At 42.9% G+C, this 1,153,433-nt stretch overlaps 1 protein-coding gene across 1 annotated transcript; it reads left to right on the top strand.

The window, feature by feature from the left end:
- Nucleotides 1-580,583: 580,583 nt before the first annotated feature.
- LOC126285257 (uncharacterized) lies at nucleotides 580,584-1,135,060 on the top strand (the record flags this gene model as incomplete). The annotated part of the gene is made up of 5 exons (XM_049984551.1): nucleotides 580,584-580,599; nucleotides 580,632-580,834; nucleotides 999,069-999,204; nucleotides 1,129,505-1,129,638; nucleotides 1,134,944-1,135,060. Coding segments are annotated over 5 exons (606 nt in total), but the record flags the coding sequence as incomplete, so codon positions are not given.
- Between the last annotated feature and the right edge of the window lie 18,373 nt (nucleotides 1,135,061-1,153,433).

Raw genomic sequence — 1,153,433 nt, 5'->3', positions numbered from 1 at the left:
TAACAGTGTGCGAGGTGCCGGGGCTATCAGTGTATTTAACACTAAATTCTTCTATAATCTTCATTTGGAAACGATGCTCTAAGCCTCCCCTTTTCTAACTCCGACTTTTGCTGTTTCACATAGATTAAGAAGAAACGCGAACTGACTGTAATAGAACCTGCGAGAGGAGTAGAAAATAGTTAGGCACCTGCAATAATTTAATTTCATAGAAAATAAGTAGACAAAGGAAAGTTTCAATATTGTAGTGAGGAATGAAAGGGTTGCTCTATCGATTAACATAATAAAAGCTCTGTCCAAAATAACAAATTGATTTATTATGACTAAACCCAAAATAATAAACAAAACACATGAAACATTTACAATAAATCAAATTGGATACTCAAATAAATTCTGTGAAGGTGAAGTTGTCCATAAACAAGATTCTGACATTTATGACTAAGTGGTATGTGGAGCCAATTCCTCGCAACTCAAATCTTAAGAGAAACACCCAGCCAACCCAACATTAATTGCTGCTACAGTAGTGAGAACTCAATGAACACCCAAGACAGAACAAAGTTAGAAAAGACGAACAGGCACGCTCTGCTGAGCTCTGATTATCACCTAGCCAGCTTCCCTAATCTGCAGGTGTTGCAGAAATACATTACCAAGCTGTCTTCTTGACTGCAAAGACATGATCTGGCGTTACAGAGGCGATGGCTGGTTGGTTCGACGTCCCGTCGTGGTGATGATAATGTCGCGAGTATAGCCCGAAACAAATTATCGTTGTCTGGTTGTTCCACATTAAAGGCTTTCTAGCAACACAAATGCGCCTCTGAGGGAGACGAAGAAGGCTCGCCACACAATCACTGACGGTACAGTGATTGGTTTTAACAAGCGAAGTCACACAGTGACTCCGATACAGTCAACTTTAGCCAAAACTGCACAAGACAGGCAACATAGGCCGCTTGTTCGCAGAACGCTCGATTGCCAACAGTACTCGGGAAGTTATGTTGAATTCGAAACTTCAGCAACTACGTCAAACAGTTACAATTAAATATATTAGATAGCCAACGGAAGGCAGGCTGTCCAGAGCAGCGAGAGCTCAGTCTTGAAAAGTACTCCGGCCGAAAGGCGAGGGCCGACTCTCTCAAGAGCACCCGTACAAGCCGATAACAGAACATTCCCGCCCCCACGACCGTGGCCGTGGTTAAACGTTCCAATCAGCAACTCGGTGATGAGATACGCTGCGTGGGAAGTCCACGTGTGAAGGAATAGCAGCTTTTCACTGCGTGCAATTAGAGAGGAAAATCGAGTTACTCAGAGTAAGATAGAGATATGACAGGGGGCTCATGATACCTATCAAGTGTAGCTTACAGAACCACTGTTGTTATCGACCCTAGAATCATACAGGCTGTTGTCTCTTTTGGTTGGTGTAGCTCAGTGTCGGTTAGAGCGAGGGAGCACTTCGAATTCTGCTGCTATTAACCGAATACACTGTTCGTTTTGTAATATATTTTTACGAGCTTCAAACAGGAGCGACTTCCGTAATGGAAAGGAACTGTAATTGCTGTGTACAGATGCGGGCTGCATTGGTGACCCTTCGCTCACAGCTCCAGGCTGTGTTGGCTTCCGTCAGACAGCTTGAGGCTGCTGCCAAGGGGGATCACTATGGGGGCGTGGGGGCGGAAATGAGGAAGCAAGAGACATCGAGCATGTCCCACGTGCCCCCTAATCGAACCACTGTTGTGACCACCCCAGGTACTGCCTGCACGCAGTAGGAGAGCATTTCAAAGTCTGGCAGGCAGCGAAAGACTTTCCGAGCGCCCGATCATAGGGCCTCCATGGCTCGTTTGACGAACAGGTTTAGGGCGTTATCTGTGGCTAACGAAATCTCTCAGCCGGATGCAATAGTTCACCCCATTTCAGAGGAGACTTCTCATCCCGCAAGGTATGGACATACACAGTAGGTGGGTTTGATGATTGTTGGGAGCATAATGGGGCCCATTAAGAACATGGCTGCAAAGGATGGGAATGAAGCCTGTGTTCACTCCGTGTGCTTACCGGGGAAGTCATTCTTGTTGTGAAAAGGGTGCTCCGGCCGCGGTGGTCTAGCGGTTCTAGGCGCTCAGTCCAGAGCCGCACGACTGCTACAGTCGCAGGTTCGAATCCTGCCTTGGGCATGGATGTGTGTGATGTCCTTGGGTTAGTTAGGTTTAAGTAGTTTTACGTTCTAGGGGACTTACGACCTAAGCAGTTGAGTGCCATAGTGCTGAGAGCCATTTTAACTTTTTGAAAAGGGTGCTTCCAGATGCCTGAAGAGTACAGGGTGCAGCCAGCTTCAGGTGGTGGCTCATCTTAGTAGAGTCTCTCTGGATCTGGGCAGCTAGCGAAAATGGTAAAGACTGCTAGTCTTGCTTGCGAGATTGAGGTGGAGCCCACTATCTGCAGCATCATGGACAGAACCGACTGTGGTTCTTTGGTGCACAGCCGAGTAGAGGGTGTGGATCAGAGGCTCAAAAAGGCGGTACTGTGACCGTGTAGGCAGCAGATTCCTTGACTTGCGCCATCAGGTGGTTGGTTTCCGGGTTCTGCTTAATAGGTCATGAGTCCTCTATACATAGGAAGCAGCTACACGGGTAGCGGGGACTGTGTCGAGGGGAGTGGGTCGTTTTTTAGGTTACAGGGTCTCAGGAAACCACAGGAAGGGCGTCCATCTAATATAGGGAAGGTCAAACACAGTAAGTTGTTTGTAGGAACGATCGGTATTGTAGTTGTAAATTGTCGTAGCTGAGTTGGGAAGGAACCAGAGCACCAAGCCCTAATAGAAAGCACTGAAGCTAAAATAGTTATAGGTACAGAGAGCTGGGTAAAACCGGAAATAAGTTCAGCCGAAATTTTTTCAAACGGTCTAACACTGTTCAGAAAGTATAGATTTAATATAGTTGGTGGTGGAGTATTTATTGGTGTCAGAAGTAGTTTACTTTGTAGTGAAACTGAAGCAGATAGTTCATGCGAAATAGTATGGGTAGAGGTTATACTTGACAATCGGACTAAACTATTAAATGGATCGTTTTACCGCCCTACCCCCCAATCAGAAGATATAGTTGCTGAACAGAAAACTTGAGTCTCATTTCAAATTATAGTCGGTGGTGACTTCTATCTGCCCTAGACATGCTGGAAATATTATACGTTTAAAGCCGGCGGCTGGCATAAAACGTCATCCGAAACTGTACTCAATGCTTTCTCATAAAATTATCTTGGCCGGCCGCGGTGGTCTAGCTGTTCTAGGCGCTCCGTCAGGAACCGCGCGACTGCTGCGGTGGGAGGTTTGAATCCTGCCTCGGGCATGGATGTGTATGATGTCCTTAGGTTAGTTAGGTTTAAGTAGTTCTAAGTTCTAGGGGACTTATGACCATAGATGTTGAGTCCCATAGCGCTCAGAGGCGTTTGAACCATTCATTTGAAAATTATCTTGAACAATTAGTTCATGAGCCCACTCGAAGCGTAAATGGTTGAGAAAGCGTACTTGACCTCTTAGCAACAAATAATCCTGGAGAAACAGGGAGAATCGTGACGAATACAGGTATTAGCGACCACAAGGCTGTTGCTGCTAGGATGAATACCGCAATACTTACAACCATCAAAAAGAAACACGAAGTATATCTATTCAGAAAAGCAAATAAAAGTGCTCGGACCCTCATTTTCAGAGACAGTCTTCACTCCTTACGACTGATCATGTAAGCCTAGAAAAGATGTCGAATAATTTCAAAGAGATGGCATCGACGGAAATTGAGAGATATGTGCCAAATAAATTAATAAGTGGTGGTACTGATCCCCCATATTACACAAAACGTGTCAGATCTCTATACCAGAAGAAACGAAAAAAGCATGCCAAATTTAAAAGAACGCAATATCCCCAAGGCTGGCAAAGTTTTGCAGAAGTTCGAAATGTAGCACACTTCAATGCGAGATGCTTTTAATAATTTCCACAACGAAACTCTCTCTCTGAATCTGGCAATAAACCAAAAGAAATTCTGGTCATACACAATGATACCAGCGTCAACACGCAATCAATACTTTCACTGGGCGATAACAACCGTGAAGTCACTGATGACAGTGCCACTAAAACAGCGTTATTAAACACGGTTCTTGGAAACTCCTTCACCAAAGAAAACGAGGAAATTATACTTGAATTCCAGTCAAGAACAACTGCCAAGACGAGAAACATAGAAGCAAATGTCCTCGGTGTAGCAAAGCAGCTTAAATCGCTTAATAAAGGCAAGTCCTCCGGTCCAGATTGTACACCAGTCAGGTTCTTTTCCGAGTAGGCTGATACAATAGCTCCATATTTATCAATTATATACAACCACTCGTTTACAGAAAGATACGTACATAAAAGCTGGAAAATTGTCCAAGTCGCACCAAAGCCCAACAAGGTAAGTAGGAGTAATCCGCTGAATTACAGGTCCATATAAATATGAATTACAGGTCCATATAAATAACGTCGATTTGCACTGGGGCTCTGGAACATATTTTGTTGTTATCGTGGTCATCAGTCCAGAGACTGGTTTGATGCTGCCCTCCATACTACTCTATGCTGTGCAAGCCTCTTCCTCTTCAGTACCTACTTCAACCTACATCTCTGAATCTGTTTAGTCTATTCATCTATTGGTCTCCCTCTACGATTTTTACCCTCCACGCTGCCCTCCAGTACTAAGTTAGTGATCCCTTGATGCCTCAGAACATGTCCTATCCACCGATCCCTTTGTCTAGCCAAGTTGTACCACAAATTCCTCTGCTCCACAATTCTATTCGGTAGCTCCTCATTAGTTACGTGATCTACCAATTTAATCTTCAGCATTCTTCTGTAGCACCACATTTCGAAAGCTTCCATTCTCCTCTTCTCTAAACTATTTATCGTCAACGTTTCACGTGCATACATGGCTACACTCCATATAAATATTTTTAGAAAAGACTTCCTGACATTTGAATCTATAACTGATGATAACAAATTTCTGTTCGGCAGAAACGCTTTCTTTGCCATTTTACGTCCTCTCTGCTTCGCCCATCATCAATTATTTTGCTCTCCAAACAGAAACATTCATCTACTACTTTAAGTGTCTCATTTCCTAACCTAATTGGCTCATTAACACCTAATTTAATCAGTCTACATTCCACTATCCTCGTTTTGCTTTTGTTTGGGTTCATCTTGTATCCTCCTTTCAAGACACTGACAATTCCGTTCAACTGCTCTTCCTGGTACTTTGCTGTCTGTCACAGAATTACAATGTCATCATCAAATCTCAAAGTTTTTATTTGTTCTCCAAGGGTTTTAGTTCCTACTTCAAATATTTCTTTTGTTTCCTTTACTGCTTGCTCAATATACAGATTGAATAACATCAGGGTTAGGTTACAAACCTGTCTCACTCCCTTCCCAACCACTGCTTCTCTTTCATGCCCCTCGACTTTTATAGCGGTCGTCTGGTTTCTGTAGAAATTGTAAATAGACTTCCGCTCCCTGTATTTGACACTTCCACCTTCATAATTTGAATGACAATATTCCAGTCAACAACGTCAAAAGCTTTCTCTAAGTCTACACTTAGAAGGTGCAACAGATCTACTGAAGATACTGCTTACACCACGCTTGTCCGCCCTATTCTGGAGTATTGCTGGGAAGTGTAGGATCCGCGTCAGGTGGGACTGACGGATGACATGGAAAAAGTTCAAAGAAGGGCAGCTCGTTTTGTATTATCGCAACACAGGGGAGATAGTGCTATAGACGTGAAAAGCGACTTGGAGTGGCAATCATTAAAACAAGGACGTTTTTCGTTGCGACGTACCCTTCTCATGAAATTTCAATCACCAGTTCTCTCCTCCGATTGCGAAAAAATTTTGTTGGCGCCCACCTACCTAGGGAGAAATGATCATCCCGATAAAATATGAGAAATCAGGTCTCGCACAGAAAAATTTAAATGCTCGTTTTTCCTCCGCACCGTTTGAGAGTGGAACGCTAGAGAGACAGCCTGAAGGTGGTTCATTGAGCCCTCTGCCAGGCACTTTACTGTGAATATCAGAGTAATCACGTATGCATAGGCGTAGACGTAGATTCCTGAATGAGATTTTCAATCTACAGCGGAGTGTGCGCTGATATGAAACTTCCTGGCACATTAAAACTGTGTGCCCGACCGAGACTCGAACTCGGGATCTTTGCATTTCGCGCGCAAGTGATCTACCATCTGAGCTACCGAAGCACGACTCACGCCCGGTCCTCACAGCTTTACTTTTGCCAGTACCTCGTCTGCTACCTTTCAAACCTTTCAAACTTTACAGAAGCTCTCGTGCCAGACTTTCAGAACTAGCACTCCTAAAAGAAAGGATACTACGGAGACATGGGTTAGCCACAGCCTGGGGGATGTTTCTAGAATGAGATTATCACTCTGCAGCGGAGTGTGCGCTGATATGAAACTTCCTGGCAGATTAAAACTGTGTGCGCGACCGAGACTCGAACTCGGGACCTTTGCCTTTCGCGGGCAAGTGCTCTACCATCTGAGCTACCGAAGCACGACTTACGGCCCGTCCTCACAGCTTTACGTCTACCAGTATCTTGTCTCCTACCTTCCAAACTTTGCAGAAGTTTCACATCAGCGCACACTACGCTGCAGAGTGAAAATCTCATTCTGAGAACATCCCCCAGGCTGTGGCTAAGCCATGTCTCCGCAGTATCCTTTCTTTCAGGAGTGCTAGTTCTCCAAGATTCGCAGGAGAGCTTCTGTAAAGTTTGGAAGGTAGGAGACGAGATACTGGCAGAAGTAAAGCTGTATGGACCGGGCGTGAGTCGTGCTTCGGTAGCTCATATGGTAGAATCTCGGTCGGGCAGACAGTTTTAATCTGCCAGGAAGTTTCGTAGACGTAGATGTTAGGCGAACGTTGCTACTTATTGGCCTTAGTGGCAGGCGCTTGATTCATGCACCCATGCTGTCTGATGTTCATCGATAACGAAGATTGGAATTTCCACGCCAGTACCGCAACTGACATTCACTTTGCGGTGGCAGATGGCCTTTTCAGATGAATCACGTTTTTTGCCGCATCGTAGAGAAAGCTAACACATTTCAACAATCGTCGGAAGACTACAGGCAGCAAGTAAGAGCGTTTGGTGTGAAGAATCGTTTCATGGTACTCCGTAAGTGTTTTCGTCGTCTTGGAAATCACTGTGGATGAAAGCCAGTAATCTTCTATCCTGCAGGACCGAGTCAAACCCTACACGCAATTTGTTTATCCTCGAGATCATGGCATCTACCAGCAGGACAATGCAACTTGTGACGCAGCTCGCAGTGTACGTATGTGGTTCCAAGAGCACCTGGATGAATTTACGGTACTCCGTTGACCACCAGACTTCCCAGGTTCAAACTCAGTCGAGAGTATGTGGGACTACCTCTATCGGACTGCTCGCTCCATGGAGTCTCAACCTAGAAACCTAGCGCAGCTGATTGAGGCATTAGAGTCGGCATGCCTTCACATCCCTGACGTCACCTTCCAGATCACCACTGAGTCTGTTCCTGCACATCTGGAGGCGGTACGCGCGGCAAAATGTGTTTTTTCATGCTTTTGACGAGTGGTCACACTAATGTGACAGTAAAGTATAGAATGGCAAGGCAAAGATTTTGAAAGCAAATTTCTCGCTGTAAGACGTTACCAATGCCATATAGAGTCTCCCAACGTGCTATAGTTGTTACGAGCAGCATATTAAAATTGAAAAATTTGGAAAAAGTAAGCTATTTAGGTAAGACCGGAAAAAAATCCCGAAACCATATGCATCTGACCCTACCGGATATGTAGACGCAAAGAAAATAAATAAGGTTCTGACCCTAAGGAATATACACTCCTGGAAATTGAAATAAGAACACCGTGAATTCATTGTCCTAGGAAGGGGAAACTTTATTGACACATTCCTGGGGTCAGATACATCACATGATCAAACTGACAGAACCACAGGCACATAGACACAGGCAACAGAGCATGCACAATGTCGGCACTAGTACAGTGTATATCCACTTTTCGCAGCAATGCAGGCTGCTATTCTCCCATCGAGACGATCGTAGAGATGCTGGATTAGTCCTGTGGAACGGCTTGCCATGCCATTTCCACCTGGCGCCTCAGTTGGACCAGCGTTGGTGCTGGACGTGCAGACCGCGTGAGACCACGCTTCATCCAGTCCCAAACATGCTCAATGGGGGTCAGATCCGGAGATCTTGCTGCCCAGGGTAGTTGACTTACACCTTCTAGAGCACGTTGGGTGGCACGGGATACATGCGGACGTGCATTGTCCTGTTGGAACAGAAAGTTCCCTTGCCGGTCTAGGAATGGTAGAACGATGGGTTCGATGACGGTTTGGATGTACCGTGCACTATTCGGTGTCCCCTCGACGATCACCAGAGGTGTACGGCCAGTGTAGGAGATCACACTCCACTCCATGATGCCGGGTGTTGGCCCTGTGTGCCTCGGTCGTATGCAGTCCTGATTGTGGCGCTCACCTGCACGGCGCCAAACACGCATACGACCATCATTGGCACCAAGGTAGAAGCGACTCTCATCGCTGAAGACGACACGTCTCCATTTGTCCCTCCATTCACGCCTGTCGCGACATCACTGGAAGCGGGCTGCACGATGTTGAGGCGTGAGCGGAAGACGGCCTAACTGTGTGCGGGATCGTAGCCCAGCTTCATGGAGACGGTTGCGAATGGTCCTCGCCGATACCCCAGGAGCAACAGTGTCCCTAATTTGCTGGGAAGTGGCGGTGCGGTCCCCTACGGCACTGCGTAGGATCCTACGGTCTTGGCGTGCATCCGTGCGTCCTGCGGTCCGGTCCAAGGTCGACGGGCACGTGCACCTTCCGCCGACCACTGGCGACAACATCGATGTACTGTGGAGACCTCACGCCCCACGTGTTGAGCAATTCGGCGGTACGTCCACCCGGCCTCCCACGTGCCCACTACACGCCCTCGCTCCAAGTCCGTCAACTGCCCATACGGTTCACGTCCACGCTGTCGCGGCATGCTACCAGTGTTAAAGCCTGCGATGGAGCTCCGTATGCCACGGCAAACTGGCTGACACTGACGGCGGCGGTGCACAAATGCTGCGCAGCTAGCGCCATTCGACGGCCAATATCGCGGTTCCTAGTGTGTCCGCTGTGCCGTGCGTGTGATCATTGCTTGTACAGCCCTCTCGCAGTGTCCGGAGCAAGTATGGTGGTCCTACACACATATTCCACAAAGACCTTGTTTTCCAGATCTAACACTGTCGAAACTAAATCAAACAGGTATCATTTGCAACAGCAGGTTCAGCAAACATTTATATCTCTTAAAACTTCCCTGAATTTTACCCTGTTTAATCTCTTCAAACAAAGCCCTTTGCGCTCTCTAGCCATGACGTGGTATGCTAATCCATGATATTAGTAATATCTTCCCTTACAGCAGGTTAATCATTGAAAGATGCTCAACCAGTGGTCAGTTGTCAGATTTAAATTAGTTTCCAAAATTGATAGCGAAAAGCAAGGATAAACTTCTTTCTCGTACTGGTTCGTGCAAGCAAAATATCACTCATGAACTATCACCCAGTAGTGACTGTGTCTATCCCAGGCAGTGTGCCAGAAAGCAGTCTCTTCCTTGGAAGTAAAAAAAGCGAAGCAACGCGCTACCCTCGAAGCAAACCAAAACCCAATCCGCCAAGGAGCTTGGCACAGATCTCCTACACCATCCGCTTGCTTAATGCTATCCCTTAGTATGAGCCTCACCGTGAGCTAATCTGTGCGTCACCGCCTACTGTCTTTGACCAGTCCCCGAAAATACACGATTACACACTAAGGCGCGAAGGAGAATTTATACTGCAGCACGCCAGGTTTTAACTCCTGACTGGACGCTCTCGGAAACACTTTTCGTTGGTTATTCAATCTTTCTCTCATGGTTACTTTTCTCTTGGCAGTCTCCTACTGGAGATCCCAATGAGGAACCGATCTGGAATCTTATGCCAAAGCAAATCTCACTTTGACGGTATTCAATTACAGGTCACATGTCCTTTGGTCATACATTAAGCGGCTTTAATGCAGCGGTTCCATTTCTTTCTGTACCCTGAATATATTAATCATTGCTGATCCGTCCTTCATCTAAGGGAAGTTTCCCGTCGCCAATTCATGAGGATAACCTCATACTCTCTCCGCTCATTCACGCTCTTTGGCAACTCTTTTAGCAGAACAACACACTTGGCAGTCTTTAAAAAAATCAAAAATTTAGCAGTGAGTACTCTCGGAAATAGGACCTAGGATGTTTTGATTACCAGTCAACGTAATTTTCACCTTACATTTACTTTATTGGGGTTGTATTATCAAAAATTGAAATTAATAAAAGTAACAGCTATTCTGCTACTTCTGTTCAGTAATTGTTAAGAAAAAATTTTAATTTTCTTCTTCTGTATTATTCTCTTCTTGTAGATATTTTTGTTTAAGCCCATTCTTTGTTTGTGTAACTCTTTCAGATCTATCAAGCAACCATTTTCTTTTTTGTGAACTTTAGGTTTTACATGATTAGTCAGTAGTTAAATTATATCCACCTGCCCCACTTGGTGTTCTTCATCTGGAAAAACATTTAACTATTCTTCAGAGTCTTAGTACTGCATTTTATTGGTGAAAATGAAATGTATTATTTTCTAGTTCGCTTCCTTAGACCCCATTTATAAAGTATAAAAATAGGTACTTTCTAATTATTTCCAACATCTTAAAATTGCATCCCAAAAGGAAGTATTAAGTCGGAATCTTAAACTGACATCTTGATCTGACATCTTCCCCTTGATTTCCCCTTGATAGGTCAGCGGTGCACTAGACAAAGGAAGCAGTTACTGGGGTAGCAGAGTATTTGTGGAGTGCAAAATGTGTTTTTTCATGCTTTTGACGAGTGGTCACACTAATGTGACAGTAAAGTATAGAATGGCAAGGCAAAGATTTTGAAAGCAAATTTCTCGCTGTAAGACGTTACCAAACCCATATAGGGTCTCCCAACGTGCTATAGTTGTTACGAGCAGCATATTAAAATTGAAAAATTTGGAAAAAGCAAGCTATTTAGGTAAGACCGGAAAAAAATCCCGAAACCATATGTTGTTGACAGTTTCAGACGGAATATTACGCTAGTTTGGAGTTAACTACGGGAAAGGGATGCAATATGAGACGTATGGATATATCTGAGAAACGAAATAGGGAAGCCAACAGCGGTTAATAAAAGTAAGAAGAAAATATACACTTCTGGAAATGGAAAAAAGAACACATTGACACCGGTATGTCAGACCCACCATAGTTGCTCCGGACACTGCGAGAGGGCTGTACAAGCAATGATCACACGCACGGCACAGCGGACACACCAGGAACCGCGGTGTTGGCCGTAGAATGGCGCTAGCTGCGCAGCATTTGTGCACCGCCGCCGTCAGTGTCAGCCAGTTTGCCGTGGCATACGGAGCTCCATCGCAGTCTTTAACACTGGTACCATGCCGCGACAGCGTGGACGTGAACCGTATGTGCAGTTGACGGACTTTGAGCGAGGGCGTATAGTGGGCATGCGGGAGGCCGGGTGGACGTACCGCCGAATTGCTCAACACGTGGGGCGTGAGGTCTCCACAGTACATCGATGTTGTCGCCAGTGGTCGGCGGAAGGTGCGCGTGCCCGTCGACCTGGGACCGGACCGCAGCGACGTACGGATGCACGCCAAGACCGTAGGATCCTACGCAGTGCCGTAGGGGACCGCACCGCCACTTCCCAGCAAATTAGGGACACTGTTGCTCCTGGGGTATCGGCGAGGACCATTCGCAACCGTCTCCATGAAGCTGGGCTACGGTCCCGCACACCGTTAGGCCGTCTTCCGCTCACGCCCCAACATCGTGCAGCCCGCCTCCAGTGGTGTCGCGACAGGCGTGAATGGATGGACGAATGGAGACGTGTCGTCTTCAGCGATGAGAGTCGCTTCTGCCTTGGTGCCAATGATGGTCGTATGCGTGTTTGCCGCCGTGCAGGTGAGCGCCACAATCAGGACTGCATACGACCGAGGCACACAGGGCCAACACCCGGCATCATGGTGTGGGGAGCGATCTCCTACACTGGTCGTACACCTCTGGTGATCGTCGAGGGGACACTGAATAGTGCACGGTACATCCAAACCGTCATCGAACCCTCGTTCTACCATTCCTAGACCAGCAAGGGAATTTGCTGTTCCAACAGGACAATGCACGTCCGCATGTATCCCGTGCCACCCAACGTGCTCTAGAAGGTGTAAGTCCACTACCCTGGCCAGCAAGATCTCCGGATCTGTCCCCCATTGAGCATGTTTGGGACTGGATGAAGCGTCGTCTCACGCGGTCTGCACGTCCAGCACGAACGCTGGTCCAACTGAGGCGCCAGGTGGAAATGGCATGGCAAGCCGTTCCACAGGACTACATCCAGCATCCCTACGATCGTCTCCATGGGAGAATAGCAGCCTGCATTGCTGCGAAAGGTGGATATACACTGTACTAGTGCCGACATTGTGCATGCTCTGTTGCCTGTGTCTATGTGCTTGTGGTTCTGTCAGTGTGATCATGTGATGTATCTGACCCCAGGAATGTGTCAATAAAGTTTCCCCTTCCTGGGACAATCAATTCACGGTGTTCTTATTTCAATTTCCAGGAGTGTGTAAACATTCCAAATGTAGCAGACTAACTTTAAATGCGAACACTTTATGTTAAGTTTAACCGTGACTGTTATTGACATTAAATGAAAACAACACGTTTACTGTTACCAGTCACCGTTTTGTTTATTTCCACGACGCGTTTCATAGGTTTAAACCTCCATCATCGGGTGGAGATAGTAGAATGAAATTTCTGTGTGTGTTGTGTTACGATTTTTTGGAGGAACTTGTGGCAGTGTCTAGTGGAGAAACAAGACTGTATTTCAGAAGATCGTTTTGGGTTTCTTCTGGCAATAATTAAACTAATATCTAACGGTAAACACAAAATAAAACTACACATCCCTGAAACTCCTGAAACATACAATAACCAAATAAAACAAACTGAATCAATCTTAAATGACAAAAATGACAATATTTACAACAGTATCATCTCTGTTTTCAGCAACTGCCTACATCATTAAAATACACACACACACACACCCACACACCCATACACACACAGATTTATGGGCACACACCTTTATAGCTACCATAAATACTGACAACTGCCAAAAGTACAAGAGATTGACCTCATTTACAGATAATTCATCACGCCAACAGCTTGTACCCCTCTTCGGCTTGGGACAATATATACATCAACTACTGGCAGAAATTCTATATCTATCTGCTTATTTTAAAGCCAACAGCTTTTACCCCTTGTCACCTCGAAACTATATGTAAATCAACTACTCGCAGAAATCTAGAATTTAATCATAAGACCCCTTGCCATGTAAATTTTTCTCTCATACAATTACTCTTTCCACCTTCTCTCTCTCTCTCTCTCTCTCTCTCTCTCTCTCTCTCTCTCTCTCTCTCTCTCTCTCTTCCTTCTCTTCTGCCTCCAGCCTGCCACATCAGTCTATTAATCCCAATCAAATATTGTCATTTATGTAGAATTTTACTGCTGTAGCCAATAATATTATTGTACTCAAAGTCTCTAACATTCCTAATAACTGTCATTAACAAGTATGAAGTTTAAGGCATTTTAACGTTTCATCTGATTGTATAAACTAGTATGAAGTTTAAGCTGTTTTAACTTGTCAAAATCGGATTTATGTGCCAACTGAAGTACACACACATGTATTCGACTCCTCAAAACAAACACCACGAAATCCTTTAAATAACTATTCTGTAATAATGTTGTTACGATGTGTATTCGTTGCACTTTGCGATTATGTCTTCTCTTCTGCTATACGAACATTACACCCAGCAGATTCCAGACGCCATATTTGTATACAAATGTGACAGTATACATGTGATGTGTTACGACAGCGAAAGGAACCTGTGACCACTGGAGGTACTGTATTTTATTTATTTTATGTTTACCGTTAAATATCAGTTTAATTTTTGTCAGAAGAAACCCAAAACCATGTTCTGAAATAGTTTCTTTTTTCTCCACTAGACAGTGCCGCAAGTTCCTCCAAAAATCGTAACACAACACACACAGAAATGTCATACTAACTAATGTAAATCCATCCGATGATGGAGGCTTAAACCTTTGAAACGCGTCGTGAAAATAAATAAAACTGTGACTGGTAACAGTAAACGTGTTGTTTTCATTTAATGTAGCAGACTAAACTGAGTACAGAAATAAAAAATCTGTTGACTAGCCAAATTCCTAAGAACAAAGGCTCTAGGTCGGAAACGAGGCTTTAGAAGCATGTATAACTAGGTAAAAAATGAATAGCGCTTACAGGAAAGTTAGTGAAGCCTTTAGAGGAAAGGGCAGCAGCTGTATGACTATTAATTGCTCAGATGCAACCCGTTACTAAGCAGAGAGGGCAAAGCTGGAAGATGGAAGGAATAAATAGAAATTCTGTATAAAGGAAATAAACTTGTGGACAATATTGCACGAAAAGTGGAAACAGGTGAAGCAGCCTCAGATTTCAGGAAGGATCTAATAATGGCAGTTCCAAAAAGACATGAGCTGCCACCTGTGAGTCCTAAGGAATCATCTTTTGAAGGTCATGGTTACCATATGTTGAAACAAATTCCTTACAAAAAATTGAGAAACGAGTAGATGCCGATCCTGGTGAACGTAACCTTAGGTTAGGTTCCGAAGATATACTCGAGGCAAGATTGACCCTACATCCTATTTCAGAAGGTAGGATGAAGAGAGGCAGACGTACATACCTAGGATATGCAGATGCAGGGAAAGCTTTTGACAATATTGATTTGGCTATATTGTTTTTAAATTTTGAAGGCAGCATGGATAAAATATAGGGAGTGAAAGAATATTTAGAACTTGTACAGAACCACACATCTATGATAAGAGTCGAAGGACATCAGAGGAAAGCAGTAGCTGAAAAAGGAGTGAGAAGTGGCTGCAGTCCACCACCACTGTTATTAATTCCGCATACTGGGCAAGCAGTAAGGAAAACCAAGGAGTAATTAGGAAAAGGCATCAAAGTTCAGGGAGAAGATATAACTACTCTGAGGTTTGCTGATGACATTGCAATACTGTCAGAGACGGGAAAAATGTTAGAATGGCCGTTAAATGGAATGCGTAGTATCTACAAAAGAGATTATAAGATGAACACCAACACAAAGTAAAACAAATGTAATGGAATACCGTCTTATTAAATCAAGTGGTGTTCAGGGATCTAACTATTTAAGTTAGAAAATTTGTGCAACAAAATAACTATGATGGCTGAGTATTCAGTGGAGGCTAGCAACAGAGATAAAAGCTTTTGTGAAAAGGGCGTTTGTTAAAATCAAACATCATTATGCGTGCTAGCAAATCTTTCCTGAAAATATTAGTATGGAGTGTGGTCTTTAACAGAAGTGGAGCGTGGGCTAATGACAGTTCGGATATGAGAAGAGATTTTAAAAATTTGGCTCTATAAAAAAAAGTTTGAAGATTACCGAGTACATAGAATAACAAATTAGGACTTAGAATTGAAGAAAATAAGAAATCCATTGCCCTACTTTACTAAAAGGAAGGTAAAATCTATAGAACATCTCCTGATGCATCAGGAATGGTCAATTTAGAAACAGAAGGCAACGTTGACTACAAATTATAGAGGGAGAATAGCCACTGAATATGCTACGCAACTTCAAATGAATGCAAAGTACGGCATGTATGCTGAGGGGAAAGTCTTGTAAAGGACAGGCTCGTAGAGTGAGTTGCACCGCACCAGTCTTCGGACTGTAGATAACGACTTCAAAACAACCGCCTATAACGCGTTTATTGGTAAAAATGACAGTAAATGATAATAATCACTACCTTTGTTTGACTGACTCATTGTTTCTTTTATATTTTGCACATACTTTTACTCTGTGTCATACGAGACTTTGAGAAGCTTCATTTCAGAACTATGTTAATACGATGTTTTGTAATTTCCTTACTTTTTTTTATAAAAACAGTCGGTTTCATTTTCAGTGCCCTTTTCAACTTGCCACGTCCTTCTTGTTTGTTTCCATATACGAGAACGTGTATTGAACGGAAATCTTCATCACAGTTACTGCTACTAATTACGTCGTGTTTCATATATCGTACGCTGTAATGAGTTAGTTATGTTAGCCTCAGAAATAATACACTCTAGAGCAGTTCCTGGCAGGAAATACAAAGCCAAGTGACATAGAGAGGCAACCAACTTGTCTCGAATGCGGAGTAGTTGTGTATTAATATTGAAGTAGTGTGGTTCGGGCTTGCACCTGGAGCTGAGTTGCAATAGAACTTTACTTATAGCACCTATGAGTCCTTAAAACGTTACTACTCGCGGTGTATTCAGCCGTGGAGTCGTTCTTTGTTGCAGAATTTTTGACCTAGAGATAAAGGGAAACGAATTAAATTTCTTGCTTATACGACGTTGTCGCAGCGTAATAACACACAGAATGAAAATAAATGTTTGTAACGCAACAGAAAGAGCTACATGTGTCTAAGCAACTGCCCTACTGGGCTCGATACTGGTGAAAAGAAGTAACCGAGCAGAAGAAAATTATTCTCCGAAACTTTCTATGTATTGCTGTCGCAATAAATAATCAGTGAGTGGAATTCATATTTTCTCCTCTGAGAGCACGTTTCCTAAGCTTGCTTACAATATAATACTAGTTTAAAAATTGTATCGTTCCCGATGATTTATTGCCTGAACCATTTAATTTACGATATTCAGGATGGACATACTGTATTTCAAACTATGTCATGTTTTTCAAATGGTTCAAATGGCTCTGATCACTAGGGGACTTAACATCTATGGTCATCAGTCCCCTAGAACTTAGAACTAATTAAACCTAACTAACCTAAGGACATCACACAACACCGAGTCATCACGAGGTGTCATGTTTTTCATCTACCTAGAAGTAATCAGAGTTTCACTACAACCATGTCTAAATATTGCACTGTTAGACTGCAGAAAACTCTTTCCGCCCGAAACGGCCTCGGAAGGCCCTACGCTCCCGACCGGCCATCGTGTCATCCTCAAACCACAGGCGTCACTTGATGCCGATATAAAGGGACATGTGGACAGCACACCCCTCTCATGGCTGTATGTTAGTTTACGAGACAGGAGCCGTTACTTCTCAATCAAGTAGCTCCTCAGTTTGCCTCTCAAGGGCGGAGTGCACCCTCCGTGCCAACAGCTCTCGGCCGACAGGATGGTCACCCATCCAAGTGCTAGCCCAGTGCGACAGCGCTTAACTTCGGTTATCTGACGGGAGCCGGTGTTATCACTGCGGCAAGGCAGTTAGCATTAGACGGCAGAACTCGTGTACCATTCAAAAATATGAGGTGTTACGTATTGCTCGGTTAACATTCGACACATGTTAGTACTCTCTTCGCTGTTGTCTCGTAAGGAATATCATAGATGATTAATTTTAAATAGTCAACAGTAATGTTTGTGTGGTAATTCACGGTATCGGCCCCATCGCGGGAACAGAAATCTGTGCTGATATCTAAAAGATGGAGAGGGATGTAGCAATTACATACAGATACAAGCACTTACCCTAATTCATAGCTTCGCCCTGAAGTGACGCTGTTTAGCCCACCTGATCTACTATAAAGGAAGAGACGCGGATAAGGAGCGCTGCTTTTAGGCACAGGAAATTGAAAACAGTGACTTTGTTGCTGGAAACAGATGGTTCTGCCGTATCTAAACAATGTTTGACTCTATTTGACCCAGCTTCTTCGTTTGAAAGTTTTTGTCTTTAAGCACTGAAAATTCTTCACGTAGTGAAACTGTACATTTCTTTAGTCATTCGTATTTACTATTTGTGGCGAAGGCTTCTGATGCGAGTGAAGTTTTTCTTTGGCTTGTGCAAGAGTGGACTTGTAATCAAACTTTGCTTTATCAAACTAAAATTTACAATGAAATAGAGATAATAATACAGGAAACCATTCACTCAACCTCCTCCATTATTTAACTTCAGATAACAAATGAAATAACAAACAACAAAACAATTGCTGGCACAACACTAAAAAAATTATCTCGTCTCCAAATCTCCAAACTGCACAATACTAATATACAGTAAAAACTTATGCTAAGTGTTGTGGTTGGCAGGAGAGCCAAGCGTATGGTTATAGGAGGCCGAAATACACGCGTCTCAGCTCACGCAGGCTGGAGTGAAGTCTGGAACATGACAAGGGAATTAGAATTGAGAAAAACGGACGTAGCTGGTGGAATACGTAACTTTAATCCATTAATGGAGAACGTCGCTTTTTATGGTACATGATTCACAATATCAATAGTATAGATACTGGCGCCTTGCTAGGTCGTAACAAATAACGTAGCTGAACGCTATGCTAACTATCGTCTCGGCAAATGAGAGCGTAGAAGTCAGTGAACCATCGCTAGCAAAGTCGGCTGTACAACTGGGGCGAGTGCTAGGAAGTCTCTCTAGACCTGCCGTGTGGCGGCGCTCGGTCTGCAATGACTGATAGTGGCGACAGGCGGGTCCGACGTATACTACCGGACCGCGGCCGATTTAAAGGCTACCACCTAGCACGTGTGGTGTCTGGCGGTGACACTACACTAAGACACAGCCATGCATTAAACAAGTAAAGCAATATTACTTCTACATGAAAACGACATTTACCAAAGGATACTAAAATAAAATAGCAACAGCGGAATGTCTCCCTACAATGTTGTACAGTTCGTTGCTACCAATACGTCCACTGTACGCCAAACGGACATCAGGCATGACAGCATCTACACGGCTATATTACATACTAGAGAATCTATGAGGAACATAGCAAAATATACAGTGACTTACCGCTTGAAACACAGTTATCCCACAGTGGTTTCGCTGTGTTTTCAAGTACACAATTATAATGGTGTACACGGCAATATGGAATTATCGTGGAAATATATTTGCATGTAGCTGCGGCACGATCAAATTTCTCTCGTGTCGTTTCCTTGCTTCTCCACAAGAACTCTTATAGATGGCCAACTTCACCGATCCCTGTGCACACTGCAACACCGTTTTTTGATCGGTCAAAACAGTGCTACACATACTAAATCACACCAAAAGCACGTATCTACGCTATGGTCTGCATTGCCACAAGTGGAAATCTCCTCCAACATTCTTCACTGTCAACTTGCTGCCATCTTCTTCTGAAAGCCAGAAGGGAGACACCGTCTGCTGCCACATCTTAAAGATGTCCGTATTACTGTCGGCCGTGCACCGCGCTGGTTTCACTGCTTTGTTGCTAGTACCTCGCTGTATTCAACTCCACGGAACTCTGCCTCCCAAAGTTATTTTTTCCTTTGTGACTGTCCACAAACTACAGCCTGCTGTCTCGCCTCCTGACACCAGACAGAAAGGCTTTCACCATGGTTCCTGTGCTCTTCCAGCGACCTCTTGCATAGCCGGCAACCCCAACAGAACTCGAAAAAGCGCCTTCAGTGGCTGGACGTCCTAATATACCGCAGTACACTGCGCAGGCTTCCTTACTGAAACTCTTCTTTACTCGTGCGATATGACAGGGAGTGGACATACTGGAATACAAATGTACACAAGAAAAACATCCAGAACGGTAACAGAGAAAACTTCACAACATACCATCCACGTAAACTATACATTCTTTCGGTTTTATATCGGCTTAAGCAGAATATATGTGACCTACATGTCAGATCCCTTAATCGGGCAGGTAGGTTAGAAAATTTAAAAAGGGAAATGGATAGGTTAAAGTTAGATATAGTGGGAATTAGTGAAGTTCGGTGGCAGGAGGAACAAGACTTCTGGTCAGGTGACTACAGGGTTATAAACACAAAATCAAATAGGGGTAATGCAGGAGTAGGTTTAATAATGAATAGGAAAATAGGAATGCGGGTAAGCTACTACAAACAGCATAGTGAACGCATTATTGTGGCCAAGATAGATACGAAGCCCACACCTACTACAGTAGTACAAGTTTATATGCCAACTAGCTCTGCAGATGATGAAGAAATTGAAGAAATGTACGATGAAATAAAAGAAATTATTCAGATAGTGAAGGGAGACGAAAATTTAATAGTAATGGGTGACTGGAATTCGAGTGTAGGAAAAGGGAGAGAAGGAAATATAGTAGGTGAATATGGATTGGGGCTAAGAAATGAAAGAGGAAGCCGCCTAGTAGAATTTTGCACAGAGCACAACTTAATCATAGCTAACACTTGGTTTAAGAATCATAAAAGAAGGTTGTATACGTGGAAGAACCCTGGAGATACTAAAAGGTATCAGATAGATTATATAATGGTAAGACAGAGATTTAGGAACCAGGTTTTAAGTTGTAGGACATTTCCAGGGGCAGATGTGGACTCTGACCACAATCTATTGGTTATGACCTGTAGATTAAAACTGAAGAAACTGCAAAAATGTGGGAAATTAAGGAGATGGGATCTGGATAAACTGAAAGAAACAGAGGTTATACAGAGTTTCAGAGAGAGCATAAGGGAACAATTGACAGGAATAGGGGAAAGAAATACAGTAGAAGAAGAATGGGTAGCTCTGAGGGATGTAGTAGTGAAGGCAGCAGAGGATAAAGTAGGTACAAAGACGAGGGCTGCTAGAAATCCTTGGGTAACAGAAGAAATATTGAATTTAATTCATGAAAAGAGAAAATATAAAAATGCAGTAAATGAAGCAGGCAAAAAGGAATACAAACGTCTCAAAAATGAGATCGACAGGAAGTGCAAAAAGGCTAAACAGGGATGGCTAGAGGACAAATGTAAGGATGTAGAAGCTTATCTCACTAGGGGAAAGATAGATACTGCCTACAGGAAAATTAAAGAGACCTTTGGAGAGAAGAGAACCACGTGTATGAACATCAAGAGCTCAGATGGCAGCCCAGTTCTAAGCAAAGAAGGGAAAGCAGAAAGGTGGAAGGAGTATATAGAAGGTTTATACAAGGGCGATGTACTTGAGGACAACATTATGGAAATAGAAGAGGATGTAGATGAAGACGAAATGGGAGATACGATACTGCGTGAAGAGTTTGACAGAGCACTGAAAGACCTGAGTCGAAACAAGGCCCCCGGAGTAGACAACATTCCATTAGAACTACTGACGGCCTTGGGAGAGCCAGTCATGACAAAACTCTACCAGCTGGTGAGCAAGATGTATGAGACAGGCGAAATGCCCTCAGACTTCAAGAAGAATGTAATAATTCCAATCCCAAAGAAAGCAGGTGCTGACAGATGTGAAAATTACCGAACTATCAGTTTAATAAGCCACGGCTGCAAAATACTAACGCGAATTCTTTGCAGACGAATGCAAAAACTGGTAGATGCAGACCTCGGGGAGGATCAGTTTGGATTCCGTCGAAATGTTGGAACACGTGAGGCAATACTGACCTTACGACTTATCTTAGAAGAAAGATTAAGAAAGGGCAAACCTACGTTTCTAGCATTTGTAGACTTAGAGAAAGCTTTTGACAATGTTGACTGGAACACTCTTTTTCAAATTCTAAAGGTGGCAGGGGTAAAATACAGGGAGCGAAAGGCTATTTATAATTTGTACAGAAACCAGATGGCAGTAATAAGAGTCGAGGGGCATGAAAGGGAAGCAGTGGTTGGGAAAGGAGTGAGACAGGGTTGTAGCCTCTCCCCGATGTTATTCAATCTGTATATTGAGCAAGCAGTAAAGGAAACAAAAGAAAAATTTGGAGTAGGTATTAAAATTCATGGAGACGAAGTAAACACTTTGAGGTTCGCCGATGACATTGTAATTCTGTCAGAGACGGCAAAGGACTTGGAAGAGCAGTTGAACGGAATGGACAGTGTCTTGAAAGGAGGATATAAGATTAACATTAACAAAAGCAAAACGAGGATAATGGAATGTAGTCAAATTAAATCGGGTGATGCTGAGGGAATTAGATTAGGAAATGAGACACTTAAAGTAGTAAAGGAGTTTTGCTATTTAGGAAGTAAAATAACTGATGATGGTCGAAGTAGAGAGGATATAAAATGTAGACTGGCAATGGCAAGGAAAGCGTTTCTGAAGAAGAGAAATTTGTTAACATCGAATATAGATTTATGTATCAGGAAGTCGTTTCTGAAAGTATTTGTTTGGAGTGTAGCCATGTATGGAAGTGAAACATGGACGATAACTAGTTTGGACAAGAAGAGAATAGAAGCTTTCGAAATGTGGTGCTACAGAAGAATACTGAAGATAAGGTGGATAGATCACGTAACTAATGAGGAGGTATTGAATAGGATTGGGGAGAAGAGAAGTTTGTGGCACAACTTGACTAGAAGAAGGGATCGGTTGGTAGGACATGTTTTGAGGCATCAAGGGATCACAAATTTAGCATTGGAGGGCAGCGTGGAGGGTAAAAATCGTAGAGGGAGACCGAGAGATGAGTACACTAAGCAGATTCAGAAGGATGTAGGTTGCAGTAGGTACTGGGAGATGAAGCAGCTTGCACAGGATAGAGTAGCATGGAGAGCTGCATCAAACCAGTCTCAGGACTGAAGACAACAACAACAACAACAACAACATTCCCTTGCCCTATCTATATCTTTAATTAAGAGCCTGTTCAAATGTCACGAAACGAACAGTCTGACAGGACTCCTTAAAGCATGGCAAAGGCTAACTCAATAACTTCATTTCCCCCATGCTCACTTTTCAAAAATTCTGCAGATATATTTGGTAACCCATCTTAAATACTCTAGTGCGTCTTACGCAGTTAAAAAAATCGTGGTGACAACTCGTGGGACCCTAAGACATTTCTACTTGTCCTACGCTACTTATGAGACATTCTGCCGAGCCACAGTTCTTCAATAGACCGTGTTTTTGCTAGAGAGCAATTCGTATTACATCTACATAAATACTCCGCAATCCACCATACGGTGCGTGGCGGAGAGTACCTCGTATCACAACTAGCATCTTCTCTCCCTGTTCCACTCCCAAGCAGAACGAGGGAAAAATGGCTGCCTATATGCCGCTGTACGAGGCCTAATCTCTCTTACCTTATCTTTGTGGTGTTTCCGGCAATAAAATTGGCGGCAGTAAAATTTTACTGCAGTCAGCCTCAAATGCTGGTTCTCTAAATTTCCTCAGTAGAGATGCACGAAAAGAACGCCTCCTTTCTTCTAGAGACTCCCACCCGAGTTCCTGAAGCATTTATGTATTACTCGCGTGTAGATCAAACCTACCAGTAACAAATCTAGCAGCCCGCCTCTGAATTGTTTCTATGTCCTCTCTCAATCCGACATGATAGGGATCCCAAACGATGGAGCACTTCTCAAGAATAGGTCGTATTTGTGTTTTATAAGTGGTCTCCTTTACAGATGAACCACATCTTCCCAAAATTCTACCAATGAACCGAAGACGACTATCCGCCTTCCCCACAACTGACATTACATGCTTGTCCCACTTCATACTGCTCTGCAATGTTACGCCCAAATATTTAATCGACGTGACTGTGTCAAGCGCTACACTTCTGATGAAGCATTCAAACATTACAGGATTCTTTTTCCTATTCATCTGCATTAATTTACATTTATCTATATTCAGAGTTAGTTGCCAGTCTGTACACCAATCTCAAATCCTGTCCAAGTCATCGTGTATTCTCCTACAGTCATTCAACGACGACACCTTCCCGTACACCACAGCATCATCAGCGAAAAGCTGCACATTGCTATCCACCCTCTCCAAAATATCATTTATGTAGATAGAAAACAACAGCGGACCTACCACACTTTCCTGCGGCACTCCAGATGATACCCTCACCTCCGATGAACACTCACCATCGAGGACAACGTACTGCGTTCTATTACTTAAGATGTAATTGTATTACTTACAATCATCGGGCCAACCAGCACATCCTCGTGTTTTGTGCTTCGTCGTACTGAAAGCATACATAAGTCATTCAAGAGTGTCATTTCAGTGGGTATAATGTAAACGTGGTAATCAATTCAAGTGGTCCGCAAACTGTGGTAATCCACAAAGAACCTGTCAGGATAGTATGGCGAACTGGTAGAACGTCTAATTTCTAAATTGGAACGGAAATCCGTAGGCTTCATTCCATCCAACAGGTCCGGTAATTCTTCTTTAGTCTCACTGAGGATAACGGCGTCGTTAGCGAATCTCACAAATGATATCGTTTCACCTGTAATTTTAATACCGCTCGTGAATGTTCTTTCATTTGCGCCATTGCTTCTTTAGTATATAGATTGAACGGTAGGAGCTACACAATGTATCCTGTTCGACAGCCTTCTAAATTTGAGCACTTCATTTTGGGTATTCCAGTGTTATTTTTCTCTCTTGGTTCTTATTCGTTAGTTTGTTGTATATTATCCATCTTTCCCTATAGCCTACTCCTGCTTTCCTCAGAATTTCGAAAATCTTCTACCTTTTCACACTATCTAACGCTTTTTCTGGTTAGAAAAACCGTATTAAAATGTCTTGATTTTTCTTAAGTCTTGCTTTCCTTATCAAGTGCAATTGCAGAACGGCCTCTCCGCTTCATTTACCTTTCCCGCATCCCAAATGATATCCACCTAACAGATAGTTCGTTTTCTTATCCGTTATTCTGTATATTATTCTCGTCACCACCTTGGATACTTTTTACTGTGGGCTAGTTCTCACACTTATTTATCTCTGGGTTTTGGGGGATTTTATAGCTGATGTATTGCGAGAGCCTAATGAAATGTCTCCAGGCTCATAGATACTACATACCAACTGAAATAGCCGTTTGTTTGTCACTACCCTCAATATTAACCGACCGAGGTGGCGAAGTGGTTAGCAAACTGGACTCGCATTCGGGAGGACGACGGTTCAATCCAGCGTCCGGCCATCCTAATTCAGGTTTTCCGTGATTTCCCTAATTCGATTCAGGCAGATGCCGCTATGTTTCCTTTGACAGGGCACGACCAACTTCCTTCCCCATTCAACCCTAATCCGATGAGATGGATGACCTCCCTGTTAGGTCTCTTCCTTCAAATCAACTCAACTTACCCTCAATATTTTTAGAAACTGCAATGGAATGATATCGATGTCTTCGGCCTTATTCCATTAAAAGGCTGAGTTGTGTTAAACTGATACTCTAATACTGGATCCCAGTCTCTTCCATATCGAATCACATTTATACTTCTCTCACCTTATCAGGCACGTCTTCCCCCTTATAGAACCCTTTGCTGTATTCTTCTTATCTATCCGCTCCGTCCTGTTCGTTGAGCACTGATATTACCATTACGCTCTTGCTTTTTAATTTCACCTGACTGTTTTCACTTATGTGTATGCTAAATTATTCCTCGCGACGACCATTTCCTTTACTGTTTCTTCACATTTTTCCTGCACTCATTTCGCCCTAATTTACCTGCACTTGCCATCTCAAAAATGGTTCAAATGGCTCTGAGCACTATGGGACTTAACATCTATGGTCATCAGTCCCCTAGAAATTAGAACTACTTAAACCTAACTAATCTAAGGATATTACATAACACCCAGCCATCACGAGGCAGAGAATATCCCTGACCTCGCTGGGAATCGAACCCGGGAACCCGTGCGTGGGAAGCGAGAACGCTACCGCACGACCACGAGATGCGGGCACTTGCCATCGATTTTATTTCTAAGTGACTAGTATCGTAATGTTCCCGTCATTTGCTCAATATTTACAGCCTTCTTTAGTTTCCTTCTACTTACATTTCCGTGTCGCATTCCTGTATTGCCGTTTTTTGAGGTGTCTAATTCTCTTAACACGCCACGGTTCACACGGCTCCACCCCGTCGGAGGTTCGAGCCCACCCTCTAGTATGGGTGTGTGTGTTGTCCTTAGCGTAAGTTAGTTTAATTTAGATTAAGTAGTGTGTGAGCCTAGGGACCCATAACCTCAACAGATTGGTCCCATAAGGGTTCACCACCAAACGTTTCTTCTAATGAACTGCTTCCTGTGGTATTTATTATCGGAATATTTGCAAACTCAGAGAGCCTCAAACATCACATCATCATCCAGTACTCCGGTACCATACTTTTTTCCACGCTGATTCTTCCGGGTTCTTCCGGATTCTTCCGGATTATTCTCGTTAACTTCAGGCGACGCTTCATCGTTACAAAATTTTTATCTCAGTCTTCATCTGCTCTTCTGTGTGTCCTACAATTTATAATCTTAGCGTATGCCCGAACATTATCTAATACACCTGCAATCTTCCTGTGCCTCTTTGTCTTTTACAAGGATACCTTTTAACCACACTCAAACTTCTGACATTTCACTCTCCGACTTATGATATGTTCTAAGTTAAACATTTAAAATTAGCTTACTATTTGAAATATATTATATATATATTATATTTGAAATATATTATAATAAGACAACCGTTAATGTAAAATCGCATCTGACCCTACCGGATATGTAGACGCAAAGAAGATAAATAAGGTTCTGACCCTAAGGAATATACACTCCTGGAAATTGAAATAAGAACACCGTGAATTCATTGTCCTAGGAAGGGGAAACTTTATTGACACATTCCTGGGGTCAGATACATCACATGATCAAACTGACAGAACCACAGGCACATAGACACAGGCAATAGAGCATGCACAATGTCGGCACTAGTACAGTGTATATCCACTTTTCGCAGCAATGCAGGCTGCTATTCTCCCATGGAGAAGATCGTAGAGATGCTGGATTAGTCCTGTGGAACGGCTTGCCATGCCATTTCCACCTGGCGCCTCAGTTGGACCAGCGTTCGTGCTGTACGTGCAGACCGCGTGAGACGACGCTTCATCCAGTCCCAAACATGCTCAATGGGGGACAGATCCGGAGATCTTGCTGGCCAGGGTAGTTGACTTACACCTTCTAGAGCACGTTGGGTGGCACGGGATACATGCGGACGTGCATTGTCCTGTTGGAACAGCAAGTTCCCTTGCCGGTCTAGGAATGGTAGAACGATGGGTTCGATGACGGTTTGGATGTGCCGTGCACTATTCAGTGTCCCCTCGACGATCACCAGAGGTGTACGGCCAGTGTAGGAGATCGCTCCCCACACCATGATGCCGGGTGTTGGCCCTGTGTGCCTCGGTCGTATGCAGTCCTGATTGTGGCGCTCACCTGCACGGCGCCAAACACGCATACGATCATCATTGGCACCAAGGTAGAAGCGACTCTCATCGCTGAAGACGACACGTCTCCATTTGTCCCTCCATTCACGCCTGTCGCGACATCACTGGAGGCGGGCTGCACGATGTTGAGGCGTGAGCGGAAGACGGCCTAACGGTGTGCGGGATCGTAGCCCAGCTTCATGGAGACGGTTGCGAATGGTCCTCGCCGATACCCCAGGAGCAACAGTGTCCCTAATTTGCTGGGAAGTGGCGGTGCGGTCCCCTACGGCACTGCGTAGGATCCTACAGTCTTGGCGTGCATCCGTGCGTCGCTGCGGTCCGGTCCAAGGTCGACGGGCACATGCACCTTCCGCCGACCACTGGCGACAATATCGATGTACTGTGGAGACCTCACGCCCCACGTGTTAAGCAATTCGGCGGTACGTCCACCCGGCCTCCCGCGTGCCCACTATACGCCCTCGCTCAAAGTCCGTCAACTGCACATACGGTTCACGTCCACGCTGTCGTGGCATGCTACCAGTGTTAAAGACTGCGATGGAGATCCGTATGCCACGGCAAACTGGCTGACACTGACGGCGGCGGTGCACAAATGCTGCGCAGCTAGCACCATTCGATGGCCAACACCGCGGTTCCTGGTGTGTCCGCTGTGCCGTGCGTGTGATCATTGCTTGTACAGCCCTCTCGCAGTGTCCGGAGCAAGTATGGTGGTCCTACACACATATTCCACAAAGGCCTTATTTTCCAGACCTAACACTGTCGAAACTAAATCAAACAGGTATCATTTCCAACAGCAGGTTCAGCAAACATTTATATCTCTTAAAACTTCCCTGAATTTTACCCTGTTTAATCTCTTCAAACAATGCCCTTTGAGCTCTCTAGCTATGACGTGGTATGCTAATCCATGATATTACTAATATCTTCCCTTACAGCACGTTAATCATTGAAAGATGCTCAACCAGTGGCCAGTTGTCAGATTTAAATTAGTTTCCAAAATTGATAGCGAAAAGCAAGGATAAACTTCTTTCTCGTACTGGTTCGTGCAAGCAAAATATCACTCATGAACTATCACCCAGTGGTGACTGTGTCTATCCCAGGCAGTGTGCCAGAAAGCAGTCTCTTCCTTGGAAGTAAAAACAGCGAAGCAACGCGCTACCCTCGAAGCCACCAAAACCCAATCCGCCAAGGAGCTTGGCACAGATCTCCTACACCATCCGCTTGCTTAATGCTATCCCTTAGTATGAGTCTTACCGTGAGCTAATCTCTGCGTCACCGCCTACTGTCTTTGACCAGTCCCCGAAAATACACGATTACACACTAAGGCGCGAAGGAGAATTTATACTGCAGCACGCCAGGTTTTAACTCCTGACTGGACGCTCTCGGAAACACTTTTCGTTGGTTATTCAATCTTTCTCTCATCGTTACTTTTCTCTTGGCGGTCTCCTACTGGAGATCCCAATGAGGAACCGATCTGGAATCTTATGCCAAAGCAAATCTCACTTTGACGGTATTCAATTACAGGTCACATGTCCTTTCGTCATACATTAAGCGCCTTTAATGCAGCGGTTCCATTTCTTTCTGTACCCCGAATATATTAATCATTGCTGATCCGTCCTTCATCTAAGGGAAGTTTCCCGTCGCAAATTCATGAGGATAACCTGATACTCTCTCCGCTCATTCACGCTCTTTGGCAACGCCTTTGGCGGAACAACACACTTGGCAGTCTTTAAAAAAATCAAAAATTTAGCAGTGAATACTCTCGGAAATAGGACCTAGGATATTTTGATTACCACTCAACGTCATTTTCACCTTACATTTACTTTATTGGGGTTGTATTATCAAAGATTGAAATTAATAAAAGTAACAGCTATTCTGCTACTTCTGTTCAGTAATTGTTAAGAAAAATTTTAATTTTCTTCTTCTGTACTATTCTCTTCTTGTAGATATTTTTGTTTAAGCCCTTTCTTTGTTTGTGTAACTCTTTCAGATCTATCAAGCAACCATTTTCTTTTTTGTGAACTTTAGGTTTTACATGACTAGTCAGTAGTTAAATTATATCCACCCGCCCGACTTGGTGTTCTTCATCTGGAAAAACATTTAACTTTTCTTCAGAGTCTTAGTACTGCATTTTATTGATGAAAATGAAATCTATTATTTTCTAGTTCGCTTCTTTAGACCCCATTTATAAAGTATAAAAATAGGTACTTTCTAATTATTTCCAACATCTTAAAATTGCATCCCAAACGGAAGTATTAAGTCGGAATCTTAAACTGACATCTTGATCTGACATCTTCCCCTTGATTTCCCCTTGATAGGTCAGCGGTGCACTAGACAAAGGAAGCAGTTACTGGGGTAGCAGAGTATCTGTGGAGTGCACATGAGAGATTTTTAGGTTAGGCAGTAGTTTGAGGTACTCTGATGAATACTCGCCAGATGACTCACAGCAAGGGAAGTCAAGAACAAAAACACTTCGACAGTCACAACTTCATCAGCAAACTGTAAAAGTATTCGAAATAAAGTACCCGAATTTACACGCCTCCAGGGAAGTTGTCGCGCTCAAATTCTTGGGATCGAGAGCTGGTTGAAACCCGAAGTGGATAGCTCTGAGATATTTATTCAATCGAGGAAAGTATATCGCAAAGACACAGGCCTTAGGATGGGGAGAGTCCATTGCAGATTACAAAAATATTGTTTCTATTGAGGTCGAAGTTGGTTGTGATAGTGAAGTCTTCTGATTGCGTTTAACAGGTGTAGGTGAAAGCAAGTTAAGTTTTGGGTGTTTTTACTGCCACCCGATTCTGCTGTAACAGTTAGTCATTCAAAGAAAATCAATAGCGGGTAAATACCCAGATCATTCAAAACTAGTTAGAGGCGATTTTAACTTGCCGAGTATAGACCGGGAATTGTATGGATTCATTGCGGGGGTTAGGACAGTTATGCGAAATGCTTCTGAACACGTTTTCTGAAAATTTTCTTGGTACGGATAGCTCGGAAGCCCACACGCAATGGAAATATCTTACACCTTGTAGCCGCAAACAGGCCAGACCTTACCGACTATGTCAGTATAGAAATGGGGGTTAGCGATCATGACGAATTATAGCAACTGTGATTACTAAAGTTAATAAATCGGTCAGGAAGGCTAGAAGAGTGTTTCTGCTAGATAGAGCTGATAAGCAGTTAGTAACATGTTACTTGGACAGTTATTTGGCATCACTATGTCACTATAGAAATGGGGGCTAGCCATCATGACGTAATCATAGCAACTGTGATTAAGAAAGTTAATAAATCGGTCAAGAAGGCTAGTAGAGTGTTTCTGCCAGACAGAGCTCATAAGCAGTTAGTAACATGTTACTTCGACAGTTAATTGGCATCACTTAGTACCAGTAAGATGGATGTAGAGGAATTATGCGCAAAGTTTCAGCAGATTGTAAATCGTGGTCTGTAGAGTGACGTAACCAGTAAGTGGATAAAGGGTGGAAAATACCCACCATGGTTTAATAACGAAATTCGTAAGATGCCTAAGAAAAAAAGGTTCTAGGTACAAAAAGGGGACGATCAAACGACGACAAGCGAAGGAAGATTAGTAGAGATTTGTGCGTCTGTGAAAAGATCCATGAGCGAAGCATACAACAACTATCACCGTCAGTCCTTAGCAAAAGATCTAGCAGAGGAGCTGAGAAAATTCTGGTCGTATGTAAAACCGCTAAACGGGTCTATGTCGTCCATTCCGTCACTTGTTGACTAGTCTGGTGTGGTACTTGGAGATAGCAAAACGAAAGATGAAGTTCTAAATTTCACGCTCAAGATATTGCTCACGCAGGAGAACCGTACAAACACACTGTCTTCTCCAGAATGAAATTTTCACTCTGCAGTGGAGTGTGCGCTGATATCAAACTACCTGGCAGATTAAAACTTCGAGTCTCAGTCCGGCACACAGTTTTAATCTGCCAAGAAGTTTCACACTGTCGTCTGATCATCGAACAGACTTTCGTATGGACGACTTAGAAATAAGCATACCTGGCGTAGAGAGACAGCTGAAAGATTTGAAATCACCAGGCATGGATGGAATCCCAGTTCGATTTTAAAAAGAGTACCCTACAGGATTAGCCCTTAACCTAGCTTGCATTTATTGTGTATCTCTCGCCTAGCACAAAGTCCCAAGCAACTGGAAAAATCGCAGGTAACTTCAGTATGTAAGAAAGGTAAAAAGAACTGACCCACAAATTACTGACCAATATCCCTGACTTTTGTTTACTGCATAATCCTTGAACATATTCTCAGTTCGAATATAAGAAACTTTCCTGAGGTTAAGACGCTTATGTCCACGAATCAACACGAGTTTAGAAACCATCGGTCGTGAGACATTCAGCTTGCCCTTTTCTTACATGGTATACTGAGAACTATGGATGAAGGACAACCGGCAGATTCGATTTTTCTGGATTTCCTGGAAGTATTTGACACGGTGCCCCATTGTACGCTGTTAACGACCATAGGAGCGTATGACATAAAGTCACAGATCTGTGAGTGGCTCGAAAATTTCTAAAATGATAGAACCCAATATGTGGTCCTCGATGGCGAGTTTTCAACAGAGACAAGGTTATTGTCAAGAGTTCCCCATCGATGTGTGATAGGACTGCTGTTGTTCTATACATATGATTTGGCGGAAAGGGTAGGCAGCAGTCTGCGATTATTTGCTGACGATGACGTGGTGTACGATAAAGTGTGGAAGTTGAGTGAGTGTAGGAAGATACAAGACGACTTAGACAAAAGTTTCAGTTGATGTGATGAATGACAGCTAGCCTTAAACGTGGAAAAAATGTTCGTTAATGTGGATGGCAGGAAGAACAAAACTTTGATGTTCGAATACAGTGTTACTTGTGTCCTTCGTGACACAGTCAAGTCGTTTCAATATTTGTGCGTAACTTTGCAAAGCGGTATGAGGAGGAACGAACACATGAAAGTTGTAGTAGGGAAGACAAATGGTCGACTTCGAGCAATTGGGAGAATTCTTGGAAAGAGTGGTTCACCTGTAAAGGAGAACGCATATAGGACGCTGGTGAGATCCATTTCTGAGTACTGCTCGAGTATTTTGGATTCGTACTTGGTCGGGTTGAAGGAAGATGTCGAAACAATTCAGGGGTGGGCTGCTTGATTTGTTACCGGTAGGTTCGAACAACACGTAAGTGTTACGGAGATGTTTCGGAAACTCAAATGGTAATACATGGAGGGAAGTCGACGTTCTTTTCGAGAAACACTATTGAGAAAGTTTAAGAACAGGCATTTGAAGATGACTTCACAACTGTTTTTATGCCATCAAGAAACATCACGCGTCAGGACCACGAAGATACGAGAAATCAGAGCTCATACGGAGGCGTACAGACAGTCGTTTTCCCCTCTCTCTACTTGCGAGTAGAGCAAAAGGGGAACAGAGGATCTCAGAGTGTTAAACTGCTATCTTAAAGTGACATCTATAACTCAGTAATTAGAAGAATTAAAAACTACTTGAAACTAGGTAAATGGAAGTAAAGTGGGGATGCTATATAACGTATATGAGGTTGCTGAAACTATTTATGAAAATAATTTAAGGTAGACGTTAGCAAACGTAACAGATATGTTAAAAGATGGCTAAATATGATCTTCTTAAGTGGCAAATTGTAAACTGCTTTTCATAATATACAACGGTTAGATTGACACTATGAATGATGTATAGATGAAATTGAGTTCTCTTAATACTAAAGTATGTAAGATTTTTAGTTTCCGTTTTTTTCGAGCCAACTCGTCAGTGTATGATTTTATTAGAGTATTTTACGTTACATGAAATATCATTGATTTCATCTTAAACGTACATGTAATTTCTAAATTCTAGTCTTCTGCTGGTTGCTTCTTGAGTTTTTCTTTTTTTCTCCGGTCATGCCTGCTGTGTCATTTTGCACTTCCAGCTCAACGTTCTTTTAAGAGTTCTGTATCACATTTTGCCTGCTTCACGTTTTGCGCTTTTATATTTCGTACTTATCGTAATTAAATTCAGTGCCTCATGGATTACTGAAAGGTGTATAATGCGATATGTCTCTCTGCTCAGCAGTTCCTCTGCTTTATTCATTATACCATCCCCTAGTCATCGATTTCTATAGTCTTCCTTTCCGTTGTTTCCATCCATAATTGCCTCAAACACTCATTGAAACTCCCTTTAAAAGCTATGCTTCTTTTATATTATCTTTGTTTCATCTTTTTATGTTGTCACTTTTCTAGAAGCTCTTCAGTTTTTATTTGAATTTCATGACCAATAAAGTGTGGTTAAAGCTACTCTCTACTGCTGGAAATGCTTTCCAGTTTAAAGCTGGTTTCGGAATCTTTATTATTGCCATTATATAATCTGTCTGGTAACTTCCTTTGTCTCCAGGTCTCCTCCACATATTCAGTCTGCTTTCACGACTCTTAAACCAAGTATCAGCAATGATAAAATTATGTTCCGGGTACAGTTCTACGAGGCTACTTCCTGCAACATTCCTTTTCCATGTTGGTTCCTACTTTTTTCGTTTCTTCCTTTAGATTCCGTAGAGTTACAGTTCACCATTAGAATTAGGTTTCCTTTCCCTTGTATATGGGAAAATCTTTTTATTTATCTCACGGTATATTCTACAGTTACTCCGTTATCTGCGGGACTTATGGGTGTGTACACTTTGGTGGAAGAACAAAGGAGGGTAAACATGAGCGTATGGCATTTTTGTTCTACAGTCCCGTTTTGGGGAATTTGTACACCTGCTGCAAGCCCTTTTGCAATTCTCCTAATTTGACACAGCTTCGGTGACTTTCTCGTCGATGAGGATAAGATGACTATGAAGACAACACACAAACACCCAGACCCGAGCGGAGGAAATCCCTGGCTTCTCGTGACCGAGGGTCAGCCACTCTGACGAAGAGACCACGAGATGCTGACACACGACAAATAAGGAAGCAGGAAAATACTTTGAGAGTCAGAGCTTATCCGTAGCAGTCTTGACAACAGTATTTGGACTAAGAGCTCTGTTTCGTTAGATTTCTGATGATGTAATATGTCCATCAAATATTGCTGGGAGATGATAGCCTTAACAATGTGTGCCATTGTTACCTTGTATATACTCTTCTGGTGGTAGCTTCGCAGATATCGACATTCTGATCTCAGATTCGTGGCATCCAGCCTTCTACGAAATGCACAAGGGCCGCGCTTCTTTCTTATCTCTTGCCGGTGCCTGTAATACACTACTTGCCATTAAAATTGCTACACCACGAAGATAACGTGCTACAGACGCACAATTTGACCGACAGGAAGAAGATGCTGTGGAATGCAAATGATTAGCTTTTCAGAGCATTCATTCAAGGTTGGCGCCGGTGGCGACACCTACAACGTGCTGACGTGAGGAAAGTTTATTACCCATTTCTCATACACAAAAAGCAGTTGCCGGCATTGCCTAGTGAATCGTTGTTGTGATGCCTCGTGTAAGGAGGAGAAATGCGTACCATCACGTTTCCGACTTCGGTAAAGGTCGGATTGTACCCTATCGCGATTGCGGTTTATCGTATCACGACGTTGCTGCTCGGGTTAGTCGAGATCCAATGACTGTTATCAGAATATGGAATCGGTGGGTTCAGGAGGGTAATACGGAACGCCGTGCTGGATCCCAACGGCCTCGTATCACAAGTAGTCGAGATGACAGACATCCTATCCACATGGCTGTAACGGATCGTGCAGCCACATCTTGATCCCTGAGTCAACACATGGGGACGTTTGCAAGACTACAACCATCTGCACGAACGGTTCGACGACGTTTGCAGCAGCATGGACTATCAGCTCGGAGACCATGGCTGCGGTTACCCTTGACGCTGCATCACAGACAGGAGCTCCTGCGATGGTGCACTCAATGACGAACCTGGGTGCACGAATGGCAAAATGTAATTTTTTCGGATGAATGCAGGTTCTTTTTACAGCATCATGATGGTCGCATTCGTGTTTGGCGACATCGCGTTGAACGCACATTGGAAGCTTGTGTTCATCATGGCCATACTGGCCTGTCACCGGGCGTGATGGTATGGGGTGCCATTAGTTACACGTCTCGATCACCTTTCGTTCACATTGACGGCACAGTGGCACAGACGGCACAGTGGACGTTACATTTAAGATGTGGCTCTACCCTTCATTCGATCCCTGCGAAACCATAGATTTCAGCAGGATAATGCACGACCGCATGTTGCCGGTCCTGTACGGGCCTTTCTGGATACAGATGATGTTCGACTGCTGCCCTGACCAGCGCATTCTCCAGCTCTCACCAATTGAAAACATCTGGTCAATGGTGGCCGAGCAACTGGCTCTTCGCAATACGCCAGTCACTGCTCTTGATGAACTGTGGTATCGTGTTGAATCTGCATGGGCAGCTATACCTGTACACGCCATCCAAGCTCTGTTTGACTTAATGCCCAGGCGTATCAAGGCCGTTATTACGGCCAGATGTGGTTGTTCTGGGTACTGATTTCTCAGAATCTATGCACCCAAATTGAGTGAATATGGTATAACAGGTCCGTTCTAGTATAATATATTTGTCCAATGAATATCCGTTTATGATTTGCATTTCTTCTTGGTGCAAAAATTTTAATGGCTAGTAGTGTAGATTTCCTTAGAGTTGTCAAAGCAAAACACCCTCGAGAGTGGTGTCCTATGAGCAGCCGATCAGTACTTGTCTTCCGCTGGCAGTCGTCCCACAGTACAGATATTTCAGCGTTGTTAATGCTACTTCCCTATCAGTACTTTCAGTATACGCACGGCTCGTCAGAAGGCAGCCACTTAGTTTTAAAATAAGAAAAAGGAATGAAAAGCTGTTGTAACTTATGTCTGAATATATTTCATGGTAAAGTATGATTCTAGCTAAATTATTTAAACTTCTTACAAATAAAAGTCAAATTTTGTTCACTAACTCTTGTACAGAGTTTGTGGGGCAAGAAGGAGCACAACTCGCACATAATCCACTACTCTTACGTCTTGAACTTGAATATTTTTCTTCGCAGTACATGCTCTAACAGTCTCCATTGTTATCGTCAAAAAGGGCTCCCTAGGGTTGGGTTTCATGTTCCCCGTATTCTTCCTTTTACTGCCGTACTTCTCTTCGTCTGCTTTCTCCTTTTTTACTTTCTTTTTCGCCTCTTTTCGATTATGCCGCTTCTCCCTCACCCTTATGAGGACTTGCCGTAACCATCGATGCGAACGCCTTATTTCGGAAACTGGTGCTACATTTACCACCCACACAAAGTGATCAGAAGCCAAGCACTTTTCCTGCATCCACGTCAATGCACGAAAGCTGTATACCCTCTAGTAGCATGGTAGAAATCTTAATTAAGAAAGTAAGCTTATGGAGTCAAGATACGACTATTTCAATAGCAGTTAATTAAAAAGACGTAAGACACATTTCCTCTCCTCAATAAATACAGAAACCTACCACTTACCTTACGTCGGGATAACTAAGAAAAACAAAAATTACTATACACTGAGCAGTGGCACAGCAAACAGGTTACACATCATGGGATGACTGGTCCCTCCAGGGAGAATAAATAAAGCATTTCCAGCGCCAATCCAGTACAAAGCCCTCAGAAACCCAGTGGTCACATTACCATCCGGGGGCGCTTTGTCCGGCTCTCCTCTACATACCGACGACTTTCGTAAGGCTATGCAATTCCGAGCTGTTGCCCACTAAACGAAAAGGAGAATACGCAGTACCAGATCAGGTTAGTGATTGGCTGTAAGTCTATAATGCAAAAAGGACACACAATATTATTCTCAGCAGAGGATAGTCTTCACTTATAAATACCACTTTGAGTTTACGCAAAGTAAGTGTTATGGGATGCTCATTGTTCACAATATACGAGTAAAGTGATAGAACCAAAACGTTGTGACCACTACCCGTCGTAATTCTGAAAGCCGTTGTGGATTTGCAGACGCGTAACGTTGACTGGAAAGTACAGAGGACTCAGCTTGTTAAGAATGTCTGAGGACAATAACATCACCGGTGTCCTACAAGTTTTAACTATTACAGGTTATTATTCATAATAGCCATTAATGTTTGTGACAGAAATGCCACTGGGTAATGCCTGTACAATTTGAGTTATGCTCTATGAGTTAACACGCTTACGATATTGTAGCTGCGCAGACGACGAACAATGTAGTTGGCAACAATGCTGAGCTGCTGCTGCTGTTGCCACTGCTGGTTGAGAACCACAAGCCATCTCCAGAGGCACAGATAATTATGGGACAGACAACAGACGTGCAGCTTTCTGTGCCTGTTCGTTCCTGCCGTTCTTACAACACTTGCTAATTAACAAAGTAGGTGCGCCTGTGGAGGTACGGTCATAACGACACACCACCTCTGTCTGTGGGAGCGCCCAACAAACACTTTCACACTCTTTCATGACTCAAGCTGCTCTGGCTCCTCTCTGCTCGGAGCGCGGCAGAGATAAACAACGGTACAACGGCACATCGGCACAGCTACTGCTATTTCGTCGTTGCTGTTCTCTTCCCTATTACCCAGCATTTTACAATATTTACATTATAATTACAGTCACCTACATACAGTCAGTAATAAATACTCTATACCATCCATTACATATTTAATGTATTATCTGTAATAAAGCTTAGGGATTCAGAATTAGCAGTAAGGATATTAAACGACGAAAATTTTGGATGGTACAGAGGGTATTTTATGTGCATTTTCGATGTTACAAGTCGTTTCGATATTCGCTTCTTCTTCGAGTCCCTAACGTTATTTATGCAGCCATCTCACCTCAGCTTCCCTGCATGTCTTATTTAATAAGTTTCTAAGTGACTTATAATTCTGTATTCCGGAATTTACTTGAACTTTTTTGTATTTTCTTCTTTCGTCAATCAACTGAAGTATTTTTTTCTGCTCCTGAAATTCTGTTCGCAGTTACCTTCCTTGTATCTGTCTTCCTAGTTACAATGAATGCATATTTCAGATACATCCGTTCTCTTCAACTGAACTGCCTATAAAACTATCCATTATCTCAGTTTCTATAGCCTCAGAGAACTGCAGTTCTTCGTTCATTGGTAGTTTTCTTTGTGCACTGATTCTTCCTGGACAGTCTCTTAAACTTCAGTGTACTCTCCATAATTACTTAATTACCGTCTGAGTCTGTATCTACCCCTTACAATCCAGTAACTGCTTTCGGAATATCTGCCAGATCATGACATAATCTAGCTGGAATATTCCTGTAGCTTTCGGCTTTCTCTAAATATACCTCTTCCTCTGGTGGATCCTGGAGACACGAAGCTCTGTTACTAGCTGAAATTTATTGTAGAATAGGTTCCTTTCGGAGTATGCTGATGTACAAACGTTCTCTCTACGACGTCACACCAATATTCAAGAAAGGTAGTAGGAGTAATCCAGTAAATTGCAAGCCCATATCGTTTACGTCGATATGCAGCAGGATTTTAGAACATATATTGTGTTCTAACGTAATGAATTACCACGAAGAAAACGGTCTATTGACACACAGTCAACATGGGTTTAGAAAACGTCGTTCTTGTGAAACACAACTAGCTCTTTATTCACATGAGTGCTATTGACAAGGGCTTTCAGATCGATTCAGTATTTCTGGACTTCCGGAAGGCTTTTCACGCTGTACCACAGAAGCGGCTCATAGTGACATTGCGTGGTTATGGAATATCGTCTCAGTTATCTGACTGGATCTGTGATTTCTTGTCAGAGAGGTGACAGTTCGTAGTAATTGACGGAAAGTCATCGAGTAAAACAGAAGTGATTTCCGGCGTTCCCCAAAGTAGTGTTATAGGCCCTTTGCTGTTCCTTATCTAAATACACGATTTGGGAGACAATCTGAGCAGCCGTCTTCGGTTGTTTGCAGATGACGCTATCGTTAATCCACTTATAAAGTTATCAGAAGATCAAAACAAACTGCAAAACGATTTAGAAGATATTTCTAAATGGTACCACAAGGGGCCGTTGACCCTAAATAACGAAAATTGCAATAGCATCCACATGAGTGTTAAAAAGAACGCGTTAAACGTCGTTACATGACAAATCAGTCTAATCTAAAAGCCGTAAATTCAACTAAATACCTATGAATTACAATAACGAACAAATTAAATTGGAAGTAACACGCAGAAAATGTTGTGGGGAAGGCTAACCAACGACTGCTTTTTGTTGGCAGGACACTTAGAAAATGTAACAGACCTACTAAGGAGTCTGGCTATACTACGCTTGTCCGTCCTCTTTTAGAATACTGTTGCGCGGTGTGGGATTCTTACCAGGTAGGACTGACTGAGTACATCGAAAAAGTTCCAAGAAAGGCAGCACTTTTTGTATTATCGCGAAATATGGGAGAGAGTGTCACAGAAATGATACAGGATTTGGGATGAACATCATTAAAAGAAAGCCGTTTTTCGTAGCGACGGAATCTTCTCACGAAATTCGAATCACCAACTTTCTCCTCCGAATGCGAAAATATTTGGTTGACACCGACTTACATAGGGTGGAACGATCACAAAGATAAAATAAGAGAAATCAGAACTCGTACGAAAAGGTGTAGGTGTTCATTCTTCCCGCGCGCTATACGAGATTGGCATAATAGAGATGTGTGAAGATGGTTTGATGAATCCTCTGCCAGGCACTTAATTGTGATTTGCAGGGTATCCATGTAAATGTAGATGTAGATGTACTCCTTCTCCGCTCTCATTCCTACTACCATGCCCACGTTCTACCGTAATCCCATCTTCTGCTCCTTTTCCTACAACAGCATTGCGATCTCCCATGATTATTTGACTTTTCTCTCATTTTACGAACTGAATTACAACGTTTCAGTATTCTCAAAAACTTCCTTTACCTATTCATTTTCCGCTAGAGACGTCGCCATGTATGCCGCTATTATTGTCGTGGGCTTTGGTTTGCTGTCAGTTCAGTTGAGAGTAAACCTTTCCATGAACTGTTCACATTAAAACACTCTCTGCTCTGCCTTAATATTCATATCGAATTCTACTCCAAGTATACTGTTTTCTGATGCTGTTAGTATTACCCTATATTTGTCTGGCCAAAAAGCCTTGTCTTACTTCCATTTCACTTAACTGACACCCATTGTATTTAGATTGAACTTTCGCATTACGCTTTTCAGGTTTTCTAGATTCCTTACCACGTTCAAACTTCTGACATTCCACGCGCCGACTCTTACAACGCTACGCTTTCGTTGGTTATTCACTCTTTTTTCCTGTGGTAATCTCGCCCTTGGCAATACCCTACCGCAGATTCGAGTGGAGGGCTAGACAGAATACGCTCATCAGCTAAAACATTATGACAACACACGTAATAGCCGTTGTGTCCACCTTCGCACGGATAAAGCGGCGAGGTGTCGCGGCTTGGAATCAGTGAGGCATCAGTAGGTCGCTGGAGCCAGTTGGTATAGCATCTTCACCCGCAAGCCAGCTGATTCCCGAAGTTCCTCGGAAGGGAGCACGCTCAATCGCATCCTAGATGTGTTTGATAGCGGTCAGATCTGGCGAGCTGGGGGACCAGCACATCAATTGAAAATCGCCACAATGTTCCTCGAACCACTGGATCACACTCCTGGCCTTCTGGCATGGCACATTATCCTGTTGCAAAATTCCACTGCATGATTGTCAAGAATGGTTGCACGTGTCTGCAACCAGCCTACGGTACGCCTTGGCCGTCATGGTGCCTTGCACGAGTTCCATGGGTGTCCATGTGAACGTTCCCCAGAGAATAAAGGAACGCCCGCCAGCTCGTCTCCAGCCCACATTACGGGTGTCAAGAAGCTGTTCCCCTGGAAGACGATGGATTCTCTCCTTCCCATCAGCACAATGAAGAAGGTATTGGGATTCATCAAACAATGCAACGCTGTGTCACTACACCAACGTCCTGTTCTGATGGTAACGTTCCCATAGGATGATGTCACCGTGTTACCATTGGCATATACTTGGGTCGTTCGCCGCGGAGGCCCGTCGTTAGAAGTGTTCGGTGCACTGTGTGTTCACATATACTTGTACGCTGCCAAGCATTAAAGTCTGATGTCAGTTCCGCCACAGTTCGCCGCCTGTCATGCTTTACCACTCCTTTCAGCCTACGAGGTGTGGCCAACTAACATGGTTTCACCTAGGTTTCGCCACTTCTTAAAGACACTAACCACAGCACTCCTCGAACACCCGGAAAGCAGTGCAGCCTCCGAAAATGCTCGTGCCGAACCTCTGGGCCATCACAATCTGCCCTCAGTAAAACGCAGATGGATCGCACGCCTGCTCCATTCTACACACGGACAGCACGCTCAGTGATGCTACATTGCTCGGCAGGTTACGCTGCTATCGCCTGGATGGTTTGTATCGAAAGTAGGTCGGTATTCATAATGCTCTGGCTGATCAGTGTATTTTGCCAATGGAGAGACCATTATGACACTTTTCAGTTACTGGCCGCATTGACTTTGGATACGTCTCTGATGCAGTAATTTCCATTGCTTTTTGCATCTCCATGCCGTTGACCATTGCTGATTCTTCCGCCTTTTAGGGGCAGTTTCCCACCCCAAGACTACGCAGAGTACGGTGCAGCGAGCAAATGTGGACACGTTTGCAGAAGTGTTAGTGGTGACTGTGTGTTGAAACTGGCTCAGAGAATACATATTGACGACGTTATGTGGCGTAGAAAATTAGGGCGACTGCAGGCTTTTGAAACACAACAGATCGTATCAGGGGCCTTTCGTGTGTCTCAAAGTGCGACCTCAAGATTATGGCAACGATTCCCGCAGACACGAAATGTTTCCAGGCGCTACAGTGCGGGACGTCCACAGTATACAACACCACAAGAAGACCAATATCTCACTATTAATGCTCGCATACGGCCATGGAGTACTGCAGGTAGCCTTGCTCGGGACCTTGCAGCAACCACAGGAACAGTTGTCTCCAGACACACAGTTGTCTCCAGACACACAGTCTACAAACGACTGAAAAGACAAGGTTTATTCGCCCAGAGACCTGCAAGGTGCATTCCACTGACCCCTGGCGACAGGAGAGCCCGTGAAGCCTGGTGTCAAGAACACAGTACATGGTCATTGGAACAGTGGTCCCAGGTTATGTTCACGGACGGGTCCAGGTATAGTCTGAACAATGATTCTCGCCGGTTTTTCATCTGGCATCAATCAGGAACCAGATACTAGCCCCTTAATGTCCTTGAAAGGGATCTGCATGGAGGTCGTGGTTTCATGGTATGGGATTGGATTATGATTGGTGCACGTACTGCCCCTGCACGTCTTAAAACAGAAGATACGAGGCGAATGGAGTGACCTGCCTGTTCTCCAGACCGAAACCCCATCGAGAACGTCTGGGATGTTCCCGGTTGACGTATCGCTGCACGTCTTCAAACCCCTACGACGCTTCAGGAGTTCTGACAGGCACTGGTCCAAGAATGGAAGGCTACACCCCAGCAGCTGCTCGACCACCTGATCCAGAGTATGCCAACCCGTTGTGCTGCCTGTGTACGTGTGCATGGTGATCATATCCCATATTGATGTCGGAGTACATGGGCAGGAAGCAGTGGCGTTTTGTAGCACGTGTGTTTCGGGACGGTTTTCTCAACTCATCACCAATACCGTGGACTTACCTGTCTGTGTTGTGTGTGTTCCCTATGTGCCTACGCTATTAGCGCCAGTTTTGTTTAGTGCCACGTTGTGTGGCACCTCATTCTGCAATTATCCTTAATTTATGAGCTTGAGTATATACGAAAACTTTCCATGTTAAGTATGGATGGAGGAAGATGGACATGTTTCTCAATTTTGAGATGTTCTGCAAAAGTTGACTGGTATGAATTATCACCGTCATTGTTGAGCAAGTGCTCAGGAAATCGGGTCTTAAATACACTCTTTGTGTGTCCTACATGAAAGCTCGGACATACATTGCGCTGTATTTTATATACCGGGTAACTGAAGAATTTGTCAGTAGAGGTTTCCCTTTACGTGTAATGACCAACTTGGTGGCGTTGTTGGTCGTGAAGGATACAGTGATGTCATAATTTTTAAGCAGATTAGCTATACGATATAAAGTATCACGTAAAAATGGGATTATAGTGTATTTATTAACAGTAAGGCCATTTTTATACCCTTTTCTGTTTTATTTTTATAAAGTTTCTGTGCAAAGCTAGCTTGATACCGTTTTTCACCGCTATATACTTTAGTTATTAAGTTCTGCGGCAATAGCAGAAGGTGTTACTGGTATGTCAATAGTACGGTCGATCATAGCTTGAAAGAACTCTAGTTCTTGCTGAAATGGTGACAAGAGGAGGCATGGGTGTCCTGTAAATTTCGAAGTTCAGTTTACGATCTACTAAACGATGACAGCTCGGAGAAACATTATCGGACGTTCGGAATAGTGCCAACCTCACAGTTAGGTAAAAGAACAAGGGCTGATAAACGGGGACACTGTTGCATTATCAGGCTGAAGTCCCATTGTACACGGTCCTGAATACGATATTCTACCTTCATATTTAACGTTGGGGTGAGAAAGCTGGCTGGTCTGTGTATAAGAAGACAGGGAGACAAAAGGGAGGAAAACGGCTTATTACAACTGTTTTCGTATCGTTAAAGGATTCACATCTGGAGTTAAGTTTTCCTAGCAGCCTCATTAGCTGGCATCTGGTACCCACTGTGCGGTGAAGAAGTTCCCTGCTTGCGCCTAGGGCCGCGGTGGCTGCTGTACGTGTTTTATTAACGCGTTCATTAAACTTGTGCCAAATTTATTCATTATGTGCTCATCGCTCAGGCTCGTGTAATTAAAAATAAACCGCGTTCTACAATAACAGCTCGCGCTCCAGAATTCCGGAGAACGTGCGAGATTAATTTTAAACCAGTGACATGCTGGGGGGTGGTGGATTATAAGATCTTCTCACTGCTGCCCAAAGAGAAATGAGAGTAACTTAGAAATCTGTATGACTGAAAGAGTGGGCGGTCTCGCTCCGTTCTGGAATGTTCTAAATTCAGATCAAAAAAGCGTCAATTTCCATTCTTAGCTTGAAACCTTGTTTTGGTATGTTCATTGATGACTCCCGTTAATACCAGCTTTCAGTACGATTCTAAGATTTCGATTATGAGGGAGATCAGAAATAGCATCAGCTTCTTTTACTCCTTTAACAATATTCGAAAGTTTATACTGTGCTACGGACAAACTATCTCAAACTTTATTGCTACTAAGGAAGAAAAAAATCATTAAATGGTTGAAACGATAATGTTGGTTGACAGTTGAGAAATGAATAGAAGGCTTTTCTAGAATACATCAAATAATCGTCAAGAATTTTTAAGTTTCTAGTGTGCGCTAGATTCAGAGCTATTCTATGACTATAGGTCTTGTTGTAATTTGCATAATTATATTAGCGCCCACAAATAAAGAAGGAAATAAGATAAATTCTAGTTGTAGATCTCCATTAGTTAATCTTAAGAATGTGACTTTTATCAGTGGCTGGTAATATGACTGTCGAATTCATGATCTTGTGGAATTTACTGTTTTACTCTCATTAAGTCGGTCCCTGCGCTTCCCAGTGAAAAACACAGTCCACGTGAAAAGAGTTGCTTCTCCTAAGCAATGTAACAATGAGGATGGTGTAAGATATCTGTCCAAATGAACGAGGGCTAACACAATCTTACTTTCCGTTGCTCATTACTGTAAAGGAAACACAGGAATAGGAGAACGTCTGACGATTATAAAGAACCTCTTATAGCTAACCTTGAATTCCATACTGACTACATCCTATAGTTGCCATTAAGAATACAAAAAGATCAGAGTCTAACAGTACACTTTAGGTCAATAAACAATGGAAAAGTTCAAAAGTTAATGATTATGACAATTACCATTGTAATAGTGGTTCCTATATTACAATAGTGAGATCTATATTTCTCCTCTGACAATATATGAATGACCTTCCTATATAAGCGTTACAATTACATCGAAAGCGTGTTGTTCTCGCTAAGTTAGTAATACAGTCGCTCATATGCTACTCTGTGTTTGTTATTTAGAGTATTGTCCTACTCTCCGTAAGTACTAGGTCATAATTCGAAACTACACCCACATATTATTATACTTTGTAGTTAAGTAAACTCTCCCATTTATTTATTTCTGGCGATAATGTAACTCAGAAACACATTATCCTTTCTCCTGTCTTTCTTGCATATAATTCGATCTACTCTTCTTTCTTTTCAATGAATTTTTGGGTAAAGCTAGTTGAAACGTGAAGCAGAATTTTTAAAAAAAAACTCTTTCTCTCTTTCTGCATCATTTATTTCCTCCATATCAAATCTCCCTCTAATCCACTCTCTTTCACTTGCATTATACACCACATTTATCTTGTTATTGTAGCAATAGAAAAGGAATTGTTCAGTCACATATCTTAAGCAGGTGTTAATGCACTTGGCTGAGTGGAATCCATGCTGAATGCAACGTGTATTTGGGGGGCAAGTCGTCCATAGAGAGTTCGTGTGATGGCAGTCCTGGTCACAGAGGTTGAGGTGGTGTGCTGCTGGACCCACAATCGGGTGAAGCCAAATAATTGGATTCAGCTATTCCAGTGTTTTTGTTTGCAGATTTCACCTAATATTGTGTGTTTTCTTTGAACAGACGACGACAGTCATCTATCACATACTGAGCTCACCTACAAAACAAAGTAACAAAGATTGGAACAAATTATCAGGGCAGAACACAGTGACAGCACTACAATGATAGGATTCCTCCCTGGGGAATTTAGGAATTAATATTTCTCTATGGGTTTTCGGCATACTGTCACTAAAATAAATTTTAAGAGCGTATGGCATCGTTGGTCGGGAGGCCCCATTCGGGGAAGTTCGGCTGCCAAATGCCAGTCTTATTTCAGTCGACGCCACATAGGGCGAATTGCGCGCCGGTGATGAGGATGACATGATGTTGAGGACAACACAAAAACCAGTCCCCGAACGGAGAGAATATCGAAACCGGCCTGAAATCGAACCCGGCCCCCTTGCATGGGAGGCGAACACGTAACCACCAAGCGAAGCAGGCGGACCACTGTCACTTCCTTGTCTAACTAATTCACATGTCTAGCACATGCAAACAGCACATAATGTCTAGGAGTCTTGTAACAAATAGCGCGCACCTGTCTCAGACTAATACGTGATTAATAAAAGTGAAGACGTTATGCAGAAAACTGCAGCAGTTTCGATGATTCATATCATTTGATAAAGAAACATAGAGATGGAGTAGCCTGTTGTTGTTGTTGTGGTCTTCAGTCCTAAACCTGGTTTGATGCAGCTCTCCAGGCTACTCTGTCCTGTGCAAGATTCTTCATCTCCCAGTACCTACAGTAACCTACATTCTTCTAAATCTGCTTAGTGTATTCATTTCTTGGTCGTCCTCTACGATTTTTACCCTCCATGCTGCCCTGCAGTATTACATTGGTGATCACTTGATGCCTCAGAATATGTACTACCAACCGATCCCTTCTTCAAGTCAAGTTATGCCACAAATTTCTCTTCTCTCCAATCCTGTTCAATACCTCCTCTATAGCTATGTGATCTACCCATCGAATCTGCAGCATTCTTCTGTAGCACCACATTTCTAAAACTTCTATTCTCTTCTTGTCCAAAATATTTATCGTCCATGTTTCACTTCCATACATGGCTACACTCCATGCAATTACATTCACAAACGACTTCCTGACACTTAAATCTATACTCGATGTTAACAAATTTCTCTTCTTCAGAAACGCTTTCCTTGCCATTGCCAGTCTACATTTTATATCCTCTTTACTACGACCATCTTCATTTATTTTTCTCCCCAAATAGCAAAACTGCTATACTACATGAAGTGTCTCATTTCCTAATCAAATTCCCTGAACTTCACCCGACCTACTTCGACTACATTCCATTATCCTCGTTTTACTTTTGTTGATTTTCATCTTATACCCTCCTTTCAAGACACTGTCCATTCCGTTCGACTGATCTTCCAAGTCCTTTGCTGTCTCTGACAGAATTACAATGTCATCGGCGAAACTTAATATTTTTTTCTTCTCCATGGATTTTAATTCCTACTCCGAACTTTTCCGTTGTTTCCTTTACTGCTTGCTCAATATACAGATTGAATAGCATCGGGTAGTGGCTACAGCTCTGTCTCACTCCCTTCCCAACCAATCATGTCACTCGACTCTTATAACTGCCATCTGGTTTCTGTAAAAATTATAAACAGCCTTTCGCTCCCTGAATTTTACCCCTGCCACCTTCAGAATTTGAAAGAGAGTATTCCAGTCAACATTGTCAAAAGCTTTCTCTAAGTCTACAAAGAGTTTTGTCAGGACTGGCTCTCCCAAGGCTGTCAGTAGTTCTAATGGAATGTTGTCTATTCCCGGGGCCTTGTTTCGACTAAGGCCTTTCAGTGCTCTGTCAAACTCTTAACGCCGTATCATATCTCCCACTTCATCTTCATCTACATCCTCTTGTATTTCCATAATATTGTCCTCAAGAACATCGCCCCTGTATAGACCCTCTATATACTCCTTCCACCTTTCTTCTCTCCCTTCTTTGCTTAGAACTGGGTTTCCATCTGAGCTCTTTATGTTCATGCAAGTGGTTCTCTGTTCTCCAAAGGTCTCTAATTTTCCTGTAGGCAGTATCTATATTACCCCTCGTGAGATAAGCGTCTACATCCTTACATTTGTCTTGTAGCCATCCTTGCTTAGCCATTTTGGACTTCCTGTAGATCACATTTTTGAGACGATTGTATTCCTTTTTGCCTGCTTCATTTACTGCATTTTTGTATTTTCTCCTTTCGTCAGTTAAATTCAGTAGCCTAAACATAACAAATTCGGTAAAAATGAAAAAGTTATTAAAGGGACGTTGTGTTAGATGACAAGGTTAACATCAATGTTTTTTTTTCGGATGTAGAGGATTTGTTTTGGTAACAGAAGTTCCATTCCCGTAGTTTGAATCTGCCATTTATTTACATCAATTTTTTTCGTGAGTAGTTTTGGATAGCAGACCCAGTCTCAAACGCTCATTCACGTATACAGATAATCTGTCAAACTGGGATATGGCATCGTTATTAAATTTCACTGCCGTTCCTATGAGAGTTTAGCATAGCCTTACAGTGTCGAATAACGATCCCAAATTTTAGCTCGTTAGCTTAGCTGTATACATGAAATGAGAGTTTCAGAACAGGACTATTACCGAAAACCAGTAGCGAGAAAATTTAATGTAAATAAATTTAATAAAAATAGCTGTGATTAGCGAACTTTGTTATCACAACAAGTACTTTATCATCCAGGGGACCGCCTTTGGATTTCATCGTGTAAAACAACGGAAAGAATCATGGAGTAGCCTAGGAGATATTAAACAAATTACAATAAAACTTTGAACAAGAATTTTCAAGGCTCGGCCTCACTCCTTGGAAACAAGGACAATTTGGACCAGCTAAATGCAGTGGACAGCATCAGTAGAACACCTTTACGTATAAACAAAACTATGATGAAAATAATGAAGCTAGCAGATATGAGTCCGCACTTTCGACGCCGTACCTGATTAGGATGCGAGAGTGTATTACGCTACATACAAATCAACGTTACACGGAATGGACAAATATAAAGATGATACTAGTTGACTCCTGCAAGAAGCTCTGTTTTACAAAAAGAAAAATTCTTATCAAGTACACGTGGTCGCTCAGCAGAAGTAGTCAATACTCAGGAATTATAACAGGAATGACGATTCGAACCAAAAAGTATAGTACACGTATGTTCCTAGATGTGTACCGTACGAGTATGAGCGCTTGTTCATCATCTCTGCTGTGCAACACACCACTTCTATTGAACAAGTGCTCATAGTTCATAAGGTATGTATTTTAGAGCCCGTGTTGTTGTACCTTTTTTCTTGTTTTGGTCAACACTAGCTTCTCCCAAAATATGTAAAGCAAAGTGCTTGAGGTAGAGGAGATTTGTTTCGTAGTATCGAAGATGAAAAGTGCCCATAGCTCTTAAGTTTCGCATTTGAGAGCGCAAGTTTGCTAGATTTTCTAGATTCGAATGTTCATTCCTATTATAACCTTGAATACTGATCCTTTCTTCTGTCTACGTACAGTTGACGAAAAAGCTGTAGATTTTCGTGTGACGTGTAACATTGTATATCCTTGAAATGAGGACCATGAAACAATTAGGGAAGATGAATCTGAGGTGCAACAGGAAAAATGAAGATAGATTAATGACGCAGAGACGAAGAAAAATTAAGAGATTTGAATAACTATAAGGGAGATAATGTCTCAGTGTATTACAAAAATTACAAAAAGATAGGTTTCTACAAGTCCTGTACAAGAGTAACGAATATTTCAAAAAGTGGAAGCCACGTTAACGGCCAAAGAAAAAAAATAAATCGTAGGGTTAGCCCATTACGTCTATAAACCTCTTTAACCTCATGCATGCATTATATCGCTTCTAAAATTCTCGTACCCTTAGAACACATTTTCGTCATTTTCTTTGACGTAATCTTGTATAATACACGAGAAAACTGCAGTGGGCAGAGAAATTGCTATTCAGACGCGAGGGTAATTCAGCCTTGGCAGGACTGCCACTCCATTTAGCTCAGAGCGCGGAATAAACCAGATGAAAAGGAGCTTGCAGCATCAAGCAGGGAGGGTTCGCAAAGGAACCAAGTCGGGAGTGCAGAATTTCTTTCCGTCCTAAATTGAATGCACAGATGGAGTTCCATTTCATGCAGATGCTTTCTGCTGAAAGCGTTCTCCTGAAATGGAAATGACATTAGTGAGCTCTCCGCAGGTCATCAGGAAGTATTCGATTGCAGTTCGCAAGATATGACGTCACGTAATGGCCTCTAAAGTAACGCAGCGAAGACCAAATCTCATATTTAGACTACTGTAGTTTTGCTCTCTTAGAACATGCACGTGAGCCCTTCACCGATGCCTCAGCGGAAACGAATCAGAATATTTTATACTTCGAAAAATGTTTTCCTCATTACGGTACTGCCAAAGTATATACTTCAAAATTTTGGAAATGCTGAAGTAAATGCATTTTAACATTAGAGTTGCGACAGTTTGATTTAGTATTTACACATGGTACCTTGCTCATGTGAATGGACAGACAATCAAGTCTGCAATATGCTACACAGGTCATCGTCAGTTCCGTCGTACCATGCACTGGAGTTACAGATTACATTTCATCGATGTACTATATTTCAGTAGATAGAGACAGTCTGTTACTTAATGTGAGATTTTCCATCAGCATACCTTTTGCTACTATTGAGTCATAGATTAAGGCAGAATTCCATCTGAACAAAAGTTTACTTTTGGTACTAACTGTATATTCTCTCACCATTATTTTGGCTTTATTTTAGAAGCTACGCTTTCTGGCTCAGAATCAGGATTCAGGCCGCTGAGGTCACAAACAACTTTATACCCACGTGTACATCTACATACGTGGGTCGCTCAGTTAGAAATGCCTCAGATTTTTTTAAAAAAAGCCGTTAATATACATAGACAAACGTCCTTGTTGGTGCTTCACATTTGATGTTTGTTCTTTGCGCCGCGAAGTTTCGAATCGTTCTGGCAGATGGCAGAGCCGTAGTACGGCGTCAAAATACGACTCACGTTACAAGCAGGGTGCTGTTATGGAATTCTTGTGTGCAGAAAAAGAAACCGTGGTGAACATCCGTAAATGTTTATGTGCAGTGTGTGACGATGCTGCAGTTGATAGGAGTACAGCTGGGCGATGGGTAAAGAAAATTACAGCATTAGGAAATGGAAAACAGTGCTCCATGATCAGCCACACTCCGGACGTTCTGTCACAGCCACTGCTCAAGACAGGTGGAATCGTGCGGGTGCGTTTATTCGTGCCGACCGGCGCATCACAACTCGATAATTGGCTCTACAGTTGTCTGACAGCATTAGAAGTGCGTCTGCAATGATCGAGACTCTCGGTTATTCAAAGGGGCTCACGATGGGCTCCACAAAAGCTCACAGTGAATCACAAAGTTCAAAGAAAGGTAATTTCATGTGAATTTCTGGAGCATTTTGAGACTGACAGGGAGGTCTTTCTATCATGGTATCAAGTGGATATAAGCTGATACACAGCATCTCTTAGCCAGTATCAGCCGAGTATTAGCGACTGTGTCTGAAATATCAGCAGTAACTCTAGATTACATGAATGTGTCAGCAGTCGTTTCCTAGAACAGCCAGACTGAGTATTCTACAAGAGGTCGCAGTTATCGTTCACTTTATTCAGGACACGTTCCAGACTAGACAGTAGAGTACAAGTGAAGATTAAACGACTGTCACGCAATATTCTCATTATAAAGTAATTTTCCACGTCTTTTCATATATTTTTATAAATTGATGCTAATCTGTATTGCAATATAATTTTTCTTAGCTTTTGATAACCCTCTGAGGCCCTGTCAGGAGTCTGTCTTGTTGTTGTGAGCCACCGCGCGGGATTCGCCGAGAGGTCTGAGGGGCTACAGCCGTGGACTGAGCGGCTGGTCCCGGCGGAGGTTCGAGTCCTCCCTTGGACATGGGTGTGCGTATTTGTCTTTAGGATAATTTAGGTTAAGTAGTGTGTAAGCTTAGCGACTGATGACCTTAGCAGTTGTCCCATAAGATTTCACACACATTTGAACATTTTTGTTGTTGTGAGCCGCTTTATAACAAAATCACTTTCACGAGGTAGAGGGTTCTCTTCCTGCCATGTATTTATGTTTGACACAAAGTGCAGTATTTGGTAAATACAACAATGCAGTACATTCATCTACATCTACATGGATACTCTTCAAATTATACTTAAATGCCTGGCAAAGGGTTCACCGAACCATCTTCACAATAGTAGTCTATTATTACACTCCCGAACAGCGCGCGGAAAAAACGAACACCGATATATATCTGTCCGAGCTCTGGTTTCCCTTATAACCATCGTTTCTCCCTATGTAGGTCGGCGTCAACAAAGGAATTTCCCGTTCGGAGGAGAAAGTTGGTGATTGAAATTTCGTGAGAAGATTTCACCGCAAAGAACAACGCCATTATTTTAATGGTGTCCACCGGAAATGCTGTATCATGTCCGTGACACTCTCTCCCCTATTTCTCGATGTACTCCGTTAATCGTATGTGGTAAAGACCCCAGGCTGCGCAGCAGTACTCCAAAAGACGACGGGCAAACGTAGTGTAGGCAGCCTCTTAAGTAGATCTGTTACATTTTCTAAGTTTTCTGACAACAAAACGCAGTCTTTGGTTTGCCTTCCCTTTTTATTATTTAGGGTCAATTGCCAATTTTCGTACCATTCAGATATCTTTTATGAATCGTTTTTCAGTTTGTTTTCATTTTCGGATGAGTTCACTAGACGATGAACGATAGCATCATCTGCAAACAATATACGACGGCTGCTCTGATTGTCTCCTAAATCTTTTATACAGGTAAAGAACAGTAGAGGGCCTATAACACTACACTGGGGACGCCAGAGATCACTTATCTTTTACTTGATGACTTTCCGTCAATTGCTACTATCTGTGACCTCTCTGACGAGAAATCGCGAATCCAGTCGCATAACTGAGATGATATTCCATAAACACGCAATTTCACTACAAGCCGCTTTTGCAGATGTGTCCAAAGCCTTTTGAGGATTTAGAAATACTGAATCAATCTGACATCACCTCTCAGTAGCAATCAATGCTTCTTTTATGTAAAGAACTATTTGTGTTTCATAAGAACGTTGTTTTCTCTAAATTCATGTTGACTGTATATCAATAATCCGTTGTCGTCGAGGTAATTCATAATGTTGGAACACAACCTATGTTAAAAAATCGTGCTGCATTTCGACTTTAATGATATGCCTTGTAATTTAGAGGATTACTCCTACTACCTTTCTGGCATATATTTGTGTGACCTGTACAACTTTCCAGTCTCTGGGTACGTATCTTTCGTCGCGCAAGCGGTTGTGTGTGATTATTAAGCATGGAGCTATTGCATCAGCATAATCTGAAAGGAAATTAATTGGTATACAATCTGGATCGGTTGAAAAGCTTTTCTTACGTGATTTAAGTTGCTTCATAGCTCCGAGGATACCTACTTCTAAGTTACTCACGTTAACAACTGTTCTTGATTAGAATTCTGGAATATTTACTTCGTCTTCTTTTGTGAAGGCATTTCGGAAGACTGTTTAGTAAGTCTACTTTGGCAGCACTGTATTCGATTTTATCTCCATTTCTATCTCGCAGAGAAGGCAATGATTGTGCCATCTCATAAGCATACTTTATTTACGACCAGAATCTCTTTGGACTATCTGTCAGGTTTCGAGACAAAGTTACGTTGTGGAAACATCTCGGTGTCCGCGTTAATTTTCGACCTTGTGTAAAACATCGCAGGTCTTGAAGATTTTGCGTTCTTTCAGATTTGGCACTCTTTTGTCGCTGTTTCTGCAACAGTGTTCTGACCTGTTTTGTGTACCAAGGAGAATCAGCTCTGTCGTCTGTTAATTTATTTTGTATAAATCTCTAAATTGCTGTCGATACTATTTCTTTGAATTCAAGCCACATCCGGTCTATACTTACATTGTTGATTTGGAAGTAGTGGAGATTGTCTCTCAGAACGCGTCAAGTGAATTTTTATTAGCTTTTTTGAATAGATATATTTTTCGTTTATTTTCTTGACGATTTGGGGATTACAGTATTCAGTCTCGCTACGATAACCCTGAGTTCACTAATGCCTATATGAGTTTTGATACTCGTTAATAGCTCAGGATTATTTGTTGCTACGAGGAAAAGTGTGTTGTTACAAACGTTTACTACTCGCTTGGGCTCATGAACTAACTGCTCGAAATAATTTTCAGAGATTGCATTTAGCAAAATTTCGGACGATGTTTTATGCGTATCTCCGAATTTAAACATGATATTCTGCCAACATTTCGACTTGAAAATAAAGTCACTATCAACTATAATTCTATGAATCGCATACGTGTTTGAAATTAAACTCGTGTTATCTTTGAACCTATCACAATTTGTATCATCTTAATTGGCAGGTCGACAAAAGGACCCAGTGCTTTCTTTCTGTCCACACTAACTCACAGGAACTATCTACTTCAATTTCGCTACAAAACAGCCACAGCCAATTATGTTTAGCCTGTCCTCTCGGAACCCCGTTAGGTTCGTCGCAAAACTTTCGGCTGAAATTACTTCCGGCGTCAGCCACCTTTCAATGCCTATAACGATTTGAGTATCAGTGCTTTCTATCAGCGCCTGGAACTGTGGTACTTTCCCAACACAGCTACGACAATTTGCAACTGTTATACCGATGTTTCCTGCATCTATGTTCTTCCTGTGTTCGGCATGGACCCTTTGAGTCTGAAAATTTTTTTGTGTTTTCCCAAGACCCTCTAGCCTAAAAAACCGCCCAGTCCATGCCACACAGCCCCTGGTACCAATGTAGCCAACTGCGTCGTGTTGTGGACTCTTGACGTATTCAGCGGAACCCGAAACCCTACCACCGTTTAGCGCAAGTCGAGAAATCTGCAACGTACACCGTCGCAGAACCCTCTAAGCCTATGATTAAGACCCTCCACTGGGCCCTGTACCAGAGGTCCGGAATCGGTTCTGTCGGCTATGCTGCTGACGGTGAGCTCTGCTTTCATTTCGCTAGCAAGACTGGCAACCTTTGCCACTTCTCTTAGCCGCTTGAAAGCAGAGACATGTTTCACTTCTTCCTGTAACTAACTTATGTAGTACCAGTCTTACCACGCTTAGGCAAGCGGACGAGTACGTCAGACGGTGTTTCGCTGTCAGCGTAACCTTGTATTCTGTAGTGGAATGAAGCACAGAAAATGCAGCTTGGTCCTTGAAGGTTGGAAGTGAAGAGTGTCCGGTAGAACGAGACCAGTAAGACAAAAGTAGCGTAGAATATGTAAGACACCCCTTAAACAGGCCACAGGAACTAAAATGTGATAGATACAGCGGAAAACAACACAGTTAAAGTTCATCAAGTTTTACTCCATTAGGAATGTTAATAATGAGTCAACCAGGCTATAGCGAACAAAGAATTAAAAGTAATATGTTCGAAACATGACAGACAGTGAGAATCATCTCAGACAATAGGAATTTTAGAACACCTCGAAATTTACCAGAATGATCATAAACTCATTTTTCATTGAACTCGTGAATAGCTTCACCTGTGTAATTAGCCTTGTTGCTGTCCATGCACTCCTGTCACTTGTTTCATTTTATCATTATTGTTGCTCATCCTCGTTCTATCTACCATCAGGTATCTTCTGCTATTCACCGTTCTCTCCATAGTATTTGCCTGTAAAGAATATCTTCTGATCGCACGTCGAAGTCAGTTGTGTTTCTTCTTCCTATTTACCTTTAAAAATTCTCTCTTCCCCCACACTTGTCATCACCTCCTTATTTCTCACTTTATCCATCCATTTTATCCCTTTCATCCTCCTCCAAATCCACATCTCAAATGCTTCAGTTCTTTTTTCTCCCTCTTTTCTCAGTGTCTATGTCTCGGCTCTGTAAAATCTCAGGCCCTGTGCATGCACCCATATGCAAACTACCCCTTCTTATTTAATGCCTTCTTAGCAGTAGCTATATACGTTTTCACCTTCTTATTACATTTCATGTCGCCTGTAACTCTGCTTCCCGCATATTTGAAAGATCTAACTTGTTCTCTACGTTCCTGTCCAGACTGTATAGTTGTTCTTACTTTCCTTCCACTTATCAGTATACATTTCGTCGTTTTCTTATTAATTCGCATTCGGAATTCCTCCCTGGCGTTAGTTAACTCTTTTAACATTACAGTCATAGTTTCTTCGCTCTCCGCCAATAACACCTTATCATCTGCAAAACGATTAAATTCTATGCCCCTACCACCAACCAGTACTACTTTTGTTTCAAACATTTCTGAATAATCTGCTTCAAATAGATGGTACGCAGTACGAGGGGAGACAGAAGCCTTGTCTTAGTCCCGTCCTAACAGTGCTTTCCTTTGTCACCTCATTCCCAATCTGTACTCCTAGTTCCTGATGCGGATGTGGGTTATTAGTCAGCCTTCTGTCCCGCCAGTCGACATCATTCTGCTTTAGAATGCTGAAAGGTGCCAGAAAAACTTGAGTTTAGTTTCAGATACAAACCAAACTCATACGCTATAGATACATTTGATGGTGGCTTCAATTTACCCTCGGTGTGTTGACGAAAACACATCTTTAAATTCGGAGATACGCGTAAAACACTATCTGAAATTGTGCTAAACCCATTTTCTGAAAATTATTTCGAGCAGTTAGTTCATGAGCCTACTCGAACAGTAAATGATTATGAAAACACACAAGACATCTTAGCAACAAATAATGATGAGTAAACAAAGGGTATCAAAACGGTTACAGGGATAAGTGAACACAGGGTTGTCCTAGTGACACTGAATAGCGTCACTCTCAAATCCTCCAAAAATAAACGAAAACTATAGCTAATCAAAAAATCTTATAAAAATTCGCTTGACGCCTTCCTGAGAGATAAACGTGGCTAGAATTCAAAGAAATTCGTGAACAATTGCGACACTTATACCAAATAAACGAACAAACGGCGGAGCTGATCCTCCTTGGTACACGAAAAAGGTCAGAAAATTGTTGCAGAAACAACGAAAAATCATGCCAAAATGAAACGAACTTATAATCCCAAGACTGGCGAAGTTCGAAATTCAGCGCGGACAAGAGTATGAGGTGCTTATAAGTGTTTCCACAACGAAACTTTGTTTCGAAACATATCAGAAAATCCAAAGAGACTCTGGTCGTATCTAAAGCACGCTATCGGCAAGACACATTCAGTTCGTTCTCTGCACGATAGCGATGGGAATACTGTCCACGATAATGCAACCAATACAGGGTTACTAAACACACCCTTCCGAATGACTGCACCAAACAAGACGAAGTAAATATTCCAGAATGCGAATCAAGAACAGCTGCCAACATGGGCAGTAAAGCAACTTAAATCACTTAATGAAAGCATGTGTTCGGATCCACACTGTATACGAATTAGGTCCTATTCAGAGTTTGTTGATGTAATAGCTCCGCACTTAACAATCATATACAATTGCTCTCTCGACAAAAGACTCGCCCCTCCGAGAACAGACGCTACAGTTTCCTCCTTCTGTCCTCGACGCCGTACCGAAATGAGTCTTCTCCGTCGCCTGTGTAAAATCAAGACACCCACAGGTCTCGAAACCTAACACCTTTTGTGTTGAAAACACAACAGTTGGTCGAGGGAAGTTGATAGAAAGGAAATCAAAAGAAGGTTGACGCAAGGTATGGAAGTAGTGTAAGCTAAGAGTTCACGTAGTTGCCACGTGAATACTCCAAAGAAGGATGTCCACTCATTGTGTGGTATGAAAAATTCATGACATGCATTGTGTCTCCTGAAATATATACACACGAGATTTTGGAGAAGAACAGAATGCGAATATGTGACTTTTTGCCATATAGTTAAAACACGAAACATTTTTATGCACGGCGATAAATAAGTAGCTATATTTTCTTTAATGTGGTACTGTAAGAATGTAATAGCCACTGACAGCGAACATAGAATTTTCTAGTATGAAAACACACTTGAAATTTCTTCATTTATGTTGTTGCAAACCGACGCAGTGAGCTTTTCCACAAGCTAATGACATGTGGTAGCCAACTGCCTGTTTAATGTCACCCTGTTTTAGGTTTTCGTTACAATAGCTATTGTACAGTGTCTGTCTACAAGAAAAACGTAGACATTTCTCATCATAACTGATGACGCTTCTTCAAACAGAAACTGGTTAACAATTCAGACAAAAATAAATTTACAGCAGTTTTGTCAGAATCGAAATAATAGTGAATGAGTGGAATTTAAACACAACAAAGGATTTCCGTCCTGCACTTCAACGATCAAGAAATATGAAAATAATTGACAATAAGTAGGGTACCCTGAATGAGATTTTCACTCTGCAGCGGAGTGTGCGCTGATATGAAACTTCCTGGCAGATTAAAACTGTGTGCCCGACCGAGACTCGAACTCGGGGTCTTTGCCTTTCGCGGGCAAGTGCTCTACCACCTGAGCTACCGAAGCACGACTCACGCCCGGTACTCACAGCTTTACTTCGAGTCTCGGTCGGGCACACAGTTTTAATCTGCCAGGAAGTTTCATATCAGCGCACACTCCGCTGCAGAGTGAAAATCTCATTCTGGAAACATCCCCTAGGCTGTGGCTAAGCCATGTCTCCGCAGTATCCTTTCTTTCAGGAGTGCTAGTTCTGCATGGTTCGCAGAAGAGCTTCTGTAAAGTTTGGAAGGTAGGAGACGGATACTGGCAGAAGTAAAGCTGTGAGTACCGGCCGTGAGTCGTGCTTCGGTAGCTCAGGTGGTAGAGCACTTGCCCGCGAAAGGCAAAGGTCCCGAGTTCGAGTCTCGGTCGGGCACACAGTTTTAATCTGCCAGGAAGTTTCAAGTAGGGTATCCTAGTCGTGTTCCTAACTCATTCAGAGTCATGTGATGAACTACTTCACTTAAAACATTTTTTTGGATGTGTACAATCCATTTTCATCTTGATGGACATTACTAAAACCATGTTTTAACGAATATAACTACTCTCCTTTTTGTCTCAATAAGTGAGACAGTATATTTTCCAGCTCTGAAGCTGTGATCACTTTGATGACTTGTAGAATCCTGTCAACTACTCGTCAAGGAGAAAAGACATTACCAATAACTTGTTATCAATAACCAACGGATATTTGAGGTGGTCCTCGGGCCGCAGAAGATTGTTAAAATTGCCGCGCTCTATGTAACGGACCACATTTCCTTGAAAAAGTGGGGCGACCTCCTCCGAATAGAAAACGGTCCTGTGAAGTACCGGAGGGAGCGTAGAAGTTAACGAGGCGGACCGCGCCAAGTGTGAAGGCGATGCTTCGATCGTACGGTATGTTTGTCACGTCCGTCGCTTCCATGCCATCTTGGAGGAAGATGGGCGTTCCTCCTGCGCCATCACCAGATGGTAGGCTGTAGGTGCGTAGCCATAAAGTTCTAAACACAGCTCTGTACGGCCCTCCTGGAGACGGGAAATATCCAGGTCTGCCGCTCTGATCACGTCGTGTAACATGCGAATCTTGGCAGTGGAGTAGACACGATGAACCTTGACTGTTCCAACACGGCAGGAATGTGACATATCACGTGGTGGAGGCAATGCAGGGGTGCAGGCCCACGTTGAGGTCGTACACCACACAGCCATCTGGACGCAAGACGTATATTAATCTGACAGGCAGGGACTTCTGGGTTCAGTGTCAGCTGTGGGCACCAGAGGACTTATCGACATGTGCTGTGCATAATCTGCCTCCATGTCGTCTGCCCAATCACCAAGAGAGGATTGGGACGTCAGTGGTGGCTGCACACTTTCACATGAGCCCACATTCAGGGAGTCGACCAGATGCATCTCGTTTTCAAGGCCACAAGCATTGGGCGATTGTTCCATATCGTCAGATGCCTTCTGGTGAATGAGGCAGCTGGAATCCGTAGCGACTGTAGACACTGCAACAGAGACGTTGTCTTCCGCCAGTCTCACATCCCTGTCCCGTTCTTCGGCTGACAGTCGTCTCTTCTTGTGCAGCGTGGGTGATTTTTGCTTGCGGGTCCGAGACTCGACATCTAGTGGAGGGAAGTGCTCGACACGCTTATCGGAATCCCTTTGGCCGATCCCTACAGTCATGGCGGCCGGATGCCCCCGACGACGCTAATGGCGTAACCTGCGGGAACCTCTGCACCGTTTGACTGCGGTGGCGTCGTCGTCGCCGTCAGTGCCGACTCTCCAACGGAAGTCTCAGCAACTTGAGATGATTTCAGGTTTTGAACATGTGTCACATCATGTTGTGCGATAGGTGATCTTGGATCGTTGGGTATGTTTAATGCGGGGCATCTTAACACGTTCGAACATGGCCTTCGTGGCCGCATCCCGAGTGGGTCCTCGGTTGGCCATCATATATAACAATTGCGTGGCAGGCACCAACGAAAACTTATGATCGAACGTGTTTCTTAAGTTCTAATCGCACTTGCCGTACCCCGTTATATTCAGGATACGTTTCGAATGTTTTTCATTTCTCCTCTGTGTGGCTCAAAACTGTGGCGTATGGCCGCAGCGCGTCAACGACGAGGTTGGAGGGAACATATAATGGCAGTTCAAAGATGCGCACGGAACGCGCTCACAGACCAGCGTGGACGGCTGCTACCATGCTCACATTGCCGCCAGCGTGACAGATACGGAAGCCGTTTGTAGACTGTTGTAGCAGTCTGCCAGAGGCCTGTTCATCAATCAGTTTGTGGTAAACTGTGCTGGATACAACAGGCGAATGGATGCCTATCAATTATTGCGGTTCTACGTGCATGACGCCTCGAAGGAAGCGTTCTATTTCATGCGCCTTCGGTCTCGTGTACGTTAGTTTGATTTTGGCTCTGTCGATACGATAACGCCATGGCGGGTCGGTACCGGTTCTATAATACAACGACGCACGACCGTGCTGAGCCCGTCCGCACGGTACCACGTCTGAAACTAAACTGCGCTGGACAGCGAAGTGACTTGTCATCTAGACTACTAGCTCCCACTGCAATCCCATGCTTAGCATTGACATTCACCGACTAATATCACATGTACAGATTGATGCATTATTACACATTGATTGAATGTTGGAGCAATTGGCAGTACACAGTTGCGTTATGTTCATCAAAAAATTAGCAAAGTAGCGCCAACTACTACAGTAATGAAAGAGTATCGCTCCAGTCGTTTCAGTAGTATATGTTGTGATAAGGAAAAACCATTTCCTTTGAGCGAAAACTGCGGATTCTTTGATTGGTTGGGAGAAGGCTGCTCAAATTAGAACATATGCAACATGCGTTCACTTTATTACATAAACGAATAAAATATTTGCTTAAATGTGGTACATTTCTCTGCCACACGGCTCGTGAATAAGTTACAACTGTCACTGACTAGCAAGGCATCGCCTTATCCACTTATTAACAACTGTTCTCTTGCGGCACCAAATATATCATTACGGAAGTGCAAATGGACCTGTGTGTTGCTGTAATGCAGCCGCTTCCTATGTTTTAGACGCTACGTGACGTGTGAAGTTGTATTCACAGATTTCATTCAATACACATCATGTATTTTATCAACTCGAGTCCTCGGCAATACTGACCTTACGACTTATCTTAGAAGAAAGATTAAGAAAAGGCAAACCTACGTTTCTAGCCTTCACTTAAATCTTCAGGGCTGATAGGCCGTGGTCGAAGTATAAAACTCTCTCCTGACGTTTCGTCTCCGACTGCGGGAGACATCCTCGGAGGTAAAGCCGTTTTACCTCCGAGGATGTCTCCCGCAGTCGGAGACGAAACGTCAGGACATAGTTTTATACTTCGGCCACGGCCTATCAGTCCGGAAGGTTTAAGTGAAGACAATACCGGCCGTGAAAGCTTACATTGTATGATATACGTTTCTAGCATTTGTAGACTTGGAGAAAGCTTTGACAATGTTGACTGGAATACTCTCTTTCAAATTCTGAAGGTGGCTGGGGTAAAATACAGGGAGCGAAAGGCTATTTACAATTTGTACAGAAATCAGATGGTAGTCATAAGAGTCGAGGGGCATGAAAGGGAAGCAGTGGTTGGGAAACGAGTGAGACAGGGTTGTAGCCTCACCCCGATGTTAATCAATCTGTATATTGAACAAGCAGTAAAGGAAACAAAAGAAAAAATCGGAGTAGGTATTAAAATTCATGGAGAAGAAGTAAAAACTTTGAGGTACACGGATGACATTGTAATTCTGTCAGAGACAGCAAAGGACCTGGAAGAGTAATTGAACGGAATGGACAGTGTCTTGAAAGGAGGATATAAGATGAACATCAACAAAAGCTAAACGAGGATAATGGAATGTAGTCAAATTAAATCGGTTGATGCTGAGTGAATTAGATTAGGAAATGAGACACTTCAAGTAGTAAAGGAGTTTTGCTATTTAGGGAGAAAAATAACTGATGATGGTCGAAGAAGAGAGGATATAAAATAAAGACTGACAATGGCAAGGAAAGCGTTTCTGAAAAAGAGAAATTTGTTAACAACGAGTATAGATTTAAGTGTCAGGAAGTCATTTCTGAAAGGATTTGTATGGAGTGTAGCGATGTATGGAAGTGAATCATGGCCGATAAATAGTTTGGACAAGAAGAGAATAGAAGCTTTCGAAATGTGGTGCTACAGAAGAATGCTGAATATTGGATGGGTAGATCACATAACTAATGAGGATGTATTGAATCGGATTGGGGAGAAGAGAAGTTTGTGGCACAACTTGACCAGAAGAAGGGATCGGTTGGTAGGACATGTCCTGAGGCATCAAGGGATCACAAATTTAGCGTTGGAGGGAAGCGTGGAGTGTAATAATCGTTGAGGGAGACCAAGAGACGAGTACACTAAGCAGATTCAGAAGGATGTAGGTTGCAGTAGGTACTGGCAGATGAAGAAGCTTGCACAGGACAGAGTAGCATAGAGAGCTGTATCAAACCAGTCCCAGGACTGAAGACAACAACAAAAACATTCGGCATACACGTATTCGACGAAATATCTCACGCTTTTCAATTGCAGAGATAAGTAGGAGCACTTCAGGCAAACCCACATTTATAGTAGCTGTACATTTAGACAAAGCTTATGAGATTGTGAATTACAATTAGATGGTTAAAGGCGATGCTCTGCGTTTTGGTTTTAAAGGGCCAATCGGGACGGACCAACCACAGTGTCATTACCTACTAATCGCGTCATCGAATGATGTTCGGAATGAGACTGTGATCAGCACAGTGCTCTCCCTGTCGTTGTCGAGTTTCTTGACTTCGGAACCACCACTAATCGGCCGAGTAGCTCATCAATCGGCCTCACGAGGTCGAATATATCTCTTACCAGTGAATTTAGTGAACAGAGACAATAAATAAAATCTGCGAGATTTGATGGCATAGATACGTGTGTATCACAGATAGCTGAGGGGCTTGGAAAATCAGCTGATGGAACGAACGTAGAATGCAAAATGTCTTACAATATGAATACCAAATAAAAGGAGGGAAATAAAAAAAGCATTGTGGAATCAACTCAGGATCTGCAAAGTGAATCATACTGGGAAATAAAAAACTAATAGTAAATGCTTCCAGCTATTTGGGCAGCAAAGTAACTGGCAGCGACCGATCTGAAGCGGATGTGAAATGCTGTCTGCAAAATAGAACGAAAAGCTTACCTGAAATAGACATGTTAAAATAGCTTTTACGTATGGTGAGAAGAAATTTCTAGAGGTATTTGATTGGAGCGCACTCACGTATGAAAGTGGAGCGCCGGTGATAAGCACGTCATACAAGAAGAGAACCGAAGCATTTCGAACATAGTGCTACAGAAGAACCCTAAAGATTAAATGAAAACACTGGATAACTAATACGAGATCCTGAAACGAAATGAAAGTTATCCTACAAATTGATAAGACAAATATGCTCGATGAACTAGTTATCAGTTTGAGAACAGATGGGAATGCGGGTTTTAAAAACTGTATACGGAGGACAAATATAAACTTTACATATGAGGTTGCTATAATATCTATGCTGAGAGAAATATGGAGAGCTGCACCAAAAGAGTGTTCGGACTGCATACCACGACACAGTGGCGTACACGGATGCGTAAAACGTGACAGCTAAAAGATTGTAACATTTTGACTAAGCATTGTGCAAGTTCAGTTACAAGAATTGTTGCATTTCATGCATGTAATTATCTAGTGAAAAGGGTAAATTCTACTCACATCATAGCACTATGACTGTGTACGATAGTGGTATCACGAGAAAACCAAGGAATCGCCCGCGCCAGCCACAAGGGGCGAAAAATTCTGAAGATGACTAACATTAGCTGAATCTGGTAAATAAACAAATATTATTGAGATCTCGACTGCTGATTTTAACCTAAATGTAGAGCTACTTAACCGAACAGTAACGGCTCCACGATATGGAAAGTCGGTGGCAGGGCGGTGTGCAGCTTACGTACTCCCATCCCCCTCCACACTCACTCACACACACACACACACACACACACACACCGAATTTCGATGACGTCGCAACCCAGACTACGACACGGTGGCCGGTAGACACCCCATTGCCCTTTACGGCCTTACTAGGAGCTCGTGTTGAGCGTTAAGTTAGAGTGTTGTGGGTACTAACCCTGATGTGTGGGCAAATGAAGGCTTGGAACAACTGTTATTTTCTATTTGGAGTCTTACCATAAGTCAAATAGTACGCGTAACTCACTACATTTATAAACACAGACGGCAGACACGCTATGCTGACGTATGTTTATCTGTGTGACTTTTCGACCACTAACGGAAATCCTTAACAATATTACTTTGAGGTTTATAACTGAAACAGCAACCAGTCACAATTCTGTTTGAAACGGGTTTATTTGAATGCTAATTTAGAGATATGTAACAACCAACCACTCTTTTATAAATTATTATTTATGGCAATACGCGATTTGGGCTTTCACCCATCGACAGCTGGCGTAATACATTTGCAGTCTTCAGTTGTACATTGTTAAAACAACGACAGCAATTTGGATGCTATAACTCGCCAGTGCAAATTAACTGTTTTTCTTTTATATAGTATTCTTCTCGTGTTCTATATTTATTGGTTGAAGGTACTTATTTCTTTCTCTGCTTCTCGTTGCCCCGATGTTCGCCTATATAATTGTTGAAAGAACTTTTTCCACTTGTATTTTGCGCAGAAACAGCGCAGAATGTACCATGTTTCCGATTGACATCTTTGTTTACATCGTAAAATTACATGCATAGTCCGATGGCAATGTTTGGCGGTTCGAGTAACGATGCATCACTGAGCTGTGCCCACCTGACCTCGGAATGTAATTCGGGTTTGGAGAATGGGAACGTGGGAAGTCTGTGTGTGTGTTATATAAATGTTTGCCTTTATTGTTCATGTGTGTTATTGCCCCACACAGATGTCACTATTGTGAGTCGCGGTTGTAAGGTAAGTAGGCAGTACTTTGTAATTCTAGGATCCTTATAACCGAAATCTAGCAAGGAAGTAAAGTGGCTCTAATATACAGGGAGGAGACACTTCATTGATACCACTGCTACTTTCTTATTTATGCGCACCTTCCACCCATTGTCGTCAATAACAAGCATTCCCACGTCTCTAAAATACTATGTGTGTATAATACATTCAACCGCCACATTCATGTGTTTTATCCTTTTGGTGGACACGTCCCAGTCAGCAGCTGATCAGGCAATGTCTCTGACTCTCTTGCGGCGAAACGGATTCGACTCCGGGTACAGCCAGGGACTTACGCTCGGTCGCAGACCTGGATCCAGAGTGACTCTCTGTCGCGATGACAAATTAGGAGCTACTTGAATTTTATGTATAATACAACATAAGTGGCTTCAGACTGTAAGTAGGTTGTTTAGGTTTTTGTATTGGTAACGCCACGTAGCACTCTGTATGAAACTCTCTGGCTGTGCTGTGTGCAGTCTGTGGCTGGTTGGCATTGTTGAATACTCGCCGTTGTAGCGTTGGGTAGTTGGTTGTTAACAGCGCGAAGCGTTGCGCAGTTGGAGGTGAGCCGCCAGCAGTGCTGAATGTTGGGAGAGAGATGGAGGAATTTTGAGAGCGGATCTGGACGTGTGTCCATAAGAGATAGTAGATTTATAATACTCGGTATCATGAACTGATATATATATATATATATATATATATATATATATATATATATATATATATATATATATATATATATTATGACTTTTGAACACTATTAAAGTAAATACATTGTTTGTTCTTTACCAAAATCTTTCATTTGCTAACTATGCCTATTAGTAGTTAGTGCCCTCAGTAGTTTGAATCTTTTATTTAGCTGGCAGTAGTGGCGCTCGCTCTATTGCAGTAGTTCGAGTAACGAAGATTTTTGTGAGGTAAGTGATTTGTGAAAATTATAGGTTAATGTTAGTCACGGCCATTCTTTTGTAGGGATTATTGATAGACAGACTGCGTTGCGCTGAAAATATTGTGTGTCAATTTAGTGATGATCAGAATAAGTAAAGAGCAAAATGTCGTAGTACGTTCAAATAACGTAAGGGGTTAACCAGCGCAGAAATTCAATAATTTTTCTAAGGGGACGTTTCATGTGTCGACCCTTGGCCGAGGATACCTGACTCGAATCTTCTGATTTTTTCTTGTAGTTTGTGTAATTAGTGTAGCTATTGTTTATTGCTAGTGCGTAATTATAGAGAAAATTTTCTTTGTAATTGTAGTTTGTCATTGTTGTACAGTAAAATAGTTGTGGCATGTATGTAGATTTGCACCAAGTATTTCGCAGCTGCGCTCGCAGTTAACTAGATATTATTTTCAGTGCTATGTTAATGTGTTCTCTTATTTTTGCTCTTCAAATTGTGTTTTTCTGTGTTGTCGTGTGAAATATTGTGACAATAATGGCGTGTGAAAAACGTAATACTAGGCTCCAAAGTAAACTGATAAATGACAGTGAAGACGAAAGCAGTGTGTTAGCGGCCCCATGGAATGAATTAACTAATGTTCAAAGTAGTAATTTGGTAATTGTGCATAGGGAAATGGAGCGGGCAGCAAATAATAGCGTAGACAGTGAAACAAATAGTGAACAGGGAAGCATTATTGATCGATCCGTCGGCAACAGCTCGCCTCAGGAATCAGTAATGACAGGACACAATCTTGCAAATACTGTAGATTCAGGTTTTGCGTCCTCGTCGTTTTCTCAAATAAGTCAAAACACATTTTCTGCTCTTCAAAATGCGAATATTGCCGGTTCAAATGCACTGGCGAATAGCACTGCGGAACATGTTTCAGACACAGTGCATTATTATTACAATTAATGCAACAAATGGGACAAAAGCTTCAAAAGTTAGACATAATCGAAGAAAATCTTCAAAAGTTAGAAACAATGAAACAAAATCAGAGACAAACACAGCAAAAGTTACACACAATGGAACAAAATCTTCAAACGTTAGACACCACGTTTGAACAAACACGTGATGATTTAACTACTGAGTTACACAACATCGTATCGAAATGTCAAAAAGTCTATTATGACCGTAAAAACACAAATTTGTGAACATTTTCAACCTATTTTTTCGTGGCATGAAAATGCATTACAGAATCACGAAGGAGCAATAAAAGAAAATCACGAGACCTTGCGGGCTAAAATTGAGTCAGTTGCATCTACCGATTCGGTTACGCTACTTGCAAAAACTCAGGAAAACTTAAAGGACACAGTAGATAATCGGAAAATTGTTTCAGAAAGACACATGGAGGAAAGTAGTTCATTATCAGAGAAAGTAGTCGAACTCTCGGATCAACTAAATAATTTATCTACGAACGTAGATGATAATCTGAATGTCACAAGACCAGTAGTTTTTAATGATACAGAAGAGTACGAACAAATTAAGGAAATTCAAACCAAATCAGAATCAAATTAATACGCAACACCAAAGAGAAATCCGGGAAATACAAGATCAGCTGACACAGGTAAGACAAGAATTACATATTTCAGAGGACACTCGCGCTCCAGTACGGGAAGAGGGACTTAGAAATACGGAAGAGCCACAAAATTATAACACAGGGCACTTCGGAAATTATGAAAGAAATTGGCAAGGTACACCGAATTTTGAGATGGAACCGCGGAAACGCAGTAACAATGACCAATATGCGACTCGCCGACATTATGATTTTGACTATAAACTGTTTATTACGACACGTAAATTCAAAACATTTCATAATTCCGGCAACGACATTCATCCACAAGCGTGCCTTCATCAATTCTCTCATTGTTTTCCTCCCATCAGGTCATTAGAGCACAGATTAGAATTTATGTGTGGCTATTTAGAGAATGAACCAGCTGTAAGAAAGCAATCGGTCATTCACGATTGTCACACTGAAGGAGAATTTTATCATGCCTTCCTCTCAGCATATTTGTCTCAAGGTATACAAGACCGAGTACAACATAGCATCATAATGATGAAACATTTCGAACAATCTGAATTTTCCAATCTTGTGAAGTATTTTGAAGACATGTTGCACGAGAATCAGTACGTGTTAAACCCATACAGCCCCTCAGAACTCATCAGCATTTGCTTCATCAAATTGCCTGAACATTTACGACATATTTTTTTGGGGAGGGCGTTGCAAATACGATATTGAAGCTTTTCGGGGACTGTTACAAGAACTGGAAATTGACACTGACAATCGCCGACCGCGAGAACAGGAGCACAACAATTACAGATCACATCCGTCACAATTCCGCGATGGAAGTAGTAATAAGACGACACGACAAGGCTATTCTTACAATGTAAATCGTGACCAAAACTGACACCAACCGTATGACAACCGTTGGCAGAGTAGTAATAATTACAGGGAAAGATCATTTCTCCGCAGTGATGACTATCACAGAGACAGTCAGATAAACATACAATATGGGAACCAAAATAATTATCATCAAGGGAGACAGAATAACGTCAGACGCAATGGTCCACCGCGCAATTAAGACTCCGGGAGAAATTCTCCCCCACATGACCGACAAAAAAGAAACTATGTAAACTACCGACAAAACGACAGACCTGAATTTCATCACAACTGGCGTGATTCAAACAGGGCAGGGCCCTCTCGACAAGTGGAATTTGTAGAAGTTAGGTCTCCAAATCCCAATAACGACGCGCGTCAACAAAGAGACAGACTGTGACTCGCACCGCGGGCAGCCAATTTAGTGATGATCAGAATAAGTAAAGAGCAAAATGTCGGAGTACGTTCAGATAACGTAAGGGGTTAACCAGAACAGAAATTCAATAATTTTTCTAAGGGGACGTTTCTAGACTTTGGAAAGCTGACAACGACTGAGAAAATAATGCGACGAACTCATCTAATGAACATATTATTTTAGAGATTCCGCAGCCGCGGTGCACAAAATCTTCCGCACTGTCTGCTAAAACACTCTTATTAGAAGAACACGACCGGTTTCACGCCTGTGGAGATACATCTTCAGTTAATAGGCTTCTTTATTTCTTTAAACAATTACGGCGCGACAAAGTGAATGTTACAAGTCAAGTTAAGTTGTTCATCGCGCACTGTTTGTTTAATTTTGACGAAGAACGATGGGACTTGGCTCTTAGCACTTACTTTGCCACGCCAAATTGTTTAAGGGGGGTATGACGTCAAACGGTCCGACTTGGAGTAGGAGAGGCATCACAGGACATGTTTATTTCCAGTGTCTATACTTTTACAAATAAATCTATCAAAATTTGTCAGAATCACCAGGAAGGATTCTGGATTCACACCCATAGCAGTGGAAGTACGAAAACATAACAAAATAAATTTTTTTTACGTGCGAAATTTCAATATTTTTTTCACTTATCAATGGCTGCATTTGTTGCTATAGGTACACATTTCTTCATAAGTTAGATGGATTCTTCGAGGAATTTTGCACAGCATACATACCGTACTCACAGGTGTATGAAACTGTAGAATTTATTTAATTTATGAAAAATCTACTGAACTGTTATATTTTAAACAACATGTTTAGGAAGTAACACAAATTTTATAGTTAATTAGCTTAATTTTTACCACAGGTTTTAATAGATTTGGAAAATTCTAGAGTTTCATACACCTTTAAGTGTGGTTTGTATGCTGTGCAAAATTCACCGCAGAATCTCACTAACTTATGAAGAAAAGTGTACCTACAGCAACTTAGTGCTGCCATTAGTAAGGGAAAAAAAGGAAATTTCACATGTTAAAAAAACATATTTCCTGTGTTTTCAAACTTCCACTGCTAAGAGTGTGAATTCTCAATCCTTCCTGGTCATGCTGACAAAGTTTTATGAATTTATTTGTAAAAGTATAGACAGTGGAAATTAAAATGTCCTGTGGTGCCTCACCTGCTCCTAGTCGGTCCGTTTGACGTCCTACCCCCCTTAAAGAGATAACGCAATCGTGCCACTTTAAGATGCGTCTCCACTGATGGGAAACCGGTCGTGACTTTACAATAAAAAAAATATTTTAACAGCCAGTGCGGAAGATTTTTTCATCATCTAAGTAAACATACTGGCAGAGAGTGACATGGCGGCGCTACCCCATAATGCTGTCCTCTGGGCATTATTCACAGGACGTTATCCTTCAGTTTCAGTGGTGGGGGCACATCAGTGGTCGATTACTTTTACATGAATAGGCTAACGCGTTGAAATAAAACAGTCCCTGTCACTGTGTGAAGATGCTATACGCCGTCAGGTGTCCTCGAAGCGGCCACGGATCGTAGCCGTGTGTGGAGCAGCTGCCTCGCAGCACGGCCACTGGCCTCTTGCCAGACCTCGGCGCCTGCAAGTTCCGCCCGGTTCGGCTGTGTACTTTATCTTGCGGTGAACAACAAAGCAAATAAAACATCGTCGAAAATCGATACAGTGGGTCAAGGGAGGAACTGTACGCTCTAAGTTCTTTCCTCAGAAACCTTTCCAGTGTGCGGCAGGGTGATAGAGCGAGGCTCTAGAGTATACACACTCCCGTTGGTCTGTTCATAAGCCGAGCTTCAATACAGACTGCGGCGTCATGGCGGTATAGCACAAAAATGATTGGACATCACAGTGACAGATATTAATCAGTACATAGAGTAACTACTTCAATAGACATTCATAAAAGTTCATCAGGCATGCAAGGTTTAACAAATGAGTTCTCCAAATAATCAGAAAACTCAGAAGTGACGTTAAGTGGACACGAATCCGAGACAACTGATTTCTAAAATTTACATTGCAGTATACTCTCACAATTGTCTTTATAATGATTACCGGTTTCGTTCACATTCTGCACAGCTTCTGATCCTTTGAAGTTGCATAGCATCCCCTTAGTTTTACGTGTTGCAGATAGGCTCCGTAAGTCAGTAATGAGATCAGTGACTTACATTGCCTGCGCACAGAACATGAAACAGAAAATTTTGGAAATTTGTGGTAAGGACTATGGGAGCAAACTGCTGGGGTCATCGGTCCATAGGTTTACACACTAATTAAAGCAACTCACGCTAAGGACATCACAAACACCGATGCCCGAGTGAGGACCTCCGACGGGTGTGTGTGTGTGTGGGGGGGGGGGGGGGGGGGGCGGTTGAGCCGCACAAACCATGACAAGAAGCCCTAGACCGCATGGCTACCTCGCGCGGCATGAAATTGACGGGCTGATTTGCAACTACATTGAATCTGGAGATTTTTAAAATTTGAATGAAGCTGGTAATCATAACACAAACACGACAAAAGAGAGCAGTAAAGAATAGCAGAATTTTAAGCAGTAAATGAACTAGAAACATCTGTATGACTAAAAACGTTCATTTACATAATTCAAGTAGTCACAAACGTGAGCCAAACTAACGCACGCCGAGATATACGTGTAATAGAGGACAATCAGACGCTCCCATCCTATTCTATGCTCTCAAGAGTTTCTCAAATCATTTGACATAAATCCTGGAGAGATTGCTATAACAGCTATCCTTCGAATTAACTATACAAAAATATTCACCTGGCTTCATGTTCTAATGTAACTAAGTTGCTAAACGAAAAAGTATTCTGATTTCATTTCCCGACAGTGGAAAGAAAACGCTTATCTGCCCTTCGTGTGAATATTTTCTACTAATTAACTGTCTTTAATACCTCCGATTTGTTTTTTCTGTTATCCACATGTGTGTCACCTGCCAAGTCACATATTATGCACCAGCTATACTAGTACGGGGACAAGGAGCCACCCTAATATAGCTCGCACGGTAGCTCAGTGCGTTCGGTCACAGGATTAGCTGCCCTCTGTAATAAAAACAAAACTGAGAGAATGGATGAATGATAAACTTCAACGGGTGTCATGGGACATTCTCCCGCAACAAACGCAGAGAATAATACCGAACAAAATAATATTAAAAAAAACAGATGTGCCTGTTAACACGACCGCTTCTGGGACGAAGAAATATGCGGCTGCTTGATCGAGTCTGCCTGGCGGATTAACGACGACTGTTTGGTGTGCCGGCCAGCCTGGACACGTTTTTAGGTTATACCAGGCTGGTTCCCATTTTCCGCGTGCATACGCTCTAGACAATTTAAGCACTTTCCCAAACTTACACACATATTTTATTCTATATGTAGACACACTGCATCTGTCCTGCGTGGAGTGGGGTTAAATAGGAGGCTAATACACTTCCATTTCTTATCTTCCTACACTTATTTAGCTGTCATTATTATTCTTTCAACAGGTACTACCAGCAAATCAGTTACGTCACCTTTCAAGCAGTTAAGTACTTTTTTTAATACCCGGAAGGGTCAACTCCGCTTCTGTGTTCTCTGTGATTGAGTTATAGGTGTTCTATTGTAACGTTTTTTGGTGTGGTTTCTGCAGAAAAATGGTTTTAAATGTCTTATGCAGGAGGAAGCAGCTATGCAACACGCGCCAATTTAATATGACTACATATGTGGACTGCAGCCTCTCTTCCGATTGAGTTCGTGTGTTTGCGGGCGGGCGCGTGTGTGTTTGTACGCGTGCAAACATTCAGAGACACAATTCATTTATGTTTTGACAATGAAAAATTCTTTGCACATAGATGTCCATGTGGTCCCACGTTATATTTACTTTTATTGTGTTGATATTTCTCGTAGCCCATTTCACTTTGCCAAATAGTATGACTGAAGAACCATTAAGAGTCTATTCATGGTAGCTTCCATATCACAGGGATCTCACATATAAGGTGTGGAACTTCATCTAATGACATACGTGTCAGATCAAACATATTTAGGATCGAACACATTCTAGTATATCCAAGTCGAAATACAGAGTAGTTTAGAGTGATAATTGTGGACTTTAACCAAAGATTTAAAACGTGTTTGGAAAAATTTACATGTAAATCTTACCTCTGGAGACTTTTACAGAAAACACTAAAACAGTGCATAGGCAATACTGACATAAAATAATGTGTTCAATAAACTACAGCTATTTGCCAACCCTAAAAGGAAAAATAAATCATAGAGATGGTGCGAAAATTAAGATAACAGATCCTGATAAACATTGAAATGCCAATGAAGCCAAAAAATTTTCATTACTTCAACAATTATCATTAATGTTCAGGAATTCGTCCCCTCCTCTAACCCCTTCTACTGTCTCTCATTCCTGTCCCTGTATTTCTGTGTCTGTGTGTGTGTGTGTGTGTGTGTGTGTGTGTGTGCGTGCGTGCATGTATTGTGTGAGTTGTCTTCGTATGTGCCAGTAAAATATTTGTTATTAAAATAAAAAAGAACGTTTAATACACCACGTATTGAAATCGGACAGAAAAATGTAAAATAATTTCTCCTAAGCCCATTCAGATTTCAGAAAGTCCTGAAAATTTTTAGTTGTGAACTTTCAATAGCTTCTAAAATAACTGCATGCAACAGATAATAGTAACGAGGTGATCTGTTCATGTGCTAGTTACATAAGGCATGTGCATCATGTTTTTCGTTTGTAAGTGTGTTCGTAAGACTATAAGTATGTACACAGTTAGGAATCTGTAAGGAGCTGCAAGAAATACTTTATACTTTTTAGCCCGTTTTAAAAACGTGGTATAGGAAAAATTAATTTAATTTGAATTATTACTCTATGCATTTTAGTATTGTGTATGTTAAACCTTTCGATCTATTTAAAACATTCTGATGAGACTACGATAATGAAGTGTAGTATGTTCTAGGTTTATTTCAGTTTCTCTTTACCTGAGTCGAACAGTATATTGCTTCATCGCTCTTATATCTAATGAACTTTCGTGAAGGTAAAAAAGTTGAAGACATTCTGCTTAACACGGCGGCATATCAGCAACCGTTCTTCCTGTAAACTATTCGCGACTGGAACTGGAAAAGGGTGAAATAGTAATGATAACACAGTACTCTCCGTCACACACCACAAAAAAGCCAATCCATATCGCATTGTGATCAAGTTCTGAGCTACGTTAAAAGCTTCAAGTTTAAATGGTTCAAATGGCTCTGAGCACTATGGGACTTAACTTCTAAGGTCATCAGTCCCATAGAACGTAGAACTACTTAAACCTAACTAACTTAAGGACATCACACACATCCATGCCCGAGGCAGGATTCGAACCTGCGACCGTAGCGATCGCGCGGTTCCAGACTGTAGCACCTAGAACCGCTCGGCCACCACGGCGGGCTATAAGTATCAAGTCTTTAGCCCATCGGGAAGATAGTTTAAAATTAGTAGCAACGAATGTACCAAACAGATAAACTGGTAGGAATTCTAATAAAAATGTTTTAAAATATTTGCGTGTATCCATATCCACAGTAACACTCATTGAAGAAACCAGCCGTTAGTAAAGAAAAAGAAACTAGCGTGCTCCATTTTAATTAATTTTGTGTCATTAATGAGTAACTGTGACCATCAGTCGCCAATGGTATGTCGTAGCTCACTACTAATGGATGGTCTTGGTGACAGGAAGGCACTGCAGTATGATCGTTCTTTATCTGATTCTATCGCCTTGTAACGCTCTTGCTGTATCATGTGAAGTTCATTTGAGTCCATCATGGTGGAAACAGTAGAATGGATGGTGTTAGAATATCCAGACCATAGTAATTCCTCTATTCATTTCTAATTCTCAAACTCTGTCGGCAGTCCTGCACTATAACCCTTGAGCGAGGTACAAATTTATAAAACGAATATCACGGGAACTCTTTTAAAATTGATAAAAAATTCTCTTCCCGGTGCAGACATTAATGGCCACATTTCCGAACCTGTTAATAATATTAACACTCACCACTTTACCACACAACATTCCCAAATTGCTACAGTATTTTACAGGACATTAGCACATACATTCAGCATACTAAACGAATTAAGAAGATACAGATTAACGAGTATTTGGCCGTGTTATATGATTAGTCTTCCCCGCTGGTGTGACTGATATTGCGAGTGAGTAACTCGTTTCGTTTAAGCGACGTAGAGTTACTCCCACTAATTAATTGCAACGAGCGCATATGTTGTATGCCGGCCACTTTGTTTCAATGGACTGGTCGGGATTTCGCTGGCTGGGCTATTCTCTGTAATAGAAGCTCGTAAATTATGGTCGCAGTTACTTGTCAGTAGAACGCAGATGCAATTAATTGTGGTATACTCGTTGGATGACGCAGGTCACCCAGAATTGGTACACATGTCAGCTGTCGACGAAAGGACTGAAAAATTCTGCTATGTATTTGTGTTACAGTTAAATGCGAACAGCGAAACAGTATTGCGACCTCATAATCATTCGGCAGAATGGAATGTACAGTGACGCCGAATGTTGTGATAACTGAATTTTAGCGGACATTTGTTTCATAACGTTCTATTTAGTAGCAGTTGCTGCAACAACTCTCTATCTCTTTTCTTTTACTTTCGTTTTCCGACTGTTTTGTTGTGGTCCACCACAGCTTCGGCTCCTGTGTTAACTTCCACATCACGATTATTATGGGTTGAACAATCTACCTCTTCTCCCATAGTTTGTGCACTTTAAGGCTGCCTTTGCTATCACGCAACTTGTTCTCTGATGTCTTTACACGTGAACTATCCTTCTTTCCCTTCTTCTGCTCAGTGATTTCCACGTATTCGTCTCTTCGTCGATTCTCATTTTGGACCTTATCAGTCCATTTTTCTGTCCACAGTACTACATCTTAATACGATTCAATTCTCTTTACTTTAGATTTACGTGATTCACCTCCATTCAGTTTCGTGCTCGAGACGTGTGTTATAGGAAATGTAATTCTAAAATTAAAATCTGTCTGTCTCTATTTGACTGTGGCGAGGAGTACTCACTTCTGATCTGATAGCCTACTTATTGTATCCTTCTGACTTCGTTCGTAGTGAATTAATTTAAACCCAAGGTAGGAGATTTCTTCGCTTCATACCCATATTTCGTTTAAGAGAGAGAGAAGAGAAGGTGGTAGAGTTAAGTAAAAATGTGGTCCAACTAAAACATTCATATTTCTTTACGTACTACACGGATATGTAATAAAAATGGGGGTTCCAATTTAAAAATTCGCAGTTGATTTCCGTTTTACCTATGGCAGCGCCATCTAGCGGACCAACTATACCGCCATATGGTTTCCCCCTTCAAGCTAAACAAGTTTCGTTCTTTGTAGTTTTTTCGTTTGACGCTTATTTCGTGAGACATTTGACCAGGTACGATCAGTGGACCACCCTGTATACCGCTCAATAAAGACGAACATGGATAGATTGTCGACCAAGGCCTTATTAACGCTTTCAGTAAATCCGATAGTTAGCGGATGGTAGGCAGTCGTTATGTCATGAGTAAATTTGCACGGTTTGTCTCTGTCACAAGATTCGATTGAAAAACTTTCCCTCGATCCGTAACTAACTACCTTGGGTAACCGTGTTCTAATACAATGTCTTTCAAGATGAATTTAGCAACCTCGGATACTTCCGTTGTTTTCACGGCTTTTGTAATGGCGTAGCGTGGCTCTGAGCACTATGGGACTCAACTGCTGTGGTCATTAGTCCCCTAGAACTTAGAACTACTTAAACCTAACTAACCTAAGGACATCACACACATCCATGCCCGAGGCAGGATTCGAACCTGCGACCGTAGCAGTCGCACGGTTCCGGACTGCACGCCTAGAACCGCGAGACCACCGCGGCCGGCAATGGCGTAGCGTGTCAGATAATCAGTGCAAACAATAATCCATCTATTGCCACTAGCAGACGTTGGAAATCGTCTGAGGGGGTCAATCCCAACACGCTGGAAAGGCGTTTGAGCTGCTGGAATTGGTATGAGTGGGCCTGGTGGTTTCTGAGGAACTGCATTTCTCCTCTGGCGCTCACTACAGCGCAGTACATTGTGACGGACACTCCTAAATAAACCTGGTCAGAAAAATCTCGTGCGGATGTTATCGTATGTCTTAATAAATCCTAAATGTCCAGCTTCAGGTGTGTCATGGAATTTCTGTAGAACATCTAAGAGCATGTGTGTAGGAATCACTGGTAGCCACCTCTTCCCAAAGTTTTTCTTGCAAAGTAATCCATTAACTACCTTAAATTGTCTTTTCACCTCCTCTCACACATTTAAGGCTAGCATAATTTCAGATATCTTGGCCGCCTCCTTCTGCTCAGCGATGACATCCTGGAGTGCAGCGAGACAGTCACTATCTTCATTAAAGTATTGATGGTCTTGCACAGGGCTTCTTGAGACACAGTCGGCATCTTGGCGTTTTCTTCCACTTTTGTACACTATGGTAATGTCTTACTATTGAAGATGTAGTATCCACCTGGCGAGTCGTCCTGTTGGATCCTTAAGACCTGTGCCGGTCGGAGTGGCCTAGCGGTTCTAGGCGCTACATTCTGGAACCGCGCGACACTACGGTTGCAGGTTCGAATCCCGCCTCGGGCATGGATGTATGTGATGTCCTTGGGTTAGTTAGGTTTAAGTCGTTCTACGTTCTAGGGGACTGAAGACCTCAGATATTAAGTCCTATAGTGCTCAGAGCAATTTGAACCATTTGATCCTTAAGACCTGTCAACCAACAAAGTGAATGATGGTCTGTAACTAGTGTGAATGGCCTTCCATAAGGATACTGTCAAAATTTCCACATGGCCCAGATTACAACAGGACATTCTCTTTCTGTAGTTCAGTAGTTTCACTCTGCTTTTGTAAGTGTCCTAGAACCATAGGCTACAACCTTCCCTTTTCCATCCGAAATCTGCACCAGTACACCACTTATCCAATACCCACTGGGATCTGTGTGTAGTTCTGTTGGAGCTCTCTCATCATACAGACCAAGTACAGGGTCAGTCGTCAGAGCTTTTCGTAGCACATAGAAAGTCTCTTGCCGCCCACCATAGCAAGATAAATTTAGCATCAGCTTTTAACAACCCTTTAAGTGATCTGGCTTTGATACAAAAGTCTTTCATAAACCGACAGTATTACGAACATAATCCGAGGAAGCTTCTCACATGTCTAAGACTCTTAGGAATAGAAAATTCCGTTATAGATCTCATCTTTTCTGTGTCTGGCCGCACACCTTCGTTTGACACAACGTGTCCAAGTATTTTGATTTCTTTTGCTCCATAGAGACACTTTCTTGGATTAAGTCTCAGTCCGGCACTCAGTTTTTTTATATGTTCATCAAATGTCTCTGAGAACACTATAAAGTCCTCTAAATAACAAAGACAAATCGTCCGCTTAAGGTAACGTAGAAGTTTATCCATCATCCGTTCAAAAGTAAATGGTGCATCACACAAAGCAAACGGCATTACCTTAAACTCATACAGGCCCTCAGGGGTGATGAATGCAGTTTTCTCACGCTCAACCTCATCTACTTCGATTTCCCAGTATCCCGAGTATATGTCCATGGTTGAGAAAATCTTAGACCCCTTAGGACAATCTAGTGGAAGAGGGTAAACGTCCTTTTTAGTTATCTTATTGAGCTTCCTGTAATCAACACAAAAGCGACGAGTGCAAGCCTTCTTCCTGTCTTCTTGTCTAGCTTGAAGGGGGAAACCAGATGGCGCTATGGTTGGCTCCCTAGATGACGTTGCCATAGGTCAAACGGATATCACCTGCGTTTTTTAAAATAGGAACCCCAATTTTTATTAGATATTCCTGTAACACGTAAAGAAATTGAATGTTTTAGTTGGACCACTTTTTTCGCTTTGTGACTGATGGCGCTGTAATAATCCCAAACATATGGCTCACAATTTTAGACGAACAGATGGTAACAGGTAGGTTTTTTAAATTAAAATACAGACGTAGGTACGTTTGAACATTTTATTTCGGTTGCTCCAAAGCGATACATGTACCTTTGTGAACTTATCATTTCTGAGAACGCATGCTGTTACAGCGAGATTACCTGTAAATACCACATTTGTGCTATAAATGCTCAAAATGATGTCCATCAACCTCAGTTCATTTGGCAATACGTGTAATGACATTCCTCTCAAGAGCTAGTAGTTCGCCTTCCGCAATGTTCACACATGCATTGACAATGCGCTGACGCATGTTGTCAGGCGTTGTCGGTGGATCAAGATAGCAAATATTCTATAACTTTCCCCACAGAAAGAAGTCCGGGGACATCAGATCCGGTGAACGTGCGGGCCATGGTGTGGTGCTTCAACGAGCAATCCACCTGTCATGTAATATGCTATTCAATACCGCTTCAACCGCACCCGAGCTATGTGCCGGACATCCATCATGTTGGAAGTACATCGCCATTCTGTCATGCAGGGAAACATCTTGTAGTAACATCTGTAGAACATTACGTAAGAAATCAGCATACATTGCACCACTTAGATTGCCATCGATAAAATGGGGGCCAATTATCCTTCGTCCCATAATGCCGCACCATACATTAACCAACGACAGTCGCTGATGTTCCACTTGTCGCAGCCATCGTGGATTTTCCGTTGCATAATAGTGCATATTATGCCGTTTTACATTACCGCAATTGGTGAATGACATTTAGTGGCTAAATAGAACGCGTGCAAAAAATCTGTCATCCTCCCGTAATTTCTCTTTTGCTCAGTGGCAGAACTGTACACGACGTTCAATGTCGTCGTCATGCAATTCCTGGTGCATAGAAATATGGTACGGGTGCAATCGGTGTTGATGTAGCATTCTCAACACCCACGTTTTTGAGATTCCCGATTCTACCGCAGTTTGTGTGCTACTGATGTGCGGATTAGCAGCGACAGAAGCTAAAACATCTACTTGTGCATCATTGTTTGTAGCAGGTCGTGGTTAACTTTTCACATGTGTTTGAACACTTCCTGTTTCCTTTAATAACCTAACTATCCGTCGAAAGGTCCGCACACTTGGGTGTTGTCGTCCAGGATACCGAGCAGGATAGATAGCACACACCCACTCGGCATTTTGATCACAATAGCCATACATAAGCAAGATATCGACCTTCTCCACAGTTGGTAAACGGTCCATTTTAACACGGGTAATGTATCACGAAGAAAATACCTTCCGCACTGGTGGAAAGTTACGTGATACCACGTACTTATACCTTTGTGACTATTAAAGCAAAATCTATTACAAAGCGAAAAAAGTGGTCCAACTAAAACATTCATATTTCTTTACGTACTACTCGAATATGTAATAAAAAATGGTTGGTCCTATTTAAAAAATGCAGTTGATATCCGTTTGACTATGGTAGCTCCATCTTGCTAGCCAACCATAGCGCCATCTGGTTTATATCTTCAAGCTAGACGCGTTTCGGCCTTTCTAGTTTATTCGTTTGATGCTTATTTTGTGAGATATTTGGCCCGGTCACTTTCAATGGACCACCCTGTATACAGCTGCAGAACATTCCACTGCAATGATGTTTGATATTCGTGGATACTTCTAGAATGTACTCGAACCGAATATAGAAATTAAAACTGTACAAACCCGGTGAGGTTTGAACTCACGACCCTCCGTGTAACATTTCAGTATCACCACGGTGCTACTCAGCTTCTACTGCGACAATATTATCAGTCCACCTGATTTTCAATATTCTTCTGTAGCACCACATCTCAGATGCTTGTATTATTTGCGTTCCGTTTTTCCCACGTTCAGAGTTTCAGTACAATAGAATTCTGTGCTTCGAACAGAATTTCTCAGTAATTTTTTCCTCTGACTATGATCTGTGTTTGATCCTGCCACATTCCTCTTGACCAGGAACGCGTTTTCTGGCAGTGCTATTCTGCTTTTTATGTCTTCCTTGCTCCGTCCGTCATAGGTCATTTTGCTGCATCTTTAACAGAATTCTACAACTTCGTATACTTCGTGATTGCCAGTTGCGACGTTAAGTCTCACGCTGTTCTCATTTATGCTACTTCGCAGTACTTAGTTTTCTTTTCGATTTACTCACAAACCATATTTTTTAGTCATCAGACTGATCATTTCTATCATCAGATTCTGTAATTATTTCTCATTTTCACTGAGTATAGCAATGTCATCGGAGAGTCCTGTCGCTCATATCCTCTCACCTTGAATTTTGATCCACTCTTCAACTATTCTTTTATTTCCGTCATTGATGCTTCGATGCGCGGATTGAACCGTAGGGGCGAAAGAGTACATCCCTAACTCATACCTTTTTCATTCTAGCACTTCGTTCTTGCTCTTCCAGTCTTATTTTTTCTTTCTTGGTGCCTGTACATATTCTATATCTTCCGTCTTTGGCTATAGCTTTCCCCTATTTTTTTAGAATTACGAATATTTTGCCCCATTTTACACCGTAGAACGCAAATTTCGAATATTTTGCCCCATTTTACACCGTAGAACGCAAATCCTTATGAACATGTCTTGATATTCCCTCAGTTTTCGTGCCAATGTCAGCTGCAACTACTCAGCTACCTTTCTTGTGCCTTCACCTTCTGTAAAGCCAAACTGATCGTTATTCAACACATCCCCAGTCTTCATTTCCATTCTAACCTACATTATTTTTTTCAGAATGGGCTGTCAAGCAGATTATGTGATAATTCTCGCCCCTTTCGGTAATTGCAATCTTTGGAATTATGTGTATGCTGTTTTTGCCGATGGTCTGGTGGTATATGGCGAGTATCATACATTTTACACATAAACGTGTATAGTTGTTTTGTTGCCATTTCACATAATGGTTTCAGAAGATCCGATGGAATCTTACCTATCTCTTGTGCCTTACTTAATCCCAATTCTTCCAAAGTTTTTTACATTTTGATTATCATACCCCCTATTTCTTCCCTATTGTCTCCTGGTTCAAAACTCTAGTGAAACATGTATCCGAATCAACGGACTTACCAACCCAGTCAAAATAAGAAGCAGGACTCAGATGCTACATCAAAGGCCATCCACCAATAAGCGGCAATCCCGTTGCTGCTACCAAGCTTTCGCCGCTATGGGAAAACCAAAAGGAAAAGATCGGTTTACTTCTCCCGGAACCATCTTGAATGTTTACGGTCTACCTCCTTGCCTAGGGACGCCAGATGAAAGTTGATGTCGTCAAGTCCTGAATGAAAATTGCACTACGGGTAACTGGGGAGGGGAGCTTGAGAGCGCTACCTAGAGAGCGTGTCCTTCCTGTGCGATACTAGGCAAGGGGCTGTAGGGCTCACACGCTGATGTGAGGATCCCTGCAGTCTATATCTTTTATTTTAAATGAATTCCTTTAACTTGACTTCTTTGTGATTTTTAAGGTATGTTAAAAATTGATGACAATTGATTACGTATTTATTTTAAATATTATCATTCGATTTTACAGCGATTGTAGGAATTGTTCTAGTTTACAGATATTACAATTTTACAACTTATAGCTCGGGTATATTATATACCAATCTGCACGCACTTTTCTACGGGTAAGACGGGATTGCGTTGAACAAATGTATACCACCGAAGTCTCCCAATATTTTTCATAGGACATCCACTACGTGAGGAGGATAACGGGCAAACTGGGGACCAGATATATTAACACAGGGGGTCAAATTTCCGAAATTGAACGAGAACATTCATTTCCTTACACAATCAGAGGGTGGAAATTAAAGAATTAGTACAAATATTCAAATACCTCTCTTCCATGCTTGAAAATTGAGACAGACGCACTGAGGGCACGTCTTCTCACGTACCCGTCTTCTGTAACACTCCACGAATATGGCGGGCACCACGAGTTCTTCCTGAGCCCCGGAGGAGGGGGTGGTGGAACCACTTGGCCGTGACCAACCTCTCCACCCCAGATCCGGTGACACTGGAAAGTCTTTGACTTTTACCTGCCTGTTCTGCCTCTCTGATCCCCTACCCAGGAGTAAGTTTGGCGCTACTATACTACAGAACTACTTCCCAACAAAGATTTGGCCACGCTTCACGGAAAAGTGTGAGGAGGATTAGGAAAGTTCATGTGCAGATTCACATTCACGTACAAGAAATGCATAATACACGACACATATAAATACGTATTATAAAGCCTGGCACATTTCTTTCCACCCGTCCAGAAGGGTTCTGTTGCACCCGCGGCCGGCGGCGTCGTGTAATAAAATTGGCTGCGGAGACGCCTCTGTTTCTATTTCCCGGTGAGAGCGAGCAGCGAAACCTGCTGCTTATAGAGCGGAAACTACTGTACCGTTTCAAGCTTTTCAGATCACCAATCACATGGTAGTAATTCAAGCTACACTCCTGGAAATTGAAATAAGAACACCGTGAATTCATTGTCCCAGGAAGGGGAAACTTTATTGACACATTCCTGGGGTCAGATACATCACATGATCACACTGACAGAACCACAGGCACATAGACACAGGCAACAGAGCATGCACAATGTCGGCACTAGTACAGTGTATATCCACCTTTCGCAGCAATGCAGGCTGCTATTCTCCCATGGAGACGATCGTAGAGATGCTGGATGTAGTTCTGTGGAACGGCTTGCCATGCCATTTCCACCTGGCGCCTCAGTTGGACCAGCGTTCTTGCTGGACGTGCAGACCGCGTGAGACGACGCTTCATCCAGTCCCAAACATGCTCAATGGGGGACAGATCCGGAGATCTTGCTGGCCAGGGTAGTTGACTTACACCTTCTAGAGCACGTTGGGTGGCACGGGATACATGCGGACGTGCATTGCTGCATTGTCCTGTTGGAACGGCAAGTTCCCTTGCCGGTCTAGGAATGGTAGAACGATTGCTTCGATGACGGTTTGGATGTACCGTGCTCTATTCAGTGTCCCCTCGACGATCACCAGAGGTGTACGGCCAGTGTAGGAGATGCAGTCCTGATTGTGGCGCTCACCTGCACGGCGCCAAACACGCATACGACCATCATTGGCACCAAGGCAGAAGCGACTCTCATCGCTGAAGACGACACGTCTCCATTCGTCCCTCCATTCACGCCTGTCGCAACACCACTGGAGGCGGGCTGCACGATGTTGGGGCGTGAGCGGAAAATGGGACTGTAGCCCAGCTTCATGGAGACGGTTGCGAATGGTCCTCGCCGATACCCCAGGAGCAACAGTGTCCCTAATTTGCTGGGAAGTGGCGGTGCGGTCCCCTACGGCACTGCGTAGGATCCTACGGTCTTGGCGGGCATCCGTGCGTCGCTGCGGTCCGGTCCCAGGTCGACGGGCACGTGCACCTTCCGCCGACCACTGGCGACAACATCGATGTACTGTGGAGACCTCACGCCCCACGTGTTGAGCAATTCGGCGGTACGTCCACCCGGCCTCCCGCATGCCCACTATACGCCCTCGCTCAAAGTCCGTCAACTGCACATACGGTTCACGTCCACGCTGTCGCGGCATGCTACCAGTGTTAAAGACTGCGATGGAGCTCCGTATGCCACGGCAAACTGGCTGACACTGACTGCGGCGGTGCACAAATGCTGCGCAGCTAGCGCCATTCGACGGCCAACACCGCAGTTCCTGGTGTGTCCGCTGTGCCGTGCGTGTGATCATTGCTTGTACAGCCCTCTCGCAGTGTCCGGAGCAAGTATGGTGGGTCTGACACACCGGTGTCAATGTGTTCTTTTTTCCATTTCCAGGAGTGTATGTGATTTTTTGTCACACGTTCTAAAGACTTTTTTTTTTTTGCGTACGAGTTCCCAAACTCAGAGATGGCGACAGTATGTCTACAGATCGTCACATCCCAGCGGAAAGTTTGTTCACACCACCCTGTTGGTACGCGTTACGTCTAGTGAGTTACACTGGGGGAGCGGCGGTGCAGCTGCGTTGTATTACAGTCGCGGAGTGCCAGTTTATTGTAACGCTGCCTGGCGCCTTGTTGGCGGCATCACGGCCGTCTGAAACTCGGTGCACAATAGCCCCATACTTCCTCTCCCTGCCTCGCTGCAAGTGCGCTGTCTGGTCTAAAAGCAAGCCCCACCCTGTCCCCATCGCCATCCCGGTGGGAGTCGGCATTCTCCCTCGAGTGCCCGCTCGCGCCCAATGATCTCTTGTCCGTCTCAGCACACAATTATTACGGCTTGCAGAAAATCAAATTAGAATGCAATATGTACAGAGAGTTAGTATTTTCACGTCAGTCACTGTCGTATCGTTAGTTTACGTTCCAGGTGCTATTATCGAACCTAATTGTCATTGGCATGCCAATTCGTTCCAACATCTCATAAATGAATGAGATGTGATTATCCAGAATAGCTAGCCACCTTTCAATAACCATTTGACAAACACTCGTCTTCAACACGTAGAGGTTCTCTCCTTACATGCTGTGTAGTACAATGTTTCAAGGCACTGGGTCTATTGATAAGAGACTAAGCCTCTAGCAGCTACTTAACTTAGCCACATTCATTAGCCGGCCGCGGTGGCCGAGCGGTTCTGGGCCCTTTAGTCCGGAACCCCGCGCCTGCTACAGTCGCAGGTTCGAATCCTGCCTCGGACTTGGATGTGTGTGATATCCTCAGGTTAGTTAGGTTTAAGTAGTTTCTAAGTCTAGGCGACTGATGACGTCAGATGTTAATTCCCATAATGCTTACAGCCATTTCAAACATAGCTACATACATTAGTTTATCTTTTATATATGAAGTTACGTTAAACAATTTCTTTGTTTTACGTAGGGAGGTTTCCTTATCTTAGTTTATTGATTGTCAAGGCGGAACCATGATATTTATACTGCATGAACCCAACTCGCACGTTATAGCACTTCTGTTAGAAGTTTCCAAAGTACATTTCAACCCTTAACTCACGCATAATATTGTAGAAACCTAATCCAGAAGGACGTACAGTTAGACTTCAAATAACACAGTCACAGATTGTGTTAGGTGCAGCCTAGAAGATCTTCTTCATTAGCTGCAATAAACTTCTGTATTAGGCACAGGAACAGCATTGAATACCCGTACACAGGTAACATTTTTCATTTTACGGTATACACGAATACTATGGCATTAAGTCATATTGTGAACTTTCAGTCTAAACGGAGTGGTATTTATCTGAAAGACAAGATATTTCGAAGCTGTGTAAATGGTTCTGTGGCAGATCTTCAGAGGAACAGAGAGGAGTTTTGGAATTTTATGTACTATTTTTTCTCGTAACAAGTTTAATCAGCAACACTATCCGAAAGTAACCAAAGACTTTACTTATGTTACTTATGTAGGCTTAGGTTCTACAATGCGCAATCATTTCGCACAAATAATTTTTACAGTTTAGTGATAGAAACACTCCTGATATTAAATCGCTTACTGGTTGTCCCAGTTTCACTCTCGTACACTTTATATAGCAATTAAGAATAACCAAGACAGCACCAAAGCTAGCAGTGGATGTGTTCCACACTCTGTCTCTTTAGGCCTCTCAGTGCTAGTTTCACCTTCCTTATCTTATGTGTAAGTCAAAAATCTTCAGTGGTTTCATGTGATGTGGAAATTCTTTCGATTGGTAAAAGGCAGATCATGTGACAAAGTCTGATTCACGGCGGATATATTTATTGTTTTTGTTTATACCATACACTATACAGAGGTTACAAATTGTTAAATAATGAAATTGCAAGAAGAAAAAAGAATTTATTTTTGTAAACTTATGCATTACTAGCGATTCCCCCGTTTGTGTATAAAAGAACCACACTTACCAACGTTTCTCCAAAACTGTTAGTGAGTTTTTATCAGCTGTTACATGGCCTCCGGTTACATTCATTGAGGGGCTGAGATAGAAGTTGTACAAGTGCTTGGAGAAGCCACCTGAATGATGACTACCAAAGTTAAATGTCTGTTCTTTAATAATGTGAGTTACTATCGAAACATCAGATTTTTTTCTATTGGTCAGTTATTTTGCTTATTGTTCTAGGTACAGTTGGATACATAGTGCCCTTGCATTATTTTTCATATTATGTTAGAAATACCAGTTGTGTCTTACTTTTTTTAGATTAAAACAGGAGCAAGTGTATTAACGCCCGCATCTCGTGGTCGTGCGGTACCGTTCTCGCTTCCCACGCCCGGGTTCCCGGGTTCGATTCCCGGCGGGGTCAGGGATTTTCTCTGCCTCGTTAGGGCTGGGTGTTGTGTGATGTCCGTAGGTTAGTTAGGTGTAAGTAGTTCTAAGTTCTAGGGGACTAATGACCATAGATGTTAAATCCCATAGTGCTCAGAGCCATTTGAACCATTTTTTGTATGAACGTTTTATTTACAACGGCATAAAAAATGGTTCAAATGGCTGTGACAACAATGGGACTTACAAGATCAGAGAGAAACTACTGAACCACAAAAAGAGAATGTCCTGATGTGATCTGGGCCATGTGGAAATTTTGACAGTGTTTCTGTGGAAGGCCATTCACACTAGTTACAGATCATCATTCACTTTGTTGGTTGACAGGTCTTAAGGTTCCAATGGTTCAAATGGCCCTGAGCACTCTGGGACTTAATATCTGAGGTCTTCAGTCCCCTAGACCTTAGAACTACTTAAACCTAACTAACCTAAGGACAGCACACACACATCCATGCCCGAGGCAGGATTCGAACCTGTGACCGTAACGGTCGCGCGGTTCTAGACTGATGTGCCTAGAACTGCTCGGCCATTCCGGCAGCCCTACAACGATATATTACAAAGATTTTTGGTGCAACACACCAGATATAAGTAGTACAGTACACATATTCATTATGAAACAAGGATCTATTTAACTGAAAAGAACTTAATATAACTAGCTTAAAAACAATAGTTAAATAGCAAATTAACTGAAACACAAAAATTAAAATGTTTTGGTGTTGATCCAACATATACAAGAGGTTATTCATAATCACTTTCTCTACGTTCCTTATAGTCAGTCTCAGTGGATTATAATCATTTCTTTTTGTAGTATTTTCTGAACAACGTCCTTCTTGGGTAACACTCGTGATGCTGTGCTGTTGTGTTGTGTTGTGTTTTCTCTGTCTTCCTCGTCCTCTTGTTCAAACACATTCTCTTCTTCCTCCACTCCCTGTTCTTACGTCAATGGTAACTGCCTTTGGGAATGGGACACGTTCCCATATATCTCGTGGTGAAGTGGAAGGATGTAATGCTCCACTTCCTGATGATATTGCCCTTTCTCAAATTTCATTTCTAGCTCATCTTGATGCACACGACGCAGAAGAGGTATTGCTGGGTGACCAATACCGTGGCTCCGAAAACCGTCTTCTCAAGATCATGGTTTAGAGAATACTTGAATAGTGTTATTGAAGGATGTTCATTGTTGAGTCTTATCCATCAGGTATTCCGTCTCTGAGATATATTTCCTTCTGTGTCTTTGGCAACTTTATTGGTTGCTGTGACATCCACGGCTTTAACTGGGAGAAAGTTTTCTGTTCGCATTTCTGCAACGCAAAATTTTCAGCTGACCTGCTTCAGTGCTTCCATCCTGTCTTGAATGAGAAATACATATTTGAAGAGCTTTCTTACCTTTTCAAGGAGACCAAACTCTTTATCACATTCAGTATATATATGAACAGGTTTAAGGACCTTATGATCTGTTGTGCCAATGTAGAGATTTGCCTCCAGGTGTACAAGCAGTATTTCAAAAGATGGCCTATTTAAATATGCGTTAAATATTACTGTATGTACTTTTCAAAGCACACACATTTTAAAACGTTCACTCGTCAGCCTTCATGAAATAGACCAGTAATGCTTCGTCTGTCTTATATTTCACTTGTATTAATTATAGCTTAAATGTATCTCACGGATTCGCTTAGAGCTTAAACTTTATAATCGTAAGTGCATCAATATGCAAGACTTGCACGTCTTCCACTCAGAAGGTATCCACACGTCATGGTTCAAGATGTTGGATTGTAAAATGTCACTTGTACCATTTGTATTCTCAGCCCCTCAACTGTTATATAAACCAATACTAATTGAAACTACTTTATCTCTTTTAATAAAACAACAGTTTACAAAACAATATACAAATACTTAGAAGACATTTGTAAACAATATCTGAATTTTACTTTTACAAAACTTGGGATGATTATATGTGCACATAACTGTAAAAGTGCCATCCCTGAAAGCATTTTAACATAGTGGTGAGGAATACTAGTAATTTCACGTAGTTGACCCTTGTCACTCAGCTACAAAGTTACTGCATTTGTAGCTTAGACATGAGCAATGGTTCAGTTATACTCTTAAAGGTAGCGACAAACATATATTCAAACGGTGCTTCGCACCAGTAATCCCATTCCCAGAACGCAAGATCCACTGATGCGTTACAAACAGCATGTATTACTCTAGAGGGAAATCCAATCGAAAAGCCATTTGAACATGGTTTTCTATACACTATCATCTCGTTTGTTACATCAACGTTCCGTGTGGTAAACTTTGTTGAAACATGGTAACTGTTCGCCGATTCATCACGATAAAGTCTAAAAGCAAGGGTTTTTCGCAATAGAAATATTCCTGTTTCGGTACCAATTAGATTGTCTGCTGAACTGACAAGGGGCACGAAAGAATGTCGTTACTTCCATAAAATATTCGCTGTCGTAAGCACAACTGGCGTAGCTCAGGTTATTTCAGAGTAATTATAATTTTTATGGGAATGTAGCCACGGTACAACAAGCACTGCGGTTTCATCTGCGTGTAGGGCAGCAGAGATAGAGAACGCCGTTACGTAAAGAAGTAGCCGAAGAGTAATAGAATGCAGCGTTGCGTGACACATCTAGGAAATGTGAGAGTAAAATTTTTTTATGGTCAAACTGCCGTTGTTTCTCAGTCACGCTTAAGTGTCGCCAGCCACCATCTGGGATGCGTAAACATTTCAACACAGTTACAGGGCTGGGAAGAGGGCCACCTTTACACACTCAAGAAAGACGGCGAGCAACCGGTTACAACATTACAGACTTAACCACCTTCGTTACTCTGATAACATTACATGAGAGACAATGGGGCTAGTGGTAGCGTCTCTGATTAGTAATTAAAACGTCCTCGGTCCCAGATTCGAACCCCACCAACACTTACTTCAGTTAGATTACATCTTGATCAGGCAGAGATACTGATATCATTTATTGAATTTTAAAGCATACCCAGCCGCAGATATAGACAGAGATCTACATTTGGGCAACGATGAAGAGTAGGGTGTAGTTTAAGAGATTAGTCAGGAAGAAGCAATGAGCAAGGAATTGTGGAACGGACATAATAAGGAATCAATAGATACGCTTGAAGTTCTCCGAGGCTATACATTTGGCGATAAAGAATAAAGAATAGGCAGCTGAGATGAAGAGGAATGAACATCTCTAAAGAATACAATCACAGAAGCTGGAGAGAGAAACTGAGCGTACAAGGAAGGTAACTGCGAAGAAACCACTTGTAAGCGAAGAAATATTTCAGTTGATTGGAGAAACAAGGAAGAACAAAAATGATCAAAAAAGTTACCTAGAAACAAAATAAATAGGAGTGCAGGGAAACCACGGTGAAATGTCTACTTGAAAATGTGAAAAAATCGAAAAATAAGTGATCCTCGTAACGACAGACTCAGCATACAGAAAAAACAAAACAATCTTCGGTGAACTTAAAATCAATGGCGGTAAATTAAGAGCGCAGTTTGCATTCTGCTGTTAAATGCCTAAGAGACAGCGGATAGGTGTAAAGAGTTCACTGAAATTCTCTATGAGTGGATGCATTTTCCTCTTGACGTCGCATAAGAAGAAGCAAGACTCGACACCTAACAAATTCTGGTTCCTGTATTAGAAACAGAATTTAAAAAATCTTTGGATGATTGAGGTAAAAAGAGTCAGAAAGGGTAGATAACATTCCATGAGAGTTTCTGAAATCAAGTGACAGCAGAACATTTATTCACAGTGACCTATAGACTTTGGGAGATTGGCGAAATTCTATCATAATTTCGGAAATAAGTCGTCCACATAATTCCGAAGAAAGCAAGAACCGACAAGTGTGGGAATTATTGCACAATCAACTTAGAAGCTTACACATCAAAGCTGCTGACAAGAATAATAAACAGAAGAAAGAAAAAAAAACTGAGAACCTGTTACATGACGATCAGTTTGGCTTTAGGAAAGGTAAAGGCAACACATAGGCAGTTCTGAGGTTAGGGATGATAATGGAAGCAAGACTGAAGAAAAATGATAACATATTCACTGGATTCCCCGACCTGGGAAAACCGTTCCCCGGTGTAAAATTGTGAAGATGTTCGAAATTTTAAGAATAATAGGGGTAAGCTCTAGGGAAATAGGGGTAGTATAAAATATGTACAAGAACTAAGAGCGACCGATAAGAGTGGAACTCCAAGAGCTAAATGGAGGGATTAAACAGTGTTTGAGACAGGGATGTAGTTTTTCGCTCCTGCTGTTCAGTCTATACATCGAAGAGCTATGACGGAAATGAGAGACAAGTTGAAATTTCAAGGTAAAAGTATACCAATTTTAAGATTCGCTGGTGTAAGTGGAAAAGAATTATAGGGTTTGTAGAATGGACTACACAGTTTTACCACTACAGAATATGGATTGAGAGTAAATCGAAGAAGGACGAAAGTAATGAGAAGTAGCAGAAATGAGAAGAACGAGACACTTAACATCAAAATTGGTGATCGCTAAGTAGATGAAGTTAAGAAAATCTGCTACCGTGCCGAATGGAGAAAGCTGGACATAAAAAGTAGACTGGCATTTGCATAAAAGGCATTCCTGGCCAAGAGAAATACAGCTGTTAATTTGATGAAGAAATTTCTGAGAATGTATGTTTGGAGCAAGTCATTGTACTTCAGTGAGAAGTGGATTGTGGGAGAATCTGAACAGAAGATAATCGAAGCCTTTGACGTGTGGTGCTAGAAAAGAATGTTGTATATCTAGTGGACTGATTAAGTAAGGAAAGACTAGTTTCTCCGCAGAATCTGTGAAGAGAGGAATATATGGAAAACACTGACAAGTAGAAGGAACAGCATTACAGGATACTTGTTAAGACAACAGGGAACAAATGACATCACAGGAGGGGGAGCTGTAGAGGGCAAAACTGCGAGGAAGAGAGAGACTGGGATACATCTAGCAAATAACTGACGACATAGGTTAGCACAGAAGAGGAATTTCGAAATTTGTGGTAAGGTCTTGTGGGACCACACTGCTGAGGTCATCGGTCCCTAAGCTTACACACTACTTAATCTAACTTAAGCGAACTTAAGCTAAGGACAACACACACAACTATACTCGAGGGAATACTCGGACATCCGAAGGAGGCAGCCGCGTAAACCGTGGCAAGGCTCCCAAGACCGCGCGTCGACCCCGCGCGGCAAGCTCTAGGTAAAATATCTCGATATCTCGAGTCCCATACTTCTTTTTACTTAAAATGCTTTCTTTTAATTACAATTAATAAATTATAATCGTGGATAACGGTACATCGATAATTTTGCTGACACTTAGCTTAAACAAAATTCAGTTACGATATCGTAATTCTCTGAACAACGAAATCGTTTATATTAAATACGATAACTTTATGATTAATTTTTATTCCTACATTTTTCAAGTGATATTTTGTTTTTGTGTGCTTTTAGCCTTTCCACCACCTTTCAACCTGCTTAAAACAGTGTATTGGAAAGGCAATTTTCATTTGATCAAAAATCGCTGGTTTGTGACTGACTTGCAATGTAACCTGGCTGAACGGAAATCGGCTGTCAACAGACAGTCAACAAGACAAATAAATGCTTCCCGAAATATTGCGGCAATTTTAGTACATTCAGAAACTGGTATTAGTCTTGACCACCGTATTTATTACATTTTATACTTCCTTATGCGTTCGTGCCTTTCGCCAGTCTCAAGGGCTCTACAAGGGAAACATATGAAAGAGTATCAGTGAACTAAGATTAGTACAGTTTTATAAAACTTACATAGTAACAACGGAAGAAACAAGCAGTTAGTGAAAAACATTGAGGGCGATATAACTAATCAAAATATCTATGAGACATTCTTAGGCGAAGCGAAACTGAATATGTCAAACTTGGATACAAAGTATCCGGTTCACACCTCCAGTGCCTGTTTCATCTTACAACCCTTAACGACGTATGGTGTGCTACGCGATATAGCTATGATGTTACTGACAATTACAATGGTTGCTGTGTGATGTCCTTGGATTAGTTAGGTTGAAGTAGTTCTAAGTTCTAGGGGACTGATGACCATAGATGTTAAGTCCCATAGTGCTCAGATTCATTTGAACCATTTTTCGACAATTACAAACTCTGTCAGTTCAAATCTCTGTAATTCTATGTGGTTCACATATTATCTTCATGTGAAGTATTTTATATGACGAGAGCAATTTGCTCTTGAATCTATTCATCTGTTACTAGATGTACTGGATTTTCTGATGAAGACACCCACAGTCGGTATCTAAAAGAGGTTACAGCAAGATCTTGCAATAGCCGGTTGGCTGTATTATACAGATCATAATACAGACCAGATACTTTGTATGAGTGTTTGACAAATTCAGTTTCGCTCTACTTGCGAATATGCCATAGATATTTTGATCGAGTTCGGCCTCTCTTCGATTTTTAAGAAGTGCATTTCACATATTTCGGCGGGGTTTTTCCACTGAGCACCTGCTTCTTATATTTCTACGAAGTACTTTTTTAATTTTTATTTTTTTTATATGTGCCAGTATTTTTCCACTGATAAGCTTTCATGTATTTCTCTTGCAGAGCCTCTGAGAATAGGATAAGACCAAAACGCGTAAGGCAATACAAAATATACAGTGGTCAGGACTAATAACAATTTTTGAGTCCATCAGTCAGTAACTTAAAATTACGTTTAACTTTAATTAGAGTCATAAGATACGATGGAATCCTGACGTACGTCTCTTTTGACGTCATGAGAATGTCATCACAAGCCAGAACATTAGGACCACAAGTCTAAACTGCAAGGAAACACTTCTCATATGGGCAGTTGTTGACACTCTTGCCACTGAGGAGACGAGCGTAGCTGGCGGGAGTTCAGCTAACCACTAATGTCCGTATGTTTCCAAGATGGTGTTTTCTCGGTTTTTCCCAGTGAGAACGTGACAACACCGATTCACTAAGCCACGGATCTATTTCTATGGGACGATCTCGTGTTATTTTTATTGTCTTAAAGTATGTTAAAAGAGAATTACTCGAAAGTCTTTTTTCGTTATTTATAAAGATAACCTCAGTCAACATAATTATTAAATAGTGGATCTTCAGCGTTGGCCGACAAGTGCCTACAACACAAGTGTCTCTAAGGGAGCTGTGAAATCTACATTGTTAATGAGGCTCTCATTCATGCTAGTTATGCTACAGCTACTATCATACGCAAAACTATCCGAACGATCTGAACTGCGTTTCGCCTGATTCGCATGCAGCTCACAAAACGTAATTGTCTTGCATGTCCTCTGACCGCTTTTCGACACTGTTGCTTGACTATAGAAAATGGTTACCACCAGTAAACATTTGAAAACGCTGCTCTGTATGATAATTAACTTCAGGTATACACGTAAATCAGTACCACGATATCACACACAACAGGGAACACGTGAGGCAGTATTTAACGGTTGTAAATTCAAATTTATTACAATAAATGGCATTCCTGAACTACTGCCACTCTCATTAGCATCTGACATCAATAACGGACGCAAATACGACAGGTGGATTAGTCCCTAATGCCTACTCAAAACTAAGTGCTCTTGCAAATATCTGGACTGCCAGATCTATATGATTACCTGCAGTATTCTTGCTCTCCGGAAGATTTACCAACCACATTGAAGTAACTACGGCACAAAATCTCATTGACCCACCGTGATAGTAAAAGACATAGAACAACGAGCACAAGAAAACTGAAGTTTAAAAGAACTGTGAACGTAGTTGTTTACAGACACTCCATTAAATAGGAGTACACAACTTCAGTTCCACAAAAATATAGGTCACATTACTGCAATAAAATACATCATGGACCTATTAACTAGTCATCAATGTTAAACAAACGCATAAGCAATCTTCTATCCTAACTTATATTGCTAATGATTTACGTATTATGTACCAATCTTTACTTATTTTCGTGTTGGCCATTTGGTGGGTGTAATATGGACGATCTGAAGCATGTTCTGAAGCATGTTACACACCAGTATTTTGTAACAACTGGTGGCTGTAGCAACTATGTGAAACGCGCACATCGAGACCTCTATGTCGCTTCAGTGGTAAATAACGGCATCCGTCAAGCAGTATTTTAACTGACACTACGATCTAAGAGGACGAGGCATTACGTGGCAGGCATTTCTAAATGCCGACCTACAAGCAAGTGCGTATTATGCATCCAGGAGCTGCTGCAGTCCTGAAATCCTACTCTGCTGGTTGGCGCACAACGATATGAACACGCCCACTCCGTGGGAACTACACTGCTGGCCATTAAAATTGCTACACCAAGAAGAAATGCAGATGATAAACAGGTATTCGTTGGACAAATATATTATACTGGAACTGAAATGTGATAACATTTTCACGCAGTTTGGCTGCATAGATCCTGAGAAATCAGTACCCAGACCAACCACCACTGGCCGTAATAACGGCCTTGATACGCCTGGGCATTGAATCAAACAGAGCTTGGATGGCGTGTACAGGTTCAGCTGCCCATGCAGCTTCAACACTTTACCACAGTTAATGAAGAGTAGTGACTGGCGTATTATGACGAGCCAATTGCTCGGCCACCATTGACCAGACGTTTTCAGTTGGCGAGAGATCTGGAGAATGTGGTGACTAGGGCAGCAGTCGAACATTTTCTGCATCCAGAAAGGCCCGTACAGGACCTGCAACATGTGGTCGTGCATTATCCTGTTGAAATGCAGGGTTTCGCAGGGATCGAATGAAGGGTAGAGCCACGGGTCGTAACACATCTGAAATATAACGTCCACTGTTCAAAGAGTCGTCAATGCGAACAAAAGGTGACCAAGACGTGTAAGCAGTGGCACCCCATACCATCACGCCAGTATGGCGATGACGAATACATGCTTCCAGTTTCCGTTCACTGCGATGTCGCCAAACACGGATGCGACCATGATGATACTGTAAAGAGAACCTTGATTCCTCCGAAAAATGATGTTTTGCCATTCGTGCGCCCAGGTTCGTCGTTGAGTACACCATCGCAGGCGCTCCTGTCTGTGTTGCGGCTTCAAGGGTAACTGCAGCCATGGTCTACGAGCTGAAAGTCCACGCTGCTCCAAACGTCGTCGAACTGTTCGTGCAGATGGTTGTTGTCTTGCAAACGTCCCCATCCGTTGACTCAGGGAACGAGACGTGGCTGTACGATCCGTTACAGCCATGAGGATAAGATGCCTGTCATCTCGACTGCTAGTGATACGAGGCCGTTGGGATGCAACACGGCGTTCCGTATTACCCTCCTGAACGCACCGACTCCATATTCTGCTAACAGTCATTGTATCTCGACCAACGCGAGCAGCAATGTCGCGATACGATGAACCGCAATCGCGATAGGCTACAATCCGACCTCTAACAAAGTCGGAAACGTGATGGTACGCGTTTCTCCTCCTTACATGAGGAATCACAAGAACGTTTCACCAAGCAACGCCGGTCAACTGCTGCTTGTGTATGAGAAATCGGTTGGAAACTATACTCTTGTCAGCACGTTGTAGGTGTCGTCACCAGTGCCAACCTTGTGTGAATGCTCTGAAAAGCTAATCATTTCCATATCACAGCATCTTCTTCCTGTCGGTTAAATTTTGCGTCTGCGGCACGTCATCTTCGTGGTGTAGCAATTATAATGACCCGTAGTGTGTTAGCTTCGCTTAACCACCAGCTTCGCTGCCATGTGATCTACGTGCTTGCGATAAATCCCCACAGATGCCTATCGTATTCTCACAACAGATTATGATTGGTTATCTATTTTATATATATTTTTATCACAGACTTACGTAATGCTGTTAATGACAGTCACTTTACATAAGGTGGATATTTCTTTATTTCTTACTAGCGTCCGTCTAACGATTCTTTATATACCTTATTGTAAGAACATACCGTATTGTATGCCTGCCTGGCTATCGCTCATGTAATTCGCTGTTCAGGGGACGGAGCATTATGTAGTTAAGCAACAGCTGCATAGCTCTCCTTAGCAGTTGACTTTCATGAGGTTCGTAATACCTGCTCCGTTATTTGCCACCGACTACCAAGTTCTTTAATTATTTTTTATATACGATGTGTTTTATATGTTATTACAATGTTAAAAAAATGGCTCTAAGCACTATGGGACTTAACATCTGAATTCATCAGACCCCTAGACTTAGAACTACTGAAACTTAACCAACCTAAGGACAATACACACATCCATGCCCGAGGCAGGATTCGAACCTGCGACCGTAGCAGCCGCGTTGTTGCGGACTGAAGCGCCTAGAACCGCTCGACCACAGCGGCTGGCTATTGTTCTCAGATATCCCTCTAAGTCCAATCTATGTTCATATTTCAGAATAGCGTGTGAAGATGCTCTGTAACTGGTCGAAACCGGTAACCAAAAAAATTTATGGTTCTACCGGTCGCGACTGTTTATATTCATTTTATACTACTAAGAAAAAACACTGGTCTCTGCGAGAATTGTCCTCAATGATTATTACTCCTTGATGATGCTCCTGAATATTCTGGATAACCTATAGACTAAAATTGAAATAAAATACTAACAGCTTTAAACAGGAAGGCCATACATTTCATTTCCTCTAATATTAACGTATGTTATATCTGTCAAATTTCGCACATTTCATTACAGATTTCGTATTTCAGGTATCTCTCAGTCGGCGAAATGCTTCCCCTCGGTGAAGAGCAAGTTTTCCTCTTGGCTTGATAGCCTGCTCAAGAAACTCAATGGCTGAGGAAACGTTTTCCTTCCTGCTGTGATTATCATTGGGACTTGGAAACAATATAGATTAAATCTGGCCACCCTCTGATGGGCGATATACTTCCTAGAATTACATGGATTTATCTTGCTAAATTCCCTTCATATCGTCCACGTATCTCAAATATTCTCAAGCATTTTGACATACGGTGTGTCATTTTACGATCAAATGTATATTTTTAGTCCAGGGTGGTCGATTCACGCAGAAACTACAGCTAATTTCATCTTCATTGTGATTTATCTCTGCTAATTATCACTACACCTATAAGAGAGAGGTGAATATTACAGTAGAATGAAATTTTCCCTCTACAGCGGAGTGTGCGCTGATATGAAACTTCCTGGTGGATTAAATCTGCGTGCCGGATCCAGACTCAAACTCGGGATCTTTGCCTTTCTCGGGCAAGTGCTCTACCAACTGAGCTACCCAAGCACGACTCACGACTCGTCCTCACAGCTCTAATTCCGCCAGTACCTCGTCTCCTACCTTCCAAACTTCACAGAAGCTCCCCTGCGAACCTTGCAGAAGAAGCACTCCTGGAAGTAAGGATACTGCTGGAATCAGAGCTGTGAGGACTAGTCGTGAGTCGTGCTTGGGTAGCTCAGTTGGTAGAGCATTTGCCCGCGAAAGGCATAGGTCCCGAGTTGGAGTCTCGGTCCGGCACATAGTTTTCATCCTCCAGGAAGTTTCAAAGCTACAGTAGATCGCTAACCAAGTGGGAACCACGTCGCCCGCGAGTGACAAAGTTATGGTAGTTATAGGCTCCAATATAATGGGAGGTCAACATTTTAACACTCATATGGCAGAGCTACAACAATTAGGCTTGCTAAATGTATCAAATTATTCACGTTAAAATCACCCTGCATGACTCGAGAAAGCCGTTATTCGACTTCAATTCTTCAATAACACTGAACCTGTCCAGGGCACAGACTTTCCAGCTTCCTACCTTCCCCCTTCTATTAAACCCAATCTGCAAAAATCTGTGCATCAATTTCCTTTCTCTTGGTAAATTTTGACCGCAATGGTAGATTACAGGGGAGGCCTCAACGTGTGGATTACAGATTTACTTCAAACTTATGTACACCTGCGACTATGGGTCGGAAGTTGGAGTACATGGTGGTGAGATTGTTGTGACACCGCTCTCCTGCTGTACTCGGTGGTATTAACGTTAATTGGAAAACAAAGCAAAAGAACAGATAAAAGTGGTTAGCATTCGACATTTGTAAGAGGAACGTGTATGAGCAACGGTTCGGATCCTGCTCAATCTTAATTTTTAATCTATACTATAGGAAGAAAAAGAAAATCTCAGCGAGCTGCGTTTTTCCTTAGAAAGCGTGGACATTCATTATAAATGCGAGAAAACTGCAGTCATTAGATGTAGTCCTGACGTTTCAATTCATGTTTCTCATGTCTGTATGACAAATACCATCCTGCGACATATGATGTCGGGAAAACATCCGATGAGTAATTTTACACAGTCTTGCGTTCTGGCGCATTGTGACTTACTAATTGACTGAACAACGTATGTCCCATAATTATTTGTCGAGGTTTGACTTGGGCTCTACAAGCCTGTCCCTCGTCCTTCAAAATTTAATTGAAAACAGTAAATAGTCAAATAACATGAAATTCGCTACACCTTCATGAAAATACGCGTGGATTTTTTTCATTATATTATCACTCAAAATGTCATATTAATTAAATAATGTGACGAGTGACGAAAAAAAATTTTTTTCCGAATGAAATTTTCACTCTGCAGCGGAGTGTCCACTGTTCGTGGCAGATTGAAGCTCTGTTACGGACTGAGACTCGAACGTGCGACCTTTGCCTTTTGCCGGCAAGTGCTCTAGCAGTTAGAGCTCTTTCCCGCGAAAAACAAAGGTCGCACGTTCGAGTCTCAGGATAGAGCACTTGCCCGCGAAAGGCAAAGCTCCCGTGTGAGCAGGACTCGAAGTGACACCATGTCCACCAACCTCATGCAGAGCGCGAATGCAACCACTTTTATCTCATTTTCTTCGCTATTGTTCGTTGCATTTGTTCGGGATGACGTCCCACGACACTCGTTCAACTTCGTCGGAGGTCCGGTCACTGAGGGTTTTTTTTTTTTTTGTTATAAAAGGCAGCTAACTTTCTGACCGAACACGCTGAGCTACCGTGCCGGAAAACCACTTGATCACATCTTGCTACTGCCAGCCCTTCACACATGTACCTCAGTTACATAACAGACACCTAAAATTCCTCTTGCTATTTTCTCGGCACTGTCAGAGTACTGCACCTTACTACCTGCCCATTACGTTGTTTTAATGGCCTACTAAAGGTGTGCAAAGTTTGAATTAAATTTGTGACTCCAACGTCGCGGCCTCCTCTTGTCAGTACTCCTCTCGGCACATGGTGCATAAACACTAGTTACAACGTTGTTCTTACTGCAAGTATTCCACGCTGAAGACGAAATTACAATATTAATTAACCTAATGTTTGTCAGTGTGGGCGTATAAACGTCCGCCGTAGATCACAGGCTGAAGGCGCGATGCGTCGCCGTCACTTCGGCTGACGTGGACTAGCGTCAAGCGACCGCAGGCCGGGGAAGGACCAGTTGTTCCGATCAGGGCAGGCAGACACGTGCTCTTCACGGAAACGTTTACCCGGAGTATTGCTGTTACTAGTGGGTTAAGAATGAAATAATATACACTACTGGCCATTACAATTGCTACACCACGAAGATGACGTGCTACAGACGCAAAATTTAACCGACAGGAAGACGATGCTGTGATGTGCAAACGATTAGCTTTTCAGAGCATTATCACAAAGTTGGCACCGGTGGCGACACGTACAGCGTGCTGACATGAAGAAAGTTTCCCACCGATTTCTCATACACAAACAGCAGTTGACCGGCGTTGCCTGGTGAAATGTTGTTTTCATGCCTCGTGTAAGTAGGAGAAATGCCTACCACCATGTTTCCGACTTTAGTAAAGGTCGGGTTGCAGTGTATTTCGATTGCTGTTTATCGTATCGCGACATTGTTGCTCGCGTTGGTCGAGATCCAATGACTGTTAGCAGAATATGGAATCAGTGGGTTCAGGAGGGTAATACGGAACGCCGTGCTGGATCCCAAGGTCTCGTATCACTAGCAGTCGTCATGACAGGCATCTTATCCGCATGGCTGTAACGGATTGTGCAGCCTCGTCTGGATCCCTGAGTCAACAGAGGGTATGTTCGCAAGACAACAACCATCTGCACGAACAGTTCGACGACGGTTTTAGCAGCATGGACTATCATCTCGGAGGCCATGGATGTGGTTACCCTTGACGCTGCATCACAGACAGAAGTGCCTGTGATGGTCTACTCAAAAACACGAATGGCAAAACGTCATATTTCGGATGAATCCAGGTTCTGTTTACAGCATCATGATGGTCCCATCTGCCAACATCGCGGTGAACGGACATTGGAAGCGTGTATTCGTCAGCGCCATACTGGCGTATCACCCGGCGTGATGGTATGGGGTGCCATTGGTTACACGTCTCTGTCACATCTTGTTCCCATTGACGGCACTTTGAACAGTGGACGTTACATTTCAGACGTGTTACGACTCGTTGATCTACCCTTCATTAGATCCTTGCGAAACCCTACATTTCAGCAGGATAATGCACGACCGCATGTTGCACGTACTGTACGGGCCTTTGTGGATTCAGAAAATGTTCGACTGCTGCCCTGGACACCACTTTCTCCAGATCTCTCACCAATTGAAAACATTGGCTTGTCACAATACGCCAGTCACTGCTCTTGAACTGTGGTATCGTGTAGAAGCTACTTGAGCAGTTGTACCTGTACACCCCATCCAAGCTCTGTTTGCCTCAATGCCAAGGTGTATCAAATGGTTCAAATGGCTCTGAGCACTATGGGACTTAACATCTGTGGTCATGAGTCCCCTAGAACTTAGAACTACTTAAACCTAACTAACCTAAGGACATCACACACATCCATGCCCGAGGCAGGATTCGAACCTGCGACCGTAGCAGTCTCGCGGTTCCGGACTGCGCGCCTAGAACCACTAGACCACCGCGGCCGGCGCCAAGGTGTATCAAGGTCCTTATTACGGCCAGATGTGGTTGTTCTGGGTACTGATTTCTCTGGATCTATGCAACCAATTTGCGTGAAAATGTTATCACATGTCAGTTCTAGTATAATATATTTTTTCAATGAATACCCGTTTATGATCTGCATTTCTTCTTGGTGTACCAATTTTAATGGCCAGTAGTACTCAACAGGTACTGCACATCGGCGAATTGTGTTTTACTACATTACGAAAGCATTTGGTTCGACATCTCAGATTTTCTTTTGAACTGCACGACGTGTACCGTTTACGTAGAACGAACAATCCCTGTGGTAAATTACGCGTCATAGTGTTGGTAGTTAGTGTGGGTGGACATTATGTGGCCATATTTCAATGACAAAATGAAGCTGAATGTACGCACTGGGTAACTAAGCCGGGTGGTTAATTACGATTCGATCCAACAAGAACTGAGTGTATTGATCCGACAGTAATCTACTCCCGGGAGTCGAAGCCAGAATTCTCATCCGTTGTGACGCAACCGGATGCCTGGTTAGTATCCGTAAAGTCAGGTTTCTATTCCCACATCATGCGAGAGTTTTAATATTCGCTGTTAGGTCGTATTTACTCCTGATTACGCCAAATGAAGAACATATAATTCCACCGTAGTTCCAGACTGTCATTAAACGTGATGTCCCTTCACTACCGCTTACGTCTTAGGTTGGGTCATGACAGAGGTTTAAGTGGCAGCATGTAGGAACTTTCGTACACTACTGCTATCATTTTAATTAAAGAACCGAACACCATGTAAGTTAGCAGGGCACTTATTCTATCTTTTATATCAGCTTGAGATGTTGAATACATTTGTTCTGGTTTCACGGATTTTTATCCCTTCGTGGCGACATAGTGCCATCAATTCGTTGTTTGCTCAAGGTTCTAAACCTCTCAAGCTCTCCACGTAAGGCGCGTGTCAGTTTTTGAATCCTGGCTCGGCACAAAAATTTGCATAGTATCCTTTTGAGACTTTAGCATGAGCACATCTAAATGTTGACGAATTTTTATTTTTATCTTTAGCGCCTCTTTATTGAATGTGAAGAGGTATGTGACGGTTTCTGCTCCCGGAGAGAGACAGATCTTTTTAAATCAGTGAAAAAAACAGTCTTGATCGCGATGGTTATTATATTAAATATCCGGTGTCGGTCTAGTCTTGGGCCATCTTCAGACAGCACCATCAACTGAAGTTGACGATGTGTAGGACAGACAGTTGACCTCAATCGCTGGACGTTTCATCGTCTGAGGTGAAGCATCTTCAAGTGCAGCTGATGGAGGCGTCTGAAAATGGCCTATGACTAGACCGAACCAGGTCAATTTAATAAAATAACCATAGTGATGTACACTGTTCTATCACTGATTTTATAAAGCTTACAAGATCTCATTTTCCAAAAAATCTTACGAAAAATTTTGAACGGTTCTTCTCGTCACATCATTTCAAGTTCAAACTTGCCACTCCTAGTTACTGGTGAAAAGGAATTCGATAGTTGATGTGTCTTCTTGTGTGGTCAGATACGATATGTGCGGAGCTCGATTCCCAGTGTTCACACTGTACTCTTTGTCACGTGAGTTCTAGTTTAAGAATGCTCACATATCGCTTCTGGAGAAAGTAAAACTATAGTCAATGTCTATTCGTGCCTAGAAAATAACGGCGACTGCTCCCGGGCTCGAATCAAGGAAAGACGGAAATTATTAATTTTCTCGTCTCTGCAGTTTCAAACATCTCGCAACTGGTGAGAAAGGTAGACTTCTAGAATTGAACTGTCGTTACGTAACAGTCGGACAAGGTACTGGCTTCGAATCCCCATCGAACACTTACATTACACCACGTCAAGTTCATTTAGGAATGAAGCCATATTTGACATATTTCTTGGTTAATTAACAAGGACAACCGCTTCCGGGCAGTTGTCCAGACACAGTTCAAAATTTTCGTCATGCAATCTAAAGTTCAGATTTGCTAACTGATACTGGTTAAAAATGTGGTATATTATGGTTAGCCAGCAATGACGACTGGTACTGTCAAGTCTAACGAAAAGTGAAAAACTTAAATTTTTAATGCAATGACTGTACCAAAACGTGATTAGAGGAATTACAAGGCAGTTACATTATGTTGGCTGCATGAAAATCAGCCGAAAAACAGTTCAGGCAGTTCGGATATTTTTCAGCTCAGTAGTACGTCTCAAGTAGCGTAGTTACACGATAGCTCCTCATACACACTTGGGGTGATAGATTTCGTTAAGGCACTAGATAAAGACTCAGATCCTTCCGTACATGCGCGGTTCGTTCTGGAGAGAGTTAGATGAAAGTGCAGGAACGCGTGTTCGTAGGTCCACAGACATTGCTTGCACTTACTGCCACAGACCCAGCGAGTTGTGCTCAAAGACTTCATGTAAACAATAAAATTACTATTATTACGATAATCAGACATCTACACTGTTATTTAAATGGTTTTTATTTTAGAGATCATGCACGATGAGCTCTTTTTCGCATATTGCCATCATCAGGTGCTCTGAAAATACATACGTAAGCGATGGTTTCAATACTATACCTATGATCAGATAAGTAATAATACATCGTTAGGTGTTTTAATTTTACATGTAACACCGTTGTGCCACGTTTGTCTTGTTTCGAATTATTAGTTTCTCGTTAGAATTACGGTGAAGATGTATATTTGCTTTAAGCTGGGTTTTGATGTATGCCATTTTTATCTTGGCAGCTTGGATGTTAGCGATTCAGCAATATTACATGTTTACACACTTATCATCACAAGTAAGTGATGTGTGGAACTTCGGTTGTTTTTCATTGTTGTTAATGGGTTTGGTTTTAATTGTATTTTTGTCTGAAACTTGATTTAGTTATATTTGAGATTTTTATGTTATATGTTTATCTTTTGGTAATAACTTTGTTATTGTCTATAATTTATGATATTATCTTGGTATTATGTTTTTGCTTTGTACTCTACATGTTGTCATCACTGTTACTATGTGAATATGATATTTAGAGTCTCTGACTTTTTACTTTATCCGTTTTCTTGATTCATAATGTGAACCAAGTATTTTTGTGCTTTACATCGGTTTGTTAATTCCATAAATTAGTGAGGTTGCTGTATGCAAGTGAATATATCTCTTTTTCTTCAAGGATGTTCATGAATGCTCCATTTTGCATAATATGAAAGATTCCTAGTGCCTCGTATATGGGTTTTACGTCGCGTTTTTCTGTTTGCAGATGTTGCAAAAATGTGGATAAGTGTTTTTCAATTTCTCTCCTGTTGTCGTTTCTACCGGTTTTATCTATGTAGAATTTGTGGCAAGTGTTACATAACGTTTTATAAACGCTGGGATGGTTGTGTATGGGAATTTTAGAGCTGCCTTTATGCATTTTCTGTTTAAGGCTGTCTATGTTTTATATCCAAGGTTAATGTCATTTTTGTTGAATAATTTGTTACTTTTGTTTGAAATCTTTCCTCTAAAAGTTGTGATTACATGCGTTGTTTTCTTCTTTCTTGTTTTGTATACGTTAAGTGTTATTTCATTATGTGTGTTGGGTCTTTCTGGTTGTTTTTTATCTTGGTATAATTGTGTTGAATTAGGGGTCCTAACCTCTTTCCTGGGCTATGTATTTAAGACTTTTATTTAACGCTAAATTGGTTTGTCTTCTAGTCTCAAATTTATTAATCTGTTAAGCACTATGTGGAAGAAAGCGCGTTTGTGGGCTTTTGGATAATAGGACTGTCGACTGATAATACAATCTGTTGTGGAGGGCTTTCTGTAAATTTAGAAGCAACGTTTGTTGTTTGTTTGTTGTTAGTGCTCTTAATAGTTAGATCGAGAATGCTAATTTTTTGTTACTTTCGAACTCTGTGGAAAATATCATTTCGGGGTGTAACTGAATCAACTCTGTATGAATTTCGTTTTCATAAGTAAGGTTCCGTTCTGGAAGCATTAAAGTGCACATTAGTAAAGTTTTTGATGAGAAAAAAATAAAACTCATCTTGGCCTATGCCAACATCAAGATTTCAGCAGAAACGATGTTGGTAACTCGCCTGAGACTACATTGAGGAAAACTGTGGGTCCAACGAGAAATTAACTGTAATCTATATTATAAAGAACATCTAAATCAAGATATGTATGTCGCTCTCCTAAAATTATTAACAGTAAGGCTCCATTAACTTTTGACTCCATGTCACACCTCATCAAGAGGCATGTGCATAACATCAGAATCCAGTTCAGACCCATACTCAAAAATAACATCAAGCGCATCATGGAAAAACAATACCCCATTGTCAAAACTAGCTTCACAATATCTCCTTACAATTTTCAAAGAAGGAAATCCGTTAACATGACTGAAATTACTTTCATTGACCAGTAGCAGAAATTACAGGGAACAGGATTAAAGGATACTATCGAACCTAGATTCAGCAATACTGTATATAAGCAAGTAACACCATTTGCAGAAGTAGCACTAGATTTAGCAAACTTACCTATAAAACAAAAGAATCAAATTAATACAAAATAGCGATCACAACAGATAGAGAGCTCAAAACCAAAAACAAATTACAATAACTATTGAGATCACAAAACACTATGTGAAGTAAATGAAAAATTAACGAATAACAATGCTCTTGCAACTAAATCAGATATCGGTATTAGCCTAGCTATCATAAGCAAAAATGTCTATATATCTTAGAACACCAAAGCTCTGTGGACACCCTAAGAGACACAAACAATTTTTCAATGTACACCTGTAGTAGGCACTGTTAACAGCCCCACATACTACATAAGCATGCACAGTTTGTATCTTTCCACATTACTAAAGTATACAGAAACAAACGAACAAAGAAAGCACAAAGATTGCTTCGAAATTTACAGATAGCCTACCACAATGGACTGCAATGTCAATCCACAGTCATGTCGTCCAAAATCCCACAAACTCGTATTCTTCCACACAATGCTTAACAGATTAATAAATTTGACACTAGAACACACTTCAGACTGAAATAAAAATCTTAGAATACATAGCTCATCAAAGCGATTATGACCTCTAATTTAACACAATTATACTACGATTAAAAAACAGAATGGACCAATATACATAAAGATATAACAGTAAACACACACTCAACCAGAAATAAGAAAACAACATATATAATAACAACCTATTGAGGAAACTTTAAAAAAACTAACAAATAATTCAATAAAACCGACATCACCTTTGTGTATAGAACATACACAGCCTCAAACAGAAATACATAAAGGCAGCTCGAATATTCCCATACACATCCATCGCGGCATTTAATACATGCCATGTATTCTACAAAGGACAACCGGTAGAAACTACAAAAGTAGATATAAACAGCATACCAGAGAAAGTGAAAATCACTTATTCACATTTTTTCAACATCTGCAAACAGAAAAATACGATGTGAAACCTATAAACCAAGCACTCGAAATCCTCCATATAACCCAAAAGGGAGCTTCCATGAACATCCTTGAGGAAACAGAGATAAAGTCACTTGCATACAGCAACCTAACGAATTTTGTGAGGGAAGAAACCGACCTAAATTACAGAAACACCGTAAGAACATTATCAATCAACAAAACGGGTAAATTAATAAATCACAACTACTAAACATCACATAATAGTAACAGTGATAACAACATGAACATAATACAAAGACATAACACCAAGACGACATCGTAAATCATAGACCGTAACAACACTATTACAAAAAGTAAAAGTATAACATAAAAATCTCAAATATGACTAAAACAAGTATTAGACAAAAATTAATTAAAACCAAACACATAATAATAATCGAAAACAACCGAATTTACACACACCATTTATATATTATGGTAACTTTGTCAACATGTAATGTCGCTGGTCCACTGTCATCCAAGCTTTCAAGAGAAAAATACCGTGCACCAAAACCAACTATAATCAAAAATACATCTCCAGCGTAATTCTAACGAGAAAATAATAATTCTGGAATCAGACTGGACATGGCAGCAACGGTATTACATGTAAGGTAAAAACGATGTATTATAACTTATCTGATTATAGTTACACACCATTATATTATAACCATCGCTTACTTATGTATTTTCAGACCATCTGATTGTGGCAGTATGCCGACATAGGCTCAACGTGAAGGATTGATAAAATAAAAACCATTTTAAGAGCAATGTAGCTGGCTGATATTCCTAATAATCATGTAATTAGAAGGGATATTTTTCATTGCGGGTCCCAAAGAAGAAATGAAAGCATGGCTTCCACTAACATACAGTTCCTGAGAATCTTTGTACAACCAATGATGAACAACATGTTCCAATACGACAATTTATCGTTCAGAATGACGTTCCTAATGTTCATACCAACACACCTCACATTCAGAAGTTACGCTCCAAGCATCTTAGACGTATTTTCTATGGGTTTTTATCGTGAAATAATACAATTACTGTCTGTATTTCGTATCTCTAGTAATATATGGGTGGCAGATGTCGCTCACCTCAAGAATGATATGTAACAGAGAACAGTGATCCACCATTTACCGTTTGTCTCAGAAAGAGTGCCGAATATCAGTATATTCAAAAAAAGGTGTTATTGTTTTATAAAGGGACGTTGCATGTGAAACGTTTGTCAACTGTTTGAGCGTATCCGTCAAGTGAAGGTGTTGAACACACAGGAACTGAGTTTACTAAAGAGAATTTGTTGAAGCAAGATCAGAAGTAGTCGATGGAATCATTGTTGTTACACTGCACAACACATGCTCGGAGTACAAAGTTCTCGTGTCTCTCAAAGATGCGGCGCATTATTTGTTACCGTTCACAGTAACTCGACGTTCATCGTTTCATTGACTTCTTGGGAAATGAATTTACCAAATTGCTCTTTCTGCCTCGAAATGCCGATTAAAACAACGCAAATAGAGTGTCCTTGACTTTTTTCCTGGAAGGAGACGCATTGTGACTTCTATACTTAAGACTTCCACTTGATTTCAGTGATAAAGTGAGCACTCCACCATTATCGTCTGTGAAAGATGCGTCACAGGACGTGTCGCCGTTGTTAGAGAATGCACTGAAGTATCACGAGTTTGTTGGCTGAATGAGCCGAAGTAATTTATCTGTGACTATGGTATACGTTCCAACTGTAACTAGGCAATTTGGTTAAATTGCACGATGCGAAGAGACGAGCGGAAAAGTACAATATCCGTGCGTCGTGTAGTACAATCTGTGCCTCTTCTGCTTCTGATGGGTTTCATCCTGTTCCAATGCTAAAAATATTGTTATTTGGCGCTGAGTAACAGAATGAGGAAAGTACCTAATTAATAATTTTTATGTGCCAAGCATACATGTCGGGGCATTAATAAATACAGAATCTTTAGATGGTAATGTCTACTTTGACATCGTAAGCATCCAGTGACGTTGTGCAATGGTTGATAAACTGTTTCCGCACGTCACTTCCCCTCAAGGGCAGTATGGTTACAAAAAACGAAAATAAAGATTAATGTTTCTCCAATTATCGCCCATTCCCCGTTCGTTCTCCAGCGGCCCTTAAGTCCACTAATCGCAGATTTTTTAATCAAGCATTTATATACTTAATAGACAGTAGGTTTGGAGCAGCATCTCGGTAGTGCTATGATTTCCAGGAAAATCAGTTCTGCCTGTGTTGAAGAATCAGTTCGGGTATTAACTTACAGTGATTTTCGAACATCATGCTGTCAGGCAGGAAAATTATGCCCTCTGCAACACAAATCAATTGCAAGTTTTTACATTTACACAGAAAATCACTTGATAAAGTACTCGTGGTCTACTTAACAATGACGTGCAATCATTTGGAAAAAGTTGCAAATAATCCAGCCGTCTGATTCAATGAATACTCTCTTCACTATTAAAAAGCCTTGCATGACTTAAAGCGATTACTGCATTTCTTTTACACTGTTTTAACTACTTGCGTGCAAAGTAAAGCTATGGGCATAAGCAAAGAATAACACACGTAGTGCAGAAAATAAATCGGAGGCCTCACGAAATTTGGCCATAACGGCCATAACCTCCTGTCTTACACATTCCTGTCACGAACTGAACCATATGTGAAAGAAACTGTTCTCAGAAGTCATTTTGCTTAATTTAGGCCATGAAATGTGATTATTTAGATACAAAAGAACCGTTTTACTTCTAAAGTTATGTAAAGTAGCCACCTCAGAGTTTGGTAGCGTACTCCTAAAGTATACAAATAAAAGAAAATCACGTAAATAATTTCCTATATAATCATGAAACATGCAGTACTTTGGTACAGTTAGAAATGAACACAAGAAAAAACTCGCACCTGATCGTGTACATGTAGTAGAATGACGTCCTACTGAATGGAAACAAAGTTTATGTAGCTGACACTTGTCTAACTCAAAGTTCCTGCCTATAGCGTATCTTGTCCCAATAGCGGATGAGCAGCCTTGCTATGATTGGTCGACACTCGGAGTCAAATTGTGAACGCCACAATTTTCAAAAATACTATACGTGTATTCATCCATACAACCCTCGTGAAGATATTATAAAACGTACACAATAACATCTACAATGAAATAAAAGATACAGATGGAAGTAAAAACAATAGTACTAATAAGGGAATCGACAATGATATCACAGACTATAGTGCACTTCACTAAAAATAGTTTTTATTTTAAACGAAGTAAATATTAAGGAACGTTCATCACAAAAGGGAGAGAAATTAAAGCTGAAACTATTTGAAGTGCTTTGAGGCACGTTCAAGAAAGAACGTTTTGCATTCCAACTTGTCTTTTCGTTATCCGATGCGTTGTGACGTCAACTGCGGCTCGTAGATGTGCGGCGTAATTGAAGTCGCTCATTTAGTCGTAAGCCTGCAACGAATACATATTCTTCCTCGTTATTAGATTCCCTACGTGATAATACTATCTTCCATCAAATTTCTTTGGCCACAGTCCCGTCGGACGTAATGGTTTTTGTATGGATCCAGTACCGCACGTGCGCGGCCGTCACTAACGCCGCTTCCACACACGCTTTGTCATCGTCCCATATAGAATTTCAAAACAGTTTAAAATGGACCTTGACTCACCAATCGCAAAATTACAGTCCGTCTGCTTTTAGCGACAACGTTCGTGATTTCACAGTTCTGAAGAAAACAGTCCAACACGAAATATTCAGTTTGAAAGTCTCCAAGCTGACAGCTTATGTTTTAATCCGACCGCCAGTTAACTGTATTGTAAACAACATAAATATTTCAAAGATTATCAGTTTGTGCAACACAGTTACAGTCCGTTTCTCAAGATGACAGTCACTGTCCACTGTTACGTACATAGTCATGGCCGTTCATAATACTCAACGCAGTTTACAGCATTCACACTGTGTAACAGTTTGTTTCATAACGTCCACCCACCCCGAAACTTAATTTAAATATTGGCCAATATTTAGAACCCGTCTATAAACGTTCGTGTGTTTCCGTCAGTCACAATTATACAACGAAAATTCGCGAACTCCATGCCACTCCACACTCACTGATGATTGACACTGTTTGACTGCCACAATCGATATCGATATCGCATAACAGTCACATTTCCCAGTGTAGAACAAGACAAAAAGTATTACAATGATACACGCAGAGAATAAAGGAAGCAAATGAGAAACAAGAGGAAAAAGTTCACCCATCATAGTCAGTAATATCTTCACCGTGTCAATAATATTTGGTGAAATGGATTAACAAAGAAAATCTTAATTGCGTTTAGATTTATATCTAAGAGAAGTTGGTTTTAGTTCATATTAATAAAGCTGAACAAGTAGGGAAGTACAAAAAACTAGAAGCGTGTGCTACCCACTGAGGCAGGGTCCCAAATTTTATAACTCAAAAATATTTTAGGAAACTCTTTCATTTATTTATTACAGCTAATAGACGTAATATGTATTAAAAATTACGTTTTAAAAAGCGAGAAAACTGAATGTGAAGCAATTTGTCTTTTATCTTCTCTCTCTACTTGACACTGTGCGCAATTTTTTCAAGCAGTCTATAGGTAGGTGGAGAGGTGATACAAAAAATTTAAAGCTCCATCTACTGGCGAATTGAGAAAGTTGATGAACTCTAAAAGTACTATAGAACATCGCTAATGTGAACCGATTGTGAATTTGGGATTAGAGAAAAAAAGGAGCAAATTAAAAAATCTGATTATTCAATTCACGGCCGAATGGGAACATTAAGAGAGAGATATTAAATTTTGATCGTTACACGAAGCACACAACATTTAAATCTCCTTTTCTATAAGATAAGCTAACATGGTACCTATATAATTATACACCCATTAACTACAAGAATGCCGTTTTGAGAATTATGAAATATGAAATAATTGCCACCAATTATTGACACAGGAAAGAAACGTCTTCCATTTGCCACCAGAGAGTCAATATTGTCGACACATGAAGTGCATGGCTCAGGGATATATTCATAGAAGAATTAAAGGGAGAAATAGCAGTTCACACAGATGTCATGAAATCTTCAGCGTGAATCTTCAGTAAGGAAATAATATACAAGGAGAAGTGTATGATTTCCTTTTAATTATTTTCAAGGGACTTTTTTGATCTGTTAATAACGGTAAAAACTGACTGCGAATCAACAATCTCCTGCCTGCTGTGTTTTACCGCAAATTTCTTTTTAGAGCACACTTTAAAAACTTTCACTGGCAATAATCTAGAGCAATAGGATAAATATTTCTTAATTGCATTGAGTCTAATACATAACATGAGCAATTTCCTCCATCGATAAACCAGAGTGAATTAGGTCAGAGCAAATATCGTCACCAGAGGTCATTCTAAATAAGAAGCAGCGAAACAGCTGCTTCACGAACACTATAAAATCTAATGAAAGACTATAAAGCATAAACCGAATGTAAAACACGTGTTAATCAAGATTTAATTTACAATCATCTTCATCGTTGTTACTCCTTTAAACTACACATGGGTTTATCTCGTCGACTATGGTCAGCGGAGCAGAGGTCTAACTGACGTTTTCCCTTGAAAACGGTTCACGTTTACGTTACATCCTAAACAATCTTTATAGAAGACTTCAGTTTTCAAATTAATTAACTTTTAACTTGACAAACAGAGGTGTAAGGAATGGCGAACTGCGAACAATATTATCCTTCATAGAACGTTATTGCAATGGTAGTGCTTGAGTTGTTAAACCCTTTTTGTTGTTGCATGAAATGAATATCAAATAAATTTATTGTGCAGTCTTTCATGTGAGAAATTTGGATAGAATCTACGGCCAGCAAACTAAAGAACGAGCAGTTGTCGTTCATTATAACAGCACCAGTGTCCCATCTTTAAACAATCGGCTGGAATAAACTGGTCATCCAAATTCGTATTTCACCCCACTAAATATAGATCGTCAAGCTTCGAGTAACTGTAGGCTAACTGTACTTAACATGATAAGAGAAGGGATTCATAGCACTTCTTGAGTAGTGTGGAAATTTGATATGGGTCATTGTATTTCATACACTAAAGTCACTAAGTACTGTAACGAATAATGTTGCACATCTTGCAGATTTGTTTTTATAATCTCACATTTGCCATAACTGTAGTCTTAGCCAAACGTCCAAGCACACTGTGGACAACGAAGAAAAGAGTAACTTATCTCGAATCGTACAACTAAAACCGTTCAAATTCTCTCTCTTACATTCAGCGTATTTAACGTTGCAGCCGAGTGAGAAACAAATGTACACTAGTTACTCTCCAGTAACTTTCGCACCAGGCCGCTTTTCTGTAGATTCATTTAGAAGCGTATCATTATGGAAAGTTAACTGTCAGAGCATTATGACAATGAGGTACTACTGTTGACATTTAATGTTAGCTAACCTTTTTTTTTTAATTATTACTTCCATTTGACTTTCGTTACGTATCCACTGATTAGTCACCACCTTAATATAAGCCTCATTATAACACGTTTTCATTGCATATTGTTGTACAAATGAATTACACTCATCCTTTCAGAAAGTAACACAGAATTAATTATTTTGGAAGACGTATATTATTAATAATAATACGAACTTGGTCCTACATTTTCAGAATTACACAGGTCGCCTTTGACGTTTTTAGTTCCATCAGGTTATATAATTATTTTGCCTCAGAGGTATATTTCACTGACAAACCTAGTGCTGTGTAACTATTGGGTGCGCACTATATATCACAGTGCCTAATGAAATGTAACACTTTCTTCATATTGCTGCTGTGGCTGTTTCACTTAAGTCCTTAAAAATTTTATTCAATTTCAGACGACAGATGATACATGTAAAGTACTATACAGTAATATCTACATTTAAGAAATTCCGTGTATATCGGTCTGTTTCGGAATACTTATATGAATAGTCTCCTGAATCGGAGCAAATACTGTTCATCCATGAGTAGTGCTATTTACGGATGCTGTGCTGACGTTTATTACTATTAACGGAGAGACTTACCTTTCAAGTAACATTAGAGAGAGATACTCCTGCGTAGCTTGCTTGCTTCGAAGAAACTTCAAAAATTACTTTACACATTATCACCCCAGGTCAAGGAGCTTTTACTGAATTGTGAACTAAATTTCAGCGTGACTGACGAACATGACCGCCACCGAGTATCCCTAAAAAACGATCCTTATGTTCTAGCATTCGTTCAGTTCCTCGAACATAGGAATCCATTCTTTCACCACGGAACCATTCGAGAATAGCTGTGTGAACCATTTAGACGTTTGCATTGGCCCACGGACTTAAATTTTGGAGTTTGTTTAGGACTGCGGCCTTATTACACTCCCACAATGCAAGGTACCTGTTTTCTGCACAGCAGCAGAAATATGTCTGCAGCAAACAAGGAACATGTACTCTCTTCTGAAAATACACCACTTTTTATGTGTAATGGTCTTAGGTGTGAACTCCCTAAGTAAAATCGGTCTCGCTGTGATCACGTTTGATTTGCATGGGGACATTGTTAAGTACGCTGACCTACTCGTCGCGTTTGTAAATTTAATTTCTTAACTCTATTCTTGTATTTAATCTTGCTCGAAGACGCCAAAAATAATATAATTGATATACAGATGCATTTACAGATTTTCAGATCTAGTCTGACGAGGCTGGCTCTGGTAATCTGCCGTGCTCTTGTAGTAGCACAGTCTAGGCATTTACCTAAAGTATTTTACCAGGACTACGGGAAATCTAGATCAGGCCGGCAGGATGAAAATTGAAATCTCCGCTCTCTCACATATAGGGACAGTGGATTTAGTATAACGCTACCTTATTCGGTTAATATCTGTGTACAATACTGATTGTCTGTGGAAACCATCATGATCCGTTTCTACTTGTTATGCGTTGTGGTGTTAGAGTCATTTTCTAATTAGTGTTAGTAATATCCACACTGATACTTGATTTACCGCATACAGGTATATCAGTTGATGGTCTCACGATCTTCTGTTGATTGTGCAGAAGAGCAAGTGCATCAACTTGTCCTTCACGCAGGTACCATCATGAAGGAAATGGATAAACACAAATAGTTCGTTGCAGTATGTACTGATATCGAAAGGCATTTGACCCATTACCATCCTTGTACTCCCAGTTAAGACCAGAAAGTATGAAAACTCTGTACTAGCCTCGACTCCAATATATAGTAGGTGGACAAAAATATGGGAACATTAAAACACAATACTTTACCACTCCCGGTACAGTGCTGGAAAGCTGATGACATTTAAAACAGCTTCCGGTCGTTTGTGAATGGATAAGTACAGTTCCTCTATAGTTTTGAAGCGAATATTATGCTGTTAAAACTGCCCTGCGGATTAGTGTCTAGGTCCGGTGTGCCGGCCAGCCTGTGGATGGTTTGTAAGGCGGTTTTCGATCTGTCTCGGCGAATACGGGCTGATTCCCCTTATTCTGCCTCAGTTACACTGTGCCGGCGATTACTGTCTCCACGTACGTGTACCATAATTACTCTACCACGCAAACATTTGGGGTACACTCGTCTAGTATGAGACGATCCTGGGAGGAGGTCATCTGGGGCCGAAAACACCCTCACCCTGGGTTCGGTGTGGGGAGGCGGTGTTGTTGGTGGACTGCTCTGGCCTGTTGTGGGGTTGTGAAACACTGAGGGCTACGTAGGGACGAAACATCTCTGTCGTTTCTAGGTCCCTACTTCAATACAAACAATATTCACATTCTGCGAAATAGTAGTACCTTGAAGTAATGATAATGGAAGACAATGGTGATCACGCGCTCTTGTCTCCAAAGCAGAGCACAAAGTTTCAGTAATATTGAGATCGGGTGACTGTATTGGTCAGAGGAGGTGCAAAAATTCATCCTCATGCCTACAAATCCACTAAAGCACGATGCTGGCGTGTGACCAGGTACCCTGTCGTCTTCGAACACAGCATCACCATTGGGGAACAGACATTATACCATGGAATAGATCAGATAGTCCCAGACATCACATAATTTAAGGTGGCTATGTGACCTTGCAGAGGAACTGTGGGGTCAATGGAATGCCACGGTATGGTTGGCCAAATCACCACTGAACCCCCCGTTGTGTTTCACCCTTGGAACGGAAACCACGCCATAGTGATCCGATAAATTGGGTATCTTCTATCTCACCATAGTCCTTTTTTTTGGCCTCGGCACAACGTTTTTCTGCTACGGGCATTTATACACTGATGAGTAGTTTTCTAATATCAGGTCGCCTCCCTGTTTATGGAGAACCCTTCTTGTTCTTTAGGTGCTGACAGGCTTCGCGAGTGCGACGTTCAGTTCCTCAGTGACTGATATTTTTCCTCACAGTCCTCTTCAACGACCGTGTGTGCGATCACTCAACACATATTTTCGTCCCCATTGCAGCTTGGCGGGTGTTCGCCTCCCGCTTTTCCCCTATGCCGTATAAATCTTCGATACGCTTCCTCTTGAGACTGCAATCACTTCGGCACCTTTGGTTTCGGAAGCAGCTACCATACGAAAACCAAACATTTGCTCACGTTAGAAGTCACTTAACCCCGACCTAATGTACTCTCAATGGCACGGAACGCTGGTGAGACCACGTCTGACATGGTGCAGTCTGTAAACAAAGGAAGTGATTCAAAACAGTAAACCAAAGACCAATGGTAAGTGCAGTAAAATGTTTGAGTAAGCAAAATACGTGAGACTACTCATCATAGCTAGACACTGAAGTGTCTAACATTCCGTACAGGCATCATCACACAAAAATTAATTCACATGCTGCAAGGTGGCAACCTATATGGGCTATGTACTGGGAGTGTAATTGCCACTTTGCATTTATTATTTAATAATTAATTACGGCAGTAATGTAAAATAGCAGTACGGATGTGAACAAATTTGCCGGCCGGGGTGGCCGAGCGCTTCTAGGCGCTACAGTGTCGAACCGCACTACCGCTACGGTCGCAGGTTTGAATCCTGCCTCGTCCATGGATGTGTGTAATGTCCTTAGTTAGGTTATATATATATATATAAATTCACGACATACGTCTTTACAAATTTCATTTTTCTGGCGGACACACGTCCTAATCGTCCGCTTATAGTAACTTCTCAGAACTCTAGCATCTCTCTCCCCACATCTACCACTGCCGGCGGCTCACCTCCAACTGCCCAACACTACACTAGCTAATGTACCAACAATTCCAACCAGCCCCAGACTGCACACAGCACAGTCAGTGATTTTCGTACAGAGCGCTACGTGGCGCTACCAGCATAAAAACCTAAACAGCCTAATTACAAGGTGGCATTACCGGGAGAACAGTATTAGGCAAGAAAATGTCTCCCCAAAGTGAATAACGCAGGGAGACGCTCTCTCCACCTCGGCCGTGTCGACCTGGGCTCAGAAAAGCGTCGCGGGCGATATTGCCAGCAAGGAATGACTCTCCGCGAATTCCCAGCTCAATATTTTTTTTGGTGTGGACAGAAGAGTGGTATGTGTCTGTCTAGTCGCTAGAGCCAAAGGAGCGTCTGGAAACTTTTTCACAGGCGACCGTGATTGGACAGATCGACATGACGTATGCGATGCTTTCCACGCACTCAGAGTTGAGTGGAAGTAGCGCTCATCAGCAAAAAATGTGTCGAAATGTAGCGATTGGACAGACACAGCAACGGAGCGGCATGTCGCTCAAGGTTTTTGGTAAAAGTGAGATACTTGTATTTCAGCGTCTGTCCGATAACGACGCAATACTCTTTACCGGGCGATACAGAGTGATTGCAAAGTAACTGTGTGCCTTATACGGAGATCCGGATAATTTCATGGGATTGCGTCGGGTACACGCGCCTCTGTGTTTGCAGTGACATCGCACGTGATTCGCATAACAACACGACGAGCACAGATGGCTGGGACCCTGATGTGGAGCGGAACAGCAGAATAGGTAATACACACAGCTGTGTCCGTAGCACGATCAGCCACGCAGTTCATAGAAGCTGAAAGGGTGGCCATTGACCTAAAAAGCATCGCATCACATTATCACATTATTTCTGTTATTTGATACAGATGGAAACATGACGTAGAATCATGCGCTCTCATTCAGTTAAGGACAAGTGCTAATCCGCATCGCTAGGTTTTATACTTGTCCAAGAAGCTACTCCCACTGGGTGTAAAATGAATATGCGCAACGGAAAATAATAAACGCTAAAACGAAGATTTGGCGTTGTCTGACTACCGCCTGAAGCATATCTTAGAATCTCTAATTTCTTTGAATTAAAATCTAAACATAAATGAAATATTAAGGTAACTAATCCTACTAAATGATAAACGTTGTTCCTGCTTATATATTTGTTGTAGATTAAAAAAACCTTTATATTACAGAGTTTACATTTCCTGAGTAAAATTACTGATCAATTGCCCAACTCTGCCCGTTATTATGAGTGCGCGGTCTAATATCAATAACGCGAAATGACTGACACCTTCTACATACCAATCATTAGGAGACACTACTCTTTCAAAGATGATCTACGGTGGTGTAGAACCTCAGTGGAAATCAACTTACGTTGTCACAGCTGTTTAGCTTTTATAGCCCTAATAAGCGGAAGCAATTTGTGATATCACCGTATGTACTGCGTCCGGTGCGTCGAGGTGATGGTTCTCGTACTCGTCTGCGACGATGGAAGAACTCCAGCCACAAATAAACTCTTTCAAACACTGGGACGACAGAAGGCGGTCCTCTGACTAATATACTCTAATACTGTCTTCTCCTCTCTGTGTTGTGCAGACGAGAAACCGAACTCCCAACTACAAAGACGGAGTTCAGATAACGTCTCAACCCAAGAATAGGCTGAGAAAGTGCTCTCAATTACCGAATGCTGCGTACCCAACGACGACTTCCACCCCGGAGGTGAAGTCCAGAATAGTATAGGTTCGCAACAGTACAGTTTCTAACTGTTCTAACTATAATCTCTACCGCCGGCTACAGTGGCCGAGCGGTTCTAGGCGCTTCAGTTCGGAACCGCGATGCTGCTACGGTCGCAGGTTTGAATCCCGCCTCGGGCACGGATGTGTGTATGATGTCCTTAGGTTAGTTAGGTTTATGTAGTTCTAAGTGTAGGGGACTGATGAACTCAGATGTTAACTCCTGTAGTGCTTAGAGCCATTTGAACAATTTTTTCTACTGACAGCGAAGACAAGTCCGTCTGTACCAACAAAACCTGATATCGAGCGACCGTCACGCAATGGCGCTCACAACGGAAGATTTATCCTCTCCACCGCTGGCTTCCCAGCAAGACTCGGCTCCTCACCGTCGTAATTCCGAAGGCGAATCATATTCCCGAAACCACGGAATATTCTCTTTCTCTACAGATTCTTCCGAAAGCCGACCAACCATATTTTAGTCTTTTGTCATGCACAGTGGAAAGTTTGCGAGGAAAAACTTACACTCGTACAATGGTACGCTTCTGAGTAAAAATTCTCGCAAATAACCCAGCCTGAAGTGGTTTCCGAGGTGCCGCTTATTCGTTCCCCTCAACCGCGTCCAAAATTTTCAGCGTTCGGAGGTATTATCCGGTTATCCTTCCAGCGCCTACCACAATAGTGGTTGGCCGTCACCCTATTGTACTCCAGAGCTCAGGTGCCACGACATCCGTCAAGCTACAAGTGTTTAGGCCGGACCAACACCTGTGTGGGCCTTCCACCCAGAGCTTGAGTTCTACCTGCCGCTTCGTGTCCACTGGCGTTCGAGCCTCTACTAGTATAGGCAATCATTCATTACGCCGTTTTTATAATAAAGCCACCCCGTCACCTTTCCTGCAATAAGCGTTAACAGTTATTTACAAGACGAAAGTGACAATGTTAATCTCCTTTATATATTCATATATACGATGTACAACCTGTCACGTGATACCTAATTGTGTTTCTAGATCACGGCAAAGTATGTGGATGAATTCTTGTAAGATGCGAAATTGTAGCCTCCTTACAATTGTGGATGCTTGCTTCACTCCCATCTCCTTATTAAGTTAGTAATCTGTCCATATTCAATAGGCACCACCTCGTTAATGCGATTTATGAGCATACGCAAATACTCAAATGGAAAAATTTTGATTATCTCTCCTGATATTTCAGGCTACCTAGATTGACATAAAAACCCTATCCTACAACCTAGTCAAAAATTTTGGTGGGGTTAACTTGATGTTAATAATATACATCCTTCACTACTTTCTATGAGGTAAGCGATCCCATCCAATCCGATTCTTCAACAGAGGCCTGTATTGCTTAGTCTGATGTCATTTAGCGTACAAGAATCGAACTGGGGAAATTTATAATACAGTTCAGAGTGCAGCAAACTGTTCATTTGCGTATCGCCTCACGGTAGCAAAGGAAACTCGGAGGTTGCTTCCCAACACTTCTGAAATATGACCCTTAGAGTGAATATTTTTGTAAGTCACTTTTATTTATGGATTATTAACTAAGACACTATTCACATCGTGACATGTTGTGATGTGCACAAAGATGAGAAAGGATGCATCACATTTCAAGGCCAGTACAAAGTGTATGAAACGGTCCTATATAACCCTAACACTCCTCAGGTTTGCATTCATGTTAAGACATTGTGAGTGCACGTCGCTTGCTGCAATCTCATCATTGTGCTACAAGTTGCTAGTCCAAAGCGCCCATATCGAATGCACAAAACAAGTGCATAAATCAGGTTTTTCGATGTGGTGACAGGGTTTTGTGTTTAAACTGCAAGTGATAAATACGCCCTTAGCCCATGAATAGCCGGCACCATTTACAACAGCCGTGCGTCATCTAAGATACTTCTGTCCACCCCAGTTTCAAAGATGTACCAGTCGAGCAGGCAATCACGTAATGTCAGTTCCACTCTGTGTTGACAAGTGCCTTATGCGTGTTCCTCGACCGCGCCCTTAGCAAAGATCTTCGCGTTACAGCGGCTTTCTTGCAAGCTACAATCACAGTCGGTGACATGTGTCTGTATATTACATACCTTATCTCCACTAATACCTGTAAAGATCTGTAGCTTTTGTATAGAATCATTCGTTCAAAATTCCTCGCATTCAATATTTTTGTCTTGCGGAGACCACCTTCTGGGAACCTGCTGCACCAGCTATGCTTAATAGAGTCAACAGTGCTCAACATGACTGTGGAAACTAAACTGTCACAGCTGGTTTGAAAAATAGGTCAGTTATTCTAAATTAAGGGAGGTAGGACGTCAAACGGACCGACTTGGAGCAGGAGAGTCACCACAGGACATTTTAATTTCTACTGTCTATACTTTTACAAATAAATTCATAAAACTTTGTCAGCAAGACCAGGAAGAATTGAGGACTCACACTCACCACAGTGGAAGTTCAAAAAACGTAGCAAAACACCTTTTTTTTACATGTGAAATTTCATCATTTTTTTCACTTATTACTGGCTGCATTTAATGTTATAGGTACACTTTTGTTCCTAACTAAGAGAGATTCTTTGATGAATTTTTCATAGCATACAAACAGTAGTTAAATGTGTATGAAACTCTGTAATTTTCCAAATCTATTAAAAAACTGTGGAAAAAATTGAGATAATTAACTATAAAACATGAGTTTTCTCTAAACATGATGTTTAAAATGTAACAGTTCTTTCATTTTTTCATAAATAAAATAACTTGTAGAGTTTCATACACCTGTAACTATGGTTTGTATGCTGTGCAAAATCCATCGATGAATCTCTCTTACTTAGGAAGAAAAGTGTACCTATAGCAACAAATGCAGCCAGTAGTAAGTGAAAAAATGATGAAATTTCGCATCTAAAAATGTTTTTTTACGTTTTTGAGCTTCCACTGCTATGAGTATGAATCCTGTATTCTTCCTGGTCATGCTGATAACGTTTTTTAGAATTTATTTGTAAAAGTATGGACAGTGGAAATTAAAATGTCATGTGGTGCCTCTCTTGTTCCAAGTCGGCCCGTTTGACGTCCTACCCCCCTTACGAGGCTGCTTAAAAACAAAACAAAACCGAAAAACTGAACGTTCTCACTTGGGTAATCACAATTTTCACAGTAAATCCTCGAAAATTCTGCTTAGAACGTCTATGCTGGACATTATCAAAGAAACTAAATACAGACATGCTAGAAAACACAAGGCATGTTACTATAGCATGAAGAATTCCTGCAGCCGGCTCTTCACGGGTGTTGTACTCTCAAGGACTCCTCGTTGATTGGCAACCGTATTACTAAGTGTATTCAGTACCTAACGAACATTTAAATTTTTTTGCTATTATTTAATTTATTCGTTCACGTCAATGCTCTCCTCGTCTTCGTACTCCACATTGGAAGTTAAACGCTTACCTCAGCGCTCTTCCAATCCTCGAAACACTAGGGGATAGCTTTTGGCTCTCTCAGCGATGCTTTTTTTAACCTTGTCTAGGCTTGTAAATCGACGGCCCTTCAGAGCTTTCTTAAGTTTTGGGAATAAACGAGTCATATGGAGCCATGTCTGGCGAATATGCAGGCCGGGGCATCATCACAATATTGTTTTTGGCCAAACATTCACGGATGGGAAGCGTAATCTGGATTCATAGCGTGGTGCGAAAGCTATGAGTCGATACACACAAATGTGGGCATTTTTCCATGTTTCTCGTTGGTCACTTTCTAGTGAGTCCGTCTACGCGGTACAAATTTTGCGAGTCATTTCATACTAACTTCCAGGTGAGCTCAGAACTGAGTGACATGCAATATTAACTCACTTTCTCGTCTGGTGTATGGCGGAGGGTACTTTGTGTACCACTACTATTTCCCCCTTTTCCTGTTCCAGTCGCGAATGGCTCGTGGGATGAACGATTGCTGGTAACCATCCGTATCGGCTCCAGTCTCTCAGATTTTTACCTTAATGTTTTTTTTTTTTTTTGCAATATAAACATATGAGGAGGCGATATGACGCTTGAGTCGGGTGCAGGGAAACTGAAATGAATCACATGCCTGTTGTAACTTTATAAAAATGTTCGACAAACTGAAAAATTAGACACACATGAGCCTAAAAGATAGAAAATAGTTATTTAAATACAAATTAGTTTCTAGTGTACCATGTTTAAATGGTAGTAAAAGGTATAAAATAATGTCTCCTAGCCTCATACCGATTCCTAGCGTCATACAGATAGTCTTGAATTTTTTAAATTTCTTAATAGGTGTGGAAATACTTGTAAGATTTAAAACCATAAAACATGAGCCGCGAGCAATACCGAATTGATATATGAATAATTCACGTAATTACCACTCAACTAAGGACTAACTTATGCATGAATGTCTCATCTCCTTACTGTTATCTATTGCTTGTGCCCCAAGTTTTTCGTTTTAAATCTTACAAGGCTTTCCATAGCTATTAAAAATTCACAACCACAAAACCTTCAGGACTATTTTTATGAAGTTAGCAATCCTGTTATGGTGGCAGAAACTATTTTATACGTTTCAGTTCTATTTATAAACGTTATATATTGAAAATTTTTATTTAAATAATTATATCGGAACAGCGTCACACATAGTGAATGAAATCAATAATTTGAGCTCTTTATTGATATTTCGACCTTGAGGCAACGAATCTGGGAAACCCAATGAGTATAACCTTCTCATTTCATCGCACTAGTCAAGGTTTTTGCAGTCTTTATGATCCAAAATGCTTCCACTCCAACGACTGAACCTTGGTTCCGATGTCATGTTCTGAACAACTTCATTCCTTGCTATATTCGTTGGAAATTCATTTTTGAACATATTCTGTAGTCATTGGTTTCGTACGCGAAACAGTTCCATGGTACGAACCTATTGATATGTCAGTGCCATCAAAGAATTCTCTGCCTGTGATTCGGCGTCATCGTGGTCTTTTCCTTCACTTTTCTGAGATGTCTTCGGTCAGTGATGTGCGAACACAACGTTCGCCACCATCGACCTCAAGACCGCCTTCTGATTACTTGTACCACACGTAAACACTACTTTCAGTCATATCACACTCAACGAAAGCATTACTTAACATTTCTAAAACCTTGTTGAATTTACTCGGTTCTTCCAGCAAAATTTTACAAAAATTCTTTGATTCATTTTTATTACAATAATTGCCTACACTACCAAAGCATGAGTAAACCTTTTTACAGCTCCCAAGAGAATACTTAAGCGTCACGGGTTTCTCTTTACCTATGAGTATCAACACAACATTGAAAACATCGCACTAATGGGACTAATACAAGCGTTGAAATTCCAGACTCCTGTTACTTTTTTAAAATATCTTGTCTGGCTGCAGCAGCACAGCCATGTAATTCCAACGTATTGTTTCTGGCAAACTTTGTTATATTTTACGACAACTTGCATGACGTGATCTTATGGTTTGTATGTGCTCTGTATAATGCGAAAAGAAGACTACAACTTACATAGATAAATCAGGTGATTTTAGAAGTGGAAGAGGCGTAACTAAACATTTAAAGATATTGCTTTATCGTATCTTTATACTACTGTAGATGGGCTACTGGATGAATTAATTCGATTCTCTCTGTTGACGACACATATGCATTGCTATTTTATCTCACTTTGGCGTGACCTTCTACGAGCTTCAAGTGCCATGTGTAGAAGCAACCATAATACTTGTTACCCTCCGATCCTGTACGCCCTGAACCCTGAAATTGCCAATAAAATTAGCACCAGTGTAATGACACATTCCGACGCAGAGAGGTAAAACACTGTAACGTCTGCGCCAAAGATTAAATTGAGAGGAATGTACAATATAATCTCTGTAATGATCATATAGGACTCTCTTTTGTTTCATAATACAAGAAGGAGTTAAGATACAATTTCGATTGTTACCTTGTAGGGGATGGACGTAATTTTTAGTGTGTGCTGAAAGGCAGCCATCTTGTTACTATTTATGGTTTATGCGACGAGCAGAGCAAGTCTTATTGTCTTGTGAATAAAAAAATTATGAAAATTTCTAAGTTTTACGTGAATTATTTAAAGCGACGTAGCATTGTATTCCTTTGTTTCCACCCTCTTCGTGAAGGAAACCGATGCCGACTTAAAAAGATACACACGGTCAACAAAGAGAAGAACATCGATGGCTACTAATGAATTAATATTGTGGCAGAAGGACTAATTCTACGTCTAAGGTGAGAACTCTGCTTAAATCAATAATGACGTAGAATTCAAAAATGTTATTAATCGGGACGGTAAATTATATTACAGACAAATTTCACGCAGCACTGAATTCGTCCGCATTTAAGCCGGTCAATACAGTCCGTACAAAAGCCTTTCAAAAATTGTAAAGTTAAAGTTCCATATTCATAATTTCTTTCTGTTTTCAAAAAATCAATAAATTTAATGTTTTTCATTTATTTCGTCACACTAATTAAACATTTAAAGATATTGCTTTATCGTACCTTTATATCACTGTAGAGGGTTTACTGGATGAATTAATTCTCTTCTCACTGTTGACAACACATATGCATTGCTATTTCATCTCACTTCGGCCTGACCTTCTATGAGCTTCAAATACAATGTGTAGAAGCAACCATAATACTTCTTACATTCGGATCATGTGCTTCCTGAACCATGAAATTGCCAATAAAATTAAGACCAGCTATAGCAGCGTCAGCATGGAATTTCACAACGCGATTCTATCAGACTTACAGAGAATTACGTATATAACGCTTCACTGTTGTAAATAAAGGATATGAATTGTAGAAGCTTTGGGAAACGTTCGTAGGTTCAAACTACGTACTGCAACCTCAATGTGGCGTATGATGACCCTAAACAGAAACACAACGTGGACTTAACAGTGTTGTGTGGTTACGTTGCTGGAGGTTCCTGTAAGCTCCGTCTACACTGCCAGTTACCTTTATTCCTCTCGGTAAACAGTTGGGAGAAACGACAATGAGCTGCATCATGGCTATCAGAGTATTCAAACTACGAGTTCAGGATATAATATATGTATTGTTTCTTTTCTAAAATATTCACTGTCGTAGCTACCCGCATGTGGGCGAGCGAAGTCATGTTGAATTAAACTACCGCATCGGGAATTTTAACTAGGCCGGAATCTTAACGGCGCCCTTACTTCCAATGACTGCAGCGTTAATAATACAGCTATAAAATTAGTGTGCTAATAAACTTCATAAGAAGTTTGGCTGTACGATGAATTTCCTTGCTCTAAAAATAAAATTCCCTAAGTCTAATATGGGCAGTAAAGCACCATGGAAACCTATATATTAATCGTGTAACCTAACGAGAACAACATATTAAAGCTCCCAACAATATAACCATGGCGATGGCACCCAAAGGATAGGCATGATAGTGATAAAGAACTGCGTCTCGATATCCGCAAAAACTTTCTCAATTTTTATTGTTGTGGTGTTTTCAGTTCGATTCATTCTAACTATAAGTACTACAATAGCCATGAAGGCACTTGTTTTCACGAACCTGCTTTAGGGATGAACGACAGTTCGTGTTCACGGACGAGGACTTAACCGTAAATTTGGAGCGAGATACTAGAAGAAATGGTTTGCTTCGATCCACGAATCTAGCTATTATGATTCAGTGGTGCATCAGTATCTACATCTACATGAATAACGTGCCAATCACACTTAAGTGCCTGGCAGAGGATTTATCGAACCACCTTCTCAATAATTCTCTGTTGTTACCTCTCGAACAGAGCGGAAAATTTGAAGACCTATATCCTCCCCTGCGAGCTCTAATTCCCCTACTTTTATTACAATGATCGTTTCTCCCTATGTAGGTTGGCGTCAACAAAATATTTTCGCATTCGGAGGAGAAAGTTGTTGATTGAAATTTCATGAGAAGATCCCACCGCAACGAGAGAAGCCTTTATTTTTATGACGTCCACCCCAAATTGTGTGTCATGTCCGTGACACTCTGTCCCCTATTTCTCGACAATATAAAACGTTCTGCGCGTCGGTGAACTTTCTCGATCTACTCCGTTAATCCTATCTGGTGGGGATCTCACATCGCACAGTAATCCTCCAAAAGAGGACGGACAGCCGTAGTTAGGCTGTCCCCTTAGTAGCTGTCTTGTATCTTCTAAGTGTTCTGCCAATAATACACAGTCTTTGTTTCGCCTTCCCCCCAACATTTTCTGTATGCTCTCTCCCGTTTAAGTTGTTCGTTATTGTAATTTTTAGGTATTCAACTGCATTTATGGCCTTTCGATCTGATTGCAAGTGGAAACAAAAGCAAAAACTTTGTTTCATTAACTTTTTCGCTAAATAGATTTAAAAACATGTGATGCTTTAGTTGAGAAACTCTTGCAGAAAACGACACAATATAATGATAAATTTGTAGCATTCTTGCTTTTAACTGATAATGGGAGAGGCGAGTTGCCTCTTTTCCCCCTGCTTCCCTACCTCACTAAGCTGGCGCCAGGATATGATTGCAGGAAACTATTTCCAGGAAGTGTAAATAACCTCGAAAGAGCTCCCGAAGAGCATTAAACTGAATAAGGTTTTCAGAAAATTTGATTTTATCTTTCATCTCTTTGTTCTGCGTTTGTGGCATAGAAAATATAATCCAAAATTTTAGGCATGACTGGAGCTGTGACAGGGACTTCAATTTATGTAGAAAGTAGAAAATAGGGGTTTTAATTAACGCCATAACGAATATTTCGGCAGAGTTATCTTGACGGTTATTTGTCTTGTGAGTACAAGCTTTCTCGTTCGCTGAGGACAGGGTAACTTGTGATGGATCACAAAAATTTACACTCACTTTGCAGAATACTTCCAGTTTACATGTGTGGCACGGTCTGCCCAAAGTCCACCACGGCAGTTATCCATCATCCCCTGTCTGTCCTCCTTGACAAGAGACTCTGCTGTCCTCATGTTCAAGTAACAGAGGTCAACTAAGACAGAAGTGACATCCTTGTACAGCTAAATTTTCTCCACCCCTATACCAACATCTACGTCTCTCCAGAGCCGTTACAGTGTTGAGAGAGAAATCCAAGCAACAGATCAAGTCAGAAGAGTTAGTCTGTAATATTTAAGTTCAGCATAGTTTGTGTGTAGTTAAATCCTGTGAGGAAAAACAGATTGTTGGCTCTCAGTTAATGCCTTTCAGTAACACTTAAATTTAGTTTACTGGTAATAACTGAGCATCTCTGAAACAAACGATAACGTATAAACATGTTCACCCAATGTGCGCTGAGGCAAATTACTTCACGAAAGATCTCTGTGATACCCTATTTCATAGCAGACAAATGTGTAGATACTTGAATTTCGTATGACCTTCCATATTCAGTGTCACAAAATGCAAATTTTGTCTTCCTCGGAGACGATAGAGGTATTGACATAAAAACAGTAGCCATGATCTCACTGAGAAATCAAGTAATGAAATGTTTGTAAGTATCAATGGATGGTTCACAGCAAATTGATTGTCACTGAATTTTGAGAAGACCCGGTACACACAGTTTAGTACCTCACAAAGAATACCTGGCCCTATAAGTATAATGTGTTCGAACAATGAAATTAAAACTGTAGACAGTGTCACATTTTTAGGGCTACAAATTGAACACAACCTAAATTGGGAAACTCACACTCTAGACTTAATGAAACACCTTAGTTCAGCTACATTTGCAGTACGCATGATACAAGAAAGAGGTGCTTTAAAAATCAATATGTTAGTATATTCGGCCTACTTCCATTCACTTATGAGTTATGGAATAATTTTTTGGCGAAACTCCTCTCACAAAAGGAACATTTTAAAAATTCAGAAACGAGTCATTAGAATTATATCTGTTGTCAGTCCTAGATCATCAGGCAGAGACCTCTTTAAGAAACTTGGTATTCTGACTACTACTATTTAGTACATACACACATTGACGTCGTTGTCATTTCCAACATGTCTCTTTTTACACAGAATAGTACAAAATATGATTATAATTCCAGAACCAAATCAATCTGCATAAGGACTATAAAAGCTTAACATTAGTACAAAAATGAGTCAAATACATGAGTACTCATATATTCAATAACTTACCAGAGCATATCAAAGGTTTTGTAAGTGATAAATATCGGTATCAGAGTGAATTAAAGAACTTCCTGTTGGCCAGCACCTTCTACTCTATCAATGAATATATTCAGAAGAATTATAGCTCATAACTCTGCCTGCATTAGAATGAGTAAAAAAGTATCTAAAAAAAGAAACTCTGAACTCTTCCCACATTCCAGAGACTCTTCTCCAAGGGATCCATGGAAAACGATAAATATAATGTAATGTAATATCTTTACTTTCAACTTGTTCAGTGCCAATTAACTGATAAGTTTATCTACTATTCTTACTTTACACTGTCGGACTGGAGTTATTTAAGCTATTTCCAAAATATTTCTGCTCAGTAACAGTAACAATGTTTTGTTGCGAGATTTTCAAATGGTTCAAATGGCTCTGAGCACTATGGGACTTAACATCTATGGTCATCAGTCCCCTAGAACTTAAAACTACTTAAACCTAAGTAACCTAAGGACATCATACAACACCCAGTCATCACGAGGCAGAGAAAATCCCTGACCCCGCCGGGAATCGAGCCCGGGAACCCGGGCGCGGGAAGCGAGAACGCTACCGCACGACCACGAGCTGCGGACTGCGAGTTTTTTGTGTAATATTATACCTTATTCTCTGTCGTGGCGTAATGAAGTTCAGGCGTACGTTTACTTATTATTTTATTACTATCTGACAACCTGACATTGCCCAGGCGTTCGTTTTAAAAATTTTCTGTTACATACGGAAACAAAAAGTGAAATGCGTTTGTAGTAAAGTGTGTCTACATGAAAGTCATTTCCATGTTTTTGTGAAAATGCCTTTGAAATTATGAAGCAGCAGAACAAAGAAATTCGCAAAATGTACAAATTTCTAAGTAAAATACACAGATTAAAAAACATGATCCTGGACAGTTCCTGTACACTGGGCGCTGCTGCTTCATGTGTCTATACCAGGGTCTTGTATACGTCGCTATGGCAACGCCTCTTTATAACTCTAGAGACAGCAATTGTTTTCACGTACAGTCATTTGCGCTTCGCAGTTGTAATCTGTCAGAAATGTTGCCACATGTCAGACCATTCCTTAAGGAGAGTCGACTGTAGGGGGGTCTTAGTGGTAAAGAATAAATGTACTAAAGCTTCATGCATGATCCGGCATCTTTTCACGCATGTCAGCGTTTATAACACCATATCTCCGGATCTATAATTTTGGAGGTACATTCAACGTCGTACGCAAATGCTGCCTGCGAAATATGTTCAGAATAAAATTAGTAGCAAAGGAATACAAATCTAAACGCCATGCATGATGCAGCTTTTTTTCCACGTATGTCACTGTTTGTCACTGTCTGTATAATGTTTTAGACTTGGCATCGTGGTTTCAATTACCTGATATTCAAAAAATTGGTTTCCGTGCACCAGTCCAAGGTAACCATACGTACAGTTACTGTACGTTACACAAGTATTTTCAGTGTAACTACGCATTTTTTACAGACGTTTCAGCCCTGAAAATAACAATGGAACGCCAAGTGTGCTTCAGCAGTGCAGATAAGCGAGTCGCGTTTAATTTGTTCTGTTATAGAACAACTTACAGATGAAGATAAGATAGTGTCACTATATTATAGGGTCCATTGTGCCTTGTACGAAGCACAGTACAATAATTGAAATTCGGTCATTGACAAATGCATCTTCACTTATAAATTCGATCGCTAGTACCATTTCTGTGTTTTGTACTGTTACAGAAAAACCTAATCTTTATGTATTTTGATAAACACTATAGACAACTGTGAAAATATTGCACAAAATGTGACACAAATATGGACTTTCCTCATTGCCAAGTGAGAGGAACTAAAAATAAAAATGCAAATTGGCTGTTTCGTTGTAATGGCCGGCAAAATAGTAAAGTGTAATTGGCTGGAAAAATACAGTGCTATGACATGGCAAAAGCAGTACATTAATTTCCTGGATTAATAACTCTGTGATAGACTAATTAGTATGGCTTAAGACTCAGTTGAGAAAAGGTATAATACTGGGTTTTGATTGAGAGATTTAAATGTGTTTATTGGCCTAGTAACTCTCTGATTAGCAGTGGTTTGAAAGGGAGTTACAAATATAATCGGTCGCAAAAATACTGGACTGAGTTTCGGAGACGTATAAATGGCTGGATTTTCTCCAAAGTTCTCTGACAGGCCAAAAAAGAAGAAGAAAAATTTGCTTGCTCATTAAAATACCAAATTCTCTTTGGGAAATCTAAATATGAGTTTGTGTTTGTTGAAGTTCTCCTGTTGCCCAAGAAGTGTAAATTAAGATTCTTAAAAGCTCTCTGTTTGGTCTATGGCCAAGAACGTGGGTGTAGATTAGGAAGGGGGGAGGTTATTATGACATCATACTAAATGAGGTGGGTCACGTGGGTGAAGGGCATGATGAAGACTTGGTACAATACATAATTTTTCCGAAGCCAATGCAACTCTGTTGAGTATTATAATGATGATTAAAAATGTATTCTGAAGGTAAAAGAATCACGTTATCGAATATTCCGGTGGTGATTACTGAGGAGGATGTCGTCATCAGGAAATTAAAGTGCGAGTTGCATCAAACTACTTGTCGTAACTATGACTCTAAAATATTTAGAGCCTTTATTATGTTTACTGAGGTACTGACGATGGACTGTAGCTTACACAATTTCGTTAGTACACACTACGATTTACCACAGCCGAAGTAGCGAAAGCACACTAATGCGGCAGTGTACTAATCTTCACTAATGTATTAAAACTTTATGTAATAAAAACAATGCAGTTCGCATACAAGAATTTTATTTTAAAGCCGGTGACTGGTTTCGATCAGTGTTTGATCGTCTTGAGACCGTTGCTTTGTGAACTGAGTAAGATGAGATGATATAATGATAATATAATTAGCAGAGGAAACACCAGTGTTTACTGCTGGAGGTGGTGCCTCAGAGAATGAACCGCTCTAGAATGGCGTGAAGAAAAACAGCTGTATGGCGTGCAGTTGCCGTCTCACAAATAGCGACAGCTCGGCGTACTGTCTGCAGCATTATGCCATTGACAGCCAGTGGCCGTGAAATATGAATAAGATCAGCATAAATGCTACAGTAGAATGAAATATTTGGATCACCTTCGCATTCAATTAGCAAGAAACACAGACCTTTTTAAATAAATTATTAAAGGACTTGTTACCGAATAATAATAAAGTTATAACCATTGACATTAGAAATAGAAATGAGATGTCCTCTTTGGGGTCTTACGCGTAATATAAGTGGAGCAAAGATGGCACGAAGAAGCGCCAACAGTAACCATAGTAACGTCATGACAATCGCTGCTTTCCGATTGCAAGCCATAGATAGGAGAGTATTGGTCTACATTTTTTAATCAGAACACGACGCAGCTGAAACTTCCTGGCAGATTAAAACTGTGTGCCCGACCGAGACTCGAACTCGGGACCTTTGCCTTTCGCGGGCAAGTGATCTACCAACTGAGCTACCGAATCACAACTCACGCCCGGTACTCACAGCTTTACTTCTGTCAGTATCCGTCTCCTGCCTTCCAAACTTCACAGAAGCTCTCCTGCGAACCTTGCAGAACTATCACTCCTGAAAGAAAGGATACTGCGGAGACATGGCTTAGCCACAGCCTCGGGGATGTTTCCAGAATGAGATTTTCACTCTGCAGCGGAGTGTGCGCTGATATGAAACTTCCTGGCAGATTAAAACTGTGTGCTACCGAAGCACGACTCACGCCCGGTACTCACAGCTTTACTTCTGCCAGTATCCGTCTCCTACCTTCCAAACTTCACAGAAGCTCTCCTGCGAACCTTGCAGAACTATCACTCCTGAAAGAAAGGATACTGCGGAGACATGGCTTAGCCACAGCCTCGGGGATGTTTCCAGAATGAGATTTTCACTCTGCAGCGGAGTGTGCGCTGATATGAAACTTCCTGGCAGATTAAAACTGTGTGCTACCGAAGCACGACTCACGCCCGGTACTCACAGCTTTACTTCTGCCAGTATCCGTCTCCTACCTTCCAAACTTCACAGAAGCTCTCCTGCCAACCTTGCAGAACTAGCACTCCTGAAAGAAAGGATACTGCGGAGACATGGCTTAGCCACAGCCAGGGGGATGTTTCTGTGAAGTTTGGAAGGTAGGAGACGGATACTGGCAGAAGTAAAGCTGTGAATACCGGGCGTGAGTCGTGCTTCGGTAGCTCAGTTGGTAGAGCACTTGCCCGCGAAAGGCAAAGGTCCCGACTTCGAGTCTCGGTCGGGCACAGAGTTTTAATCTGCCAGGAAGTTTCATATCAGCGCACACTCCGCTGCAGAGTGAAAATCTCATTCTGACAACGCAGCTATTTGTAGCACAGGTAATAGATACATTAGATGCAATACGACATCACCATTATTGACAGAAAGTAAAAGAACCCCATAATTATAATAATAAGTCATCGAAGGTGGTCAGAGCTCTCGCTATTCTTTGGACGGCAGCCGGACGTCACGCAGCTAATATTCTTCACGCCGTCCTAGAGCGGTTCATGCTCCCCCGCCCACCCCACCTTCTCCAGAGGTCGGCATGAGTATTTCGTTCGCTGTATATAACGATATTTTATCATTTTCTGTAGTATCTCTTTTCTAACGTGTCCTCTAATTACTTGCAAGTTACTCCGTTTAAGCAGTAACGGTGTGAAGATGATAAAACGCTGATGGAGACCATTCACGGTTTTTTTTAAATAAAATTATTGTATACGGCCTAGACTCTTTAATAGTAACGTAAAGCCTTAATACTATTTTATGACTGCTGTTATTTCCGACGACTACGTTTCAAAAAATTTCACTAACGCAATGTACACCAATAATGTTCTGGGACCCCAGTGGCATCAAATGTTTAAAACAGCATGCACTTTCAAACAAGCCATTGTCGTTTATGACTGGAAGTACGCCATTATATAAACCAGCAGCCAGCTATGACGACGCCGGTGCCTTCGATATTGCCACAGTTGTTGCCTCTACGGTTCTTGCTCGCACTTAGATCTCGCGACTGACATGTTGGTGCCGATATCGTGTTACGCCTGGGAGTGTGAGGTGGTGTCGAATAACAGGGATCCGAAAAAAATGTGCTACTGACATAAAATACCCGTTTCGTTCTTAGCAGCTAGCTGGGGATGTGAATGAAGTGACACATAAAGTCAACGAAATTAATCAAAATTTAAAACCATTATGTCCAATTTATATCAGGTATAGATAATTTGTGTAATGATGGAAATACATAATTGAAGGCTGCTGTAAATTTGTGATACCAGAAGATAATCGTAGCATCAAAACCGCTAGTTAATAAAGATTTATTTTATCTACAGCTCTTTGTAGGTCTGATACACTTATTTTCTAAAATAAACTAATGTACTTACATATAGAAAAAAAGAAAGTGAAGAAATAACTACATTTCCTTCTTTTACCAATATAATATAACAAAAGGTTATTTGAATGACCGAGCAACGGCGGATAGACATGCATTTGATCTTCGTATCACACAGATCGACTGAGTGATTCATCACTAGAAATCGCGAAGTACACTACTGGCCATTAAATATGCTACACCATGAAGATGACGTGCTGCAGACGCGAAATTTAACCAATAGGAAGAAGATGCTGTGATATGCAAATGATTAGCTTTACAGAGCATTCACACAAGGTTGGCGGCTTTGGCGGCACCTACAACGTGCTGACATGAGGAAAGTTTATGACTTTGATAAAGGTCGAATTGTAGCGTATCGCGATTGCGGTTTATTGTATCACGGCATTGCTGCTCGCTTTGGTCGAGATCCAATGACTGTTAGCAGAATATGGAATCGGTGGGTTCTGGAAGGTAATATGGAACGCCGTGCTGGATCCCAACGGCCTCGTATCACTAGCAGTCCAGATGACAGGCATCTCATTCGCTCTGCTGTAACGGTTCGTGCAGCCCCGTCTCGATCCCTGAGTCAACATACGGGGACGTTTGCAAGACAATAACCATCTGCACGAACAGTTGGGCGAAGTTTGAGGCAACATGGACTATCAGCTCAGAGACCGTGGCGGCGGTTACCCTTGACGCTGCATCACAGACAGGATGGTGTACTCAACGACGAACCTGGGTACACGAATGGCAAAACTTAATTTTTTCGGATGAATCCAGGTTCTGTTTACAGCATCATGATGGTGGCATCTGTGCTTGGCGTTATCGCGGTGAACGCACATTGGAAGCGTGTATTCGTCATCGCCATACTGGCGCATCATCCTGCGTGATGGTATTGGGTGCCATTGGTTTGTACGTCTCGGTCACCTCGGCCACCTTTTGTTCGCATTGACGACACTTTGAACAGTGGGCGTTACATTTCAGACGTGTTACGAGCCGCGGCTCTACCCTTCATTCTATCCCTACGAAGCCCTACATTTCAGCGGGATAATGCACGACCGCATGTTGCAGGTACTGTGCGAGCATTTCTGGATACAGATAATGTTCGACTGTTGCCCTGGCCAGCACTTTCTCCAGATCGGTTACCAATAGAAAATGTCTGGTCAATGGTGGCCGAGCAACTTGCTCATCACAACATGCCAGTCACTATTCTTGATCAATTGCGGTATCGTGTTGAATCTGCTCTGTTTGACTCAATGCCCAGGCGTATCAAGACCGTTATTATGGCCAGAGGTGGTTGTTCTGTGGACTGATTTCTCAGGATCTATGCACCCACACTGCGTGAAAATGTAATCATATATAAGTTTTAGTATAATACATTCGTCCAGAGTATACCCGTTTATCATCTGCATTTCTTCTTGGAATAGAAATTTTAATGGCCAGTGGTGTATTTTTAAAACCATGTGAAGAACTAACATAATTGTATTCTTTTGCCAGTATAATATAACAATAGGTTATTTGAGTGTCCGAGCAACAGCGCATAGCCATGTATTTGATCTTGATATCACACTGACAGACTTAGTGTTTCATCAGTAGAAATCGCGAGGTATGTGGGATGACAGAACCTAGGCTCCTGTTTTATACTGAGTAACAACGAAAGTCAGTGGGATTTAATTTCGCGAGTAGATGAAATGAGAACATATTAGCTAATTTTGCACATCAGATTGCATCATAAGTTCCAAATCATCTACCCGGTACCAATCCATACAGCCCTGTATTCAAATACAAATGAAGTGACAATGTTTTGCACATGATTTCGAGGTAGCGAGGTGTGTACGTTACGGTGGCAGCGATGCAGTTATAGGGGTCGCATTTAGTGTTTGTATCGCTAATTACAGGAAATATCCCTTTGAAAGCGCGGGACAGAGACGGTGAGCGGAGCACGCCGCAATTGCCCGCATCGCCGGCAAAGTTGCCACTGTGGCGCGTCTCCCGCTAACCGCGACCGATTTGTTGGCGAGTTTGTCCCTGACGCCGCCATGGCGGCGGCACTTCGTTTGTCGACCACAAAGCACCCTGCGCGCCCCCACTAACTGGGAGCACTGTACGTTTGCCGTTCAGCTGGGGGGGAGCCGAGGGAGGGGAAGCGGGACGGCAACTCTCAACTGCGATCGACAATCGGTGCTCAGCCCTCGGCGAGTCGTTAGTGGCCCCTGGAGAGCGCACGGTCCACGGCAATCGACTGGAGGCAGACGTCTAGGCGGGTCCTAAGGACCTGGGAGGTGCGCCCTACGCACCATCGCCTTTCAACTCGCTGCCCGACGAGAAGACTGGAGGCTATGGCAGTGGACGCAGGGGCTGCAAATTTTGAGCGGTTCTTCGATCACTTCCATGAAGTACCTTCCAGTTTCCCATTATATTTTAATAGGCTAATTTACTTCCAGAAATACGTCACCCAGTATCACACTAACTTGATCATCTAGTCCGCCCCCGGTAGCTGAGTGGTCAGCGCGACAAACTGTCAGTCCTCAGGGGTCGGGTTCGATTCTCGGCTGGGTCGCAGATTTTCTCCGCTCAGGGACTGGGTATTGTGTTGTCTTAATCATGATCATTTCATCCCCATCGACGCCCAAGTCGCCGAAGTGGCGTCAAATTGGAAGACATGCACCAGGCGAGCGGTCAACCCGACGGGAGGCCCTCGTCACACGCCATTATTATTATTCACTATTTAGACAGCTGTGCCACTACAGCAGAGTAACTAAATATCACTCTCCGAAATCCCTTCAACCGAGAAGACGAAGTACACACATCAAACAAAGTTTTGCATCCCATTGGTTCAGAGAGTTCTGGAACCTGTACAGAAAATTGGAATACAGATCAACATAAACATCATTTCCGCCATTTTTATTGCTCACGAAAACCAGACATTGCATGTCTTATCGCAATACTGCGAAATCTTCAGAGCCGGTGGTCCAGATTGCTGTACATGCCGGCATATGTAGTACCCGGTAGCACGTCCTCTCGCATTGATCCATGCCTGTATTTCTCATGGCATACTACCGACAAGTTCATCAAGGCAGTGTTGGTCCAAATTGTCCCAATCCTCAACGGCGATTTGGCATAGATCCCTCAGAGGAGTTGGTGGGTCACGTCGTCCATAAACACCTCTTTTCAATTTATATACTAAGATGGTATCTGTTCTTTCGGACATGTGCCCTTAGCTGCTTACAGGCGTCGACATACGTCAACGGGGACAGATGAAAATGTGTGCCCCGACCAGGACTAGAACGCGGGATCTCCTGCCTACATGGCAGACGCTCTATCCATCTGAACCACCGAGGACACAGAGGATAGCGCGACTGCAGGGATTTATCTCTGGCACGCCTCCCGCGAAACCCACATTCTCGACGTATTGTCCCGCACTACATTCGTAGTGCCCCCGCCCACTATACTCATCACTCGCGGCGCGTTGCCGATTCCCGTAAGAGTTCGGGCACTGTTTGTGCATTCGCACAGAAGAAGAAGATGGGTGTTCATTTCAATGTAATTTCATTCTAACCAGCTGCATGGTCACCGATATTATTTGTTCTTTCGGACATGACCGAAAGAACAGATACAATCTTTATATATATATATATATATATATATATATATATATATATATATATATATATATATATAGTTAAGGCTCACCGGCCACTTGACCATCTTCTTCTGTGCGAATGCACAAACAGTGCCAGAACTCTTACAGGAATCGGCAATGGGTCGTGACTAATGAGTATAAGGGCGGCGGCACTACGAATGTAGTGCGGGACAATACGTTGAGAGTGTGGATTTCGCGGGAGACGTGCGAGAGATAAGTCCCTGCAGCCGCTCTGTCCTCTGTGTCCTCGGTGGCTCACATGGATAGATTGTCTGCCATGTAACCAGGAGTCCCCTTTGACGTATGTCATCGCCTGTAAGCAGCTGAGGGTGTTCATTTCAGTGTAATTTCCTTTCAATTTATCCCTGTTATTTTCGATAGGGTTCATGTATGCAGATCATGCTAGCTATTCTAGTCGAGGGACGACATTATCCTGAAGGAAGTCACTCACAAGATGTGCATGATGAGTGTGCGAACTGTTGTCCATGAAGACGAATGCCTCGCCAATATGCTGCTGATACGGTTGCGCAACCGGTCGCAGGAAGGCTTTCACGTATCGTACAGCCATCCACGAGCACCAGAGGTGTACATCGACCCCCATATAATGACCACCTCCCCCCAAAACAATCGGGGAACCTTCACGTTGCTGCACTCGCTGAACAGTGTACCTGAGGCGTTCAGAATGACCAGGTTGCCTCCAGACATGTCTCCATCGATTGCCTGGTTGAAGGCATATGCGACACTCATTGCTGAAGAGAACGTGATGTCAATCCTGAGCGGCCCATTCGGCATGTTGTTGGGCCCATCTGTACCCCGCTCAATGGTGTCGAGGTTGTCAAGCTTGACCTCGTCATGGACGTCGGAAGTGAAGTTGCGCATCGTGCAGGCTATTCTACGCAGTTGAGTACTAACACGACGTCCTGTGGCTGCACGAAAAACATATTCAACATGGTGGCGCTGCTGTCAGACTTCCTCCAGCCGTAATCCGTAGGTAGCGGTCATCCACTGCAGTACATCTACATCTACATCCATACTCCGCAAGCCACCTGACGGTGTGTGGCGGAGTAGTAGCCCTTGGGCGGCCTGAGGGAGTAGTAGCCCTTGGGCGGCCTGAGGGAGGCATGTCATCCACAGTTCCTGTCTCTCTGTGTCTCCTCCATGTCCGAAGAATATCGCTTTGGTTCATTCCGAGACACCTAGACACTTCGCTTCTCGAGAGCCCTTCTTGGCACTAAGTAACAATGCCGATCGAACCGCGGCATTGACCGTCTAGGCATGGTAAAAAAACAAACAACACGAGCCGTGTACCTCCTTCCTGGAACTGATCAGCTTTCGGACCCCCTCCGGCTGATAGGCGTTAATCATGCATGGTTGTTCACATCGTTCGGTGGGTCTAGTTAAACCTCTGAACAGACAATGGGACTGTGTCTGTGAAACAATATACAAAATCAACGTCTGTCTACAGAGGTTCTGGGAACCGGCGTGATGCAAAACGTTTTTTGATGTGCGTATATATTCGAGAATACGAGTCAGGAACAACTGGCAACATCAGCAACTTAGGAGCAGATGTCCTGGGTGTAGTGAAGCACTAAAAGTTACTTAATCATTGCAGGGCCTCCGGTCCAATACATATACCACTCAGGTCTGTATTACAACATTCTAATGAACTAGCTCATACTTAGCAGTCGTATAGAATCGCTCGCTCGTCAAAACATTCGTATGTAAGGGCTGAAAAGTTGCACAAGACGCACCAATACCTAAGAAAGGAAATAGGAGTAATCCGCTGAGCTACAGACACATATAACTTATGTCGAACTGTAATATAATTTCAGAATACACACTACGTTCAAAAACTATGAATTACTTCAAGAAAACGATGTTTTTACAAAGAATCAACGTAGATTCAGAAACTTTCGTTCTTGTGGAACGCAGCTACCTCTATATTATCACTGAGTAATGAGTGCTATTGATAGGGGAAATAAAACTGATTTCATATTTTTTAATTTTCAGGAGACTTTTAAGACACTGTTCCTTGCAAGCGACTACTAGTTGTATTTCATGCCTATGGAATATCATCTCAGTTGTAGGATTGGATTTGTGATTTCCTGTCAAAAAGTTCCCAGTTTGTGGCAATTGATGAAAAGTTATCGAGTAAAAGAGAAGTATAAAGGGCGTTCAAAAAGTAACGAGCCGGAGGCATAATTACAGAAACCAGTAGCTGAATGTTAGATGTATTGACCTTGGCTGTTGAGGCACTTGTCCCACCGTGGCACAAGGCGGTGAATGACTGTCTCATAAAATTCTCGGGGCAGCGATGTTAACCAGTTCCGCACGTACAGCTGGACGTCATCGTCTGAGGTGAATCGTTTGCCCCTAAGAACCTTTTTAAGAGGGCCAAAAATGGCGTAATCACTGGGAGAGAGGTCCGAAGTGTATGGAGGATGGCTGAGAACCTCTTATTTGAATTTCTGCAGGAGCGCGCGACTATGTTGGCCGTATGAGGTTTTACATTGGCATTGAGGAGAATGGCCCCATGCATGAGACTGGGCGTTCTGATTTGTTACTTGGCGAAGGGCGGTCAAGATTTGCGAGTAGCGCTGATCATTCACTGTTGGCCCGTGGTGCAGGAAGTGAATCAGAAGGGGTCCATCTTGGTCAAAGAAAGAGGTCAGCGTAACCTTTCCAATTCACCTCGGACGACGACGTCCAGCTGTACGTGCGGAACTGGTTAACATCGCAGCTCCAGGAATTTCATGAGACAGCCATTCACCGCCTTGTGTGACAGAAGGACAAGGGTCAATACTTTAAACATACAAGTACTGGTTTCTGTAATTATGCCTCCCTCTCGTTTCTTTTTGATCGCCGTTCAGGTGTTTCCCGAAGAAGTATTATACGCCTTCAACTGTTCCTAATCTGCACAAACGATTTAGGAGACAATCTAAGCAGGTCTCTTAGATTGTTTATAGATAATGCTGTGATTTGTCGTTTTCTAAAGATATCAGAAGATCAAAACCAACTGCCAAATCAAGTACGCAAGATATCTGTATGATGCGGAAAGTGGCAACTGACTCTGCATAATGGAAACTGTTAAGTATGCCACATGATTACCGAAATAAACCTGCTAATCACAAAAATCTAAAGGCCTTAAATTCAACTGAATACTTAGGAACGATAATTAAGAATAACTAATTCTTGCTTTTGGAGAGTGCGAAAGGGGGAGTGGTCCCGAACACATTGCCGAACTGGAGGTAAGAAGGCATTTGGAGTTTGCAAGGAGAAGAAACACTTGTTATAAATATATTATTCTTACTGTCTGCTTGTGATCGACTGTTGTTAGAAGCCAGGGTGCTATAGCACACTGTACAGCTTGTCAAGCTGAAATGAATGAAGATGAAACTAGGTGCAGAAGCGCTGATAATGGTGAGTCCACCGGACACAAGACTTTCATTATCAGTTGCCGACCTGCCGTTTGCACAGTGGAGGAATTCCAGCTACAGTTAAACAGCGTGTGCACTTTTTCTCTGACCGTGAAATTTTTGGACAGCACAAAATATATCATAAAGGTGTTGTCGCGGGTATATCGCCACAAACAGCGCTGTACAATTAGGGCAGCAATTGCCGGAGTCACGCGCTGCCCAAAATGTTCGCACCATTGGACCACTAGCGATGGAGCCAGCTATGACACATATGCCCGCTACCTTCACGCCACTTTGGCATGTTGCTTGCAGCTTCCAGCGCATCTACACTTTTGCCACCACCAATCAGATCATTGCCCAGTAAATGCATTACAACTCACTCTAGAAAGTTTACTGCCAGTTCCGTTTGTCAACCGTGATATAAATTCGTGACAACTAACCTCAGGACCTTCTCACTGATAAAAAGTAAATAGTTATTTTTTGATATAATAGTAATTGCAATTTCTAGTACCATGGTGAAAGGCACATACCAGGATCACTCCAAAAGAAGTACACACTATTTTTGCAAAAATGCAGTTTTCATTCTGCATGTGTGAAAGTTTTAAAGTGTGGAGATACATCCTTCCTGCTTGTTTTAAAACTTAGTTTAACCTGTTCCCGTGAGTGGCACCGTCACAGCATGTCTTCAAGATGGCTGCTACACTTGACGTTCGTCAGAAGCCCCGTACCGTTATAGAATTCCTGTGCTATGAAAACGAGACAGTTGGAAACATCCACAAGAGGTTGAAAAAATGTATGGAGATGCTGCTGCTGATCGCAGTGCAGGTACCCGGTGGGCAATCGGGTTACGTGACGAAAGCGGGAACGGCAATATTGAGGATTGTCCTCGCAGCGGCACGCCTCGCACTGCACACATTCCGGACAATGTGCAGAGAGTTACCGAATTGGTGACAGCTGACAGAAGCATCAAAGTGAATGAATTGTCACGCTACGTTGGCATAGGGGAAGTAAGTGTCTGCAGAATACTGAAATAGTTGGCGTTAAAAAGATTGGTGCAAGGTGGGTTCCCAGGATGTTCACAGTGGCTCACAAATAAACAAGAAAAACGGTATGCAGCGAACTTTCGGAACAGTACGAGAATGGCGGAGACGAATTTCTTGAAAGCATTGTGACAGATTGTAAGTAGGCTGTTTAGGTTTTTTTATTGGTAACGCCGCCGCCACGTAGCGCTCTGTGTGAAAATCACTGGCTGTGCCGTGTGCAGTCTGTGGCTGGTTTGCATTGTTGTCTGCCATTGTAGTGTTGGGTAGCAGCAGCTGGATGCTTACAGCGCGTAGCGTTGCGCACTTGGAGGTGAGGCGCCAGCAGTGGTGGACGTGGGGAGAGAGATGGCGGAGTTTTGAAATTTGTAAGACTGGATGTCATGAACTGCTATATATATTATGACTTTTGATAGTATTAAGGTAAATACATTGTTTGTTCTCTATTAAAATCTTTCATTTGCTAACTATCCCTATCAGTAGTTAGTGCCTTCCGTAGTTTGAATCTTTTATTTAGCTGGCAGTAGTGGCGCTCGCTGTATTGCAGTAGTTCCAGTAACCAAGATTTTTGTGAGGTAAGCGATTTGTGAAACGTATAGATTAATGTTAGTCAGGGCCATTTTTTTTAGGGATTTTTGAAAGTCAGATTGCGTTGCGCTAAAAATATTGTGTGTCAGTTTAAGCACAGTCCTGTATAATTTTTCTAAGGGGACGTTTCAACGTGAAGAAACATAGTTCCATCATTTTTCACCAGAGACGAAGAGGCTATCAATGGAGAGGCATCATGCAAATCCAGCCAAGTCGAACCGCCATAAATTCTGATGCATATGTGACGACACTGAAGAAACTTCGAGAACGACTGAGTCGTGTTCGACCACATCGGCAAAAGCAGGATGTTTTGCTGTTGCACGACAATGCACGGCCACATGTCAGTCAAAAAACCATGGAAGCGATTACAAAACTCGGATGGACATCTCTTTGGGAAACTGAAAGACTCTCTTCGTGGAGCAAGGTTTGAAGATGATGACTCCCTTGTGCTCGCTGCCAAACAGTGGTTACAACAAGGTGGTTCTGAATTTTACCGTGCGGGTGCACAGGCGCTGGTTCCAAGATGGCGTAAGGCAGTTGAGAGGGATTGAAATTATGTGGAGAAATGAAAATATAGTTCATGAAGGTTGTATCTACACAATGAAAAACTTTCAAACATGGACAATAAAAGATAGATTTTAAAAATAGTTTGCATTTTTTGGAGTAACCCCTGCATGTAAAAAAATGAATTTTTTTTCTAGTCTTTATTCAACCTTGCACTTTGCGCACAAGAGCAGAATAATACAGCGTCCAGGTACCTAAATGCCAATCTGAATAGCCACCTTTTTTACCGCTAGCAGCTGCAACAAGTGCAGGACGAGAGCCAATGAGGTTCTGGGAAGTACGGACAGGGATGTGGAGCCAAACTGACTCCAGTTCCGTCGCCCGCAACGCCAAGTCTCTCGATTCATGACACATGACGCGAACAGACCGATCAAGGTAGTCCCAAAGATTCTCGATTGGATTTAAATCCAAGGAGTTTGGTGGTCAGGTGAATACTGTAAACCCGTCCTCGGTCTCCTCAAACCACACAGGCTGTAAGGTGACCCTTCTGTTTGAGCCACATTATATTTTGTTATTTTCCAGTTTTACGATTTTGTGTTGCGTCTGCATGTACGATCTAGCACTCAGTGAGTAAAACCGTACTGCACAGATTTCAATCCCCATGCTGGCTGAAGGAGCCGGTGTATCATATGGTGTTGCCAGTGGACGGTGGTGTGCGGGGGCACCGGCCTGTGTGGCCGCACGGTTCTAGGCGCTTCAGTCTGGAACCGCGCGACCGCTACGGTCGCAGATTCGAATCCTGCCTCGGGCATGGATATGTGTGATATCCGTAGGTTACGCTTCCCGCGCCCGGGTTCCCGTGTTCGATTACCGGCGGGGTCAGGGATTTTCCCTGCCTCGTGATGACTGGGTGTTGTGTGATGTCCTTAGGTTAGTTAGGTTTAAGTAGTTCTAAGTTCTAGGGGACTGATGACCATAGATGTTAAGTTCGATAGTGCTCAGAGCTATTTGAACCTTTTTTTAATTTTTATTTTTGTGAGGTGCCGTGGCCAGAAAATAGAACGCCCTTTACGTCAGCAGCGTGGTACGAAGGAAAAGCACAGTTATTCTGGCGCGAATCAAGTAATTTTACTTAATAAATATTTGCTAATAGAAGTCACTTTTTTCCAGTACAGATAACAGAAGAAACCAACATGTCGTAATTGCTTTCTTAAAACTATATTGCAACGCCAGGAATCGATCATCTGAATGATTAAATCAATAATATTTTAACCAACGAAAATGTACGAACGGCTACCAGATGCCACAAGTGTAAGCACGTGGTATAGGTTGCATGCCACAGTAGTTAGTCGTCGAGAGGAAGCCTTCAGATCTGCTTCTGTTGTCAAACCAAGCTCTTTAGGAAATTGTTACTTTCAAGTTAATCGTTATTAATTGTATCGATATTAACAGCTTATGTTTAGTAAACAAATACATCATAAAGGGAACGTTCTTTAGCGTTATCCCGAATAATATACCTTCCCACTTCATCAGTTAGAAACGTAGGAAGTAGAATTGTACTTTGTATGGAAACTGACGGGGCCGATACTGCTTCTGTTAGGAACATAAGCTTCGAGACCTTCTCGCAAAACAGGTAGAACTAATCCTACACGACGACTCATTAAGGTAGTCCAAGGACGAATTGTCAAGTTGCGCAAAACTTGGGTGGAAAAGTAGGGCCATTCATACTGTGTGCCTCTCATACCATCGTCTACGGACTCGCTGGCTAAAATGAGACATTTGTGGAGGTTTAGTGCAAGTGATGGGGTCTTGCACTGCACACTGCGACCTGTGTGACACATTGCGTTGCAAGTTGCTGGTACATGGCACCATGCCGAAGAAAAACAAATTGCTTGTAGGGAACACATGGTCCTCAATGATAATACGTACTTGTGTTGAACCATTGTGCCTTCCAGAATGACGAGATCAGCCAGAGAACGCCACAAAAACAATCGCCAGACCATAGCACACCTTCCTACAGTCTCGACCCTTCTGGCGACGAGGCTCGATTGTTTTCAGATGTTCCACGCTGCACACGCTAAAGGCTATCTGTCCTGTGGACCGTAAAACGTGACTTATCTGACATGCCTGCTGAGGAGGCAACGTTCACCGACTGGCCATCGAAAACACACCGTTGGCAGCCCTTTGGTTCATCATGACGGACAGTTACTCCACAGTTGCACGTCTATTAGCTCTCACACATCTCCGAAGAAACTAATCGTTTTGGAAATACGTACACCGTTGGCCCGATTGCCAATGGTTTTTCCCTTTTGGACCTCAGACAAATCGCTAGTTTTCCCCATTTCGACAAAGATTGTAGTTTTTGACGCGTCCCTCCTGATATGTATTACATTCTCTTCAGTGATCGTGCTACCATCCGCCGTCTGCAGGTGGTTTCTGCACGTTGGCGTCGAACATACACTATGTGATCAAAAGTATCCGGACACTTGGCTCAAATTGATTTACAAGTTCGTGGCGCCCTCCATCGGTAATTCTGAAATTCAGTATGGTGTTCGCCGACACTTAGCCTTGAGGACAGCTTCCACTCTCGCTGGCATACGTTCCATCAGGTACTGGAAGGTTTCTTGGGGAATGGCAGCGCATTCTTCACTGAGTGCTGCACTGGTTAGAGGTATCGATGCTGCTCGGTGAGGCCAGGCACGAAGTCGGTGTTCCAAAACATCCCACAGGTGTTCTACAGGATTCAGGGCAGGCCTCTGTGCAGGCCAATGCATTACAGGGATGTATGGTCGTGTAACCACTCCGGAACAGGCCGTGCATTATGAACACGTGCTCGATCTTGTTGAAAGGCTCAATCGCCATTCCCGAATTGCTCTTCAACAGTGGGAATCAGGAAGGTTCTTAAAACATCAATGTAGACCAATGCTGTGTTAGTGTCACGCAAAACAAGGTGTGGAAGCACCCTCCATGAAAAACATGACTACACCATAACACCACCGCCTCCAAATTTTACTGTTGGCACTACACGTAATGGCAGATGACGTTCACCGGGAATTCGCCATACCCGCAACCTGCCATCGGATCGCCACATTGTGTACCGTGATCCGTCACTCCACACAACTTTTTTCCACTGTTCAATCATCCAATGTTTACGCTCCTTGCACTAAACGAGGCGTCGTTTGGAATTTACCGGCGTGATGTGTGGCTTATGAGCAGACGCTCGAGCGTGAAATCAACGTTTTCTCACCTCCCGCTTAACTTTCATAGTACTTACAGTGGATCACAATGCAGTTTGGAATTCCTGTGTGAGGGTATGGATAGATGTCTGCGTGTTACACATTGCGACTCTGTTCAGTTTCCGGCGGTCTCTGTCAGTCAACAGACGAAGTCGGCCCGTATGCTTTTGTGATGTACGTGTCCCTTCAGGTTTCTGCTTCACTGTCACATCGGAAACAGTGGATATAGGGATGTTTAGGACAGTAGAAATCTCGCGTGCCGACGTACGACACAAATGACTCCAAACCACCTGACCACGGTCTAAGGCAGTGATTTTCGCTGATCGGCCCGTTCTGCTCTCTCATGATGTCTAATGACTGCTGAGGTCGCTGGTATGGAGTACCTGGCAGTAGGTGGCAGCTCAATGCACCTAATATGAAAAACGTATATATATGAGGGTGCCGGGATACGTTTGATCACATAGTGTAGATGGTGGTCAAATTAACGTAACTGGACGGTGTTTATAGTAATTATGATATGGTATGAAATTCAACCTCCACTACTTCTATGAGAACAGATACCAGTGATTAGGTTTGAAAATGAAATAGCCCGCTTGGAAAGAGATTATCTGCTACAAGGAATGGGCTACATATTTGCCGTGGATTATGCCTCATTGATTAACAGAGAAGTTACAAAAGTGGTGATGGGTAGGTAGAACTTGAACATCGATTAGCTTAACACATAAATTGGGAACAACAGAATAGTAGGAGCGAACAGATTTTCTTATGTAGGTACTTTCACAAGGTACGTTTCATAAGATCTCTCCTGTTTTCCCTGCATAGGTGATCAACGGTGTACATCAGAGCGTTCTGCTGAGTTGCTGCCTCTATTTTATGCACAATATTTCGATGAACGACTCAGCTTTTTTCTTCATGTCTGGTTCAATTCTCTGTCTCTTTGTGGTCCAGGCAGGCAATACACACAGCAGCAAATCTCGCAACACCTAAAGAAGTCAGCTCCCTCGATCGTCGAAACACTGTGCATACAATGGAAGCAGCAATTCGGAAGAACAACTTTGACGTCCCATGCTCAGACCATTGGGCATTCTCAGAAGAGAGAACGTTTTTCCAGATTCCCAGCAGACACAGTTCTGCTACGGTATGGGTCACAGGTGCAGCGCAGTTTGCGAATGAAGTGGTGTGGCAAGTCAAAACTTACTCTAAAGTTGAAGTACGTGGGACAGTATTAAACGTATGGGCAAAACCTTTAAGCTGCACACACATTCACTGTGAAGATCTGGCAGTGAAGGGACCGAATTCTGTGTAGTAGAATGGTACAGACAATTTGACTAATGTCGCTCATGGATGGTCCTGATCGGGATGTGTACATCTGGTGTAATATAACTGTCTCATATCGCTCAGAGAATTGGCTTCGGCTCTGTTACGATTTGCCTCGGCCAGCCGCGGTGGTCTCGCGGTTAAGGCGCTCAGTCCGGAACCGCGCGACTGCTACGGTCGCAGGTTCGAATCCTGCCTGGGGCATGGATGTGTGTGATGTCCTTAAGTTAGTTAGGTTTAAGTAGTTCTACGTTCTAGGGGACTGATGACCATAGATGTTAAGTCCCATAGTGCTCAGAGCCATTTGAACCATTTCACTCGGTATTTTTTGGTGGGAGTGGAAAGTTCTTCGATATCCCGCAGGTAGGCTAGGTGCTTCATAGTTCACCGTTGGGTCTGCAGAAGGCTTTCACGGTATGTCAAAAGAAGGGAACGCCAGTCGTCTGGGTAGCGACCAGTTTCATGTGGAAGTTTCTGTTTTATGAACAGTTATCGTGGTCCGTTCCCAGAGCATTTCCCAGTGCAGGATTGAGAATGACTTTTACTTTTCTGCATGTACACTACTGGTCATTAAAACTGCTTCACCAAGAAGAAATGTAGACGATAAAAGGGTATTCATTGGGCAAATGTATTATACTACGTGCATAGATCCTGAGAAATCCATACCCGGAACAATCACCTCTGCCCGTAATAACGGCCTTGATACGCCTGAGCATTGAGTCAAACAGAGCTTGGACGGCCTGTAGAGGTACAGCTGCCAATGCAGCTTCAATACGACACCACAGTTCATCAAGAGTAGTTACTGGCGTATTGCGACGAGCCAGTTGCTCGGTCACCATGGACCAGACGATTTCAATTGGTGAGAGATCTAGAGAATGTGCTGGCTAGGGTAGCAGTCGAATATTTTTTGTATCCAGAAATGCCCGTACAGGACCTGCACATGGCGATGACAAATACATGCTTCCAATGTGCGTTCACCGCCATGTCGCCAATCACGGATGCGACCATCATGATGCTGTAAACAGAACCTGGATTCATCCGAAAAAAAGGTTTTGCCGTTCGTGCACCCAGGTTCGTCGTTGAATACACCACAGCAGGCGCTCCTGTCTATGACGCAGCGTGAAGGGTAACCGCAGCCATGGTCTCCGAGTTGATAGCCCATGCTGCTGCAAACGTTGTCGAACTGTTTGTGCAGATGGTTGTTGACTTCCAATAGTCCCCATCTGTTGACTCAGGGATCGAGACGAAACTGCATGTTCCACTACAGCCATGCGGATAAGATGTCTGTCATCTCGATTGCTAGTGATACGAGGCCACTGGGATCCAACATGGCGTTCCGTATCACCCTCCTGAACCCACTTTTCCATATTCTGCTAACAGTCATTGGATCTCTACCAATGCGAGCAGCAATGTCGCGATACGATAAACCGCAATCGCGATAGGCTACAATCCGACTTTGATAAAAGTCGGAAAACGTGATGGTACGCGTTTCTCCTCCTTACACGATGCATCACAACAACGTTTCACCAGGCAACGCCGGTCAACCGCTGTTTGTGTATGAGAAATCGGTTGGAAACTTTCCTTACGTCAGAACATTGTATATGTCGCCACCGACGCCAACCTTGTGTGAATGCTCTGAAAAGCTAATCATTTGCATATCACAGCATCTTTTTCCCGTCTGTTAAATTTCACGTCTGTAGCACGTCATCTTAGTGGTGTAGAAGTTTTAATGTCCAGTAGTTTCTAAACATTCATGGTGGTGTCTGATTGTTCTATATCGTGTCTCCCTACCACTTTCGCGCAACGGCGCTCTGAGCGTGTTTTTTAGGGAATTGTCTAGTTTGAACCTGGGACCTGTTGCTGGTAAGGAGACGCCAGGACACACATGGCATGTAGAATTCAGAAGAGTTCGGTGAGACTAGCGATGATATAACCAAATACTAAATGATCTCAGCTTCAGCTCCACTGCACTCCCTGTAAAAGAATCTTAATACTAACTAAATTTAGTGGAAGGGGTTCAAGGCTTCCCTATTTTTAGTTAGCAGGTAAAATAACGTCGAAAAAACAGTTAAGTTTACCATTGGAAATTTTATTGTACTCACAAATATTGTTTATAAATTGCACTATTGATAAAAGGAAGTGTTTTAATACAGGATGGTAAAAACCAACAGCGTCCAACAAAAATATGAACGAATATTCCCTGAATGGGTTTCCAAGTTCTACAATGGATCGAAGGATGACATATGCCATATCACATGTATAATCTAGGTTTAATTTAAGTTTCACAAAAGAGAAAACTATCAAAATGGTCTACAGTGACCCTCAATTATCTTTAATTACTTATATAACTGGTCGTAAATTACAGTGGCTGATGTGTCTTCTCAATAACTATATAACGGAAAAATTATAGCGTTTCAGATTTTTACTTCAAGAGGCAAATGTGAACACCATGAGCTTTAATTGACGATCAACACTAGTATTACGCAAAAAAAGGGGGTGTAACATATGAGACTTCTGCAGTTCTGAGTGAAGCCTTATGCGCTCAAAAATGCGGCATCGCGTGCGTTCATTACCTTTTCGGTGTTCGTCGGGGCGGCAGCGGCCGGCGCCGCTCCGTCCAGCTCGCCCTCTCGGAACCAACTCTCCTCTAACTTCTCTTTACTACAGTTTACCGAAGTTGGTTTTAAAAAACTATCTGGCTGTGTTTTGATCTGACCAATCAGGGTCTCAATGTTAACCTTAAACTCCTCCTACAAAAATTCTGTCTATCCAATGAGAAACGTAATACTTTTCGTGGTGGGGCAATGTTTTTAAAGTTTGCAACGTAACAGGGACGCGAAAAAGTCTCACGTTAAAACCTGCGGCTGGTGTGGTCCTTTTAGCGTTATCGTGAGATCTATACTGTTCTTCTGGAGGGCTCTATCTTTTAACATGGGCTGGGGGGTGTTCCTTGACGTACCTGGGAGGCGAAAAAGTCTCACGCTAAAACTTGCGGGTGGTAGTGGCCCTTTTGGTGTTATCGTAAGATCTATACTGTTTTTCTAAAGGGCTCTAGCTTTTAACATGGGCTGGGCTGTGGTCCTTGACGTAACAGAGACGCGAAAAGTCTCACGCTGAAACGTGCGGGTGGTGTGCCCTAGTGGTTAGCTGGCGACGTGGGTGTCTATTCCGTCCCTGATCGTAGGGCCTTCTAGCTTAACACGGTTCTGCTCTCAGCTTCTGTTCTCGTTTCTCCCCTCGGATCTGCGTCGGTCTCACGGTGGGAAGGTACGACATGCATTTAGGCATTCTTGTGTTAGTCTGTGGTATTCCATTTGCTCACTCGTTACTCGTATTACTTTGGTTAATTTAATGTCACGATTTATTCGGAGCTATGTGACATACTAATGGATTTGCTAAACATGTCAGGCTGTTCATGGAAAGTGTTGGATTTGCCTGACACCTTACAAGTTTACATTAACCGCCGTTACCACGGCAAGAGGGCGTTTGTTGCTTTCCTTCCTAAAATTATGGGCTGTCCAGCAAACTATCGCCTGAACTGACGTTAATGGCCTTTGGGGAGAAATAGTTGGAACCAACACCCATATATCGAATTATAATATACACTTAAGTGAGGCGTCAGTCGGAAGTCTCGGTTGCATACCTCTGATGTACCGTTTACAGTGTGGCAGTGGACTTCCTTTCTCTGCTGCAAGTCTTGCTCGGGAATCGGGTTATTTGGATGAAGAGAACTTGGTTTCAGGGCAATCAATTGGCTCTGAGCACTATGGGACTTAACATCTGCGGTCATCAGTCCCCTAGAACTTACAACTACTTAAACCTAACTAAGCTAAGGACATCACACACATCCATGCCTGAGGCAGGATTCGAACCTGTGACCTTAGTCAGGGCAATCGCTCACCGGCTGTCCCCCCCTCCCCCCCCCGACAGCACTTAGGCCCACTAGCTGTACTCTAAGAGATGTAAATTTCACTCAGCATTTACCGTAATCCATTTCATGAGCAGTTCTTATGTCACTAACTTTAACATGAATGTTGTATGTACAAATCGTCGCATTTGATACTATGAGCTGGAAATATGTGGAAGTACTATCGCTCTTCTTCCTGTGTCTTACAGCTGTGTGCAAGACCCACAGTGGCTAAGTTCTAGATTCAACAAGAGGTGTAGAGGCGATAATGAATTCCTTACGGTTTAATGTTTTATAGTGAGACTGATTGTTAAGCATAATTTCGAACAAAAAATTGGTTCAAACGGCTGTGAGCACTATGGGACTTAACAGCTGTGGTCATCAGTCGCCTAGAACTACTTAAACCTAACTAACGTAAGGACATCACACACATCCATGTCCTTAATTTTCATTATTGTTTGTGGCGATAGTCCTGCACAGCTTGTGCCACTTATGACTAATTTTGAATCCTCATTGCGGAATACAAAACCACACACGCAACTGCTTAAGTTAAATGGCACCATCTTTTTCACAGGCTGACAGAACGTCTGCGAGGAAAGGGATTTTTGAACGATGAGGACGTTTGACACCGATTCTCGAATGACTCAACACAAATAGTGTCATGTATCTGTATCACTGCGAAGTACAGCCAGTATTCATTAAATAGTACTTGGCCTGCTGTAATGAAGTTTAATTTACTGTCTGGAGTCCCATCGTATCTAGTAAGCATTACACTAGCCGCGCGGTCTAGGTAGTCTTGTCACGGTCCGCGAAGCTCCCACCATCGGAAGTTCTAGCCCTCCCTCGGTCAAGGGTGTGCGTGTGTTGTCCTTAGCGTAAGTTACTTTAAGTTAGATTAAGTAGTGCGTAAGCTTAGGGACCGAAGATCTCAGCAGTTTTGTCCCATAAGACCTTACCGCAAATTTCCATCACACTGAATGGCCGAAGCAAGTGGAGTTTTAGAAGGAGAATGGCCCAAGCGAAGGAAGATGTTTTATATTAAAAATGCTCAAAGTTTTGTTACATATTGTTGTTGCGTACTGAGTAAGAAGTTGTTGAAAGGTTATATTTTGGAGCACATAATTTTGGAACGGGGAACATCGGAAATCGGGAGAAGAGGAAAATGTAAGTACTTTTGATATCGTGCCATCGGAGAATCTTGAGAACTTTGTGGACAAATAAAAGACGAAATGAAAAGGAATTAAAATGTAGTAGATGAAGACTGAAGATAATAGAAAACATATAACAGAAGAAGGGACATGCTAGCAAGACTTAGCTTCGCCATTTAGGAATGTTTAAGCTGACGCTGGAAGTAGGTGAAGAGAGGAAAATAGTAGAAGTAGATGGATAACAGAGCATGTTGACTATAACAGGTGAAACTAACAGGCTCTTACTATTAGTAATTATAAACTGTGTGCGACAATACCTCTGGCTAATGACGTGAAAACAAGTACTTTTAAACTTTACTACGGAGTCTGACCTAAAGTCTCCATCGCTACACACCTTTTAAACACGAACGTAATTGTGCCAATTACTTTCGATGTATGTAATATCAATCAAATTAAACTGCATCAGACTATTATTAAATGAGGTTTGTACATGAAGAATAGTTATCACTAATCCTTATAATGATTTTCTCATGAAAAAAAATACACAATGACTAACTGTTGCGTAAAGAAAACTGTGCCCTTTTATAAAACGCATCCACCGAATTTATATGAAATTTTATAAACGAAAACTGTTTCTAACATTCTCTTCTAGGCTCCTTTAGGCCCCACAATTATTTCTTAACTTAGCAACGGATAACGCGGTTCTGGTCTCTCTCTGCACTGCAAAAATGATGAGTTATAATGAGTGACTGCGGGGCCGGCTGCCTTCTATTTAATTAATATGCTGTAGCAGATGGCCTTTTTGTCCTCTTTCAAAAGTACCACTGCTGACGCAATGGTACAAGGCATGACTGTGCAATTCTTTACCAAACATATTTTTCATTTAAATTGTGAAGATGAATTTCAGTGAAATGTTTCGTAAATATGTAAGACGATATTTTGCAGTTAGACTGAAACCGTTCAGCAACACAGAACGAACACGAATTAACGTGCACTATTACCTTTTATCAATATTTTCGTCCTCGGCATTTCAAACTCCATACTGAATATTTTTAACAGACACCTTTTTTTATAACATAAAATCTTAATCTTTTAGATTCCGAAGGATATACCTATAAGGTAATCTTGGTGGGGGAAACTATGTAGAATCTGAACACATGACTGATAATTTTCTCTGAATATCAACAGGTAGATACTGTCAAACACAACGAAGTTTGTACACAAGAATAATTACTAAACTAGTACCTTCGGCAAAATAAAGTCAATGAAAACTACCTATTTCATCAAACGAGCCGTCTCACGTTCCAAATCATCCTCTATCCTTTATTACGCATCATGGAACCTCTCAAAACAGTGGACAGTTACTTCCGTTTTATTCACTCATCCGAGCTCTACTGTATAATGCAACAACCTCTTCTAGACAGAGAATAATTATCACTTATGTCTTCGGCATGTAACGATATTTGAAGTAGTAAACATTCCGCATTATTGTGATTTCTCTTGACATTTAAATCTTTTACAACCATTCCTCCCAAAATAGATAGCTTTAGCTATGTAGCAGGTTAGGGTTTCGTGACACTAGTTATTTAGCGTCAGTGACAGAGGGGAACTAAGGTCATTATTTTGTCAGTGATGGCGGAAGGGAAATCGACACTTAGTGGACTGTGGGATGGGGTCTTTCCTTGGCTCAGTGCGTGAGGTTTGAGTGAAACATTGGTGGTTCCACTGACAGTCATTTATTGACATATTGCTATTGTTGTGGTCTTCACTACTAAGACTCGTTTGATGCAGCTCTCCATGCTACTCTATCCTGTGCAAGCTTCTTCATCGCCTAGTACCTACTGCAGCCTACATCCTTCTGAATCTGCTTAATGTATTCATCTCTTGGCCTCCCTCTACGATTTTTGCCCCTCCACGCTGCCCTCCAGTACTAAATTGGTGATCCCTTGATCCCTCAGAACATTTCCTACCAACCGATCCCTTCTTCTAGTCAAGTTGTGCCCTAAACTCCTCTTCTCCTCAATTCTATTCAATACCCTCTCATTAGTTTTGTGATCTACCCGCCTAATCCTCAGCATTCTTCTGTAGGGCCACATTTCGAAAGCTTCTATTCCCTTCTTGTCGAAATTATTTATCGTCCCTGTTTCAGTTTTATACATGGCTACAATTTATACAAATACTTTCGGAAACGACTTCTTGACACTTAAATCAATACTCGATGTTAACGAATTTCTCTTCTTGAGAAACGCTCGTGTTGTTTTTGTTGATGTTCATCTTATATCCTCCTTTCAAGACACTGCCCACACCGTTCAACTGCTCTTCTAAGTCCTTTGCTGTCTCTGACAGAATTACAATGTCATAGGCGAACCTCAATATTTTTGTTCCTACTCCATGGGTTTTAATACCTATTCCGAAATTTTGTTTCCTTTACTGCTTGCTCATTATACAGACTGAATAGCATCGGGGAGAGGCTACAATCATGTCTCACTCTATTCTCCACCACTGCTTCCCTCTCATGCCCCTCGACTCTTAGAACTGCCATCTGGTTTCTGTACAAAATGTAAATAGCCTTTCGCTCTCTGTATTTTACCCCTGAAACCTTCAGAATTTGAAAGAGAGTTTTCCAGACAATATTGTCAAAAGCTTTCTCTATGTCTCCAAATGCTAGAAACGTAGGTTTGCCTTTCCCTCATCTTTCTTCTAAGATAAGTTATAATACGTTATGTTTCAAGTCGCTCAATTCCTCGCGACAGCGCTGCGGCGATGTATCGTAGGTGCAGATTCCAATGACCGGTGATGGAGTGACGGCTCGTTTTGCAGCGGAGCGCTACGCGGCGTATTCGTACACGCAGCCCACTTCGGTGCCGGCACCGTCTGCTGCTTGTGAACTCTCTCGTTGTGTTATTAATTAGCGGCTACGGCGTGGCGCGGAGTGCTCCGTCCCGGAATCGAACAAGCGACCCTCAGTTCCGGTCTCTTTTAGCAGAGTTCATCAACCTCTACTTTCACAGTTGACCCATTTAGTGAGGCCACAGTCCCTTCATCCTCACCAGCCACCTGAGTAGGTACGACACGAACATCTTTCTGGTAACATTGAAACCTGGCGGTAGTCAAGGGAAGGCAGGGTTCCGTTACGATTGCGGACGGGACCGTAATCAGTTACTGTTGGTTGCCTTTTACAGTTACGTACATTTATTTTTAAAACAGTAATTCCAGACTCAACAATAAATAATAAAATAACACACATCTTTACTGAAGGAATAAACAACTGTATAAATAATATTGTTTTCAGTGAGTTACAATTTAGCTAATCACCATGAAATACCGATACAGAAAAAGTTCAAAAAAACAAGCCACTGATCACGTCTGAAGGCCTTACACGCCAAGTATGGCAATCAATTAGCAATGTTTAACAACTCGCTGCGATTTCAGTTTACCGCTATTGAAGTACTAAAAAAGTAAGTGGCCACAAGCACAGCAGTAGGTATCAGACACCAGAAATGGCTAAAATACACTCCTGTAAATGGAAAAAACAACACATTGACACCGGTGTGTCAGACCCACCATACTTGCTCCGGACACTGCGAGAGGGCTGTACAAGCAATGATCACACGCACTGCAAAGCGGACACACCAGGAACCGCGGTGTTGGCCGTCGAATGGCGCTAGCGGCGCAGCATTTGTGCACCGCCGCCGTCAGTGTCAGCCAGTTTGCCGTGGCATACGGAGCTCCATCGCAGTCTTTAACACTGGTAGCATGCCGCGACAGCGTGGACGTGAACCGTATGTGCAGTTGACGGACATTGAGCGAGGGCGTATAGTGGGCATGCGGGAGGCCGGGTGGACGTCCTGCCGAATTGCTCAACACGTGGGGCGTGAGGTCTCCACAGTACATCGATGTTGTCGCCAGTGGTCGGCGGAAGGTGCACGTGCCCGTCGACCTGGGACCGGACCGCAGCGACGCACGGATGCACGACAAGACCGTAGGATCCTACGCAGTGCCGTAGGGGACCGCACCGCCACTTCCCAGCAAATTAGGGACACTGTTGCTCCTGGGGAATCGGCGAGGACCATTCGCAACCGTCTCCATGAAGCTGGGCTACGGTCCCGCACACCGTTAGGCCGTCTTCCGCTCACGCCCCAACATCGTGCAGCCCGCCTCCAGTGGTGTCGCGACAGGCGTGAATGGAGGGACGAATGGAGACGTGTCGTCTTCAGCGATGAGATTCGCTTCTGCCTTGGTGCCAATGATGGTCGTATGCGTGTTTGGCACCGTGCAGGTGAGCGCCACAATCAGGACTGCATACGACCGAGGCACACAGGGCCAACACCCGGCATCATGGTGTGGGGAGCGATCTCCTACACTGGCCGTACACCTCTGGTGATCGTCGAGGGGACACTGAATAGTGCACGGTACATCCAAACCGTCATCGACCCCATCGTTCTACCAGTCCTAGACCGGCAAGGGAACTTGCTGTTCCAACAGGACAATGCACGTCCGCATGTATCCCATGCCACCCAACGTGCTCTAGAAGGTGTAAGTCAACTACCCTGGCAAGCAAGACCTCCGAATCTGTCCCCCATTGAGCATGTTTGGGACTGGATGAAGCGTCGTCCAGCACGAACGCTGGTCCAACTGAGGCGCCAGGTGGAAATGGCATGGCAAGCCGTTCCACAGGACTACATCCAGCATCTCTACGATCATCTCCATGGGAGAATAGCAGCCTGCATTGGTGCGAAAGGTGGATATATACTGTACAAGTGCCGACATTGTGCATGCTCTGTTGCCTGTGTCTATGTGCCTGTGGTTCTGTCAGTGTGATCATGTGATGTATCTGACCCCAGGAATGTGTCAATTAAAGTTTCCTCTTCCTGGGACAATGAATTCACGGTTTTCTTATTTCAATTTCCAGGAGTGTACAAATATGGAGAGGCTGGTTCCGTCGGAGGTTTGAGTCCTCCCTCGGGCATGGGCGTGTGTGTTGTCCTTAGGATAATTTAGGTTAAGTAGTGTGTAGCTTAGGGACTGATAACCTTAGCAGTTAAGTCTCATAAGATTTCACACACATTTGAACATTTTTGAACATATATCGAATTATTTTTTTCAAAACAAATGAACACAATCAAGGTCCAATGCCTTACAATCCAGGAACGATATTAAAAAAAAAAAGAGGTAGGCACGTGCTGTAAAACAGCAAATACAAGAAAAAGGTTAGTTAAAATAAACAAGCAACTGACCACGAAACGGGTGAAATAAGGTGAGGGTAACCTTGTAACACAACCCTTATACTGCTATATTTATTCCAGAAGGCTACTGGAACTATTAACTAGACATTCATAACCTTTAGTGTAGCATTACCAGGCATGGTAATAAATAATGCAATAATAAAACACAAGGATCAGTCACAGACGGTTCTCTAGGAATCAACCTCTAAGATGGTCCGTCAACAAACACTTTCGCGAGCTATGAGACAGGCAGCCAAGAGTTGCATTCACTTCACAAGATGGTAACTCAGACTAATGGCAGTCTGACGAATGAATAATGATTATCTTGTTGAATCTACGTGACGTCCGGTAAACCAAATGCAATGATGCAACAATACGCCAAAGATGGAACCGGAGGTCTGCACTACGTCCCCAGAATACTGTGAATAGAGCGCCCACAATATGAAAGCAACCACCACCAGATTTCCGTCCAATACCACAATGTCAAAAATCTGAACAAACAGGTCACAGTACACGGCACCAGACATACTAACAGTAACTAAAACCCCACTCGGTTTGCGTGCGAGGCAGAAGCTAAAAGTAACCAACCAGAATCAGCTACCACACGTCATTGCGGAAGAAATCGCCAAGCCAGCCAAAACCAAGTACCAAACTAGTGACATCAAATTCATTAGGCACACAAACGCACACTGAACTCTCACTCTGACAACTCCATCGACGGTTGGCAGAATGAAACAAATCTCTTCACTACTTTATTAATTCACAGTTGAGTAACCACACCGTCTAATCACTTAGTCAAGTGCGTTTAACGCACTTGGGTTTTCAAGTACTAGGCGGTAAGCAGATCCACCAAACTGCACATGACGGCGCGATGATTATCTTTCACAACATCATCTACGTACTACATGGCCTAGGCAGGTGACTGACTCCGCCTTACTTGGTTTGAAGTGCACTCATTATTACTTTCAGCCATAATGGCTAAGTTTGTGAACCGTGACTGTGTGGGATAATTATTTATTTCAAGTTTCTGCTACCACTCACTTTTTATTTTATGCTTAATCTAACGTAATGCAACGCGTTTCGAACATGTTCTGTTCATCTTCAGGCGTTTATACATACATACATACATACATATGTTGTTGTTGTTGTCTTCAGTCCTGAGACTGGTTTGATGCAGCTCTCCATGCTACTCTATCCTGTGCAAGCTGCTTCATCTCCCAGTACCTACTGCAACCTACATCCTTCTGAATCTGCTTAGTGTACTCATCTCTCGGTCTCCCTCTACGATTTTTACCCTCCACACTGCCCTCCAATGCTAAATTTGTGATCTCTTTATGCCTCAAAACATGTCCTACCAACCGATCCCTTCTTCTAGTCAAGTTGTGCCACAAACTTCTCTTCTCCCCAATTCTATTCAATACCTCCTCATTAGTTGCGTGATCATCCCATTTAATCTTTCCACATTTCGAAAGACTCTATTCTCTTTTTGTCCAAACTAGTTATCGTCCATGTTTCACTTCCATACATGGCTACACTCCAAACAAATATTTTCAGAAACGACTTCCTGATACATAAATCTATATTCGATGTTAACAAATTTCTCTTCTTCAGAAACGCTTTCCTTGCCATTGCCAGTCTACATTTTATATCCTCTCTACTTCGACCATCATCAGTTATTTTACTTCCTAAATAGCAAAACTCCTTTACTACTTTAATTGTCTCATTTCCTATTCTAATCCCCTCAGCATCACCCGATTTAATTTGACTGCATTCCATTATCCTCGTTTTGCTTTTGTTGATGTTCATCTTATATCCTCCTTTCAAGACACTGTCCATTCCGTTCAACTGCTCTTCCAAGTCCTTTGCTGTCTCGGACAGAATTACAATGTCATCGGGGAAGCTTAAAGTTTCTGTTTCTTCTCGATGGATTTTAATACCTATTCCGAAGTTTCCTTTTCTTTCCTTTACTGCTTGCTCAATATACAGATTGAATAACATCGGGGAGAGGCTACAACCCGGTCTCACTCCTTTCCCAACCACTGCTTCCCTTTCATGCCCCTCGACTCTTATGACTGCCATCTGGTTTCTGTACAAATTGTAAATAGCCTTTCGCTCCCTGTATTTTACCCCTGCCACCTTTAGAATTTGAAAAATAGTATTCCAGTCGACATTGTCAAAAGCTTTCTCTAAGTCTACAAATGCTAAAAACGTAGGTTTGCCTTTTCTTAATCTTTCTTCTAAGATAAGTCGTAAGGTCAGTATTGCCTCACGTGTTCCAACATTTCGACGGAATCCAAACTGATCCTCCCCGAGGTCCGCATCTACCGGTTTTTCCATTCGTCTGTAAAGAATTCGCGTTAGTATTTTGCAGCTGTGACTTATTAAACTGATAGTTCGGTAATTTTCACATCTGTCAGCACCTGCTTTCTTTGGGATTGGAATTATTATATTCTTCTTGAAGTCTGAGGGTATTTCGCCTGTCTCATACATCTTGCTCACCAGCTGGTAGAGTTTTGTCATGACTGGCTCTCCCAAGGCCGTCAGTAGTTCTAATGGAATGTTGTCGACTCCGGGGGCCTTGTTTCGACTCAGGTCTTTCAGTGCTCTGTCAAACTCTTCACGCAGTATCGTATCTCCCATTTCGTCTTCATCTACATCCTCTTCCATTTCCATAATATTGTCCTCAAGTACATCGCCCTTGTATAAACCTTCTATATACTCCTTCCACCTTTCTGCCTTCCCTTCTTTGCTTAGAACTGGGTTGCCATCTGAGCTCTTGATATTCATACACGTGGTTCTCTTCTCTCCAAAGGTCTCTTTAATTTTCCTGTAGGCAGTATCTATCTTACCCCTACTGAGATAAGCTTCTACATCCTTACATTTGTCCTCTAGCCATCCCTGTTTAGCCATTCTGCACTTCCTGTCGATCTCATTTTTGAGACGTTTGTATTTCTTTTTGCCTGCTTCATTTACTGCATTTTTATATTTTCTCCTTTCAACAATTAAATTCAATATTTCTTCTGTTACCCAAGGATTTCTAGCAGCCCTCGTCTTTTTACCTACTTTATACTCTGCTGCCTTCACTACTTCATCCCTCAGAGCTACCCATTCTTCTTCTACTGTATTTCTTTCCCCTATTCCTGTCAATTGTTCCCTTATGCTCTCCCTGAAACTCTGTACAACCTCTGGTTCTCTCAGTTTATCCAGGTCTCATCTCCTTAATTTCCCACATTTTTGCAGTTTCTTCAGTTTTAATCTACAGGTCATAACCAATAGATTGTGGTCAGAGTCCACATCTGCCCCTGGAAATGTCTTACAACTTAAAACCTGGTTCCTAAATCTCTGTCTTACCATTATATATCTATCTGATACCTTTTAGTATCTCCAGGGTTCTTCCACGTATACAACCTTCTTTCATGATTCTTAAACATACATATATACATAGAGAAATGTTACTTAAAAATAAACAGTCTTAAACTAGATCAATCTAGAACACTTTGTCCATTGCTTTTTTTTACTGTAGTTGCTGGTGTGACATTTGGGGGGAAGGAGGGGGGCAGTGTACGGCTAGAAATCGAAATCTTCTGCTGGTTTCCTTCTTTGTGGTTGACTATGTATATCGCAGTAATTTCATCTACTTGTTGCTTCAGTGGTATCACTGGTGTAATGGCGGAGCTGTTGATTGACATTGCAGTGTTGCACATTATATTGTGTCACTGATTGCCAACGTAATTCACTGCACAAATTGCTTCGATGTTATACACACGGACTGTAGCATGTGAGTCTGTATAGATTATCGAGGTTTTGTATCAATATTCTTGGTACTGACAGATTTGTAGCCAATTATTTACATTGACATATCTTGAATCTATTGAGTTAGAACTGGCTTAAGACTTTTGAAGAATTTTGAGTTTCTGAATTCCGTTATTTCATTAAGAATGTTATCTCCATGCTTTGTGTTATGTATGAAAATTTTCATTTTTTCCATGATATCCATTCTTTTACTTTTTCCTATTTTGTGTAAAATTTCGAGGTTGTCTTCGATTTTCAAAGAGTGGCCTGTGTCTTTAATGTGAGTTGCTACTGCTAATTTGTTACATTTATCAAGCCTGTAGCAGTCTAAGTGTTCTTTGACTCGGGTTATGAAATTTCTGCATATTTGGCTGATATAATATTTATTTCAGTTGCTACAGGTTATTTTGTAAATCCAGATGCATCAAGACTTGTATCTGGCGGCTTTATATTGCGAATAAGCTTCCTACTTAGGTTGTTGGTGATGCTGAAGCTGATTTTTACTTCTGTGTTTTTGAATCGTCTTGCTAATTTGTCATATATTATTCCAAGATATGGCATATTTACATATTTGACTGCTGGGACACTGTCAGTTGTGAGTGTAGTTTGATGTTGTTTGTTCCGTTTGTCTTTATCTGTTGTGACATGGTATTAATTAGAGATTGGCCACATCCATTGTATCCATTGTTTATTGCAGTGTATGTTATGGTTTCTTTTTCATGTTCGAGTTCTGTATGTTGAAGTGGAAATTTGTGTGCTGTTTTGTGGGAGGAGAGATGTGTTGAGGGGTTTCGTATACTGGTGTCAGTGCCAGTAGGTTTTTTGTAAACATTGAAAGCTACCTTTTGCTTCTGTTTTGATATTTTTATGTCAAGAAAAGGTATGGTGTTGTCTTCTTCCTGTTCAAAGGTGAATTGGAAATTTTTATGTAGGCTATTGAATTTCTTAAAAAGGTTCGTCACTTTATCCTCTGTACTATCAAATAGGATGAGGGTGTCATCTATATATCTCATATAGAATTTAACTTTTCTTGTGATGTTATGATTTAGTGTTAGAATTTTATTTTCTATATACTTGATAAATATTTCAGCTAATAGGCCACTGAGAGGGCTCTCCATTGCTAGTCCTTGGTCCTGCTTGTAAACTTTATTGTTTATCTGTCGAAGTTCTGACTGCTGCTGGGCAAACTCAACTGGTCATTGGCCTCCTTGTTCAACTGCTGCCGCTTCCGAATATAGTGGATGAAAGTGTCAAAGTCTCTAAAATGTTCACTTAACCTTTAATAAGTTTTTAAGTATTTTCCCGTCGGCTCTCAACCATAAATATTATACGCAAACCACACAAACCACATGATTGTTATACATAGTAACAGGACACCCTATAGATGTTAGAGTATAAAATGTGATCTCAGGGGCAAATTAGTCCAACTATTGGCGACTTTTGAAAAATAAAGCACATAAAGAAACAGTGCATGCCCGCCCGCATGTTCTCGTGCACTAGAGCGCCGCTTCCAGGACCCGATGAGTCGCTACGGCACGGATCAAATCGGCCAGGGTGTTAACGACAACGGACTATGTACTGACCAGGGTGAATGTCGTTCAGGCGGTTTCCCACATTCGGTTAGGTGAATATTGGGCTGGTACCCATGCCCCGTGGCAAAAAGACGATTCGCAAAAATTCCGAAAAACGTTCTAACGCATCCACTAAGGGATAATGTGGAGGATAAAGAGGAAAGAAGGAACCGAAGAAATGGCGCATAACACGCTTGTAGAAAAGAAAAGACCAAAAATGTGGGGTAAGGTATCCAATCGAAGGAAATAATCATTTGAAATAAAGCGAAATCTGGGTACAGACGTATGATTAAAATCAATAATGAATAACACGGGAAAATAGGAGTAAGAGATTATCCAGACGTTCTTAGTTATATTTATTTTCAGTTTTTATTATTGTAGAAAGAGAATCAAATAATTTATTGAAAACGTCATCAAGTCACTGTTTTCATTGTTCGTCGGCAAATTTATCCTTACAGGTAGCTCCGTCTGAGAAGGCCGCGCTAAAAATCGCGCTTTTTTGACGGGCGGGGAGGGGGGGGGGGGGGGCGGTTGTCTTCATGGTCTGTTCCTATTTGAGCTTGGAACAAGGGCTGAAAATTGTTTTGTTTTGTTTCATTCGCACCAACGCTAATTTGTATAGCCGTTCGTACGTGTGTCTTACTGTAGTTACGTTACAGTATATTAAGCAAGATCAAAATGACGATCCAGAGCTTTCGCCCGGGCGAATTGCCCACATCGATTGAGTGCTTTCGCAAAAGATGTAAAATCGGCTCAAATTAATGCTCTGCTAATCGTACCATTCTTGTATGCAGCTTTCGTATTTTACGTGCAGAAACACATTTCTCCTGAAGAAAGCCAATTCTCTACTTTAGGGCTGCAAAAATTGGATTGAAATTTGCTCTAAGGTGGATAAACGGATAAACTCAAAACGACCTTTTTATCCAATAATCATTACCCATTGTCGAGATACGATGGTTCAAGTTCGAACTAAATGTGGCACATTAAATTCTTTCGTACGTGAATCCAATGCGCGGAAGCTATACAAAGTACTTCTTTTAAATAAAAAATGTTTTTTTCCGATAAAACTAAAAATTCACTTTCAAAAATCTAGCTTCTCTCGGATTCTGCGCGCATAAAATGTATTTTTTTGGGAGCTTTATTACGCGCACCATTTATATGTTTCACATTTGTGCGAGTCGGTCGAATTTTTATAAGAAGGTGTACAAAGAGAAATCATTAATGGCAGTCCTGTTGTTTAGCGAAAGCTTTATCCGTTGCCACGATATAAGCAATAGGGCTTGAAAGACATTAAGAGAAACCTATACCAGATCAGTCGTCGCCTGAGACAACTAATATCTACCTAGGGTGTCAAGCTATGGGGGTGTAATGACAAAATTATGGAGAGTAAAAGCTCGGAACCAGAGTGAAAAATGCTCCTATCATAGCACAAAGAAAGTCGAATATATCCTCGGAATGAGCACTTTTTTCCGAGTTGATGCTGTTTTCCCGGCGCAGTAAGCTTCTTAGCTATAAGCTGTTGGCACACCTGCATATTATAGGCTACAGTCTCTGATCCTACGCCCAAACTCCAGCTGATTCGCCAGCCATAGTAGACAATACATTATATCATATGCCTGAAGAGTATATATGTAATAGATATGGAAGTTTTTCTGGAAGGAGGAGGGGTGGAACATCTGGAGATGGATTTGTTCCTGAGGGGGATGACATCATGTACTGCTTTATTTGTGACGGTGGGCTCAAGTACTACGTACCGGTACATCTGGCGAGAAAAAAACAAAACGGAACCGCAGAATTTGAGACGCGATTCGACAGAAATTTAGGGGCAAAAGATGTTGGGACACTTTCAGTTGAACAAAGGAGATGCGATTAAAGAGCTTCGTATGGTTCTGACGATTGTAAGAACTTCGGTGGAAACTATGAAAACAAAGGCAAGGATCCCGCCAATTAGCTTCCGTTGTCAATCACCATCAGAATACTTCCATTGTAATCTACTGAATATGAATCTGATCATTACCGATGACAGAGCCCCTCTGGTAACAAAAACTGTTTCTCCACCATTTTTTATGAAGTGGAATGGCCCCTCACTGACTCTTTTTCGCCCTTCAAAGTTGGCCAGTTATATAAACTGTGAGTTAAAACACTGAAGTATTTTCTCTTATTCAGTATATTTTAGTTCAAATTTACGTGTGTTCACCTAACTAACTTTGTTTTTGTAATAAATAGTAAATTAATGTTTAACGTAATTAATAAGACATGTAATTGAAGACTGAAATTACAATGAAATGAACAGCCTTAACTGCTTACAGGTGTTGACATACGTCAACGGGGACAGATGAAAATGTGTGAACCGGCCGGGACTCGAACCCGGCATCTCCTGCTTACATGGTTCAAATGGCTTTGAGCACTATGGGACTTAACTTCTGAGGTCATCAGTCCCCTAGAACGTAGAACTACTTAAACCTAACTAACCCAAGGACATCACACACATCCATGCCCAAGGAGGGATTGGAACCTTATTTTGTTCCTTTAATCTGATCGGGGCGGTTGTCGTAAGACACCCTTTTAAGTTCGTTTTTGATCTATTAACTCAGTTTTTTATTACAGAGGGCTAGCTAACCCGCTGACCGAACACGCTGAGCTACCGTGCCGGCTGTCTATCTGTGCCACCGAGGACACAGAGAATAGCGCGACTGCAGGGATTTATCTCTGACACGCCTCCCGTGAAACCCACATTCTCAACGTATTGTCCCGCACTACATTCGTAGTGCCCCCGTCCATTATACTCATTACTCGCTGCACGTTGCCGATTCCCGTAAGAGTTCGGGCTCTGTTTGTGAATTCGCACAGAAGAAGAAGATGGTCAAGTGGCCGGTGACCCAGAACTATATATTTACTACGATGGTATCTGTTCTTTCGGGCATGTCCTGTAAGCAGCTCAGGGGGGGTTCATTTCATAGTAATTTCATTCTAATGAACTGATTGGTCCGAAAGAACAGATACCATCTTAGTAAATTATTGACGACTGTTGATGCACAAACGAATTTTATTTTTTTACCGGAACAAATGTTGCATTCACAATTTTAAAATGCTCAGAAAAGCCTTAAAACAATGATTTAAGCAGACTAAATTTAAAGGAAAAGAACCCTAAGCTCAGAATACCAGAGCCTTTTCTTTTACAAATCAAGCACTGACATCATGTATCATGTTACTTTACTTGAGACGATGCGATATGTTCCACGATATGTGTACTAATACCAACAAGCAAAAAATTGCGTATATGTCAAGATGTTTTGATTTAAGTGTCTTTGAAGCTTCCAGATACGTCGAAAAACCAGTTTGCTTCTTTTGCATCTCTAACTCCGTATAGGACACAGTCGCCTTTTTTGTGATGTGATACGAGCGTTTTCTGTTCTGATATGTACTAAACTTGGCAATATCTCCTCATGGCAAGAAAGACACTGCCTTTGCATATTCCACCTTAACCCAAACCTTCCGCAGCAGTTTCTAATCCTTGACTCTCATGCAGCCGAGTGCTGCACCTTGTGTTTCTTTTCTTCATGCCGAAAGAGAGATCGGTAACGCGACCGCTCGGCTACGAAGATCGTGTACCGAGGCGTGAAATTGGACTCCTGAGGAGGTGGAGGCCGTGTCACTTTGCATTGCCCTCTGAAACGTGCTCTCTGCGTTCCAAGCGTCCAGGGCGAGAGGGCAGACCCCATAAATTTCCATCTGGGATCCTCCCGCAAACCCTCACGTTCCGCTGTTGACACGCCATTGACGGCTCTGCATGATGACATTCTTGATTGATGACCAATATGAAGGGAATGCGCCCCGCGCTGTCAATACCGGCCCGTGCACGCTGAAGTCATCATACGTGTGTGTGTGTGTGTGTGTGTGTGTGTGTGTGTGTGTGTGTGTGTTGTGTGTTTCGTGCATTTGTGTGTGTGTGTGTGTGTGTGTGTGTGTGTGTGTGTGTGTGTGGGTGGGTGTGTGTTCGTGTGCGCATATGCGTAGCCGTTTTCGTGTGTTTACGGCATGGGACTGCATATCATTTAGTGTGGCAGATTCTGGTTTTCTTTTTTTATTGTGTGTTACCTGTTGTTATAGTGAGTGACAAGTGCGCCAATTCTACAGAACTGTGGAGAGAAATCATTACGGCGGTATACAAAGAGAAGAACAAAACCCACAGTATACGTAGTTTACGAAACAGATATGAATCACTACTGTGTAAAGACTGTTTAATTTGTAGTTTACAAAAGAATTGTTTGATGGTTGGTTGGTCTTCAGTCCCGTCGGATTAGGGAAGGATGGGTAAGGAAGCCAGCCGTGCACTTTCAAACGCACCATCCCGGCATTTGCCTGAAGAGATTTAGAGAAACTACGGGAAGAATTAATTACAATGGCCGAACGCGGGTTTGAATCGTCGTTCTCCCGCAAGCGAGGCCAGTGTGCTAACCACTGCGCCATCTCGCTCGGTCAGAATTCTATCATATGTAAGTCTAACTCTTAAAGGCTTGTCAAAAACTCGGCTGATAACCTTGTAATGATGTAGCAAGGGTGGTCGTGCTGAGAAATAATAGTTAAGAGACAAATTCGATAACACTGCGCCATTTCCGAGTTGTTTAGCATTCAAGTTAACCGATTCAAGCAGCTTCACGCATGGAAGTGCGGTTATGGACTGACATCTGTGGATCGGTGAGTCACCACCTGTTAAAATGCACATCATCATTTAAAATGCTCCTTTTTGGGAAGTGATAAATTTACGCTATGTAGCCAAAAGCTACGCTTGTTCGGTCTGATGAAATCAAACGAAGGACACGTTTGGCAACACCGCCTCTGTCAGCCTGCCTGAATTTGCACGAGTAACGACGTGATTGGCTAACTTCGGTGCTAAATAAATTCAGAATTGCGCAACAAATGGAATATTTCTAGTAACATTTATTTCTCAGCACAATCTTCCTTGCGACACCCTTACAAGCTTTTCCGACTGTTTCTGACTACCCTCTATGCCTGCTAATATCATTCTACCTTTCCAGATAATTTCGTCCCCATCCAAGGACATACACAAGATTCTGTGCATCATTTAGAAAGAGCTTCTAATTATTATGCAAATACGTCGTGCAAATGGATACAAAAATGTTGACATCATCGAAATGTGTGAAAAAATTACATATGGAAAACGTACTCGATCAGGGCACCAGAATAATAGAAGAAATGAAACGTTGACATTTAGTGGTTCGCAGATTTCTTACAGTTTTGAAAAAGCTAATGTGATTATGGGCTTTCACATCAGAATCTGGGAAATAGGTGACGCCGCAAAGTTTGCAAACAGACGCGACAACTGCAACTACTCATGCGTGTATAAAATACGGTGCAGTGCTTGTGATAAGTTTCATACAGATCAGACTAGAAGGAAATACATGATGAGGTTCATGGAACACTTCTAAGACGGGAACGGTAATGCACTGGCGACACACTGAAATCTCATAAGCAGTATAGGTAAAAGCGTGAAAATATTGCAGACAAGCCTAAATTAACATGGCTTAAACTTACTTGAAGACCTAGAAATTTTTACCCATATAAAAAGAACTTGACGAACAATTCTGAAATTGCTTCAAATCTACATCTACATCCATACTCCGCAAGCCACCTGACGGTGTGTGGCGGAGGGTACCCTGAGTACCTCTATCGGTTCTCCCTTCCAGTCCAGTCTCGTATTGTACGTGGAAAGAAGGATTGTCTGTATGCTTCTGTGTGGGCTCTAATCTCTCTGATTTTATCCTCATGGTCTCTTCGCGAGATATACGTAGGAGGGAGCAATATACTGCTTGACTCTTCGGTGAAGGTATGTTCTCGAAACTTTAACAAAAGCCCGTACCGAGCTACTGAGCGTCTCTCCTGCAGAGTCTTCCACTGGAGTTTATCTATCATCTCCGTAACGCTTTCGCAATTACTAAATAATCCTGTAACGAAGCGCGCTGCTCTCCGTTGGATCTTCTCTATCTCTTGCATCAACCCTACCTGGTGCGGATCCCACACTGCTGAGCAGTATTCAAGCATTGGGCGAACAAGCGTACTGTAACCTACTTCCTTTGTTGTCGGATTGCATTTCCTTAGGATTTTTCCAATGAATCTCAGTCTGGCATCTGCTTTACCGACGATCAACTTTATATGATCATTCCATTTCAAATCGCTCCTAATGCGTACTCCCAGATAATTTATGGAATTAACTGCTTCCAGTTGCTGATCTGCTGTTTTGCAGCTAAATGATAAGCGATCTATCTTTCTATGTATTCGCATCACATTACACTTGTCTACATTGAGATTCAATTGCCATTCCGTGCACCATGCGTCAATTCGCTGCAGATCTTCCTGCATTTCAGTACAATTTTCCATTGTTGCAACCTCTCGATACACCACAGCATCATCTGCAAAAAACCTCAGTGAACTTCCGATGTCATCCACCAAGTCATTTATGTATATTGTGAATAGCAACGGTTCTATGACACTCCCCTGCGGCACACCTGAAATCACTCTTACTTCGGAAGACTTCTCTCCATTGAGAATGACATGCTGCGTTCTGTTATCTAGGAACTCCTCAATCCAATCACACAATTGATCTGATAGTCCGTATGCTCTTACTTTGTTCATTAAACGACTGTGGGGAACTGTGTCAAACCCCTTGCGGAAATCAAGAAACACGGCATTCACCTGTGAACCCGTGTCTAAGGCCCTCTGAGTCTCGTGGACGAATAGCGCGAGCTGGGTTTCACACGACCGTCTTTTTCGAAACCCATGCTGATTCCTACAGAGTAGATTTCTAGTCTCCAGAAAAGACATTATACTCGAACATAATACGTGTTCCAAAATTCTACAACTGATCGACGTTAGAGATATAGGTCTATAGTTCTGCACATCTGTTCGACGTCCCTTCTTGAAAACGGGGATGACCTGTGCTCTTTTCCAATCCTTTGGAACGCTTCGCTCTTCTAGAGACCTACGGTACACCGCTGCAAGAAGGGGGGCAAGTTCCTTCGCGTACTCTGTGTAAAATCGAACTGGTATCCCATCGGGACCAGCGGCCTTTCCTCTTTTGAGCGATTTTAATTGTTTCTCTATCCCTCTGTCGTCTACTTCGATATCTACCATATTGTCAACTGTGCGACAATCTAGAGAGGGAAGCACAGTGCAGTCTTCCTCTGTGAAACAGCTTTGGAAGAAGACATTTAGTATTTCGGCCTTTAGTCTGTCATTCTCTGTTTCAGTACCATTTTGGTCACAGAGTGTCTGGACATTTTGTTTTGATCCCCCTACCGCTTTGACATAGGACCAAAATTTCAAACGATTTTCTGCCAAGTCAGTACATAGAACTTTACTTTCGAATTCATTGAAAGCCTCTCGCATGGTCCTCCTCACTCTACATTTCGCTTCGCGTAATTTTTGTTTGTCTGCAAGGCTTTGGCTATGTTTATGTTTGCTGTGAAGTTCCCTTTGCTTCCGCAGCAGTTTTCTAACTCGGTTGTTGTACCACGGTGGCTCTTTCCCATCTCTTACGATCTTGCTTGGCACATACTCATCTAACGCATATTATACCATGGTTTTGAACTTTGTCCACTGATCCTCAACACTATCTGCACTTGAGACAAAACTTTTGTGTTGAGCCTTCAGGTACTCTGTAATCTGCCTTTTGTCTCTTTTGCTAAACAGAAAAATCTTCCTACCTTTTTTAATATTTCTATTTACGGCTGAAATCATCGATGCAGTAACCGCTTTATGATCGCTGATTCCCTGTTCTGCATTAACTTATTCAAATAGTTCGGGTCTGTTTGTCACCAGAAGGTCTAATATGTTATCCCCACGAGTCGGTTTTCTGTTTAACTGCTCAAGGTAGTTTTCAGATAAAGCACTTAAAAATATTTCACTGGCTCTAAGCACTATAGGAATTAACATCTGAGGTCATCAATCCCCTTGACTTAGAACTACTTAAACCTAACTAACCTAAGGCCAGCACACACATCCATGCCCGAGGTAGGATTCGAACTTCAGACTGTAGCAGCTGCCCGGTTCCGGACTGAAGCGCCTAGAACCCTTCGGCCACAGCGGCTGGCGAACAATTGTTATTCAACAGTGTGATTTTAAATCTAAATGCTTTTTTTCATATTGTTCAAGAACTGCTGTTAATGGGCTACACATCACCTCACATCTGTCGGGTTGGCGTAGCTCCCACGGGTGCGCCTTACATAATATTCTAATTTAATAACTAGCCTGTTTTATCCTCTTTAATGTTCTGCACGTTCACAGATTTTAATGTGTTGTTTAACAACATTTTGGGTAACAAGAATCAGCTTTTTGTTTACCAGTCGCTCGTAATTAAAGCATAAAGTATTGCTTTCATAATTGCGACACCATAATTATGTAAAACGTATTTTTAAAACTTAAGTTCATGCTACAGTTATACAGACATTAGAATGCACTGTGTTTAATGAATACTTGTTGTTAGTTTGAGGAATTCTACATGGACTCATTGACGTCACCTGACTAGATATTTTACTAGCATAGAAATATAATCAGTAATTTTTGACACCATTTCTCGTGGAGATTATGAGGTGTCTTGAGAAAATATATTAAAACTGAGTTAAAAACACTCTTGACAGCAGTAAAATATTTAACGTCAATGGTTTTGGTTAAAATGTGACATCCTTCAGAACATATTATACTGCAACATAAAAACTAAATGAATTTGGAGGGAAATGTGATAATAATAATAATAAAATAAAAAACATATTAATTTTATGACAGTTATCAAAAAGAAATTATACCAATAGTGTTTGGTGGTAGCAGTGAGTGGAGCAGTTATCGTGCATCTAGGAATGTCAACAGCTGAAGGGTATAACGGAGTTGTTACTTACGGGCGAGATGCTCCAATCGCCGTATACCACATTACTTCAGCAACAGCTAGTCACGTGTTCAAGAAATAAAACTGTTATCACCATAACAGACACACAGAACAATTACATTAAAGTTAACGACAGATGCAGAAGTGGCTACCTGCAATACATAGAATAGCTGCCATAAAACGTGTTTGCCGCGCGGAGTGGCCACGCGGTTTGAGGCGCCATGTCACTGACTGCCAGGCCACTCCCGTCGGAGGTTCGAGTCCTCCCTCGGCCATGGGTGTTCTTCTTAGCATAAGTTAGTTTAAGTAGTGTGTAAGTCTAGGGATCGATGACCTCAGCAGTCTGGTCCCTTACAAATAATAAAAAAAACATCTCGTCCAAATGTAAAAAAAATACATACAAGAGAGGTAATCTGTCATAAATGGCTATGAGGATATATACTGCCATCTGTGGAGAGTTTTAGAAAACTCGTAGATGGCATGTTAGCAAAGACAGAGCTTGAATGACGCCGAGGGTTCCTATCGAGACGGTGTGCGAGTATCGATAAGCACCATCCATCAGAAGACGCTTTCAGAACTCCGACTGCAGCTGGCGTTAATATGTACTGGCATACAGGTAGGGATGTAAAGGTGCACGTCAGATACTGCTGGATGCTAGTCGATCGTGCTGCCAGCAAAAGTAGAGCTTCACTGACGCCGGTAATTACCACGGATGGGTCGCAGATATATCGATATGCACATTTCAACAGAAGACGAATTCAAAACCACGAGAACGACTAACTGTTAAGAAGTACTGGCATACAGGTAAAAAAGCGGCAGAAGTGCCTGCTGGTTAATACAGATGAATGTGACAACATTCAGTGCATTCAGTTTTGCATGAATACTTAGTTGTGAAGAACATATGTTTCCGTGGATGCCACACAGACTGAATCTGTAAAACAACATCACCTCATTTGGTGTTGGGAAATTTTCAAGCATACCGAGTAAGAAAATGCATCGTAAAAGGAGACGAAACTAGCATATGTGATTAGTATCCGAGGTGCTCAACGGAAATGACCACGTCCTTCTTTGGATCCGCTGGATGATATCTTAAATCCACAAATTTGAAAGTTCGAAGACCAATTAAAGCGGAACGGTATCCAAAAATTTGTATGCCGCAAGTCACCAAGTAAATTAGGAAAGGCCGCCAAAAACTTCCTTCATGTATGTCTTTGAGATAAAAATCACATGGTGGAAAAATTGTTAAATGCGAAAGTATAAAAAAGTGCATAATATGAAATATGAATATTTTCAAAAATAGTAATGCAATATGCACAGAATACGTTTTCTTTCATAGTTGTTGTGAAAACTCGAACCATTACGTTACTGACTTGTAGAGTTTTATCGTGATCGCACGGGAACTGCATTTCACTCTCTGATTATTCTACATCTTAGTGCATGTAACACGTCAACAGTTCTATATCGCGCACAGTTTTTAACATACAGCGGTACTTGCCGTAATGGGTGAAGCTCAGTGGACAGCTATTATTGTATAACGCGCGGATGCAGAAATACCAAAGATGTTCCACGTTAAATTAACATCATAACTGTAGCATTCTATATGGAGCCTCACAATAAATTCGTATTTGTGTTCCGGTAAATGGATTTGGCTATTGGCGTTGTCCAAAACATGTCCCTTTTCATAAATAACTGAAGCAACAAAGCACCTGAGATGGAATAGTTTGCTAAATTTATTAACAACACTGCTGGGACACCACGAATAATATTCCAGTGTAGATAGCACGGTAGAGACTACATAAGTCAAATAACGGGAAGTCCCCTATTAGCGCATCGAGAGTAGGAAAAATAAATAGCTGTCGGTATGCACCATACCATGTCTTGTCTTAATATCGTGCTCGGTAAGCTAAATCCAGGAAACGGGCAACTGAAATGTTAACAATCCTCTTCTAATACCGGTTTCCTAAATTTACTAAGCGGAGTTTAACGAAAATAACACCGCTCATCAAATGATTCTCATTTCAGTTCGTTGAACATCTCTGTTATACTCTTGTGCTGGTATTATTGATTTCTTGTTCCCTGATTACGATATATGATTTCACTGTCGCTTGATAGAAGCTTGAAACGCTGGAGCGGTACTCTGAAATTGTTGCCGTTGCCGTTCTTTTTGCAGATGGCCCGGCAGTTTACCATATTACTTGCAGAAAAATCTAAAAATTCATTTCTTTTTTCGCTGTTCTGGCTTGATGTAACCGTCGTATTTCAAATATGTTAATTGCGTAGCCTCTGCAAAGTGAGCAGAAATTTTTCACTAATTTTACAATCAATTAGTGTAGGGTACTATCTCTCTGTTACAGAGAATAGCACGTCTGGTGTTAAAGACAGATGAGACTAGCTAGTTGGAAGTCTGTTTATAGTGACAAACAGAAACATTAGGTGCAGTGAGTCCAAAAATTAATCTGAAAAGAAATAATATAGACAAAGGCAACAGGGATGGTATGCGTTGAATAAAACACTAATCTTCACTCGGACCACCAGATTGATAGATCATACAATGTGATTTATCGGCAGGGAAGCTGTCAAAGCAGACATCTACAAAAAGGCAAAAAAATTAATAAGTTTATGTATATTGAGTACAATTAATAACAGAGGAACATAAACTTCGAAGGCTATAGATTGTTCTGTGGCGCTTAGTTCTATGCAAATGGTAGCGATGTTCTTGACTGTAGAAAAAACTGCCCTAAATGCTGATTTAGAAGTACATGCACAGGAAACTCAAAAACAGTTCAAAAAACTTGTAAGGATGTTGAGGAATAGGTTTTGCTGAGAAATGTCTCTTAAGCGAAAAATTCGATACTTGGCGCCGTTTCTGAGGTAGTTAACACTGAAGTTAGCCAATCAGACCGTCGCGCACGCAGATTCGAACGGCTCACGATGTATAATTGGTGTTAGTTTTTTTCAGTGCTTAGATGATACCGCTTGCGAATACTCAGCCTTTGGCTCTGGTTTTACCACCATCCACGTCCAATTTCTGTGTCGCTCTCTCATTCGATTCTAGCAAACAAAACGAGGAACACGTTTGGCAACATCTTCTCCGGCGGGCAGCTCGAATTTCCCAGCGCAAAGACCTGACTTCAATGACGTATCAAAGTCTTTTCTGGGCAATTGTTTCTCAGCACAACCTACCCCGCAGCACCCGTAGAAGAAAAAAATGTTGCTGATTACCGCATTAGCAAAGTTTAGTAGAATCTTACTATTTCGCTGTACCGTTTTTAACTACTGTCTTCCACAGTAATGTTCCTTATATAGATGCGCAGGGCGTGATTGTCGAAGATGGACTAAAACTAATAGCAAGAAAATACCTTGTTCAAACTGAGCCAACACAGAGTGACTTTAACCTTTCTAATATCACATTGGAAAGCCACACATACATTGTGGGCAGGAAGGACAAAGTGTCTTGTGCTGTAACATTGGATATATTCTATGACCATTTACTGAAAAAACTACTCCAACAACCCGAATTCCAAAGACATTTTAAGTCACCTAGCTGCAAACAGACCCCATCTTTCCGAGAATGTCCGAGAAGACAGAGAGATATGCGGTCAAAATGTTACTACACGAACGATGGTCTTCAAGATAGCTAGGAGAGTATATGTATTTAGTGAAACTGATAGTCACTATCAGCTTACGGCTGACTCAGAATATCTAGTTCCGAGATGGTAAACAAAACACTATTGGTGTTAAACCTGAAACATATAATGAACAATAATATAAATAAATACATAACAATTAAAGTAATAAGAGACAGGAACATAAATCTTGACTGAAATATACAGTTTGGAGAACGTTGCGCAGTCGGAGACCATAACTCTCTCGCTGCATAAATGACTACAGGGAAACGGATGCAGAAAATAAACATCAACTACTGCATGCATGTGAATCCTACAGTAACTTTCAAAACAATATCTGGCGAAATATGTGATAGTAAATTCCGGGAAGTTCAGGTCTTATGTAAAGACAATGAAGACATTATAATCTTCCATTCAATCTCGCATAGCTTCAGCTAGTGCTCAAACTGCAAACAGCAAACTGGAATCACAAATATTAAACCAATTATTTAATTATGTAACATAGCATGATATTATTTCCTTACCATCGTTCAACCGAATCACAGCTACATAAACGAATGGTATTGGAAAAATATTCATCACCACTTAAAGACAATAAGCCTTGAAAGATTTGCAGTACATTTTTGTTGAATACACTATGGAATTATCCCCCCCCCCCTCCCCGCAAAGCCCGTTCAGAGGGAGTCAAGATGTAGTAAAATGAATTATTAAAAGACTGAAACTTGGAAACAACTATGTTCGCTATAATATATTTGATACAAATATAAATCTCAGGGTTGATCTGATTGGCTATAGAGGCGACCCGGTAATTGGGCATGTAGTATCGCACCTCGGAACAAAGTGTTTGCAACAGGTGCCAGCTCGGCGCAACTCGAACACATGGGTTTCTGCGTGGCAATGTGTGGCCAGACGGCAGCTTTCGTTTTCTGTTTGGTGTAGGTTTTAACTTAACTCATTTGTTCGTCAGCGCCGGCTGACGTAATCCCCGCATGCAGAGCGCCCGGCGGCGGGCACGTTCTCTCTGTATTTGCACCCGAGGCGGCTATTACCCGCAGTAACTCTCATCGCACGAGCACTTTCGTCGTAATACTCGGAGACCGGGGTTAGACAAGTAAGTGCAGGTGGGTACTTTTAGACCTATGTACAGGATCGCAACAATTCGTCCACTGAAGAGGGAGAGAAAATTTATATAACAGAGCTGCAATATGATGTCAAGAAGAAGATACGAGGCCACGCTGAATAATATGTGTTGTCTGCAAAATTCTGACTAGGTCTCTGAGGAAACAGTCATTGATTGGAAGGAATTTGACTTTATTACCTCAATATTACGCGTTTAGGACATTGCCATCACCAGATATTTGTATAAAAGAAGGCAAAGTAACATGTAAAGCAGACTGGTGAAAGTTTGCTGGTTGCCATACTAAGACAACTAATTGTCTGCACCAAACGGCTTCTTTGATTTCGATTCGATTGGATTGATTTGGGGGAAGCGAGCAAACAGTGAGGTTGTAGGTCTAATCGGATTGGGGAAGGATGAGGAAGGAAGTCGGCCGTGCTCTGTCAAAGGAACCATCCCAGCATTTACCTGAAGCTACTTAGGGAACTCACGGAAAACCTGAATCAGGATGGCTGGGGGTGTGATTGATTGGATTGGATTGTTTTGGGGGAAGAGACCAAACAGCGAGGTCATCGGTCTCACCGGATTAGGGAAGGACTGGGAAGGATGTCGGTCCTGCCCTTTCAAAGGAACCAACCCGGCGTCTGCCTGAAGCGATTTACGGAAATCCTAAATCAGGATTGCCGGACGCGGGATTGAACCCTATTACGAGTCCAGTGTGCTAACCACTGCGCCACCTCTCTCGGTCAGACGGCATTGATGCGGTGGGTGTGTCGCTATGTAGCGACAAAGTGTAAACTACATTCGCTTCACGAATAAATAATAAACACACATAACTAAAGATAAATTGTAGAGGGCGCATGTAGGTCCCTCGAACCTGCAGTGCTATTCTCGGCGAGGTGCACGCTACGTAGTGGCGCGGTGTGTGATCCCGGACGCTGTTGCAGTCGCCGGGGGCTTGGCGGTAAACCGTGCAGTTGATCTGTTGATAAAACACCTGCCGGAGGTAATCAGGGGCCGTGCCGTGACCGCGAAGCATATCCACGCATCTGGTGGCTGACTATCCAGGGGCCCTGCACTGCATTAGTACACTGAGGTGACAAAAGTAATGAGATAGCGATATGCACGTATACAAATGGCGCTGGTACCACGTACACGAGGTGTAAAACGGCAGTGCATTGGCGGAGTAGTCGTTTGCACTCAGGTGATTCATCTGTAAAGTTTTCCGACGTCTGTGTGTTCTGTGTGGTAACACTGCAATACCACTGCCTCAAGTAATCGCAGAAATCAACGTTAGGCGTACGACGAGTGTATCCGATAGTACTGTGCTACGTAATGTGGCGGTAATGAGCTTATGGCAGACGACGACCGAGGCGAGTACCTTTACTAACAGCACGACATTGCCTGCAGCGTCTCTCCGCGGCCTGCTCAGATGACTACCGAGTTCAGTTGATAAGAGCTGATGGCAGGGTTCGAGTGTGGCGCTGATTCCACCAAGCCGTGGACCCAAGTTGGCAACAAGACACTGTGCAAGCTGTTGGTGGCGGCTGTGTTTACATGGAATGTACTGGATCCTCTGGTCCAGCTGAACCAATCTCAACCGTAAAATTACTACTGGTTCACCAAAAGTTATTAATCTCAATCAATACACAAAATGTAAAGTGGATGTAGGTGTCAAGGAATAACTGGTGAAATTACACACAATTTTCAATAACACTCTTTATTCAAATTTGACGCAAGACTTCAGGATGTTTTTGTTTAAAGAAGACCAACAATCATTTAACAAATAAGTCACAATTGACGATAGGAAAGTACTTCTAAATTATTATAAAAAATTTCACGCCAGTAAAACGCAAGTACAGGTAAGCAATATAACGTATACAAAGCGACGCTGTACAATATTTCACGCTTAGCTGAATTACAGGTGAATTTCAATCCACTCACTAAGTGGCGGAGAATATAACTTGTCTGCAACGTGTAAAGACAATCCTGTTTACAAAAGTTCTCAAAATAGAAAAACCAAAATGCATCAGTCATGCACACGCGGGGTAGGGGGGGGGGGGGGTACACTCACAGTTAAAGACATTAACATTTCCAAAATATACATAAAAACAAATTATACGAATTTCTGCCAGTTAACATACGCCAAACACACACGCTTGCCAGGTAGCTTGCGAACTTTTACAACATTCTCCTTTCAAGATAACATTTTCTACCAGTAATGAAATGGCAAACTTTTGCATGGCAAGAAAACACACTAACAACCAACTACCTGTATAAAACACAGAAGCACGTTGAGTAAAAGCCTTAAAAGGTACTGAATTGGAAAAACACACGACAGTTTTTGCTGACTAGAAACAATATAAAAAAATCCACTACGCGCGTACATTAACGACCTTGCTTGCTTGTAGCCAAATATACATAAACACAAATTTACGTAAGTTACAGCTTCGAGATGAGCTGGAATTCGTTATGCTACTGACTAGTTCTTACCACGAGGCAAAAGGAATTTTTCTTCTTTCTCAGAGTACCTTTTACACGTGAGTCTAACAATACTAGTTACGGCAGGCGACAGAATGGATCAGGTCTTAGTGCCTTGCATTTTAAACAGTACTGTCATTGGTGCCTTAGACGTTCACAGACATGCAGAGGCTAACAGTGGAATAAACCCGTAGGTAAGCTGGAGGGGAAAGAATCAATCGGAACCACAGGTTTACTCTGACTCCCCCCCCCCCCCCCTTTCGTCCTCAAAACGGGACAAACGCAACACGCTTTCTAATATTACCACCTTTCCGCGGCTGGGCAGTCAAGAACGAAAGGCGGGAAACACCCCAAAATTACGGATGGTATAATTAAGAAGAAGAAGTAAATTGAATTCAATTAAACTTTGTAAAATCTGTTACAATCAAAACCCAACTCTTGGTGCGTTACGACTACCAGGACTGAACCAACGCAGCACCTCCAAATGCTCTGCCGAGACGCCCGCTGCCACCCGTTTCAACGGACGCAGGAAGGCGCGCCGATTTTCAGAACCTCCTCGTCGGTCGACAGCTTACGGTCAAAGTGCAGATTAGACCCCTTGCAGACCCAGGCTCAGGAAGATTCCTTTCGTGACGAACAGTTAACGCCCCATATCACGGAGCCGCTGCTCGCGTCGCTTACGCTGATGACGCAGTCTTCGTTCTGTCTCTTCAGCACCGGCAGAGAAGTCGTTTCTTGATGCCCCGACTGTCAACTCCCTACGAGAGCCCATACAGCCACTTCTTAACCCATGCGAACAGCCCACTTTTCCCCTTTGCCGCTAGAGGGAGACACCGAAGCCTTCAATTGCGACAAAGGCGCCACCACCGGAAAACGGCGGGCGACTGCTTCACGCTACAGGCTGAGGCGCGCTTTTGAAAGCTAACTTCACCACGGCTCACAATCATTGAGTGAAAATGGTTATCTTCGCTATTTGGAGACCATTTGCAACCATTCATGGGCAATATTGGGCTACTTGGAGACCATTTGCAACCATTCATGGCTTTCATGTACATGAAACACTATGTAATGTCACCTGGCCACAGCTGTTCGCGATTAGTTTGAAGAAAATTCTGAATAATGCGAGTGACTCGTGTAGGCACCCATATCGCTCCACATAAACCTCATCGAACATTTATGGGACCAATCGAGAGGTCAGTTCGTGCACATATCCTGCAGTGGTAAGGATTTCATAGTTGTGGATAGCTATTGAAGCACCATGGCTGAGTATTTGCGCAGGGAATTTGCCACCTCCAAAATGAAGTCCGACAGGATATTAGGAGGTATTCCGTAAGTTTTGTCACCTCAGTGTAGGATAGTGATCTGCGAATCTTATCTTCGATATCCTTTCGCCTTGGTAATTAACGTCATTGTTATACCTTCCCGTTGGTTCCATCACTGCTTTCACGACTCTTGGATTGAACACTAGAGGCATTTTTCACACAATTTCGAACGTCCTGCCTCCTGTTTGGACTGTCGAACGCTTTTTACAGGTCCACAAATCCTATGAGTGTTTCTTGATTTTTATGCATATTTGCCTGAATGGTCGATTTCTTTCACATTGACTGGCTGCATGAATCTCTTAGCTGTGGCTTCTTTGCAATTTTATTCCTCATTTCTTTCGCTTCTTTCCCTACGTTACTGAATTCTCCGTCATATCAGCGCTGGCAAGGCGAGCGAAATTCGCATATACAACCATGGACCGAATGGTGTTGACTGACATCATTGCTAAGTCTTCGTGTACAATGAAAATTTTCGATCTTGTGGCGGATGGCTTATAACCCGAGAACATATCTCCCATTCTTTTTCTTCTTGTTGCCGTTGATCCCTGTGCTGGCTGTGGTCTTCACAGCGAATCGTTTTATATGTTTCTCCGCATTCCTGAGTCAGTACAGCGGCCTCACAACGTCAGTGTCGCTTCTTTATGGTTAATAAGGTAGTGAGGCTTGATCCAGTGTATTTTATTCATATTTTAAGGATTCAGATCTTTGTAGATAATTTCAGTGTCTCCTTTAGCGATCTGCGACTGCAGTCGAACAATGTGCCTTCTCGCATACGTTTTTCTCTGCTTGCTATCTCCACAGGTCGCCAAAGCAGACACTTAGTTGTGTGAAGATCATCTTCAAAGATTGGAATCGGTTAGCGCTAATAAATTATTGTGAGATCAAGACTGATCAGTTTATTAATATGGGAATGCGTGTGGTTGGTTCAAGTCTCTACAAGCGTTTGTGACTTAGCGGCATTCATCTTTCTGCGACCACAAGGGGCAAACTCATTCTGAGCATGTAATACACTTCGATTGGGGCATCATGCCTAACTCGCACACTGATTCCAGATTAAACCTCCTCTCATCAACATCATCAATTGTCACTATGGGAGAAGAGCGCAAAAAAGGGGTAAAAATGGTTCAAATGGCTCTGAGCACTATGGGACTTAACATCTGAGGTCATCAGTCCCCTAGAACTTAGAACTACTTAAACCTAAATAACCTAAGGACATCACACACATATGTGACCGAGGTAGGATTCGAACCTGCGACCGTAGCGATCGCACGGTTCCAAACTGAAGCGTCTAGAACCGCTCGGCCATACCGGCCGGCAAAAAGAGGTGAAAGATTCTAAAAGTTCCGACAAATACTGTTACAATCCGACTGTTGCAGAAGCTTACGCCACATTCTAAGATCAAACATTGTAACATTCTTGGAGTTTTCTCGAGTAATCACAAACGATTTTACTTGTGTGAAACGCAGCTTCCTTTAAACGTGCTAGACTCCTTTCAAACAGCAGACGCAGTTAAGCAGGTTCATTCCATTTTTTCAGGTTTCCGAAGGTCATTAACACTGTACCGATCGACTATTAACCAATATACGAGGGCGTATTGAAGAGTAAAATGCCTCCGAATTTTTATGTGAAAATTCTGAAGCCTTTTAAAATAAAACGAACGTTATCAATGTTCTATGTCTTCATTCATCATGACTACATGTTTCCAGCTCTCCGTCGCCAGAGGTCTCCGAACAGTAAGGTGTAACATGGCAGGATGTTATGTAACTATGTCGGTGCGTGAAAAACGGCGTTCTATAATCGAGATCCGAATTTGAATAGTTCGTCCACAAGTGGATCATCCCGTCTGTCACCATAACAATGCCAAACTGCACTCGAGCGCTGCAACCCTGCTCTAGAGGTTTATTGTCATCCATCGCAGGCCGCGGTGGCCGTGCGGTTGTAGGCGCTTCAGTCCGGAACCGCGAGACTGCTACGGTCGCAGGTTCGAATCCTGCCTCGGGCATGGATGGGTATGATGTCCTTAGGTTAGTTAGGTTTAAGTAGTTCTAAGTTCTAGGGGACTGATGACCTCAGATGTTAAGTCCCATAGTGGTTAGAGCCATTTGAACCATTGTCATCCATCAGTCTCCTTACAGTCCCGACTTGGTTCCATTCCATTCTACAGTAACGGTGTGAAATAAATTGACCTCTAGTTGAGAGAACTGTATTTATCGCAGGGCCGGCCGCGGTGGTCTCGCGGTTCTAGGCGCGCAGTCCGGAACCGCGCGACTGCTACGGTCGCAGGTTCGAATCCTGCCTCGGGCATGGATGTGTGTGATGTCCTTAGGTTAGTTAGGTTTAAGTAGTTCTAAGTTCTAGGGGACTAATGACCACAGCAGTTGAGTCCCATAGTGCTCAGAGCCATTTGAACCATTTCATCGCAGGGATGGCTACGTTGAAAATTAAATATGTAGAAGTAAAGATTAAAAATGCTGTATGTTGCCAAGTTTGTTTAAGGTTTTAAGAGTTTTCTCATATATCATTCAGAGGCTTTGCTCTTGAGCACGCCCTTGTACAATTTCACAGAGCACTTTTGAAGTCGTCTGATCGGCTCGATTAACTGGCATAAAATTTCAGCTTCAGGTAATGAGAACTCTCTTTGAATGTGATTAACTGTAAGTTAACTTCTGCGCGCAAGACGAAGTAATATGTAGCATTAGTCTAGATGCATTTTTATGAACAACGTGGGCACAACCGACCATATTCTTTAAATCTTTGGTCGTAATTGTAGGAGTGATTTGAAATGGGAGGATCCTGTAAAATCAATATTGGGGTAGGATGGCACATTTGTTGTAAGAGTTCTGTAAAAGTGCACTGGGTGTCTGACTCAAGAAACTACAGTATGTCTACCGTTTATCAAGTGGACATGACAATTAACGTCGATCAAATTTGTCGGTATAACCCACACGAAAGTGTAACGCAACTGCTCGGGGAACGTCAACGGCAATCCTTGTGAGAAAAACGATGTGGGTATGACGAAAAAAGTACGGTTGAATTCAGTTACTCTTTTTTCTAAAATTCCTCAAGACATCAGAAAAAGAGGTAAAGTTTATTCCGTTGCACCCAGGAAATTTGACAGATGAATTACTATGCTTTGATAATGCCTAGAGACACTAACGCCATTCATGTTTACAAGTAAACTCTGTTAAGAACTGTTTACCCGAAGGATGCGAAGACGAAAATACTGGATAAAGAAACCGAGGTTAGGTTATTGTGGACGTAGCACAAGATCGAACAGGGCAAGGAAGGAGGAGAAAAACAGCCATGAAGAATTAGAAGGAATCATTCTACCACTCGTTTTAACGAGAATCTCTGACTGGGACTGAAAACACCGTTCTCCGAAATGCGAATTCAGTTACTCGTAACTGTTTACAGTTGTTTTTAAGACCAATATCCAGATATGAAAAGTGTCATCAACTAACAGAATGATCAGTTCACCTTTACAACAAATTCACTCAATAATATTTTTTAAATTTTAAATAAATATATCTGAAATTGATCAAGAGAAATATAGGTAATAAATTTTTCTATCTCAACTTCTTTTCGTTGGAAACTGTAATGGACAGAATATCAGCATTTCATATTACATTGCATTGAGTTGTGCGAAATGAAATTACGGCCGGCCGCGGTGGCCGAGCGGTTCTAGGTGCTTCCGTCCGGAACCGCCGCGCGACTGCTACGGCCGCAGGTTAGAATCCTGCCTCGATCATGGATGTGGTTGATGTGCTTAGCTTAGTCAGGTTTAAGTAGTTTTAAGTTCTAGGGGACTGATGACCTCAGATGTTAAGTCACATAGTGCTAAGAGCCATTTTGATTTGAAATTACTAAATCTCTAATAAAACAATATAATTTAATGACCTGCAACGGAGTTGCGAAGCGTATACACGCCTCGTTTAATACATTTATTTAAAGAGTAAACGGACTAAGATTATATGTACAGAAAATTAATACTTTGCTAGGTATAATACACGTGGCTGATATGTACGTTTCACATAACTGAGATCGATCTTTTTGTTTCAGGTCAGTACAGCCTTTTTGTCGCCAACTGCTGTGTTATCGAGTGCCTTCTGGCGTCGTACAACCAAAGCAGGTAATAAAATATTGTTTGTACACAGCTAACAGTCTAAGGTGGTCTAGTCCTTCAACTAAATATTTTTGTCAACTCGTCTTGAAAGTATGGTTACAAATCCGGCAAAAGCATCAACTTAAACACACTTTTTTTCTGTTAGACTAAGTTCAAATGTACAACGCATTATTTTGTGGACGTGTCATAACTGTATTCCATTACACGGAGGTGAGAGACACAGAAGACTAAATATTTAACAGACATAATTTTACAGCGTTAGATGAGAAATTAAGTACATTATGTGATCAAAAGTATCCGGACACCTAGCTTAAAATGACATACAAGTTCGTGGCGCCATATATCGGTAATTCTGGAATTGAAAATGTTGTTGGAAAACCCTTAATCTTGATGACAGCTTCCACTCTCGAAGGCATACGTTCGATCAGGTGCTGCAAGGTTTCTTGGGGAATGGCAGCCCATTCTTCACGTAATGGTGGACTCAGGAGAGATATCGATGTCAGCCGGTGAAGCCTGGCATGAATTCGGTCTTGGGAAACATCCCTGAGGTGTTTTACAGGATTCAGGTCAGGAGTCTGTGCAGGTCAGTCCATTACATGGATGATATTGTCGTGTAACCACTCCGAAACCGGCTGTTCATTATGAACACGTGCTCGATCGTGTTGAAAGATGCAATCGCCATCCCCAAACTGCTCTTCAACAGTGGGAGGCAAGAAGGTGCTTAAAACATCAATGTAGGCCTGTGCTGTGATAGTGTCACGTAAAACAACAAGAGAGGTAAGCCCACTCCATGAAAAACACGACCACATCATAACGCCTCCGAATTTTACTGTTGGCACTACACACGCTTGCAGATGACGTTCACTGTGCATTCGCCATACCTATACCCTGCAACCGATCACCAGATGGTGTATCGTGATTCGTCACTCCACACAAAATTTATCCACTCTTCAGTCGTCCATTGTTTACGCTCTTTAAACTTTTTCCGCTATTCAGTCGTCCAATCTTTACGCTCCTTAAACCAAGCAAGGCGTCGTTTGGCATTTAAAGGTGTGATGTGTGGCGTATGAACAGCCGCTCGAACACGAAATCCAAGTTTTCTCACCTTCCACCTAACTGTCATAGTACTTGCAGTGGGTCCTGATTCAGTTTTTAATTTCTGTGTGATGGTCTGGATAGGTGTCTGCCTGTTACACACTACGACCCTCTCCAACTGTCAGCAGTCTCTGTCAGTCAACAGACGAGGTCGGCCTGTACGCTTTTGTGCTGTATGTGTCCCTTCACGTTTCCACTTCACTAGCAAATTCGAAACAGTGGACCTACAGATGTTTATGAGTGTGGAAATATCACTTACAGACGTGTGACACAAGTTACACCCAATCACAACTACGTTCAAAGTCCGTGAGTTCCGCGGAGCGCCCCATTCTGCTCTCTCACTATGTTTAAGGACTACTGATGTCGCTGGTATGGGGAACCTGACAGTAGGTGGTGGCACAATTGATTTAATATGAGAAACGTATGCTTTTGGGTTTGTCCGGTAGCTTCTGATCACATAGTCTACTTCAGGGGCAGTTCTAGTTTACCGCTCATGTTACCACGAAAAGCACAATTATTCACGAAATTTAGAAGTATATAATGAATTATAATCCCAAAAGATAATTAGTCTTGTATGAACTGCACAACTTAAACTTGCTGCCCATTACAAACTACGTAGATTCTACGCTGTTATCATACATTGGGTAGGTTCATAAATTCGTACCGTTTTCCGGTAACTTTAATGCACACAACAGATACACCGAATAGAGACTCGATTCGGAAGCTGTGGAAATCACATGGTTTTGAGACGAAGAATACGTCGAGCCATGATCGAGTGCACTTTCACGTATACAGAAAGTCTCTTGGAGGTTGTTCGGTAGAGAGATGAATAAGTGAAAAGTCTGTGTGCGGGACTTCCCAACCCAACTCTCTTGTAGTGTTTTCTGTCAGTTAGAGTGCGGGGGGGTGTTATCATGGAGTAGCATCTCTCACGGAGTCTTCCGAGCCGTCGTTGGGAACTGCGTCTTCAAGACGTCTCAGTTGTTGACAATAAACGTCAGCAGTGACCGTTACACCTCTGGGAAGTAATAGGTAGTACGTGAGACCGTCGCTATTCCATCAGATGCTTAACATTAACTTTAGCGGATGCGCACAAGTCTTTGTACGTAGAGTTGCAGTTTCGTTTGGGTTCGACTGTTCCTTTCTTTCATGGCGTGGATCGTTGTGGATTAATGCGTCTAAACGATCTTCATTCGAAGCCCGAGGGTCTTTCTAGACACGGAGACCCACTAATGTCAAAACAGTCCTCCTTGAAAGGAGGAACGCATTTCCTTGCCTCGGTCTACCCAATGGCATGACTCTCATACACGACCCAAAAGTTTCAGTATCCGTTGCTGTCATCCTTCCACTGAAATAGCAGAAGAATATATCGGAAATGTGCCTTCTCCACTTGGAACACCAGTTTAAAGCGTCCACATCTCCACTCACTATCTCCGAATGACAAAATTACAACGTGTAAACTGCAACAGCGTCAGTGAACTACAAATAAAAAATGACGATCGATTAACAAAACCCTAGCAACAGCAATACCAACATACGAAACAAAACCATTACGAACTTACGCAACAACCTAATACATAGTTTTCCTATCATTAACAATCTGAACTACAAAAAACGTATCCTGATCTGACACACTACTAAGGGTTAACACGAAACTCTTCGGCTAATGGAGAAGAATTGCAAGAAACTAACCCCAGAATACTATTTTCGTGAAATACTATTAAGCTATAATAATAAAAAATGTAAATGTAGTGTGACTAGGGACTCCCTTCGGGTAGACCGTTTGTAGGATGCAAGTCTTTCGATCTGACTTGCGCATCGACGCTATAATAATTATTCCTGCAGGTTAATTGCGTACAACTGAAGTCTACGTGCAGTGTATAATCTGGCAAAAAAAACTGTTAGCACACATTTTCGGGGATGTGTCCGATATCGTCCACAGTTTTATTTATTTCACCATTGGAATGAGCGTCTTCGTAGTTGAGCATCTTATACATGATTTTACGAATTCTTGGTGTTCTGTTGCTCAGAACTGCAGGATTGGCAGAACTTTAAATTACTACTCGTCTTCAGATGCGAACGAACTCCATAATTTATTTGTTTGTCACAACAGGTGCTGTACGCAAATCATCATCATCGAATGCAGGAAATATATCCACTGGTGTTTAAGGATAGTGGACTAAGGAGAAATTTCTCCAAAAGTTGTATTAAATGTCGGTTCACTTTAAGTCTCCTTTTTCTGAGGCGCCAAAAAATCTGGTATTGCGGTGCAGAGCACAAACGATATTCAATCATCTTGTGCATTATGAAATTCCATACAAAATGCAACGCATATATGGCACACAAGAAACTCATGGAGAATTTTCTTTTGCATTGATTCCAGATAAATGTATTTGGATCAACTGCTTTCAACAGTAAAGAATCAAGTGCCATTTAAACCTTGATCACGATTGTGTAAAAATATTACTTATAATTTAATACTGCAGTGTGCAGGGTGATTAACAACTATTTCTGTTGCTTGCCTCTTAAACATCTGTTGTCGAAACTGAGAACGCAATCCAAACGACGAAGAAATGTAGTTTTTAGCCTTTTCAGTGCGAATCGCTTCTTACCGATGCCTTCCCGAGGACAGTAATTGATAAATAAGCGGTAAAACACGTCGGTTTCATCGATGTTGAAGACATGTTTAGCAGTATATAGTCAAGTATTCACAATTACCAGCAGGCTGAAGTCGGTAAAACGTAGTCCAAATGGTTCAAATGGCTCTAAGCATTATGGAACTTAACATCTGAGGTTATCAGTCTCCTAAACTTAGAACTACTTAAACCTAACTAACCTAATGACATCAGACACATCCATGCCCGACGCAGGATTTGAACCTACGACCGTAGCAGCAGCACAGTTCCGGATTAAAACGCCTAGAACCGCTCGGCCACCGCGGCAAGGCATTGCGGAATACCAGAGCGGCTGGCGGTAAAACGTAGTACACAGTACATGTATAATATTTAACATTACGCCGTTCCTTTATTGAAACACTGTAAGCGGTTTAGATTTGCAGAAAAGTCGATGCCGATTGGTTTTTTCGAGTTCACCAGCGCTGTCGTTACATTAAGATGCTGATGAGCGAGCATTCTGACTCCTAGGTTGTTTGAAGCAAACAAGTATCACAGAATTTGTGTTTAGCCATTCTTGTAGATTTCTCTCTGACTCGAAAGTACTGTGCCCGAATGTTGCTTCAATTTGATCTCTTATTTAATTATTATTGTCAGTGTAGGTTTACTGATACGCGAATCTTTGTACATGGTGGTCAGAAACAGTCTGGAAAGTTTGTGAGGATTTGGCAGCGTAGGCTCTGCTCAGAAATAACCCGTAACAAAAGCGTCGATATGCTGCACCGTGCCCGTATGAATTAGCGCTGAAGTTAGCCAGTCAGCCTGTCGCAGAGAAATGCAAATTGCCCGCCAGAGGCCGTGTCGCCAAACCTGTGCCTCTTTACGCCTCAGAAACGCAACTCCAACTCTCCAGCACCCTTACAAGTTTTTCAGACTGTTTCTAACCACGCTGCATACTTTCGTTGTTAGCTTCCATTTTTTATCTACTGCTGCAAGCAGCTCAACTATTCATTTCACCAAAATAGAGGTTTGTGTTCGTCCCCATTTTTCTGTCATTATGCGAAAGAAATATTTGCAGTACCAGTATCTAAAACAATACACAGGGCTACTTGGACTCAAAAGTCACTGTTTTCGTTACATAATATCTGTTGCTCAACTTATTTTGTGCAAGAAAATCATCTAGATCGAATTTAAATTTTTTCTTTATTTAATGGTAAGTTTCTGCTGCTGTCACCAGACATCTGCAGTTATGCTTAGAGGGACATAAACAGCGTGACACGTGTGCTGGGCAACAACTAGGTGCCACAGACGGAAAATTAAAAAGTTCAAAAATATTTTTAAAAATAGTCACAAAAATCTTAGTTGGAAAAATGTTAGCTAAATTTTTGAAAAGAAAGATTCACTAAAGAGCTCAGAGATTGATTTTAAAACTACTTTAACATTTTAATTTTCCATCTTTTAACACTTGCAGTATAGCAAACGGATGCCCTCTTTGTGTTCCTCTAATTCTAACTAGAGATATCTGTTGACATCAGCAGCTGAACCGACGTAATAGATAAAGAAAAAATCATTGGTGTTCTACATTGTTTTATTCACAAAATATGCGCATAGATCGCAGGCTCCTACAGGAGATTCATTTCCTTTATGAATATGTTACTCAGCTGCTAATGGACATTAAAATCGAAATGGGATGGTGATGCACCGTGTTAAAACCAGGTCTTCTTGGGTTCCAGAGGAAGTGCAGTCACCAACGACTCTGACAGTACATCTCGAACGAATGTCAGGCAATTAATCAACTATAGACAAATAATGGCTCGTTAGCTGAATTATAGAAGTTGCTAAAGAATCGTTGCTTATTCTTTGAGGCGGGTTTTCATCACTTCTAATAGAGCTATTGCTGGAGTGAGAATACCATCTCTGCCGAAAGAGTCCACTCTCGTGAAGAATACAGACTGTGGAAAGTTTAGCGCTACATTTCGGAAATGGAAAGCCTACTGATAACATTGAGCTTTCCGTTGAAAGTAACTTAAACTCATTCCTTCCAAACGTTTTTATAACAGATATAACTACCGTTCCACTCGTACTTCCCAAATCGTCTTCTAGAATCCGTTTTTAAGTTTTTATTGATTAATCGTCCGTGGCACATTTCAACAATATTATCTAATAGTATACTGTGCGAACGTCGAGAGTTCCGAGCATATCTGTGTGCATTCAACTAATCTACTCTTGTACGTTTCTACTCGCGGTAACATATTGGTTCTAATAAGAGTGACACCAGTTTCAAAACTTTTGCCTGTGCATGCACTCGACCTTCAAGGGACTCCAACACATTAAATGAATATCGGCAAGTTGTTATAAAAACAAATGATTCAAATTCGACGACCAGCTATGAACTGTAAACATTGGTATCATCACCGTACACGTGCTTAAGGTTGTCCCGAAGTCTGCGACAAACAGAGGAGGAACCCTATAGGGCAAGAACATGCAACATTTTGAAGCTACAGCGAAGCTGGCGCTCCAAACAACTGGTTACAGTAACAGGAAATGGAATCATATAAACTGAGAAATTGCAATTTTTAATTCTGTTCCTTGCATATTTCCCACTAATTAAACGGGGTGGTGATTTTTTCCAATAGGAACAGGAAAATTTAAACTGATATCGCACATCCTACCAATGTTAACATATAATAATAAAAGCTGCGTACAATATAGCATATACGGTTCACAGTAGCCGAGTCCTGTTCATAAAATCGAAAATCGTTTAACATCAATGAACTGTGACCTTATGTGTGAAGTTCAAAACAAACTGATAACGAGCAATCCGCGAGTTTGACATTTCCTTTGTGATGCACTGCTTCGTCTGTTGTAAGTTGTGTGTGTTTCTTTGCAGATTTCAGACGCATTTTATTATATACAAAACTAGGTATGATTTTGACGTTCTTTATTAGCTAGGATTTATTGTTATAAATCTGGTGGCTTTGTACTTGCGTCTGTGTGTATCATATTTACTTGTTCTGCTTCCCATGTTCCAAAATGTATTCTTTTTATCTATCCAACAGGTCCACCATGTTACACTTACTTCTCATTTCAGTGTATATCTTAATGTGCAGCTAGCACTTACCCATTACATTTAGCACAAATCCCAATTACTGTTCAATTGCTGCTACCATTGCTGTATGTGCTTTTTTTTCCTTCCCTGACAATTACCAATCGTAGTTTACTTCCCTCAGTCCCCTTTCAATGCAAAAATAAAGACCGGTGGTACAATGAAACTGTCTTATACATTTCCTAGTTTTGAAATCTTATACAAATTTGGTAATACAGAGTACTGTAATTCGCTCTCAATACAGGGAGTGTTATCGATACACACTGCCCAAAAAAAGTCGAAAAAGACTGAGTAGTACTCGCGAACAAGGCTTCTGTACAAACTTAATTATCTACGTAGGAAGTTGATCCAACCTGGTAATCCAGAATCACAACGATTTTCGCCTGTTACCGATATCGATACTGAAAACATTTGGTCCTATGATTCCAATACATTATCAAAATCTCTTTATCAATTTCTTAGACAGGCCCGGACATACAAAAAGAAGCGAGCACAGGACTTCAGTTTATACTCATAAAGAGAGAAGATTTATTAAAAGCTTTTTTTTAAAATACTGAAACATGTCTCTAGTCTTACATTTTATGTTGGCTAGTATTAAATTACATTACTTGAACTGCGAATCCTTGATCCTTGCCAAATTTTATGATTCTAGGATAATGGAAAGACTCTATAGATTTTGATAAGTGACTTGCGATTGTCAATATACGTCACGTAAATGACCGAATATTTTGATTGCACTGAGTTAGAAGCTCAGATTTTTTACACCGCCAACAGACTATCGACTTCAGTATATGACAAATCTGAACTTCTATTCCAGCTTGAAAAGGGTCTTAAATGCCTGGCCCTTTACTTGTACTGTGAAACCTTGCGTCTTTCCAACTTTTATGATTCTAAGACATCAATAAGTTCCCTACATGTTTTGATTAGCCAGTTTTTGAGTATGAAAATATGTGACATAAATGGCCGTATCTTTTAATTTCTTTGAGTTAGAAGCTTACAAATTTTACACCGCCAAGGGACCATAGTGCTTCGTATGTGAAATACATTTCATCGTCATACGCCAAACCATTGCAGAAAGCAAAATGACCTATACAGACGGACAGACAAACAGGCAGACGGATAAAAAAGTCACCAAAAATATGTTTTCATGTTATGTAATCACAAATTAATAATTTTCGGATTTTTTTCAGTTGCTTTTACTGTGAAACTTTGCTTCTTGCAAAAGTTCATGATTCTGGGTTAATGAGAAGCACCTTTTAGGTTCTAAAATGATTTAAGTGGCTTAGAAGCTTAAAATTCATACAGCTTTAAGGGACCATGGAGCTTGATACTTAAAATAAATGTGAACTTCCTACGTCTACCAGTTCCTAAGAAAACTGCTTCTTGACAGTCGGGAGAGAGACTAACATGTAGACAGATGGGACGAAGGCAGTAAAGCGAACCTATCAGGCTTCCGTTTTTACTAATTAACGGACGGAACCCTAAAAACACGTTTTATTTCATCCCTATTATAAAACACCTTTTAATATTTATAACATTACAATAAGGTCCAAAATACGACCTCATTTGCACTTTGAATGTGCTTCTACGTTGCATGTAAACAATGTGTTTATACGAGCGATCCGCTGCAGTAGAGAAGTTGCCGAGAAAACGGTAGTAATTACGTGACTCATTGTCGCAAATGGCTCTGCGAAAGGCAGTTGTTTCTTATGGAAAGTAGGCAGATTACAAAACGTGTGCCTTTTCCACGTGGCTCATTCATCGCGCCGCTTGAAACATTCATTTCCGAGAGTCTGTCCTGCATGTACAAACAGAACTTACAATCACCCACCGCCTATACAGGGTGAGTCACCCAACATTACCGCTGGATATATTTCGTAAACCACATCAAATACTGACGAACCGATTCCACACACCGAACGTGAGGAGAGGGGCTAGTGTAATTGGTTAACACAAACCATAAAAAAACATAGAAGTATGTTTTTTTAAAACAAACCTACGTTTTTTTTTAAATGGAACCCCGTTAGTTTTGTTAGCACATCTGAACATATAAACAAATACGTATTCAGTGTCGTTTGTTGCATTGTAAAACGTTAAATCCATCCGGAGATTTTGTAACCTGAAGTTGACGCTTGAGTACCACTTCTCCGCTGTTCGATCGTGTGTATCGGTGAGCACCGAATTACGTATGGATCCAAATGGGACGGTGATGGACCGTAGGTGCAGAAGAGGCTGGAACAGCACATTACGTCCACATGCTAACACCTTTTTATTGGTCTTTTTCACTGACGCACATGTACATTACCATGAGGGGTGAGGTACACGTACACACGTGGTTTCCGTTTTCAATTACGGAGTGGAATAGTGTGTGTCCCGACATGTCAGGCCAATAGATGTTCAATGTGGTGGCCATCATTTGCTGCGCACAATTGCAATCTCTGGCGTAATGAATGTCGTACGCGCCGCAGTACATCTGGTGTAATGTCGCCGCAGGCTGCCACAATACGTTGTTTCATATCAAAATGGTTCAAATGACTCTCAGCACTATGGGACTTAACAGCTACGGTCATCAGTCCCCTAGAACTTTGAAATACTTAAACCTAACTAACCTAAGGACATCACACAACTCCCAGTCATCACGAGGCAGAGAATGTTTCATATCTTCTGGGGTTGTAGGCACATCACGGTACACATTCTCCTTTACCGTACCCCACAGAAAGAAGTCCAGAGGTGTAAGATCAGGAGAACGGGCTGGCCAATTTATGCGTCCTCCACGTCCTATGAAACGCCCGTTGGACATCCTGTCAAGGGTCAGCCTAGTGTTAATTGCGGAATGTGCAGGTGCACCATCATGCTGATATCACATACGTCGACGCGTTTCGAGTGGGACACACTCTATTCCACTTCGTAATTGAAAACGGAAACCATGTGTGTACGTTCACCTTACCCCCCTCATGGTAATGTAAATGTGCGTCAGTGAAGAAGACCAATAAAAATGTGTTAGCATGTGGACTTACTGTGCTGTTCCAGTCTCTTCTGTACTTAAGGTCCATCACCGTTCCCTATGGATCCCTACGTAATTCGGTGCTCTCCGATACACACGATGGAACAGCAGAAGAGTGGTACTCAAGCGTCAACTTTAGGTTACAATATCTCCGGATGTAATTAACATTTTACAATGCAACAAACGGCACTGATTACGTATTTGTTTATATGTTCAGATGTGCTAACAAGACTAACGGGGTTCCATTTAAAAAAAAAACGTAGGTTTGTGTTGAAAAACATACTTCCATGCAATTTTATTGTTTGTATTAACTAGCTACACTAGCCCCTCTCCTCACGTTCGGTCTGTGGAATCAGTTCGTCAGTATTTGATGTGGTTTACGAAATATATCCAGCGGTAACGTTAGGTGACTCACCCTGTATAACCCCGACCCTAAGGGTTTTCCCGGGTTCGATTCCCGGCGGGGTCAGGGATTTTCTCTGCCTCGTGATGACTGGGTGTTGTGTGATGTCCTTAGGTTAGTTAGGTTTAAGTAGTTCTAAGTTCTAGGGGACTGATGACCATAGATTTTAAGTCCCATAATGCTCAGAGCCATTTGAACCTAAAGGTTTGGAGCAATCTGTATACGCACCTTGTCCAGAAGTGAATGCGGTCGGAACTTTATTTACGGAGGGAAAATGAATCACTTCTAGGACTTTGTATCTCGTAGTTAATAATTTCAGATATTTACGGTTATGTCATCTGCGCGTCATCTTGCTACAATAACTACCTGCATTGTAGGTATCACGCTACACTAAAGTTAGTGGCCAAACGTCACGGGAAGATTTGGCCCTTCGGAACATGTGACGTGCATATTATGTCCGAATTTTGCATTTGGGTCGAGTGTAGACTTCATAAGCGAGCAGTCTGTGACAGGCGAATGTGCAGTGAAAATGGCAGCACTTCTCGAGTTAATCGTCTTTCGGCGTTGAACATTAACCTGTGCCAGATGCACCTAGGAGATCTCCAAGAATTCGCGTTTGCGGCGAGAACAGTCTTCAATGGATCTTCAGTGTCGCAGAAAAATGTTACCGTACCCGTAAACAGTCGCATTTGAGCCCGACAAGTGTGATGAACCGGTGCCTCGCTCCCTTTGTTGATCCATACGGGACGGTCGGAAATTTACTGTGAGTCACATTGCCCTCCGATTTGAGCATGGAGCTTCAGGAACTCTGTACGATGGCAGGTGCACCACGTGTGCTTCAGAGGCGGCGGAGCCCTAAGCAGTTATCATCTCATCCAATGCCTTCTCCTGACCTGCTGGTGTAACAGGAAACGTTTGTCAACCCAAAATATTTTACAGAAGCTGAACAACTACATTCATTCTACGAAGCCTCTAAGTTCAAGAACTGTAATAGCCGCTAAACACGCACAACAGATACACCATTTGATCAAAAGTATCCGGACACCTCCAAAAGGAGCATTGTGCTGCCACCTACTGTCGAGTTCTCCATTTCAGTGACCTCAGTAGCCATTAGACATCGTGAGAGAGCAGAATGGGGTGCTCCGCGGAATTCAGGGATTTCGAACGTCATGAGGTGATTGGGTGTTACTTGTTTCATACGTATGTTCTCGGTATTTCCACACTCATAATCATCCGTACGTGCACTGTTTTTGATGTGACATTGAAGTGGAAACGTGAAGGGACACGTGCAGCACAAAAGCGTACAGGCCGACCTCGTCTGTTGACTGACAGAGACCGACGACAGTTGAAGAGGTCGTAATGTGTAATAGGCAGACATCTATCCAGACTGTCACACAGGAATTCCAAACGGGACCAGGATCCACTGAAGGTACTATGACAGTTAGGCGGGAGGTGAGAAAATTAGGATTTCATGGTGTAGCGGCTGCTCATAATACACACATCGTGCCAGTAAATGCCAAACGAGGCCTCGCTCGATGTAAGGAGGGAAAACATTGGACGATTGAATAGTTGGAAAACGTTGTGTGGGGTGACGAATCACGGTACACAGTGTGGCGATTCGATGGCAGAGTGGGGAAGTGGTGACTGCCCACTGATCGTCATCTGCCAGTGTGTGTAGTGCCAACAGTAAAATTCGGAGACGGTGGTGTTATGTCGTGGTCGTGTTTTTCATGGATGGTGCTTGCATAACTTGTTTTGTGTGGCACTATCACAACACAGGCCTAGATTTATGTTTTAAGCACCTTCCTGCTTCCCACATTTGCAGAGCCATTCGGGAATGGTGACTGTATCTTTCAACATGATCGAGCACCCGTTGATAATCCACGGCCTGCGGTGGAGTGGAAAATCCCTGTAATGGACGAGCCTGTTCAGAGTCCTGGCCTGAATTCTTTAGAAAACCTATGTGATGTGTTGGAACGCCGACTTCTTGCCAGGCCTCACCGACCGACGTCGATACTTCTCCCCAGTGCAGCACTCTGAGGAGAATTTGCCAAGAAACCTTCCATCACCTGATTGAACGTATGCCTGCGAGATTGGAAGCTGTTACCAAGGCTAAGAGAGGCCCAGCACCATATTTAATTCCAGAATTACCGACGCAGTGCAACACGAACTTTCTGCCAGGAATCGGGATACTTTTGATCACAAAGGGTATAACAGTGACCGCATAGGATCTCACAAAAATATTCATTATTTCTAGGATTTCACTTTATCATCCAGTTGATATTATCCTAGTCCTGTTGTTACACTGAAGTATCAAAGAAACTTGTATAGACATGCGTATTCAAATACAAAAGTGTATCATCAGGCAGAATACGGGGTAGCAGTTGGCAAAGTATCTATAGGGCAAGCGGCGTCTGGTGCAGTTGTTAGATCGGTTACCGCTCCTGCACTGGCAGAATATGAAGATTTAAGTGAGTTTGAACGTAGTGTTATAGTCGGCGCACAAGCGGTGGGACACAGCATCTCCGAGGTAGCGATGAGTGAATGTGAATGTCGTGTGACTAGGGCCTGCCGTCGGGTAGACCGTTCACCGGATCAAGTCTTTCGATTTGGCGTCACTTCGGCTACTTGCGCGTCGATGGGCGTCGAATCATGATGATTAGGACGACACAACACCGAGTCCCTGAGTGGAGAAAAATCTCCGACCCAGCCGGGAATCTAACCCGGGCCCTTAGGATTTATATTCTGTCGCGCCGACCACTCAGCTACCGGGGGTGGACGAGGTAGCGATGAAGTGTAGATTTTCCCGTACGAGCATTTCACGGGAGTCACGTGAATATCAGGAATCCGGTAAATCTTCAAATACCAGACGTTGCTGTATCCTGAAAAAGTTCCCGCAAGAACAGGACCAACGACGACGGAAGAGAATCGATCAACTTGACAGAAGTGAAACCCTTCCGCAAATTGTTGCAGATTTCTATGCCGACCAACAAACAAGTGTCAGCGTGAGAACAATTCAACGAAACATCGTCGATATCGGCTTTCAGAGCCGAAGGCAACTCGTGTGCCCTTGCTGACTGCACGACGCAAAGCTTTCGCCTCGCCTGGGCCCATGAACATCGACATTGGACTATTGATGATTGGAAACATATGACCTGGTCGGACAAGTCTTGTTTGAAATTGCGGAATGACGTGTACGGTATGGAGACAACCTCATGAATCTATGGACCCTGCATGTCAGCAGGGAACTGTTCAAGCTGGTGGAGGCTTTGTAATGATTTGGAGCGTTTGCAGTTGGAATAATATGGGGCACTGATATGTCTAGATACGACTCTGACAGGTGACACGTACGTAAGTATCGTGTCTGATCACCTGCATCCATTGTGCATTCCGTTAGACTCAGAAAATATCAGCAGAACATTGCGGTGCGTCACCGCACACTCTCTGAACTGCAAGACAGTAGCTCCAGGAGCACTTTTCTGAGTTTAAAGCACGTAACTAATGTGGAGGTATTGAATAGGATTGGGGAGAAGAGAAGTTTGTGGCACAACTTGACTAGAAGAAGGGATCGGTTGGTAGGACATGTTTTGAGGCATCAAGGGATCACAAATTTAGCATTGGAGGGCAGCGTGGAGGGTAAAAATCGTAGAGGGAGACCGAGAGATGAGTACACTAAGCAGATTCAGAAGGATGTAGGTTGTAGTAGGTACTGGGAGATGAAGAAGCTTGCACAGGATAGAGTAGCATGGAGAGCTGCATCAAACCAGTCTCAGGACTGAAGACAACAACAACAACAACAAGCACTTTCGCTGGCAACCAAACTCGCTAGACATGAAAGTTGTGCTTATGTGTGATGCGTTGCAACGTGCTGTTCAAAAGAGATAAGAGATCTCCAACCCCTCGTACTCTTACGGACTCATGGACACCCCTGCAGGATTCATGGTGTCAGTTCACTCCAGCACTACTACAGACATGAGTCGAGTCCATTCCCTGTCGTGTTGCGGTAATTCTGCGTGCTCGTGGGGGCTGTTCACGATACTAGGCAGGTGTACGAGATTCTTGGGCTCTTCAGTGTAGTAAAGTAAATAACGAGAGTAAATTGATAGATTTCGGTAGAGTCGTTCATATTGAGAATTTTTTTTTCACAAATCTTGGCCTCATATTGACATGCAGCAATCTGTAATAGTTGCACTTACTGTAAATATTTTATTCCCTACATAAAAAATGCTCAAAAAATGGTTCAATGGCTCTGAGCACTATGCGACTTAACTTCTGAGGTCATCAGTCGCCTAGAACTTAGAACTAATTAAACCTAACTAATCTAAGGACATCACACACATCCATGCCCGAGGCAGGATTCGAACCTGCTACCGTAACGGTCTCTCGATTCCAGACTGTAGCGCCTAGAATCGCACGGCCACTCCGGGCGGCCATAAAAAATGTACTTTGAGTATATGAAATAGGTAGATTCATGCATAAGCTGTACTTTTTAAAATCTTTATTGCCCAGTATTTAATTTACAGTCTACTGATAACAGTAGTGTATATAGAAACATTCTACTTATACATATATGCTAAGATCGCCTTTCACTAAAAACAAGTGCACTTCATAATTCGACTGCACTAATAACCAATTGTTTTCGGATGGATTCATTTCAAAACCCTGATTCCTGACTTCAATACAGGAAATGTTGAGGATCAGTGGACAAAGTTCAAAACCATCGTACAATATGCGTTAGATGAGTATGTGCCGAACAAGATCGTAAGAGTTGAAAAAGAGCTACAGTGGTACAACAAACGAGTTAGAAAACTGCTGCGGAAGCAAAGGGAACTTCACAGCAAACATAAACATAGCCAAAGCCTTGCAGACAAAACAAGAATTATGCGAAGAGAAATGTAGTGTGAGGAGGGCTATGCGAGAGGCGTTCAATGAATTCGAAAGTAAAGTTCTATGTACTGACTTGGCAGAAAATCCTAAGAAATTTTAGTCTGATGTCAAAGCGGTTAGTGGATCAAAACAAAATGTCCAGACACTCTGTGACGAAAATGGTAGTGAAACAGAGGATGACAGACTAAAGGCCGAAATACTAAATGTCTTTTTCCAAAGCTGTTTGACAGAGGAAGACTGCACTGTAGTTCCTTCTCTAGATTGCACAGATGACAAAATGGTAGATATCGAAATAGACGACAGAGGGATAGAGAAACAATTAAAATCACTCAAAAGATGAAAGGCCGCTGGTCCCGATGGGATACCAGTTCGATTTTACACGGAGTACGCAAAGAAACTTGCCCACCTTCTTGCAGCGGTGTACCGTAGGTCTCCAGAAGAGCGAAGCGTTCCAAAGGATTGGAAAAGGGCACAGGTCATCCCCGTTTTCAAGAAGGGACGTCGAACAGATGTGCGGAACTATAGACCTATATCTCTAACGTCGATCAGTTGTAGAATTTTGGAACACGTATTATGTTCGAGTAAAATGTCTGTTGTGGAGACTAGAAATCTACTCTGCAGGAATAAGAATGGGTCTCGAAAAAGACGGTCGTGTGAAACCCAGCTCGCGCTATTCGTCCACGAGATTCAGAGGGCCATAGACACGGGTTCCCAGGTAGATGCCGTGTCTCTTGACTTCCGCAAGGCGCTCGATACAGTTCCCCACAGTCGTTTAACTAACAAAATAAGAGCATATGGATTATCAGACCAATTGTGTGATTGGATTAAAGAGTTCCTAGATAACAGAACGTAGCATGTCATTCTCAATGGACAGAAGTCTTCCGAAGTAAGAGTGATTTCTGGTGTGCCGCAGGACCGTTGCTATTCACAATATACATAAATGGCCTTGTGGATTACATCGGAATTTCACTGAGGCATTTTGCAGATTATGCAGTGGTGTATCGAGAGGTTGTAACAATGGAGAATTGTACTGAAATGCAGGAGGATCTGCAGCGAATTGACGCATGGTGCAGGGAATGGCAATTGAATCTCAATGTAGACAAGTGTAATGTGCTGCGAATACATAGAAAGATAGTTATCATTTAGCTACAAAATAGCAAGTCAGAAACTGGAAGCAGTTAATTCCATAAATTATCTGGGAGGACGCATTAGGGGTGATTTAAAATGAAATTATCGTACAAAGTTGATCGTCGGTAAAGCACATGCCAGTTTGAGATTCATTGGAAGAATCCTAATGAAATGCAATCCGAAAACAAAGGAAATAGGTTACAGTACGCTTGTTCGCCCACTGCTTGAATACTGCTCAGCACTATGGGATCCGTACCCGATAGGGTTGATAGAAGAGATAGAGAAGATCCAACGGAGAGCAGCGAGCTTCGTTACAGGATCATTTAATAATCTTGAAAGCGTTACGGAGATGATAGATACACTCCAGTGGAAGACTCTGCAGGAGAGACGCTCAGTAGCTCGGTACGGGCTTTTGTTAAAGTATCGAGAACATACCTTTACTGAAGAGTCAAGCTGTATATTACTCCCTCCTACGTATATCTCGCGAAGAGACCATGAGGATAAAATCAGAGAGATTAGAGCCCACACAGAAGCATACCGACAATCCTTCTTTCCACGAACAATACGAGACTGGAATAGAAGGGAGAACCGATAGAGGTACTCAGGGTACCCTCCGCCACACACCGTCGGGTGGCTTGCGGAGTATGGATGTAGATGTAGATGTACAAATAGAGAATGTCTTGTCTTTTCTGAAAACCGTGCAATTTAGTAGTTATTTAAATTAATAATTATCTCTTTGTAGTATATTAAACTCTTAAAATGTAATTTCTTCACTATTTCCGTGTTATTTTTAACCTTGTGGATCTAAATTTTCTGATTACTTTAAGAGGAAATGCGGTCATAATGATCAACCTACGAGTTGGGCATGATTTTTAGCTTTGTTAGCTGCAATTGATCCATAATATCCGAAATCATAGAGTGCTTTATCATATTAGCTGCCTATTTGCCTTACTTTTCCATTCCATTTGGACAAAAGGATTGTACCTGTGTAATCAATAATCTGACAGAAACCAGAGAGACTATTGTGAGTGGAAACTAATTACTTCGTATAATTGCTGTTTTCAAGAAAGAACTCACTTTGCTTCCATGAGCAACTAAAGTGATCCCAAAACAGTTTTCACATAGTTAGTCATTTTACCCTCACCAAGACCCGTGAACTATTCCACAATGGATATCCTAGGCAGTTGACGGTAACCTGAATGTAAAAGCATTTACCGGAAACCAACAGTCCACCCCAGTTCCATCATTCTGGTCTCCTTATTGAAATTATGTGTTCAGTTATTGCTTTCGGATAATTCAAATATTCTGCATCGTAGATCCTCAAGTGTCTTGCTGAAAAATTTTGTCTTCAGCTATACAAGATACTCGTAAATATTCTTTTCCTATTTTGAGGTAAAAGTGATTAAAGCCTCCTGATACCCTCTTGTTATCAGCAACATTCAGAGTTTTCTTCGAAATTCTCCTCTTCCACGTATTCCTCAGACGTCGATTGTTGGCTGCAGCAGAACTGAAAGCCATGTGCACCGCCAGTGGCTTTATTGCTCCCTGCATCTCACATGGATCCCACAATTGACTGTCTCCTTTTCCTTTATATGGGCATACACTCAGTGTATGGAAATCAAAATAAATTCGTATTATTTAATAATTATTATTATAATATTCATTAATTATTATATTAGTAATTGACTGTTGATATTAACATTGTTCACTATGTTGCGTATTGTATTAAAGTAAATTCAATATTTTTTTAATAAATAACAGTAAAAACGTAAGAAGAACATTTTAATTCTTAATTTAATTTATACTGAGCACTGGCTGACCGCTCTCGACGCCTCGACTTGTTCCACAAAAGTTGGTGTTAGTTGGCAACAATCTCCGATGAAGCAATTGCTGACATGGAAATTTTTCGCTTTGCAACCACCCTTTGAACACAGTTGTTGTATAAAAACCTAATTTGTGGTGTAAGTTTGTAATACTTTCTCGAAATTTCTCCTCGTGGACAATACGCGAGATGTATGTGGGGATGGGGGAAGTAAATGTTGTGTGACTCCTCCTGAAAAGTGCTGTGCCGAAATTTCAGTGTTTAATCTCTCAGTGATGGACAACGCCTCTCTTATAACGTAATGCAGTGGAGTTTGTTTAGCATCTCCGTAACGCTCTATCGCCAGCTAAACGATCCCGTGAAGAAACGCGCCGCTCTTTGTTGGATCTGCCCTATTTCCTCTATGAGTCCTACCTGACAGAGATCCCAGGTAGATTAATAATACTCAAGAATCGGGCCAACAAGCGCCTTATAAGCCACTTCTTTCGTGGATGAGTTACATTCCCTTAAGATTCTTCCAACGAATATCAGTCTGGTGTCTGTTTTTCCATATTTTTTATATGGTCATTCAACTTATTGTTCTCTGGATAGTTACGCCTAGATAGTTTACGGCAGACGCTGTCTCCAGTTGTTTGTCATCAATAGTGTAGCTGTACAGTAGTGTATTTCCTTCCTTATATATGCTCAGTTTGTTACACTTATTTACTTTCAGGGTCGTTCAGCAAATTCTTACTATTTTCTTGCTACTTTGGTATAAACAAGTGCATCATCTGCAAGGGCATCCGACGCTTTCTACTAGATCATTTATATATATATTGTGAACAGCAACGGTCCTATCACACTTCCCTGTGATACTCCTGGTTTTACTTTTGCATCTGTCAATTTAGTTCGGTTAAGAACGACGTGTTGAGTTCTGTTTGCAAGAAATCCTTGAATCCAAATGCATCTATAATGTTGATTATAATATAGAGTACTTCTGTGATGTGTGAGGTGGAAGGACACAGATAATGATGGTGTCGTACGCCGTTTTGTTTCTTGAGCTCCAGTCATGATTTGTGTTACTATTATTTACAACAGAATTTTTATGTCAATGGTTTTGAGCTGGTTCTATTTCTGGATTGTACACTCACAGAAAATAAATTGCAATATCAAAAAAGTTAACATAGAGTAATGAAATTTTGGGAATACATTTGTCCAGATAATATATTTACATGATTAACATTGCAAGATCACAATGTACACGTGAGATAGTCCACTTTAAATGGGAAACTCTGGTACATTAATAACCGGTGTAACCGCTAAAATGTTGAATGAAATCGTGCAAGTGTGTATATATTGTCTTGCATAAGTGACATATGTAGTTTATGAATTGGTGTTCCATGCCTGTTGCACTCGGTCCGGCAATACAAGGACAAATGCTGTTCGTGCATGACGCTGGTGTTATCAACCGATGATGTGCAAGATGTCCTCGATTGGAGACAAGTCTGGGGATCGAGCACACCAAGGCAACATGTCGATATCTGTAGAGCATGTTACGTTACAACAGCGACATGTGGACGAGCGTTATCTTGTTGGAAAACACCCTGTACTCTGTTTATAGATGGCAGCCCAACAAATCTAATCAACCGCTGATGTACTAATTTGCAGTCAGGGTGTGTGGTATAACTACGAGTGTGCTCCTACTGACACGAAATCGCATCTCAGAAAACACAACAGCTCCACATCTTGCTTTCAAATGAACTCTCGCTTGACACCACCGAAGTCACAAATTGATGTGATCTGAGGTCAGTGGAATTCACGCTAAAGGGTGTAACATTCCGTTGTGTCACTATAGTGAAAACTGCTGCTCAGATTGCTGCTGCAGATGCAGTACGATGCTCCAGAGCCACAGGCTGAAGACGATGCTCTTCCCTCTCGGTAGAGCCACATGGCCGTTTGGAGCCGGGTCTCCTTGCTACTGGACATATTCGTGACCACCGCTGCCAACAATCACGTACGGTGGCTACATTCCAGCCAAATCTCTCTGCACTATCAAAGAACGAACATCAGTCTTCTCATAGAGCTGTTACACGACCTCATTAAAACTCAGTGAAGTGTTGATAATGGTGTCTTTGGCGCCTTGAAACGCATTCTTGACTAACGTGAACTTATCACGTCCAAACGCAAAGAGAACTATCGGTCATGATTGTTACACAATGTGTTTAAATCATATGATTCCTCATACTTTTGCGTATGTCGTTCAACTTCATCTTGGCTTTCTGATTTTTATTTCCATGAGTGTCTTTTCGTACCAATTGCAGTTTTCCACTCTTAAGCCAGAACCCTATGGTCATTGCCCACCATGACCTTGGATGCCGCCTGGGGACGTAGTGGGCATGTGACATGGTAACAGAAGTGCAGACACGGATAGTGGATCACCCTAGCGAAGATATGGGCTATAAATGGGAAAAAGTGTTGAGATAAGCGGCTCTGACAAAGGGCAGATTAATATTACACAAAGCCTGAAAACGTGTATCTCGAAAACAGCGAAGCAGGTTTAATGTTCACGTGCCACTATCGTGAGAATTTACGGAAGAAATAGGACAGTAAAACTACCACAAGATGCTAAATGGTTGGACTTGTAGGGCTCTTCACAGGACGTCGGGTTCGGAGGTTTGTCTGCTGTGGAAATTAGGATAAATTATGATCTGTAGTATTTCTGCCGAAAGAGCAGAATGCTGGTGCATGCGCAACTGTTTCAAAGCATATAGTTTAGCATACATTGTTGAACATGGGGCTCCGCAGCAGCCCCCCCCCCCCTTATGTGTTCACATATCGCTCGCATCTCGTGGTCGTGCGGTGGCGTTCTCGCTTCCCACGCCCGGGTTACCGTGTTCGATTCCCGGCGGGATTAGTGATTTTCTCTGCCTCGTGATGGCTGGGTGTTGTGTGATGTCCTTAGGTTAGTGAGGTTTAAGTAGTTCTAAGTTCTAGGGGACTGATGACCATAGATGTTAGGTCCCATAGTGCTCAGAGCCATTTTTTTTGTTCACATATCAACACAACGAAATTGTCAGATACGATTAGCCGGCCGGAGTGGCCGAGAGGGTCTAGGCGTTACAGTCTGGAACCGTGCGACCGCTACGCTCGCAAGCTCGTATCCTGCCTCGGGTATGGGTGTGTGTGATGTCCTTAGGTTAGTTAAGTTTAAGTAGTTCTAAATCCTACGGGACTGATGACCTCAGAAGTTAAGTCCCAAGTGCTCAGAGCCTTTTTTGGACAGATACGATTGCAGTGGGCATGGGACCATCGGGATACTACCGTTGATCGATGGAAACTTGTCGGTTCTTTAGGCGAATCACAGTATTTGCTACACTATGTTCATGGTGAACTCCATTAACCCCGTTCTGACGCTCCATTCCTTTTGCACTTTCGTCAGACATCAGCAAAAACACACTTTGAGTGCGTTAGCGTCGTTAGAACAAATTGGTGGGGCTAGGAGAGGACGCTTATTCTACGACAGAGCACGGCGGTGTTTGGCTGTAAAATTCGTTTAATTTCTCTTTTGTTGTCAAAGAAGCACACGGGTTTACATAGGCTGTGGCATGATAATTTCAAGACAGTTGTTAAGATAACGTATTGCGTCCTGATTAGCAAAAACAACAATGAAGACAACAATATCAACTTTAAACAGAAGGTTCTCTACAAAATATTTCTTACTTCCAGACAGTGTGGACCCATCTGAGGACGTCAATATTACGACAAATCATCCGATTCTGGTTCTAAGCTTAGTACCATTTAGGATGACAATCAAGTCTACGGCGGATGGTTGGTTTTTGTGACAAGATGAGCAAAAGATTACTGAAGGCTGCTCAGGTTCATAGTGGATGTAAGCTGACAGTTTTACTTCTTCGCCAGTGGCATTTACCTTGAGCTGCGACTTGCTATCAGTTTCACCGCTGCTCTCACCCTCTAAAAACAGTATAAAAAGCTAACCAAATTCTTTACTGATTTTATCAGCTGAAACAGTCTTATGTTTCTCATTAGGCGGGAAAACATGCACTTGTCGGTAATCTGGAAAATATGGCGATATACAGATGCATAGATGGAGCAGCATGTATACTTCAATGCCCTCTCAGTACTCGCAAGAACAATTAACTACGTGGCTGTTTCGTTTCTCTGCTATCAGAGCTCAAAGACACTTCACATAATTTCCACCTGAATGTCAGCCAAGGTGAATGCAGTGTTCACACAAAATTCCTATTTACGTGTTCGTACAGAGCGTGATGCGCCCTGTTCTGCACTTGAAGCTGGTTCAGAGGAGAGTCCCTGAAATTTTCGGTGTTGTCTTTCTAAACAAACTATCCGCCACTTGTGCCATTTCGTGCTTCACGTCATGGCTTTTTCAGACAAATGGGAGCGTTCCTTTCCTCTTGTGGAAACTACCCCAGCCAGTCACAAAGGGCCTACCTTTAAACTGCGACGAAATATCGCCTCTTTTACTCCATCTGAGTTTATTTCAGCCAATCAGATATTTTGTGACTGCTCCTGACGCCTAAAAGTTACACGCGTACATCACAAGCATACCACAGGCTTTCAACATGATCAACTGCGTCTCTGGCTTGTTTGTATCCACATGGAAGTTCCGCAACACACTTTTCGAAGGAATTTCTCCATCGCAGGCAGTGCCGGGACGCTACCTGCTCCACTCGCCGTATCTCCCGGCGCATTCGTTGTCTCTCTCACTGCGGATCACCACCCCTGTTAGAAGCCTATCGTTATATGTGGGCTGTGTCAGTGCAACTCGCGTCTGCCACCAAAAGAACCCATTTCTACTAGCAGCTTTTACCACCTTTTGCTCACTGACACGCAGGATTTGGGTTTGGTGTGTTAATAACGTCGAATCGAGAATCATCCCTTTGCATTGTATACTGTACATTCTAATAGGAAAATGTGCTCACTATCCCGGAAATATGTCGGATGACATATCCATATACTTGTTACGATACATGAAAAAGTCTCACTTAAGGTGCGAAATTAACATTCATTCAAGCTGCCACCTTACACCGTCATTGAGATGAGCGGTGGCTCGAAACGTGCAGCACATGACAGATGGAAACTGGTGGGAGCAGTATCATGCTATGGGAAAAATTCACCTACTCATGTGTGGGACCTACGGCAGTAATTGAAGACACTCTGACAACATCGAACAACCCGCATCCTTTCATGTTTAATGTCTTCCCCGAAAGCGATGTCCTCCTTCAGCAGTATAATTCTCGGTGTTTCGAATCCAGAACCGTGCATCAACAGTCCAACTGATGTTGATGTCTCGGCGACCAAATTCGCCTCGTGTAAATCCTATGGAAACCATTTTGGTCGCTATAGGGTGCCATCACTGTGTACGGAAATCAGCACCCCGTTGTTTATGCGAATTACACGATGAACCAACAAGCTATTAAGGAAGTGGTCATAATGTTTTGACTCATCAGCGTGTGTGGAACAGGAACTTGTGAATGCAAAGAATGGTTTTGCATGAGGGGCGAGTGTATCCATTTATCAGTTGTCCATACACGCTGGTATCTAGACTAGGCAGTGTCTTTGAAACGGAGATGGGAGAAAACTCGTATGCATACGATATTTTGTGAGGACAGACATGATTTTACGTCTGGATGTCATGTGAGATTTGTTAGGTGTGGTCGGAGACTGCATGAAATCCAACTTTATTTCTTAGTACCCCACTTAAAAGTGTTAAGGAAAAGCATCACAGGGCTACGTTTCCTTAATGTTCTTCTCTAGTCATTTCTCTGTGAGAGACTGGATGTTGCTTAAATTGTGTATTTTTGAACAGCAAACTCGTTTGTAGTTCATGTACTTTCCTCCACTGGTTGGTGAGAGTATTAGCATCAGTGCCCACATACTAAACTTCTTCATTAAAAGATCAGAGGAATGTGTGCAAATTAATTTCAGCATCATCGGTGATTTTGTCTCACTATCTGATACCAGCCACCAGCTTAATCCTGTAAAAGGCTCTGAGGGGCTTATGAGGGGCGATCTAAAAGTTTCCGTTTGTGGGCGTTGCCGCAGCAAACTTTCTAAGCAGAGCGACTCCGATGAGGGTCTACAAGCACCGACACGTAGGCAAGGAACTGATGTGGCATTCGCGTCTTCCCGACGTACGTGCGGTAAATGTGAAAACTTTAACTATGCCGACGTGATTACCACACACGTCTTATCAAGACTAAACCACTGTTATTCTTTTCTTGGCTGCCGAAGGACGAACACCGGTATACATCTAGAGGAAAACGAAAATGTGTAGGCATTGATGGCGAAACGTCCGGAAAAGCTTCCAGAAGGAGTGCTGCAGCTTCACGTCAACGATCGTACCCGTATTGCAAATGTGGTAACGGTGAAGTTTCTCTGAACTCAAATGGGAGACACCCGAGAATCCCCATGCGATTATGATGCCTTCGGTACCTCAAAAAACGCCTTAAAGTGTCGACTACTCTTGTCGGTCAAGGATGTGCAGCAGGCAGTTACGGACTTCTTCACGAGGCAGGACACGATGTTTCCTCAGACGGGTACCTTCAGCCTGGTGCGTCGGTCGGATGATGCTTCAAAGCTCCCAGTGACTATGCCTGTTTGGTATACCGATTCTGGACTGCACTGCCTTTTTGATAGCCCCTTACATTTCGCAATTCTCTGTATGTAAGTATCTCGCGCAGCAGATGATAACTGTTTCCTTTTCTTGTTATTTTCAGCTTTTTAAGGGTACGTCCAGTGAACTGAAAGAACGTGCAGTACAAACCCCTATTTGTGAAGCAGGGCTGCAGCTCAGTTGAGGCCTGTGAGGACAAACAGGTGATGATGGTGCTGTCGCAGTAATACGCATGAATACTTTCTCAGTTGTTCATTTCCGTAGCTTTTGACGTGCAGATTGCACAAACACAAAAAGAGTTAGCTACCAAACCATTTCTTTCAACCTGTGAGCTCCTGCAAGAATTAATCGAAGCATTAAGTAACTAGGCAGATGCCTTTCACTTGCCAGTTCCTTCCTGGGTTTTAAGTTAATTCAGAATTTTAAACACATTACTTACACGGGGTTAACCAAGATACTCTGTTAACAGGATGCTGGAAAGTACACCTCTAAATTTCAATACAAATAGTGAGTTTCCTTTAATTTACGTCCATGGTCACAAACTTCTTGATAGGAGATTACCGGTTTCGGTTTTTAATGACCATTATCAGATCTGTTTTATAAAAATAAAATCCTGATGTACTGCAGCCAAAGTTCATTTTTATGAAACAGATCTGATGATGGCCATTAAAGACCGAAATCGGTAATCTGTTATCAAAACGTTTGTGAGCATAGACGTAAATTAAAGGAAACTTATTGCATATATGCCGGCCGGAGTGGCCGAGCGGTTCTAGGCACTACAGTCTGGAACCGCACGACCGCTACGGTCGCAGGTTCAAATCCTGCAACGGGCATTGATGTGTGTGATGTCCTTACGTTAGTTAGGTTTAAGTAGTTATAAGTTCTAGGGGACTGATGACCTCAGACGTTAAGGTTCAAAATGGTTCAAATGGCTCTAACCACTGTGCGACCTAACTGCTGAGGTCAGAACTTAGAATTAATTAAACGTAACGAACCTAAGGACATCACACACATCCAAGCCCTAGGCAGGATTCGAACCATGAGCGTCGCGGTCGCTTGGTTCCAGACTGTAGCGCCTAGAACCGCACGGCCACTCCGGCCGGCCTCAGAAGTTAGGTCCATAGTGCTCAGAGCCATTTGAACCATTTATTACATATACGGCTCACTGTTTTTTCATGATGATGTCGCAGCTCGTCAAACAAGTTTTGAGTATTTTAGCGAGTACCTTACCAAGCATAGGAAACAGTGATACAGAATGACATGCTTCATAAAAGGTAGATTCAAAAGGCATTAAGGGCTGGGAGTCTCTCAAAAGAGATGTTCAATTTCATTTTTGCAACTTCTTTCAATCTGACGCCAGCTCGGGAAGTTGCACGCTTTTAACCTACCCCAGGCAATGACACATGGGAGACTGGTCCTACAGTTTGACGTGGAAACTGAACCACATGTCTTCACATCACTGAGAGAGGAAGGCTAGCATGTATGGACACTGAAAAGTTGTAGTGTCACATCTTAGGGTCCCCAGGCTCCCAAGTTGTCACTAGATCGGTCTGAGACAGCTATGCGTGCACACCGCTGTTGTAGTGCGCTACGCTCACTGGGCCGAAGAGAGCTTGGGAAGAAGTTCTGTGCTGTGGCCGCAGCGAGGAGCAAATTGTCGTGTAAATTTTAATTTTAATTTTAATAAGTAACTTCGCGATGCGGCAGCGGCGAGTGCTGTACGGTTCCAGTACAGCACTCGTGGCTGCCGCATTGCGGTCGCGAAATGGGGCCGAAGACATTCCAGATAAGTTTTATGGTTTGATGATAATTTATGGATTTGTAGTTTTATCTTGACGATGTCCACTATGGAAGAGACTGTAGTTGGTGTTATTGTGAGGAAGGTTGGGTTATCCCGACCGAAACCTAGGTGAATTCTAGGCAAACGGTCCAACTGAGGGTGTTAATTATCAAAATTAAATTTAATACACTACCAGCTATTAAACTTGCAACACCAAGAAGAAATTCAGAAGGTAAACGGGTATTCATTGGACAAATATATTACACTACAATTGACACGTGATTACATTTTCACACAAATTGGGTGCATAGATCATGAGAAATCAATACCCAGAACTACCACCTCTCGCCGTAATAGCGGCCTTCATACGCCTGGGCATTGAGTCAAACAGAGCTTGGGTGGTGTGTACAGGTACAGCTGTCCATGCAGCTTCAACACGACACCACAGTTCATCAAGAGTAGTGACTGGCGTATTGCGATGAGCAAGTTGCTCGGTCACCACTAACCAGACTTTTTCAATTCGTGAGAGATCTGGAGAACGTGCTGGCCAGGGAAGCACTCGAACATTTTCTGTACCGATAAAGGCCCGTACAGGACCTGCAATACGCCGCCGTGCATTATCCTGCTGAAATGTAGGGTTTCGCAGAGATCGAATGTAGGGTGGAGCCACGGGTTGAAATATATCTGGAATCCACTGTTCAAATCCCGTCAATGCGAACAAGAGGTGACCGTGACCTATAACCAATGGCATCCCGTACCATCACACCGGGGGATACGCCAGTATGGCGATCACGAATACACGCTTCCAATGTGCCTTCACCGCGATGTCGCCAAACACGGACGCGACCATCATGATGCTGTAAACAAAGCCTGGATTCATCCGAAAAAAATTACGTTTTGCCATTCGAGCACGCACAGTTCGTCATTGAGTTCACCATCGTGGGCGCTCATGTCTGAGATGCAGCGTCAAGGGTAACCGCAGCCGTGGTCTCCGAGCTGATAGTCCATGCTGCTGCAAACGTCGTCGAACAGTTCGTGCAGATGGTTGTTGTCTAGCAAACCTCCTTATCTGTTGACTCAGGTATCGAGACGTGAGTGCAGGATCCGTTACAGCAATGCGGATAAGATTCCTGTCATTTCGACTGATAGTGATACGAGGCCGTTGGGATCCAGCACAGCGTTCCGTTTTACCCTCCTAACCCACTGATTGCATATTCTGCTAACAGTCATGGGATCTCGACCAACGCGAGCAGCAGTGTCGCGATTCGATAGACCCCAATCGTGATAGCCTACAATCCGACTTTTATCAAAGTCGGAAACGTGATGGTACGCATTTCTCCTCCTTCACAACAACGTTTCACAAGACGACGCCGGTCAACTGCTGTTTGTGTATGAGAAATCGGTTGTCAACTTTCCTCATTTCAGCACGTTGTAGGTGTCACCAAAGGCTCCAGCTTTGTGTAAATGCTTTCAAAAGCGGATGATTTGCATATCACAGCATCTTCTTCCTGTCGGTTAAATTTCGCGTCTGTAGCACGTCATCTTCGTGGTGTAGCAATTTAATGGCCAGTAATGTATTTACACATTTCCTGAGAGGGCCGCGAAATTTTGAAGATATTTAAATCGTCGTGTGTTGTTTTCACAACGCAATCAGACTGTCACTTTCTTCGCGCCACAGCGTTGAAAAAGGACTATGCAGAAGAAACCTGCTGCTACAATTGGGCCATCGGTCTTCAGACTCACTGACTCTTCCAACCAGGCAAAGAAGAATCTCGAACATAAGTCGGAGCCTGTCTCCCCTTTGCACGTCAAGTGCAGAGGCGGGTGGGAGCGCTGTTCGACTTAATGACGAGCTGCGGCTAGAACGAGGTGGTCCACGGGTCTGTCGATTCAGACTCTACGTTCTGAGCCCTGTGGCCGCCCATATCGTCGACGCGCCACCGGTGCGTGACATGGCTTCCCCCTGAAGAATGAAGGTGACCAAAGCGCTCCTAACGGGCTGCCGTGGTCCTGGGAGGAGGCCGCTGTCCGAGAAGGTCTCCTGCAAGCCGGTAACGCGGCCGCAAGGTTGCGCAACCGGACAAACCAAACGAGACCGCCGCTCTATGCCGTGACTGTGCAACGGCCTACGGCGGGGGCTACACCTTCCTGTCGAGGAAGCTGCTAGGCTTGGCTAGCAGGGCAGAAGCTGTACAGGATGGACGTATGGGCAGGTGGTGGGCGTTATGGAACGATTAGGATTATTTTTAGAGGAAAACCATTTAGTGGCGAACGCACGTTGAAAGGGGTTACATTGGCGTAGGGAGGTGAGGGTGAGCCAGAGCTTAGAGTTTGGCGAAACACTGTTCGCGAAGCTACCGAAAGTTGTTGTCAGCCCAAACTAAGTCTACAGTGCCGCAGCACCGGGAGAAGCAGGAGATGTTCAACGCTACAGGGTGCGCATCCGACTCGCGGGTGAGCAAGAATACGAGAGAGCGAGCCCGGCGACGGGCGGCCGGGTACGTGGCTTCTTCCGCCCTGATTGGTCTGGACCGAGCAAAACGTGCGGGCGGCATGCAACTTTCTAGAGCGTTGCCTGCTAAGCGACGCCTCGGGCGGAGTTACCTCGTAAGCACATTGTAAGAGGTACATGATCAAGGAATTTGTTGCTGACGCACTCGAGAAAATTTAATTTCGATGGATTGCTCACGCGCTGCCTGCGATATGTAGGGTATAAGAGAACCTTAGACCGGAGAGCAGTGTTGTCAGCAATAGGAACTGTGTAGCAGCAGGAGTAGAAGTAGCTAGCAGTCTGGTGTGTGAAGTTGGCTGGGCCGGTCGTGTGGAGCGATGGCGGAGCCTGAGCGTTGTAGTATAAGGTAAAATCAGCGTCGCGCATATCTAGTATTGTTGTATAAAGTCCCATGTAAATGTTTTGAAAAAAAAATCTGTCAATAATAATCTTTCTCATAAAAAGTAACTTTTGACAATCATTCATCTCAAATTAAAGAATTCACAAATTTCTCCAATCCATGGTCATCCCGATTATTGTAAAGAAAATTCAGTTGTTTCTTTTCATACATGACAAATCTATCGGCCAGCATTGCACTGGGCTGTGCCAGAAAAACTTCATATAGGAGCAGATATATATGCATTATCCGGTGATTAGACTGAGGGAAGAATTTTCAGTTTATTCAGTATGATCTTTCAGGGCCATGACGCAGCACTGCTGACGTCCAAAATTTACCAGTTTAAATTCACAGTCAATTATTGAAAGGTCATAAATGAGTCACACATTTTTATTATTGAGATATATATTAGTCACATTTTATTATTGATAGGTTACGCAATTTTTCTGTTGCTAGGTTATACTGAATGCGAAGGACAATGACTTTTTTTTTTTTTTTTTTTACTGTTGAGATGTTTATGAATTTTTCTGTTGGGAGGTTATGTAACCTGCCCCTCACTTATCGACCTTAATGGCAGTGAAAAATTAAACCGCGTGTACCTAATGGCAATTTGGAAAAAGCAATCGTCACCGAAGTTAATCTGTAGGTAAAGAGGGAGGAAAGGGAAAAAATGCAAATGAAACTGTTGGAAATTAATTCTGAAAAGGGGTAAAGTTAATCAATAAAGTAAATGTGCGGTCGTTACGTTAACAATTAATTAGCGGTAACTAGATATTTGAGATGTTGGGAAAATTACGGTCGCCAGTTCTATGGACAATTACTATAGTAACTGAAAAACAAAGATTATTGCACATACAATTAGCACTAAAAGCGTGACAACTGAATGTTGACATGTGTTGTGTGAAAAATTGAAATTTTGTCAGAAGTAATAAATTTCGCTACACTCTGACTTAATGTAGCAAAAGACTTAATAAAAGCGGAAAGTTGAAAGCTAATTTAGTGACTGAAATTAATAGTGAGATTTGTTTCTGAAGCACTACGAAATTCAGTAAAACACGGTTATTCTTCGGCTACCTCAACAATCATTTCAAAAACTACTGGAATCTGCGCAATTAAGAAATAAGAGATTTAACTTTGAACTTGAATTAAATGATTCTTAACATTTAACAATAGTAAAATTTAGTATGTAGCAAGCTGAGCTGCAGTCACAGGTAAGCTAAAACACGGTAACAAAACTCCCACTCTTAATTTTTGCTTGTGTAATCTAAATATTGTAGCCAGCTACGAATAACTTAACTGAACTTTGAAATTAAAGCACTGAAATCGAATGATATCACGAGATTAGCACCATACAAAATTGCGGAAAAGGAAGGGACCCTGCTTGGTAATGCCTTTGGGACAATGAGCAACAAAGGTTCATGCTACATTGCTGTAATTTAGTGAGAAAATTTTAACAGTTTGGAAAGCTGAGGTCTGCCATACAGTTCTGAAACATTATGTGGTTCCAGTCTTCCATGTTGGTTAATTGAAGGTTTGAAGCCGTCGTTCGAGCAGGTGGCGACAGTCACTCATTGTCGGCCGTCGCTGTTGCAGAAATGGGATGTTGGCGCCCCTTCTTCTCGACACGGTCTCCAGCCGAAACGGGCTCTTGAAGTGTGCCCGCTAACGCTTCCCGTCTGCGACACCGTGTCATAAACTATCATAGCAAGTCGAGCGCAATTACATGCTGTCAAACGCTGAAAGCGCGGCAACTCGCGGGAGCGTCACACAACACACCTGCTCCATTGCCCTCCTCCAGCCAGACCCTCCTCTGCCCGCGCTCCACGGTGCAGAGTTAACACCACCAAAGATCCTAAACACTTTGGTTCTCCACACGACCTATCGATGTATTCGTTCGATAGCAGGACCCAGCGTGTAAATACAAATAATATTCACAAAACAAACCAATTATACATGGACATAAATGCATAAATATACAAATAGGAAAACAATTACTACTTACAAAGACCCAGAAATGTCATATCTTCAGTTAACAAAATAAGGAAAAAATTTATTGTGCAATAGATGGAAATAGGAGTATATGCATTTCCAGCGTTACAGTTACACTGAATGTGAATATCATTTATATTATTTTATTTAGTGAGGAGGTTACAACATAAGAGAGGCTCGTGGCAAAGGTGACCTTCCTCGGTGCTGAGTTCCTGTTACTAGACTGTGGGACGAAAAAAATTTACAGGCAGTTAACACTGCCGGCCGTGGCTTGGCCGCAATAGAAAAATGAAGTTGCCGTTCGAAAGTTCATATAATAAATTAAAATCCCCGATTGTGTGGCTCATCCTTTACAAAGCTGTCCAGTCCGGCATGGTCCCTCAGTCCAGTGCCAGGGCGAGGGCCACGTCGCCATGTACTGGTGTACCGCGGCGCTGTGGGTCAAGTGCTCTGCAGAGCGCGACAGCCGCGCCTGGGCCCGAGGCACAGTAGTGCCGCCGGGGTCTGGCGGACCAGGCGGTGCGGATGGCCGGCATTTTGAAGCCACAGCCGCGGCCGCTTATACGCAGCGGAGAAGACGACAGCGACGACGACGTTCACAGACCAGCCCACTCAGCTGAGGGTCAGCGCAGAAGCAGCTCTCGCCGCCAGCCGCTGGGACGGCCGCCCAAAGGGGGACGGGCGTGATGTGGCTGCCGCCGCTCAGAACACTGGCGCTGACTTCCGCACCGCAATGGAGGAAGCCACGGCGTCACTCAAAGCCATCATGGCGTCAGAGGGAGACACCGTCGCAGCTAAAAATGGCTCTGGGCACTATGGGACTTAACATCTGAAGTCATCAGTCCCCTAAAGTTGTTGTTGTTGTGGTCTTCACTCCTGAGACTGGTTTCATGCAGCTCTCCATTCTACTCTAACCTGTGCAATGTTCTTCATCTCCCAGTACCTCCTGCAGCCCAGATCCTTCTCAATCTGCTTAGTATATTCATCACTTGGTCTCCCTGTACGATTTTTACCTTCCACGCTGTCCTCTAGTACTAAATTGGTGATCCCGTGATGCCTCAGAACATGTCCTACTAACCGGTCCATTCTTCTAGTCAAGTAGTGCCACAAACTCCTCTTCTCCTTAATTCTACAGGGTGTCACAAAAAGGTACGGCCAAACTTTCAGGAAATATTCCTCACACACAAAGAAAGAAAATATGTTATGTGGAAACGCTTAATTTCCATGTTAGAGCTCATTTTATTACTTCTCTTCAAATCACATTAATCATGGCATGGAAACACACAGTAACACCACATACCAGCGTGACTTCAAACACTTTGTTACAGGAAATGTTCAAAATGTCCTCCGTTAGCGAGGATACATGCATCCACCCTCCATCGCATGGAACCCCTGATGCGCTGATGCAACTCTGGAGAATGGCGTATTGTATCACAGCCGTCCACAATACGAGCACGAAGAGTCTCTACATTTGGTACCGCGGTTGCGTAGACATGAGCTTCCAAATGCCCCCATAAATGAAAGTCAAGAGGGTTGAGGTCAGGAGAGCGTGCAGGCCATGGAATTGGTCCGCCTCTACCAATCCATCGGTCACCGAATCTGTTGTTGAGAAGCGTACGAACACTTCGACTGAAATGTGCAGGAGCTCCATCGTGCATGAACCACATGTTGTGTCGTACTTGTACAGGCACATGTTATAGCAGCAAAGCTAGAGTATCCCGTATGAAATCATGGCGGTGAATCAAGGAACTACAGTACATACTGCCCAAACTAAAATGAGACACATGTCCACATAACATCTTTTCTTTATTTGTGTTTGAGGAATGTTTCCTGAACGTTTGGCCTACCTTTTTGTAACACTCTATATTCAATATCTCCTCATTAGATAGGTGATCTACCCACCTGATCTACAAAATTCTTCTGTAGCACCACAATTCGAAAGCTCCTATTCCCTTCTTGTCTAAACTATTTATCGTCCATTTTTCACTTCCATACATGACTACACTTCATACAAATACTTTTAGAAACGACTTCCTGACACTTAAATCTATACTCGATGTTAACAAATTTCTCTTTTTCAGCACCGCTTTAGTTGCCATTGCCAGCCTACATTTTATATCTTCTCTACTTCGACCATCTCCAGTTATTTTGCTCCCCAAATAGTAAAACTCCTTTACTACTTTAAGTGTCTCACTTCCTAATCTAATTCCCTCAGCATCACCCGACTTAATTCGACTACATTCCATTATCCGCGTTTCGCTTTTGTTGATGGTCATCTTATATCCTTCTTTCAAGACACTATCTATTCCGTTCAACTCCTCTTCCAAGTCCTTTGCTGTCTGTGACAGAATTACGATGTCATCGGCGAACCTCAAAGTTTTTATTTCTTCTCCATGGACTTTAATACCTACTCCGAATTTTTCTTTTGTTTCCTTCACTGCTTGCTCAATATACAGATTGAATAACATCGGGGATAGACTACAGCCCTGTCTCACTCCCTTCCCAACCACTGCTTCCCTTTCATGTCCCTCGTCTTTTGTAACTGCCATCTGGTTTCTGTACAACTTGTAAATAGCCTTTCGCTCCCTGTATTTTACCCCTGCCACCTTCAGAATTGGAAAGAGAGTATTCCAGTCAACATTGTCAAAAGCTTTCTCTAAGTCTACAAATGCTAGAAACGTAGGTTTGCCCTTCCTTAATCTAGCTTCTAAGATAAGTCGTAGGGTCAGTATTGCCTCACGTGCTCCAACATTTCTACGGAATCCAAACTGATCTTCCCCGAGGTCGGCTTCTACTAGTTTCTCCATTCGTCTGTAACGAACTCGCGTTAGTATTTTACAGCTGTGACTTATTAAACTGATAGTTCGGTAATTTTCACATCTGTCAATACCTGCTTTCTTTGGGATTGGAATTATTATATCCTTCTTGAGGTCTGCGGGTATTTCGCCTGTCTCATACATCTTGATCACCAGATGGTACAGTTTTGACATAACTGGCTCTCCCAAGGCCGCCAGTACTTCTAATGCAATGTTGTCTGCTCCCGGTGCCTTGTTTAGACTTAGGTCTATCAGTGCTGTCTCAAACTCTTCCCTAGACATAGCACCACTTAAACCTAACTAACCTAAGGACATTACAAACATCCACGGCCGAGCCAGCATTCGAACCTGCGACCGTAACAGCAGCGCGGTTCCGGACTGAAACGCCTAGAACCGCTCGGCCACAGCGGCCGGCTGTCGCAGCTGTCCTTGCTGCAGGGAAGGACGACTCCTTGAGGCAAGTGCGTGCTGTCCTGGCCCGAGGTCCTCGATCAGCAGAAGGTATGCAAACTCCGGCGAACGCTCCTACACCCACGCAGAAGAGCGTAAGGTTGTCTGCCACTGCGACCGTCCCACCAGTGAAACAGGAGAAGGGCACCAGGAAGACACCCACAGTCCAACGGTAACGGCAGCGAAATACCCCGGGGTGACCAGGGCAGAGCAGGAAGGAGACAAGATGGCAGCTTACATCGCATAGTGTCCTCTCCGACGAATCAGTGGTGCAGTCCGCCGAGCAAACAGAGCTGCTCCAGCAGCAGGTGCGTAAAAACTGCGCCACGCATTAAGTAGGAGATGCCGACCAACAGCGAGATCAATTATTCAAAAACAGCGTTAATCTCATTTATTATTCACAAGCTGCGACATCGTCGCGAAAAAACAGTGGCCCGTATATGTAATAAGTTTCCTTTAATTTACGTCTATGGTCACAAACCGTTGGTAAGATTACCGGTTTCGGTCTTTAATGACCATCATCAGATCTGTTTTATAAAAACAAAGTCTTAATGTAACGCATTTGACTATGCCACTATGGCTGCATTACATTAGGAATTTGTTTTTATGAAACAGATCTGATGATGGTCATTAAAGACAGAAACCGGTAATCTGCTATCAAACTGTTTGTGACCAGCCATAGTGGCATCGTGAAATGCATCATATGAAGACTTTGTTTTTATGAAACAGATCTGATGATGGTCGTTAAAGACAGAAACCGGTAATCTGTTATCAAACAGTTTGTGGCCATAGAAGTAAATTAAAGGAAACTTATTGCATTTATTATTATTATACCTCCAACTGGTTTCAACCCGACGTGGGGTCATCTTCTGGACGTTTACACCATTTGTCGACTGCTGGTGGTGTCACTCCTGCCGTTATCACATAACGGCCGGTGCGATAGGATGACCCCTACGCCGGGTTGAAACCGGTTGGCGATATAATAATAATAATAAACCCGATTATGACTATTCAAAAAGATTTTGGGCTTGCAGCCGGACGTCGTTAGCTTCTATCCACGATATTTTGACTGGACAACTGCCAGCCATCCTCAGGTGAGCCATCGAAGACTGACGAAGATGCCCTCCGTTCCGCAATATATAGCGTGCAGCGAGTATTCCTCGTATACGTCAAAATCATATTGACAGACGAACCACACCGCCCGCCAGCAGCGACCTCGCTTGTGGAACTGCAGAGCTCAGCTGTCTTCAGCGTTGTGAATTGCCGCAGCCATCGGAGCACTCTGACGTCTTCGTCTGGTGCAGATCTTAGAGATGACGGGGTTCAACGCATTATCTAACTGGTAGCCATTGTCACGGTTGATAAGATTGTCTGTCATGCGATTAAGAATGTTTTTGAATAATTGATTAATCATACTAATCGCTGCTTCATCTCCACAACCATGTCGTCCAAAAATCAACAGCGACATGTCGCCGTTTAACTTTAGCCTGATGATGCTGCGTCAAATCACCAACGACACGGCGCAGAAGAGGGCCCAAGGCAATGAGTGTGCCCTGCGCAGCCGCAGCGGACTCCTCTCGCCATTACGACCTTTGTCTCCGATGAGGTATTGATGCATGATGCCCACTACTAACAAAATATACCCTTGCAAGACCTGTCGCAGGCAGCAAGGAATCCGCTACTGCTCTTACTGAGCGACCCTACTACAGCAGAGGTTTTTCTCCGTTGACTCTTACCATGACAATATTTTACCTCTGCTCTTCAAACCTCTACCCTTCGATCAATTTTCGACTCAGTCTATGTGCAGACGAGCACGTATTAATGGATATCCTTAAACAGACGCACGCAAAAATCGCAGTTTGCACTTGCTACGAGAACTCTGATGTTCAGATGTGTTTGAAATCTTATGGGACTTAACTCAAAATGGCTCTGAGCACTATGGGACTTAACATCTGAGGTCATCAATCCCCTAGAACATAGAACTACTTAAACCTAAGTAACCTAGGATATCACACACATCCATGCCCGAGGCAGGATTCGAACCTGCTACCGTAGCGCGATTCCAGACTGAAGCGCCTAGAACCGCTCGGCCACTCCTGCGGGCGGGACTTAACTTCTAAGGTCATCAGTCCCTAAGCTTACACACTACTTAACCTAAATTATCCTAAGGACAAACACACACAGCTATGCCAGAGGGAGGACTCGAACCTCCGCCGAGACCAGCTGCACTGTCCATGACTGCAGCGCCCTGAAACCCCTCGGCTAATCCCGCGCGGCTACGAGAACTCATTTAGTGAACGCTAAGCCTTATGCAGAGATGGCACTAGGTCTTTTGTGTGGGCGTAGAGGGGCTCCACCTCAAAAAGAAGAAAGAAAAGCCCGACAACATGATTCACAATTCTGTTCGAACAGAAAGTGGTGTTAAGTTGGCGCCTCACGTCCCACGCAGATAGGTCTGCACGCCGACGGAGCGGCGTCAGGTCGCGGAGCTGAGGTGAGTGCGGCATGAGGGTGGGACGTGTCTGCAGAAACTCCGGCAGCCTGCGACAGGCGCAGCCTAGGCATATGCTAATTGGCTGTCTGGCTGACGGGGGGACGTGCCTCCGCCGAGACCGAAGACAAGCCGGAGAACATCAAAGCGCCCGGCAGTCACCGGGCTGTGCCGGCGGCGGTCTACTCAGCCGACTCTGTCAGAAGCAAACAGTAATTTCCGCCACCAGGCACCTGCCGCGATGAAACCGACGCCACCGCTGTTCTCACTCGACGTACAGCTAGATCACAGCGGAGAGGGAACAGGTGGGTGGATTTCACCTTCGGATAAAGTTTCGGCCTGATATCGAAATGTAGTGTCTCCAGGACGTCCAAGAGAGCCCGAACATCGATAATGGTGGGTGGATAGTGTGAAGTAGCTCAGCAGTTACATGGTTACGTGGTTCCACGCACTACAGCCTTTCATCATTTCGTTTCTCGTGCAGTAAACGATAGATAGGAGGCTGTACGGCGTACGTGGTATTTCGAACATTCTGCGTGCTGTCTGTCTGTTCTAAGTCGTGTCTCCCTACCACTTTCGCACAACGACGCTCTGAGCATTTTTTGTAGGGAATTGACTAGTTTGAACCTGGGACCTGTTGCTGGTAAGGAGACGCCACACGTGTAGAGTTCAGAAGAGTTCAGTGAGACTAGCGATGATATAATCAAATACTTAATGATTTCAGCGTCAGCTCCACTGCACTCCCTGTAAGAGAATCTTAATACTAACTAAATTTAGTGGAAGGGGTTCAAGGCTTTCCTATTATTAGTTAGCTGGTAAAATAGCGTCGAAAAAGAAGTTAAGTTTACCACTGGAATTTTTATTCTACTCACGAAACATTGTTTATAAATTGCACTGTTGGTAAAAGGAAATATTTTAATACAGGATGATAAAAACCAACTGCGTTCAACAAAAATGTGAACGAATATTCCCTGAATGGGTTTCCAAGTTCTATATTGGAATGACCTATGCCATATCACATCTATAATCTAGGTTTAAGCTAAGTTTCATTAAAAAAGAGGAAACTATCGAAATGGTCTACAGTGACCCTCAATGATCTTTAATTACTTATTTAACTTGTCGTAAATTACAGTGTCTGACGTGGCTTCTCAGTACTCTTGTAACAGAAAAAACATTGCGTTCCCGTAGCAAATGTGAATACCATAAGCTTCAATTGACGATTGACACTAGTACTACGCAAAAAGTGGGTGTAACAGATGAGACTTCTGCAGTTCTGAGTGAAGCCTTATGCACTCAAAAATGCGGCATTGCGTGCGTTCATTACCTTGTCGGTGGTTTGGCAGCGTCAGGGGACGGCGGGCGGCGCTGCTCCACACACCTCGCCGTCTCGGAAGCAACGCTTTCTAACCTCTCCTAACTGCAATTTACCGAAGTTGGTTTAAGAAAAGCTATCTGGCTGTGTTTACAACTGACCTATCAGGGTCTCAGTGTTACCCTTAAGCTCCGCCTACCAAAATTCTGTCTATCCAATGAGAAACTTTTCGTGGTGGGGCAATGTTTTTAATGTTTGCAACGTAACAGAGACGCGTGTAGTCTCACGCTGAAACTTTCAGCTGGTGTGGCCCTTTTAGTGCTACCGTAAGATCTAAACTGTTCTTCTGGAGGGCTCTATATTTAACATGGGCTGGGGTAAGGTCTTGGCGGTCGGCTGGCGACGTGGGTGTCCGTCCCTTATCGTAGGGCCTCCTAGCCTACATGACTCTGCTCTCAGCTTCTGTTCTTGTTTCTCCCTTCGGAACTGTGTCTGTTAGTCTATGGTATTCCATTTGCTCACTCATTGATCGTATTACTTTCCTTAATTTAATGTCAGGATTTATCGGATGTATGTGACATACTGCCGGATTTGCTATCATGTCAGGGTTTTCATGGAAGGTGCTGGATTTGCCTGACTCCTTACATATTCCATAATTCGTATCACATACGTCATAGGGCCGTAAAATAGGGATGATTAAAACCGCCTGGTTAAAACCAATACCGGTTCTTTAATTTTGAATAACTGGTATTTTTCGATATTTGTTTGATGTTCGTTACAAAAAGTACTTCTATTGTTTACTAACAAACAGGTTAAAAAAGGAAATATCAATCAGCCACAGCAGTAGCGGTAATTTGTTTCCTTTTTTAAATAACCGTGTTTTAAAGACCAAGTAATTTTCATTCGTAAAATTTTCATTGTTGTGAAATATTGCGGTATAACAAAGCGTGGGGAAAAAGCGATTAGTGCTATCTTAATAGCATTGCCGACAGGAAAGATCAACAAACACATAGAACTGGTGCAGCATCGACGAGGTAAAATGTACCTGTTACCACATGGCGTATATTCCTCTTACAAGAATTTTATGTCTTACAGATAAAACTCTTAATAAACACCAGAACCGCGCACAATGCAGAACCATGTTTCAAAATCTAGCGCTATTTCAGGGATGTCATTGCAATAACTTCTGCAACAAACATATAGGTTTTAGATTTTTATAGATCCTTCGATGTAGTAAAACATGAATATCTTCTACAGAAGTTAAAGAAAATAGGTTTCAACGATAGGGTCATACAGTTGATAAACAACATAGCAACTGGAATAATTGCAAGAATAGCGGTGATCTGTCAACAGTCCAGGCCGATACAAATACAACGAGGTGTTCCTCAAGGAAGTCCTCTGTCCATTTCGCTCTTCGCCATTTCACTGAAATCTTTCCTCCGACAAGTCCATGCTAAATTAAAATACTTATCATCAGGAAATAATATAGTTATAAAAGCCTATGCTGACGATATAGTTGTCATTATAGGGAATAATGAAGAGGTAACCATTCTAGTAACAGTGATTGATACGTACTGTAGAGCATCTAGAGCCAATGCGAAAAAAAGTAAGATGTTAAATCTCAGAGGTTTTGATAATATCAGCGTCGAGTGGGAAAAATTAATAACACAACATAAAACACTTGGGATCACCCTGACAACATGCCCCTCGAAAATGACGACTTCAAAGTGGAAAGTTGCAACAGATAAAATGCAAGGAGCCATTATAAAAAATTTAGCTCGATATATGAAACAAGTTCAAATGAGAAAGTGTATCAACTCATGCATCCATGTTAAAGCTGATTATACTGCCGACCTGTTTCCAATACCGAGAATGACAGCGAGGAGAAAAAAGTAAAAAATCACAAACATTTTGTGGAAAACTGAAGTGTTCAGTGTACCTGCTAAAGTACCCACTTTAGACCCTGAAAGTGGTGGACTAGGATTAACTGACATAACAGATAAAACATCCTCTGCACTTTTTGTCATAAGGCAAGTTAATTTAATAAGAGACTAGCGAGAAAGCATAACCAGCCAACATTTGGAGATCATTAAACCTCGAAGCCTGCTTCTCCCGATTGACGTGCAGAGTATCAATAGTCATTTATAGCATGTGAGGGTTCTATGTTAAGTTCAGTTACGTATGTGCCGAAATCAGATAGTCACAGCAGTTACCATCAAGAGCCATATTGCGGGAACGAAAGAAAAGCGAAGGAAGGAACAAATTAGAACGATAGTTTCCGACCATTTATTGGACTGAGATTTGGAAAACATTAGTTCTAATGTGGTCTCGTCTAATAAAATAAACGTCATCGTAGAAGACACTTAACAACATAGTGAGCACTAATCAAAGACCGTACGCAATCGGACTCTGTGAAACAACTTTATGTCAAAAAGGCCATGTAGTTGGTAATTCATAGATACACTTGCAGTGGTCACATGAACAGTTGGAAGTAGATACCGAGAGCCCAAAGCTCTGATTACAAGTACATCCCCTGAGAATATATCGTTAATTATGTCATTAACAAACTAGTATCCGACACGACCATAGAGTTGGGTACACGTGCTGTGAGAATACCACAATATTAGAAGGTATTCGAATCAGAAGAACACTGTGCTGACAGAGATTTATTGTAGACACCTTAAGGATATATAAATTTATACTGTAAATTTTTGGTATGTTCTTTTTCTACTTCAGAAAGTAGTTTTTGAAATTTTATAAGCTAGTGTACAAAAGTTATGTGATAGTCATATTGTGTGTCTAATAGCGTCAAAACACAAAATATTAAAGCTGCATTATTGGTTGTAGTATAAATATGAAATTTGATAGTGTTCATGGAAATTTCGTTACCGATTGGTTAAAACCATAAGATTGTATCTGATATAATGTAATATTCAATGGCTGGCCAATTGCTGTGTTCATTTTTGCACTGTGATGTGTACGTCAGTTTTTCAGTGAAAGATCTGTTATATAGGTATGGCCACTTCAGATAATTAACATTCCATTAATGGCCAGAAAGTGTAGTTGGAACGATAGTCAGCTTTATAACATCTCTTTTCCGCAATTCTCAAGTACGAGGGTCAGTCAAAAAGTAATGCCTCCTATTTTTTTTCTACGTTTAATTGTCAGGAAATTTAAATGCAATTACATAGGTTGAAAACCACAACATTGAGGATCATTTTGTCATTTTTCAATGTAATCTCCGCCCATCTCTACAGTTTTGGTCCATCTTTGAACAAGGGCATGTATCCCAGCACGGAGAAAATCACAGCTCTGCTTCCTAAGCCATTGACGCACGGATGTTTTGACGGCCTCCTCATCTTCAAAATGAATCCCACGATGAGCTTCTTTTAGTGGCCCGAACAGATGGAAGTCTGATGGTGCCAGGTCAGGGCTGTATGGGGGATGAGGCAAAACTTCCCATCCAATTTTGACAATCTCGTCAGAGGTGTGACGACTGGTGTGTGGTCTTGCATTGTCGTGCAAAAGAAGAACATCTGCCATTGATTTTGTTGGGCGAACTCGCTGAAGACGTGCTTTAAGTTTTTTGAGGGTTGTGACGTATTGAACAGAATTTATTGTGCATCCCTGCTCCAAAAAATCAACCAGAATCACACCCTCTGTATCCCAGAAAACTGTTGCCATAACTTTCCCTGCCGATCGCACAGTTTTGAATTTTTTCTTCCTCGGCGAGCTTGTGTGACGCCACTCCATTGACTGCCTCTTTGATTCGGGTTCAAAAAAATGCACCCGTGTTTCGTCCCCGGTCACAATTTTTTCAGAAACTCATCTCCCTCCAAACGGAAGCGCTGCAAGTGTTGGGAGGCTATTGTTTTCCTTGCCTCTTCATTCTGATCGGTTAACATTCTTGGAACCCACCGTGCACAAACTTTTGAGTACCCCAATTGTTTAATAATCGTGATCACACTGCCGTTACTAAGAGAAATAATGCGACACACTTCATCTGCAGTCACCCGACGGTCACCACGAATGATGTCATCAACTTGCTGAATGTTGTGTGGAGTCACTGCACTCACCGGCCTGCCGCTCCGCTTTTCGTCAGTCAACGGTGTTTGCCCTTCAGCTTCCTTACAACGACAAACCCATCGTCTAACAGTGCTGACATCCACTGTCACAACACCATACACCTTCTTCAGTCTTTCATGAATGCGTATGGGCGTTTCACCTTCTGCATTCAAGAATTCAATCACACAACGCTGTCTTAAACGAACATCGATGTCGGCCATCTTACAAACTTCTGCTGTGCTGCCACCTGTTGACACAGAAAGTTACTACTGCAGTGGATTGCAGAAGGTTTGAGGAATGGCGCCAAATTCAAATTTTTCACTTAACTTAATTTTTTTCAGTAGAAAAAAAATGGGAGGCATTACCTTTTGACCGACCCTCGTATTTAAGAGATTGTCTAATATGATTATTTAATTGTTGTTATGTGCGACTGGCACAAAAAAATTGTATAGCGACCTCTCGCGCTAAGCTGGAAATCCGGGTTCGTTTCCCGCTGCAACACAAATTTTCGCCGACGTCATTCAATTTTACAACGGATGACGTCCTTATTCGCAACTGCAAATACATTTCATGTATTGGGTATCTAAGGTCAGTTGCTGTGGTCTCCGGCCGTAAACTCCGTGTAATTTTTCTTTGAACTCACCAGTTATGAGGACAAACTGGTAGCAGCTGATTCACCTAATCAAAAGTGTTTTGTTTTCGACAAGAAATTACCGTTCCCTCCAAATGTTAAATTCTTCTCCTTCATTATGAAAAACCTATAATATTTATTTGCGTTGTTGTTAATAAAACTCTTGGTCTCTGTCTGCTGAGGAACTCATTTACTCTGGTTTGTGCTATTCATGGCCATATCACTACATATTGCAGGTTTTATATGTGATCATAGAGATCCACAATATACCACCCATAGCAAATCTACAGGTTATTTCACCTGTCTTTTAGCTTAGAGCTGCATGAACAAGTAACGGGATCTCTGTTATGTTGTTTTGTTTATGGAAACCGTCTGGCAAAGCTGATGTGACTCATTGATTGTTATAATGTCTGTCTTTATGTTGTGGCTGTTTCATCGTAATACAATGTCGTTCAGACACTGTAACTGACGATTACAGCTGTGGTAATCATTAGGAAATGGATTCGTATCCTGCGACTATTCGTTGACGTCAGCTGTTTAAGACGCAAACGAAAATTCGTTCCGTACTAACGCGGATATCCCGCTTACCGGAAACAATCGCTTCAGCCATTTCGACCATCCGAACACGTCAATAAAGGTGGTCACATTGCATAAACCCAGACATTGTAACCATCGATGATGTTTCAGAAAAGCATGTTGACAGGGCAAACAGATGTGTGACTTCTTATCTAGGAGATTTAAGATGCCGCTTGAGCTTCATATAATTTTTATTATTATATCACAAACGGTTTCGTGGCACTGAAAATCACATTCTCAGGAGTCATATAAGCCATAAAACATAAGAATTTCGGAGCATGGAACCGGATTTCCGTATTCAGATCATGCAATCGCAGTAAACAGTTTTAAGTGCCATGAAACATGTTGTTATCTGATGACAATGAGATAAAATACAATTAAAACGGTGTCTTAATCCCCATGAGCGACGATGGTGTATCCACGTTTCGATGGGCTAAAATGGCGATATAATATTTGTCTCGTCGTGCATTGTGAGAACTTAAGGGTTGTTCAAAATGGCTGTGAGCGCCATGGGACTTAACATCTGAGGTCACCAGTTCCCGAGAACTTAGAACTACTTACACCAAACCAATCTAAGGACATCACACACACCCATACCCCAAGCAAGATTCGAACTTGCGACCGTAGTGGTCACGAGGTTCCAGAATGAAGCACCTAGAACCGTTCGGCCACAGCGGCCGCAGGACTCGTCACTGATGATCCAACAAGCAACAGAGTCCAGCCCACACAAGATCCCATACACTACCACGACTAGGTGTCGTGCACGTATCTTCATTTGGCGCTGTGTCTCTGAGTGCGAGTGGCTGTCTCGCTGCCACCGGTTTCCAATATTGCGGTGGTAGAGATCGCTCGTAGTACAGAGTCACTGGAGTTGTGGCTCAGCAGACGTGTTCCATTGGGTCCGCCAGATACTGCACGACCCCCAGCGGCACTGCACGGAAACCTGCGGGTCCTTTGTCAACCTTCTTATACTGTAGTGTGGTATTGGTACATAATACCACACTAACACTGCTGTACTGTGTACGATTTACTTACATAGGCATTGATTTGCAGTGGGTTGGTAAAATAAAGTTATTTGTTGTTGTGGTCTTCAGTTCTGAGTCTGGTTTCATGCAGCTCTCCAAGCTACTCTATCCTGTGCAAGCTTCATCTCCCAGTACTTACTGCAACCTACATCCTTCTGAATCTGCTTAGTGTATTCCTCTCTTGGTCTCCCTCTACAATTTTTACCCTCCGCGCTGCCCTCCAATGCTAAATTTGTGATTCCTTAAGGCCTCAGAACATGTCCTACCAACCGATCCCTACTTCTTGTCAAGTTGTACCACAAACTACTCTTCCCCCCCAATTCTGTTAGATACCTCCTAATTAGTTATCTGATATACCCAACTAGTCTTCAGCATTCTTCTGTAGCACCATATTTCGAAAGCTTCTATTATCGTCTTGTCCAAACCATTTATCGTCCAATTTTGACTTCCGTACATGGCTACACTCCACATAAATACTTTCAGAAAAGACTTCCTGGCACTTAAATCTATACTCGATGTTAACAAATTTCTCTTCTTCAGAAACGCTTTCCTTGCCATTGGCAGTCTACGTTTCATATCTTCTCTACTTCGACCATCATCAGTTATTTTGCTCTCCACATAGCAGGTCTCCTTTCCTACATTAAGTGTCTCATTTCCTAATCTAATTCCCTCAGCATCACCCAACACAATTCGACTACATTCCATTATCCTCGTTTTTCTTTTGTTGATGCTCATTTTATATCCACCTTTCAAGACACTGTTCATTCCGCTCAAATGCTCTTCCAAGTCCTTTGCTGTCTCGGACAGAATTACAATGTCATCGGGGAAGCTTAAAGTTTCTGTTTCATCTCGATGGATTTTAATACCTATTCCGAAGTTTCCTTTTCTTTCCTTTACTGCTTGCTCAATATACAGATTGAATAACATCGGGGAGAGGCTACGACCCTGTCTCACTCCTTTCCCAACCACTGCTTCCCTTTCATGCCCCTCCGCTCTTATGACTGCCATCTGGTTTCTGTACAAATTGTAAATAGCCTTTCGCTCCCTGTATTTTACCCCTGCCACCTTCAGAATTTGAAAGAGAGTATTCCAGTCAACATTGTCAAAAGCTTTCTCCAAGTCTACAAATGCTAGAAACGTAGGTTTGCCCTTCCTTAATCTAGCTTCTAAGATAAGTAGTAGGGTCAGTTTTGCCTCACGTGTTCCAACATTTCTGCGGAATCCAAACTGATCTTCCCTCAGGTCGGCTTCTACTAGTATTTCCATTTGTCTGTTAAGAATTCGCGTTAGTATTTTGCAGCTGTGATTTATTAAACTGATAGTTCGGTAATTTTCACATCTGTCAACACCTGCTTTCTTTGGGATTGGAATTATTATATCCTTCTTGAGGTCTGAGGGTATTTCGCCTGTCTCATACATCTTGATCACCAGATGGTACAGTTTTGTCAGGACTGGCTCTCCCAAGGCCGTCAGTAGTTCCAATGGAATGTTGTCTTCTCCTGGGGCCTTGTTTCGACTCAGGTCTTTCAGTGCTCTGTCAAACTCTTCACGCAGTATCGTGTCTCCCATTTCATCTTCATCTACATCCTCTTCCATTTTCATAATATTGTTCTCAAGTACATCGCTCTTGTATGTACCCTCTATATACTCCTTCCACCTTTCTGCTTTCCCTTCAATGCTTAGTACTGGGTTACCATCTGGGCTCTTAATATTCATACAAGTGGTCCTCTTTTCTCCAAAGGTCTCTTTAATTTTCCTGTAGGCAGTATATATCTTACCCCTAGTGAGATAAGCGTCTACATCCTTACATATGTCCTCCAGCCATCCCTGCTTAGCCATTTTGCACTTCCTGTCGATCTCATTTTTGAAACGTTTGTGTTCGTTTTTGCCTGCTCATTTACTCCATTTTTATATTTTCTCCTTTCATCAATTAAATCCAATATTTCTTCTGTTACGCTAGGATTTCTACTAGCCCTCGTCTTTTTACTTACTTGACCATCTGCTGCCTTCACTATTTCATCCCTGAAAGCTACCCATTCTTCTTCTTTTGTATTTCTTTCCCCCATTCCTGTCAATTTCTCCCTTATGCTCTCCTTGAAACTCCGTACAACCTCTGCTTCCTTTAGTTTATCCAGGTCCCATCTCCTTAAATTCCCACCTTTTTGCAGATTCTTCAGTTTTAATCTATAGATCATAACCCATAGATTGTAGTCAGAGTCCACATCTGCCCCTGAAAATGTCTTACAATTTAAAACCTGGTTCCTAAATCTCTGTCGTACCATTATATAATCTATCTGAAACCTGTCAGTATCTACAGACTTCTTCCATGTATACGGCCTTCTTTTATGATTCTTGAACCAAGTGTTAGCTATGATTAAGTTGTGCTCTGTGCAAAATTCTACCAGGCGGCTTCCTCTTTCATTTCTATGCCCCAGTACATATTCACCTACTACGTTTCCTTCTCTCCCTTTTCCTACTACCGAATTCCAGTCACCCACGACTATGAAATTTGCGTCACCCTTCACTATCTGAATAATTTCTTTTATTTGATCATACATTTCTTCAATTTCTTCGTCGTCTGCAGAGCTAGTTGGCATATAAACTTGTACTATTGTAGTAGGTGTGGGCTTCGTGTCTATCTTGGCCACAATAATGCGTTCACTATGTTGTTTGTAGTAGCTTCCCGCATTCCTATTTTCCTATTCATTATTAAACCTACTCCTGCATTACCCCTATTTGATTTTGTGTTTATAACCCTGTAGTCACCTGACCACAAGTCTTGTTCCTCCTGCCACCGATCTTCACTAATTCCCACTATATCTAACTTTAACCTATCCATTTCCCTTTTTAAGTTTTCTAACCTACCTGCCCGATTAAGGGATCTGACATTCCACGTTCCGATCTGTAGAACGCCAGTTTTCTTTCTCCTGATAACGACATCCTCTTGAGTAGTCCCCGCCCGGAGATCCGAATGGGGGACTATTTTACTTCCGGAATATTTTACCCAAGAGGACGCCATTATCATTTAATTATACAGTAAAGCTGCATGCCCTCGGGAAAAATTACGGCTGTAGTTTCCCCTTGCTCTCAGCCGTTCGCATTACCAGCACAGCAAAGCCGTTTTGGTTATTGTTACAAGGCCAGATCAGTCAATCATCCAGACTGTTGCACCTGCAACTACTGAAAAGGCTGCTGCCTCTCTTCAGGAACCACACATTTGTCTGGCCTCTCAACAGATACCCCTCCGTTGTGGTTGCACCTACGGTACGGCTATCTGTATCGCTGAGGCACGCAAGCCTCCCCACCAACGGCAAGGTCCATGGTTCATGGGGGGGGGGGGGGGGGGGTTTGTATATCTAAGATTGTACAATGCGGTGAAGCTATCGTCATGTGCTGAAGACCATTGGCCAGTGCAAGGTTTCTGTATTTGCTTCTTGTGAAATTGCCGCACTATTCTGATCTTTTTCCACCAATCCCGTATTACAACATCAGCACTAAGATATCTGTGAAACATTTCCTACTTCACATCATTTGATGTCGGCAATGGAGCTACACAACTATCAACAAGCTAACTGCTAATAACTACTGCCTTTAGCTGGCATGGTGGTAGTGCAGAAACAGGACCTTCACAATACGTTTCCAGCATTTACCTCCGCCTTCCTGTCCTCTGATTCGGTTCGTTTGTGTCTCTAGCGAGACTGTAGATACGATATGGCCACCTCCATTGTTTATGATGCTTTTCGTATGCCGTCATCATACTTTGTGTCACCATTCGGCCCAACTAGTACTTGATCTCATCAGCTGTTGGACGCTGTACCTGATGTACGGATCGTGCAATGACAATACACATCACGCAGCAAAATGTTTAAAGCTCTGTCTCGTCTTTGAAGTGTTTCAGAAACATCAACGAATGCTCTGTCCCTCTACTAATATTGAGCTACACATCACAAAGTTCTCAGTATATTAGATTATATTAGATTGATTATTCATTCCATAGACCCATAAAAGAGGGAATACTCCTGGGTGTGGAACATGTCAGATAAACATATGACAAAAATGTAATTAGAAAAACTTGAGTTCCATTAATTTTAATGATCCTCAATAAATAAACAGTAAAATTATGTATATGAATTAAATTTAAACGTCTAATATTTACAGGTTTAATACATCTGCTTTCATTAAATCCATCATACAGACATTTGCTACTTTCTGGTCTGTTACAACCAAGTATTGTCAAAAATTAAAGTATAATAAATTTTCATTAAAATGGTCTTCTGCACTAGTTGAGAAACTCATGGCTGGAATAGAAGGAGTTGGCCACAAAAATTATTTTAAATTATGTTTAAATTGTGCCTTGTCTGAAACTATACTCTAAATGGTTGCTGGCAACTTATTGAAAATTTGCATTGCTGAATACTGGACTCCTTTCTGGGCAAGAGTAAGTGATTTTAAATCTTTACGTATATTGTTTTTTTTCCTAGTATTGATACTGTGTACTAACCAGTAAGTTGGAAAAAGAGATGTATTAATTACAATGAAGTTCATTAAGGAATAAATTTACTGAGAATCTGTGGTTAATATGCCCAATTATTTGAATAGGTTTCGAGATGGTGTTCTTGGATTTACACTACTCATTACTCTTATTATACTCTTTTGTACTTTAAACATATTTTTCTGTTTGTGGAGTTATCCCAAAATATGATACCATATGACATAATGGAGTGAAATAAGCAAAATATGCCTGTCTTTTATATTTATATCTCCTGTATTTTACATCATTCGCATTTGCAAACACAGACTTGTTTAAGCGCTTTAGCAGTTCGTTAGTATGTTGCTACCAACTGAATTTATTATCAAGTTGTAATTCCAAGAATTTTACACTCTCAACTTCTCCTGTTCCCATATCAACATATTTTATACACACACCAGAAAGAAATCTCTTGGAAGTTCTGAAATGCATATAGTTGGTCTTTTCAAAGTTTAATGACAGTGAATTGGCTATGAACAACTTATTAATGTCAGTAAAAATTTGATTAGCTGCCCTTTCTAAAATTATATTTGATTTATTATTTATGGCAATGTTTCTATGATCTGCAAATCAGGCAAACTTGGCATCTGTTACTGTAACAGATGACAGGTCATTAATATACACGAGAAACAGTAGTGGACCTAGTATGGAAGCTTGGAGAACACCACATGTAATTTCTTCCCAGTCAGATGTTGTCTGATTGCCTACTGCTGTAGTGTTACGTAATGACACCCTTTGTTTTCTATTAGCAAGATATCACTGTAACCATATGCTGAATCAAAGCTGTGAGTTGTAGTGTGTACGTTTCTGATGCAAGTCCGAAGCAGATGACTGGCAATCGCGAATCTCATTTTGCATTCTGTCCGAAGGTAATTGCCAATTGCCGATTAATTCCAGTAATAATGTCCTCTGACGAAGTTACCTGCAGTGGCAACAGCTTCGCCATCATCAGTATCTCGCATCGGTAGTCCAAGCAAAATCTATAGCCGCTGTGGAGTGTTGCGCAGAACCGCCGGGCTGTAAAAATGCAGTCCAAGGAGACAGTTAACTGAGTGTTTTATTTCATTACCACTTCCCAAAGAAAGTAATCTAACTTTCGATTAACCCTAGACCAACGATCCAGTCTCACTGATTGACAATCGTAGTACGTCTGTACCGCACTGTTATACACTCCTGGTAATGGAAAAAAGAACACATTGACACCGGTGTGTCAGACCCACCATACTTGCTCCGGACAATGCGAGAGGGCTGTACAAGCAATGATCACACGCACGGCACAGCGGACACACCAGGAACTGCGGTGTTGGCCGTCGAATGGCGCTAGCTGCGCAGCATTTGTGCACCGCCGCCGTCAGTGTCAGTCAGTTTGCCGTGGCATACGGAGCTCCATCGCAGTCTTTAACACTGGTAGCATGCCGCGACAGCGTGGACGTGAACCGTATGTGCAGTTGACGGACTTTGAGCGAGGGCGTATAGTGGGCATGCTGGAGGCCGGGTGGAAGTACCGCCGAATTGCTCAACACGTGGGGCGTGAGGTCTCCACAGTACATCGATGTTGTCGCCAGTGGTCGACGGAAGGTGCTCGTGCCCGTCGACCTGGGACCGGACCGCAGCGACGCACGGATGCACGCCAAGACCGTAGGATCCTACGCAGTGCCGTAGGGGACCGCACCGCCACTTCCCAGCAAATTAGGGACACTGTTGCTCCTGGGGTATCGGCGAGGACCATTCGCAACCGTCTCCACGAAGCTAGGCTACGGTCCCGCACACCGTTAGGCCGTCTTCCGCTCACGACCCAACATCGTGCAGCCCGCCTCCAGTGGTGTCGCGACAGGCGTGAATGGAGGGACGAATGGAGACGTGTCGTCTTCAGCGATGAGAGTCGCTTCTGCCTTGGTGCATATGATGGTCGTATGCGTGTTTGGCGCCGTGCAGGTGAGCGCCACAATCAGGACTGCATACGACCGAGGCACACAGGGCCAACACCCGGCATCATGGTGTGGGGAGCGATCTCCTACACTGGCCGTACACCTCTGGTGATCGTCGAGGGGACACTGAATAGTGCACGATACATCCAAACCGTCATCGAACCCATCGTTCTACCATTCCTAGACCGGCAAGTGAACTTGCTGTTCCAACAGGACAATGCACGTCGGCATGTATCCCGTGCCACCCAACGTGCTCTAGAAGGTGTAAGTCAACTTCCCTGGCCAGCAAGATCTCCGGATCTGTCCCCCATTGAGCATGTTTGGGACTGGATGAAGCGTCGTCTCACGTGGTCTGCACGTCCAGCACGAACGCTGGTGCAACTGAGGCGCCAGGTGGAAATGGCATGGCAAGCCGTTCCACAGGACTACATCCAGCATCTCTACGATCGTCTCCATGGGAGAATAGCAGCCTGCATTGCTGCGAAAGGTGGATATACACTGTACTAGTGCCGACATTGTGCATGCTCTGTTGCCTGTGTCTATGTGCCTGTGGTTCTGTCAGTGTGATCATGTGATGTATCTGACCCCAGGAATGTGTCAATAAAGTTTCTCCTTCCTGGGACAATGAATTCACGGTGTTCTTATTTCAATTTCCAGGAGTGTATTTTAGTGTCGGAACAATAACTTGGTACAGCGTTGATGCTCAACCGCATACATACTGGCTTCAAGCGGAACGAAAAATGCTATTCACAGACAAAACGAAGTTAAAACATACAAGAAAAATAAAACACAATGTTTTCGTTTAGAGCAGTGGTCGCCAAACTGTGGACGGCGTGCCGCATTAGGCGCGAATGAAGCATTCGTCTCACCATTGCCCTTAGCCATATTTTATAATAATATTCATCTACTAAATAACAGCCGAATACTGAATGTTCAACCGACAACAGTGATTCTTAAGAGCGTGTATTTCCTGCTCGGTAGCAAACAAAAATGCTTACAGATACTGCTGTAATTTAGTACAGGGTGTTTCAAAAATGACCGGTATATTAGAAACGGCAATAAAAAGTAAACGAGCAGCGACAGAAATACACCGTTTGTTGCAATATGCTTGGGACAACAGTACATTTTCAGGCCGACAAACTTTCGAAATTACAGTAGTTACAATTTTCAACAACAGATGGCGCTGCAAGTGATGTGAAGGATATAGAAGACAACGCAGTCTGTGGGTGCTCAATTCTTTACGTCGTCGTTCTGCTGTTAGCTTGTGCTGTTCACAACGTGCAAGTGTGCTGTGGATAACATGGTTTATTCCTTAGAACAGAGGATTTTTCAGGTGTTGGAATTGCACCGCCTAGAACACAGTGTTGTTGCAACTAGACGAAGTTTTCAACGGAGGTTTAATGTAACCAAAGGACCGAAAAGCGATACAATAAAGGATCTGTTTGAAATATTTCAACAAACTGGGAACGTGACGGATGAACGTGCTGGAAAGGTAGGGCGACCGCGTACGGCAACCACAGAGGGCAACGTGCAGCTAGTGCAGCAGGTGATCCAACAGCGGCCTCGGGTTCCCGTTCGCCGTGTTGCAGCTGCGGTCCAAATGACGCCAACGTCCACGTATCGTCTCATGCGCCAGAGTTTACACCTCTATCCATACAAAATTCAAACGCGGCAACCCCTCAGCGCCGCTACCATTGCTGCACGAGAGACATTCGCTAACGATATAGTGCACATGATTGATGACGGCGATATGCATGTGTGCAGCATTTGGTTTACTGACGAAACTTATTTTTACCTGGACGGCTTCGTCAATAAACAGAACTGGCGCATATGGGGAACCGAAAAGCCCCATGTTGCAGTCCCATCGTCCCTGCAACCTCAAAAAGTACTGGTCTGGGCCGCCATTTCTTCCAAAGGAATCATTGGCCCATTTTTCAGATCCGAAACGATTACTGCATCACGCTATCTGGACATTCTTCGTGAATTTGTGGCGGTACAAACTGCCTTAGTCGACACTGCGAACACCTCATGGTTTATGCAAGATGATGCCCGGCCACATCGCACGGCCGACGTCTTTAATTTCCTGAATGAATATTTCGATGATCGTGCGATTGCTTTGGGCTATCCGAAACATATAGGAGGCGGCGTGGATTGGCCTCCCTATTCGCCAGACATGAACCCCTGTGACTTCTTTCTGTGGGGACACTTGAAAGACCAGGTGTACCGCCAGAATCCAGAAACAATTGAACAGCTGAAGCAGTACATCTCATCTGCATGTGAAGTCATTCCGCCAGACACGTTGTCAAAGGTTTCAGGTAATTTCATTCAGAGACTAGGCCATATTATTGGTACGCATGGTGGATATGTGGAAAATATCGTACTATAGACTTTCCCAGACCGCAGCGCCATGTGTTGTTGACAATTGTAACTACTGTAATTTCGAAAGTTTGTCTGCCTGAAAATGTACTGTTGTCCCAAGCATATTGCAACATACGGTGTATTTCTATCGCTGCTCGTTTAGTTTGTATTGCCGCTAGAAATATACCGGTCATTTTTGAAACACCCTGTATGTGCCTCATTTTATTTGGGGTTGTTGAATTCGGACGTGAGCTAAGTAAAATTAGCCGCTTACCTAACGGGCAGAGGAGTATGTCGCACGGCCACTGTAGGGTTAACAGTAGAGACATGGGGAACGTTTATTGTTTGTCTGTGACTACCGCCATCTCACGAGCCTGCGCGACTCTGACCGATCACTTGTAATTTCGTCTCGAAAATAGCATGAATTCCTGAATGTGCATTACAAAGACGATGATCTTCAAATGCGATACATAGGAAAACTAAATTAAATGGAGGCTGTTCCAATACACAGCAACGAGCATAACGAAAATGCCAGTGAAAGTAGTAGTGTCTCATATTGCGTAATGCATTTAAACGTAGGTGTAAGTGCTGTTATCGATTAGTTAATCTTTCGCTAATATAGGCAACACATTTCGTCAAGAAATTTCAATGCTGCAGCTCAGGTATTTCTGACGGTTGGCAGCGATATGAAACGGACAATAGTCGAGGCGAGCTGTTCCGAATAGTGCCGACTTTTAGCTATGAGTATTTGGGGGCCAGCGGTCAATTTATCGACTCCTCACCGTCGCTAGTCTATTATGGTCTCATAAGATGACGTTTATGTAGGTCTCCAACAATTGATAAGATTAATATGTATGAGGACGAGGTGCCACGCAGCAACGTCAAGTGTGAGATCTTGAGCAAAATAGTTTCACGTCCACTGAAGCTGAGATTTCATACGTCTGTAAATAAAGTATTTCTGAATTGCTGTTCTCATATACAACAATTTCTGCAGAAAATTCTTAACTGCGTCACCTACAATATTTTCACCTAGAGTACAGTTAACTCTGTTACGTTTGTCCCCCTATAAAGACTACGGTGTACGCTGAGATGACAAAAGTTATGGGATGTACTTTCTAATACCGTGTCAGAGCTCCTTTTTTACCGCTGTAGTGCAGCAAATAGACGTGGCCTAGACTGAACAAGTCGTTGGAAATTCACTGCAACATTAATGTGCCTTTAAGTCCTCCATAATTACGAAAGTGCTGCCGGTGCAGCATTTTGTACTCCAATTGACTTCGCAATGAAGTGGCAAGTAGCAGAACATAACCATTTCCAGTGAATGATCGGTTCAGCTGGGCTACAGGCCATTCCATGTGAAAGAAGCCCACAGCAGTATGGAGTCATCACCAGGATGCACAGTACTTTGTTGACACCCTAGGTCCATGGGTTAGTGATGTTTTGGTCACACTGGAGCCCTACCATCATCTCTCACCAACTGAAACGGTATTCATTGGTCAGGCCACATTGTTCTAGTCAGTGTTGACTGGAATACTCTCCTTCAAATTCTAAAGGTGCCAGGGGTAAAATACAAGGAGCGAAAGGCTATTTACTATGTGTACAGAAACCAGATGGCAGTTATAAGAGTCGAGGGACATGAAAGGGAGGGAGTGGTTGGGAAGGGAGTGGGAAAGGATTGTAGCCTCTTCCCCGTTGTTATTCAATATATATATTGAGCAAGCAGTAAATGAAACAAAAGAAAAATTCGGAGTAGGTATTAATATCCATGGAGAAGAAATAAAATCTTTGAGGTTCGCCGATGACATTGTAATCGTGTCAGAGACAGCAAAGGACTTGGAAGAGCAGTTGAACAGAATGGATTGTGTCTTGAAGAGAGGATACAAGATGAACATCAACAAAAGCAAAACGACGATAATGGAATGTAGTCGAATTAAGTCGGGTGATTCTGAGGGAATTAGATTAGGAAATGAGACACTTAAAGTAGTAAATGAGTTTTGCTATTTGGGGAGCAAAATAACTGATAATGGTGGAAGTAGAGAGGATATAAAATGTTGAGTGGCAATGGCAAGGAAAGCGTTTATGAAGAGGAGAAATTTGTTAACATCGAGTATAGATTTAAGTGTCAGGAAGTCGTTTCTGAAAGTATTTGTAATGAGTGTTGCCATGTACGGAAGTGAAACATGGACGATAAATAGTTCGGAGAAGAAGAGAATGGAAGCTTTCGAAATGTGGTGTTACAGAAGAATTCTGAAGATTAGATGGGTAGATCACGTAACTAATGAGGAGGTATTGAGTAGAATAGGGGAGAAGAGGATTTTGTGGCACAACTTGACAAGAAGAAGGGACCGGTTGGTAGGGTATGTTCGGAGGTATCGAGGGATCACAAATTTAGCATTGGAGGGCAGCGTGGAGGGTAAAAATCATAGAGGGAGACCAAAGGATGAGTACACTAAGCAGATTCATAAGGATGTAGATTGCAGTAAGTAGTAGGAGATGAAGAAACTTGCACAGGATAGAGTAGCATGGAGAGCTGCAGCAAACCAGTCTCAGGACTGAAGAGCACAACAGGAACATCAGGGTCGAAACTGATCACAAGCGAATGATGGTCGCTGCAGGCGATGTCGTGCTATTAACAAGGCACTCGCGACCGTCGTCTGCTGCCATAATCCATTAATACCAAATTTCACCGCTCTGTGTTGACGGATACGTCCGTCGTTGGTCTCAAATTGATCTCTGCGGTTATTTCACGCAGTGTTGCTTGTCTGCAGGCACTGTCAATTCTACGCGAACGGTGCCTCTCCCAGTCGTTACGTGAATGCCGTCGGTCACTGCGTTGTCCGTGGTGAGAGGTAATGCCCGAAATATGGTATCCTCGGCACACTCTTAACACTGTGAATCTTGGAATATTGAATTTCCTAACGATTTTCGAAATGGAATGTCTCATCTATGTAGCTCGAAACTACCATTCCGCGTTCTAAGTCTGTTAATTTCCATCGTGTGGCCATAATCACGTCGGAACACTTTTCACGGGAACAACCTGAGCACAAATGACAGTTCTGACAATGCAATGCCCTTTCGTACCCTTGTGTCTGTGATACTACCACCATCTGTATTTGTGCATATCGATATCCTCAATGTATACAAATGGGTTACTATTTCATAAAGAATATAATCTGAGTGCACATTTCGCACCAGAATTAACAGTAGTGGAGAAAAAACCGGAGTGTTGAGAAGTTACAATGTGCAACGCAGATTATTGTTGACGTTAGTTATTGCTTGTAAGCAGTGACGAAAGGTAAATCAAATCTGGAATGAAACAATATGTGGCATGAAACCAGTCAAATGACTGAAAACTGTAAACGTACCACTGGATGTTCTGTGTATACATTATCTGATAGCACGCAGCTTAGGTCTGCTACGAACCTATGCATTGCTACTTATTCTCTGTAACTCAGATTGCGTTCCGGAATTGTAGTCCAGCAGAGATATTCTGTTAAGTAAAGGTAGTTAGAGCGGATGATCAAAGGACAGTTTAAACTGCAGCTATGTCATCCAGGAAGCAGCGGAATTTACGTATTGGTCTAGCAGTCAGTCGAGGGCTCACATGTCACTCACACAACGAAGCGGTTTATCGAAGGGCTTGCAGAGGCTAAAGGCAGGGCGCAGGGAAACGGTTGTGTGTAATCACTCACGGGTAGAAATGGAGCGAGAGTGAGAGAGCAAGAGAGAGAGAGAGAGAGAGAGAGAGAGAGAGAGAGAGAGAGAGAAAAGGGTCTCCATTATGCCTGCACTGGTAATTCTCCGTACAGTGATCCACCTTCCTCTCGTATCTTGCTGGCTGTATGTCGGCTTTGGAGTCAGGTCTCCTATCATATTTTCTGAAACGGTTGAAGTTATAGTCACTTTTCATTGAGACCTTCTCTTTGATGATAAAAACAAGAGGAGTGGTTATTGGAGGTTCTAAGTGTCAAAACTCACACGCTTCATGATTACAAAAAAATAAATAAAACAACATTATCCTCATCCACATACAAATTACTTGTAAGCAAAAACTTGCGGAGGTATTCTGACACCACAGTATTACGCTGCTCGCTTCTTCACTTCAGAAAATAAGGAGACAAACTAGAAAACAAATAATTCATTAAGACTATATTCCGTATCAATGAAGTAATTGGTTCTAAGCACCAATAATAAAATTTTGTTTCAGATGCAATTAATACGGATTCACTAAGTTTTATCTGTGAAGAAAGGCTGTAGTATTACAATACTTTTCCTGTATTCTAATTTTGCTACTTGAAAATACACTACTGGCCACTAAAATTGCTACACAACGAAGATGACGTGCTACAGATGAGAAATTCAACCGAGAGGAAAAAATGCTGTGATATGCAGATGATTAGCTTTCCAGAGCATTCACACAAGTTTGGCGCCGGTGGCGAGACCTACAACGTGCTGACATGAGGAGAGTTTCCAACCGATTTATCAAACACAAACAACAGTTGATCGGCGTTGCCTGGTGAAGCGTTGTTCTGATGCCTCGTGTAAGGAGGAGAAATGCGTACCATCACGTTTCCGGCTTTGATTAACGTCGGTTTGTAGCCTATCGCGATTGCGGTTTATCGTATCGCGACATTGCTGCTCGCGTTGGTCGAGATCAAATGACTGTTAGTAGAATATGGAATCAGTAGCTTCAGGAGGGTAGTATGGAACGCCGTCTTGGATCAAAACGGCCTCGTATCACTAGCAGCAGAGATGACAGGCATCCTACCCGCATGGCTGTAACGGATCGTGCAGCCAAGTCTCGATCCCTAAGTCAACACATGGGACCGTATGCAAGACAACAACCAACCATCTGCACGAACAGTTCGACGACGTATGCAGCAGCATAGACTATCAGCTCGGAGACCATGATGGCTGCGGTTACCCTTGACGCTGCATCACAGACAGGAGCGCCGGCGATGGTGTACTCACCGACGAACCTGGGTGCACGAATGGCAAAACGTTATGTTTTCAGAAGAATCCAGGTTCTGTTTACAGCATCATGACGGTCGCATCCGTGTTTGGCGACATCGTGATGAACGCACATTTGAAGCGTGTACTCGTCATCGCCATACTGGCGTATCACGCGGCGTGATGGTATGGGCTGCCATTGGTTTCACGTCTCGATCACCTCTTGTTCACATTGACGGCACTTTGAACAGTGGACGTTACATTTCAGATGTGTTACGACCCGTGGCTCTACCCTTCATTCGATCCCTGCGAAACTCTTCATTTCAGCAGGATAATGCACAACCGCATGTTGCAGGTCCTTGTATGGGCCTTTCTGGATACGGAAAATGTTCGACTGCTGCCCTGGCCAGCACATTCTCCAGATCTCTCACCAATTGAAAATGCCTGGTCATTGGTGGCCGAGCAACTGGCTCGTCACAATACTCCAGTCACTAATCTTGCTGAACTGTGGTATCGTGTTGAAGCTGCATGGGCAGCTGTACCTGTACACGCCATCCAAGCTCTGTTTGTCTCAATGCCCAGGCGTATCAAAGACGTTATTACGGCCAAAGGTGGCGGTTCTGGGTACTGATTTCTCAGGATCTATGCACTCAGACTGCGTGACAATGAAATCACATGTCAGTTCTAGTATAATATATCTGTCCAATGAATGGCCGGCCGCGGTGGTCTCGTGGTTCTAGGCGCGCAGTCCGGAACCGTGCGACTGCTACGGTCGCAGGTTCGAATCCTGCCTCGGGCATGGATGTGTGTGATGTCGTTAGGTTAGTTAGGTTTATGTAGTTCTACGTTCTAGGGGACTAATGACCACAGTAGTTGAGTCCCATAGTGCTCAGAGCCGTTTTTTTTTTTTTTTTTTGTCCAATGAATACCCGTTTATCATCTGGATTTCTTCTTGGTGTAGCAATTTTAATGGCCTGTAGGGTAATAAAAGTAATTTAAAGAAGAGATCAGTAAGTGTTGACTGTTTCGCCCATATCTCCTTTCATGGTATGTTGCAGAATTTACTGCAGATGTCCTTGTGCTGCTGGCAGAGAGACAGCACCATTGTCAGTAGGTCTTTACGTCCACATATGTTAAATATGTCTCATCTGTCAGATGAAGTAACACGTGGTACATATAGAACCATGATCTTTCTTCTTCTGAAGATACCGCCACTTTATCCGTTCTTCCGTTTGAGAGTAAGAATAGCTATTTGAGATGAATAAGTACGAGACAGGTTGATCATATGGGATTTGGATATGTCGCCTGAATCGGCAACAGTGTTTCAGAATCATATTTAAAATTACAGATGACAGTTGTGTGTGCTGGAATTACATGTGAGGGGTTCATAGTTTCTCGAATTTTGTCGTCGTGGTCCATTCTCGAGATGTATGTGGGAGGAAATAATGTGTTATCCAACTATTCCCGGGAAGTGCTTTTTCGAAATTTCAATAGCTAATCTCTCCGTGATGGACGACGCCTGGCTTCCCCCCTGCGGGTCCGGTGGTTAGAATAGGCCCGAGGTATTCCTGCCTGTCGTAAGAGGCGACTAAAAGGAGTCCCTCCCCCTCAAGGGGGTAGTTAGCGCCTGCGTCCGGAGACGGACGGTTTCACGATCTATATTTGGGTTCATTTTGGTTTCTCACTTCTTCTGGTTTCTTCCTTCCTTTGGTTGGTTCCTTTCTTTGTTCTTCTCCATCTCGCTGTCTTACCTACTCTTCTCCTTGCCTTCTTCTCCTTGCCTTCTTCTCCTTGCCTTCTTTTCCTTGCCTTCTTCTCCTCCTCTGGTCTCCGCTTCGGCGTTTGAGACAGTATGTCTTTCCCTCTCTCCTTTCTTTTTCCTCTTCTTCCTTCCTCCCTGTGCGTGCCTGAAGGCCGACCCACGCGTTCGCACGCGTAGCCGGTGACGGGGTAACGCGTAATTCCCCGCCCTGGGTAGATAAGTAAGGCACGCACGTGCCCCCTGGTAGAGGCCAGGCCCAGGGAGGGGTGATTGCCTGAGCTGACACCTTCCGACCATGCCGATTGGTCCCTCCGTCCGTTTCTCGGGAGGTGTGACCTGAGGTGTGAACAATCACCTAAGGCGGGAGTGCCCTCTGAGAGGGTTCCCACAAGGAAGGAGCGCGCCATCGGAGACGCTGGCAATCATGGGGGATTCCTCCGCAATGGATTTCTCTTCTTCTTCTCTCTCGACTTCTGCCCACAAACGGAAACTTGACCAGCCACCAGTGACAAAAGTACTACCGCCTGCCCCACAGTTCCTCGTAGTTTCTCGATCTGAGGACGGAAAGGATTTTTCCTCTGTCAACCCTTTCGTTATCCAGAAGGGCGTAGATGCCATAGCCGGATCTGTCAAGTCTTGTACCACGTTGCGTAATGGTACCTTGTTACTAGAAACTGAGAGAGCCTTTCAGGCACAAAAACTGCTTCGGGCCACACTCCTGTACACGTTCCCTGTCCGGGTGGAGGCTCACCACACTTTGAATTCGTCTCGTAGAGTGGTCTATACTAGATCACTCGACGGATTGACTGACGAGGAGATTCAGTCTTTCCTCGCTGAGCAGGGCGTGACGGCTGTCCATAGGGTCATGAAAAAGGTCAACAATGACCTTGTACCGACCCGGACACTTTTCTTGACCTTTGACAGTGTTCAGCTGCCGTCACGCATCAAGGCGGGCTACGAGGTTATCTCTGTTCGCCCCTATGTCCCGACACCTAACCGCTGCTACCAGTGTCAGCGTTTCAATCACACTCGCCATTCTTGTTCCAATGCGGCTACATGTGTGACTTGTGGCAGGGCTGCCCATGAGGGTGACTGTCCACCTCCGTCTCCTTGTTGTGTGAACTGTCGCCGTGACCATGCAGCATCCTCCCGCGACTGTCCCGTCTACAAGGAAGAACGCTGTATGCAAGAAATTCGGGTTAAAGAGAAAGTCTCCACCTCGGCTGCTCGCAAGCTATTCGCTAGCAGGAAGCCCACGCTACTCCCAGCGGGGAAGTACAGTACTGTCCTCGCCTCTCCTCGGACTACCAGGGAGGTGGCAACGCAGACATGCGATCGGACCTTCAGCACTACGGTCGTCCATCCGGCCAGTGCTAAGATCGCCCGGTCGACGTCTCCTCTTCCTCCCGTCGCCCCTCCGACACAAGCACTTTTATCAGCTTCTGCCAGGACGAAGACCCAGAAGTCAGAAGCACGGGCCTTCAAGAAAGAACCGTCTCGTGCAGACCTTCTGCGTACCTCGGACCTTCAGCCATCAACCAATCCTTCCACAAAACGACCTTCCAAGAAGGCTCATAGGAAGCACAGTTCTCCTTCCCCGCCACGGCGCATTTCTCCTCCTGCGCCCCCCCAGCGGTTGCCGCCCCAGGCCGTCATCCGTTTCGCGTATCCGAACATCTGGCCGTTCACCAGCGGAGGAAGCTCCCCCTTCTGGCCATCTTCACAAGATGGCCGATGAACCTCTAGAACAAATGGACGATGACTGTCCGCCTCCTGCTAGCGGCGGCAGTGCTCGCTCGAAGCTGGGCCCTCAGCGGCCTTCTCGATGACCCCTTCTTGCACCTTCTTCTTCTCACGATGGCACTTATTTATTGGAATATTCGCAGCATTCGTTCCAACCGATAGGACTTGAAATTGCTGCTCCGCTCGCACCGTCCTCGCGTCGTAGCCCTCCAGGAAACGAAGCTACGCCCATGTGATCAAATTGCCTTAGCACACTACACCTCTGAGCGTTTTGACTTACCCCCTGTGGCAGGTGTTCCGGCTCATGGAGGGGTTATGTTGCTGGTCCGGGATGATATCTACTATGATCCCATCACATTGCACATCGGCCTGCAGGCAGTTGCCGTCCGCATTACTCTCCCCAATTTTACATTTTCCATCTGTACCGTTTACACTCCATCGTCGTCTGCCGTTACCAGGGCAGACATGCTGCAAATTATTGCTCAGCTCCCTACACCATTTTTGTTAACTGGAGACTTCAATGCTCACCATCCTCTTTGGGGCTCTCCAGCATCCTATCCGAGGGGCTCCCTGTTAGCAGACGTTTCCAACCAGCTCAATCTTATCTGCCTCAATACTGGCGCCCCTACTTTCCTTTCACCTCTCACAGCTATTCCAATTTAGACCTCTCTGTATGTACTACCCAACTTGCACGCCGGTTTGAGTGGTATGCGCTCTCTGATACATATTCGAGCGACCACTTCCCGTGTGTTATCCATCTCCTGCATCATACCCCCTCTCCGTGCTCAACTAGTTGGAACATCTCCAAAGAAGACTGGGGGCTCTTCACTTCCAGGGCGACCTTTCAGGATCAAACCTTCACAAGCTGCGATAGTCAGGCCGCACACCTCACGGAAGTCATTCTCACTGCTGCTGAATATTCCATCCCTCACACTACTTCTTCTCCACGCCGCGTACCGGTCCCCTGGTGGACCGCAGCATGTAGAGACGCCTTACGTGCTCGTCGACGTGCTTTACGCACCTTTAAACGCCACCCTACAGTGGCGAATTGTATCACTTACAAACGATTACATGCGCAGTGTCGTCGTATTTTTAAAGAAAGCAAGAAAGCCATATGGGCTGCTTTCACAAGCACCTTCAACAGTTTTACTCCTTCTTCTGTTGTATGGGGTAGTCTGCGCCGGCTATCTGGCACTAAGGTCCACTCACCTTTTTTCGGCTTGACGGTCGCGAATGACGTCCTTGTGGTCCCTGAGGATGTCTCCAATGCCTTCGGCCGCTTTTTCGCAGAGGTTTCGAGCTCCACTCATTACCCCCCTGCCTTCCTCCCCCGAAAGCAGGCAGAGGAGGCTCGGCCACCTAATTTCCACTCCTCGAATTGTGAAAACTACAGTGCCCCATTCACCGTGCGGGAACTCGAAAATGCACTTGCCTGGTCACGGTCCTCCACTCCGCGACCTGATTCTATTCATATTCAGATGCTGAAGAACCTTTCTCCTGCGGGTAAAGGTTTCCTTCTTCGTACTTACCATCGCATCTGGATTGAGGGACATGTTCCCGCATGCTGGCGCGAGTCTATTGTTCTACCGATTCCTAAACCGGGGAAGGACAAGCACTTGCCTTCCAGTTATCGACCCATCTCTCTTACCAGCTGTGTCTGTAAGGTGATGGAGCGAATGGTTAACTCTCGGTTGGTTTGGCTGCTCGAATCTCGACGCCTACTTACCAATGTACAATGTGGATTTCGTAGGCGCCGCTCTGCTGTTGACCATCTGCTTACCCTGTCGACCTTCATTATGAATAACTTCTTGCGGAAGCGGCCGACCGCGGCTGTGTTCTTTGATTTGGAGAAGGCTTACGACACCTGTTGGAGGGCGGGAATTCTCCGCACCATGCATACATGGGGCTTTCGCGGTCGCCTCCCTTTTTTTATTCGTTACTTTTTAATGGATCGACAGTTCAGGGTACGTGTGGGTTCTGTCCTGTCAGACATCTTTCGCCAGGAAAATGGGGTGCCACAGGGCTCCGTTTTGAGCGTCGCTCTCTTCGCCATAGAGATCAATCCAATAATGGATTGCCTCCCATATGATGTATCAGGCTCCCTTTTCGTGGACGATTTTACCATCTATTGCAGCGCGCAGCGTACATGTTTCCTGGAGCGCTCTCTTCAGCGTTCTCTTGACCGTCTTTACTCCTGGAGTAATGGCTTCCGTTTTTCTGCCGAGAAAACGGTCTGTATTAACTTCTGGCGCTACAAAGAGTTTCTCCCACCGTCCTTACGACTCGGCTCCGTTGCTCTCCCATTCGTGAAGACAACAAAATTTTTAGGTCTTACATTTGACAGGAAACTTAGTTGGTCTCCACATGTGTCATATTTGGCTGCCCGTTGTACCCGTTCTCTAAATGTCCTCCGTGTTCTCAGTGGCACGTCGTGGGGAGTGGATCGAACCTACTTCGCCTATATCCGTCGATCGTCCGCTCCAAGCTGGATTATGGGTGCTTTGTATACTCCTCTGCACAGCCGTCCATCTTAGGCCGCCTCAACTCCATACAACATCGGGGTTTACGGCTTGCGATCGGAGCGTTTTATACTGGTCCCATCGAGAGTCTTCATACTGAAGCCGGTGAATTGACACTCACCTACCGGCGCGATATGCTGCTTTGTCGTTACGCCTGTCGGCTTCTGTCAATGCCCGACCACCCATCGTATCATTCCTTTTTTGACGACTCTCTTGACCGTCAATATGGGTTGTATGCCTCTGCCCTGCTACCCCCTGGAGTTCGCTTTCGTCTTCTCCTTCAACACCTTGATTGTTCGCTCCCTGCAACCTTTAGAGTGGGCGAGAGCCACACGCCACCTTGGCTCCAGGCTCAGGTTCGCTTTCACCTTGACCTCCGCTCGTTCCCAAAGGAGGTTAGCCCCGGTTCAGTATACCACTCCCGTTTAGTCGAACTTCGTTCGAAGTTCATTAATATGACATCCATTTATACGGATGGCTCTAAGACCAATGACGGGGTCGGGTGTTCTTTTATTGTCGGTGCACAAAGTTTCAAATACCGGCTACATGGCCATTGTTCGGTCTTCACAGCTGAGCTCTTTGCCCTCTATCAGGCTGTTCTTTACGTCTGCCGCCACCGACATTATGCTTATGTCATCTGCTCCGATTCTCTGAGCGCCATCCAGAGCCTCAGTGATCCGTATCCGGTTCACCCTTTCGTGCACCGGATCCAACGCTCTCTTCAGCAGCTGGTGGACGACGGATCTCCAGTTAGCTTTATGTGGGTTCCTGGCCATGTCGGTATCCCTGGGAACGAAGCTGCAGATGCCGCGGCCAAGGCTGCGGTCCTCCAGCCTCGGACGGCTTCTTGTTGTGTCCCTTCATCAGATTGTAGTACGGTCATTTGTCGGCGCATTTTATCGCTGTGGCATGCCGATTGGGCTGCACTTAGGGACAACAAGCTTCGGGCCTTGAAACCTCTTCCCGCAGCTTGGACGTCCTCCTCACGTCCTTCTCGGCGGGAGGAGGTCGTCGTTTTGGCCCGGCTACGAATTGGACACTGCCAGTTCAGCCATCGCCATCTGCTGACGGCTGCGCAGGCGCCGTTCTGTCCATGTGGGCAATTGCTGACGTTCCGCCACATTTTAACGCCCTGTCCGGATTTTACTACGCTGCGTCTTGATCTTGGCCTGCCATGTATTCTGGAAGCCATTTTAGCGGATGACCCAGGAGCTGCTGCTCGCGTTCTTCGTTTTATCAACTTGACACTCCTGTCTAAAGACGTTTGATTATGCTGTAGTTTTTTAATCCTATGTCTGTTAATACCTCTTTTATAGTGTTGTCCCTTTTAGTTGCTGTTTTAACCTTGTGCCTCGCGGTGCATTCCTAAATTAGTCGGGGCGCTAATAACCGTTGTAGTTGTGCGCCCTAAAACCACAAAAAAAGACACCTGGTATGTAAAGTCTTCCACTTGAGTTTGTTGAGCATCTCTGCAACGCCTCGAGCCGACCGAACGATCCCGTGACGAACCGCGCCGCTCTTCGTTGGATCTTCCATATCTCTTCTATCAGTTCTACCTAGTAAGCATCCCAGATAGGTGAACAGAACTCAAGAATCGATCAGACTAGCAGATTGAATGCCACTTCCTTCGGGATGAGTTACGTTTTCTTAAGATTCTTGAAATGGTTCGAATGGCTATAAGCACTATGGGACTTAACATCTGAGATCATCAGTCCCCTAAACTAAGAACTACATAAATGTAACTAACCTAAGGACATCACACACATCCATGCCCGAGGCAGGATTCGAACCTGTGACCGTAGCAGCAGCGCGGTTCCGGACTGAAGCGCCTAAACCCGCTCGGTCACAGCGACCGGCTACAGATTCTTGCAATGAATCTCAATCTGCCATAAGGATTTCCCAATACGGAGACGGAAAAAGAAGACGCAATTCCAAGAAGTAGGTGTGCCTCATAAGCGAAAGGTGTAACACTGTTTCTACATCTGAAAGATAACGGGTATTCATATTTCGAGCCAGTTGCGTAACAATAGCGCTAGTAGCGCCATAGTGAGAACGAAAATCTGGTTTGCTTTGAGTACACGCTATAATGGCCGTGAGAGGTAGTTACGTTTGAGATTGGACATCGTGAATTGATGGTAGTCAAGAAAGCCCTTAAAGCGACAAAGACACCATTATCAACAAAATGGCTCTGAGCACTATGGGACTCAACTGCTGTGGTCATCAGTCCCCTAGAACTGAGAACTAATTAAACCTATCTAATGTAAGGACATCACACACATCCATGACCGAGGCAGGATTCGAACCTGCGACCGTAGCAGGATTGCGGGTCTGGACTGAAACGCCTAAACCCGCTCGGCCACAGCGGCCGGCTACAGATTCTTGCAATGAATCTCAATCTGCCATGAGGATTTCCCAATACGGGGACGGAAAAAGAAGACGCAGTACCAAGAAGTAGGTGTGCCTCATAAGCGAAAGGTGTAAGACTGTTTCTACATCTGAAAGATAACGGTTATTCATATTTCGAGCCAGTTGCGTAACAATAGCGCTAGTAGCGCCATAGTGAGGATGAAAATCTGGTTTGCTTTGAGCACACGCTATAATGGCCATGAGAGGTAGTTACGTTTGAGATTGGACATCGTGAGTTGATGTTAGTCAAGAAAGCCCTTAAAGCAACAAAGACACCATTGTCAACAAAATGGCACTGAGCACTATGGGACTCAACTGCTGTGGTCATCAATCCCCTAGAACTGAGAACTAATTAAACCTAACTAATCTAAGGACATCACACACATCCATGCCCGAGGCAGGATTCGAACCTGTGACCGTAGCAGCAGCGCGGTTCCGGACTGAAGCGCCTAAACCCGCTCGGTCACAGCGACCGGCTACAGATTCTTGCAATGAATCTCAATCTGCCATAAGGATTTCCCAATACGGAGACGGAAAAAGAAGACGCAGTACCAAGAAGTAGGTGTGCCTCATAAGCGAAAGGTGTAAGACTGTTTCTACATCTGAAAGATAACGGTTATTCACATTTCGAGCCAGTTGCGTAACAATAGCGCTAGTAGCGCCATAGTGAGGATGAAAATCTGGTTTGCTTTGAGTACACGCAATAATGGCCGTGAGAGGTAGTTACGTTTGAGATTGGACATCGTGAATTGATGGTAGTCAAGAAAGCCCTTAAAGCGACAAAGACACCATTATCAACAAAATGACTCTGAGCACTATGGGACTCAACTGCTGTGGTCATCAGTCCCCCAGAACTGAGAACTAATTAAACCTATCTAATGTAAGGACATCACACACATCTATGCCCGATGCAGGATTCGAACCTGCGACCGTAGCAGCAGCGCGGCTCCGGACTTGAGCGCCTAGAACCGCACGACCACAACGGCCGGCCCATTATCAACACCTCACTGAGTTAGAACGAGGTTGTGTAATAGGCAATTGGCTATGTTGGTGCCAATGAATAGTCAAATTGTTGTAATCCCTCCCTTAAGTGAATTTTATTGCTAGCATTAGGAAAAACATTAAATTTCTTACTGCGAGAAAATGTTTGTAATCAAAACCATCGTTCTTCCGAACTGATGAGTTTTTCCTCACAGGGTAACTCTCATTCCAGTCTTCGTATCCTGCGAAGATGTCACGTTCACGAGAGAAGTGATCAGCATTTCTAAAATTAGTGGATTCATTGTGATATCCAATGCGCGACCGATCCTTTCTTCGATATTGTCAAGTTGTTTCCGTGTCTTTGTCACGTCAGGTTTATTTTGCTGATTAATCCTCATCTGCCATTTTTTAAAACGTTGCAAGAACTGAAACTCTTCGCTATCAGTGAACGGAACCAGCTGAGTATCGTCTGATCTTTTGTCTAAACCACTGTTCATTTCCGTTGCTCTCTCGGATAATTCTTCGACACGTTTTGAAACTGTCATCAACTGATTTTGCCTCTTTGAAACTTCAGTATTATTCTGTAACTTTTAGTTATTGCACAATGTCCATACTCAATAAACTCATTTGTGGCCACAAAAGGATACGAATATTACTCTCAGTGTATACATACACAAATCTGACAAAATCCCGCCAGTGCGCAAGGAACAAACTACTACGTGTATAAAAAAGGCAGATTGCCAAAAATGCTCAGGTAATACCAAAGTCTCCTCCGGCGCTACTGGCACGCTCAAGGCAGGCTGCGTCCGATCCCTTCCGACTCTCCTCAATCACTATTCGCTCTCTACTAATCGCGATAATAATATCTCAGACTCAGTGTGGTGTCACCGCCAGACACCACACTTGCTAGGTGGTAGCCTTTAAATCGGTCGCGGTCCGTTAGTATACGTCGGACCCGCGTGTCGCTACTATCAGTGATTGCAGAGCGAGCGTCGCCACACGGCAGGTCTAGTCTAGAGAGACTCCCTAGCACTCGCCCCAGTTGTACACCCGACTTTGCTAGCGATGGTTCACTGTCTATATACGCTCTCATTTTGAAGAGACGACAGTTTAGCATAGCCTTCAGCTACGTCATTTGCTACGATCTAGCAAGACGCCATATTCAGTTACTACGTATTCTGAACAGATAATATTGTGAATCATGTACCGTCAAGAGTGACGTTCATCATTAATGGATTAAAGTTAAGTATCAAACTAATTACGTCCGCTTTCTGAATTCTAATTACTTGTCATGTTCCGGACCTCACGTCAGTATAGTCCTTCCCTCCTGAGACCAGCCTGCGTGAGCTGGAACGCGTGCATTTCGGCCTCAACTAGTAACACGGTGTTGGCTCTTCTGCCAACGCAACACTCAGAGTTTGTGTATCAACACCACAGCAGAATCATTGGTCAACCTTGCAAAGAAGTATTGACGTCCAACATTTAATGTGCAATATCTACAATGACAAGTTGGAAAAGTGTGAACTGTATACATAGTGCGAAGTGCTGTGATTGCAAAGGACGTAAGGCCGAGACAAACTGAAGAAGCAATAATGGAACTAAAGGAAAAGTCCAAGGGAGGAATTACAATTCAGGCTGAAAGGCTGAATAAATCGAAAAAAAGATCGAAAGAAGCTTAGGTTGTAACGTCCCTTCGGAAGTGAGGCCATCAGAGACGGCGCATAACCTCGCACAGTAAAAGGTTGGGGAAGGGCATCGTCCGTGCCCTTTTCGAAGGAACTCTACCGGCAGTTACCTGGAGTGACAGAGGGAAATAACCGGACACTCAAATCTCGATGGCCGGAAGGGGATTCGAACCGTCGTCTTCCCGAAAGTGAGTTCAGTGAGCTAACTGCTGCGTCGCATCTCTCTGGAGAAATAACCGAGGAGCTGATGAATGGGACGAACAGTGCAACGAACACATGCATTGAGGTTACAAAAGTCGTGGGATACGTGTAATATCGCGTTGGACTTCGTTTTGTCCGGCGTACTCCAGGAACTCGACGTGGCCTTGAAGTCCCCAGCAGAAATACTGAGTAATGCTGCCTCTGTAGCCGTCTATAAACGCGAAAGTCTTGCAGTTGCAGGATTTTGCGCACTGATTACGTCCCATAAATGTTCGATGGGATTCATATCAGGCGGTACGCGTGGCCAAACTACACGCTCGAATTGGCCAGAATGTTCTTCAAACCATCCGCTAACATTTGTGGCCTGCCGACATGGTGGGTTGCCATCCATATGAGTTCCATCGTTGTTTTCAAACGCGTGTTCCATGAATGGCAGAAAATTGTCTCCAAGTAGCCTAAAATAACCATTTGGGGTCATTGATCGGTTACGTTGGCCCACAAAATCCAGTCCATGTCATTTAAACACACACCACACTACGTTAGAGCCACCACCAGCACCCACAGCCCTCTATTGACGATTTACGTCCACGGTTTCTTGGTATCTCTGCCACACTCGAAACCTACCATCAGTTCTCACCAACTGAAATCTGGATTTATTGATCAGGCCACGGTTTTTAGCCATCTAGGGCCCAACGGATAGAAGGTGTCATATGTCAGACAGGGTCAGTTTCTGCCATACAATTAATGCAAATTTCGCCTATCTGTCCTAATAGATGCGTTTTTCGTACGTCGCACATTGGTTTGTGCGGTTATATCACGCAGAGCTGCGTGTCTCCTAGAACTGAGAACTCTGCTCAAACGCCGCTGCTATCGGTCGTTAATTTAAGCTCGTCCACCACTGCGTTGTCTGTGGTGAGCGTTAATGGTGCATATCTCTATCCCATGACTTTTGTCGCGTCAGGTATTATGGACTGAGAGTAAACAGTAGAAGGACAGGAGTAAAGAGAACTGGCTGGAAAGAGTTCATCGATACGTTTTAACCTCAAAATTTGCGAATATGGAGTAAACAAATGAAGAATTTTTCCCACCTTCGAAGAAACGTAACACATGAGGAACGGAGCAAGAAAGGGATAAAAAACAGACTAGTTCAGACGAACAGGGCATTGCTAGCCAAAAGAAGTCAATTACGGCTTCATTTTTAACAAGATTTACTAATAATTTTCGTTTGGAGCACATGCTTGGTTGGGAATGCTTCGTGGAGAGTGGGAAAACCGGACAAGCAAAGAATCAAAATGTTTGAGATGTGGTGCTTTAAGTGGGTATCAAAAATTGGGTAAACTTATTAGATAATAGACGAGGGGGTTTCAAGCAGCATCGGCGAAGAGAGATATGTGGCATCACGTATCAGTACCACCACACAGGCGTCATAGCAATGAAATTTCAGATTTTCGTCAGAAGCCTATAGCGGTCACTTGGGATCAAGCTGACTCACTTTTGCGTGCACGTTGGGCAACGCCTCAAGACGCTGTGGACTGTAAGCGTCCACTCCCGCCACATTATACACAGATCAAAGAAATTTTGCATCACTTCGGTTCCGAGAGTTCCGGAACCTGTACAGATAACTGGAATAGAGATCAACATAAACATCATTCCCGCCCTTTTTATTGCTCATGAAAACCACACACAGCATATTGTACCACCACACAGCGAGACCTTCAGAGGTGGTAGTGCAGATTGCTGTAGACACCGGTAACTATAATTCCCAGCAGCACGTCCTATTGCACTGATGCATGCCTGTATTCGTCGTGGCACACTGTCCACAAGTTCATCAAGGTACTGCTGGTCCAGGTTGTGCCACTCCTCGACGGCGATCCGGTGCAGATCCCTCGGAGTGATTGGAGGGTCACGTCTTCCATAAACAGCCCTTTCCAACCTATCCCAGGCTGGCCACCCAAGTCAAGCGATGTCGTTATCCTGAAGGAAGTCATTGACAAGATGTGCAGGATGGAGGCGTGAACTGTCGTCGCAAATATGCTACCGACAAGGTTGCGCTATCGGTCGGAGGATTGCATACACGTATCGTACAGCCGTTACGGCGCTTTCCATGACCATCAACGGCGTACCTCGGCCCCATATAAAGCCACCCCAAAACAGCAGGGAACCTCCACCTTGCTTCATTCGCTGGACAGTATGTCCAAGACGTTCAGCCTGACAGGGTAGGCTCCAAACTCGTTTCCGTCGATTGCCTGGTTGAAGGCATATGCGACACTCATCGCTCAAGAGAACATGATGCCAATGCCGAGCTGTCCATTCGGCATGTTGTTGGGCCCATCTGTACCGCACTGCATGGCGTCATGGCGCCTTCCATGACCACCAGCGGCGTACGTAGTCCACGTAATGCCACCCCAAAACAGCAGGGAACTTTCACCTCGCTGCACACACTGGACAGTATGTCTAAGCCGTTCAACTTGACTGGGTTGCCTCCAAACAGGTCTCCGACGACTGTCTGGTTGAAGGCATATGCGACACTCATCGGTGAAGAGAACGCGATGCCAATCCAGAGCGGTCCATTCGTCATGTTGTTGGGTCCACCTGTACTGCGTTGCATGGTGTCGTGGTTGCAAATGTGGACCTCGCCATGGACGTCGGGAGTGAAGTTGCGCATCATGCAGCCTATTGCGCACAGTTTTAGTCGTAACACGATGTCCTTTGTCTGCACGAAAACCATTATTCAATGTGGTGGTGTTGCTGTCAGGGTTCCTCCGAGCCATAATTCGTAGGTAGCGGTCATCCACTGCAATAGTATCCCTTTGGCTCCCTGAGAAAGGCTGCTCATGCATGGTTTTTTACATCTTTGGTTGGGTTTAGTGACATCTCTGAACAGTCAAAGCTACTGTGTCTGTGATATAATATCCACAGTCAACGTTTGTCTTCAGGAGTTCTGGGAACCGGGGTGATGCAAAACTTTGTAGGACGGTCGGCAGCAGCCACCTGCCCCACTCTGACTTGGAGCTCCTTCGCTACGACGTCGTTCGTTCTTGGTACAGCGAGCCTGTATCTTGTGATGACCTCATCCCACAGGAAAAATAATTGTCAAAATTTTAATTGTGAAGTCATCCAAAATTGTATTTGGAAAACCACACTCTTTGTTATACTTCTCAGTTGGTTACGATCCCACTTTGTTTATGAACTGAAACTCTAGTATTCACGAGAAACTGCTCTGAAATTAACCTGAACCGACAAAATTATGTATATATTCTTTGAAACTTCAAAGACATCTTAGACAATATCTGAAAGGAATTACAGAAAGTGAGAAAATTTCGTAAATCACACACAATACTACTGTTAACAATCGCATGAACACTGGGGGGGGGGGGGGGGGGGGTTTTCACCATAACCAGTGTCTCTAAATACTACGACTCGTAGCAATACAGTTCCAAAAACTTTTATTATTGGGTAAACAGTTCCTACGTAATTTTCGCGCGAAGCCATATTTCGCGACAAAATACTCTTATTAGTCACTGTCATATATCTAGTCTCATAACAATTCATAGAACTACATAAAATAACTACAATAATTTTGACATGCAAGGAGAATTAGTTCTAATGAGAGGAAGAATTTTACATTTACTGGTGTTTCAACAAAGACTACCAGGAAACTTTTAATTGATTGATTGTAATTTTATTTTCGTTGGCAGAAAGCAAACACAATCTAAACAAAGAATTTATTTAAATAGAGTCGGTAGTTCTTACACTTTTAAGAGAGAATGAAAGTTTCTCGGTCAGAAGATAGCGTTCGGCGAAATCTCTTAACTTTTCGTTGCATACGAAGCGTTGCGCTATGCAGCACGATGTCGGCGGGTTACGATGATGAGAGCAAGACACAGGCAGTTCCCCTGGTTGATCTTCCTCGGCGAAACTCAAATAAAGTTCCGGTGCAGCTGTATCATAACCCCGTGGTGATTAACAAACAACAAGACGCCAGTATACGACCGTTGTTGATATGTCCTCTCTTTCAAAGTACATGACGTAGACATCTCTCGTTTTTACACTTTATGCACTGTCCGTGACGCTATCGTCCATAATTACACAGTTCGTCACATTCATATAGTCTTAGCCACAAATACACAGTTCATAGTATTGTTCCTGTGTGTGAAGCACACCGTAAACAATTTCCACTCTGTTCTCGCATTTCAAACTTATACAACGTCACCGAGAGTCATTCATATTGCACAGTTAATTGAAGTCTTCACTTTCACGGCTTGATAGAATGTCATATACAACAGTTCCACCACCCAAAACCAATACCAGCAAATTTCATTCATATAAAAGCACAGTTCGTGTCCGCCACAACAAAGTAATGTTAGCGGCACTTTCACAGTCCGGTTTATTAGCTCTTGAAGTTCGCTGACGATGGCATTACATACCGCAGTGGTAAAGAGAATTAACAATCTGATAGTTCGGTTTCACTGTCCATACAATTACGTATGCTTTTCATAAAACACAGTACTGTTTTTCCGCGCACGCTTCACAGACACACCATCCACCATCCCCTCGACTACACAACAGCCTTTCGACTATCGATATCACTATTGCTGACCCCTGTCTGTGGATGTTATATCGTTATCGTAAATTACATAAATCTTTATAAATGTTATTGACTGCATTTTTCACAATTAATAATATTCCAAAAGAAAACTTTACAAACTTTTCCACGGGTACAAAGCAAGAAACATTTTTATCCATAAGCAAACGAAATAATTACAATTACATCTTTACATTTAGAATTGCCCATATGAACAAAAGAAAAAGAATATAAATCTAAAGAAAATCACGAAAAAGGGATTTATATGCGTAATTAGCAATGCCTTCACAATCTCCTCCATGTCCGAACAACATCGCTTTGGTTCCCTCCGAGACGCCTGGATACTTCCCTTGTTGACAAGTCTTCCTGGCACAGTATAACAATGCAGACGCGATCGAACCGCGGTATTGACCGTCTAAGCATTGTTGTACTACAGATAACACGAGCCGTGTAGCTCCTTCCCGATGGAGTGATTGGAACTATTCGGCTGCTCATGCACGGTGCTTTACATCTTTGGTTGGGTTTAGTGACATCTCTGAACAGTCGAATTAACAGTGTCTGTCATACAATATCCACAGTCAACGTCTGTCTTCAGGAGTTCTGGGAACCGGGGTGATGAAAAACTTTTTATTGGTGTGTGTAGGTCGGGAAGTGGCAACAAAACGTCTATTCATGTTGGTGTGTAAATATATGAGTCTGGCGACATACCATCTGATTTTCGGAAAAGCATCATCCACACAATTCCGAAGATGGCAAGAGCTGACAAGTGCGAGAATTATCGCACAATCAGCTTAACAGCTCATGCATCGAAGCTGCTTACAATAATAATATACAGAAGAATGGAAAAGAAAATTGATAATGCGCTAGGTGACGATCAGTTTGGCTTTAGGAAAAGTAAAGGCACGAGAGAGGCAATTCTGACGTTACGGCTAATAATGGAAGCAAGGCTGAAGAAAAATTAAGACACGTTCATAGGATTTGTCGATCTGGAAAAAGCGTTCGACAATATAAAATGGTGCAAGCTGTTCGAGATTCTGAAAAAAGTAGGTGTAAGCTATAGGGAGAGGCGGGTCATATACAATATGTACAACAACCAAGAGGGAATAATAAGAGTGGACGATCAAGAACAAAGTGCTCGTATTAAGAAGGGAGTAAGACAAGGCTGTAGCCTTTCGCCCCTACTCTTCAATCTGTACATCGAGGAAGCAATGATGGAAATATAAGAATGGTTCAGGAGTGGAATTAAAATACAAGGTGAAAGGATATCAATGATACGATTCGCTGATGACATTGCTATCCTGAGTGAAAGTGAAGAAGAATTAAATGATCTGCTGAACGGAATGAACAGTCTAATGAGTACACAGTATGGTTTGAGAATAAATCGCAGAAAGTCGAAGAGAATGAGAAGTAGTAGAAATGAGAACAGCGAGAAACTTAACACCAGGATTGATGGTCACGAAGTCAATGAAGTTAAGGAATTCTGCTAGCTAGGCAGTAAAATAACCAATGACGGACGGAGCAAGGAGGACATCAAAAGCAGACTCGCTGTGGCAAAAAAAGGCATTTCTGACCAAGAGAAGTCTACTAATATCAAATACCGGCCTTAATTTGAGGAAGAAATTTCTGAGAATGTACGTCTGGAGTACAGCATTGTATGGCAGTGAAACATGGATTGTGGGAAAACCGGAACAGAAGAGAATCGAAGCATTTGAGATGTGGTGCTATAGACGAATGTTGAAAATTAGGTGGACTGATAAGGTAAGGAATGAGGTGGTTCTACGCAGGATCGGAGAGGAAAGGAATATGTGGAAAACACTTGTAAGGAGAAGGGACAGGATGATAGGACATCTGCGAAGACATGAGGGAATGACTTCCATGGTACTAGAGGGAGCTGTAGAGGGCAAAAACTGTAGAGGAAGACAGAGATAGGAATACGTCAAGCAAATAATTGAGGACGTAGGTTGCAAGTGCTACTCTGAGATGAAGAGGTTGGGAAAAGGTCGGCCGGCACCAGCCACACGCCCCACTCTCGCTTAGAGCCCCTTCGACATCGTCGACATCGTTCGTGCTTGGTACAGCGAACTTGTATCTTGTGGACATTGAGAACTGGACTCTATTTCTTGCGGCATTATTTGTAGTGAGTCTTTGTACACTTGGAGAAACTCAAGTAGATCTACATCTACATCTACATCCATACTCCGCCAGTCACCTGACGGTGTGTGGCGGAGGGCACCCTGAGCACCTCTATCGGTTCTCCCTTCTATTCCAGTCTCGTATTGTTCTTGGAAAGAAGATCTTCTGTTTAGTATGTTCACTTGGTCGCTAATCCCTTCGACTCCTGTCTAGTTCTCCTAGGATAGTTGTTGCACCTCCCTGTTGCTCATCTCTCTTTATCGTTGTGTATGAAGTCGTTCCACATGGCATAAGTGAAAAACATTGACAACAAGGAAGGACAGTTTCATATCACACAGTTAAGGCTGTTAACAAGTCATAAGATAACGTCCAGGATGATAGAGGGAGCAATACTGAGTGAAAACTATAGCAGAAGACGGAGATTCGAAGGTAACCAGCAAGTCACTGAAGATGTTAGATGGAGTTGTGGCTAAGAGATGAAGAGGATGATGTATATCTACGTCTACATCTACATACATATTCCTTAAGACACCGTACTGTGCGCGTCGGAAGGTTCCTTGTACCACTGGTATTCATTTCCCTTCCTGCTCCACTCGCAAACGGAGGGAAAGAAAAATGGCTACCTCTATGCATCCATAAGAATCCTAATTTCTGTTACCCTTGTGGTCCTTGCACGAAATGCACGTGGGCGGTAGTAGAATCGATCTACAGTCAGCTTCAGATGCCCGTTCTCTAAATTTTCCTTCATGTTTTCGCATTTGAAATTACAAATCATCTTCGTGCTCACGAGTTCATCGAATCTACTGGTACCAAATATAGCAGCCCGCCTCTGAACTGCTTCGATGTAGTTTTTTAATCCGACCTCTTGGTGATTCAAAACGTTCGAGCAGTGTTCAAGCCCGGGTTGTATCATTTAATGTCGGTTTGCAACGTTATGTCTAGATATCTAATGGATTTGGAAGGGCCAAGCTGCAACAGAGAAATTCGTACAAGCCACAAGAAGTCAAGCAGATCAAAGATGACACAAAGAAACCCCTAACTGATGTAACTTTCGCAGATCTGTTCAATCTCACATGGAAATTCAAAAGTACGTTACCCTGTTAAAGTTTCTAATATCGGGCCCAACACATGTATAAACTTCAGTGGCTGAAAAAAATATAATTTTCCTGCCATTCTATGTACCATGAAATCATAGCAATGGAAATTACAACAAGATACATCATGCTTCAGAATTTACCAAAGAAGAAAATAAAATATAGTGCTAATAAAATAGAAATTAGTCATTAATTATTGTTAGAATCTCTTATACAGTAAACAATAAATGAATGACAGAAACGTAATTACAGACGATTCTTCTGAAGTATTAGAGTACAGACACGAAAAAATTATTTACTCTAAACCAAATATATCATATAGTTAAATTTATATTCAAACTCGATAGAAATTGTTATATCGTTCCGAAAGAATTTTACACCTACGCATACCGAAATGCGGGAAAATAATAGATACCTCGTATGCTTAACTTATGTAAAAGTAATTGTATATCAGCGTTTAATAATGCTGAAAGAAGCCCAGATCAGCGACATGCATAGGCTTAAACAGCAGCTTCGCATTTTTAAAGACTGAATTTACAAGAATGTTTGCTAGACACAATTATTTTCGCAGTTTACTATGAGAAAATATCCATTCTGTTGGTGCTTTCGGGTAATCTGATCGCTAATGTCTCAGGCTGCGTAATTTTTGTTACGTCATTAAACTGCGCTGTGCTTCCAGTTTTGGAGGACGAGATGAGTTCGAAATACGCCGGCTAAAACGGCAATGGAAAAATACAGACATCAACACCCACGTTAGCATCGCTAATCCTTCGTAGATGGAATTACAAAATCTCGGAAACACAGTTCATTCGGTTGCGCTCGGCTGTTTAAAATTTAAGAGGATTTTACTCCGCGCTGGTACCGATTTTCACTGCTTCAGTGCTGTTACTGTAAAATTACTTTAGCCCCTTTCCAATAACTACATAAGAATCATGTTACGTACTGTTGGTATAAATGGGCACATGCAATATAGTACCGTTTTCGCATACAGCAGTTCAGTGCTGTCATGTTCGCCTACTTCTTTTGCACATGTCTGCAAGAGTTTGGTTCTTGTTTTCTTAAGCCTCCAGCAGTTGAGGTATATTTCAAACTACAGCTCTTCGCATTTCAGAATGAAAGCTTTATAACAGATTGTGAGAAAAGCATGCCTGCAGAAACAATTCAAGGCTGCCAGTCAGTCTAAACAGCTCTATAAATAACTTATTGGGTAGGATTACCGGCTTCGTACAGTGAGTTGATATGAGACTCTGTAGTAGCCGGAATAAAAGGATACAATTTCAGGTACATGAGACAATTTTTTTATGCAAAGCATGTTATTGTTGTTGTAAAAAAGTATTGTAACAATTTACAAGACTTCTTTATAAACAATTTTTGTCATTTTTCTGTCCAGGGTACATGTGAAAAAAAATTTCGAATTTATACTCCTAGCTACGTATAGTTCACCGTGACAGAAGGAGGAGTCTTTGAGGTTGACGCCGAAATATTGAAAAGTTTGTCCTTGTGCTTTGTTAATTGTAAAACTGTAGGCTAATTTGATTTGAAGTTGCAGTCTTTCAAATTGGGTTGGCGGTTCTGTAGAGATCAGTGGTATTCAAGGGATGTGTGTCTTTTGTACTTTCTAGTCACGAGTTCCGCTTTGATGATGCTGCTCGATAGCTGTTTGACGATTATCCTTGTTCCATTGCATATGTTTGATGAGTTAAGATTTCTGGATAGTATGATCGGAGATCCAGTTTTAAGTCGAAGGCAGTGTAATGGCACTCCTGGTACGTGCAAGGAGTATAGAAATTCACACTTCCTTCAACATTAACATCGAGTCGGTCGATCTGTATATTCTCCCTCCACCAGGAATTTTATTATGAATCTTACAGTTGATACCGTCGATAATACTATATTTAGTTACCAAAATTGCCCTTTCTGATACCCATCCAAGATTGGTATCATTGTGAACAATTTTTGGATTAATTTCGACGAAGAGTTCCTTTTCAGTAGTGTCTATGTTGCAAAAATCATTGTTGAGTTTAATGTAGCCGCTCGTCGTGTCAGTGGGATTTGTGCCTTCGCCTGTTTGTAAAAGTTCTACATCTACATCCATACTCCGCAAGCCACCTGACGGTGTGTGGCGGAGAGTACTTTGAGTACCGCTATAGGTTTTCCCTTCTACCCCAGACTTGTATTGTTCGTGGATAGAAAGATTGTCGGTATGCCTCTGTGTGGGCTCTAATCTCTCTGATTTTATCCTCATAGTCTCTTCGGCAGATATACGTAGGAGGGAGCAATATACAGCTTGACTCCTCGGTGAACGTATGTTCTCGAAACTTCAACAAAAGCACGTACCGAGCTACTGAGCGCCTCTCCTGCAGAGTCTTCCGCTGGAATTTGTCTATCATCTCCGTAAAGCTTTCGCGATTACTAAATGATCCTGTAGCGAAGCGCGCTGCTCTCCGTTGCATCTCCTCTATCTCTTCTATCTACCCTATCTGGCACGTATTCCACACCGTGAGCAGTATTCAAGCAGTGGGCGAACAAGTGTACTGTAACCTACTTCCTTTGTTTTCGGATTGCATTTCCTTAGGATTCTTCAAATAAATCTCAGTCTGGCATCTGCTTTAACGACGATCAACTCTATATGATCATTCCATTTTAAATCACTCCTAATGGCAACTCCCTAGTTGCTGACCTGCTTTATTGTAGCTAAATGGTAAAGGATCTTTCTTTCTATGTATTCGCAGCACATTACACTAGTCTACATTGAGATTCAATTGCCATTCCATGCACCATGCGTCAATTCGTTGCAGATCCTCCTGCATTTCAGTAAAATTTGCCATTGTTACAACCTCTCGATATACTACAGCATCATCCGCAAAAAGTCTCAGTGAACTTACGATGTTATCCACAAGGTCATTTATGCATATTGTGAATGGCAACGGTCCTACGACACTCCCCTGCGGCACATCTGAAATCACTCTTACTTCGGAAGACTTCTCTGCATTGCGTTCTGTTATCTAGGAACTCTTCAATTCAATCACACAATTGATCTGATAGTCCGTATGCTCTTACTTTGTTCATTAAACGACTGTGTGGGGGACTGTATCGAACGCCTTGCGGAAGTCAAGAAACACGGCGTCTATCTGGGAACCCGTGCGTATGGCCCTCTTAGCCTCGTGGACGAATAGCGCGAGCTGGGTTTCACAAGTTCTTGAGCGAAATGCGCTGTTGGCAGGTCTTTCGATAATTCAACTCTCATATATTTATTAGTCGCAGTACTTGTATGTGTGGCCAGAGACATGATTCTTTTGAAGCATGTGTTGATCTCGTGTTCTGGTGTTTACTTGGGAATAGCTGGAAGTAATTGTCGAAAATCTCTGAGAGCATGAGTAGAGCTCCTCCCACCACTTCATAGTTTCCTCGGAAGTCTTGCAATGTTCTACTCTGGATTCCAGTGATATTTGATGTGTCATTGTGCTTTAGTCGCAAAAGTTAATTTTAGCTTGCTTTAGAAGTACACTCCGTCCAGATGCTCTTGAAATTTTACATACCGGGAATGTGTTCTTCGGCTGTATTCAACTGTAGCAGTAGGGCGGAATGAGCAGTTCGTCCTCCTTTTATAAATGTGGCTGCAAAACCAAACGATGCCAGTCAAAATGTGATATGTTCTTTAGTACGTATCTCCGCCAGCAATATATTTATTAGGAACGTTTTCCCGGTGCCACATCGTGCCTCCAAGTAACTAATTTCATCCCTGTTGTTGAGTACCATAGGTGTTTAGGATTCGGTCGGTGTCATGTTGTTAGAATTATGACGAATAAGTCTCTCATTTGTTCACTGAGGACGTGATTGAGTCTTCTTGTAATGTTATCTGCCAGTGGTTATCGTCTTACAGTCTTCCTAAGCGTTGTAATGGTATCTGTACGTCAAGGATAGGTAACCGTCAACAGTTTTGAGCTCTGAGATCAGATTAGATTAGATCTGATTAGATTTGATCAGATCAGATTAGTTTTTCGTTCCATAGATCTCTGCTGAGGAGATGCTCGTGGATGTGGTACATGTCATTTTTTTTAAAAAAACTGAAATAACAATACTAATAGTATGAATATATACTATACATCATTTGTTTCTATTACAAAAATTCGTCAATGGAGTAGGAGTTGACCACTACTAAGTCTTTCAGGCTCCTTTTAAACTGATCTTTATTTGTAACTAAATTTTTTATGTTTGCTGGCAAATTATTAAAGATGAGTGTTCCTGAGTAGTGGACCCCTTTTTGAACTAAAGTAAGTGCTTTTAAGTCCTTGTGCAGATCATTTTTGTTCCTGGTATTGTATGTATGAACTGAGCTGTTTGTTGGAAAAAGAGATGTATTATTTAGGACAAATTTCATTAAGGAGTAAATATACTGAGGAACTTGTTGTTCCCCCTACTTCGTGTAGCATCATCCGGAGATTGAAGCATTCGGCGTCGTTCGGACATACGGTGTATACTCGGCTTAATGCGCCATTTTTTATGATTCCTGGATTATCTTCTACTGGAAATCCTTGCTTTCGTCTTTGAAAGATTTTTCGTGTTGTGCTCCAAGTATTATACGTAGGGACATCGACATGAAGTAATTTTTTTGCCAATGGATTAGTGTGGCTCAGTTGGTAAAAACCTTTTAATGTCGTGTTCTGAGGTGGTCCGCTTGTAATTTTTCTGGCGGTGTCTGTTTTGAAGTAAACTCTCCGTCCATTCTTCTAATGTACTGCTAGATGCTGCCGATACATTGGGTTCATGAAGATCTCGTAGTTTTTGTTTTGTTTTTCGCTTCCTTTTGCTATTTGGAATACTGCCGCCTTTGCTCACATACTTACAGACGTATTTGATGGATTTCACTGAATTGCTTCGAACATTTTGGAATGTCAGTATTTTATATGCTGCTAGCCATTGGTTATCCATTTCCAGTTCTTTGCTGCCTTGTATTTGTATTTCTGCTGTGAAGCCACCGTTTTTGGAAGATTGTCTTCTGTAACCATCAACTGCGGTTTGTGTAATCCAAGTATGGTTTTGGGTATTTATTTGTACATTCTCCATCACTCATATATGGCAAGTTGGGGTTTAATGGCCGGTATGGTCCATGAATCGTGCTTTTCGCTACTATGTCGTGCAGTTACGGATCTTCTTTTGGATTGGAAAATTCAACTTGGGTGATTTTCTCGTTATCCATGGGATGAATTGTGTCGAGTAGCAATATTAGATTGTATGAGTCAGGTGTCATCATTTCTGCCATTCGGTTGTGTACATCCAGCAGCTAACTGTTCCAAAGATGTAATATTTTGTAATGACTTCAATAAATATTGTTAATATTTGTTGGTAAGCTCGGGCTATTATGTCGTAGGAATGGGGGATAGTCCGTATCTTAGTTGCTCCTTGATTTCTAAGCATGTTATGAACAGGTCTGGTCGTCCATATGTTTTTATGTAGTTCACGGCATCATGAGTGTATTTGTGCATGTGTCTCGTACTCTCTATGTATGGTGAAGGTAAGATTACCACTGTTCCACTCTCGTCAATGTTGCCGTCATTTATGATTGCGTCTCGGCGGTGGATGTACTATTCCGTGAGTAGTTCCTTCTGATTCAGTCTATCACGGTATAAGCCGGCCGCGGTGGTCTCGCGGTTAAGGCGCTCAGTCCGGAACCGAGAGACTGCTACGGTCGCAGGTTCGAATCCTGCCTCGGGCATGGATGTGTGTGATGTCCTTAGGTTAGTTAGGTTTAAGTAGTTCTAAGTTCTAGGGGACTGATGACCACAGATGTTAAGTTCCATAGTGCTCAGAGCCATTTGAACCATTTATCACGGTATAAGTGTATGTAAGTGTGTGTGGCCACTTATCACGGGACAGTTATATATATTTTTATTTTTGTAATTATATTTTTTATTATTTTGGTTGGGTGGTTTTAAATATTGTGGGCTAGCATGAGACTTTTAATTAACTTACACCGCGATAACAGTCGTACGGACATCGGCTGTCCCGAAGTACGCACGAATTAATATTTTTTAAACACAACGCGCTTCTCACCGCCTTCTAATAAATAGTTCGCGTGAGCGCTGCTATTTAGAAAATTTGCGTATTCTTATGCAAACTGTAATTATTAATATGGGTCTCAGGGGCTACTGGTTATTGACGTACCAAACTACACAAGGATTAAGTGAGATATTGCCGAATGTAATGATTTTCAATATTTCTTGTACATTATTTGCAAGGCAAAACTGGAGAGAATCTCGTCTGCCGTTAGGCGGCCAAAATGAAACATACTGTAATAATTCAGTGCTGCGAATTTTAGTATATGAAATTTATCACTTACGCTTTTTAACTTTGAAACTAATGAAAGATAAAAATAGAGAAGTATCTCGCATTTACATTTAATATTATGACATGAAATTTTAATTAAATAATACAATCAGCGTAAATCTTGCTAGGGGAGATGAGCTCCCTGCACTACGAAGTTCTGCAAAAATTTTCTTAATTATAATTCAAGTTTTCGATCATGAGGGGTGACGACTAAGTCAGTAATACACACTTTCTAATAACAATTCCTATTATATTTTTTCAAAAATACAGATAAAACTTACGTTAATTATCAGACAGCAATACAATGGCGGCCTACTGCTAGACGAAACAGAACAGGAGAGCGGGTTCAATCAAAGCATTGTGTCTGATCTACATGGCCCATGTAACACAGAGATCATACCGAAAAAACTGTGTTCTGTTAATTACATCCATATTTGTGGTTTGATAACTATAACTTACGTTCTTTCCTATTTGTTACACATCGCGGAGAGGTACTTAGTCTTTAGATAATAGCAAAGCTAAAACTTCTTTCCCCTTTCTCCAAATGTCCATTTATGTGACGTACCGTCACAAGTATTAAGAAAACCATCCGTTCGGCTTCTATCCCTCAGCAATTTAGAATAAACACGGAATGTTGATAATGTGACTGTATGTTTCTTTGTGTCCCATCGTTTAGCGGTAAGCATAGAACTGCTCAAAAGTTACTTTTTTGATTGTTTCTATGCTCGTTTCAGGTTGGATTTGTATCACATTAAAGTTATATCAGTCTCCCCCTTGCAGAAATGTTGATGGACACTGGAGGGCATCATATGAACGGTGTGTCTCTGCAATGCGTTGTACTCTTTCTCTTCTTCGTTGTACAATTATGTCACCGCTTGTGTTTTCATTGTCCACAATTATTAACACGACTACGTCTATCTGAGGTGCATTAAATCAAAGTTCGTTTTCTCCAGGTGATATTTTATCGGCTCGAATTATAATTTTATAGTCAACAGAAATCATTCAGTCTAGAACGGTTGTGAATATGTTAATCAGTTGATTATAGTTCTGTAAGTTACTCTGCTCATCTTGGACTACTTCTCGTGTCAGTCCACTGATGTTTGTACATCAGTGATCAGTTTCTGGTTCCTCATTTTCAATTAAATACACTTGCAAAAATTTATGGTCTTCGTTGGGTAGTGGAAGTAAAATCCCATGTTGTGACAGATTTATCCTTGGATGGCAAAAACATAGTCGATCTCATCACCGTTACTGTTGATAAAAGTGACAACGAATGAAGTCATTTGGAAGTAGGCGTTGTACGCTTTTGTGTTTTGAAAACAAGTGTCTTCATTTTGGAGTTTCCCTGGACATGGAATATAAAAATTCCGGTGGATCTGCTTCCAGTGGTGGTGATCGAAATTTTCCATTTATGCACCAGAATCCTCACTTTTCTCTACTGAATTTTACGTCTAGGAAAACTGGCAGCTGTGTCCCTTTTTCCGATAACGACTTCATTGTGTTCGTTATATTCTTTCGTCGGTTCGTAGTGAAATGCTTCGTTTGATTGGTTTTATTATTTACTTGCCATCGTCCGCGCTTCTCCTCGGCTGATATTTTCATGGCTAATTCTCGTTCGTTGGAAAATTAAACGTGCTGTGCGCTCTTCGTCTGTTTCGTTTCCTCGCAGTACTTTTTGTTTTCACCGTTTAGCTGCATAACTGGCAATGTATCCTCCTGTTTTATATTTGGGCATTGTCTAAAACATAAATTACATCAACTCTTTATGAACAAAATACACTAAGTTCTCTTCATACGTTTTCACACTTAATGTTCGATTTATATACTTTGATTACTTACGCATCACTGTTTCTATTTATTCACTGTACTACTTTTTCGGTTTCACCCTTCGTCACTGATAAGAAAGACGTTCAAACCCACGACGGGTCTTGGTTTGCTTACCCCTACCAATGAGTAGCCAGTGACGAATTCTGGAACGTAGCAAAAAGGCTTTTAATGGCCTAAAATATTCCAAAACATTCCACAACATTCGAGAATATTCTAGAATGTTCTACAGTGATTTGGGATATTCTGGGATGTTCTGGACAAGGTTCGGTTGATAGGATACATTCCGAGACATCAACGGATAACCCATTTGTTATTGGAGGAAAGTGTATGTGTGAATGGGGGGGGGGGGGGGCTTATAGTACAGGAAGACCAAGAGATGGATACAGTAAGCAGATCCAGAACGATGAAGGTTGCAGTAGTTAGTCGGAGATGAAGAGAGCTGCGCAGGATAGCATGGAGATCAGCATCAAACCAGTCTTCTGAGTGAAGACCAGTACAAGACCACAGCAGCACTGCTTCCTTAAGAACAAATTGTATTCATCGTGATTATTCAGCAAGAAACTAGGCTGCGTCAGAAGCGCAACGTGAAAGCACGCATGCTCGACAGAAGATTCTCATGTGTGATCAAAAGCTCCCGGACACGTGGGCGAAAATGACTTACACGTTCGTGACGTCTTCAATCGGTAATGCTGGAATTCAATATGGTGTTGGCCCACCCTTAACCTTGATTAGCCTTGATAACACCTCCCACTCCCGCAAGCATACTTTCAATCAAGTGCTGGAAGGTTTCTTGGGGGATGGCAGACCATTTTTCACTGAGTGCTACAAAATGATTTAAATGGCTCTGAGTACTATGGGAGTTAACATCTGAGGTCATCAATCACCTAGAACGTAGAACTACTTAAACCTAACTAACCTAAAGACATCACACACATCCATGCCCGAGGCAGGATTCGAACCTGCGACCGTAGCGGTCGCGCGGCTCCAGACTGAAGCGGCTAGAACCGCTCGGCCACTCCGGCCTGTGGACTGCTACATCGAGGAGAGATATCGATGCCAGTCGGTGAGACCTGCCACTAAGTCGACGCTCCAAAACATCCCAAAAGTGTTTTATAGGACTCAGTTCATGACTCTGTGCAGGGCAGTCCATTACAGGTATGTTATTGTCGTGTTATTACTCCGTCACCTGCCGTGAATTATGAACACGCGCTCGATAGTGTTGAAAGATGCAGTCGCCATCCCCGAATTGCTCTTCCACAGTGGGAAGCAAGAAGGTGCTTAAAACATCGTTGTAGCCCTGTGCTATGATAGTGCCACGTAAACAACAAGAGGTGCAAGCCCCCTTCATGAAAAACATGACCACACCATAACACCACCACCTCCGAATTTTACTGTTGGCACTACACACGCTGGCAGATAAAGGTAACCGGGCATTCGCCATACCCACAGCCTGCCATCGCATCGCCACATTGTGTACAGTGATTCATCACTCCACACATCGTTTTACCGCTGTTCAATCGTCCAATGATTACGCTCCGTACCCCAAGCGCGGCGTCGTTTGGCATTTACCGGCATGATGTGTGGTTTATGAGCAGCCTCTCGACTATAAAATCCAAGTTTTTGAACCTCTCGCCTAACTGTCATAGTAATTGCAGTGGATCCTGATGCAGTTTGGAATTCCTGTGTGATGGTCGGGATAAATGTCTGCCTATTACACATTACGACCCTCTTCAACTGTCTGCGGTCTCTATCAGTCAACAGACGAGGTCGGCCTGTACGCTTTTGTGTTTTACGTGCCCTTCCCATTTCCACTTCACTTTAAAATCGGAAACAGGGGACCTAGGGATGTTTAGGAGTGTAGGAATCTCGTTTACAGACGTATGATACAAGTGACACCCAATCACTTGACCACATTTGAAGTATTGGAGTTCCGTGGAACGCCCCATTCGGCTCTCTCACGATGTCTAATGACTACTGAGGTCGCTGATATGGAGTACCTCGTAGTCTGTGGCGGCACAATGCACCTAAAATGAAAAAAAGTATTATTTTGAGGGCGTCCGGGTACTTTTGACAACATTGGGTATATTCATACACTTTTCATAAAATATTCACCATTTTCGAACCAAAGTTGAGAAAATTGGCCCGTGCCACACAAGAGAAAGGAAACTGGAACGTTATCAGGAGCACGAGGTAAAATTTGGAAATTTGTGGTAAGGTCTTATGGGACCTAACTGCTGAGGTTATCGGTTACTAAGCTTACACTCTGCTTAATCTAACTTAAATTAACTTACGCTAAGGACGACACACACACCCAGACCCGAGGGAGGAGTCGAACCTCCGACGGGGGGGGGGGAGCCGCACGGACCCTGACAAGACGCCTTAGACCTAGCGGCTACCCCCCGCGGTGGAGCACGATGCATTAAGTGTATCGTGTCTCGTAAAGAACAAGTTCTGCTTCATGTGAATCTATTGAAATGATAGAAAATAAATACTCGCAAGAAGTCCATAAAGCATCTCACACATTACTTTTAAGTTATAGGAAGCTCTTCACTCGAAAAACCTGAGTCTTCGAAAACCGCGGTCTAAGTGCGTACAGAAGCAGCACCATATACGCACCGCCAACACTGCAACACCGCTGCGACACAACTCGTCAGCTGCCCGGCAGCTACTGTTCGAAATCCAGTCTGCCTTGCCTCCAAGCACCAAGAGCGGAAAACTTGGAAGGCGACAAATGAACAGTCCACAGCACGAATCTAAGGGAGCGCTATGCTTCTCCTCCGACCAGGAACCAGGAGAGACGACACGTGATCGTACGTTCTCAAAATCTGCCATCCGTTTAACGTGTAAAATGCTGAACGAAATCGTCCCTGTCGTACGGTCTGGGAGAGCCACTGGCGAGAACCTCCGGCACGAAACCCCTTCCAGATAACGCGCCCCCACCCCTCAGAATGAAGCCTAGAAATAGTTTTGAAATCTGAGCTGCGTTCCCATGCCTCTGCCACAAAGCGACACCAACAAGTCCCCACCAGAATTGGAAATGGATAGGCGGTGCTGATGCGGACGCTGAATAAAATTATTTCTTGTAACTCACTGGATGCAAGGCGACTCGTTTATTGACGCCTTTAGATTACAGTCATCAACAGATAATCTGAAAATGTTACGAAAAACAGAGGAGTAGAACGATGAATATGGCCCAAACCAATACGTTAGCAGAGTACATGAGATACACGAATCAGTGCAGGAAGAAGAACTTCATACAGACAGTGCGTGGCCTGGGCATGTAACATATCGTCACTGAATTGTGAAAGATGTGAGACAGTATCGAAGATAACGTAGCGCCCAAGAAGTAGCGCTAGTTGTGAGTAGTAACAAAGTAAAGAAAAACTATACAGGGTTTTACAAAAAGGTACGGCCAAACATTGAGGAAACATTCCTCACACACAAGTAAAGAAAATATGTTATGTGGACATGTGACCGGAAATGCTTAATTTCCATGTTAGCGCTCATTTTAGTTTCGTCAGTATGTACTGTACTTCCTCGATTCACCGTCAGTTGGACAAATTGAAGGAAGGTAATGTTGACTTCGGTGTTTGCGTTGACATGACACTCATTGCTCTACAGTACTAGCATCAAGCACATCAGTACGTAGCATTAACAGGTTAGTGTTCATCACGAACGTGGTTTTGCAGTCAGTGCATTGTTTACAAATGCGGAGTTGGCAGATGCCCATTTGATGTAAGGATTAGCACGGGGCAATAGCCGTGGCGCGGTACGTTTGTATCGAGACAGATTTCCAGAACGAAGGTGGCCCGGCAGGAAGACGTTCGAAGCAATTGATCGGCGTCTTAAGGAGCACGGAACATTCCAGCCTATGACTCTCGACTGGGGAAGACCTAGAACGACGAGGACACTTGCAATGGACGAGGCAATTCTTCGCGCAGTTGACGATAACCCTAATGTCAGCGTCAGATAAGTTGCTGGTGTACAAGGTAACGTTGACCACGTCTCTGGATGGAGAGTGCTACGGGAGAACCAGTTGTTTCCGTACCATGTATAGCGTGTGCAGGCACTATCAGCAGCTGATTAGCCTCCACGCGTACACTTCTGCGAATGCTTCATCCAACAATGTGTCAATCCTTATTTCAGTGAAAATGAGTCTTCATTCCAACGTGATCAAATTGTAAATTTTCACAATCAACATGTGTGGGCTGAAGAGAATCCGCCCGCAATTGTACAATCACGTCATCACAGTTTTGCTGTGAACGTTTGGGCAGGCATTGATGGTGATGTCTTGATTGGGCCCCATGTTCTTCCACCTACGCTCAGTGGAGCACGTTATCATGATTTGATACGGGATACTCTACCTGTGGCGCTAGAACATGTGCCTTTACAAGTACGGCACAAAACGTGGTTCATGCGCGATGGAGCTCCTGCACATTTCAGTCGAAGTGTTCGTACGCTTCTCAACCACAGCTTCGGTGACCGATGGATTGGTAAAGGCGGACCAATTCCGTGGCGTCCACGCTCTCCTGACCTCAACCCTCTTGACTTTCATTTATGGGGTCATTTGAAAGCTCTCGTCTACGCAAACCCGGTACCAAATGTAGAGACTCTTCGTGCTCGTATTGTGGATAGCTGTGATACAATATGCCATTCTCCAGGGCTGCATCAGCGCATTAGGGATTCCGTGCGACGGAGGGTGGATGCATGTATCCTCGCTGACGGAGGACATTTTGAACATTTCCTGTAACAAAGTGTTTAAAGTCACGCTGGTACGTTGTGTTGCTGTGTGTTTCCATTCCATGATTAATGTGATTTTAAGAGAAGTAATAGAATGAGCTCTAACATGGAAAGTAAGCGTTTCTGGACACATGCCCACAACATATTTTCTTTCTTTGTCTGTGATGAATTTTTCCTGAATGTTTGGCCGTACCTTTTTGTAACACCCTCTATATATAATCTTCTTAATGAGGTTACATGTTTAGTTTTACTGTGACTGAATACTCCATTCTGAACGTAACTTAGATGGTATAACATTTTGGATAATGTGTATACCGCTAATGTATTTGTTTGTATCTTATCCATCTTCATCGTGCTACACTTGCGTTTTCCTTTCGCTTTTTCTTTCTCTTTCTGTTTATGAACATAATCGAAAGGCGTCAGTAAAGGGGCCTCCTCATATCCAGTGGCACACAAATGTTTTATTCAGCGTCCATATCAGCACTGTTTACCCATTTTAATTCATAAAATGGACGCATATCTCTTGCGTGACAATATGAAACACCCTGCACTCACCAGCATTCGCCCACATGTATACATTTGTAGTTACTCCCGATTTCATTTACCACAGCGATCACCCAGTTTTAGTGACAAGTGGTGGCAGTTTCATAAGGTACTGAATTATATTTTGTACACAGATATGATAAAAATGAGAAGTAGAATTCATGTAGAAAGTCCTGCAGTTAATGTCTTCAATTCTGCAGAAGAATTTCACTTGTTATTTAATTTGTTCGAAGCATATGACCAAGTGTTTGAACTCTCTCTATGCTGACGATGTCACTGCCGAAAATGAATCTGTATGTTCCGTGGTGTTTGTGTGTGTGTTTTGTCATTCCCTCCGTACTAACTGTACAGGGTATAAATAGGACTGCACACTTCCATGTGTGCACAAATAACGTATAGCAGTCGGAGGCAACAGGAAATCCTATTTACCCAGCCCACACGAGAGCAAAACTCGCAAGTCAAACGGATCAACAGCCGGCCTGTTTTTGGCAGCCGGCAGATGAAACTCCGTTCTTCGCGTCAGCATTGCAAAACCTCACGCGTAAACTGGCCGGCCCCTAATCATAACCTCCCTGTTTCGCCACAGAAAGTGGCTCTTCGCGCGGTGTTGGCAGTCCTGGACAACGAGCTGTCGCCGGGCCTGAGTCCGACAACTTGACAATCGCTTTGTCAGCAGAGGGGGGCGGGCCTTTCACCACCCCCATTCGCTCAGCGGCAGAACCACCAGCACCACCACCCCGGACCCTAACTCTGAGTTATTCATCCCTGCATTAATTGAAAAGAATTATAAAAAAATAGGGTAAACGAGCACAAAGCAAATGTTTCACTCGAATTACGCGGTTGCATCGGCTTTCGGGCGCGCTGCTGCGTCAGTGACAAAGGAAAAAAAAAATGCGCCTGATAAAAAAAAAAAAGACAGGCCTGGTGATATTTGTTTTCATTAAGCGGTGAACCATGATGTGGCCCACGAAGCAAATCTGTATGCCCGAAAAATTGTTAGTGGCAAATAACATGCGGATTATCTCGGAGCTCGCATGCAGAGAGGCGGTTTTGTTTGCAGACGCGTGTCCTGCAAACCTTTTTCACATTTAACACTAGTAATCGGTGGATAATTTTTCGGTAATGGTGGAACGATTAGGAAGTTCGATTTTCGTTTCATTTTCGTTTATGAATAAAACTTAACAATGAAAATAATTCGCAATGGTGACAGCTGTAGCATGGAGTATCAAGGAACGCAAAAACCAAATGCGAATATAAATATAACATCGTCGCACACCCTCCACTGTTCTTTCTAGCTGATGCCGACAACGAATAGATAACTAAATTGAAGAAATACTATGTCCACCCAATTTTTGTACAGGTTTATTTCTATCAAGTGTGGTTTTCATTCATCTGCAAACTCCGCAACACATTTATATCTCCGTCCGAAAAACATTTCTACCAACTGGTTTTTGAACGCTGCAGGTTCCGTGTGCAATACAGCTACTAATGAACTGACACTCCCTGGAACTGTCTACTTACATTTAGTTAATAGTTAGCAGCACTTACTTTTGCATGTCGTATATAAATCCTTTATATATCCTTCATTATGACCGATATTTTTTCATTGTATTAACGGTGCTCAAGCAGCAAGAAACGTACATCACACGATAAAAATGCATCAACTCCTGATGGGACACTGGGACGTATTTATCATCGGTAGGGTGCAAGCGGGGAAAGTTTTAAAACATGAACTTTCTCAACAGCTTGAAACTATCAGCCGCGTGAGGACAGCAGTAGGAGATTTGTTATTCCCTATCATAAGGCTACTATCTGAGCCTTGCATGTGATTTCTTGCTCATGGCAGTCACATGATGCCACATTACTCTAACATGATATATTCTCATGCACTAAAATGATTGACCTGATGCATTTTACTGTCCCATGAGCGATAGAGAGCTTCTGTTTCAGACGATATGTTATTTCTGGGCTAAATTTAGCCTACTGACCATCTTATAACATACAGACGTACAAGAACAATAATTCTTTCCATAAAGTAATTTTTATATTGTAGTAACATTGAGATTCTCTCGCGGTGACAACGGTAGCGTTCTCGCTTCCCGCGCCCAGGTTCCTGGGTTCTATTCCCGGCGGGGTCAGGGATTTTCTCGGCCTCGTGATGACTGGGTGTTGTGTGCTGTCCTTATGTTAATTAGGTTTAAGTAGTTCTACGTTCTAGGGGACTGATGACCACAGATGTTACGTCCCATAGTGCTCAGAGCCATTTGAACCATGTTGAACCACGGTGACAACAGATGTTCGCAGTTTCTAATTTTCACTACGTGTGTTTCTTTCCGTAGTCTACGTGCAGTAGAGCTAAGAATCAGATACCGCTAGCCAGATAACGACCTCAACCCTGCGATATGTGATCGTGGAAAACATCTCCGTGAAGACTTGGACGTAAACGATAGCTGTTTTCGGATTACTGTCTTGTAAGAGATTGTTAATCTGCACAAGACAGTCAAGATATCGACTCTCCTACAGTACGGCCATTAGCGGTTTTGGCGGAGGGTATCCATTCCCTGTTATCTAAGTTTTGTGGAGTATAGATCGAAGATACTTAAGGTACCCATAGTTTTATAAGTATATGATATGCTACAGCGCTATTTTACTGGAGCTATCAAATAATTTGCAGGCCAGAAACTATGTACAACTCTTTATGTTCTTCAACCATCGAGAAAACGTTCTCCTCTTGATCCTATCGAAAATATCGCTTGGAGAGTGGATATGTAGCTAGAATACCTTAGGGGGCAACACAGCACTGTTTCAAAACCTAAGTTTCTAACCGTCTTGGTAACAGATTTAAGGGCTCTAATACGTCCCTGAATTTCATGACTGTGTGTCTTCCATTTTGGTTATAACAGCAACCCTCTTGTAACAGCTGGTAGCTTCAACTTGCTACTTCTTTCCATCATAGTTAAGTGCTCGAAACATCCACTATGTGGCAGATAAAACGTCGTATCGTTATCCCATAGGTGGTAGCTTTTCAATAAGAAATAGGACAAACGTAGTTAAATGTATCACACTGAATCCTTCCCACGTCTTCGTTTCGTCGCCTCGCTTCCAACTACTCATCTCCCATTCCACTGCATGTTGTTCTCCTAGTCGATTCCCCATTAAATTTGATCTTCTGTACAGCTGCTCCATCCAACAATCTGCTAGTAAAATTTTGACGTCAAATGATCCTGACAGAACTACACTATAACTGCAGCACTTGGTCCTGTATCGTATAAATTTGTTGGAATAAATACTGCCTAGGGACTGAGAACTATTAAACACACAAACTATAACTGTAATTTCATATATGATTTATAAATTACAGACTGTTTTTTTCTCTGAACCTTTATTTTTATCATGTAAGTGATGAAGAAGGGTACAGAATATTTCCGGGACTCAAGCGCTCACGCATTCCAGCAGCATTCATTGCTCAGTGCAATAACAGACCTCGAATGGATCGTCTAAAATGGATCGATCATACCCGTAAGTAGGTGGCTTAGGCCTTCCCATGATTTGACGAATGCAAAGATTGAGGAGTGATACTAAACTTGAGAGTGAAACGATATGAGTGATACGATTTGCAGGTGACTCTGCTGTCCTCAGTAAAAGCGAGAAAGAATTTTGTGACCTGCAGATTGAAATAGACTAATGAGTGCAGAAGACAGACTCAGAGGAAATCACACAGAAGCAAAATTAACTGGAGTACCAGAAATGAGATTAGTGAGAAACTTTTGATCAGACTTGGGGTAACACCGTATTCGAAGTGATGGAATTCTGCTACATTGGAGATGGTTTCACAAATGTCGGACGAAACAGTATACGAAGCACAATATCACAGTCAAAGAGAGCAATTCTTAATGAAAGGTCCACTAGTATCAAACACTTCCCTTATTATTGTGGTTGTTGTGATCTTCAGTTCAGAGCCTGGTTTGATGCAGCTCTCCATGCTACGCAATCCTGTGCAAACTTCTCCATCTCCGAGCAACTACTCCAACCTACATCCTTCTGAATCTGCTTAGTGTATTTATCTCTTGGTCTCCCTCTACGATTTTTACCCTCCACGATTCCCCCCGTCACTATATTGCTGATCTCTTGATACCGCAGAAAGTGTCCTACTAACCGATCCCTTCTTCTAGTTAAGTTGTGCCACAAACTCCTCTTCTCCCCGATTCTATTCAGTATCTGCTCATTAGTTACGTGATCAACCCATCTAACCTCCAGCATTCTTCAGTAGCACCACATTTCGAAAGCTTGTATTCTCTTCTTGTCTAAACTATTTATCGTCCATGTTTCACAACCATAAATGGCTACACTCCATACAATACTTCTACAAAAGAGTTCCTGATACTTAAATCTATACTCGATGTTAACAAATTTATCTTCTACAGAAATGCTTTTCTTGCCATTGCTAGTCTACATTTTATATCTTCTCCGACAATCATCAGTTATTTTGGTCCTCAAATAGCAGAACTCCTCTACTACTTTAAGTGCCTCATTTCCTAATCTAATTCTTTAGCATCACCGGATTTAATTAGACTACATTCCATTATCCTCGTTTTGCTTTTGTTGATGTTCATCTTATATCCGCGTTTCAAGACTGTCCAATCTGTTCAACTGCTCTTCCAGGTCCTGTGCAGTGTCTTCGGCGAGCCTCAAAGTTTGTATTTCTTCTCCATGGATTTTAATTCCTACTCCAAATTTTTCTTTTGTTTCCTTTACTGCTTGCTCATTATACAGATTGAATAACATCAGGGATAGGCTACAACCCTGTCTTACCCCCTTCCCAACCAATGCTTCCTTTTCAGGCCCCTAGGTTCTTATAACTGTCTTCTGGTTCTTGTACTAATTGTAAGTAGCCTTACCGCTGCCACCTTCAGAATTTGAAAGACAATAATCCAGTCTACCTTGTCAAAAGCTTTGTCTACGTCTGCAAGTTCTGGAAACGTAGGTTTGCCTTTCCTTAACGTATCTTCTAAGGCAAGTCGTAGGGTCAGTATTTCCTCACGTGTTCCAACATTTCTACGAAATCAGAACTGATCTTCCCGAAGGTCGGCTTCTACCAGTTTTTCCATTCGTCTGTAAAGATTCGTGTAAGTATTTTGCAGCCATGACTTATTAAGCTGATAGTTCGGTAATTATCACAGCTGTCAACACCTGCTTTCTTTGGGACTGGAGTTATTATATTCTCCTTGTAGTCTGAGGTTATTTCCCCTGTGTCATACATCTTGCTCACCATATGGTAAAGTTTTATCATAGCTGGCTCTCCCAAGGCTATGAGTAGTCCTAATGGAATGTTGTCTACTCCCTGGGCCTTGTTTCGACTTGGCGTTTCAGTGATCTGTCAAACTCTTCACGCAGTATCATATCTCCCATTTCATCTTTATCTACGTCCTCTTCAATTTCCATAAAGTTGCCCTCAAGTATATCGCCCTTGTATAGACCCACGATATACTCCTCCCACCTTTCTGCTTTTCCTTCTTCGCTTAGAACTGGTTTTCCATCTGAGCTCTTGATATTAACACAAGTGGTTCTCTTTTCTCCATAGGGCTCTTCAGTTTTCGAGTAGGCATTATCTATCCTACCCCCTAGTGATATATGCCTCCACATCACTACATTTATTCTCGAGCCATTCCTGCTTAGCCATTTTGCACTTCCTGTCGATCTCATTTTTGAGACGTTTGTATTCCTTTTTGCCTGCTTCATTTACCGCATTTTTATATGTTCTCCTTTCATCAATTAAATTCAATGTCTCTTTCGTTACCCAAGGATTTCTACTAGCCCTCGGCTTTTTATCTGCTTGATCCTTTGCTGCCTTCACAACTTCATCTCTCAAAGCTACCCATTCTTCTTCTCCCGTATTTCTTTCCCTTGTTCCTGTCAATTGTTCCCTAATTCTCTCTCTGAAACACTCTACAACCTATGGTTCTTTCAATTTACCCACATCCCATCTTCTTAAATTCCCACTGTATAGAATGAAAAATAAACGACATTCACCTCAAATAACTCTTCGTTATCTGACGCTGTTGCCACTGGGACTAATAACGACGAGGGCGAATGAAACGATGATAAAGCGTTTCCGCAAACCCATTAACTGCTTAGATACAAAACTTCCTGGCCCATTAAAACTGTGTGCCGGACCGAGACTCAAACTCGGCACCTTTGCCTTTCGCGGGCAAGTGCTATACCAATTGAGCCACCCAATCACGACTCACAACTCCTCATCATAGCTTTACTTCTGCTAGTATATATCTCCTGCGAACATTGCAGATCTAACACTCCTGAAAGAAAGGATATTGCGGATACATGGCTTCGCCACAGCCTGGGGTATGTTTCCAGAATGAGATGTGGTACAGTCACCGACTTTGTTTATTTATCAGAAACTACAGTAGTTTAGTACCGTCATAGCAGAATAGCAAGAAGGAATATCAGTGACGTCATTTATTAGTCTAGCTTTAAGTTGAGGAGAAAAAATACATTGAATATGGTGATCTACGTCAGTTTTTGTCCGTTTGAATGGCGCAACAGATAGACATTTGTTCCAGGGTATCTTGCAACGGCGAGACAAGCGATACATAATGCTTATTTTATTCAAAGACAATAATTAAGCTGAAGTCGTCGCTATTTATGACGGTCCTCTAGACACTACAGAAGGTGGTACGCGGTTCTTAATAGGGTGTGTATCACGGCTTTCGATATGGCGTGCCCTGGAAGCTGCTACCACCATGCTGGCCAAAAAGGGTGGTAAGGAGCTCTTGTGCTAGAATGTTCCTTTCCTTAACCTTTACCGGTTGATAACTGCCGGATGGTCCTTTGTGCGTGTGTACGTGCTGCGTTGCATCTCGCCAAAGCATCTCACAAGTGCTCGGTAGGAATTAAGTCGAGGGGACAGGCAAGCCACTCCATTCGCCGAGTATCGTCTCGTTCCAGGAGTTCCCATATCTGGCGTTGTTCGATACAGTCGCGCTATCTAATATACAGGGTGTCCCATTCATCTCGACCACACTAAACAACTGTTTGTCCAGCTGAAAATTACAAAATGTTTCAAGCAAATGATCTTTAGTCTTAAGGGGACATCAATCAGCGTGATTGCCTTCGTTGCAGCTTTGTTTTTAACAGATATATGAAGAACGGCATGACTTTTTTAAATGGCACCCTGTATTTTTATTCGGTAATTCATTTCCCCTCCTAAAGGCCGATTCAAAAGTGTATCATAGTGTACCAATCACTGAAATACAACGTTATTAATTAGATAGCACAACACTGACGTTGACGCTCCCAGCGCATAGTGAAGGTACTCGGGGAATGGAACACATCCACGTGCTGACAAATGTAAACATAAGTAGAATGTACACCCGTCATTCCCTCAACCATTGTCAGTTGAAGAGTTGTGTGAGTAGAATGTACATCAACTAAGAGAAGGTAGTCTAGAAATGCTACTCAACCGTGGGGAATGTAAGTTAGCACAACAGTAATCGCAATACTATTTTCTTATGTAAGGGTACATTTGGTACAGTAGTTTCGTCCTTTTAAATACTTTTGTGTAGAGTAGGCATACAGTAAACGCTGTCCTTCCTTCAAACTGCATCGACATAACGTTTCTTTTATTGTTGTTGTTGTTGTTGTTGAATGTAGGCGAAATGCTATGCAGGCAGCGGAACTGTAGAGAGAGTGATGTACTGACAAGAACCCACCTTCCCGACTGATGTTTTCTCGTCTTGTTGCGGCGCTTCAGGAAACGGGAAGTTTCAACCCGCAACAACGCAATCGTCGTAGCACTCGCATAGGCGAAGCTGCCGAAGTTGCTGTTCTCGCTTCCGTTCAATGAATCCACATGTGAGCATACGACAGCTTGAACAAGAGATTCGCATTCCTAAAACCAGAGTACATCGTATTCTTGTGCGTCACCAGTTCCATCCTTACCATGCACACCTACATCAAGAATTACATGGAATCGATTTCCAGGATCGTGCAAGTTCCGTCAGTGGCCACAGCAGAAAATCCTCGCCTACCCGAACTTCTTCTCCAGTGTTCTATTTACTGATGAATCTTCCTTCTCAAACATAGGACAGATAAATACTAGGAACTTGTATTTTTGTCCAGCGACAACCCATGATGGCTTAGACAGGTGGAACATCAGTGTCAATACAGACTTAACGTCTGGTGTGGAATGCTGGGTACTACAATTATTGGCCCTTATTTCATCAATGGTAGTCTAAACGGCACAGCATATGCCAACTTCTTCAGACCAATTCTTCTACTCTTCTGGATGAAGTGCCGCTAACAATCAGAATGCTTATGTGGTATCAACGCGATGGATGTCCAGCACATATTGCCTTGCGTGCACGTCGTTTTCTGAACCTAAGGTATCCTGCCAGATGGATTGGTCGAGGAGGAACAGTTACTTGGTCTGCTGGGTCTTCTGATTTAATTCCTCTGGACTTTTTTCTTTGTTGTCTAACGCGATATTCCAACAACTCCAGAGGAAATGGATGAACGTATTGTGCTTGCTTGAAAGTCTCTTCAGTAGACAACACTGGAAGCAGTAACTAATTCTTTCATTGAAGGAGTGCACCAGTGTATCGGTGTCCAGCGTCACCAATATGGGCACCTCAGAATGATATACTCCTGGGCAATGGTACAGGAGGGTCGAAGCCAATTTGGTGCTATGTTTTTACTTGGTTTTGATTTGTTTTCTGACAACTCCAGCAAGTGGACGAGTTTGTGACCCCAGGCTCAAATTCAGCGTTGTATTATGTAATTAATAACGTTTTGTTTCAGTGAATGGTACACTGCGACACATTTTTGAATAGGTCTTTAGGAAAGGAAATGATTTACAGAATAAAAAATACAGGGTGCCATTTAAAAAAGTCATACTGCTGTTCATATCTTTGTAACAAACAAAGCTACAACGAATGGAATCACGCTGATTGATGTCTCCTTGACGACGAAAGAACATTTGCTTGAAACATTTTATAATTCGCATCTGGACCAAGTTATTTGTGATGGGCAAGTTAAATGTGACACCCTGTATAAGAATGAAGTCAGGGTTGAGTGTACGCCTGAAAAGGAGCTCGTGGAGAAGTACTATACCGTCGCAAGTCGACCAGTGAATGTCCCATGTTCAAAGATTGGGAGATCACTGGGTCAATGAAACATTTTGCCTCCTCACGATCACGTCTGACCTTTTTTCTGGTTTCATTAAGTGTTCCCACCTCTCGGCATATGAAGGTACATCCAGGATCACTACTCAGATGTAATATGTTCCCACTCCTCGTTGGTTCAGTCCACCACTCAAACGGTGCCGCCGATTGGTGGATATCAGCGGAAGAAGACGTACTGGTCGCTGGACAAAGAGAGCAGCCCCATGTACTTGCCGTACCACCATGGAGCGTGCGACTGCGTGTCTTGCAGTCCTGTTAAATGTGATTATAATTGCACTCGTGCTTTATGATCGATGCCTTCTTCTCTGTTGTCCAAAGTAGTGGTCATCTACTGCTTTAGCTGACAGTGATAGACAACCTCCTATCCTTCGGCCAACAGTGGGTATGATTCAGACCGCTCCCCATCCACAAGAAACCATGCTGTGAGCAATACCGAATTCCAAGGCTACACTCGTTACGCTCAGTTCGTGTTCCAATTTACGATGTTTCTTTCCCGTGTGAAGTCATCAAGAGGCTGTACTCGGACCGAGCTGCAACGGAGAACAACACCACGGTGTACTGCATATGTTCGCTGATTGACAAACACTGTCTTTTTTCCGACTCTTCAGCTGTCTCGTATAGTGGGTCCAGCTCATTGCGCCAGTCAGGCAGAAATCATACCACGTGACGTCCAGCTTTCAATGCGCGACTGGGATTCTTCTATCAACAAGGTCCCGCACTCCCACTCATTTACAACCTGTAATTAATATTTTGCGGTAACGTCTCGTTCTTAAGTTACGCAAATTTATGTACAACTGACACCAGAGACGAACTGGCAGTTTGTTACATACCTACGTTTATTTGCCTCATTTACCCGAAATGTATAAGCAGTGTGCTTAGTCAAACATTCAATATGTTTAGACTATTTAAAATATGAAATCTGCTTAATTAATATCCTCATGGAGATAACTGTTTTGCTGATTAAGACGGAGATTCCAGGATGAAATTTTCACTTTTCAGCGGACTGTGCACTGATATAAATCTTCCTGTCAGATTAAAACTGTGTGCTGGATGTAGATTCGAATTCGGGACCTTTACCTTTCTCGGGCGAGTGCTCTGCCAGCTGAGTTACCCAAGCATGTCTCACGACCCGTCCTGACAGCTTTATTTCCTCCAGTAGAGTGGAGAGTTTCTGTGAAATTTGGAAGGTAGGAGACGAGGAATTGGCTGAAGTAAAGCTGTGAGGATGGGTCGCGAGTCGTGCTTGGGTAACTCAGTTGGGAGAGCACTTGCCTGCAAATGGGAAAGGTCACGATTTCGAGTCTCGCCGCGGCACACAGTTTTAATCTGCCACCAAGTTTCAAGATGGTGCCGGTCTCAGTGAGTATTTATTGATCGAGGCTTTCTGTATTTGGAGGTCAAGGCGAAACTTCTCTTTACAGCTCTCAGGCGGAGGGATACAAGTTGGAGAGAAAAATGTAGCGCAGTTTTCTGCGAACCTCCTCTGCTCTCCAGTGATCTCTGTCTAAACCGGATATCGAACTCAATCTGTCTAAGAATTCGGGTTAAATACCCTCATACATTGTATCTTACCCAGCTGCAATATGGGGTCACGAAGTGATACAAAATACAAAAGAAAATAATTTAAAATTTTGCAATCCCATGTACCAACTGTGTCGCATGTTACAGATTTCTGGAGAAGAACAAGATCAACTGTTTCAAGGCTAGTGTTAAAATCGGTGATCCAGATAGGGACGGGCTTACCAGAAAATTAGATCCTGCATTATTTAACATCCGCTATACTCGTACATTCCGTTGTCGTACAAAATAACTAAATAAGATGAAGCGCAAACAAATTAATTAAGGACTATATTAGCCAAACCTTTAAATGTGTGTATTTCCCAAATTACAGAGTTGCAAAAAATGTTGAATAAGCTGTAATTCCTGTACAAGGCCGCGTCATTGTGAAACTGTAGTTAGTTGCGCTGATGAGGACTGCAATAGTGTCGGTCGAAACGTCAGTATTTGTGTTGCCTTAGTGTTTCAAAATGATGTGGCCTAATTGCCCTAATTGGTTTTACTCACACTGAGACTGGACATGGAACCTTACGAATATTATTAGTTGGTTGGTTGGCTGATTTGTGGGAAGGGACCAATCAGCGAGATCATCGGTCCCATTGGATTAGGGAAGGATGGGGAACGTAGACGGCCGTACCCTTCCAAAGGAACCATCCCGGCATTTGGCTGAAGCGATTTAGGGAAATCACATAACACCTAAATCAGGATGGCTGGACGCGGGTTTGAACCGATGACCCCCCGAATGCGAGTCCAGTGATATTATTAGTAAAGCAAGTACTTATTAAGTGGAAACTGCTATTAAAATGAACAGAGGGACCTAGATCTGAATCTAAAACAAATACAATATTAAATAATTGTCTACTAGCTCCCACGTTGCTACTTGATGTAAAAGAGACATGTACTAAATGCCAAAATGATTAGACAGGGATAATTAAAAATCCAAAGATTCAGGAAAATTCAGGAAAATTACCTGCACTTACTAGTGTTTCATGTGGGCCCTTTCAACAACACAGATAGATGTACGAGTGCAAGGTGACCGATACTGCTGCAAACACCGTGCTTGTCAGTTTCCTTAGAGTATACAAAGGCAACGAAATATTTCCGCACCAATAAATTTTCTGTTAACATTTGGAGGAACAAACCTACCAGAGAAATAGTAAAATTCGTGATATAAGGAATTATTCTTGCTATGTACTTAGTTACTATACTGGTCACACAATACGAGGTCAGTCTAACGCCTCTCTAGTCTTCGTCTACATCTACATCGTTACTCTGCAATTCACACTTATGTGCCTGGCAGAGGGTTCAAAGAACCATTTTCGTAATACTTCTCTACCATTCCACTCTCGAATGGCGAATAAGAAAAACCGTTCGAGGTCGGATTTCTCTTGTTTTTATGATGATCTCTTCTCCCTACGTAGGTGGGTGTCAAGAAAATATTTTCGCATTCGAAAGAGAAAGTTGGTGCTTGAAATTCGTAAATAGATCTCGCCGCAAAGAAGACCACCTTTGTTTCAGTGACTGCCACCCCAACTAGCGTATCATATCAGTGATACTCTCACCCCTATTGCGCGATATCACGAAACGAGTTGCACTTCTTTGCACTTGTTCGATGTCCTCCGTCAATCCTAACTGGTAAGGATCCCACACCGTGCAGCAGTATTCCAGCTGAGGACGGACAAGTATAATGTAGGCTGTCTCTTTAGTGGGTTTGTCGCATCTTCTAAGTGTTTTCCCAACAAAGCACAGTCTTTGTTTCGCCTTCTCCACATTATTATCTATGTGGTCTTTCCAATTTAAGTTTCTCGTAATTGTAATTCCTAGGTGTTTAGTCGAATTGACAGTCCTTAGCCTCTCCCACCTTCTTCCATGCACATAGTTCTCTCCAGTTATTCTCATCCTTCTTATACCCTTAGTAATCGCGTCAACCCATCTCAGCAGTTCTCATTGATTTGTTACTTCTGATGTCTTGTTCCGCAACCTACCTTGGGAGCTGGCCATTTCGATGTACTGCGTACTCATACAACCTCAGTTCGCTTTCTTTCATCACTGCCACAATGTCCTAGTGTTAAGACGTGCTGTGCCATTTCTTAATGATAAAATTGAGTTAAATAATGAAAGTGATTTTGAAGCAGAGCGATTTCGTCTTTTGTGATACCATGGGTCCCAGCTCCTGAAATTCTGAAAACATATTACAATCATTTTAATTGTCTGTAGAGAATTTAGATGGAGGGGATGATCTTCACGGCTACGCTGTTCAACAATGGAGGTGCGTAAATGCGTTCAACTTTTTAGTTTCGTGGCTGCTATCGTCAATTTCAGTATATTTTCCGTGAAATTCAGAACTTGCATTCTTTCTTTCGTTTAATTTCGAAGTCCGCGCGTTTACATTCTAAGATGAATAAATGCATTTAACTGTAATTCTTTTTATACAGGCCACGAGGGATGATTGCACTCAAAATGTAAGTGCCTCTATCCCGTTCGTATATTCGCATACATTTGAATTTGAATTTGTACAAGCGTAACTATATTTAAGACTCATTTCCTACACAGTATTAACGCTTTTTTTACCACTAATTCGCGAATGTACGTGTCGTGTTACTTGATGTAGTCTGTCGGCCGTATTCTTTAATAACATTACTTGTAATATTCAGTAGCCTAGTTTCCAAAATTGATCTTTGCCTGTGTTGCAGCTGCGCTTCACGCGAAATATTCTTCAAGCGACATCCACAATAAGTTTTATTTCAAACTTTCGACGACCGACTGAATAAAGATTTTCTAACAATAACAATAGCGAAACATAATAATATAAGAGGACTCGTTACAATTCGTTACTTCTAATCATGGATAACTCAGTGGCCGACGGCCTTCACTCAGCGATCGGTAGCGGTGGCCCTTTTTCTAGAATTTTCAGTGCTAAATAACAAGCAACAATGAGTGAAATAACCGCAGTATTTAATGTCAGACTTACTACAGACGTTTTCGTCAAGAAAATTGGCGTTAAAGGGCTACGGCAGCAAGCGAATGACGAGAGTACCTTTGCTTAAGTACGACATGGCCTGTAGCGCCTCTCCTGGGCTCTTCGCCATATCGGTTGAAAACTAGACTAACCGTGGCCTGCTCAGGTGAGTCCCAATGTCAGTTGGTAAGAATTGATAGTAGGGTTCAGTGTGGAGCCGACCCAAAGAAGCCATGGACCGAAGTTGTTAACAAGACTGTGCAAGCTGTGGGTTGTGATTACATGGAATGGACTGATTCCCCTGATCCTACTGAATCCCTCATTTACTGGTATTTGCAGTGTTTCATGGGCTTTACGTTTCCAAACGGCGATACACATGTCACAGGGTCCAGTTATTCAAGATTCTTTTGCAGAACCGTCTGGACACTTCGAGCGAGTGACTTGGTCACCCAGATTGCCAGAAATTAATCCTACCGCACATTTACGTGACACAATCGAGAGGCCAGTTCGTACACAGAATCTTGCACTGGCAGTAGTTTGGCAATTATGAACGGCTAAAGATACAGCGTGGCTCCATATTTCTGCAGTGGACTTACAGCGACTTGTTGAGACCATGCCATAATGAGGTGCACCACTACAACGGGCAAAAGAAGGCCAGATACGATAATAGGAGGTCTCCCTTTTCTTCCATTAATTCCCATTAAATTCAGCGGGGGCCACACACACGACTGACTTGTCAAGGGTGTTATCTCTACGAGGGTCACTCCAAAAGAAATGCACACTATTTTTTTAAAAAAAATCCGTCTTTCCAGAGTGAGATGTTCACTCTACAGCGGAGTGTGCGCTGATATGAAACTTCCTGGCAGATTAAAACTGTGTGCCCGACCGAGACTCGAACTCGCTCGGGCACACAGTTTTAATCTGCCAGGGAGTTTCAAATACACCTTTTATTGTACATGTTTGAAAGTTTTACAGTGTGTAGATACATACTTTAGGAACAATATTTTCATTTCTCCACATAATATCCATCCTTCTCAACTGCTTAACGCCATCTTGGAACCAGCGCCTGTATACCCGCACGGTAAAATTCTGGACCAACCTGTTGGAGCCACTGTTTGGCTGGAGCTCGCGGACACGGAATTTAGCGGCAGTCAGTAGCGAGCCAGTGGGTGTGTTGGATCTTCCATCGAGCTACGAACCCCATTGAAGGTGTCTCCCGCAGTCGGAGACGAAACGTTGGGAATTGATACAGAATTCATCAACCGACTACGGCATAACAGCCCGGATAATTATAATGGACATGATATCTGCACATTGTCTGGAGTATGCAGTACGAGGTCTGTCGCTGCGAGGACAATCGTCAATATTGCCGTGCCCGTTTTCATCAGGTAACCTGCTTGCCCACCGACTAACTGTACTGCGATCGACAGCAGGATCTCCATACACCTTTTTCAATCTCTTGTGGATGTTTCCCACTGTCTCGTTTTCGCAGCACAGGAATTCTATGACAGCTCGTTGCTTCTGACTAACGTCAAGTGTACGAGCCATCTTGAGGACTTGCTGTTAGGGCGCCACTCACGGGAAGAAGTTGAACATAGTTTGAAAACAAGCGGGAAGGATGTATCTGCGCACTGTAAAGCTTTTACCCATGGAGAATGAACACTGTATTTTTACAAAAATTGTGTGCATTTCATTTGGAGTGACTCTCGTAACTTGTTTCCGTTCTGCACACTTTATCATACTACATCTGGCCGCTATCGACAGGGGATCTCAAGTTGATTCCGTATTTCTAGATTTCCGGCAAGCTTTTGACACCGTTCCTCACAAGCGACTTCTAATCAAGCTGCGGGCCTATGGGGTATCGCCTCAGTTGTGCGACTGGATTTGTGATTCTCCGCAGGAAGGTCGCAGTTCGTAGTAATAGACGCCAAATCATCGAGTAAAACTGAAGTGATATCAGGTGTTCCCCAGGGAAGCGTCCTGGGACCTCTACTGTTCCTGATCTATATAAATGACCTGGGTGACAATCTGAGCAGTTCTCTTAGACTGTTCGCAGATGATGCTGTAATCTACCGTCTAGTAAGGTCATCCGAAGACCAGTATCAGCTGCAAAGCGATTTAGAAAAGATTGCTATATGGTGTGCTTGGTGGCAGTTGACGGTAAATAACGAAAAGTGGGAGGTGATCCACATGAGTTCCAAAAGAAATCCGTTGGAATTCGGTTACTCGATAAATTGTACAATTCTCAAGGCTGTCAATTCAACTAAGTACCTGGGTGTTAACATTACGAACAACTTCAATTGGAAAGACCACATAGATAATATTGTAGGTAAGGCGAGCCAAAGGTTGGGTTTGATTGGCAGGACACTTAGAAGATGCAACAAGTCCACTAAAGTGACAGCTTACACTACACTCGTTCGTCCTCTTAGAATATTGCTGCGCGGTGTGGGATCCTTACGAGGTGGGATTGACGGAGGACATCGAAAGGGTGCAAAAAAGGGCAGCTCGTTTTGTGTTATCACGTAATAGGGCAGAGAGTGTGGCAGATGTGATACCCGAGTTGGGATGGAAGTCATTAAAGCAAAGACGTTTTTCGTCGCGGCGAGATCTATTTACGAGATTTCAGTCACCAACTTAAATTCCGAATGCAAAAATATTTTGTTGAGCCCAACCTACATAGGTAGGAATTATCATCAGAATAAAATAAGAGAAATCAGAGCTCGAACAGAAAGGTTTAGGTGTTCGTTATTCCCGCGCGCTGTTCCGGAGTCGAATGGTAAGGAGATAGTACGATTGTGGTTCTATGAACCCTCTGCCAAGCACTTAAATGTGAATTGCAGAGTAATCAAATGGTTCCAATGGCTCTTAGTACTATGCGACTTAACTTCTGAGGTCATCAGTCGCCTAGAACATAGAACTAATTAAACCTCACTAACCGAAGGACGTCACACATATCCATGCCCCAGACAGGATTCGAACCTGCGACCGGCAGAGTAATCATGTAGATGTAGATCTGTGTAGGAGTGGAGCGATCTGTGTATCGAGAGGGTTCACCCCATACGTATGAAACTACTGCTGTTTACCCACAGTAGAGCCTTGCACAGCACGCCGAAAGGTCGCCGATGAGTCCGCGTCCCATCCCAGCGACGTCGCTGTCAGCTGAAACTCGACTTAGCCCTGTGTGACACCACCTTGCCGAGCTGCAGACAGCACGGCGAAATCCGCGCCCCGGATGCAGGAGGCTGCGACTCGAGACAGTTAATGAGCTCCGTCCCAGCCAACTTGCCCCCTCATTAGCGGGGCTGAGCGACCACAACATGTCTGGTCCGCACCGCTGAGTAGGGTCGCAGTGGCGGCAGCGGAGGACGCGTCTTCCGGAGACGGGCCACCGGCTGGCCTGCCCCTCGCAGGCCGGTAATTAATTCCCCCGGCACATCAGCAGGACCTTCCTTTCCGATCTCCCGCCTCAAATTAGAGCCGTTTCTCGTGCTCACTACAGATCGGCAAACTGAAACACGTAACTGTTTCGAAACAAATGAAACAGTACAATGTAATGTTTCGAAACAGTGAAACACTTTTCTCTGCCTCGTGATGGCTGGGTGTTTTGTAATCTAATAAAGCTACACATTTTATCGTCTCGAATGTCTACTGTATAAGTATGTCCATATAAACATAAATGAGGTGCGCGAGCGCTAATCATATCGCAGAAAGCATGGAACTATCACTTAGGCGTCTTGGCAGTTTCGTATTTCCTGAAGCAAATGCTCTGCTTTCGTGTCGTGTGACTTCCATACTTTTCAATTGGCTGAGGACAGCCATAGCTGAAGACAGAAGAACCACCACCAATGGAACTGGAGGTGGGAGCAAACTGCAGATACAACGGATATGCTACTGCGATTCCTGCCCCCATCTCGTGGTCGTGCGGTAGCGTTTTCGCTTCCCACGCCCGGGTTCGATTCCCGGCGGGGTCAGGGATTTTCTCTGCCTCGCGATGGCTGGGTGTTGTGTGATGTCCTTAGGTTAGTTAGGTGTAAGTAGTTTTAAGTTCTAGGGGACTGATCACCATAGATGTTGAGTCCCATAGTGCTCAGAGCCATTTGAACCATTTTTGAAGCTACTGCGATTTCCACATTCCGTCAGTATGGGTAATGTACCCATCTTGCTAATTTCCATGCACACAAAGGGAATCATTGTGGATTTTAGTCACAGCGACTATAGACTCACAAATAATTCCAAATAATTCGAATAAATTACAAAATATAAGAGAAAAAAATTTGTCTTTCAAGGTGTTTCGAACCGTTACTATAAATACACCATGCTTCCCAGCCCTTCCCGTTCACTATTACACTATCAGTGATATCTCAGACAGATTGTTTGCAATTATACCTACATCAAATTTATGTATATGTCTAATAACTGTCACTCTACATCTTTTTTTTTATTCAAAATGTTGTAGGCTTACTTGTGTTTCTTAATATGATCACTGTACATGACCAGAAAAACGTATGTTATAAAAAAAACTCTAATTTACCTGAATGATTTTCACATATTTATAATTTTGAATGTGAATAGTATAAGTTGTCTTATTGTTTGGTTAGTGTTTATAAAGCAGATGTTACGCCATTTCGGAATAGGACAGTCAGATAGAAACGAATCTTTATTTTCGGAAATCTTAAGCTTCATGCTATTGCTTGTAAAAAAGATTCGACACCCTTGAATGTGTTTCAGTACCTGTTCCGAGCCCGAACCTCGTCCGACACAGAGCGGAATGAAACATCACTGTTTCGATACAATTAGTCCGTTCCAACCACAGGTGGACTGAAACAGCCTTATTTTGAAACAACTGTGTTTGGCTCGAGATCGAATCTGGTCCGGTTATCCGAGACAGGGGCGGAATGAAACACCACTGGCTCGAAACGGTGAACCACAGCCGTTACGAAACACTGAAACAGTTCTACGTATCGATACACTGTATCGAAACATAGAAACAGTGGCCACGTCTACTGCTCACCCATGGTTTCTGATAACCCGCACAGGTACCTCCACCCTGCAGACGCCTGCTCACCCTCCTACAGAGCAGGCATTCTTCCCTCTGCGCGTGCCACAAGTGCGACCGCCGTGTAAGCTGCCTTGTCCTAGGTCGCCCTGCCGCCATGACCTGCGGACACAGAGCGGATTACTCGCCACTGGAATCCACCCTCAGTGCACGGCTCCCGCGGGGCCGCTCCGTAATCCCGTGTTCTCGCCGTCCTGGCTCGCCGGTAAAATACTTGCTAAGTGTTTCCTTTGGGGGCAATATACTGAACATCAAAGGCATAGCTGCCGCCGTGGTTAAGCCCCGCTTTCCTCCAGAAGACGCCAGGCGGGCGAGGTCAGGAGAAGCTCTTTTCGAGATTAGTTACGTTCTTGCGACCCTGTTCGTCACAAAGTATTTGCAACAGGAGAGACCGATACGAACGCTATAACCTTACCAACCTCGAGCAACCTATCAAAATTCAGAACATCCAATCCAGGTGACATAAAAGTTTTCTGGGTAGAGGAAATGTGCCTAATATGAGACACACTTTTGTAAACCCATTTTAAAGACCTAAAAGCAAGTGCCATTGCATTTTTTATGATGGTAATAAGATTTTGCATTATTTAACTCTATCATACAATTATCGTATTTGCAGTAATAAACAATCTTTCAGAGTAGTTATTAAATCTTCACAAACAAGGCATTTCGTAGAAATGAGATCAAGGTTTCATAATATGAGACAGTAATAATAACTTGCTTTAATTATTTTATTACATAATAATGACATATGAATATACAACTTCTACATGTTCATTCATTTCTGTTATCCTTCACTCATTTCACACAACTTATGTTTTTGTATTTACGACATCCGGGGCAAACAAAATTGCCTTCTGTGACACCACAATCTTCATGAGCCCAGCGATAGCATTTCGTGCACTGTGCCCATTTCTCCTCGTGTTTTCCCTCATAAAAGCGCCCAGTACGGAACAGACATCGTCATCACTCCTGTCTGAATCCCCAGTGTCATCAAGATGGACATCGGATGGCGAGTCACTAGACGATTCTTCTGCTTTAGGTCTACGATTCAAAGTTTTCCACTCTTCTCCCCAAATAACTTTCTCGCTGTTTTATTAGCTTCAGTCTCTGCTTTCTTCTTTGTAGATTCTTGAAGTTGCTTCACATAAGGAGTTGAAGTTAGTAACGCAGCAGAGCACGAACGCTGTGTTTGACCTATTTGACTAACTTCAGGTGGTCTTGCGATGTGTGGGAGAGGTCTGATGTCTGCTGGGCTGACAGCTTGACCATGACCATCAGTAGTTTCATTTTCGTTTTTGGCACCTCTTTCTTGAAGAGCGTTAGCATGGCGATGAATTGAAAATTCATGTTCCCTACAGATGTTTCTGTTGCATGGGATGAGACCTGTTTTTCTGAAGGCATCCACAGGAGCTTCCATTGTTGCTGCTCGGTTGTAAGCTGCTCCAAATAACTTGGCTATTAATAATGGTGTAATAACACGACCTGGGTTACTTGCCAACCACGTTTCTATCTCTTGGGCATGATACGTTTTCAAAGATCCCATAAATCCGACGTCAAGTGGCTGCATTTTATGCGTTAAGTTATGTGGCAAAAATACAATATACACATTGTTTTCACGTGCTTTATCTAACACGTCGAGATTCTTTGTGGGGAATAATGCCCATCAAGAATCGAAATGAGAGGGTCATTTGAAGATGGCTTTACGTGACTCACAAAATGACCAAACCACTGACGAAAAATTGTGAGTTTGTATCCAGCCACTTGGATGACAAGCTGATGTTGATCCTGCAAGTGCACCATCCATCAAGTTCCAGGAAACATTCCAATTTCGTCATAATTGGCTGCTTGGCCAACACACAGGCTTCGCTGAATTTTATTTCTTTACCGCAGTGTTGCTGGTGTTCTGCAACAAACAATCTATGAAGTGCATCGAGTTCTTCACCTAAGAGTCCGTCTTCCCAACTAGACGTCTTAGTTTCCAGGCTTGTTTGCTTCCTTAAGTGACCAATGAAACTAACAACCTTTTTGAAATTATTACGTAATGGCATGCTCAGTGTACACTAACAACAAAATATAAAGGACACTGCATAGCCAGAATGCACCATTAGACCCAGAGGAAGGCCGCTGTAATCGTGGCAGTAGCAGTTTTTACATAATGACGCGGTACCATACCCAGAAAACTTTTTTGTCGACTGACTCTGGCCGCGGAAGCCTACGCAATTATATCCTATCCTGGATTGCGATCTTGTGCTACAAGTTTGAAATACGTTATGCCGCTTACTTTAACGTTGCATGATGAAGTATGTATTTTTATCGTATAGGAACGACCGTGGCTGACTTATCTGTTCAAATTAAATTCATTTCGAGACAGTTTTATGCTTTTAGATACCCCGTTTTGACCCCTGTTGCTCACAGGTATGTGACAATAGTGACAATGCATGTCAGTGCCGTGAAGAATATTGATCTGAAGGTGAAAATGCTAATCGACTTTTCAGCGTTTATTCCAATCTTCTATTGTTCCATCTTGAGCCGTGGTAGAATTTGCTGTTTTGAAGAGCGCGCTAGAGCGCGAAGTGTAATGCAGTCGCCTTCCATTTCTGGCAGTGGCGCTGGCGCCGGTGTGGCAATCGCAGCTTTGGTGTCACCGTCTGTGATGGGGTGGAGGGTTAGGGGGGAGGGGAGGGAAGCTGCCCGCTCAAGCGCATTTAAGCGGCGCTATGAGCTCTGCAAAGGTCCCCCTCGCCAAATACTGTAAGTCCCTCCAGATCCTTGAGCGTCATGCACTCCGCCTCGCCTTCCGTATACGTCTCCCGTCCCACACGCGGATCCCCTGTGACCTCATTCCTTTCCCCAATCTGCTCCTATTACTCGGACATATCCGCATACTCTACACCTCCCGCCGCCTTGATCCCCCTCACCCCCTGCTTTCCTCCTCTCCTCTTCTCTCCCATCCCCACCCCCTGCCACGTCTTCACTGATGTGTCCCCCCTACCCTCCATCCTTACACCCTTTATCTTCTTTCCGAAGGTGGCTTCCATCAACTTCCCCTCCCAGGTGATGCCCTCTCTCCCTCCATTTATCCCTATCAACTCTGATCTCTGATCCCCCCCCTCCTTTCCTCTGTCCTTTTCCTAGGCTCCCTCTCCCCCCCACTTCCATCTTATTTTTCCCCATCTACCCTTTTTTGGCGCCCTTTCTTTCCCCTGAGTCTTTTGCATTTCCCTCCTCTGCCTTCTCCCATTCCCTCTCGCGTCTGCCCTGCCCCTCTCCTCCCTCATGAGTCCTCTCCCTCCTTTAGTTCCCCCCACTTTCGTTTTTTCCTCTCCTCACTCCTTGTTTTCGCCCTCATCCAGCCCCCCCCCCCCCCCCCCACACACACACATCTGCCCTTGGCTAGGGAGTGTCATCTTTGTGCCGAGATTTTCGTGCAGTGATTTACAGTGAGTGTTTTACAGTGAGCGGTATGATTTGTGTGTCTTTTGGGAAGTGTTGCGAACGGCCATCATACCGTCGCTGCGTGTGGTTTTTTTTTTTTTTCTCTCTTGCAAACAGAAACGAGACTGTCGCCATGTTTTTTTAATTGTGTGTCCAATATGATACTTGTCTGATTCCTGTGTATTTTATTAACATTGCCAACCCCTTTGCTTTATGTTTTAACTTTCCACAATTTAAGTCACCATTTTATCGCCTGTTTTTCTTGCTTCTTTTCTTCTTACGTTTTTGAAAAGTCTGTAGGCTGTAGAGCAGCGTACTAAGCTGCTGCCAGCCCGCCCCCTTCAGGGGGAATTGAAATTCAATAACGAAAAAAAAAGCTCGGCAAAGGCTCAGTCCGTTAGTCTCGGCGAGTCTGGTCAGTTGGTCAGCCAGCTCGGTGTGGGGCAGTATGTGTCTGTCTGTCGTCTGGAGTGCTAGTATGTGTTAGGCCGCCAGTCTGTTCCAGTTTGTTTAGGCAATGGGCATTGGCGGTTGGATCGATCGGTTGGTCGGTCGCCCACTGGGACACGAGATGAGTTGTCCGTCTTGAGTGTCGGCGCATGTGAGGTCGCCACGTCGGTCCAGTGGGCTGCGCCATAAAGCGAGGGGTAGTAGCTTTGCGGCCGACACGAGAGCAACAGGACTCAACCCACGACATCGGTCTGACCGTCACCAGCTGCGACGCCATGAGACTGGAGATCGGCGCGCCTTTCTGCGTCCGTTGAAGCGGTTTGCAGCGGACGGTTTGGGAGAGCGTTTTGGGCGTGCTGCACCAGGTCTTCGCCAGACATCGCAGTTTATTAAAAGTTAAGTGATTCGTGATATGTTGTTTCATTTACTTGTTAAATTCTACTCGCGTTCTTGGTCAGTCTCTCGTCCCCAACTTGCTCGTCGGTCTCTCGTCCGCAATTGTTAGGCAGTTGGTGTCTGTCTGTCTGTTTGTCTGACCGTCGACCTGCTGTACGTTAATAGCTGTCTCTGTCATGTTTGTCGGATTCGGTGTTAACGAATTTATTCCTTGAAGTGTGACGGCCGAATTCCTGAAATATGTTTTTATCTTGCCTATCATCTTGAGAGGCGGTATAAGTGTAATGTAGAGCAAGTTTGTATATTTTATGTAAGACTGCATTTCATGGGTTTTTATTTAAATGGTAATTTTAGTATATAAAGTTGCCACCCTTCCACCGCAATAGTTTTCTTTTAAAAACTAGTTGCACTTTCAGTGGTAAGTGATTTTATTTTAATGTGTTTTGTACCATTTCCATCCCTCCCACGTCTTGCATAGTTTGTGTTTGTGTCAGTTGTTAAAAATGTTCGTGTAAAGGAATCTAGTGTGTTGCAGATTTGCACCAGTGTAGTGCAAATGGTTCAAATGGCTCTGAGCACTATGCCACTTAACTGCTGACGTCATCAGTCCCCTAGAACGCAGAACTACTTAACCTAACTAACCTAAGGTCATCACACACATCCATGCCCGTGGCAGGATTAGAACTTGCGACCGTAGCGGTCTCGCGGCTCCAGACTGTATCGCCTAGAACCGCTCGGCTACTCGGGCCGGCGCACCATTGTTGTCTTTCAGAGACTGTTGTGAGCGGTCGTGACTACGGCCGTGTTAAAAGAGAACGGCAAGCTTCTCAGCCCGAAAGCTCATACTGTCCAAGAAAAAAAAAGTTATTTCAGTCTCTGAATAAATTGTAACTTGATATTTAAAGGGTGCTCACTGATTAGACTTTTTAAATTTGTTTTTTCTTTTTATAAATGAAAGGGTTTTAGGAATAAGAATAAAATTTCCATTTGTTGGAATTTAATTTGTTTTCATCAGTTACCCACTGGCAACTACTTCCACGCTCACGTAGTGTGATTAAGTGTGTCAATGTTCTTGATGCATCATTAGTAAATAAAGTAAATTCTTTAAGACACAATTTTGAAAGTAAATCCACAGTTCACATCTCCTCCCTCCCCGTTTTATGTCTGTCATCTCCTCTTATTCTCCTTCTCTCTTTATCACGCCTGACGCAATGGGAAGTTACTGAGACTTTCCTCCACAGGACTAGAGCACAGTGCGACCCGAGTCCCGATGCGACGTACTGAGGTGCCGAGATTGAGACAGCTCGGTCGTTCACTATGCCACCGGGAGTTACCGGGGCGTAGCCTAGGCGCATGCCTTGCTTGGCTTTCTTTTGCCATAGGAACGCCTCGTTCGCGACTGCTGTACAATGTTTCCTAGTGCCGGTCGGTATGCTGACGAAGTCGTACGCCGTACCGGTCTCGAGTCATTGTTTATAGTTTTTGATTCGTCAGAATCTTTCTTGACTGTGTTGTACTCCTTACAGGCCGCGGTGGTCTCGCGGTTCTAGGCGCTCAGTCCGGAACCGCGCGACTGCTACGGTCCCAGGTTCGAATCCTGCCTCGGGCATGGATGTGTGTGATGTCCTTAGGTTAGTTAGGTTTAAGTAGTTCTAAGTTCTAGTGGTCTGATGACCACAGATGTTAAGTCCCATAGTGCTCAGAGCCATTTCAACCATTTTTTTTGTGTTGTACTCCTTTGAGAGGAAGGTTCCTTCAATGTTTTGTCTAATACCTGGCTGCAACAATTCGCGTTTCCCAGTAGTTGAAACGGAAATAGGTTCATTTTCTGTAGTGTGTATGTTTGCTTGTTTCCTCTTCATTCTCGTTCACCTAAACGTGATATTTCGATGCGTATAGAGTTGTGCTCAATTCTCTTTATTATGCTTATTACCATATTTTTAAAGTAATGGAACCCGTATTTAATGGAATGTGATCTATGTGACTTACACTCTGACACTGTCGATCAATTCTGCATTCTAATGGCAACTGATTTATTGCAAGATCAACATTTCTTTTTTACGTATCTTGTGGCTAAATTTTCGTCTTACTTGCTCGTTTCACTGAATTGCGGATGTAAAATTAGTCGGATTTCGTGCTGTTTCGAGCATATGTAACTTCGCACCAGAGTATGACTTCAACAGATGTATACTCCGAATTCCCAACACAAACTGTGGTATAACATTTCCAGTGTTGAGAAGGCTGAATGGGCAACTTCCGAAAACGAATATAAAAAAAAAATTCTATTGAAGATTTGAATAGAGTAACTGAAAATTTTAAGCGAAACGTATTAGCATCAACATTTATTTTGTATAACATCATAAACAGTTAATTACACCTATGAATAGGAATCATAGGTGCTGTGTCTCGCTTGACTGAGTCGAAGGTAGCGGAGTGCATTGCGCAGGTTGCCATGTGTAAGTAATGATGCTCCTGCGACAAGTACAGAGCAGATCCTTTGTCCAACTCAGCGTGTCAGATGGGCCATCAAGAAGGCAAACATGACTGCAGGCAATCGCCAGTCTCTGGTTTACCTCTGGTGGCTGTGTGTGAGGCAGGTCGCTGCCTTCGCGGAACTATTCGTCCAGTCATAGAAGAAAGATTACTCCAATCCACGACTTATCGTAGACTCACTAGAACCTCGTTTCCTATTTCCACATAAAATTCTCTTTCCCCGTTTCGTTATTCACGTAGAACCAGGGCTTCTGTTAGGTCATGATTGGCTTACCTCCCAACGATCCCTGCCATTCTAAGAAGAGAATGTCTCCCCCCTCCTTTCTACTTTAGTTCTTCAGTTTTCCTCTCCGGTTTCGTAACTCAGGCGTCGTGGGATCATCTCATGTTCCGTAAGGACAAAACCGAGAATTTCTTCCTGTAATTTCCAGTCACTAGTTTAATGAATTGTATTGTTGAATGCTTGTTAATCTTTCATGTCGCACAGTGCTATTTACTTGTAACTTTTTTAATGCGTGACTCAGCGAATATTGTGTGCGAGAGAAGCCGGTGTGAGAAAGGTGACCTCTTCTTGAATTCCGCTATGGCCAATAATGCCTGGGCACTCTAGCGAATGCCAATGCAAGCCTCTGCAGGGCTTTTCTTGTGGTACTAATTATACTACCCACAGCATGCACCACATTACTGTTTTTCCCCCTCTAAAAAAATTGCACATTAATTCATTGTTAAGCACTTCATCTTCCTGAAATAATACATCGATGCCTAGGCCATCACCACCATACATATTCCTCGCAGCAACCTTATCTGCTGATACACCATTTAAATCACTACATAAATTCACCCCAGAAACCTTACTTTCCTCCGTCGATAAATTAACTTTACGTGAAGCATATACAGCTTTATTCTCCGCCGTTAAATTACAAAAATTGCTGCTACATTCTCGTACCATTTCGGGACTTCCAGACTTGCTACATTCCGCTGTGATCGGACAAAAATCAGCACACAATGTCATTTCTACACACTGTTCATCAAGATTAACTCCCGATCCTACTCTACATACATTCTAACACTCATACTTTGACAAACGTTTTAGATCCACAAATTCATCAATAAATTCCGTTTCGCCTTTATTAGTGACTACTAAAGCGTAAATTCCTTCCTCCGTCGTATCAACACCAGTAGCTTTTACAGCATTACATAAATAACCATGGTTCTGTTCCTTTAAACAGAAATCATCTACCTCTGCCGATACATTTTTAACTTCAACTGCTGGCGAGACCACTGCTAAGCCACCCTTAGTAACATAAATGTTTTCCGCCGAAACACAATCACCCTCACTTGTAGCTGGCGAGACCAAAGCTACGCCGCCTTCACAGACATAGACGCGTTTCGTTGACTCACAAATACTTCCTACTAAAACACCTTACTTACTGCAGTTGCTACTATTTGCTAATCCCTCCTCAGATGTCTCCACGCAGTTTGCTTTCACAAAATTCATCTCCTCTTCAACTACTCTTTGAACCACTGAATCTTCCCATTCATCACCATTCACACACTTCATTACACATTCATAACTTACATCATGCCCCACAAATTGATTCCCATTACTATTTCTTAAATCTTTCAGAAATATATGCGTCCGCCGTTCGCGCCTGCTATTATTGAGTCACCTACGCAGCCTTTCTCTTTAACATACCCCATATTACATGTTTGTTGCCTTTCTTCAAACCTATCAACATTTCTACCATTGCCATTATCTCAAGTCCTCTTCATCGCCTGTTCAGATCGCCATCCTCGGACCTGAGATGTGGCTAACATGTTTCGCGACCGGTTGTTACTCGATTGCACTTCGCGCCAATTTCCCCCGCCAAATCTGCGTTCTTTACTTGGTCCCATTCACGGAAGTTATCTGTCCCGTTCGTTCTCCGACCATTCTGCACATTTCAGTTTAAGTTTCCCTGGTAGTTCCTTTTATTTCTCTCACAATTATTATTTTGGTGACGATTATTTGGAGCCCCATTTTGATAAATAACATCCGGTTTGCTCTGAGGTGTGAACTTCAAAGCCCTCTCTAATTTCTCTACAAATTCGTCTGTGGAATCAGATGGGCTATAGACAAATCCCATTTAAAATTTTGAGGTAATCGCCTTTTTAACGTCGTGATTTCCGTTAAAACCCCCAACCGATGTCTCATATTCATAAGATTGCCAAGTTCGCGCTTGCAAAAATCTCTCATCGTCCCATTACCGTAGCTGTGACTCGGCCCGCTTAAAAATTCATTTTAGATCCGCGTGTGTTCTGCCTCGCTCCAAAATGTATTCGGAAAACAATTTTCTAACTCATCGTGCGATTAACACGAATTACATTAAACATTTGCCCAAGACTGTGGGTGTCCTTCCAAACACCGTTTAACGTATTCTATTTCTGCATCGTCCGACATGGCATGAACAAAAGCATCCCTAAACGCAGCCAACAAATTTTATGTGTGATATCTTCCGTCATCTGCGTAACATTGCACAGATCCAGTATTTGCCCACGGGATGTTTATAACCGGTGTGGCCTGTTGGGAGGCTAACGAATTTAAATCACTTTTTACCTGTTGCATTTGTTTCTTAAATTCATTTTTACTATTAACACTGGAGTCTATTCCGTCTTTAATTTTGCCCACTTCCTTCTCCACCTCACCTACGCGATTGGCAATGTCACTAATTGTTAAGTTTCTGTTGCTTTTATTGGCATCTTCTTCCTTTATACAGTCGCTTACCTTGCCCCCAAGTCCCGTCTGTATCTTATCCATTTTGTCCTCAAGATCTTTTTACACTGATTCAATTTTAGATTTACTATTACAACTTCGTCTGTAATTTTCCCTATATCCACTTTGACACACTTTAATTTATAATCAATTGCTTTATCAAGGTTATCCATAATTTTTTCAACTGCCTCTTTCATAGCGGAACCTATGTCAGTTGGTATTGTACCCATATCAGTCCAGGTTGTATCCGTAACTGTTTGCAATGTGCCCATACCTGTCCGCAATGTGCCCATGTCTGTTCGAATTGTACTGATATTATTTGCTAACGTATTCATATTATTTCCTCCCCCACAATCATTCCCATTGCCTGAATTCGTACTAGTTACACTTTCGTGCTCTGATTTCGCACTAACTGGGTCACTTCGGTTTTCAGAATTACACATACTACGTGACTGCTTTGTATTCGCGAGATCTATAATTGGATATTTAACTTCAGAATTAAACACTACCGTGCAATTTGGGATGGCATGTATCCGATCTGAGATGGTTTCCTCTGTCTTGGTGATGCCGTCGGAAGTGGAAGTCGACAGTGAGGACTGGCCCGGAGTACTCGAAGACGTTGCCGTCGCAATGCTGTTGATCTGCGTCCGCCACTGGGGAAGTCGTCTGATGTAACTATAGCTGCTGCCGGTTACCGCGTGTTCCAGCCTTCTCCGATTCTACTGTCCGCTAAACGCGCTACGCGCTACCGTTCCCTGCACTCAGCTTAATTAGACTATGAGCCCCCACGCAAATTGCCTTTAACGTGATAGATTAGGATCTCTATCGATAGCATGTGTTACTTGTGAAAATTACTGCGTAATTTCACTTACTCCAGAAACCTACTTGTCGTGAGAAAACGATCTCTTTTGTGAGAGGTTCAGTCTACAGAAATCTCTGCTGGTTTTCCAATGGTATTTTGCACTTCGCATAGTACACTGAATAACATAGAGCATAAAAATTACCACTTTGCGGGATCCAGATCACGGACGAGAAACCTCCAGTTGGCGGATTACAAAAAAGTGTGGCCCTCAACTACATACCCCCATACTCAGAGTTGAAACATTAAAGATTTTGGCTGGTTTCGTTGTCTAGGGGGTGGGATACGTAGTTGCCGTATTGCATGCCTAATACTGCTGAGTCTACAGTATACAATATGAATAGACTCATGAAGTGAATGGTCGAAGGTTCCTATCACTTGGCAGTTGCGAATTTCGAATGTAACAAAGAAAATTATAGATGAAAGATTGTAATTAAATAAAATCTGCAGGTCCTATTTCAATGACTTTAAATGATGATTACGTTAGGAGAAGTACTTTTAAGAATGCCGGTTATTTCGGCACAACACTTATTCGTGTCGATGGTCCAGCAATTAAATAAAATATAAGTTGAAAAACAGAGAAACAACAGATTCCTCGCCGGCCAGTGTGGCCGTGTGGTTCTAGGCGCTTCAGTCTGGAACCGCGTGACCGCTACGGTCGCAGGTTCAAATCCTGCCTCGGACATGGATGTGTGTGATGTTCTTAGGTTAGTTAGGTTTAAGTAGTTCTACGTTCTAGGGGACTGGTGACCACAGATGTTAAGTCTCATAGTGCTCAGAGCATTTTGAACCAATGGATTCCTACTTCACGTAATTAGTTATGAACTACAACATAGCTCGTTGGATATTCACTTCCCTACGCATGCTACGTCGTCACTGCAGAAGCCACGGAAATCTCATATGTACACAAGTCGGCACTACGAACTATTTCTATCTCCCGCGACCACGCGCAAACAGCTCAACACTCTCCAAGTATTCCCTGCGACCGTACGTCGCATTTTCCCATCCAGCACTACCTTGCGTTCTGTGCGACCCGAAGCTCCTCCCCCACTTCCATAAAGTCTCTCCATTGTCTTCGGTAGTTTCCTACCGTAGTAATGTGCGCTGTGATTGGCTGGAGCGCTCCCGCCATCTCTCCGAGGCAACGCACACTCATAAACATATTGAAACACATGCGAAATGCTCGTTTTACATTTACATAACATAAAATTAAGTAAATTTTGCTACAGCTGGACCATAAACGCGCTCCAACATACATTATTAAATACATGTGTTGCTGTTGTTGTCTTCAGTCCTGGGACTGGTTTGTTGCAGCTCTCCATGTTACTGTGTCCTGTGCAAGCTTCTTCATCTCCCAGTACCTACTGCAACCTACATCCTTCTGAATCTGCTTAGTGTATTCATCTCTTGGTCTCCCTCTACGATTTTTACCCTCCACGCTGCTCTACAATGCTAAATTTGTGATCCCTTGATGTCTCAGGATATGTCCTACCAACCGATCCCTTTTCTAGTAAAGTTGTGCCACAAACTTCTCTTCTCCCCAATCCTATTCAATACCTCCTCATTAGTTACGTGATTTATCCACCTTATCTTCAGCATTCTTCTGTAGCACCACATTTCGAAAGATTCTATTCTCTTCTTGTCCAAACTAGTTATCGTCAGTGTTTCACTTCCATACATGGCTACACTCCATACAAATACTTTCAGAAACGACTTCCTAAACATAAATCTATATTCGATGTTAACAAATTTCTCTTCTTCAGAAACGCTTTCCTTGCCATTGCCAGTCTACATTTTATATCCTCTCTACTTCGACCATCATCAGTTATTTTACTTCCTAAATAGCAAAATTCCTTTACTACTTTAAGTGTCTCATTTCCTAATCTAATTCCCTCAGCATCACCCGACATAATTTGACTACATTCCATTATCCTCGTTTTGCTTTTGTTGATAATCATCTTATATCCTCCTTTCAAGACACTGTCCATTCCGTTCAACTGCTCTTCCAAGTCCTTTGCCGTCTCTGACAGAATTACAATGTCATCGGCGAACCTCAAAGTTTTTACTTCTTCTCCATGGACTTTAATACCTACTCCGAATTTTTCTTTTGTTTCCTTTACTGCTTACTCAATATACAGACTAAATAGCATCGGGGAGAGGCTACAACCCTGTCTCACTCCTTTCCCAACCACTGCTTCCCTTTCATGCCCCACGACTCTTATGACTGCCATCTGGTTTCTGTACAAATTGTAAATAGCCTTTCGCTCCCTGTATTTTACCCCTGCCACCTTCAAAATTTGAAGGAGAGTATTCCAGTCAACATTGTCAAAAGCTTTCTCTAAGTCTACAAATGCTAGAAACGTAGGTTTGCCTTTTCTTAATCTTTCTTCTAAGGTAAGTCGTAAGGTCAGTATTGCCTCACGTGTTCCAACATTTATACGGAATCCAAACTGATCCTCCCCGAGGTCAGCATCTACCAGTTTTTCCATTCGTCTGTAAAGAATTCGCGTTAGTATTTTGCAGCTGTGACTTATGAAACTGATTGTTCGGTACGCCAGAGGTTAGTTTAACGTCTGCAGACGTCTCTCCATTGAGAACAAGATGCTGTGTTCTGTTTGCTAAAAGCTCTTCAATCCAGCTACACAGATGGTCTGATATTCCGAAGGCTCTTACTGTGTTTATCAGGCGACAGTGCGGAACTGTATCGAACGCCTTCCGGAAGTCAAGGAAAATGGCATCTACCTGGGAGCCTGTATTTAATATTTTCTGGATCTCATGAACAAATAAAGCGATTTGGACCACACGATCGCTGCTTCCGGAATCCATGTTGATTTCTACAGATTTTGGGTTTCCATGATACGCCAGCAAAAAACATGTTCTAAAATTCTACAACAGATCGATGTCAGAGATATAGATCTATAGTTTTGCGCATCTGCTCGCGACCCTTCTTGAAGACTGTGACTACCTGTGCTCTTTTCCAATCATTCCGTTCCTCTAGAGACTTGCAGTACACGGCTGTCAGAAGGGGGGGCAATTTCTTTCGCGTACTCTGTGTAGAATCGAATTGGTATCCCGTCAGGTCCAGTGGACTTTCCTCTGTTAAGTGATTTCAGTTGCTTTTCTACTGGCCCTTACCTAACTGGCAGTCAGCGATAATGGTAATATTCTGTGAACAGTTTAACATGTTCGTGGCTGTAACTGATAACAAGGAATCATACTATAACTTCGCAATAGCGATGTTAGTGAAACGGTAACAACAGCACAGCAAACGGATTTTGAACTGATATTCTATTAATACGAAATTACACTGTAATTATATACCATGCGCTTGACAGCCTAATTAGGCAGTCGGTATCAAGATGTATGGCAAAGTGGAGATAAACGGCACCTAAGGAAACTAAACTCACTTGATACCCTAACTAATCTTTTGTAACACAGTTACTCTCAATATTATACAGCAACGTGCCCTAGCAAACAACAGTTGACCTTTATGCCTAGCATAGAATGGCAAATAAATGCAGAAGTACACGCTATCTCACAATAATATTTACTGTTGGCAAAAAGTGCAATGCAGTATAATGAACAAATGCAAGAGGGCATATGAACCTATTGGGAAAGTGTGATTGGCAATATCATGATCTACTATTACTTTCATTATCTATAAAAAAAGTCCATGATTTGAAATACTGGGCATCAGAAATTTTCACATGAAATTACTCTGTACCAGTGGACATTTTAGTTATTATTTATAAAGAAAGTTTTGGAGAAGATTAAATGACTGAACTGAGTTCTACACTTTCTCAGAAGGAGCTTTACATTCATTTATCACATAAGTTAAGTAACTTATGGGGTCCCTTAGACTGGTTTGGTTTGAAGAACGGTAATCAGTTGTAAATAGTAACAAACAAAATTGAGAAAATGGCAAGTACCTTTTGGAACAGCTTTAAGTATAATGAATAATGCAAAATTAGTTCAGCAGTTAACAAGGGGACCGAGCAACTACTCTCATTGAACCGAAACTGTAAATAACTACATAACTTGAAAAACTTCTTTTAAACGACATATACAAAGAATCAAACAATTACAAGTTTACAGATTTGTTCAAAGTGAAATAACACTGCTGTCTTCGTATAACTTTTATTTACAGACAGCTATAAGTACTTCGTACTTTTGTTGTTCATTGTTGTAATAGCAGCTTCTTAATTAATTAAAATCTTTCTTTATGAACACTCTTTCGGAAACTTTAAGATGAGAGACTATGTGGAGTAAATCATTTACTACTGTACAGAAAACTAACAAAACTTCATACTCCACGTAGTTAATAAAAGCTACAAAAGTTTTAGTGCAAAAATTGTCAATTTAATAATTCAGAATCAACTCACTTGGGATGGCCCCTATCTAGAAATATTACTGGGGAAAATCTTGGGTGTGCACACATCAGTTAGAAATTCCACAAAGAGTTATTATACAATCCTTAATAACGGTTCTTCTGAAGGTGGAGGCGCTTATGGTAAAATGCAGTGGCTATAAAGCTGGCCGTAAAGCCTGGTTCATGATGTTAGCCACGCCCTTGGTATAACTGTTCTTGGCATCTTAAATTTAACCAAATAGGGCCAATAATGGTACTGTAGTCGATAGGTCACATATCATCCGAGGCTGATTTACATGCTCGAAAGCTCTTTTTGCCTCAGTTTATACATCCAAATTGACCACAATAGCTAAGACCAAAGCTACCGCTGACTACTCAGTATCAGAGTCAGTACTCGAATTGACGCTCGCCGCAAGGGAATCATTCGCCCTTTCCCGTTCCGCCAAACTACTTCCGTAGCGGCGGGGCTTTGCTTCAGGTCTCACATTTAGCTTCCCTACTTATGGCCAGCGATATATACACAGGTTTGATAAATTACTAAATTCACAGAGAATTACATATAAAACCAGAGATAAAGCTACAATTTATTTTCTTAAAACGCCAAAATAATTAACATGATTCTTACATACTCACACAACCAAAGATCTCGAATATGCAGATACACTTGTGCAATGTCAGCAGATAACTTACACGGAATGTACTAAATCTATCGGTTATTTGTGTTACACATTCCTTTATCGTATTACTTATTTCGATTTTAAAACAAAATTTTAAATGTTAAACTAACCGAATGTACAGCCAGTATGGATATTTCTCCTCGAAATTACTGATAGAATGCCTCTGCACTGCTGCTGATCACGTGTCTAGATTCACTGTATGGCGAAGTTATCGCACTAAGCAACCTTTTGTACCCTTTGTCATCCGGGATTTAAAATTTATCCCCGACATCGGCTACAGCAGGACACACATTGTCCACTCTTCTTCAGTTTCACCCAAAGACCTCAATCGGTTGACTAATATATACAAAAAAGATGTTGTATCAGTGCAGTGGAAACTGTGATGCAGTTCAAATCGAATAAAAGGAACATAAAATACTTTACGATCATCAAATGAGGCGGCCGTTTTGGTCTCCTAAACTAAGTAAATAACTAGGTTTATTTATCTGATAACTCAAGTGATATCTCTGTTCATTTTCAGTGGAAACGTTTTTTTAATGCACGTAGGTGCCTTACTTAACATGAAATATTATTGCTTGCTAAGTGTTCACATAACACTTTCGAAATTAAAATTAATTTCTGTAATAACTGTGAGTTACGAGGCTGGAATATAAAATATGGTCTCTAGAAGTGATATTCCCCTTGTGACGTTATATATTTTCTAATATCTTCCGCTATACAATTTAAAGTTGTTTTTCAAGGTTGAGACTATATTTTCTTTGCACACTAATATTTATAAAGCGAAGGAAAGAAATACGATCTGGTCCTAACGTTCCGTCGACGAAGATGCAAGTAGGAATGAACCACGTGCTCGGTGAGGCTCTTTTTCAATGGACCATCCTGGCATTTGCCGTAACCGAACTTCGGAAACCACGGAAATGGTAAATTTGCCGAATGTAAATTTCAACTGCACCTCTGCCATTTCCGAATGCACTGTGTTGTAGCTCGGCCAACTCGCTCGGTTCTTACTAAAGGGCTTGAAATCACAATTGCATCTCTCGTGATTACTGTAATGATAAGCAGATTTTACGAATTCCTAACAACAGCATGCTATCTGAAAGCGGTGCTGCTTGGTAACGCAGTGTTAAATAGTCGACACTCGATCTATGCTCCAGCAGGCCTGTCACACTCGCAGTGTGAGCCAATCAGAACCGCCCTGCGTCGATTACGACCAGTAAACACAGTGCCCTCGGAGCGTTTGATCCGACCTGCCGGTCCAATCGGGTGGTAGCTACTGCTGCCGCTCGGGGCTAATACCATGGCGGCTACTTTAGCGCAGCCTATCCTCCTGTCTCGCCGGTACGCTGAGTTAATGACGGTGGCGGTGTACTCGCGCCGTACATTCCCAGATCAACAGCAGTATTCCTGTTTCCACAACAACTATACAAATTACTGGTTCCCACGGTTAACAAACATTGATTACACAATCTCCACAGTTCTAAACACGTACTGTGAAAAACACGCTGCTTCTAAGCATTGTCTGACGTTTACCTGTCACATCTGCTGATATACACAAAATGAATTCCCATTTCGTAATTATTATGTGGCGTGCTTCTACACATATGTGTCGACATTTCTTTGGAGCTTTTGTGTATACGGAGCGACAGTTAAGTCTCTTTGTAGCTGACTCATGTTGTAGACAGCTGAACGTAACGACAGTTTGCTGGAAGAGAGTCACGTTGTTTTTAACGAGACGATTTTATCATGTGTAATTTATGCAGTAATTGAATCCAACTTGATTTCTACATTTTATGTGTTTTACAAATTCATTAGAAATGGTTAATGCCGGCAGTGGACAGTTTTGCGTAAATAAATTTTAAGATCGCTAACGTTACACAACTTTGCCGGCTGAAACTGATGAGGTAATTACGATAAAACTTCTGCCTGTAAAAACCAACTCGAAACTACATTATATTCCAGTCATACCATACGTGTTAGATTTATGTCTTGCGTTTTTTGTTGGAGTCCTCTGGCTACAATGTTTAGTCTGCTCTTCAGTTACGATAAATTTAGGTAGCTTTGGTTAGTTACTTAGTTCTTCGAACAGTCCACGCGTATACTGCCGGTTCATAGTGCCCAACGGGCAGAACATTTCGGCGATCAGACATGTCGCCATCGTCAGGTGCGCTGACGACTTGAGCTCCTGAGGGCGGGCGGCCGATTTAAATCCCCTCCCTCCAGGGAATATCTAATCAACCGAAATTGCGGCTACAATCTCAGTAAGGCTTGGGACCCGACACTGAATGTAGTTAAGAAGACCCTCAGCAACAAGTAGGAACTGGCGACCAGGGCGGACGTAGCAAGCACATCGACGCTACGACAGATTCCGACGTCGACGTCTTCGCCACCGCAAGCGCGCGGGCGCTGACTGCGAAGAGAGCGGCCAGTGGAGGGAGGGGATTTAAATCGGCCCCCCGCCTTCAGGAGCTCAGGTCGTCAGCGCACCTGACGATGGCGACATGTCTGATGGCCGAAATATTGTGCCCGTTGGGCACTATGAACCGGCAGTATACCCGTGGACTGTTCGAGCAACAAATACGCCGGGAGAAACTGAAGAATCACAGTTAGTTAGTTACATGTTCCGTATATAATTTGAATGACTGTTTTATTGAAATAATGTAGAACGAAGCAGATTACAGGATATATTTACGTGATTAGTGTTCACATTAATGAAACATGATTATTGTTGTGACTTCTGAAATTTTCCCGGCGTATTTGTTCTTCTAATAATTTCCGGGTATGCAGCCGGATCCCGTCGACATTCTGCCACGATATTTCGGCCCAGAGACGTCCGGCCATCATCAGGTGAGTACACAACTACTGAAGAGCCCAGGTGCAGTCGCGGTATTTATACCGATTCTCGCGCACGTGTTGACATGCGCGGCATAGCCGAGTTGTACGTGCTGCCCTCGGTGGTGAAAGTAAAAGATCATCTAGTCATTGAGTATCGAATGAAGCTGTCTATTCCGCTGTGAATGTATAATTCACGACAAGAACTGTCCATAAACGATGTACAGAACATGAAAGATACACCCGTCTGCGGCAACCGTCAAAATCGGCAGTAGCAGAGCACTGTATTTCATTGGGACATTCAATGGAATACAATGGAACAAAAATTTTAGCTCCGGTTTCCGGATTTTGGGATTCCGTAATCAAGGAATCAGTGGAAATACGTCTTGCCGATAATCTTATAAATCGTGACAACGGCTTTCAACTGGATAAAACTTGGAATCCTGTTATTAAAATTATACATTCACAGCGGAATAGACAGCGTCATTCGATACTCAATGACTAGATGATCTTTTACTTTCACCACCGAGGGCAGCACTTACAACTCGGCTATGCCGCGCATGTCAACACGTGCGCGAGAATCGGCATAAATACCGCGACTGCACCTGGGCTCTTCAGTAGTTGTGTACTCACCTGATGATGGCCGGACGTCTCTGGGCCGAAATATCGTGGCAGAATGTCGACGGGATCCGGCTGCATATCCGGAAATTATTAGAAAAATGATTATTGTTATATTCTGGCCGTCAGTTTTTACGTGGAAATTCGTCAACGGAATTGAATTACTTAAACCGCGTGCTATCATAGAGCATACCTTGACCAACACGACCTACAAAGTAAAGTTCTATGGGGAACTATCAGAGGCTTTGAAAGTCGCACAGGTGTCCGACAACGCGATGGCCTCTCACCTCTCGTTTTCCATCTAATGTTAAATAATACTCCCAGCTAGGTTGGATACGCCCACATACGGCACGCGATCTCCACACGATGTGCTTACTTCATCGATTTCTTAGCCACTGGTGCCCCCAATACTTATCTTCTCACATTAAACACCTATCATCATTCCACAATCGCAACACCAGATCGGATACGTCTATCATCTTGGCTGTACCTTTACATAACACAAAATCTTTCTCCGTGTCATTCTCCATCTCAGCCATACGACTATGGAACGCGCTCCCCTGTGATCTGCGTCTTATCCAGAACTACTCAACATTCAAGAGGGAACTCAAAGCTTACATATTAGGGACGGTATAACCACCATTCTTGTGCCCCTCCCATCTCTTTCTTTCTCCTCTCCATCACAGCTTCGAATTTCACCGTTCTATTTCTCTTCCTCTAACCTATCTACCTCTTATATATCTCTTTCACCCCTTTCTATCGTCTTATGTCTGTGCTCGATGAGAATAACTCACAAGCTGCAAGAACATAACGAGAGAATTCCCAACTAACAATGGGACTGACATTCAGAAAAGAAAAGTATGTTTACTTTCATATACATAGTCATTATTATTATTATTATTACTATTATTATTATTATTATTACAATTATTATTATTGATTGTTATAATTATTTTTTATTGTTATAATTATCATTATACTACTGATATAATATCTATTTTTTTTCTTTAACATCAATACTGCATAATAGGCTATATGTCCTTAATGTTAAGTAGAAACTGTAACTCGTTCAACCTGAGTATGCCTGGTTAGGTGTAAGAGAGGGCCTGAAGGCCCTAATCTTGCCAGGTAAAATAAATGCATAAATAAATAAATAAATAAGGTAATAAAAATGTGAAATATTACAGCGGGGGATAACAGTAGGAAACCTACAGATTAAATGTCTTGCTTTTGCAGACGATTTGGCGATTGTCACGAAGGTATAAACGAAACTGAAGAAGCTATTCCAAAACTACACGAAGTTGCTTCCAAAACTGGACTACAGATATCTTACGAAAGGCAAAGTTTATGAGCAAAAAGAAACTCTCATATCTGAACACAGAGCACGGCACGATTTAAAACGGCATACTTCAAGTAACTCGGTGAAACACTACAAATGAGCGGACGTAACAGAGACTCAAACGAAGAAAGAAAAAATAAACTCGACAAGACATACAAATTGGTGTGGAATCATTATTAACAAGAAGTCTAGCTCACAAAAAGCCAAATTAAGCAACTACGACACGGTGGTACTCCCCGAGGCATTATATGCAGCAGAGACCACACTAATCCTAGGGCATGCACGTATCAGACAACTAGAAAAAGTGGAGGGGAAAATACTTACGAAAATATTTGGCACAACTAACAACAATGGAATACAAGTCAAGAAACCTACAGAGGAACTATACAAACATGCAGATACAATCACAGAAAAGATTAGTAAACGGAGACTACAATTCTACGGACACTCATACAGAATGACATCACACAGACTGACCAAACAGACTTTTGACTGGGTAACCATTAGAAACAACAAATGAGTGGCAGAGGTAAAAAATGACCTGAACCAACTCAACATCATAGCAGACACAATATACGACAGAACCAAATTCAGAAATATCATTAAGAAAAGTAAATTACATGAGATACACTGTGACAAATGAACAGGCGTAAAATGGACCGAAGAACGCGAACAAGATCACAGCCGGAAGATGAAAGAAATATGGGCAACTAAAAAGGCAACGAAGATGAAGCCGAAGACACGAAGCCGACAAGAAGGATGGACAGAGGACCGGAAACAGAAACACAGCGAGCGAATGAGGGACGTCTGGGCAGCAAGGAAGGCAGCAAAAGGAATTGGCCATGTAGTTTAGTCTAACTGCGATCTTTAAGGGCAAAACATTAATAATTATAATAATAATAATAATAATAATAATAATAATATGTCTAGTTCTATATATATTAATTTCTACTGCGCCTGGCAATAAGAAAATATGAAGTGGGGACGATTTACTTAAACAGAGCAAACATTCATGTTATCTGTAAAGAATTAAATTTTACAGTTTCTGTCTCAAGTCAGCCACACGGTTTTAATATAGAAGAACGACTGAATCGAACGTAGTGTAATGACTGCCCTTGAAAACCATTTTATTTTTCTCACCAAACGAAGCGTAGCCCCTCCGCCAATACTAGTATGGTGACAACCACAAAGTATTCCACTGTCACCTCTGTAATACGGTTAGAAATCAAATGCTGGTCTGCGATGTAGTCCGTGCGTCTGGGCATGACCACCCATTAATAAGGTCCCATCTAGGAGATAATTGACAGAAAGTGACTAAAGGGTAGCTTTTTGAGGACAATATTGGAGAAGGTGCCATGGAAAACCGCCATTGGAAGAAAACTTCTGCGATAGCCTGGGAGGAGGCGGTGGACTACGGTTATTGGAGGATTTTTCTCAGTAGCGATAGTTCATGCATGAAGCTTGATACGTCAGTGGAGAGACGTCACCGTTGTAACAGGATTACGACAGAATCTCCTGAGGCAGCAGAACAGTCAGCGTACTTGTAACATACTAAGTCGTCATCTGCGTGGCCAATTTGACTATAAAATTGGCGGCTCGTTGTATGGAGATGAGTGGTTTTTTTTGTGTGTTGTGTGTTCGACTTCCCTGTTTAAGCTTTCTGGTTGGTTTTATGACTTCAGCTGGCGGTACCAGCCAGATCTGCAGTAATTCAGTGGTTCGCTCTATTTAAGCCTTCCATAAATAAATAATTGTCTCTAAAAAAAAAGAAGAAAACGGTACTGGAATACGGAATAATATTACAAATGACATTACTTTCAGCTGGCCATCTGAAATCTGTGACAGACGTTGGAATCTACGGAAGACACAGGGGTTGCGGCAGAATATTGTCAATGGTTCGACACTAGAAATGAAAGAGTGTATGATTATAGTGAATGGTAGACGAAATAGCTGTCCAGTGTCTCAACACTGTAAGGTGGATATGTTACAAACTAGGATTTCTTGCGCGGATGATACCAACAGATTCCGTTTGTTTCCACATGAAGCTAAAAGCGCCAAGTTCAAATGACAACATTACACTTACTAGTCACCATAAGCTCATTAAATCCGTAAACTGTATTCCTTTCGTAACATCAACAGTTTTGTTGTAACGTGTGATTTGGCGCCTGTCTGTATGGGTTATAAGCGTATCCGACAACCACGTCTTGTTGATTTCAATTTTCAGAATCACAGAGGATATCCCTGGAGGCAGAAGTGTAGGATCCACCCAAATTCTTAAAAATATCTGCTTCTGTCCCTATCTGGCCCCTCTCCTTCAGAGGTGGCACCACGTACAAGTAAATAAAATTTAGCTCGTAATCTGTTCAGTGGGATATCTGTGGCATGAATAGACTGAAAAAAAAAAAGCAAAGACATGTTGAAAGCATCGGATTCCACTTCAGGTGGAAGGTATATTTAAATGAAGTGTTTTACACGAGCTATTTCATTATCTGAGTCAAATACTCGCGGAAAACTAGTCTACTATAGCACCTCTGGTGACGTATTCCCGTACTGAGTCTCGTCTGTCAGAAGAGGTCTATTCGTTTACACATGAGCACCAAAATAACAAACGTTGTGCGAGCGATTTGCCGTGAGGGACAGTTCTGTTTTCATAGAGATTCGATATGTGTTAACAGATTGGAGGGCGAAGCAACGAAATACTTCAGTACGTCCAAGGCAAAATTAGTTTTTGACGTTCTCGACAGTGATTATGTGGTAAATTGTCCAGATTTCTGAGGACAGGAAGAACAGGAAAAGTGTTGTCCAACCATTTCCAAACATTTTAATTTATTTTCTGGGGAATATATCTAAAAAAAAAGTTTAGAACGCAGTAACTACAGGCGGTAAACAAAACTGCGGCAACACAAAAAATCATAATCCATTATCACACCTAATACGATGTAGGAAGTCTTTAGCCATTCAAAAAAGGTTTTAGTCGTCGCGTAATGAATAAATACAGGTTCTGTGTGGTTTCCTTGAGAATTTTACAAAATTCTTCTTCAAAATAGCGGCAAGTTTGAAAGTGGTTAATTTTAAGTATGAAAACTCGTAATTATTATTATTGGCCTGGTGAAAGACGTGCGGTAATGTGTAAAGCTCTACTCTGACAGCATTATCGTTATCTACACTGTTCTTTAAAAATTGAAAGGCAATCAAGTGAAACTGTATTGTCGTTACCACAAATTTGACATGTACCTGTACAAGTTGTATTACGAGAACCCTCATTCCGACACGTGGTATTCAAACATTTTCTGGAACCTCCTACTATCGGACATGTCAGTATTCTGATAGAGAACAAAAGACAAAAATTAATTATACTTCCTATCAATCATAAAAAATCAGCTATCTATTATCTGTGTGAGAATTTTAAATCATTTTCTAATGTCTCCTAACAAATATCCTCCAATCTTCTTGAACGCAACAGACAACTTAACTCGACTAGTCGCTGCAACTGAGTGACCAGCTATCTGCTACAATAATTGAAAAGACATAATACGATTTACCCAGGGTGCAATGCATGGTTACAACTACTGATGTAATTACTCATGTGTTTTGTTTTATATATAAACTGAATCATCATGGGGGGTTTGATCAAGAGGCCTTGAGCGGTGCAAAAAACTAAAGAAACCAATAAAAACTTTTAATTAACTATATTCTGACAATGAAGATTCACAGAATGACAAAGTTTACTGAGACCTTTCTTTCCCTTGAACAGTTTGAAAACGTCAACTGTTCCGCAATGACTACAGTCAATAATCAGGTTTCTGTCACAAGAATGATACGAATATTACTCTCAGTTTATGCATACACAATTATGACAAAATCCATCCATTGCGCAAGCAAGCAACAACTGTGTTCAGCAAAAACACAAATTACCAAAAATCCTCGATTAATACCAAAATATCCTGCGGCGTTACTTGCACGGGTAAGTCAGGATGCGACCTCTCGTAACGTGCAGCTTCTCTCTACTTCAGGCTTCATCTGATTACTCTCAACAATTTTCCTCACTACCACCCGCGCAATATCTCAGACGCACAGTTTGTGTATGGACGCCATAGCAGAATCAGTGGCCAGCTTTCCAAAAAATATGAACGCCCAACTTTCAAGTTCAGATAACGACAATTGCAGCTGAGAGTTATCACGCACATTTTCCCTAAAATAGACGGCAAAGGTTAAATACTATTGAGATCTGGTGACTGTCGTGACTCCTGAAAATGTGACAATTCGTCATCGTGCTCACAAAACGAGCGCTGGACCATGAGAGCATCCTGTACTGTACACCGGTACAGCATCTGTACCGGTGTACATGTATCTTCAGAAATTTCTACACCGAATTAGCCTGGTCGCCGCTCTAACCCCTGACGGCTGGATGGCCCTTTCGACAAACCCTGGGTGCGCTTTGCCTAAATTCAGGTGATAGAGCTGCCGCTACGATGAACTCCCGTGGAAGTTTCAGACAGGTACATTTGTGAAGTGCCCAACAAAGGCGCGTGGCTGGGACTGACTGCAGCCGAACTGTGGGGGGAGGGGGAGGGACGGTAGGAGGTCTTAAAGGCAACCATTGCCATTTTATTCATGCATAAGTTGATGTAGCATTCCCACGTGATCACCCCACAGCAAGGCACCAAACAGGAAGGCTGCAAAATCATAAGTATGCTGCGTTGAATAACTTTCAGATTTCGTCGGATTGTTCTGAACGCCCCAAGTGGTTCCAAGCTGTACACGAGAGCAAAACCTGAGGTCACGCAGCAATCCAAAGAGATGCAGTCGCGTTCAGTTCAAATGGCTCTGAGCACTATACGACTTAACTTCTGAGATCATCAGTTCCCTAGAACTTAGAACTACTTAAACCTAACCATCCTAAGGACATCACACACATCCATGTCCGAGGCAGGATTCGAACCTGCGACCGTAGGGGTCGCGCGGTTCCAAACTGTAGGGCCTAGAACCGCTCGGCCACCCCGGCCGATCGCGTTCAGTGGTGATGCAGGTCCACTAAGTCCTTAAAAAACAACTGAAACGTCCGAGTGTAAGCAAAGTCAAAGTTTGTCAAGACATCTTCCTATTGTTTATCGCACTGGGAACTTTCGTTTCCGACTGTGAAATGTGACAGAATAACGGCCCAGGGAAAGGGATGGTTTGATTGATACTCTCTATTCCACACTTTGTTAGCCCTTCATGGAGGTTCTGCACGGTGATATGTCTGAAATGTTTTCCTGGGCCACGCGTAACAAACACTGCGTGATTTCAAAGATGAGTCTCGGTTTTCTGACCTCCAGTGTAGAGACGGCAAAAGAAAGGATTAAATGTGGGTACGAGAGGCTCTAAGGATCTCCTGACCGTATAACACGTCGACGGTGGTGTTGTGCCATTTGGGGGGATATTTGGTGCCAATGTGATATAATTGACCCGTCCACGACACATGACGGTCTTTCTGGCCTTTTTTTCCTGCCTTCTTTTAAGTGTCACCGATCTCGTGGGTGAGGTTTCAGGGCGCCACTCCTTTGCATCTATTCAGAGGAATGTTGTAGGCATCTTTGAGCCCAGTTACAAACAAATGCGTCGCAATGGGATACAGTTATAGGATTTCAAAACGTGATACTGTAATTTTGTCGCACAACGTATATACGTTCTTATTTATACAATGTGTTGCGTTTTTCTCTGCTCAGGTACTCTGAAACGTAAATCGTATGTCCTTCATGATATTTCGTCTACCTTGTTGTAATGCATACGTGCATTCCCTTCACGTGTTTAGGCCGAATATTACGAACATCTATGCGATCCTTAATCCTCAGAAGCAGGTAGGCTGCTTGTACATCTGACAATTATGCGTCAGCATGGAGCATTAGTGACGAAATCATAGGAGGCAGTGTTTTGCAACCATAGTATGAACAAGATCCGACTACTCGGGAGTAGGGTCTTACAATCTGAGACAGTGTTCCCAGACAAACTTATATATGCAGGAGACGACTGAAGTGTCCTTATTGGCTGAGGGAGAAAGGTGGGTTATCTCCTGTCCGTCAAGAAGACAGGGCGAGTCAGTAGCGAGTCGCCACTCAAAACGCACGGTCGAGTAACCGGGGGTGGCTCCAAAAGAATGGTTACGAGTAAATATTCCAGCTGTTAAACAAGATATAAAGCGAAGGCTAGTTATCAGTGAACGCCACGTGTCGTGAGCAATTCATATCACAAGTTGAGGTGAGAAATGTGTTAATGTGTTGTAACGGCGTAGCCAAGAGCCTCCATATTGTAAATTCTGTGACGTGTGCTTCAAAGTATTTCCTTCAGTAAAACAAGTATAGTACTGCACGACGAGGGACTACCGAAGCAGCAAGACACCAGGTTAGTGATACAGAAACCAGGCAAATAAGGCAGAGTTGCTTCCTTCTCGCTACTATGCCACAGAGGGCATTGTATTGTGGGTGAAAAATATAAGGCAACATTCACAGTGTGTCGGGAAAAAAAGTAAACACAAAGATAAAGCTCAATAAAAGAAAAAATTTTAAGGTCCATCACTATAACGGGAATGAGCTAGGCGAGAGTGGATCAACTAACTTCCCATGTTAGCATACGACTCCGCAGCCCGCTGATCTGGATGTGTAGTCTGCAGTGTGCTCAAGATTTTAGAACTCCGCTCCAGGGACGGACAACTCATGACTGCACAAAGTGCTATTCGGCCGGCTGCTGTGACCGGGCGGTTCTAGGTGCTTCAGTCCGGAACCGCGCGCCTGCTAAGGTCGCAGGTTCGAATCCTGCCTCGGGCATGGAGGTGTGTGATCTCCTTAAGGTAGCTAGGTTTAAGTAATTTCTAAGTGTAGGGGTCTAATGACCTCGGATGATAAGTCCCATAGCGCTCAGATCCATTTGAACCATCTGAAAGAGCTCTTCCCGTGCCGCAGCCGCCACTGTAAATTTTGTAAAACGAAGAGATCGCAGAACGGTTGCTGAATCAACACTCTTTTATTGTACGCTCGACCGGTTTCGTAACATCTAAAGTTGCGTCATCTGATATAAAAATTAAAATCACTTAAGGGGGAGGAAGTCAAACGGGCCGACTTGCAGCAGCGGAGTCACCTCGAGACATTTTAACTTCTACTGTCTATACTTTTACAAGAAAATTCATAAAACTTTGTCACCATGACCAGGAACGATTGAGGATTCACCTTCATCGCAGTGGAAGTTCAAAAACGTAGCAAAATACCTTTTCTTACATGAGAAATTTCATAATTATTTCACCTATTACTGGCTGCATTTCTTGCTATAGGTACACTTTTCTTCTTAAGTAAGAGAGATTCTTCGATGAATTTTTCATAGCATACAAACAGTAGTTACAGGTGGATGAAACTCTAGAATTTTCCAAATCTATTAAAAAAACTCTGGAAAAATTGAGATAATTCACTACAAAACTTGGGTTTCTTTTCTAATTATGAAGTTTAAAATCTAACAGTTCATTAATTTTTTCAAAAATGGTTCAAATGGCTCTGTGCGCTGTGGGACTTTATATCTTAGGTCATCAGTCCCCTAGAACTTAGAACTACTTAAACCTAACTAACCTAAGAACATCACACGCATCCATGCCCGAGGCAGGATTCGAACCTGCGGCTGTAGCAGTCCCGCGGTTCCGGACTGCAGCGCCTAGAACCGCACGGCCACAGCGGCCGGCTTCATTTTCTCATAAACTAAATAAATTATAGAGTTTCATACACCTGAATCTATGGTTTGTATGCTGTGTAAAAGTCATCGCAGAATCTCTCTTACATAGAAAGAAAAGTGTACCTATAGCAACAAATGCAGCCAGTAATAAGTGAAATAATGATGAAATTTGACATGTAAGCAAAGATTGTTTTATTACGTTTTTTAGCATCCACTGATATGTGTAGGAATCCTGAATCCTTCCTGGTCATGCTGTTATGAATTTATTTCTAAAAGTATAGACAGTGGAAATTAAAATGTACTGTGGTGCTTCTCCTGCTCCAAGTCGACCCGTTTGACGTCCTATCCCCTCCTTCCCCCAACCCCCTTCACCATCTGAGGTCATTCTGACTGCAATGTTTGTTCAGTGACAACATTATCTCAGACAATTAAGTGATTTTGTTTTTTACACCAGATGACGGAACTTTAAGAATTGTTGCGAAACCGGTCGAGTAAACAATAAAAGAGTGTTGAATCAGCAATTGTTTCGCGATCTCTTCATTTTACAAAGCACTGATCTTACCTATCCTTTGCAGCTATTTTACACGAAAGAAAGTGACGCGCATCCACAACGAATAATCGATTGTGACCAAAATGTCGCCCGTGTAAAACGGGCTTTACCTCGTAACAGTGCGTCCCTTGGTTCCATGGGAACAGTTCGAATAAAGGAGAAATGGAAATTAAAAGGTGAGCAGTGACAAATGGATCTCTCTCCACCAGGTGGTACCATTGGCACGCATCCAAAGGCTCCAGCAGGCCTCTGGCGCTGGTGCGATGGTGGCGGCTTGGGCGACTTACGGCGGCCTCCGCGTGAGCTGGCGTCGCCGGAGGCGCGTCGCGACGGCGATGGAGGGACTCGGGGCGTCGAAAAAGCGGACCACTTCCGCCGCAAAACCCCCGACAGCCCGCCGCATCTGAGGTCCTTACATAATTCGTGTCGGCGGCCGACGAGGCTCGGCTCGGCTCCGGATGAATAATTCCCTGCTCCGGTCTACTTGTTCTGCTCCTGCTCTTCCTCTTCCTCTTACTCCACCCATCCATCCCACAGTCGCACTCCTGCCCTTTTTCCTACTTGAAACTGCTTCGCCCTCCTCCTCCTCCCTTGCAAAAGGAGACGCCGTCTCCACGCCGTCACCCAATTTACGTTTAAATAAGACGATGCGGCAGTGTCCGCAAATTACGTTCCCTCGTAAAGTACGGCTCTCTTCAGCAGCGGTAACCAACACTAAACGCTAATCCGCCAGGAGCTTAATCGCGTTTTCTTCTTATTTGTTTGTCGAAAGGTCTCGGAGTAAGGATGTGCCATATTAAAATACCTCTGTTGATTATGTCATTTTAATTATTCGGCTCGAAAAGCTAAACAAAATTTCTTTGCTTATCGTATGACTGACGGGTGTTTACCTACCGACATTGACCTTCACAACCGATTAACTGGCATTCTAAATACTGACTCTTTTATTTAGTCTGAATTGTCGATGAAACATCTAAGAGTCATCGTTCACTGTGGCTTGTTTCCCATTCATCAGCTTCAGTGCACTGAAGCACGTAGATTAATCACAATAAAGGAAGAAGAAGCAGAAAACAGGGGAGGAGCCGGCCAGGGTGGCAGAGCGGTTCTAGGCGCTACAGTCTGGAACCGCGCGACCGCTACGGACGCAGGTTCGAACCCTGCCACGGATATGGGTGTGTGTGATGTCCTTAGGTTAGTTAGGTTTAAGTACTAAGTTCTAGGGGACTGATGACCTCAGACGTTAAGTGCCATAGAGCTCAGAGCCATTTGAACGATTTCTTCTCTTGTGCTCGCTGAACGATAGCACTGTCACTCAACACGTCATGATCTGGCTCTGTGCTGTCCTCGTCAACCCGTTCAGAAACGTTGTGTCCTGCCTAGTTGTCAAAGTGCGGTGCCTAGGAAACAACATGTCAAGCAAATCGGATTATTGAGTTTTATTACAGAAAGTAAATGACAGTACTTAACTTTGAGACGTACAAAGATGAGTCGTGAGCAGTTGGCGACGTGCAATATAATCGATGTCCAATACAAGTGAAATAATACAGTGGATTCTCCTATCCAGGTCGCTAGTCTTGACGCTTCTGTAGAACCGGTAGGGCTGGCTGCTGTAGAACTGGGCCGCGACCAGTGGGTGTGGCCCTTATGTTTTCTTCGTATAGAGGGGGCTGCCGCCCCACCGTCGTTCTGGAGAAGGGTTATTTCGGACCGGCGTGACGACGCTTAACCTTACGCCGTAACAAGAAATATTTTCTTTGCAAATGGTTTCACACCCTGGAGTACTTCTCAAAACAGTAACGAATTTTGTAAATGAGCACTTGTCTTCTTCACCGGAACACTGGTTTTATCGGTTTTAGGATTAATGTTTTCTTACGCCTCTCACACTTCATGAATTGCTTGTATCACAGTCAATTGATTCAAAAATATTTGAAGATTGCGGCTATCATTTTTGTAGCAGATTTCCTCTATAACTTTTCTTTATGGCAGTAATGACACCCTGATCCATTGACTGAGTGAAGGCTGTCACACGAGGAGGTAAATATTTGACAAATATCAACCCCTCATCGGATTCGACAAAAAGTTCATTCGGATGCGATGGCTTATTGCCCAGTAACAATACAACCCTTGCAGGAAGACCATTCCACGTTAAATATTCTCTCTGCGGCATAAAGCAATGACGTAATCGTGTTTCAAATACTGTTCGATGGATGTTGAAAATTTTGCATATCTTTTCCTCTAAGACTGCATGGATTTTTAGCCTTACCTACCATACTAACCTTACGTGATCCCATACCATTAGCGCGACACAGCACAGTTATCTATTTCTTAACTGATTTATTCCCAGACCCACTACGCTCCATCTCGAAAGCTGAAGTCAGTTAGTAGTCACTTCCAAAACAGCCCGGTTTCCAAATGGTTCAAATAGCTCTGAGCACTATGGGACTTAAATTCTGAGGTCATCAGTCGTCTAGAACTTAGAACTACTTAAACCTAACTAACCGAAGGACATCACACACATCCATGCCCGAGGCAGGATTCCAACCTGCGACCGTAGCAGTCGCGTGGGTACAGACTGTAGCGCCTAGAACCGCTCGGCCACCTGTTCCGGCGACCGGTTTTCTTCGCGTTTTCTGTTTGCTCCAGCTTTAAATTTTCTCGTGCAGTAAGCTCCAGGAAATCACTACAAAATTCATAAGCAGCCTTATTATTTACACCTACTTTTCTTCTTGGACAGCAATCTCCCCGATAGCCTGGCAGTATTTAAATATTGTTCCCCAGGAGGAAGATGCAGTAAAATTTTCTTTAATCCAAAACGTTCTGAGGCAAAACTGGGCCTGTTTGACGCAATTGGGCCAGATAATTGTGAGCCCTTTGCTCTTTTCTGCTCATACCATCGCAAAATGATTCTATCCACTTCAGCGTAAGTGCATATTTTCAAAGCCTTGCGCTTTGACAAACCATTAGATGAGTCAGAATTGCTAGCAGATTGAATCATATTGTCCTTTTTCCGAATATCATGGCTCGTAGTTTCACCCACATTGTAAACGAGTGTCAGATCCTGCTTATCAATACTGCCTTCTTCGAGTTTGTGAATAATTCCAGTTTCTGCTGCATCGTACGCATAACAAGATATCGCTTTTCAGGCATTATCCGTTACTAACAGAAAACAAATGATTACAGTATTCACCGTAACAATACGGTCCAGTGTTAGGAGTGTTCGAACAGCACATTAATTACCAAACTCATGTTGTGAAGTGACATTATCGTTCACCGGTGACCACTCTCACAAAAATAAACATTTTCAGCAGCTTGAAAAAAACCAGTTGGGGGGGGGGGGGGGGGGGGGTAGGCTTCTAGACAGCCGATGATACATGCCAGAGCTCGCCTCAGTTTCGGACCTCATCTTCAGTAGTCAGCACATCGGAACAGTGTTAAATGAAGTCTTGGGTTAATTTTGAACGTTGTACGTAAAGATACACTTGCTTTTAAGCCAATGTCAGTTATAAATATTCTACCTCCTCCTTTGGCAAAGAACTATCTCAAGTCATTCTTTTAATTGATTCATATAACAAAGTGAACTAATATTTCATCTGTTGTAGCTAAAACTAAACCACCTCCTAGAGCATTCAAGTAACACACAGTTGTGGCAAAGATTTTTTTTTCTGGTCACAAAAGTGAACACATCTTTGAACTCACTCGTTCCATATAATATCGATGAAAAGTTATTCTGAAATAATTCTTCTAGATAACTCCTTGTATTCCACAGACGAATTTTTATTCAATAGTTGACAGCTTATAAAAACTAGATCTTAAGTATAGGTGGTTAACACGACTGAAGAATGAATTGTTGATTATTAAAAATGTGAAATATGTATGCATATCCTGTTTCCGAAGTTCCATTTCATCCTGGTAAAAATGTCGTGCAACGAACTTATGGAAAGTAAACTAAATAACAGGCAAACGAATTCGTTGGAAATTTAGCATAAACAGCTAAATCCTACGTTGACAGCTAAATCAGTGTAACGCACAGATGATGACTCACGTTAACGCAAGCCAGGAATTTTAACATGTATACCCCAACATAGCCTAAGATTGGACACTATATAGAGGATAGTGTACGAATCATCCTGTGAATTCTGTATGGATACTCGGACTATCTTCAGAGTAACAAGATTACGCAGGAAACCAAATCAATAGAGTCCTGAGATGCCACGTCAAATAAATAGAAGACATCAACTAGCTCACATGAATTAAAGAAGATACAAACTATTCGATTGTTGTACAAAGAAACGACCTGTATAACTAAGAACATATCCTGATGCAAAGAACTCTCAGGCCAAATTGAGCGTCTGCTAGCTTACGATGATTGTAGTTCTGATAGCTGATTTTGTGCTAGGTAAGGCTACAGTGAATACGTTTTTATTTTATTTATTTATGTATCAAGTTCCGCTGTGTCATGCGAGTCGAAGCTACAATGTCAAGGAATGGCTCAGTACACAATTTAAAGAACACTTACTGGAAAGTATATGAAAATAGTTAAAGAATTAGCAAAGCAAGAGAAAAACATGTGAGGCAGTATACAAACATTAATATATTACAGAGAAATGTCCTGAACTACCGCGAGGAAGTCCTGTATAGAATGTAGAGTTTCAGAGAAAAAATTTGCAACTTAGATTTGAATACTTTGGTTTATCACTGCATTATTGGAGTTGTGCTATACGTCAGTCGATGTTGAGACTTGCTGAATTGTGAAGACCTTTCTGTATAACGCTTAACGAAATGTTTCAGCAAGAATTATTAATTACCATACAGTCTCACTATTTAATAGACAATTACAAGACAATAAATTCATTTGAACAAACGAATAACTACATTTATCAACTGTGCAAACAGCATCAGGCCCAGTGTTTGCCTATCATGACAAAGCCCTTTCAAGCAGTCAAACTTTTCACACAAATTTCGTTAAGGAACAGATCAGGTCGTGGAAAATACGTTGGTGTCGCTGGGATTGAGCTTACGTTCAAGAACACCTCCGTGAGCAGGTAGGCTATCACACTTATAAAAAAGGTTATTTAAGCGCAGTTTAGAAAGAATCAGATTCAGTAAATCATAAGGGAAAATAATATATAAAAGGCGAACTAATTCTTTCCATTTGAGTGCGCTGTTGGAGCGTACACTGATCAGTGAAAATACCGGGTGATCAAAAAGTCAGTATAAATTTGAAAACTGAACAAATCACGGAATAATGTAGATAGAGAGGTACAAATTGACACACATGCTTGGAATGACACGCGGTTATACTAGAACGAAAAAGATACAAAAGTTCACAAAAATGTCCGACAGATAGCGCTTCATGTGATCAGAATAGCGATAATTAGCATAACAAGGTAAGACAAAGCAAAGATGATGTTCTTTACAGGAAATGCTCAATATGTCCACCATCATTCCTCAGCAATATCTGTATTCGAGGAATAATGCTGTGAACAGCACTATAAAGCATGTCCGGAGTTACGGTGAGGCACTGGCGTCGGATGTTGTTTTTCAGCATCCCAAGAGATGTCGGTCGATTACGATACACTTTCGACTTCAGGTAACCCCAAAGCCAATAATCTCACGGACTGAGGTCTGGGGACCTGGGAGGCCAAGCATGACGAAAGTGGCAGCTGAGCACACGATCATCACCAAACGACGCGCGCAAGAAATATTTCGCGCGTCTAGCAATTTTTTTGGTTCTAATAAAACCCCATGCCATTCCAAGCATGTGTGTTAATTTCTACCTCTTTATCTACATTTTTCCGTGGTTTATTAAGTTTTCAATTTTATACTGACTTTTTGATCACCCGATATTATGACCACCGACCTAACATCGATATGAGCCCAAAATATACCCATCCAGACGATAGCTGCGTCCCCTGGCGAAAAATGACTGCTAGTCAGACACGTGCATGGTGCATGTACTAACAGCGAGATGCTGTCCGTGTGTAGAATGGGAAAGGCACACGATTCGAATTTGACCGAGGGCAGATTGTGATGGCCCGGAGGCTCTAAACGAGCATTTTGGAAACTGCTGAACTTGTCTGGTGTTCGCGGAGTGCTGTGATGAATATCTGCAACACGTGGCGAAACCATGGTGAAACCAGGTCCAGACATCAAGGGGTTGGTTGGCCACACCTCGTCGGATGGGTAGACTGGCAAAGCAGTACAAGGGTACAAGGGTATCTTAACTCACAGTGCACCGAACATTCCTAACGATGGGCCTCCGCTGCCGGCGGCCCAGGCGTGTGTCAATGGTAACAGCACGACATCGGCAATTACGGCTGAAATGGGCACTTGACCAACGGCGCTGGACATTGGCACAGTTGCAGACGGTTGTATAGTCTGATGAACCCCGATATCTTCTTCATCACGTCGCTGGGATATCGTGAACACGTCGTCTTCCAGGGGAATGGTTCCTTGACACCTGTGCTCCGGGAAGGAGACAACCTGGCGGCGGCTGAATTATGTTCTGGGGAACGTCAGAGTGTGCATCATCGTGTCCAGTGGAGCTCGTGCACGCATCATGATGGCCAAGGAGTATCGTACTCTGGTTCCAGACCACTTACACCTCTTTCTAACTAAACTCTTTCTACGGATTATTACGTTAAGATTAGCGTCGCCAAGGACTCTAACTATGCAACTAATCAAATGTTTGGCGGAGTCGGAAAATAAATTAATTTGATTAAAGTCCAAAATCTCATAAAAATGTATACCTCGTAATATCGCTCATGGGGGATGCGATGTAATTAACAGTATTGCCCGAGCACTGTTGACGAGAATCAAACATTTAAAATAAAATAGAAAATGCATCAGCACTGTGCATAATATCACCTCCCAGCAACACACCTGAAAGTAAGACTTATTCTAAAGCATTTGTTTTAAAATAAAATAGGAAACTAATCACTGAACCTGTGCGTAAGGAAACGAGTTTGATGTGCGAACGGGAAAGCTACGAGGTGAGTGGCTTAGGTGCACAAAAGTAACCTCGGAACACAAGAGAAAATTGTAGATAAAATCATCTATTCCTAAGACATGGATGTGAGAAATGTACACAGTTTCTGATAACATTAATTCCTAAAACATTAATGAAAAGCATCGATACATTCACATAATCTACACCTAAAATCATTGGTGTGAAGCATTCATACAACTGCTGTTGCCTGATAACTGATCGCAATAACTCTTGAAACGGTACACGTTTCGCAGTACACCCGCGTGGTTTGTGGAGACGATAGTTCTAGGTATCGTGGCCAAGTTGCAACAATATCACATCACACAATCATGAACGGTTAACATCCTTTAAAACAAACATGATATCGGACAGTCAGTGATGACGGAAGCGCAACAAACTCTAATGTTCAACCACGTGGTTGGCTCCCCACGGACGAAAGATACATAAAGCAAGGAAAATTTACGAGAAGGCAAAGCTATTGATATTTAGGAAAATAAAAGCTTATACAGGCACAGCTGAAGGCGAGTGCTCACTTCTTGTCGACACCTTTGTGTGGCGCTCTTCCGGCGGATCCAAGTCTGCTGTAGAAATTTTCTAAAATATAAGTCTGCCAAAGTTTGCTGCGCCAAGGCAAAGCAGTCTTTCAGAGCTGAAAAGCGAGGCCAAAAGCTAATAGTTCTCCTCTCGTCAAGTAAGGACGCGCCACGCGGTCAGTCTAACTCACCTTTCTTCGACTGGAGCACAGCTGTGCACACTTCCCGTACCGGCGGCAGACTGCCTCCCTTTTTCATCTCAAGCCTCTTCCACGCTCCGCGTGGCCCGGAAAACCCAAAGATGCTATTTACGCCACCAACCTAATGCAGGTGGATTTCTCACAAGTAGCACAAACCTCTTTGTCTACTTGACTACTAGCAGAGTTGCCTATTCTGTGCAACAGCTGCTCAATCTGTATGACTATCGCAGACTTTCTGCAGCAGACTACGCCACCGTCTACCAACGGACGCACAACCACATTCATTCAATCACACCACTATGGCAGTTATGAGGAAAGAGAAACAAAGAAAAGAAAACACGGTGACGAGTTCCAGTATGTGCTGCCCCCCCCCCCCCCCCCTCCCTCCCCACCTGCTCACCAGAATTGAACCCGATCGAACACAGCAGGGGTCTGATTGAACGCGGCGTAAGAGCTCATTGGCCCAATCCTCGCAATTTACTGGGATAAACTTGTGTGTGCAAATGTTGTGCAAACTCCGTCCAACGACCTATCAAGGCCTCATTGGTGCGATGCGATGGCGCGTCGGCGCAGTTGTACGCGACAGATGTGAACATATCAGCTATTACGTTCGGGCTCATTAGTGTCTATGCAACGCAGCACGACTCTTGCGCGGCTATACAAGCACCTACATGTAGACAAGGGATTACTGTGACAGTTGTGTCTCTTCGACATACGTGCGAAAAATACGGAAACATGATCTATGGTGACCTTATTGACAAGTGGCACCAACCTGCAGCAAAGTGCTGTAATTCTTTTCTTGGCTGCCAAGGGACAAGCAACGGTAGACATCCATCGGAGAATAAAAATTGTTTATGTGACAGCAAGTCTGTGGAAAGTGACCACTGTGGTAAGGCATACTGATGCTTCATGACAATTTACCTAACTCCCCTGTGTATATGATCGTCTATTGCAGATGTTTGCTGGCCTGTAGCCCCTAGAGATTAGTTTTTGCGTTAATTTGGGCGTTCAATATTACAGTTGTATATCATACAATGAAACAAAAGAAAAATTCGAACTAGGTATTAAAATTCATGGAGAAGAAATAGAAACATTGAGGTTCTCCGATGACATTGAAATTCTGTCAGAGACAGCAAAGGACTTGGAAGAGCAGTTGAACGGAATGGACAGTGTCTTGAAAGGAGGACATAAGATGAACATCAACAAAGGCAAAACGAGGGTAATGGAATGTAGTCGAATTTAGTCGGGTGATGCTGAGGGAATTAGATTAGGAAATGAGACACTTCAAGTAGTAAAGGAATTTTGCTATTTGGGGAGCAAAATAACTGATTATGGTCGAAGAAGAGAGGATATAAAATATAGATTGGCAATGGCAAGGAAAGCGTTTCTGAAGAAGAGAAATGTGTTAACATCGAGTATAGATTTAAGTGTCAGGAAGTCGTTTCTGAATGTATTTGTATGGAGTGTAGCCATGTGTGGAAGTGAAACATGGACGATAAATAGTTTGGACAAGAAGAGAATAGAAGGTTTCAAAATGTGGTGCTACAGAAGAACGCTGAAGGTTCGATGGGAAGATCACATAACTAATGATGAGGTACTGAATACAATTGGGGGAAGAGGAGTTTGTGGCACAACTTGACAAGAAGAAGGGACCGGTGGGTAGGTCATGTTCTGAGGCATGAAGGGATCACAAATTTAGCTTTGGAGGGCAGCGTGGAGGGTAAAAATCGTAGAGGGAGGTCGAGAGATGAGTACACTAAGCTGATTCAGAAGGATGTAGGTTGCAGTAAATACTGGGAGATGAAGAAGCTTGCACAGGATAAAGTAGCATGGAGAGCTGCATCAAACCAGTCTCAGGACGGAAGACAACAACAACAACAACAACATATCATACCGGCCATGAGTCCTTGCATAAGGGAGCATCAAAAAGTATGCGTTCGAAGACAGTACTGTCCAGAATCGGTATGCGAGTCAGCCAAAATTGCAGTGAACGCTGTGGCACTCATCCCACATGATAAAACACCACGTCCTACTGACTGAAGAAATCTGTAACTGCCTGCTACACGTGTTGGTCCGACAGGATTCGTCGACCAAGCATAACCTTTATTTAAAGACTGAGGGCGTGATAATTACTTGAGTGTTTCCCACGTCAGTAGGCGTAACGTCTGCGTTACATTTGCGATCTGCAATTATTGTATCATTCTTGAAGCCTGAGGGCATTTCTACGAACTCATGTATCTTGCGTACCAGACGGAACGGTTTTTTAATGGCTGTTTATCCAAAGAATTTCAATAACTCTGAGGGAAAGTCGTCCACTAGAGGCGCCTTACTTATACAGAGGTCCTACAGTACCTATTAAATTCTTCTGAGTTATTGCTCCCCATCTCATCTTTATTTACATCTTTCTTCTTTTTCTTGATGTCTTTGAGTTCGTTTCCTGTGAACAGCCGTTATACATGCCCCAACCACATCTCAGCCGACATCTCCTTAGTACTAGCTTGCCATTTGAGCTCTTTGTATGGAGACATTTCCTTATCTGCATACGTCTCTTTAATTTTCCTACAGGCGACATCCGGTTTCTACAACGCGCACATTCTTCTCCGGCTTTGCATTTGTCATCTAGGCATTCCTGATTTGCCACTTTTCATTTTCTCTGTGTCACATACTTTTGGTGTCTGTATTCAAAGTAGCTCGCTAATTTGCTATATTTTTATGTTTTCTAATTTTGCCAATTATATCCAGTTGTTATTGAAGTGAAAATAACAGCTTTCTCAAATAAGTCAAAGGGAGGGCAACAGAAAACTCAGCAAAAAAAAAAAAAACTTCATCTACAGGACACAAGTGGCTCATCGGGATCATCCGACCTCCGTGTCATCCTCAGAGGAGGATGCGGGTAAGAGGGACGTGTGGTTAACACTCCGCCCTCCCGGTCGTTATAATGGTATTCTTCACCGAAGCCGCTGCTATTCGGTCGAGTAGCTCAACAATTGGCATCACGAGGCTGAGTGCACCCCGAGAAATGGCTACAGCTCATGGCGGCTCGGATGGTCATCTATCCAAGCACCGACCAAGCCCGACAGCGCTTAACTTCGGTGATCTCATGGGAACCGGTGTAACCACTGCGCCAAGGCCGTTGCCACGAAACCTCAGCCAGGAAAATATTTGTTACAGATTGAAATGGCATCTGGTAATTGTTCATAAATTAAATGTAATAGTAATAAGGGGCAAAGAGACGATGCTAGAGGATGTGAAACAAGTTCTAAAACTATATTAAGTAACATTTATATCGTTTTCTAGTTTGCCGACTATGTTAAACGAAAGTTGAAACAGCCGAATTGAGTCACAAACTCTGTATTCAGAATAATAACTTAAGCTTTTCTAACAGAATTATGAACTAAACGAGAATCACCTAATTGGGAGTTGACACCAGAAAAGAATAGCCTAATATACCAAACTAACGTTCTATGAAACAACCACCACGAGTGACGCTGTACTGTAAAATTCTTTCATTTACATTCAGCTGTTGTTGATATGCAGTGTTTAACTCTTCGCTATGTAGCTCTTCCCGAAATGTGAATTTTTCAACGTGCCGTAGTCGCATTTCCTACTTTTCAACAGAATAATGCACTACCGCATGTTTCAGGTCCGGTACGGGCCTTTCTGGATACAGAAAATGTTTGACTGCTGCCCTGGCCAGCACATTCTCCAGATATCTCACCAATTGGAAACATATGGTCAATGGTGGCTGTGCAACTGGCTCGTCACAATACGCCAGTCACTACTCGTGATGAACTGTGGTATTGTGTTGAAACTGCATGGGCACCTGTACCTGTACACGCCATCTCTGCTCTGTTTGACTCAATGCCCAGGTGTATCAAAGCCGTTACTACGGCCAGAGGTGGTTGTCGTGGGTACGGATTTCTCAGGATCTATGCACCCAAATGGCTTGAAAATGTAATCAGATGTCAGTTTGTGTATAATATATTTGTCCAATTAATACCAGTTTATCGCCTGAATTTCTTATTGGTGTAGCAATTTTAATGGCCAGTAGTGTAGTTCAGCATATGGGACAGTAATCGTCCGTATTGGGGACTCAGTGAGTGGACTAAAGACAGGTTTTGGAGAACGCACAATTGGTCTCATAAATGGGAGAACATGCAAAATATGCTTTGTCGGAAATTGAAAAAAACAGTGCTTAAATTTCATTGCGTGTACGGTTGTCACAGGACGCCGAAAGTGTGTCACACAGCGTGCGTATGCGCTGTTGCTGTGGGGGGGGGGGGGGGTGGCCTGCTAGTTCAGCGGTCGGCTGTTGCCAGCAGCCACAAGTCGCGCGGTACAGTGTGACGTAAAGGCTCCCACTCCCAATGCTTCCCAGCTCTGTTGCGTGGCGCAGAGCCGCAGCCACCCAGCCTTACAGCGCGGCATAGCAGTTCCATTACCGACAAAATTAACGTAGTATTTCTATGACTGGTGTGTCTTGTCGCTTGAAGTAGTGGCTTAGTGACAGTGTAGCGAGCAGCCCAGTAACCCCGTATCGGGCACGTAAATTAAGTGAAGAAAGCATCGGTCCGATGAAGACAATAGGGCGAGGTCCGACGGTGTGGGGTAGCTCGCAAGTAGGTGCTCTGTCAACCGATCGGACATGGACTCCACAACTGAAGATTACAAATCGATGTCCCCCAATCAAGAACTGCGGGTCATAGGCCATATAATCTCTCTATTAGAAGCAGAAGTGAAGAATTTTTCGACGAGGATATTCACGACTTTAAGACGTAAACGTTTCCCCCTGGCTTTCCAGGTGACAGCAGTCGAAGCAAAGTGTGAATTATTACAGGAGGAGAGAGGCATCACAACTAGCCAGAATGCTGCAAACAGGTATCTGAAAGAACAGTTAGATGTATTAAAAGTGGGAAATAATGAACTGAGCACTCACAATATCGAGCTGCAAGAACAAGTTACAGAAATCAGCACAAAGGTGACCGAGCAAGCGGAAAATCAAACCCAGACACTGGCATACGCAGCAGCCATGTTATTTTCACCCGAAACAAAAGAGGCAAAGCGTATCGTCGTGGGTAAATGTACAACATTATTTATTAAATTACGAGCCAATCAAGATGCAACATCAAGGTGAACCCCAGAAAAGAGGACCTGTACATCAGATAAATTTGTACAATACAAAATGCAGTTATCGTAGATACTGCTACTGAAGATAACTGCAGAAAAATTATGGAAAAAAACGAAGGAGCTGGGCACCTTCGTATGTGAATGTCCCAGAAAACAAAAGCCTCTAATTTTAGTCCACAGAGTTCCTGACACAGGGACTGACAAAGAATTTTTGGAGAGTGAGATTTTCACTATGCAGAGGAGTGCACGCGCGCTGATATGAAACTTCCTGGCAGATTATAACTGTGTGCCCGACAGGGACTCTAACTCGGGACCTTTGCCTTTCGCAGCAAAGTCTGCAAGGTAGGAGACGAGATACTGGCAGACGTAAAGCTGTGAGGACCGGGCATGAGTCGTGCTTCGGTAGCTCAGATGGTAGAGCACTTGCCCGCGAAAGGCAAAGGTCCCGAGTTCGAGTCTCGGTCGAGCACACAGTTTTAATCTGCCAGGAAGTTTCAATTTTTGCAGTGTCTCTATGAACAGAACTGAAGCAATGAAAGGTTTAGAGAAAAGTTCGAGCAAGACTGGAAAATTTGCTTCAAAACAGTTTCTAAAGAGCGTGGCTACAATCACCATGTTCCTGAAGTGACATCAAAATTTTATTGGTACCTCACCAAAAACCAAAAGGTCTGCATTGATATTTTAACTGAATTATGTGATTATGTGGTGTGATTATGGTAACTAAACCAAAATACGTATACGCAAAAAGGCTGCATGCACCAAATGTGGCCAAGCCGGCCACAAAAAGCCTAAATGCAAGACGAGGGAATTAGTAGCATGTAAACCATGTAGAAATAGGAAAAGGCAATGTAATACGAGGGTTATTCGGAAAGTAAGGAACGATTGGCGGCGAAATGGAAAATACAGTGAAAATCTGATTGGCATAAATGCGTTGAGTACTGTGACTGGTACGCCCGACGATCGCATCATGTCACTTTTTTCAGTTCTGAGCTCACAGTGAGAACGTAAAGATGGCTAAAAATTGGCGTCTCCCGCCAAGTATTAGGGCCTGGCGAAAGATTTCGCCTCAAAATATACAATCCAAATAACATAAGTGTCATGCGGTTCGTTCTACACGACAATTCCTGGCCGCACTCTGCAGGGATAATGAAAATGCTCCTGCAGGGTTTTCGATGGGAAGAGTTTCATCATCCACAATACAGCCCGCAACAGGCTACCCATGAGGTTCGTCTCTGCTCAAATGAACCGCTGATGATGAAGACAATATTTTGACACTGACAACGAACTGAAATCCAGAGTAGGAAATTGTCGAAACGCACTGTTGGTTGTCTTCTATAAACAGGGAAATGAAAAGGTGGTACAACCGTACGACAGATGTCTGAGCGGCGACAGTGTAGAGAAGTATCTGGAAGTTCACTGAGGCTTTTTGCAGATGATGCTGTGGGGTATCGAGAGGTTGCATCAATGGAAAATTGTACTGAAATGCAAGAGGATCTGCAGCGAATTGACGCATGGTGCACGGAATGGCAATTGAATCTCAATGTAGACAAGTGTAATGTGATGCGAATACATAGAAAGATAGGTCCCTTATCATTTAGCTACAAAATAGCAGGTCAGCAACTGGAAGCAGTTAATTACATAATTTATCTGGGAGTACGCATTAGGAGTGATTTAAAATGGAATGATCATATAAAGTTGATCGTCAGTAAAGCAGACGCCAGACTGAAATTCATTGGAAGAATCCTAAGGAAATGCAATCCGACAACAAAGGAAGTAGGTTACAGTGAGCTTGTTCGCCCACTGCTTGAATACTGCTCAGCAGTGTGAGATCCGCACCAGATAGGGTTGATAGAAGAGATAGACAAGATCCAACGGAGAGCAGCGCGCATCGTTACAGGATCATTTAGTAATCGCGAAAGCGTTACAGAGATGATGGATAAACTCCAGTGGACGACTCTGCAGGAGAGACGCTCAGTAGCTCGGTACGGGCTTTTGTTAAAGTTTCGAGAACATACCTTCACCGAAGAGTCAAGCAGTATGTTGCTCCTACGTATATCTCGCGAAGAGACCATGAGGATAAAATCAGAGAGATTAGAGCCCACACAGAAGCATCCTTCTTTCCACGTACAATACGAAACTGGAATAGAAGGGAGAACCGATAGAGGTACTCAGGGTACCATCCGCCACAAACCGTCAGGTGGCTTGCGGAGTATGGATGTAGATGTACACTCCTGGAAATGGAAAAAAGAACACATTGACACCGGTGTGTCAGACCCACCATACTTGCTCCGGACACTGCGAGAGGGCTGTACAAGCAATGATCACACGCACGGCACAGCGGACACACCAGAAACCGCGGTGTTGGCCGTCGATTGGCGCTAGCTGCGCAGCATGTGTGCACCGCCGCCGTCAGTGTCAGTCAGTTTGCCGTGGCATACGGAGCTCCATCGCAGTCTTTAACACTGGTAGCATGCCGCGACAGCGTGGACGTGAACCGTATGTGCAGTTGACGGACTTTGAATGAGGGCGTATAGTGGGCATGCGGGAGGCCGGGTGGACGTACCGCCGAATTGCTCAACACGTGGGGCGTGAGGTCTCCACAGTACATCGATGTCGTCGCCAGTGGTCGGCGGAAGGTGCACGTGCCCGTCGACCTGGGACCGGACCGCAGCGACGGATGCACGCCAAGACCGTAGGATCCTACGCAGTGCCGTAGGGGACCGCACCGCCACTTCCCAGCAAATTAGGTACACTGTTGCTCCTGGGGTATCCGCGAGGACCATTCGCAACGGTCTCCATGAAGCTGGGCTACGGTCCCGCACACCGTTAGGCCGTCTTCCGCTGACGCCCCAACATCGTGCAGCCCGCCTCCAGTGGTGTCGCGACAGGCGTGAATGGAGGGACGAATGGAGACGTGTCGTCTTCAGCGATGGGAGTCGCTTCTGCCTTGGTGCCAATGATGGTCGTATGCGTGTTTGGCGCCGTGCAGGTGAGCGCCACAATCAGGACTGCATACGACCGAGGCACACAGGGCCAACACCTGGCATCATGGTGTGGGGAGCGATCTCCTACACTGGCCAAACACCTCTGGTGATCATCGAGGGGACACTGAATAGTGCACGGTACATCCAAACCGTCATCGAACCCATCGTTCTACCGTTCCTATACCGGCAAGGGAACTTGCTGTTCCAACAGGACAATGCACGTCCGCATGTATCCTGTGCCACCCAACGTGCTCTAGAAGGTGTAAGTCAACTGCCCTGGCCAGCAAGATCTCCGGATATGTCCCCCATTGAGCATGTTTGGGACTGGAAGAAGTGTCGTCTCACGCGGTCTGCACGTCCAGCACGAACGCTGGTCCAACTGAGGCGCCAGGTGGAAATGGCATTGCAAGCCATTCCACAGGACTACATCCAGCATCTCTATGATCGTCTCCATGGGAGAATAGCAGCCTGCATTGCTGCGAAAGGCGGATATACACTGTACTAGTGCCGACATTGTGCATGCTCTGTTGCCTGTGTCTATGTGCCTATGTTTCTGTCAGTGTGATTATGTGATGTATCTGACCCCAGGAATGTGTCAATAAAGTTTCCCCTTGCTGGGACAATGACTTCACGGGGTTCTTATTTCAATTTCCTGGAGTGTAGATGTAGAAGGTGTAGCTAACTTTTCGAATAGTCCTCTTTAATCAAAAGGAGGAGAGTGCCAGACATACAGACACTTAGTAGACAGACTCAAGACAGTACCGATTATGAGAGTTAATCAATATAGAGTGAATGATATTGAGAATAATAATATAGATTACACTACTGCAAGAAAGCACAAAGCACCGACCACCAGAAGCAGAAATTTCCGGTGTGCCATCCGGTGACGCCGACAGTTGGACCTACCACCGCACAACACATGCAGTTACGATCATATACCCGTACTGCTACGGTCAACAATACTAACCGAGAGTTAAACAAATGCAATGGAGTACATTCACGACATGACCTTAGGTTGATTTATACATAACGAGGTAGCAAAACTAATAAAGAAACATGTTCTACTGGGTTAGCTGTAAGCCTTCGTAAATCAAGAATGGAGGAATTAGAGGACATAGCGCACTGAACCTATGCCCATTAATCTAAGCACATGACTACTTATCTGTTTTAAATCTTTTATGAAAGATAATTTTTGTATTAGTACATGACACAGAGGCTGAGACAGAAGCCGGCAGAAAATCCACTTGAAAGATTTACTTTATTGCAAACAAGATTGAAACTCTGAACCGGGAAATAAAATCTGACTAATGTCCGTTTACATTGAGTTTTTATTAAGCAGAAACACTATTAAAACAGTCTGTACTGAAGTTAGTGATTTGGCCTGATACATCGAATGTGAAACATTAGTTGCAGGAAACTTTAATAAACATACAGCGAGAGCAATTCATGGCTCAAGGCCTTGAAATCGTGTTGTTAGAAAATGTTGTTAAAGTTGTAGTTTTACGGTTAACAGTTAAAATATCAAAGCTTAACATCGATAACTACAAATTTAGAATTACTGTCAGTTTAGTACGTTTCTCAATAAAGTTCATTCACAGGTCACAGTATATACTGTAAATAACTGTGTTCAGGGGACTTTCAAGTCACTCGAACAGGTGGACACATTTAACAAGGTGTATTCACACAAATTCGCAGAAACCCTAGTCTTCACTCTGTTACAATAGATAATCTAAACAGAGGATATAGCTGGTCTTTTGATGTCGACGAGTCGATACTGTATGCCGTTTGTCGGTGTTCACAATCACTGTGCAACTTTGTACAACATACAAGTCGTCCGCATACGCGCCTTGCAACCAGGCTCATTATATGCAACGATTATTCCAGATAGCCGCACACATTACATAGCGTCCATCCGAGCTGAGCGTCGTTTGTAGCGAGCAGCGTACAGCTCCAACTCGTCTGCTCAATGACGTCTTCCAGTATCACTCATTGTGTTGACCCGTTACACAATGATGCCATCTGTTTCCCAGCAGTCTCGGTAACGTTGAGCGCGCTTCCACACAGCGGGAGTGGCAGAAACCTAAGTTGTCTTTCAAAATTATAATTCTGAGATTCATAAAAGTCGAGCTCAACCAGCGTGACGTACCAAAGATATTTTATCCGTAATCTCTTTGCATTCTTCAAATTCCCAATTTACTTCGAAAAACGATAGAGTAATATTATGCAGACCTGGTAAGTCTTCATTACATTTATTCAAAATAGTGTAACAAAAGGATACTTGAAAACATGCTGCAAACCGTATTCATTGGGTGTGTCTAGACGTGTTCTTACTTTACTATACGATAAGTGTAGCTGCAATGAAATGAATACCCCTAGCTGCATAGACGTTGATATAAGTCAACGGGAACAGTTAAAAATTTATGCCCTGACCGGAACTCGAACCCAGGATCTCCTGCTTACAGGGCAGACTCTCCATCCTTCTTCTTTTTTTAATCTCATTTTGTTCTATATTGTTAGTTGATTTTGTTCGTGGTGGACGTCCGATGACATTCGTTCAAGTTGTTGATCCGTTCGCTCAGGGTTTTTTTTTTTTTTTTTTTTTTTTTTTTTTTTTTTTTTACAGAGAGTAGCTGAACCCTCTGTCGAAACACACTGAGCTATCGTGCTGGCAGATCCATCTGAGCCACCGTTGACTCGATAAATAGTACTGTTCTCAAGGCTGTCAATTCAACTAAGTACCTGGGTGTTAAAATTACGAACAACTTCAGTTGGAAAGACCACATAGATAATATTGTGGGGAAGGCGAGCCACAGGTTGCGTTTCATTGGCAGGACACTTAGAAGATGCAACAAGTCCACTAAAGAGACAGCTTACACTACACTCGTTCGTCCTCTGTTAGAATATTGCTGCGCGGTGCGGGATCCTTACCAGGTGGGATTGACGGAGGACCTCGAAAGGCTGCAAAAAAGGGCAGCTCGTTTTGTATTATCATGTAGTAGGGTAGAGAGTGTGGCAGATATGATACGCGAATTGGGATGGAAGTCATTACAGGAAAGACTTTTTTCGTCGCGGCGAGACCTTTTTACGAAATTTCAGTCACCAACTTTCTCTCCCGAATGCGAAAATATTTTGTTGAGCCCAACCTATATAGGTAAGAATGATCATCAAAATAAAATAAGAGAAATCAGAGGTCGAACAGAAAGGTTTAGGTGTTCGTTTTTCCCGCGCGCTGTTAGGGAGTGGAATAGTAGAGAGATAGTATGATTGTTGGTTCGATGAACCCTCTGCCAAGCAGTTAAATGTGAATTGCAGAGTCATGTAGATGTAGATGTAGATGTAGACACACAGGATAGTGCGACTGAAGTGACTTATCTCTGGCGCGCCTCCCGTGAGACCCACATTCCCAACTTATTGTCCCACACTATATTCATAGTGCCCCTGCCCATTATAATCATTACTCGCGCCTTTTTGTTGATTCCCATAAGAGTTCGGGCGCTGTTTTTGCATCCGCACAGAAGAAGGTGGTCAAAAATGTTCGGTGAACGGTGTGCTTCGAAACACTTGTGCATGCACCAGCGTAGTGCGCTTTCGGCAGAGATGTCTCACATCACCATCTATCCTGCTTTACAGAGCAGACAAGCCACTGAACCCACGTTCTTCAAAGAGTCGTGGACTCCCAAACATCGAGATACTCGTTAAAAGGCACTCCGTCAAAAGGTAGAGTCCTATGACAAAGTCGCTCATCAATGGATTTCCCCATTTGTAGCCCATATCTTCGCTAAGGTGACCTCACTTTCGCGTCTGCTCCGCTTACACGGTTTCGTTAATGCTTCACGTTCTAACGCCATTAGGTGGCATCCAACATCGTGGTGGGCAGTAGTAATAATGCTTTGGCTTAGCAGTGTATGTAACATATAAAGGGGAAAAGTTGTTACCACAAGACTCTAAAAAGTCTTCATCAATTTACTTCAGGTTTTTACATGATTCTCTTGTGAACATTCGAACGGATATAGGCTAAATTTATTTCAATGTATACAATACATACATTTATATTTAATATGGAAAGAGGCAACGTTGTTAGCAAAAGTCTCGATACAATCTGTACCGATTTTCTTAAAATTTTTCACAATACTCGAATAAATAGTCAGATCGACATTGAAAATAGTTTTTTAATCGCCTATATGCAGGTATCTATTACAACTGACTGCGAGGAACAAAATGCTGTTCTGTGAACAAGTGTGGTTTCGTTTCTTTTCTTGTATTTTCAACTAAGATATCAGCCGGCCGTGGTGGTCTAGAGGTTCTAGGCGCTCAGTCGGAAACAGCGCGATTGCTACGGTAGCAAGTTCGAATCCTGCCTCGGGGATGGATGTTTGTGATGTCCTTAGGTTAGTTAGATTTAAGTAGTTCTACGTTCTAGGGGACTAATGACCACAGCTGTTAAGTCCCATAGTGCTCAGAGCCATTTGAACCAACTAATATATCAGGGCAAGTAAACAATTAGACGAAGTGTTTCTCACATATACATTATTCCGCCCTTGTATATAATTTGAACAAAAATTGTATACAAACAACTTGCTGTATTGGCCTCTGCCCAGCCGTTGGCTTTACAAAAGATAGAAACGTTCTACACTCCTGCAAATGGAAAAAAGAACACATTGACACCGGTGTGTCAGACCCACCATACCTGCTCCGGACACTGCGAGAGGGCTGTACAAGCAATGATCACACGCAAGGCACAGCGGACACACCAGGAACCGCGGTGTTGGCCGTCGAATGGCGCTAGCTGCGCAGCATTTGTGCACTGCCGCCGTCAGTGTCAGTCAGTTTGCCGTGGCATACGGAGCTCCATCGCAGTCTTTAACACTGGTAGCATGCCGCGACAGCGTGGACGTGAACCGTATGTGCAGTTGACGGACTTTGAGCGAGGGCGTATAGTGGGCATGCGGGAGGCCGGGTGGACGTACCGCCGAATTGCTCAACACGTGGGGCGTGAGGTCTCCACAGTACATCGATGTTGTCGCCAGTGGTCGGCGGAAGGTGCACGTGCCCGTCGACCTGGGACCGGACCGCAGCGACGCACGGATGCACGCCAGGACCGTAGGATACTACGCAGTGCCGTAGGGGACCGCACCGCCACTTCCCAGCAAATTAGGGACACTCTTGCTCCTGGGGTATCGGCGAGGACCATTCGCAAACGTCTCCATGAAGCTGGGCTACGGTCCCGCACACCGTTAGGCCGTCTTCCGCTCACGCCCCAACATCGCGCAGCCCGCCTCCATGGTGTGGCGACAGGCGTGAATGGAGGGACGAATGGAGACGTGTCGTCTTCAGCGATGGGAGTCGCTTCTGCCTTGGTGCCAATGATGGTCGTATGCGTGTTTGGCGCCGTGCAGGTGAGCGTCACAATCAGGACTGCATACGACCGAGGCACACAGGGCCAACACCCGGCATCATGGTGTGGGGAGCGATCTCCTACACTGGCCGTACACCTCTGGTGATCGTCGAGGGGACACTGAATAGTGCACGGTACATCCAAACCGTCATCGAACCCATCGTTCTACCATTCCTAGACCGGCAAGGGAACTTGCTGTTCCAGCAAGACAATGCACGTCCGCATGTATCCCGTGCCACCCAACGTGCTCTAGAAGGTGTAAGTCAACTACCCTGGCCAGCAAGATCTCCGGATCTGTCCCCCATTGAGCATGTCTGGGACTGGATGAAGCGTCGTCTCACGTGGTCTGCACGTCCAGCACGAACGCTGGTCCAACTGAGGCGCCAGGTGGAAATGGCATGGCAAGCCGTTCCACAGGACTACATCCAGCATGTCTACGATCGTCTCCATGGGAGAATAGCAGCCTGCATTGCTGCGAAAGGCGGATATACACTGTACTAGTGCCGACATTGTGCATGCTCTGTTGCCTGTGTCTATGTGCCTGTGGTTCTGTCAGTGTGATCATGTGATGTATCTGACCCCAGGAATGTGTCAATAAAGTTTCCCCTTCCTGGGACAATGAATTCACGGGGTTCTTATTTCAATTTCCAGGAGTGTATTTATGGCTTATCGGCTTGTTATTAGAATACTACTACGCGTCCGAAACTTCGTAAACGTACGCATTCACAGACTATATGTATGCGGAACACTACGAGGGTAATCCCAAATGTAAGGTCTCCCATTTTTTTGATAAGTACATAGACCTGTTTATGTCTACAATGGTTTACATCAGTTTACAGCTTGAACATTTTGCTACTTTTCGACATAATCACCATTTCTGTCGATGCATTTTTGTAGACGCTGTGGCAGTTTTTGTATGCCCATAGCATTACAGCTCACCGCCATGCTGTTCAGAAAGTTATGAACCTCTTCTTTCACCTCGTCGTCGGAGCTGAATCGCTTTCCGGCCAAATGTTCTTTTAACCTTCGGAACTGGCCGCCATGTCAGGACTATAAGGTGGATGGGTGATTATGTTCCACTGAAACTGTTGCAGGAGAGCAACGGTTTGGCGAACGATGTGTAGGCGAGCGTTGTCATGGAGAATGTGTACGCCCTTACTCAACATTCCTATTCTCCGGTTATGGATTGCCCATTTGAGTTTTCTCAGAGTCTCACAGTACCTGTGAGCTTTAATTGTGGACCCAGCGGTTCAGCTCCGACAACGAGGTGAAAGAAGAGGTTCATAACTTTTTAAACAGCAAGGCGGCGAGCTGGTATGACATGAGCATACAAAAACTACCGCAGCGTCTACAAAACTGCATCGACAGAAATTGTGATTATGTCGAAAAGTAGCTAAATGTTAAAACTGTAAACAGATGTAAACCATTGTAGAAATAAACTGGTCTATGTACGTTTAAGAAAATAGGAGACCTTACTTTTGGGATTACCCTCGTATTACTGAAGCTGCTGTACTCACAGATCACACATACATCATACACTACGTACCAATGATCCCTACCTAATTAGCTATCAACAATTCTCTTTATGCGAGTTTAATGCCACATGAAGGTTTCGTTTCTCAGTAACAATAAAAAGGTTAAAGGTCAGAAAGAGGGGCAAGAGAGCATAAGAGGTGGTCGGGGAGGGGGGGGGGGGAGGAAATTAACGTAGAGAGCGTAGAGGAGAAGATAGACAGACAGAGAGGGAAGGAGTAGGAGGGCAGAAAAAAGGAGGGAGGAAGGATTTTAAGATGTGTTTCCAATACCCACATATACTTAGCAATTGCGAAGCATTGCCGATTTCACTAGTATAGGTATAAGTGCTGAGAATATTGTGAAAAAGAAGCACTTCCTCTCTCCTGGCTTTACAGTAACTCACGTACACAAAACTCGGAGTTTTCGGACATGAGACAGAGCAGGAGAATTTGCAGCCTGTTATTTACCTAGTAAGAAGTCTTCGGTATAGCTCTAATAAAGAAAATAAAGATGCGTATTTACATAAAAGTATTTGATTGGGAAGACTTCCCTGTGACGGTCCTATTGTGCATTGACTTTCATGGGCGGCCGCAGTGGTGTAGCGGTTCTAGGCGCTCAGTCCGGAACCGCGCGACTGCTACGGTCGCGAGTTCGAATCCTGCCTCGGGCATGGATATGTCTGATGTCCTTAGGTTAGTTAGGTTTAAGTAGTTCTAAGTTCTAGGGGACTGATGACCACAGATGTTAAGTCCCATAGTGCTCAGAGCCATTTTTTGACTTTCATGCGGGACGTTACCTTCCAGTTATATTTCGTGTCATATAGAAGCGAAAGACAATCTTGGTAGTTATACTCGTACCGATAATTTTATGATGAATCAGTCACAGTTCCTGTTTTGTATGGTACTGCTTGTATGGGTTCTGTGAAATTGGATGGGACTTCGATAGCAGCAGTGGACATAGAGGTTTCACTTGAAATAGCCTTGTTAAAGACGGCCTCTTTATAAGTGAATAAAACAATAGTAAATAGTCAGTCTGACCTCAGGGATGATTCGTCAAAGACACGTTTGCGTAACGCAAAGGAAATACGCTTCGTATCAGGAATGATCTGCCACTGATTATTGTGAGCTAGCAATGTTACCTTCTCACGGAGCATAATAACGAACAGTTGCTGGACGGATGTTGTTACGTTTCGTATTCGGAAATAGATTCTTAGCTAATCCATACAGTAAGTATGACATGAATGAGGATTATCATTGAACCAACAGTTATTCTTACCTTAGACATTAATACAAAGTCTCATGGTCACTCAATACTACGATCTTGAAAAGCCATACTTCATTTAATGAAACTGATGAAATCTACGAAACGGAAATAAAGATGTGCCATCTTCTGGTAATTTAGTAATGATTATCGAATTCTAAGAATAGTAAAACTTTACACAGAACAAAGAGATTAACGTTATATGATTCGTGTTAATGTACCCTAAGCAAAATCTTACGAAGAACTGCTCCATAATGAAAATTTGAAAAATAAAGCACACTCAAACCTTTTTCGTGGTGCAAATACCGTCATATTAAAGACGACCAAGAATCGGAAACAAAATGTAAGCAGAAGGAATCAGCCCCACATTCATTATGACTTATTTGATGGCATTGCCTAAGCAACCACACTGTTCCAACATAGCTCGTGAAACAAACTTCACGTAGTATTCGGGAGACGTCATATAGACAAAGTTAAGTACGATTATCAGTACTACTGCATGAATATAAATAATAAGATGCTTTTAGTTATCGCTCTCCATCTCTCTCAGTGTAATTTAAAGCAGCCTCGTTCAAAAGCACACCAAATCATGCACTAGCAAAACGCTCCAGAACAACTCGAGTGGAACAGCCCTGAAGCAGGACGCTTTGTTTTCCTGCGAAACCGGCAAGCCAGTTGTGGATACTGCGCCCCGGCTGCTCGTTGCCCAAAACCTCTCTGGCCTCAAAGGCCTGAGGCAGAGAAGCTAGTGTGGCCGACGCAGCAGTGAATATGAAGTTGTCGATCAAAGGGCACAGACGTAAGGGCAAAAAATTTGCCGGCGATTAATAAACAGAATATGTGGCACATTATGACAGACACTTTTCATGCTGCATTAGGGAAAACTCTTGTCAATGGTCATGTAATAGACACTAGTATCTACTCGTCTGCCTCAGTGACTGATATCTCAAAATATTGGCTTTTTTCCCCTCTCAAATTCATGCAGGATAAAATACCAGGGAACCCGCTGGTGTCTGAGAAGGAAGGCTTACATTATCGGGATGCACATTCAAACAGATGGTAACACACTTAAGATAAGAAACGTCTGAGCATGCGGCTATTGTAAGTCTAGCACCATAATAATGATACAAAATGGCCATTTCGGTACCTCGGTAACAGCTCTTGGTGCGAATTGCTTTGAAGTGATTGCCCTATGAGCAATGAAACAAGAACTGAGCATACTGTACATCAGAGCGGCAAATATGTAGAAATTATTTATTACAATAAAAAGAAATATTTCCTTAAATCCTGACCTTAATATGAGGAATGCGTTAACGTAAATGAGCATTTTGGGGTCAAGCATAGATAGGAGTCATTTCAGTAAGAAAGCAACTCTAAACATTCAAAATGTGAAACTTCGTATCAGTGTTAAAAAAGGATGAAGTGCGTGGAAAGTAACCTCTCGCGGTTCATTCTAGAAGAAAACAATTTCTTTTCAAGTTATAATATTTTATCGAATCATGTGGCAGAGCTAACGTATAACATGAAATAAGAAAACGAGTCTTCGAATTAGTTCTTTTCCTTTTGTAAGTACATCGTTCACTAAGCGAATACAGTTGTACATGTTCATTAAGCGACAATTCCAAATAACATTGTGCGGGCCGTATTTTTAATCATAGATTGTGTATGTGTATGTACGCTGAGAACACGAAACATCAACTCACAAAGACAACAGTAAACCGTATCAGTTATTCGTCTGTGACGTGACGTATTCATCTAAATAATGCAGATTCTCGGTCGCAAGACACAACACTTTACTGTCGTACAGAAATTTCTTGTATTCTGTAGACTGTTAGCCAAAGACTCAACATTAAGAACACATGAGTAGTTCGTTACAGATGCATTCACTTAATTTGTTAACCCAATTACACTACTGGCCATTAAAATTGCTACACCAAGAAGAAAACCAGATGATAAACAGGTATTCATTGGAGAAATATATTATACTAGGACTGACATGTGATTACATTTTCACGCAATTTGTGTGCATAGATCCTGAGAAAACAGTACCCCGAACAACCACCTCTGGCTGTAATAAAGGCCTTGATACGCCTGGGCATTGAGTCAAACAGAGCTTGCATGGCGTGTACAGGAACAGCTGCAAATATAGCTTCAACCCGATACCACAGTTCATCAAGAGTAGTAACGGGCGTATTTTGACGAGCCAGTTGCTCAGCCACCATTGACCAGACGTTGCTGGCCAGGGCACCAGTCGAACTTTTTCTGTATCCAGAAAGGCCCGTACAGGACCTGCAACAAGCGGTCGTTCATTATCCTGCAGAAATGTATTGTTTCGCAGGTATCGAATGAAGGGTAGAGCCACGGGTCGTAACACATCTGAAATGTAACGTAAAATGTTGAAAATGCCGTCAGTGGGAAAATGAGGTGTTCGAGACGTGCAACCAATGGCACCCCATACAATCATGCCGGGTGATACGCCAGTATGGCGATGACGAATACACGCTTCCAATGTGCGTTCACCGCGATGTCGCCAAACACGGATGCGACCATCACGATGCTGTAAAAGGAACCTGGATTCATCCGAAAAAATGACGTTTTGCTATTCGTGCTTCCAGGTTCGTCGTTAAGTACAGCATCGCAGGCGCTCCTGTCAGTGATCCAGCGTCAAGGGTAACCGCAGCCATGGTCTCCGAGCTGATAGTTCATGCTGCTGCAAACGTAGTCGAACTGTTCGTTCAAACTGTTGTTGTCTTGCAAACGTCCCCATCTGTTGACTCAGGGATCAAGACGTGGCCTCACGATCCCTTACAGCCATGCGGGTAAGATGCTTTTCATCTCGACAGCTAGTGATACGAGGCCGTTGGGATCCAGCACGGTGTCCGGAATACCCTACTGAACCCACCGATTCCATTTTCTGCTAACAGTCATTGGATCTCTACCAACGCGAGCAACAATGCCGCGATACGATAAACCGCAATAGCAATAGGCTACAATCCGCCGTTTACCAAAGTCGGAAACGCGATGGTACGCATTTTGTCCTCCTTACACGAGGCATCAGAGCAGCGTTTCACCAGGCAACGCCGGTCAGCTGCTGTTTGTGTATGAGAAATCGGTTGGAAACTTTTGTCATGTCAGCACGTTGTAGGTGACGCCACCGGCGCCAGTCTAGTGTGAATGCTCTTAAAAGCTAATAATTTATAATTTTCATATCATAGCATCTTCTTCCTGTCGTTTAAATTTCGCGTTTGTGGCACGTCATCTTCGCTATGTAGCTATTTTAATGGCCAGTAGTGTAAATGCGAAAGCTGAGTGCAATTTTAAATTTGTGCCTTCAGGGGTATAAGCAAATACGTAGATGGGCTTTGGAAGTAAATATGTGTGTTGTAAGTACCTTCCTCTCTGTATACTGCACTCTAATATTTGTAGACGTAAGAGGAATCGTGCCACCACCTGTGACTGGTATGTTTAATCTACGTTAATACATGTCATTTTTAATGCTATTAATGACTTGTTATATAAATGACATACCTGTTACAGCCTTTAAAATTGGCAGTTATAATTTTAATTTATAATTTTCCTCTGGCTTATTAAAATTATTTTGATAGTTGGATGTGTTTTTTAGACTTGTATGTGTGAACACCCGAAAAAGCGGCGGATATTTGCCTCAGTTTAGTAATATTAGTGTTATTCGTATTTCATGGGTTTACATAAGTCTTCATGAGGTAGTTTAGGAAAAGCTCATGTCGGTAGGGCTTTGACTCACTCAAAAAGAAATGGTACGTCTTGCTTTTCAATCTTAGAATGCATCTCGCCTTAGGAATTACGTTAACTGTTCACAACAAACATTCCATTTTATGAATGACGGTGGCATTATAAACAACTCAATATTTGAAGACAGTGGTATAATGGAAGTCACCATGTTGTCAGTTGAATCTGTTAATTTTTCTTATTGTATGACACTGTAACACACTGTTTTTCCACATTTCTGAAGATGTCGAGTTTGTCGAGTGAAACATATAAAGATAAGGAAAAAGTTAAATTCTACTTGTGGCGGGTCTATAATTTTCGCATACAATTGAGATTACTCCATATTCCACTCTCAACAGCTATCTGGGATGAGACCAAGATCAAATAAATGCTACCAGGAACTTGAACGTCTGAATTTAAAGCGGAAATATGGACGTGTTTCTCTGACTCAACAAACGCCACAGTACTCGCCAGGAAATTTGTTTATTACAGGTAACTGACAAAAATGACCCATGTCTGTAATTTTGTACATATTACTGGAAAATGTCGTAAATGGGGTTTGCGTAGATCAGAAGGGATTTGTACGTTGGCTGGGAAAACTGATCGTCTAACTTATGCTCTATTTTCTTTTCCATTCTTTTGTGGATTATTCCTGTCAGCATTTTGGATGCACGAACTGTTAAGGTGACACCGTGATATGTTTCGTACTCATGTGCCCACTCATCTTCAGGAATGTCGGTACTGTATTTTTCTAAATGATGGTACGTCTACAGATTTTCAACTTAAATGACGTATTTCAGGAGGTGGTACCTCACAGATCGTAAGTATTTGGAAAATATCCTGATCAGCACATCGAGGAGCTGACAACAGCAGTGACAACTGTTACAAATTTACGGTCTTATTACCTTATATCAGTGATTTCACATTCGCACAATATCATACTGTAAGTGCTTGTAAGAACTTGATGATGGAGGTGTCGTCCGAAACTGGTTGTTAAATAAGCAATTTCATCAACAGGTCACGGCGATAATCATGACAATTTCCAAACTGAATAGTGGTTTGCGTATCACTTCCCCCAATGATTTTAGATATTCCGAATGAATTTAAATTTTGATGGTAGTTCATCAAAATCTCCATAAAACTCCTAATACTAATGCATCACCAATGACTTACACATCGACTTTTATTTCATCTTCTAACACGTCAGACTGTGTAGTGAACGTAAATGTGGTCCGTAGTCGACTATAACGTGATATTTATTTAATCGTGCGATTGGCCAATGTCGAGTGCTTGTCATTGCTCTTGTAAAACCAACGTCAAAAATTCCTCACACCCTCTGAGGCTTTCATTGCATTCAGTCCACCTATCCGCTCTCTCGCCTGCGTAACACAGTTGAGCCCTCTTGCACTCTTACTGTTGTAGCCTGTGCTTTTAATTTCTCTCAATATGATTTTGTATAGGTTGATTCCTCTTTCCGACAGTATTTTTTCCGTTTCTTAGTATTTCTCCTGTTGCCATTTCGCCTTAGTTTATTTGCATTATCCATATACGAGTATATCATTCCTAAGAGTCTTTAACTTCTGTATTTGTTTATTGCCCTGGGCGTTTTTGTACTTACACCTGTCGTTGATCAGTTGAAGAACTACTTCTATCCAAGGTTTCTTCACAATTACGTTCCCGGTACCTATATTTGCCTATTCAACATCTGTGATTGTCCTTTTTAGATATGGCCATTCCTCTTCAGTTGAACTGTCCAGTGTGATAGTCACTATCGCAGTATCCACAGATTTTCAAACGCCCTCCTCACTCGTCGGGATAGCCCTATCCCATATCTTTCCTGGTTGAATATGCAGAACGAATCCCTCAAACTCCACATTACATTTCATTGGTGCTAAATTCTTACCTCAGTTTATATCTGTTCCTGGGTACGACTTAAAATGAATGTCTGATATCGGGATTTCTGTCCCGCCATGATATCTTCCAGATACAATATTCCCTGGTCTCCTGGTCTTCCTCAAGCGTTTCTTCTCCTTTCGTGCTTTCTTAACAGCGTGTTTCCCATTAGTAACTTAAATTTATTGCAGAACTCAGCTAGCCTCACTCTTGTCTAATTGCTACTACCGAGCTAATGTTCTCCTGGTCATTAACGGCAATCTGCTTTGGATACACTGACTCGTACTGTCAATCAGTTTGTGGTCTTACTCTAAATAATTTACAAGAGGCGTAACACGGCCGAGAACAAACGTTTTTTCATTACGTTCTTAAAACCTTTCCATAATATGTAGGTATGACATGTCGTCTTATCATGTTTCAAACTTAATATGCAATGACAAACTTTGGACTAGATTGCAAAACCCATATACGTGTACAGATTTGGTCACAACTGATTGGTTGTTGACTTCGTGATCTACGTCGAGCTTTGTCTACAGTTATGACACTGGCTGAGTAATTTTCCAACGTGCGCATTAGAATCATAATTTGCCAAACTTCAATTAAGGAATTGCAAGGACACAAATGGTACGATTGTTTCAGCTATTGGAACTGCACTTCAGTAATCTGAGACTCCTGGCCGTGTAAGAATGTGGATGGTTTGTCCCAGTGCAGCTGCTCGTTTCTGTGTGTTTGACGTAAAAAAAGGTGAAAAGAGAATGTTCTGTACTGATAAGAACAGCAAAGCACGGTATCAAGAATGTTTCATAACAGATCTTTTTGTTTTGCCCTCATTTGACTGCCGTACTGCCAGCTCACATATTGTACAGTGGCCACTTCTGTTTGTGGCACATAGTCGCAACAGTTGTTCAAAGTTTCATTGTCACACGTCCACACCCCGTACGTAAGGAAGTACGATAGTAATCTGAAGACACTGACATCACAGTAGTGTCTTCATGCTTTTCCCCACATTATTCGGCTGACGAAATATGGTTTACTTTGCGTGTATCGACGACTGACAGGCTTGCACAGAATGGTTTAAGTCCTCTTGCTCTCCGCACTCAATATGACTAGTCCAACTTAAAGTTGTATGTAGATGTGCTTTAAATTGCCCGAGACTGAATTTGATATCTGTCACTGTCACGTTACAGATTCGTGCCACGGTTACTTTAGTATACGAGTGAAATGCAGATATGTATGGTAACACTACAGTACATTGATGTCCTCATGTGGCACTAGATATTTTCCATTCCTAATTCCAAGGTAACTTAGGCTTGGATTATGGAACCTGCTTGTGGGACCATATCTTACTACTGAATACCATTTCATAATCATGTTAACCAATTCATTCCCTTCAATGCTGTAGTGATATAAAAATTAATTAATTGTTCCTCTTTTGTGTGTACATCAGATGCAGGATCACATTAAGGATTATATTATACGCCAAAGGGTTGTGTTCGATGGTATTTCAATACTATGAGTGTTGAGTGAGGACGTGACACTGTATTAGGAAGTATACTTCAGTGTCGTTGAAATTACATTTCTTCTAGCGACTTTTCTCTACGTTTCCAAATACCAAAAATGTATCATTATTTTTAACAGCTTAACTACAGGGCTAATTGTAAAGAGCGTATTTAATCGTGTTTTCAGCAGCTCGTAACATGAGTCCATCAAAACATTTCCTTCACAAACATTATCTATATTATATATTACATAAATATGCGTTGCTGAACAGCAGTTCACAGCATATGGTGATAATAAAGGTGACTGGGTGTAGCAAACACAGTGAATTGTTCTAACCGCGCCACTGTCACTAAAAACTCCGAAAAGAAACTTTAGCATCCTTAGAAAGTATTTTGGTAGCTTTAGGACTCACAAGACTCATATCACAACCAGTGTTAACCTACAAGGTGACAAAATTAAAGTTTTATAGAGTGGTTTGATCACGATCACGACAGACGTTAAATTTAAACTCGGACTTGCCTCAGATGGCTTAGAAGCAAATAGATTTTTATGGCTTCAGATCCAAAATCAGCATTATAGTTGGTCATACTTACAGGGATAGGAATTTTCTGTACATCACTAATGGCTGAATGTACATTGTACAAAAATCCGTTCATAGGTAACCACTAATGCCAACATGGCAAATGTTTTTCAGAAAGAGATACACGTCGACAAAATAGAGTAACACTTTGAATCAGTGTAACCCTGTGACATCACATCTCGTATGTTAAACTCCTTGTTAAGGAATGGGAATCACTTTCTGAAAAGTAAATGTCGTTTTCGCCTTCTTACGTTAAGTTTATCATTAATAATGAGATTTCGTATCTGTAGACAGAAACTGTGGCGGCGACTGGATGAGCTTACAAAACAGGTTGTTTTATAATCAGTAAATATTTAGCAATGAACTGCAATGAATTTAGTTCTCGCTTACGGAGAACTGCAGTCTCGATAAGTAACAACTTTCGTTCTTCATTGAGTTCTTGAAAAGCGTACCTCAATCGGTAAAAACAGAATCTTTATAGCATCATTTTGGTGTCCTTTCGTCTATCAAAATGTTAAAATACATTTCCTCAGGTGCGAGTAAATGTATCAAGTTGAAATCTACGCTGCATACTAAAGTATGCGATCCTGTGTCGATGTAAGAACTTGAAACTTCTAAGTCAGTAGAGTCAGAAGACATTGCCATTTATGTCACATATTTTGAAACTCTCCAACTCAATCATCAGAAACTATAGGATACTTCCCATTGACCTGGAATCATGAAATTTGCAAGAAGCAAGGTTTCATTATAAACTAAAGGAAAAAATCCTAAAATAGTTAATTTGTAATTATATCACACGGAAAGAAAGAAGTTGTCATATGTTACCCGACTGCTTGTCTATCCCTCCATCTGTTAAGAAGCCTTTTTGTCTGGAGCAGATAGACGCATCACGTAGAAACTTACGTCTTTACTAAGGACTAAGTTCCCTTGTCGCTAGAATAAATGCAATCAAAAGATACGGCAATTTATGTCACATATTTTCATACGTGAAAACTCACTCATCAAAACCTCTATAACGTACTCTCCATCAGCCTAAGATCGTAACATTAGGCAAAATAAAAGCTTTCACAGTACAAGTAAAGGGAAAAAAATTGAAAATTATCGATATGTGATTACCCAGACGAAGAAAAATAACTGCTGTTTATTAGCCGGTTGTCTGTCTGTCCGTGTGTTAAGGCAGCGTTTTATGGGAAACTGATAGATATATCAAGCTGAAATTTATGTGAAGTAACAATGTATATGGTGCCTATATGGTGCCTGTGCTGTGCAAAAAGAAATAAAAGAGAGAGAGAGAGAGAGAGAGAGAGAGAGAGAGAGAGAGAGAGAGAGAGAGAGAGAGAGATATATATATATGTTTCAAGGAGATGCAAGCAAAAGATACGGACTTCCAAGCGATACTCGAAAACTCACTCATTGAAGAATATAGGGTACTAACTACTATATACAAATGAATGCATGTAGTCGCAAGTGCAACAATGGTGAGGCTAAAGGAAGGTATGCATTGTTAAGTTGATGGTATTAAAGGCAGAAAGAAAAAACTGTGTGCACTAATTATGAGTGAATAAAAAGCTCCTGACGACTTTGACGTTTGAAGGAAGAGTTTCACGGGATCATGAGCGGCGACGAACTACAACCAGGAGTTTTTAGCTTTATTAAGACTTCTTGTGAAGGCGCAGAATCTGATTTACTGTTAATCGCTCACAAAGCCATTCGAATACACGAACGGTTCACAGATTGCACCCATTCATCAGGCTTTCAGAATTAAGAGACCTGATAAGCGATTCGACGTTGAAAATAAAAGCAGTGCAGCCAAGGATTAGAATTTCGTATCTAAATCACCAAAAGCTAATTCCGTTAATTCCGAATGATAATAACGCGTAAAAAAGTCATATGCAGGTACAGAGCCCCTAAGGAAAAGTGGGGATATAGTCTCCATTGAAACAAAAATTATTGTTTTGGCACAGTCGTAGTAAGTAATCTAAAAACAGCTATAGCTAAGATTGCTTAGTTTCTTAACTTTATCGAAGTACATCAGTTTAAGTATAAAACAATGCTACAGAGCAGAGTTTTATCCCCAATGGTTGAAGAACTGTGCACCTGAGAATAGAAGCTGAGTTTAAATATACGTAAGTGAAAATAAAAGCCACTTAAACTATGTGTTACATCCTGCCAGGAAATTAAAATAACAAAAGTGTTTTTAAACAATAATTCCTTCAATAGAATTTTAGTTTCTTGGATTAACGGTCTCCATAAATACTGTTTTCAGTGTCTCCTCTCCAGTAGATGCAGCATGATCCAAGGCAGAGCACTCAAGAAACCTATACCAAAATTCATCGTCTTTATTTACTTCTCCGCAGATGCAAACATAACTCATTAGCTTCCTTATTACGTATACGTAGTGATTTCATGTCGCCAGTATACAGGGAGTCGCAATCATCGTCATTTTCGTTACCACAACTGCTGTTAACATCGGTTACCTCGGATGACTCTGGTATTTCTTCATTCATAACTCTGGTTTTTCTTACATTTGTTTTGTGGCCGCTCATTAAAGCAAGCCCGTACAGCATTATCGTTCTCGTTCTTCTATGAACTTTCTTGTTTCTTTCTATTCCCTACTTCCTTCTGGTATGTTGGCGATTTTTATTTTGAGATCGTCTAATCACAGCTCCAGGAAATCTAAGTTTTGTACCATACATGTTTTATCTTATCTTTATTCTAATGAATTCATCGTCAGTGGCTTGTAGTTTCTACATATTTTTGTTTAAATTATTTAGTTTACATTTAGGACGTTTTATACATAGGTTATAAACAGTTGTGGCACTTTAGTGTGTGTGTGTGTGTGTGTGTGTGTGCGTGTGTGATATATATATATATATATATATAGTGCGAGAGAGAGATAGTGAGAGATATATGTAGTGAGAGAGAGAGAGAGAGATAGCGAGAGAGAGAGAGATAGTGAGAGAGAGAGAGAGAGAGAGAGAGAGAGAGAGAGAGAGAGAGAGAGAGATAGTGAGAGAGAGGGACGGAGAGAGAGTATGTATTTGCTTTACTATGGTTGCACATACAAGCTGAATGATTTTTATCTTATCAATTTTATCTTATCATTTCTTTTATTACGTTTAGCAGATATCCTGTAATGAAACGTGTTGGCTCGTTTATTACATGTTTGCTCTTAGTAATGGCTTTCTGGAATGGTAGTTTTCCTGCATCTCTGGAGTCAACAGCGCGAAAAGAGTGGCACTCATGAATTTCAAGGTGTATTACTTTCCTGACAGTTCTTTACTTTGCGTTTCTTGAGGTGAAGAGGATAAGTTTGTGGCTGTTAAGATCTGATACCCTCCAACTGGAAATCGAACTTACACTTTAGCCATTAAAAGCTAGCCTCAGTCCAGCCAAACACCGAATATCACACGTGTAAGTGTCACGATTTTCGTCGTATTGGGGTACGCGGCACACGGTATGTAAAGTGTTGACTTCCACTTCAGCCATTGTTGTGAAGAATATATTCATGGTCTAGCAGTAACGTCATGCAGTGCGAACGCTGAGCCACGACATCAAACATACTGTTTTCCTTTCTTTTTTAAGCTACATTCCTTCTATCTGCTATGAGCATCAGTCAGACAGACGGTCAGAGCCATTTCCGTTCATTTTCTGATGAGCCAGTTGTACACAAATTATGCGGAAACATGTTTGTTAAAGTGATCGTGGGTGTCTGTCATGGTAAGATTAATTTCAGCGCCAGCAGCCAGCGTCCTCCCAAGTGACCCTGAGATATTGAAAATATTGACACTGGACTGGGATTAGAGCTCCAATTCCAGTTTTTCTCTTAATTTAAACTCTTAGCGATGATGCGGTAAGTGGGCTGTTTAGGTTTTTATGTTGGTAACGCCACGTAGCGCTCTGTATGAAAATCAATGACTGTGCGGTGTGCAGTCTGTGGCTGGTTGGCATTGTCGGAATATTCGCTACTGTAATTTTGGGCAGTTGTATGTGAACAGTGCATAGCGTTTTTCAGTTGGAGGTGAGCCACTAGCAGTGGTGGATGTGAGGAGAGAGATGCCTGTGTTTTGAGAGCGGGCGATCTGGACGTGTGTGCGTCATAAAAAAGAAATTTGAAAGACTGGATGTCATTAATTATGACTTCTGAACACTATTAAGGTAAATACATTGTTTGTTCTGTATCAAAATCTCTATGTAAGTAGGCTCTTTAGGTTTTTATGTTGGTAACGCGACGTAGCTCTCTGTATGAAAATCACTGACTGTGCTGTGTGCAGTCTGTGGCTGGTTGGCATTGTTGGAATAGTCCCTGTTGTAGTGTTGGGCAGTTGCATGTGAACAACTCCTGTTTGGCCTTACCAACATAAAAACCCAAACAGCCTACTTACAATACGGTCTCATGCTTTCCCTCCCGATGCCAAACTCCTCCAGGTCTGTACTAATGGCGCGATTCCAATTACCAGTGAAAGGCGTTTGATATTTGACACCTCTTCACATGGAGTCAACAACCACGATATGTGTGGTGTTGGAGTCCCGGGCAGCACAGGACTATTCGTTGCGTTACCTCTAGCCATACATGTGCATTAAATCGGCCGCGGTCCGTTAGTATACGTCGGACCCGCGTGTCGCCACTTTTAGTGATGGCAGACCGAGCGCCGCCACACGGCAGGTCTAGTCTAGAGAGACTCCCTAGCACTCGCCCCAATTGTACAGCCGACTTTGCTAGCGATGGTTCACTGTCTACATACGCTCTCATTTGCCGAGACGACAATTTAGCATAGCCTTCAGCTACGTCATTTGCTACGACCTGGCAAGGCGCCATATTCAGTTACTTCAAGAATGTATTCTGAAGAGATAAGATGGTGAATCACATACCGTCAAGAGCGACGTTCATCATTAATGGATTAAAGTTAAGTATGTGATTAATTACGTCCGCTTTCTGAATTTTAATTCCTTGTCGTGTTCCAGACCTCACGTCAGTATAGTTCTTCCCTCCTCACGCCAGCCTGCGTGAGCTAAAACGCGTGCATTTGGGCCCTCTCTAGTAACACGGTGTTGGAGCTTCAGCCAACCCAACACCTTTCGTGGTTATTTCACAGGGACAATGTTCCAGCGCAATCTCAAGCGCCGGCACGTCGCTCAAGAACATCAGAGCAGAAAGGTTTGTGAGACGAATTCAGCCAGTGGTATGTTGACCGACCTCTCTCTAGGACGACGACAAGACAGTAGCGCCATTTACACGAAGAGGACATAAGCGCCGCGCCGCGTGGCCGCAGCCCAGTTGAAGGCTAGCGGTTCTACAAACATTACAGCAATGACATGAAGGGTAGGGTTTCACTTCTATTAGGCTTTGTCTACCCTTATTTTCTGACTGTCGTTATTTTCTTGCGACACACCACTGTAAATGAAGTATTGTCATTTGTCTTACTGTAATAAAACTTCATTAATACGATTTGCTTGAATTGTTGTCTAAGGATCCTAGAATTAGGTTTCATAGGCACTCTTATTAGAAGAGTGGGCAGGACACAACAGGCAATATCAGTTCCATGACGTACCCCGTACAGTGTTAAACGTATTGTCATTTGAAACTTCCTGACAGTTTAAAACTGTGTGCCGGACCGAGACTCGGGACCTTTGCCTTTCAAGGGTAAGTGCTCTGCTGGCATAATTGAAGCTATGAGGACGGGTCGAGAGTCGTGTTTGGGTAGCTCAGTTGGCAGAGCACGTGCCCGCGAAAGGCAAAAGGTCCCGAGTTCGAGTATCTGTCCGGCATACAGTTTTAATCTGTCAGGAAGTTTCATATCAGCGCACACTCTGCTGCAGAGTGAAAATCTCATTCTGGCATTGTCATTCGTTTCCACGTTCGGACTTCCGGCCTTGTAAAATTACGCTGGTGAACACATCGATATTTTACGTCTCTTTATGGCTTAGTCGATTCTCGATTAGTTACGCAGTGGGTTCAAATTCGAATCACGAACAACAACTCGTAATGTCATTTAGGAGTGTGATAACACTTCTGCAGTGTCGTTGTAATGAATCTAATTTACAAGCGTTACCTACTGTCTCATATGTAATAACATTTTTTCCAATATTTATTCACTGACGGCATTGATTTACATCTGGACTGACAGTCTTAAGGAGCAATGTTGTCTGACAGTGTCTGGCCCTTTTTTTTTACACTCACCTCTTTAGATGACTGCCTTTTCCGTGTGGTTTACAGCAATTCGCAGAGGGTTTAGAAGACCTGTGACACGGCTATGCTATGTTGGTTGCATACAGACAGGCGGGACTTACATATCGAAATTCAGGGATGGATATGTGAAAACAGCTGAAGTGGAGGCACCGGTTATGCGCTTAGCAATGTATAGAGGCGTACGCTTGATAAAGAATGCGCAGAGTAGAAAACTTCTCGTAGTTTATCAACCATTGCGAGGGATGACGCTGCAAAGTGACGCTGGATAGAGAGCGCAAACATAATCTATGCACACAGAGAAAGCCAACCTCTGTACACACCGTTTCCGTGAACAATCCAGTCAATCAGATGGCGTGCTTTGGACATCGGCAGCACTGCCAGTTTCACGACAGTCAGGTTTAGTCCCTCACGGTGGCTATTTGGGCAGTCATCAAAAGCACGGGAATTTATGCGAATCTGACGCGTCAAGTAAAGTGAGAACTTTTTATCCAAGGGCTCAGTCGCAAAAAAACCTTACAGCTTTACAGAAAATAAAGTTGTAAATTTGTTATACAGTCCAATGAATGAGTTCCTCTTTTTATCAAATATGACGACATGACATGGAAAGATTTGGAGATATTTTCGGTAAAATAGAGTTTCCAAAACTAATTTTCCTATGTGTCTGAAATGTAATTAATTATTCAAAATGACAGTCACAATCGCATTATTTATTTTGCGGCCAACCGGTTTCAACCCGTGATGGGGTCATCTTCAGGGTAATTTACACCATTTGGTCGCTCGCTGAATTGGTCACCCTGCCTGTGCACGGTTGGTAACTATGAAAAAATGTCTGAAAAGTGAAGTTTGCAGTCACTGTGTTGCGAGGCTTAAATGAGTCATAGATATTTAGTGTTACAATTATTGAAAAATGGTTGAAATGGCTCTGAGTACTATGGGACGTAACATCTATGGTCATCAGTCCCCTAGAACTTAGAACTACTTACATCTAACTAACCTAAGGTCATCACACAACACCCAGCCATCACGAGGCAGAGAAAATCCCTGGCCTCGCAGGGAATAGAACTTGAGAACCCGGGCGCAGGAAGCGAGAACGCTACCGCACCACCACGAGAAGCGGGCTACAAGTATTGAACTTTGCTGAGAGCAGTCGAGAGACAGCCCAGGAATTACCAGGAGAGACCCGGAGGCTGGCGTGTATCAGGGGACATAATCGATTGGATGGCGTAATTACAACCGTAAAGTTAATGAAAAGGACGAGGAGCCAAATGAATTAGTCATTGATGTATTAAGGAATATCTTTCTGCGGAAGGTAATAAAAGACGAAGTACTAACGAAAGGTAGATATTCGAAAGTCGTAGTTGGAACATGAATACCTAAACTGAAGGGCAGTTAATAGCGCAGATGAGACTTTCATCCAGCTAGAAAGTGAAACAGCTGAAGAGGACGATTATAATAATTATGATGATAGTGATGATTTTTCAAAGTTATAATCTTTAGAGATCGCCCTTTACAGTAATTGTCAACTGGGTACTGTAAACGAGAACAATATTAGCGCTGTGTTTCTCCTCTGCCTCCGGTGGAAGTTTAGTGACGTAACCTCTTTGTTTATGTTCCAGTATTCAGTCGGCTCATGGAAGGCAGCCGCAATTGTTTCTTGCCCGTGGGGTGCTAACTATAGTGGCGAGTCACGCGAGCAGATAGGCCGCGCACGGCACGGCACGCCACAACACGTCTGCAAACGGCAGCCGCCCATCAGCGCAAATAACGCGCCTTGCGCAACCGCCCTAGCGCGGCCCGTCCAACGGCTTGACAACGCTCCTACTCGTCTACCTGCTGCAGACTACCGCTTGTGACGTATCGACAGATCTACTAATTTCTGTTGTACGAGTAATACGAGTCGTGAAAAACACATTTCCCCATCTTGCACCGTTGTGTGAATTTAGTTCTCCCAATTGCCGTAACTTCTGGATAAGGCGTTTATTCCATGTCTCTCGTCTTGGTTAGTGCTGTCTCCTAGTATTTCACCAGTCACTTCCGCGTTTTTGTATCTCTACGTAAAGACTAATCTCAGGAACCTCTGTAAGGATCTGGGTTCGATTTTCACTTATAGCCAGAACGATTCACGAGTATGAATTGTGTATACACGATTTTAAAAAAAAATGTCGCATTGTAACGTTGTTACAACAAATATGCGTATGTTCGTCTGTGAAAATAGACTCGATACCCAAACAGTGCTATCGGTTAACGGAATCTAAGCTGCAAACACTGTGTGAACGTTGTATGAGTGTCAGTTTCACTTTCATTTATGCCCTCAGCAGATCGTTACATGAAAAACTTATATCTGACTGCGTATTTGAATATGAAAAACTGCAGGGAACAATTGAACCTGTAACAATGAATACCTAAGCTTTCTGACTGCGTTTTTGAACAAGTATTTACAAGTTATATAGAATATGACTTGCGCAATTGAATTTACTTGCTTAGAGTACATGAGATGCTGTGGTGTGTGCCGGCAATTGTGGCCGAGCGGTTCTAGGCGCTTCACTCTACGGTTGCCGGTTCGAATCCTGCCTCGTGCATGGATGTTTGTGTTGTCGTTAGTTTAGTTAGGCTCAAGTAGTTTTCAGTTCCAGGGGACTTATGACCTCAAAACTTAAGTCCCATAGTGGTTAGAACCATTTTTTGACACTACTACTTCCACTCTGGCAGATAGACCTAGTCTCACATCAATGCTTAGAATCGCACTCCCATATTTGGCCACAGATTCTTACTATCGATATCTGAGTGCTTACACAATGCGAAGAATAGCGTTAAGTTGGGTATGTTGTTTTCAATGTAATGGAGAGCTCTGACACACTCCTTACGACATAGAAGAACGAAACTAGCAGAATAGTTAACAAAGCGTGGATCGTGAATTTTGTTATGTCCCAGCTCTGATGTTACACAAAAACTATTTAATTGGTTACAACTGATTATCTTCTTAAATAACCAATTATGGATCAGGGAGGTAAAGGCTAATCCTAGTTACACTACTGGCCAGTAAATAGCTACACCGAGAAGAAATGCAGATGATAAACGGGTTTTCATTGGACAAATATAGAATACTAGAACTGACATGTGACTACATGTTCACACAATTTGGGTGCATAGATCCTGAGAAATCAGTACCCAGAACAACCACCTCTGGCAGCAATAACGGCCTTAATACGTCTGGGCATTGAGTCAAACAGAGCTTGGATGGCGTGTATAGGTACAGCTGCCCATGCAGTTTCAACACGATACCACAGTTCATCAAGAGTAGTGACTGGCGTATTGTAACCAGTCCGTTGCGCGGCCACCATCGACCAACCGTTTTCAATAGGTGAGAGATCTGTAGAATGTGCTGGCCAGGGCAGCAGTCAACATTTTCTGTTATCCAGAAAGGCCCGTACAGGGTGCGACCATCACGATGCTGTAAACATAACCTGGATTCATCCGAAAAAATGACGTTTTGCCATTAGTGCACCCAGCTTCGTCGTTGAGTACACCATCGCCGGCGCTCCTGTCTGTGTTGCAGTGTCAAGGGTAACAGGAGCCATGCTGCTGCAAACGTCGTCGAACTGTTCATGCAGATGGTTGTTGTCTTGCAAACGTCCCCATCTATTGACTCAGGGATCGAGACGTGGCTGCACGATCCGTTACAGCCATGTACAGCCTTGCAGATAAGATGCCTGTCATCTCGACTGCTAGTGATAAGAGGCCGTTGGGATCCATCACGGCACTCCGTATTAGCCTCCTGAACCCACCGATTCAATATTCTGCTAACAGTCATTGGATCCCGAGCAACGCGAGCAGCAATGTCGTTGATACGAAAAACGGCAATCGTGATAGGCTACAATCCGACCTTTATCAGAATTGGAAACATGATGGTACGCATTTCTCCTCCTTACACGAGGCAGCACAATAGCGTTTCACCAGGCAACGCCGGTCAATTGCTGTTTTTGTATGAAATATCGGTTGGAAATTTTCCTCATGTGACTTTGTAGGTGTCGCCACCGGCGCCAAACTTGTGTGAATGCTCTGAAAAGCTAATCATTTGCGTATCACAGAATCCTCTTACTGACGGTTATATTTCACGTCTGTAGCACGTCATCTTCGTGGTGTAGCAATTTTAACGGCCAGTCGTGTAAATAAGAACAGTAGATGCTATCAAAATTTTGATTGCAAAAACCAAGGAAACTGCAATATACGATCTGTATAAGTACAACATTGAGTTATTCTTACTGGTTATACTAAGTTTAAGATTGAGTTTAAGATCGGCATAACACCTAACGTCTATGTAAAATATACGTCCCTAACAGGAACACTTCAATGGTTGATTCTGTCTAGCCTCTTTGTTAGTAAAAACCTTCGCCTCCACTGGCGCTCACAACACAGAGCTCGGAGAACAATCTCATGGAACTGAAAACATGTACCGTTACGGTTCCCTGTCTCTCAAGCTGTTGAATGTCTGTTACCATAATTATTCAGGTGGAGAGCCATGTCGGCATGGAGACGAAGTATCGTGTGCAGATGCGAATTTAACTACACTTGGAATGTGTGGTTTCGTTTGCAAAATCCTACATTCAAAGCTACTCAAGTACAGAGCCCATTCACGACTCAAGGTAATCTGGTTGCACACTTGCCAAGAGCAGACACTTGACTGAAGTGAGCTCTTTAGGGTGCCTATAACCCCATGGAGAAGCACAGATTCTTTGCTCGCAGTGAAACAAAACGATTCTGCTTCAAGTGGCACAGTCGGCACTTTCTCAGAGTAAGTTTGAGACTCATCTCTGGACGCTTTGCGAGCAATGTCCAGTACAAATAAAATGCTCTCCGGCGATATGTATCGGCTAAACACCCGTCGGAGAGTCTTCAACGGCTTATGTGTCGGTATCTCGGTTCACTAATGTCGACTCTAGTCTCAGCCGATGAAGGCCTTTGTTACAATATAATTTTCTCCCAATATTTCTGACTCTAAACCGTTGCTCAACCCCAACCAGTTCGAAAAAAAATTCTAGAAGCTTTTTGAACAATTTAAAGCGACATCTGCCCAAAGGGCTTAGCCATTCACAGGGCATCCTGGAAACAGCGGCAGGAATGTGCTACGTGTTCTGTGTGGTACGAATTCTTAACCATTTACTCTCAGGCGCCTGTTTGACGATAGATGACACATTCGGATAGCTCAGAATGCAGGCGATTCTTATTAGATGGCTTTTTAGAGTCTCCTTTCCATTTTCGCCCATGCTCCTAACAAAGGCAGATGGCGCTTGCTGGGCTGATCCACAGGATGTCTTTGCCGCAGGCTGTCAAAATTCTGACCTCCGGCCGCTGAGAAAACACTTCCAGCTTGCCCGCGACCTGCCGGAGTCGACCACTTCCTCTAGTTTCCTTGCAGTACTAGCCAGCGCAACAATTAATTCTGTAAATCATGCATTACTACATTTGTCATTGCGAAGCTACCCACTATCAACCAGTGTGATTATGAATCGGATAATCCCACGTAATGTTCGATACCAAATGATATAAATATATTAATATCATCAACCAAATTAATTACGTTAACCGATGACGTAGGGAGACAAAATACCACCTCGATACATCAGAAACCGGTAGCTCTAGAGATGAGGGCGGTTGAACATATGAAGCCCGGATTTTATTTACAGATTATATGGGATTTGTAGGAGGCGGCATACTAATTACTACAATATGCACGTGTGGTCAGATGGAAACCACTGAGCGGTCATCACTATTCATTTATAGACAGGACTTGTCACCAACATCACACTTTAACAAATAGATTAACAAAGGCTGAGTTTTATAGATTTTTGTGCGATGAATTACCAACGCTATTTCAGAACGTTGTCTTCCGGAAAGAGAATGATTGTGGTTTGTTAATGATGGAGCAGTACTACATTTACTATGGATCATGCGACAGCAACTCACTGTTGCGTCCAATAGGCGAGGGACTGCTCGAAGCATTCTAGCATCATTGCCTGCCTGTCCAAGAGTCCAGAATCCATTGCAGTTGCGGCGACAGTAACATTCAAGGGTGTTTTTGTATGCCTAACCAACTGACAATGTGCAAATGTTACATGGGAATGTGACCAATACATGTGATGCAATCCGATTGGAGCTCGGTGAATCACATAGACTGCGTGATTCACTACAACGAAAGCCTGAAGGGTGTGTCAGGACAAGTGGTATCCGCATGCAGCACTGTCTATAGTGTCAGTTTCTACGCAACAGACAGAGGGCAGTGAGGAGCAGAGTGGCCCATATCTCAACAGGAATTGGTTTCTGAGACTACACTACTGGGCATTAAAATTGCTACACCACGTAGAAATTCAGATGATAAACGGGTATTCATTGGACAAATATATTATACTAGAACAGACATGTGATTACATTTTCATGCAATTTTGTTGCATAGATCATCAGAGATCAACACCCAGAACAACCACCTCTAGCCGTAATAGCGGCCTTGATATGCCTGGGCATTGAGTCAAACTGAAATGGGATGGCGTCTACAGGTACAGCTGCCCATGCAGCTTCAACACGATACCACAGTCCATCAAGAGTAGTGACTGGCGTATTGTGACGATCCAGTTGTTAGGCCACCATTGACCAGACGTTTTAATTGGTGAGAGATCAGGAGAATGTGCTGGCCAGGGCAGCAATCGAACATTTTCTGTATCCATAAAGGCCCGTACAGGACCTGCAACATGCGGTCGTGCATTATCCTGCTGAAATGTAGGGTTTCGCAGGGATCGAATGAAGGGTAGAGCCATGGGTCGTAACACATCTGAAATGTAACTTCCACTGTGCCGTCAATGCGAACAAGAGGTGATCGAGACGTGCAACCAATGGCACTACATACCATCACATTGGGTGATAACGCCAGTATGGCGATGACGAATACACGCTTCCAATGTGCGTTCACCGCGATGTCGCCAAACACGGATGCGACCAAATGGTTCAAATGGCTCTGAGCACTAAGGAACTTAACATCTGAGGTCATCAGTACACCAGAACTCGGAACTATTTAAACCTAACTAAGCTAAGGACATCACACACATCCATGCCAGAGGCAGGATTCGAACCTGCGGCGGTAGCGGTTGCGCGGTTCCCGACTGAAGCTCCTAGAACCAATCGGCTACAACGGCCGGCGCGGATGCGACTATCACGATGCTGTAAACACAACTTGGTTTTATCCGAAAAAATGGCGTTTTGCCATTCGTGCTCCCAGTTTCGTCGTTGAGTACACCATCGCAGGCGCTGTCTGTGATGCAGCGTCAAGGGTAACCGCAGCCATAATTTCTGCTGATAGTCCATGCTGCTGCAAACGTCGTCGAACTGTTCGTGGAGATGGTTGTTGTCTTGCAAAACGTCCCCATCTGTTTACTCAGAGCTCGAGACGTGGCTGCACGATCCGTTACAGCCATGCGGATAAGATGCCTGTCATCTCGACTTCTAGTGATACGAGGCCGTTGGGATCCAGTACGGCGTTCCGTATTACTCTCCTGAACGCACCGATTTCATATTCTGCCAACAGTCACTGGATATCTACCAACGCGAGCAGTAAAGTCGCGAAACGATAAACCGCAATCGCGACAGGCTACAATCCGATCTTTATCAAAGTCGGAAACTTGATGGTACGCTTTTCTCCCCCTCACAAGAGGCATCACAACAACGTTTTACCCGTCGAATCCGGTCAACTGGTGTTTGGTATAGGAATCGGTTGGAAACTTTCCTCCAAACTTGTGTGAATGCTCTGAAAAGCTGATCATACGCATATCACAGCATCTTCTTCCTGTTGGTTAAATTTTGGCGTCTGTTGCAAGTCATCTTCGTGGTGTAGCAATTTTAATGGCCAGAAGTGTATTACTGTAGGTTTCACGAATTCCTTTAGAAATAGGGGACACTTTTAAAAACACCACATATAATTTGTAATTACTTCGCTGAAATTGGATAAACATTGTGAAATTAAAGCCGCATGGAACGTCTTCTGTCTGTATGTGCAGGCTTGTCTCAGGAACTAGAGTTGGGTTTCCAATATACCTTACACTAATAGATGGACTAATTCCCGAAGAAGGCTTGTAGAGATAAATTATAGCAATGATGTGTGTCGAATAAACGTATGGTTCCTCTCCCATATTCAGTTGACATTTGGAATGGCATGTCGTGGCAACGATGAGGTGTACGAATTAGTCAACTACCCTAGCGCGATATCTGGCGGCTAACAGCGTACTGGATCAGGTGCATAGGATAAAAGCGATAATGTGGACCTTCCTTAATGATTATTGATTTATGACTTTTCTCAAGCGACAGAGCTTACAGCCGTGTACTTTCAAGCATGTGGAAATTTAGTTTCCGTGGATTTTGACGGATTATTGACTTTATTGGAGACAGCCTGAATTTGGCCCTCAGCCGACCACACGTGCTATACTTGCTCACTGGAAACTTTTGATAGAAGTATTGTTTGACACCAGCAACAGCCTTGCCGCAGTGGATACACCGGTTCCCGTGAGATCAGCTAAGTTAAGCGTTGTCGGGCGTGGCCAGCATCTGGATGGGTGACCATCGAGGCTGTTATGAGCTGTTGCCATTTTTCGGGGTACACTCAGCCTCGTGATGCCAATTAAAGAGCTACTCGACCGAATAGTACCGGCTCTGGTGAAAGAAAATCATTCGACCGGGAGAGCGGTTTGCTGACCACACGCCCCTCCTATCCGCATCCTCACCTGAGGATGACACGGCGGTCGGATGGCCTCGATGGGCCACTTGCGGCCTGAAGACGGCGTGCTTAATTTTGTATTTTTTATTTTACTGTTTGACATAAATGCGAATACAATGGCTTCTTATATATTTGTAAGTAGGCTGTTTTGGTTTTTATGTTGGTAACGCCACATAGCGCTCTATATGAAAATCACTGACTATACTACGTGAAGGCTGTGGTTGGTTTGCATTGTTGCAGTATATGCTATTGCAGTGTTGGGCAGTTGGCTGTTAACAGCGTGTAGCGTTGCGCAGTTGGAGGTGAGCCGCCAGCAGTGGTGGATGTGGGGAGAGAAGTGGAGTTTTGAGAGCGGATGACCTGGACGTTTGTCCATCGGAGACAGTAAATCTGTGAGACTGCACGGCATGAACTGCTGTATATATAATGACTTTTGAACACTATTAATGTAAATACATTATTTGTTCTCTATCAAAATCTTTCATTTGCTAACTATGCTTATCAGTAGTTAGTGCCTTCAGTAGTTATAAACTTTTATTTAGCTAGCAGTATTGGCGCTCACTGTATTACAGTAGTTCTCATAACAAAGACTTTTGTGAGGGAAGTGATTCATGAAAGGTATAGGTTATTGTTAGTCAGGGCCATTCTTTTGTAGGGATTATTGAAAGTCAGATTGCGTTGCGCTAAAACGTTTGTGAGTTTAGTGTTGATCAGAATAGGTAAAGAGCGAAATGTCTGAGTACGTTCAGTTCTGCTCAGCTGTTTGAAAATCAAATAATGTAAGAGGTTTATCAGCACAGTAATTTATTAATTTTTCTAAGGGGACGTGTCATATACGTCGGAAATTTCGTTTTGTTATCGATTTCTGTACATCTGTTCCACTTTATATGATGGTTCTTCAGGGTGTTTCCGCAAGAGTGGTCGAGATTGTAACAGGACATAGAGAATGCTCCACTGAAGTATTTGAGGTAGGGAATGTGGCGTCGGAGAAGCCAGCTTAAGGAGATATGGATGTAAACTGGTGTACCACTTTGTCCAGCATTACTATTTTGCAACTTATTTACAAGTAGCATGCGTACAGGTTTAAACATACTGTGCTGTTTATTTACATGTACATTTTTTATTCACTGCAAGGAAACAAGGAAGACTAGACTGCTTACTAGGAAGATTGAATAGCTACCTGTACTTGAGGTTCGTGTGAAGAGTTCTACCTGAGTTGCTGGAGAACGTAACCTTTAGCTGCTCGTGAGAGGATGTGGATACAGTATGTCGGTGCACCGCCTCAATTAAGTGCGGATGTCCGCGACCGTCTCAATACTGTATGTCCTAAACGGTAAACTGGAAGGGGAGGTCCTGTTCAGTGGCCTCTAAGGTCACCTTACCTGAACCCCTTTGATTATTTCCTGTAGGGTTATCTAAAGTCTCTTGTCTATGACATTCCAGTGGGTAGGGGGGTGGAATTAGTTTCCAGAGTATTAGCTGTGGTTCGAAACACATCAGGGACATTTCCCAGGGTGCCTCAGTATCTTGTTCGCCGATGCCATGCTTGCATTGAGTGATGGCCGTCATTTTCAGCACACATTTTGGAAGATATAGTACAAATGGTACGTCCAGTGTGTCAGTTAACTGTAACTACTGTAAGTAAAAATAATATAATAATGTGATTTTATTCCTCTTATCTCTTTATGCTGGCTTTTCAGACCTCATGTTTCTTACCCCAGCTTGTTCAGTGGAGCATCCTCGATGTCCTGTTAAATTTTTGCGCACCACATGACTGAATGAATTTTCAAGTTCGTTGACATTTTTAACCGGGAGATAAGAGATGGGTTCTATTTTCTTATTTATTTTCGGTATAGAAAATCTTAGAAGGCAATATCGTACATTAGTTCTTCTATACGTAGATAAATTACTAGTTTCGGCTAACGATCTAGCTGTCTTCAGACAATAATTCATACTTCATTCGTGTTGGTGCCATTGTGATTCCACAGACCGTTAAAATCTTTCTTAAAATTACATTTCCCATACAAGACATAGTTATAAACAACTTTTCATCGTTCGTGGCCAGTGTAATTGTACGTGGTCATAAACAAAGGGGCTATGCCGGGATAAACGTAGTACCTGATTTACATCACCTCGTAACAGACTTTCTAGCTTCGAAGCACGTTCAATGCCTGACAGTCCACGCCCCGAGTCGTAAACTGCTACCGTTATTCCGCTACTGCATCGTTTTGTCGCTTCCCTTCTAGCTTTCAGCCTCTGCAGATCCGAACTGGGGACTAATGCGGAATCTTTGGTTAATTCACGTTCACCCTAATACCTTTTCAGTCACAGGCGACATGTCCTGTGGATAAATACAATGTGTCTGTAATGCAGTGGTTTCCATTGCCTTCTGCATGCTTATGCCTTCGATCATTGTTCATTCTTTCATCTTTTAGAGGCAGTTTCTCAAAACAAGGGCAAGAGGGTTGTCTGAAACTCTGTCCGCTTCTCCGCCTTCTATGGCAAAGCCGTTGGCAAACGATGGTGACTTCTTATGCCGGACGTTTTAGCGTGCCATTGCTAGTGACTTTCATTTACTATTTAATCTGTTTCTTGGTTCGAACACGACACATAGAACCATTTGCTTAATAGTCAAAGACGCTACTCTTAGACCTCGGAACCATGTGGTCCGTTGAGAACTAAATAGAGTTAATTTGACGTGTTGAGCCAGATCCGTTGTTTGAACGTAATTTATTTGATGCGAACAGGACGTGAATATGAGATGCATGAGCAAAATCCATAAAAGGCTAAATAATTAGGAATGATCAATGGCACGAGGATGTGGAAGACAGTGAAATCCACTTTGTGAAAGACAAATAATATGCACCCACTGAACGTGTGACCTATAACTGAAAAAGAGTCATGATGATCTCTCCAGTGACAAAAGATTCGAGGTTTACCCCCATTCAGATCTCTTGGAGGGGATTGCCAAGAGGGTGTTTAATACTGAATGTACACAGAAGGATAACGTCCCAAGAGTCGGGGCGTGAAATGTCAGAAGTTTGAGAGAGGTAGGGAAACTATAAGATCTGAGAAGGTAAGTGCTAAGGGTCATTCTGGATATGTGTAGGGGGAGGGAGGGAGGGAAGTGAGATGAAAAGATGACAAGAAGGTAAGATGAATATAGGGCAATATCAACGTCAGCAATAAATGGTAATATGTGGGTATTATTCTTTATGAATAGAAAGGTAGCGCAGAGAATGAGTTACTGTGAACAGTTCAGTGACACGGATGTTCTCATCAGAATCGGCAGCAAAGCAACACCAAAAACAATAACTCAGGTATACATGCCGAAGTGGGAATAAGGTGAAGAGATTGAAAAATTTTATCAGGATATTGAACGGGAAGATGAATATCTAATAGGTTTGGGGGACTGGAATGAGGTTGTAGGAGAAGGAATAGAAGACAGTATTAAGGGAGAATATGGGTTTCGTAGTAGGAATGAGGGAGTAGAATCATCAGTTGGGCTCTACAGTAAATTTCAGTCTGTAACTCTGTTCAAGAATCACAAGAAGAGGAGGTATACTTGAGAAAGTTCGGGAGATACGATAAGATTCAAGTTAGAGTACATCGTGGTCAGGCAGTGATTTCGAAATCAGATATTAGATTGTGAGGCGTACCTGGACTCAGATCATAGTTTAGTAATGATAGAGAGTATGCTGAAGTTCAAGAGACTAGTCAGGAAGAATGAATGTGCAAAGAAGTGAGCTGTGGAATACTAAGAATGAAAGATACGCTTGAAGTTCTGTGAGGCAATAGATACTACGATAATGAATAACTTAGTAGACCGTTCAGTTTAAGAGGAATGGGCATCTCTGAGAAGGGAAATCACGGAAGTAGGAAAGGAAAGCATATGTACAAGGATTGTAATTACGAAAAAACCTTGGATAACAGAAGAAATACTTGAGCTGATCTACGAATGAAAGAAACAAAAAAATGTTCAGTTAAATTGTGAAATATAGAAATACAAGTCACTATGGAATGAAATTACAATGAAGTGAACACCCTTAGCTGCTTACAGGCGTTGACATTCGTCAACGGGGACAGATGAAAATGTGTGCCCCGACCGGGACTCGAATCGGGGATCTCCTGCTTACATGACAGACGCTCTATCTATCTTTTTGTCCGGTACCGTGAATCGAACCCGGTCCTGCTGGGTGTGAGCCAGCTATCCCAAATACTTTTTTTTTATTCACCAAAAACAGTAACAAAATTGGCTACAATGAAATGACATAAATAAGGTGACAGATAACTGCAGTCATAAATTGCAGCATTCAAAAAATTAGTCTTCAGCAATAGCACAATTTAGCACCTTCACTGTCACCTTCAAGTGAAGGCAGATGGGCAGCACATTTTCTTATTCTGGAGCATGAGGTTCCTCATCATCATTTCCCAGACCCAAACTAATCATTCAGCAAACACTTGATGTGTGTTCCTTCCAGGGTAAATTACGTCGACAGAAGAGCAGTCCCGAAAAGCGACATCGAAAAACATTTCACTGCCTTGTTATTTTTGTCAGTTCCAGCCTTCTAAACGCATCCATAGGGAGTTAAAGATCTTCCTTTATATCAGACACCAGATGTTTGTCGCCCTATTCTTGTATCTGCTGTACTAGTGATTTATTTTTCATGTGTGACTTGCAGGTCGTGGTCGGAAACGTGACCCAACCCATTCCCTCTCTACTAGGAATCCAGTTCCTAACCTATACCCATTGAATAAGCGTTATACAGTATAAAATGCTACAAGGGGTTCGAAAGTCTGAGGGAAATAGGCGTAAGGTATAGGGAAACAAGGGTAATACACAATATGCAAGACAATCAAGAGGCAACAATACGAGTGGATTACCAAAAATGAAGAGCCCGGATTAAAACTGTTGTATAACAGGGAAGTAGCCTTTAGCATCTACTGTTCAATTTCTATTCCGAGAAACAAATAAAAGAAATAATCAACAATGGAATTAAAATTTAAGGTGAGAGAATATCAGTGATTAGATTCGCTAATGACATTACTATCCCAGTGAAAGTGAAGAAGAGTTGCAGTATCTCTTGAACAGAATGAACAGTCTAATGACTTCATATTATGGATTGAGAGCAAATATGAGAAAGACGAAAGTAATGAGAAGTAGCAGAAATGAGAACAATGAGCTACAACACGTCAAAATTGAGGATCGCGAAACAGACGAAGTTAAAGAATTCTGCTACCTAGGTGGGAAAATAACTGATAACGGACGGAGCAAGGGGGATATATAAAGCAGGGTTCAAGCTATCTCCTTATGATGTTTCGTCAAAATTGGTTCAGTGGATTAAAAATAAAACTAAACGCCATGAATGATGCTGCACATTTCAAGGATCTGCGTTTTAACGTCTTCTTCTGGAACTAAATTGCTTCGAAATTTTACCCGTTGTTATTCTAGTATATAACAATGTGAGGAACTAGGAAGTTTCAGCTGTGTCCATGGTAAAAATTGTAATCTGATGTGCACCTGCATAAAGCTTCTGCACAGGGTCGTAAAAATGTAATGTCCTACAGTGTTTACCGTTTATGATGTCCCCCTCCGTCTCCTAGTTATACGTCATACCCCGGCAAGAACAGTGATATGAATCACAAATGCTATACTTGAGAAAACTCGACTTAAAAGATTAAATTCTATAAAAGTAATACTGAAATACAGTGTAAGACCAGAGAAGATCCTTCCTTTGGTTAGTATAAGGTACCTTTAAATTTCGTGTAAGTAGTATGGCAGTAAATTCCATTACATTTTTAGTGCACAATAGAGCACTTTAGGCGTATTTTTCAGTGGCAAATCTAAAAATAGCAATTTTCGACTAAAGCAGTCTTCTTGTGGAGATGCGATAAAATCTCTCTTTCACATGATTTACTGTGTACGGATATACGTTTTGCCATTGTCTACCAGAAAGGGAAGAGCTGTCCATTTACATTCTCACCCATTGTACGGGCTCATTTAGCTAAATTCGAACGATCTGCAGGGAACGATCAATAAGAGCGTATGTAGCAAATAAGGTCATACGAACGTATGGCCGCAAAAGCGTTCAAGGAGAGGTACACACATCAAGGGGAGGTGCACACACTTGAAAGTGGATATAAAGTGTCTTTTACAGTGACCCTGACATCAGGATCGGGCAGATGGCCCATCAGCATGTATAACGCAGACTGCCGTGCAGAATATTTTTCACGACGGCTGTCATTATCCGTGTTACTTACAACAAAAGCAGGTGACTTGTCTGTCGCTGGTCCGCTTCACAGGCGACTGGGATACCACTCATCCAGTCCATTCACAGATGACGTTAACATCGCGAGGGATGGTTTCGACTACGTTCACAACGGCCACCTATGGGTTACAGATGATGATGATGATGATGATGATGATGATGATGTTTGGTTTGTGGGGCCCTCAACGGCGCGGTCATCAGCACCCGTACCAGGTCGCAATTTTTACACAGTCCAATGTAGCCACGGTCACGACTAATGATGATGATGATCATGGAGTATTGAGGAAAACACAAACACTCAGTCCCCGGGCATGGAAAATTTCCAACCCTGGGCGGGAACCCAAACCGGGACCCCGTGCTCCAGAGGCAGCAATACTAGGCACTAGACCACGAGCTGTGGACGAGGCCTAGGCAAAAACTCTATGCTATTGCGTCAGCGCACTGCCAACATCAATTCAGTCTTATTTGTGGGTGAAAATTATTGGCGACAGCCTCGCGAGACCAGCCACCTTTCCAGAATACCTCACAAGGGAAGCATAATTGCAAGTGACCCTGCCTCATCTTCTGGAAGTCGTACGTCTGGTGATACGAAGGGTGAAGTAGCTGTTACATGAAACTTCGAGGTAGATTAAAGCTGTTTCCCTGACCGAGACTCGAACTCGGGACCTTCTCCTTCGCGGGCAAGTGTTCTACCGACTAAGCCACTCAAGCGCGACTCACGCCCCGTCCTCTCAGCTTTACTTCTGCCAGTACCTAGCCTCTTGCTTCCCCGCCTTTCGGCACATAGCTGTAATCTGCCAGGAACATTTATATCAGCTCACATTCCGCTGCAGAGTGAAAATCTCATTCTAGCTACTACATGTTAATGTTCCAGCTCACTACCCCAATCAGTGTGGAGATAAAACAATAGTACAGACAAGGCATCCCTACTTGCCATGATTGTTCTCATGCGTGATTAGTCAGGATTAAGTAGTTCTAAGTTGTATGGGACTAATGATCACATATTTTAAGTCCCATAGTGCTCAGAGCCATTTGAACCATTTTTGATTACTTTTCACGCAATTTGGGTGCATAGTTCCTGAGAAATCAGTACCCAGAACCACCACTTCTGGCCGTAATAACGGCCTTGATACGCCTGGGCATTGAGTCAAATGGATGGCGTGTACAGGTACAGCTGTACATGCAGCTCCAACACGATACCACAGTTCATTAAGGGTTGTGACTGGAGTATTGTGACGAGCCAGTTGCTCGGCCACCTTTCGCCAGACGTTTTCAGTTGTTGAGATATCTGGAGCATGTGCGTGCCAGGGCAGCAGTAGAACATTTTCTGTATCGAAAAAAGCCCGTACAGGACCTACTACTAGCGGTCGTGCATTATCCTGCTGAAATGTAGGTTTCCGCAGGGATCGAATGAAGGATAGAGCCACAGGTCCTAACACATCGTGGTGTAGCAATTTTAATGGCCAGTAGTGTATAATAACTCAGTAGAACATCTTGAGCTTTTCAATTAGAGATGTTGCTCTGTTGCGAATTTTGACTCAACAACATCGACACCCTACAGCCGCACGTACACAACTTATCACTGCCTGTTTAAAACGGACAAGTGAAATTCCCTTTTGTTATTTACTATTGTCAGTTCAAAATGGTTCAAATGGCTCTGAGCACTATGGGACTTAACTTCTGTGGTCATCAGTCCCCTAGAACTTAGAACTATTTAATTCCAACTAACCTAAGGGCTTCACACACATCCATGCCCGAGGCAGGATTCGAACCTGCGACCGTAGCAATCCCGCGGTTCCGGACTGCGCGCCTAGAACGGCGAGACCACCGCGGCCAGCTATTGTTAGTTCACAGGGCATAGAATCACTGTCGTAAATTTTGGGTGGACCGCGTACTGCTAGAATTTGTACTGTTTCAAATATGAGTTGGTTATGCCACACGGTTTTCATCCTAGTCTACAGCAATTATTCTTTATGCTTATGTAAGTTGTAAAGACATGAACATGAAGGTTCCAGTGACATTCACAGTACACCTTTGGTTTCATTCGGCCGAAGCAGGTAATAAGAAACGATCCGGACAGTTTTCTCATAAAATGTTAATCTGTTGGATGATCCTGTTACCCCCACATCTCTCTTGCTTACTCGTAAACAACTCTGCGGCCATCATAGCGGGAAGCACTGTGGCTCTGTCGGCGCAGTACGTCATTTCACACATTCGTATACATGCCACGCGACACTCGAGAGAATAGTGTTGTTTGCCAATGAGGTCATCGCCACCGGCACGGCGAATGCGCAGCTTCTAGTTCCCGCCGGGGCTATTTCATTTCCCGTGCTATGCGGGCGTAGCTCCCATACAGGGTGGACCGCACAAACAGCCAGCGCCGACGCGACTACCGAATCGGCCTGTAATTACGTCAGGTCGCGCGTTGGCGCCAGCAGCCAATGTTCGTTGCAAACGCGCCACCCTCGCTGCATCCATTCGTCGCTGCAGTTCGTACCCATCTGCGAGCACTGTTGGACAATATCAGGCGTAACTCTCGCACCAGCGGAGCTGAAACAGCACGCGGCGGCACGCACGGTTGTCTGTAATCGGCTGTAGTCCGGGATCTGTTCCTGGTATTGTGGGCGTGGTGCTAGGTACAGCGTGGGAACTGCAGCGGCATTTGATATTACGTGTCACTCCTTCAGTTATACTCATTGCTTTTTCTTTTCCATTCTTTTTTTTTTTTTAAGTCGGTTCGCGTAACATTTGCGGCTATATGAACCAACTGACATTCTGCCAACTTCATTCCGGCTCATTAACTTGTTTTCTGAATACACTTTAAAATATCACTTGTAGTATTTCTTTATATTCGATTAATTACTCTGATACAAATTCTACTTTTGAATGACGTTTAATAATTTTCTATCTTCATACTCGCAGAATCCATGCGCAAAGTAGTTTCATACAATACCTATGCCATGAGCGCATAATTATTCTTTGTAGTACTCTCTCTGGTGGCCGTGAGAAAAAAGCTTTCCGAGATTGTCTTCGTACCGATTACCTTCAGCATTGTTTGAAGAATTGTAATCTGAATATTGAGATTTATGACAAAAGATAACTGATACGAAATTGTATGATTAAAAGGGGAAATATATATATATATATATATATATATATATATATATATATATATATATATATATATATATATATATGAAGGTGTGTAACATTTTAAATTACTTGACATTCGAGAATTAATTATATTCATCGATATATTGCGTAGTTGTTAGTCAGAAGGGAACTTCCGAAAGACTGGATACGAACCTGCATTTAATAATCCAAGAGCTCCATTACTTTTTCGAAAGGTTCAACTTCACCAAAGCCAAATATCCGCTTGAGATGAGGTTTCCCGACTGACTATACAGCGCTCCCAAAAATATGAGGCATTTTATTTGTACAGATTAGCAGAGTGCCGCAAAGCACGAGCCTCCACAGAAGACTAATCATCGCCTGATATCATTCTCACAAGTAAAATTTCTGAATCATTTTGAGTGACTCAGTTATGACTTTGTCACCTATAATGAATGATTGATTGCTCGAACGAAGTGAGAACTACATAACTACATAATTACATAGATAGGAGGAAAAATTACACACTAAGAAGGAGCTGAACGTCATTAGCACTCAGACAGAACAACTAAGTGACATGCGTATTAACTGGAAAGTTGCTGTTGGACTCTTGATTTCATTATGAACAACAGCTGTAGCTCCCTTCCAGTTCAGCTAAGTGCTTGTATGTGCAGTAATAACTTCGGTTATATCTGTGTTCACGAAAGGAAAAATTTGTGTTAAAATGGACATTTTAACTAAGAAGCGGGCAGAAATAGCTGAACTAAGAAGCGGGCAGAAATAGCTGCTCTTCCTCAAATATGTCTGACTATAAGAGACAACGGCGCAGATGTTAATGTGGGAAAATCTAGTGTTTCAAGACATATTAGAATATGTATTAATACTGTCCCTTTGTCTCCAAAGGGAAAAGGCAGATTTGAACGAAAACGAAAGACCAATCCTGTAACTGGCAAACGTTTGCATAGAAACAGCAGGCATCATCTTGCCTTTCAGAGAAATGTATTGGCATCTTATGTGCGGAAGCCAAGAAAGCCAATAAAGAAGCATTATTAACACCAGCCATGAAGGAAAACGGTTTGGTATGGGCCAAAATATATAAGCCATGGACGTCCATTGACTGGAAATATGTAACTTTCAATAATATGTCAAATTTTATTGTTCAAAGATACAGAGGAAGGGTTGTCAGGCGAATCACACAAGAGGCCCTAAAAACTGAGCATCTCTTAAAGACTGTGAACTAACCTCCCAGAACAATGTTTGTCACACACCAAGTGCCTCTGGGCACTTACTTCGGTTGACTGTACAATGAATTCAACTAGACACATGGAAATCCTTAGGCGCAGGGTTGCACCATTCCTAGAGACCTTTTTAGATGGTGGAGGAACATTTCAACATGATGCCGCCCACGGTCATACTTGTGAGACAGTCAAGACGTTCATGGAAGAAAACAACATTAATGTCTTTTAGTGCCCTGGTAATTTATCCTCACTTAAATCCCATGCACAATATTTGTGGAGTACTGTGGCAAGGCGTCTTGGTAAAATGGACTGGTCAACAAAAGAAACGTGGTAAAAGTGTGGTTTCATGACGAAGAACTACGACACATTTGCTCTAAGTTGGTCTAATCTATGCCACAACGTGTTCAGGTGCTCATTAAGCAAAATATTCAGTAAGATACAAATTGCATCACACATATTGTTACAAAAGAGCACAGTTTAATCGTCTTGTTGCAGTTTGTTTGCACACTGCTGTAACTAACTGCGTCTGGGAGAATTACAGGCGGTGGGCAGAAATTTGGCAACACCACCAACACAACACATTAGTATGCCTGATACTATGTGGAAAACATGTTAGCTTTCAAAACCTAATCCAGTCATCTCGAAATCGATTAATGCAGATCCTGTACGAAAACTGGCACCATTATTTTGTAAAATAGTAGCGAGTTCAGGAAACAATGATGGTGGATAACGATCACGCACCCTTCTCGCCAAAGTAGACCACATAGGCTCAATAATATTTGGAAAAGGTGACTTTGGTGCTCTGTGGAGATGCGAAAATTGATCATCAAAAAGCCTAGGGCGCTGCGAGCTGTGGAAATAGGAACATAGTATCCCTATTGGCGAGCAATCATTATACCATGGTATGGACCTGAAGAGCCAATATGGTTCACGTAAGCTTTGACAGCAATACGACCTTGAAGAGAAACCAGGAGGGCCTCGGAATACAACGAAATGGCTTGGTCACCATGTTTCAGTCTTGGGACATAAACTCGACGGAAAGTTGGAGACAATGATAAACAAGACTCAATCGGTCACATTACATTTTTCATTACTCCATAGTACAGGTGTTACAGCTTCGGCACGACATTCTCCTGTTAGGAGCATTAGTCGTTTTGGAAGTCTAGCTCCCCCCATGAATTTCCAACCGCTGAAGCTCCATTGGTGTTGTTTTGGTGCTGATTTATTTATTTATTTATTTATAGTTTGGAATAAACGCTTTGATATGTGTGACACATTTGACATTTAATTTGCTCCACATTAGAAATTTAGAAAACAAATACGTAAAGTCTCTATAAGTCAATCTTTATACAGAAGGTTATGGGGCCTCTGCTGTTGAATGAAAACAACTTCAGCAATCTGAATTTCCAGTTATTTTATTTGAGCCAGTTTCAGTTTAGTCGGTTAGTGATGATCGAAGGGATCGCTTCTTTAAGTAGAAAACTGAGGACACCAGTCACTGAATACTGGCTCCTAATTTGACTGGACTAGATGTGGGAATCTTCCTAAATGCTGGCCAGGGTGCCTGAAGATGACGTGATGTAGCGCTGAAAATGGTTGCTCAAGTAAAATAACTGGAAAATTAGGAGGCGATGGTGGTTTTATTCAAAATTTTACAAAATATTCTAATTACAAAAGATATAAGAAATATGTAGTAAAAGGAACAGCGCCATGTGTAATACATTGTACTGTAAAATAACCAGTAAAAACTAGGTTGTGCGAAGAGACAATAAATGGAGCAGTGACATGTACACGACGATGACCAGTTGAATCAACAGTACCGGCAGAAATAAAAACAACTTTAAAAAGTGAAAATAATACAAACAAAAAACAGAAATGGAATTAACAGTAAATTAACACTAATGAAGTTGACTGGATTAAGGGAAAAGCGCAGCTTGCATAATCGGTATACGTTCTAAGAAAAAAGGCAAAACTACACACCACGAAGAAATTATTCGAATATAACAAAAATCGGGAGATGTGGTTTACATGTACGGAGAAATAAAAGGTTGCAGTTTCAGAAAAACTGGATGATTTTGTTGTAGAGAAAAAACATTAACATTGGACAAGTCAATAACGAGTTGGTCTCTCTCTGGTCCTTATGCTAGCATTTATTCGGCGTGTCATTGATTGACCGAGTTGGATGTCCTACTAGGGGGTGTAGTAACATATTGTCAAATTGGCATATTAGATCGTCAAAAACCCGACCTGGTCGCAGGACACGATATTCCTCAGGGGTTATCCAACAACACTGTTTTATCAGTGCCAATCCGAATAAACGCTGGCATAAGGGCCAGGGGGGGACTAACGCGTCACTGACTTACTCAAGTTGTGAATCTCTTTCTCTTAAATAGATCATAAATTTTTTCTGAAAGTGTAATGATTTGTTTGTCAGTAAATGTGCATCATAGATGCAGATTTGCATTAACCGAAACGATGGACAAAGATAGAGATGTCTTCTGACGTTTATTCAAACATGAGGAAATGTGATGGTGTAGAGACATGTGTAGTCGGGAGTGACAACCATTACACAGGTCTCTGCCACACCTACATCGCAGTTTCCACCTATACTCACTATGTCTTCATTACCTGACTGTTATTCATCTATATTTACGATGCAATATATCCTGGTTGTCATTTCGTCCATTAGTCTGTGCAATGTGGTACACAGTCGTTTGAAACAAAAATGAATAAATTCGCCAGTTTGACAATGGACAGGACTTCTCGAAACATTTGCAGGTTTTTCAAATATAATATAGTGAACCATAAATTCAGCATTCTGCATACGCTTCGCAAATGATCTGGTGTACCAGTCACCTGTTCTTGTGGATTACGAGTGCAGCACTTGGAACTTTTAACGAGACAGTATTTCCTTTGTCGGGGCAGAAACCCCACCCTCCACTTCGATGTCATTTTCGTTCCGAGAGAAACGAACCGATGCGATATGCTCACCGGCGAACGACCAGCGAACGAACGAAGGAACGAACCAACCGCCGACTTCTGGAAACTTTGCAAATAAAGCGGACGGTTCTCCGGAAAAGTTGTGGAGTTTTCTTACTTCCGCCAGTGAGACCTTCCGCCTCGGCGAAAAGTCTCAGGAAAGCAAACCTTTTTCGAAATCAACTCTGTCTCTTCTGGAAATGTCAGTGCACCTGAAAACTTTTCCACGCACTGGTCAATTCTTGTGAGTACTTGTTCCTTCTCATTTGATTTAGGAATCCCTGTATCAAGAAGTATTACAGACAGACGATCTATTTTATCAACTGATAACTGACAACGAAAGCGAACGGTAGGTGGTACTAAGTGGCCATTGCATTAAACTAGTAACTCCTTATTTACCGTGATTTCTAATTACTCACTTCCTTCCTGTTAAAACATGCTCTACGCATGCTAGTGCTCTGGAACATAAACAGCTTAATATTACATGTAAGATAATGACCAATATAATTTTGTCTCGAAGTGTTGCGAAATCTAACACAGCCTAAATACATTATTCCTATCTTCTAGATTTTTCTTCCTTTAGCTATCACTCTCTCTCTCACACACACTGTTTTTTCAATAAGAAAGGCCACATGACTGAAGTCCTTGTTCAGGTGTTTTGTTATTTCAAGACAGTAATTTATGCCACCCAAAACTTACTGGTTCAATCCCGCGTCCGGCCATCCTAATTTAGGTTTTCCGTGATTCCCCTAAATCGCTCCTAGCAAATGCCGGGATGGTTCCTTCGAAAGGGCACGGCCGACTTCCTTCCCCGTCCTTCCCTAATCCGATGAGACCGATGACCTCGCTGTCTGGTCTTCCCCAAACAACCAACCAACCAACCAACCAAAACTTACTAAACTTGTAGTTGTGTCGAATTGGACCAAAAAACCATGATTCTCTATCGTTTTAACCAACTTCTCCTTTAATATTTTCTGTTGATAATTATCAAAGTAATGCAGGATATCGGTGTGTTAACTTTTTCCGCACCTACCTGTAGTTCCAAAAAGTCTCTCATCATTCATACAGTTAATTCACATATTGTCAAAACTGTTTATTATAGTTTACGGTATTGAATTCATCGAACAGTCAACAATTATTTAGATTTTTAATAACTCTCCTTAACGATTCTGCCTTTTGTTCTTCTCCCTACGGTTTGTAAAGTGCATATAACTGAATTTATTCAGACAATCATAGCGGATAACTCTTAGATCAATTCAAACACTAAAGGAACAGTATACACCATTCAGGAATTCTTACTTTTTAGCTATGAGAGAAACTATTAAACTTACTCTGTATTTTCCACGATAAGAAAGTCCGTACGGCTTCTTATCTTTTTTTTCGCAAACTTAGCAATTTAAGCTATCACAAGTTTTGTTAATAGTAAAGACTACTTTAAACCTAGGGAACTATGGAACCAGACGATACAGAACTTGTTGATCATACTTCAAAATATCCAACTATACAATTTTAGTATCCAAGACATTACGTAGAAGACGTATCACAAATCCCCTGTTTGTTGAACACTGGTAGTTGACAAGGCTGGCACGACTCCTGGTCTGGTATCACGTGGGAAGTCGCGGACACAGCTACTTTCTGTGAGACCTGCACGTCAATCCAGTCAACATCCACGCAGCGATTCCACAACTGGCCAATGCCTCAGCACCAATGGGAGTGTGGCCATGTCGACTTGGCCGCCCCATTTCTGTGTCTTATCGTCACAGTACCATTTTCCAAGTGTGCTCATTTAGTTCGAATATCAGATACCATAGCAAGAGATACAATGAAAGCACCGGAGAAAATAGTCGCGTTTGTAATAGTTTTAAGCAATGATGCTCAACATTCGTCTAGTACAAATCAGTTCCAGTGTCCTGATTTAAAAATCCACACATATTATAATTATCTCTCTCTCTCCTCCAAAACCACTGGATCGCTTTCACATATTCGTTATGGTCTGGGAAGGATCACTGCGGGGATACGATTCGCAAGCTTCCCACTGTTGTGAAAGTGATAATGTCGAGAGAGAAGGAAGGAGGAGGAGATTCTCCTGGTATGCGGGTACATACAGATAAGAAGAAGAGGGGCAAATAAACATAAAGAGGAAAGAGGAGATAGCAGAGAAGGCATCGAGGAAGAGGTGGTGAGGGGAATGAAGGCATAGGCAGAGGAGAGGGGAGGAGGAAATAAACATAGAGGGGGGAGTAGGAAATGCACAGAGAAATCTAGGAGGAGGAGATTGGAGTAGAAAGGGAAAATAGAAGATGAACAGAAAAAGGGAAGATCAGGAGATGAAATGCGGTGGGGGAGAAAGGTCGAGCTGGGAGGACGAGACAGAGAGAGACGGTTGAACGTTACACGAACTAAGAGAATGGGTATGAGAGACGGAGTGATAGATGATAGATTTAAATAGGGCAACAAAGGGTGCACAGCTAGTAATGGGATACACACTACTGGCCATTAAAATGGCTGCACCACAAAGATCATGTGGTACGGACGCGAAATTTATCCGACAGCAAAAAGATGCTGTGATATGAAAATGAGTAGCTTTTCAGAGCATTCACACAAGGTTGGCGCCGTTGGCGACACCTACAACGTGCTCACATAAGGAAAATTTCCAACCGATTTCTCATCCACAAACAGCAGTTGACCGGCGTTGCCTGGTGAAACGTTGTTGTGATGCCTCGTGTAAGGAGGAGAAATGCGTATCATCAGGTTTCCGACTTTCATAAAGGTCGAACTATTGCCTATCGCGATTTCGGTTTATCATATCACGACAATGCTGCTCGCGTTGGTCGAGATCCCATGACTGTGAGCAGAATATGGAATCGGTGGGTTCAGAGGGTAATACGGAACGCCGTGCTGGATCTCAACAGCCTCGTATCACTAGCAGTCGAGATGACAGGCATCTTATCAGCATGGCTGTAAAGGATTGTGCAACCACGTGTCGATCCCTTAGTCAACAGATGGGGACGTTTGCAAGACAATAACCATCTGCACGAACAGCTACATGACATTTGTAGTACCATGGATATCAGCTCTGGGACCATGGCTGCGGTTACCCTTGACGCTGCATCACAGACAGGAGTGACGGCGATGGTGCCCTCAACGACGAACCTGGGTGCACGAATGGCAAAACGTCATTTTTTCGGATGAATCCAGGTTCTGTTTACAGCATCATGATGGTCGCATCCGTGTTTGGCCAAATCGCGGTGAACGCACATTGGAAGTGTGTATTCGTCATCGCCATGCTGGCGAATCAACCGGCGTGAAGGTATTGGGTGTCATTGGTTACACGTCTCGGTCACCTCTTGTTCGCATTGACGGCACTTTGAACAGTGGACGTTACATTTCAGATGTTTTACGGCCCGTGGCTCTACCCTTCTTTCGATCCCTGCGAAACCCTACATTTCAGCAGGATAATGCACGACCGCATGTTGTAGGTCCTATAGGAGTCTTTCTGGTTACAGAAAATGTTCGACTGCTGCCCTTGCCAGCACATACTCAAGATCTCTCACCAATTGAACACGTCTGGTCAATGGTGGCCGAGCAACTGGCTCGTCACAATACGCTAGTCACTACTCTTGAAGAACTGAGGTATCGTGTTGAAGCTGCATGGGCAGCTGTACCTGTACATGCCATCCAAGCTCTGTTTGACTCAATGCCCAGGCGTATCAAGGCCGTTATTACGGCCTGCGGTTGTTGGTATGGGTAGTGATTTCTCAGGATCTATGCACCCAAATTGCCTGAAAATTTAATCAGATGTCTGTTCTAGAATAATATATCTGTCCAATGAATACCCGTCTATCATCTGCATTTCTTCTTGGTGTAGCAGTTTTAATAGCCACTAGTGTATTAATAACTCTGGGAGAGAAAATGTTTGGGAAGCGCTGTGATACATAATGCAGTCTCGAACCCTGCATTGTGTTGTCAATGTGAAGGACAACCTTTACACTAAGTAAGTTTCAGAAACAAAGGTTTAACGTGTAGCCAAAGACGTCATTATAGTAAAGCTCGTGTTAGGCAAGAAATCTACAGCATGTGTAATTTAAAAGTTTTATAATCACATTGAAAAAATAATTAGAAAAATAAACAGAAAACGTAATTTCGGACGGTCTATTAGAAAACTGAGGCACCATCTTCCCGAACTCGAGCGTAGTGTCTTACTCAGTCCTCCACCTCTCTGTATAGGTGCCGTCCATCGTCCACGACAATCCGTGCAGCGTATTTCAGCAGAATAATGCAAGAGCTGTGTGAAATTCTGCATTGATTAACGTCAGTTAACGCTACTTGTCCGGGCTCCATTCACCAGATTTTTCAATCGTCGAATATATCTGCTCTGGAAAATGATTGGTTTGGGCAGTTATTTGCTACCAGCGTTGACGAACCAATCTTGATGCTTTGTGAATGGAAATCACGTGGAGAGAGGTACTCCTGGTACGCTGGTACGTCAAATCCTCTTTGGTTCCTCACCATGACGCCTTGTTGAGTCTACTGTCATCGAGTGGGGCCTTGCGTTAAACTGAATTTTCGGTGTCAGAGATTTTATATCGTTCTGTAACCCCAACAATTTCTATATCGTCATGTATCTACTTCTTAGTGATAAGTAATAACTTGATTTACTTAGGAGAATTTTGCACACCTCAGGGAGCTTTATTATTTATCGCAAAGCTGTATTCTGAACCTAATGGAATTTTTGCTTAGAGTTTCACCCATATGTCCAAAACTCAGTGTTGAGATGCGTTTCGGATGACTAACTTTCATATTGCACCGTACCTACGTAATTATTTCCACTACACCATAATACTCGTATATGGCGTCAAAATGACACAAGAGAGGCTAAATATCACTTTGCAGAATGTTTAATTTCGTAATTTATGAAGGTCCTTTCACAATTTAATTTGGTTTTAGCTTGTCAAAGGTTTAAAATTAGGCTTAAATATACAGCTAGACACTGAAGCGTTAAGTCAGGTGTTGAAGAAGTCCATTCAAGACCTGAAATTCGCTGATTATGTAAACGTATATCACGTAAGGAGTTACGTGACCTGTTTTATCTACTGCATTCAGAACGCCACTTAAATGAGCAAACTACGCATTGGCATGTACTCTCCGCCTTTTACAGATTTACGCACTGGTACGCCTTCTCTATCTGTTTCAAACCCATCTCACGCTGGAACCATTTTCTTTTTAATTCTGTTTCTTATCAATTAATTCAGTCTCGTCATGCATTTAGGTGAAGTACACCTGTACTTCAGATTTATATGATGAAATCCTAGCTTTCCCTTATAATGTGTACGTTTTGTCCCAGGTGGGTTTGCTTTCTTCTTCGTAATTCTTTAGTGTTTTATTAGGGTTCCCAATTCTCGTTTTTAGTTCTTCAAATCTCTTTGAGCTGTTCTTTTCTTTTCGTGCTCCTATATTTGGAGCAGTGTAAATACACTGAAGCGCCAAAGAAACTTGTACAGGCACGCGTATTCAAATACAAAGGTATGCAAACAGGCGCTGCGGTCAGCAACACCTAAATAAAATGAAAAGTGTCTGGCGCAGTTGTTAGATCCGTTACTGCTGCTACAGCGCTAGGTTATCACGATTTAAGTGAGTTGGAACGTGGTGCTATAGTCGGCGTACGAGCGGTAGCATCTCCGAGGTAGCGATCAAGTGGGGGTTTCCCCGTACGTCCATTTCAGGAATGCACCATGAATATCAGGAATACGGCAAAACATCAGATCTCCGACATCGCTGCTGCCGGAAAAATATCCTGCAAGAACAGGACCCACGACGACTGAAGAGAATTGTTCAACTTGACAGAAGGGCAACCCTTCCACAAATTGCCTCTGATTACAGTGCTGGGTCATCAGCAAGTGTCAGCGTGCGAAGAAGTACCCTTGATGACTGCACGACACAAAGCTTTATGCCTCGTCTGGAATCGTGAACACCAACATTGGTCTGTTGATGACTGGAAACATGTTGCCTCTTCGTACGAGTACCTTTTCAAATTGTATCGTGCAGATGGACATGTACGGGTATGGAGACAAGGTAATGAATCCATAGACCCGGCGTGTCAGAAGGGGACTGTTCAACCTGGAGAAGGCTCTGTAATGGTGTGGGGAGTGTGTAGTTGGAGTGATATGAGACCCCTGATACGTCTAGATATGACTCAGAGGTGATAAGCACGTTAGCCTCCTTTCTGATCACTTGCATCCATTCATGTCTATCGTCCATTCCGACGGACTTGGGCAGTTTAAACACTTCCTCTGACCACCAAACCCCCCAGGCATGAACATTACTGAGCGTAGCTGGGAGGCCTTGCAACGTGTTGTTCAGAAGAAATCTCAACCCCGTCGGACTGTTACGGATTCATCGACAGCCCTGCGGGATTGATGGTTCCATTTGCCGCCACAACTACTCCCTACAGTGGCCGAATCCATGCCGTGTTGCTGGTCGGAGTGGCCGAGTGGTTTAGTCGCTTCGGTCTGGAACCGCGAGACCGCTACGGTCGCAGGTTCGAATCCTGCCTCGGGCATGTCTGTCTGTGGTGTCCTTAGGTTCGTTAGGTTTAATTAGTTCTAAGTCATAGGGGACTGATGACCACAGCTGTTAAGTCCCATAGTGCTCAGAGCCATTTTTGAACCAAGTCGTGTTGCGCCACTTCTGCGTGCTCACGGAGTTCCTTCACGATAGTGAGCACGTGTAACAATTTATTTGGTTCTTCAGTGTCTTAAAAACATGTAATACTATAGGGTTACCTGACATACCTTTCCATTGTGTGGAATGAAGCCAAAGCGTGAAATGCTACATTAACTGCCAGAAGAAGTAAATAATATAATCGATTATATGCTCTACCTTTGGACGTAGACGCACATGCAGATTTGTACTATTATACATGTATTTTATGATACGTATGTATGTATTGAACCGGGGACCTAGAAACGATGGACAGGCTTAGACCCGCCGGAGCCCTCAGTGATTCACAACCCCATAACAGGCCATAGCAGTCCACTAACCCTACCTCCGCTCCACACATCGAACCCAGAGTTACTGTGCAATTCAGCCCCATTGCCCTCCCCCCACCCCCTCCCTTCCTCCCGGGGACGTCTCGTTCCAGACGAATGTAACCCCAGATGTTTACATGGTAGAGTAATGATGGTGTACGCGTATATGGAGACTGTGTTTGCTTAGCACTCGCCGACACAATGTAACTGAGGCGGAATAACCAGCCCACATTCGTCGAGTAAAACGGTGAGGAACGGAAAAAACCCACCGTAGTTCGACAACAAAGTTAGGAAATTACTGCAAGAGCAAAGAGAGCTTCACTGCACGTTTAAACGCAGCCAAAACCTCTCAGACAAACAGAAGCTAAACGATGTCAAAGTTAGCGTAGGGAGGGATATGCGCCAAGCTTTCAGTGAATTCGAAAGTAAAATTCTATGTACCGACTTGACAGGAAACCGAGATGTGGCTCAAATTCAAAAATATAGTAGCAACAGCAATTTAGAGATTCATACCTCATAAATTCGTAAGAGATGGAAATGATCCCCCATGGTACACAAAACAGGTCCGAGCGCTGTTGCAGAGGCAACGGAAAAAGCATGCGAAGTTCAGAAGAACGCGATATCCCGAAGATTAGACAAAATTTACAGACGCGCAAAATGCCTTTAATAGGTTCCACAACGAAACATTGTCTCGAAATCTGGTAGAAAAGACGAAGAAATTCGGATCAGTAAGTGGGTCGAAACAGCATATCTAGACACTCCGGGATGATGATGGCATTGAAACAGCGGATGACACGACTAAAGCTGAAATACTAGACACCTTTTTGCAAAGCTGTTTCACAGAAGAAGACCGCAGTGCAGTTCCTTCTCCAAATCCTCGCACAAACGAAAAAATGGCTGACATCGATATAAGTGTCCAAGGAATAGAAAAGCAACTGGAATCACTCAACAGAGGAAAGTCCACTGGACCTCACGGCCATGCAGCTCGTTAGAATGAAATTATGTCCGAAACAACAGATACCATAAGGGAATCGGCAACGCAGCCCTCATCTCGTGGTCGTGCGGTAGCATTCTCGCTTCCCTCGCCCGGGTTCCCGGGTTCGATTCCCGGCGGGGTCAGGGATTTTCTCTGCCTCGTGATGGCTGGGTGTTGTATGACGTCCTTAGGTTAGTTAGCTTTAAGCAGTTCTGAGTTCTAGGGGACTTACGACCATAGATGTTAAGTCCCATAGTGCTCAGAGCCATTTGAACCATTTTGTTTTTTCGGCAACGCGCCCGCAGCGACTAATGAGTATAATCAGTGGCGGCACTACGAATGCATTGCGGGACAATACGTTGAGAATGGGGGTTTCGCGGGAGGCGTGCCAGAGATAAATCCCTGCAGTCGCCCTATCCTCTGTGCCCTCGGTGGCTCAGATGGATAGAGCGTCTGCCATGTAAGCAAGAGATCCCGGGTTCGAGTCCCCGTCGGGGCACACATTTTCGACATGTCCCCGTTGACGTATGTCAACGCCTGTAAGCAGCTAACGGTGTTCATTTCATTGTAATTTCATTCTAACGAGCTACATGGTCACCGATGGTATCTGTTCTTTCGGACATGTCCGAAAAGACAGATACCATCTTAGTGTATATAACTGATTTAAAATTTCATCTTGTTCCGTGTCCCTCACTAATTCAGTTTCTCGTTTCTGTTCCTCATGATGTCATGTAGTCTTATCTTCGTTACTGAGATTTCCAATCCCGCAGCTCTGTCACAACCAATTTATGTCAGCGAGAGACATAAAGTGCGAGGCGTGCCCGTTGCTGAACGCCCTGGAGATCGTCGGGTCTTCCCACGACTGTGTTTCCATTGCAAGGGCACTGGGACTCCCCATTCATTTCCATCGCGCCTAATCGTCGCATCTCGGCGAACCGGACGCAATTATCTGGGCCGCGCCGTCGGCCCCTGGGTGGAAATTAAAACGGCGGGATCGCCGGTGGAGGAGGAAGCTCGCAGAGTTACTATCGAGGGCGCCCCACGGCTGTTCCGCGGCACGAACACCTTCTGACTACCTCCCTCCCTCCCTCCACCCTTAACTCACCCTATTCGCACCAGTAATCTCGGAGGCCATAACTCTCCGCCAGCTTGGCGGGCTCTTAACCGCAGCTCTGCTATTTATGAGGTTATTACCTCTGGCCCTTTTCCTCGCCTTCCGAGAGTCCTACGACACCATTTACTCTCTGTGTACAATAACGCCACGCACTGGAGCTAGTATATGACACGCATGCCACCTCTCGTATCCGCTTGCGTACGCGTGTGTGTGTGTGTGTGTTTGTAGTCGTCGTAAAAATTCGTCGAATAAAGCGTACACAATGCTCGCTCCATAAGCTGCTCTGGACAGCTTTATTACGAAGTCTTCGAAGTCCTCACCTGGAAGCCAATGTCCCAACAAACCCATAGTACTTAACTACACATACAAACTCACACTCACACTCACACTCACACAAACACAAACACGTAAAATGTAAGACACATTTTATACGAGAAAGATAATAGGAGTAATCCACAAATTTACAAGTCCATATCATTAACGTCGATATGCAGAGGGATTTTAGATCATATATTGTGTTTGAACATTGTGAACTACCTCGAAGGAAACGGACTGTTGACACACACTCAGCACGGATTTAGAAGGCATCGTTTTTGTGAAACACAACTATCTCTTTAGTCGCACGAAGTAGTGAGTGCCATTGACAAGGGATTTCAAACTGATTCCGTATTTCTGGACTTCCTAAAGGAGTTATGTGACTTGATGTACGATTTCCGGTCAGAGAGGTCACCGTACGTAGTTACTGACGGAAAGTCATCGAGTAAAACAGAAGTAATTTCTAAAGTTCCTCAAGATAGTGTTATAGGCTCTTTGCTGCTTACTATCAATATAAGCGATTTGGGAGACGATCTATGCAGCCTTCGTTGGTTGCTTGCAGATGACGCTGTCATTTATCAGACTATTAAAATCATCAGAAGATCAAGACAAATTGAAAAAAAAAGATTTATAAAAGGTATCTGCATGGTGCGAAAATTGGCAATTGACCCTAATTAACGAAAAGCGTAAGGTCATCCTCATGAGTGCTAAAAGGAATCCGTTAAACTTCGGTTGCACGATAAATCAGTCCAATCTAAAGGCCGTATGTTCCGCTAAATACCCATGAATTGCAATTACGAGCAACTTAAATTGGAAAGAACACGTAGAAAGTGTTGAGGAAGGCTAACCAAAAGCTCCGTTTTATTGGTAGGACACTTAGATAATGTAACAAATCTAGTAAAGAAACTGGGTACACTGCATTTGTCCGTACTCCTTTAGAATTCTACTGCTCGATGTGGGATCGTTAGCAGATACGATTGACGGAGTACATCGAAAAGGTGAAAAGAAGGGCACGACGTTTTATATTATCATGGAACAGTTGAGAAAGTGTGACTGAAATGATACCCGATTTGTGGTGGACATCATTAAACAAAGGCGTTGTTCGTTGCGGCGGAGTCTTCTCACGAAATTTCAATAGCCAGCTTTCTCCTCCGTATGCGAAAATATTTCGTTGACGCCAACGTACCTAAAGAGAAACGATCACCACAATGAAGTAAGGGGAATCAAAACTCGTACGGAAAGATATAGATGTTGGTTTCTTCCGCGCGTTATACGAGTTTGGAATAATAGAGAATTCTAAAGGTGAACCCTCCGCGAGGCACTTAAAAGTGGTTTGCAGAGTATTCATGTGGATGTACATGTACATGTAGATGTAGATTTCGTGAACGGTTTCACACATTGAAAGGGAGATATTTAAGCGTCGAGGGGCACGTATTATTTCATTTGGTTAATGTTTTTAGCGCTGGTATCAACGGAGACACTGAGGTAAGTAGGCTACGTTGATGTAAATAAAATCGTACACCTTTGTAGCTGCATTCTATAGCTCATGAGAAGACAATTAGAGTGATATAGCGTTTGTTAGCATAGACGTTGAAATTTGCACTAAAAAAATTCTCGAAGTGTCCTAAAACTTGAGAGCATGGTGTGCCGGATACGGCATTAGTGATATAAACACCGCCAAGCACAACTCTAAATGAAATTACAATTAAGTTATTACCATTAGCTTGATATATATCAACGGGGAGAGTTGGAAAAAGCGTGCCCTGACCGGGGCTAGAACCCGGGATCTCCTGCTAACATGGCACACGCTTTATCCATCTGAGCCACCGAGGGCACAGAGAATAGCGCGACTGCAGGGATTTATCCCCGACATGCTCCCCGTGAGACCAGCGTTCTCAACTTAGAGGCCGCACACTACATTCGTAGTGTCCCTGCCATCATACCCATTACTCGACGTAGACAATCCACCAAGTCCCGTAAGAGTTCAGGCAAATCGTATGCATCCGCACTGAAGGAGGTCATAAGCCGGTTAGCCTTAACGATATGAAGATGGCATCTGTTCTTTCGGACCTTTCTGCACTGCATGCCGTTTATTTACGCCTCAACATTCTTTGCGTGTGGACATAAACACCATTGAGGAGAAGCTGCGTATGTTACTTTTATATGATGACTGTAAAAGAATGCCGCAAAACAGTACAGTGGTATAGGGCTATCTATCCGGATCGCCTAAGTCGGACGCGCCAGGTAATAGCATTATTAAGACACTAGGTCGGACAGGTTGCTTGAACGTCAAAAAGAGGATATAAACAAGACTGCCAAAAATGGTTCAAATGGCTCTGAGCACTATGGGACTTAACATCTATGGTCATCAGTCCCCTAGAACTTAGAACTACTTAAACCTAATTAACCTAAAGACATCACACAACACCCAGCCATCACAAGGCAGAGAAAATCCCCGCCGGGAATCGAACCAGGGAATCCGGGCGTGGGAAGCGAGAACGCTACAGCACGACCACGAGATGCGGGCTAAACAAGACTGCTACTGACAGAGAATATGAAGGAGCTGTTCTGGCTACGACGCTTATGAATCCGCACAGTGGTAAAATACACGTTGTCAAGGTCTGGAATCGGCCACACGAGTGTCATTCGTATCCTGCATCGACAGAATTTCCATGCCCATCACCTGTCACTACATCAGGCACACGACAACCGTGATTGCCAACATCGTACAGAATTTTTTCGGTTTGCCCTTCAGCAACTGTGAGACGACCGTACGTTTTCCCAACGCGTGGTCTTTAGCAATGAAGCAACGTTTACTAGCCACGCTAATGTAAATTTCCATAACATGCACTGCTCGGCAGTTGAGTAAACAAATCTAGGAACAAAAGTCATATCACAAAAGCAATAGCAATGGAGATGATTACGTAGGCTTTCCCGGCGTTATAAGTCTTGAAAGTCTCTTCGGGTTTGCTGCCGGATCCTAAAATCAACTTGACTCGATATTTCGGAGATCCAACTGGTCGCCATCTTCAAGAGAATGCTGCTTCTGCTGATGAGTCCCGCTAAGAACTGTCGGACGCACAAATAGCGCATGAGCTATTCGGTAGTGACATGCGGCACGCTGTGTTGAATGTTGAAAGTTATCAGAATAAAAATCTATTAAATTTGCGTACAGGAGGGTAACAAATCATTAAAAAATTGCGACTTTCGGGAGATTTCTCCAAGACATCAACTGGACAGATGCTTGCAATACTTCTGACTCAAATGGGAAATACAAAACATTCCTTGATAAAGTTACTTCCGCTTTTGAAAATTGCTTTCCCCTTAAGGTACCTTAAATCAAACAGAAGTCAAAAAATAAACCATGAATTACACAAGGTATAAAGATATCACGTGGGACAAAAGAAGACTGTATCTACTATCTAGAAACAGCTGTGATGTTAGCATTGTAATGCATTACAAAGAATACTGCAGAATATTGAAGCAAATAATCCAGCTATAAAAGCCCCCTTCCTTATGACAAAAAGGTAATTACTTCAGGCAACAAAATAAAAACTGCATGGGATATAGTAGAGATAGAGACACGTGGCGCGAAACAGGAAGTGGAACAGATAGCTCTAAAAACAAGAGAGATATTGGAAATAAGAGCACGTAATGTTGCAAACTTCTTAAACAAGTACTTTTCTTTGTTTACTGACAGCTGGGGATTATCAGTGTCGATGGACAGTGCAGTTGAGTATCTAAGACCAGTCTTACAAAAAATTACAGTAAAATGGAAATGACACTCTCTCCAAAAGAAATAGCACCCATCATAAAATCATTAAAATCTAACTATTCTAGTAGATATGATAACATATAAACTGAAGTTAATGAAAAGGTGCTCATGCGAGTTGAGTTCTGTGTTATTTCTGTAATCAGTCTCTTATCAGCAAAAAATTTCCATACTGGCTAAAATATGCTGAACTAAAGCCTCTTTACATGAAAGGGGATAAAGAGATACCATCAAACTATCGACCAATTTCACTTTTGCGTGGTTTATCACAAATATTTGAGAAGGTAGTGTTCAAAAGTCTCCTTAACCATCTGACTGCATATAACATATTTTCCAAGCCACAGTTTGGATTTGGTAAGGGTTCTGATACAGAGAAAGTTATTTACACTTACAGTAAGAACATACTTAATTCATTAGATAATAAGTTAAAGGCCACTGGCATTTTCTGTGGCCTGTCAAAACCCTTTGACTGTGTGAACCACAGCATTCTCTTAAGTAAACTAGAATATTATGGTGTCACCGACAATGCTGCGAAATGGTTTGAGTTTTACCTACCTTACAGAAAACAAAGGGTGTGGTTGCAAAAGCTGTGCAGTTAGCAGTAAGTCTTCATCTGATGGGGAATGTTCCTCAAGGTTCAATCTTGAGTTTGTTGTTTTTTCTTGTGTAAATTAATGACCTCTCGTCTGTTGCATTGCCAGATGATAAGACTGTTTTGTTTGGAGATGACACAAACGCTGCAATAAGTAGCAAGTCAAGTACAGATTTAGAAATAGCTGCTAATCAAATTTTCACTGACATTAATAATTGGTTTAAAGCTAATTCACTGTCATTAACCTTTTAAAAGGCACGCTGTAAACAGATCAGAACCTGTAAGAGATTAGTTTTCAACATTTGTATAATGTATGAAGACAAGCAGATCAAAGAGGCTGACATTGTTAAATTTCTGGTATTATAACTCAGTAATATATTCAGTTAGGAAGACAATTTCACAGAATTGCTGAGGCGCCTAAACATGTCTGTATTTGCAGTTGGAATGATGTCAGATTTACGGGTTATAAATACAAAGAAACTTGCTTCTATTATTTCACGCAGGGTCATACTCTGGGGTAGATCACCAAATCGCGCAAAAGGTTTTAGCGTGCAAAAGCGTGTCATAAGAACATTTGTGGTGTTAACTCAAGAGACCTTGTACTCTAACCACACTTCTCAGTATATTTATTCCTTAATGAAATTTGTTGCGAGTAACATACCTCTACTTCCAACCAGTAGCTCAATTCATATTATAATACTAGCAATAAGAACAATCCACATAAAGACCTAAAATCACTTACCTTGGTCCAAAAAGGGGTCTAATATTCATGAACACTAATTTTCAATTCATTGACAGCAACCGTTAAAAGCTTGGTTGCAAATAAAGTTTTGTTTATACAGCGTTTGAAAGACTTTTTGATAGGCAACTCGTTGTACTCTACAGATGAATATCTCCGTTAAAAATATCTGTTAGATTACAGTTTTCACAGCACTTGGTCAGGACAGTCAGGATTAGGTATTTTGTTTGTGTTAAATTTATTAAGTGAATAACACTGTTTAATTCTAACAGTCTATTAATTCTGTAAATATCAGAACTTCTAGTTTACTATAATGTGATCACCAATTTTGGCATTCCCCTGACAGATGAAGAGGATAGTAAGTATTATATTTTAATGTTTTATGTTTTTTGTGTTATACTTTCTGACATGTTCCACACCCACGAGAAATACCTCAGTTTTGCGTCTATGGCACGAAAACTTAATGTAAATCTTAACTGAAAGAAAATTCACACTCGTTTCTTCAGGTACAACATCATCGGCTGTGGGCCTCGAGTGTATGAAGCGGCATCGTAGGATTGCTGAGACCTTACTCCATTCAGGCTTTCTAAATTGACATTCGTATTCGTACCCAGACTATCTGACGAACATTCTGCCGGTTCTGCTAGAACAGGTACCACTGGATTCCGACATTGTGTGTGGCTGCATCATGATGGCTGTCCAGCTCATTCGTCCCGTGTTGCGCGGCAAACACTGGATGAGAACTTTCCTGGACGAAATTCTGTTTTCAGGTGGTCTGCGAGGTCCCCTAATTTGACTCCTCTTGAAGTCTTGGGAAGCACTCAGGGATGTTGTCTGTGACGAAGCTCAAACTGCGCCAGACGGTACGTGCATGCTCTACCGTTTCATTCTCTATAATTCCATCTGATCATCTTCCATTGTAACGACAACGCAAATGGTCCCTCCAGTACGTGGTCAATAGTTTGGACACGTGTTTAAGAAAAGGGTAAAGTACTTTTCTTGGCTGACAAATTTATGTCGTGTTATTTGGGTGGTTACCAAATTATTGCTAGTAAATTATTTGCTTGTTGTACGTGTGTTCGAAGTTGCTTTGCAGTGTCAAATAAGACGACAGCGTGTATTGAACGCAGCCGGTAACAGTGTCATTACGCGCTTATATTTAGCATGAAATGAAGTTTCGTTAAGAAGAATATCTATTTTGCGATGTAGAAGCGGTCACTTCAGTATTTTTCGTATAGTGTTCAGTTCAAATAATGTAACCCATTTGATGTAATTTAGAGCAGTGTAGATAGAGACAGTTGTCCGACAGCAGGTACGTTACCTCTACGAATTACACGTAAACGTACAGTAACAGATAGGTCAAATCTTCCTTCTAACATTTAGATATTTAATGCAGTACTTGTTTCTTGCAGCGGGTAAGACTTCTTTGTTTCTGAATAACGAACTGTTGATTTCTCGGTTTCAGCTAACGTAAATCTGGGAGAATACAAAAACGTGGAGTAGTTTTCGTATAGGCTTTGTTATCCCCTACATATTAGCCTATGTCATATTTCCATATGCAGTATTCGTAGGTGAATCTGTATCTAGGTCGTAAGTTGGTTCAGGGGGGAATAAAGGCTTATTCTGGTAGCGTAGGCCTGCCATACGGTATGCAACTACGTAGCCTGGTCCGAAACGCCTGCGTGGCAATGTTTGCACCGAAAATGCCGTTTCCGGCCACAATGCTCTCATATTCTAGGACATCAATCGAAATGCTGTTCACTGTAATTGTCTCAAGTTCTTACTTCACTACCTCAGTGCTGAAATAATTAACCAAACAAAAACGTACGTGTCTCTCGTCGTTCTAACATGTGCCGAGAAGCGCGTTACGATACATGTAACCGTTCACGAAATAAAAGGAATTTACGTCTTACATGACTCATGCTGTACATAGAGCCTTTAACAAAAATGTACAGCGCAAAGTGCAGAACACATTCCCACACGCTAAAGGAGAAATTATGCTCCATAAACGGCCTGAAAACGCTTTGCTTCCATGTTACAATTCATTTTCTCCAACTCATTAATCAATTGATAATACATACGAACAGAACGCACGATTGTCGCACATGCAACTTTGTCTTATAAGATATCTTCAATATGCACTCAGTGGGCATTGATGCATGTATCGCCGGCCACGGTGGTCTAGCGGTTCTAGGCGCTCAGTCCGGAACCGCGCGACTGCTACGGTCGCAGGTTCGAATCCTGCCTCGGGCATGGATGTGTGTGATGTCCTTAGGTTAGTTCGGTTTAAGTAGTTCTACGTTCTAGGGGACTGATAACCACAGATGTTAAGTCCCATAGTGCTCAGTGCCATTTGAACCATTTTTGATGCATACATCAACACCCCGTCGTAGAAAGTATCGGGCGCACTGATGTTCGTTACTAGTAGACAAATAACATGGGTCTCGAAGCGCTTTGTTTTCATTATATAACTCATTTTCTCCTACTCATTAATCATGGGAAACACAGACGTACAGAACGCACCAGCATAACATATGCAACTCTTTCTTGCAACAGTTGTTCAGTACGTCCTCTTAAGTTTTGATATGTGCATCAACCCGGAGCCGTAGTGAACCTAGAATGCGCTGATGTGTCACTGCAGTATTACGTATGGTTTTGCAGCCTTCCGAAATACGAACACTCTGAACACCTTGTACTGATCTTCCATACCCAAGAGCTTTCAAATGCCCCCACAAAAACGGCCAGGGGATTTAAGTCTGGATAGCGTGGACGTGAGGCAACGGTCCATCTCTACCTATTCATCTCTCACCAATCTGTTATTTAGAAACCGACCGACATTAACACTAAAGTGAGGAGGTGTTCCACTGTGCATGAAGTACATGTTTCGTAGCACAGCTTAAGGTACAGGTCAGGCAGAACATTCTCTGCGAGATTATTATTATCGTTCGTTGAGTCTGAGTGGGCGAAAGAGAGGTTCGACTAAACAGCCACCAGCAGTGCCAGCCCACACGTTGACAGAAATTTTTTGTTAATAACCTCCTTCAACAGCTGTGTAATGACTGATGTCTGCTCATACATGCCGATTATGAAAATTTACAATCTGATCTCGTTGAAACGGCGCCTCATGTGTGAACAACTTGGTTGCACTAAGGGTTGACATTATGTTGAATAAACCATTCGCATAAGAGCATTCGTGCAGGGAAATCAATGCTGCACACGCTGTAAGTGATATGGACACAGCAGGTCCTCGTGTAACACTCGCCGGACAGTCATGTGGTCCACATTCAGTGTGGCGGCTACATGTCTTATACTGACACAAGGGACGTCGTCGAATGGATGAACAATTGCCGCCTCCTGTTGCGGTGTCCTCCACCAGTAGCGAGTATCAAACTTAAATGCCACATGTTCCCTAAGTCGAAAATCAATGCCTACAAACGTTTTCCTGGCGGGACACATTCATCCTGGAAATCACTCAGGGTACAAAACCTGCGCGCAAGCGCCATTGTCGTCAGCTAATCTATATATCAAGTGGCCATCTACCGTCTCTGCATTATTATATACTGATATTGCACAGGCAATGTCTGTGCTTACCTGTACATAGAAATCTATGTGCTTGTAACCGTCGTACTGATCGCTGGAATAGTTCATGTTACCTGTAAACAAGCTATGATGTACGCCTCATGGCAATAGAGACGCGTTAAACTAAACACTGGCGGTGCACAACGTAACCAGATATCAACAAGGGTGCATGCTCCCCTTGATGGTGTCAAATGTATACGGACGCATCACAGTAAGTGGCTTAGATGTTCGTGGCGCCCTCCATCGGTAATGCTGGAATTCAGCATGGTGTTGGCCCACCCTTAGACTTGATAACAGCTTCCACTGTCGCAGGCATACGTTCACACAGGTGCTGGAAGGTTTCTTGGGGAATGGCAGCTCAGTCTTCTCGGAGTGCTGCCCTGAGAAGAGGTATCGATGTCGAACGGTGAGCGTTGGCTCTAAGTCGGCATTTCAAAACATCCCAAAGGTGTTCTGTAGGATTCAGGTCAGGATTCCGTAGAGGCCAGTCTATTACAGTGATGTTAGTGTCGTGTAACCACTCCGCCACATGCCGTGCATTATGAACAGTTGCTATATTATTTTGAAAAATGCAATCGCCATCCCCGTATTGCTCTTCAACAGTGGGATACAAGAAGGTTCTTAAAACATAAATGTAGGCCTATGCTGTGATAGTACCACGCAAAACAACAGGAGGTGCAAGCCCCCTCCATGAGAAACGCCGCCACCGCCTCCGAATTTTACTGCTGACACTACACACGCTGGCAGATGACTTTCACTGGGCATTCGCCATACCCACCCCCTGCCATAGGATCTCCACATTGTGTACCGTGATTCACCACTCCACACAACGTTTTTACAATGTTCAGTCGTCAAATGTTCACTCTCCTTGCACCAAGTGAGGCGTCGTTTGGTATTTACCGGCGTGATGTGTAGCTTATGAGCAGCCGCTCGTTGCAATTTGGAATTCCTTTGTGATGGTCTGGATATACGTTTGCCTATTACACATTACGACACTTTTCAACAATCGGCAGTCTCTGTCTGTCAACAGACGAAGTCGACCTGTACCCTTTTGTGCTGTACGTGTCCCTTAACGTTTCCACATCACTATCAAATCTGAAACCGTGGACCGACCTGTACCCTTTTGTGCTGTACATGTCTCTTCACGTTTCCACTTCACTAGCAGATCGGAAACAGTGGACCTAGGGATGATTAGGAGGGTGGAAATATCGCGTACAGACGTAAGACACAAGTGACACCCGATTATCTGACCACGTTCGAAGTCCGTGAGTTCCGCGGAGCGCCCCATTCTGCTTTCTGACGATGTCTAATGACCACTGAGGGCGCTGATACGGAGTACCTGATAGCAGGTGGCACAGCAAAATGCAACTAATATGAAAAACGTATGTTTTTGTGAGTGTCCGGATACTCTTGGTCACATAGTGTACGTTCACATGTATCTGAACCGCATTTTTAGTCACTCGGCAAAGCGATAATTCCAAATAATATTGACAGAAAAACTGGAGAAGTTGCAACTGAGTCTTTACACTGTCCTCGTAAGAAGTAAGGTTAGTTCATTGGTGTATGAATTAACATGGTGGCATCGTTTTCGGCTGAAGAGAGGCGCACTAAGCTGCTGTCCACCGACCCCCTTCGGGGGAATCGAAACTCAATAAAGGAAAAAAAAGATCGCCGTTTTCGCAAAGTGTGAAATCAATCATTCAACAGCTTTCATTACCAGAAACATTAGCAGTTATGTAATGTGAATTATATTGGTAGTAATTAGCAGCAGTATAAAAGTTTAATAATCCTCTTGATTTTCCAAACACAAGTTTCCATTTTGAATTACTGGCTGCTCTTTGTACTCCTCCACATTCAAAATGACTCTTAAAGAACTCGCAGCTTAGAAGTGCCATAATTGATAACATAAGTGTGCAAAACGAGTATTGGTGCAGTGTGTCATTGAAGACATTATGTGATTTGAAAGCTATTATAAATAAATTTGAACTTCATTTTGAGTGAGCAATGAAAATTTCGTTCTCACCTTTCGTAAACCATCCCATAGCCAAATATTTTCTGCTGTGTGCTTAGGGATAAAGATTTGCTAGAGTGTGATATCGATACGTCCATCCCTCCCACCTTGAAACGTTGGTTGTGATGACAGACTGACCTGTGGCATAGCCCAAGGTCTAGGTAAGGTTGGAAGGTAGCGTGTTTTAAAGTTGATGATGTGCATGTGAAAACAGTGCAAAGTACTGATGTTACAGTAAAACTTTGCATTGGGAAGAGTATTAGTGCAAGATTTGAAGATATAGACAGAAGTTTAAATGCGTATTGTACAGTTCGAAACAAAATTTTTTGTTAATGAAGTTGATGAACATTTGGTAAAAGTTACATATTAGACACCACAATGCATTTTTAGTAATTTATGTGGGGTATATATGAGTGATACGCATCAATATCAGAGCCTTATACATTATCTGTTTTCTGAAATTACCCTGCTGTCTTAGCTTTTGTGATGAAAACTGTCTTTCAATATGTCACGAAAATTCCACCCTGTGCTGTAGGTCAACATTTTAGCACAACCTCTATTCCGCATTCAAAATCGTTGGTTGCACCAGTTCTAACCGATTATAAGAATTTTGTCAGAGCAAATTAGCTTCTTGATTGGTATCTTCGACAATAAGTATGTAATACATACATATTGTGAGACAGAGAGCTCTTAGAATGAAGTATGAATATCGCCAACAAATGGCATAAGCCGTCTAATGATAACTGCTCTTTTTAGTTCCTTGATGCTACTTCTAGTTGCGAGCTGTCACGGAAATCGCATTTAGACTCGATAGGGTGTCGGAAAGAGAAACAGTAGTACGAACGTAGGCCATCAGACGGCACACGGTGTTGAATTTTAACTGAGCATTTTGGTTGCTACTTCCGAGTAGCTACACTCGGTAGCATGACACAAGGTTCACAGAAAAAAAGTACGAAATTCAACCAACAAGTGGCACACCGCGTTGAACGTTAAATGGTACTTGCGACCCCTAGTAGTGGCTGAAATCACAGCCAGAGCCTCTAAAGGATCTTATTGCGACATATGTGACTTTTCAATCACTGTGATCTGTAACAAATATGTGATTTCTTGAAACTTCCTGGCAGATTAAAACTGTGTGCCGGACCGAGACTCGAACTCGGGACTTTTGCCTTTCGCGGGCAAGTGCTCTACCATCTGAGCTACCGAAGCACGACTCATGTCCGGTCCTCACAGCTTAACTTCTGCCAGTATCTCGTCTCTTACCTTCCAAACTTTGCCGCGAAAGGCAAAGGTCTCGAGTTCGAGTCTCGGTCCGGCACACATTTTTAATCTGCCAGGAAGTTTCATACCAGCGCACACTCCGCTGCAGAGTGAAAATCTCATTCTGGAGACATCCCGCAGGCTGTTGCTAAGCCATGTCTCCGCAGTATCCTTCCTTTCAGGAGTGCTAGTTCTGCAAGGTTCGCAGGAGAGCTTCTGTTAAGTTTGGAAGGTAGAAGACGAGGTACTGGCAGAAGTAAAGCTGTGAGGACGGGTCGTGAGTCGTGTTTGGGTAGCTCGGTTGGTAGAGCACTTGACCGCGAAAGGCAAAGGTCCCGCGTTCGAGACTCGGTCCGGCACACAGTTTTCATCTACCAGGAAGTTTCATATTAGCGCTCATTCCGCTGCGAGTGAAAATCTCGTTCTGGAGACGTGATTTCTTGCTCAGTCGTAACTGGCGTTGTCAATCTAGGTGGCAGCATGTATGGCACAGGTGTGTGTGTGTGTGTGTGTGTGTGTGTGTGTGTGTGTGTGTGTGTGTGTGTAAGGTATTTACATACTACCAAAATATAGAAAAGTTGTTTATTGCTTATGTGTGGTGTGCGCACAGTAAGACCTTCAGTACACACACCATCAAATTATTTGACTTGTCGCTCTAACGAAGTAGGCGAGTGTCAGCAATATGTCTTGTGGTCTTATCGTGGCGTGTTTATCTTCTGCCGTTAGGTCTGACGATAGAAATGCCACTTGCACGCTTAGAGTAGCACATTGACGGTGACCAACTTGAAACAGAACTTGATTAATTTTCACACACATTTATTAAAATAATAACAAGCATAAAATTACTTAACTTGGTTCTGGATGCTATTTACAATTGACAATCTGAAGTTCCTTTGGTATTGGTACGTTAATCCTATTCTCACATATATCTCTGATACTTGACAAAAGTGTCTATACATTTATCTTCATGGCTATGTACAAGAGTATGGCAATCTTATTAGGGCCAGACTGAAACTTGATTCTATACTTGTACAGACAAATGTAGAACTCGTACAGACTGGAACAGAATATTGCAGACTGGTACCGACTGGTACAGGCAAATGCATGCTGACTAATCGGAGGTCTGTACACTGGTTATACTACCTAGCGCGTTCAGGTATCACTGCGCGAGTGTGATCCGCGAGGTTCTACGTTAGCAGCAATCTCATTGGCTGCGTCACATATTAATACACGGATCGGCGGAAGCAGAATTTGGTCCGTCTCTATAGCAGAGCCATCTCGTAGTGCGAAGACGGAAGAGCGCTGCGCCTGAGCTTTTGTGCTTAGCCGGGCGCGCTCTAGTGGGAAAGTTGTGTACGCGCTGACTACGTGGAACTATGTACACAACATGTTGTCAAAATAATCCTTCTGTTGCTGCACTCTTTGTATGGTAACTGTTAGGCTCCGCATCGCCTGCCAATATTACCTGCTTCTGGAACTAGCGTGAAGTTTGCGCACGCGGAGCGAAAGCCGGTGATTTATGCGCTGTGGCTAGTTGCAGGTGGACGGGGCTGCGGCAGCGGCTCCACGTGAAGAGGCTGGTCTGGTCTGGTGTGGCGTGGCCGTGGTGCGGTCTGGCCCGGTGGTAGCTCGCCCGGCAGGCGTCGCTCCGTAATCAATCAGGCGCCCTCGCGCTGCCGCGGCGCGATGATTTATTGGTCGCCGAGGCGCCTCCAGACCGCCCACCTCGTGCATTACGCTCGCCGCCGGAACTTTACGCAGGCCGAGAATACGCATTTGTTTCGTGCCGCCATCTCATTGATCTCTGCCAGGATTCCACGATGCCTGCTGCTGATCTATTCCGTAACAAAGTTTGCACAAGCAGCAAAAGTTTAGATTACGTATAGCATGACTGAACACTTCCCTTACGTACCTGCTGCCAAACCCTACCTGCTAGTAAGATTTGTATCTTCGTTTTCGCAGGAAGACATTCTCTTGTCAGAATGTACTGAATGTGATGTGCACGGAAAGAAAAAGTGTGAAACGTGTTCAGCCATCATCCAATGGCTATTGATTACGACAGACACCTTTGACCACTCGCACTGTTTCATAAGACTACTTCATCAAATGATAAGAAACTTCTAAACTACTGGCCATTAAAATTGCTACACCAAGAAGAAATGGAGACTATAAACGGGTCTTCATTGGACAAATATATTATACTACAACTGATATGTATTTCCATTTCACGCAATTTGGGTGCATAGATCCTTAAAATCAGTACTCAGAACAACCACCTCTGGCCGTAGTAACAGCCCTGGGCATTGAGTCAAACAGAGCTTGGATGGCGTGTACAGGTACGGCTGCCCATGCAGCTTCAACACGATACCACAGTTCATCAAGAGTAGTGACTGGCGTATTGTGAAGAGACAGTTGCTCGGCCACCATTGACCAGACGTTTTCAATTCGTGAGTGATCTGGAGAACGTGCTGGTCAGGGCAGCAGTCGAACATTTTCTGTGTCCAGAAAGGTCCGCACAGGACCTGCAATATGTGGTCGTTTATTTATTTATTTATTTATTTTTTGTCATCAGTCTACTGACTGGTTTGATGCGGCCCGCCATGAATTCCTTTCCCGTGCTAACCTCTTCATCTCAGAGTAACACTTGCTACCTACGTCCTCAATTATTTGCTTGACGTATTCCAATCTCTGTCTTCCTCTACAGTTTTTGACCTCTACAGCCCCCTCTAGTACCATGGGAGTCATTCCCTCATGTCTTAGCAGATGTCCTATCATCCTGTCCCTTCTCCTTATCAGTGTTTTCCACATATTCCTATCCTCTCCGATTCTGCGTAGAACCTCCTCATTCCTTACCTTATCAGTCCACCTAATTGTCAACATTCGTCTATAGCACCACATCTCAAAGTCTTCGATTCTCTTCTGTTCCGGTTTTCCCACAGTCCATATTTCACTACCATACAATGCTGTACTCCAGACGTACATCCTCAGAAATTTCTTCCTCAAATTAAGGCCGGTATTTGACATTAGTAGACTTCTCTTGGCCAGAAATGCCTTTTTCGCCATAGCGAGTCTGCTTTTGATGTCGTTTATTATCCTGCTGAAATGTAGGGTTTCGCAGGGATCGAATGACGGGTAGAGCCACAGGTCGTAACACATATGAAATGTAACGTCCACTGCTCAAAGTGCCGTCAGTGCGAACAACAGGTGACGGAGACATGTAATCAATAGCACCCCATACCATCTCGCCTGGTGATACGCCAGTACAGCAATGACAAATACACGCTTCCAATGTGCGTTCACCGCTATGTCGCCAAACACGGATGCGACCTTCATGATGCTGTAAACAGAACCTCGATTCATGCGAAAAAATTACGTTTTGCCATTCGTGCACCCAGGTTCGTCATTCGGTACAGCATCGCAGGCGCTCCTCTCTGTGATGCAGCGTCGAGGGTAACCGCAGCCATCGTCTCCGAGCTGATAGCCCATGCAGCTGCAAACGTCGTCGAACTATTCATGCAGATTGTTGTTGTCTTGCAAACGTCCCCATCTGTGGACTCAGGGATGGGGAATTGGCTACACAATCCGTTGCAGCCATGTTGATAAGATGCCTGTCATCTCGACTGCTACTGATACGAGGCCGTTGGGATCCAGCACGGCGTTCCGTATTACCCTCCTAAACCCACCGATTCCATATTCTGCTAACAGTCGTTGGATCTCGACCAACGCGAGCAGCAATGTCGCGATACGATATACCGCAATCGTGGTATGCTACAACGCGATGTTTATCAAAGTCGGAAACGTGATGGTACGCATATCTTCTCCTTACACGAGGCATCACAACAACGTTTCACAAGGCAACGCCTGTCAACTGCTGTTTGTGCACAAGAAATCGGTTGGAAACTGTCATCATGTCAGCACGTTGTAAGTGTCGCCACCGGCGCCAACCTTGTGTGAATGCAATAAGAAGCTAACCATACGCATATCACAACATCTTCTTCCTGTCGGTTAAATTTCGCGTCTGTAGCACGTCATCTTCGTAGTGTAACAAATTTAATGGCCTGTAGTGTATATTGCTTGATAGCGAGACAAAAATTTAGTGTCAATTGATTCTGTCAGCGAGATTTCAACGCAACGTTCTCCAATACCAATGCTTTAAGGTATCTCCAGTTGCAAGCATCATGCTCCAGTTATGAATATTTTGTCTCCTACGTGTGTCACCCTAAGAGCAACCTGAAATACACTAACGGAAACAATAATTAAGATATATAAATGAAATTCAAGGAATAGAGACGTGTAGGTAACAAATTTAAGTGATTAGCATTGCATGATCACAGGTCAAAGCTAGCGCGGCTTTGGGGGTTGGTGTTAATTTGATGGAAGAGACTAAACAGTGAGGTCATCGGTCCCATCGGATTAGGGAAGAATGGGGAAGGAAGTGGGCAGGGCCGTTTCAAAGGAACCATCCCGGTATCTGCATGACGCGATTTAGGGAAATCACGGAAAACCAAAAATCAGGATAGCCGGAAACAGGACTGAACCGTCGACCTTACCAATGCGGGTCCAATGTGATACCCACTGCGCTACCACGCTCGGTAAGCGCGAGGTTCAAGTGGGTCATAGCACTATGGGACTTAACATCTGAGGTCATCACTCTCCTAGACTTAGAACTACTTATAACTAACCTACCGAAGGATATCACACACATCCATGCCCGAGACAGGATTCGAACCTGCGACACTAGCAGCAGCGCACTTCCGGAGTGAAGCTTATAGAACCGCTTGGCCACAGAAGCGCGAGATAATGTGAAATGCTGGTACTTTAGTAACCGGTATAACTGCCAGAATGTTGAATGCAAACATGCAGACTTGCATGCATTGTCTTCCACGGCGGCCCGATGTCAGTTTGTGGGATAGGGTTCCATGCCTGTTGCATTTGATCGGTCCCTATAGGGACCGTTAATGTTGGCTGTTGATGACGCTGACTTTGTCGTTAGATGATGTCCCATATGGAGACAGATCTGATGATTGGGCAGGTCAAGACGACATGTCGACGCTGCGTAGAGCGTGATGAGCTACATCAGCAGTACGCGGACGATCGTTATCATGTTGGAAAACACCCCCTGGAGTGCTGTTAAGGAATGGCAGCACAACAGGTCCAGTCACCAGGATGACGTACAGATTTGCAGTCGGTTTGCATGGGACCCAGTATGTCTAGCACACAGACAGCTGGGTTGCACGCCCTCAAGTGGCCTACTTATAACAAACACCGTCTTCACTGGCATCGAGGCAGGACCTGCTTTCATCAGAAAATACGACAGGGCTCCACGTCGCCCTCCAATGTTCACTTAAGACCAGTGAAGTCGCGAGTGGCGATGGTTTGTCAGTGGAATGCACGCTACATGATTTCTGACTCGGAACTGTTCTTGAACTAACCGATTTTTAACAGTCCCCTGTGCCCCTGTCGTGCCAACTGTTGCTCAAACTGCTGCAGGAGGTGCAGTCGATGCACAAGAGCCATACGCCGAATACGATGGTCTTCCCTGTCGGTGGTACCACATGGCTGTCCAAAGCCCGGTCTTCTTGTGCTCGTACATTCTCGTAACCATCGCTGCCATCAGTGATGTACAGTGCCTAAATTCCTGCCAAGTCTTTCTGCAACATCGCGGTTCAAATGGTTCTGAGCACTATGGGACTTAACTTCTGACTTCATCAGTCCCCTAGAAGTTAGAACTACTTAAACCTAACTAACCTTACGACATCACACACCTCCATGCCCGAGGCAGGATTCGAACCTGCGACCGTAGAGGTCGCGCGGTTCCAGACTGTAGCTCCTAGGACCGCTCGGCCACAACGGCCGGCCAACATCGCGGAAGTAACCCTTAGCTTCTAATCGACCTATTACAATTACGCGATCTCGTTAAAAATCAGTGAGGTGCTGGTAATGGCGTCTTTGCCGCCTTCAAGGCATTATTGTCTCACATTAAACTCCAATACCATGGGAACTAACGCTCAGGACCATTAGAGCGTGCATTTAAAGCAAACCTGATTTGCATCCTCATAGGTGTGTACTTAGCGCTAGTCTTACGCTACTGGCTCTAAGTTTGACTAATCCTTCAGATGAACAAAAACGAATATTAACTTCAGTTTATATCGCACAACATTTTCTTGGTGTTGCGATCTTTTTTCTGTCACCTCATAAATGGGTAGAGTGAAAATGCATTTCTTACGAAAGCAGGACGGCTGCAGTTTTTCCACGATTTCATCCGTTTTCACTCTCAGCATAGCAATATTATGTTGGCAAATGTTACGAAGCTACGTCTGTGCGTAATCTAGACCACTGATAAGGCTGTTGTCCCTCTTCAGGAATAACATTAGCTACAGACGTCGTTTAGAAATAGTTGCCTCTATGGAACAGCTATCAGTATCCAGAATGAGATTTTCACTCTGCAGCGAAGTCTGCGCTGATATGAAACTTCCTGGCAGATTAAGACTGTGTGCCGGACCGAGACTCGAACTCGGGACCTTTGCCTTTCGCGGACAAGTGCTCTACCAACTGATGTACCCAAGCACGACTCACGCACTGTCCTCACAGCTTTACTTCTGCCAGTACTTCGTCTTCTACCTTCCAAACTTAACAGAAGCTCTCCTGCGAACCTTGCAGAACTAGAACTCCTGAAAGAAAGGTTATTGCGGAGACATGGCTTAGACACAGCCTGGGGGATGTTTCCTGAATGATATTTTCACTCTGCAGTGGGGTGTGCGCAAGGTTCGCAGGAGAGCTTCTGTTAAGTTTGGAAGGTAGGAGACGAGGTACTGGCAGAAGTAAAGCTGTGAGGACGGGGCGTGAGTTGTGCTTGGGTAGCTCAGTAGGTAGAGCACTTGCCCGCGAAACGTAAAGGTCCCGAGTTCGAGTCTCGGTCCGGCACACAGTTTTAATCTGCCAGGAAGTTTCAGTTATCAGTATCTGTGAGGCTCCTCATCGAGGGAGACCCGTGTATCCTGAGTGGAAGCAACGGATAAAGTTACTGAAATAAGTTGTCCGCTCAAGTCCAGATGTACATTTATAGATTGGCCATAAAGTGAGTAGTGTTCATCCTTTTACCATATTACTCAAGGAAAATACAAAGTAGGAATGAGACCCATTGCCTTTTGCCATAAAAGAAAATATAAGAGGGAGACCTTGTGCCGGTATACCGTTCCTTTATCCACATTTGTCTGCTACTGCTTTAGTTGCATGACCTGCTGCTGTTTAATTTATCACTCTATATGTTGGGTCACGGCTGCAACTCACAGGCGACCAATGTCTTTGGGGTCCCGGATGACACCTCTTTTCCTGAAGTTGGTCGCGTAACGGTATCTCCCCATGGGTGGATATGCAGCTTGAGAGAGCGTACGTCTGTCAGATATTTGGCAGACCACACCACGTATGGTGGGAGCTACCTGGGCCTTATTCTGCCGCTACAATCCATCATCCCTAACTAAGCAGCTCATTTGACATTTATCACTAATCACGTTGCCCTCACAAGGTGTTGACTGGATTGCTCTGCGTTTGCTGATGCCGCGTCCGCTGGCTGAAGCTATGCTATCGACGACTAGGTGTGAATTACTGCCACTACGACCTGTAATCTGTGCCAACTCTTCTCGTGCTATTGTGGATATTTCTGCAAATAATGTGGTTAAGGTACACCTTGGAGTAGGATTGACGCTTGCATATTCGTACTCAAAGGAAGTGGCAGTGCAAATGTGTAACTGAAATGCTATTTCAGGTTCGCCGTGATGTGTTTAGGCTGCATTACTTTCTGTATTAGATAGATAATGTCTTATTATCAACGGCTTAGCAGTGTAGTTATCAAGGTTTGTCGACTCGTATTCGGCAGGTACTTTGTTGAAACTGGTATATGGTTTTCATCCGTTTCTAGTTTCAATTGTTTATCGTTGCATTTGACTTCCGCACAAGGCTTCACTACATACGAAAACGTTTAGAGAAGACATTGTAGCGCTTAAAATGAGAGTAGAGGTTAACTACCCCTTACTCCTTAGCAATGTTTTCCTTTGTACTAGTAGTCTACCTTTTATATTCTCTCAACTTCGGCCCTCATCAGTTATTTTGTGCGCAAGTAGCAAAACAGATCTACTACTTTTAAGGCCTCATTTTCTAACTTAATTCTCTTAGCATTGTAATTCGACTACATTCCGTTACCCTCTACTTACTTTTGTTGACATTTATTTTACAACCCCTCTTCAGTACACATTCAATTCCGTTCTGCTGATCTTCCAAGTCCTTTGCAATCATTGGAGAATATCAAGTTTTTATTTCTTCTGCCTGAGCTCCAGTTTCGTTCCTGAATATCGCCTTAGCTTTCTTTGTCGCTTGCTCGCTGTACAGACAGACTATCATTGAGAGGCTGCAGCAGTGTCACTTCCTTTTGAACCACGTCGACTCTCACAACTGCAGTCCCACGTCTGAACAAGTTGTACGTAACGTTTCCTTCACTGTATTTTATCCCTGCGATAAACCTAGGTGTACCTCACACGTTCCTATATTTCACCAGAGCCCAAACTGATGGTCCCGAGGTCGCCTTCACCATTCCTCCAATCTCATGTAAGTAATTAGTGTATATATTTGGCAAACCTGACTTATTAAATTGACGGCTCGGTAGTATTCATACTTGTCAGCACCGGCCTGGACTAATTTCGATTTAATTTATATAACTGCGACACAATGTAAGAACTCTATTCTATCCGTGGAATGTACGAGGGTAATCCCAAAATTAACGTCTCCTATTTTTTTTATAAGTACATAGACCTGTTTATTTCTACAATGGTATACATCAGTTTACAGCTTGAACATTTAGCTCTTTTTTGACATAAGAACCATTTCTGTCGATGTATTTTTATAGACGCTGTGTCGGGTTTTGGATGCCCAAGTCATACCAGCTCGCCGCCATGCTGTTCAGAAAGTTACGAACCTCTTCTTTGACTTCGTCGTCGGAGCTGAATCGCTTTCCGGTCGACGGTTCTTTTAACCTAGGCAACCGGTGATAGTCACTGGGCGCCAAGTCAGGACTATAGGGTGGGTGGATTATTATGTTCCACTGAAACTGTCGCAGGAAAGCAACGGTCTGCCGAGCAATGTGTGGGCGAGCGTTGTCATGGAGAATGTGTACGCCCGTATTCGTAACAGTGTAACCAACTGCCACACAACCAGAGTTCAGTACTTATAAAAAAATAGGAGACCAGGCTTCTGGGATTACCCTGGTAATAGGTTTGTGTGTGTGTGTCTGTGTGTCTGTGTGTGTGTCTGTGTGTGTGTGTGTGTGTGTGTCTGTGCATGGTTCTGTGGGTGAGTGGATGTGGTGTGTATGTGTGGGGGATTAGGTTAGACATGTGTTTTGTTTTTTATAACGCAGTGTGGTTATAATCATACTGTCGCTGTTTCAGAGGGCCATCATAAGAAAGCAAGTGAACGTAGGACAAAAAAACTTGTGTGGAAATATTTGTATGGATAAGCGGAAGCGAAACAACCAATAACCAATTGTAAGAAACACATTTTAATTTTCACTTGAGACGGTAAAATTTGTGAATGGCTTGCCATATTTACGTCGAAGAGTATAAAACTTGCCCAATGTGACTATCATCTACCTCCGTGGCAGCTTGAAACTACACTAGATCGACCATCTGACAATTTTTCCACCAGTTTTATAACTGTGTACCGTGGAATGTTCAGCTGTCGTGATATAGTACGTGTGTAACCTCCCCCTCACTTATCGACCTTAAACCGTGTGTACCTAATGGAAATTTGGGAAAAGCAATCGTCACCGAAGTTAATTTGTCGCTAAAGAGGGAGGAAAGGGTTACATCTAAATGAAACGAAAAATGCAAATTAAATTGGTGGAAATTAATTTTGAAAAGGCTAAAATTAATAAAGAAAGTAAATGTGCGGTCGTTACGTTAAAAATTAATAGGCGTTAATTAAATATTTGAGATTTGGGGAGAATCACGGTCGCCAGTCCTATGGACAACTACTATAATAACTGAAAATGAAAGATTAATGCACATATAATTAGCACTAAAAGCGTGACAGCTGAAGGTTGACACATGTTGTGTGAAAACTGAATGTTTGTTAGAAGTAATAAATTTCGCTACACTCTAAATTAATAGAGCAAAAGAATTAATAAAACCGGAAAATTGAAAGTTAACTTAGTGACTAAAATTATTTGTTTCTGAAGTACTACGAAATTCAAGAAAATAAGGTTAGTCTTGGGCTACCTCAACAATCATTTCGAAAGCTACTTGAACCTATGCAATTTAGAAATAAGGGATTTAACTTTGAACTTGAATTAAATGATTCTGAACAATTTACAATAGTAAAATTTAGCACTTACCAAGCAGAGCTGCAGCCACAGGTAAGCTAAAATAAGGTAACAAAACTCGCACTTTTAATTTGTGCTTGTGTAATCTAAATACTGTAGCCAGCTATGAATACTTTAACTGAACTTTGAAATTAAAGCAGTGAAATGGAATGATATTACTTTAATGCTGGCGTTTGAATTTCAATGATACTCTGGTTCATTCCGGAAAAGGAAGGGACCCTGCTTGGTAATGAAATTGGGACAATGATCAACCAAGGTTCATGCTACGTTGCTGTAATTTTGAAACAGTTTGAAAAGCTGAGGTCTGCCGTACAGTTATAAACATTCATGTGCTTCCAGTCTTCCTTGTTGGTTGGTTGAATGTTTGAAGTCGTCGATCGGGGAGGTGGCGACAGTCACTCATCGTCGGCCGTCGCTGTGGCAGAAGCTGGATGTTGGCGTACCTTCTTCTCGACACGATCACCAGGCGAAACGGGCTCTTGATGTGCGCCAGCTAATGCTTCCCGTCTTCGAAACCAACTTCCGAATCACGTTCATCAACCCCAGGCGGAAAGAGGAGCCCTCCGTATCACTTTAATACGTCAATACTCGCGAAGAGCTATACTGAGTACTATTGTTACTGTTTTGATAAAACAAGTTTAAGAGTACTGTCCTCCTCAACTTTTTCGGACCCATGTCGAGTGTCTGTAACTGCAATTCATACTGATGCTTGTATTTCAACCCTACGTAGCCGTACCAGTAGCGGATCCAAACGGCAAGTCAAGACAGAAACACTCTTAAAAGCACAAATCCTGCAGCGCACAGTCTGAACATCATTCTTCTAAAGTTGGTTACCTATGGGCTAAATACTTCTCTCTCTAAAGTAGCTCAGGTAGCTGAAGATCCATTATAACCACTGATTATAATTTGTACTATGTCATGCGTCCCGTGCTAGCTGAATGGATCATGTCTGAATGGATCATGTCACAAATAAGAGACATGCGCTCCGCCTTTAGGCCACGAGTGGCATAATGGTACCATCCGATCGCCGTGTCATCCTTGGTGGAAGATGCGGATTGGAGGGGCATGGGGTCAGCACACCGCTCTCCCAGTCGTAAGATGGTATTCTTGACCAAAGCCGCTACTATTCGGTGGAGCAGCTCCTCAATTGGCATCACTAGGCTGAGTGTACCCCGAAACATGGCAACAGCGCACGGCGGCCTGGATGGTCACCCACCCAAGTGCCGTCAACGCCCAACAGCACTTGACTTCGGTGATCTCACGGGAAAAGGTATGTCCACAGCAGCAAGGCAGTTAAATAAGACATATGGGCATTTTATAATCTCCTGGTTTAATCGAAATAATGGAAAGATCTTAATTATTTCTTGATTGTGTTTTGACAGGCTAATATAAGTTAACTATCTGTGGAGAAAACGAGAAAAAATGATTGTCGTGCATTCTGTTTTCATTCCAGCAGGTGGCCCTCATTATTTCTGCTTAATTACGATTGCAACACTCAGATATAAAGATTTAATGCTGAATGACTATGATTAAAAATAATTAAATAACAATATAAAGCTAGAACAAAAGTATCATTAGGGGTTATGCAAGTTTCCTGCTCGTTCCACTTTGCGTGTACCTGGATTGCTGTAGACTATATCCTACACGATATCAGCTAGTTAATAAAATAATTATCAGAATTAAGGAGCTTTACATCAAGAATTTCGTATTACTACGACTGGTATCGCGGAACTCGATGTTTACCCACTAATAAACAGTAATGGGAGCGGAATATGCCTCCTGCTACAAGGCAACTGCTGCCGCGTGGTCTGATGGCTTAAAGGGAAGGGAATGGCCAGATGAAACAGCAGAGGCGCGCTAGAAATGTGCCGCATGCAGCACTGCTCCCCTCTGCAATTCAGTAACTGAACGCTGCGCCAGCACGGCAACTGACTGTAGGCGAGGTTATTTGCGTCGGTCGACGCAGCTCTCGGACAACTCATGGTGCAGCGGGTGCCATTACGAGATGCGTAATAATACAGAATGCAGCCATCCCTAGATAGAGGGCATTTCACGACAAGTCACGGAGCGTGCCTGCTGGAGGACTTCTGCTTTAAACACCACTGTACATTAAAATTGCTACACCAAGAAGAAATGCAGATGATAAACTGGTATTCATTGGACAAATATATTATACAAGAACTGACATGTGATTACATTTTGACATAATTTGGGTGCATAGATTCTGAGAAATCAGTTCCCAGAACAACAACCTGTGACCGTAGTAATGGCCTTGATACGCCTGGGCATTGAGTCAAACAGAGCTTGGATGCCGTGAAGAGCCACAGCTGCCCATGCAACTTCAACACGATACCACTTTTCATCAAGAGTAGTGACTGGCGTATTGTGACGAGCCACTTGCTCGGCCACCATTGACCAGACGTTTTCAGTTGGTGAGAGATCTGGAGAATGTGCTGTCCATGGCAGCAGTCGAACATTTTCTGTATCCAGAAAGGCGCGTACAGGACATGCAAGATGCGGTCGTGCATTATCCTGCTGAAATATAGGGTTTCGCACGGATCGAATGAAGGGTACAACCACCAGTCTTAACATATCTGAAATGTTACGCCAACTGTTCAAAGTGCCGTCAATGCGAACAATAGGTGACCGAGACTCCGAGACTAACCAATGGCACCCTATACAATCACGCCGGGTGATACGCCAAGTATGTCGATGACGAATATACGCTTCCATTGTGCGTTCCCCGCGATGTCGGCAAACACGGATGCGACCATCATGATTCTGCAAACAGAACCTGGATTCGTCCGAAAAAATGACGTTTTGAAATTGGTGCACCCAGGTTCGTCGTTCAGCACTACATCGCAGGTGCTTCTGTCTGTGATGCAGCATCAAGGGCAGCCGCAGCTATGGTCTCCGAGCTGATAGCCCATGCTGCTGCAAACAGTTCGTGCAGAAGGTTGTTATCTTGTAAATGTCCCCATCTGTTGACTCAAGGATCGAGACGTGGCTGCACGATCCGTTACAGCCGTGCGGAAAAGATGCCTGTCATCTCGACTGCTAATGATACGAGGCCGTTGGGATCCTGCACGGCGTTCCGTATTACCCCTCTGAACCCACCGATTCCATATTCTGCAACAGTCATTGGATCTCAACCAACGCTAGCAGCAATGCTGTGGTACAATAAACCGCAATCGCGATAGGCTACAATCCGACCTTTATCAAAGTGGGAAACGTGATGGTACGCATTTCTCCTCCTTACATGAGGCATCACAACAACGTTTCAGCAGGCAGCCCCGGGTCAATTGCTGCTTGTGTATGAGAAATCAGTTGCAAACTTTCCTCATGTCAACACGTTGTAGGTGTCGCGATCGGTGCCAAACTTGTGTGAATGCTCTGAAAAGCTAATCATTTGCAGATCACAGCATTGTCTTTCTGTCGGTTAAATTTCGCGTCAGTGGCACGTCATGTTCGTGGTGTAGCAGTTTTACTGGACAGTAGTGTATTTATGATCGGGGTCTGTTTTTAGTCTGCTGACGACGCTCTAAATTATACTTTATTATTCATTCCTGTCTTTCATCCAGTTACATTTTCAGATTTTATTAGTAGGATTCAAGGACAGGCACACCAAATAAAAATTTATGTACACTTTAAACTCAAAAACAAAAAGGAAACAGAAAACGATGCACTACTTAGGAATTATCCGTATGGGAGCAAAATCAGTAAATGTGATGTACACGTACAGACAAACAAATGATCATAGTTTCAGAAAAGCTGGATCATTCATACACAGAAATAGCTTCACAAATTAAGGAAGTCAACAAGGCAGTGGTTCATCTTAGGCCCTTATGCTAGGAGTTGTTCGGCTTGCTATTGAGTTACATAGTTGTTGGGCGTTATCCTGAAGGATATCTTGCCAATTTATGTCCATTTGGAATGTTAAATCATCAAAATCCCAAGCTGATTGGAGGCCCCTGCCCACGATGCTCCAAATGATCTCAACTGGAGAGAGATACTGCTACCTTTCTGACCAAGGTAGTGTCCAGCAAGTTTGAAGACGAGTAGCAGAAATTCTTACCCTGTGCGGGCGAGCATTTTCATGCTGAAATATAAGCCCAGGATGGCTAGCCATGATGGGTACAAAACACGACATAGAATATCGTTGACGTACCGCTGTGCTGTAAGGTTACTGGGGATGACAATCAAAGGTGTCCTGTAATGAAATTAAGTGGCAGCCCAGACCATCACTCCTGGCTGTCGCGGTGTATGGCTGACAACAGTCAGGTTGGTATCGCACTGCGTCTGGAGTGTCTCTAGACGGGGCTTCGTTGGTCATCGGGGCCCAGACAGAAGCGGGACCTATCTAAGGAGACAATTCTATACTGGCCGATGAGATTGCAGGACAAATGTGCCCGATACTAGAGCAAAACGGCCTGATTGTTTGCCGATATCAGTGATAGTCGTTGAAGGAGCCGTAAGCAGAGCCCCATTGCTATGTGCCACCTGTTAACGGTCATTATGGTCAGTGAATCGCTAGTTGCACATCGTATCGGTGATAATAGTGAATCAGCGGCTGTAAGTTCGCCTTTGGCGATTGCAAGTTCCTCACTTGCTGTCGTTTCTCTATGTCGACCGATTCCTTCGTGACAATGTGTTCGGCCATGTTTCATCCAATCATACCAACATCGTCACACAGTGGCATTGCTTCTGTTCAGGATTATAAAAGCTTGTTCCCAAGAAATAAGTGGGATGTGTAATAGCTTTATGAAGCAGGTATTTTGCGAGATAGACTGAAGTGTGCCATTGCTAAACCGCTGCATAAAAAGGGAATACGTCTGATGGCAACAACTACCGCCCAATCTCTCTTCTGACTGCCTTATCCAAAATTCTTGAAAAAGTAATGTATTGTAGAGTATCTTCACACCTTTGGAAAAATAAAGTTTTAACAAAACGTCAGCTTGGTTTCCAGAAGGATTTCTCAACGCTAAATGCTATATATATATACTTTCACCAATGAAATATTAAATAAAATAATGAAATATTAAATGCTTTGAGCAACCGGAAGTCACCCGCTGGGATTTTTTGTAATCTATCAAAGACTTTCGACTGTGTAAATCTTGGAATACTTCTAGATAAGCTTAAGCACTGTGGTATGAACGGGACAGTGCTCAAATGGTTTAAATCATACCTAACAGGAAGAGTGCAGAAAGTTGAAGTAAGCAGTTTACATAATATGAAAAAAAGGTGATTTCTCAAAGTGGCAGACTATCAAGAATGGGATGCAGCAAGGTTCGGTCTTGGGTCCTCTGCTGTTATTAATATATATTAATTACTTGTCATACTCTATTCACGAAGATGCAAAGCTGGTACTTTTTGTCAGTGATACAAGAATACCTGTCACACCCAAGAGACAAGAGTTAGCTGATGAAATTGTAAATGATGTTTTTCAGAAAATCATTAAGTTGTTCTCTGCAAATGGGCTCTCATTGAACTTGAACAAACACAACATGTACAGTTCCACACGGTAGATGGAATGACACAATTAACTAATATAGGCTTCGATCAGAAATCGGTAGCTAAGGTAGAATATTTAAAATTTCTAGGTGTATGCATTGATGAGGGGTTGAACTGGAAAAAACACACTGTGGATCTGCTGAAACGTTTGAGTTCAGCTATTTATATTAGGATCATTGCAAATTTTGGTCTTTACATGGATAGTCAGGCTGAAGTTAGAGTTGACGGTAAATTGAATTCATGGTTTAGAGTAATTTGAGGGGTAAGACAAGGCTGCAACCTGTCTCCACTGTTGTTCATATTATTTATGGATCATACGTTGAAAACAATAAACTGGCTGGGTGAGATTAAGATATGTGAACACAAAATAAGCAGTCTTATATATGCGGATGGGCTTAGTTGTGATGGCAGATTCGATTGAAAGTTTGCAAAACAATATTTCAGAGCTAGATCAGAAATGTAAGGACTATGGTATGAAGATTAGCATCTCCAAAACGAAATTAATGTCACTGGGAAAGAAATATAAATGAATTTAGTGCCAAATAGGAGGAACAAACTTAGAACAGGTGGACGGTTTCAAGTACTTAGGATGCATATTCTCACAGGATGGCAACATAGTGAAAGAACTGGAAGCGAGGTGTAGCAAAGCTAATGCAGTGAGCGCACAGCTACGATCTACTCTCTTCTACAAGAACGAAGTCAGTACCAAGACTAAGTTATCTGTGCACCGTTCAATCTTCCGACCAACTTTGTTGTATGGGAGCGAAAGCTGGGTGGATTCAGGTTACCTTATCAATAAGGTTGAGGATACAGAAATGAAAGTAGCTAGAGTGATTGCAGGTACTAGTAGATGGGAACAATGGCAGGATGGTGTCCACAATGAGGAAATCAAAGAAAAACTGGGAATGAACTCTTTAGATGTAGCAGTCAGCGCAACAGGCTTAGACGATGGGGTCATGTTACACACTTGGGAGAAGCAAGGTTATCCAAGAGACTCATGGGTTCAGCAGTAGAGGTTAGGAGGAGTCGGGGTAGACGAAGGAGAAGGTACCTGGATTCGGTTAAGAATGGTTTTGAAATAATAGGCTTAACATCAGAAAAGGCACCTCTATGGAGGAATTTTATATGGGGGACTATGCTCCAGACTGAACGCTGAAAGGCATAATGTCTTAATGATGATGATGATGATGATGTTGATTATGCAAATTTTGGCGATATACATATCAGTAAATTAGCTTACCACGCCTATTTGCATTCTCTGTTTTCGTATGGCATCCTTTTCTGGGGTAACTCATCATTGAGTAAAAGAGTGTTCATTGCACAAAAACGTGCAATCAAAATAATTGCTGGAGCTGATCCAAGATAATCCTGCAGACACTTATTTAAAGAGCTAGAGATCTTCACTGTAGCCTCATAATATATATATACATTCACTTATGAAATTTCTTATTAACAGTCCGAACTAATTCAAAAGTAATAGTAGTGTACATGGCTACAACACTAGGAGAAAGGATGATCTTCACTACTCAAAGTTAAATCTAACTTTGTCTCAGAAGGAGGTAAATTATTCTGCCACAAATGTCATTGGTCACTTACCTAATAGCATCAAAAGTCTGACAGATAGTCATATAGCATTTAAAAGGAAATTAAAAGAATTTCTTAATGGCAACTTCTTCTACTCATTAGATGAGTTTTTGGATATAGAAAGTTGGTAATTTCTCCAAACCCCACTAAAAAATTAAAAATGTAATATTTTGTGTAATGTAATATCTTGTATAGAGACCTTTTATTAACCTGAGACGTTCCGCGTCATTATGAAGTGTCGTATTCATGATCTATGGAACAAGTACTAATCTAATCTAATCTAATCTTATGTCCAACAATTCCCGATTACTCCAACCGTCTCCTTTGAGCCAACCAGCGTTACCATCATCAGATGCACACATCGCCTTGAAAATGGTGGAGGGTGCATCCGCCGAAATATCGGCAGTTGTCGAAAATTCAACCTGGCTGAATGCCCGTAAGTACTTTGGACATCTCCTTATACTGTTCACACGCCTGTCTGCGAGGCATAGTTACTGTCCGACTGAGTACAAGGAATGATATTCGCAAACACTTTGTGGCCTGGTATCCCGAGCTTATTCTCCTTCGAATCTGCCCGGTGAATCTACGCTGCTGCGTAACACATCCATCAATCGGTCACCAAAGTTCCCGGTTTTACATGTTCGAGCTATATGAATATCATTTTGTAACCAATACGCATATCTTCTTCGTAGTGCATCGTTTTTCTTGTTTTCTTCTTTTTTCTTATTTGAGTTGAGGCTACGAAGGCTGTTCGGAAAGTAAGGAACGATAGGTCGCGAAATGGAAACCACCGTGAAAATCAAAACTGTTTTATTTGCAACGGTTAACTACACCTTCCAGTTACTTCTCTACACAGTCGCCGCTCAGACTTAGACATCTATCGTAGCGTTGTACCTAATTCCCTCGTTGCAGATAACAGTCGCCAGTGCTTTTCGACAATATTTTACTGTGTAATGCAGCTCACTATTTGTGTCAAAATATTGTCTTCATAGCCAGCGGTTCGCTGGAAAAATGTTTGCGGTTGTCCACTGAACAGTCTCTGGAGGGCTGCTAAAATGTGGAAACCGCATGGGGAAATATGGAGGACGTATAACGGCTTCCCCTGTAGAGACATTGCAAAAAGTTCAGCTTGCCATCATGTCCAGACGCCAGCGGATGTTGACGCATGGCATCATTACGTTACAATATAGTGCTCGCCCACATGTTGCCATGATCGTTTCTAATAAGCTACAGTAGTTTTGCGGGATGCCCTTACACATCCTCCATACAGTTCCGATCCTTCCCTATTCGAATTACATATTTTTTGTATCCGTAACGAAGAGATTTGGCTGTGGATGTGCTCTGGCCGAAGGGCGACCATCACGATTCTGCAGGCAATGGTAAACATTTTACCATGAACGCATTGAATGTTAGGAGTTATGGCTATTAATTTTGAACTAACAAACGGTTTACTTACATTTTATCCCATCTGCTTGTTTTCATTTGAGAGCATCTCACGGGAGACAAGAAATCAATGCCAGTATAAAAATAATTTGGAAATCTACTTTCTCTCAACGCTTGGCAAAACTACAGAAATGTTTCTTATGTATTTGTATTGTCTGTCTTACATATGCCAAAATAAAGGTGGAGTGCGAGTAAACGTCTACCGATGACTAGACGAGAAGACAACAAAGCAGTGTTCACATTTTGTGATATGTGCTGCGTGGTCCAAGGCAAAAACGTTTTCTTTAATGAAGTGCTGCACGTTATATTTTCAATGAACTTTATGTATATATTCACAGACAAACGTCGAAATGTGGTGCAACATGCCATTCTTAGGACTGTATAAACAATTCTTTTAACTTTCTGTATTTAATAAATTAAAGTAAACTTTTATAGCTCGCATAACAGATGTTGGTTTATTTCCTTTTCACCTGTCTCTTGGATGGTCTGATGCTCCTACAGGTTGCTCTAAGGGTCCCACTTTCACCACAGAGCTTGTCTCAACATCTCATTGCCAATGATATCAATATATTTCGTTGTTCATCGGTCCTGCTCAGAATATCTTCATGTAATATCTTATCAGTCCCACTAACATTCAGCATTCTTTTGTGGCACCAGATCGGCTCGATTCCAATCTTTTATGAATTTAACAGACAGCCACACCTGTAGACTACTTTTGGCAGATTTGCCCTCCTTGCCCAAGCCAGTCTGCTTCGGCCACTTGTGTTACATTACTTCCAAGGTAGCGCAACTACGTGGGCACCAAACTTCACGTTATGTTTCCCGCTCGTCTCATTTCTGCTATTCCTCATTACTTCGGTGTTCGTTTGGGTTGCACTCCATCGATATTACGTACTCATTAGACTCTTCATTCCATCCAACAGGGCCTGTAATTCTTCCTCATTTTCACTGGGGATAGCAATGTCATTAGCGACACAGGAAATATGAACGGCATTAGTGGGATAACACGCAAAGGCGATATATTAAGTAGAGGGTCACGTCTTATTCTTCAGTGTTCAGAAACGTAATGTGGGTAACAGCATTTTCGTGGGGAAAAAAGTATAAACTGACAAAAGAACTTAAAACGAAACTTATATTCCGGTTGTGACGCAGGAAATAAAATATCTCAAAAATCTAGCAGAAAGGAACAGTGAATTTTTGGAGGATACTCGTCAGACAGGATTGCACGCATTCTTTATTACATAGCTCCATAATAGGAATATCTTGCAAGTTAAAAAAGCAAAAGTAGGAAACGCAAACGCAAATCGTTTGTGAACAATGTAATGTTCGCCTAAACGTAAATTCCGCATAATCCCACCACTTAGCCTTTATTTATCGCTAATCTCTCTCCCAGTGGAAAGTCCCAAGCGGCTTGAAAAAAGCGCTTGTGACTCTTGCACATAAGAAGAGCAAGAGAAAGGACCCCCAAAGTTACACCAACATACTTAACATTGTTTTGCTGCAGAACTCTAAGACGTATTCTGAGTTCGAATATAATGACTAGTTAAGTAGTAGAACCCATTATGTTGTCCTCAACAGCGAGTCTTCATCAGAGACAAAGGTATCGTCAGGAGTGCCCCAGAGAAGTGTGATATGACCTCCGTTACTCTGTGTATACGTAATTGATTTGACGGACGTAGTGTGCTGCATTCAACGGTTGTTTGTTGTTGATCCAGTGGTGTACGGGAAGGTGTCGAGGTTGAGCGACTGTAATCGGATACAAGATGACTTAGATGGAATTTCTAGTTGGTGTGATGTGTGGCAGGTAGTTCTAAGTTAATGGGGATGGGTAGGAAAAACAAACCCGTAATTTTCGGATACAGGATTAGTAGTGGCCTGCTTAAAAGAGCCACGTCTTTTAAATATCTCGGCTTAAGGTGGCAAAGCGATATGAAATGGAACGAGCGTGTGGGAATTGAAGTAGAAAATGCGAATGGTAGACTTCGGTTTATTGGGAGAATCTGTGAAAGTGTTTCATCTGTAAGAGTGACTGCTCACAGGAAACCGGTACGACCTATTCTTCGGTGACGCTCGCGTATTTTGGATCCGCACCGGATATTGAAGCAGTTCGAGGCGGCCAGCTAGATTTGTTACCGGTAGGTTCGAACAACAATCAAGTACTATGGAGATGCTTCAAAAATTCAAATAGGAATTCCTGGAGGGATTCCGAGGAAAACTATTGCGAAAAGCGTCGTTGAAGCTGACTGCAGAATGATCCTACTGCCCCCAACATTATTTCGTGACGGAACCACAAAGATTATTTCTTAAGTTATCTCCTATGAATGGATACATTTTCCATAATGTATACACCCTGTTTTCTAGATGTGTGAGTGGTTTTCGGTATGTTATAATTCTCATATGAGGCTCTATCGTAAATGCTATATCCGACGAGATACTTAAGTTACCATATAATTATACTGAAAACAAATCTGTGTCCCATAAGAGATATGACAATGTTGTGTGTGATATCGCCTCTTACGTTGATAATAACTTCAAACCGGCCAAGGAGAGGGGTGCACAGTTACCTGAAGTACGCCGTATTCCGCTGAAGCCATCATCGATGATTAGAGCCCACGAAGCTGTGAAATTACAGGAATGCTAATTGCTATGTTTCACCCGCCGTTCTATATAGCCTCCGACATCTGCAATGGGGGTTTAGATATGGTGATATAGCGGTATACTGAGGGTAGGACAGGGCACCTGACTGTTCGTCAGACCTGAGACGTGTTCCTGCGGCACTGAGGAAGCGAGTGTTGTCAACTAGGAAGACGGTGCTCACAATTTACAACAAGGTTAACACCGGGTCGTCTAAAATCTTCAATCAGATAACCTGATTCATTATGATTTATAATTACGAGCACGCTACTAACTTTGATTGCTTTTATTTTACAATAGACACGTTTCGACTGAATTGCAGCTAGCAGATTATCTGTATGTAATTGGTACATAATTTTAGTATGTTATTGCTAATTTTAAAGATAAACTTTACCGCCGTAGTTGACTTATTCCATTGTGTACTTTTTAACGCTATATTCGTGACAACGTGTTGTAAGTAGGCTGTTGCCGTGTAAGTAAGCTGTTTAGGTTCTTATATTGGTGACGCCACCGCCACGTAGTGTTCTGTATGAAAATCACTGGCTGTGCTGCGTGCAGTCTGTGGCTGGTTTGCATTGTTGTTGGCTATTGTAGTGTTGACCAGTTGGCTGTTAACAGCGCAAAGCGTTGCGCTGTTGGAGGTGAGCCGTCAGCAGTGATGGATGTGGGGAGAGAGATGGCGGAATTTTGAGATCGGACGATCTGGACGTGTGTCATTAAGCAAGAGTAAATTTGTAATACTGGATGTCAAGGACTGATATATATATTATGACTTTTGAACACTATTAAGGTAAAATACATTGTTTGTTCTCTATCAAAATCTTTCTTTTGCTAACTATGCCTATCAGTAGTTAGCGTCTTCAGTAGCTTGAATCTTTTATTTAGCAGGCAGTAGTGCCGCTTGCTGTATTGCAGTGGTTCGAGTAACGAAGATTTTTTTGAGGTAAGAATTCATGAAAGGTATAGGTTCTTGTTAGTCAGGGCCATTCTATTGTAGGGATTACTGAAAGTCAGATTGCGTTGCGATAAAAATATTGTGTGTCACTTTAGTGAATGTCTGAGTACGTTCAGTTTTGTTCAGCTGTTTGAAAATCAAATAATGTATGGGGTTTACCAGCCCAGTAGTTTAATAATTTTTTTAAGGGGACTTTAGAGTGTTCGATAGGTAATCCTGTAACATTGTATGGCTACTGACAGTACTGTGTGTCACTGCTGTTATGTAGGTATTGATGCATATGGAATAGCTGGATGCTGTCATTATAATCTATTTTCAGAGACAACCACCGATCAATACCTACATAACAGATAAGATAAACAGTACTGGCTGCGAACATACAATGTGACTGGTTTATCTGTCAATCAGTCTGTCAAAATTTACCAAAATAAAGAACCTAATCTGACTTCTACATAAAGTAATAAGTCAGATGGGGCTATAATAAACCATTGCAACTACAGTAACATATACGGTATGTAACTAACAAGCAAATAGATAGTGACAGAACCACCGATATCACACGGTTGTCAAAATCATTACACGTACGTAAAAATGTACAATAATGAAATATATTTAATAACTACTTTTCAGATTAGAAACACTGTATCAGAATTATTACAAATTACTTAAAATAGCCTGGTTATGGAAATTCAACCGAAATAGGCTTCTTGTAAAATAAAAGGAATCAAACTTGAGATAGGACGTAGTGAGATAACGTTAGTCAACAATGACCTTAAGAGGCCAGGTCACTCTTGAGTAACGCCATCTCAGTACGTCCTATCCCAAGATTGATTAGCCCAATAAGCGTCAGTATAAGATTTTACGGTTTCATCCTTTTCCCCACTTTTATAATGCATCTAATGACTTGTTCTGTTTTATTTTTAACTCGATATCCTCTTTAAATGTTTAGCATATGAGGCCTCTGAGCCACTTTGAGAACAGCTGCAGTAATTAACAGCATCGCTTAAATCAGACGTTTTCTTTCGAATTACATACAGGTAAATCAATACATCCTACCGATTCCGCTTAAGGCGGTTTCTCTTGCAATCACTTATCATCTTCACAGTCTCTGTAATTTAGTTCCATGGGTGTGTTAATTTTCGTAATAAGGCTACTGCCTGGATATTATTCCGTTTTTGTTTTTTTTTTTAGTCTTCAGTCTCATAATGCGGCGGGCCACCACGAATTTTCTCCTGTGCTGGCTTCTTCATTGCAGCCTACGTCCATTATTTGTTAGAAGTATTCCAGTGTCTGTCTTCCTCCTACAGCTTCCGGTAGTATCATGGAAGAGTACTTCCTAATGTCGTAACACATGTCTAACCTTGTAACTTGTTCTTGTTAGTGTTTCCCATAAATTCTCCTTTCTTCACCGATTCTGCGGGAAACATCATCATTCCTTATTTTACTAGCCCATCTAATTTTCAATACTCTCCTGAAGCACCATGTCTCAAAGACTGCGGTCTTTTTATTTTCCAGTTGTCCCAAAGTCCGTGATTCACTATCACGAAGTGATGAGCTTTAGTCGGACTTTTCTTCCTCCATTAAATGCCTGTGTTTGATACTAGTAGACTTCTCTTTGCCAAAAATGCTTTTATCTAGTGCTAGTCAGCATTTTATGTCTTCGCCACTTCCTCCGTCATGAGTTATTTTGCCTTCACGGTAGCAGAATTACTTAACTTTAACTGCTTTGTATTTATTAATTTTGTTGTTGAGCTTTTACGTTGTACTCTGTTTCTGCTACACCTCATTACTTTCATACTTCTTCGGTTTATGCTCAGTCCACATTCTGCACTCATTAGCTTGTTCATTCCTCTCTTCAGATGAGGGTAGCGGTGTCTGCCGCCAACCTTATCCTTGACATCCACCCATCCATCCATCCTGCAATCAGTCATACTCTTGAATTTTTCCTTTATTTTCATCATTACCTCTTCTCTGTATAGACTAAACAGTAATGGCGGAAGACTCCATCCTTCTTACATCTTCTTCAATACGAGTTCTTACAGTCTTACTGTCCGATATAGGTTCTTGTACCTATTGGATAATACCTGCCTTTCCTTGTAGCTGACGCCGATTTTTCTCAGAATTTCGAACGTCTTGCAGTATTTCGCATTCTCAGACGCTTTTTACAGTTCGACAAATCCTATGAATGTCTCCTAATTTTTCCTCACTGTTTCTTCCAGTATCAAGAGTGACGTTAGGACCTGCACGTTCGCCTTAAGTCACGGAGCCTTAATTTGCGAGACATGGATGTGAGTCAGACGCGGATTCCATTCGCGTGGCGGATCCACTATCGTTGGTTTGGTACACGGGTCAGCATCAGTGCGCTTGTTTAGACGCCGTTATGCACTCGCTTTTAGGCAAATGATGGACCAGCATCCCGTCTTCATCTCAGAGAAGTCCATAGCTCGTTGTCTAGTGGTTCAGCGTGACAGAATGTCGGAGATTTTCTCCGCTCAGGGACTGGGTGTTGTAGTGGTGGTGGTTAGTGTTTAACGTCCCGTCGACAACGAGGTCATTAGAGACGGAGCGCAAGCTCGGATTAGGGAAGGATTGGGAAGGAAATCGGCAGTGCCCTTTCAAAGGAACCATCCCGGCATTTGCGTGAAACGATTTAGGGAAATCACAGAAAACCTAAAGCAGGATGGCCGGAGACGGGATTGAACCGTCGTCCTCCAGAATGCGAGTCCAGTGTGCTAACCACTGCGCCACCTCGCTCGGTACTGTGTGTTGTGTTGTCATCATCCGCATTACATTTGCTAGGCAATCCGTCGGGGTTGTCCACTGTCGACGTCCCTCTAAGCGATTGCGTTCGAACCTCTCCTAAGGGATCTTTACAGCTCGCTTCCAGGCTTGACTTTATTAGAAAATGAAATAGAAATGAAATGATCGTATGGCATTGTTGGCCGGGAGGCCCCTTGCGGGGAAGTTCGGCCACCGTATTGGAAGTCCTTTTTGGTTGACGCCACTTTGGCGACTTGCAAGTCAATGATGATGAAAACACGACACCCAGTCACCAAGAGGTAGAGAAAATCCCTGACCCCGCCGGAAATCGAACCCGGGATCCCGTGCGTAGGAAGCGAGAACGCTACCGCAAGACCACGAGCTGCGGACAATAAAATAGAATTTAGAGCCCTCAAAAATGACCTGAGAGTAATTGTCTCTATACAAGACCAGATAACGCACATAAAACATTTGCTGAACGCTCACTATGAAACAACAGGAGCCGTGATGAACTGAAAAAAATCAAGATAATTACCTTAGAGAAAGGGTTACAGCTGCAAGAAAACCAGTGATTAGGTCCAACGACAATTACACGAATTCAAGGGCTAAACCTTGTGTCAGACCTACAAAAGATGCAGACTACTAAGTGGCGGTCGATATTGAACAAAAGTTGTTCCTGGGTATAGCTACTTTCTGATGAGTTTTGATATGATCTCGAAAGTGGCACTAGTGATGAGTTTGTTACGTAGTTTCTAATAGCCAAATATCTAGTTCCAGCTACTACATATTTCGTATGACATGGAAAGACTTTCAAAGTAAAATGCAGCACACTCACATTACCCTATGAAGAACGTGGGACCAAATGAATAGAGACTGGCGCAAAATGCAGAGGATTACTTCTATAAAATGTCGATAAAAACTTAAAATTAATCTTTACTACAGTAATAATTCTACTCGTAAAGATACAGCTACAAAGTTAAGAAGCATACGTCAGTGTTGCCAAAATACCTTTCAGGCCTCAGCTTTCTCAGAAGAGCTAAGTAAGCCAGGAAGACAAAACGTGTAACGCAAATACGTGGTGTCACCATACTAAGAAAAACTCAAGTCCTATCACAACGGAGGCTAAATACCCGTCTCGTCCATTAGTCGGAAGTGTCGAAGAACGTTCACAAACTCCAGTTTACATCAGACGGTAGACAGAATAGTATACAGTCGTCAGTGACACGATTGTGGAGCGCAGGAAGTTATACTCTACCAAACCTACGGATTCACCGAGTTGTGACAAGTGTAATTAAGACGATATACTTATAACTGGTTCACATACGAGCAAGCATGCATAATATGGTAATGGACGTAATGAAAACTTGCATCTCTACTGTGAACAGCATTGCAATGTACCAGCCTACAGGAACTTGTAACACCACACCAAATGCAATACCCAGTCCAGAAAAGCAGTATGATAATCAGGGTATCGTGCGAATTCGCACACTACGGACTAACATCAGAAACGTCGAATTTAACGGGATTTAAGTTTAAGCTAACAACATTACACCATGAACTCCACAAGAAACGAAATCATCGAAACAATTTTGCAAACTACGCAGGGGCTCAGTATCCCTGTCTCTGACACGTGCGATATTAAGACCAGTGTCAAGTGTGCTCAATCTTCTGCTTCTTCGTTTGCATTTATGATTCATATTTTTACTCGTCACGTCACTTGAACTTATTAACACTTTACGACCTCAAAGCAGCGTTATGGTAATAAGAAAGTACAATTATACAACCAAGGAAAAGATTTTTATTTTATTTGCTTATCAATTTTTCCGTAACGAAAAACAGCAACCTTGTTTTCTATATGTGACCAAGTGACTAATTATAGAGAAGGTGCATGTATTCTTTCATATTTAAAGAAGCATACATACCTTTTTTTTAGAACAAAGAGAGATGTAAGTTTAGAACGGGGCGAAATTACTTTAGGGTAGGAGAGGGTAAAGCCACACGTGGGGTAAAAACCGATTTTAAATTGCCAACCATCGATACACGAGTTCACCAACGAGTGGCAGGTTTGTGTCATTGTTTCCATGAAAGCCCTGGCAGGTCGCTCCAGAGATAAGAAAATGAGGTAAGTCTGTTTTTAATACCTACATGTAACTTTTCAGATGTTATAGTTGAACACTGTGTAATGTAGAATCTGAAAAGAAGAATCGATGGATTCCTAGTTGACACTGCTCCATTTGAGCTTTACTTGCGCTTCGAGATAATTGTTCCAGTTTGTCCCCTAAATCAACAAGATGCCTGTGTTTGAAAGCGGTGAAACGACGTAAATCCCCGTAGCACCAACAAAGTGATTATAATTCCTCAGTGCCAACAGCCGAAACAGATGATATTCAACCCACACGGCAAGAAATTGTGAAACCTACCCTTAGAAAAATTTATGAATTACTGTGCTGGTAAACACCTTAAGTTATTTGTTTTTCGAACAGCTCAGCAAAACTGAACGTACTTTGGCGTTTCCCTCATTACTTATACTGATCATCACTAAACTGACACACAATATTTTTAGCGCAACGCAATCTGACTTTCAATAATCCCTACAAAAGAATGGTCGTGACTACCAATAACCTATACCTTTCATGAATCACTTACCTCACAAAAATCTTCGTTACTCGAACTACTGCAATACAGCGAGCGCCAATAATGCCATCTAAAGAAATGATTCTAACTACTGAAGGCATTTACTACTGATAGGCATAGTTATCAAACCAAATGAAAGATTTTGATAGAGAACGAACAATGTATTTATCTTAATAGTGTTCAAAAGTCATTATATATATATATATATATATATATATATATATATATATATATATATATATATATATATATATATAATGGAGAGAGAGAGAGAGAGACGGAAGTTCATGACATCCAGTCTTACAAATTTTTTTCTGACGGACACAAGTCCAGATCGCCCGCTCTCAAAACTCTGTCGTCTCTCTTCCCACATCCACCACTGCTGGCGGATCATCTCCAACTGCGCAACGCTACGTGGTTCACATCCAGCTGCCCAACAACACTACAATAGGGAATATTCCAACAATGCCAACCAACCACAGACTGCACATAGCATACCCAGTGATTTTCATACACAGCGCTACGTGACGTTAACAAAATAAAAACCTAAACAGCCTACTTACAATTGTCTCACCTGAAGATGTAATACCACTGCCTAAAATAAATATTAGGAGAAAACGTTCCAGCGAAGCACTGAAATGTCGACACCCAATAGAGAACGAATAGAAGACGAATCTGTGCCAAAAGAAAGATTGTTATTCAAAAGGAAACACATGCCAAAGAAATAAGAGAGCATGCTGCAGAAACAGAACGACGCAAGGTAGATTTACCTGCATCAGTGTGATAAAAAAAGGAAGAAAACTGATCAAAGAGCCAATAGATTATTATTCAGTCAGATTCAGACGTCTTATTTCATGACAGTAGCTCAGTTATAGATGTGGGCTTACTGTTTGGTGAAAAAATGTCCGGAGAAAAGGAACAAGATCCTGGGATTTTAAGGGAGAGCCCAATTTCCATATCACTCTGTAACCTCCGCGCCTGGGGCACACAGTGCTCATTAAAGCCTGTACTATGGTAAGTGAGCGGGTTTCACCTTATGAGAAAGGATTTTCTTACAGATATCGACCGCGTGTACCTGAATGGTGGCAAATCAGACTTACACCCACTCGGTAAAAACAATGTTACGTCAAGTAAGTTCGAAATGCAATTACACGTCTGGATAGACCAAAAGCAACACTGAAGATGCCACCAATTTGATAATGATAAGGTCGCCAGCCTAATTAGGCATTAACTAAGTTTATTCCCTGTACAAATGGGTAGATATTCATGCAAAACAACAAGTAGTAACACTGCATAATATAGTGGAATTTTTGTACCAGAAAATCTATTGAACTGATACTTTTACGTTCTGTACTGATATAGAAAAACCATGAATACATAACACTACACTATAATGTATACTACAAAACTTTATACTATCTATTAATCTGATTAAAACCGGGCATAGGTTACCTTAGAAATTGCACTTTCGAGCCACACACAAAATGTCAATTTCGATAAAGATAAAACAATGATAAATTTTGACTTTTATGTTGACTTTAACTTTTGCTGGTCAAAGCGATTTAGCACACTTCAGAATTCAAATGAATAAAAAAGGGGGAGGGGCTGAAACTGTTATGATCACTGTATTAAAGAAAATTAATACTGAATTTATTATGCATTCAAGATTTCCAGTATATGAGTTACTACTCTTTTCGTCTTATTTACTGCTCATTTAAATACCTTTATATCTGCCTCGAAATAATTAAAATTCAACAATATATCAATATTAAAGTTAAACTTCAACTTCGTTAGGCCTTCGTTATTCATTTACTGGTTCATTAACAAAACAGTTCTTTAAACACCATTCTAACATAGCTAGGTCTGCAAGTAATTATTATTGACACAAAATTTAATTTTTCATTTCGGGACACTCGGATTGCACAATATATTTGGAAAGGACCCTGTCTAGGTTAGTTGTTAGGATAATTAAATGATGGGAAAGTTCTGGTAAAATTTAGGTTATTATTGTACCAAACAAACACAGTTCTCTCTCTGATCCACACGACTACAGTACTAAAAGTTTCAATCTGCCAGTATCGATGCGGCGGTTGGCGGGCGACAAGGTGGTGAGGCACGGTGCACACATACTACCACAGCTGTAGCTCTTGACGTATCGGCACTTTAATTATTCTTAGCGTCGCAATACTTTTCCATTTAGTGCCTATTGGATTTTGCCATGCAGTGTGGGATTTGGAACGGCATACCCGAATCTCAGTGAAACTACGTCTTCCAGGAGAGCCACCTCACTCCAGAAGCCATCCACCTTTTACCGCTCCCTGACAGGCCGGGTATTCACCCGAGGTTTTGCATTCTACATGTTTTAACACATTGCCTACGTATGGACCAGACGCACAGTTACAACTTTAAACATCTTACAACAGTTTCAACATTTGTTACATTTCACTTTTATTACAATATTGCTTAACATTTGACATGAACCTTAATGTTCACATTGAAACTTGTTTACAGTTTTCTTAACACAATGGCATGAAACAAAAAAGAAATGAAATCAGAAAATCAATTACACAAGTTTATGGAAAAATCAGAAGGAAAAAAGTTATTTATATGTACAATAAAACAGCGTTGTTGTTGTTGCAACTCAGTCGCTTCACCGTAGCAAAGGTGCTCGAAACAACCAATTCATTGGCAATGACGATGTGACAAAGGAACTGTAAAAACGCTCAGGGATGTGCTCAGCACAGTTCCATAACGGAATAATTTTCCAAAGGCCTAAACAGCTTAGCCTCTCAATCATTCAACACTTTCAGGTAACCTTACTAATCCCCCTTTCGTGATTTTTTGTACAAGCATTTGTAACAGATATGTTCAAACATATGAGATATTTAAGTTCAGTACTGTGATGGGTAACACGACTTCAATACAACAATGTCACAAAAGGTTATTTCAATTGTTTTTATTACACAATCATCCATTTATTATCTGAAATGGGGTATTTTGTTGGGTAAAACACCACAACTTTGTTTTTATTAACTGTAAATACCTCGGTAATTAACAGTGAGGAAGAGTTGCAGTTTGGGTGGTTTGTAACTCAAAACCCAGTCTACGTCCTGAATTCGAAATCGTAGGAAAAATCTACCCCTCATTGACCTCAATGTTAGGAAAACTAAAAGTAGCGGGGCTCTAACGTCACGTACACTACCTTTCCAGAATGAAGAAATATATATTGTCAACAAATGGGGCTCAATTGTATGATAACCTTTGGTTTTTAGTACCACGAAATGAAAAATGTTCCTTATAATCAACTTCACAATTAACAAAATCTGTATATTAATTAAACGATAAAAATTTGTAGCCACTTCGAACTAAATACTTACCGTCAGTTAAAAAGAAGTTGCTATCGTGTCAGAGTTATTACCTTCGTTCAGGGTACTGAGTGTTTCTGATGTCCCCGTCATTTCATCTCGTCATCGTCGACGCCCATGTGGCCGAAGTGACGTCAGATAGATCTGTAGCAGGCGACCCAGCATCCCAGACAGCGTCTCCCAGCTAATAACGTCGTACAGTCATTTCATTCATCTCAGAACATAGGTTACGCACACAGATAGAAACGGTAAGACGCACAAAAAATCTTACACAATTCACCGAAAGCTGGGGCACACAACAGTGGAAACGAGACTGACATTTCGCACTTAAGTTAAAAGAAAATAAATGTGCGAAAGCATGAGAAACATTGGACCCAGTACGACGCTATAGACGCTAGGAAACAGACACAGACAGCTGTTTCCTCACCTAAGAAAACAATGATCTCTGCTGTAACGGATCATATCGAAGTTCCAGCGGAAGGTACTACGCCGTAATTAAAGATGACTGCCAAGTGCTGTTTCCTAGCAGATAACTTAGGGCAAAATACTAAGCAGAGATAAAGCAGGAATAGTAACAACAATACGCTCTTGTACACAAAAAATTTTCATATGTAATAGTACTCTTCAAGTTCACCACTGTCACTTTGCACCTGTGCCATACAAGCGTAATGCCCTATCGCGCCCTAGGAAAGATACGAGTACCAATAGGTTGATTGCGCCCATCTGTTATAAATGTTGTTAATTATGATACATACAACTGTGATTCCATTGCTAGAAACTGCAGATTTTCCCCTATACAAACGCCTATACTCGATCTTTATACAAGAAAAAATATAGCTTGTAAGTGTTAAACAGAGATCCTCTTTTGTACCCTAACGTGTTACATTAACTAGTTTTCACCTGCGTTCCATGAGTTTATAGAGTGAAGCTAAAGAAATCTGTATGTTAGTGTGCTATGAAGATTTGTATTATATCCCACTTGTACCGTTTATTTATCTATATTACTGAGCAGATGTGCGTATTGGCTTTTCTGAAACGTAAAAAACAAAACAAAAAAGATGAAATCTATTTGCTTCTTCCTTTCGAGCTGACTCTCGTGATGTTAGGAATTTTCCCACGGGGAAAGTTCTTAAGTCCAATTACGTTGTAACCGTTGGAACGACTTCAAAATTAAAATTTTGACCGTATTTTGAACGAAATACTAGAATAAAACATATTAACGACTAGCTTGCTCTTTTCCTTTCCTTTGTTGTAAAGCCACATTCCATACGAAAGGTATAAATATTCTTCGTGGAGCAATTGGTGTGTATTTGAACTTGATAGAACTTTGGTTGATGTCGCTGTCAGTTAGTGCACCCTCAGAGTACTAGCTGCAGATGGATTCGCTTGCAAGCAATACCGGCAGCATGGGTGAAACGTATCAGTAAAATTCTCCATGCGACAAGGTAGACGGACAGCGCCCAACACGTTTAATCTGAAAGGCTCGAGTTAATTGTCGCTGTTGCAGTCAGCTTTACTCGTCTGCGATGCCAACTAGCAAGTTGTTGGACTGCGTAACAGATTAAACTCGAGGACTGCGTTGAGCTGTATGTCACTGTATTTGTGGGCACTAGCTGATTTGAAACTCCAGCTGTAATAGTGTTAACAGCGAGTGTTCACTGGGATGAATCCCACTACAGAGAAGGTCGTAAATGCAAAACTCGGTGATGAGTTACGTATCGTTCTGATTCTGAAAGTTTACTTCACAATTACCTCATCGGTGCTAACAGAGCTACTGTCATACTTTGGAAACATATTTCGGAATACAGCGCTAAATATCAGAGTCGGTTGCCGTACAGAAATTCTTTAGACTATTAGGTATAATACCATACACTATGTGATCAAAAGGATGCGGACACCTAGCTGAAAATGATTTAAAGTTCGTGGGGTCCTCCATCGGTAATGCTGGAATTCAATATGGTGTTAGCCCACGCTTACCCTTGATGACGGCTTCCACTCTCGCAGGCATACATTCAGTCGGGAGCTGGAACGTTTCTTGGGGAATGGCAGCCCATTCATCACGGAATGCTGAACTGAGGAGAGGTATCAGTCGGTGAGGTCTATCACGAACTCTTTCTTTCAAAACATCCGAAAGGTGATCTATAGGATTCCGGTCAGGACTCTGTGCAGGCCAAAACATTAAAGGGATGTTATTGTCGTGTAACAACTCTCCCACAGGCCGAGCATTATGAACAGGTGATCGATCGTGTTGAACAATGCAATCGTCATCCCCGAATTGCTCTTCAACAGTGGGAAGCAAGAAGATGCTTAAAACATCAATGTGCGGTGATAGTGCCACAAAAACAACAAGGGGTGGCAACCCCCTCCATGAAAAACACCACCATACCGTAACAACGCCGCCTCCGAGTTTTGCTGTTGACCCTACACACGCTTGCAAATGACGTACACCGCGCATTCTCCATACCCACGCGCAGCCACCTGATCGCCATATTGTGTACCGTGATTCGTCACTCAACATCAACGTTTTTCCACTGTTAAATCGTCCAATGTTTACGCCCCTTGCTCCAAGCGAGGCTTCCTTTGGCATTGACCGCCGTGATATGTGGCTTATGAGCAGCCTCTCGACCACACAATCCAAGTTTTCTCACCTTCCACCTAACTGTGATAGTACTTGCGGTGGATCCTGATGCAGTTTGGAATTCCTGTGTGCTTGTCTGGATAGATGTCTGCCTATTACACATTACTACTCTCTTCAACTGTCGGCGGTCTCTGTCAGTCAACAGACGAAGTCGGCCTGTACCCTTCTGTGCTGTACGTGTCCCTTCATGTTTCCACTTCACTATCACATGGGAAATAGTGAACCTAGAGATGTTTAGGTGTGTGAAAATCTCACGTACAGACGTATGATACAAGTGACTCCCAGTCATGTGACAACGTTCGAAGTCCATGAGTTCCGCGGAGCGCTCCATTCGGCTCTTCCACGATGTCTAATGACTACTAAGGTCGTTGATATGGAATACCTGGCCGTAGGTGTAAGCACAATGTACCTAATCTGAAATAGGTATGATTTTGCGGGTGTCCGGATACTTTTGATGATCACACACAGATATTCACGTCTCGCTGAAAATCATGCATGTGTACTTCATAATAGACACTTTTTGATAGTATTATGAGTGGTGTTAATTCCCAAACTCATATTTCCACCAATAACACCCACGTTTCCGCCACCGTTATTGTGGCCGTCATCTAGTCTAGTGATCAATATGGTGTAAGGTCATATTGTGAATAACTGTCATGGATCGTTTTTGGTTTGATTGATAAGGCAGACTAACAGTATGACTCGGTACCATATTGGTATGTATCCTGAGAACAGACGCCTGTATTTGTGGCCAAGACGTTCGTCTCATCGGTGATCATTGTTTAGAATATGATGCAGTGTCATATTCAAAAAGCTCTTATGATTACTCATTCCGTTCGTGAAAACTAAGTAAATTGTAGTTTGAAGAAACCTTACTCATAGGATCTCCTTCTACTACGTAATCCAGTATTAATTTAGAAACGTTTCATAATGTATGTAATGCATTATTCAACATGGTGGCGTTCCTCCGAGCCTTAATAAGTAGATGGCGGTCATCAACTGCAGTAGTACCCCTTGGACGGCCTGAGCGAGGCATATCATCGGCAGTTCCTGTCTGTCTGTATGTCCTCTATGTCCGAACAACATCGCTTTGGTTCACTCCGAGACGCCTGGACACTTCCCTTTTTTGAGAGCCCTTTCTGGTACAAAGTAACAACGCGGTCGCAATCTAACCGCAGTATTGACCCTCTAGGCATGGTTGAACTACAGACAACACGAGCTGTGTACCTCCTTCCTGCTGAAAGGACTGGAACTGATCGGCTGTCGGACCCCTCCGTCTAATAGGCGCTGCTCATACATGGTTGGCAAGCCGGTGTGGCCGTGCGGTTCAAGGCGCTTCAGTCTGGAACTGTGTGACCGCTACGGTCGCAGATTCGTATCCTGCCTCGGGCATGTATGTGTGTGATGTCCTTAGGTTAGTTAGGTTTAAGTACTACGTTCTAGGGGACTGATGACCACAGATGTTAAGTACCATAGTGCTCAGAGCCATTTGAACCATTTTGAACCATACATGGTTGCTTACATCTTTGGGTGTTTTTAGTGACATCTCTCAACAGTGAAAGGAACAGTGTCTGTGATGCAATACTCACAGTCAACGTCTGTCTTCAGTAGTTCTGGGAAACGGGGTGATGGAATACTTTTTGTGATGAGTGTACTATGCAGACAAATCCTATTATTTTCAAAATTTACGTTTTTGTAACGTACGACTTGTACTTGATTGAAATAAATCGTTTATACAAATTTATTTATAGCTAGACCCAATTTTGCTTTTCCTGCATCTTCAATTGGTATATTACATTTCTGTGTTCATCACTATTATATTTTGGTATATTGCTTTTTGAACGATTCATTGAAGCCAGATCCGTGTGTACCGCACATAAGCTATGCAACAAGGTATAACATAAAATGTAGTAACAGAGTTCAAAGTGAATCAGACAAAAACAAGCTGCTGATAAAGATAAAAGTGTATTACGACAGCTGAACAACAGAAATACGTCTTGTTATAAATAGAGTTACATAAAAAGTGACTGATCGCTTGGGGCGAATACCAGGAATCTTCCTTAGAAAGGGACAAGGCATGTGTCCCTTACAGCGCTTCCTAATCTAATCTTCTACTCTGACTTTAATCATCTCATCATCGACGGGACTTTTAATCTAAATATATTTTCCCAATCGCCTACCCGACGTATTAAAGGGAAATAATGATGCGATAGAGAAGGGTCATCAGGGATGGTCACTTGTGAGCATTCTTGTAATCTTACCATTGAAACTGTTGGAAATCATCGAGTTTAACGTACAGCACACGTTACGGTGGTTGGGGAAAAGTTATTCCTAGAGTGGCGACATGGTGTCGGCAAATAGACAGAAATTTTCTCCCTCTTTATGACAGGTTTCTGAATCTGACTAATCAAAGGACTTACTCATAGACACTTCTGCGAAACACTAAGGGATGCAGCGAACTCTGTTTTCAGAATGAAATTTTCACTCTGCAGCGGTGTGCGCTGATCTGAAACTTCCTCGCAGATTAAAACGTAGCACTTGCCCGAGAAAGGCAAAGGCCCGGAGTTCGAGTTTCGGTCTGACACACAGTTTTAATCTGCCAGGAAGTTTCGAACTCGGTTTTGCTTACGTGCTGTCAAGGACAGCACTTTCCTCTGAACAATTTTACAACTTTCCTAAGCCTTCCAAGTTAGCTCTTGTAGTGAGACAACTAGAAAAAGCTCTCCAACGTTGCAGAAAGATAGTGTTGAATACTGTCTTCAGTTATTATACAGCGTTAAATGATCATCTTCACTGATCATGCTGCAGGACAATATAGGGTTAAGCCACTGCATAGTGCCACAACGTTGTTCTGTAACTTGGGGGTGAATGAAAGTCCAGTATGGTGTAACATATTTTATCACTGAAGCACATACACCAGTGGAGTAGGAAGTTCACGAACGACTTGGCTTCTGCGACAGATGTTTGCTGTCGCCGCAATACAACATAAAAATCTGTTGTGGTTGCTGAAACAGGGTTGTGACAAGATTGGGTCAACTGGGGCGAAACCTTTCTCCATCGCCCGGTGAAAAAAGGCAACATGTTGCTCAAAAGCAAGAAAGTACGAAAGGAAAAATAAAGGAACAGCAACAAGAAATTGGATTGCTTTAAGTGACTTAAAATAATTACGACATAACAAGGTCTGAATTGTCAGATGTGCATCTAAATCAGCGGTTTCTCGAACCGGAGTCCACAGATGCTGATGCGTACATTTTCAAAGGAAATAAGAAATAATAGAGTTCACTAGCAACAAGGTAAGAATATTTGGATCCTTAAACAAACGGGAAAGAAATTAGGGTAGTAAGGAAATTCTTTATGGGAAAATAATTACGTGATCCTAATTAGTTCCAGATTCCAGACATTTTGAATATGTTTTTTTAAATCTAAGTAGCATATTAAGTCTGAACAGTTAGTATGGGTATAGTTTAAATTTTGCGAAGAAAAGCGTTTCAGAACACAACTGCTAAATACAAGAGCAACTTTTCCACGAAAGAACGTTCTCACACAGTGGTGTTCAGAATGCTGGCTTAAAGTCCTTGGTAAATAAGTCATGTGAGGCGACGTCGACAAGAGAGGTTGACTATAGGCGATTTTGCTGCCAAGATACCCGTAAATATACAGGGTGTAAATTTTAAGATGACATACCAGAACACATGGAAAATCAGGTTTGACACGAATAAATGTGTAGAATCCAAAGTCTATTATATTCGAGGGGGAGATCTGCTGATGCTTAAATTAGCCCACCACCCCAATTCTCTGAGGGTGGGGTGGGAGGCAACATTAAAATTTCAAATGGGAAACCCCATTTTTTATTGCAGAATCAGATTCTACATAAAAAAGACATACATTTTGTCTTAAACATTTGTTTTCATTCTTGGTATTTGGCGCTGTAATTCAAGAAAAATCCTTTTTCTCATTATTGCTTGGAAAATTGTTACGGATAAATAAAAAATACTTGTTTACTTCGTACATTTTGATTCGCTAAAGCTAAAACTTTAGCGAATCAAAATGTACGAAGTAAACAAGTATTTTTTATTTATCCGTAACAATTTTCCAAGCAATAATGAGAGACCCCCCCATGAACCATGGACCTTGCCGTTGGTGGGGAGGCTTGCGTGCCTCAGCGATACAGATGGCCGTACCGTAGGTGCAACCACAACGGAGGGGTATCTGTTGAGAGGCCAGACAAACGTGTGGTTCCTGAAGAGGGGCAGCAGCCTTTTCAGTAGTTGCAGGGGCAACAGTCTGGATGATTGACTGATCTGGCCTTGCAACATTAACCAAAACGGCCTTGCTGTGCTGGTACTGCGAACGGCTGAAAGCAAGGGGAAACTACAGCCGTAATTTTTCCCGAGGACATGCAGCTTTACTGTATGATTAAATGATGATGGCATCCTCTTGGGTAAAATATTCCGGAGGTAAAATAGTCCCCCATTCGGATCTCCGGGCGGGGACTACTCAGGAGGATGTCGTTATCAGGAGAAAGAAAACTGGCATTCTACGGATCGGAGCGTGGAATGTCAGATCCCTTAATCGGGCAGGTAGGTTAGAAAATTTAAAAAGGGAAATGGATAGGTTAAAGTTAGATATAGTGGGAATTAGTGAGGTTCGGTGGCAGGAGGAACAAGACTTCTGGTCAGGTGACTACAGGGTTATAAACACAAAATCAAATAGGGGTAATGCAGGAGTAGGTTTAATAATGAATAGGAAAATAGGAATGCGGGTAAGCTACTACAAACAGCATAGTGAACGCATTATTGTGGCCAAGATAGATACGAAGCCCACACCTACTACAGTAGTACAAGTTTATATGCCAACTAGCTCTGCAGATGATGAAGAAATTGAAGAAATGTACGATGAAATAAAAGAAATTATTCAGATAGTGAAGGGAGACGAAAATTTAATAGTAATGGGTGACTGGATTTCGAGTGTAGGAAAACGGAGAGAAGGAAACATTGTAGGTGAATATAGATTGGAGCTAAGAAATGAAAGAGGAAGCCGCCTAGTAGAATTTTGCACAGAGCACAACTTGATCATAGCTAACACTTGGTTTAAGAATCATGAAAGAAGGTTGTATACGTGGAAGAACCCTGGAGATACTAAAAGGTATCAGATAGATTATATAATGGTAAGACAGAGATTTAGGAACCAGGTTTTAAGTTGTAAGACATTTCCAGGGGCAGATGTGGACTCTGACCACAATCTATTGGTTATGACCTGTAGATTAAAACTGAAGAAACTGCAAAAATGTGAGAAATTAAGGAGATGGGACCTGGATAAACTGAAAGAACCAGAGGTTGTACAGAGTTTCAGAGAGAGCATAAGGGAACAACTGACAGGAATAGGGGAAAGAAATACAGTAGAAGAAGAATGGGTAGCTCTGAGGGATGTAGTAGTGAAGGCAGCAGACGATAAAGTAGGTACAAAGACGAGGGCTGCTAGAAATCTTTGGGTAACAGAAGAAATATTGGATTTAATTGATGAAAGGAGAAAATATAAAAATGCAGTAAATGAAGCAGGCAAAAAGGAATACAAACGTCTCAAAAATCGACAGGAAGTGCAAAATGGCTAAACAGGGATGGCTGGAGGACAAATGTAAGGATGTAGAAGCTTATCTCACTAGGGGTAAGATAGATACTGCCTACAGGAAAATTAGAGAGACCTTTGGAGAGAAGAGAACCACGTGTATTAATATCAAGAGCTCAGATGGCAGCCCAGTTCTAAGCAAAGAAGGGAAGGCAGAAAGGTGGAAGGAGTATATAGAAGGCTTATACAAGGGCGATGTACTTGAGGACAATATTATGGAGATAGAAGAGGATGTAGATGAAGACGAAATGGGAGATACGATACTGCGTGAAGAGTTTGACAGAGCACTGAAAGACCTGAGTCGAAACAAGGCCCCCGGAGTAGACAACATTCCGTTAGAACTACTGACGGCCTTGGGAGAGCCAGTCATGACAAAACTCTACCAGCTGGTGAGCAAGATGTATGAGACAGGCGAAATACCCTCAGACTTCAAGAAGAATATAATTATTCCAATCCCAAAGAAAGCAGGTGCTGACAGATGTGAAAAGTACCGAACTATCAGTTTAATAAGCCACGGCTGCAAAATACTAACGCGAATTCTTTACAGACGAATGGAAAAACTGGTAGATGCAGACCTCGGGGAGGATCAGTTTGGATTCCGTCGAAATGTTGGAACACGTGAGACAATACTGACCTTACGACTTATCTTAGAAGAAAGATTAAGAAAAGGCAAACCTACGTTTCTAGCATTTGTAGACTTAGAGAAAGCTTTTGACAATGTTGACTGGAATACTCTTTTTCAAATTCTAAAGGTGGCAGGGGTAAAATACAGGGAGCGAAAGGCTATTTATAATTTGTACAGAAACCAGATGGCAGTAATAAGAGTCGAGGGGCATGAAAGGGAAGCAGTGGTTGGGAAAGGAGTGAGACAGGGTTGTAGCCTCTCCCCGATGTTATTCAATCTGTATATTGAGCAAGCAGTAAAGGAAACAAAAGAAAAATTTGGAGTAGGTATTAAAATTCATGGAGACGAAGTAAAAACTTTGAGGTTCGCCGATGACATTGTAATTCTGTCAGAGACGGCAAAGGACTTGGAAGAGCAGTTGAACGGAATGGACAGTGTCTTGAAAGGAGGATATAAGATGAACATTAACAAAAGCAAAACGAGGATAATGGAATGTAGTCAAATTAAATCGGGTGATGCTGAGGGAATTAGATTAGGAAATGAGACACTTGAAGTAGTAAAGGAGTTTTGCTATTTAGGAAGTAAAATAACTGATGATGGTCGAAGTAGAGAGGATATAAAATGTAGACTGGCAATGGCAAGGAAAGCGTTTCTGAAGAAGAGAAATTTGTTAACATCGAATATAGATTTATGTATCAGGAAGTCGTTTCTGAAAGTATTTGCTTGGAGTGTAGCCATGTACGGAAGTGAAACATGGACGATAACTAGTTTGGACAAGAAGAGAATAGAAGCTTTCGCAATGTGGTGCTACAGAAGAATACTGAAGATAAGGTGGATAGATCACGTAACTAATGAGGAGGTATTGAATAGGATTGGGGAGAAGAGAAGTTTGTGGCACAACTTGACTAGAAGAAGGGATCGGTTGGTAGGACATGTTTTGAGGCATCAAGGGATCACAAATTTAGCATTGGAGGGCAGCGTGGAGGGTAAAAATCGTAGAGGGAGACCGAGAGATGAGTACACTAAGCAGATTCAGAAGGATGTAGGTTGCAGTAGGTACTGGGAGATGAAGCAGCTTGCACAGGATAGAGTAGCATGGAGAGCTGCATCAAACCAGTCTCAGGACTGAAGACAACAACAACAACAAAGCTAAAACTCTCCCTCTCTTCCCATAGGGTGGGGCTTGAGAGAGAGGAATTAGAGTATACAAATATTGACCACGAAACAAATACAACTTATCGGAATCTGCAGACATAATTAATATTTGGGTCAACATTTGTAAAACCCTAATTCGTATCTCTCAAACACCACCCCAGTTTTAGGTTTATAGAATCAAAATTTACGAAGTAAATAAGTATTTTTCATTGATAGGTTAACGTATTCAACGCAAAAATGAAAACAACAAATTTTTTTCAATTACTGCGCCAACTACCAAGAATCAAAGCAAATGCTTAAGACACAATGTGAGTAGCTTTTTATGTAGAATCTGATCCTGCAATAAAAAGTGCGGTTTCCCATTTGAAATTTTAATTTTGTCTCCCGCCCCACACCCAGGAGGCTGGCGTGGCGGGCTAATTTTAGCACCAGAAGATGTGCCCCTCGGAAACAATAAACTTTGGATTCTACACATCTTTTCGTGTCAAGCCTACTTTTTCGAGTTATTCTGGTTTGTCAACTTAAAATTTACACCCTGTAAAGATCGAAGGCACTGAAATGAAATCGTCGACGGCTCAGCTTCATGTGTCGGACCAGGAAGACATGGTCTTAAGATATCAAGTGCAAGTTATGCTTGCTGCTGTAAATTATTAATCACCGAAATGAATCATAGCATTAATCAATGACGACTGTATTCTTGGATCTGTTACGCGAAATATCTTTTGATTGCCGAAACTCGCAAAGAGAAGGACCAAAATAATAAGACTTTGAGTTACAGCGACATCTACTGATTCAGAACGGGGAAGAGGAGAAGCTGATATCCCTTATTTAATTAAATGTCTGCAGAAACTAAAAATCTTAGATGGTGTATCACTCAGTAAATACACATTGGTTTTAAGATTGCCGTCATTTAAACGACAATAATGAAACAGCTTGTGATTCTGCAGAGCATCACATTTCTTACCCGCACTCTTAATCTTTAGCATATTTCCTGTATACCACCACATTCCAAACATTTCGATTCTTCTCTTTCCCACAGTCCACAAATTTCTTCTGTGCAGCGCTTTGCATCAGACGTATATTCTCTCAAATTTCATCATCACATTAAGGCCGATGTTTAATGTAGCCTTCTTTCCGCGAGAGCTAATCTGCATCTTATACGATGCTACTTCTTTCGTCACCTGCTGTTTTTCTTTGAGGGTTGTAAAATACATCCACTTAATGTATTACTTACCCCTAAAATTTGATTAATTTGTTTTTAAAATTATCCCTAATCATATAAAGACGATTTTTGTTTGATTTACTCTGAATTCAATGAGATCGTATTTAAACATCCTAACAATTGCTAGATAATTAGATTTGATACTTAGTAGCTAGTATGATTGTTTGCATTTCCGGTAGTGTAATCGTTTGCTATTGTATATAAAAGTACAGCTATCTGTACGTAGAGCTGCACAACTGTTTTTGCACCTATATGCATTTTCATTTCTGTTGCCTTCTGACAAACACAAAATACACATTTTTCTGGAATTTTTTTTTTAATCAGTTGGTGATATGTGTACTGCTCAAGGAGCCCATATTTTTTGATGAAGTCTCGGTGGTAGGTGTGCTCACTCTTAACACAAGGGCAGCCAAGAATTCAGCTCAACTAGCTGTGCCCTGGCACGAGCGCCATACGGGCTCAACCTGGCTGTACAGTTCCCCCACCACCACGGTACGCTGTCTGAGTGGGACGGGAGGTGGAGGGGGGGGGGGAGGAGGGAGGTAACTGTGAACACACCGAACTTAGATGGTAACGCAGTCACATTCCATATGACTTCACACTTATCAACAACATGATTCACAAATAAAATAAAATTGCATTATTGTTTGGTTATTTTTGGGGAACTGAAGACACGATTTTTATCTGGTACAAACCACTGGGAAACGAACAGACGGACAATTTCACATAATCTTGACATTTAGCTTCGTAATCCAAAAATCTCTTTCACACACTTATGTAGATCGAAATATTGCAGCATTTTTTCAATCTCAGTATGGAAGCACTGGAACTCTACCCGAGGAAGACAATGTAGATATCTTGGACAGTTGTATCGTAAATTAATTGGTCTTTAAAGTGGATTTACATAGCAGATCAATCAGTTACATCTGCGTATACATAGGAGGGTTTTCAAAGGACTTGAAAACAGATGCGAGATCGGCAGCGTCCTGAAAACGTTAAGAAAACTATCCTTGTAGTTCTCTCAAGGCCACAATGAATTCATCAGACATGGCGTTTCCTTGAATAACAATGATTCAAATGGTTCAAAAGGCTCTGAGTACTATGGGACTCAACATCTGAGGTCATCAGTCCGCTAGAACTTAGAACTACTTAAACCTAACTAACCTATGGACATCACACACATCCATGCCCGAGGCAGGATTCGAACCTGCGACCGTAGCAGTAACGCGGTTCCGGACTGCAGTGCCTAGAACCGCACGGCTACTGCGGCCGGCAATGACAATGAGATTAGGGAACTGATCTACGTTTTTCAGAATTTGTACCTTCAACAATTAGATTTAATTTGTAAATGCATCCCTATTAATTCAGAAATAAGTTGTTTCTCACTTTGCGAGGTGCCTGGTCCTTTCGTTCCAGAAGTTCTCATTCACGTTCCTGTACTACTTTTTGTTGTTGTTGTTGTTGTTGTGGCCTTCAGTCCTGCAGCTCTCCATGCTACTCTATCCTGAGCAAGCTTCTTCATCTCCCAGTACTTACTGTAACCTACATCCTTCTGAATCTGCTTAGTGTATTCATCACTTCGTCTCCCTCTACGATTTTTACCCTCCATGCTGCCCTCCAATGCTAAATTAGTGATCCCTTGATGCCTCAGAACATGCCCTACCAACCGGTCGCTTCCTCGAGTCAAGTTGTGCCACAAACTCCTTTTCCCCCCTATTCTATTCAATACCTCCTCATTAGTTACGTGATCTCCCCATCTAATGTTCAGCATTCTTCTGTATCACCACATTTCGAAAGCTTCTATTCTCTTCTTGGCCTAACTATTTATCGTCCATGTTTCACTTCCATACATGGCTACACTCCATACAAATACTTTCAGAAATGACTTCCTGACACTTAAATCTGTACTCGATGTTAACAAATTTCTCTTCTTCAGAAATGCTTTCCTTGCCATAGCCAGTGTACATTTTGTATTCTCTCTACTTCGACCACCATCAGTTATTTTGTTCCCCAAATAGCAAAACTCATTTACTACTTTAAGTGTCTCATTTCCTAATCTAATTCCCTCAGCATCACCCGACTTAATTCGACTACATTCCATTATCCTCGTTTTGCTTTTGTTTATGTTCATCTTATATCCTCCGTTCAAGACACTATCCATTCCGTTCAGCTGCTCTTCCAAGTCATTTGCTGTCTCCGACAGAATTACGATGTCATCTGCGAGCCTCAAAGTTTTTATTTCTTCTCCATGGATTTTAATACCTACTCAGAACTTTTCTTTTGTTTCCTTTACTGCTTGCTCAATATACAGATTGAATAACATCGGGGAGAGGCTACAACCCTGTCTCACTCCCTTACAAACCACTGGTTCCCTTTCATGTCCCTCGACTCTTATTACTGCCATCTGGTTTCTGTACAAATTGTAAATAGTCTTTCGCTCCCTGTATTTCACCCCTGCCACTTTCAGAATTTGAAAGAGAGTATTCCAGTCAACATTGTCAAAAGCTTTCTCTAAGTCTACAAATGCTAGAAACGTATGTTTGCCTTTCCTTAATCTCTCTTTTAAAGTCAGGATTGCCTCAAGTGTTCCAACATTTTGTTAGAATGAAGAAATGTTCCAGATATGACTATTAACTTAACCAACCTACTTCGTTCTTATGTATATAAAGTTTTCATACTCTTCTCTCGTTTCCACAAAAAGCTGTCACAACTGACAGTGGAATAATGTGCATGACTTAAGAAATTTTGCTGCTGTTACCACCAGTTTCTTCATGTGGCGCATACATGAAAATTAGCATAAAATGCTTCTTGACACACAGAGTCACGAGTCCCATCTGTCAGTTGTTGTAAATTTTTACTCCTTCATTGTTAAATAAGATAATTTTACAGTCCCTATGGATTACGCGATTGCATAACAGATATCGAAAATTCTCGTCCTTTTTTTCTGTAATTCTTATTCAGATTTAGGGGCTTGTGGCGAAAGATCGCTAGACAGTATCTTTTCATGCAAACAGCCACTTGATCTGTGAACGTCCTACATATCACGAACAAACAGTGAAGTGTAAACAGTGCTGACACCACGAATCCGCAATAATAAATCAAATGTCGAGCTGCGCCGGTTGCTTCCGAGAAGGACCGGGCATAGCCGAGCACAGCCGAGGCAGGCTAAACCTCGGCCTGCACGCGGTCCGCTCAGCCAGATCGCACGCAATTTTGCTCTCCGCATTCGGCCTTGCTCTAGCAATTGCTGCGCATCGTTAGGGCTATATATTCTCTATAACAGATTACACTCTTTCCACGTCGTTTGCGTTTCGTTGTATAATGCGTAGAAGAGCCATCTATTACAAAGTGAACTCCATGCACTCCTACAGTGAAGTACGCATCAGCGAGCTGAGATCATCATACAAGGTGACTACCATAGCAACGTAAGACTACTGCAGCTCGTAATTTGGAGCGATTCAGTTAATCGATACCCTGTGATCTATAACTAAAACGCTTCATTCAGTAGGTTCAGAAATTCTTCCTTCCATTCACTGACAATGCTAATGTCGTCTGTGAATATTATCGTTCAAAACTTTTACACTTCAGCCTCACTCGTAAAGCTTTACTTCATATCAGTCTTTGCTTCTTCAATGTACAGGACGAACAGTTAGGGACAGATAGTGCTACTCTTTTTAATCATGACACATCTCTCTTAACTTTGATATATTTTGTTGCATTTTGTTCGTTTGCATATCGTGTGAGAGGCTTTCAATGAGTAACTTAATATTAGTATTTTTCTGAAAGCAGACTCGTTGAGTTCACGATTCCAGTACACCGTATTATTCCACACCCAATGTTAGTTTTCAGCATAACCTCTGTTCAATGCGACGGCCTTATGTCACTTTACTGGCAGCGCCTTCGTGCCTGCATGGTACCGTTCTACGGGTCGACGCTGGAGCCAATGCCTTGCAGGATGAATAACCTCCACATACTGGTTCTTGCGGAGTGCGTTCGTAAATGGTCGAAGCAAATAGAAGTCGGGGGTGGCTAGATGTAGCATGTAGAATTGATGAGGAAGAACAGTCCAACAAAGTTCTGTGAGACGTCCAATTGTGGAACGACGTGTTTGATTGCGCTCTGTCGATCGCCTCGAACGAAAGCTTCCGCACGTTCCAACACTGCAGGAGTCACAGATGTGTGAGGCTGGATGGCACGCGAGATACCGCACGGATTTGTGCGACCTTGTTATGGTGATGACAGACGCCTCTCCCAACGACTCACCGTGCTTATGTTCACTGCCAGGCCTCCGTACACATTCTTCGAGCGTCTACGAGTATCTGCGATGCTGTGGCGATGCGCCAAAAGAAACTCGGTGGCATCTGTCTCCTTGGAACGCAACTCCGTTAATGGCGATATTCTAAAGCTTACATATAGCGCCGTCAGCTACTGGAATTTCATAAAACTATACGGGTAGCATCGGAAATATTCCACGATGTCCCAGAGAAAATTTCCCATTTTCCTTCAACCAAAATTGGCCGAGAAAGAAAGTATTCCATTACGTATTGAACGGCCTTCGTATATTATCCGTTTTTAGCAATCGATTACGCTAATTTTATGGCAAGTTAATACTTTCTGCAACCATTTTACTTTGTCGATCACGTTTCCTAAGTCAACAGATCTTATATGGTTCAAATGGCTCTGAGCATTATGCGACTTAAGTTCTGAGGTCATCAGTCGCCTATAACTGAGAACTAATTAAACCTAACTAACCTAAAGACATAACACACATCCATGCCCGAGGCAGGATTCGAACCTGCGACCGTAGCGGTCGCTCGGTTCCAGACTGTAGCGCCTAGAACCGCACGGCCACTCCGGCCGGCGACAAATCGTCAGTTTTCTTTTCCACTCTTCCGTATTTAATTCAATAAGAGGACAAGAACTGCAAAGCTAATTAGTTTATAAATCTTACATGGATTCGGGTTTTAAATCTTCAGTATTGTGTTAATGAGATGCTTATAAATTTCGACGCTGTGTCTCCTGTCTGACTCTGTTCACAGTCTTCACTAATTGTTTGGCTATCTATCCTTAGTAAGATTATAATTTTGGTACCTCCATGAAGCCACCCATAATCACGTACCTTAAAAATGTGTGGAACATACGTAGCTTTGTGGAGAATCTATCGCGTAAAACCGCTATACAAGACCACCACACCAGTACGCATAAATATCGGATGTAAAAGTATCTCGATTACATATGCACGTAAATATTTACTGAGGTCAGTTACGTTGGTTACACCGAACGAGGATTTTCCAGCGAAAGAACTCTTCTGCGCTGGCTACTGAGGGACCCGTTTTCGGAGAATTCGGAGATGAGTAAGCAAAAAAGAACAGAGAGGAGCGGGAATTTAATTTTGGCTTCGCCGGCTGTGCAGTCCGTGAGTGCCATATTGAAATTGTGAACGGAAGAAAAACTTGAGATTGGATCCGCTTTTGGCGGCGCGAAGCGGAAGTTCCTTTTTAATTTCTTTCGAATAAATCTGTGCCGTTGTACCTTTTTTATCTCGTGTCCACGGCAACACGGTACGAGGCGCCGTAGGGTGCGAGAGCGTTGTCTGTCAGCGCGCAGCTCGTCCTCTGTCCAATTTCTTGCACGGCTCCGCTAACTGCGGTCTCCACAGCTGGCAATAGAGCCAGTGGCATGCATGGAACGTACGATATTAAACCAGCATCTGAAAGGATTCACAGATACAAGTACGATAGTGGTGGCGCTGCAAGCTGTATATATAAGATTCTACGCAGTGTATTTGTAATTTCTGACAAATGGGTCTTTGGTCAGTTAACATTCCTAAGACAAATCAACAAATCTTAGCAGTTCAAGTGACATATCAACCGTTGAAGTAGCTCGTATGTAGGTGGTTATCCACCAGTTACAGTCATGGGGGAAATGGTTGTGGATACAGTCTCCTGTTTGTGAAAATTGCAACTGGAAGAAGGATACAGATTATTGTTGTGGCGTGTAGTCCGAAGACTGGTTTGATAAAGCTCACCATACACTCTATCCTGTGCAAGCCTCTTCATCTTCGAATAACTACTGTATTCGTGTATCCCGTCTTCCCCCCTCCCCCCCCCCTACGCTTCACTTCAGTATTAAATTGGTGATCATTTGATGTCTCAACATGTCCTGTGCAGGCCTCTTCATCTTCGAATAACTACTGTATTCGTGTATCCCGTCTTCCGCCCCCCCCTCCCCCCCCCCCCCCCCGCTTCACTTCAGTATTAAATTGGTGATCATTTGATGTCTCAAAATGTATCATATGAACCCATGCCTTCCTTTAGTCCAGTTATGGTAACAAATTTCTTGTCTTCTCAGTTCCATTCAGTAACTCCTCATTAGTTACACAATCTACCCATTTAATCTGCAACATTTTTGTGTAGCACGACATTTTCTATTGTCTTCTTGTATAAAGTGTTAATCGAGCATGATTCACTTTCATACATGGCTATTCTCCATACAAATTCCTTCAAAACATACTTCGTAATACTTAAATTTCTAGTCGATCTTAAGAAATATATCTTCTACAGAAACGCTCCTTCCGTCACTGACATCCTCTCCTTCGGCCATCATCACTTAATTTGGAACCTCATCACTTATTTTGGAACCCAAATAGCAAAATCTACTACTTTTATAATTTTAGTACGTGTAATTACACCTTCTATAAATGAAAGAATGGGACTGCGTCTGGTCCGTGTCTTGCTGCAAACATTTATCACAGATATTCAGCTGCAGCCGGTCTCTGTGTCCGAACGGTTCTAGGTGCATCAATTTGGAACCGCGCGACCTCTACGATCGCAGGTTCGAATCCTGCCTCTGGCATGGATGTGTGTGATGTCCTTAGGTTAGTTAGGTTGAAGTAGTACTAAGTTCTAGGGGTCTGATGACCTCAGATGTTAAGTCCCATAGTGCTCAGAGCCATTTGAACAATTTATTCAGCTGCTGTAAATGTCGTTGTTGTGGTCTTCAGTCCACAGAATGGTTTCATGCAGCTCTCCATGCAACTCTACCCTGGCTGTAAATTTATGGAATAATTTTGTTACGGTATCGGATTTGATACCTCATTGACACGATCTTCAGTCCCCTATATACAAGATAAGCCATACAGTCGTTTATGGTTATTGAAGTTAGGGCTGTATGAAATTGATTTCCGTAAATATCTTCACAATAGACGTGGACTCTTCGCACATGTAATGACACCTCATGTCGTTTCATGCATGAAGTGGCCACAGCTATTGTGTGGATATCCACGGTAATCAGTATGATACAGTTCAATAGTAATCACATATGGTTGTATGGTTTATCTCGTTTCGTGTATAGGGGCCTGAAGACGGCGTCACTGAGTTACCGAAACTGGCAGCGTAATAAAATTATAGCATAAACTTACGACTGTTGACAACCTATTTTCTTTATGACTACTTTTAGTATCTCGTTTCATTATCTATCTTCTCAACATCGGCCTATTCAGTTCAACTACATTCCCTTATCCTCGTTTTACTTTCGTTGATTTTTCACCTTATATCCACCTTTCAAGACACTGTCCATTCCGTCCAACTGCGCCTCAAAGTCCTTTTTTGTCTTTGACAGAATTACAGTGTCATCGACAAACCACAAAGTTTTTATTCCTTCTCCAAAAATTTATTTCTTACAACCAATTTTTGTTTGGTTACATTTACTGCTTTCTCGATTTCCAGATCGAATAACAGCAGTGATATGATACAGCCCCGCCTCACTGCTTCTCTACCATTGCTTCCCAATTGTTGTTGTTGTTGTTGTCTTCAGTCCTGAGACTGGTTGGATGCAGCTCTCCATGCTACTCTATCCTGTGCAAGCTGCTTCATCTCCCAGTACCTACTGCAACCTACATCCTTCTGAATCTGCTTAGTGTACTCATCTCTCGGTCTCCCTCTACGATTTTTACCCTCCACGCTGCCCTCCAATGCTAAATTTGTGATCCCTTGATGCCTCAAAACATGTCCTACCAACCGATCCCTTCTTCTAGTCAAGTTGTGCCACAAACTTCTCTTCTCCCCAATCCTATTCAATACCTCCTCATTAGTTACGTGATCTATCCACCTTATCTTCAGTATTCTTCTGTAGCACCACATTTCGAAAGCTTCTATTCTCTTCTTGTCCAAACTAGTTATCGTCCATGTTTCACATCCATACATGGCTACACTCCAAACAAATACTTTCAGAAACGACTTCCTGATACATAAATCTATATTCGCTGTTAACAAATTTCTCTTCTTCAGAAACGCTTTCCTTGCCATTGCCAGTCTACATTTTATATCCTCTCTACTTCGACCACCATCAGTTATTTTACTTCCTAAATAGCAAAACTCCTTTACTACTTTAAGTGTCTCATTTCCTAATCTAATTCCCTCAGCATCACCCGATTTAATTTGACTACATTCCATTATCCTCGTTTTGCTTTAGTTAATGTTCATCTTATATCCTCCTTTCAAGACACTGTCCATTCCGTTCAACTGCTCTTCCAAGTCCTTTGCCGTCTCTGACAGAATTACAATGTCATCGGCGAACCTCAAAGTTTTTACTTCGTCTCCATGAATTTTAATACCTACTCCAAATTTTTCTTTTGTTTCCTTTACTGCTTGCTCAATATACAGATTGCTTCCCAATTATGCCCCTCGATTCTTGTAACTGGCGCCTGGTTTCCGTACCAGTTGTAAATAGCCTTTCGCACCCTGTAATTTAACCCCTCCCACCTCATTTCTTAAGTATACAAATGACAGAGGAGAGTAGCCTTTATTTATTTTTATTTATTTTTATTTATTTATTTATTGTTCCGTGGGACCACATTAAGGGGAAGTCTCCATGGTCATGGAACGAGTCAATACATGAAATTATAACACGATTGTAGAAACAGATAAAATGAAATATAAGAAACATATTCAGTTGTAGATTGTACAAACAGATAAAATGAAATATAAGAAACATATTCAGGCGACAAGTCGTTAGTTTAAATAAAGAAAATCAAGAATGTACCACTGGAATTTGCTTAATTTTGTAGCACTTCCAGGAGCTGCTCGGCAGAATAGAAGGAGTGAGCCATGAGGAAACTCTTTAGTTTAGACTTAAAAGTGTTTGGGCTACTGATAAGATTTTTGAGTTCTTGTGGTAGCTTATTGAAAATGGATGCAGCAGAATACTGCACTCCTTTCTGCACAAGAGTCAAGGAAGTGCATTCCACATGCAGATTTGATTTCTGCCTAGTATTAACTGAGAGAAAGCTGCTAACTCTAGGGAATAAGCTAATATTGCTAACAACAAACAACATTAAAGAAAATATATACTGTGAGGGCAATTTCAAAATTTCCAGACTATTGAATAGGGGGCGACGAGAGGTTTTCGAACTTACACCACACATAGCTCGAACAGCCCGTTTTTGAGCCAAAAATGTCCTTTTTGAATCAGAAGAATTACACCAAAAAAGAAAATACCATATGATATAAGCGTCTGAAAATATGTGAAGTAGACTACTTTTCGCGTTGAAATGTCACTTATTTAAGATAAAATATCCTTTTTGAATCAGAAGAATTACCCCAAAAAATAATACCATATGACATAAGCGTATGAAAATATGCGAAGTAGACTACTTTTCGTGTTGAAATGTCACTTATTTCAGATACTGTTCTAATGGTAAATAAAGCGACATTTAGTTTCTGAACAAGATCCTGAACATGGGCTTTCCACAACAGCTTACTATCAATCCGAACGCCTAGGAACTTGAACTGATCCGTCTCGCTTATAATATGCCCATTCTGTCTGATTAAAATATCAGTTCTTGTTGAATTGTGAGTTAGAAACTGTAAAAACTGAGTCTTACTGTGATTTAGCATCAAATTATTTTCCACAAGCCACGAACTTATTTCGGGAACTACATTATTTGATAATGTTTCAATATTACACACAAGATCCTTCACAACCAAGCTGGTGTCATCAGCAAACAGAAATATTTTTTAATCACCTGTAATATTGGAAGGCATATCATTTACATAAATAAGAAACAGCTGTGGCCCCAGCACCGACCCTTGGGGAACGCCCCACTTAACAGTGCCCATTGCGACTGAACATCACTACCACTCTCAGTGTTGCGGAGAATTACCTTCTGCTTTCTGTTCTTAAAGTAAGAGGCGAACCAATTGTAAGCTACTCCCCTTACTCCATAATGGTCCAACTTCTTCAGTAATATTTTGTGGTCAACACAGTCCAATGCCTCCGTTAGATCAAAGAAAACACTTAACGTTCGCAACCCTTTATTTAATCCGTCCAACAACTCACAGAAAAAAGAGAATATAGCATTTTCAGTTGTTAAGCCATTTCTAAAACCAAACTGTACATTTGACAGCAAATTATGTGAATTTAAATGCTGCAGTAACCTTGTATATACAACCTTCTCGATAACTTTAGCAAACACCGATGGCATAGAAATAGGTCTATAATTGTCCATATTATACCTGTCTCCCTTTTTATAAAGTGACTTCACTACTGAGTACTTTAATCGGTCAGGAAACCGACCACTGCTAAAGGAAAAGTTACAGATATGGCTAAGTACTGTGCTAACATACATGGAACAATACTTCAGTATTCTGCTAGATACCCAGTCATATCCATGAGAGTTCTTGGTCTTTAGTGATTTCATTATTAACTCAATCTCCCTCTTGTCAGTATCATGGAGGAGGATTTCATGTAACAGTCTCGGAACACTTTTTTCTATGAGCGCTATATGATTCCCTGTTGGGACTAGGTTTCTATTTAGTTCACCTGCTATATTCGGAAAGTGATTATTAAAATACTGTACATATATGCGACTTATCAGTAACACGGACATTCCCACTACGCGCTGATTCTATATCCTCTACCTGTCTCTGCAGAACAGCCACATCCTTTACGACTGACCACATGGTTTTAATATTATCCTGAGACTTAGCTTTCTCTCTGCATACCACATACTTTTCGCCTTCCTAATAACTTTTTTAAGCATCTTACAATATTGTTTGTAATGGGCTGCTGCATTTAGATTGTGACTGTTTCTAACGTATTGATATAATTGCCACTTCGTTCTGCAAGATATTCTTGTCCCTCTAGTCAGCCACCCAGGCTGCCTGTTTGTGCTAGGACCTTGTTTTGAACGTTCTAACGGAAAGCAACTTTCAAAGAGCACGAGAAAAGTCTGGAGAAAAGCATTATATTTATTGTCTACTGTATCAGCGCTATAAACATCTTGCCACCCTTGTTCCTTGATAAGGCTTACAAAAGTCTCTACAGCAACTGGATCAGCTTTCCTAAAAAGTTGCTCACTATATTTAACGTGTGTTGCAACACAAAAATCTTTTAAAGTAAAAATTTGCGCATCATGATCTGAAAGGCCATTCACCTTTTTGCTAAGAGAATGTCCTTCTAGTAATGAGGAATGAACAAAAATATTGTCTATGGTTGTTCTACTGTTCCCTTGGACTCTCGTTGGAAAGAATACGGTTTGCATAAGATTATATGAATTAAGGAGTTCTACCAGCATCCATTTCCTTGCATAATCACTTATACAATTAATATTGAAGTCACCACATATAACAAACTTTTTGTATTTCCTATAAAGTGAACCAAGAACCACCTCTAGCTTTAGCAAAAATGTTGTGAACTCAGAGTCTGGGGATCTATAAATAACAACAGTAAGATGTTTAGCTCCACTAAATTTACCCACACCAGCACAACAGTCAAACACCTTTTCAGTGCAGTACTTTGAAACATGAATTGAGTCAAATGGGATACCGTTTTGCACATACATGGCTACTCCCCCACACCGTAAAGAGCTCATAGAAAAGCTGCCAGCCAACCTGTATCCTGGTAAGGGAAGCCTCTGAATTATCTCCTTATTTAAGAAGTGTTCAGATATACCAATAATTTCAGAGTCAACATCTTTAAGCAGTTCACTTATTTTATCTCTAATACCCTGTATATTTTGATGAAATATACTAATTCTCTCATTAATCGGATACCTAAGCTTTGTCGAAAGTGGTTTCTTTGTTAGAGAGACTTCCCTTAAGCAGGAATACCTATCAGCTGACTTCAATCTAAAAAAGGTACAGCTCTAACACCCACAACTACAGGAATTTTCCCATGAGTGATCCCACCACCCCCACCTATGCTGCCATCTACAAGCTTTGCCAACCTCCCCTTTCCATACCTGTTGAAGTCCAGGCCATGTCTAGTGAAACCCGTCCTGCTGATAGACTCCACCGACACCACTGAAATGTGACTCATGCCTTCTGTCATCAGCGCACCCCCTAGTCTCATATTATTACGCCTGACGTCTGTATTAAGATGAGAACGATCGTGACGCAGAAACAGTTCCACGAAATGCACATTCGTGTTGCCAGTCTGAGTGGTTATCTTTTCCAGGTCACCATCTACGTCATACTCCCCATCCATATCAATACTATTACCAGCCCAACCCACAATCACTACCTGATCCTCTTCAGTAAAATCCCTACATCACACCCCTATGTTAACATTCACCTGAGCCAATCCTGCATTAGGCTTCACAATGCTGGTGACCTGGTACTCAATCCCCAAAACTTCCTGCAGCTGCTGGCCTACACCTCTACCATGAGAACTACCTAACAGCAGAATCTTTTCTTTCTGTTAGACTTTGCAACTGTCCTAGGCACCGTAACTGCTGAGGTCTGCTGCATACTTCCTACATCTACAGCTACTAGAGATTCCTCTCCACTAGACTCTGACAGTTGCTCATATCTATTGCAAACACCAATAGTAAAACTATCTGAAAATCTCCTTCTCCTAGCAAATCTCTTGCCAACAGCCAGCTCCCATTTCCCAACCCCCTTCTCCCACCTCATCCTATCTAGTTCCTCCTGTGCGTTTATCAACTGCACCTGAAGGGCACAGATCTTACACTCCTGCTCCTCTATCAACTTACTCTTGCTACATAACCTGCAGTTCCAGGAGAGGATCTCACCAGAATGCCCACTGGCCTCCCCACTGCATTCCCTCCCAGTGAAAATACTTCGAACAAGTCTCACACCGCAATCCACTACTCACGAACATACGGCAAATCCCACACTTCTCACTCATGGTAAAATTTTACAGTTATTGAAACCAGAAAACAACTTTATCTAAGTTCATCTACTACAATAAGACGATGTTAAAAACATACTACAATAATCACAAACTTGCTCTACAAGGGAAGTAACTACTATTATTGACAGTATTAATCAACAACAAATGAAAATATAACAAAATACTAACACAGAAAGAAAATCAAACGTCTAATGACACTGTAACGAAACTGAAACCAGTTCGCAAAAATTTCTTCTGAAGTTATTTCACCGGAAAACACTAAGAACATCGGTTGAGGACTACTAAAGTTCCTAAATAAACTATTATACACAAACAATTAATTAGTACTTAGCTTTCGATGCGCCGCTGCAGCTGCAACTGTTCAGCGCGGAATGTAAACACGGGTAAGAGGTTAAGTTGCTCGATACGAAACACTCACAAATGTCAGGTCACAACACAAGAAAGGCAGAACTGAATGAAGAAACCACTAATAAGTCACTTATATAGTAAATATTATCACATAAACCGTTAAAATATATATCTGAAAGCTAAAAATATATAAAAACTTGGAGAGCGATCTCTCACGCAGTCACGCGCTTATGACCTATCTTCTGAGAGAAGCTGTGGGGTCAAGGAGTAGGTTTCTAGCAATTTTTCCAGTCCACTGTATTTCGTCTTAGTATTTTGCAGTCATGACTTACTGAACTTATAGTTCCGTAATATTCACACCTGTCCGCACCAGATTTATTTGCAATTTGAATTGTTACATTCTTCTGGAAGTCTGAGGGTATTTTTCCTGTCTCACACGTGTTGAACACAGGGTGGAAGAGTTTTAGTACGGCTGGCTCTCCCAAGATTGCCAATAGTCCTAACGGAATGTCGACTACTCAAGGAGCCTGTTTTCAACTTTACAGTTCTCTGTCAAATTCCCGTAGAAATTAGAACTAGTTAAACCTAACTAACCTAAGGACATCACACACATCCATGCCCGAGGCAGGATTCGAACCTGCGACCGTAGCGTGTTCGAGGTTCCAGACTGCAGTGCCTAGAACCGCACGGCCACTTCGGCCGGCTCTGTGAAGTCCAGTACCAGCTTTTGGTTCCGTACTTTTTTTCTGAGTCACCAGTCTTCTCACTAGTTTGATGCCGCCCGCCACGAATTTATCTGCTGTGACAACCTCTTCATCTCAGAGTAACACCTGCAACCTATGATCTCAATTATCTGCTGAATGTACTCCAATCTCTGTCTTCCTCTACGCTTTTTTCCCTCTACAGGTCCCTCTAGTACCATGGAAGACATTCCTCGTTTTCTTAACAGATGTTCTGTCACACTGCCTCTTCTCCTTGTCAGTGTTTTCCACACATTTCGTTCTGAATGAGATTTTCACTCTGCAGCGGAATGTGCGCTGATATGAAACTTCATGTCAGATTAAAACTGTGTGCCGGACCGAGACTCGAACTCGGGACCGTTATCTTTCGCGGGCAAGTGCACTTGCCCGCGAAAGGCAAAGGTCCCGTGTTCGAGTCTAGATCCGGCACTTAGTTGTAAACTGCCAGGAAGTTTAATTTTTTTCCTCTCCGACTCTGCCCAGGACCTCCTCATTCCTTACCTTATCAAGCCACCTAATTTTCAAAATTAGTCTGTAGTACCGCATCTCAGACGCTCCGATTCTCCTCTGTTCCGGTTTTCCCACAGTCCATGTTTCACTACCATGCAATGCTGTGCTCTAAACGTAGATTCTCAGAAATTTCTTTCTCAAATTATGGCTTATGTAATATATTAGTAGATTTCTCTTGGCTTTGTACTAGTGGCACCATCCTCGCATCCCAGTCGTAGCAGCGTGCCATGTACGAACCGCACTGCACAGTACGATAATCTAATTTTCTAGACATCTGCCAATCTGCCCCAATTCAAACTCACGTCCTAATTTTGCGTATATTTGACGTGGAAGAGGCATACCGTCACTTGATTGCATGTTTTCACTTTGTCTGACGACTGTACATCGACAGAGCGTGACATAACGCAAGAAAAGTTACTGTTGGGACTACGGACACGCCATATCTCTGCAATCTTAATCACTTATTATGATTCCACTACTGTACACAACCTCCAATTTTGGAGTAATAAAGGTAATTCCTTCTGGGTGTTGCAGTTTCCACATGCAGTAGTGCGCCTTCTGAACTGAATCGGTCGACTGTAGCTGCCTGGAAACCAACTAACGTAAACCCCCCTCCCTTCCCCCACCTAAAAAGTAATTTTTAATGTCCTGAAATTTTGCCATTCACTCAGCCTATAGCTTTAAAACAATGTCCTGCACATACTACAGGCTGATGCAAGTAGCTCATTGACTCACAACAATAAGCATACACGTACACAAAATCACAAAGACAAAATACCTCGCAGTTGTTAAATCTAGAGTACAGAACATTATCCATTATAACATTATTTGAGAAGCTGACTCGCCCAATGAAATATCTTGCTACACAAGATGATGAGAGACGCGGACCGAGTTGTCTGTGGTCTGGTGCACATACAGCTATAACTGTAGTATGTAACTATCTACTAGTCACCTAACGCTGTAGTTATCAGGTATGTCTTGCGAGCGCAGACGATAGTGGATGATTATGAGGTCCTTGGCCTCTCCATGTGGTAGTTGCACCTGCTCACCCTACATATTACAACGGATGAAGCTGATCAAGTGCTGGATAATTCTTCCCTAAATGAAGCGTTAGTGGGGCACTCTCACATGAGTGCTCAAGTTCTGCAGGTAACAGTCGTAAAGAAAGGATGGAATTATTTCTGGCCGGCCGATGTGGCTGAGGGGTTCTAGGCACTTTAGTCCGGAACCGCGCTGCTGCTACGGTCGCAGGTTCGAATCATGCTTCGGGCATGGATGTGTGTGATGTCCTTGGGTTCGTTAGGTTTAAGTAGTTCTAAGTCTAGAGGAGTGATTACCTCAGATGTTAAGCCCCATAGTGCTTAAAGCGATTTGAACCATTTGATTATTTCCACATCACCCGCTCTCTTATGTCTAATGGAAGATGGCAGTCTGCTCTGTCAAATCGTTATGCGTCACGTCAGCACCGGGTTAAATAGGCCCAAGTCGAGGAAGTAGTATTGTTATTCCAAAGGGAACTGCCTTGTTCAAAATAGAGTAAATGATGCAGTAACCCTTTACCCAAACCTTAACAGTATTTCTACCACAAGTATATAATTATGCCACCAATTTTACTCCCCGATATTTTCTAAACCATTGAACGACCAATCGATACTTGAGAGTGAGCAGTGAGATGGCCTAGGAAAGACCACGAGCTCAACAACCCACGTACTGTGACCCTCATATACGTTGGTAGAAAGATCTATTGATATCACTACAATATAGACATGAATGAAGAAGGAAGCTTGACATGCATTTTAAATTTAGCATAGACCTAGACGAGTCTGTATTTTGAAAACAACCATCCGATTTTACAACTGTTTTTATTTTATACCCTTGTGCAAGGGCTATTCGTAAACTTAATAACGATCGGTCGCGAAATGGAAACCACAGTGCAAATCCAATGAATCTTTCCACAGATGAGCTGGGCATTCATATTTTGACACAGTCAGCGACCTGTAGTCCTGAATAGAAAATAGTCGGATAACACAGGAGGCTGCCTTCAACGACGGGAGTATTGGAAAGATCGTACAACGCTACGACAGATATATAAGTTGGTGCGGCGACTATGTAGAGAAGTAGCTGGAAGGTGTAGCTAACTGCTGCAAATGAAACACTTTTGATTTTCACTGTAGTTTCCATTTCGAGGTCGATCTTTCCTTACTTTCCGAACAGCCCTTTTACATACAAGCCGGTGGGGCACGGGCTGCTCACCCGGCGGACCTGCAGCTGATCTCACACGTGTGGTATGCGAGTAGCCTAAGCGGACGGGGTTACGTCAGCAGACGACAGAACTTCAATCTCACACGCTGGTTCGGCCGGCAGGTGGCAGCGAGAGCACCTCTAGAAGTTGCCAGCTCGGCAGACGTGGTTGATTCTGCGGGCCATGTATTTGAAAATAATTTCTAGACGGGGTTTCCGTACGAGCGTGCAAAAATTTAACGGGGCAAAGAGGACGCTCTACGAACTATTTGAGGCAAGGAAGCTGGGGTCGGAGAAGTAAGCTAAAGGGAGTGATAGAAATAAAATCACATTCATGGCTAAATTTTTATTTACATAGTTACAGTTAACTGCCAATATCAAAACTGACACAATAAACCTTAGAATGAGAAATCATTTTAACAAAATTCTGGCCTGAAATTCAGGTTCCTCAAAACGTAATTTTTATAATGAAAACAATACAACTACAATATTTAAAACAAGCAACAGGTACTGTCATGTGTACCTGCTGCAGTATCACTTCACCCCCTAATTCCGTTCGATACATATCGTCATAAATCAGTGACTACAATGTTATGTTCTCAATTGATGCCAGCTGCAGCGTTCAAGCAGTTACACTGTAGAGCTTCTATCAAGCTGACGTTTTGAGCGTACACTTATATTTCTAAGATCTAACAAAGCACACCGCGAATTTTCTGAAACTCACTTTTTCTGACTGAAGTATTTAATTAACTAGCATGTTATTGCTCCACGCGCTTGCCTAATGCATCAGGTTTGTCACCCATTGGCAGTCACACTGATGGCGCCTCAGATTATAGTTACTCTGCAATTAACTACAAGCGTACAATTTTAAATCTCCAGTGTCTACTTGTTCCAGTGAGTTCAAGCAACGTTCCCTGTTCAATATCTAATAGCTTTCTAGGTTTTAACATCTAATGAGGAACTTTTTGATGCCTGTATTAAAGATGTGACCTTGAAACAGACGCTCCCACTCCCATACCAAAAACGGAAAAGTGTCTGACGTAGATATGGTATTTAAAAAATGGAGAAGAGCACAGGTAGCCCCAGTCTTCAAGAAGGGTCGCCAAACTGTAGGCCTATATCTCTGACAAAGATCTGTTATAGAATTTTAGAACATGTTTTTTGCTCATGTATCAGGTCATTTCTGGAAACCCAAAATCTACTCTGAAGGAATCAACATGGATTCCGGAAACAGTGATCGTGTGAGAACCAACTCGTTTTATGTGTTATGAGACCCAGAAAATGATAGATACAGGCTCCCAGGTAGATGCCATTTTCCTTGACTTCCGGAAGGCGTTCTATACAGTTCCGCACTGTCCCGTGATAAACAAACTAGAGCGTACGGAATATCAGACCAGCTGTGTGGCTGGATTGAAGAGTTTTTAGCAAAAAAGAACACGGCATATTGTTCTCAATGGAGAGACGTTTACAGAGGTTAAAGTAACCTCTGCCGTTGATGGTGTTAGGACAGCAACCAGCCAAAAATTTTTGATGCTCTAAGACTTCGTAACTTGAACAAACCAGCATTTGCAGCACATATTGCTGAAGAAAACCATTCAGTGGGAAACACTGAGGACAATTTAAAAATTTTGCATCTAGCAGAAAAAGGAGCCACTATGAATATATTAGAAGAATTAGAAATACACACACACACACAAAAACAGCACCCCGGACTATATCCTTAACAAACAAACAGAGTTAGCTAACACCCCTTTCCTGAAAAACTTCCAAAAATTACTTTCCAGCTTCCTAAGCAAATAATATTAGTACACCTATGTGCAGATCAAATAGGAAATTTATATGTTACTATAATTATCAGGATGCTAAATGTAATTAAATAATATACTATTTTACCTATACAGTTATAAATATATATAAAAAACTTTATAATTAATTTAGCAATATCAACCCAAAAATTCAATGTCTCTGTACTAATGTAAAAGGCATTACAGTTGTGTAAATGAATAGATGATCATTTCCAAACATAGGACATCATCGTCAAATGTTACGATATATCATAGAATCTGTGATACTTGTATGTTTGTAAGCTCTAACTATGTATCGAAACATGTGATGCGTGGTAGAAATGACCAGCGACAAATCTACAGTGTTCAGTGAGAACTATTTACGTGTCCAACAGCGAGGATGCAGTGGGAATGCATTTACATCAGTTGGACGAATGTTATGAAAACAAACACTCGAAACCGACGTTTCACGTAAGTCACATACAACGAAAATCTGTTACGCAACCATCTGTGTGTGGCGTGTTTACAATTATGTATTATTTATATTTTAGGACAATTAATCTGTAAAAACACACCACATATCATAAAGAAAGCGTGTAAACCGTCTGAGGATCAATCACAACGATTCAGAACCGGTAACGGTATCCTTTGAATAAAGGAACTGAAAGTAATTTTGTGGCTGGTTGCTGTCCTAACACCATGAACATTTGTCTTCAAACAGCCGCCACGGTCTCCATCATGACATCATATGACAAAATTACATCAACCTCTGGCGTGCCACAGGGGAGTGTTATGGGACCATTGCTTTCCACAATATATATAAATGACCTAGCAGATAGTGTCATAAGTTCCATGCGGCTTTTCGCGATAATGCTGTAGTATACAGAGAAGTGGCAGCATTAGAAAATTGTAGCTGGAAGATCTGCAGCGGCTGGGCACTTGGTGCAGTGAGTGGCAACTGACCCTTAAAATAGACAAATGTAACGTGTTGCGAATACATAGAAAGACGGATCTTTTATTGTATGATTATATGATAGCGGAACAAACACTGGTAGCAGTTACTTTTGTAAAATATTTGGGAGTATGCGTGCGGAACGATTTGAAGTGGAATGATCATATAAAATTAATTGTTGATAAGGCAGGTGCCAGGTTGAAATTCATGGGGAGAGTCCTTAGAAAATGTAGTCCATCAACAAAGGAGGTGGCTTACAAAACACTCGTTCGCCCTATACTTGAGTATTGCTCATCAGTGTAGGATCCTTACGGAGGAGATAGAGAAGATCCAAAGAAGAGCGGCGCGTTTTGTCACAGGGTTATTTGGTATGTGTGATAGCGTTACGGAGATGTTAAGCAAGCTCAAGTGGCAGACTCTGCAAGAGAGGCGCTCTGCATCGCGGTGTAGCTTGCTGTGCAGGTATAGAGAGGGTGCGCGTCTTGATGAGGTATCGAATATATTGCTTCCCCCTACTTACACCTCCAGAGGAGGTCAAGAATGTAAAATTAGACAGATTCAAGCGAGCACAGAGGCTTTCCGGCAGTCGTTCTTCTCGCGAAACATACGCGACTGGAACAGAAAATGGAGGTAATGACAGTGGCACGTAAAGTGCCTTCCACCACACATCGTTGGTAGGCTTGCGGAGTATAATGTAGATGTAGATGTTAATAACAGAAGAAAGAGTAGTAACCAGTCCCCACACTCCCATAAGGTGGTGGTGTTTAGAAGGCATAATGATGTTCGCAAGAGCTCACTGGAAGCGACACGGTTCGTGTGGGCACTGATTCTGAAACGAACCATCAGCGACGTAACTTGATACACGGCGCCAACAGCAACAACGGGAGGCCGTGACGTGGCGCCGCCTGGGTTGGCGTGGCAGCTATCTCGCACCACCCGGCGAGAGTCGCTGCCTTTGATCTGCTCTAATTGTAACTGAGGGCCCACACACACGCAACCGACAAACGGCTCGTCTCTCGAGGATTTCCCGCTTACGCCTACTCTGTTCCTTAATGCACCGATCATCGAGTGTGTTTTAATACCGTTGCTCTTTCACCTCACCCTTTTCGAAGAGGACCCTGCTAACTACTGGTAAACATTCATCCGTGATTCAGTATCTGTTTCAAATTAATATGTGACCATTTTCCATTAATGCATAGATACTCGACAGACGCTCTAAAGGAGGACACACGTGCTTGAGATTTGCCGGTCGCGAAAACTTAGACGCGTGTGTTTACTACGGTCCTACTTCCATTCTCTCTCTCTCTCTCTCTCTCTCTCTCTCTCTCTCTCTCTCTCTGTCTCTCTCTTTCCCCTCTCTCTCTCTGTGCTTCTAAACGTGATTAGTCAACACCTCTGCTTCCCGACTGGTTTGGATAGTTTCGTTACAGTGTGAACATCTTGTAACTACTTAACGTGCTCCACCGTAGCTCCAAACCAAATTAAGAACTGTGATCTAAGCAGGTATCCGCTTCTCAGAATATGTAATTTAAACTCTGTTAATGGATGTATACCGTGTTGCTGTAGATACGCAACTCCGTGTAAACGTTGTGGTCAACATAACAACTTGTTCACTGATTACATTTCAAAATGTCACGTCTCTTCTGTGAAATTCCATTTAATAGAGGAAACTTCCAACCTGAGTGAATGTATTTATCCAAACAACTGGTAGCTACCTTACCTCGTTACACTTGAATGGTATCATCCATGCGAGACATAGATACAACGTCGTCCACACTTACAAAACAAAGAAAAGATATTAAATAGATAAATTAGACAGAATATCGTAATTGATGCTACACTGAGAATTATTGCCAGCCAACAGTAAAGTGCAAAAGATGTGTGGTAAAGTTATTCAAACAGTTTCCAGGGTGGTTATACAGAGAATAAGTGAAGAGAATAGGTTTGCTGACGTCTGCTTGCGGTTTAGGCCGGCCTGAATGGCCGTGCGGTTCTAGGCGCTACAGTCTGCTTCCGAGCGAACGCTACGTTTGCAGGTTCGAATCCTGCCTCGGGCACGGATGTGTGTGATGTCCTTAGAATAGTTAGGTTTAAGTAGTTCTAAGTTCTAGGGGACTGATGACCTCAGACGTTAAGTCCCATAGTGCTCAGAGCCATCTGAACCATTTCCGTAAACACAACTCCGATTATATCATCCCAGCCTGAAGTTCTCACAAAGAGGGACAATTGCAAGCTTCTAACACAATATACTTTCGGTTAGGCCGAGCGGTTCTAGGCGTTTCAGTCCGGAACCGCGTGACCGCTACGGTCGGAGGTTCGAATCCTGCCTCGGGCATGGATGTGTATGTTGTCCTTACGTTAGTTAGGTTTAAGTAGTTCTAAGTTCTAGGCGACTTATGACCTCAGCAGTGGAGTCCCATAGTGCTAAGAACCATTTGTACCATCTGAACTTTCGGTTAATACTGTTACTGACTACGTAAAAGAATCACTGCCACTGCCCGTACAGTTCGTATCAGTTATCTGTTATTAGGATAACGGTTTCGTTACTTGATTGTCGAATCGGGTTTCAAGTCACACGCGTATTCGCACAGTGTAGTACATGAAGTCACGACTCTTTCTGGTGTGAAAGTTGTTGCCGTTTGACAGCTGAAGCGACACTAGCGCACCAAGCGGTCAGAAGGCAGTCATATGCGTCCTAAGGGTATGGCTTGTGTTTGTTTATTTTGTACTGTTTAACGAAACAGTGTTTATATCTTTGCGTTCCATGCATTAACACATAGGTAAGAGGCATCAATTGTGTTGAAATAAATGCAAACATGGCCGAATGACACTGTTTCAGTGACATAAGCTATAACTTATTCATGAAGAAATATTTCGAATATGTGTATATCAGCAGCTTTTACTTTACTTTTCAGTGTCCAGATCAAATTTTATTTTTCCAATAGTTAGCCACCGCTACGGCTTTGTCGTTGTCTTGTAGCAGGTCACTAAAACTGCAGGGCTCCGGCAGCAGTCGGCACATGAGCAGATGTGCCTCGTCTTGTACCTCTCCGCATCCGCAAAGAACGTCGTCATCGTTAGTCAGCTGTCCCCACTTGCACAGATTAGTTTTGCATCTGGGTACACCAGCCCTCAGCCTATTTAGTGTTCTCCACACTGTATAAGGAAGTTTGTTTCCAGGTACCATTTGCTTTTTTGGTATTATCTGCAGTGCGGTTTGTTCATTCTCCCATTTACGGACTCTTATCTTCCTGTGAACCGTCAAGGATCTTGGTTCTTGCAATAAAGCTATTTCTAGACTTAAGCACCCGAGCCTGAGTGACATACTCATTCAGTGGGTGTCGAGAATCTGTTTCTTTCTTTGTTCTCTCAGCGTCTGCTGCCACCTGCCTTCTGATCTTGGATGGGGCAATTCCAGCAAGTAGGAACAAATTACCCGTTGGTGTGGGTCTGAGACAGCCTGTAACAATTCGCATTGACTCATTTTACACTTACATCAACCTGTTTAGCATGTGCAGATGCTTCCCATACTGGCGCTGCATAGTCTGCTGCAGAAACACACAGAGCAAGTGCTGATGTTCTCAGTACTGATGGTTGAGCTCCCCAATCATAGTTTGTCAGCCTGCGGATGATGTTATTCCTGTAGCAGACATTAGCCTTGGTGTTTTGGCAATGCTGCTTGAAGGAAAGCGTTCTGTCAAGTACAGCTCCAAGGTATTTCGTTGTTGGACAGTGCTTTAGCTTCTTACCTTGCCATGCAACGTCGAGCTCAACTCCAGCATTTCTATGGCGCAGGTGGAAAGCAGATACTTGGGTTTTGTCAGGGTTTCGCTTGAGGTGATTGGCGTCATAGTATTGAGCCAGTTCTTCAAGCGCTCTAGAGAGATTTCCAGATGTTGCATCAAAATTGGACCCCTGGACCACCGCAGCTGTGTCATCAGCATATACGAACAGTCTTGCATCTTGAGATATAGGTTGGTCATTACTGTACACGTTATAAAGGATGGGAGAAAGTACACTTCCTTGTAGTAAGCCATTCTTCTGCAGTCGCCATCTACTGTTCTTACCATTTAGGGAGACATAAAATCTTCGATTCTGCAGAAGACTACCAATAACCATAGTCAACCTACAGTCCCCTGTGAGGTGATATAATTTGCGCAATAGCTTTCTGTGGTTTACCGTGTCGTATGCAGCAGTAAGTTCTATGAAAGCTGCTCCAGTTTTTAATTTTTTTTTCAAACCCGTCTTCTATATGTTGCGTCAGATTAAGTATTTGCCCACAACAAGATCTTCCTGGTCTGAAACCGGCTTGTCCTTTATGAGCTTCCCGTCTATAGCTTCTGCCACCCGGTTGAGAATCATACGCTCCAGTATCTTATAGAGATGGCATAGAAGTGACACTGGTCTGTAACTTTTGGGGTCATTTATCTCCTTGCCAGGTTTTAGTAAAGCTACCACTCTCGCCTGCCGCCATAGTTTTGGAATATTCAGCTCTTTAATACAGGTGTTCATCATTTGTAGTAACCAGTTTTGGGCCCAAACTGTTTTATCTGCTCCGTTCTAAGGTCATCAGTTCCAGCGGCCTTATTCAGTTTCATACTCTGAATGGCGTCTTCCAGTTCGGTTACTGTGAATGAAGCATTGAGGAGTCCGTACTCTTTTTGTTCTTGTGGAATAACTCTTTCTCTTTCTCTTTGGCCTTTGGTTTTCGCATTCTTCAGAAGTTGTCTAGCAATCTGATTTGCTGTTACCCCGTTGTTCTTCTGCTGGTGGTCAGTTGGGTCCCCACTTAAGTTTTTCAGTAATTTCCATGCACGTGTGCTGTTTTGTTTCATGTCAAGATTCTCGACTAGTTTGCACCACCGTGATCTCTTATCCTCACCAATAGACTGCATTAGTTCCTCCCAACCTCCATCGTATTTTCGCTGAAGGGGTCCTGAGTGAACAGCTTTTGGTACCTGTCAAGTAAGACCTTGCTGCTGCCAGTCACACCCTGGATGTACTGGGTACGGCAACCCCTTGGGATGTTTTTCCTTGAGATCCCTTTCACAAGATCGATAAATCTACCATACTCATCTGCTCGAGGAGGGATTTTCTCAATCTCTTCGTCCAATTGCTCTTTAAATTTCTGCCAGTCTGCTTTTTTGAAATTAAACCGTCTTCACAAAGGCACCTCCTCTGGTTTAACCATGGCATTCACAACACAAACGACGGGTCTGTGTTGTGTACTTGGGATAGGTTCTTCAACAAGCTTCATGCACTGTGCTGACAACTTTCTATTCACAAAGATGTCGTCAGGATTATTTCCCCTTCTCCATCTTCTGCTGTGGAACGATGCTGGCTTTTTTGGGTCATGAATGAGTTGTAGGTCGTTAGTGTCAGCCCAGGATTCAAGCTGTACACCATTCTCATCAGTCTCATTACATCCCCATGCTTCACCATGGCAGTTGAAATCGCCCATGACAAAATTAATATGGTCATTTGTAAAATTGTTTGGTTCATGGAAAACAAAGTCCACATCTGGTGGTTTGTACACAGACGTCACAGAGAACTTCTGGGCGCGAATGGTAAGTACTTCAATGTTATTTATTTTTGTCATTGTGGCTGAAGTTACGTTGAGCCCGGGTCTGATGAAAATCGCTCTCCCATACTTATCGTGAGGTCTTTCAATGGCCAAATCCATTCCTGCTATTTTAGGTCTGTGGCTGGTGGCTCCCCGGTATGTTTCCTGCACCAACAATACGTCGCATTTATGCTTATAGCAGATGTCTGCTAATAAAACACTCTTATGATTAGAGAATCCCTCAATATTTATTGAGATCGTCATAAGGGGTGGTCTTGATAAAGGCCGTTGCATCTTGATGTTAATTTGGTTTTGGACTTTAACTTGATCTGGTGTTAGAAGGATTAGCCGGTGTAATCTTTCACCGTTTCCAGGGTACGTCCGATTGTGCCTGTATTCAGTCTTTAGGCTCACAATCTTCTAAGAGGCTCCTTCTTTGTACCTGTAGCAGATTCTGCTGAAAGCAAGAAAATATAAACACATACTTCATATAAGAGAAACAAATACTTCTGTTGCTGTCTGTTGTTATTATCATAAGCACTTTGTTTGACACTCAAAAAATTTTATTGTGCATAATGATTCATCCATTCCTATACTTCTAATATACGAATATTTTTGTAAAAGTAATTACCTTTTCTTCAAAAGCGAAAGTGTTCAAGATCATTTCCGTTTGTGGCTCAAATTGAGTAACAGATGTGGATTTGGTTTCTTCTGTCTTGGAATGCAGTGTTATTCATTTTGACTATTTATTATCACGTCTTTGTAGTTTTCCCTTATGCTACAGTTGTGGCTACCTATGTGGCACGTTTAATGTTGTAGATATCACACTGGATATACGTTTCTTAATGTTCCACACTTACTGATTTCGCTGAAAGTGTAAAGAGTAGAACTCAACATTGTTGGGAAGATATACAAAGTCTTACTGCTATAGGTCAAGTTTTCTAGTGCTTATTAGCAAATTTTTGTTACTGATCGAAAAATTGTTCAGTAAATGTCTGTATGTTACTAAGGAACATTAAATAAAGTGTGCGGTAATGTGCCGTTTTCTACCTTCCACCGCCCTTAGGAAATTTAATAATGACAAATGCGGTGTCTTTTCTGGTTATCGCCACTTTTTATAACACTACATATAACACCCATTTAAAAACTGTGTTGCAAACCAATACAAACCTTAGTATTCACACTCATCCGATGCCGTATTAAGAAGTGTCGCCTGCTGACCACTTGGAGCACTCCGGTCACCGTGGGAAACAAAACCGAAACACAGTGCAGGGACCGTTATGATAATGGTGTGGTATTCGCTCTTCAAACCTTTGACGTCGCTGCCGTAAAGGATGTGCTCTTGGTTCGACGCTCTGATGTTCTCAAAGTACGCTGATCTGCTACAAGATGGCGATAACAATTTTCATAGCTATTAAAATAATGAGCGATCCTTAGATAAATATTTATAGTTGCCCCGTATCGTCAAATGGTTCAAATGGCTCTAAGCACTACGAGACTTAGCATCTGAGGTCATCAGTCCCTAGACTTAGAAGTACTTACACCTAACTAACCTAAGGACATCACAGACATCCATGACGGAGGCAGGATTCGAACCAGCGACAGTAGCAGCAGCGCAGTTCCGGACTGAAGCGCCTAGAACCGCTGGGCAACAACGGCCAGCTCGTATCGTCAGTTCCCGACAGTACACACCACAGAAATTAATTTAAACTTTCTTCATGTCGGATATTGGGCTGGATCGTATCAGATAGCAATTGATAAACAGTTATTCACTGTAACAATGCTAACAACTTAATTACGAATTGTGATATTTAGCCGACTCTTTATTATTCCACTCAGAACAAAAGGATGGAAGCTTTGTTGGTTTGTACGAAGTAAATGACAGTTCGATGCACAGAATGAGTTCATTGAAATTTCCACTCGTCAGCAACGCGAAATGACAAGGAAAAGACTCTCTAGCTCGTCCTATATACATGAACATTTTCCATGGTTAGTTACTTACTGTAGATCACGCTGAAACAGTGTTCTGCAAACCGTTCCTTATTTCCACACTACTGAAATAGATCTTTTTTTTTCACAAGCTTACAAAAGTTTCTCAAAACTGCTTCTCATTCGTGACTCCTCGTCTGACACATTCGAGTTGCGTCCTTCAACAACGCGCTGATCAATTGTCTCTCCTGTATTCTTAAAGCTTTAACGTCGGTATCATTTTTTTCTACTGGTCCTAAGCTTCCGGAAAGATATAGGCAATATGTACAGTACATTTCAAAGAACATTTCAACTCCACATAACAACATCAATTTACATGACACTTTCTGATTACATGTTAGTACACATATTCACTTAGGGAAACAGTGTCACAAAACTACCAAAAGGAGGATCAAACTATGTCCGACACATATTCTCCTTTTTTTTTCCTGTATTCCCGATGCCGATATGGAGAACAAACTGGACATTTTTGTAGGCAAGTGAGGAAAACATCTGAAACTAAACAGACGCAAAGCAGTGCCAGAGTAACAGACCAACATTCTCAAGTGAGGATTCGATTCAAAACTGACTAATGTCTCTTTCACTACAACGTCTGTGGAAATCTGCAATACCTAAAACTGCAATTCAGCATGTAACAGTGGTACAAAAGGCGTGCCTCAACGTAGTCTGGAACATGTACTTAAAGTTTTATGACACTTTCAGCCCTAACATGTCATTTACAGCAAGTAAACATCTGCTGACTGTGGCAATCATTGTTCAAATTTCCTACCTCTTTGAGTGTGTAGTCACAGTGAAATGAGAATTGCTCAGATAGACTTGTAGTAGTCCATGCTGTCCTATATTCTGTGACAAAATTTACGTAACTAGCCAGCATGGCTCTATAGAGAGCTTAAACCAGATGAAGTAGAGGCCATAGATTTGTTCGAACATTACCTACCTATAGGCTAAGTATGAGATAAGGGGACCGCGCAGGATTAGCCGAGCGGTCTCAGGCGCTGCAGTCATGGACTGTGCGGCTGGTCCCGGCGGAATTTCGAGTCCTTCCTCGGGCATGGGTGTGTGTGTTTGTCCTTAGGATAATTTAGGTTAAGTAGCATGAAAGCTTAGGGACTGATGACCTTAGCAGTTCAGTCCCATAAGATTTCACAGAGATTTTTTTTTTTTTTTTTTTTGCATTAGTTGAGCTCAGCTACGCACCTTAAAATGTGCAGTATTGGCATCGTGCGTGGAGTACATACCTCGTCAAATAGCTGGTAATATGTCATACAAATAACTAGATTATTTGCTGCAAGACATCCCCCCAAAAGTCTGTTTTGCACTACTTGGACACCGAAACAGCGATAGAAAGTTTTACTGGCCCCGATATTGAAAAAAAAAATCTGTTTTGGAATCACGCTCTGTCTCTCTTGTAGCGACTTAACTGTGGCCCCACTGACTACTTGTGGAAACACTAGATCTCGTCTCTTCTGAAGGTGTCTACCGTCCGTTCACAGTATCAGGGCGGTAACTTTGGGATTCGTTTGGTATATCTGTAGGAATAAACGTAAGAACGTTATTCTCGTCAGTGGAAGACCATAGACGTCCTGCAAAGTGTATTGATATAAGGAATATTTCTTTCGAGGAGACATCAGAGGAAAGTAAGTTACACATGCCGTCCAATGCTTAGACAAAAGTGACACTTACTGGAGAGCACATGTTCCGAGTTCCTTACAGCTTCGGTCTAGTGTGGGAGCGTAACCCGAAGTTCAAGTACACGGGACAGTACGAGTCTTGTGGGCAAAACTCCTCAACTGATCTCAGTTTCACAGTGATGTTCTGGTGGTACGTGGGCCAAATGCAATGTTGTGTCCAGCCGGGATGAAATGGTGCCAGCGTTTTAACCGAGGCTGCGCAAACGTGTTAGTAATTGAACCGTGGTAGTAATTGGAGGCATCATGTCAGTAAAGAACTATGTGAACATCTATCTATCCATGTTTGATGTTTTCTCTGACAGCGATGACGTGTTGCGCCATGGTAACAGTCCGTGTACCAAAGCTAAAAACTTGTTATAGTGGTTTTAGGGCGATGGTAATGAACTCACGTTGATGTCTTACACACCGATTTCACTTGGGCTTAACATGATGAAACACACCTGGGACGGTATCGGGCGGGAGTTTTACATCAACAAAATCACTGGTCCGTATTTTACGGTAATTTAATCACATATGCACAGACGTTTGGTGGCACATTCATCCTGAAATCTCCAAAGACTGCTCGCATCCTGTTACGTGGAAACGCAGCTGTATTGTTGAGGAAACGTTAGCGACAGCCCCCGACATTTGCACAAGCCCCGCCCATTTACTCCCCTCCACACCTACACCCCCGCCACATCAACCATGAGCGCATCAATATTTTCTTTGGTAGTCCTCGCCGCTGTCATATTTTTGTTCGTAGTTTTTTGTTTTACCGCGGTTGTTCATAACAGCAGTGTTGTGCTGTTAGTATTTCTTAGCAGTTTGTGTAATACTGTCAAAATGAAACATACACTCCTGGAAATTGAAATAAGAACACCGTGAATTCATTGTCCCAGGAAGGGGAAACTTTATTGACACATTCCTGGGGTCAGATACATCACATGATCACACTGACAGAACCACAGGCACATGGACACAGGCAACAGAGCATGCACAATGTCGGCACTAGTACAGTGTATATCCACCTTTCGCAGCAATGCAGGCTGCTGTTCTCCCATGGAGACGATCGTAGAGAGCTATTTCCACCTGGCGCCTCAGTTGGACCAGCGTTCGTGCTGGACGTGCAGACCGCGTGAGACGACGCTTCATCCACTCCCAAACATGCTTAACGGGGGACAGATCCGGAGATCTTCCTGGCCAGGGTAGTTGACGTACACCTTCTGGAGCACGTTGGGTGGCACGGGATACATGCGGACGTGCATTGTCCTGTTGGAACAGCAAGTTCCCTTGCCGGTCTAGGAATGGTAGAACGATGGGTTCGATGACGGTTTGGATGTACCGTGCACTATTCAGTGTCCCCTCGACGATCACCAGAGGTGTACGGCCAGTGTAGGAGATCGCTCCCCACACCATGATGCCGGGTATTGGCCCTATGTGCCTCGGTCGTATGCAGTCATGATTGTGGCGCTCACCTGCACGGCGTCAAACACGCAAAAGACCATCATTGGCACCAAGGCAGAAGGCGACTCTCATCGCTGAAGACGACACGTCTCCATTCGTCTCTCCATTCACGCCTGTCGCGACACCACTGGAGGCGGGCTGCACGATGTTGGGGCGTCAGTGGAAGACGGCCTAACGGTGTGCGAGACCGTAGCCCAGCTTCATGGAGACGGTTGCGAATGGTCCTCGCCGATACCCCAAGAGCAACAGTGTCCCTAATTTGCTGGGAAGTGGCGGTGCGGTCTCCTACGGCACTGCGTAGGATCCTACGGTCTTGGCGTGCATCCGTGCGTCGCTGCGGTCCGGTCCCAGGTCGACGGGCACGTGCACCTTCCGCCGACCACTGGCGACAACATCGATGTACTGTGGAGACCTCACGCCCCATGTGTTGAGCAATTCGGCGGTACGTCCAGGCGGCCTCCCGCATGCCCACTATACGCCCTCGCTCAAAGTCCGTCAACTACACATACGGTTCACGTCCACGCTGTCGCGGCATGCTACAATTGTTAAAGACTGCGATGGAGCTCCGTATGCCACGGCAAACTGGCTGACACTGACGGCGGCGGTGCAGAAATGCTGCGCAGCTAGCGCCATTCGACGGCCAACACCGCGGTTCCTGGTGTGTCCGCTGTGCCTTGCGTGTGATCATTGCTTATACAGCCCTCTCGCAGTGTCCGGAGCAAGTATGGTGGATCTGACACACCGGTGTCAATGTGTTCTTTTTTCCATTTCCAGGAGTGTAGATATGCACTCTCAATAAAATTATCATACACAAGGTACTTAATCTTGACTGTTGTGGCCAACTGCTGTCAAAAGTGATACCTAACAGACATTGAAGTACGACAACATGTGTTGGAATGACACTGACGAAATTATGTTCGTATGTTTAACAATAGGCAGCTCTAAAGCTCTCAAACACTGAAGAAGAACTGAAAGTAATTTCGTGTCTGCTATAAGCAAGCAGTCATAAGAGGTCACAAGTAAAAATTCACCCATTACACAAGCAAATATTAATGAAAAATGTCACTGTATAAATATCTGATGGCTTGCATTATGCATTTCTACATTATCCCACTCTTATATTCTTTAGTCTTAATGAGGTAATCCGAAACAAACCAAGACATCGACTTTGCCTTGTTTATGCACAACATTGACTTTAGACAATCGAGATAATGGACAGCATCTTTGGCGATACTACCAATTAATATTTCCCAACAGAATTTCTTACGCTACGTGATGTGACGGAAATTGGCGCTCACTGCAGTTAACAAATATAACATTTTTTATATAGTGCAGATGAAAGCTCATGAAATAAAAAAAAACAGTGTGGATACCATTTTTATTTTTCTTTCTTATTGATGATTTTCCAACTGGCATATTCAATGAACATATTTTTAATTCTTTTCACAATGGTATTGGAAAAACTGTATTTCGTACTAACTACTGATTTTCTCCCATGTTATGACTGACATATCTGTGATACGAACAACTTTGATATTCGACCATGCGGCCGATCATGGGGGGAACTTAGGATATAGATTGGTGTGGAAGGGGATGATTGGGCGGTACTTGTGCACCGTCCGGGGCTGTCGCTAACGTTACGTTTATTGCAGAGGTTCAAAGTTGGGCCAACACGCTCTTTAGCAGGTGATAGTAATGTCTTGACTAATTTTTCACCTATCAGTGGCATAAGCCATGCAACAATATTTATATCTAATATGTACATATATGCTACCTTCCATATTACACAGAATTTCTTCTGCGGAACGTGCTGGACTTGCTCTCCTGGAAGAAAGGATATCACGGAGACCTGTTCTAGCCACAACCATAGTTTTCACAATCAATGTGGACTCTGCAGCGGAGTGTGCACTGATCTGGAACTTCCTGGCAGATTGAAGCTTTGTGCTGAACCTGAAAAGGAACCTGGGGCCTTTTTCTTTCGCTGGTAAGAGCTCTTGCCGACTGTGGAACAAAAGTATCCAAGCACGACTCACTACTTCCCCCCCCCCCCCCCACCCCCTCAAAAATTCCGGTCATAGCACTACTTCCACCAGTACTTCATCTACTTTCGAAACTGTCGGTAACAATAAGACAGGTCTCTGCATTTTCCTTTCCTCCAGATGTGCTAATCCTGCTACATATGAAGGGGAACTTTCGTCAAGTTTGGAAAGTAGGAGATGAAGTACTTGCGGAAGTAAAGGTATAATGGCTACTCGCGAGTCGTGCCTGGATAGCTCAGTCCGTATACCACTTGCCCGCGAATTGTAAACGCCCCAGGTTCGAGTCATGATCCGACACGAAGCTCTAATGTCCCAGGATGTTTCATGTCAGCGCACAGTCCACTGTATACTAAGAAATCGTTTCGGAAACCCATCAAACATTTCGCATTTCTCATTGTTTAATGATTTGAAATAGGTGTTACCACTTCATTAAAATTCCCACAATTGTTTAAAATGGTTCAAATCTCTCTGAGCACTATGGTACTTAACATCTGAGGTTATCAGCCCCCTGAAACCTAGAACTGCTTAAACCTAACTAACCTAAGGACATCACACACATCCATGCCCGAGGCAGGATTCGAACCAGTGACAGTAGCGGTCGCACAGTTCCAGACTGAAGCGCCTAGGATCGCTCGGCCACCGCCGCCGGCTTCCCACAATTTACACAAAGTAACCCTCTTTGTAAACACATCACTTAATATGGATATGCTTCCGACTATAGTGTAACACCTAATGAACGAGTATCCTCAGAAATGTGAACAGCTATAATATAAGCCGGAATTTTATCATTACGTAACAATTCCATGAATAATTTACAGAATGCTGTAATACTTAGGTTATTGTGGTGATTTAATCTTACAAGTGTATTGTCCGAAGTGCGTAAGCACTTGATTCATAACTGACAATCGATACTAAATTTTCAGGTACATGGACAAAGTTATTCCAATGAATTACAGTAGTGTAAAGATAACATGAATATAATCTGTACCTGTATCAGAGGAAATTCGTTGGTCAGACCGTCTCGTCAGTTGAATTACATGACAAAAATGTACGTAGGGTGTACAAGGCAACTATTTACGTTGTCAGTTTGCTCACGGCAGCACTACGTTGAAATTTTTTAACACGTAACGCCTCTGCACGCTTCAAACAACTGCAGTTAAAATTTTCCGCACACATCATTTACCTGAAAGTTTAAACCCGCAAAATTTTACGCTCGGGTCGTTTCACACATCACGTTTGCCTGTAGAACATTTTTCGACGGAACCTTGCACGAAGAGCTACTAACTTCAGACATATAGGGAATAATATATGCTAGCGGAAGAAAAGTTCATACTATTGAATGTAATAAATGTCATTCCTAGTAAATGGTTAACGAACGCACATACCGCCAGATAATGTCATTTCTTCGAAATGTTTTGAATACTGAAATTCACAGAAAGGCAAACATTAGGAGAAACTGGGTTGGATATTAAAAGGTCGAGACGAGAAACCTTCGTTTGCTACACATAGTATCACTTGACGTCTTCCAAAAACCAAAACGATTTGGGAACGAGATAAGATTATTGCCCGCATAGTTATTTGGGATACAGATACTGATACAAGTAATATCTTAACAAAACCTGCAACCTTAATTTCCAACTTTTGAAATAAAAATTTATAAAATCATAAAATCAAAAATCAATAAATATTAGTATTAATCATGTTCTGGCTGCTGAACATATGCGTAACATAGGTATAGATACTAGAGGTGTGGAACATTTGCAGAAATCACAATATCTTAAAAAGATCCCTTCCAACGATTGATGTAAATTGGTTTGTTTAAGTCCGATGGAGTACAAAATGTGAATTATTTGAAAAGGCCACCTTTCGGCACTCATTCCACGTTCAGTTGCGCTACTGGGTGGAGATTCCCGCCTGATGTTCAGCTGTCAGCATGAATGCATGAGGCAGCCACCTACCACCTGCTGCTGAGGCCCATATGCAACAATGATCCATGAACTTTTATTGAGGAGACACTGTCGGTAGAACCGTGGTTCGCCAGTTGCTTAACAGGCCTTAGGCGTTTTGGAGATGCTTTCACCCTTGGCTTGAAAGCCGATGACTGTGCCGCTTGGAAGTCAGATAAGTTACTCTGTTTCCTCACCCCCCCTCCTCCCTCACCGATATGGTTTATAGACTTTCCACTGCCATTGCTGTCAGCTGCTCGCTCTGAATGGTTCTTGCAGGTTGCCATCGAACACAGGCTGTGGTCACATTAATTTGACTGGGCACTGTAAGTTAGTGATATGAATGCGAACACCTGAAGCTTCAAGTGTGGAACGAAACAATACACGTTGTCAAAAAAGAAAATTATTATAAAGCTGGCTGATGTATCTATGGAGTTCCTTATTACACTTATGAAACATTTTGGAACTTACTGAAAACTAATCAAAAGTAACGGAAATACCAAAGAATCCGAATATCGTACATTGTATTGGTTCCACAGGTGACGAAGCAAGTACGTCTTGCAAATGCAGTTGAGGAAGATAGGCGCAATATGATACCCATGGTGACTCCTTATAAATGCGCACGTGTAAACATCGAAAGCCTCAACTTTCTGAGAAAGCATGTTTTGAGCAGTGTGAGAAATTCAGGGGAGAGGTTGTCGTCTATCTGAAGAACTGTAAAACATATTTCCCAGCATCGTTTTCAACTCCCACTGAAGATGAACTTGAGTTTCTAGACGGTTCTTCATAATTTATCGTGGTAGTCTAAACAGCGTGATCATCATCGACTTTGAGAATGTTTCATAAAAACTAACCTAAGATTCCTAGTGACAATCACATTATGTAGAGGTATAATATACTTAGACAATATATTGTTAACTATACCCCATTGCAGCTGATGTCTCACAGTCTCGTAACGTTAAGGTAACTGATCTACACTCTCTAAACGAAAACAACGGCGACACTGAATTTGTTTCGTGAAATGCGTTAGTCTTCTCAGTAAATTTGTCAGGCTTTGGTGAAGACGTGAACGTGTTTTCCTAAAGGACCACATAAATAGTGCAGCTAATTAAGAATGAGCATTTTAAAGAAGGAGAACATTTTGCCACATTTGAAACATATGACACTTGCATTTCACTTTTATACAGAGCTATTTGTAAGGATGTTTAATAATCTAGTTGACAACTATATTATAAGAAATTCTGTCAGTACTCTACACAGTTTGCCCTTATAACATATTTCAGTTTCATTCTATCAGCGGAATTGGTTGCCTCAAAATATGGCTAGAGGGCGAGGTCGTTTCTTCTGTTTATTTGAACTGCAGCAGCTTTGTTTCAATTTATGACAGTTTCAAAAACACTGAAAGTGAATAATGCGTCAACAGTGTCCAAAGCATGTTAAATTAAATCAAGATCATAGGAAAACAATGATTACAAATGGATTTCTGTTGAACGTGCATTCAGGGAGCGAATATGTGCGGATGTTATAGTTAACTCTGTTAGACTTAAGAACCCTTGATACTTCTTAAATGATCCTATCTACTTGAGAACAGAGTGTGTAAAATTAACTAATATCTTAAACTCAGTTTTTCATTAATCTGCAACATTTTTCTGCATGAGTCTGGCGAAGTAAAATATGAGTTCAAGCAACGAAAGATTATTACCATCTCATATAAGTGACGTGTGGCACTTAAATTATATTATAGAAATATTCTTAAAGAAAATGGAATCTTTCCAAGAGAGATTCTACTTGAACGTCAAAAGAAATAGTTGAACTGCATGATAATGTTAATGAAAATATAGGGTGATACGCAATACTGAAAGCAAACTGCCAGAAGTGTTAGCAAACAAACTTGTGAAAATAAATGTTGATTCAATGGACAATGCCTGTTCCAGATATTCAGTTCTATGCTCAAAACTGGCTCTGAGCACTATGGGACTTAACATCTGAGGTCATCAGGCCCCTAGAACTTAGAGCTACTTTAACGTAATTAACCTACGGACATCACACACATCCATGCCCAAGGCAGGTTTCGAACCTGCGACCGTAGCAGTCGCGCGATTCCGGACTGAAGCGCCTAGAACCGCTCGGCCACAGTGGCCGGCTTATTCAGTTCTAGTTTCTTTGTATCATGTATATAAGCTTTCACAATATGTGTCTAATTATTTGCCATATGTAAACAAGTCAACCTTTGCTAATGTATCACTTCTGCTAAGCTGAAGCTTGTGCACGTATTCAAATTCTAAAACGATAATGTCTTTTTAACTGGTGTGATATCTGATACTTTGAATATTAATGGATGGTTATGGAAGAAGAAGTAGATGAGGAGAATACGAAAGATGAGGAAAGGAGGAAGAAGAAGATGGGCAACAGGGTAAAGGAATTTGAAGACCTACTGCCCTTAGGAGAAACTCGTAAATCTCTTAGTGTTTCAGGTTCCTTAACACAGATATATATATCAATGACGTGAACAAGTAGCATTACTGATAATCTATTTCGCATTACTGCGCATCACCTTCTCATGATGTTCATACTGAATTTCTGTTTAGAATGATCAAATCTTCCTGAAAAATGAACATAATAATAAAATAGAAGAATGAATGACTGATACAAGAATAAAATATGAGAATATGACAGCTTAAAAAGATTGCCAACCTTGACAATCCCATAACTCATCTATCATACAAGATGATTTTTTTCCACCGTGTACAAACTCTAGGGATTCATCTATGAGAGATTACGGAACAAAAAAGGTGTATTGAACTTTTATTCGGAAACACAGTGTTTTCGTGCTAGATACCATTTAGTGAGACATTCTTTGTTACAGAGATTACGTTCTGATACGTTGTGTACAATGCAGCCACGGTTGCCGCATTAATGGTTTCCTCCTAGCAGGTGGTACTGTTCTTTATACGTCAACCCTTAACGCCCTCTGCTGCCTTAGTAACTGGTGATGATCTATCTTATTCACTTCTCTTGCTGACTCACTTTGTGGTAGATGTTTTACAGCGTTGTACACAATGGTTTCGTATTCGAATCGAGAGCTTACTTACGGAAAGGCAAATGGTAACGGACGGCGACCAACGAGGTTGCATCTGGAGACCTACCCCGGCGACCACAACCACAGCATTTATGGTTTGCAACAGTGGTTCGCCATTTGTCTGAGATCAGTTGCTTTCAGGAAGCAGGAATTCATGAAGGACATACCAGAAATGTACAGAAACCAGACTTGGAGGAAACTGCGATTAGCACTGTGGAAGGCGACCGCCATGTCAGTGTAAGGTAGTTGGCCCGCCAGTAAAGGGTAAGGCAGACGACAGTGCGAAACATTCTCCATGACACTTGTTACTACCTATATCAGTTACAGCTTGTGCAGGGCTTACTAGAGAAAGACTCTCCACATAGGGAGCAGTTTTGTCACTGAATTCTTCACGAAGCAACCACGATTCCGGTATTTGTGTCATCCATCCTATTCACAAATGAATCCACCTTTATGCAGATCGGCATATTCAACTTTCATAACAGTTATCTGCGGAATAGCATGCAGAAACCCCATGGAATGATGACAGCGAATCATGAACATTGGTGCAGCCCGAATGTGTGGGCCGGTATAACTGGCGGCTGTATTTTGGAACCAATCTTCCTTCCACGTCGCCCAACAGGCGGGAACTATCGGCGTTTATTGCGGGTGACTTTGCCTCCCTTGCTAGAAGAACTGTCATGGATGATTCGAAGGGGTATGTGGCTACTACATGATGCTGCTCCAGCCCACTTCGCCCTTAAAGTCCGGGCGCATCTCAATCGCGTCTTCCCTGGTCCAAGAATCGGACGAGGGGTCCAGTTGCATGGACTACTCATTCACCGGATCGCAGCCCGTGCTATTTCTGGTTGTGCATGCATAGCCGATTCCAGATGTCGACACACTAGAGCAGCGAATTCCTGCTCCCTTGACACTGTTCGGATGCAGCCTGGCCGGTGCGAACGTGAGACACAGACCTTGCTACAGGCGTACACGCGTGTGTTGAGGCACATGGCAACCATTTTCAACAGACTGTGTAACTGTGGCTGCATGGTAAAGCGCGTATTAGGTCGCAGTCTCTGTAACAGTGTATGATTGAATAAATGATCTCTAGTAAGGAAAGCATGCATCTCTTGTCATAAGTTCATTAGCCCTTTCTTGCTCCGAATCTTCTCATCGAACAATCCCTAGAGTTTCTACTCGGTAGAAAAGAATCACCCTGTGTAATTTATGAAGTTTCAAATGGCTCTGGGCAGTAAGGGACTTAATATATGAGGTCATCAGTCCCCTACACTCGGAACTACTTAAACATAACTATCCTGAGGACGTCACACACATGCAGGTCCGAGGCAGGATTCGAACCTGCGATCGTAGCAGCAGCGCTGTTACGGACTGAAGCGGCTAGAACTGCTCGGCCACAGCGGTCGGCTAATTTATTAATCTTAGCAATAAGTGAAAGGTATCCGTTATAATTTAGGCTGAGACAGAATTCGTGCTAGAAGCAGTTTTTCGGAGCGGCGTTCAACAAGTAATATAACATTTATTTCGCTTTAAAACGTAAAATTTCTTGTGGGACATCATGAAGTAATCCCGCTTCAGCCCCTATAGTTCCATGAAGTTCCAATAGGTGGCGGCACTGAACGTAACCTTAAAAAATGCGTCTGTAAGGGAAGAGCGTTCCAAGCAGAGAGCTGTCATTGAGTTACTTTTGGTGCAAAACCAGAGAATCGCACATATTCATAGGCGCTTGTGGAATTTCTACGGAGACATGGCAATGAACAAAAGCAAGGTGATCCGTTGGGCGAAGCGTCTGTCACCATCGCAACAAGGTCACGCCAACCCGTCCTATTTTCCACATGCCGGTCGGCGGCACCCAACAGTGATTCCTGTAATGTTGGATCGTGCGGACACACTCAGTAGCGATGATCGATGGATCACAATCAAAGACATCGCTGCTCAGCTAGAGGTCTCTGACAAACCAGTTAGGGTACTCGAAGGTGTGTGCCTGTTGGTTTTCTCGCCGCCAACAGAACGCCATAAACAGCAACGAAGGTCCAGCTGTGTGGAGTTGTTTGTCTGCTACGATGCTGGTGGTGATAATTTTTAGTCGAACATTGTTACAGGGGATGAAACCTTGGTTAATCTTTTAGAACCGGAAACAAAACGGAAATCGACACCACCTCTCCAAAGTAGAAAATTTCAAATCCGCACCCTCAGGCCTCTGGGATTCTGAGGGGGTTACTTTGTTTGATGTCCTCCTTCATGGTGTAACAATCAACTCTGAAGAGTGTTTTTTTATCCTCATCAAACTTAAGAAACAACTTTAGTGTGTTCGTCGCCACAAAAATGATAACGACCTTCTCCACCTCGAAGACGACGCACACGTTTGTGCGCCTGAGCGGAGCTCACGAAACTTCATTGGACTCTTATTCTGCATCCACCCTACAGTCCGGAACTCTCACCTTCCGACTGCCATTTACTTCACCTCATAAAGGACGCATTCCGCGGGGAGCGGTACGTGAATAATAAGGAGGTCATTGATGCAGCAAGGTGTTGGGACCATGCGAGCACACGGGCTCTTCCAGTAAGGTTGCACAAGGCCCTCACAGAGGACGGAGATTATGTTGAAATATGTTGTTTTGTAGCCAGAACTTCGGGAATAGTATAGTACATTGAAAGGTTGAATAAAACTAACCTGCTTTCAGAAAAAAAAAGTGTTGCATTACTTACTAAACGCCCATCGTACTTTTAGCCGTAATAATAACTCTAGTTGACATTCTGATCAAGTACATTTACGTACACCGTCCGGCAGAGGCCACCCAGTGCACTGTGACTATGACAGCGAATAATAGTTGTAAATTCTACGGAGGTCACGGCTGCATGAAATACTTTACTGAACTGCTGTGTGCAACTGATGGGATTGTGACTGTTTCTTTTTTTGGAAAACAAAATGTTTAACGTAAGTCACAAGAAAATTTAGCATTTCACTCAGCAATGGTCTGTCATATTTAGGGAGAACATTTTAAGGAAGGATCTGTTAAACATAGATATCGCTGTCATTTTACGTGATTTCATAATTTCCTGTCGGGATGGTCACAGCTGGTAGTAACTGACTGAAAACCATCGAATAAAGAAGAAGTGCTATCTGACGCGCGTAGGAAGTGTTATGCGCCCTCTGCTGCCTAATTTATACAAACAATTTAGAAGACAATCCGAGCAGCCATCTTAAATTGTTCACCGATGATGCTGTCATTTACCGTCCAGTTATATAATCAGAAGAGCAGAAACCGAGTGCAAAACGATTTAGACAAGATATCTGTATAGAGCGAGAAGTGGCTGTTGACCCCAAATCATGAAAAGTGTGAGGTCATCCACATGAGTACTAAAAGAAATCCGTTACAGTTCGGCTACATGATACATCACTCAAATCTCAACCCAGTTAACTGAACTAAATACCTAGTGATTATAATTACGAACAGCTTAAATGGCTCAAATGGCCTGAGTACTATGGGACTTAAATTTCTGAGGTCATCAGTCCACTAGATCTTAGGACTACTTAAACCTAATTAACCTAATGACATCACAGACATCCATGCCCGTGGCAGGATTGGAACCTGCGACCGTAGCGGTCGCGCGGTTCCAGACTGTAGCGCCTAGAACCGCTCGGTCACCCCGGCCGGCAACAGCTTAAAATGGAACGGTCAAGTAGATCATGCTGTGCGGAAGACGAACCAAAGATTGCGTTTTATTGGCTGAAAAGTTACGAGTTGTAACAGATCTACTAAAGAGACTGCCTGCGCTACTGTTGTCCGTCCTCTGGAAGAATACTGCTCTGCAGCGTCGGACGTTTTCCAGTTATGATTGACGGAGGACATCGAACAAGTTCTAAGAAAGGTAGCTCGTTTTGTGTCTCACGAAACAGGAGCAATCATTAAAGCAAAGAAAGTCATTTTCTACTGCATCGGGGTCTATTCATGAAAATATCCAGCTTCTATCCGAATGCGAGAACATGTAGTTGACACTCTGCTACACAGGGAGAAATTATCATTAAAATACGAGAAATCAGAGCTCTAACTGTAAGATTTAAGTGTTTGTTTTTTCCCCGCACGCTGTTAGAGAGGGGGATGGTAGAGAAATATGTGAAATTGGTTCGATGAACACCGTGTCAAGCACTTACGTGTGAATATCGATGTAGGTTTGTTTGTGCACGTCGGAGATGTGCACATACCGATTGTAGTCTGTAGCTTAGTTTTGTTTTACAATGCCCTTTTCTTATATATATATATATATATATATATATATATATATATATATATATATATATATATATGTGTGTGTGTGTGTGTGTGTGTGTGTGTGTGTGTGTGCGAAAGCGATAACGGGTGGTGATAAATCCGGTTACGTCTATGTGATGCCAACAATTATGAAGAAATAGAATTTTTTTACGAAGAGTCTTGCATTAATGCATGAAGAGAGGAGATGCAGTATAAATTTCTGATGTATAGATTCATTCAATTATCTGATACATCCCCTCTAAAAGTGTGCATTTTATTTGAAACTTGAGGAATTCAAGGTAAGGTACATATATTCTTCTGATTGACATGAGTTTAATGTAATACGAGTCTGTTTTACTAGGCGATCGCTTACCTCTAATAGAAAAATTGTAATTCATGTATCAGGCGGAACTATCACAGATGGGAGAGAACCACAGGGCAAGCGATGTATGGGTATTTCCAAGTGCTAAATACTGGGGGAGTAGACTAATCAGTATTTGAAAACTGATATGCTACTGTTAGGTGATGTTCTTGACAATTTCTGCAGACCGACTTCAAGTCAATGAGAGGGACCCCCATTAAGTTACTTATCGAAAGCCAATAGCATAAAATTACAGCTCTTTTTTTGCTGACACTGATCATCCTCAGCTCATCATGGAAGGAGTTACAGGTAGTTTTGTTCACTGTCTATGCTGTAATACTATTGCAAACATCAACTTCATGTCTATTTATGACGTTTTATCTGAATAGATAAATCTTACATTGTATATCTTGATGTTGGTAGCTTAACAACTGTGCTATGATGGAACACATTCCTGTTTCCAACTCTGTTTGACTAAGTCCAGAAGCAGGAGAAACTTTACTTGTGATAAATATACGACTTGATTCTGACCTGGGATTCACTCGTTGCTTAAAAGTGGAACGTTAATCTTCTGAAAATGTGCACGATCATCAGTCTCATCTACCACTGTGCCCTGAGAAAGTGATAACACCAACTACCTGCAGCTACAGCAAGCCCAGTTCACCATTAAATTAAATTTCTACTATTTGCGATCAGAAAAACTGTGTAATGCACAGTAGAAATCGAATAAGGTATTTGCATCATTGCATGGTACCGAGAAAGTTTCATGAAACACTGTCTTTCAATTAATCACTATGGAAGAAACCAAAGATTAAGATTGAAGCATAGAAGTGTATGAGCGAAAGCAGAGATTTTCAAAACAATTTCTTCAAATTTCTGAATAACTGAGTCTTCCACAAAATTATCCTAAATGTAAGAAAGAGGAGGACATAAAACTAATAAAATCCTAGGAAACTAGATAAGAAGCCGTTTCCTCGTTTGAAAAACTTAATTTCTAAAGGAGTGTTTACTTAAAGGAAATTTAATTGGTGCTAAATTAAACAGACTTAATGTAGTGTTTGATAAACCAGTGACAGTAGGAGTGGTGACGCAAGATATATCAAAGACTCATCATATAGTCTTTTATTATAAATACACGCTAAACAGTTTTCCAGCAAATAATGTATAAGTGTGTGAGACTGACACTGATACCTTAAATTATTATATTAACACTCCGAATGATTATGAGTAAACGCACTAATGTATGTAAATGTTTTGATATTTCAGGTTTCCCAGTAAATAGCAAATATAACATTCCACTCATAAATAAAAAGCTATTAAAGTTACTAAAAGTCTAAGTAAATTGTAAATCTAGTACTCAATTCATTGGTCTACGAGATAAAATGCTTGCAGTCGAGACATAATCAATATACACACAATGCAGAAGTAAGGGAGTGAAACCGTTTTTTCTGCTAAACAGCTAAACGTTTATGATAACCAAAGCTGTGTGATGTATTCAGATGTTAAAACGACTGTAGACTATGTTACTGATTCCAAGTGTTACGTAGTCTCCACCGTTAAGTAACACCACTTGGAATTATCGGGACAAGGTAATAAACATCTTGTACGTCTGGATAAAGTGAATAACTTACCGTGGGGTCACTAACACATGGAAAATAATGATGTCTGATTCATTTTATAATGTGAAAATGAGAATATTAAATATTACTTGGAACTGGCTTTAATGTGTTCACGAAAATGACATATATTAACTTTTATTCGTTGCTTAGGTATTGTCTGAATATAAAACATTACATGCATATTCATATTTATTTTATTTCCTATGAAACTTCCTTAGTACAACATTTATAGTCCAATTCAACAGAAGGTAGACCATTAATCTGACAAATTGCATTCAGATTATAATGCTTGTAATTCTTAGAAATAAAAACATGTCATTCTGAAACATTTTTGGCAACCTGAGCAGTCTGTGCGAAATGAAATGTAAGGAGTATAATAGTTGTTTGGAAAACAAATGGTAGTCAGTTAGCTTCAAATTTTGGCATCTCCGGATCAGTAAGGTAACCAAAATTATACGGGTATTTTAGGAATGAGGATAACATTGTGGCATATAATTTGAGAGTTCCACACTCATAGTCTGTGTACCTGTTGTATCTCATTTTACAGTCCACACGAGCAGTGCAAATATTTGCACCTATTTTTGATATATAATGTAAATATTTTAGGCGTGCAAACACAGAAATCTGCCCCGGTATTTTGAATAGATTTTGTGTAGCTGAGTGCAACTGTCAGGGGGTTAAAATCACTATTGTCCTAAATTAAAGCAACAAGCAGCTATTTTTGCATCCTGTGTCTAATTCACGATATAATCATACGAACTGTCAACGGATGTCCGCACAACCGAGTTCTGCAAGGAAGATAGCATTCCCGTCAATGGACCACCACACCATTGGTGACGTCAGGGCACCTATCGAACGCGGTGGTGTTAATCACATTGACAGTCGCTGTTTACATAGTCGTATACGGTACAGTACGGGATAGAGAAGACGCCAACAAGAGTCTCTGTGGCGGATGGCCATAGGAAGAATGGAGGCTGGACAGTTCCAAACTGATGTAGGCCGACAGCTTAATGTGGCGACAGATTCTAGAGATCGAAACTGTTTCCAGAAGACGAGGGCAAGGACGAAAACGTGTGACTTCAGAAAGACAGAACCCTTATTTGCCTGGAAGGGCACGACGGAACAGCCTTAGCACTGCTCGGCAACTGGCATTTGACTTCGCAACATCCACTGGACGTGTTGTATCGAGGCAAACGGTGTACAGAAGGCTTCGGCAGAGTGGCCTTTACTGTCGGCTACCTGCTGTACGTGTTTCTCTGACATGTCTGTACAGAAAAGAACGTCTAGAGTGGAGTCGTTAACATCATACAACATGGGCGGTCGAAAAGTGAGCCAACTTGTTTTACACAGTCCAGTCCCAATTTGGCCTGGACCGTGATTCTCGGCATATTCACATCTGGAGGGAACTTGGGACACGATTTCGGGTACCAAACATTGTACAAATAAGTCGATATCCTTAATGGTACGGGCAGGGATTATGTTGACCGCTAGAAAACCTCCCATGTATATGTACGGGTGAATCGGCAAGATTTAACTACTGTCAGGTACCGTGACGAGATTCTGGGACTGCTGTGCGGCTGTTGGGAGGTGCTGTGGTTCCAGACTTGGTACTGACGGACGATAATGCTTGACCCCAAAGAGCACGTGTGGCTAATGTTTTCGTGGTAACAGAAGATTTGCACACTTGGCATGGCTGATGGTGTATTTACATCAGCAGTATTATCCGCAGAAAGAAATTATTCTGCATTTTTATATTAATTGGAAGGTCGTATACATATATGAGGAACAATAACGCACATAGAGTGAGCATTGTGCAGCCCTTACGGGATCTTTTTCGCCTGTCAGAAGAATCTCCAGCAACTGAATTGGTTGAATTACACACTACTACATTTGGGCACTCATAAGGTTAGAAATGACTTTATCCAAGGTTGGCTATGCACTCTATTGCTTAAAAACTTTAATTTATTTAGGAGACTACTGTTATTCACACGCCATACGCCTTAGATAGGTCCCAGGAAATACCAACCAGAGCTGTTTTGTATTTAATGGTTGTAAAATTTGGTGAGTGAGCGTGTAAGTGATATTTTGGGTCGACCAAGTTTCTTGGTATTCAAACTGTGATTTACTGAGGAAAGTACTACTTTACCCCAATGTTATTTCACTCGGCCTCCCATGGCCGTTATCGGAAACATGCGATGATCCAACAGTAAACAACTGCAGTGTTGATTAAGGAAAATGCATCACACTCGGAATGCTTTCAGGACACTTGTGCATGTAAGAGGGCTATCCAGAAAGTAAGTTCCGATTGGCCGCGAATTGGAAACCACAGTAAAAATCAGAAAAGTTTTATTTGTAACAGTTAGCTACACCTTCCAGCTATTTCACTACGTAGTCGCTGTTCTCACTTAGACATTTGTCGTAGCGTTGTACCAACTTTCCAATACCCTCATCATAGAAGGCATCCGTCAGTGCTTTCCGCCAATTCTCTACGCTAGCCTACAGCTCATTGTCCGTGCCAAAATGCCAGCGGTTCATGTGAGCAGAGATTAAACTCACAGGGAGACAATTACGGGCTGTATTGTGGGTAATCAAACATTTCCAATTGAAAACGATGAGCGAGCATGTTCATTGCCCCTGCAGAATGTGGCTGACAACTGTCTTGAAGAAGACACCGCACGACCGTTATGTAATGTTGGCTGCATAGCTTCAGGTGAAATTTCTCACCCGGCACTCGTACTTGGCGGGAGACACTACTTTCTAGACATCTTTAATGGCTCACTGTGAGCTCAGAAATGAGAAGAGCGACGTGATACAATCTAGAGTCATACTAGAGACACTGCCCAACACATCTGTACAAAGCTTTATCGGATTTTCATAGTCGTTTCTATTTCGCTACCGATCGGTACTTACTTTCTGGACACCTCTCGTACTATCAAGTGGTTCAGTGTGTTCTTATCAAATATCACAAAAAAACTGAAGCTGAGATGATCGAAGCACCCTCGCTCCCAGGTACAAAAATACATCACCTTCACATTATTTATATTAACCATTGAGATTTTAGTGTATGTGAGTATGTGTGTGTGTGTGTGTGTGTGTGCGTGCGTGCGTGTGTGTGTGTGTGTCTGACAGAGAAATTGGAAATTTGTTGTAAGTTGTTATGTGATCAAACTGCTGAGGTAATCGGTCCATAGGCCTACACTCTACATAATCTAACTTAAAAAAACTTACCCTAAGGACAACGCACACACCTGTGACAGACAGAGGGACAGACAGACAGAGAGAGAGAGAGAGAATTTACTGGTAAGGCGGAATTTGAGGTACAATATTTGAAATTAAGCTAATTTTTTTAGGTGATGTACAGAACAATCATTTATGTATGCCTTGTGAGGAAGAGGCCTGTTTCTGGCGTTTCTCCTATCATTCTGTTCTATTTGCATACCGATTTGCATACTAGACTCTCTTCTTTTCTTTACGTCACGCTTCAGATTTTACTTGTCGACTTTTCACCGGTATTGCGCGCTTATTACGTGAGTGGTTTGGGGTAGCTTGTAGCAACTTGCTGTATCCATCTCTCTGTGGCTAACGTAAAATTTCATTCGTGCAGTAGTTTTTTTCTTTAAATGCGTCTGGGTTTCATCACGGGATCTACACTTAGGCGAATCGGAAACACGAGAATATTTCGCACTCTTTGGAAGAACTGCTGGTCACTGTGAATATAGATCCCGTGCTAACGGACCACACGGATTATTCTTCAGCATCGGCAGATAATTGGCGGAAAAATAGAAGACTAACGTCCCAGTAGCAGAACGGGAAGTCGCTAGTGGAAGGGCTGAGAATTCTGGTTCTTTTAAAAATTCGGTTGGACCCCTCAGCTGTCCACTTCACGTTATCCTGTTGACTATAGCGTCCATACACGTTTCATCAATCAAAACATATAGCCATTTGTGTGCCAGCTGAATTCCAAACCTTGTCATCGCCGTGCGAACGCTGTGAAAAGTCCAACAAAATTCACTGAATTTTTGACAAGAAAATCTGGACGTGGATACCGGAGGCCATTTATTTCCCATTTCCCTCTACACGTCCCTCATCGGGGGATACAGCTTTAGCTTTATGCCGGAAGCTGGTGACTGGACTTCCAGATTTCTCTTTAGAAGAGCACTTAGGCCCTTCTGGGTCTGCCTAGAAGAGATTGTGTCGGGTACCTTTCTGACGTCAGAAGGAAGGCTATCGGAAGTGAGAGATGCAGAATGATTCTGATTCGAACTTCTTAATCTTGATACGGCGTGCTCGTATGTGTTTTTCTTGACTTCGGTCTCCTTCCAATTCTGTCACTTTTCACATTGGGTCTTACCTTCACGACTAGTAATCAGCAGGATGAGGAGATCCGCAATTCACAGTCACGTCGGCACAGCATCAGCAGAGGCCGCAGTTCGGTGCAGAGCGACTTTTCTGCAGCCTCTTCGACGGCAGTTACGACAAGATCTCATTTGCAATGCGCACTCCCGACTGCAGAAATAGCGATATAGTGAGCGGAGAGGAGTTCATTCCCGGTTTCCATTTGTAGTCTTCTCAGCTTCATCTATTCGCCTCACATACTATTATGCATGTTTTTCTGTGATCTAATTCTTTCTTCAAAGTGTATCTCTTTCTTAACCACTGACGTTTTGTTTTGTATTCTAGTTAGTTCCTGGAAGCCCACAAGACAGGTGAGGTTTCTTTCTAATTCTTCCTTTGCTCGTTGATCTGTTGCGTAATCTGTTCGAGATCATACTCCCTTTTGTGTAATTATATAGGTTCTTAGCCGCAGTTGAAAACGTAATTTGTGTCCTTTATGTGTCTTTGCACCATCCCTGTCATAATCAGCCGGCATCCTGCTGGTGGCGACCCTTACAACCATTCATTTTCGTATAGTTGTTGTATTTTAATTACGTTAATTCTTTCTCAAATTGTCTTATAACCTCGACGATTATGTGTCCTGAATATTTTGCACATTGTTTACACAATTTTAATTATTTTACCAGATCAAATTGTACCATTAAGCAACCGTTAATGTAAATTATCGAATAGCATGCCCAGTTCCTCCAACCGCAAGGAATAGCCGAGGCAAGCTGACGAGTTAAGGAACTTATCAAATAACCTGGGACGATAGATTGAGCATTAGTCATACCCTTGGAGCACCCAGGGAGCCAGAGGTCACGTTCACAGTGCACAAGTCTACTGGCAGTGCTTGCGTGTGTGTGTGCGCGTGAGTGTATGTGTGTGTGCGCGTGAGTGTGAGTATGTGTGTGTGTGTGTGTGAGTCTGTATCTTTGTTTGTGTTTTTGATGACGAGTTAGTGCAGGTCACTACTGAAAAGGTGAGAAAGTATCTCACTGCTCTCCTGTTCCTATAGATGGGTACGAGTGTCCCTATGATTTCATGGATACAGTGCATACAATGGGCCTTAGTCAGCACAGGTATATACTCACCTGAGTGCACATACCTCGCTTTTTTCTCTTTAATGTGTTGGCATATCCAGTACAAGACTTCTAAACTTGTTTACTAGGCATGAGGAATGGCTCGGCAAAATTATATTTCCTTCTGTGTCCTAAAAATAAATTACTTCTTTTGGTAGATCAGTGTCATGTATAAACTAAAACTACGTAAAACACCACGACTTACAGTTCTTCAATAGTTTTTCCGTTCCTCTATATATTATTATGATTAGCAAGTCTGTTGTATGAGCTGTCAAGCTATCGTATGCTAGCTCTCGCTTTTACATAGCATTATTCGCTAGTATGTCTCCATTCCCATAGATTCTATACCCTGAACAATCTTTTGATTTTTATGTCCAACTTGATTTCAGAAATTGCAAAGTAAATTTACCCAATTCTCCTGTACTTCCTCTTAGCAGGTCTTCTAAAGCTCTGACAAAAAATATCGACCTTAATATGGGAACTCCTTTGTCGTAAGAAGAGGGAGCCATTGTTTCTTCTATCACGTTGACACGTGGCTCATTTTCCTTGTAGTGGTGTACTGACTTTTCAGGTCTCGCCTTAATCTTCTGCATTTAACAGCGGAATTTCCTTTTACATTGTTAATGTTAACACCATTGCACTTGTAATCGACGAAAATGTTTTAAACTGTTTTAAATTCTGAATCTGATCTTCGGTAAACCATTTCCTTTTCGGTGTATTTGTGCCGCCATTTAGTTTTAACTTCCTCGGAATTGCGATTTATTTAATTCCTAAATGACTTAAATTACGATATTCCATTCTCTTCCAGAACATATTTGCATTTCCATCTGTCACTGATCGGGTGAAGAATTTACCCAAGGAATGTTTGCAGATGACTTCATTCCACCTACATTTATCGATCAAGTATGTGTGTGTACCGTTGTTAAAGAATTACATTCCTTCTCAATAGAGCTAATTACTATGGTATTCGTTATCATAAAATCTTGTGTTAATGAATAATCAAATATTGTGGATTTATTGGAGCAGCTCAGTTAATTTTTTCGACATATTGTCATTTGACTGTTCATGTGTATCAATGCTGGGGTCTGAGGGAAACCTACGAGGCGAAATTGAGAACATTTTTAATATCACCGCGTAAATTCATTGAGCGGTATGAATAGCAAGCAACAAATTGAATTTTATTTCCCTGGAGGAACCTTATGTATGCCGACGTACCACAAAACAATTGTTCTAAAACCGGAGTATGCTCGATGGGACATCGCTACTGTCTACTTTCGTAGGAAATTAAGAAGTACTGACTGATCGATTATTCTCAGAAGTCACGTTTAATGTGCCCTAATCACAATTAATTCGACCCATCTTTTTTTTATAATATAGGGCAAAGTCTTCATGAAACTAAATTTGGCAAACAGTGGGTCCTTCAGTCGATGCAATACTTCAGTTAACTAGGACTTCACTCGTTGTAAAAAATGCTCTTTCTTACTGAAACGCCAAGACGAAACGACAGTGATGCCTTCAGTTCCCAAGAAAGTCTTAAAATTCATTAAGGCAAATGGTTGACAAATGGACCATTCTCTTACATTTGTTGGAATTAATGTGAGTTTAAAGTATTTCCATAACGAAGTAAGTGATAGAATTATTTCTGTAATAACTTTGCTGAAGTAAAATGAAATTAGCAATGTTTACAAATAAAGTTAAAATTTCTTCTTTTATTAATTAAGAAACGTTTCGAGGCTGTACAAACCTCATCTTCGAAAGTCTTTCACGTAGGTAACAATGTTTATCTGGCATAACTAATATCTGATAAAGGAACTGGGAGGTATTATGAGACTTACTGCATAATGCCGCTAGAAATGAATGCATTAATAAACAAATATTAAAAATATACTACGTTCTGCTAACATTAAAAGAAGTGATTATTGTGCTTACCTCTCTAATTCAAACACTGTTAGGTTAGAACTAGAACTTGGATCTTCCTGTTTGATGAGGAACACTTTACTATGCACTCGAACATTTGTCACAGTTTTAATCAAGTCCTAAAACGCGCTTCTTTGTGACCGTGTAGAGTCTCTGCAGCGTACCTCGCAGGTTATACCAGTCGTGTGAAACCGTGCGTGACAAAGAACGCCTTATCCATTCCCTTAGGCGTGTATCTGTCATAAAATTGCCTCCGTGGTCTTCAGAAACACGAACACATTTCCACCTGTCTGCCCTGGTTAACGATCTCTACCTTCTGCACAATAAATGAAAAGCGCTAGTTTGCTTTTGTTGTACAGTTTTCCTTTTATTGAGTTAGTCGGATTTCAGAATACAAGGCCATCTTCAGATGTTTACTGAGAACTGTAACCAAAGAAGCTACAATGTTTGTAAACAACACTGGAAGAGACGTTAAACGTCTAAATTGAAGCAAAAACGTACAGTAAATAACATCTCTGAAAATGTGGCGGTAGAGTAATGTAAAAAGAAAAAAACCTGAACAGTAAATAAATAAAAACGGAGTAAACAGGAAGAACTTTGACAAAAAACAGGAAGTGCAAGCCTACATAACAGTTTGTATTAAAAAACAAACCTAATAATATAGGATAAAATAAGTACTGGCTAAGCTACTTCAGGAGGTATACAATATGGAGAGTGACATACTAGCTATTAAAAGAAGAAAGAATTGTCAGTGTACCAAGAAAGTATATAACGAACTTAAGCAGTATAAATAAGATAAACGGATGTCAATAAATGCAGAAAAATGGAGGAGAGTAAGGAAACATACATTAAATGAAATCTTCGAGAGTGTAGTGGTGCTGCATTTTACAAGTTAAAAAGACGACTTAACGGTACACAAATACAAAAGTAGCAAACAGGAAAACCATTAATGTTACACTCAAAACTGTGGCTATGTAACAGTTTGCATTAAATAAAAGAACTGTGTAAAATAAGAACAATACTTGCTGAGACAGCTACAAGAGGTATTAAATATGGAAAGTAATACAATTTCCAGTCAAAAGAAAGTCTCAACAGCTGAAACTGCAGTCTGTATGGATGGATTACATAGATAATATCAATAAGACAAAAGAAGTTAATGAACACAGGAAAATGGGAATATGTAGGAACAGACTGTGTGGTAAGTAATAAAAAAACAGAGAGGGTTATGTGAAGTTTAGGGGAGGGAAAGTGTTGATCTGTGTTTGGTCACTTAGGATTAGATCTGGACTGTGAGCTAGATGTTTCTTAATTTCCAGTGCTTCCGGCAGGTTGCGTTTATGGCCTTTGTGAATGACGTGAGTCTCTGGCTGGCAGTTGTGACCCTCACTCAGTACACGCTCACAAAATGCGGGGTCAGAATTCTGCAACCTCCATCTGTGTTCACGTTAAGCCAGCCTAGTTACTATGTCTCTGCCTGACGGACCAATATAAAACTTGACCCAACCAGAACAGGTAATTTTGTATACCCCACTGTTGCTAATAACTGGATATTATCTTTGCTATTGAAAATACATTTAACTGTGTTGTTCATAACACAGTAGGAAAGCCTATCCTTGCAGGCTTTCAGTACTTTAGCTACAATCTGTGATACCTCTGCTAGGTACAGTAATGTACACCATTTCGTGCAGACAGTAGATGGGGAAGCAGATAGAACATAGAGAAGTGATATAGTTTTCCCCTTCTGTTTCCTGTGCTGGATGTGGTCAATAAGGAGTGGACTGTAGCCATTGGCTGAGGCAATCAATTTTATTGTATCTAACTCAGCTTTAAAATCATCTGTGGACATGGGGACGGATATGAGACGGTGTACCATTCTGCGCAATGTTTAGATGATAGACCATACCTTTTAAATGCGCAGAATAGAGATCTCAACTCCTTACATACTGACTGTAGGACTGCAATATTTTGTAGAGATTACTGTCTAAGCGTCTAAGGATGTACGCAACCCAAATTCAAATCTTGGCACGCGAAACACAGAATAATTTCGAAGTTCTCAGCAAATTTAAATGACCAGAAGTGGATTCATTTACAGCACATTTATATGGACTACGTTCAGGCTCATTCTTATCACAGTGATGTATGTTCTACATCTGACTGTGTCGTATGTGACTAAAATGTATTTTTTATCGATTGATGTGCACTGATTCCCTCCTGTGAAGATGATGGTTTTAACTAAAACCGGCAGAGTTGAAATATATAATTTTCAGTTGACGGCGCAAATGTGCTTTGTTTCAAAAATGCTCGACAGCCGTAGACAATCACCTAACAAAGGTTCTAAGCTAAAACTGGCTTCAATGACGGGAACAATCTTTTCATCATTTGAAGACTGCTGCTTGTTCACTAAAGTGATTGCAAGGAAACAAAAGAAACTGAAACCGTATTAAGTTCGTAAGAGAAATTCTTAGTGCGGTTATGGCTTACGGAAACTACAGTTTCTTTGTCTGTGTCATTCATTACATTGTGTAAAAAATCGTCGATTCCTGAACAATGGCACCTGAGCTGTGTGCTATGATTGTTCCTGATTTCCATGGACCGCTTTGAATTCTTCAAATTTAAACGAACACCCTGCCCAAGCTGAGACTACTAGGCTTGAAAACTGACACGAAACTCGTCTACGACGCTGATCGGATTGCGAATATCCGTACACTGTGTCAAGCAATGTGCTGATGAATTTACGGTTCGGCAAAAGGTCAAGAAATTCGGGGTCTCAGTGGTCGGCGTCAAAAAGTAAAGATCGATTCTTACGTCAAAGCCCTTCAGGCGCAGCGGAGTCATAATTAATGAAGCAATCTGCCAGAGTGTTTTATCGCTACGCGACCTGAGACTGTACAGAATAATTTATGTACTCTCTTCCAATCATAAGCCTTGGAGACTCTACAAAATATTTAAAGGTTTTTTTTTTTTGTAAGTTTTTGGAATCATGTCGTAGGATACGTTCTTATAAATTGTTACCCAAAACTTCCATCCTCCAAGCGTTACGCACAATTTATCTCACAAGCCAACACGAACATCAACAACGATTTCTTCAAGATACATCTTATTGATGCAAGCAAATGTGATTAACTTCGAGGCAAGAGATCCGCGCGGGAAATTGAATGCAGTTTTGATTGTCAAGAATTTATATTTACATAGTTGAGAAACTTATTGTTTTTTCGTAAATCTACAATCGTAGAGTCAACATGAACGAAGACCAGAAGCTCCAGATATTGCTAGGATGAAAGGACTGGTACTGTCGAAGAGCTGCAAGGGGGGGGGGGGGGGGGGGTGGCGGAGGGGTGGAAGCGGAAGGTAGAAGGTCGGAAACATAGAAAAGAGTTTCCAAGGTCGAAAGACTCATATTCCACCTCTATGTCTCTATGTCTTACTGCAACTCACAGCAGGTGTAGCACCATATAACTAGTTCACATACCTTATTTTACCTATATTTTGAAGAAATTATCCGTATTTTACAGTCCTCCGTAAATAAAACTATTTTAGGACAGTGTTTCTTACTTCCATTGCTATCTACAACAGTGTTAGTACGGGCTGATGAATATGGCTTGTCAAAAGTATTCAAGTGCATAGTCAGTAAAGGATTGAAAGCTGGAATGTAATGTTTTAAAAGACCAACCCTCGTGATTGTTACACAAGGAGTACCTTTTTCCAAAGCTGTTTCACAGAGGAAGACCGCACTGCAGTTCCTTCTCTAAATCCTCGCACAAATGAAAAAATGGCTGACATCGAAATAAGTGTCCAAGGAATAGAAAAGAAACTGAAATCACTCAACAGAGGAAAGTTCACTGGACCTGACGGAATACCAATTCGATTCTACACAGAGTACGCGAAAGAACTTGCCCCCCTTCTAACAGCCGTGTACCACATGTCTCTAGAGGAACGGAATGTTCCAAATGATTAGAAAAGAGCACAGGTAGTCCCAGTCTTCAAAAACGGTCGTCGAGCAGATGCGCAAAACTATAGACCTGTATCTCTGACGTCGATCTGTTGTAGAATTTTAGAAAATGTTTTTTGCTCGAGTATCATGTCGTTTTTGGAAACCCAGAAACTACTCTGTAGGAATCAACATGGATTCCGGAAACAGCGATCGTGTGAGACCCAACTGGCTTTATTTGTTCATGAGATCCAGAAATAATTAGATACAGGCTCGCCGGTAGATGCCATTTTCCTTCACTTCCGGAAGGCGTTCGATACAGTTCCGCACTCTCACCTGATAAACAAAGTAAGAGTCTACGGAATATCAGACGAGCTGTGTGGCTGGATTGAAGAGATTTTAGCAAACAGAACACACCATGTTGTTCTCAATGGAGAGACGTCTACAGACGTTAAAGTAACCTCTGGCGTGTCACAGGGGAGTGTTATGGGGCCATTGCTTTTCACAATATATGTAAATGACCTAGTAGATAGTGTCTGAAGTTCCTTGCGGCTTTTCGCGGATGATAAAGGTTTAGTATACAGAAAAGTTGCAGCATTAGAAAATTGTAGCGAAATGCAGGAAGATCTGCCGCGGATAGGCACTTGGTGTAGGGAGTGGCAACTGACCCTTAACATAGACAAATGTAATGTATTGCGAATACATAGAAAGAAGGATCCTTTATTGTATGATTATATGACAGCGGAACAAACACTGGTAGCAGTTACTTCTGTTAAATATCTGGGAGTATGGGTGCGGAATGATTTGAAATGGAATGGTCATATAAAATTAATTGTTGGTAAGTTGGGTACCAGGTTGAGATTCATTGGGAGAGTCCTTAGAAAATGTAGTCCATCAACAAAGGAGGTGGCTTACAAAACAGTCGTTCGACCTATACTTGAGTATTGCACATCAGTGTGGGATCCGTGCCAGATCGAGTTGACGGAGGAGATAGAGATGATCCAAAGAAGAGCGGCGCGTTTCGTCACAGGGTTATTTGTTATTTGGGAAGCGTGATAGCGTTACGGAGATGTTTAGCAAACTCAAGTGGCAGACTGTGGAAGAGAGGCGCGCTGCATCGCGGTGTAGCTTGCTCGCCAGGTTTCGAGAGGGTGCGTTTCTGGATGAGGTATCGAATATACTGCTTCCCCCTACTTATACCTCCCGTGGAGATCACGAATGTAAAATTAGAGAGCTTCAAGGGCGCACGGAGGCTTTCAGACAGTCGTTCTTCCCGCGAACCATACGCGACTGCAGCAGAAAAGGGAGGTAATGACAGTGGCACGTAAAGTGCCCTCCGCCACACACCGTTGGGTGGCTTGCGGAGTATGAATGTAGATGTAGATGTAGAATAGTGCGCGCAGTTTTACGGCAAGGACAGCAAAAATAGTACCTTACGTATTTATTTTGTATGTAGGGTACCGGATTATAAAACATGTGGGTACAGTTGAGCTAATATAAGTGAAGATAAAATAATAAAAATCAGTGTAATCAGATACAGATATACACCAGGTTTCTCTCGTAAGAGCCGTTACGCGCATTTTCTCAGGTGTTTCGGCAAGTAGTTTTGTATTATGTGTATACAGTCAGTTCAAACAGTTGCTGCTCATCACACCTTTCATGCGACGCCCAGAGTCAAATGATATCGTCGGTCTGTCTCGAGTTACAACTAAAATTATCTTAAATTGAATTTTTACATACTCATTCGATAGAGTTATCTCAGATTAGCATAGTGCGACATTCGGATTTTCGGTGTGTGTTAACACGAACTCCTACAATACGAACAATGAGCAGCAATCCAACAGCGATTCGGTAGCGCTAAACGCTTAGCGGTAATGGTCATTGCGGGCCAGGGCAGTGTTGTCGCTGGTGCAATACTGACTATTCTTGGACTTACACTGCGACTGATAACGCATATTGATAAAACAAACATCGCACGAGACTAATTTGGAACCACCCTGTCTAATGGGAACGTAAATTTTCGCTTCTGTAATTCAATTTGCTTGTAACGGGAAACAAACGGACATTTTCCTTCAAGACTTGTCGCTGCATAAAAGATGCGATGGCCAGCAGTTGTTTGAGTTGACTGCAGCTACACAGTGCTAAAACTAAACTGATAATATCTCCTGAGACACCAGAGAAAATGCCCCTACCGATTCTTAGGAGAGACCCGCTGCATACGCATGAATAGGTAATAATTAAAGCTCTAGTAGAAACAGGAGTTGAGACGTTTATTTTGCATCATATATAATTGTTGTATGTTGTGGTCTTCATCGTGAGACTGGTTTGATGATATTAGGGTGTTACAAAAAGGTACGGCAAACTTTCAGGAAATATTCCTCACACACAAAGAAAGAAAATATGTTATGTGGACATGTGTCCGGAAACGCTTACTTTCCATGTTAGAGTTCATTTTATTACTTCTCTTCAAATCACATTAATCAAGGAATGGAAACACACAGCGACACAACGTACCAGCGTGACTTCACTTTGTTACAGGAAATGTTCAAAATGTCCTCCGTTAGCGAGGATACATGCATCCACCCTCCGTCCCATGGAATCCCTGATGCGCTGATGCAGCCCTGGAGAATGGCGTATTGTATCACAGCCGTCCACAATACGAGCACGAAGAGTCTCTACATTTGGTACCGGGGTTACGTAGACAAGAGCTTTCAAATGCCCCCATAAATGAAAGTCAAGAGGGTTGAGGTCAGGAGAGCGTGCAGGCCATGGAATTGGTCCGCCTCTACCAATCCATCTGTCACCGAATCTGTTGTTGAGAAGCGTACGAACACTTCGACTGAAATGTGCAGAAGCTCCATCGTGCATGAACCACATGTTGTGTCGTACTTGTAAAGGCACATGTTCTAGCAGCACAGGTAGAGTATCCCGCGTAAAAACATGATGACGTGCTCCATTGAGCGTAGGTGGTAGAACATGGGGCCCAATCAAGACATCACCAACAATGCCTGCCCAAACGTTCACAGAAAATCTGTGTTGATAACGTGATTGCACAATTGCGTGCGGATTCTCGTCAGCCCACACATGTTGATTGTGAAAATGTACAATTTGATCACGTTGGAATGAAGCCTCATCCATAAAGATAACATTTGCACTGAAATGAGGATGAACGATTTGCCGAAGTGTACCCGTGGAAGCCAAAAAGCTGCTTAGTGCCTGCACACGCTGTACATGGTACGGAAACAACTGGTTCTCCCGTAGCACTCTCCATACAGTGACGTGGTCAACGTTACCTTGTACAGCAGCAACTTCTGACATTAGCGTTATCGTCAACTGCACGAAGAGTTGCCTCGTCAATTGCCGGTGTCCTCGTCGTTCTAGGTCTTCCCCAGTCGCGAGACATAGGCTGGAATGTTCCGTGCTCCCTAAGACGCCGATCAATTGCTTCGAACGTCTTCCTGTCGGGACACCTTCGATCTGGAAATCGGTCTCGATACAAACGTACCGCGCCACGGCTATTGCCCCGTGCTAATCTATACATCAAATGGGTACCTGCCAACTCCGCATTTGTAAACAATTCACTGACTGCAAAACCACGTTCGTGGTGAACACTAACCTGTTGATGCTACGTACTGATGTGCCAGATGCTAGTACTGTAGAGCAATGAGTCGCATGTCAACCCAAGCACCGAAGTCAACATTACCTTTCTATAATTGGGCCAACTGGCGATGAATCAAGGAAGTACAGTACATACTGACGACACTAAAATGAGCTGTAACATGGAAATTAAGCGTATCTGGACACATGTTCACACATTTTTGTGTGAGGAATGTTTCCTGAAAGCTTGGCCTACCTTTATATATATGTTGTTGTTGTTGTTGTTGTCTTCAGTCCTGAGACTGGTTTGATGCAGCTCTCCATGCTACTCTATCCTGTGCAAGCTGCTTCATCTCCCAGTACCTACTGCAACCTACATCCTTCTGAATCTGCTTGGTGTACTCATCTCTTGGTCTCCCTCTACGATTTTTACCCTCCACGCTGCCCTCCAATGCTAAATTTGTGATCCCTTGATGCCTCAAAACATGTCCTACCAACCGATCCCTTCTTCTAGTCAAGTTGTGCCACAAACTTCTCTTCTCCCCAATCCTATTCAATACCTCCTCATTAGTTACGTGATCTATCCACCTTATCTTCAGTATTCTTCTGTAGCACCACATTTCGAAAGCTTCTATTCTCTTCTTGTCCAAACTAGTTATCGTCCATGTTTCACTTCCATACATGGCTACACTCCAAACAAATACTTTCAGAAAGGACTTCCTGATACATAAATCTATATTCGATGTTAACAAATTTCTCTTCTTCAGAAACGCTTTCCTTGCCATTGCCAGTCTACATTTTATATCCTCTCTACTTCGACCATCATCAGTTATTTTACTTCCTAAATAGCAAAACTCCTTTACTACTTTAAGTGTCTCATTTCCTAATCTAATTCCCTCAGCATCACCCGATTTAATTTGACTACATTCCATTATCCTCGTTTTGCTTTTGTTAATGTTCATCTTATATCCTCCTTTCAAGACACTGTCCATTCCGTTCAACTGCTCTTCCAAGTCCTTTGCCGTCTCTGACAGAATTACAATGTCATCGGCGAACCTCAAACTTTTTACTTCGTCTCCATGAATTTTAATACCTACTCCAAATTTTTCTTTTGTTTCCTTTACTGCTTGCTCAATATACAGATTGAATAACATCGGGGAGAGGCTACAACCCTGTCTCACTCCTTTCCCAACCACTGCTTCCCTTTCATGCCCCTCGACTCTTATTACTGCCATCTGGTTTCTGTACAAATTATAAATAGCCTTTCGCTCCCTGTATTTTACCCCTGCCACCTTTAGAATTTGAAAGAGAGTATTCCAGTTAACATTGTCAAAAGCTTTCTCTAAGTCTACAAATGCTAGAAACGTAGGTTTGCCTTTTCTTAATCTTTCTTCTAAGATAAGTCGTAAGGTCAGTATTGCCTCACGTGTTCCAACATTTCTACGGAATCCAAACTGATCTTCCCCGAGGTCTGCATCTATCAGTTTTTCCATTCGCCTGTAAAGAATTCGCGTTAGTATTTTGCAGCCGTGGCTTATTAAACTGATAGTTCGGTAATTTTCACATCTGTCAGCACCTGCTTTCTTTGGGATTGGAATTATTATATTCTTCTTGAAGTCTGAGGGTATTTCGCCTGTCTCATACATCTTGCTCACCAGCTGGTAGAGTTTTGTCATTACTGGCTCTCCCAAGGCCGTCAGTAGTTCTAATGGAATGTTGTCTACTCCGGGGGCCTTGTTTCGACTCAGGTCTTTCAGTGCTCTGTCAAACTCTTCACGCAGTATCGTATCTCCCATTTTGCCTTCATCTACATCCTCTTCTATTTCCATAATATTGTCCTCAAGTACGTCGCTCTTGTATAAACCTTCTATATACTCCTTCCACCTTTCTGCCTTCCCTTCTTTGCTTAGAACTGGGCTGCCATCTGAGCTCTTGATATTCATACACGTGGTTCTCTTCTCTCCAAAGGTCTCTTTAATTTTCCTGTAGGCAATATCTATCTTACCCCTAGTGAGATAAGCTTCTACATCCTTACATTTGTCCTCTAGCCATCCCTGTTTAGCCATTTTGCACTTCCTGTCGATCTCATTTTTGAGACGTTTGTATTCCTTTTTGCCTGCTTCATTTACTGCATTTTTATATTTTCTCCTTTCATCAATTAAATTCAATATTTCTTCTGTTACCCAAGGATTTCTAGCAGCCCTCGTCTTTGTACCTACTTTATCCTCTGCTGCCTTCACTACTACATCCCTCAGAGCTACCCATTCTTCTTCTACTGTATTTCTTTCCCCTATTCCTGTCAATTGTTCCCTTATGCTCTCTCTGAAACTCTGTACAACCTCTGGTTCTTTCAGTTTATCCAGGTCCCATCTCCTTAATTTCCCACATTTTTGCAGTTTCTTCAGTTTTAATCTACAGGTCATAACCAATAGATTGTGGTCAGAGTCCACATCTGCCCCTGGAAATGTCTTACAACTTAAAACCTGGTTCCTAAATCTCTGTCTTACCATTATATAATCTATCTGATACCTTTTAGTATCTCCAGGGTTCTTCCACGTATACAACCTTCTTTCGTGATTCTTAAACCAAGTGTTAGCTATGATTAAGTTGTGCTCTGTGCAAAATTCTACTAGGCGGCTTCCTCTTTCATTTCTTAGCCCCAATCCATATTCACCTACTATGTTTCCTTCTCTCCCTTTTCCTACACTCGAATTCCAGTCACCCATTACTATTAAATTTTCGTCTCCCTTCACTATCTGAATAATTTCTTTTATTTCATCGTACATTTCTTCAATTTCTTCATCATCTGCAGAGCTAGTTGGCATATAAACTTGTACTACTGTAGTAGGTGTGGGCTTCGTATCTATCTTGGCCACAATAATGCGTTCACTATGCTGTTTGTAGTAGCTTACCCGCATTCCTATTTTCCTATTCATTATTAAACCTACTCCTGCATTACCCCTATTTGATTTTGTGTTTATAACCCTGTAGTCACCTGACCAGAAGTCTTGTTCCTCCTGCCACCGAACTTCACTAATTCCCACTATATCTAACTTTAACCTATCCATTTCCCTTTTTAAATTTTCTAACCTACCTGTCCGATTAAGGGATCTGACATTCCACGCTCCGATCCGTAGAACGCCAGTTTTCTTTCTCCTGATAACGACATCCTCCTGAGTAGTCCCCGCCCGGAGATCCGAATGGGGGACTATTTTACCTCCGGAATATTTTACCCAAGAGGATGCCATCATCATTTAATCATACAGTAAAGCTGCATGTCCTCGGGAAAAATTACGGCTGTAGTTTCCCCTTGCTTTCAGCCGTTCGCAGTACCAGCACAGCAAAGCTGTTTTGGTTAATGTTGCAAGGCCAGATCAGTCAATCATCCAGACTGTTGCCCCTGCAACTACTGAAAAGGCTGCTGCCCCTCTTCAGGAACCACACGTTTGTCTGGCCTCTCAACAGATACCCCTCCGTTGTGGTTGCACCTACGGTACGGCCATCTGTATCGCTGAGGCACGCAAGCCTCCCCACCAACGGCAAGGTCCATGGTTCATGGGGGGATATATATATATATATATATATATATATATATATATATATATATATATATATATATATTCCTGGAAATGGAAAAAAGAACACATTGACACCGGTGCGTCAGACCCACCATACTTGCTCCGGACACTGCGAGAGGGCTGTACAAGCAATGATCACACGCACGGCATAGCGGACACACCAGGAACCGCGGTGTAGGCCGTCGAATGGCGCTAGCTGCGCAGCATTTGTGCACCGCCGCCGTCAGTGTCAGCCAGTTTGCCGTGGCATACGGAGCTCCATCGCAGTCTTTAACACTGGTAGCATGCCGCGACAGCGTGGACGTGAACCGTATGTGCAGTTGACGGACTTTGAGCGAGGGCGTATAGTGGGCATGCGGGAGGCCGGGTGGACGTACCGCCGAATTGCTCAACACGTGGAGCGTGAGGTCTCCACAGTACATCGATGTTGACGCCAGTGGTCGGCGGAAGGTGCACGTGCCCGTCGACCTGGGACCGGACCGCAGCGACGCACGGATGCACGCCAAGACCGTAGGATCCTACGCAGTGCCGTAGGGGACCGCACCGCCACTTCCCAGCAAATTAGGGACACTGTTGCTCCTGGGGTATCGGCGAGGACCATTCCCAACCGTCTCCATGAAGCTGGGCTACGGTCCCGCACACCGTTAGGCCGTCTTCCGCTCACGCCCCAACATCGTGCAGCCCGCCTCCAGTGGTGTCGCGACAGGCGTGAATGGAGGGACGAATGGAGACGTGTCGTCTTCAGCGAAGAGAGTCGCTTCTGCCTTGGTGCCAATGATGGTCGTATGCGTGTTTGGCGCCGTGCAGGTGAGCGCCACAATCATGACTGCATACGACTGAGGCACACAGGGCCAACACCCGGCATCATGGTGTGGGGAGCGATCTCCTACACTGGCCGTACACCTCTGGTGACCGTCGAGGGGACACTGAATAGTGCACGGTACATCCAAACCGTCATCGAACCCATCGTTCTACCATTCCTAGACCGTCAAGGGAACTTGCTGTTCCAACAGAACAATGCACGTCCGCATGTATCCCGTGCCACCCAACGTGCTCTAGAAGGTGTACGTCAACTACCCTGGCCAGCAAGATCTCCGGATCTGTCCCCCATTGAGCATGTATGGGACTGGATGAAGCGTCGTCTCACGCGGTCTGCACGTCCAGCACGAACGCTGGTCCAACTGAGGCGCCAGGTGGAAATGGCATGGCAAGCCGTTCCTCAGGACTACATCCAGCATCTCTACGATCGTCTCCATGGGAGAATAGCAGCCTGCATTGCTGCGAAAGGTGGATATACACTGTACTAGTGCCGACATTGTGCATGCTCTAATGCCTGTGTCTATGTGCCTGTGGTTCTGTCAGTGTGATCATGTGATGTATCTGACCCCAGGAATGTGTCAATAAAGTTTCCCCTTCCTGGGACAATGAATTCACGGTGTTCTTATTTCAATTTCCAGGAGTGTATATATTTCTTTTTGAAAGCGTTGCAAAACATGCTCGACTATTTATTCCAATGTTCCGCCGTCGCATATGTCAACATCAGCCATTTACCACTTGTCTGGCGTTGCTTTGGTCCTGACGTGGCCAGTTCTGTCACGGTTGAGGGATCACCAAATTTTTCTTCGCTGGTTCGCTGCCGGGTGTTCGATGGTCAGTCCTCGTTTCCCAATAACATTATGACCAAGGGAGGACGTCCTCTGGTTTCTTCAGTAAACTGTTCTGTTATAGCTCAATGGAACGATTTAGCCACAGTTTACGCAGACTGGTTCTCTAGATTACAATATGGTGAATGGTAGGTTGTTAACAGTTCATGAAGAATGCTATTCCATTTATGATATTTCTACATCTACATCTACATCTACATCTATATGACTACTCTGCAATTCACATTTAAGTGCTTGGCAGAGGGTTCATCGAACCACAATCATACTATCTCTCTACTATTCCACTCCAGAACAGCGAGCGGGAAAAACGAACACCTAAACCTTTCTGTTCGAGCTCTGATTTCTCTTATTTTATTTTGATGATCATTCCTACCTATGTAGGTTGGGCTCAACAAAATATTTTCGCATTCGGAAGAGAAAGTTGGTGACTGAAATTTCGTAAAAAGGTCTCGCCGCGACGAAAAACGTCTATGCTGTAATGACTTGCATCCCAACTCGTGTATCATATCTGCCACACTCTCTCCCCTATAACGTGATAATACAAAACGAGCTGCCCTTTTTTGCACCCTTTCGATGTCCTCCGTCAATCCCACCTAGTAAGGATCCCACACCGCGCAGCAATATTCTAGCAGAGGACGAACGAGTGTAGTGTAAGCTGTCTCTTTAGTGGACTTGTTGCATCTTCTTTGGGTCATTAACGGCAAAGAGATACGTCTGTGCATATCAATTAAAGACTAGTTGATTCCTAATAAGATACAGTGGTCGTATAAAAACATGAATACGCCATGAACTCAGCTTATTACCGTGGCTAATACGGTATAGGAAAATAGCTTCCAGTCTTCCTGGAATGGATAAATACAAGTCTGGTATGATTTTCCAGGGAGATTTATACCATTGTTCCTGCAAAGTTTTGGCAAGTTAAGGCAAAGATGTTGGGGGTGGATAGCGTTCAGACAAACGTCTTTCCAAAGTAGACCATAAAGGCTCAATAATAATGGAAACTGGTGACTGTGATGGTCATAGGAGATGTGATAAGCTCACAAAACTAGTCCTGAGCGACGCGGGCCATACTGGTACGAACACTGGTGTTGTCGTCTTGGAAAAAAGCGTCACCTCTGGAGAATGCCCACGGGGCAGACTCTGTCAGCCCAAATTGTTACATAACTTTCAACGTAGCTTGACCTTGCAGAGTAACCATGGTCCCCGTGGAGTACCACGTTATTGCTGTCCCCGCCATTGTTTCACTCTTGGGATGAAACTCGGCCCTGTGAAACAAGACACATCCGATGAAACGACTCCCTTCCGTTGCTCCATAATCCGGGTTTTACGCTTCAGCACGACTTCTTCTGTTTGCTTCACTAACGAGTGGTCTTATAATTCTAGCTAGCCTCTGCATTTTTGATTGTAGAACTCCCCTCGTGTTTGTATTGGTGCTGATTCCGTGCACGGATGCGACTTCCAGTTTTGCAGTGTCTTTAGCAGCTGTCTGATTTTTCGACACAATCCTCTTCTGTACCGTCCTCAGAATCACTGAACAAACAGTTTCGTCCACGTTGTGACCTAGCGGGTGACGTTTCCCTTCTTTCCCTGTATGCGGTGTAAATCATCAGTACGGTGCTTCTTGAAAAATGAAACACGTCATCTACCTTCCTTACAGAGGCACGCATGCTATGAGCATCAACAATATTCTCTCGTTAGAATTCACTGTGCTCCGGTGTAAGGTCACATCTGTAAAGAACACTGTTCTGACTACGTCTAACACTTACAACCTGTTGAGGACGTTGTACAGGTGCAGTCGACGGTTTATGAATTTACTTTCAAGCGTGAGTTTCTCGCAGTCTTTCCGTATTTTGGTCCACTCCCTCTAGTACTGTCGTCTCACGAAGTTGCATATTTTTCAGTTGAAGCTAATAGGGCAGGCCACCCCAGAGGTATTCAGAAAGCGTTCCAGTAATACAAAAATGGTGTCGTCATTTGAATGCAATAAAAATGAGCTGAGCCCATCACAATATTCGCCACAGCTATAACAGAATGACAGTCGTACCACTATACGATTACTCATACAACGTCAAAGATTTAAGAGCTTCAGTATAAAATACAGTCAAATTGGCCATAGCGCTGTTAATTGCTCTTAGATGACTCAGATACACCTACTTAATAATGTTCGACACAAAACTATAGCTATTAATGTGTTTGATGCGTGCCATGTTTTGACTAAGTCCATCAAAGTTGTATGAAACCAACCTTATTCGATAATTATTGCCGGCCGCGGTGGTCGTGCGGTTCTGGCGCTGCAGTCCGGAACCGCGGGACTGCTACGGTCGCAGGTTCGAATCCTGCCTCGGGCATGGGTATGTGTGATGTCCTTAGGTTAGTTAGGTTTAAGTAGTTTAAGTTCTAGGGGACTTATGACCTAAGATGTTGAGTCCCATAGTGCTCAGAGCCATTTGAACCATTTTTTTTTCGATAATTATTCACTCCCATCCTTGTCAATCAGTACATTTACCACTACAAGACAAATCGCTGTAAAAAAGTCGATGGACAGTAGTAGAAGAAGGTCGGCGTTACCGCACACTGCACTGTTGCCAAATGTGTTCAAGATGGCGGATCGAAGATGGCGGCATTAGATATGGCATAGTCACAATGACGTGTAGGCGGGAAGCTCAAACTTTGGCTGAAAAATAGGTAAATTGGGCTCTCCACTAACCAAACCCCCTCCACTCCCTACCCCGGAAAATGGCAGGAAGTTCAAATTCCACCAGGACAATGCAACACAACACAGCTCCCTCCACAAACCCAAGAAAATTGTGGGAAAATAGTTCACTTGGGCTACCTCCACTAACATAAGTCATCCGACTGCAACTTCCTTCTAGGAACTGGTTAGAGAAGTATCAGCCTGTGCTGGGCTGCCAGAGAGAGGAAGAAGTTTATTTTGTTTATTTTTGGAACAATTTATTTAGGGACGAATTTCATATACTTTATTTATCACACTGTTACAAAGCACTCGTCCTGGCGTGCTTGGGGTCACAGTAAATAGCTTCGAGACCTGCAAACTACACGTAAAATGACGCAATAATGGAATACACACATGTACAGACACGCAAACAACACGTAAATCACCGAAATAATGCAGTACCCAGCATACAAACCTGCAAACTACTCATAAATCACCGAAATAAAGCAGTAAACTCATTGCAGGCACAAAAGCAACTCATAAATTCTCAAAAATATAATGCATGTAAAAGACTCTGAAACACACTCACAACACTTAAAGAGCCGAAAATAATGCACTGCACAATCACTCATTGCACTTAAAAATCGCTTTCATACTATTGTCAACCACAACTTTCAGAAGCTCCAATGTGTGCACGAGCAGATGCTACCACGAGCCACTGACGGACGCAAGATAGCAAGGGAGTGCGATTTATTGCTCTCAGGCATCTGCGACGGCAGTTGAAAGTCACGTCTACAGTCAGATTTCTTCGAGCAATGCACTAACCTCACGTGTCTATGTAAATAAGAGGCAAATCGCCCTCGGGGCCACATGCACATGTTTCCCTTGCTGAAATGAAACCTTGTTACCTGTGCACACTGACGTCACAGTTGCGCTATGAAAATTTGTTGCAATGCTTATCAGTATATCAATGGAGGCATTTCTCCTAGCGCTCCCAAAGGGGCATTCGATACACGTCTAGATGATCAGAAGTTTACTGTGACTGACGCGTTGCCACAATGTTGAGGTAGCATCTCTTCATTTGAATGGTTCTCAGTGATATACTGATATCACCTAGCTATGTAAAATAAGAGACAAGTCGACCTCTCATAAATTGTAAATTGTTGCATAAATAGTTAACGGTCACTTTTTGTAGCAGCTTTCATTATGTCTCAGCTTGTCTGAATGGAAATTCTCATCCTAACAGAACCTATTGACGAAAATATCCCAGAATAACACCAATTACATTATTCACGTGTTCCCTTCCTGGAAATCGTTAGGTCCGTCTTTCAAGAAAAATATCCGAAACATAATTGTTCTCAACGCTATGTGGCGTCTCCTATGTCCCAGCACAAAGATGCCTTGGGAATAAATGGAGCATTATGGTTGGCTGTTACTAAATTTACCCGCCAAACTGCTGATGCCGCCGGTGTGTAAGCACTGCCCGCCTTTCTTTAGACAAGGCATTCAGCAGCGAAAAAGTATTTTGTACAGGTCACCATATTGTACTGACAATTACACCGTGCAAAGTGACCTACAGATCATCAAATACATCCCATGTATTCACCATGCAACTGTGCAGTGCTGATGGAGGAAACTACCACCCTAAACGTGGCCCATGACTGCAGCCGCGGAAGAGTGTGTCAACCAGAGAGAGGGGGCAGCCAGCTGAGGAGGTCCCCACATCCTGAGAGAACATTATCAATACCCACAGAGCAAACTCTCATCATATTGAATCAGACACATATTTATCAGTGTAACTAAAATTAAATATTAAGATTGCTACCATAGTCTGACACAAAGTAATTTACTGGAAATGTCTCCTCCTTATGACTGTCGTTCTGGAACGAATCTCAGTATCTATAGAGGATATAATTTTCCACGTAAAAAAGTCTCTCATCTCTCTTACGGCATTCAATGTGCTAAAGCTATAGCTCCCTCACAATAGGTCACGCAATAGCTACCACCGCACATTCGTACATATATTGCGAAGGCTCTTGTATAAAAATTGGGTCGGTTCCTCTCGGCACAAAAGCGTCACTGCTTCTGGCCCCAACATATTTGCTTGCTTACTTCCTATCCACACACATCTACAGACTCTGCGATTACAAGAACACACGTATTTCCACACGGTTTGCCAGAATATTATATCATTTACGCAATACTTGTCGAAATCAAGCACATAGTATTATGCCATCGATCGCTCTCGCAACGGAATTCTAGGATATAGACTGGAAATTATTTCTCTAAAAATTCCAAAATTATCGCGAGACGGAGCGTGCTGTAAACCATTGAGTGAGTAGAAACTTATCACGTCCATGAAGACCTTTAGTGAAAACTAGAAAAAAATAGAGGATACCGATGTGTGTAGAAAGCCAGCAAGCAGGTAGGTCGATGCCAGAATCAAATGACGCTTTTGTGCCGACGGGAACCGACCCAGCCATTGTACAAGAGTTTTAGCGTTATATGTACGAGTATGTGGTGGTTGATACCGCGTATCTCTCGTGATGGAGGTACAGAATCAGCACATCGATTGCTGTAAAGGGAATGAAAGTCTTTTTTTTTACTTGCAAAATTGTATCCTCTACAGATACTGAGATTCATTCCAGAACTATTGCCGTAAGGAGCACACATATGCAGAACATTGCTCGGTGTCAACCTACGGCAGCAGTCCTAGTATTTAATTGCAGTTACACTCGTAGATATGTGTCTCGTTCCCTGCACTCTTGTGAGTCTGGAGATGGTCATAGAAAGCATAGTAGCAAGGACATCTGGTTCGCAGACAGTAACGCCTTTGTTCCGAGATGGGGCTTGCCCATCCTTTATACATCAGTTCAGAGAGTCCAAGAATGCTTATGGCTTATGAAAATTTCGCTGGCGACTCCCCATGGTGAGTGGATAGTGAACTGATACCCAGCTTGTATTGAGTGGTCTTCGGGACTGTGTGTGTCGTGTGTATACTCTGCGGAAATTTGAGATGATTTGGTAACATGACTGTTTGCACTGGGAGTATCGACAGTGTTCTCCTGGGAATGGTGTCGTCCACAGCCAGCTGGCCTCTCCCTCTGGTTGACACGCTCTTCCTCGGCTGCAGTCATGGGCCGCATTGACGGTGGTGGTTCCCTCCATCGGCACTACACAGCAGCACAGTGAATACGTAGGATGCATTTGACGATCTGTAGGTCACATTGCAGGGTCTGTCAGTGCAGTATAGTGATCTGTACAAAATAGTGTTTTATCGTTGAATGTCTCGACAGCAGAAAAATAAGGTGGACAGTACCTTCACAGGGGTAGCCTTAACAGTTTCGAGGTTACATTCAGTAACAGACTGTCATAATGCTCCATTCATTCACAAGACATCCTTTGTACCGGGACGTGGGAGCCTCTGCTTAGCAGTGAAAATGTTTATGTTTCGGAGACGTTTGTTGATACCATGACTTATCTATTTCTAGGAAGGGTAACACATTATGGGCAGCCGCCCAGTGTGGCCGAGCGGTTCTAGGCGCTTCAGTCTGGAACCGCACGACCGCTACGTCAGCAGGTTCGAATCCTGCCTCGGGTATGGATGTGTGTGTTGTCCTTAGGTTAGTTAAGTTTAAGTAGTTCTAAATTATAGGGGACTGATGACCTCAGATGTAAAGTCCCATAGTGCTTAGAGCCATTTGAACCATTTGAACATGTAGCCACAGTGAACACATGCGCGGCTAGACTCTTCTCGCATGTCCTGTTGGGACAGCTATGAACAATGAAGCCTGTGCTATTCTGGAAAGCACTGGAATCGATTACTATAGCGCGACCTGTGATGTCAGTATCCACAGGTACAGAGGTTTCGTGCCAGTAACAGTAAATAGGCGCGCGGCCCAGAGGGTGACTTGCCTCTTTTTTTACATAGACATGTGATGTCAGTATAACTCTCGTAGAACTCTTAAGTGTAGACGCGACTTGCACGTGGCATCGGCAGCGGCCTGAGAGCAATAGCTCGCGTTCTAGCGCTTGCTTGGAGTACAGACACCACTCTGTTGTGAGAAGGTTCATCTGCCTAGATGATTGTTGGAACTCGCCAACCATTCTTTCGAAATGATTGGCCATCAGCTGGTCGGGTTGACCGACTGGTTCTAGGCGCTACAGTCTGGAACCGCTCGACACCTACGGTTGCAGGTTCGAATCCTGCCTGAGCCATGGAAGTGTGTGATGTCTTTAGGTTAGTTAGATTTAAGTAGTTCTAAGATCTAGGGGACTGATGACCTCAGAAGTTAAGTCCCATAGTGCTCAGAGCCATTTGAACCTTTTTCTTTATTTTTTTTTTTTTGATTGCCCATCATTTTCCACCCCTGAAACCATTGACCTTTTCATACTGCACCTTTGATTGGGAATGATAAGGAATAAGGAGAGGCTTAGGATAGGATAGGATACATTACAGGATATCGACAGGTCGTTAGGAGCAAACTTTGTCTGACTCCTATCCTTTGCCCTGCCCGGCTTGGATGACCCTTCTAATAGCTAAGCTACCACTTGCATAGCCCTCGGGTTCCAGAGAACGCAAACCTCTTCTCCAAGACGGACAGTGCTACGCTTAGACGGGATCCCCTGAGGGGACATCTGTATTCAAACACATTCAGCTGACTGTATCCACCTTTTCATACTGCACCTTTGATTGGGAATGATAAGGAATAAGGAGAGGCTTAGGATAGGATAGGATACATTACAGGATATCGACAGGTCGTTAGGAGCAAACTTTGTCTGACTCCTATCCTTTGCCCTGCCCAGCTTGGATGACCCTTCTAATAGCTAAGCTACCACTTGCATAGCCCTCGGGTTCCAGAGAACGCAAACCTCTTCTCCAAGACGGACAGTGCTACGCTTAGATGGGATCCCCTGAGGGGACATCTGTATTCAAACACATTCAGCTGACTGTATCCACGCGCACCAGTGAATGTACCAGAAAAATTACATCATGGTACTACACTTAGTTCAGGAGATACAACGTCATAAACACTGACAGCGTGAGAAGCTACCACCTCAAACAAGTCGTTTTAATTTATTACCTCTTCGCTACTAACTTCATTCACAACACGCGCCGCAGACATTAGGCACATATATCAGTGGGTCTACCTGCAAAATTAAAACATAGGACAAGGCATAGATACTGCGTATTAAACATTAAACAGCGTGAAAATGAAACAGCACAGCGAAATTCGCTAGGCATACAGGTGAAATATGTGTACAAATACGAGTGAATTATTTTAAATGTATATGAAATATATTTGAGATGTGCGTATGTGAGCAGAGTCGTGGATAGAAATCTCATCCTAAACGCCTGGAACGATTTCATTCATATTTGGTACACCTACTAGTTACAATCTCTAAAGAAATACTGTGGAGGTAAGAACCACAAGCCTGCTATTGGGTTGAGTGTGATAATGTGGAGATAGAAGGGGGACGAGGTGACAGCATTAGGGAAGGAGGAGATAGGCCCTGGTAGAAGGAGGAGCACATGGACAAAGACAGGGAAGGGGGGCATAGACAATGACGGTGGGGAGGAGATGGACAGAGAGCTGAGGCAGAGGAAATGAATTAAAGGGGGAGGCGTGGATGGACAGTGTGTGAAGGAACAGATAGACAGCCGGCCAGAGTGGCCGTGCTGTTCTAGGCGCTGCAGTCTGGAACAAAGCGACCGCTACGGTCGCAGGTTCGAATCCTGCCTCGGGCATGGATGTGTGTGATGTCCTTAGGTTAGGTTTAATTAGTTCTAAGTTCTAGGCGACTGATGACCTCAGACGTTAAGTCGCATAGTGCTCAGAGCCAGCCATTTGAACAGATAGACAAACAGCGGAGGAGCAGACCGACAGTGAGAGGGGACAGGAGGAGATGGACAGAGAGATAAGGCAGAGAAGATGAATTAGAGGGGGAGGAGTAGGTGGGCAGAGTGGGAAGAAACAGATGGACAAACAGGGCAGGAGCCAATCGACAGAGAGAGGTGATAGAAAGAGGTGGACAGAGAAATGCAGAGAAGATGAATTAGGTGGTGGGGGGAGGGGTGTCGAGTAGATGGACAGAGAGGGGGTGGCGGAAATGGCTGGAGAGGCGGGAAGGACTGAATAAATACATACCAAGGCTACGGTGGATACTAAACTAGTAATATTATAAACACAAACAAATTCTCTTTTCACCAGCTATCGATGCCTCATTAAAAATTACATTATTCCATTGAATACAAATGTATATGGCAATTATTTCTGCTTTGTGGTAGATTAAAAGGTTTTGCATGTAAGAAAATGGCGAAATACGCCCGTCTTTTCGTGCTTCCACTTTCCAAAATCTCGTGTCGATGCCTTAAACTGTTGACGAAACTCGATGGATGTTATGACCTGTTCATTCAATCTGAATTGTGGCGACCGTGAACGGAAAAATATTTTCCTGAGCGTTGAAATGGATATAGATCTCCTCCCAAGATAAAAAAAATCTGTACGTTAGCTCATTTCATGCGAAGATATCACATGTAGGAATCTGAGTATGAAGCTGATTGAAGCTATACGATGCAAAATGATTTATTTCTGAATAGATCATTTAAAAACCTTGGAAGAAGAATGCAGCACAGGCAGCGCGCATGCAACATTTCAAGCGTGCTTCTAAGCACCCCTTGCACTGATTCGGCGTATCGGTCCAGTTTTTATCGTGGTGTTTCACCACACTGCCTATACCTGCATTTAGTGCGTTACGAAACACAACGTACGTCTGTATGTTGTTTGTTTACCGATCTCCAACCAGAACACAATACGGTTTTCATTACTCACTCACCTTTCGGCGGCACCTCGGCAGCAACCGTTCATTGGCCACGCTTCAGTTCATGATTCCTGATCGTGTTAACTACGCAGGTAGAAAGGCGAGTTCGAATAACTTATCACAAATTCCCGAACACGCAAGAGCACATTCTGAAAATCCTTCAACAATGATTTCTAGTTACACTTTACGTTTTGATTGACGTGAATCATACGTGTATGGGCGAAACTGATTATTTATTATTCGTTATTGCACTAGTTAATCCAGAATGCTTTTGCGACTTAGTTTAAATTAAGGTTTATAAATATATCGTATTGTCTGTAAAAACGTTTACTTGGCTGAAGCAGAGTTCGCATGTAAATAAACACAATGTGCAACAACACATTCTATTCTTTAGCGAACACAGGCATCATCATCATCATCATCATCATCAGTTATCTGCTATATTAGCAGGTCCTTTGCCTCTCCATTTTCTGCGATCCATTGCTTCATTCTTAAGACTGCTGTATGTTGTACCGTCCATCATGTAATCCAGTATGAGGAATCTCTTCCTTCCTCGCTTCCTTTTCCCTTCTACATAACCTTCTAAACTATTTTTATCAGTCCATCATTCTTTCTTAATGTATGCCCATTACAATTTCTTTTTCTTCTCTTTATTACATCTAGTAACTGTCTTTTCTCTCCCACTCTCCTCAGTACCTCTACATTTTTTACTCTGCCCATCGAACGTAATCTTTCCATCTTCCGCCATGTTCAGATCTCAAAAGCCTCCAGGCCTTCTCTGTCTTTTTTTCCTCATATTCCAAGTTTTAGCGCCATATAGAAGAACACTCCATACAAGACATTTTATGAGTCTCTTTCTGAGTTCTCTGTCCAGACGGCTGCAGAAGATTCTCCTTTTCTTATAAAACGCCTCTTTTGCAATTGCTATCCTTGTTTTAATTTCTGTGGTGCGCTTCCAGTCGGTGTCTATCCTGCTTCCAAGACACTTAAAATTTTGCACCTGTTCTGGTATTCCTCCATTCAGCATAATTTTTATTTACTTATTTCCTCCCAGTGCCAATACTTTTGTTTTATTTGTGTTAATTTTCATTCCATATTTTTTCCGTTAGTTGCAATGGTGTCCACCAAATCCTGTAATTCTTTTCCCTCTGTGGCTATAAGGACCATGTCATCAGCAAATCTCAAACACCCTACTCTTATTCCTCCAATTTCTACTCCTTTGTCATCTAATGAGTATTGGTCACTCATATTTTCCAAGTAGAGGTTGAAAAGAGTAGGTGATAAACAGTATCCTTGTGTTACTCCTTTTCCTAGTCTGATCCAGTCTGTACTTTCTCCTATCACTTTAACTGAAACTTTTTGATTAAGATACAATGAGTTTATAAGTCTTCTGGTTTTCCAGTCCACTCTCTTTTCCCTCATCATAGTCGCCAGCTTGTCCCAAACCACACTGTCAAATGCCTTTTCTAGATCAATGAAGCACATATATAGGTCTCTTCCTTTTTCAATAAACCTTTCTCCCAAGATTCGTAGGAGCCCTATTGCATCTCTGGTGCCCGTATTCCGTCTAGAGCCAAACTGCTCCTCGCCAAGCGAACGCAGTACACTTCTATAAAAGAAAAAAACTATCGTTGGATTCTTCACAAGATTCAGACCGCATTGCAGTAAAGCTTAAGTAGAAATATCACCTTTCTACCCAACGAGATTTACATTACGATACGGCACCGTGTAGTTGCTCCCGCGTTACCCACACACGCTGAGTGCGTCGTATCCATGCTGGCGACAATGACCAGATGCTGTGACAATGGCTCAAATAAAATTACAAGTGTAAAGTGGGATTATAGAACGACTACCTATTTGTACTGCTAAACCTAGTCTGGCGGGTTACCCAGTGATCTTTGTATGAACCTGCTGGCGCGTAGAACTGCGCTTGTCCGCGTTCCGTGTTAACACTCTGACAACCAGCTTTCAGCGTGTCCATACACGTTACCGCGCAGGCGGATATAAACTCTGACGATAACCATCGAAGATAGTTCCTTGTGAATATCGCACGGGATGCACCGATAAACAGAGCCAAGTAAAGCAGAATGCTTTACAACAGAATATCTATCACACATTATGAACACTGTACGTCATGTTCCTCTGTACTGAAATACCATTCGAAATTACGAAACAGACGCAACTGATAGTCCTACTCACGATGTGTTCGCGTACACTCAACACTGGCTCACAGTCCATCATTTAGCGCGTGTCACACAATGCCTCAAAGCATCATATCCGGTTATCTACACTGCCTGTGAAGTTTTGGTTGACAACGATCGACACGAAAAGAGAATAACACTGAGAGACCAGGTGAAATACCACTCCTGGCATTTTAAAGCATATGCCAGATGATTCAAAAGGAAAATAACATATTTCCAATGTTATTACAGATCAACTATAAAATACAGAAACATATTGCTCATGTCACTAGACAGAGGAAAATTCAAATCTTTGATGCAGCTGCGTTGTGATTTGTTTCTAACAACGTGGCTAGTGCACCACAATAGAAATAATTTTCTGTGCTGCAGTTTGCGCGAAGTCAACAAGTTGTTCAGTGACACTGCATTTCACTAACGATTCAGCCAGATGCCGCCTTTGCACAAGTAGATTTATGAGTGGCACAAAAATTATTGGAGGATGGTTGCATATACACTGAAGAGCCAAATAAACATCGACACCAGCCTAATATCGTGTAGAGCCCCCGCTAGCACACACACGTGACGCAACATGATGTGGGATGGACTCGACTACTGTCTGAAGTAGTGCTGGAGGGAACTGAAACCATGAATCCTACAGGGCTGTCCGTAAATCCGTAAGATTACGAGGGGGTGGAGATTTTTTCTGTGCAGCACAATGAGAGGCATCCCATATATGCGCCATAGTGGTCATGTCTCGGGAGTTTGCTGGACAGCGCAAGTGCTTAAAGTCAGAAGAGTGTTCCTGGAACCACTCTGAAGCAATTATGGACGTGTGTGGTGTCGCACTGTCGTGCTGTATTTTCCCAAGTGCGTCGGGATGTACAATGGACATGAATGGATACAGGTGATCGGACAGGATGCTTACGTGCGTGCCATCTTGTCAGAGTCGTGTCTAGGCGTATCAGAGGTTCCATGTCACTGCAACTGCCGACAGCCCACACCACTACAGAGCCTCCACGAGGTAAAAGAGTCCCCTGTTGGCTTTCATTGTCCATGGATTCATGAGGTGTCTCCATACTCGTACATATCCATCCGCTCGATACAGTTTGTAACGAAATTCGTCCGACCAGGCAATACGTTTCCGGTCTTCAACAGTCCAATGTCAGTGTTGACGGAGCCACACTAGACGTAAACCTTTGTCTCGTACACGAGTGGGCCTTCGGCTCCAAAAGCCCATATCATTGATGTTTCATTGAATGGTTTGCACCCTGACACTCGTTCATTTCCCAGCATAGAATTCTGCGGAAATGTGTGGAAGGGTTGCACTTCTGTCACGTTGAACGATTCTCTTTAGTCGTCGTTGGTTCCGATCTTGCATGATCTTTTTCCGGCCTCAGCGACGTCGGATGTTCTGCTGCATTCCTAATATTCACGGTACACTCATGAAACGGTCGTACGGGAAAATCCCCACTTTATTGCTTCCTCTGAGATGATGTAGCCCATCGCTCTTGTGCCGACTGTAGCACTACGTTCAAACTCACTTAAATCGTGATAACCTGACATTGTAGTAGCAGTAACCGATTTGACAGCTGCTCCAGACACTTGTTGTCTTACATAGGCGTTGCCGACCGCAGCGCCGTGTTCTGCCTTTTTACATATCTCTGCATTTGAATACGCATGCCAGTACCAGTTTCTGTGACGCTTTAGTGTATGAAGACAAGAGCACTGATCGGTCACGCTCATCTGATGAGAATGTCGAGCGTATCCGAGATGTATTTACACGGAGCCCTCTGATGTTGATAACCGAGGGAGGCCAGCAACTTCAACTTTCTCAAACAACGCCGTGCGGTGTTCTGAAATGACACCAACATACGAACATTTAGAAGTTGCAATCACTGCAGTAATTACATCCCTGCGGCAATAACGGAATGTGCGAATTTTGCATTACACTTCTCCGGGATATGAGACGGGACACTTTTCGAGAACGACTCATCCTTTCGGACGAATCGGCGTTTCAACTATCGCGTGAAGTAAACCGCCGTAATGTAAGAATTTGGGATCACAAAATTCTGTTGTCATCAGTGAATATAAAAGAGAGTCACTGAAATTCACATATTTCAGAACCTATTCCGCATGCTCACACCTTCGCCAAATGTCTGCAGTAGTGCACTGTGTCAAACAGTTTCCATAAATATACGAATATTGAATATTATAGTCGACCTTCATCCTGGGTTAGCAGGATGTAGTGTGAGAAAAAAGCAAGCTGAGTTTCGCAAGAACGAAGGTTCTTAAAACCCCTGCTTCTTTGCGGACAAAAGCTATTCTCTCTCAAGGAAATTTATGATATTCGAGAGAAATTTCTCCTGAATTCTGCAGTTAACTTATAATAAAGGTATTTGGTCCTTAATTGTACGGGTCCGTCCTTTTACTATTATTATGTACAGGAGTCACATGCGCTTACTCTCCAGTGGCTCGAGACTTGGCTCTAGGAGAGAGATTCATGGTAAAGGCAAACTAAGTAAGGAGTCAATACCAAACTGAGATGTGTCGGCTTATTTGTTTTCAAATATTTCAGTTGCCTCTCAACGCCATAGATGCCTATTGCTAAGACCTCCATGCAGGAGTCTGTTCGACGATCAAACATTGGTATGTCTGTGCGATTCTCCTTCACGAATTAATTTAAACGCTAAATTTAGAACTCAAGCATTCGTTTTACTGTCCTCAACTGTAACAAGAGACTGTTCTACTATTGACTCAACTGAAGCATTCGACCCCCTTAGCAGGACTTGAATTTTTTCTGATTCTCGGAAAGATCTTTCGCTAACGTATGACGATGGAAGCTGTTTTATGCTTCGTGCATCGATCTCTTTATAAATTCTTGAATTTCTGCCAAGTTATACCAGGCGACATTTCCATCTTTTGTTTTGAAACAACAGTGCGACAATCTAGGAGTATGTTTATTCAACATGTTCAAAATGCTTTTATCAAATCGTGGTGGATCTATTCCATCCTTTATCTACTTACTTGACACATACTTCTCCAAAGCGCGGTTTACAAGCTGTTTAAACTTTTCCAATAATTTCTCTAAGTCCATCGTGTTGGTATTAAATCACGACCTTTCACAGTCTAAGCAGGGTGCTACCAACTTTTTATCTGCTCTTTTCAACAAATAACTCTCCTAGATATTTGATGGCTTTATTAACTTCAGTAAGCATCATTGCTATGAAGATATCATGATCAGTAATCCCTGACCCTACACTGACGCTGTCCGTAAGGTAGAGCCCATCTGTAACTGCAGCGTCTGAAATATTTATATTGCCTGTACGTTGTGGAGCCAGATGTCGCAGATATCTTTCTGATAAACTACTTTACTAGACTGTCTGTACCGCGTACAATGAATGTATAGACTTTCCAGTCGATACTCGATAGGACAAAGACACCTCCAATTCATACTTAATGATGGGGGTACTTCTACGCTATTAACTGTAAACTTTCTTCAAATGATTGTAGAATTAAGGTGTAACCAGGTGGCTCGTAAAAATCGCATGATGATTAACTTGAGCTCACTTAGACTGTTTACCTACGTCCAGATAACTATGGAGACTCAGTTCCAACCATGACAGACGCAGTGAACACTCTCCGTTTTACGTTGTAAACTCTGTCCTTCCGGCATACGTTCCATACCATTATTTCAGAGGTTTCTGTTCAGAGTTTCAAGTTATCTATCTTTACCAAGTATAATTTCAGCACGAGAGCTTTCCCTGAGAGCGAAAAATCATGGAATCTGTTACCTATGTTTCCGGAATTGATTGATGCAGTTGTGAGATTCTAAATGTCGTGACTTAGTGGTGTATGCAATTCCACACGAGGCTGTGCTCCAGAAGTACACATTAATGAATTTTTCTCATAAATCAACGTTAATATTGTATGCCAGTGGAACGGCTTTATTCGATTTACTTCTAAAATAATATCGAAAAAATCATAAAAACGGTGGTACGAAGGGAAATGTCACAATTAAGGATGGATATGTAAAAGGATCTCAGCTTCCAGTAGCATACCCTTACACTTCAATATTTTAATGCTCTGTAGATGTTCAGTGACATTTAAAGCTCCAAGGCTTTCGAACGCGAACAAGCGCTACTTATAAATAAAGTGTGTGCAATCGACCAGATGGAAATATTGCTCATAGGGCTCACCTTCTAGGAAACTTCACGATCACTTGTTTACCTTTCGCTGAGTTCATTCTTTCGTATGATAAGATAATTTTAATTGAGTTTATCGTCGCGTGTTATTATGCCAATTTTACATCCCTCTGGACACAGTTTTATTTATCGGAAAGGAAAGGGAGAATTTTATACAAAACTTATCGAAGTCTTCCAGTGACCTCTTGAATAACATGTATTTTTACCACTCATGCTAGGTGACCCGCCACATTTCTCATAACGATAGCCTCGAGTTTATTGTTGAATGAAAAATACCATGTGATCTTATGTGCTACCACTAAATTAAGATTTGAAAGCTTCTCTTGCACACTATTTGAAATGTGAAATGAACAGCCCTCGGCTTTACGTGTAAAATTAACGGTACACAAAATTACTACTGTCAAATTTGGTATTTCATACTGATCAGGTCCTGCTTTCTGGTATACAGTACTACAGTTCTAAATTGGCGTATGCATTGTATTTCCAAGCCATGTGACGTTAAATTACTCTTTTCTCCGCCGCTGAAACGTATATAGCGATTTTTGTATCCGTGCAGACATGGTGGAAATGGAACCCTGAAACTGTTGTAAACTTTACTACGATGAAAGTAGTTTCTACAATTTTCGTCTTCATCAGGCAGACATTAAAGCTCAAAATGGTTTATATGACATGTCCATATTAGAAAATACATTGCTTGAGAACAGGTAAGGAACAGAGAATTTTTGGATTGGAATAATCGACGGCAATGATGGACGAGACGGAATACAGTACATACGTAACAGAGGTGAATTGGTACATTTGCAACGAGAAACGGTAGAGATTTTAGAGCGTGGGAGAGCATGATAACAGACATAAATAACTTTCATGTTTCATACAGATGAAACTCCCTACATAACGGTCGACGCACAGTAAGTAACACATCCTACTCGGCCACTAACGCACATTTTGCTCCTGTACTCATTTTAGCTGCTAAACTGTTGAGACGTCCTAGGGGATTTTGTTCCACTCCTCTCAGAAAACGAAAATCTCGCACGGTTCGGGGAGGGGGTGTTCGTTGACAAACAAGTATGCCGAGTGCATCATAGGGGTCCTCTATAGCGGTTAGGACCGGGGAATACGCGGGTCATTCCACACGTTCAAACCTTCACATTCCAGCGAACTTTATGGTGGGCGTTGTCCATAAGCAGAAATTCCGGACCTACCACACTCCTAAACAGATAAACACGATCCACAACAATCTCTATGCATTACCGCTGTACCATAACGGTTCCTCTTGCGCCAAGATATGAAACGGTGTTCGGTCACTCTACATAATAACTGCTCATACCATAACTCTCAGGCCATACTGATGACATACACGAACATTGTGTGACATGTAACTTGCTTCCCTGTCTTTACGCAGTAATTGGTGGTCAGAAACACTTGCCACAGCGAAGCAGGATTCTCCAGAGAACATCACTTTGGACCACTGCTGCCAACCCTAACCAACATGCTCGTTACACAACGAGCTCTTACGAGGCGACGGCCGTGGCTGAAGTGGGATGCACTGAACAGACTTCCGAGGATACAAACCGGTCTAATTTGACCGTAGCGAAATTGTTCTGGTCGACACATGTGTACTGGTAGACGTTGCAAGGTAGGAATCAGCTTTCCTTTCCTTTTCGCCAATAGGGCTACGTATCGGTAGTCTTGCGGTGTGGTGATATGTCTACGACCATCTGCATGTTTTCGCATAGCTTACACATCTTCGGTGGCCTTATATAATGGCGAGATAACATCTTTGGATGCGGCCACTACTGTGGCAACAGTAGTAACACTTTCACTGGCATCGAATCGTCCAACTGCTCGTCCTCGGTCGTAAGCACTCAATTGCTGTGTTGCAGGCATGTTGCTGAACCACATGTAAAGTCGCACTAACCGGTTTCACAGCAACCTTCATCAAAGGTATTCAAGAAGTGACGTCGAACAGATGTGTCGAACTATAGACCTATATCTCTAACGTCGATCAGTTGTAGAATATTGGAATACGTATTATGGTCGAGTATAAAGACTTTTCTGGAGACTAGAAATCTACTTTGTAGGAATCAGCATGGGTTTCGAAAAAGACGGTCGTGTGAAACCCAGCTCGCGTTATTCGTCCACGAGACTCAACACGGGTTCCCAGGTCGGTGCCATGTTTCTTGACTTCCGCAAGGCGTTCGATACAGTTCCCCGCAGTCGTTTGATGAACAAAGTAAGAGCATATGGACTATCAGACCAATTGTGTGATTTGATTGAAGAGTTCCTAGATAACAGAACGCAGCATGTTATTCTCAATGGATAGAAGTCTTCCGAAGTAAGAGTGATTTCAGGTGTGCCGCAGGGGAGTGTCGTAGCGCCGTTACTATTCACAATATACATAAATGATCTTGTCTATGACATCGGAAGTTCACTGAGACTTTTTGCGGATGATGCGGTGGTATGTCGAGAGGTTGTAACAATGGAAAATTGTACTTAAATGCAGGAGGATCTGCAGCGAATTGACGCATGGTGCAGGGAATGGCAATTGAATCTCAATGTAGACAGGTGTAATGTGCTGCGAATACATAGAAAGAAAGATCCCTTATCATTTAACTACAATATAGCAGGTCAGCAACTGGAAGCAGTGAATTCCATAAACTATCTGGGAGTACGCATTAGGAGTGATTTAAAATGGAATGATCATATAAAGTTGATCGTCGGTAAAGCAGATGCCAGAGTGAGATTCGTTGGAAGAATCCTAAGTAAATGCAATCCGAAAACAAAGGAAGTATGTTACAGTACGCTGGTTCGCCCACCGCTTGAATACTGCTCAGCAGTGTGGGGTCAGTACCAGATAGGGTTGATACAAGAGATAGAGAAGATCCAACGGAGAGCAGCGCGCTTCGTTACAGGATCATTTAGTAATCGCGAGAGCGTTACGGACATGATAGGTAAACTCCAGTGGAAGACTCTGCAGAAGAGACGCTCAGTAGTTCGGTACGGGCTTTTGTTGAAGTTTCGAGAACACACCTTCACCGAGGAGTCAAGCAGTATAGTGCTCCCTCCTATCCATATCTCACGAAGAGACCATGAGGATAAAATCAGAGAGATTAAGCCCACACAGAGACATACCGACAATCCTTCTTTCTACGAACAATACGAGACTGGAATAGAAGAGAGAACCGATAGAGGTACTCAAGGTACCCTCCGCCACACACCGTCAGTTGGCTTGCGGAGTATGGATGTAGATGTAGATGCAGAAACATTGTACCGTCTGAAGAGTCGAACGCATACAGGGTGTCCAAGCACAGGCTTCGCTGCAATTAACACCTCCCGCCCATCACATGTCCTTTTACTACCACTCGTCGGGCGTTCTGAAGCAGCTGACAGTTATTCCGTAGCAATTGGCAGTTGTTCGTTTGCAAGTGTCTGTTTTTCTTTAGCAACTGTGAAGTACCGTACTTTACGTAGTTACTTAGTGCTGTAGAAGTGGGCTTGGCACGTCACTCGTCGTTGAAACACGGGGTTGTGGATGATATCATAGCACTATAGTATCACAAGCTCGTTCGCGACACTCCGTGGCGCGCGGCAGCCGACCCAATGTACCAGCCAGGTATTTTGACATTATTTATTACGTTTTAAGGTGGAGATATAGTCCTTTTTGTATTTAAAAATATTGTGTTCTGCTCCTTTACCATATTACTAGTGATTAGCAGAATCATATCGGTAGGTAGATTCTCACCGAGTACTTGGTCGATAGCTACGTATTCGCCGATGACCTACACTCGGAGAAGACTGCTCTTATTTATCGGGAGATTCTGAGTAATATAAAAGACTAAAAATCTTTCATTTTCTATTGAAGAAGCGAGAGATTATAGCATTTGATGTGATCCACTTAGAAAGTCCAGAATTTACGTTGAAGTTAACAAAAAGAAATTATCGTCGATTGCGTGTTGGCGCTTCTTATTCCAGTCTAGTTGACCATTTTCTCAGAATAATTTCGACGAGGAATGTATTTATGTTTGACTAGTTCAGAGAGAAGACTTTTTATGGAGTATTATTATTGGAAAAGAAGGTAGATGTGAAGAAGTTGTAGTTTGACGAGAGGAACAAATTTATCTACTGTGATTTATTTATATACTGTGTGTGCATCTATGTTAATCATAAGCATATATATGATTTTTATTGAAGGTTCAGGTGGAGAAGAAACAAATCTCCCTCGTCGTCGCTGTCCTGCTCTTAACAGATTTCGCTCTAACGTTTGGCAAGAAAAAAAAAGAAAGTTAATTAAGAAGGGAGATCATCTAGAATGAGACGAATGGGCTTCTGTGATTAACACGTCACACCCCATAACTGGCTCTGACTCTGTACTTCTTCTATATTTTCATCAAGAGACCTACTGAGGATTTCCAACTGGAAAATACAATAGCGCCCGACTACAAGTTCTCTGATTTTTATCAAAGGCCCTCTTGTTTCCACAACAGTAACTAGCTATGTACGAGGGTCGTTCAATAAGTAATGCCACAAATTTTTCTCGGATTATATTTAATGTTACGAGTCAGAATTTGGTGACAATATATATCAACATATCTTGTCCATGTCCTATTTTTCTACGTAGTCTCCATCACTTTCTATGGCCATACCAGCCGGCCGCTGTGACCGAGCGGTTCTAGGCGCTTCAATCCGGAACCGCGGTGCTGATACGGTAGAATGTTCGAATCTTGCCTCGGACATGGATGTGTGTGATGTCCTTATGTTAGTTAGGTTTAGGTACTTTTAAGTCGAGGGACTGATGACCTCAGGTGTTAAGTCCCATAGCGCTGAGAGCCATTTAAAATATTTATGGCCGTACGTCAACGTTGTGGATGAGCATGTATTCCCTGCTGGTGGAAGCTCTTGTCCTGTAGGCGTAGCCATGTTTTCACTGCACGACTGACACTCTCGTTACCTCGAAAGTGTGTTCCCCGTAGAGAATCTTTATTCGGCCCAAAGAGATGGAAGTGCGAGGGTACCATTGGTGGGCTGTACGGTGGATGATGCAATAATGTCTAACCCAATTTCGCAGTGTGTTCCCGCGTTGTCAGACGTGTGTGGGGGTGTGTTATCGTGTTGGGGAAGATTTCTGCTAGTTTCTTGTCCGATCGAAGACGGCGGAAACCGTTCTTGAGTTTTTTCAGAGTCTTTACGTTTGCCTGTGAATTGATGGTTGACCCTCTTGGCATCGCATCAACGAGAATGACGCCATCACAATCGCAGAAGCCTGTCTCCATGTCTTTTCTGACCGAGGGGACTGTCTTGAATTTCTTCCATTGTGGTGAAGTAGGATGATGCCATTCCACGGAGTGCCTCTTGTTTCCGGCGCAAAGTGGTCCCCCGTAACGATCCGCGACAGAAAGGCCTCGCCTACGGCCTCAAAACACTCCATCAATTCAGATGAAATGGAATTTCTTTGAATCTTGTGGTCCTCTGTGAGCGTTCGTGGAACCAATCGTGAGCAACTGTTTGAATATCCGAGAGTATCAGTCATTGGAGACGCATTTCCAATGTTGACCAACAACTGTAGAGCCAATTGTCCAGGTTTGATGTGCCACTCGACAGGAATAATGGCATCCGCAAGGTTCAGCATGTCTGGAGCAGTGGCTGAGACAGGACGTCCAGAGCGTGGCTGATCATCGAGCTCTGATTCTGCATTTCATGAGGCTGTAAGTTTCTTTGCTCAACGCCCAGCTGTACTATCAAGTACAGCATCGACACAGATTGCACACAAACGTTTATGGATGTTCACCACGATATCTTTTTCTGCACACAAGAATTCAATAAATGTACGCTGCCTGTAACGTGAATAGTATGTAGACGCCATTTTGACGCTGTACTACAGCTCTAACATCTGCCAGATCGGTTCGAAACTTCACATGCGTACAGATCATACATCAAATATGAAGCACCAACAAGGACGTTTATCTACGTATATTAATGGCTTTTTTTAAAACAGTATGGGACATTCCTTATTGAACGATTCTCGCAAGATAATTTATAATAGTGAAAATGTTGGCAGACACTGTTTCGAATTACTAAGCCCTTAATTGTAGGAATTACTTACAACTTAGAAACGTTTTGGGCAGTGTCTGGCGATGTATGAAAAAATATTTATTTTACCAAGTGCGTGTGTGTGTTCTCTCTCTGTTAATGTACCCGGTGATCAAAAAGTCAGTATAATTTTGAAAACTGAATAAATCACGGAATAATGTAGATAGAGAGGTACAAATTGACACAAATGCTTGGAATGACATGGGGTTTTATTAGAACCGAAAAAATACAAACGTTCAAATAATGACCGACAGATGGCACTTCATCTGATCAGAATAGCAATAATTAGCATAACAAAGTAAGACAAAGCAAAGATGATGTTCTGTATAGGAAATGCTCAATATGTCCACCATCATTCCTCAACAACAGCTGTAGTCGAGGATGTTGTATTTCAGCATCCCTAGAGATGTTGGTCGATCACGATACACATGCGACTTCAGGTAACCCCAAAGCCAATAATCGCACGGTCTGAGGTCTGGGGACCTGAGAGGTCAAGCATGACGAAAGTGACGGCTGAGCGTATGATCATCACCAAACGACGCGCGCAAAGGATCCTTAACGAGTCTAGCAATAAAGGGTGTTTTTCTGTTTTGTTCTAATAAAATCCCATTTCATTCGAAGCATGTGCGTAAATTTTTACCTCTCTACCTACATTATTCCGTGGTTTATTACGTTTTCAAATTTATACTGACTTTTTGATCACCCGGTATACTGAACGTAGAAGTTCTAGCCAGGAGAAAAGTCTCCTTTGGAGTGGCGAACTCCATATCTGTACACAAAACAGTACAGTGATTCGAAAAATTTGCAATCAGTATTGCATTGAGCTTACAACCTCTACCGACACACATTTTTTTTTCATTCCGCGACGGCACGGAACGCAGGTAATCCCATACACCTGTAACACAGCGGCGGATTTTCTATGTAACACGGAGATCTACGTCGAGGATGCCGTGCTGTCCGGCAGATCGTTTGCTTGGCATAGCGAAATGCATCGATCGCCGGAAATCCGTTTAACCGACAATCTTATTAACCGCCAGGGTGGTTCGAATCAAAGGCACCGATGTCTGTCACGCAACGGTGGCTTTATGCCCTGAAAGCGTGGTGTTTCGCACCAGTGGAAGCGCAGGTTAGCCGTTGGCCGGTCCACGGGTTCCCGTCCTAATACTGTGTAAGCCCTGTTTCTCCAGCGGCGCACACTAATCCGCGTTAGGCTACGCTTAAATGGTCGTCGAAGATCATACGTGGAGCATTCCTTGCATATTCAGTTTTCAACGTCTATACACTTTGTTACGCACAATACTTGTGCGTCACATTCGCTGCGTTCTGGTCAGAGATATACGTTGCGCCGTCACAGTTTCGTGTTTCACTGTGAGAGGGAATGTTTTCAGCGGGTTCTGTGGTACAAATACACTCTACAGCTGGCAGAACTGTGATCGGAGGCGACAACTCGTACTGGTGATATGCCTCCTCTTGCTGCCTGCGTACAAAGGAATAGAAATTGACTGTATTCTTCCACGTGTGCCGTAATCTATCTTCTCATTACGACATGTACGCAATATTTCAGCATGGAAAATATAATTGCACCCGAATACAGGTTCTCTAAATTTGGCCAGCATGATTAACGTTAGCGACTTCTCCTTTCTTCTAATTTTTGTGATTCCCGCAGCATTTACTTTGGACAGCCTACATCCATCTGTTACCATCATAGCAGTGATTACATTAATCCTGGCACCGACTTTTATGCCAGTCTTCTGCAACGTAGCCTGAAGTCATTAAGGTCGCTTCAAGAGTACGAAATTGCCACAGCAGGTGTAGTGCACTCTTACTGAAGTCTTCCAATAAATCGTCCGAACGACTTTCTCTCATATGCTATCTTCTTCATCTGAGAGTAGCATTTGTACCCCACGTCCTCAACTATTTCCAGAATATACTGCAATCTCTGGTTGGCTCCAATGGTTTTGAGCACTGTGGGACTTACCTTCTGAGGTCATCAGTCCCCTAGAACTTAGAACTGCTCAAACCTAACTAACCTAAGGACATCACACACATCCATGCCCGAGGCAGGATTCGAACCGGCGACCGTAGCGGGTGCGCTATTCCAGACTGTAGCGCCTAGAACCGCTAGTCCACACCGGCCGGCTACAATCTCTGCCTTTACCTTCTACAACTCACTCTGGTATCGTTGAAGATTTTTTCACGTTCTGCAGTCCTCGCCAATTCGGTGATGAACCTTCTCGTTTCTTATCAACCCACGCAATTTCAGTATCCATCTACATCTACATCTACATAGATAATCCGCAAGCCACTGTAAGGTGAGTGGTGCAGGGTACCGTTCACCACTACTTGTCCTTTCCCCTCGCAAATAGAGCGAGAGGAAAAGGACCACCTGTTCACCTCTGTATGACCGTGGTCCTTACGCGTGATGTATATTGGCGGTAGCAGAATCGTTCCGCCATCAGCTTCAAATACCGGTTCTCTACATTGTACCAACAGGGCCTCCCGAAAGGAATGATGCATTCCCTCTATTTGAGTTCTCGAATCATCGCCCTAACATTTAAGTTTCGTTCGAACATACCGGTAACATGTAACAGACCTCTTCTGTATTGCTTCGATGTCTTCCTTCAATAAGGCTTACCAGCCATTGATATTATTCAGTGCGGATGCACTCACATTCCCCGAACTATTGCGGGACTCGGTAGATTGACTGCCGCGAGTAATGAGTATAGAGGGCAGCGGCACTAAAAGTATAGAGTGTGGACAGTAAGCTGGGAATGTGGGTCTCACAGGGAGCCTGCCAGAGATAAGTGCCTGCAGTCGCACTATCTTCTGTGTCAGCGGTGGCTCAGACGGACAGAGCATCCGCCTTGCAAGCAGGAGTTCCCGCATTCGAGTCCCAGTAGGGGCACACATTTTTAACTGTCCCCGTTGATATATATCAAAGCCTGTCAGCAGCTAAAGCTCGTGATTTCTCTGTAATTCCATAAATGTTTATATTCGTACTGCTTCGTGTTAGTGGCGCATTCTATTGCTCGGTATGTGTTTCGCATCCAACATAGTTCAAGGTGGATCGTGGCTCCATTATTTTGCCATTTCACTCAACTTTGGATCTTACCGAGTTTTTCCCATGAAATTCCATGTTTTATTTATGTGGAATTATTAGCATTCATATGTTGTGGTTGGCAGGAGAGCCAACACCGTGTTACTAAAGGAGGCCGAAATGCACCTGTTTTAGCTCACGCAGGCTGGCGTGAGGCCTGGAACATGAAAAGGGAATTAGAATTGAGAAAAACGGACGTAGCTGGTGGAATATTAACTTCAATCCATTAATGATGAACGTCGCTCTTGACGTTACATATTTCACAATATCAATAGTACTGATAATGACGCCTTGCTAGGTCGTAGCAAATAACGTAGCTGAAGGCTATGCTAACTATTGTCTCGACTAATGAGAGCGTAGCAAGTCAGTGAACCATCGCTAGCAATGTCGGCTGTACAACTGGGCTGAGCGCTAGGAAGTCTCTCTAGACCTGCCGTGTGGCGGCGCTCGGTCTGCAATCACTGATAGTGGCGACAGGCGGGTCCGACGTATACTACCGGACCGCGGCCGATTTAAAGGCTACCACCTGGCAAGTGTGGTGTCTGGCGGTGACACCACATCATATTGTTCTGTTGTATATCTTAAGACGTGTAGCGTACTTCCTGATTTATCTTCTGTATTTTACACAACAGCAGTATCGTCTGCATGTAATAGTTAACCTGTATTGCGTTGAAGGTCATTATATTACCCTTAAAATTTATTTCCATCCCACTATGACTTCCTCTACACGGATATTAGTAAGTGCTGGTGAGACGCTGCAAGCTATCCACTTCCTGTATTTGTTTCTACTGTTTCTGTTAGTTACTTTCCTGTGTGAATAAATACTTGCACAGGAGTGGCAAAATGTTTGAGGAGTAATGGTAACATATTCGTTATCAAGAAACGAAATCAGAGAAGGCAGTGTTATTCGACGGTCGAATCTGACGCACCTGTTCCATTAAGTTCAGATAGAGTCTCTGGGCAGGCCAGTGCTTTTGTGGAGTACCATATCCACAAAACATGGCCTTATAGATGTTTTTTTTTTTTTTAATAAAAGGGTCATGTTGACACAGTCATCGTCTCCGAACGTTTCCTCCACTGTACACAGTACACTAGGCTGTAAGACGTGTTGACATCCTTCCGCATTTACACCCTATTACCGTGACACAACTTCTTCTGTACTTCAGCCTTTGCACTGCACATTACAGCAGGTAACGTTTCCTTGACATTCGCCATTCTCAGAGCCTTCCATTAGATTTCCACAGGGTGTTGCGTGACTCACCACTTCACATCACACGTCTCCAGGCATCCACTGCCCAATGTCGTCCGTCCCTACGCCACCTCAAGAGTTGCCACGCACTGACTACACTAACGTGTGGTTTATCAGTGGCTCCTCGACTACTGTAATCCCCCCGCACAACCACTGTTCCAGCTGCTCTGCCGGTAGCTCTTTCTTTGGAACTCACGGTTGTTTCCTTCCGCTGATTACATGTGATTCTTTATAACCAACTTCTACAAAGCCCATCAGTGCGTGAAAGCTATGTGGGCTCGGTTCTGCTGTGGTTTATGTTTTGGGTTTCCACTTCCACTTCACTACTTCAGTTTTCTGACTGATTTGATGGGGCCCGCCAAGTATTGCTCTCCTGTACCAACCTCGTCATCCCAGAGGAGCATTTTCAACATAATTCCTGAGTTATTTCATGGATGAATACCAAAAGTTTGTCTTCCTCTACAATTTTGACCCTCTACAGAACCCTCTAGTACCATGGAACTCGTTCACTGATGTCTAAAAAGATGTCCTATAATCCTGTCCCCCATTTTCATCAGTTTTTTCCGTGTACTCTTTCCTTCGCCGATTCTGCAGAGGATGTCCTCATTGACTGAAATTTTCACTCTGCAGCGGACAGTGCGCTGATATGAAACTTCCTGGCAGATTAAAACTGTGTGCCGGACTGAGACTCGAACTCGGGACCTTTGCCTTTCGTGGGCAGGTGCTCTACCGTCTAAACTACTCAGGCACGACTCATGTCCCGTCCTCACAGCTTTAATTCTGCCAATATCTCGTCTCCTACCTTCCAAACTTCACAGAAGCTCTCCTGTGAACCTTGCAGAACTAGCATTCCTGGAAGAAAGGGTAGTGTGGAGACATGGCTTAGCCACAGCCTGGGGGTTATTTCCAGAATGAGATTTTCACTCTGCAGCGGAGTGTGCGCTGATATGAAACTTCCTGGCGGATTAAAACTGTGTGTTGGACCGATACTCGAACTCGCAGGAGAGCTTCTGTGAAGTTTTGAAGGTAGGAGACGAGGTACTGGCAGACGTGAAGCTGTGAGTACTGGGCGTTAGTAGTGCTTGGTTAGCTCAGATGGTAGAGCATTTGCCCGCGAAATGTAAAGGCCCCGAGTTCGAGTCTCGGTCCGGCACACAGTTTTAATCTTCCAGGAAATTGGATGTCCTCATTTCTTAATATGTTAGTCAATGTAATTTTCAGCATTCTTCTATAGCACCACATCTCAAATCCTTTTGTCCTACAGAGACGCCGATTGGAGGATGAAGCTGCACGGTGTCAGAAATCGCCTGGAAGCGCTTGTGGCGTTAAGAAAATATGATTACTCGGTGAATCGTTTATTTTGACAACTTTTACAAAGGGTGGTGCACTGTTGGCCGTAGCTGCATCCTGCCCAGGTCACGGACAGGCTCTAGGTGTCGGACGCTGCGCCAGTCCTTGAGCCTTCCTCCTAGCAAGACTTCGTTGGAGGCCTAGCCCAGCCTGGTACAGCATGGATGGCTGCTACCAGCTGAGGGAGTCTACTCGATCCCATTCCGTGCCTCTTCCTTCCTGGACCACCCTATCCGCTCTGTGGTGTATGCGGCGGGCGTTGAATCAAGTACTGCCGGCCTGGTAGGCCGTGCATCCGGAGGCGTTAAGTGTACTGGACGGTGGTCTGCCAGGACCCTGGTCGTCGTGTTCCGTCCTACACTCAGAGAGTACAGCACCTGGTACTGCACCGCTGCTGGTAGTTTATCAGCTCTCCCATCAGTAGCGGGTGGTGTGACATACCATGAAGCTCGTCAGTGGAGTTCAGCTCTACGGCGCTCCACGGCTGGCTGGCACTGCCCTGGTTGATCTGAGACAAGAATTACTAAAACAACAAGGACACTGGACGGAGTGCCGCCAACACGGACTCCAACGTCCCAATTGCCCTGGGCCGTTCTCTCTTACTTGGAGCTGTGACTCCGGTATTTAAAGAGCCTTCATACTTCTGTGACGTGCGGTTTACTGGGTGTGATTTAGTTATGCTGCTACCTTTGCATTCATTCTCTCTTATCAGATAGCTAAATTGCTCAATGAGTGTTTTCCCTAGCCGTGGCTATTACTTCTCGCTGCATCCCACCGCACGAACGAGCGTGCGTGATAATTTGTTTTTTAGTCGCTGTCCTTTTCTGTTTTTCCGCTGCGTGTGCTCTCTCTCAGCTACGGCACAGTTGCAGACTGTGCTGCCCCCCTCCCCCCCCCCCCCCCTCTTGCATCACCGTGCTTCCTGGTCCGCCGCTTTCGTCAGGATAGTTGAAAACCGTTGAAAGTTTTATAACTTGTAGCCTGTATTACTCTGTGCCATGACGGTTCTCTTCTTTGCCGGTTTTGCTACCGCCTGATTACCATACAACGCTGTGCTCTAAACGTACGGTCTCAGACATCTCATCCTCAAATTAAGACCTATGTATGATACTAGCAGATGTCTCTTGGCCAAAAATGCACTTTTTGCTAGCACTAGTCTGCTTATTACGTCAACCTTGCTTCGCCCGTCATGGGCTATTGTGTTGCCAAGGTAGCAGAAATCCTTAACTTCATCTGCTTCGTGATAACTAATTATGATGTTAAGTTTGTCGCTGTTGTCATTGCTGCTACTTCTCATTACTCTCCTGTTTCTTCTATTTACTCTCAGTCCACATTCTGTACTCATCGGACTGCTCATGTCATTTAACAAATGGTTAAAATTTCTCTAAGCACTATGGGACTTAACATCTGAAGCCGTCAGTGCCCTAGACTTAGAGCTATTTAAACCTAACGAACCTAAACGACGGCACACACATCCATGCCCAAGGCAGGATTCGAACCTGCGACCGTAGCACCAGCGCGGTTCCGGACTGAAGCGCCTAGAGCCGCTCGGCCACAGCGGCCTTCTTTCAGTTCTGTAATTTAGCTAGTCTCAACGTTGATATCCTATCACCTTCCACATTAACTCCATACTTGAATCTTTATTTTATTTCGATCTTTCCTTCTAGCACTTCCACATTTATTGTTGTCTCGTGGTTTATTTACATACTGTATATAACTCATCTTTCCCTACAGCTTGCTCTTATGTTTCCCAGGATTTCGAATATCTTACTCCATTTTACACTGTCGAACGCTTCTTCCAGTTGGCGTATTCTCTGAAGGTGTGCTGATTTTTCTTCCATCTTTTTCCATTTAGTCGCAACGTCAGACGTGCCTGTCTGGTCCTTTATCTTCCTAAAGGCTAACTGATAGCCATCTACCAGATACAATTCTTTTCATTTTCCTGTGTATTGTTAGTAACTTGGATGTATGAACTATTAAGCTGATTGTACCGTAATTCCTGCCCTTGTCCACACTTGTTATCTTCGGAATTCTCAGGATTACGTTTCTCCGAAAGTCAGATGGCATATCGACAATCTAGTACATTCTACGCACCAACGTCAATAATCGTTTTGTTGCCAATTTCGCCAATGATTTTACAAATTCTGATAGAATGTTACCTATCCCGTCTGCTTTGTTTGATTATAAGTCTTCCAAAGCTTTTCTAAATTTTGATTCTAGTTACTGATTCACAAGCTCTCCATGTCGACTCCTGTTTCTTCTTCTACCACGTCTCCTCGTCATAGAGGACGTTCAAGTTCTCTTTCCAGTCATCCGCTTTCTCCTCTCCATTTAATCAGCGGAATTCCCACTGAACTCTTAACGTAAACGCACTTGCTTTTAATGTCACCGAAGGTTGCTTTGATTTTTCTGCATGCTGAGTAAATCCTAAAGACAACTACTTCTTTTTAATGTAGGCATTTCGCCTTAACTTGGTACAATTCCTGTTTATTTCATTCCTAAGTGACTTGTAGATCTGTTTCCCTGCATTTCCCTGCAAATATTTGTACTTCCTTCTTTCGTCGATCAACTGAAGTATTTCCTCTGTGATGCATGGTTTGCTCGCTGTTACCTTGGTTGTAGTTATGTTTTTCTCTCCAACTTATGTGAAAGCCATTTCTAGAGATGTCCATTCCTCTTCAGCTGTATCGCCTACTGAGCTATTCGTTATCGCAATATCTACAGCCTCGGCGAACTTCAAGAATATCTTTTCGTTCCTTCAGAATCAAACATACTTTCGTATTGATTCTTTCTGACAAGTGTCTTCAGAAGCTTTATATAGTTAACATGTCCGTAATGGATGTGCTACTCAGGCGACATCCACTGGTCAGACCACATACGAGGTCGCCGAGCTCTCCCCACTCACAAAATCTGCTGTTGCTACTTCCTTACTGACACCACAGCACTCCCCGACTCCTAATACACTGCTGGCCATTAAAATTGTTACACCACGAAGATGACGTGCTATAGACGTGACATTTAACCGTCAGGAACAAGATCCTGTGATATGCAAATGCCTAGCTTTTCAGAGCATTCACACGAAGTTGGAGCCGATGACGACACCTACAACGTGCTGGTACGAGGAAAGTTTCCAACCGTTTTCTCATACAAATACAGCAGTTGACTGGCATTGTCTGGTGAAACGTTGTTGTGATGCCTCGTGTAAGGAGGAGAAATGCGTACCATCACGTTTCCGTCTTTGATAAAGGTCGGATTCTAGCTTATCGCGATTGCGGTTTATCGTATCGCGACACTGCTACTCGCGTTGGTCGAGATCCAATGACTGTCAGCAGAATATGGAATCGGTAGGTTCAGGAGGGTATTACGGAACGCCTTGAAGGATCCCAACGGTCTCGTATCACTAGCAGTCGAAATGACAGATATCTTAATTGCATGGCTGTATCCGATCGTGCAGCTACGTCTCTATCCCTGAGTCAACACATGGAGACATTTGCAAGACAACAACCATCTGCACGAACAGTTCGACCATGTTTCTAGCAGCATGGACTATCAGCTCGGAGGCCATTGAAGCGATTACCCTTGACGCTGCATCACAGACAGGAGCGCCTGCGATGGCATACTCAACGACGAATATGGGTGCACAAAAGGAAAAACGTCATTTTCTCGGTTGAATCCAGGTTGGAAGCGTGTATCACCCGGCGTGATGGTATGGGGTGCTATAGGTTACACGTCTTGGTCACCTCTTGTTCGCAATGACGGCACTTTAAACAGTGGACGTTACATTTCAGATGTGTTACGACCCGAGGCTCTACCCTTCATTCGATCCCTGCGAAATCCTACATTCGTTAAGAATATTGCAAGATCGCATGTTGAAGGTCCTGTATGGGCCTTTCTGGATACAGAAAAAGTTCGACTGCAGCAGTGGTCAGCACATTCTCCAGATCTCTCACCAATTGAAGACCTCTGGTCAATGGTGGCCGAGCAACTGGCCCGCCACAATACGTCAGTCACTACTCTTGATGAACTGTGGTATCGTGTTGAAGCTGCATGGGCAGCTGTACCTGTACACGCCATCCAAGCTCTGTTGGACTTAATGCCCAGGCGTATCAAGGCCGTTATTACGGCCAGAGGTGTTTGTTCTGGGCACTGATTTCTCAGGACCTATGCACCCAAATTGTGTGAAAATTTAATGACATGTCAGTTCTAGTATAATAGATTTGTCCAATGAATACCCGTTTATCATCTGCATTTCTTTTTGGTTTAGCAATTGTAGTCATATGCAGTGTATATTGGCTGATCCGCCTCCCGTTGTATCTAGTGCTCAATTCTACAGTCCATGAGGATGTCAGGATACTTTTGATCAGGCACTACATATGCGCCTGTCCCAATTGTGTCATTTACCGTTTCAGCGAAGTTCAAAAAGTGGCTCTGACCACTATGCGACTTAACTTCTGAGGTCACCAGTCGCCTAAAACGTAGAACTAATTAAACCTAACTAACCTAAGGACATCACCCACACGCATGCCCGAGGCAGGATACGAACCTGCGACCGTAGTGGTCGCTCGGCTCCAGAATGTAGCGCCTAGAACCGCACGGCCAATCCTTCCGGCTTCACCGAAGTGCATTGCTCTTCAATTCACCTGTCAACTGAAATGTCTATCATCGGAGTGACTACAGTTTTGTAGAACTTCAAGCGTACAGCACCCTTGCTTAATACCTCAGTATCCAATTTACACTTAGGTGACAAACATCATAGGTATCGATATGCATATACTGATGGTGGTACCATCGCTTACACGAGATATCAAAGGGCCGTGCTTTGTCGGTACTGTCTCTTGTACTGGAGTGATTCATGCGGAAAAGTCTACGACGTGATTACGGCTGCACGACGGGAATTAACAGAGTTTGAACGCAAAGTGGTAGTTGTGGCAGGAAGCAATAGACATTGTGTTTTGTAAATCGATAGGAATTTCAATATTCAGAGATCTCCATTGTCAAGAGGGTGCTGAGAATACATACTTTCAGCCTTTACGTCTCACCACGGACAACGCATTGGCCGACGGCCCTCTCTTAACTACCGGGAGCAGCGGCATTTCCTAAGAGTTATCAGTGGTAGCAGAAAAGCAACACTGCGTGATATAACCGTAGAAATCAGTGTGGGATGTACGACGAACGCATCCCTTAGAACAGTACAGCGGCATTTGTCGTAATGCGGTATGACAGCAGCCGACTGATGCGGGTGTCTTTGCTAACACCACGACATGGCCTGCACCCCTTCCGTCAGCTCGTGACCATATCGGTTGCACCTTAGATTACTAAATGGCCGGGGCCTGGCCAGATGAATCCCTATTTCAGTTGGTAAGAGCTGATGATAAGGTTCGAGTGTGGCAGGCCCCATGAAGCCATGAACCCAAGTTGTAAACAAGGAATTTAGCAAGCTCGTGGTGGCTCCATAGTTGTATGGGCTGTGTTTACGTGGAATGGACTGAGTCCTCTGGTCCCACTGACTCGATCGTTGCCTGTAAATGATTATGTTAGGCTACTAGGAGACCATTTGCATCCGCTCAATGACTTCATGTTCCAAAACCAAGATGTCATGTCACAGAGCCACAGTTCTACGTGACTGGTTTGAAGAAAATTTTAGGCAATTCGAGGGAATGATTTTGCCACGCAGGTCGCCCGGAAAGAGATGTAATTCAGAGATTAATTAGTGCACAGAATCATGCACTCACAACACTTTCGCAAATAACGTTGAAGGGGGCCCTCATTATCGAAACAAAAGCAGGCAAGATGGAATGCTGCGAACCTTAATTCTTCGAACCTGAGATAAAAGAAATACTACTCGGTTTGAGCCACTGGCCATCTCACTGTAGATCGACAGGGGTGGGAAGGACGTTGAGGGTTAAATAAGTACTCTGTTTGTTATGTATTAATATTTGTGTTCGTATCTATGACTAGTAACGTAAATAAAGCTATTAGAACAATATATGTTATCCCATCAGTTACTATACGATACGTATATTATACGATACGGCTATAGAGACAGCAGGGCTCAATGTTTCTGCAGAGGACTTCTAACGACGTCTTGAGTCCATAGCAAGTCGAGATGCTGCTCTGCGCCGGTCAGGAGGACCGACTCGACAATAGAAGGTATCCACTGGTTTTCGTCACCTTAGTGTGTTTCCACATTAACCCTTCCTGGTTATTCTCTTGAACTTCAGCCTCTTAAATGTAGTCTGAATCAGTATCTGTTCTCGGGTACGCCTTACAAACCAATATCTGTTTTCTGAATCTCAGTCTCACCATGGTGTTATCCGTTGAAACGTCCCCTTAGAAAAATTATACACGACTGTGCTTAAATTGACACACAATATTTTTAGCGCAACGCAATCTGACTTCCAAAAATCCCTACAAACGAATGGCCCGGACTAACATTAATCTATATCTTTCACAAATCACTTACCTCACAAAAATCTTCGTTACTCAAGCTACTGCAATCCAGCGAGCGCCACTACTGCCAGCTAACTAAAAGAATCGTACTACGGAAGGCACTAATTACTGAGGCACAGTTAGCAAATGAAAGATTTTAATAGAGAACAAACAATGTATTTACCTTAATAGTCATAATATGTATATCAGTTCATGACACCAATTCTTACAAATTTCAAAACTCCGCCATCTCTCTCCCCACGTCCACCACTGCTGGCGGCTCACCTCCAACTGCCCAACGCTACACGCTTTTAGCATCCAGCTGCCGCTGCCCGACACTACAATGGCAGACAACAATGCAAACTAGCCACAGACTGCGCACAGCACAGCCAGTGATTTTTCATACAGAGCGCTACGTGGCGTTACCAATAAGAAAACGTAAACAGCCTACTTACACCGCCTTAAATATTCCCCCCTCGCTAGGGCTTAACTATTTCGAGGATGTGACCTTTCGAACGTTTAGTATTGTTTCGGTAAATTATACTACGATATCCCACATTTAATCAGAGTTGTAGTAACGACAGTAGTGAATCGTGGATTCTCGGTAAATCGAAAAAGAAGTGAGTTGACGCGTTTGCGGTGTGGTGCTATTGGACGCTATTGAAAATTAATTAAAAGAAGTGGTGAATAGTTCTCTGTATGTATAATCGGTGAATAAAGTAAAATTCCGAAAACAGTAACAAGAAGAAGTGAGCGGGTGAGTAGGAGATTTGTGTTTAACGTCCCGACGACAATATTGTAGTTAGAGGTGGAGCATAAACCCGGATTACGGAAAGATGAGGAAGGAAATCGGCCGTGAATTTTCGAAGCAATCATATACCGACATTTGCCTGAAACAGTATAGGGAAATCGTGGACAACATTAATCAAGACGGCTGGACGCTAATTTGGAACGTCGTCCTCCCGATTGCGTGATCCGTTTGCTAACTATTGCGCCATCTCTCTTTGTCTGGTTATAGATCACGTATTATTACATTATACAGTAATTTACGTGGTACCAGAGGGAGTTGCAGGATGTAAGAATGGTACAGGAAGGCAGATGTCGGGATATATACAAAAAATAATTGAGAACGTAAGCTGCGAGTACTACTCTGAGATAAAGCTTTTGGCACCAGAGAGCAATTCGTGGCGGACTGTATCAAACCAGGCAGAAGACTTCTGACTAAAGAAAATTATGCATCAAGTCGAAAGATGTTTGTAGAATTGGATTAATTTGCCATGTTCGGACCGATTTTACAATCGACTAATCAGACTGCCAGGGGATACTCAAAACTTACTGTTATCCTCTCCCTGCCTCAGTAACTGAATATATGGAAACCATCGACCACACGTTACACTTACCCTCCGCAACACACCGTCAGGTGGCTTGCGGAGTATGGATGTAGATGTAGATGTAGATGTAGATGTATCTAGCTGTATACAACGCCGGCATTGCCAGACGCTGGCGTTATACACATCTCGATACGTATAACGTGTGGTCCTTGACTGCTAAATTTATGTAGATACTCCCGTCTTACGAACAAACCCGCTAATAAATAAAAATGTTACCGACTTAGCTTCTCCACAATTTTATTTCTTGCAGTCGCTGTCCTCTGCGGAGGTGATGTCTGCTCTCATATATGTTTTTATATGAAGCCTCAGGAAAGAATACTAACAAGTACGAATGCCACAGCTGCATAATGGGAAAGAAAGCGTTAGTGCTGTACCTGTTCACAAGCGAGTGACGTACAAAATTAGTTTCCTTGTTGATGGTGAAGAAACTGAGTTGGGCTCACAGTACCACTCAGCAGGAAACCAAACATCATAAACTACATTACTTTGCACAGACATTATCGTTAAATGTAATGTTCTGATTTCGATGTCTCTCTAATATAAGATTTACGCAGTTCTAGATATAGACTATTAATCTGTGTAATAAATAATGTCGTATGACTAGGGCCTCCCGTCGTGTAGACCGTTCGCCCGGTGCAAATCTGTCGATTTGACGCCACTTCGACGACTTGTGCGTCGTTGGGAATGAAGTGATGACGATTAGGACGACACAACACCCAGTCCCTGAGCGGAGAAAATCTCCGACCCGACTGGGGGCAGACATCTGTGTGTTATCCAAGTTATAATTATTTTCCTGTAATACCACATTCCGAAAGCTTCTATTCTCTTTTTCTTTTAACTTCTTATAGTTTGCGCTCCACTTCAGCGGAAGGCTACAAACTAGACTAATACGTGCACAAAATAATTCCTGCCACTTAAATTTATATTCCATGTTAACACTCTTCTTGATTTGAGAAATATTTTTTTCTTGCGATTGCCAGTCTTAATTTTATATCCTCTCTACAACGACCATCTACATCTACATCCATCCTCCGCAAGCCACCTGACGGTGTATGGCGGAGGGTACCCTGAGTACCTCTATCGGTTCTCCCTTCTATTCCAGTCTCGTATTGTCCGTGGAAAGAAGGATTGTCGGTATGCTTCTGTGTGGGCTCTAATCTCTCTGATTTTATCCTCATGGTCTCTTCGCGAGATATACGTAGGAGGGAGCTATATACTGCTTGACTCTTCGGTGAAGGTATGTTCTCGATACTTTAACAAAAGCCCGTACCGAGCTACTGAGTGTCTCTCCTGCAGAGTCTTCCACTGGAGTTTATCTATCATTGCCGTAACGCTTTCGCGATTACTAAATGAGCCTGTAACAAAGCGCACTGCTCTCCGCTGGATCGTCTGTATCTCTTCTATCAACCCTATCCGGTACGGATCCCACACTGTTGAGCAGTATTCAAGCATTGGTTATTTTCCTGCCCAAATAGCAGATCTTATCTACTGCTTTCAGTATGACATTTTCTAACTTAAATTCGTCATAAACGCATTAAAACCCAGTCGAGAATCTTTGGGATCACATAGATGGGGCTGCCCGAGCTATAGAAGCTATCCTTTCATTGCTCTTCATATTATTTGCAATATAACTTCTTTCCAAGGCACCAGAAAGCCTGTCTCAATACTTTTCCGTGTATTTACCGACTCTGAAAGAATTACTATGCATTCATGAGGCTAAAAACAGTTTATTTCAACTCCCTGAACTACATGGTAGCATTGATATGACCACCATTTACGTTCCACGTCCTCGTTCAATAATCACTCACAGGCGACAGGTGGCAACATTAACAGTGGAGGGTATCTGGGGCATATCAGGGGAGGCAAAAAACAATGCAGTCGTCGTAAAAACTTAAGTAGTTCAGATCTTCTAGTGAGTTTTGATGTAGTTTCCCTTTTCACAGAAGTACCTCTTGCGGATTCGTTGATTCTAATTGGTCAACAGTTTGAATCGGACATCACTGCTTTGTTTCTACATGCTCTTTCCTCAAATTATTTTGTGTTTAACCAGGAATAGTTTGAACAGTCTGACGGTGTCGCCATGGGCAGCCCTCTGTCTCAGTTTTTTTTTTAGAGATACGTCGATGATACTTTCATAGTGTGGCCCCACGGAGGAGAAAAATTACTGGAGATTTTTTCATCACATTAACTCCATCCATGAGATGGAACTAGAGAAAGATGGCTGCCTTCCATACCTGAATGTCTTAGTTACATGGAAGAGTGACTGCTCGGTGGGACATTCTGACTATCGTAAGCCCACTGAAACTGATTTTTACTTGCATTCTTCAAGCTGCCATCACCCATCCCAGACCATGAGTGTATTTAAAACCCTTGTGCACAAGGCCCATACGGGGTCGGAGGCAGAGAATTGCCTAAGGAACTTGCACATTCAAAGACGGTGTTCAGAGATAATGGATACTGGACCCGGCAAATTAACAGGGCCTTCTCAGCTAGAGCCAGGAACCGGGAAATGGATAAATAGGAGAAGGCGCCAGCCAAGTCTCTAACTTTCCCTTCGTTGGAAATATCTCCTTCAAGATAGCAAGGATTCTTAATAATTTTCTTGTGAAAGTGGTTTTTTGTCCTCCTTCTACGATTTCGGATTTGCTGGGAATGATGAAGGATGATTTGTTACTGCGGAAGGCGGGAATTTACAAACTATCTTGTCAATGTGGTAAGACCTGTATAGGACTGACGACACCTACAATGGAGACCGTTGAACTGAACATCAACGTTGCACTCGCCTACTGCAACCCAGTAAGTCTGCAGTTGCGGAACATTATATTTCTAACGGACATGCAATGGAGTACGACCAAACGTCAATTCCGGCCACAGCAACAACTTTTTGGGACCCCTTTACCAATGAATCCGTTGAAATACGCATTGCGGGAAATCTAATGAACAGTGACAGTCGATACCAATTGAATCCCGTCATTTCCGATATTTGCTCGAATCGAAGACGCCAGACGACTTCGATAGCTGCGGCGAGCGGCAATACCGACAGCAGCTGAGTACTGCAGTTCCACCAGCGAGGCCACAGCCACTAACCGGTGTGGCCGTTCTGTCTCCGCGACTGCAACGCATGCGTGGCAGTACTATCAGTGCACTATATAAGATGGAGTGGAGAATGTCTTCGACCCCTCCCCTCGCTCCGGGATACCAGTAGTTGGACAATATTGCACACACCGAACTCAATGCCCCCATCACTACTCAGTATATCATCGCTACACTCCGCAACAAACGCAGCACCACTCCCGGTCACGATCTTGTCACCAATCGCCACCTTCGTGAAGCTGCTGCCTACTTCCTCTCCCCCCTGGCCAGGCTCTATAGTGTAGTCCTGTCCACCGGCTCCTACCCCGATCTGTGTAAAACTTCCCGCATCCTGATGTTCCTCAAACCCGACAAACCACCGTCCGCTGTCTCCTCCTACCGTCCCATCAGCCTTCCCTCGGTCTTCAGCAAGGTCCTGGCATCCATCCTTACTCGACGAATCCACCAGCATCTCCGCCAGCACCGCCTCCTTCCCGTTACGCAGTATGGCTTTCGGCCGTCCTTCTCTACCGATGACCTCCTCCTTCACCTCACTCATCTCCTCTCCGAACATATCAATTCCCGTCGCTCCGCTATCTTCCTCTCCCTCGACCTTGAACGCGCCTATGACCGTGTGTGGCATTCTGGTCTCCTCTTCAAGTTCCAAACCCTCGCTCTTCCTATTAACTACGTCCGTCTGATCGGGTCCTTTCTTTCCCAACGCCCTTCCTACGTCACCATCCATAATACGAATTCCTACATCTTTTTCCCCTCCGCAGTGTGCCCCAAGGTTCCGTCCTCTCCCTTCTTCTCTACCTTTTGTATACGGCGGACATGTCGCTGCTTTCACCCCCATCCACCTTCTCCAGTACACCGATGACACCGTCTTCCTTGCCGTCGTCCCCACCCTGCAGCGCTCCCAACACCTTTTCCAATCCCATCTTGACCGGTTCACCACTTGGTGCAACCAGTGGTTGTTTAAGGTGAATCCTTCCAAAACCCAGGCGATCATTGTAGGCAAAGCCACCCCTTCCTTCCCCACTCCTCGATTTCTATGTCACCATCTATGGACGTCCTATCGCCCTCACCCCCACCCTTAAGTACCTTGGCATCACCATTGACCGTTGCCTCTCCTGGACCTCCCATCTCAGGACGATCCAATCCTAGGCAAGCTCCCCACTCTGTCTCCTCAAGCTCCTTTCAGGATGTACATGGGGTCTGGACCCCGCCACCATCGTCCATATCTATAAATCCGTCATTTTCCCTATCCTCTGCTACGCCCGCCCTGCCTGGATCTCCGCCCCTCCTTTTACAAATCGCTTCAAATCCTTCAACGCCATGCTCTTCGCCTCGCCTATCGCATCCGTCTCCCCTCCATCACGTGGATCCTGTACGACCTTATCCCGTTCCCCCACCTCCTCCTTTTCCTCAAATGCATACGGATCCCCCTCACTCGCTTGTCTCTCACATCCTCTCCCACACTCGTCTGCTGCAGTACCTGTATTTCTACGTCCCACCTGCTCTACATCTATCCACTCTCCTTGCCATCTCTGAAGATGGCTTGCGCCAGCTCCCCCTTCCTAATGGTTCCCTTCTCCCCTCCGTCTACCCCTAATATCAACTTTGGTCTTCCTCTCCCACTTCCTGTGTTTTTTCTCATGGCACCCTTTCTCCCTTCTCTCTCCCTTCACTCCCTCTTCCCTTCCTCCTTTCTCCTCCTCTGGGCTTCCACTACTCCCCATACCTTCATTCCTCATCCCATCTCCTCTACCAATGGCATGTCTGCTCTCTCCTCTCCCTCCCCGACCACCTTCTTCCCCTCTTGGCAGGTCCCTGGACTCGCACACGTTAAGTGGACATTCGCACGCCAGAGATCATCGCCATCGGTTTAGTGTGTGCCGTCGTGTTTGTGCCTCAGGGTTTTCGCCGCCCACGCTCCATCGATCATGTGTCGTCTTCCTCATCAGTGTCCGTGTTCAGTGCTAACAGTTTCTTTGGTTTTCTTCGCGTGTGAACGGGTTCTTTTTTTTTGTTAGTCTACTGTTTTTTCCCGCACTATGCTATGTATATTCTGTGGCTCCATTGTTTTTCTTTTGTAATGCCTGTGGCTGAAGAGCAGCGTACTGTGCTGCTGCCAACCCACCTTAAGTAAGGTGTGAAACAACAATTAAGGGAAAAAAAAAGTTTTCGTCAGTCCTCGCTCGGCTCACCTGAAGATGGCTGGCAGTTGTCCAGCCGAAATATCGTTCAATGAAGTTTACGACGTCCGGCTGCAAGCACGAAATCTTTTTGACCAATGCAGTCGTTGTCCTAAAACGGACACGAAACGATTCAGCTGACATGCAAATGCGCAATGTCGTTGGGGTGTAAGAATTTCCAAAACTGTGAAGTCTGTAAAATGTCCGCGGCCGCTATAACTAAAGTATACCACGCATGGCACAATAGCGCTGTTAAAAGCGAGGTGACTATAGTGCTACAGAGGACAGGAGTGAACGCCAGCTGCGGAGATGTGTATGGGCGAATAGACGTACAACTGTTGAGAAACTGGCCGTCAAGATGAACGAAGATGCTACCCACAGTGTCTCCTCAGTATCTGTTAGGCGAACTTTGCAGCGTATTGGCCTCCACAGCAGGTGCCTCCTTCATGCTTCCATGCTGGCTGCTGCGCATCGGCGAGGAAGACTAGAATTTCCCGAACAGTACTGGACGCCGATTGAGTGGAAACAGGTGGCCTTTACAGATGATTCATGTTTTGTACTCCATAGGCACGAAACTTCTGAAACCAAACACCCTGCAGCAATCGTCCGAAGGGTTCAGTCCGGAGAAGGGTGCGTTATGGTATAGAGAACGATTTCGTGGCATTGCCTAAGCGATTTGTCACTGTGGAAGGTGCAATGAATCAATGCAAGTAAGCATCAATCACTGGGGCCGTGTCAATATTCAGATGCAGTTCGTTTTTTTCCCCTTGGGACGATGGCATCTACCAGCAGGACAATGCAACTTGTCACAAAACTTGCAGTGTACGTGCGTTGTTGGAAGGCCGCCAGTAGGACTTTATCATACTCTCTCCTTGCCACCCAACTCCCCGAATTTCAACCCAATGGAGAATCTGCGGGATCACATCGATCGGGCTGTCCGCGCTATGCGACCTCAGCCGAGAAACCCAGTGCAACCAGGCATGGCAATGGAGTCGTCATAGCTTCACATCCCGGTCGGTAACTTTCAGGACTTGACTGGCCCTCTTCCAGCACGTTTGGCAGCGGTCCGCGCTGCAAAAGTGGTTACTCAGGCTTTTGAAATGATGACACAATAATGTCATTGGACAGAGTATAATTCTCTTAAAAAAATTCGCATTGATTTCTTTCAAAGCTTGCTCAGTGTGGCGATTGAATATAATAGGGGACAAGCCACAACCATCTCTCAGTACCTTCAAAGTCATTGCTTCACTTTCATATTCTTTTACTCGGTAAACTGCAGCGTAATTCCTGTACGTATCGCATATAACATTTTGCTCCCTGCAAGTTATCCATGATACCTCTAGATCCTCAAGTCGTGTATTGCAGTCAGTATTATCCAACGCTTTCTCTAAATCTTCAAATACTAATTACCTCCTGCGGTCCTACATTTTTCTGAAGACCAAATTCATAATTCCTAAAGACTGTCTGTACGTGGTTTCCCATTTTTGTGTTAACAGTACGAGTTGAGATTTTGGAATAGTGTTCATTAATCAGATAGTTCGGTGATATTCACAACTGTCACCACCTACGTACTTTGTAATTGGAATTATTACATTTCTTTCGGACTCAGGATATTTCGCTTGTCTCAAGCATCTGGCACACCACATACAAACGCACCGTCACAGCTGCCTCCCCCAAGGATCTCAATCAGTTTGAGAGAATGACATTCACTCCAGGAGTGTAATTTTGACTTCAGCCTTTGTATCGTTTGTCAGATTTTTGTCGCAATACCATAGAAGCAGTCGCCTCTTCGTTTACTTTCTCTTCCACTTCTATAGCATTTTCATCAAGCTCATGTCTTTTCTATAGCTCTTCTATATATTTTTTCAGCTTTCAATTCCTTGCTTGATACTGGCTTGCCACCTGAGTTCCTGCTTGTCTTTCCTGCAAAGGTCTCTTTAATTTTCGTAGAGCCGGTATCTGTCTTTCACCTGCTCATGCACTTTCGGCACTCGATGTCGTGTCATTTGTCTTTAGTGCTACCTGCTAAGGCTTTTTTCTGTTTCTATTGTCCTTGTTTTCTACACATTTGTATCCCCTTTAATCTGCTTCATTTCTTACTTTCTTATATCTCCCATTTCGTCATTTAAATTCAATATCTCCAAGAATTTATATCATATCACGACTTTATCTATTTATCATCTGCTGCCTCCAGTTTTCATCTCTCAAAGCTATACATTCAAATCAACTATTGCTTGTGACGCCCCTTAAAACTTTCAACAATCTCTGGTTCTTTCAATCTGGCCAGGTCCCAACAATTTAATGACATACCTTTCTAAAACGTATGTGCAGTCTGCAAAATGCTGAATAAGTCCCCGAGGGAATAGTCACTGACCGGATACAAGCTATTATGACAGCATTACGCTTTTTGGACATTGCCATTATCAGCTATCCTGAAATACCATATTGTACAACTTTACATGCTGTGATCGTTACTACTACAGCCATAAATTTTACATAAATGTTCAACATGATGGTCCAGATAAATTTTACATCCATGTGCAGCATGATGGTCCAGGGTTCCTGATGCTGTACCGTCCGAAACATGTAATATTGGAATAATAAAGTCAGCTATCTAGTCAATGACTTTTTCTTCAGCAACCTATTCAGCATTTTGCAGACTATATACATTTTTCAGCATGGTCACACACATTCTTCGTTATTTCATGCCGCAGCTACGTTTCTGCATTTTATTCTGTTTTAATATGCAGTTTGTAACGGACATATTTTCTCCTCCTCTGTAGTTACGCAAAATCCTCTCTCCAACAGAATATCTTGCAGGAATGTATGCTAAAGTTGTATTTATCTTTCTTTGTTTTTCCTTTTAAAATGCCTTTTATATTTTATGGCTTTACGTAAATAAACATTTCTAGAGAAAAGTATACAGTGGGAATGTTTATTCTTTCAGTGTAATAGTATTAACTGTTATATATTTTTGTCGGATCTGATCCGCTAAGAAATATTTTACCCTTGTAGAATAAAAATTAGTCGGCATGGAAGTAACAGCTGATGAGCAGTAGTATACGGTGAAGCTTAGCTGTATTAAGATGGACGGATTTGGCACTTTTGATAATTAGGATATATTTAATTACTTAGTGGAAAGCAGAACAGTTATTAGACGCGGTGAAAAGAGAATAAGCTTGAAAGATTTCAATGACAGTACACTGGGACAGAGAACGCAGTAATTTGTGGGAAGAGACGAGAATATCCCAGAATTTTTTGGAAAGCTGTTCTTTCACTAATACCGGACAAGTTACAAATTTTTCGAATGGGGAACTTTACCACGAAATTCGACGTAGAAGAGGATTTCGGAAGACCTTAGAAGCTTTGAAGAAAAAAGAATTACTGGCAAGATGATTTATTTGAAGCCTATCACCGAAGACGTCAATAATGAGCAGCAGACAAAAAGAACGACGATCCGGAACCAGAAGCCATCTCTTCAAGAGAAGGCAAATGCATCGTGATTCTTCAAGCAGCTATATCCAGTGACTTACATGGTATAGGAGACGGAAAAGTGAGTGTGAATTTTATAGGACATCTTTTCTGTTACAAGCAGAGACTGACAGTTATTGTTTCGTATGATGAGTTGGGGACCATTTCCAGAGTCAGAGCAAACAGTGCGAGCATTGAAATAGTTATCACAAACACAAGTAACAGCTTGACATTTAGATGCATGGTCGAGTAGACAAATCTGTTGAATGTGCAAAGCTGTGTCTGCAGTATTTACTCGACATAATCAATCCCTGCTTCCTACTCTGAAACAGTTTAAAGTTCTAGATTGTTCGTTCTGTGACAGAGTTATGCGCCGGAGCAGCCACGAAAATTCGTTTAAAAGTTGTAAGAAGAGTTTCCGAATGAAAAGATAGCAAACTCCATCTTGATGTGGTCCGGCTGTGTCCGAGTAATGCATCATGACGGTAACAGAGACCTCCCTTGGATGTGATAAAACCCAAGGTAAACCATATCAGTGCTTCATAAATTATTACCCAGCCATCAGATTTGTTTTAAACTATGTGAAAAACAGAATCTTGAACCAACTACCAAGTAAATATATGTACAAAAACATCGTTGGCACAAAACATGTGTAAGACTCAAGGCATATACAACATGCAAAATTCAATTTTCCTTACAGAATTTACACTTGTGTCATTGTGCACAAATCGGCGCATATATCTCTAGACGGTGATACAGTTAGTGTGGTTAATCGATAAGGAAATAGTACTATAAAATGAAGGAGTCTAACATTGCTTTAAGCGAAAACACACTTGACCTCTTAGCCACAAGCAATTCAGAGCTAAAAGACAGCAGCATGACTGATACAGGGATTAGTGATCACAAGGTCGTTGTAGCTAGGCTCAATACAGTTTCTTCCAAATCCACCAGAAACAAACGCAAAATAATTTTATTTAAAGAAGCGGATAAAGTGTCACTAGAAGCCTTCCTAAGAGACATTCTCCATTCCTTCCGAACTGACTATGCAAATGTAGACGAGATGTGGCTCAAATTCAAAGATATAGTAGCGACAGCAATTGAGAGATTCATAACTCATAAATTGGTGAGAGATGGAACTGATTGACCATGGTGCACAAAACAGGTCCGAACGCTGTGGCAGAGGCAACGGAAAAAGCATGCAAAGTTCAGAAGAACGCGAGATCCAGGAATTGGCAAAAATTTACAGACGCGCGAAATTTGGCACGGACTTCAATGCGAGATGCCTTTAGTAGGTTCAACAACGAAACATTGTCTCGAAATTTGGTAGAAAATCCGAAGAAATTCTGCTCGTATGTAAAGTACACAAGTGGTAAGACGCAGTCAATACCTTCGCTGCGCGGTGCCGATGGTACTGTTACCGACGACTGTGCCGCTAAAGCGGAGTTATTGAACGGAGTTTTCCGAAATTCCTTCACCAGGGACGACGAATCGAATATTCCAGAATTTGAAACACGAACGGCTGCTAGCATGAGTTCCTTAGAAGTAGATACCTTAGGGGTTGCGAAGCAACTCTAATCGCTTGATACGGGCAAGTCTTCAGGTCCAGATTGTATACCGATTACTTTCCTTTCAGATTAAGCTGATACAATAGCTCCCTACTAAGCAATCATATACAACCGCTCGCTCACCGACAGATCTGTACCTACAGATTGGATAATTGCTCAGGTCCCACCAGTGTTTAAGAAGGGTACTAGGAGTAATCAATCGAACTACAGACCTATATCATTGACGTCGGTTTGCAGTAGGGTTTTGGAGCATATACTGTATTCAAACATTATGAAGCACCTCGAAGGGAACGATCTATTGATATGTAATCAGCATGGTTTCAGAAAACTTCGTCCTTGTGCAACGCAGCTAGCTCTTTATTCGCACGAAGTAATGGCCGCTATCGACAGGGGATCTCAGGTTGATTCCGTATTTCTAGATTTCCGGAAAGATTTTGACACCGTTCCTTAAAAGCGACTTCTAATCAAGCTGCGGGCCTGTGGTGTATCGTCTCAGTTGGGTGACTGGATTTGTGGTTTCCTGTCAAGATGGTCGCAGTTCTTAGTAATAGACGGCAAATCATCGAGTAAAACTGAAGTGATATCAGGTGTTCCCCAGGGACCTCTTCTGCTCCTGATCTATATAAATGACCTGGGTGACAATCTGAGCAGTTCTCTTAGATTGTTCGCAGATGACGTTGTAATTTACCGTCTAGTAAGGTCATCTGACGACCAGTATCACCTGCAAAGCGATTTAGAAAAGATTGCTGTATAGTGTGGCAGGTGGCAGTTGACGCTAAATAACGAAAAGTGTGAGGTGATCCACATGAGATCCGAAAGATGTCCGTAGGAATTAGATTACTCTATAAATAGTACAATTCTCAAGGCTGTCAATTCAACTAAGTACCTGGGTGTTAAAATCACGAACAACTTCAGTTGGCAACACGACATAGATAATATTGTGGGGAAGGCGAGAAAAAGGTTGCGTTTCATTGGCAGGACACTTAGAAGATGCAACAAGTCCACTAAAGAGACAGCTTACACCACACTCGTTCGTCCTGTGTTAGAATATTGCTGCGCGGTGTGGAATCCTTAGCAGGTGGGATTGACGGAGGACATCGAAAGGGTGCAAAAAAGGGGAGCTCGTTTTGTATTATCACGTAATAGGGGAGAGAGTGTTTCAGATATGATACATGAGCTGGGATGGAAGTTATGAAAGGAAAGACGTTTTTCGTCGAGGCGAGATCTATTTACGAAATTTCAGTCACCAACTTTCTCTTAAGAATGCGAAAATATTTTGTTTAGCCCAACCTACATAAGTAGGAATGATCAAAACAAAACAAGAGAAATCAGAGCTCGAGCAGAAACGTTTAGGTTTTTCCCGCGCGCTGTTTGGGAGTGAAATGGTGGAGAGATAGTATGATTGTGGTTCGATGAATCGCTCCCTTCTCCGATACTTCCAGCGTGTTTTTCACCTTTAGTTCACAGACGCTTGAGTCAGTCACGACCTTGGACACCTGTAAACATGTCTTCCCCCGCGAAATCCAGCTTTTGTCCCTCTTCCGGCCAGCAGGTAAACGGAGCGCGCTCGGTCCTACAGGCGGCCACAATGGGACGGACCGGTTCCGGCGGCGGGCTCTTTGTGGCCCACGCGAACGCGCAGTCGCTAACGGCTCACTTCGACGAGTTCTGTGACCTGTTCTGCCAATCGCTGTTCCACATTATCCTCGTCTCTGAAACTTGGTTGAAACCAAACATTTCTTCCGACGCTATCCGAATCGCTGGTTACTCTCTCCTAAGGGCAGATCGTGAAACACGACGCGGGGGTGGTGTGGGTGCCTATGTTCGCTCTGATCTGACACCTACTGTGCTATGCACATCGGATGCAAAGGGCGAAGGAGAAGCAGAGTTCTTGTTTTTCGAAATAAATACATCAAATCAGAAACTGCTAATTGGAGTAATCTATAAACCTCCAAACGTCGGTGCCATGTCCTCCTTTCAGTCTGCCCTGTCCTCACTCGTGACACAGTATGAACACATAATCATTATGGGCGACACAAACATCGACTTACAGTTAAAATCTCCCTCTGCCGAAAAACTAAGGCGACTGTTCCACTCCAATGATATGAGTTTAACACCGCTGGACCCAACTCATCACACGCCACACAGCCACACAATCATAGATATAATAGCAACAAAGCGACCAGATAAAATAATCCGCGCCAATCAGACATCCGCTCCGGGACTCTCTGCTCATGACGTGATATTTTTAAATTACTCAATGCATACTACCAAAGAAAAATCTCACCTGGTAACCTACAGAAACTTAAAAAATGTTAACCATGACGCTCTTCAAAAGGATTGCTCAGACATCCCTTGGCATGATATAAACGATGAACCGACTTTAGACGAAAAAATTCGGCAATTATGTCGCAAAATTATTGCACTGTATGATAAACATGCTCCTCAACGCACTGTTAAGGTAAAGAGAGCTCCCGCTCCGTGGCTCACCACTGCATTACGTCAGTTAATGAATAAACGTGATGCTGCACATAGGGCCTTCAAGCGTAACCCAACTCCCGAGGCGTACGAAGCTTATAGGAAACTCCGAAATAGAACCAAGCAAAGCGTGAGGAATGCCAAAATCAGACATGCCCGCTCTGTCGTATGCGGCATATCAAAACCTGCTGCACTGTGGAAAAAGCTGCGCAGTTTCGGTATAGGGAAGCGAAGACCTGACGCTGTTTATCAAGCGTCTGCAGAAGAATTAAACGATTTCTTCTCAACAGCTGCAAACTGCCACGCAGCGACAAATTACCAGCCCCAAGATATGAATCTCTCGAGAGACAAGTTTTTCCTAAAACATGTCACTACCGGCACAGTACACAAGGCAATTATGAGAATCTCTTCCGAGGCAGTAGGAAATGATGGAGTGAGCATTGGCATGATTAAGAACGTCGTAGACACTATTATTCCAGTTATCACAGACATCTTCAACCTGTCTCTTGTCAGTAGTACATATCCTACTGAGTGGAAGCAAAGTTTAATTAAGCCTATACCCAAGACTGACAACCCTAAGTCGCCAGGTGACTTCAGGCCGATCAGCATACTACCTGCAATTTCTAAAGCCCTAGAGCACATCGTCCATGAACAACTGACGGATTACCTCAAAACTCATAACATCCATGACGAATATCAGTCAGGCTTTCGAAAGCACCATAGTACAGCAACCGCATTAATCAAACTAACTGATGACATTAAACATGCTATGGACAGACGTGAAGCTACTATCCTAACAATGCTTGACTTTAGCAAGGCTTTTGACACAGTTGACTTCGATATATTACTAATTAAAATGAAACAGCTGAATTTCTCAAACAGCGCAATACAATGGTTCGACAGCTACCTCAAAAACAGAAGTCAAAAAGTCATTTGTGGGTCGGAAAAGTCATCATGGAAAAACGTGCGCTCTGGAGTTCCCCAAGGCTCCGTCCTTGGTCCACTATTCTTCTCACTGTACATTAATGATATTTCTTCAGTGATTCACTCCTGCAACTACCATCTTTATGCCGACGACATCCAACTGTACATAAGTGCAAGCCCCAAAAACATTGCTGGCGCAGTAGCGAGTATGAACGCAGATCTTTGCTCTGTTTCTCGATGGGCGCAGAACCTAGGTCTGAAACTAAACCCCAAGAAATCCCAGGTCATACTTATATCTCATCCAAAGTTAATCAGCCGGTACTTTCGCGAAACAGTCCCTAAAATACTCCTCAATGGTACCCAACTACCATACCAAAAAACAGTAAAAGACCTTGGAATAATCTTGGATGAACACCTAAACTGGGAAGAACAAACAGTCACAGCTTGCCGGAAATCGCTCTCCTCCCTACATGCAATTCAAAAGTTTAGAAAAATATTTCCAACCCATGTTAAACAAAAATTAGTCCAAACACTAGTCTTGCCTAATCTTTACTACTGCGATGTAGTTCAACACGGCACAAATAGTGAAAATTCTAGATGCCTCGAGCTAGTGATGAATGCTTGCGTTAGATACGTGTGCAATATTCGGTTGTATGATCATATCAGTCCTTCATACTCCCAGCTAGGTTGGATACGCCCACATACGGCACGCGATCTCCACACGATGTGCTTACTTCATCGATTTCTTAGCTACTGGTGCCCCCAATACTTATCTTCTCACATTAAACACCTATCATCATTCCACAATCGCAACACCAGATCGGATACGTCTATCATCTTGGCTGTACCTTTACATAACACAAAATCTTTCTCCGTGTCATTCTCCATCTCAGCCATACGACTATGGAACGCGCTCCCCTGTGATCTGCGTCTTATCCAGAACTACTCAACATTCAAGAGGGAACTCAAAGCTTACATATTAGGGACGGTATAACCACCATTCTTGTGCCCCTCCCATCTCTTTCTTTCTCCTCTCCATCACAGCTTCTAATTTTACCGTTCTATTTCTCTTCCTCTAACCTATCTACCTCTTATATATCTCTTTCACCCCATTCTATCGTCTTATGTCTCTGCTCGATGAGAATAACTCACAAGCTGCAAGAACATAACGAGAAAATTCCCAACTAACAATGGGACTGACATTCAGAAAAGAAAAGTATGTTTACTTTCATATACATAGTCATTATTATTATTATTATTATTATTATTATTATTATTACTATTATTATTATTGATTGTTATAATTATTTTTTATTGTTATAATTATCATTGTACTACTGTTATAATATCTATTTTTTTGTTTAACATCAATACTGCATAATAGGCTATATGTCCTTAATGTTAAGTAGAAACTGTAACTCGTTCAACCTGAGTATGCCTGGTTAGGTGTAAGAGAGGGCCTGAAGGCCCTAATCTTGCCAGGTAAAATAAATGCATAAATAAATAAATAAATAAATGTGAATTGCGGAGTAATCATGCAGATGTAGATCTAGAGTACCCCATACCAGATTGTATTCAAGCACATTAAAGGAGATAATGGATGGAATACACTAGATCTGAAATGGGCAGCATATGGGGATTTGGGCATGACGGGAGGCGTTCTAAGATGGCCGAAGCAGTAAAGGCACCTGTTCCAGAGAAACAGAGCATCCAATTTTGAGTCCAGGTCTGACAGAGATATTCACGTGCCAGAATTGTATTTAACGCAACACTAGTATGAACCTGATGTCTTCTTCAGGTTAACACAAAGTAAAACATCTCTATAGAAATATAACCACAGTAAGAGTTTCTGTGTTCATGGTGAGGAGTGTAGTTTGTTTGGCACATTATCATTACTTTGACAAGAAATTGAACTGTTTGAGTTCCAAGATCGTTCACAACATAAAGGTTCTCCCTGTTGTCTCCCGCTGCACAAACATAGAGTATCAAAAGATCAAATGTTTGCAGTACTGTTACGATACTCTATTTAACAAAAAGTTCAAGACCTCAATATGATCACAGCTGTTCACGTTTGTTTTGGGTATAGATGTAGAAGCGAAGTCATGGTAATATATCTTCCTGCCTTGATAGTGCCCCAGGATACTTCAAATAAAACCGCTTAGTGCTTTTCACTTGCCCAACATTGTGACTGTTGAAAGATTCCACTCCATCCAAAAGTTGCTACATTTAAGTCAAAAGTATGTGTGATTCAAGGAAAAACACCTTGTGAATTGTAAGTATTATTGCGGTTATCTCAATGTTGATTATGTTAAAAAACGCAATACATTGATCATATGGGCAGCACGTAGTGCTTTGTTGGCAGTAACTATGTGTTGTTCCTCGGTACATCATCTTTTTTAAATAAGTAAACATTGATGCTGGTGCACTCGTGTCCCATAGTAGTCAAATCTCGGAACGTACAGCTGTGCGTTTGATCGAAGCAGGGCAGTGATGGATTTCCAGATTTCCGTTGTGGGTTCAGCTGGCGTGAGGGGCTGATTCAAGCTTTTGCTGAGCGTATTCTAATTATGACAGTTATTCTGGGTCGATGGATCGTAACTGTGATGTGGCACTTGCCTTAGCTGGACAGTTTACTGTATTTGTTTCTAGTCCAACTCGTGGTGTTACAGACAAACTGTGCTGTTTCGAAACACAGTTATACACACTTACAACCTTTTCATCCCTTCTCCCATCTGCAGCTTTCTCATCCTTCTTCCAAAGTGTGACTGGTATGATCTCAAACCGTTCACAGTATACATATTAACATACAACTCTAATAAAATTCAAACATAATTCGTTCCTATTAATCTTCCTTCAACAATAAAACATGTTAAATTCAATTCTAATTTATCAACATTACAAATCGTTATAATCTGACATACATCATGAGATCTAAGCAATAATCACAATTCTTTTATTAGCAAAATGACAGTTATCCCTATGCATACTTTGGTTGGGAGTTCCGGTGAGGTGTATGCGAGTCCTCAGCTGTTTTCATACAATTGTTCCCTGTTCATGTGCACTACCACAGAGATTTACTACTACCTAGTCCACAACTCACAATTACCTGTGTACTAATACACATGTACTGTGCACACCATAGCTATTTTTTAATATCTCACCACGTCACCTACCTTATGTTCTCCGCAATCGCTGCTTTACACCTGATGAGTTAAATACTCCAGACATCAGTCACCTTCTGTGTTATAAATTCGTTTTATTACTGACACAGTGGGTTCACTAATTTTCAGCAACTGCTAACCTGAAACATAAATAGAAGCATAATAAAGTTCTCAACTCTCACCTGAAGAACTACATCAAAACGTTACTTGTTTTGGTGGACCTCATCTTATCATTCCGTACCCTTATTGGTTATCTTATTTCACATTAGCAATGGTTTGTGGTCTGTCAATCTTTCACTGATAAGTAATCCATGACTAACACAGTCCTTCCTTTAAACCTGGGTGGCCTTAAGTTCATTGTTTTATTTTAGTTGGCCTATGACTTCCGCAATGGTGTCTTCCAAACGTTCAGCTCCTTTACCTTATCAGCAGTACTAGGAGATCCACAAAAATCATCACATCATTCATCAAAAAAACACATGTATAGATGGGTGTACAGTTTTGTTCACAAACTCTGTACTTATAGAGTAGCGTTCATTCATGTCTTCTAAATCCTCACAGTGCAGCATTTCCTTATAGCGGCACTCTAACCGGTTCATCGCTATCTAATATCACTCACAAAAGCTCGTATTATCTATCTCTGTGCCTTCTTGCTCAGTGCTCCTTCGCATCTGGTGAGTGTTTAAAATAAACCTCCAATACTATGAGCATCTCCATTGATGGGCAACTAAAACCAGTGAGCCATTTAATGCTTCTCTTTTCACTATCTCCAACATTATCCTCCTTAATCTACTGATGACATTTGGACTTATTCCACACAAAAACGTTCTTTACATCCACAGGACTCTTTTAATTTTACATTAGATTGTTTGTTTTATTACAAAGTTTCCTTCCTAATGATCTAAGACTGGATCTTGAGCTTCTCTCAGTTCTTCAAAACAGGTCACTCCTTAAAAAGCCCTATATGTAGTATGTGGTGACTTCCAATTGATCTGCATCTATGTAGAGTTTCTAAGTTTATGATCTTGTAAGAAACAACCTTTCACGTGTGGTAAGGTCCACATGACAAGGAAAGGAATGTGCTACTTGGAGATCAGCTCTTGTTTGATCGTTTCCATGACCTTAACAAAACTTTGTCGCCTACATAATGCTTCGTCTAGTTCATCAGTTCTCTCTGATTTCCCTTGGTCTTCTCATATTTTGTATTTATCCTCGTCATAGCTAATTTTTTTCATTTCCTGATGGTATCTTCATGTAGCAGGTGGGTAGTCAACAATCTTTTTATAGGATAATGACCTTTGTACAACCATTCTCACATACAACTACACAATTAGCGTTAAGAGTTACTTCACTAAGTTTCTACGGCTTCCTGAAATTTCCCAGCACGTATTTATTGTCTAATTATTTCCATCGAAGAGATTCCCCAATATCTCATCTCCACAAACACCATCTACATTATCTCTTCATTATTTTTCCTTTTCTTTTCTCTTCCTGGCTGTAGTACATTTGATCACTTTCCAGCATCTCAAACTTCCTCATCCTCTTTTTAATTCCCGTTCCCTTCTGGTGCATATAAGAGATTGTAAAGAATCCTCCCAAGTCAAATATTGGAAATTCTCTTCTTTTGCCTTATATCGGACGTAGTTTGTCTCTTTCTGTTCCGATCTGCTGGTCCACACTTTTTATTTTATTTACACAAGTTCCGGAGGACGAAATCGAAAAGAATGTCTCCGAGGTCATGGAACATGTCAGTACATGAAATTACAACACAAAAATAATAACAGATAAGAAAAAACGTTTATGAACCAAAAAAAGTCAATTCATAAATAAACGCAATCAACAATACAACAAGAATCAGCTTACTTTTTCAAGGAAGTCCTCGATAGAATAGGAGTGAACCATGAGGAAACTCTTTAGCTTCGATTCGAAGGCAAGTGGATTACTGCAAATGTTTCTGAATTCGAGCGGTAGTTTATTGAATATGCATGCAACAGTATACTGTACACCTTCCTGCACAAGAGTTACGTAAGTCCGACCATTTCTCTTCGGTTTTATATAATATTTCCGCACTTTTCCTGACCTGTTCAATCTGCAGATCGAATGTTGTTGGTTGTGGACTCCCAAGTTGCATCATCATGTACTGCACTTTTGGGGCCTAAGATTTCGATAATCTGCTCTAGATGTCAAACTTCTTCATTGACTTCTGTGAACCTCCCCTTTTGACATTTCTCTGTCAACCTGTACCTGGCTTTGCTCATTCCCCAGATTACTTCCATTTTGTAACACTATATTTCACGAGTAGTGGAGCAAGGGTGGCTTGAGGACAATTTTTTGGTGCAGGTTGCCTATATTCAGGGGCAAGCAAACATTGAGGGGCCAACCTATTGTTCTCTTTTCATTGGCATATCCTTAACCTATTGTTCTGTTAAGAGGATTATGACTTCCGTGGGATAATCCATAATACACTTTTTTGATTCCCAGGTCCATAAACTGTTGCTCTATCACTCATCCTCCTCCCCCCTCCCCTCCTCCCATCCCGCTGGGAAATTCCCTCAACAATACAGCAAAAATTTCGAAAGCAATTTGACTGATGAATTAATTAAATTGATGAATTCCTTAACCACTACCCCTCTCAGATACCCCCCCCCCCTCTGCCTCTCGTCCCCCCGTGGAAATTGGCGGGAAAAAGACTCCGTTGATTCGCCATTTGGCGAGAAATCGATTGCAGTGCATGGGATATTGTTTAAACAATTGAGACAGTGTGTGGATTATTGTTTATTTAACCAATTTATGGGATAATAAACTGTATAAAAGGTGTATATTTATTCATTTATTCAAGGAATTTGATGGGAACGCGGCTGCAGTGAATGGAATATTCTTCAAATAATTCAGACAACGTTTGGAATATGGTTTATTTACACAATTTACGAGATAGAAGGCGGTATGTAGAATATGGAAACAATAGCGGTGCTTTTACGTTCTGATCGCATTAGCGCACACATATTTACACTGTAACTGAAAGACTTTCTCGCGTCTCGCGATGCTTTCAAGCCACACATCCCACAGGATGAGGGTGCACCGGTGGCCCCCGTCAAGCAAAGTGTCCATCAGCGGTCACATCACGCAGCAGCAGGCTCGCCGCACCATTGTTGGCTGTCAGAGGCTCCACAGCTACGTGAAATACACTACGATTGGTGGCAACCTTTGACATTGATACCTGAGAAACTCCTGTCACCATCGCCCCCCCCCCCCCTCCCCTCTACTCTGCCAGTTCAACTGGTCAACTGGTCTGTGTGTCAAAACCTACTTGTCACATGCCAGCGCTAGCGAGAGATACCTTCCATCCAAAGAAAATATCTGATTGGGCTACCTGAAATACAGCTAGGGGATACAAGGCGGGGACCGTGGCCACTTCATACACACAAATTGACGATGTCACAAGGCTAGTAGCAGGATGACTCCAAAGACTCGTTGAATAAAGCTCTCTGCGCACAAAGAGAGAGGGCAGTAGTTCGCTTAGCAGATGGCGTATGAACCAGCGTGGGAAATTTCATTCCGCCGTTCGCTCGAAGCTGCGCGAGCCTTCCTGGGGTACTTTCTTGTGTTTCATTTCACGAAATGCTTCAGGGGGTATTAAATCTGGCGTGAAACATGAAATATTGAAGATGTCACAAATGTTGCTTCAGAAAATGTGCTACAGGAAATATTAATTAAACCGTTAATATAGCGTATAAACAAATTACGTCACACAGTTTGAAACTATTCAAAATAGAAAAATGTCGACACTGAACACTAATTTTCCTGCATGAGCAACAGTGTTATGTTTTTGACTCGAAATTTGATTAAATAATTCAAACCTCTTAGTATTTGATGTCACGATCGGAAGCCGTGATGTATGAAATGATAGTTGGAATTTAAAAATACTACATGAATTTATCAAGAATATAGAGTACTCGATCACTACATGTGACCTAGAAAGTGTATTTTTTTTAAAAAACGCTATAGAATTCCTAAGTTGACTGGTTCTCTCCGCTACATGGGGAAGGAGGAAGGAATCTTTTACTGTGTGACAGAATAGAGGCAACAGAAAACAACACGGTAAGAGTCCACTGTGATGTATTGAGAAGCACTAAACATAACAGGTTTAAACCACTACCTAGTACATAGCAGCAAATGCCATGGGTAGATCGCAGATAGACTCGCACATACTGCGCACTCAAGATCCAGACGTCCATCCACAGCGCGCCCATCGCCTCGTACACCACCATCGCCTACGAAAAATGGCTCAAATGGCTCTGAGCACAATGCGATTTAACATCTGAGGTCATCAGTCCCCTAGAACTTAGAACTAATTAAAGCTAACTAACCTAAGAACATCACACACATCCATGCCCGAGGCAGGATTCGAACCTGCGACCGTAGCGGTCGCAGAATGAAGCGTCTAGAACCGCTCGGCCACACCGGCCGGCGCCATCTCCTACGTTCAGACCTAACTACCACCGAGGCCACAGACGTGGACGTGCGTATTTGCCGCTGTGCTCCAACCAGGGACAAGGGTGGGATCCGGTGATGACTGCAGTGCTAGGAATTCGGTTGTTATCAATACGACCAATACAAACATCCATCATTTCGAATCTTCTCTCAAGCAACACACACACGTCCGCTTGTGTCACGCTCATTCAGCACACTAAACACTTCGCCAGCCCTCGCTGCCATAGGCAAGATCAGACAGGTCACACATTATTTTTACCTGGCCTAGGCTGAGCCAGTCCGTTACTTCTGGTTGCCGACTCCTCATGAGCGCCACCGTAGCCAGCTACGGTGCACTGCGGAAGTAGTAGCTGCAGCTAGCATGTATACAGCATCTTTAAGGGGGGTAGGACGTAAAACGGGCCGACTTGGAGAAGGAGAGGCACCACAGGACATTTTAATTTACACTGTCTATACTTTTGCAAATAAATTCATAAAATTTCAGCAAATTTTCACTTGGCATTAGCTGCATTTGCTGCTGTAGATACACTTTTGTTCATAAGTAAGAGAGATTTTTCGATGAATTTTTCACAGCATACCAACCACACTTAAAGGTGTATGAAACTCTAGAGTATCCCTAATCTGTTAAAGACTGTGGCAGAAATTTTGATATATAGCTATAAAATTCGAGTTTTCTCTAAACATGAAGTTTAAAACGTAACAGCCCATTCATTTTTCCAAAGATTAAATAAATTCTACAGTTTGAGACACCTGCAAGTATGGTTTGTAAGGTGTGCTAAATTCATCGACGAATCTCTCTTACTTATGAAGAAAAGTGTACCTATAGCAATAAATGCAGCCAACAGTAAGTAAAAAAAAAAATCATAAAATTTCACATATAAAAAACATTATTGTTCGTGATTTTGAACTTCCACTGCGGTGAGTGTGAATCCTGAATCCTTCCTGGTCATGCTGTTAACGTTTTATGAATTTATTGGTAAAAGTATAGACAGTGCAAATTAAAATGTCCTGTGGTGCGTTTCCTTCTCAAAGTCGGCCAGTTTGACGTCCTACAACTAAAAAAAAAGGTTCAAATGGCTCTGAGAATTATGGGACTCAACTGCTGTGGTCATTAGTCCCCTAGAACGTAGAACTACTTAAACCTGACTAATCTAAGGACATCACACACATCCATGCTCGAGGCAGGATTCGAACCTGCGACCGTAGCTTGACGTCCTACACCCCTTAAACAATTTTACCCCGATATAGACCCACCAGTTAAAAAATTCTAATTTACCCAATCAAAGGCACGGATGTTCTTGAACATAGACCTCGAATTTCTCACGCGAAATATAGATAACACATGTGTTCACACCACTAAAGTATCGTTACTTCTTGTGAAAATCCTACACAGGTCTATGGCGAAGGCTGTATTCCCTCTAAGTATTCTTTCATCAGATAGAAAAATATCTTTTCTTATCTGTCATGTCCTGCATAGCGGGACTAGAATATTAAACTCATCTTTGGCCCGTGATGGAGGGCTAAGGTCTACCGCTGTCACACGACGCCTCCTCACTTTCGGACTCCCTCTCAAGATGACAGCACAGCGAAGTTGTAAATATTAGGTTTATACTACGTACCAATTTACAAATTCGGTTATACATCTGATTTTACGAGTATTACGATGGTCGTCTCTCCCCGTTTAGGTAAGTGAACCAAATATCGTTAAAAATATACCGCCGCAAACCCAAAAAAAACCTGGCAAGTCATTAATTATACCCGTGATGTCCTAGCCATTGCCTCCACACGCCAGATGTCGTTTCACTGATATCAAATTGATACACTAATTAATTAAATTAATCATGAGAGTCTCTTTGGATGGCGAGTGATTTTTCTTTCTCAGTTACACTCAACAAGTAGTTCAAATGGCTAGCCGTGGAGGGAAGATGATGTTCTTTACGGCGCACACTATTTAAAACCGTCATTTGAGGCCGACTACAGAAGGACTCTGCCGCCAACAACATTAATTTTGCGTAAGGACCATGGCATTGAAAACACGATTGCCCGCATCTCGTGGTCGTGCGGTAGCGTTCTCGCTTCCCACGCCCGGGTTCCCGGGTTCGATTCCCGGCGGGGTCAGGGATTTTCTCTGCCTCGTGATGGCTGGGTGTTGTGTGATGTCATTAGGTTAGTTAGGTTTAAGTAGCTCTAAGTTCTAGGGGACTGATGACCATCGATGTTAAGTCCCATAGTGCTCAAAGCCATTTGAACCATTTTTGAAAAACATGATCACAATGACTATGTTAATGTCACCCTGCGTAAAAATCGGTCTTGGTTCTATGCACAAGAGTCGCTGTTGGCGCTGTGCTTTCTAGTAGAAATACTACCTGCGATTTGGAATCAAGTCTGTCGAGTCTACCACATACTTGTTTTGGATCCTACAGAAACAGCTATAAATAACTACAGCCACTGGTGAACCATTTTCATGCCACTCTCATATTTAGAAACAAGTCACCTTCTCTGAACCTATCTGCTACAGAATAACTTCAACACGACCTTAAACACTCCCTGTGCGTCTAGTAACTGTTCCTCAATCCCTGCCCTGCCGTCCCTGCAAAGTCGTCCAAGTGATCATCCCAGTTTAAGTCGGAACTGAACGGAAGTCGTAGAGTGCTGTATCTACCACCATCTGCACACTCTGGAGAAAGAGCTTGAACTGAGTTAATGTGACAGTACCGTCTTTTCTTTAACACTGGGTGTGTATGGGAAATTCTGTCGTAGCTCCACCAACAGTGTATGATGTGTAAGGCCAGTGCCAAAATGGAACTTTCTCCTGCAACATGAGGTAGTATTAAAGACATTACAGGAACTGAAAGAAGGACATGGATTTTGCCACTGCATTCCTGTGCATCTCCAAACTACTTACAGGTACCACAGTTCGGAGGAGATTTGTGTCACTCGGGGGGCATTCACATCTGTCCAAACGTCCTTTCTATTATCTTTACTTTATATCATCCAACAGTCCTTTCTATTATCTTTACTTTATATCATCCAACAGATAAGAAATATGAGCTATAAAAGCTCCGCTAACTACATGTGACAGAGAACTTGGTAAGGTCTTATCACATCTCTCTCTTCCGGTATAACGAAAGCAAAACCGTCTGCGTGCTGGCATGGAACTTGCGTGGTGACACAATTAAGTATACAGGTCTGTTGGACCATGTGGCCAGTGATAGAAGTCCCTTGCACAGATCAGTGTGAAGTTTCATATCCCACAGACTATGAGTTGCAAGAGAGGATCCCTGTTTTGTTGTCTGATAGATTGTTTTATCTGCTGTAACACGTCTAAGCAGTGTATTACTACAGCCTCACACACTGTCATACATTTTGTATTTTCCACCAGGACGTCGAGGTCTGAATCAGGTTCAAAACGGACATTAGACAGTTCCGATCCGTTGGGTCTCACAGAATATTGGACATTCCTCAGTAAATCTTGTTGCTGCTCCTCCTACAACATACACACAATGGATGATTTAAATAAAAGACAGTCACAGGATAAGGAAACAGGTATAGTTAAATGGCATTGTGGGCCATTTCCAAACAGCTCTCCAAAGGTGACTGATGACCTCTACATTTAAACTCATCTTTGACAGTGACAGGGTAGCGGATAGCTTGGTGTTCCATTTAGATTGATTCCTCACGTTGCCGTGGTGCATACGATCACTACATCGGTGCTAGCCATCCCTGGAAGGTGTTGGTCCCACCAAGGCTCTTTCTCCATCTCAAACAAGTGATGTTAGTCAGTCACTATGGGATAATCCACAGAATACCAGTGAATGGATGGCATGGAAAAGCCATAGTTAACAGTATGATAAATTTTAGCAATTTTACCAGTTTTTGTCCTGTAATTTCAGCGCCAACCAATAACATGCAGCGTGCTACCCAATTTCTGTATCATGGCCAAACTGCCCCTCCACTACTTTGCGGATACCACTGCGAATTTAGAAAGATGATTGTGCAGTACGTCCATTACAATGTTTATTCTCGAACATATACACCAAATTTTACATGAGAGCGATCTACATATTTGTAGCACTTCGATCATAGGGAGTAATTTACGATTACGATCGCCCATTTTTCCCCTATAAGTATGGCATCACAGAGCATTCTCGCATTCTTAGGATAAAGTTAGAGATTGAAAGACCTCCTCGCACTGTCTCTGACCATCGCTCCCTGCAATATTGTCGTAGATTTAATTTGAAACCGACCAGAGGTGCCGGCCGGTGTGGCCGAGCGGTTCTAGGCGCTTCAGTCTGGAATCTAGCGACCGCTACGGTCGCTGATTCGAATCCTGCCTCGGGCATGGATGTGTGTGATGTCCTTAGGTTAGTTAGGTTTAAGTAGTTACAAGTTCTAGGGGACTGATGGCCTCAGAAGTTAAGTCCCATAGTGCGGAGAATTCTTTTTACCGGAAGTAAGCCCCCCCATGAACCACGGACCTTGCCGTTGGTGGGGAGGCTTGCGTGCCTCAGCGATACAGATAGCCGTACCGTAGGTACAACCACAACGGAGGGGTATCTGTTGAGAAGCCAGACAAACTTGTGGCTCCTGGAGAGGGGCAGTAGCCTTTTCAGTAGTTGCAGGGGCAACAGTCTGGATGATTGACTGATGTGGCCTTGTAACAATAACCAAAACGGCCTTGCTGTGCTGGTACTGCGAACGGCTGAAAGCAAGGGGACACTACGGCCGTAATTTTTCCCCAGGGCATGCTGCTTTACTGTATTATTAAATGATGATGGCGTCGTCTTGGGTAAAATATTCCGGAGGTAAAATAGTCCCCCATTCGGATCTCCGGGCGGGGATTACTCAAGAGGATGTCGTTATCAGGAGAAAGAAAACTGGCGTTCTACGGATCGGAGCGTGGAATGTCAGATCACTTAATCGGGCAGGTAGGTTAGAAAATTTAAAAAGGGAAATGGATAGGTTAAAATTTCGATATAGTGGGAATTAGTGAAGTTCGGTGGCAGGAGGAACAAGACTTCTGGTCAGGTGACTACAGGGTTATAAACACAAAATCAAATAGCGGTAATGCAGGAGTACGTTTAATAATGAATAGGAAAATAGGAATCCAGGTAAGCTATTACAAACAGGTTAGTGAACGCATTATTGTGGCCAAGATAGATACGAAGCCCACGCCTACTACGGTAGTACAAGTTTATATGCCAACAAGCTCTGCAGATGACGAAGAAATTGAAGAAATGTACGATGAAATAAAAGAAATTATTCAGATAGTGAAGGGAGACGAAAATTTAATAGTCATGGGTGACTGGAATTCGAACGTAGAAAAAGGGAGAGAAGGAAACGTAGTAGGTGGATATGGATTGGGGCTAAGAAATGAAAGAGGAAGCCGCCTAGTAGAATTTTGCACAGAGCACAACTTAATCATAGCTAACACTTGGTTTAAGAATCATGAAAGAAGATTGTATACATGGAAGAACCCTGGAGATACTAAAAGGTATCAGATAGGTTATATAATGGTAAGACAGAGATTTAGGAACCAGGTTTTAAGTTGTAAGACAATTCCAGGGGCAGATGTGGACTCTGACCACAATCTATTGGTTATGACCTGTAGATTAAAACTGAAGAAACTGCAAAAAGGTGGGAAATTAAGGAGATGGGACCTGGATCAACTGAAAGAACCAGAGGTTGTACAGAGTTTCAGGAAGAGCATAAGGGAACAATTGACAGAAATACGGGAAAGATTTACAGTAGAAGAATAATGGGTAGCTTTGAGGGATTAAGTAGTGAAGGCAGCAGAGGATCGAGTAGGTAAAAGGACGAGGGCTGGTAGAAATCTTTGGTTAACAGAAAAAATATTGAACTTCATTGATGAAAGGAAAAAATATAAAAATGCAGTAAATGAAGCAGGCAGAAAGGAATACAATCGTCTCAAAAATGAGATCGACAGGAAGTGCAAAATGGCTAAGCAGGGATGGCTAGAGGACAAATGTAATGATGTAGAGGCTTATCTCACTAGGGGTAAGATAGATACTGCCTACAGGAAAATTAAAGTCACCTTAGGAGAGAAGAAAACCACGTGTATGAATATCAAGAGCTCAGATGACAACCCAGTTCTAAGCAAAGAAGGGAAGGCAGAAAGGTGGAAGGAGTATATAGAAGGTTTATACAAGGGCGATGTACTTGAGGACAATATTATGGAAATGGAAGAGGATGTAGATGAAGACGAAATGGGAGATATGATATTGCGTGAAGAGTTTGACAGAGCACTCAAAGACTTGAGTCGAAACAAGGCCCCCGGAGTAGACAACATTCCATTGGAACTACTGACGGCCTTGGGAGAGCCAATCCTGACAAAACTCTACTATCTGGTGAACAAGATGTATGAAACAGGCGAAATACCCTCAGACTTAGAGAAGAATATAATATTTCCAATCCCAAAGAAAGCAAGTGTTGACAGATGTGAAAATTACCGAACTATCAGTTTAATAAGCCACAGCAGCAAAATACTAACACGAATTCTTTACAGACGAATGGAAGAACTGGTAGAAGCCGACCACGGTGAAGATCACTTTGGATTCTGTAGAAATGTTGGAACACGTGAGGAAATACCGACTCTATGACTTATCTTAGAAAATAGATTAAGGAAAGGCAAACCTACGTTTCTAGCATTTGTAGACTTAGAGAAAGCTTTTGACAATGTTGACAGGAATACTGTCTTTCAAATTCTAAAGTGTCAGGGGTAAAATACAGGGAGTGAAAGGCTATTTACAATTTGTACAAAAACCAGATGGCAGTTATAAGAGTCGGAGGGCATGAAAGGGAAGCAGTTTTTGGGAAGGGAGTGAGACAGGGTTGTAGCCTCTCCCCGATGTTATTCATTCTGTATATTGAGCAAGCAGTAAAGGAAACAAAAGAAAAAAGATAAATTCGAAGTAGGTATTAAAATCCAGGGAGAAGAAATAAAAACTTTGAGGTTCGCCAATGACATTTTAATTCTGTCAGAGACAGCAAAGGACTTGGAAGAGCAGTTAAATGGAATGGACAGTGTCTTGAAAGGAGGATATAAGATGAACATCAACAAAAGCAAAACAAGGATAATGGAATGTAGTAGAATTAAGTCGGGTGATGCTGAGGAAATTAGGTTAGGAAATGAGACACTTAAAGTAGTAAAGGAGTTTTGCTATTTGGGGAGCAAAATAACTGATGATGGTCGAAGTAGAGAGGATGTAAAATGTAGACTGGTAATGACAAGGAAAGCGTTTCTGAAGAAGAGAAATTTGTTAACATCGAGTATAGATTTAAGTGTCAGGAAGTCGTTTCTGAAAGTATTTGTATGGAGTGAAGCCATGTACGGAAGTGAAACATGGACGATAAATAGTTTGGACAAGAAGAGAATAGAAGCTTTCGAAATGTGGTGCTACAGAAGAATGTTGAAGATTAGGTGGGTAGATCACGTAACTAATGAGGAGGTATTGAATGGGATTGGGGAGAAGAGAAGTTTGTGGGAAAACTTGACTAGAAGAAGGGATCGGCTGGTAAGACATGTCCTGAGGCATCAAGGGATCACAATTTTAGCATTGGAGGGCAGCGTGGAGGGTAGAAATCGTAGAGGTGAATACACTAAGCAGATTCAGAAGGATGTAGGTTGCAGTAGGTACTGGGAGATGAAGGAGCTGGCACAGGATAGAGTAGCATGGAGAGCTGCATCAAACCAGTCTCAGGACTGAAGACCACAACAACAACAACAACAACAACATATAGTTCTTCATGAGCTTCTAGTCATACAAATGAAAATATCGATACCTATGGGTATCAGAGCGTTCATAATTTGTGCTAAGCTCGATTACATTTTAAGACGTAGAATTTAGTATTGAGAAAGCAGAACCTGTCGTAGCGCTTCAGATGCAGACGGCATCAAGCAAACTATAAAAGTTGAATAATTGTATGCTCCTAAACCACTGGACTGACCTCAGTCAGTCTTGGTAAGCAAGTCCCTTAATGCTTGTGAAGAACGACGGTCGGAATAATAACTACCTACCCTTGAAGTGGTTTCTGAAAACGTAGTTTAGCCAACGATGCCGAAATACGCAAAATGTTTTCACCCAGTATTTTAGAATGACACCACTTAGTGACAAGCAATAAAATTTATACATAATTTCAAACCTTTACGAGGCTATTTCTATCTCACATCACCGTGCCACCTCCCACTTCCCCTCCCACCCCCCACCAATCACCATCCCTGATGCCACGCCACACACGAAATGATGAAAAGAAGAAAGTTTATCACTTTTTATATTTTCGATATTCGTGCATAAAACTGCCAAATTATGAATGACCTTGTGCTATATTACTTCCGTACTAGTAAATCTGTTCAGAACATATTTTGCAGATGGTATTCAGATACACCATTGAAACTACCTGCAAAAATTTATTATTTTCCGAATCACAGTTCAGGAAATATTGCATCATAAGCACTATGATCAGGGTAAAAGTTCTGCGGCATGCATGAAGTATCAATTAATTACTTCTTTATTACTAACTCTGTTCGCAACATCTCCAAACATACCTGGTACATTATATCATTGTACGACTCATAGTGCAGCAGGTATGAGTTCATAAACATTAACCTGCTATGTATCGAAACTGCAGGGTGAAATTCGATAGAGATAAAACTCAGCCACGGTACTATTGCACTTGACCTTCTGTGGCCCCTAAGGGAAACACGTGATGCCCTTACAGTAAACACGTACACTAGTGACTAAGGGAAACGCTCTGCACTCTAAATGCTTCCAGGTCAGCTGCGCATACGCTATCAAGTGTTTCAGCCTATCCTCGTCAAATATCAGGATGAATACTTACCACTCCAGGTGCAATAATAGTGTGATCGGCTAATAGAGGTGAAACACTTGTACAAATATATGTGAAATACCCAAATATATGTGACATAAGCGTACGCGGGTAAAGTCCAGCTGTAAAACGCTCCTTCTAACGCCCTGAGTCGATTTTAACCAAGCTCGATACAAGTATTACAATTTGGAAGAAATACCCTGAGGGCAAGGACTAGAAATCTCCTTGTGGGGGAGAAAGAGAAAGAAAGACAGAGAGGGAAGGAGGAGATAGACAGCTATGGAGAAGAAGGAGATGAAGTGATGAGAAGCGGGAAATGGACAGAGAAGGGAAAGTGGTGGAATGGACAGAGATAGTGGGAGAGGTAGATGAACAGAGAAACGAAAGAGGAGGAGATGGACAGAAAGAGGTGTGATGAGGAAATAGACAGTGAGGAATTGCTAATTACGCATATAAAATTTTTTTTCGTGATCTTCTTTAGATTTCTATTCTTTTTCTTTTGTTCATATTGGCATTTCTAATTGTGTTTATGTAACATTCTACTATGGTTTTTAAATGTGAAGATGTAATTGTGATTATTTCTTTTGCCAATGGACAATCATGTTTCTAGCTTTGTACTTGTAGTAAAGTTTGTAAAGTTCCCTTTTGGAATATTATTAATTGTGAAAAATGCAGTCAATAACATTTATAAAGGTTTATGTATTTTACGATAACGATATAACATCTATAGACAGGGGTCACCGATAGTGATATCGAGAGTCGAAAGGTTGTTGCGTAGTAGAGGGGACGGCGGTTGGTGTGTCTGAGAAACGTGCGCGGAAAAAATAGTACTGTGTTTTATGAAAAACATACGTAATTGTATGGACAGTGATACCGAACTATGAGAGTGTAATTCTCTTTACAGCTGCGGTATGTAGTGACATCGCCAGCGAACTTTAAGAGCACATGAACCGAACTATAAAAGTGCCGCTAACATTACTTTGTTGTGGCCGACACGATCTGTGCTTTTATGCGAATGAACTTTGCTGGTATTGGTTTTCGGTGGTGGAACTGTTGTATATCACATTCTATCAAGCCGTGAAAGTCAAGACTAATTAACTGTGCAATATAAATGGCTTTCAGTGACGTCGTCGAAGTTTGGAATTCGAGAACAGAGTGGACATTGTTTACGGTGTGCTTCACACACAAGAACAATTCTATCAACTGTGTATTTGTGGCTAAGAATATAGGAATGTGACGAACCGTGTAATTATGGACGATAGCATCACGGACAGTGCATAAAGTGTAAAAACGATCGATGTCTACGTCATGCGCTTTGAAAGAGAGGACATGTCCACAACGTTCGTATACTGGCGTCTTGTGGTTTGTTAATCACCACGGGGTTAATGATACAGCTGCGCCGGAACTTTATTTGGGTTTCGCCGGAGAAGATTAACCAGCGGCACTGCCTGTATCCTGCTCTCATCATCGTAACCCGCCGACATCGTGCTGCCCAACGCAGCGCTTCGTATGTCACAAAAAGTTAAGGGATTTCGCTGAACGCTATCCCCTGACCTAGAAACTTTCTTTCTCTATAAAAAGTATACGAATTACAGACTCTGTTTAATTAAATTCTTTGTTTAGTTTATTTGTTTTCTGCTAACTAACATAAAATTACAATCAGTGAATTACAAGTTGCCTTGTAGTCATTGTTGAAACACCAGTAAATATAAACTTCTTCCTCTCATTAGGACTAATTCTCCTTGCATCTCAAAATTTTTGTAGTTATTTTGTGTAGTTTTATGTGTTGGTATGAGATTAGATACATGACAGTGACTAATAAGAGTATTTTGTCGCGAAATATGGCTTCGCGCGAAAATTACGGCGACCGCCGTAATTGCTGGCGCTCTGACCAATAACGTAAAAGCTGCTATTCCCGTATTGGTGCTTTTCCTGACGTGAGCGGGAATTATAAATGTCAGCTGGCAATTCACGTAGTGACTATTTACCCAGTAATAAAAGTTTTTGATATTATATTGCTACGAGTCGTAGTACCCCCCCGCCCCCCCCCCCCTCCCTCCACCCGTGTTCATGCGATTGGTAACAGTGTTGTGTGTGATTCACGAAATTTTGTCACTTTTTCTAATTCCTTTCAGATATTGTCTTAGATGTCTTTGAAGTTTCAGAGAATATATATACAATTTTGCCGGTTCAGATCAGTTTCTCGTCAATATTAGAGTTTTCAGTTCATAAACAAAGTGGGATCGTGACCAATTGAGAAGTATAACAAAGAGTGTGATTTTCCAACTGGAATTTTGGATGACTTCACAGTTCAGATTTTGATAATTATTTTTCCGGTGGGTTGGGGTCATCACAACGGAAGAGGAAAGTGCAGATGCACAGAGGGGCCACCAGCTGATGGAGACACCGAGGGAGAGACAGAGATGTAGCCAACAAATGGACAGAGGAGTAGGAGGATGTGGACAGCGACCGGCAAGGGGGAGGGGGGTGGAGGAGATGAACAGAGAGAGGGGGCTACAGGCAGAGAGGAGGAGGAGGAGAAGGACATAGAGAGATGCAAAAAGGAAATAGACATAGAGAGGGGGAGAAGACAGACTAATGGAATTGGAATAAATATACATACCTGCGCGACTCCTAGTATACGGCTAGTAATAAAACATACGCTAACAGTGCGAGGCAGCGCAGTGAGTGGGTGGGCGTGGCTTGCCGGCAGGGGGCGTGGCGCTGCGCGACGTGCGCGTGTCGGTGCCGGCGGCCATCCAGCGGGGCACGGCGGCCGTGCTGCGCTGCCGCTACGACCTGGAGGGCGACGCCCTCTACTCCGTCAAGTGGTACAAGGGCCGGCGCGAGTTCTTCCGCTACACGCCGCGCGAGAACCCCGCCATCAAGGTCTTCCCCTTCGCCGGGCTCACCGTAGACGTAAGTACACGCCTCTCTACTCCAGTTAGTACTCAGTGGCTGCATCGCCTTCAATTTCAAGAGCGGGGCTTAACAACTCGCTAATCAGATTGCTCAACACAAGTGTGCAACTGTGCTTGGAAACCGCGTCTCCACGGCACAATGGCATCCACCAGTAAGACAATGCAACGTGCTACACAGCTCACAGCTCACAGCTAGCTCTTTATTCGCACGAAGTAATGGCCGCTATCGACAGGGGATCTCAAGTTGATTCCGTATTTCTAGATTTCCGGAAAGCTTTTGACACCGTTCCTCACAAGCGACTTCTAATCAAGCTGCGGAGCTATGGGGTATCGTCTCAGTTGTGCGACTGGATTCGTGATTTCCTGTCAGGAAGGTCGCAGTTCGTAGTAATAGACGGCAAATCATCGAGTAAAACTGAAGTGATATCAGGTGTTCCCCAGGGAAGCGTCCTGGGACCTCTACTGTTCCTGATCTATATAAATGACCTGGGTGACAATCTGAGCAGTTCTCTCAGGTTGTTCGCAGATGATGCTGTAACTTACCGTCTAGTAAGGTCATCCGAAGACCAGTATCAGCTGCAAAGCGATTTAGAAAAGATTGCTGTATGGTCTGTCAGGTGGCAGTTGACGCTAAATAACGAAAAGTGTGAGATGATCCACATGAGTTCCAAAAGAAATCCGTTGGAATTCGATTACTCGATAAATAGTACAATTCTCAAGGCTGTCAATTCAACTAAGTACCTGGGTGTTAAAATTACAAACAACTTCAGTTGGAAGGACCACATAGATAATATTGTCGGGAAGGCGAGCCAAAGGTTGCGTTTCATTGGCAGGACACTTAGAAGATGCAACAAGTCCACTAAAGAGACAGCTTACACTACACTCGTTCGTCCTCTGTTAGAATATTGCTGCGCGGTGTGGGATCCTTACCAGGTGGGATTGACGGAGGACATCGAGAGGGTGCAAAGAAGGGCAGCTCGTTTTGTATTATCGCGTTATAGGGGAGAGAGTGTGGCAGATATGATACACGAGTTGGGATGGAAGTCATTACAGCATAGACGTTTTTCGTCGCGGCGAGAGCTTTTTACGAAATTTCAGTCACCAACTTTCTCTTCCGAATGCGAAAATATTTTGTTGAGCCCAACCTACATAGGTAGGAATGATCATCAAAATAAAATAAGAGAAATCAGAGCTCGAACAGAAAGGTTTAGGTGTTCGTTTTTCCCGCTCGCTGTTCGGGAGTGGAATAGTAGAGAGATAGTATGATTGTGGTTCGATGAACCCTCTGCCAAGCACTTAAATGTGAATTGCAGAGTAGTCATGTAGATGTAGATGTAGATGTAGATGTGTACGTGTGTGGTGCGAAGAGTATCAGAATGAGGCAACCGTTCTCCGCTGGACATCAAACGTCTCGGATTTAGACACAGTCGAAAGTCTGTGGGATAGCCTGGATAGGGGTGTTCAGCTCGTGTATCCTCAAGCGTGAAACGCAGAGCAGCTGACAACGACGCTGGGATCCGTATGGCTTCACGTCCCTGTCGGTACCTTCGGGAACCTCTACTCTCCTCCTGCATGTTGGCGCTGCAGAAGGTGGTCTCATTAATGTGACAATAACAGTTTACGCTGAAGTATCCATATCATAATACGGATTTTAAATCTGACTCAACAATCGAGGTCTCAGTCCATCTGAGATTCAGACTGGCACTCTCTTCGATGAATAGAAGCACAAAGGCTTTTGGCACACCTGCCTTCTTTTTTCTTCCGTTGTTGTTGTTGTTGTTGTTGATGTGGTCTTCAGTCCTGAGACTGGTTTGATGCAGCTCTCCATCGTACTCTATCCTGTGCAAGTACCTACTCCAACCTACAGCCTTCTGAATCTGCTTAGTGTAGTCATCTCTTGGTCTCCCTCTATGATTTTTACCCTCCACGTTGCCCTCCAATACCAAATTCGTGATCCCTTGATGCCTCAAAACATGTCCTACCAACCGATCCCTTCTTCTAGTCAAGTTGTGCCACAAGCTCCTCTTCTCCCCAATTCTACTCATTACCTCCTCATTCTCTCTTCCGTACTAAATTGATATTTCACTAAATTATGATTCTACGCCATTGTTTTCTTTTCCAGTTATCAGTCATCTCACTGGTTTCACGCTGCCCTCCACAAATTCGTCTCCTGTGGCAATGCTTTCATCTCAGAGTAGCACTCGCAACCTACGTCCTCAATTATTTGTTGGCTCTATTTCAGTCTCTGTCTTCCGCTCCAGTCTTTGCCCCCTACAGCTCCCTGCAGTACCATAGAACTTATTCCTGTCCCGTCATCGTGTCCCTTTTTCCTGTCAGTGTATTCCACATGTTTATTTCCTCGCCATTTGTACCGATAATCTCCTGATTCCTGATCTTATCAGTCCACCTAATATTCTTCAACATATTTATGCAGAATTACATCTGATATGCGTCGATTCTCTTCTGTCTTGCTTTTCCCACAGTTCTTATCCCACAGCCATACTATGGTATGCTCCAAACGTACTTTCTCGGAAATTTCTAATTAATTCTAATGATAATTAAGGCCTATGTTTGGTATTAGTAGACTCCTCTTGGTCCGGAAAGTCCTTTTTGCCTACTTTTTATATCCTTGTTCTCCGTCCGTCATAGGTTATACAGCTGTCTAGATAGTAGAATTCCTTGACTTTGTCTACTTCCTGATCCCCAATTATGATATAAGGTTTACCGCTATTCTCATTTCTGATACTTTTCTTTATACAAAATTTTTAAGGCTTTCGTGGCCACTTGTTGACAAACTGCCTATTGGATTCTGTCTCAGGTTCTTCGGCCGACTTTCAGCAAATGGTTTTACTGACGTTTCGCCAGCACAAGTGGCTGGCATGGTCAGAGCTTCACCCTCCGTTGTCGGTGGTGAACTGGAGCCGAGCTCGCGGCCGCAGACTATAGGTACCTGGCGCGGCAACATCCGAGGGTTTCTCCTCGGTCATTTCCGGTGCGGTTCTCCTCTTGCTACCTGCGACGAACACTCGCTGCAATATGGGAAGCCAGGAACCGTTTACCTTAAGGATTTGCTCTTTCTTGTTGAAACTGTTCGCGTGTTTTTGTATTTCTACAACTTTTCTGAACAAGCGAATGTGATAGTGCTTCTCAACAGCCAGAACTTCAGTGTCGGCGAATTTATTACGTGGTCGGTCTCACTCAGTGCTCGCTCTGTCACGGCCGATTTCTCCACCTGCCCCAAACTGCAATGTCGATTACGTTCTTTGATCCTGGAGCTAATTGATCGTCCATAAAATTCGCCGACACGGAAGTTCTGGCTGTAGATAATAACAAACATAAACATTACGTAACTTGATTCTGGATGCTTTTTATAATTGACAATCTGCAGTTCCTTTGGTGTGGGCACGTATTCTCACATATCTCTGATACTTGACAAAGTGTCTATACACTTATCTTCATGGCTTTGTACAAGTATATGGTAATCTTATTACGCGCAGACTGAAACTTGACTATAGAGTAATACAGGCTAATCTAGACTGGTACAGACAGGTGCAGATAAATGCAGACTCGTACAGACTAATGCAGACTTGTACAGACTGGTGCAGACATATGCAGACTGACTGATCGGAGGTCTGTACACTCGTTATAATACCTCACGTGTTCAGGTATCACTGCATAGAAGCTGTAAAAACACAAAAACATGCGAACAGTTTCAACAAGCAAGAGGAAAGCCTTAAGCTAAACGAATCCTGGCTTCTCGTACTGCAGCGAATGACCATCGCAGGTAGCAAGAGGAGAACCGCACCGGGAATGACCACGGAGAAGAATGGTTCAAATGGCTCTGAGCATTATGGGACTTAACTTCTCAAGTCATCAGACCCCTAGAACTTAGAACTACTTAAACCCAACTAACCTAAGGACATCACACACATCCATGCCCGAGACAGGATTCGAACCTGCGACCGTAGCGGTCCAGACTGTACTGCCTAGAACCGCTCGGTCATCCTGGCCGGCCCGCGGAGAAGACCTAGGATGTTGCGGCGCCAGATACATATATTCCGCGCCCGCGAGCTTGGCTCCAGTTCACCAGCGGCAATGGAGGCTGAAGCTTTGACAATGCCAGCCACTCCTGCTGGCGAAACGTCAGTAAAATCATTAGATGAACTTCGGCCGAAGAACCCGAGACAGAAGCCAATAGGCAGTTTGTCAACTTCTCATTATTTTCGTCTCACTTCTATTTGTACTCCATCCATGTTCCTTACTGATTAGACTATTCATTCCATTCAACATAACCTGTAATTCCTGTAAGTTTCACTAAGGATTGCTGTGTCATCAAAAATGTTATCATTGATATTCTTTCGCCTTGAATTTTAATCTCACACTTAATCTTTCTTTTATTTCCGTCATTGCATCTCAGATTCTTTCTGCCATCTATGCCTGATAATGATCATTGACCGAAACTATTAGCGAATTGTGCAAAATAAATGACAGGTGCAGGTTTCACCATGTATTTTATCACTTCGTTGCTGCAGTCGTGAAAATCGTGGCAGATGGAGGCATCGGATGGTCTTGATCGATACTGGAATCAATCTGTTCTTGAGTCGTTTATAGTGTCCGCGTCCTTGACGTATTTTTCTCCCCAAGCAATCTGTTTCCGGTTTCTTTTCGTTTCCTGTTTGTTTGATTCCACTAAGTCTTTCGTCGTGTTTGTTTAGGGTTTGGGACGGACACTCTTCTAAAATGCGCAACCACTCATTTCCTTGTTAGGGTTATCGAGACTTAGTTCTTATGGTTCTGCTTCTTACGTTTTGGCTACTTGCTGCGGCACGCTTGACGTCAAACTAGGCCCTGCCTGTTGTGGCGCAAGAGTTATATGTACATATAATCGCTGGCAGTTATAAAATGAATATAATAACACTGTTTAGGACTTTGTGTGAATCACTGTGCAATATTTTTAAAGTAGGGGAGAGCGGGGTTAATTGCCATAAGCTTCTATTTCCTGCCTCCATGGAGCTAGAGCGCTGCCATCGTGCCAACGTTAATGCCCTAATTAAGGGGTTTAGCTAGTGTGGGGTGTATGCAAAGGTGCACGATCCACCGTAACTTCAGTGTTCTTGGAAACGTCAAAAACGCGGGGCCCTTATTTAAACTTTTTCCTAACTTTTTCCTAACTTGTCAGTATACCTTTAAAAGTATATATATATATATATATATATATATATATATATATATATATATATATATATATAAATCAGCGTGGGTTTCCAACAACGGCCACAGAAGGACAACTGCAATAATATTGTGGTCGAGTAGTACGTCTGGAGTCACCTGGCACAGCTATACCAACAGGACACGTCGAACAAGATCAACAAGGAATGCCTCGCACTCTCAAGGATCTCCTAATCACCCAGAATACCTTTAAATGAATTTGCTTTGGTGAAGCACAATGCGTACCAGTACTCTGCTGAGACTGTCGAAACTGATGGTAAAAGATTCACGTGTCTATCATGATCAAAAAGGCAAAAAACTAAAGACGGTCAGAGCAGAATAATTCAGTCTGGTACAACCAATGTAAATATGTGCTAAAATTGAGCACAACAATTCGATCAAACGGACGCCCAACTCCTACATACGTTGTTTAATTTAAGAAATGGAACTAATTCTGTTTCAACAACGACAGGCAGCTACAAGAAATACTTATTTCTGAAAGAAATCGTTCTTTTATCATACATTTAGGTTCATCCTGTTGTTCACACATTCTAGTATAATTTTTTTCTCCACCTATTTTATCATGATACATTTCTGTTCTGAAGGATTTATTCCTTGTAAAAGAGATTTCCCTAAGTTTTGCTAAAATAAAATGATTTTCCTCCAAAATTACTGTGTCCTGCACACGTATTCCTACCTAAATCATGTTACCAAGGGTATGCCAACTAACCCTTCATGGAGGATTTCAAGCTTTTAAGGAAAGCGTTTTGGGGTTACCTCAACAAGTATTTAGTTAATGGGTCCTAATGTTTTTCTACTCAAAAATTTAGGCTCTTCACTGTACTCACCACAGCCTTTCCCAGTACTGCACAAAAAAAGAAAAATCAATAATCAAAATCCGTGCCAGCTACCCCATCCTGCACAAATGCTAATGATAGATCGCTGACATAAAATTGAGTGTATTCTTGAAGCTATAAATGTTGACACTCGAATTTCATCGCGAATTCGCGGATATAATGATGTCCCAGTCGGTGTTGATAGATAACGGGTTACTAATCCCTGACAAGGGAATGCCTATACCAGTACCGAAACCGGCAAGGATACAGCGTCCATCAGTTTCGACCGCTCACAATGCTCATCACTGACTACAGAATATTTGCGCGAATGTTGGCGGCAAGGCTCAAGACTTTAATATCCAAGACACTCCCCCCCCCCCCCCCCCCCCCCCCAGATCAGGCTTGTCTAGAGGTTCGGTGCATCATTTCCTGAATGGAGGCATGTCGCAAGTAAGCGACGTTAATGTGAGTGGAATTAGATCCTGCCTGTGACTGAATCAACGATGATTTTCTTGGCTCAACTATGCAGCCCATGCCATTAACCCAGGGTTTCATTGCCATTCTCACGCGCCTTTTTCGCGGTGCTCCTTCGACGTTGAGAGTCAATGGCAGGAAGGTAGACACGATTCTTGTTTTGTTGTGTACATACGTACTTCCGTGTGGTCAGTGCGTACACAACTTTCCCACTAGAGCGCGCCCCGCTAAGCACAACAGCGCAGGCGCAGCGCTCGTCTGTGTCCGCACTAAGAGATGGCGCTGTCTTAGAGACGGACCAAATTCAGCTTCCGCCGATCCGTGTATTAAAATGTAACGCAGCCAATGAGATTGCTGCTAACGTAGAACCTTTTCTCCTCGCGGATCACACTCGTGCAGTGATATCTGAACACGTGAGGTATTATAACGAGTGTACAGACCTCCGATTAGTCAGTCTGCATCAGTCTGTACGAGTCTGCATTTATCTGCACCTCTCTGTCAAGTTTCATAGTCAAGTTTCAGTCTGCACATAGTAACATTACCATATTCCTGTACATAGCCATGAAGATAAGTGTATAGGCACATTGTCAAGTATCAGAGATATGTAAGAATACGTGCCCACACCAAAGGAACTTCAGATTGTCAATTATAAATAGCATCCAGAATCAAGTTATGTAACGTTTATGTTTGTTATTATTTTAATAAATGTGTGTGATTATTAATCAAGTTCTGCTTAAAGTAGGTCATCGTCAGTCTGCTACTCTAAGCGTGCAAGCGGCATTTCTATCGCCTGACCTAACGGCAGAAGATAAACACGCCACGATAACGCCACGAGACATATGGGTGACACTCGCCTATTTCGTTAGAGCGACAAGTCAAATAATCTGATGGTGTGTGTACCGAAGGTCTTACAGTATGCACCCTACATGTTTACAGCTGAGTTAGGCAATGAAGTCCTTTGTCGATGGTGCTGTTTGCGATAGCGCTCGAACCACAGATACTGACTCTTCGACGGAATCTTACGGGCTTCCAGCTCCATGCGCGTTCGTTCATGTGTCGCATGTGTACAGATGACTTGATGAATCTCGTCTGATCGGAGAACGAACTACGGCAGGTGGTTGCCCTTCTTACTACATAAGGCGTGCGACAGATAGCAGGGTCAGCATGCATAAAACCAAGATTTTGCATACAGATCGGGACAGGGGGGGGGGTCTGTATAGTCCATTTGCGACGGAGGACATCATGCGATGCTTAGCAGCGTCTGCTCGAGCACGTCTGACTTCACATACGCAACAATTCACTCCGAATCCACGACATGCTCCAAAGGGTGGAATACTCTAATTTTCGTCTTGCCTCACGACTGCCACACGTGGCACAGGTAATGCCAATGCCATATGGTATTGCTCGCAGATTAATGGCGGCCTTTGTACGCTATGTCAGCCAGGGGATGCTGCTTAAGGTCCAATACGAGACTATAACTCCCCCACACCATTCCGGTCGACTTAATCTCACAAATGTGGGGAACAAGGCTCTCGGTCTATACTTTTTGAGCGGCGCTATGGACCTGAAACCAACAGCAATACACCATCACGTCGGTGAACCTGGACGTCCTTCTTCCCCCGTCCTTTGAACCATCAGTGGCAGCAGGCACACTGTTGTTGTTGTTGTGGTCTTCGGTCAGAGACTGGTTTGATGCAGCTCTCCAAGCTGTTCCATTCTGTGCAACCCTCTTCATCTCCGAGTAACTCCTGTAAAGTACATCGTTTGGAGTCTGCTCATTGTATTCATCTCTTCGTCTCCCTTTATGATTTTTAACCTCCACGCTCCCCTCCAGTTGGTGATCACTTGATACCTCAGAATGTGTTCTACCTTCCAAACTCTTCCTCTAGTGAAGATGTGCCACAAATTCCCCTTCAGTACTTCGTCATTAGTTACGTGATCTACCAATCTAATCTGCGGCATCACTTTGCAGCATCACGTTTCGAAAGCTTCTATTCTCTTCATCTGTAAATTATTTATCGTCTATCTTTCACTCCATACATTCCACACAGATAACTTCAACAGGGACTTCCTTACACTTAAATGTATACTCAGTGTTAACAACTTTCTCTTGTTCAGAAATGCTTTCTTTGCTACAGCCAGTCTGCATTTTATACACTCTATAGTGCGACCATCATCAGATATTTTGTTTCCCAGATACCAAAACTCGTTTTGATCTAATTCCCTAAGAATCACCGGATTTTATTCGACTACATATCACTATCCCCGTTTCGCTTTAGTTCATATTCATCTCATATCCTTTCCGTGCTTTGCTTAGAACTGAGTTTCCATCTGAGCTCTTGATATTCATACAAGTGGTTCTCTTTTCTCCGAATGTCTCTCTAAGTTTTCCTGTAGGCAGTATCTATCTTAATCCTAGTGATATATGCTTATAGATCCTTACATTTGTCCTCTAGCCATCCGTGCTTAGCCATTTTACACTTCCTGACGATCTCATTTTGAGACGTTTCTACTCCTTTTCGCCTGCTTCATTTACTGCATTTTTATATTTACTCCTTTTATCACTTACATTCAATATCTCTTCTGTTATCCAAGGATTTCTATTAGCCCTCGTCTTTTTACATACTTGATCCTCTGCTGCCTTCTCTATTTCATCTCTCAGAGCTATGCATTCTTCATCTATTGTATTTCTTTGCCCTGGTCTTGTCAATCGTTCACTAATGCTCTCTATGAAACTCTCTAAAATCTCTGGTTCTTTCAGTTTCTCCAGGTCTCATCGTCTTAAATTCATACCTCTTTGCAGTTTCTTCAGTTTCAATCTACAGTTTATAACCAATAAATTGTGACAATAGTCCACATGTACACCTTGAAAGTCTTAATATTTTAAACCTAGTTCCTAAATTTCGGTTTTACCATTACACAATCTATCTGAAACCTTCCAGTGTCTGCAGGCACCCTCCACGCCTACAACCTTCTTTCATGATTCTTAAGCCAAGATGTGCTCTATGCAAAATTCTACCAGGTGGCTTCCTCTTTCATTCCTTACCCGGATTCTACATTCACCTATTACTTTTCCTTCTCTTCCTTTTCCCACTATCGAATTCCAGTCACCCATGACTATTAAATTTTCTTCTCCCTTATCTATCTGAATAATTTCTTTTGTCACATGATTCATTTTTTCAACTGCAGGGCTAGTTGGCATATAAACTTGTACTACTGTGGTAGGCGTGGGCTTCGTGTCTATCTTGATTACAATAATGCGTTTACTATGCTGTTGTAGTTGCTGATCAATGTTCCTGTTTCCTTATTCATTATTAAACCTACTCCAGCATTTCCCGTATTTGATTTTGTATTTCCAGCCCTGTATTCACCTGACCACCGGCCGCTACGGCCAACCGGTTCTAGGCGCTTCAGTCCGGAACCGTGCTTGTACTGTGGTCACAGGTTCGAATCCTGCATCTGGCATGGATGTGTTTGATGTCCTTAAGTTGGTTAGGTTTAAGTAGTTCTAAGTCTAGGGGACTGATGACCTCAGACGTTAAGTCGCGAAGTGCTTAGATCCATTTGAACCATTTTCACCTGACTAAAAGCCTTGTTCCTCCTGCCACCGAATTTCTCTGATTCCCACCATATCTAAGTTTAACTTATCCATTTCGCTTTTTAAATTTTCTAACCTACCTGCCCGATTAAGAGATTTGATATTCCACTCTCCGATTCCTAGACATCCAGTTTTGTTTCTCCTGATAACGACATCCTCCTGAGTAGTCCCCGTCCGGAAATGCGAATGGGGGACAATTTTACCTCTAAAATACTTTACCCAAGAGGACGCCATCATCATTTAAGCGTACATTAAGGGTGCATGCCCTCAGGAAAAATTACGGCTGTAGATTCCCCTTGCTTTGAGACGTTCGCAGTTCCACCACAGCAAGGCTCTTTTGGTTGATGTTACAATGCCACATCAGTCAATCATCTAGACTATAGTACCTACAACCACTGAAAAGGCTGCTGCCTCTCTTCAGGAACCGCACTTTTGTCTGGCCTCTCAATAGACACAACTCCGTTGTGATTGCACCTCCAGTAGGTCTATCTGCATCGCTGAGGCACTCAAGCCCCCCAACCAACGGCCAGGTCCATGGTTCATTCTGGGGAGTAAGCACACTATTGGCCTTTTTTCATGTTGTGCGACTCCTTGTCCATTTTCGTTGTGTTCATTTAAAAATACCTCCTACAACGATCCTCACTACCCGTGAGATATATCGATACTTGTGGCGTCATCATGGCACCAATGTCGTCGGGCTTAAATACCCAACGAGTGATTGGCGACAGATCTGACGAACCGCCCTTACGCCTCTCCTCGCAACGGGAGCGAGATTGTCGTGGTTACCATTAATCAACCATAAGACATTTGCTCATGGACGATTGTACTGCATTCACACGGTCGATTTCCCACTCTGCCTTATATGTGGTATGCAGTACAGCGATGAACACTGTCTGTAGTGCGGTGAGGCGAAAGATGTTTGGCGGATGACGCAATGCATTATGGTACCCCTGCAACACACCGGTGGCTTCACGATTACGACGGACGCTTTATTTTTCCCAGACGTAGTCTTTTTTCCCCCACAAAAAATGTCAGCAATCCTCGCGATTGGAGAACACGTATTGCACTACTTGCTCTCGCTGACTGTGATATCGAGCACGGACTATTGGCTCCTTCTTCTAGAACAACTGAGATCATCCGACGTCATTCCAAATACAAAAAGTACTTTGCGAACTTTCTAGGAGCATGTTCCATGACCCCCGGAGTTGTGGGCAGTTCCAGGTCTACGTAGTTTCGCGGGCTAGGATATTCCTTGGACTGCGATATTCCTACCAGTGAAATGACGAGGATGTGACTTTGGCCCTACATTTCTTTCCTTTTTTACACATGTAATTGTTTTTTTCCTGGTATACAGAAATTACAGGAAAGGAATTAAAAACCAACAGAAAATAATTAGTTAAATGTACAATGTTTCCTTCCCGCTGCCTCTCCCTTATCCTGTCAGGAGGCGTGGAAACCGTGGTCAGGCCTCCAAGAAAGACTCCTGCCCATTCTGACCCATGACCTATGCCAATAAGAAAAAAATCGGTAGAGCGCTAGCCCGAGAAAGAAAATTATATATATATAACCTGATATAGCGACCACTCGCTGTAAGCGGGAAATCCGGATTCGAGTTCCGGCTCAGCACAAATTTTCGCTGTCATCTTCCCATTCTGCAGCTGATGGTTGTCCATATCCGCAATTGCGTAATACGTTTTGGGTGATAGAATACAAGATGATTACGTGTTACAACAGTGCAGCGTGCATTCTGGAGGACCTACGTAAAAGAAACAATAAAATCAGCCAGCCGTGGACTAGGAATACTGCAGTGAGAGGTTTGGACGATGTTGTGACCATGGTTATGTTTCAGACCGTACCGTCCGCATCTCGTTCAATATTTAAAACGGATAATCATAGTCAGCGCCTTCAACTTTGCATCACAATGCAGGAAGAACTTGATGATGAGCATGTCGCCTGGAAGCTGATATTCAGCGAAGACGCAGCCTTCTGTTCATCTGCAAAGGTAATCGCCACTATGTGAGCGTGTAGGGCACTGAACGTGATCACGAAACTGTGATGCATGAACGTGATTCGCCGTAGGTTAGTTTTTTGTCTACAGTATCACCCATGGATCTGTATGGACCATTTATACGCTCTGTGAAGGCAGTGGCGAGTGCTACTCAGCTTGATATTTTGCTGTTGTAATTGTTTCCACAAGTGACTGCTGATTATGAGAATTTCATGTGCCAACACGACAAATCACCTCCTCGTTGGAGCATTGATCGTCGACGGTGTGTAAATGACGAACTTCCTCATCGCTTGAGTGTGCGTAGCGCTGGAGATAATGTGGCTCCGTTTTCTCGGCCGTACAGACCACCAGACCTACCTCCCTGTGACATTAAGGATGTTTCTATACGTACCCCCACTGCCGCGAACACTGAAACGGCTGACAGAACGCCAGATATGCTGCCGTGATGACCGCTGATAGGATGTTGCTACACACGATGTGGTTCGAAATTGCCTATAGCATGGGCGTATGTCGTATGGCCATGGGAGCACTCATAGAACATTATTTAGAATGCCTCGATGAGCTTGCGGTTATATTCATGTGTAAAATACAGAGTTTTGGAAACCAATGAATGATTTACTCTCCTGGAAATGGAAGAAAGAACACATTGACACCGGTGTGTCAGACCCACCATACTTGCTCCGGACACTGCGAGAGGGCTGTACATGCAATGATCTCACGCACGGCACAGCGGACACACCAGGAACCGCGGTGTTGGCCGTCGAATGGCGCTAGCTGCGCAGCATTTGTGCACCGCCGCCGTCAGTGTCAGCCAGTTTGCCGTGGCATACGGAGCTCCATCGCAGTCTTTAACACTGGTAGCATGCCGCGACAGCGTGGACGTGAACCGTATGTGCAGTTGACGGACTTTGAGCGAGGGCGTATAGTGGGCATGAGGGAGGCTGGGTGGACGTACCGCCGAATTGCTCAACACGTGGGGCGTGGGGTCTCCTCAGTACATCGTTGTTGTCGCCAGTGGTCGGCGGAAGGTGCACGTGCCCGTCGACCTGGGACCGGACCGCAGCGACGCACGGATGCACGCCAAGACCGTAGGATCCTACGCAGTGCCGTAGGGGACCGCAGCGCCACTTCCCTGCAAATTAGGAACACTGTTGCTCCTGGGGTATCGGCGAGGACCATTCGCAACCGTCTCCATGAAGCTGGGCTACGGTCCCGCACACCGTTAGGCCGTACTCCGCTCACGCCCCAACATCGTGCAGCCTCCAGTGGTGTCGCGACAGGCGTGAATGGAGGGACGAATGGAGACGTGTCGTCTTCAGCAATGAGAGTCGCTTCTGCCTTGGTGCCAATGATGGTCGTATGCGTGTTTGGCGCCGTGCAGGTGAGCGCCACAATCAGGACTGCATACGACCGAGGTACACAGGGCCAACACCCGGCATCATGGTGTGGGGAGCGATCTCCTACACTGGCCGTACACGTCTGGTGATCGTCGAGGGGACAATGAATAGTGCACGGTACATCCAAACCGTCATCGAACCCATCGTTCTACCATTCCTAGACCGGCAAGGGAACTTGCTATTCCAACAGGACAATGCACGTCCGCATGTATCCCGTGCCACCCAACGTGCTCTAGAAGGTGTAACTCAACACCGTCCCACAGGACTACATCCAGCATCTCTACGATCGTCTGCATGGGAGAATAGCCGCCTGCATTGCTGCGAAAGGTCGATATACACTGTACTATTGCCGACATTGTGTATGCTCTGTTGCCTGTGTCTATGTGCCTGTGGTTCTGTCAGTGTGATCATGTGATGTATCTGACCCCAGGAATGTGTCAATAAAGTTTCCCCTTTCTGGGACAATGAATTCACGGTGTCCTTATTTCAATTTCCAGGAGTGTATATAAGGCTGGTATGTTTACATTTCAGTCAACTATGGAAACTAGCTGCGTGATTGCAATCATGGGACCCTTAACTGATATGGAAGTTTGGTGGAAAAATCACGATGTTGTGCAAATCACACCCAAGTGGATTTACATGGTATCTACTGCAAGTGTGTAATGCAGTGCCTAAATGGCCCTGATTCGGATACAGTACAGGCCATTAAAATTGCTACACCGAGAAGAAATGCAGATGATAAACAGGTATTCATTGGACAAATATATTATACTAGAACTTACCTGTGACTACATTTCACTAAATTTAGGTGCATAGATCCTGAGAAATCAGCACCCAGAACAACCACCTCTGGCCGCAATAACTGGCTTTATTGCCTGGGCATTCAGTCAAACAGAGATTGAATGGCGTGTTCAAGTACAGCTGCACATGCAGCTTCAACACGATACCACAGTTCATCAAGAGTAGTGACTTGCGTATTGTGACGAGCCAGTTGCTCGGCCACCATTGACCAGACGTTTTGAACTGGTGAGAGATATAGACAATGTGCTGGCCAGGGCAGCAGTCGATGATTTTCTGTATCCATAAAGGCCTGTACAGGATCTGCAAAATGCGGGCGTGCATTATCCTGCTGAAATGTAGGGTTTCGCAGGGATCGAATGAAGGGTAGAGCCACGGGTCCCAATACATCTGAAAAGTAACGTCCACTGTTTAAAGTGAAGTCAATGCGAACAAGAGGTGACCCAGACGTGTAACCAATGGCATTCCACACCATCACGCCGGGTGACACGCCAGTATGGCGATGACTAGTATACACTTCCAATGTGTGTTCACCGCGATGTCTCCAAACACGGATGCGACCATCATGATGCTCTAAACAGAACCTGGTTTCATCCGAAAAATGACGTTTTGCCATTCGTGCACCCAGGTTCGTCGTTGAGAACACCATCGCAGGCGCTCCTGTCTGTAACCGCAGCCATGGTGTCTGAGCTGATAGTCCATGCTGCTGCAAACGTCGTCGAACTGTTCCTGCATATGGTTGTTGTCTTGCAAACGTTCCCATCTGTTGACTCAGGGATCGAGACTTGGCTGCGCGATCCGTTTCAGCCATGCAGATAAAAATTAAAATGGCTCCAAACACTTAACAGCAATGGTCATCAGTCCCCTAGAACTTAGAACTACTTAAACCTAACTAAACCATGCAGATAAGATGCCTGTCATCTGGACTGCTAGTGATACGAGGCCGTTGGGATCCAGCAAGGCGTTCCGTATTACCATCCTGAACCCACCGATTCCATATTCTGCTAACAATCATTGGATCTCGCTCAACGCGAGCAGCAATGTCACGATACGATAAACCGCAATCGCGATAGGCTACAATCCGATCTTTAGCAAAGTCGGAAACGTGATGGTACGCATTTCTCCTGCTTACACGAGCCATCACAACAACGTGACACCATTAAACGCCAGTCAACTGCTGTTTGTGTATGATAAATCGGTTGGAAACGTTCCTCATGTCAGCACGTTGTAGGAGTCGCAACCGGCGCCAACCTTGTGTGAATTCTCTGAAAAGCTAATCATTTGCATGTCACAGTATCTTCTTCCTGTCGGTTAAATTTCGTGTCTCTTCGTGGTGTAGCAATTTTAATGGCCAGTGATGTATAAGTACTATGTGGGCTCGCTCGTCTCCCATGTAATCTATTCATTAAATTATTCGATCAAAGTTCTATAAAAAAGAGGGTGCAGAAAGACTTCGGTGAATGTGACTGTTTAATAGATAAATTGCGCCCCATAGTTACAGGTACGTTCAAAACGGCTTTGAGCACTATAGGACTTAACATATGAGGTCATCAGTCCCCTAGAACTTAGAACTACTTAAACCTAAATAAATTATGGACATCACACACATCCATGCCCGGGACAGGATTCTAACCTGCGACCGTGGCGGTCGCGCGGTTCCAGACTGTAGCGCCTAGAACCACTCGGCCACCCCGGTCGGCTAAACAAGTGTGTAATCGGATGCAGTACCACGACATCACCTAAGAAGGCAAAGTGGTTCTACGGATGCCACCGCTGAGAAATCTCAATTCGAATTAAGGCCGGCTGATTAATGAAATGAACACCTACAGGCCGCATTTGCGTGTACTGCCTATAGTACGGCGAAATACGGAGTTTTGATAACCACTACTGCTCGCGGTCGGTTCTGTGGCATTGAAATTGACTCACACCTTGGAGACCGATAGAAGTACAACCGTAAAAAAAGGAGGGTGCTATTAGTTTGTCCTGGTGGCCAGACAACTGAAATTACGAACGTAATTACTCCGCAGCAAGCGCGGCAAAGTTTGCGATCGATTCCTGCTTCGACCAATCGTCGCTGATAAACAAAGCGTTCGCCACTCGTCTCCTTTCTCATTACCGCACCCCATCAACCTAGGTGCCAATACCGTTCCTTCCCACCAGTTCGCGAAGATGACTGCAGACATGTGCTGACGTAACAGTCGAGCAAGGTAACATACCATCCGCCAGGACTTTGCGCAGAAAGCTTTCCGGCGACGAGCGTCAACAGAATGTAATAACTGGGTTGCTACAAGTGACGCCGTTCTGTCGGCTGTCGCATGGAGCTCTACCACCCACCGTCCCAAAAAATTGCAGCGCCGTGACGCTGAGCTGGCGCGTTCATGCCAAAAATATTAGCATTCGCAAGAAACTGCGCCCAGCATTTGTAAAAATAGCGAGCTTCCGTCTCTCAGGTTCCTGAGATCCAACATCAAAAGTGAAAGCTGCCAGCAATGGATCAGAACTCCGCCCACAATTCCCGGAGATCGGATGTGCTCCCACGTGCTGCTATTGTGAGCGGCTGGCCTCCTCATAGCTCGAAAGTTCCCGCTCATCTCTACGTGAAATGAACAGAATTACGATATGCGTTCATCCTACTCCCGATCATGTACAACCAAGTACACAGAAGTCGACTACCTACTTTGCACGACAGCGTGGTACGGTAGTGGAATAACATTAATTTGCACGTATGCAAATTCAGTGTGGTGTCACCGCCAGACACCACACTTGCTACGTGGTAGCCTTTAAATCTGCCGCGGTCCGTTAGTATACGTCGCACCCGCGTGTCGCCACTATCTGTGATTGCAGTTCGAGCGCCGCCACACGGCAGGTCTAGTCTAGAGAGACTCCCTAGCACTCGCCCCAGTTGTACAGCCGACTTTGCTAGCTATGGTTCACTGCCTACGTACGCTCTCATCTGTAGAGACGACAGTTTAGCATACCCTTCAGCTACGTCATTTGCTACGACTTGGCAAGGCGCCATATTCAGTTACTATAATTATTATCTTCAAGAATGTATTCTGAACAGATAATATTGTGAATCATGTTCCGTCAAGAGCGACTTTCATCATTAATGGATTAAAGGCAAGTATCATACTAATTACGTCCGCTTTCTGAATTCTCATTCCTTGTCATGTTCCAGACCTCATGTCAGGATAATTCTTCCCTCCTCACGCCAGCCTCCGTGAGCTAAACCGCGTGCATTTCGGCCTCCACTCGTAACGCGGTGTTGGCTCTTCTGCTAATACAAAATTCAGATTTTAGAAATGCAAGATGGGCTGGTTTGATGAGCCTTAATAAGTATATGAAGAGGACAAAGGAGCTTCGGTCTTTCAACGTGACAGTTTCTGCACAGTGTGTAGCACCTCTGAAACTGTTGCTCCATTTCCAAACAGCTATTCTACAAATCTGGAATAGAACAACTCCAAGAAACTGTAGATCTTCAGTATTTACCAGTCTATGGATCTTATGACATGGAAGCGAACATAATTATCGTGGCTGCACATTCTTCTTTATCGGTGTGTATTAATTTTGCGCTCTTTGTGTAAATGACATGTATTTCGTCGCACAGGTTCTCTGTAGCCCGACTCGGTACACAGTAAGTTGAGGATCACGGCGTTTGTGGTGTAGCAGATTCATGTACTTGGACCTGACGTTGATAAAATGAGGGAATCCACTTTCCGCCGTAAATACTGGTTAGCAGCACTGCTGCCGCTTCGCTAAATGTGGCCGTAAATAGTCGTGGTGCTGCGTTTAAGTGTTAGCAGGCTGTTTTCGCACTGTTGGACTTGATTACTTTCTGCTATGTTTACACATTAGCTCGCTATTATTCAGCGCTGTTGGGAAGGCGGGCACGGAACAGCGGACGTCGGCAAGCAATAAATCGACGATTATTGGTCATAACTTTCGCGTTAGCTTGAACGAGGGGTACCGCTCGCGAGTCTAACAGCCGGTATCCCTCACAAACGCAGAGCTCTCTCTGATTAAGGCACTACCAAATGCGTTACACTGGTTTCTTGAACCTGACATAACATTTAATTCTAAGAGGACAAAAGCTCGGGAGTTATAAATCTTCCTCTGAGTGTGATGTATGAATGTCACTATCAAATAACTATGTCACCATTTTTTACCAAAGAAACATAACTACCTGTAAAACACGAAAACTATATTGTGGAGTCAAACTGGATTGCATCGACGCATGAGAAAGGAGGAACACTGCTGAAATCTTAAGATATATTGCCAGAGTTTTCGTTTTCCGCAAGTAGCGTTTATATAGTGTGTCACAGGAGGAATGGTCCATATTCAAATATATGACAGAATTGATAATTTTAAAGAAAAGCCTTCATATGTACATCTGCCATATTTACAATGGTTTCCGACATGGAACCCATTTAATGTACTTTTTTTATGCTTGTGTCGCGCACGTAGGACCATATCTGTTACCCACCCAACCTCTTCCACACTTTATTCTTGCCCAACCCGCGTCACTGCTTTCAACCTCTTTGCCCGGGATGTCTTTCTGCCATTAAACTACCAAACTGATTGCCTAGCTGTCCATGGTGTGTAGTGATGGAACCAGTATGACGGATTTAATACATATCAGAGAGGAGCATCAGTTAACTGTATATGTACATGCCCTTCCTAATAAGCCACCCAATCATATTTAACGAATAATCTGCAGATACAGTGTATGTTTACCGTTGATGCAACGGTAGCGCTTTTGCTGCTTTCGAAGAATACCGTTGGTGCCTTCAGACACATCGAATTCCTGTTCGCAGTCAGTTTACTTGCCATAGTTTTCAGCTCACTGCGTTCGTTTGTGACTAGTCTACACTGTTGCTAATACACTCCTGGAAATGGAAAAAAGAACACATTGACACCGGTGTGTCAGACCCACCAAATTTGCTCCGGACACTGCGAGAGGGCTGTACAAGCAATGATCACACGCACGGCACAGCGGACACACCAGGAACCGCGGTGTTGGCCGTCGAATGACGCTAGCTGCGCAGCATTTGTGCACCGCCGCCGTCAGTGTCAGCCAGTTTGCCGTGGCATACGGAGCTCCATCGCAGTCTTTAACACTGGTAGCATGCCGCGGAAGCGTGGACGTGAACCGTATGTGCAGTTGACGGACTTTGAGCGAGGGCGTATAGTGGGCATGCGGGAGGCCGGGTGGACGTACCGCCGAATTGCTCAACACGTGGGGCGTGAGGTCTCCACAGTACATCGATGTTGTCGCCAGTGGTCGGCGGAAGGTGCACGTGCCCGTCGACCTGGGACCGGACCGCAGCGACGCACGGATGCACACCAAGACCGTAGGATCCTACGCAGTGCCGTAGGGGACCGCACCGCCACTTCCCAGCAAATTAGGGACACTGTTGCTCCTGGGGTATCGGCGAGGACCATTCGCAACCGTCTCCATGAAGCTGGGCTACGGTCCCGCAGACCGTTAGGCCGTCTTCCGCGCACGCCCCAACATCGTGCAGCCCGCCTCCAGTGGTGTCACGACAGGCGTGAATGGACGGACGAATGGAGACGTGTCGTCTTCAGCGATGAGAGTCGCTTCTGCCTTGGTGCCAATGATGGTCGTATGCGTGTTTGGCGCCGTGCAGGTGAGCGCCACAATCAGGACTGCATACGACCGAGGCACACAGGGCCAACACCCGGCATCATGGTGTGGGGAGCGATCTCCTACACTGGCCGTACACCTCCGGTCATCGTCGAGGGGACACTGAATAGTGCACGGTACATCCAAACCGTCATCGAACCCATCGTTCTACCATTCCTAGACCGGCAAGGGAACTTGCTGTTCCAACAGGACAATGCACGTCCGCATGTATCCCGTGCCACCCAAAGTGCTCTAGAAGGTGTAAGTCAACTACCCTGGCCAGCAAGATCTCCGGATCTGTCCCCCATTGAGTCTGTTTGGGACTGGATGAAGTGTCGTCTCACGCGGTGTGCACGTCCAGCACGAACGCTGGTCCAACTGAGGCTGCAGGTGGAAATTGCATGGCAAGCCGTTCCACAGGACTACATCCAGCATCTCTATGATCGTCTCCATGGGAGAATAGCAGCCTGCATTGCTGCGAAAGGTGGATATACACAGTACTAGTGCCGACATTGTGCATGCTCTGTTGCCTGTGTCTATGTGCCTGTGGTTCTGTCAGTGTGATCATGTGATGTATCTGACCTCAGGAATGTGTCAATAAAGTTTCCCCTTCCTGGGACAATGAATTCACGGTGTTCTTATTTAAATTTCCAGGAGTGTATATTGAAGATTACCACCTCTCCGGTGGGGGGGGGGGGGGGGTGGATGTAGCAGTGTCGAATTGTGTACGTCCCAACCACCCTCTCCATCCCCTCACACTTCTCCTCCCCTCACTTTCTTCCCCCTTGCTCCCATCACTTCTCCCACCTTCCCCTTGTGAAATGTTGGAAAAATGACGAAGTCTGTGCTGAGTTGCTGGAGACAAAGGACCTAAAGTACCGTTTTGGGATCTGTATCGATTTATTTCGATGTGTATTATCCTGGAGAATTTCCTAAATTTGGTGGAGAAAACGAACTGACTATTGCCCTACAGCCTTGCTGCTTGAAATTCAAATAGTTATAACCGCCTTAAATTGGAGAGACAATAGAAAGACGCTCTCTTGAAAAAAGGGATCATGACATGGAAATGGTATTAAATTCAAGCAAAATATTGTTCATTTACTTAAACATGATTTAATTTAGTGAGTTAAATGGCTGGAAAATGTATTCAATTGATGGCCGTTTGTGTTCGGAAATGAAGCGTTTAATAAATGTATTACCTGAGTACCGTTTCCATAGTCTCCTACACCAAGAATGGAAGAAGCTAATAATGGATGAACATAGGGGGAATATTTCACCAAGTAACGGTGATGTAGCCGGACGGGCTGAAGAAGCATTTAGCAACTTCAGAGCGCCTATTGCCTGTTCTGGAGCTGTTAATGTATTTTTAAATCGCTGGTCAATCCACAGTGCATCAGACAACTTCGTCCTGTTCCACACCCCATACTGAATGAACCATATGTTGTGACCTTGGAGTACTGGGCACAACTGAGGTCGTATGAAACGGGTTTAGCTCCCCTTTCCGATTGCGTGTGTACATTTGTTAGCGTTCTGCTGGCAGTTATATACTGTTCCGGTCCACAGAAATGAGTCACAGATGGAGGAAAGACTCAAGAACAAAACACTTCCGGCAAGCCGTTAAACGTATTTCTCGGAAAGACTGGCACTCCTGGAACAATAGCGAAACACCTGACGATTCGTCATCGATGAAGACCTGACTGGTCAATAGCGGTACTCTTTCAAATGTTCTGGATGTGCCGTCACTGGCTGAAAGTGGTCCTTCTCTATGTAAAATCAGTCTCATGTAGGAAAAACGTTGAGTTAATACGTCCCGCGTAAATGAAATACACGCGGTTCTGTATGCTAGTGGTCTCATGGTGTGCCATTCTGCTCCATTCTGCCCCCGCTACCATCTGCAGTTAGAGCACGTCATCGCTCGCGTTTAGTCTACTTCTTCAAGTAAACTACATGGTAGACGTTTGAGAAGCGCCACTGTGGAAATAACAGCTTTATGTGCGTGTGTATATTCTCGTATACTGTGGAAGGATGAGATTCCTGATGTATTGACAGCGGACGAATGGACATTGGAGAAATTGTACTCTGATCGCTTGCTTCCCATTGAGTAACACACAGCTGTTCCGGCTTTTATGCCGTTCTTAGCAGCTCAGCTGCTCTAATGTCAACTTATTTATTTAAGGAACTCATTTGCTGCATGAAGTATTTGCATCGTGGATTCTCCAGGTTCGATTCTTATGCTTACTACAACGAATATTGTGCCGACAGACCTTGCTTCCCATCGTGTAAAGGGTGTAACCTAATGCTTTTAAAAAATGAATACTTTGGAAGTGAAGATAACTGATATAGTACTAAAACCAATGAAATGTCGGAGTAAGCGTAAACTCACACTCCAGGTGTGATTCTTATACTTGGTACAATGAATATTGTACCAACAGACCTCACGTCGCAACATATGGAGGGTGTTAAAATGAATGCTATTATGGCATCAGAGCAAATTGTGGATATACTGCTAAAGTCAATGAAATTTCCAAATAATTGTGAACACATACACATGGTAAGAACTTATGCTTGTCACAATAATACTGAACCGATAACACTGAACCTTGTATTTAATGTGCTAAAAAATGAACAGTTATCAGCCAACAGTCCTGAAACATACATTCAGCTAGCCGGTTCCACACAGTGTGGCCAGTAAAAGACTTTACCAGTAACGTATTGCTGGCAGGGCATAACAACAACACGATAATCAGTATTGAGTGAATGTTCTGGTATGGATATAAGTGTTTTTATTGCTAGTGGAACAGGTGCGAGTGTGTGTGTGTGTGTGTGTGTGTGTGTGTGTGTTTTAGGAGGAGAGAACTGATGTCCGCTTGTAACGAACTACTTAAAAAGAAACACACACACACACACACACACACACACACACACACACACACACACACACAAACACAAACACAGTAGTATCGATTAGGTTACACTTCATGTGTATCGTAGCCTTGGTTCAACAGGAAGATGAACAACTATCGAAAAAATAAAAAAAAAACTTCTTCAAGCAGTGCTTGCTTCTTCACCTCGATGAATGGATACAGACTGAGCATCTTCGAACCAGTCTCACCTTACCTCCTATCTCCAGCTCCTCCCCCTGTAGGTAGGTACACTCGTCTGTTAGGTCTGTTCTATTCTGTCGGTGATTGCACGCAGTGAGCTACACCACTGGTGGTGACCTGCTATCGTCAATGTTGGGTTTAAACATACTTTTGCATCCTACAGCTGGACCCTCCTGTAGGTGGTAGTTCTGCTTTCCAAGGAGTAGTCTGTCCTCCCGTTGATGGTACACAAAGAGATTCGTAGTCTGGCGATGTTCTCCTTTGGTCAGTGTCGGGTTGAGAATAGTACATTGTTTGACGTCTGTAGAAGTCAAATTTATTTCTAGGTAATGCTGATCTATGGAACAAAAGCGAAGAATTCGACTGTTCGCCTTGGAATTGCCAACAGCATTCTGTGGCCATCTGCTATGCCTCATCTTAGGAAGGGACAGCTCCATTGGTCACACTCGCCATAACGGTGGACGCCATGACCTGATGGGCAATACAGCCTTACATCTCCATTTGGGCGATTGCTATTCAATGAGCGTTCACTGTCCATTCTCCAGCAACAGCCTCCAGCAGCCTGCGCGCTCAATATTAGTGTCTGTGGAAGTCTGGTAAATAAATCGCCATGCAAGTGGGTATTACACACATTTCAGACAAACAAGTATAAAAAATTAGCATTCTTCCATCCTCGTTATTTCGTAATATGCAACTGAATAAAACAACAAACTCGGTCAACGAAACTATTGTGAATGGTAGATTAGCTAACTCCTGAGGTGCATTTTAACCAATTACTCAAGTTCCAAACCAGTGGTCTTGACTACTTCTTATGTCAACGAAACGCGTCATTGCGTTGATTTTTTGATGCTATCAGCAAATTACATTGCAGCATGTTTCTCAGCTTCACTGTTAAACCAACCCTTCCATTGCCTTGCGACTGCTGCATGCATGTGGACATCTCGTGAATTCTGTTACACAACACTACCTACAGCACCGTTTCGTAGTGTAGAAAATATACAGCAACATAGAGCAGGTTGCAAAAATTACGTTCATTAGGAGAAACACTTTACAAATTCAGTAGCATTTTATTATGATTGGACTGATCTCACTGTCTGGATGGGAATGACAAACTGTTCTCGCATTCATAGGCTAAAATCGGATATCGAATGGTCTAATCAACGCTTTTTATAATTATCACCACAGCAAACGAATCCTATCCATATCATCACTCTGTCCTCTAGTTCGAAATGAGCTGCCCCTTTGTTGAACCTATCAGCTAAGGATCCTGAGCAAATCTCTACAGGCTCTCTATCTGTCTGCATCTCGTAACTCTTCCTGTGCCATCAACCAACCATCCCTGCAACACGGTCTTTGATTTAATTTGAAACTGGCCAGAAGTAGGAGGGCACTGTACCCGCCACATTCGACGTCTCGTGAAGGAACAGAACGAGCTGAGTTACATGAAATCAATACTTATCGACATTTTGATTTAGGAAAGTGTTCCAGACTTGCACAACCGACAGATGCTAGTGATATAGACCAATATTCTCATTCCAATACCATCACTACCGTTCTACGAAGACTGTAAATCGGAGCCTGATATATTTGAGAGTGTGCTGGTGATATAAGAGACAGAAGAAGAAGAAATGTACGGTTTATGTATGATGGAGCTCCAAACAGCAGGTGTTTGAAACATTTTACGTTAATCACTTACGCTATCAATTATGAAGTTTTGTTCTACTGTTCGCAGTCCAAACCAAAATGGTATTGGAAAGAAAGAAATGGTTCTGGGACATAAACACTCACTCCTATAGCTACACAGTTCTGCACTTGAACTTACTATAATGTTAAAGCAGCGTTGTTTTCGATAGATTAGTCGTGGAATACAACTCTGTTAATACTACAGTACAGAAAATATATTTCCAACCTATCTCAGACACTCACCCTGCAAGCTTTCTATACCACTCACTACGGTGACAAACTTACAGGTGATAAAATTACTACTTTCTACACACACACAAAAAAAATAGATTCTTTGTGCTACATGCACTATATAGTTTTCTGGAGATGTATAGCGCTCAACGTTCAGGTCTGATTACAATTCAAACACTATGCTATGCTCGCATCAGACATATAAGTTGGTCGTAAGCAATGGAAAATGCATAAAACAATGCCATCTTATCAGTATGTAGCCAAATGCATAGCAGCGTTATTTGACATGTGAATTTACGTGCTTTGCTGCACTAACTCTGTAAACAGCACACAGTCTCTTCGACACACAACAACTGTCAAACAAATGTATGCAGACGAAATGCAATACCTCACAAACCCCTGTCACTGACTTTGAATCATTGCTGTTATGAAACGGAAGCCTCGGTTTGTGACCGAGATGTGACGGGGAAATGGAGTATTTTGCATGTATCTTGATCTGTATAGAGGATGGTACCAAAATAGGTTTTCCACCTCTTTGGTGGACGTTAAGCATCACACATGCGCTGGAAGTCTTCTGATGCCTTCAGTATGGGGAGCATTGCTGTTAATGATTGCAAGTAGGTACAACGAGAACGCGCTATTGTATACGATTTGAAGCCATGTTGTGCAACATAAATAGTACAGCCCAAGAGAACAATGAAGAAGATGTTTAAATGTTGAATAAATGATGTGCCACAACACTTCCCTCACTCTAAAATTCATCACCAGTGTACCACATAATAGTCAGTCTCAACTGTTTGCTCTATTAACTTTCTGTCACTATTCAACGCAAATTCACGTCAATTTATAGGCAGATGGTTCTCTTTCCAAGGAACGCATGCAACACTGGCATGTATTCCTATTGCTTCGGTAGGCATACTGCTGAATGTTGTTAAACATCATGCAGAAACTATCCTGTGAGTTACTTAATAGCTGAGACGACACGATTGTGATGGATGAGCGTAAGAAAAGCACATGGTAAATACTGTTTGTCGAAGTTTAAAACACTTAAACAGTCTACCACGGGGCCACACACATGATCCATCCTGTAGTTGTATATTTCAGTCTCTGAGCTGGTAATACAATGCTCCTTAGCTAAGGAGTATGTCAAGTTCATCATATGCGCTTGTCTGGACCCTTTGTAAAATCTGTAAAGGGTTTGCTGATAACTTTGGGATCACACTAGGGCTTGTGATCCGACTTGTATAAATTTGTTAGACTGCATTTGGTGGTCATCCAAGTTAAAAAGTCTATTCCAGCCGTCTCATCCCTGTCCACAATAAATCACTGTTTACCTAACTCCCAGTGCTTCCATGTCGACTTTAACTCTCATTCATCTTGCTGTCTCACACTCACTCGCATGTACAAGAATGTTCCTGCACCAAGCAGATGAGTTATTATTCTCCCATTCTCGGTCAATATTCCAGAATTGTGTCATATGTTCTCTCAATTTATATGTATTTTCCGTCAATTTTCATAATTTTATCGTTTTCTTTTTTTGAGCACACAGGCTATTGGAGGCTGCTGCTGCAGGGTGACTCGTGGTAGTGTGTCGCTTGCATAGATCGTAATTGCTGCGCCGCCCATCTGGTCACGGCTTCCGCTCTCTTGCGAGTGCAACCACTAGGAGTTACCTCTTGCACTGCGAGATGTAGCGTATGTCTATAGCGTGCTGGTGGCCGACGGATAGCCAAGTTCTTCGCTACTGTTCCAACTATCATAATTTCCTAGAAATGTGATTTCTGCAGCCCTGAAACACTATATTATAGTCAACTCTACGTTGCCCAAATCAGAGAATAGCCAGCGAGAGGACAGACTACACCTTGGAGAGTAGAACCACCAACTACAGGAGGACCCGGCTGCTGGCAGCAAACAGTATATCACTATCAAGCACACACTGACGAAAGCACAGCCGAGGAGCCCCTGCAGTCGATGGTGCTCTTTGTATTCCATCAGTGACAGGATAGAGCAGACCTGAGAAACCAGTATCCCAATTTATGGGGAGAGGAAGCGAGACTGGTTCAATGCCACTTTGTCTGTTTCCACACACCGAGGTGAAGAAACATGCAATTCTAGCGTGGAATTTTTCTTTTTCGATAGTTATATCACGTTATCGCATTGTTTTGTCCTCTTGTAGAACCAAGGCTGGGATACACACGTAGTGCAACATAATCGTTGCTATTGTGCTCCTTTATCTCTCTCCTTTTTTAAAGTTGCTCACGTACAAGAGAATATCGGTTCTCATCAGTTAATACATGCTGGTATCTCTCACTAGGATAGAGCGTCTATCCATTACTAAATGTGAGTGTTAAATCAATATTGATCATCGTGTTATTGTTTGATCCTATGAACATTACATTATTAGTGAAGTCTTATACTCACCACAGTGTGTGGAACTTGTTAGCTTAATGTAAGTTTAAGGGCTGTTGGATGGTGTTAAGTGCTTATTTTTAGTATATTAATATACTCGGTTCAATAATCGTTGTCGCAAGCGTGAGTTTATACCACCAGTACGAGCTAACCGTTATTTGGAGATTTCATTGATTTTAGTACTATATCCTCTGGTTGCACTGTTGCTGTTACACTATTCGTTTTAAAATTGTAGGATTACATCCTTCACGTGATATGAAGTGAGGTCTCTCCGTACAATATTTGTTGGAGAAAGCATAACAATCATGTCTGTAAAATACACGATCCTAAAATTTCATGCAACAAATGGGCTTTTATGTTTATTCAGTCTCTTTTTCTTATGTAAATGAGCTGATATTTCAGCAAATGAGTTGCTAAAAATGGTAAGACTTTCCGTAGACAAGCAGTGTGTTACTCCACTAGAAATACGTGATTTGTGAAAAATATTACACCACTTATTTCTCTGCCATCTGTGTAGCAGGAATTTCGTCATTCCACAGCATAAAAGAACACACACACACACACACACACACACACACACACACACACACACACACAAAATATTATTTATTAGAATGGAGCATTTAAAACGTCCCATCTAGCCTTAGGATAGCGTAAATGAAGAACAAACGCCATTAACGACAGGTCCTAGCTGCATTCATTGGAAGAGGCTAGCAAGTGTCGGGTATCGCTCTTCACCGGTACAGACCAGAGTGCGGCAGACTGAGGGAGAGTGAAACAACCTTGAATACAGATCCGTGTCTGTCTCATTTTGATAGGGCTAATATGTCGGCGTCTTTCCTGAATGAGACTGAGTTTCCTTAGACGAGGTCCACTTTCAGGGCGTTTAAGGCACACTAGTTCTTTGTCCATGATGAATAATAAGGTATTTCGCTACTGTATCAGAGGGGCTAGTCTTTCTAACAAATATGTCTAAGAGTTTGCAAGAAGTGGCCTGTTCCTGAGACTTTCGCCCATCTGTGACTGATTTTTGCAGACGCGAAACAGTCTATCACTGTCAGAAGATCGTTCTCTTTGTGTACCATGAACGACAGTATGGAACAGGTGTGGAAAAGCAGTATACCTGTCAAGGGAGGGGGGGGGGTGGATTAGAAGTAGATAAGGGGCTGCAATACTGGTTCTAAGCTGCTTAGTTAGTATCGACACATCGAAACGAGCGCACATATAGCTGCCACCAGGTTCTCCTAGCGAGAATTTTGAGATTCAGTTTTCTGCTAGTTGCATTATTACAATGACTTTTCTCAATTCCCAGTGCGTGTGTTTCATTATGAACCGGTTTGTATCAGTGACGGTTTCTTTCACAACAATTGAACTGTGTACTTCGAGCAGTGAATCGTTTTCTGACAGTTATGGTAGTGTGTATAGGTCTTCCTGTGCTTCAGTGACATATGTGTGTGTGTGTGTGTGTGTGTGTGTGTACAAGTACCTTAGCAGCTACACATTTGTAGATCGATAGGAGTCAATTCTTGCTGCACTTCAGTGATAGTTCGCTGTCCAAGTCCTTCTTACCATGTATGTGTGTTCACGTTTCTCAGCAGCTGTGCACTTACAGTCCAGTAGGATGCAACACTCCCAGCTATGGCTGCAGTATAGTTTCTTGTCAATTTCGAGTGGTACTGTGGATTCGAGCACACAGCATGTGAACATATATCACTTGCGATGAGAAATGGGAGCAAACCCGTTCCAAGCATCTGCAGTTGAGTACAATACACCAGGGCGAATCACCTTTGGTTCATATAGTCTGGGGTATTGGAATAGCACGAAGTTTCTCCTGCAGTGCGGACTGATCGGTTATTTCAAAAAATAAAAATACCTCCAACATAGACAGTAGTCTCCATGAATTGCGAAGTGCATCCTCAGTCCACCATACCATTACACCATTATTTGCTAAAGAGTATTCCCCCTATGCTCATAGTGCCACCTCCATCCATTCCTCATTGAGGAGTATATGGATGCAGTACTCATGTGTAAGTTTAGAAGTATTAGTCTCTATCCATCACAAACATATCGCCTGTTGAATACATTTCCCATAAACTTTATTGACTATTGTAATTAATATTTAAATAAATAAACAATACATTGCTCGAATTTACCACACATTTCATGTCATAAGACCAGTTGTCTCACAAGAGCGTTTTCCTGTCATCCATCTAATTTTAAGAAGCTGTGTTTATTTGAACTGCTGTAAGGGAATTGCCAGTTCGGCTTCCTCACCAAATTTAGGAAATACTCTTAACAGGGTAATTCACATATAAATAAATGGGCACAATTCCAAAGACAATAGCTTATGCCCTCCCTCTTCAGCAGCTCAGCAGAGACTGAGTTTTTTCCACCACTTCAGGAGTGGCAGTGGGGAGGGTAAGTGGGTAGGAGTGGAGAGAAGTGAGGGACCGGAGGGAAAGTGAGGGTGTTGGGAAGAGGGGATTTTGTGACGTCAACAATGTGGCATTGCTGCATCTGCCCCCATGGAAAGATGATGTAGCGACCAACTAAGAAGGACCGCCATTTAGAATTAATTTGACAACAATGCAAACTGGCGTAATCCAATATTGTCCATGTACTGAGGTATTCTTCCTAGTTACCTCATGTAGTTCAACAACCTGAGCAGCGACAGCGGCACATTGCTGTAATGGTGCACCGCAGTTTCACTACAAGAACGTGCTAACTTTCTGCAACCGTCTCTGTCCCACCAGCATGTGGCTTGTGAACATTAAATGCTGAAGACTTTTGCCCATTTCATACATAGCATTTCCACAACCTGAACATTGGCGACAACACCACAGGACTTGAATTTCTTCACTGGCTAAGTGACACTTGTCTTTTGTATATGTGGTGTCTGTCCCTAGACATGTGCAAAAGAACTCATGAGAAAAGCCATCATTTCTGTAAGAGGGGTAGGAGAGGCTGTTGGATGCATCAACGTTTGAAAGAGTAATTGTTAGTCAACTGCTCCTGCACCATAAAAACGTGGAGAAAGTATAATAAAAGGGATATCCTGGTGATGTCACCCCAACACGAGATCCATGGTTCCCTCTTTCTCTCTATATCAGATATCCATCACGGCAAGATCACACACGAGATTTTTAACGCTGCTGGATGGTATGAAGCTTGGGCGACCGTTGGGACTTGTTAGAATGAGCTAAAGACCATTGAATAGGGGATTCGGATGAAAACTCCCATGGCATATAGACGTATAGCGAACATTTTTCTTGAACTTTTTAGACCGATACAGCATAAAGTGACTTTGGTACTCAGGGGATGTATAGCCCGATAATTGAGTAAGCTGCACATTATTTATCGCTGATCTCCTGAATAGAAAACCGTTCTCTGTGGCTGACTGAAAGTACCTTACATACCGACAAAAACTAAAACTAATCCACTGATATTCTCTCATGTACCATTTGCATACATCTCGAGTACAGTTGAAGAAGCATATGATCATCATTGTCGTCAGCTGTCTCATGAATCGTGCAGAATGACGAACACCTTAAACATCACACAAAGCTTTTTACAGGTACAGGCCTTGTGAATCGTGGAGTCCCGACCTGGGGATGGTCATTTCTGCCAGTCGTCGAAGCTCCGACTGTACTTCAACCACCATTGTCACGTGTGACTTTTGAAATTTCTGAGTTTTTGCAAGAGATAATTTCGGCTTGACTGTTTGGTTTGCGAGTTTTTCGGTGCGCATTCGACGGACACTGCAGAGAAGCAGTCATAGGCAGTCTAAACCTGCCTCACCAAAGTCGTAAGTGTAAGACGTGACAGCGTCACATGTGGGAGAAAGAGCGATTTGTTATACCTGTTGTAAATTTTAATGGTCTTGCTCACAATGTAATGTAATAATGACTAGATGATATCAAGGTTTGGTTGACTAACAACAATCCTCAGATCCTCAGACCTCATATAAGCAAAGAGGAAAATTGCCTAAAGTTTATGTTCAAAAATTGCCTACAGTTCATGTCCAAACCATCTAACTATATTTAAAAAACATATCTTTTTATAAAAACACTAAAATATTGAAACAGGTAAAAACATACCCTGTTTACAATAAAAGTGGTATCTGAAAACAGTGTCAACCACTACAAAGTCCTTACTATGTGTAATATTTCTTACTAGCCAAAAGGTTGTCAGAGTTTGACTGGTAGCAAATAAAACCAGTTGGAGATCAATCATTGTACATGCTTGCTCGCTAACAAATTGCTTTGTCAATTATAAATAACGGATAGCACACAAAGACACCCAGTTACAAATCTGAGAATTGAAAAGACAATCGTACCATCATGATAGCAGACATGATTGTTTTAAAATATTGTATAAGGAGGTTTCTCCTTAACAAACCCTTCATTGGACAGAGAAATTCTTGAGTAGAGATAATATGTAATTTTTTAAAAAATATAGGGTAAATGTTTACCTTAACATGTTTTATTTGTTGTGTACAGATGTTCCGTGTTTGTTATAACGTTTACTGTGCATTTGATTCAAGGAATTTGTAACCAGTTAACTACAAACTTCGGGAACAAATGCAAAAACGCATATGAAGTTGTATGTGATGTATCTGAGCGTCGAGAGTGAAGCCCGGTCAGACCATATTTCCCTAGTTGCTTATCTGTTATATATACAAAGCAGACTCTATGTGTGAATGTATGGGGTGTCCTTTCAACACATAGTTCGATTTCAGCCAAATTTGACGAAGGAACAGTGGACAATACGAATATCAGCACTGTGGCCTTTATAACCTCCTAACTCCAAATGTTGAGGATATAGGTTGCCAGTGCTTCTCTGATATGAATAGGATGGCAGAGTAGAGGAATTAATGGTGGGTCATATCAAACCCGTCAGAAGACTAACGACCAAAAAGAATCTCCAGTAGGAGCAGAGACATGGGATAAAATGTGTTTTCTAGAGCTCCTGATGTACAGGCTGGCCTGCATGACCGGCATGTTGTGTGGAAAGAGTATCAGATTTATCAGCTTGCCTTACAGCGTTTTCTTCCGGTCAGGGGAAAAAGACGGTTTTCCAGCACCAGACATGCATGCTGATCAGCACAATAGGCACATTGTGTCGGAGTTGGGAGTGTTTTGCAATAGCTACTCATGTATATGGGAACAGCTAGTGTGAATCATGGTACAGTATACAGATGGTGAGAGAGGAGGAAGATGAGTTTGGCTGAGGAATGGAAAGGAAGGGGAGATGGTAGAGAGGAAGAGGGGTGATGGACAACAAAGAGAGAGAGAGAGAGAGAGAGAGAGAGAGAGAGAGAGAGAGAGGAGAAGGAGGAGGAGGAGGATAAGGAGAGGAACTAGTTGGAGGAAATAGAGAGGGATGTATGGATGGGACTGAAAAAGACACAAAGAAAGGAAGAGGTGGGCACACAAGTTCGGAGTGGGGGGTGGGTGGGACTTGTGGAATATATGTGCAGAATACCACAGAGGAACAGGCTAGCTGAAAATAAGTGAATGTCGTGGAGGGAAAAATATCCAATATCCAAGATGACACATATTAATTTTTATTGTTGGTAATCGGTTTCGATAGTTGTAACCTCCAGCTTCTGGTCTGGAATATTATTGGTTATAAGACGTGTTCCATTGTGAGTTAGTACCTTATGTCAGCGCATAATTACGGTGGATAAAATGCTGCACATCATTCACAGGTTTGTCGACAGTAAAACCATTTACATCTAAAAAGCACACTGTGCATATTGGCATGTTCGCATATGTGGCTCACCCAGAGACTTGTCAATTCTTGAAACGGACGATGTACAGTAAAATGACCATTTGTATCTGTTTATGGTTTCATGACGTCGTACATACGTTAGGTTTTCACCTTAGGTGAAGTGTATCCACAATCGCTGCTGTATTGCTTTCCACAGGTGGACGAAGACGCTATTAAGGAGATGGCCATAATGTTTCCGCTCATCAGTGTATAATGTTTGTGAAAGACTCCATAATATACTGGTGAAAAATGTCTTATTAGGGGAGCGAATACTTTAAAATCCTTCTTTTTAATTTGATGCTGTAATACATCAGCATTTCTGTTAGCCTGTTTGGTATATCGACAGTTGAAGGACTCATTGTGGATGCAGTGCTAAGGCGCACGTTAGCCATAACCCGCTTTGATACCTCGCCCCGTATGGATTGCCAATAGTGACATATCTCAGGCTGTCAATTATGGGGAGATTACGATAGCGATTATGGCTTACGTGGCAAGACCAGCAATCTCGCTGCAGGCAATGCCACAAGTCTAACTCTGTGCCCTACAATTCCGAGTAAATATTTAATGAACCGACATAAGAAGAGAATGTTGGTACTACATTTCATTTCCTTATGAGACGGGACCTGTATTATGTTTATATTTTCAGAGTCCTTAACTTCATGTAAAATTAAATCTAGTGAGCAGGGATTTGGTAGTATGTAATTGTGTCAAAAGAAAAGAACTTATTGTTGTTACGTATGTTAATGGACGTATCAATCGGAAAGTTCTGAAGAGTTTGGACTTATCACACACTAAAACAAAGAAACGACGCACCAGGAAGGAGTTATGCAAATTGGTCACAAATTGATATCCATCCGGACATCGACAGAAAATGCAAAACTGTAAATTTTCGCGACCGATGGATGAATGTGTGACGTTGCAGCGCAATTTCACCGTGGAACTGGCAAGGCTAGTAAACAGGGGTACGTCAGTACCAGGTCTCAAAGCCTTTATCAATATCATACCGTGTACTCAGTTCGACGGTAACTATGCTTCTCAGACAGGCGCGTGAACAATGTACGCAGATGTCAGCATGTGAGTCTTGTTTTCCAAGAAGCCAATTGGAGTAATCGGGGGATCGTTCTTCATTTGAATAGGATCGATGTCAGTATTCGCCGATGTTGGCAGGAATGGGTGAACGATGCCCAAAACACAGCGTCAAGAAAAAAACGGCCGACATAGGAAGACGGCAGAACAACAGGACCGAGAACTCACAGTACCTTACTCACATTATCGCCGATCCGATGGGCAGCTGATGCTTCAGTGACGAAAACTATCAGTAATAGACCACCCACAGAAAGCTGTCTGACCCCACGGCGCCTCTTGCGAGGACTGTCGTTGACCTCTGTACACCGACAAGCCCGTTTGCACTGGTGTCGGGCGCATCCGGCCTCGAATCTCATTGCCTGGAGTATAACATTTTTTCGGGATGAGTCTCGCTTCGAAATGAGCCATGATGAGCCACAAAGACGTATCTGGAGACACTCCGGACGACGATGGGCTGCCAAACTTATTGTCTCCCACAAAACGGTCCGCAAACCAGTAGTGATAGTTTGGGGTGCCATTTCGTTTCACCACATTACCCCTTTGTCAACGTTGTAATGCGACAACTCTACAGAATTCGGAAGTACACTACTGGCCATTAAAATTGCAACACCAAGAAGAAATGCAGATGATAAACGGGTATTCATTGGACACATATATTACTCTAGGACTGACATGTGATTACATTTTCACGCAATTTGGATGCATACATCCTGAGAAATCAGTACCCAGAATAACCACCTCTGGCTGTAATAACGGCCTTGATACGCCTTGGCGTTGAGTCGAACAGAGCTTGGATGGCGTGTACAGGTACAGCTGCCCATGCAGCTTCAACACGATACCACAGTTCATCAAGAGTTGTGACTGGCGTATTGTGACGAGCCAGTTGCTCGGCCACCATTGATCAGAAGTTTTCAGTTGGTGAGAGATCTCGATAATGTGCTGGCCAGGGCAGCAGTGGAACATTTTCTGTATCCAGAGAGGAGCGTAAGGACCTGCAACATGCGGTCGTGAATTATCATACTGAATTGTAGGGTTTCGCGGGGATCGAATGAAGGGTAGAGCTACTAGTCGTAACACATCTGAAATGTAGCTTCCACTGTTCAAAGTGCCGTCATTGCGAACAAGAGGTGACCGAGACGTGTAACGAGTGGCATCCCATACCATCACGCCGGATATACGCCAGTATGACGATGACGAATACACGCTTCCAATGTGCGTTCACCATGATTACGCCAAACAAGGATGCCACCATCATGATGTTGTAAACAGAACCTGGACTCATCCGAAATAATGACGTTCTGCCATTCGCGCGCCCACGAACGCCGTCGAGTACACCATCGCAGGCGCACCTGTCTGCGATGCAGCGTCAAGAGTAACGGCGGCCATGGTCTCCGAGCTGATAGTCCACCTGCTGCAAACGTTTTCAAACTGTTCGTGCAGATGGTTGTTGTCTTTCAAACGTCCCCACCTGTTGACTCAGGGATCGAGACGTGGCTGCACGATCCGTTACAACCATACGGATAATATGCCTGTCACCTCGACTGCTAGTGATACGAGGCCGTTGGGGTCCAGCACGGCGTTCCGTATTACCCTCCAGAACTCACCGACTCCATATTCTGCTAACAGTCATTGAATCTCGACCAACGCGAGCAGCAATGTCGCGATACGGTAAACCGCAATCGCGATAGGCTGCAATCCGACCCTTAGCAAAGTCGGAAACGTGACGGTACGCATTTCGCCTCCTTACACGAGGAGCTTCTGTATGGGAAATCGGTTGGAAACTTTCCTCATGTGAGCACGTTGTAGGTGTCGCCACCGGCGCCAACCTTGTGTGAATGCTGTGATAAGCTAATCATGTGCATAACACAGCATCTTCTTCCTGTCGGTTAAATTTCGCATCTGTAGCACATCATCTTCATGGTGTAGCAACTTTAATGGCTAGTAGTGTATATCCATCAGGAAGACGTGCAACAACTCCGTCAATCAATGTCAAGTCGAATAATTGTACACGCAACAGCCAGAGGAGGACCATCGCGTTGTTCACGTGCTCAGTTTGTAATGCCCTTCCTCTTGAATAAATCAACGAATATTCTGAAATTTTATTTATTTATTTATTTTATTTATTTATGCATTTATTTTACCTGGCATACTCAGATTGAACGAGTTACAGTTTCTACAGAACATTAAGGACTTATAACGTATTATGCAGTATTGATGTTAAAGAAAAAAAAGAGATTATAACAGTAGTACAGTGATAACTATAACAATAAAAAATAATTATAATAGTCAAGAACAATAATGATAATAATAATAGTAATGACTATGTACATGAAAGTAAACATACTTTTCTTTTGTGAATGTCAGTCCTATTGTTAGTTGCGAATTTTCTCGTTATGTTCTTGCAGCTTGTGAGTTATTCTCATCGAGCAGAGACGTAAGACGATAGAATGGGGTAAAAGAGATATATAAGAGGTAGATAATCATTTCTTGCTCTGTAAATGTACGGCACATACATCGATTTTCGTCCCACTCGGATAACTCTTTCGTAGTGAGTCATTTTTTTCCCCCCTTAGAGTGAACTTTCATGTGACGAGTCTCTTTTTATTTCTACTACTGTTCAAAATTTTTTCATATTTCTATATACTTTATTCAAACGGTATTATGTTCCCTGTCAATGTATTTCTTCTTGTCCTTCCTTAATTTCACCGCGTGTAGTTGATGTAATTGGCGGAGATCCCCTTTTAGTCCACCTAGCTGCTCAATACCCCATGGATCTCTGGTACATTACAATCTTCCACGTATTTGCGGCACTCCCTTGTCGCCCCCTCTCAACACACATTACGTAATAAAAGTATGGGCTACATTCACCATGTAATGTTCTCGTTCGTGTCCTAAGGTCGGTCGCGTAACCCAGTTAACGTTCTTTAAAACCAAACAAAATTATAAAGAGCAAATAACCATCTTGGACGCAGTACAGTTTCTACAGAGTCGAGTATTATCCAGTAATGTAGTGACAGACTGGTTTGCCGTGAAGTTATAAGCAATACAGTCTACCTGCTACCCTCCTAACAATGGAATTTCTTCGAGGACGCAGCGCTATACACTACCGCACTGGTAACCCTGGGTGCCGCGCGGAATTAGCCCAGCGGTGTGAAGCGCTGCAGGCGTGGACTGTGCGGCTGGTCCCCTGCGGAAGTTCGAGTCCTCCCTCGGTCATGGGTGTGTGTGTGTTTGTCCATAAGATAATTTATGTTATGTATTATGTAAACATGGGAATTGATGACCTTAGCAGTTAAGACCCATAAGATTTCACACACATCTGAACGTTTTTGAACAACTCTGGGTGACTGCCTCCCGGCTAGCCTCGCGGTCTATCGTACCTGAACTCGTGTTAACCGCGTCCGTCACTTCACAATGTGGTACATATTTCGTTTTCGTTTTTCATTAAGCCACTTAATTGACATCAGCGCCCTTCTACTGCTGTTTAAGTCAATGTCGAATTCATTATTCCTGAGGTATCATGTATACACAGGTTTCTTTTCAGATACACACTTCAGCTTTTTCCTAGCTTTTACACTGTCCCACAGTGTCCGCTGTTTTCGTGATATGAACTATTCATTTTAATTTAGCTTCATAACCGGATACCCTTAGTGTTGACACACTAGTCAATAAACGTAATGGAGCCGCGCGGGATTAGCCGAGCGGTCTAGGGCGCTGCAGTCATGGACTGTGCGGCTGGTCCCGGCGGAGGTTCGAGTCCTCCCTCGAGCATGGGTGTGTGTGTTTGTCCTTAGGATAATGTAGGTTAAGTATTGTGTAGGCCTAGGGACTGATGACTTCAGCAGTTGAGTCCCATAAGATTTCACACACATTTTTGAAACCAAATGGATGGAAATTTTCTACGCCGTCTAATAAATGACTCGTGTAAACTTCTTTGGTGTTTGTGTCTCGCATTTTCTGAGGCAAAGAACGAGCCAAGCCCAGCATTTTTCTAAAATGGCATGGAAAACCGTGTAAAAACCTCATTCAAGCTGCCCGTTGTGCCAGACAAACAACTGTACAACTGTTGATCGGCAGCACCCATTCGATCTAGGTCTTGTTCACCACCCTGTCTTCCGTGGTTGGTTGCTTAATTTGGGGGAGGGGACCAAACAGTGCGGTCCTCGGTCCCATCGGGTTAGGGACGAATGGGGAAGGAAGTCGGTCGCGCCCTATCAAAGGAACCATCCCTTCATTTGCCTCAAGCGATTTAGGGAAACTACGGAAAACCTAAATCAGGATGACCGGACGAGGGTTTGAACTGTCGTCCTTCCGAATGCGAGTCTAACAACTGCACGACCACTCTCGTCTTACCTTCTATGCTAGCACACTGCGCGTGAAACTTTGCGAGACTGAAAAGGAAAATTGGTAGAAACAGATTCGAACAGCTTTTCTAACACATCACTTGTATTTTGGTAGTAACAGGTGCAACACGAGTAAACGATAAACGCAGCTTGAAGTGAAGTTAAGGAGAAGGCCATTAACTTTCTGCCGTGTAACTGAGAATTAGTTAGGTGTTTAGTTACATGGTTCAGAGATCACCTGAACGATTCTTTCATCGAAATGATGAATCTTTACAGGATATGTATACATGATTAGAGGTAAAACGTTAACATTAATGAACATATTACTTTAGTACTACTCATGCAACTACACATAAACACAAGATTTTCTGTCCATGAGAAATGATCTTATGTTGGATTGAAAGCTTGCTATTTTACCTATCAGACATTCTATGTTAGTGGGCAAATGAATACAGATTTTTGTTACTACATAATGAACTCCTTCCTGAACCGCTGACAGCTTTAGTGAAGGGTAACAAAAGTACATTTTCCCCTGTAGTGTTGTAGGTATGAACATGACTGTTCATCTGAAAATGTAATGGGTTATTTATGACGAATTTCATGAGCGAATATGAAGGGTGTCACAATTCCATTAGGATCATGACTATGAAAAATAAGAGTCAATGCATTCCCCCCTAAATTGGTAGGCTGCCGAAATCGTTTTTTAACTGGAGTCCACTTTTCTAATTTTGATTAGTACTGCAGTACAATTTTCTTGGATGTCGTTAAATGCTATGTAGCGGTGCCCTCTAATTCCCACCTTCAATTTGGGGAACAACCAGTAGTCTACTGTCACCACAACCGGTGAATACAGCGGGTGATACAGGGCTGCGATCCGCTAGCGCACGGTCTTTCCTTTGTGGGCTGACAATGGGAGACTTTGTTACGGGGCAGCGGCCAGGTACCTGCCTCCCGGTATTCGGGTGGAATCTGACAAATACTTGGCCAAAAACGCAAAACTTCGTGTTGCTCGCAGGTCCACCGCCATTTTCCGACGAGTGTCAGGCACGTATTGTTACATTCTCGGCTAGGGCGTCTGCTGCAGTGATGCTAATGCTTTGATCTTCGACAAACCTGTTGTTGAAACTTCAACGATCGTAACGCCACATCTCACCATGAGATATCAGGCAGTTCTGATGAAACTTGGACCCACTGTGTGTATGCATTATGATGGCGCAGTTAAAATTACTAGCTCGTAAGAACAGGTACCTACATAACGTCCGTGGGTCAACACCACGTACTATCCTTACTGCTCACTTTTGTGCAATCGGTACTTCCTAAGTGATGAGATACCCCAGAAAATTACTCAGTAAGACATTATTGATTGAAAGTATAGAAAATAAGTCAGGAGGCTGATTAGTTTGTTTTCCAAAATTAGCAGTTATACAAAGAGCAGAGGCAGCGGAACTTAATTGTTTCAGAAGCTAAATACTATCCTCCTTCCAGTTCAAGTTTTCATCAGTATGGGTTCCCAATAGTGTGGACGTTCTACACTACCTACCGACTCTTTCTCATGTGCGGCATCAGCTATTGGTAAGACATTATCTGCACTACGAAACTGCATTTAGCGAGACACTTTAAAATTTAGAGTGGGTCCATTAACCAAGAACCATTGTATAATTGCTTTGAACATTTTATTTGCCTTCTCTTCTGCTGTTTTCTCTGAAATGGGATTTTTCTATAACGATAGTATTGTCTGCAAATGGTGCCTGGTATACTTGTTGAATGTTAAATGCAAGATCATTCTCATATACAAGGAATGGGAGTGGACCTAAAATGGAATCCTGTGGGACTCCTTTTCTGATTTCTCCCCAGTCACTAAACTTTCCTGACCTTCTGACAATATGAATTGCAGTTTCTGTCGTAGGAGACACAAGGACACTCTGTAAGGTGTAGGTATTGTTGTGCTTCCAGAATGAGATTTTCACTCTGCAGCGGAGTGTGCGCTGATATGAAACTTCCTGGCAGATTAAAACTGCACTTGCCCGCGAAAGGCAAAGGTCCCGAGTTCGAGTCTCGGTCGGGCACACAGTTTTAATCTGCCAGGAAGTTTCATTGTTGTGCTATTCAGTTAGAAATTAGGTTTGCTACAGCTCTTCACGATACTTTACCATGTACAAACCATTTCATCGCCAAATAAGAACTGCAACCTTATATCGATTTAAACCTTCTTACCGTACTCATCCCTTGCTCTTTCTCGACAGTTTTAACTCTTATCCACTGTACCTCACGCTTCCCCCCTTTCCGAAGCTGAAGGCTCACTCGTGCCAATGAATGTATGCTGTCAACCGATTCCTTAATTTATCAAATTGTGCCTTACATTGTATTTCCCAATTCGGATCACCGCCTCCCCATTAGGTCTCGAGATACCCATTTAATCTACCTTTTTTCCGCAGTACCATATTTAAAAATGATCTACTGTCTTCGTGCCTGAACTGCTTATCGTCCAATTTCCGTTCTCGTACAGGGATATGCTACACACAAATTCTTTCACAAAAACTTCAAAACACAGATATTTCTATCATAGCCAAACTAATTCGTCTTGTTCAGAAGTGCTTTTTTCCCTGGATTTTATATCTCTTCACATCAGCATTGAGATGTTATTGTATTAGATAGATAGGTTACACGATAATAGTAACTAGGCAGTTGCAGTATTATTTAAGGAATCATTGAAATAAAATGAAGTCGTTTCAGGACGGTAGTTTTCATGATATTGATCTGCCGGCAAGTTTAAAAATTACTGTCACACTTTGCTAATCATTGTATCACGACCAGTCCTGTTAATGGATTCTACATTCCAAGTGCACCTGCAGGTCTCTGCCAAACGCTCATTGTAATGCTGTACGCCTCCAGTTAATTACTAACACTGTGACCAGCTGGGCTCTCCGGGGTGAGGGTTGGCTTATTGCAGCACTGTGGAACTGATTTTGTGGGGGTGCTGCATTGCTGGGCAGCACGTTCCATACACCCAGGGTGGAAGTCGGAAGTAGGCAATAGACCGACAATGGAACATATAGTCCGTCCTGGAAAGTATGTCAGACTGCTTGATTGGTGAAAGCAACTCCTAGTAGTGATCAGAAAACTGATACTCAAGTTCCTAAATTTATATCTGGTAAAACATTTCGCAATCCATGATATGTAGCACTGCTTCATCGAAATTTTTAAAATTATGTCAGATATGAACAGATATTCCAGAATGAGATTTTAACTCTGCAGCGGAGTGTGCGCTGATATGAAACTTCCTGGCAGATTAAAACTGTGTGCCGGACGAGACTTGAACTCGGGACCTTTGCATTTCGCAGGCAAGTGCTCTACCGACTGAGCTACCCAAGCAAGACTCACACCCCGTACTCACAGCTTTGCTTCTGCCAGTGCCTCGTCTCCCACCTTCCAAACTTTACAGAAGCTACCCTGCGAACCTTGACCGCGAAAGGCAAAGGTCCCGAGATCGAGTTTTAATCTGCCAGGAAGTTTCATGAACAGAAATTGTTTACAAATACCTTCTAATGATACTTTTTTGAGTCAGTGGGTCATGAGTGCGTCATCTTTGTCGCCAAACTAGGTTGACACTCACCGCCAGTACTTCCTCTTCTGTACCAATCTCTTTATTTCACTCTCGGTAACATCCAATTCTCCGTATTCCTCTAAAATGCTTGCCCTCTGCTGACCATGAGTTGTAACTTGATAGTGATTGGTGTTCTTCTAATAACCTCCCCTCTCGTGGAAATGCAGTGATACCGTACTTTTCACAACAGTGCAATGTTGAATAAGAGTAATTAATAGGAAGTGCAAATATCATCCTGCTGAAATCTAGTGATGAGATACAGTACTCCAAAATTGCTGCCGCAAATCCACATTTTGCGGAGCTCTGAGAGAAGAGGTCTTTTTTTTTAATCCGTTACTAATTGTTCGCCTGAAACAGTTCACAAAGGCTACCTGCTTTTTCTCACCGTCAAGCTTCCAAGCTCTACGTACAAAATTCCCCATGTATGTGGAATGAGATTGTTTGTTTAGCTGTTTTACTATGCATAACCCCATCTGACAGAAGCCTTGGAGAGCGCGTTTTCGACGGACTCTCATGGAATTCAGTTGGGTTAAGCCACACTGTTATACTCCGCTACGCTATCTATCTAATCTGATGAATTTTGACTGTGCAGCTTGGAACAAAGTGTTTCTAACACACCAACGGTGCTCTGCAGAGAAAGCACTCGAAACAGTGCTGAATGGTTTCTGGGCGAATAGAAAGAAAGAGGCCGAGAACGTTTATCAATATAATACCATGTCTCCGTCGTTACATAAGACGTGACATGTTCAACTGAGAAAAATTATCATTCTATTACAAAGTACCCCTCAGATTCTATAGTCCCATGTGGAAGTTACGTAACTGTATTTCCGATAAATAAATTATGCATGACAGTGCTTGTGACAAGAAGCTGTGATGTGAATAAAAGTGTTTTCTGGTACTCATGGTACGTTTGCGGTATCCTGGCAGGTTCACGGTTCTGTGCAATCTTTTATTTTTAAACCATTAGATACGTCATCAACAGGTACAGAAGAGAACTAATTTTGTTAGAGCCTAGGTATCAAGTTCACCCTAAACAACGTCTACAAACATTCTGCAAATCAAACCTGTTCAATGGTACCAGGAAACTTCGTCGGTGCCTGACAAACACGACAGAAATATTAAACAGAAAATAGCTCCAAAGTGTTGTGAACAACTTCCGCGAAATTTCTACTCACTTATATTTGTGTTGATCTGCTAAATATTTGCTGCATGAGCTTTCCAATCAAGCTAGTATATTCAGCTCATTCGGGTCTGAGCTTACTCTTATATTTCGCCTGAAGGACCGATCTCGTGGTCATTCACTTTTACAGTCAACGCACTGAAGAAAATGTCCATTTCTCTTGCCGGTTTAATGTGGCCTCGATTCACCAAGGAAAATTATATTCCAGATTTTGTTTACTGTTTAAAAATTGACGTCAACGTTTTCAAGGCAGATCCTAAGCCCGGATTCGAAACCTCAGTGAACAACTCGCCGGTTAACATACGCGACTCGTACCAAAAAGCAAGCAGATGTTATACCAGTGTTTGGACATCCACATTTAGATTATCCGTTGCTCCTCTAAATACGTGAACGTTGGTGCCGGGCTGGTACCTTTGAAAAGAGCACACCAGATTTCCTCCACCTGCCCTCCTCAGTCTAAGCTCTAGCTAGGCCCTACGGCCTCGTTGTTGTCGGTACGTTAAATACTTGGAGGGAACCTAACTATCCGTATCCTTTTGATAGGCATGAACCATGGTTTCGGCTGACGAAGTGTATGGAAAACCTGTCAGAAAGGAATTTGCGCACCGCTCCAGAACGTTTTTCCAATATCTCAACCACCTCGCTAAGTTTTCTACTTGGGCGTCGATAGTCTCCATTGTTATTTAACCGACACACATTCCAAAAATGGATTTATGTACGTGACGTGTGTACGTGTGTACGTACATGCTCCACATGTTCACCTAAGCCAGTCCACCAATTTTAACTAAACTTGGTACACATATCACTTACTATCAGGCAACAATCGCTGTAGGTGTAAGCAGCTTGCACCTATTCTGTTTCAGGAGATTCTTAGTAACACTGTGCAGAACACATTTTGCAGACAGTAACCACATATGCCGCTGAATGTACCTAATAAAATATGCCACTGTATGACATATGGTTCAATATAAACAACGAGATGCGTGAAACAACGCCGCATTTTGCATGAAGTTTTGGTACATTTATTCTTTATTAGTAGAGTCGAGTCACCTTAAGGGATTATCTGAGAAATAGCATCGGTTTTGAAAGCTTACAACTGCGACGCGCAAACGGTTGTAACCGAAGACCGCAGTCATCTATGGAGCTATAAAGAGGCGCTGCCACCGCTTTGCTATCCCGCGCGGCGTTAATTATTTCAAGCGGGTTTTCAAGAATAGTCGAAAACGAATTTTTTTAGGTATTACACTACAGAGTTCATTTTTTGTTTTCGTTTCTAATAGAAAACTGGAAAACTGAATACCTGTGAAATAATAGCTACATAAAGTTCGATTAGAGCAAACCGTACGTCTTCTCCTCTTCCAGATAACAATAAAAAAAATTCCATGTAACTCGTGTAATATACAGTTATTGTAGTGAAGATACATGTATTAACTGCGCGTTGCATGACAATACACTGACGTGGGAGCTTATTTTTACCCTAACTAGTTTCACCAGAGTGGATGTTACACACGTGGAAGTTCATATTTAAATCATGATATAAGATGTCAATGTGTAGAAGTGTGAATCAGTTCACACTTCATGTTCTGATGGACGGAACTTGCTACTCGCACATTACATCACTTTTTTAAAAAAAATTAGACTGCCTGACAAACATTAAGTACCCAGTAGAGTCGTTGGGTGCCAGTGTAGATTCGTGCACGAACGCACCTTCAGTGGCTACATAAATAATTACAGTAACAATTCTCTGTATGAGGTAGAACAGCCACTAGAGTATCTAAGTGTAGTTCGTGTTTAGTGTCGTTACCAGTTATGGTAGGATATATAACGATAGCGAATAGCGTCTGATTTTCAGTGACAACTGCAAGGGACTTCCTTCAAACTGCAAAGTCAACACGGTTCCTTGATATCCTGTATTGGCTTATTTGTAGTGTAAACATGCCCGTTCCTCTCGTGCGAAGCTTCGTAGCTCTAAAGGTGTTAACTGCTGGTAGTCTTCTGTTTGTGAAAGGTTAAACATTCCATCTTCTCGCACCGATAACTCGTTGTTTGTGCTTCTGTTCAAGCAGATTCCGCCGCGGTACAGTACAAAACAAGCACAGCATAACACAGCTGCAGCTTAAACAAAACCGCACCGCTACACACATTCAAACTCGTTCGCATTACCGGACGACCTTCCGTGCCGTCTTTGCTGATTAGCAGTTCTAGTATGGCTGCAGTTCCACGACGATACATTTCTCACCTTCGGTTATCTGGATAATTCTGCTATGTTCGTAATTCCTTACCCTATTCTGACCTCATTATCATCTTGCTTTTATCCATTCTGTATACTCTGAAAACCTCCTTACATTGTGTTTCAGAGGGTACGACAGGCATGATTGATATCCACAGATACTTTCGTGAAGATTGCGCTGTTTTATCTCCATTAAATATGAATTCTTATGATCTTGGATTTCTCTGATTTATTCTAACGATCATTTCAGTGTTCGGGTGGACCATTCGCTGTGTGCAAGACTTTCGATCTGACGCCAGGTAGGTTACTTGCGCGTCGATGGGGATGAAATGGTGATGATTAGGACAACACAACACCCAATGCCTGTGTGGAGAAAATCTCCGATCCTACCGGGAAACGAACCTGGGCCCTTAGGACAGTCATCCTATCGCGCTGACCACTCAGCTATCGGGGGTGGGCATTTACGTGTTGTATATGTATATGGGGGGGGGGGGGGGAGGAATACCTTTCTCGACCCTTCTTCCAGGCTTTCGGAGTTTTGACAATAGAGTGGTCCAACAACCACAACGTCGCTCTCTAAGGCTAACGAAAAGCACCGTACGGATCACTATTTTTACCTTTAAATGCGAACATTTTTAGGTTAGGCTTTACCGTGACTGTTACTGACATTAAATGAAACAATAAGTTTACTGTTACCAGTCACTGTTTATTTGTTTCCACGATGCTTTTCGAAGGTTTAAACCTCCATCATCAGGTGGATATACATCGGTTAATATGGCATTTGTGTGTTTGTGTTGTGTTACGATTTCTTTGGAGGAAGTTGTGACACTGTCTAGTGGAGAAAACAAAACAGTATTTCAGAACTTGGTCTGTTTTGACAAAAATTGAACTTGTATCTAGCAGTAAACATAAATATCATATTTTAAGGTGTCAAAATCGTATTTACTTACTGCCTGAAGTATTTACTCCAACAAATGTATTCAACACCTCCAAATCCTTCAAAAAAGTTTTCTGTAATAATGTTGTTAGGACGTATATTCTCTGGACTTTGTGAGAACGTTTTCTCTTTTGCTGTACGATCCATGCACCTAATAGATTACGACGCCATATTTGTTTATACAATATGATAGTGTTCATGTGGTGTGTTACGACTGTGAAAGGATCCTGTGACTACTGGAGGTACTTTATCTTACTTAATTTATGTTTACTGCTAGATACAAGTTCAATTTTTGTCAAAACAGACCAAGTTCTGAAATACTGTTTTGTTTTCTCCACTAGACAGTGTCACAACTTCCTCCAAAGAAATCGTAACACAACACAAACACACAAATGCCATATTAACCGATGTATATCCACCTGATGATAGAGATTTAAACCTTCGAAACGCGTCGTGGAAACAAATAAACAGTGACTGGTAACAGTAAACTTATTGTTTCATTTAATCACTATTTTTAAATTATTGGCAATCGTTTTCTATCTGAGTAGCAGGCCATCTGCAGACCTCAGCCGGGAAAAGGAACAATCAGGCACAAGAATGTAAAAACTAAATGAGTGTAACACTATAAATATTACAGACAACGGTCCCACATACTTTATTAAAACATTTAGCTTATTCAAATGTAGTACTCCTAGATAAAGTTTGTCGGAGGTTGTAAGCATCTAACATAGAAACTACTTAAAAAAGTACACACAGAAACAATTGGAAAATGTTGCATTATAAATTACGTGACATGTTCACAAGTAGGCACCCTCAAATCAGTGACCACTACATTGCTGAAGTGTATAGCGGTCTCTTTCACTAACGTAAAGTATACAAATCAAAAGTACCTTACTTAATACATGTCAGTATCCATGATGTTTTTAAAGATAAAAGTAAAAGAAATAATCTTGTGTGTTCATACGTTTTGTGAACCTGAAAGTGCGAGATTAATATAGATAGGCAGTTTGTATTATTTGTGACATCCATCTGTTGAACTTGATGAACTAGAGACAATTTAAAGAATAAAACAATCAGGTCTGTTACTGTGATTAAAACGGCAAAATAATTTGGTTACACAAAAAGCTATAACTTCTAGCAAATGATATTAGTTCATATTGACGATGAATTAAGATAATTTGTGATGACCTCCGCGATGCTCTTATGCATTGTAAATGGAAGCGGTGACGAAACGCCAATCTCCTCTCTGCTGCGTTAGTCATACTCGGGACCAACGAACAGTACTGAAAAATCAGTCGAACGAATTTCACCTGCCTCCTCAGATTTCCTGGGATTACTCCAAGGGGACACAGTCTGCCATTAGGTGTCATGTGACCGTTTCACGTTACGTCGATCCACGTGCAATTGGTTTGATGGGCTCCACCACGAATTCCTCTCCTGTGCCAACTTCCTCATCTCAGAGTAGCACTTCCATCCAACGTCCTCAATTATTTCTACATCTACATCTACATACATACTCCGCAATCCACCATACGGTGCGTGGCGGAGGGTACCTCATACTACAACTAGCATCTTCTCCCCTGTTCCACTCCCAAACAGAACGAGGAAAAAAATGACTGCCTATATGCCTTTGTACGAGCTCTAATCTCCCTTATCTTATCTTTGGGGTCTTTCCGTGAAATGTAAGTTGGCGGCAGTAAAACTGTACTTCATTCAGCCTCAAATGCTGGTTTTCTAAATTTCCTCAGTAGCGATTCACAAAAAGACCGCCTCCTTTCCTCTAGAGACTCCAACCCAAGTTCCTAAACCATTTCCGTAACACTCGCGTGTTGATCAAACTTACCAGTAACAAATCTAGCAGCCCGCCTCTGAATTGTTTATATGTCCTCCGTCAATCCTACATGATAGGGATCCCAAATTCTCGAGCAGTACTCAAGAATGGGTTGTATAAGTGTTTTATAAGCGGTCACCTTTACAGATGAACCACATCGTCCCAAAATTTTACCAATGAACCGAAGACGACTATCCGCCTTCCCCACAACTGCCATTACATGCTTCTCCCACTTTATATCGTTCTGCAATGTTACACCCAAATATTTAATCGACGTGACTGTGTCAAGTGCTACACTACTGATGGAGTATTCAAACATTACTTGATTCTTTTTCCTATTCATCTGCATTAATTTATATTTATCTATATTTTGAGTTAGCTGCCATTCTTCACACCAATCACAGATCCTGTCCAAGTCATCTTGTATCCTCCTACAGTCACACAATGACGACACCTTCCCGTACACCACAGCATCATGAGCAAATAGCCGCACATTGCTATCCACCCTATCCAAAAGATCATTTATGTAGATAGAAAATAATAGCGGACCTACTACACTTCCCTGTGGCACTCTAGATGATACACTCACCTTCGATGAACACTCACCATCGAGGACAACGTACTGGGTTCTATTACTTAAGAAGTCTTCGAGCCACTCACATACTTGGGAACCAATCCCATATGCTCGTACCTTAGTTAGGAGTCTGCAGTGGGGCACCGAGTCAAACGCTTTCCGGAAGTCAATGAATATGACATCCATCTGATATCCTTCACCCATGGTTCGCGAGATATCATGTGAAAAAAGGGCGAGCTGCGTTTCGCAGGAGCGATGCTTACTATAGCCGGGCTGATGCATTTACAGCAACTTCTCTGCCTCAAGGAAATTCATTATATTCGAACTGAAAATATGTTCGAGAATCCTGCAACAAACCGATGTTAAGGATATTGGTCTGTAATTTTGATGATCCGTCCTTCTACCCTTCTTATATATAGGCGTCATCTGCGCTTTTTTCCATTCACTCTGGACATCAAATGCTAAATTTAAAATTTCAGCTGTGGTTTTGCTGTCTTCCGTTGCCAGGCCAGACTGATCAGTGAGTGACTGGATGGAAACCTTCGAACTGCTTACCGATTTTACGTAAGACCAGAATTTCCTTGGGTTTTCAGCATGATCTATTGCTAAGGTATGATGGTGGTAGTTGTTCAATGCTTCACACATCGCTGTTTTTACAGCAGCACGAATCTCTACTAACTGTTGCCTGTCTTTATTCTCCCGATCTTTCTTGTACCGCGAGTGAAACTGCCTTTGCTTCCTGAGCATTATCCGAATTGCGCTGTTAAACCGCGGTGGGCCTTTTCCGTCTGTAGCGCACTTTTTCGGCACATACTTGTCCAATGCGTGATTTCCAATGTGTTTAAAATTTTCCCATAATTCTTCCACGTCCATCGTACCGGAAGTAAATGATGTCGAATCATTTGCTAAGTGGAATGCTAACAACTGCTTATCTGCTCTTTCAAGTAAGAATACTCTCCTAGCCTTCTTGACCGACTTTTTACTTTCGTAACCATAGTCGTAATGAGAACATCATGATCACTAATCCCCCTCTCAACACTGACACTGCCGATGAGGTCTGGTCTGTTCGTGGCTACCAGATCTAAAATATTTCCATTATGCGATGACTGTCGATTTAGCTGCTCAAGACAGTTTTCGGATAATGTGTTCAAAAGTCACACGACGGCTTGTCTATACCATCAGTGATGAATCCATAGACATCACAGTCTGTATTAGGTAGGTTGAAGTCGCCTCCGACTAATATGGCATGATCCGGGTACTTCTGCGATACAGAATGTAGACTCCCTTTGAATGAATCTAGAACTGTCACGGTGGAACCTGGTGGCCGGGAATAACACCCCACAGTTAACTTTGTTTCCCCTAGCCCTGTTAAACGTGTCCAGATAACTTCACAATCACTTTCTATACTTCGACCTCAGTAGACAAAATATTTTTGTCAACTGCAAAGAAGACAGCACCTCCTACGGTGTCTAATCTGTCTTTCCGATACACTTTCCAACCTTCCTAAATATTTGAGAACTTCCTGTCTCAGGGTTCAGCCAGGTCTCAGTCCGAAGAATAATTTGTGCGCCACACCCTTCCTGGAGGGCAGTAAATTCAGGAAGTTCATTCCGACCACTCTGAAAATTTACTGGTAATATCTTGATAGCTGAAGTGTCTTTACACTGAGTGCGTCCTGATTTCCCTGCCTGCACGTCGACTGGTGAGTGTCCATCAGGACACCTCGCACTACTGCCTAGCCAACAAAAAAAACCATGAGCACGCCGCAAATACCCTGTTACCCAAGTAGCCGCTCCCTTTCTGTAGTGCACCCCTGACCTATCTAGGGGCGTCCTACAATTCCCCACCCAATAGCGCAAGTCTAGAAATCCGCACGAAAGACCATCACAGAGTCGACGAATCCTCTGTTTGAAACCCTCCACTATTTGCTGGACGTATTCCAATCTCAGTCTTCCTACACAGTTTTCAACCCCCTACAGCTCCCTCTAGTACCACGGTAGTTATTTCCTGATGTCTCAACAGATGTTCTACCATCCTGTCGGTGTTTTGCATATATGCCTTTCCTCTCCAATTCTGCGCAGATCCTTCTCGTTTCCAGCCCTATCAGTCCACTTAATTTTCAACATTCGTCTGTATCATCACATCTGAAATGTTTCGATTCTCTTCTGATTCGGTTTTCCCACAGTCATTGTTTCACTGCCATACAATCTTGTGTTCCAAACGTACATTCTCGGAAATTTCTTCTTCGTGAATTTTCGTGTGTGTATTACGATTCTCGCGCGTAATTTAAATAAGCACCGTTTACATTCTTAAAAATCTTGTGTCTCTTATTGTTGTTGTAGTTTCACATACATTGCACCAGGTCTAAAATAGTAGACATTTCAGCCGAATCTTCATCGAAGTAAAGAAACCGACACCTCACATTTATATTCAAGGGCTACCTTCCGTTAATTAACTTAAACCTGGGAGTTTATATCAGATGTTGTCCCTCGAATCGTTACCACATTATATTTTATCTTACCCTAATGAAATAAACGTATTATGATTGAAGTGATTAAAATGTTGGAATTACGAGGACTAAAGTAAAGCTCACCGGAATATTAAGAGGGCAGTGGGAGGAGAGCATCACACCCGATTAAGACTAAACCGCATTTAGAAACCTGACTGTAGATCTAATCCATCAGAAACTAACTGTATCTTAAACATACAGTTGATGCAATGCAAATATTTGTCCATCTGTGCATTACGCTATCTAATAATCTGCAAAACCCTGTTTAGAATCTCCACAACGACATAGACTTCCCTTCAGAGCAGGAATACTTATCTAATGTATTTGTAGTCACTCCTTAAGGCAAACGACTTAACCCCAGCTTTGATTACAATTAAAACGATTAGAGTACGTTTCGAGAACGTTTACCTTGAGTGAACACATGTGGAGGTATGTAAGACATAGAAGGATTCATCAAAGATTGGAATGGAGCATTATATATTCGTAGGATCTCAATTATTATCTAACATAAGACAATGATCAATATTCATTTACAGTATAACGTACCTCACGTGTCAATGCATTTTAACGGACCATGTGCCTTCACATTCCCAGCGGACGCGACAGACAGAATAATACCGCAGCATGTTAGTATTAATTCCTGAAGCGTTGTCTTACGAGAGGAATGGCACTGAGTTTCGTCACTTGAAGCCTTAGATTACTAAATTATAAGTGGGTAATGGTCCCTGCGGATTCTAAGGAAGATGAAACCAAGAACAAAGACCTAACATTCCCCACACTGAATATCGCAAAAAGTAACTCCAACAGCAATTTCGCTCTAGATAATCTGAAAGGCCTCATAATTCACAGTCACGTAAATCTAGCGCTGATGTGCACAGCGAGTGACAATCTCACCGTAATCCAGGACGAAGTTTGTTGAATGTACCCATTTCACTGCCTCAAACAAATGCGTCTATGCTACAGGTAAAATCGGCGCGTTCAGTTGCCGCAGTAGAAGCAATGGAAATGCCTTCGTGTACTGGCCACGAGGCCTCAAATGGTTCAAACGGCTCTAAGCAGTATGGGACTTAACATCTGAGGTCATCAGTCCCCTAGAACTTAGAACTGCTTAAATCTAACTAACCTATGGACATCACTCACATCCATGTCCGAGACAGGCTTCGAACTTGCGACCGTAGCGGTCGGTCGGTTCTAGACTGTAGCGCATAGAACCGCTCGGCCACCCTGGCCTGCATGAGGCCTCCCAAAACGAAGTTTGCCTAATGGAATTCCCGGTTGTAAGCTGAGGTGACTAAAGTCATCGAATGTCTCCAAATATCGTGTCGGACCCAGTTTACCTCGGCGTAGTGCAACAACCCAATGTGGCATGGACTCAACATGTCGCAGGAATGCTGAACCATGATGCCTCTATAGCCGTCCGTAACTGCGAAAATGTTGGATTAACCTGTGTATGTCTTATAAATGTTCGGTGAAATCCATGTCGGGCTATCCGGATTGCCAAAACATTTCGCTCAAATTGTCCACAATGTTATTCATACCAGTTACGAACAATAATGGCCTCGGCGACATGGCGCATTGTCGTCCATAAACCGTCCATCGTTTTTTGGGGACATGAAGTCCATAACCGGCGGCAATTGGTCTCCAAGTAGTTCATTTGGACCAGAAGACTCAGTCAGTTCCATGTAAACACAGTCCGCACCATTATGGAGCCACCATCAGCTTGCACAGTGCATTGTTCACTACTGGAGTCCATGACTTAGTGGAGTCTGCGCATCATTCTAACCCTATCAGCAACTTTTACCAACTAAACTCGGGACTCTTCTAACCAATTCCGACAAGGTCACGAGCTCAGGAGAGGCCCTGCAAATGATGTAGTGCTGTTAGCAAAGGCACTCGCGTCTCTCGTCTGCTGCTATAGACCGTCAGTGACGAGTTTTGCCGTTCTCTGGTGGTCCACCATGGCCAGGGGACATCGACTGGTTAAGTAATTGTCAAAGTGAATCAATTCACCAACTCCCGTGTACTTTAAGTTATTCGTGTAAACCGATTGTGTAAATCAGTTGCATAACGTTCAAATGGCTCTGTGCACTATGGGACTGAACATCTTAGGTCATCAGTTTCGATAACTTAGAACTACTTAAACCTAACTAACCTAAGGACATCACACAACACCCATCCATCACGAGGCAGAGAAAATCCCTGACCCCGCCGGGAATCGAACCCGGGAACCCGGGCGTGGGAAGCGAGAACGCCTTTAGTCTGTCATCCTCTGTTTCAGTACCATTTTGATCACAGACATTTTGTTTTGATCCACCTACCGCTTTGACATAGGACCAAAATTTCTTAGGATTTTCTGCCAAGTCAGTACATAGAACTTTACTTTCGAATTCATTGAAAGCCTCTCGCATAGCCCTCCTCACACTGCATTTGGCTTCGCGTAATTTTTGTTTGTCTGCAAGGCTTTGGCTATGTTTATGTTTGCTGTGAAGTTCCCTTTGCTTCCGCAGCAGTTTTCTAACTCGGTTGTTGTACCACAGTGGCTCTTTCCCATCTCTTACGATCTTGCTTGGCACATACTCATCTAACGCATATTGTACCATGGTTTTGAACTTGGTCCACTGATCATCAACACTGTCTGTACTTGAGACAAAACTTTTGTGTTGAGCCACCAAGTACTCTGAAATCTGCTTTTTGTCACTTTTGCTAAACAGAAAAATCTTCCTACCTTTTTTAATATTTCTATTTACAGCTGAAATCATCGATGCAGTAACCGCTTTATGATCGCTGATTCCCTGTTCTGCATTAACTGATTCAAATAGTTCGGGTCTGTTTGTCACCAGAAGGTCTAATATGTTATCGCCACGTGTCGGTTTTCTGTTTAACTGCTCAAGGTAGTTTTCAGATAAAGCACTTAAAAATATTTCACTGGATTCTTTGTCCCTGCCACCCGTTATGAACGTTTGAGTCTCCCAGTCTATATCCGGCAAATTAAAATCTCCACCCAGAACTATAACATGGTGGGGAAATCTACTCGAAATATTTTCCAAATTATTCTTCAGCTGCTGAGCCACAACAGCTGCTGAGCCCGGGGCCCTATAGAGACATCCAATTACCATGTCTGAGCCTTCTTTAACCGTGACCTTCACCCAAATCATTTCACAATTCGAATCTCCGTCCATTTCCTTCGATACTATTGCACTTCTTATCGCTATAAACACGCCTCCCCCTTCACTGTCCAGCCTATCTCTGCGGTATACATTCCAATCCGAGTTTAGGATTTCATTACTGTTTACGTCTGGTTTCAGCCAACTTTCTGTTCCTAGTACTATATGGGCGTTGTGACCGTTTATTAATGAGAGCAGTTCTGGGACCTTTCTATAGACGCTCCTGCAGTTTACTATAAGCACATTAATATTGTTATTCCTTGTTGCATTTTGCCTACTCCTGCCTTGCCGCGTCTCAGGAGGCGTCTTTTCGGGCCTAGGGAGGGAATTCTCTAACCTAAAAAAACCCCATGTGCACTCCACACGTACTCCGCTACCCTCGTAGCCGCTTCCGGCGTGTAGTGCACGCCTGACCTATTCAGGGGGACCCTACATTTCTCCACCCGATAGCGGAGGTCGAGAAATTTAAGAAATTGTTTCACAGAGGAAGACTGCACTGTGCTTCCTTCTCTAGATTGTCGCACAGTTGACAAAATGGTAGATATCGAAGTAGACGACAGAGGGATAGAGAAACAATTAAAATCGCTCAAAAGAGGAAAGGCCGCTGTTCCTGATGGAATACCAGTTCGATTTTACACAGAGTACGCGAAGGAACTTGCCCCCCTTCTTGCAGCGGTGTACCGTAGGTCTCTAGAAGAGCGAAGCGTTCCAAAGGATTGGAAAAGGGCACATGTCATCCCCGTTTTCAAGAAGGGACTTCGAACAGATGTGCAGAACTATAGACCTATATCTCTAACGTCGTTCAGTTGTAGAATTTGGGAACACGTATTATGTTCGAGTATAATGTCTTTTCTGGAGACTAGAAATCTACTCTTTAGGAATCAGCATGGGTTTCGAAAAAGACGGTCGTGTGAAACCCAGCTCGCGCTATACGTCCACGAGACTCAGAGGGCCTTAGACACGGGTTCACAGGTAGATGCCGTGTTTCTTGACTTCCGCAAGGCGTTTGACACAGTTCCCCACAGTCGTTTAATGAACAAAGTCAGAGCATACGGACTATCAGATCAATTGTGTGATTGGATTGAGGAGTTCCTAGATAACAGAAAGCAGCATGTCATTCTCAATGGAGAGAAGTCTTCCGAAGTAAGAGTGATTTCAGGTGTGCCGCAGGGGAGTGTTATAGGACCGTTGCTATTCACAATATACATAAATGACCTGGTGGATGACATCGGAAGTTCACTGAGGCTTTTTGCAGATGATGCTGTGGTGTATCGAGAGGTTGCAACAATGGAAAATTGTACTGAAATGCAGGAGGATCTGCAGCGAATTGACGCATGGTGCACCGAATGGCAATTGAATCTCAATGTAGACAAGTGTAATGTGATGCGAATACATAGAAAGATAGGTCCCTTATCATTTAGCTACAAAATAGCAGGTCAGCAACTGGAAGCAGTTAATTCCATAAATTATCTGGGAGTACTCATTAGGAGTGATTTAAAATGGAATGATCATATAAAGTTGATCGTCGGTAAAGCAAATGCCAGACTAAGATTCATTGGAAGAATCCTAAGGAAATGCAATCCGATAACAAAGGAAGTAGGTTACAGTACGCTTGTTCGCCCAATGCTAGAATACTGCTCAGCAGTGTGGGATCCGCACCAGGTAGGGTTGATAGAAGAGATAGAGAAGATCCAACGGAGAGCAGCGCGCTTCGTTACAGGATCATTTAGTAATTGCGAAAGCGTTACGGAGATGATAGATAAACTCCAGTGGAAGACTCTGCAGGAGAGACGCTCAGTAGCTCGGTACGGGCTTTTGTTAAAGTTTCGAGAACATACCTTCACCGAAGAGTCAAGCAGTATATTGCTCCCTCCAACGTATATCTCGCGAAGAGACCATGAGGATAAAATCAGAGAGATTAGAGCCCACACAGAAGCATACCGACAATCCTTCTTTCCACGTACAATACGAGACTGGAATAGAAGGGAGAACCGATAGAGGTACTCAGGGTACCCTCCGCCACAAACCGTCAGGTGGCCTGCGGAGTATGGATGTAGATGTAGATGAAAACTACCGCACGACCACGAGATGCGGGCAGTTGTATAACGATTGAATGACGATATTCAGTGATTTGTGGTGCTACACGACAATTTCCTTTATTTGGATAGAAGCGTGTGGGGCCTGGAGATGGCATAATGAATTGCCAAAACTGGTTGCCTTCAGAATAAAATCAAATATTATCTTCAAGTAGAAGGCTGTTATTGAATTTATTGGCATTCACAAAGTTTCTCCGCTGTCCGTGGTGAGAGACCATACCTCAGAGGCACTCTGTGGATTTCTGAATACTGAAATGACTAATGGAATGTCCCATGCGTCCAGCTCCAACTACCATTCCGCGTTCAAAGTCTGCTAATTCCCATCGAGCAACCGTAACCACATCATTAAATGAAACAACAGGTTTACTATAACCAGTCACTGTTGATGTATCTCCAAGGTGCGTTTCAAAGGTTTAAACCTCCATCATCAGGTGGATTTACATTTACTAGTATGACATTTGTGTGTGTTGTGTTACGATTTTTTGGAGGAACTTATGGCACTGTCTCCAGTGGTCACAGGTTCCTTTCACTGTCGTTACGTGTGACCACTGGAGACAGTGCCATAAGTTCCTCCAAAAAATCGTAACACAACACACACAAATGTCATACTAGTAAATGTAAATCCACCTGATGAAGGAGGTTTAAACCTTTGAAACGCACCTTGGAGACACATAAACAGTGAGTGATTACAGTAAACATGTTGTTTCATTTAATGTAAATAACAGTCACGGTAGAGCCTAACCTAAAATGTTCGCAATTAAGCATAACGATGTAGCTATATTTTTCACCTGAGTCACCTGGGTATAGATGGCAGCTCTACCTATGTACTGCCCTCTTATACCTTGTGTATGCGACACTGTCACAGTCTGTATATGTGCATATCGCTATCCCATGATTGCCGTCACCTCACTCTATGGCTCCAATGAAGCCCCCTCGACCCATCAAGACAGACCTTGTTCGTTTCTACCCAGCGAAGTACTGCGCTAGCGGACAGCCATGTGACTATCATATAGCGCACGAATATGTGGCGTCGAAAGCATTGAAGCCAAAGCAAATGCCTTTCAATATATTCTTATATTTGTTCCTTTTAAGGAAATTGTGGTTTTTTCATTATATGGTAATGATTTTACACATTGTTCGATGTTTCTTTAATTAACCATTACCACGATATGAGTAACTTCTTGCTTGGAGCAAAGTCAGGTTTCGTCAACCTTCAGTCGTTTAATTAATTATCACTGTAATGAATTCGATATCGAAGTATATAGATCTTTTATGGCAGTTAGAGAGTCTGGTCATTTCATTTTTATCTGCAATTTCTGTATATTTTCCCTGTTCTTTACGTGCATTTGTCATTTTCTGTAAAATTAAATGTCACAGCCACTTGTCCTGCTTCTCTCCCCAACACTCCTCTACCTCTGTAATTAACGACAGGTGAGTAGCGTTATTCGTCTGCTTTGTTCATACCGATAACTGTTTTCGTAGACCACAAAAACCCAATTAAAATATGTCCGGTCTTTATTACGCCCGAGGGTAGCATTGTTAATATCCGCCAGATATTCAGTAGCAGTGCCTCGGGCAAAGTAATTGTAATACTGCAAAGTATCAGACAGGTAATAATTTCACTGCGATAACTGTTCAAAGTCTGACAAGTGTAATCTGAAAATACTCGCACCATTTCTGAAGAGATGATTGCCAACACTGGAGTAATAACGTTTCTCATGTTACAAAAGCCAACTATGTTGCTTGACAAATGATGGGAAAAGCGTATATCTTGCTAGAACTTAAATAATAAACATGTGACCAGAAGAAATAGCTTCATTAGCAATAGGATCCACGTCGCAAACGATGTGACATAGCTGTCATACGTTGAGAAAAATGACTGAATTGCTTGGTCACATCAGGTAAAAACCGCAAGCGATTCTCTTTCAGTACCGCTTTCCGAGGCGTGGCCAATGTTGGGTAACTTCCGCTTGGCTGTGATCATATAGTTTGTGAGACTCGTAGTTCCAAATGATTCATCATTGTGTGACTATTCTGGCCGTCTCAGTCTGCGTCGCCTGGCCACCAAGAGCTGTTGCAGGACGAACTGATTCACGGATCCGGTTATATGGTTCCTTCCGTATATAGCGATTTTACGACTATGACGAGTGGGGCCAGAAGATAGCATCAAAGTAATGCCGAAACTGGTAGCATGTAGAAGTTGATAAATAAAATCAGTTTCTACAATACATACGGCCGTTGGTAAATTATTTTCTCAAGAAATTCTGACCGTGGGCTGATTTTTGTAGGTCACTCCCACACCCGTTGATAACTGACTGGCTGAGCGTTTCAGTGTACCATAAACATTAATTTATGCAAACAAAAAGTTCTGAATATCAGATTAAATCTCTTATGTATTACTGAAAATGTAATGATATTCATCCATTTCTGCAACTGAGAATCCTACAAATCTCGCTGCTTAAGAAAAACTTACACAAATAGCTACTTAAGGGGAGGTCCGTATTTCTAGAGGAACTGTGAATCTTCGAAATGTCAATTTACAGTATGTTACCAAACGTATTCGGGCAGCCCTAAAAACATACGTTTATCATATTAGATTCATTGTGCTGCCAGATACTCCATATCAGCGACCACAGTAGTCATTAAACATCGTGAGAGAGCAGAATGGTGCGCTCCGCGTGTGGTGTCACCGCCAGACACCACACTTGCTAGGTGGTAGCCTTTAAATCGGCCGCGGTCCGTTGGTATACGTCGGACCCGCGTGTCGCCACTATCAGTGATTGCAGACCGAGCGCCGCCACACGGCAGGTCTAGAGAGACTCCCTAGCACTCGCCCCAGTTGTACAGCCGACTTTGCTAGCGATGGTTCACTGAATAAATACGCTCTCATTTGCCGAGACGATAGTTAGCATAGCCTTCAGCTTCGTCATTTGCTACGACATAGCAAGGCGCCATTATCAGTTATTACTGATATTGAATCATGTACCATCAAGACCGACGTTTGTCATTTATGGATTAAAGTTAAGTATTCTACCAGCTACGTCCGTTTATCTAAATTCTAATTTCCTTGTCCTGTTCCAGACCTCACGCCAGCCTGCGTGAGCTAAACGCATGCCTTTCGGCCTCCTCTAGTAACACGGTGTTGGCTCTTCTGCCAACCGCAACACCGCGAAACTCAAGGACTTCGAACGTGGTCAGGTGATTGGGTATCACTTGTGTCATACGTCTGTACGCGAGGTTTCCACACTCCTAAACATCCCTAGGTCCACTGTTTCCGATGTGATAGTGAAGTGGAAACGTGAAGGGAGACGTACAGTACAAAAGCGTACAGGCCAACCTCGTCTGTTGACTGACCGAAACCGTCGACTGTTGAAGAGGGTCGTAATGTGTAATAGGCAGACATCTATCCAGACCATCACACAGGAATTCCAAACTGCATCAGGACCCACTGCAAGTAGTATGACAGTTAGGCGGGAGGTGAGAAAACTTGGATTTCATGGTCGAGCGGCTGCTCATAAAAGCCACACATCACGCCGGTAAATGCCAATGGTGTAATGACCGTAAACATTCGACGACTGAACAGTGGAAAACATTGTGTGGAGTGACGAATCACTGTACACAATATGGCGATCCGATGGCAGGGTGTGGGAATGGTGAATGACCAGTTACGTCATCTTCCAGGGTGTGTAGTGCCAGCACTGAAATTCGGAAGCGATGGTGTTATAGTGTGGTCGTGTTTTTCATGGAGGAGCCTGCACTTCTTATTGTTTTGCGTGGAACTTTCACAGTACAGGCCTACGTTGATGTTTTAAGCACTCTCTTACTTCCCACTTATGAAGAGTAATTCGGGGATGGCGATTGCATCTTTCAACACGATCGAGCAGTTGTTCACAATCCACGGCCTGTGACTGAATGGTTAGACGACAATAACATGCGTGTAATGGATTGGCCTGCACAGAGTCCTGACCTGATTAGTATAGAACAGTCATGGACTGTGCGTCTGGTCCCTGCGGAGGTTCGAGTCCTCCCTCGTGCATGGGTGTGTGTGTTTGTCCTTACGATAATTTATGTTAAGTAGTGGGAAAGCTTAGGGCCTAATGACCATAGTAGTTAAGTCCCGTAAGATTTCACACACATTTCAACATTTTTTCGTATAGAACACCTTTTGGATGTTTTGGAACGCCGACTTCGCTCCAGGGCTCACCGACCGACAGCGATATCTCTACTCAGCTCAGCACTCCACGGAGAGTTGGCTGTCATTTCCCCTAGAAACCTTCCACCAACTGACTGAAAGTATGGTTGCGAGAGTGGAAGCTCTCATCAAGGCTAAGGGTGTGCCAACACCATACTGAATTCCAGCGTTACGTATGGACGGCGCCACGAACTTTTAAGTCATTTTCAGCCAGATGTCCGGATAGTTTTGATCTCATAGTGTATTTCGTCAGTACATCCACGTCCCATCTCATAATATACAGTAATCTAATAAATGTGGCAGCTCACATCTTCATTTTATCTGGGCAGATTTACATGTATGGGCTTATGTCAATCTGCATCACAGAGAAGTCATGTTTTGTGCTTTTTCTTTCTGTTCCTATTATATAGATAATTCGCGCAAAAGTTTGTTACATTTCTAGATAGCTTATCAATCGCAGACTATCTCAATATGTCATACTTTTAGTTACCAGTCGATACTAGCCCTTGTTCCAACCTCTTCATCTCAGAGCAGCAGTTGCTACCCACGTCGTCAGTTATTTGCTGGATGTATTCCAGTATCTATGTTCCTCAACAGTTTTCGTCCTCAGCAGCTCCCTATATTACCATGGAAGTTATTTCGTGATGTCTCAACAGATGCTCTACCATTCTGACCCTTTTTCCGGTCAGTGTTTCCCACCACATTCCTTTCCTCTCCGATTCTGCGGAGAACCTCTTCATTGCTTACCTTATCAGACCACCTAATTTTCAACATTCGTCTGTGACACCACATCTGAAATGCTTCGATTCTCTTCTGTGCCAGTTTTCCTGTAGTCCATGTTTCACTAACATACAATGATGTGCTCCAAAAGTACTTTTTTAGAAATTTGTTCCTCAAGTTGAGGCCTGTGCTTGATACTACTAGACGTCTCTTGGCGAGGAACGCCCTCATTGCCGGTGCTGCTCTGCTTTTGATGTCCTCCTTGCTCCGTCCGTCATTGGTTAATTTACAGCTTAGGTAGTAGAATTCTTTAACTTCATCTACCTGCTGACCGAAAATCCTGACTACTTTCTCGATGTTATCTTTTTCGCGGCTTCTCATTATTTTAGTTTTTCTTATATTTTCAAATCAATACATATTCTGTACTCATTAAACTGCTCAATCCATTTAAGAGATCATTTAAAGCTTCTTCATTTTCACTCAGGATGTCATCGACAACAGGGAATCGTATCATTGAGATTCTTTCACCTTACCCCTATTTTTCTCAGAGTTTCGAACATCTAGCAACACATTCAGGTACCATACTTGTATTATCAGAGACGTTAGAGTGCATTAGTGGTTCGCTGTGTATCGAGCAAAAGCTGTCCCCAGTTTGTCACCCACTCACATGAACTAGAAGTATGTCTATTACTCTGGTGGCTTAGCGAAAATTTTGTATAGATGATTAATGTATTTGTGAAATAAATGTAAGTAATGAAGGATGTGAAAGGAAATATAGGAAACGAAGTAAAAGCATTAGGTAATATCTACCAACGCTAAGACCTACCAGTAAAATTACTCTTCTGAAAAAATATAAATAAAATATAGCATACTATCTATGGTATACTTGTTGAGTACATTTGACAGAACCGAATGTATAGTACATGGGTTAAGTATAAGCAAACCTAAGACGTAGGTTTGAGATGGTCTGACCCTTTACAAATCGTGATACTTCACGGTCGGAAGAAAAGTTAGTACACACTTTTAGCGGTTTCCAATTCAGTCAAGGTTCATTGTTGCAGTAGTGCATATGGAGTACATGAAATGATTCTATCAACCGACTAATAGCGCAAGCGGTTCCGAGGTATCAGGTATCGATCAGTGCTGAAGTACTTTTATTAGCACGTGTTGTAGCCTCCACGAATGGCAATGTAGTAGCTGACTCTGGCACCCATTCAGTCGTACGGATGGCGAATTCTGTTCTGGGATGCGTTATGCAACGCCTGCTCGACCTGTTCATGTATTTCTGTAAGAATTGCTTGGTGGCACACGAGTCACTTCTCGTCGCTTCACATCCGACACGTGCTCATTTGGAGAAACGTCTGGAGATCGTTCTGACCAGGAAAGGTGCTGTACGCCTTGCAGAGCACGTTCAGAGCACGTTCAGTTTCACCGGCCGGGTGGGGGCGGGCATTATCCTGCTGAAACAACACATTACCTCCTTGTTACAAGAACGGCAAAAGGACGGGTCTAACAACGATGTCGACGTACGGAGCAATGGTTAACGTCTTCTCGAGAAACACCAAAGGTGAACGAGAACGGTAGCTTATAGCAATCCAGAGTGTAAGGACTATGGTGAGCCCAGCGTGTCTTGGACGAATGCACTGTACAAGACAGCGCTCGCCAGATCTACGTCGGACGCGGCAGCGACTATCGCTTGTGTGCAGTCAGAATCTGCTGATGACCACAGCTCTCCATTCCATCTTCCAAGCGGTCCTCTCACGGCACAAGTCGAGCCGTGCACGTCGATGCTGTGGCGTGAGTGGACAACAGGATAAAAGTGTGAGGGCACGTATTCCCACTCCTAATAACCGGCTCGCAACATTTCGCGTTGACACGTCTGGGCTTATCTGCACTGTGGTAGCTGTCCGATGTACCACTGCTGCCCTTATAATACGGCGATCCCGGCGGGAATGTGCGCTCCGTGGTCGTCCAGAACCTCGTCTACGCTCGTGAGAATGTTCTCTGACACCAAGGTCGTTGCACAACTGACGCAGCACGTCAAACTGCCCAAAGGAACCGCCCAGCCACTCGGAAGGCCTCGATCTGACTTCTGTCAAACTCGTTCAGATGGCCCTAAAAAGCCCCAGTACGTATCCGTGGCATGACTGACTACTTCTTACATACGTCTGTAGCACACTGAGCCTCCTAGCTGGGAGCCACCAGAATTGAAAGGTAGATACAGATGGTCATGTGGTAGCCATGCCTTACGCAACCTGTTGGTGGCGACGCTGAAACCACTATCAGTACGTCTGTTGTTCCCCTGGTGGCATACGCTGTCATCGAAACAAAATTGACGTCGTATTGCCAGGCGTAATTTTTTTTTTACTTGCAGTGTATCTTTCACTGGTTACGTATTGTCTTGTTTAATACAATCTTATTAATTGAAAAAGTCCCTTCCTCCAGTTACTCAGAGAAACGTGACAGCAGATTCCGGATATGATAAATGCTGTGCTCTTCCTTAACAGGTGTCGACATTTTCCTTGATTTATAAAGCTAGTATAGGTCTGGTATGGATACTTGCATGCACCTGTAGAATCAAGACCACTTGTGTTAGTAATATGATCGTTGCGATCGTGTTTTTAACACTTCGTTGTTTAATCAAAATATCCACGGGTGTACTGCCGGTCTATAGTGTCCAACGGGCACAATATTTCGACGATCAAACATGTCGCCATCATCAGGTGAACTGACGGATTGAGCTCCTGTGAACGCGCCGGCACGGAGATCCGTACGCTATGGCTGCTCAGGGGGAACTGGGATCAGTCGCGGTGGCGGCCGATTTAAATACCCTCCGCCCGCGGCGCGCTCCCTCCGCCGTCCGCGCCCCTCGCCACGGTACTGCGGTGGAACAGATTGCGACGGCGTCTGAGATGACGGCGGTGTGATGGCTCTGTCCGCCGTGGGCGTCACAACTATGCGTTTGCTCGATTTACTCTTGATTAACCCAATCGCTGGTTCCCAAGCCTTGCTAAGATTATAGCCACAGTCACGGTTTATGAGGTCGTCATTGGCGCGAATTTCGATGGCCTCACTAACAACGCTGTCCCAGTATCTCGACGTCTGTACCAGAATCCTCGTGCGGTCATACTCCATAGCGTGATTTTCCGACAAACAATGTTCAGCGACCGCCGACTTGCTCAGATACATCAATCGAGTGTGCCTCTGGTGTTCACGGCATCGATCCTCGACGGTACGCATCGTCTGACCAATATACGACTTGCCACATTGACACGGAATCTGGTACACGCCGGCCTTCCTCAAACCGACGTCATCTTTGGCGCTCCCAACCAGTGCACGAGTTTTATTCGGAGGACAAAACACAGTTCCGACCCGGTGTTTCTTCAGAATGCGGGTGATTTTCCCCGAGAGTGCGCCTGTGTATGGAATAAATGCAGTGCCTACCTCCTCCCTCGTGACTTCATCCATCTCAACAGGTTGTGACGCAGTGGTTGGGCGGAGAGCACGTTGGATCTGCCACTCTGAGTACCCATTTTTTCGAAATACAGTTCTCAGATGTTCCAATTCCTGGGGTAGACTCTCTGTGTCAGAGATAGTGCGCGCCCTATGTACAAGAGTTTTAAGTACTCCATTCCTCTGTAAAGGGTCTTGGCAGTTGTATGCTTGCAAATACAGATCAGTGTGTGTTGTCTTTCGATACACCCCATGACCTAGGGTGCCGTCAGCCCTTCTCCTGACCAAGACGTCAAGGAAAGGTAATTTACCCTCCGTTTCAGTCTCCATAGTGAATTTGATGTTGGGGTGTATGGAGTTTAGATGTGTAAGGAAGTCAAGGAGTTTATCCATACCATGTGGCCAGATGACGAACGTGTCGTCCACGTAACGGAAAAAGTAAGTAGATTTCCATTCGGATGACGACAGGGCTTCCTCCTCGAAGTTCTCCATGTACAAATTCGCTACTACTAGCACCACTCGCAAGAAAAACTTATGAGATATGTCCACATATCGCTGATTTTTCATCAGTGTTATTTCGTATCGCAGGCAATCCGTTATTGGCCAAGGATTATACTTAATAGTAGGGAATGCGTGACAGCTTCGCCTTGCGCGTCAGACTTGTAACGTATGTATTTGTCTTCCGAAATGTCCAAAGGAAATGACTATGTCCAGTTGCTAGGAAGGTATAGATTTGCCGTGGAATACTGTGACAGGAAAGGGAATAGTATGTCAAGTCATAAGAATGGTTCAGATATTGCTACTTCCAGAACCACAGCCATCTGCAGGATGTACTTCCGATACTTCACTCATTGTCGAATGTCCTCCAATTCAGACCACGATTGTAATATTTAATTGTAAATGCAGGGATAAAATATAAAATTGGCCAGTTTTCCTAGGACGATGCGTGCTTAGCGTGTAGCGTCGGTGACCTGTGGTGGGAATCATTCACGTTTCCAGCTAACGGTAGGAGCTGACCGAATGGAGAGGCCTGTTGGGATGCAGGAATGTAACTGGATTAAACGTGTCGTCCTCTAGGCGGCCAAACAGCGAACTAATACTTAGTATTTGTTTGGCAGCTTACGTGATCGGGTGGAAATTTGAGAAAATTCAATATGGATGTGTGTTTGCACTGTACCATTATTCCCTCCCATGTAAATCGTTCGGTTGACTGCTTCTGTACATTTCGCGCCTTCATTTGTTTGAGGAAACATCGACTGTGGTGTGTTCATCTAGCAGGTGAAAGACGGGTGGAAGAAACATTTGCTGGTGCTCTAGGCATGAGAAACACCTTAGATGTAAATTCTAGGGGTAATTTGGAATCTGTTACATCACATACATCGGTATTTGCTAGTGGAAATATCAACTTCCTTTATTTTTTTGAGTTCTCACGTAAAGGTGTTTGCAGACAGGATAAGTTTCTAGTTACTCAGTGGTTTTCAGCATGGTCCACCTCGCTAAGGTTTCAGATTTCTAGAGAAATAATTTCCAGATAATATCTTCGGAATTATGTTGTGGGAGCGGTACTGATATGCAAATGATATTGCTATGTGCTTGATGTAGAGAAATATCGCGTAAATGGTATAATATTCACGCAAATCATGCAAAATACATGTGTTCTTGAATTTGCTGAGTCTGTAGATTGATATAGAAAGCAAGCAAGTCAGAACAAGAAACAGTGACATCTTTTTGCTGAGGGAAATCGACCCAGCCTTTGTACAACATTTTTGAGAGTGGCTTTAGTCCGCTGAGTGCACTATGATCGCACGTCGGAAGGTGGATGACTTGTGAGTGTTGGCAGCAATGGATGACCACCTGACCTTGCACGAAGATATCTAGTGCTTAGGCTATCTGTCTTCGCAGTATATGTAAGACTGTCTGGTAGTCGATAGCTATATACATGATGCAAAAGGGACGATTTTGTATGGTGCAGGATACAAACTGTATGTATACTACATCGACATGTTACACAGTGATATATTGCTCAGTAGGAAATCGGCTTCACGCTCTAATATTCCAGCTTCCGTCCTTAGGGGCAGAGCAGTGTAATTGAGCAAGAGTTTCTCCATATTTGACGATATATAGGGCGCTTTTGCAGGGTTTATCTGTCAGTGCAATATGCCATACTGTACGAAATAGTTTTGCCACTGTAAGTCTCATCTGCAGAACGAAAAAGGTAGAGAGTGCTTAGACAACGGCAGCATCAGTAATTTGGCTGGTAAATTCAGTAAGAACCAATCAGAATGCTCCATTCATTCAAAACACATCCTTTGTGCCGGGACGTAGGAGCCCCTACATATCGGTGAGAACTTTTGCGTATCGGAGATGTTTGTTGAAAGAAGGATAATTTCCAGAAAGGGTAACACATGACGGACTGGGGCCAAGTTAGGACCATGAGGAGGAATGCATTCAGGGTTATTCTGCGCTATTTTGGTAAACAGGTTCTGTTATTACACGAATTTCCATACAGACAAGCAGAGACATCACGAAAGCTCCTGCAAAAGCGTCCATTACCCATTTGTGGGACACTATACAATTTCCGAGAGATCGACTTGGCTCTTATTCACATAGCCATGTGACATTAGTATCACTTTGAGAACCTTTTAGATTCACTTGCAGTGGTGTGTAGCTCTGTGAGCATTTCACGGCGATGCATCATCCACACTTGCCTGGTAAACACCTGCATGGCTAGATGCAGCTCGCATGTCCCATTATGATCAGTAGGAACAATGCAGCCTGTGCTATTCTGGGAAGCACAGGAACAGATTTCTGCTGCATCTGCGAGGGTGACTCGCTCGGCAATTTGGTCTTTGCTGGACAACAGGAAGAGAGGCATTATACCAGCAGTGGTGAACACATGCACGACTAGTGGGTGACTTGGCTCTTATTTACATAGAGATGTGACACAATATAACACTTAAAGAACTCTATCTGTACTGCCTCGTGATGGCTGGGTGTTGTGTGCTGTCCTTAGGTTAGTTAGGTTTAAGTAGTTCTAAGTTGTAGGGGACTGATGACCATCGATGTTAAGTCCCATAGTGCTCAGAGCCATTTGAACCATTTTTGAACTCTATCTGTGGACATGACTTTCACCTGCCATAAGGAGCAGGACGAGAGGAATGGCTCACCCCATCCATTTGTCTATCCAGTGGTGGCTCACGGCAGTGTCAACACATGCGGGCATTGGAACAGTTCACTGTAGATTTGGTTAACGACAGTTCGAAAACCTTTTTTTACGTGCAATGAATGTTTGTGCAATGCATTACTTTCGGCTGTTCGAGCATTGTGAGTGTCTTTGAATAAAGTTACACATGCATTATCTTTTAACAACTCACGAGTTGTTTTCATGTCTGTTGCATTATTTTGTGAAGAGGTGAGCAGGCTGTGCAATGCATGATCGCGATAGTTGACGATTAGCATGTGTGTTTGCAGAGCCTTTTAAATTTATTACTTTGACAATTTACGAGTTGTGTACGAGTAGTTTGGAGGTCTGTAGACTATTTGGAGCTACCTCAAGCATGCCAGGGTGAGTGTTTTGTAACAGCGTAAAAGTAAACTATCTGGAATCCGTCTCTAAATAAATTGTATAGATTACTTCGTCAGTTTGTAATTAGTGTGCTTGTCAGTGAATTAGCGAACCCCATTGTTTCGAAGATTTACAAGTAATTTGCAGTTCTGTGGGGTGTTCAATGCATTATTTCGACACTTTACAGTTAGCAATCGTGTTTGGAGAACATTATACATGCAATATTTTGACGATTAGTTTGCAGGCCTGTATGCTGTGTACTGCATTATTTCCATGATTTACGAGTAGCTTGCAGAGCGTTATGTCACGCCAAGAACGTCAGAGTGAGTGTTTTGTATCAGTGTAATAAATAAACTATATGAAATCCGTCCCATAATAAACTGTTCCAAAAATAAATAAATTACACTCCTTCCTCTCTCCAGCAGCCCACCACAGACTGAGACCTTTCCCATCATTTTTCCCTCCAGACCAACATCTTGGATTACGTCACAAAAGGGATGATAGCGCCCTCTGGTGGTAGTACTGTGTACTAGGTCAGTTGGCTCCAAACCTCGCGGTGGATACACGGAATGGAGCTACTGCCTCAAATTGTTTTAACGAACACTACATGCCAAATGAAGATTTACATGCGTTCCTACCCGCAACACAGCACAGGCTGAGTCCTTTCCCCGCCAGTTCCTAGGAATTGGTGTTGGTCGGATCACTTATGTTAGTGGAGCTAGGCCAAGTGCCCTTTTTCCCACCATTTTATTATGTTAGTGGACATGGCCATGGTGTGTTGCAGGAATTTGAACTTCCTGCCATTTTCTGGGGAAGGGGTGGAGGGGGAGAGGAGAGGGGGAAGCTGTTAGGTTAGTGGAGGTAACCCAGTTGACCTGTTTTCCGGCCAAAATTTTGACATCCCGCCATGATGTCATTGTGACATAGCCATAACTATCGTCGCCACCTTTGATCCGCCATCTTGATAAATTTGGCAACAATGGACAGTGGGATGTTGCTCTCTTTGTCCTTCTTCCACAGGTATGTCCATTTTTGGCACAGATAACAGCAGCAGCGCATCTAGACAAGGAAGCAGTAAGGCCTTGGTAGGTCGCTGGAGGTAGTTCGCACCATCTCCACACACAGAGGTCACTTAATTTCCATAAATTACGGGGAGGGCCGCGATGAGCTATGATGCCATGTTCAATCACATCCCAAGTTTTTTCGGTGGCTTGAGATCAGGCGAATTTGGGGTGGCGGGACGGGGGAAGGGATCACATCAAATGGAACTCGCCAATGTATCCTTCAATCCACTACAGCATCTCCTGGCCGTCTGACATGGCGCATTATCTCGTTGAAAAGTGCCACTACCGTCGCAAAACACGATCGTCATGAAGTTGTGTATGAAGTCTACAAACAGTGTACCATACTCCCTGGCTATTATGGTGCCTTGAACGAGCTCCAATCGCCCCAATGCTGCCCATATGAATGTTCCCCAGAGCATAATGGAAGCGCCGCCAGGTTGGAGTAGAGGTATCAAGGAGCCCTTTCTCTGGAAGGCGACGGATTCGCGTCCTCCCATCGCCATGATGAATACATTATCGCAGTTCGTCAGACCATGCAACACTCTGCCACTGCGCCAGCGTCCAGTGCCCATAGTGACGAGCCCATTTCTGTCATGCGTGCCGATATCATAGTGCTAACATTGGCACGTGCATGGGTTGTCGGCTGCGGAGGTCTATCGTTAAGACTGGGCAGTGCTCTGGGTGTTGAGACTCACTTTTACTCTGCCCGGCATTGAAGTCTGATGTTAATTTATCCGCAGTTCGCCGCCTGTCCCGTTTTACCAGTCTTTTCTGCCTACGACGTCCGACATCTATAACAAAGGGTGGCTGCCGATACTCCACGACATCTGGACGTGGTTTTACCTTGGTTTCGTCACGTCTTGAAGACTATCACCATTGCATTCCTCGATCACCCGACGAGTCGTGCAGTTTCCGTAACGCTTGTGCTGAGCCTCCAGGCCATGACAATCTGCCCTTGGTCAAACTCTAACACCTAGCGTGCCTTCACCATTCTACACGCGGAAGCATGCTCAGTGATACTACACGTGCTTTGCGTGTGTCTGACTGGAAGTCCCTTCTATCGTCTGGACGGGTTTATGTCGATAGTACGCCAGTGGTCATAATGTTCTGGTAGAGCAGTGTGTCATCCAGAAACCAAACCTTAATCCATGCGTTTTAAGGGCCCAAATTCTCCGAGAGTGGAAACAATTAGAATAAGGAAACCAAGATTCAAAGCTATGATGATTTTTTTCATTATTTACGGAATTGTTTATCTTCACTGGCTTCGTGAAGATTACACTATGAGTCAATATCACTATCTTGAGTTTTTCTTCAACTCCATTAAAGAATAAGAAAAAGATAACCTAATTGTGGAGTAACAAGCCTAAGGTTATGGATCAAGAGAAGGCACCAGCTCACACCACGCCATCGGTTGAGAGGCTTCTAGCGGGGTACAGCAGCCCAGCGTTAGACCACCCACGTTATTCGCATGACCTAGCACAATGTGACTTTCATATATTCCCCAAGATCGAATCTGCATTAAAAACAGCACGATATTTGTCCATTGAAGCAGTGAACGAAAAGGCGGAATGCATCATCGGGGAGCACACGGAGGAAAACATCCAGCAGTGTTTTAATCAATAGAAAACGCGAGTGGAGCCTTGTCTAGAGGGAGTGTATTGAAAATTTCAACAACTAAGTGTTTTTCTAAAATAAAAAGTTCTACAGCAAAAGTCCCCTTACCTTAATGCCACACCCCGTATAAGTGTTCAGTGCATCCGTTATTTTACAGACAAGACTATTTACTGTCTGGACAAATGCTGGCGCCCTCCACAATATCTGATAGTGTTTTACCTCAACGAGGTGGAATATCCAGGGAGTAGGACAAAAAAGCGAAATGGATGGCTATATGAGAAAATCACTGCAATAAATTCTATCAATCGTATTATTGATTAACGCCCTGAGCAGATTGATGTACAGTCATGCTCAAAAGTATCCGAATGACCTGAATTCCATTTCGCATGATTCGCATGCAACCCACATAACGCAGCTGTCTATCAGGTCCTCTAATTGCTCCTCGGTACAGTCGTTTGACTATTGACAATGGTTCCAACAAGTTTCCACTACAAAACTCTGCTCTGTATCGCAATAACTCTAGATGTAAAGTAATTCCACGATACTAGAAAGCCGGCCGGTGTGGCCGAGCGGTTCTAGGCGCTACAGTCAGGAACCGCACGGCCGCTACGGTCGCAGGTTCGAATCCTGCCTCGGGCATGGATGTGTGTGATGTCCTTAGGTTAGTTAGGTTTAAGTAGTTCTAAGTTCTAGGGGACTGATGCCCAAAGTAGTTAAGTCCCATAGTGCTCAGAGCCATTTTTGATACTAGAAATATCAGGGAACACCTTATCACAGATAAGACTGTCCTTAAGGCTAGTAAGCTCACATTTATTGCAATAAATGACTTACCTGAAATGTTACCTCTCTCATTATTACGTCAAATAGGTAATGCACGTAGTAAGTTCGTCGTATTCAAGATTTCCTCTTCAAAGTAACATACCATACTTGTTATTTAACACAAAATCACATTAAAAACTTTAGTTATTCACGAGCAGCTAGTTGAGAATACGTATTAACTTCAAATGACATGACGCGCTGCCTCGTTCTGCATATGGATTCAAACCCAGGTCATGCAGACTAAGATTTCGTGACTGACGGAAACTAACAGTCATTCCTGACTAGGCATACAGAGAGTGATATACCTCGATTTTCGACAGTATCGGTTAGCAAATATCAGCTTTAAATTACATAACATAAACATTTATAACGGACTCGAATTCCTACCCAGCATCTACGAAAGATGTTAAATATTGCTTCTTTACAAGTAACTTACTTGAAATGCCGTGAGGTAAGGCTTTATGTTGGACAGGTATTCGAACCCAGAACCTAATCGGATTGTTATCGAAGCACACTCAACTGTGACATATCGGATTTTCTCGCCAGTAGCTAGACGTTTTAACTGAAATGACGAGGTGAAACATTTTTTTTCCTTCTCAGGACTCCAACCCAGCACCTATCACTGTTATATTCTAGAAAAAATGAACGTAAAATATGGGTTTGTTACACCAGCAGCGACATGTGAGCATGTTTGAACTAGAAATAATATGACGAAGGGTTCAGTACTCATTTCCCCCAACAGCAGCTCGAAATAACATCCCTGAACTTACAGTGATCTCCTAAAATTGTTCGGTATCTCACTGGGAGTTAATAACGTCAGATATCGTTAATGTTGACAACGAATGAAAATGCATTGAAAACCAAAATTATTATCCACCAACAGATAGGTGTTCTCATGCTACAGCTTGATAATACATAATGTTAACTTTAGTGCCGGGTTAGGATTCGAACCCATTCACGCGCAATATGTGGAGATGTTGAGAAATCTGCAGTTTTGAACAAACAACAAATTGTAGTCTAGCTGTATCGTCAGGAAGGGATCAAATTCCGCGTTAAGGGCGGTCTGAGCTGCATTCAAAGTTCAGAACCAATTTTATCGACATACAGAAGCTCAAATAAAAGATGGAATAAGTGTCCTGTGATCCTACATAGCGTTTGTTTCGTCACTATAAATAAATAAATAAATAGTATGAGAAAGGTTACTGGTGATAGTGTTCCCACATTTCGCCACTACTGACTTTATTGTGATTCTACATCGTAGAGAAAGAATATCATGTTTAATGTGAATATCAGACAACAATCCCATTACACCTTCTTCTCTTGGAATAGCCAGAAGGGAATAGAATCTGTCCCCCCCCCATTACAAATCATCGGCAGCAGTTGGAATCGAAACCACATCAGCATCATAGAAACCTATCATCAAACCAACAGACAACCAAACCCCCCTGCTGAGAGACTCATTTTTCTATCATAACACCATTGCGCCGCACTAGATGAGAATTCTGACACACAGGCTCCCTGTAGTGGTTTGCAACATGTTCAGTACATTCATTTACTTGGTTCACCGAACAGCCATGAGCTAGCTGCCTCGGCTACCCAGTGCATACATTCGACTCTATTTTGTAATCACCGGAATAAAATCACGTAACTGCCACCTCCACAGAACTGCCAACAGTGTAGGATGCAGAAACTTAAATAGGTTGAGCTACTCTATTGCGCTATCTGTTTGTTGAAAACGACGTGCAGTGCAAAAGAAAAGCTGTAACTGTCTGGCTCTCAGGAGTCCAGATCCAGCCATATGTATTATCAGACAGCACTGTGGAATGTGGAAGTCCTGGAGGAACTGTTGTTGACTTCTGAAGGTGTTGCAGCAACATGACAGCTAGTAGCATAACGGTAAGCCTTGTGCACCGTAGATAAGACGTCGCAGTTCTATTACATTCGCTGAAACATATTTTAAAAAGCTATTCTTCTGTCTGCTTAATTTATCAATTTAATGAACTTTGAACATAATTCCCTTCACTTCTCAACACAATATAGCTGCATGTGGAAAAAGGGCTAACTTATGCGACATTTTGTACTTTTCAGGTTTAATAGACGGCCAGGCAGCAGATGCAATTCTATGCTTTTGTATTGTGTATGGGGAGAGTGCATCGTGCCAAAATAGTCAGAAAAGTATTTTCTACATTAGCTGTCGTCTGGTAGTGGTATTTTATTCTCCTTCAAAACTTGTTTGACATCTTTAACTCAGAACAAATTTTCTACATGCATGTAATCAATAAACTGCAGGTGAATTGTCAGATAGATAACATCCGAGAATACGCATATATCGTTGATGGTTAATATCTCGCTCACGTTTAGTATTGTTTTAACAACACTAAAAGAAACCTTACGAAAATTGTGCACTGTTTTGTAATAAATGAAATAAAACTACCCACGATAACCTTACGACGAAAGTCTGTTTTAATAAAATTGAGTATCTGTACACAAGTGCGCTTCTATCGGCACGAATTAGTAAAATACTACTCACTTAGATTTCGCTTGGGTCTGTGTTTAATTGGTGTGCTCCGTCTTACTCAACAGGTATGCAAATGTGGCATTTCATAAATAAATTTAGGTATTCCTAGAAACCCAAAATTTGCTTGTCAGCAGCGGAAAAAAAGCGTTACCTATTGTGGTACATTGTAAGTTTTTCACCATCGTACTATGAGCTGAAAGTATTTTCTTGCGATTTCCTTAGCGATGTTTAATTCTGACTGCTTGTAGCCCTTTCACACAAGGGATAAAAACGTTATAGTCAGCGAGACTGGAACCGCGAACCATAACACACGCTTTTTCACACGTCGGCACGTCACCACAGAGCTAGCAAATAGGTACGTGTTGGGCCTTCCTCTTACGAAGCCAAAAGTGGCTAGAACACGTAAAATTATATTTAAAGGACAAGATAAGCTGCGATTTCCACTTGCATCGTGCATCGAAAACCGTAAATTTACAATCTTTTGTTACATCTCAAGCGATAACAACTCAAATTACTCAATGGAAATGACAGGAAAAATCAAGTGAACTTTGAGGCTTAATTGAGTGCACTCCAGGAAATAACTCATCGATCACAGAGTTGCCTAACATACCTTGCCTTGTTGCCAAATAGCCGTTACAGTACCAGCAGGAAGAAGACGAACCGATGTGATCATAGAGCGGGCTGGGAAGTGACCATAGCTGGCGTCTCAAAGACGCGGCTGCTATGACGTGGAATACGTATTGCGTGTGATTCGCATTTGTGTAACTAGTTACTAATAATACTCAGAACTGATTGCAAACTAAGCATCATAAAACATAACTCTCATAGCTGCTTTTATATTTCTTTCGTAACTGTACTCAAAACTAAGAAACTCTTTGATGAACATTTTCCTGGCTCGATGATAGTCGAGCCACGAAACAAATAAAAATAAAAAAAGAATGTGTGTGTGTGTGTGTGTGTGTGTGTGAGAGAGAGAGAGAGAGAGAGAGAGAGAGAGAGAGAGAGAGAGAGAGAGAGAGAGAGAGACTGAGAGAGAGAGAGAGAGAGAGGGAGAAATAAAAATGAATGAGACAGAGGGTAAAGAAATTGAATTCCGGTATGTAAAGAAATCTTTCACTAAAATGACATGTTCCACATGATTACGAAATGTAGTATTCATGATCTATGGAACAAGTATTAATCTAATCTAATCTAATCATATAATATTACTGACGGGCCATGAAGAGACATGAATTACCCAAATTATCGCCAATAACAGTAACCAAATCTAAACTTGAAAATAAAAGACGACAGTTTTTGTAATAAACCGTTACTCCTATCACGACCCTTTCATCCCTGTTAACTAACCACAAAGATGTCTGATATACCTCCATTCAGAAGTAACGGATAGTGTATGCATTTAAAGACGAAGCGAATGATGTGAAGTTCTGTGACAGAGATACAAACCCAATACGTAATCGGATCGTTAACTAAGTAAAATCAAACGTTACGTATCGGTTTTTCTCACCAGCTTCTAGGTGTTTGAATCCAAAATAAGGATACAAATTTTTATGCCTGAGCGACAATCCTGCCGCACTCCTATGGTTCTTCTTTATCGTCCACGAATATACCTTAAGTATCAATTGCGCACTCAACTACAGTAACATGTGTGCGTGTTGGCAACACATGAATAGACATTAAAAGTGCACGTCAATTTTCGCTAGAAGGCCGGTGTGCACGCGATAAGGCTTGAAATGAAATTATGAATATTTTTCTACTGGATCAGGAATCGGACCCACATACTTACCTTTGGAGGAGACCTAGCGAAGATTGCAGTCTTGGAAAAAGGTACGAAACGATTGAACTATACTGTTCCGAGAGATTCAGGTCCTAGAAAGAGGAGATACGAATTGGAATCACAATCCAGCACCAGATTTTTCAACGTCTCTAGTTCAATCAAGTACCAGTAAAATAAGAGCCCTGGTCCTTTGAATGGCTATCGGTTCATCAAATGAAACAAAATTTTATAATGTTGGTACGTTACCGGTGACAGTATTTCTGTTTACCATGACCTCCGCGTACGTCATTTCCTAAAGAAAACCGGCTCTGTCCAGTTGGGAATGATGGTACGTGATGTTTAATGCGGATTCTGGATTATAACGTATTTCTCTTGAGGTTACCAGAGGTAAAGTAAATCTGTTTGTGCCTTTTAAAAGTAAGTGCCCGAACCCACGCATTGCACTTGTGATAGTTCGTTCCTCCAGACCATTGTGGCCACATTTTCCAGCCCTAGGAGTGTGCTGTAACGGATGATGTGCATAGCTTAGAATGAAAATCTTTCTGTTTATTTCAAAGGAAAAAAAATAGATTTTCTAAAACATCCTCTGTCATGCACAACTTGAAAAAGGTCACGTCGACCAAATCATATGGAAGAACTGGCAGCGATGTATATCGAAAGGCAGTAAGATCCCTTGGCTTTTGGTTTGGCAGTATTCGACAGGCATTTCTAGGCGCAAGTAAATAACGAAAGGCAGCGCATTTTTGTTATCAAGTAACGTCTACAGCAATTACTTTAGTTTTAATTTAATCTACGAGTAATTGCTGATGTTTGATATTAACATGAAAAGGATTCCGTAGACAGGGATTTGGATTGTTTGGATTGTTTTGGGGGAGGAGACCAGACAGTGAGGACATCGGTCTCATCGGATTAGGAAAGGAAGTCGGCCGTGCCCTTACGAAGGAACCATCCCGGCATTTGACTGGAGTGATTTAGGGAAATCACGGAAAACCAAAATCAGGATGACCGGACACGGGACTGAACCGTCGTCCTCCCCAATGCGAGTCCAGTGTGCTAGCCACTGCGCCACCTCGCTCGGTATAGACAGGGAAAGAACCTGTTCTTGGGAAAGAACTTCTATAATGACCGAAATGCCTTAAATGGTCTTCAGGCACATGTGTTCCAGCACGATATGAAGAAAATGACAGTAATAATGACGGTTATAATCGAATTATCCGGCAACTTCACACTTCACAGTGGATTTTCTCGAACTAAGACATTTAGTGAAAACTCCAAAATGACTTCACATCGAGGTATGATGCCTAGAAGAGTCTTTACATCCTGCTGACGTGAGAATAGCATAATCTCCGCGTCAGAAGCTTGCTTCTTCTTAACCATTTAATAGACACGCATTTTTTTCACCACGTCTAAGCTAAGCACATCATCCGTCACAGCACACTCCTGGGGCTGGCAAATGTGGCCAAATTGGTCTGGTGGAGCCAACTATCACAAGTGCAATGCGTGGGTTCTGGCATTTACTTTTAAGAGGCACAAACAGATCTATTTCACCTCTGGTAACCTCAAGAGAAAGATGTTATAATCCAGATTCCTCATTTAACATCATTTTCCTTCATTCGCATCTGGACAGAGCCGGTTTACTTTGCGAAATGACATAGGCGGAGGTCATGGTAAACAGAAATACTTTCGGCAGTAAACGTACCAACATTAGAAATTTTATTTTATTTGATCAACGAATAGCCATTTAAAGGGCCAGGGCTCTTATTTTACTGGTACTTGATTGAACTAGAGACGTTGAAAAATTTGATGCTGGACTGTGATTCCAATTCTAATCTCCTCTTTCGAGGATCTGAATCTCTCGGAAAAGTATAGTTCAATCATTTCGTTCTTTTTTTCAAGACTGCAATCTTCTCTAGGTCTCCTGCAAAGGTAAGTATGTGGGTCCGATTCCTGATCTAGTACAAAAATATCCATAATTTCATTTCAAGCCCTATCGCGTGCGCACCGGCCTGCTAGCGAAAATTAACGTGCCCGTTTAACGCTGAAATCATCTACATAAAAGTATAAATGCCAGTGGTATAATAGTATGTCTTGTTTGGATACAAATTTGTTACGTTCACTCACGCTACTTGTTGCGAAACGGTAATTCCCATTCTACTCTCAGTCCTCAAACTTCCTATCAGTACTGATCTGTTATGTCTCGGGTTTGTTTCTCCGGCAGTGTCAGCGATACGTCAGTATTGCTGCACTGCAGGATCGATAGGTTCACTAGAGATAAATTGGCTTATATGCATTTAAGATAAAGGTCAAGTTAATGATGAGGAAGAAGGCACAACGATATGTTGAACCGTTCCCTCGGCTGCAGAACCAACTTCACAGTACTTTCACAATACAGGGTTGTTGCGTTACGCAGTGCTTTGAATTTTGTAATTTTACTGATATCTGTTGTTAAGATATTTTCAAACAAGCAAAGGTAATGGGGTACTGAATCGAATAATTTACACTTACTGTGTAACGAACCGCCAGAGTCCACACATGCCTCGCACCAAAACAGAAAACTGACCTCAATAACTTCTGAAATTTCTTTTTTTGAAGCTTGGTTTCAACCTGTGGAAGAAATAAATGAAGCAACATTCATTTGTCCTCAAATATCTTCAAAAAATATTAAGATACCAAGACAGGAAAATTACTACATGTGCTTGAAAGCGGAAGACAATTTACGAATAACACGATGCGTTTACTGTACTAGTTAAACTGGGAACCTATCTGCTATGTAAGGTTGAAAACAAATGTAGCAGCGGTCGTTGTAAAAGAAAAGTCTGTTTAGTGGACTGAGAAACAGAGAAAAAAGTGACAGCTGTGCAATGGAAAAAGAGTGAAGTGTAATACTCAAGGGGTCTTTAGAGACGAGATAAAGCTCGGATTACAAAAGCGAGATGGCCGTGTCGTTTTCAAGGGAAACGCACCAACTTTTCCCTGAATCAGTGTAGTGAAAGACGGAAAACCGACAGCTCGGTGGCTAAACGGGGAATTGATTTCCGTCACCCCGAGTAAGGGTACTGAGTATTTACGATTGTGCCACCTCTCCTGCCACTGTGTGAAGCAGTAGGAAAAACGTCTTTAAAATAAAGCAGGGAAAAGAGGACTAGGAACTTTACTAAATCGCTAACCCAAGACCCCTCCATTATATCAACATTTAATACATAGAATAGAATATCGTCGTTCAGCTACTTTGTGTTCATTGTTATTTCACACCTGCTTTTGAAATTGACTTCATATTTCTGTTTCCGATCGTTTGTGTTTCGGCCTCATTGAACCGAATAACTATCAGCAATAACTATGTATGATGAGACATACCGAGTCATACGAATAGGGGATTCCTACTTCCCACACTTTTTAGTCCCTCCAACGACGATAAAAGTTTGTAAGCATAATATAGTGGCTGTAGATACTACAGCAGCTTTTACCTTCCATCGTTCCTTTTACTGTGCGTTACAACTTCCCCATTTTTCATCCCTCCCGTTGTTAAGAAAGAGCAGACAAGTATTTAAATATTTTGAATAATTTATGTCTGGAGGAAACTTCGTTCACGAGGTAATTTCATTGCTTCTCTCTCTACAGTTTCCCTTAAAGCAGCCTGGACTATTTCTTTTATTTTTGAGAAACAAATGTACTTGGACTTCTATTAGTATCTGGAGAGTCTACCTGATTATCAGGCTTGTCCAGATATGTATTTATTCCAGTCTTCAGTTAGTCTGTCTCCTCCTACCCTCATTTCTGTCTCCATCTCCCCTTCACCCTGTCTCTGGTCATCTCTTCCACCCCCCTCTCTCTGTCCATCTCCTTCACCGTCGACTCTCTGTTCATTATCTCCTGCCCATTTCTCGTTCCGCTCCCCCCTCCACCCCCCCCCCCCCCACCTATGTGTGTGTCCATCTGCTATACCTCCTTTCCCATTCCACTCACTACTCCGACGCCTATCCATCTGCTACTTCCCCTCTGACCAACTCTGACCACACATCCTACCCCTATATCTTCTCCTCACTCCTTCTCTGTCCATCTGTTCCACCCGTTCTCCTCCAGTCATCAGTCTCTGTCAATCTTCCCATTCATATCTCCCTCCCTGTCTTTCTGTTTATCTCCTTCATCCTATCCCTCTTCTTCTCCCCCTCAGTTCGTCAAGCAGCTTTTCTCTGTTTGTACACCTTCTCCAACACTCCTTCCTATCTGTCTCATGCTGCCCACTCTCTGCCCATCGGCTCATTCCCCTGCCCCCTCTCTGTCTATCTGTTCCTTCCCCCTCCCTCTGTCTGTCACTTTCTCCCATATGCCTCTTTCTACTTACTCCTGCTCCTTTCTGTGTCCATACTCCTTTCCCTTAAAAGATTATCGCCCCCAATAAAAAAGGAGGTTGTTGGTTCTTATTCCCACTATACTATTTTCCAGACATTAAGCAAGACATGAATGGAGTTCGGTTGAAATCAAATAACTGGCTCAGGAAGATTTTTGCCTGTGGCTTTGCTGGTGTATGCAGTTGTCTCATATATTTCACATACATGATATATGTCTCATATATTTGAGATATGTGATACAAAGATGTATGAGACAGGCGAAATACCCTCAGACTTCAAGAAGAATATAATAATTCCAATCCCAAAGAAAGCAGGTGCTGACAGATGTGAAAATTACCGAACTATCAGTTTAATAAGCCACGGCTGCAAAATACTAACGCGAATTCTTTACAGACGAATGGAAAAACTGGTAGATGCAGACCTCGGGGAAGATCAGTTTGGATTCCGTCGAAATGTTGGAACACGTGAGGCAATACTGACCTTACGACTTATCTTAGAAGAAAGATTAAGAAAAGGCAAACCTACGTTTCTAGCATTTGTAGACTTAGAGAAAGCTTTTGACAATGTTGACTGGAATACTCTTTTTCAAATTCTAAAGGTGGCAGGGGTAAAATACAGGGAGCGAAAGGCTATTTACAATTTGTACAGAAACCAGATGGCAGTTATTAAAGTCGAGAGGCATGAAAGGGAAGCAGTGGTTGGGAAAGGAGTGAGACAGGGTTGTAGCCTCTCCCCGATGTTATTCAATCTGTATATTGAGCAAGCAGTAAAGGAAACAAAAGAAAAATTTGGAGGAGGTATTAAAATTCATGGAGAAGAAGTAAAAACTTTAAGGTTCGCCGATGACATTGTAATTCTGTCAGAGACGGCAAAGGATTTGGAAGAGCAGTTGAAAAGAGGATATAAGATGAACATCAACAAAAGCAAAACTAGGATAATGGAATGTAGTCAAATTAAATCGGGTGATGCTGAGGGAATTAGATTAGGAAATGAGACACTTAAAGTAGTGAAGGAGTTTTGCTATTTAGGAAGTAAAATAACTGATGATGGTCGAAGTAGAGAGGATATAAAATGTAGACTGGCAATGGCAAGGAAAGCGTTTCTGAAGAAAAATTTGTTAACATCGAATATAGATGTATGTATCAGGAAGTCGTTTCTGAAAGTATTTGTTTGGAGTGTAGCCATGTATGGAAGTGAAACATGGACGATAACTAGTTTGGACAAGAAGAGAATAGAAGCTTTTGAAATGTGGTGCTACAGAAGAATGCTGAAGATTAGATGGGTAGATCACATAACTAATGAGGAGGTATTGAATAGGATTGGAGAGAAGAGAAGTTTGTGGCACAACTTGACTAGAAGAAGGGATCGGTTGGTAGGACATGTTTTGAGGCATCAAGGGATCACAAATTTAGCATTGGACGGCAGCGTGGAGGGTAAAAATCGTATAGGGAGACTGAGAGATGAGTACACTAAGCAGATTCAGAAGGATGTAGGTTGCAGTAGGTATTGGGAGATGAAGCAGCTTGCACAGGATAGAGTAGCATGGAGAGCTGCATCAAACCAGTCTCAGGACTGAAGACAACAACAACAACATACAAAGAATGTTTGTCAGTTAGTTATACAAAAGTAACATTGAATCGTGAGCCCGATAACTAATTTACAGAAACTCACACTACACATGTTAAATAAAGGAGGTCCCTAAATTAGTTATAGAAGAGTAAGCTTTAATTGTAAAATGGATAAATAACTTACAAAATATTTTATGTAGCTGTGGATGCAGTAAATCTCAAAGATTATTCCCATCTAAAACTGTTACTTCCCAAAGGCCCGCTAGGTTGCACGTGGGAATGAATTATTCCAACAGTCATCATATACTCTTATAACAGTCAAGAGCGTGTGCAGTGTTGTTCATAGTTTCATGAATGCATATCTGCTATTAAAGCTCTCGGACAGTTTACAACTAAATATAAGAAGCCATGACCACAAGACAAACAGTTATTATTTGGCAGAATAGTTCTACAGAAATTGGCTGTGTGTCAGATAGAACACAGAGTCGGGTTCGGCCAGGAGGCTGTGACACAGATATTGAACAGTTCTTCCATCTTACATTTGTAGTCCGAGTAAACCAGAGAGACAGGCCAGCTTAAAAAAAAATTGAATATGCGCAGAGTAACATTGAGGAGGGTATTACAGAAGCACCTTGTATTCAAACCTTACAAACTGGAAATACTATAAGCATTAAGAGACAGTGACAGAAAAAAAATGAGCTTGGTTTTGTGTAGAAATGTTTTACAAGAAGCAGACTGAAGACGGTTTCCTAAATGAAATTGTAATCACTGACGAATACATTGCTGCAATGTGAATCGGCGTTATGTTTAGATTTGAGATGAGCAGAAGCCACGTCACGTAATCGGACATGTATCGGCTTGTCTAAGGTAAATGTTTTTTTCGCTGTAAGTTTTGTGGTCGTCTCTTCTTTGTCGAGTCAACTGTACATAGCATATCGTACCTGCACATGCTTCAGCATTGTCTATTGCCTCACTTATGACAGGGTATGGGAACAGAATTTATTTTCCTGCGAGATGCCGTACCACCACATTATCATAGGGTAGTTCTTGCTTTTCTCTGTAGGAATGCGTCGACTTGGATTGGACGTGGTGGAACAACATCCTTGCCGCCACCATCATTTGATTTAACCCCATTTCACTTCTAAGTGTGGGATTACGTTAAAGACAAAGCTTTGTTCCTCCACTTCCTCGAAAAGTTAACGAGCCGCGACAAGGCATAACACAGGCAGTTGCCACCACACATCAAGACTTGTTTCGTAGGATTTGGTAGGGAACTGATTGCATCTGAGACATTTTTCGTATTACAGTGTTACAAAAAGGAGGCACATTGAACGTTTGTGAATTAAACATTGAAGATCTACATCTACATTTATACTCCGCAAGCCACCCAACGGTGTGTGTCGGAGGGCACTTTACGTGCCACTGTCATTACCTCCCTTTTCTGTTCCAGTCGCGTATGGTTCGCGGGAAGAACGACTGTCTGAAAGCCTCCGTGCGCGCTCGCATCTGTCTAATTTTACATTCGTGATCTCCTCGGGAGGTATAAGTAGGGGGAAGCAATATATTCGATATGACTTTTCATGCTTTCCCGACGGATCTGCTGCAAATATTCTTCTCGGGTTTGCCGCCGGATTGTATTGTGTAACTCGCACAATATTTCGTCGATGCAACTGCTCGACATCATCAGGTGGTGGTAGCTGCTGTTATCACTGCTGCAAGGTGCTACTGATGATAATCGCACGGCGGCGACGGAATTTATCATGCCGGGAGCAGGCAATACGCGTGCGCGGGAAGACGCTCGTAGTTGGAGGAATGCGGCGCTCCTGGTGCCCCCTGCTGGGGGCCGCAGAAAGGCCATCCGCGCGTGCGCTGTGGGCAATGACTGTGCTGCCGGACGCTCCTGTGGTTAAAGTCCAAACTAAACCTCAGTTGCGCGTTTCGTCACTTGACGGATCGGAAGTTCTTGTTTCCCTTTTTTTTCGATTTAATGGCAGCCAGTGCTGGATTCCAGGCGGCGCTTAGCTGGAACCCTGCATCCCTGTTGATAAGATTGTCAGCTGTACGGATATGTATGGCCTCCTTAACAACACAGTCCCAGAAAGATGACGCTGGGGATAAAATTTCCGTCTGTTCGTACAGCATACGATGTCCCGTGTCCAGGCAATGCTCCGCTACCGCTGATTTATCAGGTTGCCCCAGGCGTGTATGACGATGGTGTTCGACGCAACGTTCTTGCACGGTTCGGCATGTCTGTCCAATGTAAGATTTTCCACATTGGCATGGGATTTTATACACACCACGTTTCCTAAGGCCAAGATCGTCTTTGACCGAGCACAATAAATTCCTCAATTTTGCTGGTGGCCGAAATACACACTTGATATCGTGCTTTTTGAGGATTCTTTCTATTCTCGAAGACATGCCGCCAAAATAGGGCAAGAACGCTGTTGCAGTGGGTGCCTCCTCATCTTCATTTACATCCCTGCTTCGAATTTGCTTGGAACGGAGTGCATGGCGTACCTGCCTATTGGAATAGCCATTCTGTTGGAATACCGTTCTCAGGTGTTGTAGCTCACCAGGTAGACTGTCGGCATCTGAGACTACATGTGCTCTATGCACCAAAGAGCGTAGGACACTACCGCGTTGCGCAGGGTGATGGCAACTTGTCGCCTGCAAATATAGCTCCGTATGAGTTGATTTGCGGTAGACGCTGTGTCCCAGTGTACCATCCGCTTTTCTCCTGAGTAAAACATCGAGGAATGGTAAGGTGCCATCCCTTTCCACTTCCATGGTGAACTGAATGTTGGGATGGAGCGAATTCAGATGCCGGAGAAACACAGGTAATGTTTCCATTCCGTGGGGCCACACCACAAAGGTATCGTCTACATACCGCCAGAAACAAGAAGGTTTGAGACTTGCCGACTGCAGTGCTTTTTCCTCAAAGTCTTCCATAAAATAGTTGGCCACCATGGGAGATAGAGGACTTCCCATGGCAACACCGTCCACTTGTTCAAAATACTGGTCATTGAATAAGAAATAAGTTGAGGTAAGCACATGTTTAAATAATGCCACCATGTCTCTCTCAAACTGGTTGCTGATAAGCTCTAACGAATCCTGCAGAGGGACTTTCGTAAACAAAGATATAACGTCAAAACTAACTAAAATATCCGACGCTTGTAGCTTAAGTGTCTTCAGGCGTCCTGTGAAGTCCTCTGAATTCCGGATGTGGTGATCACACTTGCCTACGAGAGGACCCAACAGTGTAGCAAGATGTTTGGCCAGAAAATATGTGGGAGCTCCAATGTTGCTCACAATTGGCCGAAGTGGTGTTCCATCCTTGTGTATCTTGGGTAGGCCGTAGAGTCTTGGGGGGACTGCAGCCTGTTGTCGTAGACTTTTGCCCACTTTAGAAGGAATGGAACTCATCTTGAGAAGATCTAATGTTTTCCTCTCGTTTTTGTGAGTGGGATCCTCTCTTAGCTTGCGATAGGCAGGATCGTCGAGCAGCGCCTCCATCTTGCTGTTGTATTCAACATGGAAACATTACCTGTGTTCCTCCGGCATCTGAACTCGCTCCATCCCAACATTCAATTCACCATGGAAGTGGAAAGGGATGGCACCTTACCATTCCTCGATGTTTTACTCAGGAGAAAAGCGGATGGTACACTGGGACACAGCGTCTACCGCAAATCAACTCATACGGAGCTATATTTGCAGGCGACAAGTTGCCATCACCCTGCGCAACGCGGTAGTGTCCTACGCTCTTTGGTGCATAGAGCACATGTAGTCTCAGATGCCGACAGTCTACCTGGTGAGCTACAACACCTGAGAACGGTATTCCAACAGAATGGCTATTCCAATAGGCAGGTACGCCATGTATTCCGTTCCAAGCAAATTCGAAGCAGGGATGTAAATGAAGATGAGGAGGCACCCACTGCAACAGCGTTCTTGCCCTATTTTGGCGGCATGTCTTCGAGAATAGAAAGAATCCTCAAAAAGCACGATATCAAGTGTGTATTTCGGCCACCAGCAAAATTGAGGAATTATTGTGCTCGTTCAAAGGCGATCTTGGCCTTAGGAAACGTGGTGTGTATAAAATCCCATGCCAATGTGGAAAATCTTACATTGGACAGACATGCCGAACCGTGCAAGAACGTTGCGTCGAACACCATCGTCACACACGCCTGGGGCAACCTGATAAATCAGCGGTAGCGGAGCATTGCCTGGACACGGGACATCGTATGCTGTACGAACAGACGGAAATTTTATCCCCAGCGTCATCTTTCTGGGACTGTGTTGTTAAGGAGGCCATACATATCCGTACAGCTGACACCAGGAGCGCCGCTTCCCTCCAACTACGAGCGTCTTCCCGCGCACGCGTATTGCCTGCTCCCGACATGATAAATTCCGTCGCCGCCGTGCGATCATAATCAGTAGCACCTTGCAGCAGTGATAACAGCAGCTACCACCACCTGATGATGCCGAGCAGTTGCATCGACGAAATATTGTGCGAGTTACACAATACAATCCGGCGGCAAACCCGAGAAGAATATTTGCAATGTATTCGATATCTCATCCAGAAATGCACCCTCTCGAAACCTGGCGAGAAAGCTACACCGCGATGCAGAGCGCCTCTCTTGCAGAGTCTGCCACTTGAGTTTGCTAAACATCTCCGTAACGCTATCATGGTTACCAAATAACGCTGTGACGAAACGTGCCGCTCTTCTTTGGATCTTCTCTATCTCCTCCGTCAACCCGATCTGGTACGGATCCCACACTGATGAGCAATACTCAAGTATAGGTCGAACGAATGTTTTGTAAGCCACCTCCTTTGTTGATGGACTAAATTTTCTAAGGACCCTCCCAATGAATCTCAACCTGGTACCCGCATTACCAACAATTAATTTTATATGATCATTCCACTTCAAATCGTTCCGCACACATACTCCCCTATATTTTACAGATCTAACTGCTACCAGTGTTTGTTCTGCTATCATATAATCATACAATAAAGGATCCTTCTTTCTATGTATTCGCAATACATTACATATGTCTATGTTAAGGGTCTGTTGCCACTCCCTGCACCAAGTGCCTATCCGCTGCAGTTCTTCCTGCATTTCGCTACAATTTTCTATTGGTGCAACTTCTCTGTATACTACAGCATCATCCGCGAAACGCCGCATGGAACTTCCGACACTATCTACTAGGTCATTTATATATATTGTGAAAAGCAATGGTCTCATAACACTCCCCTGTGGCACGCCAGAAGTTACTCTAACGTCTGTAGACGTCTCTCCATTGATAACAACATGAGGTGTTCTGTTTGCTAAAAACTCTTCAATCCAGCCACAGAGCTGGTCTGATACTCCGTAGGTTCTTACTTTGTTTATCAGGCGACAGTGCGAAACTGTATCGAACGCCTTCCGGACGTCAAGGAAAAAAGCATATACCTGGGAGCCTGTATCTAATATTTTCTGGGTCTCAAGAACAAATGAAGCGAGTTGGTTCTCACACGATCGCTGCTTCCGGAATCCATGTTGATTCCTACAGAGTAGATTCTGGGTTTCCAAAAACGACATGATACTCGAGCAAAAAACATGTTTTAAAATTCTACAACAGACCGACGTCAGAGAAATAGGTCTATAGTTTTGCGCATCTGCTCGACGACCCTTCTTGAAGACTGGGACTACCTGTACTCTTTTCCAATCATTTGGAACCTTCCGTTCATCTAGAGACTTGCGGTTCACGGCTGTTAGAAGGGGGGCAAGTTCTTTCGCGTACTCTGTGTAGAAACGAATTGGTATCCCGTCAGGTCCAGTGGACATTCCTCTGTTGAGTGATTCCAGTTGCTTTTCTATTCCTTGGACACTTATTTCGATGTCAGCAATTTTTTCGTTCGTGCGAGGATTTAGAGAAGGAACTGCAGTGCGGTCTTCCTGTGTGAAACAGCTTTGGCAAAAGGTGTTTAGTGTATCAGCTTTTCGCGTGTCATCCTCTGTTTCAATGCCATCATCATCCTGGAGTGTCTGGATATGCTGTTTCGAGCCACTTACTGATTTAACGTAAGACCACAACTTCTTAGGATTTTCTGTCAAGTTGGTACATAGAATTTTACTTTCGAATTCACTGAACGTTTCACGCATAGACCTCCTTACGCTAACCTTGACATCGTTTAGCTTCTGTTTGTCTGAGAGGTTTTGGCTGCGTTTAAACTTGGAGTGAAGCTCTCTTTGCTTTCGCAGTAGTTTCCTAACTTTGTTGTTGAACCACAGTGGGTTTTTCCCGTCCCTCACAGTTTTGCTCGGCACTTACCTGTCTAAAGCGCGTTTTAGAATTGCCTTAAACGTTTTCCATAAACACTCAACATTGTCAGTGTCGGAACATAAATTTTCGTTTTTATCTGTTACGTAGTCTGAAATCTGCCTTGTATTACTCTTGCTAAACAGATAAAGCTTTCTCCCTTTTTTTATATTCCTATTATCTTTCATATCCAGGGATGCTGCAACGGCCTAATGATCACTGATTCCCTATTCTGCACTTACAGAGTCGAAAATTTCGGCTCTGTTTGTTATCAGTAGGTCTAAGATGTTATCTCCACGAGTCGGTTCTCTGTTTAATTGCTCTAGGTAATTTTCGGATAGTGCACTCAGTATAATGTCACTCCGTGCCCTGTCCCTACCACCTGTCCTAAACGTCTGAGTGTCCCAGTCTATATCTGGTAAATTGAAGTCTCCACCTAAGACTGTAATATGCCGAGAAAATTTATGTGCAATGTATTGCAAATTTTCTCTAATTTTTTCTGCCACTAATGCTGCTGATTCAGGAGATCGGTAAAAGAAGCCACTTATTAACCTAGCTTGGTTGTTGAGTGCAACCTCCACCCATAATATTTCACAGGAACTATCCACTTCAACTTCACTACAGGATAAACTACTACTAACAGCGACAAACATGCCACCACCGCTTGCATGCAATCTATCCTTTCTAAACACCGTCTGTGCCTTTGTAAAAATTTCGGCTGAATTTATCTCTGGCTTCAGCCAGCTTTCTGTACCCATAACGATTTCAGCTTCGGTGCTTTCTATCAGCGCTTGAGGTTCCGGTACTTTACCAATGCAGCTTCGACAGTTTACAATTACAATACCGATTGCTGCTTGGTCCCGGCATGTCCTGACTTTGCCCGGCACCCTTTGAGGCTGTTGCCCATTCTGCGCTTGCACGAGGCCATCTAAACTAACAAAACCGCCCAGTCCACGCTACACAACCCCTGCTACCCGTGTAGCCGCTTACTACGTGTAGTGGACTCCTGACCTATCCAGTGGAACCCGAAACCCGACCACCCTATGGCGCAAGTCGAGAAATCTGATGCCCACACGGTCGCAGAAGCGTCTCAGCCTCTGATTCAGACCCTCCATTCGACTCTGTACCAAAGGTCCTCAGTCAGTCCTATCGACGATGCTGCATATGATGAGCTCTGCTTCCATCCAGCTAGCGAGACTGGCAGTCTTCACCAAATCAGATAGCCGCTGGAAGCCAGAGAGGATTTCCTCCGATCTATAGCGACACACATCATTGGTGCCGACGTGAGCGACCACCTGCAGATGGGTGCTCCATGTACCCTTCATGGCATCCGAAAGGACCCTTTCCATATCTTGAATGACTCCCCCCGGTATGCACACAGAGAGAACATTGGTTTTCTTCCTCTCTCTTGCTGCCATATCCCTAAGGGGCCCCATTACGCCCCTGACGTTGGAGCTCCCAACTACCAGTAAGCCCACCCTCTGCAACTGCCCGGATCTTGAAGACTGAGGGGCAACCTCTGGAACAGGACAAGCAGCCATCTCTGGCCGAACATCAGTACCTGAAACCGGTTCGTCAGACAAACTGGAGAGGCCTTCCGTTGAGCCCTCCGGAATGTCTTTCGCCCCCTGCCACACCTCTAGACGACCTCCCACTCTACCACAGGTGAGGGACCAGCCTCAATGTGGGCAGTGTCCCGGGCAGCCACAGTCGTAGTCCGATCGGGGGATGCGTGGGACGAGCTGGCCGCCCCCGACAAACCCCCATCCGGACCCCCACAGTGATGCCCATTGGCAACAGCCTCAAGCTGTGTGACCGAAGCCAACACTGCCTGAAGCTGGGAGCGAAGGGAAGCCAACTCAGCCTGCATCCGAACACACCAGTTGCAGTCCCTATCCATGTTAAAAACCGTTGTGCAAAAAACGTCTGAATTAATCTACAGAGAGCACAAACAAATCGACACAAAATTTAAACGGTTATTAAAATACAAGATTGCTTAGTAATTGCAGTAATGCTGCTACTTGCGCACTGCCGACACACTGCTTAGCGGCGGAAGGAGACTACGCGATTTTACACTATTCAGGTGTTAAATCGCGATGCTGCAACTCTCAAATACTATAATACGCCCGAAATTTATGAATTAAACAATGCAAGTACCAAAAACACGCAAAGAAATTAAGAATTAAACTATGCAACAAATGAGTGAGCTAGGAGTATACGACTTTCAGCTGGCAGCTGCTTCTCCAACGGCGGCAGGGAGCACACTGCGTTCAGTGCTGCATCAAACATTTATGTAAGTTATTTACCCTTTTTCACAATTAAAGGTTACTTTTGTATAAATAATTGACAAACACTTTGTATTTTACATATTTCACTCGCATTTTTAAACATACATACTTCACCTGTATCTATAGCGAATTTCACACAGCACCTTCGTTTTCCGCAACTCAGTGTTTATAACGCCATACCTCCTGACCAATTGAACTACTTGTCGTACAGTGAAATAATTTTGCAGGGACATTCAGTGAGAAATGAGGATATTGACTGCGAAATGTGTTGAAAATGCAGTTGGTAGCAAGAACTAATAACCTAAATTGCGATGCTTCATACGGCTGGTTTACTGCATGAACAGCGAAAATTTAGTATTCGATAAACTTTTTTTCCTTTCAACATTTTGTGGCTGCGGAGAGGGGACGTGGGTTGGCGAACTGGGCGAGACAAAAGTCTGGTAAATGTTTGAAATTATATGTAAAAGTTGCTGCAAGTCACCACTAAGTGCTTTCCTTTTCAAATTATGGATGAATAAAATAAAGTTTATTCGGGAATCGCGGACTACACAATTTTTTCAACCCCACCGCCACCGCCGTGATAGGTGTGTGGTTCTTACCCCAACAGTTATTCTTTCCAGACATTAATGTGTATAATAAATTTGGTTGAAGTCAATACAATGGTTTAGGAGGAGATATGATACACACATAGCTACATGTATCCACCTTTATAATATGCTCGGAGCTACATACATCCAATTTTATAATATGCACGGAGCTTCATATATCCACTTTTATACTATGCATGGATGTATGAGGGGAGTAAATATCTGTTAACAACAGAAGATAAAGGAAAAAAATAACAATCAAATTGTTAGTTCTATACAGGTAAAGTTGAAGTGATGTTTAAACAAACGTCATTTTAACATTCGGTTTGTGCAACGACTAGGATGTATAGTTTTCAGAAACAATTTAGCCAAAATCTTGCGCCATGCGCGTGCGCCATTGCTTCGGCGAATTACCGGCGGTTTGCCACTTTGATAAAACCGAAGTGCTCTACGAGTATATCAATGTATTCGTCTCGTCTTCATTTGCACCACTGTGTTGCGTTGTAAACAATCATCGTTTACTCCCACATAATACAAAAGTCATTGGTATTTTTATGTTCTTCAGTGATGGAACTGGAAGAAGGGAGAAAATAAGAGGAGCAAGCTAGGATTCGACGTCAGGGAGAGGGTTAAGCGTCCAAAGAAGTGGCCTGCTGCTCTCATGTTGAACTGACTAAATTAGAGAATGCCATTTATCTCAGTTTACAGTTCGTTAATCCTCTCGCAGTGGAATTTCTGATGCTGAAGTGCCTTCTACCGTCCTCAACTAAGCAAAGGAACGGAAAGAGGGAGGAAAGCCGCGGCAAGTATTGGACGTTCCTGCCACGCGGATTCTTTTTTTCTTTTTTTTTTTTTTTAAGAGCAGCTTTATTTCGATTAATCATTTTGCTCTTTTCCGTTTCGTTGGCATCTTGATTGCTTCATCACTTACCGCTGCCAATATCACTACTTTCCGTCCCTTAGCTGTTTTTGATTATATTCCTGATTCTAGTATCCGTTCACTTTCCAGCGTACGCATTTCTTTTACCTGCTAAAACGCTGTCGTATTAGTGGTGAAGCGAACTACAAGTGCAGTGAGATGGACGAAAAGTAAAGATAATAAAAGGAAAGCTATAAAATCATATTGGGTAGAGAAAAGTAAACGTATTTTGTGGAGGAATTGAGAATTATGGAGGAAAATCGTGGGTAATGTGACAGAAGCAAAAGGTTCCAATTTGCAATTTTTTCAGTAACAGGGCTGCACCTACGACAGCTATACTTCTGCTTAAATTACTATTAAGGTATCAGTTCAACATGGGTGGTCTTATAGTGAATTCTCACGCTCTGCCAGTACGTACGTAAGGCTAATAAATTTGCTGGTTTAGTTGACTAGTCAAAGCTAAGTGAGAGAAGAGTGCTAGCCAGTGTCGCTGATCTTTAGTAGCCATTTAGTTACTTGATCTGGCAGTCTGATAGTACGCTAGTGTTAATTAAATGGTTCAAATGGCTCTGAGCACTATGGGACTTAACTTCTGAGGTCATCAGTGCTCTAGAATTTAGAACCACTTAAACCTAACTAACCTAAGGACATCACACACATCCATGTCCGAGGCAGGATTCGAACCTGCGACCATAGCGGTCGAGCGGGCCCAGACTGTAGCGCCTAGAACCGCTCGGCCTCCCCTGCCGGCAGTGTTAGTTACAGTTAAAACATGTTAGACATAATTACGCACGATGTTATTTTTCGTAGTTACAAGTGTACGAGTTTTAAAACTACTGCTAGTTCGCTGGAGAAAACATTTATAGTATCAAAGATTGTCTACGATTTTATCTTTATTTATGTATTTTGTTATTTGATCAATCTTCTGACTGATTTAATGTGGTTCACCATGAATTCCACTGCTGTACCCACCTCTTTATCTTTGCAAACAACCTCCGCATTTATTTGTTGGATGTATTGCAAACTCAGTCTTCACCTACAGATTTTTTTTCATCTACAGGTCCCCAAAGTACCGTTGAAGTTATTCCTTTGTGTATTAACACAAGTCCTATCATCCTGTCCCACGTTTTAGTCTATTTTTCCACGTGGTCCGCTCCTCGCTGATTCTACGGGGATCTTCTCGTTTCATGCCTTATCACTCCACCTGATGTGTTAGTGCGATGTAATACCGTGTATGACACGTCTACGTATAACATTCACAATATGGTGGTGGCAGTTTCAACTATTATAACGTAATTACTTAGAAAATCATAGATTTCTGCAAGGGTTCTGCTAACATTGAAAGAAAAGGTTCTGGGAGATTATAAGATATTATGTAGCACAAATGCCAGGAAAATTGATTCATAATCAAACAGGCCATATGGCTGATATTTCCGCTGCTAAAATCAGTTAACAGTGCCTGTTATTTACTAAAATAAATGATTCAAGTTTTATTTATTACCTTTTTAGCTGTTCAGTGCCATATATTAGTGTGTATAAACGCTTTCTCTACCATAAGGTATTATCCCGCTAATAAGCCACAAATGTACTTAAGATACTTAATAATCAATAGCAGCTACCGCTTTCATGGCAGTTTGTACCATTTGCATATACTTCAAGTATGGAATGTTTTCCCTTAACAAGCAAAGAAGCTCTTCATGTGAAGCATGTGAAACGAAGTAAAAACAAAGACAAAGTAGAACGAAGATGATTAAATCAGCGACTACCAACCAATGAATTGTCCCAACATTCTCAAAAATGCCATAGTCAGCATGGCGGTATTTCTTACCTTGTTAAGCTACAATGCACAGTTATATGACTCTAATATTAAAATTGTTGGAAATGTTGTTCATGTCAATGATAATTTCGTCTTCTGCTCTTGCTTTTCTACTTAGATGAATGCCGAGCGCAGAGGAGAATCTTACAGCTAAATTCTCCAAGTTCACAATAATTTTCCGCGTTTCTTTTATTAATTCATAACTTGATTCTGTTTTCAGTATTTCAGTGTATTTAAAGGCAACCACCACAGGCCTCTCACTTGTTTTGTAGAGAATAATCTATTTAGAGGACACAGGCATAGACATAATATTTTCAGTTTCGTCCGCTTTCGTCATCAGCGAAGATAAACCGACGAGGTGCTAGAATACACATACAGATCGAACCACTGACCATCTGGTACAGCAACCATACCCCAAACCCATTGCAGTTCGTGTGTACGTCTGATAGTGAGGCGTAAGTGTGCAGTGTCCAAACTGTAAAATATAAACAAACATAGAAGGCAACGGCAGCCATTCGTTACTTTTTTGATGTTTTTAAAATTTTTCTGTCGTTTTTATCCGTAGAAATTCATTTATGGAATCCAGACGCAGAAATCAAGCGTTCAGCATTTCATGTCTAGATACTTAAGTAAATTTTCTGTGGTATTATATGTGAATTTCATAACCATACAGCCTTACGTTCGTTTTAATAAGCTTTCGAGATAACTTTGAGCAGTTTCCTTTAGTGTGTGGGATTCTGATTCTCTGTACGGTGTGAGGACCCCAGGTAAACCTTCCCGCCCCCCTCTCCCACGACCTGGATGTGTTACTATATGCCGGCCTGAGTGGCCGAGCGGCTCTAGGCGCTACAGTCTGGAACCAGGCGACGCTACGGTCGCAGGTTCGAATCGTGCCTCGGGCGAGGATGTGTGTGGTGTCCTCAGGTTAGTTAGGTTTAAGCCCGCCCCCGGTAGCTGAGTGGTCAGTTCGGCGCTAGCGGCCGTGCGAAGCGCAGGTCCGATACTTGCGCCTGTGCGTCGTGTTTGTTTACTTGTGGACTTAGTCTGCGCGCGGGCTAGTTAACAACGATCATGGCGAACAAGTACAGGAAAACTACATTACGATTCAATTTCTGCAAAGACTACGAACGACCCAAGGCTTTAGCTGTGGAACGATTCATTCGAGAGGACGTCAAGACACCGCCAAAAGATATTGTCGGAATTCACCTGTCCATCGTTAGTCCCACGGTGTATGTTAAGATGGTAAATGACTTGGCGTGTGAGAGAATTCTACAGGCGACAAAAGCAGGTCTCCGATTTTACCATAGTGACGGGAATGTCGGCTCGGTAACTGTAGAACATGCAAAAATGGTTCAAATGGCTCTGAGCACTATGGGACTCAACTGCTGTGGTCAGTCCCCTAGAACTTAGAACTACTTAAACCTAACTAATCACACACATCCATGCCCAAGGCAGGATTCGAACCTGCGACTGTAGCAGTCGCACGGTTCTGGACTGCGCGCCTAGAACCGCGAGACCACCGCGGCCGGCTAGAACATGCAGGTTTAGGTGTACGCACAATACGTGTTTTTGAGCTGCCATTTGAGCTCCCGGCTGACGAAGTTATCGAGGCTTTTAAGCCATACGGCACGGTACATGGTCACACAGCAGAACGCTGAACACAATTCGCCACGTACCCCGTTCTTAACGGAGTGCGACAGATAACTATTGATCTTCAGAAGCATGTACCGTCGTATCTGACAATTGGTGGTTGTCGGGCGGTGGTGATTTATGATGGTCAACCACGTACATGTTCTGAATATGGCCAGGAGGGACACCTCAGGTCGAACTGTATGCAACGGCGGATTGCACAACTGCCTTCAGATGTGCGGGAGCCATCGCCGGCGATGACAGTACTACCGACCACCTATGCCAAAGCCCTCACTGCGTCCGCTGATGACCGAAAGGACACAGCCCCGGTGGAAGATCAAGATGGCACTCTCTGAAACCTTGTAGCAGACGTCGGGATGATAGAGGATGCTGCTCCATCAAGCATACAATCTACGGCGACAACATCAGATGAGACCGAACTCCCACCAAGCACACCGATAGTACACGAAGCAGTTCCAGCCACTACGGATGCTGTTCCGTCTGGAACGCTCTCTGTGACGACAATATCAGTTTCGACCGAACTCCCGCCAAGTACAACGATGGGACTCGAAACACTTCCAGTTCCTACGGATGCTTTTCTGTCGGGCAGCCGTGATTCCCTACAATCTGAGGATACGGAAGGAAGATCACGCAAAGAACGTTCCCCGAAAAGGAGGAAACGGCGTCATCGCACGACATCTCCTAGGGATGACTCCCCTTGCCCCGACGACGATGTGGCTGTGGACCAAGACGACACAAGAGCCTCTACGAAACAGGATGAGGCAATGGAAACTGTTCGATCAGACCCACAGCGGTCTGTCACATTGACGGTAGCGGGACGTGGTGATGCTGAAGAGGACTCACAACCAGTTGGCTCTGCAGACGCAGATGCTGTGGCTATGGACACGAATGCATCACTGCCTGCAAAGATGTGGTATGAGGATATTGAGGAGGCGCCGGACGTCATGCAGAGGCAGCCGGCACTCACGAAGATTGCCTAATAACTGCTGAAGGTGAAGGGAGAGGGGCGAGAGAACATCAGGGAGATGTTGCGCCTCGACAGAGTGGGTTTCAACGCCATGCGAACCGTATTGCGACATTAAATATTAATGAATTGCGTTCATCGGCCAAAATACACCTACTGAAGGAAACGATATGGGCATCTGATGTGGATATTGCTTTGCTGGAGGAAGTCCACATAGCTGCACTCCCATACATCGCAGGCTAGCAATCCTATTCGTCACATGGAGATCATAATGGGAGTGTGGTGACAGTTTACGTGCGAGATGGCTTCCCAATGGAATACGTGTGTTATCTTCCGTCGGCCAGGGGAATGGCTTTCACGACGTTTGGGACACGCATCATCAATCTTTATGCACCGTCGCGAAACAATCGGCGGCGGGGAAGGGCGCGATTTTATGCAGAAGACATTGGCCCACTATTCCTTGGACGTTATGAATGTGTAATAATTGATGGAGATCTCAACTGTGTTCTCAGCCAGAAAGACCAATGGCCGCAAGCAAACATCAGCCAGGAGTTGCGAATCGCAGTCAACGACCTTGTACTTAGTGACACGTGGGAATTACGACATGGAGATGCACCGGGATGCACCTATGTGACAAGTCATTCGGCGAGCAGGTTAGATCGCATTTATATCTCACGGGCTCATGGAAATGGTATCCAGGACGCGGAACGCTGGCCATTGGCATTTTCCGATCACAGCGCTATCATCTGTACGGTGCTTCTTCCCCGTAGAGAGGTGTGGAACAGTAAGGCCCCGTGGAAATTAAACATTCAACATCTACAAGATCCTGAATGCCGTCAACGGGTCCTTGAGACATGGACGATGTGCGAGCGAAGGGTTGGAAGGTATGCGACGAAACTTGATTGGCGGCTGACTTATGCTAAATCGGCGCTTCGCCGTACGTTCATCTCATACAGCAGGGAGATGGCAGAATGGCGCCGCCGTACGACCGACTTTTATTTTGCAGCGCTGCGCGACCTGGACGATGGTCCGCCGGGACCGGACGTCTGGATCGAACGCAAAAGGATAAAAGCTAAACTAGTGGCTTTAGCTCGGAAACATCTTCAGGGAACCATGGTGCGCGCCAGATGTCACGATACGATAACGCACGAGATTCCATCCATGCACCACGTCGTGAATGAACGAAAGCACCGACGTCACGTTTTGGTGCGGGAATTAATTACCCGCGAAGACCCAAGAGTGACGCGTCAAGCCGACATGTCTCCACATTCGTCGACCATTACCAACACATCCATCGGGCACAAACAGCCCCTGTCGATGACCTCGAACTTATAGCTACGTACGTCTCCCGTACGATGACGGTGGAAGCCGCGGGAACCTTACTGGAAACCATTAGCTGTGAGGAAGTACATGATGCGATCGCAAAGGGTGCGTTGAAGCGGTCCCCAGGCATTGATGGACTTCCTGCTGAATTTTATCGAGAATTTCGCAACGAAATGGCACCGCGATGGAAGGAAATGTACAACGAGATTTTAAATTCCGATGCGCCTATTCCACCGGCTTTTATGGAAGGCCTCTTGGTGGCAGTTCATAAACCGAAGCCACGAATTACGGTCACACATTATCGCCCCATCACCCTGCTTAATGCCGTTTATAAGATCTTTGCACGGTTGCTAGCGTACCGATGTCGTATGTTAATTCGTAGCGTTCTCTCTCCAGATCAGACGACACCGGGTGCATCGGTGAATGTGCAAACAGCTACTGGCGAATGCCATGATGTGATAGCGCTGGCGGAGGAGTGCCAGCTGAAAGCGGCGATGGTGGCGGTTGATTTTGACAGTGCTTTTGATAAGGTGCGCCACAACTAGCTATACGCTGTAATGGAACAAATTGGATTTCCAGACCGTTTTACTGGTGTCATTAGAGGGATTTATGTGGGCGCACAATCCTTGGTACAGGTTAATGGTCGTTTAGCAGGGCCCATTCAAATTCGACGATCCATTCGCCAGGGCTGCCCTCTTTCGATGCTGCTGTTCGCGATAGCGTTGGAACCATTAGTTGGGAGGCTAAAAAATTCTCTTTCTGGGATGGAACTGCGGGGCTACACCTTCAAATGTCGTGCCTATGCGGACGACCTCCTGCTGCTAGTTCGTTTTGAAGAAGAGGTGAAGACGGTCCTAGAACTGTTGTTGGACCACAGTGTGACGACGGGTAGAGCAGTGAACATGAACAAATCGGCAGCAATGCCGGTTGGAAGGGGCCTTACGCTGGAAGAAATCAGTCCGTTTCCTTATATGCAACGATTCCGCTATCTCGGCATAGACTTTACCTCATCTGTAAAACATACTGCGGCAGTTAACTACCGACGTATTTTACAGACAACACGTACCATGGTCCGACAACATCTCCTACGGCGTCTTGATACTTTGCAGCGAGTCGAATATTTGAACACTTATGTGGTTTCTCGAATGGTGCATATTTCGCAGATCTTGCCGCTACCACTGACGCTCGGACGTCGACTTCAAACAGCACTAGGCTATTTTGTGATGATTGGGTCGCCCCTCAAGGTGTGATACGCAACGCTCACACTCCCTACGGACAAGGGAATGTTTTCAATGCCGAGCGACGGCGCTCCTTCTAGCCACGATGTACAAGCAATGGCGTAGCGGGCGTGATTTCCTTACATCCCGCCTACTGGATCTCCTAGTTCCAGCGTCCCTTACACCTCCAGTGCCGGCGGGTAACATTACGCCACATTTTGTCCGTGTATCAACATTTATTGTGGAACTTAGTTATATCAGAGACGAGCTTCCGCGCACGAGACCGACATGCGCGAAGGATTTTTATCTTTGGCTGCTACGACGGATAAGTCGTAATGTCATTGAACTGAAACTCCCCAAGTTGCATTGGCCGAAGATTTGGAGACATGTGCACCAAAAATTCCTTCCTACTTTCGTTCGAGCACTTTGGTTCTCTGTCGCCTGTGGCAAGTTCAACACCAACCAACGGCTCCATGAAATTGGACTAGTGGACACTCCAGTATGCCCGAAATGTTGCCAAGTGGATGACGACCATCACCGCTTAACTTGTATCGCGGTGGAGGACATATGGCTCCTAGGACGACAGATGGTGGCTTACTACCTTCGTGTGACCTCGCAACATATTACACCTGCTTCCTTCTTACATCTGGAGAGTGACTACCTGATTTAAATTCAGTATGTGGACAATTCTTTTATGAAAACATCATCAGGGGTTATGAGCCTTGATTGAGTCGTGTCGGTTTTCTGTAACGCAATCGGATATCGACAGCTGCATGCCTGCCTTGGGTGTCTTTGATCATTGCCTAGGAACGAGACCACTCTGTTCCGCAATGCGGCGGGCCAGTTGACTGTCGCACTCCTATTTAAAGTTGTGTTTTATCTGGTTGGCGTAGGCAGTTGCGCAAACTGACTGTCGACGTTGGAGGCTGTTGGTGACCCATGGTGACACGAGAGTGTTTTTCTTGGCTGTGCACAGCTGAGCAGGGAGGAATTGGAGGCCTGGACTCCTGTTCATTGCCATCAGTCAGCCATCTGGATTCGAGCATCCTTGCACAGCGCTAGCCACGGTTTGGAATTATCTTACAGTGAAGCGCCAAAGAAACTGGTCTAGGCATGCGTACACTGAAATGCAATCATATGTAAACAAGTAGATTACGACGCTGCGGTCAGCAACGCCTTCGTAAGACGCCAAGTGTCTGGCGCAGCTGTTAGATCGGTCACTGCTGCTACAATAGGAGGTTGTCAAGATTTAAGCGGTTTTAACGTGGTTTTATAGTCGGCGCACGAGTGATGGGACACAGCATCGCAGATGTAGCGATGAAGCGGTCATTTTTCCGTACGACCATTTCACGAGTGTAACGTGAATATCAGGAATGCGGTAAAACATCAAATCTCCGACATCTCTGAGGCCGGAAAGAGATCCTACCAGAAAGGGACCACCAACGACTGAAGAGAACCGTTCAACGTGACAGAAGTGCAACCCTTCCACAAATTACTGCAGATTTCTATGCTGGGCCATCAACGAGTGTCATCTTGCGAACCATTCAATGAAACATCGTCGATATGGGCTTTCGGAGCGGAAGGCCCATTCGTGCACCCTTGTTGACTACACAACACAAAGGTTTACGCCTCGCCTGGACCTGTCAAAACCATTTTAGGGCTGTTGATGACTGGAAACGTGATCCATGGTTAAACAAGTCCCGTTTCAAATTGCATCGAGTGGGTGGACGTGTATGGGTATGAAGACAACCTCATGATTCCATGGACTCTGCATGTCCGCAGGAGAATGTTCAAGATCGTGGAGGCTTTGTAATGGTTTTGGCGTGTGCACTTGCAGAGATATGGGGCCCTTGATACGTCCAGATAAGACTCTGACAGGTGACACGTACGTGAGCATCCTGTCTGGTTATCTGCATCCATTCATGTACATTCTGCATTCAGACGGACTTAGACGGTTCCAGCAGGACAATCCGGCACCCCCACACGTCTATTATTGCTACAAGTTGGCTTCAGGAACACTCCTCTGAGATTAACACTTCCACTCGTCAGCGTACTCGCCAGACATGAACATTATTGAGAATACTTGGGATGCCTTGCAACGTGCTGTTAAGAAGAGATCTCCACCTCCTCGTACTCTTACCGATTTACAGACAACACTGCAGGATTCATAGTGCCAATTCCTTCAAGCACAACTCAAGGCACTAGTGGAGTCCACGCCACGTCATGTTGCGGCACGTATGTGAGATCGCGGGCGCTGTGCACGATATAAGAAAGGTGTACCAGTTTCTTTGGCTCTACGTTGGATTGTCTCATAGCGGTGCAGATGTTAATGACGAGCATCAGCTTCGACACTAGCTTATGGTTTCTGCCTATTCCTTAAAATTTCCCGCTTTCTAGCTTGTGCTATCAGGCAGTAATCTGTGGCTGCTTCAGTTGTTACATAGTTTCCAGCTGTAATTGTCAGAACCATGCATTGAGAGTCGCTTTGGTGCTGTGCAAGAATTCAACTATCATGTTGATTACACTGGGTAATCATCTATTGCTGAATAGAATCACTGTGTTCGTAACACCCAACATCATTAGGCGCTCGTCGTTGGTTTCCATGCAGACATTAAAGGCGCTAAAAATAAGTGGCAGAAGAAGAAATGAGGCAGACATATCAGCCATATTTAGGAAATAACCATAACGAACGTATTACACAAAGGTTATAATCTCTGCATTATCTCAGGTCTTGGTAGGCTGTGGATTCTTTTTTATAATGTTGCGTCTGTAGCGTGGTGTATAGCAACTGTCTTTCTGTTTCTTCGTGTGTTGTTCTGTTGTTTAAAATCCGTCAGTGTACCCAAGAGAGCGGCTGTTATTTCCTGTTTATGTGATGTCACAAAAATGGTTCAAATGGCTCTGAGCACTATGGGACTTAACATCTATGGTCATCAGTCCCCTAGAACTACTTAAACCTAACTAACCTAAGGACAGCACACAACACCCAGTCATCACGAAGCAGAGAAAATCCCTGACCCCGCCGGGAATCGAACTCGGGAACCTGGGCGTGGGAAGCGAGAATGCTACCGCACGACCACGATCTGCGGACGGCAAAAATGGTACTTGCGCTATTTGTGTGTTGGACATGTTTATGTCGTAATGTCCTTCGGTAGTACTCTACTGCGCCATTATCATTTCCTGTTCTAGGGAGCCGCCAGCCTAATACTTAGCGCAGTTTGCGTGCATGGGCGTTTAGGCTGTAATGACCGCTAATAGCACATAGTGCGCGGTTGCCATGCCCTAGTAAATGCATCGCAAAGTTACAATTGGCACGCTTCTGCGTCATACCTAGATTTCGACTACCTGATTTACCTTTATTTTCCTCTACTCCGTTTTATACTTTTACGGAGCAGTGGTTATGACTCATGTTGAATATCTAAATCGTTGGAGCATGTTTTTTTTAAAAAAATTTCACTGTTATAGTCAGACTCACTAGGTTTCCACCATTTTATAGGCTGTTTAAGTTGTGATGTATGTGAACTTATGTGAGTGGCATGTGTGCTAATGAAGTTTATTATGTTGCAGCGAATACTTAGAATCATTAGTTGACTAAAATGAAATGCCTGATTATAGTTTGATGAGTGTTTGTTTCATCTTATTCATTTTCATTAAGTTGGTACTTATGCTGTTGGTGGTCATGTTTGTTGTGTTGTTGTTGGAAGCTTTTAGACGTTTCAGTTTATAGTATTTTAAACTTGCTCTGCATTAGAACTGTACGTTAAGATTTCCCTTATTGACTGACTAGGAGATCTTGTGACTGTGTAGCATGTAATTCTTTAATCGAACTTTTACGAGACGTTTTGCTTTCACCATGTCTATTCCATTATCAGTGTTCAAATGATTCAAATGGCTCTGAGCACTATGGGACTCAACTGCTGTGGTCATCAGTCCCCTAGAACTTAGAACTACTTAAACCTAACTAAGCTAAGGACATCACACACATCCATGCCCGAGACAGGATTCGAACCTGCGACCGCAGCAGTCCCGCGGTTCCGGACTGCAGCGCCTAGAACTGCAAGACCACGGCGGACGGCTTAGTATCCTAGCTACTGGCTCTTCGACAGTTCACATCTGAACTGGTCACACACGTGTTTTACTGCAAACAGATCGTGGATCCTTTCTAGCCCAGCAGCACATCAGTGTCATGGGGACACTTCATGGAGACACATGGCATGTGTAGACAAACGTAGTCCTGTTGGCAAATGGAACCACGATTTTGTAGCATCAGGGGTAACACGTGAGGATACAGGATGCCCGTGATGTATCGCTGTGCTGCTTGTACCCCTGCCCCAGCTGTGACCTGAAATCGCACTTAATGCTTCACCACATCATGATGCCAGGATCGACACTGATGCGTCTCTCCAAAGAATGAGACCTCTCCCAGGGTTACTACCACATATACCAAAAATGTGATTCGGATTAGTGCACATCTGTGCATCATCAGTCAACACAACGCGACCCTATTTACCAGCAGCCCCAGTTACAGCACTACTACAAACAAAGTTGTTTGAGTTGTGGCGTTGACTGAACCTTAGCCATTGGATGGTAATTACGTTGCAGGTAATCCATTATTTGTTCCCGAATGGCAAACGCAAATCTTAAGGGGTGATGATGTGCTTCATGCACAATACAGTGACCTCCCTTCTGGTGCTCAGACGTGCTCCACCCAAATCATGAGTATTCCTGGCATGACGTTCCCATATGGTCCAACATCTGGCCATTGCCACATCCAAATACCCCACACAACTGAATACTATACTTTTAGACTATCCTGCCAGATGCAAATCCACTATGAGCCCCCATTCAAATTCTTTCAGGTGCTGACAACGCTATCTGAGACGAGTGTGTGATATCTCTCTGTCAGTGACAGCGATCACTAACCACTGACACTGTTCAGTCCACTTACGTACACTAGCAGGCCTTGTGACAACACTAGGCACAAACTACAGTATGTGTTTTGTGGTCATTCTACCTGTCACAGAGAGTTTCAACTGCAATGACGAAGAGACATGCCGATGGTTTGTGCATGTGTGTGGTGGTTGCACTGACATCCGGACATGTTGTCTTAGTGGTTTACTTTTTTTTGACAGGCTTTGTGTACAAGTAAGTATGTTACAGACAGATGATGGTCCGTCAAGCATTAATTGACAGTGGTGAGTCTTCTTGGATCAGGCTATGTGTTGTGTGACGGAGCTTATACAGTACGTAGGAGGGGAGTACTTTGGGAGCGCCTCTCGCAGTGGCAGTCTGTTCCCGGAACGTTTCGTCGCTGAGCGTGCAGGCCAATGCCAGTCACCCCCCCACCCCCCCCCCCACCCCCCCACCGCCACTGACCCCACCACCAGCGCCTCACGCAGCCAACAAAGAACAACTTTTAACTGGGCCTGACTCCTGCTCTGTGGGCACACAACGCGACGGCGCGCGGCGCTGTGTGGCTGCTTTCAATCAAAGTTGCTCTTCTCTGTTAAAACCCTTGACCACAACCTGCCGCGGCTCGTGCGAAACGCCACTTCCCCCCTTCCTCCGTGGCCTGTAGCGTTCAAACTGCTGAAGGCGGCCCTTTCGCCGAGTGCTTTCCGCTTCCATGCAATTGCTTCTATGTCTTTTCATTGCATTAAAAGTGCGAGAAGCTCCACCCTGTAAAGAACAGAGGCAGTATGCAGTTATACTAGTGGCCATTAAAATTGCTACACCAGGACGTAATGCAGATGATAAACGGGTACTCATTGGGCAAACATATTATACTAGGACTGACATGTGATTACATTTTCAAGCAATTTGGGTGCATAGACCCTGAGAAATCAGGACCCAGAACTACCACCCCTAGCCGTAATAACGACCTTGATACGCCTCGACTTTGAATCAAGCAGAGCATGGGTGGCGTGTACAGGTATAGCTGCCCATGCAGCTTCAACACGATACCACAGTTCATCAAGGGTAGTGACTGGCGTGTTGTGGCTAGCCAGTTGCTCGGCCACTATTGCCCAGACGTTTTCAATTGGTGACAGATCTGGAGAATGTGCTGGTCAGGGCAGCAGTCGAATACTTTCTGTATCCACAAAGGCCCATACAAGACCTGCCACATGCGGTCGTGCATTATCCTGTTGAAATGCCGGGTTTCTCAGGGATCGAATGAAGGGTAGAGCCAAATTTAACGTCCACTGTTCAAATTGCCTTCAATGCGAACGAGACGTCTAACCAATGGCAAAATAAATAAATAAACACGTTCAAATGTGCGTGAAATCTTATGGGACTTAAGTGCTAAGGTCACCAGTCCCTAAGCTTAGATACTACTTCACCTAAATTAACCTAAGGACAAACACACACCCATGCCCGAGGGAGGATTCGTACCTCCGCCGGGACAAGTAGCACACTCCATGACTGCAGCGCCTTAGACCGCTCGGCTAATCCGGCGCAGCTAACCAATGGCAACCCATACCTTCAAGCGTGATACGCTAGTATGGTGATCACGAATACACGCTTCCAATGTGCGTTTACCGCGATGTCGCCAAACACAGATGCGACCATCATGATGTTGCAAATAGAACCTGGATTCATCGGAAAAATGACGTTTTGCTATTCGTGCACCCAGATTCGTCGTTGAGTACACTATCGCAGGCGCTCCTGTCTGTGATGCAGCGTCAAGGGCAACCACAGCCATGGTCTCGGAGCTGATAGTCCATGCTGTTGCTGACGTCGTCGAACTATTCGTGCAGATGTTTGTTGTCTTGCAAACGTCCCCATCTGTTGACTCAGGGATCGAGGCGAGGCTGCACAATCCGTTACAGCCATGCGGATAAGATGCCTGTCATTTCGACTGCTAGTGGTACGAGGCCGTTGGGATCCAGCACGGCGTTCCGTATTACCCTCCTGAACCCACCGATATCATATTCTGCTAACAGTCATTGGATCTCGACCAACGCGAGCAGCAATGTCGCGATACGATAAACCGCAATCGCGATAGGCTACAATCCGATGTTTACCAAAGGCGGAAAGGTGATGGTACGCATCTCTCCTCCTTACACGAGGCATCACAACAACGTTTCACCAGGCAACGCCGGTCAACTGCTGTTTGTGTATACAAATCGGTTGGAAACATTCTTCATTTCGGCACGTTGTAGGTGTCACCACCGGCGCCAACCTTGAGTGAATTCTCTGAAAAGCTAATCATTTGCATATCACAGCATCTTCTTCCTGTCGGCTAAATTTCGCGTCTGTAGCACGTCATCGTCGTAGCAGTTTTAATGGCCAGTTGTGTACATCAGGCAATACACCGAACTTGTAGCATTGTGACAACTTTCTATGTTCTTCATTTTGCTCATTGATCACAAACAGCTTTAATTAACATCTAAAAAGCTGTTGTAAAGCTACTGTTCTAGTCTTGAAGGTGCACTTGGAGGAACAACAATAATGTTGTCGACTGTTACTAGCTAGTATTTCTACCACGACAGTTCAGGGAAACATGATAGACTGCGCCTTGACTGGTGGAAACTTGCTCTATGCTGGGAAACAAACACAAATTTCGTGATTGCCTTTTGCAGTTGCCTCACTCAGTCATTGATGTTTCCACCTGTGATTTACGAACCTTATCTGACAGCGTATTGCTCGTCCGTAGCTGTGTGGCAGTCGGCTTTAGGCTGTCGAGCGGTGCGGTACGTCCATGCCGCTTCGTGTAGCGTTTCCGTGTGCCGTTGTTTACCGCGTCACCTCGCTAATGTTGTGTGTTATAGTTACGTTCCTGACATCCGATGGCTCTTCCGTATCGGAAAGCCACGATCAAGGTAAAGTTCGGCGCTACGTATTCTAGTCCCAAGGCCCACAGAGTACAGAGATTTTTAGGCGATGTGACACATGTTGACCAGAAAGAGCTGCTATGTGTCCAGTTATCTGTCGTCTCCAGGGCTGTATATCTTAAGTTCAATGACGAAGAGATCTGTGACAAACTTCTCAGACGCTCGACAGAAGGTTACTGGTTCTGCCACTCTGACGGTAGTGTGGGTGTGGTAACGCTTGATCGTGCTGAACTAGGAATACAACATGTGCGCGTGTTTGAGCTATGGAACTTCCCAGAACATTTTTGTCGAGTCTGAGTATTTCCGATCCGTCAGGTACACTGCATAAAAACAAAGCAGTATCTAAATCTACGATTTGTCTTATTTTTTTTAAACTTTATACATAATACTACACTCTGACATTATTTTTAATTTTTTAATTCGGTCAATAACAACACGAAAATCAAAATGTTTTGCCCCTGGGAGATGTTAAATAGTGTACCCGTAACTGCCTTTGGGCGGAATGCTCTAGACTAGTCGCTTAGTAATTTACAGGGTGTCAGGGGTAAAAGTGCAGATATTTCTATTGGTAACTGACGACGGTGTACTGAGCAACATTACATCAGTGTTTAAGTCATTTTCAGACAAATAATTTTTGCTGTTAGAAGTTGTATGTTTTCGATAGGTTACCGCATCCAAGTATGGGTGGCAAGAGCAATACATCAATGCTTACTTTCTCCTAGGAATCCGGGCGTTATGTCCGAGCGGTTCTAGGCGCTTCAGTCTGGATCCGCATGACCGCTACGGTCGCAGGTTCGAATCCTGCCTCGTGAATGAATGTGTGTGATGTCCTTAGGTTGGTTAGGCTCAAGTTTCTGGGAACTGTTGACCTCAGATGTTAAGTCCCATAGTGCTCAGAGCCATTTAAACTATTTTTCTTCTATGAAAGCAGGTCAGGTTTTGAAGTGTGGGTGCGTGGAAACAAAACTGTTATCCTACCTGTCAGGCGTAGACCATTTAGTGGTGTAATTATAACCGTATAGAAAACATCGGGTGGTAAATTGGGTGACGAGTTTAAGAAAAGATATCCCACACAGAGAAAGAACAACCATAACACTGACGCTTGTACATATCAAGGTAAGACATATAAGAATATCTTCCCGTATATTAATTTCATACTGCTGTATTGCCGGCTCCATATTGAACGCAGTTTGCAGACGGTATACAAAAATATCTCTCAACGTACGTGCAAAATTATATCATTGTACGATAAGTACTTCCGGAGATATGACGTCATAAACACTGAGATATGTGAAAAACTTGCTTCTGCTTAAAATAGGGCTCATGTTACGTCGCCTATATTTATCCAGTGCTTCATAATGAGCGCACTTAGCAACTTCCAAGAAATTTGAACCAAAATTTCGAAACTTTCATTAACTTGTTCTTGCTTACACGCTCAAAGTCGAATATTCAGCACCTTACCTCATTTGTAATTAGGTGTTTCAAACCGTTTTATGCATGAGAATTCAATTTCTTAAAGATGGAGTGTTTAGTGTGTCTCGCAAAAAGTCCATTAAATCGAAATTGAGATTCTGTCTACCACTGAAGCATGACAGTGATCGTTCTACCAGCGCAGAGGTACACAATGAAGTCTCCGCCACACATCATAAGGCACCTTGCGTCGTGCAGATGCAGACAGAGTAGGCGGTGGCAGTACAGTATGACAATTACTAATGTAAATTCTAATATTATGCTATATTTTTATTTGATTCGTATCTATTATTTGACAAACACTGAATTCAGAAATGTAATGGGAAGCTAAAAAAAGTACATCCCATTTTGGAACATCGGTAAATTCTATAATACAGAAGACGTAAATGAATAGTTAGGTCGATAGGTCCTTCGTGTATTGTCTTACTGCTTTAAAGTAATTCTTACTTAACGAGGGATTTAGATTAGAGTTAAGCAAAAATTTAAAACACAGTTCTTTCCTGAGATACAGTTTGAAATTCGAGCGTCGTCGTAAGCCCATTAAAGGATCATGCAGCTAAAAGCACCACAAAGCTACCCCTACAGCGTATAAAAATAATACTACCCGATGAGCTGTAGGAAACGGCCTGTGCAACAGATGGTCCATTACGCAGAAGGCGAGGCAAAGCTACGGTGGAATTCAAAACAAAATTAAGACAACGGGAAACCACAAACAAATCATTGATGGCAGAGCGGGCCTTTCCGAGAGTCGCCCCTATAAATTACGAAAAGTTGGCTTCGCCGAACAATACTTCCAACAGAATGTTTTATTCAGTGGTGGTCTTAATTCAGACTGATTTCCTTTATCGTGAGTTTGTCTACCCCTCAACCGCCCGTCTCGTCGCGCAAATTTTCCTCTGCCTACACGTATGCTACCATTTGAAATGTACAGGAGAAAAATTTGAAGAAAGGACAGAAGGAGGGCTCTGCCTCTAAGAGTGGATAAGTCAAATATTCCGTCGACGTGAAGACAGTCATTAGTAACAGAATACTGCTATGTATGACCATGAAATCATTCAAGGCTTTAGCTCGGCTTGATGTGCCACCGGAAACTCAACCTAGGACTGAAGGCAAATATTTGCATGATGCTTCTTCATAAAATGAGATTAGTCTGACATAGCATCCTATCTTCTCCACGAGAAGGGTCAATATTTCGTTGTTCGAACCACGGCATTTATCTACGAATATGAACTATCCACAGACCAACTTCATTTGAAGCTTAATCAGTACATAAATATTTGCGATCTTAATAGTGGTGTCAAAACATCAAAGTTAAATAGCACTTTAAGTAACTAAAAATGCATTTGATCAAAATACATACGTATCTTTTCTACACCAAAAAACAACCGTTTCTATGTAGGAGAAATGGTAAATTCATCTTGATACAAATCCTGACAGGGAAGAAGATGGTGCAGTTACGGTGCATTCTACTGTTAAGTACAGCGTACATTACATGCTATCTCTCGCCTGCTTCTTTCTTACATTCCACTAGCATGCAGCTCCCCACTGCCCACACCCCACCGCCCACTCTTGCAGCAGTTTTCCCTCTCTGGCAGCAACCTGACAAACGTGAAGCCTGCAACTCCATAATATGAGAAATAAGACAGAGGTGACCTTGACGACGTCAGCAAGTCTCGTCTTGTCTGACACCTTGCCGACTAAGTACACTGCACAGAAATCACATGCACGTGGCCCTCTTCCTCCCCCCCCCCCCCCCTTTCAATCTATGTCTCACGCATGTTATGTTAGGGCAACAGACACAAGAACTTGGAAGAAAATTCCCCTGGAGTGCCATCTGCATGCCTGTGTATATATAGGATAGTATGATTCGATAGGTGGACTATGTCACACAGTACCCTGGATTAGGCAATGCGACTCTAGATGTTGCACCAAAGGGCAGCATGTCGACACAAAGCAAGACTTTTATTAACAAGCAGGAGATATGTGACTACCACACAACAAACTATTAATTATCTATCCAACATGATTACTAAGGCAACAGCAAAATGATTGTGAACAGCTGATTTGACAGCTGGATTACACATTTGAATGTGGCTGAGTTCCAGTTGCAAATATACAAAGCAAATTTACATGTCGAATCACGAGCCCAGAAATGGACACAGGTATCGACAGCCATCTTAACGATTTTATAAACTGCATTGATATTCATCTACAAGAACCATTTGTGCCTACCTTGACTATAGAACGTGCAGTTATTAGACTGCAAGTTACAGTTGATAACTACAGAATGGGTGGTCTCATGACCATGTATAAGGCTGTCTAAAAGTGTATTAAACGCCAGACATACAGTATTTACAAAAAGCCTTGATGTACTTTCTGTCACTCACTGCGATTTTTAGCAGTGTTCTCTAATTTGTCTGTCTGGAGAGAAGGGGAATAAATAATAATAAACTAAAGTAGGTTCGTGCACAATTAAAACTTGCAGAAAGTCTGGACCGAGATATGTACTGTCTACCTATAAATTTAATTATTTATCCATAAACTATACGAAAACAGTTTGGGTGAACTCCTATTTCATGATTACAATGATAATAATAATAATAATAGTTACAAACATTCTGACCGCAGGTGGGCCAGTTGGCCCACCAGACTGCCTTATCATCCACCAGTCAGTGCTGGTGTGTGGATGAGGAATGGAGTGGAGAGGGTCAGCCCACCGCATTCCCAGCTGCTGTCAACACACTCGACCCGGCCAGTTGGCCCACCAGACTGCCTTACCATCCACCAGACAGTGCTGGTGTGTGGATGAGGAATGGAGTGGAGAGGGTCAGCCCACCGCAATCCCAGCACCTGTCAACACACTCGACCCGGTGCCACTACTGCTTGGTCTCGTATCCCCGCAATGGACATCGTGAATCTGAACGCACAACCCTCCGGGCCTTCTGCCTAGCAGTAAGGGAATCGAACCCGTGTCCTCCTCAAGGCAGTCAAATACAACGAACTATAAAGTCCATGTTATAGCAAAGATAGAGAAATACAGTCTCGCTCAAATTGGTTCATCAGCGCGAACAAAACATCGGTAAATATCCTGCCCATAGAAAGATACACTCCTGGAAATTGAAATAAGAACACCGTGAATCATTGTCCCAGGAAGGGGAAACTTTATTGACACATTCCTGGGGTCAGATACATCACATGATCATACTGACAGAACCACAGGTACATAGACACAGGCAACAGAGCATGCACAATGTCGGCACTAGTACAGTGTATATCCACCTTTCGCAGCAATGCAGGCTGCTATTCTCCCATGGAGACGATCGTAGAGATGCTGGATGTAGTCCTGTGGAACGGCTTGCCATGCCATTTCCACCTGGCGCCTCAGTTGGACCAGCATTCGTGCTGGACGTGCACACCGCGTGAGACGACGCTTCATCCAGTCCCAAACATGCTCAATGGGGGACAGATCCGGAGATCTTGCTGGCCAGGGTAGTTGACTTACACCTTCTAGAGCACGTTGGGTGGCACGGGATACATGCAGACGTGCATTGTCCTGTTGGAACAGCAAGTTCCCTTGCCGGTGTAGGAATGGTAGAACGATGGGTTCGATGACGGTTTGAATGTACCGTGCACTATTCAGTGTTCCCTCGACGATCACCAGAGGTGTACGGCCAGTGTAGGAGATCGCTCCCCACACCATGATGCCGGGTGTTGGCCCTGTGTGCCTCGGTCGTATGCAGTCCTGATTGTGGCGCTCACCTGCACGGTGCCAAACTCGCATACGACCATCATTGGCACGAAGGCAGAAGCGACTCTCATCGCTGAAGACGACACGTCTCCATTCATCCCTCCATTCACGCCTGTCGCGACACCACTGGAGGCGTGCTGCACGATGTTGGGGCGTGAGCGGAAGACGGCCTAACGGTGTGCGGGACCGTAGCCCAGCTTCATGGAGACGCTTGCGAATGGTCCTCGCCGAAACCCCAGAAGCAACAGTGTCCCTAATTTGCTGGTAAGTGGCGGTGCGGTCCCCTACGGCACTGCGTAGGATCCTACGGTCTTGGCGTGCATCCGTGCGTCGCTGCGGTCCGGTCACAGGTCGAGGGGCACGTGCACCTTCCGCTGACCACTGGCGACAACATCGATGTACTGTGGAGACCTCACGCCCCACGTGTTGACCATTTCGGCGGTACGACCACCCGGCCTCCCGCATGCCCACTATACGCCCTCGCTCAAAGTCCGTCAACTGCACTTACGGTTCACGTCCACGCTGTCACGGCATGCTACCAGTGCTAAAGACTGCGATGGAGCTCCGTATGCCACGGCAAACTGGCTGACACTGACGGCGGCGGTGCACAAATGCTGCGCAGCTAGCGCCATTCGACGGCCAACACCGCGGTTCCTGGTGTGTCCGCTGTGCCGTGCGTGTTATCATTGCTTGTACAGCCCTCTCGCAGTGTCCGGAGCAAGTATGGTGGGTCTGACACACCGGTGTCAATGTGTTCTTTTTTCCATTTCCAGGAGTGTACATTGGTGTGATACTTAACTGTCAGAAACCCGTCTTGTAAATAAGGAACTAAGTTCAGAGCATTTCGACAGCAGATTACGGTAGGAGAGCAGAAGATGCGAGAAAAAGTCTACATTTACAAGGAGTAAATTTTTTGAGTGCAAAAATTGGCATTGGTGGGATATTTGATTCTTAAAACGTCTTCCTTCGTATGAGGTAATATATTGAGGATATTTCGAGAGCAGCAGAACCTTCTCACAATAACAGAATTTAGAACATGTCAACAACACAAAACGCAAAGAACGCGGAATATGTGTCAAAAAGTTCATCTTCTCAAGGTATAGCTGTTTTTTGTACAAAAAGTAACATGGGTGGGATATTTGATTTTTTAAACGGCTTCCTTCGTATCAAGTAAAATGAGGACATTTCGAGAACAGTAGGCATTAGGAAGACAAATGACGCTTCAAAAACTTTGTCTTTTTGAGGCCTAGCAGTCTTGCACATAAAAAGTTTCATTGGTGTGACAATTAAATATCAAAATGGTTTCCTTCGAATCACGTAGGAAATACAGTACATTTCGACAACTGAAGGTGCTAGAAAAGTAGAAGTGATGCCAGTAAGATCATGTTTTGTTAACAGAACTCGAAAATTAAAAAAAAATCGGAAAAATCTGTCAAATGTATCGTGAAATAATTGTCAAAAACTAAGGAATAAAATATATTAGAGAAACATCACATATGTCTTTGAAAGGAGGTCGTATTCATATACAGGTAATGCAGTGTATCAAATGTTTATCTAATCTATCTCACTTCTTACTTTTAGAGAAATAATTTAATAACCCATTGGACAATATTTTTCAGTTTTTTCCTCAGTCCAGTACATTGTTCTCCGCACATAGATATTGCAGAATTATAATTCTGCAGGGCATAAGAACGATAAATTTGTCCTCTCAGTGCAGTTAACGTGCTACGCGTACGCGAAAGAAAACTCGAAATGGGAAAGGTTAATGCAGAAGTATGCAAACTGGAGCATTTGCAGAAGACAACTACAACGAAGGAAGAATATAATTAGTTTGTGGAGAAATAACAAGCCACAGCAGATGTGCCAGAAAGGTTTGCAAATTACTTTACACAAAGTGTATTCATAACTCTGGATATGACTGAGAGAATAGAATGTATCAGCATTAATTCACCATAAGAAGCAATGAAGACAGGTTGTGCAATGAAGTGCTCGCAGAAAACACAATCGAACAACATTTATTACGTTAGTATATATGCGAATATTTTGTTTCAAAACCTCGGTACCCGTTTGGATCTGCTTAAAATGATTTGCTGGTCATGACATTGTGCTCATGATATTGGGCGTCTAGAAACGGAAAATAAACCTACAGAGTTTAAAACTGATACAATAATTATATTCGACAAACATTCGTCTGCTACAATGATAATCTTACAATTTTATGAGCAAATGTGAAGTAGAGTCTGCAATTGGCATCCAAGGGAACATGGAATATCCAAGCAATTGTTCTATGCACTAAATGAAAGGAAAAATTATATTTCCCCTAGAAGTGTTGTATTTGGTCTAAGCTTGCACTGCGTCCTGCATTACTAAAGCTGGGGAGGCAGTCTGCGACTCTCGCAAGTGCTTCGCCCCGATCATCATACTATGGCAGGTAGTTAATAAGTTCTAGCCAAACTAGACGAAGTTTTGACAAAGTAAGGCTGGTAATTTAGTTGTTTAAATAAAATGGTGTCACTAAATTTGAGGATCTATAGTGCTTTGCTTCAAGTGCGTTCATATATTGAAAAAACGTAATATTAGGGTCAGAAAGTGCTTTGCAGACATGTGAGTGCTAATACAGAAGTTTTGGCGGAGAACAGATTTGTAAGTAGTTTCTGATAAGTAACACAGAAAATGTGATTATGGGAGTCCCATTGTGGAACTTAATTTTGAGGGCCCATTGTGTCTTGAATCAGTTGCGTAGGAAGATCGAACCACCGTCGTCTTCTGGAGTCATATGGTCATGTGTACCACAAACTTAATGTTACAACAGTAGTGCCACGTGAGTTTTGTACTGTTTTAGAAAATAACTATATGTATTTTGATAAATAATACAGACAAACCATGTTTCTTTAAAATGACATATCTTAGTGCAAAGATTGACCCAAGGTCGTGTTGTGATGCCAAATTTACCTTAACTTATAGGTTGCACAAATAGTACCCATGTCTTTGTGTATTGTGTTTGGTTGGCGGGGCGCTCAACTGCGTGGTCATCAGCGATTTGTGTATTATGATGAATAACACAGACAGTCGAGGGGTGAAAATAACATTGTAGCACTAAATTTCAACCTCCATTGTGCCCTGCACCAATTAGGAACAAACCTTTAAGGGGAGTCGTACCGCCCAAAATGACAAAATTTGACATTTTTACTTTTATGCAAATTATGAAAACAAAGCAGATGTACACAGATGTAAAAATTACCGAGCTATCAGTTTAATAAGTCACAGCTGCAAAATACTGACGCGGATTCCTTACAGACGAATGGAAAAACTGATAGAAGCCGACCTCGGGAAAGATCAGTTTGGATTCCGTAGGAATGTTAGAACACGTGAGGCAATACTGACCCTACGACTTATCTTAGAAGAATGATTAAGGAAAGGCAAACCTACGTTTCTAGCATTTGTAGACTTAGGGAAAGCTTTTGACAATGTTGATTGGAATACTCTCTTTCAAATTCTGAAGGTGGCCTGGGTAAAATGTAGGGAGCGACAGGCTATTTACAATTTGTACAGAAAGCAGATGGCAGTTATAAGAGTCGAGGGGTCGAGGGAGAGAGACAGGGTTGTAGCCTATCCCCGATGTTATTCAATCTGTATATTGAACAAGCAAGTTCGGCGTAGATATTAAAATCAATGGAGAAGAAATAAAAACTTTGTAGTTCGTCGATGACATTGTAATTCTGTCAGAGCCAGAAAAGGACTTGGAAGGGCAGTTGAACGGAATGGACAGTATCTTGAAATGAGGGTATAAGATGAGAACATCAACAAAAGCAAAACGAGGATAATGGAATGTAGTCGAATTAAGTCGGGTGATGCTGAGGGAATTAGATTAGCAAGTGAGACACTAAAAGTAGTAAAGGAGTTTTGCTATTTGGGGAGCAAAATAACTGATCATGTTCGAAGTAGAGAGGATATAAAATGTAGACTAGCAATGGGAAGGAAAGCGTTTCTGAAGAAGAAAAATTTCTTAACATCGAGTATAGCTTTAAATGTCAGGAAGTCGTTTCTGAAAGTATGTGTATGGAGTGTAGCCATGTATGGAAGTGAAACGCGGACGATTAATACCTTAGACAAGAAGAGAATAGAAACTTTCTAAATGTGGTGATAAGAAGTATGCTGAAGATTAGATGGGTAGATCACATAACTAATGAGGAGGTTGAATAGAATTGGGGAGAAGAGGAGCTTGTGGCACAACTTGAGTAGATAAAGGGATCGGTTGGTAGGACATGTTCTGAGACATCGAGGGATCACCAATTAAGTATTGAAGGGCAGCGTGGACTGTACAAATCATAGAGGGAGACCAAGAGATGAATACACTAAGCAGATTCAGAAGGATGTACGTTGCAGTAAGTACTGGGAGATGAAGAAGCTTGCACAGGATAGAGTAGCATGGAGAGCTGCATCAAACCAGTCGCAGGACTGAAGACCACAACAACAACAAGAAAATATGGATATTTATACTTAATTTGGAGTTGGTTTTTTTAATATTGGGTTATTTACTATTTTAAAAAAATCATGCAATGACATTTCCGAGAATTTTGTTTTCCATCATTTCACATACTGGCATTTTTCTCTGGAACTATATAGTATAGAAGGCTGTGGTTTCTTTTGTTTTGTAGAGTGCTGTCCGTTTCATAAGTTGCCTACACTGTCGGTACTTCGCAGTAAACTCATTGAACTGTACATTTGATTGTGTTTGACAACAACAGTCATCCACTAGCGGCGTTTTAGTTTCTGTGTTTCCTGTGATAGTTTTCCTCATGACTAAACCAAAAGGAGTGTTTAAAAAATACGACGCAAAGGAAACAGATACTACAGAACAAATATAGCAGCACTAAAAAGAGTTGTTAGCGCCGAAGGACGTGATAATTTGGTTGTAAGCAGTGACAATCCTTCTACTCCTCCGAGTGCTTCCAAGAAAAACTGCTGGTTAATATTGTGGAATGCAAAGCAGCTGCAGACAGTGAAACAAACTGCAATATCATTAATAATCTCCATGTATTTATTTCAGCTTTGTGTGACACAGCGTGTTGCTGTATATGTGCAGGGGAAATTGATATTTCTGAAAAGCTATCTCAACGCAATTGTCTGCTGTGCACTTTACAAGTAATTTGTTCGAACTGTAAAAGCGAAAAGACTTTCAAGACTTCAGAAGTAATTGTAAAGAATGGACTTTTTGACACTAATCTAAGATACTTCTATGGACTGAGATGCATAGGAAAAGGCCATTACGCTGGTAAGGTTCTCTCTGGCTTGCTGAACCTCTATGGGCCCCCTACAAAATCTATCAAGTACAATAGACGTGTGATATGGAGCAAGACTACAGCAGCAGAGTAGGCTGTAGCAGAAAATTGTAGTTCTGACATAGCAATATCATTCGACGATCCTGGCGGAAAAGATGTTTCCAGTGAATGAATTCATGTACATGTATTATCAACATCAACAATGGGAAAGTGTTGGATGTTGATGTGTTGACCATTAACTGTCAGGATTGTAGGCAAGCAGGCAAGAGTACTGAAAAGCAAACTAAGCATGAAATGAATTGTCAGAGAAATGATGAAGGAACTAGTGGAGGGATTGAGGTTGCTTCTGCAGTGAAAATGTTCCAACGTTCCCACCATGACCGTGCTGTTCTCTACATGAGTTTTCTTGGGGATGGAGACTCACGATCGTATAAGGCAGTGGTGGAGAGAGAACCCCATGTTGATTTGTCAATTACAAAACTAGAGTGCATTAATCATGTGCAAAAGTGGATGGGCATGAGACTACGTAGACCCAAACAGCAGTTGGGAAGTACCAACTTATGTGATGTTCTAAGTATAAGTCGTCGACTGACTGATAAACAAATTGATCAGATTACACAATATTATGGAATGGCTATTAGAAGTAACAGAGACAATTTAGATGGTATGAAGAGAACTGTTTGGCAATTTATTTTCACAAGCTGTCTACAGATGCTGAACCAATACACAACCTGTGTTTCACAGAATGGTGTAAATACTTGAAGGCAAAAGAGGAGGGTAAAGCAGACACTTTCGGGCATAAAATTACTATAACAAATGCTGTTTTGCTTGCCATGAAACCTGTGTTTCACGATCTAGCCCAACCAGAGCTGTTGAAGATATGTCTCATTGGCAAAACACAAAATGCAAATGAATCACTCAGCAATGTTGTATGGTCAAGGATACCAAAAAAATTGTTTGTTGGAAGGTCAGTCTTTCATCTTGGTATTTTGGATGCTGCTCTTATTTTTAATGACGGGTATTGTGGAAGAGTCCAGGTTTTGGAATATCTTGGCATTCACAAAGGTTACAGCGCCACTAAAAGGGTGGTGGACTTGGACCAACGGCGAATCATGAAGGCAGAGATTGCAACAAACAATATGTCAAAAGAAGTCAGATCCAAGAGAAGGAGGGCTGCACTAGGTGAGGAAGATGGAGGGAGAGATGAGCACTACCATCCAGGAGGATTCTAGCATATTTTCTATTTATCAGTTAGCTGTATATTATATTTTTTTCTTTGAACGTAATTTTCTCAACATGACATTTTTCAGCATTAAAAGCCCCTATCTCTCAGAAACTTCTGAATCTACAACAATGAATTATTTACCATACAACACAGATAGTAGAACGATGTTGTAGCTGTACTTTAGTAGTATTTACTGTAATAGTTAAAATTTAAGAAATTAAAATTGTGAAAATTTACACCAAAAAATTATGTTTGGGGAAAAAATTCATAACTTTCTTTTCCAATTGTCATTTTAAAGTGATTGTAGAGTAATACAGTCACAAAACATGGGAGAAAATATGATAAAAACACCACATTTATATACTCAACAGTTCCTGAGAAAACGGGACATTGTCGAGATAGGGCGGTAGGACTCCGCTTTTGGCAGCTAATTCAGACCATTTATATATGGAAATAACATTGTAGCACTTACTTCTACGGTCCATTATGAATTGCGCCAAGTAGTACAACTACAGAACCACAGACATGTCACGACTTCACGTGTATGGTTCAGATGGCTCTGAGCACTATGGAACTAAACATCTGAGGTCACCAGTCCCCTAGAACTTAGAACTACTTAAACCTAACTAACCTAAGGACATCACACATATCAATGCCCGAAGCAGGATTCGAACCTGCGACCGTAGCAGAAGCGCGGTTCCGGACTGGAGCTCCGAGAACCGCCCGGCCACAACGGCCGGCACTTCACGTGTACTTTGAACTGTAATTTACAATGTAATTGCCACTAAAATGAGTCAGGTGTGTTTTGTATTGGAATACAACAAATCTTTACATGGAATACAATGTTCTAACGTTTCCAACCGCGTGAAGTAATTAAAACTACACGAGCTTTCGGCCAAGTACTCCTTTGCCATTGTCAAGTGGTTTGACTGCCAGTAGGCTGCTGGTGCCCCCATTACATAGTCTGGCAGCTAGCTATGACGTCACTGGTGCACGCAGCATTGCCGTATACTAGCATATGTTGACTCGGCGTTGGATGTTTCCGCTTCATTCGCGCCATCGGTGGATCCTACTCTGTGCTGGGCTGCAGGCGACCGTCTGTTATTGTAGATTTTTATTCCAATGGCTTCTTTAATTACACAGTCCCAGAAGCCGTATGTCCGAGCCGCGACGGACGTTACGTCAAATTTTGTCCGATATTCGTTTTCTAATCCATGTTCAGATAAACCAGATTTCTCGGGGTAGCGCAGGCGCTAAACCACCCACGCTCCTTCCTGCGGTGTTCCGCAGTGCTTACTGTTTGTCCGTCACAAGGCTGGCCTGCTGTGTCTTTTACCGGTCTCGTTAGTTGCCGGATTTTCGTCGGAGGACTGAAGATCAATTTGATCTTTAGTAGTATCAGCAAGCGGCTTATCTTGCCGGACACGTAGCGACAGAACGGGAAGAAGGCAAGTTTCTTTACCTGCTCCTCGTCACTGGCCTTCTTGTGAGTTTTACATGAAATCGCTTCATTTATATGATGGTCGTTATAGCCGTTGTTCCTTAAGACCCCGTGTGGGTGGAACAGCTCATAGGGCATGTTGCATTCTTACAAATCTTTACACTTTTTGATACATGATACAGACAATTTGTGGTTTCTTTAAAGTGATATTTTGCTATGGTAGTCTACAAAGATCGACCACAGTCCTCTTTGGGTGCTAAAATGAATACGGAAGACAAGACAGTCTGTTGTTGGGGCGGAGGGCGGAGGGGAGGGGGGGGTAGCGTGTGTATATTGATTAGCTGTTTCATTTTTTTTTTTTTTAGCGCTCGCGTGTGTTTGTGTGTGTTGGTAGTCCTAGCCGCCAACAGTTTCCCGCTTGTAAGCTGTACGGGCATGCGATGTCACGAGGAGATACTAAGACAGAACTCTACTAAGATTATACATCTCTCAGCGGAAGCCCCATGGATATTCTATTACTCTCAGTCCACAGTACATTCTTAATAGGCTATTTATTTCATTCCACAGGTGCTGCAATTCTTCTTCACTTTTTATAAACCTTATGACTGATACCCTTGTACCCTGAGTTTTTATATAATCACTGAACCTTTCCTTCAGTTGAGTCTTTGCTCCTTCAATGTACAGGAGAGCCTAGCGGGCACATCCCCGTCTTATACCGTTTCCAATATGGACAACTTGTTTTTGGGCTTCAATTTTTATTGTTCCCTCTTTTACCTTGTACATAACGTATATCGTCTGTCGTTTCCTGTATCTGACACGTATTTTTTGACAAAAAATATGGCTCTGAGCACTATGGGACGGAACTGCTGAGGTTATCAGTCCCCTAGAACTTAGAACTACTTAAACCTAACTAACCTAAGGACGTCACACACATCAATGCCCGAAGCAGGATTTGAACCTGAGACCGTAGCGGTCGCGCGGTTCCAGGCTCTAGCGCCTAGAACCGCTCGGTCACACCGGCCGACTAATTTCTGACAATTTAGAACATATTGCACCATTTAAGATTTTCAACAATTTTATTATTTCAGAAGTCTTGTTTCCGTTACCATACTAAAGGGTAGAACTGCTTCTCTGGTTTCTTGACCTCTTCTAAAACTACCCGGTTGTCACTTAAAAAATACTCATCCTTTTTTTTTCCACTCTCGCCCTGCTCTTGGTATCTTCGGATTTCTTTGGATGTATTTTTCCGAAAGTCTTATCATATTGCTGGGGTCTCATATATTCCCACTGTACTGTCAACGTTGACGGCCTTGCTTCTCATTTCACTGAAGGATGTTTTAACTTTTGTATTCAATATATACTCTTGATGGTTGTGAAAGGGACCTAGCAGATCAAGTCTTCTGTAGGGACCCATGTGCGGAAAAGTCATCAAACGAAGCTACAGAGCGTCAAAGCTATAGCTGCCGGCGTTTGTAAATGTATGTACATACTGGGTGAAGACATTACCAACTTTCTAGAATGATAGAGACGGATAAATCTGTGTGCTAAGCGTCCCTCTACTGGGAAGAAACGATTCGAAAGTTGTCAGCGAAAACCGTTCTGATAGTTCGGACAATGGAATACATATTCTGATGCTGTGCGTGCTAAGACTGTTGGGTACACAACTTTCAGGGATGGTAATATAAAACACGGAAAAAAACGGGAAAAACAGACAGAGAAAAATTTCCAGTAAACAAGAGCTCCAAAATGCGTATCTCAAGAGGTATGAGTATTTGTTCATCTTCACTACTGTGGAATACATCTCCTCTATTTAACAAGTGCTCATAGCTTTCAAGGTACGCATTATAGAGGCTATGTTTACTGGACATTTTTTATTGTTTTGGTCCATACTACCACCTCCGAACGTTGTCTACCCTACAGTCCTACGGACACTACCTCAAACTGAAACATTTATCCTTCTCCATCACCCTAGACAGTTTGTACCACCATCAGGGAATCGCCCTATATGTGCGTACACTGGCGCTGTAGCCTATATTGGATAACGTTCCTGGACGTGGATTCCTATGTAAAACTTGATCTTCTAAGACCCCTCTATAACTTCCAAAAGTGTGTAACACGAATTGCATTACACCCTGTACGTGTCGAATCAGTCAATCTGACGCCCGTTTCTTTTCCGATTTGTTCCCATTTTTCCTGTAACCTTCTCAACTTGGTTTCGTTGACCTTCTCATTTACTTCCTTCCTAATTTACTTGTTTTGTTGCAGTCTGCTCCTCCCCTTAACGGTTTTTACTTCCTTCTTCCGTCGATCCCCTGAATTGTTAGATAGTTATAACTTACAATGAACCGTTACGAGAACTGGCACGCGACACTAGGCAGCGGAAGCACAGCTTGTATAGTGAGTGTATGAACGATCGTAGCTTAACTTCGTGTGCAGCCAGAGCTGACCTCGGGTCCAGGCGCCCTGTTCACTTTATCGCAGCAGCGCAGCTGCTAATTCGGCCCGATTATCACCTCTGCCTGTGTTTATTGTTTTGTCAGTCAGCTCACACAATCAATGAGCACTTAATGTTGAATGCACACTGGTTTCATGTATCCTGTTTCGCCACCTTTCAGAAGCGTTCTGAATTTTTTCATGTGAAACAGTAGTCCTGAGTTAGATATTTTACTAAAATAACAGCCGGCCGCGGTGGCCGCGCGACTGCTACGGTCACAGGTTCGAATCCTGCCTCGAGCATGGATGTGTGTAATGTCCTTAGGTTAGTTAGGTTTAAGTAGTTCTAAGTTCTAGGGGACTGATGACCTCAGCTGTTAAGTCCCATAATGCTCAGAGCCAATTGAACCAGTTTTGAAATAAAATAACAGATAATAAAGGTATTTTTAGTCTAAACGAATTTGTTGATCTCTATGGAGAAATAAGTAGTGATAAACTCTTTTTATAAGAAAATTTGCTAATGCTTCTACCTTAGAAGTTGGCAGTTTTCTTATTAAACTTCAACCGTGCAGTGGTTTATTTGCACATTTCGATTTCACCAAAGCCTACGAAGCTTCAAAACGCAGACCCTGACAAATGCTCATTCACGGATGAAATACGCATTTGTCTAAAAAAATCTAATCACAACATTATTCTTGAGTCAACGTCCGAAGAGTAGCTGTTGAACAAATGTATTTTTCTGACACTATCGGGCACGACAAGAAATGAGTAAGTAGTTGATAAGGGTGCCAATGGGAACAAACGGAGGGAAATGCAGTAATTTAAAACATGACTTACGATTTCCATGGTTCGAAACTAGGCCGAATATAAAAAGAATTGCGAGAAAAATGCTGTAGTAACGGTCTGATTACAGTATTTCTTGCTCTAAAGAAAGGTTAGAACTATGTCAATTTTAATTGTTTGTAAGTTACCCAAACAGAGTGTACAGCGTTCTTAAACCGTCAATAGTAGCAGGCCATTAAATGTATCTAGTGTGTGTTCTTGCTTAAGTAACGTTTAAGGAACACAATGTTTAGAACATGGCTGTGATCAGCAACCGTAATTAATTAAAATATAAATTTCCATCCTACCGGTTGCAAATAGAATTTAAAATTCTTTAACTAGTTTTCGTCGCCAACTAGGTACGCTTTTTTCAGAAGAAACTGTTACCTTACATTATAATATCAAAGGAAGGTACATTAATGGTAGTTAGGCATTAGAACACACTCTTAACTTTTAGAAATTAAATTACATAAAAATACTCACATGTTGTTAAAAGGAAATTTGAGCGACATCGCCCTAGTCAAAACATTAAAACCACTATTAAAACATTTTCCACCGTCAATACATAACAGGTATAGTCAAAATTTTAAAACAATGTATAAATATGCCACTCAGAGACGCACGGGATTAGCCGAGCGGTCTTAGGCGCTGCATTCATTGACTGTGCGGCTGGTCGAGGCGGAGGTTCGAGTCCTCCCTCGGGCATAGGTGTGTGTGTTTGTCTTTAGAATAATTTAGGCTAAGTAGTGTGTAAGCTTAGGGACTGATGACCTTAGCAGTTACATTCCGTCATCAGATCCACCTGGAAAATCAATCACTTCTAATACCACTTCTGCGAAATACGTCCATGTGCGGGTAAACGGAAACCAGTGGTATGTTGATATACCATTTTCCACATACTGTACCAAGAACAGAGGACCATTGGCAGTTTTGTTGGTACGTCCAAAGTCAGCTTCGGCTACATGTGTGTTGTGAAACAAAAACAAAAAAAGAATTCTCGTAAAATTTCACTGGTTAAAGTGTTATGATATGAGCGGTTATCGACTGTCCATGCATGGTCGTATTTAATTTAATCGATATAGTTGTGGTTCGTTTCGAAGATATATCTAATGATGGACTATGTATTTTCTGCGATCCTACAAAACGAATAAGTTTCAGTTTCTGGATTCCGTAACCTTTGACGTACCATAAAGCAATTAATTTAACAGCAGTCTGTGTCTATACAATACGTGTTGCCTAAGTATCTATCAGCTTTCAACTATTACTTCACTAACAATATTAGCAAAATTACTCAGTACTTATACTTCGTCATTTTCCTAAACCTACGTTTGGCTAAATGAGAATCGTTGTACGGTGTATTGGCTACTATCCGACTCGTTTCACAGGAATATGTCTCAGAAAATTTGGAATAAAAATTGTATTCAGATGAGTCTTATCGGTATTACACCTGATTGTCAATTTTGTGTAGAGGGATGGAATAATGCCAGCACTGCTGATAAGAGGCGGATGTTTACCGTGGGCCTGGGCTCACGTTGCGTGCACAAGACTCTGAGAACGCGACAAAGATCTGGCCCCGGCGATTTTCATAAGCACCCATTTTTCCCTCTTGTTCTCAGGATTAAGACAAGGTTGGCACGAAAGCTGTAGATAGCCTGTTAAGAGAAGCCATTTATTCTGCAGATTACCCATTTAGTTTGCCATATCGCCCAGCCCAGTACACCCGTGCTGAAAAACGATGATTGTTTAGCGGCCAAACGCTACTAGACTGTGGGGAATTTGACTTTCGGCTCTCATTTTTGGAGGTAAAATTCCTTTCAATTCACCCTTAATTTGTTTCCATTATCCGTTTGAAATGAATTACGTATAGGCTTAATGTTCACTTTCATGTAAAAGTGTTGACGTTATATATAAATTAAGAAATGAGATTATGGGAATTAGGTGATTCGAAACCAACGCTTAAAATAAAAATTTTATTCAGTTTAAGAAACACTGGTGATGATCAGAATAGTGGAGGCAGGCACTGTTCTTTTTAAGGAATAAACAAATAAAATATTTGTCCACAAGCCTGGGAAAATGTAAGAGATAGACTTCAAATATATCTTGCAAAATGTTGTCAGAGGATTGAACTTTAGCAACTAAAACCAGATGGTAAAGATTGTGACAGACAGAGAAGTATGGCTAAATCAACAAGGCGATATTTTTAGTGTCTAATGCAGTCTTTCAACATTAACGGTTTTCAAAATTGATTTTAACGACGAGTCAGTTATATAGATATTCTTACCAGTGCAATTGAAAATAAAATCAAATGTGGACTGTCGGTTACGCGTCCTTTGTAAATTAGAAGCATGAAAATCACATAGCGGAGGTGTAAATGCTCATAGTTTAGAACTATTTTATGCCTCTATTGGAAAATAAAGAGTCGAAAGAAACGTGGTTGCATACCAAAAGCATTAACAAAGCTGAAAATAGATGCTATTTCATCAAACATCCAGCAGCCCTCTTCATCTTTCTAAAAATTAAACTACATTGTGGTACTGCAGTGCTTGGTTTTTAATTGTTTTCTGTTATTTTTGTATAACCTTTATGTATCAGCTGTCGGAATTAACTTTAACTGTGGTTTAGATTTCCCTACAGGGAAACTACAAGTCATATTGAACATGGCCAGATGTAGGGCAAGTAGGAAGTTAAAATATGTTACAGTAAGAGATAATAACATCTGTGCTTCCAGAGAATCTGAGGATCAACTTCTGTGTAGTAAGAAATTCTTGATATCAGTATAGGAATCGCCTTGTATTGGAAAATCACATCATCGGGGACAATGAAAAACGGATTGCTGCTATCATAAAAGACAGTATATTGCTGTCGTCCATTAACATTCCACAAATCTAATGAGGTACTGCTCCTGAGCTTCCAGAACACAGAGAGTAACTAATTAGAAAGGCCTATGCAAGAAATTATATTTACTGAAAATCAAGTCAACTCTTTTTTTCTGAACGCTTACACGTTTCGTTTCCTCCGTTATTCATAACAACTTTCAAGTTTGATGCTTTTCTGGAACAAAATTGTTTGTTGTTGAAAGTATCTAAACAGGAGGGAATGTTATCTGTAGTGTGGTGAAACTGTCAGCTTCTTTATCGACTGAAGAACCCTTCTGGTGCAATTGTCGCGATTAGAAAACCCAATTTAGGACAGTTCATTTGCTTAAATTCCCTGTATCAACAGAAAAAAATTAAGGGGTTGCATGCATTTGTCAAACTTGAATTTATCCTGAAGTTTCGCCCCGACTGTTCTTCTACTATAAATTGTGTCCAAATCATGAGACAAATTTCATAATTTTCAGTACCCATCACACTACTTTTACGACGAAAAAGGAAAAACGTGGGGCATGTGCAGTATATAATTGGTGCATAAATAGTTCAACTCCTCACTACTACCTATTGTACGCGTCCTGCGGTTTTAGTTTTAAATTCTACACGTTTTTTATAGCTATCAAAAATAAACGAATACGCAAAGCATTATGTTTACTACTTGAGCCCCCATCTTACTCTGTTACTCGCTCCTGTGAATGGGAACGCGTTATGCAGATCTTGGTGCCTCTCGCGTCCATCTAGAAAAGAAAACCTGAAGATACCTAAATAAAGTGAAACGCGTCGTTGAAAAATAAAAAAAACTACAATTGCAACCAAGACTGTTTTTAACCAGTACTGTTAAGCACTGGTTTGCTGTATGCCACATATAGATTGGAAGAATTTCTATAGTAATGAGTGTATTAAAAATGAGATCTTGGTTGATTGGGGACTTTAGTGTTAAAGACGTGAAGGTGCAACTGACTAATAAGTGTCTATTACACATCTAAATCACGTTGTTGATCATGTAGGTAAAATAGGAAGCTTGTAGAATGTTCTGAATTGTTCTGTATTGAACATTATGGATAACATTGTTTATTAAAATTCTTAAATGGGTGCCATAAATGTAAAATGAGTTCAAGCGGGATCAGGAGTGACAGTAGTTTATGTTTTCTAAACTAGAACAGAGACTAGTCAAGGCAAACATATGATTTCATGTTTGAAATTGTCTTTGAACAAGACCAAACGTGTCTACTAAAACTGATGGCATTGCCAATTGCCCTTATTTAATTCAAATCACACAGCAGGGCTTCAACAGCTTCTGGAAATGACCGTTGACGATGCTCGCTTTTCTTAGCTGCGTACCTGTAGTCAGGGTGCGTAAAAAACACTTCCAATACATGACATGTTTTCACAAATGTGTTCACAAACAATTATCATAAAATAACGAAGAACAGCATTGTGTACAACAGTACACCGAAATTATATTTTCAGATTAATTGTTTATTTCTGTGTAGTGGTGAGTCTTTTCCTTTCAATTCTCCCTAATTAATTGTTTTCCCTTCTGTACCACTTGATTCAAAATGTTCATTTTTGCTTCACACGGGACCAAGCTGCCAGGTTGTACATTTTACAAAAGCTCGAAGCTGAAGGTGGGTAAAGTTTATGTAATGTAACTGAAAAGTTTTTCTAGTTTTTATTCGTGCTTCTCAGTTCTTCTGCAGCGTAACGCGATCCGCATGTAATGCACAAATTATGAATACTTATACGTTGACACAAAACTGAATACTAGAATTCGCAGCGTGAACCGATACCGCCGTCACACCTGATCCTGTGCATAGCTTTCTACAAAAATCTACAAGTGTTAAAATACTTTTCTACATAGCTCCCGAAAATTTGTAGGCACTTTTCATGGCGTGGCCCAAGTTTTGGTATGCCTTCTTCATAGAAGGTTGCCACCTATGTATTCAGCCATGTGGTAACATGTTCTTTCAGCTCGTCATCATCGTTGAAGTGTTGATCACCAAGGACATATTTTAGGTGTTATAAGAGATGAAAGTCACTAGCAGCGAGGTCCAGGCTGTACGGAGAATAATCAAAGGCGTCCAAGTGAAATTCTCGTAAGAGTTGTTTGGTCACATTCACCGTGTGAGGTCGGGCATTATCGTGGAAATCAACAACACCTTTTGACAGTAATCCTCGGCCTTTGTTCTGTATAGCGCGGCGCAATTTATTAATGGTCTCGCAGTAACCATGTGCATTGATTGTTTGGCCTCGTGGTAAGAACTCAATCAGGAAAATGCCTTTTCTGTCCCATAAAACGGTACGCACGACTTTTCGAGGCGCCAAGATTTGCTTAATCTTATCATTCGTTGGGCATGAAGTGTCCCTCTATTCCATTGATTACCGTATTGTTTCAGGGGTGTCGTACGATACCCAAATTTCATCCCCCGTGAGTATCTGAGAAAGAAAACCATCGTCTTCTTCTTTGTAGCGTGTCAAAAACTGAAGTCCACTGCCGATCTGTTGTTTTTGTGTTGTTCAGTAAGTATTTTGGGTACCGAAGGTGAGCAAACGTTTCAGAATTTCAGTTTTTCAGTAACAGTTTCATGAATTAGTGATCGTGAGATCAGCGGAACTTCCATTGCAAGGGCACTAAGTGTAAACTTAGGGTTAGCTTAATCTTCTCTTCAGTTGTGTGAACCAGTTCATCAGTAACCACGGACGGACGTCCACTTCGTTCTTCATCCTGCACCTGATCACGTCCTTCATTGAACAGTCTGACCCATCTTCTAACCATTGAATCACTTATAGCATTTTGTCCGTAAACCTTGCAGATTTGCCGATGAATTTTCTTTGGTTTAATTTTCTTTGCATTTAGAAAACGAATCGCAGATCTGATTTCACATGCAGCGGCAGTTTCAATTACGACTGACATGATGAAGAAGCACTACATAGCACACGTAGGCAGCAGCGATCTGATAATGACTTACATGTCTTCTCCTTGAGTCAGAGTAACTGCCGTGCATGCTCAGAACTGCGAACGTAGCGCTGCCGCGGATAGAAATGGAAACGGAACTTACTTTTTTGGACAACCGTCGTATACTGGCCTTTCACTGTGCGTGAAATTACGTGACACTACAAGCCTTATGAGTTGCAACGACTGTATGCGTCGGGGAGCAAGTTGCTGTTTCACTCCAATGTGGTATTTCTTAGCTGCGCGTTTATATACAGACGACCGCTAGGTAATGCATCATAGAGGTAAGGACTTCAGTGAGTATCCTTTCATCGACAAACCCACTTCATGATGGCCCTGGCGTCGCCGAGTGTTTGCGCTGTACGTCGCGCAAGGTAAGTACGGTCACGGTGTTCCGGTGCAGGGCCCGTATTTCCCGTTGGCACCGAGGCAGCGCCAGGCCTCCTTTCAAGAAAGCGTCGGTTGTACACAGCAACCTGCCGGTCAGCTGTTTTGTAATCTACTTCTGTCGTTGAAAAATTACGTGTGATAGTTCCCACGAATCTCAGGCTGGCGACCAATTTTCCAGCGACTAGTTTTACATGGCTGTTTGTATTGAGGTCGCTCCCGACGAATACATCGATATACGTGTAGTGATTATCGGCGATAGTATCATCGACCAGTAATGAGTTGTGACATCTGATTAAGCACTGTTAACTACATTTATTTACGTCGGATGTCATCTGCCAATCCGAGTTTCGATTCATTCCACGTCCTCCCACACTTCGCAATGGTTTCCTGGAAATGCAAGCGCAGCCCCTCTCGACGGAGGTTCGAGTCCTCCCTCGGGCATAGGTGTGTGTTTTGTTATTAGCATAAGTTAGTTTAAGAGTATCTCTAAGGACCGATGACCTCAGCAGTCTGGTCCCTTAGAAATTCACACACCTTTGCACGTTTGAATATTTGGGAATGCGATCGTCCTATACGCTACAGCGTCATCTGCGAACAGTCTCACGGGGTTTCCGGCCTTACTCCACAGTTCATTTGCGCAGAATATTTCCAAAAAGTGAGGTTGACTATTTTAGTAGTTTCTAGTAAAGCTTGAATAAAGCGTCAGCAGCTCGAGTTCTGGCTGATAGAGATGCTTCCTGTGGATCACGGGATGCTGGGTTCGATTCCCGCCCGGGTCGGGGATTTTCGCCACCCCAGGGGCCGGGTGTGTGTATTTCTCATCATTTCTTCGTCATTCCAGAAAGCAGAGATATGGGACAGTGAAACGATTGGGAATCTCTATGGGCGCTGTTAACCATGCAACTAAGCGCCCCACGAACCAACTATATCATCTTCATTATCATCGAATAAAGCTTCGCGTATAACATACGTAAGCTCTTACTCGTTACAGTATAGTATTACCGAAACGAATAATATCAGAAGGTATTAAGCAAAGCCTGTGATTAAATTAAAAGTTGATTTTCTTAAATTCCAGCTCCAACTTCATTGCATCTTGGGATTCCCTCGTTAATGCCATGTGTACCACTTCTGAGTTTGTTTTGGTATTCCTCTTTGAGTGGAGCAGTATTCATAATCAGAGGGGTCCCTTATCTCTTGTTTACTTTTTATTTGTAGGCAGCATCTCGTAAAGAAACTGGTTCCCTACTTCTAAAAAAAAGAAACCTTTTAAAATAAGAAAACATGACCTCTACAAGGAATCTGAATAACCCTGTTAGTCATGGACAAAAAAAAATTTGTATAGTCTTTGTCAGAACATGCAGAATATTATGTGAGGCCAATAGGACGTCAATTTTAATCTAAATATGGTATGCCAATGTTTACATAATAAGAAAATAAATTAGTTAATTCAGTACAATTATTATATAGATAAGGTATATCACTTTAACAGGGCCAAATGAACAATTAAAGTCAATATAATTCCAGTAAACCTGCAAAAGTTAAAACAAATTATTGTAGGGGCCTATATAGACATCGCGCATCTGCTAGATGCCCACGAAATACGTAATTTTCTTTTGAAGCTGACAGCTAACGAGAAAATAGGTGCAGTTTTTAAGTAGTAATGGCGGACAGCATCAGCTGGTAATATACCTAATTTTATGGTAGCTAATTTTGCTACACAAAAAATATAATAAGTAATCCCTCCAAATGAAGTTACAAACAAACATTAAAATAAGATTACAATGAGCAGCAAAATGTCTGTGAAGAATTTTGAAAGAAAATTATTAATTGAACTTTAATTTGGCGGGTTTTCAAGAGTGTCAACAAAACGAAATAATGGAAAGAATATTTATTGGGACTAAACAAAATTGAGATATTGTGACAGTATTTTTAAAATAGTTAGTTTAACTGCAATTGTTATTAATTTTGAAATGAGAGAGAGCGTAATAGTTTTCTTTTAATGTCTTAACTGTTGCTGCAGGCAGTGCGATGACGTCAGCGGTGGTCCGCGCGGACGATGTGTGAGGTGAATCCTGGTTCGTGGCGTGAAGATAATGATGGACCCTCCTGTTTAATTAATATTCCAGTTACGGCGGTGGTCCACGTCTCCGTTGTAGTCGAATCAGCTGGCAGCACTGGCGCGATAATAATAATTCCATTGTGTGCGTTGCCGTTAAGCGCGCGCCTTTTTATTATTAAAAGTTTATTAATCATGCGGTGCGGGTGGGTCGGAATTATGCCATGTCTTTAGTATTTACGATATATATCCGGTTAATGCCAATACTTCGCATAGTTCTTTCACCGTTTTGTCACAGGAAAACAGTCACATGTGTTTATCACTATAACAGTCCGTTAAACATCACTTCAATTTACGTTGTCGTCTTTAAGGCAGTTTGGACGATATAATAAATGTTTCTTGATCAAATCACAGCACTGTTCTTTTACTTAACATTTTGGTTTGTTCCACTTTCACAGTTAGTGTCTCCACACGACAATGGTATCTCATTCTTGGCTGATTGTCACAAGTTCACACATTTTGTAAAATCGTCACCGGAAACCCTCGATATACTTTTCAGGTTTTACTGTTCACTTAGTAATGTTCGATCTCCTGTTAACACAGCGGACGCACTGTAATTAGTTCTTCCTCCGCGTATCACCGTCTTTCACGCCGGAATTTGCAACTTTTTTGACCCGCGAACCGACCACGATACAACTACTACTCGCACGCTCTCTATCGATAGTCGTTCGCTCTCTCTCTCTCTCTCTCTCTCTCTCTCTCTCTTTCTCTGTCACAGTACTTCTCCTAGCCTAACCAAAGATTTACCAAGCATATAAAAACAGAACATTAATATTCGTACAATATAAAACATAAAACAGAAGCAAAATGAATGAACAAACAATGTGACATATTAACAAATAAAGAATAGTTGAAATAAATGATACATACATACTATGACAAGGTAATGCACAAAAGAAAAAAATATTATCGAATGTCTTTACAACCTTCACACACCCGAAAACACAAAACTGCATAGCATTAAGGTCCGCGAAAGTTGAGACCAAGATACGTGACCAGTTCTCCTGAATCAGCCTTCGGAGAATGTTAGGTTTACACTATGTGTTGCCTGACGACTATAATGTGAAGGACTCTATCATATTGGAAGAGTACACTTAACCCTGCAGTGAAAAGTGTCTCATCTAACAGTGCGGAAAGCTCGGTGTCAAGAAAGTCTACATAAAGAGAGCCTGTAAGGCAATACAGATACATAATGAGACCAGCCATCTGACAGTTTATCATAAGACACCACACATTTACAGAAAATCGTCTTTTAAAATGTTTCCACAAGTGAGTCTTCGTCGGATTTATTGTGTGTGTTACGAGTGTTATCGATAGCCTTAGGAGGGAGGGCAGGTTTCTCAGAATACACTGTTAATGAACTTACTCGATTTGCAATCAGCCAAAGACAAAATCCCAATCTCGTGACTTCGTCTCTCTCTCTCTGTCTCTCGAAAGTATTGCATCCGCTACAAATGTAAAGGGTAGGCGCTGTATATATGTTAAGTCCGCCAAATTCGTGTATGTGGAACGCAGGAAGAAACCTTATAGTTCTTGCACACTCTGTGCATTTGCTCGTTCAAACGAAGTATGGCTGACGGGCGCTGCACCAATCGAACATGCTTTAGTAAGAACAAGAGTAAAGTCTCTGGATTCTGGTACTATGTGGCTAGGAACTCGTCTGCAGTATTATCTAGCGTTTCCATTATACAACTTCTACGTAACTAGCACCTGCGATAATATACTCGGTGTCGCTGCATAAAAGGCGAATTTATTAGTCATTTAGACAGTCTTACAGAAAAATTGGGGATTGAAAGCTGGCTCACCACTTTTAGGTGAGAGTTTCTTAAAGAGGCACATAGTCGTCTTTTTATTCTCCGAAAGGAGCATTTTTTCGCGGGTTTCCTTCTTTTCACTGCTATTGAAGTGTATGCTGCTATGTAAAACGAATACTACAGGGTAAGTAAGTTCTCACAATTTGCTTCATAAATCGACATTTTTACATACTTTGTCACATATAAACAAAAAATAAGCCCACACAGTAGTACGTTAACACAAAACCTTTTGCTTCACATTTTTTTCAGGATGCTTTGTCGATCGATCGCATTTCATCGGAATCGGCCGGTTGTGATTTGTATCTTAAAAGAGTAAATATGTTATGAGAAATACGTTACATAATTTGCAGTCTTTTAAGTTGTATATATTTTTTTACTGTCATTCTGAATTCATTTCAGGAAAGTGGAGACCCACGTTAGGCAATTATTTGGCCCTACAGTAACACTTTGTATGTATTTGTATAGGTGTGAAGTGCCAATTATAGTCCAGGAGCAGCGCGTCATAAAAAAAAATGGTAAACATTCTGGCACACAACAGTGTCTGACGACTTCATAACCCTTCAGATGATGCTTGAATGCTTGAAAAACATTCACTAAGTCACTTAAAACTACTTCAGGTCGGATATTGCTTGCGTATTTTACATGCATAAGTAGAGTAACTTTGACCCTGTGGATCTCGTTAACAGTTAATAATATTGAAACGAACGTGTTACGGACATATGGTAAAAGTTTCGACTATTTGGGAGGAATATAAATTTTAAAAGCCGCCATCCGCACAACTCGTACCGTTGGTACCCAACAGTCATATTTTCCTTGTGTACCATGATAACAGACACAGATATCCCAAAGTGGGAAAATGGTGTTTATAGATGAATGTCCAAAGAAGGTAAAGGCAATATATGCGATTGTAGTCTTTGTCGGCGTACTCCACTGATGAATTCTTCTCGGGTTATGAGCCGTGTGGTGGCGTCGTTTTGTCGCAACGTTTCAGTGAGTTTCGTGCCCATTATCTTCTGGAGAAGTGTCGGGATGGTACGATCTGTATGTGTCTGGTACTTGCCTGGGGTTTGCGAAATGATTGATATTATTGGGGAGGGAAGAGTGTCATGAATTGGATGTAGGGATTTTCTCTTCGACGAAGTCGTCGAAGATCATCGTTGGATGTTTGTGCTTGTTGCGGGACGTGTCATACCAATCTAGGGAGTGGATGAGGGCATTTCCTGAACTGGAAGAGCTTTCATAGAAGGCCCTTGCCAGATCTTGGAAGCGCTCTTTTAGGAGTGGGATTTCAGCAGAGGCGTGTAGATCGTCAGTAGGGATGCCAGGGGTAGGCGCAGTGCCCTCCTGAGGACACGGTTCTGCTGCCTTTAGACTTTGTCCAGGTGCTGCTTGGCCGTGTATCGCCAGATAGGGTATGCATACTCCATTACTGGCCGTATCAGGGCCTGATATACTTTCACACCCACAGAGCAGGGAAGCGAACTGGTTGAGTTGAGGAGTGGGTATAGAATGGACACTCTGGCGCAGACCTTCCTGTGGACCTCGTCTATGTGGGGTTTCCACGTAAAAGACGCGAGTACAACGTTGTCTTTTCAGAATTGATGGTAATGCGCCAGCAACGGGCCCAAGTTTCTGTGTCATTTAAAACCCTTTGTAGCCTACGGACGACCAGGTCCTTATTCGCATTACGTGTGTAGAAGGCTGTGTCGTCTGCGTACTACGCTGTGTGCACCAATGGGGCTCTTGGTGTGCCCGCAGTGTACAGACTGTACAATACGGGCCCAAGGACCGATCACTGTGGCACCCCAGAACGAATACGCCCGTTGATCGAGGTAGCAGTTTCTACTTTGACAGAGAAAGTCCTATTCGTGATATAGCTTTTGCTCTACTTAACTATGCACCTGGGAAACACTTGTGTGTATAACTTGTAGAGTAGCCCTCTATGCCATACGCAGTCGAAAGCTTTGGCTACGTCTAGTTCCACTATCCCTCACTAGCCTCTGTGGCTGCTTCAACCACTCTCATGATGTGAGCAGAGTGGTTCTGGCGGAATCCGACTTGGAAATCCGGCAGAAGTGGCTCTCTGGTAATATGTTCCTGTATGGGTTTTAGCAGGAGGAGCTCGTAGATCTTGCTGATAGGTGGCAAGAGGCTAATCGGCCTGTAGTGCTGCGGGAATAGAGGGTCTTCCCCTGGTCTGTGTATCGCGACCAATTCCGAGTGTCTCCAGCAAGCTGGGAATTCTCGGGAACGAGTAATATCGTTGAAGACGTTCGCGAGCTGTGTGATCGCCGAGGGTGGGAGGTTTTTAACTATTTGATTGGTAACACTGCCGTGTCCTGGCGCCTTTTTTGTGGGGAGAGACCTCATTACTTTTGCCACGTCCTCGGTGGCGAAAGGTGTGGATTCGTCCTCTGAGTCCTACTCAGCGCTGAGGGAAACAGCCGGTTGACGACGGACTACCTCTTCATGCTCTTCATCCTGTGGTTCTGCAGCTTGAAACTGCTTCTTGAAGGAGTCCGCGAGGGCGTTGGCCTTTTCAGCGTGGCTGTAGGCGAGACCCCGCTCGCCGTGCAGTGGCGGCATCCTAGCGTGTCTTTTGGTGAATTGCTTGGTTGCTTGTCATAGTATGTGATCGTCTACTTTGAGAGCTCTGAGGCGGTTTTGCCATTGCTGGTTTCTGTGCTCACTAAGCGCGACCTTGTGCTCTCTCTGTAGACGATTGAGCAGACTTCTGGTGGCCTGATCTCTGGTGATATTCCACTCTTTTGCCACTCTGTCCTTATGTCGAATTTGAGCTAGCAGGTGTTCCGGGATCGGTATTTGCGGGGGCGGCAAGTCCCTTTGAGAGGGCGTGGCCTACTCCGCTGCTTGCAAGATGGAACCTGTTAGATCTTGCAGCACTTGTTCTAGTGTTTCGGCAGTAGGTGGCGGGGCGCGAGCGATATCAGAGGCGACAGTCTCCCGACATCGCTCCCTGTCTGTACATCTACATCTACATCTACATGACTACTCTGCAAATTCACATTTAAGTGCTTGGCAGAGGGTTCATCGAACCACAATCATACTATCTCTCTACTATTCCACTCCCGAACAGCGAGCGGGAAAAACGAACACCTAAACCTTTCTGTTCGAGCTCTGATTTCTCTTATTTTGTTTTGATGATCATTCCTACCTATATAGGTTGGGTTCAACAAAATATTTTCGCATTCGGAAGAGAAAGTTGGTGACTGAAATTTCGTAAAAAGGTCTCGCGCGACGAAAAACGTCTATGCTGTAATGACTTCATCCCAACTCGTGTATCATATCTGCCACACTCTCTCCCCTATAACGCGATAATACAAAACGAGCTGCCCTTTTTTGCACCCTTTCGATGTCCTCCGTCAATCCCACCTGGTAAGGATCCCACACCGCGCAGCAATATTCTAACAGAGGACGAACGAGTGTAGTGTAAGCTGTCTCTTTAGTGGACTTGTTGCATCTTCTAAGTGTCCTGCCAATGAAACGCAACCTTTGGCTGGCTCTCCCGACAATATTATCTATGTGGTCCTTCCAACTGAAGTTGTTCGTAATTTTAACACCCAGGTACTTAGTTGAATTGACAGCCTTGAGAATTGTACTATTTATCGAGTAATTGAATTCCAACGGATTTCTTTTGGAACTCATGTGGATCATCTCACACTTTTCGTTATTTAGCGTCAACTGCCACCTGACACACCATACAGCAATCTTTTCTAAATCGCTTTGCAGCTGATACTGGCCTTCGGATGACCTTACTAGACGGTAAATTACAGCATCATCTGCGAACAGTTTACGAGAACTGCTCAGATTGTCATCCAGGTCATTTATATAGATCAGGAATAGTAGAGGTCCCAGGACGCTTCCCTGGGGAACACCTGATATCACTTCAGGTTTACTCGATGATTTGCCGTCTATTACTACGAACTGCGACCTTCCTGACAGGAAATCACGAATCCAGTCGCACAACTGAGACGATACCCCATAGCTCCGCAGCTTGATTAGAAGTCGCTTGTGAGGAACGGTGTCAAAAGCTTTCCGGAAATCTAGAAATACGGAATCAACTTGAGATCCCCTGTCGATAGCGGCCATTACTTCGTGCGAATAAAGAGCTAGCTGCGTTGCACAAGAGCGATGTTTTCTGAAGCCATGCTGATTACGTGTCAATAGATCGTTCCCTTCGAGGTGATTCATAATGTTTGAATACAGTATATGCTCCAAAACCCTACTGCAAACCGACGTCAATGATATAGGTCTGTAGTTAAATGGATTACTCCTACTACCCTTCTTGAACACTGGTGCGACCTGCGCAATTTTCCAATCTGTAGGTACAGATCTATCGGTGAGCGAGCGGTTGTATATGAGTGCTAAGTAGGGAGCTATAGTATCAGCGTAATCTGAAAGGAACCTAATCGGTATACAATCTGGACCTGAAGACTTGCCCGTATCAAGCGATTTGACTTGCTTCGCAACCCCTCAGGTATCTACTTTTAAGAAACTCATGCTAGCAGATGTTCGTGTTTCAAATTCTGGAATATTCCATTCGTCTTCCCTGGTGAAGGAATTCCGGAAAACTGCGTTCAGTAACTCCGCTTTAGCGGCACAGTCGTCGATAACAGTACCATCGGCACTGCGCAGCTAAGGTATTGACTGCGTCTTGTAGCTTGTGTACTTTACATACGACCAGAATTTCTTCGGATTTTCTACCAAATTTCGAGACAATGTTTCGTTGTGGAACCTATTAAAGGCATCTCGCATCGAAGAACGTGACAAATTTCGCGCGTCTGTAAATTTTAGCCCATCTACAGGATTTCGCGTTCTTCTGAACTTCGCATGCTTTTTCCGTTGCCTCTGCAACAGCGTTCGGACCTTTTTTGTGTACCACGGGGGATCTGTTCCATCTCTTACCAATTTATGAGGTATGAATATCTCAATTGCGGTTGCTACTATATCTTTGAATTTGAGCCACATCTCGTCTACATTCGAATAGTCAGTTCGGAAGGAATGGAAATTGTCTTTTAGGAAGGCCTCAAGTGGCACTTTATCCGCTTTTTTTGAATAAAATTACTTTGCGTTTGTTTCTGATGGATTTGGAAGAAATGGTATTGAGCCTAGCTACAATGACCTTGTGATCACTAATCCCTGTATCAGTCATGATGCTCTCTATCAGCTCTGGATTGTTTGTGGCCAAGAGGTCAAGTGTGTTTTCGCAACCATTTACAATTCGCGTGGGTTCGTGGACTAACTGCTCGAAATAATTTTCGGAGAATGCATTTAGGACAATCTCGGAAGACGTTTTCTGCCTACCACCGGTTTTGAACAAGTATTTTTGCCATCAGCTTCTGTGCTTTCTATTAGCGCTTGAAGCTCAGGGACTTTTCCAACGCAACTACAACAATTTACAACTATAATTCCGACTGTTCCTTGATCCAAGCACGTCCTGTAATTGCCTAGCACCCTTTGACATTGCAGCCCATCCGGCACTTTCCCGAGGCCTTCTAACCTAAATAAACCGCCCAGCCCACGCCACACAGCCTCCGCTACCCGTGTTGCCGCCAGCTGAGTGTAGTGAACTCCTGACCTATTCAGCGGAACCCGAAACCCCACCACCCTATGGCGAAAGTCAAGGAATCTGCAGCCAATACGGTCGCAAAACCGTCTGAGCCTCTGATTCAGACTCTCCACCCGGCTCTGCACCAAAGGTCTGCAGTCGGTTCTGTCAACGATGCTGCAGATGGTGAGCTCTGCCTTCATCTCGTAAGCAAGACCGGCAGCTTTCACCAAATCAGATAGCCGCTGGAATCCAGAGATAATTTCCTCAGATCCAAAGCGACACACGTCATTAGTGCCGACATGTGCCACCACCTGCAGCTGGCTGCACCCTGTGCTCTTCATGGCATCCGGAAGGACCCTTTCCACATCAGGAATGACTCCTCCCGGAATGCACACGGAGTGCACACTGGATTTCTTCCCCTCCTTAGCCGCCGTATCCCTAAGGGGCCCCATTACGCGCCTAACATTGGAGCTCCCAACTACCAGTAAGCCCACCCTCTGCGATTGCCCGGACCTTGAAGGCTGAGAATGATCCTCTGAAACAGGGCATGCAGCTGCATGTGGCTCAGCCAGAGACAGTGCCTGAAACCGGTTTGTCAGACGCACCGGGGAGGCTTTCTGATCAGCCTCTGGGGACGCCTTTCGCTGCCTGCCACGCCTTGGAACGACCTCCCAATCAACCACAGGCGAGGGCTCAGCCCCACTGCGGGCAGCAACCGGGGCAACCACAGCGGCAGACCGATCTGGGGACAGACGGGACGAGGTTGACATTCCCGTGATACCCAAGTCCGGCTCACCACAGTGGTGCCCATTGGCAACAGCCTCAAGCTGCGCGACCGAAGTCAGCGCCGATTGCAGCTGTGAGCGAAGGGATGCCAAGTCAGCCCTCATCCGAACACAGCAATCGCAGTCCCTGCCCATTCTAATCGATGTTTAACAATAGTTACCGAAACACGAGTCCGTGCCTAGATAACGCAAGCGGAACACGCAAAGAATGTATTAACTAACCTGTACAAATGCCTAACGACTGCGCTACAATCTGCTGAATTTACGATTACAGTAACTAAAACTCGAAATTGCACCTCCTATACGAAACTCACACGCAATTTAAATAAGAATCTACGAAGTAAACACTAAAGCGCGATGCTACAACTGTCAAATACTATAATACGCCCGAAATATATGAATTAAACAATGCAAGTACCCAAAAACACGCAAAGAAATTAATTAAACTATCTAACAAATAAGTAAGCTAGGGTTATACGACTTGCTGCTGCAGCTGCTTATCCAACGGCGGCAGGGAGCACGTTTGTAAGACGTCAGGTACCGTGCGAGTGCAATCCATTCTCCCACATCGATCTGTAGAATCACTGGGTTGTACTTATATGGATATGGTGCCTGTTCTTTAGGACATGTCCGAAGGAACAGACACCATTCATGACCTTCAGCCGACCAGAACGAATTGAGAAGTAATTGTAATACCTTCAGCTGCTGACGGGCGTTGATATATACCAACGGGGAGAGGTGAAAATGTGTGCCCCGACCGGGACTCGGACCCGGAATCTCCTGCTTACATGGCCGACGCTCTATCCATCTGAGCTACCGAGGACACAGATGAATAGCGTGACAGCAGGGACTATCTCGCGGACGCCTCCCGCGAGACCCACAATCTCACCTTGTATGATCACACACTACATTCGCAGTGCCCCACCCCAACACACTCATTACTCGTGGAAGACATTCTTACCAAGTCCCAAAAGAGTTCGGGGAATGTGTGTGCATCCGCACAGAAGAAGAAGGTCATGGCCGGTATTGCCAGAACTATATACGTACACGGATATTGTGTCTATTCTGTCGGACATATATCACACCTCTACGGGTTGGATGTCCAGCGGAGCTACGAGATGCTGAAGAATCTACGAATCAAGAACGGAAAGCTGCTGAGCAGACTAGCCTACTTGCTAAGGTATCGGGATAAGGAAGTGATGCCGCAGTTTGCAAACTTGCGGCATCCTGTCAACACGGCGAGGACAAAACGTATATTACGACGGGCTGGTTCAGCCTTAGTACGGGAAGATACATGCGTTACCAGAATGGACCTCGACAGGAACGCCAAGACTTCGCTCACTCACCACCTGTACCTGGCTTCCACTCTCTCAGCTCACACCTGGGAGTCGCTGGACGGCAATACGTACGCCAGCAGGGAGCTCCACAAGAAGAAAGCCACCAACAAACAGTGCCAGAAATTCTTCAGACTTCCGGGTGGATGACAACAGGAGGAGAAAGCCAGCAATATTAAGACCATCTTCAGCCTGACACAGAGAGCACTGGATGAGCCAACAGTCTCCATGCTGTCGAAAAGCCTGCTCCGACTCCAAGAACGTTACCAAAACGTGACATCATCAGCGACGTCGAGCAAGCGATACGTGCACTCCCTCCGAGAGCAGCCGAGGAAGTGTTGAGGGAGACCAGCAGGGTACTCGAGAAAGCAAGAATGCCAATGACCAACATTACGGCAGAAGAGCGCAAGGCACTTTTGAACCTTCACAATGACAAGGGTATAGTGGTCTTAGCAGCAGACAAAGGGAATGCGACACTCTTATTGAAGTCAGAAGATTACTGGCAGAAGATCGAGACCTTATTACGAGATCCAGCATACAGGGGAAAGACGCAACTGCTTCTGTTACGCGCAAGACCATCGATCTTCTCAGCAGCTCAGGACTTGACAGAAACACCGTCACCAAGCTCCACTGCGACTGTATGTCCTCCCGAAGATCCATAACGCGGATGTCTCACGACGTCCTGTAATGAACACCACAGATTCTCCGACGTATGGCGTAGCCAGGCACCTAACACAGCTGTTAAAATCACTCGTGGGTCGCTGCCCTCACCATGTCAAGAACTCGACTGAACCTGTTACGATACTCCTAGGGTTACGCTTGGACGAGAAGGATCTACTAGTCAGCTTTGATGTCACTTCTCTTTTCACCCGGGGTGATTCCTTAGCTCTACTCGAAGATCACTTCGATAAGGACACACTCAGATTCTTTCGTCTCGTGTTAACCACAACGTACTTCAAATGTGGTGGGAAATTCCATGAACAAACACACGGTGTTGCCATGGGTCCCCCTAGTCCCAGGTATTGCCAAAGTGTACATGGAGCACTTTGAAGATGTGGCACTGAACACCGCCCACCATAAGCCAAAGGTGTTCTACAGATACAGAGATTAGAGCCGACACAGAAGCGTACCGACAATCCCTCTTTCCACGAACAATACGAGACTGGAATAGAAGGGATAACCGATAGAGGTACTGAGGGTACCCTCCGCCACACACCGTCAGGTGACTTGCGGAGTATGGATGTAGATGTAGATGTAGATACGTAGACGACACTTTTGTAGTGTGGCCCCATGGTAAGGAAAAACTACAGGAGTTCCTACGCCATCTCAATGGCATACATGACAGCATAAAATTCAGCAAAGAGTTAGAAGAGAATGTTTGCCTTCCAATCTTGGATATTCTGATCAAGAAAAATCTGGACGGTATGTTGGGACACTCGGTCTACAGGAAGAGGACGCACACGGACTCACACTACTGGACACTAAAATTGCTACACCAAGAATAAATGCAGGTGATAAACGGGTATTCATTGGACAAACATATTATACTGACATGTGATAAAATTTTCTCGCAATTTGGGTGCATAGATCCTGAGAAATAAGTACCCACAATAACCAACTCTGGCCATAATAACGGCCTTGATATTCCTGGGCATTGAGTCAAGCAGAACTTGGATGGCGTGTACAGGTACAGCTGTCCATGCAGCTTCAACACGAAACCACAGTTCATCAAGAGTAGTGACTGGCGTATTGTGACGAGCCAGTTGCTCGGTCACCATTGCCGAGACGTTTTCTACTGGCGAGAGTCTGGAGAATGTGCTGGCCAGGGTAACAGTCAAACATTTTCTGTATCCAGAAAGGCCCGTACAGGGCCTGAAACATGCGGTCGCGCGTTATCCTGCTGAAATGTAAGGTTTTGCAGGGATCAAATGATGGGTACAGCCACGGGTATGAACACATCTGAAATGTATCGTCCACTGTTCGAAGTGCCGAGACGTGTAACCAATGGCACGCCATACCATCGCGCCGGGTGATACGCCAGTATGGCGATGACGAATACACGCTTCCAATGTGGCAAGAGTAATTAGGTCCCTCCCTACAAAAAAGGCTCCAGGACACGACAGTGTCACCAATCAGTTAGTCAAAAATCTCCCACCCACAGCGACCACACACCTCGCGAACATCCTCATAGAGATTATTAGATCCCGCGAGTTCCCAGCTTGCTGGAAACATGTGGAAGTGGTCGCGGGACACAAACCAGGGAAAGACCCTCTATTCCCGCAAGACTACAGACCGATTAGCCTCTTGCCAACTCTCAGCATGGCATATGAATGCCTCCTGCTAAGACCAATTCAAGAACATATTACCAGAGAGCAACTTCTGCCGGATTTCCAATTCGGGTTCCGGCGAGTTCCCAGCTTGCTGGAAACATGCGAAGTGGTCGCGATACACAAACCAGGGAAAGACCCTCTATTCCCGCAGCACTACAGGTCGATTAGCCTCGTGCCAACTCTCAGAAAGATCTATAAGCGCCTCCTGCTAAGACCCGTACAAGAACATATCACCAGAGAGGAGCAACTTCTGCCGGATTTCCAATTCGGTTTCCAACAAAACCACTCTGCCCCACAACAAGTCTTCAGAGTAGTGGAAGCAGCCACAGAGGGCTTCAACCACAGAGGCTACTGCGGGATAGTGCTACTAGACGCAAAGCCTTTGATTCAGCATGGCATATAGGGCTACTCTACAAGCTGTACACACAAGGGTTTCCCGGGAGTATAGTTAAGCTGATCAGAAGCTATAGAACTTTCTCCGTCAAAGCAGAAACTGCCACCTCTACCAAAAGGCATATTCGTGCTGGGGTGCCACTGGGATCGGTCCTGGGGCTCGTTTTGTACATTCTGTACACTGCGGACAAACCAACGGCCCCCATGGTGCATACTGCATAGTTTGCAGACGACACAGCCTTCTACATGAGTAATGCGAACAAGGACCTCGTCATCCGTACGCTACAAAGGGTTTTAGATGACCCATAAACTTGGGCCCATCGCTGCGTATCACCATCACCTCTGAAAAGACGCAGGCTACACTGATCACCCGCAGGCTCGGAGGGCGCGAACATCCTCAACGTCCTTCCCTCCATCTCCACCTAAATGGAACCCAACTCCTTTGGCTTAGAACCGCCAAGTACCGTGGCGTAACCTTGGACTCTCGTCTTACGTGGAAACCCCACATAGACGAGGTTCAAAAGAAGGTATGCGCCAGAATGTCCATCCCATACCCAATTCTGAACTTAACCAGCTACCTTCCCTGCCCAGTAGCAGTAAATGTATACCAGGCCCTGATCCGGCCAGTAATGGAATTGTGTGCCCTGTCTGAGGATACGCGGAGAAGCAGCACCTGGACAAACTCCAGAGGCTCCAGAACCGCGCCCTCAGGAGGGCATTGCATTTACCTCTTGCATTCTCCATAGATGATCTTCACGTCACAGCTGAAATCCCACTCCTGAGAGAGTGTTTCCAACATCTGGCAAGGGCCTTCTATGAAGGTTCATCCAGATCTGGAAACGCCCTCATCCACTCCCTATGTCGGTATGACATGTTCCGCGACAAGCACAAGCTCCCCATGATGATCTTCGACAATTAAGTCGAAGATAAACTTCCAATACCCAATCCCTTAATCCTGCTCCTTCCTATATAACACCAATCTCTCACCCACCTCAGGCAAGTACCAGACACAAACAGAACAACCATCACATTTCATAGAGACCACAAAACTACAGAAATAATCACACACACACGTACACAGGGGAGTAAGAGCCGAAAGGCTACAAACTCCCACTCACACTTCCCCAAAGAGGGGAAAGTAGCAGATGAGAGTAGCAGCATCCCGACACTTCGCCACAAGATGATGGGTACGAAACTCATTGAAACGTTTCGAAAACACGACGCCACCACTCGGCTGATAATCCGAACATTACTCGTTACAGGCAATATGTTATCCATTTGGTTTTATTATTGCGTTCCTGGGTACAAAAACGGCTGAAACTCGTTCTTTGCATTGTCTATGTAAGTACGATAAATTTGAATCTCTGGATCTCAGTAACAGATAATGATATCGACAAAAATTGAAATTCCGTGACAATATCATCTTACATCTTAAAAATTAAACTGCTATGACCAGAAATTGTACAATGACCATCTTCCTAAACTCATGCTTTTCATATCGAAAATTCATGATTTCTGAGAATTTTGTCAGGAATAGCCCTTGAATTGATGATTATTTTATAAGCGGCTAAGACACATCTCACACCACACCTAAAGCAAAAGAACCAGCTAACTTGCTCCATTTGCCTGAGCTGGCGGAAGCGCGTTACTTTTAAATTTTGGTCCTATGCTGTAGGGTAGTTATAGATTATTCGTTTTTCGGAACGGCATACAAATGGTCGCTAATCCAAGAGGTATCGGAAGCGCTTAACACTTTCTCTCTTTGATTGATATAATCCGACATATGACTCCATTAAATATCGCATTTTCGTGAGCAGCTTTTGGGATTATACTGCCATCGCGCTTTGTCGTGCACGGGTCGATATCAGCATTCTCCCAAATCTCAAATGTATTCGATATGGAATGATTGGGGAACAAATCACAGTCAGAATTCAATAACTAAACCATGTATGCTCAAGCACAGTTTCACAGATTCAACAAAAGAAAGACGACAATTGACGAATAAACCTGCAACAGCTAGAGGACTAACATCCGAAATGAGCCTTGCTGTATCTCCGTAACCAATAAGAAATACTGTACATCAAGATCTACATCTACGTGGTTACTCCGCTACTCAAAATAAAGTGCCTGGCAGAGGGTTCAATGAACCACCTTCAAGCTGTCTCTCTACCGTTCCTCTCTCAAACTGCGCGCGGGAAAAAACGAGCACTTAAATCTTTCGGTGCGAGCCCTGATTTATCTTATTTTACAATTATGATCGTTTCTCCCTACGTAGGTGGGTGCCAACACAACGTTTTCGCAATCGAAGATGAAAACTGGTGACTGAAATATCATGAGAAGATCCCGTCGCAACGAAAAACGCCTTTGTTTTAATGATTGCCACTCCAATTCACGTATCATGTCTGTGGCACTATCTCCCCTACTTCGCGGTAATACAAAACGACCTGTCCTTGTTTGTACACTTTCGATGCCATCCGTCAGTCCCATTTGTTGCTGATCCCACACCGCAGAGGAGTACTCCAGAATAGGGTGGATAAGCTTGATGTAAGCAGACTCTTTAGTGGACCTGTTGTATATTCTAAGTGTTCTGCCAATGAATCGTAGTCTTTTGTCCACTCTACCCATAACATTATCTATGTGATCCTTCCAGTTTGGTTCTTTATAGTTGTTATCCCTAAGTATTTAGTTAAATTTACAGCTTTCAAATCTGTGTGACTTATCGCGTAGTGATATTTAGCGATTTCTTTTAGTACTCATGTGAATAACTTCTCATTTCTCTTTATTCAGGGACAAATGCCACTTTTTTCACCATACAGATATCTTATCTGAATCATTTTCCAATTCGTTTTGGTGGCAGTCAGTGAAAAATATTTTAGGGAATTGGTTTGAAAAAATTATTTTAAATGCCTGTCAAATCTTTACAAGTTCTCTCCCAGACCAACTTTCTCTGTTGCCGGCGTTTCAGAACCGATGCACTGTGCTCCAGTTAAATCTGCTGACAAGAGACGCCATACGCCTGGAGCAGAACAGACCCCTTTCTTTGGAGACAGAGCCTCTGCCTCTGAGCTCCATAAGTGGCCACCGACATCAACTATCATGAACCGCCCCCGCCTCCCTCTTCCGTTGCTCATTTCAGTTAGTTGTTGTACCTCCTAGACTTGCCTAAACCTGGTGAATTCCGACACTAGGCGCGTCCTTTGTATTCCATACATTGAAACATATTCTCTTTATTTCACTTAATTTTTTCCAGAATGAGATTTTCACTCTGCAGCGGAGTGTGCGCTGATATGAAACTTCCTGGCAGATTAAAACTGTGTGCCCGACCGAGACTCGAACTCGGGACCTTTGCCTTTCGCGGGCAAGTGCTCTACCAACTGAGCTACCGAAGCACGACTCACGCCCGGTACTCACAGCTGTACTTCTGCCAGTATCCGTCTCCTACCTTCCAAACTTTACAGAAGCTCTTCTGGTTTCTGGCAGTATCCGTCTCCTACCTTCCAAACTTTACAGAAGCTCTTCTGCGAACCAGAAGAGCTTCTGTAAAGTTTGGAAGGTAGGAGACGGATACTGGCAGAAGTAAGGCTGTGAGTAGCGGACGTGAGTCGTGCTTCGGTAGCTCAGTTGGTAGAGCACTTGCCCGCGAAAGGCAAAGGTCCCGAGTTCGAGTCTCGGTCGGGCACACAGTTTTAATCTGCCAGGATGTTTCACTTAATTTTTTGTTCTATCATTTAACGACAGCCCTGGATGCCCACTCAAAAGTCCTGACCGCTCGACCTTCTGTACTTTGTCTTAATAAGCCGAATGCAAAAACGTCTTTCCCCCTTCCCGACCATGTGCAATACTGGCACCTTATAAAATATTTACTAAAAATACTCCCTTTATGTGTTTTGACATAGAAACCGTAATATGACTACATTGAGTATTCCCCATGTTACTTTTTCATCTCACAGCGAGCTAATAACTACGTGAGATATATCTCCTGGGATCTCTCACTCCATTCACAAAACGTGGCCGACGTAAAGTAAATTGCTATATTGTTCCTGAGTGTTGGTGGAGAATCGTATTGATACCATTTCACAAGTCAAAGAACAGGCCACCAACATGGGCGCCAGTATCTGCGGCCCTTAGGCACTCTTAGGCGAACAAAACGAGCTGAGTTTCCCAACATATCTGTTTATGAAATCGGTGCTGATTCCTGTCTTATCCAGTCACACACCAAACCAAAAGCGGCGTGATATCGAAATGGCACGAGGCAGGCTTCGTCCAGTAACAAACTGAGTGAATGATGCGCCAGTCCCTTTGTTCAGCTCCCACACCAGCGTGTCTACCACAGACCTCGCTAACGCCTGACAACGCTCGCTACTGAACTGATAGCCATTAAAAGTGCTGCAGCACGGAAGGGTATCCCCTGTTACAAACGTCAAATCGGCATGGCCTCTAATTCAGACCTTAATATCATATTACTAGAGCTTCAGCACAGCTGTACACAATATTTAGGAACATACCCATCTACAATCAGTATATAAAGAACAAATACACAGTGTGTTTTCCCAGGAATTGCGTGCCGATGTGCTGGTTTGTGAGAAGATCGTGCTCTCTCGTTTATCAAGGAGAAACAGCTACAAGAACGTGTCCAAATTCAACACTGGTAAGCTCGTGGCCTATCAACACTGCATTGCCTCATTCCACGATATTATTGTGCGCGTTGCTCGTGATCCCACAAATGTCAAAATGGAATCGATAGTTTCAGAAGACCCATACTGAACGAGAAGCAGAATTCCAGCCACTCCATTTTGTTGGTACTGTCAGCGTAGAATGTTTGATTTCGTTGATTGAACGAAGCCTATCGAAATCGAAACTTTATTACAGCAAGCTGTTTCACATGCACCGACATAGATATGTTACACACCACCAGGCTTAACGCTACTATTCGGAGACCTCAAGCGGAAGAGAGCTGCAGATACACAGGCATCATAAATATAGATGTAGCATGTTACACTACTGGCCATTAAAATTGCTACTCTATGATGAAATAAAGGATACAAGGGTATTCATTGGACAAATACATTATACTAGAACTGACATGTGATTACGTTTGCACGCAATTTGGGCTCTTGGATCCTGAGAAATCAGTACCACGTACGACCACCTCGGGCCATAATAACGGCCTTGATGCACCTGGACATTGAGTCAAACAGAGCTTGGATGGCGTGTACAGATACAGCTGCCCATGCAACTTCAACACGATACCACAGTTCATCAGGAGCAGTGACTGGCGTATTGTGACGAGCCAGTTGCTCGGCCACCATTGACCAAATGTTTTCAATTGGTGAGATATCTGGAGAATTTGCTGGCCAGGGCAGGAGTCGAACTTTTTCTGTATCCATAAAGGCCCGTACAGGACATGCAACATGAGGTCGTGCATTGTCCTGCTGAAGTGTAGGGTTACGTAGGGATCGTATGAAGGGTAGAGCCACGGGTCGTCACACATCTGAAATGTAATGTCCACTTTTCAAAGTGCCATCAATGCGAACAAGAGGTGAGCGAGACGGGTAACCAATGGCACTCCATACCATCACGCCGGGTCATGGCGATAAAGAATAGACGCTCCCAATGTGCGTTCACCGCGATGTCGCCAAACGTGGATGCGACCATCATGATGCTCTAAACATATCCTGGATTCATCCGAAAAAATGACGTTTTGTCATTCGTGCACCCAGGTTCGTCCTTGAGTACAACATCGGAGGCGTTCCTTTCTATGATGCAGCGTCATGGGTAACCGCATTCTTGGTCTACGAGCTGATAGTCCATGCGGCTGCAAACGTCATCTAACTTCGTGCAGATGGTTTTTGTCTTGCAAACGTCCCCATCTGTTGACTCAGGGATCGAGACATGGCTGCACGATCCGTTACAGCCATGCGGATAAGATGCCTCTGATGTCGACTGCTAGTGATACGAGGCCGTTGGGATCCAGCACGGCGTTCCGTATTACCATCCTGAACCCACCGATTCCATATTGTGCAAACAGTCATCGGATGTCGACCAACGCGAGTAGCAATGTCGCGATACGGTAAACTGCAGTCGTGATAGGCTACAATCCGACCTTTATCAAACGTGGAAACGTGATGGCACGCATTTCTCCTCCTTACACGAGGCATCACAACTACTGTTTGTGTGTGGGAAGTCGGTTGGAAACTTTCCTCACGTCAGCACGTTGTAGGTGTCGCCACCGGCGCCAGCCTTGTGTAAATGCTCTGAAAAGCTAATCATTTGCGTATCATAGCATCTTATTCCTCTCTGTTAAATTTCTCGTACGTAGCACGTCATCTTCGTGGTGTAGCTATTTCAATGGCCCGTAGTGTAATAACGTTTGTTTTATTTGAAAAACTTTAAGAGCTTTCACATAAAAATGGGCCACTGCGGTTGCTTCCGCATTAGCTAGACTTGGCACCGCTGGAACTTTTCTGCTCGTGAATCATTTAAGGCGGTGTGTATGCAACACCAGCTGAGGAAAAACGGGACTTGATAGTTCGCATTATAGCAGCAGCAGAAGTGATTCAGACTACTCTTGGTGTTTTTCGAAGAATACAGCAGTCCTTGCATCGCCAGCGTAATAGCTGTGGCTAGTTTATACATTTGGTACGACGTACTCATGTTAATTGAGTGGTGACTAGTATTTTGTACAAGAGCGTACCCTTTTTCCATTTACTTCGACCTTTTCGAGACAAGCTGTAACATGAAATATGCCACATGTGATTATTTTGATTTCTAAAGAAGTGGTGTGTGCTTCGTCAGCTAAGCACCATACAAGTGCATGTGAAGTTTTAGGTTTTTCTACTTCTCATTGTCACTGTTACTTCAAACGTTCACGGATACATTTTCTCTGAATTACTTTTCATTTTGAGTAACATAACGCCCAAAATATGTAACTACGATCCTTAGTTCACATAGTCATATTCTTTCGTTTGATGCTGTCATTCTGCCCTATACTTTTGGACAATTTGTTTTTACGCCCCCTGTATATGAAGACTTCGGCTGTTAACAATCGGCCGTCCGATGTGGCCGAGCAGTTCTGGGCGCTTCAGTCTGGAACCGCGTAATCGCTATGCTCGCAGGTTCGAATACCGCCCCGTGCATGGATGTGCGTGATGTCCTTAGGTTCGTTAGGTTTAAGTAGTTCTAGGTTCTAGGAGACTGATGACTTAAGATCTTAAGTCCCATAGAGCTCAGAGCCATTTGAACCATTTGTAAACAGTGATAAGGGATTGCTGGATTGTGTTGAGGAACTGCTCTGTACAGTTTCAATGAAATCTAATTAACATTTTAAGTACATTCCAGCTGATTTTTTTGTCAGGTAGGTCACGGTTTTCAATATATATATATATATATATATATATATATATATATATATATATATATATATATATATATATATATATAATTCTACGCTAAATTTTAGTCTTAAAACTAGTTAATTGGTACTGAACTGATTGCGCCTAACGTGCGTTGGCATTTACCTACCACTGTTTACTTGCTGGGCGAATTATCAGAAAAGTGCATAGAAACTTCTGAAAAACAAAAATTTAAATGGTCCTATGTGTTTCAGTTAATGGTACTAAGATTTGTGTTAACGGTTTCTGCAATAATTAAGCATAACATCATCAAATATCAATTTATAATCAGCACAGTGTAAATGAATTTTATTACCGCCTTACAACACCACGTGAACAATGTTGAGGATGTCCCTCGAAGTTCTGCCGACACTACATTCATATGCTTAGGAAACTGAAAAAAACGAATAACTTTTTAACAAATGTGAATGTGCTTTCTTGTCTCATCATCTATGTGGGCTCTTTGTAACAAACGTGGTAGTGGCTACTGGTTAAACTCTCTCTCGAGTGCTGACAACTACCTCAGAGATTATGTTGTTCGGCGAGTGGCGCCATAAACGTTGTGCTTAGGGAGGCAGGGTACAGTTGTCTTGGATAAACGGAACGCTTCTGTCTGTTAATGACGCAGCAACTCAAAGTTAGCGTTTCGCGTCTGAGAGTGAAGCAGAAATTTTAGCCTTGGGTTGCGGTCGGCAGGTCGCAGATCAAGAACCTAACTTTGAGTTGGGCACCGGAGTTAAGTCAAGTACGCTAACTCCCTGGGCATTCTCTTCCAGTTAGACGGCGCACCTGCCGGTGAGGTGCAATGTGGAGGGAGTCGTCAGCTCCCGACACAGGGGATACTGCTGTCGCTTCGGGCAGCGCTGTGCTGTTACTTTCTTCCTTATCGTTCTACATTAATAACTCCAACAACACTTTTTGCGTTAACGAAGATTCCTCTTTTATCTGTACATCTGTTCTGAATGCCAGTGTAGGACATTCATGGCCTCTGTACAGGATGGCAGCATGTCAAGGAATATTTTAGGGAATTAGTTTTAAAAAAAATATTTTTCAAAGGCCCAGTGGAATCTCTATAAGTTTTCTCCCAGAGTAATTCATCCTGGTTTTAGTGCTATACTCTTCAGAACGTTTCCTTTATTGTAAATAGCTACTGCATCACAGAATCCAAATGTAGAGCACTAATTTAAACAAAGACCCCCTCGGAATGGGGAATCCACCTTTTATTATTCACACTTTATTGGTATTTTGTTTTTCCATGTAGACATTTTTCCAATAATATTCCATTTGATAACTTTATAAATATTGTCTTAATTTCCTCCATAATTGCTGCAGGTAAATTGTGTTTGTGGTTATAAATTTTCTTGTATTTTTCGATTTATTGTAGTAACACTATGGCTATGGACCAGGTGATCATAAAATGTGCTCATGTTCTTGCCTCTGTCAACATTGCATGAAAAATCAATGTCGAAAATGTCTTCCTCATATCACACTTTTTGTATTCTGCCTTATACAATGCCCATAATATGTCTGCATCAGCTGTTAGGCTGTTCCTACCCCCAGTAGGCTTTTCGTCACCAGGTTGCTTCCTTCCTAATTTAGTCATGAGCTGCCTGAGCCTTGCTCCCAATCTCCTCTGAATGTGACCAGTACATACCAACTTTTATACTTGGCTGTATTTACCATGCGGTTTTCCATTCTCCAATTTTGTTGAAATTGTTGTGGTCACCGACACGTAGGAAACTGACGTACGTAGCATTTTACTGTGAGACAGACCTTTCAAAATTTATCTTTACAACTTCAACTTTCATACCACCACTGTAATTAGCTTGATAGCTTCCTAAATGTTTACTTTCAATTCTGTCAGGGCATCTGGAATACTTAGATAAAATTGCAACATCAGAGCATCTTGTTCGTGTCGGTTAAATTTTGCATATGTAGCACTTCTTCTTCCTGGTGTAGCAATTTTAATGGCCAGTAGTGTACATCAGGTAATACGCTGAACTTCGTTCTGCTTGTAGCATTGTGACCACTGTGGATGTTCTTCATTTTGCTCATTGATCACAAACAGCTTTAATTAATATCTCGCTACGGTCGCAGGTTCGAATCCTGCGTTGAGCATAAATTCAAACTGCAAAGCGAGAAAGGCTGTTTCGAAACGGAGGTTAACTGGAAGGAACCTCAGGAAATGTGGTCCATCGATGAAGTAGGTAGTTTACCAAACTCTCGTTCGACAAATTCTTGAACATGGCTCCTCATATAAGATCGATTCAAGACTGGACTGACAGAGGACAATATAAGATCGAAAGAAGAACAGCCCGCTTCGTTTGTCCCTTTTAGTAACCACGGTAGCGTCACGAAGATGGTCAATCAACTGCAGTCGCTGACGCAGGAAGAGAGGATTTCTGCGTCACGGTTTAGTTTACTGCAAACTTTCTGAGAGCGTGAGTTCCTACAAGAGTGAACAAATGCATTGTTCCCTTCTTCGTATACATACCGAAACGATTAGGAAGATGAAATCAGAGAGATGGAGCCCAGACTGAGTCTTACCAACAATCGATCTACCTGCGAACTACTCGCGACTGGAACAGGACAAAAGCGCTGTGGCATTGGTACGGAAGATATCCTCGCCACACACAGCAACGTGGCTTGTGGCGTATAGGTGTAGATGTAGAGTATGCCACACGTGATGGCATCCTTTCACTCAACCGTAGTAGTTACTGGCTAACATCCTTACGTTAAAAAGGAAAAAGTGCCCCTTATACACGTTGTATTACTGTAAAGGCACACAGCGCTGTTGAAAACGTTAGTTCAGCTATTTAAAGTAGAAACACACATGTTGTGTCGGCGTCTTAATATGAAAACGCTTTCCGCACCTCAGTAAGATAAAAATGGAACCCGTACAGGATCAATTCCGTCTGTCTGTCTGCCTGCCAGTCCCACTCTTGAAAACCAGAAGAGGGTTGACGAATCAAGTGGAAATTTATATCAGACACTGAAATTTTAGGTGCCTTGGCGATGCAAAAAATTGAAGCTTCTGAATAAATGGAATCAAAAAATACCAACATTATATCACGTAATTTGACTCTCGCAAACTCATTCATCAAATAATATAGGGTACTTCAGGATGGCCAAAATTTTTGAAATTTAACAAGAAGCAAGGCTTCACACAAGTAAAGGAAAAAATCTTAAAACTGTGAATTTGCAGTCACATCACACGGGAAGAAATTCTAATTTGTTATCCGATTGTCTCTCTACATCTACATTTATACTCCACAAGCTACCCAACGGTGTGTGGCGGAGGGCACTTTACGTGTCACTGCCATTACCTCCCTTTCCTGTTCCAGTCGCGGGACAGCAAGCTACACCGCGATGCTGAGTGCCTCTCTTGCAGAGCCTGCCACTTCAGTTTGCTAAACACCTCCGTAACGCTATCACGCTTACCGAATAACCCTGTGACGGAACGTGCCGCTCTTCTTCGGATCTTCTCTATCTCCTCTGTCAACCCGACCTGGTGCGGATCCCACACTGATGAGCAATACTGAAGTATAGGTCGAACGAGTGTTTTGTAAGCCACCTCCTTTGTTGATGGTCCATATTTTCTAAGCGTTCTCTCAATGAATCTCAACCTGTCACCCGCCTTACCAACAACTAATTTTACATGATCATTCCACTTCAAATCGTTGCCTACGCATACTCCCAGATATTTTACAGAAGTATTTGATACCACTGTTTGCTCCGCTATCATATAACCATACAATAGAAGATCCTTCTTTCTATGTATTCGCAATACAATTACATTTGTGTATCTTAAGGGTCAGTGGCCACTCTCTGCACCAAGTGCCTATCCGCTGCAGTTCTTCCTGCGTTTCGCTGCAATTTTATAATGCTGCGACTTCTCTGTATACTACAGCATCAACAGCGAAAGGCCGCACAGAACTTCTAATAATATCAACTAGGTCATTTATATGAATATTGTGAAAAGCAATGGTCCCATAACACTCCGCTGTGGAACGCCAGAGGTTACTAAGTCTGTAGACGTCCCTCCATCCTTTTGTTAAGACACAATTTGCTCAAGAAAGGGTAGACGTACCAAATTGAAATTTATTTCACATTCTAAGATCTACAGACGCTTTACTGTAATAAATGTTCGTTTCTCATCAAGAACGGCCATTTATGTCATATATTTTGATTCCCGCAAATTCACTCATCAAAACCTATAGTAGGATATTTCCTGTTGGCCTAGAATCATAACATTTGAAAAGAAGAAAGGTTTTACAGTGAAAGTAAAGGGAAAAATCACTGGTTGCAAATTTGTAATCTCTGTTCCAAAAAATTATTATGGCATGGGTTAGGCGAATGTCCTTCGGTTCGTTTGTCAGTTAATAAACTTTTTTATCAGAAATGGGTAGACATAACAAGTTGAAACTTTTGTCACATACTTGAGATTTCGGTGCCTTGGTGATGTATAAAAGTTAAGCTTCTAAGTGACTGCAGTCAAACGATGAACCATTTATGTCGCATATATTGATACTCGTTAACGCACTCATTAAAACCTGTCGTGTAGTACCGGTTCAGATACAATCATAAAATTTGGCAAGAAGTAAGATTTCACAGTACAAGAATAGGAAAAATAATCAGAAAATTCTTGATTCGTCATTCTACCACAGGAAAAATACGTTTCTTTTGTCATTCATTATCCAACTTCAAAATTAAAACATTCTCGAAAGTATTGAATTTTCCGGGACCGATATCTTGTCAGAATGAATGTTAGTATGTAATGAGGGAAATGCATGTCCTCCCATTTCCATCTATTGTACTTTGGATTTTTTCCTTATTTGTTTACCTGAAGATATGATATTTCTGTATCTTTATATATTGTAATTGTTTAACAATTTGTATATTTATATATATTTATGCATTTATGTAATGTATAGTTGTTTTTTGTTGTAAATATCATTTGTATTTTTACGCTGGGTCTTGCATAGGGAAAACTATGCTACGAACGATTATATGGATAGGTCTTGGAGAACAAAAGTATTTACAATCGTGGAGTTGCGGGCAGAGCAGAATCTGGCTGGAGTAGGGCGGTGGAGCAGGTATTCTGAGTGACCCTTCCACGAGTTGCCACGCTTCCAAAGATAGGCAGCAAGTAATTGTGCTGGACTTGCTATGATAGTTTCTGGCACGGTGTTGCGGACGGGAAGCATTGGCTGGCGCACAGCAATAGCCCGTTTCGCCTGGTGACCGTGTCGAGGTGAAGGCGCGCCAAGATCCAGCTTCTGCAACAGCGACGGCCGACAATAAGCGATTGTCGCCAGCTCCTTGATTGACGACTTCAAACCTTCAATCAAGCAACAAGGAAGATTGAAAGCACGTAAAGTTTTAGAACTGTATGGCAGACCTCAGCTTTTCAAACTGTTCCATTTGTATCACTAAAATACAGCAACTTAGGAAGAACCTATGTTGCTGATTGTCCCAATTGCATTACCAAGCACGGTCCCTTTCTTTTCCGAAATGAGTCCAAGTGTCGTTGAAATTTAAACGCCAGCATCAAAGTAATATCTTTCATTTGACTACTTTAATTTCAAAGTTCACTTAAAGTATTCCTACCTGTCTACAACAACCAAAGAAAACTATATTAAGATTACACTAGCACAAATTAAGAGTGCTAATTTTGTTGGCATCTTTAACTTACATATGATTTCAGCTCAGCTTGGTATGTACTAAATTTTACTATTTTTAATTGTTCAAAATCATTTAATTCAAGTTCAAAGCTAAATCTCTTATTTCTAAATTGCATAGATTCAAGTTGCTTTTGAGGTGATTGTTGAGGTAACCTAAGACTAACCTTATATTACTTAATTCCGTGGTGCATCAGAAACAAAGTTCACTATTAATTCAGTCACTAAATTAACTTTAATTTTTCCAGTTTTATTAATTGTTTTGCTAAATTAAGTCAGAGTGTAGCGAAATTTATTAGTTGTGATGAACATTGAGTTTTCACGCAACACGTGTCAACCTTCAGTTGCCATGCTTTTAGTGCTAATTATAAGTGTGTTAACCTTTCTTTTTAAGTTATTATAGTAGTTGTCCATAGCACTGGCGACCGTAATTTTCCCCAAATCTCAAATATCTAATTAGCGCCAGTTAACTGTTAACGTAACGACAACACGTTTACTTTCTTTATTGGCTTTAATTTCCACCAATTTCATTTGCATTGTTCCTTTCATTTAGACGTAAACCTTCGTCCCTCTTTACCGACAGATTAACTTTGGTGAGAATTGCTTTTCCCAAATTTCGATTAGGTACATGCGGTTTATTTTTTAACTGTCATTAAAGTCGATAAGTGAGGGGGAGGGGGGAGGGGTTACAAGTAACAGATGTAAAGTGTTAGGAAAATCCAACACTTTCCATGAAAGCCCTGACATGATAGCAAATCCAGCAGTATGTCACATAGCTCCGAATAAATCCTGACATTAAATTAACCCAAGGAATACGATCAACAAGTGAGCAAGTGGAATACCACAGACTAACACAAGAACGCCTAAATGCATGTCATACCTTCCCACCGTGAAACAGACGCACTTCCATGGGGAGAGAGGAGAACAGAAGCCGATAACAAAGCCGTGTAAGCTAGAAGGCCCTTTGATAAGGGACGGCACCCACATTTCCGGCTGATCGCCAAGACCACCCCCAGCCCATGTTAAAAGATAGAGCCCTCCTTAAGAACAGTATAGATCTTAGGATAACACTAAAAGGGCTACACCAGCAGCAAGTTTTAGCGTGAGACTGTGTCTCGTCTCGGTTTCGTTGCAAACATTAAAAACATTGTCCCACCACGAAAAGTATAACGTTTTTCATTGGATAGACAGAATTTTTGTAAGTGGAGCTTAAGGTTAACGTTGATTGGTCTGTTTAAAGCACAGCCAGATACCTCTTTCTTAAACCCACTTCAGTAAACTGTAGTTAAGAGAAGTTAGAGAGTTGCTACCGAGACGGCAAGTTGTGTGGAGCTGCGCCGCCTGCCGCCCCCTGACGCTGACTAAGCACCGACAAAGTAATGAACACATGTGATGCCGCATAAGAGCGCATAAGGCCTCGCTCACAACTGCAGAAGTCTCATCTGTTACGTCCCCTTTTCACGTAATACTAGTGTCGATCGTCAATTAAACCTCATCGTATTCACGTTAGCTACTTGAAGTTAAAATCTGAAACGCAATGATTTTTCTGTTATATAATTATTGAGAAACCACATCCGCCACTGTAATTTACGACAAATTAATTAAGTAATTAAAGATAATTGAGGGTCACTGTAAATCATTTTTGATAGTTTTCTCTTTTATGAAACTTAATTTAAGTCTATAGATGTGATATTGCATAGATCATCCTTCGATTCGTTGTAGAATTAGGAAAAGTAGTTGGTTTTTATCATCCTGTATTAAAATATTCCCTTGCATCAATAGCACAATATATAAACAATGTTTTGTGAGTAGAATAAACATTTCGATTGTAAACTTAACTGCTTTTTCGACGTTATTTTGCAGCTAACTAAAAATAGGAAAGCCTTGAACCCCTTCTGCTAAATTTAGTTAGTATTAAGATTCTTTTGCAAGGAGTGCAGTGGAGCTAATCATTAAGTATTTGATTATATCGTCGCTAGTCTCACTGAAATCTACATGTTATGTGTGCTCTGGAATCTCCTTACCAGCAACAGGTCCCAGGTTCAAACCAGTCAATTCCCAATAAAACACGCTCAGAGGGTCGTTGCACGAAAGTGGTAGGGAGACACGACTTATAACAAACAGACACCATGCAGAATGTTAGACAGATAAAAATCGTAGCGATTCTCGGATCCCGAAGTGGATGAACTTTCTATATAATTAATTAAGTTTGCATGAAGTACTCAGAGCGCCAGTGAGCAATTTTTAGCTGTGAGGTAGCTTCATAGTGGTTCAAAATGGTTCAAATGGTTCCGAGCACTATGGGACTTAACTTCTATGCTCATCAGTCCCCTAGAACTTAGAACTACTTAAACCTAACTAACCTAAGGACAGCACACAACACCCAGACATCACGAGGCAGAGAAAATCCCTGCCCCCGCCGGTTATCGAACCCGGGAACGCTCAATAGTAGCAATAGGGCAAAACAATGGGATGAAGTAGTTATTTCAAAATAGAACAACTAGAGCTGGAAAGTGACTGGCCTCAAGAAAAGCTGATCGGATGTGGTCCCATGTGTACAAAAGGTAATTGCTTCTAGTAAAGTACCGGGTGATCAAAATGTCAGTATAAATTTGAAAACTTAATAAACCACGGAATAATGTAGATAGAGAGGTAAAAATTGACACACATGCTTGGAATGACATGGGTTTTATAAGAACAAAAAAACACCCGTTTGCTAGACGCGTGAAAGATCTCTTGCGCGCGTCGTTTGGTGATGATTGTGTGGTCAGCCGCCACTTTCGTCATGCTTGGCCTCACAGGTCCCCAGATCTCAGTCCGTGCGATTAGCGATTATTGGCTTTGGGGTTTCCTGAAGTCGCAAGTGTATCGTGATCGTCCAGCTTCTCTAGGGATGCTGAAAGACAACATCCGACGCCAAGGCCTCACCGTAACTCCGGACATGCTTTACAGTGCTGTTCAGAACATTATTCCTAGACTACAGCTATTGTTGAGGAGTGATGGTGGACATATTGAGCAATTCCTGTAAAGAACATGATGTTTGCTTTGTCTTACTTTGTTCTGCTAATTATTGCTATTCTGATCAGATGAGGCGCCATCTGTGGGACAATTTTGGAACGTTTTGTTTCCCCTAATGAAACCTCAAGTCATTCCAGGCATGTGTGTCAATTTGTACCTCTCTCTGTACATTATTCCGTGATTTATACAGTTTTCAAATTTATTCTGACTTTTTGAACACCCAGTACTTTCTTTTTCTTCTTTTTTCGGGGAGGCACTGGCACAACGTCTATCAGACCGTCTTTTGTTGGAGCCATGCCTGGTCGGTGATGCCGAAAGAATCAACCTCGCATACAAAGTCCACTCCTCCCTGAGCGTTTCGCGAGGCAGCCGCTCGCTCTCGGCGTCATTAAAATTTTTCGATTCCATTTCCATTCGCGGCGCCTTTACTGCTAAAAGCCGCGGTGTGCCCGCCGCCTCTGTGCGAGGGCGCAGAAATTTTACGGCCCCCCGTGCCGCCGGCGGGCTGTAGTGCGCAGGCGCCAGCACTCCGCCGAGTGGTCCATGCCCCGGGAGGACAAAGCCCGCCGAATAGAAAGGGCGTCTGCATTGGGGTCGGACGTGCCGCCCCGGCCATTACGGCGCCGTCTTAGCGGCAGGGCCTTACGTATGCGTGTTCGACGGCGCCGCAGTCTGCGCACGGAGGCGGCTGTGGCAACTGACACCGGCCCCCCGCTGCCCCGGGGTGCAGACGTGACGAGAATCGACCCTGCGTCACTGACACCCAAATATCTACTTAGGCAGCCTAAACTTACGCATTTCACTGGTAATTTTCGTGCGCCACATCTGAATTAGCAGTTGCCAACCGTCGCAATGTTACATGGCACATGTTACATTCCGTGGCCCTTTCCCGCTCTAGGTAGAAAGTGACCACTGGTGGTTTTATTTGCAATTTATTGGTGTTTGCTTAAATTCTTAACTTTAGCACTACTATAACGTGTATAACACCTCCCTCCGCTATTAATATTATACCATGACCTCAAAGCTGGAGGCAGTTCGTATAATGAAATTATTTTTATTCAAGCAATTATAGTATAAAAAGCAGAGCAAAGTTACCCTCTGAAAGGATTTGTTATGTTGACCGCGATTTACCTAACGGGGCCGGCCGCGGTGGTCTCGCGGTTCTAGGCGCGCATTCCGGAACCGTGCGACTGCTACGGTCGCAGGTTCGAATCCTGCCTCGGGCATGGATGTGTGTGATGTCCTTAGGTTAGTTAGGTTTAAGTAGTTCTAAGTTCTAGGGGACTGATGACCACAGCAGTTGAGTCCCATAGTGCTCAGAGCCATTTGAACCATTTGAACCTAGCGGGGGTGACTTGTTTTTGTGGTCTTCAGTCCTGAGACTGGTTTGATGCAGCTCTCCATGCTACTCTATGCTGTGCAAGCTTCTTCATCTCCCAGTACCTACTGCAGCCCACATCCTTCTGAATCTGCTTAGTGTATTCATCTCTTGGTCTCCCTCTACGATTTTTACCCTCCACGCTGCCCTCCAGTACTAAATTGGTGATCCCGTGACGCCTCAGAACATCTCCTACCAACCGCTCCCATCTTGTAGTCAAATTGTGCAACAAACTCCTCTTCTCCCTAATCCTTTTCAATACCTCTTCATTAGTTATGTGATCTACCCACCTAATCTTCAGCATTCTTCTGTAGCACCACATTTCGAAAGATCCTACTCTCTTCTTGTCCAAACTATTTAACGTCCATGTTTCACTTCCATACATGGCTACACTCCATACAAATACTTTCAGAATCGACTTCCTGACACTTAGAGCTATACTCGATGTTAACAAATTTCTCTTCTTCAGAAACGCATTCCTTGCCATTCTAGATTTTATGTCCTCCCTACTTCGACCATCATCAGTTGTTTTGCTCCCCAAATAGCACAACTCCTTTACTACTTTAAGTGTCGCATCTCCTAATCTAATACCCTCAGCTTCACCCGACTTAATTCGACTACATTCCATTATCCTCATTTTCCTTTTGTTCAAAAAAAAAAAAAATGGTTCAAATGGCTCTGAGCACTATGGGACTTTACATCTATGGTCATCAGTCCCCTAGAACTTAGAACCACTTAAACCTAACTAACCTAAGGACAACACACAACACCCAGCCATCACGAGGCAGAGAAAATCCCTGACCCCGCCGGGAATCGAACCCGGGAACCCGGGCGCGGGAAGCGACAACGCTACCGCACGACCACGAGATGCGGGCTTGCTTTTGTTGATGTTTATCTTATATCCTCCTTTCAAGACACTGTCCATTCCATTCAACTCTTCTTCCAAGTCCTTTGCTGTCTCTGAGAGAATTACAATGCAATCGGCGAACCTCAAAGTTTTTATTTCATCTCCATGGATTTTAATACCTACTCCGAAGTTTTCTTTTGTTTCCTTTACTTCTTGCTCAATATACAGATTCAATAACATCGGGGAGAGGCTACCACCCTGTCTCACTCACTTCTCAACCAGTGCTTCCCTTTCATACCCCTCGACTCTCATAACTGCCATCTGCTTTCTGTACAATTTGTAAATAGTCTTTCGCTCCTTGTATTTTACCCCTGCCACCATCAGAATTTGAAATAGAGTATTCCAACAACATTGTCAAAAGCTTTCCCTAAGTCTACATATGCTATAAACATAGGTTTGCCGCTTATCAGAACTGAAAGTCAGAATTACGTAAATATTTAAACGGTAATGAACAATATTTTACCCATCTACACTGTTCAAAGAATAAAGAAAACTGTCGCCAGCCTAATTAGGCATGAGAGTGATTGTCATTCTTGTTAAACATAACAGGCACGAGTAACGAGGCCGGACTGACGCAACCTATACTTTGACACACGAGAGTGCAATGAACTCTGGCACCTGCATATGTTAAAGTTAAGGTTGGAGCTGACAGTTAGAACAGAACAAACTATTTGCATAAATATAACAGATAACGATACACATTATTACCTTCAGGAATTAGTAAAACTGAATGGTCTCTATAACATTACTATTAATATTCACTGTTCAATCGTAACTTGGACCTAGATTCAGTGTTACTTTTCAAACATTTTCCTATCTGACAAGAGATGTGAATAACGTTCACTGCAAAATTTTAGATTGGGAATAGGTTTAGTCTTTCTTTTACCAATTACGTTTATAATTGACATGGCAATAAAAAAATTCACTAGGAAACTATTTCTCACTGTCCTCTGAATATTAGAAGTTACTGTTTTCATTGAAAGTCGTGTTTCTGTTATTTGTTATCTATCATGAGCACAATATACAAACTGTGGATTCCGTTACACTATTAATATGCACTTCAAATACACAAGAGAAACAAGTACTTAGCAAGCATGGCTATATAACTTTCCACGAATACAGTACACGATTCTTACTGCAGTGAGAAACAATACTGACATACTTGTAAGAATCTGACTCACCTTTTACAATTTACAACAGGGAACACTATGATCATTAACTAAGCTAAAACTTTATAAACCTCAGTTTTAAGAATTCTTAATTTTTAAAAGTAACAGCAAATTGTTTACTAACAAAAACATTTTATGACAAACTTAAGTAATATTTACTTTTGAAACTAACCTCATGATGGTTTATTGTCTGTCTTTATTATCACATTCTTCTACTTTCAAATCAGTGATTAAATAGGTAACCTTGAAAGTCTGCAAAGCTTTAAATTTGACAGTTTCAATCACTGGGAGTCTTTCAGAAAGCTACATTTACTGCCTCCCACAATTTTACCAAATCCACAGTAAATTTGAATACTCCTTTCTTACCAAATATCAAACAACGTTTGGCTTTGAAGCTTCCATTTTTTCCACGACAAGCACACTCGGTTACCATAGTTCAAACGGAGAGGAACCTGAGAGATGTTGTGATAAGGAATAAATCAAGCTAGGTACATAAATTCAGTTACAAGCTACCTTATATTTCAGCACACTAAAACATGCAATGAACTGTTCCTTCACTTTACACATTTACAATTCTCTGGTTCCCTTTCAGTGATTGCGCAACGTGGTGGTGAGTGCATGTTCGTGGGTAGATTTGCAGGAGGACTCTGTCATTTCTTGGTGGCGATGATAGGTGCCAATTCCAGAACAATTCCAGCTCTTTATCCATCGATCCGAGGCCTAGGAAAGCGGCACGAAAATCCTCTCTCGGCACCAGCACAATACACAATTTTTACATGAGCGGTTGACAGTTTGGTAGCTCGTCCACGACTGACTCTTTGTTCCACCTTTCTATCCATGCCAACCACATTTTGCGCGCGCTACTAAGTTCCGTTCCCGAGAGGAACCACAAAACCATTTACATATGAAATAACTAAGAACCCTAAGTGAAGGTCAGTAGTTTACATAACAGCAAACAAACATTTTAAATACAACATAACATTTACATATATTGACATTTCTACAAAAAGAATTATTTAAGCCAAATTACAATTATATATATATATTAAGTTTTGTTCCCTCCAAATGAGACAAAGAATTTAGACGATAGATATTCTAAATTGCATAGAATCAAATCATGACATCAAAGGTTTTACAAAAGAGAAGTATACAATTTTGTGTTATCGATTCAAACAAACAACATTTACAGAAACTCAGCAATCTAACAACAGTTAAAACAAAAGGCAAAATAAATCACTACAACATTAGAGCTATGGTGTTATACGTGGGTACGCTACCGACACATCAGGTGGAATTATTAGGGGTATTGTGCTTTCTTTCAAGAACAGGCACTACGTCTTTAAAGGTAAATTCCACTTAATGCAACGTTGTCTGGAGTGAGCAAGAGAACTTAATGTTGCGTGACACTTTGATTTAAATGAAAAGGTGCAAGAGTTATCTGATAAAAATGACTTCAGTATGACCAGTCACTTATTGAATTTCATTGACGATTCATAACAACATCTCCCAAGCAAGAACATCTAACCTTATCAATCACATCAGGTGGAAAGGAGCGTTATGATCCATGTCAGCAAAAATACTCAATGGAAACACAATTTACTAAGACAAAGTACTTTCTGTTTGAAGTGTAGCAGTCTTTTAATGTCCTAGATGAAATGAACGAGTCACGAACGACTACCAAAAAAAAAATCCGAGTATTGAATATTAACCGTAAGACTCGTAACTTAGGTAGAGTCGCAGAGTGCAATCCGCTTTCGTCAGTGTTTATTAAGAGGTCACACGAAGTGGGATGACTCTGATTTGACGCTCACTGATTGGCACGTGCAGATAAATTCCGACTCAGTGACGTATCATCTGTAAGGAAATAGCCTCAAATGCCGTATATAGAGGCCCTGGAACATCAAACAAGGCTATGTTCCAGCGAGCGCAAAACATCCAGCAGCCTCGGATGAAATAGCGAACAGCAGACAACTATGTGAGCGAACATTATCGTCATTTAAGATTGCACACTAAGAATATTTGCAAAGTTTACCTGTACGTACCTCTGGATTAGATGTACTAGTTTCCGGCGTAAATTTGTCCACATGTACCCAGGTCTGCATAACAGGTCTGCATTTTCGTTTTCCCGGTTTCCACACAGGCTCTGATTCACTTTCGTACAATACTGTGATCCACATGTACATTCTCAGAAATGTTTGCCTAAAATTATCACCATTATTGATACTACGATACTACTTTTATCGAAAACTACCATTTTGGACTGTGTCTGACTGCTCTTGCATCCACCGTGCTTTGTTCGACATGCTTCAGTTTGCTTCCCAGATAGCTTTCCATTCATTTGTATTTATTCATCAGTTATTTCTCAATTCTCCTTCTCCTCACTACATCCGTCTTTGTTTGGTATACTTTCAAGCCATGTTGTTCTGAGTATGCTGTTCACACCATCGAAGAAGAAAATTCTTCCTCAAGCTCACTAACGATAGCAATATTGTTCCATGGTTAGACTCAGAATTTTGATACCACACCTGACCCCTTATTTGTAAACACAGTATTGCTTCTTTGCTATACATGTAGAGCGGTAGAGAAGAATTACGGACGTGGGATCAGAGTAGTTTCAGAAGTATACTTATTTCCTAATTCCAAAGTCAATGAGCAAACGATATAAAGAAATGTCTAGATGTGGAAGGAAAGAACCGAATTTACGGTTTTTACTAATGACTTAGCACTGGTAGCAGTCAGTTAACAGGAACTGAATTTCGAGCTTAATGTTCTTCAGAGAAAACCTGTATCTCGTGCTAAATTTTATTCGGGTGTGAGACATGGACAACGGGAAGAGGTAAATCAAGCAACTCGAAATCAACGAAAAGTTTTGTACGGGAAGCTCTTGGCGATCTGATAAATTGCTAAAGAATGAAGACGCCATGCCACGAGACAACGAGCACTAAATGGAATGTAATGAAACACAAAGACTGAATGCTGGCTAAGATACTAAGGCTTGGACAACGTTTCAAACTCTACTTCATGAGATGGCCGAAGAAAAGAAACACAGATACAAACGCAGCGAGGATATATAACGGTAATGGATGATAATTTAGGAGTCAGTGGCTATGGTGAAATAATTAGAACAGCTAGCACAGCAACAGTAGTACAGAACGTCGGCAAACCAATCGTGCAATTAATGACCAAAACACCTACTATTATACAGAGCGTCCTACATACACTACTGGCCACTAAAATTGCTACACCAAGAAGAAATGCAGATGACAAACGGGTATTCATTGCACAAATATATTGTGCTACAACTGACATATGATTAAATTTTCACGCAATCTGCGTTCATAGACACTGAGAAATCAGTACCCAGAACAACCACCTCTAGCCGTACTAACGGCCTTGATACGCCTGGGCATAGCGTCAAACAGAGCTTGGATGGCGTGTACAGGTACGGCTGCCCATGCAGCTTCAACACAATACCACAGTTCATCAAGAGTAGTGACTGGCGTATTGTGACGAGCTAGTTGCTCGGCCACCATTGATCAGACGTTTTCAGTTGGTGAGAGATCTGGAGAATGTGATGCCCAGGGCAGCAGTCGAACATTTTCTGTATCCAGAAAGGCCCATACGAGACCTGCAACATGCGGTCGTGCATTATCCTGCTGAAATGTAGGGTTTCGCAGGGATCGAATGAAGGTTAGTGCCACTTGTCGTGACACGTCTGAAATGTAACGTCCACTGATCAAAGTACCGTCAATGTGAACAAGAGGTGAGCGAAACGTGTAACCAATGGCATCCGATACCATCTCGCCGGCTGATACGCCTGCATGGCGATGACGAATATACGCTTCCAATGTGCGTTCACCGCGATGTCGCCAAACACGGATGCCACCATCATGATGCTGGAAACTGAACCTGGATTCATCCGAAAAATGACGTTTTGCCATTCGTGCACCCAGGTTCGTCGTTGAGTACACCACTGCAGGCGCTCCTGTCTGTGATGCAGGGCCAAGGGTAACCGCAGCCATAGTCTCCGAGCTGATAGCCCACGCTGCTGCAAACGTCGTCGAACTGTTCATGCAGATGGTTGTTGTCTTGCAAACGTCCCCATCTATTGACTCAGACATCGAGACGTGGCTGCACGATCCGTTACAGCGATGCGGATAAGATGCCTGTCATCTCGATTGCTTATGATACGAGGCCGTTGGGATCCAGCACGGCGTTCCGTATTACCCTCCGGAACCCACCGATTCCATATTGTGCTAACAGTCATTGGATCTCGACCTACTCGAGCAGCAATTTCGCGATACGATAAACCGCAATCGCGATAGGCCACAATCCGACCTTTATCAAAGTCAAAAACGTGATGGTACGGATTTCTCCTCCTTACACGAGCCATCGCAACAACGTTTCACCAGACAACGCCGGTCAACTGGTGTTTGTGTAAGAGAAATCGGTTGGAAACTTTCCTCATGCCATCACGCTGTAGGTGTCGCCACAGGCGCCAGTCTTGTGTGAATGCTCTAAAAAGCTAATCATTTGCATATCACAGCATCTTCTTCTTGTCGATTAAATGTCGCGTCTGTGGCACGCCATCTTCTTGGTGTAGCAATTTTAATGGCCATTAGTGTAAAAGCAGACCGGGGAAAATAATATGTGCATTCAACAGCAGAAAAACATCACTTTACTTCAGATCAAAAGATATTTTTGAGTGGCTAACAAAAAAGTGCAGCACCCATAAGGGGAGGAGGAAACGAAAAGATACTTCACCGGTGCAGAGGGTATGCGATATTATTCCAGTGACTACAATATCTCGTAAAATTTGCAGACAATTTGGTGTCATTAGACCACCCGTTTTGGTCTGGATGCATTTACTGCTTCGGTTCGAGGAGGTGTTGTATCCTCTCCTGAGGCAAGCTGGCACACAACTCAAGTAATTGGTCCTTGACATGCTGGATACTGACCCAGAGACGAAGATGACGTCCAATCCCGTCCTACACATGTATCTGTGGACACTGCAGGCTACTGGAGCACTTCAACCTCACACAGACAGCTCATAGAGACAAATCTGAGTGAGCATTGTCTTGTTGAAAAATGGCGCCACCATACTGCCACATGAGTACGCAGGATGTCCTGTGACATAGTATAGTGCTGTCAGAGGTCCATCAGGTACTAGAAGCCGGGATGTGAAGTCTTACACGATGCCTCCCTACACCATGAACCTCCAAATAATACCGCTGTTCCCCTCCAAAACATAAGAAAATGGGCCATCCCCATTGGTAGCCGTAACTCGCTCACGATTATAGTACAGAACGACTATTCAGCGCCTAAAGCATTGCAATTCTGTTCACGAGCACACAATGCTTCCCCGTCCTAACACCACTCAAAACGTAGCCGTTTGTGTTGCGTTGTTAACCGCGTCCTATGAGTGGAACGGTAGCTTCCTGCTCCGTGCACCAGCACTCAATATTTCCCCTCCCTAACACCACTCAAAACGTAGCCGTTTTTGTTGTGGTGTTAACGGCGTCCTATGCGTGGAACGGCAGCTTCCTGCTCCAGCTGCTCCTAATCTCTGACTAACGGTGCGGAATGACACAGTGTTGCAACGAGTCCCATTCCTTGCTCTCGAACGATATCCGCAGATGTGATGGGGCTATAACGTGCACCGTGCTCGATGGGGCGATTCTCAGACGGATATTCAGACCTGATCGACCGCATTCTTCAGCACAAGCGCGCCTGCCCTCATGTTCCCGACCAGTGAAAGATCGGGTCACTATCACATCTGAATACCTACGAACCTGGACATAGCACGATTGAATAAGGTGACCAAATGGGGACCTAGATGAGGCCATTTTCAAACTCATTCACGTGCTGATAAAACTGTCTCATATGAGTACACGGCATCTCAATGTTCTTCACCATGAATACCTAACACACGACGCTGTTTACGCCCTTTATATTCCCTACCAGGCTTGATTAGAACAACGAACACAGACAAAGCTGATGCACTGCAGTGGGCGTTCCACCGGTCACAGCGCATTGCAGCTATAACAATTTACATATCGGCCGACGGTGTACACGTGTACGAACTTCCACTGACATGTCTTCTTAGTGCTTTACCTTTTTTACAGGCAGTGTATGACAACAGTTAAAAAGAATTTCTTCTTCTGTCAGCACAAGATTACGGCTTGTCGCCTGTACCACCCTCACCATCTCTTCCTCCTCCCTCCCAGACTCCATCCTCCAGTAAGATTCTATGCCATCACTTGTCGAGCGGTTCTCTGAGGTTACACAGCACAATACGTACACTTTCCAACCCTGATTTCGTTGAATAACTTTTTCTCTTATTGGCTGCATCTCAGATCTTTTGACTCCTTTTCTGATTTTGTGTTCTCTTGTGCAGCCCATCAGTGATGTAAGGAACTTAATCCCTGAAATCTCCACTTGTCATGGTTTCTTTTACCTTAATATCCAGCCTACTGATCCATACAGTAGTGTGGGTATTGCCATGACATTACAAAATTTCATTTGAGGTTCTCTTCTCGTCTTACGCATTAATGTTATTGTTATCGTGTTACACTGACGCAAAAAACTGAAATACTGAAAAGTAATTAATGTAGAGTAAATAAATTTCGGGAATACGTTTGTCTAGGTAACATATTTAATTTTAAAAAAAAATACAAGTTAATGTAAGTATGAGATAAACCATTGCAAATGCTGGTACATTAATAACACAGGCCAACGACGGAAAAACTTTTCGCTGAAAATACCTTATTCTAATTTTGTATCTCGCCTGGGAGGCGGCGCGTGTGTAGGAACGGGAAGAGGTAATACAATTTGGTACGGCTAGAACGTGGTTTACTGGTGCAAAAAACAAGGTGATAAACGATTACATAACTTTGTACGTAGGTGCCATGCTGAAGCGAAGTGTCCTCGCTGTCTGCATCTGACGAAATGGGCTGAAGCAGCCGTGGAGCTCGTAGACCTCGAGAGCACCGGCTGGAGGGCGCTGTCGTCAGTGTGTCCCTCGTAGTGCCAACTTTAGAAACTATTCCGTGGCATCGTTGCTATTCATACCACACCTTATATTTTTGGGGTAGGAAATCCTAATATGATACTTAAAAAAACTGTATCACCCATCATTTCTTCACATTTTACAGTCATATTTATTAAACTAAGCGATTTTTTAAAGAAGTTACCAGCTTCTGTATTGTTAAATAGTGGTGAATGTAAAAAGGACGTGTAATGAATGTAGATGATGTTGGTAGCGCTGCTGAAAAACATTTGGTGACAAAAGAGGTCGATTCTATTTTTGTGTTAACTGGTGGTGTTTTGTTTACTGTCAGCCTAACCTACTTTCCCGTTTGCTGTACAATTGCTCAGTACAATGTCTAATCATGGTTGTAGAACCTCTGATGACGGTTTTTGTTACATTTGTGGTAAATTTGTGACCAAAAACACCAAAGAATCATTACAGACTTTGTGAAAAAGGTTTATCTCTCATACTTTGGATCTAAGCTTAGTGATAAAGATAAATCTTGGGTGCAACGTAAGGTACGTTATGTGTGTGTTGAAGATCTGAGAAAATGGTCCAAAAAGGAGAAAACAACCTATAGATTTCCTGTTGTTGCGATGTGGAGGGAACCAAGAAATCATTTCCATTATTGCTGCTTTTGCAGTGTTGATATTATTAGTCATAATTCGAAAAAAACAAAGTAATAAGCTACCCTAAACTTCCGTCCGCGATCTTAGCAAGGAGAGCTTTTGCACCAGGATATTAAAGTGATGAAAAAACGCTACCAAGGCCGCTGGAACACCAACATGATGGGGGACTACTGCTGGTGACTTCACAGAGAAGTGCAGCAAGCAACTCATCGTAGAAAAAGCTACACAAGAAGCTTCTAAGAAAAAAGAGAAGGAAAATACGAATTCCAGCTGACAAGTGAAACCTCTACTAACACATATAATTGTTTTATGTTGCTTACTGTAAATACAAACCTGAGCGGTCTAAGGCGCTGCAGTCATGGACTGTGGGGGTGGTCCCGGTGAAGGTTCGAGTCCTCCCTCTGGCATGCGTGAGTGCGTTTGTCCTTAGGATAATTTAGGTAAAGTAGTGCGTAAGCTTAGGGACTGATGACCTTGGCAGTTAAGTCCCATAAGATTTCACACGCATTTTTTTGTAAATACAAACCATGTTTATTTTGTAAGAAAGCGTTTCATTAATATCCCCATTTACCGTATAGCACAGGATTTTTATACTGTATAATAAGCATATTGCTCGAAAACTATGGGTGATACAAGAAAACTAAGGCTAGATTTGGATTCAGCTCATAAAAGTCTATAAAGATCATCTACCAAAGTAAAAAAAAAAGTTTATCAGAAAGTTTTTTCCTTTGCCTGTGTAATCGGCGTAACCGTCTGAACGTTGAATGCAAGCATGTGAACTTGCGTGCATTGTATTGTAAACATGTCAGATGCCAGTTTGTAGAATTGAGTTCCTTACCTGTTGCGCTTGGCCGGCCGTGGTGGTCTCGTGGTTCTAGGCGCGCAGTCCGGAACCGTGCGACTGCTACGGTCGCAGATTCGAATCCTGCCTCGGGCATGGATGTGTGTGATGTCCCTAGGATAGTTAGGTTTAAGTAGTTCTAAGTTCTAGGGGACCAATGGACCACAGCAGTCGAGTCCTATAGTGCTCAGAGCCATTTTTTTTGTGGCGCTTTGTTAGCCAGTGCGGCGATTGTTAGTGCTGTTTAAGGACGACGCTGGCGATGATGTCCGATAATGTCGGAGTATGTTCTCTACTGGAGACAGATCTGGTGATGGAGCTAGCGAGGGAAACATACCGATATACTGTAGAAAATGTTGGGTTACAAGAGCGGTATGTTTGAAAACATTCCCTGGAATGCTGTTGATATTTGGCACCACGAGAGTTCGAACGAGCAGACAGATGCACAAATTTTGGGTCAGGAGGCGTGCGATAACAACGATAATGCTTTTGCTGTCATACAAAATCGCACCCTAGACCAAAACTCTTGTTGTAAGATCAGTGTGCGCAACACGCAGACAGGTTGTTGCTGTCCCTCGAGAGGCATCCTTCTAACCAGCACGCGGCCTTCACTGGCACCGAGGCAGGACCAGCTTTCATGATAAAGCACAACAGACCTTCACCCTGGCCTCGAACGAGCTCTCACTTGACACCAGTGAAGTCGCCGCGCGGTGTAGCTGTGTGGTCTAGGGAGTCATGTCACGGTTTGCGCGGCTCCCACCCGTCCGAAGTTCTAGTCCTCCCTCAGGCATGCGTGTATGTGTCGTCCTTAGTTTAAGTTACATTAAGTAGTGGATAAGCCTAGGTACAGATGACCGCACGAGGGAACTTCCTCATCGCACCCACCTCAGATTTAGTTATACCAGGTGCATTCAAGTTCTAAGGTCTCCGATTTTTTAAAATTAAGTACTCACCCGAAATCGATGAAACTGGCGTTACTTCTCGATGTAATCGCCCTGCAGATGTACATATTTTTCACAACGCTGACGCCATGATTCCATGACAGCGGCGAAGGCTTCTTTAGGAGTCTGTTTTGACCACTGGAAAATCGCTGAGGCAATAACAGCACGGCTGGTGAATGTGCGGCCACGGAGAGTGTCTTTCATTGTTGGAAAAAGCCAAATGTCACTAGAAACCAAATCAGGTGAGTGGGGAGCATGAGGAATCACTTCAAAGTTGTTATCACGAAGAAACTGTAGCGTAACGTTAGCTCGATGTGCGGGTGCGTTGTCTTGGTGAAACAGCACACGCACAGCCCTTCCCGGACGTTTTTGTAGCAGTGCAGGAAGGAATTTGTTCTTCAAAACATTTTCGTAGGATGCACCTGTTACCGTAGTGCACTTTGGAACGCAATGGGTAAGGATTACGCCCTCACTGTCCCAGAACATGGACACCATCATTTTTCCAGCACTGGCGGTTACCCGAAATTTTTTTGGTGGCGGTGAATCTGTGTGCTTCCGTTGAGCTGATTGGCGCTTTGTTTCTGGATTGAAAAATGTCATCCACGTCTCATCCATTGTCACAACCGACGAAAAGAAAGTCCCATTCATGCTGTCGTTGCTTGGCAACATGCCACACGGGCAGCCATGTGGTCGTCTGTCAGCATTCGTGGCACCCACCTGGATGACACTTTTCGTATTTTCAGGTCGTCATGCAGGGTTGTGTGCACAGAAGCCACAGAAATGCCAACTCTGGAGGCGATCTGTTCAACAGTCATTCGGCGATCCCCCAAAACAATTCTCTCCACTTTCTCGATCATGTCGTCAGACCGGCTTGTGCGAGCCCGAGGTTGTTTCGGTTTGTTGTCACCCGATGTTCTGCCTTCATTAAACTGTCGCACCTACGAACGCACTTTTAACACATCCATAACTCCATCACCACATGTCTCCTTCAACTGTCGATGAATTTCAATTGGTTTCACACCACGCAAATTCAGAAAACGAATGATTGCACGCTGTTCAAGTAAGGAAAACCTCACCATTTTAAGTATTTAAAACAGTTCTCACTCTCGCCGCTGACGGTAAAATTCCATCTGCCGTACGGCGCTGTCATCTCTGGGACGTATTGACAATGAACGTGGCCTCATTTTAAAACAATGCGTATGTTTCTATCTCTTTCCAGTCCGCAGAAAAAAAAATCGGAGGCTTTAGAACTTGAATGCACTTCGTAAGTTGGCACAGTGGATAGGGCTTGGAAAACTGAACAAATATCAATCGAGAAAACAGGAAGAAGTTATGTGGAACTATGAAAAAATAAGCAAAATATACAAACTGAGTAGTCCATGTGCAACATAGGCAACTTCAAGGAGAACGTAAGCGCAGTATCGCCGTGGTCCCGTTGTTTGCTTGAGCAGCTAAGGAGCAATAAGTCCTTCGTTCAAGTCTTCCCTCGAGTGAAAAATTTACTGTCTTTATTGTCCGTTCGTTCATTGACGTCACTGTTCACTGTGAAAAGTATAGTGTCTGTGTTTTGCGATCGCACAGCAAAACCGTGCGGTTAGTAGACGAAAGGACGTGCCTCTCCAATGGGAACCGAAAACATTTGATCGCAAGGCCATAGGTCAACCGATTCTTTCACAACAAAACACGTCTGATATACTCTATACGACACTGGTGACGGTATGTGCGTCGCATGACAGGAATTTGTTGTCGACCCACCTAACTTGTACACTTGGCGAAAGGGTAAAAAGATTCCTCTACCTCGCCCGATTTAGGTTTTCTTGTGGATGTGATAATCACTCCCAAAAAAAATGATGAAAACATAATATTTTGTCACATAAACTGAAAATAAAAAATTAAACTTTTCATTCGAGGGAGGACTTGAACCATGGACCTCTCGTTCCGCAGCTACTCACACTAACTACGGGACCACGACTCTCCAGTGCTTATAATATCCTTGATGTTGCCTAACTTCCGCATGGACTACTCAGTTTATATATTTTGCTCATTTCTTCATTGTTCCACACAACTTCTTCCTGTTTTCTCGATTAATCTGTGTTCAGTTTTTCAAGGCCTACCATCTCTGCCAACTTATAACTAAATCTGAGGTGGTGCGATGGAGAGGTTCCCTTGTCAGCAGACTCGTCCCGTAGTCCTGACCACAAATTTCCAATTTTACTACTGAAGCGGCAGTGATTAGGGGTCGGTGAAATGCACGCTACAGGTCGTCCGATTCGGAGCCTTCTTGAAATACCTTATTTTTAACAAGGCATTTTGCAACTGCTAATCAAATTGCTGCTGCAGATGCACTGCAATGCGCCAGAGCCATACGCTGAACACGATGGTCATCCCTCTCGGTAGAACCACATGACCCTCCAGAGTCCGGTCTTCATCCGACCTTAAACAAATGAAACGAAATTTTTTACGATTGTATGAAGACCGGACTTGTACATTCTCGTGACCACTACTGCCAGCTATCATGTACCGTTCCTACGCTCATGCCAAGTCTTGCTGAAAAATCGCTTTAAGACCTTTGTCGGCTTAAAGGTTTTTTTGACTAACATCAGTTCACGACATCCAATCTCAAAGGGTAAGTAACGCTCGATTTGCACTCTCATAATTGCCCTAGCAGTGTCACTCTTACGCGAATGGCGCAAAATTTGAATCGGCGTTTTGCAGATGTGGAAACACGCACACCAAATTTCGTTATGTTGCACAACTCCTTCTTGGTGCTACTATTTTTGTCGGTTAGTGTATACATTTACAGGATTTCTTCAGAAGTTATGTCGCATCCTAGATTCTGACAATGGGACTTCCGTTCTATTATTATGTTAAACATGATTATTTTTGCCCTTATGACGTATTTTCCGGGAAAGGCAATGTTGTTTTATAAGTTGATAACTCCTGGTTATATTTGTTAGGTTACAAGTGGTCTGGCTTGCCTCCGTCCATTAATAAACCAACGCTATCTACATCTACATCTACATGGATACTCTGCAAATCACATTTAAGTGCCTGTCCTAGGGTTCATCGAACCACCTTCACATTTATCTATTATTCCAATCTCGTATAGCGCGCGGAAACAATGAACACCTATATCTTTCCGTACGAGCTGTGATTTCCCTTATTTTATCGTGGCAGTGGCAGCAACACTCTTCACTGGAATGCGGTTCTTCTTGTCCCCAGCTGTTGTGGCGAACTCGATGTTCTCGATGGTTTTATAAACTGTCTGTTTAGAACGGCGACGAATTCTCCTGTAAGGCATCGTGGCGGCGTTCAATGCAGTTGCCTGTGCAGCAGCAGCAGCAGCAGCAGCAGCCGCAGCAGCGCGAATGAACCTCTACGCGGCTCTCGCTCGCTTATATAGTATATGCAGTAGCTTGGACTTAGAATATTTTCACAGTGCCAGCGGAACGTTATCCCGGACGCGCACACTAGGTTGTTCTAGATTTCTTTGAACTTTTTCGATGTATTCCGTCAATCCAACCTGGTAAGGATCCCACACCGCGCAGCAGTATTCTGTAAGAGGACGGACAAGCGTGGAGCAGGCAGTCTCCTGGTAGGTCTGTTAAATTTTCTAAGTGTTCAGCCAATAAAATGCAGCCTTAGGTTAGCCTTCCTCACAACATTTTCTATGTGTTCTTCACGATTTAACTTGTTCGTAATTGTAATACCTGGGTGTTTAGTTGAATTTACGGCTTTTAGATTAAACTGATTTATCGTGTAACCGAATCTTAACGAGTTTCTTTAAGTACTAATGTGGATGACCTCACACTTTTCGTTATTTAGGGTCAACTGCACTTTTCGCACCATTCAGACATTTTTTCTAACTCGTTATGCAGTTTGTTTTCATCTTCTGATGACTTTATTAGTTGATAAACGACAGCGTCATCTGCAAACAATCGAAGACGGCTGCTCAGATTTTCTCCCAAATCGTTTATATGGATAAGGAACAGGAAAGGGGCTATAACAGTACTCGATGACTTCCCGTCAATAACTACGAACTGTGACCTCTCTGACAGGATATCACTGATCCAGTCACATAACTGAGACAATATTCCATAAGCACGCAATTTCATTAAGAGCCGCTTATGTGTACAGTGTCAAAAGCCTTCCGGAAATCCAGAAATACGGAATCGATCTGAAATCTCTTGTCAATAGCACTCAGCACTTCATGTGAATAAAGAGCTAGTTGTGTTTGACAAGAACGATGTTTTCTAATCCCATGTTGATTGTGTGTCGATAGACCGTTTTCTTCGAGGTAATTCATTACGTTCGAAGAGAATATATATTCTAAAATTCTGCTGCATATAGACGTTAACGATATGGGCCTGTAATTTAGTGAATTACTCCAACTACCATTTAGTCTGACTTTAAACAGAACAGTGACACTGATGGATTGAATCCTCCAGTGCATTAGGGCCTTCAATTGGTGTACTCTTTGAATGTTATATTGGCATATGTCTCCTTTTAGGTATTTCCAAAATTGCTCCCAGACGCTCAGGATAAATTAGTGGGAGTTCTGGATGAGGGTTACGGTAAACATAAGTCAGTATTTGCAAAACATTTGTTATACAGGATGATTAAGTGCAAAGATCCAATTCTACAATAGCCGAATTTTCTGAATATCAACGACTTCTACAGTAGACGAATATGTCCAATTGCTAATTGTCTCCTAATGAATTTAAAATAGACTGAATTTAAAAAAAATTCTTTAACTATTTAAGAACAGGCTTACAGTGCATTTAAATAAAATTTGAACAGAAATAACGGAATTTACTCTAATTCTGAATTTACGCATTTACGAATAAAAGAAAAAAAGTATCAGTGCCAGAATGCGGCGTTATTCTTCTGATAATGAGGAACAGCCGGCCTTCTACAATCTCACACCATAATTCAAATCTACAAACGGGGTCCAAGGTATGGATATGATAGGTAATAAGGATAATAATGGTCCTTATAAGTGCAATTGATAGAAAACAGCCCTAGGTCACTATTTTTAACACTGCTAGGAATGTCTTCCTCAGAATTTAAGTCAAAGAATTGTCTATAACATGGTCACAGAATTATGACTAAAAGCGTATGATACAGAGTATAAGTACGGAATCGTCGTGAAAGACTGGCAGTACTTTTATGTCATTTATAATATAATAAATATGCCAAAAGGGCATTACTCACAAAGATATTTAACATAAAAAAACTGTGATGGCGAAACACAGGTTGCAAAACCTGTAACCGTGCAATTAACGAGCAGCCCTTAGTGCCTCCCCATTACAGTTTTTTGTCTTAAATATCTTTGTCACTAATGCCCCTGGGGCATATTAACTATGTTATAAATGACATATAAGTACTGCCATTCTTTTACGATGATTCTGTACTTATATTCTGTATCATACGCTTTTAGTCATAATTCTGTGACCATGTTATAGACCATTCTTTGATTTAAATTCTGAGGAAGACATTCCTAGCAGTGTTAAAAATAGTGACCGAGGGCTGTTTTCTTTCAATTGTAACTATTCACGGTCTCTGAACGTGCAGTCATGTGGAAAATTTTGCGGTCCTTGTAAGTAATTATTATTTATAAATGCATCCCATTAACATACTACCTCTAAAAGCCGGCCTTATGCCATAAACCACACTGAGACTGACAGCAACCACCGAGCCGCTGGCAGCGTCATGGCCACGCCCCGTAGTAGGAAAGTGCTCTCTGTAGCGACGAGTTGGTACTTCTCTGTTCTGCAAGTGGGGAGATTTGAAAGAAGGAAGCCGCCACAGCTCAATCTCTGTACATAAAAGTCAATGGCAGACACTCCCGGCTAACGAAGCTGTCATAACTATTTGCTTCTTTTGTATTCTTCTATGATGTTATCCCGAATACGAGCCAACGAACAAAGAGACGTTAGACACGCAGATCCGTCTTGTGGGAAAGAAGAAGTTCTGAATTTCATGTTCCCTTAACCGAGAACGAGATCTAAAAAATTTTATTATCTTCATCCTAACTGGCCGTGTTTTCTGACATCATCACACCACTAACAAGCCTGCCAAAATTCACGCAGATATTTCCAATTATTCATTGCATTATTTGATGCATGATACGAAGATTTTCACGGGGCCTGGAACGATTAGTCTCTCTACTCATATGGATAAAAGACCTAGGGCCCTGCCCAAAATGCCCCAAAAGGTCGCAATTATGAAAAGACCTTATGAACTTGCTAGGCAAGCTGATGTTGGGAGGAACTCTCGTCGTGTATGGGCGGGAATTATCGTGTTTAAATGTAAGCCTAGTATGCCTTGCTATGACGGTAAACAATACTGGAAGTAGAATGTCGTCGACATACCGGTATTCTTAAGAGTGCAGTGGATCACAACCAAAGGGGTCCTGATATGAAATGAGAATTCGTCGTAGACCATCCCTCCTGGTAGTCAGGCCACATCGTGGGTGACATTGAGGTTCGTATCCCACCACTTTCCACGGCATCTCCAAACACACGTTCGATACAATCTGAGCTCAGTTCCAACTGGTATTAATCACTGACATGTCTTTGGGCTGGAATTTCATTGAATGGAGTAGAATTATCTTCAGTGACAAGTCTCAGTAGGAAATAAGCCACGAGAACCAGTGAAGGTGTGTCAAGACACTCCCAGGGATTTGTGGGAGATCAGCACAACCTTATGGCTCAACAACCAGAGTGATAGTCTGGGCTGTTGTTTCTTTGCGTAGCAGGAGCCCTTTGGTTGCCATCCGCTGCACCCTTACAAAACAGTGGTAGTAGTAGAACAACAGGGGTAGCACCCCACTCTCCACTGTTGCCAAATCTGTTCAAGATGGCGGCAATAGAAATGGCAACAATGCAATGAGAGCATGTTTTGAAGTTCAAATTTTGCCTGGAAAATAGGTCAGTAGCGCTAGCTCCACTAACCTAACTGCCTCCCATCACCCCACCAACCCTCATCTAAACTCCCCCATAATATGGTGGGAAGTTCAAATTCCATCAGGACAATACAACACACCATGGCTATCCCCACTTACCTAAGCTAATGGCGGAAAATAGATCACTTGGGCTGCCTCCACTAACCTAAGTCATCCAACTGCCACCTCTTCCAAGCTATTGGTGGGAAAGGGAGTCAGCCTTTGCTGCATAGGATTGACGTAAGTCCCTATTTTGCAGGCAGTCTGTATTTAACCAATTTGAGACAGTACCGCCATTCAGTGTGTCGACCACGAGTTACGGAGTCCAACTTACCTAGCACACCGTACTGCCACCAGGGTGCACTGCCATCCCTCCCATGATGTAATCCAAGATGGCGGTCCGGAGGCGGGATAATTGTGGGAAAAGGACTCAGCCTGTTCTTGGCTGCGGGAAAGAGGAAGGAGTCTACTTTCTTTATTTATGAACTACTTAGTTATGGACGAATTTGAATCGTATAGTTATTATACTGATACAAAACACTCAGAAGGTAATTGATGACCTCTACATTTCAACTCATCTGTCACAATGATGAATAGTTGATGGCTCTGTGTTTTGTTTCAACTGATTCCTCATATTGCAGTCATGTACACAATCACTGTTTCGGTGCTAGCCATCCCCAGAAGGTTTAACCCCTCCACCAAAACTCTTTCTCAAACTGAAACCAGCAATGTCAGTTAATCATTATGTGGTAACCAACAGCGTACCAGTGGATGGATGGGTAGGAAAAGACATCATCGATGTACTGTAATAAGTATCATAGTTGACAGTGCGAACAATTTTAACTATTTTACAATTATTGCAACACCGACCAATGATGCGGCAGTGCCTTTTCCCAATTCCTGTATCATAGCTAAACAGCCCCTTCTGTACTTTGGGAATATCGTTGTAAATGTAGATAGATGACAGTGCAGTATGTCCATTCACTGTTAAATCTCCAACACATTAATCATCAAAGTATAACAGACAGCAATCTATGTATTTCTAACACCTTGAGCATAGCACATATGATCTGTCTCTGTGTGGATGGGAGTCACACAGCATTCTCGTAGTCTTAGGATAAAATTAGGGGTGGAAAGACCCTCTCGCACTACCTTTGACCAACCCACCCTGTGCACCAATAACGATTTAATCTGCAGCTGACCAGAAGTAGTCCACTACATCCACGTCTCGTGAATGAATGGAGCTTGCTGAGCCCTCGCCCATCCAAGTGCACAAGATTTCTCCAGATGCACCCATGTCAAGGAGGTAAGGATTCCTTACCAATGTATTGTAACAGAACGGACACCTGTGCGTGTCACGGCAGCTGACAGCCGCATCGTCACTCCACAGGGGCTGCTGGTGCATCCTGACTCCTGGGAGTGTGTGTGGTAGCGTCCTGTGACTATTTACTTGACCTGAAGCACATCAGGCTGAACATTTTCTATCAATGCAATAAATGTACTATGTCAAATCTGTCCACAAATAAATTGTTCTAAAATAAATAAAGTACACTCCTTCCTCCCTCCAGCAGCCAAGAACAGGCTGAGTCCTTTTCCCACCATTTTCCCTCCCTACTGATCGCCATATTGGATTACATCATGGGATGGATGACAGTGTCCCCTGGTGGCAGTACTTTGTGCTAGGTCAATTGGACTCCAGAACTCGTGGTGGACAAACTGGATGGCAGTACTGATTCAAATTACATAAATGAAGACTGGCTGCAAAATAAACACTTACGTCCATCGTATCCAGCACAGGCTGAGTCCTTTTGCCACCAATTACTAGGAAGAAGTGGCGGTTGGATGACTTAGGTTAGTGGAGGTAGCCCAAGTGACTTATTTTCTCCCCATTTTCTTAGGTTAGTGGAGGTAGCCATCGTGTGTTGCATTGACCAGATGCAATTTGAAACTCCCACCATTTTCTAGGAGTGGGTGGAGGAAGGTAGGGAATGGGGTTTAGATTGGTGGAGGCAGCCCATCTGACCTATTTTCCCATCAAAATTGGAACTTCCCACCACAGTGTCATTGCAACAGTTCCATATCTATCGCTTCCATCTTGGTTCCGCCATATTGAATAAATTTGGCAACAATGGAGCGTGGGGTGACGCCCCTGTTGCTCTACTACTAGCGGTATGTCGACGATATTCTACGCCCCACTTACATTTCAGCCAGGACATTCTTGTTCGCACACGGCGACTGTTTCTACTGCTTGGCTTCAGGCTTGCCAAACCCCACCTTTGTCACCAAGGTCGTCATATCTCTGACCAAGTGAGAACGTTTGAAGCTTTAAGGGAAGAGTGTTGCAACCAGCTTGGGCTTTTGACAATCCGACACTCCATTTGGACAGTATCAGGGACAATATCAGTCAGGGGATACATCAAACAACTGTATCAGTCTTTCAGGTAATATCAAATCGAATAACTGCTTCCCTAAGGACCGATGTGGGCCAATGAGTTAATGACTGCTCATTGCAGTGAGGCTTTTTATATTTAATAGAAAAATTCTAAAATTGTAATCATTTGTTTGATTGTATGTGTGCATCACAACTACGGATTTCCGGCCCACTCCGATAATTTAATGAGGTGATTTTTTTTTTTTTTTTTTTTTTGCTTCAGGGTGTATGTTTAATATGTCTGTTGTGATAACTAACCCGGGTAGAAGTAATTTTCTGTTAAATTTTTTCAACCTCTTCCACAATACGAACTGAACGCTTATGGTCACTCTTAGAGACATCTTCTATTGTCAACTTTGGAACCGCACACTTCCTTTCAAGTGCACACCAAATCAAGAATTTTCCATATATAACTGAATGCCTCTTACCAAAAAGAACATGTATGGATGTACAGTTCAGCTATACACAATCTTTCATTCACGAGATATAGCCTACTTTATTAGAATTATTCAAATAACGTTCGAATGCATGTGAAATCTTATGGGACTTAACTGCTAAGGTCATCAGGCCCTAAGCTTACGCACTACTCAACCAAAATTATCCCAAGGACCGACACACACACCCATGCCCGAGGGAGGACTGGAACCTCCGCTGGGGTCAGCTGCACAGTCCACAACAGCAGCGCCTCAGACCGCGCGGCTAATCCCGCGTGGCAATTATTTAAAGAACGAGGGCAAAACGCTAACAGCGCTTTCAAAGCAACCACTAGAAGCTTGTGGCAGTTAGTCATCCAATCACATGATCTTAAGAAGCAGGCGTGACAGAAACGCTAATATCATAGCTTCCTGCACATGGTGGGGGGTCGTCTTTGCCTGGGTTATAATGTGCCAATGGGGCGATCGCATAGTTGTATTCATATAGAGCTGTTTCACTAGTATTTGCTTGGCTTTAATATGAAACAGAATCAGTGGTACTACAGGTAGCCCCTACTAGTAAAATCCACTTTCAGATACAAAGAGAAGCATGTGTTTGGGACGGTGGTAAGAGGCACTAGCAAAGTGCGGTGATCTGCGAGAGAGCCACTCACAGAGGTCCCCGGCAAATTCACGCCACGCTGGCAGGAGAGGCAAAAACAACAGAGGGAAGGTAGCTCTGACGCTGCTGACAGGAACATAGACGGGTTACCGCCTCAAGAGAACTGGCTGGCGGTTTCAGAAGAGGCGTATAAATGCTTTCACTATTCTCTGCATTTTATTTCTTATTTCCTTTTGTTATCCCGTTACACAGCACAACTGAATCCACAAAACATAAATAAACTTCAAAAACACGAATCGACCCCTTTGTACTTAAAAACAATTACTGTGTGACAGTTTCCGTTAATCAGAATTGAAATACTGCATACCATTAATTACGATAGTTAATTAGTATTTCCAAAATATTACTTTTAATGTATTTCTAACAATAAGGTATCGAGGTAATTATTGGCTTCAATGTTTTAATCTTAAACGCCTGTATTCCGGGAAAACAAAATTAATATATCAACTTTCCAGTTTATTTCGCCTTCCTCTTTATTTCCAAGCATACAATTAATTTCTTTTTTGTTACTACACGGGAGATGGAAGTTCATAAACATGATTCTTATTGTGTACAAGTGACCCGGTTTGATTTGTTCGTTTTAACTGTCAATGTTTTTCGGTGCCTAAAATTATATGCAAAAAACATGGTAACGTAAGAATATGGCGACGAATGCTGAAAGCCTTGTCTGCGCTGATTTTGCTAAGATGGCATGAGGCCCTTCTTATTGTGCCGGGCGGTGTGGCCGAGCGATTCTAGGCGCTTGAGTCTCGAACCGCGAGACCGCTACGTCGCAGGTTCGAATCCTGCCTTGGGCATGGATGTGTTTGATGTCCTTAGGTTAGTTAGGTTTAATTAGTTTGTAAGTAGGCTGTGTAGGTTTTTGTATTGGTAACGCCACGTAGCGCTCTGTATGAAAATCACTGACTGTGCTGTGTGCAGTCTGTGGCTAGTTTGCATTGTTGTCTGCCATTGTAGTGTTGGGCAGCTCGATGTTAACAGCACGTAGTGTTGCGCAGTTGGAGGTGAGCCACCAGCAGTGGTGGATGTAGGGAGAGAGATGGCTGAATTTTGAGAGCGGACGATCTGGACGTGTGTCCATCAGAAAGAGTAAATTTGTAATATTGGATAGCATGGACTAATATATCTTTTGAACACTATTAAGGTAAATACATTGTTTGTTCTCTATCAAAATCTTTCATTAGCTAACTATGCCTATCAGTAGTTAGTGCGTTCAGTAGTTGGAACCTTTTATTTAGCTGGCAGTAGTGGCGCTCGCTGTATTGCAGTACTTCGAATAACGAAGATTTTTGTGAGGTAAGTGATTTGTGAAACGTATAGGTTAATTTAGTCAGGGCCATTCTCTTGCAGGGATTATTGCAAGTCAGATTGCGTTGCGCTAAAAAATATTGTGTGTCAGTTTAAGCACAGTCATGTATAATTTTTCTAAGGTGACGTTTCATAAGTTTTCAGTTCTGTGGGACTGATGACCTCAGATGTTCAGTCCCATAGTGCTCAGAGCCATTTGAACCTTCTTAATGTTACGTAAACTTTGGCTTATATTAAACAGTTTCTCGTTAAAGTACGAATATACTCGTAGCAGTATATGATTGAATATCTATATGAGACTAATATTTTCAGTTTATTCATGATCGCAAATTTTCAATACTTGATCTCAACATCCGATGTGTACAATTTAAGGGACGCAAAACTTTATTGACCAGAAAAGACAGGTGAACTATATTACATGTTGTTCCTTCTCAAAAGTTTTATTTAGTTATCAGTCATTTTCCTCGGTAATTCATTAAAAAGCCTACACTCTTTTGTTATTTATGTAATTCACGCATCAGCTCCTGCATGTTCATAAACAATTTGCAGAATTTCAACGATTTTATTCGCCTTATTTATGTATCCTTTCAGGATCTGTTGGTCCTTGAGATGTTTAACAACTTATTTTCACAATTTCGATGTCCAGAAACCCTAGTTCATTCCACCTTCCTTTTATCTGTCTCTTGCTCTGTTTTACACTTATGTTAATCTCTGTGTATATAGCACATACACCACTAAAAATACTTGCAGTTACACTCACGAAGCAAGTTCGCCCTCCATCATAAAAAGTAACAGAAAGAAAAATCTCTACCACAGGAAACTAGTTGCCGTATTGAGGTGGCGTGGCTGCCCGCTTGCGACAAATTCCTCACAGGACGAAACATATTATTTCAGGTAAGGCGGGTAATACAATAAGAAATCTTTAGTCATCATTTATGAAAATAAAATAAAAGATTAATAACCATGTGTAGAGTGATGATAATCAGGAGTGACGCTGTAGTGGAAGATATGACCATTAATTTAACTTTTCTCGGTGATTTATTTATCGTATTGTTTTACAAATACACAAAGTATCTACCGTCAAATGTCAGAATTTGACATCCAGTCGAGAGCACTTTGTGTCACTTGATGTAGCGAACTCACATCAACGTTAAATGCGCGAAGTTGGCACTCCTTAACAATGTTTTCTATTGTCTGCTCCCACAGTCCTCAGTCGCAGTGAGCTGACGAACAGATATCCCACTTCTTCATTGTGTTACCTTACCGGTCTTGACCTGTTCCAACGCCGCTCAGCCGCGACCAGGTTTGGCGCGGTAACTGGAATCGCATATTCTTATTTTTTGGATCTTGAACGAAGTGAGCGTTCTCGGGTAGACTTCCGTTGCGCCGTACGTGGGTCACTTCAGAAGAACTGATACTTTCCAAATCAACCCGATTTTGTCTGCATGAATTCAGATGAGTTGGTGGCAGATACTGTATAGAGTGTTCTTATGAGAAACGATCTTCTTCACTAGGATTATCAGCTGCTAACCACTTTATATCTTGCAGGTAAGCACTGAATGGGAGTAGATCTAGCGTACCAGTGACATCTCGCATGGCCTAATTACGCCGCATATCAAATTCTGTTGGATGGGCGCTGTTTTCCCACACCGAAACACAATATTTACCACAATGATACACAAAACAAATTGCAGCGGAGTGTGGGATCATAGTGAATTACACTACTGGCCATTAAAATTGCTACACCACGAAGATGACGTGCTACAGACGCGAAATTTAACCGACGGGAAGGAGATGCTGTAATATGAAAATGATTAGCTTTTCAGAGCATTCACACAAGGTTGGCGCCGGTGGCGACACTTACAACGTGCTGAAATGAGGAAAGTTTCCAACCGATTTATCATACACAAACAGCAGTTGACCAACGTTGCCTGGTGAAACATAGTTGTGATGCCTCGTGTAAGGAGGAGAAACGCGTACCATCATGTTTCAGACTTTGATAAAGGTCGGATTGTAGCCTATCGCGATTGCGGTTTATCGTATCGCCACATTGCTTCTCGCGTTGGTCGAGATCCAATGACTGTTAGCAGAATATGGAATCGGTAGGTTCAGGAGGATAATACGGAATGCCGTGCTGGATCTCAACGGCCTCGTATAACTACTAAAGTGCGCGTCATTTATGTTGGCGGCCGAGTTTAGGTTCGTTCTGCGCATCTGGTGTCACAAAACACAGTCAATGAACAGAGAACGACGTCGCCAGATCTCGACTGCAGTGCAGAGCAGGCACGAGTGTCTTCAGTTTTAGAAACGTTTAGTCATGAATAAAGTAATAGAACAAAAGCAATGTCTTGATAGCAGACTTTCTTTAATAAAAAGTTTGGAAAAATCATTCTTTATACCAATTGCTCCATATTCTATTAATTAATTAAACCAAACAAGCAATAAGAATCCTAATTCAGGCGGTAGCAAAGAAAGGTGTTTGTATCAATCTCACGAACCGCTTTTTCGCAATAAAGAACAGCGGTAATTGTTTATTTCCTATTGTACTTCGTTGAAGTGTGACTAATTAATAGTCATACCAACCGTGTTTGTCAGTATTTTGCTTGATATGTTAAAGTCCTCATGAAGTTGAGTTGTGATACGAGCTGCGTTAGCGTAATTGTGAAGGTGTTAGGCTACGAAGTGAAACGTTATAAGTTAAAACCTTGTGCAGTGCTCAATATTTTATTTGTTTAAAAACAATATCGAAGTGTCTTACTTCACGAATTTTATTCGTTTGAATGCAATTTTTTTGAAGTTTCTAGTGCTTTGTCTCTTCATTTACCCTATCGCTGCTGCAGACACGTGCTCCCCGCATTCCGCGCTGTGAGCGATTTTGTCATCACTGCACTGCTCGCCTGTGCAGACACATGGTTTTCCCACTGCTTTGACACGCTTATCATTCGATTTCACAAGAACAATTTGGCCCAAAAATATGATTTTTACAAATCTTCTTGAATGATACCTTCCCCCCCATAAATGACTTAATTTTGTTTCGATGTTCAACGCAGTTATTGTGCAGCATTAAATGTAGTAAAGCACTGCACGAAATTTTGAAGATTTTGCAGAGGTAAAAGTCCATAGCGTATACTTTCCGTATGGTCGATTTTAGTTTCCACAATGTAGAGAATGAAATGTGGACAAGATACCTAAATTTCATATAAAATTTACCTTATAACAATATCTGATTTAATTTATGTACCACATAGGTGTCGTATTTAATATTGAGAAATATTCCGTCCTTCGCGACTGTAATAAAAGATTCATTTACACTGGTTCATATGGCTCTAAGCACTATGCGACTTAAATTCTGAGGTCATCAGTCACCTAGAACTTAGAACTAATTAAACCTAACTATCCTAAGGACATCACACACATCCATGCCTGAGGCAGGATTCGAACCTGCCACCGTAGCGGTCACTCGGCCCCAGACTGTAGCGCGCAGAACCGCACGGCCATTCCGGCCGGCTTCATTTACACTGGACTCGTTTGGCTTTATTTTAAAGCACTTCAATCAATCAAAGGTATGGCACATACACAATGGTACTCATGTTATCTTTCTTGTTTTTGTTCCACGGTCGCAGTTTTACCAATGGTATTGAAAGATATTTATCTTCTGTAATAAGCTACTTATTTAGACCAGGCGCGTTTGTCTCTTTTGAAGCATCTTCAGTGGACAGTATTTTGTCTCCTCCATTGCCAAGTCACCTTTCGTAGTTTTGGGGTGCGGTAACACAATATGCAACGTTTGTATCGGCTGATCAGTGTATTAGCAAATAAATGCTGTTTGTGTGTGCCACACACAAAAATTATATTTGAAATAGCTCAGAGCACTTCACTGATAGACGGTATATTCAAGTCCTAATGTTTTTGTAGCTCCACAGTTTTGTTTAATGTATTTTGTCTATTTCCTTTTGATTGATTGAAGTGCTTTAAAATAAAGCCAAACGTGCCCGGTGTAAATAAAACTTTTGCTACAGTCGCGAAAGATGGAATATTTCTCAATATTACATACGACTTTATACCTTGCGAACTATTCTACAATATGACGCTGATCTCTTGACGCGTGCGTCGTGTGCAACTGGCAACGCAGCAATCTCCCGCGTCTGGGAGGGCATGCGCGAGCCGCCAAGGTAAAAGAATTGAACTGTAGCAGTCGAGATGACAGCCATCTTATCTGCATGGCTGTAACGGATCGTCCGCAGCTCGTGGTCGTGCGGTAGCGATCCCGTTTCCCGCACCTGGGTTCTCGGGTTTGATTCCCGGCGGCGTCAGTGATTTTCTCAGCCTCGTGATGACTGGGTGCTGTGTGATGTCATAAGGTTAGTTAGGTGTAAGTAGTTCTAAGTTCTATGGGACTGATGACCATAGATGTTAAGTCCCACAGTGCTCAGAGCCATTTGACCCAGTTTGTAACGTATCGTGCATTGTTGCTCTCGTTGGTCAAGATCCAATGACTGTTAGCAGAATATGGAATCGGTGAGTTCAGGAGGGTAATACAGAACTCCGTTCTGGATCCCAACGGCCTCGTATCACACTAGCAGTCGAGATGGTAGGCATCTTATCCGCATGGCTATAACGGATCGTGCAACCACATCTCGATCCATGAGTCAACAAATGGGGAGGTTTGCAAGATAACAACCATCTGCAAGAACAGTTTGACGACGTTTGCAGCAGCATGGACTATCAGTCCCCCTCTGTTGTGGTTGCACCTACGGTACGGCTATCTGTATCGTTGAGGGACGCAAGCCTCCCCACCAACGGCAAGGTCCATGGTTCATGGGGGGGAGCCTTTTGCCATTACACTTAATAAAATTAAAGGAAAGGCGCATTGTGCAATACAGTGCTAACAGTAGAGTGTATGAAACAAAGGAAATGAGAAGACCACTGGAAAATACATTGAATTCTTTAAACACAAAGAGGCTGCACTGTAAAGTTCAAGCATGGGTTCACCATGCTACATTTTCCAGTCAACAGAAGCTGGTCTTGAAGCTCCATACCGAAGCGATCTACGAATCGCTGAAGCCAGGAAACCTAACACAACAGAAGATCTCACCAAGTCTTACTCACTAGATACGTTTTAGAAGAACAACACTTGGAAAACGTGAACAACAAACTGAAGTCGTATCAAGGGCATGTATTTGGGCACTTCGGGCACGGTACTCAACGAAATAAGATCAAGTCTTTTTTGCACCGCATGCAGATGAGTCGAACAATGTTGTATCTTGCTCGCAGCTGCTAGTCTATGTTAAATATATAAAAGATGACGGCCTAGAAGTATTACTGGGCACTACTACACGCAGCGCAGATTTTTCCGATCATTGAAAGATTTTGTTGAGGAAAATGAGAAGCATTGGTCGGAGCTGGTAGTTGATCTGCAGACGGAGCACCTTCCATGTTGGGCGATTACTCTGCGTTCAATACACTGAGGAAAGAAGTTGCTTCAGATGCAAAGTTCAGCTATTGCATTACACATCATAATCTTTGGCAGTGAATACACTACCACCTGATTTGTTGAATGTAAATGCTCTTGTTCCACGCAGAATTAACAATGACCATACGCAGAATTAACGATGACCATAACGTGGCATGTTGTTGCATAGAACGCTCGAACATCAACAGTAAATTGCTTTGTTTGTGGAAAGAGCGAGGGCTGAAAAGGAGGAAAAGAATTATGTGCCACAATAAAAGGTAATATAGGTATTACCAGAGAGGAATATCTCGCCGATTTCTTTGTAGCAATAAGCACGACTTACAAGGATATGTGGTGAATATTTTGACAGCTTGCCAGTTTCCTTCGCAGATTGGAGCTTTATCAACGCAGGGTTGAAGTTCAAGACATGTCGATGCACCCAGGACTGATAGAGATGCTCGAGTCCAACGATGAGAAATACTGATCACACAGGAAATCGGTCCGCAGTTATCATCAGAAAAATTCTATCAAAAACTTTTTTGTTGGACTGGGGAGGTTTTAAGGGAATATTTTTAGACAGTGAAGTTGAAGTGAAAGCAGAACTGTTTGGACTACGTGAACGCAAAACAATTACAAAAGATTTTCCAAAAACAAGCCTAATAACATTTTGGAGAAAGGTTGGTGACAAGTAGCCTTTATTATCAGAAAAAAGCCTCGAGTGCTAATTCCATATGACACAATTTATAGGCGTGAAAGTGGATTTCCACCTATAATACAATGAAAATAAAAGCGAGGAACAGACTTGAATGCAAAAAAGATTGTTAGAAATAATCGGTACCAACCAACTCACTGACTTATTATTTCTCGGTTTAATACAACACCTACACACAAATTTGAGTTTTATGTATTGAATGTTAATGAAATATTATGTATTTTCCTTAATTTTAAAATATGAATATAAAAACCAGGTTTTCAGTCTAAAATTTTGTAGATACTAAACTTCGTCGGGGGTATAGGTTTCTATATGACTTCGTTCAAAGGCAGTGGTCTTAGAAAGAATGGAAACCACTGTTACAGGACCATTATTTTTCACTCACATAAGGCAGGAAGATCCACGGGGCTTTCCGCGATCGATGCCGTTGTATTTATTACACACGAAGTGGCAACGATAGATAACTAGCGAAATGCAGAAACACCTGCGGAACATCGACGCTTGGTCCAGAGACTTCCAGGTGACCCAGCACATGAAAAGATGCAATGTATATGCGCTGTAATGTGCAGAAAATCTAGTTTTTAAATACATGACAGAGTAACAAAAACTAGAGGCAGCCAAAATCATTAAATATCTGGTACTACGCGTATGGATCGATTTAAAGTGCAACGTCTCCGTTGCAGATTAAGGTTTCGTTTTGTGAAGGGTGAAGGGAGGGGGGGAGACTATTTTCTACTGCGCTCATCAAACATAAAAGAGGAACCTACGTTTCTGACGTACCAAAGATGCCTACGGTTTTAATAATAATAACAAAAAGTACGTAGAATATTTTACTGTAATTATAAAGTGTTTTCATCTCACAACAAAAATTTGTAAACATCAATGCATGCATTTGCATCTGCATCCACAGTTTCAAACCACTCTTAAGTGTATGGCACAGGAGACCATCGCTGCGGTTACCCTTGGCCCTCCATCACAGACAGGAGCGCCTGCAATGGTGTACTCAACGACGAACCTGGGTGCACGAATGGCAAAACTTCATTTTTCGGATGAGTCCAGATTCTGTTTACAGCATCATGATGGTCGTATCCGCTTTTGGCGACATCGCGATGAACGAACATTGGAAATGTGTATTCGTCATCGCCATACTGGCATATTACCCGGCGTGATGGTATTAGGTGCCATTGGTTACACGTCTCGGTCACCTCTAGTTCGCGTTGACTGTATTTTGACCCATTTGAGATGTGTTACGACCCGTGGCTCTACGCTTCATTCGATCCCAGTGACACCATACATTTTAGCAGGATAATGCACGACAGCACGTAGCAGGTCCTGTTCGGGCCTTTCTGGATACAGAAAATGTCCGACTGCTGCCCTGCGCAGCACATTCTCCAGATCTCTCACCAATTGAAAACGTCTGGTCAATGGTGGCCGAGCAACTTTGCTCGTCACAATACGCCATCACTAATCTCGATGAACTGTGGTATCGTATTGAAGCTGCATAGGCAGCTGTACCTGTATACGCCATCCAAACTCTGTTTGACTCAACGCCCAGGCGTATCAAGGCCGCTATTACAGCCACAAGTGGTTGTTCTGGGTACTGATTTCTCAGGATCTATGCACCCAAATTGCTTGAAAATGTAGTCACATGTCAGTTGTAGTATAATTTGTTTGTCCAATGAATACCCGTTTATCATCTGCATCTCTTCCTTGTATCGCAATTTTAATGGCCAGTGGTGTCTTAGTGACACTTTAGTCTGAAGCACTGTAGGCAGACACATTGAGACTTTGCGTTAAATGTCCGAAAATTACTCGTTGATAGCAGCTGAGCAATAAATGCAGCTAGTGTAGTTCCACGACAGCGGTGACAACTAGTCGCTAACGGTGACAACAGGTCGCTTTCTGCAAAAGCTGGTAGCTGGTCGCTAACTGTGACTACAGTTGTTTAAGCGTAACAGCTGGTCGCTAACTGTGACTACAGTTGTTTAAGTGTAAGAGATGGTCGCTAACTGTGACTACAGTTGTTTAAGTGTAACAGCTGGTCGCTAACTGTGACTACAGTTGTTTAAGTGTAACAGCTGGTCGCTAACTGTGACTACAGTTGTTTAAGTGTAACAGCTGGTCGCTAACTGGCACAATAGTTCGCCAACTGTAACAGCTGCTTGCTAACTGTGCAAATTGGAAGCTGACGGGTTGCTAACAAAGATAAATGGTCACTAACTGTGACAGCTGCTCGCAACGGACATGTGGTCGGCAACTGTGACAACTCTTTGTTTAAAGGGTGAATATTTCTTCGTTTAAATTGGTCAAGTATTTTAATTGAAAATATTGTTTTAAAGGAGACAACTGGTTCCTAAATGGCTAAGTGATTGGTTACAGCCGCTTTCGTTCACATCAGCGAACGAATCGTCATCTGCGCTCTGTTTGGCAGATGTGGAAAACATTCCACCGGCCGCTATGGCCGAGAGGATCTAGGCGCTTCAGTCTAGAACCGCGCGACCGCTGCGGTCGCTGGTTCGAATCCTGCCTCGGGTATGGATGTGTGTGATGTCCTTATGTTAGTTAGGTTTAAGTAGTTCTAAGTTCTAGAGGACCGATGACGTCAGATGTTAAGTCCCATAGTGCTCAGAGCCATTTGAACCATTTTGGGAATACTCCCTGGATTGTCTCATTTCAGCGCTCTCTGTGTTGTCAGATATAACTATCGGCGAATAGGTACCTCTATCTTAATGCCGTGTGGCAGAAGCATAATAAGGTTCCAGTTACACGCGCCATCTCTATGTGTCGACTGATCGGAACTCTGTGGCGCCACGGCCTCCCATGAAGCAGTGTTTTCTCATTTGTTTTAGTTTAGCTTCAGAATGAAACGAAATTGGTATGTGCTCTATAGCGGGTTGCTACCAGCGATATCTTCCTCACAACAACAAAGAGAGAGACCCAGGTTTGGGATAGCGACAGAAGGCACGAGTGAAGTAGGCTGAGCTGCGAGAAACCTACTCCTCGCGATCCCCGGCAGATTTACGCCACGTTAGCAGAACAGAGAGAAACGGTAAAGAGAAGTGTAGCCCGCGGCGAGCCTTTGCAGCTCGCCCAGAGGATCGAACGATTGCCGGAAGGGAAGCAGCTTGCCGTGTCCGCCGAGGCGCACTGAACAATTCCGCTGCAGTGCGCTGCAGGAAGGCCTCAGGGAGGACGAGGCAGCAGAAGAGAAACACAGCCGAGCCGCATCGCAATCTTAGAGCAGGGCAAAGGCCCTCGAAGCGAAATTAATGGGCCAGCGTTCACAGAGTGGGAGAGGTCGTACGCATTTTGTGGGGCACCCAGCCGCGCTAAAGGAAATAAAGAAGGGTCGTAAGGGGGGAGGGAGGGGCGGTTGGAGGTTGGAGGGCAAAGGGGGAAAGAAAAGAAAGGACCTTAAGTTTTATGGCGTTCCAATACATCGCTTTCGTGCGGTGCTGCCTCCGCTCCAAAGCCAGCGGCTGCTATCTGCACCGACCATCTATTTCGACACTGTACTCCCATTGTTATAGTCGCAAAAACGGGCGCAACAGCTACGTCCATTCTCGGATACGGCCGCGGGAGGCAATGATAGCTCTGGAGGTTCTGTTAGTGCTAGGCAGAGGCGGAAGCAATCGGCTGCGGTGAATGAGCAGAGTGGGAGGCTGGGCGTGTTGGGAAAGGTAGGGGAGGGAGATAGAGCATTAGGGGAGACCGACAGGGAGAAGAACTGCAAACGACTGGAAGGGGAAAGTGCAGAAACTAAATGGGAATATTCAAGCACGTAATGTTGATGCACAATCCACGGGTGTTACCAGAAGAATGGCGTCTAGTAATGGCGACGTAACTGCCACGTTTGTACGGCTTGCTATCGATTCCCGATACAGATGGTCGCCGGCGTTCTGAATGGCTAGTTATGGGAAGCAGAGTCCGTTCTCACGGCTTCCGTGCACTGTCGATGCGTTACTGCCTCGCTACGTCACAGGTAATCGATGCACTCGTCAGTCAAGCGGAGTTGCAGCTGTTAGCCACGCGTCACGTAGCACGGTCCGGCTTCGCGATTGACTCGCTGGACACTGCCAGATTTCGATTGTTGCCTGTTGCTATTTGGGAACAAACTGTGTTGCTATCTGTCGTGAAACCGTCGTACAACTGTATAGCGAAACAGGACGGTGATAATTACGCACCAGTTTTGGAAAATTTGTGACTTATTTAACACAGTATGTTGTAGGACAACGCTATCTTATTATCATTTAACGTTGAGAACTTTGTATGTGGGCCATGTAGTCCTGGAACATGTTGTTACATAAACATAAAATGATTCAAATGGCTCTGAGAACTTAGAACTACTTAAACCTAATTAACCTTAGGACATCACACACATCCATGCCCGAGGCAGGATTCGAAACTGCGACCGTAGCGGCGACGCGGTTCCAGACTGAAGCGCCTAGAACCGCACGGCCATACCGGCCGGCGTTACTTAAACATACATTTTCGACAAATGGCACGCAATAACCTCCGTACTGACCCACCTACAGCGTCAGCTATATTGCGTTCCAATCCCATAACGTTAGCATTCATTGAATTGGTTTATCGGGATATCATCTCGACCTTTTTCAAATAGCTTGTAACGGAAATCGCAACTTACCTGTGTAATCTTACCCTCCTACACAAGACTATTAAAATTCTCTGTCTCGGCACGAGTTTTGAAAGCTTCATGAGGCGTAAGATATAAAACAGAAAAACGTTTTACTGTTCTTCATTTTCTCTTGTTGTTGGCCCCAAGTTTCGCATCTAGGCGTACATTCTTGCGGATTCTGCGGTTCTCACAACATTCCACAGACTGTACAAAGCAAAACAGTTTGTTCTTTCTTGACGAAAGAAGAACCACTACCAAATCGTATCATTATTTTGTAAAGGAGTCCAGAAATAAATTTAATAATTAGCGATTGTCTGTTCAGTTAATAATATGAATCTCAAGTATACCAGAAATTTTGTGATTTCAAATACTCTTAAAACAACAGCAATTTTGCTCATACACACAGAGTGTAACAAATTAATTCATTTTTATACATTTTAGTCTAAAATATAATACTTGGTATACAAAATCAAGTGAAATTCTTTCAGCGAAACAGCTGAGAATTTTCACCTTGTGAGGGTACTGGTGTGTAGTATCAGTAAGTGGTTATTCTTTGGAGGGCGACAATGCCCAGTGGCGCAAAAAGTCGCAAGAAGAGGCAGTTGTTGAGGGGCTGTGAGAGGTGTAGGCTGCGTGAGACAAAGGCGGTTGCATAGCGAAGGATTTATCTCTACGTTGAATAGTAGTGGCCAACAGTTTGAATAATATTGTGTTTATGTTTGTGCAGTGTGATAAAGGAAATAAATTAAATTTTACCAGTTCTTAATGTGTCTCCATCAGTCAGTACCATACCATTGCATTTAACAATGAACGTAGACTCGATATATACGGTCAACGACAAGAAGGGGATTGTAGCATAATAATCATTAATCAAACCATATAATCTCCAAGGAAAAGAGAGCTTATAACCTGTACCAGATTCGGTAATAATCCTGGTATCGGCTACTTCTATAATAAGGGTTGTGTTACGAAAGGGTGTCCCATTACATCTGACCAATATAAAATGTCTGTGAAACGGTGGGGAGCAAGAATGGTGAGTGGTAAGGCACTGGATCAAATAATTTTACACCGTTTCGATCACTTTGTTTAACAATAACATTAAACAACAGAAAGAGCAAAAGTATTTGACCTCTTAACGTTGCAGGCGAACACATGAGGAAAACAATTTACACCCCATTAACTATTCCGCTCTGGTAAACATCAGATTAATCACGGTACGAGCAACAAAATGTGAAAAACAATAGCGACTATCGGACACCTTAAATGGCAATGGAATATAGAACCATAGTAATTAACGAAACACCTTCACGGCAACCAATGTTTTTAAATACGGATTTCCAACATTTGCAAATAGATTCAGGCGTTAGACCGCAGCAAAGATAAGCAAACCTAAAAGAAAAAGAACGTCTGGCAACTAGTCACACAGCAATAGGTTAAAATACCAAATCCACAACATCAGAGTTTCACTATGTGTCCCTTGTGGCCTAAACTTAGGAAGAAGTTCTTCAAGAGGATATCTTTCAAGATTTTAACTTGCTAATAAGATGAAGGCTCATAAACATAAAGACGCTGCCTGAAACACACCAAATACATTAAAGCTATTAAATACTATTTCAGCAAGCACACAGTTTTAAGCCTGAATTTAAAGTACACAAAGCAGATCAAATAGTCTCCAGGCAGCAATATATATTAATGAGCAATCCCAGGATGGCCACCAGCGCGAGAGACCACAGGACTCAAAATATCCTGTAAGACCAAAAGCGACGCAACACGAAGGAGTTACCCGAATGGGACAGAAATAGGTAGACGTGATGTGTATATACAGACAAGCAAACGATTACAGTTTCAGAAAAGTTGGATGATTTATTCAACTGAATTCTATCGCTTCCGCCTCGTCCCACGGTTGCGCAGGGTCGGCCGTCGTTAATCGGATTTGGCATGTTAATTTTAAGGGGTGGCTGGATGCCCTTCATGCCACCACTCCATACCCCCAAGGACAGAATTAACGTACCCCCAGTGTCTGTGTCTAGTGTAATCCATAGAAGAGTGCGAACTTACGCCGTGTAACTGAGGTGGAATGTTGTGACCTGCCTGGTATTCACCTAGCGGGATGTGGAAAACCACCTAAAAACCACATCCAGGCTGCCCAGTACACCAGCCCTCGTGTGGGTTGGTGGATTGGATCCAGGGCCGACGCACCTACCCGAGTTCAGGAAGCAGCACGTTAGCACTCTCATCTACCCTGGCAGGTCGATGAAACGTTCAGCTGAATGAGCTTCATAACTTGACCAAGTCAATAATGCGTTGGGCTACCTATGGCCCTTATGCTGCTTGGCACTGATTGGTAGTTGTTGGATTACCTGCTGAAGGATATGCCAAACTCTCCAGCTGGCGTGTTAGATGTCAAATTCCGGATCTGGTTGTATGACCTTGCTTATAATCTTCTATACATTCTCAATTGGGGTTAGATCTGGCGACCTCGCTGGCTAAGGTGCGACTTGGATAGCACGAAGACAAGTAGCAGAAATTCTCTTAACGTGCTGGCGGACATTATCTTGCTGAAATGTAAGCTCAGGATGGCTTGACACGAAGGGGAACAAAACGGGGCGTTGAATATCGACGACGTAACGGTGTGCTGTAAGAGTGCCAACCAAAGGTCACCGGGGTCTCTGCACAGTTGAAAAATTTGTAACTTTGTGGATAGGGCGATGAGGGAATTTTGACGATCGAATGAGCCACTTTGACAGAAATTGGCACGATGTCCCCCAGGAGGTCATCCAACAACTGTACCAACCAATACCTGCTTGCGTAAGGGCCAGAGATGGATCAACGTGTTCTGACTTGGACAATTTGTGAAGCTCTTTCATGTAAATAAATTACCTAATTTTTCTGAAATTGTGACCATTCGTCAGTCCCTATATGTACTTCACATCTACCTATTTCCTTCTCATTTGGATAAGACGATCGTGGTGTGTGACTTTTTTTGTCGTACAGTGTAGAAACACCAGTAAGTACGCAATGGCTGAGCGGAAGGAGGAAGCCGAGTAATAATATACGTGAGAAGTACCTCTGTCATGGTATTTTATATATAATGTAAACAAAAAATGATCTACATTATGCGGCCAGTGTGCGCTCGCCAGCCCAGTGTATGCTTACTGACAAGGGAAATGTATTGAAAACTTATTAAAAAATTTTAAAGCAGCAACACGTTTGCTCCACAAAAGAACAGACCATAACCCACGCACCCACACAGGTCTGGACCACACAGTATTGCAGCGCAGTGTGTTTCTAAAACTGGGATGGCGGAGCCTTACGGCAGAATACAAGAGCTTTCCAAAATTCCACTCTCCGTCACCGGACAACTGTTACGCAGATGCACACCACATATTCCACGTTAAAGTCGCTACAAGACTCATGTCTACCCGTTAGTGCGCAACACGTCCGTCTCGATCCGCGAGTCATACACGTAATGACCACTACAACGAGCTGTGGCTTCCCACCCATAGTATAAAAAAGAGCCACATTATAAGAGTTACCCATTATGTTGACAAACGGGTCCTCTGGGGTTGCCATCGGAATGTATTGCAGTGGTTTAAAAGTGGTTATCAATCAGTGACTTATGCCTCGTGCAGTTAATAATTTTCACACTCTTTCCAAGATTTATCTGAAACACGGGTGTACGCCTTTGTGACTGGAACTGTCAAAATATGTAGCTGATCGGTGACACTGACGACACACTGATAACATTTTGAAAAGCAACTCCGTTCTGCGCAAGCCACACGACTTTCGAGCAGCTATAGCAACCTACGTCCCTCTGAATCCGCTTAGCGCATTCATCCCTTGGTCTCCATATACGATACGTACCCTCCAGTACTAAATTAGGTATCCCTTGATGCCTCAGAACGCGTCCTATCTACCGATCACACCTTCTAGTCAAGCTGGGCCACAAATTTCTCTGCTCCCCAGTTCTGTTCAGAACCACCTCATTAGTTACGTGACCTAGCCATCTGATCTTCAGCATCCCTGTGTGGCACCGCATTTCGAAAACCTCTATTCTCTTATTGTCTACACGACTTATGGTTCATGTATCACTTCCATAAGTGGCTACATTCTATACAAATACTTTCAGAAACAACTTCCTCACACTTAAATCTATACTCGGTGTTGACCAATTTCTCTTCTTCAGAAACGTTTTCTTTGCCATTGCCATTGTACAGGTTATATCCTCTCTGCTTCGACCATCACCCGTTATTTTGCTCCAAAACAGCAAACCTACTGTCTACGTCGACCATCATCAGTTATTTTGCTCCCAATTAATAAACCTCACCTATTATGGTAATTATCTCATTTCCTAATCTAATATAAACAGCATCACCTGATTTAATTCGACAGCATTCATTATCCTCGTTTTACTCTTGTTCATGTTCATCTTGTAGCCTCCTTTCAAGACACTGTCCATTCTGTTCAGCTGCTCTTCCAAGTCCTTTGCTGTCTCACCAGAATTGCAAAGTCATCGGAAAACTCCAAGTTTTTATTTCTTCTACATGGATTTTAATTCCTACTCCAAATTTTTCTTTTGTTTCCTTTACTGCTTGCTCAATATACAGATTGAATAACCCAGTCTCACACTCTTCCCAACCACTGCTTTCCTGCTTTCCTTTCATGCTCCGCGACTGTTATAGCTGCCATCTGGTGTATGCACAAATTGTAAATAGCGTTTAGCTCCCTGTAATCGACCCCTGCCACCTACCGAATTTGAAAGAGAGTATTCCACTCAACATTGTCAAAAGTTTTCTGTAAGTCTGCAAATGCTAGAAACGTAGGTATGCCTTTCCTTAATCTATTTTCTAACAGAAGTCGTAGGGTCAGTATTGCCTCACGTCTTCCAGCATTTCTACGGAATCGTAACTGATCTTCTCCGAGGTCGGCTTCTAACAGTTTTTCCATTCGTCTGTAAAAATTTCGTGTAAGTATTTTGCAGCCGTGGCTTATTAAACTGATAGTTCGGTAATTTTAACATCTGTAAACTCCTGCTTTCTTCGGGATTGGAATTATTATATTCTTCTTTAAGTCTGGCGGTATTTCGCTGTCTCGTACATCTTGCTCACCAGGTGGTAGTGTTTTGACACGGCTGGCTCTCCCAAGGTTATCAGTTGTTCTGATGGAATGCCGTCTACTCTCGGGGCCTTGTTTCGATTGAAGTCTTTCAGTGCTCTGTCAAACTCTTCACGCAGCATCATATTTTATCATTTCATCTTCATCTACATCCTCTTCCATTTCCATAATATTGTCCTCAAGAACATCTCAATTGTATAGACCCTCCTTCCACCTTTCTGCTTTCCCTTCTTTGCTTAGAACTGGGTTTCCATCTGAGCTCTTGATATTCATGCAAGTGGTTCTCTTTTCTCCAAAGGTCTCTTTAATTTTCCTGTCGGCGGTGTCTATCTTGCCCCTAGTGATATACACCTCAAGATTCTTACATTTGTCCTCTAGCCATCCCTGTTTAGCCATTTTGCACTTCCTGTCGATCTCATTTTTGAGAGGTTTGTATTCCTTTTTGCCGGCTACATTTACTGCATTTTACGTTTTCTCCTTTCATCAATTAAATTCAATATCACTTCTGTTACCCAAGGATTTCTATTAGCCCTTGTATTTTTACCTACTTGATCCTCTGCAGCCTTCACCATTTCATCTCTTAAAGCTACCCATTCTTCTTCTGTTATATTGCTTTCACCCATTCTTGTCAATCGTTCCCTAATGCTCTCAGAAACTCTCTACAACCTGTGGTTCTGTCAGATTATCCAGGTCCCATCTTCTCAAAATCCCGCCTTTTTGCTGTTTCTTTAATTTTAATCTACAGTTCATAACCAACAGATTGTGGTCAGAGTCCACATCCGACCCTGTAAATATCATACATCTTAAAACCTGGTTCCTAAATCTCTGTCTAACCATTATATAATCTATTTGAAACCTGTCAGTATCTCCACGCTTCTTCCATATATACAACCTTCTTTCATGATTCTTGAACCATGTGTTAGCTATGATTAAGTTATGCTCTGTGCAAAATTCTACCAGGAGGATTCCTCTTTCATTTCTTCCCCCCAATCCATATTCACCTACTGCGTTTCCTTGTCTCCCTTTTCCTACTATCGAATTCCAGTCACCCATTACTATTAAATTTTCGTCTCCCTTCACTATCTGAATAATTTCTTTTATCTCATTACACATTTCATCAATCTCTTCATCATCTGCGGAGCTAGTCGGCATGTAAACTTGTATCACTGTGGTATGCGTGGGTTTCGTATCTATCTTGGCCACAATAATGCGTTCACTATGCTGCATATAGTAGCTTACCCTCATATCAATTTTTTTATTTCATTATTAAACCTACTCCTGCATTACCCCTATTTGACTTCGTATTTATAATCCTGTATTCACCTGGCCAGAAGTCTTGTTCCTCCTGCCACGGTACTTCACTAATTCCCACTATATCTAACTTTAACTTATTCATTTCCCTTCTTCAATTTTCTAACCTACCTACCCGATTAAGGGATCTGACATTCCACGCTCCAACCCGTAGAACGCCAGTTGTCTTTCTCCTGATAACGACGTCCTCTTGAGTAGTCCCCGCCCGGAGATCCGAATGGGCGACTATTTTACCTCCGGAATCTATTACCAAAAAGGACGCCATCATGATTTAATCATACAGTAAAGCTGCATTCCCTCGGGAAGAATTACGGCTGTAGCTTCCCCCTGCGTTCAGCCTTTCGCAGTACCACAACAGCAAGGTCGTTTTGGTTAGTGTTACAGGGCCAGATCAGTCGATCATCCAGACTGTTGCCCCTGCAACGACTGAAACGGCTGCTGCCCCTCTTCAGGAACCACACGTTTGTCTGGCCTCTCAACAGATACCCCTCCGTTTTCCTTGTACCTACGGTACGGCTATCTGTATCGCTGAGGCACACAAGCATCCTCACCAACGACAAGGTCCATCGTTCATGGCGGGGCGGTCGACAGTACACCGGCCTTAAATCCATATCGTATGGTCAATAAGAGAATCTTCATGATTTCTAAATTTATTACAATGCCCATACAGGCATTGAAATACTGATTGACTTCCAAGCTTCACTCGGTTAGAAGTGAGACAGTCTCCATTGATTAAACCTTTTTTTACCTAATTTACATAATTCCACTCTCTCTTCTTGCTAGTATTAACGTTCTATCTGAAGTGAAACAGGAAGTGTGTCACCCTCACACTTTCCTATGGAGATAAGCCATCGGACCAATCCTGCTTTAGCAGATGAATGGAACTCAGCACCAGTGGACACGCCAGCTTGCTAGAACCTTTATAATGGTTTCATATTACTAGCAAGTGACGTGAATTAATGGTTAAGACACTGGGCTGTCACTCAGCGGACTGCGTGTGAAACCTCTCGTTCTGGCCAGACTTTCTGTTTTCCATAGTTTGTCAAAGTAGTGTAAGGCAAGAGCTGGGATGATTCTGTAGAGTAAGACAGTGTCAATATTCTACACGAACTCTGTCCTCTGTGACGTCATTGTCTCTGACCTGCATCTACATCTACATGATTACTCTGCAATTCATATTTAAGTTCTTGGCAGAGGGTTCATCGAACCACAACCGTACTATCTCCCTACCATTCCACTCCCGAACAGCGCGCGGGGAAAACGAACACCTAAACCTTTCGGTTGGAGCTCTGATTTCTCTTATTTTATTTTGATGGTCATTCCTACCTATAAAGGTTGGGCTCAACTAAACATTTTCGTATTCGGAAAAGAAAGTTGGTGACTCAAATATCGTAAATAGACTCCGCCGTGACGAAAAACGTCTTTGCTTTAATGACTTCCATCCCAACTCGCGTATTATATCTGCCACACTCTCTCCCCTATTACGTGATAATACAAAACGAGCTGCCCTTTTATTGCACCCTTTCGATGTCCTCCGTCAATCCCACCTGGTAAGGATCCCACACCGCGCAGCAATATTCTAACAGAGGGCGAACGAGTGTAGTGCAAGCTGTCTCTTTAGTGGACTTGTTGCATCTTCTAAGTGTCCTGCTAATGAAACGCAACCTTTGGCTCGCCTTCCCCACAATATTATCTATGTGGTCTTTCTAACTGATGTTCTTCGTAATTTTAACACCCAGGTACTTAGTTGAGTTGACAGCCTTGAGAATTGTACTATTTATCGAGTAATTGAATTCCACCGTATTTCTTTTGAACTCATGTGGATCACCTCACACTTTTCGTTATTTAGCGTCAACTACCACCTGCCACATCATACAGCAATATTTTCTAAGTCGCGTTGCAACTGATACTGGTCTTCGGATGACCGTACTAGACGGTAAATTACAGCATCATCTGCGAACAACCTAAGAGAACTGCTCAGATTGTCACCCAGGTCATTTATGACGTGCATTCAAGTTCTAAGGCTTCCGATTTTTTCTAATTAACTACTCACCCGAAATCGATGAAACTGGCGTTACTTCTCGACGTAATCGCCCTGCAGACGTACAAATTTTTCACAATGCTGACTCCATGATTCCATGGCATCGGCGAAGGCTTCTTTAGGAGTCTGTTTTGACCACTGGAAAATCGCTCAGGCAATAGCAGCAAGGCTGGTGAATGTGCGGCCACGGAGAGTGTCTTTCATTGTTGGAAAAAGCCATAAGTCACTAGGAGTCAGGTCAGGTGAGTAGGGAGCATGAGGAATCACTTCAGAGTTGTTATCACGAAGAAACTGTTGCATAACGTTAGCTCGATGTGCGGATGCGTTGTCTTGGTGAATCAGCACATGCGCAGACCTTCCCGGACGCTTTTGTTGCAGTGCAGGAAGGAATTTGTTCTTCAAAACATTTTCGTAGGATGCACCTGTTACCGTAGTGCCCTTTGGAACGCAATGGGTAAGGATTAAGCCCTCGCTGTCCCGGAACATAGACAGCATTATTTTTTCAGCACTGGCGGTTACCCGAAATTTTTTTGGTGGCGGTGAATCTGTGTGCTTCCATTGGGCTGACTGGCTCTTTGTTTCTGGACTGAAAAATGGCATCCTCGTCTCATCCATTGTCACAACAGACGAAAAGAAAGTCACATTCATGCTGTCGTTGCATGTCAACATTACTTGGCAACATGCCACACGGGCAGCCATGTGGTCGTCCATCAGCATTCGTAGCACCCACCTGGATGACACTTTTCGCATTTTCAGGTCGTCATGCAGGATTTTTGCACAGAACCCACAGAAATGCCAACTCTGGAGGCGATCTGTTCAACAGTCATTCGGCGATCTCCCAAAACAATTCTCTGCACTTTCTCGATCATGTCGTCAGACCGGCTTGTGCGATCCCGAGGTTCTTTCGGTTTGTTGTCACACGAAGTTCTGCCTTCATTAAACTGTCGCTCCCACGAACGCACTTTTGACACATCCATAACTCCATCACCACATGTCTTCTTCAACTGTCGACGAATTTCAATTCGTTTTACACCACGCAAATTCAGAAAACGAATGATTGCACGCTTTTCAAGTAAGGAAAACGTCGCCATTTTAAGTATTTAAAACAGTTCTCATTCTCGCCGCTGGCGGTAAAATTCCATCTGCCGTACGGCGCTGCCACCTCTGGGACGTATTGACAATGAACGCGGCCTCATTTTAAAACAATGCACATGTTTCTATCTCTTTCCAGTCCGGAGAAAAAAATTCAGAGGCTTTAGAACTTGAATGCACCTCGTATATAGATCAGGAACAGCAGAGGTCCTAGGAAACTTTCCTGGGGAACACCTGATATCACTTCAGTTTTACTCGAAGATTTGCACTTTTTATTACGAACTGCGACCTTCCTGACTGGAAATCACGAATCCAGTCGCACAACTGAGACGATACCCCATAGGCTCTCAGCTTGATTAGAAGTCGGTGGGAGGAACAGTGTCAAAAGCTTTCCGGAAATCTAGAAATACGGAATCAACTTGAGATCCCCTGTCATTGGGGCCATTACTTCGTGCGAATAAAGAGCTAGCTGCGTTGCACAAGAAGGTAACTTCAAGGAAAGCTCTTACGCTGAAGCCCTATAGCTTGCATTTCACCGACCCCCAACCACTGCCATTTGCGACTTCAGTAGCGTCAAACGATAGCTTATTGGTGTAGGGGGTGGAAATTATTGTGTTTTTTGACGAAAGCTGGCCCTGTCTCGGTACCACTGATGGTCGTGTGATAGTTAGATAGAGGAGTACGCACATGGTTATCCTACGAACCAAGACTGCAACTTAGTACGTCAGTTTGATTATTCGACTTTTTGCGCTGCCATTCATGAACGCTATTCCAGGGAGCATTTTCCAAGTGGTAACCGAACAAAATCTGCAGAGCGTCTACATGTTGCCTTGGTCTTCTCAATCTCCGGACTAGTCTCCAATCGGGCACATATGGGACATCATCGGACGATAACACCATCATCATCCACGATCAGCAGTAGGCATTCCTGTGTTAGCAGACTAAGTGCGACAAGCATGGAACTCCATCCCACAAACTGGTATCCGGCACCTGAACAACATAAGCGCGCACGTTCGTACACTTGCATTCAACATTCTGGTGGTTACACCGTTATTACTGTAACAGCATTTCAGATTTGCATTTGCTTATGTCGTGCATTTTGCATTTGCTTATGTCGTGCATTAACCTCTATTTATCACTTACATATGTTACTTAGATAAAGTATTAACAAAATTTCATTACTCTACATTAATTATTTTCTAATGATGCGATTTTTTCCGTCAGCCTATATACAGCATGGCCCGTTGATCATGACCGGGCCAAATATCTCACGAATTATGCATCAAACGAAAAAACTATCATGAACGAAACTTGTCTAGCTTGAAGGGGGAAACCAGATGACGCTATGGTTGGCCCGCTAGATGGCGCTGCCATAGGTCAAACGGAGATCAGCTGCGTTTTTTGTTTTTAAATAGGACTCCCTATTTTTATTGTATATTCGTGTAGTACGTAAAGAAATATGAATCTTTTAGTTGGACGATTTTCCTCGCCTTGTGATAGATGGCGCTGTAATAGTCACAAACGTTGAAGTGCGTGGTATCACGTAACACTCCGCCAGTGCGGACGGTATTTGCTTCGTGATACATTACCCGTATTAAAATGGACCGTTTACCAATTGCGGAATAGGTTGACATCGTGTTGATGTATGACTATTTTGATCAAAATGCCCAACGGGCGTGTGCTATGTATGCTGCTCTGTATCCTGGACGACATCATCTAAGTGTCCCGACCGTTCTCCGGATAGTTACGTTATTTAAGGAAACAGGAAGTGTTCAGCCACATGTGGAACGTCAGCCACGACCTGCAACAAGTGATGACGCCTAAGTAAGTGTTGCAGCTGCAGTCGCTGCCAATCCGCACATCAGACAAACTGCGCGAAAATCGGGAATCTCAGAATCGTCGGTGTTGAGAATGCCACATCAACATCGATTGCACCTGTACCATATGTATATGCACCAGAAATTGCATGGCGACAACTTTGAACGTCATGTAGAGTTCTGCTACTGGGCACAAGAGAAATTACGGGATCATAACAGATTTTTTGCAAGCGTTCTACTTAGCGACGAAGCATCATTCACCAACAGTGGTAACATAAACCGGCATAATATGCACTATCGGGAAACTGATAATCCATGATGGCTTCGACAAGTGGGACATCAGCGACCATGGGGGGTTAATGTATGGTGCGGAATTATGGGAGGAAGGATAATTGGCCCCAATTTTATCGATGGCAATCTAAATGGTGCAATGTATGCTGACTTCCTACGTAATGTTCTACCGATGTTACAACAAGATGTTTCACTGCGTGACAGAATGGCTATGTAATTCCAACATGATGGATGTCCGGCACATAGCTCGCGTGCGGTTGAAGTGGTATTGAATAGCATATTTCTTGACATGTGGATTGGTCGTCGAGGCACCATACCATGACCCACACGTTCACCGGTTTCTGACGTCCCTGGAGGATTTGCTATCGTGATCCACCGCCAACGCCTGACAAAATGAGTCAGCGCATTGTCAGTGCATGTGCGATCATTACGCAAGGCGAAATGCTCGCTGTTGAGAGGAATGTCGTTACACGTATTGCCAAATGCATTGAGGTTGACGGACATCGTTTCGAGCATTTATTGCATTAATGTGGTATTTACAGGTAATGACGCTATAACAGCATGCGTTGTCAGAAATGGCAAGTTCACAATGCTACATGTATCACATTGGAACAACCGAAATAAAATGTTCAAACATACCTACGTTCTGCATTTTAATGTAAAAAACCTACCTGCTACCATATGTTCGTCTAAAATTGTGAGCCATATGTTTGTGACTATTACAGCGCCATCTATGACACAGTGAAAAAAGTGGTCGAACTAAAACATTCATATTTCTTTACGTACTGCACGAATATGTTATATAAATGGGGGTTCCTATTTAAAAAAAAGTGCAGTTGATATCCGTTTGACCTATAGCAGCGCCATCTAGCGGTCCAACCATAGCGTCATCTGGTTTCCCCCTTCAAGCTAGACGAGTTTCGTTCTTTATAGTTTTTTTTCGTTCATGCTTATTTCGTGAGATATTTGCCCGGTCACTATCAATGGACCACCCTGTATATGTGAACTAAAACATGGCGCCGGCCGGTGTGGCCGAGCGTTTCTAGGCGCTTCAGTCTGGAACCGCGGGACCGCTACTGTCGCAGGTTCGAATCCTGCCTGGGGCATGGATGTGTGTGATGTCCTTAGGTTAGCTAGGTTTAAGTAGTTCTAAGTTCTAGGGGACTGGTGACCTCAGATGTTAAGTCCGATTGTTCTCAGAGCCATTTCAACCATTTTTGAACTAAAACATTACGACCCTAACTCACAGCGACATTGGATGCCACCTGTTGCGGTTGCCGGCTCGTGATGCGGTATTCAACAGCATGTCAGAAGTGCAGACACGGGCGCAAGATCACCCTAGCGAAGATATGGGCTGCAAATGGTGGAATCCATTGAGACAAGCGACTGTGACAAATGATAGATTATTATTTAGTAGAACCAGTAACGAGTGTCTCTAAAATTGCGAAGCTCGTCGATTGTTCATGCGTTATTGTGGCGACCGTCTGCTGACATAGGTAGGAGGCCAGAAAAACTACTATTATGTGCTAAAGGGTTGGACGTCCGCGACTCTCCACAGAACTTGCGGTTCGGAGTTTTTTCTGCTCTGTAACCTATGATAGATGGTGACCTGTTGCGTCTCTGCTGAAAGAACACAATGCTGGTCCTCACACAAGACTTGCGGGGCACGCCGTCCATCGGACACTGCTGAACATGGCGCTCCGCAGCAAACCATCCCTTCGTGTTCACAGGTTGGCCGAACGACATCGTCAGATACGATTGCAGTGGGCACGGAACCATCGGGATTAGATGGTCGGTCAATGCAAACAAGTCGGATGTTCGGATGCATCAAATTTGACGTACATTAGGTCGATGGTCGTCGGTTTGAAACGTACAGCGCGCTACGAACGTAGGCTAGCGGCAGCAGCTCGTACACCACTGGCCATTAAAATTGCTACAACAAGAAGAAATGCAGATGGTAAACTGGTTTTCATTGGACAAATTTATTATACTAGAACTGACATGTGAATACATTTTCACGCAGTTTGGGCGCATAGATCTTAAGAAATCAGTGCCAGGAACAACCGCCTCTGGCCGTAATAACAGCGTTCTTACTGCTGGGCATTGAGTCAAACAGAGCTTGGATGACGTGTACAGGTACAGCTGCCCATGCAGCTTCAACACGATACCACAGTTCATCAAGAGTAGTGACTGGCCTATTGTGATGAGCCAGTTGCTCGGCCACCATTGACCAGACGTTTTCAATTGGTCAGAGATCTGGAGTATGAGCTGGCCATGGTAGCAGTCGATCATTTTCTGTATCCAGAAAGGCCCGTACAGGATATGCAACATGCGGTCGTGCATTATCCTGCTGAAATCTAAGGTTTCGTCGGGATCGAATGAAGGGTAAAGCCACGGGTCGTAACACATCTGAAATGTAACTTCCACTGTTCAAAGTGCGGTCAATTCGAACAAGATGTGACCGAGACGTGTAACCAATGCCACCCCATATCATGACGCCGGGTGATACGCCCGTATGTCGATGACGAATACACGCTTCCAATATGCGTTCACCGCGATGTCGCCAAACACGAATGCGACCATCATGGTGCTCTAAACAGAACATGGATTCATACGAAAAAATAATGTCTTGCCATTCGTGCACCTAGGTTCGTCGTTGAGTACCCCATCGCAGGTGCTCCTGTCTGTGATACAGCGTCAAAGGTAACCGCAGCCATGGTCTCCGAGCTGATATTCCATGCTTCTGGAAATGATTCCATATTCTGCTAACAGTCACTGGATCTCGTCCAACGCGAGCAGCAATGTCGCGATACAATAAACCGCAATCGTGTTAGCCTACAATCAGACCTTTATCGAAGTCGTAAACGTGAGTGTACACATTTCTGCTCCTTACCCGAGGCATCACAACAACGTTTCAGCAAGCAACGCCGGTCAACTGCTGTTTGTGTAAGAGTAGTCGCTTTAAAACTTTCCTCGTGTTAGCACGTTGTAGGCGTCGCCACCGGTGCCAACCGTGTTTGAATGCTCTGGAAAGCTAATTATTTGCACATCACAGCTTCTTCTTCCTGTCGGTTAAATTTCGCGTCTGTAGCACGTCATCTTCGTGGTGTAGGAATTTTGATGGCCAGTAGTGTATTATGCTGTTGGAGACCATCTTCTGCACTTGCATGGGACCTGTGGTAGTAATCGAAGACACGCTGCCTGCTGCGAAACACCTGTATTCCTTCATGTTTTCCCCGACGGCGATGTCACCATCCAGAATTTTTTTTAAATTTTGAAATTTGTGGTAAATTCCTATGGGACCAAACTGCTGAAGTCATCAGTCCGTAGGCTTGCACACTACTGAACCTAACTTAAACTAACTTCCTCTAAAGACAACACACACAGCCATGTCCGAGGAAGGACTCGGACCTCCGATGGGACGTGCAGTGCGAACTGTGGAAGTCGCCCTAGACCGCGCGGCTACCACGGCGGCCTCTTCTATCAGTATTACTGTCCGTGTCTCGGAGACAGAACCATGCTGTAGTGATTTTAGGAGCGTCATAGTGAACACTCGTTGATGTATCGGCAACAAAATTCGCCTGGTACAACTCCTTTGGAATCCATCTGGATCGCTACAGGGCGCTTCACAACATACGTAGGTCAGAGGCCCGTTATTTACGCGAATTGCACGACTTGTGCATAGACGTCTAACGTCACATTTAATCCACAAGCCTACCAAGAAACTGTCTGAACTCTGATACGCAGTATCAGAGATTTATTTCGTTCCAAAGGCGGACATAGAAGCTATTAAACCGGTGGTAATAACGTTTTGGATCATCGGTTTATATCGTTCTGTTCTAGCGGTCATGTACCATGACTCGTGTCACATGTGCGGTCACTGGATTTCGTCAGAGACATGATTCAGTTAAGTTTTAGGCGTACATCACGTACGGATGTCGGTCACTATGGAGGGTAATTTGAGGGATTTACACGAACTTCCAACCTATTATGCAGGCCGCTGATTAACATTTTAGCAATGGGCTCTGATTTCAAGACGATAATGGGCATGGGCGCTGTATCGATGGCGTTAAAATTTCCTTCCAGGAGACTATAGATCCGGCCGTTGTAGCCGTACGGTTCTAGGCACTTCAGTCCGGAACCGCGCAGCTGCGACGGTCGCAGTTTCGAATCCTGCCTCGGGCATGGACGTGTGTGACGTCCTTATGTTAGTTAGGTTTAAGTAGTTCTAAGTCTAGGGGACTGATGACCTCAGATGTTAAGTCTCATAGTGATTAGAGCCAATTGAACCATTTTGAGACTATAGGCAACATGATCGAGTGCCATGTGATAACTGCTGGTATTTACGCAACTGATCGTGCTTAGAACTAACAAACTTGTAATGAGTCCTTTCCGAAAACGTCTCACGTACTGGATGACCTGGAAAAGAACGCCGTCTCTGAGAGGAACTGTCTTGACCAGTTACTTTTCTCCAACCTTGTAGGCTGCATGTTATAAGTGTGTAAAGGTGAAAAGCTATAATGGGAACTGGAGCCCCAGATGGAGTGCCGTAGGAGTGTACAGGCTACAGTGAAATATGACAGTGTCAAACAGTGAGTCATGTGGCGAGTAGACCAGCATCTCTGCGGCATTACCATCTTCTGTGTAATGAAAGTAGACCTGTCACCAGGGAGCACTACAGCCTAAGCCACTGTTGGTTATGCCAGCCAATCATCGCCTCTTTTCCAGATAATTCGGGGTGACACACAAACTCTGCCACTACCACAAGGTCAGCAGAGAGCAGCAGCATTTAAGCCCACTTGAACCAGTCTGTCAGTACTCGGAGGGTGGGCGGTTACATGACGTCGATCCTGTGCTGTCCAGATGGACCGACCAACACCGGAATATGAACCGTGGCCTGCAGCCTAAGCATCTGGGCGCCAGGTCAGGGGCACCCTCTTAATATGCTGCCAACCCGTGGATACAACACAAGAGATCCAACCCTCCCTGCCCTTACCAGGTGGTCAATAGGAGGCCACTAAGCGATGCAGCCAGACGTTCGCATAGCAACCGACATCGGGACTGGGGAATTTGAAAATTCAGCGTCGCAGCAGCAACAGGGCCAAAAACTGCCACACTGGAAACGCTGCGATATTCACCTCGCCCAACATCGTTACTTGCGGTTTTAAGCTAATGATTGTAAATAAGCTGCAATAGTGAAGTTACTGTAATAACCATCGGACCATCCTCGCCTAAACACACCATACAACTTGAGCAGAAAATCACAGCCCACAACCAACCTTCCTTAAAATTACATTTTAACCAACGGTACAGGAGCCCATTAGTTATATTTGATAAATGTATGAGGAAGAGCAATACGGTATCTAATGTCACCCCCTGCAGCAGATTTTGGATAGTCAGACACGCAAACATCAGCATTTTTCAGCAGCATCTCTTCATTTTGAGTGTTTCTTTGTTGATATTTCACTACACAGTTTAGATTCATAAGACTTATTCTTTTTTTCACTGCTCTCCTTAGACCCAAGGCCACACGCATTCCCTGATATGAAGGTGCTGTAAGGTTCAGTTTACGTAAAAGCCACTCATTCCAATCGGTATTTTTTATTGGCAAATACCACTGTCTTGTTTTCCTAAGACGTTATCTAAAAATTATGTTGATGACACACAGATTGTAGCTCAGAATTTGCTCTTGCAGTATTATTCCCTAATTTTTAGGTTTTGATATTGACTATTTCATTGGTAGAGTACCCATTGACGATTAAACTTTCAAACGTTGTCAAATTTTCATGTTTGCACACGATGGTGATCTCCGGAATTATTTTCAAGTGTTGTGATATAAGTAGGAATAAGAAACATAAAAGGAACTGCGAAATAATAAAAATATTGTGGTGCAGAGTTATAACGGTGTTAGTAGCGTAAACAACAGGAGGTTCACATCACACCAAATCCGCTTCCATCTATTCTCACAACCAGTGGAAGTTAGAACTGCGTCGTTGAATAAAGGGATTTTGGTGGTCATATGTATAATATCTGCCACATATAGCGACTAACCTAATGCCTTTTTGGTACTCATAGCGAATGCTACCAGCTTGGGATTTTTTTCCGTAATTATAATTCAGTGCCCCATCTGGGTCGGACTGGCAGCAGCATATGCGTTCTCGTCAGCCGAAAGACAGTAATTATACAAAAAAAGATATTTACAATAACAGAAAGGAGAAAATATCGTGTACATAGATGTAAAAAGGGGGAACAGTACGGAAGAGAACAGACAAAAAGGTGGGAAACTGTAAAATGGAGACAAAAACTGTAAAAAAAGTAGCACACACAAAAAATCACACACTTGGACAATTAAAGAACACAAGGCGAACTATGACTGGATCATAAATGTAGCGACGGAGGACGTAGCGCATAGCAGTCACTGACTGTAACACTGTGTACAAGTCCAGCACACAATTAAAATCACAGCTCTAGGTGCACGGGAGAACAGCACCAAACACAATACTGGCGAAGCACACTGATTACAATGAGCAAACTGAGAGGATCTGCCACGAGGATGGCGACAAGGGAGAAGGGGAGAAGGGAGGGAAGGTAGGAGAAGGGAAGACCAGCAGGGGCCATCCTGAAGAGGGGCAGGGAAGGAAGGACGTGGGAGGGAAACAGTAGGGGATGGGGTGCAGGGACTCAGGGGGGAAGGAGGAAACTTTGCTCTGAGAGGAGGAGGGGAGAGGAAAACGGAGGTCTGGGGAGGGGGGGCGGGACAAGGCTAGGTTGCTGTTGGAAGGAGGGGTAGATGTCATGGTGAAGTTCGGCATCTGGGAGGGGGTACTGCTGGAAATTGCCATGATGAAGGAGATGGTGTGGAGGTGGAGAGAGGGAAGGAAACAGCAATAGAGTCGCTGTAACTGGGGGGGGGGGGGAGGAGGAAACCAGGGAATGGGGGGTATCAAGCCTGCAGACAGTGTAAAGGAGATGGAGATGTTGGAGGAAAAGAAGGTGGTGGGGGGATGGTATGGGGTCATACAGGAGTCGTCTGGGGGAAGGTAGGCAGATACAGAAGGCAAGATAGAGTGTGTGACATTGAAGGGTTTGGAGGGCCTTGTAAAAGTGGGGCCGGAGGGGGGGGGGGGCGAGATCCAGACAACACTGGCATAACAGGGGATAGGACGGATTTGTAGGTGTGGAGGATGAAGAAGGATGCAATCCCCATGTCCGGCCAGACAGGAGTTTCAGGAGGCGGGAGCAGGAACTGGATTTCCGCTGGATGGTCTGTCAATGAGGGTTCAAGGTGTGGTGACCATCGAGGCTGAGGCCAAGGTTTCTGAGGGTAGGGGTGAGTTGGATGGGACAACTATAAATGGTGAGGTAGAAAGTGTGGACACAGAAGGAGCAGGTTGTGTGGCCTATGATGACTGCCATGGTGTTTTGAGGTGTTGTTACAAAGGAACCACTACTTACAGCAAGTGGTGAACTGGTCAAGATGAGATTTGAAGGGTCCATTGAAGGGTAGGATAAAGTGCCAGAAAGGCAGTGTCATCAGCATACTGGAGGATGTGGGCAGGAGGAGGTGGCTTGGGCACATCGGCAGTGTACAGGAGATAGAGGAGAGGGGAAAGGACAGAGCCCTGGGGGACGCCAGTAGTGGGATAAGAGATATGGAAGTTGGTGTTGTGGAGGGTGACATAGGAAGGACGGCTTGAGAGCATGGAAGCGACCAGACAGACAAAATTGATCGGCAGGGCATCGATTTGGAGTTTAAGGAGGATACTTTGATGCCACATTCGGTCATGGACATTTTGGAGGTCAGCTAAACAAAAATGGTGGAGCAACAGGAGTTATGCTGGAGGGAGAGAAGATGGAAGAGTTTAAGGAGTTGGTTTTCAGTGAAGAAGGAAGGTCAGAAGCCACACTGGGTTAGGGGGAGGAGGTCGTGCTGATTAAGGTGCTGATGGATACGACAGGAGAGGATGGATTGGAAGACCTCACTGAAGACGGAGGTGACGCAGATGCGAGTACAAGAAAAGGTTATGGAATGGGGTTTGTTGGGTTTGAGGAATAAGAGGATGCAGGAAGTCTTCCACAGTTCAGGGTAGAAGCCAATAGAGAGGATGACGTTGTAGAGATTGGCAAGGACAGCCAGGAAGAAGAAGGGGCTTTCTCTAAGGAGGCAGCAGGTTACACAGTCGTGACCAGGAGCCGGGTTTCGTTTTAAGTGGAGGATAAGCTTAATGTCTTGTGCTGTGATTGGAGTGTTGATGTCAGAGGTCGGGGGGGGGGGGGGGGGTACTGCCTGAAGTATTGTAGGCCAGGAACAAGTGGAATGACTGAGATATCGGTGCATTTCATGATGATGGGGAAAAGAGAATAACCAAAATGGGGATTATCAGGGATGGAGAATACCTCGGAAAGGTGAGAAGAGATGTAGGTGGGCTTAGTGACGTTGTTGGGATGGGGTCGGTCGTTATGGAGAAGGGGATAATGGGGTGCAGAATGGCAACCAGTCAGGCGATGGAAGGTGGACAGTACTTGAAGGAGTTGATAGGGAGGGTGGTATTGAGTTGTGTACAAGTCTGACGAATGTCCCAGCGTTTCTTTGATGTAATAAGGTTCTGTATGTGTCACTGAATTTGTAGGTGGTGTTCGAGTGTATCCCTTTCCTGAGCGCACATCAAGGAGCGATAGAGGCAGTGGGTTTTGCAAAGGAGGAGGACATACAATGAGTGGAGAGTGGGATGGGGGGCGGGTTCATATTTTTAGTAGGAACATGGGCCTCCATGGCGTTAGTAATGGCCTTATGAAGGAATATGAGGCGTGGATTATGATGTCAGGATGGTGAAGAGGGTTTCTTTCAACATGGGTGATGATAGTTCCTGGTAGGCATCCCAGTTGGTGCAATATTAGTCACGGATTACCTTGGGAGAGGGTGCAGGGCACAGGGTTCAAGAGGGGTGGTAAGCAGATGTTATGGTGAGTAGGAAGGGGAGATGGTCCTTACCTGTTAGGTCAAGGATGTTGATGACGATATGCCCAAGGAGATTGGCGGAGGAAATTACAAAATCGGGAGTGATGTCGATTTGGGATACGTGTTAGGGAAGGGGAACAAGGTTACCTTGGATCATGGGTACGAACTGATGCCACCGCTGAAGGGTGTCAGGGGATTGGCTATGGATGTTGATGTCAGCAGCAGTCACATAGGTGGAGGAGGTGCTGTCAATGTGGGAGATGACGTCATAGAGAAGAGGAGCAGTGGAGCCAACATAGATGGTGGAGCAGGTATTTGTGAGGAAGGGGAAGAAGTCATTGAGGATAAGGCGTTCAGTGGGGTCATTGAGGAGGGGTTGTGGCCAGATGGGGATATGCTTAAGGTGGCTGATGGTGTCTCCACTGTGTATGTGAGGACCAGGAGCATCAGTGTGGTGGAGGATATAGGGAGAGGTGTGGGTAGTATGATGGGGCTGGAGAAAGGTTTCATTTAGGAGGAAGGTGTCGACCCAGTGGTGGGAGAGGTTGTTCATGAGGAGGTATTTGTTGGTGTGGAATTGGCAGATGTTCTTGAATAGGATGCAACACTCATACCACGCCATGACCAGAAGAATGGAGTGCTGAAGAATGGTGAGGGAAGAGGGTTAAACTAGGGTGTCGAGGGAGAGAAAGGTGAAGTGGGCTTGGTTTTGGGAGTAATGGCGAAGGTGTTCAGGTTAAAGATGGAGTGGGCAGCGAGGGAGATATGCTAGAGGGTGTAGCGGTGTTGAAAATGGTGAATGTTTTGGAGGATATGATGAGGGGGCTTATCTTTACACTTGTGGTAGTAGGTGGGATGGAGGCCACTGCAGTTATTACAGAAAGGAGGGGTGGTAAGTTTGAGGCAGGTTTGAGAAAGTGGGAAGCCTTGCAATGGGGACAGATGCCTAGGTTTGGTCAATATGGAGTCAGGTGATTGCTGTACATAAGGCAGTGCTGGTTGCAGTTGAATAGAGGGGGGGGGGGGGGGGATTTGGAGGTTTCAACAGGGTGGTTATGGTGGTGGTGGTGGAGAATCAGGGCACCCTGGGTGAGGAGGCGGTCGATGGTGGGGGCAGACTCTGAAAAACTGCCATGAGATAGTTGGGACTGGAGGCCATGTGGATATGGCAGGCAGAGTGGATTTTCAGGTCCGGGTGTGAGTTCAGTTCCGCCAGCACCTCATCCTCCATGACCACGAGACTGATTTGTTGTTGGTGGGTGGGGAGGCAGTGGGGAGGCTGGGGCTGACAAGGAGAGGAAGAGAAGAGGAGGGATGTCAGGGATGTGTGGGAGCCAAACAAAATGTGCGTGAGTTTGCCGAGGAGATTAATATGAAAGGAAGGGGACGGAGACTTGATGAGGAGTGACTCCCTATGGGAAATCAGTTGGGATATGGGAGCGTGAAGTAGACACTTTTGTATCTCCATGGTGAGGGTATGGGCATCAAGGAACTTGGGGTCTAGGCTAAACAGGACAAAGGTTTAAAGGGTGGGGCTGGGGAATGGTTGTCAGGAGGAGGAATGGTGTCCATGGAGACATCGGTGGGAGGAGGAGGAGGCGGCTACATTTTATGGGAAGTGGCAGGAGCAGAGTAGGCAATGACGCGCTTCTGAAGTTTTTTGGAGAGTGGAGGCTGGGAGGAGGCGAGAGGGACAGGGAGGAGAGGGAGATGGTGGGTGGCAGATCCCATAGGCATGGTGGAGGTGCTGTGGGTGCAGCTGGTTCAGTGGTGGCGATGGTGGCCCATTGTGATGTGATGTGGGTGGGGGTTTCAGATGATAAAGTGATGGGTGAGGGGGGGGAGGGATGACAGAGACAGAGGGGAAGCAGACCACCTGAGGGGTGGCAGCAGAGGTGGCAGTGGAGGCATACACGTGGGCAGGGACAGGAGAGCGAGAGCAGTTCCAGGTATGGAGGCTGGGGGAAGGGTGTAGATGTTGGGATAAACAGCAGAGGAGGAGATGGAGGAATGGGTGAGTCGGGAAGGGGAGATGAGGTATAAGGAGGGAGGCCAGGGGCGGCATTCCAGGAAGTGACAGTGAAACTGTTGGAGGGGGAGGTGTAGATGACAGTGGAGGTGGGAAGGATCATGTCGGATGGACGGCGATGAACAGGCAGACGGCAGGCATGCAGGCAGATAGGCATGCAGATGAACAGGCAGGCAGATGGACAGTAACAGCAACAGCGACAGCAAGAGGCACTTCAAAACCGTAGATTAAGCGCTGCTCATGTATGATTGTTTACATCTTTGGCCGGGTTTAGTAACATCTGTAAACAGTCAAAGGGACTGTGTCTGTGATACGATATCCATGGTCAACGCCTATCTTCAGGAGTTCTGAGAACTGGGCTGATGGAAAACATTTTTTGATGTATGTACTTTCATTTTATCACTTTGACTGCATCAAATTTTTGGTGGATCATAAAGTAGAAACACTTAAGACCTCATGTGTCATACTAGCAGTCCTGCGCATCTTCGATTTGTGCTGTCCTCGAGAGTACTGCTTGTAAATGTAATACAACGATTATATAAAACAGTTCTGCAGAAATGTTACAAGTATGTGACAACCCCTCTGCTACAGAGGTACACCACTTTTTTTTTCTTTATTTGGTGTCTTGCGATATGAAAAGATTATAATTGGGTTGTACAACAGTGGATATCATTTCTCGAATTTTTCTATGTTTTTTTACATATCCCACTTGTATGAAAGTTAAACGTAGTTTACTTTTCAAGTTTATCACCCAAAGCAAATAATATTTGAAAACAAAACATATATGTTAATAATTAACTAATAAAAATACTCTTAAAACCAAAACGCCTTATGATGGACAAAGCCTCCGAATTGTATACTAAATAAAAGACTTACAATATGGTATTTAATTTCCTCATTTTTAACTTATATTTCCGACAAACAGCTATTGAAACAGACTACCCAGATACGTTTATGTGTAAGTTCATAGATACTAGTTTAAAGACATGGCAGATACGTTTTTCTGGGGTGAAGTCTATCCCACCAGTGTTCCACTGAAATCACCTATCGACTTGGACTGTAGGCTTATTACACCTACCAGCAACGTACATTATCAGAAAGGGCAAATTAATATATGAAATCTACATCATTGTTTATGTCATAATAAATCACTTTCTAAAGGGCCGGTAATTCTCAGATAAACCAATAGCCAAAACTCCAAGTGAACGGATATCGAATTCGAATTTCCGGTTCCGTGATCTCCTTTGGAACTGATCATGAGATATTGGCAACTGCTTAGAGTAGATAGCACAGGGTATGAACAGCAAGTTTGGAGAAACTAGTATCAATAATCGCTGTTCCGATATAGTATCACATTTCTCTGGTTGTAAACAGCATCCGCAATATGCAATACAGGACAAGATATTAGCATCCATGTCTTCTATAGTTTAGAATCTTTGCATACCAAGTTCTCTAAACTTCGTGCATTATGAATCGTTACTGTAATACTAATTATATCTTGCTTATGAGTGTTGCCCGCAGTGAACGTAAAATGAAGAACTTACAAAATGTTACTTGTGTATTCTTACAATTCAGTGCAACGTGTTTGTTGGTTACATAACATTATCGAAAGACTCTTTTTGAGTTCGACAGTCCGCAGCTCGTGGTCGTGCGGTAGAGTCCTCGCTTCCCGCTCCCGGGTACCCGGGTTCGATTCCCGGCGGGGTCAGGGATTTTCTCTGCCTCGTGATGACTGGGTGTTGTGTGATGTCCTTAGGTTAGTTAGGTTTAAGGAGTTCTGAGTTCTAGGGGACTGATGACCAAAAATGTTATGTCTCATATTACTCAGAGCCATTTAAAACATTTTTTTTTTTAGTTCGATATAACAAGAAAATTTCGAAGGACACAGTTCCAAAAACCGATTCCTTTCTATGACCCGCTTACACTTCATGTTTCTTACTTCCGGTCTCTCACTGAACGTAAGTGCAATGAACAGTATCTTCAGCTACGACAGAAAAATAACTAAATTACGTGGCACTGAAAGTTGAAGCTCAAAGCAAGTGAATAAATTTACACTTGGTAGTTAACCGAATGTCACATCACCATCCCTGGCAAATAAGCCTGAACATTTATTGAGATACTATACTTAAACACTACTAAGGAGAGAATTTTATTGCTATTGATTCTGAGACAGAAAACTAAAAGAAAACTGCGAAAAAAGGTGTAGTGCAATAAAAGTTACTACGAAATTTTATATTTAAATTGTTACACGCCCGGCTATTTCATTATCTTGAAATGGATTTTCATGTCAACGAAACAAGAAAACCGAGTAAAGAATCCGTACATAATTTATGGGATTTAACAGTCTTGCAAACAACTGGCTCATTTCTGTACTAAAAAAGACAATTAATGATCATGCTTTAGTACCACAGCATAAAAGTAATTCAGCCTTATTAAGCAAACTTTTCAAAGGTCATCATTGTCGCCTTCGACTGTCAACAAATTTTATTTCGAAATTCGCTATTGCAAGTCCATCCTTTCTCCATTTACAAATGGAACATAGCGAGACTGAAAACAGCGACAGTATCAAAATGGTTCAAACGGCCCTCAGCACTATGGGACTTAACATCTGAGGTCATCAGTCTCCTGGAACTTAGAACTGCTTAAACCTAACTAACCTAAGGACATCATAAATAACGATGCCCGAGGCAGGATTCGAACCTGCGACGGTAGTGGTCGCGCGGTTCGAGATAGAAGCATCTAAAATATATCGGCCACAACGGCCGGCGCGACAATGTCATTTAATGTTCGTAAAGTGAGTTGATAGCAGTTATCCATTTTCGTGCTTAACACATGGAAATATGTGAGACGTGAATTACATGGTTCATTACCAAAGGCTGAGTATTTGACTGAATTATTTCCACCACACGAAGATACTATGCGCAGTGAAAATTACAAAATCGGTATAAACCGTAAACAACGTCACCATCTTTGGCATTTTTTCCCAGAAAAGTCAGACTTCAACACAATTCCTCTGTTTTAGCAAGTGAAGCTGTTGGCACCACAGACCCCTTGAAAGGCAGTACTTTTTCTGTCGTCGTCAGAGATCGCGAGCTAAAGAAAATTCGCTCATTATCTGTATATCGTATACGGCTCTGAGCACTATGGGACTTAACATCTATGGTCATCAGTCCCCTAGAACTTAGAACTACTTAAACCTAACTAACCTAAGGACATCACACAACACCCAGTCATCACGAGGCAGAGAAAATCCCTGACCCCGCCGGGAATCTAACACGGGAAATATCGTATACCTCCACTTGTAGATAGAAATTCCTAATACAGATTTCTCTTTTTCCAGTGTACTGTCATTACATGAAATGAACCAGTAATTTTTTTAACAAGATGGACCGTAGCTGATCAGAAAGCATTATTATTAAAAAATGTCACAGTAGCCTGTGTCCAAACAGAATTCAGCTAGGTCACCAATAACGTTGTTTGCGCGTAAATTGTAACAGAAGTACTGAATACGAAATGGGCAGTTGAACCAAACACTGTCTTTTTAATTGCTCGTACAATTTTCCGCATGCTGTGATAAGTACTCCGACATTTGTATTTTTAATTCAGTTTATCTTCAATTTCTACTGCTTCAGAAGCTATCAAATAGCGAACATGAACAGTATTTTGATGTTACTTATAAAAGAAAAATAAGACGTTGATAACATATCTACAGAAGCCTCTGATATTTTTAATCCTTTAAAATTTTGTAACGCGCTGAAGTTCGATAATGGCAGTATAGTCTCGTCTTACAGTATAGTTGCAATGTATATGACATTGTGTAACTGAATTTGTATGATTTTGTTTGTACAAGTACCTATTCAATAGTAACGCCTCCGAATTTTTTATTCTGCTCTCAATATCAGATGAGATATACTGCGCCATGCATATCACTCGGTAGACTTTCCCGCTTCGCTAACGCAAGTTGCAATCCTCTGCCTCTAGAGGGCTCCGAATTCTAGCAGGTAACGTGGATGACATTGTAATTCTGTCAGACACAGCAAAGGACTTGGAAGAGCAGTTGAACAGAATGGATAGTGTCTTGAAAGGAGGATATAAGATGAACATCAACAAAAGCAAAACAGGGATAATGGAAAGAAGTCGAATTAAGTCGGGTGATGCTGAGGGAATCAGATTAGGAGTTTTGCTATTTATGATGGTCGAAGTAGAGAGGATATAAATTATAGACTGACAATGGCAAGGAAAGCGTTTCTGAAGAAGAGAAATTTGTTAACATCCAGTATAGGTTTAAGTGTCAGGAACTCGCTTCTGAAAGTATTTGTATGGAGTGTAGCCATGTATGGAAGTGAAACATGGACGATAGATAGTTTGGACAAGAAGAGAATAGAAGCTTTCGAAATGTGGTGCTACAGAAGAATTCTGAAGATTAGATAGGTAGATCACATAAGTAATGAGGAAGTATTGAATAGGATTGGGGAGAAGAGAAGTTTGTAGCACAACTTGATTAGAAGAAGGGGTCGGTTCGTAGGACATGTTCTGAGGCATCAAGGGATCACCAGTTTAGTATTGGAGGGTAGCGTGGAGGGTAAAAATCGTAGAGGCAGACCAAGAGATGAATACACTAAGCAGATTGAAAAGGATGTAGGTTGCAGTAGGTTGGGAGATGAAGAAGCTTGCACAGGATAGAGTAGCATGGAGAGCCGCATCAAAGCAGTCTCAGGACTGAAGACCACAACAGCAACAACAACACATGGATGTGTGTAACACAGCTATGTCGCTGCATAAGAAACAGTGAGCTGTAATCGAGTTTCTAACCGAAGTAGAGTTCGACCACACATGGATCACACTCACCTACAGGACGACAAAGCCAAACTACACACAAGCACTGCGGCATCTGCAACAATGCGATGCCTTGGGTTTACTGTCACCCATTATTTACCCACAGAGTACAGACTTTGGCCTGTCCACTTTTCACCTGTTCACAAACCATGAAGAACACCTTCGAGGACTTTAGTCCGATAGCGATGAAGCGCAGTAAGCAGGGGTGGAGTAGTGGCTGCGTCATCAAAGTCAGACATTCTACAGTTACGGTATCAGCAAAGGGGTCTCTCGGTGAGAGAAACGTGTTGGTCGCCAGGGTGACTATATAGAGAAATAAATATGGAGACGTAAAGAATAAATGGTTCAAATGGCTCTGAGCACTATGCGACTTAACCTCTGAGGTCATCAGTCGCCTAGAACTTAGAACTAATTAAACCTAACTAACCTAAGGACATCACACACATCCATGCCCGAGGCAGGATTCGAACCTGCGATCGTAGTGGTCTCCCGATTCTAGACTGTAGCGCCTAGAACCGCACGGCCACACTGGCCGTCTGTAAAGAATAAAGATGCAGAACGTTAATAAAAGTTTCTTTTACTTAAAATGTTGTGCGAGTTTACACATTGAAAATTGGGGTATATTAGCTGCTAGCGCGTACTCGTACATTCTGTTCTTATGCAGTCGTCCACCTGAAAATGGCTAAAGGCTGAAAATTCAATGCTGTATTTAAAAAAATTATATATTACTTATAACAACGTTAATTGGAAGACTTTCTTCGAAGTTATAAATTTTTTCAGTGACAAAATTCTTGGGATGTGAAGGTTATCTGCGTCTTATACAGAAACCGGAGTGACTTTATGAGAGTTAAAGAGTATACTGTAAAAGGTAGATAGTAGTTGAGGAGAGCTAGGACCCCATGTCTTTCAATCTCTACGTAGCACAAACAAAGCATTACCGGAAATGAAGGTGAAATTAGGTGAAGAAATTAAAATTCAGGTAAATGAAATTAAAACTTCGTTTACTGATGACGTTATGCTTTTATCAGGGACGGCAAAACACTTGGTAAGTAAGTTGAAAGAGTAAGTAGTGTATTGACAGTATAAGTTGGAAGAAACAAACGTAATACAAGGGTAATACAATGTGCCAAAATTAAATCATCTGATGGAGGGGGATTAGATTAGAAAATGAAACACTGAAAGGTGAGGAATTCCTTTTATTTCAGCAGAAATTTAATTGATGTGGAGAGAGTGAAGAGGGTATGAAGTGAAAATTGGCCGGATAAAAAAAAAAAATGTTTTTGAAAAGGAAGTGCGTTAACATCTTACATTCACGTAAGTGTCTGGTACTGTTTTCTCAAAAAAATTGATATGAATGATATGAATCTTGGAGCATAAAAAGACATACAGGAACTTAAAGGAACTTTGGAATGTGTTCCACAAGATGCTGAAAATTACATAGTACACTGGTGTCAAAAATTAAAGCAACAAACCAGTATATCCCCGTCCTGTGTCTAATTCACGATACAATCATACAAACTGTCAACAGATATCTATACGATTGTGTTCTGCAAGGAAGATGGCATTACCGTCAACGGACAATCACGCTAACGATGACATCATGACACCTATCACACGGGGTAGTGTTTACCGGATAGTCTCACATCCACACACAGTGACAATCGGTGCGATACGGCACAGAGGAGATGCCTACCAGAATCTGTGTAGCGGAGGGACATAGGAAAATTTGAAGCAGGACAATCGCAAACCGATGTCGCCCGATGGCGTAATGTGAGGTGTGTTGTTTCTCGCTTGTTGCGGCAGTTTATAGAGACCGAAACTGTATCCCGAAGACCAGAGCAGTGCCACATCAGAAAGAGTGGACCGTTATTTGGCTGTACGTGCACTGCTGTATCGTGTTGGTACTGCACAGTGACTTGCATCTGACCTCGTAGCATTCACTGATCGTGTTGTATCGGTGTACAGAAGGCTTAGGCAGAGTGACCTGTATTTCGGTGTCCTGCTGTACGTGGCCTCTGATGCTTCTTCACAGCAGGGAATGTCTGGAGTGGAGCCGTCAACATGCCAACTGGACTGCCAAAAAGTGGTTTGATGTTCTTTTCACAGATGAGTCTTGATTGGCTCTGGAGAGTGCTTCTCGACGGATTCGCTTCTGGAGGGAACGTGGGACACGATTTCGGGGACCAAACACTGCGGAAAGAGACTAATATCGAGGAGGAGGGGCAGGCATTATACTGACCACTCGAACACCTCTTGAAGAAACTGTAGGAGTCAATCGGCACGATTTAACTGCTGTCAGGTGTCTTGGCGAAATATTGACACATCAAGTGCTGTTGTCGCAAGGTGCTGTCCGCCCAGACTTCGTAGTGGTGGACGATAAAGCTCAACCTCATAGGGCAGGGGAGGTTGATGGTTTTTTGGAAACGGAAGATATTGCACACATTACTTGCCCCGCTGGCTCTCATGATTTGAATCCCATTGAGCATGTCTGAGATGCAGTAGGGAGACGGGTTACATTTCTCAGCTTCCACCAACCACTCTCAAAGACTGCGAGCAGCTCTTGAGGATGAATGGGCGTTACTGCCTCAACATGAGACTGATGCATCATTCACAGCACACCCAGTCTTTGTGATGTGGTCACACACCATACTGCACACATTAACCAGTAGTAGGAATGTGTTTGGAAATCCTTTCAGTTGAAAAAAACGACGTATATTATTCTCTACCATTAGCCATGTTGTAGTTGTTAACGTTATGTATTGTTTACATTATTTCTGCTTAACTACAATATGTTTATATCGTTTTGTCGCAAAATAAACGCATGTTTGCTTAATGTCCGTTTGTCGTTTTAACTTTTGGCACCAGTGTATTTTGAGTAACTGATGAGTACGTACTGCATCGAGATTGGGAGAAAACAAATTCTGACACACAGTCTGGGTACAAGAAGACGAGAGAGGTTGTTAGGTCATTTCTTAAGCCACAAACAATTAATTATTAGGTTAAGGCGAAACATGTGTGCAGTTGTTGACGGAGGCAGGTTGGTCCAAATGGCTCTGAGCACTATGGGACTTAACATCTATGGTCATCAGTCCCCTAGAACTTAGAACTACTTAAACCTGACTAACCTAAGGACAGCACACAACACCCAGTCTTCACGAGGCAGAGAAGACAGAGGCAGGTTCAAATGGATGTAGATTTCAGCAGTAATGCAAAGAGGATAAGTTTTTCAAAGGACAGACCAGCTTCAAAGTGTTCTTTGCATTGACGATCACAGTAATGACAAGCTATGTTGATTGGGTAGATTTGAGACGAAGAGACCAAACAGCGACGTCATCGGTTTCATCGGATTAGGGAAGAATGGCGAAGGATGGGGAAGGATGGGGAAGGAAGTTGGCCGTGCCCTGTCAAAGGAACCACCCTGGCATTTGCCTGAAGCGATTTAAGGAAATCACGGAAAACCTAAATCAGGATGGTCGGACACGGTATCGAACCGTCGTCTTCCCGAATGCGAGTCTAGTGTGCTACCCCAATGACAGGTGAATAATAGAAACATTAACAGACCCGAGATGGAAACCTGTTGCACGTGTTTTTCGAATTTGTTACCTTATTTAGCACTAAAATAGACAGATGAGCGAAAACGTAATGAACACTGTTCACCAAGAGGTAGAATGCCGTCTCTTAGTGTTGCGGTCACGTGACCAGGTAAGAAAAACTTACAAGAGGAGCAGAGACGAATGGCGAATCATGATAAACAAAAATACTGTCTGCAGATGGAGAAATACGCCGGCATAAGCAACCCTGATAAAGCAAAGAACTTGGAAGTTTAAATAATTCAGCTGGCACCACCTCAGTAATATGACAACTATAAACTTCATTTTTTTCTTTTTTAATGATAAGCGAATTATTTTTGTATCGAGGCAGAGCCCACTCGGCGTATCAGATCTGAGGATGCTCGTATCTAAGTACGGAGCACCTGAAGGTCTTGTTAACTGGTGCCATTCATCGCATGTTATTGTAAATGATTGGTTCAAATGACTCTGAGCACTATGGGACTTAAAATCTGAGGTCATCAGTCCCCTAGAACTTACAACTACTAAAACCTAACTAACCTGTCCCGTAGAACTCACAACTACTAAAACCTAACTAACCTAAGGACATGACACACATCCATGCCCGAGACAGTATTCGAACCTGCGACCGTAGCGGTCGCGCGGTTCCGCACTGAAGCGCCTAGAACCACTAGGCCACAACGGCCGGCTATTGTAAATGACTACCGGCTTTGATTCTCTGCATACATCTTTTAAAGTTTGTTGTTTCGTAGGGACTCTTTTGTTAAAACTATATTTGTTAATATTAAAAAGTACTTAGCAGTTAAATGGAAGAGTGTGTAGAAGAAACAATCAAGTATTATTTTCCAAATTGTTAAAGAGCTAAAGAAACTGATAAACGTGTCTAATATCGTGTAGGGACTCCGTGAGCTCGCGTAAGTGCCGCAACATGACGTGGCATGGACTACAGTAACGTCTGAAGTAGTGCTGGAGGGAACTGACACCATGAATCCTACAGGGTTGTCCATAAATCCGTAACAGTACAAGGGGATGGAAATTGCTTTTGAAGAGCGCATTGCAACGTGTCCATGACATGCTCAATAAAGTTCATGTTTGGGGAGTATAGTGGCCAGCGGAAGTGTTTAAACTCAATTGAGGGTTCCTGCAGCCACTCCGTAGGGATTCTGGACGTGTGGGGTGCCGAATACTCCTGTTGGAATTGCCGAAGTCAGTCGGAATTCACAATAGGCTCCGGAAGCCTATTTCGATGATGTTTCGTTGACACTTGTTAATGGCCCAACTATGAAATCGGCTGCAGTTTGGGGAACGGTTGCATTTCTGTCACGTTGAACGACTATCTTCAGTCGTCGTTGATCCCGTTCTTGCAAGATCTTTTTTCCACTAGCAGCGATGTCAAAGATTTGATGTTTTACTCGATTCCTGATATTTACGGTAAACTCCTGAAATGGTCGTACGGGAAAATCGCCATTTCATCGCTCCCTCCGAGATGCTGTGTCGCATCTCTCGTGCGCCGACTATAACACCACGTTCAAGCCCACTTAAATCTTGAGAAAGTACGAATTTAGTAGCAGTGACCGAACAAACAACTGCGCCAGACACTTGTCATACATAGTGCATTCCGACCGCAGCGCCGTATTCTGCCTGTTTACACACAGTATCTGCTTTTAAATACGCATGCCTATATTAGTTTCCTTGGCGCTTCCGTGAAAATATGGTGTCTGTTCTTTCGGAGATGTCCAATAAAACAGATTCCATATATATTTCAATGGGGAAGCACAACAGGTTCCAACTCTTATGGGAATTGGCGAGGTGCCTCGAGTAGTGAGCGTCATGAACAGGAGTTTGCATCATTACATGAGAATTTGGGTCTGGCGGAAGGCGTGCTGGGTCAGTACGTGTACGGAGGCCACTGTGTCCGGATGGTGTAGTGATCAGTGCATCTGAGTAGTAAGCAAGGAGACCGGCTTCGAATCCCAGTCCAGTACAAATTTTCAACTTGCCAACTTGCCCCAGAGGTATTAATCAATATCCACTCGCAGCTAATGTCTGTAATTCCTTTGAGTCTGAGACGTGTATACGAGGGTATTTGAAAAGTCCGTGCAAAAATTAAAACTACTTACGTGTTTGGGGTAAAACTTTTTTTTATTTTTCGACATAGTCTCCTTTTAGACTTATACGCTTCGACCAAGCTGTTCCAATTTGTTGAGCCCTTCTGAATAATAGTAATTGTCCAAATCTGAAAAATAGCTATTAGTTGCTGCAATCACGTCCTAGTTTGAATAAAACCTTTGTCACGCCAGCCATTTCTTCAAATAGGGGTAATAATAGTAGTCCGAGCGAGCCACGTCTGGAGAATAGGGGGGATGTGAAACGAATTGGAATCTTATTTCCATTAATTTTACGACCACAACAGCTGAGGTGTGTGCTGGTGCATAGTCGCAATGGAAAATGACATTTTTGCAGTCAAATTGCCGGCGTTTTTTGCAGATCGGTGTTCAAACGGTCCTATAACGATGAATAATATGCACCTGTAATATTTTTACCCTTTTATATATAGTCGATGAGGATTATCCCTTGCGAATTCCAAAAGACAGTCGACATAACCTTTCTGGCCAAAGGAATGGTCTTCGCATTTTTTGGTGCTGATTCTCCCTTGGTAACCCATTGTTTAGATCTTTGTTTGGTCCCAGGAGTATGGTAAAGTATCTATATTTCATCCACAATGACGAAACGACGCTTAAAGTCCTGCGGATTCTTCCTGAATAGGTGCAAACCATTCTTGCAACACTTCACACAATTCCGTTTTTGGCAAAGCGTGAGAAATCCAGGAACCCATCTTGCAGTTAGCTTTCTCATATCCAAATGTTTATGCAAAATATTATATACCCATTCATTCGAGGCGCCCACAGCACTAACAATCTCACGCACCTTACCTCTTCTGTCATCCATCACCATTTCATTGATGTTATCAATAATTTCTGGAGTTCTAACCTCCAAAGGGCGTCCAGAACGTTCAGCATCACTTGTGCCCATGTGGCCACTTAGAAAAGTTTGAAACCACTTATAAACTGTTCTTATCGAAGGTACAGAGTCACCGTAGTGTTTATCAAGCTTCTCTTTAGTCTCCTGAGGCGTTTTGACTTTCATAAAGTTATGTTTAACCACCACATGAAACTCTTTTTCGTCCATTTCTTGAAAATCACTCTACTTCCTTGATTCACACGAATGCCAAACAGAAAGAAATAGACCAATATGGCTGAAACTTGGTGTGCGTTCTTTACAAAGATGCTACTAGTTTAACATTACCTCGATACGTGCTGATGGTGCCATCTCTCAGACTTTGCACGGAGTTTTCAAACGCCCCTCGTAGGGAGCGACCAACGCTCATAGGTATTCCAAATAAGTACAGTGGATTGGGGAAGCAAAGAAATGAAGCGTCTCGCTATCTCACCCATTTTGGAAACTTCGAGGTGAGCAGTTATGAATACACCGCTAGAACAAAACCTCTAATATACAGTCGCATAAAATGTCCCTTTAGAGACGCCGAGTTGGTTGTACAATAAAGCTGTAGCTACGTGTAACGTTCGCCAAATAGTTTACAGTTATTTAATCGTCAACTTTCGCAGAGAGAAATACACATAAAGAGGTAGCTTGGTTTGTTTAAAGGCCAACTGTAGGAAGGAAGCAGTACCTTACATGAAATCATACCTACTGGACGGAACTAAATTCTGACATTGCTGCAGTTGGCGGAACTGAGTAGCAATGGCTGTTGAGTCGCGATGCTGAATTAACGAGACGATTTTATTGAAGTATTTTAGAACAGAGATGATATTAAATGGTTAATGTATCCACAGAATGCTGACACGCAACGGCAAATGATTTAGTGTTGTAAAGCCAAGCTGTCTCCCAGGTGTGATAATGATATTAATAATTACCGATGTGAGAAGTTCTCAGTCACAGCGTGTTTTCATTTCGTAATCAGTTAATTAATCCAATTTTCTAATGTTTATACGTATGTCACAGTCTGTACCTTAATAGTGGTACAATGTGCTTTAATATATTTGGAGTCGCGCAAATAAATACAACCAAATATGTACAAAAATAGTTTTCCGTAAAATTTTTTAGGACGTGCCTTGAATAATACGACGACTCCGACTATCACAGGCACCAGACCTGATTAACTAATGTCAGAAGATGTACGGTGGTGAGGCTAGTTGCTGTGAGATAGTTTTTTCATTCATTTGTGTTCATGTCAAGTCGTTCAATGTTCAGGCCTTACAATTCAGTGAAACATTTTGGTCAATTCATGCCTACTACGATAAATATTCGAAAGTGTAAAAGTGAAACACATGGTTACTGACTGAAGATTACTTCAACAACTACACAGATAACCAGGCACCACAGAGTGCTTGTGCCTTCAGTTACTCATACTTTAATTTATAGTGTGTACTGATACTGACATTGAATGCTTTGGATAGGGGTATTGCGTGTGAGTGGACAGTGGATTAAGTAGTGTCATCTAAATTGTTGTTGTTGTTGTTGTTGTGGTTTTCAGTCCTGAGACTGGTTTGATGCAGCTCTCCATGCCACTCTATCCTGTGCAAGTTGCGTCATCTCCCAATACCTACTGCAACCTACATCCTTCTGAATCTGCTTAGTGTATTCATCTCTTGGTCTCCCTCTACGATTTTTACCCTCCACACTGCCCTCCAATATTAAATTGGTGATCCCTTGATGCCTCAGAACATGTCCAACCAACCGGTCCCTTCTTTTTGTCAAGTTGTGCCACAAACTCCTCTTCTCCCCAACTCTATTAAATACCTCCTCATTAGTTATGTGATCTACCCATCTAATCTTCAGCATTCTTCTGTAACACCACATTTCGAAAGCTTCTATTCTCTTCTTGTCCAAACTAGTTATCGTCCATGTTCCACTTCCATACATGGCTACACTCCAAACAAATAATTTCAGAAACAACTTCCTGCTACATAAATCTATATGCGACGTTAACAACTTTCTCTTCTTCAGAAACGCTTTCCTTGCCATTGCCAGTCTACATTTTATATCCTCTCTACTTCGACCATGATCAGTTATTTTACTTCCTAAATAGCAAAACTCCTTTACTATTTAAAGTGTTTCATTTCCTAATCTAATTCCCTCAGCATCACCCGACTTAATTCGACTACATTCCATTACCATCGTTTTGCCTTTGTTGATGTTCATCGTATATACTCCTCTCAAGGCATTGTCCATTCCATTCAACTGCTCTTCCAAGTCCCTTGCTGTCTCTGACAGAATGACAATGTCATTGGCGAACTTCAAAGTTTTTATTTCTTCTCCAAGGATTTTAATACCTACTCCGAAATTTTCTTTTGTTTCCTGTACTGCTTGCTCAATATACAGATTGAATAACATCGGGGAGAGGCTACAACCCTGTGTTACTCCCTTCCCAACCACTGCTTCCCTTTCATGCCCCTCGACTCTTATAACTGCCATCTGATTTCTGTACAAATTGTATTTTACCCCTGCGTCCTTTAGAATTTGAAAGAGAGTATTCCAGTCAACATTGTCAAAAGCTTTCTCTAAGTCTACAAATGCTAGAAACGGAGGTTTGCCTTTCCTTAATCTTTCTTCTAAGATAAGTCGTAAGGTTAGTATTGCCTCACGTGTTCCAGTATTTCTACGGAATCCAAACTGATCTTCCCCGAGGTCGGCTTCTACTAGTTTTTCCATTCGTCTGTAAAGAATTCGTATTAGTATTTTGCAGCTATGGCTTTTTAAACTTATTGTTCGGTAATTTTCACATCTGTCAACACCTGCTTTCTTTGGGATTGGAATTATTATATTCTTCTTGAAGTGTGAGGGTATTTCGCCTGTTACATACATCTTGCTCACCAGATGGTAGAGTTTTGTCAGGACTGGCTCTCCCAAGGCCGTCAGTAGTTCCAATGGAATATTGTCTACTCCGGGGGCCTTGTTTCGACTCAGGTCTGTCAGTGCTCTGTCAAACTCTTCACGCAGTATCGTATCTCCCATTTCATCTTCATCTTCATCTACATCCTCTTCCATTTCCATAAAATTGTCCTCAAGTACATCACCCTTGTATAGACCCTCTATATACTCCTTCCAGCTTTCTGCTTTGCCTTCTTTGCTTAGAACTGGGTTTCCATCTGAGCTCTTGATGTGCATACAAGTGGTTCTCTTATCTCCAAAGGTCTCTTTAATTTTCCTGTAGGCAGTATCATCTAAATTAATGTGTGCTATTTCTGGTATTCACCCCACCTGCAGCCGTGTCGTCATTAAAATGAAAGTTATAGTACACGTAGCCCCCCGGTGTGGCCGTGTGGTTCTAGGCAAAAGCGCCTAGAACCGCACGTCAGTCCCGAACCGCGTGACCGCTACGGTCGCATGCTCGAAACCTGCCTCGGGGATGGATGTGTGTGATGTCCTTAGGTTAGTTAGGTTTAAGTAGTTCTAAGTTATAGGGGACTGATGACCGCAGAAGTTAAGTCCCATAGTGCTCAGAGCCATTTGAAACATTTTGAACCTTCTTAATGCAGACATTTGGACCATATAGTACACGTAGTGACTTGTTTATTCCTCCCGTATTGTTTTTTGATACATAATTTATTAGTATTAGTAGCAATCGAAAAGGCCGCACAGTCCAGAATAGAGATGATGATCAGGCAAAATTGTTGTGAGCATTGAGGCAACCGTCTAATTGATGTACCAAGGTGGAGGTACACCTTAAGTAGAGCACCGTTTCCTGCAACATGAAGAAGTCCGTAACTGCCTGCTGCACTTTCTCGTCCGGTAGGAACAGACGGCAACTGAAGGCAATTTTTAAAGGACGGAAGAGGTGATAATCGAGGTGGAATCTCAGGCCTCAAGGCCATGTGCTCGAGTGACACACATGTGATTTGGCGTTACTTCTGCGTCGCAACATTTACGATGAACGGACGTGCTAATGATAAAACAGCAAGGAACATGGCGCACCGTTCCATAAAGGTGATTTTCGACAGGTATTCTGTCCTACACATATTCTTCAGTCTCCGATAGACGTCTACCGGTGCTTGCGCCTTGGCAGACAAGGAAAGAATAACAGCACGTTCGGCACGTTCGTCCTGATTGGAGGCATTTTGTTAATGACGTCGTCATAGACCTAGTTTCCACATTTACCGCACGCACGTCGGAGAGACACGAATGCTGCACTAATGCCTTGCCTACACGGTATTTATATACCCGCAGCTGAGCAGCGCTGCATTGCGTGTACGCTGCAGCAATGCCCTCAAACGGGAACTTTTGTACCGCCCTTATACTATAGCTTAGATGCGTAGTTTGTCGAAATATATACGGTGAAAAGTATTTAAACCAACAAACTCTGGGAGGTTGTATGGAACATCAAAACAAATATTTTTCCCTAATGTCATGTTTTTCTATTAGGATTATTTAAACCGGTGGAGGCCGTACTACGCTCCTCAGCTGTTAGAGGCCGTATTACGATCTTCAGTTGTAGGCAACTGCTGCCCACAAGTGTAGTAGTGCATTGTCTCAGTTTACTAATGGAGCGATACACCTGGAGTGAGTCTACTGATATGGTTGGTGCGTACTACGTAGCGCACCACAACGGACGAGCTGCACAGCGGGTTTATCAACAATATCCTAATCGCCGTATCCCGCATCATACGACCTTTGTTGCTGTGTACTGAGGTCTGCGTGAGACCGGGTCATTTAGGAGATTACCTGGACAGGGAAGTCGTCGCACATTAAGATCGCTGCAATTTGAGGAAACTGTCTTGCAGCATGTCGAGCGGGATCTTTCAACCAGCACTCGTGCAACTGCTCGTAACATGGGGACGAATCAGACGAATGTAAGAACAGTCCTTCGAAAGAAATTGTTACGTCCATTTCACTTACAGCGTGTCCACAACGTGGAATCAGTTGATTATCCTCCCAGATCACAGTTTTCGTAGTTGTACCTGGAATAGTGTGAAATGTATCCTACATTTCCATCCTCTGTGTTGTTTACCAATGAAGGAATGTTCGGACGTGATGAAGTCTTCGACATGAAGAATTCGCATATTTGGAATGAAGATAACCCACATGCCACAGTGACTACCGCTCATCAAGTGCGCGTCTTCGTTAATGTGTGGGTTGGCTTTGTTGGGGACTGTTTAATTGGGCCTTATCTGCTACCTAGGCCATTAAATGGCAGGCACAATTACAATTTTCTCGCCAGAGCATTGCTAGAATTGCTGGAAGACGTCCCGCTCCCTACAAGACAATGCATGTGGTTCCAACATGACAGGGCGCCTGCACATTTCAGTGGTAGTGTGCTTCGATTCCTGGACCGGCGGTTCCCAGAAACGTGGACTGGCCGAGGTGGTCATCTGCTCGATCCCCAGATATGTTGCATCAGAAGAGGATCTCGTTGCCCGGACAGTAACAGCAGCAGGAACAATTTAGGGTACTCCTGTGGTTTTTGCCCGTGTCAGGCAGAACATGGTGCGACGGTGTAAACTTTGTTTACGTGTCAATGGAGGCATTTTTGAAAATCTACTGTACTTGAAATTATGTTGCGTTAATGTGTGGTCTCTTGGTCATACAAAAATGGAAAAGTGTTTGTTGGTTTAATTAATTTGCCGCCAGAGAAATCTTCCTCTAACGGTTTTAAATACTCCTCATAGGAAAAAAAAACGTTAGCGAAAAATATTTGTTTTGATGTCCCCTACAACCTCCCAGAGTTTGTCGGTTTAAATACTTTTCACCCTGTACATATCTCAGAAGGAAATTCCAAACTGCTACTATATGCGTTTCGTATCGTTGCAGTCGATAGTTCATCATCAGTTAATCCTCATTCCTAATTAGGAACGGACGATATAATGGAAAACAAGCAGTATCATCGCTAGGTCGGAGCCGAAATCACTTTGTACATCACGATCGGTCACAATCTCCGTCGGATCTGACGACAGAGTACAATACGGGGTGAGACATAAGTTTCGGCACCTCACCGTTTGGCGCACATCGTTGGACATGGAACTCAGCGCCAGACTGCACCTACATCGTCCTTATGTTGGCCCAACGCCATCGTCAGCTGCGATTGCATAAGGGGTGGAATCATCAGAGTTGGGCCGTGCATCAATGTGAGCGAATATCTTGGTCGGGCGAATCACGTTTCATGTTACAACAGGCTTATGTTCTTGTCAAGTTACAACGTTATGCAGGCGATTGGCTGATCGAAACATGCACCACTCCATGGATGCGGGCCGGTAGGGGCCGTATTAATCTACGAGGGACCTTCACTTGGAGTCCCACGAGACCAAGGCGCCATGGCAGCTGTGGGCAACGTTAACATTACCGCTGATCATCCGCTTACGTGAAAATTATTGCTGATCACCAACTTACCTTCATGTATAATGCCTTCCCTGACGGCGATGGCATCTTTAAGCAGGATTACTGACTGTGTTTCAAGGCCAGATTTATGCTGCAGGTGTGATATGCGGAGCAAGATAGTGAACTCACATTGATAGTGTAGCCACCAAATTAGCCTGATATGAACACGATGCGACACATGTGGGACGCTGCGAGGTGCCAGTCAAATTCCACAAATCACAGACGCGTAATTTAGAGTCTGTACGTAGCCATCTTGTGCCACATACCTTCGAAAACTTCCAGGGAATTGTAGTATTCATGTGGTGCAGAACTGTCGCCCTTCCATAGGTGGACAAATACACTATCAAGCTGACGGTCGTAATGTTCCAGCTAGTTAGAGTAGCACCGGTGAAATGTTCCTATGGGATACAATAGATGCGAATATGTTTCATTTTACTTAAAAGCTACACGCTGAAAAATGCGTACCTGCTACTTCATTTTACCTTCCTCAGCACCTTTAAAATTTATTCCAGAAATGATGACATTTGAAAATATTCGCGCCCTTTTTAACATGTAACTCACCTCAAACTCTCACATGCTTCGCTAACTGTAACTCATTCACACCCCCTAGTCCGTAGCTGTAAGTCCCTCATACCTATCCACTCCCAGTTGTCCTTTCTCACTCACTCATTCAACCGAACTCATTATTATTATCTATTTGTGTGTCTGTGTCATTATCTCCAGTGTTACAGCCTCTTCCCTCAGTCCTACTGCCACCGTCTCCTTCTTGTTCTCTCTTACTGCTAGTATCTCAATCTTTTATTCCTAGATTAGATCTGCTGTCTCTTCTCACTACCTCGGTCTTCCTCTTTGTCAATGTCATTGTCTCCTGTCTCTCATTATCTCTGGCTCTCACCCTCTTCCACTTTCTCTCTCTGTTTACTGTACCATCTTCCCCCCTCCTCCCTCCCCCGCCCCCGCTCCCGTCATTTACATCTTGTCTTTTCCTAGCACTCTTCTGTCACTTTTAACTATGTTCCACTGCCACTGTGACACTGACGTAGTTTCTTTGACTGTATAACACAACCACTTTCTACTATCTTCCAGTATGTATTATGTTTCCGTCTCTCTGTCACAATCAATGTCTTCTTCCCTCTTAGCATAAAGACTCGCGAATATGTTTGCGTGGTAAAAGTTTTGGGAAAATTTTGACGGTGCTAAGGAAGGGAGACAGATGCAGCTGGTACTTCACTTTTCAGAGTCTTTCAAATAGACAGGACCATATTCGCATTTTTTACGCTTTTATAGGAACATTTTCCGTTGCTTCTCTTCTTTTCCCAGCTGCAACAGAGCACGTAACGTTTGCGAAAATAAATGTCACCTCCGAGACGGATACAGATATGAAGAACATTTTCAAAGTTGTTTGACAACAGAGTATTAGGAACATATAGTAAAATTATAGTCATTTTCTGTACATAGCCGCCTCGGAATCTGCGGGACGGGTTTTGGGACCCAATAAACAAAACAAGGAGATGGCTCTTCTGTGCGAGTGTCTAGAGAATATACCGCAAAATATGACCAGCTTTCTGAGGTTATTTATTGTTCATATTTCGCCTCAAAATGGATCTTACGTGTAGAAGTATAGTGAACTTGCATGTCTGTATCTTTAAAACATAATATTTCTAGAACAAATTAAGGAGAAGTTTCCATGGTCATGGAACGAGTCATTACATGATATTATTACACGATAGTAGAAACAGATAAAATGAAATACAAGAAGTGTATTCGTAAGTTTAAATATAGAAAATCAACAATGTAACACTGGAATTTGCTTGATTTTTCAGCTCTTCCTGGAGCTCTTCGACAGAATAGGAGTGAGCCATGAGGAAACTCTTCAGTTTAGACCTTAAAGTGATTGGGCTACTGCTAAGATTTTTGAGTTCTTGTGGTAGCTAATTGAAAATGGATGCAGCAGAATAGTGCACTCCTTTCTGCACAAGAGTCAAGGAAGTACATTCCACATGCAGATTTGATCTCTGCCTAGTATTAACTTAGTGGAAGCTGTTAACTCTTGGGAATAAGCTAATATTGCTAACAACAAACATTAAAGAAAATATATACTGTCAGGGCAATGTCAGAATTCCCAGACTATTGAACAGGGGTCGACAAGAGGTTCTCGAACGTACACCACATATAGCTCGAACAGCCCGTTTTTGAGCCAAAAATACCCTTTGGGAATCAGAAGAATGACCCCATAAAATAATACCATAGACATAAGAGTATGAAAATATGTGAAGTAGACTACTTTTCGTGTTGAACTGTCACTTATTTCAGATACTGTTATAATGGTAAATAAAGCAGCATTTAGTTTCTGAACAAGATTCTGAACATGGGTTTTCCACAGCAGCTTACTATCTATCCGAACGCCTAGGAACTTGAACTGTTCCGTCTCGCTTATAATATGCCCATTCTGTCTGATAATAATATCATTTGTTGTTGAATTGTGAGTTAGAAACTGTAAAAACTGAGTCTTACTGTGATTTAACATCAAAAAATTTTCCACAAGCCACGAACTTATTTCATGAACTACATTATTTGATAATGTTTCAATATAACACACAAGATCCTTCACTACCAAGCTGATGTCATCAGCAAACAGAAGTATTTTTGAATCACCCATAATACTACAAGGCATATCATTTATATAAATAAGAAGCAGCATTGGCCACAGCACCGACCCTTGGGGAAAATTCATTTCTTGTGGCGTTTTCCGAGGAACCGCTCATGAACAGGTGGTGCCTCCATAAGTCCCATAAGTACCGTCGTAGACTATATCCTATGCAAACAGACCTAACCGATTTGTTCTAATTTGCCTAAGCAAGAGTAAGTGTCTAATATTCATACTTTACCCATGTATTGTACGAGTAGGATAGTGATCCTAAGACAGTCCTTCTGTAGGATGTATAAATAGTCTGTGGACTAAGGGGTACCCAAAATACTTGACCTTACCTCCTTATCAACAATAGAACCCGAGGTATGAGCACCAGAAAACCCTGATTTTGTGCGCAGCGTTTCGGACATATTAAGTATGCATGCTGTCACATGCATACTATAGCTAAAATAAGAATAAAATGAAACTGCAGTGTCGTACATTCCATTGTATTTTATGTTTTGAGTGTGTGTACCATGGTCCATGCAGTGAAAAGCCTAATTCTACAAGTTTGGCAAGGTTATGTACGACTGTGAATGCTCGAAATCAGCAGGTGTGTGAAGATGACAATTGATGGAGGTCGTGCAGCGTTAACCCTAGGACACCCAATCCTTTTTTTCTAACTTGGATGCCTAAGGGGAGGGTTCGGCTGGCCCCCAGGTATTAAACAAGTTTACTGACGAAGAATTACAACTTTCAAAATGGTTTATGTATTTATCTAAAGCATCGGTTTATAAATGTTGTTAGTTATTATAAATATTGGATTGAGTGAATAGAAAATTTACATATTACAATACAAAATACAGATGTGTTCATATACAATAGACCACTCTGAGTCCTCAACTTCAAGGCAAGAGACACACTTCTCAATTTGTTCTGAATGTGTGTTACACACTTGTTTATGACACTGTCCTCAATACTGTTTTGGTTTACTTAGGTTGTTGGGCTTCTTTGTTTCAGCTTTTCTTACACAAATATGGCACCAACCTTTCCCTGCAAGAGGCTGACATGCTTCTGTTGTCACTTCTTTGATTTTATTTTGTAGAATAGTCTCTACAGATTGAACAATTGGGTTAGATAACCCTCTTGCATTTGCACTTCTTTCTTCTCCCTCCAATTTCACTAGCTCCATCACAGCTTGCATAACATAAAGTTTCCATATGTTGTGTTTCTTTTCATTCCATCTTGGATGTTGTTGGATGAATATAGTGGTTTCATTGATAGTACAAATGTCAATGAGAGAGTAAAATACAGATAGAGGCCATCTCTTTGTTCCACTCTTGTAGGTGTACATACGCCCCATTTGATCAATGATATCAATTCCAGCTTTAGTGGAATTATAAAATGCATTTATCTCGGTTTTATTCTTCTCTCCTCCAACAGTGCCTTTATCTTGGTGCATTGTTGACAACATCAGTAAGTTCTTACTTGGTTTCGTTTTTGCTGTGTACGACACAAACGTTCCTGGAGTCCTACGTGTTGGGAACTGCACTAACTCACTGCAAGTTTACAAGATAAATAACAGCTGACTGGCATCAACAATCACTTCCTCTGAAAGTAAACCAATTGTTGTCAATATCAAGAATACCAACCAACAAGAAAATAACTTGCATTGTCGTGGAGATGAGAAATACAAAATCCTACTAAGGGAAATTTTCTATAGCATGGAAGCCTAAGGGGGGAGGGGGTTTGTTGGATCCATAATAAAGTTTATTTATTTATCCTTTCAAAGCAGGGCTTTTCTATAAAATATATTGACACTAACGTTTCATAGAATAGCCAACAAACAATAACTCAAAGGGAAATTCTAGTATGAAAGTTACTTAGACAAAAGTAGGGGACATATAGAAATCTTCGGTTCAACGAAACTCCCCCCCCCCCTCCCTTATGCGTCCTAGGTTTAATCTCCACAGACTGCGTGCGAGTGGCAGCAGCAGTGGGGAGAGCAGCTGATGATGATGAGCTGCAACATCAGTAAGTCCTTACTTGGTTTCCCCGATGACCGTAGCAGTCTGGTCCCTTTAACCCCCACAAACCTTACTTGGTTTCGTTTCTGCTGTGTAGGGCTCCAAGGTTACTGGAGGCCTAAGTGTTGGGGACTGCACTAACTTACTGCAAGTTTACAAGATAAATAACAGCTGACTGACATCAACAATCACTTCCTCCGAAAGTAAACCGATTGTTGTCAATATCAAGAATATCAACCAACAAGGAACTAACTTGTATTGTTGTGGAGATGAGAAATACGAAATCCTTCTAAGGGAAATTTTCTATAGCATGGAAGCCTAAGGAGAGAGAGCGGTTTGTTTGACCCAAAATAAGTTTATTTATTTTTCCTTTCAAAGCAGCACTTTTCTATAAAATATATTGACACTAACGTTTCATAGAATAGCCAACAAACAATAACTCAAAGGGAAAATGTAGTATGAAAGTTACTAGGGCAAAAGTAGGGGACATAAAGAAATCGTGGGTTCAACGAACCTCCCCGCCCCCCTTAGGCTTCCGAGGGTTAATCTCCACGGACTGCGTGCCAGTGGCAGCAGCAGCTGATGATGATGATGATGAGCTGCAGAAGGGGCGCCGCGCCGTCGCCCGCACACCTGGTTGGCTGGCTAACCGCGAACCCGGCCGGCAGCCACCGCAGCGGCAAACCGCGGCCGAGTTACGCCCCTGGCCGCGTTTAATTGCGACGCTACCCGCAGTGCGCTCCCGCGGTAAATTTGATTCAGCAGCGCAATAATCGCGCCGGCTGCGCCAGGCTTGACCCGCACGTGGCCGGACTGCGTGCGCTGTTAAGCACCACTACCGAGTCGCCTGTGCCACGTGCTGGACGCCGACTTAAAGGCACGTGGCTCGTCTCGAGCAAGCCGTCGACATTGCTCTTGAAAGGTCTCTGTTGGATTCCGTTCATGTTAATTTTTTAAATATTTTGTCATTTACGGCATAAATTCCTCTTCTAAATTTACTGTGATGTGTCTGACTATCTGGGAGGAGACCGAGCAGTGGAACGTGTTAGTTTTACACGTAAACAAGAACGATCTGTCACACTACTACACTTTAAAACACAGTTTGTATGTAACTTATGTCACACAGTCTCATAGGGAACCTACATCCGCTTTCGTTTATATACTGTATATGATAAGATACTGTCATCCCACTTCCCTTCTGTGTGAGAGGATGAATGAGCAAATGTATTTCTAGTTGCATGCTTGAGGGTAACAGACAAGCCTGTTTGCTAGAGAACAGTTGCACCAACGTCGGAACTGGTATCTACACTTTCTAAAAGCAGAGAGGTTTCTATTCTTAGTATGGCCCTGTCCGTCCCTTGTCATGTTGGTATAGGAAGCTGCCTCTCTCGTCATTTCTGTTTGTATCTGTGAGGCACCCTCAGGAAGGGACCAGGGCATTCTGTCCGCGGCGAGCGTCTGAAGTGGTAAGATCTCCGGCTAAGCTCGTTCTGCTAAGTCAGTAGGACAATGGATTTCTTAAGTTCAGCCTAACTGAAAATTTAATCACCTTTCTTTCAGGTTTAGCTCTAAAATACGTAATATTATCTTAAATTGCAACGCAGTGATATCGAGTGAGAAGTTCAGAATGTCCTCCAGTAGTTCCTTTGTCACTACTTTGTGAGTAAAGTGGAACCACGTGTTGATCAGTAACTCTAACTAACATCATCAATCTTAAATGCGAATGTGCGTGAGATTATAACGTCTCGTCTTGACAATATTTTTCAATATAGCAACTTTTCTTTATGTTCAACCCACGGGGGGTGTACTTTGTGCGACCAGTACCACGTGCTTATACAAGTGTTTGACCCATCGGGTTAATAGTAAGACGATAGTAACCAGTTCGAGGTTTTTATTTTGTAAATTGCGTTTCGATGTAATTTACTTTAATTATCAATATTATTGTGAAGTTACACTCTTTGTGTAAACCAAGTTGATCACGTGAAGCATGTGGTGTAAGCATCAAAGTAGCCCTTGGCTATTCTTTTAGAGAAGATTTCACAGAGAGTTAGTTTGAATTTAGTATACCTGTGTGTTGTAATTACATGACGGGCAGGATTGCGCTACGAACGTAACTTGTTTGTTTGAGAATTGAATCGGTTTGTTGTGGTTAACTTCTTCTTGCATATGTTTCAACGTTCTTCCTGTGTTATTTTATGAATGCAGTGTTGTATGCAGTCTCCCAATCTTGGCTCCATATTTGATGTGTCCTGTAAAATTACAAACTCGCATTTTCACAACACTAAATAAGGCACCAGTTCAGTTATGAATCAAGTTTAATATGCTGAAATTTCAATGATCAGTGTTAAAATAAATTTCCAAATATAAACTGATTTATTTCTTTTTATTTAAATTCTCTTTATATATATATATATATATATATATATATCGTATGACGATTAAAAGATTATAATTAATGTTAGTCTGGTTGGGAATTTGGTTAGCTGGACTGAATACCTGGTGAAACAGTTGCGCCGTAATGCAAGGTTAACTTCCCCACATGGCTCACAGCTTTTAACCCGCTTTTACAGTCTATCAGCACCGCTTTCAGAGCAAATTAAAGCAACAACATTACACTCTGTATTCTTACAAATTTGACGAGTTGTCCCAAGAGGAATTGTCTTTATTCAGAGATAAGACGCTCCTTTAAAGCAAGAAATTTCTTAGGGGCATATGCCATCATCCGAATGGTTTCCGAGATAGAGCACATTAAATGCACAGCGTGTAAGAGATAGTGATGACCGTATGGCATTGGTGGCAGGAGACCCCTCACGGGGCGGTTCAGCCGCCGCCCCACAAGATCTTTAACGCCACTACGGCGACTTGTGAGTGAACGAGGATGAAATAATGATGAAAGACACACAACGCCCAGTCATCTCGAGGCAGAGAAAATCCCTGACCCCGCCGGGATTCCAACCAGAGACCCTGTGCGCGGGAAGCGAGAACGCTACCGCAAGACCACGAGCCGCTGACAGCGTATAAGAAAACTCTCGTTACTTAAGAGGTCCCCGCTGAAAAGTGGCTTATCATAGCATGATGAAACAGTTTGGAAACATTCGTAAGGACTTTCGGAAAACAATTAATGTAGCTGCAGCAGGCAGCCGAGATACAAACAGCAACAGGGAAGTAGCCGATTTTGTGACATTTTACGCGCTTCCAAACAGAAGCGAACTGTACAGTTTGTTAGCGTAGTTTCTTGAATTTTTCTCGTTAATTTAATACTTGTATTATATTGTATGTTAACCGGGGGCCGAGAAACGACGGAAAGGTTACGTCCCGGCCGCAGCCGCAGTGGTCCATAACCCCACGACGACTACCGCGGTCTACTTCACCACTCCACGCCGAACCACTCTTTCAGGGTTATTGTGCGGTCCGACCCCGGTGGACCCCCCCCCCCCCCCCCCCAGTGAACGTCTCACACCAGACGAGTACAGCTCCTATGTTTGTGTGGTGTCACCGCCAGACACCACACATGCTGAGTTGGGTGGTAGCCTTTAAATCGGCCGCGGTCCGTTAGTATACGTCGAACCCGCGTGTCGCCACTATCAGTGATTGCAGACCGAGCGGCAGGTCTACTCTAGAGAGACTCCCTAGCACTCCCCCCAGTTGTACAGCCGACGTTGCTAGCGATGGTTCACTGTCTACATACGCTCTCATTTGCAGAGACGACAGTTTAGCATAGCATTCAGCTACGTCATTTGCTACGACCTAGCAAGACGCCATATTCAGTAATTAGAATGAATTCTGAACAGACAATATTGTAATCATGTACTGTGAAGAGCGACGTTCATCATTAATGGATTAAAGTTAAGTATCAAACTAATTCCGTCCGCTTTCCAGACCTTACGTCAGTATAGGCCTTCCCTCCTCACGCCAGCCTGCGTGAGCTAAAACGCGTGCATTTCGGCCTCCATTTATAACACGGTGTGGGTTCTTCAGCCAACACAATAGAAACATTCGTAAGGACTTCCGGAAGAGAATTAATGTAGCAACAGCAGGGAGCCGAGATATAAGCAGCAACATGGAGGCAACCGATTTTGTACATTTTACAAGTTCCTTAACAGAAGCGAACTGTATAGTTTATCTGTGTGTTTTGTTAGCCTAGTTTCTTGAATTTTTTTCTCGTTGATTTAATACTTGTATTTATAGAATGTTAACCGCGGGCCTAGAAACGACGGAGAGATTACGACCTGACCGCAGGCGCAATCGTCCACAACTCCATGACGACTACCGCGGTCTACTTCACCCCTCCACGCCGAACCACTCTTTCAGGGTTACTGTGCGGTTCGGCCTCCGGTAACCCCCCCCCAGGGAACATCTCACACCAGACGAGTATAGCCCCTAAGTTTGCGTGGTAGAGTAATGGTGGTGTAATCGTAAGTAGAGAACTTGTTTCCGCAGCAATCGCCGACATAGTGCAGCTGAGGCGGAATAAGGGGAACCAGCCACCATTCACCGAGGCAGATGGTAAACCGCCTAAAAACCATCACAGACTCACCGGATCTCGACACAAGCCCGCCGGACGGATTCGTGCCGGGGACCAGCCGCTCTTTCCCAATCCGGAAAGCAGTGCGTTAGACAGCACGTCTAACCCGGCGGGCTTAATACTTAACAGACACAGTTCTCGATTTTGTGGTTGTGTCGGAAAGTAAACCGATTCCGTGAAATATTACAAGACCCTTTAAGGAGCAAATTATTTATCCAATCTGAGTGCTTTAGTGGCTTAGTTTGTGAATCTGTGACTGTTAATCTAGTTTATTAGACACAGTTCTTAGGTTCTCGTCACTGTCTGCAATGGAGTTCGGTAGCGAGTGTCGACAGTCCTTCGTTTCTGTGTTGTGCACTTTTCCATAGTCTTTAGTATTGATAAGGACTGTGATTGCTGTCTGCTGACGCGACCCCAATTGGTGACACTTCACTCTCGGCTCCAGGCTACGATGACTTCGGTTACACAGCTTGAAGCTTCAGCGGACGGGCATCGTTGTTATGGGACGGCCATGGGGATCCAACGGACGTCCAGAAGGTCTGAGTCCGCCGATCGGTCGGCATACGTGGTCGAGTGAGAGGTTGTCTCGTGGCGTGGCAGGCGACCTAAGATTTCCCAGGGGGCCGAAAGTAAGGCCTTCCAGGCTGATCTGACAATGAGATAACAGATGCTGTCTCTGGCTGACACTGTCCAGGTGCAGTCGCTTGTCCAGTTTCAGAGGAAACTCCTGAGCTTGCAATATCCAGGCAATACAGAGGGTGATATTATTGGTTGTCTGGAGCTCCAATGTTAGGTGCATCATGGTGCTCCTTAGGGACATGGATGCCAAGGAGGGGAAGGAAGCCAATGTGCACGCTGTGTGCATACCGGGTCCTTTAGGAAGCCATGAAGTGCACAGGATGATTTCGCTTTGGATTCGAGGAGATTCTGTCTAGTTTAGATGGCTAACAGTCCTGCATCCGAGACTATAGAAGAGCTCATCATTTGCAGCATTATCGACAGGAACGATTGCATACCTCTGGTACAGAGCTGAATGAAGGGTCTGAATCAGAGGCTCCGACAGTTTTGCGACCGTGTACGCTGTAGGTTCGTGAACTTGGCCCGTAGGGTGGTTGGGTTCTGGGCTGCACTAAGATGGTGGGAAGTCGCGGGAGGCGGCTAAACGGGTAGCAGGGTCTGTGTTGATTGGCAACAGAATCGCAAAACGAGCCAACAGGAGGATACGTCTAAAATTGGTTGAAACATTTTGTTAATGTATTAAGATATGTGTGAGCGTCAGTTATGTGAACTTCGCACGCCCTTGTTGGTTATTTCTTTGGCGTCAGATCGATAAAAAAAACGGCTCTGAGCCCTATGTTACTTAACATCTGAGCTCATCAGTCCCCTAGAACTCACAACTACTTAAACCTAACTAGCCTAAGGACATCACACACATCCATGCCCGAGGCAGGATTCTAACATGCGACCGTAGCGGTCACGCGGTTCCAGATTTTAGCGGCTAGAACCGCTCTGCCACACCGGCCGGCTCAGATCGACATCTTTTGGGAAACGGACCCAATATTGTGCTCGTCGGGGTCGAGGGGAAGCTTCCTGCAGTGAAGATTTTCCACGCTTTTCGTAGTGTGGCAGTGCAGCGGTTTTTCATAATAATTCTTCTGAATTTGTTCGATCATCAATGTAATAAGTTTTTCGTCATCAACCGTTTATTTATTTATTTACCTCTTAATTTTTTGATAATGCCCGTATTGAACAGAGCCACATCCGACATATAAAAAGAATATTTGACTTGACCTCGGAGACAAGTTGATCAGCATGCGGAGCATCTATTGGAACAAGGGGACGGATTTTTATAAGCTTGTGCTTGATCCAGCTTGCTGCAACAGAGAAACGTTGCTGTGGATAAAGAAGTGGAGGACTGGAAGGAAAGTTCCTGTAACTCATTCACAGAGATTCACGAGGACGATAAACATACAATTCGTTAACCGATTTTCGCGGTGCAAGAGGAGAGCGAGAGAAAAATTGATATTAGTTATAGTTACTGAAGGGAGAGAATGAACATACTGGTCAGCTTACAACAGGTGGTGTATGTATGTTTGCTTATGGAACACGTGGCAAAGATTTCAGAAATTCGGAAAGACTTTGTTACAAAGAATTGTGACTACGAAGAAGCTCGTGACACAGCTAGCAATAAGCCAGCAAGCATTTCGTCTCACAGTCGTTGCCTTCTGGTAGAGCAGCACAACGTGTCCCCCTCTGCCAACAGCACCTCCAGCACTCCCGGATTGTAGCGCTTCCCGTCTTAAACTCTCCTAATTCGATACTCAGTTCCCTCGAGAGGCTGCACTGGTTTGGCGCATACATCGTCCAATCACGGGCGTTGTTTCGGGACGCCACACTACGGCGCAATCCGCTCGCGTCAAGAAAAGCAAGCTACGGATCCCCTGTTCGCCCGTTCCAACTGACGGATATTCCACTGCGAACTTCCAGCAACCAATGGAAACACTCTACCACGAATTCGGCGGGAACTGTCGTTCCACGTACGCACTCCAAGTGACGGGCCGGTCGGAGTGGCCAGACGGTTCTAGGCGCCACACTCTGGAACCGAGCGACCGCTACGGTCGCAGGTTCGAATCCTGCCCCGTACATGGATGTGTGTGATGTCCTTAGGTTACTCAGGTTTAATTAACACTAAGTTCTAGGCGAGTGATGACCTCAGAAGTTAAGTTGCATAGTGCACAGAGCCATTTGAACCATTTGAACCAAATCACGTACGACAAGACAAAGAGGGTTAGCGTCCTCTGCCGCCATTTCACTCCTTAACTCCTTATTTTCCTATTCTCCCTCCTTCTGTTGTCTTGTGCATAGCCAGGGTTCAGCCTTGCGTTCCTAGGATAGTAGAAAACTGCGGAGTGGCAGCGCGGCTTAGGGCGCTCTGTCACGGATTGGGTGGCCCCTCCCGTTGTTCTTTGCATACGTTTGTTTCAGTAGTGTGTAAGTCTAGTGACCGATGACCTCAGCAGTTTGGTCCCCTAGGAATTCACACAAATTTGAACTTCTTTTTTTCAGCAGCAGAAAATTCGCCTTAGCTCACACCCACACTAACACCATGGATTTCAAGCAAGACAGTAGTGGTTGCTGATCATAGAGGGAATGTGTCACAAATTATAATTGACTTTTTCAGCTTATATCATTACAGTAGATACAGATGAGGCACAAATGTCTCAAGAAAAATTTAATTATGAGATATACACAGATCGACTATACCTGAGGTACAGGCAGGATTCCCCATTACATCCAATGCTGGGACGTTAATGCAATGTCAGAGGGCCTCAGCAATAGTGACATAAGACGGGAAAAGTAATAAACTGAAGACATGCGTTGATGTTTGTGTCAGGGAGGGCACTGGACTAGAATAGTCCGTGCAGCTGTGTTAGATATCGTGCTGTGGTGGTGTAGTGGCTAGCACACATGCCTAGCAAGTACCGAGACACAGGTTTGAGTCCCATCTGTAGCACAAATTTTAATTCATTTCTTCAGCTTCAATCATTATCATAGAAATTAGAAAGCTAAGTAAATCCACTCAAAAGTAAAGCTTGCATGTAACTGCTGGCATTTCGAACAGAGCACTAAGCAGATAACTAGGGCTGTTTTCCCCATGTGTTGTAGCTCACTGAAACAGGTTCAAATGGCTATAAGCACTGTGGGACATAACTTCCGAGGTCATCAGTCCCCTAGAACTTAGAACTACTTAAACCTAACTAACCAAAGGTCATCACACACATCCATGCCCGAGGCAGGATTCGAACCAGCGACCGTAGCGGTCGCACGGTTCCAGACTGTAGCGCCTAGAACCGCTCTGCTACTCTGGCCGGCTCACTGAAACAGGGCATGTATCCAAACAGGCTGAAATGTACTATTGTAAAACTATTGCAAGAAATGGGTACAGGCCTGATGCTGACAACTACCACCCATGCTCATTTCTGACAGCCTTATCACAAATTTCTGAAAAAGTAATGTATTCAAAATTATCTTCACATATTTGTAAGAATTAAGTACTATCAAAATGTCAATATGATTTTCAAAAAGTTTAATTAACAGAATATGCTATATATGCTTCCAGAAGTTAATACTCTGAATAACGAGACATTAACGAATGAGGTATTTGGTGATCTCTCAAAGGCTTTTGGACGTGTGAATCAAGAAATTTCTCTACATAAATGTACATTTTTTTCGTATGAGAGGGACAGCGCACAAAAGGCTTAATGCATATTTCACTGAAAAAATGCAGAATGTCTAAACAGATAGTCTGCATAAATCAGCAGAGTCCTCTAACTGGAGATTTATCAAGAACGGCGGCCAAAAGGGTTCAGTCTTGGGACCATCATTGCTATACGGGATGTCTCACCTAACTCCGCCACCTCAAGTATCTCTGCAACAACAATAGATTTTCAAAAATGGTTTTCACCAGCATGAACGTACGGTAGAGATTAGGAAACCAATTTTAAAACGTAAACAACTACTATTTTCACCACAACCTTGTGTATTTTTAAATGGACACCCCTGTTATTTCGTATGCAATAAACTGCATGAAAAATCGCAAAAATAATGGCGTTGGTTGCATCGCAATACGTCAGTTACATCCCGAAAAATTGAGAAGCCAAGTTGACACTTGAAATAAATGAAGAACACAACTAGCGGACGTCCTGAGACTCAAGCGTGCACCTCACGCTGACTGTGTCAGGAGCTCACACAATAGGAAGGTATGCACAAACCACAAAAATAAACAAGTAGCACGTCCAACGAAAAGTTACGTTTTTGAAATAGTAAATGTAACTCTATTCTAGCGAAATGACATCTAGAGCTACAATTAGAGATAACATACTTGAATTCACTTTGCTTAACACTTTTACTAGTGCCCTGTCTCCCACAGAAACGGTATTGTTGTGCATTACATCCTAGATAGAAAATACACCCACATCTTGACCAATGAAACTGTGTCATGTCAACATATGTTCGAAGTGCCCTCCATTTGCGTCAATACACGTTTGCAGACGGGTAACCAGAGAGTTTTGCACAGACTGTAAAGATTCTACAGATATTGCCTCACACGCAGCCGTAATACGATGTTGCATATCCTCTACTGCCGTTGAGGGTTCTTGGTACACTCTGCGTCTCACTGTGCCCCAGAGAAAGAAGTCCAATGGCGTCAAGTCGGGGGACCGTGCTGGCCATCGCAGAACCCCATCCACCTATTTGGAAATGTCGCATCTAAAACGTCTCTGGAAACCTTTGCATTGTGTGCGGGACATGTTTGAACCACATTGATAGACGATTTTCCAATCTTGGATCCCCCATGAGGAGCGCTAGTTTGTGTTGCAGAAATGATGCATATGGCTGTCCATTCAGTGTTCCACGGTAAAAATAGGTACCTACAACACAGTTAGCAATGACACCGCACCTAACATTGACACTCCACTGTCGTTGATGGTAACTTGGCGAATCCAGTTGGGACTTCGCAAGGACCAGTAGTGCATGTTCCGCAGATTCGCATCACCATGATTTGTAAATGAAGCCTCGTCCGTAAACAACGTATTGCTTAGGAATACTGGATTACCTTGCAACTGCTGAAGTGCAAAACGACAGAATGCAGTCCGGGATTCAAAGTCATTCCCGTCCAATTCTTGGTGCAGTTAGATATGCAACGGATGAAGCCGATGCCGGTGCAAGATTCTGCACACTGCTGTGGCTTATTCCTACACCTCGTGCAATTTCTTGTACACCAACCTGAGGACTGTGGGCTACAGCAGGCTGAACAGCAGTTTAGTTTCCACTGGCGTTGTGCGTCGACATTTTGTGGGAACCCAGCTTCCTGTTTCCGTGATTGCCTTGCAGATGTTGCCAGTGGTTCGACTTGACGGACACCGCCGATCTGGGTAGCGTTCAGCATACAATGTCACAGCTGCGGTTACATTCCTTTCACATTCGCCATTAATTAAAATAATATCTAGTTTGTCTACATTTCTGATGGCCGGCATTTCGACTAGATAACGGCCAATGAAACAAGCCAGGAGAAAACAGGGTTCAGCAGACTAGATTAGGAGACACTTGTACAGTGGAGGTAGAGCGTGCTGTGGTGGTATTTGTATGTTTAGGGCAGAATACAGGCGCCAGTGCAGGCAACACCTGATCTCAGCTCAGTGCTACATGCGATGCATTACGTCAGAAACTGTGACGCCGTAGCCACATATTTAAGAACTTATGAGGCTTAGAAACGTGAAACCAAGTGTTTTAGCACTAATTGTACCTCTAGTTGTCATTTCGCAAAAATAAACATTATGTGCAGGACATCCAACACTCTGGTACCACATTATTTGACACGTTGTAAGAGGTGGATTGGTTGAAGTAAGGTACACTTCAAGAATGGACTAAACTATCCCCCTTTAGGAGCACCATCTATGAAATATGGGCCAGTGGTATGTTGTCATACAATACCATACCATACAGTAACACTCCACTGCCGTAGTACGTCAATCACACCACGATTACCAGCAACGTGAGATGCAAGCTTGGGTCTCAGGACGTGCGCTAGCTGAGCTCTGCATTTATTTCGAGCGTCAACTCCACTTCGCAATTTCCCTGGATGTAATTGACGTACTCATGTATATGTGAGTTGCCGCTCTATAGTCATGGAGATACAAACGTACTACTTTTTGCTGATGATATATTATTAATATAAGTATAGTAATCACACCCAACAAAACAAGTATTAGCTGAGAAAATTGTAAATAATGTCTTCAGAAAATTATTAAGCAGTTCTCTGCAGACTGACTCCCACTAAATTTGTACAAATGCAGTTTACATAATTCTGTACAATAAATGGCATAACACCGCCGATAAATACAAACTCGGAACAGAAAACTGTTACTAAGACATAAAATTCAAAATTTCTGGGTGCGTGCATTTTCAGAAATTGAATTGGAAAGAACAAATTGACGATTTTCTGAAACGTTTGAGTTCTGCTACTTATACTATTAGCGATATTGCAAATTTTGTAACAAACATATCAGTAAGAAAGTTCCTGGCTGATTAAATTTTGTGCCGGACCGAGACTCGAACTCGAGACCTTTGCCTTCCGCGGGCAAGTACTCTACCAACTGAGCTACCGAAGCACGACTCACGCCCCGTCCTCACAGCTTTAATACCTCTAGTACCACGTCTCCTACTTTCAAAACTTCACACAGGCTCTCCTGCGAACCTTGCAGAACTAGCACTCCCGGAAGAAAGGATATTGCGGAGACATGGCTTAGCCACAGTCTGGGGGTTGTTTCTACAATGAAATTTTCACTCTACAGCGGAGTGTGTGCTGATATGAAACTCCCTGGCTGATTAAAACTGTGCGCCGGACGGAGACTCGAACTCTCGACCTTTGCCTTTCGCGGACAAGTGCTCTACCAACTGAGCTACCCAAACACGACTCACGCCTCGCACACTCCGCTGCATAGTGAAAATTTCATTCTAGAAAGAACCCCTAGATTGTGGCTAAGCCATGTCTCCGCAGTATCCTTTCTTTCGGGAGTGCTAGTTCTGCAAGGTTCGCAGGAGAGCTTCTGTGAATTCTGGAAGGTAGGAGACGAGGTACTGGCGGAAGTAACGCTGTGAGGACTGGGAGTGAGTCGTCCTTGGGTAGCTCAGTTACTGCCGGCATGGTAGCTCAGCGTGTTCGGTCAGAGGGTTAGCTGCCCTCTATAATAAAAACAAAACTGAGTAAATGGATCAATAACGAACTTCAATCGGCGTCAGGGGACGTCAGCCACGAACAATTGCAACGAACCATAACGAATAAAATGAGATAAAAAAAGTTGGTAGACCACTTGCCCGATGGCGGAGATCGCGAGTTCGAGTCTCGGTCCGGATCACAGTTTTTAATCCACCAGGTAGTTTCATATCAGCGCACACTCCGCTGTAGGGTGAAAATCTCATTCAACATATCAGTAAACTAGTCTCATATTCCCCTTTCCATTTCCTACTGTTATATAGGATTTTCATATTTTTGGGTAATTAATAATTAAGAGAAAACTATGTATTGCACAAAATCATGTAATGAGAATAGTAGGTGGCGCCCATCCAAGACATTTATTTAAGGAACTAAGAATATTCACAGTACTTTCACAATACATACATTCACGTACGGAATATGCTATTAATAACCCTTTACAATTCAAAAATAACAGAAAAGTGACGTTGGTACAGTAAGGGATGTATTATGCTGACACAAAGGTGTTCGACAATTCACCAAATAACATTAAAAGTCTGACAGATAGCCAACCAATATCTAGAAACAAATTAAAGGAATTTCTCAATGACAGCTCCTTATGTTCAGTAGATGAATTTTTCGGTATGAAAAAGTAATTGTAAAAATAAAAGAAAAACTGTATCGTGTAAAGTAACTTTATGTTAAATTGAACTTCTCACATCATTAAGAAATGTCGTATAGTTGATCCATGGAATAAGTAATAATGTAATGTAATGTCTATGTCCGACTATGTGTAGGGTCCACTCGCGTTAATTACACATCGCTTATCATCAACGTCATTGTGTAATAACCGTTCACAGGCAGTATGTGGAAGCACAAGCATAGGAGAGTATATAAAGTGTGGTGGCGTGACGGGCGGTGGCGTGCAAAACAGTGCAGTGGTTATTTTGTGGAAACGGAGCGGCATGGCGAAATGGCGTTATCAAAACTGACCCCAAAGCAGTTGTGGTGCACCACACTGCACATATATGACAGGAGTGAAGGACGGCTGCAGAGATATGCACTGGCGAGCAGACGTGCTAATGTTGAGCGGCTGACAGCTCAGAGGAACAAAGGGGGTACCAACAGTGTTCCCGCAACGACTGTTCATCGAACGCTGGCGCGTAAGGGCCTCCGCAACGAGTGCACGATTCATGCACTCATGCTGACCGCTGTGCACTGGAAACTTAGGCTGGAATTAGCACTGAAATACCGTAACTGGACGTCAACTGATTGGCGTTAGGTGACCTTTCCAGATGAGTCACTTTTTATCATCCATCGGAGAAGTAGCCGTTGGAATGTACTGAGTGAAACGTCTGGAAGCGAACACCTTGCCAAAATCGTCGAAAGGTTCGTGGCCGGAGGAGACAGTGTGGTCTGGAGAACCTTTTCGTTGCTTACACCAGATGATCTCGTCATTCTGAAAGGCACAACGGATCCACGCATGTATGCATCTGTCCTTGGGGACTATGTCCTCCTCTAAATGCAATTTTTCCAACCTCGGCGCAGTGGCACCAATCATGTGCAGAGTGCAACGTGTCAAATACTTCGTGGTATACACATGTGATTCTAAGAGCACCCCCTGGACACCAAACTTTCCGGGTTAAAAACAAATCTTAAGCCCAGAAACATAGCGCAACTGGCCACGGCAATGCAGTCCGTATGGCTCCTCAACCCTTATGGTACCTTACAGAACCTGATTGACTAAGTGTGGTTCTACATCTACATCTACATCTACATTGATACTGTGCAAATCACGTTTAAGTGCGGGGCAGAGGGTTCATCGATCCACCTACACAAGTCTCTATTATTACAATCTCGTATAGCGAGCGGAAAGGATAAACACCTGTATCTTTCCGTACGAGCTCTGATTTCCCTTATTTCATCGTGGTGATCGTTTCTCCCTATGTAGGTCGATGTCAACAAAATATTGTCCGATTCGGAGGAGAAAGTTGGTGATTGGAATATCGTGAGAACATTTCCGTCGCAACGAAAAACGCCTTTCTTTTAATGATTTCCAGCCCAAATCCTGCATCATTATTGTGACATTGTCTCCCATATTTGGCGATAATACTAAACGTGCTGTCTTTCTTTGAACTTTTTTGATGTACTCCGTCAGTCCTATCTGGTAAGGGTCCCACACCGCGCAGCTATATTCTAAAAGAGGACGAACAAGCGTACTGTAGGCCTTAGGTCTGTTGTATTCTCTAAGTGTCCTGCCAATAAAACGCAACCTTTGGTTAGCCTTCCCCACAACGTTTTCTATGTGTTCTTTCAAATCGCTCTGAGCACTATGGGACTTAACTTCTGAGATAATAAGTCCCCTAGAACTTAGAACTACTTAAACCTAACTAACCTAAGGACATCACACACATCCATGCCCGAGGCAGGATTCGAACCTGCGAACGTAGCGGCCGCGCGGTTCCAGACTGTAGCGCCTACAACCGCTCGGCCACCACGGCCGGCCTATGTGTTCTTTCCAATTTAAGTTTTCCGTAACTGTAATACCTACGTATTTAGTTGAATTTACGGCTTTTAGATTACACTGATTTATCGTGTAACCGAAGTTTCACACGTTCCTTTTAGCACTCATGTGGATGATCTCTCACATTTCGTTATTTAGGGTGAACTGCCACTTTTCTCACCATTCAGATATTTTTTCTAAATCGTTTTGCAGTTTATTTTAATCTTCTGATGACTTTATTAGTCGATAAACGACAGCGTCATCTGCAAACAACCGAAGACGGCTGCTGACATTGTCTCCCGAATCGTTCACATAGATACGGAACAGCAAAGGGCCTACAACATTACCTTGGAGAACGCCTGAAATCACTTCTGTTTTACTCTATGACTTTCCTTCAATTACTATGAACTGTGACCTCTCTGGCAGGAAATTGCAAATCCAGTCACATAACCGAGACGATATTCCATAAGCACGCCATTTTACTACGAGCCGCTTGCGTGGTACAGTGTCAAAAGCCTTTCAGAAATCCAGCAATACGGAATCGATCTGAAATCGCTTGTCAATAGCACTCAGCACTTCATGTGAATAAGGAGCTAGTTGTGTTTCACAGGGACGATGTTTTCTATACCCATGTTGACTGTCTGTCAATAGATCATTTCCTTCGAGGTAATTCATAATGTTCGAACACAATATATGTTCTAAAATCCTGCTGCATGTCGACGTTAACGATATGGGCCGGTAATTTAGTGCATGATTCCTATTACGTTTCTTGAATATTGGTGCGTCCTGTGCAACTTTCCAATCTTTGGGTACAGATCTTTCCTCAATACGTATGGTACCTCGCAGAACCTAATTGATTATTCCTACACCTCGGCACTGTAAATGGCAGTTATTCAGGCGTTTGATAGATAATCACACTAATGTGACTGGAACATGTATATTCCTTCAATGATATTCCTTCGCATCATTGTGGTCAAGTGATCTGCTGCTCGAAAGATGTATCTCGCGACGGACACAGGTCGGTGAGACCTATATTATGGTTCAAAATGGTTCAAATGGCTCTGAGCACTATGGGACTCAACTGCTGTGGTCATTAGTCCCCTAGAACATAGAACTACTTAAACCTAACTAACCTAAGTACATCACACACATCCATGCCCGAGGCAAGATTCGAACCTGCGACCGTAGCAGTCGCACGGTTCCGGACTGCGCGCGTAGAACTGCGAGACCACCGCGGCCGACTGACCTATATTATGATATGAGGCACATTCACCTAGGCTTCCAAAGGACTACTTGTTGTAATGGAAGGTACCTTGACAGGTGTGGATTACGGGAACGTTAATGTGGACTGCTTGCATCCCTTCCTACTTGATGTCTTCCTGAAAGTGATGGCACTCACAACTGTTCGTGCCGGAAGGCCGATATGATAATACAGTGGTTTGTCAAGTGTGATACTGAGTTCAATGATTTGATCACCAAATCCGATTGAACACATCTGGACTGCTATCGGGCACCAGCTCCTACACCCACCTACTACCGGCCCGTAACTTCTGTGGAAAGCGTGACGTATGCGTACACATCAGATGCTACGTACCTCCAGATTCAAGCCTAGGACCTGTCGAACGCAACGCACTGAGAATCGCTGCCGTATTGCGTTTCAAAGGTGGACAAGTACGGTGTTAAGCAGGTGGCCGTAACGGTTGGTTCATCAGTGTATATACTGCGCAAGAAGCTTCGTACCATTGAGGTAAACCTGGTTCTTCCACTCAATTACTTCACCTCAAGGAACTTTATGTTCATTATTATGAATTTCACATATGTCACCTTCAAATTTTTCTTGAGTACCAAGAGACTCTGGCGAAGGCATGAACACGTTGTCATATTTCATGTTGCACATCCGGTTTCCGTCTGTGTTATGTCGTTCTCAGTAATGGAATGGGTGAGGGTTCTGAATGCGGTTTCGTGAGTTGAGCAGATGTAATACAAAGACACATCTTTTTCATAAGCTTTGGTGTCTATCTAATACTTGGAGTTAAGAATCAAAGATCCACCTGCGGTGGTAAAATTTTCGATATTGGTACGAACCTACTCCCCTCCCTCTCAGCGACAATTTTTCGTCATGAAGTTCAGGCGTAGCCAGAGTATATTTGGACTCTGTATAGATCTCCGTCAGACTTTTTGGTAAAACTATAATATGAGGTATATCGCAGTTAAAATGACACCATCATAGTCAGGATTATTTTTCTTTTGTAATTGTATTCCAAGAAAATTCAGCGGTTAGGATTGAGATCTATAAGGAGCAGATGGAGCTCATCTCAAATTCAAAAGTTTGGAGTAAATCCTGCAGTGCCTCCAGTACATCTAGTGTTCGTTGCATTAATTTTCCGTCTGCGCGTATTTATTTTGTTCCGTTAACTCTCTCGCAGAATATGTAGTTTCTTTTTGTGGTATGGGCCTCACCCAATGTGTGTCTGTCCGCCTTTTGGTCACAGCCGTTACAAGAAAGAGTAGGCACTTTCGTGTATTGGCTTCATGTTTGACTCAAATGGCTCTGAGCACTATGAGACTTAACTTCTGAGGTCATCAGTCCCTAGAACATAAAAGTACTTATACCTAACTAACCTAAGGACATCACGCACATCCATGCCCGAGGCCGGATTCGAACTTGCGACCGTAGCGGTCGCGCGGTTCCAGGCTGTAGCGCCTAGAACCGCTTGGCAGCTCCGTCCGGCGCTTCATGTTCGGTTGATAACCAAGTGAACAGAGTGAAAGATCTAAGTATTCATGCATGTGGAATTATTTGATTTTGTTTTTCTCTTCTGGTCACTGTCTCCATGTTCCGATTTGAACATAACTGCACGCTGGAAAGACCATATACCTTTTAAGTTAGTTGAGGATATGATTTGTATGTGATGCATATGAAGCTTTGCTGTTAGTCCAACATGATGAGATGATGAATGCTTTTTCGTGCCACTGACTTCATGTCATCCACATTCTGACAGCTGCACAGTTAGATGAGCAGAGGAGATTCTGGTGTAACTTCCGAACAGGTCGTTGCGTGTGAAATTTTGCCATTAATCCAAGATCGATCCCGCATGATGAATACGTCTTTCTGGAAGTGACTTCCAATCGACAACGTGGTGATGGCAGCACGGGCACTACAGGGTGACTGATCCCCCGCCGTTCCCCACAGTAGGCGTTATCCAGTGTATGGATGGAATGAGAATGGAAGATACGTGTGAGAACTGCCTTAATCCCAAGAGAAACATAATTTTCCTTCGAATCTCGTGCATATTAACGTACGGTACCGGTTAGTTTTAGACATTGAGCGCAGTCAGCGCAAGAAATATATATGCTTTGTTCTTCTCTCAGATTTTGGCCAAATTTCACAATAAATTGTTTCTTTAATGAAAACCAACTTCATTGTTCACGCTAGTAATTTCAGTAACCTGGCCCCGCCAGATAATGCAATCGTGAATAGCTTTACCCCCAAAATACTGTTGAATCAGTCATTCTCTAAAGCATAAACCCATGTGCTTATCGATCGAGTTAGACAGTAGTGAAAATTCTATCATTCACGTGCCTCCTCTGTTTGCTTGTTCCCTCCCGCTGTGCTATCCATTGTACTAAGCTGTTCATTTCAACATTTATCTAATCAACTGATTAAAAATTTTTTTGGCCATCCCGTCATTATCACCAACAGTACGCATTGAATCAGAGAGAGTAGCATGATTGTTACCCACTATAAAAACTTTAATGCTCACCGGCAGACTACAATATTGTGTACTGTTTGGTGAACAATAAACACATAAGTTGAATTTTCCTCATGCAAAAGTAAGACCAACGAAACCCGTAGTGTTTCAACGACACCATTGACCATTTTCGCTCCTAAATTGTCCGTTTCAGGAGAGGAAAGACGATTGTGTCTCCATACACTCCGTAAGTCGTTTTCTTCAGAGATACATTGCCATTTGCATAAACTCTACATATTCGAGGCGCTGTACAACTACCGTATCCAAGTGTACGTGCAAAATGCTACAGCTTCTAGCACTATCACTCCACTTGCAAATGTAACACAAAAGCGTTGCTATAGAACAGACCACGGTACAGTAACATACATTTAATTAAAAGGTAGGTCAGCGTCGGTCGTAATGTTGATGGTTTATTGATAGCAAAATCGATTTTCAATCACATAGTTATCTTCTTCAGTGCTGTGTGATTGAAAATCGAATGTGCTATCAATAAACCATCAATATTATGGCCAACGCTGACCTCCTTTTAATTTCCCGTAGATGGTCGTTGTGCACACAGCAATCCATGGAGTCACCAATCAATATATTTAATTTTCCCATATTTACAAAAAAATGTCAAATGTGTGTGAAATCTTATGGGACTTAACTGCTAATATAATCAGTTCCTAAGCTTACACACTACTTAATCTAAATTATCCTAAGACAAATACACACACACCCATGCCCGAAGGAGGACTCAAACCTCCGCCGGAACCAGCTGCATAGTCCATGACTGCAGCGTCCCAGACCGCTCGGCTAATCAGCGGGGCATATTTTCACAAGTAGCTGCATTTAAGGACGTAAAATTAAAATACTATCTTAAATCATTTTTCACTTTCCTACTGACAGCTAGTGGCGACTATTTATTGTAGCCAACAGCATTGTCCTCGATCCTTGAAGAATACTGCTGCTGATCCGATCTGATTAGTGGATCATGTGTGCACAAAACATTATTGCTAGCTTAATACTTCCGTGGGTATACCACTAGTCGCGTAATTTATGTAGGTCCACTGTCGAGCAGTTAAAAGTACTAAATAGTATCAGCCAACAATTTTCGTGTTAGTGACAAAGTTTGAATTTTTACCCACAGTATGACACACCACCGAAACAAATTTCAAAATGTGGGCAGGTAGTACCTTTATTATACTATATGCAATACATTTTGTGTAAAGAAAGTGATCTGTGTGGCTCACGAGCTCTTTTCTTGAACCTGTGGTGCTTCTTCCAAGAATCCCCCACCTAACTTAATAATGTTCGAGTTTAGAATTGGCTGTCGGATCAGTAATAGTCTGACGTTTTGGAAGTTAATGTGCATATCTATGGATCAGTTCATTTTCTCTTACCTCTGATCTGCGCTCTTTTCCGATCACGCAGCACAGCTTTTTAATCCATTAAATGCCACTATTTCTCAGAGTAAATGTATACTTGACATTTACTGGCTTTCCTCTCACTTCGTCCTGTAAGACGGTATCAGCTATCCGTCATGTCTTCTTTATAAGAAATCAATTACGTGAAAGCTGGAGATACAGAAGTTTTTTCCCTCCAGAGAAACTTGAGACACTGGAAGGCAATCGACGCTGCTGTGGAGAAGCGCAACGGCCAGCTTGCCATCTTCAGAACGAACTCGTAAAATTTATTCTGTCTGTCCGATAGTAAAATGTACAGTAAATGAGTAAAAGAAAGCCTTATATTTCACGTAAATTATGCGTATAACTTTGCAGAAAATATCAGTGACTTCATGCAAATGCGTAGTGAATTTGTCAACATGAAGCATTTAGTAATTACAACGTCATCGTTACATTTCTTTATAAGTATTATTCCTCGTGAACATAATTAACTATACGGAACGTTCAAAATGTTTCTCATTGAGGACATTGCTCCAGCGTATATGCAACGTAGCACGACTCCAACGCGGCTACATAAGCACCCACATACGGGCATAGGAGTAGTGTGGCATTCATGTGTTTCCGACGTGCGTGCGGTAGATGTGGAAAGGTAAACAACAGCGACATTACGAAATGCCTCCAAACAGGACCAACGTACAGCCATCCTTCTCTTGGCTGCCAAAGGACAATCACCCTTAGACACCCATCGGGGAATGAAGAACGTGTGTGCAGCGACATTTTCTTAAACACCACGAGATGCTGCTGTTTCTCGAGATTACATTACATTAGATTAAGTTTTCGTTTCATAGACACAAAAATGAGTGATTCTCGTAAGTGTGGAACAAGTCAGAACATCTAAGCTAAAAAAAAACTTAGAATATCTGAATATAACAGTCACTACTCTGACCTTTTTTCAAAATCCTGTCAAATACGTGAATACGTTACCGTGAAGTGGAACTGCTAATATTTACAGAATTAATACCCCACCAGAATGAAACATAGTTATGCTCTTTTAATAAGTTTGTCACACACATAACACCTAATTTTGACTGTTGTGACCATGTGCTGTCAGAACTGAAATCTAACAGACATTTCTGTTTAAGCTGGTCTAACAATCCCTGTTAAGATATTCATAAACGGAGTAGACGGCGTTGCCTACCAAAAAGTTTTTCAAACTCTGCTCAAACTCCGCTTTATTGGAGACCAAGTTTTTAATGATTGCTGGCAATTTATTGTAAATGTGTCTTCCTGAATACTGAACTCCTTTTTGGACCAAAGAAAGTTATTTTGGGTATTTATGTAGCCTTCTCTTATTCCTAGTACTCATACTATACTGAAGAGCCAAAGAAACTGGTACACCAGCCTAATATCGTGTAGGGCCCTCGCAAGTACGCAGAGGTGCCGCAAGACTCGACTAATGTCTGAAGTACTGCTGGAGGGGACTGATACCAACAATCCTGCAGGGCTGTCCATAAATTCGTAAGAGTACGAGGGGGTGGAGATCTGAACAGCACGTTGCAAGGCATCACAGATACGCTCAATAGTGTTAATGCCTGGGGGGTTTGGTGGCCACAGAAGTGTTTAAACTCAGCAGAGAGTTTCTGGAGCCAGTCTGTAGCGATTCTGGACGTGAGGGGCGTCGCATTGTAATGCTGGAATTGTCAAAGTCCGTCGGAATGCACAATGTACAGGTACGTATGAAGGTGGTGAGACCTACGTAGGTGTCACCTGTGAGTGTACTATCTAGACGTATCAGGAGTCCCATATGACCCCGACGTCACACCCCCCACGTTATTACACAGTCTCCACAAGCTTAAATATTCCCTTCTTGATATGCAGGGTCCATGGATTCATGAGGGTGTCACCATACCCGTACACGTCCATTCACTCAACACTAGGCAACATGTTTCCAATCATCAGCAGGCCAATGGTGGTGCTGATCGGCACGAGTAGACCTTCGGTTTCGAAAGCCCATGTAATTTAGATGATGTATCGTTGAATGGTTCTCACGCTGATACTTGTTGATCGCCCAGCACTGAAATCTGCAGCAACTTGCGGAAGGGTTGTACGTCTGTCTCGCTGAACGATTCTGTTCAGTCGTCGTTGGTCCGGTTCTAGCTGGATCTTTCACCAGTCACCACGATGTCGGAGATTTGATGTTTTACCAGATTCCAGAGATTCACGGTACACTCGTGAAATGGTCGTACGCGAAAATCCCCATTTCATCGCTCCCTCCGAGGTGCTGTGTTGCATCTCTCGTGCGCCAACTATAACACCAAGTGCAGAACCAACTTGCACCAAACAACAGACCACGCCCTCCTTTGGGCTCTCACTGAAGTCCCTTATGACGGTCACTTGAGGTCAGTTGATTGCACGCTATACGGCGTCTGGTTCAGTGTTGTTCTCCAAGTGACAGATTTGTACAGTTACTTGTGTCACCTTCGTGCCAACTGCTGTGCAAATTGCTACTGCAGAAGCAGTAGGATGTGACAGAGCCATACCCCGAACACTGTGGTCTTCACTCTCAGAAGCGCCACGTGTTCGCCGGGACCACGGTCTTCCTTTTCTTTATTTTCACTTTACACGTCTTGTTCCGTAGGACCAAATTGTGGAGCAAATCTCCAAGGTCATGAAACCTGTCAGTACAGGAAATTACAACATAAAAGTAATAAAGGGTAAAATAAAATATATATGAACCCAAAAAAATACCAGTCACAAGTTTATGTAAACGCTGTCAACAACACAGGAATCGGCTTAATTTTTCAAGAAACCCCTCTACAGAATAGGACTGACCAATGAGCAGACTTCAGTTTGGATTTGAAAGCGCTTATGTTATTGTTAAGATTTCTGCGTTCTGGTGGTAGCTTATTGGAAATGGATGCATCAGTATACTGCACACCTTTCTGCACAAGAGACAGTGGAGTCTGATCCAAATGCAGGTTGGATTTCTGTCTAGAACAAACTGAGTGATAACTTATTGGGAATAAGCTGATATGGTTAATAAGAAACGACAGTAAAGAGTATGTGTATTGAGAGGCCAAAGTCAGAATACCCTCATTAATATACAGGGATCGACAAGAGGTTCGCCAACTTATGCCATTTATTGTCCGCAACGCCTGTATCCGAGCCAAAATTATACTTCGAGCATGGGAAGAGTTACCCAAAAATATAATACCATACGTCATAAGCAAATGTAAATAAGCAAATTACACTTTTTCACTTACATCAGATACCGTTCGAATAGTAAAAATAGCAGCATGAAGTCAGAACAAGATCCTGAATGTGGGCTTTCCCCGACAGCTTACTATCTATCTGAACACCTAGAAATTTGAAGTGTTCAGTTTCAGTAGCCTTATGCCCATTCTGTGAAATTCAAACGACGTGTTTTGCTCAATCGTGTGTTAGGAACTCTAGAATCTGGATCTTACTGTGCCTTAGTGTTATTTTATTTTCTACAAGCAATGAACTTACTTAATGAACTACACTATTTGAAACTGTGGCAATGCTACACACAACATCCTTTACTACCAAGCTATTGTCATCCTCAAACAGAAATACACTCCTGGAAATTGAAATAAGAACACCGTGAATTCATTGTCCCAGGAAGGGGAAACTTTATTGACACATTCCTGGGGTCAGATACATCACATGATCACACTGACAGAACCACAGGCACATAGACACAGGCAACAGAGCATGCACAATGTCGGCACTAGTACAGTGTATATCCACATTTCGCAGCAATGCAGGCTGCTATTCTCCCATGGAGACGATTGTAGAGATGCTGGATGTAGTCCTGTGGAACGGCTTGCCATGCCATTTCCACCTGACGCCTCAGTTGGACCAGCGTTCGTGCTGGACGTGCAGACCGCGTGAGACGACGCTTCATCCAGTCCCAAACATGCTCAATGGGGGACAGATCCGGAGATCTTGCTGGCCAGGGTAGTTGACTTACACCTTCTAGAGCACGTTGTGTGACACGGGATACATGCGGACGTGCATTGTCCTGTTGGAACAGCAAGTTCCCTTGCCGGTCTAGGAATGGTAGAACCATGGGTTCGATGACGGTTTGGATGTACCGTGCACTATTCAGTGTCCCCTCGACGATCACCAGAGGTGTACGGCCAGTGTAGGAGATCGCTCCCCACACCATGATGCCGGGTGTTGGCCCTGTGTGCCTCGGTCGTATGCAGTCCTGATTGTGGCGCTCACCTGCACGGCGCCAAACACGCATACGACCATCATTGGCACCAATGCAGAAGCGACTCTCATCGCTGAAGACGACACGTCTCCATTCGTCCCTCCATTCACGCCTGTCGCGACACCACTGGAGGCGGACTGCAAGATTTTGGGGCGTGAGCGGAAGACGGCCTAACGGTGTGCGGGACCGTAGCCCAACTTCATGGAGACGGTTGCGAATGGTCCTCGCCAATACCCCAGGAGCAACAGTGTCCCTAATTTGGTGGGAAGTGGCGGTGCGGTCCCCTACGGCACTGCGTAGGATCCTACGGGCTTGGCGTGCATCCGTGCGTCGCTGCGGTCCGGTCCCAGGTTGACGGGCACGTGCACATTCCGCCGACCACTGGCGACAACATCGATGTACTGTGGAGACCTCACGCCCCACGTGTTGAGCAATTCGGCGGTACGTCCACCCGGCCTCCCGCATGCCCACTATACGCCCTCGCTCAATGTCTGTCATCTGCACATACGGTTCACGTCCACGCTGTCGCGGCATGCTATCAGTGTTAAAGACTGCGATGGAGCTCCGTATGCCACGGCAAACTGGCTGACACTGACGGCGGCGGTGCACAAATGCTGCGCAGCTAGCGCCATTCGACGGCCAACACCGCGGTTCCTGGTGTGTCCGCTGTGCCGTGCGTGTGATCATTGCTTGTACAGCCCTCTCGCAGTGTCCGGAGCAAGTATGGTGGGTCTGACACACCGGTGTCAATGTGTTCTTTTTTCCATTTCCAGGAGTGTAGATAAGGAGCGAGAGTTACCCTAGCACCCATCCCTGGGGCCCCCACATATTCAGACCCCACATCATAGCCGTTCTCAGCACTGTCGATAATGACATTTTGCTCTCTGTTGTTAAAGTAAGAGGTGCTCCAATTGTCAGCTACTACCCGTATCAAAAAGGATGCAAAGCGTTTGAAACCTTTTGTTTAATCCATCCATCCAGTACCTCACAGAAAAAATAGTATTCTGTATTTTCAGTTGTTAAACCACTTCTAAACCTGAACTGTTCATTTGATAGCAAATTATGTTAAATAACGTCATCAATTATCCTTACATACACAGCCTTTACAATAACTATAGCAACTGATGGCATAGAAATAGGTCTAAACCTGCCTGCTCAGCCCTTTCTCCCATTTTTTAAAGCAGGTTTACTTCTGCGTACTGTAATAGTTCAGTAAACCGACCATTCTTAAAGGAAAAACTACAAATGTGGCTACGTACAGGGATAACATGTGCCGCACAATACTTTAATATGCTGCTAAGCAATCCATCATATCCCTGAGAGTCCTTAGTCTTAAGTGACTTAATTACTCACTCAGTCTTTCCCTTGTGTGTATTTCAGAGGAGTATTCAGACAGTGTCGGAAAGGCATTCGCCAGGAGAGTTAAATGACTGTCTGTGGAACATAAGTTTTCTTATTTAACTCACCAGTAATGCTCGTTGTGCTTGTTAAATACTGTACATATATCTGACTTATCACTAGCATACATATTTTTACGGCAAACGACTTTATATCGTCTGCTGAGCACACCGTTCATTCACAACTAACCAAATGGTTTTAATTTTATCCTGTGAATTAGCTATTCTATTGGCATTCCGCATACTCTTTGCCTTCCTAATAACATTTTAAGCACCTTCAACTACTGTTTGTATTGGGCTACCATAGCTCGACTGTCATTATTTCTAACATTTTGATATAATTCCCACTTTGTTCTGCATGATACAGTTATCCCGCTAGTCAGCCACCCGGACTGCCTTTTGCTGCTAGTACCCTGTTTAGAACATTCTAATGGAAAGCAGCTTTCAAAGAGCATGAGAAGTGCATTAAGGAAAGTATATTGTGTTTTTCATCTATGCTATCGGCATTATAAATATCCCGTCACTGTTGTTCCGTGACGACGTTCAAAAAATTCTACTGTCGTTGTATTACATTTACTACATAGTTTGTAATTATATGTAAGCTTTTTTCGAGTGCAAAACCCTTTTAGTGTTAAATTTGTGCATCACGGAATAAAAGGCCATTCAGCTTTTTACTATCGGTATGCCTATCCAGTAATGATGACTGATTAAAATCATTTTCTATTTCTATACTTCTGTTCCCCTGCACCGTGGTTGGAAAAAGCAGTCGACAGTTCTTATGAATCTACGAGACCTGGAAACGTGCTTTTTCTTGCACAATCGCTTATAAAATTAATATTGAAGTCACCAAAAAATAAGAATGTTTTGGTACTTCATGTAAAGTGAGCCAGGAACCCTCTCAAAACCGAGCAGAAATGATCTAAAATCAGAATTAGGGGACATATAAATAACAACAATTGTAAGTTTCTTTTCACAAATTTCAACTGCTCCCCCACAACATTCAAATACCTGCTCAGTGCAGTGTCGTGATGCGTCTACGGACTCAAATGGAATACTATTTTTTACGCACATGGCTACTCGCGCATTGCGCTAAGATCTTCTTGGAAAACAACCAGCTAATCTGTATCCTAGTAAAGGAAGCCTCTGACGTCAAATTATTTAAGTGTTGCTCCAGTATGCTAATAATGTCAAGAGTCTAAGCATTTCACTAATTTTATCTCAAATTCCTCTTATATTTTTATGAAATATGGTAATTCCTTCAGTACTTGGATACCTGACCTCCTTCGAAGGCGATTACTTTGTTAGAGGAGCTTCCTTTAAACAGGGATACTTATCAGCTGACTTCAGTCTAAAAATGGTGCAGCTCTAACAGCCTAACACCAACTACTACAAAAAATTTCCCGTGAGTGATCCCAACACCACCCACAACACTGTCACCTATAAGTTTTGCCAGCCTCCACTTCTTACACCTATTGAGGTGCAGGTCATACCCTCTGAAACCTGATCTATAGATAGACTCAACTTGCACGGCTGCAATGTGAGCTGTGCCCTCCGCCATCAGCGCCTTCTCCAGCCCCATGTTAACGCGCGCCCGCATCTCGTGGTCGTGCGGCAGCGTTCTCGCTTCCCGCACACGGGTTCCCGGGTTCGATTCCCGCCGGGGTCTGGGATTTTCTCTGCCTCGTGATGGCTGGGTGTTGTGTGTTGTCCTTAGGTTAGTTAGGTTTAAGTAGTTCTAGGGGACTGATGACCATAGATGTTAAGTCCCATAGTGCTCAGAGCCATTTTGTTAACGCGCATTAAGCTGCGGCCGATCATGACGCTGAAACATTTGTGCCACCAGTTTGAGTAGCTAATTTTACTAGGTCAACTCTTACATCATACCCTCAGTTCATATCAACACTATCGCAGCTCTACCCACAATCACTAAATAATCCTCTTTCGTAAAATTTCTGCGTAACTCCCCTGTCTTAAAACTCACGTGAACTAACCCTGCACTAGACATCACAATGATGGTGACCTGGTACTCACTCCACAACACTTCCTGCAACTGCTGGTCCACGCCTCTGCCATGCGAATTACCGAGCTTCAGAACCTTCTCCTTTCTGTTAGAATTTGCAACTGACTTAGGCTCCCTAACTGCTGAGGACTGCTGTGTGTTTCCCACACCTACAGATAAAAGAGGCTTCTCTCCACTAAATTCTGACAGTTGGTTAAATCTACTGGCTACACTCAAAGTACAGCTGTCTGAATATCTCCAGCACTTTCTTACCAACTGCAAGTTTCATCCCACAACGCCCTTCACCCTCCTCAATGTACCTAGTTCCTCTTTTCCGTTTTGTATCTGCACCTGAAGGACACGCATTATACGCTCCTGCTCCTCTATCAACGTATTTCTGCTACAGATTCTGCATTTCCAGGAGAGGGCATTTCTGGCTTCCCCACTGCATTCACCCAACGAAAATACTTTGAACAAATCTCACACTGTAACCCATTACTCACAAATCTATGACAAAGCCCACAGTTCTCACTCACGGTAAAATGTTAACAGTTTTCGAAAAAACTAAAGGTCTGCGTTTCCTAAGTTCAATTAAAACAGTCGAACTATTTAATTAACTAACCACAGTGATATCGCATTTCGCTCTCTGCTAGGAAAACAACCGAATATTATCGAGACCACCTCAGCCAGCAGTCACTTACAGTGTGTACATCCCTGCCAAGTAATTCTGCAGTATCGCAGAAGGAACACCCACAGCCTGTTACTTGTCCTTGTTTAGGTTCAGTGAGGTGTTAATAATGGTGTCTTTGTCAGTTTGAAGGCATTCTTGACTAATATCAATTCCCAACGTCCAACTTCAGAGGTAACTGGCGCCCACGACCGTTACAGCGTGTATTTGAAACAAAATGGATTTGCATCCTCATGGTAGTGGTACCGGGTCCCCTCTTATACGTTGCGTGCGAAATTTTACTAGACGTCAAGCTTCTGATGTAGGAACACGTCTACTAACTTTCGTTTATGTTGCAAAAGTCCTTCTTGCCGCCATGATTTTTCGCGTCATTTTATGTTCGACGTCAACGTGCAAAAATCACACGCAGCCGGCAGGCGGCAGGAATAGCAAAAAATGGTTCAAATAACTCTGAGCACTATGGTACATAACTTCTGAGGTCATCAGTCCCCTAGAACTTAGAACTACTTAAACCAAACTAACCTGGACATCACACACATCCATGTCCGAGGCAGGATTCGAACCTGCTACCGTAGCGGTTGCGCGGTTCCAGACTGTAACGCCTAGAACCGCTCGACAACTACGGCCGGCGCAGGAGTAGCAGTGGTGGGTTTATAAGCGTGTCGGGGGGAAGGGGGGGGTGTAGGGAGGAGAAGTGAAAATCTGTACTATCATTATTGTAATGCGGGAACGGAGTTATTTAGCTGACGTTCGAAAGGGCATGATCATTGTCTTTCTGGCCAAGCGTGGAAGATGTTGATGTTTGGTTTGTGGGGCGTTCAAGTGCGCGATCATCAGAGCCTGTACAATGTCCCAATCTTTACACAGTCGAATTTTTGCCACGTTCACAAATGATGATAATAATGAAATGATGGGGACAACACAAACACACAGTCCCCTGGCAGAAATAATCCGCAAACCAGCCGGAAATGGAACCCGGGACACCGTGATCCAGAGGGAGCAACGCTATCCACTAGACCACGAGCTGCGGACTCGAGCGTGGAAGCATTTCCGATTCGGCACAGTTCGTAAACCGATCGAGTACCCCTGTGGTTAAGGCATACAGTGGAATGTCAAATGGTGCAAGTGAAAATTTGGCAGAGGCAGCTGTGGTGCAACACCGTCATAGAAGACAGGGATGGATGGTGGCTGCGGAGATTTGTAAGAGGGAATACATCTACATATACATCTACATGATTACTCTGCCATTCACATCTAAGTGTTTGGCAGAGGGTTCATCGAACCACAATCGTACTATCTCCCTACCATTCCACTCCCGAAGTGCACCGGGAAAAAATAGCACCTAAACCTTTCGGTTGGAGCTCTGTTTTCTCTTATTTTATTTTAATGATCATTCCTACCTATGTAGGTTGGGCTCAACAAAATATTTTCGCATTCGGAAGAGAAAGTTGGTGACTGAAATTTCGTAAAAAGGTCTCGCCGCGACGAAAAACGTCAATGCTGTAATGACTTCCAGCACAACTCGTGTATCATATCTGCCACACTCTCTCCCCTATAACGCGATAATACAAAACGAGCTGCCCTTTTTTGCACCCTTTCGATGTCCTCCGTCAATCCCACCTGGTAAGGATCCCACACCGCACAGCAATATTCTAACAGAGGACGAACGAGTGTAGTGTACGCTGTCTCTAGTGGACTTGTTGCATCTTCTAAGTGTCCTGCCAATGAAACGCAACCTTTGTCTCGCCTTCCCCACAATATTATCTATGTGGTCTTTCCAACTGAAGTTGTTCGTAATTTTAACAGCCAGGTACTTAGTTGAATTAACAGCCTTGAGAACTGTACTATTTATTGAGCAATCGAATTCCAACCGATTTCTTTTGGAACTCATGTGGATCACCTCAAACTTTCCGTTATTTAGCGTCAACTGCCACCTGCCACACCATACAGCAATCTTTTCCAAATCGAATTGCAACTGATACTGGTCTTCGGATGATCTTACTAGACGGTAAATTACAGCATCATCTGCGAACAACCTAAGTGAACTCCTCAGATTGTCACCCAGGTCATTTATATAGATCAGGAACAGCAGAGGTCCCAGGACGCTTCCCTGGGGAACACCTGATATCACTTCAGTTTTACGCGATGATTTGCCTTCTATTACTACGAACTGCGACCTTCCTGACAGGAAATCACGAATCCAGTCCCACAACTGAGACGATACCCCATAGGCCCGCAGCTTGATTAGAAGTCGCTTGTGAGGAACGGTTTCAAAAGCTTTCCGGAAATCTAGAAATACGGAATCAACTTGAGATCCCCTGTCGATAGCGGACATTACTTCGTGCGAATAAAGAGCTAGCTGCGTTGCACAAGAACTGTGTATTCTGAAACCATGCTGATTACGTATCAATAGATCGTTCCCTTCGAAGTGATTCATAATGTTTGAATACAGTATATGCTCCAAAACCCTACTGCAAACTGACGTCAGTGATATAGGGCTGCAGTTCGATGGATTAATCCTACTCCCTTTCTTAAACACTGGTGCGATCTGCGCAATTTTCCAATTTGTAGGTACAGATCTATCGGTGAGCGAGAGGTTGTAGATGATTGCTAGTAGGGAGCTATTGTTTTAGCGTAATCAGGAAGGAACCTAATCGGTATACAATCTGGACCTGAAGACTTGGCCATATCAAGCGATTTGAGTTGCTTCGCAACCCCTAAGGTATGTACTTCTGAAAAACTGATGCTAGCAGATGTTCGTGTTTCAAATTCTGGAGTATTCCATTCGTCTTCCCTGGTGAAGGAATTTCAGAAAACTGCGTTCAATAACTCCGCTTTAGCGGCACAGTCGTCGATAACAGTGCCATCGGCACTGCGCAGCGAAGGTATTGACTGCGTCTTGCCGCTTGTGTACTTTACATACGACCAGAATTTCTTCGGATTTTCTACCAAATTTGGAGACAATGTTTCGTTGTGGAATCTATTACAGGCATCTCTCACTGAAGTCCGTGCCAAATTTCGCGCGTCTGTAAATTTTAGCAAATCTTCGGATGTGCAACTCTTAAGCAGCTGACCTCCCAGATGAACTAAGGGGCTACCGATAGCCGACCTGTGTGGCCGAGCGATTCTAGGCGCTTCATTCTGGAACCACTCGACCGCTACGGTCGCAGGTTCGAATCCTGCGTAGGGCATGGATGTGTGTGATGTTCTTAAGTTAGTTAGATTTATGTAGTTCTAAGTTCTAGGGGACTGATGACCTCAGATGTTTAGTCCCACAGTGCTCACAGCAATTTGAACCGTTTAGGCTATCGCTAGTGTCTACTCCACGGCCGTTCTTCGAACCATGCTCCATATTGATCTCCGCGGGTGGTCTGTGGTTCATCTACACATCCTGACGACGGCTGGAACCGGCACGCGAATACCAGGACTGGATGTGAACTGAATGGGAGCAATTGACCCTTTCATATTAATCACGTTTGATGTTACATGGTCGGTGGCGTGTATGGCGTGAACTTATGAAATCAAATGAGCAGGAAGCTTTATGGTTGGGGAATGTTTTCATGGTATTATTTGGGTGATATCGCCATTCTGGAAGGCACACTGGATCAACACATGTGTGCATCTACCACGTTCACCCGTATAAGCTGTATTTTTTTTCGTCGGGATGATAGAATCCCCCAGCAGGACAATGCAACGTGTTACACCCTCGCGCTATACCCTTACCGTACTCCACTGGAGACCAGACCCTCTGTACCACCTGCATCAGGATGTTAACGCCCTGGATCCTCAACAGAGAACCGTAGCGCAGCTGGCCACGGCATTTGCGTCAGCGTGTTTTTGAAGCTTCGAGAACATACCATCACGGGCGAGTCAAGCAGTGTATTTCTCCCTTCTATGTATAACTCGCGAAGAGACCATGAGGATAAAATTAGAGAGATTAGAGTCCACACAGAGGCATACAAATAATCTTTCTTTCCACGAACAAAACGAGACTGGAATAGAAGGGAGAACCGATAGAGATACTCAAAGTACTCTCCGCCACACACCGTCAGGTGGCTTGCGGAGTAGGGATGTAGATGTACATCTAGATGTAGATCCCAGTCGGTACGTTCCAGTACTTCATTGACTCTCTCCTCGCACGTATCGCCGCGGGCGGTGCAGCAAAAGATGGTTATTGATTATTTTGACTGGTGGTTACATTATTATAAAGTGACACTGTAGCTCACCCACATCCGTAGAGAGCCCTACATTGTGACTGCACTTGCAGTACACCTATCTATATTGGTGAGTCAGTCAGGCCACCCCACCTCGACACTGCTAATAGGGAGAGAATTTTAAAATATACGTATTAAAAATCGATAAAATATACAGGGAGAAATGTATTTAAACCGACAAACTCTGGGAGGTTGTAGGGGACATCAAAACAAATATTTCTCCCTAATGGCATTTTTTTCCTATGAGGAGTATTTAAATCCGTAGAGGAACATTTCTCTGGCTGAAATTAATTAAACCAACAAACACTTTTCCATTTTTTTATGACCAAGAGACAACAACTAGGTAGCAGATACGGCCCAATTAAACAGTCTCCAACAACATCGACTCACACATTAACGAAGAACTGCACTTGAAGAGCGCTAGTAACTGTATCATGTGGGTTATCCTCACTCCCAACATGGGAATTGTGCGTGTTGAAGACTCTATCACGCCCGAACGTTGCTTCATCGGTAAACAATTCAGACGATGGAAATGTTGGATGCATTTCACACTGTTCCAGGTATCACTGCATGGACTGTGCTCTGGATGGATAATCAACTGGTTCCAGGTTGTGGACACGCTGTAAGTGAAATGGACGTAAGAAATGCTCTCGAAGGACTGTTCTTACATTCGTCTGATTCGTCCCCATTTGACGTGCACTTGCACGAGTGCTGATTCAAGGATCCCGCTCCACGTGCTGCAAGACAGCTTCCTCAAATTGCAGCGTTCTTATTGTGCGACAGCATCCCTGTCCAGGTAATCTGCTAAATGACCTGGTCTCACGGAGACGTTGGTACACAGCATCAAAGGTCGTATTATGCGGGATACGGCGATTAGGATATTGTTGTTGATAAACCCGCTGTGCAGCCTGTCCGTTGTGGTCCGCTACATAGTACGCACCAACCATATCAGTGTACTCACTCCAGGTGTATCGCTCTTTTACTAAACAAAGACAGTGCATTACTACACTGGTGGACAGCAGTCGCCTACAACTGAAGAGCTTAGTACGCCCTCTAACTGCTGAAGATCGTAATACGGCCTCTTAACAACTGAAGAGCGTAAACGGCCTCCGACGGTTTAAATAAAGGAAAAATATTTGTTTTGAAGGCCCCTACAAGCTCCGGGAGTTTGTCGGTTTAAATACTTTTCACCCTGTAGAATAATAGTAAAAATATTCATCATTTTATGCCTTCAGTATCGGTCCACAGATGAACAATTCATAATGTGTCCGGCATATGTGGATCTAGACTGCTGCAGAACATACAGCTAGGCAGAACAGTAGGCGGTGCAGACGACTGCTGAGATAATTTTCTAAAGTTACGCGTCGAAATCTGGCAACACATGCAACGTGCTAGTAGTAGAGACTATAGAGCTGCTTTAGGATTTCTCCTTTATTATTATCTTTAGATGAACTAAGAATGTTGTTCTTTTTGAGTATAAATGTCCATAGTTCTTTATATGCTCGGATTTTATTGACTTTGTAGAGGATGATTTGTGTTACTTTTTAGACTTTTGAATCTATCACTTCATTAATAAATATTCCTCAGTATGATATTTACAAGTACTACAATCCTTCTGCATCGTTAAGCTTTCTGATGTTTCCCCTTCCTTACAGTACGTCAACATACTTTGCGAGATCATTCAATATAGATGATATTGAATTACCTAGGAATAAAGAACTGAAGACATTCCTAGAAGCAACAATGATCAGAAACAGCAAGCAGGAAATGAAGCTTTTACCCATGACGCAGCCATCAGGTATCATTAGTTTCGGCACCGCATGCGGAAATGTACAGTAGATTGTAGCAAAAAAAAAAAAAAAAAAAAAGCACATCGCCCAAAAATTCTCTTTTCCTGGTTGAAATGGGTATGAAATCTCTCTTTTCGAGTTGTTATCACAATTTAAATACCGAAAAACGAAAATAACGTGTAAGAGATATTAATAATTCCATGATTTACAGCAACTGTAAGAGATAGCTCGGCGAAATTGTAAGATTTTTATGCTTATTTCAGTATCAGTTTTCAGAGAAATATGTTTTTTATCGTTCCGCATACAGTAAAAGATTATTTAAAGAGATAATCAGTAAATTTTAATTGGGAGAGCTGCTTTGATACAATATGAATTTTGCGCTGTTTTCCGATTAAAGGCTTCTGTAACAAATCCTAATGAGTGTAATGCGCGTAATTAATATATGTATCTGGTTTGTTGTTTTTATAGTTTCACAAAATTCATCACAGTCACAATATCGCCTGGAAATGTAGGCTGAAATATTTCTACACCTATTTCGAATTTGAAACCTTATTGTTTGCAGCGTGTGTGGCATGAAACAAACGTGTACGGCTCGACCTTATAACTACATGGAACTATTCTTTCTTGAACAGAGTGGTGCACAGCCCAAGTACCTAAAGTATGAATAAGCAGCGGTAAAGACGCAGATGGTTTATCCTGAACTCGGCACATTAAGGGAAATCAATCAAATGCAATAATATCTTATTCGAAAAGAAAAGTAGGAGCTCCCACACGGCGACAGGTTTCTGTAACAGTTCCTGTATTATAGTCATGCAGCATGTCAGGTTCTATCCAATTTCCAAATTGGTAGGTTGGTTGACTTGGGGAAGGAGAGAACTAAACAGCAAGGTCATCGGTCCCAGTGGATTAGGGAAGGAAATAGGTGGTGCCCTTTTAAAAGAAATATTCCGCAATTTGCCTGAAGCGAGTTAGGGAAATCACACTAATGTCGATTGCTGAAAGTGGGTTTGAACCGCCCTTCCTCCCGAATGAGAGTCCAGTGAGCTAACCACTGCGCCACCTGGCTCAGTCTCTCAGATTGATATACGAGTGTTCGATTGCAGTCCGCGTACCCCGATAAGCACCCTATCTTCGTTTGAGAAAGCAAGTGAAATAAATGACTTCCAATCACAGAACCTGTATCGGAGAGTTGTGTTTGGCGATTGGAAAGTCAGAGAAACTAACTCGTGGTAGCTTCTTTGGTCTACTTGATTTAGCTTTCACAGAATCTGTACTGCTCATACTCACAGCAGCAACTGCAGTACGTGGCCAAACGTCCCTTATACTGAAACAGATCTTTGTGACCCCGTGCTACACATATGATAAGTTTTGACAAAATGTGTCAGCGTTTCGATCGGTTCACGGGGTTCGGTTGCCGCCAAACGGGGCTCATTACTGAAGACAATTCTACCCCAGACTTGAGGACGATGATGTGTTGAGATATGACCCGGACTGCTGTGGGATGCCAATCTTGCTGTCAAACGCCATACGGCCCGCAACCTTAAGTGATGGAGTGCCATTTTGTTACACAGCAGCACCCTTTTGGTCCTCATATGTACATTCTTACAGCACAGCGGTACGTCGACTACATTGTACGCCTTGTTTTGTTGTTCGTTTTGTTTTAGGATGCAAAAACAACCAGTGTCATACCCGCCAACGTCAGAACTATACAACAAGAATACAAAGAGATGACTTAAAAAGAATGACATGTTAATCCCAATCGATGGAAAAGAAGACAGCGCCATGGAGAAAGGTTTGTAAAAACGCCGTAGAGAAATGGAGGTCGTGATCTAAAAATTAAATGTCCTTCGCCATATTGCTAAGACGGATAAAGAGTAAAAAGCGGTCGACAGCCCGCGTGTACTTCCTTAAACGGCAGATATCTCAGACGGCAAACACAAACGAGAACGTAAGTGGGTAAAAAAGGGCACTCCATCAGAGGTTTTGAAGGGCACTGAGAGTGTCGAAGCGGATGACGCAGATGAAAAACTGGTGTCGCTGGATGTACTGCGTGGCTTGATCCTGGACGGAGAGCTCTTCTGTAAACACTGAGCAGTATTCCGGAAGCCGACACCGAAGTATATCGGTGCCAGTGATAAAGGCACACCCGACACCACGGTCAGTCCGAGAGCGGTCAGTGTGTAGAAAGGTACAGTCGTCAAATTCCGTGCATAAGTCGTGAAGCTGCAGGAGATAGACCGCGGCTGGAGTGGTGTCTTTAGGAAGCGAATAAGGGCCTAGGTCAACACGGGCTCCTATCCTAACTCGAGGTGGTGAGAGGTTCACGCTCACTGGGGAAACTGCAAGTAGCTGCAGAAAGAGCCGAAAGCGAACTCCAGGATGTATCAGAGAAGAGTGGCTCACCATACTGGCATCAAACGAGTAATCGAAGAAGGAGGCATAGGATGGGTGGCCACGCATGGCATATCTGCTGAGGGGAAAGTGGTGGTAGGGCAGTGGTAGTTCGGCAGATTCTGCATACAGACTTTCAACTGGGCTAGTGGAATAAGAGCCAGTGGCCAAACGGATGCCACGATGGTGGATAGTATTGAGATGGCGAAAGAGGGATGGACGTGCAGATGCATAAACGAAATACCCATAGTCTAGTACCGAACGGACAAGGGACGTGTACAAAAGGAGGAGAGCGGTTCGATCTGCTTCCCAGGAAGTACCACTGAGTACATGTAGAACATGAGGGACCGCGTAGAGCAGGCCGCCAGGTAAGACAAATAGAAGGGCCAAGAAAGTTACCTGTCGAGCATGGGCCCCAGGAATTTCGTAGTTTCAACTAATGGAAGAGCAACGGGCACAAGATGTAAAGACGTTGGAGGAAACCATTTGCGCCGCCATTAATTTACACATACGGATTTGTCAGTGGAAAAACGAAAGCCGTTGTCGATGTTCCATGGGTAAAGATGATCGAGACACCACTGAAGACGCCGCTCAATGAGACAGGTCCTTGGAGAACTGCAATAGACGTCAAAATCGCCAACAAAAAGGGAGCTGGAGATTTCCAGCGGAGGACAGGCAATTACAGAGTTAATGGGGATAGCAAGGAGGACGACGCTCAGGATGGAGCCATGAGGCCCACCGTTTTCGTGGGTGAAGGTGTCCCAAGGGGCAGAACCCGCACATACCTTGAAAACTCGGTCTTTTATAAATTTCTGCAGGCGGCCATGCAAACCCACGTGTAGAGAGTATGAAGGAAACCAGTCCTCCAGCAGGTGTCATACGCTTTCCCCAAATCGAAAAAAAACAAAAAACGGCAGCAGTCTCCACTTTCCACAGAAAGGCATTCACGACAGAGGTGGATAAATTGACGAGTTGGTCAACAGCAGAAAGGCACACTCGAAATCCACACTGTGTAGTGTTTAGTAAATTGCGAGACTCGGCCCGCCATACCTGTCGGGCACGAATCATATGTCCCATCACCTAGCAAACACAGCTGGCGAGAGGAGCGGAGCGGTAGCTAGAAGGAAGATGACTTTACTTACTGGAAATGGGTATGGAATGACAGTGGACTCACGCCAGTGTGTAGGATATGTCTCCCCTGCCCAGATGCAGTTGCACATATGAAGCAGGAAGTGCTTGCCTGCAAAAAGAAAAGATACACTCATGGAAATTGAAATAAGAACACCGTGAATTCATTGTCCCAGGAAGGGGAAACTGTATTGACACATTCCTGGGGTCAGATACATCACATGATCACACTGACAGAACCACAGGCACATAGACACAGGCAACAGAGAATGCACAATGTCGGCACTAGTACAGTGTACATCCACCTTTCGCAGCAATGCAGGCTGCTATTCTCCCATGGAGACGATCGTAGAGATGCTGGATGTAGTCCTGTGGAACGGCTTGCCATGCCATTTCCACCTGGCGCCTCAGTTGGACCAGCGTTCGTGCTGGACGTGCAGACCGCGTGAGACGACGCTTCATCCAGTCCCAAACATGCTCAATGGGGGACAGATCCGGAGATCTTGCTGGCCAGGGTAGTTGACTTACACCTTCTAGAGCACGTTGGGTGCCACGGGATACATGCGGACGTGCATTGTCCTGTTGGAACAGCAAGTTCCCTTCCCGGCCTAGGAATGGTAGAACGATGGGTCCGATGACGGTTTGGATGTACCGTGCACTATTCAGTGTCCCCTCGACGATCACCAGAGGTGTACGGCCAGTGTAGGAGATCGCTCCCCACACCATGATGCCGGGTGTTGGCCCTGTGTGCCTCGGTCGTATGCAGTCCTGATTGTGGCGCTCACCTGCACGGCACCAAACACGCATACGACCATCATTGGCACCAAGGCAGAAGCGACTCTCATCGCTGAAGACGACACGTCTCCATTCGTCCCTCCATTCACGCCTGTCGCGACACCACTGGAGGCGGGCTGCACGATGTTGGGGCGTGAGCGGAAGACGGCCTAACGGTGTGCGGGACCGTAGCCCAGCTTCATGGAGACGGTTGCGAATGGTCCACGCCGATACCCCAGGAGCAACAGTGTCCCTAATTTGCTGGGAAGTGGCGGTGCGGTCCCCTACGGCACTGCGTAGGATCCTACGGTCTTGGCGTGCATCCGTGCGTCGCTGCGGTCCGGTCACAGGTCGACGGGCACGTGCACCTTCCGCCGACCACTGGCGACAACATCGATGTACTGTGGAGACCTCACGCCCCACGTGTTGAGCAATTCGACGGTACGTCCACCCGGCCTCCCGCATGCCCACTATACGCCCTCGCTCAAAGTCTGTCAACTGCACATACGGTTCACGTCCACGCTGTCGCGGCATGCTACCAGTGTTAAAGACTGCGATGGAGCTCCGTATGCCACGGCAAACTGGCTGACACTGACGGCGGCGGTGCACAAATGCTGCGTAGCTAGCGCCATTCGACGGCCAACACCGTGGTTCCTGGTGTGTCCGCTGTGCCGTGCGTGTGATCATTGCTTGTACAGCCCTCTCGCAGTGTCCGGAGCAAGTATGGAGGGTCTGACACACCGGTGTCAATGTGTTCTTTTTCCCATTTCCAGGAGTGTATGTTGAGGTTCTGCAACATCTGAATGTGAACATCGTCTCGCCCCTGGGTGGAGGATAGGGACGAAGTGAGAGAATGATCTAGCTCCCTCACAATTTAGGATCGAAAATTGCAGAATGGACCTTGATCCCAGAGAGCTGTCGCAGTCTGCCCCACACAAGTAAGAGGTAGTGGAACTGTTAAAAGAACTAGTGAATGAAATCCAGCTAGCCTTTTTGCTGTCCTGAACAACGCGACGACACTGTGCGCAAAACTGTTTATAATGAATGCAATTTGACATCGTAGAAGGACGGTTAAAAACTCGGAGAAAATGTCTCTGCGCACGAATTGCGACGTCGCACGCCTCAGTACACCAACGGAGGGGGATACAGTGCGGTAAAGAGAAAGTGCGACAAATGGAACGTTCTGCGACGGTGAGGATAACGTTTGTAAGATATTCTACCTGATCATCACAACTGGGGAGGTCACCAGGGAGGAATAAGGCTTCCAGTTGGCTTTAGTTAGTTGCCCTTTGGGTGTGCACGCAGGTGGGGCAGGAGTCAACAAACGCATAGCACACGGGAAATGGTCGCTCGAGAGTGTGTCAGAGACAACGGACGACTCGAGATGATAGGCAAGTTGGACAGTGTACAAGTATAGGTCCAGATGGGAATAGGTGTGTATTGCAGTCGTAAACGAACGTGGGTGCTGCTGTGTTAAAGCAGAAGAGTTTAAGGTAATGGAGAAGGTCAGCCGGTAGGGTACATCTACATATACTTGATTACTCTGCTATTCAAGTGCCTGGCAGAGTGTTCAATGAACCACCTTCAAGCTGTCGTCCTAGCGTTCCACTGTCGATCGGCGCGCGGGAAAAACGAACACTTAAATTTTTCTGTGCGGGCCCTAATTTCTCTTATTTTATCGTGATGATCATTTCTCCCTGTGTAGGTGTGTGCCAACAGAATGTTCTCGCAATCGGAGGAGAAAATTGGTGATTGAAATTTCATGAGCAGATCCCGTAACAACGAAAAACGCATTTGTTTTAATGATTGCCACAATAATTCACGAATCATGTCTGTGACACTATCTCCCCTATTTCGAGATAATACAAAACAAGCAGCTCTTCTTTGAACTTTTTAAATACCATCCGTCAGTCTCACCCGATACGGATCCCACACCACACAGCAATACTCAAGAATTGGGCGCACAAGTGTAGTATAAGCAGTATCTTTAGTAAACCTGTTCACCTTCTAAGTGTTCTGCCAACGAATGGCAGTCTTCGGTTTGCTCTACCCACAACATTATCTATGTGATTGTCGAATTTAGGTTATTTGTAGTCGTTAGTTGAATTTACAGCCTTCAGATATTTGTGACTTATAGCGTAATCGAAATCTAACGGATTTTTTTTGGTACTCATGTGAAATACTTCAGACTTTCTTTATTTAGGGTCAATTGCCACTTTTCGCGCCACAGAAATACCTTATCTAAATCATTTTGCAATTCGTTTTGTTCATCCGATGACTTTACAAGACAGCATCATCTGAAAACAATCAAAGACGGTTCTCAGATTGTCTCCTACGTCGTTAATACAGATCAGGAACAGTAGAGGGCCTATAACACCTCTTTGGGGAACGCCGGATATCACTTCTGTTTTACTCCATGACTTTCCGTCTATTACTACGAGCTGTGACCTTTCTGACAGTAAATCACGAATCCAGTCGCACAACTGGGACGATACTCCATAGGCATGCAGTTTAGTTAGAAGACGCTTGCGTGGAACGGTGTCTAAAGCCTTCTGGAAATCTGAAAATATGAAATCAATTTGACATCGCCTGTCGATAGCACTTATTACTTCATGAGTATAAACAGCTAGTTGTGCCCACAAGAACGATATTTTTTGAATCCGTGCTGGTTATGTGTCAGTAAAGCGTTTTCTTCGAGGTCCTTCATAATGTTCGAATACAGTGTATATTCCAAAAGCCTACTGCAAATAGAAGTTTGTGATATGGGCCTGGGTATTGGGTATTGGTGTGATTTGAACAACTGTCCAGTGTTTAGGTACGGAACTTTCTGTTAGCTAAAGGTTGTATACAATTGCCAAATATGGAGCTATTGCATCTGCATACTCTGAAAGGAACCTGACTGGCAAACCATCTGGACCGGAAGCCTTGTCTTTATTGAGTGATTTAAGCTTCTTTGCCACACCGAGGATATCTACTTCAATGTTTCTCATCTTCGCAGTTGTTCTTGATTAGAATTCGGGAATATTTATTTCGTCTTCTTTGGTGAAGGAGTTTCGGAAAACCGGGTTTAAAAACTCTGCTTTTGTGGCACTGTATCAGTGACTTCACCGTTGTCATCGCACAGTGAATGTATTGATTGCGTCTTACCACTGGTGTGCCTTATATATGACCATAATCTCTTTCGGTTTTCTGCCACATTCCGTGACAGAGTTTCGTTATGGAAATTATTAAAAGCATCTCGAATTGAAGCACGTGCTATATTTCGAAATTCTGAAAACCTATGCTAATCTTCGGGATATTGCGTCTATTTAAATTTCGCATGCTTCTTTCGTTGATTCCGCAACAGCGGTTTGACCCGTTTTATGTCCCATGGGGAATCAGTACCATCACTTATTAATTTATGTGGTGTATATCTCTGAATTGCCGTCGATACTATCTCTTTGAAATCATTCTACATCTCTTCTACTCTTCCGTGACCTGATCAGAAGCGATGCAGGCTGTCTGCTAACAGGCGTTAAGAGCATTTTCATCAGCTTTTTTATATCGATGAACTTTGCGTTTCTTTTTGATGATTGCAGGTGTTACGGTATTCAGCCCAGCAGCAACTGCTTTGTGGACGCTGTTTCTTGTATTCGTTATGATACTCCCTATTTTTCCAGAATTATATGTTGCTAAGAGGTCTAGTATGCTTTCGCGACCATTTATGCTTCTTGTAGGTTCATTAACTAATTAATCAAAACAATTTTCTGAGAAAACATTCAGTACAATTTCGGATGACGTTTTATGCCTCTCGCCGGCCTTAAACGTAAATTTTGTCCAACATATCGAGGGTAGGTAGAAGTCGTCACCGACTATAATTGTGTGAGTGGGGTACCTATTTGAAATGAGACTCAAGTTTTCTTCGAACTGTTCAGCAACTACATCTTCTGAGTCGGGAGTTCGCTAAAACGATGCAATTAATAGTTTAGTCCGATTGTGAAGTGTGACCTGTACCCATGCTATTTCTCAGTAAGTTTATACTTCAATTTCACTACAAGGCCAACCACTTCTGACAGCAATACATATTCCACCACCAACTGTACTTGATCTATCCTTTCTGAACACTGTTAGATCGTTTGAAAAAAATTAAGGCTTAACTTAGTTCCGGCTTTAGCCAGCTTCCTGTACCTATAGCTATTTGTGCCCGAGTGCTTTCTATTAGGGCTTGAAGCTCTGATTCTTTCTCAACATAGCTACGACAATTTACAACTACAATACCGATGGTTTCAGCAGCTACCTTAATGTGTTTTACCTGCCTCCTTTTAGCCGGACGCCCTTTCTGTGGTTTCATTAGACCCTACAACCTAAAAAAATGATTATTATACATTCATATGGCAGACAGTCCGTATTGCTTCAACATTAATGCTAATGCTCATGTATATTAGAAGGTAGCCAAGCTAGTGGTGTATAATGTCACACTACTGCAGCAGAAGATAATCGAATTTCGCGTTGCGGAACAACCCCTTAGCTCTGAAGCTCACCCAGCGCAGACACCGGGAGTATCACTGAGTTCTCTATTGGCAGAAATTTCCATCAGAACCACAGTTATACAACAGCATACCCAAGTGCACAGCTGCTTTAGGTGTAGCTTGATAGAGCATACGCGATTTTCCCAGATTTCCAGTTAACACTCGGTAGAAACTAATAAGTTCGCGGTGCTTAACGGAGGACACATTTCAGTTGTTAGACTGAGAGCTAGCCAACGTTCATGAGCCGGTGTCCCAACTGCCTGCAAAGAACTTTTCATCCTGGAAGAGGCACACATTTTCAGGATATGTTACCTGTTGTCAAGATTACATCTAGCACAATTCATGAGCCCACAAGTGAAACAGGCAAAACAATGTAAGTTAGGTAAGGGAAGAAAGAAAGGAGTGATTGTCCAATAACGGGAAAAATTGTAGACTTATTCGAGCGGAAGCTGAAAAGGAAGAAAGAGAGAAAAGCAGCTCCATATACACGCTCACATAAGAGTAGTCTGAGAACGTGTAGCCACAACCGCAAATGAGAGGATAATGGTGGGTGTACACTTGAATTTCTACAGACTGTAAATTTTCATAATGTCGAAGTTAGAATTTCGACAATATTGAAAAGCACAGATTTCCACTCACCGCAAAGATGACGCGTAGAGTTGCAGACCAGATCAACTAAAAGACTGTTACATACTGACCTCACGGCGAAAGCCTTCCTCTGTAAAGTAAGATACAAACATTCACACGAGCACGCACAAATAACGCGCTCATGACCGCTATCTCCGGCCACTGCGCCCAGGACGCCAAGAAGAAGAGCGTTTTTTATCATAGTTCTTAAAGCAATAAGCATGACCAATGTACTTTTCAAACTTTCAGACAAATGGTTTCAAAATATTATATTTTTCTGAAATGCAGTTTGTTGCAAGTTAACCCTTTATTCTGCTGCTTTGCATATATGCTCAGTAGAGTTACAATTGGAATTTCTTTGTTGTTAGTCAAAGTTTACCATTGCTGATTGCTCTGCACATTTGTATAGACGCAGCTCTAAATGGAGAAAAGCGCAAAATATGGGCGCCTTCTTCAGAAGAAACTGTTGCCTTACCTAACAATATCACAGGAAGGTATATTAATATCAAGTAGGCATTAAAAGAAACACTTCATTTTTACAAATTAAATTGCTCAAAAGCACTCACATATCGTTAAAAGGAAATTTGAGCGACATCGCTCTAGTCAAAACATTAAACCCTCTAACAAAACATTTTCCACCTGAATACGTAACAGTTATAGTCAAAATTTTAAAGCAATATACAAATATGCCACTAAGGGTACTATAGGGGTATAGGACACGGGTGAGTAAATTTGTCAATCACCATTATATTAATTTCGTGTAGATGTTGTTAAACCTTTGTAAATTCTGCTACTAGATGGCGCGAGCTGTATCATGTTCACGTCGTCATTTGTTACGGCAAGCTCGCGCAGTCGCTGTTACTCACTCGTGTCGTATACCACTGTAGTGCCCATAAAGGCATATTTATATATTGTCTTAGAAATTTTATTATACCTGTTATGCATGCAGGTGGATAATGTTTTAATTGTTGGTTTTAATGTTTTGACTAGAGCGATGTCGCTCAGATTTCCTTTTAATTACTTGTGAGTATTTTGTTCTAATGTCCACCTGCTGTTAATGTACCTTCCTGTGATGTTGTTAGGTAAGGTAACAGTTTCTTCCGAAAAAGTTCCCCTATTTGGCGTTGAAAACTAGTTAAAAAATTTTAAATTCTATTTGCAACCAGTTGGCTGGAAATTTGTGACAGTTAATTTTGACATGTTTGACTGTGTGTTAACCTAATGGACAGAGGGCAATTAATAGAAGGCTGAAAGAGTTTAATTTATGAAATAATGAAAGTAGTCAAAGCTTTCGTGAATGAAATAATAAACGGTCGCCAGCCTAATTAGGTATAATTATGTGGGAACGTTAAGTTCAAAGAATTTAATTATAATTTTGCAAAACGGACTCTCATTATTTCTCTCTTTGTAAAGTACAATGAAGACACACAACTACCGGATGAACTCAACAGTGATTAGCAGTAGTTATCATTCGTATACATTAGCAGTCACAGAAAGATAAATGGTACGTTACTCCTGTTAATAATATTCATCATATCAACCAGTAACCAATTCAACACCAAAAAGTTATCAAAGATATCGCAGGACTAAGCGAAGCATGAGAAGAGTCTTGGTATAACTAACAAACAAACATCACAAATGCAATAAAATAACACTGTACCAACACTTTCTTTACACTCTCTCTTTTACGGAAATACTTCAGAATCCTTTAGCAAAAGCAATATTTAGTTTAACTTTCTCATTATAGAGGAGAATATAGTGGGGTCCTAAACGATCATTTACTCTACAAGCAAACTATTTCGGAGACAAATTCCGTTACACTAATGTGGATTTCTAATCCTACTTCAATGTGTTTATATTCCAACACTATACAGCAATTTGCACAAATGTTATTCTCAAATAAAACTTCAGAAATTAGTTTATGGTAATAATCAAGGCAAAAATCAAATTTCCTATATGTCAAATTGTATGCCTTTTTCATTACCTGCGAAGCAGCTGGTTTAACTACCAACATTTATACACTTTAACACTAGAACTTTGGCACATTCAAATTAGAAACAATTTAATGGTTATTCTGAAACAGGACACTAGGTCGTTTTCACGTTTAGGACAGGACCAAAAAACGGCTTTATGATCAGCACAATTTCAAAGTTCACACTCATGTTGTTATCACTTGAATTATTATTGAAATATCACACACCCAAACATACTGGTCTATACTAAAATACGTGTCTGATTTTCTAAAGTTGGCGGCGGAGCAGTGGCGCCATAGTGGTGGCAAGCTCGTGGCAGCCCTATCGTCCCACCTCTTGCAGTTTAAGGCTCTTTTCAACTTTCTTCTTGGCGACGTATTGAACATTTTAGAGCCATTCCATAATACAAGAGCACCATATTACAGCCGAAACCACATCAGGGCAATTTCAACATAAATCGGCTTCTGAATGCCTCACTTGGCATCCGCGGTATTGACTGTACAACTGCTGAACACTGACTGTGTAATGAACTCTCTCTCTTGCAGCCCCGATCGACCGTCAAATCCACCTTTTCCCGCGCGCCAAGCCCTTCCGCAGTGGAGGGGCTCCCTACACGTTTTACTTTATGTAATACAACTCTCCTTAGTAGGAACTAGTATTCGAAGTACAGTTCCTCTTTTACGAATATACATATTTTATGAAGTTTCATTAATTTTAAATATAATTAAATCTCTACAGGATATACACCATATAGCTTCCACTTTCTCTCTGACAATTCAAAGATCTTAAGTAGTACAGAACAATCACTTCATAGTTAAATACACCTAATACCACTGTATAAACTACTTACAATCGATAATGTTGTTACAGTAGGGAGATGTGCCCAAAAGCAGACAATCTTAATTTCATGTAAAATTAAATTTGTCGGGTGCTTTTTACGGTAAAGAACTAAAGAGAGTAACGAATGCGTTGAAAAACGGAGGTACTGCTGGCGGGCTACAAGAAACAAACTTGTGTGTGTGTGTGTGTTTTTTTTTTTTTTTTACAATGTACGTTTTGGAAGAACGTGAAACTTCTTCGTATGCATTGGTGTTTGTATATACTGCCATCAGAACAGTTGTATGTACTCCACAAACTTTATTATCCGTATTACACATTTTTTTGGGTGATTCAATGATAATGGTACAGATTTTCAGGAATGAGAGAAAAGAGTAAATGAAGCAATTTAAAGTAAAGGACGGTACTCCGGAAATGAGTCGAAACGTATAGGCGAAAATCGACTCGAGTTCTGTGTTCGCCTCGTGCTGTGCGCAAACTAAGGATCCCGACTTCCCAACACTGATCATGACGTATGTATTTCCCACTGAACATTTCCCAGTACCCTCAGATACTTTTCACTGTTGATGGAGCGACAGAAAATCTTACGTCTACGGTACAGTCGTAATGAACTCCGTTTAACTACATGAGTTTGATAAGGTGCTAGACTTACAGCAATCGTCACACAGTGTTCTGTTGTCTCCGTTCGAACATATGGGATATCGTTTGAAAACGTACAAGACAGTGAGAATTATTCCCAAGAGATACTCTTCACATCGCGCGACTGCTACGGTCGCAGGTTCGAATCCTGCCTCGGGCATGGATGTGTGTGATGTCCTTAGGTTAGTTATGTTTAATTAGTTCTAAGTTCTAGGCGACTGATGACCTCAGAAGTTAAGTCGCATCGTGCTCAGAGCCATTTGAACCATTTGATACTCTTCACTATCGACAGGCATGTTATACACAAAACTTGTCACGTTGCCCCGCAAGAAGAAATCAGTTTGTGTGAGATTCAGTGAGCGCGTTGGCGACGAAACAGGACTTCCTCTGCCTATCTACTTTTCAGGAAGTGTCTGCGCTAACTATCTGAGTCCTAAGTCACGTGAAGCTTCACTGTGTTAGATGTTCATTCTTTAGCGAGTACCAAGTAGAATATGTTCCAGGAACTTCGATACTACGTCTCTGACAAACACTGCATTTAATACGGAAGGAAGAATAACGCACGTAGAACATAATAATCGACAGTGCCTCCTGATATGTTGACTGATAATATGCGTTGGCTGCTCTTCGCAACTATAGCGTCCGAATTCTTATCGGCCAAACATTACTTGCGACTACTTAGAATTACGTCTCCGGTGAAACAGCTTCACCCGTCAAAAGTACATACGCTAGGATGTGAGGACCGACTGTAAGGCGCTACAGGAATTATCGGGCTGCTCACGACACGAGTCCCGAATTCAGAACGAGTGGTATTATGCACGTTCTGTCGAGGATAGGGCAGTATATGGTTTTATTCGTAATACTCGCCACGCCAGTACTCTGCGAAAAATTCATTTTGCGTGCAACTGAACGAATGCTGATTACTGGCGCCTCATCCACTAGAGCAAGCGCTCCATCTTTTACTATTACATTGGGAAACCTTGTAGTGCATGAGCCTCCTCAGTCGTTGTACTGTAGAAGCAATTCTCCTGTTTCACCTAATCACCGGGACATTCTAGGAAACAGGATGCGAGGGAAGCCTTCCGCTGAGATATTTGGTTCTCTACACCCTCTCCGTTCCTCTGCTTCTTCCATATGCATTCCCATACATGAAAATCATATGTGCAACTTCTGTCACGGGGCGCAAATCCTTTAGGTTCGGACTCATTAGACGTAACTACTTTTATTTGCAACCACAGACTGCAGCCTACTTCAGTAGACATTGTACACTAGGATTGCTTGTGCCAGTACAGTACATCATCTGCATTGCATTAGCTACGTTATCGTCCGAATCCCTACACTTATGAGCTATTCCCCACAATCGTCGCAACAACATTTCCAGTACATGCAGTCCACTGACGGAAGGATCAGAACGATTTTCTCTAATAACTTTCGATTCGCTCGTTTCCGGACCAGAGATCCTCACCGCAAACTAATACATTTACCGTTCTCCGTTCTTCTTGAAGTTTTCAAACATCATAGAATCATGCTATATGACGTGATTTTGTTGGGAGACAGATTCACAGGTCTGCTCGACTTACGTGATATTTATAAATTCGCTGTTCTCTTTGTGATTCAATTTGTGTGAAAGGTTTCGGAAAGTTATCTGGCAGTGGAAAAGCATCGTCCTCCCACAGAAAACGGAAGTTTTATTGCTATTTGGCCACAACGTACGTAGTGCAGTGACTTAATGAGACATCAATTGTTGCTTTTCCGAAATCAGGATAGACCAAGTGTTCGAATTCAGCTGTTACGCCATTATGAATTTCTAGCTAGATTTGACAACAACCATCAGTACAGTCCAGAACAATTTCTTATGATTCTATGATACAAACCATTGTGAATCAGTGGGAGGTGACTTTTTGATGAAAACATTTTGGTAAATTCCGTTGATCATGAAAGCTTTGATTAATAGCTTCGCATTCTCCTTCCGTTTCTGGAGCCTTAAATCGACGGCAGAAAATTCCATTAGTAACCGTCAGAGAAATTGAGACTGTCACACAAAGTTTTACAAAATATTTATTTACAATGTGTAGGTGGGCAAGGAAAAGGTAAAAAAAAGACATTGGTCTATAAATTTCACTCGCATGTAATCGCCTACACCATTCGCAGCCGCCACAAAATGATTTAGAGGAACTGAATGCTGCGTGTGCAGATGGTTTACAAATTAGACATTTGTCGTTAAAGCATTCAGCGATATCATTTTAAGGGCAGATGGGGAAATTGTACAGCGATTCAGTGCAAAATCAGAATGCACTTCAACATAAAGCGCATCGTTTACTTGAGGTATTTATAAGACCAAAAGAGCATTGAAGAATACGCGGACACAAGCACAATTGATTTTTAATATGATTTAAATGGAAACGGTTACTCCATGCATTTTAAAATTGTATCTAATCAAATAAATAAACTTTACACTATCACAATAACAATTTGAACATTAAATAAGCAAATAGATCTTTCCTCGGTTTTATGTAGTGTTTTGAGCTTACTGTGCACATTTGTATCACGATTAGGCTTATTGACAGTGATGATATTGCATACACAAATTTTAGATCTTCAAATGAATTTCCTGTATGCATATCACGTAAGACAATCGAGAGGCGCTGACGTAAAGGAATAACGCGTCACAAATGAGCGCCCGTTTTCCTTAATTATAGGCGTAACCATTTGCAAAAGTACACCAAACGAGCGAACGTCGATTTTCAAAGTTCTGATAATCGTTTTGCTCGCATATACTCAATGGTCTTGGAAGATTTTCGTCCGTTAATCTTCCTCTGTTGTTACACGACACCTTGATCCACCTGCAGTTCCCCTTTCGCATACTGATTACCTACCTGGGCCAATTGTCAATATGTTGAACAGTGGCATTGTTCAGTATTATTGGCCAATATTACTTATAGTTTGGGAGAGCTTAGTTCTTGAGCATTTACTATGAAGTAATCACTGTAGGGGGACGTTGGCTAGACTGCCCTACTTAAGCCGAGATTGGTCTGAAATTATTGTTTTCTTAAAATGAGGTCTAACTGCATAAATCATTTAACTGAACATTTGTTTTTGTGTAAACGGTGGACAAAATATTTCTAGTCGAAATGAGACACAGAAAGAAAAGTTTCTAAGCTTTAGAATTCGAAGTATAAAGAGAACTGTTGAGTAGTTTGGGCCACACAGTACAATGAAGGTTTTGAAATATAGCTGTTCTGGCGCCGGCCGCGGTGGTCTCGCGGTTCTAGGCGTGCAGTCCGGAACCGTGCGACTGCTACGGTCGCAGGTTCGAATCCTGCCTCGGGCATGGATGCGTGTGATGTCCTTAGGTTAGTTAGGTTTAAGTAGTTCTAAGTTCTAGGGGACTGATGACCACAGCAGTTGAGTCCCATAGTGCTCAGAGCCATAGCTGTTCTGTAGTTCATAAATAGGTGTAATCTGTTTTTATTACAGACGTACGCTATAATAAAAAATTAAACTACGAACATCATACAGAAACGTGTATGTTGGTAAGGAAAATAAAAAATAATGTTTTGTTTCTTTCACGCAGTGTAATTTAGCTTAACAGTAGCTCTGTAATGTTCGAAGTTTGACAGCAAAACCAACTGGTTTCTTTGAATCTTCATTGTGTAGACAAGCTGCGAAAGCCGAGCCCTCATTTCCTTCACACTGGATTCAATTTTCTTCAAAAAATTCCTCAAAAATACTGTTCGTTTAAAAAAGGATATCCGAGGTGTCAGAGATGTTTATTGATTCCTTACAACTGATTTTCATCACCTTGGCTCTCCATTCCCAGGAATCTAGACAACAGCCCTTATAGTCATCTCCTTCTCCAAAACACTTGAAACCGCTCGGTTCGTTGGAGTCAGAGATCAGTCCTCTAGACCTACACTGGCCGGCTTCTTCTTGAATTTGTGTATCGCACCCTAGCAGGGAAAGGATTTACTTACGTTTTTCGTACCACTCGCTAACGACACTACACATTAAAGCAGTGTGGAAACAGTGATCAGTCTGGGCGAGTGAGATTTTATTGTTAAAATAAAATGGTTGAAATGGCTCGGAGCACTATGGGTCTTAACATCTGAGGTCATCAGTCCCCTAGAACTTGGAACTACCTAAATCTAAGTAACCTAAGGACATCACACACATCCATGCCCGAAGCAGGATTCAAACATGCGACCGTAGCGGTCGCGCGGTTCCAGACTGAACCGCCTAGAACCGCTCGGCCACATCGACAAGCCTATTGTTAAAATAGATTTCATTATTGTAACACAATCTGTATTACACTCCAAAATTATTACGGTACTGCAGTGCCTTCGGTTTTCCGAATTACGTTGAAATGGATGTCGAAAGGAACACGGCATCGCATTTAGACGCAGACACCGGGCAAACAGCTTTTAAGTACAGCGGCTTCCCTGTGTGAGAATATGCATAATGGATGTATGAGTAAAGGTTGTAGAGACATGGCTGACAACGTATGGAAGTCTGGATCTGGCAGTGAGTCGTACTGGGGTACCAAATGGCAAGGTGACCGGTCACGATACTTAGGAAATTAGGGTTCGAGTTCCGTCCTGACACAAGTTTTTTCCAATTGTCATTCTATTACACGTATGATGGTTGAGTACAGGATGATCTTTCCCACCGTGTACAACTCCAGGGATTGATCGATGGGAGGATACGCAAAGGAAAAGATCTAATGAGCTTATGTCCGGAAATACATGGTTTCCATGCTAGAGACTACTTATTCAATTATACACTGTTACAGAGAGTGCGGTCTAATACGTGCTGCTGTAGCATGCAGCCACCGTTACAATATGTTTTGGAAGTGGTTTCCATGTGCCTCAACCCATGAGTGTAAGCGGCGTTGTATGTTCTGCCTCACACATTCACATCGGCCAGGCTGCAACTGAACAGTGTCAAAGGAAACATGGATACGCTGCTCCAGCATCTCCACATCTGTAATGGGCCCTGCATACACAATACTTTTGAGATGACCCCATAACGAGAAATAGCACGGGTTGTGATCCGGTGAACGAGCGGGCCGTGCAACTGGACTCCATCGTCCGATATTTTGACCTGGGAAGACAGGATTGAGATGCATGCTGACGTTAACTCTGAAGTGGGATGGATGACCGTCAGGCAGCAGTCAGATAACCCTTCGAATAATCAGTGGCACTTTTTCCAGCAGGGAAGGTAAAGTCAGCCACAAGAAACGCCGATTGTTCCATCCATTTAAGCGACGGAGAAGGAAGACCGGTCCCGAATTAAGGTCGTCAGTTATCCCGGCCCACACAGTCCAGCTCTACCAACGTTCATGATTCACTGTCACTATATCACTGGGTTCTGCATACTATCGTACAGATCAGTTATGGAAGTGGAAGATACGACTCAGCGTTACAGTGGCCTTATCTGTAATTAAGATGGATGACATGAAGCCCAGAATCGTGATTCCCTGGTGAAACAACTAGTGCCAAATTACTCCCGACGTTGAAAATGTGACGCTAGTAAGCGATGCACACGCTGTAATTGATAAGAGTTGTAACAATTGTTATGGAGAATGTTCCACACAGTCGTTTGACTTACCCTGTACTGGTACTGACATGGTGGTCGCCTCGCAAAGTATTAATCAATTTTGCTGCAAGTCTGATGTCCGAACACTGGATTCGCATTCGGGAGGACGACGGTTCAATCCCGCGTCCGGCCCTGCTGATTCAGGTTTTTCGTGATTTCCCTAAATCGATCCAGGCAAATGCCGGGATGGTTCCTTTCAAAGGGCACGGCCGACTTCCTTCCCCGTCCTTCCCTAATCCGATGAGATCGATGACCTCGCTGTCTGGTCTCCTTCCCCAAAGCCAACCAACCAACCATCTGATGTCTGAACGTTTTGAGTACGTCCTTCAGGCGTCCTGGGGCCCTATTCAGCATCGTTCATATCCATCGGTGTAGTTGGTTCATTTCGGTATGACGTCATTTTCGGTTCTTTATAGAAATATGCTATTTAGTAAGCTGCTGATACCTGTTACCGAATGGTCCTCCCACCGATTATACGACAATTGTACCGAGAGGTTTTGGATTTCGGTGTAGCCCTGTCGATCGGTTAGCTTTGGTTTATGTACACCTATGATTTGTTATTTTAAACATATTTAGCGGTTTTAGCTTTTGATTTGGTGATTGTGTTACCAAAGAATCACCAGAGGACGCATCGGGTTTGAAAGTGAGTTCATAATAGACTATTTTCCTTTGTTAGGAATATGGATAGGTTAGGTTGTTACTGTGAATGATTACATCAAAAAATAAAACGCTTTCGGTCAATATTCTCTCAAACTACTTGTTATTTTACTGCAAATAAGATTTTAAAGATCATTAAATAGCAAGCCAAAGGCTCTGCTTACGTGTATTACATGAGTGTGAACCGACTTTACTAGTGACTTTGTGTACTTTAGCGCGAGTGATTGCTACACGTAAGGACACGGGTTCGCGCACGGATGGCGACCCAAAAACTTTTTTTTCCTCTTCATATATGCAACACGTTCTGAGACATAGCTATTCCTATGAGTCAAGATTTTTCTGCAATATTACTTACATGTAAGAGCGCACTTCCTCAGTAATGATTTCATGATTTCTGTATGTGTGTTTAAAATACGAAGATGAACAACCGACAGTGACCTTTATATTTTTTCTTGTCAGAAATAATTAACCATTTTTTTCCGAATATGTAGCGATTTGAGAGTATGCGGTTGGACAGGAATCTAAGAGCACAACTTAAATTACTGGAAATGTAAGTAGCAGCACTCATCTTCATAATCTTGCTTGTCACAAGTCTTTATCGAATCCTCAAAAACAGCAGACAGACATGAAAGATCTTCGCCGTAATATTTTTAGACTGTAGCACCATATACGAAACATTTTCATTCATGAGACGCATGTTATAAACTTCGACGAACTGCAGGAGCTTTCGAAAACGCGTTTTTTCAGTTATGTTTTTAAGAAATCATTGACGTATCATATAGGGAAATGTGCTACTTAATCATTTCGATCTCTAGAAGCGAGTTATAACCACATTCTGTTTATCTTCTTATTCTTTGAAACTATGAGTCAATTTTTCGGGTGTTGTTATAGATGTATCAGTGCAGAGTGGTACTACACGCTATTCTTAACTCATTTTCTGGAACTTAAAATCCAAAACACATTGTCAGTGTGAATGAGAATGAGATGACGTAATGCGGAATTTACGTCGCTGTTCCGTGGAGATTCGAATAAACGGATGTTATTGCGATCTTGCCTACACAACCACTTGTAAACAACGTGTAAGCTATATTCATGATGTCCTAATAGTTCTGCTGTATATGTCTGGTACATGTGAAACAAAACCAGCGACTATGCAACATACCACTTTATTACTGTCTGGGTTTGAACAGTATATGTGCCTTGCATTTGCATGTGAGAGCGTGCTTTGTCAGTAATGAGTTTTATCGATGCCAAGACTTCAGTGTAAGAACACTAAAGCGAAAGACTGAACTACAGATGAAATCGAATCACTTTCCGACCATTTCTCTACTGTTCTCTACTGCTCTCACTCCTCAGCTAATGGTCACAATTTTTAGCACAGGCTACAAATACTGGACAAAACTATTGCTGTTTTTGTGTCAAATAAAATACCCATAAACGACAATCACAATAGCAATCCTTAAGGCTCTTTCAGTCTGAACTGTGAACCTAGTAACCTCATTTTCGTCCGACATTTCCGCAGGTATTTCAGCAACACATCGTACTGTGAAAATGCAAGTTCGGTACTGCGAAACATAGCGCGTCTGTGTCGCCGGTTTGTGTTCGTGGCGCTGTGCACGCTGCAGTGCACATGCGCGGATGTGCGGCCGCTTGCTTTTAATTGGCTTGCACGACGCGAACCGACAACAGCGGTTTGGTTCTCTAGACCAGAACGGTATCGCTACCTAAATGCATACTGTATAAGGAAGGGGACTTTAATTCGATTACTAGAACTTTCGGTTGAGTACCGAAACGATCGGCACAATTGGGGAAACATACAGAATAGGCACCCTGGAACGAACCTTTCTCAGACAAACGGCGGAACACTGTTGCAGACATTGATTGCTGTGATTATTGTCCGCGGTGATAGGTCTTGCGATACATCGTTGCTGCCCGCCGGTCATTGCCGTTTGCCTTTCTGTAAGTAAACACCACGTCGGCAAGCTCTCTATTCGAATACGGAACCATTGTTGACAACACTGTCTGACATCCACTACAAGGTGAGTCAGCAAGAAAAGTGAATCGGACACAACATTACGAATGACTATGGTAAGAGAGGGTGGTGGGGTATGACGTATGAAGAGCAACACCAGCCTATAGGAGGATACCATGCACACTACAACTGTGGCTGCATTGTACATAGACCGCCGTTGCTGTAACAAAGTATGACGCTATAAATGTCCTCCAGCATGGAAACTCTTCACTTCCGGACATAAGTTCATTGGACCTTTCTTGTCTCGTGTAGTCTCATCCTTATAGTTTGTTCACGGTGGAAAAAAATCACACTGTATGTTCGTAGCAGCGAAAACATTTCATGCATTTCACACAAAAATATTAACATAACACTGCAATAGTACTACTTCTCACCTTCAACATTATAAACCGATCCTGAGAATTACATTATCCACCCCCTTCGTCACTCAAACAGGAATAAAATTTATTGGTAACATAAATTCAACAGCTACGTGACTCGGATGTTAGCACATGGCGGTCTGATAACTGAGCTTTATTCCGAGCACTGCATGCGTTCGCTATCGAACGACAAACGCGTGAAACACCAAGTTGTCCATACCACTCGCCGGCCAATACCATCCGACGTTCCCCTAAGTAATACAAATACGCTGGGCGTCACGGCCTTTGTCCTGTAGGACTAAGTTCTTACAGATAATTGCACCACGTCAACATCAAAAAGAGTCCCTCCGAAGTTTCATGGTTTTACAGGAGCCGCCGTCTTGATTTTTCTGCGCTTTGCAGTTACTGTTAGCGATAATCCAGGATGACAAAGTTTCACTGCCTGCTAGGTTTCAACTTACTTCTGACTTTGACATCATCCTTGGTGCAGCAGAGCAGCAGCATATATATGAAGAAGGGCAACGCCCTGGAGTTGACCTGACCCCCAAAAGAAAGTCACATTCTTGGACGGTGGGCGTGTACTCCCATGCCGCTGCGCTTGGGAACTTCTGCCGTCAGCTTACCCAATACATCACTCACAAATAATATTCGGCCTTCTCGCTCATCTGGAACCGCTATTACAGACAACATTTATCTTTATAAGCAGTAGCAGGCGCGCAGCAACGACAATTTACCGCGGCACGGTGAAAGCCGCAGCAATTTTTCCACATAAAACCGCTGCCGCTCTTGTCTCCCGTCCACCTCACTCCCTGCCGTCCTCTCTCTCTCTCTCTCTCTGTCTCTAGCCCACCTCCCCCTTTCCACGTCTGCTCAGGGACCTCGCAGGCGTCCTGCAGCAGAGACACCTGCCACACAGGCTCCCCGCTAGGACGCTATTTTGCTACCACTTTATATCCATCATACGCAATTCCACACAGGTGGCTTCAGAGGATTCCTGCAGTCATTTTGGACTCCAATCATTAAGGCAGAGAATGAAGTTACCACATTCTGCCTTCTAAGTGACTTTCTGTCCTATGTATGTATGTTTAACCTTTTCGAGCGTTGCTTGGTAAGTTATTTCATGTTAAATGGATCATAACCGTGCTCACTCACTGTAATGTAGATTGAATCGGTTAGCTTACAGTTTTGACACACTTCCGTGACGGTATATTAGGCAACATCTTGACCATAGGCAAAATGTTCAAAAGTGTGTGAAATCTTATGGGACTTAACTGCTAAAGTCATCAGTCCCTAAGCTTACACATTACTTAAACTAAATTATCCTAAGGACAAACACATACACCCATGCCCGAGGGAGGACTCGAACCTCCGCCGGTATCAGCCGCACAGTCCATGACTGCAATGCCTCAGACCGCTCGGCTAATCCCGCGCGGCTGACTATAGGCGATGACATACCTTTATCGTAACAATTGCGAAATGGATTCGCATTTTACGAATCCGGATTGATATCAGCTGTTTGTGAAACTTGAATGTTTGTGTCAGTCTGTGACTCTAAGCCGGATTTCCCTCTTATCATCAAATATCACCTTAACGATTACGACTGTCCGATCACACTTCCAGAAAGTTCGGTATGTCACGGAGACGGCAGTGCTTACGTTCGCACGTTTCGTGATTCTCGTCCAGGGGAATACAAATATTTTTATGTACCTTATAGCCCGTCGAGGTATGGATACATTACTGATGGCTACAAAGTGGGTTAACACAGTGTCTGTATTTCCACTTTACGTCGTTCAGACATGGGTGCACGTCTGAAGAAACGAACACTGTTCTGACGATTACAGCTGTAGTAAACCTTACAGAATGGATTCTCATTTTACAAATCCGAATTGACGCCAGCTGTTTATGACACATGAAAATATCTACTGCACCGTCACTAAAAGACGAATTTCTCCTCATATCGCTACCTGACGCCTTAACCACATCGACTATCTCAACATTCCTCCAGGACCAATCTAAACTTCCATATGTGAGGGAGTCCACAAAACCTACGCTCTCACGTTTGGTGATTTTTTCATGTAATTTTTGGGCCGTCGAGGCATGTGTGTGTGTGTGTTTGTGGGTTGGTTGAAAGTACTCAACAACGAAGTATCAGCGACCATACTACATTAGCAGAAACGAATAATGTTAAAACGGACAAAATGAGAGGAAAAAGATAAAAACCAGTATGAGATAAATTGGCATTCACACTATCTCACTAGCGCTCATCATGGAAGATAGAGGTACACTTGATCAGATGATCTAAACCTATCAAGTAAATCTAAGTAGGACGGGAGGAAAACTAAGTTACATTCACTAGTATATGTGGTTGGCTGATCACGCACCAAAACATAGATAAGCCAGGCAATCTGACAGTACATTAAGAAAATCGACCTTCATTTTAAGAAACAAGTCGGACAAACATGGAAAGTCGTATCGCAATCTCTTGATTCCCGAATAAGATAGAGGGAAAACGAGCTGCCACCCTTTAGTGTGAAAGTAAAACTCTCGTAAAGTGTGTCGCAAAGTGATCTGTGCCCCATAAGCACGGCACGTTGGAGGCTCCTCTCGCCGGACCAGGGATAAACGCGTCTGAAGCTTGTGGTCTGTGGGAAGACGAGTAAGGAGAAAGACATTCCGTCTGCGTGGCTGGAAGAAGGTAAGCCCCGGCCGCCTTATGGACTTAACTAGACGCAATCTGTATAGTCCACAACTCAGCCATGGTGTACCTCCTTTCAGCCACGCAGCTGACATGAGGTCCTCCTTGGATACACCAGTGATGGTTACAATGTCTGTGTTTATACAGTGTCTATATCTTCACATTAAACTGTCGTTCAGACTTCCATGCGCACACACACACACACACACACACACACACACACACACACCACAGTATTAGGTACTCAAGAATTCCTCTGCGGCACTATGAAGGAGATATTTCTGTTTCTGTTTGAAGATAATTTCATTATCTATTAGGTTTGTTACGTAAGAATTTTATGGCTGGCTGTGGTATTGTGCGGTCTTCAGTCCTGCTGCAACTCTACCCGCTAATCTGTCCAGTGTAAGCATGATAATCTCTGCATCATTACTGCAATCTACCAACGTGTTAACACCACTCAGGCCTTGAGCGCCATTACAGGTGTTACGTTTGACACCTCGCCTCGTTACCAGAACGACTATTCGCTCATCTCTCAGGTTGTGTCGTGTCAGCTGGTCCGTGCTTTCGGTAAAGTTTTGCCATAAATTTTTTCTATCATGTCTTGATGCATTAGTCATCCGGTCTACTCATTTAATCATCAGCCTGGTTGATTACCCGGTTCTTTCTGGGCCACACAAGGGTTGAGAGACGAATACTAGAAGTCATTTCACTCTCTGTGATTAGATTTACGAATCTTACTGTTCTCAAATTTCGACTTATAGTTGATAAGGTAGAAAGAGCTCTATGTCATATTTGCCAGTACGTCCAACTGTTTGAAGCGCTGTCTAGAAAAGACTCTACTGCGCACCCCAGTTACTACACTTATAACGCTCTTTTGTGCAACGAACACTGTCTTCCTCAATGAAGAGTTCCTCCAGAATATGATTCCGTCAGTCATTACAGAATGAAATTCGTAGACGTAAGTCAACCTTAGAGCGTTTTCATATTCAAAGCCCTCCATTACCCGTAATGAGATTATTGAAGAGATTAAACATTATGATGATATACAATATATGATTTAAGTTTCAAGTTGTCATCAACACAATCACCTGAGACTTTAAAATATTCGTTTCATTTATTTGCGTACCCGAAAGCATTATTTCTAAAGATATGACTAGCCCTTATGCAGTGTATAGCTACATGTACTGTGTTTTATTTAACTGTAAGACCCGTGATACTGTGAGTGAGAAGAATAATGCACTACTTCGGAAAGGAAGAAATGTTCCCAAGTGATTCCAGAATGAAGGTTTACTCGCCTGTACGTAACAGCATAGCGGGTACAAATACCTGTGGCTTAGGGAGGGATTCCTGCCGCAAGTTACCATTTTCATTCAGACAGACAGTATCGACAGAGCCGACTGGGGTGACGAGCGTCTTCTAGGCGCTACAGTCTGGAGCCGCGCGACCGCTACGGTCGCAAGTTGGAATCCTGCTTCGGGCATGGATGTGTGTGATGTCCTTAGATTAGTTAGGTTTAAGTAGTTCTACGTTCTAGGGGACTGATGACATTCACAGCGGAATAGACAGCGTCATTCGATACTCAATGACTAGATGATCTTTTACTTTCACCACCGAGGGCAGCACGTACAACTCGGCTATGCCGCGCATGTCAACACGTGCGCGAGACTCGGTATAAATACCGCGACTGCACCTGGCCTCTTCAGTAGTTGTGTACTCACCTGATGATGGCCGGACGTCTCTGGGCCGAAATATCGTGGCAGAATGTCGACGGGATCCGGCTGCATACCCGGAAATTATTAGAAGAAAATAAAAAAAGTCCCATAGTGCTCAGAGCCATTTGAACCAAGTACCGACAGATATTAGAGCAAGCGTCGTTCCAATTAGCACCAAGGAAAACAAATTGTCTGCTACATTTATAATTAATCATCGCAGCAAAATCTGCTTCGTTACGAAGACTGCTTGAAACAAGTTTGAAGAAGGTAACAGTAATCTTACATGAGGAGATTTATCAATTTGCCGTTTTATGTTACAGAAGTAATCTGAAGAAATAAGGAATGCTCATATACGTCGAGAAATATCATTTCATCCAAACAAACACAAGTAATGTGTTTCATAAATTAGCAGCTGTTGATCTGAGAACATAAATCCAGAAAGCAGGAATTATAATGTAAGTGAGAAAAATAAGATGAAATATATAGACAAAAATTCTACACATCAAAACATGGAAAAAAGTCTATGTAATTCTGCATAACAGCACACATATAGTACACCACAAATGGGAACTCAGGGGGACTGTTTAGACTGTTTTCTCAAGATGTGTGACCTGTCGAGATAGCATGCAGTTACCCCGTTAGCCCGTAAAGTTTAGAGGGTGGATGAATAAAAAAAGAGAAACTTTATTAACTCGGAGATGGTGCTCCATCACAATTTGCCACAGAACAGCGTTGGCACCCTGCTGTCACACGTCCGCTACTAACGACTGCCCTCGCACAACTCACCGATCGAATGCACATCTGTTGTTTGCAATTGTTGGTTCAAGCTACCACAACAGTTGCTGCGTTGGCGACATGAATAAGCCAGCAATGAAATTAGTCTCGTAAGTTTTTGGACAAACAGTGTAGTTCAGTGTTATTTTCTGAGCGTATCTGAAAAACAAGAACGTTTAGAAGAAGCACTTAAGACTTCTAGCCACACATCAACTGTAAAATTTCCCCCCAAGGGATTTCAATATTTGACTGAAACAGTCTAGCAGTTGGAGATACGCCTAACACGTTATATATTTTATGCCCGCTCTGGTGTTGACTGTCAGATGGAGAAGAACATGGTAAGTCAAAGTCAAGTGTTAATTAGTAAAACGGTATAATGCATGATATTGCGTTTGTCTTATAACGGTGAGAACGATAGGCATAAGGAATTATAGCAATAAATATAACTGTAAATATAGCTTATTCCTAAATAAACTATCTCAACCTTCAACAAATGATGCCTAATCCAAACTGGAAAGTTGTATCAACAATGCAACAACACCAACAAGAATAATTGCTTAACCAAAAGCGTAACCAAATGCATAATGTAGCATTAAGTATAAAATGCGTTAGCAAGCGAGGAGTTGGGACTAGTAAGCATCCAGGCCTCAAAAAACATAAGACTACATCCAGACAAGGCTAATTTATTTTAAACTGATATTATGAATTTGTTTTAACACGCGAAATTTGACGAACACAGTTAGAAACTAAGGACTGTACAAATAATACTTGAATACAAAACCACAACAATGCAACTCAAACAGCAAACACTAAGGCTAATCCTTAACACAGAAATCGCGCAAAAATTTTGAAATATACGGTATTCACAGACAAAAAATGGTTAAAATTTTAGAAAAATTCGGTAACTTATGCAGAAGAGAGAGATTCACAAATTGAGCACGTCATTAACGTACGGTTCCACATCTAGCCCTGTTGCAAGCAGTTATTCGGTTTGGATTTGACTGCCAAAGAAGTTGGATGTTCTCCTAGGGACTGTCGTGCCAAATTCTGTTCAGCTGAGGCGTTAGATCGTCAAGATCCGGAGATAGTTGGAAAGCCCTCCCTGCCAAGTCCAGAATGCTTCAAACATTCTCAGTTCGGAGGAGACGGGTGACCTTGCTGGACAAGGTAGGGTTTGGCCTGCATAAAGACAAGCAGTAGGGCTGCAGAGCCCCTCACATTGTTTGTGGAACATGTGTTGAAGAAGGACATAAAAAAGCGGAATGCCCACGACCGCAGCATAAAATAGGACGTATCTCCTGTAAGATACTAAGCAAAACCTCCAAAAACGTGGAGCAACTGAGTTTTTAAATAACAAACTATTGTACAACAGACAAACTGAGAAGACTGACATTGGCCCCTAACTGTAATAAGAACTCCAGCTATTATACGCAGTAGATTCAACATACAGAATCGAACATTTTGACACCTAAGATGAAGAAACGATGTGCATCCACAAAAACTAGAAGCTGGCGGCGCGCCGTAGAACAGCGACGGCAACATGGTTTATTGCAACAGGACACATTAAGCAGTAAAAGTGCAATAATACCATTAATATGCACGCAGGCCCTGAAGACACATATATTGGTACTGCAGATTATCTGGATCAAATGTGTAATGTAGTTTAGGTAGATCCTATAGTTGCACGTACGCTAAAACATAAACTCTTGCAAATGGTCAGTGTACCAGACTGCATGAATTCTGAGCGTGGAAGTATTGGAACATGAATTAATTAGCAGAGAGACTCAAGACATCACACATACAAACAAAGTTCACTCACAGAATACAGAGGGTCAAAACGCATTCTCCAGTAACATCTACGAAACGCAATAAAACGTGAACAGTCAATTATCTACATCTACATGGATACTCTGCAAATCACATTTAAGTGCCTGTCATACGGTTTATCGAACCACCTACACAATTCTCTGTTATTCCAGCCTCCCATAGCGCACGCAAAAAGATCAAACATCTATATCTTTCCGTGTGAACTCTGATTTCCCTCATTTTATTACGGTCATCGTTTCTCCCTATTTATGTCAGCGTCAACTATATGTTTTCACATTCGGAGGAGAAATTTGGTGATCGGAATTTCGTGAGAAGGTTCCTCCGCAACGACATACTCCTTTGTTTTAATGATGACCACTCCAAATCCTGTATCATTTCAGTGACACTCTCTCCTGTATTTCGCGACAATACAGAACGTGCTGAACTTCTTTGAACTTTTCCAATGTACTCCTTCAATCCTATCTGGTAAGGATCCAACACTGCGCATCAGTATTCTAAACAAGTACGGTAAAGTGTAGTGTAGCCAGTATCTTTAATAGATCCATTACTTTTTCTAGTGTACTACCAGTCTTCGGTTAACCTTCGCCAAAGCATTTTCTATATGTTCCATCCAATTTAAGTTGTTCGTAATTGTAATTCCTAGGTATTTAGCTGAATTTGCGGCCTTTAGATTTGACTGATTTATCGTGATACTGATGTTTAAGGGATTCCTTTTAGCACTCATGTGTATGACCTCACCCTTTTCGTTATTTAGAATAAATTGCCAATTTTTGTAGCATACAAATATCTTTTATAAATAGTTTTGTAATTTGGTTTGATCTTCTGATGACTTTACTAGTGTATAAACGACAGCGTCAACTGCAAACAATTTAAGACGGCTGCTCATATTGCCTCCAAAATCGTTTATATAGATGAGGATCAGCAGAGGGCCTATAACACTACCTTGGGTAACGCCAGAAATCACTTCTGTTTTACTCGATGACTTTCCGTCAGTCACTACTAACTGTGGCCTCTCTGACAGGAAATCACGAATCCAGTCACATAACTGAGACGATATTCCACAAGCGCGCAATTTCACTACAAGCCTCTTGTGTGGTACAGTGTCAAAAGCATTCCGGAAATCCATAAATACGGATCCAATTACAGATCTCTTGTCAATAGCACTCAACACTTCATGCGAGTAAAGAGATAGTTGTGTTTCACAACAACGATGTTTTCTAAATCCGTGTTGACTGTGTATCAATAGGCCATTTTCTTCGACGTAATTCATAACGTTCGAACACAATATATGCTCACACATCCTGCTGCATGTCGACGTTAATGACATGGGGCTGTAATTTAGTGGATTATTCCTACTACCGTTCATGAATATTGGTGTGACCTCTGCAGCTTTCCTGTCTTTGGTTACAGACTTTTCGTCTAATGAACGGTTGCATATGACGGTTAAGTATGGAACAATTCCATCAGCATACGCTGAAAGGAACCTAACTGGCATACTGTCAGGATCGGAAGACTTGCATTTATTAAGTGATTTAAGGTGCTTCACTACTCTGTGGACATCTACTTCTACGCTACTCATGTTGGGAGCTATTCTTGTATCGAATTCTAGCATATTTACTTCGATATGTTTTTGCTTAGGCATTTCGGAATGCTGTGTTTAATAACTCTGCTTTGGCAGCACTGTCTTTAATAGTTTCCCCATTGCCGTCGCGCAGAGGCAGCATTGACTGACCTTGCCCCTAGCGTACTTCACATTCGACCTCATTCTCTTTGGATTTTCTGCCAGGTTTCGAGACAAAGTTTCATTGTGAAAACTATAATAAGCATCTCGCACTAAGTCCGCGCTTAATTTCGAACGTCTGTAAGAGATCGAAAGTCTTGGAAACTTTGCATCTTTTTACATACGGCATCTATTTTTCGTTGTTTCTGTTGTGGTTAGATTTGTGTACCAAGGAGGATCAGCTCCGTCGTTTGATAATTTATTTGGTATAAATCTCTCAATTGCTGCCGATACTATTTATTTGAATTCAAAACACATCTGATCTACACTTATATTGTTAATTTGGAAAGAGTGCAGGTTGTCTCTCAGGAAGGCATGAAGCGAATTTTTATCTGCTTCTTTGAAAAGGTATAGTTTTGGTTAATTTTTGGATGATTTGGGGCTTACAATATTTAGTCTCTCTACGACAACCCTGTGTTCACTAATCCCTGTATCCGTTTTTACGCTCGTTATTAAGTGAGGATTATTTGTTGCTAAGAGGTCAAGTGTCATTTCACAACCGTTAACTATTCGTGTGTGCTTATGAACTAACTGCTCGGAGTGATTTTCAGAGAATGCGCTTAGCACAATTTGTAATGATGTGTTATGTGTCCCTCGGGAACTGAACATGTATTTCCGCCAACATATAGAGGGTAAATCGATGTCACCACCAACTATAGCTGTATGAGTCGGGTGCGTGTCTGAAACCAAACTCAAGTTTTGTTTTAACCTTTCAGCAATTGTATCATCCGAATTTTGAGGTCGGTAAAATGATCGAAGTTTTATTTTATTCGCCCGGGTTCCCGGGTTCGATTCCTGGCGGGGTCAGTGATTTTCTCTGCCTCGTGATGACTGGGTGTTGTGTGATGTCCTTAGGATAGTTAGGTTTAAGTAGTTCTAAGTTCTAGGGGACTGATGACCATAGATGTTAAGTCCCATGGTGCTCAGAGCCATTTGAACCATTATTTTATTCAAGTTACCAACAATGATCTCTGCCCATACTAACTCACAGGAACTATCTACTTGAATTCGCGACCAGATAAACTACTTCTAACACAAACAAATACGTTACACCCAAACTTGTTTAGCTTTTCTTTCCGTTAGGTTTTTCGCAAAAATTTCGACTGAGCTTATCTCCGGCTTTAGTGCCTATAACGATTTGAGCATCAGTTCTTTCTATTAGCGCTTGGAGCTATGGTACTTTTGCAACAGAGCTACGACAATTTACAACTGTTATACGTCAGACAAATCGCAAACATGCAGATAGGTATGACACAACAAATTGTAAACAATATACACAACCTAATAAATTTAGCTCAAAGTGATACTAAAGCCCAGGAGAAACCTCTAGTGTCATCAAAGTGAGGTCATCACCTCCACCCATAGCAATTCCCACGAAACAGAGCGATACCAACATTGTAGCTTGTAAAGAAAGTGAAAGTGATGTTGTAAGTGATTTTTTAGGGATACCACCATCAATAGCAAGTGATGCAGGGTGAGTATAAGGGGAGACACTTCTACCGATCCCCAAAGATGTGGAATGTGATGAACTAGGGGTACCATCATCAGTCCCTGAAGATGTGGCATTTCACGAAGTAAGGGTACCACCAGCAATTCCCGAAGATGTATGTGTGATGAACTAAGAGCAGCCACAACCTCTAGTAATGGAAACATAAATCAATGACAAAAGGGCAAAGCCACTGTAAGCAGTGACAAGATCAACAAAGCACACGAGTTAATGATAAAATATAAAGCCATGAAAACAAAGTGGGACAGCAAACGTAACTCTTGCAATAATGAATGTTAAAAAGATACTCAGGTAGAGGTGCATAGACAAGCAGTGAACAACACGAAGGACGAAGAAGTACGTTACTGTAAGCAGGAAGTAAATAAATATATCAAAGTCAGAACTGAAAAACACACGTGATGAACAAGTAAATATTTATAATCAAACTACAGGACTTCTGGATTGAACTTAAAGCTCAGTAGCTCGAGCGAAGGAATATCCTGCAAACTCCACAAAAATTAGTTATACGATTAACACTTGAGAAGGGTTATGCATTTGCGATCCTACAACAGAGTGGATAGGGTAATCCTTCGAACGGAATACTTGTCCACTGATGAGAGTGAGCTTTCTGAGCTGAGATAGGTCTGCGAACGGCGTTCAGAAGAGCTCAATGTTATCAAAATGTACAAAGAGCTTGTCAGAGATTACCAGAGAGTGTACATTGACTCAGAGAAGACGGTGTGAAGTGCTACATGTGTACAAGGTAGCCATGAGCATCTCACAGGTCAGTGCTATGAGGAGTAGAATTGTAAGTGCGGAACTCCCCAGGCTGGTCAAAGAATGAAACGCTGTCATGCGCATTCAAGAACCGTACACTATAAATAGGAAATTAATATGTTGGCACCTCTCACCTCGGTCCCGAATTTCTCAGATAACAGGAGATAGAGTGGCTATGGTTGCTATTGTGATAATGGACACCAAGAGCCAAACTATAAAGTTCCAAAGTTGTGAAACAGACGTATTGTAACAGAGGAGGTCACCTAGGCTACAGAGAGATGGGTACTGGCGTCTTTGTATGTGCAAAAATCCCATACAGTTCAAGCATTCACGAACATGATTCAGCAAACAACACTTTACTCAGAAGGAAAGAAGCTAATTATTGCAGCCGATATCGGTGTCAGATCCTCCTTGTGATATGGTGATTGTAGTGATCACCGAGGTTAGATAGTCAGCGACATCCTAAGTGCGAACAACCTGTACATCGTCAACAATGGAGGACAAGTACCTACATATATAGGACATGCTGGTGGCAGTAGCAATATAGATGAAACTAGAGCTAACCATATAGTTGTAAATATAGAAATAGATTTTCGTGTGTATCTGAAAGCAGCGACAAGTGACCATAATGCAGTCATCATTGACACAAAGTCTACAGGGCATCATGCACCATATCAAACAAACATATTTTAACCATAGAAAATTTGGGGCGGATCAAAACTATGTAGGAGATAAACTGGTGGAAAACGTTGATGAAAGTGTAGACCCAAGGGCATACAGACTTCAGCAAATATACACACCGCCCAACAGAAATACAGATAGACTTTTGCTAACCAACGTAAGGAAGATCTTCTCCGTAGTCCTAGATATCTGTACTCAGACAGGATATGAGACGCAAGACAAGGCTCTACCAGAAGTCACTTACCACTTGGGAACATTGGGAACAATACGTTACAACACATCTACAAAGACCACTTGGGGAACACATACAAACTTATAACTGAGCAAATTAACTCCCCTGTTGTCATGGATAGGCTGTGGCAGGACGACGGAAGTACGACACGGGGATGGAGACAAACAGCACACTATCTCCTAGACAAACCCCTCCCTGATGACGATTCAGGAACACTTACAGAAGGAGGAAATGTGTGGGGCTCAGACCTCAGAAACTGTCGCCTGCCCACATGCGCGGAAGCAGGTCGTGTTAGCAACTGCTAGCTTGCAAAACAAAGAGAAAACCAGACCATATCCAAGCAGAATCACGGCGCCAGGTTTCACCGCAGATAATCGAATAATTAACAAATCTAATAAATGATGCAGAGAGGCTGGGATGGGTCCCTCTAATCTATAAAACATTCAACACAGTAATGCTTTTAATAAAGCCGCAGATAGGGATCCATCAGCACCAGAATCGTGCAGACCAATTTGATTCTTAAATACAACGGCTATGGTCCATGATAAGCTCCTGTGTAACATACTCCAAGCTCACGGGGAACTGCATGGCCTTAGTCGGCGCCAATTTGGGTTTAGACGGGGGAAATATATTGATGACGCAATTACTCAGGCTTTCCAAATTGTAGAACATACATTACAGAAGTAAGCTGTTGTGGTTCTTAGTGACATTGCTGGCGCCTTTGATGCTCCTTGGTGGGCAGAAAATTCCGAAAACTACAGGTAACCGGAACTATAGTATTCGAGACTATTGTAGGAATAGAGTGGCTGAGTGGCAGGAGGGCAACCGCAAGGTTATAGAAAGGTTTACCAAAGGATGTCCACAAGGCTATATGTGACCCCTTATTCTGGGATATAGCAGCTGAAAATAACTAAAAAAACTCCTCCCGAACAGGCCATGAAGGATCAACGGTACCCACCGGCCGCCGTGTCATCCTCAGCCCATACGCGTCACTGCATGCGGATATGGAGGGCATGTGGTCAGTACACCGCTCCCCGGCCACATGTCAGTTTTCGAGACCAGAATATCGCAACTGCACCCCTTTTGAATTTAATCGAGCGAGATGAACGTTCAGATGTACACTGATGACCTGTTAGTTGCGATATCGGTCAACAAAGAGCACTATTTTTAAACAAGGCCAGGGGTATGCTACACACAATAAAAAATAGTTCAAACAAAAGCAAATTGTCAATCGCAGCACAAAAGACAGAATACATAGTAATTAAAGGATCACTACAAAGTCAGCCGGCGATTACAGCAAACAACACAAACATAAAACGCGGAGTAGTAACTAGATGTATTGGGGTACACACAGACGAACGACATAGCTTCAACGAACATATACGACTAATCACAAACAAAGCAGGAAGTGTACTTCACTAACCAGGGACATTAAATTTGACACGATATAGACTACCACTCGCACACATAAAAATGTACCACAGCGCTCTTTTCGAATAAGTATCGAAGTTTGAAGTTTGCGCCTAATACCTGGGCACATAGAACTCGCTGTCGTCATGAACAAGACCATTGTTAGGCGGATGCAGAGCAGTGTGCTACTTAGACTATTTCGGGCGTTCGGTGCCACATCAGTCGTTTAACTATATGTGATGCTTAGAGTACACCGGATCGATATAACCATCAGATATCGGGCTGCAACATACTGTCAGAAAATGGGTTGAGCTGACAGAGTGTTGCAAATCACTGGACAACACATAAGAGATAGGCGCAAACAAAAAAACTGGCGTGTGGACTCTTAGGTAAATACAGTGGAACGAGAGTGATAATCTTTTTAGCCCAATACCTGGGTTCGTGTACGGTTGCCTCATGTTAACCCACGCCGAGGCATAGATCACTTTTTGACTGAACATGGCCGATATCGCACACACTTGCAGCGCATGTCGCTTTCAGAAAGCAGACGTTACACATTCCGGGAAATTGGTTTCCCAGAACACTTCCTTTTGAAATGCACTAAATACAGCCATAACATAGAACACACAACGGAAACAGCACAATGGATTGCAGAACCCTGGTACCTGGTTACAGTTGATCGCAATCGCCAACGACGTCACAAAAAAAAGATGACAGATACAAAAAAATCATTAATCCTGTAGGCGCAGAAAACGAAGTCAGGTCGATATAGATAGCTCGAGTACCTCCATACTGATGACGAAACGAGTGACAGAGACAACGCTGACGTAAAAGACACACAAAACAAACATTATATAAAACATTTAAAACATATAGAATTACCCAGTTGATCATTAATGAAAGACTGCAAATTATATCTTACTATGAATGAACATAACTTTTCAAAAAAAAGTTTCAAATGGCTCTGAGCACTAGGGGAGTTAACTTGTCAAGTCAACAGTCCCCTAGAACTTGGAACTACTTAAATCTAACTAACCTAAGGACACCACACACATTCATGCCCGAGGCAGGATTCGAACCTGCGACCGCAGCGGTCGCGCGGTTCCAGACTGTAGCGCCTAGAACCACTCGGGCACCACAGCCGGCCGAACATAATTTAAAGTCGAGGTTCTTAGAGCAGTCCGTGGATAGATATTGTTCTAGAATACACTCAACATTACTAAATTGATACAAAAATGAATACATCATTGCAAACGTCATAATAGGGATATAATATAAATTTAATATAAGCAAGCAAAATCAAACAGTGTAAACACACAATACAAACAGATCATGCATATTACGCAATTATACATAATTAATCGGCCCACTGCTCAAAAAAAACATCCAGGCTGTTTTTACACTATTAATAGTAGGTTGGTAGTTGCTTGTTATTTCTCCTACAGCTGTATGGGAACAGTACATAACTTAATTAGTTTACATTGAGGCACGATATGATTCCAGAGCCAAGCAGAATTTGTTTGCTGACGTAGTACAAGTTGTTGTATTCTAACCTAACTAACGTCACATCACATAGCACTGTAACAAACAACACCGACATAGGCTAGATTCGCATGGACCGAACAAATCGAGTTCCCAAGAGGAATGTTGATGTGGACAATACTGAAATGAGTAGCACCCTTCCAAAGGTGGTGTTATTGAAGGGATATTTAAATGTACTCTCTCCTTTCTTCTTTAATTCTCTTCTTAAATTATGCTATAAATTTATAATGCCCTAATTGCAATGCTTGTATTTTTCTTTGAAAATAAGTTTAACTGCTGTAAGTAAATAAAACATGAGTCCTAAGTGCAGACAAAGGAACACGCAGAACAACATTCACGTGGTGCTGCTTGGGCAACACTGCCAGTGACCTCAACTGCGTTGCATAATTTTGTAGCGCGGTTGCGGCAACGGTTTCTGGCTTAGAGGTCTTTGTGGAGGACTGCGGCCTCCATAAAGTAATAAGATTGCAGTCCCTAGTACTCATTACGTAGGATGAAAAAAAAAAAGAATCTCGCCGTTTGCGATTGGGCATTATCTAGCTGAAATCTAAACCCAGCACGGCTTGTCATGAATAGCAGCAGAATGGGACGTATAATTTCGTCTACATACCACTGTCCTTAGAAGGTGCTGTGGATAACAACCAAAAGTGTCCTGCAACGAAAAATAATAATGGTTCTCCAGACCATTGATTTTGGCCCTCGGGCTGTATGACGGTCGACAAGTCAGTCTGATATTCCACAAATATCCGGAGCGTTTCCAGATGTGTTTTCGCTGGTCACTGGGGTCTTTTCGATGCGGGACTAGTCAGTGACGTCAATTCTAGTCGAATCAGTGAGATTCCAGGCCGAAGACGTGTCTGGATACGTCCTATACACTTCAACCTTTGCAAATTCTCGTAACGTCCATGTTGCACAAGACTGTTCGATGGCCACCTTCTAGTTACGAGTAGGGTGAGCTCATGCGCATCGCAGTGTTGACGCGTTAGAGACTGCTGCGGATAGGTTTTGCGCCTACTTAGCCAGCAACCAGGATTACACTCGTGGGAAGTGGGCACATAGGTCGTAGGAGCCAGCCTTCCCCGAGACAGACGCTGCTTCGGTATGATTTGTCCAGCACCAGACGGCATCCCTGGTGCCGATAGAGGTAGCTGTCCCCACGTTCCTCCCCCCCCCCCCCCCCCCCATCTTCTCGCGGCTGTGGAGCGGGTAAGAGCTATAGTATTTGTAGGCCTTGCGCATATACGAGAGGAACCAACATCACATCTGAAATAGGTGGTCACGTATCTCATACAGGCCACCCTTCCAGGAGAGAGACGCAACTCGTCGATAATCCGCACGCATACCAGGTGCCAAGGGAGGGCGTTGTTCCGTCGGGTCTACTCTGCTCTGCAGCTCACGTGACAAAGGAGTGCCTACAGTTTCCAAGCTGTATATAGGCCGGCGCTTGAGCCACGACGACGAGTTCGCTCCATGTGAGCTTCTTGGGCCAGGTGCCTAGGATGTCATCTCGTGGCCAGGTGTCTGTCTACGGGAAGGTTAACCCCTGTGAATTATGTGACCATTTCTCTCGGATGTAATGGTTGGTTGCTAGGTGACTAGGCGCAAGGTCTACCCAAAGTACCGCCAGGTAGCACGTCAAGGTGACAGTTCCTTAGCTACAGAGGCAAAGGGATTACATCTCGCTTTCGATATCATATCGAAGCACCACATGGGTCAAAATTATATTTGTATGAAATGGTTAGCATAAACAAAAGTGAACAACTAGTATCACATTTAGAAGGTGTTGTTATTCCATTGGGAATGGACTCGCATTCGGGAGGACGACGGTTCCATCTCGTCTCCAGCCATCCTGATTTAGGTTTTCCGTGATTTCCCTAAATCGTTTGAGGCAAATGCCGGGATGGTTCCTTTCAAAGGACACGGCCGATTTCCTTCCCTAACCCGAGCTTGCGCTCCGTCTCTAATGACCTCGTTGTCGACGGGACGTTAAACACTAACCACCACCACCACCATTGGGAAGAATTAGCAAAGTATGAGAAGACTCTCATGCTGTAAAGGAATAAACTTCCCTCCCTTCACTTTACTACTAACGAATGATACGTGGTGTAAACGACTGTCCATAAACATGTGAATGAACTAAAATTTCTGTGAAATTCTCCTCATAGTCATTTCGCGATGTGTATGAAAGGAAGTAATATTTTACCCCAGCTATACACACGGAATTTCAACAGTAAACCTCTTCATAATACATATATCCTGCCCTTACTAGCCGAATGCTGTGATAAAACATCACTTTTCATTGGATCTTCTCTATTAGCCTGGACTCAAAAATCAGTCTCAAGTTTTGTAATCCACTTCTTCCATGGATGATCGCCATTTCCTTAACATTCTCCCGTTAAACCTTTGCCTGCACTTTCCTACAATTCGTCTTATGTGGTAATAATTATTTAAAGAAAACTTTAATGGAACAGGTTTTTAAAACGTACTGAAAGGTATAAAATATTTTTTTTCTTGGTCCCCACAGATTCCCTGTCCCATACAGACAGTCCTGAAAATCTGTGCCTAAGAATTTTTATTAGTAATGAATATACTTGTAGAATTCAAACGATAAACTTGTGGCATGTTCAACAGGTAACAGTAAGGAGGGGAACTATACATCCATCAGTTATGTACTGCATGTGGCCCCACGGTTTTCGTTTTAAATTCAACAGGTATTTTCGTAATTATGAGAAGTTCCCAAGCACAAATTTTCAAGTCTATCTGTATCGGGTTAGGAATATAAATGTGCTACGAGAAATTGTTCAATACTTTTCAGTCCATTTTAGAAACATGTTATGTTAAAAAGTGTTTTATTTAAGTAACTATTTCTGCTTTCTGGTGTTGTGTGTGTCAAGATTGTCAACAGATTTCAAACATTTTAATGAAATTACAATAGAGGTAAACGTTAAATTTAAGCATTATTTCGGTTTCTTGTCACCCAAGCCAACCAATACACTACTTACTCCCAAGATTATAACATGAAAGGACCACGAAGGTAAATATGAGAGAGGATCTAGCTCAAGCAGGGACTAACCAATACGCGTTATTACCACGAAAGATTCGCAAGTGAAACATGAAAATGGAGAAATAGCAGCCGTACACAAACTACCCTCCACCACTTACCAGACATGAAAGCGGATTAATAATGCTTTATCTTCCGTTTCTGAACTACGTTGAAAATTTCAACTCTATATTATCGGGAAATAATAATGGTAAACAAAGTACCCTCCGCCACACACCAGGCAGGAAAGCGACCTAAAACTGCATTTTCATCAAGTTATGAGCTATGTTGAAAATTTGAAGTCTCTAGCTCACCTGGAAATGAGAGTGGTGAGCATCAGACAAGAAAGCGTGTTAACATTTGCCGGCCGCGGTGGTATAGCGGTTCTAGGCGCTCAGTCCGGAACCGCGCGACTGCTACGGTCGCAGACTCGAATCCTGCCTCGGGAATGGATGGTGTGATGTCCTTAGGTTAGTTAGGTATAAGTAGTTCTAAGTTCTAGGGGACTGATGACCACAGATGTTAAGTCCCATAGTGCTCAGAGCCATTTTAACCATTTTTTTTTGTTAACATTTTGTTGTCATTCATTTATGAGCTATGTTGAAAGGGTCAAGTGTCTAGATCATCGGAAGTTAGTTCAAAATCAATTAAAAACTTTATATATCACTAACAGATAAGAATCGACCGAACAAAATCGTGATAATATCGCTTTAGTTTGCTTCCGACTACTACTCAAAAGTATCTGATGGTTGTTACAGTCTGTAGTGATTCATGCCAATAGCATAATCAAAAAGTGATGGAGTCCATCCCGCATTTATGCTCATTGCGTTACATGCAGTCACGATCAAAGCCTTATGTCAATACGAGCAGCTGCAGCGATCTTCCCTTCTCCTTAATTCTTCCTAGATTTGGCTAATGTCGCTTGGCGTTGCAGCCATACCGCAGACAACATAATCTTCTGCGTCTTCTTACTGAGCTCCTTTTATTAGCCACTAACTCATTTACTTGTAACTGTGTCTTTGGAAACCCTCGAAATCAACTTTGCACCTGTCAGTTTCGTTTGGTTTTGTCATGCTGAGAAGTCCTGAGTTCAGTTATAGATGTTTGGGTTAGTCGCAAAGTTCGTAATTTTTTTCTCTAAAAACACTTGCGGTAGTTAATTACGTGCCTTCCGGAAGTCAGTGAACACGGCAACGAAAACGTACACCTTTATCGACGGCGCTTTGGATATTGTGAACAGCGGAACGAGTTGTTTTTCGCAACTCTCTACTTGTGGAATACATGTCAAATTCTATAAAGGAGATTTTTCATCAGCAAACTGTACAGTGCGTGAGCACAGAACATGTTCCTTGTTAAGGTAAACTGTGTGTGAAATTTGAGGCCAACTAGATGAGGTCGTAATCGAAAAGGTCACGTCCCTACTAGCAGCGACAATCATACGAGTAATAATGTCAGTGGTGGCCACCAATTCACAGTTACCTCGTAAGTGGCTCACTTGCAAACCCTTGTTTACCCAAATTTTCTTGCTTCTGTTATCAGATACTTTACTAGAGTGACTTTTCCTCATTGTTTATGACAGAGATAACTAACTATGATGACTCGATGTTGTGGTTGCACCTACGATAGGGCTATCTCTATCGCTGAGCCACGCAAGCTTCCCAACCAAAGGCAATGTTTATACACTCCTGGAAATTGAAATAAGAACACCGTAAATTCATTGTCCCAGGAAGGGGAAACTTTATTGACACATTCCTGGGGTCAGATACATCACATGATCACACTGACAGAACCACAGGCACATAGACACAGGCAACAGAGCATGCACAATGTCGGCACTAGTACAGTGTATATCCACCTTTCGCAGCAATGCAGGCTGCTATTCTCCCATGGAGACGATCGTAGAGATGCTGGATGTAGTCCTGTGGAACGGCTTGCCATGCCATTTCCACCTGGGGCCTCAGTTGGACCAGCGTTCGTGGTGGACGTTCAGACCGCGGGAGACGACGCTTCAGCCAGTCCCAAACATGCTCAATGGGGGACAGATCCGGAGATCTTGCTGGCCAGGGTAGTTGACTTACACCTTCTAGAGCACGTTGGGTGGCACGGGATACATGCGGACGTGCATAGTCCTGTTGGAACAGCAAGTTCCCTTGCCGGTCTAGGAATGGTAGAACGATGGGTTCGATGATGGTTTGGATGTACCGTGCACTATTCAGTGTCCCCTCGACGATCACCAGAGTTGTACGGCCAGTGTAGGAGATCGCTCCCCACACCATGATGCCGGGTGTTGGCCCTGTGTGCCTCGGTCGTATGCAGTCCTGATTGTGACGCTCACATGCACGGCGCCAAACACGCATACGACCATCATTGGCACCAAGGCAGAAGCGACTCTCATCGCTGAAGACGACACGTCTCCATTCGTCCCTCCATTCACGCCTGTCGCGACACCACTGGAGGCGGGTTGCACGATGTTGGGGCGTGCGCGGAAGACGGCCTAACGGTGTGCGGGACCGTAGCCCAGCTTCATGGAGACGGTTGCGAATGGTCCTCGCCGATACCCCAGGAGCAACAGTGTGCCTAATTTGCTGGGAAGTGGTGGTGCGGTCCCCTACGGCACTGCGTAGGATCCTACGGTCTTGGCGTGCATCCGTGCGTCGCTGCGGTCCGGTCCCAGGTCGACGGGCACGTGCACCTTCCGCCGACCACTGGCGACAACATCGATGTACTGTGGAGACCTCACGCCCCACGTGTTGAGCAATTCGGCGGTACGTCCACCCGGCCTCCCGCATGCCCACTATACGCCCTCGCTCAAAGTCCGTCAACTGCACATACGGTTCACGTCCACGCTGTCGCAGCATGCTACCAGTGTTAAAGACTGCGATGGAGCTCCGTATGCCACGGCAAACTGGCTGACACTGACTGCGGTGGTGCACAAATGCTGCGCAGCTAGCGCCATTCGACGGCCAACACCGCGGTTCCTGGTGTGTCCGCTGTGCCGTGCGTGTGATCATTGCTTGTACAGCCCTCTAGCAGTGTCCGGAGCAAGTATGGTGGGTCTGACACACCGGTGTCAATGTGTTCTTTTTTCCATTTCCAAGAGTGTAGGTCATTTTCATATACTTCGATTCTCTTCTGTTCCGGTTTCGCCACAGCCCATGTTTCTCTACGATGCTGTGCCCAGACGTAGATTCTCAGAATTGTTTCCTCAAATTAAGGTCTGTGTTTGATACTAGTAGACCTCTCTCTGCCAGGAATGCCCTTTTTGCCAGTGCTAATCTGTTTCTGATCTCTTACTTGCTCCGTCCGTCATTGGTAATTAGGCTCCTTAGGTAACAGAATTCCTTTACTTCAACAACTTCGTGACCATCAATCCTGATGTTAAGTTTCTTGCTGTCCTCATTTCTGCTACTTCTCATTAATTTCGTCTTTCTTCGATTTACTTTCAATTCATATTCTGTACTCATTAGACTGTTCACTCCATTCAGCATATCATACAATTCTTCTTCACTTTCACTCAGGACAGCAATGTCATCAGCGAATCATATCACTGACATTCTCTCACCTTGTATTTGATTCCACTCCTGAACCTTTCTTTTATTTCCATCATTGCTTTTTCGATGTACAAATTGGACAGTAAGGGGGAAAGTCTACATCCCCGGTTTCCAGCCTTTTTAATCCGAGCGCTTTGTTCTTGGTTGTCCACTCTTATTCTTCACTCTTGGCTCCTGTACATATTTTATATTATACCCGTCTCTCCCTATAGCTTACCCTTCTTTCTTCCCAGAATTTCAAACATCTTGCATCATTTTACATTGTCGAAGGCCTTTTCTACGTCGACAAATCCAATGAACGTGTGTTGATTTTTCTTTAGTCTTGCTTGCTTTATTAACCGTAACGACAGAATATCCTGTCGTCTACCTTTATCTTTTATAAAGCCAAACTGATCGTCATTTATCACATCCTCAATTTTCTTTTTCATTCTTCTGTATATTATCATTGATAGCAACTTCGATGCTTGAGCTGTTAAGCTGATCGTGCGACAGTTCTCGCACTTGTCAGCTCTTGCTGTCTTCAGAATTGTGTGGATAATATTTTGGCGAAAGGCAGATGGCATGTCGCCAGACTCATACAATCTGTACACTAAAGTGAAGAGTCGTTTGGTTGCCACTTCCTCCTATGATTTTAGAAATTATGATGGCATATTATCTACCCCTTCTGCCTTCGGCCCTCCAAAGTTATTTTATATTCTGATTGTAATACTGGATCACCTACCTCTTTAAAATCGACTCTTGATCCCTCTTCTATCAGACGAATCGTCCTCATAGAGGCGTACTACGTGGATGATTTCGCGAAAATAGTAGGGAGGTGCTACGGATTAGTGTTGTACCAGTGCTGTGGGGCTCAGGATAAGAGGCGTCGTAGGACATGTGGTTGGCGTCCAGGCTCCGTAACCTGTGGGTCACTGGATAGAGTCGTGCTCATATTACTTTTTAATTTATTTTGGTCAATGCTAGCCATATTATTTCAAGTATATTACATTTGAAAGGTAGTACTCGTATAACGAAAGGACGTGTTTTTGCACAAACATTTACTGAAATTCCAATGTTATTTGGTTGTTTGCTAATTTTCTACTAACACAACACATATTTATCTATCGACAAGTAAGCGACAAATAGCATATAGTTTTCCTGAAAATGTACGCCAGTCATGATTTTCGAAATCCCTTATAACTGCAATCGGTAAAGTTACCGAGAACTGCCTTACATCAGAACGCTTCGATCTGCAGGCACAACTTTCGAGGACGTGGTTTGGAAAGCCCAAGTCTAACATCCATAAATGAAAGTGTCAATAAATTTATTCAACAATATAGTGATTTACAGTATGCCAGAATATAAGGGTAAAGAACGATTATTCGCCGGGTGTACTTTTAAAGTTACAAGATGCAGGATGATGTTTTTAGTATAGACACGGAAACATAAATCAAAACGGCATCTTCAGCATCGAACTAATGCAATTTTCCAATACCTTTAAAGTGTCTTCAGAAGAACTAAGCTCGTTGATGACTTGAAAAATTCGTGCCTCTGACACTTTGGATGCAAGCCATGCGTAACGCTACACTTCGTAAATACCGGGGCCGAAAGTTGGTGATGTACGATTGAATGTATTTTAATATCATCTTCAACAGAAGCAACTTCTCGTTCGTTGTCATTAAAATACGAACCACTTTCAAGGCACTTGCTAAAATGTTTAACTTAGCTACAGAAAAAAGTCACATAATATTTGTTGTAATAGCAAAAATTATTGAACAGCAAAACAACGTCGTAAATTCGATAAACGTTCATGCAAATGCACGTGTCGTTTCATCGCATACCTTCTCAAATGTTAGATGTGCGAAATAATACGACTAGTGTTAAACGAAATATAAATAAAGACATCACTGACGCGTAAAACCTCTGTTACAAAATTTTCGAACTCGCCTAAGCAGTAAGCCTTTTTAATTGCAATGATACTGTAGTGTACTGGTACTGAACTGCTGTAGAAACTTTCGTCTGTAAGCTCCGTGCACTTGCACCAATAATACGCCTCCGACCATGCTGATATGTAGACTGACTATAGCATTTCATTTTTCATTCAGCTTGAGTGGGTGGTTAAATTATCAGAGAGTTACTAAGTCACCACTGCCTGCCGTGGGAACCCGCGTTTGCCACCTGACTGTCTCCAGGCAAGCAGAGATTCATCCATTACCCCCACCGCCACCACCCTATCTACCAGACGCGCGCTTCGTCTTATCCTGCCGTCTCTCCTGAAGCAGAAGCTGGCCCGAAGCTGTAAGAACCGTTTTCTCAATTTCCAGCCGGGCCCCTTAAGCCGGCATCTCGTTCTCCCCTGCTCGCCGGCTGACATTTCCTGGAGTACGCGACGGGCCAAGTTAATCCGGGACTCCATCTCTCCCCGCGACCCTCATCCTCTGTGAGGGTGACTCAGCACCAGATAAAGAAATTTTGCAGTGTCGCACCAGCGCGGGGAGAGGCAATTGATGAAGGGATTCTTTCTTTAAAGCCTGTCACTGGAAGACGGCGTTTCTCTCCAGCTTCGAGTAAAGACGCGAGAGAACAACTGTTGCATGTGACCTACAACGTTGTTACATGCATCAGGACTATACTGATTGTTCAGAAAACGCGTTAACTTAACATCACTTAAAAGCAAAGAGCAAAGCGTCCTTCATTACTGTTATTTCTGCTGAAGTGTGTCCAAGGGATGAGAGGGATACGTTACAGGAACTGAACTTTTACGCCTCCGATGTGATGTTTCAAATGTGATCGGGCTGATTAATAAACAACTCTTTCTTTGATCTTCTATTTCTTCCCTCTATTGTGAAAATTATCACTATTGCTATAGAAGCTCAAAATATTTCAAAAAATGTCCGATGAATGATGACTAACTGAAACCCTCAGCTGCCGACAGGTGTTGTTGATATACCTCGATGTGGACAGCTGGAAATGTGTGCCCCGACCGGGACTCGAACGCGGGATCTCCTGCTTACATGGCAGACGCTCTATCCATCTGTGCCACCGAGGACACAGATGAATAGCGTGACTGCAAGGACTTATCCCTTGCATGCATCCCGTGAGACGCACATTCCCAACTGTCCACAATTCTACATATATAATGTACCTTTGCCCATCCACTCATTACTCGCGCACGCTTTGGCGATTCCCGTAAGAGTTTGGGCAACCTGTGCGCATTCGCACTGACGAAGGTCAATGGCTGGGTAGCCTTTAACTATATATATGAAGACAGTAACCGTTCTTGAAAAAACAGATTATGCTGATGACCGTGCAGCTTTTCCCTGGAATAAATGATGACTAACTGGAACCCTCAGCTGCCGACAGGTGTTGTTGATATACCTCGATGTGGACAGCTGGAAATGTGTGCCCCGACCGGGACTCGAACGCGGGATCTCCTGCTTACATGGCAGACGCTCTATCCATCTGTGCCACCGAGGACACAGATGAATAGCGTGACTGCAAGGACTTATCCCTTGCACGCTTCCCGTGAGACGCACATTCCCAACTGTCCACAATTCTACATATATAATGTACCTTTGCCCATCCACTCATTACTCGCGCACGCTTTGGCGATTCCCGTAAGAGTTTGGGCAACCTGTGCGCATTCGCATAGACGAAGGTCAATGGCTGGGTAGCCTTTAATTATATATATGAAGACAGTAACTGTTCTTGAAAGAACAGATTACTGTTGATGACCGTGCAGCTTTTCCCTGGAATAAATGATGACTAACTGAAACCCTCAGCTGCCGACAGGTGTTGTTGATTTACCTCGATGTGGACAGCTGAAAATGTGTGCCCCGATCGGGACTCGAGCCCGGGATCTCCTGGCCCAGTCGGGGCACACATTTTCAGCTGTCCACATCGAGGTATATCAACAACACCTATCGGCAGCTGAGGATTTCAGTTAGTCATCATTTGTTCCAGGGAAAGCTACACGGTCGTCAACAGTATTCCGTTCTATCGAGAACAGGTACTGTCTTCATATATAATGTCAGATCACTCAGTTTAAAATGGGGCTTGAAAAGGAGATATGTTTTATTCACATGAGTGCACCTGTCTGTGTATGCAATAAATTATTGAGACTAAAATTTTAGTGCATAAACTAAAAGATCTCTCATGTTGAAACTTCCTGGGAGATCCAATTTGAGTGCCGGACCGAAACACGAACTCGGGACCTGTGATGACGGATCGTGAGTCATGCTTGGGTAGCTCAGACAGCAGAGCACTTGGCCACGAAAAGCAAAGGTCCCGAGTGCGAGTCTCGGTCCGACACCCAGTTTAAATCTAAAAATTCAAATGGTTCTGAGCACTATGGGACTTAACATCTGAGGTCATCACTACCCTTGAACTTAGAACTATTTAAACCTAAATAACCTAAGTACATTATACACACCCATGCCCGAGGCAGGATTCGAACCTGCGACCGTAACGGTCACGTGGTTCCAGACTGAAGCGCCTAGAACCGTTCGGCCATCCGGCCGGCTGTTTATCCACAATCTGGAGCAGGGAGTGACATTAGATACCGTATTGCTCTTGTTCAAACATTGTTTCACATATGACTAGTACAAAGTGAAAGTTTCATTCTGGATCTCTCATGTTGTCGATGTACGTATAATGACAAGATATAAAATCGTAGGTGGCTTTTGACGTCTTCAAAATACTGTATAAACTGTAAATATAATATGAACCGCAAATATTGTTCTGTACGTAAGGTAATGAGGTGGCCTAGCTAGGGACATATTTTATCACGTTGTCAAGGCAGAGAAGATTTTGTTGTCAAATGAAATGTCACTGGGCTTGAGAGGAAGATGTACAAGACTGCGCGGATGATGTAAGAGGCCATTTTAATTTCATTGTGAGAGATATTGGTAAAAGATTTGAGCTTATACAGTGAGCAGTTCCGGCTTTACTTGGCTACGACAAGGAGACGTGAAGCCCTACATTGACTTAATTAAAAAAATGGAAGTTATTATTGTGTTAAGCCGGAAGAAAATTAAAAGATTGCGCTGGTGGATTTGAGTTGTTTGAATGAAAGAAGTCTAATAAATGAGAATCACTGACAAGAACACAGCTGTGTTACTTAGATACTGAGGTGTCTAGAACTTATTTGTTCTTCAAGAGTAATCAAGAACCTAAGCAAATGACTTCGTGCGCCTAGCAAAGTAAAGGTGAAACAGACCGAACCTAAATGACTGTACGGCACATTCATGCACTTCACAAGTTTGTGTGGAATAAAATATATCTGCACGCAGTGACTGAAACGCAGCCCGCCGCTTGGTTGCCTTGCAGAAGGAAGGATTGGGCAGACAGCGCTTCAAAACCATTCGTCACACAGATAAATTTAAAATACACTTTGTTACAATGACCAACTTCCTTGACAAAACATAGAGAAGTTAGCTACACAGTGACCAATATGACCTGTAGTTCCGACGCCACAGGCTAATCGGGACGCTTCACATTGTAGGCTGGTCAAGGAACTGAGACACCACCTCATTCTAAAACACCCGGCGTACAACAACACTGCAGTGCGTGAAATAACAACTGAGAAAATTTACACCTTAGATACAACCATTAACCATAAGAATCTTTTCTCTAAATATGTTGTTCTTGTTGTGGTCTTTAGTCCTGAGACTGGTTTGATGCAGCTCTCCATGCTACTCTATCCTGTGCAAGCTTGTTCATCTCCCAATACGTACTGCAGCCTACATCCTGCTGAATCTGTCTAGTGTATTCATCTCTTGGTCTCCCTTTACGATTTTTACCCTCCACGCTGCCCTCCAATACTAAATTGGTGATACCTTGATGCCTCAGAACATGTCCTACCAAGGGATCCCTTCTTCTTGTCAAGTTGTGCCACAAACTCCTCCTCTCCTCAACCCTATTCCATACTTCCTCATTAGTTACGTGATCTACCCACCTGATCTTCAGCATTCTTCTGTAGCACCACATTTCGAAAGCTTCTATTCTCTTCTTGTCTAAACTATTTATCGTCCATGTTTCACTCCCATACATGGCTACACTCCATACAAATAATTTCAGAAACGACTTCCTGACACTTAAATCTATACACGATGTTAACAAATTTCTCTTCTTCAGAAACGCCTTTCTTGCCATTGCCAGTTTACATTTTACATCCTCTCTACTTCAACCATCATCAGTTATTTTGCTCCCCAAATAGCACAACTCCTTTACTACTTTGAGTGGCTCATTTCCTAATCTAATTCCCTCCGCATCGCCCGACTTAATTCGACTACATTCCAATTATCCTCGTTTTGCTTTTGTTGATGTTCATCTTATATCCTCCCTTCAAGACTCTGTCCATTCCGTTCAACTGCTCTTCCAAATCCTTTGCTGTCTCCACTCTCGAACGGCGCGCGGGAGAAGCGAGCACTTAAATTTTTCTGTGAGGGCCCTCGTGTCTCTTATTTTATCGTGATGATCATTTCCCCCTATGTAAGTGGGTGCCGACAGTATGTTTTCGCAGTCGGAGGAGAAAACTTGTGACTGAAATTTCATGAGAAGATCCCGTCGCAACGAGAAACGCCTTTGTGTTAATGATAGCCGCTCCAATACACGTGTCATGTCTGTGGCACTATCTCCCCTACTTCGATGTAATACAAAACGAGCTGCCCTTCTTTGTACTTTTTCGATGTCATCCGTCAGTCCCGTCTGATGCGGATCCCACACCGCACAGCAATAGTCGGGAATAGGGTGGACAGGCATAGTGTAAGCAGCCTCTCTAGTAGCCCTGTTTCACCTTCTAAGTGCTCTGCAATGGATCACAGTCTTTGGTTCGCTCTACCCACAACATTACCTATGTGATCGTTCCAATTTACAGTATTTTTAATTGTAATCCCTCGGTATTTAATTGAATTCACAGGCTTAAGATTTGTGTGACTCATCGCGTAATCGAAATTTGGCTGATTTCTTTTAGTACTCATGTGAATAACTTCACACTTTTCTCTATTGAGGGTCAATTGCCACTTTTCACACCATACAGATATCTTATCTAAACAATTTTGTAATTCGTTTTTGTCATCTGATGACAAGTGACAGCATCATCAGCAAACAATCTTATACGGCTATTCAGATTGTCGCCTTGTCAATAGCACTCATTACTTCATGAGTATAAAGAGTTAGTTGCGGTTCGCAAAAACGATATTTTCTGAATCCGTGCTGACTATGTGTCAGTAAATCGTTTTCTTCGATGCAATTCATAATGTTCGAATACAGTATATGTTCCAAAACCCGACTGCAGATCTAAGATTGTGATATGGCCCCGTAATTTAACGGATTACACCTACTTTCCTTTATGGTTACTGGTGTGACTTGATCAATTTTACAGTCTTTAGGTACGGATGTTTCTGTGAGCGAGCGATTGTATATAATTGCTAAAAATGGAGCTATTGTATCAGCATACTCTGAGGAACCTGACTGGTATACAGTCTAGACCGGAAGCCTTGCTTTTATTCTTGATTGGAATTCAGAAATATTTACTTCATCTTAACGAAGGCACTTGAACTTAAACAAGGACTGAAGACTTAGAATTTTACACAAAATTTAAGAAACTACTTAAAAGTGATTTGGAGCCCAAATGATTTAAATAAATCCAAGTGCACTCACACTTGAAGTACAGGAGACATGATGATTTCTTATGCCAACAAATTGTGAGCGAGCGAGCTTTCAAGCAACATCAAGAAATAGCTTAGTGAAAAATCACGTTGTTAAACAAGTGAAGTAAAGGCAAACAGTCGTTGCACACGAATGCGCTTCGCTGTGCAAACAAAAATTGGGGCTTGCTGCACACCAGATGTGCTTTGTTAAGCAAAAGAAAGCTGTCACCAACGCACCAAACGGGAGCAGAGTTAATTCGCAAATTTCTCTTACAAATTGATGCAGTCCATTCACACGAAGGGGGGACGTACTGCCGAATTGTTTTATGAATTACAAAATTTCAAATAGAACAATTCTTAATACAATTGAAACACCCAAAACTACTTAGGGAGATTGAGCTGCACTGCGGCGAATTTAACTACATAAAATACGCTTGTCCGACCCAATAAAGTGAGAGCTACCCCAGCCAGTAACTGTAAGAGCAGAATACAGAGCACCGTCGATTAAAACAACTGAAGACATTGAAAGAACTGGTTGCACAGGTGACTTTGTTGCACTTCGACCGCAACGTCCGACACGAGAACGTTAATCAGTGGGACTGTTCCATAACGGGCTCACCTGTATTAACTCAAGTTGACATCGGTGTGGGAGCCGCCTTTACACAGTGGTAAGGACTCCCTTTCTGATAGCGGCTGTCCACAATAACGCCACTACGGCGGTAAACGGCAGATGGCGTTCGGCTTTCGACCGGTCCCTCTATGATATATCCAGGTCGTCACAGCCAACAGTTGCCGGGTGAACCAGGAAGGACTGCTGCGACGAACCAAGGATCCAGAAAATTGGGCCACTTGATCCAACACCGAGTGAAATTACGATTGCAATCCCCCGCTTTGCTCCTCGACCATCCTCATTGTTCCACAACTGAGGCCGCTGCCGGCGACATCTGGCCAAAGATGTTTGTTGCTGAGAGAGTGACGTGCTTTATTCATTCGCGTCACGGCTCAGTTGGGTTGGGTTGATGTGGTGGAAGAGATCAAACAGCGTCGTCATCGGTCTCATCGCAGTAGGGAAGGATGGGGAAGGAAGTCGGCCGTGCCCTTTCAAAGGATGCATCCCGGCATTTGCCTGAAGCGACTTAGGGGAATCACGGAAAACCTAAAGCAGGATGGCCGGACGCGGGATTGAACAGTCGTCCTCCCGAATGCGAGTCCAGTTTGCTAACCACTGCGCCACCTCAGTCGGTCACGGCTCAGTGATAAAGCAAACTCGGAAGGGGCGTGTGCTGTTGTCTGTATTGACCATGTTTGCCCACCAATAGACATCCAGCTCCCGTCGAAAAATCCCTCCGCCGTTGTTGAGACTCGCAGAATGGTAAACTGTCTCAAGGAAAACTTCCTGCGAAGAGATTCACTTCCCCAATTTTTAATATACAGTTTATTGAAATCACAGTTTACGGGTACGCCATTACCTATCAGCGTCGCTGTGTCATCCCATGGTGTCTTGTCTAACATCTAACACCTCTCTCGTCTTTGACAAAACTCAGCGGCGAGAAGAAAAGGCTGTGCAGCTATTGAGAACTTCGTACGTCTATGTTTGTGGACGAAGTTGTGACCGTTCCCCTAGCACGACTATCGCTGTACACTGAAAGGAAAGGAGATTTTACCGACCAATAGTGGTGAGCGGCCAGGGTAAAGGTCTACGTTATGATAATATTAGTGAAAATATGTCGCAGAAAGCCACGCAGTATCCGGATATTGTTGTAGAGGTGGAGTTACCTGGTACTCTACTGCGTGAGCAATGGCAGCAGGGCAATACTACGCTGACAGCCGAACAACGTCGGGATATCACTGTTGTTCAATATGGAATATAATTCAGAATGATGTATAGTCAGTGTTGCTATACATTCTTGATTGACTGACGGTTTATGTTTATTATACGACATATTAAGTTTCTAGTTTAATGTTGAATATTGTTTAATTTGAGCCAAAGTTAATGAGGGAAAATATGGCACATTCAGTATGATATGTTTTTTCCACAATACACACAGCATTACAGCATACCAGAGTAGGCGCTTCCTTTCTATCTGATCTAGGATTGTGCTTTCGACATTCATAACCTCTCTCATCCTATCATTTCTAATATGATCAAGCCTGGAATATCCACAACTCATCCTCAGAAATCCATCTTGACAGCCAGCAGGCGATCTCTCTGTCTCTGAGTTAGTTACCATAACTCTGCACCATATGTTGTGATACTTTCAGTAATTGTGTGGTAGATGGTATTTTTTGTTCTGTGCTTTATGTTTTTGTCCCAGACAATACCATTTACCTGTTTTATGGCTGGCATGCCCTGGCCAATTTTATTGTTTATATCATCCATACATCTACTTAAAATTATGACAACGTTTAACAGTATCAGAACCGCGTTGTAAGTGTTTAACAGCATGTTAACCCACTTTAAGATATTCTGTTTTAAATACATTTATGACAAAACCACGGTTTTGATATTCTTCCTCTTCTCCAGCTACTATCACTCGGTCGTCAGCACAAAATAAATTGAACAAAATCTCATCGAGTACGTGGGTACCCATTCCTTCGCATTCCCTTTTCCGGGATATTAGTGCTTCTTCTAAGTAAATCTTCAAGAGTGTAAGGACGAGTGTGCATCTCTGGCGTAGTCCCTTTGTCGCCTCAAACTAACTTTTACCAGTGCCATGCAACCTTGGTAGAGGAGTCTGACAGCTTTCACATAGCTCGGTGACACGCCATTAACAGTTAGACTGGTCCATAGCTTGTTTTGTGAAACTGTATCATAGCCTTTCTGGAGGTCTACAAAGACACTCCACTAGGTTCTTGAGGGTAAACACTCCGTCAGTCCAGGTGTGACCATGTCTGAATCCATTTTGTTCTTCAGATTCAGTTATATCTTGTCCTGTCCTCGGCATTAAGTCCATTTTGAATTTGCATCGGCGTTATCGGTAGTATATTATCATTACTGACTTCAATGTCTGGTGGGTTTTCAGTGAAAGCCGCTCTTATCATTTCAATCTGAAAAAAATTACGAAATACACTGACGGTCATTTATCCTTTGGATCTTATAGAACCTCTCAGAGCAATGAAACTTATAGATCGTGTGCCGGGACTGACTTTAATTTTACGTTGTCACATGCATACTACACTACTGGCCATTAAAACTGCTACACAAAGAAGAAATGCAGATGATAAACGGGTATTCATTCGACAAATGTATTATACTAGAACTGACATGTGATTACCTTCTCACGCAATCTGGGTGCATAGATCCTGAGAAATCAGTAACCAGAACAACCACCTCTGGCCGTAATAACGGCCTTGATACGCCTGGACATTGTGTCAAACAGAGCTTGGATGGCGTGTACAGGTACAACTGCACATTCAACTTCAACACGATACCACAGTTCATCAAGAGTAGTGACTGGCGTATTGTGACGAACCAGGTGCTCGGCCACCTTTGGCAAAACGTTTTCAATTGATGGGACATCTGGAGAATGTGCTGGCCAAGGCAGCAGTCGAACATTTTCTGTGTTCAGAAAGGCCCGTACAGGACCTCCAATATGCTGAAATGTAGGGTTTCGCAGGGATCGAATGAAGGGTAGAGCCACGGGTCGTAACACATCTGAAATGTAACCTCCACTCTTCAACGTGCGCTCAGTGCGAACAAGAGGTGACCGAGACGTGTAACCAATGGCAGCCCATACCATCACGCTGGGTGATACACTAGTGTGCCGATGACGAAATCATGCTTCCAATGTGAGTTCACCGCGATGTGGCCATATACGGATGTAACCATAATGATGTTGTAAACAGAACCTGGAGTCATCCGAAAAAAATGACGTTTTGTCATTCGTGCACCCAGGTACGTCGTTGAGTACACCATCGCAGGCGCTCCTGCCTGTGCTCCAGCGTCAAGGGTAACCGCAGCCATGGTCTCCGAGCTGATAGTCCATGCTGCTGCAGATGTCTACGTTCGTGCAGATGGTTGTTGTCTTGCAAACGTCCCCATCTGTTGACTCAGGGATCGAGACGTGGCTGCACAATCCGTTACAGCCATGCGGATAAGATGCCTGTCATCTCGACAGTTAGTGATACGAGGCCGTTGGGATCCTGCTCGGCATTCCGTATTACCCTCCTGAACCCACTGGTTCCATATTCTGCTAACAGTCATTGCATCTCGACCAACGCGAGCAGCAATGTCGCGCCAGCCTTGTGTGAATGCTCAGGAATGCTAATCATTTACGTATCACAACATCTTCCTATCGGTTAAATTTCGTGTCTGTAGCACGTCATCTTCGTGGTGTAGCAATTTTAATGGCTCGTAATGTATTATCCAGAGACACCATTTTGATGAACAGCTGCGATTTCAGTGGGAGTTTCTTTTAGGTATCTGGACCAGAATTCTTTGCACATCCAAGATCAAGTGTGCTTGAAAGAAGACAGTAAAATTACAGTCAGTATTCAACTGCCAATAGAAACAAAGCCACGAACTTTACAGTTACTATATTGGAATATGAATGAAAGGTAGTGAAAGGATAAAGTGGTAAATACGTAGAAGAAAAGACTAATCGGTAAATCAACAAAAAATAACACTAATGAATCAACTACAGAAGTAGGAAAAAACTATGGAAAAGTCAATGGCAAACCACATTTCCGTGCCTAATACGGTGTAGGAAAACCATTGGCAAACAAACCCGCTTGCAGTCGGCTCGGCAGGGATTAGAACAGTTACTGTATGGTTTTCAAGGACATCTTCTGCCGCACATTTTTCCTGTAAAATAATGGAAAGTTCAGGTAACGATGACGAAAGTGGATAGTGATAGCGCACCCTTCGCTCCGAAGTAGAACACTAGGTCTCAATAACAATTATATCAGATGGATGCGAAGGCCAGGTGGCACACGACTTTAAATCTTCGTGCTCACCTATGTTCATCGAGCCCTGGACGATGCGGTCTGTGTGAACAGGGGACCCGTCCTCTCGCATCACACCATCACCTTCGGGGAACAACCATTGTACCATGGGATGGGCCTCGTCAGGCAAGATGTTCACATAATCATTTGCAGTAATGGAACTAATCATGGTTCCCATAGAATACAACGATGTGGCTTCCCAGATCATCACCATATCTCCGCCACGTTTCAGTATTGGGATGTAACTCGGCCAGAAGTTGGGAACAGTTTGGAGCCACGCTCATCCGACCAAATGACTTCCTTCCTTTGCTCCACAGTCCTGATTTTGTGGCATCGGCACCACGTTCTCTAGGTGACGGGCATTTCCATCACTGATAAGTGGGTTTCGAATTCCATCTCTATCTGTAGTTCCCTGCCTATGGCACTTCGTTCGTGTTGTTTTGATGCTAACAGGGAGCGCGACATTCACATCTGGAGTGACTTTCGCAGGTGTCGTCACCTTATTTTTCATCACACTCCTCTTCGAAGACCGTCTGCGTCTGTCACTATGAATCAGTATAGATTTTCGTCTGCGCTGTGACTTAGCGGGAGATCTTTTCCCGCTATCCCTGTAAGATGAATAAACTTTCGATGCGGTGACTTCTGAAACGTCATATACTTCGGCACCCTAGTTTATGGAAGCGTTAACCACACGAGCACCAAAAATTAGCCCATGTTCGTATTCACTAAACTCCGACATAATACACCCGCTACACAGAACACAGTTCCGAGCACGAAGGACATTTTCAACCTTATTGACGGGATTGTACATGCACCTGTCGCTTCCCACGCCCGGGTTCCCGGGTTCGATTCCCGGCGGGGTCAAGGATTATCTCTGCCTCGTGATGCTTGGGTGTTGTGTACTCTCCTTAGGTTAGTTAGGTTTAAGTAATTCTAAGTTCTAGGGGACTGATGACCATAGATGTTAAGTCCCATAGTGCTCAGAGCAATTTTTTGTACATGCACCTTTGGTGGTCAGATACAAACCCATTAAAGAATTTGGTTCAAATGGCTCTGAGCACTAAGGGACTTAACACCTGTGGACATCAGACCCCAGAACGTTGAACTACCTAAACCTAATTAACCTAAGGATATCACACACACCCATGACCGAGGCATGATTCGAACCTGCGACCGTAGCGGTCGCGCGGTTCCAGACTGAAGCGCATAGAACCGAACGACCACACCGGCCAGCGACAAAAGAATTTATTTTTAGGGGACTTTCCATATTTTTATCCAAGCCTTGTATCTGACAACTAGTCCACAGTGTTATACGCACCATGCAAAGTCCAAAGCATTGAAGCAAAACGAGAGGCATTACATATTATTTGATACAGGTTGCTAAGGCACAACGTAAAACAGCTAGTGCTTATCTGATGGCTTTGAAGTACCAAATAATTAGTGTGTAAAGGAATTACTGCCCACAGTCCTTCACGGTTCAGAGCTAGCACTCCGCAGTCTCTGTCAGCCCGTATGCCATGATTGGTTCTGCACTGTAACGATCACCTCACGTACACTGAAGGGTCATAAAGTTTCGTGTAATGTACTCAAGGGTGGGGGATAAACTAACGCTGTAAGAGCTATTTTGCTACAGCAAAACTTAAAGAGGAAAGTATGTTTCACACGTTGCATGAATGACATGTAATGCTGCTCGATGTAACCTCAAACGTCCCCTTTGAAAAATTTATACACGACTGTGCTTAAACTGACACACAATAGTTTTTAGCGCAACGCAATCTGACTTTCAAAAATCCCTACGAAAGAATGGCCCTGACTAACATTAACCTATATGTTTCACAAATCACTTACCTCACAAAAATCTTCGTTACTCAAGCTACTGCAATACAGCGAGCGCCACTACTGCCAGCTAAATAAAAGATTCAAACTACTGAAGGCACTAACTACTGATAGGCATAGTTAGCAAATGAAAGATTTTAATAGAGAACAAAAAATGTATTTACCTCACTAGTCGTAATATATATAGCAGTTCATGACACCAATTCTTACAAATTTGAAAACTCCGCCATCTCTCTCCCCACGTCCACAACTGCTGGCGGCTCACCTCCAACTGCGCAACGCTACGCGCTGTTAGCATCCAGCCGCCGCTGCCCAACACTACAATGGCGAGTATTACAACAATGCCAACCAGCCACAGACTGCACACGGCACAGCCATTGATTTTTATACAGAGCGCTACGTGGCGGCGGCGTTACCAATAAAAACAAACCTAAACAGCCTACTTACATAGCCCCCATGCTCCCCACAAAAAAAATTATGAATTGTTTTGGGCAGTGGCCAATACAGATTTGAAAAATTTTTCATAATTACTATAACAAAGATATCAAATGCACACACTTATTGATACAATGTTGATCAGAACCCAAAAATTTTCTCACAATCGATAAAGACAGTCCTGATCGTTCATCACAGTAAAATAGCACTGTTTTTGGTCGTAAAACAGCACTGGTTTTGGTCAATGTCTGAGCAGTAAAAGAAAATGCACACGGAAGTAGTGGATTTACATGCACTCTTGAAGGAGTAGTGTTGTCCTTCCAACGGAAAGACAGTGCTGACTCTTGACATGCTGACAGGTAATGGGCCACAACAGAGCAAACCCACAGCAGAGTCAGTCGAAGTGTTGAAGAATATTGGAAGGTAGGTCGCCACAGAGTAGACCTACTGTAGTCCTGGTAGAGAGTATGGTAGTGGTGGGTCATCACAGGTTCAGACCCACTGCAGCCCTTGTAGAAATAATGGTATTGGTTGGTCATCAAAGGTGCAGACCCACTGCAGAAATAATGGTATTGGTGGTTCATCAAAGGTGCTGACCCACTGTAATCCTTATAGAGATGGCCAGCAGCCATCTGTTACGACTGTGCAGGTGCCCAATCACCATCGAAGAGTCTTGCAGAGAATGTAGCAAGTCCATAAACCACCACTTGTCCACTCACAAAAAATTTGTTTGAAATGTCCTTAGAACGAGCAATGCTGTTATCCAGTCCCTTGCTGAATTGTCAACACACGTGCAAACACTACTTCTCACATATTGTCCATATGCTATGACCAACAGAACTGTGTGCAGTGAAATGTAACTTACAAGTTACTTAATTTGATGAATTGGTGCCAATTACAATTTTATAACATAAGAATACAATAACACAGGTACAAAATATATCATTAAAGAACATAATAGTACAGATAACATTTGCAGTAATACAGGCTTTCCAGAAGAATCGAAATAACATATACATCAGTGTTACAGGAATTTTGACATAAGTACATACATAAAAGATCAGAATAACTTTTGAAACATCAACTTCACACATAAGCATTAGAACAAAACAGAATAAATAATGTGTAAACATCTTTACGAAGTAAGTAACATGTTATTAATGCAAATTATATTTGAGGATAACAGTATTCCTCATCATAGTGAATGTAGCTTAGTATTAGAAAAGAAAAAAATCTATGAAACACTACACAGAGACAGGAAGAAAACAAATACAGTGAGATAACACAAAAGGAAAGGACAGGGTTTGTTTTCAGGGTAACATTTAGTACTGCAGTCCAACCCAAATCTTCATTCCATAGATCGTCCTTCTTATTTCAACATTTGCTACAGCCAAAAATTCCATCCAAGCAAGCTTTTTGTATTTATATGTTCACATACTTCTTACCTCATTATTTACACTTCTGGAAATTGAAATAAGAACACCGTGAATTCATTGTCCCAGGAAGGGGAAACTGTATTGACACATTCCTGGGGTCAGATACATCACATGATCACACTGACAGAACCACAGGCACATAGACACAGGCAACAGAGAATGCACAATGTCGGCACTAGTACAGTGTACATCCACCTTTCGCAGCAATGCAGGCTGCTATTCTCCCATGGAGACGATCGTAGAGATGCTGGATGTAGTCCTGTGGAACGGCTTGCCATGCCATTTCCACCTGGCGCCTCAGTTGGACCAGCGTTCGTGCTGGACGTGCAGACCGCGTGAGACGACGCTTCATCCAGTCCCAAACATGCTCAATGGGGGACAGATCCGGAGATCTTGCTGGCCAGGGTAGTTGACTTACACCTTCTAGAGCACGTTGGGTGGCACGGGATACATGCGGACGTGCATTGTCCTGTTGGAACAGCAAGTTCCCTTGCCGGTCTAGGAATGGTAGAACGATGGGTCCGATGACGGTTTGGATGTACCGTGCACTATTCAGTGTCCCCTCGACGATCACCAGAGGTGTACGGCCAGTGTAGGAGATCGCTCCCCACACCATGATGCCGGGTGTTGGCCCTGTGTGCCTCGGTCGTATGCAGTCCTGATTGTGGCGCTCACCTGCACGGCGCCAAACACGCATACGACCATCATTGGAACCAAGGCAGAAGCGACTCTCATCGCTGAAGACGACACGTCTCCATTCGTCCCTCCATTCACGCCTGTCGCGACACCACTGGAGGCGGGCTGCACGATGTTGGGGCGTGAGCGGAAGACGGCCTAACGGTGTGCGGGGCCGTAGCCCAGCTTCATGGAGACGGTTGCGAATGGTCCTCGCCGATACCCCAGGAGCAACAGTGTCCCTAATTTGCTGGGAAGTGGCGGTGCGGTCCCCTACGGCACTGCGTAGGATCCTACGGTCTTGGCGTGCATCCGTGCGTCGCTGCGGTCCGGTCCCAGGTCGACTGGCACGTGCACCTTCCACCGACCACTGGCGACAACATCGATGTGCTGTGGAGACCTCACGTCCCACGTGTTGAGCAATTCGGTGGTACGTCCACCTGGCCTCCCGCATGCCCACTATACGCTCTCGCTCAAAGTCCGTCAACTGCACATACGGTTCACGTCCACGCTGTCGCGGCATGCTACCAGTGTTAAAGACTGCGATGGAGCTCCGTATGCCACGGCAAACTGGCTGACACTGACGGCGGCGGTGCACAAATGCTGCGCAGCTAGCGCCATTCGACGGCCAACACCGCGGTTCCTGGTGTGTCTGCTGTGCCGTGCGTGTGATCATTGCTTGTACAGCCCTCTCGCAGTGTCCGGAGCAAGTATGGTGGGTCTGATTCACCGGTGTCAATGTGTTCTTTTTTCCATTTCCAGGAGTCTATTTTCCATCATCTTACCTCATCATTTATTTTCAAGAAAATCCTACCTAAACCTGTTGTCCCTAAACCCTAATTTTTGTTCATATCCTCTTTCAAAATCCTTTTTTGGCCAAACAATTTTCTTATAGCTTCTCAATGCATTTCTTTCCGTTCATCACAACTCGTTCACTTATATAGTCTACCCCCTCTTAAGCTAACTTAAATCTACTGAGCTCAGATGCTTAACTAAGGAACGAGGCAATGCAGCAGCACAAAATAATTAATACAAACAGCAATGAGATAAAAGTGCAAGTAAGCAAAGCAAGCAGTAATAAATGTAATAACTTATATCTAAACATGACAAACCCACAAACAGCAAAAATAGTCCACTAAAGACAACAACGCAGGTAAGGGAAATGCATATTCACATATTAATGTCTATGTAATTAAAGTGGTACACAACAAAAACTTATTCTATGAAATAAATTACCATGTCCTTGAAAAGAAAATTATGTGCGCAATTCCTATGAAGGGAAATGTCTTTTTGTGCTCCCTCATTTTTTTTTTGAAGTATATCACATTATTGTTATTATATACTGGATCTGTAGACAGAAAATATTTATATTAGTACATCTACAAATTTTTTTTAACCAGTGCTGCAGTACAGCTATAAACCAGATATTAAACAAAATGGACAAAGCAAGTCATGAAACGTCATTCACTAACCATATGGCGTTTCATAATGCAGTAAACAATCTTTCAACTACCAAGATAATAGACATGAAATGTTTCTCCTCATTTCATTTCAGTAAATATCATAAATTAAGAGCTCCACAGTGTAATCATATGTTTTCAAGTTTGGGCGTGTCGTATTTGCGATGCTTTCTACAAAGGAATACCAATAGCAAGGTTAATGGCCTCCTTTTTTCTCCACCTGTGCCTCTGAAAGGCACACACTGATGACTTTTTCTCAAGGCAGCTGGCACACCTGGCCGCTCACAGCGCATTACGTCACGGTCACTTACCTTTCTTACCGAAATATTTACGACAGCAGTTTCCGCTACAGTGACAGTCTCATATAAAAATTTCACAGGTCGAGAGTTTGCGTTACAAATGTGTAGAAACAAAATCCTATAAATATAGCAGTGTCCAAAAAATTTTTGCCAGCATTGTGATACAGTTACGCATGTACGAGGGTCGGTCAAAAAGTAATGCCTCCCATTTTTTTATAACTTAAAAAAATTAAGTTAAGTGAAAAATTTGAATTTGGCGCCATTCCTCAAACCTTCTTCTGCAATCCACTGCAGTAGTAACTTTCTGTGTCAACAGGTGGCAGCACAGCAGAAGTTTGTAAGATGGCCGACATCGATGTTCGTTTGAGACAGTGTTGTGTGAATGAATTCTTGAATGCAGAAGGTGAAACGCCCATACGCATTCATGAAAGACTGAAGAAGGTGTATGGTGTTGTGACAGTGGATGTCAGCACTGTTAGACGATGGGTTCGTGGTTGTAAGGAAGCTGAAGGGCAAACACCGTTGACTGACGAAAAGCGGAGCGGCAGGCCGGTGAGTGCAGTGACTCCACACAACATTCAGCAAGTTGATGACATCATTCGTGGTGACCGTCGGGTGACTGCAGATGAAGTGTGTCGCATTATTTCTCTTAGTAAAGGCAGTGTGATCACGATTATTAAACAATTGGGGTACTCAAAAGTTTGTGCACGGTGGGTTCCAAGAATGTTAACCGATCAGAATAAAGAGGCAAGGAAAACAATAGTCTCCCAACACTTGCAGCGCTTCCGTTTGGAGGGAGATGAGTTTCTGAAAAAAATTGTGACCGGGGACGAAACATGGGTGCATTTTTTTGAACCCGAATCAAAGAGGCAGTCAATGGAGTGGCGTCACACAAGCTCGCCGAGGAAGAAAAAACCTAATAACACTGCAGCACATATTACAGTTTCCTCGTCTGTAGAGATGAAGTAGCTGATAATACGAAAACACTAAGACAAATTGCGCTGCAGACGATGCGAATAGACTGAGAAACGTTTGCTACCAGAGTGGACATAAACAGAGACAAGAAGCAAAGATTTTAATAGAGAACAAACAATGTATTTACCTCACTAGTCATAATATATATAGCAGTTCATGTCACCAATTCTTACAAATTTCAATACTCCGCCATCTCTCTCCCCACGTCCACCACTGCTGGCGGCTCACCTCCAACTGCGCAACGCTACGCGCTGTTAGCATCCAGCTGCCGCTGCCCAACACTACAATGGCGAGTATTACAACAATGCCAACCAGCCACAGACTGCACACGGCACAGCCAGTGATTTTCATACAGAGCGCTACGTGGCGGCGGCGTTACCAATAAAAAAAAAACTAAACAGCCTACTTACAAACCTTGTAATACATGGAAAGATCTGCTACAGTACGGACAGAAAGTAACGGAAAGTAACATGTACCAAACTGTGGCTAAACACGTGATGCATTCGGGGACTTTGTTGAATACGACCATTTACTGGTCGATGTGCTATTGTGTGGACTCGCATAATGTTGCATGGACGTGGAGCACATACATGGAGATTCAGCTGAACTTACCAATGTCATTTTGTGCAACTTGCAACGTTGTATCTGGCCTTAAAGAACGACCCGCGAGATTTTCGTAATCTCTCTCTCGCTACGCGCAGGCACTCAGTACTACAGTAATAATGAACCTGACCTTTTTGCAGGAAATTTAATGTTGTTAAATTTTTTACTGGATTTCATCTTCACTGGAGGCCACGGGCTTGGAGTTACTCGAGAAAAAGGTTCGAAAGTGATTTTCACACGCACCTTCACCTCCCCACTAATCCCTCACCTGTGAGAATTACTAGAAAATTGCTCATGGCTCTCCCTCCTACCACTATAAAAATTTCCGACTACGCGAACTTTTCCCGATATTCTGCCTTTTTTGGTCTGTAATGATTGCGCTGTTACGTCATCAGTATGGTCTGCCGTTTCGTTAACGTTATTAATTTACACGTGCCCTTGAGGGCAATGAAAGAAAAATGACTTCTATAACCGGTACACTGAGAGTAATTCCGTTGACAACTGACTGCAGACTCAACCCTTCAAAAATATAAGTATCGCTGTCAGAAGGCCTAGCGAGTTCAGCTATGTTATCCTTTATGACGTTAAAATTTACAGAATTGTTAGGTGAAATTGACATAAACGTCAGTTTTGCTATTTGTATAAGCTCGACTAGAACGGTGTCTTGATAAGGCCAGTGAAATAAGACCAAAAAAAGCAGAATGTGGGAAATAGTTTGCGTAGTCGCCAATTTTTGTTAAGGGTATGAGGGAGTGCCTCGAACGACATTCTAGAAATCCTGGCAGGAGGTGGTGGAGTGTTGGGAGCGGGGTCGCGTTTGAAGGTTACTTTTTTTACAGTTGTCTTGAATAACTCAAGAACTACGGTGTCTAGCGAGTATGTGTTCCCACAGAAAAATTAACTACACAAAAAGTTAACTAGATTAACTTTCCAAGGTAAAGTTCGTCTTCATTTTCTCTGTAGGACTAACAGTGTGAGCGCAGCGAGCGAGAGGACGTCAAAATCTTGTCCGTCGTTATTGAAGACAAGCTATAACACTGCGGGTTGCATGAAACGACATCGGTAGGGGCAGCTAAGTCAGTCTGTATATAGAGTTCATCTTCGAAGAGCCTCAGGCACATTTCCTCTGGTGTTTCGAACGATATTTGCAATTTTAATTTTGCAATGTGTAGCTGGAGCCATCACAAACGAGTAACACTCTTCACGTCTTCAACGCGATGGTCAGCGCCGGCGAAAGGCGTCGGCTTATTTCCTGTCCCAAAACAAAATAAGTTTGAAAGGGGCATACACGTGTCCATTCACTAGAGCGATCTAAAATTAGTGTACTGAGATATCCTTTCATTGATTTGCATTAAAAGAGATAGAAGAGTAACCAGTATACCTGCTGCGACACATACGTCGTGTGGCCTACGCTGCCTGATAACTCCATACATCTGCATCTACATTTATACTCCGAAAGCCACCCAACGGTGTGTGGCGGAGGGCACTTTACGTACCACTCTCATTACCTCCATTTCCTGTTACACTCGCGTATGGTTCGCGGGAAGAACGACTGCCGGAAAGCCTCCGTGTGCGCTCGAATCTCTCTAATTTTACATTCGTGATCTCCTCGGGAGGTATAACTAGGGTGAAGCAATATATTCGATACCTCATCCAGAAACGCACCCTCTCGAAACCTGGACAGCGAGCTACACCGCGATGCAGAGCGCCTCTCTTGCAGAGTCTGCCACTTGAGTTGGCTAAACATCTTCGTAACGCTATCACGCTTACCAAATAACCCTGCAATGAAACTCACCGCTCTTCTTTTGATCTTCTCTATCTTCTCTGTCAACCTTACCTGGTACGGATACCACAATGATGAGAAATACTCAAATATAGGTCGAACGTGTGTTTTGTAAGCCACCTCCTTTATTGATGGACCACATTTTCTAACGACTCTCCCAATGAATCTCATCCTGGCGCCCGCCTTATCAACAATTAATTTTATGTGATCATTCCTGCTCAGATCGTTCCGTACGCAACTCCCAGATATTTTACAGAAGTAACTGCTAAAAGTGTTTGCTGCGGTATCATACAATCATACAATAAAGGCTCCTTCTTTCTATGTATTCGCAATACATTACATTTGTCTACGTTAGGGGTCAGTTGCCACTCCCTGCACCAAAGGCCTATCCGCTGCAGATCTTCCTGCATTTCACTGCAATTTTCTAATGCTGCAGCTTCTCTGTATACTACAGCATCATCCGCGAAAAGCCGCGTGTAACTTACAACACTATCTACTAGGTCATTTATATATCTGGGAAAAACAATGGTCCCATAACACTCCCCTGTGGTACGCCAGAGGTTACTTAAAGTAACGTCTCTCCATTGAGAACTACATGCAGTGTTCTGTTTGCTAAAAACAGACCATTTCTGTCGATAATGGGAGGACCTTGACAGACGTGATGGGTAATATTCGTTTGGTATGACTCCATCTACACACCGAAAAAACGCAATTGCAAAGGCCCCGGAGAAAATGTGGTTGACTACTCTTAGGAGAGACACTTGGTAGATACACAATAGGTGAAAAAAAACGTGTGACAGTGTAGCGTAATTTCACCGCTTAGCTGGCACCGAGATTAAGCGGGGGACACATCGATACCAAGGCACAAAGCTTTTCGTTAATTTCATTCCGTGTACACAATTGAACATTTACCATGCCTATCAGACAGGCGCATGAACAGTATAAGCAGTGGTCAGCATTTTAGAGAGGACGTGTAGTTGGGCTCAAAGAAGAAGAATGGAGCAGTCGGCAGGTCGCTCGACATGTTAATAGGAACAATGCCACTGTTCGGTGGTGTCGGCAGGAATGGGTTAACCACGGGCGAATACAGCGCCAAGAAGGAAGGGGTCGACCCGGAGAGAATACAGAAAGAGAGGGCCGCGCAACTGTCAGAATGGCACTCAGAGCTCATCATCGCCATCGATCCCATGTGTTATAGGTGCTGCAGTGAACACAAGGACCATTAATGGGCCGTCCACAGGAAGGGTGCTGATCTCACGGCACGCTTTGCGCTGACTACATCACTGACATCTGTACACCTGCAAGCTCGTGTGCATTGGTGACGGGTGCATTTGGCTTGGAATTTCATTGACTGGAGTAGTATTGACATCAGTTACGAGTCCCACTTCGAAGTGATCCCCAATGATCTGCGAAAACACCCCAGACACCAGTAGGGTACCAACATGACAATCGTCTGTGACACCGCCCGACAGCGATTATCTATGGTCTGTGGTGCCGTCTCGTTTCATATCGGGGCTACTTACATGACTACCTCACAGCACTCAGGCACAGCGACGAAATTCTACGTCCCGTATTGTTGTCATTCGTAGAAAGACGTCCAGGGCTTACGTTTTAGCAACGTAACCCCCGCCAGCGTATGGCGAGATTCCTGCTGCTGGTCTTCGTATTTTCCATGGTCGGCATGGCCGTCGGATCTCTCCCCAATTGATAACGCTTGGAGCATTACGGGTAGGGCCATCCAACCATCTCAAGATTTTGACGATCTGGCGCACCAATTGGACAGAAAATGGCACGACGTCTCTCAGAAGGACAAAGTTTTCCCTAGAATCTGCGATTTCCGAGTTGTTCGCGGGAAACGCACAGTAGTCACCATCAAACGCACCCCTACGCCCAACTCTTCCCGCACCTTCCCCCCCCCCCCCACCCCCCACCCCTCGCTGGCCAGAATTTCTGATATGTAGTTCATAGAATTCTATTCTACGACAGCACAAAACTTTGCAGCTATACGAAGTCCTTCCCGTATTTGACATTGACTAGGCTGTTATTACGCTACTAGCTTAGTTGAGGCCTCAAAAAGTGAGAAATTAACTTTTGTGTGAATTTTATATCAAGATTATGTGAATTTTAATAAATTTTAATAGCGTAAAACTAATAATTGTATCGTCTTGTTTGTGTGACTTTTTCACTATGAAACTACTGTCCTTGTAGTAGTGAAGTTAAAATGGACATGTAAACGTAATCAGACTTCAAACAACATTTACAGAAGTCTTTCTTTCAATACCCCCACGCTAGAGTTTAAATCAATAATTTTAACTAAATAGACTACTAAGCCCGTGACGTAATAGCCCAACTAATTGAGACCAAGTAAGGCCGAATGCGGGAAGTAATTCGCGTTGTCACAAATTTCTGTAAGGGGGTAGCAGAGGGTGTCCGACAGACAAGAGATGAGTGTGAGCGGGGGGGGTATGCCCTCTGGCGAAAACAGGTTCCAGTACAAAATTGAACTACGATAAATCTCCTACAAAAATGATCTTTTTCAGAATACGATATCTCCTAAACGGCTCGCACCACAGTCCTCGAACAAAGGCCACTGATAATCGAATTTACCATACTTCTAGTTTTTTTATATCAATATGCAGTGTTTCATTTAAAACTGTGTGTTTATACAAAAAATACATTTTGTAGGTATTATTACAATTTGTTTACTCGCTGACAGTACGACCGCTCACTACGAATACACTCTGTGACAGTCAAACAACACCATCACATTCAGTTTCCGCAATATCTGCGGTCCATGTTATAAGGGATTCACCCTGTATATGTGAATGACTTTCCATTTAAAATCCAGCAAGCAAAATTGATACGTTTTGCAGACGAAACTAGTATTACAAGAAATGCTATTAAAGAGGAAGCAACTGAAGATGTAATAAATTTATTGTGCAAGGAATTGTTAAGTAATCTCTGAGATTGGAACCCCCTCCCAAACTTTGAAAAAAAAACACACTACTTTGAGTTATGTATAACAAACAGTCACACCAATAATTAATGGAGCACATGAGCAGGAGTCAGTTAGTAGGGTAGAATGCTCCATATGTTTGAGTATACACTTTGATGAATACCTGAACAGAAAGAAGCGTATTACTGAGCCTCTCAAACAATTATGCTCAGCTACTTTGTCACAAATATTCCACCACAATCTGAGAAGAACACTGATGAACAAACTTACAACACTAGATGGGAAAAATGACGTTTATTACGCACCGTTAAGGCTGTCAGTGGCTCAAAGAGGCGTTCAATATACAAGAATAAAAATATTTGCTAATTTGCCTAGTAACATAAAATGTGTGAAAGTTAGCGAAGAATTGTTTAAATCTAATTTAAAATCGTTTCTCCTGCACAACTGCTTCCGTTCCATTGACGAACTTGTACTTAAAATCTGGTACTCGATAAAAAACTTGTTTTTACGTGTAATTTATGAGTAAAAGGAAAATGATAATGTGTTCATTAAGGTTAACACTAATCAAATTATGTATCATGATTTCTCTGCAGTTCACACCTAAGTGCTCCGACAGGCGCTACGCAGAACAACTTTCAGGCTGTTTATCGACCGTTCCACTCTCGAATAGCGCGTGTGAAAAGTGAATTTCATAAATCTTTCCGTACGGCCTCTGATTTCTCTTACTTTATTACGACGGTCATTTCTCCTTACGTAGGTGGGAGTGAGCAAAGTAATCTCGCATTCTGAGGAGAAAGTCGAAATTTTGAGACAAGATGAGATCGTAACGAAGAACAGCTTGGTTTAATGATTGCCAACTCTAGTCACTTATCGCACCAGAGACACTCTCTCTACCACCTCACGATAATAAAAATAAGCTGTCCTTCTTTGATTTTTTTCAATGGCGTCCGTCAATCCGTCCAGGTAAGAATCCCATGCTGATCTGCAATACTTCAGTAAAGGACGAACAGTTGTAGTGTATACAGTTTCTTTAGATGTTTTGTTACACCTAAGTGTTCGGCCAATAAAACCCAGTACTTGGTTCACCTTCCGTACAACATTTTCCACTTGATGGTTCCAGTTTATGATTTTCAAAGCTATAACATGTCAATAACGGGATACTTTGTGACAGAAGACATCAAACTGGTCGCAGAACTGAGACAACACGTGACAGACACTCAGTTTAATTAAAAGTCTATCTTAAGTAATAGTGACACAACCCTTCTGCAAATTTGGAACTAGGGAATCAACATTAGATCCCCTGTTGATTAAGCCATGTATGTCTCACAAGAACGACGTTTTCTGAATGCGTGCTGATTATGTGTCAGTGGATTGTTTTCGTCGATGATTTTCCAAAATCATACTGCTAACTCATGTCAGTATTACGAGCCTATACTTCAGCAGATTATTCCATTTTATTTCTTGCGTTTTCATATGACCTGCACAGAATTCCAGCCTTCAGGTATGAACCTTTCGCCGAACGAGTGGTTGCACATGGTTCCTAAAAACTGAGCTGTTTCATCAGCATACTGTGAAAGGAACGTAACTGGTATACAGTCTGAACCAAGTGACCCAAGTGGCTCCTCTACACCGAGGGCATCCACTTTCAAATTACTCTTGCTGCCAACTGTTCTTAACTCGAATTCTGGAATGATTACTGCGTCTTTTTTGTAGAAAGGATTTCTTAAAACTGTGTTTAGTAAGTACGTTGCCAGTACCATTGGCGTCACACAACGGAGAAACTGACTGTTCCTTGACTCTGTATTACTTTACATACGATCAGTAGTCTTTCGATATTCTGCGAGATTTGGAGACAGAGTTTCGTTGCGGAAAATATTAAATGCATCTAGCACTGGAGTCCGCGCGAAGCTTCGAGCATCTGAAAACCGTTGCAAATTTTGGAGATTCCCCGTTCCTTTCAATCGGGAAAGCGTCTTTCGTTGCTTGTGCAATAGCGTCCTGATATGTTTTTGTACGACGGGACTCCATTCACATTCACTAAGACCACATATGGCCAGTGTTTTCTTCACGACGCTTTTTATTTACCCAGAACTATTCGTCACTAAGAGTTCCATTACGTCGTTATAATAATTTTCGCTTCGAGTTCATTCCTCAACTAATCTCTAAAAATAAACTACAAGAAGAAACGGCTAAAATCTTGCGTGACAGCTTACAGAGGTCTGTAAGCAATGCTGGCGTCATATTCATTAGTAAAGGAACCTATCTGGTCGTCAGTGCCTGGACTGCATGTCATTAGGTATAGTCTCGTATCGCCTTTATAACACATATTGGTCTTCGTCGTTATCACAAGGCCGGTCTCCAAATCTGCTCTTATTGGACAACGGGCTTTTATTCTCCGACATAGTTTTATTTTGTACATCTACAAAACAAACGAAAAAACAGAACAAACTCCGTCCAAACAGGCCTTGAAGACCCAACGGTACCGACTCTTCGCCGTGTCATCCTCAGCCTTAAGACGTCACCGGATGCGGATATGGAGGGCATAAGGTCAGCACGCTGCTATCCCGGGAGTTATCAGTTTCCGTGACTGATGGTGTTACTTCTCAATCAAGTAGCTCCTCAATGAACTCCACAAGGGCTGAGTACACCGCACTTGCCTGCCGCGGTGATCTAGCGGTTCAGGCGCTCAGTCCGGAACCGCGCGACTGCTACGGTCGCAGGTTCGAATCCTGCCTGGGGCATTGATGTGTGTGATGTCCTTAGTTTCGTTAGGTTTAAGTAGTTCTAAGTTCTAGGGTACTGATGACCACAGATGTTAAGTCTCATAGTGCTCAGAGCCATTTGAACCATTTTTTGAACACCGCACTTGCCAACAGAGCTCGGTAGACCCTAACGGTGATTCATCCGAGTGCCAGTCAAGTCTAGCAGCGGTTAACCTCGGTCATCTGACGGGAACCGGTGTTATCACAGCGGAGAGGGTGCTGGCACATCTTAACAGAACCAGACAACCATGTTTTCAGGAAATCATTGGCAAATGTAATACGAATTAAAATATCACAGCTTGATATTTTGAGTCTAACATAACGAGGAAAGTTATCTGAGGCTATATTACCAAAAAATATTTCTGCCTTCTGATGCTTTCCGTACGAGTACTTTTCCCCTTCCACTAACTAAAAATTCACCCTTTGACACGGTACTATAAGCTCTGTAGGTCTCCATTATTTTATTTCAGATACATTAATATCCATAAAATTCATATATTACCCTAGCAGGTTGCAGTAACTCTCGCTAGAATAACCTCATATCAAACCAGGCGATCTTAGACAATAATAACGAAATGAACGCAGTGAGCACTGGCCCTTTCGTTCAATGCTATTAATCTGTAAAGCCAAAAAATTTGATACACATGCCTAATATCGTTAGGGCCCCCAAGAGCACACGGAAGTACCGCAACACGACGTGGCCTTGAGTCGACTAATATCTGAAGCAGTTCTGGCCGGAACTGACACCATGAAACGTACAGGGTTGTGGATAAATCCATAATAATACGAGGGGATGGAGATGTTCAATAATGTTCATAGTTGAGGGAAGCGGAAGTGTTTATACTGAGAAGAGTGTTCCTGGTGCCACTCTGTAGCAATTCTGTGGGTGTCGCATTGTCCTGCTGGAATAGCCCAAGTCTGTCGGAAAGTACAATAGACATGAATGGATGCCGGTGATCAGACAGGGTGCTTACGCACGTGTCACCTATCAGAGTCGTATCTAAACGTATCAGGAGAGCCATATCACTCGAACTGTACACGCCCCATGCCTTTACAGAGCCTTCACCAGCTTGAACAGTCCTCTGCTGACTTGAAGGTTGCATGGATTCGTGAGGTTGTCTCCTTACCCGTACACTTCCATCCTCTATATACTGTTTGAAACAAGACTTGTACGACCAGTTAACATGTGTCCAGCCGCCAACAGTCGAGTGTTGGTGTTAAAGGGCCCAGGCGTGGCGTAAAGCTTCGTGTCGGGCAATCATCAAGGGTGCAAGTGTTTGTCTTCGGGCTCCAAAACCCATACCGATGATGCGCCTAGAACCGCTCGGCTACACCGGCCGGCAGCAGCGCCGTATTCTGCCTGTTTACATATCTCTGTTTTTGGATTCTCGTGCCTACACCAGTTTCTTTGCCACTTCGGAGTACATACACAACTGTAATGGAAGTTGTACTTCTTTTGCCGGCAGAGGTGGCCGAGCGGTTCTAGGCGCTACAGTCTGGAACAGTGCGACAATTACGGTCGACGGTTAGAATTCTGCCTCTGGCATTGATGTGTGTCATGTGCTTAGGTTAGTTAGGTTTAAGTACTTCTAAGTTCTAGGGGACTGATGACATCAGAAGTAAAGTCCCTTAGTGCTCAGAGCCATTTTAACTATTTGTTCTTCTTTTTATCTAAACAATTATTCATCTAGCACAGAAAAAAATCTCTGTGAACGTCCTATTTTCTTTGGGGCTCAGGAAGTCCAGTACCTAGGCTGACTGTTGGAGGACTGGACCAAGCCACAGGTCGGGATTATATGATGGCCTTTCTGCCTCCCAAAATTGTCCCGTCTGTCGCACCAATCAAAACATCTTTATGGTAGCTATTAGTTTCTATTTCAAATATTTAATTTGGACAGCTTTAAAAATTACGATAAGCTGACAATTATATATCGAATCAGGTGCAAATGCTTTATTTAGGGAAAATAAATAAAACGAAATTTTTGTTGGAAGAAGTTGTGGCGGCAGTTTCTTTCTGGCAAGGAACAGCAAAAAAGTGTGTGACATGTGTTTATTACAAGAAAATGAAAGAAAACACTTAATTTTCAACGATCGACAAGTTGTACTTCTTTCTAATTTCGTTCAAGTCAGTTACAGTACAAGCCATCATACACATTAAGAATCATCCCGACTCGATGTGCCGGGTGGCCTTGGGTCTTTAGGTTAACGACTCGATCGGCGAGTCGAGCCTGCACTGCGACACCTGAACCATTGATAGCCAGGCGAACTACCGGTTCAGCCCGATGGAGGAGAGACCGGCGGAGCGGCACGGGTAGAGTGACGTCAGGGGACACCCGACCGGACTCATCTCACCAGCGCTACGTAAACCAGTCTGGCGGGGACGGGCCAGCTGACCTGGCAGTGCGTGTCACTCACCTCTGCTATCATCAGGGGTCATTATAGAAGCGGCCGTCGCAATTACCATGGCTGTGGAGGGCTCTGTACGTTACACTTGCTTACCTATTACCATCATCATCGTCGTCACCACAACTCGCTGAACTCACTGCTGAGCCTTGTGAACACATCAACTAAACCTTCCCACCCTGGACCATTACGAGCTTCCCTTAGAGCTTGCAGAAGACGTAGACTGGAGATCTTCCGGAACTGACCTATCTCCGTGTGCGTTACTCTCCCTCGTGCCCTCCACCTTTCCTTCCACTATCATTTTCTCTAACGTATGTTTTTGAGTGTGGTCTGCCTTTAGCAAAACACAACTTTTTTTTGTCCCAGACATATTTTACTGCAGTTAGAGCATCATCAGTGTTTTTGTTTGTTGTTGTTATGGCTGTAAAACATAAGGAATGTTCTTTACTGTTTTAATAAATACAAATATTAGTTTCTAAAACGTAATTACAGGTATTATGATAATACCAACCTATAGAATTCCCTCCCCCCCCCCTTCCACATGCACACGCTGAGACATACATACAGACATATAAAACTAAAAATATATATAATTATAATAATAATGATAAATCTTCTCCCCCCCCCCCTCTCTCTCTCTCTCTCTTTCTCTCTCTCTCTCTCTCTCTCTCTCTCTCTCTCTCTCTCTCTCTCTCTCTGAGAAATTCAAAAGAAACGCCAATTACATCTGCAACTGTTCAACTGTGTATCTTCTTCTTTTCACGCCTTCTACTGGCCCACTGGCCACCATCTTGTTATCACAGCTAATAGACAGTGACCGTGACAATCTTTCGATACCCTGGATATTTTAGCTGTTATCGCTCTGTTATGCCACATCTTGTGGAGGCTTCTCCATAGCCATTTCCCTAGCGTGATCTGTCATCTTATCTTCACAACTTCTCATGTTGTTTCGATCAGTGACAATGAAAACTCAAAACACTGAACTTGACAATGAAGAAGATGAGGAGAAAAGAAACCGTAAGTGAAACATAATGTAAACAGATACACACCAAAACACACAAAACCTTTCACATAAACTATTAATCTCGGGCATAGCCACAACAGTTTAGAAATCGTAATTTTTTCGTAAATGTCTTGCCTACATTAAGTTGCATATAGTTGCAGGTGACGAACTGTAAAGAAAAACAGGCACTATAGTAGTAGTAGTAGTAGTAGTAGTAGTTTTATTCATCCGTAGATCTCTTTTTACAAGGATATAGGACATGTCAAAGTATTTACAAGCTTAGATCAATTTACAATAAGCTAATTCGTATACACATATATTTACAGACTTCTAGTTAGAGACAATCATTAGATTTTACTCCTGGTATACAATAATTTATTTACAAATAACTCATTAAATAATGTAATGCCACACTATTCACTCATATTTCACTATCAGTCACTGCACACACTATACACACATTGTTTCATAACACTTCACTCACTACATACACACACACACACACACACACACACACACACACACACACACACACAGGTGATCCTTGGGCCATTTTCTGTACTGCAAGTTCCCATTTGCTATCCTGAAAAAATGAGTCAGCATCCCTTCATAATGAGTGAGATGTTGAGCTCAGAAAGAGGAAGAGGTGTTAGTATTGTGCTATGCATAGCTTGAGGGGAGAGTGTCTCTAGAAAGGAAAAAAGAAGAAAAATAATAAAGTGAAGCTGTTATGTGGAATATTGGATGTTTTATAATCATCATTATTATTATTATTTGTTTGTATAACATTTTTTTATCAAACCCCTACTCTGCTTTATCTAAGTAATCCTTCACTGTATAAAATGTATTGCATAACAGGTACTTTTTAGCTGCCTTCTTAAATAAGTGTATTTTTGAAATTTCTTTAATCTCTTTTGGTAATTTATTGTACAGTTTTATTCCTTGGTAGAAAATGCTGTTTTGAGTTTTATGTTTATTTTTTCTTGGTAAATGTAAGTTGAGTCTATCTCTTGTTGCATGGTCATGGACAGAGCTGTTTGTGCAGTAATTGCCAATGTTACTTTTGATGTGTACAACTGACTGGTAAATGTGTTCACATGGAGCAGTTAAAATTCCCAGTGTTTTGAACAGATCTTTACAATGAGCTCGAATACTATTTCTGGTTATTATTCTTATGGCTTTTTTCTGGAGTTTGAAAATTGTGTTCATATTTTGTGGATTTGTTCCCCAAAAAAGAATGCCATAGCTAAGAATTGAGTGTACATATGAATAATATGTAACTAGAAGACACTGCATGTTACACACAGATGATAGAATTCTAAGGGCATAACATGCTGATGACATTCTGTTTGCAAGTACCTTTGTGTGTTCGCACCACTTCAGCTGAGAGTAAATATTCATTCCTAGAAATTTTGCATTTGTTACACAGTCTATAGAGGTGCCATCTACATTTAATTTAACATTGTCATTTTTCCTCTTCAAACAGAAGTTCATGGCATTAGTTTTCTTTATGTTTAATGTCAATTTGTTGCTTATTGACCAATCGTAAACTTCCTTGAGAGTTTCATTTGCTTTCTCGGTAAGGAGTTCTCTTGTTCTCTCAGTGACTATAATATTGCTGTCATCAGCGAAGAGAATTTTCTCACCATGAGTAACACTACTGGGAAAGTCATTGATGTATATCGGGAATAGCATTGGTCCTAATATGCTACCTTGTGGAACCCCTATATTAATATGTTTTGGTTCTGATAAGTATTTTACTAAATGTTTAGATCTATTTGAAGTATGTGTTATCTCTACTCTTTGTACCCTATCTGTTAGGTATGATCGAAACCAGTCATTAGCTACCCCTCTTATTCCTAATGCTTCTAATTTATTTAATAGAATCTTGTGGTCGACTGTATCAAAAGCCTTAGAAAGATCCAAAAATATGCCTGTGACACACTCATCTTTATCAAGAGCATTAAGTACAACTTTTGTGAATTCTACTATGGCTGACTCCGTATTTTTGCCGCTTCGAAAACCAAACTGTGATTTGCTTAAAAGATTGTATTTATTCAGATAATTCATTAATCTGTCTTTCATAATTGCTTTTATTATTTTTGAGAATGCTGACAGCTGGGAAATGGGCCAGTAATTTTCTATGTCTTCTGCATTACCTTTCTTAAGCAAAGGTACAACTCTTGCCTGTTTTAGCTGCTCTGGAAATGTCCCTGATGTGAAGGATTCATTTATTATATTTGTTAATGGGCCTTGTATAATCCCTATGCATTGGCTCAAATGGCTCTGAGCACTATGGGACTCAACTGCTGTGGTCATTAGTCCCCTAGAACTTAGAACTACTTAAACCTAACTAACCTAAGGACATCACACACATCCATGCCTGAGGCAGGATTCGAACCTGCGACCGTAGCAGTCGCACGGTTCCGGATTGAGCGCCTAGAACCGCGAGACCACCGCGGCCGGCTCTATGCATTGTTTCAGTACACACATTGGTGCATCATCTAAGCCTTCTGACTTTTTATTTTTTAGCTTTTGAACAGTTTTATTGACTTCATTCTCTGTGGTTGGAAGTAACATCATTGTATCTAGTGCAACAATTTTTGCAGGTGTTATATTTGTTTTGGGGAATTTTTGCTGTAACTTCTCTGCAATACTTGAAAAATGCTCGTTTACATAGTTTGCTAAGTGTTGTGGATCATTTATTACCTTATCCCCCTCCCTTAGCAGTATGTTATTCTGCGTTTGTTTGCCTCTCCCCGTTTCCTTTTTTATAACATCCCAGACTGCTTTGCTTTTATTCTCTGCATTATATATTATTTTGTCATTAAATGACTTTTTTGCAGCAATCAGCACCTTCCTATAAATCTTTTTCTATCTATGATAGAAATTTAAGAATTCTGGATCATTGTGAATCTTTTTCATGGAACTGAGGTGTTTAAGTGTTTGGGAGGACTTCTTAATACCTGTTGTTATCCATCTGTTTTTGTGAGATGTTGATACAGTCATGCATACTTTTGGAAATGCTGTTTGAAAGTTCAATTTAAACAATGTGGAGAATTTGGAGAATTTCGTATTCACATTGGTTTCCTTATACACTTCATCCCAGCTTTGTTTTTCTAGTTCTTTTGAAAAATCTTTTATTTTGATTTCTGATAGATGTCGTTTATAGGCTTGTAGTTTAGGGAATGATTCGATGCCTGATTTTACTGTTGTTATTTGACAGAGATGGTCTGATAGTCCGAGATCTTTTACAGCTACATCACATTTTTCCCTGTCTATATTTGTGGCCACATGGTCAATTACTGATGCAGTCATTGTAGTAACCCTTGTTGCACTATTGACCAATAGGGACATGCCAAAACTTTGAAGGATATTTATGAAGGTGCTGCTGGATTCATTTATGATATTAGTGTTGATGTTTATGTCCCCACACAGAATTATGTTGACCTTTGTACTTGAGACTTTATCTAGAACTTCTGTTAATTTATTGAAAAAAGTGTCCACACTACCACTGGGAGATCTATACACACACAAAATGATTAATTTCTTGGTGATATCGAGCCCTGATAATTCAATAGCTGATATTTCAATGTGTTTGTCTTCACTTACTGTACTGAGGTCATGTCTAGATTTGAACTGTGTTCCTTTTCTGATAGAAATGCATGATCCTCCACCCCTTGAAGTAGTTCTGCAGTAAGAGTTTGCCCTTTCATACAATGATAATACTACATGTTGGATTTCTGTGTCTCTACACCAGTGCTCAGTAATACAAACTACTGTGCAGTTCAAAGATTGGAGCTCAACTTCTAATGCTTGTATTTTATTTTTTATTGATTGCATGTTTTGATGGAGGATTGTTAAGTCTGTGAAATGCCCCATGTTACTCTTTCCGATGGTTTGTTTTTCTTTGTGACATCTGGTATGTGTGATTTTTGAAGTGTTATAATCTGTCTTGTGAGTGATTGTTTCAGTATTTTTTGAACTGCTAGAGATACTCTTTAGGCAGTGGAACCTGTTGTCTGGATTTATCCTAAAAAAGACCTACTTTTCCTACCTATGACAACAGGTATTTGACCATGTGTGGCCCGAGATCCACCCCCTATACTTTCATGAATCAGCTGTACCAATCTTCCCTTCCCAGTCCTGTTTAGGTGTAGGCCATGCCTAGTGAAACCCCATCTGTTGATAGTCCCGACGGGCACCAGAGAAACATGAGCAAAGTTGGCCGTCCTCAGAGCCATCCCCAGCCCCACATTGATTCGCCTCACAGCTCCATCAAGGCGTGGCTGATCATGACGCCGGAACAGCTCAACAAAGTGTACATTGGTGCCATGAGTCAGGGAAGCTATCTTGTCCAGGTCACCACCTATTTCATATGCCCCATCCCTGTCCAAACTGTTTCCCGCCCCACCCACTATCACTACATGGTCCTCTTTTGTAAAATCCTTACATAAAGACCCTAGGTCCTCTATCACATGACTTAGCCCTGCATTTGGTTTGAAGATACTGGTGGCCTGGTACGCTGCCCCTAAACTTTCCTGTAACTGAGGGCCTACACCTCGCCCATGGCTACTACCTAGCAGCAGCACTTTCTTCCTCCTAACACTTTGCACATTCCTAGGCTTCTTGGCCTCGGTTGAAGTGTGCTGCACGTTTCCTGCTCCTCGTTCTACCTGAGTAAACGTAATACAGCAGGAAAACCACACAATGTGGTAAGAAGGTATGAACAGACAATTTTATGTACTCCTCAAAAAAGTGTTTTTTCGATTTAGAAAGTAATAATTGTGTGTATTTAAACAGTAAATAATATTCCTTATGTTTAAGATCCATAACAAAAAAAAACACTGATGATGCTGCAACTGCAGAGAAACATGTCTAGGACAAAAAACAAAATTGTGTTTTGCTAAAGGTGGACCCCACTCAGACACGTATGCTGTTGTTAAAGCAAACGCACACAAAAGAGCTTCAGCATCACGATGATTATTTCCTCTACACTTTCTCTAACTCTTCTCACTATGTAGCCTAAGAACCGGAGAATTTTTTGGCTGACATGAGAAGAGTGGCGGCTAGGGAAAGTGAGTTGCTCAATGGTGGACAATTAGATATTCTTTTGGATCATTTTAGGTGAAGCCTCATGCACTGGCACCCAGTATGAAATGTGTCACTACGCTGTTCGTTTCAGGCTTTAAGGGTCCATGTTTTACAACCGTAAAAGAAGACGGAAAACACCAATCTTTCGATACGCCTGATATTTTTGCTGTTATCGCTCTGTTATGCCACATATTGGGGAGGCTTCTTGATAGCCATTCCCCTAGCGTGATCTGTCTTCTAATCTCCACAAATTCGATCAGTTGTCAAGAGTTTCGATTTGCTAAGAACGGTGGCTAGTCCATATGATAATATAAGTCATTTTCTTTCGTTAGTGAAGCAGCAAGTAGACCTTCGCTGCTGTCTAAATGCACGATGTAATCAGCAAATCGAAGGCTTTTAATAGTTCTTCTGCCATACTTTTCTCATTATTTTGCGTAGGCAGTTATCTCATCTCATTATAGTTTACATGCTGTGTGTCTGTTACCTTCAAAATGTGGCATGTTATTCGAGCACCTAATTCTCTAACATGACAGAGAGAAGGATGTGCATTGCGTGTGTGCCAGTTATCTCGGTCAGATAAGAAGTAAATCTAGCATTACAGTGGAAAATTTATTTGTTGGGTAGCAATAGTATATCTGACAGTCGGTAATATATCGTTTTGTCCAATTTATTTTGTCGCAGAAAAGACCAGCTGGAGTAGACCTAACTTCAGTGTCATAAAAAATTAGATAGCTCACACTCTGCTGAAATATAGATGAACACTTGTTACCTGATATTAATACAGGTAGTGTCTCGCCTTTCAAACAGCGTGCGCTTTGCTGGTGAGGAATGCCAAACTTCTTCTTCCTCAAGAGACGAAACCAAAGGAGGTAGTGGTGTTGACGCTGGGGCCACAAGCGGCGTGTGTCTCTTAATTTATTATCTGAAAGTTTTCATCAGGCGCGACACTAATTTGTCTCCTTCGCCAACCTATTCATTTCAGAGCAGTACTTCCAACCAATGTGATGTTCGCAGCATGTATTCCAATCTCTTTCTTTCTTTACCGTCTTTACACTCTGCACTTCCCTTGAATAACGTGGAGACTCTTTCATGATGCTCACGTCCTATCATCCTTGTTAGTGTTTCCCGTATGTTCCTTTCTTCGCCTGTTCTGCGGAGAACCTCATCAGTCCACGAAATTTACAACATTCTTCTGTAGCACTACATCTCAAACACTTCGAATCTCTTCTGTCCTGTTTTCTCCACAGTCAACGATTCACTGCGATACAGTGCTCTGCTCCAGAGGTATATTCTCAAAAATTTTCTCATCAAATTAAGGTATGTGTTTGATACTAATGGACTTCTTTGGGATGGCCGGCCGATGTGGCCTTCAGTCTGGAAGCGCTCGACCGCTACGGTCGCAGGTTCGAATCCTGCCTTAGGCATGGATGCGTGTGATGTCCTTAGGTTAGTTAGGTTTAAGTAGTTCTAAGTTCTAGGTGACTGATTACCTCCGATGTTAAGCCCCACAGTGCTCAGAGCCATTTGAACCATTTTTGGACTTCGTTTGGCCATTATATGCCCTCATTGCCAGTGCTAGTCTCCTCTTTATGTCCTCCTTGCTTTGTCCGCCATGCGTCAATTTGCTTCCAAAGTAGCAGGAGTCCTAAACTTTGTCCACTTTTCGATCACCAGTTTTGATCTTTACGATTGTCACTATCCTCATTACTGCTACCTCTTTCTCCTTTCGTCCTTCTTCGCTTTACTACCAATCACCGTCGTGTACTCATCAGACTGTCCATTCCATTCCTGTACTTCTTCTTCACTTTTCCTGCGGAAGTCGTCAGCAGATCTTGTCGTTGTTATTCTTTTACCCTGAATTTTAATCCTACTCTTGAACCTTTTCTTTTATTTGCATGACAGCTTCTTCAATGTACAGGGTGTTTCAAAAATGACCGGTATATTTGAAACGGCAATAACAACTAAACGGGTAGCGATAGAAATACACCGTTTGTTGCAATACGCTTGGGACACAGTACATTTTCAGGCGGACAAACTTTCGAAATTACAGTAGTTACAATTTTCAACAACAGATAGCTCTGCTAGTGATGTGAAAGATATAGAAGACAACGCAGTCTGTGGGTGCGCAATTCTGTAAGTCGTCTTTCTGCTGTAAGCGTGTGCTGTTCACAACGTGCAAGAGTGCTGTGAACAACATGGTTTATTCCTTAGATCAGAGAATTTTTCTGGTGTTGCAATTCCACCGCCTAGAACACAGTGTTGTTGCAACAAAACGAAGTTTTCAACGGAGGTTTAATGTAACCAAAGCACCGAAAAGCGATACAATAAAGGATCTGTTTGAAAAATTTCAACGGACTGGGAACGTGTCGGATGAACGTGCTGGAAAGGTAGGGCGACCGCGTACGGCAACCACAGAGGGCAACCCGCAGCTAGTGCAGCAGGTGATCCAACAGCGGCCTCGGGTTTCCGTTCGCCGTGTTGCAGCAGCGGTCCAAATGACGCCAACGTCGGCGTATCGTCTCATGCGCCAGAGTTTACACCTCTATCCACACAAAATTCAAACGCGGCAACCCCTCAGCGCCACTACCATTTCTGCACGATAGAGATTCGCTAACGATATAGTGCACAGGATTGATGACGGCCATATGCATGTGGGCATCATTTGGTTTACTGACGAATCTTTCTTTTCACCTGGACGGCTTCGTCAATAAACAGAACTGGCGCATATGGGGAACCGAAAAGCTCCATGTTGCAGTCCCATCGTCCATGCATCCTCAAAAAGTACTGGTCTGGGCCGCCATTTCTTCCAAAGGAATCATTGGCCCATTTTTCAGATCCGAAACGATTACTGCATCACGCTATCTGGACATTCTTCGTGAATTTGTGGCGGTACAAACTGCCTTAGACGACACTGCGAACACTTCGTGGTTTATGCAAGATGGTGCCCGGCCACATCGCAAGGCCGACGTCTTTAATTTCCTGAATGAATATTTCGATGATCATGTGATTGCTTTGGGCTATCCGAAACATACAGGAGGCGGCGTGGATTGGCCTCCCTATTCGCCAGACATGAACTTCTGTGACTTCTTTCTGTGGGGACACTTGAAAGACCAGGTGTACCGCCAGAATCCAGAAACAATTGAACAGCTGAAGCAGTACATCTCATCTGTATGTGAAGCCATTCCGCCAGACACCTTGTCAAAGGTTTCGGGTAATTTCATTCTGAGACTACGCCATATTATTGCTACGCATGGTGGATATGTGGAAAATATCGTACTATAGCGTTTCCCAGACCGCAACGCCATCTGTTGTTGACAATTGTAACTACTGTAATTTCGTAAGTTTGTCTGCCTGAAAATGTACTGTTGTCCCAAGCATATTGCAACAAACGGTGTATTTCTATCGCTGCTCGTTTAGTTTGTATTGCCGTTTCAAATGCCGGCCGAGGTGGTCTCGCGGTTCTAGGCGCGCAGTGCGGAACCGTGCAACTGCCACGGTCGCAGGTTCGAATCCTGCCTCGGGCATGGATGTGTGTGATGTCCTTAGGTTGGTTAGGTTTAAGTAGTTCTAAGTTCTAGGGGACTAATGACCACAGCAGTTGAGTCCCATAGTGCTCGAAGCCATTTGAACCGTTTCAAATGTACCGGTCATTTTTGAAACACCCTGTATATAGGTGGGACAGTAGGTGCGAACGAATACATCACTGTCTTACACTCTTTGTATTCCAAGCATTTCGTTTTTGTCTTCCAGTATTATTGCTCCTCCTTGGTTCTTGTACATTGTGCATATACCCGTCTATAGCTTACTCCTATTTTAAAAGAATATTGAACATCTTGCAACATGTTACTTAGACGAATCCTTTTTAGGTCGACGGATCCTATGAACATGTCTTCGTTTTTCTTCAGTCTCGGTTTCGTTGTCTACCGCAACGTCATGAGTATCTCCCTGGTGCCTTTACTTTTCCAAAAACAGAACTCACCGTCATCTAATAGATCCGAAATTTTCCATTCCATTCTTGGACGAAGCTTGGATGCATGAGGATTCAAGGTAATTGTCTGATAGTTCTCTCAATTAGCTCTTCATGCTGCCTTTGGAATTGTGTGGATCATATTTTTCCAAATGTCTGGTAATACGTCACCAGTTTCATACTTTCCACACACCAACGTCATTTTTTTTCTTGCTGCCATTTATCCCATTGGTTTTAGAAATTTTTGTTAGAATTTTGCCTATCCCTTCTGACTTACCTGATCTAAAGTATTCACAAGCTCTTTAGACCCTGCTTCTCATACTGGGTCCTCTATGTCGTCCAGATTGACTGCTGTCTCTTCTTCTATCACGTCATCACACGAGTGTTCCCCCTCACAGGGGCTTTCAATGTAGTCTTTCCACTTACACTCTCTCTCCTCTGCGTTTAACTGTGGAATCTTTATTACACTCGTGATGTTACCACCTTTGCTTTTAATTTGACAGTATTTTGTTCCGACTCTTCTACATGCTGAGTCAGTCCAGCCAACGAACTTCTCATTGCGATTTCTTCACATTTTCCTTGTGGCATTTCACCTTTGCTTCCCTGCGCTTCCTATTTATTTATTTCCTAAGCGATTTCTATTGCTGCATTCTGATCTTTCGCCGAACATCTTGTTGGTTTTTTTTTTGTTTTGGTTTTTTACTTCTTTCTCCGATCAGCTGAAATACACCTTTCCTTACCCTTCGCAGTTATCATTCTTGCACGTATGCTAATCTGTGCTACAACTGTGATAGTCCTTTTTAAATATGTCCATTCCTCTTCAAGGGCCCGCTTTTTCTGGCTGTTTACCGTTCGCCACATCCTTAACGTACTTCAAACGCGTCCATTAAAATGGAGTTGAAATAGACCTTGATTTCATCACATTTTGTTGTTGTTGTTGTTGTGGTCTTCAGTCCAATGGCTGGTTTCATGCAGTTCTCAATGTTACTCTATCCTGTGCAAGCTTCTTCACCAACCAGTACCTACTGCAGCCTACATCCTTCTGAATCTCCTTAGTGTATTCATCTCTTGGTCTCCCACTACGATTTTTACCCTCCACGCTGCTCTCAAGTACTAAATTGGTGATCCCTTGATGCCTCAGAACATGTCCTACCAACCGATCCCTTCTTCTGATCAAGTTGTGCCACAAACTTCTCTTCTCCCCAAATCTATTCAATACTTCCTCATTAGTTATGTGATGTACCATCTAATCTTCAACATTCTTCTGTAGCACCACATTTCGAAAGCTTCTATGCTCTTCTTGTCTAAACTATTTATCGTCCATGTTTCACTTCCATACATGGCTACACTCCATACAAATACTTTCAGAAATGATTTCCTGACACTTAAGACTATACTCCATGTTAACAAATTTCTCTTCTTCAGAAACGCTTTCCTTGCCATTGCCAGTCTATATTTTATATCCTCTCTACTTCAACCACCGTAAGTTATTTTGATCCACAAATAGCAAAACTCCTTTACTATTTTAAATGTCTCATTTCCTAATCTAAATCCCTCACCATCACCCGACTTAATTCCACTACATCCCTTTATCCTTGATTGCTTTTGTTAATGTTCATCTTCTACTCTCATTTCAAGACACTGTCAATTCCGTCCAGTTGCTCTTCCAAGTCCTTTGCTGTCTCTGATGGAGGATTTTAATTCCAATGCCGCATTTTCCTTTGGTTTCCTTTACTACATGCTCTATATACAAATTGAATAACATTGGGGATAGGCTACAACCCTATCTCACTCCCTTCCCAACCACTGCTTCCTTTCATGCCCCTCGACTCTTATGACTAGCATCTGCTTTCTGTACAAATTGTAAATAGCCTTTCGCTCCCTGTCTTTTACCTCTGACACCTTCAGAATTTGGAAGAGAGTATTCCAATCAACATTGTCAAAAGCTTTTTGTAAGTCTACAAATGCTAGGTATGTAGGTTTACCTTTCCGTAGTCTTTCTTCTAAAATAAGTCATAGGGTCAGTATTACCTCACGTGTTTCAACATTCCTACGGAATCCAAACTGATCTTCCCCGAGGTCGGCTTCTACCAGTTTTCCCGTTCGTCTTTAAAGAATTCGCGTTAGTATTTTGCAGCTGTGACTTGATTAAATAGATAGTTCGGTAATTTTTATATCTGTCAACACCTGCTTTCTTTGGGATGGGAATTATTACATTCTTCTTGAAGTCTGAGGGCATTTCATCTGTCTCATACATCTTGCTCACGAGATGGTAGAGTTTTGTCGGGACTGGCTCTCCCAAGGCTATCAGTAAATCTAATGGAATGTTGTCTACTCCTGGGGCCTTGTTTCGACTTAGATGTTTCAGTGCTCTGTCTAACACTTCACGCAGTATCATATCTCCCATTTCATCTTCATCTACCGCCTCTTCCATTTCCATTATATTGTCCCTAAGGACATCGCCCTATTATAGACCCTCTATATACTCCTTCCACCTTTCTGCTTTCCTTTCTTTGCTTAGAACTGGGTTTCCATCTGAGCTCTTGATATTCATGCAAGTGGTTCTCTTTTCTCCAAAGGTCTCTTTAATTTTCCTGTGGGCAGTATCCATCCTACCTCTCGTGAGATAAGCCTCTACATCCTTACACTTGTCCTCTAGCCAGCCCTGCTTAGCCATTTCGCACTTCCTGTCGACCTCATTTTTGAGACGTTTGTATTCCTTTTTGCTGCTTCACGTACTTGTTTTTTGTATTTTCTCCTTGCAACAAATTAAATTCAGTATCTCTTCCGTTACCCAAGGATTTCTACTAGCCCTCGTCTTTTTACCTACTTGATCCTCTGCTGCATTCACTATTTCATTCCTCAAAGCTACCCATTCTTCTACTACTGTATTTCTTTCCCCCATTTCTGTCAATTGTTCCCTTATGGTCTCCCTGAAACTCTGTACGACCTCTGGTTCATTCAGTTTATTCAGGTCCCGTGTCCTTAAATTTCTACCTTGTTGCAGTTTCTTCAGTTTTAATCTACAGATAATAACCAATAGATTGTGTTCAGAGTCCACATCTGCCCCTGGAAATGTCTTACAATTTCAAATCTGGTTCCTAAATCTCTGTCTTACTATTATATTATCCATCTGAAACCTTTTAGTATCTCCAGAGTTCTTCCATGTATACAACCTTCTTTCATGATTCTTGAACCAAGTGTTAGGTATGATTAAGTTATGCTCTGTGCAAAATTCTACCAGGGGGCTTCGTCTTGCATGTCTTAGCCCTAATCCATATTCACCTACTATGCTTCCGTCTCTTCCTTTTCCTACCGTCAGATTCCAGTTACCCATGACTATTTCATCACATGAACTTCTTAAAACATATCTTAATTTGAAGAGCTATGAGCAATTCTTTCTTAGTGGAAACAGAACCTGTAAGCCAGTCTGCATTGCCGCAAGAGTTTTCGCCTATGAATCTCTTTTTGTCACAACATGAAGATCATCGTCAGAAGTCGTCATTGCCTGTAGTCAATGAAGCAATGACATTGACAAGCACCACATCATCAAGAAAAAAGAAAACAAAAAATTGTGGGAAAAATATTGAATAATTTTTGCAACACTAAATCATCAAAATACTTTCGTTGAGGGCGAAGCAACACATTTCAATGAACTCCCTTCCTCTTCACACGCAAACATTCGTTAAACTTAAAATACAAGATCTTGATTACGATTAGTTGGTTGAAGTAAGTTATTTGCGAAGTTCTGTTTAAAAACAGCGATTGTGCACCGATTTATCTTGCGTTACCGTTATACACAATTTTCCATGTGTGAAACTTTGTGCTCTGTTTCCTTGTCCTTAAATTTTTGCATCACATACTGAAAAGTACACTGACGGAAGAAGACGCGACACTAAAAAAAAAAAAAAAAAAAAAAAAAAGCTAATGTAGAGTAACTACATTTTCGGAGTAAATTTTTCTAGGCAACATATGTAAGTGATAAACACTGATGTAAGTAGGAGATAATCCACTGAAGATATAAAATGCTGGTGCATTAATAACGGGTGTAACTGCTAGAATGTTGAACGGAAGCATGCAAGCCTACATGCAATGTGTTGTAGAGAGGCCGGATGTCAGTTTGTGGGCTGGAATTCCATGCCTGTGGGACATGGTCAGTCAGTACATGGACAGTTAACGGTGTTTGTGGATGATGCTGAAGTTGCCGTCACATGATGTTCCATATGTGATCAACTGAAGACAAATATGGTAATCGAACGGGCCAAGGCAGCATGTCGATACTCTGTAGAGCATATTGGATTACAATAGCGGTATGTGGGCCAGAATTATCCTGTTGGGAAACACACCCTGGAATGTTGCTCATGAATGGCAGCACAAGTCGAATCATTAGACTGCATTACGATTTTGCTGTCAGAGTGTGTCAGATAACGGCGAGAGTGTTCGTGATTTCATGGGAAATCGCATTCCAGACCGTAACTCCGGGTGTAGGCCATTGTGTCCAGCACGCAGACAGGTTGGTTGCAGCCCCTAAACTAGCTTCCTTGTAATCAACACAAGGCCCGTCACTAGCACCGAAGCAGAACCAGCTCTCATCAGAGAACACAACGGACCTCCACCCTGCCCTCCAATGAGCTCTCGCTTGACACCACTGAACACGCAAATGGCGCTAGTTTGGACGCAGTGGAATGCAAGCTAGTGGGCGTCTGCTGCGGAGCTTCCCTCTAAGTAATTTTCTTGTAACAGTTCTTTGTATCACTGTGTTGCCAACCGCTGCTCAAATTGCTGCTGCAGCAGCAGTACGAAGTGGCAAAGCCATTTTCCGAACTTGATGGTCTGTTCAGAAGGCACTGCCGCGTGATCATCTGGAGCCCGGCCGTCTTGCGACCCTACATTCTCGTGAGTGTCGCTGCCAGCAACTGGCTGTATTCGTACGAAGTCCTTGTGCGACATCGCAGAAGGGAGCGTCGACCTATCCTATTCGTTGCCCTATTACACGACCTACTTCAAACTGAGTAATTTGTTGATAATACCAACTTTTTCGCCTAAAAGGCATCCTTCACAAACATCATCTGATCACGTCCAATCTCGAAGGTTAATAACGCTCACGATCGTTACAGCGTGTGTCCAAGGCAATCCTGATTCGCATGCTCATAGTGGTGAAACTAGCGCCACTGTTATGCAACTTGCACGGAATTTGAATGGATATTATCTTTCAGATTTAGAAAACCCGCCTTCCTATTTTTGTTTGTGTCGCACAACTCCTTCTTCGTGTTGCGATTTTGTTTAATTCTTCAAGTCGCCAGTGTGGCCCGGCCCGCATCTCGCCATCCTATCTGGGCCCGACCGTTGGTGACAAGATTAGAATTCAAAACAATGGGTTCTATACCTCGGAGCGTATGATTTGTTGTGGAACAAGAAAAAATGTAATGCTTCCTTAACCTCCTATTTCGTTTGTGCTTCAGAACTCTTCGAGTCACTGCACTGTCAAAACAACACCAGGAAAATAATGAAGTCATTGCTCTGTGCGATAGCTGGGACAGGCTGGCGGTGAACAGCCTCGCTGTCACCCTCGCCCGCTCGTTATCTGCTTTCTACATTTACATATACATATATACTCCGCTAGCCACCAAGCGGTGTGTGACGGATGGCACAATAGTCGACAAAGTCATATTTTCCCCCGTCTGTTCCACTCGCTTTTTTTAAAAATTAGATGGGGCCACTTCACGGCCTTACCAACGTGGTGACCAGAGCAAAGGTTCTACTGATATCTCCGTCAACATGTTAGTTATCTAGTAAGTGGATCACAGGATGATGGGCTGTGATGTTATCCGTGCGTCTTGGTAAGACTACGCATTAACACGGTCCATCTGGTGATAGACTGTGGACGAAACGCGAGTGAGGGTAACAGCCGGCCGGTGTGACCGAGCGGTTCTACGCGCTACAGTCTACAGTCTGGAACTGCGCGACAGCTACGGTCGCAGGTTCGAATCCTGCCTCGGGCATGGATGTGTGTGATATCCTTAGGTTAGTTAGGTTTAAGTAGTTCTAAGTTGTAGGGGACTGATTACCTCAGAAGTTAAGTCCTATAGTGCTCAGAGGCATTTGAACCATTTCATTTTGAGGGTAGCAATTTGAAGAGCAGAGGGAAAAAACTGACAAGGCTCGTGCCGTGGGAAAAAAACCTGTGCGACAGTGGGATGGGTAGTAAGAGCAGTAGTGGCTTACTAGCTGCGATAATTCATGCCAGGTAGGGTTTGTTAGTATGGGTATCATGCATCATTACCGTGGTAAGCGATGGCGATGTATCCCAGTTGCTGCAGCCGTTACCTTCCTGGAACACTCAATATCGTTATACAGTAGTGGGAGATCGACCATAGATCATCTCACTGTGTGTATGCACGCAGTGTACGGTACTGCTTCCTGCGTGGTGCCAGTTTCCCGGCAGTGTGTTCCAGCTGGATATCTAGTAATGGCGTCTGACTAACAGGGGCCCGCCTGTACCGTTGTGTTTGCGTGTGCTTGGCCATAGATGTCAGGTCCTTACAAGTATGTCTTTTGGTCTTTTATGTTTCCATCTATGGTTGTGGTCGTAGTTCTCTCTGATCGAGTGAGGGACAAACGACTGTCTGAACGCCTAAGTACGAGCCCTAATTTCCCTTCTCTTTGAATGGTGATCTTTGTGCGTTTTGAAAGTTGGTGGTAATATGCTCTACATCCTCGGCGAAGATGGGCTTTCGGAATTTAGTGAGCAGCCCCTTCCGCTTAGCGCGCCGTCTATCTGCAAGTGTGTTCCACTTCAAACTTTCAATGAGATCTGTAACTTTCTCGCGATGGCTAAATGTGTCAGTCACGAATCTTGCCGCTTTTCTTTGGACCTTTTGAATCTCTTGAATCAGACCCTAATGGTAAAGGTCCCAGACAGACGAACAATAAGACTGGACGAACTAACGTATTGTAAGCAATATCCTTTGTTGAAGAACTGCATCGCTTCAGGATTCTACCAACAAACCGCAATCTAGAGTTCGCCTCACCCATTACTTTTGTAACTTCGTTACCCCCGCGCACTCTGGTGCAGCAGTAGCGAATCACCTGCTATCAGGCCTACTGCCGAGCGGGACAGGGCGTTAAGTAAGCTGTGAGCGGATAAATCACGACACAGCTTTAATTGCATTACTACATACCTCCCCAATATATGAAGCGTTTTCACGCTGCGTATTATCCCGTTATCTTCCATCTTCACCATTTAGAGATTTTTCTTTGAAACAGGAATTTTGTATTTTAGTTATGTTGACAGCCGTTGTCACTACTATGCGTAGAATCTGCTGAATGGAGTGAACAGTCTACTGAGTACTGAATGTGGACTGAGAGTAAATCGAAGAAAGACGAAGGTAATTAGAAGTAGCAAAAACGAGAACAGCGAGAGACCTAACATCAGGACTGATAGTCACGAAGTAGATGAGGTTACGGACTTTTGCTTCCTAGGCAGCAAATTAACCCATGACGGATGGAGTAAGGAGCTCATCAAAAGCAGACTCGCACGGGTAGAAAGGGCACTCCTGACCAAGAGAAGTCTACAAGTATCAAGCATAGGCCTTAATTCGAGGAAGAAGTTTCTGAGGATGTACGTTTGGAGCACAGCACCTATGGTAGTGAAACACGGACTGAGCTAAAACCGAAACGTAGGAGAATCTAAGCACTTCAGATATGGTGCTACAGACGAATGTTGCAAATTCAGTAGAGTGACAACGGAAGGAATGATGAGCTTCTGGACAGAATCAGAAAGGAAAGGAACATATGGAAAACACTGACAAAAAGAAGGGACAGGATGATAGAACATCTGCTAAGACAACAGTCAATAGCTTCCATGCTACTAGATGGAGTCGTACAGGGTGAAAACTGTAGAGGAAGGCAGAGATTTGAATACAGCCACCAAATAATTTAGGATTTAGGTTCTAAGTGCTACTAAGAGATGAAAACCTTGGCACAGGAGAGGAATTCGTGTTACACAGCATCAAACCAGTCAAAAGACTGATGACTCAAAAAAAAAAAAACCGTAGTTATCTAGACCCTCACCAAGCTTATGCATTGATTATTAGACAGCTGTTGTTAAACTAGTGAACCCTATAAGATCATTTGTGTGAAGAGTTACAAGAGTTGAAAGTGTACAAAACAGCAAAAATTGTATTATTACATAAATAATTTCAAGCATCGGCGTAGGGGCATGTTCTGTTACAGTTTAGAAGATGTTTATCGGTTATTTATTTCCAAAGGTTTTTCCGTTTTCCGATGAGAGCTATATGACATTTGATCCCGGCTAAAACATTTTTTTTTTCTCCACATGCAGAATGAGTCGCTATAAAGCACTTCCTATAATGGAAATTGAAGAAACTGTAAACGACCCCAATTGCTTCTTCTATGATGAGACTATTGAGACAGATAGCATAGATGACCGACTGTCATGATGTTGACTTAAATATGTATTGGAAGATACTCTTCCGGCTGATGTGCCAGGTACCTAGGCACAGACAGAGAAGGAAACTCAGGCCACCGAAAGAAGAAGATGAAAGCTAATATCACATCTGATTGGGCAAGGGAAGATGTAACTTACAGCGAAACCTGTCCCGCTCTAGATGGTTCAAATGGCTCTGAGCACTATGGGACTTAAAATCTACGGTCATCAGTCCCCTAGAACGTAGAACTACTTAAACCTAACTAACCTAAGGACATCACACAACACCCAGTCATCACGAGCCAGAGAAAATCCCTGACCCCGCCGGGAATCGAATCCGGGAATCCGGGCGTGGGAAGCGAGAACGCTACCGCCCGACCACGAGCTGCGGACTCCCGGTCTAGAAGAAAATGTACTGAGCAACAGCGGTTTGGTAGCAGCATTAAAAGAAAAGTCTGCAATCAATTGATCTGAAATTTTTTTTATTATCACGTTTTGAACTTGACTGGCAGTGAAAGTGTCCGACCGATATGCTTCACAGAACAATGACCACAGCTTTGAGTTATCCTATGAAGGCATAAGAAAATTCTTAGCTACATTGCTCTTAACTGGATAGCAGTGTCTCCCAAATTAATAGTTGTTCTAGAATGAATATGAAGACACTGATATAACGCCTTGCCACAGTTTAAGAGCCGCAACAGATGTTTGGTAATCAAGCTCTACCTTTATTTCGATGGTAAGATACATGTGAACACTGTGGTAGCAGCCCCTTTGCTGTTGGAGGGCCCGCATAACAGCCAAGCAAGGTGGGCTGCCGACATCTCTTCAAGAGCTCATATCAAAATATCGCCAGACTTCCCGCATAAACATGACAGTTCCAACAATTTTAACTAATGTTACTAAGTGTAGTACTCAGCAGAATCGGTGTTATAAGCACGCCAGCAGTCAGACAGCAGTATGTATCTACAGCAAGGATAGTTCCGTCGAATACGCACGCCGGCTCTAGCCCAGTAGACATACTCGCTGTAGTCTTCTATAGAAATTTTTACTTGTTGGGCGTAACGCCACTTTGGAATTGTGTAGCGTAGTATTTTGTCTTGTAACTTTCGTCTGGCTTTTTCCACCACGGTAATTGATTCGTTTCTTATTGTTCCTGACTTTGGAAATTAGTGCACACAAAGAAGATGTTTAACTTCAATAAAGTCTGTTGAAACTAAATCATTAGTTCTTTCCTGGCGACCGCAGGATACCACAGTTATTGCTGACGAGTATGTGATAATACTTTAATTTTCGGACGAAATGGCTACCTTAGAGGAATTTATTCAGTCCTTGACAGAAACTCTACAGCAGGTTCAGGCAGTGCTCACAAAGACAGAACCTCGTCCTTATGCCCCAGCGTGCACGATGTAGCTCATAGAGCTGATTCCGTTGCGGGTCAATTGAACATTTTGCACCTGGTCCCACCAACGTATCCGGCTTTCAGTATGTCTGTCAAACCATGGTCGAATTATTTCGAATGGTTGGAACAACATTTATCTGCAGATGCAATAAACGATGAAAATCGAATTAGGAACAGTCGGTCCACAGGTGTATCATTTAACCCAGGAACGGAACCCTGGCAGTCACCTTGAGATCACTCATTTACCCATATTGAGAGATGGCCCTTTGAGTACATTGACGCACTAATACACGTCACCTCTGCCCGTCCGACTTTGTTTTCTTCTCGAAAGTCACCTGGTCCGACATATCTGGGATGAATTACGACGCTCTAGGGTCTCTCCTACGATTGCAAATTCTGATGCGCCAACGTTGCCTCCAAGCAGTCATACGCCTCTTCGTTCATTCGCGATATGGGGACGTTTCATTCATCAGAGCAGGGTCTTTCGGATGATATTTTGAATTTACAGGACCCGTCACTCGTCACCTGACTGCCGATCATTCCTGCGTCCGAACAGTCGCACTGGCTGCAACTGCCGCGTCTTGATCCGGATGTTTTTGCGGTCCGCCAATTGCCTTACGCCGAGCGCTAGTCTCGTCGGTCCGTTGCTACACTCCGTGACAGAAAATCTTTCGCACGTTCTCGGTCACGTTCGGACTGTTTCTGGACTCACCAATGGTCGGAGTTCTCCCACCGGCGAGCAAGGTGCCCCGTTTGTAGCCGAACCGGCCATATGGGCGTTGTGTGTCAGGCTCTTCCCAGAAACATCGTGTAGATGCCACGGTTCCGCACTTGGGGACGAATCTCCTCCTTACCTTGGAGGTGGCGCATATTCTCTTTCCTTTCTATTGTGGATGGTGCCACATATCAATACTTTGGCTCAGCAGCTTGGTCTCTGTATATTCGCGACTTGCGTAGGTTCCGTAATCACCATATATCAGTAGACAGCGTTTTTGAAAACAATTCTCCTACAACGGTTATTCCTTCCCCGCTCAGTTTTTGGTGATTTCCCTGGGGCTACTAACTTTCTGAGGTCGCACAGGTTTGGTCGTCTGGGTTTTTCAGTGCAGGACGAGGTACAAGTGGTTTCGATCCCCTTCTTGGATACCCTTCTCGCTCTGTTGCTCAGCAAATACGAAACGTTGTTTTCGTCCTCCACACCATGGGTGATGGGTTTCGTCACACATGTTAAGCTTCTTCCATCTGCTGTTCCTCGCTTTTTTTAAGGCCCGCCCGGTTCTATTTGCTCTTTAAGATAGGCACCAGGGTGACGAAGGCATCCTTTCTCCCGTCGTGCACAGTCGCTGGGCGACACCTACCTTGTTAGGAGAGCAACCGAACGGTGCTTTAAGCATTTATGGCGATTTTAGAGTCATGGTAAATTCTCAGTCCGTCATCGATGCATATGCTGTCCCATTGGTGGATATCCTCACACGTCTCATGGGCTCAACCGTTTCCGCCAAAACCGATTTGCACGAAGCCTATTTGCAGCTGCTGTTGGGCGAGGAATTGCCGCACGTTCTAGTCATCACTACCCCGTGTGACTTTTTCCGGTACAACAGCTTCCCGATTGACATTGCCAGCGGCCCTGCCATTTTGCAACGCTATACATAGCACCTTATAAGTTAGGTGCCCAGTGCTGCAAATTATCTGGCCGATGTCACCGTCGGTGGCTCGTCCACGGTGGACATCGCGAACAAGCTGGATTGGCTGTTTCAGATTTTTTTCCGACACTAATCTGCTGTGTGTAAAATTGGGATCTCCATTTGGAATGTCTGACACAAATAGTAAACAAAAATGCAAACCAAGAGTAGCGTGTTGCATGTTCCCCTTTGGGGATCGACATATACACTGTTTATTTCGAATTCATTCAATTTTTCTTGCTTTGAATCCCTTTCCCCTGCTCTATGTCAGTTAGGCAATCCAGAAATAAATATGGATTCGGGAAAGGAAATTCGTCAGTTAATAATGTGAGCCATAGTCACGTTAACCATCTCTCTACTTTTTCTCTTGAGAGGAGTTGCTTTTGATTTATTCTGATTTGCCTGTAGCTCCTGACCCGCCGTATATGGTCGAAAATATTCGATTAATTTTTTACTATACAGTTAGCAGCGAGTCAATGGAGTCACACGCAGCTGTTAAATATCTCAGCGTAATACTCAGTAGATATTTGTCATGGAATTATTACTTAAGCTTAGCCCTTTGCAAGCATGTGCCTGTGTACGATTTCTCGGAAAATTAAAAAGGAAGTGTAACTTGGATAGCAGTGACATCCCTTACAATACCATTGTTACACTAAATCGTTTGTTTGTTTGACAAAAGATAGTATACTCTAGCAAGAGCTGCGCTCTTCGTGCTGGGTTTGTTTCGTCAATATGAGGGCGTCTGAGACGTGTTTGGCAACCTTCATCACGAGACGCTACGGAAGAGCCGATCACGGAGTGACTCTTCCAAAATTTCGGGATCCCACTTTCCATTACAAAAAAATATTACTTTTTCCAACTGCGTTTTCGCGAAATGATCCAAAGGTTTAAACTACAGAGGGTCCAGTGCTGTGGAGGAATTGAAGTTACTAGGGACAGTCAAATGAAAACGAAGTACCTGCAAAACTAATCACCACGCTAGTTAAGACAACATTCCGCTGGGAGAAGAGACCATCTATTTCTGTGTCGTAGGACGCAGTCGGCCGCTGACGCATCCACAACTCCACCCACTCCTTCAATTCCTCGTTCGACTGGCACTGACGTCTACGCCTGTCTTTCTTCACGTCACCGAACATGTGAAAATCTCACAGTGTAAGATCCGGACTGTAAAGGGGATGTTGTAGTATTTCCCAATCAAAATTCTGAAGCGTAGCGTTCGTCCCATTCGCTGTGTGGGGACAGGTATTATCGTGTAGAAGGATGATTCCGTCCGGCATGATTTTTCGGAGTTTTGACTTTTATGGCGTGTCGCAGTTTCTGCGAAGTGTGCTCAGAGCACTGCATATTGCTGATGGTTCTATGGCTTTCATTAGATTGCTTCTCATAGCAGCAACACAAGCTGTGATGCGAAGTGGCTGGGCATCACGTAGGTGTAATGATTGCTTAGCAGTAATATCATTTATTAGCAACTCTACTACTGAACACAATCATGAAACTATTGAGTGAAAGTACGCAAGAACATGTTTTTAAACAGCTCAATGATATCTGCGAGATCTTAGGGGTTCAAAATCCATTATATTTATAATAACAATAATTCGTAAAACAATAATACATAAATGCTCAGTGACAGAAACAACATTGCTGATGAAATCTTATCGGGCTTCCGTTCGGGAAACTGTGTCGAAAATTCGTGACGTTTCTATGAGTGTCATTCTTATCATCTTCAGGTTAAGTGTCGAGGGACCGCGGACGTCCTCTATATATAACTGGCGCGATGCGGTGGTCCCTCCCTACCCCTCCTACCAGCGCTCGGCCGGTAGTGGGGGGGAAGCAGCACAGGGCCTGTCGACGCCGACCACTTGCGGCGTTAGCCTAGCTTAGAATCGCGGAGCTTTAGCAGCTGAGCACGGTCCCGGCGTATAGCTGCTTTTGCAGGGTTCCACGCCGAACTTAAATGGTAGCCCTCGCCTCTGTTGACGATGTTGCCATGTAATCTTATTTCGATTGATTCTTTGATGACGCTCTCCCAGTAGCCACAGGCTCGCTAAAGCAGTTTCGTTTCTTCAAATTGGAAGGTGTGCCCCTCATCGAGGCTGTGTTCCGCCATGGCCGATTTGTCCTTGTGCTCCAGCCGTACGCATCTAATATGTTCCTGGCAGCGTTGCGAGGTGCAGCGCTGTGTTTGACCAATGTACTGGAGCCAAAACTCGCATGGTATACTATACCCAGTGATCAAAAAGTCAGTATCAATTTGAAAACTTAATAAACCACGTAGTAATGTAGATAGAGAGGTAAAAATTGACACACATGCTTGGACTGACATGGGGTTTTATTTTAACCAAAAAAAAGAACAATGTTCACAAAATATCCGACAGATGGCGCTGGACAACAAAACGTCAGTGACTGCACATGACAATCGTGTATAAAAGGAGCTGTAATGAGAGAGAGAATCCGATGCGCCAGCAGTCGCAGCATGTTGACGTTACCTGAAAAGGCGCCTTTAGTGAAGCTGTATTATCAGAATGGGGAATGTGCTAGTTCAGCGTTACGATCCTATCACAATAGGAAGGGGATTCGAACGGGTAAAGGTACGTTGGCAAACACAGCTGTGGCGAGAATGATGTCGAAGTTCGAAGCCACGGGTTGTTTAGGCGATAGACCACGTAGTGGCCGACCGAACACAAGGCGTAATGCTGCTGAGACAGTTCAGGAAGAAATGGAGACTGCAGCGGGTTCGTCTAGGGGAAGTCAGCGCTCGTGCAGTCGCACGTCGCACCGCAATTCTATACTCCTGTTTGGTTGGCACTTAGGCGTAACCTCCGATGTTATCCGTACATAATCCATCGGCATCATGAACTGTTACCTGGCGATTTAGTGAAGCGGATGGCATTAGCGGTGTCGGCTTTTCAAAAGATGGCGGAAGATGACGATTGGTTGAGTAACGTGTTGTGGACCGACGAGGACCACTTCACCCTCCGAGGGTCTGTCAACGCCCACAACTGCAGAATTTGGGCTACCGAAAATCTAGAACTGTCGTGGAAACTCTATTACACGACGAGAATGTCTCGGTTTGGTGTTGGATTTACCACATCTACCGTTATCGGGCCTTTTTCTTCGAGCAGATGCGTGATTCTAGTTTTGTAACTGCTACCGTGAAGGGTGAGAGGTACGCCGGTATGTTACAGAATCGCACCATCCCCAGTCTGGCTGATAAACACCTACTGGTACCTACGATGTTTATGCAATATGGCGCTCCACCCCATATTGTTAGATGCGTGGAAGATCTCCTGCGGGCGTCGTTTGGTGATGATCGTGTGCTCACCCGCCACTTTCGTCATACTTGGCCTCCCAGGTCCCCACATTCAGTTCGTGCGATTATTGCCTTTGGGGTTACCTGAAGTCGCAAGCGTGTCGTGATCGACCGACATCTCTAAGGATGCTGAAAGACAACATCCGACGCTAATGCCTCACCATAACTCCGGACATGCTTTGCAGTGCTGTTCACAACATTATTCCACGACTACAACTATTGTTGAGGAATGATGGTGGACATATTATTTCCCGTAAAGAACATCATCTTAGCTCTGTCTTACTTTGTTAAGCTAATTATTGCTATTCTGATCACATGAAGCGCCACATGTCGGACATTTTTTGAACTTTGGTATTTTTTTGGTTCAAATAAAACAACCATGTCATTCCAAGCATGTGTGTCAATTTATACCTCTCTATCTACATTATTCCGTGATTTATTCAGTTTTCAAATTTATACCGACTGTTTGATCACCCCGTATATACCGGGAACTTGTAGCTGCAGTTTGTCCTTCAACGAACCCAGTAACTCTTTCTTTTTTGGAGGTGGTCGAAAAATTGCTTTGATGTTGTTTTTCCCCATTATTCTCGCAATTTTGGCTGACGAGGCCCAATGTAAGGGATAAAGGCAAGCTTCCCTTCCTCTTCTTCTTCTTTGTGGATGGCTGTGTCACTGTTTTTCTTTCTCAATTGACGAATAACGTTAGCTTCGCTGTAACCATTCTGAAGGACCGTTCAGGTACTGCAGCTCAGCTGGAAGGCTGTCGTCGTCACAGATGCATCTTTCTCTGTGAACCAGCGTCGTTAGAAAGGTGTGCCTCAGCGCTGGGTGATGGGAGGTCGAAGCATGGCGATATAGGTCCGTGTGGGTCTTCCTTCTGTACACTGAATATCCTAGCATGCCATCTGATTTCCTCCTTATAAGGATATCCAAAAATTGAAGAAATCCATCTTATTCTAACTCAGTTGTGAACTGTATGCCCACGGATGGGGCACAAGGACAAATCGGACATGGCAGAACACACACCTTCCAATTTGAAGAAACGGAAATGCTTTGCCGAGCCAGTGGCTTCTGGGAGAGTGTCATCAAGTAATCAGTCGAAATAAGATTACATGACAATCTCGTCCACAGGGACGGGGCTACCATTAAAGTTCGGTGTGGAACACTGCAATAGCAGCTATATGCAAGGACCGTGCTCTGCTGCCAATGCTAGACGATTCTAAGCTATACTAATGCGCTGCTCTTCCCCCTTCCCCACCCCACCCCATCATCACCGGCCCAGAGCAAGTAGGAGGAGTAGGGAGGCGCAGCCGTCAAGCGCCGTTGACCAGTTATATATAGAGGACGTCCGCGGTCCATCGACATTTCGCCAGAAGATGATGGGAATGACACTCATCGAAACGTTGCGGTTTTCCGACGCAACTACCCGGATGGAAGCCCGAGAAGATTTCATCTGTAGTATACGCGATCTACGGTAATCTACTGCAGCCTTACAGCTCAACCCACAACAGATCCTTGTACTCAAGATGACAGCGGTCGTTCCAGCCCCCTACTACACAAGGCCAAGACCACGAGTTGTCAGGAAACAGTCACCACTCGTCTCCGAGACGCATGCTCCAAAAATCGGCACCTCCGCTGCACGCCGAAAGCTCATCAAGCAGCCACTCCGGAACACACACACCCGACTACGATCACTCCTTGCATCCAGTGCTACCCACAGTGCATTGACAGTGCGCTGCTGTCCACGGCCGTGGCACTTGCCTCAAGTTCCATCTGGTCCACTGTCACACGCATCTGCTGTTGCTCTCCCCAGCGGGATAACTCGTCGTGGCGCTGTTGTCGGACGTCTTGAGCCCTCCAAAGTCTCCGCCGTGGCAGAAAGTCACCACCTGCCAGGCAGGGATGTATTTTAACTGTGCCGCGTGATGGTAACAGCGTAGTAGAGAGTTGGCAGTACAACCAACTTACTTGTGCATATCATCCACGAAGAAACTGCAAAAAGGTGAGAATTAGAGGATAGAGGACCTGGATAAACTGAAAGAACCTGAGGTTGTAGAGAGCTCCAGGGAGAGCATCAGGGAACGATTGACAAAGAAATAAAGTGGAAGAAGAATGGGTAGCTTTGAGAGATGAAATAGTGAAGGTAGCAGAGGATGAAGTAGGTAAAAAGATGAGGGCTAAAAGAAAGCCTTGGGTAACAGAAGAGATATTGAATTTCATTTATGAAAGGAGAAAATATAAAAATGCAGTAAATGAAGCAGGCAAAAAGGAATACAAACGTCTCAAAGGTGAGATCGACAGGAAGTGCAAAATGGCTAAGCCGGGATGGCTAGAGGACAAACGTAACTAGGGGTAAGGTAAATACTGCCTACAGGAAAATTAAAGAGACCTTTGGAGAAAAGAGAACCACTTGCATGAATATCAAGAGCTCAGATGGAAGCCCAGTTTTAAGCAAAGAAGGGGAAGCAGAAAGCTGGAAGGAGCATATAGAGGGTCTATACAAGAGCGATGTTCTTGAGGACAGTATCATAGAAATGGAAGAGAATGTAGACGAAGGTGAAATAGGAGATACGATACTGCGTGAAGAGTGTGACAGAGCACTGAAAGACCTAAGTCGAAACAAGGCCCCGGGAGTAGACAACATTCCATGAGAGCTACTGACAGCCGTGGAAGAGCCAGTCCTGACAAAACCCTACCATCTGGTGAGCAAAATGTATGAGACAGGCGAAATATCCTCAGACTTCAAGAAGAACATGATAATTCCAATCCCACAGAAAGCAGGTGTTGACCGATGTGAAAATTACAGAACTATTGGTTTAATAAACCACGGCTGCAAAATACTAACACGAATTATTTACAGAAGAATTGAAAAACTGGCAGAAGCCGACCTCGGGGATGATCAGCTTGGATTCCATAGAAATTTTGGATCACGTAAGGCAGCACTGACTCTACGACGTATCTGAGAAAATAGATTCACGAAAGGCTAACCTACGTATCTAGCATTTGGAGACTTAGAGAAAGCTTTTGACAATGTTGACTGGAATACTCTCTTTCAAATTCTGAAGGTGGCAAGCGTAAAATACAGAGAGCGAAAGACTATTTACAATTAGTACGGAAAGTAGATAGCAGTTATAAGAGTCGAGGGGCATGAAAGGGAAGCGGTGGTTGGGAAAGGAGTGAGGCAGGATTGTAGCCTCTCCCCGATGTTATTCAATCTGTATATTGAGCAAGCAGTGAAGGAAACAAAAGAAAAGTTCGTAGTAGGTACTAAAATCCATGGAGAAGAAATAAAAACTTTGAGGTTCGCCGATGACATTGTAATTCTGTCAGAGACCGCAAAAGACGTGCAAGAGCAGCTGAACGGAATGGACAGTGTCTTGAAAGGAGGATATAAGATGAACATCAACAAAAACAAAACGAGGATAATGGAATGTAGTCGAAGTAAATCATCTGATGCAGCGGGAAATAGTAAAAATAAGTTTTGCTATTCGGGGAGCAAAAGAACTGATGATGGCCGAATTAGAGATGTTATAAAATGTAGACTGGCAATGGCAAGGAAAGCGTTTCTGAAGAAGAGAAATTTGTTAACGTCGAGTATAGATTTAAGTGTCAGGAAGTCGTTTCTGAAAGTATTTGTATGGAGTGTAGCCGTGTATGGGAGTGAAACGTGGACGATAAATAGTTTGGACAAGAAGTGAATAGAAGATTTCGATATGTGGTGCTACAGGAGAATGCTGAAGATCAGGTGGGTAGATCACGTAACTAATGAGGAGGTATTGAATAGAATTGGAGAGAAGATAAATTTATGGCACATCTTGACTAGAGGAAGGGATAGGTTGGTAGGGCATATTCTGAGTCATCAAGGGATCAGCAGTTTAGTACTGGAATGCAGCGTGGAGGGTAAAAGTCGTAGAGGGAGACCAAGAGATGAATACACTAAACAGATTCAGAATGGCTTAGGTTGTAGTAGGTACTGGGAGATGAAGAAGCTTGCACAGGATAAAGTAGCATGGGGAGCTGCATCTAACCAGTCTCGGGACTGAAGACCACAACAACAACAATCATCCACGAGTGGAGCAGCCTGGGTAGAAGTGGAGGCTAATTATCGATGTACAGTCGGCCCTACACTGTAGGGTGGCTTTCAGAATATAGTTGGTATATCGATTCTAGAGATGTTTCCATCTCACCAGAGCATCAAGTTTAACTAGCAATTTTTTTAGAAACTTAATTTTGGCACGACTTCCATTTCAATACTTTTGGAAATATGGATCGGATGGTTATTGTTAAAGTGCAGCTAATCATGGAGGTCCAGTGTGGACGAAACCGACTTACACAAAAAAAGTTTCCGATTCGGCCGACAGGTCCAAATGCGGTACTGTACACTACTTGTATGATGGTATGAAATCGACTTGGTCTTTTGACGAGCTACAATGTGAGCGAACGGTTTTGGTATATCGAGAAGAGAGGCCGTGCCCTGTTAGTAAGAGGGCTATGCGGAAAGTAAGGAACGATAGGTCGCGAAATGGAAGCGGCAGTGAAAATGAAAACTTTTTTATTTGCAACTGTTAGCTACACCTTCCAGCTACTTCCCTACACAGTCGCCGCTCAGACTTAGACATTTGTCGTGGCGATGTAACAACTTTCCAATTCCCCTTGTTATAGAAGGCAGCCACCAGCACTTTCCGCTAATCCTCTACGCTGGCCTACAGCTCGGTGTTTGTGCCAAAATGTTGTCTTCGTAGGAAGAGGGATACAATTACGGGCTGAATTGTGTGTAATTAAACATTTCCATTTGAAAACTATGCAGGAGTATCTTCATTGCCCCTGCAAAATGCGGTCGGCTGAGAAATGTCTTGCAGAAGAAAACGCACGACAGTTATGTAATGTGGGCTGCACAGCTTCAGGCGAAATTTCTCACCAAGCCCTCGTACTTGGCTCTGCCCAATACACCTGTGCAAAACGTCATCGGATTTTCACTGTGGTTTACATTTCGCGACAGATCTTCCCTTACTTTCCGAATGACACTCGTAAAACTGTTTTACTTGACGTCAGCAATTGCTATTCGGCATAGAAACAGTATCACCAACTGAAAAGTCTACGTCATTAAATGGTTAAAATAAGATGGTACTGAAATTTACAACAAGGGCGAACTTTGTGTCGCACCTGGCAGAGGAAGGCGTCCTATGGCTGTGGAAGTTATTGACGAGGTTGCTATTGCTATAACTGACAATGCAGCATGTACCCCGTGTATTGCTATTGCTTGTGCAGTGTCATAAGAATTATTCATCCCATGCTCGACAGTACAGGCAGTTCTGCGGTCTCTTTTCCACTGTTACACGTACAAGATCAAGACTGTGCTGCATCTGAAACGCCATGGTACGCAGCAACTTTCTGAATATGCTTCTCGGTTCCTGTCACGGATCGTAGTTGATAACACAAGCCGCGCAACTATCTATGCTTTGATGATGCACATTTTATACTACAGGGTACATCTGATACAAAGAACCACCTGATCTGGGGCACTGTTATACTGCATCTCGTGCGAGAAGAACCACTGCATTCGCCGCACGAGACTGCGTGCTGTGGATTGACAAGCATCTTTATTTTCGGTCCGTTCTTGTTTGAATGGAGTACACCCAGCGAACTGTCAGGTTTACCGTGACGCCTGCATGTTATCTAGACGTCGTTGTACAGTATGTGATTCCTGCTTTGGAAGAGCACAAATGCATGGTAACCAGTGGTTTCGTGCCAGATGTAGCAACATCTCATGTCACTCGGCCAGTGAAAATTCTGCTTAATGTAACCTACCACGAAACGTGTTAATTTCAGAGATACTCCAGGTACATGGCAGGCAATATCACTTGATCTGAATGCATGTCAGTTTTGGGACTGCAATATCTAAAAAATGAGTGTACCAAGAACAAATTCGGCCTCTGCCTGATCTGAAAGCCTGTATACGGAAACACGTTGCCCGTAGTCCACAGTAAGTGCCGCGGGCAGCTGTTGATAACATCAGTTTACGGATGCAGCATCTAGTCGACGTCCGTTATTGATGTTGGACAAATTGTGTAAGTGGCAGCTTTAATAAATCCAAAGTTCTGCCTTTCTAATTTTTTGCCATTTTGTGCTAGAACCCAGTTTCTAATCGATTGCATATAGAAACATTTGTAAACATCTTTGTTACATTCACAGCGCCATATTTTCTAGCCGGCCGGGGTGGCTAAGCGGTTCTAGGCGTTACTTTCCTAAACCGTGCGACCACTACGGTCGTAGGTTCGAATTCTGCCTCGGCCATAGATGTGAGTGATGTCCATAGATTAGTTAGATTTAAGTAGTTCTAAGTTCTAGGGGTAGGTGACTGAAGACCTCAGACGTTAAGTCCCATAGTGCTCAGAGCCATTTGAACCATTTGAAGCACCTTGTCACGACGCGTGATTCTGACGCAGTTATTGTTCCTCCTTTCCTTAGGATTACCGTTGCTAGTGTGAGACACATATGTCACTATTAGCTTTGCTAAACAGACTTTTCTCGTATCTGTTTCTGGACTAACTTTTTCTCCCGCTCCTCAAATGTTCCACACTCAGGCTAAGATTTTCTTTGCGTCAGACACTACAATCCTTCTTTGTCTATCACCAAGCACACTCTATGGCAGTAAGTCAATTCTGTCCTCATTTCTCCGTTTCAGTATGGTGTGACAGTTATCATAACACAATATGCTTGAAAGGTTACATCTGAGTACTTACAAAGAAGGCACCCTCCAACATTAATCGAACGAGCTGATTGTTAGCGACGAAAAAATCGCTTCGGAGCCACAGGGCGACAAGTGCCACTTGCAGGTAATATCATTTATTATTTAAGGAAGAGCCCATTATCTGACGTTGCTCTTACTACTCCCCACAAACTACACCTGTTTAGGCAGGTTTAAGATTAACATACAGTTGTCTTGCGGATCTTAGAACAGATTGCAAGCTCAAATGTAACGATCAGTCCCGAACGTCATGGCTTCCGATAGTGTACTGTAGATCATGCGAAATTCAACTCTCTTTCTTGTAAGACATTCTGAGAGCCATAGCTCAAGGCTACCACGTACTTGCAGTATCTTTTCGTTTCCGCAAATGACTCAGCGTTACAGCTGCTCTTATTATCGAAACTTCGATCGTATTGGGTGTCAAGCGAAATACGATCACATTGACTACTTCATTTCCAGAGAACCAAACATATTATTTCGATCGTATTGGCTGTCAAGCAAAATATGATTACATTGACTACTTGATTTCCAGAGAACCAAACATATTTAACGTCTGGAGAGAAATCGACAGATGTTGAGGTACTTTCACGTGTGCCAAAGGTAAATGTGTTGAGATCCTTGCTGTTCATGTAGTATATTAATAACCTTACGGAAAACACTAACGGTAACCCCAGATTTTTCGCAGATGATTCAGTTAGTTGTACAGAAGTTTTACTTGATAAAAGCTTCACAAATATTCAGAAGCCAATAGTATTTCAAAGTGGTGCAAGGAATGGCAACTTGTTCTAAATTTGAATCGTATAATTACGCACTTATCAATATGAAAAAATGCAGTGTCGTACAATTTAGTATCAATAAATCACAGTTGAATGCAGTATATTAATAACCTAGCGGAAAAGACCAACAGTAACCCCAGACTTTTCGCAGATGATTCAGTTAGCTGTACGGAAGTTCTGCTTGATAAAAGTTTCATAAATATTCAGAAGCTGATAATATTTCAAAGTGGTGCAAGGAATGGCAACTTGCTCTAAATTTGAAACGTATAACTGCGCACTTATCAATATGAAAAAATGCAGTGCCGTACAATTTCGTATCAACAAATCACCGTTGACGTAGGTTAGCTCATACGATGTATCTCAGGGTAACAACATGTAGGGATATGGAATTTGAGGATTACATAGGCTCACTCTCATGTAAAGCACGTGCTAGCCTTCGGTTCACAGGTAAAATACTACGGATATGCAATTCGCATCCTAAGGAGTCTGTTTAGGAAACAGTCGTGACACATACCTCAGAATAATGCTCCAACATAAAATGAGACTAACAGGGGACATTGAACACATACAAACAGCAGCACGATTTGGCATAGGTTTGTTTGATGCATGCGACAGCGTCACGGAGGTGCTGCAGAAACTAAACTGTCGGACGCTTGAAGACAGACGTAAAATAGCGCTTAGAAACCAATTTCAAGAACCAGCTCCAAGTGAGGACTGTAAGAGTACACCAGATTGTTACATTACTGGCCATTAAAATTGCTGCACCACGCAGATGACGTGCTACAGACGCGAAATTTAATCAACAGGAAGAAGATGCTTTGATATACAAATGATTAGCTTTTAAGAGCATTCACACAAAGTTGGCGCCAGCGGCGACACCTACAAAGTGGTGACATGAAGAAAGTTTCTAACCGATTTCTCATACACAAACAGGAGTTGACCGGCGTTGCCTGGTGAAACGTTGTTGTGATGCCTCGTGTAAGGAGGAGAAATGCCTACCATCACGTTTCTGACTTTGATAAAGGTCGGATTCTAGCCTATCGCGATTGCAGTTTATCGTATCGCGACATTGATTCTCACGTTGGTCGAGATCCAATGACTGTTAGCAGAATACGGAATCGGTGGGTTCAGGAGGGTAATATGGAACGCCGTGCTGGACCATAATGGCCTCGTATCGCTAGCAGTCGAGATGACAGGCATCTTATCCTCATGACTGTAACGGATCGTGCAGCCACGTCTCGATCCCTGAGTCAACAGATGGGGACGTTTGCAAGACAACAACCATCTGCACGAACAGTTCGACGACGTTTGCAGCAGCATGCACTAACAGCTTGGATACCATGGCTGCGGTTAACCCTTGACGCTGCATCACAGACAGGAGCGATGGTGTACTCAACAACGAACCTGGGTGCACGAATGGCAAAACGTCATTTTTTCGGAGGAATCCAGTTTCTGTTTACAGAATCATGATGGCCGGATACGTGTTTGGCACCATCGCGGTGAACGCACATTGGAAGCGTGTATTCGTCGTCGCCATACTGGCGTATCACCCGGCGTGATGGTATGGGGTGCCATTGGTTAATCGTATCGGTCACTTCTTGTTCGTATTGACGGCACTTTCAACAGTGGACGTTACATTTTAGATGTGTTATGACCCGTGGCTCTACCCTTCATTGAATCCCTGCGAAACTCTTCACTTCAGCAGGTTAATGCACGACCGCATGTTGCAGGTCCTGTACGGGCCTCTCTGGATACGGGAAATGTTCGACTGCTGCCCTGGCCAGCACATTCTCCAGATCTCTCACCAATTTAAAACGTCTGTGCAATGGTGGGCAAGCAACTGGCACGTCACAATACGCCAGTCACTACTCTTGATGAACTGTGGTACTGTGTTGAAGCTGCATGGGCGGCTGTACCTGTACACGCCATCCAAGCTCTGTTTACTCAATGCACAGGCGTATCAAGGCTGTTATTACGGCCAGAGGTGACTGTTATGGGTACTGATTTCTCAGGATCCGTGCACCCAAACTGCGTGAAAATGTAATCACATGACAGTATAATATATTTGTCCAATGAATACCCATTTATCATCTGCATTTCTTCTTGGTGTTGATATCTTAAAGGTCAGTATTGTATAATTAAAGTGCAGCTTCTCACAGGGGTCCAGTTTGAGCTGTAGTTATCATATGGCAGTGAAACGTGATAGATATTCGAATGCGTTAACGCTGAACCGATTTACGCTGGGAAAAAATTGTTCTAATTTTGGCCGTCAGGTGAAAATCTGGCGCTGTGAGTAAAGGAAAGATGTATAGAAGCGTTCTCATTTGTAATATATTAGGAATGAGATGTGGCCAGAAAAATTTAGACAAGTGAGAAAGGCACAATGTTGAAATTGCTGCTTACTCTTGTTCAACATAAGCGCCGTAGATGTAGACGAGATACTGTACAGCGCCAGACTTGCACCTGCAGGCCTAAATTGGAACTACTTTTTCCAGCGTAGGCCTAAATCACTTCCACATTAATGCATTAGCACATCTACAAAGTTTATCCGCCCTACGATACTTACTGCCCTCATTTAACCTCCGTGAGTACCTGCATTTTAATTGTAGCCTCCTGGTACTTACAACTCGGTATCTATCGCTGCCATAGGGATCGTAAAGACATAATTAGACTTTCTGCTACTGCAGCACAAGTTTGTAAGCAACACTCCTGTCGTGCCGTATACTTGAGGAAGCCCTGGTAAGTGGCACATCCTGAAGTATGCTGCCATGCACTTCACAGTCGTTTGCAGCATATGCGTGCAGACGCAAATGTATATGTAGACCTCATCGCATGATTTCCGGTGTATATCACTCAAATGAGGACGTGTTACTGCTGGTGTACCTTTCACAAGTCTGCAGTAAACGTTTCCGTATATGACCCTCCCTGAGAAGACACTTCGTAGCATGTTCAACTATATTTAGGCTACTGTCCATTTTTAAGCATTGTTGTTGTTGTTGTGGTCTTCAGTCCTGAGACTGGTTTGATGCAGCTCTCCATGCTACTCTATCCTGTGCAATCTTCTTCATCTCCCAGTACCTACTGGAGCCTACATCCTTCTGAATCTGCGTAGTGTAGTCATCTCTCGGTCTCCCTCTACGATTTTTACCCTCCACGCTGCCCTCCAATACTAAATTGGTGATACCTTGATGCCTCAGAACATGTCCTACCAACCGATCCCTTCTTCTGGTCAAGTTGTGCCACAAACTTCTCTTCTCCCCAATCCTGTTCAATACTTCCTCACTAGTTATGTGATCTACCCATCTAATCTTCAGCATTCTTCTGTAGCAGCACATTTCGAAAGCTTCTATTCTCTTCTTGTCCAAACTATTTATCGTCCATGTTTCACTTCCATACATGGCCACACTCCATACAAATACTTTCAGAAACGACTTCCTCATACATAAATCTATATTCGATGTTAACAAATTTCTCTTCTTCAGAAACGCTTTCCTTGCCATTGCCAGCCTACATTTTATATCCTCTCTACTTCGACCATCATCAGTTATTTTGCTCCCCAAATAGCAAAACTCCGTTACTACTTTAAGTGTCTCACTTCCTAATCTAATTCCCTCAGCATCACCCGACTTAATTCGACTACATTCCATTATCCTCGTTTTGATTTTGTTGATGTTCATCTTATATCCTCCTTTCAAGACACTATCCATTCCGTTCAACTGCTCTTCCAAGTCCTTTGCTGTCTCTGACAGAATTACAATGTCATCGGCGAACCTCAAAGTTTTTATTTCTTCTCCGTGGATTTTAATACCTACTCCGAACTTTTCTTTTGTTTCCTTCACTGCTTGCTCAATATACAGATTGAATAACATCGGGGAGAGGCTACAGCCCTGTCTCACTCCCTTCCAACTACTGCTTCCCTTTCATGTCCCTCGACGCTTATAACTGTCATCTGGTTTCTGTACTAATTGTAAATAGCCTTTCGCTCCCTGTATTTTACCGCTGCCACCTTCAGAATTTGAAAGAGAGTACTCCAGTCAACATTGTCAAAAGCTTTCTCTAAGTCTACAAATGCTAGAAACGTAGGTTTGCCCTTCCTTATTCTAGCTTCTAAGATAAGTCGTAGGGTCAGTATTGCCTCACGTGTTCCAACATTTCTACGGAATCCAAACTGATCCTCCCCGAGGTCGGATTCTACTAGTTTTTCCATTCGTCTGTAAAGAATTCGTATTAGTATTTTGCAGCTATGGCTCTATTAAACTTATTGTTCGGTAATTTTCACATCTGTCAACACCTGCTTTCTTTGGGATTGGAATTATTATATTCTTCTTGAAGTCTGAGGGTATTTCACCTGTCTCATACATCTTGCTCACCAGATGGTAGAGTTTTGTCAGGACTGGCTCTCCCAAGGACGTCAGTAGTTCCAATGGAATGTTGTCTACACCGGGGGCCTTGTTTCGATCCAGGTCTTTCAGTGTTGTGTCAAACTCTTCACGCAGTATTGTATCTCCCATTTCGTCTTCATCTACATCCTCTTCCATTTCCATAATATTGTCCTCAAGTACATCGCCCTTGTATAGACCCTCTATATACTCCTTCCACCTTTCTGCTTTCCCTTCTTTGCTTAGAACTGGGTTTTCTTCTGAGCTCTTGATGTTCGTACAAGTGGTTCTCTTATCTCCAAAGGTCTCTTTAATTTTCCTGCAGGCAGTATCTACCTTACCCCTAGTGAGATAAGCCTCTACATCCTTACATTTGTCCTCTAGCCATCCCTTCTTAGCCATTTGGCACTTCCTGTCGGTCTCATTTTGAGACGATCCCTGCTTAGCCATTTGGCACTTCCTGTCGATCTCATTTTTGAGACGTCTGTATTCCTTTTTGCCTGCTTCATTTACTGCATTTTTATATTTTCTCCTTTCAACAAATTAAATTCAATATTTCTTCTGTTACGCAAGGATTTCTACTATCCCTCGTCTTTTTACCTACTTGATCCTCTGCTGCCTTCACTACTTTATCCTTCAAAGCTACCCATTCTTGTTCCACTGTATTTCTTTCCCCAATTCCTGTCAATTGCTCCCTTATGCTCTCCCTGAAACTCTGTACAACCTCTGGTTCTTTCAGTTTATCCAGGTCCCATCTCCTTAAATTTCAACCTTTTTGCAGTTTCTTCAGTTTAAATCTACAAATCATAACCAATAGATTGTGGTCAGAGCCCACATCTGCCCCTGGAAATGTCTCACAATTTAAAACCTGGTTCCTAAATCTTACCATTATACAATCTATCTGAAACCTGTCAGTATCTCCAGGCTTCTTCCATGTATACAGCCTTCTTTTATAATTCTTGAACCAAGTGTTACCTATGATTAAGTTGTGCTCTGTGCAAAATTCTACCAGGCGGCTTCCTCTTTCATTTCTTTGCGCCAGTCCATATTCACCTACTACGTTTCCTTCTCTCCCTTTTCCTACTACCGAATTCCAGTCACCCATGACTATTAAATTTTCATCTCCCTTCAATATGTGTATATTTTCTTTTATTTAATCATACATTTTTTTCAATTTCTTCGTCATCTGCAGAGCTAGTTGGCATATAAACTTGTACTAATGTAATAGGTGTGGGCTTCGTATCTATCTGGGCCACAATAATGCGTTCACTCTGCTGTTTGTAGTAGCTTACCCGCATTCCTATTTTCCTATTCATTATTAAACCTACTCCTGCATTACCCCTATTTGATTTTGTGTTTATAACCCTGTATTCACCTGACCAAAAGTCTTGTTCCTCCTGTCACCGAACTTCAATGATTCCTACAATATCTAACTTTAACTTATCCTTTTCCCTTTTTAAATTTTCTAACGTACCTGCCCGATTAAGGGATATGACATTCCACGCTCCGATCCTTAGAACGCCAGTTTTCTTTCTCCTGATAACGAAATCCTCTTGAGCAGTCCCCGCCCGGAGATCCGAATGGGGGACTATTTTACCTCCGGAATATTTTACCCAAGAGGACGCCATCATGATTTAATCATACAGTAAAGCAGCATGCCCTCGGAAAAATTACAGCCGTAGCTTCCCCTTGCTTTCAGCCGTTCGCAGTACCAGCACAGCAAGGCCGTTTTGGTTATTGTTACAAGGCCAGATCAGTCAATCATCCAGACTGTTGCCCCAGCAACTACTGAAAAGGCTGCTGGCCCTCTTCAGGAAGCACACGTTTCTCTGACCTCTCAACAGATACCCCTCCTTTGTGGTTGAACCTACGGTACGGCTATCTGTATCGCTGAGGCACGCAAGCCTCCCCACCAACGGCAAGGTCCATGGTTCATGGGGAGGGTCTTAAGCATTATATCACGCAAAATAAGAGGTCCAAAATGTAGTGCCCGAACGGACACTTAAGAGCAAATGAGTTTAGCGACATGTACGTTGACTGCAGTAATCGACACAAATGCTTAAAACTTGCGTCCATAATAAGCGACCAAATAGCACAATTGTCGACTCATATCTGTACGGAAAAGGGAAGCATTATTTGTTAAACTCCGGAGAACAACAATTAACAGAACGCTCAAAAAGAGTGCACATCCCTTAGCGCTGAGGTATGCAGGAGCGCACTATAACCTTCGTACAATGTTAGACACAAAGGCGCCGCTATGATATGAGATATGAATATCCTTCGTATTTAGGAACACGGATGAGGTCTTGTAAGTAGCCATACAAAATTACGAGCAAGTTAAAAGTCTACGTAATACCAATTTTTAAATGATTATCTTGAAAGGAATACACCTGACTACACCGCATTTCTTCCCTTTCCTTTGAGACGTGTGGGGATGGGTGGCAGGGGGGGGGGGGGAGGGTGAAGGGGGGTGGCCCCACACACTCACACACGGGCTTGGGTTCAAAATGGCTCTGAGCACTATGGGACTTAACTTCTGAAGTTATCAGTCCCCTAGAACTACTTCAACCTAACTAACCTAAAGACATCTCACACATCCATGCTCGAGGAAGGATTCGAACCTGCGACCGTAGCGGTCGCGCGGTAATCCAGACTTATCGCCTAGAACCGCTCGGCCACTCTGGCCGGCTACGGGCTTGGGGGCCATGGGCTAGACACTACCACTCAGCGGACTGTGGCGGTGAGGCTGGATTAAAAATCGAGATCGGCTAACAAGCGATTTGACCGAGATAATCAATTACAGAATTTAAAATAGTTGTAGGTGACAGTATACTGTCATTAAATCACTCTGTAACAGCATTACGCACTAGACTGTAACGACAGTAAAGTAGGAGAACGTACAACTGTGCAAATGCGTTTGATTTGGCCACAAACACTGCATAATCTAAAAAACTGAGTTAAACTTGAAATTGCTTTGACAGAATGATTAGAGTACTTATTCGTCCGCTCCGTATCACAGCAAGCTGAGGATCTTTGAGAATACGCTACTGTTTACCACCTCGAATACATGGTAAAGCGCAATTTCCATATACGTGGCAAATGCACTACGCCGGAATCTATTTATCCTACTTTGGAATAATCAGGATCAGTTAATAACCATTAGCATTTAGCTTTTCGTGTAATTACGCGCCGTGAGAGGCGAAATTACTGCACTGTTATTATCGCAGGCTACTGACTACATTCTGTACAGTCTAATGTATATGTCCACAGTTTCTCCAAATAAACTGTTCATTAATTTACATTTTTACTACAGGTTCATGTAAGATTGCCTGACTTAATAAGACGCTTCAGTTGTGCAAATGAACTGCGAGAGCTAATTATATCCACCTCATTTGAGAAGTATTGTTGATATTACATTGTGAAAGACTTTAACGTCGCTAAATTCTCAACGGAAGATAACTTAACAGTTCTTTGCAGATAGCAGATTACATTAAATCATGCTGTGCATAATGTGGCGTTACCTGTTCTGCCGTGAAAGGAAGTGTTACGGACAGCCTCTAAGAGCAAGCTTCCCACTAAGACAAGTGACCCAGTGTCCTCCCTAAGCGTCTCGCATTCATTACTATCTTTCATTTCCTCTGCTCGATATTATCGAGGGTGGTGAATCTACACAAAGATTTCCCGACACATTTTTCATTTGTACACTATGTGATCAAAAATATCCGGATACCACCAAAAAGATATGTTTTTCATATTAGGTGCATTTTGCTGCCATCTACTGCTAGGTATTCCGTACCAGCGAAGTCAGTTGTCATTAGACATCGTGAGAGAGCAGAATGGGGCGCTCCGCGGAACTCACGGACCTCGAACGTGGTCAGGTGATTGGATGTCACTTGTCTTGTAATAAGTCTGTACGCGAGATTTCAACACTACTAAACATCCCTAGGTCCACTGTTTCCGATGTGACAGTGACGTGGGAACGTTAAGGGATATGTGCAGCACAAAAGCGTACAGGTCGACCTCGTCCGTTGACTGACAGAGACCGCCGACTGTTGAAGAGGATCGTAATATGTAATAGACAGACATCTATCCAGATCATCGCACAGGAATTCCAAACTGCATCAGGATCCACTGAAAGTACTATGACAGTTAGGCGAGAGGTGAGGAAACTAGGATTTCATGGTTGAAGGACTGCTCATATGCCACACATCACGCTGGAAAATGATAAATGACGCCTCTCTTGTTGTAAGGAGCGTAAACATTGGACCATTTAACTGTGGAAAAATGTTGTGTGGAGTGACGAATCACGGTACATAATGTGGCGATCCGATGGCATATGGCAAATTCCCGGTGAACCTCATCTTCCAGCTTATGTAGTGTGGAGTGACGAATCACGGTACATAATGTGGCGATCCGATGGGAGGGTGTGGGTATGGCAAATGCTCGGTGAACGCCATCTTACAGCTTGTGTAGTGCCAACAGTAAAATTCGGGGGCGATGGTGTTATGGTGTGGTCGTGTTTTGCGTGGCACTATCACAGCACAAGCCTACATTGATGTTTTAGGCACCTTTTGCTTCCAACAGCTGTTGAGCAACTCGGGGATGGCGATTGCTACTTTCAACACGATCGAGAACCTGTTCATAATGCACGGCCATCGGTGGAGTGATTACACGACAGTAAGTAACATCCCTGTAATGGACTAGTCTGCACAGAGTCCTTACCTGAATCATATAGTACATCTTTGGGATGTTTTGGAATGCCTACCTCGTGTCAGGTCTACCGATGGACATCGATACCTCTCTTCAATGTAGCACTTCGTGAAGAATGTGCTCCCATTCCCCAAGAAACCTTCCAGCGCCTGGTTGAACGTATGCCTGCCTACGAGAGTGGAAGCTGTCATCAAGGCTAAGGGTGGGCTAGCACCATATTGAATTCCAGCATTATCGATGGAGAGCACCACGAAGTCATTTTCAGCCAGGTGTACGGATTCTTTTGACAAATAGTGTACTTACTCGTAAAACATACTAAACATACAGTTGATCCAAGCCCAGAAAACACTACACAACATTTCTCGTAATTACTTTACTCTTTACTGAAACGCGAGATCTTCCATGCTATTTAAATTGAAGACATAATGCAAAACCATGTTTATTCGAACACCAGATCTTCTGTTGTCATCAAACGTCGAAGCAAAAGAAAAGACCCAGACAAGGTGTAGTCTAGAAAAAAAGGTATAGCAACTTATACCATGTACTACGTTTAAGTAGTGCAGTTTCGTTGGGTAAAATGATACTTTGTAGAACATTAAGAGCCATAAATTCATTCACCAGTCTGGGTGAAATTAATACCTAAGAAATTAGTTTATTTATTTATTTATGCATTTATTTTACGTGGCAAGATTAGGGCCTTCAGGCCCTCTCTTACACCTAACCAGGCATACTCAAATTGAACGAGTTACAGTTTCTACATAACATTAAGGACATATAACTTATTATGCAGTAATGATGTTAAAGAAAAATAGAGATTATGACAGTAGTACAATGATAATTATAACAATAAAAAATAATTATAACAATCAAGAATAATAATGATAATAATAGTAACTCCGATGGCAACAAAGGAATCAAATTCGTGGACAATTGGGTTTTGGGCCTTGGTTTTTTGGTATTAGCTTTAGGACTTGAAGAAAAACATATATACAATTATGTTTCGTTTTCCGTTACGGTCCTGAAAGCTTAGCCTATACGGGATATTGAATGTGATTTCTGAGCTAGGCTATAATTAATAAAAATTATTTCCATGCTAGAATGAGAGACATAAAATTCTACTGTAAAACTAGGGAGACCTACGCACTGGTTGTGCAGTTTTAAGTGGCAGTAAATTATGAGGACCGTAAGTTAACTAATACAGAGAGAGAGAGAGAGAGAGAGATAAACTTCCTGTGTCTGGTGGAGTGGTGTAACATATTAAATTTTGTCCTTTAATATTGTTCCCGCAAGAGTAATAACCCTCGCCTCACAAAATTATACAGCGTGGCTAATACTGATTTATCTACATGTGATGCTTGTCTTACGACGACTAACTGTACATTTTATCTTCGTTGCACAATAGTTAGTGATAAATGTGGATCAATTTAGAAGATCCCCGGTCGTCTCTCTACGCACGCTTCCGTCCCTAAACGTTTACTGTTTCATATTTAGATGTCAGCCACCTCTATAACGCTGATATATCTATATAATTTTCACAAGACAGGGAGATACTCTCTGTAATATTTCTAAACCTATCATTCGCAAGGAATAGTTGTAAGCTAATGGAAAGCTTGACAATAAACTTTCCACCACTTAGCCGTACCACATCACTGAACAGATTTTATTGTAAGACACAGCTGTTAAAAAGGATTCATAATTTTTTGTATTACATTCATCTGGTTGCTTCTTTAAAATCTTTACCGGAAATTTTACGAAATTTATCTGCTGCATTTAAGATGAATGTAGTGTTTTCTTGCTTCTACATCCAGTTTAGTTCCTCATTTAGCAAAATGGACTTCGAGTTAAATTTAAAAAAGAAAAAAATTGAAACAGGGACAGTCTGTAGATGGTTCGATAAGTGCAAGACAGTTCCAAAGTAGCGGCGGGCGCTCTATAAGTTTATTATATATGAGGTTGCTAACTTGAACTTGAACGCTGAATGTAGATCCAATGCTTCAAAATTTATACGTTGCTCCTAACACGTGCTTTGCAACCAGGTTTGTAGAGATAGCAATGAATTTTATTCGTTTCTCAAATACATGTCCCAAATTCTCTGCGTCTTCTCTCCGTTTTCCTCACACAGAATATCTAGAACTTCAGACGTGCTCGACAGCAGATTTTTATTTAACATACTTATTTTTATGTTTAGAAGCTTCGCTGGCTCGTACATTTATTGAAGTCGATTCCCCTCCGGTTCGCGTGTCACTATACGATGCCACCGATGGCAGGACAAAGAAAATCAAATAAGCGCTGTGATCCCCATTTCGAATGAAACTTCTCATGCCAATTATGCTGTAGTTTATCGACTAGTAATGTCATCAGAAGATCAAAAGAAATTGCAAAACGATTTAGAAAAGATATGTGTATGGTGCAAAAATTGACAATTGACCCTAGGTAACGAAAAGTGTGAGGTCATCCGCATCAGTGCTAAAAGGAATCCGTTAAACCTCGGTTACACGATAAATCAGCAAAATCTAAAGGCCCTAAATTCAACTACATACCTAGGAATTACAGTTACTAACAACTTGAATTGGAAGGAACACATAGAAAGTGTTGCGGGGATGGCTAAAAAAAGACTGCGTTTTATTGGTAGGACATGTAGAAAATGTAACAGATACATTAAAGAGACTGCCTACACTACGCTTGCCCGTCCTCTTTTCGAAAACTGCTGCGCTTTGTGGGTATCTTAACCAGATAGGATTGTCGGAGAGCGTCGAGAAAGTTCAAAGAAGAGCAGCACGTTTTGTATCATCACAAAATAGGGGAGAGAGTGTCACTGAAATGATATAGGATTTGGGGTGGATATCATTAAAACAAAGGTTTATTTGGTTGCGGCCGAATCTTCTGACGAAATTACAAACACCAATTTTCTCCTCCGAATTCGAAAATATTTTGTTTACCCTGACCTACATACGGAGAAACGATCATCACAATAAAATAAGGGGAATCAGAGCTCGCACGGAAAGATGTAGGTGTTCGTTTCTCCCGCGAGCTGTTCGAGATTGGAATAATAGAGAATTATTGTGAATTTGGTTCGATGAACCCTCTGCCAGGCACTTAGATACTGATGTAGACTAGCTGTCGCTGACCGAAGAACGTGTTGGAGCCCTTTCGCCTCATTTCACCTATCAGTGCTGCTAGGTCAAAAATATCACTGTAGCCTACACGGAACGAAATAAGTATTATACGGAATATTTGCCGCTAAATTCAAGAAGCAGAAAGGCACTTACGCCTTTATTGTCTTTGTGTTCGGTTAGGTTAGAGAATTCATTTGTTACGTGGGCCCGACTTACGAAGTTACTCAAGGATGCTGGATCTGCCAGTAAACATAATACAAAATGTTTATACGCTGAAAAGAAAGTCACAAGGGGAGGAGCGAGCAAAGGAAATGTAACTTCATAACCTGTATGTAGGGGGGTGGGGGGTGGATGGAGTGATGTTATTTCAGTGATTACAAAATCGAGTCAATTTCAGAAGGCCTGGGTAGCCTTTCATTGCATCCACTCTGGCCAGGATTGATTTACTGATATGGTTGCGAATGGTGGCTCAGAGCTGTGTTTCGGCCCTCCTGAGATACGTCCTAAGCTGTTGTAAGTTGTACTGATTAGATTATACATTCCATAGACCCATAAAAGAGGAAATCCTCCTGGGTGTGGAACATGTCAGATAAACACATTACAAAAATGTAATTAGAAAAACTTGATTTTCATTAATTTTAATGATCCTCAGTCAATAAACAGTAAAATTACGTACATAAATTAAATTTAAACTTCTAATATTTACAGGTTTAATACTTAAATGTGGTTTCATTAAATCAATCTTTCAGACATTTGCTAGTTTCTTGGTTGTTACAACCAAGCATTGTCAAAAATTAAAGTATAATAAATTTTCATTGAAATGGTCTACTGCACTTGTTGAGAAGCTCATGGATGGAATAGAAGGAGTTGACCACCAAAAATTCTTTTAAATTATGTTTAAATTGTACCTTGTCTGAAACTAAACTCTTAATGGTCTCTGGTAACTTATTGAAAAAATGCTTTGCTGAATACTGGACTCCTTTCTGGGCAAGAGTAAGTGATTTTAAATCTTTATGTATATTGTTCTTATTTGTAATATTGATACTGTGTACTAAGCAGTTATGTAGAAAAAGAGATGTATTATTTACAACAAACTTCATTAAGGAATAAATATACTGAGAAGCTATGGTTAATATGCCCAATTATTTAAATAGGTTTCGACATGATGTTCTTGGATTTACACTACTCATTATTCTTATTATACGCTTCTGTACTCTACAAATTCTTTCTCTGTTGGTGGAGGTACCCTAAAATATGAAATCATAGGACATCATGGGGTGAAATAAGCAAAATATGCAAGTTCTTTTATATTTATATCTCCTATGTCTGACATCATTCGCATAGCAAACACAGACTTGTTTAGGCGCTTTAGCAGTTCCTTAGTATGTTTCTCCGAACTGAATTCATTATAAAGTTGTAATCCCAAGAATAACTTCTCCTATTTCCATGTCTTCCTATTTTATACACACACACCAGAAGGAAATCTCTTGGAAGTTCTGAACTGCATATAGCGGGTCTTTTCAAAGTTTAATGACAGTGAATTGGCTATGCACCACGTATTAATGTCAGTAAAAAATTTGATTAGCTCCCCTTTCTAAATTTCTATTTGATTTACTGTTTATTGCAATGTTTGTATCATCTACAGTTAGACAAACTTGGCATCTAGTAATGTAACAGATGACAGGTCATTAATATACGCAAGAAACAGTAGTGGAACTAGTGTGGAATCTTGGGGAACACCACATGTAATTTGTTTCCAGTCAGATGACGTCTGATTGCCTACTGCTGAAGTTTTACGTAATGACACTCTTTGTTTTCTGTTAGTAAGATATGAGTGAAACCACTTTGCAGCACTACCAGTGACGGTATAATATTTTAATTTACTTAAGAGAATGCTGCGATTCATACAGTCAAACGCCTTTGACAGGTCACAGAATAAGGCAGTTGCCTCTAAATTGTTGTCCAATGAATTAAGGACATTTTCGTTGTAAGACTGAGTTGACGTCCCAGCCGGTCGGAAACATGTCCTACCGGTGACAGATTTGTTGACATTGCGGTCACGGTACTTCAACATCACAGAGAGTTAATAGGCACACGTACCATGTGCGCAAGAACATTGTCCTCTGTTGTTCTCACAGGGAAGCACGATGCCTGTGACGCACCGTCAGGCTATCAAGAGTTTCATCGATCATAATCATCCGAGACTTGAAATCATACCTGACGGCTCCCCCATACGTGACGCCGGGAGTAGCTATAAAAACTGGCTATGAGCACTGTGGGACTTAACATCTGAGGTCATCAGTACCCTAGAACTTGGAGCTACTTAAACCTAACTAACCTAAGGACGTCACACACATCCATGCCCGACGCAGGATTCGAACCTGCGACCGTAGTGGGAGCGTGGTTCCGGACTGAAGCGCCTAGAACCGCTCGGCCACACTGGCCGGCCGGGAGTAGCGCCTTTACGTCCCTCCAAAACACTTGAACAACGGTATCTCTCCCCAGATCGCCTACGATCACCGGTGATGATCGTCCTGAATAACACGGAACCACGATTCATCGCCGAGCGACTGTGATGCCTTTCACCAGCAGTCCATGTCTCCTGGTGAAGTTGTTACTCTAAATGCAGCCGTTCACGTCGTGGTGCTAGCGGCAGCCTGTGAATGGTGTACAACGGTAATTCTCTAGTCTGGCGTATGCTAGTCTGCGACACATTTGCTGCACTTGGAAGTTATACTTGCATGTTGCGAAAAGTGCAGTTTAGGTGGCACAACCATTAAAGCTCTCGCCAAAACGCATCGTGCTGAATATAGGAAAATATGACATCGGTTCAAAAAACATGCAACACATATGATCGTGCATACACGGTTTATAAGCTTTGTTTATATTTTTATAGCAGTGGAACGTAACGGCAAGTAGACACAAGATCAAAAGTAATAAATAAAGCGATATCCGCCATTCTGATACTTGAATTATATTTATCTTGATACATCATCCTTTTCCCCTTTCATGTTGTGGTTGGTCAGTTCGTTCTTGTACCAAGGGAAACATAACCTCATTTACTTCCAAGAATAAGAGTCAACCATTAATGCATTGCCTACATAGAGTATTATTGTAGCCACATGTGTTTTGTACTGTTGCAGGATAATAACGCACACATTCTACACGTGGAAATAGCGATGCGGCACTTATTTTGAGAATTCATAGTCATGTTTTTTGTGTTAAGCGTATCTTAACGTGTAAGCTACGCAAAAATTGCACTCTTCTAACAGCTAACACATTATTTTAACTGGCATGTGTTTTGTATAGCTTTAAATCAAGAACGCAAAGTTTTTGTACGTGGAAATATTTAATATGGGGGCTCCACTGTGCTTTGCACCAAGCTTCGTACAAAGATAGAAGTTTCCCTATTGTCCATTGCAGCTTGAATTTTGACAGGCATTTTAGACATGCATATAGGCTTCTCATATTTTTGACAGACTTTTTTGATGGGGAAATACGTTTGTGACACTTGACATAAACATTGTGTGTATGTCGGATAAAGAATAGAGAAGTTGTAAACACAGAAATACTTTACGTTACACCAATATTACCGACATGTATACATATTTTGGTCAGACAGTTTAAACACTGAAATAAAATGAGGCACTTGAAATAACACTATGTATGTGTGTTACTGGCATGAGGCTTACATATTTCTGACAGGTAATAAAAACATTTTAGATGTGTAAATATTGGAAGTTACACAAGCACTAACAATATCTTTGCGTATTTTTACTAGATAATCCAGTTTGGTTCGACACTTTTGACGATGGCGCCAATTTGTGCAGTACACATCGTTAGGATCCATATGATAGTGGCACCAGTTTTCGCATTTTTCGTCATTCGGATACTTTTGAACATGACTTCAGTTAAGAGTTACACAATTCAGGTTGTTCTAATAATTTTGAACGTGGTCCAGATGGAGGCTCTGATGCTACATACTTATTTCACTGTTTCAGTTTAAACTTAACTAAAATGCCATTTTAAACTTACGATAACTGGCTAGCTCTGCCATCTTGGATACTTTTTTTGGGTTTTCTGTTATCACATGTGCATTAGTTCCATAGTCTCTCATTTTTTAGTTTCTTGTAACATCTATCTTGAATCTTGGATTGTGATGTCGTTGCGTCTACATGTAGGCAATCCATGCGAGACGTCATGCAGTTTAAGTAAATGACAGTGTGTGCGCTGTCACGAGTGTTCATTATCAGTCAAACTGCATCAGTTCTTAAACTGCTATACCAGCGCTGTGCTACATGGTATTAGTACGCTCTCTCCAGTGAGAGACTAGGTTTTGTCCTGTCTTCCTGCTAGATCCGCATTCTACTGGGAAATCGTGCAGGCTTTGAACTACATACCGCTAATATTTTCAAAAATTAAAAACGATGAATTGGCTGCAAATCACTCATTTATCCATTTTAATGTTTCAGCAACCGACCTTGATAAAGTTGCACATTAAAGTGCCTTTTAAACTATTTGTTACTTCCAACGGGACATAAGTACCACTTGGCAAAGTAACTGATGGAAGACCATATTGTAGTTTTTACAATTCATGTTTTTATATTGAGGTATTGTAGAGGGAACATAGCAGATAACGTTTTGATGAGGAGTCCATGTCCGAAAATGTGCAGTACGTACGTAAAATAAGTTTGCAGATAGCATCGCTTTCAAATCCTTCGCAACAGCTTCGCATGCAATGGAGAAAATAAGCTCTGATTTGTGTACTCTACTTCTGCCACGTATGCTTTCATACACACGGTCCAGTAACTCTGAAGTGTGCGCTATATCATTGCTGCTGCAGCTATAGCTCGTACACAGCTGTCTTCTTCCTACTGTACAACAATTTTATATACAGAACTTCGTATGACATGAAAGGAAACAGGCGAATGGAGTCAAATTGGATCACTTCAGTCTATCAATCTTCCATAGTAGTTCGACTGATATATTCACGAACACGGCTTGCGAAACGCGCAGATGTGCCACATTCTGACTTAGTGACACTGGCCAAACTTTCAGTAACTGCACCAGTAACTGTTGCAGGATTGTCAGGTAAGTGGGTGGTCGGGGAAAAATTTTGACCCCCTAAAGAAGACCATAATGATGCCAGGCCATGTTCTGACCACAAATCGTTGCCCAGATCCGTGTACAAATGTAGCATGAGGATTCTCGCCATCCCAATTGTGACTGTTTCAACAAATGAAAACAACTTACATCGTTAAGTGAGCTCCTTCCGTAAAAAGAACGCAACGTGAGAATTCAGGCATGTCAACACAAGGTCGTAGAAAAAACGTGGAGAAAATGGCAGATGGTAGAAAACCTGTCGGAGTCTGTGCATTCTGTCGGTCGTAAGGCTGTAGTAGCTGATCGTACATTAACACGCCTAAGGCTCGCGCGGTGCACGTAGATGGCGTGCGCAATGTTTCGACTACTCCTCGTCGGGCTTGCAAAATCCTCCCGCAGTACCAAACCTCCATATACTTTTCTCAGCCTCGATTCCGTGACAAGTGGTATAACTGATATACAGGGAGATTATAATTAAACTTCCAAAACACTGTAGAAATAACACCACTATTCCGAAAGACGTCAAAATACAGGGGAATATTATCGGCGATGGAGGTAAACGTATGGCAAAAGAAAAAAAAAATACAGTGTGAAAATTAGTCAATAGATGGCGCTGTATGTGTGAGAATACGTAAATGAAAACACTTGTCATGCGCACGACCCATTGAGGTTGGCATAAACACGCCGGCTTTTCATTTTTTCTCGTCTGCGATGTTCGCTGTGACTATCTCAATGCAGGATCGCTCTCTGCTTGTAAAGCTCTATTGCTAGAATGATGACTGTGCACACGTCGCTCTGCAGAAGTTCCGGATACTAGAGGGTTTAAAAAAGGCGTTTTTCCGATGATTACCGTGTCTCTGGAGAAAATAATTAGGAAATTCGAAAAGAAGGGCTCTTTAGCTCTTCAACCTGCTAGAGGGAGGAAACGAACTGATCCGACGTCAGTGGAAGCAGTGACCACAGCACTGCAGGACGAGACGGGTGGTGGTGTGCAAACGTGTAGTGCACGGAGAATTGCCCGAACATTGGACATAACAGGAGAACGTAGCCTGAAACACTGCGAAATATCGTTCTGTGCTATCCATTCAAAATTGCCCATGTGTACGAGTTGCCTCCTGTTGACCTGCAAGCATGAGAGAGCTTTGCTTTAGAAGTTCTTGCTCGCATGGAAGTAGACAATGACTAGCCTGGAAGATTTTGTGGGCAGACGAAGCCCACTTCCATCTGAGAGGATATGTCAATACACAGAATTGTCGAATATGGGTAACGGAAAATCCACACGCAAACCAACAGGTACCACTTCATCATGAAAAGGTCACCTTGTGGCACGTGTTTACAGCATCGTTTATCATAGGGCCAAATTTCTTGGAAGAGACGGGTCCTTAAGTTCCTTTTTGCTGTACCGTCACTGGTAACCGCCGTGAGTGTCTTTTGCGCAGCCACGTCATTACATCTCTCCAACAGGGTGGATGTGTGGATGGGATCGTTGTTATGCAAGATGGCTCACCCCCGCACACTGCAAATCCAGTTAAGCAGCTGCTGAAGCTCCATTTCGGAAATGCTAGAATTATCCGGCGCCATTTCCCTACAGCCTGTCCGTCAGGATCACCTGACCTTCATCCGTGTGACTTCTGACTGTGGGACTATCTGAAAGATGTGTTCAGTGTGCCGATCGCAAACTTGGCTGCATTGGAGCTAAGTTCTGACGGTGACCCTAGGAACAATTCGATCGCCGGCCAGTGTGACCGAGTGGTTGTAGGCGCTTCAGTCTGGAACCGTGCGACCGCTACGGCCGCAGGTTCGAATCCTGCCTCGGGCATCGATGTGTGTGTGATGTCGTTAGGTTGGTTAGGTTTAAGTAGTTCTAGGGGACTGATGACCTCAGATGTTAAGTCCCACAGTGCTCAGAGCCATTTTTTGAACAATTCCATCACTTGTGGAATATTCTGTCTGTCGATCTCATCTTTTTGCAAAAAACGGCGGACAGCACATTGCATACTGAACATGTTTTCTCCAGTTACACGGAAATTAATAATCAGATTTTATTTTGATTCATGGTTTTTATGCGGTTTTTGGCCTCAGGACAATTAAGAACCTAGTTGTTGATAATTTTTATGCGCTTTTTGGCCTCAGGACAATCAAAAACGGATGTGATTGATCCATTTTATGTGGTTTTTGGCCTCAGGACAGTTAAAAACCAATGTATGTGCCGTGGTGAATATGCTTCCGTAATTAACATTATCACACATGTACACCCATGCACACTGGGTAGTACAGTTTGTTTAACGTCAAACGTGCACCTTAGGCATTGTTGTATGCTTCATTTGTCATTTCTACTCGACCACTATTTAATTGTGGTGGTTACAGCGCCATCTGTTGCTACATTTGCTCTGAAAATATTCCGTTGCAATTTGACGTCAGTCTGATCAGTGATGTTATTTCTAAAGCTGTTTGAAAGTTTAACTTTAATTGTAACCACCCTGTACAATATACTGGTCAAGCCTTCCGACAAGAAGCTGCACTACTTAAGATGACCCTTTTATGGATTATCTTACTGAATCAGCTCATAGGATTTCCTCCAACTAGTTCTCTGTGGTGTAGCTGTCGCAGATAGGAGTCCCTAGAAGTAGCTCTTACACTGCACAGCGATCTTAGGAAAACGCAAGTAGGCGATGTGTAACTCTAAGTAATGATGTGGGTAGCTAATTTCTATGAAATATGTCCCGGGAACCTATCACCATGAATTAATTAGGAAACACCGGACAATAGTAAGAGTTTAGTATTATGACATTTCCCAAGAAGTTAATAAAGGAAATAAGAGTAAGCTCCCACTAATAGGATGTTGAAGTTCCTGTGTCATTCTGATTACGATGCCAAGTTCCTTTGGACATTCATGCATGTCCAAAGGAGCAGGCACTGTTGCGACCAGCTATAGCTGATGGTAGCCTTTATTCGCAATTGTGTATTCATTTGATGAGCTCCCAGTAACGATACTTACTTGCTTACGGAATTTACTGGTTCACTGCCCAACGTTACTATTGCAGCGATGCTTTGATAACAGGTAGGCTACTTCTAGCGTTTTGTATACACAAAGTGGACTTTAATGGCACTAATTATTGGTATGTAATAGAGCAAAATCGGCTTTTCGTGACAGAACATTGGTAGTTCTTCTACATATTGACAGCCGAGAGAGATTCCTTCTCAAGTTTCGTATGCCTCTCTCTACTCCTGTGATTCAATACCGCGCCATACGGTCCCGTCGTATAGGAACCAGCTTCACTCTAGCTGCCATCTTATTCTGCTGCACTGCTTAAGGCAGCGAATGCAAGTCTTCTATCTGTTGAGTTGCTGTAAATGTAAAATGTTAGCAAATAAAAACACTCGAAAACAGGAGGAATCTCAGAAGCTTCTTTTTACGTGAAAAATGACACTTCTAAGTGGATAGTGCGGCCCATCCATGGGGATCACTGTCAACCATCTTAGCTGAAAACGCCACACTTTGTTGAAGCCGATGTTGGAGTCGGATGAAAATGTTACTTGATAGGCAAAGGCGGTTGCTGAAAACGTTTCATAACATGAATTGTGCAGTTCTACATTATATCCACCTTCATCATAAATTAAGAACACTTCCTTGTACTCTTCAAACTTGTACTCCGCTATTCTGTGCTGCCGTAGTCGTACTTACTGCTCAATGACGGACTGAGAAATGAACAGAACACTGAAGCCGTGATTGTAAAAAGAGGGCACATTATACCTTGGAATTGACGACGGCGCCATATTCTCTATTTGTGTGTGCGTACTGTTAAGCGAAATATTTATAAGGGACTGGACCTTCAAACATATTTAATATCCAAAAATTATATTTCAGATCATAGGGCACTTATCAAAAGCATTTACTAAATCCTCTCTGGAAGCACTACAGACTTGTAGTAGGAATTACGAAACATCCGGTAGACAGGAAGTAGGAAGGTTATTTGAGACAGATCCCCGAGCATGTTAACAGGAAGGTTAGGAAGGAATTATACCGCGCTTATTTGAAACGAACTGAACTCGGCATTTAACTTATGTTAGAGAAACAACAGAAAAACTTAATCGTATTGACTGCTCAAATATTTGAATCACCGTCCCGACGAACGCTGCTAGAGTGTTCACCACGCCTTTTAGTAGGAAACATGGCTGAAAACACATTTAATTGCCTCTCATCAGATGATAACCAGTAGCCTAAATCACTCGTTAAAGTGAATTTATGAAATATTAGTTGAATGGCGAAAAGGTATCGTTACTGATTCTTAGTAAACAGAATCTTTTTGAAAATGAAGTTCACATAATTTAAATGATGAAAGGGTAAACATCATATGTGCAGACATTTTAAAACTATTGAGATTATGTATAAGGAAACACACAGTTCTCATGCTACGAGTATTGTGCGCCTCGCCTTATGTATGTTCATCTTCCGAAATGCTATAAAGAAACATTGACATGGCCAGTTTGCGGAATATTACAATCCATTTCAGATCATAAATGTATTGACAGTTTCATAATTAAACATGAACGTCGCAAAATCGTTTCTCCTCGGCCAAAAGGTACAATTACCTGAGACATAAAATGTTATTGTTGTGGTCCTCAGTCCTGAGATTGGTTTCATGCAGCTCTCCATGTTACTCTATCCTGTGCAAGCTTCTTCATCTGCCAGTACTTACTACAACCTACATCCTTTTGAATCTGCTTAGTGTATTCATCTCATGGTCTCCCTCTACGATTTTTACCCTCCACGCTGCCCTCCAATACTAAATTTGTGATCCCTTGATGACACAAAACATGTCCTGACCACCGGTCCCTTCTTTTTATCAAGATGTATCACAAACTTTTCTTCTCCCCAATTCTATTCAATACCTCCTCGTTAGTTATGTGATCTACCCATCTAATCTTCAGCATTCTTCTGTAGCACCACATTTCGAAAGCTTCTATTCCCTTCTTGTCCAAACTATTAATCGCCCATGTTTCACTTCCATACATAGCTACACTCCATACAAATACTTTCAGAAACGACTTCCTGACACTTAAATCTATACTCTATGTTAACAAATTTCTCTTCTTCAGAAACGCTTTCCTTCCCATTGCCAGTCTACATTTGAAATCCTCTCTACTTCGACCATCATCAGTTATTTTACTCCCTAAATAGCAAAACTCCTTTACTACTTTAAGTGTCTCATTTCCTAATCTAATTAGCTCAGCATCACCCGATTTAATTTGACTGCATTCCATTATGCTCGTTTTGCTTTTGTTGATGTTCATCTTATATTCTCCATTCAAGACACTGTCCATTCCGTTCAAGTGCTCTTCCAAGTCCTTTGCTGCCTCCGACAGAATTACAATGTCATCGGCGAACCTCAAAATTTTTATTTCTTCTCCATGAATTTTAATACCTACGCCGACATTTTCTTTTGTTTCCTTTACTGCTTGGTGAATATACAGATTGAATAACATCGGGGAGACGCTACAACCCTGTCTCACCCTCTTCCCAACCACTGCTTCCGTTTCATGTCTCTCGACTTTTATAACTGCCATCAGGTTTCTGTGCAAATTGTAAATGGCCTTTCGCTCCCTGTATTTTACCCCTGCGACCTTCAGAATTTGAAAGAGAGTATTCCAGTTAACATTGTCAAAAGCTTTGTCTAAGTCTACAAATGCTAGAAACGTAGGATAGCCTTTCCTTAATCTTTCTTCTTAGATAAGTCGGAAGGTTAGTATTGCCTCACGTGTTCCAACATTTCTACGGAATCCAAACTCATCTTCCCCGAGGTTCGCTTCTACCAGTCTTTCCATTCGTCTGTAAAGAATTCGCGTTAGTATTTTGCAGCTGTGGCTTATTAAACTGATAGTTCCGTAATTTTCACATCTGTCAGCACCTGCTTTCTTTGGGATTGGAATTATTATATTCTTCTTGAAGTCTTAGGGTATTTCGCTGTCTCTTACATCTTGCTCGCCAGATGGTAGAGTTTTGTCATGACTGGCTCTCCCAAGGCCGTCAGTAGTTCTAATGGAATTTTGTCTACTCCCAGGGCCTAGTTTCGACTCAGGTCTTTCAGTGCTAAAATAGTGTACTACAAATTCTTAAAAACAAAAAAAAAAAAAAAACAGCAGGCTCTACAAATATACCGAAAGGTTCCTAGATTCCTGGTGATAGCGGTTCACAGTCTGAACCCTGCGTTTGATTTCGTTTCTAAATAAATGTAAAACTGGACATATATACATTTTAATAACAGTGTTTAATTTTAAAATACATTGGTAAACCTGAGTTGCCTAATTGTAGGCAGACTATTATGCAGTTAGACCCCGGTTTCATCTGAAAGCTCTAAGGTTTTTCTTTCAGGCTTTTGAATGTTGTGTTATTTTATCATAGCTCACTCTCCAGAGAAGCCCAGGTTCCCTTCACGTATGGCATCTATTTTCTTACACAGCTAGCGACTGACAGCAACTTCACTCCCACGCACACATTTAGACGTTTACTTGAATAACAGGCCTTTAAAACTTCATTTTTCCACATCCAAATGACTTCTTCAAGTGAGGGCGATCAGAGTATATCAATAGCTCCTTACGTCACTGTCCGAGCGCCGAGAAAGCAGTATTTCATAAAGCCATATGACTCTTTGTCAATTAATATTTATATGTCGATATTTTCAGGTAAATAGTTCAGTAATTACTAACAGTAAGACATTCGCTTCACAGTGCTGGTTTTTAATTCGAGCTATTCAAATTTATAAGACAATGATTCAATCAAGTTGACATCTTGTTGTACAAAATCTATAATAGTTCGTAATATTTTCAAAGTTAAATTACAATGGTAAACCACCAGATTGACTATCAAACATTGGCATTTTATGTAGGGAATATAAAAGATGGATCTAATTTATCCTGCCAGCATACATAATAAATTCTATTTCTTTATTTGAATAGTTTTCGTTAATATATTTTAGTTGAAATAATATCGCCCTTTTTGGTCAGAAAATGATTTTTTCTCTGAATAAAGCGTAGTTCTTACTGTGAATATATAACTGTAAGTTACGCACGATCCGAAAAAAGAAACGAAAACTGGAAACGTGAATCAGATGCTGAGATCAATGTGAGAAACTATACGTAAAATCAGTGACATGAAAAGCAACAAGAAATTGTAAAACAATTATATCACATCATCAGAGGTATTAAGTGTATCTAGGTGACAATACCAAATACCTTTTAGTCTAAGCCTGTTATCTGTCTTTGAATACAGAAAGCGGTGGATCCATGGGAATTATGTTACATGCTTGATTTGCTTCACAATAAGCCACACACGGTAAGAACTATATTAGTTCGATGATTGTTTTTAACAGAAGCACGCTAACTAGCTGTGGGCCTGTTAGAACTGGCATTTGTTCATGCAGTATAGCATAAAATCCAACTTTTTATTTTAACATAAACGGACAGTACACCGTGTCCCTAAATAATCGACTTGTCTGGTTATTGTTACGTGGCACCTACATATGCATAATACGATAGGCGATTATGTATCGCTTGTAATACGAGTATGCCCTGGAGGAAAAACGTAAAAAATTTGACTTAAAGATCAGTAACTATTAACTGCCCAGATTAAACGTGCTGACGGTTTCGTTTCTAAATCGTATATAAATCACATTCATTTCACCATCGGAAAGATGTCTGCTGTCTTTACACATGTAAATAGCAGAAATCCAATAACGACTACTTAATATCTTTGCCAAACAATTAGCCTAGATCTCAGCGTTTATACAAACAGAAACGTAACTCCTGCTGAACGCGCTTGCTTGGAATTCTTGAATTTAATACTCAGTCGCTACTGGTTAAGGGTCCTATGCCCCTTGTGCATTTTCTTGCTAACAATGCTAGGACGACCACCATGAATCGAGAAAGCGAATAAGTAAGTAATTAAGATATGGCGGAATTGATGTCTCCCATCTTAGTCGACTTTAAAATCAACGTTGGTTTTCGAAGGCAGTAGAGATACAATTAATTCTGAACTATAGGCCAATATTATAAATGAATTGCGAGAGGGCTGCAAACGTTATTAATGGTAAACGTATACCTACTCTTGCTTTCATAAGCCAAACTGTGTTGTCGAACGGAAAATCCATTAATATTTCGTGCCTGTATGTACTGCTAATGAAACTAGATTTCCCCTGAGCAAACATACGCAATGAAGGAACAACCGCTCAAACATTTGCTTCCGAAACAATGTTGTTCACTACAACCACACGCGATGGATGTGAATAGGTGATCACAATTTTATTGTAGCAGGAAAATTTGAGTTTAAAACTGTTGCTTAATTCCTCATTACCTTTTCGCACAGTGTAATGCATCAGTTGTGACAATACTTTCTTGTGTAATGTCAAGTGTACTGAAAGCAATGTGTCTAATGATGACTACTATAGCCCACACGGTAAACGCATCGCATTCCCTACATTTATTTTCACGCACTGAAATTTCACAAATGCAGTACAGAAAACCAATACGAAACTGTAGGTGTTGTGAATGATGGAGTAAGCAAATAGTTGATATGAAACTGAAGTCATTGAGTTCACAAGCATCTTAAAAATCATATCTCCATGTGAGTTATCGCCATAAACCAAAATTATCGTCCGATTGAATGCCAATTTGCATTTAATCTGCAATATTTAAATCTTAGTAGTATAACGTTCATGATTAGTTCATGACCTACTTATTTATAACAGCCACAAATAGTACGAACAGGGGCCCCGGAAAAGCCCATGAAAGAAGACTGTGTTAATGTCCGACGATCTCAGAGTTCACCTCTGAACTGATCACTTTGACACTCCTTGGATTCAGGGACAGTGTTTGAGAAACTTCATTTGGTTATCTTATTACTGCAAATGATACCAGCTTATCACCCAAATAATGCCATCGTTTTCTCCTCTGATTCGCCTATTCCAAGAGAAACGGATGTCTACGGGTGTCCAAGAAGTGCAGCATTACTTGAATAAAAGTGTCCATCATGGTTGTTTCTTAGTTCCGTTTCTCTTGTCCCTGTGTTTCAGCATGTCATCCTTTTTACGACTACTTATATTTAATGCTGATTAGATTCAGCTGTACTTAAGTGTCAGCTCTAATATTCCATCAGCTCTCTCAGAATAATGCCCCCTGTCTAATATCACAATGGGCGCAGAGTCCGGTTGTCGGCTTGAATCCAAACGAGTTACGGGTGATCATCAGCTAGCATCCAACAACCATTATGAATAATTATGTGGAACACTTCCTCATGTATTGGTTGATATTACCTCAATACCGTATGCAACATACCAGAAATGATTTCAGAAATATTTTGGGTGATCGTGCAGGCTGGAAAGAAGTTACTTAAGCAAACTGAAACACTTGTCCATGCCAATAGGCAAATCGAAAATTTGGGAAAAATATTCCATTAATGTGAAATGAAAGCTCCTGTGATGTATGTCCGCGCGGCAAATCGAAGATATATCCACATATATTTAGTTAACCATGAAAGCTTGAAGTAGAGATGAATGGAAGATACCGTTGTTGTATGATCATGTTAGGATTTGTTACACTCCATTACTGAACGTATCTAAACGCAGAGTAGTTTTTTTTCTTAATATACTAAGCGTCCTTTGTTAGTTTCGTACCAATTAACTCTCACACTGAAGCGACAAAAAAACTGGTATAAGAATGTGTATTTAAATACAGAGATACGTAAACAGGCAGAATACGGCGGTGCGGTCGGCAAGGGCTATAGAAGACAACAAGTGTCTGGCGTTGTTGTTAGACACGTTAATGCTACTACAATGGCATTTGATCAAGATTTATGTGAGTTTGTACGTGGAGTTACAGTCGGCGCGCGAGCTATGGGGCACAGCATCTCCGAGGTAGCGATCAAGTGGGAATTTTCCTGTACGACCATTTCACGAGTGTACCGTGAATATTAGAAATCCGGTAAAACATCAAATCTCCGACATCGTTGCCACCGGGAAAAGATGGGGCCTGCGGCGACTGAAGAGAATCGTCCAGTGTGGCAGAAGTGCAACCCTTCCGCAAATTGCCGCAGATTACATTGCTGGGCCTTCACCAAGTGTCAGCGTGCGAACCACTCAACGAAACATGATCGATAGGGGCTTTCGGACCCGAAGGTCCACTCTTGTACGCTTTATTACTGTACGATACAACGCTTTACGCCTTGCATGGGCCCATCAACACCGACATTGGACTGTTGATGACAGTAAACAAGTTGACTGGTCGGACAAGTCTAATTTCGAACTGTATCGAGCGGATGGGTGTGTACGGGTATTGAGACAACCTGATCAATCTATGGACCCTGCATGTTAGCTGTTGGAGGCGTGAGGCGTGTGAAGTTGGAATAATATGGGACCCCTGATACGTCTAGACAGGACTGTGAAAGGTGAAATTTACGTAACATCCTGTCTGATCAACAGCATCCATTCATGTCCATTGTGCATTCCGACTGGCACGGGCAGTTGCAGCAGGACAATGCAACACCCACACGTCCAAAATTTCTGCAGAATGGCTCCAGAAACACTCTTCTGAGTTTTAACACTTCCGCTGTCCATCAAACTCTTCAGACGTGAACTTTATTGAGCATGTCTGGGATGCCTTGAAACGTGCCATTCAGAAGAGATGTCCACCCCCTCGTAGTCTTACGGATTAGTGGGCAGCCGACAGGATTCAGGTTGTCAGTTCCCTCCAGCACTACTTCTCGGGGACCAAGCACAATATTAAGCAGGTGTGTCAGTTTCTTTGGTTCCTCAGTGTAGTCAGCTAACTTTGCCCATCAGATAACTGTCTTCACTGAACTGAAAATACCAAGTTTCTTAGAAACATTTATGCGTGACTTTGAATTGTTCTACTTCTCCTGCGCCTGATTGAAACGGGCACTGCACGGATGTGGAGAGTAAAATTTTATGTACGCCTATCTCTGTGGAGCAAACTAACGGAGGATCAACGTCTGATCCAAAATTTCTTACTGTTCATTATGAGATTGAAGCTTTCCCTAATATCATCAGCGTAGTTGCTGTATTGCTATATTCAACCTTTCTTCATCATCTTCAACATCGCACTAGTAACGTTGACTGATCGTTCAGAAACTCCAGTTATTTCTCATCCTTACGTCTTTCTTTATTGTGTCTGTATTTCTGTTTCTTTCTGTGGGTCTTGTGCTAATCTTCCCCATTCTTCTAGTTTTTGCTTTCTCTCGGGTACTTTATTTTACCTCCAGCTTTTGTTCTTTGCTTGGGTTTATCTTAACTTTAGAGGATCCGTAGTAAACGTTTAATTTCCTAATGAGCTCCATTAGAAACAGTTCCCCATGCTATGGTAACTTTGGTTTTGGAGAAGGATCCAAACTTATATTAAAGAAACAGTAGTCATCTTATATCCTTCTACAGTCACTCAACGACGATATCTTCCCGTACACCAAATCATCATGAGCAAAAAGCCGCATATTGATATCCACCTTATCCAAAAGATCATTTCTGTAGATTGAAAACAACAGCGGACCTACCACACTTCCCTGCGGCACTCTAGATGATACCCTCACCTCCGATGAACACTCACCATCGAGGACAACGTACTGGGTTCTATTACTTAAGAAGTCTTCGAGCCACTCACGTATTTGGGAACCAATTCCATATGCTCGTACCTTAGTTAGGAGACTGCAGTGGGGCACCGAGTCAAACTCTTTCCGGAAGTCAAGGAATATGGCATCCGTCTGATACCCTTCATCCATGGTTCGCAAGATAACAAGTGAAAAAAGGGCGAGTTGCGTTTCGCAGGAGCGATGCTTTGTAAGGTCGTGCTGATGCATGGACAGCAACTTCTCCGTCTCAATGAAATTCATTATATTCGAACTGAGAATATGTTCGAGAATCCTGCAACAAACCGATGTTAAGGATATTGATCTGTACTTTTGAGTATCCGTTCTTCCACCCTTCTTATATACAGGCGTCAGCTGCGCTTTTTTCCAGTCGCTCGGGACTTTACGTTGGGCAAGAGATTCGCGATAAATGCAAGCTAAGTAAGGAGCCAATGCAGTAGAGTACTCTCTGTAAAATCGAATTGTAATCCCATCATGACCTGGCGATTTATTTACTTTCAACCCATTCAGCCGCTTCACAACCCCAGGGATGTCTATCACTGGGAATCTGTACGAGGCTCAAACGGCGGTATGTTTGTACGATACTCGTGCGTGAAAGATTTCTCAAATGCTAAATTTAAAATTTCAGCTTTCGTTTTGCTGTCTTCCGTTGCCTGGCCAGACTGATCAGTGAGTGACAGGAAGGAAGCCTTCAAATCGCTTACCGATTTTACGTAAGACCAGAATTTCCTTGGGTTTTCAGCAAGATCTTTTGCGAAGGTACGACGGTGGGAGTGGTTGAATGCTTCGCGCATTGCTCTTTTTACAGCAGCACGAATCTCTACTAACTTTTGCCTGTCCTCATTCTACCGATCTTTCATTTACCGCGAGTGCAACTGTCTTTGCTTCCTGAACATTCTCCGAATTGCGGTGTTAAACCACGGTGGCTCTTTTCCGTCCGTAACCAACTTTTTCGGCACATACTTCTCCAATGGGTGATTTACAATGTGTTTAAAATTTGCCCAATATTTCTTCCACGTCCATTGTATCGGTAGTAAATGAAGTCGATTCATTTACTAGGTGGGATGTTAACAACTGCTTATCTGCTCTTTCTAGTAAGAATACTCTCCTAGCCTTCTTGACAGACTTTTTAACTTTCGTAACCATAGTCGTAATGACAATATCATGATCACTCATCCCTGTCTCAACACTGACACCGTCGATGAGGTCTGATCTGTTCGTGGCTATCAGATCGAAAATATATCCATTACGCGTTGGCTGTCGATTTAGCTGCTCAAGACAGTTTTCCGATAATATGTTCAAAGTAATACACATGACTGCTTGTCTGTACTAACTGTAATGAATCCATAGACATCCCAGTCTATAGTAGGTAGGTTGAAGTCGCCTCTGACTAATGTAGCATGAACCGGGTACTTCTGCGATAGAGAGTATAGACTCCCTTTGAATGACTATAAAACTGTCACGGTGGAACCTAGTGGCCAGTAATAACACTCAAAAATGAACTTTATTTCTCCTAGATGTCTTAAACGTGTCCAGATAACTTCATCATCACACTCTACTTCGACCTCAGTAGACAGAACATTTTTGTCAACTGCAATGAAGACACCACCTCCTACGGTGTCTAATTTTTCTTTCCGATACACGTTCCAACCCTCACTAAATATTTTAGAACTTCCTATCTCAGGGTTCAGCCAGATCTCAGTCCCGAGAATAGTTTGCGCCCCACACGCTTCCTAGAGGACAGTAATCAATCATTTTATGAATACCATTGCTGTGGTGCGATATCAGATGCACATCTCTATGCTGCTGGTTTTCATCTGGAATACGTCTAGCTCTTTAGATCTCTTTTCTGTTTGAAGTCGTTGGGAGTCCCTTGCAGAAATACTGAGCCATACTGCTTCGTAGCCATCTACAATTGCTAAAGCGTTGCCGGCGCATGATTCTGTGCACAAACTGATATTACGATTATGTCTCATAAATCTTTGAAGGAATTCGTGTCGGGCGCCCGAATTGTCCAGAATATCTTTCAAACCAATTGCGAGTAACTGTGACCGGTGACGTCGGACAGTGACATCCATAAAAATTCTATAGTTGGTTGGGAATGGCAGTAAATGGTCTCCAAAGAGCCGAACATAGCCGTTTCTATTGAATGGTGGGTTCAGTGGGATAAGAGAGCCCACTCCATTCCATGTAAATACAGCCCACACCATTATGGTGTCACCATCAGCTTGCACAGTGCCCTGTTGAAAACATGACTCCTAGGCTTCACGGGGTTTGTGTCACACTTAAACTCTACCATCAGCTCCTTCCAACTGGAATCGGGACTCATCTGACCAGGAACGGATTTCCAGTTCTCTAGCCACCAAGTGATACGGTCAAGACCACAGGAGAGGCCCCGCAGGCGTTGTCGTGCTGTTAGAAACGGAATTCGCGTCAGTTGCCTGCTACCACAGCCCATTAACGTCAAATTTCGCCGCAATTTCCTAACAAATACGTTCGTCGACCATCCCACACTGATTTGTTGTTTGTCTGTCAGCACTGAGAACTCCACTTCAATACCCCCGCTATCGGTCGTTAAGTGAAGGCTGTCGGCCACTGTGATGTCTTTGGTGAGGGCCAATGTCTGAAATGTCATATTCTTGGCACATTTCTTGACACTGTGCATCTCGGAATGTTGAATTTCCTAACGGCTTCCGACATGGAATGTCCCATGTCTGTAGCTCCAGCTACCATTGCGGGTTCAAAGTCTGTGGTTCATTCCCATCGTGGGGACATAATCACGTCGGAAAATTTTCACGTGAATCACCTGAATACAAATGACAGCTCCACTAATCCACTACCCTTTTATACCTTGTGTACGCAAGACAAACGTAGTGTAAGTGCGTGCATATCGCTATCCTGTAACTTCTCACCAAATTGTAAAGTCGAATATATGACTTCTATTATCTTATTTAACACGATGAATCTTGCAATGTGCATACATCCGCATAAGTGCCACCTTCAAAGCAGCAGCTTTCTGTTCCCTCGTACCAACCCAAATATTCAGTGGCTGAGGCGAACGTTGCTGGGTAACGATTCGTAGCAGTGCTGATGAGTGTCGCGGACAGCGCTCCATTTCCTCCTACCAGGGCACCAGGGCAGGTACACCGCATGACTGGTGCTGTAATCCTAGTGGTGATTAACGCGGCTGAGAGCTCGTTAGTAAGCGATACGCCGCTAAGGCCCACGGCGCGCCGGACGTGCGAGATTTGTGTCCCGAAGGGGACCACCTCTCGCCTTGCTGTTCGAACACGCACACGGTTCTTGTCCCGATGATAATTTAGACCTGCAGGCAATTCTGCCAGAACTCTCTGTCTTACACAATTTTTAATCCGAGCAGTTTGTTCGTGGTCTTCCATTTTCTTTTTTACATTCTAGCTATGGCACATACTTTGTATCACCCGTCTTTCCCTATAGCTTACTCATATTTTTCTCAGAATTTCGTAGACCTTGTATGATTTCATATTTAGAAACCTTTTCTATGAGGGGCATTCACTAATTAATGCAACACATTTTTTTTCTCTGCCAGTTTCGGTTGAAAAAGTGTGGACATGGTCGGATATTCCCACTTTAGTCTCAGTAGATTGATGAAGTGCCAGTAGGTAGCGGCCCAATACATACCCTGCAAAATGGCTTCTATAGCGGGGGTGTGTTCCAAGCAGAGAGCTGTCATAAGAGTTCCTTTTGGAGGAAAACCAACATCCCAGATATTCAGGGTGCTTGCAGAAAGTCTACAGAGACATGTCACTGAACAAAAGCACAAAAGCACGGTAAATCGTTGGGTGAGACGTCTGTCGTCCTCGCAACCAGGTCGCGCAAACGTGTCCAATCTTCCGCCTGTCCGCCAGCCGTGCACAGCTCTGACTCCTGCAATGTTTGAACGAGCGGACTCTCTCGTTCGAGGTGACCGACAAGCCACAATTAAAACCCTCGTTACTCAATGTTGGTAGTGTTGACACACTTGTCGTCCAGTAGGTGTACTCAATGCTGTGTGCCGACGGGTTCTTTGCTGCCATTCCATGATTTCGCTGGAGATGAGTGAGCTGTACCACTATTGTTACACCCTAGTTGCCTTAAAACCACTGCGACTACACGGCTTAAGATGAATCACTAGAGAGCACACGTTTAAGTTAGACAGAAATTTTATAAATATGACTAAAATTATTTTCATTCAGTGATCACATATGAACTATTTTATGGTTACTAAATGAGTACTTAGTGTCGCCCAGGAATATACTTACTCAATTTTTCTATTAGTCTATCTCCTCCTTCGCCGCATCTCTGACCACCTTCTCCTCCGTCCTCTTCTCCTCTATCGACACCACTCCCTCTCTCTGTCTACCTCCTCCAACTCCCAATCTTTGTCCATATTGTCTCACCTTTCTCTCTCTGTCCCTCACCTCCTTCCCCTCTCTCCGTCCGAAACTTACCCCCATCACTATCCATCTCTTCGTTCCCTCTCTCTGTCCATCTCCCCACCTCCCCCACCATCTCTGGCTGTCTCATCCTCCCCTTGTCCACGTTTATCTCCTCCTATTTCCCTTTGTGTCCACTCCTCTCTCCCCTCTCTCTGTTCATCTCCTCCTCATCATTTTCTCTGACTATTTCTCCACACTCCGCTCTCTCTGACAATCTTCCCCTCCCTTCTCTCTGTAAATCTTTCACCTTCCCTCTTACTGTCTGTTCATCTCCTTCTATCACTTCTCTCATCACGTTATCGCGCTCGTCGCAATAGGAGGCTGGTGTTTCTTATCCTGACAGTATTTCATTCCAGGTCGTAACTAACATGTGCAACAAATTTGGTTGAAATCGTTCCACGGGTTTAGGATGAGTTTTTTACTTATGGATTTACTCGTGTATGCACATGTAAAACATATTTAACATATTCCACAAGAGTTTTTACACATATTTCACGAATATCTCTAGCGATTGTCACCCTGCAGTTTTATTTTCACACAACTCGGCGTTTATAACATACCTCCTGAACCATACTCTCTATAGTCCTATAATTTTGCAGGTACATCTAGTAATGATACTTATCTACGAAATATGTTGTGAAGAGAATTGTTAGCAAAGAAGAAATAATTTAATACGTCATGCACGATGGGTCAGTTATTCGCTCATCTCAGTATTTATGGCGTCATATCTCATGAATTCCGTGTCGTACAGCCATGAAAATTTTCCATCAACGCTCAGCGCCAAATATGAATACCGTTTGCAGAACGTGTTGTGAACAGAGATAAGTAAGTAGTAAGAAGAAAAAAATGAAAACGCCACGCTTCACGCGGCGGTCTGATTGCGTGAATACCGAAAATGTAGTAAGCGATAAACGTTTCTCCCTTCATCATTTTGTGGGATTCGTCGACAGCAAAAATGTTTGGTAAGGGTTTAAAACGATGTGTAAAGTTTGTTTCGGCATTTCAAAATACTGGATGCCTGAAAATGGGTGTTCGCTCTTAGCTGGCTATACTACTTTTCCACAAGCACTCACACCCGTTTGATAGGTAGGTGGTTATTATCCCCACAGTGATTCTTTCCAGACAGTAAGTTATATGTGTAGAAAGATTGGTTGAAATCAGTCCAGTGCTTTAGGAATATACGTACCTATAAACCTACAATGAAGGACAAATCGCAACACCAGGAAGAAGTTATGTGACATAAATGAAAGATGACGTCTGGTCACATTCCAGACCAGCCGCCTAAGACTGGCACTAGCAGGGCCAGTATGAGGATGCAAATCGCGTTTGCACTAAACACACGCTGGAAAGGTCGTTAGCGTTAGTTTCCTCTGAGATTGGACGTGGTGGATTCATGTTAGTAAAGAATGTCTGTAACGCAACAAAGAAGCCAGTATCAGTATCTCACTGAATTTGAACGAGGTTGTGCATCAGGACTCGAGAAGCTGGGTGTTCGTTCTGCGGTATTGCACAAAGACCTGGCAGGGACGTAGCCACTTTACATAACCTCTGGCAGCAGTGTTCACAAGAACGTACGATCGCAAGAAGACCGGTCTCAGAACGGCCATGTGGCACTGCCGAGATAGAAGACCATCGTGTTCGGCGTATGTCTCTGGCACATGGTATCGCATCTGCAGCAGCAATTCGAGCAGCAGTTGGCGCCGCGTTGTCACAGCGAACTGTTACAAATCGGTTATTTCGATGGCAGCTCCTAACCAGACGCAAAACAGCGTGCATTCCACAGATCCCAAATGACTCTCATTTGCTACTTCAGTCGTCAGTGGTGTCCAACGAGAGTTCACTGGAGGGCTGAGTGGAGGTCTGTTAGGTTTTCTGATGAAGCTGGTTCTCCCTCGCTGACGGCGACCGCCGTGTGTTGATTAGGAGGAGGCGAACTGAGGGCCTGTAACGAAGTTCTTTGCGTGGTAGGCATACTGGTCCTACACCTGGAGCTATGATGTCGGATGCGATTTCGTATGACAGGAGTAGTGCTCTCGTGGTTATCCCATTCACCACGACTGCAAATTTGTACGTCAGTCTGGTGACTTGATCTGCTATGGTAACATTAATAAACAGAATTTTAGTGGACGTTTTCCAACAGGATAACACCCATACACAGACAGCTCTTGTAACTCAACATGCTCTGGAGACTGTCAACAGGTTGCCTTGGTCTGCTTGACCACCAGATACGTCCCCAATGGAAGACATACGGGAGATCATCGGACGAAGACGCCAGCGTCATCCACGACCAGCATTAACCGTCCCTGTACTAACCCACCTCGACCGACAGACATGGAACACCATTGCACAAACTGACATCCGGATTATCAAGAACACAATCCACACATTTTTTGCACTCAAAATTCTAGCAGTTAGACCGGTTATCAATCTACCAGCAATTCAAATTTTCAGTGACTTTTATCGCAGCTACGTTAACATGTGATGTTACAACGTTAATCACTTAAACATGTTCCCTAGACAAATATATTTACATTTCATTATTCTAAATTTATTTCTTTTTTCAGTTGCGATTCTTTTTACGTCAGAGTAGATACTTACACTACTGGCCATTAAAATTGCTACACCTCGAGAGGAAGAAGATGCTGTGATACGCAAATGATTAGCTTTTCAGAGCATTCAAACATGGTTGGCGCCGGTGGCGACATCTACAACGTGCTGACATGAGGAAAGTTTACAACCGATTTCTCATACACAAACAGCAGTTGAACGGCGTTGCCGGTTGAAAAGTTGTTGTGATGCCTCGTGTAAGGAGGATAAATGCGTACCATCACGTTTCCGACTTTGATAAAGGTCGGATTCCAGCCTAACGCGATTGTGGTTTATCGCGACATTGCTGCTCGCGTTGTTCGACATCCAATGATTGTTAGCACAATATGGAATCGATGGGTTCAGGAGGGTAATACCGAACGCCGTGATAGATCCCAACGGCCTCGTTATCACTAGCACTCGAAATGAATGTCATCTCAACCGCATGGATGTAACGGATAGTGCAGCCACGTCTCGATCCCTGACTCAACAGATCTGGACGTTTTCAAGACAACAACCATCTGTAAGCACAGTCCGACGACGTTTGCAGCAGCATGTACTATCAGCTCGGAGACCGTGGAAGAGGTTACCCTTGACGCTGCATAAGAGACAGGAGCGCCTGCGATGGTGTACTCAACGACAAACCTGGGTGCACGAATGGCAAAACGTCATTTTTTCGGAGGAATCCAGGTTCTGTTTACAGCGTCATGATGGCCGCATCCGTGTTTGGTGACATCGCGGTGAACGCAAATTGGAAGCGTGTATTCGTCATCGCCATACTGGCGTATCACCGGGCGTGATGGTGTGGGGCGCCTTTGGTTACACGTCTCCGTCACCTCTTGTTCGCATTGACAGCACTTTGAAGAGTGGACGTTACATTTAAGATGTGTTACGACTCGTGGCTCTACCCTTCATTCGATCCCTGCGAAACCCTACATTTCAGCACGACAATGCACGACCGCATGTTGCAGGTCCTGTACGGGCCTTTCCGGACACAGAGAATGTTCGACTTCTGCCCTATCCAGCACATTCTCCAGATCTCTCACTAATTGAAAACGTCTGGTCGATGGTGGCCCAGCTACTGGCTCGTCACAATACGCCAGTCACTACTCTTGATGAACCGTGGTATGGTGTTGAAGCTGCATGGGCAGCTGTACCTGTACACGTCATCCAAGCTCTGTTTGACTCTATGCCCATGCGTATCAAGATCGTTATTACGGCCAGAGGTGGTTGTTCTGGGTACTGATTTCTCAGGATCTATGCACCCAAATTGCGTAATCACTTGTCAGTTCTAGTGTAATATATCTGTCCAATCAATACCCGTTTATCATATGCATTTCTTGTTGGTGTAGCAGTTTTAATGGCCAGTAGTGTACATCTGCCGTTATGACACGTGTGGACCCCTAACGGGCTGTTGCTTCTGTTGCAGAAGAGCCGCAGCAACGCGACGCAGATCACGCTGCCTCGGGTCGACGTGGGTCTGAGCGGCCGCTACAGCTGCGAGGTGTCGGCCGACGCGCCCTCCTTCCACACGCACCTCGTCTCCGGCGACATGGCCGTAGTCGGTGAGCTCGCGGCGGCCGCCCGCATCTCTACGTAGTGCCAACTGCGTCTTGCATGGCCCATCTCCCGATTTTACCGCCTCACACCCACTCTCACTTTCGGATCGTCTCAGAGCAGTTCGCATGTGCCTGTCCTCGCTCATCCTGCCTAGAATCCTTTCTCACCCTATACAGGGTGGTCCATTGATCGCGATCGGGCCAAATATCTCACGAAATAAGCGTCAGACGAAAAAACTACAATGAACGAAACTTGTCTAGTTTGAAGGGGGAAACCAGATGAGGCAATGGTTGGCCCGCTAGATGGCGCTGCCGTAGGTCAAACGGATATCAACTCCGTTTTTTTAATTGGAACACCCATTTTTTATTACATATTCATGTAGTAGGTAAAGATATGCGGATGATTTTGTCGGACCACTTTTTTCGCTTTGTGATAGGTGGCACTGTAATAGTCACAAACGTATGGCTCACAATTTTAGACCAACAGTTGCTAACAGGTAGATTTTTTTAGATAAATAAATACAGAGCGTAGGTACGTTTGAACATTTTATTTCGGTTGTTACAATGTCATACATGTATCTTTGTAAACTTATCATTTCTGAGAACGCATACAGCGTGGGATTAGCCGAGCGGTCTGAGGCTCTGCAGTGATGGACTGTGCGGCTGGTCCCGGGGGAGGTTCGAGTCCTCCCTCGGGCATGGGTGTGTGTGTATGTTCTTAGGATAATTTAGGTTAAGTAGTGTGTAAGCTTAGGGACAGCTGACCTTAGCAGTTAAGTCCAATAAGATTTCACACACTTTTTTTTTTGCGAGCGCATGCTGTTACAGCGTGATTACCTGTAATACCTCATTAATGCAATAAATGCTCAAAATGATGCCCGCCAACCTCAATGCATTTGGCGATACGTGTCACGACATTCCTCTCAACAGCGAGTATTTCGCCTTCCGTAATGTTCACACATGTATTGACAATGCGCTGGTCCCCCAGAGGTGGCCCTGCCGTTCTAGGCGCTACAGCCTGCAACCGAGCGACAGCTACGGTCGCAGGTTCGAATCCTCCCTCGCGAATGAATGTGTGTGATGTCCTTACGTTAGTTAGGTTTAATTAGTTCTAAGTTCTAGGCGACTGATGACCTCAGAAGTTAAGTCACATAGTCCTCAGAGCCATTTGAATCATTTGATTTCAAAAAGGGCTGACGCATTGTGTTAGGTGTTTGGATCACGTTAGCAAATGTCCTTCAACTTTCCCCACACAAAGAAATCCGGTTGTCGGTGCATCACGATAGCAAATATCCTTCAACTTTCCCCACAGAAAGAATTACGAGGACGTCAGATTGGATGAACCTGCGGGCCATGATATGGTGCTTCGACGACCAATCCACCTGTCATGAAATATGCTATTCAATACCGCTTCAATCGCACGCGAGCTATGTGCCTGACATCCATCACGTTAGAGGTACATCGCCATTCTGTCGTGCAGTGAAACATCTTCTAGTAACATCTGTAGAACATTACGTTGGAAATCAGCATACATTGCACCATTTAGATTGCCATCGATAAAATGTGGACCAATTGTCCTTCCTTCCATAATGCCGCACCGTACATTGACCCGCCAAGGTCGCTGAAGTTTCACTTGTCGCAGCCATCGTGGATTTTCCGTTGGACAATAGTGCATATTATGCGGGTTGACGTTACCGCTGTTGGTGAATGACGCTTCGTCGCTAAATATAACGCGTGCAGAAAATCTGTCATCGTCCCGTAATTTCTCTTGCGCCCAGTGGCAGAACTGTATACGACGTTCAAAGTCGTCACCATGCAATTAATGTCCATAGAAATATGGCACGGGTGCAATCGATGTTGATGTAGCGTTCTTAACAGTGAAGTTTTTCAGATTCCCGATTCTCGCGCAATTTGGCTGCTACTGAAGTGCGGATTAGCCGCGACAGCAGCTAAAACACCTACTTCGGCATCATCATTTGCTCCAGTTCGTGGTTGTCGTTTCACATGTGGCTGAGCACTTCCTGTGTCCTTAATTAACGTAACTATCCGGCGGACAGTCCGGACACTTGGATGATGTCGTCCAGAATACCGAGCAGCATACATAGCACACGCCAGTTCGGCATTTTGATCAAAATAGCCATAGCGATATCGACCTTTTCCGCAATTCGTAAACGGTCCATTTTAACACGGGTAATGTATCACGAAGCCAATACCGTCCGCACAGGCGGAATGTTACGTGATACAACGTACTTATTTATACGTTTCTGACTGTTACAGCGCCATCTATCACAAAGCGAAATACGTGGTCCAACTAAAATATTCAAATTTCTTTACGTATTACATGAATATGCAACAAAAAACGCAGATGTTATCGGTTTCACCTATGGCAACACAATCGACCATCCATATTCAAATACAGAGGTATGTAAACAGGCAGAATATGGAGCTGTGGTCCAAAACGCCCATATAACACAACAAGTGTCTGTAGCACTTGTTGGATCGGTTACTGCTGCCACACTGGTAGGTTGTCAAGATTTAAGTGAGTTTGATCGAGGTGTTATACTCGGCGATGCGACACAACATCTCCGAGGTAGCGATGAAGTAGGGATTTTCCCTTACGGACATTTCACGAGTGTACTGTGATTATCAGGAATCCGGTAAAACATCAAATCTTCGACATTGCTGCAGCCGGAAAAGGATCCTGCAAGAACGTGGTCAACAACGACTGAACAGGATCGTTCAACGTCACACAAGTGCAGCCCTTATGCAAATAGCTGAAGATTTCCGTGCTGGGCCGTCAACAAGTGTCAGCGTGCGAACCATTCAACCAAACATCATCGATATGGGCTTTCGGAGCCGAAGGCCCATTGGTGAACACTTCATGACTGCACTTTACACCTTGCCTGGGACCGTCAACACCGACATTGGACTGTTGAAGATTGGCGACATATTGCCTAATCGGAGTAGTCCTGTTTCAACTTGTGTCAAACGGATGGACGAGTACGAGAGTGGAGATAACCTCATGAATCCATGGACCCTGCATATTAGCAGGGGGCTGTTGAATCTGCTGAAGGCCTGTGTAATAGTGTGGGGCGTCTGCAGTTAGAGTCATATGGGACCTCTGATACGTCTACATACGACTGTGACATGTGATACCTACGGAAGGGTCCTGCTGATCACCTGCACCCACCCAGTCCGTCCATTGTGCATTCCGACGGATTTGGGCAATTCCTGCAGGACATTGCTACACCAGAAATGTCCAAAATTGCGACTCCAGAATCACTCTTCTCCATTGTGCATTCCAACGGATTGGGGCAATTTCTGCAGGACATTGCGACACCCGACACCTCCAGAAATGTTACAGTGTGGCTCCAGCAACACTCTTCTGAGTTTAAACACTTCCGCTGGCCACCAAACTCCACAGACCTGAACATTATTGAGCAAATCTGGGATGCCTTGCAACGTGCAGTTCAGAAGAGATTTTCGCCTCCTCGTACTCTTACGGATTTATGGACAGTCTTGTAGGAATCATGGTGTCAGTTCCCTTCAGCACTACTTCGGATATTAGTCGAGTCCAGGCCAAGTCGTGTTGTGCCACAATTACGTGACCTGGGGATCATACACGATATTAGATAAGTGCAGCAGTTTCGTTGGTCCTTCTGTGTACTTAAATGTTTTTTTCCTGAAATGTCACTAATAACTAGGTTATAGTGAGGTTGGCATATGACAGTTTAGTTGTATGAGATTTAATTGTGACAGTTTCGTTGTGAGTTGTCGAACAGATGTGAAAGTTCGATATTCCGGCCACGCTGACGAACTGATCTGTAGGTTAGGCAGAGGTATAGGTTAAGTTGAAATCTAACACTTTGTTTATGAGTTGACGAAGCCAACGAATGTGAAAGCTTAAATACCTGGTTGTGGCTATAGCGACTGCTCTGCAGCTGGTGAATGATACAAATAATATTGGAGAAATCACTACCTCTTACAGTTCCCATATCAGACGAGTAATGACACTCACCCGCTTCTTTACTGGCTGTGGTCCGTGAAAACTTCACATGGCAGGAGTTTCATCAGTGGGAAAGTTACAGAAAAATAACAGCCAGCAAAGGACATTACATTTGAACATATATACACAGTGCCTGTCCTAAGAGTCGTCAGGAGCTTTTACTCTGGTGTTTCAGCAGATATTTGCAATTTGGTTTTTGAATTGTGTATCGGGAGTCAGTCCAAACATCTAGTGCTCATCACGTTTCTCATGCAACCCATAACCCATTGTGTCGATGGAAAGCGTCGGTTGTTTCCCGTCACAAAAAAATTGTTTTTAAAGCAGAATTTTACGTTCCCAGTGCATAGAGTGGTCCTTGATTAGCCACGACCGATATTTGTTTTATCGATAAGTACTGACATGGATAATTAAATTGGAAGAATAACAAGAGCCCCAATAGAGTCAGCACTGCACTGGTTCTCCCTGGCTGCTGTCACTATACCTGCAGCGCTACTGAGCCGCCACTGGATACCTCTTTATTCTTCATGTTTTACAGTTCCTGTTAAGCGATATCGATAAAACGAATGTCGGACTAAACTAATTTTTGAACGCTCTGTCGAATAGGCACCTAAAATTCTGATTTAAAAATTATTTTTGCTTCAATGGGAAACAAACCAACGCTTTCTGTTGACATTTAGCTTCGCATGAAAGACGTGAGGAGCAGTAATTTATTAGTCTGACTCCAACTGCTCAGTACAGAAACGAAATGGCAAATATCTACCAAAACACCAGAGGAAATGCATCTGACGACCCTTAGGAGAAACACTCAGGATGTATAAACGTACAGGATGGTCAGGAACAGTATGAAAAGTTTCTAAGGATGTTGCATGGTAGGTCTTAACGTTCTTTAAAACAAAATTTGTTTAAATGCTTCAATGAATGCCTCAAATGGAAATGCATGCAAACCTGGAGCTGGCGTGCAGGATGTTGTAACTGAAAATGATGTGCTTACACTGTCTTACTGTTAGCAAAAGTTTATACCAAGTGATTGGGCAATGAAACTCTCAGTACCAATAAAGGAATACAGTCCCTGCAAAATACATTAAGCCCCTTAGCTACTAAATCTACTATCCCTGTTCCAACTGATTACTTTGTCCCTGTGCACATAATAAAGAAATAAAATTGTGTTGCCTCTGAAGCAGCACGGTGGATCGCATTATATTCTGCTCTCTCATGAAGAAGAAAAGATACACCAGCTACAGGCTCAGCGGTGCGCAGTGCCGGCAGTAATACTTCGAAATATACATGAAATTCTTTTGGCTGATAAATGAAAACATTTAAGAACAATGCTATGTATTTGATAACATACGACCTGAACAGGAAGGCGATACTGAATTGGGTGAGTTACTAATACTGACATTTTCAGTAGTTAAATTGTATTTGAAGTTAAGTTTTTCATTTCAAAATATCTGACAATTGAAATCGCATTACTCAGAAAAATTAAATCCTTTTTACTAAATGGAAAACTTTCTTTGCTGGCTTAGTCACAAAGATTAAGATTTGTACAGCACGTATTGCATAACATAACTAAAAACATAATGACAAATTGTCATATTGCGTACGTCTGTGTTGAAATATATTAGAAACATTACAAAAGCGGAATATCTCTCTAGTCTACATCTCAAATCTGATTACGTATATTCTGGGATTACTGAACATTCAACTTATTGTTACCAATTGTCAGCCATCTCATATGCACAAGCGAGCTAGTTAAAGGAAAGTAATAAAGAATTTACATATTATAATATCTTCAACATTTCGCGGCCCTTTCAGCAACTATCTAAATATTAATTTTAATTTTAATAATTAACAGCCTCAGTTGCACCGTTTACCAATAATTTACCTAGGTTTCAGTCGGGATAACCCAAACTTCTTCAGAATAACAGTAGTTACTGTTATTGCGTACGTCTGTGTTAAAATATATTAGAAACATTACAAAAGCAGAATATCTCTCTAGTCTACATCTCAAATCTGATTACGTATATTCTGGGATTACTGAAGATTCAACTTATTGTTACCAATTGTCAGCCATCTCATATGCACAAGCGAGCTAGTTAAAGGAAAGTAATAAAGAATTAACATATTATAATATCTTCAACATTTCGCGGCCCTTTCAGCAACTATCTAAATATTAATTTTAATTTTAATAATCAACAGCCTCAGTTGCACCGTTTACCTATAATTTACCTAGGTTTCAGTCGGGATAACCAAACCTTCTTCAGAATAACAGTAGTTACTGTTATTCTGAAGAAGGTTGGGTTATCCCGACTGAAACCTAGGTAAATTATAGGTCGGGATAACCCAACCTTCTTCAGAATAACAGTAGTTACTGTTATTCTGAAGAAGGTTGGGTTATCCCGACTGAAACCTAGGTAAATTATAGGTAAACGGTGCAACTGAGGCTGTTAATTATTCAAATTAAAATTAACATCTTTACCTTAACTGCGAGAAGACTTCAAGTACTGGTATGAGAATATTCCTACATTATCATCTAGCACTTGGTGGCTTTACAGAGCACACCACAGAAAGTGTCTATTGCGTGGTCCTTCGCTCACAGACTGATAAACACACACTTTTGTGCGCCAAACGCTCTCGGGCTCCAACACAGCAAACTCAGACAAGAAGAAGTATCTCTGGCTCTGAGGTCGTGGATAGTCAGCGATCCGCTTAATAGAGCCCATTAGAGACATACATCATTTACAATGTAACAGCTACATTTTAGTTTACATTAGTATCATTGCATTATTCGGGTGCCACAAATAAGCGTAACACACTAGACCCCTATCAAGGTCGCGCGGAGAATAATTGATAACGCCGTTTCCCTTGCAAATTCTGGATGCTGCCGGATACAAATAGTGCCAGTTGTTCACACAGCGTTGATGATGGCGCACGAGACTGCTCAGCGGTTTGCTCAGGTTCGATCCCTACTACCGTCCCATGTCCAATTTTTGCTAAGCTATCATGCTCGGCTTTGGGAAACTAATCGAAGAACACGATATTGCAGTGTCCGTGTTACTCCGATTTACGATGCAAGGTTTCTTCGAATAAGCATGCACTTCCGAAGGAACAGGCACTGCGGCGACTACAGTCGTTGTGGAATTCATTAAATATATTCGCAGTTGAGAATATGGACAGCCATCTGTTGTATAATTCAATGACGACAGTATAAATCTGTACCGTACTCGGATTCGAAACCGGATTTCCCGTTTATCGCGATCGGTCGCCTTACTATTAGGCTATCCGAGCCAGAAGCAAACTCTTCTATGTCGTTATCAATGTGATTACAACTTATACTCGTACGTCCGTTACGTATATGAATGCATTTCTGAAGGAACCTTGCGTAAACCGGAATAAGACAGGCACTGCGGTATCGTATTTATCAGAAGACATCGAGCGAACGACTTTCAAGTAAATCGCCTCCCCTGTATGGGAATGTACATAACGGATGTACGAGTACGGGTTGTAGACAGATGGTTGAAGACATGTGGAAGTCTGCGTGAGACAGGGAGTCGTGCTTAGGCAGCTAAATGGTAAGGCACCAGCTTGCGATAAGCGGAAAATCTGGTCGGTCAATGGCTGATACTGGCGTCATTGCATTATACTGCTGATGGTTGTCCTTATTGGCAACTGCGAATACGTTTAATGTAAACGAAGAACACCTTGGCGACACCGTCTCTGCCGGATCGTTTGAATTTTCGCGTGCAACCGTCTGACTGCCAATTAAATCAGAAACGGCGAAACGTATCAAATTATTTCTTAACTATTACTACTGTTTTGTTTTTCTTTAAGAAGAGTTTGTCCAGTCCCTCGAGATAGCGAGGTATGTTTCACTGAAACGAATAAAAAGAACTCAAAACTGAAAGTCGCTAGCCATGAATTGCATATTACGTGAACACAAGCGAGGGCCGAATACACAGTTCTTCAGCATGTCACGATCAATGGAGTTGCGATGAAGAATCACGAGGTGAAAAACACCGTGATTCCACTAATGCCGCTAACGTGAAACTGGACCAAATTATGAAAACACCAGAAACACAACTCATCAGCAGCCCTCATACGGTGTGGGAAAACCGTTGGCAATCAGAACGGCTCCCATTCGTTTCGGAATGGAGGAATGTATGTTTTTCAAGGGAATCTTATACGATTTTTCCTGCGAAATAATTGCAAATTCCGGTAACGACGATGCAGGTAAATTCCGATCACGCAGTCTTCTCTCAAAGGTAGATCACAAAGGCTCAACAGTACTCAGTTCTAGTGAGTCTTGTTGATAGGCGAGATGCGGCGCTTCATCCACGTGCTCACAAACCAGTCCTGAACGATGCGAGCTATGCGAACTGGTGTCCTGTCCTGCTGGAACACTGCATCCATACTGGGGAGCAAACATTGTACGTCGCTATGGGCTTCATCAGACCAAATGGCCACATAATCCTTGGCTACAATGCGACCTTGCACAGTAAGCGTGAGGCTCAAGGAATACGACGATTTCTTTTTGAATCATCAGTGCTGTGACTTGTTTGAGGCGGGCAGCAACGAATTCCTCACCTACACCAACCTCGTCATTTCACGGTGCCACATGTACACTATGTCCTCAATTATTTGCTGGATGTTTTCTAATATCTGTCTTCTCCCTCAGGCTTTTCCCTGCACAGTTCTCTCTAGTATCATGGATGTTACTCCCTGATGCCTCAACACATATCCTATCATTCTGTCCCTTCTTCTTGTCGGTGTTTTATATATGTTCGTTTCGTCGCCGATTCTGTAGAGATCCTCCTAATTCCTTATCTTACCAGTCCAACTGATTTTCGATCTTCTCCTGCAGCACCACGTCTCAAATGCTTCAATTCTCTTCTGTTTCCGTTGTCTCACTGTCCATGATTCAATACGATACAATGCTGTGATCCCAACGTGCATTCTCAAAAATTTCTTCTCTATCTTAAGCCCAATGTTCGATACCAGCTAACTCACTTGCCCAGTGATGCCATTTTTGCCAGTGTTAGTCTGCTTTTAATATTTTCCTTTCTTCGTCTGTCATGGTTTATTTTGCTTCCAAGGTAGCAGAAATTCTTAACTTCGTCTCCTTCGAGGCCACCAGTTTTGATGTTGAGATTGTTGTTATTTTCATTTCTGATATTACTCAAAATCTTTACCTTTCTTTCGGTTTATTCTCAATCCATATTCTGTGCTCATTATACAGTTCACTCCATTCAACTGGTCCTCAGTTCTACCCTACTTACTCTGAGGATAGTAACTCATTCAAACTCGCATTTTAATTCCACTCTTGAAGGTTGAAGTGTGCGGTTAAAATTTTTTTCCGGCGCTCTTTACTGGATGTATAGATTAAAAAGTACGGGCGAAAGTCAAATAGGCTACCCCTATGCGACGGGTGCCTATCCCAAACCCACACAGGCAGCTAAAAGATAGTCTCTACTGTGAAGGAAAGCAATAGAGAAACTCACGATATTAATTACATCCGAATAAGAAAGAGAAAGAAGCGGATTATTAATAACAGCCAAAAGAAAATCAGAACTCTGTGTTAATTAAACCCTAAACACTAACCCCATTATTTTTACAGTGGCACTTTCATCATGTTTTGATTCATCCCACTAGGAAAGCTGCTATTTTCTTTTTGACTCCACTGGGTACTTATTTTCGTATGCTCAAGTGGGTGTGAATTCGTTCAAAAATGTTCAAATGTGTGTGAAATCTTAAGGGACTTAACTGTTAGGGTCATCAGTCCCTAAGCTTACACACTACTTGACCTACATTATGTTAAGGACAAACACACATACCCATGCCCGAGGGAGGACTCGAACCTCGACCTGGACCAGCCGCACAGTCCAGGACTGCACCGCCTCAGACCGCTCGGCTAATCCCGCGCGCAGTGTGAATTTCTAAGGGACTAAACTGTTGAGGTCATCGGTCCCTAGACTTACGCATTACTTAAACTAACTTACGCTAAGAACAACACACATACCCATGCCCTAGGGAGGACTCGAACCTCTGGCTGGATAGCCGCTCCATCTGTCACATGGCTCCTCAAACCGCGCAGCCATTCCGCGCTGCTGGGTACTTACGGCCCTGTACTCGACTTAAAGTCCTCTAATTCTATAGGATAGCCTCGAACTCTCACGCACATATCAGATCGGCTGCCATCTTACTAGACTACATTTCCAAGTCCACAGTTGGTGCGGAATAAGGTACGAAAACAAGAAAACCAAGGTAATTAAATTCCAAGGTGTTATCTCAACGTGTAACGGCCAGGCTTCACTTGAAAATTGTCCGACCCTGGTAGCTGAGTGGTCAGCGCGACAGAATGTCATACCTAACGACCTAGGTTCAATTCCAATCTGGGTCGGAGATTTTCGCCACCCAGGGACTGGGTGCTGTATTGTCCTTATCATCATCGTTTCATCCCCATCAATACACCGAAGTGGCGTCAACTTAAAAGACTTGCTCCAGATGACCGGTCAACCAGGTGGTAGGCACTAGCCATACGGCAATTCCATTTACTTTAAACTTTTACTGGGAAAACAGCCACTGCGCGCCAGCACCTGGTACAACCACGCGAAAAACTGCGAAACTGGCTTTTGTTACACCTTATGTTGAAATGAAATATTTACTAGCTGATAACAGTTCATAGACATGAACTTTCCTTTTAATCATTCAACGTAGTTTTGGATGATGCAACGTAATTCTGGGCCATTAATGTTCAGTGTCTTCAATGTATAAATGTAGCAGAATCATGGTAAAACATCCGTTCATGATAGTGTTTGTATATCATTTTGGTTGACGTTTTTTATCTTAATTGCCACTTAAGCACTTTTAATTAAGCAATGGCTCCCAGATTCCACGTGGGTTAACCGTCTTTGCTACAATGAGGTGACAAAACGTACTGGTTAGCGATAAGCACATCTATTGATTGCGGTAATAAAGCGTACACAAGGTATAAGAGGGCAGTCAATTGGCGGAGCTGTCATTTGCTCTCAGGTGATACACGGAAACGGTTCCGGCGTGATTGTGGCTGTACGACAGGAATTCACAGACTGCGAACACAGAATGGTGGTTGGAACTAGACCATGGGACACTCAGTTTCGTAAATCGATAGGGAATTGAACATTCTGAGATCCGCAGTGATAAGAATATGCCGAGAACACCAAGTTTCAAGCATTACCTCTCACCCCGGACAACGCAGTGACCGACGGCCTACACTCAATGAGCGAAAGCAGAGACATTTGCGTAGAGTTGGCAGTGGCAACAGACAAGCACCATTGACTGAAATAACTGCAGAAATTAATGTGGGAGGTACGACAAACGTACTCGTTAGAACGGTGCAGCAAAACTTGACGCTAATGGGCTATGGCAGCAGACGACCGACCGGAGTGCCTTTGCTAACAGCGTGAAATCGTCTGCAGCGCGTCTCCTTGGGTTGTGACAATATCTTTTGGACGATAGACAACTGAAGAACCGTGACCCAGTAAGCTGAGTTCCGATTTCAGTTGGTATGATTTCGAGTGTGGCTCAGATCCCACGATGCCGTGGACTGGTTGCGGCTCCATTATGGTATGGGATGTGTTTATATGGGATGAAATGCCGCTGATGAACCGATCACTGACTAGAAATAGTTGTGTTTGGCTGCTTTGACCCCATTTGATGCCGTTCATGGACTTTAGGTTTCAAAACAGCGATGGAATTTTTATGGATGGCAATGCGCCATACCACCGGACCACTACTGTTTTGAAGAAAATTCAGGGCACTTCGAGCGCATAATTTGGCCACCCAGATCGTCCGACATGGATTCCATGCAACATTTATGGGATATAATCGAGAGATCAGTTCGCGCACAAAACCTTGCACCGGAAGAAATTTCGCTCTTTGGCAGAGGCAGAGGCAGTATGGCTAAATGTTTCTGCAGGGGATTTCCAACGACCTTGTGAGTGCATGCAATGTCGAGCTGCTGCAATACGCTGGGTAAAAAGAAGTATGACAGGATGTTTGGAGGTATCCCATGACTTCTGTCAACTCAATGTAACTCACCTCTCACTTTCTCACATTAACTGTGAACTCAATGATCGTTAATTTTTACGCTTATTAGGAAGTTCATGATTTACCAACGCTACTGTCAAACATTTATCGGGTGGTTTCTTCCACCTTTCCTTTTTAACATCATATTCAGGTCCTTTCCAGTCTTAACTGTACTATCTAAGATCCATTATCTTCTGTCATTGCTTCAACCTCTGCCATATCCTACCACGCCTTCCATTTTGTAGATAATCCTTAACTCACTTGCTCATTCGACTCGTGCTTCCTTTCTTTCGGTTACATTTTTCCCATTTGTACTGTTCCCACTTGGCTATCCGTGCCCCCACCAATACTAGACTCTTTCCCATCGCCTTCGTTAGATTCCTCATCTGGTCTTATCTTGTCCGACTTCTTTCCAATATTGTTTTCTACTGTTGTCTTAATGCTTCCAGTGGAACTGATCTTACGACTTAATAATAGGTGTTGACATGTGTGAAAAATACCGAACTAGCAGTTTAACAACTCAAGGTATACTAAAGCGAATTCTTTACAGACAAATGGAAAAACTGGCAACAGCCGACATCGGGGAGATCTGTTTGGGTTCCGTAGAAATATTGGAACACCAGAGGCAATACTGAGCCTACGACATACCTTAGAAGATAGGTTTAGGAAATTCAAACCTACGTTTCTAGCATTTTTAGACTTAGAGAAAGCGTCTGATAGTGTTGACTAGAAACTTCTCTTCCATATTCTGAAGGTAGCAAGGGTAAAATACAGGAGGGGAAAGACTATCTACAATTTGTACATAAACCAGATGGAACTTACGTATAAGAGTCGAGCGGAACGAAGTAGAAGCCGTGGCGGTGAAGGGCGCGAGACAGGATTGTAGCCTATCCCCAAAGGGGAAGGGAACTAAAGAAAAGTTTGTAGAAGGAATTAAAATCCATGGAGAATAAAAATGTGCTTTTAAGTTTGCCAACGACTTTGTAATTCTGTCAGAGACAGCGGAGGACCTGGAAGGTCAGCTGCATGGAATGCTCATTGTCTTTGAAAGAGGACATAAAATGAACAATAGCAAAAGCAAAATAAGGATAATGGAAAGTAGTCGAATTGAATCAGGTGACGCTAAGGGTATTAGATTAGGAACTGAGACACTTAAAGTAGTAAACGAGTTTTGCTAATAGGGGAGTAAAATAACTGATGATGGTCGAAGTAGAGAGGATATAAAATGTTGACTGGTTATGGAAGAGAAAGCATTTCTGAAGAACAGCTATTTGTTAAAATGAAATACATATTTAGGTGTCAGGAAGTAATTTCTGAAAGTAATTTTTTGGAGTGCAGCCATGTATGGAAGTGAAACATGGACGAGAAACAGTTTAGACAAGACGAGAATAGAAGATTTCGAAATGTAGTGCCACAGAAGAACGCTGAAGATTAGACGGGTAGATCACTTAACTAATGAAGAGGTACTGAATAGAGCTGGGGAAAAGAGGAATTTGTGGCACAACGTGATTAGAAGAGGCATCAAGGGATCACCAATTTAGTACTGGGTACAAACGTGAATGGTAAAAATCGCAGAGGGAGACCAAGAGGCAACTACAGTAAGCAGATTCAAAAGGGTGTCGGATGCAATAGTTATTAGATTAGGTTAGATGAGATTTACTCTAATTCCAGTTTATCCATAGTGAGAAGGACCTTCAGGATAAAGAACATGTGGTGCGGGATTAGCCGAGCGGTCTCAGGCCTGCAGTCATGGACTGTGCGGCTGGTCCCGGCGGAGGTTCGGGTCCTCCCTCGGGCACGGGTGTGTGTGTTTATCCATAGGGTAATTCAGGTTAAGTAATGTGTAAGCTTACGGACTGATGACCTTAGCAGTTAAGTCCCATAAGTTTTCTCACACATTTGAACATGCTTTTTGAAGAACATGTCAGAAAAAAATACATGACAAATATTTATAATAGAAACAAATAAGCTAATTTACCTTCCACAGATACATTAATTTTTTAATGAACACTATGTGGAAGGACACTTTACAACACTCATTTACTAAGGTCGCATTAATGCACTGATTTTAAAAGAAGGTTTTTTTTTATTTAAAGGTTATAAACATTTAATAGGACTAAAACAGGACATATTTATGATGAACAAATTACTGCACTGAAATAGTGCAGAAGTTAGCACACATACTCATAAACACACACACACACACACACACACACACACACACACACACACACACACACACACTCAAAGTCAGTTGGTTCCGCAAAGAAATTCATCAATGGGGTAGAAGGAGTTGGCCGCCAATAAATCCTTTAGGCTTCTCTTCAATTAAATTTCAGTCCTTCTGAAACTTTTTATGGCTGCTGGCAAGTTATTGAAAAAATGTGTTCCTGAATAATACACTACTTTTTGTACAAGAGTAAGTGACTTCAAACCCTTGTGAAAATTGTTCTTATTTCTAGTATTGATTCCATGAACTGGTTGGTTTGAAAGAGTGATATATTTTTAATGACAATTTTTTAACGAATAAATATATTGGGAAGAAGTAGTTACTATCTCTACTTCCCTAAACAGGATTCTGCAAGATGTTCTTGAGTTCACACCACATATAACTCTTATTGCACATTTTTGTGCCCAGAAAACTTTAGCTTGGCTTGATAAATTACCACAAAAATAATCCCATATGACATTATAATAATAATGCTAGCTTTTTTATTTTTACATCGCTTACGTCTGACAGAATATGCATTGCAAATAGACATTTGTTTGGATGCTTCAGCAGTTCTGTGGTGTGCTCCTCCCAGTTGAATTTATAATGAAGCTGTAACCCAAGAATTTAACGCTGTCCAGTTCTTTTATCTGTTTGTCATCAAATGTTAGGAATATACTCGTGGGATAAACAGTATAAGTTCTGAACTGCATGTAGTACGTTTCTTCAAAGTTTAGTGACTTGGAACCAGTGATTAATGTCCAAAAAGTTATATTACCCGATCTTTCTAAGGCTACACTTTATTTGCTTTTTATTGAAATGTATCATCGGCAAACAAAACAAACTTGGCATCTGGTAATGTTACGGATGAAAGGTCATTGATATACTCAAGAAAAAGTAAGGGCCATAAGATGGAACCTTGTGGGACACTACATGTAATTAATTCCCATTTGGATGATGCCAGACAGCTTAAATCACGTCTCATTCGTAAAATCATCCTTTGTTTCCTGCATGAGAGATAAAATTGAAACCATTTGGCAGCATTTCGTGTTAGACCATAATAGTCTAATTTACTTAAAACGATATTGTGGTTTACACCGCAAAATGCCTTTGACAGATCACAACGTATACCAGTTCCTGCAATTTTATGTCTAATGAAGTAAGTACATTTTTCCTGGAAGTTTAGATACCCTTCTCAATATCAGAGCCCTTTAGAAATCCGAACTGTGACTTTGACAGTATGCTACTTGTGATAAGGTGCTTATAAAGTCGATTGTATATAACCTTTTGTAATATTCTTGAGAATGCTGGCAAAAGTGTAATTTGACGGAAATTTGACGCTATTTCTTTATCTCCCTTCTTAAACAGTGGCTAAATTTCATGATATTTCAACCATTCAGGAAATATTCCACTGATAAACGATTGGTTTCACAGATAGCTTGATATGTTACTCAACTCAGAATCACATTCTTTAATTAACTTTGTAGATATTTCATGATACTTACTAGACGTTTTTGATCTTGAAGATTTTGCGATGGATATTACTTTTGCTGGGGTAGTGAGGGTCAAATTCATGTTATGGAAGTTACTTGAAAGGTTTGGTCTGAGGTTTCCCATGGCTGCATCTACAGAACCTGACAACGCCATCATTTGAGTAACAGTTATGAAATGTTTGTTAACAAGTTTTGCAACACTATAAACATTTGTCACAAATATATCATTTACTCTTAATGATATTTTCCCCTCTCCATGTCTGGTTCTACTGGTCTCCTCCTTCACTATATACCATATTGTCTTAATTTTTTTATCTGATATGACTTTCTTTTCCTTGTTATATAATTGCTTTGATGTCCGTATTACAGTCTCTACTATTTAGCTGTATTTGTCGTAATGTGCTGTAGCATCAAAATCAGAACTGTTTCAGACAGATAGGTACAGTTTTCTTTTTGTTTTACTAGATAGCCCTATTCCTTGTGTAATCCATGGCTTCCTTGTAGACTCTGCTCTAACCTTGGCTGTTTTTGGAGGAAAACACTTTTCATCTAAAGTAAGCACTTTGATAGCAGAAGTGTTATATTCATTCATGCCATGAGCACTGTGAACATCACTCCATTGAATGCCTCTTAGGAATTTCTTAAAACAATCAATATTGGGATTGTTAATTATGCTCTTGAGTTCAGATTTAACAGATTTTATATCCCATTCATTATTAATATTTAACAGAAGGAACTGCATGTGATGGTCTGAGTGGCCATTTACTATTGGCTTTGTAATATCATATTCAGAGATGAAGAGGCTTGCACAGGCTATAGTAGTCTGGAGAGCGGCTTCAGACCAGTCTCTGGACTGAAGACCAAAACAACAACAACAACAACAGTATAACAATTTCCTTTATTTATTTGCCATGCCCCCGAAACAGTACTGTACTAATGGATTTATTAGCCTCCAACCTGTTACGACTAATTTCTTTCATGTCGGACATTAATTTTCACTTTAAATCAATTTTCATGTTTCTTTTGTGTTTTCTCACGGAAGCACTGCTAAGGTTTTCGAAATCTGTTTTGTATTGAAAGGAAACACATTGACCCTCAAATAAATATAGTCCGATTTCAATACTACGTCCTGAAATTCTGAGTTAACCTGCAGTTTTGAATCCAACGACGTTTGTCTGATTTTAAATCTACAAGCAATTGTTGATGCAGTGATAGCATCCCTGTTTCTCAGTTTTTCTTACTAGGGGGGCCGACATACTCAGGCACCTCAGAGTTTTGACAACCCGATCTTCCTACGTGTCGTTTAAATCCCACACTAATTGCCAGGCTCTTCCGTTACCTGAACCTCACTATCATCTATATAATTTTGTTCTCATTTTAATTGTACTAAAACCAGTGTCTCCTTCCTTTGCTTACATCGAACAGATTCTGCTCGTTGGCGTTCATATTCACTTCAGACACACAAACATAGAGAAACACATACCACCAACCCACACCTGTGAACTGCCTGAAAAAAGGTGGGAAACCTAGAAAGACGGTGTCGATTTCCGTTCGATGACTGTATATGCTACAAGTGGGATATTAGGTGTACTGATAATGGTTCAAACGTCGTTCACTAACAGATAGCGTACTGGCATAGCCACATCAGCGCCAAATGTGTCTGCGGTTGAATAGGGAACGCTTTTAGCCTGAATGCTAAGTGTGGTGCAAACACCTGAAGCAAGCAGGTAAGCATGCAACAGAGATGCACTCGTGCTTCCTACAGCCAAGTGATCGAGTTTGAAAGGGGTCAAATTGTGGCCTTCCGAGTGCCACATAAGTTCGACATGTTGCGTTCCTGTTGCAAATCGCTTCTTAACGATGGGACTACGGGCACACAAACCTCTAGCCCGTCCCCCACTCACGTATCAGCATCGGCGTGCACGGTTGGACTGGTGATGTCAGAGGATCACTTGGAAATTGGTATGACGCGCTGTGGTCTTCAACGATGAAAGCAGACTGTGCGTGCATGCACGTAACGGTCGTTTGCGCGTACTACGTAGACCTGTTGAGCGCTGTCTTGTAGAAGGCATTCCTCCAATACACTCTAGGCCTACCCCAGGCCTTATGATTTGGGGTGATATAAACTACAAGAGTAGCCCAACTTTGGTGTTTGTGGAGGGGACGTAACCAGCGCTCGGTACTCGTAGAATGTTCTTAGAGCAGTTCTATTGCCTTTCTTGCTACTGGAAGGCGATGTGTAGCTCCATCAGGACAACGCGGGCTCACACAGTGACCGTGAAACTCAACGTGCTCTGTGAGACGTGCAGCAATTTTCCTGGCCAGCATGAACTCGGGACTTGGCTCGAATCGAGCACATGTGGGAGGTGATGGGATGAGAAGTGCCTCTTAGGACTCGTCAACTAACAACTCTTACAGAACCGTTTGAGCAGATGGAGAAGGCGCGGTATAACGTATCCCAAGACAGTATTCGCCATTGTACGATCGACGGGATGTCAAAGTCAGCATTTGTACCGTCACCCTTGGAGGCTACATGACGTACTAATATAGGTGTTCGGCATGGGTCGACATATGATATCCCTGAAACGCTTGGGATATTGATCTACAAACATAATCATTTCATTAACTCCGTATGCAGTTCTGCAAAACTACGTCTTGAGTTAGTTGGAAATCTCTAAAATGGTGTACAGATTTCTTTCCGGCCAGTATTGAGGCATGTGAAAGGTTCCAGACATCGAAGCCAAATTTTCGCCAAATGATAGCGCGTTGACGGGCATGTGCCTATGTGTTGAAGAGTCGAATTCTTCTTTCGATCGAGACATTGAAACAATTTTGTGAAATAAAGAAACCGCCTGACAGTTGCTCAATCCAATATTTGGAGAAAAAATAAAGTTACGTAATCATCTGAGGTCACACTCTCCCCAGTATTGTTATGGAACCAAAAGTTCATTGTCAAAAACGTAAAAGGGACACAAATTCCTTAAGAACCGTTCCCTGCTGCTGCGCGACTGGAAACATGTTGTATCCCGACAAGTTAGGCAATAAGAGGAGCAAGTAAACGGAAAACTGCCTGACGAGACTGCAGTTGTTTCTACAAAAACCCTGGAAACATAAAGTTTTGATATAGTTTTCGTAAGTCTCATCTGCTGCGCCAGAAGCTAACATATGCAGAATATCCAGGTGCGTCACTTCTGAACATGGCTTTCATGGTATATAAGAAGATAATAAATTTAATAAGTTTAGTCACCCCATAACCTACAGGGTAATGACAAGTGACATACAGTGCGCAAACAATAAATATACCATGGTTAACTTACGCGCCCCCACAAGTGGGGTAACAAATCTACAGATAAATTCTGGGCAACATTAATGACAATGATGACCAAGATTCTCAAAGACCACATAAAATTTTTGCTAGGTGATTTCAAGGCACGAATCGACAGAGAAAAAAGTCATCAGGAAACTGTGGGAAAGTTGCTGCACACAAATGTACGAATAAAAATGACATGGGACTCATAAAACTACGCCAGCAGAACAACCTGAAGAACATCCTTCAGGAAATCCCAGCGAAAACTAAAAAAAAGAACATGGAGGTTACTGATATACTGTAGAACAGATAGGAGAATTCGAAATAGACTCTGTAGCGACAACTCACACAACCCAAAGATGCATGATATTCAAGTTCACAGAGGTGTAAATGATGATTCTGCCCACTACCAAACACGAATCAAAATCAGATATACACCAAAGAAAATCAATCACAAAAGAACACACATACAGACGTTTTACACGAAAAGTATCATAAAATACAACATAAAGCAGGAATAGGAAAGACAACAAGCAAACACATGCGAAAAATTCCACAGAAAGATCACACAAACGGTAAATGAACTGATACCACGGAAAAAGAACACTACACACACACACGGAGGGACTCAGAAAAGCGCGAAAATGTACCAGAAAAGCGCCAACGTACCTTCCAGGAACACGACAGTAAAAAATTCCAGGAAAATCTACATATTTTTAACGAGTTCAGAAAACAGGTAGTAAAACTCATTAGGGCAAAGCAAGAGAAAATACAGGAAGGAGCAGTTGGATCCTATTGACGAAAATTTCTGCAATGACAACACAACAGAAATCTACGGGATTTTCGCTAGGAAGGTCTGCCGGTAAACACCTCAATACTTATTCTTGCGAAAACAAGATGGAAATCTCACTTTAATTAATCAAGAAACTTGTCAGGAACTGCCACGTTGTTTCTGTGATCTCCTCTACTGCCCTAAACCTGAAACCAGATTCCTAACACATGACTGCACCTCCATCCATCCAGAATCACTACTACGAGCATACGAAGCGATCCGCCAACATGTACTTAAATCTGAAAACAGCAAGACATCCGGTGAAGACGGCATCATTGCAGAACCACTAAAGAACCTCCTGCCAAAGTCCTTACAGGAATTTACGCAAATAATCATAACCATCAGCCAAACTGAAAAATCTGCTGCCGACTGGAAATGTGCAGTTATCCACCCGCTGCATAGGAAAGGAGATACAAGGATGTGAACATCTACAGAGGAATCTCTCTGTTACAGGTCACCTACAAACTTTTCTCAGTGTGCCTACCCAGAGAACACAAGAACAGTTACAACATAAAATTTGTGAACACCTGGCAAGTTTCCTCTCCTCTCTTTCATACAGGAACAAATCTTCAGTCTGAAAAATGTCTAAAATAGAAGGCTATTAGAAGACTTCAATCATTTGAACATTCATAGGTATCAAGAAAACATATGATTCTGTTGAACAAAAATACTGATTCAACTTCTTAGAAGAACAGGGACTCTAACCAAAAACACTACTGCTAATCCGACAGACACTGTCTGCACAACACCGAGAGGTAAATTCATTGGAGAAATATCTGACGCCTCCCAAAACTGATAAACGCCAAGGCGACGTTTTGACCCTCCTGTTGTCAACATCGTCCTGGACAAGGTAATAAGGGAATGAAAAACATCCAAGAACACAGGAATCCAACGCGATGAGGACATCCCGGGACCAGATCGACATCTCAAGCTTAGCTTTCACAAGCGACGTTGCATACTCTCGAATAATGAAGCAACACCCACCAAAAAATAGAAATATTAAAAGGATGTGGTAGAAAAGTAGGCCTGCAAATCTCTTTCCAAATGTTTAAACTCTTTTGCTTGAAGTTAAGTGTTGTGTACATAGTTCAGTGGAGTCACCCCGTACACAACTTTCCCAGTAGAGCGCGGCCCGCTAAGCTCAACAGCGCAGGCGCAGCGCTCGTCAATCTCCGCACAATGAGATGGCGCTGTCTTAGAGACGGACCAAGTTCCGCTTCCGCCGATCCGTGTATTAATATGTAACGCACCCAATGAGATTGCTGCTAACGTAGATCCTTTTGTCCTCGTGGATCACACTCGGGCAGTGATACCTGAACGCTCGAGGTATTATAATGAGTGTACAGACCTCCGATTAGTCAGTCTGCAGTAGCCTGCATTTGTCTGTACTAGGCTATAGTCAAGTTTCAGTCTGCGCCTAATAATATTATCATATTCCTGTACATAGCCATGAAGATAAATGTATAGACACTTTGTCAAGTATGAGAGATATGTGAGAATAAGATTAACGTACCAAGACCAAAGGAACTTCAGACTGTCAATTGTAAATAGCATCCAGAATCAAGTGAAGTAGGGTTTATGATTGTTACTATTTTAATAAATGTATGTAAAAATTAATCAAGTTCTGTTTAAAGTTGGTCACTGTCATTCTGCTACTCTAAGTGTGCAAGTGGCATTTCTATCGTCTGACCTAACGGCAGAAGATAAACACGCCACGATAAGACCACGAGACATATTGCTGACACTCGCATAGAGCGACAAGTCAAATAATCTGATGCTGTGTGTACCGAAGGTCTTACAGTACGCACAGCTCATTACACATACAAAAATTAGTCAAAAAAGACGGTAAGATAAACAGAGTCACACATTTGAAATATCTAAGTGAAATCCTCGGGCCTACAGGAGGAGAAAAGATCTCACAGAAGACACGTCTACATAAAATGAAGAGAGCTTACTGCATAACAAAAGACATATATAATAAGAAAACCGCTTCCATTCAAACAGTGATTACACACTACACAGTAATCAAGCCTGAAATATTGTATGCAAGTGAGACATTCCACACAAAAAGCAGCATAGAAAACATTCTGTAGGAAGAACGCAAAAACATGAGAAAAACTCTCGGCCAAAAGCTGACAGAAGAGGGATACAGATTACACTCTAGAAAAATCACAGAGGTGGTACCAAACCTAGCAGCAGACGTCAGAAAAAGAATGTTAAAGTTCTATGTGCACATCAGCATGCTACCGCCATTAAGACTCACTAACACAATTCTGACATACATATGAGGAGTAACATGAACACTACCATGGTTCAAGCAAGTCAGAACTGACCTAGAAAAAGAACAAATCGATCCAGTAGAATTTCAAGTCAGAAACTTTTACAGAACAAGGCATACAGATAATATACACTAAAGTGGTATCATTACTAGACAAGGTCATCACTTGTGACATTCCTGCGAATATACTGTAGTTATTCTCATTGCAGATCGGACCTCCCGTAATCAAAATCCGCCGAGTGGTCCTAGCTCTGAAGGATTAAGTTACGTCAGCTACCAGAGATAGTGTTGCGCCCTAATAGGTGAATAATATGAACACAGTAGACAGTGTGCTCAGTCTGTGTTCATCTTAGTAAAAAATCTAATCGCGCTCAGATAGGGCAGACACACCTAGTGCCTGTCTGACACACATGAGCCATCCAGCACTGGTATAAAAGCATTTTTCTGGCTTTACAGCCACCCTAGTTTCTGATTTAAGATAAGATCCCAGAGCTAACTGCAAAGTGTCACAGTAATCAAAAGGTTATTTAAGTATTAGCATTTGTAACAGCTAACTTGTAGTGTGAACGCTGATCGAAAGTTGTCGTAATGCTAATCTGTTAAATTATGTACCGTTGTGAGAGTTACTTGTTTCCTATTTGATCTTCAGCATCTGAAGCACTGCACCTGGAATGAATGGACGATGGAATGTCTTTTGCGGCTACTCTCAACATAAGATCAGCTTGGCTGGGTCTTCTAGTTGTCAGCAGCATCACCAGTCAGCGTCAGTCAGAATCGAGTCAGAAACATATACAGAGACAAGGTATACAAATAGACTGTTAGATCAGAGAATGAAGTTCCAAAGAAACTAGGGACAAAGTGCACTGGTAAACTGTCGAAGCGCGGCAATATACGAGTAATTGGTACAACGCTTTGAAAATATTGATTACTTATCAGGAGATTCAGTTTTGGTGCAAGTAATGAATAATTCCACAGCGTTGAATCAATTACTCATACACTGCCGCGTTTCGACTGTTACCAGTCCTATGGAACCCATAATGAAATTTTCACTCTGGGAGGAGTGCGCGCTGATATGAAATTTCCTGACAGTTTAGAATTGTGTGCCGGACTAGACTCGATATCGGGACCTTTGCCTTTCGTAGGCAAGTGCTCTACCAACTAAGCTACACAGGTACGATTCACGAGCCGTCCTCAAACTCCCGAGTTCGAGTCTCGGTGCGGCACACAGTTTTAAACTGCCAGCAAGTTTCATTTAGAACCCATACCTTTTGAACGGTGTGACGAGTGGAGTCGCACATGGTCCTCAGTGAATGTCAACTATCTACTTCATCTCTATTCTAGAAAGGTAGTTTAAACAGTCTATGAAACAGTGAAATACACGAATGTATTGGGACACCCAAAGATTAAGTTTTGGTGCAAGTAATGAATAATTTCAAAGTGTTGAGTCAATTACTCATATATTGACGTGCTTCGACAGTTTAACAGTCATATGGAACCCAACTGTCGGACGTCGTGACGAGGCGAGTCCAACGTGGTTTAAAAAAAAAATAATAATAAAAATAAAATAAAATGTTCAAATGTGTGTGAAATCTTATGGGACTACTGCATAGGTTATCAGTACCCGAAGCCTACACAGTACTTAATCTAAACCATCCTAAGGACAAACACACACACCCATGCCCGAGGGAGGACTCGAACCTCCGCCGGGACCAGCCGCACAGTTCATGACTGCAGCGCCTTAGACCGCTCGGCTAATCCTGTTTGACGCACGTGGTTTTTAGTAAACGTCATCGCGTGAATGTAATGTTTACATAATCCAGCTACGATAGTGCACCCCCTTATCGTCGAAATCAATTAAACCGGCTCGAAAGTTGCTCACGTTCTCCATTCGTCGCCGCTACAGACTTAACCGTACTGACGCAGAATTCACAGTTTCCCGTGTATTACCAGTCTTAGTAATGTCTGTGCCACACACATTTACACTGAGTACTGAACTGGTTTTTTTGTGCATCGTCAGCACACATATTTAATCAGATTCCTACCACTTCGCGCACTGCAGAGGAGACACGTCTAACACACACGTGTCCAGGCCTCCACGTGACTAAACCACCATTTTCCCAAGCAGCGATACCACACGGCTTCCACTCTTCTCTCTGGGATTATTCCTTTGCACAGAGTTTGCTCTGCGTCACTGGTTACACACTTGTATCACGAGCTCTCAAATGAAAACGAGACTATTTAAAGAAGTTGACGCTGACGCAGGTAACGAATGTAGGAGAGAAGCGCCCTATGCTGGGACCACAGAGGAACAGTGAAAACGTTCACCACTGTGCCATTTGTCTGTTAGATGTTCTCGACGTGAGGTTATCGAGTCGTGTGTGGGAGGAACACCGAGGTTTCGTGAGGTTTTTGTCGCGGAATGAGTGTCAGGAACTGAAATCATGCCCGGACGTCTGCTGTTTATAGCAAACACATGATGTAAGGTTTGCGTGTGTATGAGTGGATTGGACGATTTCGAGAGTAAGTGGATACATCAGCCAGGATAGACTCACCCCTACTGCCACTGCTGAGCTGGATGCTGCCGTCAGAAATGACATACGGTGGACGGTGGAAGTTTTTCGGTGCATGTTATGCTTCATTCGCGCCACAGATCACGACAGAGCATGTGAACGTCCGAAAATACGTGGGCTGCAGGTTCCTCAGAGCCTCACGGAGGCGCCGAAATTGAACAGAATGTCGACGCCACTGCAGAACTGAAATGGTTTCACGATAAAGAACATCGTTTCCTGGCCCGTATTATCGCTGGAGACGAGGCGTGGTGTCATCGTTTTGAGCTGGAGAGCTTGGGTCAGAGGAAACAACGGAAACACATGGATTCTCCCCCACAGCCAAGAACATCAACTCGGGGAATATCATTATGACCTTTACCTTTAACTACAAGGGGCCGCTGTCCATAGACATCTTGAGTGCTGCATGACAATTAACGCACAGCGCTACGTCGACACCTTAGAAAAAAGGAAGCGCTCCAAGTCCGAACTGCCCAGGGATGCTGACGGAGGGCTTCATTCTGTTGCAGGATAATGCTCCAACACATTTTTCCAAGATCGTTTCGGTGACGCTGGAGAGGTTTTACTGGGAAGCCCTGACACATCTGAGACGGCTCAGTACACCTCTACTAGAAAGAAAAAGGCATTATTGGAGAAACGGGAATGAACAGCATTCGCTAACGCTCACTTGAACAACAATTAATTAAAATTACATAATTTCACACAATTAACCAACTGAGGAGACTTAAATAGGATGGTCCCCAAAATCAGAGGATGTAGTTACCAAATGGTTCAAATGGCTCTGAGCCCTATGGGACTTGACATCTGAGGTCATCAGTCCCCTAGAACTTAGAACTACCTAAACCTAACTAACCTAAGGACATCACACACATCCATGCAGGAGGCAAGATTCGAACCTGTGACCCTAGCGGTCGCGCGGTTCCAGGCTGAAGCGCCTAGAACCACTCGGCCACTGCGGCCGGCGATGTAGTTACCAACTTGCAAATTGAAAGCCCTACAAAGCGAAGACTTAGATTTGATGACATTTACCAAATATGCATTACACCAGTGAGAATTTGAGAGAAAAATTGCGTACCCTTAACTGTGTAGGCCTTTACATAAAACCAAAAAGTACTTAAAAACATATATCAGTGTGTGAAATAATTTTCATAAAATCACAGAGACGACCAACTCAACCATAACTGGGCTTATTGAGTGACATTTAAAACAATTTAAAGAATGTTTTAAGCAAAGATATATAATCAACAATTGTAACAATACTCAACAATCGTAAATGTGAAAGTGAAGCTTTTGTAAAATACTCTGATCAAAATCCTGATCTGCCAAGTGTCCTACATTCTCTGGTTCTATAACATACACAAGGGCAACGGTCTTGCCGCAGTGGGACACCACTTCCCGTAAGATCACCGAAGTTAAGCGCTGTCGGGCGTGGTCGGCACTTGGATGGCCGATCATCCAGGCCACCATGCACTGTTGCCATTTCTCGGGGTCCACTCAGCTCCGTGATGCCAATTGAGGAGCTACTCGACCAAATAGTAGCGGCTTCGGTCAAGAATACATCACCACGACCGGGAGAGCGGTGTGCTGACCCCACGCCCCTCCTATCCGCATCCGCCACTAAGGATGACACGGCGGTCGGATGGTCCTGGTAGGCCACTCGTGGCCTGAAGACGGAGTGCTTTATAACGTACACAAGGCAGCTATTAGAAACACAATAAGTTAACATGCGCAATATAGCGAGGCAGCAAACAGCTGAGTCACACACTCCGCCAGTTAGGTTTATGGACAGCTGCTCACCCTTTCTTCAGTTCCACTCTCATTATCAATATAAGGAAGGATAAATAAAAAACACCAAGTAGCAGGTGATACAAGAGATAATTACTATAAGTTAACACAATTTTGCTGTATGTGCAAGAAACAGAAAGCCTTGGTTGGTAAATCTGGCACTACCGGGCTTAATAAAAAGATCACACTAACAGCCCCGGAGTTCAGGCTGGCCCAACTCCATATGGGGCATCTACAACGGACACAGCTGGAGCGTTAAAGTCACATAAAAAATTAATGATACAGTCCACAGCAGCAAAATGTACTGAATATAAGGCAATACGTCAATATTCGCTTCTCTCAATCCAATAAATATCCAATAAATAGCAAACACGTTATTATAACGAAACCTTACCATCGAAGGATGAAACTAGTCAAATAAATCAAGTGATTTAAACAGCAGGATAATAATTAGCGGGTATCGGCTTCTCTCAAAGGCCTGGCCAGGCGACGAACATAATCTAAGTTGGCGCACCTTTGAAGACACTCGGCAGGTATAACTTTGCGAACTTGTAGTTACAACGGCGCTGTTGCCCTGGTAAATGTAAGCAAATACTTTGAAAATTTCTCACTGGATATTAACGAAGAGACATAAACATACAGCTTGCGGTCCCGTGGCAGAGGTCTATCACAGACGGCGGTTTGAAGCACTAAGTCCTTAGGCGGCGGTGAAAAAGGCCACTCTCCCCGCTGTACAAACATCTACGGCGGAAAGCGACTCGTGCAGCCGACGTCGAAACCACAGCCGCTAATCTGGGACTCACACGTGCGTCGCACGCGTTACGTGCTTTCCTGCTACACACAGCCTGCCCTCTCGGTGGACTGTCTGTGACATCACAATGTTGCCAGAGGCCTCTTGGGGGTCGCCCGTGGACGCCGTCTGGACAACGATAAGTGTCCACGAAAATCTGCCGCGATAGGTCAGTTCTGGACACGGTTCAACATTCTGCGTACAGTCCTGATCTCTCACCATGTGACTTCCATATTTTTGGAGGCCTGAAGAAAGAAGGTTCAAAATGGTTCAAAGGCTCTGAGCACTATGGGACTCAACATTTGAGGTCATCAGTCCCCTAGAACTTAGAACTACTTAAACCTAACTAACCTAAGGACATCACACACATCCATGCCCAAGGCAGGATTCCAACCTGCGACGGTAGCGGTCGCACGGTTCCAAACTGAAGCGCCTAGAACCGCTCGGCCACACCGGCCGGCCCTGAATAAAGACATTCGTGGTCATCGAATTGGTTAAGTCGAAGAGGCGCACGCCGGGGTACAATCATGGTTTCCAAGCAGCCAGCTACATTTTTCCATGAAGCCATCAATCGACTTACGTCGCAGTGGGATAAATGTATTAACAGTTATCGCGATTACTTCCGAAAAAATAAGGTTTCTTTTCTTTTTCCATCTGTTTCGTTTCCCTTTGACTACCCATTACGCACTTAAGTGCCAAAGAAAGTGGTTCAGACAAGCGTTTTCAAATACACACATATGTAAACAGGGAGAATATCGCGCTGCGATCGGCAACGCCTATATAGCTCAACAAATGTCTGGCGCTGTTGTCAGATCGGTTACTGCTGCTACAATGACGGGTTATCAAGATCTGAATGAGTTTGAACGTGCTGTTACAGTCGGCGCACGAGCGATGGGGCACACCCTCTCCGCGGTACTGATGGAGTGAGGATTTTCAAGTACGACCGTTTCACGAGTGTACTGCCAGTAAAACATCAAATCTCCTACACCGCTGCGGTCGAAAAAGATCCTGTAAGAACGGGACCAACGACGACTGAAGAGTATCGCTCAACGTGACAGAATTGCAACCCTTCCGAATATTGTTGCAGACTTCAACGCTGGTCGAGCAACAAGTGTCAACGTGCGAACCACTCGACAATACATGAACGATATTGTTTTTTGTAGCCGAAGGCTCATTCATGTGATGACTGCACGACACAAAACTTTACGCCTCGCCTGGTCCCGTAAATACCGACATTGGATTGTTGATGACTGGAAACATGTTGCCTGGTCGGACGAGTGTCGCTTCAAATTGTATCGAGTGAATGGACGTGCAAGGGATGAAGACAACCTCATGAATTCATGGACCCTGCATGTCAGCAGGGGACTGTTCAAGGTGGTGGAGGCGTGAGGCGTATGAAGATGTCGTAATATTAGACCCCTGACATGTCCAGATACGACTGTGACAGATGACACGTACGTAACATCCTGTCTGATCACCTATATCTATTCATGTGCATTGTGCATTCCGACGGACTTGGTCAATTCCAGCAGGACAACGCGACGCCCCACACGCCCAGGAACACTCTTCTGAGATTAAACACTTACGCTGGCCACCAAACTGCACAGACATGAACATTATCGAGCGTATCTGGGTTGCCTCGCAAAGTGGTGTTCAGAAGAGATCTCCACCCCCTCGTATTCTTACGAATTTATGGACAGCCCTGCAGGATTCATGGTGACAGTTGCCTCCAGCAATACGTTAGATATTAGTGGAGCCCACGATATGCCGTATTGTGCCAGTTACGCATGCTCGCAGGGACCCTACGCGATATTAGGCAGGTGTACCATTAAATTTGGCTCTTCAGAGTATTATGCAAGGGAAAGTAGTGTTGATAAGTACACCAAAGTACAAATGTTATCCCAGTCTCTTTCGAATTTCCGAATAATTACGCGTGCGACAATGCTGTCTATTTATATTCTTCAATTTACACTCAAATCTTTTGTAAAGTTTGTTAGTTTCTTTTATTTTACGTAGAAAAATGATATGTACCAAAATCCCCTTTCTGAAAATGTCATAATCACTTTGAAGGTACACCATTGTCTTCTGACTTTACTTACTTGGAGTAATATGGAACCCATGATATGTCTAGATACGACTGTAACAGGTGACACATACGTGATATCCTGTCTGATCACCTGTATCCATTCATGGGCATTGTGCATTCTGACGGACTTGGGCAGCTCCAGCAGGACAACGCGACGCCCTACACGTCCGGGAACACTCTTCTGAGGCCCAACTGAAATTTGGAAATGACTTTTAGGGAGAATTATGATCATTTTTCAAGCAGAAACCTGTGATAACGGCATGCGACTCGTAAACTCCAGCCACAAAGTGTTAAGCTTACGCAAGCTCTACGTAGATTTCAAGGATGTTATTCTGATTGAAATGGATTAATTGATATTAGCACGGAATTCTATTATCCTAATTATGCGCCGTGTAGAGAATCTCCTCTTATTGACGAACAGCCGTGTAATGCAAATATTCCTTCTGTTTGCGCGATCTGAAGTGATGTATCAAAAAAGATGAACTTATAATTTTATATAAATAAGTGGAATACCGAACTGAAGACGTTACTGCAGAATAAACTGCATGCAGCAATAAACACGAACACCAACACTTACAACGGAGCAGAAAATATTTCGAAGGACAAGTGCGTGGTGCTAAAGAGTTTGCATTTCCTGTTGGAAAAGAACCCTTAGAATGGAGCCAAGTGTCACGTAAAGCCAAGTACTACTCGTGCAGTTGTAAGTTCCCGAGTTCGAGTCTCGGTCCGGCACACAGTTTTAATCTGCCAGGAAGTTTCATATCAGCGCACACTCCACTTTAGAGCGAAAATCTCATTCTGGAAACATACTCCACGTCGTGGCTAAGCGATGTCTCCGCATAATCCCACCTTTCAGGAGTCCTAGTTCTGCAAGGTTCGTAGGAGAGATTCTGTAAAGTTTGGAAGGTAGAAGATGAGATACTGTCAGATGTAAGGCTCTGAGGAGGGGGCGTGAGTAATGCTTGGGCAGCTCAGTTTGCAGAGGACTTGCCCGCGAAAGGCAGGGTTCCCGAGTTCGAGTCTTGGTCCGGCATACAGTTTTAATCTGCCAGGAAGTTTATTTTAGACAAATCTTGATATAATTGGTGAAGGTGACCTAACACTGAAGTACGGCGTGGTTATAATCAAACTGTCGCTACTTGAGAGGGCCTCCATGAAAATGGAGTGAAACATTGTGGAAACATTTATACGAATGTGGGGAAGAGAAATAACGATTAGCCATTGAAAGCAGAACATTTTACTTTCCACATCAGAGAGTAAAATTTGTTCATTCCGTACCATGTTTACGATCCTTGTCAGAAATGTTTTTCCACGTGATGACCTTCTACATCCACGGCAGCTTGGAACCGCACTAGAGTTTGCTCTACTGCTTCCCCAAACAGCAGTGCACAGTGAAATGGCCAGTTGTCGTGACAATTCTCGTGAACTGGTTGAAGTTCACACACTACATGCAGCATTCTTACCATGGCAACAGTAACTCCTTTAACAGTTTGTGGCGTAACTGGCCGTCGGCCTTTCCCAAGAGCAATTCACCAATCGCCAATTAATTCTAACTGCCGAATCGTGTTCTTCAACTCCGGTGGGGAAAGAGGACATTTTGGTATCCCTTTAATGCGTCGATATTCGCGAAATTTAGCAGCACTATTGCTGTTGTTTTATAAAATAGTACAGCCCTCGTCACCTTGTCCACAACCATGTTCGTTGTCTACATCTGTAATGCTCACTGATGCTTGTGTTTCCATCCTACGTCGACGTACGAGTATCGGCCCCTAACGCGAACTTACGACTATGACGCTAGTAACAGCGCAAATCCTGCTGCGTTCCTACAAAGCTGTGTACCCATATGGTAGATGGCTTTTCGTTTACACGGGGGCAAGCAGCGAAATTTGTCTATAACCAACCTACAGTCCAACTAGTGAAAAGGTAGCGCGATGTGGTTGATAGCAAAGCGTCTCAAATTTGACACAAACTACAAACGCTATGGAGTTCCTAATTTTACGTCAGAAGCAAAAAAATAAAAAAAGCACCATCAAAGCAGTCTGCTTACTAATATCTGAGAGAGGGAGAGAAACACACACAGAGACAGAGAGAGAGAGAGAGAGAAAGAGAGAGAGAGAGAGAGAGAGAAGGTGAGAGAACACACAAGTAGTAAATATTGACGTAGCCCCCTGCTTCGAAACAAAGCACAAAGGAATGCTGCATGCCATTACTACGTCAACAAACAAGAATTTAGTCAGCGATAACATCACTTGGTAAACAAATAAGTCAAAACACATTTGGGGAGTCCGATTTAAATTAGGAACACGAAGCGAGCTCACCCAGATGTGTAGCAACATGATGAAAACTAAAGAACAGCAAGAAAAAGTTACAAGGAAACTTCACGGCAAAAGGAATTTGTATTTTTGTATATTTATTGTACATGCAGTTCAGAACTCAAATACCAATTGACAAACCCGTTCATTGCAACTGCTTAAGATTATTCCGAGCGTCTTTAATTCAGTAATTAACAGCCGATTCTGTAGACGGGTCATATGGCTCTCTGGTAGAAAACCCGCCTGTAGTGTGGGTGGCCTAGATTCCATTCCATAATGATGAAACATTTTTCAGCCATGGTGTATGTTCTACAAGCGTTCGCGTGAAGCTTAAAATATTTAAGGAAGAATGAAAAAAATCGTTAGCAAACAAGCTCCGATTCGAGTCTCGTTTCGGAGATTTTTTTTCCCTTCAGAGATAGTACCTACAACTTTTAAACATAAACTTCATCTGTACATGTTAAGTAACACATTTCTATCATTATAATGAAAATGAGCGTCTTATTATTTCTAAATACATAGCACGCAAAACGTAAGTTTCTAATTACCGATCTTAAATAAATTCTATTATAAGTTGTTTAAATAGGTAAAAACTAATTTCTTTCATCTTCATGTATTTAACGCTTCACGGAAGTGCTCGTAGGACGCGCACCACTGCTAAAAGTCACATCGGTCGGCAATAGAATCCAGGCCGCCATTACTGCAGACACTCATTCTAGCACACAGCCATGTGGCACAATCAGTAACTACGCCTTGAGTTACGGAATTAAGGATTCTCGGAAAATTTCGACGTCGATCTTATCGAGAGTTTTTGAGAGCTAAATCGAAATGCTTTGATCATCGGTACTTCTCACACCATAAATATAAAAAAATTACAAAAATCCGATCTCTGTGTGATACTCTTGCTATCCCAGAAAATGTCCGATCTAAATATCGAATACAACGTCAGAAACTTGCTTCCTTAATGGCGTTTTTCCCCTAACTAGAATTCGCGACAAGGCCTCTCATTTATTCTCGCGAGGCGAAATCCCTGAACTGAGCGCGATACACCTCGCGTAGCTATTCAGAGAAAATGCGGAGTCCATCCAGGCGTTGCTGCCTGTCAGAGATACGATACTTTGGGAAAACAAAAGACCGTCGAGCGGCGCGCCAGCGAACTTACTAAACGATTCAGAGCAAACAGCTGAAGAATTCAATATTTATCTTTGGATAATGTAGCGGAAGCAGTACGACACCGGCACACACAGTTTCAGGAGTGAAATGGCACCAAAACGGAAACACTCTGGATAGTCAGAGCTCCCGAGCCGTCAGCGCTAATCACCGGGTACCGTTCCGTTTTCTGGGAAATTGTGCGTAGCGGCTCTCGGTACGGAAAGTACCGTCGAGAGCGCCCTTGTCAGCGAGGCAGAGGAGAACAGCACTTTCGTGACACAGGACGTAAATTTTTACGGTAAGTGCCGCTTGTCTGTCTTCACGTGCCGGGAACAAAGAGAGGTGCAAAGCGCCATGGGAGCCGGCCCCTACTCCCAGCGGGCTATTACAGGTAGGTTTTATTCAATCTGGTGGAAGAATATCTCAGCGAGGCTCCGCTCACTGGGGACCGTTTAGGGTGGGGGAAAGCTTCTCTACTGCCGCCGACCGCTCCACGCCAAATTGTCCGTAAAGTCCGGCTCGTTTTTTCCCTTCTAAAATACTGTAGCCCGTAAGATAGAAACTCCCGTTATTCGTGAGCAAAACAGAGGACTGAACGTAGAAAGGACCGGTATGTATTTTAATTATTTGAGTAAAATACATGTTACATAAAGGCATTTGCGACTGCAATAAAAGTCTGGCCGGCAGGAGTGGCCGAGCGGTTCTAGGCGCTACAGTCTGGAACCGCGCGACCGCAACGTTCGCAGGTTTTATTTATTTATTGTTCCGTGGGACCAAATTAAGGAGAAGTCTCCTTGGCCATGAAATGAGTCAGTACATGAAATTATACCACGATAGTAGAAACAGATAAAATGAAATACAAAAAACGTATTCAGGCGACAATTCTCAAGTTTAAATAAAGAAAATCAACAATGTAACACTGGAATTTGCTTTCAGGAGTTCCTCGACAGAGTAGAAGGAGTGAGCCATGTGGAAACGCTTCAGTTTAGACTTAAAAGCGTTTGGGCTACTGCAAATATTTTTGAGTTCTTGTGGTAGCTTATTGATAATGGATGCATCAGAATAGTGCACTCCTTTCTGCACAAGAGTCAAGGAAGTGCATTCGATATGCAGATTTGATTTCTGCCTAGTATTAACTGAGTGAAACCTGCTAACTCTTGGGAATAAGGTAATATTGCTAACAACAAACGACATTAAAGAAAATATATACTCTGAGGGCAATGTCAGAATTCCCAGACTATTGAATAGGGATCGACAAGAGGTTCGAACTTACACCACATACATCCCGAACAGCCCGTTTCGGAGCCAATAATACCCTTTTTGAATCAGAAGAATTACCCTAAAAAATAATACCATATGGCATAAGCGTATGAAATATGCTAATTAGACTACTTTTCGTGTTGAACTGTCACTTATTTCAGATACTGTCATAATGGTAAATAAAGCAGGGTTTAGTGTCTGAACAAGATCCTGAACATGGGCTTTCCACAACAGCTTACTACCTATTCGAACGCCTAGGAACTGGAACTGTTCCGTCTCGCTTGCAATATGGCCATTCTGTCTGATCAAAATATCAGTTCTTGTTGAATTGTGAGTTAGAAAATGTAAAAACTGTGTCTTACTGTGTTTTAGCATCAAATTATTTTCCACAAGCCACGAATTATTTCATGAACTACATTATTTGATAATGTTTCAATATTACACACAAGATCCTTCACTACCAAACTGGTGTCATAAGCAAACAGAAATATTTCCTGCCTCGGGCATGGATGTGTGTGATGTCCTTAGGTTAGTTAGGTTTAAGTAGCTCTAAGTTCTAGGGGATTTATGACCTCAGAAGTTAAGTCCCACAGTGCTCAGAGCAATTTGAACCAATAAAAGCCTTCTTCAGAGCATGCACGTTTCGGTTTATTCCAAAATATGTTCAGGGTCACTGCAACAGTTGCGATTTCCTTAAAAATCGTCAATATCGCAAACAGTTATCGCATTTTACATTTCGATGACTGATTATACACTGAAGAACCAAAACAAACTGGTACAGGCATACGTTTTCAAATACAGAGATATGTAAACAGACAGAATAGGGCACTGCTGCCGGCAACACCTATATAAGACAACAAGTATCTGGAACAGTTTTTAGATCGGTTACTGCTGCTACAATGGCAGTTCACAAAGATTTAAATAACTCTGAACACGGTGTTGTAGTCGGCGAGCGATGGGACACAGCATCTCCGAAGTAGTGAAGAAGTGAGGATTTTACAGTCCGTTCCTTACAAGAGTGTCCTGTGAATATCAGGGATCCGGTAGAACAAAATAAAATTAAATCAACAGCAGCCAACGGTCGCAAAGAAGAAAACTTTTGGGCTAGGTTTCGGTACTGAAACGAGTGCTCTCATCAGAAGTAAGACACTCAAACTGGCCTAAAAGGTACAAAATTACAGGAAACAAATTTTAAGTGTAAGTAATGACTAGGAGTACAAAAAAGGAACAGTACTTACATCACACGCATAAAACTAAATATGACGCAATAAACCTTTAGTCATACAATTGTTGAAATATAAACTATATAAGGCAAGCAACTGTGGGCTCCTTAGACATGTTGAGCTATGCTAGCATTAGATTCCATTAAAACATCAAATCTCCGACTTCGCTGAAACCTGTGAGTTAACGAGCATTTCCCTCTCATTTCACTATATGGCCGAAAGTCAGCCTTTAAAAATTGTGAAATTTACCATGTCGTCGAACACCGTGTTACACAAAGAGCGCAGATTCGCGATGAGATGGGGAAATTCACAGGTGCCTACTGTGCTGCAGTGTGCGAGTGAGACAGACGAGAATCTACGTCATAGGGAATCTCCATAGAAGTCGTTTGTGGCCAGAGAGACGTATCAGTGTTAAATATGGCAGATCTAAGATCGGCCATAAAGGGAAACATTATTGAAAACAGTGTAACTCTGTAGTAATGCAAGGAATGAAGTTGCAGTAATTTTAATATACTAGCCTCCATAAACTTTCATGGTGATCCCAATAAAACTTGAATATTGATCCTTTCTGTAATACTTTGGGATTTACTGTTAAAGTGAAATTCACAAGTTTTGTAATAAAGACCTGAATGCTAAAATCTGAACGCTTTAGTTGACCTTAACGATCGAGATTTCATATAGAAGAACACCATTAAAATGGGAAATGTTTAAATATCAAACCGGCCACTGTGGCTGAGCGGTTCTAGGCGCTTCAGTCTGGAACCGCATTGCTCCTAAGGCAGGTTCAAATCCTGCCTCGGGCATGGAGGTGTGTGATGTCCTCATGTTAGTTGTAAATATCAAATCTCATTTGTTTAAACGGTATAGTAAATTTAAATTATTATTATTTTCAGTTAAGCATCAGATCATTATTTCCTCCACACAAAACACATTGAACGATGACAGTATGACACGTTATGGAATCAGTAGGTAATAGGATATCTATTGTAAGGTTTAGTGCATAACAGTTTCTATTGTTCTTTATTTATTTAACAAAAAGCACTTTGGTGCAGGGTTATTGGCCCTAACAGACAAAGTTAAGAAGGAAATTGTGTAGGTTTTATGAAAAAAAAATTAACAATGGATATTATTGTTACTTTATTGAGAAAGTGAAAGTAGTCAAGCTTTGATTATTTAACCATGTTAAATTGTAAAATAATGTAGAATAAGCTTTACACAATCAGGTGTACGGCTTCAGGAAAGGGAACTGAACTTGTCTGTTGAGCCTATGTTAGGCGCGCGGGGAGACAGGGCTGGTTCAGACGCTAAAGTTTCAGATCGGCTGGACACACCGAAGGGTACTGAGGAACCGCATGTGAGCACGGACAACTTTGGATGATAGCTCGCAGACTGGATAAAGATTCTGCATCGACTGAAGGGACTCGGTCAACGTGCTATCCTTCCGCAAATGGGCTCAGATTCCAGTACTTAGCTATCAACAAGTGTCAGCGTGCGAACCAGTCAATGAAACATCATCGATATGGGTTTCGGTGACGAAGCCCCACTCGTGAATCCTTGATAACCTGACCACATAAAGTTTAACGCCTCGCCTGGGCCCCTCAACACCGATATTAGGCTGTTGATGTCTGGAAACATGTTATCTGGTCGGACGAGTCTCGTTTTAAACTGTGTCGAGGGGATGGACGTGTAGGTGTATGGAGACAACCTACGGAATTAATGGACCCTGCATATCCGCAGGGCAGTGTTAGAGGTGGTGGAGGCTCTGTAATGATGTGCGTCGTGAGCAGTTGGACGTAAGCATTCGGTCTGGTCACCTGCATCAGGTGATGGAGAACCGACTCGTGGCATATTAGACCTTCTGGTGACAAACAGACCCGAACTAGTTGAAACAGTTAACGCAGAACAGGGAATCAACGATCATAAAGCGGTTACTGCAGCGATGATTTCAGCCGTAAATAGAAATATTAAAAAAGATAGGAAGATTTTTCTGTTTAGCAAGAGGGACAAAAAGCAGATTTCAGAGTACTTGACGGCCCAACACAAAAGTTTTGCCTCAAGTACAGATAGCGCTGAGGATCAGTGGACAAAGTTCTAAATCATCGTACAATATGCATTAGAAGTGTATGTGCCAAGCAAGATCGCAAGAGATGGAAAAGAGCCACCGTGGTACAACAACCGAGTTAGAAAACTGCCACGGAAGCAAAGGGAACTTCACAGTAAACAGAAACGTAGCCAAAGCCTTGCAGACAAACAAAAATTACACGAAGTGAAATGTAGTGTGAGGAGGGCTACGTGAGAGGCGTTCAATGAATTCGAAAGTAAACTTCTATGTACTGACTTTGCAGAAAGTCCTAAGAAATTTTGGTCTTATGTCAAAGCGGTAGGTGGAGCAAAACAAAATGTCCAGACACTCTGTGACTAAAATGGTACTGAAACAGAGGATGACAGACTAAAGGCCGAAATACTAAATGTCTTCTTCCAAAGCTGTTTCACAGAGGAAGACTGCACTGTAGTTCCTTCTCTAGATCGTCGCACACATTACAGAATGTACATATTGAAATAGGTGACAGAGGGATAGAAAAATAATTAAAATCGCTCGAAAGAGGAAAGGTCGCTCGATCTAAGGGGATACCAGTTCCATTTTACACAGAGTAGGCAAAAGAACTTGCCCCCCTTCTTGCAGCGGTGTACCGCAAATCTGTAAAAGAGCTTAGCGTTCCAAAAGATTGGAAAAGGGACGTCGAACAGGTGTAGAGAACTATAGACCTATATCTCTAATGTCGATCAGTTGTAGAATTTTGGAACACGTATTATGTTCGAGTATAATGACTTTTCTGGAGACTAGAAATCTACTCTGTAGGAATCAGCATGGGTGACGAAAAAGACGATAGTGTGAATCCCAGCTTGCGCTATTCGTCCACGAGACTCAAGAGGGCCACAGACACGGGTTCACAGGTAGATGCTGTGTTTCTTGACTTCCGCAAGGCGTTTGATACAGTTCCCCATAGATGTTTAAGGAATAAAGTAAGAGTATGTGGACTATCAGACCAATTGTATGATTGGATAGAAGAGTTCCTAGACAACAGAGCGCAGCGTTATTCTCAATGGAGAGAAGTCTTCCGAAGTAAGAGTGATTTCAGGTGTGTCGCAGGGGAGTGTCGTAGGACCGTTGCTATTCACAATATACACTCCTGGAAATGGAAAAAAGAACACATTGACACCGGTATGTCAGACCCACCATACTTGCTGCGGACACTGCGAGAGGGCTGTACAAGCAATGACCACACGCACGGCACAGCGGACACACCAAGAACCGCGGTGTTGGCCGTCGAATGGCGCTAGCTGCGCAGCATTTGTGCACAGCCGCCGTCAGTGTTAGCCAGTTTGCTGTGGAATACGGAGCATCCATCGCAGTCTTTAACACTGGTAGCAAGCCGCGACAGCGTGGACGTGAACCGTATGTGCAATTGACGGACTTTGAGCGAGGGCGTATAGTGGACATGCGGGAGGCCGGGTGGACGTACCGCCGAATTGCTCAACACGTGGGGGCGTGAGGTCTCCACAGTACATCGATGTTGTCGCCAGTGGTCGGCAGAAGGTGCACGTGCCCGTCGACCTGGGACCGGACCGCAGCGACGCACGGATGCACGCCAAGACCGTAGAATCCTACGCAGTGCCGTAGGGGACCACACCGCCACTTCCCAGATAATTAGGGACACTGTTGCTCCTGGGGTATCGGCGAGGACCATTCGCAACCGTCTCCATGAAGCTGGGCTACGGTCCCGCACACCGTTAGGCCGTCTTCCGCTCACGCCCCAACATCGTGCAGCCCGCCTCCAGTGGTGTCGCGACAGGCGTGAATGGAGGGACGAATGGAGACGTGTCGTCTTCAGCGATGAGAGTCGCTTCTGCCTTGGTGCCAATGATGGTCGTATGCGTGTTTGGCGCCGTGCAGGTGAGCGCTACAATCAGGACTGCATACGACCGACGCACACAGGGCAAACACCCGGCATCATGGTGTGGGGAGCGATCTCCTACACTGGCCGTATACCTCTGGTGATCGTCGAGGGGACACTGAATAGTGCACGGTACGTCCAAACCGTCATCGAACCCATCGTTCTACCATTCCTAGACCGGCAAGGGAACTTGCTGTTCCAACAGGACAATGCACGTCCGCATGTATCCCGTGCCACCCAACGTGCTCTAGAAGGTGTAAGTCAACTACCCTGGCCAGCAAGATCTCCGGATCTGTCCCCCATTGAGCATGTTTGGGACTGGATGAAGCGTCGTCTCACGCGGTCTGCACGTCCAGCACGAAAGCTGGTCCAACTGAGACGCCAGGTGGAAATGGCATGGCAAGCCGTTCCACAGGACTACATCCAGCATCTCTACGATCGTCTCCATGGGAGAATAGCAGGCTGCATTGCTGCGAAAGGTGGATATACACTGTACTAGTGCCGACATTGTGCATGCTCTGTTGCCTGTGTCTATGTGCCTGTGGTTCTGTCAGTGTGATCATGTGATGTATCTGACCCCAGGAATGTGTCAATAAAGTTTCCCCTTCCTGGGACAATGAATTCACGGTGTTCTTATTTCAATTTCCAGGAGTGTACATAAATGACCTTTGTGGGTATCATTGGAAGTTCACTGAGGCTTTTTGCGGATGATGCTGTGGTATATCGAGAGGTTGTAACAATGGAAAATTGTACTGATAAGCAGGACGCTCTGCAACGAATTGACGCGTGGTGCAGGGAATGGCAATTGAATCTCAATGTAGACAAATGTAATGTGCTGCGAATACACAGAAAGAAAGATCCTTTATCATTTAGCTACAATATAGCTGGTCAGCTACTGGTAGCAGTTAATTCCATAAATTATCTGGGAGTAGACATTAGGAGTGATTTAAAATGTAATGACCATATAAAATTAATAGTCGGTAAAGTAGATGCCAGACTGAGATTCATTGGAAGAAACCTAAGGAAAAGCAGTCGGAAAACAAAGGAAGTAGGTTACAGTACACTTGCTCTCCCACTGCTAAAATACTGCTCACCGGTGTGGGATCTGTACCAGATAGGGTTGATAGAAGAGATAGAGAAGATCAAACGGAGAGCAGCATTCTTCGTTACAACATAATTTAGTAATCGCGAAAGCGTTACGGAGATGATAGATAAACTCCAGTGGAAGACGGTGAAAGAGAGACACTCAGTAGCTCGGTACGGGATTTTGCTGAAGTTTCGAGAACATACCTTCAGGGAGGAGTCAAGCCGTGTATTGCTCCCTCCTACGTGCATCTCTCGAAGAGACCATGTGGATAAAATCAGAGAGAGTAGAGCCCACACGGACGCTTACCGACAATCTTCCTTTTCACGAACAATACGAGACTGGAACAGAAGGGAGAACCGATAGAGGTACTCAAAGTACCCTCCGCCACATAAGGTCGGGTGGCTTGCGGATTATGGATGTGGATGTAGATGTAGATGAAGATGTCCATTGTACATTCCGAAGGACTTGGGCAATTCCAGCGGGACTGTACGACATCCCACACGTCCAGAATTACTACAGAGAGTATCGAAAAAATATTCTTAGTTTAAACACTACCGCTGGGCACCATACTCCCTAGACATGAACATTATTGAGCATATCTTTGATGATTTAACTGGAAAACGTCAGCTATGCCCCCTACATATCTGTTTCTCCCTTTGGAATTTTACCAATATTTCATTCCACTAACATAGGTCTGTAAAAATTTTGATTCACATTGTTTTCGTGTCACCATAGTTTTTTCTTAAATATTCTTAACGTTTCGGTGCCCAGTGAAATTATTTACGAGTAAGGTAGTGCAGCACTATATCCAATTTGTGCCTGACGAATGTACATGCAGGCTTGAGAAAGTAACTTACAAGAGTCGTCTCACGCTAAGACCATTGACCACAAGTCTGATGCATTGTCAGAAGGGTGTGCATGACCTGGGTTTCCAGCAGACGCCGTTCTAGTGCACAACAAGTCTAGAGGTCAAAATGTCTACATTTCAGACAGATTCGCCATTAAATTCTGGCGGTCTCAGGACGTAACGCAATGTCGCGTCTAAGTGCAGTGAAACGGTGCCAACAATTTGATGAAGACCGGACAGACTTGGATAGAGCTGTTTTGATACACAGTCCAGATATTGCAAGATGCGATTAGTAAATTTCCGACAACCTGACTGAAAATGTGGCTGCAGAATGAATGGTGTCTATGTCAATCGAACTCAGTGCATGTGGCGACGCCCACGTCCCAACAGAAGAGGAGCCATGTAGACAGGTCACCAGCAGGCACTTCCGTGAGCCACATTATCTACATGGCTCACTCTATTCCTACGAAGGAAGGTACAGACGCTACCACAGAGCCGAGTTTTCGCTTCTATTCAGTGCATGCCAATTTTTCCGTCCGGGCATTCTTGTAAGACGCCGTACACCGAGCTCCATCCCCAGATATCGGACCACTCGCGGTGAGAGATCTTCGTGGTATTATACGACTGTATATAAGATTTCAGAAACCCTAGCGAACAGGCAACCGGTGGTATGGAAGACATGTAACTCTAAATTTACTATCCTGTACTTCTCCATATATCTTCTGCGAATGCTTCATCCAACAATGTGTCAATCCTTATTTCAGTGCAAATGAGTCTTCATTCCAACGTGATCAAATTGTAAATTTTCACAATCAACATGTGTGGGCTGAAGAGAATCCGCACGCAATTGTACAATCACGTCATCAACACAGTTTTTCTGTGAACGTTTGGGCAGGCATTGATGGTGATGTCTTGATTGGGCCCCATGTTCTTCCACCTACGCTCAATGGAGCACGTTATCATTCAGTCGAAGTGTTTGTACGCTTCTCAACCACAGCTTCGGTGACCGATGGATTGGTAAAGGCGGACCAATTCCATGGCCTGCACGCTCTCCTGACCTCAACACTCTTGACTTTCATTTATGGGGGCATTTGAAAGCTCTTGTCTACGCAACCCCGGTACCAAATGTAGAGAGTCTTTGTGCTCGTATTGTGGACGGCTGTGATACAATACGCCATTTTCCAGGGCTGCATCAGCGCATCAGGGATTCCATGCGATGGAGGGTGGATGCATGTATCCTCGCTAAAGGAGGACATCTTGAATATTTCCTGTAACAAAGTGTTTGAAGTCACGCTGGTAAATTCTGTTGCTGTTTGTTTACATTCCATGATTAATGTGATTTGAAGAGAAGTAATAACATGAGGTCTAACATGGAAAGTAAGTGTTTCCGGACACATGTCCACATAACATATTTTCTTTCTTTGTGTTTGAGGAATGTTTCCTGAAAGTTTGGCCGTACCTTTTTGTAACACCATATATTTAAGATCCACATCTCCTTCTAAATCATTGTATCAGTTTCAGCCAAACTTGGTACAGATACAGTGAGGTGACATATGTCACTGGATTCCTCCTCCTAATATAGTGTCGGACCTTCTCTTGTCCTGCAGCAACTCGAATTGGCGAATTGGCATGGACTCAACAAATGACTGTGAAGTCCCATGCAGATACACTGAGACATCCTGACTCTATAGCCTTCCTAATTGTGAAAATGTAGCCGGTGCAGGATTTTGAGCACTAACTAATCACTCGATTATGTCACATAAAGTTTCGATGAAATTCATGTCTGGTAATCTGGATGGCCAAGTCATTCACTCGAATTGTCCAGAATGTTCTTGAAACCACATGAAAAATGGTCTCTCGGTAACGAAGCGCATCGTCATCCACCAAAATTCCTTTGTTGCTTGTGGTCGTGAAGTCTCTAAGTAGCCAAACATAACCATATACAGTCAATGATCCATGTAAACACAACTCTCACCATTATGGAGCCACCAGCTTGCACTGTACATTGTCACCAACTTGGGCCCACGACTTCGTGGGGTCTGCGCCACCCTCAGACCCTATAGTCATCTCTTACCATCTGAATTCGGGACTCATCTGACCAGGCCTCGGTTTTCCAGTCGTCTGGAGCCCAACCGATACGGTCACGAGCCCAAGAGAGGCGCTGGAGGCGATGTCATGCTGTTAGTGAAGAAACTCGCGTCGATCGTCTGCTGCCATAGCCCATTAACACCAAATTTCGCCGCACTGTCCTAACGGATACGTTCGTCGAAAGACCTACATTGATTTCTGAGGTTATCTCATCCAGTGTTGCTTGCCTGTTAGCACTGGTAACGCAATGCAAACATCACTGTTCTCGGTCATTAAGTGAAGACAGTCGCCCATTGCGTTGTCCATGGTGAGAGATAATATCTGAAATTTTGTATTCTCATCAGACTCTTGACGCTGTGTATCTCATTATACTGAATTCCCTAACGATTTCCGAAATGCAATGTCCTATGCATGTAGCTGCTACTGCCATTCTGTGTTCAAAGTTTGTTATTCTCGCCATGTGGCCATGATCATGTTGTAACCGTATCACATGAACTACAAGAGTACAAATGACAGCTCCACCAATCCACTGCCCTTTTATACTTTGCATACGCCATACCACCGCGATGTGTATATGGATGTATCGTCGTCAATCAAAATGAAGGATCCTTTAGGAGATCAATAGGTTAAGTACCTGTCAATCTAAGGAGAACTATAGGTTAAGTACCTGTCAATCAAAGGAGAACTATAGGTTAAGTACCTGTCAATCAAAGGAGAACAATAGGTTTGCCCCTGAATGCATAAATGCCCGTCATGTAGGCAACCCGCACTAACGAATTGCGCTGGCTTCCTTGTTGCTCCCCTACTACCAACTAGTAGACATGACAGCAAGGTCGTCTCTATGCACTAACACTTCAAACCGAAAGTACTTTTACTGAATCTACATGAAGTGCAAGCTAGCTGAACTTCCTTCGCCAGGGGAGAGTGTTCCTGTTTCTATATAAATAGAATATTCCTTTAAATTATAGTATTCCATAGCTAAGAAAGTTACAGAGACTTCCGCAACTTACTAATCTTAGACAGTAAATAGTTACATGAGGAGACTGGAACTGGTATCTGGCACGCTGACAGCTAGCGACTGTGAGCACCAAACAGCTGTGGACAACGTCAGCACTGTGCAATATTTCAGATGCTGTCTCCGGTTCGAGGTGCTATTGAGCCACGAAACGACATACATTCGTGAGTAGTTGAGTGAAAGGTCACGGATATGTTGGAGAGGGAACATTTGTGCCTCAAAGGCGGAGGGAATTGTCCGATTTGTTACGTGACTTGGGTGACGTCATACCTTGAACTTAGTTGTATTTTGTCGATAAGAAATAATTGCTGTATGAAAAGTGCGGAAAGTTCGATTACTCAGTGTCTTCTTTTACTTGCATATAGACACTAGGCAGTAACAATCAAAGGTAACAGAGAAAACCCCACAAAAATATTTATCGATAATACACACTCGAACTCACGTCGCCACCTACCTCCCCCCTGCCCCCCCCCCCCCCCCCCCCGGCCCCATTTAAAAGCTCGGCCAGGGATATTGGGATATCGGTCCTTAACCTGTCGCTCAACGATCCTAACGATCGGCGGGATGGAGTGTGAGGCGGCAGCAGTTGGCAGAATACAGTGAGCCTCTGGAGTCTGTGGGGTGGGTTCAATATCACTCGGCTGTGTAGGCTCGTCGCAGGTTGATGTAAAACTCACCGGACGGTAGAGCAGAAGTTCCTCCTAGCAGAGGTAAGTGGTGTTCAGTCGCTCTGCTTCGCACTTGCTATTCTAGCAAATCTTCAAACTGCACCGTGGGTATAACGGTGGGTCGACGGTAGCTTATCTGAACGAGACATGTGATGTAAGAACATCTGTAGGGAGGAAAACCGTTTGTCTCCATGTCTGACAGATGGGAGTTGGATTCTGACATCACATCTGGAAGCTGAACGATGTACGGACTCTGTTACTGTTCCTAAATCGGCTGCCTAAAGTGGTGCTGGTAGAGCAACCGGTGCAAAAGCGTATCCGCTGACTTTGCTACGCTGGCGATTGAGGCCGGAGTGCAAAGAAGGTAGGCATTCCCTCTGGATTCCTGGCCACGCCATCTTTGTTGCCACTAAAATTACTATTGGCTGGAAGCCTGGATGATGGGTATGAGGCAATGCTCAGAGACGTCTGGGTCAAAGTTCTGCTGAAATGTGGGGGTAATATTTGCTCCAGTCCGTGTTGCATCAGATACTCGTAGTACAATATGGGACAGAAGTACGTCTCCGCACGAGAACTATGTGTTCACTTTGGAGCAAGTCGTTCAGCACTGTGTTCACTTATTAATTAGCCGCTTTCTTAGCCCACGGCACCGTCCATAGGCTGGCACAATTTTCCGACACGCAGTAGTCGAGGTGTTGTTTCTGCCTCAAATACGAATCACATCAGTCGCAAATTGTGCTACATATTATGCTTATGCAAAGTCTTAGACATAAAAACTGACTGCCGGCCGGCCTCTACAGGAACTAAGTCCGAGTCGCTCACTTAAGGTGGCCAATAAAACTGACCGCCCCTGACAACTCGAAGTCCGTAATGCAAAGTTTCAGTGTCAGTTAATCGTGGTTCTTGAAGAGGAAGGATAACAATTTTTTGTCGGTGGATTTCTTATGTGAGATTATTTACTTTTCGTGTTGGGATCAATGTATCGACGTTTAGTTTTAAAATGCATCTCTTTTGCTCGTAGGGAAATTTACCAGAGATCTTCTATATTCTCTGCCGTGCTAGTCGGGACTCCCCAGAATACGAAAATCCAGCTGCCGATTGACGACGGGCGGGTTGTGTACAACATGGGGTAAAGTTGACTTTGCTTGCATGGTTCATGTTTGCTTCTGTTTCATTGGTTTGGACTGGGTGATACCAGGACAGGACAGGACCAGAGGGTGCTGAAGCCTTTGGAAGCAAATATGAGCTCATTGAGCTAACAGATGGTGACCAGAGTAGCGGTGATTGTCACTCAGACGTGTCTGTATTTTAAGTTCAAAGCTTGATTAGCCGTTCAGGATTGTGTTAGTATTCGGTTCACCCCAAGTATTTGATTTCCTCGGTACTACTCATATGGGGGAGGCTTTCCCCTATCCGCCACACGGGATTATTATTAATATTGTTATTATTATTCTGTCATCAGCAAATCCGATATGGTGTATCTTAACACCACTGAAATAGACGTGTATTGTTCGATTCAATATTCCCATCACATAAATATGGGTTATAATTACGTTACATTGCTGCTAGTTGACATATTTCTCACTTTTTCTTAGACAGTTGCTACCTGTTACTCCATCAAAGAAATTTTTGTGCGCAGCATTGTTGCAATACAGACGTTCAGATTATCCGATTTCTGTAATTTCATTTCGATACCAGATCGTTCTAATTGATTCAGCCAGTCAGTCTTAATGTGGATATCCGACAACGGCTCTCATCATATGATAGACTGGCTAAACCACATTCTTAATCGGTCTGTTGGATCTAGATCAGTTAACCATACAGTGCCTGAATTCGTAAACACTATGGAAAATAATAATCAATGTGCTTATTACAAATATGTTATTTAAATATAAATATATGAAGTAACGAGATAACAGTTTATTTACAGGACCAGATCCCCATCCATCATAGCAGAGCAGTGCAAGATTGGTTTCAGGGCCAAGAGACGATAAAGCTGTTGCAGTTTGTTCTACGATGACCGAACAACAATCAGATAGAGTAGATGTGGGCAGAGATATCAAGGTCATTGCCATGTGGACCTATAAATGCAAGCGACCTTTACACGATTATAGAAAACGTATAGTCGTAAGTAAACCCTCATGCTACACTACTGGCGACTTAATTAAATCAAAGCCCCTACGCCTTCGAGAAATCTTACGTAATGATGGTGTGTGCCTTGGTTACTAAAAGTATACTCGTCCACAAACCCATGTGGACAATTATCTGATAACCGGTCAAGCTTTGCTTTGTCGCAAGTCTTTAGCATACAAGTCCATTTACTTTCAGTCTCCTACTTACAATTCTTGCAATGCAAAATATTGGAAAATCTCATCCACTCGACGCCAACTGAGGAAATGTGTTGTTCAACACACAGTAGTCATCACCCTCTCTGGAATCAATGACTTTTTGTGTGTTTGTGTGTGTGTGTGTGTGTGTGTGTGTGTGTGTGTGTGTGTGTGTTTTCAATACTATTAACATTAGAGAGACAACCAACAATAAATATTGCATCAAATATGACTGTAAAGTGTTCTAATGCGATGGGAAGTTATAAACAGAATTTTTACCCAGCCCACGTCCTGCGTATCACGTTGAGTAAGTAAGATGTATTAACTCCATAGTATCGTTAGCAGAGACTGTGCGCTCTTGTTGTCGAGGCTCGCGACAAGTGCGGCGATTAGCAGTGCCCAATGCCACCGCGATTTGTTTGTGTTGGCTGAGCGTGGACACTGCAGCAGACGCTTTGCCATAAACTGAAAGAAATCACCTTGGCTCTGACTGCAGTGAGCGGACATCACTGCCTGCGTGTTCTTATAGTAACCAACGTGAGACTCTACTCACAGGTGCCATGGAGCAATTGCAACGGGTATCATGTTATTAGTCATCAGAATATTAACCAGTGATGAATTGCGCACTATATTTGAATCCCAAGAAAATAGGAACCTTCTCACAAAGGAATGTGAGGTGATATAAAAATTTATCCAACATACAAAAATTAACAGCAGGGCTTTCATGTACGCAGTAGTAGCACACAAGGAAATATTATGTCTTGGAAGCGACTATTTCATTTCCTCTTCTAGTATCAACGCCCTTGTTTTCGTATGAAGCGAGAAAATAAAGACGAAAAACTAAAGTTCCTGAGAAGCAAATGTTACTTCCTCTTCTCATATCATAGATTTTGTTTTAGTATGAAGTAAAAAAATAAACAGTTTAGGGTTCTGAAGCATAATATGACACCAGATTCTTATCGTAAGCGCTATCGGAAACGCAAAAAGCAGGGAGCTGTCCATTCTTTTGTCCAACAGTCTGTTTCCTTTCATGCATTACTCCCCCTCGGAGATTCTTATTTAAGGACTTGTGGGCAGCAAGTTCTTCAGCGCAATAAGCCTTATGTTATTGTGATATTACGGTATGGAAAAAAAATGCAACAAAGACGAGTTCCCCCAGGGCAGTGAGGATATCTGCACATGTCTGTATTCAGCAATGACTGCCATGTGCCACAACACTTCACACAATCCATGTGGAAGGCAAGACAACTGTTGAGTGCACTTCAGACTTCATTCAGTAAGACGTCAGGAGACGGACGGAAACGTCAAATTAACGTCGCTTTCCGATTCGTATTCAATACAAAATGAGGTGTTATTAAGGTAGTTGAGCGTTCTAGCAATTACACTTTAATAATTACCATATATTCCGATAGCGAAAAGAACCCGTTAGTGTGAAACCATCGGGAACAGCATTAATATCAAACTGCAAGAACTTGAGACAATACGTGGACTATTCTCTTCGCTGGGTGACCGATTACTGTTATTTAGGAGTCTCTCCGCCCTAGGCGTAATGCAAATGGAACTTCACATTCATGAGGCGCTTTCCGCTATTCTTGACAAACATCAGCAACTTGTAATCACTGCGAGTTACAACTGCGTGATGATATTGGTACAGGTTGTCAGTAGTTGTAGTGGTGTCGTTGTCAAACTGCTTACTGTAACGTTAATAGTGGTGCACATAATTTAGCGCTGACTACCTACTTAAGTAAAGATAGTGTTGCAGCGTCGTCGCTTCTCTTTATTTGGCATTAGCTTGAGTAATTCTATTTAACGATTTGCGAGCTGCTAAAGATAGAGTATGACTACAGAGATCATCGTGGGGGAATTACATTTATTCTGCAGTGAATTGCTTAACAAATATTACCCTCAGCTATGCAGCTGGAATGATTCATTACACAGGTACTCTATGTCGCACATGGTTAAGTGATCAGTTCGCTGCAATCCTGCTTCTACTGTTCGTAAATACTTGTATATTGACCATTCGCTATTTGACTAAATATACACTACAATCTCATCAATCTGATTAGGCTAGCGCCGTCACAAAGCAATGACAAAGGTCTGTATGCCGTTTAATTCCCGTTACATTGATGGCAAGACAAATGGTCGCAAATCACCTCTACTGCCTCAAAAATCAATTGCATCTTAAATATCTAAGGAGCGACGTCCACACTGTCACAGCCCGTTGAAATACAGCAACAACGGCAGATGAAAATTTGTGACCGACTGGGCTTCGAACGTGGACCTCCTACTTACTAGAAAGACGTGCTGACCACTGCAATTTTTTTTTTTAAGAATTTCAGCACCAGGTAGGCTGAGGCAAAGTGGGCAGGGGTTGAAGATACGAGGCCTGGCCACAATGCCTCCCTCATGCCTGTCACTGAGTAGCTGCATTATTTCCATGTATTCCGTGTTTGTTCCCATATATACGTTAAATTTTAGAACAAAACTGCAGTAGTAATGAAGGTAAAATAAATTACCGATTTCCGCCTCCAATGACGAGCCTTTCTTGTAGAACATGACTTATAACAGTGAAACGGGTGACGGAGAAATACATAACAAACATTCATTCAGAAATATATTCACAATAAGTTATTAGACACTGGATGCATATGAGGTCTGTAAGAAAGTCATATATTTTTACACAAATGAAAGAAATTTCGGAGCCGGAGGGGTTTTGCCAAATTGGAACACTTCTGATTTTAGAGCCAACATAAAAGAAGATTCCACGAATGAAAAAAAGTGAATAGTTTTCTGCTTCTAATCAATAAAACCGTCCACCTCTTTGTAGCCCACATAAAGCAATCGATAAAACAAGTTTGAATCCATTCCTTGTATTTGTTATTCTTCTTCTGCTTAAAATATTCTTCTGCAATATAAAACATGTACTCTTCTAAGTTCGAAGTTTTGTTTGTTAAGATGTAAAACAGAACTGTCGCAGAGGCCACAAATAACTTTTATTCTTTGCGGATGGGTAACATTTCCAGTCAGGTTCTAGAGCTTCAGTTATCGGTATATGACTGTCTGTCGGTTCTCTCGGTTCTGTTGATAGTGCTAATTTCTACCTAGTCCAGTTCCAAATTGTGATTCTATTTTCACATGAGAAGATGTGCGCTACAGCTTCTACAAGCCGACATTTGTCGCCGTATGGAAATGGTCTCAATTTGATTTTCCATAATCGTTCCGCTGTGGATATGGTTTCGTTTACAACGTCGTACCATACGTCACTGACTCTAGTCGGTAGAATTTTATTGTTGATCGTTTTACAGACGTTCATCCAGTTTTTAGTAGGTTAATTTACCGGACTTGGGTTGTGAAGACGATGTATGGTAATATAATCATAGACGGTTCTTGTGTTCGTTTGTGCTGGTGGAAGTCTTATACAGCTCCAATCGTCATAGTAGTTTCGGACGTAATCTAGGCTGGCATCTATATGTGCTACATTAACAGGAGCGTTTCCGTCCTCAGGATCTAACGACAGGAACAGACGTTTCGTGATGTTTGTGTTAGTGGTATGCATTAGTTTATTGGCACGTCGTTAATTCCACGACCTCCCTTTTGTTTCTGTAAAGTCGCCGTGTGGAAGGATACTTAGAAGATATTTTGTAAGACTGCTGCGCCATTATATATTTTGCTAAGTTTGTATGTATTTATAAACGGAACTTTCGGCAGTCGGTCTAAGGATCGCATGTCGTGGTCCTTCAATAAGGTTCCGATGACATTAAGTTACCGATCCCAAATGTTCGTACTCATGCGCTTGGGATTCGCCATTAACCACAATCCGAGTTGGAGTCTCTCTTAACCAGTGCGCACCTATTCCACTATTGTAAGAACCGAGCTGCAGTATTTTGGATTGAAAATCATGTAAATTTGAGGTAAGACCTTATGGACACCAAGCTGCTTAGGTCATCGTTCCCTAAGCTTACACACTACTTAATCTAACTTACGCTGTGGACAACATAAACACCCATGCCGGAGGGAGTACTCGAGCCTCCGACGGTGGGCACCGTCGGGACACAGCAGCCAACCTCTCCGCAGCACCTATCTACACCCGCTCCGCGTCAGACGCGAATTCCCATCTTTGCCGCATACCATGCGCGGTACCTCCCCCCCCCCGGACATCCATTATTCCACTCGCTTGCGGCCACACTGTATTCCCGCCGCGAGGGTTAGGACGATGACGTGCGTCTAGCACTGAAAACTTTCAATGACCCGTCTGTCGAGACCTGACTAATTATAGAGGATGTTTCAGGAAGAATAGTAAATATTGTAGGAGGTGGCAGTATAGACAAATTGCAGAAAAAATGCCATATAACCTATGTCCAATTTTTATGGCGTACATATAGCATTTTCGTTTCGTACGTTGGTCCTTACAGGACCCAGTTGTCTACACTTACTTGAAAATGAGCTTCCATGCTTACTGTAAGACGTTCACTTGCCTACAAGAATGTGTATGTTCCTCCAGCATGACGGAGCTCCCTCTTTCGATTTTTGCCTGCGGGGATGGTTAAAGGGCCGGTTTGATCGTTCGGATTATGCATAATGCAACCCTCATTGAAGGACGCAAAGACGACCTCAGAGGAGCTTCACTTGGTGTTATCAAGACAAGTCAAATGTGCGTTGAAGCTGGTGGGGGAATTTTTGAAAATTTACTTTGTACGTCCTCATTTACCTTTGATTTGAGTTTGTTACGCTTACGTACTAACAGCTGCATCTCTGTACTCAATAAAATGTGGATGTATTTGTATGGAATTTTTTTATGCAATTCGTCTTTACTACCGCCTGCTAAAATATGTACTATCCCTCCTGAAACACCCTCAATATGGATATATGTGTGGTGTCTGTTCTTCGGAAATGTCTGAAGGAAAAGACACTACGAATTTGGGTTATAATCTGGTCAGGTACAAATTTTCATCTGACATCGTTGTTCTGTTTTAACGCCCATGACAGCCTGGACATCTGTCCTTCGATATTTAATTGATTAACAGGGCAGTCTATTTCGATTCCTAGTATACACAGACACAGAAACACACACACACACACACACACACACACACACACACACACACACACACACACACACACACACACACACACATTTTTATCTTATGTGCTATTTGGAAAATGTGATAGTCCCGGACTGGAGCTGCATCAACCTACTCATTTCACTAGATATAGTTGAAATTTTCTGAACAATTTATGTTTAATAAGTGACAGCGACAGTGTCTCTCATCGTTTACTTTGCTGGAAACCGGCTTCTTTCTGCCCTAGCCTATGCTACAGTAATGAGTGATTACTCACATTCTTGATACCTCACTGGACGTGCTACTGTAAATGTAGCCAAACATTCAAATCCCGCTGGAAAAGTATGTTTCAAGTCTGATGGTTTTTGTCCTCCCCTACTGTCACTGAAAACGACCACAACGAAATTCAGTATAGGAATTCTATGAAACCCTTGAGTTCTGCTGTGCTGTGCAGATGAAAAAAGTAGTTTTTCACAATTATCAGATGACAGATGGAAATTGTCAGATTCCACTAATTATGACTGCATTATTAATTGTTGGTTCAGAGGCGCGTTTCTGCCGCTTATTCTAACTATCTTTTGAATGTTAGAGCTGGAAGAATAGAAACATCAAATGTTCGCCATATGGAATGTTCGTATTCATCTTAAGTCCTCTCGTTTCGAGCAAAGGCAGAATATCCGTCAGAAAAGCTGACAACAATAAGCCAGGCCATGTATGCCTGTCTTCTGGCGGACTTGCCAAGGACAGTGGTCTCAATAACAATATTGTACAGCAAAGTTATATTGCTAACACAGCCACCGGAGAAGCTCCAAAATTGTGAATCCCGTCTGGTGATTACGCTTTCAATGTTTCGGTCCGATTAAGACAGTAAAACACAAATAACTGTCGCAGTTATTAATTTATGACATTTAGTTTGAATTCAGTGCATCGATGTATTACAAGTAATTGCACTCTAGCCCCTAAACCTAGTTACAGAAATGCCAATAAGACTCATTGAAATATAATGAGGATCTTGCGGCCCTTGCGACCCGCCACTATGAGACGCAGCTCTAGTCACTCCCGTGATCACTCACAGAACACATCAGCTGGTATCCTTCCTGGCAGTATAGCTGAAACTTGCCAACAGCGCAGAATATGTTTGGCAACTCTGTGACCGACAAATTACGTCCTTGATGGCATAGAACTGTTGTTGTTGTTGTGGTCTTCAGTCCTGAGACTGGTTTGATGCAGCTCTCCATGCTACTCTATACTGTGCAAGCTTCTTCATCTCCCAGTACCTACTGCAACCTACATCCTTCTGAATCTGCTTAGTGTATTCATTTCTTGGTCTCCCTCTACGATTTTTACATTCCACGCTGCCCTACAATACTAAATTGGTGATTCCTCGATGCCTCAGAACATATTCTACCAACCGATCCCTTCTGCTGGTCAAGTTGTGCCACAAACTTCTCTTCTCCCCAATCCTATTCAATACGTCCTCATTAGTTATGTTATCTACCCATCTAACCTCAACATTTTTCTATAGCACCACATTTCGAAAGCTTCTATTCTCTTCTTGTCCAAACTATTTATCGTCCATGTTTCACTTCCACACATGGCTACACTCCATACAAATACTTTAAGAAATGACTTCCTGACACTTAAATCTATACTCGATGTTAACAAATTTCTCTTCTTCAGAAACGCTTTCCTTGCCATTGCCAGTCTACATTTTATATCCTCTCTAATTCGACCATCAACAGTTATTTTGCTCCCCAAATAACAAAACTCCTTTACTAAATCCCTCAGCATCACCCGACTTAATTCGACTACATTCCATTATCCTCGTTTTCCTTTTGTTGATGTTCATCTTATATCCTCCTTTCAAGACGCTATCCATTCCGTTCAACTGCTCTTCCAAGTCATTTGCTGTCCCTGACAGAATTACAATGTCATCGGCGAACATCAAAGTTTTTAATCTTCTCCATGGATTTTAATACCTACTTCGAATTTTTCTTTTGTTTCCTTTACTGCTTGCTCAATATACAGATTGAATAACATCGGGGAGAGGCTACAACCCTGTCTCACTCCCTTCCCAACAACTGCTACCCTTTCATGTCCCTCGACTCTTATAACTGCCATCTGGTTTCTGTACAAATTGTAAATAGCCTTTCGCTCCTTGTATTTTAGCCCTGCCACATTTAGCACTTGAAAGAGAGTATTCCAATCAACATCCAATGGAATGTTGTCTACTCTAGGGGCCTTGTTTCAACTCAGGTCTTTCAGTGCTCTGTCAAACTCTTCAAGCAGTATCATATCTCCCATTCCATCTTCATCTACATCCTCTTCCATTTCTATAATACTGTCCTCAAGCGCATCGCCCTTGTATAGACCCTCTATATACTACTTATCTCCAAAGGTCTCTTTAATTTTTCTGTTGGCAGTATCTATCTTACCCCTAGTGAGATAAGCCTCTACATCCTTACATTTGTCCTCTAGCTATCCCAACTTAGCCATTTTGCACTTCCTGTCGATTTCATTTTTGAGACGTTTGTAATCCTTTTTGTCTGCTTTATTTACTGCGTTTTTATATTTTCTCCTTTCATCCATTAAATTCAATATTTCTTCTGTTACCCAAGGATTTCTACTAGCCCTAGTCTTTTTACCTACTTGGTCCTCTGCTGCCTTCACTATTTCATCCCTCAAAGCTACCCATTCTTCTTCTACTGTATTTCTTTCTCCCAGTCCTGTCAATTGTTCCCTTACGCTCTCCGTGAAACTCTGTACAACGTCTGGTTTAGTCAGTTTATCCAGGTCCCATCTCCTTAAGTTCCCATCTTTTTGCCGTTTCTTCAGTTTTAATCTACAGTTCATAACTAATAGATTGTGGTCAGATTCCACATCTGGCCCTGGAAATGTCTTACAATTTAAAACCTTGTTCCTAAGTCTCTGTCCTGCCATTATATAATCTATCTGATACCTTTTAGTATCTCAAGGGTTCTTCTATGTATACAGCCTTCTTTCATGATTCTTAAACCAAGTGTTAGCTATGATAAAGTTGTGCTCTGTGCAAAATTCTACCAGGCAGCTTCCTATTTCATTTCTTAGCCCCAGTCTATATTCACCTACTACGTATCCTTATTTCCTTTTTCCTACTACCGAATTCCAGTCACCAATGACTATTAAATTTTCGTCACCCTTCACTATCTGAATAATTTCTTTTATTTCATCATACATTTCTTCACTTTCTTCCTCATCTGCAGAGCTAGTTGGCATATAGACTTGTACTATTGTAGTAGGTGTGGGCTTTGTATCTATCTTGGCCACAATAATAAGTTCACCATGCTGTTTGTAGTAGCTTACCCCCATTCCTATTTTCCTATTCATTATTAAACCAATTCCTGCATTACCCCTATTTGATTTTGTGTTTATAACCCTGTATTCACCTGACCATAAGTCTTGTTCCTCCTGCCACCGAGCTTCACTAATTCCCACTATATCTAACTTTAACCTATCCATTTCCCTTTTCAAATTTTCCAACCTACCTGCCCGATTAAGGGATCTGACATTCCACGCTCCGATCCGTAGAACGCCTGTTTTCTTTCTCCTGGTAACTACATCTTCTTGAGTAGTCCCCGCCCGGAGATCCGAATGGAGGACTATTTTACCAAAGCAATATTTTACCCAAGAGGACGCCATCACCATTTAATCATACAGTAAAGCTGCATGGCCTCTGGAAAGATTACGGCCGTAGTTTCCCCTTGCTTTCAGCCGTTAGTAGTACCAGTACAGCAAGGCCGTTTTGGTTATTGGTACAAGGCCAGATCAGTCAATCATCCAGACCGTTGCCTTTGCAACTACTGAAAAGGCTGCTGCCCCTCTTCAGGAACCACGAATTTGTCTGGCCTCTTAACAGAAACCCCTCCACTGTGGTTGCACCTACGGTACGGCTATCTGAGTCGCTGAGGCACGCAAGCCTCCCCACTAACGGCAAGATCAATGGTTCATGGTGGGAGGCTCATAGAACTATCCTGCTAAATTCACTTCACATTATCGTGTCATTTCATTTGAATACTGTGAGTGATTTTCTCTTGAGATGTGACATAAAGATGTCAGTTAATTCTTTTGAGTCAACGGAAGTCGTTCCACATGAGAAATACAACTACTCTCGTCTCTTATGTAGAGATTTATCTGCCATAGCTGCTACTGGGCCAATAAGTACACCCAAGACAGCGCACCTGGTCGCTACCTCCTAGGTAAGGAGAGTGACTGCTTTCCGGCGACTAAATCACAGTCGATCATCTGTGTCAAAGGTAGGACGAATGCGTACCTCTATGGGGATGCTGCCAAGTCGCGACTTGACCTTTGGTGTTTTTTGCAACAAGCCCACAATGAGGTTCATAGGTGGTCACACTATCGGAAAACCTTTGCCAACTATCTTCAGGCAGTCTTCCTCGAACACCACGCAGTTGGAATGTGCCGGGTGCAGTCGGTGTGCACATTTGACAGCTTATAATGAACCTCAAGCTTCTCTCACCGCTCAATATGTAATGCACATACTATACTATGAAGTGATCTACGAGATGCATTAAAGTTCAAAGGCCTCCGATTTTTTTACAATTAACTACTCACCCGAAATCGATGAAACTGGCGTTACATCTCGACGTAATCGCCCTGCAGACGTACACATTTTTCACAACGCTGACGCCATGATTCCATGGCAGCGGCGAAGGCTTATTTAGGAGTCTGTATTGACCACTGGAAAATCGCTGAACCAATAACAGCACGGCTGGTGAACGTGCGGCCACGGAGAGTGTCTTTCATTGTTGGAAAAAGCCAAAAGTCACTAGGAGCCAGGTCAGGTGAGTAGGGAGCATGAGGAATCACTTCAAAGTTGTTATCACGAAGAAACTGTTGCGTAACGTTATCTCGATGTGCGGGTGCGTTGTCTTGGTGAAACCGCACAAGTGCAGCCCTTCCCGGACGTTTTGTTGCAGTGTAGGAAGGAATTAGTTCTTCAAAACATTTTCGTAGGATGCACCTGTTACCGTAGTGCCCTTTGGAACGCAATGGGTAAGGATTACGCCCTCGCTGTCCCAGAACATGGACACCATCACATTTTCAGCACTGGCGGTTACCCGAAATTTTTTTGGTGGCGGTGAATCTGTGTGCTTCCATTGAGCTGACTGGTGCTTTGTTTCTGGATTGAAAAATGGCATCCACGTCTCATCCATTGTCACAACCGACGAAAAGAAAGTCCCATTCATGCTGTCGTTGCGCGTCAACATTGCGTGGCAACATGCCACACGGGCAGCCATGTTGTCGTCCGTCAGCATTCGTGGCACCCACCTGGATGACACTTTTCGCATTTTAGGTCGTCATGCAAGATTGTGTGCACAGAAGCCACAGAAATACCAACTCAGGAGGCGATCTGTTCAATAGTCATTCGGCGATCCCCCAAAACAATTCTCTCCACTTTCTCGATCATGTCGTCAGACCGGCTTGTGCGAGCCCGAGGTTGTTTCGGTTTGTTGTCACACGATGTTTTGCCTTCATTAAACTGTCGCACCCACGAACGCACTTTCGACACATCCTTAACTCCATCACCACATGTCTTATTCCACTGTAGATGAATTTCAATTGGTTTCACACCACTAAAATTCAGAAAACGAACGATTGCACGCTGTTCAAGTAAGGAAAACGTCGGCATTTTAAGTATTTAAAACAATTCTCATTCTCGCCGCTGGCGGTAAAATTCCATCTGCCGTACGGTGCTGACATCTCTGGAACGTATTGACAATGAACACAGCCTCATTTAAAAACAATGCGCACGATTCTATCTCTTTCCATTCCGGAGAAAAAAAATCGGAGGCCTTAGAACTTGAATGCACCTCGTACATGCTCCTTTTAGCAGAGTGATCTTTATGGAAAATATATAAATAAATAAATACAACATCCCTTTTCCTTTAAATCTGTGATTAGCTTTACAATGATTTATTTTATTTTATTTTTTATTTTATTTTGTTTTATTTTATTAATATTATTATAATTTTTTGTTTGTTTGCAGAAGAGTCATTTCATTTAGTGTTTGTGAACTGCCTAATTTTGTATCCAAATAGAATTTAAAAAAACTAACGTTCTTGTCTGTCAGGTGCACGCTGCCATTGTTCGCATTTCGAGACTCGCTGATAGCTAGATTTTTAACTATTTTCTAGCAGAGCTACAAGCAGGGACATACATACTCAATAAGGGAATCGTAAGACAAGGCTCGAGCAAAAATATCTTGCTACTTTTAGTAACCCTTAGTGTCGAAACGAAAACCTTACAGTACTGCGAAATTCATAAAGCCACTTTTGTTTCCTGCCGACATGTTTTTTGTTGTTGTGAATACATAATTTTATCTATGAACTGCCACACTTCCATAACACTTGCGAATGATACAGCAAATGAAGTATTACAGATCTTTTCGAAGTCAAAAGTCGGTAATATCCTACTAATTCGTGTTACAATAGGCTCAATCGACTTACAGCTACTTAATGCTTTATTAAGATAGACTGCCATCGTGATGTTTATGTGTTGTTGTTGTTGTGGTCTTCAGTCCTGAGACTGGTTTGATGCAGCTCTCCATGCTACTCTATCCTGTGCAAGCTTCTTCATCTCCCAGTACCTACTGCAACCTACATCCTTCTAAATCTGTTTAGTGTATTCATCTCTTGGTCTCCCTCTACGATTTTTACCCTCCACGCTGCCCTCCGATGCTAAATTTGTCATCCTTTGATGCCTCAAAACATGTCCTACCAACCGATCCCTTCTTCTGGTCAAGTTGTGCCACAAACGTCTCTTCTCCCCAATCCGATTCAATACTTCCTCATTAGTTATGTGATCTACCCATCTAATCTTCAGCATTCTTCTGTAGCAGATGTTTGTGTAGTAAGCTGTATTAAATTTGTATTAGTATAGTGAATATTTTAATGGCGTTTTCCATTAGTTTTCTGAAAGCAATAGAGATCACCAAGGAGAAATTACTCAGCAGCAGAATTTTCTTACACGAAATCTGAAACAACCTGACAATGCTAAAGTAGTTTACAAGTTCTACGCCCGTAGAAACATACTGGTTCTAACGATGTAATTAAACCAGTGTAGTTTAAAGAGTATTTTCGTCTAGAAATGAATTGCCTTCACGGTTGATCGATCAAGAATGGGAAAGCTAAAATTTTACGAGTATATGACGAGAGGGACTAGTGCTTCAGAGAGGACTTCCCTATCAATACAAGTGCCTGAGAGACGACTTTCCTATCAATCACTTTGATAGTTTTGTTTCTCAAATGAACACAGTGCGTTATCATGCAGTAGCACAGATGATGTAGTTTTGTTGTTCGATTTTCTTACACTGTGTCTCAGCTGTTGGCAACAAATTCCAGCTGTGATGCACACACTCCTTGGGACAGAATTCGTAGCCCAAAGCACTCTTTTGGAGCTATAAGATGTAAAATATTATGTTCACACTACTCTATGCTTGAGTTTACGTCTTTTTTTGGGGCTCAGCCTTTTATTTATTCTTAGGAAGTTACCGATAAAGGCATCACAACACGTCATCAGTAACAGTACTGCATAGGAATGCTCAATGAGCGACCAGATGACATTTAATAATAGTCACTCCGTTGACTTTTGTTGTTTCGAATTAGAGCATGCAACCCTCCTACACCAGACTTCTACACTTTGAGTGTTGAATGCAAATGTCGCATGATGGTTAAATGATAATCCATCACAAATATCATTAATCGAGACTTCCTTAATGTGGAAAATCATTCATGCCAGAACGATCTTGCGTATTTTTCCCAAACGCAGCCCGCATCTCGTGTTCGTGCGGTAGCGTTCTCGCTTCCCACGCCAGAGTTCCCGGGTTCGATTCCCGGCGGGGTCAGGGATTTACTCTGCTTCGTGATGGCTGGGTGTTGTCCTTAGGTTAGTTAGGTTTAAGTAGTTCTACGTTCTAGGGGACTGATGACCATAGATGTTAAGTCCCATGGTGCTCAGAGCCATTTGCACCCAAACGCACTCGCTCCATACCCAGTTCAAATCTTTCTAGCTATCTGTTATGCATTCACCCCTCTGTTATACCAAAAGTAACTATTGTGTTGCAGATGTTACACCTATTTCCACTTGCGACTCGATTTTACAATGCTTACCCGCAGTTCATGATTTTCAAGTATGCAAAATCCAATGCTTAACTGCAAGATGATAACTAGAACTTCAAATTCGAAAATGACAGTTGATACACACACTGACAGCGTCGCGCTGCTTTCACGTGGGCGGCGCCGGATTTCAGACGGCGGGTGGCGTCTGCCCGGTGGCCGGTAGGCGCTGCAGTGCGAGGAAACCCTCGAGCGTAAACTGTTATGATCGCGACGCAACCACCGGCTGTCCTGCGGAATTGTGTCTGCAAGTACTTCTTATTGCTGGTGGGCAGAATGTGAAGCGAATTATCTTCGACGTTTAATCAGACTCATAACTTTAGACGAGGGCCGAAATTTTGAAAAAAAAAAAATCTGTTGGACGCGAACAGGCGATTGCAAGTTTAGAATGGATGACGATTACCACAAGAATACAGGCTCACACAAATTGACAACATCTCGAAAGTAGACAATACTTCCTCCCAACAGTTCCGTATATTACAGTGTTGCCAGATTGTGCAGATGGGCGGACTTAAGAGTTGACATTGGGCGGTCAGTTTTATTGGCCACCTCTAGTGAGCGACTCGGACTTAGTCTCTGTGGCGGCCGGCAGGCAGTCAGTTTTTATGTCTAAGACTTTACACTGCGGTAGTGAACAATGACCCTTCGAAAACTGAAAGAAACAAGTTTCGTGGTTCTCGATCAGTAAAAACTGTATAATTTCTTCCTTCCACAGTCGATCACATATAGTTAGTGGCCGTGAAGATCGTGAAGCAGTTCACGACTAACAGCACTCCATTTCTCCTGCTGCAGCGTAAGATACTAAAAGTAAAATACGAGTAGTTCCATCGACTAGTAACTATCGACTGCAGTGCTGCGCCGATTGCATTTTACTCACGTCCGTCGTGAAAGCCAATGGCGCACTAATGCGTGGGTGAGCCAGCCGTGCTGTTTGTGCCGAACATTCCTTGAGTTTGAGAAATTCCGCTTCCCTCACTGGTATCGGAGATATCTTCCAGCAACAAGTTGTATGCTTGCCTGAGAGCAGCAATACAAGGGTTCCAGCAGACTTCCCAGCCCTGGAATGTGTCACCAGTAGTAATTTAGAATTCCCAAAAATCTGTGAAGGCTATTGGCAAAGCCTTATCTTTCACTGTGCCACACATCTAGAAAGCTGTGGCAGACCAGATAACGAGAGTACATATAAAAAAAAGTACATCTCGCCACAAATTTATTTTAAGTTCCTTTATTCAAAAGGTACCGTTACCGGTTTCGAATCATTACACTTCATCGTCAGACAGCTTTCATGCTTTCATTAGAATATGTGATGCGTTTCTTCTGATTAGCTGTCTTGAAATGCCGGTTTGGAGTACTAGCTTTCATAGTTTTCATCCAGCTGGATGTAAACTACCTACTTAGGAAATGTATGCATGGTCTCTCTCAAAATGCAAATGAGAGCTTCAAGAGCTGTATATGGGGAAAAATACCCAAAACTCTATTTGTTGAGCTGACATTGCTGAAGATCGGTGTAATGGATGCAATAATAACATTCAATGATGGTGCAATTTCAAGGATCGATGTTATGAATTCAACATGCAGACGGGAAGGGATATAGTTTCAGCTCTAACTGCTATTGATAAGCGGCGGGTAACCGAAGCAGAGACAGCTGCAGAGGCTGCTACCAAGGAGTCAAGGATAAGGAAAAGAATGAAGAGAAAGATTATGGAAGGTAAGGAAAAAGGAGGGCAACCGAAGTATCCAGCTGGAATGTTCTAAACAAACATAGTGGTAAGTTAATAAATCCGTGAACCTTATTTTGTGATTTACGGAAAACTGAAATTTCATCAATCAGGTACGCTTTTCTTATAAATGACTGAAGTGAAACTCACAAAAATTGGAACAGATATTTAGATTGACCTCCTCTACCTCCCTGCATACTACTTCCTTAAACATTTATAACATGAAAATGATGTCGATGATATTTGAGCTACATTTTTAAATACTTTTGTTGTAGTAAAATGAATTAGGTGTCTTTTTCACATATCAGCATCAGGGAAGGAAATAGCAGGCATTAAACACTTATGTGAATGTTGTCTGTACTCTGAATCTTTTTACATGCTCTACAATCAGTGGTTCCAAAGAAAATGGTTGTTGTTGTTGTTGTCTTCAGTCCTGAGACTGGTTTGATGCAGCTCTCCATGCTACTCTATCCTGTGCAAGCTTCTTCATCTCCCAGTACCTACTGCAACCTACATCCTTCTAAATCGGCTTAGTGTATTCATCTCTTGGTCTCCCTCTACGATTTTTACCCTCCACGCTGCCCTCCGATTCTAAATTTGTCATCCTTTGATGCCTCAAAACATGTGCTACCAACCGATCCCTTCTGCTGGTCAAGTTGTGCCACAAACTTCTCTTCTCCCCAATCCTATTCAATACGTCCTCATTAGTTATGTTATCTACCCATCTAACCTCAACATTCTTCTGTAGCACAACATTTCGAAAGTTTCTACTCTCTTCTTGTCCAAACTACACTCCTGGAATTGGAAAAAGGAACACATTGACACCGGTGTGTCAGACCCACCATACTTGCTCCGGACACTGCGAGAGGGCTGTACAAGCAATGATCACACGCACGGCACAGCGCACACACCAGGAACCGCGGTGTTGGCCGTCGAATGGCGCTAGCTGCGCAGCATTTGTGCACCGCCGCCGTCAGTGTCAGCCAGTTTGCCGTGGCATACGGAGCTCCATCGCAGTCTTTAACACTGGTAGCATGCCGCGACAGCGTGGACGTGAACCGTATGTGCAGTTGACGGACTTTGAGCGAGGGCGTATAGTGGGCATGCGGGAGGCCGGGTGGACGTACCGCCGAATTGCTCAACACGTGGGGCGTGAGGTCTCCACAGTACATCGATGTTGTCGCCAGTGGTCGGCGGAAGGTGCACGTGCCCGTCGACCTGAGACCGGACCGCAGCGACGCACGGATGCACGCCAAGACCGTAGGATCGTACGCAGTGCCGTAGGGGACCGCACCGCCACTTCCCAGCAAATTAGGGACACTGTTGCTCCTGGGGTATCGGCGAGGACCATTCGCAACCGTCTCCAAGAAGCTGGGCTACGGTCCCGCACACCGTTAGGCCGTCTTCCGCTCACGCCCCAACATCGTGCAGCCCGCCTCCCGTGGTGTCACGACAGGCGTAAATGGAGGGACGAATGCAGACGTGTCGTCTTCAGCGATGAGAGTCGCTTCTGCCTTGGTGCCAGTGATGGTCGTATGCGTGTTTGGCGCCGTGCAGGTGAGCGCCACAATCAGGACTGCATACGACCGAGGCACACAGAACCAACACCCGGCATTATGGTGTGGGGAGCGATCTCCTACACTGGCCGTACACCTCTGGTGATCGTCGAGGAGACTCTGAATAGTGCACGGTACATCCAAACCGTCATCGAACCCATCGTTCTACCATTCCTAGACCGGCAAGGGAACTTGCTGTTCCAACAGGACAATGCACGTCCGCATGTATCCCGTGCCACCCAACGTGCTCTAGAAGGTGTAAGTCAACTACCCTGGCCAGCAAGATCTCCGGATCTGTCCCCATTGAGCATGTCTGGAACTGGATGAAGCGTCGTCTCACGCGGTCTGCACGTCCAGCACGAACGCTGGTCCAACTGAGGCGCCAGGTGGAAATGGCATGGCAAGCCGTTCCACAGGACTACATCCAGCATCTCTACGATCGTCTCCATGGGAGAACAGCAGCATGCATTGCTGCGAAAGGTGGATATACACTGTACTAGTGCCGACATTGTGCATGCTCTGTTGCCTGTGTCTATATGCCTGTGGTTCTGTCAGTGTGATCATGTGATGTATCTGATACCAGGAATGTGTCAATAAAGTTTCCCCTTCCTGGGACAATGAATTCACGGTGTTCTTATTTCAATTTCCAGGAGTGTTTTTATCGTCCATGTTTTACTTCCATACATGGCTACACTCCAAACAAATACTTTCAGAAACGACTACCTGATACATAAATCTATATTCGATGTTAACAAATTTCTCTTCTTCAGAAACGCTTTCCTTGCCATTGCCAGTCTACATTTTATATCCCCTCTACTTCGACCATCGTCAGTTATTTTACTTCCTAAATAGCAAAACTCCTTTACTACTTTAAGTGTCTCATTTCCTAATCTAATTCCCTCAGCATCACACGATTTCATTTGCCTACATTCCATTATTCTCGTTTTGCTTTTGTTGTTGTTCAAATAATATCCTCCTTTCAAGACATTGTCCATTCCGTTCAAATGCTCTTCCATGTCCTTCGCTGTCTATGACAGAATTACAATGTTATCGGCGAACCTCAAAGTTTTTATTTCTTCTCCATGAATTGTAACACGTACTCCAAAACTTTCTTTTGTTTCCTTTACTGCTTGCTCAATATACAGATTGAATAACATCGGGGAGAGGCTACAACCCTGTCTCACTCAATTCCCAACCACTGCTTCCCTTTCATGCCCGTCGACTCTTATGACTGCCATCTGGTTTCTGTACAAATTGTAAATAGCCTTTCGCTCCCTGTATTTTACCCCTGCCACCTTCAGAATTTGAAAGAGAGTATTCCAGTCAACATTGTCAAAAGCTTTCTCTAAGTCTACAAATGCTAGAAACGTAGGTTAGCCTTTTCTTAATCTTTCTTCTAAGATAAGTCTGAGGGTACTTCTTGAAGTCTGAGGGTATTTCGCCTGTCTCATACGTCTTGCTCATCAGCTGGTAGACTTTTGTCATGACTTGCTCACCCAAGGCCGTCAGTAGTTCTAATGGAATGTTGTCTACTCCGGGGTCCTTGTTTCGACTCAGGGCTTTCAGTGCTCTGTCAAACTCTTCATGCAGTATCTTATCTCCCATTTCGTCTTCATATACGTCCTCTTCCATTTCCATAATATTGCCCTCAAGTACATCGCCCTTGTATAAACCTTCTATATACTCCTTCCACCTTTCTGCCTTCCCTTCTTTGTTAGAACTGGGTTGCCATCTGAGCACTTGCTATTCACACTAGTGGTTCTCTTCTCTCAAAAAGGTCTTTTTAATTTTCCTGTAGGCAGTATCTATCTGACTCCTAGTGAGATAAGCTTCTACATCCTTACATTTGTCCTCTAGCCATCCCTTCTTAGCCATTTTGCACTTCCTGTCGATCTCATTTTTGAGACGTTTGTATTCCTTTTTGCCTGCTTCATTTACTGCATTTTTAAATTATCTCCTTTCATCAATAAAATTCAGTATTTCTTCTGTTAAGCAAGGATTTCTAGCAGCCCTCGTCTTTTTACCTACTTTATCCTCTGCTGCCTTCGCTGCTTCATCCCTCAGAGCTACCCATTCTTCTTCTTCTGTGTTTCTTTCCCCCAATCCTGTCAATTGTTCCCTTATGCTCTCCTTGAAACTCTGTACAAACTCTGGTTCTTTCAGCTAATCCAGATCCCATGTCCTTAAATACCAACCTTTTTGCAGTTTCTTCAGTTTTAACCTACAGGTCGTAACCAGTAGATTGTGGTCAAAGTCCACATCTGCCCCTGGAAATGTCCTACAATTTAAAACCTGATTCCTAAATCTCTGTCTTACCATTATATGGACCATCCGATACCTTTTAGTATCTCCAGGATTCTCCCATGTATACAACCTTCTTTTATGATTCTTGAACCAAGTGATAGCTATGATTAAGTTATGCTCTGTGCAAAATTCTACCAGACGGCTTCCTGTTTCATTTCTTAACCCCAATCCATAATCACCTAATATGTTTCTTTCTCTCCCTTTTCCTACTGACGAATTCCAGTCACCCATGACTATTAAATTTTCATCTCCCGTCACTACCTGAATAATTTCTTCTATCTCATCATACATTTCATCAATTTCGTCATCATCGGCATAGCTAGCTGGCATATAAACTTGTACTACTATAGTAGGCATTGGCTTCGTATCTATCTTGGCCACAATAATGCGTTCACTATGCTGTTTGTAGTAGCCTACCCGCACTCCTATTTTTTATTCATTATTAAACCTACTCTAGCATTATCCTTATTTGATTTTGTATTTATAATCCTGTATTCACCTGACCAAAAGTCTTGTTCCTCCTGCCACCGAACTTCACTAATTCCCACTATATCTATCCTATCCATTTCCCTTTTTAAATTTTCTAACCTACCTGCCTGATTAAGGGATCTGACATTCCTCGCTCCGATCCGTAGTTTTCTTTCTCCTGATAACGACGTCCTCCTGAGTAGTCCCCGCCCGGAGATCCGAATGGGGGACTATTTTACCTAAGGAATATTTTACCCAAGAGAACGCTTCAATATTTAATCATACAGTAAAGCTGTATGTCCTCGGGAAGAATTACGGCTGTAGTTTCCCCTTGCTTTCAGCCGTTCGCAGTACCAGCACAGCAAGGCCGTTTTGGTTAATGTTGCAAGGCCAGATCAGTCAATCATCCAGACTGTTGCCCCTGTAACTACTGAAAAGGCTGCTGTCCCTCTTCAGGAACCACATGTTTGTCTGGCGTCTCAACAGATACCCATCCGTTGTGGTTGCACCTACGGTACGGCCGTCTGTATCACTGAGGCACGCAAGCCTCCCCACCAACGGCAAGGTCCATGGTTCATGGGGGAGGCTCACAGAACTATCCTGCTAAAGTCACTTGATATTATCGTGTCATTTCATTTGAATACTGTGAGTGATTTTCTCTTGTGATGTGACATGGGGGTGGGGGGGGGGGGGGGGAGGAAAGGTACCACAGTTAAACAGTGTTCCGTCCTTTATACTATTAGAAATATTGTTGTCAGTACCAAAATATAATAAATATCTGAATGACGTTTTGGGAAATGCTTTGAATAATGAACCTAATCGTATGTAAGAATTTTGAACTGTCTCTCATTTATAGATCAATTGCATTGTGAGGGTGAAGGTACGGCTAAAAATTCGGCCCGTTCAGGAGTGGGTCCGTTTAAAATGCGACAAGTAACTGTCGGGTATCCAGTTTGAAATTTCCCATTTATTTCACGCATCCCTTCAGCCGTATTTCAGCATAACTTTTGTTACAAGCTGGTGTAATTTTTTGCCATTATTCTTCGCCATCTGTGGTGGATCTTCGTATCCAGTACCCTCGACTTGACTGGACATCACACTGCGAACGTCGGTCCCTCATTCCATTCTTTCCTTCAGAAATCAGTTTCACGATCAATATAAATTTCTTCTCACACAATTCTATTGTCGGGGACCTTACAATTAATTCTACTTTCAATTCTTTCAGCATATTTCGGTAATGCAAGCAAATTACTTCTAACATACAACGAAGTACCCGCAAAGCACAAAACGCGAACAGAACAAACAACGATGTGTCGGAAAGAGAATCTATGTGTTCTCTGTATGACTGTCACTAACGTAAGCTGAATAAAATCCCGAACTTCCACATAAAACAGTAGTTATTGTCTAACAGATGGAAAGACGTGCGGCCTAATACAAGCAGCGAAAAAACCGTAAGGTGTAGGTAAGGCATTACGTGATACGCGAATAGCTGACGCGGCCATCACTCAAAACGTCTGATAACATTCACGTCCAAGTGAAAATGTCATTCTTGTGTTTCTTTTTTATGGTGTAGCGTATGCAAAACACTGCATATGTTTGCAGGTGGCCTTGGCATAGTACACGCACTTAAAATTTGACTAGTGCAATAGAAAGATCCGAGATAACGAAGCTTTCTTTGCAACGAATGTCATTTCCGTGGCGGAAATTTCCTTTCTCCCAGGGTTTTCACCCGTCACCCATTCACATGGCATGCTTATTGCAATCACTGAATCTGACAGGCGGCGCACTTTTAGATCTGAACAATCCATGCTAACATATTTTACTCGTCGGAGACAGTTTCCAACTAAATGCAGATCCAATTCACATAATCGCGAAGCGCGTAAGTGAACTGACAATTGTTATGTTTCATCAAAAAGAGTTTATTACGGATTGATCTGTCGTATCCGGTCACATTATCCTTAAAAAGTCTAGCGTGGACACTTCTTGCATTGCCATGCATTTAGTCTGCTCCGTAATAAAATGAAACCGAGCTACGAGAGAACACTTTGAAATTTTTTCTTTTTCTTTTTGGTTCTTATTGTGTTCCGCAGTTTATTTTTCACGTACGTACGTAGTAATAGTGTAAATAATAACATGAAGTTACTTACAAAACGAATAGCCATTTCTCAACGGTGACACTTTCGTCAAAGGATAAATGGCTAAGTAGCGGCAGGGTAAAAACTATCGAAAAAATGCTTCTGTCGTGACACAGAAAAGGTGAATTTGTTCCCCTCTGAAAGACTCTGGGAGAAAAGTGAACAATCAGCTGTTTCAATCCACATTCCGCCCTACTCATCAAAAATATTAGCTTGTGAACATATCTGCGCTCTTTTAATACTAAAAATTAAGATAATCTCCGTCCGAAACGGCCTTGGAAGTCCAATGTTACCGACCGGGCGCCGTGTCATCCTCAGGCCACAGGCGTCAATGGATACATATATGGAGGGGCATGTGTGCAGCACACTGCTCCCCTGGCCGTATGTCAGTTTATGAGACCGGTTCCCCTACTTCTCACTCAAGTAGCTCCTGAGTTTGCTTCACAAGGGCTGAGTGCACCCCGCTTGCCAAACGGGCTCGGCAGACTGGATGGTCGCCCATCCAAGTGCTATCCCAGCCCGACAGGGCTTAACTTCGGTGATCCGACGGGAACCAGTGTTAACATTGGCACCAATGCCGTTGGCGCTGTTTTAATACACAACATTCAAAACACTTTCACAGCATCTCTATTTGTAATGAAGGCTTCATTCATAGCATCTTCCTGTCACTGCACCTCCATGATATGCCTCTATCCACTGTCCTCTTTATCTCCTACTGGTTTTCAATATAATATCTCCCTGCCACTTTCTCCTCCTCACTTACACGATTTCCTTTTGTATTTTTCCCCCAATGCCACTCTCTCCACAATACCTAGGCAGACCGAACGTTCTGGGGTGATACATCTTTTTTCTTTCTCTATACCCACGTGTTTAAAATTGCGGTCTAGAAAGTATCCTCCCTTATACCTTCGTGTTAAAGTTCACCAACCTGGTATGATACAAACCCTACAACCCTATGTAAGGTTTCCACTCATCTGTGTTTTTATATTTCCATTGTCTCCTCTCTATTTGGCCCCCTACTCACCCCCCCCCCCCCTTGGTTCAATCCGTATCCGTCTCTCTTTCTCTCTTAGTGTCACTGTCTCCTCCCTATTTTCCTCCCACTGGTGTCGCTTTCACCCTTCTCTGTTTCTCATTCACTCCCACTTTTCCCTACAATCACTGTCCTTTACTACGTTTCTAAGACGTCAATTAAAACCATATTTAGGCGTCAGACAGCATACAACATGTATATTTTAAGTTAACTTTGAACCTCCTTATCTTGGTAGGGGATACTGATATCGAAAAAAGATTCAAGGACCCGTGATAAGATAATCTTAAGAAGACATGGTACAAAATTTCGCGAAATGAATAGAAATTATAGAAGTGGCCATTCCCACAATTGTTACTTTTGGTTTCCAAAATTGTGATTTATCGGATTTATCTTGATAACTGATAAAAAGTTTCGAAAGTGGGAAAATGTGGTTTATATGATTCTCAAAAGAGTGAAAAATTAAAATTGTAGCCATTTTTTATGGTTAACTATTTAGATAAAAGTGGCACATGTTCCAAAAACGGCTGAAAAACAGGTTTTTACTGTTTTCTTCTTAAGTACTATGACTCTGAACCTCTGGATAATAACAGATGATGACATTAAAAAAAACTTTCGAAGTTCCCCGAGAATATAATCTTAAGAACATACGCCAAACAATTCGACAATCTGATATGACCAGAAATTTTAGAAGTGGTCATCCCAACAATTCGTATTTTTCGTACCCAAAAATCCTGTTTTTTGTGATTTCTTTCAGGAACCGCTCATGAACAAATGGTGTTTTTGTAAGACGCGTCAATTCGACACTGGACTACACGTAATGCTGAAATTGCCCAGGCTGGAGGAAGCTGGTGGTGTTTAAATTTTAATCTTACACTGTACGAGAGGTACACTATACAGGTATCTATACCAATAATCGTTAGGCAAAGGGCTGCCCAAAACACTTGGCGCCTTTACCTCTGTGATCAGTAGAACATGTTGGAACCGAGGACTGACGTACACGTATCGATTAAATCATATTCAATATGTGGAAAAAGTGTAATGTACTGAAAAAGCTATTGTGCATTAAGAGGATTCACGAAACTACTCCGTGCTGATGAACTTGCTGTTCGGAACAACTAATGCTGATTCTGCGATAGCGAGTTGGCTGCATGACGACGACTCATTACAGGCACGACATGGGGGCAGCTCAGTGTGAGTGCAGCACTGCACATGCAGAATGTAAACGTGATGTAATTATATTGACTTTTATGCAGTTACCTTCCGTACGTAACATGTACTTCATGTACCTGTACTTTTTACGTCATGCATGACAACCACATCAGTTCTGGTAGTAAACAAACGTCGGTGCGTGATAAAGAAAAAAGAAAAAGGAAGCTGAGTACCAGATAATCTACGATCCATGACGTCGGCCATATGAACTTCTAGTTCAAAAATAAATCCTGTCTGGGATAGACAATTGTGCTTTCTCCGTGTTCGGTTTTGTGGAGACTGAAATTAACACTCCTGGCAAAGGTATAAATCCATTTTTATATTTGTTGCGAGCTTCGCTTCCCATGTCATACACAAATGAGGGCATTTAGAAATTGCAACACTTTTGATCCGTCAAAGATGATGGGAGTACTTCAGAAACGAGGTAACATGTAATTTGTGGCATTCTCCCTGAAATAATGTCGGTGCTTAAGGAGATCACCTTATGTCATGCTCCCACTTGGTTATTTGTCTCCAATTGTTATATTCTCTTGTTCTGAGATACTTTTGTGCCTGAGATGCGGTATGTTAATGATACCCTCTACTTTCGTATGTGGAGGTCTGAGTCTATCCATGCAAGAGGGATTCCATTAATGCCATAACCCTTGAGTTGGCTGAGCAGAACATTGTGACCCATGAAACCGAAGCCTTTGTCAACGTCACAGAAAATATCAACAAGTAATTTGTTGCATCGTTTTCCTTTTTCCTTATATGTGTATCTTAAGGTAGTCTGTATTTCAGTGATTAACCTCTTTCTGCTTTAAAGACATTGTGCTGTGTAAATTAACAGAAATCAGGCTACATGATTAGAAGCCAAAATGATTTCGGCAAGTCCACAACTGGCACATTAACAATCGAGAACTTGAGGAATCAATAGTTTCTGAAAGAGTCTCGCAAATAAACACAGAATAATGTTTCACGAACGTAAAATCTAGTCCCACTCTTCTAGAATATGCGAGATCAGCTTAGTTTGGCACGGCTGCTGTAATGTTACTGGAACATGGAAACGAGCCTCGACACAGAAACTTACTCGGAATTGATTACTTTCCTAAGAAGGGCCAATAGTGCTTGATAGTGGGACGTAATGATGGTGAAGTCGACTTGGCATGGGAATATCTATGGGCTACGAGTGTTCACCGCAAGAGCAGTGTCGAGAGTGAGTTGTTCCCGTTGAATCCGATGAAGTATAAGTTCGGGAGCTCAAACTCAGTTTTTACACGGCAAGAAAACCGAGAATGTTTTGTACAACACATAATCAGCTGTTTTCGATTTAAGAATTTTTTGATCTCCCTGAGTGACTAAGACCTAATATTGATAAGGATTAATGTTAACTATGTTCTGCGGTTAATACATCTAGCTACATTTTTCAATGACTCCACATCAGCTGCATCTGACAGTTTTCAATTTATTTTCTATTCCGTCATATAACCTGAGACCCCGGACCATATTTATTAAAACAGTAATACTTTCTCAGTACAGAAATTTCTAGTTAGAGATAAAAGCAATGACTGAACAGAAAAACATACTTCGCTACATGCGATAACTTGTTAGATTTTTGTTGACTGTACGACACATCAAAAATTTGCGATGGAAAATGTTATCAGACATGTCTCCTGTTTTATTTATTTACTTATTATTCATTCACTTATCTCCTTCTGAGGCAGCTTGGCTGTGCCCAAAAAGCCGAACATAAGCGCTCTTTTACTGTGTATTGCACAGTATATAAAATTTACACGAAATGGTACAAGATGATGGTGATTAAATGCACATTCTTGTCATTACATGATGATGTGATGAAAGTTCATGATAAGCGTAAATACGGATTGTAATGTGCGAAGTGCTTGAGAGTATAGTTCATGAAATATAGTGTGGTATCTCTGTGTAGGAAGAACTGATAGGTGTGACGCTATGGTAAGAGGTCACTTACACGGCTGTGGCACATGGTTCCCTTCTAAATGGAAATGCCGAATGTTCAGTCAAAACAGTACAGCGAGCACCGTAGGCATGATAGCACTCAAGAGTTTATAATCCCATATGATACTGAATAATACAGCAACTATCGACATACATAGACTGACTGAAAAGCTGGTTATCTGAGCAGTGCTAATTGGTTGATGATGTTACTACCATATTCCTATACCAACAACGCACTGCAGATTTACCAAGATGATACGTATATTTGTCACAAGTTTTCCAGACGTACCTAGTAACAGGCATACAGGTGTAGGAACAGTGGAGGTAAGATAAGGAGGTGCCGCAGGATTAGGGTGGAAGTGGCACCTGCAGAGGGTTATGCAATGGGGGGTTTTTAAGGGGATTCGTACCGCCCTATCTCGACAATGTTAAATCGGCTATATAAATGCCCCATTTTCTTCGGAACTGTTGAGTACATAAATGTGATGTTTTTATCACATGTTCTCCCATGTTGTATGACTGTATTGCTCCACAATCATTTTAAAACAACAACTGGAAAAAAGTTATGATTTTTTCCCTGAACATATATTTTTTGGTGTAAATTTTCACAATTTTAATTTCTTGTATTTTAACTATTACAGTAAATAGTATTAAAGTAGAGCTACAGCATCATTGTAATATTTATGTTATGTGCTAAATAATTCATTGATGTAGATTCAGACGTTTCTGAGAAAAAAGAGGCTTTTATACTGAAAAATGTCATGTTGAGGAGATTGGGTTTAAAGAAGAAAATTTAATATACAGCAAACTGATACATAAAAAATATGTAAGAATCCTCCTGGATGGTAGTCCTCGTCTCCTCCTTCATCTTTCTCACCCAGTGCTGCTCTCTTTCTCTTGGATCTGGCTTCTTTTGACATATTGTTTGTTGCAATCTCTGACTTCATGATTCGCAGTTGGTCCAAGTCCATCACACTTTTAGTGGTGTTGTAACCTTTATAAATGCCACGATATTCCAAAACCAGTAGTCTTCTAGAATAGCCATCATTAAAAGTAAGAACAGCATCCAAATCACCAAGTTCAAAGACTGACATTCCAACAAACACATTTTATTGTATCCTTGACCTTACAACATTGCTAAACGATTCATTCGCATTTTGTGTTTTGCCCTTCAGACATTTCTTCAACAAGTTTGGTTGGACAAGATCCTGAAACACAAGTTTCTTGGCAAGCATAACCGCATTTGGTATAGTAATTTTGTGCGAGAAAGTATCTACTTTAGCCTCCTCTTTTTCCTTCAAGTATTTACACCATTCTGAGGTTGTGTATTGGTTCAGCATCTGTAGACAGCTTGTGAAAATAAATTGCCCAAACAGTTCTCTTCATAGTATCTAAATTATCTCTGTTACTTCTAATAGCCATACCATAGTACTGTGTAATCTGATCAATTTGTTTATCAGTCAGTAGACGTCTTGGACCATCAGATAACTTGGTAGTCCCCATGTGCTGTTTGAGTCTACGTAGTCTCATGCCCATCCTCTATTGCACATGATTAATGCGCTCTGGAATTGTAATTGACAAATCACCATAGGGTTTACTCTCCATCCCCAAGAAAACTCATGTAGCGAACAGCACGGTCATGCTGGGAACGTTGGAACACTTTCACTGCAGATGCAACCTCCATCCCTCCACTAGTTCCTTCATAGTTTCTCTGACAGTTCATTTCAAGCTTAGTTTGCTTTTCAATACTCTTGCCTGCTTGCCTACAATCCCAACAGTACATGGTCAACACACCAACATCCAACACTTTCCCATTGTCGATGCTGACAATAGATGCACATGAATTCTTTGACTGGAAGCCTGTTTTTTCTTCCAGGATCCGTCGAATGATTTTGCTATACCATTTTCTGCTACAGCCTGCTCTGCTGCTGTAGTCATTTACTCCAAAGCATACGCCTTGACACTACTTCTTACTATGGAGTTGTATTTGATAAATTTTGTAGGGGAACTATGGATGTTCAGCAAACACAAAGAACCTTACCAGCGTTATGACCTTTTCCTATGCATCCAAGTCCATAGAAGTCTCAAAAAGTCCATTCTTTACACAGTCTTAAAAGTCTTTTCGCTTTTACAGTTCAAACACATTCTTTGTAAAGTGCACACCAGACCATTGCGTTGAGATAGCTTTTCAGAAATTTCAATTTCCCCACCACATATACGACAACAAACTGTTTCACACAAAGCAGAAATAAGTATATGGAGATTAATAATGATATTGCAGTTTGTTTCACTGTCTGAAGCTGCGTTGTATTTTACATCCCTACCCAACAAGTTTTTTCTTGGAAGCGCTCAGAGTAGTAGAAGGACTGCCACTATTCACAATCAAATTATAACGACTTCTGGTGCTAACCACTCTTTATACTGCTGCAATATTTCTTGTGTACTATCTGTTTCCTTGGTTTCGTAATTTTTTGAACACTCCTTTTGGTTTGGTCATGAGGAAAACTATATAGTTCCAGAAAAAAATGTCAGTATGCGAGATGATGGAAAACAAAATTCTCAGAAACGTCAATCCATGATTATTTTCAAATATTTATTTAAAATAGTAAATAGTGGAATATTTGAATAAAACCAAAACCAAATTAAGCACTAACATCCATATTTTCATAATTTGCATAGAAATGGAAATTTCAAATTTTGTTACTTTGGGCGGTACGACTCCTCTTAATAGCTGTTTCTTCTACTGAACAGTGATTTACGATACAAGAGCGCATATGAACATAGCAAACCCCTGCACTCAGCCTCTTACAATCATAAACATCAGATATAAAATGGCGTATCATATCAGAAGATAAATAATAAAATAGTTGTTCGCCTCACAGTAACAAAATAATCTGATCTCTAATATTGGCAACAACAATATGTAGCAAAAATACATCCCAAAACATTGGCATGCGTTATACAGACAGAAAAAAATTTCTTCTGCCTGCAGATCATGTTTTGAGAAGGCACTAAAGTAAAATAACAGGAATGACTAGCAACATCTCCAGTGTATCTCCGGTAGGCTTCAGAAAGAACAACACAATCTACAAGGATACACAATCTACAATAGAATCTACAAAGAAAATGCTTGAACAACCAAAAGGTACAAGGTTCAAAAATGGCTCTGAGCACTATGGGACTCAACTGCTGTGGTCATTAGTCCCCTAGATCTTAGAACTACTTAAACCTAACTAACTTAAGGACATCACACACATCCATGCCCGAGGCAGGATTCGAACCTGCGACCATAGCAGCCGCACGGTTCCGGACTGCGCGCCTAGAACCGCGAGAAAACCGCGTCCGGCAAGGTTCAAGGTCTATCAACAACACAAAACAACCTCAAAATGATCTCACCGCGTTTTAGAACACTCACACAGCATCACGGCACCCCCATGGAAATACACTTAAATGCAGTTATGGCACAAATAATTTCATTGCTGATATACTGTGCTTTTTCACACCAACAAACAGTACCAGGCCAACGTCGCCGACCATGGCGCAGCCTACCGCACTGTATGCTGGTCAGTCAAACTCTGACAACTACCAGGGCACACATGTTCTGCACCGTATTGCAAGCGAAGCTCTATACCATCCCTTCCGCGTCCCTGACCTGCCATCTTCTACTACAATCTCAAAGGCAGATACTTTCCGCTCAATAACGTCCAGTTTGTTGTTGGTCATGCACCGTGGAGACGTTAAAGTCTACCGATACTTTCTGCTCAATAACGTCCGGTTTGTTGTTGGTCATGCATCGTGGAGACGTTGAAGTCTGCTTCCACAGGACCCGTTTTCCTTAGTAACTGTCAACGAGCTTCCACACTGCACTGTACTAGTGACCCCCTGCGTAGTGCACGATTCTAGCGTAACCCGAAAATGTGTTTCCAGTGGGGGGACATCGAAATACTCCACAATTCACGGCACGATGATATAGCAACTATAGTGCTACATAATCGTGCTTGGGTCACCATAACAGTCACTGCGAGCTTTGCGGCGTTGAAAAACGTATTCATTAAATTGACGCAAAAATGTCGACAAATTTCTAATTTTATGTTCATTTCAGTATATTAAGTTTCCGTTCCATCTCTGTCGACCTAATGTATAGCGACACATTAACTTCCTTTGCTCAGCATGCAGCAAGAGCAACTTCTCCTTTGCGTGGTATAAATAGGTTGAACGAGAAGAACATGAAGTTTCCCTCTGAAATACTTTTTGCTTAGTCCTAAGATGACATAACCTTTTACCACAACGAATGTATCAGCATTCCACATGAAAATTTTTTTGCTGGATATCACGCCAACAAACAGAACCCGGTGATCATCACATGTAAAGAGATGATCACTTATTTTCAGGATCAGCTGATCTGTCTTAAATATTCATTTTCTTAAGGCAATGGGCATTACCTCGCTCGGTGAGTTGCACTTCCATAAAATTCGAGTTTCGTCCCACAAAGTAATAATTTCCTTAAAAGCGATAACTATTAGTTTTGTAAAACATCAATGTCACAATTCCATCTCCATTCTAATCTGTCTGCAACCGTATGTGAACGATGGTTACACGAACACTGAGCTTGCCATACTCAGCTATTTACGCGATTCTACTTTATGACGCACATCATTGCTGATTTCAGTGCACGATCAATGAGAAACAGCACCAATCAATCGCTGTCACTAACAACTGTACCGGTAACTTCATTCTTTCACATGAAGAAGCATTATTGACATCACTTTTTGAGTGCTACGAGCCATTTCTGCTTTCAAAAGCCAAATTACGCTTCCAAGTATACAGTTTGTGGGACATTCTGAACACAGAACAGAAGGGCAGCTGTCATGGAACATCTGCACAAGGTATTAAGTGAATTTTCTTTGCTTTTAGATCGAACTATACCTGATATTTTCTTATCAGCAACAAGAATATGTTTTTGTATTGTTCTCAGCTTTCAGGGGTAAAATACAATATGATTGTCCCTAAATTTTGTAGAAACAATAAGTTTCTTCGTATGAGATACGCTTAGCTATAGCCTTGTGAAGGCCATCTTATTACCTTATTTTGCGGGCTATAAGACGCTAGGGTCTGTAAGATGCACCTCAATCTTTAAGAATTTAAAAAAAATTACATTTTTATCAATTTTATTATTATATTACAAAATAAGACAAAGAAAATCCCTGATTTATAAAACAGAATTGGCCGTCAGAATCCATGAAAATCGTCATCTGAACTTTCTCCTTCTTCTTCTTCCTCTTCATATCAAAGATAGTCTTCACTGCCATTGAGAGCGTCAAATGTGCCCCACTTATAGAAACATTTAATAATAACGTCTTCTCTCACTCTATATAACACGACTGTCTTACCCACTGACGTACCTGTTTGATTGTAGGTCGTTTTAATGTTCCCTTTGGAATGGATTCACGTTGGGTTTCTTCCATCATCCATTTGTTCCATGCCTGTCTCATATACTTATTTTATCGAGACATCAAGAGCATGCAGTCGTGAAGTAAATCTTCCCGGAATAACAGGAAGCTCTGTATGTTCCTGTCTGAATTTCTCTTTCATAGAATTTTTCAAATAAGTACTCAACTGATCCAGTACAAGAAGAGACCTCTTACTCATTAAAACACCTTTCCTTCTCTCCCTTACTGTGTTAATCCATAATTTGACTGCAGTCACGTTCATCTAACCCTTGCCATGTACGCAAACAACACCTGACGGTATTTCCCAAAGTCTTGGCTTTTTCTGCGCTGGAAAATGATCATTGAATTAAGTTTATTACCGACATCACAGTACGAAAGGACTACAGTGTTGTGCATTTTTTCGTATCCACTTGTTTTATAACTACAGTTTTAGCATCTTTCGTGGCAACAGTTCTGTATCTCGGCGCATCACATGTCAGAGGAATTTCCACCATATTAACTATTTCTGTTCGTTCCACACTGGTTACCATTCGATGTTTAACAATAAAATGATGGGACGACAATACTTTCTCTTGATACTATTGTGGAATTTTCTGAGATATTTTGGTTTTAGTTCGCAATCTAAGTCCATGACGCTTTATAAACCTGTAGCAACAACCAACTTCATTCCTTAAAGTGTCTTAAGTTGCACTGTAGCGCTAGCTTAAGAGCGTGTGTTTGAGTCATTTTTGTATTAATTCCAATACCATTTTCACGGTGTCCTTGAATGCATTTCAATACGTCATCTTCTGGTTTTGGCTATTTAGCATTCAGTCCTCTATTTGCATATTTAGTCTTCCTCATTTTCTCCAATTATTCTTTTCTAGCCCGCCAATCGTGAAAGGTTTTTTCTCTTGATGGAGGGCTGAAATGCCACTCAGCTGTTCTGTTTCCTTGTTCTTCTGCATATGCTATTGCTTTCAATTTATAGCACGCATCATGTGAATACCTTTTATTTTTTCTGTTACGAAACTAGCTACTAACCGATGACACAAAACGCTTTCAATTCAAGTTCATTGGCGCTGTAGACTGCAATGACGCATCATAGGCTAGACAGTGTTCTCAGACCTTGATTACGGGGCGGTAGACGGTCAGTGTTAGCAAGTTTTTTAATCCCCGTGGTTCATGTTCGTCGCATCGGTGCACTGATGATGCCAGTTCAATCCACGTAGCCCGGTAGGGAGAGATTTCCCGTGGAATCGAATATGTGGTCATTTTTAAGGCTGGCGGGAAGTTTAAATCAAACACTGGACATTTTATATTAATTTCGGGTATAAAACGCACCTGAATTTTGGAGGCAGCTTTTCGGAGGAAAAACTGCGTCCTATTGTCCGTAAATTACGATACGTAACGTTTTTCAGTAAAGCAGCTTTGTTTCCAGTAAAAAATCTGAGCTCCTTAAAAAATGAAAATTATATAATCTTTTACTTAATATGTAACTGATGACAAGGAATTTCTCACTGTATTTGGGAAGGGCGCTATGGGCATCGTTCAATACACGTAAGGCTACTACCCGTGACATTTATTTGCTTTACAGCTTCTTACATTCTTTGCCTGATAACTTTCCTTAGAAAAAGAACCTCCATGAGATCCTTACTAATCGTGGCACTACGTGCTGTAACAAAATAATACATCATCAGTGGAGAGCTTATTTTGCATATCGACGTGTAACAGTGGCACTGTCGCAATAGAAACAAGTAACAAACTATAAATTGGTTAGGAGATGGAATGACTGAAAGTGTTACTCTTGTGTCGGAAAAACACATTAACATCATTATGAGATGCCGTCTTCGTTATACATAGTTTAAATATCATCACCTTCATCATCTACATCAGGGTTTAGCGTTTTGATCCATTACTTCTGCTTCTTCATTGGTCTTTCCGAAGACATTTTTCCCCTAAGATCATCTTATTGTTTTAGTGATTCTAATATTCGGTTTGTGTCTTCTTTCCATTTTATCTCAGTATTGTTTTACCGTGCCAGTTATGTTTTACATATTCAGCTATGCTCGAATGTCATTAGTTCTTTTTTTATCCATTCGAATATATGATTCTGCATATCTAACTAAGTTCATTTCACATCCTTCTACCATCTTTTTATCCTTCTTCGTAATGGAAGTTGTCAAGGGCGTACCCAGGATCTGGCCTGAGGGGGGGGGGGGGGGGGGAGGTCATACTAGGCTCAGGAAACAAGGACTCGAGACAACATACATCACTTCCTGTTGAATAAAACAGTAAACTAGTGAAAAACTGCTTTCAATAAACATTTTAAATATCAGAATGCACTTGTTTAAAAATACAACTTTTTATTTCAGTAATAATCTTCTAGGATTTGCCGACAGTAACGTGCCGAGAACGAAAAAATTACTCCCGGATCAGCGCGAACGAGTTGGAATATCTTCTAGGGGGGGGGGGGGGCAGCTGCCAACCCCTCCCCCCCGCTTGCCCTACGCTGGGTATGCCCTGGTAGTGGTATTGCCGTAACATTGTAGAATTTCGGCATTGGTTCTATGTCGACTTACTTTCCGAACCTTATGTGTATTGTGTTGTAATAGCCGTATCCTTGTAAAACTTCAGCGGAGTTTCTATGTGGACTTCCTTTCCCAACGTTCTGCATATAGCCTCACAGAAATAGTTAAATACACTGAGAAACACATTCAAAGGAACGCTTCTTTGCAAACCCGTAATTGGCTCCTCTTCTGAAGCAAAAGTTTGAAATTTGGCTCAGATGAGCCTACAACATTTTTACGTAATCGAGAAGAAGCGTGGCGCCCAGCGACGTCAGCCTCGGATTTGGCGGTTCTTCAGACGGCAAGGCGTCGACACATACGAAGAAAAGACCGGAGCTCGGATGTTAATTTGACGTCTTAGCTGGGTTAATAACGTAACCTTTGCTCCATATTTCAACATAATTCTGTTTTGCACCACCATGGTCGTGTCATACGGGGGGTTGCTGTTACGTTTCCCCTTACATTTCACATGCGAATACGTAGTGAAGGTCAGAACCGCGCCGCCCAGCGTTGAAATCCACAGAGTTTGCCATAAAAGACATCAATGAACCACCCCTTCTCTTTAGGCGTTAGTTCCCATACATTTCATGATCGGAAACGATGGTTCGCAGTGCGATGGGCAGCAACGCGATACCCTCCACAGCCTTTGACACTTCTGACACCCAAGGTCGTTTCAACCATTCGACAAAATCTGAACGTAATTCGGAGCAGCAAAGGATGTCAATGCCTTTTCTGCCCCCTTCCAGCTCCGCTCACCCCTGTGTCATGATCATAAGTGTGTGCAACATCGACAAATATGTGAATCAAATGTCAGAGGGTGTCCTTAAGTACCATCTTGCCCCTCCCCCACTATAGCAACACCCTTCGTATCACCTACGCACCTTTGTTGAGCAATTTAAAAACGTACCTTACACAGAGAGAACCCCTCTCGATTTCCCAGGCGGCTGCTGACTAATAACGACTTGACATGCTTCAATTCAGTGGTTCCCCGTCGCTGTTGCCTGCTTGTAGGGTGTCAAGGGGTCGTTTTGCCGGCAGACGCCTAAGAACCTGGCGTTCATAGTTTCTGTACAGACACACTTTAAAAGTGCTCTGTGGAGGTGGCACAGAGGGTGTTGCCGAACTTGGGGGGGGGGGGGGGGCGTTCGTGTCTTAATATTGCTTACATTTTTGCACGCTACTGCATGATTGCCTACATCAATGCTAATTAACTCGGAAGCGGGCCAACGTATCGAAATTTTTTAAGTTATTTCTCAGCGCAAACTATCCTGTCAAAACCATGCGAGCTGTCGAACCTGTTTCCAATCACCTTATATGTATACTCCCAGAAAAAGTAACGCAGAGCAAGAAGGAGTTGAGCCACAAAAACGAAAGTTGGTAAGTGTATTTTACGTGTGAAAGGTGATAGCGTCACTATCAGGATGCAAATCAGATTTCCTTTACATGTACATTTACATATACATAGATACTCTACAAACCACACTTCAGAACCAGGCAGAGATCTCATCGAACCACTTTCAGAATAATTCTCTACTATTCAAATCTCAAACAGCGTGCGGTAAAAAGGTACACCTGTGTGTTTCTTTGCGAGCTCAGATTTTCTTCATTTTATTATGGTCATCGTTTCCCCCCTTTTGTAGATCGGTGTCAGCATTCTGAGGAGAACGTTGATGATTGGAATTTTGTAGGAAGATTCCACCGCAACGAAAAACGCCTTTGTTTTGATGATATTCACCCACTTCTCTATTTTTTGAGAATACAAAACGTACTTCTGTTCTTTGAATTTTCCCAATGTACTCCGTTAAACCTATTTTCTAATGTACTCCGTTAACGCTATCTGGTAACGATCCCACACTGCCCAGTAGTACTCCAAAAAAAGGACGGACAAGCGTAGTATAGACAGTCTCTTCAGTACTTCTATTACGTGTTCTGCCAATAAAACACAGTCTTCGGTTCGGCTTCCCCGCCATATTTTATATATGTTCTATACAATTTAAGTTGCTTGTAATTGCAATTCGTAGGTATTTAGTTGAATTTATGGTATTTAGAATTTCTTGGAATACCCTGTACCCTTACGATAAACGGTTTCTTTTTAGCACTCATGTGGATAACTTCACATTTATCGTTATTTAGAGCAAACTGCCAGTTTTTGCACCGTACAGTCATTTTTTATAAACCGTCTTAAAATTTGTTTTGATCTTGTGATGACTTTCCTAGTATGTAAACGAGAGCATCATCTGCAAACAACCTAAGATAGCTACTCAGATTGTCTCCCAAATCGTTTATATAGATAAGGAAGAGTAAAGGGCTTAAATCCCTACTCTGGGGAATGCCAGAATTCAGTTCAGTTTTACTCGATGCCTTTCCGTCAGTTACTACCAACTGTGGTCTCTCTGACAGAAAATTACGAATCTAGTCAGAAGTGAGGCGATATTCCATAAGCTCACAATTTGACTACAAGCTGCTTGTGATGTACAGTGTTAAAAGCCCTCTGGAAATCTAGAAACACGGAATCAGTTTGAACTCCATTTGTGTGAACAAATATGCGCTGTAGCGATAGTGAGCGTTACTTTCCTTTTAGACTGCACATGGTAAGTTGCTGTCAGTTTAGAATTCCTTTAAGACGACAAAGGCGCCATTATCAGCATCTCACTGAGTTTGAACAAGTTCGTGTAATAGGACTGCGAGTAGCTAGATGTTCCTTCTGTGATACTGGAGAAAGTCTTGGTAGAAATGTAACCACTGTACATAATTACTGGTATCAGTGGTCACGAGAATGCACTATCGCAAGAAGACAGGTCTCCTGCCAGCCACGTGGTAATACCAAGAGGAAGACTATCATGTATGGCATATGGCTCTGGTGCATGGAATGCATTTGCAGTAGCAATGCGAACAGCAATTGGCTACAAAGTGACACAATAGGGAAGTAACCGATTTTATTACTTTTACGTGCTCCTAAACAGGAGCGTATTGTATAATTTCATCTATGTGCTATGATTGTTTAATTACTTGAGTTTCTGTGTGTTAATTTAATATAGACACAGTGCTCGCATTTTCGTTTGTGTCGCAGGTAAACCGATTTTGAGACACATTACAGATTCCTAACTAGGGATGAATTACTGAATTTCACTTGAGTGCTTCAGTACTTAGGTTTTTGTATCTCTGCATATGAATTTAATTTATTAGTCACAGCACTTGTGTTTCCCTCAGGGTCTACAATGGAGTTCCACAGAACGTGCTGATAGCTCGTTTATCTGGGTAGTCTAGTTTTCCACGGTCTTTAGTATGGACAAAGACTGAGATGGTTGTGTGCATATGCTACCTGAGTTCGTGACTCTTCGTTCTCAGCTCCAGGCTGTGATGGCTTCGTTTACACCACTTGAAGTTGTTGTGGGCCAGCCGTGGAGATCCAATGGAAGTCCACCACATACGAGTACTCTGATCGGTCCTCGCCAGTGGCCAGCCCAGTTACTGCTCGCAGTGAGAATGACCTATCACCCAGTCGTGGGTCACCCCAGGGCGTGGAACTCGGTGATAGACTTCCCAGGGGCCGCACATAAGGCCTTCTGAGTCAGTCTGACAAATAGGTTCCAGGTGCTGTTTGTGGCTGACACTGTCGCTCAGCCAGCTGCAGTCCCTTGTCCTGTTTCAGAGAAAACCTCAAAGCCTGCAAGTTCTGGGCTATCACAGAGGGTGAGATTACTGATAGTTGGGAGCTCCAATACAAGGGTCGTTATAGGGCCCTTTAGGGACATAGCTGCCAAAGAAGGAGACTAAGTGTGCACACCGGGTGGAATCATTCCCGACGTGGAACGGGTCCTTCCAGATGCAATGAAGAGCACAAGGTACAGCTAACTGCAGGTGATGGCACACGTTGGTACCAATGATGTGTGTCACTTTGGATCAGAAGTGATTTCCTCTTACTTTGAGCCTTTAAAGGCTGACAGTCATGCTTGCGTGATGAAAGCAGAGCTGACAATTTGCAGCATAGTCCGCAGGACCGGTTGCAGACTTCTGGTACGAAGCCACGTGGAAGGTCTGAATCAGACGCTCAGATGGCTCTACGCCTTGCGCCATAGGGTGGTTGGCTTTCGGGTTCTACTGAATAGGTCAGGAGTCCACATCACGCAGGAGTTGGCTACATGGGTAGCAGGGGCTGTATGGCGTGGAATGAGCGTTTTTTTTTAGTTTAGAGGGTCTCGGAAAAACACAAAAAGGGCTTCAGTTATATAGGGTGCAGGCCGAACACAGGAAGAGCGTAGATACAAGAATCGTAGGTACAACAGTTGTAATTTGTCGTAGCTGTGTTGGGAAAGTACCAGAGCTCGAAGCACTAATAAAAAGCGTTGATGCTCAAATGGTTATACATACTGAAAGCTGGCTAAACTTGGAGATAAGTTCAGCCGAAATTTTTGCGAAGAATGTGACGGTGTTCCGAAAGGGTAGGCTAAACAGAGTTGGCGGTGGAATGTTTATTGCTGTCAGAAGAAGTTTATCTTGTCGTGAAATTGAAGTAGATTGTTCCTGTGAGTTATTATGGCAGAGGTCTTTGTTGGCAACCGGAATAAAATAATAAATGAATCCCTTCACCGACCTCCAGATTCAGATGTTACAACTGCTGAAAGGTACAAAGAAAACTTGAGTTTGATTTAAAATCCTTCCCTACCCACAAAATTATGATTGTTAGTGACTTTAATTTACCATCGATGTGTTGGCGAAAACACATGTTTAATTCCGGAGTTACGCATAAAACTTCATCCGAAATTATCCTAAACGCATTCTCTGAAAATTATTTCCAGCTGCTAGTGCATGAGCCCAAGCGAGTAATAAACGGATATGAAAACACACTTGACCACTTAGCAACAAATTGTTCTGAGTTAATAACGAGCGTCAAAACGAATACAGAGGTTAGTGAACACAGGTTGTTGTAGCGAGATTGAATACTGTAACCCTGAACTCCTCCAAAAAATGCCTAAAATACACCTACTCATAAATGCAGAATCAACGAAAAATGCCAAATTCTAACGAACGCAAAATTCCCAAGATTGGCAATTTTGTAGAGGAGCTCAGATTTAGCTTGGAATTCAGAGAGATGCTTAAAATAGTTACCACAACGAAATTTTGTCTCGGAACCTGACAGAAAATCCAAAGAGATTCTGGTAGTATCTGAAGTATGTTAGCGGCAAGAGGTAATCAGGGTCTTCTCTGAGCGATAGTAATGGAGATACTACCGAAGACAGTTCTGCCAAAGTAGAGTAACTAAGCACAGCCGTCCGAATTTCCGCCACCCAAGAACACGAAGTAAATATTCTAGAACTCGAATCAGTAACAGCTCCCAACGCGAGTAACATAGGAGTAGATACCCCCGGCGTAGTGAAGCACTTAAATCACTTAATAAAAGTAAGAATTATGGTCCCGATGAACAGCAATTCGGTTGCTTTCAGAGTATGCTAATGCAGTATCTCCATACTTAACTATCATAATAAGGCGTTTTTCGTTGAAGAGGAATCTTCTCACGAAATTTTAATCAGCAACTTGAACCACAGGATGCAAAGATATTTTGTTGATGGCGGCCTACATAGGGAGAAATGCTCACCAAGATCAGGGAAATCGGAACTCGCACGTAAAGATATAGGTGTTCGTTCTTTCCGGAAGTTATACGACATAGGAATAGAAAATTCTGAAGGTGGTTCGATGAATTCTCTGGCAGGCACTTTCAAATGATTTGCGGAGTACCCGTGTGGATGTAGAAGAAAGAGCTGTTACAAATCTGTTACTTGATGGATTGTACCGACACGGACACCCTGTAACGTACAGTCCACTGACTATAAACCATCGCCATTTGCTACTTCACTGGTGTCAAGCGAGAGCTCAGTGCAGGGCAGTGCGAGCATTGTGTTCCATTGTGTTTTCTGATGAAAATTACCCCTGTTGCAGCGATTTCACTGATTTGGTTAGGGGGAGAAACTTAAGGGTCTGCAAACAATTTGTGCTAGACACACTGGACCTACACTAGGTGTTACGGTCCGGGTTACGACTTCGTATGATAACATGAGAGCTCTCTTGGTTTTCCCAAGCACCCTAACCACAAATTTGTACGTCAATCTGGTGAACTGACTTGGTATGCTGCCATTCATGAACAACATTCCATGGGGTGTTTCCCAAAGGATTACGCTTTCCCACATATCGCTGTTGCAAGACAATATAATCTACACACTGTAGACATGTTGCCTTGTCCTTCTCAGTCACCAGATCTGTTTCCAATAGAGCACATATGGGACATAATCGGAAGAGTACTCCAGCGTTATCCACAACCAGCATTAATGGTCCCTGTTTCGACGGTCCAAGTGCAAAAGGCATGGAACTCCATCCTACAAACTGAAGTCTGGCACCTGTACAAAGCCCGCATCTCGTGGTCGTGCGGTAGCGTTCTCGCTTCCTACGCCCGGGTTCCCGGGTTCGATTCCCGGCGGGGTCAGGGATTTTTTCTGCCTCGTGACGGCTGGGTGTCGTGTGATGTCGTTAGGTTAGTTAGGTTTAAGTAGTTCTAGGTTCTAGGAAACTGATGACCATAGATGTTGAGTCCCATAGTGCTCAGAGCCATTTGAACCACCTGTACAAAACAATGCATCCATGTCTGAATACTTGCAGTCAGCATTCTGGGTGTCGCACCAATTTTAATGTACCAGCAACTCACATTTGCAATGGTGTATCTCGGACTTGGATTAACATGCCATCTTCAAATGTGAATCACTGAAATATGTCACCTAGGCAAATGTATTCCCGAAATTTTATTTCCTTGATTAATTGTTTCTTGGCGTTACGATTTTTTCTGCCAGCGTCTATTAAAAAAAAGTTAGTGAAAAGCGACATCCATTTTCTACGTTTTGTTTCAATTGAGTAATTTTGTGTCAGCTGTCCACTCTTTATAACTGTATTTTCTTCTTCATATGTAAACAATGTACAGTTATTACAGGATGAAGTGGGATCCCTGTTTCTCTCAGAATTTTCCATAGTTTTTTAGATTTACTTTATCAAACACTTTTTCATAGCCAATGAAAACAAGAAAACGTTAAATAGAATTGAAGGTGGATTTCTGTTAATTGTGTCAGCAAAGATACAGTCTAAGTATGACCGTCCTTTTGCGAAAACCAATGCTGGCCACCTGATCATATAGTTTTAGTGTCTGACGAATGCGGTTTCTCATCAGTTCTGCCTACAGTTTATAATACGTATTTGTAAGGTTTCTACCCCTGCGATTCTGACATTCACGTCTCTTTCTTTTCTTTTTTTCTGGGTACATTTTGGCTACGTGCTATTCTTCAGTTATGTAACCACCTTTCCCACAGTTAAAAATCAGTTCCTGTATGTTCACGACAAATATCGGGCGTTCGGGTTCTAGAATCTTATAGCAAAATTTTTAGTGTTATGTGGACTGTTTATTGCCACTAATACTCATTAAATGGCTATCAGGTCCGTATTTTTACGTCTGCACTAACGTGTATCTGCAAATTTACGGTTATAAAGATGTGCTACACATATCCCTACGAAAGCAGCCAGAAGCAGTTAAACTCAGTTTGGAACGTATACCGCAAAAACAGGCTGGACAGTGAAGGGGGAGGCGTGTTTATAGCGATAAGAAGTGCAATAGTATCGAAGGAAATTCACGGAGATTCGAATTGTGAAATGATTTGGGTGAAGGTCACGGTTAAAGCAGGCTCAGACATGGTAATTGCATGTCTCTATAGGCCCCCGGGCTCAGCAGCTGTTGTGGCTCAGCACCTGAAGAATAATTTAGAAAATATTTCGAGTAGATTTCCCCACCATGTTATAGTTCTGGGTGGAGATTTTCATTTGCCGGATATAGACTGGGAGACTCAAACGTTCATAACGGGTGGCAGGGACAAAGAATCCAGTGAAATATTTTTAAGTGCTTTATCTGAAAACTACCTTGAGCAGTTAAACAGAGAACCGACTCGTGGCGATAACATATTAGACCTTGTGCTGACAAACAGACCCGAAGTATTTGAATCAGTTAATGCAGAACAGGGAATCAGCGATCATAAAGCGGATACTGCCTCGATGATTTCAGCCGTAAATAGAAATATTAAAAAAGTTGGGAAGATATTTCTGTTTAGCAAAAGTGACAAAAAGCAGATTACAGAGTACCTGACGGCTCAACACAAAAGTTTTGTCTCAAGTACGGATAGTGTTGTGGATCAGTGGACAAAGTTCAAAACCATCGTACAATACGCGTTAGATGAGTATGTGCCAAGCAAGATCGTAAGAGATGGGAAAGAGCCACCGTGGTACAACAACCGAGTTAGAAAACTGCTGCGGAAGCATAGGGAACTTCACAGCAAACATAAACCTAGTCAAAGCCTTGCAGACAAACAAAAATTACGCAAAGCGAAATGTAGTGAGAGGATTGCTATGCGAGAGACTTTCAATGAATTCGAAAGTAAAGTTATATGGACTGACTTGGCAGAAAATCCTAAGAAATATTGGTCCTATGTCAAAGCGGTAGTTGGATCAAAACGAAATGTCCAGACACTGTGACCAAAATGGTACTGAAACAGAGGATGACAGACTAAAGGCCGAAATACTAAATGTCTTCTTCCAAAGCTGTTTCACAGAGGAAGACTGCACTGTGCTTCCTTCTCTAGATTGTCGCATAGTTGACAAAATGGTAGATATCGAAATAGACGACAGAGGAATAGAGAAACAATTAAAATCGCTCAAAAGAGGAAAGGCCGCTGGTCCTGATGGGATACCAGTTCGATTTTACACAGAGTACGCGTAGGAACTTGCCCCCATTCTTGCAGCGGTGTACCGTAGGTCTCCAGAAGAGCGAAGCGTTCCAAAGGATTGAAAAAGGGCACAGGTCATCCCCGTTTTCAAGAAGGGACGTCGAACAGATGTGCAGAACTATAGACCTATATCTCTAACGTCGATCAGTTGTAGAATTTTGGAACACGTATTCTGTTCGAGTATAATGTCTTTTCTGGAGACTAGAAATCTACTCTGTAGGAATCAGCATGGGTTTCGAAAAAGACGGTCGTGTGAAACCCAGATCGCGCTATTCGTCCACGATACTCAGAGGGCCTTAGACACGGGTTCACAGGTAGATGCCGTGTTTCTTGACTTCCGCAAGGCGTTTGACACAGTTCCCCACAGTCGTTTAATGAACAAAGTAAGAGCATACGGACTATCAGATCAATTGTGTGATTGGATTGAGGAGTTCCTAGATAACAGAACGCAGCATGTCATTCTCAATGGCGAGAAGTCTTCCGAAGTAAGAGTGATTTCAGGTGTGCTGCAGGGGAGTGTATAGGACCGTTGCTATTCACAATATACATAAATGAACTGGTGGATGACATCGGAAGTTCACTGAGGCTTTTTGCAGATGATGCAGTGGTGTATCGAGAGGTTGCAACAATGGAAAATTGTACTGAAATGCAGGAGGATCTGCAGCGAATTGACGCATGGTGCACGGAATGGCAATTGAATGTCAATGTAGACAAGTGTAATGTGATGCGAATACATAGAAAGATAGGTCCCTTATCATTTAGCTACAAAATAGCAGGTCAGCAACTGGAAGCAGTTAATTCCATAAATTATCTGGGAGTACTCATTAGGAGTGATTTAAAATGGTATGATCATATAAAGTTGATCGTCGGTAAAGCAGATGCCAGACTGAGATTCATTGGAAGAATCCTAAGGAAATGCAATCCGACAACAAAGGAAGTAGGTTACAGTACGCTTGTTCGCCCAATGCTTGAATACTGCTCAGCAGTGTGGGATCCGCACCAGATAGGGTTGATAGAAGAGATAGAGAAGATTCAACGGAGAGCAGCGCGCTTCGTTACAGGATTATTTAGTAATTGCGAAAGCGTTACGGAGATGATAGATAAACTCCAGTGGAAGACTCTCAGGAGAGACGCTCAATAGCCCGTTACGGGCTTTTGTTAAAGTTTCGAGAACATACTTTCACCGAAGAGTCAAGCAGTATATTGCTCCCTCCTACGTATATCTCGCGAAGAGACCATGAGGATAAAATCAGAGAGATTAGAGCTCACACAGAAGCATACCGACAATCCTTCTTTCCACGTACAATACGAGACTGGAATAGAAGGGAGAACCGATAAAGGTACTCAGGGTACCCTCCGCCACACACCGTCAGGTGGCTTGCGGAGTATGGATGTAGATGTAGATGTAGAAGTTCGACACTAGTGTTATTCACTATCCAAACGTTCTCTGACACACAATTTGACACAAATCAATCGTGCTGTCGATTCACTGGCCCTCCTTTACAGATGTGCTCGCCATACTATTATGTCATGAATGCGAAACATGCCACGTACATTTTCTAAGTTCAACAGGAATATATCGCACGTGGTTATCCGTCACTCGGAAGCACATAAAATCACCAAACGTTCACTAAAGTGCTTCCCACTCTAGTCCCTGCCAACTGATTCGAACTTACACCTCTGATCCTCCATTTTACGTACTATTTTCGCAGAGCGATCTATCGTGATGTCTTCGGTACAGTGGCTCAGAAGGGAGACTCTCAGTGTCCTCTGAATGACCAGAAAACAGCCTAGAGTTGCACTAATTATGTTAATTCTAATTCTTGACCGTGGTTTCAGCTTTAATAATACAGCCTTCTTGAGAAGTCGTAAGCCTTTAAAAATGAAAAACGTCTTAGGCCAGCGGCTGCTTCAAGATCAATAAAGTAAAATAACTTCAACAGACATAAGCCTGTTTCGATCATAAATAAAACTACATATGGCACCGTATGTCCTCCGACACTACATCTGTTATAACAGATGTAGTATAACAGATGTATTGGCGGAGGACATAGGGTGCCATATGTAGTTTTTCTTATGATCGACGAAAGATTTGTACCCAAAGACTAAAAAGTTTCACAGGTCACACCAATATTCAAGAAAGGTAGTAGAAGTAATGCACTAAATTACAGACCCATACCATTAACGTCAATATGCAGCAGGATTTTGGGACATATATTGTGTTCTAGGTGCTACAGTCTGGAACCGCGCGACCGCTACGGTCTCAGGTTCGAATCCTGCCTCGGGCATGGATGTATGTGATGTCCTTAGGTTAGTTACGTTTAAGTAGTTCTGAGTTATAGGGGACTAATGACCAAAGCATTTAAGTCCCATAGTGCTCAGAGCCATTTGAACCATTTTTATATTATGTTCAAACGTTATTGTTCAAATGGTTCAAATGGCGGTCGCGCGGTTCCAGACTGTAGCCCCCAGAACCGCTCGGCCACACCGGCAGGCTTCGAACGTTATGACTTACCTCGAAGAAAACGGTCTATTGATACACAGTCAACACGGATTAAGAAAACATCGTTCTAATGAAACACAACTAGCTCTTTGGACGCATGAAGTGTTGAGTGATATTGACAACAGATTTCAAATTGATTTCGAATTTCAGGATTTCCAGAAGGCTTTTGACACTGTACAACACAAGCGACTTGTACTGAAATTGCGTGCTTATGGAATATCGTCTCAGTTTTTCTACTGAATTCGTGATTTCCGATCAGAGACGTCACAGTTCGTAGTAACTGACGAAAAGGCATCGAATAAAACAGAAGTGATTTCTGTCTTTCCCCGACGTTGTGTTACAAGGCCTCTGCTCTTCCTTATCTATCTAAACCATTAGGGAGACTACTTGAGCAGCCGTCTTAGGTTGTTTCTAGTAACGCTATAGTTTATCGACTAGTAAAGTCATCAGAAGATCAAAACAAATTGCAAAAAGATTTAAAAAAAACATGTCTTCTCGGTGCGAAAACTGGCAACCGACCCTAATTAACGAAAACTGTGAGGTCATCCACGTAAGTTGTTAAAGGAATCCTTCAAGCTTCGGTTACACGATAAATCAGTCAAATCTAAAGACCATAAATTCAACTAAATACCTAGGAATTACAATTTCGAACAACTTAAATTGGAAGGAACACAAAGAATATGTTGTGGGGAAAGCTAGCCAAAGACGGAGTTTCATTGGCTGGTCACTTAGAAAATGTAGCAGATCTACTGAGCAGACTGCCTATACTACGCTTGTCCGTGCTCTTTTAGAATACTGCTGCGCGCTGTGAGATCCTTACCAGATAGGGTTGACGGAGTACACCTAAAAAGTAGTCAGCAGCTCGTGGTCTTGCGGTAGCGTTCTCGCTTCCCGCGCACGGGGTCCCGGGTTCGATTCCCGGCGAGGGCAGGGATTTTCTCTGCCTCATGATGACTGGGTGTTGTGTGTCTTTCATCATCATTTCATCCCCATCGACACGCAAGTCGCCAAAGTGGCGTCAACTCGAAAGACCTGCACCAGGCGAACGGTCTACCCGACGGGAGGCCCTAGTCACACGGCATTTCCATTTCCATTTACCTAAAAAGTTCAAAGAAGGGCAGCTCGCTTTGTGTTATCGTGAAATAGGGGAGAGAGTGTTGCTGAAAAGATGCAGGATTTGTGATGGACGTAATTAAAACAAAGGCGTTTTTGTTGCAGAGGAATCTTCTTACGAAATTCCAGTCACGAACTTTCTCCTCTGTATGCGAAAATATTTTGTTAACGCCGGCCTACATAGGGAGGAATGATCACCATGATAAAATAAGGGAATCAGAGCTAGAACCGGAGGACGTGTTCCTTCGCTCCGCGCGCTATGCGAATTGGAATAATAGAGATTTCTGAAGATGGTTCGAGGAATCATCTACCAGGCATTCAAATCAGATTTTCAGAGTATCCATGAAGATGTAATGTAGATGTAGAAAACACTCTGTGACACTGCAGATCAATTCGAACCACGATGTAGTAAATAAGGACGTTTTTCGTCAAAAACGTTAAATTCTATTATATAATGTCCTGCTCTAGATTCCGAAACAGGCTCGTCTAGCAAAGTTTCACTGAGCGCTTGTTAAATCGTTCGTCATCCGTGGAAATTACACACAAATTGGTGGGGTCATCTTCATCTCTCTCTCTCTCTCTGAGGCAACTTCAGTTAATCTGCCCACTAGCGACAAGTTAAGACATTTATCCAAGCTCTATCTCACACACACAATTAGACACTGTTCCTTCTAACCAAAGCAATACTGCTTCTGCCCCCCCACCCCCTATATGTTTTCTCTAGCGTTTCTAATACTGTTTCCCCTATTATAGTCCTTATCTCATATTTTGTATAGAATCCTCAGATGCGTCGCAGTACAAATCTACACTAATAACGTCCTCTGAGTCATCATTATGTTACTGCTGTTCCTCGTCACTATGATTCCTAGAATCACTAATATGATCCTTAATCTCGCAAAAATCTATCAGGTTTCCTTGAGAAATAGGTATTCTGGCAGCACCCCGTTCGTCTTCCACACTCAGGGTTTCTGCTGTACCAGTATTACGCCTTTCACCTGGTTGTTGCCTTCCAAAAGGTTTTGCTAGCCGAATTAACCTATACCGCTGCAGTCTGTAAACGCTAGCAACATTAGAGACTGCTATTAGTTCCCCCCCCCCCCTCTCCGACGCGGCTACTGACACTGGAATTACGTTCGACTGGCTGCCTTGGCCGTTCCACCTACTCAGCTGACTGCTGCTTCCTGAATTCGATATTCCCGTCTCTATCATTGTATCTGCTCACAGCAGCACAACGTCGTGCTCGATGACATTCTCTAATATTCCTAGTTCATTTCACCTCTAATATGTAAACATATCTCTTACGCCAGTTCTCATTTTGCCTAATAGGAGGCCCAAAATTTCTGTTACATTCTCCTTTTCCACTCTTTAAAGACAATGAATGTGTTTTCCTTTATCATCACTGGATGCAGAAATGATCTTATTTCTCCCCCATTAAGGCAATTTATTCTCTGCCCCCAATAATAATCTGTTCTGTACCCTGGTCAAAAATTATTTAACACTTTCATTTGCTTTCTCTTGCCTCAAAGAAACCTGTTTAAAACGTACCACAGTATCATATTTATCTCTGGCTAAATTACCCCAAACACGAGCTTCCCCCATTAAATATTAGCCAAAATAAAGCCAATTTTCTGTTTATCATTCCAAGATTTAGGTAAAATGGCCTCAAAGTCACCTCAAAGTTCCTTAGGACGTACTAGGATCAAATCTTAAAAATTGTCTTGTCTGTGAGTAACGTATACAAATTCAGATGATTCTACTACGCCATTATGTATTAGAGGACTACTACGGTTTGTAACCTTCTGCACTACTCTATTCACTCTACCATCATGGTCACGGAGTTGTTCACCTACAAACTGCATGAACTGAGTTAAGTTACTTTCTAGGCGAATAACTTTTGCAGCCACTTGACACCGAATCCATCATAAAAATCTTTCCCTTTTTTAACTTGATTTTCCAAAATTTATTATTATTATCATCATCAAGTTGTTTTCCCACATCACTTACCTTCCCTTACACTTTATTTCATTTTGAAATTACCTGTTCCCCTACCTGTTTGTGATCTTCAGCAACTTGCTTATAATCTGATCAGTTAATTCACCTTTCACTGTTGCAGCAGCACTGTTACGATCTTGTTTGACTTTACTAATTGTTATTTACATTAGAATCGAAAAAAGACATATCTTTTCCCACGAACCCCTTAATATAGATATTTTGTCATCTACTCTACCTTCAAATTCTCTTACATTGATGCTCAGCCTTGATTAAGTTCACAGACTAACCTTTCCATTTCAGAATGCACAGAATTTTTATCTTCGTACTCATTTCATTTGGTCTACAATTCATGTCAGAGCTTATGAATGTTTTACCTCAGAAATCATTTCATTCATTTCAGTGTAATCTCAGAACTCATTTCCTAATTTGTGTTATCATACCAGCCACCACAGCGTCAATACTACATTTCGGTCCACAAGCGTATGATGGTGACTCACTTTCCGTTTCTGTAATAGCAACAAGTGTAATTTTACCATCGACTTGAGATTCTGATTCCATTTTTACCAAACGAACCCGAATGAATCTAGATTTTTTAACAACATCAAATACTGTCCACCTTTTTATCCTCTGAACAAGAAATTGTGTAAATTTGACTTTGGTTTGGCCCAGGTCCTGTTCATTATCTGACACATGATTAGAAATGATAAACTTTGGTAAGCCACTAAGATTAGCTTCTTACATTTTTTTTAGTCATTTATCTTCAGACTGGCTTGATGCGGCCCGCCATAAATTCCTCTCCTGTGGCAAAGTTTCCACCTCAGAGTAACACTTGCAACCCACATTCTCAATCATTTGCTGTATGTATTCCAATCGTTGTCTTCCTCTACAATTGTTGCCCTCTACAGCATCCTCTAGTCCTATAGAAGTCATTCCCTGATGCATTAACACATGTCGAATCAACCTGTGCCTTCTCTTTGTCAGTGATTTCGACATTTCCTTTCCTCTCCGATTCTGCCCAGAACCTCCTCATTCCTTACCTTATCAGTCCACGTAATTTTCAGCATTCGTCTGTAGCATCTCATCTCAAATGCTTCGGTTATCTTCTGTCCCGGTTTTTCCACAGTCCATGTTTCACTACCATACAGTGCTGAGCTCCAAACGCACGTACTCAGAAATTTCTTCCTCAAATTAAGGCCTATGTTTGATACTTTGATAGACTGAAGATCGAGCCGCTTATTCTTCACGATCTAAACAGTTACTGACCCACAATCTTACGCAGGTTAAACATTCAGACGATTCAGTGGTATTCCTTTACAGAAATATTCGCCATACTATTCTGTCAAGAATGCGAAACATGCCACGCGGATTTTCTAAATTCTACCACACTTCGACCAGAATAATTTCACTCGCAGTTCTCTCTCACAAGGATGCACATGGTATTACCAAACGTTCACTAATGTGCTTCCCAATCTAGTCACTTTCTGTTAGCGATAATCGAACCGAATTTATGTCTCTAATTCTTTATTTTACTCACTATTTTCCGAGAATAATCTAACATGATGCGCTAAGTACAATGGTTTGGAAGTGACTCTCTGAGGCAATGTACTCGCACAGATAGAACCCCCCTTCTCCCCCAACCCTCTACGCGGAAAACTCTGCGTTCTGGTTTGCCCTTGATTTGAATGACAAATTACAGCATGTTTTTCTAGACGATTCTCACGGCAAACTCCTCTCTTATCCAATCACGGTATAGAAATTAATTTTACGAAAGCTAAACTTCAATGTATTGCACTATATTTAATTATAAACCAAATAAAAGTATGAAATAATTCCATAACTTATTCCGATCGTAACTTCTTTATCGCCTGCCTTCTACAAACGATTGCTCATTCAGATGTATGTCTTGTGACTTACGGTTCATTCCAGGAATTTTTCCCACGTTTATAATTTCACACATATCTTCACAAAATAAAATATTTTGATTTTTTATTCTGTCCCTAATTCACTCTTTCAATCACTCTTTCGCACTCACATAAGGAAATACAATTGAAACGATGTTTCAGTAGCCTACATTAATTATTTCTTGATCTTGAGATCTATTTTCCGTCATTGTATATGGAAGCTGTGAAATTTCTCAGTAAACTATCCGAATTGGCGCGAGACAGACACAACCGACACATTTAAGGGTCGATCAAGCAGTTTCCATTCGAAGGACGTACAGTCCCGAAACGGTATGCCGATCAGGAAAAATCACCTTGAGCTTTAAAGCAATCATCGCATCGACGCAGTGCAGATACATGTTTAATAAATCACCGTATCCTGCTGCGTGGCGAGATCCGTAACTGTCTCCTACACAGCCTCATCCGAAAGGAACCGTTAGCCTTACTAAGGCATTTTTCTATGGACTGATGGCGTGATAAAAATATGGGGAAAGAAGAGCAGTAAAGGGAGCGTGCTCGAGAGTCTCCCACCCAAATTAGCGTAATTCAGCATTAGGGAACGTGCGTTATAATGAAGCAGCATCACTCTTTGTCTCGCACAATTCCACAACGATGGCTTTCGAAAGATATGATAGCGCACATACACGTTCGTCACGCCCCGATGGATGTCTACCGGTTTTTGTCCTACGGAATACAAGAAAAACGAAAACGTTGATCCTGTTTGAACTCATTTAGTATTAACGTCGCCGTAGTTCACGCTTTTGCGTTTACACCCGCACGTCGGAAAGACACAAATTTGACATTACTGTCTTAGCTACATATCGGTGCTCGAATACCCGCAGCGGAGTCAACGCTCTCAGACGGAAAATATTTGATCCCCCTTATGCTCTACTACATGAGCATATTTTGGTTCGCAGTTTCGTATTCTAAATGTGTATTACCCATTTTTTGTAACCTGTCAAATGATTTCAAGTTTTGGTCCCTTTCATATAGTGGAATCTACTTGTAGATGTAGTTGACAGCTTTACGATCGTCTCCAACGACACAAAACAGTTGGGAATGTAGGTCTCACGGGGAGCGTGCAAGGGTTTAGTCCCTGCAGTTGCGCTATTCATCTGTGTTCCCGGTGGGTCAGATGAAGAGAGCGTCTGCCATGTAAGTAGAAGATCCCGGGTTCGAATCCCGTTTGAAGCACACATGTTAAGCTGTCTCCATCGAGGTCTATCAACACCACCTGTCGGCAGCTAAAAGTTTCAATAAATTATCATTTATTCGAAACAAGGCCCCCGGAGTAGACAACATTCCATTAGAACTACTGACGGCCTTGGGAGAACCAGTCATGACAAAACTCTACCAGCTAGTGAGCAAGATGTATGAGACAGGCGAAATACCCTCAGACTTCAAGAAGAATATAATAATTCCAATCCCAAAGAAAGCAGGTGCTGACAGATGTGAAAATTACCGAACTATCAGTTTAATAAGCCACGGCTGCAAAATACTAACTCGAATTCTTTACAGACGAATGGAAAAACTGGTAGATGCAGACCTCGGCGAGGATCAATTTGGATTTCGTCGAAATGTTGGAACACGTGAGGCAATACTGACCTTACGACTTATCTTAGAAGAAAGATTTAGAAAAGGCAAACCTACGTTTCTAGCATTTGTAGACTTAGAGAAAGCTTTTGACAATGTTGACTGGAATAGTCTTTTTCAAATTCTAAAGGTGGCAGGGGTAAAATACAGGGAGCGAAAGGCTATTTATAATTTGTACAGAAACCAGATGGCAGTAATAAGAGTCGAGGGGCATGAAAGGGAAGCAGTGGTTGGGAAAGGAGTGAGACAGGGTTGTAGCCTCTCCCCGATGTTATTCAATCTGTATATTGAGCAAGCAGTAAAGGAAACAAAAGAAAAATTTGGAGTACGTGTTACAATTCATGGAGACGAAGTAAAAACTTTGAGGTTCGCCGATGACATTGTAATTCTGTCAGAGACGGCAAAGGACTTGGAAGAGCAGTTGAACGGAATGGACAGTGTCTTGAAAGGAGGATATAAGATGAACATTAACAAAAGCACAACGAGGATAATGGAATGTAGTCAAATTAAATCGGGTGATGCTGAGGGAATTAGATTAGGAAATGAGACACTTAAAGTAGTAAAGGAGTTTTGCTATTTAGGAGGTAAAATAACTGATGATGGTCGAAGTAGAGAGGATATAAAATGTAGACTGGCAATGGCAAGGAAAGCGTTTCTGAAGAAGAGAAATTTGTTAACATCGAATATAGATTTATGTATCAGGAAGTCGTTTCTGAAAGTATTTGTTTGGAGTGTAGCCATGTATGGAAGTGAAACATGGACGAAAACTAGTTTGGACAAGAAGAGAATAGAAGCTTTCGAAATGTGGTGCTACAGAAGAATACTGAAGATAAGGTGGATAGATCACGTAACTAATGAGGAGGTATTGAATAGGATTGGGGAGAAGAGAAGTTTGTGGCACAACTTGACTAGAAGAAGGGATCGGTTGGTAGGACATGTTTTGAGGCATCAAGGGATCACAAATTTAGCATTGGAGGGCAGCGTGGAGGGTAAAAATCGTAGAGGAAGACCGAGAGATGAGTACACTAAGCAGATTCAGAATGATGTAGGTTGCAGTAGGTACTGGGAGATGAAGCAGCTTGCACAGGATAGAGTAGCATGGAGAGCTGTATCAAACCAGTCTCAGGACTGAAGACAACAACAACAACAACAACAACAACATCATTTATTCTAGAGAAGCTGCACGTTCATCAATGGTATCTCTTCTTTCGAGAACAGTTATTATCTTCATATACAAGAATTATAATTATTTCCCCTCACGCCGTAGATTAGAGTCCTCCCTCAGTCGTGTGTGTGTGTGTTGTTGTCAGCATAAGTTAATTTAAGGAAGGTTTAAATCTAGGGACCGATGACCACAGCAATTTGGTCCGTTAGGAATTCACATAAATTTTAACATTTATAATAATTTATTATGTTATTATAGAGTCGAACGACGCCGAAAACCAAACAAATCTTTTGGTGTGACAGAGAAATCCGAACAGCGGGGCCTATCTACGAAATACAGTGCGCTGTGGATACAATTTAAGATGCTGTTTCAAAAACAGCATAGGTGTTTAAAATAATTTCAGTAAAAATAGCATATGAAAAAAAACGTTTTTTTCTTGCCAATGAAAGATACTGAGAAAGCATAGGAAATTCTAAGAACTTTCCCTCAAATAGATAATAGTGTTGTTTTCAGATTTGTTTAGTTTCCAGTCTAGTCGACAGAATAAATTTCGACCTCTTGTCGTTTTCTCTGTCATTTTATTGGCCTTGAAAAGTAGAAGGAGTAGCCTAATAATTCGTAATATACGTAATAGGGTCACAGAGCATAGAAATAAGTAGAGGGGCCTTTCTTAGCGTGAAGGACTGGAGGGAATGTGCTCGCTCCCCCCACCCACTTGCTACTTACCACGCCTAGCGCAGCCCCAGTCACGCTGCTGTTTTAGCCGTGTCTGTCCGTTTACTCACTACCTCATTTCGCCTTTCTATCATGTTTCCTTTAGGTTTGTCAGTTTCCAAGTTACTGCCGAAGGCAGAACGTGGAACTAAACTTTGTTTACGTAATTTTAAACGTTGTTATAGGCTGGCGTCCAGCAACCGTGCACTAACTTAATTACAGAGTGTACGTATAGCTACCTCGGCTGCATAAAATTGTTGTTTGACAACCGTTCTATGCAGCCGAGGTGACTATACGTACACTCTGTAATTCTGTTTACGTACTGATGCGACCACGGCCGTCGGCCGTCCGCCAATAATCGACATTACACGATTGACACACGTGCCTTGGCAACGTACAGTCACGTTATAGTAAGAGTCGGCTACTAGTTCTGCGTATTCTTAGCGTCTGCTAAAATGGGTAGTTATCGGGCAGATATACGTTACCGCCGAATATGCTGATACGGAAAAATGTTCATCAATAACGAACTTCTGTTCTGTCCAGAACAAGAACGAAAAGGTTTGTTTCCTTTTAAGAAATGTGAGAAAGAACATATCTGGTTAAGAGGGAGGGGGATGTTCCACGGCTGACACACTTTCTTCGAACACGGAGAGAAAACGGGAAAGATGCAAAGAAAACTACAGTTTTGATCTGAACACCAACGCCAATTATTAGATGGTAAAACATTAGTTTCATCTTAATTTCGTACACTTCTCTCTGAAACAATGTATTAATATAACATTACATGTTCGCCTCAATTATTGATAGTAACAAAAGATCCATTTTATTTTTCTCATTTTCTACACTTTCCTTTAGACTATATTACAACCGAATGTTCTGTTGTCTCTTACAGGCACCGCTACCTTATGCGACCGAAAAAAAGTTACATTTCCTGTTGTTATATTCGATTGTTTTTCTGTAGACAGCCTTAACGGAATGTATGTTTGTTTTATTTGTTGTACGTAAACCAAGTACAGCTCTGGAAGCGCGTTAAAATTTTTACTGAGCGCACTTATATCGTCAGTGCGTCATTTGAAACAACCAACAGCGGAACCTGTCAATAGTTCACAGATCCCTCAGCTGAAATGGCTGCTGTAAAGTGAAAAGTTTATAATAAACGAGCGAATAAATTTATCTGCAAGATTTCTTTTTAGTACGGCCATTCTTTTGAATTAATTATTTGAAACCAGGTTGTAATGTTTTTGAGCAGTCAGAAGTTGCGCTAGACATTGTGGGTCAATGTGCACATGATAAGAAAAAGTAAAGAGAATGTAGGCTCACTACGTTGAGTTTTACTAAGCTGTTTCAGAATCAAATAACGTAGAAGTTTCATCTTCTCAGTCATTCAGCAATTTAAGTACAGTCACACGCATTTAAATAAAGAAGTTTCAGTTTGACTTTAAACAAACTGTACTATACAGTGCACATGGGTGTACAGCTGTGATACTGTTAGTTACGTAAGCCCATCCACTACGGCAAGGTCAGATCACATCGGATGGCAAAAATCGGTTTTTTAATGTCCTGAGGCCGAAACCGCATTAAAACCATCACTCACACTGGTTTTGAACTGTTCTGAGGCCAAAAAGTGCATAAAATGCATCAGTCTAACTGAAAACGGATTATTAATTTTGGTGCGACTGACGCAAAACATGGTCAGTGTGCTACGCACCATTCTCTGCAACAAGCTGAAATCGAGAATCAGCATGTTCCACAACCGATCGAAGTTTTTTTGAGGTCAAGTTCAGAATGTGTTGTTCAAGGCGTGCCTTGAATGCAGCTATGTTTGCAATCGGAACACTGAACACAGCACCATTCAGATAGCCCCAAAGCCAGAAGTCGCATGGATTAGTGTCAGGTGGTCGGGACGGCCAGGCTGTAGGTAAATGGCGGCTGATTATTCTAGCATTTCCGAAATGGCGCCGCAGCAGCTGCTTAACTAGATTTGCAATGTGCGGAGGCGTGCCATCTTGCATAAACATGATCCCATCCACACATCCACACTGTTGGGGTGCTGGAATGACGTGGTTGCGCAAAAGACACTCATAGCGTTTACCAGTGACGGTACAGGTAACAAACAGGACCGGAAGCATCTGTCTCGTCGAAAAAAACATTTCGCTATGATAAATGATGCGGTAAACCCGAACCACAAAGTGACCTTTTCAGAATGAAATGCTACTGGTTGATTTGGGTGTGGATTTTCATTTGCCCGTACTCGACAATTCTGTGCATTGTCATATACTGTCAGATGGAAGTGGGCTTCGTCTGTCCACAAAATCTTCCACGGTGAATCGTTGTCCACTTCCATGCTATCAACAAATTATAAAGCTAAGGTCTCTCTTGCTGGCAGGTCAACATGAAGCAACTCGTGCACATGGGTAATTTTGAATTTATAGCAAATAACTATAGAAATTTACGCTCTGTGCTCACGGGTATGTCCAATGTTTGGGTATGTCCAATGTTTGGGCAATTCTCCGTGCACTACACGTTTGCACGCCACCACTCGTCTCCTCTTGCATTGCTGTGGCCACTGCTTCCACTGACGTCGTATCAGTTTGTTTCCTCCCTCTACCAGGTTGCACACCAGAAGAACCCGTCTTTTGCAATTTCCGAATCACTTTTTCCAGACCTACGGCAGTCAGACCAACGCCTTTTTTCAACCACTTATGGGTCCGGAACTTCTGCAGAGCGACGTGTGCACAGTCTTCAATTTTCTAGTACAGCTTTACAAGCAGAGCGCGCTCCTGCGTTGTGGCAGTCATGGCGAACGCCGCAGACGCGAAAGGAGGAAAAGCCGAATACCCAGCATGTTCATACCAACTTCAATGGGTCGAGCGTATGACAGGTGCTTTTATTTACGCATTCTGACACAAACAACGCCACCTTTTGATCAATTTTCATAATAGTTTCTTTCATCTGCCTTACCTTTTCACGCCTCTCCGATAATATTCCGTTGCAATTGGGCGTCATTCTGACAAGTGGTGTTATATCTATGTTGTTTTTGTTGTCCTGAGTTCTCAGACTGGTTTGATGCAGCTCTCCATGCTACCCTATCCTGTGCAAGTTTCTTCATCTCCCATTACCTACTGCAACCTACATCCTTGAGAATCTGCTTAGTGTATTCATCTCTTGGCCTCCCTCCTCGATTTTTACCCTCCATGCTGCCCTCCAATGCTAAATTTGTGATCCCTTGATGCCTCAGAACATGTCCTATCAACCGGTCCCTTCTTTTCGTCAAGTTGTGCCACAAACTCCTCTTCTCCCCAATTCTGTTCAATACCTCCTCATTACTTATGTGATCTACCCATCTAATCTTCATCATTCTTGTGTAGCACCACATTTCGAAAGCTTCTATTCTCTTCCTGTCCAAAGTATTTATCGACCATGTTTCACTTCCATACATAGCTACACTCCATACCAATACTTTCAGAAACTACTTCCTGACACTTAAATCTATACAGGATGTTAACAAATTTCTCTTCTTCAGAAACGCTTTCCTTGTCATTGCCAGTCTACATTTTATATCCTCTCTACTTCGACGATCCTCAGCTATTTTGCTCCACAAATAGCAAAATTCCTTTACTACTTTAAGTGTCTCATTTGATAATCTAATTCCCTCAGCATCACCCGTCTTAATTCGACTACATTCCATTATTCTCGTTTTGCTTTTGTTGACGTTCATCTTATACCCTCCTTTCAACACACTGTCCATTCCGTTCAACTGTTCTTCCAAGTCCTTTGTTGTCTCTGACAGAATTACAATGTCATCGGCGAACCTCAACATTTTTATTTCTTCTCCATGGATTTTAATACCCACTCCGAATTTTTCTTTTCTTTCCTTCACTGCTTGCTCAATAGACAAATTGAATAACATTGAGGAGAGGCTACAACCCTATCTCCCTCCCTTCCCGACCACTGCCTCCCTATCATGCCCCTCGACTCCAATAACTGCCATCAGGTTTCAGTACAAATTGTAAATAGCCTTTCGCTCCTTGTATTTTACCCCTGCCACCTTTAGAATTTGAAAGAGAGTATTCCAGTCAGCATTGTCAAAAGCTTTCTCTAAGGCTAGAAATGGTAGAAACGTAGGTTTGTCTTTCCTTAATCTTTCTTCTAAGATAAGTCGTAAGGTCAGTATTGCCTCACGTGTTCCAATATTTCTACTGAATCCAAACTGATCTTCCCCCAAGTCGGCTTCTACCAGTTTTTCCATTCGTCTGAAAAGAATTCGCGTTAGTACTTTGCAGCTGTGACTTGTTCGGTAATTTTCTCATCTGTCAACACCTGCTTTCTTTGGTATTGTAATTATTTTATTCTTCTTAAAGTCTGAGGGTACTTCGTGTGTCTCATACATCTTGCTCACCAGATGGTAGAGTTGTTTTGTCATGACTGGCCCTCCCAAGGCCGTCAGTAGTTCTAATGGAATGTTGTCTACTCCGGGGGCCTTGTTTCGACCCAGGTCTTTTAGTGCTCTGCCAAAATCTTCACGCAATATCGTATCTCCCATTTCATCTTCATCTACATTCTCTTCCATTTCCATAATATTGTCATCAAGTACATCGCCTATAGATTCTCAATATACTCCTTCCACCTGTATGCTTTCCCTTCTTTGGTTAGGACTGGGTGTCCATCTGAGCTCTTGATCTTCTTACAAGTGATTCTCTTTTCTCCAAAGGTCTCTTTATTTTTCCTGTAGGCAGTATCTATCTTACCCCTAGTGAGATAAGCCTCTACATCCTTACATTTGTCCTCTAGCCATCCCTGCTTAGCCATTTTGCACTTCCTGTCAATCTCGTTTTTGAGACGTTTGTATTCCTTTTTGATTGCTTCATGTACTGCATTTTTATGTTTCCTCCTTTCATCAATTGTAACCAATATTTCTTCTGTTACCCAAGGATTTCTACTAGCCCTCATCTTCTTACCTACTTGATCCTCTGCTGCCTTCACTACTTCAACCCTCAGAGCTACCCATTCTTCTTCTACTCTACTTCTTTCCCCCATTGCTGCCAATTGTTCCATTATGCTCTCCCTGAAACTCTGTACAACCTCTGGTTTAGTCAGTTTATCCAGATCCCATCTCCTTAAAGTCCAACCTTTTTCTACAGCGTATAGAAAGTTTAACTTTAATTACAATCACCCTATATATCTACTTTCAAAATCAGTTTCTTTATTACAATATAATGTTTCTTTTTATGTGATCGAGAATGATTTAGTGAATATCTTGTATGTCACATTTGTACGCTGTGACGGACTCCTTTCCTATAAGGCATAAGTATTTAGCATTTCCACAGGCTTTAATGATTAAATAAATTTTGGTGATGAACTTTCAACAGATATTTAACAACTGGCCTAGGACAATGTTAATATTCGTTGAAAGTGTATATATACATCACTGTTAACCACAGTTTTTCTCTGAGAAGCAACCTGTTAATTTTATTATTTCATTATCCTAAAGAGAGCTTTCAGCTTTATTACTTCATACATTAAGTTTCCACAGTACTTTTTGCAATGTAGGAACACTGTTCCTCGAAATAAGGTGCTGTGCCTAGTACCACAAATTCGTTGAATCAGCCAGAGTTACAGTGGGCATCAGCTGAGCCCAGCGGAATTAGGCTGATATTATTATCTTAATGTATTACAGTCCCATTAGTATTTCAGTGGATTTCTGTTAGGCTTTACGTGGTATTTGTGAATTAGATTAGTGCAAAGAACGGATATTAAATGCTAATATCTCTTCCACTGTAATCCGTATCACACGCTCCATAGTATAACTTGAAGCATTTGTAACAAGATTAAGGACAATCCTGGCCAGTTCGAGCGTCGTAGCACGTACGTGTTTTGCTTTGTCACGCTGACCTATGGCAAAAGCAGATTTTCTGAGGAGTAATTCTTTTATGCCGAAAGAATGCACGCTAGGTAATGTAGCTTTGTGCTGATTAAGAAATTACTCGATTAAGTTGGTTTTAATTGTAATGTACCGTCGTCAGTCGTAATGTATAAACTGAAAAGTTTCTATGGACGTATTTCCTTATAGTAACACGATTACTCTACTGCCAGATTTACTTCTCTTCGTCGTTTTGCATATGTACTCCGCAGCCTGCTGGACTTTGTTAGACGTGTCCCTTGTTATGCGTTAAATCTCTCTCAACCCAAATTTCATGTTTCTTGATTCATTTCGGAATTAGAACCTTTGTAACTTTTTAGGTAAGTATATCCGTGAAATTCAACGATTTTCTTATTATCCGTGAAATTCAACGATTATCTTATTATGTCTTACGCTCCAATTAGGTGGATTTCCTTTGACTGTTTTGATGTCGGGATCCCGTGACGAAACGCGCAGCTGCACTTTGGATCTTCCCTATACCTCGCGTAAATCCAAATTGACAAGCTTTCTGTGCCAGAAGATAAGAAATGATTACACCAGAAGTTCTTTGTGAATTCCTTAGTGCAATGCTACACGTTTTCGGGACTCTTCATATAAGTCCAAGTCTGACATTAGCTTTGAACTCAGCTAGATTTTAGTAGTCGCACTGCGAATCCCTGCACAGGTACTTTTTGACACCTGCTCGTTGTTACCAACTTCGGTAAATAACTGATGATCTCGCAGTCAAATTGTAATGGATCTCTCGTCTCATTGTTCACTTTACTTCACTTTGTTTTTTTTCCATACTCTACTCTTATGCTTTTGTAGCATTTTTAAGTATTTATTTACTTGTTGTTGTTGTGGTCTTCAGTCCTGAGACTGGATTGATGCAGCTCTCCATGCTACTCTATCTTGTGCAAGCTTCTTCATCTCCCAGTACCTACTGCTACCTACATCCTTCTGAATCTGCTTAGCGTATTCATCTCTTGGTCTCCCTCTACGATTTTTACCCTCCACGCTGCCCACTAATACTAAATTGGTGATCCCTTGATGCCTCAGAACATGTCCTACCAACCGATCCCTTTTTCTCGTCAAGTTGTGCCACAAACTTCTCTTCTCTCCAATCCTATTCAATACCCCCTCATTAGTTATGTGATCTACCCATCTAATCTTCAGCATTGTTCTGTAGCACCACATTTCGAAAGCTTCTACTCTCTTCTTGTCCCAACTAGTTATCGTCCATGTTTCAGATCCATACATGGCTACACTCCATACAAATACTTTCAGAAATGAGTTCCTGACACTTAAATCAATACTCGATGTTAACAAATTCCTCTTCTTCAGAAAAGCTTTCCTTGCTATTGCCAGTCTACATTTTATATCCTCTCTACTTCGACCATCATCAGTTATTTTGCTCCCCAAATAGCAAAACTCATTGACTACTTTAATTGTCTCATTTCCTAATCTAATTCCCTCAGCATCACCCGACTTTATTCGACTACATTCCATTACCCTCGTTTTGCTTTTGTTCATGTTCATCTTATATCCTCCTTTCAAGACACTATCCGTTCCGTTCAACTGCTCTTCCAAGTCCTTTGCTGTCTCTGACAGAATTACGATGTCATCGGTGAACCTCAATATTTTTATTTCTTCTCCATGGATTTTAATACCTACTCCAAATTTTTCTTTTGTTTCCTTCACTGCTTGCTCGATATACAGATTGAATAACATCGGGGAGAGACTGCAACCCTGTCTCACTCCCTTCCCAACCACTGCTTCCCTTTCATGTCCCTCGACTCTTATAACTGTCATCTGGTTTCTGTACAAATTGTAAATAGCCTTTCGCTCCCTGTATTTTACCCCTGCTACCTTCAGAATTTGAAAGAGAGTATTGCAATCAACATTGTCAAAAGCTTTCTCTAAGTCTACAAATGCTAGAAACGTTGGTTTGCCTTTCCTTAATCTAGCTTCTAAGATTAGTCGTAGGGTCAGTATTGCCTCTCGTGTTCCAATATTCCTACGTAATCCAAACTGATCTTCCCCGAGGTCGGCATCTACTAGTTTTTCCATTCGTCTGCAAAGAATTCGCGTTAGTATTTTGCAGCTGTGACTTATTAAACTGATAATTCGGTAATTTTCACATCTGTCAACACCTGCTTTCTTTGGTATTGGAATTGTTATATTCTTCTTGAAGTCTGAGGGTATTTCGCCTGTCTCATACATCTTGCTCACTAGATGGTAGAGTTTTGTCAGGACTGGCTCTCCCAAGGCCGTCAGTAGTTCCAATGGAATGTTGTCTACTCCGGGGGCCTTGTTTCGACTCAGATCTTTCAGTGCTCTGTCAAACTCTTCACGTAGGATCGTATCTCCCATTTCATCTTCATCTACATCCTCTACCATTTCCATCATATTGCCCTCAAGTACATCGCCCTTGTATAGACCCTCTATATACTCCTTCCACCTTTCTGCTTTCTCTTCTTTGCTTAGAACTGAGTTTCCATCTGAGCTCTTGATATTCATACAAGTGGTTCTCTTATCTCCAAAGGTCTCTTTAATTTTCCTGTAGGCAGTACCTATCTTACCCCTAGTGAGATAAGCCTCTACATCCTTACATTTGTCCTCTAGCCATCCCTGCTTAGGCATTTTGCACTTCCTGTCGATCTCATTTTTGAGACGTCTGTATTCCTTTTTGCCTGCTTCATTTACTGCATTTTTATATTTTCTCCTTTCATCAGTTTAATTCAGTATTTCTTCTGTTATCCAAGGATTTCTACTAGCCTTCATCTTTTTACCTACTTGATCCTCTGCTGTCTTCACTACTTCATCCCTCAAAGCTACCCATTATTCTTCTACCGTATTTCTTTCCCCCATTCCTGTCAATTGCTCTCTTATGCTCTCCCTGAAACTCTGTACAACCTCTGGTTCTTTTAGTTTATCCAGGTCCCATCTCCTTAAATTCCCACCTTTTTGCAGTTTCCTTAGCTTTAATCTACAGGTCATAACCAATAGATTGTGGTCAGAGACCACATCTGCCCCTGGAAATGTCTTACAATTTAAAACCTGCTTCCTAAATCTCTGTCTTACCATTACATAATCTATCTGAAACCTGTCAGTATCTCCAGGCTTCTTCCATGTATACAGTCTCCTTTTATGGTTTTAGAACCAAGTGTTACCTATGATTAAGTTGTGCTCTGTGCAAATTTCTACCAGGCGGCTTCCTCTTTCGTTTCTTTGCCCCAATCCATAGTCACCTACTACGTTTCCTTCTCTCCCTTTTCCTACTACCGAATTCCAGTCACCCATGACTATTAAATTTTCGTCACCCTTCACTATCTGAATAATTTCTTTTACTTGATCATACATTTCTTCAATTTCTTCCTCATCTGCAGAGCTAGTTGGCATATAAACTTGTACCACTGTAGTAGGTGTGGGCTTTGTATCTATCTTGGCCACAATAATACGTTCACTATGCTGTTTGTAGTAGCTTACCCGCATTCCTATTTTCCTATTCATTATTAAACCTACTCCTGCATTACCACTATTTCATTTTGTGTTTATAACCCTGTAGTCACTTGACCAAAAGTCTTGTTCCTCCTGCCACCGAACGTCACTAATTCCCACTATATCTAACTTTAACCTATCGATTTCCCTTTTTAAATTTTCTAACCTACCTGCCCGATTAAGGGATCTGACATTCCACGCTCCGATCCGTAGAACGCCAGTTTTCTTTCTCCTGATAACGACATCCTCTTGAGTAGCCCCGCCCGGATATCCGAATGGGGGACTATCTTACCTCCGGAATATTTTACCCAAGAGGACGCCATCATCATTTAATCATACAGTAAAGCTGCATGCTCTTGGGAAAGATTACGGCCGTAGTTTCCCCTTGCTTTCAGCCGTTCGCAGTACCAGCAAAGCGAGGCCATTTTGGTTATTGTTACAAGGCCAGATCAATCAATCATCCAGACTGTTGCCCCTGCAACTACTGAAAAGGCTGCTGCCCCTCTTCAGGAACCACACGTTTGTCTGGCCTCTCAACAGATACCCCTCCGTTGTGGTTGCACCTACGGTACGGCTATCTGTATCGCTGAGGCACGCAAGCCTCCCCACCAACGGCAAGGTCCATGGTTCATTTACTTGTTTATTTAATATTTTTTACATTCCAAGATCGAACTGTCGCCAGTAGTGATGGCCAGTCCTTGCCTGTCGGTTGGGCTGATGGTGGGAATGACAGCTTGACAATGTGGCTTCGACTCCGAGACTATACCACTGCACCAAAATTAAGGGCGAGACAGATAAAGGACCATGACATACCAGCTGCTCGGTGGATATGAATGAAAATGAGGGAGTGTTTTGCCACAGTTCTCTCAGTTGTGCACAAAGAACTGGATGTTACAGCGTGACGTGAGGTTCACTAAAGTTCGACATGGGGCTGCACGACACAACTGAAGGAACGAAAAAAGACAATGTGTGTCACTCAGCGAACAGTCCCGGTTCGCTGTGGTGGCATTCTTCATTACAACACGGCTCAGAAAATTGCTCACAGCATTGATTCATGTGTATAGAAGCGTTTAGAACCACAGGCACTACTGCCCTGAGCAGAGGAGGTGGTCGAATACGGTCATCTACAGCGAGAGGTGACAGTTACATCGTGCAACAAGCAAGAAGGAATGCGCGTCATTGGGTGCAAATGGAATTACACCCAGCAGGACTGAAACGTAAAACATAACGCGCTCTTTCTCACGACCACGGCGGTTCTTCAACATAAATTGTCCACCTACGTCGGTACTGCAGCAGATCTGCACACGTAACTCCAAACTGCGGCTACGTAAGAGATCTCAGAAAAGCAGTGTCGAAGAAAGTGAGATTTCATAACTGCACGTCGGAGGCCGCAATAAGTACAAAAAGCTGAAAAAACTCATGTGAAATATAAAGAATAAATCAGAAATTGGTTGCTGTTCAAAGGTCCATTTCAAACTTGCATTGGGATTTTTTTAATTGCTATTAAGCAAGGTCATCAGCCCACATGTGTTCAGATCATTAAAGTTCCTGTTTACAGTCCTCGTCGCACTCAAACAGCCAGAACTTTACCTGTCCAATTCCAAAATCATTTACGAGGGTAACATAGTCAATAAACTGCTATTTACTTTTGCTCTCGGCATTCAGTGGTTGTCTTAAATAAAGTTTTTGCTCATTATAAATAAATAGTAAAAAAAAATATTACTCAGTACCGCCACGCCTTTAGTTCAAAGTTTACACACCCGATTTTCTCCAGAACAAAATATCTCTCGACTCTTAAAATTTCAAAAATACACTCCTAGAAATGGAAAAAAGAACACATTGACACTGGTGTGTCAGACCCACCATACTTGCTCCGGACACTGCGAGAGGGCTGTACAAGCAATGATCACACGCACGGCACAGCGGACACACCAGTAACCGCGGTGTTCGCCGTCGAATGGCGCTTGCTGCGCAGCATTTGTGCACCGCCGCCGTCAGTGTCAGCCAGTTTGCCGTGGCATACGGAGCTCCATCGCAGTCTTTAACACTGGTAGCATGCCGCGACAGCGTGGACGTGAACCGTATGTGCAGTTGACGGACTTTGAGCGAGGGCGTATAGTGGGCATGTGGGAGGCCGGGTGGACGTACCGCCGAATTGCTCCACACGTGGGGCGTGAGGTCTCCACAGTACATCGATGTTGTCGCCAGTGGTCGGCGGAAGGTGCACGTGCCCGTCGACCTGGGACCGGACCGCAGCGACGCACGGATGCACACCAAGACCGTAGGATCCTACGCAGTGCCGTAGGGGACCGCACCGCCACTTCCCAGCAAATTAGGGACACTGTTGCTCCTGGGGTATCGGCGAGGACCATTCGCAACCGTCTCCGTGAAGCTGGGCTACGGTCCCGCACACCGTTAGGCCGTCTTCCGCTCACGCCCCAACATCGTGCAGCCCGCCTCCAGTGGTGTCGCGACAGGCGTGAATGGAGGGACGAATGGAGACGTGTCGTCTTCAGCGATGAGAGTCGCTTCTGCCTTGGTGCCAATGATGGTCGTATGCGTGTTTGGCGCCGTGCAGGTGAGCGCCACAATCAGGACTGCATACGACCGAGGCACACAGGGCCAACACCCGGCATCATGGTGTGGGGAGCGATCTCCTACACTGGCCGTACACCTCTGGTGATCGTCGAGGGGACACTGAATAGTGCACGGTACATCCAAACCGTCATCGAACCCATCGTTCTACCATTCCTAGACCGGCAAGGGAACTTGCTGTTCCAACAGGACAATGCACGTCCGCATGTATCCCGTGCCACCCAACGTGCCCTAGAAGGTGTAAGTCAACTACCCTGGTCAGCAAGATCTCCGGATCTGTCCCCCATTGAGCATGTTTGGGACTGGATGAAGCGTCGTCTCACGCGGTCTGCACGTCCAGCACGAACGCTGGTCCAAATGAGGCGCCAGGTGGAAATGGCATGGCAAGCCGTTCCACAGGACTAAATCCAGCATCTCTACGATCGTCTCCATGGGAGAATAGCAGCCTGCATTGCTGCGAAAGGTGGATATACACTGTACTAGTGCCGACATTGTGCATGCTCTGTTGCCTGTGTCTATGTGCCTGTGGTCCTGTCAGTGTGATCATGTGATGTATCTGACCCCAGGAATGTGCCAATAAAGTTTCCCCTTCCTGGGACAATGAATTCACGGTGTTCTTATTTCAATTTCCAGGAGTGTAGTTAATGGTAAACACCAGCTACCTTTATCACTGTAGCGAAACGCGGAAGTCTCAGTATCAATTCATTTTACACATAATCCGTTCGGACACTTTCAGCATCACCGACTCCTTCGAAAGCTAGTCCACCACTTACTTCTTCTCTCTGCCTCTACAAGCACCTCCATCTCATGCGTTAGGTGTCAAACCGTCTCACTTCTTATTGTCTGTACAGAATTACGGCCAATCAGAACTGACTTTCAGGGCGGTGCTCGCGCCAAAACCTAGCAAGAACCAACCACTGCTCTCAGCTCATCGACGTCATGAAAATAAACAACTCAAAACTCTCTTGTTAAACAAATAAAATAAAATAAACTTTAAGCTCTATTTTACATCTGGAATTTAACTATATAGTCGCGAACGTTCTGGATGTCTCTTACACATTCACGCTTGGACACCCGTCACCCACTAGCACGGGAACCACTGGTGGATTCGCTCCCACGATACAGAGCTGGAACACCTGCAAGTTTCCTATAGAGAATTACAAACCGAAAATTTAATATTGGCGAATGTCCCACATACACTCACACAAGTACTCTATTTCACGCTCGCCGTAACACAAAATACAAATATCTACTTGAAATTCTTAAAGTTATTACTACAGCAAAATTACCAAAGGTTTTTAAAAACGAGAACTTTTCAAATTTGAATCTTAACACTGAAGGTGTTGTCATATCTTTTCAAATAGCCACAGTTGGTTAACTAATATATATATATATATATATATATATATATATATATATATATATATATATATAGGGTGAGTCACCTAACATTACCGCTGGATATATTTCGTAAACCACATCAAATACTGACTAATCGATTCCACAGACCACGCGAGGATAGGGGCTTGTGTAATTGGTTAATACAAACCATTAAAAAATGCAAGGAAGTGTGTTTTTTACCACAAACCTACGTTTTTATAATGGAACACCGTTAGTTTCGTTAGCACATCTGAACATATAAACAAACACGTAATCAGTGCCGTTTGTTGCATTGTAAAATGTTAATTACATCCGGAGATATTGTAGCCTAAAGCTGACGCTTGAGTACCACTCCTCCGCTGATCGATCGTGTGTATCGGAGAGCACCGAATTACGTAGGGATCGAAAGGGAACGGTGATAGACCTTAGGTACAGAAGACACTGGAACAGCACATTACGTCCACATGCTAACACCTTTTCATTGGGCTTTTTCACTGACGCACATGTACATTACCATGAGGGGTGACGGACACGTACACACGTGGTTTCCGTTTTCAGTTACGGAGTGGAATTGAGTGTGTCCCGACATGTCAGGCCAATAGATGTTCAATGTGGTGGCCATCATTTGCTGCACACAATTGCAATCTCTGGCGTAATGACTGTCGCACACGCCGCAGTACATCTGGTGTAACGTCGCCGCAGGCTGCCACAATACGTTGTTTCATATCCTCTGGGGTTGTAAGCACATAACGGTACACATTCTCCTTTAACGTACCCCACAGAAGGAAGTCCAGAGGTGTAAGATCTGGAGAACGGGCTGGCCAATTTATGCGTCCGCCACGTCCTATGAAACGCCCGTCGAACATCCTGTCAAGGGTCAGCCTAGTGTTAATTGCGGAATGTGCAGATGCACCATCACGCTGATACCACATAAGTCGGCGCGTTTCCAGTGGGACATTTTCGAGCAACGTTGGCCGATCATTGTGTAGAAACGCGATGTATGTTGCAGCTGTTGGGGCCCCTGCAATGAAGTGAGGACCAGTGAGGTGGTCGCCAAAGATTCCGCACCATACATTTACAGTCCACGGTCGCTGTCGCTCTACCTGTCTGAGCGAGGAAGAATTGTCCACGGACCAGTAATGCATGTTCCGTAGATTCACTGCCCCGTAGTTTGTGAAACCCGCTTCATCGGTAAACAGGCAGAAATCCAACGCATTCTCAGTTAATGCCCATTGACAGAATTGCACTCGATGAATAAAGTCATCACCATGTAATTGATGACGTAGCGACACATGAAACGGGTGAAAGCGGTGACAATGGAGTATGCGTATGACACTACTTTGACTCAGTCCACCGACTCTCGCAGTGTCCCGTGTACTCATGTGTGGATTCATGGCAACAGCAGCTAACACACCAACTGCACCCGCTTCTCCTGTGACGGGCCTGTTACAGACCCGTTTGCGTGCTACGACCATACCTGTTGCATACAGTTGGCGATAGATGTTTTGCAATGTGTGGCACGTTGGATGCTTTCTGTCCGGGTACCGTTCTGCATACACCCTGCTGGCTTCAGCTGCATTTCGTCGACACTCGCCATATATGAGTATCACCTCCGCCTTTTCAGAGTTCGAATACACTATGGCCACAGTTCCTACAACACTACACTATCACAGACGTCTGGTAACACGGTGTACTACAGTTGGTCTGCGTGCGCAGACGACTGCAGAATAACAATAGCAGCAAGCGCTACATGCGGACACTGCGACAGCTAGACCAAACCACAACAGTGCACTACAGCCACACTCGTAAACACGGTCGTCATCTTAAACATTCCCAGCAGATGCTGCTCGCCGACCGTGGCCCGTGTTTGTTACAACATGCAACTGAACGTCGGTGGTTTCAAGCGTCAACTTTAGGTTACAATATCTCCGGATGTAATTAGCATTTTACAATGCAACAAACGGCACTGATTACGTATTTGTTTATATTTTCAGATGTGCTAACAAAACTAACGTGGTTCCATTTTAAAAAAACCTATGTTTGTGTTAAAAAAACAAACTTCCGTGCATTTTTGTATGGTTTGTATTAAACAATTACACTAGCCCCTCTCCTCACGTTCGGTCTGTGGAATCGGTTCGTCAGTATTTGATGTGGTTTATGAAATATATCCTGCGGTAACGTTAGGTGACTCACCCTATAGTGTCGGATAATTACGTTTTTTCCTGATTTTATTTTTAACTTCGAAGTTATGACAGTTATTGACTTCAAATTTTGACACATTGTTCCTTTACACAACAGAAGTTTACGTACCTCATATGCAGTTTCTCAGGCTATTTCTAGATGAGTTATTAATTTTCATAGTTCCAGAGAATGTAATTACTCTGGATCGCCTCTCCGCAATTTCACACGCTTCAGTCAGGCCGTATGGTCATGACGCACGTCTGCAGGACACAACTCGCCCGTTGCAGATCTTATAAGACTCTGACTGCTTACACTGGAGCATACATTGATACAAGAAAGTTTTAATAAACAAATTGGCAATCGCGCCCTAGCTGGGACGCCTCAAACGCACATGATCTCACGTTCCACAGCTGCTCAGCATCTGCATCGCGGTGGTAACTTAGTGCAACCAGTCCGGTGTGTTTCGTTGACACTCGCACATTGGCGACATGTTTTGCGATGCCCTTCTCGGATGTGAGTAGTTTCAGTCTGAGTAGCGACTTGGGATGTATCTCATAAGACAAAAGGTGGAAGCACGTATTGCCCACAAGACAGTTGTCGAATTTTATCATTTTGATGATCCAGCTGTTATTGTGTTGAGAAGCATAATGTTGCATGGGCGTACTGACGACTAAATCTTTTAACACTGTACACTCACCGGTCAAGGTTAATGTGCCGCTCTACTCCTTCCATATGTGGGTCTTTTTGTGGCTGAATTCGAACCTGACTTCATTTTTATGGACCAAAATTGGTGACCTCGTCGAACTGCACAGGTGGGGGGGCATTAGGATCATGAAGATATTCAGTGAATAGACTGTCCTGCCCCCTCCATCCCATCCACCAAGTACGCGATGGTTTGGCGAGATGCATTTCAGCACGTTCTTATGCACCAAGGAGTCGTCAATGGCCGTGACGGAGGAATGGAACCCCCCTGTCCCGAGAACCACTAATCATCCTTGTGGCCAGCATAAGAGCACGTGGCAGAGCATCCACTGCTGTCCGTGGTGAACACACAGCGTGTTAAGAACCACGACCATATTTTTGCAATGTCCAGGAGACCTTCATGATTGTCGGTGACTTCAATGTAATTATTGTCGTTGGGTACAAGTATCATTTATGTTCGTCACACTCCGGATTTCTTTAAGCTACCTTCTGTGGTATACTGTGGTGGTTCGTTTCATGTGTAATTTCATACAGACATGTGTAGTTTCATCCAGATATGTGTAGTTTCATCCAGATATGCTGCAAGGTAGTGACAAATCACGCGAAAGCTACACTACTGACCATTAAAATTGCTACACGAAAAAGAAATGCAGATGATAAACGGGTAATCATTCGACAAATACATTATACTAGAACTGACATGTGATTACATTTTCATGCAGTTTAGGTGCATAGATCCTGAGAAATCAGTACCCAGAGCAACCACCTCTGGACGCAATAACGGCCTTGATACGCCTGGGCATTAAGTCAAACACAGCTTGGATGGCTTGTACAGGGCAGCCCATGCAGATTCAACATGATACCACAGTTCATCATGAGTAGTGACTGGTTTATTGTGATGAGCCAGTTGCTCGGCCACCATTGACCAGACGTTTTCAATTGGTGAGAGATCTGGAGAATGTGCTGGCCAGGGCAGCAGTCGAACATTTTCTGTATCCAGAAAGGCCCGTACAGGTCCGGCCACATGCGATCGTCCATTATCCTGCTGAAATGTAGAGTTTCACAGGGATCGAATGAAAGGTAGAGCCACAGGTTGTAACACATCTGAAATGTAACATCCACTGTTCAAATTGCCGCCAATGCGAACAAGAAGTAACCGAGACGTGTTACCAATTGCATCCAGTACCATCACGCCGAGTGTTACGCCAGTATGGCGATGACGTATACATGCTCCCAATGTGCGTTCAGCGCGATGTCGCCAAACACGGATGCGACCATCACGATGCTGTAAACAGAACCTGGATTCATCCGAAAGAATGTCGTTTTGCCATTCATGCACCCAGGTTCGTCGTTGAGTACACCATCGCAGGTGCTCTTGTCTGTGATGCAGCGTCAAGGGTAACCACAGCCATGGTCTCCGAGCTGATAGTCCACGCTGCTGCAAACGTCGTCAAATTATTCGTGCAGATGGTTGCTGTCTTGCAAACTTCCCCATCTGTTAACTCAGGGATCGAGACGTGGCTGCACGATCTGTTACAGCCATGCGGATAAGATGCCCGTCATCTCGACTGCTATGGATACGACGCCGTTGGGATCCAGCGCGGCGTTCCGTATTACCCTCCTGAACCCACCGATTCCATATTCTGCTAACAGTCATTGGATCTCGAGCAACGCGACCAGCAGTGTCGCGATACGACAAACCGCAATCGCGATAGTCTGCAATCCGACCTTTATGAAAGTCGGAAACGTAACGTTACGCATTTCCCCTCCTTACGCGAGGCAACACAACAACGTTTTACCAGGCAACCCTATTCAACTGCTGTTTGTGTATGATAAATCGGTTGAAACTTTCCTCATGTCAGCACGTTGTAGGTGTCGCCACCGGCGCCAACCTTGTGTGAATGCTCTGAAAAGCTAATCATTTGCATATCACAGTATCTTCTTCCTGTCGCTTAATTTCGCGTCTTTAGCACGTTATCTTCGTGGTGTAGCAATTTTAATGGTCAGTAGTTTACCTTTGGGTTTAAGTGTACTAACAAAGAACGAAAGAGAAATAACTTCAATAAAAGCAGAATGTTGCTATGGAACGAAAACAAATACATTTAGCTACAAGATTTTTCATCAAGGCTGAGCGATAGGGCAGACCGGTAAAGACACTGGATTCGGGAGAACGGTAGTTCATATACCAGTACGGCTGTCCAGACTTATGTTTTCGCTTTCATTATGTCTTACGACATATGACAAGATGTTTTCTTTGATAATGACGTGGTCCAGTTCCTTCTCTAGTCTGGCGGTGTTCACTGTGCTTAATGCCCCGTCGTCCACGGGACTGTTTGAAACTCTAAACTGTCTTCCTCCGTTGCTTCATCAATTGGCTGGTGAAGCAATATAGGGATGTAAGTAGACTGTGGGCAACCTGGGCATTGTTCTGGACCACCTAGGTTAAGGCGTCCCTGACATCCGAAAGAAGGAAATGAGGAAAAAACAAAGACAAATTGGTTAAAGGAATCAGTCGTGGGAAACTTTACCTATATTAAAATCATGAATGTTGGTTTTGAAAATCACTCCCGTGTGTTACACGGTTTTCTTACTTCCACAAAAATACGTATCCCCGTCTGATATAGCTCCGAATGTCTACCTACAGTGAACGGTTAATATGTGTTGCATCAAATTGGGGGATGTCCTATGGCGTAAGAGGTCATGTACACATGGTATTGACTGTTGCAAAGTAGTTATCAATGAAATGAGACACAGTGACGACTATAGGTTCAGACCTAATTGCTCGCAGTGTAGATGTCAGTAACAACAGCCAACACATATCAGCTCGAATTCTACCGATTCAGTACTAGAGAGATGGAACGGCTAAAAAATTGAGTCCTACTAAACTGGGACTCTGGGTAAAAACTGCGCAGGTTTAAAGACGGAAGCTAGCACCCTTTATTTAATTACATCTAAGCAGAGGCAATAATTTCAAATCACATTTTATTTCATTTCTGACACCTATCAATTAAAAGGCAAAGTAGATAAACGAGTACTTCCTCGCACAAAACCATAATAAGCAGCATCGCAAATTTAAATTGTTAAGAACATGTGACTTACAAAAAGAATTTATTTCAAATGCGTCGCGCCTGCACGATGTCACATTCGAAAAAAAAAAAAAAAGATAAAGAATGCAGCTAATTATTTGTAAGAACAAAAACCATAAGTATGATCACTATTCCTTTTATGTGCAACAAACTGACCTGTGCTCTTCAGTTGCTGGCTAACCTCACCTCGACACACGTGCACATACAAACAAAAATAGAAAAAATATTTGTGAGAAACAAGATTGCTAATGGAATCACAAATCGATTCACTGGTTACACGTTGAGCTGTGCTGTTGTGTTCCTGCCTAGCCTTACCCTCGTAAATCATGCCACATAAAAAAACAGCCAAATATTTGAGAGAACCGCGATTATAAATAGATCGCTACGCGTTTCTCTGGCAACAACTTAAGATGTGCTCACAGCTTCATGCCTGGCAACACCCTCGTAAATCACGACGTATCCGGAATGGAGATCATAGTTTACACAAGGTACTAAGCCAACCAAACATAAAATTTCATCATTGGTAGCTTGCATCCTGAGCATCATGAACTCTTGACGTCACATAGGACGTCACAGTTCAAAGCCGGCGAGTGGAACTAGACCGTGCGCTTGACCCCCAAATTAATTTGCTGAAACATTTGTAGCTTGATGTGGGAAATTCGTCTATTATAGTTGCAATCCTTATAAAATGTAGTATATCTTATGATATAAAACGTGTTTCAAATACCGCAGTCACGAAGCTGACTTGTCGAACCATATCTATGCTAGCGAATACATGAATTATATGGAACGGAGATTTCGTAGGAGAATGTATAATTTATAGTATTCCGGAACTCCTGCAATTTCAAGTTTTGCAAAAGTCATGCTTTCCCAACAAAACATACGTCAAGGAAACCTTGATAAACAATTTGGATTTTTGGTTTGCAAGATCAAATGAAATCGAACCCAATGACATTGTAGCAGATGTGTATCCATCTTCATTAAATTTACTTGCCTTTGATAATTTATGTTATTCGTGTGTACAAACATGCAACCGATTTGACGGCTGCGTTATGTGCGCCACTCATTGAGGGAATTCGGATGACTTACCTTTTAACTGCCATCGTTGCTGCCCGTTCTTACTGCATTTCACGGTTTTTTTAAGATTTTGCAGACTGCGTTGGACACGTCCGTGTAGCGCGCCTATCGCCTCGTCTCAGACTGTTGCTAAGCAACGGTGTTGGCCGTTGCAGAGACTCCTGTATTGTTAATAAGTGCGTCAGGTCACGAGATGTTGCTTACACTAATTGTAAGAGGACATGCGAATAGTTGTCACTGTATCATGAAAGATACTACACGGCGATACTGTTGGGCGTGTAACCAGACTGGAACGACCAGAGTATTGCCCAGGCGGATAACGTGCCAGTCTATATTGTGATAAGAACATCAGTTAACCGAATCAGTAGAATTAAAGAGACAGAACGAGAGCAAACGTATCGCCTATGACGGAAAATGCATGAGTGACGTGTGCAATAGTGTGCAATAAAAGTAGTAAGACATTAAATTTACCTCTTGGAGGGATGTGCCGTTTATGCAACCAATTCAAGGCAGTTTGTTCAATTCACCACAAAAAAGCAAATAATTTCTTTGATATAATGATAAAGAGGGACAGCAATAAACACACGTTTGACATCTTCAGAAAGCCAACAGCCACAGACGTAATTATACATGCTTCATCCAGTCACCAGCTAAATAAAAAATTGGGGGCCCTACGACACATGTTACACAGACTAAACAACAGGACCGATGACCTCAGCAGTTTGGCCACATAGAACTTACCACAAATTTTCAAGAAATTAAATGACATCCCACTCAGCAGAGAAAACTATGAAAAAGAATTACAAAGAGTACAGCTCATAGCCAAAAACAATGGTTACAACATCCATATAGTACAAAAAGTCAACCAAACAATTAAAGCACAACTAAAGAAAAATCATGACAAGCAGGGAACAGAAACACCAAAGAACCCCACAGACACTGCAGCACACACGGAAACAAAACAATAACATATAAGTAAAAGAAAAGGATGGTACACTCTTACATACAAACACAGAGTAACACACGAGGTAGCAAATATTCTGAAATGGTTCAAGTGGCTCTGAGCACTATGCGACTTAAGTTCTAAGGTCATCAGTCGCCTAGATCTTAGAACTAATTAAAACTAACTAACCTAAGGACATCACACACATCCATGCCCGAGGCAGGATTCGAACCTGCCACCGTAGCGGTCGCTCGGTTCCAGACTGTAGCGCCTAGAACCGCACCGCCACATAGCTTACTGAATAACTAACAGCCTCCAATCACATTTGCAAACAACAGACAAACAGAAAGGAAGGACATTAAATTTAGTTCTTAAAGACTGTGTAGAGGGTTAAGAAGGTATGAAGAAACGGCTCTGTACTTCGTAACACCTAACATCTAATCACATTTGTGTCACAGAATGTTACGGTGATAGAATTTAAAAGCTGAAGATACAGAATCTAAAGATTCGAGCTGGCGGACTAGAAGTCTTTCACTAACTTAAAGGAAGAATCTTTATACTTTTAATGTAATAAACAAATTTTTTTTAGTTAGAAATGTAATGAATTATGTGTTTTAATAGATCTTCAGAACATAAATTTACCTTTGCAGTTTCATTATATACCATTTGAAAGAATGAATGTAGCACCTAAACCCTTTCAGTGTGAGAGCATAGACGCTGGAATTCCTATGACATCTCGGGGAACGGCGCTGTCAGAAATAAAGGTGTATAATTATGGTTTGACGTCTGATCAATGACGAAGTCATTTGAGACGGGAAACAAACTCTGGTAGGAGGAGGATGGTTAAGGTCTTCGGCCGTACCCATTCAAAGAAATCATCGCACCTTCTGTCTCGATCAATTTAAGAGGAAATTATGAAAAATTTTGCTCTGGATGGTCGGACGAAGATTTGAACAGCGGTTCTCCCGAATGCAAGTCAAATGTCTTAGCACTACAACTTTTCTCTATAGGCTCCTATTAGAAACAGATGGCACCAGAGGATCATGTGACAAATTATTTGGCGAAATTTCATATCTTCGAAATTAAATACTTGGATTTAAGGAATAATGTATATTATTGACACTTACGTAGCAGCACCGCCTGAGAAGGAAGATCTTAAAAATCAATCACTTGAATTTTTCAGTGGTATTTTCTCATGACATATATATTCGGTTTCAAATAAAAAAAAATACATGAAATCTGCTGTACGAGACTTATTACAGTTGACGTTGAGTTACTTAGTATAGCTTATGGTGACTTACTCTGACGTATTCAGTGCCGTACTATTGTAAATAACAAAAACTAAAGCTGTTGCAAGCACTGAGTGACTTTATTTTCCACAATACAAATATTTCTAAAAATACGTTTCATAAAGAGTCAGGCATGTTTACCTGGTTTTGGAGTACTATCAGTAGGAGGAAGGTACTGTAAAAATTCACAGGCTTGTTGGAAGGGTGAGACAGAGTAATAGAAATGTTGCCAAATCATCGGTGGCGGAACACGAAGCAGGACACCTCACATCTCTCAAGAACGTGCTTTAAAATCTCAAGGACCTGTATTTCAGTGCAGAGTCCACCTCCCTTACAGGCCCTACGTAATTGTCCCACTGAAGTCATGCTGATAAAGTTACATTCGCACAAAGGCGTGGAAGCATTTACTTTTCACCCGCTGCATCCGCGAATGGAACGGGAGCATACCTCACTACATCGTCCACTAAAAGGCGTTCTCTACTACGCAGTTTATAGTGAATAAAGCAGAAAAATTAGATTATAAAAATCCGGTCTAATATCAACCCCCAGAGGAATAAAAACAATTTGAATACAAACACAACAAAAAAGAAGCCTTCAAAGGTTTTAAAAAAAATCTTTAAGAGACAATAGCAACGATCGAAATGACAACTTGTAGGTGTACCTCACTATAAAATTAACCATACACGTCGGCACGATTGCACTATTTTAGGCAGCGGCATGATGATACCGTGACCCAACTTTTGCACGAATATTTAGAGTACAAACAGTTCAGTTTGCTGAGCTTGTACAAGTTTGAAACTGTCACCTGCGTCTTCATATCCTGGGGTGATGCCTCCAGCATTACCAAACTGAACGACACATAAACATGCTCTAAATAAGGATGAAATATAATTCACCAACGATGCAAAATCATGGCGTGAAATCCTGCAATATATGGTCATTAAAGTACGACTAGAATTTTGATCGCTAAGCACGCACATTTCAGTTGCAGTTTACGTTTTTACTTCGATATTCAAACTTCGCATTTCAGAAGATATATATTCACTACTGTTAATATGATTAGACTTCGGATGCACAATTTATAAGTGAAACATGAAAATTCATTTCAACTGCGACTCGTAACAAGTATTTCCGCTTTACACAAGTGGTCACCTTAACTACTCTTTTTTTTTTCATTAGTAGAAGTAGAATGGTCGGCTTCGGACCGGTGGTGACAGGGTGGGCAGGGGTCGAAACCCGACGCCCGGTCACCATGCCTCTCCCTTCCCGTCTCTGAACGGCCCATCCCAGATTTTTAAATTTTTTTAGACGAAGCCAGGTTAAATAAAACACCTTTATTCGTACAGTTGTGGAATCCTAGGGTTAAAGAAGGTATCTAAGCAGTGAAAACGAAATTAAAAGATAAATACTACGCGGAGGCCACCGTTCTGGTCGAACCCGCATTGCCGGCCGCAGTGGCCGAGCGGTCTTAGGCGCTTCAGTCTGGAACCACGCGGCTGCTACGGTCGCAGGTTCGAATCCTGTCTCGGGCATGGATGTGTTTGATGTCCTTAGGTTAGTTAGGTTTAGGTAGTTCTAAGTCCAGGGGATTGATGACCCCAGATGTTATGTCCCATAGTGCTCAGAGCCATTTGACACTACACCTCATTCTACTAGCTATAAGACTCCCGCGCATCCTTACATCGCTTCTTCTTGGGGGTTGTAGAGGGGAGGGGGGTTGGAGGCAATTCGTAAAATAGCCTTTGTTAACAATGTGTGTGTGCAATAAACATAAGCGCATCCTTAAAACAAAAAACTGAAAGTAAGTTAAGATGAGAGACGCCGTGGACAAAAAAAAATAATTTCTCCTAGGGCACTTCAGTTCCACTGAACAATTTCCATTAAAAACGGAAAGCCTGTGGAAAAACCTAGTTTTCAGATGCAGTTGCACGATTGGGACTAAAAAAGTAAATTGTTCATTAATATGAACACTATTTGTCTGTATAGTCGTACGTCCGGTCAAGGACGTAGGCAAGGTTTTGTCAATGGGGGAATGGGAGGAGAGGAATCAGATTTATGAGAAAGGACCTTAAAAAGACCCACGTTTCCCATTTATTCTGATAATTTCCGGAAAGAATAATAAACCATTTTATTCGGCAATGATTTCAGAGTTTTCACCGAGCGGAGATATAACCACGGTACCTAGGACTGGTTTTTGGAAAATCTCTATGAAGTAGTCATGCTCCAGTCTCCCTTCACCCTGCAAGATCTCCTTACACGCTATTTTAGTCTGGATTTGAGTTAAGGAAGGTGATCATGTACATCGACACGACTACTCTTCAATTGACATTTAAGTGCTTGGCAGAGGGTTGTAAAGGAACTGAAAATATTGTGATTTAATCGCAGAGGTGCTGAAAAATTGTTCCAGTGGCACACCAGAGAAATATCTGGTAAACTTTTTATCTTTGAGAGACATAGGAACAATTTCGCCCTTCGTTTTTTATTTCTTGTATAAACGACTACATTTTTCTGATGGGCTGGTGGGATGTCGTACTGTCTAATTACTAGTGTGTGTGTGTGTGTGTGTGGTAAATGAATGAGTTAAAAGACGCAAGATGTGTTTTATATTATTTTCATCGCACAACAAGCCTTATTCCCATGCCTATGGAGTATTTATGTTAAGCAGAGAAGGCGAGTTTTAGATGGAACCGAAGATCTTCAAAACGGCGCTGCTCAACAATAGAGGTACGTGATTGTGCTCTCTACTTTCCTTTCGTGGCCGCTAAAATTACTTCCGATTCGTTTTGCCGAGACATTCAGAACCTGCAATCTTCTTTTTCTTATAAAAATACTAGTCCGATGCAAAAGAAATACTCTTAGATTTAAATAATTGCCATTCTTTTACCCAGGCCACGGGGAATGATAGAACGTACGTGCCTCTACTCTGGATGTACGTTCGCAATCTCCGAGTGTGTTACGACGAAATTATTTCACAATGAAAATTTCTCATCAGACCGCAACCACTCGCACGCGAATGTACGTACCCTCTGAATGTTATCTAGTCAGTCACGCGCGTTGTTCAAAAGCTTTACTTTTAATATTCAGTGGATTACATTTCCGAAATTAATTTTTGTTTATGCTGCAAATCGTACTTCACGCGAAGTATTTATTACGTAAGTTTCAGGCTCAATTTAATAAGAAAAAAAAGATTCCGAATAATAGAAATAAAGAATAACAATCAAACAAATCAAACCTAAATAAACAGAAAGAGGGAACGTTACAGGGTTCATCGAACCACAATCATACTATCTCTCTACCATTCCACTACCTAACAGCGCACGGGAAAAACGAACACATAAACCTTTCTGTTCGAGCTCTGATATCTCATATTTTACTTTGATGATCATTCCTACCTATGTAGGTTGGGCTCAACAAAATTTTTTCGCATTCGGAAGAGAAAGTTGGTGACTCAAATTTCGTAAAAAGATCTCGCCGCGACGAAAAACGTCGTTGCTGTAATGACTTCCATCCCAATTTGCGTATCATATCTGCCACACTCTCTCCCCTATTACGTGATAATACAAAACGAGCTGTCATTTTTACACCCTTTCGATGTCCTCCGTCAGTCCCACCTGGTAAGGATCCCACACCGCGCAGCAGTATTCTAACAGAGGACGTACGAGTGTAGTGTAAGCTGTCTCTTTAGTGGACTTGTTGCATCTCCTAAGTGTCCTGCCAATGAAACGCAACCTTTGGCTCGCCTTCCCCACAATATTATCTATGTGGTCTTTCCAACTGAAGTTGTTCGTAATTTTAACACCCAGGTACTTAGTTGAATTGACAGCCTTGAGAATTGTACTATTTATCGAGTAATCGAATTCCAACGGATTTCTTTTGGAACTCATGTGGATCACCTCACACTTTTCGTTATTTAGCGTCAACTGCCTCCATTCACACCATACAGAAATCTGTTCTAAATCGCTTTGCAACTGATATTGGTCTTCCGATGACCTTACTAGACGTTAAATTGCAGCATCATCTGCGAACAACCTAAGAGAACTGCTCAGATAGTCACCGAGGTCATTTATATAGATCAGGAACAGCAGAGGTCCCATGACGCTTCCATGGGGAACACCTGATATCGCTTCAGTTTTTCTCGATGATTTGCCGTCTATTACCACGAACTGCGACCTTGCCGACATGAAATCACGAATCCATTCGCACAACTGAGACTATACCCCATAGGCCCGCAGCTTGATTAGAAGTCGCTTGTGAGGAACGGTGTCAAAAGCTTTCGGGAAATCTAGAATTACGGAATCAACTTGAGATCCCCTGTCGATAGCGGCCATTACTTCGTCCGAATAAAGAGCTAGCTGCGTTGCACAAGAGCGATGTTTTCTGAAACCATGCTGATTACGTATCAATAGATCTTTTCCTTCCAGGTGATTCATAATGTTTGAATACAGTATATGCTCCAAAACCCTACGTGGATGGAAGGGCACAACTTTTTTGAGACACCGTCGTTTTTACCGACAGGGCTTTTGGAATAAAGAGATCTCTATTCGACAGAGAAGCCAGAACAATTTTTGGTGATGAATTCGAAAAAGATCTGGAAGTATTCAACATTACATTTTCCCAAATTTCCACATTTATATATGCGTCGTCTACTTCCTGCATTGTAGTACCTATCACTTTCTGCATTAAAGTATGTCACAGTAGACAAATGCATGATACTAAATGAGGAGAATTTGGATTATTATTTATTGATTATACAGGTTTTAGTGCCGGGAGTCCCCGAAGAAATGTTCTGCTCGTCTTCAATGCAGCTATTTTCATTTATGCAGTGTGGCTACAGTTTAAGCTAATTAGAATCTGTCAGGAAAGAGAGATATTCGGAAGGAATTAGGTGCGGTGGACCAAACCCGGCATTCACCTAAACTGAAAATGGAAACCACAGAAAATCATTTTCAACGTTTCTGGCGGATTGCTTCCAATCACCTCCTCCCCAGTATCCAAGGAAATTTAGTTCAGCGCCTCAACACGCAGAGCTACACACACGGTGGAGAAATGAGAAAAATTGGTTGTTGTACATTGTTTTTAAATAAAATAAAGTGCATCGGAACACAGATTAAATTCTGACATTGTATGTTTTTCCTTTGATTGTGCATGTTTAGTCATTTGATAGTGCATCACCGCATGCATATTTTAACATTTAATTGTGCATGGAATCGTTGGCGTCAGATTTATAGACTGTTACAAGACAGGAAATTGATTTTGGACGAAAGGGGAAGGGAGGGATGAACGATGGAGTCTGCTCAGATGTATTCTACACCTACATCTACATACATACTCCGCAATCCACCATACGGTGCATGGCGGAAAGATTCAAGCAGATCGCTGAAAAAATCCTGTAGAAACGGACTACAGAATGTGGCGTCATCACATACTCCTTCCGCTCTCCACTAATCCCTCCCCATTGTTCCGTATTGTAACTGGTTCTTCTAACTGAATACCGACCGGGTGACTAGAGTGGGTGACATTTTGCCATTTTGGCTACTAATGATAGAATATTGAACAATTTTTCTTAAAAGAAATGTTACCATCGCCGTTCGGGATATATTTTTGTTGATCAACGCGATTTTTGTTCGACACAGGCAAATCCAAGTGTATTTTTATGTACAGATTTTAATTTAATGTTATATATTATGATATTTAACGCCATGTTGCCTTGTGAAATGCTAGAACCCCAAAGTTATACTAGCCTCCAAATAGTGACATTATAATTGAATCAATACCCTAAGCTATCGACAGGCGTTGATATACATGAACGGGGGGCAGTTGAAAATGTGTGCCTCGACTGGGAGCCGAAGTCGCGATCTCCTGTTTACATGGCAGACGCTCTATCCATCTGAACCACCGAGGGCACAGACGATAGTGCGACTGCACGGCTTTATCCCTCTCATGCTCCCGTGAGAACCACATTGTCAACTAAATGTCCACACACCACATTCGTACTGCCCCCTCCCGTAACACTCATTACTCGCGGCAGACGATCTTACCGACTCCCGTAAGAGTTCGGGCAATGCGTGTGCATCAGCACAGAAGTAGAAGGTCAATGGCAGGTTAGCCTCAACTATACGAAGATGGTATCTGTTCTTTCGTACATGTCTATATAATGACTCCAATGCTGACATTAAACTGCTATAAGTAGGTAATTAGACTATTGTAGTAGTAAATAAATATTTTTAATTTACCATAACACTATCGGAAGAATAAAAATCGGGTGTCCTCTTCTTTTTTGTTACAAAGTTTTCAATAATTAGAAGGTATCAAAACAGCAAACAGCTAAAAAACAGTTAGCTTTAGCACTTACACAGAATCCAACAGCCACTACGAACTGAACTGATTAACAAACCAACTGAGCTCAAGCGCGGAGAGCTACTGGTCTTGCCTACAATAAGGATGGTCGACAGCCGATAGTGGTATGGATGTATAGATAGTTAAAATTTTTCGTTGGTCGTATTGAATATCTAAAGTGCGTATCCATTTTTCGTCGTGTGCCTGAAAATGAAAATATCTTTCAATTATACAGCACGGCAACTATGTCGTGTGTACTTTCAGTAATTTCATTTAGATGGTAGTGGGAGTCCGGACCCACTGGAACCCGTTTGGCTATGTCTTTCATCATGTAAATATATTTTTTCCAAAATCCTGACACGTAGATCCTCTGTGTCAAGAGTATTTATTTCCTGCCCGGCGTAGTCCACATATTTAAATCTGTTTTTAAGACGTTTAGTTACATGCCTGTAACTTGCAACTAGAGGCATGTTCAAGTTGCAGTCAGCTGAAACAGATGAGAGAGCTACTGTGTGCGTTTCTCCCACAGAGGTGCCTGACGACGTGCCGAGCATCTCTGGTGTGAAGCCGCGGTACCGCACGGGCGACACACTCAACGCCACGTGCTCCAGCACGTGGTCTCGCCCGGCCGCCACTCTGCTGTGGATCGTCAACGAAGAGCCAGTGAGTATCGCTGCGAAAGTACGCGTCCCATAACGGCGCACCTCCAGATAGCTTACTCTTCAACTCTATCCCTCCTTCTCTCTACAAGATTATCTGCCACCATTCTTCCTCTCTGTCTTTGGTTTTTTCTCTTTTTAGCTTCATGCTTCTTTTTTTCATATAATTGATACGCGTCTCTGGGCTATGAATCCACAGCCATCAGTGCAGATGCCTATTTATGTTCGATCTTCGGTGGGAAACTGAAATTACGAACAAGGAGGACATGGAAAGCGACTGCGAATAAGAGGTGACACTAGGTGGGAATGTGGCCTGGCTGAGGGGCGTGCACAGGTGGTCTGCGCATTTTTATTTAACGCTCAGTTCAGATGGCACAGTGGTTAACGCTACTGCCTAATAAGCAGGTGATCCCAGGTTCTAGTCCCTATCCGGCACACTCCTTCACTTCTCGCCGCTGATTCCGCATATGCAGCTGATATCATCAGTTCCTTTTCCTTCCTTCCCTTTACCTTCTTTTCTCCCCCTTACACCTTCAATTACATAATAATCTCTCTTTCTCCGTGTCTCTTTCTCTCACTACTTGTAATTGTAATAAGTAGGAGGTACGTAAGTGTTAAAGTGCAAGGAATAATTTGGACCACGTTCTAAGCACAAACTTTATTTGGATTAGTCTGCTACAAAAATGCCACCCTATTTATTGACGAATATACCTCAACCTTTAATCATAACATAAAACTTATTGAAACGAAAGGTTAAACAGTTTATATGAGATTGATAAGAATGCAGCCTCTGACACACAGAATTAATTAATAACTTTCACTTCAACACTGTAAGACGTACCTGTGATTTACCATTGTTGACATAAGCCCACTGGAATCTTAGAATAGTAGTAATAATTACTCTGGATACACAATGCACAAATGTAACTAATGAAGGGGAATATTTTTAGAGAGGAAAATTCAGGTCGTTGAAACATCGCTTTAAAGAAGAAACTGAAAGATTTACAGGTTACAAAAAATTGTTAATAAGATGTAATTGTGGTTCAACGGTGCAGGAACATTCTTCTGCTTTAGCACTTCCTAGATTATCATACAACTTAAGTAAGTAAGTAAGGTCCCCAACTGACATATTAGAACAGTGGGCAGTATTGGCCCTTTGTCGTTCCACCCAGAGGAAGGTAGGGTAAGTATAATCACTCACCATAAACGATAGTGATAAACAAACAAATGAAATTTTAGCAACGGCATGCAGCAATAAATGAATTTTCAGTGCCATTTCTCAGGTGATATACATAGAGACAGTATTAGGAGGAAGTTCTCACTAAATAATTTTCGCTGTGATTGCCATAGACTGACAGTTTCATAGACCTCGACATCGTGTGCCAAACGTTATTCACTCAGGGTAACTTCTCTCTAAGGCGATTCGCAAAGTTAACAGGCACTCCTCGGCTGCAGGAAGCTCACAGAGAGTAGAAGGGGACACGTAGAAGTCCCCCACTCGGCCACAACAGAGAATTATATAGAAATGTACCATCTGCAGTCCATTACAGGCGAAAACGCCCCAAGTAACTCATCACTTGTCTGTCTCTGCAAGAGCGACTGATCCGTGTAAGTAGGCGTACCGCCAGCTGCCGCCTGTGGATGCACGAGGTAAACGGGTTCTCGGAAGTTAAACAAACACACAGTAAGACAAGCTATCGATCCCGCGTCATGCCACGAGTCAGTTTCTTTTCGCTCTCATTCACACTCTATTGCCATACCTTTCATTTCACTTACCTCTATACATCTAGAGAGGACACATTACCTAACTATGAAAGGACACCTATCACGCATCTCTTTCCGACGTTTCTTCTCGCAGCGGACAAATTATTAGTCACCCTTTAGGAGGTCTCACCCTTACAGCACTTCTACTCGTGATAACATCCCCCATTCGACTGTGAACAGGGCCCACAGGTCTTTACAGGTACGGCGTATTGCAGATGGAGCCACTGATTGACGATTGGATGAGGTAGAAATACCAAACTTTGGGGATGTTGATTGCTGCATTTCTACAGTTTTTCTAATAAGTCCCAGGCATTTTCTATGACGATACGATCGGGTGTTTTAAAGGATAGTCGTGGTTCGTTAGCGTGCTGGTAATCCGAATAAGTGGGCCCAAGTCTTGGTACGGGAAACATTTTCGAAACGCAATGGAACTATCGGGGTCCTGAATTAAACAATCCACACACTGTGGATTACAAGCTCCAAAATCATGACTGTGGAACCGCACGATATGCCTCCACACATCTACTATGATGTTTCTGTGTTTGGTTCACTGAAAACGTGACGTTTTATGTGCCTCTCAGAATAATTCCCTTCTGTGAGGTACCAAAGCCCTTATCATGCAGTTACCCACTGCAATATTGGCTTCGAAACAGATTCAGGTAGACCATCTTTCACTGACATCAGCAATTCCTCTCATGACTGAAACCAGAGATCTTTGACAAAGCGTGACATTCGTCACCGATTCGGTCGGTTAGGATCTTTTTGTGACAATTGTTCTTATACTGCTTTTACATAGCTGCGAAAGGATAGATTGGAAGTCTGCGACAATATACGACTTCTGTCACAGTGAGCACATGGGCACTTGCAGACGCGATATTTCGATTCTGCCGTTCTATCAGGTCTCCACTTCGTTCCATCTTGTAAAGGCTTCATGATATGTTGCCGGACGCTGTGGCCGAGCGGTTCTAGGCGCTTCAAACCGGAACCACGCTGCTGCTATAGTCGCAGATTCGAATCTTGACTCAGGCATGGATGTGTCCTTAGGTTAGTTATGTTTAAGTAGGTCTGAGTCTAGGGGACTGATGACCTCAGATGTTAATCCCATACTGCTCACAGCCATTTGAACCATCTAGGGGACTGATGACCTCAGTTGTTAAGTCCCATAATGCTCGGATCTATTTGAACCTTGATATGTTGCTGGGCTCACTCATAAGATTCTTAACTGAATAGCTATAGCTCGTCACCAATGTCATAGGGTAAGATCGCACACGTTTACATTTATTTCGTTTCTTGTGAGTAGTCTGCAAATTAATGTTCATGGGATCTGTTTGTCCACAACAGCCCCCTATTTTTAGGCGCAAGCGTCCCAGCGCTGAATTCTTATAAGAATAATTTGATTTATATGGTTTCAAATAGTTCTGGCAAAATTGTCATGACACAAAGTTGCAAATCCGTAAGTTTGGTCGGAATGTGTCAAGCGGCTATTACATAAACTCATTCTACAATACGTAGTGAGAATAGGTGAAACCGACAATCATGCCTCTCGGTTTTATTAATAACCAGAATAAAGTTATCATTCTCAGGCTGAAAACCTTGAAATTCGGTGTGGGAAATAGTATTGATGTCATAACATACGGTGACTGACAGTAGACTGCTCTGCGCAATTTTTAACGATGTTGGATGTTTGGATTGAGTTGGAAGGTGCAGAGGCATCGATACAGAGCGACAGGAAATGCTGCGGCCGAGCAGGTCCGTCACCGGTGTTCAGTATCGCAGCCTAGGTGGCGTTAAGATTCTGGGATGTGGGATCGGCCTGAACCCAGAGGGTGTACGAAGCATTGTCCGCACACAACGATTGCTTGAGGCTAAGGTCTGGTCTCGGACAGTAAGAGCCCGCGTGCAGTAGTTGGGTGTCACGTTTCCATGTTTTCTGACTACCTTTGAAGGCCAGTATCTGCTGCATTAAATGAATGTTCGTTGCCATTTTTCTGGTGAGATCTATACAGAGAATTTTGGATACAGTTATCACTGAACAATTTTCGCAGCGATTATTCTAGAGTAACTGTTTCACTGTCCTCCACATGACTATGGGGCCACCACGGGAAGTAACAGACTCCGAGAGCGGAATGGTAATTGGAGCTAGATGAATGGGATATTCCGTTTAGGAAATCGGTAGAGAATTAATAATATTTCAAAATACACAGTTTAAAGGGTGTGCGAGAAAACCAATTTTTAAGCATTGAATAAAGCAGTGGCCAATGGCCTTCACTTAATGACCGAGAGAAGCGATGTTTGCGTTGAATTGTCAGTGATAACAGACAAGCAACATTGCTCGAAATAACAATGTAGGACGAACGTATTCGTTACGACACTGCGGTGAAATCTGGCCTTAATGGGCTACGGCAGTAGGCGAGCGACTCGAGTGATAAGAGCACGACATCACCTGCAGTACCTCTCCTGGGTTCCTGGCCATATCGTTTGGACACTACGCTATTGGAGAACCGTGGCCTGGTGAGATAAATGCCGACTTAGTTTGGTAATAGCTGATTTGAGTGGGGCGCAGACTCCATGATACCGTGCACCCAAGTTGTTAAGAACACACTTAACTATCTGGTAATGCCTCTAAAAGAGTATGGGCTGTGTTGGAACACACTGGATCATCTGGTACAAGTAAACCGATAATTGATTGGAAATGGTATTTTCGTCTACTTGGAGACCATTTGCAGCCTTTCATGGATTTCACTTACCCAAGTAACGCTGGAAATTTTGTGGATGACAACTTGCTGAGTCACCAGGCCACAATTGTTTACGATTGGTTTGAAGAATATTATGGACAGTTCATGCGAATGATTTGGCAACCCGGATAGCCCGATATGAATCCCATCGAACACTTATGGGACGAAATCGAGAGGTGAGCTCGTGCACAAAATCTGGCACCTGTCACGCCTTCACAGTTATGGACGTCTATAGAGGTAGCCTGGTTCAGTATTTCTGCTGGGTATTTCCAACGATTTATTGAGTCCATTTCACGTCGAGTTGCTGCCCTATACTGGGCAAAAGGAGGTCCGACACGATAACAGAAAGTATCCCATGATTTTTGTCATTCACGTTTTCTACAGTAGTAGACACAATGAGTTTTGAGACTGGCGCTTGTGGAGTAGGCTCCCATAGGAACCTGCCTGTCTCTCACGATTCCGTTTAACAAGACGTGGACCATACTGGGTAAGGTGTGACATGTTCTCATTAGTGAGAATTCTGTGTCACGTACCATGGCTAATCCCTTCTGCTCCTTCGAAATTTTTCGAGTGCATGGCAAGCACCAAAACTGACTACTTTTCAAACTTTCATTCTGTTCGAACCGTTTACGGGTGACCAATATGCACATCAACATCGCCAACTACTGTATGGAGGGTGGCGGAAGATGTCTTGTACCACTACAATTCAATTAGTTTCGCGTTGCAATCGCAAACAGAGCAAACGAAAAACAACTGCCTATATGACCATTCTCAACTCTGTTCCAAGTAGGAACGGCGTCTTCACTCCAGGGATTCCCACTTTGGTTCAGCGTGTGTCGTGAGTGGCTGAATGAGGGTCTCACAGATCGCAGCAACGATCTGCTGGCCGTCCAGCCACCCTCGATGACCGTGACCGGCGCCATCTGAGAAGGAGCGCCAAAAGTGAAAGAAGGGCAACAACGCTACAAATGACCGCTCAATTGAGCACAAAACGTGCTAGACTTGTCTTGCAGTGGACAGTCCATAGGATCATTGGTTGCATGGGGTCCGGGAGATGGCTCCGCAGATGGGTGGCACTGTTCACTTAACATCATCGGGCACATTGAAATTGTCGCCAATCATCAGGGTTGGGCGCAATGAAATAACGTGATATCTCCAGGAAATTCACGGTGTCAATTCCACCAGTCTGATGTGAGGCACCCTGGGTGGCGCAGACCACAAGAATCTATGGATCCAACCAGCCAAGAAAGTGTGTGCCATGGCAGTGCTGCCTCTGTTATGTTATGTTGGCTGCATTTTCCTGGTATGGAATGAGCCCACTAGTTGTTCTGGAAAGGGTTTGGAATGGTTTTCAGTATGTCGAGCTGTTACAACGGCCTAATGATTCCATAATGTTTCAAGGCGACAACGCGCAGCCACATCGCTCCCATGTCACCCGAAAATGGTTCCAAGAAGATGCAGGGGAGGTCCAAAGGCTCAGATAGCCACTAGCCACCTCTGAGCTCAAATTTGGCTCCGCATCGAGGGTACCTGGGATTTCATGGAAAACAGACTCCATGACATGGGTTCTGCACACGCGAACAGTCCAATATTGGCTGATGCACTGCAAACGATTTGGTGTCAGCTGCTTCCAGAGGAGTACAAAGGACTTGTAAACTCACTTCCACCGCGTCTCACTGCAGGAAGCAGTGCCTGAAGGGGCCCCATGCGATATTAGGTGCCTACCCCGTAACATTTCCTAAGTCATTGTATACGCAGACTGAAGCGATGAATGAAGCAACGTTGTTCGAGTTTAGGTGGAATACCAAGGGGGCTGAGGTATGAATGGATTGATAAGGGAGATGTACTGCGGTCATCGGTGCCGTTGTGCAAATTCACTGTGCCAGGGTGGCGTAGTGTTTAGCACATCTGTATGGTTAACAGGGTACCCAGTTTCGAATCTCCACCTTGCTACAAATTTTCATTCCTTGCTTCAGTCTGCTGAAATACAATACTGTAAGAGCTTTTCTGTCTTGCCAAGTCGATCATTTTCATACGTTACAGTCGGTCCTGCATCTGTTGATTTTCTTTCAGTCAGAAAAATGGTAAAGCTATTAAAATTACACCATACAAACAAAAACATCTGATTATTATACTGCTAGTTAATACGAGGTAATATTCTATCGCGGCTTACTATGCGCTTTTCAATAGCGAAATCACCTTTTTCCAAAGCTGTTTCACAGAGGAAGACCGCACTGCAGTTCCTTCTCTAAACCTTCGCACGAATGAAAAAATGGCTGACATCGAAATAACTGTCCAAGGAATAGAAGAGCAACTGAAAGTACTCAACAGAGAAATGTCCACTGGACCTGACGGGATACCGGTTCGATTCTACACACAGTACGCGAAAGAACTTGCCTCCCTTCTAACAGCCGTGTACCGCAAGTCTCTTGAGAAACACAAATTTCCAAATGATTGGAACTGACCACAGGTAGTCCCAGTCTTCAAAAAGGGTCGTCGAGCAGATGCGCAAAACTATAGACCTATATCTCTGACATCGATCTGTTGTAGAATTTTAGAACATGTTTTCTTGCTCGCCTGTCATGTCATTTCTGGAAACCCAGAATCTACTCTGTAGGAATCAACATGGATTCCGGAACACAGCGATCGTGTGAGACCCAACTCCCTTTACTTGTTCATGAGACCCAGAAAATATTAGATACAGGCTCCCAGGTAGATGCCATTTTCCTTGACTTGCAGAAGGTTTTCTATACAGTTCCGCACTGTCGGCTGATAAAATAAGAGCCTACGGAATATCATACCAGCTGTGTGGCTGGATTGAAGAGTTTTTAGCAAACGGAACACAGCATGTTATTCTCAATGGGAGACGTCAACAGACGCTAAAGTAACCTCTGGCGTGCCACAGGGGAGTGTTATGAGACCATTGTTTTTTTACAATATATATAAATGACCTACTAGATGGTGTCGGAAGTGATGCTGTAGTATACAGAGAAGTTGCAGCATTAGGAAACTGCAGCGAAATGCATGAAGATCTGCAGCGGATAGGCACTTGGTGCAGGGAGTGGCAACTGTCCCTTATCATAGATAATTGTAATGTATTGCGAATACATAGAAAGAAGGATCCCTTATCGTGTGATTATATGATAGCGAAATAAACACTGGTAGCAGTTACTTCCATAAAATACCTGGGAGTATGCGTACGGAAAGATTTGAAGTAGAATGATCATATAAAATTAATTGTTGGTAAGGCGAGATACATTGGGAGAGTCCTTAGAAAATGTTGTCCGTGAACAAAGGAGGTGGCTTACAAAACACTCTTTCGACCTATGCTTGAGTATTGCTCATCAGTGTTGGATCCGTACCAGGTCGGGTTGACAAAGGAGATAGATAAGATCCAAAGAAGAGCGGCGCGTTTCGTCACAGGGTTATTTGGTAAGCGTGATAGCATTACGGAGATGTTTAGCAAACTCAAGTGGCAGACTCTGCAGGAGAGGCGCTCTGCATCGCGGTGTGGCTTGCTGCCCAGGTGTCGAGAGGGTGCGTTTCTGAATGAGGTATCGAATATATTGCTTCCCCCTACTTACACCTACCGAGGAGATTACTAATGTAAAATAAGAGAGATTCGAACGCGCACGGAGGCTTTGCGGCAGTCGTTCTTCCCGCGAACCATACGCGACTGGAACAGGACAGGGTGGTAATGACAGTGCCACGTAAAGAGCCTTCCACCACATACCGTTGGGTGGCTTCCGGAGTATAAATGTAGATGTATATCAAATTTTACGTATTCCACACCTTTTGGAATGGCAGTTGATTTTAATAAACGCAATTTCAAGTAATCATTAACGTTATCCACAAATCAATGCTATAACTACAATGTTTTATGCAGGAAGACGTATAATTTGTATATTTCTCTCGTCCTTTGGTCATATGACTTATACAGAATGGGGAAAATAAAAGTGGCCTGGACGAGTGGATACGATTGACCGATATAGCCACATCTGGTACGCAAACACCACGTTTACGTCTGCCACGCGATCCACACAAGTTTAGAGCGTAGTGTGGTCTGTGTCAGTGTGCGTGGAGCAGTGTAGGGGTTATAGTGGTACTCACAGTGGAGCAATGAGTGTTAGTTGTGGAAAGTTTCGTGTCAAAAAAGTCGTGAAAACGGTGTGGTCAGTTGTTTGGTGAGACGTTTAATGCTGTCAAAGTGCTAGAAAAGAAATGCCAGTGAGAAAATGGCGTTAGACAGGATCTGTTTCGAACAAGTCAAAAAAATTCCAAAAGGCGCCCGCACAATAGAAAATGTTGCTGCAGTTCACCAGCAAGTGCCACACATCCGGCCAAACCTTGGAGCACATTTGCACAACCTTAACGCCAGTCAGAGTTGTTAGCAGATGACTGACCATTCAGGACAACTGATCTGACAGTGTGCGATTACTTTGTGCAGGCAGCCCTCAAGTCCAAGGTGTATCGCAGTAACCCTCATAGTCTTCTAGAACTGCAGCAGAACGATTCGGATGAGGTTGCAGCATTTCAGGCAATCCAACTTCGATCCGCCTTGAGCTACTAGCCAACCAGGGCCCCAAAGTGCCATGAGATTAAGGGCGGCCCTTTCAGCATCTGCTGTAGTTAGGATAGTGCTGTATTTGCTCTCGTCTGCTGAATTTCTTTGTACCGTGCCACTTTTTATTTGCCGTACCCTGTAATGTCAGAAATACTGTGTTCTGGCGGAGTTTTCAAATCGCTTACTTTTGATTTTTGTTGCAGCGCCTGGTATGTTTACTGTCATGCTGAGACGCCTTGATTCGATTCAAGTTTAAAGTTGTGTACACTCCTGCAGATATACATATCTAACATTAACTAAATGTTTATTAAATGGTTTAAATTGTATTTAGTCTGTACGATGTAACGTTGCCCATTTCCTACAAGCAAATCTGTTGTACAGTATGGATGTGCTTGTTTCACCGATGTGAATAAATATAGGTACTGTACTTAGATTTTTGGCAGCATAATTGTTTTGCTCACTGGACGCAATTCCCAACTCTTCTACAAGCTCTATACTCCAGTGGTCGGATTACACATTTTTATCGGAATTTGACGAAAAAGTTGGGACATCTATTGGTTATCGTTTGCAATTAATTACTAAACAATTACGTACACTTGAAGATGTGGTCCTAACGCCACAAAACACATTGAGATGCAGCACTACTATTCATCATGGTATAGTTCTGCAGCTGTGAATGCCCACAATACAAAGTTTTCTGCAATCCGGGTTATTCGATAGCCTTCTTGATATGCGAAACTGTATGACATACAGTGAGGAGGCAAACTTATGCTTGGCACCACCGCTGAGTTTGCTGCTGCCGATTCAGAGATATACATGGTGGTTCAGAAGTAATGGTCCATATTCAGGTGTATGACAGGAATGATAATTCGAAACAAAAAAAATAGGTAAACATGGACTCTAAAACGCTTATCTTAAGAGCTATGGGCAGTTCCTGATCTTCGATAGTGTGAAGCAAATCTCCTCTATTGCAAGGTCTTTGCTTTCCACACTTTGGGAAGTGAAAGTGTCGACCAAAACAAGACAAAAATGACCGGTAAACATGTGCTCTAAAATGCATACCTTAACAGCTATGAGCACCCATTCGGTACTTTGGAACACAGCTCTTCAAATGAACAAGTACCCATAATTGTCAAGGTATGCATTTTAGAGCACATGCTTACTGGACTTTTTTCTTGTTTTGGTCCATACTACTAATTCCCAAAATCTGGAAACCAAGGAGCTTCAATAGAAAAGACTTGTTTCACAATATAGGAGATTAAGAATATCTCGTAGCTCTTATGGTATACGTTTTAGAGCCCAAGTTTACTAAACTTTCTTGTTTCTAATTATCATTCCTGTCATATCCCTGAACATTGCCCATCACTTTTGAAACATCCTGTATTTACATGCGTACTTTTTTTTGTACTGTTATTGCCATGAACAAGAGGGAGTGTACAAAATACGTTACACACATTGCGTAGCATTTCGTAACTGTTCCAGAATAATTTCGAGAGATGATTTATACTTCACATTTTGACTTATTTCATGGACCTGACATATCTCATTCCCCTTCCATCTGCCCCTACCTTTCACCGAATGAATCATTAACTTGCAGTACTTGAGAAGTTTATTATGTCTCAGTGGTACTGAATGCGTACAATAGGTGCAGTAACATTTCTATGGAGAAGCCAGACTAATATGTTTATATGAAAAGAACATAAGCGGAATATGTAATAATTTGTGAAATATACATCACAATAGTTTTAAAAAAAATTTTATTTTGTTACTTTTTTGGTAAACAAAGAAGTAGAAACCAACTTTCGTTAGTCTCATTATTGTGTTTGTAGGATCCACGTTATCAAAGTTCCCATTCTGTGCAATCGAATAGTATGTCGCTGTCCAAATTTTATATTAAACTTCTTAAATAAGCTTTTTTTTCTTCGAGGGAAGGTTATTTTTAATTTGTGTTGTAACAAGAGGTGCATTTTCGTGAAGACATAACTGCAGTGTTCACACCACGTCAACTGCCAACAAGATTAATTAAACCTTGTAGTCTATCTTCTCTGCCCACAGAAACCATGAAAATGTTACAAGAATAAGTAGGATAAGAGGCGAACCAGCATACCTCACTGCAAGAAATTCGAAATATTATTTGCTTTTAATTAGATAGACGGTATCAACAATATTCGTATGTGTGTCCCAGCTAAAATGCTGGCGACGCGGGAAACAGAAGCCAGAAAGGGTCTGTCCCGTTTTCTTTACCAGACGAATTCCAGCCAGCAGGTGGGCTACTGCTGTTCACTGACAACAGAGAAACAGGCGACAATGAAATTAAATTACTCTGCATTGTTGTTCTTTCATAGCACAGTTACGTCGAGTAATCCTAGTTGGCCAGTTAATCACTCCGTGTTTAAAGGAAAAATCTTTGTGCTCGTGTTCCGTGTTTAAAGTAACAAGCTTTGTGCTCATGTGCGGTGTAGTACGATTGGAACTGGATACAGTCTTTCTTTCTCTCCTTTTACAATTTTTTCTTTTGTTTCGCCTGTTGGTTGACAATTTTGTAAGTGCCTTAACATGAAAAACAGTGAATAAAGGAAACATTCAAAATTAAGCGTTGTGGCATTTCGTAAATTATCGGAGAAAAAGAGACTACGAGAAACCAATGTTCTAAAAACGCTTGGCAGAGTAGAAAAATTTTCTCAAATAATGTTGCTTGTTTGACATCGAGTTCAAGTTGTACGGATGATATCTCTGTCAGTGCAGCTGTTGTAAAAGAAGTAAGTAAAGCCGAATCAAAAGTTAAAAATGAAGAAAAGTAAATTGTTCCTGATTTCGAGTTTCAGGAAAAACTAATTTTCGACTGAGACATTACAAAAAGAGATAACATTGTCAGTGATGATCCCACAGAGTGGTGTGTCAATGAATCAAAACTCGACATTATCTTACAACTCGGCATTAATCAAAACTGTAATGGTGGTTTTTCTAATTCAAGAAGATCAGTAGGTGATAAAACCAGATATTTGAACAAAAATGTATTTTACTGTAAACTTTTAAATATTGAATCAAATTTGTGTGATTTTCTAGTATAATTACTCCTGTAGCAACGGTGCTGTTTTTACGTGCACCATATAAATTGTTCAGGAGTATGGCCGCGATTGCTACTAATGGTCTTGAAGATTGGAAAAATACTTCTAATATTTTATCTCATCATCAGAATTCATTTGAAAACAAAAATTCTGAGTTATCACACCTAACAAGAAAAAAAGTCACTTGGAAAAATAGATAACCATTTCAAGTCATATCTTGAGCCAGAAAAATCGTACTGGCGCAGTGTGTTGAAAAGGGTGTTTGCAGTAGAAGTTAACAAGTCGTGGACTTCTCCTACGGGGACACATTGAATGATTTCAAACATTACATAATGGTCAATTTATGATGTCTGTCGAACTTATAGCGGAGTCTGATCCACTTCTAGCAGAGCACATTGAACGATTTGTAAATCCAGGACAGGGACATACAAGTTATCTTTCTTCAACAATCTGTGATGAAATAATAGAGCTTTTTTCTGAACGAATAAAAAGAATTATCATAAGTGAAATAAAACAGGCCAAATATTTCTATATAATAGCAGAATCTACTGTGGACATTTCACATATTGATGAATTATCTTTCATATGAAGATAGGTGACCGAGAATGGTGAACCTGTTGAACGTTTTCTTCTGTTTTACCAAACCCGGGACATAAGTCCGAAAACTTAGCTCAGGCCGTACTAGAAGTCCTGTCTACAAATTCCATTGATATTACTCACTGTAAGGGCCGGTCATATGACAACGCAAGCAATATGTCAGGAACCTACACTGGTTCGCAGGCAAGCATTAAACAACGAAATCCGAAAGCGCATCATGAGCCTTGTGCTGCACATTCATTGAATTTAGCCGGCGCAACTGCTGCAAGCTGTTGTCGGGAAGCATGTTCATTTTTCAGTTTAGTACACAAACTTTATGATTTTTTCTCTGCCTGTACACAGTACTGGGATTAACGTTTCATAAAACCAGGAAGCAAAACGGTAAAACGTTTATCAAAAACACGTTGGTCATCAAGAGAGGAAGCGTGTGTAAGTCTATATGAAAACTGGAAGGGCGTTACAAATGCTTTCACACATATTGCCAATAATACGTTAGAAAAACCACTGGTGCGAAATGAGGCTTCAGCTTTACTAAATCAACTCAGCAGACTAGAAATAGTATTCATGATGACAGTTTGGTAGGACATAGGACAGAGATTTAATAGTGTATATCTGAAATTGCAGGGTGTAAACATTGATACTAAAATCCTGCATGAATTATATGAATCACTTGTAGGATTTATTACACCTATTCGCGGCATGTTCCACTCTTACGAACATAAATCCATGGAGATTGTGACTGATATAGGCTATGAATGCACCTATAAAAGATCACGAAAACGCAAACTTCATGATGACGAAGAAGCGGATTCTGAAGAGGTTTTTCAAACTGGAAGAAACAATTTAGTGTCGAAACATTTCTCCCAGTACTCGGCAACTTGTATTCTGCATTAGTGAGCAAGAAGGAAAGCTACAGAACACTGTTGGACTCATTCACTGTTGGACTTCCTTAAGAACAGTTCACTTGACGATATTGCTGAAAGTGCAGCAAAACTCCAATCGTCAAATAACACAGATTTAGAGCCTTCCTTCCCTAGTGAATGAGTACATTTCGAGGAACTTTTGAAATCTTCTGAGATTAGTGATATACCAGTCGAAATGAGAAAATTTTTACGAAAAGAACAGCTACTGTCCGTGTTTCCGAATGTTGACATTGCTCTTGCAACATTTCTGTTTACAAATTGTTGAGCAGAACGCTCGTTTTCGGCTCTTAAAATGCTGATACTGTACTTACGTTCTAAGCTGTCAGAGGAGAGACTGAACACATTGTCCATTCTTCACATCGAAGCCGACCTCCTAAATGGTAACCGTCTGAACTATGAAGATATAAATAAACTGGAAGCAGTCTTGATCGCACCACCAACCACAAGCAAGAGCATTGCCATGCTCCACTGCCTCCGGCATACAATTATGGTCTGCAGATGGTCTTGTGCTAAGATCGAAACCGGTCACCGCATCAAAAACTTTATGCGATCAAGACTGCTTCCAGTTTATGTATAATAATTATACATCCCTGCTTCCAATAATAAGAATTATGTTCTTTAAAATTTCATGTGAAGATATGATGAACGACTTTTCTGCTATCAAACCAGATCCAAACTTTGCTAAGTGGTGAGTTTGTTCCTTTATTCATAGAAGTTTTAAAAATTTAAGATTGTAATATGATATTTACTATAACTGAAGCACAAAAAATGGCTCTGAGCACTATGGGACTCAACATCTTAGGTCATCAGTCCCCTATAACTTAGAACTAATTAAACCCAACTAACCTAAGGACATCACACACATCCATGCCAGAGGCAGGATTCAAACCTGCGACCGTAGTGGCCGCGCGGTTCCAGACTGTAGCGCATAGAACCGCATGACCACACCGGCCGGCAACTGAAGCACATTCATTTGATTTAAAAACTACCTACTAACTGCTTCTTTTACAATTTCCGATGGCAGAACGCGGAACTAAACCTCGTTTACGTGCAGACGTGACCGAAAGCGCCCGGCAATACTAAAGAATACCCGAATGACCCATTTATGCATATTCTTGGCGTCTACTGAAATGTATAGTTATCGCGGAAATATATGTTGTCAGAGAATACGCTCACATAAAAAAGTGTTAATAAATAACGTAGTTCAGTTCTTTGCTAATACTGTTCGAAAGAGCTACGATGAGAGCAGTAGTTGCAGTACAAAACCGTTCAGCTCTTTAATGCGTTAAAGGTAGAGTGTACACTTATTATGCAGCATCTAGCTACACAGATCATAACGCCTTATAAGTTAACTATTAGATTATAAAACAAATTAGTTTTTTCCACACTAGTGTGTAAGATTATGTAATGACAAATACAGTTCTGTGTTTATTCGACTGTATTTAGTTATTAGTTCATGCACCGAAATCTCTATTTTATTTTCATTTCTTACGCTTTCTTATACATTCGCGTATTAATACCGAACGTGTTGTTTATATATAACAAAGTCAAGTTACTAGATCGTAAAACAACAGTTTAATTTTAATTTTGGATTCATCTCTGTAAAATTAAGCATTACTTTTCTATGTATGACACTTTCACTTCAGTTTTGAGATCGTAACACATCTTTGCTATTTTCATTTTCAACGGTTTCATGAAAAAGAACATATTAAAAGTGAATGTATAACAAAGATCTGTTGTCTCCGAAACGCTCTGCTGAATTTTTAGGCCACAAACTAAAAGTTATTTTCCTTGTGTTCGTTTCTGTTGTCTTTCGACAGAAGAATGTGTTAACGCAGTGCAGTTTTAAGTTTGTTTCATCCTCTGCCGTATACCACGAACAGTTCAGGAACCACATTATATTTTGATTGAGCACGACTAGAGCGCTGACGCGTCCTTCAGAACAACAAGTAACAGAGTACGGAAACAGCTGACAGCGCTCCCACCAAAATGGGACCTGTGAAGTGATCGGGTAATAGTTATTATTTAAAACATTTTCTTAGGGGGGGGGGGGGGGAGCGCATATAATATGGTGTCCCTAGGGGCATAAAATTTTTACATCCGCCACTGGTGCTATGATATAAATCAGTGTGTATAAGCCTGCTGCTCACTAAGTGGACAAGGTATCCATCTGACTTTCGCTGTACTAAAACATCTAAAAATAGCAGCGCTCCTCCTTCTCTGTCTCGAGAGTCAAGTGGATGAGTGGGTGCATACTGTTCCTATGTTCACGTAAGTGCTCCACAGCTTACGCGTCGACTATACAGACCATTAACGTGTCGTAAACATAACAAAAAAACGAAGATGGTCCAAAAGGGGGGGGGGGGGGGAGGGAAGAAATCCGAGAATATTCTGTACAACAATGCCCTCGCAGAAGACTTCGTTCTCAGTGTACAATGAGTAAACATACATTTAACTGGTAACAAATGATTTATTCTCCCGTCTCTATTTCCGTAACGTCAGAGAGTAAAGAGTTACTGAAAATCTCACACATCTGTTTTGATCTTTCAAAACTTCAGACAAAATACAATTATGTTCGTTCCGATTTTAAGTGTTACGTTGCATCAAAATCTTCGATTATCCCGTATTCGGAATTTCCCATATTCCAAAATTAATTACCATACAATTATGTGCTCCAGATATTGATTCTCAGAAATGTTTTTCTCAGACTAAAGCCTATATATGAGATTAGCAGACTTCTCCTGACCAGGAATGCATTCTGCGCCTGTGCTAATCTTCCTTTTACGTCGTCTTTGCTTCGTCCGTCATATACTATTTTGCCTCCATGTTATCGGAATTTCTTAACGTCATCTCCGTCGTGGTCCCCAGTTTTGATGATACGTTTATCGCTAATACCATTTCTGCTACTGCTGAGTACTTTTGTCTTTTTCAAGTTTGCTCTGAAATGTGTATTCTACACCCACTACACTGTTCATTTTGCTCAACACGTCCTTTTACTGCATTTCACTTTCACTGAGGATAGCACTATCATCAGATAATCCTGTCTGTGACATGCTTTCGCTCTGAATTTTAATCCCAAACTTGAACTTTCCTTTTATTGCTGCTATTGCTTCTGCGATGTATAGATTGAACAGTAGGGGCGAAAGACTGTATCCCTATCTGGTACCCCTTTTAATCTAAGCACTTCATTCCTCGTCTTTCGTTATTATTGTTCGTTTTTGGTTCTTATACATATTGTTTGCTGCGCGTATTTGCCTATAGCTTACACCACATTATGCGTGACCCATATAATGAGCTTTGCTGATATGTAACTGTGTGAAATCCAGATTTACTGGAGGAAAACTGTAGACCGGCAGTTGTTTTCTGTCATGGACTTTATGGAACCTTGTATTCTCTTCGTTCTGTGCATCCAATCTTTGGTTTCCGTTGGAAGACAAAATCTTTATCTGCAGACTGGAAAATAGGTGCTACATCTCACATATATAAAAGAGTGATCCCCTTGTGTGTGATAAATGCACTGGAGTTTCTTTACGGGATGTCAGTTTATAAATCCCTATCGGTTTGCATATTAAACAATAAGTGAAGAACTTATTGGGAATTACCAACGCATTCTCAGCAAAAACAGATTCACATTAGGTTACGTAATCACTCTTAGACAAGAGACAGAAAAGGCATGCGAATACAATGTGGATGTTCACATATTATTTATAGATTTCAAAAAGACCTATGATAGTACACACCGACACACACTCCTAAATATAGAGGAAATATGAAGTAGACTTACAGTTAATCATATTAGTTGAAACGTGTGTAAAGCAAACTTTATGTCGTCTAAGGACATCTGTAGGGGAATCTGAAATTTTTAAGATTTAGACTGGACTGAGACAATCGGATGCCGTTTCACCTATTTTGCTTTACATCGTCGCAGATAAGGTTGACAGAAAACTTCATTGAAACTAACCCATAAGGAATTCAACCTCAAGAGGTGAATGTTACTACATTAATATGTTCAAGTGTTTTAGCATTAATGATACATTGGCGTACGCAAGCGTTTTAGCATAAATAAATAGTCTGAAAACAGAATTAATCGGGTTTTTGACATTGATTACCAAGAGATACACGATCTGTAGTTAACTTTTCCATGTAGGTTAGGGACTGAAAACCCATGAAGTCAAGAGCTCATAAAAAATCTTCTTCCTTAGGGTGGATTGCTAGATTTTGCTCACAATGTGTTGCCTTCAGATCCAAGATATAAAGCCGATGTTTTGCCATGTTAGCAACTTACAACAGCTTGCTGAACTGCACAGAACATTGTAGCACTGTTAAAGAGAAGATACCCAAATTAATTACGGAATATATACCACAATAGATTAATGTTAGCGTAGGTTCCATTACCGCTTCATTAATCATTCTTAACACGACAACATCCTTACATTACATAGTTAAAAATTGGTTTCCGTCGTTCGCCGCCAGTGTAATGAAAGATAGTCATAAAATTGAAAGTATGCATTAATGCAGAGAAGAGACAAAGATCAATATTTGCTCAAGCAACTATCCACTAAAATGACTAAATGTAAAAAGACTAACCGTAAAGAGGTAATGCAGTAATGCAGATAAAAATTAGTAACTGACACTATCAGTCTGCACATCATCTCGTAACAGAGACCATCATGTATACTGTAACGCGCTACATGCGACTGGTTTGATGCAGCTTTCCATGCTACTCTATCCTTCTTCATCTCCCAGTACCAACCGCAACCTACATCCTTCTAAATCTGCTTAGTGTATTCATCTCTTGGCCTCCCTCTACGATTTTTACCCTCCATGCTGCTCTCCAATACTAAATTTGTGATCCCTTGATGCCTCAGAACATGTCCTATCAACCGGTCCTTCTTCTTGTCAAGTTGTGCCACAAACTCCTCTTCTCCCCAATACTATTCAATACCTCCTCATTAGTTATGTGAACTACCCACCTAATGTTCAGCATTCTTCTGTAGCACCACATTTCGAAAGCTTCTATTCTACTCTTGTCCAGACTATTTATCGTCCATGTTTCACTTCCATACATGGCTACACTCCATACAAATACTTTTACAAATGACTTCCTGACACTGAAATCTATATTCGATGTTAACAAGTTTCTCTTCTTCAGAAACGTGTTCCTTGCCATTGCCAGTCTACATTTTATATCTTCTCCACTTCGACCATCATCAGTTATTTTGCTCCTCAAATAGCAAAACTCCTTTACTGCTTTAAGCGTCTCATTTCGTAATCTAATTCGCTCAGCATCACCCGACTTAATTCGACTGACTACATTCCATTATCCTCGTTTTGCTTTTGTTGATGCTCATCTTTTATCCTCCTCTCAAGACACTGTCCATTCCGTTCAACTGCTCTTCCAGGTCCTCTGCCGTATCTGGCAGAATTACAATGTCATCGGCGAACCTCAAAGTTTTTATTTCTTCTCCATGGATTTTAATACTTACTCCGAATTTTTCTTTTACTGCTTGCTCAATATACAGATTGAATAACATCCGGGAGAGGCTACAACCCTGTCTCACTCCTTTCCTAACCACTTCTTTCCTTTCATGCCGCTCCACAGTTATAACTGCCATCTGGTTTCGGTACAAATTGTAAATAGCCTTTCATTCCCTGTATTTTACCCCTGCCACCTTTAGAATTTGAAAGAGGGTATTCTAGTCATATAGATTTCTATTTTATATTTAGACCTTCCATTTGCTTCCGTTTGATGCTCAACTGTTTAACTCTCTCCATTTTGTTTCATTAATCAGTGTGTTCAGCGCACAGGGTGAGTCGTACAACTCTCCCAGTACGGCATAGTAGAACTCAAAATTATTCTTGTTGTTTGTTGGTTTCTAATACTCATAACAAAGTACGCATAAGTTTCCCTTTGGCTAAATTGGTCCGCCATTCAGCATCAGACGAAAATTCATTTACTCTGCACAGGCAAGTACGCTAAGTGTCTCTTAAAACATCGACTACTTTGCTGTCATCAAGATGCGAGTGGGGCACAATAGCAGAAAAACAATTCAGAAACACATCAAGTGCAAGAACTGATTATCTTATATTTTCGGGCACGTAAAGTCTACGTAATCGGCTGCGTGAGGTTTGGGTGAGAAACATGTATTCCACTGTGTCAGGATACTTTGCTACCCACGTTTCTTTCAGTTTTTAGTGATCCAGACCAGCTCATGTGGACTATTATAAATAATTGAAATTCGGTGATTAGTCTTTTTTGTTGAGCACACGGTTAAAGTTACTGTCTATTAGTGCATTGCGGAGCTTCTTCGCTACAAATAAATAATATCTTTCTTGTGGAAGGTAGCTCTAACATTCTTGTTACTGTTTCCTGACGGAGCATGTAAATTAATTAACATTACATCATGCATCAACTTATTCGCAAGCTGAGTCTATAAACTCTATATCATTTACGTAAACACCCATCCTTAATAAAACAGATAAACCTGTGTTTCCTTCAGGAGCTACTTTCGGCATCATGCTGCATCTAGGAATTGATAAATTTAAAAAACTAACTTCTTGTGACATAACAATGTCTGCTCCTGATTCGTAATTTACCTGTAGCAATGCTATTTTTAAAACAAACTAAATTTTATTATTATTCAGAAAATGTCTTATGATGTTGAGTCATAGCCAGAGTGAAGCCCTTTAATGCAGACTGAAAGACCGCATTCTCATTCCATTCCCATGATAATTTCAGTTTGATATTGACTTCCATCATTAACGATACCGGTGTCCTTGGACCCCTAGATCCATTTTCATTTCGGAGTGTGGTTACATTCGGATGGATCCTGTTTCTGTGCCGTCCGGTGGTCAAGAACATCCCGGCCGAAAGAGATGACGCAGGACTTTGATCTCGGAATCCATGTCCTCATCTGCCGTTTCCTGATTCAGCATAGCAGAAGTATTTTCCTTCACAGATTGTCTGCTTCCACTTTCCTTTTCGTTTCTCGCTTGCTTGATATAATTAACTCCAGCCTCGCGTTTGTTTTGCTTGTGAAGCTGCCACACTTGTGTTTCTATACAAGCACTGCTTTCTTTATTCTGGTTTTCAAGAGTTCGTGCTTGTTGCTGTGGTTCAAGTGCAGCCTCAAAACCATGACTGCTTGTTATGGTTGGAGAGCTGCCCGCGACTTGTCTTATAGTAGGCATGCTTGGAACAGTTGGGGCAGTTCATCCACAACAAGCTAATTGTACAATTAACCTGAGGGATTAGCCTAATGTAGTCGTGAGGTGTGATACATGGTTCCGCTTCTCAAGCGTTTTGTGTAGTTTTCGATGCTTGTCTTTCTGACTTTAATACAACTTGGAGGGCGCTGCCTACCGATGGAGAAGTGCCACTACAGATATGGGGGGCCCCTCCAGGCCCGCACCAACGTGGTGACCAGAGCAAAAGTTCTACTGGCATCTCAGTCAACATGTTAGTTATCTAATACGTGGGTCACAGCATGCTGGGCTGTGATGTTATCCGTGCGTCTGGGTAAGACTACGCATTAACACTGTCCATCAGGTGATAGATAGTGTATGAAACGCGAGTGAGGGTAGCGATTTGAAGAGCAGAGGGGAAAAAAAGTGCCAAGGCTCGTGCCGTGGGAAAAAAACCTCTGCGAAGTGCGATGGGTAGTAAGAGTAGTGGATCACTAGCTGCGATAGTGCATGCAAGGTTGGGTTTGTTAGTATGGGTATCATGCATCATTACCGTGGGAAGAGATAGCGATGTATTGCAGCTTGCTGCAGCCGCTGCATTCCTGGAACAATCAAGATCGTTATATAGTAGTGGGAGATCGGCCATAGATCATCTCACTGTGTGGAGGGTGTGTGGAGCTTGTCTGCATGCAGTGTACGGTACAGTATCCCTGTGTGGTGCCAGTTATTCGGCAAGTGTGTTCCAGCTGGATATCCAGCAATGGCGTCTGATTAACAGGGGCTCACCTGTACCGTTGCGTTTGCGTGTACTTGGCCGTAGATGTTAGGTCCTTACAAGTATGTCTTTTGGTCTTTCATGTTTTCATCTATGGTTGTGGTCGTAGTTCCCCAGATTCAGAAGAAACGGGTTCTGCGAGTGTCTGGAGTTTCTGTATAGTCTTGTGGTCAGTTTGTGGAATTCCTTTCCCGGTGAAGGTCCGCGATGCGTATGTATCGTGGAGCTTTGGTTATGATTTTGAGTACTTTCTTTTGTATGAGCTGCAGACGGCGCATGCGTGTGGGGGCTGCATATCCCCATACAGGAGCTGCGTACGTCATCAGGGGTCGAATGATTGTCATGTACATGAACCTCGCCACCCTTCTGTTCAGTGTGCTACTCCTGTTGAGCATAGGGTAGAGCTGTTTGAGCCTCGCGATTTCTCGGTTGGTCATGTGTGGTATGATGGTCCCCCCAGAGTAGTTTCCGGTCCAGCCAGACACAGAGGTATTTGACTTTCTCACGGAAACGTATTGGGCGTGTATGTAGAGTTACTGATCTGCAGTGTCGGTGTTTGCGCAGTTGCTTCGGTCTTCTAGTGAACAGAACGGCTTCGCACTTGTCGACGTTTACTCTAATACGCCATCTCTCCAACCAAGGCACTCTGAGTGCAGTCTGTAAGCGTGACGAATTGTTTGATGTTGTCCAATCTTGTGCAAGGATGGTTGTGTCATCCGCGTAGATTTCCATCGTCGTGTTGTGTGTGGTGGGGAGATCGTTTATGTAGAGGTTAAACAGTAGGGGCCCTAGGATGCTTCCCTGGGGTACTCCCGCATGTATACAGCGTAATGTTGATTGTTTTCCCTGCACGTCAGTGTTTAAACTCCTGTATGTGATGTATGAGTATATGAGACGCACCAGCCCGTCGGGGAATCCTGCGCCGATGAGTTTGCGAATGAGGCCGTTGTGCCATAGACGGTCGAAAGCCTTTTCGATGTCCAGGAACACCCCCCCTGTTGCTTTGTTTGTGTTGATGCCATGTGTTATATGATCAACGACCCGTAAGAGTTGTTGTGGCCTGGAGTGGTGATTCCTGAATCCCAATTGCTCCGGTCTCAGGATGTCATTTGTTATACAGTGCCTAGTGATGCGTTTGAGAATCACCTTCACAACAACCTTGCTGAGCGAGCTCAGAAGGCTGATCGGTCGGTAATTTTGTGGGAGTCTGTGGTCTTTACCCGGCTTCCTGAACATCAGGACCTTGGCCGTCTTCCAAAAGGCGGGAAAGTGTTGGCGTTTTATTACGGCATTCGTTATGTGTGTTAGGTATTCAGTGGCTTTATCCGTGAACTCCTGGAGGACACGGCTATGAGTGCCATCATGACCAGGGGCTTTCCTAGCAGCGGAATGCATTATAGCCCAGGAGACTTCGACTGTACTGGCATGTCGAATGTCATCGCGCGATGGTTGGGCTAAGATCCGTGTAACCTCCTGGTCAGTATCAAGAGTGAACACTGGATCTGACGGTACCAGCTTCGGTGTGAATGACGTTGCGAGTGTGCGGGCCATTACTTCTGCTTTCTCTTCCGCTAAGTATGCAGGTCCGTCAGGCCCTTGTAGCCATGGGTAGTACATTTTCTCCCTTGTGAAGTGTCGGGCTAGTTGCCACACGCCAGGTCGCTCGGTGTCCAGCCTTTCAAGGTTTCGGTTCCACTGTTGTGTTCTATGTGTTTGTATTTGATCGTGTATGATACCCTGTACCCTGGTAATGTGCCGTTTGAAGTGCTGACGCCTGGTGCGCTGCGGCGAGTCCTCATTGAGATTGGGCCCCAAGTTTCCTGGGGTAGGGCCGCACTGTGTTGTTGTGAGGTGCGATCAGGTATGGTGCCCTCCATTGCGTCCTGGACGGCGTTAGTGAGAGTTTCTACTGCTCGTCAATTTGTGCTGTTTCGTTAATTTCGTGTATGTGTGGGATGTGGCTATCGAGCGTTTCCTTGAACAATGTACAATTGGCACGCACGTGGTCAAAACATGCTGCGTTGTTCCATGTGCTGCAGTGTTTCCTCAACGTATAGTATTACCGGTTGGTGGTTTGAGGGCAGATCGTTTTCAACGGCAACGTTGAGTGTCGATGTAATGCCCTTGATGAGGGCCATGTCTGTCACGTCTGGCCTGTGTCCCCTCTGATAGGGAATGTGCGTCGGTT

This window comes from Schistocerca gregaria, chromosome 8 (genome assembly GCF_023897955.1).
Source record: "Schistocerca gregaria isolate iqSchGreg1 chromosome 8, iqSchGreg1.2, whole genome shotgun sequence".
NCBI lineage: Eukaryota > Metazoa > Arthropoda > Insecta > Orthoptera > Acrididae > Schistocerca > Schistocerca gregaria.
This window is presented reverse-complemented; position numbering and strand designations above follow the sequence as displayed.